Here is a 1153433-nt window from a genome sequence, read left to right on the forward strand (position 1 = left end):
AATTTCAGACCGGGAAAGTCAATTTATTTCACATTTTTGGAGGAAGTGCTGCCAGCTGGCACAAATTGATGTCAGGCTTTCAACCAGCCACCATCCCCAGACCGACGGTCAAACTGAGAGAACCAACCAGATTCTTGAGCAATACCTACGTTGTATGCTACATCAATCTGAGGAGGATTGGAAAGACATTCTTTGGATCGCCGAGTATGCATACAATAATTCTGTACACTCAGGAACTAAACAAAGCCCTTTTTTTACCATATATGGTCACCATCCTCGAACCTCAGACTTAGATTCTCCCCAGCATTTAGAGATGCCTGTGGTGGACCATCTCCACGCTGTTATCACACAAGCCTTTAAAGAAGCGACTGCACATTTACAAAAGGCTAAGGATAAATACAAGAAGGATGCTGATCAACACAGGAGTGAAGCACTGTAATACCAAGTAGGGGACCAAGTATGGTTAGCCACCAAGTACTTACCACTCAAGGGAACACAGACTTTTAACCCCAGGTACTTGGGACCTTATTCTACTAAGGCTATTATTAACCCAGTGGCCGTCAAGTTGGATCTGCCTGGTCATATGCGTGTTCATCCTGTTTTTCACGTGTCTCTTTTGAAGCCTGTGCAACCAGGAACTAGACTAACCACCCCACCTGAACCTATCCTCATAGACGGGGAACCTGAATTCGAAGTCAAGAATATTTTGGACTCTAAAAGGGTGAGATCAAAACTCTTCTATCTTATTGATTGGAAAGGGTATGGTCCACAAGAAAGAACTTGGGAGCCTAGTGACCCTGTGCATGCACCTCAATTGGTGAAAGGGTTCCACCAAGAATTTCCAGACAAACCAAGGCCGAGAGGGAGAACAGCTTTAGGAGGGGCCTTGAGGGGGAGTGCTGTCACGATGCCTGCCCCCGGAAAGCCAGACCAGGCCCAGCAACCCCGGAAGCAGGCATCATGCCACTTGAAGCATGCCCAAAAACCCCAGTTAGGGGCTCTTTGGCTACAGTCCTGGCGCCTATGGCGCCAGGCTCATAAGAATAAAGTCAGTCCTGGTGCCATGGACGCCAGGCTCATCACAGAAATCTTACCTGTTGCAGACCATGCTGCATACCTACCTGATGCAGACCATGCTGCACGAAGCCACAAGCCAAATGAGGCTTAAAGGGACTACTTTACCTCAGGGACTCCTTTCCTCTCAGGTGGGGCTGTGGAAGAATACTTACCTGCAGGTAATACTTACCTGCATTCCCACGCACCTCGCAGCGCCGCGCTGAACTCACCAACCGAGGCTGCATTCCTTTACTCCATCGCGAATCCAGCATCTCCAGGCCATTCTTCAACACCTGGGGAAGACAAGAACAGATAGGTGAGCAAGGGCAATACAAACTACCCCCAAAGACTTACCTGATTTACCACAGGGGGATACTCACCTCATCTCGGGTCGGCGTAGTCAATTCTGCATCACCGCCGCACCCCGGCCCCTAAGGGGAAAACAAGAACAATACAAATCACCCCCAAAGACTTACCTGATAACCACAGGGAAGGTACTCACCTCATCTCGGGTCGGCGCAGTCAAATTCCGCATCTCCGCCGCACCCCGGACCCTAAGGGGAAAAAACGAGGACAATACTACCTAACCCCAAAGACTTACCTGATTTACCACAGGGGGGTACTCACCTCATTTCGGGTCGGCGCAATTTATTCTGCATCATCGCTGTACCCCGGCCCCAAAGGGGAGAGCCACAATAGACCTACCAGGATCTTACCAATTGCCACTTGGAACTCTTCTGGTGGTTTAAATCCACAACCTGCAAGGAATCTGGCAAAGTGAAGATCAGACTTTTGAACTCTTACGAACAATTGGACTTAGAGTCAATACTGGAACTCACCGATTCCTCCACGCCAGTGAAGTAACTGGTCGTCTACGCGCACCTGCGCCCGACGCAGGATGGAGAGCTCATCTTTCCAAATCTTCAGGTGAGATTAAGAGGGAACTTCAGGAGTGATCTGTGGGCAGACAAAGGGAGTGGGAAGGTGGGTTAACACTCAGATTACGGGAGGTTAATTCCCTTTCTCCATTGCAGAAAGATATTCGTACGAGTCCAACAAACGAAGCTAAGTGGGTCTGTCCAGTCTGTCATCTCGGCTCTATGTGTTACTCTGGTGGAAGCAACAGCAGGCCAGTCCAGATCGACGCCCCCGTGGGAATCAGGTGAGCGTAACACCCTGCAACCTGTCATTCCCATGATTCCTCAACATTGACTAGGCTTGCTAGGGTTGATGGGAGTTGAAGTCCAAAAGATGTGAAGAGCCAACTGTTGCTAACCCCTGCTCTATAGGGACATAGAGCAAGGGGTCCATGTCTAAATTCCCATAGGGAAACATTCTACTTGTTTAAAAATTAGACACAAATGTGTGGGCCCCTCTACTAAAGATAAACGTGGCTCAAATAACCTGTTCTGTGGGAAGGTGCACACTCATGAGGGTCGACAATCACGTTTTAGCCCACTGTGCCTCACCAGGGGAGAAATATGTATTTTTATATCAGTCTGGTACCATCCTCAAAGACAGTCCAGCAGCGAAATGCTGGCCAGTGAGCATGAGGACCATCAGCCACCCCATACTACACACATCCCTACTCACATTGCATGCATACACCAGGGCGTTTGCAAAGGAGCACCCCAGACTGCTTAGGGTTATTTTATACTTGATGAGACAGCAAACATAAAAAAAGAAGGGTTTCAGAACTATGAGGGACATCAAAAGCACTCTGAACCCAGGCCTTTTTTGGTACTCACTGTCCCACAACTCCATCACTCTACATTAGGTCTGATAAGAGAATGCTTGGCTCTCTGCCAGAGCTCTTGAGGGTATATATTTGAAGGGTGTCAATCAGCTAATTTGTGACGAAGAGTGAGCGCATCATGGCGAACCATCTGTTGCAATGGTAGCCATTTTGTGAAAATGATCACAACAGCTTAAGCTGGTGAGAGAGTTGCTGAATGTTACTTTTAAGAGGTTGTTTTGTTTCCACGCTGCTTGGTGCATTGCTGCATTCCCACATTTATGTGGCATTACATTGTGGTTTTACTGTTGTTGAGATCATTACTACTATTACTACTGTCTCTGGCTGCCACTGTTCAGGTCGTTAAAGGATTCCGTCATTCTGGATTGGGGCTTGTATATCAACCTTTACGTGGTTTCCAATCCATCATGGGTACCATAATAATGGTGGGGAGCAATCAAAGGCCCCGAACTGAAGGTCCCTTTCACATGAAAATCAGGACTTTTCAACACTGACACAAAAAAGGCTTTGCATGTTTGGCTGTAAGTGACAACTGAAGGACAATGTGGAAAAGGCCTGCCTGTCACTGCCAAAAGAAAATAAGCATTTTAATCCACAAAGAAAGAAGGAATGCAAAGGTCCCATTCACATGAAAACAGGATTTTTAAAACACTGACACAAAAACGGCTTTGCATGTGTGTTTCCAGTTTAAATGTGAAAAATGTACCCCTGTTAATATTTCAATGACAGGGAAAAAGACACGATACAGGCTGACAAAAAGTATTGCAAATTATGTTTTACATACAAAATACCAGCAGACATTTGAAAAGCCCACTTGGTTTCAATGAAACAGTTTGTGTAGGCCAGAGGCAAAGCCTTTTGCTGGTTGTGGGAAACAAAGAACTCCCCCACTGGAAGGCTGGCATCCAAGTGTTTTCAACTGCAATAAAATGTGACTTACTTGACAGGTGTGGAAAACCAAGTGTCGTTTACACTTGCTGTTTCTACAGGACCATTTCCCTTGGCTGATGCATGACCAGAATGTAGAGAGTAGGTGTGAAGATGGGGGGCTACAATTAAGGGAGGCTGAAACTCCAACGTCAAAGAGCAAACAACCAACTTCAAAGAGACTCATAAAAAACTCACAGGCTGGCCCAGACAGACAAATTTGCCTTTTTCCCAGCAACCATAAGGCAGATTTCATCTATTTATGTGTCATTTTTTTAATGTAATAACCAGGTGATTGTAGTGATTTAAAATGCATCCAACTGTGATTCAGGGAACTGCAATGGCCATCCAATCCAAAATGGATTTCTGGCTGATCTGAATATTTTCCAAATGTGTGAGTTGGTGAACAGGTGGAGGGTAAAATTAGGAATATGGGTAATAAATTACATATTCATAACTGTTATGTTTTTTTTGTGAAAACAGCAAAAAATTGCCACACATCCATGCTAAATGGTGCAGACATGGCTTCTGTCTTATTTAATTCCCATGATAAGCTAAATCAGAAAATATATATATCATGGCAGTTGCAAGTAAAATTGTGAAGTTTTGCCACATAACTAGATGTGTTCCAAAATGTGACATTAGAACAAATCGGGATTGCAAATGCAAATTGCCATATGTCTGCTCCAGACCCCTAAAACAATCCTTAGCACAAGGCTGGGTTTGGGAGGAGAGAGAAGGGTAACTCTCCAATTTTAGTTCCGAGAACTCTTGGAGGAAACTACCCCAAGATTGTAAACTTGGTGGTGTCATCACTGTTATATAATGGGAATGCACTAGGAGGAAGGGAGAGAGCTGTTGAAATGTACCATTGTACCGAGCTGCAGATTTGGAACATTGAAGATAGCTGATTAAATGTACCATCTGAGAATTGCAGGGAAACAACAGAGGAGATTGCTTATAGCGCATCTGGGTGAAGCTGTCCATTTCTAGGTAGGCCTAAAAAAGCTGACTGGATCCTGTGGTGCAGAGCAGGAGGTCATCCTTGAGAGTGGAGGGACCGATGCCTGCTCTATCTTTCCAGAGTGTCCTGACATGCAGTTGGCTTTCCTGAACTTTAAACAGAGGATTTCCATGTAAGTAGAACAGAGCCCCGGGAAACCAAAAGGTGGGGAGACTGCTTGCCTTAAATCCTTTCCCTTTATAGTGGCGAGGGGGGGACCAACTGTGTAGATCCTTAGCCTACTTAAATGAAAAGATTAATTTAATTAATTACCCATTTGGTGGAACAGTGCAGGGTGATTTTTATTAAAATACGTAATTAACAAAGCTCACTTCCCAGTGTGCGCTGAAAATCTTTAGCCTATAATTTAATTGGGTAATCCTTGTGGTCCTGTTGACCCCGACTTCTTTAAGGAAAAGGGGTGTCTTTGTTCTTAAATCAGTCCAATCATTTTGTCCAACTCTCCCCTAACACAGGCCTTTAAGTGGGGGCAGGGGACGCTGAAAATCCTAAATTCTCAAATAATTCCAATTTCTACCATCCCGCTTCGCCACTACAGGCCTTTCAGTGGGGGGGGGGTCTAAATTCCAAAATTCCAAAATCATTCCAATTTTTCCACCAGACTTCCCCAAACCAGACCGTAGTGGGGAGGGGGGAGGGGTCTTAAAAACAAACCGCTAAATCACCCTGAGTTTATTTTAAAACAAAAGTGTGGGTGAAATAATAATTGCCATATGCATTTGCACACATTTGTAAGAAGTAAACTGCTAGCCTTTTAAGCATGCAGGAAAATCGAAATTGCACAGCACTACATATATAAATGTGTTCACTGACCAGCTCTAATTTATTTCTTGAAGTCAAATTTGTAGGAAGTAAAAAATTGCGATTTGTGTTCTTTTCATCTCACTTTTGTGATTTATTTATCTTGTGAGAAGTTTATTGTTGTGCCTTGGATAGAATTGTATTTGACATTTCACTGTGAGTTTTGTAACATCTAATCCAAATAAACCTCAATATATTTCGTGTATGCCTGCCTGGTTCCTGGCTCATTGGTTGCTCAGGCTGAGGGATCCAAGGGGTATTAGAGGAATTGTAGATAGGGCTGAATAAAAGAATCCATTAAACAGTTTGTTGCTTGACATCAAGAATTGGAACGGAAGGAACTCCCCATGCAGAGGGTGGCTTCACAATAAACTGTTACAAATTGGGGTCTCATGCCCGGGATTTATCTGGCTATTGCCAACTCATGCCAAGTGCATTGGGACAGACTTTCATTTTGATGCAATTGCATTAAGGTGGAGGCGAAATCATCTTTGTTTGTTAAAGTGCTGCAATGACTTGAACCCTGAGTGTCAGGGAGGCGTACAGTTGAAAAATTAAGAGTGTGTAAGAATTGATTTGTGTGAAGAAATCAAGCAGGAACATGGTGATTTTGCCCCTGCATAAAAAATGTTTTACTAAGGTGCAAAACGCTGTTGTGAAAATGTCTACTGTATAAATTGGAGAAGCTAGGGAGCATCTCCTAGCTAAGTTATTTCTTAAAGGAGAAGGGTTTTATGGCAATGTTGGAAACTGGCAAACCAGAATTGTGCAGGAGGTTACCTCAGTAAGCAATGATATTTGGTTTGAAGGTGGAATGTTAGACCAGGTGCGAGAGGCATTTTATATTACCAGAACTGCTTGTGATGTACAGATACAAATGGCTCAGCTAAATGCTCAGTTATATTTCAGTTACCAGAAGAGTGTTTGCAAAATAGTGATGCTAGTAGGATGAATCAGGCTGGAGACCTGTCACAAGCCCAGGATCCTGTTAAAAACTCAAGAATTAGCTGAAAACACTGCAGCAAGATAGGGCAGAGTGAGAAATACAGCTTCCTGCACTGCAAGATACACTGAAAGAAGGGGCAGATACCGCGAGCTGCCTTCAAGGCCAATTGAATGACCAAATTGGTCAAAGTAGAGGGTTGTTAGATGACATTGTGGCCTTCAAACAACAAATCAAGACCTTAGAAAGGGGATATAGTAAATTCATCATTAAAGAAATTAACTTACAAAAGGAATTTGAGGAAATGCACCAAGGTATAAGTACTCTGAAACAAAAGAGGATGCAACTGATTCAGGAAAAAGACCTCTTGAATCAGGATAACAACATCCTATTCCAGAGGATACATAAGTTGGAAATGGAGGTAGAAAAGGAACAGTCAGGTTCTCAGGAACTGACCATAATTAGACAAGAAAAGAATGAGCTAGAAAGGTGTATGAGACAAAAAGAAGCTGAACTATCAGAGGCAGTGATTTGTAGGGATGAGCGAGAGAAAGATATTAGTCTTTTGAACGAAAAGCACCTTGAATATGCACACAGCATATACGGCATTAGGTGCAGCAAACAAAGGATCAGTTGGCAGCTCAGAGCAGGGTGCATGAGATTATTCAGGCTTTGGTTTCAGAATTAAAAGGTCAGCTCTCTGAATACCAACAGGAAATGAGGACAGGGAGAAGAAGGTGTGAGAGTCTCACAAAGGAAATTGAAAATTATGAACAGGCTGAGGCACCCTGACCAATCAGCATGTGGGACAGGGCCCACTGGTCATTCCAAAAGAGAGGTGTCAGATAAGACTGGGAATGACCTGGCTAAAACTGGAGCTCTACAGGGGATTTTACTGCAGATGATTTTATAGAAACATAATCCATGCTCAGTGAAATACAAGTTGCAGCTGTCACCAGGTCAACAAACTCGTGCTAACAGCGAACACTCGACAGCCCAATGAAGTAAAGGTACCCCAGATGTTGATTTGATCACTGCACAGAAAAAGGACCCAATCACTGGTAAATGTTATCGACACATTGAAGACCACATGAGCTTTCCTCTAACAGAGTCGGATTATACTGGTAAAGAGGATCTCCAAGATGTTCCAGATCCAATACCGTTTGTTGGTAGGGAGAGCCCTATCTGGCTGTGATGAGTGGGTGGTACCAACCTCATTCCGAATCCTGATGTTGAACCACACCCATGACGCAGCCACTTCTGGTCATAGGGGGTTTCACACGACATTAGGAATCTTGCACAAGGTTGCCTACTGGCCACACATGGGCCAGGACCTCATCACTTGCCTAAAGTGGTGTCTTCTGTGTGCCCAATTCCAACCCAGTTCACTCACACACAAAGCTACCCTACAAAAAAGTGGAATGACACTGCCTTGGCCAGATTTGCAAGTCGATTTCATCGGGCCAGGGATTCACTCCTCTAGAGGAAACAAGTACATGTTGACTGTGACATGCCTGTTCATAAAGTCGATAGCATGTCTTCCAGCCCTGAATTGTAAGGCGGGGACAGCTACGGCACTAATGATCAACCACATCTTCTCTCGTTTCGACCTCCCACAAAGGATTGAGTTGGACCGTGGAAGTTATTTTACCACTAAGGGGATGGCAAAGATGTGGGAGATTCTAGGGGTAAAAAGAATACTCCACATTGCCTACTGCCTGGCCCCAAGCTGGTGGGTAACGCGATAAAACAAAACCATTTTGAATATCTGAAAGAAGTTTGTGGCAGACTCTGGACCCATTTGGGACATCTGATTACTGCTTGTCCTGAGCGCTATTAGGTCAACACCATCTTCTCCAAACAAGATGTCTCCATTTGAGCTCATGACCGGACAAAAAATTGTGTTACCGACGCATCTGCTCTACCAACTCCCGAGCAGAGACTGATAAATGCGGACACTACTTATGAGTACATTGAAAATGTAATGATACACCTCCAGCATGCTTTTGCATATGCTCAGCTCAGTTTAGAAAGGTCAGCTGAGGGAATGAAGACCAATTATGATCTATAGTCCACCAAGAAAGAGTATGAAGTAGGGGACAAGATTTTAATGTAAAATTTTCAAAGGAATCAGGCCAAGAAGCGGAAATTCCTCCCATCTTGGCGTGGTGCTTTTGAAATTGCAGATAAAATATCACCTGTTGCCTACAAGATCTGTTTCTCAAAAGGAGAACAGACAGAAGAAAAATGGGTCCACATCAATCAGTTGAAAAGCTGTCATCCCGTACACCCTTTACGACTGATTGAGGAGCCAAATGAAAGTCGAGCAGGGTAACCATCTGCAGAATGAAAAGGAAGGATGAAAAATCAGATGGAAACTAAGACGAATGAATATATATATACTAACAGGGAGTAATGTATTTGGTGCTCATTGTAAAAAGGAAGAAAATAAATAAAATATGTTTTGTGAAATGGTGAAAATATCTTTTCATACTCGTATGCTATTGTTGTTGGCATGTAAATCTTCCAGGGTAATATGTGTGTAAAAAGTACTGAACCTCTCTCTTTTTTATTTTTTAGATGAATAACCTCCTTCATTTGCAGCTTGAGGAGAAAGGGGAGTCCAGTGAGAACACCAGGGACCCCAGGAAGAAAGGGGGTGTTGTGCCACACCCTCCAACCCAATGATGGAAGAGGGGGCTGGAGTGCCTACTCCCAAATGAAGGAGGAAAGAAGGTGCCATGCTACACCTGCCTAACCAAGAGACCGAAGGGGAGACCAAAGTGCCCACTCGCTTATGAAGGAAATTGAGCCAGAAGGGGCTCCATCAGAAAGAGGAATATAAGGGGGGGAAAAATGCCATGCCTGAGGAAACCTCACTCTGCCCTGCTCTTCCACACAAAAGAGTCATGGATGAACATGGGGGGAATATTGGGTGTGATCAGAGGCCCCAAACTGAAGTTCTCTTTCACATAAAAAGCAGGAGTTTTAATCACTAGTGCATCAAAGAAAAGTGTGCCCCTATCCGTATTTCAAAGTTAGAAAAACATTAACTGGGTTACAACACTCCACTAGTTTGTGGATGTCAGGTATTATTCCTTCCTTTTCCTGACTCCTAGTTTGAGGCAATTTAGGGACAAAGAATCTAAGGAGAACCACTCACAATTCTCATACATGTGTGGCCTTAAGCATATGAAGGATAAAGAGCTCAAAACAAACATTCGAATAGATTTTTAATACATCGTATAAATAGAAAAAATAATAATGTTCTGGTTAAAAAGAAAACAAATCAAGAGAAACATACAGTACAAGAATTATTCTGTACATCATGTGCAATTTGTGGAAAACAATTCAGTTAAAGTGTAAATCAAAATCTCATACAACTTCTTGTGCCTAAATCAAAGTCTTAATTTCTTGTCAATTATAATTCACTTTTCGACTTTCTGTTTCAGGAAAAGAGAAAAGGTTCAAAAAGGAGAGAAAAAGGGAAAATTCAAAAGTTGTTTCTAGCTGACTATTGGGAGATGCAGTCATTCATCAGTACTTGCATCCCCTCTTGCTGCAAATTAAATGCTTCTAACTTAACATAGACTACATACACAACCAAAGTATAAAGTCCTTAGTGGTTATTCCAGGAGTTCATAAGCTGTCCTCCTGGATTTGTGATATGTGGAGTCTAGTGTCTGGGTCTTTGATGTACAAGATATCTTTGTCTTGCCAACGTGAAATAGTAAGTGACAAACGCTAGTAGGGAACTGGCGTAGAACTCAAAAATGGTCAGTAGTGGTTCCCTTAATGTCTTCACATTTCGGCGGGTAATGTAGATATTTTAACCGCCTTCTTCAGGGCGTCCTATTTGAAGACCGGGCTGTGTTTCCTGTGTGTCGCAAACTGTATCCCGAGCTCCAAAATGGGAAACCAAACAGGTGCTCTGTAGGCTCTCACGGCAATGGCAGGAATACGTTCAGCGTGGTTTAGCTGTTGGATCTGCTGGACTAGTAATGACAATTCTGTTTCTGTAGTTCTTGGGTCATAGTTGTCCCAGACATATTGTTGCGGACCTGGGGAGACTGGCATGGGTGGTTAAGTTGCATCCCTTCCTCCAACTGCATGGGTAACAGTGGCATGTGGCCGTACCTGTTCTACTGAAGTAGTGGCCCGCAGTGTTGAAATCTCGAGGAGTGAAGTGGAAAAATGAAGGGATGCCGTTCATAAGTCACTCCTTCTCCTTGTGTGCGCTAGCGCTGTGAGATTGAAATTCCATGTCTGCTATGGCGTGCTCTCACCGTGAATGATCGGTGTGGAGTTTTCATCACTGACACAAACAAAATGGCTTTGCATGTGTGGCTGCAAGTGTCAGCAAGTGAAAACTCAAGGGCTGTGTAGAAAAGACCTACCTGTCACTGCCAAAGGAAAAGCAGCATTTTAATCCACAAAGGAAGAAGGAATTCAAAGGTCCCTTTCACATGAGAAACAGGATTTTTAAACCACCGCCACACGGACACAAAAACAGCTTTGCATGTGTGTTTGCAGTTTAAATGTGAAAAATGTACCCCTGCTAACATAGAAATGTCAGGGAAAATGACATGGTGCAGGTTGAGAAAAGGTAATGTATATTATGTTTTGCATACAAAATACCAGCAGACATTTGAAAAGCCCAATTGGTTTCCATGAAAATGTTTCTGTAGGCCAGAGGCAAGCCCTTTTGCTGGCTGTGGGACACATGTCACAAAGAACTCCCCCACTGGAAGGCTGGCATTCTAGTGTATACATCTGCAATAAAATATGACTTGCTTGAAAGGTGTGGAAAACCAATTGTCCTTTAGACTTGCTGCTGTTGGGAAGGAAATGAACCTACTCCAGCCCCCTTGGCGCTTTATGGTGAGGCAAATCCCATGAAGAGACCTGTGATGTTCCAGGGGGAGCAGGGCGTACTAAGAGACCCCACACAGACATAATATTATCTGCGAATTGTAGATGTTTATACTTAGTGCATGCATATAAATAGGCACCATTTTGTAACTATGGCAGAAACATAGGGCCTGCATGGCAGCGTGTTAGGCACAGGCCCTGTGTATGAAAAGAGTAGCATTGTTAGAAACAAATTGCCTTTTTTCAACCTTGTTTCCCTGGATACGACAAGCCCAGCTGACGCCATGTGATGGAAGACGGATGGGCGGGGCTGGGGCCAAAGACCTGGCATCCCCTACGGAGTAAGATGACCATGCATAGGGTTGTCCCAAACTGCTACAAGAGTTTTTACTGTATGTGAATGGTAATGTGTCCCCTTTAAGCTCTTGCTAGCACCCTTTGTGCTCAGAACGTTCCAGACAGCAGAGTTCTTTGCTGACCCACCTATTTTCTTTTTTTTCAATAATACTTTTTATTGGCATTTATAGGTAATAAAAGCTTCAACATTCTCAATAACCTGTTACAAAGGTATCATGAAAACAAACCAAAGTCCTACTTGGCCTCCGCTGAGGCAAACAGGGGTGGGGTAGGGAGTCGCCGGGATGTTCCGGGTGGGGGATTGCTGCAGTCTCGGGACGTTGTTGCAGGGGTGCTTTCAGTGAGGGCCGTGATCTAGGCGGAGACTGTCTCTCACTAGGGGGAAATAGTCAATTTGGGACAGCCAGCCGAGAGACAGCGGCTGTCTGGCCACCCCAGGGAATTTATCTACACAGTCTAGAAATGGAGATCAAATGTTGTAAAACGTACTTCTGTTGCCGAAACAGAGGGTTGTGATTTTCTCAGCTGCTGCAATGTCCCAGCATTTTACCCACCACACTGGGATCGCTGGGCCCTCCAGGAGTTTCCACAGCCTGGCGATTGAGATTTTGGCTGCAGTGAGTAGGTGCATGCAAAGCGCCGCCAGACTGTCTGACATAGGCAGTTGTCCCTCCCCTGTGTCACCCAGTTGGACGATTCCTGGATGCCATGGGATTGTTAGGCCCGTGATGACTCTGATCTGTTCCAGGACTTCCTTCCAAAATCTTTCCGCCCTCGGACATGCCCAGAGCAGGTGGAACTGTGTTCCTGTGTTCGCGCAGCCTCTCCAGCAGTGTGGTGGTATGGCGGGGTTGCCCTTGTGTAGGATTTCCGATGTGATGTACCACCTGTAACATACCTTGATAGCCCCCTCTTTGTTTGTGACACACTTGGATGTCTTGTGGGTTCTTGTCCAAATGTGGTTCCAAATGACCATGACTAGTTCTCTGCCAATTTCCCACTCCCATCGTTCCATGTAGGGCTCCTTCAAATTTGGATCAAGCCTGTCTAGCAGCTTGTACAGGGTTGAGCTCTTCCCCCTGGGTGGGGTTGCTGTTAGTGTTTGCTGCAGCGCAGTGAGTTCTCTGTGTCCTCGCGTCCTCATTGGGTCGTGAGACAGCAGTGTCGAATTTGAGCATATCGGAACCTCTCACTTTCCGGGACCTGACATTTTCTTTAACAGTCCTCGAAAGTAAGTAAGGTGCCCCCTTCAAAGAAGTCCGCCACCCTCTTCAGGCCGCCTGCCTTCCATTTGGGCAAGACCCCTTGCCCTATCTCAGGAGTGAAGTCTGGCTTCTCCCAGATCAGGGACAGGGGGCCAACTGTGCTCCTGCAGTTCCACCTCCTAACCGCTTGCTTCCAACTGTTCACTGTGTTCCTGGTTGACGTGAGAGGCCCAGTCTTTGGAAGGCTCTTGGGCCAAGTGATATGTGGTAGGGATTCCAGTGGGTAGTGGCTCCAGTCTTCCTCCAATGTCAGCCATCCGGGTTTGTTAGGGACCGCTTGCCACATGAACGCTGCCAAGAGCTGCGCAGCCAGACAGTATCTCTCAATTTCCGGGGCCCCCAGGCCACCCAATCTGGGGCTTCTGAGCAGGACCTTCCTGGCAACCCGTGGATTCTTGCCCCCCCCCATATGAATTTCAGCATGTTTCCTTGTAGTTTCTGCCTAGCTTTCTTGGGGACTGACACTGGGAAAGCTTGACAGTGGTAGAGCAGTCTGGGGATCAGGTTCATTTTTAGTGCCGTGATCCTCCCCATAAAGGTTATCTCCTGGTTTTTCCAGCAGGACATGTCCGATTTCAGTTCCTTGAATAGGGATGGGAAATTCAGTTTGTACGTGCGTTCCGCTATCTTAGGTAGTCGGACGCCCAGATAGCTCAGGTGTGATTTGGCCCACGGGATTGGGAGGCTGGCTTATAGAGAGTCTAGCCTTGCTTTGGGAATGTTGATGCCCAGTGCTACCGACTTCTTGTGGTTGATTGTGAACCCGGATGCTCCTTCAAATTTCTCCAACTCCTCCCACAGCGCCGCCATTGATGTGCCTGGCTGGGTAAGTGTCAGCAGCATGTCATCCACGTACAGGGCTGCTTTATACATTTAATTCTTGACATTGAGTCCCCGGATCGTGGAGCTCTGGCGGACCCTGGAAGCGAACAGCTCGATCGACAGCGCGAAGAAGAGAGTTGATAGAGGGCATCCCTGGCGTGTGCCTCTGGTGATCTCTATTTTGGGGGACATCACTCCATTGATTCTGAGGGATGTGGTGGGATGCTGATAATGTGCCATTGTCCATTTCTGGAATTTGGGACCAACCCTGTAATGCTGAAGCGTTTTTCCCATGAAGCCCCAGTCCAGCATGTCGAACGGCTTGTGTGCGTCGAGCAACACCACTGCCAGTTCCACTCCAGTCCTGTTGACCATTACAATGACATTTAGGGTCCGCCTGATATTGTCCTGGGTGTTGCAGCCCGGGATGAAGCCCGTCTGGTCAGGTGTATGAGCTCTGGGAGAAGTCTGGCGAGCCTAAGTGACAGGAGTTTCGAGAACATTTTAGAGTCTACATTCAACAGGTCAATGGGGCCATACGATGAGCAGAGTTCCGGGTTTGCCCCGGGTTTCGGGATCAGGATCCTGACAGATTCTTCCATGGAAGGGGTGATCGAGCCTGTTTCCAGGAAGGTGTTGAACAAAGATGCCAGGTGGGGCAGCCAGGATGTGATTGTACTTCTTATAGAATGGTGCGGGCAAACCGTCCGGGCCCAGAGCTATATTCTTCATGGAACGGATCACCTCGGCTCCTCCTCCGGAGAGATGGGATCTTCTAGGGAGTCCATCCGTGGGTGGCTAGGTCGGCTTCGGAGCCACTTGCAGATCCTGGTGTGTAATTGCGTCATTGTGGGCTCCCCTGACATCACTTCCCTGTGGTGCTCATTCATGATGGCTAGCTTTTCTGCGTCCAGGCAGTGGGGTTCCCCTCTCGGTCCCGTAGGACTCTGATATTGCTCCTGGTGTGAAGTTTCTTCAGCTTATGCACAAGCAGACGGTTGGCCTTGTTGCTGTTTAGGTAGTAATACTGCTTTGTGTATGTTAAGGCTCGGGCCGTTCTGTCCGCTAGGTGCATTTCAAGGACTACCTTGGCTTCACGTAATTTGTTCCATGACTTGGCCGCTTGGCAGTTTTTGTGTATTGCTTCTTTCTCTGCCAACACTGTTTCTAGTTCCCCCAGCCTGCGCTGGTGTCTGTGCCTCTGTGCTGCCGAACAGTTCATGGCCACTCCACAGATAACTGGCTTCATAGCGTCCCATACCATCACCTCTGTGGAAACTTTACCTACGTTTTCTGTGAAGCATTTGAACAGGGCTTGCGACAGTTCCTGGCTGTCTGCCATGTCCGAGAGGAGGTAGTCCTGTAATTTCCAGGCCCTTTGCAGCAATCTTGCTAGACCTTCCTTCTGGAGTTGCGCTACTACTGGGGCGTGGTAATAAATTACCCTCAACCCTATGTGGATGTCTGTGAGGCAGGGGAACAACACACTTGAGAGCAGTAGGAGGTCTATCCTGGAAAAACCCCTGTGGACATGAGAAAAGAAGGTGTAGTCACATGCTTTGTCGTTAGCCAGCCTCCATACATCGATTGTCCCCATCTCTCTCAGGAATTCCGCGAATCCCAGTGCCTTCAAGAAGTCGGGTCTGGTAGGCGGCAGAGTCTTGTCAATGGTTGGGTCCGGGGTGAGGTTAAAGTCCCCTCCGATCAGCAATTTGCCTTCGCCAAAAGTGGTTATAATTGGGTGAACCCTACGAAGAAGTGCTCCTGGCCTTCATTTGGGCAGTAGATGGCAGCAATGGTGATAGAAAGTTTGACCAGGGGGCCCTTAATCAGCACAAATCTGCCCTCAGGGTCTCGCTTGACTGTTATCTTGGACAGCACCGCCGATTGGCTGAGCAGGATTGCCACCCTCCCCTCTTCTGTCCTGATGACGCAAAGTACCTTCTGGGGAATCTGCGGTACCTGATTCGCTGCTCATCTGCCGCCAGGAGGTGGGTTTCCTGCAGGCACACAATGTCCGCCTCCAGTTGGGCTAGGCAGTGTTCCACTGACTTCCTTTTCCTGGGGGAATTCAGGCCCTGGACATTCCATGTAATAATGGTAAAGTTCTTAGTGGGTGATCCCATCCCAGAAGGCTAAGATTGCTGATAATTGTGGCTGCTTTTCTTCTGTCTCCGCCATTCCATGTAGGTGTCTGTCAACACTGCTAGTCTCTGCATTGATGATTTGAGTACCCCTACTGTTCTCCCCCGCTTCACCCTTAAAACAACAAAACTTGGTCTTCTGGGCCAGCCTTCGACCAACAGGGGCTCTGGCTGGGCCAACGCTGCCCTTTAAGGTTGAGGCCTTCCGGCCTTTATTGCTCAGTGGTGAGAGCTGTGTGTGAGTTTAGTTTGTCATTTCACTGCTTGGGTTTCACTATGTGCTAGAGCCTGAGGCCGGTGACCAGACCTCTGGATAACGCATCTCGGGCTGCGATCCCGTGGGTCATTTTAGCCATCTTTGCTGGGCCGTTTACTTTTTGGCGGGGGGGCCAATGATTTTCTGACATCGCCTCTCGACTCGAGACCAGGATTGGTGGGAGTCTTTCGGATCCTGCTGATCAGAGGGTGCCTCTTTGTTGTTGTTTCCCTCCCCTGCATCTGGATGCAATAGCTTCTCTGCCTCATGAATGTTAAGTATGTGACGGGTGCTCCAGGTCCAGGGGAATATCAGGGTGGTGAGGAACCCCCAGTGGTATGTGACACCTTTCTACCTCAGCCATTCGCGACTGGCTTGAACGCCGGTCTCTTCAGCAGTGTTGCAGCTACGAGATCCTGATACAGGGAAATAGAGGCATCCCTGAACAGTATTCGCGGGGAACTTCTTGCTTCCAGAATGATTTCCTCCTTCACTTTGAAGTAATGCTGTCTCGCAAGGACATCCGGTGGGACTGATGAGTTGGATCTGGCCCTGGTTCTATGTACCCTGTCGATCACCAGGGGCGAGTCTTCCAGGAGGGTCAGAATGAAGTGGATGAGGTCACTCACATATCTCTCCAGGTCAGCCTCCGGAACTGAGGTGGGTATGCCCCTTAGTCATATGTTATTGCGTCGGGAGTGGTTCTCTGCATCCTCTTGCTTCATCTCGAGGGCCTCGCACCTGGCCTCCAGTGTCGCCAGCCTGCCTGACCCCTTCTCGATTTTGTAGTCATGCTCACACAGGGTAGTCTCCACTTCTGCTGTCCTTGTTTCCAGTTCCCCCACTCCTGTGTCCAGTGCTCTAATTGTCCCTTTAACCTCCTCCGTGCCCCTATGGAACTCTTTAGTTAGTGCCGAAAGCAGACCTGAAGGTCCGATTTTGTGACAGCTTGAGACTGGCTCCCCTGTGATTGTTCCCCTTGTGTGCTCTCGGTGCTTGCTTCCCCTGACTCCTGGCGCTCTCCTCTCCTGGATCTGCCCGTCACTGGAGTGGATAATGAGGTTGTGATGTCCACTTGTTTAGTAGATTTTTTAGCCATTGCGGTTCATGGGCTCGGGATATGCCTTGCGTTGGGGTAAGGCGCTCTGTTGGCTTGGGGTAGTAAGACTCTGGCAAAGGGTGATCCAGTGGGTCCTCGGCCCCTTATAGGAGGCTGGGTAGTTCAGTTGCTGATGATGAGGATGCTAACTGGGCCCGCTGTGGCTGGTTCTGGAGGATGCTCAGGAGTCAGCTTCCTTAATCTGCTGCTGTTCAGCGGGGGCTGTTGCCAACTCTGGGAGGTGGGATGCCCCTGTGGGCTGGGGTTGCTGACTTGTGATTGAAGGACCCGGGAAGGGAGAGATCAAGTGGGTCGCCAGTCCCTGTTGGTGGGAGGCTGGTTCATACTGCTGCTGAGGATGTGGTTGCAGGCAGGGCTCGGTGTGGCCTGTTTGGGAGGATGTTCCTGGGCCAGCCCCTTGATGTGCTGCACGACTGCAGGGGTTGTTGCTGACTCTGGGAGGTGAGACACCCTTGCTTGGCGCTGGGTGACTTGGGGTTACCTCCAGGTAAGACGCTGAATGGGTGTCTTTGCTCAGCTCCCTGAGCTCCAATGTGCACTGCCATGTGGGCTGCAGTTTGCTGAAAGGTGGCCTTCCCTGGGGGCCGTTGCTCCTGCTCTATGTTGGGTCGCTCCGTGTTGAGTGGCCGACCTGCTGTGGCTGTCTCACTTTAAGCTGAGCCTGTAGCTAGCCCAGCCTCTGTCTCCCAACGTTTATGCCTTCCAGCTGGCCCTCGGCCCTGCTGTGTGCTTCTTCCCATGGCCCGAGTCCTCTCGGGTCGTGTATGACTTGGCAGCTGCCCAGGAGATCCCACATCTCGACTCGCGTTCAGTTTGATGAGTGTGGGGGGACCAAGCTATTTTTGCATAATTAAAAGTTGTTATCCTTGCAAGAATCTCTTGGTCTTTTTTCCCCATTGGGTTGCATTTTTCTGGTGTGAGCTTTTAGGGGCATGCTGTCACTGTCACTGCAGGACCATTTCCCTTGGCTGATGCATGACCAGAATGTAGACTGTAGGTGTTAAGACAGGGGCTACAATTAAGGGAGGCTGAAACTCCAACTTCAAAGAGCAAACAACCAACTTCAAAGAGACTCATAATAAAACTCACTGGCTAGAGGGTCGCTGTTGCGCTGGTTGCCGAATGCAGTACTGAGCATGTGCTCTGGAGGTGTACAGGAGACGGGGCCAAATAACTTGATGGAGAATATCTCGTTTTTGGTGCAAGTCGACGTAAAGGAGTAAGAAGGTCCTGTCCGCACATGTGAGAAAAATTGTGCGAAACCAGACCCGGAATCTGAAGTTATAACCGCCTCTTCACCGCGCCTTGGGTGGCTCCACCAGAGCGATCATGCAGCCAAGAAGGCACACCCTAAACACCAGCGTGATCTCGGAGTAGTTTCCAGAAACTCTGATACGAGCCCAGCAGCCGTCTCTGAGGTAGCGTGACCGGCAGGAATCGATCACTCCCAGACAATGGGCCACTGGAACACGGAATGAGAGGCGCACCTCTCCCACTGACTACCGTGTCACGGCAGAGATACTAGGAGACACGGGGAGGAGGCCCATATTGCAGCACACACTGCAGATGGGGCTGGTCCGGCGCCCCCCCCCACAGTGGATCCCATGGGAACAGACTACTTGTGGCTGCACCTGCACCAAACGACACAGCTGGCTGCAAACTCCTGAATGACAAGCAAACCGCGCGACCATCACCGCAGAGACAACACAACAGTGAGTCCCATGTTAGACTCTGGCCATAAATCATAAGGGAAGGGGCTATAAACTGGAGAGAGATAAGGGGCCCGGCATATTACACCCCGGGAGGTTGTTACTCCTGAGACTCATTGAAACTGCACCTGATGTGCGAACTGCCAGGCCCCACAATCACACGAGTTGCGTGCTTCCGGGTGTTAGTGCCGGCCCTGCCTACACGGCCCCCATCCGTAAAGGCACGTGGACAGTGCACCTCCCAGGGGACAAAATTGCGTGCCTGAAAGCCAACACTGCGAGACACCGGCACCAAACTTTACAGGCCGTCCGTAACCCAGTGAAACCCGTGCCTCTCACGCCTGCGGTGTGCCCATCAAAGAATTGAATCCTCCTGGTCCCTCCAACCTACATGTTATAGGAACATGGTGCTCCCGCATGGCAATAACCGAGGCATTGATACCAGTATGGTTAGCAGCTACAACGAGCAAGGTGCCCACCAACCCGAGCAGAGAGATTGCATCATCAGCTGTTACACCCACCTTTGCAGTGTGAATAAGCTTCAAAGCAACGCATATGGGGAGAAGGCCAGGTAACCAACACGTGCCACAACACGCTGCTGTTAGCAGCAAACAATAAAAATCACTCTTAATGTGGGTAAGCCGTACAGCTCTTGCGGAATACGCACTTAACGCAGTCTCACAAAGCCTGTGACCTGACATTGCTACAGATACCGTGCAACCAACACAATATAATGGCAACAGGGTTGAGGTCCAGGGATGATTCCTGCCCCTCATGTCCCCAGCCCTCCAAGATGTCAGGCTGGAGCCAGGCCACGATCACCTAGATGGCCCTCAAGGGCCTCTCCATGCCTCCAAAGACCCACTTGGAGTCAGACTTGGTGCTTGTGGCACCAGACTCACTCACTCCTATAGGATAACATTGGGGATTGGACTTGTAGTGCATTGATGGGGACAAGATGGATGCCCCCACATATTTTGGTTCCCTGAACTGCATGTGCAGTCTAGTCTTTTGCGTGTGGTTCAGCCCAGAGACACCTGGGCTACCCAGAGACTATTTAAGCCATGCCCAGGCTGAGAAACATGCTTTGTGTTTTCTGCACCTGCAGCGTGACACTCACCGTGTTCGGATTGGTCTCCAGTAGGCCTGCATCTTTCTTCTGCGCTCAGCTCCTGCAAGAACAAGAACACTGTTAGGAATAGCCTTACCTTGCGGCGCTTCTGCCCATCATTCATCGCTCCTTCTGTTCTGCGGGCATCTTCGGCGGTGTCATTCCCGGCACGCCGCTTCCTAAGGAAAAGGGAAAAGAACAGAAAAAAAAAGCATTAGAAAGCATTCAGCAAATCTTCCCTTATTTTTAAAGACTGTACGAGCTTCAAACGCTTACCTGAATCCCAGCCGCTCTGCGGGAACTCTGTCTCCGGAAGTTCTCATCCATCTGCAAGAGGGAAAAAACACTACAGGTTAGCGTGGAAACATCTAGAGGCGCCGCACACCGCGCTTACTCACCGCATTTCTTCTTCATAACCGGCATACATGCTGAAAACGTCACAGCACCTAAAAGACACAGAAAAAGAACTCAGTTCAATACAAATACGAAATGGTTGCATCGCGCTCTCACTCACCTTCAGTGCTACTCATCTCAGCAGCACGTCGCCATCCCCGGACCCCGGCCATCATCTAAGGAAGGAAAGGAACGAAGTTGGAGAACTGTTCAAAAGACTCATTATACTTACCTGTCGACTCTTGCCAGTGAAGTAAATAGGCAGCAATGAGCCCGCATCAATCAACGCGCCCCTGCACTGAAAGCAGGACGGAGAGCACACTTTCTAAGAAAACAGGGTGAGTTGTGGATCAAAGGGATGGGTTGGACCCCGGGGAAGAAGGGGTTCAAGCCCACAGAGACAATAGGGAGTTAAACTCTACCAATCCTGTGTTTCAGGCCCAGTCTCCAGTCGAGTAGACTCCAGGGAAAGGTTTGAGATCGTAAGAGGTCCGAACAGGCTGAATGACGTCCCCATGGATACCAGGTGAGCGTTACACCAGTATACAAAAATAGTTTGGCGCAACATGTCCATGAATTCTATGTACATAGCGATGGTTGTGTCACTACACAAGCGGTACTATGGCAAGCATTTAAGGTCTATATAAGGGGTGTTGCCATGTCCATTGAACTAGGGGTACTTAAGGATATATGGAGAGAACTGGAAAGAAGGGAAGGGGAAATAGCCATGCTCCAGGGGCAATATGCGACCACCCACTTGGCACTGATTGCAATTGCAATCAAAACGCACCTAGATGATTTCTGTGCTGCAGCAGATCGTGAAATACACTATTTTGAAAGACTAGCAGTGGCACAGAGATACGGTGAGCAAGAAAGACCAGGCAAACTTCTAGCAAGGTTGGTCTGGGGTGAAAAGGGAGCCACGAATATACCATGTATAGCGGGGTCAGATGGAGTAGCAATGATAGGTCAAGAAGAAGTCAGCAAGGTCTTCTTCGACTTCTACGCTAAACAGTACTCACCCCAAAGCACAGCCACGAATGAAGAAATAGATAGCTACATATCTGCAATACCCACCCCTCTTTTGTCTGATGAAGCCACAGATGCTCTAGACACTCCCCTGATGTTGAGTGAAATAAAGAAGGCCGTTAAGACCCTATCAAATGGTAAAGCACCGGGTAGGAATGGACTAGGTGCAGAATTCTACAAAGAATTCATAGAAATGTTATCTCCTCACCTCTACTAGATCTGGAGAAATTACCGGACATTAAACGTGAGGCAGTCATAACCCTGCTGGTCATACCCGGGAAACAACCTGAACACTGTGGCTCCTATTGGCCCGTATCCCTTATAAACACTGATGCAAAAATCTTCGCAAAGATACTGGCCACTCGACTTAACCCCCTAATGCCACATATGGTCCATGAACACCAGGCAGGTTTTGTGCAGGGCAGGTCCACAGCAACCAACATCCGCCGTTGCTACAACATATTGGCGAGGATACCGGGAGACACTGGAGGGATAGCAATGGCCTTAGATGTGCAAAAAGTCCTTGACACCGTTTCCTGGTCCTTTCTGTTCAGGGTCGTCGAAAACTATGGGTTCGGCCCGAATTTCAAAAAATGAGTCTGTATACTCAATGCACACTGATATTCAAGGGCATGCGTAAACAGGGTGTTGTCATCGATCCTGGAACTAGCTGGAGGCACGAGGCAAGGTTGCCCGCTGTCACTGCTACTGTTCGCTCTAGTGATTGAGCCACTGGCAGACTTGCTGAGGGCAAAATACAGCAGATCGGGGAACCATTGGCTGGCAAAATAGTACATATAACCCTCTACGATGATGATATTATTTTATACATCAGGAATCCAGAGAGGTATATGGCGAAAATTCTGAAAGTAGTGAGGGAATTTGGGGAATACTCTGGTCTAAAGTTGAATGCCGCTAAATCTGAAGTCCTCCCATTTACAGATGCCAATGCATGCCCCGCTGACTAACTGGGACTCAAATGGGCGCCTCAAAATGTGAAATATTTGGGGGTAGAAATAGCACGTACAACACAACTAACCCAAGCACTTAATTACGGGAAGCTTGCAGAAGATCTCTGCACCAAGCTCCCCCGGTGGAGACATCTTCCAATTCCACTGATGGGATGCCTAGCATTGGTCAAAATGATCATACTCCCAAAGCTGGTTTACTTATTCAGCACAATACCAGTGTGGGTGGGAAGATCCTTCTTAACTACAATTCAAGGACCATGTTAGGTCTTCATATGGAATGGACAATCAAGAATGTGCTGGAAACGTCTCACTGATCCATACGAGAAAGGCGGACTGGCCGCACCTGATTTTGAACTTTACTTTATCACTTCACAGGCCTATTATGCTATGTTCTGGGCAGAGGGAGGTATGGAAGCGCCACAGGCAACAATTGAAACACACGAGGAGGGTCCTGCAGGCTTCTCCGCAAATTAGGTGCAAGAAAACAAATACATGATAACACCATGTTCCCATCACTAGTGAGTGTGGGATAGGCTGGCGGGTGGCCCTAAAGACATACGGCCCCATCACGAGTTTGGCGGTAACCCTTAAATGCGGAGGTAGCGCTTTTACCACCGCATTTAAGGGTCTGCCAAATCACGGGTTTGGCAGATTTCCCCCCAGCTCTGAGCTGGGGGGAAATCCGCCGGAATTTCACACGGTTAGAGTGTGAAAATTCCCCATTGAGCCCAATGGGGAATGGGGAATTCCAGAATGGGCTCAGTGGGGAAAGGGCAATACCCGTTCCGCAAACCCGTGATCCCACGCTATTAGCGGCGGGGGGTTTGGCGGTAATTAACGCCAGCGCTAATATCGCCGGCGTTACCGCCCAACTCGTGATAAGGCCCATAGTATTATACTACACCAATATGCAAATATGCCAAAATGGGATGCACCTTATAAAAGATGTGACACTATCCATGCATTGGAGAGAAAGAGGAATACTCCTTATTGGAGATTTTTTTATTGATAAACATTTCATTATCTGGGACAAAATCAAACCAGTAGTTGGGGACAATCCAACCCAAAGGCTACAATACCTTAGGCTGTTCTCAGCAATGGCTAAGGTGTGAGGGAGCTTCCCAGAAGAGCCCCCCCCCTTGCATCCAGGCCTGGAATATATACTCAACCCCAGTACAGCGAGGAAATCTGCTTCCACACTTTACAAACTCTCACTATCGCTCAGAACACCTCGAACCTCGAACATCAAAGGGGAATGGGAATGTGATTTAGGGACCACATTTGAGGTTGCACACTGGTCGAGGTTATTCGGCCTGACAAAAAACATATCCTGTAATTCCAGATACCGTCTGATTCACTATAAATACTCAACAGGGTTCACCACACCCCCACCTGACTCAAAACCATGTATAACAATGAGTCGGGACATGTCCTAGATGTGGGAGGGCGGAAACAGGCATTTTGCACATGATATGGTCATGTACAAAACTTGCGGGTTATTGGTCTGATGTCTGTGATGACTCGAGCTGGAAGCAATGGCAGAACACCCTATAGAAAGGGACTGAGGTTCATGTGTGTTAGGCATTGTGACCAAGATGAACCCTATACAATGCACATTTCTTAATCTAAGTCTCCTATTGGCAAAACTAGTAATATTAATGAGGTGGAAAAGTAAGGACCCCCAGTGGTCGGGGACTGGGTAAGCGACATGACATGAACAAACGATAATGAGGAGGTATAAGCTGGCCTTCTGGCAATGCCAAGCCACCCGAAAGACATTTGGGGTGCGTTCAGGCAATATTTGGCAAATAAAAGGCAGAGGGAAGAAGAACAAGATGAAACATTAAATCTTACTGTGTAATGATGTGTATATGGACAAATGAACATGTGTTATGTTGTACAAAGCGATCATAATGATGTAAGGTGCCTGTCTGTGCAAATTAAATAAAGATTAAAAACAAAGAAAACCTCACTGGCTGGTCCAGAGAGACAAAGGGCTGGATGAAGCAGATCTCCCATTTGGTGAACATACAGATTTACAATTAATTTAAAAGGACTATTATAACTCAGGCCTTTTTCCCACAAACCTTAAGTTCATTTTTTTAAAAAATGGATGTGTCATGTTTTAAGTAATTTCGAGGTGATTGCAGTGATATGAAATGCATTCACCTGTGACTCATGGAACTGTAAAGGCCATCTAAAATGGGTTTCTGGTTGAACTGAAAATGTTCCAAATGTGAGAGTTGGTAAACGGGTGGAGTGTAAAATTAGGAATATGGGTAATAAATTATCTATTCAAAACTCATATGTTTTTAATGAAAATGGCATAAAATTGCCACACAGCATGCAAAATGGCACAGACCTGGCTGTCGTCTCATTTATTTCCCCATGATTAGCTGAATCAGAAAATATATAGATTATCGAAGTTGTGACTAAAATTATGATGTTTTCCCACATAACTGGATTTTTGCAAACATTTGACATCAGAACAAATGGGGATTGCAAATCGGAATTGCCATATGTCTGCTCCAGACCCCTAAACCAATCCTGAGCGGGGGGCTGGATTTGGGAGCAGAGAGAAGGGTAACTGTTCAATCCTAGTTGCGAGAAATGTTGAAGGGTACTTTCCCAGGATTGTAAACTTGATGGTGTCATCACTGCTATATAAGGGGGAATGCACTAGGAGGAAGGGACAGAGCTGTTGAAATTCACCATTGAATAGAGCTGTTCGAATTTACCATAGAAGAGATCTGCAAGGAAACACCAGATGAGATTGCTGAGAGTGCATCTGGGTGGTGCTGTCTATTTCTAGGAAGGCCAAAGAAATCTGATTGGACCCTATGGTGGAGAGTGGGAGGCAAACTTTGAGAATGGAGTGACCAGAGCACTGCCCTATCCTCCAAGAGGAACCTGACATGCAGCTGGCTTTCCTGAACTTTAAACAGAGGCAAGCTATGTAAGTAGAACTGATACCTGGGAAAGCTGACAGTGGTGGAGTCTGCTTGCCTTAAACCCTTTCCCTTTATAATGGGGTGTGGGGGCAAAACTGTTTAGATCCTTAGCCTAGTTAACTAACACGATTAATTAATTACACTTTTGGTGGAACACTACGGGTGATTTGTGTTAAAAAATCAAAATTAACAAAGCTAACTTGCCAGTATGTGCTGAAAAACTATAGCCTATAATTTAATTGGGTATCCTTGCTGTCCTGCTGACCCCAACTTCTTTAAGGAAGAGGGATGTCTTTGTTCTTAAATCAGTCCAATCTGTTTGTCCAACGTTCCCCTAACACGGACGTTTAAGTGGTGTGGGGGACTGAAAATCCTAAATTCTCAAATCATACAAATGTTTACCATCCAGCTTCCCCAGCACAGGCCTTTCAGTGGAGGAGGGGTCTAAAATACCAAATTGCCAAATCATTTGATTTTTTCTATCAGACTTCCCCAACCCAGGCCAAAATAGGGGAATCTGAAAAACAAACTACTAAATCACCCTGAGTTTATTTTAAAGCAAAAGTGTGGGTGAAATAATAAATGCCAAATGCATTTGCATACATTTGTAAAGAAATAAACTGTTAGCCTATAAAGCACGCAGGAAAATCGAAATTGCACAGCACTACATCTATATATATGTTCACTGGCCAGCGCTAATTATTTCTTGAAGTCAAATTTGTTGAAAGTAAAGAATTGCGATTTGTGTTGTTTTCAACTCACTTTTGTGATTTATTTATTTTGAGAGAGGTGTATTGTTGTTGTGCCACGGATAAAGTGGTGTTTGATGTTTCAGTGCGAGTTTCCTAACATCTAATCCAAATAAACCTAAATATATTTCATGCACACCAGCCTAGTTCTTGAATCATTAGTAGTTCAGAGCGAGGAATCCAAGGGGAATTAGACAAATTGGAGATAGGGATGAATAAAATAATCTGTTAACAGTTTTTTTGTGCGACATCTTGAGTGGCTTGGAAAGAAACACCCTCTTCTGAGGGTGGCTTCTCAATAAACTGGTACATAACAAGTATCAGCAAAGCCAAAAGGTCTAGCTTCGTAAATGCAGTGGGCATGACAAAGAAGGCTTACCCTGTACATTTGCAAATCCAGTGCCACTGGCTTTGCAAGCCTTGTTTTTGACGTGGCACCAAAATGTTGCTGGCCTGTGGCTAACTCCAAGTGATTGCGACACTGCAAACATACAGAAAGGCCAAACAGTAATAGCGATACATTGAAGCCGCTCATACAAGCAATTCAGTTAGCAGGTCCGGGATAACATCTGTGGCTCACTGCGGTAACATTTATTGATTTATTAAAAAGGTGTAAGACTAAATATTATCGGAAATGAGCAATAAACTCATTGTATTCCTTAGAAGCCAAGCAGTGGGTATCAGGTAATATTATCCCTATATGTATGGTCACTGTACATAATGTTGTCAAGAAAAGGTTGTTGTGACATTATATAGGTGACCATATGTATAGGGACAGGAAAGCAGGGGTTGTGGGGGAGTCCTCCACTGCCCTTGAGAAAAACAAAAGGTTTTGGGGGTTGCAGGGTTGTCTCCCGCATGTTCCATGTAACAAAATCTTGTTTTGAGGGGACGTTATTACATGGAACCAAGCAATGCTACTTCATAGCAAACATTCCACTCGGCACCTTCTACCTTTCTCTCCAAAGCCACACTAAAAACAAGCTATGGGGAGCAATGGGTTAACACTGTCAAGACAACTCATAATTGAATTCAGGAGCTGCACGGATAATATGTATTGTGTTTTTTTTTTGTTTGTTGCCAGAACTACAGTTTGTAATTCATTAAGAGGCTGTTGTCAATATCAATTTAAATGTACGGTGTGAATACTCCTTTGTTTACAGGTCAGCAATTTGCATGCAATGTATTTTGTCACTTGAAGGGATGGTAGAGGTGGCAGCCAAATTATTTCCTTTTATTGTGTTACTCTATTACGCACCAATGCTTAGTGGGAGGGGGATATATTGTACTATATTGAGCATATTGTATCGATAATACCTAACCCTGAGGTGTTCTAGTTTGGGCAGGGGGGGCAGGGGAAAGGGGTTCTTTGGATAGTTTTTTCTAGAATTGAAGGAGTTGCATCTTCAAACTAACATTACCTTAAGAGGTTGGGGGGTGCTTTTTCTGTTTTTTTATATTCCATTAGCAGGGCTGGTGTTGTCTCGTTTCGACTGCATATCTGCAGAATGAATGGTGACTAGGTTTGGAGGTGATTTAGGTATCATTTTGTGGAATATGAATGGTATTAATAACCCACTAAAAAGGAGAAAAATAATTACCTATTTGAATGACCTTAAAGTGGATATATGCTTTTTGCAGGAAGCACATTTGTTACAAGAGGAGGTGAACAGACTGAAGAAGGGATGTGTGGGGATTGTATTTGGCTCGTCCTATCAATCAAGGTCACACAGGGTGGTGATTTTAATTCGTAAAAATTCTTCAGTTCAAGTATTGAAGCATTATTCGGACAAAGAGGGTAGAATGATTGCATTGTTAATGAATATCCCTGGCAAAATTGTAATGTTATGTAAAATATATGCACCAACGGTGAATGATGGTTCATTTTATAGATATATTGACCAGACACTACTGGATATGAATACCTCAAATATAATACTCATAGATTTCAACGAGGTGCTACACTCGATGATGGACAAGAGTAAAAGTTCTATGACTCGATTTAAGAATAACCATTCTGTGTCCTTACATGCCTTGATTGATGAGCATAACTTGGTGGATGCCTGGATACTGGAACATCCATCGACCAAAGAATACAGTTTCTTCTCCAACGCACACAATACATACTCTAGATTAGACATGATACTAGTGTCAGGTGAAGCAGCTGGTGTGATCTGGAAAATACACTTATCTGATTATGCACCAGTGGACATGTGGCTGGCATTATGTTTCAATACTAACAGGACTTGTTTAGGTAAGATGGATACATTACTACTGGAAGAAGATGATCAGTTTATCGAGGGGGCGGAAAATGAAACATGAAACTGAAGTCATGACCCTGGATAAGAACATTAAAGACCTGACGGAGGAAGTGCTTTGTAATCCAATTGATAAGAATGTTAAGGACTCTACGCCACATGAAAAGAGATTATAACAAGAAAATGTATGAAAGGGCTGAACAAATATGATTCCGTATCAAATGCACATATTTTAAAAATTGTGCAAAATGTGACCGCTGGTTAGCCCATCATTTAAATAGTCAGGAGGCAGACCGGCTATTCCGTCTATCTCTAAATTGGATGAGTCAATTACATTCAACCTTAATGAGATTAATGAAGTCTTCAAGGACTATTATGAGCAATTATACACAAATGAGACTAATATATCCAGTGACTTGAAGAGCTTTAAGGCAGATCTAAAGATGCCGAATTTAACAACCAAAGAGAGAAACAATTTAGATGCCGAACTGACTACTGACGACCTATAGAAATCAATTACATCCTTGAATTCTGGGAAATTACCTGGACCAGGTGGGCTACCTGCTGAATTCTATAAGATCACGCCAGATTCTGTAATTCAACTTTTACGTGACATGTTTGTGACCTCTCGTTCTGCTGGAATGCTACCCCAAATAACCCGCCAAGCAACAATTTAACTGATCAAAAAGAAAGGTAAGAACTTGACATTACCTTTGAACTATCATCCAATTAGCCTATTAAATAGAGACAATAACAATAATAATTTCTGTTGAAATCTTTGGCAAGGAGAATAGAATTGTTGCTACTGAAGCTAATTCATGAAAACCAATCAGGATTTGTCAAAGGTAGACATGCTGCTAATAATATGAGAAGACTCTTACAAACCGTATCCAAAACAACAGATTGTGAAAACAAAGAAATATCGAGGCTGAGTACCACAAAAGGAAATACACCAAACACAGGCTATAAAGATTCACAGATCTTTAATACTGCGCAGTTGCAAAGAAACACAGATCTGATACAGATAGCTATCTGGCTCTCAACATCCAGCAATGAGTACCAGCCCGTCAGAGTGAGGAGGGAGAGTGCTGGACATCTAAACATTTAAATTTTTATACATTTCCTACAATATTGTCCAGCCCCTCTACAGGTTAATAGTCTGCGGTCTAGAGTTTGTGCTGAGTTCACATATAGCTCATACAATAATATGCACATGTATTACACAGGTTTGTGTTTCCAACAAGTTACAATGGCAAAGTGTATTCCTGGATTTAACAGTGAGCCTTAGTACATATCCCTTCACAATGTAGTTCTGCCAGTGTCCACGCTCGACATTTACATAGTATTGTCCTCTATGTGTATTTGTGGATTAGGTTTGTTAATACAGACAATCCTATGACCACAAGTCATACTCGGGCAAGGTCTCATTACCTAGTCTAAATATTCGGCCCTCGGACAGTCTAGCCATTAACAAGATTCTAAGTTCGGGAAGGCTTGGTTTGCAAGTTAAACACAGTCCACCATTTTAGAACACAGAATTCACATACAAACACAAATCAAAATGGTGGACGATTCTAAAATGGCCGCGAAGTCGATCCAAAATCGGAACCCTGCAACGCGGTTTTCTTTGCAGAGCGACTAGGCTTAGGCCAATATAAACCAGAAGGAGGCACGATACGATTTCCCTTTTAACAAACCTTCCTTTTGGCCTAAGCCAAGCGCTAAACTACAACTAGTCACTTTATGAGTAACTCCACGTCTCAATGTCCATACAACCTGAATCACAATCATCAGTGATATCAATCGCCATAAGGTCTGTAACAGAAATTTCTTTCAGCACAAATTCATTGGTCATTCTTTCCGGTGCGCTTACCTTTTGTCCTAATGTTCCCATAGTCTGTGCACAACATCGCCCTAACATTGAACTTATGGCAGGAAGACATTGTATACAACAACAGCAAAACAACAGAACACCCAGAACAATTAGTAAGACTGAAAGTAGCTTCCATCCCCAAGATAGTAAGAAGTCCCAGAACCAAGCGCTAAGATCCCATTTTCCCTCGGGAACATGCACTTCTGAACTAAGGACGTGCAGGTTTTGTATAGCCTTAAAGATGGTTGGGGAGGAATCCGGTTCGAAAATGCAACAAGCGGACCACACTAATTTGCATACTCCACCACGCTCAGCCAGGATGACGTCTAACGCCATCCGATTCTGTAGTGCCACTAACCTTATTGCTTTCTGTTCTAGAGTCATGTTATAGAGTATGTCAGTGGTCCGGTTGATGGTTCTCTCCAATACTCTCGCTAATCTCCTAATATCCACGGAATTTAGTATTTGCCCCCAGAAAGGTACAAGGGATTTCGCTACCTCTCCCAGAACATGCGACGAAGTATCACCATTCTCATCCCGCCTTGGACGAGCCCTAGAGATTTCTGTGGTACTAGCTATAAATACACCTGGTAACAGGATCCCTAAATAACAGGTTTCCTGCCAATCCCTGGGTAGCCATGGAAAAGCTTCATTACCGCAAACGAAATAGACAGGTTCATCTACATATAAAGATCTGTCCTCATTAGTCAAGTTCGCAACATTGGTGCAACCCTTGAAATCACCCATTGACTGAGTACCATTCCTCTGTATGCAGAAAGAAACTGAGTCAGGGATGTGGTTAACAGTATACGAAGGTGGCATGGCATCCCTATTGCCTATAGGAGCCATCTTGAAGGAGATTAGAGATTGAAAAGGTCGAGACAGTTTATCAGAAGGCCTAATGGTAGCAACATTAAGCTTGCCTCTATTTGCGAAAAGTGAACATCCCAGGGGCGTTAGAACTCATCTCTCAAACTCGTTCAAATTTGTTCCATCAAGTTCCCGAGATGCTATCATTCCATCGGCCAAAGAATAGTGCCCTTAGAGAAGCATGACATGCAGTAGTTAGAGGCAAAGGATGAATATACCAGCCCAACTCCTTGTCTCCATGTTGCGGTGAATGAGAGCAGACCCAACAATTAGACCTGTTCAAAATGGCATGTGTTGCATTCATTATAAGCAGTAATGTGTTATTGTGGTAACTCTGTATGTGTTGAGAGTCTCTAGGAGATAGAGTGTGCAGACGCACGAAATGTGTAGATACAGTAGGTACATTTTCAGTAGGCAAAAATGTTTCGAGCGGACGTATTTCTTCCATGTACCAAAATCCTAAAGCAATTACTATTGTGAAACCGGTTAACATGATTACAAGAAAGCAATATGTTTAAAAGACCATGTATTCGATTGTCCATTGTCTTTACTGGCGACAGCGTCACTTATTTGTTCCGTACGGGTAGAGGCGATAGCAGGCATTGTTCCTTTGAAACGAAAAGCGCCGCAGTTCATGTGCTGGTGATCTCCAGATCACGTGTTTTCTTAGTCTTTCCCTATCCCCAGCCAACAGCTTTCCTTTGTATGCAAAAGATAGGGCAAAGAACAAGCCCTATGATGATTTTCCTGTTGGCACAGCCGAACTGTGCAGTAAGTCTAGCTCCGTGGACGCAGATTGTACCTTGTGACTCCTGGTACAGTGTGATCTGCGATCAACGTGTCATTGCTTGGACGTGATGAATTTGCAGCAGAACCAGACGGAGATACAAAAGGATCTGTGGGAGAGTGTGGAGTTAAAGCAACTGTTTCCTCATGCCCCACGGGCTCAGGGAGTGTCTCCGAAGCACTCTCAGTTCTGCTCAATGCTGAGTGATTGTTGGGAGCAGAGCAGGTACGTTTCACTGTATCTCTTTTATCGTGTGGCAAATGGAAGGGTATCCTCTTGATATGCGACGCGCGTGTATCCAGTGCCTCTTGCCTTCCACCCGAATCGCCGTCTGTATGGCCAGGAGAACCTGGTGCGCTTCTCTCCAACGCGGTGTGAGACAGGATGCTCGTTCAAAAGTTTTCACGAGCACCCACTTCCCAGGTCGGATTCTGTGACCTGGCCCCTCATATTTTACTGGAAGGGCTTCTCGCACCTGTTGGCAAATCAAATGCAGATTTTTAGTTAACCGGTCACAGTAATCAGAAAGAAGTACATGCTCAATGTCCCGCAGGGCCCAGGGATTTGGGAGGTTCCAAATGTTAGCTGGCCTACCCATGACCACTTCATATGGGGAGAGCCCAGTCTTAGTCTGTGGGGTGGTGCGCATTGACAGTAACACTATCCGTAAGGCGTCCGGCCATTTCAATTTGGTGCCGGCACACGTCTTAGCAAGCTTCTTCTTCAAAATTCCATTGTGTCTCTTTACCGACCCAGCATTCTGTGCGTGTCTGGCTGAATGGGACAGTTTACCGATCTGTAATCCTGCACAAATCTGTAGAATTACAGCAGCGATAAAATGTGGACCATTGTCCGACCAGATGACCCTTGGCAAACCAAACCTAGGAAAATATTCCTTAAGCATGGTTTTTGCCGTTGTCATTGCTGTGGCATCTTTTACAGGAAAGACTTCAACCCATTTACTAAAGGCGCAAATAACAACCAAGACAAATTTGAAATTATTACAATGCTCCATTTCAATGAAGTCAAAGTGAATCACTTCAAAGGGGACAGAAGGTGGACCAAAACTACCCCTTGGTGTTGATGTTCCCTTCCCCATATTGTGCTGTAGACAGATCATGCAACTCTGGACAAAACGCTCAGCTGTCTTCGAGATGCTATCGTTCACCTAGGCATTTTCTAACATTTTGCAAACCTTCCTGGCACAGATGTGGGTGGGCCCATGAGCCATTGCGACCATCATAGTAATGGACGCATCTGGCAGCATCCATTTTCCCTCTAACTTATCCACCCAACACCCATCATCATCCAACCTCGACAAACCCTCAGCCCAATGCTTAGTTTCTTCTAAAGTCGCAACAGCTTGGATATTCTTTACCGATTCAATACCTTCATCTATGGTACAAACATTTGTGGCTTCCTTTGTAGTGTACATATCTGTATAGAGATCACTAGCAGTTTGTTTGGCTATCTGGTCAGCAAAAGCGTTCCCTTTTCCTACATCATTTATTATTTTCTGATGCACTGCGCATTTCATGATTGCTAACTGAGTGGGAAGTGCAAGCACTGAAAGTAACCGCACTATCAAGGAGGCATATTGAATCTTCGTTCCATGTGAGGTCAAGAAACCTCATTCTGCCCAAAGTCTGCTGAAGTTGTGAACTATACCAAAAGCATACTGACTATCAGTATATATGTTTACTCTAAGCCCTTCGGAAAGTTCACAAGCTCGAGTCAATGCAATAATCTCTGCGGCCTGCGCAGAGTTATGCGAAATTCTTTTGGTTTCCACAATCGTGCTTAGTGTGGTGATGGCATAAGCAGCCGTGGATGTACCATCCGGAGGTTTGAAGCAAGAGCCATCGCAAAACAGCTACCCTTGTGGGTCATTTAAAGGTGTATCTTTCAGTTCAATCCTGCCTTTAGTCTCTTGTTCTTTGGTGTAAAGGCAGTCATATGACATTTTGTCACTGCAAGCAGTACCTTGAGGGAAATGTAACAGTTCAGTTTTTATATGTGGTGTAAACAAGATCAATTCATAGCTTGTTAATCATGCGGAGGTGAGGTGTTGTGTTTGTGTTCTATTTAATAGAACATCTACAGAGTGAGGTACCAACAAGGTTAAAGCATGGCCTAGGATCATACCCTGACTCTGTTTTACAGACACAGCAGCAGCAGCAACAGCTCTCAAACATCTTGGCAAAGCGCATGCGACAGGATCAAGAGCAGAAGAAAAGTAACCACACAGCCTATTCTCCCCTCCATGTTCCTGCGTTAATACAGCCAAAGCACATCCATCACGTTCATGCACGTACAACTCGAAGGCCTTTTCATAATTTGGTGTGCCCAAAACTGGTGCGGAACACAGTGCAGTCTTGAGCAGATCAAATGCTTTCTGGTGTTCCAAGTTGCACGGCAATGGCAAAGAAATGTCCTTCTTTGTCAAAGCCAACATTGGTTTAATCACTAGTGAGAAGTTCGGGATCCACTGCCTACATTAAGAAGCCATTCCTATCAAGGCTCTGACTTCCTTCTGTGTATTTGGGACAGACATGCTAGAAATTATTTTAATCCGTTCAGGCGTCAACCTTCTTCCCTACTTTGACAGGAGATAGCCTAAATAGGCGACCTCCTGTCGACAATATTGAAACTTTTTCAGTGAAGCTTTATGTCCATGCTTTGCTAGGTGGATAAGCAACAACACGGTGCCCTCCTTGCAGGCACTTTCTAAATCTGCAGCTAAAATAGGTCGTCAACATACTGAAGCAATGTACTAGTAGCAGGCAACTCAAGTGTATCAAGCTGCTCTTTCAAAGCCCTACTATAGATGCTCGGACTTTCCGTGTAGCCCTGTGGTTCACGGGTGAATGTAAATGAGCATCCCCCTAGGATGAACGCGAACATGTATCTGCTATCTTTGTGTATAAGGATGCTAAAGAAAGCATTCTTAAGATCTACGACACTAAAATGAATAGCAGAAGCTGGGATCATAGTTAATATCGTTGTCACATCAGGCCCAATAGGAAATTGTGGTGCGACGATCTTGTTGATAGCGCGTAAATCGATAATGAAACGAAAAGGAATTGCATTATCTCCTTTCTAATACACCGGTAAAATTGGACTATTGCACAAACTACCTGCAATTTCTTCAATTACCCCACAGTGTACAAAATCGGAAACTATACACTTCAAAGCTTGCTCACTATCAATCGAAATCTTATACTGGGGAATACGTGGCAACGTTACTCCAGGTTTCAAGAGAATTTTAACAGACCCAATTTGTAAGACATAAACATCATTGTTATCAATCACCCATAAACATTCCGGAACGTCACTAAACTCCGGCGGCAAAGGTCTAGTCAGAAACTGTGAGGCAGAAAATTGCTGTGGTGAAATCGTCAAACGCACTCCATCCGAAGAACAATGAATTATCACATATAATTCCTTCAACAGATTCAACCCCAACAAATTCTCTCCACAGTTCAATGTCAAAAGAAACAGACAGCGATCTGTGAATTGACCCAATGAAATCGGTACCGGCAAAGAAACCGGACTAACCACTGGCGTAACAGAAAACCCTACAGAAACATTAGTTTGCCCTGACAGTGGAATGTCTGGAACCCGTGAATGGTCAATGGAACACTTCTGTGCTCCTGTATCTATCAAGAATAGATGTTTCCTATTTCCCACTATCATTTCAACGTAGGGACCTTTCTGATTAACGGGAATAGGCGTTGGTTCCAAACCCTGCTTCGGGCAATCCTAGCGAAACAATATATCGTCAAAGGGAATATCTTCTGAGAGATATGCAGTAGAAGGATGATCCAAAAATGTTTCTATTATCCACACTCGGTGACTGATTGTCTTGTGAAAAAGGCTGTGAATTCTGAGAAAACTGACTTCTACCAGGACCCCCCGCCCCAGGGCGGCCCCTGGATCATCTACCCATAGTACCAAATGTGTTATTCGACCTCTGCTGGAGGATCAGGCATTGTGCTTGCCAATGACCCTCTTGTCTGCAATAAGCACATTGGTTCACGTGTAAAGGACCCAATGGCGAAGTACCTTGTGGAACATATTGTCCCCTAAACTGTGTACTACCCCCTCTAGGACCTCTAACAATCTGTTGCAACAAAACCTTCGTTTTCAGGTCTCCCTTTCACTTTTTGATCCTCTATTTTTCATTATTGACTCAGTTTTCATAATACTGAGCCATATGCAATACTTCAGACTGAGACATAGCCTGCCAAGTGCTCTCAGAAGTCATAATTTGCTACTGGATGTCAGGTAACAATCTACGCACAAATTTGTCTACAATTAGTCGTTTTCCCGTTTCTGTGCTCAAATCTTGTCCACTGAAATCTGAAAATACTTGTTCAAACTGATTGAAGAATTCGGTAGCACCCTCAGACTTTTCATGGACACAAGCAATAAGTTTGTCCCAAACAATCCTTCTCTCAGGAATTAAGGCTTTCAGTTTTGACACTATTCTATCAGGCAAAGTCAGTATTACCTGTGGTGGTCTCTCGGATGTATACGAATTGTTCGAATTACAATTGACCTTTGCACAATTGACCGAATTGTGAAGGTCAATTGTTACATATATGCGGGGGGAAACCCCCCGCAACCCTCCATTTTATATATAAATATATATATATATATATATATATATAAATATATATATATATATATATATATATATATATATATACATTACCAAACCAATATATATATATATATATGTATATATATATATGTGCGGTCAATTGTGCAAAGGTCAATTCGGACCCTCGACTTTCGGTCAATTCGTTAATTCGAACAATTGTGTTCGAACAATTTGGGTAATACCGGTCTCTCACCAGCTGGTCTATCTCTATCTTGTCTAACCATATTATCCCTTGTGTCCCCTAACCCTGCTGCATCATCTACTGTCCTAATCTGTTTCCACAAATCAATGGGTAGGAGCACAGGAAATAACAAATCTGTATCACTCAAAGTAAATACTGACGACTGCAAGACAGATTCTATCTCTTTATAGAACCCTGTTGGATTCTTTCTAATATCTGGGATGGATTGTCAAATAATGTTCACTTCCTGTCTCGAGAATGGAACGTGAACAAACTGTGATACATAATGTGCAGGAATGTCGTAAGCAGCAGTACCTGCTGCAGCATTAGCTGGAACCTCAACCTTTGGGACAAATGTCGGAGGAACCTGTCTCATAGGCAACTGAGAGATAGGAAACTCCGAACGCTTACTGAGCAACAGAGCTAAATCGAGCGCTAAAGCAGCTGAAGGGGTGTCAGACGAAAACGCTTTCTTGTAGATTTTCAATAATTCTGCGGGACAACAAATCTTTCTTTTTATACATTCCCCCTGTAGGTATTCTACCATAAACTGTAACACTTTCCTCTGCATTTCTGGCGTATACTGACTATATGTGTCATATACTTCTACGGGAGATATCAACATGTCTGAAATGCATCTAATTGCATCTTTTGTGCAAATGCGTGTTTCCTCACTCATCGACTTACAAAGAAGAAGGAACCGTTTCTTTAAAAAAATAGCGCTCAAACTATCACCATCAGTTTCTTCATTCCGTAACCTTTCTAACTCCATTCTATACTCAAAAACCCTCTCAACGTGCTCATATACTTTCCCTGCAGTATCTCTTGAATATGCTAAAACATTCAAATCCTTCAACCCTTGTGGGATATCTACATCATTCAGTCTGTTCCACATTACAGATAAATGAATTCCCAGTCCTTCTATAAAAAACATTTTTCTCTGGAAAACTTTCTAGATTAGAGAGTGTCGCAAAACCCATCAGGTTGTTCACCCTTCTCCATGCACTGTCTAGCCCATGCAGTCAAATCACGCTTTCTCTCTTTAGGCACAGTACTGCGATTTACGATCTTTGATTCCACTCCCTTATCAACTACAAGTGGAACAGAAACACTTGGAAGAGAAAGAGTAGAAGAATCTTGTACAATCGGTAACAAAGGTACTATCACTGGTGCAGAAGGCAAATCTACCAGACCCGTAACAATAGGAAAAGGCGGATGTACAGGTGGAGGAGTAGCGATAGGAGGCAGAACAATAACCAGAGCAAGAGGAGCAATAGGAGGAACGATAGGAGGAGCAGGAATTACAACGGGAGGAGGAATGACAGCAGGAAGAGGTAATGCAATAGGAATAAGAACATACGGAGGTGGCGCAGCGGCACCAGGCCTTCGTTCGTTTAGAAGCTTGTCAATTAATTCATCAGACACATGAAAATCTTTAGACGGATATATTTTTTCTGAATGCCAAGTTGAAAAGCCCTATCCATAGTTCTAACTGACTCTGATTGTTTATTTTGATCATATAATAACGCTTTCTCAGCGTTTGACATATGTCGGCGCGCATGTTTCTCGCTACTTTTAAGCTGCTGCGTAGCTTTGGTTTTCCAATTTTGCAATACATCAAATCCTGCAGGTCTAGCTTTTTTCTTTAACAATACAGATTCTAAATATTCTATACGAGAAATCTGAAAGCTACCATTGATTGGCCACTGAAGTTCGGAAGCATGTCTGGTTTGTCTGTGCCAAATATCGTTAAACACTATACTACCAAGGCTGTGCTTACAGTACATAGTACACGCCGGCGACCCCTCCTTTGGCACCGGATGGCCAAATTCCAAAGACACGTCCATTAAATTCCAGATGCGTCCATCACAGTAATGGATGCATCTGGCAGCATCCATTTTCCCTCTAACTTATCCACCCAACACCCATCACCATCCAACCTCGACAAACCCTCAGCCCATTGCTTAGTTTCTTCTAAAGTCGCAACAGCGGAATAATGCCCTGAAACAAGCAGACAATTTCTCAGGCATATCAGATTCCTGGTGCTACCTGGTCAATAATTGTGCTCGCAAGGACAATACGCCAAATCAAATTATCAGGATACTTAAGAATAGGGGCACGACTCACCTGATATATTTTTTCTGAATGCCAAGTTGAAAAGCCCTATCCATAGTTCTAACTGACTCTGATTGTTTGTTTTGATCATATAATAACGCTTTCTCTGAGTTTGACATATGTCGGCGCGCATGTTTCTCTCTATTTTTAAGCTGCTGCGTAGCTTCTTTTTTCCAATTTTGCAATGCATCAAATCCTGCAGGTCTAGCTTTTTTCTTTAACAATATAGATTCTAAATATTCTATACGAGAAATCTCAAAGCTACCATTGATTGGCCACTGATGTTCGGAAGCATGTCTGGTTTGTCTGTGCCAAATATCGTTAAACACTATACTACCAATGCTGTGCTTACAGTACATAGTACACGCCGGCGACCCCTCCTGTGGCACCGGACGGCCAAATTCCAAAGATTGTCTGTCTCTGCGGAATAATGCCCTGAAATAGGCAGACAATTTCTCAGGCATATCAGATTCCTGGTGTTACCTGGTCAATAATTGTGCTCGCAAGGACAATACACCAAATCAAATTATCAGGATACTTAGGAATAGGGGCACGACTCACCTGATCAAAGAACTAAGGGAGGTCCGATCGGATTACTAAGGACAACAAAGGACCCTCGTGGTTGGTGATTTCAGCAAAACTGTCCGCCTCGATATATGGACCCTCGTCAAGATGCCATCTCGGATCACGTGCTCACCATCCGGGGATCGGGTTGTGCAGTACTGTTGAGGTATCGCTCTCATCCAAGAAGGGGCCCCCTTTCTTACCGTCAGATCCCAGTCCGATAGCCGTGTCAACTCTTCAACGAGGTTGCATCAATCTTGAGGGTCCCTATTCGGGCACCATCTGTGAAAACAAGGAAATATAGAGACTGAGTACCACAAAAGGAAATACACCAAACACAGGCTGTAAAGATTCACAGATCTTCAATACTGCGCAGTTACAAAGAAACACAGATCTGATACAGATAGCTATCTGGCTCTCGACACCCGCAATGAGTACCAGCCTGCCAGAGTGAGGGGGGAGAGTGCTGGACATCTAAACATTTACATTTTTATACATTTCCTACAATATTGTCCAGCCCCTCTACAGGTTAATAATCTGCAGTCTAGAGTTCGTGCGGAGTTCACATATAGCTCATACAATAGTATGCACATGGATTACATAAGTTTGTGTTTCCAACAAGTTACAATGGCGAAGTATATTCCTGGAGTTAACAGTGAGCCTTAGTACATATCCCTTCACAATGTAGTTCTGCCAGTGTCCACGCTCGACATTTACATAGTATTGTCCTCGATGTGTATTTGTGGATTACAGACAATCCTATGACCACAAGTCATACTCGGGGCAAGGTCTCATTACCTAGTCTAAACATTCGGCCCTCGGACAGTCTAACCATTAGCAAGATTCTAAGTTCAGGAAGGCTCGGTATGCAAGTTAAACACAGTTGACCATTTGAGAATAGAGAATTCACATACGAACAGAAATCAAAATGGCGGACGATTCTAAAATGGCGGCGAAGTCGATCCAAAATCGGAACCCTGCAACGCGGTTTTCTTCGCAGAGCGACTAGGCTTAGGCCAATATAAACCAGAAGGAGGCACGATATGATTTCCCATTTAACAAGATAAGTGTGATGATGCAACAGTCTTCTCATTGGATGCTGAGAAAGTCTTGACCGAGTGAATTGGAATTACTTGTATGATGTACTAGAAGGAATGGGTTTTGGGGAATGCTTTATGAATTGGGTAACGCTATTACACTCTGGTCCGACAGCAGACGTTGGAACTAACGGCGTGAGATCTGAATGCTTTGAGCTGGAACACAGAACTAGACAGGGATGTCCTTTGTCCCTGCTTTTATTTGTAAATGCAGTTCAACCTCTTGCAGCTGCGATTCGAGAGAAGAAAGGATGCAAGGAATAGGTTATGGCGGAGTCGGTCAAAAATGGTGGCCTTATGTGGACAACCGATTACTAGTGCTGCGGGACTTAGGAAATTCATTGCCAATGTTTATGGGGCTTATTTCAGATTGTAATGTATGCTCAGGCTATAAGATCAACTGAGCAAAGTCACAGGCAATGCCACTAATCAGATGTTATAATAAACTGGTGGTTACAAATCAAATGGTGCCTGGAGAAACTTAAATACTTGGAGGTCTGGATGACCAATACATTAGAAGGAATGGTACAGGAGAATATGAAGATTCTGAGTGTTGGACTTAAACAGGATTTAGAGGGATGTAAATTGCTGAATCTATCTATATGGGTTAAAGTCAATGCACTAAAGATGATCTCGACACTGAAAATAATGTATGTTCTGTGCATGCTACCACTGGATATTGGGAAGACATTTTAGAAACAATTTGATGCTCTTATACAGAAAATTCTTTGGGACATCAAGCCACCAAGGTTGGAACTATGGAAATTGCAATTGCCACAGGAGAGATGTGGATTAGGGGTTCCTAATTTGTCAGCCTATAATCTGGCATTCATGGCCAGATAGTATGCACCATTATTGGAAAAGGGGCCAGATGAGTGGACTAAGGCGGAGGCTTCTCTATTAGGGCCTTTGTCCCTATTGGCTATCCTGACAACCACAACAGGACATTGTGGGCTAAAGTGGAGCCCACAATGCAATTTTTTAGAAGCTCTTGGAAGGAGTTTGTGAATCTTTTGGGGGGAAATGCTTTAAAGAGACTTGACTCCTCCATTTGGTACAACCCCAAAATAAGCGAAAATGGTAAAACACTTTTTTTGGCCTGATTGGTTCTTGGGAGGTGTACAGTGGATTGGGGACCTGAGAAGTAATGGCAGATAGCTGACCCTGAATCGGGTGAAGGGGATGTGGCAAATACAAAATTGCTCATAACGTGACTACCAAAGGCTTAAAAAAGCAATTGAGGACATTGAGTCTGAGGAGGTAACTGATTTCAGATCCCTTAATGCCAGTGGCAAGATGGAAGATAGGCTTGCGAGTAAATATTACAAATTGATTGTGTCCAGATAAATGGACAATAGTTCCCTAAAGGAAGAATGGACAAGGAGATTGAAACGTGAGATGACTCAGGAACGATTGGAGGTGGTTTGTAAGAATGTTTGCTAATCTTCTGAAAGCATGGGCAAAAGATCACATTAGACTAAGATCCTAAATATGGTGTATTGGACGCCTGAGAGATTGCGTAAGAGCCGTCTCTCTGATACGAGTGATTGTTGGGGTTGGGTTCACAGAGTGGGCACCCTGGAACACATGCTCTGGGAGTGTGTGAGAGTTAGTGATTTCTGGAGAAGACTCTGCATCATTTTGAACAATGGGTTGGGAAAGACCTTGGATTACGTTTTTAATACATTAATTCTTGTGATGACGAATTACTGAATGATCTAAGTACCTCACAACATAAATGGCTATTTAGAGGTGCCTCAAGGGCTACAAAATTGATATTAAGAGGATGGAAGTCGAGACTGTCTACAGAAGTGAATGTTTGGATGGACGAAATTTTAAAATTGCCTGACATGGAAAGTTTGATTCATCGTCGGATGAAGTCAATGATCTTTTTTTAAGAAGATATGGAGTATATTCCTGGGCATGTACTAGCACTGTTTATACTTTTCTTTATGGGGGAGGGAGTGGGTTTATTAAGACATGTTGACTGTATATTGTATCTGCAGAGTGTTGTAAAATGCAAAAATTGCTAATAAAAAATAAAAAGGTGTAACAAATGAGCTTCGCCATAGTTTTGAGACAATATATTGTCAGGAGAAAATGCCGCCATAGACTTGATGAAAAAGGGCACTCGTGGGACTTGCAACTTGCCCAAATAATCCCTGCCTTGGTGTGCATGTGTTTATCTAGTTGCAAGCTCTCTAGACCGCTCCTTTATGGTGAATCAGGCTGCATGTGTGGGGTTGCCAGATCATGACGTGCCACAGTATGAATTCGCTGGTATCAGGATGGAGGACTCCATGGGGGGAGTTACCAGTATTACCGGCACTGGTAATGCCGGCTATTTTTGCTGATGGGGTGCCGGAATTACCTCCAGCTTGGCTTGCTGTTAGGAAAGAATTGATGTAGTAACCCTGTGGGAGACTACACAACATTTGTCCTCTTGGTATTAGGTAACCCACCTTTTGGTATAGGCCTGTACTAAACAAGTTGGTAGCATGACCGAGCAGCCAGGCCTAGCTAAAGAGGGGTAAATGTGAGCTGTAGAGCTGTAGCAATGAAATTCGCCAAAACAAGTAACCAAGTAACACTTACACTCAAGGATTTTGTTAAAAATAATTAGTTATTTAACAAAGGTTTTTAAATAAGCATTCTTTAAAAAGGGAAATATATGTAATAATCAAATATACTTCAAAACACTTTTCCAGAATCAACACAAATCTAGTAAATATTCTTTAGAGATGCTTTTACACACTTCTTACACCCTGAGTTGACTTCACTAACTAGGACAGTAATGACATTTATGTATCACTAGTACACTTTGTAGATTCTGAGGTTTGTAGAAAGGACAGGTTAAGGGAAGGAAACAGGTTTAACAGGTTCTCAGACCATGTGAGTACTTCAATCTTCCAATGAAGTCTGGACAAAAACCTTCCCCAGCAATAATAGTTAGAAACCAAGTTATCACCTCTGAGGGACAGTAAATGTCAAAGTCAAGTGGACTAGACGAGTCTGCAGGGAGCCAGGACAGCCAAAGTCAATTGGAGCACAGTCCATGGAGCAGAGGCACTTCTTAGATACCAAGGTTTTGCAAAAAGTTAGAGAGTTTGTTTGAAAGAAAATCACTGTAGGGTCGCAAGCTGTTACACTTGTGAAGGGTAGAGCTGAAATCAACTCGAGCAAAGTAGCTACTACATGTCTCAACTGAGGAGAGCAAATCAACAGATTCTGAGGTCAGTACCCCAAGTCAGAACAGTACCTTTGGTTAGAAGAAGAGGGGTCCAGCTGGCTTCTGTCTAGTTTCAGCGATGCAGATCCTGACTTCCTGGGCCTCAGTCATGGGGACAAGAGGGAAGATGTCTGGAGGACTCCTGTGGCAGCAATTCAGAGGTTAGCTTTTCAGATCAGCTGAACTTTGCACTTTCAGCTCTCGGTAAAAAGCACCACCACCTATCCTGGACACTGGTTGGGCTTCCTTCACTCCGTGAGTCCTGCACTCTGTTGAGGGGACTCAACCTCGGGTTTCCTGCTTCTGGAGGGTCCTAGGGAGACTCCTGGTGCTTCTGGCTAGATCACAGATGTTGCACATGACTACGGATTTCTCGACCCCTGGCACTCGGTTCCTGCAGCAGCAAATAAATACAGCCAGCCGGGAAGATGGTATAGTGGAGTTTGTCTCGAGGTTAGTTGGTCCCACTAACCCAAGGGAAGAAGTCATCCCTTCCGGAGCTTCTCTTGTCAATCAGAAAAAATTAGTTTCAGCACAGCAGCAGGGCTTTACCAGGCAATTCAAAGGTCCAGGAGGATGCAGCAAGCTTTATTCATGGTTTCTTCATTGGTTTCTTCATTGTGTTGTTCTTCCCAGTGGTCGACTCTGCCTCAAAACCCTTGCCTTTCAAGCAGGTTTCTTCCATTCATGCACAGGCTAGGCTGTTACTCAATCATCACGGTGGATGTCCTGAAAGGACAGTCAGTCAGCCAATCAGGACTGGGTGCATTTAGGCATTTCTAAAGACAAAGGACAGGGGAGTTTCGGGAACCTCCCTCACTTCCTGCCCTTCTAGACACACTGGAGCTCGAGGCGGGTTTCAGTACTGAAGCCCGACAAAGGCAAAGTTAACAAAGGGCTCAAACCTAGCTTGGCGCACAGAGTAAACCAAAGAGAGACCTCACAAACAGAAAATGGCAATAAAAATGAGACCAGGGCGATTTTGACGAAATGGTCACTCATGAGTGCTATACTGCAGCTGAGGATTCAGCCTGCAGTAGAAAAGCACAAATGTAGGAAAATTAAACCTCTGCCACTAGCCATTTAAAGCGGTGAGGGTAACATAACATTTTTTACATGAGAATGTAGGATAAGGGACTACTAGGTAACCCCCTAGCACTCCACATACGATGGGGTGTGCTGGCCTTACAAAAGAGAAAATGTAAGTAAAGTTAATTTCACTTTACTATTCTTGGAAACTGTAGTTCACACAATAAAGGTATTTAAACCTTATTTGAAATCTAAAGGATTTCTCTGTGACACTGCACTGAAGATGCTTTTTGTCACCATACAAAACGTATATGCCTATGGAGTTTGTCAGACTCCAAAAACAGTCGAAACACAAAATCAAAATCAGGTCAAAACAAATGAGAGAGTGAGAAAAAGGTCCCACTCTCTCCAGGATAAAAATTAAAAAGTCCTAAAGTCCAGCAAAAGAGCTGGGGGTCTCTAAGGTGGGAGGAATTAAGCATTAATATGGAAATCATCCCTACCACTCATCCCCCCTCCCCCCAGACTAAAGACCAGGAGGATCTAATCCTCACCAGGATGTATCTCCTGTTGCAAGTCGTTTACATTGTTTGCTGAGAACACCAGCAATCTTTTGCAACCCTTGCAATGTCACTTTTTAACAGGTGTTTTCATTTGCAAGCTATATGACCTACAAATACTGTTGGGTACATCTCTCTTGTTTAGGGTATAGGGGATCATGTTTAGGGTATAGGGCATCTGAGTTAACAGTCCCTCAGAAGATGTGACAACCTCTGAACCTACATTAAGCTTTTTCAAGGGGTTCTTAGAAAGAAATCCCTTAGACCTAGAGGGGCCTCCATGATTCCTCACCACCTCTCTCACAAGAGCAGTTTGGGTCTCAGGTATCTTGGTTGGAGGGGCTGTGGTCAAGCAAGGTACATGCTTCCACTTCCTCTGAGATCTGGCTTTACCTGGCTTAGAAGTGTCCCTCCTAACACTAAGATGTATACTGGAGTCTTCCTCAAAAGATCCAACCGTTTTATGGTGTTTAGCCTTAGACTTGTCTTTCCTGGTTTTCCACCAGTTTTGAGAATTACCAGTTCTTATGGATAGAGATCCAATGTGTCTATCCACCTCTTCCTCAGAATCAGTGTGGGTCAAATACTTTAAAACTGGATTGGCACTGATGGAGCATGGTTGGAATTCCCATTTCCCTATTACTCTAGTCTTGGGTTTGCCTTGGTTAGAAGGTAACTTACTGACACAATGACTTAACACAAGGCTGTTAGCATGTGCCACACCTAGATGGAATCTTAGACATTAGCGTGCGTTCCATCTAGAAAGAATCGTGAATATCAGCATGCGCCACACTTAGATGGAATATTAGACACTAGGCTGCATCTCATCTAGATAGAAATGAGAATGTTAGCATGACCCACACCTATGATGGAAGTGTGATTGTTAGCATGTCCCACACCTAGATTGAAATGTGAATGTCAGCATGTGCCACACTTAGATGGAATCTTAGACACTAGTCTGTGTCGCATTCAGATAGAAATTAGAATGTTAGCATGTCCAACACTTAGTTAGAAACGTGAATGTTAGCATGTCCCACACCTATGATGGAAGTGTGATTGTTCGCATGTGCCACACCTAGATGGAGTTTTAGACATTAGTCTGTGTCACATCTACCTAGGATCATGAATATCAGCATGGGCCACACGTATATGATATTGTGAATGATAGCATGGGCCACACTTGGTTGGAATTGTAAACATTGGCCAGATTTGCGTCTAGATGGGATTGCGGATGGTGGCAGGTGCCACAACTGGATTGAACTGTGGATGTCAGCATGTGCCGCGCCTGGATAGAGATGTGGGTGTTGTCATGTGCCACCCTTAGATGGAATCTTAGACACCAGGCATCACATCTAGATAGAAATATGAATGTTAGCATGTGCCACACTTGGATGGAAATGTGAGTGTTAGCTATGCCAATTAACCAATCCACTAACAACGTCACCCCTCTGCATTCACCTCTCAAACTCCAACCAAACACAACCACAAGCCTATAAACACAACAAACCGCACATACTTCACTACACTGCTGTAGAGGAGGTCCCAAGCATGACCCGCACTTAAAGCACCCATTTTGAAGTACCAGGATCCTTCACGCCGAGATACGTGATGTACGATGAGCACAGAAACCAGCAGAGAGCCGCAGTAGGGCTCTGCCCAGTACCGATTAGACCGACAGCACCCATTGAAGTACCAACACCAAAGAAAACATGGACAGTAAAGTACCCATTGAGGAAACCATGTCAACAAATAAAACGAAATGAAGATTGTCTGAGTACAGTCCCTGAAGAGGCCAAGAAAGTCCTAAAAGAAGACGAATGGTGACGTCACAAGAACTCAGACTGACTCGCAGATAAAGAAAACGACGACCTGTGAATAACAAAAGAGACGAAACACCATGGATAAGCGAAATCCTGAGTTGACGTAAAAGGAAGATGTCAAGTATAAGAAGCTTATGCCATAAGAGCGATGCAGATATGCAACCAGTTTACACATGTACATATGCTTGGAAACGCAAGAAGGCTGAGGAAATCGTGTTGCTTGCTATGCTTAGTAGGAAATTAGATGCGGCAAGCGCCACATATACATATCTACCTCAAAAGGAGCACTTTATATGACGTATATGTCCACTTTGCAAAAGGGCAGAACCACCTGCAAGTTACCAGAGGCCCCAGGAGAGAAGGCCCTCAAACACAGGAATCGAAAGCCAAGGACAGAAACGAAACTCAGAGGCATGAGGCCATGCCATCTTAAGCTGACACAGGCTAACACAATGTATAACACCAAGAGCAGAGTATCCTGTTCAATGGAGTCGAGATAAGCAGCAGAAGGCATTTGGTGGACAGAAAGCTAAAATCAAATATACGAATTACATGGAGACGCAGACGATTTCATGGTGCCTAAGACACGTGACCTGCCAAGCAAGAAGAGTTGGGGCCTTCACACCTACGCGCAGCCTTGAGCCATGCACAGATATCTGAGTTCTCCCAGACAGAGAGGCAGCATCAAGGCCTACAAATTAGAAACCAATTGACACATGGACAGTGGGTCAGTGATGGATGGTGGTACTGGTTGGTGGGAGGCTAGGGGAACTGATGGGTACCCTGCACCTGGCCGACCATTCTGCATGCTGCTAGGGAAAGTGGAAAAGTACAAGGTGACGTGGTATCAACCCGATCACAATGCACCAAGTAATCTAGGATCCTATAGTCCATAGAACCAATGAAACATCATACTTTTTGTGATGTTTACAGTAGTCATTCTGAAGGAAGGGCTTAGATGCCCCACCTGACACTAGTTATCCAATCCCCTCTCCCTGTTACCGTATACAGACATAGTACCTATAGTAAAGTTACCTTCCTATAACCAATAGAATTGCATGCAACATTTTCAGTGTTTTTCACGTCAGCGATGACAAATTTTTAGTATAAAGGATGAGGTTTCTGTAAAGTTTGTTGGAGTTGAAGCGAGAAGGAAGATCGGCCACTGCTGATATTCATAACTCCCTGTTTTTTGTACTTGCCATGAAACAGACTTCTTTTGCCAAACCATTGAGTTGTCATTATTGATTTGATGCTTGAGTATGAATCTGCATCCCCATCAAACTCACAGGTGCTGCTATTCCATCTTAAAGTGCTGTTAGGGAAAACCCCAGTCCTATGGTCCAGTTGGGGTCCATCCTGCACACTTGGTAGTAGCGATTGATGGTTATCGATTATCGATTAGATAATACACCCATTGACTGTCGACATAAAGTAACTCTATACCTATATATATATATATATATATATAGAAGGAAATAGAGTCTCAACAGGTGACCAAATAGTGGATAAGAATACCGGGGAGGACACCCGAGAAGAGGGAGATACCAGGAGGATACCTGAGAAAAGAGGAGAATACCGGGGAGGACACGCGAGAAGTAAAAGGATGCGCTCAAATTCCTACGCTTAACATAGCGGTTAGAAGAGGCCTGAATCCATAGTCCTGAATAAAACGGGAATAAATAGGAGACCACAGCGGTATAAAATGCTGTGAAAGGCATGAGCTTACACCCCATGTCGGGGTAAGATTAGGGGCAGAATTCTATGTAGTCAGCTGGAGTTTGTCTAGTCTGTTAACATCTGTCTTATGTGTTTTGTGTTGTGACGTCATAGGATGGAATGTTTCCTTTAAGGAACGAGCATAAAAACGTATTCGATTAAGTAACTGAGATATTGTGGAATACAAATTGATATTTGTTGGTTGAAAAAGAAGCATCATTTTTGTGGAAAAAAACGGGATCGGAGCTTGTGACGATTGGTGCTCGCTCATATCGTTGGAGTTGTTTAAGGAAACAGAAGGGCATAACAAGTGTTATATGAAGGAAAAGGGAACAGATTTAAGCATGGAGGATATGACTCCATTAGTACACCTGTGCAAACAGTTGCCAGAACATGCACCCAAGCTGAAAAAGTACAGTGCGGAATGGGTTAAAGGAACCGCAAACAAGATGTTTATGCCGTGGCCTCAGGTGGATCGCTGTCTAAAGCGGTCCTACAGCACATGACGACATATTTGCATGCCACATATAAAGGTTAAAGTTAGATAAACGCCTAGCTAGTTTAGAGCTTTGGAAAATGTATCAAGAAGATAAAGAGGAGGAACCACCATTAGATTGGTATGTACAGAGGGGGGTGAGACGCCTTCCGTGCCACCTGCCCCGTCCGAACCAAAAATTGAAGTCAGTAAGGATGAAGGATTATTCCTGCTAAGAGAGCTTAAAGCAGGCACAGGGTATAGCAATCCGGCATATGAGTCACCTACGCAAAGTAGTGACAAAAGCCCAGACAAAGACAGAGGTAGAGGTATCACCTCCAAGGTCCCAAGGGACAAGGAGAGATGCGAAAACGAGAGGAAAGACCAGGTACAAACAAGTACATCTCCTGATACAGAGAGAGAAGGCAAGAGATGGAAGGTAAATGAGGATAGAACTGATGAGAAAGCATTCACACAGAATAAATGGATGGGAGGTCAGATTCTATTGAAACTCGATGGTGACAGCATTGATGACGCGAATCGAAAGAGAAGTTAGACGATGTACAGAGAATGGAGAAGGAACAGGAAAAAGGAATGAGAGATGAAAAACTTTGGAAAAAACATAGGCAGAGACGAGAGCAGTTACAACGCGAAGAGCAAGAAAGACAACGAGATCGTAAACAGACAGCATCTAATGATCAAGACAGGCATGAACGAAGGCGAATAGAAGATGAGCAAAAGATACAGGAGATAAGAATAAAGAGACAAAGGGATGAGGAAATACAAAGGGAAAATGAATGTATAAATGCAAAGAAAGAGGAAGACGATAGAGTTAGAGAAGAAGCGAGGAAGCACAGAGAATTCAGTGACGACATAGAACATAAGTGCAGACAGAGAGCATACGATCTTCAATATCTGGAACGGGAGGTTAAAAAAACCTGATCCAGTAGTAGACTGGGAAGACATTGAAGATTTTTTTCCTGAGTACGATTCAGTACCAGGCTAGGGCAGATATCGAAGATGACTTCGACACCAGAAGCATCGGAGAGAAGCTCGATAGAATATATGATGAGATGGTACCCCAAGGGGGAGGGAAGGACGAGCGCCTGGAGAGCACTCAGCTTTATGATGCTGAGGACGTCTCCCCAAACAGTAAGAATAGAGCGCTATCCCTAGATAGGTTGGAAATCAGTAAGAACAAGGAGGATGCGAGAAGTTGTACAAGTTGGGCACAGATAATGTTAGATGCAGAAAGAGAGGAATATGAGGAAAGGCAAGAGGAGAGAAGACGCTAAGGACACTTCTCAAGGGGTAAGGAAATAAGTGTGTCTGCACTGAAGGCATCGGAATCAGCCACACAGTCAGGCCGACGCAAAGAAATATTGTATGGTCAGAGGGGGGTGTCTCCACCACCCTATATGAGCCGACTGAAGACATTACCAGGTAGGCGGCGATGCAAGAATATATCTCCTGCAGTAGATAGAAAACCAATGAGAGAAGAGAAGAGGACTATGCATCCCAATTTCCGTTGCCTCAGAAAGGAGGAGCGAGACCACAATATATTCCATGGCCACACATGGATCAGGAAAACCTGAAAAACAAGCTTCCAATGCTGATTTCGGAAGCCGGAAAATGGATACATGAGAAAATAACGGGAAGGAACACGTTGGCTTTTGGGGATATTAAAGGTCTTTTAATCGCCATACTTGGTGATTGAGCTGACGATGTGTGGACACGTGCAGGTTACCCTGGCGTGACTACAGTCAACACCGCGCATGACGGAGCACCGTTTAACAATTGTTGAGCTGCAGTATGGAGAGCATTACGATCGCTCTCCCGACATGGGAGCTATAATGTCACGGAAAAGACCCTTTGTTTTACATTCAGAATTTCCAAGACTTGTGGGTACTTTAACGTGGGAATCTTGGGGGAAATCTATACCCGTGTTCTACCATATATTATGCCAAGGGATGCCAGATCAGGTACAGAAGCAGCTCAAGAAATTAGTAGGAATCGAGGCCAAACCGTGGTCTGAAATACAGTTGACCATAGCTCACTATTGCAGGCTGCTGCAAGAGAAGAATCACAAAAAAGAAGCTACACGAAAAGGTGAAGAGGCGAAATTAGTGCAGAAGAAATTGTCAAAGTATGCCATGGAAATGGCAATGATAACTAATACAGACGGATCAAACACGCAGCAGGCCAATAATCAACAGCAGGGAAATCAGGGCAATAATGGGTTTTACCCCAGAGGGAGAGGCTTTCGAGGAAGAGGATGGCAGAGTAAACAGGGGGGTTTCCAAAACATGCAACATGGAAGTCAGGATATGTCAAATGGGCAAATGATCAGAGAACTGCCAATATGTTGGGTGTGTGGGATAACATGGCACCTAAGAAGCACATGCAGAAGTCAAGACATGGTGCAAAATGACCAAGGAACCAGAGCAGGTATGGTGAATCCACCTGTGTTATTATAACAGGGAGGAAATGGAGTTGCACAGAATCACACCTGGCAACCTCAAATGCCAGGAGCACAGCAAAGCTCACAACCTCAGAATGAATAGGGACAGTCCCAACAGTCACCAATGCAAATGTCACAAACAACAAGTATAGGTCAGACTGTGAATGATGGGATGAGAGTTAACACTGGTGATGGGGGAAGATCATTCACGCAAAATGGGACAAGATTTTATATGGACTTGGACAGCTCACTGGGAGACATGATGTGTTCTATCCTATCGGTGACACCTGACCCTCACCAGGAACCAAGGGTGGATGTTCTTATAGGGGGTAAAGAATATTCCTTCTTAGTTGACACAGGTGCGACATGCTCGTGTATACATGAAGGCAAGTTTTCCTTGTCCGGCGATGCTATAAACACTCAGGGATTCACAGGAGCAACAAGTCGTGTTCCTTTTACAGACACACTTCCAGTCTCTATAGGAGAATGTGACATGAATGTGCCACTGTTATATTCAAGGCAAACCCCAGTAAATATATTGGTACGAGACTTAATAACAAAGTTAAACATGACAATCTCGTTCACAGAGAAGGGCATAGTATGCTCGACCCCAGTGATACACTATTTGAATGTACACACAACCATGAGAGCTATCCCATTGGAGTCAGAAATATTTGCATACGGAGTGTGGGTGTTGATGGCATGGCTACCAGGCCTTGCAGACAAAACCATGAGGACCCCAAATGAGTTTTTATTTAGACCAAGAATACCTATGCATGAGGAGAAGGGACAAGTATTTCCCTTGATGATGCACACAGCCATAGTGCGAGGGAAAATGGCTTTGATCGATGGTTGTGGTAATGAAGGCCAACAATGGTGCACAGTGATCGCCATTGACGAAGGGTACAGGCTCACTGATGTCACGGATGACGATCTGTTCGACGAACAAACAGACGCTGAGGAAATAACAGTTGAAGTGAATCTCACTTTTTGGGTGAATATGACCAAAAGAGAAGTGCCCCAGAGAATGATGTTGGCACAGAACTGTCCTGAATATTTTGAGGTCGATATGGCCCAGTTGCCTGTCCCAGTATGGACCACAGGCCCCTATGACGTAGGCTTATTGAAAGGAGTAGGAGAAGTCAAAATTAAACTGAAACCAGGAGCCATTTTACCAAAGGTACGACAGTATCCCATGTCTAGAGAGGCAGATGAGTGAATGTTAAAGACAATTTTGGCTATGATGAAACAGGGCATCTTGGTGACGTGAGAGTCGTCATGCAATACCGCAGTTTACCCTGTCAAGAAATCAAAGGGAGGGTCTTGGAGGCTAATTCAAGATCTACGCCAAATGAACAATATTGTAGAAGCCGAGTTCCCTTTAGTCCCGAACCCACCCACAATCCAAGATAACATACCTGTTGAGGCAAAATATTTTTCGGTGATTGGCTTGAAAAATTCATTTTCCTCAATCCCATTGCATCAAAACTCACAAGACCTGACATCATTTACCTTCAGACAGATGCGTCTGAAAAGCACGAGGTTACCCCAGGGGTACTGCGAGTCTCTCTCAATTTTCAATAGAGTCCTACAGATGGACCTAAGCAATATCGCATTAGAGAGTGTTGTCTTACAATATGTAGATGACATCTAAATTTGCAGCACCATAGAGGAAAAGTGCAGAAACGATTCCATTCAGCTATTGACTATATTGGCTGAGAAAGGATATAAAGTTGACAAAGAAAAGTTACAATATTGTCAGCAAGTAGTGCTGTGTATAGGCCAATTGATCTCATATGAGGGGAAAAAAGTTACCCCGGAAAGGGCTGAAGACATACTGAACCCAGCTAAGCCACACACGATAAAACAGATGCAGAGCTTTCTATGTCTTTGCAATTATGTCAGAGCATTGGTCTTTGAATACAGCTCATATACCAAGCCCTTGTTTCAGGCCCTAAAGAAGGCACGGGTGATGAAAGAAAAAACTGTGTGGTCCAAGACCATGGCGGAAGGGTTTACTGAGCTCAAGAAAACCATTTGCACAGCACCAGTTTTAGGGATTCCCAACTATGCAGAGGAATTCTATCTGTTCTCACACATGAATGGCAGCATCATGACGGCAGTACTCACGCAGAGAACTACATTGGGGTACAAGCCCCTGGAATACTACAGTGGGAATTTGGACCCAGTGATGAGAGGACACTTCCCGTGCGAACAAAGTTTAGCTGCTGCAGTGCTCACAATGAATAAAGCAACAACCATTGTGATGGGATGACCAATGACGTTGTACTTCAAGCATGCGCTGTTTGCCATTTTAGAGAAGCCAAAGGGCACGTTGACATCTCAGAGAGCTTATGTGTCATGATCTCTGATTCCAAAAGGTCAGGGTTTTCCCAACTCCCTTGGAAGCAGATCCATAACCCAGGTTCCGAGTGCCAACCAGTCCCAATTGGGACCTTTTGGACCCAGTCCTGGCGCCAGTGGCACCAGGCTCATAAATATGCCCAGTCCCAGCGCTGGAAGCGCCGGGCTCATAATGCTTGGGTGGACTTACCTTCAGCAGACCATGCTGCTTACTTGCCTGCCAGTTGAGCCTCTGATCCTCTTCTGTTTGGAACTACTTTTCCTGTTGGGTGGGGCTGGAGCCACTCCCTAGATTCAGAACACTGGAACTCTTCTGGAAGGCAGGAACTCTTTTCTTACCACGAACTCTTTTCTTACTTAGGCGTGGCTGTGGAAGGAGATTCCTAAGCACTACAGGAGACTATTTAAACCACACCCGGTGGATGAATCTTGCTTTGCGTTATTCTGCAACCTCTGCAGCAGAACGCTCATCGTGTCTTCTGCATCCGGTCCTGGGCCTAAGGAAAAAGGCTTACCATCCTGAATCCAGTCTTCAGCAACACCTATAAAGACAAGAAAGAACAGGTTAGCATTCCGGCATCTGAAAGGCAAAGGCTTACCATCCTGAATCCAGTCTTCAGCAACACCTATAAAGACAAGAAAGAACAGGTTAGCATTCCGGCATCTGAAAGACAAAAGTTTACCAACTCTTCGCACGCTCCGGAGGCCTTCGGCGCTGCATCCCGCATCTGAAAGACAAAACAAGGTGCGTTTAAAGACATTGGGGAACTTTAATACTCACGTGCCATTACTCCTTTCCACATCTAATCCAGTGGGTATTCCGGCACCCTGCAGCCGCTCCGAACTCGTACCTGCAAAATAAAAAGACAGTTAGAGCGCATAGTGAAGCAGGCAACAAGCGCTTACTTACGTGCTTCCAGGCGCTTCTATTCATCACACGGGCTCCATCTTCAACTCACTTCAGCCCGTCATCCGCCATCGCCGGAACCCTGCAAAACAAGAGACATCATTACTAAAGACTTTAAAGACATTTGAATGACTCGAAACTTACCGTTCGTGCAGTAAACGACGGACAGCAGTCCTCTGAAGTCAAGAGGCCTGCGCTACCTATCCAGTGAAGAAACTGGTTACAGCACCCTGCCCCGAGGCAGATGGAGAGCTCGGCATTCACTTACCTAAGGTGAGAGCGTTAACCTTTGGGGGTCTACAGGAGAGGAGAAGAGGAAAGAGATAGGGACACCCCATTAACCCCAGTTCATTAACCCCATATTTTCTATCTGCAGACATCTTACTCTACACGTCAGGCATACAGTGCACAGAGGTCCAGCCCAAAGAGCCAACCGGGTGCTACACATCACCTTTGAAGATACGGTAGTCGCCCAGTCAAGACCGGCGCCTCTGCAAGAATCAGGTGAGCGTTACAGAACGCAAAGCCTACCGCAAAACTCTCGCCCAGGCGCTATGGAAACCTCGGATACTGACCCCCTAGCCCGGTTACTTGGGGAACTAAGGGCAGAAGTGCATGCAGCTCGTCAGGAAACGAATGCTCTAAGAAGGGAACTAATTATTTCCAAGGAGAGAACAGACAATCTTGCTAGACAAGTGCTACAGTCACAAGCCGGACAGACCCCGTTACCCGCATCAGGGGCAAATCTTCCTTCAACATCCTCTATGAATCCAGTGCAGATCAACCTACCTGGGAATGTACCTCTGGCTCCGCCCGAACAATTTTCTGGTGACCCAAAGAGGTTTGCAGTATTTATCAATCAGTGCCGGTTGCACTTCTTATGCCGGCCAGCAGCCTTTCCAACTGATCAAGCAAAAGTAGCTTTTGTACTTTCGTACCTTAGTGGCAATGCGGCAGACTGGTCGATCCCTCTAGTTAATCAAGATGATCCGGTTCTCCATGATTTTCAAGCCTTTCAGCTTAGTATGGAAAAACTGTTCGCAAGACATTCACAGGGGCAGGCCTTGGACAATGAGCTTCTTTCGTTGCGACAGGGTAATCAAGACCTTTTGGCTTATATTGCATCTTTCAATAGACTAATAGTGGAAACTCAATGGCCTGAGGACAAAAGGATTACGCTGTTTTATAGAGGTCTACGTGGAGAGCTCAAAGACGTTTTAGCCCAAGTAGTGAATCCCCCACAAGACTGTTCAGATTATATAGACTTGGTCGTTCAAATAGATCACAGGCTGCAGAACAGGAAGGCCGATCGTTCCAAGTTTGATGCTCGAGTATTTTCCAAACCGCCAACTCCTTCCAAAGGAGTAGACTCCGGGGAACCCATGCAAATAGGGGGTCTGAAAGGTCCTCTAACACAAAGGGAGCGGGAAAGGAGGAAACAGTTGCAATTATGCCTATATTGCGGAAACTCAGGGCACTTTCTTCGAGACTGTCCGGTGAAACCTGCCAAGAAGGCAGTAGGAGCTGCAGTTACCAAAGTTGCAAACTCTGAGCAGGGAAACGACCTCGCCCGACAAGAATAGAGGTCCTCTTGCCGAGCGTGAAAACCAGTTCCGTGACCTCGCATTTCGTGATACCTATGGTCCTCATTAGCCCTGATAATCCGGATCGATTACATGCAATTGAAGCTTACGTCGACAGCGGTGCCATCGGCAATTATGTGGATCATGAAATGGTTTTGAGGATGAATCTAACTCTTTGTCCCAAGGCTGTAAAGGACGTCATTACTACGGTGGATGGTACGGAGATAGCCTCCGGGCCAGTAACGCATACCACTCAAGAGGTGACGCTAGTAAGTCAAGATGGACACCATGAGAAGATCGTGTTCGATGTGATCAAGGCCCCTCAGTTTCAGATTATTCTAGGAATACCTTGGTTAGAGAAACACAATCCTCTGATCGATTGGCGAGCAAGAACGGTCCAGTTTCCAGAATGTGTCTCTACTTGTCACCCTCCACCTGGTGTTGCACTGGCCGCAATTTCTTCAGAGACTCCCCAGTTACCTCCTGAATACCTAGAATACCAAGATGTTTTCCGGAAGGATCAGGCTAACTCTCTACCTCCTCATAGGTCTTATGACTGCCAGATAGACCTGATACCTGGACCTACTCCTCCTTGTAGTAGAATTTATGCCCTCACCGAGCCTGAGAACCTTCACCTTCGACAATACCTGGATCAATACCTGGCAAATGGGTTTATTCGTCCTTCCAAGTCCCCTGCTTCTTCAGCTTTGTTCTTCGTTCCAAAAAAGGAAGGAGACCTTAGAACTTGTATCGATTATCGCTCCCTGAACCAGATCACCGTTAAGAATAGATATCCGTTACCTTTGATCCCTGAACTCCTGGACCAAGTCAGAAAAGCATGCATATATACAAAGCTGGATCTTAGAAGAGCTTACCACTTGGTACGAGTAAAAGAGGGCGATGAATGGAAGACGGCCTTCCGCACCAAGTATGGGCTATTTGAATATCAGGTCATGCCCTTCGGACTTTGCAATGCCCCGGCCGCCTTTCAATATTTTATGAACGATGTCCTCAGAGAGCTCATAGATGTATGTGTTGTTGTTTACATTGCCGACATCCTCGTTTATTCTTCATCGGAATCTGAACATCGGAAACACGTGAAAATGGTCCTCGAAAGATTGCGTCAACACAAACTTTTCGCTAAGTTGGAAAAATGTGTTTTCAACGTGACTGAAGTTGAATTCTTGGGATTCATATTATCACCTGGCGGAGTGCGTATGGATTCAAAGAAGGTCGATGCAGTTCTCAAATGGCCATCACCATCCTCCGTAAAAGGTGTGCAAAGCATGTTAGGCTTCGCTAACTTTTACCGCAGGTTTATCCCCGAATTCTCTCGAATAGTCCAGCCCATCACTGCCTTGTTAAAGAAAAACAAACGTTTTGAATGGTCTACCGAGGCGGAACAAGCTTTCCAGGATTTGAAGACTAAATTTATCTCTGCACCAATCTTAAAACACCCTCGCCCCGAACTCCCCTACATCGTGGAAACTGATGCTTCAAGCCTTGCCATGGGGGCAGTTCTATCACAAAAGGACCCGGTAACCAATCAGTTGCATCCCGTGGCATTTTGGTCCCACAAATTCTCGCCTCCTGAAATCAATTACACGATTACTGACAAGGAACTTCTGGCTATCAAGTCTGCCTTTAAGGCTTGGCGGCATTATCTGCTGGGGGCCCAACACACCGTTACTGTGATTACGGATCACCGAAACCTGCAATATTTGAAGACCGCAAAAGCCCAATCCTCTAGACAACTCCGTTGGGCATTATTCTTTGCCGAGTTTGACTTCATAATTACCTATCGACCTGGTACAAAGAACGGTAAAGCCGATGCCCTTTCTCGGATGGGAGTGGAAGAACACTTGGTCAACCCTAAACCTGTACCAATCATTCCCGAACAAAGAATTCTGGGTGTAATCGCCACAGAATCCATAGAGGAAGTTAAGGATAAAGTCAGGCAACTTGTAACTCCAGCAGACATACAGAATTGGCATCTGCAGGGAAAGGACTTTGCAGTAAAGGACAACTTATTGTATTTCCAAGAACGATTATACCTACCCAGCACAGATTTACAGAAAAAAGTAATCTCTTGTTATCACGACTCTTTAATGGAAGGTCATCCCGGTATAGCCAAGACCTCAGAAAAGATCAAGCGCTACTTCTGGTGGCCGTCTTGGAAAAAAGATATCAGAGACTTTATAATGTCCTGTGGAGTATGCGCCCAAAACAAGAGTCAAAAGGAAAGACCAGCAGGCCTCTTACGCCCTATTGACATCCCACCTCGCCCTTGGCATACGCTTTCTATGGACTTCATCACCGATCTACCTCCATGCTCCGGATACAATACGATTCTAGTAATCGTGGACTTATTCTCCAAGATGGCGCATTTCATTCCGCTCAAAGGCTTGCCAACAGCAGCAACTCTGGCCCGAGAATTTCTCGAAAACATCGTCCGACTGCACGGTTTTCCTTCGGTTCTAATTTCGGATCGAGGTAGTCAATTTATTTCTCATTTTTGGCAAAGTTGCTGTCGGTCGGCTCAAATTGATGTGAGACTATCGACCAGTCACCACCCTCAGACCGACGGACAAACCGAGAGGACCAATCAAACTCTGGAACAGTATTTACGCTGCATGCTGCAACAAACTGAAAAAACTTGGAAAGATATCCTTTGGATAGCCGAGTATGCCTACAATAACTCTGTCCATTCGGGAACTGGGAAAACCCCGTTTTTTCTTTTGTACGGCAGTCACCCTCGAACCTCGGAGTTGGATCCCCTCCAAGATCTTGAAACACCAGCAGTAGACTACCTGCATTCTACAATCACCCAAGCCTTTAAGGAAGCTGTTTCTCACCTTCAAAGGGCTAAAGAACAATACAAGAAAGGAGCAGATCAACATCGGAAGGAAGCCCCTCACTATCAAGTAGGGGATCAAGTCTGGTTATCAACCAAATATCTATCTCTAAAGGGGCCACGCACATTCAACCCAAGATACCTTGGTCCCTATTCCATCACTACCATAGTAAACCCAGTAGCGGTCAAGTTGGACTTGCCCCCGCACATGAAGATACATCCGGTCTTCCACGTCTCTCTATTAAAACCCGTGCAACCTCAAACCCGACTAACCAAATCTCCAAAACCTATCCTAGTGGATGGAGAACTCGAGTTTGAAGTCAAAAGCATTCTGGACTCCAAGATCTCCAAATCTAAACTATTCTACCTAATTGACTGGAAAGGCTACGGCCCCCAAGAGAGATCCTGGGAACCTGCTGAATATGTCCACGCTCCTCGCCTAATCAAAAGATTTCACCGAACATTTCCTGACAAGCCAAAACCCCCGGAGAAGCCCGGTTTGGGAGGGGCCTTGAGGGGGGGTACTGTCATGATCTCTGCTTCCAAAAGGTCAGGGTTTTCCCAACTCCCTTGGAAGCAGATCCATAACCCAGGTTCCGAGTGCCAACCAGTCCCAATTGGGACCTTTTGGACCCAGTCCTGGCGCCAGTGGCACCAGGCTCATAAATATGCCCAGTCCCAGCGCTGGAAGCGCCGGGCTCATAATGCTTGGGTGGACTTACCTTCAGCAGACCATGCTGCTTACTTGCCTGCCAGTTGAGCCTCTGATCCTCTTCTGTTTGGAACTACTTTTCCTGTTGGGTGGGGCTGGAGCCACTCCCTAGATTCAGAACACTGGAACTCTTCTGGAAGGCAGGAACTCTTTTCTTACCAGGAACTCTTTTCTTACTTAGGCGTGGCTGTGGAAGGAGACACCTAAGCACTACAGGAGGCTATTTAAACCACACCCGGTGGATGAATCTTGCTTTGCGTTATTCTGCAACCTCTGCAGCAGAACGCTCATCGTGTCTTCTGCATCCTGTCCTGGGCCTAAGGAAAAAGGCTTACCATCCTGAATCCAGTCTTCAGCAACACCTATAAAGACAAGAAAGAACAGGTTAGCATTCCGGCATCTGAAAGGCAAAGGCTTACCATCCTGAATCCAGTCTTCAGCAACACCTATAAAGACAAGAAAGAACAGGTTAGCATTCCGGCATCTGAAAGACAAAAGTTTACCAACTCTTTGCACGCTCCGGAGGCCTTCGGCGCTGCATCCCGCATCTGAAAGACAAAACAAGGTGCGTTTAAAGACATTGGGGAACTTTAATACTCACGTGCCATTACTCCTTTCCACATCTAATCCAGTGGGTATTCCGGCACCCTGCAGCCGCTCCGAACTCGTACCTGCAAAATAAAAAGACAGTTAGAGCGCATAGTGAAGCAGGCAACAAGCGCTTACTTACGTGCTTCCAGGCGCTTCTATTCATCACACGGGCTCCATCTTCAACTCACTTCAGCCCGTCATCCGCCATCGCCGGAACCCTGCAAAACAAGAGACATCATTACTAAAGACTTTAAAGACATTTGAATGACTCGAAACTTACCGTTCGTGCAGTAAACGACGGACAGCAGTCCTCTGAAGTCAAGAGGCCTGCGCTACCTATCCAGTGATGAAACTGGTTACAGCACCCTGCCCCGAGGCAGATGGAGAGCTTGGCATTCACTTACCTAAGGTGAGAGCGTTAACCTTTGGGGGTCTACAGGAGAGGAGAAGAGGAAAGAGATAGGGACACCCCATTAACCCCAGTTCATTAACCCCATATTTTCTATCTGCAGACATCTTACTCTACACGTCAGGCATACAGTGCACAGAGGTCCAGCCCAAAGAGCCAACCGGGTGCTACACATCACCTTTGAAGATACGCTAGTCGCCCAGTCAAGACCGGCGCCTCTGCGAGAATCAGGTGAGCGTTACATTATGCTTATGAAGTAATCATATCGAATCTGTCGATTAAGATTGTTCGATGCAGGATAGTGAACCCAGCTATGTTTATAACAAAACCAGTCACTGAAGGAGAGCCAATACATGACTGTGCAAACTATGAAGAATCTTATGATGAGATTCCCAGAGTGAAAGAAAATGCATTGGCAAGAGGAGAAATTTGTCTTTGTTGACGGTTCCTCGAGGATCGATCGAAGCGATGGGCAGAGATATACAGGCGCCGCTTTGATGAAGCACACGGCAAATGGAGAGTTTCGAGTGCTCCTTAGTGCACGATTACCATCTCATTATTCAGCACAAGCTCCAGAACCATCAGCGTTGATACTCGCGATTGAGAATCACGCAGACCAGGAAGTGACATGTACATTGATTCCACCTATGTGACATCAACAGTGCATGCAGGCCTAGCGCGCTGGAAGAGGAGCAGCTACCTCCGAGCAGACTGCACGCCAGTGCAACATGCAGCCTTATTGGACAGGCTGATTAAGGCACTACAGCTCCCAGTGGGCATAGCGGTCGTGAAATGTGCTGCCCACACGAAGGGGACAGATTTTATCTCACAAGGAAGTCAAGCAGCAAAGAGGCCAAGCAAATTGCGTCCAAGGGTGAACCCATAATGGACGTAGAAATAACTGATGTAAACGAGAAGATGATTGTTGCACGAAGTGAACCTGAGGGCTATAATATGGGACAGACCCAGTTAATAACTCCAAGGGGAGGAACCGCAGGAAGAGAAGAATCTCTGGAAGAGGTAAGGGTGTTCTTTAAACCCCTCCGAAAGCTTGTGGTGACAAGACAGCACTGGTAAACCAGTAATGCCTATAGTCCTGTTAAAATGAGTACTGGAGCAGTTACACTATCCAGCACATATGACAAAAGAGAATCTTGCGGCAACGCTCGCTGAAGACTGGTTTATACCGAACTTAGCAGAGCACGTTGCATTTTTATGATGAACTGTATGATCTGCCAGTAGTTCACGGCTGGGCACACACTAAAAGTAATTAAAGGAGTCAACCCAAGGCCCAATTGACCTTTTCAGCACTTGCATGTCGATTACATTGATATGATTCATGTATGTAATGGGTACAGGTATCTAATTGTTGTGGTGTGTCCATTCTCTAGATGGATAGAAGCAGGTCCATGTACACACCCAGACTCTACCTGTGCGGCCACATTTCTAGTGAGAGAGGTATTTCCCAGGTGGGGAGTATGTGAAGTCATGAGGTCAGATAATGGGGCTCACTTTGTCAACAATGTTTTTGAGCAAATTAGCTTGTTGCTTGTTATAAAGCACAAGTTCTCATTGGTGTATCATCCACAAGGTAATGGGAGAAGCTCAACAGCTTGTTAAAGGAAAGGATAGCCAAGGTGACGCTTACTCTAAAGAAAGGATGGCTGCACTGCCTCCTACTGGCACTGTATGCACTCAGAAACCAACCTGGTTCCGACCAACACCTTACGCCGCACGAAATAGCAACATGAAGAAGGATGCATACTCCCCTGACACCCCGAAGCAGAGCTAGGTGTGATGCTCAGCCGACAAGTGAAATCTTAGGGTCTGAAATGCAAAATTACTTGAACTGCATGACATCTTGTCTTACTGTAATTACAGGCCAGCTACAGCGATGACGAAAAGGGTGCAGGGCACAGAAGGAAATGCTATTGCAGACACAGCTCCGAATCTATGTGTTCCTTCAATCTTCCCTGGAGACACTGTCCTGGTGAGGAATCACACAAAGAAAAAATGGGACGAGCCAAGGTTCAACGGACCGTTCACAGTTGAAGACGTTACTCCATCTGCAGTCAAGCTACAAGGAAGAAGAGCTTGGATCTTCCTGGGCGTTATCAAGCCATACGTTGGAGAAATCCCCCTGCCTCCACCTCACCGTGAAGAGATTACAGACAACGGGGAAGAACCACAGCACATGCAGACGAGATCCATGATGAGGAAGAAGGACGCATGACCAGCAGCAAAGCAGAGATAAAGAACTTTTGTGCAAATTTGTGACTTGAAAATTGACATTCCTCTGAGCAAAAGGAGAAGAGGATAAGGACATAAAAAATACAGACATTCTGTGCACCCTAGTTGCAGGGTGAAGGAGAGAAGTGCATATCCAAGCCACAACGTAGGTTATTGACTTTGAACTTTAGACTGAGTCACACTGAAGCCCTGATAAGAAAAGAATATGTCAAATTTCAATCGCAATCACACGAGCTGGAAGAAAGTACAGTATCCGGACTCATTTAAGACAGGAATACTGTTTGGACTCCCAAATGGCATCCCGCAGTCGCGAAATCATTAAAGACATTTTGAACTACTTTGACCTAGTCTTGAGGTCACACCCATCACTAGTGCGAAGGCTCACTAGCATCCTCGAATTTCTGCAAGATCCTGAAAACAGCAAGACAATAAGAAGGCTGCTCACCATGATCGCCAAGCAGTTCTTCAGGCTACCAGAATATAGAGAGGAAAAAAGAAATGTCCCAAGTGGAAGAAGAAGCGAATACTCTCATCAACGTTATATTTTTCCGTCTAATTGAAGAGCACCCAAAGTTTGTCGGAAGACACACTGATGTATTATCATTTCTTTGAGATCCGGCAAACACAGACGTTTGAGCATATTATTGAAAAGCATCATCATTCAGGCCACTCTCCACATCAACCTAGATCATAGAAGCTATTCACAGTGAGTACCGAACTGTTCCAGAATTCAGCAAGGAAAAAACAAATGTCACTGTCACCAGAAAATAGCAGATTGTCGAACAATGTCTTCTTTCACCTAATTGAGGAATTTCCCGAACTTGTAGGGAGACCTGCCGGTATTGATGTCCTCACGTTCATCAGAGACCCAGCAAAATCCACCCAGCTAAGCATGCTCCTGCATGGTATTGTAGTACAAATCAAGCTCTCCAATCTCCACCAGAGTTTCCAGAGGAAACCTTGAAGCTTCCCGCCAAGGGACAGATCGAGAAAGCGTTGCCAGAGACCTCACTCTTATTACACTGATGAAGACGCAACATGTCATCTGGGATGAAGCAAATAGAGGCATCAACTGGGAACTTGTATATTTTGAACATGCACAGTAAAGAAACGTGTTGACCGCATTACCCGATTTTGACATTTCCTCATACGCAGAAAGGAAGAACTGTATCCAGAGATAACAGACAATCCAGCGTCCAGGCAAGAGGGATAATTATTTCCGTACTTGCAATCCGCAAGAGGAACCAGCAGTATCCAGGAATAATATTGTCTAAGATTGTATTAAAGCGTTAGCCTTGTCCTTAAAGTTTTCAAGATGAGAAATCAAAATAACAGCCATGTTCTCCTCCAGGAGGAGAGACACCCTTATTTCTCCAGAAGTAAATGTTGCAGGCTAACCTATAAGGGTATCATGTACTTATGCATTATATTCATCATTGTTTTATTGTCGCTGACGATTAGAACTGCATTTTTTATTGGTAGACAAAGCATTCAGAGTCCAGTGCACCCACCTAACGATGCACACATGAAGCCCAAGAAGGCACCCAGACACTATGTAGTCATTGCAGTCCCTAGAATGTCTGACAATGTAGTGAGTGACCTTGAGATGGATGTGAGTAGTAATGACACACACATAGTTGCAGTAAGAAGCATGTTAATAAGCCTGAGACAGGGTCAGCAAAATGTGAGTGAAAACAGGTTACTGACAACCACACGCATGCAAACCACGAGAACACATACACCAGATCTAATTTCAATAGCTAAAGAACCACAGGCCAAAGAAGGGGAGAAAGTAGGGCAACCAACTGTGAGAAGCTACCCCACAGGTGAAGAGAAAAGACAAAGGGGGAAAAGATGAGCCTTTGAAAAGACAAAAAGAGCTGAAGAACGAACCAACAGTGACAGCACTGACAAGCACACCTGATCCAATGAAGAGAACAAGCACAAGTCCCGCAAAACTATCACGTGCAGAGATAGTGGCAGAATCAATCTGGCCATTCATAACCAGAGCCAAGGAAAGACAGGAGATGAGCGAAAGAATTGCAAGACTTTCGCCTACCTCATTGGTACAGGTGAAGAGGCCTGAACCATGGATGGAAGTGCCTGCGAATCCCCCAGTGAGAAGAAGCTACATGGATGTTATTAAAGATGTGATGATGTCAAACTACATGAAAACCTTGAGAATCAAGAGAAGCATACAAGGAGATGACAGTGAACTAAACGATTATCTGGACAGCACAGCACATTTGGGAAGCAACATATGGTACCAACATATGAAAGACATTGAATGACGGAGCTCAGAGGGGGAATGATTTGTTTGCACACTCTTACCCTACAGCTTGGGGAAATCAAATATCTTTGTAGCCATAGAAATTGACGTCCAGATAGCACACTGTCTATCACATGTAGCAATGTGCAAGACAAGAGGTAAATTCATGGGAAGTGATGCTTCCCTTAAATGGGCAACTGAAAAGACAGATCCAGATGAAGATGAATACATACAAGATGTAAAGACAAGAAACAGAGCCCATGCGAGAAATCATGTGATCAGATATGAGAAACCAGGAGAGAAAGGAGCTGGCATTAGATGGGAAGTGAATAAAAAACTTGATGTCAAAGGAAAATCTGTAGAAGAGGCCAGCAAATGGAAGAACAGAGGCCAAATGAAAATATGGGGAACACTGCTTTAACCAGGCAGATGGGAGAAAGGAGTAGTGATCTGCAGAGCATGGATGGTCACTGGAGCCTGCAAAGAAGCAATTAAAAATACGCAGAAGATATGAAAGCCACTATGGCCAAAACTTGCGAAACTATTGACATGGGTCGAAGACAGAGGAGGACCTCTGCAGATAGTGCCATAGGAGAATCCAAAACTGTGCTTCAGAAACAACGGTACAAGAAAAATGGGAGAAAATCAGAGCTGTGGATGAATATTTGATGCTCCAGGAATGGTACACGGTACTGCAGTGACCATGGATCATTATTGGGCATGTGGATCCAAAGCATATATCAGACTGTTGAAAAACTGGGGAGGTATATGCACATTAGTAAATGTCAATGTTCCAGCGCTGGTTATTCCAAAAGGTGATTTGAATATTGACAGTTTTCTGAAAGCAAATGCTCACCCGAGGAAGAAGAAATCTGTGGAAGTAAGAAACAGAATGAAAAGAGTAAATTATTTCTCTGCCAAATCTATAGAAGCCTTTGACGCGATTCCATATGAACACAGGCTGTTCAGTCAGACCTCATCAGTGTTCACGACAATCTTCATGCCGAGAATCCAAGTTGGAGCAAATACTAAATGGTTACAAATAACCATATGGGAGTTACTGCAGACAATCAGTACAACCATAAAGGGATTCAACGCGATCAAAGAAGAATTAAGGGCGATTCGACTAATGACCCTTCAGAACCGATACGTCCTTGACATGATCACAGCCATGGATGGAGGCGTTTATGCAAAAATCAGAGAATCATGTTGCACATTTATACCTTCTCATGATGAAGAAAACGGAACTCTAACAGAAGCCATAGGTATGCTGACAAAACTACAGAATCAAATGATAGATGAAAGCAACAAGGTGGACGATGACAGTTGGTTTGGATCACTGTTCTCATGGGTTCCACAATGGATGGCAGACACATTCAAATTCCAAGGAGCCCTTCTAGTGGTGATAATGCCCGGATTTTGTGTTATCAAGATAATAATCTCTCAATGCCAGAAAACTGCGAAAAGAGCCATAGGGATGAAGATTATGATTGATGTCGAGTCAGAACGGAAACCCAAAGACCTGACTGATGACAAAATAAGATACTTTGTAAAAGCTAGCAGTTACGCACCAGAAGGAACAAAGTTTTGATATCCAAAGAGACATAGAAATTATGTGGGAAATGGATTTATTGCAGCCCAAATGGACAATGTCAACTTATGACATGGAACAAAGATGAACACGTGAGAACAGCAGGAAGCTTGAAGGGAGTGATAAAGATATGGACCCCAAAAAGACATTTCTTCAGGCCATCATGTACAGACCCAGACGATGAAGTGAAATTGAATGCAGAAGATGCAGAAAAAGTGGGTGCCAAGGGAAAAGTGAAAGTGGTCGATGAATTGGCCAGAGGGGAGAGTGTAGAGGAGGTCCCAAGCACGACCCGCACTCAAAGCGCCCATTTTGAAGTACCAGGAACGTTCACACCGAGATACGTGATGTACGATGAGCAAAGAAACCAGCAGAGAACCACAGTAGGGATCTGCTCAGTACTGATCAGACCGACAGCACCCATTGAAGTACCAACACCAAACAAAATATTAACAGTGAAGTACCCATTGAGGAAAACATATGAACAAATAAAACCGAATGAAGATTGTATGAGTACAGTCCCTGAAGAGGCCAAGAAATTCCTAAAAGAAGACGAATGGTAACGTCACAAGAACTCAGACTGACTCGCAGATAAAGAAAATGATGACCTGTGAATAACAAAAAAGATGAAACACCATGGATAAGCGACATCCTCAGTTGACGTAAAAGGAAGATGTCAAGTATAAGAAGCTTATGCCATAAGAGTGATGCAGATATGAAACCAGTTTACACATGTACATATGCTTGGAAATGCAAGAAGGCTGAGGAAATCGTGTGGCTTGCTATGCTTAGTAGGAAGTTAGATGCGGCAAGCACCACATATACATATGTACCTCAAAAGGAACACGTTATATCACATACATGTCCACTTTGCAAAAGGGCAGAACCAACCGCAAGTTATCAGAGGCCCCAGGAGCGAAGGCCCTCAAACACGGGAATCGAAAGCCAAGGACAGAAATCAAACTCAGAGGCATGAGGCCCGTGCAAAGAGACCAAGGTCATCTTAAGCTGACACAGGCTAATACAATTTATGACACCAAGAGCGGAGTATCCTGTTTAAGGGAGTCGAGATAAGCAGCAGAAGGCCTTTGGTGGACATAAAGCTAAAATCAAATACACGAATTACATGGAGATGGAGACGATTTCACGGTGCCTAAGACATGTGACCTGCTAAGCAAGAAGAGTTGGGGCCTTCACACCTATGCACAGCCTTGAGCCATGGACAGATATCTGAGTTCTCCCAGACAGAGAGGCAGCATTGAGGCCTACAAATTAGAAACTCATTGACACATGGCCAGTGGGTCACCGATGGATGGTGGTACTGGTTGGTGGGAAGCTAGGGGAACTGACGGGCACCCTGCACCTGGCCGCCCATTCTGCATGCTGCTAAGCAAAGTGGAAAAGTACAAGGTGACGTGGTACCAATCGCAATGCACCAAGTAATCTAGGATCCTATAGTCCATAGAACCAATGAGACGTCGTACTTTTTTGTGATGTTTACAGTAGGCATTCTGAAGGAAGGGCTTAGATGCCCCACCAGACACTAGTTATCCAATCTCCTCTCCCTGTTACCGTATACAGACATAGTACCTATAGTAAAGTTACCTTCCTATAACCAATAGAATTGCATGCAACATTTTCAGCATTTTTCATGTCAGCAGTGATACATTTTTAGTATAAAGGATGAGGTTTCTGTAAAGTTTGTTGGAGTTGAAGCGAGAAGGAAGATCGCGCCACTGCTGATATTCATAACTCCCCGTTTTTTGTACTTGTCATTAAATGGACTCCCTTTGCCAAACCATTGAGTTGTCATTTTTGATTTGATGCTTGAGTACGAATCTGAATCCCCATCCATCTCACGGATGCTCCTATTCCATCTTAAAGTGCTGTTAGGGAAAAACCCAGTCCTATGGGCCGGGTGGGGTCCCTCCTGCACACTGCAACAACAAACAAACCACACATAGACTCGCACAACAGTACACAATGGCTACCGACTGGAAAACACCCCAAGACCAGCCAACGGAGCTAACCGGGTTGAGACTGCCAACAGCACATCACTGCACTCTTGCACTTTTCCAGCTCATTCCCACTAACTCACCCTCCCTACCCTTCTTCAGAGCCGCCAGAGCGCCAGGGGGCCACTCTGGTGGTGATAGTGCGCAGAACAAATATCCTTTAACTTTAACATTAACATTATCTTACAGTGGGGGTTCTCTGTAGAGGGCCTCACAGGCTCAGAGTGGTCTCTTAAGGTGGACTCTCTAGCCAACTTGCTTTGTTCCTGTTTCTCCCTACTGGGAGGCATGGGGCTACTGGACACTACTCCTAGAGTTTTTAAGTCATTCCCCAACAAGACTCTCCCAGGTGCCTCATTCTGTACACTGACAGGTATTCTTACTGTCATATTGTTACACTGAATGAGAGCTGGTAGAATTGGAACCATTTGGAGAGGGCCTCCAGCAAATCTATTGGAACCTTTGGGTGCCTTATAGAGACATTCTCGGGCTTCAGAAAGCTTTTATCCACACCTGTTCTGCTGGCCCCAGTGTCTCTCATGGCAGGGGTGTCCTGGCCATTTACAAGAACACTGTCCATATACTACTCTTTGGTGTTATCTGGAATTGAGCCATACACATCCATATTCTCGTTTTCACACAGACCGGGGGACACAAAGGATACACTGGCTTGAACACCAAAGGTTTCTTCAGCCAGTAAGTGAAAGTGGGCACATGCCATTTGAGAAGGCTGTGTGGACCCCTGCAGGTTTACCCTTGCATCTGGGATCTCCTTTCACGTGGTCAACAGACCCACAGGCAAGGTTTTTCCCAAATGCTCTCTGGAATGGGGGTTTCTGCTGACCTCCGTCTGGTTGGGTACCAGAGGGCTCACTCGATATACCAGGTTCCCTGTGGGATCTCCCCATGGGATCTCCCCTTATGTCATTTGTGTACCTCTTCTGTGTGGTCAGAATAAGAAACTTCTTTATCCTCACTAATGTGCTGCTTTCCCTCATTTTTGTGAGTGGGCCCAGAATCTTTATGAGTGGCCCTGTTGGCTACCCATGAGTCAGCTGCTTGTGCTAGCTTTCTGGGATCAATTTCTTTTGAGTCAACTAAGTGCCATCTCAGCTCAGGAGAACAGGCATCAAAAATAGATTCTAGCACAAAAAGATTCCTTATTCCTTCAAAGGTGTGTACTCTGTACTAGGGCTGTACCGAACTTCGGCTTCGAGTCCCTATTCTGCCGAAGTTCGGCTGAAATACAGCTATCCGGCTTCGGCAGAATAGTTTCTGTTTAGGGACTCAAAGCCGAAGTCCACTTTCTATGATTAGCTGCCCTCTCCCTGTTTGGGAGATGACAGCCAATCATAGAATGTTTGACAGTGTTCAGGCTGCAGAAGCCAAACAAGCTGTTTGCCTATTGGCTTCTGCAGTCTGACCACAGAGGAACCAGCCTAACGTGTTGAAATAGGAAGCGAGGGAAGGGAACAGTTCTTCCCTTCCCTCGCTTCCTATGCCAACAGACGGATTCCAGCAGATGCCCGGACCCAGAGAAATCACCAGGTAAGTGACCTCCCCCATACCCCCGCATCACGGTGAGGCCGCGGGGGTGCCCTGCACCCCCGCGGTCTCACCGCAGTAATTGCATGTATGCTGGTCGGGCCACCGGTGCAAAGCCGGTGGCCCGACGTTTATTTTGCATTGGGGGGCCGCTCCTACATGAGCGGCCCCCCCAGACTCATGAGGCCGCCGGGGCACTTTGCCGACCCCGGCGGCCTCAATTTCCAATGTGCCCCCCATCCCCCTCACCACGGTGAGGCCGCGGGGCCTCAGGGAACCCCCGCGGCCTCACCGCTATAATGTTGTGTTTGTCGGGCCACCGGTGCAAAGCCGGTGGCCCGACGTTTATTTTGCATTGGGGGGCCCCCCCCAGACTCATGAGGCCGCCGGGGCACTTTGCCGACCCCGGCGGCCTCGATTTCCAATGTGCCCCCCCCCAGGCACCCCCGCGGTCTCACCGCAGTACCAGCAGGTATGCTGGTCGGGCCACCAGTGCAAAGCCGGTGGCCCGACATTTATTTTGCATTGGGGGGCCGCTCCTACAGGAGCGGGCCCCCCAGACTCATGAGGCCGCCGGGGCACTTTGCCGACCCCGGCGGCCTCGATTTCCAATGTGCCCCCCCATCCCCCTCACCACGGTGAGGCCGCGGGGCCTCAGGGAACCCCCGCGTCCTCACCGCTATAATGTTGTGTTTGTCGGGCCACCGGTGCAAAGCCGGTGGCCCGACGTTTATTTTGCATTGGGGGGCCGCTCCTACATGAGCGGCCCCCCCAGACTCATGAGGCCGCCCGGGCACTTTGCCGACCCCGGCGGCCTCGATTTCCAATGTGCCCCCCATCCCCCTCACCACGGTGAGGCCGCGGGGCCTCAGGGAACCCCCGCGGCCTCACCGCTATAATGTTGTGTTTGTCGGGCCACCGGGCCAAAGCCGGTGGCCCGAGATTGTATTGCATAGGGGGGCTGCGGCCCCCCCAGAGTTATGAGGCCGCCGGGGCACTTTGCCGACCCCGGCGGCCTCCATTTCTAATGTGTCCCCCATGCTCCCTCACCACGGTGAGGGAGCGGGGCCACAGGGAACCCCCGCGGCCTCACCGCAATAATGTTGTGTTTGTCGGGCCACCGGGCCAAAGCCGGTGGCCCGAGATTGTATTGCATAGGGGGGCCGCGGCCCCCCCAGTGTTATGAGGCTGCCGGGGCACTTTGCCGACCCCGGCGGCCTCCATTTCTAATGTGTCCCCCATGCTCCCTCACCACGGTGAGGCCGCGGGGCCACAGGGAACCCCCGCTGCCTCACCGCAATAATGTTGTGTTTGTCGGGCCACCGGGCCAAAGCCGGTGGCCCGAGATTGTATTGCATAGGGGGGCCTAAAAAAAAAAACTATTCGGCTCACTATTCGGCTCCGGCCGAATAGTTGACAAACTATTCGGTATCCGGCCGAATACTAAATATGCTATTCGGTACAGCCCTACTCTGTACACCTTAACCCAACCATCTAAGTTCTTCAAACATTCACAAACACAGGTAGTCTGTGTCAGTCTTTAAAAGAACTGACTTGTGGCTGCATCCCATAGATTTTTTGTTTTATTCTGCCTTTCGACCCATTTTAACATTTATAAATGTTAAATGTTATTTAACGTTTGTAATTCCAAAGTGCTTTTAGCTGTTTGAATTGACACTGTGCCTTTTAACTGTGTATTTTTGTATAGTGTTGCCTCTGAAAACTTCCATTTCCATTTTTAGTAAATTTGAAGTAGCACGAGTTGAAGCAGAGGCTGTTTGCCTTCTGCACGTACTATTAGGCATGTTCAGACTACAATCCCCAGCAGGATTGTAGTCCGGAAGCAATTTCCTTGGGAAACCCGGCGCGAACGTGCTGGCGCGGACGGGCTTAGCCAGTCTGTGTCAGTCCGTGTAGGATGACGGACCAGGCTGGAAGCTCTTTACGCCTCTCCTTTTACACGGGTGTGGCGCTTTCATTAGTGGACTATGGGCCTGCAAGAAGTCCTTAAAGTAATCGAGGCAGAAAGACAAAAAACTCTGGCGCGCGAACTCTGTAGGACTTTATCCTCAAGGAATGATGGTAAGTGCACAGAGTCAGCCATACTTGTTGGAGCTCCTCATCAAGCGATTCCTCGCACCCACGAGACTATTGTCTGTTCTAGCCAGGGGACCCAGGGACCATACTCAGGGGTAGTGAATCATATCAGGAACCATGCTAAAATAATCACTACAATATGTTGCAAGTGGTGGGGGCGATTCTCATTCCATGCAGTCGGACCGGTCCAATGTTACAATCAACAATGGTCTCAGTGTAGGCCAACCGGACACCAGTGGTGACCATAGGGACCAGGAGGGCAGAGATGCGGATATCATCCCAGCCTTACCTCGGGGCCATTTGTCCTGTCTCCTACGATCCATGATTAAACACTGCATACAAATAGCAGTGCATATCGAAGAGCAAGATATCGATATTTGCGCCCTTACTGAAACGTGGGCACACAGTGCTGCGGGCCCCTCTCTTAACCTGGCGATACCGGAAGGCTATTCTATGTTAAGAGCAGTCAGGGCCTCTGGGAGGGGGGGTGTGGTGCTGATATTCAAATCACATATCACTATCTGGGGAAACTCAATCAACATCTTAGAAGGCATTGAATCCTTGCAGGTGAAGATAGCTGTTAATGCAGAGACTACCATCAACTTATTTCTCATATACCAACCACCTTCTCATGTCGAGGATATCGCCACCGCTCTATCCAACCATCTTATGGCATATCTTAAACCCCACACCAGCTTCATTATTTTGGGTGATCTTAACTACTGGTTTCGCCACCAAGATGATCCCAAAGGAGCAGACTTGAAAGCTATTCTGGATTCCCTGGGCTTTGCTCAATGTAATCGTCACCCCTCGCACCAATTTGGACATACTTTGGACTGGCTTGCAGCAGTCAATGTGCCTATAACCGAATTAACCACCATGCCATGTCCATGGTCAGATCACTATTTTGTCAATTTTGTAATCCATTCGATCTTTCAAGTTAAACACAAAAACAAAATCTCTCCTCCCAGAAAGGCATGTAATTGGAAATTGCTCATTCCAGAACACATTTCCCAAATTGGTTAGACACTTGACAAATGATCTGCTCCCAGACACAGCTCAGGAACTCTCTGTAATACTCACGGAAACATTCGACGTCTAGCTCCGGAGAATATGAGAAAACACAAAGTAGTTACTCCCAACAAATCCTGGTTTACCCCTGCGCTAAGTAAAATGAAAGTGGCTATGCGTAAACAGTATTTTAAATGGAAAACAAACTATTCCGCTGACCTGCTCCTTGCCTATAAAGAGATAAAGAGGCAGCCAGATTGTATAAAGCTGCTATCTTAGAGGCAAGGAAGAACTTCTTTAACAATAGGATCACTGAAGGAAGGTCAGGGGCCAGGGAACATATTAAAATTCTCAAGGAGCAAGAATTTACTCCCGTTCTCGAGGTAAAGGAAATTGTAAAAGACAAAAAATGGTGCCAGGCTATTCAAGATGCTTTGGGCAACAAATTGCAGGGAATCAAAGATAATATTAGCCAAAAAAAGGCTAATGCTCTCAGTGAAGGGCAGATAGCTCAGCGGCAAAGTTGCTTGCCTTAGAAGCAAGACGACACGCAGCAACACAGGTTCGATTCCTGGGTCCGCGAGTAGAAACCTCTGGGTATTAAGCGTGTTATAAATACCCCATCATATCATATTGTATTATCATATCCAGATGCCCCTCAATTCCAGAATTCTCATTCTCTGCAATTACGCTGGAGGAACTGACGGAGGTGGTTAAACATCTGAAAACAACCAGCTGCAGGGGCGATCCAATGTCTGCCATTATAATCAAAACATGCCCCCCCATTCTTCCATTTGTAAACGCCTCTCTTAAAGAGAGCGTTGTACCAGATGGGTCACACCCTTATTAAAAAACCGGGCTTCTCTGAAGAGGACCCTTTGAATTATAGACGCATTACGAACTCGGGTTTTCTGATGAAGATTCTGGACCGAGTTGCCTATAGACAAATAGCCAAACACATAGAAAGCCACCCTGTTCTAAACTGCCGGCAATCAGGTTTCAGAGCAGGGCATAGTACTGAAATGGCCCTTCTGGAACTAAAATCTAGGCTCCTCTCTAATATAGATAAGGGAGAAACCACCATGCTCATGCTGCTGGACCTCTCAGCCGCATTCGACCTGGTTGACCAAACGTTGTTGGTCACCAGGCTCGAACAAGTGGCAGCATTCTCCCCCAATGCCTCGCAGTGGGTAGATTCCTTTCTCAAGAATTGGGTCAGTTGTGTTTGCTCAGACATAGCTGAAGCAGACACAATTCCGACTGAGTACGGAGTCCCGCAGGCACAAGTCTCTCGCCCTGCTTTTACAACATCTTCACTGTCCCCTTCTTCTCTATGTTGGTGCACGAAAAGATCTGGTTCACCAACTTTGCGGATGGTACGCAATGTATCATCCCTCTGACGGGAGATCATACCCGAGACGAAGACCGTATGAATAAAGCCTACACCTGTATTGAGAACTGGATGGTGCAAAACGGACTAGCTCGAAACGGAGCAAAAACTGAGCTCATGATTGTGGGATCCCCCAACCGGATCCCCAAGCTTGACGCCAGGTATAGCAAATTCCAGCTTGGTGAAGTTAAAATAGACACCCTCAAGAAAGTTAAGTCGCTAGGGGTGATTCTCGATCAACGCGTCTCCATGAATGCACATGTGGGAAGTGTAGTATCTGGCGCGGCTTATTACTTTTAACTTTTCACACACCTCAGACCCATGATTTCCCAGGCTAATGCAGAAACCTTGGTGAGAGCCATAGTAGGAGCCAAAATGGACTATTGTTGCAGTCTGCTGACGGGCATCAGAAAAAGGAAATCAACAGACTGCAAGTCATTCAAAACGGTGCAGTGAGGGTGGTCACGGGTCTCACCAGAAGGGACCATGTCACCAGCGAGGCTACATGTAGAGGCCAGAATTCGTTATCGCCTTATTCTTATCACTTTTAAGAGACTCCTGGGCACCGTGCCCAGCTACCTTAATGAATTGATGTTGCCCAAGAGTTCCCTACAGGTCCTCAGATCACAGGAGATAATAATGCTCGTAATCCCGAAAAAAAATAAGTCCAAGAAAGCTGGAAAAGGAGCCTTTGCTATAGCAGCCTCGACGGCCTGAAATCGTCTACCTTTGGACCTAAGGCTGGAAACGGCACTCGAGGTCTTCAAAAGAAAGCTAAAAACCTGGCTTTTTGACTAGAGCTCCCTCGAGTTGTAGCTCTTGACATCCTCGGTTTGCTGACTCCTATTTTGTTTCTCGTTGTTTCAGTCTTGTCCGCACCCTCATGCCCAAGGGTTCATTGCTGCCCAATACAAATGGGTCTCTACGGTGGGAGGAACTAAGCACTTAAAGGAAAATTCTCCCTCACTCCGCCCCACCGGCAAACTTAGGCCCTCATCCCAGTTGTGCCAGTACCGGTGGGATACCAGCAAAACTGTCATGCCGTTTCTGCCATCGGATGTCAAGTTTTTTTACCAGGATATTACTGGCAGTAAATTCTCATTTCCAGACTCAATGGATGGGATTGCCGGAACTACCGGCACCTGTAGTACCGGTGCCGGCGATTCTGGCATGCATTCGATGGCAGGGACCTGAACTCCCAGCAGGTCAGGTCTGCCGGTAGTTCATTGCGAATTATTGGCATTTTTTCCCAGCATTTTTTCCAGATCGGGGGAGTTAATGAGCCCCTCAGACTTTGCCGGTGCGGCAACGTGCTGCTAAACAGAATTACCTGCATGTTTTTACTGGAGCGGCAAAGTCCTAATGCCTGGTGTGTGGTGACACTATTGGGGCAAGTCGCACTTGCCATATGACCACCACAATCTACGGGTGTTAACAAAGCTTGGTATGTGATGGGAGCTTGGTGTGTGATGGGAGTTTGGTGTGTGATGGGAGCTTGGTATGTGATGGGTGTCTGTGGAAATAACCTCTGGACGTCACTGTCCCTTTAAGCGACTTTGGGAACTGTTCCGTTCTTTTCACAAAGTTCAGCAACAAACGAAAACAGCCCTTTAGTCATCAGGGGCGATTCCAGAGTCAGAAGGTGGGGGGAGAGTGAAGGATACATACACGTCCTGACTCCTGGGGTCCAAAGAACGTGCCAGTATGACTCCCCCGCCCCCAATGCCCAGCACCCTGGGTGAGGAGCACGGGTGGGCTGTGCGCGGGACAGTGGAGTGGGCAGGGGAAGGACACATTGCTAGTCCTGTCAGGCTCCTGGGAGGGGCGAATTTCCATGCGGCGAGGAGAGGGGGGGTTTCAGGGGGAGTGCCCAGCACGGGGAACAGCCAGCCCCAAGCAGATGGGCAGACTCACAGCCCCGTGAAGAAAGCTGGGAACCAGGAACCCTAGTGACCGGCCGGTGAGGAGAGGGGCACCAGGAGGCGACGAGATGAGGTGAGTAGGGCGGAACAGCGGCGCAGCAGCAGGGCACACCCACACCGCACGCTGTGCCGTGTCAGGTACCGCGAGTACCGCGCCCAGACTTGGCGCTTCTGTGCATTCTGGTAAATGTAGTTTTGCTTTCTCTCGTAAAAGTACAGGAATGCACGTACCACAATGCAAAGAGAAGCCAGGACAGGATGAAATACGCCATGCACCGGACTGCTCCATGTCACTCCCATAACACTACTCGGGCCACTAGGCGCTTTGCGGGTGCGGGCTTCTGGACACATGGTTATCTGAGGAGAGATTACACCTGTTGGCACCGTATCAAGAGGGGCTTTAATGGGGTGTGAGCCAGGTAGTCCTGGGGCAATCGGCGCTCGCACTTCTCACACACAGAGCAGAGTTGCCGCTTGAGTAAATGCGCCTGCTGCAGCGCGAGATGTATCTGGACTTTAATGTTCCGTTTTCGTGTCATTCTTTGTAATGCTGATGTGCTGTAGCTATTGGGCTGTGTCCTCGTTTGTTGATGGCAACCTATTTATAAGTGCTGAGTGTTCTGGGTGTACGTCCAGGCGCTACATAAAGAGGCACTCCTGCGACCAGAGACATTTCAGTTTGCTGTGAACACTGCATAAAGTACTCCACTTTTCTCCCTCCTCCTATCACGGTCACTTTTCGCCATCCTTTCCTGTGAAGTGTGCCTCCAGTGTTCTTCTGTATAGCGCCTTGTGCAATGAGCGCCTTGTGTCAAAGAGCTCTTATTTTTGGAAGACACGAGGCACATGCAGATTTCAGTCAATTGCCCAAGATCACAACATGTGCAGAAAGTGGCCCGATTCCAAAGTGTGGGGTGAAGTATTGCACTTCAACTGTTATAACAAGGGCGTGGGTTTGGGGGTTCCAAAAAGTGCATAAGGATTCAGAAGCCAAATTGGGGTGAAGATCATTAGAGAAAAGGTCCAGAGAGCTGCCGAGAGTGGGCAGGGCATGGCACCCCCAAACCTCATAAGGAGGGGGCAATCTGCGGAGGGTGGGGGAGAGGAGGGAGATGTTACCCCAGGAGAGAGAGTGTGCGGGCGTGGTTTCGGGGGGCAGTGGGGTGAGACGTGTCTTGGTTAACATGGGCTCAGGGGTAACAGAAGAGCACTTTATTTATGGAGGGGGGGCACAGTGCATACGGAAGCAGTGCCCATGACTCGGTAACGATCCCCCTCCCCCAACCCCTCCCCGCCAGGCTTAGCACAGACACAACCGAGCAACCACCGGGTGCCAGCAAAGACGGAGCTGAAGACAAGGCTACAGTGGTCTGAATAAATGGACTTGGCGATCCTCCACTGCCATTGTATACCCTTCTCAGTTATTGGAGAGATAACCAGCTAGCGTGTGCGCACGAACGGTGGGACTCTTCTCGTGTTTCGGGGTGCACGCACCCGCCCAGGGTGGAAGTTATACAGCTGCGCAGCCTGCCCCTCTGATGCGGTGTGGAAAGCAGGTGCTGCCCAGATCCCTCTCAAAGCTACGTACTCTGCTGACCTTGGATGGATGAAAGGCGGCGTCGTCCGTTGACCCTTCGGGAAGCAGTTAATTTGGGGGCCTTTGTGTGTTTGGATGCACTGTTTGTTGTTAACGATTTCCATCAGAGAGAGACAGAAACAAAGCAGCCCCCCGCCCCCAGCCAGCTTGAATAGAGTTTGCACCAGAAAGAGGGGCAGGGGGCTCTCTACTAATTAATGGCCAGGATGTCTAGCAGCTCCTAATCTCCGGGAGGACCCCAGGCGCTCTTAGACAAAGGCAGGCGGGTGGGGGAGGGGAGTGTTCCATCGTGGATTATGAACACACTTCTACTTTGGTCTCACAAGTCTCATTCGTTGTGTGTGAATCGTACTCTCGGGGAGCGGTCTGAATCCTGGCCGGTGTAACCCCTCCCCCCACTGACATGAGGTCCGGGGTCATGACATCTCACTCCTGGACCCTTGGATCTTGAGATAAAACAGGACTCCTCTGACCAGCCCGTGCTTCTAAAAAGCAAACCCGGCATGTCATTGGCTGTAAACTGGGCAGCAGCATGCCAGGAAAAACCCCGACATGTGACTGGCTGTCAGTGAACTACTGGGCAGGAGCCTGTCGGGTAATAACCTGGCATGAGACTGACTCTTTCAACGTTCTACTGGGCAGCAGCCTGTCAGGACAAACCGTGGCATGTGACTGGCTGTCGGTGAACTACTGAGTGCTGAAGGTATCCTGTCAGGAACAGCCCTGGCATGTGACTGACTCTGCCTAAGCAGCAGTGAGCAGCATTCTGCCAGGAAAACCCGAAAAAGTGGCTGACTCTGTTAAGGTACTACTGGAAGCACCCGGCCAGAAGAAAAAAAAATGCCATGCGACTATCTCTGCCTGTGTCTGACTCTGCCAAAGTAATATAGGGCTGCCGAATGCTAGGAACACACCTGAGATGGGACTGCCCCTGTCAAATTACTACTGGCAGGAGCCTGTCACGAAAACCCTTATCATTTGACTCATTCTGCCATGGTACTATTAGGTAGCAGCTTGTTAGGAACCACCCTGGCATCTCACTGACTGCCAGAGTACTGCTGAAGGCAACATCCTGTCAGGGAAATCTCTGGCATGTGAATGACTGTGTCCAGGTTCTAGTGGGCAGCATCCTGTCAGGAATACTCCTGGCATGTGACTGACACTGTCCAGGTTCTACTAGGCAGCATCCTGTCAGGAATACTCCTGGCATGTGACTGACACTGTCCAGGTTCTACTAGGCAGCATCCTGTCAGGAATACTCCTGGCAAGTGACTGACACTGTCCAGGTTCTACTAGGCAGCATCCTGTCAGGAATACTCCTGGCATGTGACTGACACTTTCCAAGTTCTACTGGGCAGCATCCTGTCAGGAAAACCCCTGGCAAGTGACTGACACTGTCCAGGTTCTACTAGGCAGCATCCTGTCAGGAATACTCCTGGCATGTGACTGACACTTTCCAAGTTCTACTGGGCAGCATCCTGTCAGGAACACTCTTGGCATGTAACTGACTCTGTCCAAGTGCTAATGGGCTGCAGCCTGTCAGGAACATTCTGGCATGTGACTGACTGTCAAGTACTACTGGAAGCATCGTGTCAAGAATACTCCCGCCCTGACATGTGACTGACTCTGTCCAAGTGCTACTGGGCAGCAGCCTGCCAGGAAAACCCCTGGCATGTGACTGACTGTCAGAGTACTAGTGGAAGCATCCTGTCAGGAACACTCTTGGCATGTAACTGACTCTGTCCAAGTGCTAATGGGCTGCAGCCTGTCAGGAACATTCTGGCATGTGACTGACTGTCAAGTACTACTGGAAGCATCGTGTCAAGAATACTCCCGCCCTGGCATGTGACTGACTCTGTCCAAGTGCTACTGGGCAGCAGCCTGCCAGAAACACCTCTAGCATGTGGCTCACTCTCTGAAAGCAATACTAGACAGCATTATGTCAGGAAAACCCAGCCAAGTGACTGACTCTGCGTAAGTCATACTGGAAGCACCCTGTCGGAAACAACCCTAACATTCGACAGTCTCTGCCAAGTCCTACTGAGAAGCAGCACGTTAATAAAACCCCTGGCATGTGACTGACTCTGCCATACTACTATGGGCAGCAGCCCGTTAGGGAATTCCTTACCATTTCACTGATTCTGCCATAGTACTGTTAGGGAGCAGCATGTCAGGGACAACCTTGACATGTGACTGACTGCCTGAGTACTACTGAAGGTGTCCTGTCAGGAAAACCCTCAGCATGTGACTGACTCTTCCGCAGTGCTACTGGAAGCTTCCTGTCAGGAAAACCATTGGCATATGACTGATTCTGTAAAAGTGCTACTGGGCAGCTGCCTGTCAGGAAAATCACAGGCATGTGGCTGACGCTTTCAAAGTGTTATTGGACAGCAGCCTGTCAGGAAAAGCCCTGACATGTGACTGACTGTCAGAGAACTGCTGGAAGCATGTTGTCAGTAAATCTACTGGCATGTGACTAATTCTGTCCAAGTCTGGAAACCCTCTAGGCCCTACTGACCAACAGCACGTCAGAAAACTCCCCCAGCATGTGACTGACTCTGCTAAAGTGTTACTGGGCTAGAGACTGCTAGAAAAAACCCTGGCCTGGGACTGCCTCTGCCAAAAGACTACTGGTAGGAACCTGTTGGGAGAGCCCCTACCCTTTGACTGATTCTGCCATAGCACTGTTAAAGAGCAGCCTGTCAGGAAAAACCTTGGCATGACAGACTCTGCCGATGTACAATTGAGCAACAGTCTTTCAGGAAAACCTCTGGCATGTCATCTGTCCTGACAAAGTGGTGCTGGGCAGGAGACTGGCAAGAACACTCCTGATAAGTGACTGACTGACAAAGTTCTACTGGAAGCAGCCTATCAGGAAACACCGATATGTGACTGACTCTACAATGGTACTACTGGGAGCACCCTGTCAGGGAAAACCCCTGATACGTGACAGCCTCTGTCAAAGTCCTACTGGCCAGGGGCCTGCTGGTATACACCGTAGTGTGACTCTCTCTACAGAAGTTCTACTGAGCAGGAGCCTGTCTGGAAAGGTGTTGGCATGTGACCGGCGCGGCCTCAGTCCTACTTCTGTTTTAGAAGCATAATAATGCCCAGATGTACTGGCCACGTCCAAGGCCTGTAGGCCTTCACAGGCACCAGCCTGCCAGGAAATCTCATGGCACGTGCCTGCTTCTAAAACTACCCTGTGGGGGAACACTTCTGAGTGGTGACTGACTGTGTTCCATTCACACTACTTTTCCCGGGGCCCAAGAAAGTCAGGAATTCTATCACTCGACTGACCCCCCACCGGCCCCAGAGCCACTGACATGTGCGTGGGAATGTCCATGCCCCAGTCATACAGACCTTTCCGTGGTACCTACCGCCTGTACATCACCTGGCACGTCACTGGTTCCCCAGTGCTCTACCAGACGTGTCGCATGTACTTGACTTACCGAACAGAAGAGCCTTGAGCCGATAAGGTCCTATTCCCTTTCTTTATGTCGAACAACATCACCAAAAATATCTGGTTATAGTGCGACCCGCTTTACTCCGAAATTATAAGCTAGTCAAATCTAGCAACTACTTAAGTACCCAAGACCAGCGTGTTCTGTCCAGTGATAGAAGTGAACTTAAATATTAGTGGAACACCCTTCCTGGCCGTTCCTGCTCACTTCGACCACTGGTTCCGTCACGTTTTAGTTAACTTGTGGGTGTTTTCTCATGCTGTCAAGGGAAGAGGTTGGAGTTATAACCAAAACAATGTGCAGTCAATGCTGGGCGACTTTTAAATGTTAAACAAAGACCAATGCTGAACAAATGTTTTCACGCAGTGGTTAAATTACACAGCGGTATGTATCCAAAAGCACCAAAGAGCTGTCACTGTTTCCGAGGAAAATGCAACTCTTGCCGTCAGCACCTGAAGGAGAAAAAGTTGAGTCCGCTCTACCACAACTCAAAGTGGCGCTCTATCGAATGCATTCATGTTTGCAGCAAGCCCTTTAACCCACTGAGCTATCTTACCAGGTCGGAGCGTGTCTGGGCTCTGGATGGTCCGTGGCATGACTGTTCTTTGACATGAAAATGCTGTCACAGAACTTTCCTTAGGCTTGAATGATCTGGTGGGTGGAGGTCACACCAGAAAACTGCAAACAATTCCTTTTAACAAACTTTAGGGTGCAATGAAGGTCGCGGAAGTGTGAAGTAATGTCACTTGAGGACTGTGGCTTGCATATGATATGATAGGTTATTTATAACGCGCTCAATACCCGGAGGTTTAAGCGCGGACCCGGGGATCGAACCTGTGTTGCTCCGCGTTGACTTTCTTTCAAGGCGAGCTACCTTTCTGTGACTCCTTAGCTGACGAGTACACCCATGTCATGTGTGGGGACACCTTGAAACAGTCCTGTTTTTCCCCCATTGCATTCAGGAACCTGTACCGTATTTTCCAATGGGCCTACAAATCCCAGCACACTATGTTGGAAAACCAGCTGTCATGCACGACGTGGGGCCACTTGGTAGCTATGTTACATAGCGCCTACTCTTTTCTGCCAAGGGACATCACCAGGGGTGGACTGGCCTATAGGGAACTCTGGAGATTTCCCGGTGGGCCTCTGCACCTTGGGCCTCTTTTGTGTGGTATTTCCAAATTTTCTCTTAGGAAAAGCATTCGGCTTGCTGAAAACGTGTCATATGGGGCCACTTTTAACATTATTTCCAGGGCCTCTTTTGGTCCCCAGTAATTTTTTCCAGGGCCTTTTTTAGTCCCCAGTCCACCCCTGGACATCACTTTTAATGTGAAAACAGAATTTTAGAATCTCTACCGCTCTTTTTTTTTGTTGCACCCTCTGTTTGGTTATTGCAATATTTTTCCATTTCGCCCCTGATGCAAATCCCCTTCCCTGAAGCCTGGTGAGCTTCCGGGGTGTCCCTTCCGGTTCAGAGTTCTAGAATGTGCACGAGTTTGGCGGATCTGTCGAGTATCTGCAGCGGGAGAATTATTTGTGAAACGTGGAAAAGCGCTGACGTTCCTGCAAACTGTTTGGCAAAGACTGACAATGAACCTTGGCCCCCTAGCCTGGGAGAAGGGGAGTGCGCAGCTGGGAATGAGGCAAAGGACATTGCCCCCCTTGCCTGGGAGAAGGGGAGTGCGTAGCTGGGAGTGAGGCAAAGGACATTGGACGCCATGAGTTATGCAAGAGCAAACACAGAACGCTGTGTGCACACGTGGGACCCTGTCACAGAAAACAGGGCAGAAAAGGTTCTGTCTGCTGAGCACACATGTGCCCCTCCCCCCACCCCCTCTACAGTTGAGGAATATACACAGTCCTCCACCCAGAGGAGTGGTGATTCAAACACCCTGCCAATGGGCTCCCAATAAGTGGATCCAGTCGCTTGGGCATTCCTCGGCTTCCGCTAGTTCCTCTGAGGGCCACCTTCATCCTTATTCTGAATATGTGCCGCGTGCTGTGACGCTACCTATGCTGGCAGCTTAGAACCAAAATGCCAGGACCCTACAATGAATTTACAATCATTCACCCTCTCTTGCCTGAGGCCTGAGCGACCAGACCGCACCACTGACGCTTAGAAGTCCATGCTACGACTCCTGATGAACAGAGGATAGCACAGGGGCTGTTGGGGGTCTCTGGGTGTCCCCACTGCGTGCCCGCGAGCCCCTCCACCCACAGACGCCACACGGACACGTCTGTGCGGTTCGGGCTCCCCGGTCGCTCTGACGCGGCCGGGAACGCCCCGTTTATTTAAGGCGCACGCGGCGACGTGCAACGTCACGCCGCCGCGTGCGTATCCCCTCACGGGGCAACGCCACACTCCTCCTTTTTCCGGGAGGAACAACAACAAACAGACACGTCAAACCATAGCACTGCACACAAGGTCACTTGCGAACTTCAAAGCCCATGCCCCCTTTTATTATCAGCCTCCCAGGTCCCCTTCACTACGGAACACAGTCAATTGGCCCCAGCACGTAGTCTCCGAGGTAGGCAGGTCTCCCTCGCCCAGCCCTCTGGGGGTACCTCCCACCTACCTCAGCCGCCGGACTCCCTGCTGCTCCAGTGCCTCGTTCTGGTGACCCCACGAGTTCCCCCCGGGGGGTATCTTCATCCGGGAGGACAGTCTCATCCGGGTCAGGCGGGAGTACAGTTCGAGAGTCCCCCAGTTTCTTGAAAAAACTCACATTTCGAGTGACGGCCGACTTCCCGTCCGAGGCCGTTACCATTGATCCTTTCACTGCCACTACGTCCAGCGGCTCGGGTTCATATGGGAGCGAGAGTTTTCCATGGGGATGCCGATTCCTGATCAGCACTTCGTCGCCCGGTTCCAGCCGCTGCGGACGAAGACCCCGCCGTGTGTTTTCTTGAAGTGTCCTCGCCTGTCGCTCCGCTTCCACCCGTTGGTCATCTATTACACCGGGTATCTTTTCCTGTACCTCCGGGAGGAGACCTCGAGGGCACCTTCGAAATAGGGCTTCAGCCGGGGCTACCCCAGTCGAGGCGTGTGGGGTGGTACGGTATACTCTTAGAAACTGGTATAGCGCCCGCTGGAGAGGCTGGCCCTGTCCCGGGGCTATCCGGAACGTTTTGTTTAATGTCCTCATCAGCCTCTCGGCATCCCCGTTGGCGCGGGGCCACAGCGGGGACACCTTCCGGTGGGCCACTCCGCAGCTCTCGAGAAACTCCGAGAACCTCGCGCTCTGGAATGGGGATCCATTGTCCGAGCACAGGGTCACGGGAAACCCATGGGTGGCAAAGATCTTTTCCACGGCGCCGACCACGTGCTCAAACGCCACCGACTCGACGAACTCCACCTCCGGGTATCGCGAGTACTCATCGACGATGGCTAGGAAGTGAGTACCTACGGCCGTGGATCCGAAGTCCGCATGTACCACCTCCCACGGGCGGGTCCCCCGTGGCATTACTTCAATTTCCGGCTCCCGCTGTACTGGGGAGGCCGCCTGGCACCATACACAGGCCGCTACAAAGTCGTCCACTTTTCTTTCCAACTCGGGGAACCACACCTTCAGCCTCAGTCTCGCCTTCGTTTTGGCGGCCCCTTGGTGTCCCTGGTGTGCCAGGTTGATGACTTCGTGGACCTTGGAGCCCGGCACCACCAGGCGATCGCCCCGCAGCAGCAGGCCCGACTCTGTGAAGGACAGCTCGTCCCTCACCTTCCAGAGTTGCTCGAGGGTCACTTTGGCCTCTTGAGTGCGCCCTGCCACCAACTCCAGCACGGCCTTCCAGGACCCCGACTGCATCGATCTCCTCAGGATGCGGAAGCATTCATCGTTGGCCGCAGCACTCTCCAGCTCGGGTAGCGGCATTGCATTGGGGGTGGCGCTCTCGACCACCATGCTGACGTGATCATCAGCCTCCTCCGCACACGACTCTTGTGCGGGTCCGCCCCTGCCCACCGGATGCCTGGACAGGTAGTCAGCCGCATTGTTGGCCCCCGGCCGGTAGATCAGGGTGACGCCATATTCCAGGAGGGCCAGCAACCATCGCTCGATCCTGGCGGGTGGTTTGGAAGAGGATCCGGCCATAATCGGAATCAGTGGTTTATGGTCTGTTACCACTGTCACGGGTCTCCCCAGCACGTAGAGCCGAAAATGCCGACAGCCCCACAGAACCGCCAGTGCCTCCCGTTCAATCTGTGAGTACCTCTGTTCGGTCTCGGAGAGGGCCTTGCTCGCGTATGCCACGGGCCTCATTCCCCCATCTTTGCCCACCTGGGTGAGGACTGCCCCGAGGCCAAATGGGCTGGCGTCCACAATAATCTCTGACTCCAGGGAGGGGTCAAAGAAAGCCACTGTGTCCTCTGCTGTCAGGGCACCCTTGATGTCCTCGAATGCCGACTGTTCTAACGGGCCCCACTGCCAGATGGTATCCTTTTTCATCAGGGCCCTCAGAGGTTCCGACCTCGAGGCGAGATTCTTGATGAAACGCCCACAGTACGTCACCATACCCAGGAAGCTCCGCACCTCTGACGCTGACTCAGGGGGGCGTGCCGCCTTGATGTCTTGGACCTTCTTGGGGTCAGGGGATACCCCGCCCTCCTTGAAGATGAAACCAAAGAACTCAATGGTCGGGCGGAGGAATTCACACTTGTCCTTGTGGAGGGTGAGCCCCAGCGACTGCAGCCTTTCAAGGGTTTTGGCTAGGCGTTTCAGATGGTCAGGTTCAGTCCTAGCAAAGACCAGAATGTCGTCGCTAATGTTCAGGACGCCCTCCAGGTCTGCGAGAGCGCCACGGATTATGTTCTGAAACACCTCGGCCGCAGACGACACTCCGAAGCTCAGCCGCTTGTATCTATAGAGCCCCTTGTGGGTGGTAAAAGTTGTGATGTAACGGGACTCTGGGTGTAGAACAACCTGGTGATACCCAGCTCGTAAGTCCAACTTCGAGAAGAACCGGGCCCCTTGCACTTCTGCGATGATGTCATCCATCGTCGGGGTCAGGTGTCGTTCTCTCCTGATGGCCTTATTGGGCAACCGCATGTCCACACAGATTCGGACCGAGTCCGGTTGTTTAGGTTTCCTCGCCACTACGATGGGGGATACCCATGGTGTGGGGCCCTCCACCTTTTCAATTACGTCCAAGTTCACCAGGTTATCGAGTTCCCTGTCCACCTGGTCCCTTAGATGAAATGGGATCCGCCTGTGCTTCAGGGCTACGGGCTGTACCGACTCGTCAATGTGGAGCCTCACGGGGTCACCGTTCATTCTCCCAATCCCTTTGAAGATGTCAGCATACTTGTCCAGCAGGTCATTGATGTCCTCCAAGTATACTGAATAGGCAAAGCTGACTATGCCAAGGGCCTCCGCTGCCGCACAGCTGAGCAGGGTGTTGCTGCTCACCGCAGTCACATAGAATCGGGCCCTGATTTTCGACCCGTCATGTTCCACCTTGGCGACAAACGCCCCATCAAGTGGTAGGGGATCACGCCCACCAAATGCGAAGATGCGGGCTCTTGGCGTCGCCAGCCTCGGGGGTGGGTTGAGCGCAGCATAATGTCCTCTCGCCATTACGTTGACAGAGGCCCCAGTGTCGACTAACACCGGGACCGGCGAGCAGTTCACCTCTACGACACATCTCGGCTGTCTTCTGCTCCTCCCCTTGAGGACCTCCATGCTGGAGACGAAGAAGATATTCTCCTCATCCTCCTCCTCCACTTCTTCCGCCAGCGCCTCCTCGGGTTCCGCTTGTTCCACCTGAGCTACATTCGGCGGGCGGTATTGCCGCGGGGCCCATAGACGAGGTTGTCCTCTCGGAATAAGTACCGGCAGGGTCGCCCTGCACACCCTCGAGAAGTGGTCAGGCACCCCACAGCGTCCACAGATCTTTCCTTTCGCCATGCACTCCGATGAGTGGGGGAGGTCATAGCCGCACTTCTGGCACGACTCCACCGGCTTCCCTGCTCTGTCTCTGGGAGGTACACCGGGTTTTCGCACCCCTCTGCCGCCCCGCCAGACAGCGCACACCTCCTCCGGTCTCGCTGCACGGGATCCGGCCTCCATCTTGTTGGCACGAGCCTCCGCCACCTCATGGCACCTCCCGAGCTCCAGGATTCTGGGCAGAGTGAGTCCGGGCTCTCTTAGAACTTGTCGCCTCAGCTTGCCAGATGAGCATGCCTGGATCAGCATGGTCCTTATCATGTCCTCCGCATCCCCCCACGCACACCCTTGTGACAGGCGGCGCAGGCGGCCATAGAAGGTGTCAAGCGTCTCATCCTCCTTCTGTTTGGCCGACAGCATGACGAACCTTTCGAAATCCACGTTGGCAAGGGGGACGAAATGCGCGAGGAGGGCGGCTTTGGCTTGATCATAGGAGTTACCCGCTGGAGTTAACGATTCAAAGATCTCCTGCACGGTCGCTCCTGCGGAGTACAACATCGTGGCCACCCTGCTGTCATCATCCGCGACCTGGGCGGCTCGAAAGTACATGTCCAGCCGTCCGATCCATCTCCTCCATCGGGGCCCCAGGCTGGATGGGGGGCCCGTAGCATCAAATTCCGGAATAGGCTGTAGGGCCGCTTGCGCCCTGGCTTGGGCCATGGCCAGGGGTGGTGGTTGAATCGGAGGGGGAACGGCAGCAACCGGGCGCGGCTGTGGGGTTTGCTGCTGGATCTGATCTGTTGAGTCTTCGTCCTGCGAATCTTCCGAGGCCGTCGCACCCCCAAGGGCACGGGAATCACTCATAGGCGCAAGCGCACAGGCACCCTCGTTCTAATCCTGAGGGCCGCAACTTGCCCTTCTCCCCACACTGCCACCACCCACGTGATGATGAAAGGGTTAAAGGAGAGTACCTCGAGGTGCCTTGTGTCCACGTGGGCCGCAGAAGCGGGAGCGTCATCCCCCACGTGATGATGATGAAGGGGTTGAAGAGGGTCCTGAAGAGGATTTGTGTATAAAAGTTCCCAAAAATTGAGCTTTGAAAAGGAATGGGCTGAGAAGGCCCAGCCACCTCAGTCCAACTTCCAGATACAACTCGACGTCATCGCCTGAAAAATGGCCAAAATATCAAAATTCTGGCATGGGCCTGCGGGTTGTGCTGCCCGCAGTCAGGAAATCCAAAAATTAGGCTTGGATGGCCTTCCTACTCCAAACCGGAGCTTACGGAAGATCCTCCACCTCGTGCGCAAAATGGCCGCCAGCCGCGTGTGGTCCGCGGCCTCAGCGTGATGCGAAACACCCACGGATGTTTCCCATTAATGTAGAAAAATTGTCCGGGATCGCGCTCACCGCCGGGCCCGGGCATCCGACACTCGTCGCCACTGTTGGGGGTCTCTGGGTGCCCCCACTGCGTGCCCGCGAGCCCCTCCACCCACAGACGCCACACGGACACGTCTGTGCGGTTCGGGCTCCCCGGTCGCTCTGACGCGGCCGGGAACGCCCCGTTTATTTAAGGCGCACGCGGCGACGTGCAACGTCACGCCGCCGCGTGCGTATCCCCTCACGGGGCAACGCCACAGGGGCCACCAGAGCAACAGAGGTTCGAATCCCGGATCCGCGCGCGTTATAAAAATACAATTAAATAAATAAATAAACTGGTGAGATTCGAAACTTTAGCATTGAGCATGGCACGATCCCGGCTACTTTACCATGCTACGGATTCTCTAATCGCCCAATGGATGCCTAAGGCTGAAATCTCTCTCCCTGGTGGGGTACACGCATTAAAGGGGAAGAACCCCACTCTGTCTGTGTCTCCTCTCTCCGTTAAAGGAAATAGGGCAGATCCAAGCACGATGATTGATTCATCAAACGCTTCACTTGAAAAAGCAATGGAGGTGCCTGAAACGCTGTGCAGGTCAATAGAATGACTCTGTTAAACCCTTGACTTGGTGCTCACAATCAAAGGCCACATTTTAACAGTGTAAAGATATCATGATTCTGAATATGATTGGCAACACATGTAAATACTATTTATTGATAGATGCTGTGTCCCTCCAGCCTCTTTCCTTTGCAGTTGGTGAGCAGGTGCAAGTGGATCTAGGTCACCTGGCCTAAGCCCCGCACACCTGCCAATCACCTTAAACCGTTGGCACCTTCCTGTTTTCCCACCCTTTTTCCCTACTTAAGTGGCATTCAGCCGTTTTCCTTTGCAGTTGGTGAGCAGGTGCAAATGGATCTAGGTCACCTGGCCTAAGCCCCACCCACCTTCTTAGGCCTGCCTCTTCCCTTCTGTTCTTAACTCTTAGATCAAGGCTGTGTCTCGCCCGGGCTTTTGAAGTGAAGGGATATTCCTGTTTGGACCCATTCAGACCGGCAGTACCCATGGCCCAAATCCCTCCTTAGACAACAGATATGCACACGCTGACTTTTCTCCCTCTGTCCTCACAGGCCATCCCTGCCATCACCAGGCAACGCCAACAACATTGCCCCTCCTATAAGGCATGGACTCCGGAATGCAGCAACCTCATCCTCCTCAGCTTCAAGCCCATCAACATCCCCTCACCAGCCACAACACGGAAGTTGATACTTGCCAACGTCCACTAAGATATCACCCAGGCAGCAGACATCACCGACCTCATGACTGCACACGACCTTGACGCCATCTTCATCACCGACACCTGGCTGACACCCACCTTCCCCCACATCCTAGACGTCCTTGTCCCCAACTGCTACAGCATCCAACACAGAGACTGGCCGAACAAGACAGGCGACAGCCTTGCAGTCATACACAAGACCTCGTGGCCCTGCACTAGACTTAACGTCAACAACATTGCCACCTTCAAAGTCCTCTCCTGCCACTCCCACTCTCCCCGATGGACACAGTCACCTTCCATCTCATTTATAGGCCACCCAAACCCAACACCGCTTTCATCGAAGACTTCACCAACATGGTCACCATCATGTCCCTCACGCAAGCAAACAACATCTTCCTAGAACACAACAACCTCCCAGGCAACAATGCTGCCAAAAACGATGAAGGAAGCTCTCCTCAGCCTTCTCAACATCCCCAGCCTCAAACATCACACGAAAGACCCAACACAGGGCCTCCAATCTTGCTTTATTATGTACCTGTCGCTGTTTTTTGCCTCACATGTATTTAACACATAAGTCTCTCAAGCGCCCAGTTACCTCAGGGTTTGGTGCGCAATATAAATAATAAACAAATACAAATAGAAGAAAGGTAACATCCTCACCCTAATCGTATATGCTCTTTTGTGACGCTCTCTGTAATCAAGCTTTAAGTTATTTTGTCCTACTGTGCCCAGCTACCTAAGGGTTTGGCGCACAATACTAAATAAACAAACAAACAAACAAACTGTCTTCCCTCCACTACAGCTCTCCTCTCCCGCTTAACTGGTCTGACCATCGAGCCTTGCCTTTCAACATCCTGCACACCAACCCAGTCAAGCAGTCCCAGTAGAAACCCATCAGGCAAACCTTCAGGTCCTTCAAAAACTTCCCAGTGGAAGCCCTCACAGAAAACCTTGCCAACCTACATCATGCATGGACCAAACATCCCCAACAGAACTGCTCTATTAGAAGCACTCAACGTCACCCTCTCAGCCCCCATCGACCAACACGTGCCTCTGAAACAACGCACCTGTAAACCAAAACTGTCAACACCCTGGTTCTTGCAAAATCTCAACCTCAGCAAAAGAGTAATCAAGAAATAAGCAAAAAACTGGCACCACTCCAGGACTGCATCAGACCAGGCACTCCTCAAGGAACTCCAAGCAGCCTGACGACAATTAATCAACACAGCCAAGGCCTCCTACTATCAGTACACCATAGCAGAAGCCGACAACAAAAGCAGACCCCTCTTCAAAGCGGTCAAGCAGGGAGTCAACCTGCTACCCAACCCTGCCTTAGCACGCTCCACCACCATCAACAACTTCTTCATCAACAGAATTAGCAAGATTCAACAGCACATAGACACCAGCTCAGCATCCACAGACAAACCGGATGCCGCTTCTCTCCAAATTACCACACCCTGGACAACATTCAAGACACTGGTGACAGAGGACCTGGTAGAAACCCTTTCCGCCCTCAAAGCCACATCGTATACAGATGACATCCTCCCAGCATCCATCTTCACGACCCTCCCAACAGAAGCTCTCCTTCCCTACCTGGAGATCATCAACAGCTCCCTGACTCAAGACACCGCCCATCGAACCCATTGAACCGAAAAACAGGACAAACGCCTCCCCTGCTAAAGAAACCCACTCTGGATCCTGACAACTTAGGTAACTATCACCCCATCAGGCATCACCCATCTACCCTTCCTAGATAAGATCATTGGAAAATCGGTAACAGCACAACTGCAGCAACAAATCAATACCAACAATCTCATCCAAACCTACCAATCTGGATTCAGACCCAGCACAGAGACAGCAAACATACAGGTGGTTGACAACGCCCTCAACATCCTTGCCAACGACCACCCCTGCCTCCTGGTTCTACACAACCTCTCGGCCGCTTTCTACACAATAGATCACCAGGTGCTTACGGATACCCTACATTGGAGCATGGGGATCAGCAAGCTTGTCCTATGCTGGTTCAAGTCCTATGTCACCAACCGCAAGCAGTTTGTTTGGATGGACTCTTCTAGATCGCCAATGCTACCATCACCTGTGGAGTCCCACAGGGTTCCATCCTCTCCCCAGTGATCTCCAATCTATACATGGAGCCAATGGGAGCCCTCCTAGCCACATACAACATCCACATATATGCTGATGACGCACAGCTATACCTCAAGATCTTTCCATCAAGGACATCTCTAAGCTCAAAACCTGCCCCTTGCTGATCCAGTCTTGGACGTCTAGTGCGTACTTGAAGCTCAACCCCCCCCCAAGACCAAATTCCTACTCCTCACCAACAACACCGAACACCCAGACATACAGGCATGGCTATCAACCATGAGGGTTTCATAGCTGAGCTCAGCTCCTGTGCCAAGCCCCCCAGGTTCCACATCGACAAACACCTCTCCTTCAAGACAAACATAGCTAAGAAAACTCATGTAGCTTGGTATCAGCTTTCCATGCTGTGAAAAGTCAAGCCCTTTCTCCTTCCAGAAAGCTTTGGAACCACTGTTCAAGCATTGGTCCTATCCCAGCTGGATAGGCTCAGTGTACTCCTTGAAGGCCTCCTGTCATTCTCCTTTGTGCCCCTGAGGTGTGTCCTACACACGGCTGCATGCCTCATCAAGGGTCTGCACAGATTTAACCACATCACCCCAGCACTCATCGACCTTCACTGCCTCCCACCGCACACACAAATCACCTTCAAGTCTTGCTGCATCATCTATAAGGCAGTCGCCCTCAAGTCATCCAGCTACCACACGGAGAAACTCAGCATCTCCGGTGGACATCGCACCACCAGAAGCCAGGACACGTACAGACTTAAAATCTGTCATTGCAAAAAGGAAAGGACCAGAAAATAAGCCCTCTCTGCCTACGCTCCAAGACTATGGGATTTTTTCCCATCAGCATCAGACTCGCCTCCATGCTCCTATAATTCAGTAAAGAACTCAAGACCCACCTCTTCAAGGAGTCTCTCCTCCTCAACACCTAGGCCATCATGCCGCCACTTGTGTGACCTGACTCGCAAGATGCCTCCCGCCCCTCTCCTCCTCTCATCCGGTACCGCTGTACCCCTCCTCTGTGCCCCTCGGTATCCCACCCCCCGCTATATATCTGTTTGTTTGTTTGTTACCACTGAAAAGCACTCTGTCATGTATCTGTATTGGTGTATACCTCTGTAAAGCGCTCCGTTTCTTCTCGAAGCTAGGGCCACGCTCAATAAATACCATAATGATAATAAAATAATGATGTTAATCACAAAAGCCAGCCTACATGTGTTTCAACCACCACTGTCATCATCAGGACTGTTGGAATAGAACAGGTATCTGCCAAAGTTATATCCCAATTCAAGGTCAAGGTTATCACAGGTGTCAATGTGCCATCACCCAACAACAAAAGCACTCATCACATGTTGAAGCATAAGTGCAATGGTGAAAAATAAATCAAAAAAACGCAGCAGCGAGAGTTCAACCCCACAAAGCATCCACCTGCACCTAAATGAGATCCCATGATATAGGTGTGGCAAAGGGATAGATTGAAGAAAGCGCAAGCATAAGGGCAACACATGATAGTGTGAATACCCACCATGTACAATGTAACATAGACAGACAAACACACGGAAAAAACTATGAATGAGCACTTAGTTAATCTCCTGCTGGGTCACATGATTAGGAAAACGTCAGTGCAATCAATCACGTGCTCACCTTCATCTAATGTCTACAAGGAGAGAATGAAACATTTACACTGTTCAAGTAAGCTTAAGTCTCGGTAAAAGTTTTTATACCGCGCCCGAAGACTCAAGCACATTACCGCAGAAACGTAAAACACAAGCAACAGGTCTTTAGAGTTGCCCACTAAACATATTTTCCACATGATTGGTTTTTCTTTTAAATCCACATTTTCATATAACAAAATGAAAAGATTGTTTTGTTTTAATTAGTGGAGTGTGGGTGAGTTCTATTCATAACAAGATCAGAACGCTAAAGAAAAATACGAAATCACATTAAAACAGAAATGAGCAAAAGCTTTAGTAAATATGAGTAAAAAAAAGTTTCTGATATGCACTACCACCCATAGTGCCCTAGAACGAACCTTTGGATGTATTTATAAGTATTAGGCATTTGAATGTCGTGGCATCAACTTTAGAAAGGTGAAAGGCGGAGTTCACCTACCCAATGTTGCAACCTGCACATCTTGTGTTTGCACAAGCCCGTAGTGACAAATGTAGTTGAACTCCACTGGTAACCAACCGCGTATACTTGAATGAACCGTTGCAATGCTTTTCTACAACACACAAAGGTGTTCCGGGACCTGCCTGTGTGCAGAAAATCAGCCTGGTTAAGATGTATTATTATGTACGGGATAATGTACGCCCTACCGTACATTACAAGGACTTTGCAAGTCTGCAAGGAGTTTTGTGACCAGATAGAGGAACGAGGCGGAAGATCACGGACTTGCAAAATACTTTTCATGTATGTAGAGCGTATATTATTCCTTACAATACATGGCCACACACTGTCATTTCCTTTAATACCTCGTCTCTTGCTTAATAGAATGTAAGAGAGCTTCCATTTGCTGATCCATATAATCAATATAGAATCTGTTTAGATTGAAAAAGCAAACATTTAGCTCCTAATGTGTAGCAGCAAAATACTTCAAGCTGTTTAATAAAATGTATTGAAAAAACTTTCATGATGTGCTTTAAAACAAGTAATAACATGCTCACATGAGATAAACTCCGGCAGTCCATAAATCAAACATTCTACCATAAACAGTTCCTTGTCAATTGCCGGCTGCAATGTGTCAAAGAAAACTACTCTGCAAGCAAGGAATCTGAAAAGCTTTTCACAGCTTTAATTAAGTGCTTCAGTAACAGCTCAAATTAGTTCTGCAGGCTCAAGCAAGGGACATTGTGACCTGACGCGTAATAACTGATTGCATAGCAGTTGTGATGTCATTTTCTTATTATAGTTCAGTTGTGATGTCACAACTAGCCTGTAATAAGAACATTATTTCCAGGCTTTTATACAGACATTGCAGACTGCCCAGTACTATAAATGATAAATTCCTCTGCAGTAAGTGTTAGTCCAAAGCTGCTATCTATTTGAATCATACTTTGATCACCATGCTGAGGAATTTCTCCAATTCTGTTTATTGATATTGATCTTAAAGCTATTATACATGGTTATGTGTGATCAATGTGCAATTCTCCAGTTCATTGTAACATCTGTGCTCAGCAGAAGCCTATTATTTTCTAGTTTTCAAAATCATGCTTTTAATTATAACAGTAGGTGTGTATTGTCATGAAAGAGTCTAAATATTGTAAACCTTCCTGGACTGCTATTGCAGGGCGAATAAACGGATCACATCAAAAAGGAATACATCTTACAATGATTATTTATTCGTTAGTTACAGATACAATCATCACCAACAAATTACATCTAAAAGTGCTGTTGCTCACAACCTATAAAAGCATGCACACTAATGACATACAAATACATACATTTAAAAACTTAGCAGTAAAAAAGACCATAAAGAGCAAAGTGCAAACACAAAATGTTACTGTGCTATGTAAACCTCTACTTGTAAACAGCATCATGTCCAAATCATGTGATCATATGTTGGATCTCGTGGTGACCTAACACTACCTCATTTGCCCAACATGTTTCTTTCTTTGAATTCAGAATATATCTGTGGAACTTCTTCAGGGACTTGTAGTTCTTCCAGTTAACTTAGGTGATATTGCGGCTGACAAACATATACATTTGTCAGGTCTGGAAGGCTCTGTGCTACTGGAGGCCTTACAATTGATTAACCCTCTATCAGAAGTGAGTCTTTCTCCTGCACCCAATCAGGGTTGCACAATCTCAACCCTTCAGTTTTTCATTTATGAAAAGTCAGCCATTTACTATTTTCAGCTTGACTTTTCGGGGCAATTTTTTACAGCCCTACACTATGGAGTGGTCTACAGCTACTTAATTGAAGTTATCTGGTCCTCACTGTGAACAGAAAATGAAGAAAACCAGCAAAAACCTGTTAGGTATACTCTCTAGATTACCTTATATATTATATATTTTAGTGTCTTCGCTACTTACACTCTTATCAGGTCACTTTCAAACAGTAATGTAGGCCTCTTCTATTAGTAGTTTCAAATCTGCAACAAACATAGAGAGGGATGCCATTACTCAGTGACTATTCTTATGCTCTCTCCTTTCCATGCCAGCTATCACAGCTATTACTGTCTTTAATTAAAGCTACCTCTATTTGTTTAAAAAAAAAACTTTTAAAACTTACTTAAAAGATTTTTTTATACACCTGCATGCCTGACCAGGTTATTTTGCCACTTACTTTATGTGTGCTCTTCGTTGTGCCAGCTTGTTTATAGCAGCATGTGTTGCAGCTGTGGCTGGCGATTGTTCTCCGTTGAGATCCGCGTGAGCCACCGAACGTTATAGAGGTGACGGTTGGGGGAGCTAGAGCTAACAGCACTGTTGCTGGCAGCCTCTCTTCCCTGCTCCGTATTTACATAAAATAACTATGCTATAAAGCTTATCTGGCGTTGAATTTAACTTTCCACAAGTGGCGATGAGTTGCGGGATGTGAAGGACATGCCAGCGGTGGTAACTGAGCTGTGTTTCTCTTCACGTTGCTCTGCACTCTGGCGTGTTTGAACTACACCTTAAGGTTTATTTGGGGAAGAAATTAACCCTGTGAGGCTCAGGAACTTCAGCTACACTTTTCAGATCAATAAGGAGCACTCAGGGGGAGAGCAGGGCTGAAGAGAAGAATTGTATTTTAGTTTCCTTTATCAGAGGGGAGTGTAGAACATATTTTAAGGGACTTGAAAAGAAAATATTGCCTTTCAAAGAAGAATAAGAGAAGATGTGTGAATATAATACTATGAGACATGGAACTGAGTACATCAAATTAGAAAGGTGGTATCCAATTGTCAGGCCTCTTCCAATAAGCGACCAAGGAACTCTACTGTGGAGCCCCTGCATCTCCAACAGATGAAGATCTGCTAATGGATTTAATAGCGTCCCAGGTAGAACAACGAAAGGACGAAACTAATACATCTAGTTCCATCGACCCAAAGCTGATAACTGCATTTTCTATTACCATGGCCCCTTTATGAAATTAATAGAAAACCAAAACGATCAAATTAAAGATCAAAAAACAGTGATCGCCATGTTCCACACCAAAATGATTTACGTAGAGGGATTCATTTCTGCTCTTCAAAATAATCTGGACAAAAATAAAGAACAAATCACTCACATCCTCAAAAGTATAATTGAGCCCATAGTCTAGGATAATGAGAGAAGACGATCAGAAAGATTTACTGCAAACATGCAATTTAAAAACTCTCTGCTGTCGGAGGACCAGAGTAAAGAAGGCCCTAAACATTCAGACCATGGACCAATGGTTATTGAAGAGACCACTTCATCAACTGGTGTAAAAACTCCATGTTCAGCAATTTGTAAGGGCACGAAAGACGTTGTACATGCTGACAGAGTACTTGATAGGGATATCATACCCAGAAGCTCTGATCTAACCTCGCAAACAATGAATATCAGCCTTACTCAAATGGACACTACCTTGTCAGATATGGCACCACACCTCATAGAGGTGGACAAGGAATCACAATTGGGGGATAACGATACACAAGAGTATTCACCTCCAGAGTCTCATCCTAAGACTTTTCACATCTTCAGTAAAATAGCATGGGGGGAGAAAGACTGTACGAGAGGCGTAGACTCACCTCACACAAAAAGACCTGCATTAACGAAAAAACTGAAGTTAAATACAAACGAACCGAAGAACCAAACAATGGCAAAAAACCGGCAGAGGAGGATATGGGTACAAACCCAAACCACCAAGACGCGTTCAAACAAGAAAGCCAGCACTATTGTTCGTAACATAAAGAAGCCAGTAAAGTCAGCTGTCTTCAAAAAATCTTTGAAACAATGTATTCCTGACCCCACAACAGAAAAGTACCCTAAGGTACCAGCTGTCAATGGTGACTTGAAACAAGTAGAAGATTTGGAACAGGTCCAAGAAGAGCACAAGGTACTCTTAAACCTCTCAACTTATTCTGATAGGGTTGAAGTGGTCAGTTCAGACTCGCTGGGAGAGAACCAGAATTGGGGACAAGAGGCCGTCGAACATAATAATAAGGAGGAACAGGGTTCACTAATAGAAAAGGAAGAGAATGTTACAATTAAGGAGGCAGAGTCAAACATTAAAAACGTGTTGAAAGTTAGATTTACGGACCAGGAGAGGATTGTTAAAACTGGTTCCCAAAAAAAGGATGGTAATCCAGGGTCCACCTACCATTGGCTATGGAATCCCCAGTATTGGGAAATGCTGGGAAGGATCAAGACCAGCAAGCAATAGATGAATACAAAACACTGGAACAAAAAAGAAAGAACCAAACAGGGATGAGAGAAGTAGTACTAACATCCGGAATTAGATCAATAACCAAGGAGAATGAGAACCTTAAAATTACGAGAGCGTTGATAAACAAGACATTACTAACACTTACAGATTGATTCTAGAGAGGGTGTTGAAAATCAATCACAAGTTCATTTGGAACAGAGCAAAATTTCGTGAGACTCCTCAACAGTTTTGCAGAATTTAGTGTAATTCAATCAAGGAACTTGCACCTGATAGAATTCCCAGAAGAAGACTGGCTTGACAGGGTTGTGATCTATTTCTACGAATCAAATATAAAGGACACCCTCTATAAAGAACGACACAGACTTCTTACAATGGGTTTTTGGCTTAAAGAACTGGATGCCAACGACTTAACCACTGAAAACCTACGAGAAGGGGATAACTGCAGGATTAAAACAGGAGGAAGATGATGTACCCTTCATTAAATACTCTACTGGTAAAACTCACATTCATGAGGATGCACCCAGTAGGGAGGTAAGGGGATGGAAATCGCTGCCCTCAAGGAGGGGCATGCAAGAGACATCAGGAGGAAGACAAGCCCCACTCAAACAAACTGGCAAAATTCGACAAGAAATTGACTGGGATGACTGAAGCTGTCTAGCGGACACGCTTGCCTCTAAGGCATAACGTTTACAGCACAGAAGGCTTTCCCCTTCAAACAACTTGTATTTGGCTCACGGAACACTAGGGTTTTACGCACCTCTTTGGGAAAGGAGACCTGTTTTTTAAAAACAATATGACATACTGTGCCTCCAGGAAACCTGGTTAAGTGAGGAGCCAATCCTGGAGGGATTTGAAATCTTCCTAAACCAGGCCCTGAAAAGGAGGGCCGGTCGGCCAATGGCAGGATTGATTAGAGCCATCAAGAGATCTAGTGGCTGGATGATGTGCTTTATGAAGAACCCAACTCCTTTAGTCCAGTTTGTGGTACTAAAAAAAGAACTTCATAACCTGCAACATAACTGGCTGTTACTGGTCTGTAACCTCTATTGGAACCCAGCATCACCACTAGCGATTAACTTTCCCCAAATGGTCATGGACCACATCAACGAGGCAAGAGAAGTCCATAGTAATTTAGACATCCTGGGGTGTGGTGATTTAAATATTGAATGTTTTAAAAACAGGCAAGAGTTAATAACAGAATTACCGAAAAACCCACACCTAAGGTATTGAGAGGGTTATGTTGAACAGAGGAGTTAAACAAAAAAGAAACATCCACCTAAATAACGGACGCCTCAAGGGCGATATCCCCCAACAATAACCTGGAAGAGAGGACACCAGACCAAAATCCTTGACTATTTATTTGCTACAGAGAACCTTCTGGGACAGCTGGGAACAATGAAGGTTATAAGTACAATTCATAGTGACCACAAACAGATAACAGGCAGCCAATGGATGGGAGGTCAGATTTCTGCCCCACCATCTTAGATAACCCCTGATATGGAAGTAACACCTAGATACAACCGTCTAAGAGTTACCAGCACAGTGCTGGAGGACTTAACTAAGTCTTTGTCAACCGGTTTAATCACAGATGATTCTGGGAACACCTTATCATTGTTACATTATCCTCTGGTACTGAAAGCCTTTGAAGTAAAACAAGTAGCAGGAACCAAAAGAGGACACTTAACAAAGCATGTATTCAACCAAGATGTGACGCATAAGAAGAAAGCTCTGATTACACTACATCGGGCACATAGGAAACTCCCTACACCTGCATCTGGTGAGGCAGTAAGACCTGGAAATCAAAAAACTGGTGAAACATCACAGATATTGGCTCTTGCAATTGGATGGTGAGAAGATGTTAAAATGGGTAGCTGCAAAAAACATGGCTGCAATATGGAAAACGTTTAATGCTTTAACAGCCCCAAGACGCTCTGCTCGGTAATTCAGTACCATCTAAAACATGGGAGAATCATTATGCCAGACTATTTACGAGCGTGGTCAGTTTGGCCCAAGGCCCGTGAATTCAAACTCTGTATGGTCTTTTAAGTTTGATAAGGAAGAAATCTTAACATTGATAAAAATAGCAAGTTCTTCAAGAGCTGCGGGGCCAGGTGGCCTTACCAACGCCATATTTAAAAAAAAAAAGTTCAATGGGCAGACTTTATGAGGAATCTCTTTGAGAAGATCAAGACCACAAAAACGATACCTCAATCGTGGACGAAATCTAAAGTGCTCCCAATATACAAGAAGGGCGATAGGTCGGACCCTACACACTATATACCTATTGCCCTTCTCGATGTAGTTGGTAAATTGTTCTCTGCAATTCTCCTGAAAGAACTGAAGAACTGGTCTCTGTTGACTAAGCCCCAATATCGCTGGCAGGCTGGATTTAAAAAGGGCACAGGCACATCGATGAACCTATTTTTTATAAACCTGTTTAAATGTAGGGCCAAAGCCACTAAGAACCAAAAAATCCACCTTGCATCAATAGATTTAACACATGCTTTTGATTCAATAGACAGGGCATTCTTTGGCACAAACTGCTTACTTGGGGATGCCCTACGGATCTGAGAGAAGCCCTGGAACTACTTCACAGCGCGACCACAATCAGAGTGAGAATTGACAAGAAAGGTACTTTGTCTAGTGAAACACCGACAACAAAAGGGATAAAGCAAGGATGCAGATTGGCACCAGCTATACTCAGCTTATACATTTTGGAGGTTGAAGAGGCATTCGTTAATGTGAGATGCTTTCCACCACGCATTGCAAATACAGCAGTTGGCAGACTTCTCTATGCAGACAATCTTTTGATGCTGGATCAAACAGAGATAGGTCTGCAGAGGCAACTTGATGCATTGGCTGCCTATTTTCATTGCAACGCACTATCAGTAAATCTCAAAGGGGACCTCGTCGCACTAAAAGAGCCTGGTACCTGCAAGGAGAGAAACTCCCAGAAGTGACTTCAATGATGTACCTTGGATCGATTGTGAATTATAGCATTAATGACTCTTTTGGTGTGATGGCCGTGAAATCCAAAGCAAAAAATCTGGCCACTCAGGCCAGAATCCTTAAACAAAGGTACGGGAAGTGTTCCTTAAAACTTGTTATCGAATTTTACAAACTCAAGGTGACGCCCATACCCACTTATGGTGCTGAATCTCAACTGTTGCTGGCAGCGTCAGTTTGGCGACAGGTCGAGGGCATCTTTTTCGTGGCGAGTACTTAACATGCCCAACTCACTCCCTGCTGATGTGATACGAAGAGAGTTGGGCTTAACATCACTCTATGCTGCCATGGTGTGGAAAACACTATCACTTCTGCAGAAATGCTTGAGTCCTCCCGGAGAAGGGGGTTTTGAGGTGCTGAAAAAGGCTTTGAAGTTAAACAGTGAAAGGTCTCTGAGTGAATGGAGAAACACATGTGCTGACATTCGACAAAATCTTGCACTCAGTGAAGAAACGCCACTAGGAACACAGGCCACGTCAAAAAGAAACAACTTGACTTGGACTGGATATCTACAGAGGAAAGGACCCTCTCCATAAAAACTGGTGGGATAAAAGGCAATGGGCCTCATTAGGACCCAGGCGGTAAGGGGTTTACGGCGGCGTAAACAGCGCCGACCCTTACCGCCTGATTCCGAGGTCCCTTAGCGCCATGGAGGATTTAACACCTGGTGTTAAAATCCATGGCGCTAAGGGACCTTGTTGTTAATTACGCCACCGTAATTTACGGTGGCGTAATTAACGCCTTCCCCTCTCCCATTATGCCCTATGGGGCAAAAATGGGAATGGGGAAGGGTAAATGGGGATTGGGGACTTACCGCCCCGCCAACCTCGGAATGGGGCGGTAAGTCCGCAAACCACCATGGCGTAAACATAGTTTACGCCATGGTGGTAAAGGTACGACCCAGGCGGTAACTTACCGCCTGGGTCGTAATGAGGCCCAATGACTTCAGGAAACGAGGTGTGACACCCAGTTACCTAAATACATTTCCTTCGCCAACATTGAGACATGAGTTTATGAGATTTCACTTTAACTTATACGTGACAAAGGAAGTATCTGAAAGACGTAAAACAGTAAGTTCTCAGAATTATACTTGTAGATTCTGTCTTGAACCATTTGAAACTTTAGCTCACCTGACGATATGTCCGGCTTTGGATGATCTAAGAATGAAATTCATGGGAAAACGTCTTAAAGAATCAGCGGTGAAGACACACAAAGAAACGTGGGGTCTCCTAATACGAGGGAGGAGAACAACTGTGACTTTATCATTGTTAGCCTTCTTAAAGGTTATTTTTGAAAAAATGCATGGAGGAAGGAAAGAACCATATGAAGCCTGTCGGCGGACAGAAAGATAACGACTAAGCTTGGACAGTTAATCTATGAACATATGTGGCTCCTTCATGATAACCCTGCCCCCCCCTTTTCCTTTTCTGACTAAGTTTTAATAATGTGGAGGATTTCCTATTAATGTAAATATAGCATAAAAAAGTTCACATTTTAAACTAAAAATATGCTTAGTAAAAAAAGAAAAGAAAAAGATGTGTGAATGTATAAAGATGATTGCCTATTAAAACATGGGAGTGAAATAAATGCAAGGAGGAGTCTAAGTATGTCAGTCAACCTCCAGTTCCATTTCTGTCATCTCCAGGGAATCCCAGCATGAAATGGGAATTATGGGGAGAACTCTTTGAGGCGCATTTGGATACGCAGGATGGAGAAGAACTACAAGCATCAAATCCACTGCCATAGTTGAAGACAGCCATAGGTGTGTAAGGTGTCAGGATAAGGAAATATTTACCTACAGCTCAGGAGGAAGAGGAAACAGATGTATTTACCATATGGATGTCAAGATTGGAAGAATGATTTGTGGAGAAGAATAGTTATTGAATGCTTCAATTTCTATTCCAGGAAAAAGAGCCCTGTTGAAGGCTGTGATGATTATGAGGGGGCATTAAGAGGTTTGTCTGCAAAGTGTGACTTTGAGAAAATAACACCTGAACATGTTTTGCGTGATCAGATATTAATGAACTCTTATAACAAGAAAATTAGAGAGAGACTGTGGACAGAACCTAAGCCTGATTTGGACATTACTATAGAGATAGCTAGGAGCATTGAAGTGTCAGAGTTAAGCATTAAGGTGCTTGAAGGAGAAAAGAAAGATGACTTGTACGCCATGGGGCCAGCAAGAAAGCAAATGCAAAAAAGTGGAAGGGATGTAGAGAGTTCATACGTGCATCAATCTGGGAGCGACAGGAGACATTGCTTCAGATGCAGTGAAGAATACCATCTTGCCCACTGCAAAGACTGTCCAGCATTAGAAAAGGAGTGTTCAAATTGAAGATTGGGTCATTGTGCAAGGATGTGCTATGTGAGACATAAGAACAAGATAAACTATATTGAAGGTAATATTGTCAGCAGAGAAGATGAAGTGGAAGATTACATTATGATGATAAATGGAAGACCTAGTTAGGACGATCGTGAAAGGCCTTAGCGTTCTGTTTTATTTGATGGATACATGAAGAGAGTAATGTTCCAACTATACCATTTTAGGACTTGGTGACTTTGAGGATGTGTTTGGGGAGTGTAAAATGTTTAAGTCTGATATTAATCCAGGTGGATATGGAGGAGGAAAGATTGATCGTTTGAGTTATGTGTTTAGTGACATTGAATATAATGGATGGAAAACATGAGCTAAGGTGTATATGGCGAGTTCAGGGGCACCCATTCTGGGTTGGATTAATCAAGGTGAATTAGAAATTAAGTTATATCCGGGAGAAGTGGAACAAGTGTTGTGTAAAGGAAATAGAGAAACACAAGGAATAATGGATGACTATCCTAAGTTATTCAGGAAGGATTTGAGCATGTTAAGTACATTTGGCATGAAATAAAATTGAAAGAATGTGTGATGCCTATACGGAGCAAGGTGCGAAAGGCACCAATTACAGTGAGAAAAGATGTGGCGCTGTTATTAGAGAAAATGGTTAGAGACGACATAATAGAATCCACTGTGAGCTCAAAATGGGTTTCTTCTGTGGTTCTGACAAGAAAATCAGACAGAAGGTTGAGAATGTGTATTGATTTAAGGAATGTAAATGTGATTGTGGTAGCTCATAGTCATCCTTTGCCCAATTTGCAAGAAATATTAGCGCTTCTGGATGAGGCCAACATTTTCAGCACCTTTGATAAGACTAGTGCTTATAATCAAGTGAGCCGCTCCCCAGAAGCTCACTGTCTCCAGAGCTCTGGTTCTATCTAGGCTGGACTACTGCAACAGCCTCTTTCTAAATCTGCCTGCCTCTACTCTTCGCCCTTTACAACTAATCCAGAACAGGACCGTGAGACTTGGCCTTGGCCTCATGCCCAAGGAAAACAATTGCAATAGATACAGCAGGACCATTCCAAGTGTCATCAGATGATTGCAGATTTTGGTATGTGTTATGGACTATTATTCCAAGTGGCCAGTTTTTCAACCCATGAGTGATGTGAATACTATCAATGTGAGAGCTCTGTTAGAGAAGGTATTTTTTGCTAATGAGTGAGCACCAGAGAAATTGGTATCTGACTATGGCGTTCAATTCAAATCAAAAGAGATGGTAGACTCTTTTAAGTAACCATGGTGTGGAACATTTTTGTACTTCTTTATGCCACCCACAGGCTAACGGCGTGATAGAAAGATATAACAGAAGGTTAGAGAATTGGTTCAGATCTGTATGCAAAATAATTGGAACTTTAAGAGTGTATTGGTTAAATCTATAGTTTCATACCGTAGACCTCCTCACAGTGTAACAGAGGCGACTCCTTTTCATTTAATGCGAGGGAGACTGCCTTCCCATAGGTTGTGTCCAGGATGGGTAAGAGGAGAAGGAAGACAATATAAGTGAAATGAGGAGATGCAGAAAGAGTTGCATCACAGAGTACGAAATAAACAAATTGAGCAGAAGGGATATAACGATAGCAAACGTGGAGCAAAAATTCTTGGTATACAAAGTGGTGATTGAATGAGAGTGAAACTATCTGGAAAGACGGTAACGGTATTGTCTAGATTTTTGAGTCCTAAGAGGGTGAAAGCGTGCAGAGGAACTTGTGTGCAGTTGGAAAATGGAGATAGATGGAATTTAATAGGATTGTACCAAGTCATGGGGGTAGAAGTGCAAGTGAGGATGGAATGAGTGGTCTGTGGAAGGATTTGGTGGCAGGGCAAAGAGAGACTGAACAGAAGAATATTCCGGTAATTGATACGAATGAAACACAAAGAGACAGCAGCACGTGTGATTAAGATGAGGGGGAGACAGAGCGTCTGGCACAAACTAGCAGCAAAACAAGATCTTTGTTGAGGGGTCCTCCAATTAAATACATGAATTATGTAGTGTACTGAAGTTTTGTTCATTGTTGTTTTTAATGCAAAGGAGGCAGATGTGTTGCATCTGTGGCTCGCGCTGGTTCTCAGTTGAGACCCACGGGAGCCACTGCATGTTTTAGACGTGACGGTTGGGGGAGCTAGAGCTAACAGCACTGTGACTGGCCGCCTCTCTCCCCTGCTCTGTATTTACATAAAATAAATATGTTATAAACCTTATCTGTTGTTGAATTTCACTTTCCACAGTCTGGTAAGCCTATAGTTAGAACTGGGTGTGACCTCCATCATGAATAATGTCTGCCGTTAGCTGCAATACATGTATAGTACTCGCGATCAGACACTGTCATGGCTGTATATATCTACATTGTACCTCGCTCTGTGCAAATATTTGTACTCGTAAACTGAGCTGATGGGCAGCCTGTGAATCGCTGTCTCCAAATGCCTGCTGGACGAGTGCGATCCCTTTTGTTCTCGGTGTTCATCGCCACGCGGACACAATGTACCTTTTATTTCCGGTTGGCAAGAGCAACTCGGTCAAGTGCTCATCTTGGACTCACTATTGAACCCTCCACAGCAGGTGCCATCTTAAGCTAGTCTGCATGACTATCACTGCTATACTTTTGCATTAAAGTGGTCAACCGATTCCTCATTTTGTTACTACGCTTCAAAGCATGTTCTAATTTCCTGATACAATAAAATATTTTGATTTTTTAATATCTACAATGAAAGTTATGTTACATGGTTCATTTTTCTAGTATTACGAAATATGTTTATCACAACGACTTTAGGCCACATACCTTCACTTAAATGCTAATCATTTTAACAATCTGCTGTTCACAAATCTGTACGGCTAATCAGTCTGATAACTTCAGTTGAAAGAGAAGGGAAGAAAGAGCCTTAGATTTCAACATGTGTTTAGTAATACTACATGGTTTAAATCCTTCTAAGCAGGGCAAGCACTAGTACCTAATAATACCCACCTGGGACAAATTCTTTTAAAATGGGCATAAACTGGTTTTAAAATGAGGCACATTAGTAATCCTTCAAAGAAGCACAGATATTGGAATTTACCTAAAATACCAACATGGGCTTAAGTCTTCTATGAAGTCCATATGATGTTATTTAAGAAAGCACACATGGCCACAATTCTTCTGCAAAGGGTATATGGTGGTATTTATTAATACCCAAACAAGCTCAGTTCCACTAAGAAGGTCAGAAACTGGCATGTATTAATACCCAGATCAGTTCACTGCTTCTTAAAAGCACACATTTTGGTATTTAATAATACCAACATGGGATTAGCTCTTTTAATAGGAACATATGCTGGTATTTAGTGATGCCCAAATGGACGTGATTATTATTAGTAGAAAGACTCTAGAATTTAGTAATGACAAAACAGGATGTGTTCTTCTAATAAGGGCAAAGGATGGTATTTAGTAATGCCCAGGTGGGGTTGAATATTCTAAGAAGAAAGACTGCGGTAATTAGTATTGCCCAAAAGGGATCCATTCCTCTAACAAGGATATAGACTGGTATTTGTTAAATCCCAAAAGGAACAATAATCCTAAAAAGCAAATATGCTGATATTTAGTAATGCACAGAGGGCTTAATTGTTTTAAAAAGCAAATGCATAGAAATTGAATAATACCTTAATGGGTTCCATTTTTATAAGAAAGCAATCACTTGGTCCTAATAATAATACCAAAATTGGCCAAATTCTTCCATGAAGGGTGTGTACCATATTTAGTAATAGCCACACGAGCTGCATTATTCTAAGAACAATAAGCGCTAGTATTTAGTAATTACCCAGGAGTGTTTAATGCTACCTAGAACATTTAATGACCACCCTCTGCTAGTAATATAGGAAGTTCAATTCCTACCAGGGAGGCAGTGTGGAGGAATGTCTTCTGCTCTCTGAAAGTAAGACAAAGGTTGTCGAAATGGACTTCATATTGTTGCTTGGGAGCAGTGTTTGGGGGTGATGCTGATATCGCCTGGTGTTGGCATGTGACTGTGGTGGGTGCATCATTCAACACCTGAATCTTGCCATGAGAACGGGCTTAGGATACAGGCAATTGATCTTAAGGTATTGAACAATTGACAAATTGATCGACTCCAATTTGAGTGGATATATAACATCTAGCACCATGCAGAGTTCATTTGAGCCATCTCTGAAGCAACCTCATCGGCAACCCTTTGTTCCTATATCCCTAGGTTTGGAACCTGAATACCGAGTCAAGCCTTGGTTAGGAAACTCCTCAGTCTGTAACCTCGCAACACTTCACCTGAACAGTTGCTCTCCCAAGTCTGAACCCAGACATTAAGCCTCATTCCAGGGAGGCCGGTGAGTCTGGTAGGAAGTGCCCAACCGATTGTTTGGCATCAGAGCTGGGAGCCACTGCATGTGGGCGTGAATGCACGGGAACCCAGGAGATGTGGAAAAACCCCAGCAGCAGCCTGGGTATTCATGCACTTTATGGAACAGATTTAGTAGATCTAATGGGATCCCCCTTTGCCCGGTTTAAATGTGCCTGCACTCCAGACAGCGCAGCAAGCATGCCTGATACGTGCCGAAGATGCGGACGGGATGGGCAGAGGCCTCAGGAAGAAATTAACCAGCAGTTATGTTATTTGTAACGCGTTTAATACCCAGAGGTTTCTAAGCGTGAACCCGGGGATCGAACCTGTGTTGCTCTGTGTCGTCTTGCTTCCAAGGCGAGCACGTTGCCCCTGAGCTATCTCCCCCAGAGTTGTATTTTGGAGTTGACTCCTGCTACCATGGTCTTTCCTGTTAACTGGAAGACCACTAGAGAAAGTTTCCCTACATGTGTGAAGAAGGTGGGATCAGACATTATGTCTGAAGCAAGTTGTGGTTATGCCCACCCATGGGCTGGGTAATGTTTTGGATTTGGAGTTCGCGGATAAATATAAAATGGCATTTTTTATGAGTTGAGCCTGTGACTTGGTCTGACCATGATTAAGTGCTTTTTACACTGATGTTGTCTACTCATCCTTCTAAAAAATCCTGCAATTTTACCCACACAGTGGAACTGGCATTCTGTTCATCGGACCGCTCTTATAGCTATTGTGGAAGAGCAGTGTAATACTAGCACCAACATTGGTTTAACCACTCGGACGGAAGTGTTGAGGCATGCGGCAGATTTGGTTGCACCCTCCAAGTTAATACGGTCCCGTAATCGCTGATCAGAACCTTGGTTTGCGGAGGAATTGAAAGCATTCCGCCTTAACGCAAGCCAGGCCAAACGCAAATGGCCCAACTTATACGGGACGGCTGAGAAGGTCGTCTTTCGTCAATGCACTATAGATTCACATACTGCCATAGTGGCATGTGAAACAAACCTTTTTAGCCTATAAAATTGAAAGGGCATTAAATCAACCTCACAAACTGTTCTTTATGGTTAAATCACTGTCCTCTACGGATAATCGTGTTCCTGTAGTTGCTCCTACACAACTACGTTCTGATTTATTGGCTACATTTTTCATTACCAAAATTCTAAAGATCTATGCTGATATTTGTATGGCGGATCAGATGATTAACACCCTGAATCCTGCTGAGTCTAGGTCAGTTCCTTCCCATGATTGGTCGGATTTTCCAATATTCACCACTGAAGTCGTGTGTAAAGCTACTATGCAGCTTAAATCTGCTGCTCCTTCTGACCCTGTACCATTGAGTGGTTTGAAGGACGTTATGCCAGGCCAGGTATAATTAGCCCAAGCTATTAATCTTTTTTGCCAATCCGACTATATTTCGATTGAACAGAAGCAGTCCATTCCTGTTCTGCTCCTAAAGAAGCCGTCGCTGGATCTGGCTGTTTTCTCTATCGTCCTATTTATTTGTGACCTTTTTTCATGAAATAGTTGGAAGCTCTGGTGTCTCCTCTTCTCTTGAACATTCTAATTTTCTTGACCCCTTTCAGCCTAGTATCCGGCCGTGTCGGGGTAAGGAGAGTGTTCTTGTGTCTGTTGTCGATGACATGGCCTGGCTGTTTGATGGTGGAGGAGTGGTTGCGCTGATTTTGTTAGATCTTTCAGCTGCCTTCGACATTGTCGACCACTCTATCCTGCTATCCCACCTGGCCTTGGCAGGACTCTCCGGGACCATCCTGTTCTGGTCTGCTTATTTCCTGGCTGACAGGGGCCAATGTCTTTCCCTGCCTCCTTTTCTTTCTCCATCGTATTCTTTGACCCGCGGCATTCCGCATGACTCTGTACTGTCCCCATTGTTCTACATTCAGTCTCGTTTGTCTTGTCTGCTTCTTTGGCTTCCGGTGCTTCTCTTATGTGGATGACACCCAGATCCTGGTTCGACTTGATCTTGCCCGGCTGAGTTGTCCTCGCGCTTGAGTTGATGGTTGGCGGCCATGGGGGAAATGGGGGGGTAGATGAATAATTGGCTGAAGCTGAATGGGGACACAACAGAGATCTTGGGGGTGGGGTCTACCTCTAGTCCCCCTTTGGACTCATTCTTCCTGGCCTCCTGCTCTTGGTGAATTTCCTACTCCAGTGACGAAGGTGAGAAATGTAGGGGGTTATGCTATCCTCGACTCGTTCTGTGGCTACCCAAGTTGGTGCAATCTGTAGGGCTAGCCCTTTGCAGCTGAGGATATTATGGAAAACACTACCTTTTTTTGCCTAATCATCTACGTCCTGTGGTTGTGGCTTCTTTGATTCTCAGCAGATTAGATTACTGCAATGCACTGTTTTTGGCACAGCCTGTTGGGCTCATCCATAGATTACAGGTGCTGCAGAATCTAGCTGCACTGGTGGTGACAAACCTTCCTTACGGAACGCATGTTTCCCCGGATTTGCGAGCCCCGCATTGGCTTCAGGTGGGTAGGCGTGTGGAGTTCAAGGCTCTACGCCTTGACCATCGGGCCTACTATCAGGAGACGGCCGACTATCTCAGTGTCATGTTTTTCCCAAATATATCCCCATTCGCGCTCTTCATCTGTGGATGCATGTCTGGTGGTAGTCCCTAGGTATCACCTTGGAAGAGTGGGTGGCTGAATCTTTTCAGTATCAGCTGCTTAGCTCTGGAATGGGCTGCCACCTGCTCTGAGACGCATCCAGAACCATCAGGATTTTAGATGGAAGTTGAAAACTGTACTTTTTTAGGTCTTGACAGAATGTTTGCCTTCGGGTGTGTTTTTAGCGCCAAGATACCCTCCGGCGAACGAGCGCTTTATAAATTGCATTAACATAACATTAACATGTCTCCATGCCAAGCATGGCGGCCGTCCTTGCGCCATTGATCGCAATGGATTGTGCCTGCGCTTCCAGGCAGAGGGAAATTGACCCAATCGGTAGATATCATGTCTGTGGCAGGGACCAGCATGAGGACTTACACACAGCACAGTGTGGACATTCAGGACCCCCTCCAACTGCCCCACTTTCCCCCTGATTTCCTCCCTGACCACTCGCAGTAGGTAGTGGGGGCTGGATTTCCAAACCACCTCAGAGAACATATCCTCCTTTATGCCCAAGAGCCTCATTTTATGGGTGTGGAACAATAATTCAGATCGGATCTAGTCCCATTGGCTGTTTACAGTAGCAGGTGGTCACGGCAAGGTCATTATGTATGCAGGAAGCCTCTGATTGGTGTATCATACAGAAGTGGCGCAGTACTATTCAAAGCCCTTTAAGGTAGTATTCCCTGAAGGTGTATATCAAATGTGTTCATTATTTTAGTTGTGGGAGTTTGTGAACATGAACTAAATCTGTAATTAAGTTTTCACACACATTGACTTATAACAAAGGGGAGTGGCCCCGCCCCCGGAGCAGCTAAGCACGAGGGATCAGCCGCAGGTTAACGAACTGCCCCCCATTGGGAGGCGGGCCCATCACCCCGGGGCCTGATACTGGAAACATGTGCTCTGGAGCAGAGCAGGGGAAGAAAAAAAATACCCCTCGAGGAAAACGTGCCCGCGGCAGCCCCGAGCAACAAAGAAAAGGGGCATAACTGTTACCCTGCCTCACAGTAGTGCTGCAGGTACCCAGCCCGCATTGTCAAGCACTGTCAAGCACAGTCAGGTTGACGAGAACGTTGAGGCCTGCAGCACTTCCTTCATTTTCCATCCTAAGCGAGAGAGGCATCAAACTGGACATAGTGTGCAGGGAACCGAGGAGTTTTCCTGGAGAGGGAAGGCAGAATGCCCGGTCGCCTCGCAGCAACAAGGAAGAGGGCCAGGTCAACAGCACCGCACCAGTGTCATCTTGCCAGCAGCCCACGGTGCAAGGAGAAGGGGATGAGTTGCAACACATTGGTGGTGGTGTAGGCGCCCTCGGAGGCCTGCAGCTCAGTCATTTTGCCACCGGCATGTGTTTCCTGCCGCCCGCCCCCAATATGGAGAGGTGTGTAGTGGGGGGCCTGCCGTCGGGGTGACAGTTCTCCGTCACAGGCACCCCCCCTAGACTATGGACTTGGCCGATGTGGCCCCTGGGCCTTCCCGGGTGCGGCTTTGCCAGTCTGTTTGTGTGACTCTGGTGTGGCTGTCCGAAGCGACCACTAGTGAGGACTCAACGTGGCCTCCTGCATCTTCGAGATGGCGGAAGAAGGACATTGGCACCGATGTCCCCGGAAAGACTCGGGCCGGCAGACATTGACGTGCTCCAAAGGACCCTGTTGGTGGGAAATATAATGTGGTGCCAGTAGCTTTTATTAGTGTTTTGTGATGGTAGAACCACTCACCAAAGTTAATAAAGGGTGTGAAAAACTAGTAGAGTGGTTATAGTAGTAGTAGTGCGTGGTTGTAGGTCAAAGGATCGACAACCAAAGGACCGAAAACCAAAGGATCGAATATTTGTTTTTTGTTTTTTTACATTTTTTTGTTTTTTGTTGGGGGGGTCCCCCCCAACCCCTGTTTTTGTGGTAAAAACCACTTTTTTCACTAAACGAAAATCCCCCAAAAAATATATAATAAAAAAAAATGTAGATCCTTTGGTTTTCGATCCTTTGGTGTCGATCCTTTGACCATTCGACCCTTTGGATTCGATCCTTTGACCAGACACCGTAGTGCGTGGTGGTGTAGGGTTTTGTTTTGTTGTTATAAAAAAATGGAGTGGTGTTGCATAGTACCCCTCCTGGGAGCATGGTAGCTCCCAGGATGTTGTAACGGGTCACGTGGCAGTAGCCACGTGACCAACATAATAAAAGAAATGAGCCGCTTCCGGCTCGTCAGTCAGACCAACTACGACTCCGGTGTGTTTTGTGTCCCGCAGCATGCTGGTGCCACACCGCGTGCTCTGGGCCCAAGGACGGGGCCCAGCACGAGGATGATGGCCCTGCTAGGCAACTCCGTCCTATGGTGATCCTAACGCCATGTGAACATGGCTGCTGGTGCGACCCAGGCCTAGGTGCTACCAGAGCCGGGGCTGCAACGTGCTGGGTGCCCCCAGTCACGTAGTAAGCTCCGGTGACTCCCACCCCTGCATCTGCGGCGTGAGCATCGCACTGAAAGACCCCGTCGGGTGATCCCAACATGCGTATGGGGCCTGCCCGGTGCCCCGAGCAGGCCCCCAGCAGCTACTATTTATGGTTTTTAAGTAAGTGCAATTGGTGTTCATACACTTGGAGAAGTGACTTTAGCTGTATTGTCACTTGTCGCTGTCGGATGTAAAATCTCATGTTTTTCTACATGGTGGGTGTGGCCAAAATGGGGAATTTTTGCTCGTGGCCAGGCGTTTCTCATGGTTTTCTACATGCTGTGTGTGGAGGAAGAGGGGAATTCTTGCTCGTGGCCAGGCGTTTCTCATGGTTTTCTACATGGTGGTTGTGGCCAAAGTGGGGAATTCTTGCTCGTGGCCAGGCGTGGTTCATGGTTTTCTACATGGTGGGTGTAGCCAAAGAGGGGAACGCTTGCTTGTGGCCAGGCATCGCTCATAGTTCTTGCTTGCATAGAAAAACAATTCAGTTTTGGGAAGTTAGGTCGCTGTTTATTAGTGTGCTATCTTTTTTGTGGTGAGACAATATACGTGTTGCATAGAAACAGTCGTTGGAATTTTTGGCGGGAGGCAAGTGCATTCATGTCTGTACCCGAGTGCATCACCTTGTTGCCATAAATAAAATACTAGTTGTACGGAAAACATTGCATAATTGTTTTGAACACAGACGGTGATTATGTCCAGTGGCTGCAAGTCAGTACAGCATCTTTGTAATGGAACGACAAGATAAATGCTTCTTGTTAAGTTGCAAATGAAAAATCCGAACCTCCGTTTTAGGCAAGAGAAGGCATCTGGAATTGTAACTGGGCTCCCTATCTTTTTCAGGCCAGACACAATACGTGCTGCTTTTTTCTAACAAACCTGCTAATCATCCTGACAGTTTGCATTCAGCACAAACCCTGCCAACATTTGCCCAGGCCAGCATTTAATGTGGCTATGATGTATGTGTGTCACTGTAGATGTAAGTGTTCTGCAGTCTCCAACACTCCTCCGCTGACAGGCCCCCCTCGACATCCTTTTTACCCACTTACTCTTCATTCAACAGCGCTTCATGCGGATGCGCTCTTCCGGCGTCACCAGTGCTGCCAGTCAGCTGTGCAGCCCCCAACACTCCATCCTTTCCCTGAGCTATTGGATCTCTACAAGGAGACCTGGGGGTCCTTCTTGCCGACCCTTATCCCACGAGGCACCCGATCTCCCACTCTATGTGAAGGTATCATCAAAGACGCGTGCTGCTCAAGTCCGCACACTTGTCCAACCCCCATGCTCCCTGCATGCTTCAAGTTCACCCCAAGACACCCCACTGCGTATGCATCTTCAACAACTGGAGCCACTCTCTCTCCGATCCAGACGCGCCTACATAGCCAACACAACAGAGACCGCCTGACCTCTCACTGTTGTGTAAGCTGAAACTCACCTCCTCAAAACACGCTTTCCTGGATCCTTCCAGACCACAGGTCTACGACACCTGGATACTGGCCTGGCCTTCTCCTGTGGCATTCAAAGAACATCTCAGCCTCCATGGTGGCATGACGGGGGACAGGGTCATGCCAATGTTATGAAACGGCTCCGACTTTGAACGATTTTCATTGACTGTTGCTGCAACGCCATGTTGTCTTGAAGGCTTGCTCTAGCGCCCACAAATCCCGAAATTAACTCACTGAGTTACAGACTCACCTCAGCCATTTGTGTTCTTCCCGCAGTACAAAGGCTCAACCCCCAGCATCATGGAGTCATACTCTGCTGGCACTGGGATCTATAACCGAGAAGCGGTACACTGAGTAATAATAACGACCACTGTCATTATAGCACATGGAAGTGGGAGAAATCGCCATGAAGCGCTGTGCCAAAACTATTTATGCAATGGGGTAAGTCAGTAGTGCTTGTGGGCATCATTAAGTTGCGCCTGCTCTCTTTTACCTGAATAACAAAAGCTAAGACTGGAAGCACTGCGTCAAGGAGTAGAACAGGTTCGATCCCCGGGTCCGCGCTTAGAAACCCTCTGGGTATTAAGCGCGTTATAAATAACCTATCATATCTCTCATTCCTGAATAACAAAAGCTAAGACTGGCACACACCTGGGGATGCCGGAAGCATCTCTCCCAGACCCTCGAGCACATCTGTGTGACTCGCCTTTGCACGTGAATATCTCAGCGATGGCGCAGGTGCGCGTGAGCCTCTCAGCGATGGCGCAGGTGCGCGTGAGCCTCTCAGCGATGGCGCGGGTGGTGATGCACGTTGGGTACAGGGCAGCAGCAGCAGCAAAGCAGCCCAGCTCGCTGCACTCTCTGGTTGTGCGAGTCAGGCCCAAGGCCTTCTGCCTGCAAATGGGCAAAGCAAAACTACAAGTACCAGTGCATCCTGGCCCAATGCCGCTCTCTTGCACACACAGCTGCATTGCAAAGGGCCCTACACGACCGTCGGAACAAGGATTCCCTGTGTGGCCGTGGGATTTCCCTGCCCTTTGACCCTAACTGATTTTTCATTGGTTACCAATGGAAGCAGATCCCAGCATGGCTAGGAGTTCCAGATAACTCGGGCCTGGGCTTTCCTTGCAAATCACTTGTATCATGTTCTTCATTCTCATTTGTTTGTTTTCATTACTTCAAAACTACAAGTCCCAGAATGCGTTGGTGTGTTCAAAGAAAACTCAGTTTTGGAAAACATGAATCTTGCTCACATGAAGTTATCAGATCAGCCAGTACATGGGAGGGGGGGGGCTTTATGATATCTCTTCATTGCTCCCTGCACCTGGCAAAGACACTCTGAGTCTGCACACCTGCTACCCCGAGATGCGCTCATTGTGGGTGAATCTGACAACCCTGAGCACATTCTAAAACCTGGTAATCATTGTCTTTCTGTTAAAAACATGATCCTGTTGGTCCAATGACTCAGCTCACATTTCACCCATGCTGAGTTTGAGAGCTTGCCATCTCGAGTTCAGGATGGCATGCTATGCAATTGTTTATTTATATAGCGTCTATACACAGGCACGTGTTTCAAAGCGCTCGTTGCCACGGCACCCTGCGGCCTGCGTGTTCCCTTTATGCAGAAACAAACCATAGGAGACCGAGCACCTGCCCGGGGTCCACGAGTTCAAAGGACCCAATCCTGCCAGCTTTACGAAAGCCCCTGTCCCTTATGTTCTCTTATTCTCTTAAACGTTGTAAAGCGCTAGCACTGTAATGAAACGGTGTGCCTGAAAAATTAAAAAAAAATAAACTCTTCAAGATTGGAACTAAGGAAACAGGTGGGGTTTGAACTTTCTCCTTAAAGCCCTGTATATTCGCTGTTCCTGGTAATGACGGCCACTTTGCGACCAATAGCGCATTTTAAGGTGTTCCTACACAGAGAGCACTAACATGTGTGCCTTATGATATGCTGTTAGGGAGACCTAGGGCCAAGCTTATATAGCGCTTTGAAATCCTTAAGGAGACCTAGGGCCAAGCTTATGTAGCGCTTTGAAATCTTTAAGGAGACCTAGGGCCAAGCTTATGTAGCGCTTTGAAATACTTATGATATGCTGTTAAGGAGACCTAGGGCCAAGCTTATGTAGCGCTTTGAAATCCTTATGATATGCTGTTAAGGAGACCTAGGGCCAAGCTTATGTAGCGCTTTGAAATCCTTATGATATTCTGTTAAGGAGACCTAGGGCCAAGCTTATGTAGCGCTTTGAAATCCTTATGATATGCTGTTAAGGAAACCTTGGTCCAAGCTTATGTAGCGCTTTGAAATCCTTATGATTTGCTGTTAAGGAGACCTAGTGCCAAGCTTATGTAGCGCTTTGAAATCCTTATGATATGCTGTTCAGGAGACCTAGGGCCAAGCTTATGTAGCGCTTTGAAATCCTTATGATATGCTGTTAAGGAGACCTAGGGAGGGCCAAGCTTATGTAGCGCTTTGAAATCCTTATGATATGCTGTTAAGGAGACCTAGGGAGGGCCAAGCTTATGTAGCGCTTTGAAATCCTTATGATATTCTGTTACGGAGACCTAGGGCTAAGCTTATGTAGCGCTTTGAAATCCTTATGATATTCTGTTAAGGAGAAAATCCCCTCTATAGGAGTTCTACGCAATTTACATCTCCTGAAACCTAACATCAAATTTGACAAGAGTTTGCAAACATACAGTAGCGTACATGTGCATAGTGCACGCTCTCTACACGTGCATGCACAGTTCGCACCGAAGACACACATTCACTGCCTCATGAATAGATCAATCTCAAATTGTTAATATATCACAATTGGCTGTTTTTTTTAAATTTTGTTTCTGCGCACCAATTCCTAATGAGATCCAGGTGCGTGTGAAAAGTTACGAAAATTTAAGCGGCAAACTATGAGATATTTGCGTAGAATTTTGTTTTTCGTCTCATAGGAAATCAACATGTTAAAACTTGTTTAAAAGACAATTCCAAACATTTTTTATTTTTTTAATATGAAGAATTCCATGAAAAATGCAGAAATTTCACGTGCAGGGGCATCTATCTCGAAATTTTACTGTGGATTTTTGTCTGACTTTTTCGTTCAAATTTCATTAAGAAAAGTTATTTTCTGAAACTCCATACAGAGGTCATTGCAACCTTAACCATGCCATGCGCTAGTGCAATGGTATCATATTTCCACAACACCACCTTTTAGCCATCGCTGAAAGTTCACCTCCAGTTCCGAGCCACGTCAGCAAGGCGTTGTTTGTTTGTTTGTTTGTTTATTGAATTGCAAAAACATCTTAAAGCAATTGAACACAGACGAAACAACTCTAAACAATAACCCAAATGCAGTCTAAAAGAAATGATTCCAACAAGACTGGATTGAGACAATCAAAAAACGTGACCGACACAAATGCATGAAAAATAGACCAATGGAAGCAAGAGGATTGAATACTCGTGCTAAATATCTGGAAATATTTCCCTGTAAGCACCGCAGAAACTTATATATGAGGTTCAGGCTAAATTTATTTGAGACCTAAGAGATCCAAAAACTAAGGCAAGAACTTGGAAGTGAAGACAATCTCTGCCGATTCTGTATAAAGTCAGAGGAGACATTGAAACATCTCGTACTAGAATGTCCCAATATGAAAGATACCTAGGAGTCGAACTGGCGAAACTCACGACATATAGCCATGAAGAATGGTGGATCAAATTCCATAATGATGACTCACAGCGGCACACCCTAGCACTAGCATTTTATCTTGAAGAACTGCACAAGTTATTGATGAAAGATGGGATAGCCAACGGCTGCAATGACGACTGAGCTGTATTTTGTCTTGTGTGGAGAGCCATTTGTGTTGGCGTCTAATGGAGGTCATATGTACTCTTTTGTTGATGCCTAATGCAGCTCTGAGAGCGTTATTATGTAAGATTTGGAGTTTATGGATGTTCGGTTTGCTAGTGCCGCAATAGAGGGCATTGCAGTAATCTAGTCTTGATAGGATTAACGCTCTGGCCAGAATAATGCAATTGTCGTTGGACAGGAAGGGTTTGCCCGCTCTGATAAATTTGCATATGTATGCTGTAGTTGAGGCCAGGGATTTTGCTTGTCTATTGAAAGAGATATTTGCATCCAGATAGAATCCCAAAGTTTTTACTTCCTTTGAGATTTTGATATTATTAGCATCAATGATGAATGAGGTGTATACAGGACCTAGTTTGATGATGTTGGAAGGGGTACCTAGAATTATCAACTCTGTCTTATCATCATTCAGGCAGAGGCAGTGAGTGGCCATCCATGCCTGAATGATGAGATTGATTCTATTCACCAGCGCCAAGTCCCGGTCATGATCCCCAGAAAGCGGGAGGAGAATCTGTGTATCATCTGCATAGTTAGTGTAGGTGATACCCAGAAGGTCCAAAACGGAGGCTTGGTGAATATGTTGTAGAGAGTAGGTGACACTCAGGAGGACTGAGGCACCCCACAGGTGATCGGGGACGGGTCGTCCTCTACTGATGGGGAGAACACTCTTATTGTTGTGTCGCTCAGGAATGATTCTATCCACCTAACCGCTTCAGCAGAGAAGTGGGCTGCTGAGTCCAGATGCCTGCAGAGGACCTTGTGGTTCACCAGGTCAATTGCCGCTGAGAGGTCTAGTAGTAGGATAACGGCAGTCTTCCCACTGTCTCTCAGCTCATCAATTTGGGTTTTTAGATCTATCAATGCCGTTTCAGTCCAGTGTAACGGTTGGAAGCCTGATTGTATAACCCCTAGGAGCTTATGGAGCTCGAGGTATTTTTGTATCTGCATGTAGGCAGCTTTGCCCAGGATTTTTAGGAGAAATGGTACCGTCGTGATAGGACGGTAGTTAGTAGCGATGAGAGGATCTAGCGTTTGCTTCTTCAAAAGTGGGAGTACCCAGGATTGTTTTGAGGTTGGCTGGGACAATGCCAGTGGAGAATGAGCTATTAATACGTTTAGATATGAATGGCGAGAGGTCTCTGGCCGCATCTTTTATAATGTGTGCTGGGCAGACATCACCCTTGCAGTTCGAGGGTTTAAGTGATAGAATGATTTTTTCTACCTCTAGAACAGATATTTGAGTGAAACGGGAACTGTAATTTTGTGCTGGTGTTGTGCCATTAGGTGGCATGGAGTTAGTCGGCTGTGCTAAATTCAGATCATCTTTTTTGGTTTTTATTTTATTTTGTAAGGTGCTTATTTTGTTGGTTAGGGTTTGTAGAATCTCAGAACACCAGGTTTTACTTTTAATGCATACATCAGGTGTTGGGATGGGCGACTCCAATTCTTTTAATATGGAAAATAGTTCTTTCATACTTGAGTTGGAGTTGGCTATGCGTTCATTGTAAGAATGTCTTTTTTCCAGATAGATTTCATTTTTGTATTGTGTTGAGATTGAGGCTAGCTTGTTTTTGTTCTCGCTAGATGGGCAGAGTCTCCTGTGTTGTGTATAGGCAAATTAGCCCAAAGGCAAACTTTTTTCTCTAGGAAAATGTGTATGCCTTAGAGGGTAATGCTACTTTATGCACAGAAGAAAACAATCTCACGATCTTTGCACTCGTGACCCAAAATGCCAAAAAAGAACTGTCAAGCTTCTTGATTTGTCCTGATGAAGACCTGTACCGGTCGAAACACCTGTTGGCTGTTGTCACTTTTTGAATACATTGCATCCTTATACATGACAGACTGTAATTTAGATTTCATTTTCAGAAACATCCAGTCTTCAATGAGCTTTTTGGGTCATTTTGGGTCAGGAGTGCAAAGATCAAGAGATTGTTTTCTTCGGTTAAAATTTTGGATACATTTGGGCCAAAGTTACCTACTATCTCCTGACGTTGCAGCTCTCACCAGAGAACTCCTTGGTGCGTTAGCTCGAACCACGCATTGGCTCTGTTTCCTGTTTGCACTACTTTATTCACAGCTCGATCAACACAAGACAGACATTTTGCAAGACTGCCAGCACAGCTAGACACCTGGTTTCACCCTTATTAGGGATCATCAGTGCTGTATAGTCCTGACAGCCTTGTGGGTGGAGAATTGGGCCATGTTTACAAAACATCAAGAAAGTTATGGTTGGTTTAAAAAGGATGGAATGATGTGTATAACATATGTTTTGTGTAGCAGAAGTCCTCACTGTGAGAAGCCCCATTCTCCCTTTTGGAGCTTACTCTCCCACAATTCTGCAGAATAATTGGATGTTGTTTTTTCCTCTCTTTTAAAGGTGAACATGTACTTAAAAGGTAAAAGGAAAATCATTTAAGTGCAGTTATGTTCACTTGAAAAAGATTGAAAACGATCCCCCAATGCAGATTAACTGCAGTGCGAGATGTCACTTCACCCATCGAATGATGACGTAGCGCACTGCTTGTGCCTTCTGTACAATTCGGTTATAGCCATTTTCTTGTTTTTTTGCCTACCTGCTAAGTGGCCCTGTTGTCATGTAGACAGTCCTTGATTCACTCGTAGGCTTGTATCCAGCGCCGGCCTTAGGGCAGGGCGGGCCGGGCAACAGCCTGGGGCGCCATGCCCCCCAGGACACCATTAGTCCCCTGCGATGCCAGCTCGGGGGAGTCTTTCAAAATGATTACCTCTCCACATAAGCATCCTATTGGAGTGATTAACTCCCTGCCAGCCGTCGGAGTGGAGAGTTGGAAAAAATGTGGCGCTCCTGCCCCCCCACCCCTCCCTCTGTTGACCAGTGGTGCTCAGGGAGAGGAGGGCACCAATTCGCCCAGGGCACTGCTGCCGCCAAGGCCGGACCTACTCATCCATTATAAGTGAAAGACTACAAGTACCAGAATGCAAAGTGATGCTTTACCAAAAAACTGGATGGTTGTGGCAGCCATGTCCAGACTCTATTGGTGGTTGTGTTATATGAAGGCGTGCAGATGCCGAGAGCCTCTGTAGGTTGATTTACACAGAGTGTTGGCTTCCTGGCTGATCCTTCCTGCCATGCATGCATAGGTCCCCACCCCATCCTCGCCACCACTGTTGATTTATAGGTGCACAGGAAAAAAGCCGACCTTAGACAGGATGATTAGAAAAGGAACATGTGTGCAGTACTCTTCTTTTGGTGCAGCTGCAGAAAGTCCAACTCCAGGCCTCGAGGGCCGAAAACATCGGATTTTCAGGACGCCCCTCATTAATATTCATGAGATAAATTTGCATACAATGATTCTAAACATATGCAAATTCCGCATCATGAATTTTAATGAGGGTATCCTGAAAACCCATCAGGATTTCAGCCCTCGAGGCTCGAGTTAGACAACCCTGAGTCAGATTATCAGGGCACCCAACAGCCGCATCCACTCTTCAGCTAGTCTCACTGCACTGCCAGTTCTGTACCTGTCAATCACGCAAGTGTTGTATTCATGCATTATGGCCCGAGCATTCCACACTCCTCCGTGGTAGCCAGACCGCGCATGCGGACAGGCGGCATCATCCATGATATGGCGGCCATTTGCAACTACCACTTCGAGTCGCCTGATGGCCACTTGCGAGCACTCCGGGGCACGCACACACCCAAGAATCTGAAAACATGATAACCCTGCAAGCAGAATGGGCATTCTGCCCACCAGGGGTGGCACGGGCGCTGTGACGCCTTTGCCAGCGTGGCTATGAGGCGTGCACCATGCTGTGCATTATTCAGTGCTTAATTTGTGGGGGTGTTTGCCAGGGCTCAGCCCCAGCACTTATTGTCTAAGACTCACTTGAATGATGAAGTGGTGATAGTTAGGGCATCCATCAACCACAATGAGCAGGTGCATGCTATAGTGTAACCCGAAATATGTTGACACTGTGGGGAGCAACTATGGGTGGTGGCAGCAGTGGTGGGGAAGTGCCCACCTGCAGTGTCACAGGAGTGCTAGACAAGAGGTGGGCATTGACACCTATATTCTTTACAAATTAAGAACTGATGTTGATACAATATCGCCAGCAAAAGAAATGCCCATCCCGTACCTGCCAACTGACCCCATGTCTCAGGGACCCTGAGAAATGCCCATGATTGCCAACTGACCCCATGTCTCAGAGATTCCATGCCTGCCAACTGGCCCCATGTCTTAAAGACCCTGAGAAATGCCCATCCCATGCCTGCCAACTGACCCCATGTCTCAGGGACCCTGAGAAATGCCCATCCCATGCCTGCCAACTGGCCCCATGTCTTAAAGACCCTGAGAAATGCCCATCCCATGCCTGCCAACTGACCCCATGTCTCAGGGACCCTGATAAATGCCCATCACATGCCTGCCAACTGACCCCGTGTCTCAGGGACCCTGGGAAATGCCCATCCCGTACCTGCCAACTGACCCCATGTATCAGAGACCCTGAGAAATACCCATCCCATGCCTGCCAACTGACCCCATGTCTCAGAGATTCCATGCCAGGCAACTGCCCCATGTCTCAGGGACCCTGAGAAATGCCTATCCCATGCCTGCCAACTGACCCCATGTCTCAGGGACCCTGAGAAATGCCCATCACATGCCTGCCAACTGACCCCGTGTCTCAGGGACCCTGAGAAATGCCCATCCCGTACCTGCCAACTGACCCCATGTATCAGAGACCCTGAAAAATGCCCATCCCATGCCTGCCAACTGACTCCATGTCTCAGAGATTCCATGCCAGGCAACTGCCCCATGTCTCAGGGACCCTGAGAAATGCCCATCCCATGCCTGCCAACTGACCCCATGTATCAGATACCCTGAGAAATGCCCATCCCATGCCTGCCAACTGACCCCATGTCTCAGAGATTCCATGCCAGGCAACTGCCCCATGTCTTAAAGACCCTGAGAAATGCCAATCCCATGCCTGCCAACTGGCCCCATGTCTTAAAGACCCTGAGAAATGCCCATCCCATGCCTGCCAACTGACCCCATGTCTCAGAGACCCTGAGAAATGCCCATCCCATGCCTGCCAACTGACCCCATGTCTCAGAGATTCCATGCCTGCCAACTGACCCCATGTCTCAGAGACCCTGAGAAATGCCCATCCCATGCCTGCCAACTGGCCCCATGTCTTAAAGACCCTGAGAAATGCCCATCCCTTGCCTGCCAACTGACCCCATGTCTCAGAGACCCTGAGAAATGCCCATCCCGTGCCTGCCAACTGGCCCCATGTCTCAGAGATTCCATGCCTGCCAACTGGCCCCATGTCTCAGAGACCCTGAGAAATGCCCATCCCGTGCCTGCCAACTGACCCCATGTCTCAGAGACGCTGAGAAATACCCATCCCGTGCCTGCCAACTGACCCCATGTGAGAAATGCCCATCACATGCCTGCCAACTGACCCCATGTCTCAGGGACCCTGAGAAATGCCCATCCCGTGCCTGCCAACTGACCCCATGTCTCAGAGACGCTGAGAAATGCCCATCCCGTGCCTGCCAACTGACCCCATGTATCAGATACCCTGAGAAATGCCCATCACATGCCTGCCAACTGACCCCATGTATCAGATACCCTGAGAAATGCCCATCACATGCCTGCCAACTGACCCCATGTCTCAGGGACCCTGAGAAATGCCCATCCCATGCCTGCCAACTGATCCCATGTATCAGAGACGCTGAGAAATGCCCATCCCATGCCTGCCAACTGACCCCGTGTCTCAAAGACCCTGAGAAATGCCCATCACATGCCTGCCAACTGACCCCATGTCTCAGGGACCCTGAGAAATGCCCATCCCATTCCTGCCAACTGATCCCATGTATCAGAGACGCTGAGAAATGCCCATCCCATGCCTGCCAACTGACCCCGTGTCTCAAAGACCCTGATAAATGCCCATCCCGTTCCTGCCAACTGACCCCGTGTCTCAGAGACCCTGAGAAATGGCTATCCCATGACTGAAAAATGACCCTAGGTCTCAGAGATTCCATGCCTGCCAACTGGCCCCATGTCTCAGGGACCCTGAGAAATGCCCATCCCATGCCTGCCAACTGACCCCATGTCTCAGGCACCCTGAGAAATGCCCATCCCATGCCTGCCAACTGACCCCATGTCTCAGAGAGCCTGAGAAATGCCCATCCCGTACCTGCCAACTGACCCCATGTATCAGTGACCCTGAGAAAGGCCCATCCCATGCCTGCCAACTGACCCCATATCTCAGAGACCCTGAGAAATGCCCATCACATGCCTGCCAACTGACCCCATGTATCAGATACCCTGAGAAATGCCCATCACATGCCTGCCAACTGACCCCATGTCCCAGGGACCCTGAGAAACGCCCATCCCATGCCTGCCAACTGACCCAATGTCTTAGAGACCCTGAGAAATTCCCATCCCATGCCTGCCACTGACCCCGTGTCTCAAAGACCCTGAGAAATTCCCATCCCATGCCTGCCAACTGACCCCATGTCTCAGGGACCCTGAGAAATGGCTATCCCATGACTGCCAACTGACCCCATGTCTCAGAGATTCCATGCCAGGCAACTGCCCCATGTCTCAGGGACCCTGAGAAATGCCCATCCCATGCCTGCCAACTGACCCCATGTCTCAGGGACCCTGAGAAATGCCCATCACATGCCTGCCAACTGACCCCGTGTCTTAGGGACCCTGAGAAATGCCCATCCCGTACCTGCCAACTGACCCCATGTATCAGAGACCCTGAGAAATGCCCATCCCATGCCTGCCAACTGACCCCATGTCTCAGAGATTCCATGCCAGGCAACTGCCCCATGTCTCAGGGACCCTGAGAAATGCCCATCCCATGCCTGCCAACTGACCCCATCTATCAGATACCCTGAGAAATGCCCATCCCATGCCTGCCAACTGACCCCATGTCTCAGAGATTCCATGCCAGGCAACTGCCCCATGTCTTAAAGACCCTGAGAAATGCCCATCCCATGCCTGCCAACTGGCCCCATGTCTTAAAGACCCTGAGAAATGCCCATCCCATGCCTGCCAACTGACCCCATGTCTCAGAGACCCTGAGAAATGCCCATCCCATACCTGCAAACTGACCCCATGCCTCAGAGATTCCATGCCTGCCAACTGGCCCCATGTCTCAGAGATTCCATGCCTGCCAACTGGCCCCATGTCTCAGAGACCCTGAGAAATGCCCATCCCATGCCTGCCAACTGACCCCATGTCTCAGAGACGCTGCGAAATGCCCATCCCGTGCCTGCCAACTGACCCCATGTATCAGATACCCTGAGAAACGCCCATCACATGCCTGCCAACTGACCCCATGTCTCAGGGACCCTGAGAAATGCCCATCCCGTGCCTGCCAACTGGCCCCATGTCTCAGGGACCCTGAGAAATGCCCATCCCGTGCCTGCCAACTGGCCCCATGTCTCTGGGACCCTGAGAAATGCCCATCCCGTGCCTGCCAACTGACCCCATGTCTCAGAGACGCTGAGAAATGCCCATCCCGTGCCTGCCAACTGACCCCATGTATCAGATACCGTGAGAAATGCCCATCCCATGCCTGCCAACTGACCCCATGTATCAGATACCCTGAGAAATGCCCATCACATGCCTGCCAACTGACCCCATGTCTCAGAGACCCTGAGAAATGCCCATCCCGTTCCTGCCAACTGACCCCATGTCTCAGATACCCTGAGAAATGCCCATCACATGCCTTCCAACTGACCCCATGTCTCAGAGATGCTGAGAAATGCCCATCCCATGCCTGCCAACTGACCCCATGTCTCAGGGACCCTGAGAAATGCCCATCCCATGCCTGCCAACTGACCCCGTGTATCAGAGACGCTGAGAAATGCCCATCCCATGCCTGCCAACTGACCCCTTGTCTCAAAGACCCTGAGAAATGCCCATCACATGCCTGCCAACTGACCCCATGTCTCAGGGACCCGGAGAAATGCCCATCCCATGCCTGCCAACTGACCCCATGTATCAGAGACGCTGAGAAATGCCCGTCCCATGCCTGCCAACTGACCCCATGTCTCAGAGACCCTGAGAAATGCCCGTCCCATGCCTGCCAACTGACCCCATGTCTCAGGGACCCTGAGAAATGCCCATCCCATGCCTGCCAACTGACCCCATGTATCAGAGACGCTGAGAAATGCCCATCCCATGCCTGCCAACTGACCCCATGTCTCAGAGACCCTGAGAAATGCCCATCCCATGCCTGCCAACTGACCCCATGTCTCAGGGACCCTGAGAAATGCCCATCCCATGCCTGCCAACTGACCCCATGTCTCAGAGACCCTGAGAAATGCCCATCCAACTGACCCCATGTCTCAGAGACCCTGAGAAATGCCCATCCCATGCCTGCCAACTGACCCCGTGTCTCAAAGACCCTGAGAAATGCCCATCCTGTTCCTGCCAACTGACCCCGTGTCTCAGAGACCCTGAGAAATGCCCATCCAACTGACCCCATGTCTCAGGGACCCTGAGAAATGCCCATCCCATGCCTGCCAACTGACCCCATGTATCAGAGACGCTGAGAAATGCCCATCCCATGCCTGCCAACTGACCCCATGTCTCAGAGACCCTGAGAAATGCCCATCCCATGCCTGCCAACTGACCCCATGTCTCAGGGACCCTGAGAAATGCCCATCCCATGCCTGCCAACTGACCCCATGTCTCAGAGACCCTGAGAAATGCCCATCCAACTGACCCCATGTCTCAGAGACCCTGAGAAATGCCCATCCCATGCCTGCCAACTGACCCCATGTCTCAGGGACCCTGAGAAATGCCCATCCCATGCCTGCCAACTGACCCCATGTCTCAGAGACCCTGAGAAATGCCCATCCAACTGACCCCATGTCTCAGAGACCCTGAGAAATGCCCATCCCATGCCTGCCAACTGACCCCATGTCTCAGAGACGCTGCGAAATGCCCATCCCGTGCCTGCCAACTGACCCCATGTATCAGATACCCTGAGAAATGCCCATCACGTGCCTGCCAACTGACCCCATGTCTCAGGGACCCTGAGAAATGCCCATCCCGTGCCTGCCAACTGGCCCCATGTCTCAGGGACCCTGAGAAATGCCCATCCCGTGCCTGCCAACTGACCCCATGTCTCAGAGACGCTGAGAAATGCCCATCCCGTGCCTGCCAACTGACCCCATTTATCAGATACCGTGAGAAATGCCCATCACATGCCTGCCAACTGACCCCATGTCTCAGAGACCCTGAGAAATGCCCATCCCGTTCCTGCCAACTGACCCCATGTCTCAGAGACCCTGAGAAATGCCCATCCCATGCCTGCCAACTGACCCCATGTCTCAGATACCCTGAGAAATGCCCATCACATGCCTTCCAACTGACCCCATGTCTCAGAGATGCTGAGAAATGCCCATCCCATGCCTGCCAACTGACCCCATGTCTCAGGGACCCTGAGAAATGCCCATCCCATGCCTGCCAACTGACCCCGTGTATCAGAGGCGCTGAGAAATGCCCATCCCATGCCTGCCAACTGACCCCGTGTCTCAAAGACCCTGAGAAATGCCCATCACATGCCTGCCAACTGACCCCATGTCTCAGGGACCCGGAGAAATGCCCATCCCATGCCTGCCAACTGACCCCATGTATCAGAGACGCTGAGAAATGCCCGTCCCATGCCTGCCAACTGACCCCATGTCTCAGAGACCTTGAGAAATGCCCGTCCCATGCCTGCCAACTGACCCCATGTCTCAGGGACCCTGAGAAATGCCCATCCCATGCCTGCCAACTGACCCCATGTATCAGAGACGCTGAGAAATGCCCATCCCATGCCTGCCAACTGACCCCATGTCTCAGAGACCCTGAGAAATGCCCATCCCATGCCTGCCAACTGACCCCATGTCTCAGGGACCCTGAGAAATGCCCATCCCATGCCTGCCAACTGACCCCATGTCTCAGGGACCCTGAGAAATGCCCATCCAACTTACCCCATGTCTCAGAGACCCTGAGAAATGCCCATCCCATGCCTGCCAACTGACCCCGTGTCTCAAAGACCCTGAGAAATGCCCATCCCGTTCCTGCCAACTGACCCCGTGTCTCAGAGACCCTGAGAAATGGCTATCCCATGACTGCCAACTGACCCTAGGTCTCAGAGATTCCATGCCTGCCAACTGGCCCCATGTCTCAGGGACCCTGAGAAATGCCCATCCCATGACTGCCAACTGACCCCATGTCTCAGGGACCCTGAGAAATGCCCATCCCATGCCTGCCAACTGACCCCATGTCTCAGAGACCCTGAGAAATGCCCATCCCGTACCTGCCAACTGACCCAATGTATCAGATACCCTGAGAAATGCCCATCACTTGCCTGCCAACTGACCCCATGTCTCAGAGACGCTGAGAAATGCCCATCCCATGCCTGCCAACTGACACCGTGTCTCAAAGACCCTGAGAAATGCCCATCACATGCCTGCCAACTGTCCCCATGTCCCAGGGACCCTGAGAAATGCCCATCCCGTTCCTGCCAACTGACCCCGTGTCTCAGAGACCCTGAGAAATGGCTCACCCATGACTGCCAACTGACCCTAGGTCTCAGAGATTCCATGCCTGCCAACTGGCCCCATGTCTCAGGGACCCTGAGAAATGGCCATTCCGTGCCTGCCAACTGACCCCATGTCTCAGGGACCCTGAGAAATGCCCATCCCGTGCCTGCCAACTGACCCCATGTCTCAGAGACCCTGAGAAATGCCCATCCCGTACCTGCCAACTGACCCCATGTATCAGAGACCCTGAGTAATGCCCATCCCGTGCCTGCCAACTGACCCCATGTCTCAGGGACCCTGAGAAATGCCCATCCCATGCCTGCCAACTGGCCCCATGTCTCAGGGACCCTGAGAAGTGCCCATCCCGTACCTGCCAACTGGCCCCATGTTTCAGGGAACCTGAGAAATGCCCATCCCATGCCTGCCAACTGGCCCCATGTCTCCGAGTCCCTGAGAAATGCCCATCCCATGACTGCCAACTGACCCCATGTCCCAGAGACCCTGATAAATGGCCATCCCATGATTGCCAAATGACCCCACGTATCAGATACCCCGAGAAATGCCCATCACATGCCTGCCAACTGACCCCGTGTCTCAGAGACCCTGAGAAATGTCCATCCCATGTCTGCCAAATGACCCCATGTCTTAGACATTCCATGCCAGCCAACTGACCCCATGTCTCTGGGACCCTGAGAAATGCCCATCCCGTGCCTGCCAACTGACCCCATGTCTCAGGGACCCTGATAAATGCCCATCCCATGCCTGCCAACTGGCCCCATGTCTCTGGGACCCTGAGAAATGCCCATCCCGTGCCTGCCAACTGACCCCATGTCTCAGGGACCCTGAGAAATGGCCATCCCGTGCCTGCCAGCAAGTGGCCAGCATGAGAGCTCTGCTGCCTAAAGCACCAGGGACAGATAAAGGTAGTTGCAGTGGCACGTGGCCACGTAGAGTGTATGACAACTGCCCTGCTCGTTTCTATCTATATTGTGGCACCCAGAAGTCCTACTGACTGGCCATTAACGCTTCCTGCCCGTTGGGTGCTGTGGGGACTTTCAACCCCTGTTTATTTTCTTCCTATCGCCGCTGCATAGTTTACATTCTTGCATTCGTTGCTGCATAGTTTGCATTCTTGCATTCCACGTTTCATTTCTGCATTCTACTCCTTGCCAACGAGAGGCCCAGCATTGAAAAGAAGGGAGCTGTTTCATATGCGCTGCCCACATTCTCACAGCAGCTCCGGAGAAGAGGCTGCCCATTGCCCCCAGGCGTAGACAGGGTAGGGCCTGAGTGGGCAGTGCCACTGCAGGGGCCCATCTACATTAGCGTCAGGCCTCGCTTGCCAGTCAATCCTGGCTTCCCCTCTGCCCACTGCATCCCTGCTGTGGAAACACTCCCAGCCAGCAGCAAAGCCTCATTCCATCTGCTTTACTGCTCACTCATAGCTGCTGCTGGAGGGTGGCAAACGTGCCAACCTGCCTTATGTTATTATTTGGGACATGCTGGTCCAGTCCTGGTATCTATTAAATTCTGAGACGTGCAGTCTTGCCTTTCCATTTATATATCTAGGACTACGAGTCCCATAATGCAGTGAGAAAAACAGGTGAGATCACCGGCTCCCGGATGATACAGGTCATGTTTCTGCACGTGATAGCCGAGCCATGCCAGAGTAAGGAATCCAGTCCTGGTTTTATTTTGTTTTTCATTCTAGGACCTGAGGACTTGCATTTACAATGGGAACAGCAAAACTACAAATCCCAGAATTCTAGGAACCAAACCGGGACTGATGGCCTTACGCGTGGCATGGGCAAACCTGAGAGCTCTGCATCAGTTTGATCTCCCTTAAAGCTGGGGTGAGGGGCGGGACGTCGGACGAACAGGGGTTTGGAGGGGAAAAGAGAGACTCAAGGGGAAACCGCAGAAGGGTATTTGTGTTATTAAAGAGTATGACTGGCTTCGGTCCACAATACTGTGCCAAAGGCCATACTGAAGCAGAAGCACACCCTGGGTGCTTTTTATGAGTACCAGGGGGTACAATGCCCTGCAGATGTGAGGGTAGTGATTCGAGGCAGAGTAAGAGTCTTTCGAGGGTTTATTTTGAAAGTCCCTATGATAGGGGTCTTCCTAATCTCAGGAGATAAGGAGTTTCAGTGGTGGGGTGCAGAATGAAGAGGATTGGAAAGAGGAGGCATTGCATTGTGGGGAGAGTGGGGGACAGGGAGGGCGAGCAGCTCTTGGGATCCCAGAGTGCCTGAGTTCGAGAATCTGAGTCCATGGCTATATTCCCAGAGCAGAAGAAGGATGCGGTCAGCAGAGGGGGGCGTATCAAAAGAGATCAGGTAGGGTGCACGAGTGTTGGGTGCACAGCTTGTAACATTGTTGGGCAGGCACCTCAAAAGAGTGGGCGACGCAGGAGGGGGCTGCAGGGCTAATCCCGCTATCTGAGAACTAGAGTAGCGATACACGTTGCAGGACTAATCCCGTTGTCTGAGGACTAGAGTAGCGATACAAGTTGCAGGACTAAACCCATTCTCTCAGGACTAGAGTAGCGATACACGTTGCAGGACTAAACCTGTTCTCTCAGGACTCGAGTAGCGATACACGTTGCAGGACTAATCCCGTTGTCTGAGGACTAGAGTAGCGATACAAGTTGCAGGACTAAACCCATTCTCTCAGGACTAGAGTAGCGATACACGTTGCAGGACTAAACCTGTTCTCTCAGGACTCGAGTAGCGATACACGTTGCAGGACTAATCCCGTTGTTTGAGGATTAGAGTAGCGATACACGTTGCAGGACTAAACCCGTTCTCTCAGGACTAGAGTAGCCATACACGTTGCAGGACTAAACCCCGTTCTCTCAGGACTAGAGTAGCGATACACGTTGCAAGACTAAACCCGTTCTCTCAGGACTAGAGTAGTGATACCCAATGCAGGACTAATCCCTTTCTCTGAGGACTAGAGTAGCGGTACATGTTGTAGGACTAATCCTGTTGTTTGCGGACTAGAGTAGCGATACATGTTGCAGGACTAAACCTGTTGTCTGAGGACTAGAGTAGCTATACACATTGCAGGACTAATCCCGTTATCTGAGGATTAGAGTAGCGATACACGTTGCAGGACTAATCCTGTTCTCTGAGTACTAGAGTAGCGATACATGTTGCAGGACTAATCCCGTTGTCTGAGGACCAGAGTAGCAATGCACGTTGCAGGACTAATCCCGTTGTCTGAGGACTAGAGTAGCTATACACATTGCAGGACTAATCCCGTTATCTGAGGATTAGAGTAGTGATACATGTTGCAGGACTAATCCCGTTGTCTGAGGACCAGAGTAGCAATACATGCTGCAGGACTAATCCCTTTGTCTGAGGACTAGAGTAGTGATACACATTGCAGGACTAATCCCGTTTTCTGAGGACGAGTGTAGCGATACATGTTGCAGGACGAATCCCGTTCTCTGAGGTCTAGAGTAGTGATACACGTTGCAGGACTAATCCCGTTCGTTGAGGACTCGAGTAGCGATACACGTTGCAGGACTAAACCCGTTCAGGACTAGAGTAGCGATACATGTTGCAGGACTAAACCCGTTCTCTCAGGACTAGAGTAGCGATACACGTTGCAGGACTAATCCCGTTGTCTGAGGACTAGAGTAGGGATAGATGTTGCAGGACTAAATCTGTTGTCTGAGGATTAGAGTAGCGACACACGATGCAGGACTAATCCCTTTCTCTGAGGACTAGAGTAGCGATACATGTTTCAGGACTAATCCCGTTGTTTGAGGACTAGAGTAGCGATACATGTTGCAGGACTAATCCCGTTGTTTGAGGACTAGAATAGCGATACACGTTGCAGGACTAATCCGTTGTGTGAGGACTAGAGTAGCGATACACATTGCAGGACTAATCCCGTTCTCTGAGTGCTAAAGTAGCGATACATGTTGCAGGACTAATCCCATTGTCTGAGGACTAGAGTAGTAATACACATTGCAGGACTAATCCCGTTGTCTGAGGACTAGAGTAGCGATACACGTTGCAGGATTTATCCCGTTCTCTGAGTACTAGAGTAGCGATACATGTTGCAAGACTAATCCCGTTGTTTGAGGACTAGAGTAGCAATACACGTTGCAGGACTAATCCCGTTGTTTGAAGACTAGAGTAGCGATATATGTGGCAGGACTAATCCCGTTGTTTGGGGACTAGAGTAGCGATACACGTTGCAGGACTAATCCCGTTGTCTGAGGACTAGAGTAGCGATACACATTGCAGGACTAATCCCATACTCTGGGTACTAGAGTAGCGATACATTTTGCAGGGCTAATCCCATTGTTTGAGGACTAGAGTAGCGATACATGTTACAGGAATAAACCTGTTGTCTGAGGACTAGAGTAGCGATACATGTTGCAGGACTAATCCCGTTGTTTGAGGACTAGAGTAGCGATACATGTTGCAAAACTAATCCCGTTATCTGAGTACTATAGTAGTGATACACGTTGCAGGACTAATCCCGTTGTCTGAGGACTAGAGTAGCGATACATGTTGCAGGACTAATCCCGTTGTCTGAGGGCTAGAGTAGTGATACACATTGCAGGACTAATCCCGTTCTCTGAGGACGAGTGTAGCGATACACGTTGCAGGACTAATCCCGTTCTCTGAGGTCTAGAGTAGTGATACACATTGCAGGACTAATCCCGTTCTTTGAGGACTCGAGTAGTGATACAGGTTGCAGGACTAATCCCGTTGTCTGAGGACTAGAGTAGCGATACATGTTGCAGGACTAAACCCGTTCTCTCAGGACTAGAGTAGTGATACACGTTGCAGGACTAAACCCATTCTCTCAGGACTAGAGTACGATACACGTTGCAGGACTAATCCCGTTGTCTGAGGACTAGAGTAGCGAAACATGTTGCAGGACTAAACCTGTTGTCTGAGGACTAGAGTAGCGATACACGGTGCAGAACTAATCCCGTTCTCTGAGGACTAAAGTAGCGATACACGTTGCAGGACTAATCCTGTAGTTTGAGGACTAGAGTAGCGATACACGTTGCAGGACTAATCCCGTTCTCTGAGGACTAGAGTAGCCATACACGTTATAGCAGAGTTTAGGATTGCTGTCAACCAGAACTCTTGGGGTGAGGAGATCTGTATGAAATTAAAAATTTGAGGGTAGATGAGGATTGGCCTTAGGGGCGGAGAGACATCACTTATCTTTGGAGAACATTAAAGCATAATGCCGACCAGTGGCCAATATCCGAGAGACAATCGGCAAAGAGGAAGGAGAAACCAGAGACGCCAATCTGCGCAGTATTACAAAAGAGATGATATTTGAGGAATAAAAGGGTTAAATGAGTTTTCCATGAGAAGACATAAAAGGGTTAAATGAGTTTTCCAGGAGAAGACGCATAAAGCGTGAATATGACAGGATCCAGAAGAGAACCTTGAGGAACCATGATGGGAGGAGGTTGTCGGTGTAGTAGGAAATCCGGAAGGAGTTGCCTGCCAAGAAGGAAGAGGTACTTGTGAGGGCATTTTACTGAGAGTGAAGATGAGGGATGGAAATTAGGAGAGAGGATGGTGGCATTCAGTGCCCAGCCCAGCAGAGAAGATCTACCAGTATGGGCATTTGAATATAGTAAAGGCGGTGGTGATAAGCTGTGACCAGGAAGTTGAGACATTGGTGACAGGCACTTCTGTGGAGTGGCTGCCCCGGAACCCAGAAAGCGGGGTTCCATGACTTAACAAGTACCATGTTACCTGGTAATGAGGTTGACTGCCACATGGTCTAAGCACAGTGAGGAAGATGAGAGAGGGAAAAAGTATGGTGGATTGTTGGGGTTGGCAGTGGACTTCTTTAGCATGGGAAAAACTCCACTACATCAAGTCAGGATAGGAAGATTCCAGGAGATTGCAGTAGTTTAGCGAGTGCTAAAGCAGGTGCCAAATGGTTGTGCTACAAAGAAATATGACCAGGAAAAAACAAATCCCAAAAGACCGATTTTTATTTTCTCCCCCTTTGACTGCATACATATGCAGGGGGAGAACCCCCTCAGTTCCCCCTTCCCCTCCACATTTGTTAAACCCTTTCCACATATATATGCAGTCAAATTGGGCATCCCAAATTCGGTCTTTTGTGATGCAGTCTTTTCCACCTCTATCATTTTGGTTATTAGCCGAGAGGAGCACTTGATGGGTTGGCTGGTCAAATAATTGGTGCCAGTTCAGACAAATTGGTGGGGGAGACACACAGAAAGATATGGTTAGGCAGTGGATACAGAGAAAGGAGGGTACTGAGAGCGTCTTGAAGTTTTCAAATATTTGTAGAGAAGAGGCAAACACATTAGCTGCAAGAGTGGTGGGAGGGTCTGAAGTTGAGGGCGGGATACAGATTGGAGGGTCACAGATACCACGCAAGAATGGGAGCAGAGGGGAAAAGAGGAGGTTGGTGTAGTTTGTGGACTCAGCAGTGGAAAAAGTGAGGAGGGATAATTTGTAGTCAGTGTCTTTAAGTATTGTGAATACAGTAAGTGACACACAAAATACAGTAAAACATTGTTTAAAAAACATTGAGGGAGGGGAAGGTGTTTTGGGGACAGCGATGCATGTGGACGCACATGGAAGAGATTGGCTGTTGGATGCCTGGGGAGAGTCAGGGGTGAGTGTCTGGATGGGGGGGTATGAAGGAGCAAGTAGGGTAGTCAAATTGAAGAAGGAGATTCAGTGCTAAATTCAAATCAAGGAAGGACTGATCAATGTGATCAGGAAGAGGCGGAGTTAAGACTTTTAGGACTTGGTTGAGATAGTGGGCCAACGATCAGGATTACATTTGCATTTGATAGAGGGGGAGGAGGGAGTGATAGTGGAAGAGAGACAGTGATAATGAAGTTAAGGATGGTTGGCCTGGGAGAGACGTATCAATGGTGAGAGCCGAGAAACAGAGGCTGCAAGAGATGACTTTTGGTCAAGTGTCTGGCAATTTCTCTGTGTCGATGCATTGTGAAGGGGGACCAGAGAGTGTTCGTTGATTGGGGAGTCCAATGGAAGTCAGTCTGCCGCCGGCATGTTTGGGAGGTTGAAGTCGCAGTAGAGTATGGCTGGGAGTCCAGAAGGAATGGACTCAAGTGGGAAGGTTGAGGTCGGAAGGAAGAGTTAAGGAGGGAGCCAGGAGAAGAGAATGATGTGGCGTGGGTTTTATGCAAGAAGTTGGAAAGAAATGTGTTTGAAGGAAGAGGGTGCAAAGTCAGAGGAGGCCTGATGGGAGGATGGGGTGGCTTTTTTTATCACAAGGATCTCCCTGACCACCTTTTTGTAAGACGTATTGGGTGAGATGGTGCAGGAGCTGGTGCGTAAGGCTGTGTAATGTTGGGGAATCCATGTTTTATTGGTGCCCATCAACCAGAGCCCGGGTGAGTAAGAGTCAGAGTGGTCAGTGATGAAGGAGGCCTTGTGCCCTAGAGAGTGGGCATTCCAGAGTCCCAGGGAAGTTCCTGCAGGGAGAGAACAGGGGAACATATGGAAGAGGTAATCCGGAGGGATAGGCGAGGTTGGAGTGGCTGTGCATAGAGACACCTGAGTGCTGTTTGGCGGAAGTGGCAAGAATGCAGATCTGGGGCGCGAAGTGGGAAAAGTGAGAGGGAGATCAGTAGAGGACGCGAGGTGGAGGACCGGATGGCTTAGAGCGCGGTGAGCAAGTGGTCCACTAGAGGAGGCCAAGATGGAGGAAAGTGCATGTAAATGGTTTCACTCACCCACAGGCAAGGGCTTGGCACTTGGTGACTTGCGCGGTACCAAAACTGAACAATCTAGCATGATACATATAAATTAAGCCATAGGCTGATAGCAAATCACAATGCAAGGCAATAGGCCAGTAGGGAATTAAAAATGGATTAGCTTTTCGGAAGCGAATGACAATGAAGGTTGGTAGGATGGGTGTAACCACAAAATGCAATTCTAGAAGCGTGCGACCAGTAATGCAGTACAACAGGCGTAATGCAGTACAACAGCCCATCAGCAAACCAAAACAAAAAGGAATAATAGGCAGCTAGCGACTAGAAATGCAGTACAGCAGCCCAGCAGCAACCAAAAACCAAATGAAATAATAGAGAGCTAGCGACCAGTAATGCAGCACAACAGGCCAGAAGCAACCAAAAACAAAGCGAAATAGTAGACAGCTAGCGACCAGTAATGCAGCACAACAGGCCAGCAGCAACCAAAAACAAAATGAAATAATAGACAGCTAGCGACCAGTAATGCAGCACAACAGGCCAGCAGCAACCAAAAACAAAATGAAATAATAGACAGCTAGCGACCAGTAATGCAGCACAACAGGCCAGCAGAAACACAAAACAAAATGAAATAATAGACAGCTAGCGACCAGTAATGCAACACAACAGGCCCGCAGCAACACAAAACAAAATGAAATAATAGAGAGCTAGTGACCAGTAATGCAGCACAACAGGCCAGCAGCAACATAAAACAAAATGAAATAATAGACAGCTAGCGACCAGTAATGCAGCACAACAGGCCAGCAGCAACCAAAAACAAAATGAAATAATAGACAGCTATTTATTTTAATTTCATTTATTGAGCATTTGTATGGGGCCTATACAGCAGAAAGTGTTTCCAGGTGCCACAAGACAAAGAGGGTGGGGTGGCACAGGAGAAAACAACAAAAACACTCCTACTAGGCCTTGTGGCATTCAGATCATGCAAGTGCAGTATCAAGAAGTGAAGGAGGAGGGGGCAGGTCAGGGAAACGTATGGGATAGGGGAAGGCGGAAGAAGGAGAAGTGCTCGAGGGAGGGGGCCCACAGGCTGGGCAAGTGCTGAGGGGTGCCCAGCAGGGCTAGTGCAAGGGGAAGCCAGGGGTAAGGTAATAGTGTGAGGGGTGGAGAGGACTAACCTCAGAAGGCTAACAAGGGAAGGGAGCCCAAGGGCAAGTGCTGGTAGGAAGGGGTGACAATTGGAGACTGGACAAAGGAGGGCCTGACCCCGAAGAGACTCAAAAGGGATACATGCATCCAGTCGCAGCGGCAGAAGGAGACTAGCAGGGGAGGGGGAGGGAAGGAGGAGGAGAAAAGCAAGGTCTTGAGGAACTTCAGGAACTTAAGTAGATCCTGCTCAAGATGGAGAGGGGCATGGAGGCTGTTCCAGAGGGAGGCACCTGCCAAAGAGAGAGATCTACCGTCCACTCTCTGCTTGGAGAATTATCTGACCTGCAGAGATTTGGAGCTAGAGGACCAAAGGGCTCTTGATCCTTGCAACCACCGGGAGCCAGTGGAGAGATTTTAGGGCTGGAGAGATGGGGTCCCTGGGCTTGAGGCCACGGATAAGTCTTGCAGTCCTAGTCTGGATTAGTTGAAGAGGGCGTAGGGAGGAGAGAGGGAGGTTAAGGAAGAAGCTGTTGCAATAATCCAGCCTGGAGAGAACTAGAGCTCTGCAGACATTGAGTTTCTGGGGGAGGGGGAGGAAAGGGAGAATGCCTCTGAGGAGCTGAAGCTGATAGTGGGCCTTCTTGGCAAGGTCAAGGAAATGAGGTGAGAAGGAGAGAGAGGAGCTGAAGATGACAACCAAGTTTTTATCCTCATAAGAGGGGGAGTGTAGGCGATCAGTAATGCAGTAGAACAGGCCAGCAGCAACCCAAAATAAAATTAAATAGACAGCTAGCAACCAGTAATGTATCACAACAGGCCAGCGGCAAACAAAAACAAAATGAAATAATAGGCAACTAGCGACCAGTAATGCAGCACAACAGGCCAGCAGCAACCAAAAACAAAATGAAATAAACTGCAACTAGTGACCAGTAATGCAGCACAACAGGCCAGCAGCAACCAAAAACAAAATGAAATAAACTGCAACTTTTGACCAGTAATGCAGCACAACAGGCCAGCAGCAACCAAAAACAAAATAAAATAAACTGCAACTAGTGACCAGTAATGTGGCACAACAGGCCAGCAGCAACTCAAAAGAAAAATGAAATAGGCAACTAATGACCAGTAATGCAGCACAACAGGCCAGCAGCAACCAAAAACAAAATGAAATAATATGCAACTAGTAACCAGTAATGCCGCACAACAGGCCAGCAGCAACCAGAAAAATGAGTATGTAGTCCAAAGCAAAGATGGAGCAGTAGGCCGGTTGTGAGAAACCGTGCAGGTCAATAGGTTAGTAGTGACCACAAACTTCAATATTAGAGCAGTAGTGACCAGCAATGCAGTACATTATCCCACCAGGGACCAACATGGCAGTACCACAAGCCTCTAGTGACCAAAAGATGAAATAATCGGAGGATCGTGGAGGAGTTCCAGTGGATGAAGACTGAAGCGAGAAGGACCGGTGCGGGTGGTTCGGCGCAGCTATTAGAGTACCTGAATGAATGCAGCAGTCATTGCGTGGTGGGGGTAAGAAAGCTGAGGCAGGGGAGCAGGAAAGGTTGCCAACTACCCTTGTCTTGGGCAGCCACTGCAGGTTCTAATGGTTACAGAGGGTCTGGGTCACGGGATGGGTCGGGCACCAATCAGGTATGAGATTCCGTGTGCCGCGGGCTCTTCTGTGGCACTCCATCACCTGGATAGAGTAGCAGGTTTCAGTAAGAGCAGGTGCACTTATAAAATGAAAGACTTAGGGCCTGATTCATGGAATCTTTAATGTGGTGCAAAGGGATTTGCACTGGTGCAAAGTGACTTTTGACTGCCAACAAACACCCTGATTCACAAAGCGGTGCAAAGTGTATTTTTGCAGTGCAAAGTGGCGTTGCACTGACTTTGCACTGACGTTGCACTGGTGCAAGGTCACTTTGCACTGCAAAAATACACTTTGCACCGCTCTGGGAATCAGGGTGCGAGTAGCCTGCGGGTACTCCTGCGCAGGTGCACAGTCATGCTGGAGGCGAGCGACTTCAGCAGTTTACCTTTGGTGTTGCTTTAAGTCACATTACCGAGACATGCCTTCATGGTAATGAGTCACTTTCATTCTCTTACTGTGGTGTGATCTTGGGCGAGCACCATTCTGGTTCCCACACATGTTTCTCCTGCAAGCACGTGCATTCTAATTGATTTATTTCAGGTGCTTTTTACGGGGGACACGTGTCACCTCTGAGGCTCTTCAAAGCATTTGACACTGAGACTCGCTTTCCCAGGATGCACCCTTGACCCCTGCGAGCCTCTGCACTGTTGAGCGAGGTACCGCTTGCAATTCTCCATTTCCGCCCCAGCACCATGGTTTGAGTATGATGTCATCTTTCAGGCGCGTGTTTACCACTTTTGGTAATGTGTGCGCAACATGTTGCGCGTGATACTCCAGGGCACCAAACCACAGCTGCCAAGTGTCCTCGTTTTGAGCACCGGCCGGGCACCCAATGCAAAGTGCAGTTTATTAGGACTGCGCAACTGTGGTCCTTGGGACAGGGTGCTCCTGCTGGCGACTATGGGCGCGCATTTAAAGCGTAATGTGTCCCCATTTTCCAATGACAGCGCCCACTGCAGAACTGTCTTTGTTAGGGCCCCGCTTCTTACGGAAGCGGGCCCACGCAGCAGATCCGGCGCATGCCGGAATAACACGCGGGAGCCTCTGCTGTGCACAACCATCTTTATTAACAACAGCCGGCGGAACTGCCGGAAACCCCTTGTCCCTCCCCCCTTCCCCTGACGTCACGTCCGGAACGTCAATGTCCTGATGACCCAAACGGGGTCCGCCCACACAACGATGTGGGCGACCTGACATCTCCCCCCTTTTTAACACGTTAGTTGGAGGGCCCCTCTCTTACCCCATCTCCTCGATGAGTCGCATTGGTTTCATGCGACTCCTCTGCGGTCGGAGTGTCTTGCACGGGGTCGGTTCCTCCCTGGCGGGTGTGGAGCGGGGCACTTCGCCTTCGGACTCTTCTCCGTCTCCCTGATACGCTTCTTCGCGTGGTCTGTCCTCTTCGCTGTCACGGTCCCATTCCCAGGGGCCTGCTGGCGTCAGTCTGACTCGTTTGAAGTGCGAGCTGTTCTGGGTTATTGTTGAGTGATCACTCCTTTGTGCCGTGACCATGGAGCCTTTCTTGTGTGTCACGACCAGCGGTGTGGGTGCAAAGGTGGCTTCCTCCTTCCTGTTCTTGGGTTGTCTTAGCCACACTTCGTCTCCTGGTTGCATTGTGTTCTCCCGAGCCCTCCTTTTCCTGTCCGTGATCTCCTTGGTTTTCGCTTTGTTTGCGGTGTCATTTAATTGCGCTTCTTGTTCCAGCGGTGTTGGGCTTTGTGGTCTTGGGTCCTCTGGTAGTCGCGTGGCGATCGGTCTTCGGAACATTAGGTCTGCCGGGCATACACCCGTTGTGCTGTGGGGAGTGTGTCTGTATTCTCGTAGGAGTTGATTGAGGGCCTGTTCGAATGGCTTGTTCTGTATATGGGCTATTTGTAGAGTCCTCTTTATGTTGGCCATAAACCTCTCGACCATGCCGTTGGCTTGTGGCCACCGGGGGGTTATGCGTCGATGTTGAAACCCCATGTATTTTGCGAATTGTTGAAAGTCTTGACTGATGAACGTGGGGCCGTTGTCGGACTTTATGATCTTGGGGATGCCATAGGCAGAGAGCATCCTGTCTATAGCTGGAATGACGCACGTCGTGGCGCTGCTCTCTACTATCTGAGCATCCGGGTATCTCGAGTGCTCGTCCATGAGTACAACCACGTGTGTCCCATTGTTCAGTGGTCCGAATAGGTCTATTGCCACCTCTTCCCACACTTTGTTGGGTAGCGGTGAGGGTTGTAGGGGGTTCGGGTGTGGCGGGGGTGCCACTTGTGCGCAGACGTGGCAGTTTCCCACTATGTTTTCCACCAGGCGATCGAGTTGGGGGAACCAGACTTTCTGGCGCAGGAGGCGCTTTGTGGCAACTATGCCCCTGTGTCCTTCATGGGCTATGTGTATTATCCTCTCCCGGAGAGTTCTCGGGACAATGACCTTGCAGCCTTTTAGTATGACGTTATCCTCCACCACGGTCAATTCGTCGCGGACTTGATCTAGCCACTTGACGTCTTCTTTCGTGGTTTCCGCTTCATCCCTGGCCTGCTGTCTCATGAGGGCCATCTTGTCCACTTGAAGGCAGTGCCGGGCGATTCGCAGTGCCGGGTCTGCTTCAGATTGTACGGACAGCTCCAGCCAACCTACTGGCAGTGGTTGTAGGTGGTGGATGATGTAGTTGATGTACGCGTCCGCTATGGACGGTTGGGACGTCGTTGTGGGCATGGGATGTCGGGAGAGATAGTCCGCGGGGTTTTCCTCTTTTCCTGGCCGGTGTTGCATGGTGAACTTGTAGTCCTGCAGTCGGAGTCCCCATCTGGCAATTCTCGGTGGCATCCTGGCCTTTGGGCTGCCATAGATGGTGAGTAGAGCCTGGTGGTCCGTGATGATAGTGAACTCCTTGCCGAAAAGGAATAGGTGGAAGTATTCGCAGGCCCAGACAACCGCGAGGCTCTCTTTCTCTGCCTGAGAGTATGCCTGTTCTGTGGTCGTCAGGCTCCTGCTGGCGTATGCCACCACGTGAGTGGACTGTGGCTCCCTGTGGTCTTTTTGCGTCAATATGGCGCCCAGTCCCACGGGGCTGGCGTCCACTATCAGCTCGGTGTCACGGTTGGCGTCAAAATATGCCATGTCCTCCGCCTGTGCGATGGCCCTCCGTATCGCTTCGAATGCTGCTTGGCATTCCTTTGACCATGTAAATGGCGTGTCCTTCCTGGTGAGAAGTCGGAGGGGATTGCTGATGGTGGCATAGTCCTTCAGGTATCTGGAGCAATAGCTGGCCAATCCCAGGAACGATCTGAGGTCGGTGGTGTTGACGGGGGGTGTGGCAGAGTTGAGGTGTGGAAACAGAGAAATTGATATGAGGCCGGGAAGCCCAAAAGGAAACACACCAACACAGGTTACAAAGGACATACAAAGCGCTTTATTTCAAAGTTACAAAGTTACCAAGTTACCAAAGTCAATTGACATGCGAATAGCTATTCGGCCCTCTGACTAACACGCGAACCTTCAACGTAAGGTTCGCACTGAAAGTGGGAGAGACCGATCATCGGGATGCTCGAGTTTTTATACATTTTGTGCTGCATTGGCCAGCCCTCTTACAAGTTAACCATTCTTGGAACAACGGCTAGGGTTCGTAGCCAGGTCGAACACGCAATTTCCATGTATAAGATCAGTTCCGCTGATACAGTTACATATTTACACCTAGGTTAAACAGAGGACAGGGTCTTAGTTCATGACCCTAACAGGTAGCTTGCGGACATATTATTCATTCACGTGTGCGGAGGTCATCATAGCCGAAATCTTACTCGAAATGTCATTCGGCCTCCATTTTGTGATTCGAGGTGACTTCCACACTGCAAGAGTACCTAAAATGGCGGCTAAATCCAAGATGGCGGCTTACACGATACATTAAGGTCAAGACCTTGCCGCGGAACCTATGTACATAGTATTCTTTTAGGCGGCTTGGCGTAGGCCAACATACATTTAAACAATGCGATTGGGGTCACAATATTATATCGATTTCCACAGACCCTCCTTTTGGCCTATGCCAAGTGCTAAAACATAATTTCCTAATACTTTTGAAAATACTTGTAGGCATTATCATCCATAGGTTCCGCATCATTGTCTGAAATGTCAATAGCCATAAAGTTATTCATAAGAACTTCTTGCAACATGAACTCTTTAGATGCTGTCTTCGGGGTGTATATTTTATGCCCTATTGCGCTCATTACCTGGGCACAACATCCCCCCATCATTCCGCATATACTCGGGAGGCATTGAAAACAACAGCAAAGAAATAACAGAGTCCCTAAAATACCTAAAATAACAGAAAGCACCTTCCACCCCCAAGATCCTAGAGAATCCCAAAACCAAGTACTGAGGCTCCAATCTCCTACAGGGATATGGACTTCAGAACTAAGAGTGTGTAAATTCTGAATTGCTTTAAATATTGTTGGTGAAGAATCTGGTACGAAAACACAGCAAGCGGACCCCACTAATTTACATACTCCACCTCGTTCGGCTAAAATGACATCTAATGCCATTCGATTTTGGAGTGCTACCAATCTTATCGCCTTTTGCTCTAAGGTCATATTGTAAAGTATGTCCGTGGTCCGGTTGATCGTTTTCTCCAATACCCTCGCTAATCCCCTAATGTTTTCTGAATTTGCTATTTGTCCCCAAAAGGGCACTACTGATTTGGCTATATCCCCAAACACTTGTCCAGGGGTATCTCCATTACTATCCCGTCGCGGGCGAGCCTTAGATACCTCTAAGGTACTGGCTATAAATACACCTGGTAACAATATCCCTAAATAACAAGTCCCCTGCCAATCCTTTGGCAACCAGGGAAAAGCTAAACTACCACAAACAAAATAAACGGGTCCCCCTACATACAAAGGCCTATTTTCCCCAGTCAAGTTTACAGTGTTTACACAAGGCTCAAAGCCTCCCATTGGCCTAGTGCCATTTCTTTGTATACAGAAAGGAACTGAATCAGGACTATGATTCACAGAATAAGAAGGAGGCATGGCATCCTTATTGCCTATCGGAGCCATCTTAAAAGAAACTAGATTTTGGAAAGGAAAGGAAAGTTTATCAGACGGCCTAATAGAAGCGATGTTAGGTTTACTTCTATTTGCGAAAAGCGAGCATCCCAGGGGAGTCAATTCACGTTTTTCAAATTCATTCAAATTAGTCCCATCAAAGTTCCCTGAGATGCTTTCATTCCATCGGCCAAAGAAGAGTGCTCTAAGAGAGGCATAGCAAGAAGTTGTTAAAGGTAAGGGATGTACATACCATCCCAGTCCCTTGTTCCCATGTTGTGGCAAGTGAGTGCAGATCCAACAATTGCTCTTATTAAAAATAGCATGCGTAGCATTCATTACTATCATCAAAGTGTTATTACGATATTTCTGTCTATGCCAAGAGTCCCTAGGGGACAGAGTGTGAAGGTGTACAGAGGGAGTCAAAACAGTTGGTACAATTTTGGTCGGTAACAGAGGCTTCAAAGGATAGATTTCTTCAAAGTACCAAAGTCCCACGGCAGCGGTTGCAAAACTAACAATAATCAAAACAAGAACACAACAGTACGTTTTCAGGGCCCAGGCACATTGTCCATTGTTCGATTTGGTCACCTCCTTATCTAATAGTTCAATACGAGGAGCAGCGGTGAAGGCGGCAGGCATCATGGTCATCCCGATCGACGGCCCCAATGTTCGTTGCTGGCGGCACTTCGGCCGCGCGACTTCTTAGTCCTTCCCAACCCTAGCCAACAGAACCCTCCTTTCCTTTGTTCCAAAAAATGGAAAGACAATAGTATTTCAATCACTCCTTTTCCTTCCAGATGCACGATACTCGTGCAGCGATTCTATTTTCGTGGTCGAAGGTTGTACCTGATGGTACCCAAGTTTGCTGAATCCAAAAGCAAAGTATCGTCGCTCCCTGAGGGGAGCGTCGCGTCGGTGGCGACGGAAGTCGCAGAACTTGAAACAAGAGTTTCCGGAAGTGATTGATCAAGAGAGTGCGGAGACAAGATGGACGGCTCCCCGAGCTCCTCGGGCTCAGAGAACTTCTCCGACGCACTCACAGCGCTGCCTGCTACTCCGAGATCAGAGATCGTAGCATCAGCAAGGGGTTCCGTTTCTTCTGTAACGTGTGGCGTCGGGTGAGGGATCTTCTTCACATGCGTTGCATGTACCCAGTTCTTCTTTCCTGCCACCCGCACTGCCGTCCTGGTGACCAATAAAACCTGGTAGGGTCCCCGCCAGCGAGGCGCGAGACAGGAAGACCTTTCGTAGGCCTTTACCAGGATCCAGCTGCCGGGCAATATATCGTGTCCTGGGCCCGTAAACCGTACAGGTAAGGCGGCATTCACCTGGTGGTAAATGAGATACAGGTTTTTAGTCAATTGATTACAATAGTCTATGAGCAATACATTCTCCACATCCCTCAGGGCTTTAGGTTTAGGGAGACCCCAAATATTAGCAGGCCTTCCCATTACTACCTCGAATGGAGAAAGCCCAGTTCTAGTCTGGGGTGTGGTGCGCATAGCTAACAACACAATAGGTAAAGCATCTGGCCATTTTAATTTAGTGTCGGCACATGTTTTTGCAAGTTTGTTTTTCAAAATACCATTGTGTCTTTCTACCAACCCCGCACTTTGAGGGTGCCTAGCTGAATGAAAACGTTTCTCAATCCCTAGGGCAACACATATTTGCAACATTACGGCTGCGATGAAATGGGGGCCGTTGTCCGACCAAATTATCCTCGAGAGCCCAAATCGAGGGAAGTACTCTTTCACCAGGATCTTTGCGGTAGTCATAGCGGTGGCATCTTTGACAGGGAAAGCCTCGACCCATTTGCTAAAAGCACAAATGATGACAAGAACATATTTCAAGTTATTACATCGCTCCATTTCAATAAAATCAAGGTGAATGGTTTCAAAGGGGACAGAGGGGGGCCCGAAACTTCCCCTTGGAGTCACTGTCCCTTTACCCACATTGTGCTGCAGGCAAATCATGCAATTCTGAACATGTCTCTTTGCAGTTTCCAAAATTTTATCATTCACCCAGACCTGCTGTAATATCTTCGTAATTTGCTGGGCACACACATGTGTTGGACCGTGTGCCATTGTAACCATTGCTAACACATAAGAATCAGGAAGCAACCATTTCCCGTTGGATGCGTCCACCCAACACCCTTCATTATCCAATTTTCCCATGCCTTCAGCCCATTTCCTAGACTCTTCAACTGAGGCATCAGTCTGCATATCTCGCACAGACCCAATGCCTTCATCCATTATACAAACATCTCTCACTTCCCTCGAGGTGTACATGTCTGTGCTAAGGTCTGTAGCTGTTTGTCTAGCTATCAAATCTGCAAAAGCATTTCCTCTTCCCACATTGTCTATGACCTTGCGATGTGCTGCACATTTCATGATTGCTAATTGTTCAGGGAGTGAGAGCGCTGAAAGTAGTTGTACTATTAAGGGACCATGCTGAATCTTGGTCCCATGTGAGGTCAGAAACCCTCTTTCCGACCACAATTTTCCGAAGTTGTGAGCCACCCCAAAGGCGTACTGGCTATCCGTATAAATATTGACTCTATGCCCTTGGGAGAGTTCACAAGCGCGGGTCAACGCTATAATCTCCGCAGCCAGTGCGGAGTTATGCGGAATCCTTTTAGTTTCAACAATTTTGTCCAAAGTGGTAACTGCATAAGCAGCTGTAGATGTGCCATTCGGAAGTTTAAAACAGGAGCCATCACAAAACAGCTCCCCTTCCGCATTCTCCAAAGGAGTATCTGAGAGGTCTATTCTGCCCTTTGTTTCTTGTTCGGTGGCATACAGGCAGTCATGTGATCCATCATCGCCGCAAGCAGTAGTTTGCGGGAGAGGCAAAAGTTCAGCCGGATTGAGAACACAACACCTTTTAATTTGGATATGAGGAGCAAATAGAACTAATTCATACCTGGTCAACCGGGCAAAAGTAAGGTGTTGTGTTTGAGTTTTATTCAATAGAATATCAACAGAGTGAGGTACCATCAAAATCAAATCGTGGCCTAGGACCATCCCCTCACTCTGTTTTACAGACGCAGCGGCAGCAGCAACAGCGCGCAGACATCGCGGCAAAGCGCATGCAACAGGATCGAGGGCGGAGGAATAATAGCCGCAAGGCCTATTCTTCCCTCCATGTTCCTGCGTTAACACAGACAAAGCACATCCATTACATTCATGCACAAACAACACAAAGGCCTTATCGTAATTTGGTGTACCCAGAACCGGTGCTGAACACAGCGTGGCTTTGAGAAGCTCAAATGATCGTTGATGTTCCGATTCCCATGGCAGTGGCAGAGAAATGCCCTTATTCGTCAAAGCCAACATCGGTTTTACCACTAGGGCAAAGTTCGGGATCCACAGTCTACAGTAGGACGCCATCCCTATCAGGGCTCTAACTTCCTTCTGTGTTTTTGGGACAGACATGCCAGAAATGTGTTTTATTCGTTCAGGTGTCAATCTTCTCCCCTCCTTTGACAGGAGGTAGCCTAAATAGGCAACCTCCTGGCAACAATATTGAAATTTCTTAAGTGAAGCTTTGTGAACATGTTCGGCTAAATGAACAAGCAACAATATAGTGCCTTCTTTACAAGCTTTCTCAGAGTCTGCAGCCAGGAGCAAATCGTCTACATATTGAAGCAGCGTGCAAGTAGGTGGCAATTCAAGGGTGTCGAGCTGCTCTTTTAAGGCTCTACTATAGATACTAGGACTTTCAGTATACCCTTGAGGTGCCCTTGTGAATGTTAATGAGCGTCCCCCCAAGGTGAACGCGAACAAATACCTGCTCTCCTCATGTATCGGAATACTAAAGAAGGCATTTTTCAAATCTACGACACTAAAGTGTGTAGCCGTAGCAGGGATCATTGTTAAGATTGCTGTTACATCAGGCACGATTGGAAATTGTGGGGCCACTACCCGGTTAATAGCACGAAGATCTATTATAAACCGGTATGGAATTGCATTGTCGCCTTTCTTATATACCGGCAAGATCGGACTATTACATAAGCTACCTGTAATCTCTTCGATCACTCCACGATGTACAAAATCGGAGACAATGCATTTCAGAGCGCGCTCACCTTCAATTGAAATTTTATATTGCGGAATGCGCGGCAGCTTAACCCCATGTTTCAATACTATCTTAACGGGGTCGATGTGCAATATCACGACATCATTGTCGTCTATTGCCCACAAACATTCTGGGACAATGTCAAACTCGGGAGGTAGAGGTCGGGTCAAGTACTGGGAGTTAAAGGGTTGCTGTGGTGAAACTGTTAATCTTATTCCGTCAGGGGAACAATGAATCACTGCATTCAGTTTCTTTAACAAATTCAACCCTAGCAAATTTTCTCCGCAGTTTGAAGTAAGAAGAAAAGGGCACTGGTCTGTGAAAGGACCCATAGAAACAGATACCGGCGCAGAAACCGGACAAACAGTTGGTATACCAGAGAACCCTATAGAAACGTTTGTTTGCCCTGACAGTGGGATGTTTGGAACTTTTGTGCTCCAGTGTCGATCAAGAACTGATGTTTCCTATTCCCCACCAATAATTCAACGTAGGGGCCCTTCTGAATAACGGGAATAGGTAAAGGTTCCAAACGCTGCTTCGGGCAATCCTAGTAAGGCAGAACTTCGTCAAAGGGAAGTTCTTCAGAAAGATAGGCAGCAGAAGGGTGATCAAATATATTTCTCGAGTCCATACACGGAGTCTGATTTTCCCGTGAAAAAGGTTGCTGGGGATTTTGCAGAAGCTGACCCCTATCAGGGCCCCCTGCTCCGGGGCGGCCCCTTGGTCGCCTACTCATACCTCCAAATGTGCCTCCTGACCTCTGACGAAGGGCAGGGCACTGTGCTCGCCAGTGACCTTCCTGGCGGCAATAAGCACACTGATTAATATTTATAGAATTTGGAGGAGTATTTCCTCTTGGAATGTACTGACCTCTAGTCTGTGTCGTACCTCCTCTGGGGTTTCTGACAATTTGCTGCAACAATACCTTAGTCTTTAGGTCACCCCTTCTTTTTTCGATTTTCTCTTTTTCATTATTAACCCGATTCTCGTAATACAGAGCCATATGCAAAACCTCCGACTGAGATTTTGCCTGCCAAGCGCTCTCTGAGGACATAATTTGTGACTGGATGTCGGGCAACAATCCACGTACAAATTTGTCCACAAACAACCTTTTCCCCGACTCTGTACCTAAATCCTGTCCACTGAAGTCGGAGAACACCTGTTCGAATCTATTAAAGAATTCAGTAGTACCTTCAGTTTTCCCTTGGACGCAGGCCGTAAGCTTGTCCCAAATAATCCTTTTTTCTGGGATTATAGTTTTTAATTTGGCAACTATTCTATCGGGTAAAGTGAGTATTACCTGGGGTGGTTTCTCACCAGCTGGTCGTTCCCCATCTATTCTGGTCAAATTTACCCATGTATCCCCTAACCCCGGCACATCATCTATTGTTCGTACCTGTTTCCATACATCAACAGGTAAAAGCACTGGAAACAATAAATCCATGTCACTTAAGGTGAACACAGAAGACTGCAAAACGGATTCTATTTCTTTATAAAACCCTGTCGGGTTCTTCCTGATATCAGGGACTGATTGTCTAATCGTGTTCACTTCCTGCCGAGAGAACGGGACTTGAACAAACTGTGATACGTAATGTGCAGGGATATCCGTCGCGGGAGTACCAGCTACCGCGTCGGCGGGGATTTCTACTTTTGGGACAAGGGTCGGAGGGACCTCTCTCATAGGCAACTGAGATATAGGGACCTCCGACCGCTTACTGAGCAATAGGGCCAGATCGAGCGCTAAAGCAGCTGTAGAAGTGTCGGGCGAGAAAGCTCTTTTACAAATACCTAATAACTCTGTGGGGCAACCAACCTTCTTCCTTATACATTCCTCCTGTAAATGCTGTACCATCACTTGGATTACCTTCCTTTGCATCTCTACCGTGTATTGACTATATGTGTCATACACCTCATCTGGCGGTATCGATGAATCCGAGATCCATCGAATCGCGTCTTTGGTACAAATTCGTACTTCCTCAGGTGCTGATCTTCGGCACGAAAGGAACCGTTTCTGTACATATATCCTGTCGTCCTCCTCATCCTCCTTATGTAACCTTTCAAAATCCCTCCTAAACTCAAACAATCTGTCAACATGTCCATATACTTTCTGCTCTGTATCCCTCGAGAGTGCCAAAGTATTCAGATCTCTCACCCCTTGTGGGAGATCCGAAGTCTGCAATCTACCCCACATTACACTTAAGTGAATCCCCAGTCCTTCAATAAAAACATTTTTCTCGGGAAAATCGTGCAAATTAGATAATGTTGAAAATACATCAGTTTGATCACCTTTTTCCATGCAATGTTTAGCCCAAGCAAATAGTTCCTGTTTCCTGCCTGCAGGAACAGTACTACGAGTCACTATTCTCGACCCTGCACCGGGATCTGATTTAGTGAACACAGGACTCCCCGGAATCGAAAGTGTAGGTGAACCTAACAAGGGTGCAGGGGAAAGAGGTAATGTAACAGACGAAATAGACGGAGGAGCGACAACCAAAGAACTAGGAGCAGTAGGCTGCGCAGGAGGAGTAGGAATAGCAACGGGAACAATAGCAGGAACGGGCAAGGTGCCCATACCAGGAGCATACGGAGGTGGCGCTGAAGAATCAGGCCTCCGTTCGTTCAATATTTTCTCAATAAACTCCTCGGAAACATGGAAATCTTTAGAGGGGTACATTTTCTGGACCCCGAGCGAGAAGGCTCTATCCATTTTCTGGGTTTCTTCTAATCGTTTTTCCTTGTCATACAATAATGCCTTTTCGGCATTCGTTTTATGACGTCGTGCATGTTTATCCCTACTTTTAAGCTGCTGTAATGCTTCCTTTTTCCAATTTTGTAACACATCAAAGGCTGCTGGCCTAGCCTTTTTCTTAAGCAAGATCGATTCTAAGTATTCAATACGGGGGATCTCAAAACTACCATTGATTGGCCACTGAAATTCGGAGGCATTTCTGGTCTGTCTGTGCCAAATGTCATTAAATACAATACTACCAATGCCATACTTACAGTACATAGTACACGCCGGCGACCCCTCCTGTGGTGCCGGACGGCTAAATTCCAAAGATTGTCGATCGCTGCGGAACAGAGCCCTAAAACAGCTAGACAATTTCCCAGGCATTTCTCAAAGAATTGGTGTTACCTGGTCCAATAATTGTGTCTGCAGATACAATACGCCAAATTCAAATTGTCAGGGTTAAATTAAGAGCCGGGTCACGACTGCACCTGACCAAACCTAAGGAGGACCGTACGGTTTACAAAGGACTTCAACTAACAAATTTTACCTGCGTTCGGTGGTTTCGGCAAATCTGCCCGCCTCGGAATTGGACCCTCGTCAAGATGCCGTGTCAGACCGCACGACTATCGCCCAAGGATCGGATCGTGCAGCGCTGCCGAGGTATCGCGTCTCGATCGGTCGGGCCCGCAGAATCACACCGTCCGATCCCGATTCGATAGTCTGCGTCAACCTTCAATGATCCGGCATCAATCTTGAGGGTCCCTATTCGGGCGCCAACTGTGGAAACAGAGAAATTGATATGAGGCCGGGAAGCCCAAAAGGAAACACACCAACACAGGTTACAAAGGACATACAAAGCGCTTTATTTCAAAGTTACAAAGTTACCAAGTTACCAAAGTCAATTGACATGCGAATAGCTATTCGGCCCTCTGACTAACACGCGAACCTTCAACGTAAGGTTCGCACTGAAAGTGGGAGAGACCGATCATCGGGATGCTCGAGTTTTTATACATTTTGTGCTGCATTGGCCAGCCCTCTTACAAGTTAACCATTCTTGGAACAACGGCTAGGGTTCGTAGCCAGGTCGAACACGCAATTTCCATGTATAAGATCAGTTCCGCTGATACAGTTACATATTTACACCTAGGTTAAACAGAGGACAGGGTCTTAGTTCATGACCCTAACAGGTAGCTTGCGGACATATTATTCATTCACGTGTGCGGAGGTCACCATAGCCGAAATCTTACTCGAAATGTCATTCGGCCTCCATTTTGTGATTCGAGGTGACTTCCACACTGCAAGAGTACCTAAAATGGCGGCTAAATCCAAGATGGCGGCTTACACGATACATTAAGGTCAAGACCTTGCCGCGGAACCTATGTACATAGTATTCTTTTAGGCGGCTTGGCGTAGGCCAACATACATTTAAACAATGCGATTGGGGTCACAATATTATATCGATTTCCACAGAGGGCCTCCACTTTCTCCGGGTCAGGCCTCATGCCTTTATCTGAGAAGATGTGCCCGAAGAACCTCAGCGACCCTTTGGAGAATTCGCACTTAGCTTTGTTTAGGGTGAGCCCTGCGTCGTCTAGTGCCTGGCATACTCTGTGCAGGGCCAGGTCGTGTTCTTCCTGTGATTTTCCGTATACCAGGACGTCGTCCGAGTAGTTTAGGCAGTTGGGAACGTGCCTGATCACCTTGTGGATCTCCTCCTGAAAGATCTCAGCGGCCGAGGATATGCCAAAGCTGAGCCTTTTGTATTGAAATAAGCCGAGATGCGTGACAAACGTGGTGATGTAGCGGGATTCCGGTGCTATTTCGATCTGGTGGTAGCCTTTTGTGAGGTCTAATTTGGAGAATATCCTTGCCCCGTGGAGTAGGTGAATCATGTCTGTGATTCTCAGAGCTTGATGTCGCTCCCTTTCGATGGCTGTGTTGGCTCTGCGCATGTCGACGCATAGCCGTATGGATCCTTCCGGTGATTTTTTTGGGACGGGGACGATGGGTGAAACCCATGGTGTCGGTCCTGAAACGGGTTCTATCACGTTCATTTTAATGAGCTTGTCCAGTTCCTCTTCTACTTGTCTTTGAATGTTGAACGGGATGCCTCGGTAGTGTTGGGCTACTGGTTTGACCTGAGGGTTGATGTGGAGGTGCACTTTCCTGTTGCAGAGTTTGCCCAAACCTGTGAAGAGTCTGGGGAATGATTGTTCAATTGAGTCCGGCTTGGCGAAGTACTTATGGGCCATCAACTGGTATAGAATGTGTACCAGTCCTATGTCAACTGCTGTCCGGAAACTCAGTATGCAGCCGCTGTTGGCTTCGGTGTCTAGAACGTATAGCTGGATCTTCGCCGTGTGTCCTTTGTGTGTGCATGTGGCCGTGATCACGCCTTTGCATGGCAGGGGTGTCGTCGACCCGTAGGGGAATATGTCTACTGTGGCTTTTCGGATCTTTGGTGGGGCGGTTAAGGACTGATATGCGCTTTCGCTGATGATGTTAACCGTCGCTCCGGTATCCATGAGGAATTTTAGTGGAGTGTGGTTCACTTGGAGTGTCAGGATGGGGCTGTGTTGGGTGGCCGTCGTGTTGTCCTGTAGGGCCCACACGTATCCTTTTTTTCTCTGATCTTCTTCTGACGAGAGGGTGTCCGTGCTGGTGGGGGATCGAGTCTCCACGTACCTTACGAAACGCCGCCTGTGTGATCTTCTTGTGTCCTCGGATGACCTTTTGTCTTCGCGTGTGTAGCGACTTCTGCGATCTCCGTCGTCTCTCCTGTTGTGCCGCCGTTCACTGTCCGCTGGCGGCCTGGGCGGGCTCTGTGGTGTGGGCCTGCGCCTTTCCTGGTATCGGTGTTTGGGCGTTGAGTGAGTAGGGGTGTTCTTGCACATGGCCCTGTAATGGTCCATACCCCCGCACGCGGCGCACTTCTGCCCTATGGCCGGGCACGTGCCGGAGTGTGGATATTCGTAGCCGCACTTGAAGCACGTGGCATCGAGGTGTTTGGTGGTTTGATTTGAATGGGTGTAAATCTTGTTGATTGTCTCCGCGTTGTCGCTGGGTTGATGGATGGACACCTTGCCGAGGTTGTCCAGTTGCGAGTCTACCGCTGCTTCCATGCGGGCCAACGCCAGGATTTCTTCTAGTGAGCGTTGTTTTTGTAGCAGTTGCTTGCGGAAAGGCTGTGAGAGGCATCCGGCAATCACTTGGGACCTGAGCGCCTCTTCGTTGGAGTATCTGTGGAATTCGCAATGTTTTAGTTTGATGCGTAGGCGCATCACAAAATTGTCTATGGACTCCCCTTTTTCCTGTCTTGTTGTGTGGAACATGTGGCGCTCATAATCCACGTTTGTGTGCGGTGCAAAGTATTCAGACAGTTTGGCGTGTAGTTGGCTATAAGTGACGGTGTCCACATCCACCAACTCCCCCGCAATGTCTCTTACTGCTGGTCCCACTGCCATGAACAGTGTGTTTTTCAGCCTCGTGTCGTCTGTCAAACCTATGGCCCCTGTGTAGAATTTGAAGTCTCGTAACCATATGTTCCATCTGGGCCCTAGGTTGGAAGTGTCTCTGATCTCAAATGGGTTGGGCATATGCATGACTTGGGCGGCACCTTCCTGATGTACCTGCGGGTTGTTGTCCTGTGCAGTGTCAGCGCTTCCAGAAGCTTGTCCTGCTCCCCCTGATGAGGACGCCGGGGTGGATGCGGCATCCGACATGATGATGCCGCCGTACGGGTGTGGTGGTGCTGACTTATGTGCACTGTGGTCTGCTGGGCACTGACGTCAGCGTTCCCGCTCAGTGCGGACTTTGGCCTGTGCCGCTGCTGTGTGCTGTGGGGTGTCTCCCCTAGTTCAAAGCACACGTGTCCTGCTGGCGTCTCAGCACGGGTGTTTGCCGTGTCACACGGGGCCGGGGCCGCGCTCACGCTGTGTTCATAATTGTGGGCGTAGAGTTGTCGGGGGCGTGGCCACCCGTGGCGAGTGCTCTGTGGCGCTTGAGCGGCCGTGACTTGGCTTATTCTTAAAATGTCACACGGGAGCCGGGGCCCGCGATGCGTGCTCGAAGGCGGCTGAGCGCCTGTGTTGAGGCTTACCCGTTAAATGTCACACGGGAGCCGGGGCCGCGCTCCCACGGTGTGCCCGTTGCAGCGGAGGGTGACAGGCTAAGGTGAGGCCTCTGTCACGCGGGAGGCAGGGCCTTGCCTTGTGGGCACCCGTGCCCGAGGCGCGCCGACGCGCTAAACTGCTCGGCTGCAGACCTCGGCACGGTGCCTGCGGGGTCCGCGCCCGCTCGTCGCCAGTGTTAGGGCCCCGCTTCTTATGGAAGCGGGCCCACGCAGCAGATCCGGCGCACGCCGGAATAACACGCGGGAGCCTCTGCTGTGCACAACCGTCTTTATTAACAACAACCGGCGGAACTGCCGGAAACCCCTTGTCCCTCCCCCCTTCCCCTGACGTCACGTCCGGAACGTCAATGTCCTGATGACCCAAACGGGGTCCGCCCACACAACGATGTGGGCGACCTGACAGTCTTTAAGGTCGAAGTGACATATAGTCTCGGGGGACCAAAATAAAGTGGCTCACATTGTGAATGTGTGTCTTTTCACAACACACTGAGCAGTGTCGCGAGGCACCTTTTTCAGGAACATCTGGGCGAAATGGTGCTTTTTAAAGCCCAGTGGCCCGGCCACATTGTTTAAAACCAGCAGCCGTCTAAATGGCCTTTTAGGCCAGCGCTTCGTCACAGCCTCGGTGCCCGCTTCCTCTACACGCACTGGCTACAGCACTGGCCGCTTTTGGCTGTAAACTCGTGCAAGTGCGCCAAGGGCAGGATTCCACTATAACACCGTTTAAAGTGTGTAGCCCCCAACTTCTGCAAGTCGCCTTGAGCACGTGTCAGCACTGTGGAGCCCAACTCTGTTTGCACGTCACTGCAACAGGCACATGCCTCTCTTTCTCGCCAAAGAGGGTGGGTTCCGGGCATAAGTGAGCTACATTTGCACCGTGATTAAATTGGGCTTTTTTGAAAGATTCCTAGAATGATGGGCCTATATTAACTAATAAATACCCTTTCAAATAATAAACTCCTGATGAAAAAGCACCCACTTAATAAGGCCAGCTTTACAAATGTGCACAACCTCCCCCACCCCGGCAGCCCTGGCCCCCTTGCCTCCTTTTAGAACCCCCACCCTTATTGACGATTCATAGAAGATTAGCAAACCGTCAATGGAGAGATTAGCCTCGAGCTGCGCTTCCCATCAACTCTGACCCGAAGAGTTAATCAGCTTGGTGGGGGATTTCCAGTCGCCCCATCCTCGCCCTGAAGAGCCATGTGTGTGAGTATTGCACCTATGGAAATGCCAAACGCGGCAAAACGAAACCGTGTATCGGCACACAGTGGTCCAATAATGCCCTCCTAGGGGGACAACTGTCCCCATATCTGTTCATGTAGTCACCTGTGTCGTTCCCTCAATACAGTGAGAACCACTGTTCAATTTAACGTTCAGCAATTTCAACTTACTCTAAATCACATCAATAGCAATCATATATCGTGAACATTTGCATCAATAGTCATTCCTTATTGTGCTTTAAACAATCACATGTATTGGTGTCCAGGCATAGAAATCAAACCAAATAGTCTGAGTCAGAACCCTTCTTTTTAAAATCAAATTATAGTCAAAGAAAATCATAGAAATCGCACACCATCGTCCTTATTTTCACATATAGGTGCAATAGTAATTAACATTTCAAAGAGGTCAATATTGTTTGTAGGTCAACAACATATGTACTTGAGATCCAGTGTTTACAACATTCACACTTGGACTTTTACACATATCATGTGATATTCACAACAAAACCAGGATAGCTCCTTATCGATGCCTCTGTGACCAACGCGTTTCGGATTCAAAATTCATCTTCAGGGTGAGAGCTATCTGTTCCTATTCGGTAAACGTCTTCTGTAGGGTCTTACAGGGTTGCAAGAAATGACCATTCAGTGTCACAATGTTTTGATACTAATCTAGATTGATTCACCAATGTGAAATGGGATTGTACTAACCTCCATGTTCCTTGGAAGGAGACCTAAGAAGCATCATATCTGTAGAGGTCAATATGTATCGTAAGTATTGTGTACAAATAAATATCTCTACTATTCCAATAACTGCTGTAAGTAGTACAAACACAAAAACAACTCACCCAGCCTTGTGGATGAGGTCGGAAATTGCTGGGCAATGGTAGTAGTGCAGTCAAGAGGGCGATCTATATACTGATTACAAAAGGTAAAAGACGTAGGAATTAGTCTGGGCAGACGAAAACAACGGCCAGACACTAATAGGTCAATTGATGCTAAACGGTACTGCATCGAACGTGGGCTACAAAGTCCCCATAACATAGCCAAAACAGGTCGCTCACTATCAACATGTCAACACCTAAAAGGTGGAAGAGTGGCTACCAATCTCTATGGGAAAAATCCCAAACTACTGGATGCAGTTAACTAAAATGCATCTCACGAAATATCAAACACCCCGACGGCTGAAGCCGACTGTGCAATGGCTCACGGAACAATCTGTGCGGCATAAAGCCAGATAACATCAAGTGAATAAAGAAAGTCCTCTGTGCACCGGAGAAGGGTGCAAGATACAGCATGTGGTGACTTATAGGTCCCCTTGACTCTCTTCTCAGTATTCGCTGTAGATAGCGATGTTTGAAACAATTGGAGAAGCACAGTGTCACAAACCGCCAGAGGCGGACACTCGCAAGCCCAGATCGCTGAGAACAGCCATGATCATAAGTATTATAAGGAAAAGTTACACAGAGCACCACTGCTCAATATCGAAGCGTTGATCTTACCCTGCAGTATGGATGCCGAACCGAGCGGCTCGGAACCGGCAATGTTTGTAAGGTCGCCATGGCTCCCTCGCGCATGTGTGCGGGAAGCCGTGATGACAGTCCGCCATCTTGGTGTGGGCCCCAGCCGCGCATTGTCATCAGGACAACTGTTGCTAGGCACGCCATGGAAAGGTACTGTGGTGCCAAAGGCACTGTTTAAAGTAGGGGTATAGTGTGGGTAAAACACAGACACACTGAAGGAAACAAAGCGGGGAATATGTTACCCACAACTCACGCCCAAACTGACGTAATCGTAGAATGAAACGTAGAGCTGTCAAGAAACCGCTATTGACCATCTTGGAACCCTTGATGTGTTGTTAATAAATATGTAATAGTATTACATTCCCAAACTAGGGGGGCCAGGGAACCGCCGTGTCAAGGAGGGAGCCGGCCCTCTAGGCGAGCGTTGCTAGGCACGCCGTATACAGGTACAGAAGTGCCGAATGCACTTGTCTAGACTCTGGGTACATCCCAGGAGTGGAAACAGAACCATCGTACTGAACTAAACAAGGCGGATAAAATGCCTCCCACCAATCCTGCTCGGACTACCAACAATGTTTAATGTGACGGAGGGCAGCAATGAAAGAGCTGCTGTTCGCCGTATTGGTTCACTGAACATGTAATTTATAAACATGAAATGGCATCGTATTGCCAACCCAGGGAGCCTCCGGTCCGCCATATTAAAACAAGGAGGAAGGAGTGGGCACAGGGGCACTACCGCAGACAAGAATATCTGCGGTGTGCCCCCATGCCTCATAGGGTGGCTTGGAAGGTCAAGTGTGCAAAGATTAGGATCAGATACAGGCTACCAAGATTGCAAGGATGGCATCTGAAGTAGGTATGGGCATCATGGTTAACGCCTATCTAGAATGGTGATCCTACGCCTCCTAGAAGTAAGGATCACCCATGGGACGATTTCTGCGTCCAGCGGGACATTACTCAAAATCCTTGTTAACTTGCACCCTTTCTCTTATCACCTGATTGGAGACATGTGTTCACCTTTCAATTACACCGTCTATAGGGCCCCTCATACATCATTTAAGGCATATCTATACGGAGTCAGTAGACAGACATATATGCATTTTCATGCTACTCTGAACATGCAAACATACCAACAGGAAGATTCCCATGAACCTCATGGGGGGCGTGCCCCATTCTCCGCCCAATGCCTGGCATCTTCCTGCAAGGAGTTAAAGAAGACGTGTAGTTCCAATTTAAACAAAAGATTGGATGAAATGTTCACAACTATCTTTTCTTCGTGTTTTTGTTTTCTCTGAGACTTGTTTCTTCTTTCCTCTTCTAATTGGCCTTTGTCTAAAAAATCAGACAAAGGGTCACTCACTTTAGGTACAGAAGACATGCCAAACGTGCCCACAGCAGTCCAGCCCACTTACACGTTATGTGGCATTTTTTAAGCACTCAATTGCTATTGAAAGGGCTTCGAAGCACAGAGATATGATTGGTTATTTATAACCCGCTTAATACCCAGCGGTTTCTAAGCGCGGACCCGGGAATCGAACCTGTGTTGCTCCACGTCGTCTTGCTTATAAGGCGAGCGCGTTGCCACTGAGCGATCCTCCCCGAGACAGAGCAGCGGATGACTTCTGATTCACGAGTATTTAAGAAAGCACTTTATTGGATAACAGGAGCAATCCCATTGGCAGAGAAGACTAGATACGTTCAGCATACGTAGTGTGGATAAGTGACTAGTTTGGCAGTGTTACAGCCGTAAATCCACCATAATACTGCCAAGCGGAATTATTGTTATTGCCACCTGGTCTAGTGGAATTACCGCCAAATTGCAAGTGGTGGTATGGTGGTACCAGTACCCATTTATGCAGTTCATAGGACTCCATGTGGATTTCGGCAGAATTATCACTGGCTGTAATTCCACAGCGGAAATTCTAGGAATTGCTGAGGGAAACCCTGAGGCTCAAGGTCGCTTTCAACTGAAAAAGTTGAAAGGCCCTGACTCTGTCCCTGCATCGTCTGCAAGGATCCCTGGGGCTCAATACAAAATACTCAATAAGGCAACAATTCCATACTCCGCTTCACTCAATTAAAGGTCTATTTCATGCCACACAGTGATGTTTCATTCCGCTCTATTCTGCAATGAAGAGAGTCACTCACCTAAGACTGGTGACTGAAGCAGTGTCCAAGAATTCTGCAGTATTATGGAAGATTTGCATTTCTACTCTGTTGCTAACGGCTAACTCTCAACATCCAGCCACTGAACACTCCCTCCCGGTCTCCAGACAAGAATCCAAGCATCTGCTGGACTCTAGCACCCACCCTTGCCATCTAACCACTATCAACACCATCGGCATGCAAGGAATGGAGCATCTCTTGCTGAACGCCAACACCAAGCAGACCCCTTAGACAAACCAAACTCCCACGAGCAGGCAGCGATTCAACACAGCCTCCCTCACACAGATGACCCAGCATAAACCGCTGCTGTGCTCTCTCTCTTCCCACTAACACACTCACAATCCCACCTCTCTAATGGGAGCACCCAACGGGCCAGCAGGCCATGCAACCACATTCTAGAACGCAGGGTCGGATTGGGTCGTCGGCCCATCGGCCCGTGGCCGATGCAAAATCATGGCTGGAGACCTGGGGGCCGGTTCCTGAAGACCATGTGGGCCGGTTTCGGCCCAGGCATGGGCTTCATTGTGAAGCCTTCACACTTCAGGAACCAGCCCCCAGGGCCTCGGCCTCGCCGGACGGATGGATGCAAGTTGCAAAGGATCTGTAAGTAAGCAATTTACAGATCCTTTGCAATTGCAGCCCTGCGCCCGCCGCCGCCAGCCCGCCGCAGATGCAGAGAAAGGTAACACTGAAGTGTTACCTTTCTTTGATAAATGTGGCGGGCCGGCGGCCAACTGCCGCGGCCCGGCCGCGACACCCTGGCGCCAGCAGCAGTCAGTGTTACAAAACACTGGGAGGGAGCGGCAATGCTGGGCGGAGCTGCCTCAGCCCGGCCTGCTCCCTCCCAATGTTTTGTATTACACTAGAGCCAGGCTGCAACGTATTGCGTGGGGGGCATATCATTTTTGAAAAATTGCCTGCACGGCACCTTAGGGAGTTTGGGGAGGTCCCACCCTTGGGCTCCTGCCATGCACTGGCCCCACAGGACACGCTGGGCACAGACTGGTGACACTCTCCCCTGAGAGGAGGGAAGTCCCTTTCTAGCTGGGCAGATGGGGTGGCGGAGGAAGCGGGGGCTTCATTGAAAAGGCGCGCGTTCCCCTCTCATGACATCACCTCGCCGCCCCGGTGCTGCCTTTATGGTCCAGGTACAGAGCGCACAACCCGAACTCGGAGCAGTGGGGGCGGAGAAGGCAGCGCCAGTCACCTCTCCCTGCTTACCCCTTCATGAAGTTCATGGACGTTTCTCTCTAGGAGCCCGAGAATGGCAGCTCTCAGGATCCCGCTGGTGTGCCTGGTGCTCTTGGCTCTCTCCTCGTGTGGCTTGGGTGCATGTACGGTGTTCAGGGATGGTCTGGGGTGGGCCACCGCCCCCAGTCAGCCCAGGAGGGCACAGAGCAGCACTCAGGCAGCAACCAGCCACCCAGGCCAGCCTGCCGGCACAGAGGTGAGGGACCCATCATCAACCCCACAGCCCAACACCACCACCCCATAGGCCAGCGCCACAGGCTGCCTGCCTGCTGCTACTGGCAGCGGAGAGAGATGCAGACGGCCCTGCTGAGAGGAGGTGAGATCATACTAGTAACCATTCCAGTCTTGCTTGTGTGATGACAATGTGCTGCCAGAGGAGGGTACTCCTCGTCCACAATGACTAAGTTTGAGGATGTGTGCAGCTCTTGATTTCCACATGACAATAAGTGCTTGCCATGCATGCATATTTAACAGCTAAGAAATGTTGTGCTCCAAATGTAAGCATTTCAAGTATGATATTTGATTTGTTACCAGTCCATGTAATGCAGCTGGGGCTAGATTTGTCAAAGTGGTTTGAGGTAAAGATTTTGCCGCACTTGGAAAGCACGCAGCAACATTTGCCTGCCAAAAAAAGATGTGAGTGTGAACTAATTTCTAGAAAATGCTTTGGGTCATTGGCTGTCCGGCCTGTCCCATAAAAGGCCAACACTGAAAGGGCCACCACGGTCATTCATGTTTGTTGTTCGACGGGGTGGATGTGCACCGCAGCACAAAGGCGGCCTGTTGGGTGGAGGGAAGGGACCTGCGCTCTAGTCCAAGTGTAACATTAGGAGACACTCCTCCTTACATCCTTCACTGGGGGTTGGATGTGTTCGAAGGTGCCCTACATTGTTATTTTTTGCAACACCCTGGCAGCTCTGCGGGGTGGTCGGTCAGTGGGTCACCCAAAAGCGTGATTTATTGGCTCCTGAGTTCTCATCCTTTCTCCTTCCTGTTGCTTACACAGGCGAGCTCCAGTTTCCTGGTCTTTACATCCACTTAACACTATAACGACAAGCCGCAGAGAGGTGTTGCTAAATGCATCAATGAGGGCACATGTGTTCAACAGATCTTCATGTATGTGGTATCTCTCTCTTGTGATTAGTAAACACGCTCCAGTATAAATGGGCCCAAGCAAGAAACATTCCTTCGAAAAACGGCACACATTTTTGCAAAAAACATGCATTTCCCATAATATTTTAGCAAATGTAAATGATAACTGATGACTTACAGTAGTAATACACCGTACGGACTACATGAGAAATATTTGACAATAGCACATCAAGTGGCCATTGACTAGTCTTCATTTGTCCACAATGAATGAATGCTTTGTTGTAATGTGTCTATATTTCCCATCTCTGGCATACTGTTCAGGATGTTTGTTTGCATGTATCAGGTAATGAGTGATCAGAGTATGGGATGTCCTGTGAGTGTGCTGCTTTGCCTATTTTGCCAACCTCTGATCTGAAGCCTGAAAAGTAGATGCACGCAGGCTCGAAATGCAGCCATATTTGCACCAGACCTGCAGATGAACTTAACTGGTCTGCCGTTAAATCTCAGTTACCAGTTTAATGGTATCCACCAAATAATAATTGCTCATTTTACTATATCCGATATGATAGCTCAGTGGGTTGAGCGCTCGCTACTGCGATGTGTGTGTGATCTGCAGGTGTGAATCCCAGCAAGGCCATCTCAGCCTTTAATCCTTCTTAGGTCGATAAATGAGTACCAACACAGGTTGGGTGATATTGTATGCAAATTTGTTCTATAAAAAAGAGCTTAAGCATAAGTGCTATACAATAACATATTATCATTTGGCCTTGGACGTCTGCTTGCATTCACAGTAATTTGACAATATGGATCTATACACACAGATATTAATGATACATATCGTGATCCATTCTTGTATGCAAAGTTACGATATTTTATGAGCTGTGATGTAATGTGGGAAACTCATGAACGCTCCATAAGTAGCATTTTCTGTAAAGTCGTGAATTGACACGATTCACAGATGATGGTTTGAGGGCCACTTTTTTTGAGGCGAGGGGTGGGCCACTTTTGTGAGGCGAGGGGTGGGCCACTTTTTTTTCAGTGTCGGGGCCTATTTCTTGTCCCAGTCCGACCCTGCTAGAACGACCCACTAACAGACCATATAAGTAAGTTCTATACAGAGGTCTCCTGATTCACCGCAGGGGGAACGGGTTGCAACGTCAGGGTTCAAACACCCCCTAACGCCCAAGCATTAGGCACCAGCACCCAAACAGATGGAGAGATGGGGAGTGTGTTGCCAGTCATTGGCCATAAAGGAATGTCAACTGGCAGTGCATTTCATTTACATGTTTTCCCCAACTGTTCGATGGAAATATATTTTAAAAAAAGAATAGAAAAGCTCATGCTTTGCAATGGTTTTGTCTTTTGGGCCCTGTAATGGAGACAGAGGTTTAAAGAGATCCCCATCTAGAATGGTGTGTGTGTGTCTGTGTATCTGTGTGTATTTGTGTGTTTATGGTGAGGGCAACTAGTGGGGGATTGTTACGACAAAGAGGATATAACCCAGGGATTAATTTATTTCACAAGGGGCAGAACATGATTAGCAAATAGCACTGAGCAGGAACATGTGTTTTGCACTGTAACAAATGAACATTCCGAAATATATATTGTGTCAGGCCTCATGTTTTCTTTGGGTAAAGTAGCCCAAAAGGTCAGGGAGCAAATAGAAATATTGTTGAGAGAGACCTTATGTTTTACTTGGGCAACGCAGCCCAAACGTTGAGAAGAATACTAGCATATATTGCTGAGACAGACTATTTATTTTCACTGGGCAGAGGCGGCATGAAATGGGTTGTAAGGGGCCATGTGCCATTCCGACAGGGCTCATTGTTTCTTTGGGCACAGGAAGCATGAGCAAGAGTATGGACCATATACTTGGATAGATCTCATGAGGCAGCATGGACATAGGTGTTACAGTGTCACTGCTGGCATATCCTTCAATATGTGGCCATGCAAGTACAGCACTCGCAGGGAAAGCCCCCACACCTGATTTCTATTCACCTGTGCATCCACCATAATCACCCTGTACCCAGCCAACTCAGAGCCCTGGCACTTCTGACTGTGGACTCCGAGTCCCAGGTGTATCCCTCCTGGGCATGCCAGGGTACGGCAACACCAAAGGGACACGCATCCACAATTCAAGGATCCTGCAACCACTATCAGTACTTCCCTGTAAGTACTGAGAACTGCCCGAGTTCTTCTTCTTTTATCAATGTTCGACACATGCGTAAAGGTTTTGTACACTAAGCTAAAAGGAACTCCCAAAACGGATATAGGCTGCTTTGCCGGAGCATTAAGTGTTTGCTCTTATAAACCGTCATCTTTCTTGGATTGTTGTACCCTGACACTACAGGCATTCATGCTACCACTAACTCCATCCCTACTCCTCCTTCCCTTACTTACCTAATATGATGTGGCATTTATAATGCGCCTATACACAAGTGTTTCAAGTGTTCACCTATACACTTATTTCACGTGTCTTTACCTCCTCCCCACCTTTGCACTCCCTGGTGGGTGCACAGCACTCCACACTCCGGACAATCCTCAGTGGCGTAAGACCACTACAGGGGCACAGTATAACAAACTCTTGACATAACACAGCACAGGGTGAGACAAGGTTCCTTGTAACTCCCTCAGGGTGCAGTCAGCATGAAAGGTGGGCACTGCTGGCATATTTGTGTTGGCAAGGCCCTTGATCTGTTCAGGGCACATCTTCACTTACTGTTGAGCCAGGCCTCAAGGTTTTAAGACACATCACAAAACATTCTACGCTCCCCCCACCCCCTCATTGCATCATTACCTGGGTGTGTTGTGAACACTTACTCCTGCTTTCCCATCTTCTCGCTCATGTTCCTTGCCCCAGCAGACTAAGGTCTGGGTACCCGTGGTGGGGCAGAGTATGATACTTCCTGGACACGGCTAGGTGCTGTGAAACTACTATGATCAGGGACGTCATTTGGGGGTCGCCAGGTGGGGCCCTTGCCACCCCTGAGCTCTCCCTTGCTACCCCCGTAGTCTCCCTTGCCACCCCAAAAAATAATAACAAAAAAGAAAAAAAAACATGTTTTCGGTTTTTTTCTACAAATTGAAACTCCTGGGATGTGGCTAATGCCATGTTGCTCTTTGTTTCTAGAGTGTCTGTCTTTCTTGTTCAGGCTTCTTCAAAAAACAAAAAAAACAACAAAAAAAACAAGGGGGTCCACAAGTGTAACACTTTGAGCACTGACCCTAAATATGAAAAAATAGGAATAACAAATCATTTGTCTCTATACAATAATTGCTAGACTCATGAAAGGTTTATTTCAGGCACACTTCAGGGGGTGAGTCACTGATGTACGCTGTTCTTAAACACCTCAAATTCACAATGCAGACAAAATCCTCCAAAAAGCATTTATAGTAAAATAAGCATTATGCATTTTGCTTTTTGCAAGTTGCAGTTATAGCACGTTTTTTTCTGCTGATACATATGGTGACCCATTCTTGTATAAAAGGTTTATCACGTTACAGTGATATTGTAACCATGTTATTCATAGTGTACTTAGGAACAATGCTATGTGATGCAACTTCCTGTTTGTCAAGGGGGGAAAGGTTGTGTCCCATCGCTTCCTGTGATGTCACTTTGGGGTGGGACCAAATTACATCACTTCCTGTGATGCCATCGGAGATCAAGGGTCATGTGATTTCATTTCCGCTACCCCTGGCATTTTGGTGAAATGGCGTTCCTGCCTACGATGGTGATTTGATGCAGTATAAAAGCATATTAACATAACATAACATACCATGCACAGCCATCATGAAGATATGTGTGTGGTTGACATGCACCTATTGGACCTGTTCATGTATTCCTGTGCTGAACCCAGTATACCTTCTATGACCTTTCCCCCCATTTCTAGTGAAATTATACTGTAAAATGTGCCATTTGAAATTATTATTTAAAAAAATGTGTTGGGTTAGTTTAGGTTCGCCCTCCGCATGTACTTACTTCCTCTGCCAAATTTGGGGTCCTTCTCATCTTACCCTTGTCGCCTTTCATGGACATCTCTGACTGACCAACATCCTCTCTCCTTCCCAGGTACCTCCTGTTCTTCTGCGCATGCGCTCTGCTCTCTTCTGGAGTGGGGGCAGTAGAGTTGAGCGACACGTACGGGACGATCCAGTCCCCCAGGTTCCCCGATTCTTACCCCAGCGACACCGAGGTGACCTGGAACATGACAGTTCCTGTTGGATTTAGGATCAAGCTCTACTTCCTGCACTTTGACCTGGAACCGTCCTACCTCTGCGAGTACGACTACGCCAAGGTGAGCAGAGTGGGAGATTGGGTTCAAGTGTACGGCGCCTCGGCCAGATCTCGAGAAGATGGCATTAGATCGCGTACCACATGAGATGGGCAGAAAATAGTATGAAACATGCTGATTTCCCCCCATTAACAACACTTTCAATTGCAGAATGTCTGCAGGGGGTATAAAGTAAGAATGGCCCCACACATAATGTCACCAGGAAAAGCCATTGGCGACATTGTATATGGCGACATTATGTATGGTGACGTGATGCGGGGATGTCCCCTGCTCCCCTTGTAAAAAAAAAAATCGGGGCTTGAGGGGGTCCCCCTGCATGTTCAATGTAACAATGTCTCCTCAAAAAACAGCAACATTTTTGTTAGGAGACATTTTTGCAGGAACATCATGACATGGAACCCTGCAGGGAGGGCTCTGAGAACGGAGGGTCAATGTTCAAATCGTACTCATCACACGGAACGCTTGAAAGCACTGCGGCCTTCATTACACCCTATGATGTTTACCCCTGAAAGGTTTCCAGGCCCCTCCATTATTTCAATCTTCTAAAAACTCCATGTTCTTGATACTGGTCACAAGATACAGTGCTATCTAGGCCAGTGTAAGAAGAAAATGTCCCTCTTTAGCTAATCACACAAAGCAGTGTGTGCAGAAAAAAACCTTTTTCACATGATCATTTAGGCAGTGTATGTAGGGTGAAAATATAGCGTTGAGATCCTGTGCTATGCTCAAGGATGCATGTATAAAGCACACGGAATCAGTCAACTGCTGTGACTATGGGCCTCATCAGGGGCTGGGCGGAGCGGTAGAAATGTGGCGGCAAAGTGGTTACTGCTGCATTACCGCTCTGCCCAGTCCCGAGATTGGGCAAAAAGTGGGAGGTTTTTGCTGGAGGTAAACTCCACCCCTTTCCGCCCATTTTCGGTGCTATCAGCGCAGCGCCAATTGCACCGGCACGAATAGCACCGTTACTGCCCCACAGAATCCTATGAACGCTATTTTCGTTGGTGTTATCCTGGCGCCATTACCACTGTGATACCGCCAGGGTCGTGCTGAGGCCCAAAGTCCCTAGATAAAGTACATAGGGAGTGGGTAGGGGGAGGGGTTCTACACTGCACCACACACTGCTCATGGCATCTGTCTTGCTGATTTCCCGTGCCAATCATGTCTTTAGATCATTTTCTACACTGATTTTGTTGTGTTTGCCCTCACATTAAATGTGAAGTGAGGTGAGCATAACCAGTGTGGGGTACTGCTTTCTTTCCTTAGCTCAGGATGGAGTGAAACGCAGTGTGGGTACACTTGTGTCAGTTGTATCGGCAGTTGTGGCGGTGCGAGTCGTGCACGGTGGTGGCCGAGTTATCACGGTTTTACAGGGAACTGTGGCACATTTATAGCTGCTTTAGACGCCATAACTGCTGCACTTATATTTTGCGCCGCAACCATAATCTCCCTTTATCCAAAGTTCTGTCACTGAATTTTCCAGTCCACTGAGCGGCTTACCAGGATGTGCTGCAAAGAGTTTCTGTGGTGTCATGTTTTAGTGGTGTTTTGCATGTCTCTGCTGTTGCATTTTACTAGGCACTTTGTTCTAGGGCAAGAGCGGTCCCCTGTCTAGCCGGTCACACTGGGAAAAATCACTGTGAATAGTTTTATACTTTGTAAGTGTTGGACTAACCGTATAGTCTGTTTTCTAGCTTTAAAGGTGTGGCCCGCAGGGAGGGAGCTGATTGGTCGAACACACTAGAGTACAGCGGATGCATCTTTTGGGCGAAATGAGTGGCGTGCCAACAGTGTGCCCAGGGGCCAGTACTAATTCCCCCGTGGCATCAGGCATTTCCCTCTCTTCTGCAGAGCAGAGAACTCTTTGGACTCATGTGTCCTGGCCAATAGTTCTGAAAATCACTCACACATTACAACTTCTAAACCTGCGGACTACGACGCCCTGAAAATACCTATCAAGCAAATGTAATGTAACTATCACAGCAGTTCCATGTAGTGTGTCTTAATTAACACCAGGCCTGCCGTGAAACATAGCCATGAAGGTTTTGGTTTTATTACAGAGCATAACATTGGTGTCTGTTTTATCACAGAGACTTAGCACACAAACCCTTGTCCCCACTGATGTGTAATATCGCTCCACCGCAGTGTAACATAATTATTATAAGCAGGACACCTGGCCCAGGAGGTGGATGCAATAGGTGCCATACAGTGGGGTTACTTTGCTGAAAATGTTGGGGAGGACATTACATCTGAAGAAAAGGTACCCCAGCCAAATGAATGGGGACATAATGGGGTGCCATGAAAGTTGGGGGGACAAACACCAATTCCCCCCTAGAATTACACCCATGGTGCCATATCTCGCCAAAGTACACCTTAAAAGAGACCCGATGCCCCATTGTGAATCCGTGTAAAGAGCACGCTCTCCCTCCAAATAGCAGACATCATACATTTTGGTCGATATCGACCAAGGAGATATGATACAAGGTTTGCAATACCTCTGAACCATCTAACATCCCAATGACCAACTCTCTATGAACATGTTGCAGTATTAGAGGATTTTAAACTTAAACCAGATGATACAAATAAGACATTACTTAACAAGAACAGACTTCATCTATCACAAAAAGTGTTTGGTTCGACCAATATTGGAGGCCACGAGGTGGATTTGGGATGTTTGACCAGTTAACTTGTTCTCTTTTCGTCCTCCTATACCCTTGAATTGGACCGTTCCTTCAACTCTGAAATTTTTATCTCAGTCCATAACCAAACCAGGGAAAATTAAAGAAAGAAGTCAGTTGACACCAACGAGAAACCGGAAACATCTATCGATAAAGTGACTGAATGGACTTTGAGCAAGTTGCGAGGCCACTAATCTCAGATCGGAATCTGACTGCACAGGCCACGCCCTCTTATCAGTGCTGGCCTTAGCAGTGGCAGCGACATGGGCGGTTTAAGAAAAATCTGGTGCCTCCCTTCCCCTAATGCCCACGGTGGCCCTAGTCAATGCTGTTGGTGGGGGGTGCCAATTTGTTTTTTAACTCCCCGCTCACGAGCAGGGAGTTAATCACTCGTGCTAATGCATGAGCGCCCTATTCTAATGAAAACCACATTGCTGCCATGTCAGAGTGGGGAGGTAATCCTCAAAAGCATCAGCATTCTATTGTTATTAATTGCGCCATGCCACCGCGGGCGCATTTAAGAACTATACAGCACCGGCCACGCGTTCTCCCACACACCAGCTTGGGGAGCCCTAGAAAGACTCTCCAGAGCAAGTGTGGCAGGGGCTAATGGTGCCCTGGGCGGCCGCCCAGCCCACCCTACCTTAAAGCCGGCTCTGCCTCTTATAGATCACAAATCATATCGATACATGTTTGGACCAATTGATTCACTCAGAAGAGACATGATTTAATTCCTAATTGATGGCTTTCCCTGGTATTGAAAGAGTTCAATCGTTAATCGAAAATGATGAATTTGTTGTGAACCTGCTGCAAGGAGGCATTAATACGTTTCTTAAGAGCATGTAGAACAATACTGTTTTTGCATCAACATAGTTCTTTCAGGAGCAACTTCTGAATTTTAATTCTCTACAGAAAATGTCTCGCTATTATAATGTAACAAAGGCATTAGTCCTGTCACCTGTTTTATTACATATATTCTTAAATTGTATATTATATCTGAATTGTCTCTTTGGAGTAAAAGTTTTGAACTACTCGGACGGTATGCCAAAAATGGCTGACTTCTCAACCTGCATCCTTCCCAAGGATGAATTGAAAACATTGGTCTCATGACGAATCGCGAATAACTTCATTAGTCTTGACTAGAGCATCTCACCCTCCCCTAGATTAGGTCATCTTCACAGCAAGTAGAAGAGGTACCAATGCTAGTTAAAAGTGCAGGAGTTACCCTTGATGACAAACATGTGCTCTAGCACCTTGAAACGTCTCGTGTGCTAGATGGAATTACCAATAATGATCTCGGGCCGAAATAACTGGACAGACTCAAGGAATATGGCAAAGTACTACTTTATTATCAGCATAAACATATATACCTTTATATCATGTAAGTATTAGCAATATTACTGCATGCTCTTATCTGGTGGACACGCCTTGAACCACCTCTAAATATGTATAATATTGATTATAGCAGAATATAGCAACGGGTTGGCCTGTGCAACATTGTATAGCTTGTTGCCACATAGACCTTCTGATTGGTTGGCTTTCTCATCCAACCAAGAACATTTGGCTCGTTAGCAGCACGTAAGCAAAGCAAAACCCAGGAGCCGAGAGCAACGTCAGACTACTACCCACTTGCCCAATTAGTCCATCATCTCTCATCAGTCCGGCCCCAAGCCACACTTCTCATTTGTAGTTGACCTTGCAGCCTGTTCTCTGTTCTGGGATTTATAAGGTTGTGTAGGTACACCATTATCTTCATCTGAAGGTTAATGAATAGCCCTTGTTTTTGACTTAATGAATCACATGTGAGGAGACACGAATTTGTCCATTTCAGCCTTCTATTTACTGATATTTGATTCAAATGTGCTGGGTGTCATTACTCCTCTTGGCCTCTGGAGACTTGATTACTCCATCTTGCATTTGCTTTTCACATCCTTGATTGTCTAATACTTGGCACTGGCAGATGTTTTCTTCTTTCCTTAATCTAAGAGAAATATGTCTTACATACATGGTTTATCCTTTTCACTCCCCTTGTGTCTTCCAATCAGGGTCAGACTGGGACAAGAAATAAGCCCGGTCACCCAACAAAAAGTGGCCCACCCCTCACCTCATAAAAGTGGCCCACCCATCGCGATCCTTGACCTCTGATGACATCACCAGAGGTGGTGTCATTTGACCCCAATCCAAAGTTACATCCCAGGAAGCAATGAAACACAACCTTTCCCCCTTGACAAAACAGGAAGTGGCATCAAATAGCATTGTTCCTAAGTACACTATGAAAAATATGGTTATGATTTCACTAATGAAATATATGTTTCATACAAGAATGGATCACCATATGTATCATTAATATCTGTGTGTATAGATCCATATTGTCAAATTACTGTGAATCCAAGCAGACGTCCAAGGCCAAATGATAATATGTTATTCTATAGCACTTACACTTAAGCTATTTTTTATAGAACACATATGCATACAATATCACCCAACCTGTGTTGGTACTCTTTTATCGACCTAAGAAGGATGCAAGACTTTTTAGAAAAAGAAAAAAAATCCATTTTTTTTCTTCAAACTGGCCCAGGCTTGGCCAGAAATCGGCCCCCACTCCTCAGGGATGATTTCACCCAGCCACGGGCCGAAAGGCCGAGGGGCCAATCCGACCCTGGTTCCAGTTATTCGTTAAAGTAGCATTCTTGATCCCGGGCCAACAGACTCCTCTTTATTCCTCACACAAAGCTGTTTTTCCAACATCTCCTGACTCTACAGCCCTGGTCTGTCTCTGAGGTAGCTTGATTGGTTTTAATACGAGCCCGGTGTCCATCTTTCCATCATGGCCGCCCTAGCCACGTTATGTTTTCTTCTGCAGCAAGCTTCTACATCTACCTTGCGTTCATGCGAATATACACTTACTAGTCAGCAGGTTACTTTATCTTCTTTGCATATATGATTTCTTCATCTTCAGTTACATGTTTCTCTTCTTACTTCAGTTACATCTTTATTTGTTAAGTATTTGCATATCGTTTCAATGCGCCTTTATGTCTTTCCTTCATGACGTCACTCTGTCCTCGTCCGATTTCACTTATAGCTCTTCGATGTCCGATGGTGTGTGCTGACATCCTTCCACCCTTTCAGTGCAAGGGTACATTCGATATGGTTGTCTGAGTGCATATCATCTCTTATACACTTGATGTGGTATTGAAATGATACCTGGTGTCCCACAAAGGGCTCTTCTCTCGCTGTTCCAATATGGCGGAGGCGAGGGGCGGGAGCTAGGGATGATGCGTCCACCTGCTCCTCTACAAACAAGTCATGGAAGCCGATGTGACTAATGTAGTGCAGAAATGTTTTATTCTCCATTTAATTCAATAACTAATGTTATATACTGGCTTCTGGTATTAATTGTGGGACAGGGTTTCAAACCTGTCTTGCTATGCATTGTCTTGCTTCCAAGATAAATGTGTTGCCCCTGAGCTATCCTCCTGGCCATTTAAACACTGATCATGCCTCACCTCTTTGGTAACAGTCCAAGCAATTCTAACATTGCTCTTCTTGCACCTATGCTATCTCAATAGCTTATTTCTTTAGACTACCCAAAATCTGCCACACAGACTGCAATGGGTACAGGATGTGCCAGTGCGGTCATTGCAGGGATTGCTCTGATGGTGTCCATGTACCCCATTAGTTACCAACTAATAAGAGAATGTAGTTCCAGGCCCCCCGCATGGCGCATAGAGCTTGTCACACGCTACACCCCGCTACACTACGAAAATGTGTCATTGAATTATAACCAAGCAGTTACTTCGTTCAGCAAAGAGCTTGGTGCTTGCATTGCCATGATTTAGACTTCCCAGATGTGGAGGCCGCACTTCCTCTTTATTTTCCTCCACATTATAGAACCTGCACCCAGATAAGATCGAGGCGAAGGCTGACCATTTAACATTTAGGAAACAACCGAAACCATATTGTTTCTCTTAACCTTCGCGCTTGACTGCGAAATGTCACATTCCTGCTCTTTAGCAGCAAGAACACACCTAGGTTTTAATAATTGTGACTGAAATAGTGCTTGGTAACATAACTTAGCACAGTGTCCTTTAAACCATAGTTTTTTCACAGATTCTCAAGGGATTTTTATTAATATCACATGTCCTATCTACAGTGCCCACAGGACAATGTCTTTGGTCGTGCCTGATCGGCACTTTTACCAGAGCATGGCCGTCAGTAATAATCCGGGCACTCAGGAGGATAGCTCAGGGGAAGCAAGACAATGCGGAGCAACACATGTTCGATCCCCGGGTCCACAGTTAGAAACCTCAGTGTATTAAGCACGTTATATATAACCTATCATATCATATCACTCACCTTTAAATAGGCTGGTGACTTTGGTCATGCCCATGGCACTTCCGAGCAACCTGATTGGCCCCATGTGCGTTGCCTGAGGCCATTCCCAGTGAGTACTTTGAGAGGAGTAGAGTCTTCACCGTGGTCACACTTTGGAAACGCCACTCTCTTGCTTCTAGTGCAACCTGCAACATCCCACTGTTCTATTTAGTCCAATTGACCTCTGGCTTTCTAGGCTGCCCATTGGTTCAAATCCATAATTGAAGGAAATTGTATAAATCTTGTGACTTGCAGCAAGAAAAGTCAAGTATGACGTCAGCCGCTTAAATGTCAAGTGTAGAACATAGCCAAACACGTAACAACAGTAATTGTTTTTATATTGCATGGTTTTGTTTTATTTATTATGCTATCGTACAATAAATATGTCTTTTATACAGAAACAACTGAATGAGCTATTCTCGCTTGTATGTGGATAACTGTAATTGATTAACTCTTGTTAAACTGTATTTAATAATAGTGCACAGAACCCCCCCCCCCCCCCGGCCCCCCTTACAGAGCTTGGGGCCTCATTGGTCAACCCCTACTGCCATATATTTTATTTTTAGAATTTGTCGAGCTCAGCATTCTGCGCCGAGGCTACCTCTCGATGAACAACAGAGAGTCCAGTGGAGTTAACCTTTTATTATTATTATTATTTGGGTATTTATTGAGCATGGGCTCAGCTTCAGGAAGCAACAGAGAGCATTACAATCAGAGAGTGAAGAACACAGGAGGGAAGAAGAGAAAAATGGAGTGGGGGAGCTAACAGGGGAGGGTGAGGGTGGGAGATTCGGGAGCAAGGGATCTGCAAAAAACTAGGGGGGGGGGGCAGTGGAGAGCCAATCGTCCAATCTCACCTTGCCTGCAGAGGCACCATTTTTGGGCTCGACAAAAGAACAGGACCTCAGAATTGTCCTTGATCCAGAGATCAGGGTGCTTTTAAAGTTTTGAGGAAAGTGTGTTGAATTTGCGACTGCTCGTTGCAGAATCTGTGACGTCTTATGAAGTCGTAGCAGTCAGCCTTGTGCACCGTAGGGAACATAGCCCATGCCACAGTGCAATCGTCGGCCATTCCCTTCATGTTCTATCATCTGCCGAGAAGTCCGATATTTTCAAGATACGCGCATCACTAGGCCTCAATAGGAGTTTGTCAGGAATACCACCAAACAGAATTACCATTACCACATGCAGAGAGAATGCGGTTATGGGGTTTAAAGGCAGCATGATCAAATGGACTGAAAGGCCAAGTTAGGCCCAAACTGTGCAAAAAGATACATGACAAGATGTGACTGACAAACAAAAAGCCCAGCAGTTCATTTTCAAACTGCAAAACATGAAAACCCTGTGTACTTTTATGAAGAAGAGAGGCCATGGAATGTGGGCCTTCTGCAGATTGCAAACCACAATAAAATTCAGTTTTACATTGAAAGTAAAGAGTACAGAACAGGCCGTGCTAAGTGAAGGACAAAGAGCTCAAATCCGGCCTACATTTATCATTATGATATATAAAAAATGAAAGACACTTTTCACGACAAAGAATGGCATGGGAAAATAAAGATGTTTGCGGCTCTGAAGGAAAGGTACTGCGTACCAGTGAAACTCTCTGGTCTAAACCTTTTTAAGGTATATTATAACGTGAAGCAGAACGTTGGCACTTTTGCAGCTAAGAACAATATATACATGGGAAAACATTTCTGTGGCCAGAGTCCAGTGCGTGTACATATGAGGATATAAATGTGAACATTGATGGCATGATGCAGGATATTAAAAAGGCCTCACATGAAGAGTAAATGTGACAGATTGGAAAGCACGTGTTTCTATTATTCAGAGCACAGAAGGCTTGTGTGAGTGTAAAGACGCCCCCTCCTGAAAGCTAATAACAGTGACCCTCCCCATCATTTGCCAGGCTCTCCATCTGAAAGACCCTCGCTTTGAGGCTCAGAGATGAAGCTGTATTCATGCATGACAGAGGAATTTATTGCTGTAGCTGGGTCAGCAGAAAGGCTGTCATTAATGAGTGGGATACTGTAAAATCCCCAAAATTCAAGAATTTATGTGGTCACTCTCTGGGCTGACTGGGGGGATAGCCGCTATCAAGATTGTCACATGAGGCCAGAAACCAATTTAAACAGCGAGATAAGATCACTTTAACATCCATTATCCCAGCCTTTGACTGTACAAGAATGTTACGTGATTTACACCAGCCTGAGTCAACAAAGAAAGCAGATGCCTATGGCTCAGGTTGAGGGGGGGGGAAGCAAAACTTAATGTGCCAATAAAACAGACTATGCACATATGTAATTGTCTTTTGTTGATTATCTCGGGAACCGTAGGTCCTAGAAAGATAACCTAGAGATCATGGGAAAGGTAATGAACATACTTTTGCATTTGTTTTTATAAACATTCAACCTTGGGAACAAAAGTTAAAACCTAAAATGTGGTGCTAACTCCCCAGTAAATGTCAAAAAGCAGAGCTTTGGGGAGGGGATAGCTTAATAAATTAGATATCTGATTAGAAAATGTATGTTATTATTTTCCAGTTACCCATGAAAATCTGTCGATCGCACATGCAACATCATGCAGATGCCAGACACATCTTATTAAATCTGTTAGAATGAGTAGAATTAGAACATATATAGGTTTATTTAGAAATTGGAGAAAGATGTCATATAGAGACTTCTTCAGTGCAAACATTAAAATGTTTAAAAAGTAAAGGCACATGGGTGGACTGATCCCCTCCCAAATGTTGCCTTGGTAAACTGAAGGGGCCAATCAGAACTGATGGGCCAGCCATGCAAGAAGGGGATGGAGAATAGTTAATAATAATAATAATTTGGTACTTATATAGTGCTACGAACCCTCAGGTATCTGAGCGCTGCTTATTATTACCCACGGTGTGCGGTGCTCATTTATCGACCTCGGAAGGATGAAAGGCTGAGTTTGGCCCTGCCGGGATTCGAACCTGCGTTAGCAGGCTCTGCACGGATGTCAAAGCGAGCGCTCTACTCGCTGTGCCACTTGACCGGCTAATGACCAATGAAAAGGAATAGCCAATAAACTGGCATATAATAATTCAGACATTTTTGTGGCTGTGATTATGGGCTTATAAGGTGTTGCACAAAAGAAATCAAGGATCTGCCTGGGAAATGAAGAGAGAGCTGCCTGAAATCATCTGGGTCGGAAGATTGATGGAGATGTAACAGTGCAGGGAAGACTGCCGGACACTACCTGGGTTGCATCTGCACTTGAGATTGCTGCAGGAAACCATGGAAACAGAGAGAGATGCTGGGATCTCTGCAAGGAGAGCTCAATAGACGGATGAATGTTGGTGGCTATACCTGACTGAAGGGCCTGACCAGATCCCGGTGTTTATCACAATGGTGCCCAATCTATGGACAAGACTGTCCCCTCCACACCATCAGGCTGAATAAACAGCTCACAAGTGTTCAATTGGAATTTTTTATCATTTCTCAAAAAGATAACTTTCATAAGACATATATTCCAACAAAGATGCTCTTTGTTTTTCAGGTCAATCAGTTGCTCTGTGTGTTTCGAGGACCTATTCCCCTTCATCAGGAGCTGAACTGTTGATATAAACAGAAGCAGATGCAATGTCTAACATCCTGTTTTCAATATTCCTAATGTTTCAAATCATGTTATAAAAGTCAACATGCGATGAACCCCAGTGATCCCCCTATCACAAGTGCACAGACTCATCTTTCCACTACACAGTGATCCAAGTCCCCAATTCAAAATGCATCTCGAGGTGTCCATGAACCAACGCCACCACCACCACCACCGATCCATTGGGATGTGAGGCTGCATGGGGACAATCCACCACCAATCTGGGAGCTGTACCAAATACCTAGAGTACCAAGATTTATACCAGCCAACGTGCGTAAGCCATCCACCTAAACTGTGAGATCCATGTGTTCCCCAAGAGATGGGCGAGAAATGCTGATGCCCCTCCCGGAGCACCCAACCCAGAGATCCAATGTAAGTAATTGTCCAACAGAGCAAAGTGTGTTGGGGATCTGTTTGAGTTAATACCTTCCACTTAATTAGTGGGTGGGGGAGGTAGGGTAAATTGAGTAGACCCTTAGTATATTTTACTGAATAATAATTGAATTAACTACCATATAGTCATTGAATGTGCAAGGGGGCCTCGGGAGGGTTCAAAACCTCTGCCCACTTTCCTAGTGCTAATTCAAGTTATAGGGCCTCATTCCGAGGTGGGCAGTAAGGGATACCGGGCACCGGTAAGCAGACCGGTGCCGGTAATCCCTTACCGCCCGATTCCGAGGTCCCTTGGCGGGGACCGTAAAGGACGTGTGGTCGGACCACACGTTCTTTACGGGACCTGTTAAGGGACCTTGGAGCTAATAACGGGCCCGCAATTAGCGGGCCCACTATTAGAGCCTTCCCATTGAGTCCTATTGGGGGCTCAAATGGGAATGGGGGAATGGCTTTTGGAATGGGGACCTACTGGGTCCGCCTAGGGCGGAATGTCCTGGTAAGTCCCCCCTTTACCAGACCGGACCGGGACACGATTTTGGAGGCAGCCATGGCGCTAATAGCGCCATGGCTGCCTCCAAAGTCGTAATGAGGCCCCCAGTCATTTAAAATAACTACATATTCCTATTGCTCACTCCCAACCCCAAAACTCCCTCAAGGGAAGGTGTGTCCTTGTCTAAAAATGAAATTCCTAAATTGTTCCACATTCCTCAGGCCTGACCTTAAAGCAGAGGGGTGATACATGTACTCTGAATGTCAGGGTCTTTGGTACTCGGGCAGATACGTGTCTTGCTAAATTAAATAAAGAGAAGTCCCTCTTTGAAATATACACCCTCTGCCTGGAGTGAGGAAGTGACCCTGATAGAAGAGACCATTTTTATTCCTTCCAGGTGAAGGAGGAAAATGTTCCACGTGTGATACATGTGCTGTCTACCAATGTTTGATGTGCTTTCACATTGCTAGTTTGACATGTGTGCAGGGAGATTATAAATCAAGCGCACTGCGTGGGAGAAACTGTTTTACACACATGAGCAATGGCACTGTGATTTAAATCCAACTTCAGAAAAGGATTACCAAGTTCATGATTTTGTAATGTCCCACGACATGGAATTCTGACATGCAGAGGTTTTTGAGGCCTGTGTTCCAAGTACATGAAACCCAAAAGTGAAAATGCAAAAGGTGTGTTTTTGTACTAAAGCTTAGTTTTGTGCCACAGAGAAAATGGCACGTGTAATCATTTGGTACAAATATTCACTGGACATATTCAATAGAAGTGTTTTCTTTCTGCACCCCGCGCAGCGGAGGGGTGTACGTGGCTCTATAGGAGTCATAGACACACGATATATAAAGGGTAGTCTCTAAATATATCGTTGCACAGTAAAGTTGTGCATGATTCAGACTCCTGTGTTATTCCCCATTTAGCAGTCCTGTAGGACTCGATGGGGCAATGCCATATGATCGCATGTGGTAAAGTTGCATCGGGTAATGGTTTCGTTTGGAGGACATTTCTGGCGCAAAAGAGTGGGTGGTCTCAAGGAGTCAAAGGTGTGAAAAGTGCAATGTGGTAAAAGTGGCTATAATTCTGTTGCTGCCAATTCTTTTACCGCACGGCCAAACTCCAAATGCACACAATCGTCAGAGTTGTCAAGGAGTACAGGGATGAAAAGTGATTTGCCCAAGATCACAGATTGTGGGCACGTGGGAATGGCGGGACTAGATCTCCATGGTGAACTTGTCCCAACAGTGTGCTCTGCAGATCAAGGCTTTTTCTGTCCAATTATTCCTTGCTGTTCAGAATAGATCAATATATTCTCTCTGAGCTTTACTTTAGATCATTTAAAATAACAAAAAAGGGGGTGGTAAATGCACCCACTCTGTCCGCTAAGTTTGAGTTGATTCTTGGCAGAAAGCTCCCCCCAAAGGGTGCATTGTGGTTTTTAAGGTGACTCCGGGCTGTGTACATTCTTAAATATGACAATTATGAAAAGAGGACTCCGGCGAATCTGTGCGAACTATTAGTGGATGTGAGTAATTGGCAGCAGCGCAGAGTGAATTGGGGCGGAGCTGTCACTCATGCTGCAGGCTGCACGCCCCCTGCCTGCCACTCACCCCACCCCAGCCGTGCTGCACGCACAGAGGTCAGCGGCACTGGTTAATGTTCACGGCGCCCTCCGGCCGCAGCGCCGGGTGTTCAGGGCCGGCAGGCAGCTCGCTAATTAAGCGCTATGCCTGTTTACAGTCTCCCCGGCGGTGGGGGCACGGGGTTAACGCTTTCACTGGGGAAAACGTGTCCCTCTGGCTGATGAGAGCCCCCACAGCCAGAGATAAACTTGCGAGCGAGGGCAGCCAGCCAGCCAGGGCCCCCGCTTCATTTCACAGACCTCCTGCGGTTCCAGGAACGAGAGGGGCTTCAGGCAGGAAAACTACATGTCTGTCCTTAACAGCCATCTGCCTTGACTGTTAGTAATAAACACTGACATTCCGTTCAACTAAGAATGATGCCGAGCTCACTTGGACAAATAAGCGGAAAACACACCAGAAAATCTATAAAACGCACATTTCTCAGCTATGTCTATATTGATGTTAAGGCAAGTCACTAAATGCCATACTAGCATATTGCCGTCTCTAAAATGGCAACATTACCCAGTGGAGTAACTTTGCTGAAAATGTTGGGGGGACATGACATCTGAAGAAAAGGTGCCCAAGCCAAATGAATGGGGACAAAATGGTGTGCCATGAAAGTTGGGGGGGACCAACACCCGTGTCCCCCCTAAAATTACACCCATGACATTACCCCCTGATCCCTCTCTTTTCTCTGCCCTTACAGCTACTCAGTTTTCACATTTCTTCATTTCTAAAATGTCCACCTTCCGTTCCTCATTCTCTGGTCCAACCCCATCTTCCCCCGCTTCTCTGTCCCTATTCTCTGATCCAACCCTGTCTCCTACAGTTCCCCCTCAAGCCTTCATACTCTCTACTCTTCATCTCCTCTCGGACTCAGACACTCTTCCTTCATCACTAATACCTGCGGCCTACCTCCATCTTATTCACTTGATCGCTTCTCTCTTTAAATGTTCTCTCTCCGCGGCTCTTGTTCCTTCCTCATTCAAAAAAGCTATCCTAGTTCCAAGCCTTTAAATGTTTTCTCTTGGCAGCTCCTCCTGCCCCAACTATTGCCCCATTTCCCTTCTCCCTTCTCCATCTAAATTGCTTGAGTGAATAGTTTACGCTCAAGTCTCTTCTTATTTTAAGATACACTCCTTGCTCCCTCCTCTACAATCTGGCTTCCGTCCGACCATTCGATAGACACCACACTCCTTCATGCCACTTTCTTCATTATGACAGGCGCTACTAACGTTCTTCCGTTATCATCCTTTTTACTTGTCAACGGTTGTCGACACTGTTGATCACTACACTCACCTGTCTTCCCTTGCCTCACTTGCTCTCTCTGGTGCTGTCCTTCTTTGGTTCACCTTTTACCTTTCCTATCAATCTTTTTGGTCTCCTGGTCTGGCTCTACCGCTGACTCTTGTCCTCTCCAATTTGGTGTCCTGCAGGGTTCTGTGCTTGTCCCTCTTGTCGTCTTTCCTTATACACATACGCTCTCCCTTCTCATATCTTCCTTTAATCTTTGTCCCATTTCTGTGCAATTGACACCAAACTTGTTCTCCTCTTTCTAACTTTTCTGACTCCCTTGGGAGCAATGTCTCTGCTGGCTTCTCAGCCATTAAACTCAGAATGCACACCCACTATCTTCACCTTAAAGCCAGTCAAACACCAAGCTTCTCTTATTCCCTTCCTCCACTCTACCTCCCTCTGCCTACCCTTCTGGTATTTCCTTCCCACCTGCTCTTCTCCCCTTTATTCTACAGTGAGAAATCTTGGTGTAATCTTTGATTCTTCACTCTCTTTCACTACTTATATCTCTACTACTGCTTTTATTATTAATATGATGGTATTTATTGAGCGCAGACCTAGCTTCGAGAAGTAATAGAGCCCTTTACAAAGGTATACAAAAGTACAGATGCATAACGGAGCTCTTTACAGAGGTATACAACAGAACAGATACATAACGGAGCTCTTTACAGAGGTATACAAAAGTACAGATGCATAACGGAGCTCTTTACAGAGGTATACAAAAGTACAGATGCATAACGGAGCTCTTTACAGAGGTATACAACAGAACAGATGCATAACGGAGCTCTTTACAGAGGTATACAACAAAACAGATGCATAACGGAGCTCTTTACAGAGGTATACAAAAGTACAGATACATAACGGAGCTCTTTACAGAGGTATACAAAAGTACAGATGCATAACGGAGCTCTTTACAGAGGTATACAACAATACAGATGCATAACGGAGCTCTTTACAGAGGTATACAAAAGTACAGATGCATAACGGAGTACTTTTCAGAGGTAACAACAGAACAGATATATATCGGGGTGTAAGATACATGGGAGCACAGAGGAGGGGTACAGCTATACTGGGTGTTGGTGAGGAGGGGGGTGGGCGCCTTCTAGTGAGTCAGTTGGTGCAAGGGGCGATGTGTTGGCCTAGGTGTTGAGGAGAGACTCCTTGAAAAGGTGGGTCTTAGGTTCTCTTCTGTAATGTAGATGCATGGAGGCTAGCCTGATGCTGACAGGGAGGAGGTTGCATAGTCTTGGGGCATGGACAGAGAATACTTTTTTCTGGTCCTTTCCTTTCTGCAGTGGTGGATTTCAAGTCTGCATGTGTCCTGGCTACTGTTGGAGCGCTGTCTGCTTGTGCTGGCCGATATCACCTTTGTACCATTTGTCAGGCCTGTCCCTTCCGGTCTCCCGTCTCGCCGTCCCTTCCGGTCAGTCTTCAACTACTCTAGTCGTCTCATGTTTTCTCTTCCTGCTCGTGCTTCTATTAGCAGTCACCGATGCTCCAATTTCCTTCTTTCATTTGACAACCAACTTCTCTTTCACTTCCTCTGCACGGTCTTCAAGGCCTTAATGGTCCTACTCCTTCCTATCTTGCCCTCTTATCTCTCTCTACATTCTTACACCTTATCTTTGCTCTGAACCCCTTCTCCGTATCTCTGTCCACAAACCTTTGGGCTCCATCCCAGTTTTGCTCATTTTTGTTACTTGCTCCCATTCTTTGGAACTCTCCCTCTCCTTGCTTGCTCTGCCCCATCTTTTCATCGCTTCTATGCTGCCCTGAAAAATCATTTGCTTTCACTATCATAATTCGTGATTTCCGTTTATTTTACTTGTCATATTATTATTTAATGTGACATTTTATATTAAATTATAAAATGTAACTATCCCAAACAGCCTAAGGCTAGAATCTAACTACCTATCTTTTAGGAAGAAACTGAAGAGACTGTTGTTCAAATAAAGGACCTGCATAAATAGTAATGACCATGTAAAGTTAATCTACTCAGGACCAGTAATCCTGCTCTGCTGTCGCGTCACTTTCCTGTTGTCTTTGTCTTTATGTAATGTGCCCTGATGCCTGAGGCTTTGGCGCTATAATAATAAATAAACAAAAAAAGAAATACTTTTTACCATCTTGTATCATTGTTCAGCAATTTGGCAACAGAACTATAAAAATGTAATAAAATAGAAATAAAATACTAATTAACTGACTGGCAGCCATGCACATAAGGCGAGGAATATTCCCTTCAAATGCTCTACGTTCTATTACTCCATTAGCACCAGAACCTCTTTACAGCTTACCCAACCGATATCAATTAAGATGATGCCAAAACCCCTGTTCACTCAGAGTCAGCCAGTAGATGGGCAATAGTCAGACTTGCATGTGCCATCCTTAGAAATGTGGGCTTGCAATGTGCCTCCACAGGATGGCACTTCAAGAGGTGGCACAAGGCAGCCCTTCTTAGGAAGACATCTCAGGTGCTAGGCAGATTCTCATAGGCAAAGTAGCATCCATCAATAGGAGGCACCAGTGTGTACTCTAGAAAGGGGACAGCAGGAGAGCCTTCTCCGGGAAAGATGACCATAAGCAGAAGACTATCCCTGTCTACGGAATCCAGATGCCTGTGGTCCAGGACTGAACTAACCCACATTCACTTCTGATAAGGCGGCCGTGAGCATGTCCATGCTTCTTCAGATGATTCAACAGTTTCTAGTCAACAGTGAAGTCTCATTTACTGTGCACGGCATTACAGCATGCAATGCATCTATCCAATTTCTTCACATTTGACTGAAATTAGTCTCAGAAATGTCCTCATGGATTAGTACCCCACAATAATGATTTTTTTATCTGTTATTTGAACTGTCAGATGCCTGGAGAATGAAGATGTCCACAAAGATGGAAGGGTGAACCCATCCTCAATGATAGATAGAGGATATTTGCATCTAAAATCTTCCCAGTGAAATGCCTTCAAGCTCACTGAAGTACCAGGACAAAGTCGTGTTTACAACATCTTCAGATCATCTTAGCTGTAAAAGGTGGAATTTTCATCTCCCTACTTCTCGCTAACATGATCCGTAATTTGGCATTTGGAGAGGTTCTCTGTCTGTGCATTGCCCCTAAGAGTATGCAGTGAAGTGGAAACATGCACAGCAATCACCTTACAATGGTACAGTGAGGCTCCTTTGACATCAGAATGCTGGCCTACCTTTATCTTTGCACTGCACCAAGCAGGGGTGGGTGCATATTTTTGGGGGGTTGTCAGAATGACAGTTGTAAACAGCTGCAAACAACTCAAGTTTCATCCTGTGGACCTGAGTCTTACCCATTCACATACAGTCCAATTCTGGACACTGCCAGTCCCTCCATTTGTTTATGTAGCCTGCCACCTAGTCATTGTCATTTATTTTACTAAAATGTTAACATTTGTCCAAAATCATCCTACCTTGCAATATACCTGGACGTGGCATGGTACAGCTGAACTGCCAACACACTTCTGTGCCATTCCAAAACCCATGCCCCGTGTACACGGTGGGGTTCTAAAATCCAGTGGGGGTCCCCTGAGAAGCTGGTCACCTGTAGGCATGCACATTTCTTGAGCAAATGTGTGAGCACCTGAGTATGGGGGTGGGAGTGGTCTGTAAATCACCGGGTTGTCTTTGGCACAGGCCATAAAAACAGCACCTTGAGGCACGCGTGTATTGTCTCGTGAGTCAGCTGTGGGCTGGACCTTTTGAAATGACGCTTAATTAAAGCGATTTCATAGCCACATGGTTCCAGAAACACAATTCAGCTGCTGGGTGAAAGGTGAGAAGGCGCCATTTCCACAGCAGCAGACGGACAACGCATCTTATGTACATGGAAGAAATGGCTCGGCTCTTGATTTTGAGTTGAAGTCCTGTTGCTCTCAATGCAGGAGGACAGCCTGGGTAAGTGGGGCCAGTCAAGGACGGAGCCCAGTCGCCCGCTTTATCAGCAGGCAAGCAGGAGGCATGGCTTCATCTGACCGGCCCGGGCTCTTTGCCATGGATGTCATTTAGAGGTCTCCCTTGGTACCTCTAAAAAAGGCGGAAAAAAGAACACTTTTTTTTTTTTATTGAGGCTCATTGACTGTGGCCAGCAGCATGTGGCTCTTTATTTCTGGAGTGGCTGTTTCTCTGATAGCTATAGCGGTAAGATAGCTCAGTGGGTTGAGCGCTTCCTACTACACTGTGTGTGTGAGCTGCAGGTTGCAGGTTCGACTCCCAGCAAGGTCAATTCAGCCTTTCATCCTGCTGAGGTTGATAAATGATTACTAACACAGGGTCAGTGATATTGTTTGTATATTTGTTCTATATGAAGCGCTTAAGCATAAGTGCTCTAAAATAACCCATCATTATCGTTTGGCCTTGGACGTCTGCTGGCATTCACAGTTATTTGGTAATATGGCCCTATATGCACTGATATTAATGATACATATGGTGATCCATTCTTGTATGAAATGTATATCACTTTACAGTGATATTGTAACCATATTTTTCGTAGTGTACTTAGAAACAATGCTATGTGATACCACTACCTTTTTTTGTCAAAGGGTGAAAGGTCGTGTTCCATCGCTTCCTGTGATGTCACTTCAGGGATGTGTCAAATGACATCCCTTTCTGGGATGCCATCAGAGGTCAAGGTTCATGTGATGTCACTTCCACTGCTCCTGGCATTTTGGCGAAATGACGTCCCTGCCTCTTTCCTTGGCATGGCAGTGCGTGCTTTTGATCTGCAAATATTTAACACGCAGCAAGAACAGAGAAGGCAAGAATACCCGGAGGTCAGAATACACCTGTAACACAATGCTACGAATGGTCACATCAGGGGAACTCACATTACATGACTGTTCTTCAGCCTGCGTGGAACATTCCAAGATGATGTGCAGCAACAACTGAAGAGCAAAGGTGAGTGGTCTATATGGCGCGGAGCAAATGCAGCATCACCCCGAGTTTGAAGCAAGGCCACCATTGACACATTTGGCAGTCCCCCAGAGTTAGGGTGACCAGATGAAAAAAAAATGGACAGGCCATAGACATAGAAGTGGAACTAGAGTAAACACAAATAAAACTGTAGTCCTACTTCTGTGTCGCTGGGCTGTTGCGGGGGGCGTGGAGGGGGTGTGCTCACAGGCACACTCCTCTAATTGGAGGAGAGCGACCGGAAAGGGGGAGTAAATCGGGGCATTAAATTCACGCCCCTATTTGTGCAGGAAGAGTCGCGCCGGGCTCGATTTCGGGATTTTGAAATCGGGTCCTGGCAAAAGCAGAGACCGTAGCCACCCACCCTTGCAAACCCGGGACAGTGTTTATAAAATTAAAAAACTCCCAAGACTCCAGTACGCAGGGTGATTTCCCGGGACTGTCTCGGGAAAACCGGGACGTCTACTCATCCTACCCAGAGGGCTAAATCGTGTGTAAAGTTTACGCATGGTTTTACACAGGCTTTAACACTCTAGTCGATGTTCAACATTGTGTCAGGTGGGCCAGGCACACGGAAAAGAAAAGTGCGTTCCCATGCCCCCCAGTCAGCTTCCCTGCCAAACACGAATGCAATCACAACAGGAACCTACTTTAAAGCTGGTGTAAATGCAATGGACGCCTTGGAAATCCGCCAGGTTTGGAGGTGCTAAAAGCTGGCAGATTTCATATGAATCCATGTTAAAGGCCTCCCGCCACATTTATTATTATTATTGTTATTATTATTATTATTATTAATTTATTTTTATAATGCGCAACACGCCCAAAGGCCTCGGTGGCAGGAAGTCAAAAGCCTGGTCAAAAAAGAAGAAGGGAGATCGAACCAGGGAACAAGCGCACAAGAGAAGAAAAACTAATTGGAATTAAAAAGGTGTGTTTTGCTCTCTTGAAGCTAGTGAGACAATGACGATTCCCAGTTTGAATGGGGAAAGAGTTCCATAAATTTGGAGCATACACTTGAAAACAGGTGCCACCAATATTGTTTAGATTGTGCCTAGGTACACACAGTTTATTGGCCCTCCTGGCACGAAGAGTACGCCCCGTAGCTGCCTTAGACAGCCTGTTCTTGAGGTACTGAGGAGCCTTGTCGGCCATGCATTTGTACGTCAGAGTGAGTATTCCATGAGTGTTGCGTTCTCTATCAGGGAGCCAATGCAGCGCTTTACTTGAATCTGAGAGGTGGTCCCTTGGACCCAGATTGCAAACAGCTCTTACCCCTGCACCCTACTTGTAACCTTGTGGGGACTCCACGGCTTCCCCGCTAAGTTTGTGATTTATAAATGGCGTACACACATGTACATTAATGCTTCTGTGCACTACATAGTACATATAATGCACAGAAACACTGGGTGTTTTGCCACACAGACAAATTCCAAGCTTTGATTCCAAAACTGTTACCACTGGTTGCTTTTGTGTGGAGGTAATTACCGCCACAGTAAAGCAGTACCACGCATAGTTATTACCTGGTGCGTTAAGTACCACATGCAGTAATTACTGTACTCTAAAATGGGGAATAAGAGAAAGGTCCACTTGCCGTGGAATCATGCAGGCCTTTCTGGACACTTATTAGATATGGCATGCAATAACGATAACTGTGTTTGGCGGTATTACCATTGGTAATACCGCCAAACCCGTAATAAGGCCCTTAAATACAGCATTGTAAAAATGAAGGGACTATTTCTTTTAATTAAAAAAAACAAAGTGACTCTGGATATCTAAAGTTTAGGACAGTTGGGGGTGCAGCTGGTCACGCCCAGCCTGTTGAACCAATGTGTGTGCAATTCTGTTAGCACCTATTGTAAATCATTCACTGATCATGTAGAGTTAATCAGATTCCTTTAATTCTACATGATCAGTGAATGATTTACAACAGGTACTAACAGAATTGCACACACATTGGTTCGACATGCTGAGCGTGACCAGCTGCACCCCAAACTGTCCTAAACTTTAAATTGGGGTGGTTGAGTGTATACCACTCTGTGACCGCGACGCAGCTATCCTTCCTGATTAGATCTTGGGGTGCAGCGCACTAACCTTCAAGTCCTTAAACCCTCACTCTCATTTTGACTCTGGATATCTGCTGGTACTTTGTCTATGGTTAATGCCTCTGTGAGGTATTATACAATTCAAAAAGTACTCACTGTGACTTATGAAATCAGAAAAGTGTAGTCCTTAAGATGAACTAGCACACTGAGGTGATTATTGGCCTCCTCTAAACCAATCAGAATGCTCAGGATGCAGTCTGTAATCTCTGTTTTTGACCTCCTTCCAAACATTTTGCCTAACTTCTGATTTTGCATATGCTATTTTATTTTACTTAAGTGCATCTAAGCGCTGTTACTGTTCAAGTTACGCAGGCATGGTTACGATCATTAGATGCAGGCAATGCAAAGGCAGCTCATTGGCTGCCCTCCATGAAGAGCCACGTTTTCAGACGTTTCCGGAATGCTCAGTAGGATGATTGCGCTCTTAGGTCATGCAGGAAGGAATTCCAAAGTTTAGATGCCATAACTGGGAAGCTAGAACCCCCAACTCTGGATAGCCTGAATTTGGGCGTGAGCAGGCTGTCAGTGCATGCAGTTCTGGTTGGTCTCAAAGATTGAGCTTTTGACAATCTTCTTAGAGAGGTAGGGTGGGGCCGAGTTGGAAAGGCATTTGTGGGTGATCGCCAGTGTTTTAATCCGTTCTCTTATCGGGAGCCAGTGAGCGTTTCTTCTCGCCGCCGAGATGTGGGCTTGCCTGGGGATGTTCAGAGCAGAGCGCAGTGCATTATTCTCTATGACTTGCATTCTCTGGTTGTTGCGAGTAGACGTTCCTGCAAATAACGCGTTGCAGTAATCAAGTCTGGAGCCAATGATTGCTCGGGCAACAGTGAGACAACGAGGTACGGTCTGGATGCGTTGATGAGTTTGGAGGTGTATTCTGCTGAGGAGGCGATGGCTTTGACTTGGCGAGTGAGAGAGAGCGAGGAACCAAGGATACTCCAAGTGTCTTTACTGATGTCGAGACTTGGATTACGAAGCCGTCAATGGTGCAAGAGGCATAAAGATGATCATGGTATTTTAGAGGGACTGGCAAGCCGGCAAGTAGGCTTTCTGTCTTGGACTACAAAGTTCAAAGAGCCTTATCGACTTTGGGATGGTGCTTTAATGCTGGGAACAATGCCCTTCCCTAACTAAGATGGAGGCAGACAATATACAACAATAACAAACTCTCCTTTGGTCTAGAAGGCCTAATTAACAGTCACTAGTGAGCCCTCTCTGTGGTGTGCCCGTTGGCAGCAACATTGTACATCAAATCAAAGTGCCAGGACTCGTGCCATCAGAAGAATGGGAAAAGAGAATCCAGCATTGGCTTGGAATCTCCCAAATAAATACCCAACCCGGGCTGGTATTCTTAACCATTGCTTGCCATGCCCACTGAAAAAAAGCAGCGATTCCGAAGCTTGCTAAGGCAGAGGCAGCGCTCAGGCCCCACGCCAGGGCATCTTTCACACCATTGGTTCACTGGCACTGGAGTAAGTGCCTGATCCATCTGGTCCTGGGATTTTTGTATTACGGTTAAAGGAAGGGAAAGAGGAGCCACGTTTCACATGATCTTTTACCATATCTGCATCGACACTTCCCTTCTCCGCCCTCCTGCCACATACAGAATTTGGATGGGGCTCTATATGATACCCCGACCCCTGAGTTAGCTTGATGGAAACATGCATGCAGAGCCCGCTCTTGGTGCATGCCCCGTCACTGACTTTGCCCCTTGTTTAGTTTAGTTTGGTTTAGTTTATTTGCTTGTATAGAGCACCGAACCCGGCAAGGTATCTGGATGCTTTGGCGCTATCTCCCAGCCACTAGGGGGGTGTTAGAGCGGCTCGTGGGAAGGGACAGGAATAACTCCAGGTACTTATTCAGAGCGATTTCTAGGACGGATCGGACCCAAAATCCACACTTGTAAAAGGCGTTTGCAACAGCTTTGCCTGGGTAAGCCGAAAGGTGTGTGTGACAAAATGTCTTCTGCTCTGCAGGGGTGCGGGATAGGTATGGCTTTATGAACACGAACACAGCCCCTCACTACTACTATAGCTGGTAAGATAGCTGAGCGGGTTGAGCACTCGCTGCTGCGATCTGAGCATGATCTGCAGGTGGCAGGTTCGAATCCCGGCAAGGCCAACTCAGCCCTTTATCCTTCTGAGGTTGATAAATGAGTACCAATTTCGGTTGGGTGATATTGTATGTAAATATGTGCTCTGTAAAGCACTTTGGATTAAGGCGCTATATAAATAAAATATCATTATACCAGTCATGATCTGAATCACAACAGTGAAACAGTCACAACATATATGGCATACCTTCTTCACCTTTTACAGTAATGTGGGCCAAGGGTAGGCTGTACTCTTCAAGAGGGATGTGAGTTTACAAGAAGCATCCACATGTAATTGGGGGGAGAACCCTTCTTTGGGCTCAACAACATCCGTCTGGGAGTCCGAAAACTTTCTGAGGTGGTGAGTCCGTGCCGGTTTTGGTGAGTGGGTTGACTGGATCCACAACACAGTGCAGTTCAACAAGCGGTAACTGGCACAAACAAGCTCTGGATAGGCCGCGCATGTTAAGGTTGGTGACGCTCACGGTTTGAGGCAGGAACCAGAGCCCAGAGCTGTTTCTTTGTACCTAGGTTGCTGCAGGACCCATACCGAGGTCTCAACGGAAGCGTCCTCCTTCTGCCCCTCCCAGCCAAGAAGGTTGCCAAAGAGCACTTGCAGATGCCGTCACCTCCAGGGGACAGAGTCCTTTTTACCAGTGTTCAGGCAGAGGCCAGGCCTTGTTCCAGCAGCAAGTCAACCCAAATGGACCAGTTGGATGAGTTAGGAGAGGGCCTTCGTCCCTCCTTGGAACCTTTATCTTCACCTCTATGGCAGAGGACTTTGAGCAGACTACACCCCAATAAGGGTCTGGGTGAAACCTTCTAATTCTGAGGTCCAAAGATGATTCAATTAAAGGGGGGCTCACTGTAAACATGGAGGGAGGCACTCGTAGTTACTTAAGGTAAGTTTTATTATAACGGGGCCTGCCGTGCCCAACCACTTAACATCGCCTCCAACGGTTTCTTCGGTCACGCGAACCAAGCTCCGAACGAATACAAGGAGAATGGTTTGGGTGCCCCAACATTCCGAAGGACGCACCTCTAGCATCTCTACACACCTTCCTCCTTAAAGAAAACAAAAATAATTTCCAATAAAATTAGAGAATCTAAATTTAACATCACTACTTTAAACATAGAAAAAGAAATAAGCACTTTAGAAAATATTGAATTAAAATTTTGCTCCTATGCTCGTATCAAGTCAATACAATGAACCTTTGTCAACACCAAAAGCAATTTACAAATAAAGCACAAATGACTCATTCATTCATTTAGATATACAGTCTTTCATCCGCATTAGTTAACATTCTAAACAGTGTTCCACATACTTTCATTTTGATGTATAGTCTTTCATCCACACTGGTTTAGACCTGGATCTCTGATAACTACCGGAACTGTCATGAGAACCTCCACCTTGAACACTTTCACTCCCGCCTTGAACACTTTCACGTTCTTCATCCTTTTTCTCTTTGCTGTCGCTAGATTCATTTGTTTCTACTCCCTTATCCATGCCATATGCTTTTGCAATTTTTCCTTTAGACCAGACTTCTCCTCCTTCTAATATGACCACACTCTTCCTTACTGCAGAAATTCTCTTAGGACCCATAAATTTGCTCTCCAAACATTTGTTCACTAACCTGGGATTCTTTATATACACCATATCTCCTACCTTCCACTCACGCTCTTTCACTTTCTCACGAGCATCAAAACTCAATTTATTCCTCTCCTGGCTCTCCCTGATACATTTCATTATCTGTTCTCTATCCACTTGAACTACTCCTGCTACTCCCAACCACCATGGACACACTTTGGTTCCTGGTTCCCTTCCCTTGAGAGAAACAAATGGTGATATCTTTGTCACTGAATGCGGAGTAGTGAGATAATTCCACGTCATTATCTTTAACATCTGCCTCCATGGTTGCTTCACCCTCATTGCTAGTTGCAACCCTTCTTTCAAAAAACGGTTGACTCTCTCCACTAGGCCATTGGCCCTTGTGTGATATAATGCAGTTCTAACATGTCTAATTCCATAACTGCTGAGAAATGAGAAAATTTTCATTGCCAATGAACCAAACTGAACTCCATTATCCGAAACAAGTTCAGTAGGCACCCCCTCTCTAAAGAAAATTTTCTCTAAGAACGCAATAAGTTCTCTAGCTGTGACCTCTCTTACCGCTTCCCATTCAATCCATTTCGTGTGAAAATCCACCAGCACAAACAGAAACCTCAATCCAATCCAAACCCATAATGGGTCCCATAATATCCACAGCAACTTTAGACCACGGCTGCTCTAGCACTGTGTTAGAAACTAAAGGGGTTTCCCTCGTCACCTTAGTTTTGTCACTCATTTGGCACTCCATGCAGTCCTTCACCCACCTTTCTGCCATCTTGTCTATGTGTGGCCACCCGAAATTTTGTTGCAGTTTTCTCTTCATCGCTCCTTCCCCTGGGTGACCCTCATTAGCCAGTTCTAAAAGAGTCTGCCTGGTCGACACCAGAGGTACAACACATCGTCCTCTCCTCAGTCTGCCCCCATGTATGTTCAACTCCTCCTTGACTTCCCACCATATGTCAAATCTCCTATCCAAACTATATTTGTGGGGCCACCCCTTCACCGTCCATTCTTTGATCAACTTGAGCTCCTCATCAGAATCTTCCCCCTGCAACCACTTATCTTGAGCAACTGTCTCATTAACTTCATCTACCACCGATTCTTCCACTGTTTCATCCTCCACCATCTCAGTTTCACTCAAGGGCATCCTCGACAGGCAATCTGCTACAACATTTTTCTTCCCAGGCAAAAAACTCAGGTCAAAATTATATCCTTGAAGACCTAATCCCCACCTGCTTATCCTTGGCGAACCCAGAGCCCACCTTCCACTCTCAAACAACTGCACTAATGGCTTATGATCAGAGTGAATTACAAATCACCTGACCCACAAGAAAAATTTAAAATGCATGACTGCCCAGAACATGGCCAATGCTTCTCTCTCGATCACTGAATATTTGGACTCCGCCCCTCTGAACGCTCTTGAAGCAAAAGCAATAACTCTCTCCTTATTCTCTTTGTCCAATTGTACTAATGTGGCTCCCAACCCCATCAGACTTGCATCTACAATCAGAACTGTTTTGTCCATGGGATTAAACCTCCCAATAGATGGTGCTTTAATGATTGCTACCTTGATACTTTCAAATGCCCTACTACACTCTGGAGACCACTCAAACCTCGATCCTTTCTTCAGTATCATTCTTATGGGAGCCGAAACTATGGCAAAATCTTTCACAAATCTATGGTAATATTCCGCAAGGCCTAAGAAAGACCTCACCTGGTCCTTGTCAGTCGGCACAGGGGCTTTTTCCACAGCCTTTACCAAACACCTTTTCAGCCTCACACCCAGTTCATCGATCTCATGTCCGAGATACTCCACCTTCCCCACCGCAATCTTACTCTTGTCCCTTCTCACAGTCATACCAGCTTTTGACAATCTTCCCAACACTTCCTTCAAAATCTCATCATGTTCAGACCTAGAACTCGCAAACACAAGCATATCATCTTGGAACACCACAATGTTCTTCACACCCTCCATAACTTTGTCCATCACTCTCTGAAATACGGCCGCTGCCGAGGCAAGGCCGAATGGCATTCTTCGATACTTGAAAGTTCCAAAAATTGTAATCAATGCCATCAAATGCTGACACTCTTCCTTCAAGGGGATCTGATGATAAGCCTGAGAGAGGTCGATCACAGAGAATACAACTTGTCACTGATTATCGGCAAAGGGTGCCTGTCCACAAGGATGTTCCTGTTGATGTCCCTCATATCTACACAAAGTCTGATATCACCATTTGACTTGGCTGCCACGACGACTGGCGACAGCCATTCTGAACTCTCACTTTCCTGAATAATCCCTTTCTGCAATAAGGACTCAATTTCAGTCTTTAGTCTCTCTCTCAGGTTATGAGGTATCGGCCTCACTTTATGCACTTTGGGGACTGCTCCTGCCTTCAAGCGAATCTCATGTTCAAAATCTCTAACCATCCCCAATTCTCCCTTAAAAACCGTCGGGAACTCTTCTTCCCACCTGTCACGAATCTCAGCTACTGAAACTGGCTCCTCGGCACTTGCTTGTATCCTGATGCCGAGTTTGCGCTGTTCTTCCCAGCCTAGCAAGGACGAGCCCTCCTCTGTGACGTATACTTCTGAATCACAACTCATGCCTCTATATTTAATCACTGCATGGAATTTGACCAACACGTCTATCTTGACATTTCCATAGGCATATGGCTCTATGCTTTGCTCCTTCAACTCGCCCACTTTTCTTTGCAAACACACTTCATATGTCTTTCTTGAAATCAGGGTCCATGGAGAGCAACTATCCACTTTCAAAGCCACCACTCTCCCGTTCATCATAAATACATCGGTTGGTGCACTACGTTTGCCGGACACTTCCGAGACCTCCAGCATATGTTTGGCCTGAGGTAGTTGAACAACATCCGCATTCTCCTCCTGCTCCGAGATCCTTGCACCTGACCCAATGCATTGCACTTGCCCTGATTCCCTACACACTCTGGCGAAATGTCCTTTCTTCTTGCACTTCAAGCAGAAAATACTCTTTGCAGGACAAAAAACGCGCTCATGGACAATTGGCGATTGCTGCCACATTTGTAGCATTTGACTTCCTTGCTCAAATTCATTTTCTTGAATGCTCTCACAGCCACTACCTCACCCTCTGGTTCATCACTCTTCATCGTGGACATGTATTTGTGGGTTTGTTCCATGCCCCGGGCAATCTCAATTGCCACTTCCAGAGACACATCCTTGGTCAACAACCTCTCCTGTATCTTCATGTTATTAGTACACCGTACCAACTGATCCCGTATTAACGAGTCAGCCAGCACTCCGAATTCACAAGTGTGACTTAAGGATCTTAGCGCTGCCACAAAGTTTTCCACTGGCTCCTGTGGTTCTTAAACTCTCTGAAAGAATTTGTGTCTTTCAAATGTAGTGTTCTTTTTCTCCTCAAAGTGAATTTCTAGTTTTCTTTCAGCTATAGTGTATTGGTCCATGTCACCCTGACCCTCTAGTGGGGGCTAAGGTAAGCCATCATAGACACTACGACCCTCAGTGGCCAGGTTGTGCAGGAGAATCGCTTCTATCCTCCCTGCAGCAAATTTGTCGCCCCCAATTGCCACCAGGTAGGTATCAAAAACTTTCTTCCACCTGTCCCACCTTATGGGTGGTGCACCCGGCTCAGATAAGAAAGGCGGGGGCGGGGCCATACTAGCTGCAGCCATAATGAACAGAAAGTGTCTTTAGTTCCACCCAGGAAGCCTTGGATTCTCTTGTCAGTTCTCTCTTCCTTGACTCTTTTTAGCAATTGTCTCTTTAGTTTTGTCAGTTCTCTCTTCCCTGACTCTTTCTAGCAATTGTCTCTCTAGATATGCTTGTCAGCACTAATTCCATGGCACTGTTCCACTATACAATACCCTCCATGTTCATGAGCTGCGATTATGCTTGCATAAAGCTTCCAGGCTTTCAAACTCTTTTTTTTTTTCTTGGGCCGGTTGGGCTTGTGTTTCCCTATGCGGAGGGCGGGTTCACAATACGTCCTGAACCGCCACTCTGTGTCCGCCCTTGCCTCCCCTGTCTCTCCACCTCTTCCTCCTCACCTTTTCCTTCTGTGGATGCGCGGCCAGGGGAGCGCAGCCGAAACCTGGAAAACTACCCTAGCGGCTCCAGCAGCGCTGCGCTGCCACTCCACGCCTCCCCGGGCCGTCAGGCTTCCGCGCTGGCGAGGCCTTCGAAGGTGGGGCTCGGGTGGCGCTGCGGCTGCTCACAGCGAGTCAATTATCCCCAGAAACAACGAAGGCTTTTCTGAAATGAGAAGAAATGGGTTGTTTTAGGTGAAACTCAGTTCCAGACAGTGAATACACAGAATGCCCTGACATGATGAGTTGCGAGAAACCAAACTGACAATCAAATGACTTGAATAGGTTTTCACTAGTATACGTGTAGCTTTCCAGAGGCCACCATGTAAAACGGTACAGGGCTTTTATATATTTATTAATCTGCAACCAGGCCCTTGGAGTACATACGTATAACATCTGGATCAAGAATGCTCAAGATTAAAGGCAGCTCCTGGCTTTTGGAACTTTATATTCCATCAGACTGTTTGCAGGAATGCACATGTCACTCTGTAGCTGTCATGTTGCTAGACTGCAAGGCAGCTGCTGAGAAGTGTCAGTAGACAGGCTCTGCAGAGTTACATCTTTGCCCTGTATTTTTCAGCATGGAGCCTTGTGAAAGTGAGGTCTGATTAGCAGATCTCACTTTCAGAGACAGACTTACCTGCACCATTTTTTCTATAAAATCAAAAACGTTCAGGCTAATACACCTTCACAAAAGGAATTCCTTTGCAGGGATAATTCTGTAGGTGTTTTCTGATTTTACAGGCAAACCATCAAAAGCTCCCTACCTGCTGGTTCAGGAGTGAGGTGCTCTTAAAATCTGTGGATGCTAGAACACTGTGGGGGAGAACCCCACCCCAGGTAATCGACGCCCATTACAACCTATCCTGTGAATTTAGGGCCTTCCAGCACCAACAAAAGTGTTCAGCACCACCCTCTCAGCTCCTTTATAAGCCTCAAGGATCCCAGGAGTTTCTTGAGGGCATTCACTGTCATGGCCAACAGGAGTGAGTCCTCTGGGAAGAGAAACACTCAGATGTCCCCAGGGCCATCCGCGGGATCCCTGAGCCCTGTGCCGTCACTCACTCCTCAACATCATAGAAAATGAATGGTGAGCTGAGGGCCATCTTAGTTATTAAAATCCTGTTCAACGGAAGAGGCCTGGGTTGGGTAGAGAGCAAAGGGAGAGGCGCTGCCCTTGATGGTGAAGGGAACTATGAAGCGAGGATTACACTTTAGTTTTTAAATAGAAGTGGTGGGGGAGGTAGGTAGAGGGCAGGGGGAACAGAGGTCTTGAAGCTGAGCATGGAGCAGTCAGATGTGGAGGGGTAAAATGTATTGTTCGTTGAGGAGAATGAGTCAAGAAGAATTGCCTTAAGGGTCAGTTGTTAGTTTAAGAAGGGTGGCTATTAAGTTGTTAGGTTAAGAAGGGTGGCTATTAAGTGGTTAGTTTAGAGAATCAAACCAGAGTAAAAATCCCACATGATAGCAGTAGAGACCTCCACGGGAGGGGAGTCAATAAGGATGTGGAGGTTCAAGAAGAAGGAGTTGAGTATATCTGTTTAAAAGATCACTTTAAAGAAACAGTTCCATTATTTACCCCTACAGTTAACCTCTCTCACCTCAAGCCTCAGCCTAAAAGATCCCATCCCCTTGCCTGTCTCACATGTCCCGCTTCCCTGGGGTCCTCTCTGTCAATATTGGGAACAGGGCCCACTGCCTTATATCTTCCATTGGAAACAACAGGCAGATGTCTCCTGCCTTCTGCTTTTGACGCATGGGAACAAAACAGAAGACAAAGAGGCAATTGAGTTGGAACACTCCTGAATCTGGCCACCCGGGGTGCAGGAAGGTACACAAAGGCAAGCAAAACAAAAGTGGTGATGGCTGGAAGGTTTAGAATTAATCTCAACTTCTGGCATTGTCCTGGGCAACCGCTCAGGCCACTGTTCTTCACCTGCCAAGCCATTACCGATGGGGAAAGACCATATGCAAATCAGACAAGCACCAGGAGAATAAGAAGACCATTGGCAAGTTGAGGAACTTGTCAAGGACTCCACATCTGGATGTCGCATTTTCAACATAGTGCGATCTATAGAAGTCTTTGTGTTCCTGGATTCCAGTTGTTGTGAGTTTTAAAGGAGTTGTCATTCGTTTGTGCTTAAGGAAGAGCACCGGTTTATGCAGGGGTGGCATGAAGTAACAGCCCACACACACATAATGATCATAGTTTAGGATAATGGGGTGCCACCTGGGGTGGCCAATCAGATTCCACGGGTAGCACGTGCCAGCCCAGGCCACTCCCTGGACATGCCACTGTCTAACCCAGCTGCAACGTTTTTTTATCCTTATTATCCAACCACTTTTTACACGCGCACAGATTATGACAACGCAGCACTCCAGGCAGGGGTTGAAGTTTAACTAAAAACCAAGTGCAGGAATTGGGACTCTTGTGGTGCTGTGGTGGGCGAGGGCAAAAGCAACACTGTCTGTGCGTGGTTGGGTAGGTAGTTGGACAAAGTGGATGGAATGGTCAGAAATTGGGGGCATCCTAGGTTTTATTTTGTTTGTTCTCGTTGGTCAAATCAGATTTAAGTTTAGATGCAGCTGTTTTGAAGGTTTTGGGAGGTTTTTCTCCTGCAAATTATAGAAAAAGTGCGGGGAATGTAAACATTTAGCTATGCCTTTCATTCTCAACACCCATGTGACATGTTCTTTTGTTGTACAATAGGTCCATGCTATTTTAATTTGCCTTGGTCAGGGGGTGGCAAGTTCTAACCTTTGAATGCAACACAATCATTTTGTGAACTGTTCCCCTCTTCCTCTGTACAGGCTCTGGGAGACACCCCTGGGATGCTGGTGATCACCCCCAAGGTGGCCTAGGGGTAGTTAGGTTTATGTGAGCAATACATTTACACCCTTGAGGCGTCCAAAAATAGAAAGGGACACACATTAATGTTGATGTGAAACATAGACCCAAGAAAAAATCTGTTTCTATTGGCCTCTTGCTTCACTTGGGAGAACCAAAGACATGCACAATGCCCTCAATACATACTTAGACACTTACATCTGATATTTCCCAAGTCTTAAGCAGATCTTACACGTTGAGGACCACCTAAGCAGAAGAGGCTGCTCTGGGAAGAGTGAGCAGTGCGGCTTGACGCCGATGGGTCCGTTCCTCTAGTCATATCTGCATGGTATCGGAAAGAGGCTGAAGCAGTGCAGCGGTGGAGCTGTGGTGCACCGCGCTGCTGCTCACCATGGGGAAAATGCAATTACCTCGTTTGTGAGGGCCTCTGTGATCACTAAGACTGTAAGAGACAGTGCGGCACTAAGACTTAGTGGGGAGATCCCCCATTGGCCACCCCCCACCTCTTGTGGCCAGTGTGCAGTGTGTTATAATTACTTTAAGCAATAACCACAGACAACTTTGTAAGGTTTTTTGAAGAAACAAGGTCACAGTTTGATTTGGAGCAAACATAAAAATGGGACGGTCCCAGCCACATACTAACACATTACATAAAAGGGTGAACCTTGTCATCCCTGTTTGCCAGAGGCACAAGCGGACTCCGTTTCTAGTTACTACCAGTCAGAATCTTTTCGGGACACTGACAAGAGTTGTTGTTAGCCCAAAGCCCTGAAAGGTGAGTCAGTGCCAGTCGCTGGATTTTGCTCGAGCCCGGCCAATCCTGAACCACTAACAGCCGAGGCCGCAGCGTGAAATTCCCTAACTGGCTAGGATCGCCTCGACACTCCGCCTACAACAGAAAAAGGAAAATAGGACCATAGTACCACAATACAATAACATCATAATATACAATTTAATTTTCCTACTTAATACGTCAAAACTGCACTCATTAAGTGATGCAAACGCTTCACCATGTCTACCACCTCCTATTCGAAATCCATTTGATCACTTTTTTGACTTACTCTTCCTATTAGTAAGTTGACCCTTTAGTTGCAACCTAAAGTTTGGGTGAGTGGGGATCAAAAGACAATGGGGCTGCTGGACAATAGACTGAATCACAGCAGCCCCCACCTTATATGTGCTCACCAGGCGCCTGCCACTGGAAGTCAGGCCCTCGGGGGCACCTCTTCCGCCTCACCTGGGGAGGAAGAGTAGAGGCTGGCCTCCCCCCGGAATATGACGGCCAACAGGTCAGTCCTGGTGCTGCAAGGGCACCCGCGATAAGAACTCCTAGTATGGCGGTACGGTAGCAACGGTGCCATTAGCGATACCGGCGCCGTTATTGCCTTACTGCCATACTTGTAATGATTCCCATTGTCTTCTCTGGCACTCAGAGCTAGGACTTCGGACAGCCGACTTCTACTCCCACAGGGGGCCGGGACTCAAATGGAGTACCCAGAATCATAGGAGCATGTACCCCCTTTAAGAGTCCTTTTCTTGCCCCTGAAATGGGGCACCTGGGCCGTGGTGGTATCTCAGAATTAGGTTGGGAGAACATATTAAGAGCACACGCTCTAGTAACAGGCATTTACAATAAAAATATATATAGACACAATTCGAGACAGGTGCAAGAACTCTGGTCGAAATCTGGATTCCCCACCAGTGCTCACACAGAGTAATGAGGCCTAGACAAGGAGCCTGCCCAAGGTGCTCCGCTTCACTAGTCTGTCAGTGGACTGCTCCTCCTCCTTAGGATCACCAACCATGGGTGAGTAGAGAGCTCCGACAGTGACCGGCACCCGCAGCAGAACATGATGGTAGCAGCGGTACCGTTAATAACGGTACTGGTGGTACCACCCTCCCCATTCCCATTGAGCCCTATGGGGCCCTATGGGGCTCAATGGGAATGGGGATGTACCGGGCCCAGCACCCGCGAAAGGGCAATTACAGGGCAATTACCGGGTCCAGTTGGACTGGAATAGCCCGGTAATTGCCCATTCGCGGGTGCCCGATGCAGATGCGAGTTTGGAGGTGGCCTTGCCGGTAAAACCAGCAAGGCTACCGCCAACCTCGTAATGAGGCCCATTGACATCAGGGCAGTATGGTTCATTTTTCCGATGATGACATTGATGCTGACTAAAGTTTAAATCGGGGCCTTTCCACTATTGGTACGGAGCTAGTGAAGATGGAACGGCTAATCAGGCTGACCATCTGTGTGTCACAGGGAAACGTCAACCGGAAATCGAGCTGGCATTTCAGATGGTTTAGTGTCCTCTTTGACTGTGGCAATGTGGTCTCCTACGAAAATCATCGAGGACGTGATATCGGAAGCTTTGGGGCAGTCCTCCATGGTTCAGAGGGGGTGGATGATGAACCAGCCAATACAGGGCGATGGCAGCGTATTAAGGAGCGTATCGTACGCGATCTCAATGCATATACAAATGTTGGGTACATATCTTGAGGGCAAAAAAAACAGTCAAATAGACCAGACTTAGGACAACGTTAATGAACATTGCCAAACCGATCTAAATTAAGCCTCTGACCTGGAAACACTTACCAGGGAAACTGTTGAAACCGTGGTCATTCAGGCAGGACAAGCCTGTCCGTCCCGTGATAGGCCCTTCCCATGGCGTTATCTCATCGTCTGTGGCTGGACCTTATATCACATCTTACTCTTCATTCGTAAATGATATTCACATCAGAAGGACACAAAGGGTGAAGATTGCTGTCCCGACACTAAGGGGATTTATTCGGGACCCGAGGAACATTATACTTACCACATTAAGAAGCCTAGGGACCCCGAGACAAGGACGGCGCTCAGAAATAAAGTCCTGGCTTGGCTTCATCAAAGAGTGGGCCAACGTTGTATCAGAACACAGGACATGAGAGTACTCCGTAGGGTGCACATTAATAATTGGTGTTCTATGGACAGTACAGATTGCATTGTTATAGGATGTGGTCAAAGTTACTTACCATTGTTTTTGAGCCGATGTAAAAACCTATGTAACCTGTATCCCCATACCAAATTGAGGATTATTTTGAACTGATATTCTATTTCTTTTGAAGGAATCATGGACCTTTTATCTGCGTTTTCAACCTTGTTGTTCTGTGTATTTTATGTTATGTGTTATTGTATGTTTTGTCAGCACACTGAGGCCTATTGGCGGGTTGCGCTTATATAAGAAATAAATAGAAATACAAATAAGCAGGAGCAGCAGCAACGCTATAAGCAAAGTATAAGCATCAACGCTATAAGCAACATATAAGCATCAACGCTGTAAGCAACGTATAAGCATCAACGCTATAAGCAACGTATAAGCATGAACGCTATAAGCACCAAACCGTTTATCATGTTAAATGGAAAGGTTTGCTTATTGGGCAGAAAGAATAACCTAAACACTCTGAAAGTGGTTGTAAGATGTAGTGGAATTAGAATAGAGAAAATATAAAAATAGTAGAGCTGAGTTCCTGGGAGTTCCCGCTCACTTCAACCTCTGATTCCAGAGAGAGCTTCTTCCCTCCCGGCTTTTCTGGCTTTGAGATGCTATTGAGAAAGTGCAAGGCATTCCTGGCACATGTGAAGCTTGCTCACCCCGCAGTCAGCCGCAGCCCAGAATAGTGGCACGTTCCCCTGACTCAGCCCTGCTTTCGCTCTGAGCTGGCTGCGCACATTCTAATACTTTCCTTTCTTTATTATTGGAAAACACGTCTTGCCAAGACAGTGGACTCTGATCTCCTCGTGAGTCATCTTTTCTTGAGGCATCTTCTCTGCCACTTGGCAGCCACGGCTGGTGCCAGGCGTTTGCTGTGCCAGGGCGCTGTTTTGTCACACTTCCCATGCCCTAATGACTATCTCTTGTCGAAACTAATAAGACAGGTCACAAGGCAGCCATAGAAAACGGCAAGAGCGCAGGCGGTGGAGTTTGCCTTTAAATAATGCGCTGCAAGAAATAACCAAGCAGTTCTGGTTCCGTCACCATCCCTCTTCCCTTCTTGCCATGTGCGGTCACTTCACCCCAGCTTTCCAGCACAGAGCCCCTCAGCACCCAGTCCACTGTCACCATTCGACAGAGAGAGCTGCGGTCACCTACTTGCACTGGTGTGGGCCTACACCGCTCTGCAATTCACATGCTTGTTTGTTGCCTAGGTTCATGCAGTGCAGCGTTTTCTGTGTGCCCTCTTTTGTGGCTGCTGTCTCCTGTGTGGCATTACTATGTGAAGCAAAACAAATGCTGCATTCAGCGGTGCTGCCCTCTGATGGCTGGTCCTCGAGCCTGGCCTCCAAAGCCTCGTGGGTCAGGGTGTCCCTTGTTAGAGGTCTCTGCACCTTTAAAGGAGAGACCAGGTTTCAGGGAAGCGGCAGTGAGGAAGGAAAGGGGAGGAGACAAGGAGGAGGAACGGCAGTTCCATATTGTAGATTGAATAAAGAGGACGTGTGTTCCACCACTGTGGTGTTGCGTCCTTCTTACAATGTGCGTGTCACTTCCAACAACTGGCAACGAGGAGTTCTCCCCGCACACCAGAGTCCTCCGCTTTGACACAACGATCCCACTTCGTTTTGCCCTTCCACTGGCGATCCCGCGTCCAACGCTGTACACCAGAGTGTCTAGCGATCACACAACATGCCCGCTCCTGTGGCAATCCGCCACTCCTTCCACGGGGCGATCCCGCGTCCATCGCTGTACACCGGAGTGTCTAGCGATCCCGCGATATGCCCGCTCCTGTGGCAATCCGCCACTCCTTCCCAGGGGCGATCCCGCCTCCATTGCAGCATAGATCTACAGGTGTTCTCTATGCAGGAGTCTTCTAACTTGCTCTGAGTTAGGACCTGAGAAACTTTGATACCTCTTTAAAGGTACTGTGAAGTGCTTTACAAGTTTCAAATATAGCACAGTACAACACAACACAACTTTGGCCCCACTGTCCCTCTTTGAACTTGCTTTTCAACAACTTGATCACCATGCGTGCTCCTTGGCACAGCTCCTAGGTTGTCCACACCCTTTGTGTACGTCAACCAAAAACCCATGTGCCACTCAAACGTGAACAACTTTTACCAGACAATGAAGCCATGAGTGGCAAGGTCTGGTGCTAGAAGACAGTGTGCCCTCCTGCAGTAGGACAGCCAAGTGCCCTACTCATATCAAAATCGCCCCCCGTGGACAAAAAGACACCAAGTTCCCTCAGATGCCACAGAGGGCTCTGAATCACACCTCGCCATGTTTCACAACCAAAATAAAATCAGACTTGGCTGTGTGTCATACAGGCACAACACAACCTGTACCACCGTGGCCATGGGGATGAACTCCACTGCCTGCCAAAACCAGCCCCAACTTTTAGACCTTAGAATGTTTCTGGGTCCTCCTTGGTCTGAAAGAAGTAGTAACGGGCCTGTGTTGCCTACTTGACCCCACCAGCACACAAGCACATCTTTTCCACATATGGCACACAACCCGAGGCCAATGATCCCGGCGACTTGCCACCCATTGGAGCTAGGCTTACCAGAATCTTCCATGAACTGTTTGAAGAACTTGTAGACGAACCGACCAGCCTAGGCCACTGCAGCAGAAGTGATGGGACCCAGTCCAACAAAGTGGTGCCATACCACTGTACCCGCCCCAGTGACGAAGCTCAAGATCCAGGCTATCCCCATACATGGTCATGCTGCACGACCCTCACAATTTGACCCCTACATTATTAACTTATCTATATCTATAATTGATTTATAAGGCCTCGTCTGTGAAAGGCAGCCACTTGGTGACACCAGAACCCCTATTATAACCTCACAGTACTTACCATACTATTTGATCCCACCCGTCCTTGACCGTCCACACCAACATTTTAGGCGTACCTCTGTTTCCCTGCTAACCATCGCCTGGCACAGATGCAAGGCCAAGGCCAAGCGCCTTAAAACGTACACACATGTATGCAGTACAGCGAGTCTCTGGGGGGCGCTGTTCTAAATTGTTTTGGGTGCCAAAACTGATCACACCACCTCCCGATGCTGCTATCACGACAAACAGGGGTGTGAGTTACACATTTATTTCTGCACCCCCCACCCCACACTTCTGTCTCTTCCCCCGTGTCCTCATGCTTTTCCTGTTCAGGCTAGCCTCCCTCAACCTCTGCCCTCCTTAAAGCCCCTATTTCCTCAAGCCATTTCCTCCTCTGAGCTCTCCTCCACATGCCCCCTCATGCCAGACCATTCTGCACCTCAGTGCACGGACACATGTATGCTGGCACGTATACAGTGCTGTATTGTGTAGATAATGTGTGCAGTTTTGAGTAAACCTGTCATTTTGTGGTTCTGAGCCTTGCACGTTGCTGTGATTCACAGCCCTGTTTGTGCAACAAAATCATATCATTATAAATGTAAGCGCCTGGAGACTGCCCGTGGGTGGTAGCGGTGCGTGGTATAAATCAACATAACATATTATTATTAAATAATGAAATTGTCTTTTCTTTTATACATAGGGACTCTGGAAATCTGCCTTCCGTGCCTTGAGCCGTTTTAGGGAAAGTTGTATCTATAGCACTGGCTGCATTGCTTGCCTGTAATAATAGCAATGTCCATAGCTAGCTTGCAGGAAAATGCCAATTTTAATGAAGACATGGGGGTCTTAGACTTTGCCTTGATCTTCTCTACTGAACCTGCTGCAGCACACACCAAAGCGTTAAAAAGTAGTAAAACAGAAAAAAGCACCCTACTAAATTGACCAAAGCCCCTCCCCCCACCCGGCGATCATGAACTGAGGATTGCACAGGGGCAACGCGCTGCTCTTGGAGCAACAGAGGTTCGAATCCCGGATCTGCGCTTAGAAACCAAACTCAGGTATGGTATTAGGCGCATTATAAAAAACCAATAAAATACATAAATGATAAATGATTACAGGCTTTCAACATCAGCTCTTTCTCCGGCACTTCCATGCGTTGACAGTGACTTCTACAAGTAGATCAACGCGTAGAAAAACAGCTAATGATTCGGGGCTGGATGGTGGACCTAATGGAAATGTTATACAGAGATGGTGTGCGGGGGCATCTCTCCTTGACCTCAGAAAGTGTTAGCTAGGAGCGCCGGGGCAAGAGACCGAAAAGCCATGCCTTCCTGCCCTTACTGAACTGTGCTCTTCCCACTCATCTTGCTAAGTAAATCAGTATTTTAGGTCAAGACACGGAGGCTGTGATTTTGCAGGTTTAGAACGCATCTGCCACTGCCTGGGAAGCAACGCAGAACACCTTGACAGCAGTGGCAGATTTAAGGCAAAGGGCCCCGTGGGCAGCACCTGACAGAGGGCCCTAGGTGGGCGGGTCATGGAGGCGGAGCTTAGGGTGGGCGGAGTTAATTGAGGTAACAAGTGCACAATGGCAAACTTTAGGGACAAAAGCTATTTTTTATGAAGTTGTCTTTATTACAGTTGCCTAGGGGTCTGACTAACTGGAAACAGATGGGCCTCCTAAGCAGGCTTTGCTATCAATGGTAATATTGGCGGATGAAGCCTAAAGCTAATGTTGGAAATGAACATGCTTCAAGGCTAATGGCGAAAGAGAATTACTTAAAGCTTTTAAAGAGCGCCCAATTTCCTAGAAAAATGGCTCTAAGAAGTCTTGGAGAGGCAGGGGGGCATGGAGACACAAACGGGGGCCTTGGGGAGGCAGGGGGGCATGGAGACACAAACGGGGGCCTTGGGGAGAGGCAGGGGGGCATGGAGACACAAACGGGGGCCTTGGAGAGGCAGGGGGGCATGGAGACACAAACGGGGGCCTTGGAGAGGCAGGGGGGCATGGAGACACAAACGGGGGCCTTGGGGAGGCAGGGGGGCATGGAGACACAAACGGGGGCCTTGGGGAGGCAGGGGGGCATGGAGACACAAACGGGGGCCTTGGGGAGGCAGGGGGGCATGGAGACACAAACGGGGACCTTGGGGAGGGAGGGGGGCATGGAGACACAAACGGGGGCCTTGGGGAGGGAGGGGGCATGGAGACACAAACGGGGGCCTTGGGGAGGGAGGGGGGCATGGAGACACAAACGGGGGCCTTGGGGAGGCAGGGGGGCATGGAGACACAAACGGGGGCCTTGGGGAGGCAGGGGGGCATGGAGACACAAACGGGGGCCTTGGAGAGGCAGGGGGGCATGGAGACACAAACGGGGGCCTTGGGGAGGCAGGGGGGCATGGAGACACAAACGGGGACCTTGGGGAGGGAGGGGGGCATGGAGACACAAACGGGGGCCTTGGGGAGGGAGGGGGCATGGAGACACAAACGGGGGCCTTGGGGAGGGAGGGGGGCATGGAGACACAAACGGGGGCCCTGGGGAGGGAGGGGGGCATGGAGACACTCACGGGGGGCTGGGGCAGGAGGGGAGCATGGTCCATGGAGACAGTCACGGGAGCATGGAGACACAAATCCCCACAATAGCTAAACTTACCCGTTGTTTCAGTAGGCAGGAGACAGCAAACAGCAAACACCACTCGACAGCCTCGACTCGAGCAGCACCTTCTCTTCTCAGCTGGGCCCGGGCAATGGAGATTACTTCTTTTTCCTCGTGGGATCACACCGCCGGCACATAACACTGCGTCACTGTGACGTAGACACGTCTCCTGGGCCAGTCCTGGCCCAGGATTGGAATGAACCCGTAGTGTTAAAATGAAAGGGCCCTGTTGTGTGGAAGGGGCGGGGCCCTGTTGTGTGGAAGGGGCGGGCAAGGGGCGGGCCCTGTTGTGTGGAAGGGGCGGGCCCTGTTGTGTGGAAGGGCCGGGGGGGCCCGGGGCGGGGGGGGCCCGGTCGCCTTTTGTTTGCCTAGCGACCGTTAGATCCGCCTCTGCTTGACAGGACCAACCAGCTGATCTCAGAAGGTCACCCACTTGACCACGGCTCACTCAACGCCGCTCATTCAAACCCTTCTTGGTCACTGAGCTAGAAGTAAACTTTGCAGACTTCCCCCACCACAGGGAATGCTTTGGGTCTCCTGGAATTATTCAGCAACTCTGCTATGAAACGGGTGGACACTCATGCCCCCCTAAATTCCAGCCAGGCTAAGACCAAACCATCCACCCCATGACACACCCCCAAGCTAGCCTCCAACAAATGCTCAATCAAAGCCCTAGAGAAATGGTCGGACAACACTAATAAGTCGGGGGATATTGCCAACCTCAAATCTCTGTGTGCAAACCATAGGGTTCTGATTACCGAAGACAAAGCTGCTTACTACTCCACCACCATTGCGGGAGCCTCTAACAGGAGCAAGGCCCTCCATTTCAAGTATTAACGCATTATACCAAAACCTTATCCGACCGTAGGTACTAGAAGCTCAGTAAAAATGTAACAGAATCAACACATTTTTTATTGAAAAAATGACAAAATCTGAGAGACCATCAAATCAACCTCTCGCAGCATTAGCATCCTCTGCTCCCTGGCACACGCACTGCCCCTCTGGACCGAATCCTCTCCTCTCATTCCCCCAAATCTCCTAGAAAGGATTGCCTCCCTCAAACCTTCTTGTTACTCTGATGCTCTGATGTTATAATTCCGTCCTCCATCATTAAACAATTGACGGGCCTGGCACTCAATGCTCTCCTCCGCATCATTTTTTTGTTTATTTATATTGTGCACAATGGACCCAGAGGCATGATGGCGCATACAAACAAACAACACAGAATTATACAACAAATAACATAAAAGGAAAGCCTAATACAATCTGAAGAGAGTAGTATTAATGCCAATAAAAGCAGGCAAAACAAATGAATAAAACAGATCAAGTCAAAACAATATTCAATTTAGAATGCAGTGATAAATGCTTCAGATTAGTAATTTGGTGCAGACATGAGGGTAAGCTACTAGAACCACATCCCACCAAAATACAATCTGTGTCTGAGCTGCACCAATTCCCAATCTGAGTTCTCCAAAGGACCCTTAGGTCCTGAGATCTGATACAGTTAGGGGCCACTTTTAAGTTGAGCCAGGCTAGGTTTTTGTTTTTAGGGCCTCCCTTGATTCAAACTGACTCGGTTTCACAACGTTGGTGATAATAACATTTCTGGAGTCCAGAACAAAGCTCCCTCATCATAGATGCCTCCCTCGCAGAAGAGTCATTCCAGGACACCCTCAAGACTGGTTTCATGCAACGTCTTTTGAAAAATAAAAAATAAAAAAATAAAAAATACAGACTACCTGGCCAACTACAAGCCCATCACGAACCTCCTATTTATTGGCAAAATCTTGGAAAAAGAAAGTTGCTACACAACTACTCGCCAGAATTGAACAACTCCACCTTATACATGACAATCAGTCACGGTTCCACCCAAAGTGCAGCATCGAGACAATCACCATCTGGGTGGTGGATGATGCTCTTCAAATCATGGATAAGGGTGTCTCATGCCTTCTCATTCTACTTGGCTTCTCGGCTGCATTCAAAACCATCGATCACTGCATCCTTCTCTCCCTCCTTGCTGACAGGATGGAATTCTCTGACACTGTCCTGAATTGGTTTACCTCCTACCTCTCGGGCAAACACCAGGCTGTCCAGATGACATTGTTGCATTCTAACCGACTACAGGTCTCCTGTAGAGTCCCTCCAAGATTCCATTCTCTCACCAATACTTTGTAACCTTTACATTGGCCTCTGTGCACTCTCCTCAAAGATCCCACTGTAGCCATACACCAGTATGCAGACGACACTCAGTTGTAGATGAGAGTAAATAGCATGCAGGACATCTTTCGTCTCTGTGATTACCCAGCCATCACCCAGTCCTGGATGTCAACTGCCTACCTCAAACTAAATTCATCCAAGACTGAATTCGTCCTCATCGGTCCACCCGCTAAAAAACAACTTGTCCAACAATGGCTCAAAGATATTCGCCCATATATATCTGTATCCCATATATACCTGTATCCATCCTGTTGCTATAGATCTGTATGTCGCTACATACGTCCCCACTGTCCTGTTCACGTGCCTGGTCTCAGGCGCTTATACTGACAACCACCATATCACACCACTACGCTTACTCTCTACTATACACCATGATTCAACCAGAACACAGCTATACCCCTGGCAATTCGGCCTAGCTGTTCACATACGAACACGACTCCATGATCACCTCATCACCCTAATAAAACCCAGCTAGCTGAGCACATTCCGGCTAGCTGTTCGGATTGGCGTTCCTCAAGCCTAACGCAGCCAGAACCCAGTCTGGGAGTCCACACACCAGACTGAACACATCCAACTTGATTTCCTCAGCACCACACCACACCCTAACATAATAGAAGGATTTGATCCACAACTCTCAGGCTCATCAAAATCCTGAGGCTTCCCCATTAACAGCAATCTGTCCTTCCAGAAACACATAGCCAAGAAGGCCCAAATAGCCTAGCTTAGAATCTGTACCCTACGAAAAATCAAACCCTTCATCTCGCTGGGGGACTTCCAGACCATAGTGCAGGCCCTTGTGGTCTCGCACAACAATGAGGGAAATGCTCTCCTGAAAGGGCTCCCAGCTGCTCACTTGGCTCCCCTAAAAGCCGTCCACCACGCTGCAGCAAGTCTTATTACAGGAGCATTGAAATTTGACCGAATTAACCCCATCCTAAGCAAACTACATTAGCTTCCACTCCAAGCCGGAAAACTGTACAAGACTGCATGTATCCTCTACAAAGCAGTCACGAGTATCACCGCAGCCTCGTGCAGCAAATCCATCAACAGGCTTGAATCACAACTTTTCCGCAAAGGGAGGGCCCACAAACAATCCTTCTCTTGTCATGTACCCCGCCCTCTCGAACACGATCGCAGTGTCGGCTCGGAATCCCCCCACAATTCTCCAATTTCACAAATCTCTCAAAACAAGGCTCTTTCAACACCTGACCAAGAACTAATTCCAATGGACACACCAACTGACGCACAGACATCACAGTACTGCACTACTATTAAAAGATGCCCACCCAAATGCCAGCTACCCACACTCTGTACAGTGGTCCACTGCTCTTGAGCTAGGTCCCCACTTTAAACAATAAAAATACAAATAAACGATGAAAACCTACTCTTTTGTTTGATTTTCAAACTGGACTAGGATGGCATCTACATTTACAATGACGAAAAGGGCAAGCCTGCTCCACCACCTGGCCCCTGTGTTGCCAATGGGACAATTTTGAACCTCAGTATAGAGCAGGCCGTTCCTGTACGCTGCAGATGCTGCAAGGATATTTCCCAGCAGATCGCTCGCTGAATCCATCCACAACACAGCAGTGAATTCACTGCATCCGCTTACGTCACATCCTCAATTGAGGAACCAATTAAGGGGAAAAGATATTTTAGGGAAAAGGCGACTTCTGCCCATTTTACGCATTAGATATTGTTCTAGCGCCGTCCCGAGAGGCCGCCTCCATCTGACAAGTCTGAATACCTTGCCACATTTGGTTAAGGAGTCCACTCCCAAGACCTGGGGTGCATCAATCCAATCTGTAGGTGCTCATCCTGTCCTGGTTTTCACTTGCATTCTGGGTCTTGTAGTTCCACTTTTTCCATTACAAAACTCTGACTAGAAGTACCAGAATACAAAGAAAGAAACCACGACAGGATAAGGACCTACAGATTGGTATGGGTCATGTTGGCAACTATGCCACTAGGTTAAAAAACATAGGGTGTCAAGAACCCTTTGTATGGGTTAATGTGATTCTTCCATAGGGCACCCATATCCCACATGCTTAGGGGAAGCCAAGTCACAAATAGACTGTTCTTTACCCGTTAAAACAAAGAGCAGGTCATAGGAATCTGTCTCACCCTCCGGCTCACTCCCCGCAGGAGGAGGTGAATGCCGTGTCTTTCTTGCAGAGCCGGCCTTAGGGGGGGTGAGCCGGGTGATCACCCTGGGCGCCACGGCCCTCAAGACGCCATATGCCCCCACCATGCCAGCTCGGGGGAGTCTTTCAAGGGCTCCCCCGAGCTGGCGTTTTGGGAGAAGTCGCGGCAAGCAGCCTTTTGCTGTTAAGAGTGCCCGTCACCGCGGGTGCCTTTAACAGCAAAATGCACCATTAGTCCCCCCACCACGCCAGCTCGGGGGTGTCTTTCAAGGGCTCCCCCGAGCTGGCGTAGTGGCAGAAGGCGTGGCAGGCGCCTCATTGTCATTGAATGAACCCACAGCGGCGGGCTCATTCAATGACAATGGGGTGTTAACGCGCCCTATTCACACCAACAACAAAAACAGTTTCCCCTCCTGACCCCGCCCCTCTTCTGCCCCGCCCCCTGTTAACCAGGGGCGCCGGAGGGCGAGGGGCGGCGCCAATTCACCCAGGGCGCTGCTGCCCTTAAGGCCGGCCCTGCTCTCTTGTTTACTGGACCTACTGCCCGGCCTCACAGGTAAAGCGGAAAATGGACTTTAAGCAAGATCAGTGGAGGCCCACAAACCACCTTTATCCCTGTTGCCCCTCGCCAGAAGGATGGCCTTGCTTTGGAGCTTCTTAAAGTCGCACACTTAAGACTGGGAGGATATCTCAGGTGCACCGCCTTTGACTTTTGAAGCAAAACAACGCATAGCACTACAGGTTCGAATCCCTGGCTTGTGCCTAGAAACTGGTCCCTGGTATTAAGCACGTTATAAAAGAACAATTACAATTATTACTGCTGATTATTCTGAGACTTTTCTTGGGAACTGTGGATGTTGAAGTCTAGGCCTTTCTCTTTAGAAATGTGCCTTCCCACCGCTTTTGGTAATGTCTTGATTCTGGGAGTTTAATTTCCTGTAAATATAAAACCTATAACCACAGTGCTTCCAAGGGAATTCCATCATGGAATACGTCATGCGCATACCTGCCTAACCTCTGGGTTTTCCCCGGAGACTCTGGGTTTTTTGCCTCTTCTCCCGATCTCCAGGGAAGACCCTGGAGTCTCCCGGTTTTCGGTGCAGTTTCTGGTCCCGTCCAATCCTCCATTCGATTGGCTGCAAAAGACCGCTGTCAGTAGTCAGTCAGGTGGAGGTGTGGGCGGGACCAAAAAGAATGCAGACTGGAGCAAAATAAACATAGAATACTTCTTTCAATCCGGTGTTGAAAGCAGTATTACCGCGCTTAATTTGCTTAAGCTTTCATTCTTTTTGGACAGTTTGCTTTGTTTTAGTCGCCCTTCGATGCGAACGCTAAATACTGCTTTCAATCCGGTGTTGAAAGCAGTATTACTGCGCTTATTCTGCTTAAGCTTTCATTCTTTTTGGACAGTTTGCTTTGTTTTAGTCGCCCTTCGATGCGAACGCTAAATACTGCTTTCAATCCGGTGTTGAAAGCAGTATTACTGCGCTTATTCTGCTTAAGCTTTCATTCTTTTTGGACAGTTTGCTTTGTTTTAGTCGCCCTTCGATGCGAACGCTAAATACTGCTTTCAATCCGGTGTTGAAAGCAGTATTACCACGCTTAATTTGCTTAAGCTTTCATTCTTTTTGGACAGTTTGCTTTGTTTTAGTCACTCTTCGATGAGAACGCTAAATACTGCTTTCAATCCGGTGTTGAAAGCAGTATTACCACGCTTAATTTGCTTAAGCTTTCATTCTTTTTGGACAGTTTGCTTTGTTTTAGTCACTCTTCGATGCGAACGCTAAATACTGCTTTCAATCCGGTGTTGAAAGCAGTATTACCACGCTTAATTTGCTTAAGCTTTCATTCTTTTTGGACAGTTTGCTTTGTTTTAGTCACTCTTCGATGCGAACGCTAAATACTGCTTTCAATCCGGTGTCATTAATGACACCGGATTGAAAGCAGTATTTTGCGTTGCTTATTTTTTCAGCTTTCATTCCTTTTGGCCTGTTTGCCAGGGCTCAAGTCGAGGGTGTACACAGTTGAACTGAGTCCACCCACTTTTTTCAGAGAGTGGACTCCATCCCCCCCAGCCAAAGTGAGAAACACTGAATTTCCTCTTTGAATTTATGAATTAAAGCTGACCTCAGGGATTGAACCACAGCCATCAGGTTTGCAGGCTGGACACCTCACCACTGCACTATATAACCTGACAAAAAAACAGCAAACAACTAAGATGAAATGTCCCATTTCGGTCCTGCAAGTTCCGGGGAAACCCTTTGTATTGGTTCTTGGAGTTTAAAACATGCACACTTGTTAAGGTTTTCAAAAACACTATTTGAAGAAAATATCCTCCCTTGGTTTTGCGTGTGTATTGATTTTATGGAAGGTGTATTCCGTTCACCCCGTGCAGTTTGGATGGTTATGAATAGCCAATTTAATGAAATGTATGCATTCCACTGTAGAGTGCAAACTGCTAATTTTGACATGTGGGCGGGGCGTGTGTGCGGAGCCGTGTGCAAAGGGCGGAGTCTTGTGTGGCTGTGGGCGGGGCATGCATCTCAGGGTTTTTGATTTTCAAATGTAGGCAGGTATGGTCATGCTTTTCTTTGGATACTAGTATGATATTTTTGTATTGGAAGGGGACGGGAGAAGATGGGGGCCAGATCTTGGCAGACATTTTTTCTTTTTAAGTACAAAGTTGATGAAACAGCATAGTGTTGCTAGACTGGATAGCTCAGCGAGTTGCCTGCTCTTCCCTCAGGTTGGTGCCAGCCAGTACTGAGCAAGTTCAGAATGCAGCAGAGAACACTCTGCCTCTCATTCTAACAAGGTTGATAAATTGAATAGCATTAGATCTGGGAATAATAACACCTGTTATGACAGCGCTTAGAAACATGAGGAATCAGACACAAAGGGCCTCATCACGAGTCTGGTGGTAACCCTTAAATGCAGTGGTAGCGCTATTACCGCCGCATTTAAGGGTCCGCCAGATCATGGGCTTGGTGGATTTTCCGATTTCCTGCGCTATTACCGCCGGCGGTAATAGCGCAGAAATTCCCCATTGGGCCCAATGGGGAATGAGGAATTCCCGAATGGGCCCAATGGGGAATGGGAACCAACCGTTCTGCCAAACCCGTGATCCGGGCCTAATAGCGCATGGGGAGGGTTGGCTGTAGCGCTAATAGCCCCGGCGGTAATAGCACCAGGCCTACCGCCCAACTCGTGATAAGGCCCAAAGTGCTATATAGAATACCTTTCTAGCTGGATACAGAAACACGAGGGCCACATTAACATGCGCAATATTCTGTCATGCACAAAATGATATGCCACAGAAACATGCACAAAGAAATGTAACTGTGCAAACCGCCTCTGGCACGTCCCGTCTGCCTGCCCAACTCTCTAGAAAGGCAAAACACGAGCGAAATGTGGTGGAAATGTCACGCTGCATCCAACCTTCTCTGCAGTGCAGTGTACAGACGTGTCAGCTGCCTGGAGTGTGCAGAGGGCGTGTGGTTCTTCCCACAGCTCCTTCCTGTATGTTCCCAGCACTGGGACTGCAGCTGCTCGCAGCAGGGAGGCAGCGGGGGCTGGGAATGGGGGGCTGCTACTATGAAAAGCGGGGCTAGTTCCCCCCTGACCCTCGCCTCCACCTGATGACAGCCACGTTAGCGTGTTTACTGAGACCACGGGCACGCAGTGGAAAAGCCATGGGTCCCATAGAAGCTGGACAGGGAGAAACCGGAAGTGGGAGTAATAGGCTAGGGTGAGAGGGGGTTTAATTGGATGGTTAGTGGGACTAGCCACACCGGCTGCATAGAAAGCTGCTGCAAACTGGAAGGGACTTTACAGGGCTTTTAAATAATGGGACCCACCCCTCTAGTGTCAGGAATTGACACTTGGGTTTGGGAGAGCACTGATCCCACAGCCTCTCAGAATAGCGGGCTTGGGACCGGAAGTCCCGGATGAATTGAGCTAAAGGTATTGGGGTCCTGGTAAAAGGGCCAGCTTCTGAATGGCAGCGCCAGAGCAGTGGAGTGGGGGAGTGAAGAGGGCATTGTAAGCGTTAAACCCCATGGAGGGGCACAATAGCGCAGACACTGTGGGCAGATTGAGAGCTCAAGCCCCCATTGTGCAGGAGGTGTGATGTATGCACGGGCTTCAATGCCCCTGGGAAAGCCTGCACCCGTCTCCCGAGCTTCCCATGGCCCCCCTCGCAACACGGGCACCCTGGAGGCAGCATGCCTTCTCTCCTGGAAGTCAAGGGAAGCGGGTGGAAGGGGGCTTTCATATTCAAATGTCCCATTAAAATGCAAGGTGCCGGCCAGAGCTGCTGTGCGGCATAATGTTGACCAACACAGGCCCCGAGCCAGAGTAAAGCCCCTCACAGAGGGCCAGGGGGAAGGGATGTGACAAAGAGGCAGTCAGGAGGGCTCTGGAAGGGGGTGCACGGGCCCGGCCAATGTTTAGCTCCCCTTCCAAACATCATGAAGCAGGGGGAATTAGCTACTGCGAGTCAGGGAGCACGAGTTTCCCCAAGAGCAGGGCTGGAAATGGAAACTATTAACTGTGGGATCCCACCAGCGATGGGGGTGGGGGGCTCATTGAAGGGGAAGATGGCGTTGCTGATAATACAGGAGATTTATTTTTCTCAGCGCCCTCACACCCCCGCCCCTATAAATAAACAATTCCATTCCAGGACATTCATTAATTCATTAATTCCCTATGATATGGCATTTGTAACGCGCCTATACACAAGTGTTTCAAGGTGCGACGAGGCAGAGGGGGGGGGGAACAAGGGGAGAACAGACAGCGATCCTACTAGGCCAGATGTCATTCAGATCGCGCAAGTGCAAGGGTAGGGGGACTGGGAAAAGTGCAAGGGGAAGGGGAGAGGTGAAAGTGCAGTACATGGTTAGTAGAATACAAGATAAACAATTGGGCCAGCTGGTGGCAAGTGCAAGGAGAGTGCAGTACATGGTTAGTAGAATACAAAATAAATAATAGGGCCAGCTGGTGGCAAGTGCAAGATAAGTGCAGTACATGGTTAGTAGAATACAAGATAAATAATAAGGGCCAGCTGGTGGCAAGTGCAAGGTAAGTGCCGGGAGTAGGGGCTGTAGGATACAGAGACAGTCCCGCACTGCAGGGGTTGCCAGGGAGGCAGTGCAGGGAAGAGTGGCTGGGCCAGGACATGAGATCGGTGAGTGGCCCAGTTGCAGAATCAGTGCAGTTTTGATGAAGAATTTAGCAGGGGAGAGAGGGAGAGAAAGCGGAGGCAAAGAGGAAGGTTTTGAGGTGCTTCCGGAACCGGAGATGGTTCTCCTCAAGGTTCAGGGAGGCAGGAAGGCTGTTCCAGAGGGAGGCCCCTGCTGCGGAGAGAGATCTACCCCCAGCTCGTTGCTTGGAGAAGCGGCTGACCCTGAGGTAGTTGGAGGTGGATGAGCGAAGAGCTCGAGAAGGAAGATATTTCGGAAGAGAGAGTTGAAGGTACTTTGGCCCAAGGCCCCGGAAGGCCTTGTGGACAATGCAGAGGGTTTTGAACTTAATCCTCGCAGCCACTGGGAGCCAGTGTAGTGATTTCAGTCCTGGAGAGATACGGTCCCTGGGCTTGAGGCCAAGGACAAGTCTCGCAGTCCTGTTCTGGATGAGTTGCAAAGGGCGGAGAGTAGAGGCAGGAAGATCTAGATAGAGGCTGTTACAGTAGTCCAGCTTCGAGAGAACCAGGGCTCTGGAGACAGTGAGCTTCTGGGGGAAGGAGAGGAAAGGAAGGATACCTCTGAGTTGCACATTTAAAAAGGTGTTTTTCTTTTAAACATACAAAATTGTACCCAGGCCTTAAGTGGGCCGGGTCAAGGAGAAATAGGGTTCTGAAACGGGGCCCATGCCAGAGCATCCTGATGTCCCCTGCCAGACCGGGGCCGCTAGAGGACAAGGCTTTTTTTAAAGCCTGAAGCTCTCATTCATATGCGAGAGCTTCAGGTTTTAGAAAAAAAGATATGTTCTTCATAATGGTGGCGCCAGCACTTGCGAGGCATCCCTTTACCCAAAAGAACCTGAGGGCCGGTGCCACCACTATTGAAGAAAGGGTGAGGCTGCAGGCAGCCGAGACCTTTTTTTCTAAAGCTTGAAACTCCTGCTCATCTGCGGGAGCTTCAGGCTTTGGGAAAAAAATGACCCTGCTTCCCGCGGCCTCACCTTTTCAGCCTTAATGTTGTGGCTGCCCTATCGCAAGGCACCCTTTTAACTAAGAGATGCAACGATCACTTGCGGGTGACTGCTGTAACTCTTAGCTAAAGGAAAGCCTTGCGAGGGGCCGCTCCACCATTAAGGCTGAAAACATGTGGAACTGTCCCCAGCCAGGCATCCCTTTAGTTAATAGATGCAGAGATCTCTGCAAAGGGCTGCCTGGCAGGGGTGCCTGTAGCCCATTAAGCTGGGGCGTGTCAAGGGGGCATGGCCTAATGAGCCAGCAGGCAACCCCCCACCCCCCAACATTAGGTTGTTTTACCTTGCCGCTTAAGGCAATGATTGTACCTATACCCAAATATTTTCTGCAGAGTTCAAACTTACCAAGTATAATAACAAGGTTTCCAGTCAGACATTCCAGATGTCTAGTGAGTAAGGGCCTGATTCATGGAATTTTTAGCAGGGAGAATCGGGATTTTGCAGGCCATTCTGCAGCAACACCCTGTTCATCGATTCATGGAATCGACTGTGCAGGACTTTTCCAGGACTTGCATGGACTTCACGCAGGTCTGGCACGCCTCTGCGAGCAGTCAAGCGCCTTGCGCGAGACTCCTCGCAGAGTGTGGGTTGAGGTTACGCAGTGTCCGGAATAGGAGGTGGATCATGCAAAATGAGGAAGAACAAGGGAAAATGAGGGACGACCTGCTGTGGGGATATCTCACGCCCCCAACAGTGCACAACCAAGCGTATTCATGGAACTGACCACCAAACATCACGTTGGGGTAATCAGAACACAAAGCCCTGGATCTATCCACCACGTGAAAGCGTAAGGCCGAAGCGTACTGCCCAATGGTAAGGCCCAATTGGGAATATAGGGGTGCGTACACAAGTTGGGGTGCCGATTACAGGTAGGTGCACATATGTGGAGTATCGGGGTGCAGGCACAGTTTACGGGGGGTTCAGACAAAGATTGACCATGAAATTACTCGAGTTACGGGAAATGGTGCGCGTGTTGTTGAGGTGCTGAGAACAGTTATGGGGACCATATGCAGTGTCGCTGGGGTGTTAGCTTGGTTGCGGGGGACCCCACACAAGATTACTGGGGTACATGAGTTTGCACCCAAGCACCGCAACAAAGGTAGGTATTAGTGGATACATTTGCTTTGCGGGGGGTGTGTCGGGGGGCGTTCCAGCCACGACTTAGGGTTACTTTCCGAGAAGGATTCCATGAATACGAGCATCGCACACACTTGCCTTATTCGCAAGGGAGCACGTAAAGTGCTTGTCGCCGTGCGAACTTTGAGAGGTCTATACACACATTTCTATGAATCAGGCTCTAAGTCTCTCGACTTTGATACTTGCAACTTGAGTTTGAATCCCAGCTTCGGCAACAAAAGCAGATCGTTTCCACGAAGGGGGACAAATATATTTCCCGGCTAAAATCCGTGCCAATGGCCAGCACTGCCTAAGAGATTTTCTGAAAATGTTTGGTGCACTACAGAGTCACTGCCAGCATTAGAGTAACTATGCAAATGCACCGATTGAGTAACGTAACTTAGTCCATCTTCAAATGCACCGATTGAGTAACGTAACTTAGTCCATCTTGAAAAACCATTTCCCAGAACACTTTGCGGTTCGAGAACAATATGTGGAGTGCAATATTATGATATGATATGGTAGTTTATTTATATAGTGCCTATACACAATGTGTTTCAAAGCGCTTCAAGGAAAGGGCGGGGGGGGGACAAGGGAAAATACAAGGACAATCTTACAGGCCACGAACAGTAAGGATGTGAAATTAACTATCGTACTCGGCCTGACGACATTTCAGATAGTGCAAGAGCTAAGACATGGATACGGAATACATAAGGAATAGATAATTGGTGACAAAACAGGCAAACCGCGTCATATAGATCATCTTGAGGGCTAATAGGGCACTTTGTTGCCTTTTCAAGGCATAAGAAAGCTCCGAAGCCCGTGTCTCTAGCCTCAAGCCTTAATGGTGATATGCTGCTCTCCCGCAGGCCATGTTACCAGTAGGCTCAGTGCGGGCTCCGGAACAGGTGCTGCTGCTCCTGATCTCATCCTGGGTGTGTCACTGGCCTGCATTACTGGGGGCAGGGATTAAAGATGTAGACCACAGGCATCAGGGCGCACACATGGACAGAAACAACCTAAAGGACAGAGGACCATTCAATGGTCAGTCAGTTAAATAGAAGTGTATTTAGAGATTTTGGAAATGTTGTCAAATTTGCTTCCTTCCGCATGGTCACGGGAAGTTCGTTCCATGCCAAGGCTGCGTGAACCGGGAACGCCCGGACATTCCCTCTAGCGCACTTGTATCGTGGGTGGTTCAGATACACGGTGTCGCTTAATCTTGTAGGACTAGTCCATTGGTCGTGGGACAAACATTCTTGCAAGTTGGACGGGGCTGACCGGTGCTAACATTTGTGGGTCAACGTAGTAATTTTAAAACCAACCCGGGCTGCCGCGGCAACCAGTGCAGCTTTTTCCTGTGGGCAGAGATGTGGTCATTTTTAGGAATCCTTTTTATGATTGGCTCAGCGTCATGTTGACTGGCTCCACTCAGCAATGCACTAGAATGATGTATCCGGGGCATAACGACGGCTCTTACAAGAGTCTCACAATTCTTGTCGGATATGTCCTGCCTGACTAATCTTAAATGGTACTGCTATGATAGGTTATTTTAATACCCAGAGGTTTCTAAGCGCGGACCATGGGATCGAACCTGTGTTCCTCCTTGTCGTCTTGCTTCCAAGGCGAGCACTTTGCCGCTGGGCTATCCTCCACAGTTACACTGTACTTTCTTCGTCAGTTTGTCCACTTGGGCATCAGCCACAAGGGTCGAATCAAACATTAAACCTAAGGTTTTTACTTTCTCCGACACTTTGACATAGTGTCCATCAATGGAGAAGCCCTCGTACTGTGGTCCGAGCTCGCCTCTTGCTTGTTTGGAGCCAAAAATTAGCAGCTCAGTTTGCCAGCCATTAAGGCAAATCTGTGTGGCATTGTGTGTGTCAACGCAAAATGCCAGGTGATAAAAACCTAGATTGTGATGGTGTGAAGGCAATTCATTGCAGCCAGGCCCCCGCCTACTTCTAAACAAGCATTAGCAAAGCCAACGGTTTTAGCTTGTGTGTCGGTCGGCCTGGGATAGGCATTTGGCTGGCTATGCCCTAACGGTGCCACTTAGCAATAAGCTTGAAAAGACAGTACCATTTGTAAAATCGCATTAGTCCCTGGGCATAGGATGTCAGTTCCTGCAAAATGCCTATCTGGTACCCAGATTTGAACCAAAACGGTTGAATTTGGCGATGCATGCTTTTAAAAGGCCTTCAATGCAAGGAACAGATGTAAGGAGACACATATGATTTATAAATGAAGTGGCTGAAGACAACATTGAATAAGAGATGTATATTACACCAAGATCTCAATTGCAGCTGCAAGAAATGACCTATCAGAAGTCTGGCTATGCATAACACGGACATGCCCCAAACAGAAGAAAGTTGGATGCGACTGTGCAAAGGAAGGGGCTTTTAAACAACCCTGCACGGCATGTTTGGGAGGCACGGGCAGATAGTCAGGGGGAATGGCGATAGCCATGGGCAGTGAATTTGTGAGTAAAAAGTCAAACAACATCCACAAGCGTTGTGAGCATCCTCACATCTCCCTCCTATGTGCACGCCAACGCAATAGTTTTAGCTTATAGATGGCACTAGAGCGCCACTTACTAGCCAAAACTAAAAATATATTATGCACACTGATAAGCCTTTCTCCCACTTAATCTATACGATGCCTGTCCCAGCCCTCTTTGCATTTCCCCCAAAAGCTCGGCAGGGTAATGGTCCCCCATGAATAAACAGTTTAGCATCACAGTAACAGAGCAGTCACTTTACCTGCAGTAAAACACTCACAAAGAAATGCTCGTACATAATATCAGGTTTTGTACATAGCGCTTCAAGGCAGATACCTCCCACACCTAAGCGCTGTAATCACAAGTTTATAAAGATAGACACAATTAAAATGTGAGCCGGCCACGTTAACATTTTTGACCTTTCCCCTGCAGGCTGATCACAGATATCTGAGTGGAGCGCTTAACCTGGACGGCTTATAATGATAACAATCACCGCCTATTTGTTCACCACCTGCAACAGCGTTCACTAGTGCTGTTTCCTGCGAAAAGCAGCACTGGAATTGGGCTGGATTTCCCGGATCTATCAAAAAATGTCTCCCTTGATCTCAGATCCAGAAAGATCCATAGTGCCAGACGGGTTTGCAGGCCCAAGTGTGGGACGAGAGCTGAGAGCTGGTCCGCTAGCACAGCGAGTAGAGCACCTGCTTTCACATCTGTGCAGAGTCTGCTGACACAGGTTCGAATCCTGGCAGGGTAAAACTCAGCCTTTCGCCTTTATCTGAGGGTCTGTAGCGCTATATATAAAAAAAACTATCGGCCCGATTCATGGAATGTTTGCCTGGTTCACAGTCCCTGCATAGTCATTTTTGCAGTACAAAATGACGTTTTCTGGGCTTTGCACAGCAAACATACACTTTGCACGGTTCCATGATTCAGGGTTTGTGTCGGCAGTGCAAAGTCACTTTTCAGCAGTGCAAATTCACTTTGAACCGTGCAAATATTCCATGAATCGTGCCCTTAACCACCAGATCACGTGAACGCCTGGTCACAATGCTGTGAAATCACTGATTAGGAGTGCACTCTGCATGAAATATTTAGATGCTGCTTTTAAGGTTTAAAAGGTGTGCACCTTTTATACTTTCCCGGGAACATTCTAGAAAAGGCTCCTCTCTTGAGTTATGCAGCAGGCGCTCATGATTAACCCATTGAATCTGCTTTGCACATTTCACTTCAACCTGTGCTCATTTCCTGGGGTGTCACTTGGTGCTGCCTCCCTTAGTGAGTCCACCCATGTATTTATTAGGACCTGTATGTGTACATGTGTAAATGCACATGTGTATGCGTGTGTTTATTCGGAGGTGCAAGTGGGAGCAGGGCAGGATGGGGTTGCGCCCCGGTGCAAGGCCACTTTATTTGATGATGGGAAGCAGTATTAGGCGATTAGTGCCAATGCCATATGGGGTCACTTTTTAATAGCTTGGGGCGTAAAAGGACAGTGTAAACATGTTTTATGCACTTTTGATTTACGCTCAATCCATTTTCGTGCTCGTACAAGGCATAGGATGGGTAGGGAGTGGCGACAGCATGCCCGCCCTGCTTTCTGCATACGTCTTGAGTGTGCGCCTCCTTTTGCACCTGCGTGAGAGTGTCAGGGGGGTGGAAAATGAATGGATTACAATTAGGGTTCTGCTTTAATGGGATCTCTTTTTATGACATTTCCGTCTGTATCCCTAGTTATTTATTTGTCTTTTTATCTGTATTTATCTACATTTATTATTTGTCTGACAGAAATTAAGTTTTACAAGTATTTTTCCACATTTTCTAAATCACATGAGCGCTTTAACTTTAAAGTTCTCAAACTGTTAAATGTATTTTACGCACTTACTCTGCCTGTACAGACTTTTATCGGCTCAGAATTTCAACGGCTCTGAGCGACTGCTGTTTCTCCCCTTTGTCCCCACCCTCCTTGAGCGCTTTGAAACACTTGCCTGCAGGGGTGGACTGGGAATCAAAAGAGGCCCTGGGAATAATTTTCAAAGTGGCCCCAAACTGCACATTTTCACCAAATCCAACCATTTTCCTATGAGAAAATGTAGAAATAAAATACTAAAGAGGCCCAGGGTGCAGAGGCCTACCGGGAAATCTCCAGAGTTCCCCATAGGCCAGCCCACCCATGCCCAGGGTGCAGAAGCCTCCCGGGAAATCTCCAGAGTTCCCTATAGGCCAGTCCACCCCTGCCCAGGGTGCAGAAGCCTACCGGGAAATCTCCAGAGTTCCCCATAGGTCAGTCTACCCCTGCCCAGGGTGCTGAAGCCTCCCGGGAAATCTCCAGAGTTCCCTATAGGCCAGTGCACCCCTGCCCAGGGTGCAGAAGCCTACCGGGAAATCTCCAGAGTTCCCCATAGGTCAGTCTACCCCTGCCCAGGGTGCAGAAAGCTACCGGGAAATCTCCAGAGTTCCCCATAGGTCAGTCTACCCCTGCCCAGGGTGCAGAAGCCTCCCGGGAAATCTCCAGAGTTCCCTATAGGCCAGTCCACCCCTGCCCAGGCTGCAGAAGCCTCCCGGGAAATCTCCAGAGTTCCCCATAGGCCAGTCCACCCCTGCCCAGGGTGCAGAAGCCTCCCGGGAAATCTCCAGAGTTCCCTATAGGCCAGTCCACCCCTGCTTGCCTGTGTTTAGGTGCTTTATAAATAAATAATACCAATACCACAGTTGCATTTTCAAATTGACTATACCTAGGAGAATGCAAATTGAACGGCTGAAGCCCATTCAGGTGGTGATGCTGAGAACCAATAACCTACTCTTTACACGTGAAATCACCATGGCGATTAAAATGGTCCCAGGTTTTACTTTGTAATTGACTTTTAATGTTGTCTTGGGATGAGGTAGAGATTAAGCAGCTGAAGTGCATAAGTAATTGTCTTTCAGCTGCTAATTTACTGTTAAAAGTTCTCAAAGCACAAACCTTTACCAGCCTTCAGGTGGGCAATGGTCCCTTCAACCACCCATTCTCCCATCCCTGCTGATCTGCAGAAGAAAGGGCTGCAAACCAGGGCAGAAGCAAAGGGGGAGGCCATCAAGAGGCCCTGCACTGAATACACCTCTGCCTACACAAACTCTCTGTGATTACATTTTACAAGTTGCCAGTCTGCGTGGCCTTGGGCAGCCAGGCCTGACTGATGGCATGTAAACTCGTGTTTTTCCATTTTGTATGGCTTTTAAGCAAATACAGACAACAAACCTATTCATTTCCCTCTCTGTGTATGTGTAAAAATCCATAAAAATAGCAAACCGGGAGTCCTAATTACAACCAATCATGCCTAACATTAGCACCTGCGAAACAGCGGGCGGATCCCATTGAAGAATGATAATAATAATAATAATTTGCATTTATATAGCGCTGGAAACCATCAGGTATTTGCGCGCTGCTTAGGAATGCTTTATAAAACGCTGCCTGCAAAATGCATTTGTAGGTCTTCTTTTGTAACTCTCAAAGCGAGGAGTAAAACTGAAGACTAGAGGGGATTGCGCCATGCTTTACACTTTAGTTTCACTCTCCGCTTTGAAACGGACATACACTGCATGCAGGGATTCACAAAGCACTGCAAACATTGGGGACCCCCTGCAGGCTCTTCCCCTTCTGCATTAAATCACCCTCATATTGTTTCAAAAGCACCAAGTGATTTAAAGTGGGAGTGATGATGTATGTAATGTTACGTTATGTTATTATGCATTTATATAGCGCCTTATGAACCGTTGGTATGGTCTCAAGGCACTGGTAGGTTGAACGCCCTCGGGAACCGAAGTTCAAGTCAGTGGAGAGAGATAGAGGGAGTCAAAAGGTACGTGTGAGCACCAGTTATGTGTGCAGCTGGTGTGGTATTTTGTGTGATAGTTGCTTCTTAGCGGTAGGTGTGGTGGTTGAGAGATCAATAGTATGTGTTCGTTCTGGCAGGTTGTTATCCAGACCGATACTGGCTGCGTTGGGCCTGAGTAGAATGCCTAGGCCGGAAGGTGTATAACCAGCGGTGATTAGAAAGGGTGATGGGAAGTATGAGGCAGAATGGTGGTATGAGAACAGCTATACCGAATGGTGTCATAGTATCGCTGTGTTCTAGATGAGTGGTAGTGTAAGGAAGAGAGTAAGCGTGGAGATGTGAAAGGTGGTTTATCTTAGGTGCTTGCGGTCACGCTCACTCCAAAGGTTCCATTACGCCATCCGTTCCATGTACTCAGATTGTTCTACGCGTTTACGACCGTTTCAGGCGCTCAAAGCCATTCATATCAGCCCTCCGCACTACGCGCTTATCCGGACTACACACTCATCTGCACTACACACTCGTCCGCTCTACCTACTCGTCCGCTCTACCTACTCATCCGCTCTACCTATTCATCCACGCTACGCACACACCGGCTCTACGCACTGACACACTCTATTTACTCACATGTTCTATTTACTCATCTGGTCTACGTACTCACCCACTCTACGCACTCACCGGTACTGCAAATTCACACGCTCCATGTGCTCATCCACTCCACGTACCTATCACCTCCACGCACTCACCCACTCCACACACTCATCCGCTCTACGCACTCATCCGCTCTACGCACTCATCTGCTCTACGCACGCGTTCGCTCTATGCACTCATCTGCACTACACACTCGTCCCCTAAAGGCACTCATCCCCTCTAGGCACTCATTCCCTGTAGGCACTCATCCGCTTAGGCACTCATCCCCTCTAGGCACACATCCGCTCTAGGCACTCATTCGCTCTACGCAATCGCCTGTAGTTACGCACTCATCCGCACTACACACTCATCCGCACTATGCACTCATCCGCTCTAGGCACTCATCCGCTCTAGGAACTCATCCGCTCTGGGCACTCATCCGCTCTAGGTACTCATCACCTCTATGCACTCATCCCTTCTAGGCACTCATCCCCTCTAGGCACTCATCCCCTCTAAGCACTCATCCCATCTAGGCACTCATTCTTCTAGGCACTCATCTCCACTGGGCACTCATCCCCTCTAGGCATTCATCCCCTCAAGGCACTCATCCCCTCAAGGCACTCATTCCCTCTAGGCACTCATCTGCTTAGGCACTCATCCCCTCTAGGCACACATCCGCTCTAGGCACTCATCCGCTCTGGGCACTCATCCGCTCTAGGTACTCATCACCTCTATGCACTCATCCCTTGTAGGCACTCATCCCCTCTAGGCACTCATCCCATCTAGGCACTCATTCTTCTATGCACTCATCCCCTCAAGGCACTCATTCCCTCTAGTCACTCATCCGCTTAGGCACTCATCCCCTCAAGGCACTTGTCCGCTCTACGCAATTGTCTGTTGTTACACAATAGTCCGTTATTACGCACTCATTCGCTCTACGCACTCATCCGCTCTATGCACTCAACCGCTCTACGTACTCATCCGCTCTACGTGCTCATCCATTCTACAAACTCATCCACTCTATGCCCTCATCCACTCTGTGCACTCATCCACTCTTGTGCACTCATCCACTCTGTGCACTCATCCACTCTGTGCACTCATCCATTCTGTGCATTCATCCACTCTGTGCACTCGTCGGTTCTAGGCACTCATCCGCTCTACGCACTCATCTGCTTTATGCACTCATCCACTCTACGCATTCACCTTCTCTACACACTCACTCTCTCTACGCACTCACCCTCTCCGGACTCATCCGTTCTAGGGACTCTTCCATTCTACGCATTCACCTGCTCCACGCAATCATCGGCTTTACGCACTCATCTGCTCTACACAATCATCCGTTCTACACAATCATCCACTCTATGCAATCATCTGTTTTACACGCTCATCCGCTCTCTGCATGTATCCGCTCTACACACTCATCCGTTCTAGGGACTCGCCCGCTCTACGGATTCATCCGCTCTACGCATTCATCGCCTCTACGCACTCATCACCTCTACACATTCATTCAATCTACGCACTCATCCGCTCTACACACCCATCAGCTCAACGCGTCCATTGGCTCAACGCTCTCATCCGCTCTACCCACACCTCTGCTCTGTGCACCCATCTGGTCTAAGCACCTAATCGGTCTGTGCCCCATCCACTCCGCGCACCCATCCGCTCTACGCACCCATCCGCTCCACACACTCATCCGCTCCACGCACACATCCGCTCCACGCACTCATCCGCTCCACGCACTTGTCCGCTCTATGCACTCGTCGTTTCCATGCACTCATCTGCTTTATGCACTCATGTGCTCTACACAGTCCTTCGCTCTATACACTCATCCGCTCTATACACTCATCAGCTCTACACATTCATCTGCTCTGTGCACTTCTGCGCTCTATGTACTCCTCCACTCTTACGCACTCATCCGCTCTACACGCTCTTTGGCTCAATACAGTCATCCACTCTATTGTATTGTATATTGGTAGCAAAGCGGGCGGTGCAGGGGGTTGGCAACAATCTCAGCCCCCACCTCCCCGATTAATGGTGGGAGCCCACAATGCATCATTGAATCATCACTCATCCCTATTTATCTCCTTCATCTTTCCCTGCGGTGAAGCGAGGTTCATAGAACATCAATGTTATGAAAACTGATGAAGCAGCTTTTGAAGATCTGCAAATGCACCCCCTCTGATTCCCTCACGAGTGCTGTGGTACCCGCATTGCCCCTTGGCCTTTGTTGTCTTCCCTGGTGCCCTGGGGATTTTTTCTCCATTCTTAGTTTGCTGGCACGTGTCGACTCCAAGATGGCTGTGCCTCTTGCCATCATTACTGTGGCCTGGCTGTGAGCGCACCCATTGGCAGTTTGTCTTCCATTACAGCCTATCGGGGACCGGCAGGCTTTAGCCAGCCCCCTCACCAAAGGCCCACTTCCTAATGCCCCTGTCTGCTCCCTGTCTGCTCCCTGTCCACTGCCGGGACGCTGCTTGGGAATTTCCTGGACCCCTGCACAAGAGCACTCATGATGCTGCTACTTCAAACCTCAAAGGAATCTGGACTACCATGACATTCACACCTTAACTATGGGTTAGTTCCCTCCTTCTGGACACACTCCTACCCTCTCTTGACTTCACTTCCTTCTCAGCTTGTCTCCAATACTTACAGTCTTGATTGCACTGCGTTTTCACCCATTGCTAGCATTCTGAATCTAGCTGTATTTCAAATTTAGCTGCGTCTTTGCATTTAGCTTAAAATCAAATCTAGCTGTTTTTTTTGCAATTTTGCTGTGTCCTTGCATGTACTGCGTGCTTTTCCATTAACCTGCTGGTCTAGTGACTGCACCGTTCTACTTGGTCTATTCTGCCCCGCTGTCCCTCCTCCTGCTTCTCCCCCCCTCTCTCAACCTCACCCATGTGGCTTTCTGTTTCTCCTATCTTCTCTAACTGTTTCTCCATCGACTATCCTTAACCTCTCACTAAGTCTGGTAGGAAGAAGTTCAAAAAGGATATTGTGGCCTCTAACCCTGGTCTCCCTATCGCTGACACTTATTCCAGAGCTTCCTCCAGAAAGACCCTCACCAACACGCTCTTTGTCGTTCCTTCACCAGATCTATGGACTCTTCATATGATCTCTGTGCTCTGTCCTTTCACGTCCTCTCCCATTAATGGTGGCACCTGCTGGGAAGCCCTCATGGCCTCCTTCGACTCCTCCAAGGTCATCATTAATGTCTACCTAAATGGCACCATCATGGTCCAAGGCCCTCAGGCCAATCTCCTCCTCTTTGATAGATGCTTTCCATGCCTCATCAATTTCCTTTCATCTCCTGCTGTCCCCTCTCTGACTTCTCTGCCTCCCCGCTCTGCCCCCCCCTGGCTACCTTGCCCTCTCTTCCCTCCTCTTCTGCCCCCCCCTCGGGCTCCTTCTTCACCTCCGCAGAGAATACCTCTGATGTGTACCCCTCCGTGGAAGTCCTTTAAGGCTGGCAACCTTCTTCATCTCGCCACTCCCAACTCTTGGTCTGCCATCAAAAACTTCTCTGACATCTGCCACCTCCTCGAAGAATTCAACCTCAATGTCCTCGGTCTCACTGAGACATGGTTCATGGCCAGCTCTGCCACAAGGTTTGACACTCTCCTCCCGGACGGTTACAAGATCCTCTCTCCGCACCCAGATCCACCCTGTCTGGAAGAGGTGTAGCCCTGTTCTTCCCTGAGTGGATTCCTGCCTCTATCATTCCTACGCAGACATACCCCTCTTTAGAATGCCTTGACTGCAGGCTTTCTCTCTCTCCTGGCCACTCTCTTACTGTGGCTATTATCGGCCTCCTGGTGAGATCAGCTTATTCCTCTCTGAGTGGGCTGACCTCTCCTCCTCCCTCCTGTCCTCTACCACTCAACTCCTCCTTCTTGGTGACCTCAATATCCATCTAGATGCTCCCTGTTCCTCCTCTGTAGTCTTTAGTGACCTCTGCAATTCTCTCTCCCTTTCTATTCTCCCCTCTGGCTCGACTCACTCTGCAGGGCACATGCTTGATGTTTTGATCTCCTCTGACCTCCCTCTCTCCATCCCTCTGACCACTCCTCTCTCTTGGAGCGATCACTTCCTCCTTTCCTCCCATCTCTCCCTCTCTACCCCCCCAGGTCAAGTCAAACCCAGCATTGCCACCTACCTTTTCGGACATCCGGCACACGAAGCGTGTGTCAGTTGAGGCTTTCACCGCCACCTTCACCCCCCCTGCTCCTCTGGCTGACTCACATCCTGACACAGCCCTTTCTATGCTCTACCCTTCTATCTCCGATACTCTTGATGCTCTTGCCCCTGTCATGAGGATCTGTTTGAAGCCCAAATCCAAGTGCAATTCTTGGTATGACTCTGACCTAGCTACCCTTAAACGTAAGCGCCAGGCGGCTGATAGGAAATGGAGGGCCTCTTGTGCATATTCTGACAAACTGGCCTGCCGCCTGCTCCAAAGGCAATATCGGCGCCTTGTCATTCTCAGAAAAGAGCCCACACCCAAGCCTGTGTCTTTGCGGCATCTAACAACTCGGCCAAACTCTTCAAAATCTGCAACGAGCTGTCCAACCCTGCTGCAGTCTCTACCTCTCCTGTCGCCTCCCAGGCCCCTAGCGCGGCCCTTGCCTCTCACTTCACCTCACCTCAAAAGTTCAGGACATCCTGTCCACCCCCTCGTCCCCTCCCCCTCCTCCCCCTTCTCCTTCTGCTAATTCTGGCCCTCCGGCAGCTGCCCGCCACCCTCTTTCTCTTCCTTTCCTCGTTTTTCCCCTGAGGAGGTTTCTAGACAAGTCTGATCTATGAAAGTATCATCAAAACAGGTTCTTCCCTGTTCTTCCAAAACCATCAAGGACCACATTGGCATCCTTGCTCTTGCCCTGGCCGGTGTCTGCAACCTCTCCTTTGCCTCAGGAGCCTTCCCCTCCTCTCTGAAGCACTCTCTTGTGCACCCTCTTCTCAAGAAACCCACAGCTGACCCTTCTTGCCTGGCTAACTATCGCCCGATCTCCATCCCTCCTTTCCTGGGCAAACTCCTGGAAAAGCTCGCCATCTCACAGCTTAACCTACACTCCGATTCTGTTGGTTGTCTCCATGACCATCAGTCGCACTTTAGAGCTGCCAGAAGCATGGAAATTGCTCTCCTTAACATCTGTGAAGACCGGTTCTCCAACCTTGACTCTAACATCCCTTCTGCCCTCATCCTACTCGATCTCTCTTCTGCCTTCGACACGGTCAACCATACCATCCTGCTCAACCGTCTCCGTGATAACCTGTGCATCATCGATCAGGCTCTGGCCTGGCTGACCTCTTTCCTCTCTGATCGACCCTCCCAGGATCAACTTGGGTCCTTTCTTTCCTCTATCTCTCTCTCTACCTGTGGTGTTCCCCAGGGTCTAAACTCTCACCCTGGCTTTTCAACCAATACCTGGCACCCCTTGCCCACCGCATTGCCGCTCTCTGGCCCACCTTTCAGTGCTATGCGGTCGACACTCAACTCATTTTCAGGCTTCCCTCTGCCACCTCTTCTCCTCTCTAATCTCGGATTGTCTGTCTGCTATTCAGGAGTTGTGTGCCGCCAATGATCTCTGCCTTAATGCCAGTAAGACTGAGATCCTCCTCATCAGAAAACCAGCTCCCTTCTTTCCTGCCACTCTCTGACCAGCCTCCATTGGCCCTCCTCCTACCCCCACCTGCGAGACTAAGAACCTCTATGAACACATCCAGAACAAGATTGCGAGACTTGTCCTTGGCCTCAAGCCCTGGGATTGTATCTCTCCAGCCCTGAAATCTCTTCATTGGCTCCCAGTGGCTGCAAGGATTAAATTCAAGACCCTATGCATTGTCCACAAGGCTTTCTGGGGCCTGGGTCCAAAATACCTTCAATGCTCACTCTATAAATACCTTCCCTCCCGAGTTCTTCGCTCCTCCACCTCCAACTACCTCAGGGACAGTCGTTTCTCAAAGAAACAAGCTGGGGGTAGATCTCTGTCTTCGGCTGGGGCCTCCCTCTGGAACAGCATACCTGCCATTCTGAAACTTGAGGAGAACTATCTCCAGTTCTGGAAGCACCTCATGACCTTCCAATTTGCTTCTGCCTTCTCTCCTCCTCTGCCCTGCTGATCTGTTCTGCTTCGGCTTTGTGAACCTGGTTAACCTCTGACTTCGTGCCCAGGTACTTTCCCACCCTGCCTCACACCCAGAATAACTCCTGGCAACCCTTGCACTTGGGTCTGTATCTGTAACCCTACAGCCACCCCCCCATTTTCTGCACTAATCAGACACCCCCTGCCTGTGCCTTAACGCTAGCAATTGCCACTTGCTGGCTGCACTTCCACTTGTTCTATTTGTTATCCTTGCTCAGCACTTTCTACTTTTCCCTTTCCCCCTGCACTTTTCCCCTTCCCTCTCCCCTGCACTTGCGCATTCTCAATGTCACTGGGCCTACTAACAGGGTCGGATTGGCCCCTCGGCCTTTCGGCCCATGGCCGTGCCGAAATCGTCCCCAGGGAGTGGGGGTCGGTTTCTGGCCATGCCTGGGCCGGTTTGGAAGAGAAAAAAAATGGAAAACAAATATTTCTGTTTGTTTTTTTCAAAAAGCCTTTCTTCCTTCTTAGGTCGATAAATGAGTGCCAGCAGAGGGTGATATTGTATGCATATTTGTTCTATAAAAAAAGAGCTTAAGCGTAAGTGCTATACAAAACATACTATCATTTGGCCTTAGACTTCTGCTTGGATTCACAGTAATTTAATGCTATTTGGTGCCACTTCCTGTTTTTTCAAGCGGTGAAAGGTCGTGTTTCATCATTTCCCCAGATGTCACTTTGGGGTGGGGTCAAATGACATCACTTCTGGTGATGTCATCAGGGGTCAAGTGTCGTAAGGCAAGGAGTGGGCCACTTTTTTGAGGCGAGGGGTTGGCCACGTTTCTTTGGGTTACTGGGCCTATTTCTTGTCCCAGTCCAACCCTGCCTAGTAAGATCGCTGTTTTGTTCTCCCCTGTTCCCCTCCCTTGCCCCGTCGTGCTCTGAAACACTTGTGTATGAGCATGTTACAAATAAAATATCATATCATATCATTTCCATTTGCAGCACTGGTGCAAAGCCAAGGTGCGATTTGGTGATTGGCCTCACTCGGCAGGTCCTGTACAAGCACGTCTATAGAGCGGCAGCCTAGTGGCAGATCAGGGACTACCGAGGTGCACGGGGCAGTGTCACGTCACTAGGGGGTGGGGAAGCGCACTCAGCACCCCTGGTGTCACCCCCGGGAGGAGTGTCACCCAGTGCGGTCCGCACCCACCGCGCCCCACTAGTGACGCCACTGGCACAGGGGGATGGCAGGGACAGAGCAGTCCTTCTTGCTTAGACTGCAATAGTGCACATGCAGGTGGGAGTGGAGGTGGTGCTGGGGAACAATGAACGCATTCTTCCTCTCTTTACTGCGCCTCTTCTTCTCGCACGGGAATGTTCATTTAAAAAAAGAAAACCGAACTCTGGCGGCTGTCAGGTGCAAAGGGGTTTCTGGGGGGGGGGGATGGGCACATAGACTAGGAGAAAGATCTGAACATTATACTGTAGTGCACTAAAATCCCCCAAATATGGCATTCCGAAAAGTATAAAATGGTGTGTGAGTGTGTTTGTGTTTTTATGGCTTCTGTGAGTAGTGCGCCTTTATGTGCATTTAGTGTGTGTGAATGTATGTTTTGTATATTTGTGTATTGGGTCGGATTGTCAAGGTGTGTATATGTGTATGTATTTGGTGCATGCATTTTTGATGTGTGTCTGTAATGGGGTGTACATATAGTGGGTGACTGCGGTCCTCACATTTCAAGCAGCCCTTCCTCTGAACCCCAACCTCTTGCCTCCCATAAGCCATAGCAGGTTATGGTAATGTCTGCATTTTCACCCTCCCCTGTTCCCTCTTTTTCCATCTCCCAGTTGCTTGTTTTCTTCCCCATCGGGTAGACTTTATCTATTTGAGGGAGAGCGAGAGCAAGAGAGAGAGAGAGAGAGAGATGCAGAGAGAGAAACATAGCATAGAGAGAGAGAGAGAGAGAGATGCAGAGAGAGAAACATAGCATAGAGAGAGAGGGAGAGGGAGAGATACAGAGAGAAACAGAGAGAAACATAGAGAGAGAGAAAGAGAGAGAAAGAGATACAGAGAGAAAGCACGACAGAGAGAACGAGAGAGAGAAAGAGGGGAGGGAGGGCCAGCTGGAGAAACATAGTGGGATTGACAGGTGGCATTGGGAGCTAGAGAAATGGGACCTGTCTACAAATGGCCTGGGTTAGGTGCTCAGGGTTTTAGGTCGTTTTGCCTTGTGAGGCCAACTCCCCTCTTCCCCTGACTAACCGACTCCCCTCTAAGATCTCTTTTCACCCTACACTACACACACATACCCCCCAACAGCCGCTGGCTAAGCGGTCCTCTTTAGCCTTACCACCCTCTCCCACATCATTGGCTTGCCAGACCCAAAGCGCTGCAGCCTATCAGATCTTGGGCTCTTCCCTATGGATACGCACACACATACAAAGCAGCGTGGCACACAGGAACCGGGTACTACCACTCTGCACCCATCCACAATACAGGTTTGGCATCTGTCAATCCCAGTGCCCGACTAATGAGCCCCACCCCCCTTTTTCTCTTAAAGAGCCAGTGCAGCAAGGCCACCAATAGTGGCAGAGATGGGATAAGTAATGTCAATTACACAACATTACACATATATATCTTTGTACTTTTGTTTTGGTGTTTTCACTGCAGCTGTTTTTTTTTGTTTTTTTTTAAGTGGGGGGCCCCGAAGCATATCTAACCCATCCCCACAACCCCACCCTGCCACCCACACTCTCATCGCCTACCACAAACAAAACACATAGATATATCTTTTTGAAATGTGTTGAAAACGGCCAAGATGAAAACACCAAGGTACAAATGACAATGTTTAACCCCTTAAGTGCCAAGTACGAGTATGTTGGTCCTTTTTGCACAGATTTGCACAATAGCCTGGCACTTAGCCACGATGGAAACACAGTCAGTGGTGTCGTGCAAATGTGGCTGGTCACTAAACCACAAGACCACAAGAAGGCATTCAGCCACACTACTACAGGAATCGCTTATCATGGAGAAGAAAAGAGCCCATACTGGCATTCTGCTACACAGAATCTTAGATCCAAAAGGTGGGTACCTTTTTCTACTTAACATAACAGGAAAATCTGTATGCTTTGAAAATGCTTGTTTGCTCTCTAAACTTTCTGCTATTGTGAAAGACAAATTGAATGAAATGTTCATATTTCATTATAGTATATTTTCACTTCTGTTGACATCACTTTCCAATGAGTGCGTCACTGACCCCCAACCCTCTTCTTTTAGTGCTCGATCCCTGGTCCTGGAGAAATCCTGTCCATAATTCACTGCCCATACACTCTCAAGTAAGACACCATCAAAGTCTGAAGAGTGTAAGGAGGATTTTTATAGGCAGCAAGGGCGGTGAGCTGCTTTCCGCAAGGAACGGCTGGATCGACGCTCCATCCTATTTAGAACCTTCCAGGAAAACATTCTACCAACTGGGAAAACACACAACTTTGTTTAATTTGAACATCGCAAACATTTACTCCATAATAAACAACCAGGATGGGGTGGCTTACATCCTCATGGGACCACCCTACAGAGAAGCCTCTGTATTTCGCTTTAATATTTTGGTGATTGGCGGAGTTGTGAAGGTAGCCACCGAGTAGACCTTCAGCCAAGCTCACTTCTGACATCACAGAGTTTTTAAACATGTCCCTCGTTGAAGACCTTGTCATTATAATCCTCCCCCCTGAAGCTACCCAGGGCAAACTCTGGAGCTAGCGACTTCAGTCCAACAGCAAATACATCTAGCCCAGAAAAAACCCAGAAGGTCGGGCAGTACCAATGTTCTCCACTGCGGCTGCTCTACACTCTGGTACCAGGTCCCTGAATGGAGCTGGAAGGAATCAGTTTTCATCGGCAAGAAGTCTGCCACTACCGCAACACTCCTATTTGAAGGTTGCTTTCACGCCGTCCGGGGCCCGCCATCTGCACTGCTACATCTCATCACAGCTCCGGTGTCTAGAGAGAAGTGAGTGACCCTCTGCTACTTATGCCACTCTCCGACCTGAAGTCCCAACAAACAAGTAACTTTGGGATTGGTCAGGAAGGCATCAGGTGTCTCTGACATTCAGGGGTGTCTGAATGTTCCTCACGATCATTGGTCAGAAGGACTCAATCCTGCTAGATTTTCTGGGGTTAAAGGGTGAGGGGGTTGCGTCGCACTACTCCACATGCTAGAAATCATTGATTGTCGTACTTTTTCATTCAAGAAATCTCCCGGGTGTTGTGTGGGTGGAATTCTGAACCACGTCCTCATTGAAGATTGATTGTCATTTGGGAAACTCATGCTGAATGCGTGTAGCGCCTCCGTGGTGGTCTTACGGTCTGCAGTATTGGGTGCCCACTCACTGTAACTAGACGACGGATAGCACAGGGGCAATGCGCTGGTCTTGGAAGCAAAGCTACACAGAGCAACAGAGGTTTGAATCCCCGATCCATGCTTAGAAACTGAACTCAGGTATTAGGCGTGTTATAAAAAAAACAATTAAATAAATAAATGCTCTGAGGGGAGAAATGTAAGGGCCAATTGAAGGGGATTGGTGAAGTGGGAGTAAGGTAAAGCAAACAATGTGAAAATATAGGAATAGTTTGAGGAGGGTCCTAGAGTTGTTAAGTTAGACATCTTTTACTCTGCACCAAATCACCACCGCAGTTGTCTCAATGCGCTGGTGCTTGTCTGACAGTTATTGTATTGCACACCCTCCTGGACTGGCCAGAGTGCAGTCTGTAGAAGAAAGGGAAGGGGTGGAACGGTGGCTAGAGGGTGGCACTGATAAAACTAATGGGGGGATTACACAGAAGTGGAAGGAAGATCAGTCATGCTTGGGAGAGATAGCTTGGATGCATTTAGATCCAGCCAAAGTAGATGACAGATCAGGATTGCAGAAGTAAGGAGGGTACATTCTAAGGTGTCTAAGGGAGAAGGGAATATTCACCTCGGGGTGGTTTCAGAGAGACATAAAGATGCTACTCAGAGTCGTGTGGCTGTATGATAAACTCAAGGTGTGCTCAAGCCATCCCTTGAAGCATGTCAGCTTTTATTGCCTGGCAGTATGCTTAATTTCTCCCAAAAAAGAACCTCCAGAACAGTAATGCTGAGACTGCTAAGACTAGTTGCCAAATAAAGAATAGACTGTGTGAAAGATAAGGTGGAAAGGACAAGTCTTTATAAATGCATATTCTCTGTTAACCTAAAGATGATACTGCTTACAAAGCAAATTATCATCACTCTTAAACCTCCCTTCACTCTCCAAAATCTGCATACAAGTAAAGTCTCCCCTTCCAGCTGTCTGAACGGATCTGCATGATTTGTCCGTCATGGAAAAAACCAGCGACGGAAAAGTTTGCATGAGAAATGTACGAACCACAAAAGATGTGTACATTTCCCATGCAAACGTACATTAAAAACCCCTACAAACCCACACCCCCACCCACACACGCAACACAACCACAACACACCCCCACCCACACCCCAACACACCCCCACCCACACCCCCAACATATCCCCAACACACCCCCAACATACCCCCACCCTACTTACCTTTGACGACGTGCTGTGTCCCTGCAGCGTCAGTTCCCTTTCACTTCCGTGATCAGGAACCGGCGCCACAGGGTCCTTTTTTTTTTGGGGCAGCTGCAGGGGTTTCCACCACAACCCCCGCTCACTATACCGTGAAGTAGAGTGAGTGGGGTGTTCTGGGGAACACCCCCGCAGCCCACATTTTCTTTTCTCGGGTTTGCTGCGGGGGTGGTCCCCGCAACACCCCGCTCACTATACTGTATAGCATAGTGAGCAGAGTTTTTTTTCAGTTGGTGGGGGGGCTCGGGGGTTGTCCACCGCAACCCCCACTCACTCTAGTGAGTGGGGTGTTGCGGGGGACACCCCCCCAGCCCCAAGTCTGACCCCACTGAAACACCTAAACACATATCACAAAATGTTCGAACATTTAGTAGTTAGAACTTTTCGTGGTGTATGTTTTAGGTCTTTTGGTGGGGTCGGACTTTTAGATACGGAAATTTCATACAATACCGTCTGAACAACTCTCTCAAGAGCTCACATACGTTTTACTAAGGCAAAGGTCTAAAACCTTCTGCTCTCCAGATGTTTTCCCATCGGTCATAGCAGCATGGTCAATGTGTAGTGATATATTTAAACTAGGGATTCCATTCCCTCCCCAATCAGTAGTGCCACAGATCATATGATCTGATTCAATCTAGCCCGTCTATGACTCACACAGAGTCACGTGTATCACTCTCCCGTGCCATGGATAAGCCAACAACCAGGCTGGGGTACAGACAGAATATATATCACAGAATAGAAAAATGAACACCTCACTGCGTGGCCCAAATGCTTTTCTTTCTTAATATTAGTTCTTTTTTTTTTTACACAAACTGAAACACTAGTCGGTTCAGTATAATACAATCACCAGCTCGTTTTAACCCCTCAACTTGTGCAGTCAAAATGCTTTGCAGGAAGTTCAATTTTAATAGCAGGTAGCACCTTGAAACAAGACAAGATCATAAGCTAGACACTCTACTTCATATAACGTTTAATTGAAATACTATGCCCCACTTTTACTAAAGACAAAAACAATATCACACATGCCACGCGCTGTCTTCCTTAATCTCCCTGCACACTTGGAAAGGCTAGCAGTTTGGTTTAATTTAATCACCTGTAAAAATAATTTGGACTGGTGCTGCACTCTTAGCAATGCTGGCAGTCGTATAGTACAACACACTTTTTAAAACACACACTTTATTTATAGTTGAAACCCTTTTGCTTTCATGACTGTATAAGGCAAAATCGCACTTCTCTCAGGACCTATTTCCTTAATTTCAGTTAAAGGTATGACTTTTAAATCAGTGACTCCACTGTTTAACTTTGGGAAGACACTTAGGCTCATCCTGAGTCGGGCGGTCTGGTAAAAAAGGCCGGTATCTGAGGATACTGGCACTTTACTGGACTGCCCGCCTACTGGAGTGCCGTGGGGCACATGGGTCACCTCCAGCTAAATGCTGGAGGTAAGCCAGGCGCCCTACTGGCCAGAAAAGCCCTTGTTACCGCCACCGGCATTGCCGGTGGTGGTAATGATGGAAAAACCCCTACTGGAGTCCTACGCTACTCCATGAATGGGGATTTACACCGCTCTGCTGGCACCCGTAATCCGGCTGCATTGCTGCCAGACCGGGTGCCGGAAACGGTAACAGCCTTTGCCGGTATCCTGGCATCTACCGCCAGGATACCGGTAAAGTTGAAATGAGGCCCGCTGTCCTGTCCCAGCACAAAACCCAGGTATTCAGTGGATCATTTGTAACTCCTCTGCTTTGAGGCAAGGTTCAGAGGAATGGGAAGCAGTAAGGAAATTCATTTTTAATGCACTCCTGCCTCTAGGGCCTTTTGAGGTTGGTAATCAGAAATAGGAGCACCCAATTACTTTACGAGCTAAATTTGTATTCACACTGCAAGTTATGTTAATTTTAAAGTTCAACAAAATCACCCCGTGTTAGTTGGCTAGATGTGAATTAATTACATTATTGTTTAATAACATGAAAATTATTTATTGTAAGCAGCCCACCCAGTCATTAAAGGACAAATTACACCACAGAGATCCCCACAAGTCTTGGTTTGGGTTGTTCAAGTTACTTACATAGAATCTCTGTTTTATTCATGCTCTGGAAAAAGGACATCACAAGTACAGGGCATGGACCATTAGAAAATACCACCAGTCTTGGATCTTCTCCAGGTTCAATCCCTCTATTTTACCTCTCCTTGGTCATAGATCTCAGCCTCTTCCCCTCTATTGCTTTTCTTCAGCAATCTCATCAGCAGTTCTCACCCAGGTATTTTCAAGCAGTTTCCCAGGCAAGGTTACATTCTGCAACAATCTTTTGGTATTTCCACCCAGATGATTTTAGGCAGCTCTCCCTGCTTTCCATTTTGCGACCTATTATATTCACTTAACCGCATTCCCAAATCGTTAAAATTAGGAGGTGTCAGCTTATTGCTTCTTCATTTTGATTGGACACCCATAGTCCTCTCCCCCCAAGGCCTAGCCTCTCTCTGAGATAGGATCCTGGAGTTATGACATTTAAATTAAGGGAAGTATCATTCCACTCAATGGGATTCACATTTTTACATATGTCAGTGTTTGCACTGGACATGTCCTACGTGACACATTTCTTTAATTTCTAAATAAACCTAACAATATGTATATATTAACATTTGTCTTATAATTCCAGACTTAATGAAGTGACTCCCATCTCTGCACAAGTTCGCAAAACCCGGGCAGCGATTTTTTGTGGTTTACTCACAAATAATAGAGTCCAAATTGTACATGCAGTTACATGATTCCCTAAGCCACTACCTCCCCAAGTTTCTGCTTCATAACATTTTCATGGCAGGTGAAAGTCCTAGTCCTCAGCTTGACACTGCTATTTAAATGATGTCTGTGTGCCTTATGATTCCTGAGAACATCAATACACTCTGATTCTGCATACACTCATATAACCACCTCTTAATTATTGCAAGTTGTATGCATATTTTTACTTCAAGTACATTAGGTTTAATTTTTGCACTGAGCAGCAGATGTGGTCCTCTCTTCCTCTGTTCACCGTGGCTTGGTGTAACACTATTACTCACTCTTGCAAAGTCAGAGGTGTCAGAGTGCCCTTCCCTTTCAGGCCAAATGGTATACCCTTTGCCCTCTCAGCATCATGGGGCAGTTCTGCAACAGGTCATGAGTCCTAGGCCACACTGCAAATCGAATTTCAATCCTTACATTTTTTAAAAGATGTTCCTTCCATTAATGGGTCTTCTGTTCATCTATGGGGTCATCTGCTAGCCCCATAAAGCCTGCAGACTGGCCCAAGCTCCGCCCACTAATCTTGGCTCTTTGAGCTTCAGAAGATCAGGGCAGCGTTTCAACTTTGCATCTGATGCGGTGAAGAGTGATTATGTCTTTGAATCTCCTCTGAAAATGTCTCTTTGAGCTGAACACAGCTCCTCTGGCACAGAAAACCTGCACTCTGAATATTACATTTATAACACACATGAGGACTTTGAATATCTCACATCATGACATCAATATCCCCTTCACATTATAATATATATTTGAGTGATTTAGCCAAGGGGTTTCAATGGTAAACAATCCCCTTTTACACTTGCTGAATTTTAGCATCAGTCACCTTTAATGAAAAGTATGTCTCTTTCTTTCAAAACAGCATTTTGATATGTGGCAGAAGCAAGTAAAATACTGCCTCTTGAGAGTTCCGGGTTTTGCACCTTTCAGGCCTGTTTAATTCTATTCCTCTGAAAACAGCATTTTGATGTGGCAATTATCTTTGAGTGGTTTCAATGCTCTGCATTCTAGGCCCAACGTAGCCAAATGCAGTTTCCTTTTTTCTGGGGCTGGATTTGAACCCCAAAGATCGTGAGAGATCTTGGGAGTCATATTCCAAAACATCTGGAGAGCCAGAGGTTGCAGACCCCTGCTCTAGGTAATTATTTGAAGGGGAGAATGTTCATGACCTAGTTGGGTCGAAGACACGACTTAGATAGCGCCACAACACACCTACTGCACTAGTGAACGGGTCAACGTTTCAGAAAATATATCGGTGGAATAATGAGTAGTGCCAACCCAGTTTCAGATACATGTTACCACCTTTTATGTCAGACCTCCATCTTTTTATTTATTAAAACAGTGGCACCTGTATATTGAAATGTGGGCCGCTTAAAGTTTCCCTCTAGTCGAGGGTATTTGGCCTCGTTTTGTTTGTTCTGTCCTTTTAGGCAGGTCTGCATTTATTTATTTATTAAAGCAGCGGCACTTGTATACTGAAATTTGGGCCGCTGATAGTCTTCCTCTAGTTGAGGGTACTTGGCCTCTTTATGTTTGCTTTGTTATTATATATGTTTTTGTATTTGGTTCATTCATTGTGTGTATTCATCTACTTGTAAAAAGTGCATTAATCTGTTCCTCTGTCAAATCTCCTTCTAATTTGTAGTTTTGCCTTTAATTGTTTTACCTTTACTTTATAATGCACCTCAAACCTTTTGTATTTATAAACCAAATCCTTTTGAAAATACAAAATAAATTATTTTGTCAAAATAAGGAATGTTTTCAGAGTATAAATACTGTGGCTAAAGAACATTTGTGATTTCCTTGCTTTAGGTTACACTACTAACATTGTTTAAACAAAACATTTTTTTGAGAAAATCTTTTTGCACTTCAGCTGAGTGGATATATTTGGCATATAGATATTTCTTACATTAGTCCCAATCCACTTCATGCTCTAACGGACGACCTAGACATATCTTTTATATAACACCACCTTTTATGTCAACACACTGCAACAGAAATGTTGGGTGATTGTTTATACATAATAAATCTTACTTTCGGCTCTCTGAACCAAAATGGCATGGTGCCTATTTTGGACATATTACCATTGTTTGTAGCACAAATGAGCTGAGCAACTGGATTACCCTGTTTTAAAACATTTCAGTGCCATTAAGACGAGGATACCCCAAAGTTTCAGTGCTCTGCGATTACACTCTCGGCAATGTACTACTATAGTGGATCTCTGCTCGCGCATTAGCCAGTTTATGGATTCCACGTGTGTGGCCGACGTAAGAAAGAGAAGAGGACACCCATACCCCAAGCAGGTATATAGGGGAAAAAGACCACCGTGAAACATGTGTATGAACTGTGTAATCTGCCACAAAGAGCACTTGTAGAGGGCAGCTGTTTGCCAACATCACCCTGACTGTGGGCCCCATCACAAAACTAGGTGGCATCTCCTCAACCAAAGCCATAACTTTGTCCAATCACCAAAGGGCGTAGCCAGGATTGTACAACAAGGGGGGCCTGAAGCTAATACCACAACAGTGACATTAACTCCTGTTAATTCCCACACAGCGCTGCTGAGTGGGCAGCTACAGATTTTGGGTGGGCCTTGACCGCTCTGGCCCCACCCTGTCTACGCCTTTGCCAATTACTGCACCTGGAGGCATTTCTTCCATGAATGCCCTCTTGGCAAGCCTTAGTTGTGTTGGCATGAAGGTTGGTTTTGTGAACACAGCAAATAGTAAAACGAAGTCAGATTTTCAGGGCATCCACAATCAATATGCATATTAAGATTTACAGTGCAGATGTTTTGCATATTTTTGGCTACTGGTGACCTTACTGGATTGTATAATTTGATAAGAGGGTGTAGGGAAGGCAGAGGCATGGTCTGCTATGGCCCCTAAGCACCTTCACTCTAATGCAGGGCATGCTTTCTTCGGATAATTGAGAAACTATTTTTGCTGGGAAGGGAAATGCTGAATTATAAGGACGTACTTCAGTTTTTTGTGTGCTTAATGCCTTCAGGTCGTTCGGCTCCAAGGCAAAATGGGAGCACTGAGAATTCCAACTTTTCCCCTAGTATATACCAGGTAGGGACGTCATTTCACCAAACTGTCAGGGGTAGCGCAATTGACATCACACGACCCTTGACCCCCTGATGACATCACAGGAAGTGATGTCATTTGACCCCACCCAAAGTGATATCACGGGAAGCAATGGAACACGACCTTTCACCAGTTGACAAAACAGGAAGTGGCATCACATAGCATTGTACACTATGAAAAATATGGTTACGATATCACTATATTGTGATGTACATTTCATACCTGAATGGATCACCATATGTATCGTTAAGATCAGTGTGTATAGGCCCATATTACCAAATTACTGTGAATGCAAGTAGACGTCCATGACCAAATGATAATGATGTGTTATTATATAGCACTTACGCTTAAGCGCTTTATATAGAAAAATATACACCCAATATCACCCAACCTGTGTCGGTACTCATTTATCGACCTCAGAAAGATCAAAGGCTGAGTTGAGGCGTTTAAGAACAGACTAATTCAGTGACTCACCCCCTGAAGTGTGCCTGAAATAAACCTTTAATGAGTCTAGCAATTATTGTATAGAATTCCAGAAAGACAGATTATTTGGTATTCCTATTCTTTCTTATTTAGGGTCAGTGCTGAAAGTGTTAGACTTGTGGCACTCCTGTTCTTATTTTCTTCTTTTTTTAAGGGTCCAGAACAGGAAAGCCAGCCACCCTAGTAGTAAAGAGCCACATGGTGCTGGCCACAGCCCAGGAGCTTGATTTACAAAAAAAACAATTAGAGGTCGCAAGGGAGACCTCAGAGTTTGCGACCTCTGGCGACCCCTAAATGACGTTCTTGATACCAGGGCTGTCAGTTGTTATCTGTTTCTTTTCTTGGCCCAGCAATTGAGGTCAGGAAGCATCCATCTTTCAGGCCAGTGACATCCTGTATGAAATGTAAGCAAACACACGCTGCTTATATCACAAAATAAACAGATATGCATTGCTGGATTGGCGAAATGTGTGGCCCTTGACATCATCAACGCATAGGAAGTGGAGCATGGTTATGCATTCCCATCCTCTACACCACCCAGCACTAGAACCCCACAACCTTTTATGCTATCATTACCTAACACAAGGGTCTTAGGGAGCACACCCCGCCCCCCACAGCAAACAATAGACCCTGATTACAAGCTGTGCACCAGTAGCTACACAGGGCTGAATCCTGCCTTTGGTCGTCATTGTTCACAAAAACAACATGAAATGAGTTTGGCAGTACCTGCCTGGCTCCCAGCAGGTGTGCTGTGCCTACTTACCGGGTTGCGTACTTGTTTAATATGAATGTGGTTGGGTGCAGTAAAGATGACTATGCATAATTGGGCTGGTAGATTTTAGAAGCAATTATGCACTTAGGGAAGTACAAAGGCTTCCTGTCCTCCAAAGCTGCCTCGTGCCCGATGTGGAGAAGGGTAGAACAAAGTGACGAAGAACAAATTAAACTATGAGCAATGTCATATTTCATCTGCAGCATTTACAAATCATTTCCAGGGCCAGGTGCAGCGATTCTGTGACCACAACAGAAACAGAAAACGCACAATCAAAAGGCCCATAACTTAACCGTTTGTGACAATAACCATAACTAGAAGCCAATAGCAGATTGGTTCCAATCAGCCAATCTGTATTCTTGGCTTTGACGCATTAACTGCCTCATTGTTGTCCATTCCAAGGACCCTCTAGTTGTCCTCTTTCTACTTCTTCCATTCCACTTCTGCTCTTCTGACCCCTGTTCACCTGCTTGCCTACACCTTGTTTGTCTTTTGCTTGTTTCCTCGCGCCCCCTTCCTCTTCCCAGCTCTGCAGTAATAGACATGAAAAGTGCACTACTTTGTTCCTGGTGATCTGCATTCCAATTTCGTAGCGGCCATCTTGTTTCTTTTTTGTCACTTTGCCTCTTGAACACTGTTTATCATGATCACACAGAGATTGCTAAGCATTCGGTTTGTGACCATAGAATCCATTACCCAAATGTTACACGCGCAGCCGTGGCCGTGCTGCTAATTGTGGTTAAACCCGTGCGCCTGGGCCATACTTGCCATCATTCTCTGGCCAAAAAGATGTAGTATTTTTCAAGTTTCGCAAATAATAATGCGCATAACAATGACATCACAGGACAATGCAAAACATACATTGTTGGCACCATTCTAAAATACACAACCCATCAAACAGCACAACATGGAAAGATGTTCAAATGTTAAAAATGAATAATTCTGAATGGTAGGTTAACAATAAATGCAATTACCTAATGTCACAGAAGGTAATCACACAGAGCTGGTATCACACAGAGCTGGTAGGTAACATTTCCCACTGCTTTGTAGCAGCAGCCTGGGCAGTACATATGTGTTCCTGCAGTGCAAGTTGACATGGAGACTGATACCCCCCTCGGTCTGATAGGCAGATGCTGTGTGATGGTGTTACGCTCTGCCATTTGGCTTCACTGGTGGTTCACCTAAGGGTTGTCCTGGCAAGAGTACAGGACAGAGTAAAGCAGTTCTCAGGCCAGTGGATTGGTCTGAGTCCAATCAAAGTAATCACCTAGCAGCCCACTGTATAGACAGACTAATGTGTTGCATGCTGTGTCCTGGAGCCTGCCTTAGAGTCACATAAATTACTTGCAACTGTAAAAAGCAGTAGGGTCTGTCACCCAAATCTGTAGGTGGTAGGACTGCTTAAAAAGCAGTAGCCTACTGCCTAAATCTGTAGGGTTGGCAAGTATGCTGGGCAACAACAGCTTGTGAGGTCACCGGTTTTGCGCTTCATGGTGAGATGAAGGGCACGATACCCCTTGTGATGAAATAAAGGACAATTTAATCAACAAAGGGAAAGAGCAGAGCTGAGCAAATCGACAGGGTTTGTAGGAGAAGACTGGGCATTGAGGATTGGGTAGCAAGAAAGAGAAAATAAAGAATTCAGCAGTTGTGTGGGGAAGACATATTGCGTCATCTATGCTATGAGCCGCTACACCATTACTCCAAATCTGTGTAGAGATAGCTCAGTGAGTTAAGTGCTTAGCCTGATATCTGTGCTCAGCCAGCAGGTTTGAATCATGGCAGGGCTGTCTCAGCCCTTCACCATTCCGAAGTAAATACATTCGGTAACATTAAATTAACCCCTTAAGTGCGAGGCTATTATTGAAGTCTATGTAAAAAGGAGGAGTATACTCGTCCTTGGCACTTAACAGCACCTCCTATGATTACAGTGCTCAGAAGCGAAACTAACCTGGCATGCAACACTATAAAAAATCATGATGTTGTTTTCATGCTAGATTCAAATCGTCCCTACATTTTCAATAAATCCCCCCTCAGCAAAAGCAGTAACTCGATCCAAAGCAGAAAGAAGTTCAGTGTAAAATATCAGTGGCGGTCCGTTACAATGGGCAAACGGGTAGGGTGACCAGGCGCACCGGTTTTACCGGGACTGTCCCGGCATTTGGAGCTCTGTCCCCCTTTCTCAAGATTATGTTCCCATTGGAAACTGCAGTGGTTCCTGTTTTGGGTAGTAGGTCTTCATAGCTGGCAGGCAGGAATGTACTCATTCAGAAGAAATGCTGCATTTTACGAACTAAGACAGTGGTAGCTTGTGTTAAATGTATTATAATCAGTGGTGGAAATGGAAAAAATGTGGTGGGGGATCCCTCAAGGTCCAGGTGGGGGTAGAGTTTGGGGGGGGAGGTGCCCGTGGAGGCAGAGTTGGGGTGGCGGAGCTGGCAGTTGACATCCACTCAAAGGAAATGTTAAAAATAATAGTTTAAAACAGCGCAATTTCTTTATATATCAATTGCACTTTAAACCACTTCCATGGCACTGGTGATGAGTTACTTCACTGTGCAGATAATAGTTTTGACCAGTGTTGCTGAGTAAATATTATTTAAAAAACACAATTTGCATCCCATTTTATTTAAAAAAAACTCCCTATTGGGTACTATTCAAACGGGGTGATTTCTGTTCGTCAGAAGCAACGCTTTATTTTACTTGAACCCCACCCTGCACAGCTCCTGCAGCTCCCCTCTGAGAGCAGTTGGGTGGCTGCATCGTGTGTCATTTCTCCAATGTTAATAGGGCTATTTATTTATTCATGCAATGTTTGTGGATACTTGTATATTCATTTATTTATGCAAGGTTTGTCGAATACACTCCCCTCGCACGTGGTCACCAGAGGAAGTCACAGTTTGCTTGTCCTGCAGCTGTGACCAGAATCAAAGCCCTGTAGTGGGGTGGGGCGGAGTAGCACAGCAGCTCATTGCCGCCATGAGCTTTTTGCCGTCGCGGGCGTTTTCTTTTTTTTTTTTCATTTTTTTTTTCTCCATGTAACCCTAACCCAGAGCAGAGCATGGGTTTGGGGTTTGTGGTGGCCGACTCTGGCCGGATCCCGAGATCCGGCTACACAGCTGGTGCCGGATCTCGGATCCGGCAAGAGCCGGCCGAATGACCAGCACTGATTATAATATATGTTTATTCCACCATTAACACTTAAACCTACTTTTCCTCCAACCGCTACTGAATTGTAGTGCATTGACAACCATTTTCTGGATTTAGTCCTACTTCTATGTTAGTTGCCCTGTCCCGGTTTTTTTCTTTTAAATCGTGTCACACTACAAAAGAGCTGTCCCCGCTCTTCTGTTAACCAGTGCATAATAGAGCCAACTTGTGCCTGCAGGCCTTGATGCGAGGTGCTGTCCCACATGAGACTCTGCAAGGCGCCCATCCCTAGAGGCGCCCTGCAGTGCAAGAGAGCCACTCTGTGCAACAGAGCGTGGCTCGTGTGAGGCCAACTAGGCAGCAGCGAGTCTATATGGGCGTGCGTGGCTATGGACGTGTCAGAGTAGCAAGAGTAACAGGACTGAACTTTGGAACAGGCAAAGTCCTTTGGCAGTGAGGGGCTAACCGGGATAGAAATTGGGCAACAAGCCGTGAAAAATGTGTGTTCATCAACCAAACTTCATTCGATAACAAAAGCAAAGAAGGTTGCAGTCAATGCACTTTAAACAGACTAAAACATAGAAGATAAGAATTAATGGAGACAGCTGCATTATCGAACATAAAAAGAAAGTATTCCATGACATGGATTTAGAATTGCTCCCAATAGCCTCTCTGTGAAAGTTGCATTTAGAAGTGTGCCCAATAGCCTCTCTGTGAAAGTTGCATCTAGAATTGCTCCCAATAGCCTCTCTGTGAAAGTTGCATTTAGAAGTGTGCCCAATAGCCTCTCTGTGAAAGTTGCATTTAGAATTGTTCCCAATAGCCTCTCTGCGAAAGTGGAATTTAGAAGTATGCCCAAATATCCTAATAGTCTAATACCTTGCCGGGTGGAGCCGTCTAATGCCCCTAATAACCTCTCTGTGCAAAGTTGAGTTAGATTCATGCCCAATACCCTCCCTGTATAAAGTCGAATTGAGAGAAGTGTGCCTATTAGCGTGCCCTAATTGAACTGACTAGTGTCCAGAAAAGTCTCTCTGCGCCTAGTTCAAATTAGAAGTGTACACGACACTATTGAGGTTAAGAAGCGTGCCTAAATATCCTAATAATCCTATTAGTATACCTAATAGTATATCTGTGTCACGTAGAATCTAGAACTGTGCCTAATAATCTAATATCCCCTCTATACAAAATTGAATCTAGAGATAGACCTAACATCATTTCTGTGTGCAGTTGAACCTAGAAGTGTACCTAATAGTACCTAATAGCCTAATATCATCTCTGTGCAAACTGAACTTGGAAGTGTGCCTGAACTTAGAACTACAATCAGAAAGCCCTCCTAAATCCAACTAAAAACTTGTACCAAGCATGAGTGCACCCACAAACCCACAGTTTGTTGGAAACGACTGCCGTGGACCGCCCCCACTCCCTGATCTGCCTTCCCTCCCGCCCCCCCTTCCCAAATCACCCCACCCTCCTTCGCACTCCCTGCCATTCATCTCTCCAAACAACAAGCCAGAGGGGCACGATGGCGAGCCAACCACCCTAAGACCACTCCTCCCCTGTATCCCACCACCGACCAGCCAACGTTAACCATGCCTGCTCCCCTCACTATCATACCTGGCACACCCCGCCCTGCAAACATCCACCAGCCACCTTGTCCTCAAACTCCGGCCACCTTCCCCCCGACCGCACCCTTTCCCTTTCCTAAAAACTGCACGCCTAGCCCTAGCAAGAACCAAAGTCGCATCCCTCTCCCCCTCTGGCTCCCCTACCCTCTCTCACACACCAATCGCAACAAAGAAACTAAAAAGGAAACATACCTGGTCCCCCACAATCTCTCAGCTCTCTTTTACTCCCCTGTCTCGACCCACCACCTCATTCCCCCACTCACCTCCTTCCCCCGTGGCCTCACCCTTCCTGAAACCCCTCTCCCTCGATTTCTCATCAACCGCAACTGAAACTCCTAACCGCCCACACCCCACCTTCAAATCCCCCGAGCCAGACCGGATCATCCTAACTCACGCAGCCACCCAATCCCGCCCGAAGCCCGCCAATACTTCTGCTCGCCCACTATTCCCATCGATCATCACCCACCCTACCCCTCTCCCTTTCCAGCTTCCACTCTCTCCGCCACCACCCCCTTCCGTTCCAGCTCCGAGACCAACCTCGGCTGCCGAGGTGAACTACATCCTATTTAATGCCGGATCCATAGCAAAAACAGACATTGCATCTTTGACCTCCTCGCCTGTGACAAACCAGACCTGGTTTTCATCACCGAAACTGGGTTCTCTGATGACTTCGCCCCAATTGCTAATGAAGCCTTCCCACCTGACTACTCCCTCATCCCACTTAACTGTCCCTCCAGAGGAGGGGGAGTAGCATTTGTCTTGAAGTCTCTCTTCCACGCCTCAATTATCGACAACCAACCTTCCATTCCTTCCTGAAAATCTCTCCTCGTTAAACTATCCCTCTCTGCTTCGCTCTCACACAGCTTCCTAATAATCTACAGGCCCCTGGCTACGATAGACAATTTGCAAACAACCTCTGCGACTCTAGTGCCACCCTTCAACCAAACCATCCCAACCTCACGCTTCTTGGAGACTTCAACATATGGCTCGACATCCCCATCAACCCTATGCCACACTCTCTGGTTGATGGTTTAGATGCCATTAACCTCCAACCCCACATAAATGGCCCGACTCACTATAAAGGACACACTCTTGATGCCATCTTTAGCTCCAACACCCGGATTCATCTAACCACCCCCCCCCCTATCATCTGGTCCTATCACTTCATTCTCTCATTCGCCATTCGCTCACCCGTCCCCCTTCCCGTGCTTGAATCTGAACCTCCGAATCTACGCAAATGCTGGAAAAAACGAATTATCATCCCGGACCTAGCCGACGCGCTCCTCCAGTCTCCACCACCTACTTGCCAACTCAGTAAACAACTAACCCCTGACGCCTTTGACTCATGGCTCAATGCATCTCTGATGCGGCTCACACCCTCTTGCAAACCATCACCCCGCCGTGGCCTCTTCCCCAAATGGTTCACCCCTGAGTTGAAGACCACTAAACAACTATATAAATACCTAGAACTCAAATGGCAGAAAGACAAAACCCCGGAGAGCCGGGGCACCTTGGCCCGACACCTTTATCAGTACCAGGCCAAAATCCGGAAATCAAAAAAAGCCCACTACAACTCCCGAATCCTAAACTGCAAAATCCGAGCCAAGAACTCCACAAAATCATCTCCGAATTCACCAAACCGGCTTGCACCACGACCGTCCCGACCCCCTCACAATCACTGTGCGACTCACTCTCCCTCCACTTTTACAGCACAGCTCTCGAACAAACAAATACTCTAGCCACCAAACTGACGCTCTTACATCCACCTGGCAATACTCCCCCCATACCGACCTGCCAACCAGCTGCAACCACTATGCAACCAACGTTTGAATCCTTTAGTCCAAAATCACCAGAGCAATTTCTCAAACTTCTATCTGCCCGCAAACCATCTGGCTCGCCGCTAGCCCCTTGCCCAGCAACAACCCTCAAAGAAATTTTCTCTTCCACCTGAGCAGGAGAACACGCAAGATCCATCATAAATAGCCCCCTTTCCTCTGGTATCTTTCCCGACGCATTCAAAACAGTCCATGTAAAACCTCTGATTAAAAAACCTTCCCTCGACCCTCTCAAGCCCAAAAACTACCGCCCCATCTCAAACACCAGGTTCCTTGCCAAACTCATTGACCGAACTGCCCACTCCCAACTAAATGCCTTTGTCGAAGCTAACAATCTCCTAGACCCCACACAATCAGGTTTACGAGCCCGTCACGGAACTGAAACCACGCTAACCTCAATCTGGGATGACCTTAAAATGACAGCAGACTCCGCGGGATGCGCCGCACTAATCCTTCTCGACCTATCCGCCGCCTTTGACACAATCAATCACTCAATCCTCCTAGACCGCCTCCACTCCCTAGGAATTCGTGGAACCGCTCTTAAATGGATAGCTTCATTCCTCAAAGACAGGTACCAAATAACGATACTCTCCACCTATACTTCCCAAGCCCGACCGGTCGACATGGGAGTCCCACAAGGAGCATGCCTATCCGCCCTCCTGTTCAATCTCTACTCGATCACCCTCCCACCAATAATTTGTTCACACAACATCCTGTGTTACAACTACGCCGACGACACTCAACTAATTCTAAAAATCCTGAACTCAAAACCCAACTCCCGACCTGACCTGGCCTCCTGCCTCCTTGACATAGAACTCTGGATGACCCAAAGCCACCTCTTGTTAAACCCATCCAAAACGGAAATCATGGTTTGTGGCACCTCCACCCGCCAAGGGCAACTCACCGACCCCCTCCAACTCAGTGAAAAATCTTGGATGCACCCTTGACTCTGACCTAACACTCTCGCGCCAAGCCAACAACGTCTCAAAGTCCTGCCACTACCACCTTAAAACACTTAGGTGCATCTTTCCATATTTCTCCTTTCCCAACAGACTCTCTGCGGTCCAATCAATCGTTATATCAAGACTGGACTACGCAAACCCCCTATAACTCGGAATCCACGCCTACCAACTGAATAAACTCCAAAGGGCACAAAACGCGGCAGCCAAAATGTTACTTGCGCTCGGCCCAAGAGACCACATCTCCCCAGCCCTTAAGACGCTGCACTGGCTTCCTGTAGCGTGAAGGGTGACCTTCAAAACCTTATGCATCTCCCATCGAGCACTGCATAAAACCGGTCCTCAATATCTTCAAGACAAGCTAAAACCCTATCACCCCCCCACGCACCCTAAGATCAAGCTCAGCCGGCCTCTTAGTCAGACCTAGGACAAACTCAGTCAGGTTAGGCGGATCATTATTCTCAGCCTTGGCCCCCACGCTATGGAACTCACTCCCACCCCACATCCGCCTAACTGAGGATTTAACTTCTTTCCGCAAACTGCTGAAAACCTGGCTCTTCCTCTAAAATCCACCCATACCAAACTAACCCAAACAGACTAACAGCATCTCAATGACACCGATCCAACAAACTAGCTGAAGCAAAGAAATTGACAGCCAGTAAACCCCTAATATAAACTAAAAGGACAATCAGAATTAACCAAATAAAATAGATCAAAACAATGAAGTGGCTAATAAGAATAAATCATACAGAAACAGTAGAGACTTAAACTCCTGAAATGGACATAATGCAAGAGGAGCGAACGAAATGAATGGTGTGGGTGAAATAGTTAGAATAGATGAAGCGTGTGGACCAGATGAATGCGTTGAGTGGAAGAACGCATGAGTGGAAGAACGGATGACTATATAATTTGAATGAGTGTATAAATCAAATTAATATGTAAAGTCGATGATTGTATAGAATGGATGATCAGGTTGAGCGGTTGGGTGTGAAGAGGGGATAAATGCATAGAGCGCCTGAGTGTATAGAGCGGCTGAATGCATAGAGCGCCTGAGTGTACAGAGCACCTGAGTATATAAAGCGCCTGTGTGTACAGAGCACCTGAGTGTATAGAGTGCCTGAGTGTACAGAGTGGATGAGTGTACAGAACGGATGAGTGTACAGAACGGATGAGTGCACAGAGCAGATGAGTGTGCAGAGCCGATGGGTGTACAGAGCGGATGAATGTACAGAGCGGATGGGTGTACAGAGCGGATGGGTGTACAGAGCGGATGGGTGTACAGAACGGAAGGGTGTACAGAGCGGATGGGTATACAGAGCGGATGGGTGTACAGAGCGGATGAAGGTATAGAGCAGATGAGTGTAGAGAGCAGACGAATAGTTGGAACATGATTACTGCGTATTAGCGAGTGACTTTATAAGGCTGATGCGTGCATATTTCTGTTGAATGCGTGGGGACCGGATGTGCGTGGGGAGAGGATGAGCGCGTGGAGCGGATGAGCGCTGGGAGCGGATGAGTGTGGGGAGCGGATGTGTGCGAGGAGCAGATGAATGCGGGAAGCGGATGAGTGTGGAGGCCGGATGAGTGCGGGGGGCGGATGAGTGCGGAGGGCGGATGAGTGCGGAGGGCGGATGCGCGTAGGGAGCTGGTGAGTTCGGGGAGCGGGCAAGTGCGAAGAGCATGTGATTGCATAGGATGGATGAATGCATAGAGCAGATGAAGGTATGGTGCATACGAGGTGATAAAGCGGACAAATGCCTAGAGCAGAGGAGTTACATAGACCGGGTGAGTCTGCAGAATGGATAAGCATGTAGAACGGATGAGTGTGGAATGCATGCAGAGCTGATGAGTGCGTAGAACGGATGAGTGCGGGGAACTGATGGGTGCGAGGAGCAGGATGGATAAGCTGAGCAGAAGAACGTATCGATTGGAGGGCCACACAGAACAGACTAGTATGAAGGGCCGTCAAGTATATAGAGCAGACGAGTGCATATGAGCTAAAGAGGGCATATGAAAAAAGGGGTGCGTAGAAAGGGATGAGTGTGTAGAGGGGCTGAGAGCATAGAGGGGCTGAGTGCGTAGAGGGGCTGAGTGCGTAGAGGGGCTGAGGGCGTAGAGGGGCTGAGAGCGTAGAGGGGCTGCATGCATAGAGGGGCTGAGTGCGTAGAGGGGCTGAGTACGTAGAGGGGCTGAGGGCATAGAGGGGCTGAGTGCGTAGAGGGGCTGAGTGCGTAGAGAGGACAAGTGCATTGAGGGGGCGGGTACGTAGAGCCGATGAGTGAGCAAAACAGGTGAATACATAGTGTGTGTGAGGGCATAAAGAGGACGAGTGCCTGGAGCGAATGAGTGCCTAGAGCAAACGAGTGCCCAGAGTGGAACTGACCTGTTACTAGAGCAGATGTGTTGCGCAGAGATACTGAATGCGTAGAGTGGATGGAACGAGTGAAATGGAGCGCGTGGGGCAGACATGAGTGCATGCGTGGAGCAAAGAAGAGTGCATGCGTGGGGCAGACTAGAATGCACTGGTCGGACTGGAGCGCGCGGGGCGGACTGGAGCGCGCAGAGCAGACTGGAGCGCATGAGTGCGTCGAGCGTACCGGAGTGTGTGGAGCAGATTGGGATGCATGGAGTGGTTAGGAGTCCATGGAACGGACTGGAGCGCATAGAACTGCGTGATGTATATAGTATGGTTTGGACTGCAGAGAACATTTTGAAAGAGCATATAACACATCATATCACACCACCACGCTTACTCTCCCCTCTACACCACCACTCAACTAGAACACAGAGATACTATGACACCATTCGGTATAACTGTTCTCATACCAACATCCGCCGCTCACTGCACATCATTCTAAGTAAACACTGCTGGTTACACACCCCCCAGCCAGGCGTTCCCCTCAGGCATAACGCAGCAACACTCGGTCTGGATAAATCCTGCCAGAACAAACACATACTCCTGATCTCTCAACCACCACACCTACCGCTAAGAAGCAGCTATTAAACGAATACCGCACGAGCTGCACACATAGCCGGTGCTCACACGCACCTTTAACTCTCTCTACTCTCTCTACTAATCTGAACTTCGGTTCCCAAGGGCGTTGAATCTACCGGCGCCTTCAGACCATACCAATGGTATATAAGGCGTTATATAAATGCAAAATACGTAACATAACATAACATGCAAGTAGCATCCCAAAATAAGAGTAAAAGATATGTGACAGGGATGAGATCAAAAAACTATACACTCCACTTTCTATCAGTGTTGAGCACAAACCTGCGAAACACATAAATCCCAGTAATCAATAGTAGCATTCATAGGTTGGGGCAAATAAAAATATGACATCACATGCCTCATTACTTGCGTCAATATGGAGCACAAGCCACTTGATGTTCATGCTATTCACAGGCTATCACTATTTCGGGGGGCGGGAGGTGTGTGTGTGTGTGTGTGTGTTTGTGTGGTGCCAACAGTAGGTATTACATACTCAGAATAAGTTGCCAATTGGTCTTTGATCTACTTCGAATGATCACAGAGCTATTATAGTTTTAATTTCTGCAGCGATGGCCAGACCTGCCTTTATGGTGCACACCACTGGTCTGAGCTCAGACTTTGGGTATATTGGGTGTATCCCAGTCACATGGGTAATGTTGTTATGCCAATGTTTGGGTTTGCTGACCAGCAACCACCTCTGGGTCATCTGCGAGCTTTGATATGATATGATATCATGTGGCATTTATAACTTTGTCAGTAACCTATGTTTGTTGCCTATATACCAGGTTCCAGTTAGGAAATAATGTACAGAAAATATAATACCCTAAAGCTCCATTCTTATGCAGAGCCGATACTCCTAACACCATGATTGATTAGGCATCGTTTCTTCCAGTTTTCTTCTGTCGAATGTATGTGTATGATGGGTATATGAGCAGAAAGTGGTACATGTGTTTTCTCAGCATGGAGCAAACTGTGCACATTCGCCTACTTCTCACTTTACGGTGGAGGTTGTGACAGGAAGTATTCCTGCTCCTCATTTAAGCATCAGAGAGCGCTGATAAGCCTCTTTGATTTGGTCCAGATAGCCCCACCAGATCTGCACAGTCACAATGACTTAAGATCCTGAGAATCAAACTACAGAAGAATGGAGGTAGTAGCTTTCAGGTACTTGCAGCTAAAATGTGGAACTATCTACCCATAACTCCAAGATCTGAACCTTCCTTTCATATTTTGAGGAACAGTGCAAAAATGTGGCTTTCCACACAAGTGAATTAGAAACGTGTTCCCTCCTCTTGCTACTTGACTGTATATTTGCTCTGCACTTTACTGAACCTATTGTACCTCATTAACTTGTATGTAACCTTGTAACTTATTAGGCACCCCTTGAACCACCTCTAAATACATATAATACAGATTATAATGGAATAACAGCAGCGGGTTGGTCTGTGGAACATTATATAGCATGTTGCTACATAGACCCTATGATTGCTTGGCATTCTCTCCCAACTTTGTACTTTCAGCTTGTTAGCAGCATGTACGCAAAAGGAAAATCAGGTACAGAGAGCAATGTCTGTCTACTTCCCACTTGCCCAATTAGACCATCATCTCTCATCGGTCAGGCTATAAACCAAAGCTTCTCCTTTGTAGGTGATATTGCAACCTGTTCTCTGTTCTGGGACTTTCAAAGGAGTGTAGTTAGGCCATTATCTTCATCTAGAGCTTAATGAATAGCCCTTGTTTTTTACTTCTGAATCACGTGTGAGGAGACCACAATTTGGTCCATTTCAAACTTTTATTTACTGCTATTTGATTTAATTGTCCTGGGTGTTGTTACTCCTCTTGGCCTCTGGAGACTTGATCCCACCACCTTGCATTTGCTTTTCTCATCCTTGATTGGCCAGTACTTGTCACTTGCAGATGTTTTCTTCTTTGCTTAATCTAAGAGAAAGGTGTCTTATGTACATGGCTTATCGTCCTGACTCCCTTTGTGCCTTGCCATTATTCCTTGATGTGGCATCCTTGATCCCAGGCCAATCGACTCCTCTTTATTCCTCCCTCATAGCTGTTTTCCAGCATCTCCTGACTCAGCCGGGACTCCAGTCTGTTTCTGATGTAGCTTGATTGCTTTCAACACGAGTCCGGCGACCATCTTTTTCTCAAGGCTGCTTCAGTCACATTATACTTTCTTCTGCAACAAGCCTCTATATGTCTCATCTACCTTGTGTTCCTGCGTATGTACATTCACTTTGTCTTCGGATTCCATACTTTTGTCACCCCCCTCAGGTCACCTGCATTCTTTATATGCTCATCCACACCCCAGATCATGTGAGAGCATTCTCCAGTCAGTTGACAAAATACCCAACGTCCAATATAGTTCTTATGATCCTTTGCGTAATGAAATGTCATCCCTGGGTGTGCCAGCAAACTCTTATTTATGTTCTCCCGAGTGGTGTCTTCAGTCAGTGGTGTATGGTCCCCATTCACATCGATCATTATCTTCATCCCAACAGCTTTCTTAGCTGGCTTTTTGCATTGTCCTCTTATGATGCTTATAAAACAGACTCCTAGCAATACCAATACTAGTATTGCTCCAAGTAGCTTGAAGGCATTCGCCAGCCAAGTTGGAATCCATGAAAACAGAGACAAAAGCCTGTCATCTTCTTCTGTATTATAAACGTCACCCTCCATCTTCGTATACAGGGTTGTCAGCATAGTTTTTGCTTCTGTCATGGTTCCATTTTCTCCATCATGGGCAGGTCTGAATGTACAGCAAGATGGCCCTATGTTGGCGCACACGCCTATTTCCATTGCTATAGTTAGTCCAGGGCATACCTGTTCTGGAGGTCATAAGCATGATGGCCCCCAGTTCTTCTTTGATTGCATTAAATCCTTTTATTGTTGTGTTGATCGTTTGTAGCAGCTCCCACCTAGTGATCTGCAGCCATTTGGCATTCACTGCAGCCTTGAGTCCTGACATAAATACAGATGTAAATATCATTGCCGTCTTGTCGAATAATGAGTGTTCTGCTGGAATATTGTCATAGACTTCTATTGACTTTGCTGAGAAATAGTTCTCCCTCTTCTGCCGACGGAGGTTGAGTGACCTAGTCCTCCTCTGGTGTTTATTCATTTTTAGAGAACTCTTCAATATGAAGGTCACTTTGGGGAATCACTAATGCAGGAGCATGTATGACCACAATAGAACATATTACTCCCCAATTTTCAGACAGCTGCATATAAGCTCAGGATCCACAGGCCCAATATCGGTCCATCAGCATGGAAGTTCCTCCATGCATTCCTGGTACTTTGAGTATCTGCTTACATCCTTTATTTTCTCCAACCAGAACCAGGTCTTTGTTCCTGAAGCATGTTGTTGCGTTTGTTATTGGTGTTATGGACACCGGTCCTACTTCATTGTCAACCCATGTTAGTAATTTAGAATACTTGGCCCATGACTTTAGGCACATATCATTTACTATTTGCACTATGCTTTTTGATTCCTTCTTCAATATGTGTGTGGTGCAAGATAACATTCCTTCTTCCCATCCTGTACTGGTGGCAACTCGTCCATATACCAATAGCTGAGGTCTCTCCCAACACCCTGGTACTCCTGATTTTTGCACTATGTCTGAACATCCCATCCTCTTCATTTCAACAACCTTCACTTTTTCTACAGTCATGGATGAATATATAAGCATCTTGCTCATCCAGCCTATCTCCTTTTCCATCTTTTGTGTTTTCACATAAGCATCTTCATATGGAAATGTTCTCCTTGATCTTCATTGTTGGGTTGCCCATCTTCCTTCGAATTGTCCTCTGGTTATGCACGCTGCGAGAAGGCTACAACACTTTACATGGTGTGCAGGTATTTGTTTTGCAATGAATGTTCTGGCTGTGTTCATGGCATAGGGGATGAGAGAACATATGTAGAAGAGTTGAGCCGACGTTCTCTCTTCCACCTCCTTCGTGTACTGATACCACATGTCATTCTTTTAATGGGGCCAATTATTAAAGATATGAGTTAATATTTTCATGATCTTCACCAGCATCCATTTTTAAGTCGAAAAATTTTGTTTAGTAAAATCAGGGAAGCTGCTGCTCATGCTTTTGTTAGGGGTCACAAGACATGTTTCATTGTCAACCTCTGTATCTGCATGTGTAATCATTAAATGCTATAACAACAAGGAAGAAAAGACAAATCATAATGCAGAATGAAATCACAATGACCATTCCAGAAAAACTTGATTGTTGGTAGTGAGTCTCTTATATTTTGGAACCTTCCCATCTTGTTTTAATTCAATGTGAAATTTTGTTATTTTTTGTAAATCATACTTCTATATCAAAAACTGCAGGATAATAGCAATAATGATTCTGAAAATAATATGACTGTTTTTAGCCTTATCAAGAAATGTCACAATGTCCACGTAAAAACAGCATAGAAGAATGTGTGCAATGTTTTTATGATTGGCAGCATAGAAGATGCAGTGTGCACGTTTCCTTTGGATCCTATATGTCAATGCATTGTCACTTATTCCTATCTAAAATAGTTCTAGAATAGCTGCAAGTCCATTCATTCCTTTTCCCTATTCCTGGTAACCGATTTGGTCTGCATGTGCAGAACTTCTTCTCTTGCTTCACTGTCAGCAGGTGCAGAATGGTTCAAGGTCTCTACTTTGTACGGTTTACTGTTGTACAGGTACAGCCAGGCTTGCTTTGCTTTTAGCTTGACAGCTGTGGGAGTAACTTCTTCCACTTCATATGGTCCCTTGAAAAAGGGTTTATTCCAAGTGTGACTTTATTCCAAGCAAACCTTTTTACCAGCACCTGGTCCCCTGGATATAAACTAGGCTGTGTCATTAGATTGTTGAGATCGATTGGTTGGCTGTCTTCTTCAGTCCTCTTTAACCCCTCCCTCCGGTTCTTGATCTGTTGGGAAATGAAAGAAACACTAGGGTCATAGTTGCTGAATAATCATGCATCTCACCACCCAATGTCTTTCCTACACTGTGCACAAACCTCAAAGAGACTCGAGGGAATTCTTTTATCTGGACCACTTTAAATAGCCCTCTATAAACTACAACAGTTCATATAATTTGTTTAAAGGGTCCCTTGCTTTTCCATCCCCACCCGTGTTAGTCCAGTTGTATATTTTATTCTTTATTATATTATAACATACCACTACCAACTTAGGTATCAAAAATATCAATTTATTTTCATTTTATAAAAAACACATCAATAAAATACATTCATTATATTTAATATTTTTAACAATGTTCTAAAAAACTTTCTTTACCTAGCCAAGCTCGTCCCATTCACAATCTGTTATCTAGTACATTAAACCTTTAAACATTAATCAATCTATAGCACCAGTTTTCACTAGGAATCTATTGTCAAACCCAGTCTGCTTTGATGGAAGAGCACAATAGTCCTCATACCTTCTAATATTCCGTACAACTATCACTCATTCATCCAAACATTCAATACTCATAACTGTGGGCATCAATTTCTATCCTAGTAGGAGGAGAAAGAGGTGTTTCATTTGGCTTCCAGTTACTAACTCATGCAGAGTTAGGTGGTGATCTGAGCCAGGCTGATTTCATAGTGCATATCATGCAAGGGGTAGGCAATGTCACCACCTCTTCTTTAAAGTAATCTTGATTTTGGCTATCCTCTCTTTAAGGAGTCTGTTTAAACATTCACAAATCCCATTTACTTATGGGTGATAGGTAGAAGAGAACCGGTGTCCTCTGCAATAGGTTTTTTTGAAAGAGAATCCTCAAATATGGGCCACGTATATAAACCTATTGGTCAAAAAAATCTTAGTGGAACATTGTCCCCCACACACTTGCCATTGCTTTCACATAATCCCAATGAATAAAAAGGGGAACAACTGGGCCCCTTTAACTAGCATCTATTGCCCTCCTGGACGAAGAAGCAAAAATCTTTGTATCCTTGGTTTTGAGGGATCTTACTAATTGGGAGGAGCAAAGTGGAATACTAAATCCCTTTCAAACAGGTGTTAGGAAAGTGGTGGGGACCACTCTCCCAGGGGTAGTTATGGACATATTCCATCACATCGGGGTAAACAAGGAATTCCCTGATATTTATATGGCAAACATTGGCCTTTCCCTCAAGTTTGACACCATCAATCGCAATATACTCCGGAAGAAATTGAATGCATGGAATATTCGCCTTTCTCTTTAAGACACACTGATTGGTCTAAACACAGATTCCATGCTAAGAGTTAGACTCAATATGGAAGGAGCAATGTTGTGGCCTGCTAGGCCATTCAGAGGGCTGCGCAGAGATATTTATAGGACCTAGCATTCACCAGCCTTGGTGAATGCTAGGTCCCTCCCTGCCCACGCACTGGACATTGCTGACTTTATAACCTCCGAAAAGCTTGATCTCCTTGCGGTTACGCAAATTTGGTTAAATGCAGCTTCTGGGCCTTCCTTGGCTCTAGCCATACCGAACGACTACGCTATCATTAGATGTGATAGAAACACTAACCAGATGAAGGGAGGCAGTCTCGCCTTCATCTTCAAAAACACCTTTGACATTAGAGTCATTCAGGACTTACAAATCCCCTCTGCTGAATCCTTGTCCATCAAACTACCTTTATCACCCAACCACACAGCAACAGTGCACCTCATCTACCGACCACCTGGACCTATCTCCACATTCACTGAGGATATTGCTTCCCTTATATCTACTAATACCAAACCCAACTCACAAAGCATCCTACTTGGGGATTTTAATCTTGGTCTCAATGACCCTATGAACACTAACACCCTTGAACTAGCCAACACCCTATCTGACCTTGGTCATGCCCATATCATTCATGAGCCTACACACATTAAAGGAAGAACATTGGACTGGCTCACCAACCTTAATTGCACTATTGATCTTCTATCTAACGAACCATGTATTTGATCTGATCACCATAAAATAACCTTCTCCATCAAAGCCACCACACAACGTCCTGCACCGATCATTGCTCCAGCCACCCACACCAGGAACAAGAAAGACATTACGCCTGATAAACTCCTCCCTTTATTACTCCCCCTTCTCAACAATACCGCCACCTCTGACCCCACAGTCCTAGTGGACACTTACAATCAGGCTATACTTAAAGCTCTGAATACCATCTCCCCTTTAAAATTGCGGAAACCTAAACCACAATGTCATCTGAATTCGTGGTTCATGCCGCATCTAAAAGAACTACGTAAAATTAAAAGAACTGCAGAAGCACATTGGAAAAAGTGCCCTTCAGTAGCTAATAAGAATGAGCTAACCTTAGCATCTTCTAACTACAAAGAGGCCATTATACTTGCTAAAAAAGACACTACAACAAAAGAATCATACAAGCGGAATCAAATACAAAATAACTTTTTAAGATCCTAAAAGAACTGGAATCTCCTATTGCCCCTGTTGACAAATGTATCACAGATGCATCATGATGCACTAACATTCAGAAGGCGCAAATAGATCAAATAGTTCTGCTACAATCTAAAATGAACGCGAAAAAATGTCCGCTATTCTCTGACCCTGAATACAAACAATATCCTAATAAGACCTCCACCATTGAGCCTACCTGTAAACCATTTAATTTCTCACCCTTGTCAATCTAGGAAGTGGAAAACATCATTAGGAAACTCAAACCCTCGAATTGCCAAGGTGACGCCTGCCCTGCCCCGATCATCAAAGCAGCAGCACATGAACTCGCCCCATTTATTACTAACCTTATCAATGCTTCCTTCAAAACTGGAGTAGTACCTGATAACTTAAAAGACGCTTGGGTCATTCCTCTAATAAAAAAAATGACCCTTGACCCAGCCAACCTGTCCAACTATAGGCCGATAACAACGGTACCCTTTTTACTAAAAATACTGGATAGAGCAGCCTACCTGCAAATACAGGCGTATCTAGAATCTAACAATCTATTGGTACTAAGGCAATCCGGTTTCCGACCAAGACACAGCACAGAAACTGCCTTGATAGACGTCACCACCCAAATTCAAGTATTAAAAGACAATGCTAAACTAGCACTCCTCTTATTGCTTGACCTGTCAGCAGCTTTTGATTTGGTGAACAACCAAACGCTATGCCATCGTCTGAAATCTGCAGCACATTTCTCCGACTCAGCCACATCTTGGATCAGCTCCTTCTTGGCGAACAGAACTATGAGGGTCTTCTCTCCTACTGACGCTGCCGAACCTTCCCCGATACTTTGTGGGGTTCCGCAAGGCTCTTGTGTGTTCCCTACGCTCTATAATGTCTTTACGAAGCCCCTATTCGATATTCTTGACTATCTGGGTGTCACGTATACTAACTATGCGGACGATACCCAGATACTCATTCCCATCTCTGGAGACTATGCAACTGACAGCAAAACCCTTAACGAATGCAGTAATACAAGCATGGATGGCACAACATGGTCTTTGCCTTAACGATGAAAAAACTGAGCTGCTTATCCTTGGTACACACGCTAAACTGAAAAAAACTAAACATTGCCTTTAAATCATTTACTATAGATTGCAACTCCATTACCGTCTCAAACAACACTAAAACCCTTGGCATTTACCTTGATGCCACCTTATCCTTCTCCAAACAAACTAATGCGGTAGCATCATCCTCCACATATACTTGTAAACTTATCACCGCCTGCAGGCCGTTCATTTCCACACCTAATTGCATTACACTTGCTTGAACTCTCGTTCTATCCAAAATTGATTATTGTAACACCCTCTATTTAGGTACTAGCCACAAAAACATTAACAAGTTACAAGTTATTCAAAATAATGCCATCAGGGCAGCCCTCAACATCCCCAAGAAGTCACATATTTCTGAGACTTAACGCAATCTGCACTGCCTCCCGGTAGAGCATAGAATATCTCTCAAAACCCTTGCCCTAACACACAAAGCCAGGGCCAACCTCGCACCAGCCTACCTATCTAACCAACTCACCCCACATACGTCCTCAAGACCACTCAGAGCGGCCCAAGCAAACACAATGTCCATACCGAGATTCAAACTCCATAACTCGGGAGGAGCTAGCTTTCCTGTACAGGCCTCAAAGCTATGGAACACACTCCCTGCTTCCCTCAGATCAGAACCCTCCTTCCACTCATTCAAGCGCAACACTAAGCGCTGGCTTCAGGATTTGGATACAATGACAGTTTAAGTTCACTGATCTTAGACTTGTTGCCTGCCCTACAGTATTTATTGTAAATACTATACTATATTATTCAACTGTATCTTCCGTTGTCTACTGTATGTAACTGCAACATGTATGTATCTGTAACGCTAATCTATCTCCTTATCTACTGTATGTAACTGCAACATGTATGTATCTGTAACGCTAATCTATCTCCTTATCTACTGTATGTAACTGCAACATGTATGTATCTGTAACGCTAATCTATCTCCTTATCTACTGTATGTAACTGCAACATGTATGCATCTGTAACGCTAATCTATCTCCTTATCTACTGTATGTAACTGCAACATGTATGTATCTGTAACGCTAATCTATCTCCTTATCTACTGTATGTAACTGCAACATGTATGTATCTGTAACGCTAATCTATCTCCTTATCTACTGTATGTAACTGCAACATGTATGTATCTGTAACGCTAATCTATCTCCTTATCTACTGTATGTAACTGCAACATGTATGCATCTGTAACGCTAATCTATCTCCTTATCTACTGTATGTAACTGCAACATGTATGTATCTGTAACGCTAATCTATCTCCTTATCTACTGTATGTAACTGCAACATGTATGTATCTGTAACGCTAATCTATCTCCTTATCTACTGTATGTAACTGCAACATGTATGCATCTGTAACGCTAATCTATCTCCTTATCTACTGTATGTAACTGCAACATGTATGCATCTGTAACGCTAATCTATCTCCTTATCTACTGTATGTAACTGCAACATGTATGCATCTGTAACGCTAATCTATCTCCTTATCTACTGTATGTAACTGCAACATGAATGCATCTGTAACGCTAATCTATCTCCTTATCTACTGTATGTAACTGCAACATGTATGCATCTGTAACGCTAATCTATCTCCTTATCTACTGTATGTAACTGTATCTTTCTGCAGCCTGACTTGAATTGATGCGCCCGTATGTATGCCCATGGGCCTGGCTGCACTTTATAAATAAAATAAATACAAATACACATGCCCCCATTTTATTTAATGTGTACCTTTCTGATTCGGGGGATGTTCTAGCACAGGCCATTCTCATTTGCCCCAAGATCTTTGATGTAAAAAAATGTTCAATGTCATATGCGGACAACATTGTCCTGCTAGACTGTACGGTGGTTGGTCTTCAGAGACTTAGTCGAGGTTTTTCCTGTTAGGCATGCCAGAATAATCTTGTTTATAACTAAAAAAGGCAAAGATTCTGCCGTTTTCAATGCGAAAGAGGAGCAGTCTAGAAGCTGTTGGCTAATGAATCAAAAACTGGAACAGGTTGATGACTTAAAGTTTTTGGGTTTTAAAATTAGGTTGTGGCCCCAGAAAGTGCCAAACTAGCCTAGCAAGATGCTTTGGGCAGCAAATGCAACACTTTCTGAGTAAGTATGGAGATTCATGGTTCTATCAGCATGCAATGCAAATTCTATGACGGAAAATTTGGCCCAGCTTTCTTATATGACTTAGAGACCAATCAGTCTCTTTTCCATACTGATCTCACATATATTACCTAAGAGTGGGAAGATGGTTGCGCTTCGATATGAGCTGGGCCTAACTTGGTTGAACACCAAATTGCATTGGAAAACGTTACTTTTATGTGCAAAGGTTTGGACTGCTCCTCAATATTCAAAGTTCACAACCTTTCGGGCAGCCGTATGTTGAGGTATGTAAATCTGTGAGTTAAAGACCTATTATTGGTACATAAACAATTAGGAGATGTTCTTATCTAGCTGCAACGTTTCCCCTCCCCTTTGGATAAGGCGACCTACACGTGCTTGCAATTGAATCCACTAGAGACTAAAGATAGCCTTGTTCTTTGGAATAGAGATGATAAAGTTTCTTCTGCCTGTAGACTATGTAATAGGTTCCTTCCTTCCTTCCTTCCTTCCTTCCTTCCTTCCTTCCTTCCTTCCTTCCTTCCTTCCTTCCTTCCTTCCTTCCTTCCTTCCTTCCTTCCTTCCTTCCTTCCTTCCTTCCTTCCTTCCTTCCTTCCTTCCTTCCTTCCTTCCTTCCTTCCTTCCCCTGTATACATTGTCCTCCATCAAAGACAACCACAGGCTCAAGGCCTGCCTCACTTTGATCCAGTTCGGGATTTGCAGTACTTACCTGAAGTTCAACCCCTACAAGACTGAATTCCTACTGCTGACCAACAATAGCTAACACCCTGACACCCAGACCTGGCTCTCTGCTATGAACCATGAGGGCTGCACACCCCAGCTGGCCACCTGCACCAAGTCCCTTGTGTTCGACATCAAAAGAAACGTCTGCTTCAAACAACACATAGCAAGACAGACACAAATGGCACTGCAAGCATGTGCCATCTTCAAATCCTGCTGCATCCTCATCAAGGCTGATGCGCGGAAGTCCCCAAGCTCCTTGACTGCAAAATCCAGCAGCTCCAGAGGCCTACAATCCAGTAGAAGTAAGGATATTTGCAGACTTGAACCCCATGAGTGCTGGAAAGAAAAGAACCAGAATAGAAACCTTCTCTTTCTACACCCAAGACTCTAGAACCTCCTCCCTGTCAACAGTCTACTCGCCTCCTCACGTCTACATTTCAGGAATGAGTACAAGGAGCTCCTCTTCAATTAATCGGTCCTTCCTGAAACCTAGGTTCACACACCTTCCAATTCCCACCCTACCTGAGACTGGGTGATCTGCTCACCACTGTTTCTACCACTGTTTGCGTGTAGATCCTCTGCTGCCATATTGCCTGCCCTCCTGTCCCCCAGTGGTAGCTCCCGCTCTTTTGTATCGCTGCCTACTTCCCCGTGTCCTTCCACCTGTGATTTGTAAAGTGATCTGTTGCTTCTTAACCTAGGTCCGCTCTCAATAAATACCCCAATAATAATAAAATAATAATAATAATAATAATAATAATAATAATAATAATAATAATAATAATAATAATAATAATAATAATAATAATAATGAAAGGCTAGACGTGTTCCCCCATTGTTTATCTGTAGAACAAAGCAAAGTCACAAACGATGCCTAGATTCTTAACTCTGGCTGAAGGGTCGGGGGCTCTTCCCAGTTTAGGGGGTGGAGTGAACGGCAAGGGGCCGATATTGTTACATTGAAGCCTATTAAGCTAAGCTTGAAGGTACATCTTGCTTTGGTACACTGGGCATTCGGGGACAATTTCTGGATTCATAGATTGGAGGAAGGTATTTGAAGAAGACCACTGGGTTGTTATCATGAATGCCCACTGAGTGAATCAAGGCAGAATGGGGTATTAAATTACATTAAGATCCCAAAGGTTAGCCAAAATACCCTATTATCCATAGTAGAGGTGAAGTGAACGACATAATTATATTCATTGGGTCGTCTTTCGGTAATCGACGTACTAACGCTCTACAGAGGTTGGAAATAGATATAGCATTAGAAGAGTCTCCATCTTTAACTCTGCACATCGAAGTCAGGCGAAGCTTCATGCGGAGTACCGCCGGCACAGCGGAGGTGTACGGCGGTACTACGAGTAAGCAAATCTTCCTTTTAGAAGAGCTTACGTCATGTGCAATTAGCTTTTCATGTTGAATCAGCCACTCCTCTTTCTGGAAAATTTAAAAACGTAATAACAATGGTGTAAATGGGGGGTTGGTTCTACTGCAATATGGGAGTATCTATTTGTCTTTATTGGAGGACTTTGCGCCATTTGAATATATGAAGGTCTAGACAGATTTGGGGTCTCAATACACCCATGTACACCAATTTCCTTAACTAAAAAAAAAAATAATATACATTGTTTTATTAAGTCAAGATTAAATTCTCTCAATACAGTTCAGGTCATAAGGAGTTGCATTAAATACCCTAGAAACATGTCACTATGGTAGGTGTAGGGACTGAACAACAGTACAGGGATGCATTTATCTGTCAAATGCATTCGTCTCAAAATGCTCTGTGTCAAGTACCTAATTTTTTGAAAATGTGTGGAAATTGAGTAAGATTTAAATATAGAGGTTATGTGTTGCAACTTTTGGCAGGGGTCGAAGTGGCTTTGATCTGGGCCAATACATACTACTGGTATCACATTGCAAGGGTATACAAGATATGGTACTCTTGAAAACGTGTTGTGTAATGGTATACCCATTTTCAGATGAGTATAACTATCTGTTTCAGGTGTGAGCGAGTGTCATGTGACTGTAAACAGATGGTGAAGAGATATTGCGATTTTAAGGTTGAGAATTGTAAATATTGCAACATTGATTAGTGTGTGCATGCATTGATTGGTGTATGCGTGCATTGATTGATGTGTGCATGCATTGATTGGTGTGTTACTGCATTGCTTGGTGTGTACATGCATTGATTGGTGTGGGCCTGCATTGCTTGGTGTGTGCATGCATTGATTGGTGTGTGGGTGCATTGATTGGTGTGCTACTGCATTGCTTGGTGTGTACATGCATTGATTGGTGTGTGCCTGCATTGCTTGGTGTGTGCATGCATTGATTGGTGTTTGCAAGCATTGCTTGGTGTTTGCATGCATTGATTGGTGTGTGCGTGCATTGCTTGGTGTCTGCATGCATTGAATGGTGTTTGCAAGCATTGCTTGGTGTTTGCATGCATTGATTGGTGTGTGCATGCATTGATTGGTGTGTGCGTGCATTGATTGGTGTGTTACTGCATTGCTTGGTGTGTACATGCATTGATTGGTGTGTGCCTGCATTGCTTGGTGTGTGCATGCATTGATTGGTGTTTGCAAGCATTGCTTGGTGTTTGCATGCATTGATTGGTGTGTGCATGCATTGCTTGGTGTCTGCATTCAGGCAGAACTGATTGTAAGATTGATTTGCATTTTCGATGTTAACATTAGTTGAAATTAAGATCTGTGCATTAAATATTTTATATGAATCATACAATATAGTGCTTTTTCTGTGGTTTCATCGAACACACTTAACTCATTGAATTTTATTTGAGCCCTGTTGGTCGCACGACCAGTGCTTAATTTGTAAAAAAATAAGTGCCAGTGCCCAAAGAATCCTGGATAACTAAAGCCAGCCCCGGTGGCGCCGCAATGCCAGCGGCCCGGCTCGGTGCTAGATCGGTCCACAACCAGCCCATCACACTGCTACTGTTCCATGTCACATGCTTAGCGCTGCAGCATCTGCTGGCACCGGCTAGTAGTGGGATGGATGTGGAGGGAGCACTTACATCTATCTTGGTTTATTTCACAACTTATTTTATTACATGTTTTAAATCCCTGAAAGTACTGTGGGATTAACTAGATTTTTCAGTTTGGCATTATCTTGCATTCTGGGAGTTATAGTTTAACATTAAAACCACAATGATATTCTTTTGGCTTAAGATGTTGCTATACAGATTTACATGCTGTCATGTGGCTTTGATTAGAAATGTGTGTTTTTTGTAAGTAAACTCTACAAGACATTATTACTGTAGACCTTGAAATCAAACTATTTGAGCCAAGGTTTTTGATCCTGGTCAGACCCCTTCCCCCCTCGACATTCCCTGCTATGACCTAGGATATGGCTACTGGCCACTACATGTCTTTTCTATGTAGGTTTACTATTCATATTGAAGTGGAGGTTATGTTTGGGATAGCCCTCTTATCTTCTGCCTCAGCACCCGTAGTGCTGCCTTGCACCTAAAGCAGGACAGGCACCATGCACACTTCACTGTATGAAAATAAAGGTCCCGCTGCTACGTAGACTTTCAAGGTGGAAGTTATACAGAAACTACAGCATCTGGACATTTCATTGGCAGCTCCATAAACAACCCAATTAAATGTATGCCTCCTAATTACCTACAATTATTTTAGCTGCCACAAGTGTTCCAGTGTTTCCCTGTGCTGAGTAGTACCTTATGTAACATCATCTTTCTGCTTTGCACTCAGTTTCCATATGGGCCCATCAATTTACATGCTAGCATTGTCACAGAGAGCTAGGTGAGCTTTGCCCCATGGGTAAAAATCACTGGCAATGCCAACAGTTCGGGCTTTTGTGTAGGCATGGGAAAGGCACTTGCCAGGCACTGCCATATTGGTATTACCTGGCTATAGATGGTAGCAGGTGAAAAATGGTGCAAATACCTGGGCATCTAATAGTAAGTAGTGTCTGGCAAATGTAATACTTATACAAAAGCCAAAACTGTTAGCTTGGCCATTTCTTGTTTTTAACAGGACTTCAGTGAGGGACATGCATAGTGCTTATAAATCAAGTGGCTGAAGGCAAACCTGGTTAGCACATTTTTATTACACCAGTAGCACGCCTACAGTGCCAATTAAGTCATTAACTCTGGCAGGCGCTTCAAGTGCAAAGTTTGATGGTAAAGCTCCATTAAAGCAAGCTCAAAGAGTTCCAATGAGGTGGTCTTTTTGGCGAGCCGGAATGCCAACCCACTGAGTTATCACACTTGCCATGGCATCTCATCATTTACATCCATAGAAGGCTACGGGGGTAATCCAGTGTCAGCATCTATTCGAGACCGAGTGCATGTTGCATTTCGACATCAGCTCAATGTTTTAAAGGAAAAAAAACATGGCATGTTTTGTTCCCATTTCTCCCTAAAGCATGTCTGCGTACATAATATTCATGCGTTTGAGGTTGAGAATGTACTTGGCACAATGGTATTCAATTAACATATTTCTGTTTATTTGTTTATTGCTATTCTCATCCGTGCATATTTGTATTTAAGAAATGCTGCGAAACCCCAGCAAGGCAAGCAGCATTCCAATTCCACAGCATGCAATTAGGCCACTATGCCACACAGGCAACACACAGATGGCTGCTGCTATTTAGTGAGTCGGATAGCAAATTCTCACTATAAGTCTGGAAAACGTAATAAAATGACCGACATCGGGGCAAGGCAAACCTACCCCCTCACGTGGATGGGCTCCCAATGCCCAGGCACCTTCATGAAGCAGGGCTGCAGCCTGTTCAGCTTGTCGCTGACTTTCTCTCCATGTCTCTCTGCAGCTCTGTGCTCGGCGCCGGCCACCAAAGGCGGGCGAGTGGTTGCAGGATGTTACTTTTTTACAAAACACTTGGAGCGGGGCCGGCTGAGGCCCGCTCCCAGTGTTTTGTAAAAAAGTAACATCTTCCTTCACTTTTAGTTCACCTGGGGCCCTGGTGTCTCGCGCCGACTCGCTGCCTGCTGGCCCTGATCATGCAGAGCAGATCAGAGTAGAAAGGGCCTACAGGCAGCCCTGAGCTGCGCGAGACTGTCCCAGGAATGGGCTTGAAACCCGGCCCCTCGCTCACCTCAGTCAGCTCCCTCATGAATGTTTCACTTACCGCAGACTGTTCCGCACACAGGCATAGGTTAGTCAATGGAAGCACCGTGTACCAGGCCCCGCGGGGTTCCCCCAGCCGCACTTTGCTTCCGTGGCCATTCCTGTGCGCCTGTGCCTGCAAATTGGTCCTTTGCAGCACTGCGCAAACAGAGCAGCAGGTATTGGGGTGGGGCTGGCTTGGGGGAGACTGTCGGCCCAGTCTTCGTTTGTAGTCGGCCTCCTGTCAGTCATGGAGTCCACCCACGCACTGATCTTTTTTTCTGGCGCCCGCGCCTCGGCCCACCCAAACGTGCACACTGTGCGCTGCAGGCAGCCCTGCCCATGTGCACCAGTCAGTGCCAGAGTGTGGCACGCACCGGTGATGTATGGTCACACACACCCACCACAAGCTGCTGCTTTAAGGCATGCAGGCGGGGATTCCAAGTGGTCACTAAGCTTACAGTGTCACTAGGTGCCGTAAACATAAGTAAACGTAAAGAAACATTAGCGCTCTATCCTACTTCCTACCATAAAATGGAGCTCATTTTGGAGACTCCTGTAATTCGGTGGCGACGACCTGTTACGTTTCCACTTTTGCCCACACTGCTCCCCACTCCCCGCTGCAGAATCTTTCTCCTTTACATGGCGAAGAGCAAAAGGAGAGGGTAAGAAGGTGGCGTCCATGCGTGTACGCGTTGCAGGCTGCATTTACAATGGATTCTTACGGGGTCCGTCTGCTTTTTGGAGGTGCAAAAAGCCAGCAGACTGACTCCATAGGGATTCCTAGCATTTTCACCAGCATGGAAGTCGCTGCTGACACAAATGCTGGTGTATTTGTATGGCGGAGAGGAAGGCCATGGCAGAATCGTAACTTGCGACACGCCCCTCTTATGCATGCCATTGAGCCGTGATTTGAAGGAAAGACGTGAAGGCACTAGACAAGGCTGTTGCGCCTTGCATTCACCTTATGTGCTCATTGAACGTGAGCTCTTATGTCTGATAAAGTGGCTGCATAAGCTCAGATTTTGGCTATCAATACCAGTCTTCGTGCGCCAGAAAAGATCACCTTTGCATCAATTAGTCTCAGCCTGAGCATGGCTAGTTATCTTCTTTGATGACTAAGATAAGCACTGCATATTGAGGATTACAGAATTACATACTTGAGTGACATCAGGGTCATGCATGCGTGTAGCTTCCGTTGAAGGGGGTGAGATGTAGAGCTGTACATGTGGGGAGCCGGGTGTCTGGTCAAAGGATCGAATCCAAAGGGTTGAATGGTCAAAGGATCGACACCAAAGGATCGAAAACCAAAGGATCACATTTTTTTTTTAATTATATATTTTTTGGGGGGTTTTCGTTTAGTGAAAAAAAGTGTTTTTTAAAAAAACGGGAGTTGGGAGGGGCCCCCCCCCCCCAAAAAAAAAATGTAAAAAAAAAATAAAATCCGATCCTTTGGTTTTCCGTCCTTTGGTGTCGATCCTTTGACCATTCGACCCTTTTGTCGATCCTTTGACCTACAACCGGGGAGCAAGCAGTAGTGGGTAGGGGGTAGAATGGGAGTAAGGAGGTGATAAGTGGCAGGACGAGGTGTGTGAGCCAAAGAACGCGGAGCACGGGAGAAGGTACCGGGGCGTTATGGCGTACCGAGCACAGGTGGTGAGATGGCAGGAGCACGCATGGAACTGGAAAGAGTAAAATAGAACATAAGACAACCAGTGGTGAAGGAGGAGTGGAAAAGATGAGGAAGAGGGGGCAGGAAGGACTGAAAGATATATTGAGGAAACATCATATAAGAACAGGCAAAAAAAGTATGGAGGCTGCGGGAGGATGGAAAATAGGTTGGGGCCTGGGGCAGAAGGAAGTATGTTGACGGATATCAATGGATGAAGGAAGGATAAGGTTGGGGGTTAGATGAGGTACAGAAAAAGTGAAGGCGCTGAGAGCAGAAACTCCTATAAATGTGTGTCCTATGAAAGCTTGGCATGGCTGGGAAAATGACACCATGGCTGGGAAGGTGACACCATGGCTGGGAAAGTGACACCATGGCTGGGAAGGTGACACCATGGCTGGGAAGGTGACACCATGGCTGGGAAAGTGACAGCATGGCTGGGAAGGTGACACCATGGCTGGGAAAGTGACACCATGGCTGGGAAGGTGACATCATGGCTGGGAAAGTGACACCATGGCTGGGAAGGTGACACCATGGCTGGGAAAGTGACACCATGGCTGGGAAGGTGACACCGTGGCTGGGAAAGTGACACCAGTAACAGTGCTGTTCGCAAAAACATCTCAACACATCTTCATGACACATTTTTAGGAAAGACTATTTAGTCAGCACTTTAGGACTGAGTCAAAATAGTAGGGTAACCCTTTACTAGAATATATAGGATGGGCTTCTTGGCTTCAGCAACCTTGATTGGGGATGTTTTGCTCTGGGGATATTGCTGGCGACATTGCTGCTAAAACATTACCGATGATAATATTTATGTAGTAACATTTTCAGGGAAGCAAGTCTTCAGCGTGGAGTAACGGCTAAGAGAGGTAGGAGCGAAGGCGCTGTGAACACCTCTGGAGTTACTGGGGCAAGGGAATCATGGGTGCTCCGGAGTAGGATTGGTGGGGGTGGCATGCATCGGAAGAGGTGGAGGTAATGGAGGTAAAGGAGGTGGCATTGGTGCACAGTGGCACATGCAGGAGTGCCAGGTTGCTTTCCATGAAGCTATATGGGCAATCCTGCTGAACGGGTGGCAGGGGCACTAGAAGTGGCATAGACCAATCAGCAAACCGTTGCTAGGGCCTGCGCCCCAGCACATGCATGTAGAATGGGGACTAGGTGGCAGACTTAAAAGGACAGTTTATGGTCTCCAAACTCTCGCTGTTCATTCTTGCTCCATCTTCTCTGTCTATCACTCTCCCTTTATTTCCCTGCCTCTTACTCTCTCTCTCTCTTTCTTTCTCTCTCTTCGACTCTATATTTCTTTCCCTCTCTCTTCGACTCTTGCTCGTCCTCTCTCTCTGTCTCCGAGTATCTTTGTCTATTTCTTGCTCCTCTCTCTCTGTTGCTCTTTCTCTCCCCCTCTCTTGTCCTCCCTCTATCTCTCTCTCTCACTCTTGTTTCTCCCACCCTCTCCATCTACCGCACTCCCTTTTGCACTCTGTATCTATCTTTCTCTCTGTCACCTCTTCCATTTTTTATCTCTTGTCCTCTCTCTCTCTCTCTCTCTCTCTCTCTCTCTATCTATTTCTCTCTCCCCCTCTACTTCTCCCTCTTTCTCCATCACACATACACCCACACACACTTCTCTCTCATGCTTTTCTCTTGCTCTCCCTCCTTCCTGCTCTTCTCTCTTTGTCACTCTCATACACACACACTTCTCTCTCTCACACTCTTTTTTGTCTCTCTCCTTCTTGTTCTTCTCTCTCTCTCTCTCTTTACCTCTCTCTCAAACTCTTTCTCCCTCTCTCATACCTACATTCCTCTCACTCTCTCTTTCCTTCTTGCTCTCTATCTCTCTCTCTCTCCCTTTCTCCCCCTTTCTCTCTCTCTCCCCTCATCTCTCTCTTTGTCTCTCAGTCTTAGGCACTCCACCAACAATTTTCATGTGCACACTTTCCACAGCTTGACTCCTTCATGTGTAGCGATATGGCTACCCCACAATCCCCCCACATGTGTTATTTGACCGTGAAGGTATGGATGAAGGCAAGCGCCCAGGGACACTATGCAAAGGGTGGCTCATTTGTTTCTATTGTCTTCTTAGGTGGAAGCCGAGGGCCTGGTCTTGGGGACGTTTTGTGGCAAGGAGAGCACCGACACTGAGCAAGCACCAGGCCAGCAGGAGATCCTGTCCCCAGGTCCCACCATGAGCCTCACCTTCCACTCAGACTTCTCCAATGAAGAGCGCTTCACCGGCTTCGATGCACATTACACTGCAGTGGGTGAGTACTCACCTAACGTGGGATGATGCTTTGACCAGATGTGTTCATTTGCCGATAATGATAAAAATATGCTACTTGTTAAACTAGAATTGACTATCTGTATTGGATGCAGGACCTCTTACATGTGTGATCAGTGGCAATAGACAAATGTTAATAGCAATGACTATCCCAATCTCAATATGTTTTTAATCATTATTTGTATAGTCCATGAACAGATGATCAATTAAAAGTAGTGCGGTCAAATTCTACACTAGGTGTCCCAAAGTACTCCCCCATCCTCTTATCCTATCAGCACACAGGTGGGAGGGGGGTAGTGAATATTAACCAATCCCTTTTGCAAGAATCATGACACATTTGATGTCATTTGCCCTATAACTAAGTCAGTTTGCTTGAGAGCTGGACTTCTTCCACTAATTCCAAGAGGTGACCTACTGCCAAAATCTGGTGAGAAACATCCCAGCAGAGAGAGGCCTAATCTTGCAGTGGAGACAGGAGCCAGGAGACATAGAAACTGATTGGGACCCCTTGAAGGAAAGAGAGGAGATCCTTGACTGACCCCTTTGCTGTCCCCGCGGTGTGTCCTGATGGTCCCTGATGCCCAGTCCAGACCTCTCCTGCAAGTAGAACTACCCCAAAAACCTTAGATTATATAGACTCATTGAAGAATCCCATGTTCGTCTGTGTAGACCGTTAGCCTATTAATCAAAGTAAATCAATTAATTCCCCTATTTAATTCACAGGATCTGTATTGTTGGCATTCAAAACCAACACAATCTTTTCCCAGTGTGTTGTGAGCCGGTATAGTCATAAATATTTGCCAGAAGAATTAACCCCCCACAAAACCTGCTTCAACATATGTGCGCAGGGTGTTAAAGCAAAATTCCCCATTGATCCCGTTCATGATAAACCTGAAGTGAGAAGCCCAGTAGTGCCTGTGCATTTGCAAGGTGCAAACCGAAATTGCCCTGTGTACCCATTGTGCTCTGCAAAATTAAATTGTCCGATTTTCATTTTGTCTTACATTGCAAAACATCCCAAAATTGATTTTCCCATTTTGCCCTGATAAAACCCCACACCCCAGTGTGTTATTTTTAGGTGTAAAAAAACAAATCTCCCATTTCTTTCTATTCTTTCCCATGGCAGCTGTGATAAATAATTCAAAACCAGGGTGCAGAGGCCCACCAGGAAATCTCCAGATTTCCCTGTAGGCCAGTCAGTGCGTTAAGTGGGCCGGGGCCTGCCGGAGCCGGGAGCCGGCAGTCTCCCAAAAGTGGGGTTGAGCCGGGGCCCTCCCAGGGCCCATTGGTCCCACCACAACATTGGCGGGATGCATTATCCCGTTGCGGCCGCAGCCACAACGAGAGATGCACCCGACATTAGGTCAGGCAAGCTGACAGAAGTGTCAGTCAGCCAGAGCATTGCTGTAGCTGGCTGGCACTTCTGTCAGTCACTGTAACTGCCTCTGGTGACCCCTCGCACGAGAGATCACCAGAGGAAGTTACTATGCCTTTGTTTCCCCAGGCCACCAAGGCGTCTTTAACCCTCGGCGAACCTGCAGACTCCTCAACATATTTCAAGGTTTATAAAAGATGGCTTGAAAAGTGTACAATTCAAGCCATCTTTTATAAAGATTTGCCGACGGACAAAGATGCCTCAGGCTTTGTCCATCAGTAAAGCGTTATAAAAGATGGATTGAATTGTGCACTTTTCAAGCCATCTTTTATAAACATAGAAATGTTTAACAAAGATGGCTTGGAAAGTACACAAACCATAAGGTACGCACACAAATATATAAATGCTATATATTTGTGTGCGTACCTTACTATGGTTTATGTACTTTTCAAGCCTTCTTGAAGTACACAATAAGGCACGCAAACAAATATATAAATGTAATCCTTTATATATTTATGTGCCTACCTTACTATGGTTTGTATAGTATGCCGGCCATCTTTTATAAACATAGAAATGTGTTAATATGTTACGAATACAAATATATAAAATATTTGCGTACCGTACTATGGTTTGTGTACGTTTTTAAGGCCACACACTCCCACAAGCCATGCCCCCAAATGAGGGGGCGTGGCTGAGGCCAGTCCACCCCTGACCTGGGTGAAAATGCCCACCAGGAAATCTCCAGAGTTCCCTGTAGGCCAGTCCAGCCCTGAAGTCTGGATGACAAAATGCTACTGAAATCACAACCCACCCTCAAAAGAGTGAAATTGCGCTGTGACCGCCTTCACCCTCACCTCTTCCGTCCCAGCTATGCGGGGGTTTCTGCTACTCGAGTGATGAGTGCGAGATCTCTGGAAAGTGTGTCTGACAGCTGACATGTATATGGACGCCATGTGGTGGCCACCTAGGGTAGCGGCTTCTTAAACTGGATTCCCATATGTGGTACCCCAGGCCCTTCTCTTGCAACCACTGTTCTGCAGGGTCAGCAATTGTGAGAAGTGCAATGCTCGCATTTACCCATCCCCTTTAAAAAAAAAAACAAAAAAAAAAACAGCTCCCACATTACCCAAATGCACAATGCTGGGTCAACATGCTTATAAGGTGCAGCAGGGCTAGGACCTGTGATCAGAGGGGCCCTAATTACAGCGTCAACCTTGCACAGGAAAATTAGGCGCTACAGCTCTGCAATTTCCACTGCAGAGACTTCTTTCTGGAGAGCACTTATGTTTACATTCGTTAGATGTGTCAGAAATGAGGGTCCTGTCATGTATTCATCCTGTCAGCTGCAGTCCCCTCTCGGTCTTCTCATGCATGATTTGCCTTTTCCAGAGTAGGTGAAATAGAAAATAAGAGTAGGTAGTTGGATTTGTAACACAGAGCCACACGCAGCTGATGTTTTCATTATGGTGTGTTGCATAGCGCTAGAGGCAGCATGCTGCTTCAGGGCGCTCAAAGGAATACAATAGAGTTGGCGACAAAATAACAAGTAAATGAAGAGTCCATTTAGCAGGGAAGCAGGAACAAAAGGCCAAATAAAGGATTACACATGTGAAAGCAGTCCAAGAGCAGGGCTGTGCATTCCTAGTTACGCTGTGTTAGAGGGTAATGTTAACAGAGGTGCCCTCACTCTCGGGAGCTCAGGGGAAAACACCGCTTGGATTTCACGTACAGTCTGGGCCACTCCCACAGTCAAGCTTTGTGGTTCTTTTTCAATGTGTTGTCCAATTAATAGAATCGAGGATATGAAAGTACCGCCTGCGGCCCCATCCTTCCAATGCCTTGTGTTCTAAAGGTACAGCCTTAAAAAAAAAGCACTGGCAAAGCCAACAGTTTTGTCTTTTGTGTAGGCAGCTGATGGGCATTTGCCAGGCACTGCAATAATAGTGCTTCCTCGCCATAAGATGGAACCAGCTACACAACGGTGGGATAGGATAGCACTAGCCAAAAGTCTTGGTTTTGTCAATGCTTGTTTGTAACAGCACCTCAGTGGAAGGAACGGAAATAAATGTAGAGGTTGACGGCATACTTGGCTAAGACATTTGTATTACACCAGTAGCGCTTTTACAGCTTGAATGAGACCATTTACTCAGCAGACTGCTTAGAAATAACACTGTCCGGCCAAAGTTTGATGTTATTGCTTGAAACAGCCAGCTCAATGAGATACCACAATGATATGTTTTAGGCGGATAAAAGTAGTGGGGGCCGTGGGGGTGGAAAAGGGATTAGCATGCCCATGGGCAGTGAATTAGTGGGTAAATAACCAAACACCCACAAGCTGTGTGTCCATCCTCACGTCATCTCCATGCTAGCTGGACTCCAATGCAATAGTTTGTGCCTAAACCCGGCACCTAAGCACCACCGAATAGCCAGAAATAACGACTCCTTTGATCAGTAGGCAATGTTCTGTCCCATGTTCCCAACTGAATAATTACAAACAATGAAAGCGTCTTTTGGAAATGCTTTTGATGTTAAAGGTGTATGTGGTTGTTCGTAAGGTCTGTTTACAAGATTGGGACTTCACTGTAAAGCCAAGTGCGGGGAATCGGGTCCAGGTGCGTCATCATCCCTGGCCGCACCCTTCTGTGAGTGACAGGTGAACAGCAGCCGCTGCCCTGCTCTGCAGGGTCCGCGGGTGGCGTGGCGTTGCGTGTGCAAAGGCCTTCGCACACGGGCTGCAGCACCGCCTTTATGCATACAGGACTTGGCTCCATGTGGCCAATTCCAAATGACCCTCCCAAGTGGACAATGGGTGCAGCGCGCTTGATATGTAAACGAGATTAGGCATTGGTTGGGCAAACTGCCTGCGACAGCCTGCGATGTTAGGACAACCGTCACAGACGGAAGAGCACAGGAAAACATGCAACATTGGAAGGATCTTGGGAAATACTCAGCACATCCCTATACTAATGTAGCTCAGTGGGCTGTGTGCATGCCTAGCGATCAACTGCTCAGAAGTGCAAATACTGACGGGGATGGCATAGCCTTTATTTCTCTGAAGGTTTATAAAACGTGTACAGATGACGCGGTACACAAACCCTATATGGAAAGATATCAATATTACCATCATATACTACCAAGAGTAAAGTAGCAGGCATACACATTGCAGTTCAAAATAATCGTATAATCATCTGGTCATGAAATCAGAACTGTCTGATTGCAATAGTGTTGCCTTCTTCTTGCATCATAGCCTTGTACATGCGAGACACTCTTGCACTGCCCCCCCCCGCCCCCAGCCAAAAATAACCACCCCCAAAATGTGTTCTTAGGCTTTCCACCCAAGGGCACCCCTGCCCATCACCGGAGGCCAATTCTCTCCCAAGGCCCATCCCCATCCCAAGACACCTTCCCGCTCAAGGTCCATCCCAGCCCTGCGCCAAGGCCCATCCCCATCCCAAGACACCTTCCCACTCAAGGTCCATCCCAGCCCTGCGCCAAGGCCCATCCCCATCCCAAGACACCTTCCCGCTCAAGGTTCATCAACGCCCTGGGCCAAGGCCCATCCCCATCCCAAGACACCTTCCCACTCAAGGTGCATCCCAGCCCTGCACCAAGGCCCATCCCCATCCCAAGACACCTTCCCACTCAAGGTCCATCCACGCCCTGCGCCAAGGCCCATCCCCATCCCAAGACACCTTCCCACTCGAGGTCCATCCCAGCCCTGCGCCAAGGCCCATCCCCATCCCAAGACACCTTCCCACTCAAGGTCCATCCCAGCCCTGCGCCAAGGCCCATCCCCATCCCAAGACACCTTCCCACTCGAGGTCCATCCCAGCCCTGCACCAAGGCCCATCCCCATCCCAAGACACCTTCCCGCTCAAGGTCCATCCCTGCCTGCACCAAGGCCTTTCCCCGTCCCAAGACCCCTTCCCGCTCAAGGCCCATCCATGCCCTGCGCCAAGGCCCATCCCCATCCCAAGACACCTTCCCGCTCAAGGTCCATCCCAGCCCTGCGCCAAGGCCCATCCCCATCCCAAGACACCTTCCCGCTCAAGGTCCATCCCAGCCCTGCGCCAAGGCCCATCCCCATCCCAAGACACCTTCCCACTCAAGGTCCATCCCTGCCCTGCGCCAAGGCCCATTCTGTCCCAACCCTCCTGTGAGGCCCAGTCCCATCCCTTGGACCATCTCTGCTACACACCCCATCCCTGCCCATTGCTGATCCCTGGTCCAAGGCCCATCTGAACTCCAAGACGTCCCCACCCAAAAAGGCCCATAACTGCTCTGGGGCCCACCTGTAAGGCGCGCCCACGCCTCTACTCATAATGCGTGTCTGCAGGCCCATTCCAACGCGGAGGCCATACCCTGGCCCAAGCCCAAACCCTGCTCTGAGTGTGATCCCACCCCTGAGGCCCATCCCCACATCAAGGCCCATCCCTGCACCTCACTCGGCTCACAGCCGGGGGTCTATGTCAAATGCTGGCTCATCCCAACTTCCCAATGGACTGCACCCCCACTACACTGCTATTTTAGATAATCACAAGAGAAGATGTTTAACTTTTTAGAGTTTGTTTCTCTTGGTGTTATAAGTCTTTGTTTATAGTATCATATGTTTCCTCTGCGTTCTCTGTTTGTATAGAGCCCTTGGCCTGCAGCACAGAACTCTGCAGTGCCTTTTTAAATCCTTGTAATTTACAGCTGGAGTATATTGCTCTCCCTGTTATTAGAAGTATTCATACATGCGTCCGCCCTGTAAGTCTGGCCCCGTTGGCAGCTGGCTTTACCTGCCAGTCTGGCCGATTCATAAACAGGCATTACTTGGTCGATAGTTACCTGCTTCACAGAGACCTTGACCCTGGTTGCTTTGGAAATGACAGTGTAATCACAGGGCACTCACATTCCCAGCACAATATAATGACAGTTCACTGATCCACCAGGTGTAACATTAAACATAATGATATCATTATACTAGCCACAGAGCCCTGGGGGCAACCAGAACAAACACGGGTGTAATGGCGCACAGGCACACAACAGGAAATGCCCCCATCGCAGTGTCAGCCGCTTAGGGCCTAATTCATGGAACTTTAAGCGCGGAGCAAAGCGACTTTGGACTGCCAACAAACTCTCTAATTCACAGAAAGGTGCAAAGTTTACTGTTGCAATGAAAAGTGACTTTTCAACAGTGCAAAGCTAGTGCAAAGTCACTTTACACTGCAAAAATACACTTTGCACCGCTCTGTGAATCAGGGTGTTTGTTGGCAGTGCAAAGTCACTGTACACTGTGCAAAAAAATCTGTGAATCAGACCCATAGTAGCGCCATTTATCGCGTTGCAAAGAGTACTTGTGCAATGCAAAGTGACTTTGCTCTGCAAAAATACACCTTACACTGCTCGGTGACTTAGGCCCTGTGGAACGTGTTTGTTGGCAGTGCAAAGTCACTTTGCTCCGTGCTAAAAGTTCCATGAATTAGGCCCTAAGTAGCGCCATTTAGTGCGGTGCAAAGAGTACTTTTGCAATGCAAAGTGACTTTGCTCTGCAAAAATACACTATGCACCGCTTTGTGAATTAGGCCCTGTGGAACGTGTTTGTTGGCAGTGTAAAGTCACTTTGCTCCGTGCTAAAAGTTCCATGAATTAGGCCCTAAGTAGCGCCATTTAGCGCGGTGCAAAGAGTACTTTTGCAATGCAAAGTGACTTTGCTCTGCAAAAATACACTTTGCACCGCTCTGTGAATTAGGCCCTGTGGAACGTGTTTGTTGGTATTGCAAAGCCACTTGACTCGATGCTAAACGTTCCATGAATTAGGCACTTAGTCTTAGATACAGTATTTAAAGCCATCACCTTGGGTGATGGGCTGGACCAGTGGCAGAGCAATCCGGGGTCGCTGGTTGACAGTCTGTGTAAGTGTGATTGGGGTGGATTAAGGCATGTTAAAGGCAAAGGCATTAATACCAAAGCCGGCCACAATCACAACATGTTATCTTTTCGTGACACACTGTTCGAGTGCTACCAAAGGGGGTGTTGGTCAAATTCTTGCAAAAAGTGTGTTTAAAGGTCCATTTTTTCAGTAACATTGGTCAAAGCTACCAGCTGCAGTGTCATCAAAGCGGCCCAATCAGGCCCAAAAAAACGGACCCAAACTAGCATGTTGGGCCGGTTCTTCATGCATTGCCCTATAGCCTGACTGACCAGTGCCAGCCCGAATGGGACTCAATTAAACGTGTTTACATTGTACTTAAAAAATGTTCTGTGCAGAAACTGTAATTACTACGTAGAGATCGTTATTGACCTCCTGTCAGCCAATCAGAATGTCAGCGTGCTGTTAATAACTGCTGGTGTTGACTGCACTCTGAACTTTCTGGATTCAAAAGCGAAGAAGAACCCCAAAAAGCAATGTGCAGGTTAGATTTCTTTCAACAAGACTCTTCCTTTTTTTTCACTACAACATCCTATTTAACACCCCAAAGAGAAGCTAAAACATGGGACGATGCTTTCAGTTTCTAATCGAGAAACCATTCACTTTTACATGGCACCTAATGGACGATCATGGATTTATTTATTTATGTATTAACATTTATAAAGCACGCAACAGCCCAGAGGCATCGAGGCGCTGTTACAAGACAGCATACTTAGTTACAGAAAACGCCGCGCGACAGCCCAAAAGGCAACGAGGCGCTGTTACAATACAATGTACTTAGTTACAGAAAAAAATGTAAACATATTTACATGAGGCGCGCGACAGCCGTAAAGGCATCGAGGCGCTATTACAAGACAACATTTTTAGTTACAGAGAACATTCATACATATTTCCATGAAGCAGAGGGCGTTAGAGGAAGAGTCCGGTTGTGTTTGTTGAAAAGGGGAGTTTTAAGCACTTTATGGAACACTGTGAGGGAGGTCTCAGCTCTGAGTGTGTTGGGAAGGTTATTCCAGAGTTTTGGTGCAATATGTGGGAATCCAATCCCGCCTGCTTTGGCCCTTTTGATGGGGGGATGCACAGTTGGTAGGCATGGCAGAATGGCATGGCAGGTTCTTTTTGGATGTGAGCAGGTGCCTCTGACTATGGTTTCTGAGAGTTAAGCCGGGGATGTTAACTCCATCATGTTAACTCCACTGCGGTTTAACCAAGTCTGCAATTAAAATATCTGAAGAAAACCCTGTTATTTAACTCCTACAAAATAAAAACACATGTAATTTACAAAATCAGTTTGTCTATTTATTTACTATTAAAGTAACGTTTTTCTTTCACCACCAAAATGCCAAAACATGTTGTGCTATTAGCCCGAAAGACTTCGGGAGGGGTCCTTATTGCCTGGGATAATGACCCTTCCCAACTTCCCCTCGGGCCATTATTTGGTGCTGGGTCATTATCCAGTGATAATGACCCCATCCAAAGTCTAAAAGGCTATGTTATAGATGCTGCTGTAATCCAACTCGCTCACCCAAGTCCTTAGAATGAAAGGTTCAATCTGCCAGGCCAGGATGCATACCCCTGATTAACCTGTGAAACAGAGCTCTCTGCAGCAGGTACATTCACCCAGCTGTCTGTTTGTTGACCATTACATTATGAGGGTTGGGAAATGCCATCTTGCCAAAGTTGATCTGGATTAGTGGTTTGATCTGCTCTTCTGGAAGAAGGGGACCTGTGTTGTAATCACACCATCCCGATTTTGACCAAATTGTGTGATCCTGTGCATGCTATTCTAGCGGACCAGTCATCACCTTCCTTATTTTTAAACTGGGAGTCTCTTAGAAGGCGGGTGACATAAAAAAAGAACAGAACAAATCGGGGGCCCCCAGAGGACTATGCAAATAAAGGGAAAGGGGAAAGAAGGTACAAGATGGTCGAGCACACAATGCTCAAAGGTGCCAACTCTGCCCTTATCTCTACAGAACAATACATCATTTCTCCAGGTTATAGGAGGCACTCTTTACTTTACCTTTTTACTTTACTTTACTTTACTTTACTTTACTTTACTTTACTTTACTTTACTTTACTTTACTGCTTATAACAAGCCAGCACACACGGGCCTCAGGGCGCACGCAGAACAAAGAACACACAAGCAACAGTGGGAGCCACCTATGGGGTGAAACTAGTCCACTGCTCTGTTAAAGTGGTGAGTCTTGATTGCTTTTTTTAATCGAGTCTGGCACGGGATGGACCAAAGAGTACGTGGCAGCTCATTCCAAGCTTGTGGGGCCCAGAAGTCCAATCCGACTCCTCAGTATTTGTGCAGGCTACCTCGAGGCAGAGCTAACAATCGAGAGTTGTTAGAACGTAAAGCTCTTCCAGATGCGCAATCATAAGTGTATGGAATGCCCACATAAAAGTACAGGGAATTTATGTTACTCTATAAGCACAACACAAAGTGCGCCGTAAAACACACAAAGCGGTGTCCCTCTTTAGGACAAGCCCTGATGGATGGCGGGTCCAGGAGGGGCGGGGCCCAGATCTCTGAGAAAGTCAAGCTCTAGAGGAAAGACCTGCTCATCAGCAGAAATCCCAGTGCACCTGCACATTTATAGTCCTCAATGGAAGGTCACAAAAACATGGCTGCTTCCACTGGCTGGGAGTCACTCAAAAAGGGCAAAACGGGAGTAATTGCAGCGAGCGCAAACTCAGATTGCACACGGGCACAGAGTTCTCCAATCGTCCCCCACGCACAGTGCACAATTTGCTCATTGCACAAAAAGGGTGTGGAAAGGGTTGTGATCCCCGATGAAAAGGCTAATTTCGCACACATTGCGAGGAGTAAATCTGGCAATATGCCTTAGACAAAACTAAAGAAGTAACAGCAAGAAAGTACACATTTCAGGCCACTTCTTTCATTAATGGCGACACTAAATCTGAAAACAAAGAATCAGGGCAGAAGCCCATTCCATGGGCCGCTGTGACTGAACGGAGTACGAATGCACTGTCAGCCTGCTGTGAACGCTGGAGAGCCGCATAGCCTGGAGCCGCTCTCTACCCCACCAAACCATAGGCGGAGCTTCACCATCAGCCGCTGTCAAATCCCCAAGCCGCTGAGTGAGGGCGTGTCATCCTTCATTGTCATCCGCTCTTTTCCTTTGCAGATGGGGAGCAGGTGCAAGTGGATCTAGGTCACCTGGCCTAAGCCCCACCCACCTTCTTAGCCCGGTCTCTTCCTTCCTGCTCTTAACTCTTAGATCAAGGGCGTCTTTCGCCCGGGCGTCCGAAAATGAAGGGCAGTCAAAGAAAGGGGCAATTCCTGTTTGGATCTGCTCGGACCAGGAGGATCCAGGGTCCGACCCCCTGCTAAGACAGCAGGAAAGCATGCACCAACATGTGTTTACACCCTCTGTCCCCACGGGCCATCCCCACCCTCTCTGGTCCCCCCGTGTTGTTCCCTTGTGCCCCCCTTCCCGCACAGAGGAGTCTATCCTGATACATTCTGGTTTCACCATCACTGTCTTGTGGCCAATGCTGGATATCACTTTCATGGACTTCATTGATTCACGGTGCGTGACCCTTTTTCCACTCTCACGCTGGACTTCCTTTGCATCTTTGCACTCATGCTGGCCCTGAATCATGCTGTTCCATCTTCATCTTGTATCCTGGCTTGCAACATTATGTGTTACTACTGACGTCTGCAATTGTATTCGCCCTCCCCTCTTGCTTCTCCAGTCTTTTTGACTGCTTACTCTCTGTTCTCTCCTCGCCTCCCCTCTCCCTTTTTCTATCTCCTCCCCTCCTCCCCTTACATTCTTCTATGCACTTACTCTATCAGAATTGTCCCTGGACCTAGTATGATAGCAACCTCGTCTGTCTCTCCCATCCCCTTACTGCCCCCCCCACCCTCCAGCACTATCTGAAATGTTGTCAGGCCTAGTACGATAGTCACTTGTTTTGTTCCTCCCCTCCCTTTCTGCACCCCTCTCCCTCCCCTTTTGTTTTTCCGGCTCTACCAGAAATGTCGTCAGGCCTAGTACGGTAGTCGCCTGTCTGTTTCCATTTCCTTCCCTCTCTCCCCCTCCCTTCCTTATCTATGTCTTAGCTCTTACACTTTCTGAAATGTCATGAGGCCGAGTACGATAGTTAATTTCACATCCTTACTGTTCATGGCCTGTAAGAATATCATTGTATGTTTCCTTGATCCCTCCCTTGCCTTGAAGCGCTTTGAAACGCATTGTGTATATGCACTATATATATATACTATCATATATCATATCATATATCATATCATATCATATGTGCAATAATAGGCACATGTGAAAAATATTACAATGGAAGCCCAGTTATTGAACAAATGGGACACACTCTATTAAACCTGACATTCTTAGGAATAGAATGGACGCAGCCACCAATCACATCTGGCAATACGGAAATAAGATACAGCCACCAATCACATATGCCAATATAGAACTAAAATACAGCCACAAATCACATCTGGCGATATAGAACTAAGATACAGCTACCAATCACATCTGCCAATATAGAACTAAAATACAGCCACAAATCACATCTGGCAACATAGAACTAAGATACAGCCACCGATCACACCTGGGAATATAGCACTAAAATACAGTCACCAATCACATCTGGCAATACGGAAATAAGATACAGCCACCAATCACATATGCCAATATAGAACTAAAATACAGCCACAAATCACATCTGGCGATATAGAACTAAGATACAGCTACCAATCACATCTGCCAATATAGAACTAAAATACAGCCACAAATCACATCTGGCAACATAGAACTAAGATACAGCCACCGATCACACCTGGGAATATAGCACTAAAATACAGTCACCAATCACATCTGGCAATATAGAGCTAAAATACAGCCACCAAATACCCCTGGAAATATAGAACTAAAATACAGCCACCAATCACACCTGAAAATACAGACCTAAAATACAGCCACCAATCACATCTGATATAACATAACATATGACATAACCTAGAACTAAAATACAGCCACCAATCACACCTGGAAATATAGAACTAAAATACAGCCACCAATCACACCTGAAAATACAGCCACCAATCACATCTGACAACACAGAACTAAAATACAGCCACCAATCACACCTGGAAATATATCACTAAAATACAGCCACCAATCACACCTAAAAATATAGAACTAAAATACAGCCACCTATCACCCCAGGAAATAAATAACTAAAATACAGCCACCAATCACACCTGGAAATACAGAACTAAAATACAGCCGCCAATCACATCTGATAATATAGAACTAAAATGCAGCCACCAATCACATCTAGAAATAAAGAACTAAAATACAGCCACCAATCACACCTGGAACTATAGAACTAAAATACAGCCAACAATCACATCTGGAAAGAAAGAACTAAAATAAGCTGTGATATTGGAATGTCTCCAAAAAAGTTGTTATAAAAAGAAGATTGTTATGTATCCTTTTATGCGTAAAAGGCATTTGACACCATGTTCTAACCAACACCCACCAACTACATCCAATTGATTGTGTCCTTTTGGAAATGTAAATACTTTTTGTCTATCACAATTAGGAAGGGTTATCCCTCCTTGTTCCTTGACAGACTTAATGTGTCAAAAACATTATGATGGCATGTACACCAGTATTAGCACCCACCGTCAATGATGATTTATGCATATCAATCATAGCGTCTTGCATGCAGATCCAAAATGATAGTATTACAGACATGTTTCATATTACAATATGAGCCCCCCCTCTCCACTTAGAATTCTCCTATTTTTTCTCCTTTGACATCCATTTTTCAACAACCAGTTTTGCCCCTTAAAAAAGGGATTTTCATTGCTAGAACATGATATGGAACATAACACAAATGTAAACAATATGGAGAACGTCACTAATACGTATATGAGGTATTGACGTTGCCACCTAGCAACATGTAGTGACATCATCACGTCTCACAGGAACAGAAGGATGTCACTTTCCATGCGGATCACAAGCATAAGGAAAGGTTAAGAACAGTATCAAGATTACACTGACGCCACCTGAGCATTTCAGCTATAATCTGTGGGGAGACATTGTTGAGATCTGCCCAGTACCCGCTCTCTGGGCCTCTGGTGCTTTTGGACCAGGGAAGATAGGCTGGATACCAAGCAGGAAGACATCAAGACACTCAGGCTGGATTTCAAATGACATATTGTATTCTTCAAAGCAAACCAGGGTACAGCAGACCGCATACAGCAGAAACACCAACAGCAACCCCAACCCTCTCCTAACTTCACTGTCTTTTATACATTTTCAAAGGTGATGTAATGTAATAATTGGCAACTTAAAGACAACCCCTTCTACAAACAAGGTTTGGTTACCTCGGCTGTCACTCATCAAGTACCCATGTCATAACAAAACCACAAAATTCTAGATACAACTGCCTCCAGTGATCTTTCCATGAACTGCTATGAGGGAATTATGTAATTATTTCAGCATGATTTTGCAAGACCCAACCCTTTTGTATTTTCAGTATCCATCTTAGAGTGTGCCTGACCTCGTTCCAACCAAAATGGCTGATCAAATTATAAAATAACTGACCAATCTATTTTACTTATAACTTAGTTCCTGTTCAGTTTTAAACCTAGAATTTGAGTAATTATGACAAATGTATGCTACCGAACATGCCCTTTGCTGCACAAGGCATTCTGAACCTAAAAATGTGTGTCACCCTACAATGTGCTTATTTGACTTTTTAAGCACTATAATTCTGATTTTCACTGGAGTTATTAATCAACCCGACACATTATCTGCATTCAGTTTGGGGGGGGGGGTGGGATCTGCCTTCTGTACAATATCCAAAATGTATTCTCTCTGCTTCCCTGTCTATGTCTAACCAGGTTACGGCTGTCTGCCAGTCTGCCCACCACCAGATCAGGGTCCTCAAGAGGGTTCTACCCATGATACCAGAAGTCATCCGCCCTCCCGTGGTGGCTGCATTAGTCCTTTTGCGGTTGGATTATTGCAACTCTCTATATCTGTCGCAACCAATCGGCCTCGTACAACGGCTTCAGCGCATGCAGAACCTGGCAGCCAGGTTAGCCACCGGCTCTCCCTTTGGCGCCCACATCTCGCTGGTGCTCCGTCGACTCCATTGGCTCCCAGTGGCCCAGCGTGTCCATTTTAAATTGCTGTGTATTGTTCACCGGGCGATCCATGGCCAAGGAGCCGAGTCTCTGTAGTCTAAATTCTCCCAATACATCCTGGAACGTGACTTACACTCTTCCACTACTAACCTATTACGGTTCCAAGGTTTAACCGGGAAAGGATCGGTGGCAGAGCCTTCTCCATTGCTACTGCTAAACTTTGGAACAACCTTCCACTGTCACTCAAAATCACTTACAACCATCATATTATAGTCCCCTGCTTTTTCCATTGGTTTTCTCCTTTAGCAAGCAGCTTCCTCTCCAGCGCCATGATGCTCCTGGGCGACCGTGCGCTTTATAAGTTTAGCTAACATAACATAACAATAGGAACTTCTATTAATCTTCAAACTTAAGGCAAGGGTCTTCTTTTAGACCATGTGACCCAATTGCCCTTCAAAGATCAAGAAACCTTACCACAAAAGAAAATATTTAACAGAGAATTAACATATCAAGTTAATGGGACTTTAAAGTTAAAGTTTGTCTTAACTGTATTTTATAAATTGAAAATGTTTAACATAGTATGGGTCATAAATTGAGAATCAAACACATAATAAAACCATGTATGTCTTGAGATCTAACATTATTTCATTTAGACCTGACATGCTTCCTTTTGCAATTGATTGGGAACAAACAACATTAGCACCCCAGGTGAGAGAGCCAGCCAATCAGGGCACTCAGATCGCTGGATGAATCCCACAACCTCAACCCACGTTCCGAGCAGCCTGATGGCTACTTCCCCCACCCCCACCACCTTACCCCCACCCTGCCCTCCCTTTCCCTCGGTTCTGTGCTACCCACTTAACTGATCAGTTTGGAGGTGGTGGCACCCCCGCCACCACTGCTGCTGCTCCATTGCTCTGATAAACAATTGAATTTCAACATACATGTAAGTGATGAAGTACCTATGAGAACCTGCATGACAATTTTCAATGCATAAGGTCCATTGTCGGTCCATGTAGATTGCATCCATTTTTATTTTTGCTTTCACTTTTATCTGTGTTATTTGTTAAATTACCCAATGAAAAAAATATATGATTGCATCTGATTACACCCTTGGAAAAAGCCTTGTTAGGTTGGAAACACAAGGCAGTAAAAGTGTTCCTAGGAGTTTTTAAGTGCATACCAAAATTGTGTAAGGTTGGTTAGTGAAATCTCAAATAAAAATGGTCACGCAATTCACATTGATATGCGTAATTTTGAAAATTGTGCGATTTCATAATGTATATGAATGAATGTAATTTATGAATTTCTTTGGCCATATCAATTGGCAGTGTTTCATTAATTGTGAGCCGCTACATACATGTAGGCAAACACATTTATGAAATAAAGGAAAAAAGGGTTTTTGCAGCCAACAAAGCTCTCTCTTGATGACAGCTCAATTAATTTAACGAGAAGTTTTTTATGCTACTATTTTAAGAGGAAGGTGGTTGACAGCATGAGTAATCTCCATAGGATTGTGTGGCTAATACACAAGCAAATTGGAGAAGTATAGAAATATGAGTAAAGGTAATTCTAACGCGCCAACTTGATTGATTTTTTAAAATAATATTCGTTGGTGAGTCAAATGGACGTCTAGTGGATAGTATTAGTTCAAGTCCATATTCATAATGAAAAAATAAAAATAAAAAATTAAACTCAATTCAAAGTTGGTGATGCTCTCAAAAGTTCTTTAATTGAAAAAAACAATTCGTATTTAGACATGGTGTTATCATCACACCTTCTTGCATCCAAATTAAATCTCGCTCTCGAGTTTTAGAAATAAACACAATTTTGTGTTTTTACAGAGCAATGTTTGATACTGTGTTCTGTATTACACTTAACTATATTCCCCTAAGTTGTGTTCTCCTAAATTGTGTTCTCGACACGTGTTTCCCCATTGTAAGTGTCAACACATTTATAACTTTACAAGACACAGAGTCAGTGTCACGGCTCTTCCAAAACCCAGTTTCAATGGACGAAGGAGGTGGTGCTTCTCATCAAATTCCAAGGGTTGGTTTCACCATCACTCTTTCTAAATATTGAGGTGGGAAAGGAAAACTTGAAAATGGTAGGTAAATCCCCGGATCTAAAAATGGCTGCTTATACAGAGGAAAGGCACTTTGTTTTTCATTTGTGATACAGTTATTTTCCTAGTGGCCCTAATGCATTAATGAACAAAGTCCATCTGGGGCAAAGGATGACAGATGTAAAGAGCTCTGGTCTATTGAGTTGTCCTTTTGTTACTGAGTTGAAGGCACTGGGAATGGTTGAGGATGCTGGCTGGTAAGGTGTGTATCAATATCGGGTGTGTCTGTAATGACCACATTACCGACACTTTATGCAGAAGGTCGTCATCCATCTTGTGGATTTTGGTGATTCCCAGTTTATCCCAACACATCAAATATCTGTTGCGTTGTTGGTTGTTGGGTTTTGGAATTCACTCCCAATTAAGAGTGGCTCTTTGCAGATGTTGAAGACTTTTAGGATTTTGCCGAGCCATGTAATTTTTCAAATGTGTGTTCTGTACCCGCAGATGTGGACGAGTGCATGGAACAGAGTGACGAGGATCTCATTTGCGATCACCACTGCCACAATTACATCAGCGGCTTCTACTGCTCCTGCAGGTTTGGCTACCTGCTCCACACCGACAACCGGACATGCAAAGGTAGGACACCTGCGCAATGCGCTGATGCCAGAGTTCACTTTATGGGCAAGGGTGGAACCCACAAACCATTCAGTGGGCACTGCAGCTTCAGGAAGCAGATCAGACACACTTCAAAGGTCGCCACTTGACATCGGCCTCTAGGTTGAGGTGTGGATGAAACAGAGGAAGGTGAGCATGCACACCCCCAAATCTGCAGCAGTTTCATCTTTCATCTGCTGTCCCAGGTTGCCTGAAAGGAGGGTGTAGTAGTCTGCTCTCAACCTGCTTCACTCCACCACATATATCGTCAAGTATAGGATCAGTAAGAAACACAAGTGTCTATATTGCCAGAGCTATTTGAAATGTGAGTCTTTTATTGGCAGCCCCAAAAAATGACCCCATGGCTCTTGGGGACAAAGGGATAACTCAGCAAAGAAAAACATAGGTTTGGCAGAAAAAGTCACAAAACCACAGCGCTTGTATGAATAAATATTAAGAGTGCACAAAGGCTGCAGGTGCCTGAGAGGTGTGGGAGTACTGCCAAGTACAACCCACTGTTGTGGAAACAATTAGAGCACGGGCAATTCTCAGTCGCACTGCGCCCAAGAGTGCAATATAGGCATGTGTTGCAAGTAATTGAAGAGAGATGTGATTATAAATCCGATGGATTTATTTGCAAAGTAGCCTGACACGCGTTTCAAGTCTAAACCGACTCTTCATCTGAGGCTGTAAATGGGAGCTGGGACCTAAGATAAATTGAATGAAGGACAGTGCCAGAAAACTCTCTCACGGCTTCGCAATTGCGTTAATTTCAGCACAACAGGAAAAGCCAAAGTGATGTGAAAGGAAGCAGCCCGCTTAGATCTTAAGAGGACTGCGTCCACGAAACCCTTAGGAAATCATATAGCTCCGAATGTCTTCCATGCCATTTGTAAGGCATGAAAGGCTCTCACCAATTGGCCCTTAGAAGGTGAGTAGACACATCTTGGCCTGGTGCAAAGCACAGTAAGGAAACTGACAAAAAACATCCTTTATGTGGATACACTTTTGGAAATAAATTGAGCTGGGGGCTTATTTCTTTCTGATAACCAGTCTGGCACCATGTGAACCATGCCTTGAGACACTCCTGTAAAGGGGCGGTCTCCCAATGCCCAAATGCAAACCTTTCAGGAGACATGAGTCATTGACTGGGGCAGCCTGAGGACGAGCACTCTCAGCCTACTCAAGTGGCAGAGTTCAAGGGGGAGTGGGGGGTGCACCATTGCTTATCTAGAACCACCTACATTCACTGCAATCATCAACATTCACCAACATCTTTATATCAGGGTTCGTCTTATAATGTGTTGTTGGAAGCCAAAGGAATTAGTTTTCAAAAATCCTAAAAGTAGAAAGAAAGATGTTAAGGCTGAGATTAGACTGTCAATGTAAACTGTAAAAGGACATTTCATTCTATAAAACCTTCTATGAGCTCTAACGTAGCCAAAAACATGCACAAGGCCAGAGGACAGTCAGTGGTGCTGGTATCACCACAAACCACGCTTTTTTATGCGATTGGGTTCTCCTTCAAGGCGCTTTTTCCAAGAAATAAGAACATGCACTATTTATTCCTTATCATTCAAGGCTATACACTGGCACTCTTGTGAGTATGTGCATGTGTGCGCTTGCTCTTTCATCACAAGTCCAGCGAATTGCACATGTCCCTGTATTCACTAAGTGGACTTGAACCATAGTGTCCAGTGTAGGCTCTATGTGCTGGCCTGTGAATGAATTTAAAGTTAATGACCGGTCGTGGGGGCAGGCTTGCTAGTTACCGGCCCACCAGCGTGACACAATGGCCTTGATGAGGACTCAGGAACGTTAGCTGCCAAGTCTGCCCGAGGTCAGGGACATAAACGCTACATTGAGATCGTTATTGACCTCCCCTCAGCTGATCTAAACGTTGAGATTGCAGTAGATAACTACTGGTATTGACTGCATTCTGAACATTCTGTCTTCCCAACAATGCAATTTTCAGGCACGATTCTTTTCAACAAGACACTTCCTCTCTGGAAGGAGCTTTTCCGCTGCAACATCCAATTTAACACAGCAAAGAGAAAGCTGAAACATGGTTACATTCTTGTAACCATGAGTATCTCCTTGCACTATTGTATTTGTACATACTGTAATTTACAGAAACCATGTATAACTGTATTTCTATGCCACTCTTTTGTACTTGTATTACATACCTGTCCAGCGCCCAGATACCCACAGGTGCGGCACTCTCTACAAATGCTAAATAAATAAATAAATAAATAAATAAATAAATAAATGGGAAAATGCTTTCACTTTTCAATAGAGACATCTTTTTCTTTTACATGACACCTAGTGCATGATGTTGTTAAACCCGCTCGAGTATAATCAAGTTTGCAATTTAAATGCTTAAGTTATGAAGACAACCTTATTTAAATACTACAAAAACACATTTAATGTATTAACTCATTTTGTCTATTACCTTTATTCACTGTTCAAGTAAATTTTTTAGCACACCATGAAAAACACCAAAACATACACTCTGTGCTAATAGCCTAATAAACCATGGGAGGGGCCATTATTGCTTACGATAAGGATCCTTCCCCAATTTGTGGCATGAGGCGAAATGACTCCTCCCTCAGTTTAAAAGGCTATATTAACAATCTGGGGCCTTTGATCGAATTGCAAATAGTTTTTTGGAAAGGAAATCGGCACCACACCTTTTGATATATTCCATATTTCCTATAGAGAAAAACAATACGCAAAGATGGCCGCCGGAGGAAAGTGTAAAGGGAGTAAGTCCCTTTACTATTTCCAGAGCTGAGCTGCGGGTGGGATACTGAAGAAGAAGCCCTGGCGGGAAGTGCTGGCTGCTAAGTGGGGGTTGTAGCGGCTGGAGGGTGAGCCGAGTGGGGCAACATGGGAACAAGCATGCCAGCCAAGTTGAGCGATGAGAGAAGCGGGAATGGAATGCATTTGCGTCCTGTGTCTGAGCCTCCTGGTGGGCAGCAGCAATGCATGTGCCCATCTCTGCCAATGTTAGGCAGTTGGATGCAGTTCATTTGGTGCATAGTGGGAGCAAGAAAAATGCCCAACACCTCTCTTGAAGTTTAATCGAATTTGCGAAAGGGGCTGAAAAGAGGGGATGGCCCACCCAGTGTGTTCTTCTACAGCAGTCTCTATGACCCCCATGGGATAAATCCTCTCCACTACCACTCATGTTGCCACAAATGGGATTAATTCAGGGTTATTGACCCCCACCCCAGTCCAGCTTATCAAAATGGTTTGGGATGTAAATCAGAAACTTCATGCATCCACCATTATAAACCCTAAAAATCGATTTCGATAGAGATGCCTCTGGATTTCTCCAAATGCCCAACCAGAAAAGAAGAAATGGTTATATGCATGACACATGTGCAAGGACTGACCTTTGTGAAGCATCTCTAGAAAGCCTCTAGCCCAGGTGCATCTACCCTGAGCACAAACGGGGTAAGTATGTGACCTTAAAGTGCTGTGTTCCTAATAGCAATGGGGTCATTAATATCGCTGCTGACACTATAACATACACTATTGACAGATCTTTTGCAGAAGGTCAGGGTGCGTGCTGATTCCTGACATGATTTTCCAAAATACACCAAAAGCTTTATTCAGTTCTGCATAGGCAAAGCCCAACCTTATACTTTTAACGGTTGTCCTCCCTCCTTCTCTTCCTTTCCCCTGTTCTCCCCAGACCAGGTTTCTAGACAAGTTCGATCGATGAGAGTCTCGTCAAAACAGGTTCATCCCTGTTCCTCCAAAACCATCAAGGACCACATTGACATCCTGGCTCCTACCCTGGCCGACTTCTGCAATCACTCCTTCGCCACTGGAGTCTTCCCTCCCCCCCTGAAGCACTCCCTTGTGCACCCTCTTCTTAAGAAAACCTCTGCCGACCCGTCCTGCCTGGCTAACTATCGCCCAATCTCCATCACTCCTTTCCTGGGAAAATTCCTGGAAAAGATGGCCATCTCCCAGCTCAATCTTCACACTGAATCTGTTGGTTGTCTCGATGGTCATCAGTCTGGCTTCAGAGCTGCCAGAAGCACGGAAACTGCTCTCCTGAACATCCGCGAAGACTTGCCCTCCAACCTTGATTCCAACACCCCCTTTGTCCTCATCTTACTTGATCTCTCTTCTGCCTTTGACACAGTCAACCATGCCCTCCTGCTCAACCATCTCCGTGATAACCTGGGGATAACCGGTCAGGCCCTGGGATGGCTGATTTCTTTCCTCTCTGATCGACCCTCCCAGGTTCAACTTGGGTCCTTCCTATCTTCCATCTCTATCTCTACCTGTGGTGTTCCCCAGGGGTCTAACGTCTCTCCCTGGCTTTTCAATCAATACCTGGCACTTCTTGCCCACTGCATTGCTGTGCTCTGCCAAAACTTCCAGTGCTATGCGGATGACACTCAGCTCATTTTCAGGCTGCCCTCAGTCACCTCTTCTCCCTCTCTCATCTCTGACTGTCTGTCCGCCATCCAGGAGTGGTTTGCTGCAAATGATCTCTGCCTTAATGCCAGTAAGACCTTGATTCTCATCTTTGGCACACCAGCTCCCTCCTTTCCTGTCACTCTCTGGCTGGCCTCCCTTGGTCCCCTTCCTGCTCCCACCTGTGACGCTACAAACCTTGGAGTCATCTTCGACTCCACACTCTCCTTCTCTCCTCAAATCTCTGACATCTCTAAGAAGTCACAATACCAGCTGCACCTCCTCAGAGGTATTCTTCCTTTCCTCTCCTTCCCCCAGAAGCTCACTGTCTCCAGAGCTCTTGTTCTCTCTAGGCTGGACTATTGCAACAGCCTTTTTCTAAATCTTCCTGCTTATACTCTCCGCCCTCTGCAACTCATCCAGAACAGGACTGCAAGACTTGTCCTTGGCCTCAAGCCCAGGGATCGTATCTCTCCAGGAATTAAATCTCTGCACTGGATCCCAGTGGCTGCAATGATTAAGTTCAAAACCCTCTGCATTGTCCACAAGACCTTCTGGTGCCTCAATACCTTCAACTCTCTCTTCCTAAATATCTTCCCTCTCGAGCTCTTCGCTCATCCGCCTCCAACTCCCTCAGGGTTAGTCGCTTCTCCAAGTAACGAGTTGATGGTAGATCTCCATCTTTGCCTGGGGCCTCCCTCTGGGACAGCCTCCCCAACTCCCTGAATCTAGAGGAGAACCATCTCTGGTTCCAGAAGCACCTCAAAACCTTTCTATTTGCTTCTGCTTTCTCTCCTCCTCTCACCTGCTGACTTCCTGACTGAAACTGATTCTGCACTGGTTACCTGGCCACCCTCTGATCTCGGGCCCAAGTACTCTCCCCCCGCCAGTCGCACCTCTGCACTGCCTTCCTGGCAAGCCCCAAACTTGAGACTGTTTTCTGCATCCCTAACAGTCTCACCAACACCTGATGTCTGCACGTATCCTTGCACTTGCCACCAACTGGCCTTTTTTCTACTTATTATTATTTATTATTTTTCCCATGTATTGCACTTTCCCCTCCCCCCTATCCATGCACTTGCGCGATCTGAATGACTCCTGGCTTAGTAGGATTGTTGTCTCTGTCTTCCCTCTGTTCCCCCTCCCTTGCCTCGTCGCTCCTTGAAACACTTGTGTATAGGCGCATTATAAATGCCATATCATATCATAACACACAATATATGTCGATCAGGTGGGAAACATTATAGGAATTGGTCAAATGTTCCCAGATCGAAACCCAACATCAAATGTCATTGTAGATTCCTGTCCCCAGCCTGTAGATGGTTGAACAATCTTTCTCAAATACCTTATAAGAGCTAATTGAGGAGAAAATATCTGGAAAATAGGGAGGGTCGGAAAAATCACGCTTCTTTCACAGGGTCACAATCAGAGCATTTTTCCACAATACCAGAAATGTCACTTTTTCACCATAGCCCTGAATTATGCCAACCGGTTGGGAAGCCAGGTCAGTGGTAAAGCCTTGAAAGATCACCAGATTATCAATAATTTGCACTGGAGCTACAAAGTGAGCAAATGCTTTGATAAATCAAAATGTAGCAAACGGATTTGTCCCAATCCATAATATCTAAAAACGTTTGCAGTAGGGCAACAACTAATCAGTCTGTTGTCTGCACTATATTTGCTGCATAGCAAACAACAACCGATGTCTACTACATTTCTTTTCATGTTGCAGCAAACACAGCAAATAAAACAGCCTGCTCCAATTTGCCCTGGTGAAAACATGTTAAGATAATACCGAATGGGGCTAAACCCATTTGCTCCATTCTCTGTTATCAGGGCAAAAAAATGGGTGCTAAATTCATTTGCTCCATATTTTTTGCACCAGTGCAAATCTTTGATAGTCTGGTCCCGTTCGGCGGCACTCTGTCAAGGTTTGCGGCCTTCTAGCAGAATCAGCTTTCTCTGCCGCTTGGCTTCTGACACTACACTAGCCTACTTCCATACTAATAGGTTTTCAGCCATGAGTTGCAGGCCTGTTCATTCAACTGGAGAGTCAATGGTCATAACTGGCGTATGACCATGTGATTTACAGATGCGCCCCCTCCAATCCAAAGCTGAGATAATAACATTTATAACGTACCCTATTTCAGTGAAACCGCTTTAAAGCGCAGGGAAGGGTAGAAGTAAATCGATTTAGTCATGGATGTGTGGTTAGTGACATACAAAATAGTACAGAACTTTGCACAGCAGTAGGTTAGTGCAACAAGCTCATTTGTACAGTATTCACAGTATTACCAAATAGCTGTAGTTGCACTGTGGTGGGGAAAAGGCAGTGTCATTGGGGTGGGGGGCGGAGTTGAGAAAGTACAGTTCAGCAGGTCCACCTCAATGGTTGTATTGCATCAGGCGGGACCTTTCCCCTCATATGGGGAGTAGCAAGCCTGTCACACAACTCCAGAGATGTAGTAATGCATCAACTGCGCCTGGAGACCATGAAAAATGGCAGCGGTGCACAGTACAAGTCCCAATAACAAACATAACCATGACGATCAGTTGACCAATTGTTTGCACACCACAGAGACACCACTTTCCTCAAGTGCTGTTCTGCTGCCCTCCAGCAGACCCATATGTCCCAAATATACCTCTCCCTGACTACATCACCCCTCCCAATCTCTGTCAAAACCTCTACCTCCTTTCCTGTCCCATTTTCATATCCCCACTCCTCCTCGCTCTATAAACTATGGTCTGTTCATCTCAGGTGGGAACACAATACACCAACTTCCAAGAGAAGCCAGGTGCTCTGAGTACACTACAGTGGTGATTTGGTGCAGTACATAACCTTCTAAACATAACGTAAACTGGTCATGGCTATTCACCACTCTCCTGCAAACTTCTTTGGCACCCACTTTCCACCAGTGTTCGAGCAGGGTGGGAAAATAGTAAATTGATATGATATGATATTTTATTTGTATCGCGCCCATACACAAGTGTTTCAGAGCGCGCCGAGGCAAGGGAGGGCAAAACAAGGATGACAAAATAACGATCTTACTAGACCCAGTGACATTGAGAACGTGCAAGTGCATGGGAGAGGGAAAAGTGTGAGGGGGGAGTGGAAAGTGCTGAACACATGATAGAACAACAGGTAGTGCGGCCAGCAGGTGGTAAGTGCGAGAATAAGGTGTAGACACCAGGTGTCTGATAAGTGCTGGAAGGGGTTGCAGATACAGACCATAGTGCAGGGGTTGCCATGGGGCAGTGCGGGTGTGTGGCTTGGAGGGCAGGGATCTGGGCCCGAAATCAGAGGGTAACCAGGTGGCCGGTGCCAAAGCAGACAGATTAGCAGGGGAGAAAAAGAGCGAAGTCAGAAGTAAAGAGAAAGGTTTTGAGGTGCTTCCGGAACCGAAGATGGTTCTCCTCAAGTTTTAGAAAAGCATGGAGGCTGTTCCAGAGGGAGGCCCCAGCCAAAGAAAGGGATCTCCCCCCAACTCGTTGCTTGGAGAAGCGACTGACCCTGAGGGAGTTGGAGGTGAAGGAGTGAAGAGCTTGAGTAGGAATGTATTGACCTACATCCCTTTCTGGAACTGAATGCTGTTAACTCAGAAGGCTTCACTGTAAATCCACTGTTTACTGCCCACACATCATTATTCAAAAACCCTGCCTCCATCTTGAGACCAATTCTGCTCTGTTTATTTTGGAATTTAGCTCACACCTCGGAAGAAAACATATAAAATGGAGGCACGTTCGCCCAAAGTGGCCCCAATTCTACCCACAATCTGTTCAAGCTTAACCATACAACATAGCCCACGGTTCCTCTGCACACACTGCGCACACTGGGCACCAATAAAAAACTTGGGGGCAATTCTTGTGGAATAACTAGACCTATGTAGCGCACTTTAAAAACAGCATTGTTTCTAGGCACTGACAGCATGTGTAGTTACTATTACCCAACTCGATGACACCCAGGTTATCTAGGTCATAAGGACGAGTGGCCCCTCTCGGGTTCGAACCTGCCACCTGGCTCTACTCATAATGCACAGCGTCAGGGTTCATGCATCCTTTACTAAGAAGGTGCCTCGTGCTTTTTTGTAGAGGATTTGATTAATAATAATTGTACTGTATGTTCTCATTATCATAGCCTAGATATTGCTGTTAATGACTGCCTTGAACGCAATCACTCATAAAGCTTTGGAAGTTCCCTGATTGCCACGGTCCTTCCATCCCATTAAAAGTCGAACTTCCATACGAAATCACTCCGCCTAAAAGGCGCATTAGCACAAGTAAATTGAAAACGATTTCTAGTGTTCTGATGCAGTTTTTAAAATGTTGCTCTTGTTCAGCTGGAAACCATTCATTTCAACTGAAATCCAGGATTATGTGGCGGGTGATGGCTTGTGTGACCTTGTACTTTTTATTGGATTGTTGTGGTAGCTGAGAATTCCCATACTTATATATATATGTCCTGTATATGGCCATTGCCTGTCCTTGCAAGGCATAGAAAGGGCAGAAATAGGAGGGAACATCTCCGCTGTGCTCTCCTTCTCTGCCTTGTAAGTGCCCTTAATTTCTTGGAAGCAAGACCATGCAGAGCAACAGAGGTTCGAATCCCGGATCCGCGCTTAGAAATCCAACTCCGGTATGGTATGGCGCATTATAAAAAAACAATTAAATAAATAAGATGTATATGCAGGCGCACAGCGAATGGAGGAGCAGGTGGATTCCATTGGAATCCTTTAGTAAATGCCGTCTGCTGCAAAGCATCATTTGCAGGCAGTCGGACAATTTATAAAATGGATGGAGTGGAAAATAGAAGCGTGAAAGCAAGGTGTAATGTTTTTACTCCCCCATTTCTCCCTTTGCAGCAGTGGGGCACTGAGCGGGGATAAGGTCACTGCCATCGAGCTCGTCAGTGCGTCTCACTTCACACCGGCATGAGATTTTCATGCAGTCGTACAACAAATGGTTTCCTTTAAAATGTGCCTTGGTTTTGCAGTTGGTCCAGACCAAGTAGATTTCCTAGAGTCATTGCTGGGAATTCATCTGTTAAATATATTTATTTATTTGTTTATGGTTTATAACAAACCTTTGCAAATGAAACATAAAACATTCATGCATCACACCCTAAAACTTTGTATCTGAACCCATAAAAAGCTAAAACAAAACAATGTATGATTTCAATGTATCAAAGACTTTAAACCTTTCCCCTGAGAAAACTCTTAAAATACCCTTAAACAACTAATACAAAAATACAGTCTTTTATGATAAATGCCATGCTAAGGAGAGCCAAAGACATTACAGTTGAGTGACCTCCCGGCATATTTACCCACAATGATTCAGAATCGACACATGCCGGATTCCAAACGTATTGTGAAAAATAAAAAACGCGCAATTGCAACAAAGCGGGACATTGTAGCAGCAGGAGGCAGACATTTTGGGCCTGATTCATGGACGTGTTTTACAATGGCGCAATCCCATTGGAAAACATTCCATGAATCAGGCCCTTAGTCTAGGAAATAGCTCATTACAATATCTGCAGTAGGCCAATTCAAGGGGGATACCCATCCGTACACATAACATTTAATTTGTCTGTAAAACATTAAACCGGAAGCTCATGAATTGGTCTCACCATCGTCTGTGCAGAAAAACCTTCAAATAGGGCTCAGGAACTCCACACCTCCTATGAGGCTTTTCCAGAAAACGATACAGACAAAATTCCCTGGTAATCTCACAAGTCTTTATCCAATCTGACAATAAAACCGCAGTTTTTATTTTAACAGGTTATTACATGAATGTTTCCGCGGAAGTATCTTGGTCCCTTAAGAGAGCCAAACAGTGACCTCTAAACTCATTCAACAGGGGTTGGGTGGCAGCTAATTCGGAAAAGCCCATCTCTGAATACAACCTAGTTGCGGCTGACATAAGAAATTTCCAAAATAACAGTAGTTGCTTCCACTTAATACGTTGATGGAGAGAATGTAGACCAAATAAATAGCGGACCACTACGACGTATATATTTAAAAAAGAAAACACAACCTGACCAACTTTCACTATCTGTTTGGCTTGCATAATATTCTAGCTCAAATTGATTAACAAGAGTGCATTCTGAAATGTCTTTATTTGTGATCATGCGACCCACACATCCTTGTTTTCATGTCTCTTTCAGTGGAGTGCAGTGATAACCTTTACACTCTCCGGAGTGGTACGATTTCCAGCTCAGATTTCCCCAACCCATATCCCAAGAGCTCTGACTGCCTCTACAGGATCGAGCTGGAGGAAGGTTTCTCTGTCACCATCATCTTCGATGATAGCTTTGATATTGAAGACCACCCGGAGGTTACGTGCCCCTACGATTTCTTGAAGGTGAGTAAGGCTTTCTTACACTGCAATTGCTTACAAATGAGAAGAATGTAAACACATTATGCTACATTCCCATAAGTCATGTTATATTGACTTATACCATCTACGGCTGCCATTGCATGGTCTCCAGGCACTCACGTGGCGCTGTAAGAAAAGTGGGTAGGGTTGGTTAGTGAGGGAGCGAGGGATAGGATAGAGTTTGTGCTCATCTGTTGATGCGAGCAGAACCAGGAGGAACTGGCGTCTGTGTTTGTGAGCTTTCTGGGTGGGCTTTATGTGCACTGAACTTCTCGTGTCTGTAAGGGTGTGGTCCAGTGTCTGAGTTGTTTGTTGCTTGCAGGTATTGTGGCCTGGGAAGTCCCCAAAATTATGCAGAGATTCTGGTGCTAGATCAAACGGAGCACACTAATGGGAAAAGACAAAGTGCAAGGTTGGCATAATATGTATTTGACAGGCTCCATACTGACCAACCTTGGGCAACTGACAGGTCATCAAGACGTGAGCCAGACAGGGGTATGGGAGAGAGGCCCATCGACTACTTTCCTTAAAGAAGATACCATGCCTTATTCCTATGCCATGAGCCAGAGTAATTTCTTTGTATTCAACCTTGTGTGTTGCTTTGTGTCTGGGAATGAGCGTGAGGAGTGAGGAAGGTGTCTTATCTGTGTACATTGCTAATGGATAGACAGTGTTCTTCAAGACCAGGAGGATAGCTCAGGGTCTACATGGTTGTCTTGGAAGCAAGACAATGCATAGCAACACAGGTTCAAATCCTGGTCTTGTACTTAGAAACTAGTCATTGGTATTAAGCATGTTATAAAAGAACAATTATAATTACAATTATGGGTCACGTGGGATGAGACTGCAATTGTAATTATTCTACCCTGCATTTATTCAATTTTCAGCTAATATTAGTGAAAGTGTTATGTTTCTTTTACCACTGGGTACACTCTTGAGTTATTCATCATGCAGTTTGCTTACGTTTATGATTCACTCATACCTGACTCACAATAGTTGTGTTCTTCCAAACTTTAGACGGGGAGTATTGTCATGGAACTATTGTCTTGGGCCTTTTCTGCAGCATTCGGACGCTCTCTAATTTCTCATTAACGTTGGCTTGCATATTTGACCTAGTGTGCGGACGGATTCTTCATTGGTGGGTGCAGATTTGCTTTGTGTCTAACACATGCACATCTAATGTCACAACGTTAGCTTGGTTTTACTTTTGCCATCTTCAGCTTGAATTGTGTTCATCTCCCGCTGTACCTGCCTGGGATATGGGGGTTGTCTTAGTGAGTAACGCTTCTCACCTATGTAATATGGGGCCAGGGGAGGGATAGTAGCTATGGAAGATGTGTTCATCTGCCTCTCATTAGTAGTATGATTCGAGAGACGGGTGTGCGTCTTGCAAGTTTTTTGGTGGGTTGCACTAGTTCCTTGAGTGTGTGTAATACATGAGAGGTGTGAGGGTGTGGAGACAAGAAAGGGGATGTTTAGTTGGATTCAGGTGATCTCTGGGTGTTGAGAAGTTTTACTTTTGGTTATTCCTTCTATATTGTCCCGTGTTTGCTTTTGTCCGGGTGTATGGGTTGCAGAGTGGTGCATCTAAACTAAATCTAAACAAATAAATCGGCGCAATTCAAGTATGGCTAGATTTAACAGCGAATGCCAAATCAGTGTTGTTTTATTGTGTCTAAATTCAAAAGTAGTGGATTGCAATTGTATTTCGGTTAAATTCAAAAGCAGCAGGTTACACTTCTAGTGTGGCTAATTTCAAAAGCAGCGGGTTGCAGTTCTAGTGCGGCTGAATTCAGAAGCAGCGTTAACCAACTCAGTTCAATTATAGTGTGGCTAAATTCAAAAGCAGCACGTTACAATTCTAGTGTGGCTAAATTCAAAAGCAGTGTTAACCAACTCTGTTCAATTCTAGCGTGGCTACATTCAAAAGCAGCAAGTTACAATTCTAGTGTGGTTGAATTCAGAAGCAGCATTAACTAACTCAGTATAATTGTAGTGTGGTAAAATTCAAAAGCAGCAGGTAACAGTCTAGGTTGGCTAAATTCAAAAGCAGCGGGTTGCAGTTCTAGTGCGGCTGAATTCAGAAGCAGCGGTAACTAACTCAGTATACTTGTAGTGTGGCAAAATTCAAAAGCAGCGGGTTGCAATTCTAGTGTGACTAAATTCAGAAGCAGTGGTTACATTTCTAGTGTGGCTAAATTCAAAAGCAGCAGGTTACAATTGTAGTGTGGCTAAATTCAAAAGAAGCTGGTTGCAATTTTAGTGTGGCTAAATTCAAAAGCAGCGGGTTGCAATTCTAGTGCGCCTAAATTCAAAAGCAGTAGGTTACAATTCTACTGTGGCTAAATTAAAAAGCAGTAGGCTGCAATTCTAGTGTGGCTATATGCAAATGCAGTGGGTTGCTATTCTAGTGCGGCTGAAAGCAGCAGATTACAATTCTAGTGTGGCTAAATTTAAAAGCAGTGTGTTGCAATTCGAGTGTGGCTGAATTAAGAAGCAGCTTTTACTATAATTGTTGTGCAGTAAAATTCAAAAGCAGCAAGTTATAATTCAAGTATGGCTACATTTAAAAGCAGCTGGTTGGAATTCTAGTGTGGATAACTTTAAAAGCAGATGGTTGCAAATCTAGTGTGACTAAATTCAAAAGTAGCATTGCATAAATAAGTACCATTCTATTGTGGCTAAATTCAAAAGCAGCAATAACCAATTCAGTTCAATTCTATTGTGGCTAAATTCAAAAGTAACTGGTTGCAATCCTAGTGCGGCTGAACTCAGAAGCAGCGTTACCTAACTCAGTACAATACTAGTGTGGCTAAATTCAAAAGCATCAGGTTACAATTCTAGTGTGGCTAAATTCAAAAGCAACTGGTTGCAATCCTAGTGCGACTGAACTCAGAAGCAGCTTTAACTAACGTATGCAGCGGCAAAACATGGGGTGCACTACTTTTGGGACATCCGGGTGGGGGGGAAACAAGATAAGTAGTGAGATTTAATGTAACAAGCTCACTGTTGTAACGCCTTGGAAAGCACTATGCAGGTGTGGCACAATACAGTATTGGTAAGATTCAATGAAGACGTCCCTTACCTAAAGGTAGCTGTAGATGGATAGCGAGGCATCTGGCAGGGCTACAGGGCCAAGCAAACATGGATGGTAGATGCCCTAGGGAAGGCACCCTTAGCCTGTGCCCTTTGCAGGCTGCCGGGGCAAGGCTGCCCTGGGATCGGTGTTTAAGAAATGGAGAATGGGAGGGGAAGGAAAACACCCAGAAACAAAGGACTAGACCACACAGATATAGCACATTAAGAGCCAAGCAGCTAAAACACGGATTGGAAATCAAAGTAAAAACACAGATACATCCTTCCATAAAGCACCAAACAGACCCCAAAAAAATTGATTGGAAATCAAAGTAAAAGCACAGATAAATCTCTCCTAAGGCACCAAAGAGCCCCCTGAATTCCATACCAAGTGGGTGTTGTGCAGAATGGCTACAGATAACAATTAGGAAAGGCAGGGGAGAGCAGCAAGAGAAGGCCGCAAAGACAAAAGGACACACACACCTGACTAGGTTCAAAGGACTAATGTTGCGATATTATTTACGGCGACCATATATATGGGGATAATATTACCTGATACCCCTGACTGCCTTAGTCAATTTTTTAAGGGGATGGGAGGGAAAAGGCAAGAACACAGAAACAAACAAAGGACTAGACCACAAAGACAGGGCAATCTAGAAGCCGACCATCTGAAAAAACAGATTGGTAATCAAAGTAAAAACACAGATACACCCCTCCATAAGGCATATATCCCTTTACTAGAAGCCATATTTATATCCAAGAACAAAAACGACTTCTTCTGGACCAAGCATGAGCAGTCTTCTTAATGTGGCAAGTCATGGACCATCTTTGGAGGTTGGCTTAGTTATCTTTGCACATTTTGAATTGTGGACGTGCAAGCATGGCTTTTACGTTCACAATGCTGTGCTAACTTTGCAAAATCTGGGGATTTCCTAAATACTCATATGTATGACTGTCCTGCGATGGTTATGAAATGTTCCACAAATACCCAGTGTGAGCATTTGACCAAATAAATTGTCTGAATTGTAGTGTGTGGTGGTCACTGGCCACGCATGCCATACACACATATGTCAACAAAGGACTAGTCAAAGTAAATTCCACTAATCAAATAAGCACAAGGACAACGTCAGACTATGTCAACCGGTGTCAAAGCTCAGAAATAACAGACATCCAGAGTATATGTCGTTTAAGCCCATAGACAGCTTGTCTTCTGCAAGAGACAGACCCAGCTATCGTTGGTGGGGTAGGGTTCCTACCCGATAAGATGTCGGGCGTCCACTGATCATGGAATGACCAGGTCTGACCGCAGCAGATATTCCTCCTTTGGGAAGACATGGACTTTGACCAACACTTGAAACTGGATGGTGCTTCTACCTTGCTGAATTGAATTGGCATTTAAGGTGCTCAATATTTTTCCAGTTTTCCAATTTCAGCCTATTGATGTATGTTTTGGGCTTCGCCAAACAGGTGTGCCGTTAGCCAATGTGTCAACCACTGAACATGGTGGGGCTGTGTGCTTCAAAGCTAACACGTGCATGGTAAATTTGGATTTTCCCCTTGGGCCTCTGACTTACTTGATCAAGTCAGTTATTTGGATATAAAAAGGCGTTTATTGTTTATTTTGTCAATAATTGCCAGGTATTTGCTTGTCTTTATAAGTTATGTTTTTAGAGTCAGTTCAACCCATAATTTAGCATTCAAACGTGATGATATTTTTCCAAAACGTGAACACGTCATGGACTGAAACGAGTTTTCAACACACGTATTTTAAGTGTGAAACATCGTTTTTCCCCAATTATCTTTCACCCAAAAGCTTGAATTCAGAAACATTTAAAAACACCAGAAATGTTGCATCAACATGTGTGATTTAAATGTACACACGATGCACGTTTTTACACCTTTTATTGGACTAATTAAAACATTATGCCGAGATGGCAAAGAGAATTATTTTCAAAGTCCCAGAGACTATGAACTTGGACTTCTTCCCCGGATTGTGGTCACAGAATTAAAGGAGCAGCACAAGCACACAGTGCTGGGCCTTCCTTTTGCATACATAAACCAGAGGTGTTGCTTGGGGACGGGGGTGGGGGGTGGGGATGGGGGGCAGTGTAGGCCATAGCCAGTGGTAGAAGTGTACTGAAAAAAGTAGTGACACTGTGGTCTCGGCAGGGGAGAGGGTAGGAGGAAGCCTAGTGCAACATGTGGCAAGGTGTTGCGGCCGGGGCATTACAATAGTCTAAGTGGCTAGTAACTAAGGCCTCTATTACAATTTTACACTTGCACGGGGACATGCATGGGCAAATCATCCGTATAGAATGGCGAATATGGTTGTAAAAAGTAGAGGAATGGTAAACAGAAAAAAAATAGAAGTAGTGAAACACTGCTCCCGACCGTTCCCGCTCACTTCGAACAATGGCTATAGCCCCGGGTCTTTTGGTTGTATTCCAGGATAGAAGCTCAGGGGCTACAAGCAAAAAGCTACCTAGCCCCGTGTCCCGACAGTCCTGACGTCAGCGTAGCCCCCGATCTTTCACAAACCTAGAAACACCCCTGCATATAAGAGGAGAACAGTTTCACTTTAAACTCCAGCGGCTTCAGCACGAGCATGTATGTATCCGTGGCTGGCCACCTTAGCCACGGATCGATACATTTTAAAATGAAAAGAGCAAATAAGATGTCAATGAATATATCCTCAACATATATTGAGTGCTTAAGGATTCAAACATTCCTGATGATATCTCCAATTACCCCCGATAATGGTCGTCACAGTCATTCCCGGGCAATAATTCTGGATAATTTGAATGCAGTGAGGATATTACATTTACGAATACTCTCTGATATCTTCCCATACATTTCTGCCCCGCCCGAAGGACACAGGTCCTAATATTACAAGGGCCATTTCAGCCTTTGGTCCTTCTGAGCTCAATGCCTTATCATTACATTGAACTATGGAAACAACGGTTCTATGTTCTTAGATCTCCAGTTGTTTTTCCCTGAGTTTTTGCCAAATATTTTAGGCTGAAAAAACGCATCAGCATTTCTTTCTTTATTTGGGGGGTTCCCCCAAAGCCCCTTCCCTATTATGTAGTCTCTATTCCCACCCCCCCCGTACCTGTTATATCCCCTCCCCCCATATTTTTCGATGAGTTTCTTTGGCCGAACATTGTTGACAAAAAACTCCACCAAAAAAAATCCTGGTGATGTAACAACGTCGTACCATTACCTCACTTATAAGTGGGAGGAATCCTGCATGGGGCGCTTTATAAAGCATGGCGTTATTACTAGGGTAAGGAATCCAGCCTGACCAGCATGCAGCACTCGATAAACGACTGCCTCTTGCCCAGTAGGAAGGATTTTTTGGATTGTTTACACTCCAAACATTCCCAAAAGTATTTGTCATGGGAAATACAGCGGATAAGGGAGAATGAACGGTGGTTGACTGCAAAAATAGGTATTTCCCTGATATTTTCATTCCTCTGCCCAAGCCTGTCATTAACCTGTTCATTAGAATTTCACAGTCAAAGAAAACTCCGGGCCAAAGACCTAATTCTTTGATTGACCTGAGGTCTACCTGTGCATGCAAAGTCCTACAAAATGAAGGCGTTTATAAACACCATGGGCCTCATTCCGAGTATGGCGGTAAGGGATAGCGGCCACCGGTAACGAGACCGGTGGCGGTATTCCCTTACCGCCATACTCCGAGTTCCCTTTGCGCCCTCGCCCTTAACGCCTGCTTTGAGCAGGTGTTAAAGTCGAGGGCGCAAAGGGGCCTGCAAGCCAATAACGGTGACCGTAATGAACGGTCACCGTTATTTGCATCTTCCCCATTCCCATTGAGCCCTATGGGGGCTCATTTGGGAATGGGGAAGAGCCTTGGTGAATGGGGAATTACCGCCCCGCCAACCTTGGAATGGGGCGGTAATTCCGCCATCCACCAAGGCGCTGCCGGTCCGGGTACGGCGTCAACCAAGGCGTTAATAGCGCCATTGGTTAGCGCCGTACTCGGAATGAGGCCCCATGTGGCTTAACGCCCAACCTTTCACTCTATAAATGTATGACTGTGCCAATTAAAGAGTTAATGAGCATAAGCTACACTGCATTCTACATGTATCCCCCAAGGATTTCTGCATAGGCAAAAGTACATTTCTACAGAAGGCCACTAAGTCAAGGGGAATCTTTATGCCGTTTGCATTGGAACATAGTCTTTCTTTACTTTCATTTGGGGCGTCTGAAGAAGTAATTCCTTGGCGTGACAAGAGGCTGCCTCATGAATATAATCTCACCGCCCAACTACGAACTCTTTCGGTATTTTCATACGCAGTAATTCATTGCACCATCTATAAGGCAACACCATCCTAGTGGCGACGCTCTTGCAGTTCAGGACGGAACGCAAGACTTTGCTCTTCCGTCAGTACCTTGGTGCCAGCTAGACTAGTTGCGTTCCTGCGCCACATCCCCACCGCATATCCTGAACATCCCAGGTCACATGCTGCAACCGCCCCCTTGTCGCATGTTGCCATCAACAACGCGTACCGTGCTCTGCTGCTTTCTTGCTAGGTTTGCAATATATAGAACCCAAATACAAATACGTACAGAAATCATACTTGTGTTAAACGGATATCTCAAAAGTGAAAAAATCGTTTGGAACCCCAGTGAATCCCTACATCCTGAACACATTCCCCTAGATTCATTGCAATAGCTGACATGGAAAGATTAACATCAAGGATGGTGGCACACGGGGCAACTCGGATGACTTTTGCCCCCCAAACCCCTATTCTTGACGAAGCTCTCCTGATCAAAGGCACTTGCAACTCCTTGGGGCAGGGGATGAACTTGTGAGCCATCTGCTGGCCTTTGCACAGAGTTTGCACCCTTCTGTGTCCTGCATATTTCATATGGTTTCCTGTGTCTCGATAGATCAAAGCTGGAAGGAAGGAGTACGGCCCCATCTGTGGAGAAAAATCCCCAGGACGGATAGAGACTGGAAGCAACAGTGTTCAGATTCTGTTCCACAGCGACAATTCTGGGGAGAACCGAGGATGGAAGCTATCCTACGTAGCCGCAGGTAAACAATACGTGCTGTGTCGCAAAGTCGTGAATGTGGTAATCGATTAAGGAGAAGTTAAGGGAATAGACTCTAAATACAGAACCAACCAGTGGATTATTAATCATGCAGCCACTGTGAACAGTATTCAATGAAGGCAAAGTGATGTATTGTATAAAGTGATGTATTGTATAAGGGTAATTAAAGAGGAGACCATGTGCAGGCCAACTGATAGGAGCTTCAAGTGGGAATAGTATTATTATTATTATTATTATTAATTATTATTATTATTGTATTTATTGAGCATGGCCCTAGCTTCGAGAAGCAATGGAGCGCTTTACAGAGGTACACAAAAATACAGATTCATAACAAAACACTTTACAGAGGTATACAACAGTACAGATGCATGATGGAGTGCTTTTCAGAGGTAACAACAGAACAGATATAAACCGGGGGGTAGGATACAGAGGGACACAGAGGAGGCGTACAGCTGTACAGGTTGGTGGGGAGGAGAGGGGCAGACAGCATCTAGTAAGTCAGGTGTCATGCAGGCTGACGTGATGGCCTAAGTGTTGAGGGGCTAAATTCTGCTTCCTACCTTTCGAAGCTGGTGGACTTAGAAGTAATGGCAGCCTTTTTAGATCAGTAAACACACATGGAATCATCAACACTAGCTCTATATTCAATCATCTGGAGTGGCACCTGCTAGAAAAACAAGAGTGAAGTGAAGTGAAACAATACCTGACATTCTGCCATTTTCTTGGGCTGCCCCAGTCTTTGCCCATCCCCACAGTATCTAATAAAAAGCTGCCATCCTGCCACCCTCCTGGATATCGCCAGTATGTGCTCTTTCCCACAGTATCTAATAAAAGCCTGGCATCCTGCGATCCTATCCTTCTGGACCACCCAGGATTTTACTCTTGCCCTCACTGTAATATAAAACTGGCCTCCTGCCTTCTTTCTAGTCCACTCCAGTCTTTTCCCTTCCGGACAGAACCTAGTATAAACCTGGCATCCTGCCATCTTCCTGTACCTCCCAAATCAATGCCCTTCCCACAGAAACTAATAAAACCTGGCATCCTGCCATCTTCATAGACAACCTCATTATTTGCCCTTGCCACAGTATCTAATGTAAACCTGACATTGTGCCATCTTCCTGGACCACCTCAGTCTTTGCCCTTACCACAGTATCTCATATAAACGTGGCATCCTGCCATCCTCCTGGACCTCCCTAATAGTTGCCCTTCCCCACAGTATCTGATATAAACCCTTCATACTACCTTCTTCCTGGGTCACCTCAATTGTTGCCCTTCCCATAGTATCTAACGTAAACCTGACCTCCTCCTCCCATCTTCCTGGACCACCCCAGGCGATGCCCTTCCCAACAGAAGAAATCATAAACCTGGCATCCTGCTGCCTTCCTGTTCCTGCCCAATCAATACCCTTCCCACAGTATCTAATGTAAACCTGGCATCCTGCCATCTTCCTGTACACCTCGGTCTTCCCCCTTCCCACAGTATCGAATGTACACCTGGCATCCTGCCATCTTCCTGGACCACCTCATTATTTGTCCTTGCCGCAGACCCTAATAATACCTGGCATCCTGCCATCTTCCTGGACCACCGCAGTCTTCACCCTTCCCACAGTATCTCATATAAACGTGGCATCCTGCCATCCTCCTGGACCTCCCTAATGGTTGCCGCCCTTCCCACAGTATTTAATGTAAACCTGGCATCCTGCCTTCTTCCTGGACCACCTCATTATTTGTCCTTGCCACAGACCCTAATAATACCTGGTATCCCGCCATCTTCCTCGACCACCTCAGTGTTTGCCCTTCCCACAGTACCTAATAAAACCTGGCATCCTTCCAACTTCCTGGACCACCTCAGTCTTGGCCCGTCCCACAGTCTCTAATGTACACCTGGCATCCTGCCATCTTCCTGGACCACCTCAGTCTTTGCCCGTCCCACAGTGTCTAATATACACCTGCCATCCTGCCATCTTCCTGGACCATCTCAGTCTTTGCCCTTCCCACAGTATCTAATTTAAAACTGACATCCTGCCATCTTCCTGGACCACCGCAGTCTTCACCCTTCCCACAGTATCTCATATAAACGTGGCATCTTGCCATCCTCCTGGACCTCCCTAATGGTTGCCGCCCTTCCCACAGTATTTAATGTAAACCTGGCATCCTGCCTTCTTCCTGGACCACCTCAGTCTTTGCCCTTCCCACAGTACCTAATAAAACATGGCATCCTGCCATCTTCCTGGAGCACCTTAATCTCTGCCCTTCCAGAGTACCTAATAAAACCTGGCATCCTGCATCTTCCTGGAGCACCTTAGTCTCTGGCCTTCCACAGTACCTAATAAAACCTGGAATGCTGCCATCTTCCTGGGCCACCTCAGTCTTTGCCCTTCCCACAGTACCTAATAAAACCTGGCATCCTGCCACCTTCGTGGACCACCTCATTGTTTGTCCTTCCCACAGTTTTAATGTATACCTGGTAACTTGCCATCCTCCTGGAGCTCCCAGCCTTTATACATCCCACAGTATTTAATGTAGACCTTGCATCCTGCCATCCTCCTGGAACTCCCAGCCTTTAGCCTTTCCCACAGTATCTTATACAAATCTGTCCTGCTGCCACCAAGCCTCGGTTTCCCTGACTCATCTCTGCCGCTGCCACAGGTGAGATAGAGTCCTAAATGAATACGCCAGAAGCGCAGAACTGTAACACGTCCTGGCTCCAGAGCAGCCAGTGAACATTGGCCAGGCTTCAGGGCACTATGACATAGAGGAGCTTCTGCAGTGTGTGGCACTGAGCTCTCACAGCCTGAGAGATCACAAAGACAGAGATAGTGCACTGCCACTCACCAGTGCCACACACATCAGGCCTCAAAACCGTCAGATGCTAGCTTCAGAGTGCAGTGCAGGCTTTGAGACCACTCCCCACATTCTCTCATTCCTTCAGGTCTGAGGTGCACCACAAGAGTCAGAGAACATGCAGTATTCCTCTGCTGTGACATCTCTGTGCTGGAGTAAGATCACGGTAGGGGAATACAGTGCCACGTGATTTCCATAGAAATCACTGAGTGGCAGTTTACTTTGTGGTAGTTACTTCGTTGCATTTTTGATTGTTCCTTTAATGGGGGAGTGGGGTCTGTGAATGCATTGCTTTCATTTGCACAGACATTCATTGTGATCATGATTTGCTCAAAGGAACATACAATCAGTGCAAGACACAGATAGCGGCTCTGCTGATCCCCACTTCGCGGCGGTACAATACTGACATGCCTTTCCATGCATGTTCCAATCTAGCCAGAATGTGCCTGTGTTCACTCTGAGTATGAACATGTTATTGCACATCCTCTAGTGATTCTTGCACCCGGAAGGGGTGATCATGTGTCTCGGCATCTGATTGTTAACCTCAGCATTTGCTCCTTGGCCTGACCATGTCATGTTATGTTATTTGGCATTTGTATAGCGCCTTTTATCATTGTTATGATTCCAAACCACTGTGGGTTGAACGCCCTCGGCGACCGCAGTCCAGGTCAATAGAGAGAGTAGAGTAGTAAAATGTGTTTGGGTGCACTTAGCATGCGCGCAGCCAGCGTGCAATAGGTGGTGTGTAGCTGCATGCTAGTGCTAGGTGTTATGCAGTGGTTGTGTAAGTTTAGTAATATATGTGCAGCAAGACAAATGCGCTATGGTATCTGCATTCTGGCAGGGCTGGTGCTTGAGAATGATGCTATGTGTGCAGCTAGGCCAATTTCGAGGGGTATAGCTGTGTCCTAAAGACTGTTGAGGTGAACGTGGAAGCGTGTAAGTATGTATGCAGCTAGGCTGAATTTATCCAGGGGTGTAGCGGCATTCTATGGTTTGTTGGTGCAGAGGCAAGAGTTAGCACAGTGGTGTGTTTGAGTATCTGTGTATTTTCCAGGGGGACCTTGTTCCTGTTCAGCTTCCAGTGTCTGTGGAGGGCGTGGTATCTCCCTGTTTCTTGATGGGTGAGATTCTTTTGGCAGAGACTGATGGGTGGTGACAGGCAGAACTGTCCCAAAACACATGTTGTTACTGTGTTGGTGCTAGCGACGTTCTCGGTCGGCAGTTCTGCTCAATAGAGTCCCTGATAGATAGTTCTACTAGGGCATTCCCAGATAGTTTGTATTGCAGCCAAGAATAAGTGCTAGAACGTTCCTTGCTATATATTTCTCCAAAGGGAATTCCTGATATGTAGGATTAGCACGCAAGGGCATTGCCTGAATTGATAGCATAGTGCATATTTGCAAGGGAAGGATCAAATTCATAAGTGCTATTACTGCATGGATTGCTAGTTCTGCTAGATAGATTACTGATAGGTAGTTCTGCTATATACATTCACTGGTGGGTGTGATTAGCAGCATAGTTGCTAGACGGCACCGGTATCTAGTTCTGCTCTTGGATTTCCAGATGCGCAGAATTAGCAGGCAAGTGCCTTCTTAGCTCGATTGTGTAGTATATAATTGCATAGCCTTAATCAAGTTCAAGAGTGTTAATTGTGCTTGGATTACTAGTCTAGCACAATTGCCCCTTATTAATGACGATAGATAACTCTAGGCCTCAGAGCGTACGGAATTCCTGCGATGAGGTGGTGAATAAATTATGTCAGGTACATGGCTACGATTTGGGATTCAAGTCTGAGCAAGGCTCTAGGGAGTGGCGTTAGATATTGTCAGGCCTGACGGTCTATGTCAGGATCCATAATCAGCGACAGTCATGGCGGTAGGTTGGGTGGTTCACTGCATTCCAAATGTACTCTGGAACCTGCAGCCTTTGTAGCTGTTGATGCCATATGCATTTGGGAGGCTTCAGCACCTGCAATTGTTGACGCCAGGTATGACTCAAAACCTGCAGCCCCAGCAATTACTGATGCTTCATGCACCCTAGAGCCCGCAGCTTTGCAACATGCAACACCACTTGTATTATGGAGCCTGTTGTCCCAGTAACCCCTGATGCCTTATCCTTCTTCAAGCTTGCTTCCCCTGTAATCAGTGATGCCTTACCCATTGTGGAACCGCCTACCAATCTAATTGCTAACACCTCTAGTACTTGGGATCCAGCTACTTCGGTTGCCATTTATGCCATAGCTGACCCAACCAGCGACACTAATAGGACCAAATCTTACTTACCTGGCAAGATCACTAGCACCCGCGATAAGCTTCCCGATCCCACTACAACACACCTCATGGGAGCATTGATCAATGCTAGATCCCTCTTAGCCCACACCCTCGATATATCCGATCTTATCACCTCTCATAACCTCAACTTCAAAGCCATGACTACATGCTGCCGCTGGACCGTCACTCTCCCTTGCCGTCACAGATAATTGCACCATATAGGAATGATAGATTGATCACCAAAGGAGGTGGGGTGGCTATCATAGCTAAAAATGAGCTAGCTATCGGAGAAATCTCCAACTCTCTTGCTCTATTCTGTCTTTCGAGGAAGACATTACACATCTCCTCTCTGGCGATATCAAGCAACATTCCAGATTCATACTCCTGGGTGATGTTAACCTAGGCCTAAACGACCCTAAGGGCGCACTTTCCATAGCCTGTTCTTTCAAAGATATGGGCTTCACCCAACGCATCCTATACCCTACTCATAACAAAGGTTGTACGCTAGACTGGATAGCAGACACCAACGGCAACACCAGCATCATTTCAAATGCCCCTTTTCCCTGATCTGACCACAATGTCATCTTATTCACTATTCCTAATAATAACTTAACTAGCACTACGCTGCAACCCACATCAGCATCCCTCTCAAGAAATGCCCAGAATATCACCCCAGCTAATATGCTCCCACTGCTACAACCATTAACCGACTACCTACACTCAACCAATGACCCTAGTTCCATGGTACAACTCTACAACCATACCGTCCATGTAGCTCCTCTGAGTAAACGCAAACCAAAACCAATAGCTCCCCTGAACTCTTAGTACACCCCAAACCTCAAAGCACTATACGCTACCAAACAAGCAGCTGAGTCTTCTTCGAAAAAAGTGCCCTCAGCTGCCAACAAAGAACACTTCACCTCACTGTCCAAAATGTACAAACAAGCCATTCTCCATGCAAAGAGCTCAACCTACAATGAGCGAATTGAAAAGGCTAACTCAGGTACGAAAGAACTATTCGCTATTTTGCGAGAACTCAAATCACCAGTTTCCCCACCTGAAAGTTGCCTTAAAGACATCACCTGGTGATCTAACATTCAAAAGGCACTTTTAGACAAAATCTCTCTACTTCAAACGAAAATTGTGGCAAAAACATACATTTGTACTAACTGAGGAACCACCAGACCACTTCAGTCTCTGTCCCGAAAGTCACAAAAATCTTCAAATACTTCAAGCCATCCAGATGCCAAGGCGATATCTGTCCAGCTTCACTCATAAAAGACTGTGCAGTAGAGCTCCCCCCCTTCATCGCTTCACTTATCAATAACTCTTTCTCCTCTGGCTACATACCATCCAATCTAAAAGACGCCTGGGTACTCCCTCTCCTTAAGTCGCCAACTAATGACCCCAAAAACCGCACTGATCACAAAAGTCCCCTTCCTAATAAACATTTTAGACAGAGCTGTGTACCTACAAATACAAAAACACCTTGAAACTAACCACATCCTTGGCCTACACCAATCCGGTTTCTGCCCAGGTCACGGAATGGAATCCGCACTCCTTGATTTAAAAATCCAAATGGACGAGATCAAAGACAATGTCAATCTTGCCATCCTCCTCTTGCTCGACTTCTCTGCGGCCTTTGACTTGGTAGACCATGAAATCCTATGTCAACACCGGTCCTCAGAAGCCTACTTTTCCACTAAAGCGATAGCTTGGATCGAGTCCTTCCTTTCTAACCATACTTTGAGGGTCTTTTCCACCGCTGCAGCTGCCCCACCAGGCTCAGTCCACTTGTGGAATCTCCCCAATGATATATTCACTAAACCTCTATACGACATTCTAGACGATCTGGGTGTTTCCTGTACTAACTATGCGGATGACACCCAGATCGTCCTGTCCATTTCAGGCAACAACAACATTGACTGTAACGCATTAACCTAAATCTACCAAACCATCCAGGCGTGGATGGCACAAAATGCGCTATGCCTAAATTACAAGGAAATGGAGCTGCCGATCTTAGGTTCACAAATTCATCTAAATAAACTTAATGAAGCTTATACATTTTTTGTCATTGATGGCAATTTCATCCCAGTCTCAAAAGAATTAAAAGCTCTGGGAGTCTACCTGGACTCCTCGCTTCCCCTAACGAGACATGTAAACACCAATGCCTCTGTGGCAGCAGACACTCTAAACTTATCCATGCATGCAGCCCTTTCCTGACCCCTGACAGCTGTATCACGATCGCCAGAGCCCTCGTTCTATCCAGGATGGACTACTGCAATGCCCTCTTCTCAGGCTCAACCACTCAGAATATAAACAAAGTACAGATAATTCAAAATAATGCTCTGAGGGCAGTCTTAAACATTGCAAAAAAGAGCACATTTCTCCTCCAAGGTGCAATGTCCACTGGCTACCTGTTCGCAAACGCATTTTGTTCGAAATACTCTCTCTAACACACAAATGCTTGTCAAACACGGCCCCTAGATACTTATCTAGAAAAATCTCCAAATCACAATCTAGCCAACCTACTTCCAAAGAGCAGGGGACAGCAGCTTCCCAGTCGTGGCTGCAAAACACTAGAATGCCCTCCCGCTCTCCCTTAGATCTGACTCTTCCTTCTGGTCCTTCCGTAAAGACCTCAAAACATGGCTCTTCAAGCAAGAACTCTAACTTTGTGAAGCTACCACGCTCCTCTGAGCCTGAAATACTATCATGCATTATATATTATTTGCACTATTATTGTTTGTACTTTGTTTGTACTGTTGCCAGAGCCCAGTTGACTCTGGGTTTGGTGCGCTTTACAAATGACTAAATAAATAAATAAATAAAAATTCCCTTATGTGTTTTTTTAGGCGAAGAGCCAGGTTTTGAGTGCCTTCCGGAAATCCATGTAGTCTTTGCGGTGCCTAATGCATGGAGGCAGTGAATTTGACAAAGTTGGTGCCAGAGTTGAGTAGGCTGCCCCTCCAAGCCTGGGGTTGGATGTCAGGACCACTAGGGGAGGGCAGTGCTTGACCTAAGGGTGCGAGTGTAGTGGTAAAGCGTAATCATTTCTTGTAGGAATCTGGGACTGCTTTGTGCACTGCTCGATGGGTACTACATAGGAATTTGAAGATAGTTCTGTGTCCAGTTGGGAGCCAGTGTAGGTTGCGGAGAGCTGTTGCGATGTTGCGCCTTGGTCCCACAGTGAGAAGCAGTCTGGCTGCTGAGTTTTGCACTCTTTGGAGTATGTTTAACTGGCAGGCCGGTTCACCCAGTTAGTGGGAGTTCGCATAGTCAAGTCTGGCCAGTGCACGTGATCATTGGTTTGACTATGTGGTCGTTAGTCAGGGCAAGTCACCAATGGCCTGAGCATGTGTTTATTGGCCTCAGTATGTGACTTATTTTCCTGAACATGTGATTTTTGGCCTGGAAAGTGGTCATTGGGCTGAGCCTGTCACTAATGTCATAAGCATGCGTATGTTGACATGAACATGTGAACATCAGTCTGAGCATGTGGTTTCATGCTTAGAAAGTGGTCATTGGACTGAGCCTGTGATTGATTGCCTGAGCATGTGAATATTGGCGTGAACATGCAAACATTAGTCCGAGCATGTGATTTCTGGCCTGGAAAGTGGTCATTGTGCTGAGCTTGGGATTGGTGACCTGAGCATGTGAATGTTGGCATGAATATGTGAACCTTGGTCTGAGCATGTGATCTCTGGCTTAGAAAGTGTTTTCTGGGTTGAGCCTGTGATTGATGGCCTGAGCATGTGAATGCTGGCATGAGCATGTTAACATTTGTCTGAGCATGTGATTTCTGGCCTGGAAAGTGGTCATTGTGCTGAGCTTGGGATTGGTGACTTGAGCATGTGAATGTTGGCATGAATATGTGAACCTTGGTCTGAGCATGTGATCTCTGGCCTGGAAAGTGGTCATTGTGCTGAACCTGTGATTGATGGCCAGAGCATGTGAATGCTGGCATGAGCATGCTAACATTCGCCTGAGCATGTGATCTCTGGCCTGGAAAGTGGTCATTGTGCTGAGCTTGGGATTGGTGACCTGAGCATGTGAATGTTGGCATGAATATGTGAACCTTGGTCTGAGCATGTGATCTCTGGCTTAGAAAGTGTTTTCTGGGTTGAGCCTGTGATTGATGGCCTGAGCATGTGAATGCTGGCATGAGCATGCTAACATTCGCCTGAGCATGTGATCTCTGGCCTGGAAAGCAATCCCTGAGCTAAGCTTGGGATGGATTCATTGATAATTGTCCTTGGTGTGGGATTGAGCGCTTGAGCACATTATTGCTGGTCTAAGAATGTGATCCTTTGCCTCAGCGTGTGCTTTTCTGCATGACTCTGTGATCATTGATCAGGTGAGGTAGTCATTGACCTGCAAATGTTATTGTTTGCCTGAGCATGTAACCTATGGCCTGAGCATGTGGTCGTTGATCTGAGCATGTGGTTTCTTTTGCTGAGATTATGTTAGTGGTTTAACATGTAGTCATTGGGCTGCAGTTGTATTGTGTCCCTGAACCTTTGATAATTGACCTCGGCATTGGACTGTTGGCTTGAGGGTTTAATTTTTGGTGTGAGCAGGGAATCACTAGCCAGAGCTTGTGATTGTTGGTCAATGCTTGCGACCACTGGCCTACACATATGATTTCTTTTCCCAAGTATGTGATTGTGGGCTTGTCATATAATCATTTTGCTGCGCTTGTGATTGTTGTACTGATTTTGTGATAATTTGCTTTATTGTAGAATTTATGTTTTAAGAAAGGGGTTGTTTTGTGTGATGATGTGATCGTTGCCACACGCTCAGCATCTTTGGGTACTCCATGTGACTGTTGGCTTGGCCTCCTCACCTCATCTGAGCATGTGACTATTTGACTGGTCAAGCGATGAGCATCAAAGAATGTGATCATGCATAAACATGCTACCATTAGCCCGATGAGGCAATCGCTAGCCTAGGCATGCTGTCTTGTCTTGGGTATTTGGTTTTTCTACATATGCCATATTGCTGATTGGAATAGATGCATACATCTGCAATTCTCTGCAAGATGCAAATACATCAATCATTCACAGCTACTAACTCAGCTGGTTGCCTTCCCCTAGACTTGCTTTTCACTAGGTAAATATCCTAGCCTTTTACTGTATATGTATTTTTGTTTTAAATCAGAGTAGCTGCAATTTGAATTACACTGTATATTGCTCCATTGTACACACACCCCTTTGAGTTTGTTGCACAATCACCATAGTGATGAGAATGTCTAGAACTGTCAACTGGATACATGGACACACACACATAACATCTGCTTGGATCGAAGACTTTGTCGAACTTATCTGTCATACTGCAACTCGTCATTGTTACTTGCTCTGAACATGATTGGGTCATGTGTTGTACCATACAGGCAATTCCTGCCCAGTTCTACAACCGCCAGCCAATGGGAATATCGAGCCGTTACAGTCTGCGTACACCTTCAAAGACCAGGCGCTTATCACCTGCAACGTCGGCTACCACGTGCTCAAGGTACTGAACTTCTCTCTGTCCAAAATGGTGATGATGACAACGATGATTGAGAGAAAATGCTAGAATGTAGTATTGCAGTACTTGTTGCAGTATACAACAGCAGACACTGGGATGTAGTGTAACCATGGTGAGAAAAATCACTATAAAGTGTACAATGAAGTTGAGCGTTAAAGGATATTGCTTTATTATGGATGTTTATACAATGGGGGCAGCTAAGGGGGGTGCAAGTTCAACACATCGAAATGGTGCCTTCACCTTAAGGATCCAACAATAAAGTTTGTTGTGTTCAAATAAAGTCTTTGTGTGCAACATGAAGTCTATGGAGTCCACACACGTGACATAATCTACAATACAGTGATAACATTTTGGGATAGTCACTTACACTCTGGTGTGTGATAGGTTGGGATGTTGAGTGCCCCACCATTCTTTAGCTTCTTGGTCTGTAGATTCAGGTCCACCACTTCTCAACTTGAACTACTTCTCACCCACGCCTTGGGTCCTACACGCATAATGCCAAGTCCCAGAGCATTCACCAGGAGTAAGTACACCTGAACATCTCTAGAGGCTGGGTCACTGTATCCTCCCCAGCGACTTTTCTTAGGGTCCTGGCTCTAGTCCCAACACCCCATCTTTGTCTACCTCCTCAATCAGTTGCCACTCTCTTGGGTCTAAGGGAAATGCTTCTGCAACCCCCAGAACCGTCTCTATCCTCTCTCTCTCTCTCTCTCTCTCTCTCTCTCTCTCTCTCTCTCTCTCACTTTCTCTCTCAACTCTCTCTCTCTCTCTCTCTCTCTCACTCTGTCTCTCACTTGCTTTCCTTTTCTCATCTCTCTCTCACCTTTTCTCTCTTTCTCTCTTTCTCTCTTACCCTCCTGTTTACCTTCTCGCTCTCCTGCTCTCTCCTGATATTTCTCTCTCTCCTTTTCTGTCTCTTTCCTTCTCTCTCTCCCAGCCTCTTTCCTTCTCTCTTTATACTCCCCATCTCCTTAGTATGCTCCAGCTCTCCTGCTTCCACACTCCAGCCTCCTTTCCACTGCTCCACTGTAATCTCTTTTCTGCCTACAGCTCACTCCAAAGCTCCCTATAGACCCACCCCTAAGCTGCATCAATGTCTACCGCACAGGCACAATCCTGGTTCAAGGCCCTCAGGCCAACCTCCTTCTCTTTGACCAGATCTTGCCATCCCTCATCAATGTCCTTCCTTCCCATGCCTCTTCCGCTCCCCTTCGGCCCCACCTCTTCAGACAGAAGCCTCTCGCCCTCACACTCCATCTCAAAAATCGTTCAACGGCACTGAGCGTCTCCACCTGGCGGCCATCAAACACTCTGCCGACATCTTCCTTCTCCTTGAAGACACCGATCTGGACATACTTGCACTCACTGAAACCGGGTGCAATGCCAGCTCAGTTACCTCCTTTGACTCCCACCTACCCGAAGGCTTTAAGATCACCTCCTTCCACCACCTTGACCATTGCTACCATCTACCAGCCTCGAGGCACTTCTTCTCCCTTCCTCTGTGAGTGGGCAGATTTCTCTTCCTCCCTACTCTCTACCACCTCGAACCTGCTACTACTGGGAGACTTCAACTTCCACCTAGACTCCCCTTGCACAGCAACCACCCTCTTCACTGACCTCTGTTCCTCCTATCCCTCTCCTTTCTCCCCTCTGGCCCTACCCATTCTGCTGGACACACACTATACACCATCATCCATTCCAACCTCACTCTCTCTTCTCTCCCCTGGTCACCCCTCTCTCCTGGACTGACCACTCTCTCCTCTCTACTCATCTGGGTCCATATGGCCCTGTGACATCTCCTCATAAAGCTCTGCTATCCTCGTTCACAAACATCCGTCCGATGAAACGAGTGTCAGCAGCTGCCTACTCTTCAACTTTCATCCCCCCACGCTCACCAAATACAGACTCTACCACTGATTCTGCCCTCAACAGCCTCTTTCTGCCCCTTACCAACACCCTTGACATTCTTGCCTCAGTCATGAGGATCCGCCTGAAACCTGCCTCCAAGTGTAACACCTCGTACGACTCCGAACCTGCAGACCAGAAACGTATGTGCAGGGCTGCAGAAAGGAAGTGGCATACCTCAGGTTCACCCTCTGACAAATTGGCCTGTTGCCTGTTCCAAAAACACTACAGACTCTCCATCCATGCCAAAAAAAGAGCCCACATTCAGGCACGCGTGTCCAATGCTTCCAACAACACGGCTGAACTATTCAAAATCTGCAGGGAACTGGCCAACCCATCCGCAGTATCCTCTACCCCTACTCCTTCACAGGCCCTCTGCAATGCACTCGCCTCTCACTTCATATCCAAAATACAAGACATACTCAACAGCCTTGTCACACACTCTTCCATCCCTAACCCCCTGCCCTGTATCCCCCTTGCCACCCATCCTCCTCCTTCCCCCTTCTCCTTTGCTCCAGTCTCCCCTGAAGAAGTCACCAGAGTTGTCAACTCCATTAAGGACTCTTCCAAACAGGTTGCCCCATTTTCTTCCAGAACCATCAAGGACAACATCTCCACTCTTGCCCCTGCTCTTGCTGAGCTCTACAACCACTCCTTAGCTAGTGAGTCTTTTCCAACCTCTCTCAAGCACACAGTTGTGTGCTCCCTCCTTAAAAAAAACTTCTGCAGACCCTTCCTGCCCAGCCAACTACCTCCCCATTTCAATCACCCCATCCTGGGGAAATTGCCCGAGAAGTTGGCCCTCCCTCAACTCAACTCTCATACCAAACTCATACCGAACTTGTTAGCGGTCTACATGACCACCATTCAGATTCTGAGCATCCAGAGGCATGGAAACTGCTCTTCTGAACACCTGTGAAGAACTGCTTGCATCCCTTGACTCCAACTCCCCTTCTGTCCTCATCCTCCTTGATCTCTCTTCGACTTTTGACACAGTGAACCATTCCATCCTCATAAAAAGGCTCCGTGCTACCCTTGGTAACCCAGATCTGGCACTGGACTGGCTCCCCTCCTTCCTCACTGACCATTCCTCCATCACCATTCTGGGCCCTTTCTCCTCCCCTACTTACTCCTCCACCTGCGGTGTCCCCCAGGGCTCCATCCATCTCCCTGGCTCTTTAACATTTATCTCTCTCTACTGGCACAACTCATTTCCTCCTCCCCCAACTTCTAGTGCTACGCTGACGACACACAACTTGTCAACTCTCTGCCATCCAGGCCTGGTGAACTGCTAATGATCTCTGCCGAAATGTCAGCAAAACTGAGATTCTCCCTATTGGGTCCCCTGAACCCTATTTCTTCATCTCGCTCTGGCTTTCCTCTATGGGTCCCCCCACCCCCTCCTCAGTAGCCAGAAATCTCTGCATCATCTTTGACCCCCCCTTTCATTCATCCCCCATATTCAGGACATTGTCAAGAAGTCCCACTTTCAGCTCTTGCTTCTCAAAGGCACTCTACCCTTCCTCACCTTCCCCCAGGAAGAGACGCAATGTCACCCGTGCTCTGGTTCTCTCCAGGCGAGACTATTGCAATAGCCTCCTCCTTAATCTTCCTGCTTCCACCCTGTGACCCCTCCAGCTTACCCAGAATAGGGCAGCAAAACTTATCCTTGGCCTCAAGCCCTTGGGACCGCATCTCTCCTGTTCTTCAAAGTCTTCACTGGCTCCCCGTCTCAGCACTGATTAAATTAAAATCCCTCTGCATTATCCACAAGGCTTTCTGGGGCGGGAGACCACTCTATCTTCAACGTCAACGCTTCCTGACTAAATACCGCCCATCTTGACTCCTGCGTTCCTCTGGCACCAACTCCCTGCGTGTGAAACAGTTTGCAAAACAGAGAGCTGGTGGGCGATCACTTTCCTCAGCGGGGGCCCTCCTTTGGAACTGCGTCCCTCTTCCTCTGAGGCTTGAGCAGGACCACCTTAAGTTCCAGAAAATCCTCAAGACCTTTCTCTTGACCTCTTCTTTCTCCTCCCCTCCCCCTGCAAATCACACAGTAGCATGACTGATGTGCAGGGCCCTTATGTACCCTTGGGCCCTGACCCTCCCTACATCTCTCATCCCAGCCACTGCCTATTTCACTGCATTTACTTGCCACTGCCTCCGCACGCGAGGTTGCACTTAACGCGCTTAACAAATGACCAATAAATAAAACCCCCACTCTGCAGCTCTCCATGTCTGCACTCCTTTACGTCCTTCCTCTGCTGTCCTGGTACCTGGCCCGTATGTGAGCTTGGTTTGAATGGTTTCACCCTGATTGGCTATGAAGGTCACATGATGGGCGTGGGCATATTCAGTGGCAGGAATGCTTTGGAGGCTGCCTGGAGGAAGCCTTTAAACATACCAACCACTATCCTGGATGACATTCCTGAATGCCCCCTCTCGCCCCCACAATGGCTGGGCGGCAGCTGCTGCTCGCTCTCTTTCCCTGCCTGTTGCTGGAAGGTGTCACCCAGCCCTAGAGGTTGCATTCCCTGTCTCGCGTACACAGCAGGGCAGTGGGTCTGCTAAGCATTCCCCTTGGGAGGTGAGGGGGCTGCCAAACTGATTTTTCTGCACCTGGCTTGGTGGTGTTGTCTTTCCCATGGATGCCAAAGCAGGGAGGGACTGCAGGGGCCTCTCTCTCTCCATTGTGCTGTCCTCCTTCCAAGGCTCTCCCAAGTGCCAGGAAGAATTGGCGCTCTCTCTGGATGTCCGGTTGCTGCATGGGTGAGCGCTGCACTCCCTTCTGCCCCTCTGGGTACCCCATGACTGTCCTCTGTGGGGGATAGAAATCCCAGGTACTCAGGTTTTCCCAATAGTCTTCCTGCCCCCAAACCTGTAACTACATTTCCTGGATCCATTCCAGGTTTTTCTTTTGCTGAACAGAGGGATTAGGTAAATTGTAGTATTTCTCTTCTAGGTTTGTCTGGGTAACCTGGGTTAGAGACATGATCTCTGGCATCCTTTCTGGCTTCAGGAACCCAGTTAGGATTTCCTCATTCTGAATCCATTGTTGACTCACCCGGATCCGGTGCTGATATTCCCACTGACAAAGAGGTGACTTCTGGGAGTCGCGGTCTTCGAACGTTGGGCTTTACGGGGTGGGCTGGCTGACTTAGCCTGGAGATCCAGCCAGTCCCCGAGACCTGGAGATGTATTTTCCAGGTCCATGTGACGATGACCGTGAGATCACTTCATCAGAGTCGCCACATATTTGATACGTGATTTCTGGCAAACCATCCCATCAAGGGCAGTGTAGTATGTACAGCATGTCAGACTAAAAATAATCTCCCTGAGTTTATTACTCTCTATAACCATGCATCGGGGCAGTGCTTGCCAGGGGAAGGTGCACTACGTGAGACAACCGCTTGAGTTTCAGAAAAAACGATGCCATATGTGTACATTGTTGAGCATATTTCAAAGGATGTGGCATTTGGCTTGCTTTGGATAATAATAGCAACCGTACCTTCAAATATAGTATTTTTCACTTTGAAAAACAAAACAAAAATTGGATGTTGAAAAGTTATAAAATATATTGAACGTTACCAGGTGTGGACTGGGAACCAAAAGAGGCCCTAGACATTTATTTCAAAGTGGCCCCATGTTACACATTTTCAACAAGCCCAACCTTTTTCCTATGAGAACATTTGAAAAGAGGCCCAGGGCGCAGAGGCCTACCGGGAAATCTTCAGAGTTCCCTATAGGCCAGTCCACCCCTGCCCCTGGTGCAGAGGCCCACCAGGAAATCTCCAGAGTTCCCTATAGGCCAGTCCACCCTTGCCCATGGTGCATCAGCCTACCAGGAAATCTCCAGAGTTCCCTGTAGGCCAGTCCACCCCTGCCCAGGGTGCAGAGGCCCACCAGGAAATCTCCAGTGTTCCCTATAGTCCAGTCCACCCCTGCCCAGGGACCCCTTCCCAAGGTGCAGAGGCCCACCAGGAAATCTCCAGAGTTCCCTGTAGGCCAGTCCACCCCTGCCCAGGGATCCCTTCCCAAGGTGCAGAGGCCCACCAGGAAATCTCCCGAGTTCCCTGTGGGCCAGTCCACCCCTGCCCAGGGATCCCTTCCCAAGGTGCAGAGGCCCACCAGGAAATCTCCAGGGTTCCCTGTGGGCCAGTCCAACCCTGCCCAGTGTGCAGAGGCCCACCCGGAAATCTCCAGAGTTCCCTATAGGCCAGTCCACCCCTGCCCAGGGTGCATCAGCCTACCGGGCAATCTCCAGAGTTCCCTGTAGGCCAGTCCACCCCTGCCCCTGGTGCAGAGGCCCACCAGGAAATCTCCAGAGTTCCCTATAGGCCAGTCCACCCTTGCCCATGGTGCATCAGCCTACCAGGAAATCTCCAGAGTTCCCTGTAGGCCAGTCCACCCCTGCCCAGGGTGCAGAGGCCCACCAGGAAATCTCCAGTGTTCCCTATAGTCCAGTCCACCCCTGCCCAGGGACCCCTTCCCAAGGTGCAGAGGCCCACCAGGAAATCTCCAGAGTTCCCTGTAGGCCAGTCCACCCCTGCCCAGGGATCCCTTCCCAAGGTGCAGAGGCCCACCAGGAAATCTCCCGAGTTCCCTGTGGGCCAGTCCACCCCTGCCCAGGGATCCCTTCCCAAGGTGCAGAGGCCCACCAGGAAATCTCCAGGGTTCCATGTGGGCCAGTCCACCCCTGCCCAGTGTGCAGAGGCCCACCCGGAAATCTCCAGAGTTCCCTATAGGCCAGTCCACCCCTGCCCAGGGTGCATCAGCCTACCGGGCAATCTCCAGAGTTCCCTGTAGGCCAGTCTGCCCCTGAACATTACACCAACCCATCTCCAATAACAGTTAGAACTGTTTTAAAGTTCTAATTGCTAAAATGGTATACATTATATGAAATCCAGAGCTGTTTCAAAGTTATTCGAGTTACTGCAGTGTTTTAAAGCTATATCTGCCTAGAATCATGCTGCAAATGTTATTGAAAACGGACACTTTGCCAAGTATCCCAAATCGTTTTAATGCAATCCAAGTTGTTAATGTATGCCTTCAACTTCCGTTACCGGTAGGGGACTGTGCTGCGTAATTGTCCCCCAGGAATGGAGGAACAGCCAATCAGTTTGCTTGGATGAAGGGCAAATCCTCGGGTAAAGGACTGCAGTTTTGAGCAAACTGGCGGCTTCTCTGGCCCAGCTGAGCCCTGCTCCCCTCACCCTCGATGAATCTGGCAACCCCTCATCCTGACCCCCTGGCTGTATTTATTTCTTACCCCACAGGATCATTCCAAGTCCTGTGTCTCCCTCGCTACTCATCGTCCAATCATGCTAATGGAAAAGGACCCCACTAACTCCCTTTGCCATGTCTGGCGGCCATCTTGAATCTGTATTTTTTTTTATTTGTTGTATGGAGAAATGGCTGCACTCACCACAAAACTGCACAAGCGTTTTTCTTTTTTCAAGAAAAAAAAGCCAATTTGTCTCAGAGTGTACTCCTCAGTTGCTCATCGCAATAATCCCCTCTGCTGCGGGGGGCGGGGGCCCGGCTGAGGGGGCTTTAGCCCCGGGTCTTTTGGTTTTAGCCCCGGGAAGTAGCTCATGCGATACAACCAAAAGGCTAGCTCGCCGTGAGTCCCGACGTTAGTGTAGCCCCGGATCTTTTCCAGACCTAGCAACACACCCCCGCTGCTGCAGCATGCGGAAACAAGCAATAAGGACCCCTTAGAATTTGGAACCTAGGTTGCCAATCTTTTCTGCCTGCAGCAGTCCACTGTAGAGGGGATTGATGCATAATTAGAACTTCAAAATCATCATCCTTCCATGATTTACAATGGAGAGGCAGGTGACGCCAGGATCCTATGAGACCTGATGCTGGTATGTGAGTATTCAGATGTGGCATGTTACATCTGCCTCAGGCGCACCCTCACACATGGATGCCAAGGGAGGGCAAAAGGCAGAGGTCACGACCAGAGACTATGCACACCCTTCATTCACCTGCAGGCGCTTGACAGGGTCTGATGGTGGTCCTATCATTCAGGGGGTCCGGATAGGGTTGACCAGCATACTAAGTGCTTAGCCATGTGTCCCTCTGCATTCCACTCTGAGCATGAAACCCACTGGAAAGGGTATTAAGACTTCACTTTTGCTGGCTTCTCATTTTCCCAACACACCTCAAAAGTGTTCTGTTACCATCACCGGCCTCTATTTACATGTGGATGCTACCGGCCTACAGTGCGTGTATTGTTGACCGCAACAGCCCTACTATCTCGATTTGGTCGCTAGTCACCAATTGTCAAATTCATGCCCCTACTGCATGTTCAAGTCTCCCCTATTATGCCCTGATTACTTACCCACTCCAAAATGGTGTCCTTGAAGCATTAGCCCTCATTCATTTCAATCTCTTGTTGGCTGTTCACACTCCTCGTGCCCTCCTGGTTGCAATACTCCAACTCATTCATTGCACCCATGCCATCCACACACCAGTCCCTCTCAACCATCATCCACCAAATACGTGCCCTCATTCTGCTACTCACATCCCTCGATCTAATTTTCACGTGAAGATTCCATCCTCATCCAAGCATGTCACTCCTGTTCTCTGCCTGCTGCACTCCTACCCCATTTCTGCACTACAACTCACCCATCAAAGGCACCTTAGCAAGCTCTCTCACACCAATGTAATCTACCCCTCTCTTCTCCCCTCTGCATCTTTTCTTTGTTCCCTCCCATCTCTACTACACTCAGTCTAGGGCTTTTTAACCCCCAATCATTATGCAACACAACTTCCTTCTTCACTGACCATTCTGTCACGTATAACCTCCAATTTGCTGTTATGGCCATTTCTAAGATGGCGGAACCCTCACCATGACAGTGCCCTTCATAACTACACTGTTAAATTATACCTCTCCCCCAACTGACCCACACCTTTGGTAACTCTCTGGATCCCATCCTCAACTGATCACCCGTCATCTGACCACTCACACTTACACATCAGTGCCATGATCCCATTCCTGTCTGTCTCACCCCAATTCCATGTTAACTAAATGGAGGTCCTATTTACAAATTATATTATGGAATGGAGTAAGGAATTCTCTAATGAATTCATCATGGTGCACCAGGGGACCACTCTGGTGGTGATAGTGTGCGGAGCAAATATCCTTTAACATTAACATAGTAGCAGGGGATTTCAATTTAAACTGTCTGCTGGATCATCAATTGAGTCTAGCCACGGAAATCTCAGACATGATCTACCACTCCGTGTAAGAGGGGTACAATGGCTGTGTTTACTGAATTAATAGAACCAACACCGTTTGAATGGTAACATTGAGGTTGACATGGCTGGAAGTCACACCTGACAGAGGGTCACCAAAGGTCAGGCATTGATTATGTTTTCGTTTCAGAAAAATTGTTCAAGCAATGCGTACAGTTTCATGTAGTGGTTGGTGAACCCAGTGATCATAACCTGGTATGTGCCTCCTTTGAGGCGTGGAGAAAAACTCGCAGTAAGGAAGTTTTCCCCAAAGTTATTATTTCTAAGTGGAAACAAACAGATTTATCTGGCGCCCTATAAATATTAAGAGATTGAATAATAACATCAGTTCTAGAGAAGAGGACTTAACAGCTGAATTAAAACTGGAAATGCTAACCCCACTTAATGTTCCGACCTTCTTTTGCAGTTGTATAGGAGGTAATTTCTCAAATACCAGCAATCGACATACTAAGAGCTTTAACTATGAAATCCAACAATGAAAAAAAGAGCTAAGAGGTTCCATTGAACTGATTGTAAAAAATCATTCAGACGGGATGACTAAAGCAGAAGCAATTCGGGGAATTAGACGAAAACATAAAAAATAGATTTAAATCTATTAAACATAATATCCATCAACAAGAAGGAGAGAAGATGCTGAAATGGGTTTTGGTAAAATCCGATAATAATTACTGGAGAATGGCTAATAGCATGGGCGAATCCCAACTAAATGCTCAAGAAAACCCCATCCTAGAATCTTTGCGGGTAGCACATTTTTGCAACGGTCATTTGATATAGATGATATTACTGTGGTAATGAAAACAGCGGAAATTCCCACGCCCCCAGTCGAAATGGCTTATGCAATCGTGTTTTCAAGTCGAGACCGTAACTCTGGGCAAATTACTTACTCATGCTATTCCAAAAAAATACTGGTGGAGCAATGTACTGCAATTACTTGGAAAACATCATATGTTGGCCCAATATTTAAAAGAGGTAACAAATTTGATCCATTCAATGACCACCCTATTGCCTTGCTGGACACTGACGGTAAAGTCTTCTCAGTGCTGGTTCTTAAAGAACTGAAAGGGTGGAGCAAAGGGGTCTATTAAAAATTAATCAAACAGGATTCCGTAAAGGAGTCAGAACCATGCTTCCAGGACTATTAATGGATCAATTGATGAGATCAGCATGGAAAAACTGTCCCCTGAGTTTTTGTGGTGAGTATAGATCTATCACTTGCCCTTAATAAAGTCAAAAGGAACCTTCTTTTGTCACAATTGCAGTCTTGGGGTATCCTAAATAATCTACTTAACATCTGGATATTCCTCCATGCAGATCGAAATGTCAAAATTAGACTAAACTTGAAAGGCCACTTAACACAAGCAATTAATAATCGTAGAGGCTTTAGGCAAGGATGTATCCTAGCCCCCCTTACTTTTTAACTCATATCTGTCGGATCTGGGAGACACAATATTACAGTCTGCTTTTATCTCCTGTAAAATATTTGGGATTAAGATATTCTGGTTGTGTTATGCAGTTGATGTTATCTTGTTAGATTGTACCCAAGTGGGTCCGCAAAGACTACTGACGGCCTTTCATTGCTACATTGCATCTAATGACCTATTAAATAACAGTAACAAATCCAAGATCCTGCATATTAATATCAAGAAAAAGAGGACATGTACAAACTGGCGGTTGCTCAATCAAAGACTTGAAACAGTAGATGATGTTTTGTTTTTAATTATAGTTGACTTTGGTATCTTACCATTTTTCACAACATTTTATACATTTCATAACATAACTAAACCATACAAGCCATACAATCATAATTCAATAAAATATACATAAACTGTAATACAGAATAATGATTACATATTCTAAATTTCATCACATACATCAATTCAATAAAGAGATATCCAGTAATTTTACAGAATAGAAAACAGAATAACATTAATAACTAAACAATAATAATGAAAAAATATTGATTTAAAAATAAAAAAAAAATAAAAAAAAAATATATATATATATATATATATATATATGGGGTGGGATAAGAGGTTAAAACAGGTGGGGAGGGGGTTAGGGTGGGTTTAAAAGCATGGGGAAATGGGGGATTTGGAGGCGGCGGGACCCCAAAATAAAATAAAGGAATTCGATATTTTTTCATTATAAAGGTTTTGATTTTATTTCATTCTCTGTTTTCATTATAAAGGTTTTGTTTTGATATCATTCTCTGTTTTTAATTTGTTAAAATCCCTTAGATCCAATAAAAAACTGTGGGATTGTGCAAAAGTTACATCAGAATATTTCAACATGAGTCGTTACATAAATATTCCTTATTTAGCTCTGGCAGCACACAACATACTGAGTAGATATTTACCCGAAAAAGATAGTTGCCCAAAACTGATCCCCCTCAATGCTAGTTGGGTTATTCAAGCAATTCCTATAGCCATTTTCGTATACCTTAACTAGCTTTGGGGAAGAAGTCAATAGATGCCGAGAGTTTTCAACTACTAAACCACACCGTCTACAAGTTCTTAAATTGTAAGGTGTCTTAACCCAAGCACCTTCAGCATATTAGTCAGAGGTTGATTAAAATGTAGGCACATAATAAAGCTCCTAATCTTGTAGCTCCACATATTCAGAATATATTTAAAAGTGAGACTAACAGGGAAACTTTGTAACACATATTCTTTAAAAAGTGATTTAGTAGAACGATAATCTATAGTATTGCTTACATCCCAATCCCTAGTTCTATGTTTTTTTTCTTTAGAAATTAAGGTAGGATTAATTGGAAACTTTAGCTCAAGGCCGATTATCTGGAGGGAGGAATCCACCTCCTTCACCCATGTATAGATGATCGCCCAATAGGGCTCTCTAGAAAAATGTCCACAAAATGCGCATATAGCATGCCCTAATTTTGCTCCTCAGCTAGGACCTTCACATGTAAACAGTTACATGCAATTGTCCACATAGTCATCAGGGAGATTAGCCCTAAATCTCCACAAATAGCCTCGACAGGAGTTGACTTTGCTAGTCGCAGAGAACACCACCACAACATTCCTTCCATGACTTTTAACCATGTAACATCTTTATTCTGGAGAATCTCCAAGCCGTAGAGTGTACTCGGAACTATACAGGTATTATACAAAGACCTTCAGCCGAATATTTTCCTCTCCTTGAAATAAAGGCTTTAATGACTCTAAATTTCTTCTGGTTCTTTGCTTGTTTAGTATAATACATTGAAGCAGTATCCAGGGTGTCTATGATAAAGACATCAAGATACGTATAGCTATTTACAACTTCCAATGAAGGCCCTTCAAAGTTTCCATACAAAGCTGGAATTTTCTGTCCTAACTTGTTTAATCACCATCACATTAGTTTTCCTCTGGTTTGTTTTAATATTATTTTCAACCAAAAACTGTTACAAAGCATTAAGGCTGTACTGTAAACCAAGCGGTGTTTAATCAGGCATGATCGTGTCATCTCAGTTGCTTGCCAATACAGTGGGGAGGAGGAGTTATGGCATTTTAGAAAGGCGTAATCCAAGTCCGAAAAATAAAGATTAAATAAAAACAGATCAAGGACACATCCTTGCTTGAAGCCATAGTTAGTGAGAATTCTAGCAGTTCAAAGTCCCTCACCATTAAGTCTAAGAGAGGCCAAAGTATCTGTATGCAATTCCTTTATTAAATACAGGATATATTTATTTAAGCTCCAACTATCTAACTTCTCCCAAGTTATTATTGTTATCATCCAGGTAAAAGATGAACTGAGTTGATATGTCAAAGACGGGGCAGCAGCAGTTTGGGGATTAAGAGTTACGGTAATACTTCTTACTGTAGAACATTTGGCTTGATCTTAAACTCTTAACCTAGTCCAGTACCGTGGGCATTGGAGCCTAGATTCCTGCAGGTAAAGACGCATACAACAGCCATGTTGGTTGAACTCACCTTGTCGATCTCTCTGTTTTTCTCTCTTGAAGGATAACCTCGAGATGGACGCCTTTCAGATCGAGTGTCAGAAGGACGGCACGTGGAGCAACGTGGTCCCGACATGCAAAAGTAAGCAATTGCACCCTGCAGACTGTTCTACTACCTGTATGTATGATAAGTGACATGTGCGCACGCGCAGTAGAACGGTGAGGATGAAAGGCGACTCTGAAAATGTCTACAAGTCCTTAGTCTGCCTGTGACCGTGTAACTAATTACAACCATGTTCTGTTTCCTGCACATACCTACATAACCTGCCCCGCCCCTTCCTCCTTTCTGTTCCTAGGGCCAAGAAGTGTGCTGCTTTGCATGTCAACCACTATATACTGCTCTTTTCTGGTGTGCACCAGTGTCCGGATATCCAGGATAGACACAGCAACTGCTTTATAGGAATCTGAGGTTACACTATAAACCAACACAACATGAAATGCTCTGTTGCAACACAGGAGTTAAGATTGTGGCTCTGTTGCCAGTATTTCAACCTTGCTGCACATTTCAAGCATTGAATCCGCATTGCCATAATATTTCCACAGGAATACACTTTGGGCCTGATTCATGGAAATGTGTGCAGAAATCGTGCAAGGGCCGCGCGCCGAGAAGGACACTGCGCGAGCCTGCGTGAAGAACAATAAAGGCACGCCCCGCGTATTGATGGAATTGTGTGCGCAAAGTAACCGTATTTGCAAGTCTCGTCCGGAACGCCCCAACATGCCCACACGATAAGCATAAACAGCCAGAACAGCTACCTTTGCCCGCTCCCCCTGGCACAAATACACACACCCTTCAAACAGTTTGTGGGGTCCCCTGCAAGCAGATCTGCCTCCTTTGGGCCCTGTGCAGTGTCCCCCATATCTGTTCCCAGCACCCTGACAGCCTGCGTATGAAAAATCATAACTCGGTCTAAACTCGGAAAATCTTCATGCAAACCCCCGTAAACCATTTCTGCACCCACTACACTGCTTACGTGCACCCCTAAGTTACATCAGAACCCCAGTGTAGTACATGCAGCCTGAAATCTGACATGCAACCCCACCTCTGTGCTGCAAATCCTACGCACAAGTGTACTTATGCCTGCCTTTGGGTAGCGGATCGTATGAAGGACTTTCCTGGCCACTTCCTGTCCGAGAGGTTGCGTGATCAAATCTATTAATACATCTCGTGGTGCGCAATTGTGGGCGTGCACAAGACTGCCTGCAGGCCGTCCCTCAGAATGCCAATTTTTTCGCAAGTTCTTCCCCATGTTTGGTGTTCCACCCGCTTCCCAGCCCTCTGCGCAAGCCACGCCCATGCTCTGCATGGAGTCTTGCACAAGACCCTCGACGGCTCGCAGAGACGTGCCGGGCATGTGCAAAACTCCATGCAAGTTCAGTAACAGTACTGCGCGTTTGATTCCATGAATCGACAAACACGGGCCCTATATCTTATTTCTGGATGCCCACTCGGCAGTGATTTGTGGCGGAGTTCCTGGCTCCTTAAAACTGTGTGCCTGTCTGCTCCATTGGAGGACAGCAATGCCAGCACAGAGAGTCAATGCATTTCCTCCATCACACAAGCTGACGCAGACTTGGCATCTAAACCCATCTCTGCGCCCACCCGTGCCAGCACAAGACCTTTATTGGGTCTCTGGTGGAAGTGGCATGGGAATGAGAAAGAAATGGCCACAGGAGGAGAGGCAGGGGTGTCGGGTTAAACGATCACAAACTGTCCGGGAGGGGTCAGCTGGGTGGATGTCTTTCTAGCCCTGTTAAACTGGATGATGATAATATCTATGAATGCAGTGTTTATAAGTGAGATGGATCAAGCATGAAGTGCCATATGAAAGCAGGACAATTTTAATATTATTTCTATGATTGTTATTTTTAATATTATTGCTATTAGTAAAACGTGGACATTTCTCCAATGTCTGATATGCAGGTGGCATTAACATGTGTTTGCAAATCACGCGAGTTCGCCTGTTTTTACGCTTTCCTTTTCCACTCCACATACCGTGTACGTAAGTGCTAATATTGGTGGTCCCAGGCATACACGTTAGCCTTTTTACAAAATACCAAAGTGATTTGCTCAGGCATTGATACATTCTGGGGTTAAAAGGGGCAATTTGCGAACGAAAGGTGTGAATGGCTAATGCCTAGGGTTTACACCACACCCTTTCACTCTAAGGCTTACACAATGCCCTCCTCCCCCGTCTGTGAAAAGTTCACAATGTTGTCTATTTCACCAGTTGTGTAACTTGTTGCCCCACACACGTATCAAAACACTTTTATGAATCTGGGCACCAGGGCGTTGTTTTATTTTTATTTGTGTGTATTATCCTTATAGTTTAGAATGCGCCGAGCACCTATGTCTCAAAGAGTTCATTTGAAGTGGTTATTCAGTTACTTTAACAAAGAAATTGTCAAACTACTTTCACTAAGAAATTAGAGCTCTGATGCCACTGGACTTGACTGGCTTCAGCAATGTATTAATAATAAATAAATAAATAAATAAATACATTTGGTGGTATTATAATAACATGGCCTTGTGTGCTATTCTACACAGCTAAAAGCCTTCCAAAATGAATCCGTTTTGCTTGGCTGTCACCATACTACCAACTGTTACTCCAGTTGCCTGCGAGTTTAAAAGTGGATCCCATTTTCAAAATGAATAGCTTATAAGTGCCCAGTGGCTGCATCTCAGTATGTACCCCTAAATGAGGGGCCAGGCGACCCACATTCTGTCGTGTGTTGCCGCCTGTGTAGGCGGCAACACACGACAGAATTCAGGTCGCCAATGGGCACTTCTGTACTATTAATTTTGATCCAATCTATCCAACGATACCGAAATGTGTTATTTTTGACTCGCCCAAACTAAGAAAACGATCTCCATAGCTACAAAATGTCCTAATTTCAGCATTCAGGCCTCAACCTAAGACCAACCTCGCCTTGACAAAGACAGGTTTTGTTGAAACACGTGTAGCCTGAAAGACAAACTTTTGGATGCTGAAATAATACATGGCAGTCTATTGAGCACATCAAGATACTTACTTGGTTGAACTTATATTGAAGGATACTTGGAGTCTTATCTATGTACTTCTGACAAGAGAATACTAACTTTCAGGCTAGCGCAATTACTTTGAGGAACATCGATTCATTTGGCCTTGGCCATTCATGTAATGGCCAAGGTCTTTGACGAAGGCATTCTGTCGCTTTTTAGAGATGGATGCCTTTGCATCGCCGAGTGGGCAAATGGCTCACCGGTCCCCGTTGCTGATTCCACCTGGATCTAGTTTGTCTTCTTCAGTGAGGTCCAAGAACATCTTGACCAGAGGACCAGAGACATTGAGAACCCATTCATGACACATAGCTCAGTTGATGAAGCATTTCCATTGGGTCGCGAAAGCTAAACCCTGTATCCTCTGCCCGGGTCTATTTCTTGTTGCCTATCCCTAGACTACTGTAAAAGTCAATGCTTATTTTGTTTGCTGATTTTGTTTTGTACTCCTTCTTTTGACATACTGCATAGTTTATGCTCTTTATTTTGTTCTGTCAAACTTCTACTTAATGTCAGTGGGAGAAGCTATCAATTATCGACATCAGTATGTGCAACCGCGCAGCTGTAATGGCTGCATGCTTATTAATGGTATAATGCATGACGGCAAGGAACAAACAATTGCAGGCAATCATTTGCGACTATCCAACTAAAACCAGCATTTTTCAAATCTTTTTCCATTTTGCAGAATTAACTCTTTACATTTGACTTCTATGCCTTCTATTCAAAAAGAGATTTTGCAATTGACCTAAGACTTAATAAAATTAGCTCAATATCACGCACGCTAGACAAAAAGCACAGATTTATTTAAAAAGCAAAAATAGTAAACGTCCAGTCTTGCAGCTAGGCCTCATAAAGAAGTCACTATGAGTTACTCTGGCATACTCCAGATTAACTGGATGAAAGTTGGAATCACTCATTGACACTTCTTTGAGAATCGAATAGTACTCTCCAGGTTTGAGTCTGAGTGGCGAGTCTGAGTGGCGAGTCTGAGTAACTTCTTTGTGAATCTCCCCCTAACAATTTAAAGCAATCAAGTCAGAAAAGTGCAAGTTATCTGCAAGAAATACTCTGTTAAATCCTTTGTTTAATTAGTAAAATCATAATTTCGTAAGTAAAATGATTTTTATTATAATAATAATAATAATACATTTATTGTGAATTAGTTCGCATTTGAACCTTACACAAACAATCAATACTAGAAACAAAAATACATCTAATAAATTAATATAAACATACAAAGTGTAATACAATACAGGAGTACATGAATAAAAAGTATAAGTCTCACTTCTTATCCATCTTGCGCATCCCATAAATATTTAATACCTGGGACACGGCAATGGAAATAACAATGACAATAGCCACTAAGCACCAATACCAAACTTCAAACATCGACCCTAATGGCCTAAGGCCAAACATTATTCGACAGGACCGGGGTCCACCATAACCGGCTGAATCGGAAATAAACTTTTAACTTTGACCCAGACCCTATATAATGCCAGCTGAGTCCCAATAGAGTCTGAGTTTAGGCAGTAATCCCAAAAGGACTCTCCCTTCATGGTGTCGTAGTTACTTACCAGCTTTCCCAACAGACACATGTACAATGGTCCTAATCGAGGGCACAATGTTAGAACATGCCTGATGGTTTCAAGATGTTCTCCCTTCATGCAGATACGACAGTACCTGTCCTTTAGTGGGATGCCCAAGCCGAGGCCCAACAATCGCTAATACCTGGAGTTGATTTGTCCGCAGCTTTAACATGAATTGACGTACCTCTGGGTCTACGCATAATAACAGATATTGTTGGGACTTTCTGTATCTGTGGATTACATGCGTTACAGCTTCGTACCCCTTCAAGGTGGACAGGTGGATATCATTTTGGGTCCAGTCCCATCTAATCATTTTATGTATAAATGATTTTTTTAAATGTATAAATGGCATTGAATGCTTCGTAACGTATGACCAGTCTATTTCAGTAAAAAATGACTTGTTTAGCTGTTTATAGCTGTTATCCTGGGGCGACTTTTCCTTATCAAAATCGGTGCTGGCCAGACTAAGCAGTTCTTAAGAAGAAATTGAATTAGCTTTCAGATAAAACACACCTCGAGCACGCAGGGCCATGCCTTTCAATGAGGTTAAGCGTAGCTCCAGTCTCAAATACTGGACAGGATAGGCAGGGCCCATACCCAGTACCGCGCGCCAGTACTGGCCCTCTAATATATTGAGCCAATTCAAATCCTGTATGGCTAATGCCTCCAAGCCATATAAGATTGCCGGGATGAAGCACTGCGGATAAAGTTTAATAATACCAGCAATACTAAACCCTGCTGTACCTTTAGCAAATTTACAGGCTTGTAGTGTGAGGAGTTTTGCCCGCCTCTTCTTTTGAAGTATGATCAAGTCATAATTTGGTCGAGTATCAAATTCTAACGCCAGATATGGGTAGGATCGTTCAATACTTATTCTGCCCAGGCTTGTCTCAACCCCTGAACTACGGGGTCCACTTTTGGAAATAACCAAGATCTTTGTTTTTCTCAGGTTAATAGTAAGCCCCAAATGCGCCGAGTACAGGGATAACTCCTCTAGCATGCTCTTTGCTCCCGACAACGTACGATCAAACAATATTAAATCGTCAGCATAGACCATGCCTACAATGGGGGTATCACCCAACCTTGGTGGACAATTTGCCTTGGCGGCCATCTGGGGTAACAGATCAGCTATATCAAGATTAAAGCACATAGGTGCCCCCATGCAGCCCTGTTTGACACCTATATTAATGGGAATAGGATCAGTAGCCTCTCCCTAGTTATTAAGTCTGACCCTGGCTCTGTTGTTACTATGTAGGCTCGACAGTACCTGTAATATCCAGCCTGGGCACTTTAACTCGCTCAGCTTTTCCCACAGGGTCTCCCTTTTAACTTGATCAAAGGGACTACAAAAGTCCACAAAAATTATGCATAAAGTAGCATTTTTATTGCTCAAGGTGTTATTGATCAATACGTCCAGGACCCTGATATTATGGGCTGTCCCAGAACCAGGTCTAAATCCTGTCTGTGCATAATTCAAGATTTTTTTCATTATTTATTATTTTATTTTATACTGAATCAACATTCGATAAATGACACCTTTAGTGAACGTTCAAAGCTAAATAACCAAAATTTGGCTGAACTTCAAAAACTGTCGATCAAAAGCCACGCTTTGGCACGCTCATATGTGAGTGTCTTCCATACCTGGTTCATGCTTCCGCTGGTTGAGCGGAGGTGTGCCCTGAACTGCTGTTGTAGTCCATATTCATGTAATTTACCAACAGGTGAGATAATCCACACATCGCATTCCCACCAAGCCAGCCAATGCTCATCTCTATAACTCCATCATTGTCCCTGTCTCAAAAGATTCCACAGCACAGAAAGGCTGTGAACTCTGCCGTGGATGGTCTGAGTAGCTCCTTGGTGTGTATTCTACTCGTCTTGTGGCTTTTAAAATGGGGAACAGGAGACCCTGGAACAGAAAGGAAAACAAAACAGGACTGGATGAGCTATTCACAGTTGACGCGAGTCCAAGGGACTGCTCCCATTTTATTGTCTATTGTACATTGGGAAGCACCAAATATTATCTCTAACAAATTCTTCCTCTTACTAAACGCACTACAGAGCATCAACCCTTTATTTACATACCTATTATTACATACTCTGAATTATATAGATACTTTTCAGTATTTGTTTTCGCTTTAATTAAAAAGCTCACTTTTTTCCGCATTTTTTATATTGTCAAATAATAGATCCTAATTTTGAAAGACAATTTGTTTTCAACTCAAAATATATTTGCTTTCTTTTAAAATTGATTAAGAAATCAACACAAAACTATTTTGGATTGAAGTGAAGTCAAAATATTGGATATCTTTTTTACTCCAACATTTATTTTTGTTCTTAAAATCACATCCTTTCCCCTCAAATCACTTCCATAACAATTAAGGCTTCAGACACTTTTTTGTTGCTTTCTTTTTAGCACATTTCCATGTTTTGCCCCTTTTTACACTCCAAGATATTTCCACGCACAGATGGAACTTTTCTAATGTGAGTATCCGAATTTAGAAAATTAGGACTGTACCCTGTCTTACATTGACAAAAAATGTCACCCACAGGTATTAAAGATCTGTTGCCTCTTTTGTGTACCTGGGTGCTTGTGGTTAACGCTTGCTACTTGTAGAATAAGGATTACAACTTGGTCAGGAAGCTTCTTGGGTGCACACTCAAGCGTCTAACATTGTAACCTGCATTTGTGCTAAACACTTTCTCTCTCTCAGGTGGTTGGATTTTCTGCATGGTCCTTGTGCATGTCTACTAATTCTACTCCTCTCTCTCTCTTTCTCTCTCCTAAATGTGTCGGCCATGTTTGTTCTCTCTGACTTATCCATTGCTGCTCGTTTTCTGACTCCGCTTTGCTGCAGAAACGGAAAATTGGATCAACAGCAGATCAACATCAGATCAAGTGCTGGACTAACCTGTGGGCCACAATCGCTGTGTCATAAATGGAGGATTTGCTTAAGTTTGCTGACCGCTTGGCTATGACTCCAAAAGGCATTCAAGAGTAGCACTTCCACTGTGAACAACAGTACCTCTGGGGCCACAGTGGTGGCAATCATTCCATAGACAATTCAAACGCTGCAAGCACTTTGACTCTTTGGTTGTGTGATGGCACCCATAATCACCTCCTCCTCCCGGGCCCCATCTCAATAGTGGCGCAGGAAAAGAATCAGACAAACAGCACCTTCTAATCCTGGATCTCTTTCTGCTGCCTTAATCCGGCTCTCGTTGTTTTGGAAATCCCTTTGAAACCTTCCTTTGCTTCACTCCATTTTGGAGCTTTTGGTAATTTATGGTGCTTCATCTTCCTTGAATTTGTTTAGTCCAGATGGTCAAGGGGAGACCCTTGAGTGAGCTGTGTTCTTCTCCTTGAGGTCACAACATGAACTGTGATTTAGGACCAGAAGAAGGCCGTCGAAAAAATGTAAAGTTAAAAGGTGTGTATTGATGCTTTGCATGGCCTGATGGTGCCAGCGAGAGCTCAACAGGTCCATAGGGAGTTTGGAATATTTACCTGCAGACGGGTGTGTCCGAAAGGCCATGAGGTTTGAGATAGGGTTAGTGTGTAAAAATCAGTCCCCACTTGTCTTGGGGAATCCAAGAAGAGGACTAAGGCCATGTAGTTCAAGGAGCACCAACAAGTCTGAGTGAAGGAGAGAGTCTAATGTCTCAAGGAGTTTGATACCAGAACACTATGGTTGAGGAAAATGCCCAAAAAGATCCTGTTCTTATGGGGCCTCAGTCACTAGAAAATGAGTAAAGATGTCAGGGGTCGCTTGGGTTTAGTGCCAACATCTTGAAAGTAAAAGATAGAATGTGAAATTGTGGAATGAAAAATATGAAACCTCAAATGATAAATTGCCGTCTATTACACTGTAAGTTCAACACCATTGAAAACCGAAATTTACTAGTGAAAAAATAAGAGAAACACGCCAATTGCATTGTTTTAAGCACATAATTATACAGCTGACCTCTGCATTGCTTAGAAAACCCTTTCAGAACATTTTAAAGCGACCTCCCCTTAAATGTGGGTTATCCCCTCCCTGTACCAACTATACCCACATTTATATGATGGTTGGTTATGTGCACAATATAAAATACGAATACCACTATTAGTAATAATACTAATACCTCCTACCACACAATACTCTCCCTGGGTATGCCTCTTCTCTTGCCCTTTTAATCAGCCTCTGGGTGTTTATTTTGAAATTCGAGATTTTGTCATTTCTATATATATATATATATTTTCTCATTCTTCATTTGAGCATTCTATCTTCTTCATAGTATATTTTGAGCGGGCTCTATGCGCACACCCAGGGCACCCTACTTCCAATGAACAAGCACATGGGTGCAAACATCTGTAGGGACGCAATCGCAAACATTAGCCCATCCTCCAATCCAGGCAAAGACTAGTCCTTGCCAGGTTTTCATCACCTCCTGGCTGCACTAAGGAAACATGCTCCCCTGTGGTCTGTGCAACGAAAGAGTGAATGAAAAGCCAACGAATGAATGACCCTCAGCTTTGCAAAGTGTGAAGATGTCCCTAGTCCCGGTTCCCAATATCCCAGAGAACTAAATGCAAATCCCACTGCACTGTTGTATGGGCCCCGGCGGTGAGGGCTTGCAGCAATGGGCACCCCTTCAACCTGTCTAGATCCAAACCATGTCACCAGGGTCCATAAATCCCCAGGTGGAAAAATCAGTGGAGCAACCATGTCAGTAGATCCCTGTGATTGCAACGACTCCTAAACTGAGTGGCCATAGCCCCCCAACCCCTCACCCCGATAGTCCAATCAAGCGTCTGACTCTCCAGGAAACAGCCGAATGCCTTTATTTTACTGCAGGTGTACAACACCTTTTTTCAGGGGGTGATGGCGCCATGACTGCTCCCTACATTGCCTGAGAAGTGTCGGAAGGGTCCTGAAATCAGCCTTCTGGTGCTCTACAAGCCCCAATACATAATAAGGTTGGGCATGCCTGGGTGTGATTTACCCACCCAACGCCGGGCTCCTTAAAGAGACCAAGGCCTCACCAACCTTGTTAACCACTCGACATCAAGCTCCGACCACCTCTGCATTAGACACATCTCTGCTAACTATAGGCTAATTAAAGGGACCTGTGGAAAAACCTGGGGCAGATGAAGCACATGGCTCCCCCTCATGGCCAAACGACATAATGAATTACAAGTCACTGTTGTTCATCTGTAGCACTGTTTCCCAATAACACTCCTGATTGTGATGTAACGGATCCATGCACTCATCTATGAGTCCTGTAAACTTGCACATATGATGCTGCTAAAGTAATCAACTGTACTGTGAATGAGTCACCCAGGTGTCTGATTTTACAAGAATAAAGAAACCTACACTCCCAAGTCCATGGCACTGGATCCTTACTAACAGCGCTCATTACTTGACACACACCTATGAAATATGGGGCCTTCAAACTATGGATGGTGGATTATATCAGCATTCCCAGCAGGGTGCAGGTCAGGGAACTAGATCATGGGTGCCTCAGGCCCGTGTGCTTGTGAGAATGCAGGGAAGGGCTCCTGAATTAGCTGAGAAGCTAATCCCATCAAGTTACCATAATGGTGGTTCCCCAATAATCTCCAAATTAGGCAGATAACCTCCAAATATCCCCCCTGAAATGCAGATCACTCTCATTGATATTAAATGTTAACATATTCAAGCAATGGGTAGGTTTTACTCTGCAGTGGATCGACCGCCAGCCCTAACCGAAGAGACAGTGCCATGCATATGTGTTTGTTTTAAAACATTGAGGTAATCACCAACAGAACCTTCGAGAGCAGCAGCCAACTTGTACAAATATTCTAATTCACTGCAAAAATACTATTCTCCAATTTTGCTGTGTGAAGGGACATTTGACAAAGAATCTTTGAAACTCTTGCTTTCTCCAGAATCTGGTCGCAGTTATCTCGTTACAATGTATCAATGTTATGCCTTATTTCAGGAATCACGTTGCCCAGCACAAACAGGAAACAGAGTTGGGAGCTGTTCTCTGAGGCTCGTCTGGAGATTACATGAATGTTATCTGTCAATAGCCCAGTATACCGCTCTGGGAGTGAAGGTGCACTCTACAAATACACCTGTTATGGTATATGTTATATTGCGGTATGTTTGCATTTAATGAAGGTAATGTTGATGAACTAGATTGCAAGTGAGTAACACCTCCATCTAGAGGCTCCAGACGAGGGCGCTCACCACAGCTTCTTCCTTAATTCATGGAGGCTCATTACGAGTATGGCGGTGCGGGAAAGAATTGGCGGTAACAACTTCACTGGCACTTTTTTCACTCTGTCATACTACGAGTATGGCCCTGGAGTAGGGGATTTACCACCAGCATCGTGCTGGAGGTAACTCATCCCACTTTCCGCTGAAAAACAGCAAAATCAGCGAAATTACCGCTGCAGTAATTCCACTGCCGTTAATTCTACCATAAATGCCCCAGAGAGTCCAATTGACTCTCAAAAAATGGGGATTAACTCCCCCACCTCCATCTAGAGGCTCCAGACGACGGCGCTCACCGCAGCTTCTTCCTTAATTCATGGAGGCTCATTACGAGTATGGCGGTGCGGGAAAGAATTGGCGGTAACAACTTCACTGGCACTTTTTTCACTCTGCCATACTACGAGTATGGCCCTGGAGTAGGGGATTTACCACCAGCATCGTGCTGGAGGTAACTCATCCCACTTTCCGCTGAAAAAAGGCAAAATCAGCAAAATTACCGCTGCAGTAATTCCACTGGCGTTAATTCTACCAAAAATGCCCCAGAGAGTCCAATTGACTCTCAAAAAATGGGGATTAACTCCCCCACCACCACTTGTTATCTGGCAGTAATTCCACAGGACCAAGTGGTGGTAATGGTAATTCCGTTGGGCAGTATTCCAGTAGATTTACTGCTGGAATACTGTCCCACTCATAATTAGCCCCACTGTGTCTTCCCGTGCACAAAAGTTAAAGTCGTGTATTATGCTTCTGAAAAGTATGTGGTTCTTTCCACATTATTTGGACATCAAAGTATAGAGGTTGCTTTGCAACGGGCCACCAATCAGAGTTCATTATTTATATTAGAATTTTTGTTTAGTGCTGACCCTGCCGAGAGGGTCTCGGAGCGCCTTACATGGTTCAAATTTTGACACATTCCTGCAAAACCTTTCAATTGGGCAGAATGTCTCTGGGATGGGTCAGCGAAGGCTTGTGCTGTGATTCTGAACCCTTAATCGCATGTGCCAATCTGTTCCTTAAATGGGGACCTTCTGTGCTATACCCTTTTAGAACAATTCAGGGATGGTAAAAAAAGGGGTGTGCGATTACCAATATTCTCCCAATCTTTCTCGACGTGTTTATTAAAAAATCAGCATGAGTTCTGTTCCTGGGATGCTGAGTTCCATGCAGTGAAGAGCGAGATCCTCTACAGCATGAGATATCTGGGGGAGAAACTCTGCCCAATCATGTGGAAGTGACATTGCAGCATGGGCGGGGTGGGGGGGAGGGGTCAGAAGAGGGGAACTCTCAAGCACTGTGTGGAGGGTTTAGGGGAAATGTGACATTCTCAAAAACCACGAGAGGGCAAACTCCTCATTACAAGACCTGGAGTTGAAGAGGGAACATGGGAAAATCTGACCCACTGGGCGAGGGGCATGAGGTGCTGGCAAAAATGTATTAGAAATGGCATCACCACAAACGGATCATTTGTCGACTTGGCCAAGCTCAATGAGTAACTCGTATAGCAGCTCATGGTGTGCCTAATGCAGTGTAACGCAGTCCAACGCATTGCCCCAAAACTACCTCTGCCACTTCATATTTCACCCTGATTTGCCCCATGGAACTCTCATTGCCGCAGGGATGTTCCATGGCATCTCCCGCTGCCGCCTGAAATCCCCCATGCCATCTCCCACTGTCTCCAGAGAAATTCCCCAACCCACACCCCATTTCCCCTGAGTGAACTCAGAATTGCTCAATGCCACATATCACTGGCAGTGAGTGACCCCCTGGCTCTATCGTAGCTGCAGGAAATGCGCCAAGGCAAGTCCCATTCCCCCAGCGTTGCCCCTTTTCACTCTAGGTTCCCCAGGACTGGCCCATGCCATGTCCCATTCGTCTCTGAGTTGCCTTCTGGAACTCTTCTTGCTGCCAGACCTGCTCCAGACCACATTTAACTGCCCTTGGTTCACCCAATGAAACTCTTATGGCCCCCCCAGAATGCATTAAGTCATGTCCCATTGTGCCATTATTTGACCATGTAACTCCAATCGCCCTTAGAGCTGCCTTATGTCAGATGCAGTTTCCACCAGAATGGACCCAACCCATGTAGCATCTCTCCCTGGAAGCCCTTTGTTACCCGATTGCCCCAAAATTGCCACACATCACACGATGAGGCTTTGGAATTTCCTGGTATCATGCTTATTGTTTTTGAACTTACAAAGACACGTCACAACCCCCCCGCCCCAAAGTGGCCTTATGACATTCATATTGCCCCCACAATTGCCATCTGCAATTCCCCTCTGGTCAGCCCCATGTCTAACTTATTGCCACAGAACTGCCAAATGCTGCCCCCCACTGTATCCTGAATTGCTACATGCCATCTTCCACTGCCTCCTGAATTGCCACATGCCATCTCCCACGGCCTCCTGAATTACCTCATGCCATCTCACATCTTCTCCTAAAATCCCACTGCTTCCTGAATTGCCAAATGACGTCTCCCACTGTCTCCTGCATTTCCACACTCCATCTCCCACTGGATGCTGAATTACCTCATGCCATCTCCTACTGCCTCCTGAATTGCCACATGCCATATCCCTCTGCCTCCTGAATTGCCCCATGCCATATCCCTCTGCCTCCTGAATTGCCTCATGCCATTGCCCACTGCCTCCTGAATTGCCTCATGCCATCTGCAACTCTCTTGAATTGCGCTCATGCCATTGCCCACTGCCTCCTGAATTGCCTCATGCCATCTCCTACTGCCTCTTGAATTGCTGCATCCATCTCATGGTGTCTCCTGAACGTCCGCATGCCATCTCACACTGTCTGCATAATTGTTGCATGCCATCTCCCACTGTCTCCTGATTTGTATCATTTCATCTCCACTCTCTCCTGAATTGCCTCATGGCATCACCCACTGTCTCTTGAATTGATTCATGCCATCTGCCACTGTCTCCTGAATTGAAACATGCCATCTCCCGCTGCTTTCTGAATTGCCTCATGCCATCTCCCACTGTCTCCTGAATTGCCTCGTGCCATTTCCCACTGCCCCCTGACCTGCCATCTGCCATCCCCCACTGTCTCCTGAATTGCCTCATGACATCTCCCACTGTCTCCTGCATCGCCACACTCCATCGCCCACTGGATCATGAATCACCTCATGCCCTCTCCTACTGCCACCTGAATTGCCACATGCCATATTCCACTGCCTGCTGAATTGCCTAATGCCATCTCCCACTGCCTCCTGAATTGCATCATGCAATCTATTACTGCCTCCTGAATTGCTGCATGCCATCTCGTACTGTCTCCTGAACTGCCACATGCCATCTCACACTTTCTCTAGAATTGCTGCATGCCACCTCCCACTGTCTCCTGAATTGCCTCGTGCCATCTCTCACTGTCTCCCAAATTGACTCATGCCATCTCCCACTGTCTCTTGAATTGACTTGTGTCATCTCCCACTCTAATGAATCGCCACCTGCCGTCTCCCACTGTCTCCTGAATTGCCTTGTGCCATCTCCACTGCCTCATGAGATGCCATCTGCCATCCCCACTGTCTCCTGAATTGAAACATGGCATCTCACGCTGCCTCCTGAATTGCCACCTGCCATCCCCGTTGCTTTCTGAATTGCCTCATGCCACCTCGCACTGTCTCCTGAATTTGCATATGCCATCTCCCATTGCCTCCTGAATTGCCTCATGTATCTCCCAATGCCTCCTGAATTGCCTCATGCATCTCCCAATGCCTCCTGAATTGTCACATGCCATCTCCCACTGCCTCCCGAATTGCCACATGCCATCCCCCACTGCCTCCCAGGTTGTCACATGCCATCTTCCACTGCCTCCCGAATTGCCACATGCCATCCCCCACTGCCTCCCAGGTTGTCACATGCTATCTCCCACTGCTTCCCGAATTGCCACATGCCATCCCCCACTGCCTCCCAGGTTGTCACATGCCATTTCCCACTAACTCACAAATTTAATTATTTTATTTATTTATTGTTTGCTTGTTAGGCGCTAATATAGCAAGTAAAATACTGTTTCAAAGCACCTACAGGTCAAAGGGAGGGTATAAGGGAGTGAAACACATTAAATACCCAAAGATATTAAAATCAGTGGAGGGAAAAGGAAAAATGACGGACCTACTATGCCGTGTGAGTATTCAGAACATGTAAGTGCAGCAAGGAAGAGGGCAGAGGGGGTAGGTGCTGGTGTGTCCGTGCTCGTGGGTGAGCAACCGATGAAGTGCATGGTATGGTGAGTGCTACACAGCATCGGGCCGTGTTGGGTGTAAGTGCGAGCCTCCAGGGCTGAGGGTGTGCCAAAGCACGTGCTGGTAGACAGAAGCTGGGTGGATTGGATGTGGGAGGTCAGGGGCCCGAGGATGCATAAGGGCCCTGGACACCAATCACAGCAACTGTGGGGTTAGCAGAGAGAAGAAGGGAAGGAGGAGGTAAAGAGGAACGTCTTGAGGAGCTTCCGAAATTTAAGAAAGTTCTGCTCAAGGCGCAGAAGGAGGGAGAGGCTTTTCCCTCTGTTTAGCAAAACACTTCACACACAACGATTTGGTGCTAGAGGAACGTAGAGGCCTAGAGGGTGAGTATTTAGTAAAATACAGTTGAAGATAGTGTGGTCCCCAGGCCTAGACAGCCTTGTGGATGATGCAGAAGGATTTTAATTTAACCCGTGCAGCAACCGGGAGCCAAAGAAGACTTTTTTAGGGCAGGAGAGATGCAGTCCCTGGGCCTAAGGTCAAGGATACATCTTGCTGCCCTATTCTGGACTAGCAGGAGGGGACGCAGAGTGGAAGAAAGTTTATTCAGGAGGAGGCTATTGAAATAGTCAAGCCGAGAGAGAACCAGGGCTCGGGTAACATTGAGCCTCTGGGGGAAAGTGAGAAAAGGGAGAATTCCTTTGAGAAGGAAGAGCTGAAAGTGGGACTTCTTGGCAATGTCCTGAGTGTGAGGGAGGAAGGAGAGAGAGGAGTCGAAGATGACTCCAAGGTTTCTAGCTTCATAAGATGGAGCCGGGGGAGAGCCCTTGGAGGAAGGCCAGGGTGAAGGGAAGAAAGAGAGAGCCGGGGTCCCAGTGGGAAGGATCACAGTTTTGCAGGCGTTGAGGCAGCAATCGTTGCAGGTGCACCAGGACTGGATGGCAGATAGGCACTCAGGGATGATGGAAGGTGCAAGAAGGTCAGCAGGAAGCTTGAAAAGGAGTTGTGTGTCATCTGCATAACACTGGAAGTTGGGGGAAAAAGAGGAGATGAGGTGTGCCAGCAGAGCAAGGGAGATGTTAAAGAGCCAAGGGGAGAGGATAGAACCCTGGGGGATGCCATAGATGGAGAAGAAAGTATGAGAGGAGAAGGTGCCCGGATGGCTTGGGATGAGCAGTCAGTTAGGAAGGATGTCAGCCAGTCCAGTGCCCATTCCGAGATACCAAGGTATGGTGGAGCCTTTGTGTGAGGATGGGATGGTTGACTGTGTCAAAGACAGAGGAGAGATCAATTAGGATTAGGACAGCTGGGGAGATGGAGTCCAGAGATGTGAGTAGTTCTTCACAAGTGCTCAGAAGAGCAGCTTCCGTGCCTCTGTATACTCGGAATCCAGATTGATGGTCGTAGAGACCAACAATCTCGGATGAGTTGGGGCCAGCTTATCCAGCAGTTTCCCCAGGAAGGGGGTGATGGAAATAGTTTGGTAGTTGGCAGGACAGGTAGGGTCTGCAGAAAGTTTTTTCAGGAGGGGGATCACAAGAGAGTGCTTGAGACAGGAGGGGAAAGATCCAGTGTCAAAAGAGTGATTACAGGAATCAGCAAGTGCTGGGGCAAGAGAGCCAATGTTGTCCTTGATGGTTCTGGAGGAGCAAGAGGAGATCTGTTTAGGAGAGACCTTCATGGAGCGGACAACTCTGGTCACTTCTTAAGGTGTGACAGGAGAGAAAGGGGAGAGGGAGGGGAGAGTGGGTTGAGGTGCCAAGGGAGGCAAGGGGCTGTGGGATGGGTTTGGAGGGTGAGTAACAAGGGTGTTCAGGATGTCCTGAGTTTTGGTGGTGCAGTGAGTGGCCAGTGTGTTACATTGGGCCTGGGAAGGAGACGGGGTGGAGGAGACTGAGGAAGGGTTGGCTAGCTCCCTGCAGATCTTGAAAAGTTCAGCCCTGTTGTTGGATGCACCGGAAACCTGTGCCTGTATGTGGGCTCTTTTCTTGGCACGGTTGGAGAGTCTGTATTGCTTTTGGAGCAGGCGGCAGGCCAGTTTGTCACGGGATGAGGCTGGGGTTTGCCTCTTCCGTTCAGCAGCTCTGCACTTTAGTTTCAGGGCCGCAAGATCGGAGTCGTACCAGGTGTTGCGCTTAGCGGCAGGTTTCAGGCGGATCCTCATGACTGGGGCAAGAGTGTCAAGAGTATTGGTGATGGCCAGGTGGAGGTTGCTGAGAGCAGAGTAGGTGGTAGAATCTGAGGTAGGAGTGCAAGGGGGATGAAGGTGGAAGCGAAGGCCACAGCTGACACTCGTTTCATTGGGTGTATGTTAGTGAACAAGGTTATCTGGGCTTTTGGGGGGAGGGGGAGCTGTCACAGGGCCCAAGGGACCCAGGTGGGAGTAGAGGAGAGAATGGTCTGATCAAGAGAGAGGGGTGACCAATGGGGAGGGGAGAGAGAGGTCAGAGTGGATGAGGGCATGTAGTTTGTCCAGGCGAGTGGGTTGGACCAGAATTGAGCGGGATAGAGAGGAGCAGAGGTCAATGAAAAGAGTGGATGCCTTGTGCCAACTCCCATTTCCTCTAAAAGTGCCTTGTGCCATCACAACTGCCTCCTGGATTGCCTTTTGCCATCTCCCACTGTCTCCTGAATTGCTACATGGCATCTCCCACTGTCTCCTGAATTTCTGCATGCCATTTCCCACTCCCTCCCAAATTGCCACATGCCATCCCCCACTGTCACTTGAATTGCCACATGTCCATCTCCCACTGAGTCCTGTATTGCAACATGCCATTCCTGACTGTCTTTTGAATTGCCTCCTGCCATCTCCCACTGCCTCCCGAATAGCCTCATGCCATCTCCCACTGCCTCCTATATTGCCTCATGCCATCTCCCACTGCCTCCTAGATTGCCAAATGCCATCTCCCACTGCCTTCGGAATTGCCACGTGCCATCTCCCAATGCCTCCTAAATTGCCTCATGCCATCTCCCACTGTCTCCTGAATTGCCACATGCCATCTCCCACTCTCTCCTGAATTGCCACTTGCCATCTCCCACTGCCTACTGAAATGATATGATATGATATTTTATTTGCATTGCGCTCATACACAAGTATTTCAGAGCGCGACAAGAATATGGAGGGGAACAAGGGAGGACAAAACAGCAATCTTACTAGGCCCAGTGACATTGAGAACACGCAAGTGCAGGGGAGAGGGAAGGGGGAAAGTGCAAGCGAAAGGGGAGAAGTGGAAAGTGCTGAGAAAGGGATAAAAACAGCTGGTAGTGCAGCCAGCAAGGTGGCAAGTGCAAGGTTTAAAGCGTATACAATGGGTGTCTGATAAGTGCAGGTAAGGGGACTGTATGGTTACAGATACAGACCCAAGTGCAGGGGTTGCCAGGAGGCAGTGCAGGTGTTTGGCTGGGTTGGCAGGGACACGGGCCGGAAATCAGAGGGTAACCAGGTGTACGGTGCCGAAGCAGACAGATCTGCAGGGGAGAGGAAGAGCGAAGGCTGAAGCAAAAAGGAATGTCTTGAGGTGCCTCTGGAACCAGAGATAGTTCCCCTCTAGTTTCAGAGTGGCAGGGAGGTTCTTCCAGAGGGAGGCCTCAGCCGAGGAAAGAGATCTACCCACAACTCGTTGCTTGGAGAAGCGACTGACCCTGAGAGAGTTGGAGGTGGAGGAGCGAAGAGCTTGAATGGGAAGGTATTTACAGAGGGAGAGTTGAAAGTATTTTGGACCCAGGCCTCAGAAATCCTTGTGGACAATGCAAAGGGTCTTGAATTTGATTTCCGGACTGGAGAGATGATCCCAGGGCTTGAGGCTAAGAACAAGTCTTGCAGACCTGTTCTGAATCAGTTGCAGAGGGCGGAGAGTAGAAGCAGGCAGATTTAGAAAGAGGCTGTTGCAGTAGTCCTGCCTAGAGAGAACCAGAGCTCTAGAGACAGTGAGCTTCTGGGGGAAGGAGAAGAAAGGAAGAATACCTCTGAGGAGGTGCAGTTGTTAGTTTGACTTCTTAGAGACGTCAGAGATGTGAGGAGTAAAGGAGAGTGTGGAGTCGAAGATGACCCCGAGGTTCTTAGCCTCACAGTTGGGAGCAGGGTGGCCGGCCAGAGAGTGACAGAAAAGGAGGGTGCAGGTGTGCATATGAGGAGTATCTCTGTCTTACTGGCATTAAGGCAGAGATCATTGGTGGCACACCACTCCTGGATACCAGACAGACAGTCAGAGATGAGAGAAGGAGAAGAGGTGGCAGAGGGAAGCATGAAAATGAGCTGAGTGTCATCTGCATAGCACTGAAAGTTGGAGCAGAGAGTGGCAATGCAGTGGGCAAGGGGTGCCAGGTATTGGTTGAACAGCCAGGGAGGGAGGTTAGACCCCTGGGAAACACCACGGGTAGAGGGTGAGATAGAGGAAAGGAAGGACTCAAGTTGGACATGGGAGGGTCGATCAGAGAGGAAAGAGGTCAGCCGGACCAGGGCCTGATCGGTGATACGCAGGTTATCATGGAGACGGTTGAGCAGGATGGCATGGTTGACCATGTCAAAGGCTGAAGAGAGATCGAGTAGTATGAGGACAGAAGGGGTGTTAGAGTCAAGGTTTGAGAGCAGGTCTTCACAGATTCTCAGGAGACCAGTTTCTGTGCTTCTGGTAGATCTAAAGCCAGACTGATGGTCATGGAGACAGCAAACAGAATCGGTGTGAAGATTAAGCTGGAGATGGCCAGCTTTTCCAGGAGTTTGCCCATGAAAGGAGTGATGGAGATCGGGCGATAGCTAGCCAGGCAATAGGGGTCGGCTGTGGGTTTCTTGAGAAGAGGGTGCACAAGAGAGTGATTCAGAGGGGAGGGGAAGACTCCAGAGGTGAAGGACAGGTTGCAGAAGTCGGCCAGAGCAGGAGCAAGGGTGTCAATGTGGTTCTTGATGGCTTTAGACGAACAGGGAAGAACCTGTTTTGATGAGACTTTCATAGATCGGACTTGTCTAGAGACCTTGTCGGGGGAGAACAGAGGACAGGAAGAGAAAGAGGGAGGAGGGGGGCTGCAGGAGAGCCAGATAGAGAACGGGGAAGAGGAGGAGAGGACGAGAAGGTGGACAGGATGTCTTTGGATTTTTACATGAAATAAGAGGTAAGGGCCGTGCAAAGGGCCTGCAAGGCGACAGCAGAGGTAGAGACTGCAGCAGGGTTGGCCAGCTCCTTGCAGGTTTTAAAGAGTTTGGCTGAGTTGTTAAATGCCGCATAGATGTGGACTTGGATGTGGGCTTTCTTCTTAGTTCAGACACGGAGCCGGGATTGCCTTTGGAGCAGGCGGAAGGTCAGTTTGTTAGAGGATGTCGAAGAAGCCCGCTATCTCCTCTTAGCCACCCTAAACTCACATTTAAGCGTAGCTAGGTCAGAGTCGTATCAAGAGTTGCACTTGTCTTTGGGCTTCAAGTGGATCCTCATGACAGGGGCAAGAACATCCAGAGTATTAGTGTGAAAACAAAATCAAAATATCGAGGCTGAGTACCCAAAAAGGAAATACACCGAACGCGGGTTACAAAGGAACATACAAAGTACTTTATTTTATACTGAATCCAGTTACGAAGAACAGAGCAAAATCAGATAGCTATCGGCCCTCAGTGCAACACAACGAACTCCAGCGTGGTTCAGTGTGTTCAGTGAGAGACGCTGTACATTAGAATGCATTGGTCTTTTATACTCTTTGTGAGCACGATGTCCAGCCCTACTTCGGGTTAATATTCCGCTAATACATCACCGATCTAGGGTTCATGCCGAGTTTCGCACATCCACATGTAACTGGTTTGCTTTTAATATATATATCAACAAGCCTATATGGAAACTGTGTATTCTGGGATTTCCCATGAAGGTCTTCTCAAACATAAATACAATGTAGTCAAACAAGTGTTCTACGTTCAGTATTTGAATACATTGTTCTTAACATATGCTCATGGATTAGTTTCATTGCATGAGTAATCCTTTACACACAGGTCAACAAAGGACAAGGTCTCAGTTCATGACCTCAACAAGTGGCCTGCAGGCAAGTTACATATTAGCTACATACAGAGGTCAAGACAGCCATGTTGTATATCGAAATGACATCGTCCACCATTTTAACTCACAGGGTGACTTTACAAAGCGAACCTAAAATGGCGATTGACCTAAAATGGCGGGTTACATTGATTTTAAGGTCAGGACCTTGCAACACGGATCTCTTCGCAAGCGACTTATAAGCAGCTTGGCGTAGGCCAATATACATATATTTATTGCGATAGGAGGCACAATATAATTTCTCATTTGACAAACCTTCTTTTTGACCTATGCCAAGTGCTAAAACTACTTTGGATCTCCTTGCAAATAACTCCATGGCTCATCGTCCATGCACCCTGAATCGCTGTCGGAAATTTCTATTGCCATTAGGTCATTCGCTAAAATTTCTTTCAACACATATTCTTTGGAAGTTTTATCTGGGGCATACACTTTATGTCCTATCGTACCTATCGCTTGTGCGCATCATCCCCCTAGCATCGAGCATATACTAGGTAGACACTGAATACAGCAACAAAGAAACAACAGGATTCCCAAAATAATCAGCAAGACAGAAAGTACCTTCCAACAACAAGATCGCAAAAAGTCCCAGAACCAAGCGCTAAGATCCCAGTTTCCCTCGGGAACATGTACTTCTGAACTAAGGTCATGCAGATTCTGTATTGCCTTGAAGATGGTTGGGGAGGAAGCTGGTACGAAAACACAGCAAGAGGACCCCACTAATTTACACACTCCACCACGTTCAGCCAGAATGACATCTAATGCCATCCGGTTTTGAAGTGTTACTAATCTTATCGCCTTCTGTTCTAATGTCATATTATAGAGTATGTCCGTGGTCCGGTTGATGGTCCTCTCCAGTACTCTCGCTAGTTTTCTGAAATCTTCGGAATTCGCTATCTGCCCCCAAAATGGCACAACTGATTTTGCTATATCTCCCAAGATTTGTGCTGGGGTGTCACCATTCTCGTCCCGCCGTGGACAAGCCTTTGAAACTTCTTTTGTACTAGCTATAAACACCCCAGGTAACAGGATCCCTAAATAACAGGTTCCCTGCCAATCCCTGGGCAACCATGGGAATGCTACATTACCGCAGACAAAGTAGGCAGGTTTGCCTACATACAAAGGTCTGTTTTTCCCAGTCAAATTTGCAACGTTGGCACAACCTAGAAAATCTCCCATTGACTGAGTTCCATTCCTCTGTATGCAAAAAGAAACTGAATCGGGGCTATGATTAACAGTGTAATCCTTATTGCCTATCGAAGCCATCTTAAAGGAAATCAAAGATTGGAAAGGATGAGACAGTCTATCAGAAGGCCTAATAGAAGCAACGTTAGGTTTACTCCTGTTTGCGAAAAGTGAGCATCCCAGGGGAGTCAAAACACGTTTCTCAAAACTATTCAAATTAGTGCCGTCGAAGTTCCCTGAGATGCTATCATTCCAACGGCCAAAGAACAGTGCTCTAAGGGAAGCATAGCAAGCAGGTGTCAAAGGTAAAGGATGAATATACCAACCTAGCCCCTTATCCCCGCGTTGCAGTAAATGTGAGCAGACCCAACAGTTAGACGTATTAAAAATGGCATGCATAGCATTCATGATAAGTAGCAGAGTGTTATTGTGGTACCTTTGTCTATGCTGAGAGTTCGTAGGGGACAGAGTATGCAAATGTACAAAGGGAGTAGGAACAGCAGGTACATTTTCAGTGGGCAACAAGGATTCTAAAGGATGCATTTCCTCAAGGTACCACAATCCTAAGACAGTGACTATTAAAAACCCAAATATCATTATAAAAACACAGCAATACGTTTTTGGGGCCCAGGCATATTGTCATTTGTGCCGGTTGGTCACCCCTCATTTACAAGTTCCATACGAGCGGTAGCGGTGGCAGGCATTGTAGTCTTCAAACGGAAACCCCAATGTTTGTTGCTGGCGACTTCACGGCCGCGCGACTTCTTAGTCCTTCTACAACCCTAGCCAACAGAATCCCCTTTCTCAAATTTGGGCAAAAACAAGCCCTCGATGATCCTTTTCTTCTTCGAATGCACAGCCGAACCGTCCCATAAGTCTATCAGATGTACAGAAAAACTGTGCTGTAAGTCTATCAGATGCACAGCAAAACCGTGTCATAAGTCTATTTTCTTGGACGCAGATTGTACCTCGCTTTTCCTGGTACTGATTGATCCGGAAACTATGTGTCGTCACTTCCCGTTGGAAGCAACGTATCAGAGACAAGTGAAGATGCCGAATTTGTAACAGCAGTTTCCGGATGCAAAACATTTGGAGAGTGTGGAGACGAAATGGCTGTTTCCCCAAGCCTCACGGTGTCAGAAAGATTCTCCGACACACTCTCGCCGCTATTTACTGCTTTGGGATCGTTGGTTGCAGCATTAGTGAGAGGTTCTGTTTCTTCTGTAACGTGTGGCACTGGGTGAGGAAGTTTCTTGACCTGGGATGCGTGGATCCAGTTCTTTCTTCCAGAGACCCGCACCGCTGTTTGGATGACCAACAGGACCTGGAACGGCCCACACCAGCGAGGTGCATGGCAGGAAGAGTGCTCAAATGCCTTGATGAGCACCCAACTTCCAGGCCGTATACTGTGGCCCGGGCCCTCGTATCGCTCAGGTAAAGCTTCTCGTACCTGGTGATATAATCAAATACAGGTTTTTTAGTCAACTGGCTGCAATAATCTGAAAGTAATACATTTTCAATGTTTCTCAACGAATTACAGTTAGGAAGGTTCCAGATATTGGCAGGTCTCCCCATTACCACCTCAAATGGAGAGAGCCCAGTCTTAGTTTGAGAGGTTGTACACATGGATAATAACAGGATCGGTAAGGAATCCGGCCATTTTAACTTAGTGCCGGCACACGTTTTAGCGAGCTTGTTCTTGATGATACCGTTGTGTCTTTCTACTATTCTGCCGCTCTGAGCATGTCTGGCCGAGGAACCATTTGTCGATTTGTAATGCCGCACATATCTGCAGAATTACAGCAGCGACAAAATGTGGACCATTGTCCGACCAGATGACTCTTGGTACCCCGAACCGCGGGAAGGACTCCTTTAACATGGTTTTCGCAGTAGTCATGGCTGTAGCATCTTTAACGGGGAAGGCCTCAACCCATTTGCTAAAAGCACAGATGACCACCAGCACGTACTTCATATTGTTGCACCGCTCCATTTCAATAAAATCAAAGTGGATAACTTCAAAGGGGACAGAGGGTGGCCAAAACTTCCCCTTGGAGTTGCTGTCCCCTTTCCCACATTGTGTTGTTTGCAAATCATACAATCCTGCACATAGCGCTGGTCAATTTTAAAAATGTTGTCATTTGCCCAAACCTTTTTTAACATCTTTGTCATTTTCTGGGCACATACATGCGTAGGACCATGGGCCATGATGACCTTCATCATTATATATGCGTCAGGGAGTAGCCATTTCCCTTCAGCTATGTCCACCCAACACCCATCTTCATCAAGTTTCCCCAAGCCTTCAGCCCAACTCTTGGATTCTTCTAACGTTGCATCAGCTTGGATATCCCGTACAGACCCAACACCCTCATGCATTGCATAAGCATTTACAGTCTCCCTTGAAACATACATCTCCGTAAAGGGATCGGTAGCAGTTTTTCTAGCTATCTGATCAGCGAAAGCATTCCCTTTCTCTATGTCATCAGTAATCTTTCGATGTGCTGCACATTTCATAACTGAGTAGGGAGCGTAAGCGCTGAAATTAGTTGTACTATTAAGGAGCCATGTTGGATTTTAGTGCCATGTGAAGTTAGGAACCCTCTCTCTGACCAAAGTCTCCCAAAGTTGTGAACCACCCCAAAGGCATACTGACTATCATTATATATGTTTACTGCAAGCCCTTCGGAAAGTTCACAAGCTCGGGTCAATGCTATAATCTCTGCGGCCTGCGCAGAGTTATGCGTGATTCTCTTGGTTTCCACGACCGTACTTAATGTGGTGATTGCATAAGCAGCTGTGGATGTACCATCCGGACGTTTGAAGCAAGAGCCATAACAGAACAGCTCTCCTTGCGGATTATCCAAAGGAGTGTCTTTCAAATCAATTCTACACTTTGTTTCTTGTTCGGTAGTATACAAACAGTCATGTGACTCTTCATCGCAGCAAGTAGTATCTTGCGGGAAAGGTAGGGGTTCAGCCGGATTAAGAACACAACACCTCTTAATTTGAATGTGAGGAGCAAACAAGATCAATTCATATCTTGTCAACCGTGCAGAAGTGAGGTGTTGCGTTTGGGTTTGGTTCAGTAGAACATCTACAGAGTGAGGCACCATCAGGTTTAGATCATGGCCTGGGACCATTCCCTCACTCTGTTTTACAGACGCAGCAGCAGCAGTGACAGCTCGCAAACATCTTGGCAAAGCGCATGCTACAGGATCAAGGGCGGAAGAAAAGTAACCACATGGCCTATTCTTCCCTCCATGTTCCTGTGTTAATACAGCCAAAGCACATCCATCACATTCATGCACAAACAAAACAAAGGCCTTTTCATAGTTTGGTGTGCCCAAAACTGGTGCTGAGCATAATGCAGTCTTAAGCAAGTCAAACGGTGCACGGCAATGGCAAAGAAATGCCCTTCTTTGTCAAAGCCAACATCGGTTTGATCACTAGTGAAAAATGTGGGATCCACAACCTACAGTAAGAAGCCATACCTATCAAGGCTCTAACTTCCTTCTGTGTATTTGGGACAGACATGCCAGAAATGTGTTTTATTCTTTCAGGTGTCAATCTTCTTCCCTCCTTTGACAGGAGATAGCCTAAATAGGCGACCTCCTGGCAACAATATTGAAACTTTTTAAGCAAAGCTTTGTGACCATGCTTATCTAGATGGATAAGCAATAACACAGTGCCCTCCTTACAGTCGCTCTCAGAGTCAGCAGCTAAAAGCAAGTCATCAACATACTGAAGCAATGTACAAGTAGAGGGCAATTCAAGGGTATCAAGCTGTTCTTTCAAAGCCCTACTATAGATGCTAGGACTCTCTGTGTACCCTTGAGGTGCACGAGTAAATGTGAACGAGCATCCCCCTAAGGAGAACGCAAACAAGTATCTTCTATCCTTGTGTATAGGAATACTAAAGAAAGCATTATTTAAATCCACAACACTAAAGTAAGTAGCTGTAGCTGGAATCATGGTTAATATCGTTGTCACATCAGGCACAATTGGAAATTGCGGTGCGACAACCTTATTAATGGCACATAAATCAATTATGAAACGGAATGGAATTGCATTATCGCCTTTTTTGTACACAGGTAAAATCGGACTATTGCACAAACGTCCTGAAATTTCTTCAATCACCCTGCGATGCACAAAATCGGAAACAATGCATTTCAAAGCTTGCTCGCCCTCAACTGAAATCTTATACTGGGGAATGCGTGGCAGCTCAATTCCATGTTTCAAAACTATCTTAACAGGTTCAATCTGTAAAACACCACCATCATTGTCGTCAACAGCCCATAAGCACTCTGGTACATCAATGAATTCTGGCGGCAAAGGTCTAGTCAAGAATTACAAGACAGAAAATTGCTGTGGTGAAATCGTCAAGCGCACTCCATCAGAAGAGCAATACATCACTGAATTCAATTCTTTTAACAGATTCAACCCCAGCAAGTTCTCTCCACAATTCGAAGTCAACAGAAATGGACAGTGGTCCGTTAAGGGACCCAAAGAAATGGGTACCGGCGAAGAAACCGGACAAATAACTGGAGTGCCAGAAGACCCTAGAGAAACATTGGTTTGCCCTGACAGTGGAATGTTTGGAACCCGTGAATAATCAATGGAACACTTCTGTGCTCCAGTGTCCATCAAAAACTGATGTTTCCTATTTCCCACCACCATTTCAACGTAGGGACCTTTCTAATTGACGGGAATAAGTGTAGGTTCCAAACCCTGCTTCGGGCAATCCTAACGAAACAGAATGTCATCAAAAGGAAGCTCTCCAGATAAATATGCAGCAGAAGGATGATAAAATATGTTCCTGGTGTCCCCACACGAAGTCTGATTATCCTGTGAAAAAGGTTGCTGAGGATCCTGTGTAAACTGACCTCTACCAGGGCCCCCTACACCCGGGCGACCTCTGGATCATCTACCCATATTCCCAAATGTGTTATTCGACCTTTGTCGAAGGACGGGGCATTGTGCACGCCAATGACCCTCTTGACGACAATAGGCGCACTGGGGGCACATTCCCTTGCGGGACATACTGACCTCTAATCTGAGAACTACCCCCTCTGGAGCCTGTAACAATTTGCTGTAATAGCACTTTAGTCTTCAAATCACCTTTTCGTTTTTCAACTCTATCTTTTTCATTATTGACACGGTTCTCGTAGTACTGAGCCATGTGCAGTACTTCTGATTAGGACTTCGCCTGCCAAGCCCTCTCAGAAGACATAATTTGTGAGTGGATGTCAGGCAGCAATCCATGCACAAATGTGTCCACAAATAACCTTTTCCCAGACTCTGTGCCTAGGTCTTGTCTGCTGAAATCCAAAAATACCTGTTCGAACCGATTAAAGAACTTGCTAGCACACTCAGACTTCCCTTGGACAAAGGCCGTAAGTTTGTCCCAAATAATTCTTTTCTCTGGAATTAAAGTTTTTAATTTTGCAATGATTCTATCAGGCAAGGTTAGTAGCACCTGGGGCGGTCTTTCACCAGCTGGCCTTTCTCCATCGAGTCTAATTATATTCGTCCATGTATCTCCCAACCTTGGCACGTCGTCTATAGTTCTAACTTGTTTCCACAAATCTACGGGCAGGAGTACAGGAAATAATAAATCGATATTGCCTAAGGTGAACACTGAGGACTGCAAGACAGACTCTATTTCTTTATAGAATCCTGTCGGATTTTTGCTAATATCAGGAATAGATTGTCTAATAGTATTCACTTCCTGTCTTGAGAACGGGACGTGAACAAACTGTGATACATAATGTACAGGAATGTTCACATCGACTACATTTGTTCCAGGATCAGCCGCAATCTCAATTTTTGGGACAAATGTTGGAGGAACCTCTCTCATAGGCAACTGAGAAGTAGGCAACTCTGAACGCTTACTAAGCAACAGAGCTAAGTGTATCACTAAAGCAGTCGAAGAAGTGTCAAGTGAAAAAGCTCTCTTATAAATACTCAATAACTCTGTGGGACAACTAATCTTTCTTTTTACACAATCATCCTGTAGGTACTCTATCATTACCTGTATCACCTTCCTCTGCATTTCTGGCGTATACTGACTATATGTGTCATATACTTCAACTGGAGTTATTGACATATCTGAAATCCATCTCAGCGCGTCCTTCGTACAAATTCGTACTTCCTCGAATATCGATTTACGACAAGGAAGGAACCATTTCTGCACATACATACTTTCCCCCTCGTCATCCTCATTCTGCAACTTTTCTAACTCCTTTCTATACCCAAATAACCTCTCGACATGCTCATTTACTTTCTCCACAGTGTCTCTAGAAAACGCTAAAGTATTTAGATCCCTTAACCCTTGCGGGAGATCTGTATTATTTAATTTTCCCCACATTACACATAAATGAATCCCTAAACCTTCAATAAAAACATTTTTCTCAGGAAAATTATCCATATTACAAAGTGTGGCAAAAACATTAGCTTGATCATCTCTCTCCATACAATGCTTCGCCCATGCAATCAAATCATGTTTCTTCTCTGGTGGTACAGTATTGCGAGTGACAACCTTCGACCCTGCACCTCGATCGACTACAAGCGGCTCAGGACCACTTGGAAGAGAGGGAGCAGGCAAATTCAATGGAGGTACTGTAACTGGTGCGATAAGAAGAGGTGGAGGAGCTGGAGGAAGGGGAACATTAGGAGGAGCAGGAACAACACAAACAACAGCAGGTAGAGCAGGAATAACAGGAGGAAGAGGCAAAGCAGCAGGAAGAGGAACATACTGAGGTGGCGCAGAGGCACCAAGCCTTCGTTCATTTAACAATTTGTCTACGAATTCATCGGAAGCATGGAGGTCTTTGGAAGGATAGATTTTCTGAATTCCAAGTGAGAAAGCCCTATCCATATTCCTAGTCGATTCAGAATGTTTATCTTGGTCATACAATAATGCTTTTTCGGTGTTCGTCTTATGACGGCGCGCATGTTTTTCTCTACTTTTAAGTTGCTGCAATGCTTCTTTTCTCCAATTGTGCAAAACATCAAATGCTGCAGGTCTAGCCTTTTTCTTTAATAGAATTGACTCTAAATACTCAATACGAGGATTTCAAAACTACCATTGATTGGCCTCTGAAGTTCGGAGGCATGTCTGGTTTGTCTGTGCCAAATGTCATTAAATGCTATACTTCCAATGCCATGCTTACAGTACATAGTACATGCCGGCGACCCCTCCTGTGGTGCGGGACGGCTACATTCCAAATATTGTCTATTGCTGCGGAACAACGCCCTGAAGCAGGTAGACAATTTCCCAGGCATATCAAAAAATTGGTGTTACCTGGTCAATAATTGTGTCTGCAGATACAATGCGCCAAATTCAAATTATCTTGGTTGAATTAAGAGTCGGGTCACAACTCACCTGAACAAACCTAAGGAGGTCTGATCGGATTTAAAAGAATCTTACCTAACTAATGTTAACTCGTGTATGGTGATTTCGGCAAATCTGCCCACCTCGATAAGTGGACCCTCGTCAAGATGTCGTCTCGGACCACAAGCTAGACGTCCAGGGATTTGGTCGTGCAGCGCTGCTGAGGTGTTGCGTCTCGAAAAGTGGGGCCCCTTTTTGTCACACCGTCCGATCCCAGTCTGATAGCCTGCGTCAACCTTCAACAATCCGGCATCAATCTTGAGGGTCCCTATTCGGGCTCCACCTGTGAAAACAAAATCAAAATATCGAGGCTGAGTACCCCAAAAGGAAATACACTGAACACGGGTTACAAAGGAACATACTAAGTACTTTATTTTATACTGAATCCAGTTACGAAGAACAGAGCAAAATCAGATAGCTATCGGCCTTCAATTGCTTATTTGGTCATACTTTTTTCGTGTTCCTTTGGGCTCTCTTCACCGCTCTCATCACTCTGTACCCAAAGCTTTGTGCCAGAAATTAGAAAAAGGCCGGCGGCCATGACATAATATGACAGCTGAAGAAAGAGTTCAGGCACAGTCCTAAACCTGAGCACAACATTTCAAGAGAGATCAGACAAGATTCCCAAAGCTCTGCACAAAAGTCACAAAAAAGCACACACAATAAAATATATGAGTAGTATGTGGGATATCTGCATGGGTGTTACAATGTTTGTTTGTTTGTTTGTTTATTTATTTGTAATGCACGCCAGACCCAAGGGTAACTGGGCGCAGCCGAGAGAATATGCAAAGCTTACAATGTTACAGGGAATTACAGTGGTACATAATTTACAATAATAAGAGATAAAGGTTGGTACATACTTAACAGTAATGCCGATCTGATCAATAGTTCATGGCATATAATATCAGATGAAGTAGTGAATTATATACAGTGTTAATATAATTATTTACATTTGTGGTATAAATCTAATGATACATATATACAGTCCAGATATACTAGAACAACAAAGGTATCTAACGGTGCATTACACGTTATTGGCATTGATATGTTTGATAAGATTCTTTCTGAAGTATGAAAAGGTTTGGTCTGTCCTCAGGTTGGGTAGCAAGGCATTCCACCATTTAGCAGATAGCACTGGGAAACTAATACCGCCAATTTTGGCAAGTGTAAATCTGGGTACTACTAGGCAGTTGGAGTTGGAGGTTCTTGTCGGTCTACTAGAGGTTTTTCTTTTTATTTTATCCATCAAGTAGCTGGGAGCAGCATTATTGAGAGCTTTGTGTGTCAGGGAGATCATTTTTAAGTGGATTTTATTGTCGGTAGAGAGCCATTTATATTGATGTCTAATGGAGGAGATATGCTCCCTTTTTATTTATGCCAAGAGCAGCTCTTAGGGCATTATTTTGTAAGATTTGTAACCTTTTGGAGATGGCTTTGTTGGCACCGCTGTAGAGGGCATGGCAATAATCAAGTCGGGATAATATTAAGGCTCTCGCCAAGATCATACAGCTATCATTGGATAAGAAGGGCTTACCTGCTCTTATTAATTTGCAGGTATATGCTGTGGTGGAAGCTAGGGAATTAACCTGTTTGGTGAAAGACATGGTAGAATCAAGATATAAACCTAGGGTTTTTACTTCCCTAGAGACCTTAATACTATTGCCGTCTATGTTGAACATGGAATAGTCCGTGCCTAACTTGTTGATATTGGCCTGCGTACCCAGGATAATCAGCTCTGTCTTATCATCATTCAGGTAGAGGCCATGGGATGTCATCCATGCCTGAATAATGAGGTACACCCTATTCATCAACTCCCTGTCCTCGCTGTGATCCCCAGAAAGTGGGAGGAGAATCTGTGTATCATCTGCATAATTAGTGTAGGTGATACCTAGAAGGTCCAGATCATCGAAGAGAGGTTTGGTGAATATGTTGTACAAGGTTGGTGAGACGCAAGAGCCTTGAGGGACTCCACATGTAATTGGCATGGGGTCTGCTTCGGCAGAAGGGGAGAAAACTCTCATTGTTCTCTCACTCAAGAATGATTCAATCCATTTGATGACATGGGTGGATAAGTGGGCTGCAGAGTCTAAGTGTCTGCAGAGGACCTTGTGGTCCATGAGATCGAAAGCAGCTTAGAGATCAAGTAAAAGGAGGAGTGCTGTCTTGCCTTGATCTCTCAAATAATCTATTTGGGTCTTTAAATCAATGAGGGCAGTTTCGGTTCCATGAAGTGGGCGGAAACCCGATTGTCTAGCTCCTAATAGATTATGTAGTTCAAGGTGTCTTTGAATTTGTGTATAAGCAACCTTGTCTAATATCTTCAGTAAGAAAGGTACCGTAGTAATGGGCCGATAGTTAGTGGGGATGAGGGGGTCTAGAGTCCGCTTCTTGAGAAGTGGGAGCACCCATGATTGTTTTAGATTAGCCGGGATGTTGCCTGTAGCGAAGGAGACATTAATAAGTTTGGAGATGAAGGGTGATAGGTCTCTGGCAGCGTCTTTTATTATTTGTGCTGGGCAGATATCACCTTTACAATTAGAGGGTTTGAGAGAGAGGATAATTTTCTCTACCTCTATAGTAGTAGTTTTTGGGAAGGAGAATTTGTTGGTAGGGTCATTAATGGTGTCATTAAGCGGTGGCTTATTTCGGAGGTTTAAAGATTCTTTTTTTAGTTGGATTTTGTTTTGCAGCGTGGTTATTTGCTAAGGCATTTTGGATATCTGCGCACCAGGTCTGATCCTTAATACAGGTATCTGGTGTGGCAATGGGAGACTCAAGTTCTTTCAAAATAGAGAAGAGTTCCTTCATACTTGAATTAGAGTTGGCGATGCGATCATTGTAGGAATTACGCTTTGCCAGGCAGATTTCATTTTTATAGTGCCGAGAAATATTGGTTAAATTAACCTTGTTCTCCTCAGTTGGACATAATTTCCAATCCAATTCACATTTTCTTTTTGTTAGGCGTAAGGCTTTGAGTTCTGGCGTGAACCATTTGTTTAAGTGTGCCTTAGGTTTGCTTGTTCGCATTTTGAGTGGGGCGACTTTGTCCATAGTGGCACGCATGATACTATTGTATTCATGAACTAGTGCACTAGAGTCAAGGTTGTCTGACAGTGCATTGAAGGTTGGAAGGATAGTGGGAATAATATTATCCACTGTCATATTCTTTTTATTTCGGGTAAGGCAGGATGGAGCCGTGTGTAGGTCTGGCGTGGATGGTCTGGTGGTTAGTAAGTTAAAGGACATCAGTGAGTGGTCAGTCCAAGATAGAGGCGTAATAGAGGAGACGGTAACTGTGCAGTTAGAGTCAGTGATCCAGTCTAGTATTCTACCCTTCACGTGGGTAGGGATGTTGACTTTTTGGGTTAGTCCTAAAGTGTTGAGGGTATTGGCAATAGTTGATGCATGAGCATCTACTTGGTCATTGAAGCCGAGGTTACAGTCCCCTAGTAGCAGCAGTTGTGATGTGGTTTTGACATTGTTGGTCAGTAGGTTGTGCAGATCCTCCTCAAAGGTTCCAAGTGGACCCGGTGGTCTGTAGATTAGGTGAATGTTTAGAGAATGGGTATTGTTTATGGGGATTTTCCCAGTGAGGGCTTCACAAGATTGCATGGTTGTGACGGGGGCTAGTTTTAGCGATAAGTTAGTTTTGGATATGATGGCGATCCCGCCTCCACGGGAGCCTTCTCGGTCTTGCCTAGATATGGTATAACCATCGGGAATGGCCAACATAAATGATGGTCCTGCCGCATTGTGTAACTAAGTCTCGGTTATAGCAATGAAATCTAAATTAGCTTCTGTGATTGGGTCAGCTAGATCGATGGCATGTGCCACTAAAGATCTAACATTAAGGAGCGCTCCCTTAAAGGAATGTCCTTCAGAATCCATTTTAATTTGGACGGTGTTTGATGATGTGCTGACATTTGTCTTGGAATTGAAAGTTTGGGAGTTTATATTGGCTGGTAGGGCATGAGGGAGATTGGGAACATTACATATCCTGGTATATTGGCCTTTCGTTGTGCGCTTTATAGCATGAATGAGTCTTCTAGGCGGCTCATATAGTTTATTGAGTCTGGTTCGTAATTTAAGGTTTCTATCGTGAGTTGGATTAGTTTGAGAGGCGTAGGCTGGTGGGCCTGGTATGACATGGTGCATAGGGCTGGTGTGGCCAGAGTAGTTAAGTACCTTTGGTGAGATAGGTGGGAGAAGGGGAGCAAGAGCTAGCTTGCATGGGGGGACTTCAATGTGGCAATTCTGAGAACTGGAGACATGGAGTGTTGACATCACTATTATAAGATAGATACTGAGTAAACTTGACATAGTGCGAGGCTAACACTAGTGACTAACCGTACCACTTAGGGATGTGAATAGGCTGAGATTTCAGGCAATCAAGATGCAATTTACTAGTAATAATCCCATTGTGGTGAAAATGTAGTCAATCTAGGTGTGGTTGTGGTGTAGAAGTGGTAAAGTTAGCAGGAAACTAGATGCAGTATGCTAGATAGCTAGAGTAGTCCTGGTAGACAGATTATTTAGTTATTAATTCTAAATTCGAATTGGCTGATATTCCGGAGATAGTTAGGTTCACCACAATTTAAATGCAATTTGTCTGTATGGTCTAACAGAGTTGGTCAGGTACGTAGCATTCTGAAAACACTGTACTATCTTGGTCCATGACTTCTAAATGTAAGATAACTATATGGCAAAAACAAGCATGTTAAAATAATCTACATTTTACCAGGAGTGTCATATGCTATTCAGTCTAGATACCATTTACTAGGCAAAGACAAGTGTGTTCAAGTAAACTAAGTACATTTTACCAGGAGTGTCATATGCTATTCAGTCTAGATACCATTTACTAGACAAAGACAAGTGTGTTCAAGTAAACTAAGTACATTTTACCTGGAGTCATTTGCTAGTGTGACCGAATTCTAAATGGCAAAAACAAGCATGTTAAAAAAGCATGTAAAATAGTCTAAGTACATTTAGCAAGTGTGACATATGCTATTCAGTCTAGATACCATTTACTAGTGTAACCGAATTCAGGCAATGGTTTGCAGACATTGTACATACGCAGAGACTACTATGAATTAGGGGTATAATGGGGACATGTACCATCCGATGTTACCTTTAGTAATGTAACGCATGGCTGAACACGTGAGCAGACGGTGTTCGGTATAATATGCTTTAAGCAAGCAGGAGCAGAGAATGGGTTGGTGTCAGTACTATGCATCCAACTTCGTACAGTACAATAGATGATGACGGGGAAGGCCACGTAAGGAGGGAGATCAATTTCCTAACCAAAGGATAATCAGAAGGCTGTACTGACAGGTTATAAATAGGGTTATACTTATGTCTAACTTCCGTCTATAGATGGTAAGGGAAACGAGGCTGTGGGCGCACGTTAGGCTTTTAGATAGATAACGAAGCCGGGCAGATAGGCATGTAATAATAACATTAATAGTAGTCTGTACATGGGCGAGTCACACAATGTTATAAAGTGATATTAGTGAGACAGTAGTAGAGTGGAGACACATTTTGTTGCCACAAAAGTACTTTGTAATTATGAGAGAGTACCTCGAGTGGGCCAGGGCGTTGCAGATGCAGGGGGTCTGGCAGAGGCAGACACAGGTATAAACAGGAAGGAGCCTTGTTTCTGTGAGCCTTGTGTGAGGTGGGCCGGCTACGCCTGCCGGCGGCCAATCGAGGGAAACATAGGCACGACAGCCAATCAGGGAGCGGTAACTGGGCCTGGTTGGGCTCTGAAGACACCCATCAACAACGGGCAGCCATCTTGAAGCAATTACGGTACCTCGTGTACCTTAATGGCGTTGCAGCAGAACAGGTAGCAATTCACGTAGTTTCAGGCAAAAAGGCAGCCTATTCTTCCTTCGGTGAAAATAATGCAGCAAGTGCTGATGTTGCCTTAATTAATTATTATTTTATGAAGCAGCGCTCTGATTCCAGCGCTTACCTCTAAATAACAGCCTGGATGCTGTAGATGTCGTGGAGAGGCTCGCTACTCCATCTGGGCAGGTCCTGGTCCTGGAGCTCCTGCTCCTGGGCTAGGTGAATGGGAATGGGTCCAGGCAAAAAACAGGAAGGAGCTTTGTTTCTGTGAGCCTTGTGTGAGGTGGGCCAGCTACGCCTGCCGGCGGCCAATCGGGGGAAACATAGGCCCGACAGCCAATCAGGGAGCAGTAACTGGGCATGGTTGGGCTCTGAAGGCACCCATCAACAACGGGCGGCCATCTTGAAGCAATTTCGGTACCTCGTGTACCTTAATGGCGTTGCAGCAGAACAGGTAGCAATTCACGTAGTTTCAGGCAAAAAGGCAGCCTATTCTTCCTTCGGTGAAAATAATGCAGCAAGTGCAGATGTTGCATTAATTAATTATTATTTTATGAAGCAGCGCTCCAATTCCAGCGCTTACCTCTAAATAACAGCCTGGATGCTGTAGATGTCGTGGAGAGGCTCGCTACTCCATCTGGGCAGGTCCTGGTCCTGGAGCTCCTGCTCCTGGGCTAGGTGAATGGGAAAGTTAATAGTTTGAAGAGGAGAGAAGATGAGGTCTACTAGAAAACCGAAAGGAAGCAAGAGTGGAGCGGTTTAGGCTTGGGAGCAAGATGTGACAAAAAGAAGAAACAGGACTGGCCACAGCTGGGATGAGCGATGACTAATGAGAAAGAGTACACATTGAAGGGGAGAATACATTGAGAGCGGAGAAGAAAGAAAATAAATGCAGAGGTAGCTAAACTGAAGAGGGCAAGAAAAGCGAGCCAACCCCAAGAAGTGATAGAAGGCGAAATAGGAAACACGAAGGTAGCTGAATAGCAGAGCTGAAACACACCTCAAAAGAGAAAGCGCATACTAGGGAAGGCTGAGAAGGGAGTAGGGTTCACAGTCAAGGCAGGAAGAATGAGCATGAGAATAAGAGTCTTAAAAGCTGAGAAATTAAGAAAAGGTGGCATCTTGTGAATATTGTACAGGTGATAATGTCAAAAATGAGCAAGAAATGTAGGCGGAAAAGGAGAGCGAGACAGGGATCCAAAAGGACACCAAGATGTCGAGCAGAGGAGGAAAGAGAGAGAAAGTTAGAAGGGAAATACATGCAAAGAAGGAAGGGACAGCCATGAGGTTAAGGAACCAGAAAATAGATAAGTTAAGGTCTAGCACCCGTAACTTAACGGCAGAGAAATAGTGAGAAATACATGTGTAAAATAACAGGTAGAGCCAAATGTTACACAATCGTCACCGTAAAAGTGACAATTTCGGAATGACCTTTAGAGGAATAGTGTAGAGAAAATGCCAAAGATCCAAGGACTAAGCTTTGAGGGGTGGCAACATGTAGAGGAAGAGTGGGAAAATTAACGACCCGCTCAGGTGATGAAAGATTGGTAGAACACCACAGGTGAGAAGATTCTGCGATACCAACAGAAGAAAGAGAGGAACCAAGAATAGCAAGATCCACCGCGTCCAACACTACAGGCAAGTCTAGGTGACCAGGAAGGGACGCTTTCTGAAAGAGGGAGAGGAAGAGTGGGAGAATGAACGCCTGCTCAGGGGATGAAAGATAGGTAGAACACCAGAGACAAGAAGATTCTGCGATACCAAGAGAAGAAAGAGAGGAAACGAGAATGACAAGATCCACCGCATCCAATGCTATAGGCAAGTCTAGGTGACCAGGAAGGGACGCTTTCTTAGAGAGGGAGAGGAAGATTGTAAGAATGAATGCCCCCTCAAGGGATGAAAGATTGGTAGAACACCACAGGCGAAAAGATTCAGTGATACCAAGAGAAGAAAGAGAGCAACCGAGAATGACAAGATCCAGCGTGTTCAACGCTAGAGGCAAGTCTAGGTGACCAGGAAGGGACGCTTTCTTAGAGAGGGAGAGGAAGAGTGGGAGAATGAACGCCTGCTCAGGTGATGAAAGACAGGTAGAAATCCACAGGCGAGAAGATTCAGTGATACCAAGAGAAGACAGAGAGGAATCGAGAATGATGAGATCCACCGCGTCCAACGCTACAGGCAAGTTTAGGTGACCAGGAAGGGATGCTTTCTTAGAGAGGGAGAGGAAGATTGGAAGAATGAATGCCCGCTCAGGGGGTGAAAGATGGGTAGAATACCACTGGCAAGAAGATTCTGCGATACCAAGAAAAGAAAGAGAGGAACCGAGAATGACAAGATCCACCACGTCCAACGCTACAGGCAAGTCTAGGTGACCAGGAAGGGATGCTTTCTTAGAGAGGGAGAGGAAGAGTGGGAGAATAAACACCTGCTCAGGTAATGAAAGATAGGTAGAAAACCACAGGCGAAAAGATTCAGTGATACCAAGAGAAGAAAGAGAGCAACCGAGAATGACAAGATCCAGCGTGTTCAACGCTAAAGGCAAGTCTAGGTGACCAGGAAGGGACGCTTTCTTAGAGAGGGAGAGGAAGAGTGGGAGAATGAACGCCTGCTCAGGTGATGAAAGACGGGTAGAAATCCACAGGCGAGAAGATTCAGCAATACCAAGAAAAGAAAGAGAGGAACCGAGAATGACAAGATCCACCGCGTCCAACGCTACAGGCAAGTCTAGGTGACCAGGAAGGGATGCTTTCTTAGAGAGGGAGAGGAAGAGTGGGAGAATAAACGCCTGCTCAGGTGATGAAAGATAGGTAGAAAACCACAGGCGAAAAGATTCAGTGATACCAAGAGAAGAAAGAGAGGAACCGAGAATGACAAGATCCAGCGTGTTCAACGCTAGAGGCAAGTCTAGGTGACCAGGAAGGGACGCTTTCTTAGAGAGGGAGAGGAAGAGTGGGAGAATGAACGCCTGCTCAGGTGATGAAAGACAGGTAGAAATCCACAGGCGAGAAGATTCAGCGATACCAAGAGAAGAAAGAGAGGAACCGAGAATGACAAGATGCACCGTGTCCAACGCTACAGGCAAGTCTAGGTGACCAGGAAGGGATGCTTTCTTAGAGAGGGAGAGGAAGAGTGGGAGAATGAACGCCTGCTCAGGTGATGAAAGATAGGTAGAAAACCACAGGCGAGAAGATTCAGTGATACCAAGAGAAGAAAGAGAGGAACCGAGAATGACAAGATCCAGTGTGTTTAACGCTAGAGGCAAGTCTAGGTGACCAGGAAGGGACACTTTCTTAGAGAGGGAGAGGAAGAGTGGGAGAATGAATGTCCGCTCGGGTATTGAAAGATAGGTAGAAATCCACAGGCGAGAAGATTCTGCGATACCAAGAGAAGAAAGAGAGGGACCAAGAATAGCAAGATCCACCGCGTCCAACACTACAGGCAAGTCTAGGTGACCAGGAAGGGACGCTTTCTGAAAGAGGGAGAGGAAGAGTGGGAGAATGAACGCCTGCTCAGGGGATGAAAGATAGGTAGAACACCAGAGACAAGAAGATTCTGCGATACCAAGAGAAGAAAGAGAGGAAACGAGAATGACAAGATCCACCGCATCCAATGCTAGAGGCAAGTCTAGGTGACCAGGAAGGGACGCTTTCTTAGAGAGGGAGAGGAAGATTGGAAGAATGAATGCCCGCTCAGGGGGTGAAAGATGTGTAGAATACCACTGGCAAGAAGATTCTGCGATACCAAGAAAAGAAAGAGAGGAACCGAGAATGACAAGATCCACCGCGTCCAACGCTACAGGCAAGTCTAGGTGACCAGGAAGGGATGCTTTCTTAGAGAGGGAGAGGAAGAGTGGGAGAATAAACGCCTGCTCAGGTGATGAAAGATAGGTAGAAAACCACAGGCGAGAAGATTCAGTGATACCAAGAGAAGAAAGAGAGGAACCGAGAATGACAAGATCCAGCGTGTTCAACGCTAGAGGCAAGTCTAGGTGATCAGGAAGGGACGCTTTCTTAGAGAGGGAGAGGAAGAGTGGAAGAATGAACGCCCGCTCGGGTGATGAAAGATAGCTAGAAAAGCACTGGTTGGAAGATTCTGCGATACCAAGAGAAGAAAGAGAGGAACCGAGAATGACAAGATCCACCGCGTCCAATGCTACAGGCCAGTCTTGGTGATCAGGAAGGGACGCTTTCTTAGAGAGGGAGAGGAAAAGTGGGAGAATAAACGCCTGCTCAGGTGATGAAAGATAGGTAGAAAACCACAGGCGAAAAGATTCAGTGATACCAAGAGAAGAAAGAGAGGAACCGAGAATGACAAGATCCAGCGTGTTCAACACTAGAGGCAAGTCTAGGTGACCAGGAAGGGTCGCTTTCTTAGAGAGGGAGAGGAAGAGTGGGAGAATGAACGCCTGCTCAGGTGATGAAAGACAGGTAGCAATCCACAGGCGAGAAGATTCAGCGATACCAAGAGAAAAAAGAGAGGAGCCGAGAATGACAAGATCCACCGTGTCCAATGCTACAGGCAAGTCTAGGTGACCAGGAAGGGATGCTTTCTTAGAGAGGGAGAGGAAGAGTGGGAGAATGAACGCCTGCTCAGGAGATGAAAGATAGGTAGAACACCACAGGCGAGAAGATTCTGCGATACCAAGAGAAGAAAGATAGGAACCAAGAATAGCAAGATCCACCGCGTCAGACACTACAGGCAAGTCTAGGTGACCAGGAAGGGACGCTTTCTTAGAGAGGGAGAGGAAGATTGGAAGAATGAATGCCTGCTCAGGGGGTGAAAGATGGGTAGAATACCACTCGCAAGAAGATTCTGCGATACCAAGAAAAGAAAGAGAGGAACCGAGAATGACAAGATCCACCGCGTCCAACGCTACAGGCAAGTCTAGGTGACCAGGAAGTGATGCTTTCTTAGAGAGGGAGAGGAAGAGTGGGAGAATAAACGCCTGCTCAGGTGATGAAAGATAGGTAGCAATCCACAGGCGAGAAGATTCAGTGATACCAAGAGAAGAAAGAGAGGAACCGAGAATGACAAGATCCAGCGTGTTCAACGCTAGAGGCAAGTCTAGGTGACCAGGAAGGGACGCTTTCTTAGAGAGGGAGAGGAAAAGTGGGAGAATGAACGCCCGCTCAGGGGATGAAAGATAGGTAGAACACCACAGGCGAGAAGATTCTGCGATACCAAGAGAAGAAAGATAGGAACCAAGAATAGCAAGATCCACCGCGTCAGACACTACAGGCAAGTCTAGGTGACCAGGAAGGGACGCTTTCTTAGAGAGGGAGAGGAAGATTGGAAGAATGAATGCCTGCTCAGGGGGTGAAAGATGGGTAGAATACCACTCGCAAGAAGATTCTGCGATACCAAGAAAAAAAAGAGAGGAACCGAGAATGACAAGATCCACCGCGTCCAACGCTACAGGCAAGTCTAGGTGACCAGGAAGTGATGCTTTCTTAGAGAGGGAGAGGAAGAGTGGGAGAATAAACGCCTGCTCAGGTGATGAAAGATAGGTAGAAAACCACAGGCGAAAAGATTCAGTGATACCAAGAGAAGAAAGAGAGGAACCGAGAATGACAAGATCCAGCGTGTTCAACGCTAGAGGCAAGTCTAGGTGACCAGAAAGGGACGCTTTCTTAGAGAGGGAGAGGAAGAGTGGGAGAATGAACGCCTGCTCAGGTGATGAAAGACAGGTAGAAATCCACAGGCGAGAAGATTCAGCGATACCAAGAGAAGAAAGAGAGGAATCGAGAATGACAAGATCCACCGCGTCCAACGCTACAGGCAAGTTTAGGTGACCAGGAAGGGATGCTTTCTTAGAGAGGGAGAGGAAGATTGGAAGAATGAATGCCCGCTCAGGGGGTGAAAGATGGGTAGAATACCACTGGCAAGAAGATTCTGCGATACCAAGAAAAGAAAGAGAGGAACCGAGAATGACAAGATCCACCGCGTCCAACGCTACAGGCAAGTCTAGGTGACCAGGAAGGGATGCTTTCTTAAAGAGGGAGAGGAAGAGTGGGAGAATAAACGCCTGCTCAGGTGATGAAAGATAGGTAGAAAACCACAGGCGAAAAGAATCAGTGATACCAAGAGAAGAAAGAGAGGAACCGAGAATGACAAGATCCACTGTGTCCAACGCTACAGGCAAGTCTAGGTGACCAGGAAGGGATGCTTTCTTAGAGAGGGAGAGGAAGAGTGGGAGAATGAACGCATGCTCAGGTGATGAAAGATAGGTAGAAAACCACAGGCGAGAAGATTCAGTGACACCAAGAGAAGAAAGAGAGGAACCGAGAATGACAAGATCCAGCGTGTTCAACGCTAGAGGCAAGTCTAGGTGACCAGGAAGGGACGCTTTCTTAGAGAGGGAGAGGAAGAGTGGGAGAATGAACGCCCGCTCGGGTGATGAAAGATAGGTAGAAAAGCACTGGTTGGAAGCTTCTGCGATACCAAGAGAAGAAAGAGAGGAACCGAGAATGACAAGATCCACCACGTCCAATGCTACAGGCCAGTCTTGGTGATCAGGAAGGGACGCTTTCTTAGAGAGGGAGAGGAAAAGTGGGAGAATGAACGCCCCCCGCTCAAGGGATGAAAGATAGGTAGAACACCACCGACGAGAAGATTCTGCAATACCAAGAGTAGAAAGGGAGGAACCCAGAATGACAAGATCCTCTGCATCCAACGCTACAGGCAAGTCTAGGTGACCAGGAAGGGATGCTTTCTTAGAGAAGAAGAGGAAGAGTGGGAGAATGAACGCCCACTCAGGGGATGAAAGATAGGTAGAACACCACCAGCGAGAAGATTCTGCGACACCAAGAGAAGAAAGAGAGGAACCGAGAATGACGAGATCCACCGCGTCCAACGCTACAGGCAAGTCTAGGTGACCAGGAAGGGATGCTTTCTTAGAGAGGGAGAGGAAGATTGGAAGAATGAATGCCCGCTCAGGGGATGAAAGATGGGTAGAATACCACTGGCAAGAAATTTCTGCGATACCAAGAAAAGAAAGAGAGGAACCGAGAATGACAAAATCCAGCATGTTCAACGCTAGAGGCAAGTCTAGGTGACCAGGAAGGGACGCTTTCTTAGAGATGGAGAGGAAGAGTGGGAGATTAAACGCCTGCTCAGGTGATGAAAGATAGGTAGAAAACCACAGGCGAAAAGATTCAGTGATACCAAGAGAAGAAAGAGAGGAACCGAGAATGACAAGATCCAGCGTGTTCAACGCTAGAGACAAGTCTAGGTGACCAGGAAGGGACGCTTTCTTAGAGAGGGGGAGGAAGAGTGGGAGAATGAACGCCTGCTCAGGAGATGAAAGACAGGTAGAAATCCACAGGCGAGAAGATTCAGCGATACCAAGAGAAGAAAGAGAGGAACCGAGAATGACAAGATCCACCGCGTCCAACGCTACAGGCAAGTTTAGGTGACCAGGAAGGGATGCTTTCTTAGAGAGGGAGAGGAAGATTGGAAGAATGAATGCCCGCTCAAGGGGTGAAAGATGGGTAGAATACCACTGGCAAGAAGATTCTGCGATACCAAGAAAAGAAAGAGAGGAACCGAGAATGACAAGATCCATCGCGTCCAAGGCTACAGGCAAGTCTAGGTGACCAGGAAGGGATGCTTTCTTAGAGAGGGAGAGGAAGAGTGGGAGAATAAACACCTGCTCAGGTGATGAAAGATAGGTAGAAAACCACAGGCGAAAAGATTCAGTGATACCAAGAGAAGAAAGAGAGGAACCGAGAATGACAAGATCCAGCGTGTTCAACGCTAGAGGCAAGTCTAGGTGACCAGGATTGGACGCTTTCTTAGAGAGGGAGAGGAAGAGTGGGAGAATGAACGCCTGCTCAGGTGATGAAAGACAGGTAGAAATACACAGGCGAGAAGATTCAGCGATACCAAGAGAAGAAAGAGAGGAACCGAGAATGACAAGATCCAGCGTGTTCAACGCTAGAGGCAAGTCTAGGTGACCAGGAAGGGACGCTTTCTTAGAGAGGGAGAGGAAGAGTAGGAGAATGAACGCCCGCTCGGGTGATGAAAGATAGGTAGAAAAGCACTGGTTGGAAGATTCTGCGATACCAAGAGAAGAAAGAGAGGAACCGAGAATGACAAGATCCACCGTGTCCAATGCTACAGGCCAGTCTTGGTGATCAGGAAGGGACGCTTTCTTAGAGAGGGAGAGGAAAAGTGGGAGAATGAACGCCCGCTCAGGGGATGAAAGATAGGTAGAACACCACCGACGAGAAGATTCTGCAATATCAAGAGTAGAAAGAGAGGAACCCAGAATGACAAGATCTACCGTGTCCCAACGCTTCAGGCAAGTCTAGGTGACCAGGAAGGGATGTTTTCTTAGACAGGGAGAGGAAGAGTGGGAGAATGAACGCCTGCTCAGGTGATGAAAGATAGGTAGAAAACCACAGGTGCAAAGATTCGGCGATACCAAGTGAAGAAAGAAAGGAACCGAGAATGACAAGATCCTCTGCATCCAACGCTACAGGCAAGTCTAGGTGACCAGGAAGGGATGCTTTCTTAGAGAAGAAGAGGAAGAGTGGGAGAATGAACGCCCACTCAGGGGATGAAAGATGAGTAGAACACCAGAGACGAGAAGATTCTGCGATACCAAGAGAAGAAAGAGAGGAAACGAGAATGACAAGATCCACCGCATCCAATGCTACAGGCAAGTCTAGGTGACCAGGAAGGGACGCTTTCTTAGAGAGGGAGAGGAAGATTGGAAGAATGAATGCCCGCTCAGGGGATGAAAGATGGGTAGAACACCACCGGCGAGAAGATTCTGCGATACAAAGAGAAGAAAGAGAGGAACTGAGAATGACAAGATCCTCTGTGTCCAACGCTACAGGCAAGTCTAGGTGACCAGCAAGGCACACTTTCTTAGAGACGGAGAGGAAGAGTGGAAGAATGAACGCCCACTCAGGGGATGAAAGATAGGTAGAACACCACCAGCGAGAAGATTCTGCGACACAAAGAGAAGAAAGAGAGGAACCGAGAATGACGAGATCCACCGCGTCCAGCGCTACAGACAAGTCTAGGTGACCAGGAAGGGACGCTTTCTTAGAGAGGGAGAGGAAGATTGGAAGAATGAATGCCCGCTCAGGGGATGAAAGATGGGTAGAACACCACCGGTGAGAAGATTCTACGATACCAAGAGAAGAAAGAGAGGAACCGAGAATGACAAGATCCACCGCGTCCAAGGCTACAGGCAAGTCTAGGTGACCAGGAAGGGATGCTTTCTTAGAGAGGGAGAGGAAGAGTGGGAGAATGAATGCCCGCTCAGGGAGTGATAGATGGGTAGAATACCACAGGCAAGAAATTTCTGCGATACCAAGAAAAGAAAGAGAGGAACCGAGAATGACAAGATCCAGCATGTTCAACGCTAGAGGCAAGTCTAGGTGACCAGGAAGGGACGCTTTCTTAGAGAGGGAGAGGAAGAGTGGGAGAATGAAGCCTGCTCAGGTGATGAAAGACAGGTAGAAATCCACAGGCGAGAAGATTCAGTGATACCAAGAGAAGAAAGAGAGGAACCGAGAATGACAAGATCCAGCGTGTTCAACGCTAGAGGCAAGTCTAGGAGACCAGGAAGGGACGCTTTCTTGGAGAGGGAGAGGAAGAGTGGGAGAATGAACGGCCGCTCGGGTGATGAAAGATAAGTAGAAAAGCACTGGTTGGAGGATTCTGCGATACCAAGAGAAGAAAGAGAGGAACCGAGAATGACAAGATCCACCGCGTCCAATGCTACAGGCAAGTCTTGGTGATCAGGAAGGGACGCTTTCTTAGAGAGGGAGAGGAAAGTGGGAGAATGAACGCCGGCTCAGGGGATGAAAGATAGGTAGAACACCACTGACGAGAAGATTCTGCGATACCAAGAGAAGAAAGGGAGGAACCCAGAATGACAAGATCCACCCTGTCCAATGCTTCAGGCAAGTCTAGGTGACCAGGAAGGGATGTTTTCTTAGAGAGGGAGAGGAAGAGTGGGAGAATGAACGCCTGCTCAGGTGACGAAAGATAGGTAGAAAACCACTGGTGTGAAGATTCTGCGATACCAAGTGAAGAAAGAAAGGAACCGAGAAGGACAAGATCCTCCTCATCCAACGCTACAGACAAGTCTAGGTGACCAGGAAGGGATGTTTTCTTAGAGAAGAAGAGGAAGAGTGGGAGAATGAACGCCCACTCAGGGTATGAAAGATGGGTAGAACACCAGAGACGAGAAGATTCTGCGATACCAAGAGAAGAAAGAGAGGAAACGAGAATGACAAGATCCACCGCATCCAATGCTACAGGCAAGTCTAGGTGACCAGGAAGGGACACTTTCTTAGAGAGGGAGAGGAAGATTGGAAGAATGAATGCCCGCTCAGGGGATGAAAGATGGGTAGAACACCACCGGCAAGAAGATTCTGCGATACCAAGAGAAGAAAGAGAGGAACTGAGAATGACAAGATCCTCTGTGTCCAACGCTACAGGCAAGTCTAGGTGACCAGCAAGGGGCGCTTTCTTAGAGACAGAGAGGAAGAGTGGAAGAATGAATGCCCACTCAGGGGATGAAAGATAGCAGAACACCACCAGCGAGATGATTCTGCGACACCAAGAGAAGAAAGAGAGGAACCAAGAATGACGAGATCCACCGCGTCCAATGCTAAAGGCAAGTCTAGGGGACCAGGAAGGGACGCTTTCTTAGAGAGGGAGAGGAAGATTGGAGGAATGAATGCCCGCTTAGGGGATGAAAGATGGGTAGAACACCACCAGAGAAAAGATTCTGCGATACCAAGAGAAGAAAGAAAGGAACCGAGAATGACAAGATCCACCGCGTCCAAGGCTAGAGGCAAGTCTAGGTGACCAGGAAGGGATGCTTTCTTAGAGAAGGAGAGGAAGAGTGGGAGAATGAATCCTCGCTCAGGGAGTGAAAGATGGGTGGAATACCACTGGCAAGAAGATTCTGCGATACCAAGAAAAGAAAGAGAGGAACCGAGAATGACAAGATCCAGCGCGTTCAACGCTAGAGGCAAGTCTAGGTGACCAGGAAGGGATGCTTTCTTAAAGAGGGAGAGGAAGAGTGGGAGAATGAACACCTGCTCATGTGATGAAAGATAGGTAGAAAACCACAGGCGAGAAGATTCAGTGATACCAAGAGAAGAAAGAGAGGAACCGAAAATGACAAGATCCAGCGCGTTCAACGCTAGAGGCAAGTCTAGGTGACCAGGAAGGGACGCTTTCCTGGCGAGAGGAGAGGAAGTGGGGATATATAAAGGCACCGTTTCAGCTGAGCGGGCAAGCCAGAAGCCTGACTGAAGTCGGTGAAGAAGATGGAGGGAAGGTCGAGAATAGGCTGCCAGTTCAAAGAGTTCAGAGAGTAAAGGAAGGCAAAAAACAGGGGCGCGATGGACCAAAGATGGATTTTAAAGAATAGGCAGAATAGTGTCATTCTTAAAAGAAAGCAGAAAAAGCCAGAGGAGTGTGAAGAATTAAAAAAGAGAGGTCAGGTAGGGGCGAAGATGGACGACCATCAAGGAAATAAGCATAGAAGCAGACGCTCAGGAGGGGCAGCGATAGGATCGCCTCGTTGGATCAAAAGCATGAGAGAGGCCTTAAAAACAGGGGAAAAGCAGAAGAAAGAAGAAGACGCTTACGAATGGACTGAAGAAGGTGGGAGATCCAGAGGTTTAAGAGCATAGGTTAAGAATTTTAGAGGTCAAGAAGGAAGCCCATTCTGAGGCTGAAAGTGACACACAGTTGCTGACCCAAAGCAGGCAGCCCACATCAGAATGCATGACATGAAAAGCCTGGGGGTGGGCAGGATGGGCAGAGTCCGACTGGTCCTTATTGGTATTCAGATGCTGCCCCTGGATGTTCTCCCAGTGGTCTTGCTCCATTTGAAGGACTTTGTCTATATCTTGACTCCATTTATTAAGCAATCTCAACCCAGGCCTCCTTTGGGTGCCTACAGATGAAGCGCGCTGCTGCGGCCGCCGTTTAGCCAGTCGTGCTGACTGTTAACCATCTGGCATCAGGCTTAATTTGGTTATATGTGATTTTACGGACCCAAATTTCAGAGTGCTACATTTCACTGCAACCAAAATTCTGAAAAACACCCAATTCTTTTATTTGGGGTGGTCCTCCCCCCAAGCCACCTGTTGTTCTACCCTTATAATGCCACCCCAACCGCATCCTGACTCATTTTAACCCCTTACCCCACTACCCCATATATATTTAATTAATGTTTTCTGTGTTTTACGTAATTATGTACTTCAGTGAATTTTCGGTATTATGTACCACTCTGTTTTGTTTTCGGTAAAATGACTGGGTACCCTTAATTCTAATGCTAATGCTTTGCTCTTGGGCTTGTGCTGGTCATGTTTACAGTTAAAACGCCTGCCCATTACCTCTGAAGGACAAACCATTAGCATAGGAATTTAGCTCAGTGTTTGATCATTAACAGCCAATCACCAATTGCTCAAATAACAATTGGGGGTGAGCCGAAAGTGAATGGTGCTGCGACGTCTTGATGTTATAAAGTTGCCTACCCTAGTTGACAATAAATGCTAAGTAAATTAGAAAAACAAATGGGTGCAATGTGTAGGATGCTCATGACAATGGGCCTCATCACGACTTGGGCGGTAACGGTAACGCTATTAGCGCGGGCGGTATTAGCCCTACCGCCGAACTCCCCGGCGCTAATAGCGCCGGATCACGAGTTCGGCGGTAATGTCAATCCCCATTCCCCATTGAGCCCATTCGGGAATGCCCATTCCCCATTGGGCTCAATGGGGAAATTTCGCGCTAATACCGCCGGCGGATTTCCCGCCGGCGGTAATTGCGCGAATTTTCAGCGGATTTCCCCCCAGCTCAGAGCTGGGGAGAAATCCGCCGAAGACCTGCTTTGGCGGACCCTTAAATCCGGCGGTAATAGCGCTACCACCGGATTTAAGGGTTACCGCCAAAGTCGTGATGAGGCCCAATCTGTCTTGCTTCCTGCATCCGTAAAGTCTGAAGGTTTGCACCTTTTTCACTGACGCTGCATCCTGAAGCCTGGGGGCTTTCCCCCTTCCTCATCACGTGACAAGCACAACGGGAGACAAAATGGAGTTGCTCCATTTCCTGCACTTTTGCAAAACATTATGTAGTGAGGGAATAAACAGAGCGGTGGAAATAGCTGCACATGACGGAGGAAATAAAGTGTTTCTCCTTGACTCTGATTTCAGTTTGATCCTAGGAAAGGTCACCTATGCCAGTGGGTTGGGTTTATGCAATGATAACGTGCAGCAGCACCTTTGAGCGTTCTTCTGAGCAGAATGGTATTACCATAATAAATGATCTTGGACCCAAATAACCGGACAGACTCAAAGAATATTACTACTTTCGTATCAGTTCAGTAAAGTAGGGGAACCTGGTGAACAACAAATCATAGGGCCTCATTACACTGTAGGAGGTAAGGGTTTAATGGTACCAGTATTTTACTGGTACGGGTAAACCCTTACCGCCTTACTACAAGGTCCCTTTGCGGGTTGGAGAATTTAATGCCTTCTTTTTGCAGGCGTTAAAAACCAACCCGCAAAGGGACCAGGGAGCTAATTACGGTACCGCAATTTGCGGTGCCGTAATTAGCACCTTCCCCATTCCCATTATGGGGCAAAAATGGGAATGGGGAAGGGCAATGGGGGAAGGGGGAATTACTGCCCCACCAACCTTGGAATAGGGCAGTAATTCCCCTTTCCACCAAGGCGGTGCTGGTATTTTACCGGCATGGACCAAGGTGCTAATAGCACCTTGGTCCACCGCTCTCCGTGTAATGAGGCCCATAGTCCACACACTCTCAATTACATTTCAGGTCCACAAAGGCTTTATACCTCAATGTGCCTCAGCTATGACATCATCCTACGTGGCAAATAATAAAACCTTTTGGATGAGGGATTGGTTAGGGGAACACATCTACTTATAGGTTCTATAAATGTTAGTAACATCATTGGCTGACCCTCATCTGGCAGGCCTACCTCAAACCTCCCTCCAACTATGTATAATAGAGATGATAGCCGCATTGCAGCAGTGGATTGGCCCCTGCAACATTGTATGTTCACCATCGTATAGGCACTCATGTTAGGGTGCCATCCTCTCACAACCTTGGACATTCAGCTTGTTAGCAACACATAAGCAAAATGAAACTCAGGTGCAAAGAACAACGTCAGACTACTGCCCACTTGCTCAATTAGTCCACCATCTCTCATCAGCCAAGCCTTCCGCCAAAGCTTCTGCTTTGTACTTGACCTTGCTGGATGTTCTCTTCTATGGAACTTTAAGGTTAAGGTTCATTGTTATTTTTGCCTAAAGTGTATGAATAGGCCTTGTTTTCTGGTCTTGCACCATGTGTGAAGAGACCATGATTTTGTCCATTTAGCCTTTTATTTAGTGCTATTTGATTCAATTACGTCAAGTGTCATTAGCCTCTTCGGCATCTGCAGACTTGGTTACTCCGTCTCGCATATGCTTCTCTGCATCTTTAATTGTCAATACTTGGCTTTCACAAATGTTCGCTCATTTACTTAATCTAAGATGAACATGTCCTGCGTACATAGCTTTTCCTCTGTGAGTCCCTTTGTACCCTACAGTTGCTTCTTGCTGTGGCATCCTTGATTCCGGGCCAAACAGCTATCCTTTGTTCGTGCATGAATTCATGTTCCAACGCCTGTCAGCTGTGCAGCCCTGGTCTCTCTCCTTCAAGCTTTTTGCGTACTATTATTTAGAGCCGACGTCCATCTTTTCAACATGGCCGTTTTACCTATGTTATGTTTTCTGCTGCAGCAAGCTTCTATGTGACTCATCTACCTTGCATTTCTGAGTATATACATTTACTACTCATATGGTTACTTATCTTCTTTATATATGATTTCTTCTTGCTGGTATACATGTTTACTTTGCTTCTTTAATAATACCTTCAGTACTCTTATATTGTTTCTGTGTGTCGTCATGTCGCCTCCTTATGACATCACTTTGCACCTGTGAGATTTCCTTCACAGCTCTTCGATATTCAGTGCTGTCTGCAATTCTCCTGCTACCACCTCAGTACGAGGTTACATTCTGTACGGTTGTCTGAGTGCATAACGTTTCTCATATATTCAATGTAGTATTGGAATGATACCTGGTGTCATGCACAGTGTCTTCTTGTTCTTCATCCAGTATGTCGCAGGTGAGGGGGCGGCGTCTATCAATGACATACACGTCTTCTCCTCTGCAATAATTTACTTTGCACAGGCTTGACCACTCCTGATGTAAAAGCTTAATAGACATTAGGAACTTGACCTAGAGCATCAACCTCACATGCCGGGGAGCGGGCTGGGGGGCTATGGAGGGAAGTAAGGAGAGAGAGAAAGCGAAAGGAGAGACAGACAGAGGAGAGAGAGAGAGAACCCAAACACATCTGGGTCAGCCTCCTTAATGTTCTCTCCACATTAGGCTAAAGACATCTTCACCACCTCACAATCTTCATGAAATGGTACCCAAAAATGAAGACCACTGCATCCCTAGCGGATGACAACACAACACATATCAACTTAACGCTGCATAGCACCGCTTGTAGCACATTAGCTTTGGAGAAGTGGTTCAGAGGGTTCTATGTGATATCATCGACAGTCATTTTTACGGCAGGTGTTTTTACGAAAACATTTTGCCGAAAAAAATCATTGACATTTAAATGTTTTTCTATTTGGGGGTTTCCCCCCAAACACCCTTCCCCGACCTGTTTTTAACTGTTCCTGACCCCAGAACTCCTTATCTGGCTTCCTCCACCCCCATAAAATGATGATGATTTTTTTCAGCAAAGGGCCTCATTACGAGGTGGGCGGTAAGGGATTACCGGCACCTGTAAGGGCACCAGTGCCGGTAATCCCTTACTGCCCTACTACGAGTTTCCTTTGCGGGTCCTCCCTTAACACCTGGTTTTTCCAGGCGTTAAGGACGGGACCCGCAAAGGAACTCTGGAGCTAATAACGGTACCACAATTTGCGGTACCGTTATTAGCACCTTCCCCATTCCCCTTGAGCCCTATGAGGGCTCAAACGGGAATGGGGAATGGCCCTGGTGAATGGGGAATTACCGGTCCCGCCAACCTGGAATGGACCAGTAATTGCTCCATTCACCAGGGCGGAGTCGGAACGAGTTTGGAGGCAGCCATGGCGGTAATAGCGCTATGGCTACCTCCAACCTCGTAATGAGGCCCAAAGTGTTTTCGGAGAAACACCTGTCGAAAAAACGACTGTCTATGAAGCAACGTCGTACCGCTGCAAGCTTCCTGTCTGCCATGTTCCATCATTTACACACCCCCGTCCCCGCCCCCATCCCCTCCACAAGCCACTGGCTTCCAGAAAATAATGGTGAAAACATGCTGAACACCCAAGTACCTGCCACAAAACAAAAGGGATGTATCTAAGTATCTGTGTGCGCATGTATGTATTTAGCATGTATGCATGTATGTGATTTTAGCGCAAACCTAGCTAGAATAAACTGGAGCGCTGAACAAAGAACCAAACTGGTACTCAAGACTCAGGGGCTTCCGGCCTGCACTCGCGAACACCACTGGCTTTGGAGCTGCCTCGCCCGCTGCCCCAGCAATGCACCCTGCTGTTTTTAGCTGAACCATGCCTACAAGACTACTTCGCATTGCATTGCATTATTGTTTGGGATTAATTGACAGCACACAACTAATACATACCCTTCTATAAAATCAGAAACAGAGGGCCAGCTTCTCAAAACAGAATCTGGCACAAGTATGAGATGTGCCACAAATGAGAAAGAAACGTGCCACAAGCAGATACGCAGGCAGAAATGCATGCGCAAATAGAACCCCTGCACAACCCGGGTCAAGACAAGCAAACTGGGCGGCCATCTTGTAAATCGGTCAAAGTATGCCTGCCAGAAGGGAGTGCCCAGGAAATAAATGCAAACATGCGCCTTTTCACAAAACCAGTGACAATCTGACTGGCTCCAGAAAATGCCCACCATTTGCTCCAATCACAAACTGGATCAAGCAGTCCAGGAAAGTAAGCAAATGTGACAGTCTACATCGCAAAATAATTTGAAGAAAAATATGTAAAAACATGTGGACGTTTTGAGCTGGGGTATAGCCAGTATTTGCTGATGTTTATCTAATAGGTTTATATAGCATTTAACAGTGTTGGCAATATTATGCATGTCACTATGGTACCAAGGTAAGGGAGGCTATTTGACAAGGCTGCACGGAAAGTTTTTTATAAAGCAATTGCTACAAATACATTTTAAAAACACACATGGCGGACCGATCCAAACACTAAACATATCATAAAAGGGAAGCTCATTCATGCAGGTACAGATCCCCAAAATGGCAGGTCCGGCGGGCTACATGCAGCTGCGTAACGCTGATGGTAAGAAGGCGAAAGAAGATACAGGAGGAGAGCCGCCATCTTTGCTGCCGTGTGTGGGAAGGTCGCGTACAGGTACCAGCTTCCTCCACAGGTGATCCTGAAACTGCTTCCAGAGTCGCAGGGGGACAATAGTGCAACTACCATGGAAGGACGCCCCCCCTTAATCCGCAGTGAAAGGGCTTCTACCCTTACATTTATTTGCAAGTGGCTCCCCCTACAGGATAAGTGGATTCACAGCGGAATGTCAGTATAACCTCACTCACAAGACCAACATGTCTGCAACGTGATTCTCTCTTCTGCCAGCCAATACCTACTCATGCCCCGTGACAAACTGTGGCAAGGGTCGCAGTGAGCCACAAGACAAGTGCAATACATTAGCAGTTTTTATTACAAAGATGGTTTAACAAAGGAACAGGCAATTGCACTGGCAGTGTAAGTGGCGTCCCTGTAGACATTTGCCTCAAGCATTGAGGGGTCCGAACTCGCGAGCCCAGTCTCCACTCCAGCAGGCCTTACATTAGAGCCACTGCAGTAGAGGTGGAGTACCCACACTGTCTGGTATATCCCTGCCCCAGGCAGGGAATAAAGGACATCTGGTGGGGAAGTCAGATTACCCTGATGTGCTCTGACTCCAGATGACCATCTCTCAATCCTTTGCCCACTTGCCACTCCCTACACTTGTCTACTCTCTTCTCCATCCTCCTCTTTCTTTCTTTCTTTCTTTCTTTCTTTCTTTCTTTCTTTCTTTCTTTCTTTCTTTCTTTCTTTCTTTCTTTCTTTCTTTCTTTCTTTCTTTCTTTCTTTCTTTCTTTCTTTCTTTCTTCCTTTCTCTCTCTCTATCTCTCTCTGTCTCCTTCTCTTTTTCTGTCCATACACTCCACCTCCTGAACTTATCGCTCACTCCCCTTCTCCTTTCTCCATCCTCCCGCTTCCTCCTGATCTCTCCGCTCTCTCCACCTCCTGGACTTATTACTCGCTCCCCTACTCCTACCTCCATCCTCCCGCTTCCTCCTGACCGCTCCACTCTCTCCACCTCCTGGACTTATCACTCGCTCCCCTACTCCTACCTCCATCCTCCCGCTTCCTCCTGATCTCTCCGCTCTCTCCACCTCCTGGACTTATTACTCGCTCCCCTACTCCTACCTCCATCCTCCCGCTTCCTCCTGACCTCTCCACTCTCTCCACCTCCTGGACTTATCACTCGCTCCCCTACTCCTACCTCCATCCTCCCGCTTCCTCCTGACCTCTCCACTCTCTCCACCTCCTGGACTTATCACTCGCTCCCATACTCCTACCTCCATCCTCCCGCTTCCTCCTGATCTCTCCGCTCTCTCCACCTCCTACCTCCATCCTCCCGCTTCCTCCTGACCTCTCCACTCTCTCCACCTCCTGGACTTATCACTCGCTCCCATACTCCTACCTCCATCCTCCCGCTTCCTCCTGATCTCTCCACTCTCTCCACCTCCTGGACTTATCACTCGCTCCCCTACTCCTACCTCCATCCTCCCGCTTCCTCCTGATCTCTCCACTCTCTCCACCTCCTACCTCCATCCTCCCGCTTCCTCCTGATCTCTCCACTCTCTCCACCTCCTGGACTTATCACTCGCTCCCATACTCCTACCTCCATCCTCCCGCTTCCTCCTGATCTCTCCGCTCTCTCCACCTCCTACCTCCATCCTCCCGCTTCCTCCTGACCTCTCCACTCTCTCCACCTCCTCGACTTATCACTCGCTCCCATACTCCTACCTCCATCCTCCCGCTTCCTCCTGATCTCTCCACTCTCTCCACCTCCTGGACTTATCACTCGCTCCCCTACTCCTACCTCCATCCTCCCGCTTCCTCCTGATCTCTCCACTCTCTCCACCTCCTACCTCCATCCTCCCGCTTCCTCCTGATCTCTCCACTCTCTCCACCTCCTGGACCTATCATTCGATCACCCTTCTGTATCTACTCTCCAGATCACTCCTGATATCTCCTGATATCTCCCCCTCTACACTCCACCTCCTGATCGTATCTCTCTCTGTCCCTCCCAGGGACGTCAATTCATCAAAATGCCAGGATTGGCGGAAGTGAAATCACATGCCTTGTGACATCACAGCAAGTGATGTCACGTGACCTTCAACCCTGGTGCCATCAGTTGCCATTTAGCCCTAGTGACATCACCAGAGGTGGCTCACACGTGTAAAAACAAAATACATAAACTTAAAATTCATAAAATGCAACATATGTACTAAGCAGTTATTATATGATAAGTAAAGCCCCTCATTTGCAGTTGCTGCACTAATTCAGTATCCAAAATGCGGGTATGGCCAGAATATGTAAGTTACCCCTGTACATTTCCAGATGCTTCGATCATACGTTAAGTGCAACCACCCATGTCCAGTGTCGTCATGCAAAGTCATGTCTCAAACACCTGATATAGTTGGAATATGTAGTGGAGAGCCTCACATGTCTAACGGCTGCCATCATACGTGAAGTGTAGCTTCCAATGTTCAGTCATTAGTTCATGTCCTTTATGCATTGTATAAGACACCACATGTGCATCCTCCCGTGTGACTGCTGCGGCGATACATCAAGAACAACTTCACATGCCCCAGAAATGCCACTTAGTTCACTATATTCATCGCATGCCCACCGTGGGTGATGCACAGTCTCATATATCCAGTGGATGCAATGATATGCCAAGCATGGCCGCAAATGCACCGGTAATGCCAAGGTATGAGAGAGTAATGGAGAAGGAGGCAGTAATGCCAAGGTATGAGAGAGTAATGGAGAAGGAGGCAGGCAAGAGAGAGGATGATAAAAAAAAAGCCGCGTAGAGTGGAGGGAGATTTCAGAGTGACATCACATGGGTCGTGGAGTGGAGGGAGATTTCAGAGTGACATCACACGGGGCGTAGAGTGGAGGGAGATTTCAGAGTGACATGACACAGGGCGTAGAGTGGAGGGAGATTTCAGAGTGACATCACACGGGGCGTAGAGTGGAGGGAGATTTCAGAGTGACATCACACGGGGCATAGAGTGGAGGGAGATTTCAGAGTGACATGACACGGGGCGTAGAGTGGAGGGAGATTTCAGAGTGACATCACACGGGGCCTAGACTGGAGGAAGATTTCAGAGTGACATGACACGGGGCGTAGAGTGGAGGGAGATTTCAGAGTGACATCACATGGGGCCTAGACTGGAGGAAGATTTCAGAGTGACATGACACGGGGCGTAGAGTGGAGGGAGATTTCAGAGTGACATCACATGGGGCCTAGACTGGAGGAAGATTTCAGAGTGACATCACATGGGGCCTAGAGTGGAGGGAAATTTCAGAGTGACATCACATGGGGCGTAGAGTGGAGGGAGATTTCAGAGTGACATTACACGGGGCGTAGAGTGGAGGGAGATTTCAGAGTGACATCACACGGGGCGTTGAGTGGAGGGAGATTTCAGAGTGACATCACACGGGGTGTAGAGTGGAGGGAGATTTCAGAGTGACATCACATGGGGCAAGGGAGTGTAAGAGAAGTGGGTGGAGGAGGAGTGAGGGCGTGAGATGTAGAAGTAGAAAGACGTAATGGGGAGGGACAGGTGGAAGGAATTAAGCAAAAGAGGAGAGAGAAAACCAAGGGAGGACAGGTGAAGAGGGGGTGCAGTGATTACAGAGGGTGGGGTAGAATGAGTGTGGGAAAAGAAAGCATGAGCGGGGAAAGGAAGTTCCCCCATTGCTTCCAAGTCACCTCTTAAGTAAGTTATATTTCACTTTTGAGCTGGGCCGCTCTACCCCCTCACAAAACGAAGCCAACCCTGGCTGAGACCCTTCTGATGGCTCCCGTTGTACTTCCAGAACCCCCTCTTTCGCGCAGTCCACTATACTTGCATATACATTGTACTAAAGAAACTTTGATTCAGTGAAATGTATGACCATGAAGACTCTCCCTCCACTCTCTGCATCCTGCATTCTGCACTGGGTGTGGACGAGCAGAAGCAGAGGCACAGTGGTGATGAAAGTGTAGCTTCTGCCCAGGCAACATTACATTTCACAATATCCTGCCTCCCATCCAGTTATTATGGGTAAACGAGCACCATATTTTGAATCTCTTTCCGTTGTTGGTAGTTATTCGTAAAGTCTTTATGGATTGTAAATTAAAATATTTCATGGATTCATATGAAATGTGTTTCTTTTATATATGTCTTGCTCTCGTATACATTAAGGAAATGGTTAAAGAAGTTGATTACTGGGCTAATGACCTCTCACATCCAGGTGAACTGTGCTGCTTAGACTGCTCTCACATCTAGATGAACTGTGCTGCTTAGACTGCTCTCACATCTAGATGAACTGTGCTGCTTAGACTGCTCTCACATCTAGATGAACTGTGCTGCTTAGACTGCTCTCACATCTAGATGAACTGTGCTGCTTAGACTGCTCTCACATCTAGGTGAACTGTGCGGCTTAGACTGCTCTCATATCTTGATGAACTGCGCTGCTTAGACTGCTCTCACATCTAGGTGAACTGTGCTGCTTAGACTGCTCTCACATCTAGATGAACTGCGCTGCTTAGACTGCTCTCACATCTAGGTGAACTGTGCTGCTTAGACTGCTCTCACATCTAGGTGAACTGCGTGGCTTAGACTGCTCTCACATCTAGGTGAACTGCGCTGCTTAGACTGCTCTCACATCTAGGTGAACTGCGCTGCTTAGACTGCTCTCACATCTAGGTGAACTGCTCTGCTTAGACTGCTCTCACATCTAGGTGAACTGCGCGGCTTAGACTGCTCTCACATCTAGGTGAACTGCGCTGCTGAGACTGCTCTCACATCTAGGTGAACTGCGCTGCTTAGACTGCTCTCACATCTAGGTGAACTGCGCGGCTTAGACTGCTCTCACATCTAGGTGAACTGCGCGGCTTAGACTGCTCTCACATCTAGATGAACTGCGCTGCTTAGACTGCTCTCACATCTAGATGAACTGCGCTGCTTAGACTGCTCTCACATCTAGATGAACTGCGCGGCTTAGGCTGCTCTCACATCTAGGTAAACTGTGCTGCTGAGACTGCTCTCACATCTAGGTGAACTGTGCTGCTTAGACTGCTCTCACATCTAGGTGAACTGCGCTGCATAGACTGCTCTCACATCTAGATGAACTGTGCTGCTTAGACTGCTCTCACATCTAGATGAACTGCGCTGCTTAGACTGCTCTCACATCTAGGTGAACTGTGCGGCTTAGACGGCTCTCACATCTCGGTGAACTGCGCTGCTTAGACTGCTCTCACATCTAGGTGAACTGCGCTGCTTAGACTGCTCTCACATCTAGGTGAACTGTGCTGATTAGACTGCTCTCACATCTAGGTTAACTGCGCTGCATGGACTGCTCTCACATCTAAGTTAACTGCGCTGCATAGACTGCTCTCACATCTAGGTGAACTGTGCTGCTTAGACTGCTCTCACATCTAGGTTAACTGCGCTGCATAGACTGCTCTCACATTTAGATGAACTGTGCTGCTTAGAATGTGCTCACCTCTAGATGAACTGTGCTGCTTAGACTGCTCTCACATCTAGATGAATTGTGCTGCTTAGACTGCTCTCGCATCTAGATGAACGTTGCTGCTTAGACTGCTCTCACATCTAGGTGAACTGTGCTGCTTAGACTGCTCTCGCATCCAGGTGAACTCTGCTGCTTAGACTGCTCTCGCATCTAGATGAACTGTGCGGCTTAGACTGCTCTCACATCTAGATTAACTGTGCTGCTTAGACTGCTCTCACATCTAGATGAACTGTGCGGCTTAGACTGCTCTCACATCTAGGTGAACTGTGCTGCTTAGCCTGCTCTCACATCTAGGTGAACTGCACTGCTTAGACTGCTCTCACATCTAGGTGAACTGCGCTGCTTAGACTGCTCTCACATCTAGGTGAATTGCGCTGCTTAGACTGCTTTCACATCTAGGTGAACTGCACTGCTTAGACTGCTCTCACATCTAGGTGAACTGCGCTGCTTAGACTGCTCTCACATCTAGAAGAACTGCGCTGCGTAGACTGCTCTCACATCTAGGTGAACTGCGCTGCGTAGACTGCTCTCACATCTAGGTGAAATGTGCTGCTTACACTGCTCTCACATTTAGATGAACTGTGCTGCTTAGACTGCTCTCATATCTAGGTGAACTGCGCTGCTTAGACTGCTCTCACATCTAGATGAACTGTGCTGCTTAGACTGCTCTCACATCTAGGTGAACTGTGCGGATTAGACTGCTCTAACATCTAGGTGAACTGTGCTGCGTAGACTGCTCTCACATCTAGTTGAACTGTGCTGCTTAGACTGCTCTCACATCTAGGTGAACTGCGCTTCTTAGGCTGCTCTCACATCTAGATGAACTGCGCTGCTTAGGCTGCTCTCACATCTACGTGAACTGCGCTGCTTAGGCTGCTCTCACATCTAGGTGAACTGTGCAGATTAGACTACTCTAACATCTAGGTGAACTGTGCTGCGTAGACTGCTCTCACATCTAGGTGAACTGTGCTGCTTAGGCTGCTCTCACATCTAGGTGAACTGCGCTGCTTAGACTGCTCTCACATCTAGATGAACTGTGCTGCGTAGACTGCTCTCACATCTAGGTGAACTGCGCTGCGTAGACTGCTCTCACATCTAGGTGAACTGCGCTGCTTAGACTGCTCTCACATCTAGATGAACTGTGCTGCGTAGACTGCTCTCACATCTAGGTGAACTGTGCTGCGTAGACTGCTCTCACATCTAGGTGAACTGTGCGGCTTAGACTGCTCTCACATCTAGATGAACTGTGCTGCTTAGACTGCTCTCACATCTAGGTGAACTGTGCTGCTTAGACTGCTCTCACATCTAGGTGAACTGTGCTGCTTAGACTGCTCTCACTTTTAGATGAACTGTGCTGCTTAGACTGCTCTCATATCTAGGTGAACTGCGCTGCTTAGACTGCTCTCACATCTAGATGAATTGTGCTGCTTAGACTGCTCTCACATCTAGATGAACGTTGCTGCTTAGACTGCTCTCACATCTCGTTGAACTGTGCTGCTTAGACTGCTCTCACATCTAGGTGAACTGCGCTGCTTAGGCTGCTCTCACATCTAGATGAACTGTGCTGCTTAGACTGCTCTCACATCTAGGTGAACTGCGTTGCTTAGGCTGCTCTCACATCTAGATGAACTGTGCTGCTTAGACTGCTCTCACATCTAGATGAACAGTGCTGCTTAGACTGCTCTCACATCTAGGTGAACTGTGTGGCTTAGACTGCTTTCACATCTAGATGAACTGTGCTGCTGAGACTGCTCTCACATCTAGGTGAACTGTGCTGCTTAGACTGCTCTCACATCTAGGTGAACTGTGCGGATTAGACTGCTCTAACATCTAGGTGAACTGTGCTGCGTAGACTGCTCTCACATCTAGGTGAACTGTGCTGCTTAGACTGCTCTCACATCTAGGTAAACTTTGTGGATTAGACTGCTCTCACATCCAGGTGAAATGTGTTGCATAGACTGCTCTCACATTTAGGTGAACTGTGGTGCTTAGACTGCTCTCACATCTAGATGAACTGTGTGGTTTATCCATCTCTCACATCTAGGTGAACTGTGCTGCTTAGACTGCTCTCACATCTAGATGAACTGTGCTGCGTAGACTGCTCTCACATCTAGGTGAACTGTGCTGCTTAGAATATGCTCACATCTAGGTGAACTGTGCAGCTTTGCTCACACATCTAGATGAACTGTGCTGCTTAGAATGCGCTCACATCTAGGTGTACTGTGCTGCTTAGACTGCTCTCACATCTAGGTGTACTGTGCGGCTTAGACTGCCCTCACATCTAGATGAACTGTGCTGCTTAGACTGCTCTCACATCTAGGTGAAGTGCGCGGCTTAGACTGCTCTCACAATTAGGTGAACTGCGCTGCTTAGACTGCTCTCACATCTAGGTGAACTGCGCTGCTTAGACTGCTCTCACATCTAGATGAACTGCGCTGCGTAGACTGCTCTCACATCTAGGTGGCATGCGCTGCTTAGGCTGCTCTCACATCTAGATGAACTGTGCTGCTTAGACTGCTCTCACATCTAGGTGAACTGCGCTGCTTAGGCTGCTCTCACATCTAGATGAACTGTGCTGCTTAGACTGCTCTCACATCTAGATGAAAGTTGTTGCTTAGACTGCTCTCACATCTAGGTGAACTGTGTGGCTTAGAGTGCTCTCACATCTAGATGAACTGTGCTGCTGAGAGTGCTCTCACATCTAGGTGAACTGTGCTGCTTAGACTGCTCTCACATCTAGGTGAACTGTGCTGCTTAGACTGCTCTCACATCTAGATGAAAGTTGTTGCTTAGACTGCTCTTACATCTAGGTGAACTGTGCTGCTTAGACTGCTCTCACATCTAGGTGAACTGCACTGCCTAGGCTGCTCTCACATCTAGATGAACTGTGCTGCTTAGACTGCTCTCACATCTAGGTGAACTGCGCTGCTTAGGCTGCTCTCACATCTAGATGAACTGTGCTGCTTAGACTGCTCTCACATCTAGATGAAAGTTGTTGCTTAGACTGCTCTTACATCTAGGTGAACTGCGCTGCTTATATTGCTCTCACATCTAGATGAACAGTGCTGCTTAGACTGCTCTCACATCTAGGTGAACTGTGTGGCTTAGACTGCTTTCACATCTAGATGAACTGTGCTGCTGAGACTGCTCTCACATCTAGGTGAACTGTGCTGCTTAGACTGCTCTCACATCTAGGTGAACTGCGCTGCATAGACTGCTCTCACATCTAGATGAACTGTGCTGCTTAGACTGCTCTCACATCTAGATGAACTGCGCTGCTTAGACTGCTCTCACATCTAGGTGAACTGTGCGGCTTAGACGGCTTTCACATCTAGATGAACTGTGCTGCTGAGACTGCTCTCACATCTAGGTGAACTGTGCTGCTTAGACTGCTCTCACATCTAGGTGAACTGCGCTGCTTAGGCTGCTCTCACATCTAGATGAACTGTGCTGCTTAGACTGCTCTCACATCTAGATGAAAGTTGTTGCTTAGACTGCTCTTACATCTAGGTGAACTGCGCTGCTTATATTGCTCTCACATCTAGATGAACAGTGCTGCTTAGACTGCTCTCACATCTAGGTGAACTGTGTGGCTTAGACTGCTTTCACATCTAGATGAACTGTGCTGCTGAGACTGCTCTCACATCTAGGTGAACTGTGCTGCTTAGACTGCTCTCACATCTAGGTGAACTGCGCTGCATAGACTGCTCTCACATCTAGATGAACTGTGCTGCTTAGACTGCTCTCACATCTAGATGAACTGCGCTGCTTAGACTGCTCTCACATCTAGGTGAACTGTGCGGCTTAGACGGCTCTCACATCTCGGTGAACTGCGCTGCTTAGACTGCTCTCACATCTAGGTGAACTGCGCTGCTTAGACTGCTCTCACATCTAGGTGAACTGTGCTGATTAGACTGCTCTCACATCTAGGTTAACTGCGCTGCATGGACTGCTCTCACATCTAAGTTAACTGCGCTGCATAGACTGCTCTCACATCTAGGTGAACTGTGCTGCTTAGACTGCTCTCACATCTAGGTTAACTGCGCTGCATAGACTGCTCTCACATTTAGATGAACTGTGCTGCTTAGAATGTGCTCACCTCTAGATGAACTGTGCTGCTTAGACTGCTCTCACATCTAGATGAATTGTGCTGCTTAGACTGCTCTCGCATCTAGATGAACGTTGCTGCTTAGACTGCTCTCACATCTAGGTGAACTGTGCTGCTTAGACTGCTCTCGCATCCAGGTGAACTCTGCTGCTTAGACTGCTCTCGCATCTAGATGAACTGTGCGGCTTAGACTGCTCTCACATCTAGATGAACTGTGCTGCTTAGACTGCTCTCACATCTAGATGAACTGTGCGGCTTAGACTGCTCTCACATCTAGGTGAACTGTGCTGCTTAGCCTGCTCTCACATCTAGGTGAACTGCACTGCTTAGACTGCTCTCACATCTAGGTGAACTGCGCTGCTTAGACTGCTCTCACATCTAGGTGAATTGCGCTGCTTAGACTGCTTTCACATCTAGGTGAACTGCACTGCTTAGACTGCTCTCACATCTAGGTGAACTGCGCTGCTTAGACTGCTCTCACATCTAGAAGAACTGCGCTGCGTAGACTGCTCTCACATCTAGGTGAACTGCGCTGCGTAGACTGCTCTCACATCTAGGTGAAATGTGCTGCTTACACTGCTCTCACATTTAGATGAACTGTGCTGCTTAGACTGCTCTCATATCTAGGTGAACTGCGCTGCTTAGACTGCTCTCACATCTAGATGAACTGTGCTGCTTAGACTGCTCTCACATCTAGGTGAACTGTGCGGATTAGACTGCTCTAACATCTAGGTGAACTGTGCTGCGTAGACTGCTCTCACATCTAGTTGAACTGTGCTGCTTAGACTGCTCTCACATCTAGGTGAACTGTGCTGCTTAGACTGCTCTCACTTTTAGATGAACTGTGCTGCTTAGACTGCTCTCATATCTAGGTGAACTGCGCTGCTTAGACTGCTCTCACATCTAGATGAATTGTGCTGCTTAGACTGCTCTCACATCTAGATGAACGTTGCTGCTTAGACTGCTCTCACATCTCGTTGAACTGTGCTGCTTAGACTGCTCTCACATCTAGGTGAACTGCGCTGCTTAGGCTGCTCTCACATCTAGATGAACTGTGCTGCTTAGACTGCTCTCACATCTAGGTGAACTGCGTTGCTTAGGCTGCTCTCACATCTAGATGAACTGTGCTGCTTAGACTGCTCTCACATCTAGATGAACAGTGCTGCTTAGACTGCTCTCACATCTAGGTGAACTGTGTGGCTTAGACTGCTTTCACATCTAGATGAACTGTGCTGCTGAGACTGCTCTCACATCTAGGTGAACTGTGCTGCTTAGACTGCTCTCACATCTAGGTGAACTGTGCGGATTAGACTGCTCTAACATCTAGGTGAACTGTGCTGCGTAGACTGCTCTCACATCTAGGTGAACTGTGCTGCTTAGACTGCTCTCACATCTAGGTAAACTTTGTGGATTAGACTGCTCTCACATCCAGGTGAAATGTGTTGCATAGACTGCTCTCACATTTAGGTGAACTGTGGTGCTTAGACTGCTCTCACATCTAGATGAACTGTGTGGTTTATCCATCTCTCACATCTAGGTGAACTGTGCTGCTTAGACTGCTCTCACATCTAGATGAACTGTGCTGCGTAGACTGCTCTCACATCTAGGTGAACTGTGCTGCTTAGAATATGCTCACATCTAGGTGAACTGTGCAGCTTTGCTCACACATCTAGATGAACTGTGCTGCTTAGAATGCGCTCACATCTAGGTGTACTGTGCTGCTTAGACTGCTCTCACATCTAGGTGTACTGTGCGGCTTAGACTGCCCTCACATCTAGATGAACTGTGCTGCTTAGACTGCTCTCACATCTAGGTGAAGTGCGCGGCTTAGACTGCTCTCACAATTAGGTGAACTGCGCTGCTTAGACTGCTCTCACATCTAGGTGAACTGCGCTGCTTAGACTGCTCTCACATCTAGATGAACTGCGCTGCGTAGACTGCTCTCACATCTAGGTGGCATGCGCTGCTTAGGCTGCTCTCACATCTAGATGAACTGTGCTGCTTAGACTGCTCTCACATCTAGGTGAACTGCGCTGCTTAGGCTGCTCTCACATCTAGATGAACTGTGCTGCTTAGACTGCTCTCACATCTAGATGAAAGTTGTTGCTTAGACTGCTCTCACATCTAGGTGAACTGTGTGGCTTAGAGTGCTCTCACATCTAGATGAACTGTGCTGCTAAGAGTGCTCTCACATCTAGGTGAACTGTGCTGCTTAGACTGCTCTCACATCTAGATGAAAGTTGTTGCTTAGACTGCTCTTACATCTAGGTGAACTGTGCTGCTTAGACTGCTCTCACATCTAGGTGAACTGCACTGCTTAGGCTGCTCTCACATCTAGATGAACTGTGCTGCTTAGACTGCTCTCACATCTAGGTGAACTGCGCTGCTTAGGCTGCTCTCACATCTAGATGAACTGTGCTGCTTAGACTGCTCTCACATCTAGATGAAAGTTGTTGCTTAGACTGCTCTTACATCTAGGTGAACTGCGCTGCTTATATTGCTCTCACATCTAGATGAACAGTGCTGCTTAGACTGCTCTCACATCTAGGTGAACTGTGTGGCTTAGACTGCTTTCACATCTAGATGAACTGTGCTGCTGAGACTGCTCTCACATCTAGGTGAACTGTGCTGCTTAGACTGCTCTCACATCTAGGTGAACTGCGCTGCATAGACTGCTCTCACATCTAGATGAACTTTGCTGCTTAGACTGCTCTCACATCTAGATGAACTGCGCTGCTTAGACTGCTCTCACATCTAGGTGAACTGTGCGGCTTAGACGGCTCTCACATCTCGGTGAACTGCGCTGCTTAGACTGCTCTCACATCTAGGTGAACTGCGCTGCTTAGACTGCTCTCACATCTAGGTGAACTGTGCTGATTAGACTGCTCTCACATCTAGGTTAACTGCGCTGCATGGACTGCTCTCACATCTAAGTTAACTGCGCTGCATAGACTGCTCTCACATCTAGGTGAACTGTGCTGCTTAGACTGCTCTCACATCTAGGTTAACTGCGCTGCATAGACTGCTCTCACATTTAGATGAACTGTGCTGCTTAGAATGTGCTCACCTCTAGATGAACTGTGCTGCTTAGACTGCTCTCACATCTAGATGAATTGTGCTGCTTAGACTGCTCTCGCATCTAGATGAACGTTGCTGCTTAGACTGCTCTCACATCTAGGTGAACTGTGCTGCTTAGACTGCTCTCGCATCCAGGTGAACTCTGCTGCTTAGACTGCTCTCGCATCTAGATGAACTGTGCGGCTTAGACTGCTCTCACATCTAGATGAACTGTGCTGCTTAGACTGCTCTCACATCTAGATGAACTGTGCGGCTTAGACTGCTCTCACATCTAGGTGAACTGTGCTGCTTAGCCTGCTCTCACATCTAGGTGAACTGCACTGCTTAGACTGCTCTCACATCTAGGTGAACTGCGCTGCTTAGACTGCTCTCACATCTAGGTGAATTGCGCTGCTTAGACTGCTTTCACATCTAGGTGAACTGCACTGCTTAGACTGCTCTCACATCTAGGTGAACTGCGCTGCTTAGGCTGCTCTCACATCTAGAAGAACTGCGCTGCGTAGACTGCTCTCACATCTAGGTGAACTGCGCTGCGTAGACTGCTCTCACATCTAGGTGAAATGTGCTGCTTACACTGCTCTCACATTTAGATGAACTGTGCTGCTTAGACTGCTCTCATATCTAGGTGAACTGCGCTGCTTAGACTGCTCTCACATCTAGATGAACTGTGCTGCTTAGACTGCTCTCACATCTAGGTGAACTGTGCGGATTAGACTGCTCTCACATCTAGGTGAACTGTGCGGATTAGACTGCTCTAACATCTAGGTGAACTGTGCTGCGTAGACTGCTCTCACATCTAGTTGAACTGTGCTGCTTAGACTGCTCTCACATCTAGGTGAACTGCGCTTCTTAGGCTGCTCTCACATCTAGATGAACTGCGCTGCTTAGGCTGCTCTCACATCTACGTGAACTGCGCTGCTTAGGCTGCTCTCACATCTAGGTGAACTGTGCAGATTAGACTACTCTAACATCTAGGTGAACTGTGCTGCGTAGACTGCTCTCACATCTAGGTGAACTGTGCTGCTTAGGCTGCTCTCACATCTAGGTGAACTGCGCTGCTTAGACTGCTCTCACATCTAGATGAACTGTGCTGCGTAGACTGCTCTCACATCTAGGTGAACTGCGCTGCGTAGACTGCTCTCACATCTAGGTGAACTGCGCTGCTTAGACTGCTCTCACATCTAGATGAACTGTGCTGCGTAGACTGCTCTCACATCTAGGTGAACTGTGCTGCGTAGACTGCTCTCACATCTAGGTGAACTGTGCGGCTTAGACTGCTCTCACATCTAGATGAACTGTGCTGCTTAGACTGCTCTCACATCTAGGTGAACTGTGCTGCTTAGACTGCTCTCACATCTAGGTGAACTGTGCTGCTTAGACTGCTCTCACTTTTAGATGAACTGTGCTGCTTAGACTGCTCTCATATCTAGGTGAACTGCGCTGCTTAGACTGCTCTCACATCTAGATGAATTGTGCTGCTTAGACTGCTCTCACATCTAGATGAACGTTGCTGCTTAGACTGCTCTCACATCTCGTTGAACTGCGATGCTTAGACTGCTCTCACATCTAGGTGAACTGCGCTGCTTAGGCTGCTCTCACATCTAGATGAACTGTGCTGCTTAGACTGCTCTCACATCTAGGTGAACTGCGTTGCTTAGGCTGCTCTCACATCTAGATGAACTGTGCTGCTTAGACTGCTCTCACATCTAGATGAACAGTGCTGCTTAGACTGCTCTCACATCTAGGTGAACTGTGTGGCTTAGACTGCTTTCACATCTAGATGAACTGTGCTGCTGAGACTGCTCTCACATCTAGGTGAACTGTGCTGCTTAGACTGCTCTCACATCTAGGTGAACTGTGCGGATTAGACTGCTCTAACATCTAGGTGAACTGTGCTGCGTAGACTGCTCTCACATCTAGGTGAACTGTGCTGCTTAGACTGCTCTCACATCTAGGTAAACTTTGTGGATTAGACTGCTCTCACATCCAGGTGAAATGTGTTGCATAGACTGCTCTCACATTTAGGTGAACTGTGGTGCTTAGACTGCTCTCACATCTAGATGAACTGTGTGGTTTATCCATCTCTCACATCTAGGTGAACTGTGCTGCTTAGACTGCTCTCACATCTAGATGAACTGTGCTGCGTAGACTGCTCTCACATCTAGGTGAACTGTGCTGCTTAGAATATGCTCACATCTAGGTGAACTGTGCAGCTTTGCTCACACATCTAGATGAACTGTGCTGCTTAGAATGCGCTCACATCTAGGTGTACTGTGCTGCTTAGACTGCTCTCACATCTAGGTGTACTGTGCGGCTTAGACTGCCCTCACATCTAGATGAACTGTGCTGCTTAGACTGCTCTCACATCTAGGTGAAGTGCGCGGCTTAGACTGCTCTCACAATTAGGTGAACTGCGCTGCTTAGACTGCTCTCACATCTAGGTGAACTGCGCTGCTTAGACTGCTCTCACATCTAGATGAACTGCGCTGCGTAGACTGCTCTCACATCTAGGTGGCATGCGCTGCTTAGGCTGCTCTCACATCTAGATGAACTGTGCTGCTTAGACTGCTCTCACATCTAGGTGAACTGCGCTGCTTAGGCTGCTCTCACATCTAGATGAACTGTGCTGCTTAGACTGCTCTCACATCTAGATGAAAGTTGTTGCTTAGACTGCTCTCACATCTAGGTGAACTGTGTGGCTTAGAGTGCTCTCACATCTAGATGAACTGTGCTGCTGAGAGTGCTCTCACATCTAGGTGAACTGTACTGCTTAGACTGCTCTCACATCTAGGTGAACTGTGCTGCTTAGACTGCTCTCACATCTAGATGAAAGTTGTTGCTTAGACTGCTCTTACATCTAGGTGAACTGTGCTGCTTAGACTGCTCTCACATCTAGGTGAACTGCACTGCTTAGGCTGCTCTCACATCTAGATGAACTGTGCTGCTTAGACTGCTCTCACATCTAGGTGAACTGCGCTGCTTAGGCTGCTCTCACATCTAGATGAACTGTGCTGCTTTGACTGCTCTCACATCTAGATGAAAGTTGTTGCTTAGACTGCTCTTACATCTAGGTGAACTGCGCTGCTTATATTGCTCTCACATCTAGATGAACAGTGCTGCTTAGACTGCTCTCACATCTAGGTGAACTGTGTGGCTTAGACTGCTTTCACATCTAGATGAACTGTGCTGCTGAGACTGCTCTCACATCTAGGTGAACTGTGCTGCTTAGACTGCTCTCACATCTAGGTGAACTGTGCGGATTAGACTGCTCTAACATCTAGGTGAACTGTGCTGCGTAGACTGCTCTCACATCTAGGTGAATTGTGCTGCTTAGACTGCTCTCACATCGAGGTAAACTTTGTGGATTAGACTGCTCTCACATCCAGGTGAAATGTGTTGCATAGACTGCTCTCACATTTAGGTGAACTGTGCTGCTTAGACTGCTCTCACATCTAGATGAACTGTGTGGTTTATTTATCTCTCACATCTAGGTGAACTGTGCTGCTTAGACTGCTCTCACATCTAGATGAACTGTGCTGCGTAGACTGCTCTCACATCTAGGTGAACTGTGCTGCTTAGAATATGCTCACATCTAGGTGAACTGTGCAGCTTTGCTCACACATCTAGATGAACTGTGCTGCTTAGAATGCGCTCACATCTAGGTGAACTGTGCTGCTTAGACTGCTCTCACATCTAGGTGTACTGTGCGGCTTAGACTGCCCTCACATCTAGATGAATTGTGCTGCTTAGACTGCTCTCACATCTAGGTGAAGTGCGCGGCTTAGACTGCTCTCACAATTAGGTGAACTGCGCTGCTTAGACTGCTCTCAAATCTAGGTGAACTGCGCTGCTTAGACTGCTCTCACATCTAGATGAACTGCGCTGCGTAGACTGCTCTCACATCTAGTTGAACTGTGCTTCTTAGACTGCTCTCACATCTAGGTGAACTGCGCTGCTTAGGCTGCTCTCACATCTAGATGAACTGTGCTGCTTAGACTGCTCTCACATCTAGGTGAACTGCGCTGCTTAGGCTGCTCTCACATCTAGATGAACTGTGCTGCTTAGACTGCTCTCACATCTAGATGAAAGTTGTTGCTTAGACTGCTCTTACATCTAGGTGAACTGCGCTGCTTATATTGCGCTCACATCTAGATGAACAGTGCTGCTTAGACTGCTCTCACATCTAGGTGAACTGTGTGGCTTAGAGTGCTCTCACATCTAGATGAACTGTGCTGCTGAGAGTGCTCTCACATCTAGGTGAACTGTGCTGCTTAGACTGCTCTCACATCTAGGTGAACTGTGCGGATTAGACTGCTCTAACATCTAGGTGAACTGTGCTGCGTAGACTGCTCTCACATCTAGGTGAACTGTGCTGCTTAGACTGCTCTCACATCTAGGTAAACTATGTGGATTAGACTGCTCTCACATCTAGGTGAAATGTGTTGCATAGATTGCTCTCACATCCAGGTGAACTGTGCTGCTTAGACTGCTCTCACATCCAGGTGAAATGTTTTGCATGGACTGCTCTCACATTTAGGTGAACTGTGCTGCTTAGACTGCTCTCACATCTAGATGAACTGTGTGGTTTACCCATCTCTCACATCTAGGTGAACTGTGCTGCTTAGACTGCTCTCACATCTAGATGAACTGTGCTGCGTAGACTGCTCTCACATCTAGGTGAACTGTGCTGCTTAGAATATGCTCACATCTAGGTGAACTGTACTGCTTTGCTCACACATCTAGATGAACTGTGCTGCTTAGAATGCACTCACATCTAGGTGAACTGTGCTGCTTAGACTGCTCTCACATCTAGGTGAACTGTGCTGCTTAGACTGCCCTCACATCTAGATGAACTGTGCTGCTTAGACTGCTCTCACATCTAGGTGAAGTGCGCGGCTTAGACTGCTCTCACAATTAGGTGAACTGCGCTGCTTAGACTGCTCTCACATCTAGGTGAACTGCGCTGCTTAGACTGTTCTCACATCTAGATGAACGTTGCTGCTTAGACTGCTCTTACATCTAGGTGAAATGCACTGCTTATACTGTTCTCACATCTAGATGAACTGCGCTGCGTAGACTGCTCTCACATCTAGGTGAACTGTGCTGCGTAGACTGCTCTCACATCTAGGTGAACTGTGCGGTTTAGACTGCTCTCACATCTAGATGAACTGTGCTGCTTAGACTGCTCTCACATCTAGGTGAACTGTGCTGCTTAGACTGCTCTCATATCTAGGTGAACTGCGCTGCTTAGACTACTCTCACATCTAGATGAACTGTGCTGCTTAGAGTGCTCTCACATCTAGATGAACGTTGCTGCTTAGACTGCTCTCACATCTAGTTGAACTGCGCTGCTTAGATTCCTCTCACATCTAGATGAATTGTGCTGTTTAGACTGCTCTCACATCTAGGTGAACTGTGCTGCGTAGACTGCTCTCACATCTAGGTGAACTGCGCTGCTTAGGCTGCTCTCACATCTAGATGAACTGTGCTGCTTAGACTGCTCTCACATCCAGGTGAACTGCGCTGCTTAGACTGCTCTCACATCTAGGTGAACTGCGCTGCTTAGACTGCTCTCACATCTAGATGAACTGTGCTGCTTAGACTGCTCTCACATCTAGATGAACTGTGCTGCTTAGACTGCTCTCACATCTAGGTGAACTGCGCTGCTTAGACTGCTCTCACATCTAGGTGAACTGTGCTGCGTAGACTGCTCTCACATCTAGTTGAACTGTGCTGCTTAGACTGCTCTCACATCTAGATGAACTGTGCTGCTTAGACTGCTCTCACATCTAGGTGAACTGTGCTGCTTAGACTGCTCTCACATCTAGATGAACTGTGCTGCTTAGACTGCTCTCACATCTAGTTGAACTGCGCTGCTTAGACTGTTCTCACATCTAGTTGAACTGCGCTGCTTAGACTGTTCTCACATCTAGTTGAACTGCGCAACTTAGACTATTTGCACAGCTAGGCGAATGGTATTGCTTTGCCATTCCACAATTCTAAGTGAACTGTCTCACTTAGACTGCTCTCATATCTAGTTGAATTGTCTGGTTAGCTATTTCTCAATCATGGTAACCTGTGATGCTTAGACCACTCTTACATCTAGGTGAAATGTGGTGCTTAGCCATTCCCCACACCTAGGCGACCTGTCCCACTCAGCCTATGCTCACAGCTAGGCATACTATTTGCTCAGCCATTTCTCTGCCCCCCCCCACCCAAAAACCATAAGACAGAACCCACATATAGTCTAGCGGACAACTACTCCAACAAAAGAATCAGGACTCTTCTTCCCACCTAATCTAGCCCACCTGCCATCACCCACCCAGTGAAACACAGAGCCCAGCTCACCTAGACCCCAACAAATACTGAGACTACCGTCAACCAACGACCAGACTAAGACAAGCCTGATACCCCTCAACCCAACCACTAAAAGAAAACATGAAAGGAAACAACCACTCAAAGAAACCTAACTCCAAGCCATAGAGGAGAACTATCACAGAGCAGACAGAAACAAAAAACAACAACTCAGGAGGGCAATCACTCCTGCAACCCCCGCAATCACTGGATCTTGCAGTCCCAAATGCAGGCCATAAAAAATGGTGCTGCATTCCTCTTGCAAAGTTTGCTGGGAGTAGTAAACCCTTTTACACCCACCTTATGAGCCTTCTTAATATGTCCGCTTTAGAATGGGTATACTGCAAACTGCCTGGTATACACGTGATTGGTGCGCCCAGAATACTGCTTGCTGCCCACTCTGCAAACAAGCTGATGAGACCCTTATCCACTTTACGTTGTTATGCCAGCCTTTAATGGAGCTACGGTGTAGATATTTATTGCCTCTTTTACTTGGCATAGGGGTGGAGAAGTAAGATGGAATCAATGCAGTTCCTCCTTAATACGATGGAGTGGAAAGTGGTATTTGCCTCTGCCAGGTATGTTCATCGTGCCTGGCTTCTAAGAAGAACATTGTTGGGCATCGACTTACTTCAACCATAGGCTACACTTGAGGCTGCAAGCTGTTCCCGCCCACTGCAGTTCAATTAACTTTTTATAATGCACCTTTTGAGGCTTCGAGCGTTGCTCTCCTCTCAAGGACTAAGCTACATTTGAAAGATGCTTCTTTAATTTACTCTATTTTCTCTTTTTCTTTTCTTTCTCTTCCACAATGAGTGGCCTTAGCCGCCTTGGAATTATTCTCTGTGGTCCTATTGTATTTATTTTAACCTAATTGATTGTGATTTTATCAGTTGTGATTGTGATTTTGTGTTGTGCTGTGCTAAAGGAAAAATCTGAATGAAGTTTTGAAAACGAATCTGTGTCAGAGCCAGAGCAGGCCATAAGCCCATTAAGAAACCTCACTGATCTGTTCAACGACGAAACTAGAACCATTGAACATGCTCAACAAGCTGCACACGATAGGGAGAACGACCAACAAAAACACCCAAAGACACAAGCCAGAACAAAACAAACAGCCCTAGAGGAAACTACACTGCAACCTAATCAACGCCAGATCGATGTCCAAATGCGCAAATGCGACCCACAGTCTACTTTGTGACAGGGGAATTCACATCCTATTCATCACAGAAACCTGGCTAGCCGAAAACTACAAAGTGATCCTACACAGCTGCCTACCTAACAACTTCAAATACAAACAAACAAACAGGAAAGGGGAAAGAGGGTGAGGACTCACAGTAGCCTACAAAGAACACCTCACAATAAAAACAGCCGACCTTTTAAAAATCCACAACTGCGAGTCCCTTGTCCTTCAACTCACCACAAACCCACAATCAAACCCCACATTCATTCCAATCTATAGGCCACCAACCTATGACGCGACCTTCGCAGACACCTTCATAGAAGCAGTCACAAACCCAGCCATACAGCATGAGCATCTGATCTTTCTCAGAGACTTTACCATATGGTTCGAGGATGAGAACCCCAACTCACAGAAAACATTAATCAAGCAACTCGAGATCATTAATCTTCAGGGATGGTGAAAGGATTGACACACACAGCAGGGCACACCTTAGATGCAATTGTTGCCAATAAAAACATATCACAACTTCACCACCCATCCAAATACAATGGAGCAACCAACTCATTGTCCCTTTTGTGATCCAAATACCATCAAAGTCTCCTAAAGAACCCCTAAAAAACCTACCTATTTGGATGAGAAACTGGAGAACCATCAAGAACAGCAACTTAGAGGAGCGACTAGAAATCTCGAAGCCAGAGACCACATCATTGGATGCAACAGAAATAGACAAAACATCAAACCTAATCCAGAAATGTATTGCAGAAACACACCATCCCAGCAAGAAAGAAAGCAGTGGCAAAATAGTACATACCCCATCTAAAAGTGATGAAAAGGATTAACAGAAAACTAGAACAAGAATGGAGAAACAAACGCGACCCAGAAAGAAAGAACAAAATACCTACTACAAATCCGAGCATACAAATTCGAAATTTTAAAAGCAAAAAAGAAATACTATAACGAGCGGATCAAAAAAACCACCAACACTCAAAAAGAATTATTCAACATCATAAATGAGATGAGAAACCCACCAGGATACAACAACGCACTAACACCCTCCCAAAGACTATGCGATGATCTTGCAGACCACTTTAAGAACAAAATCACCAGCATACACCGAACCAGGAATTGCAACAGCACTATGGGATGACCTCAAGATGAACACAGACTCCAGCATCAAATCAGCACTGATATTACTAGATCTCTCAGCTGCCTTCGACACAGCCAACCACAACATCCTAATAAAAAGAATGGAAGAAATAGGGCTCACTGACACACAACTGCCCTAGATCAAATTGTTCCTCACAGAAAGGAAAGAAACAATCTGGTGAAAGCCTTTCAAATCCATGCCAAGGAATTCCTTCTGTGGAGTACCACAGGGCTCCTCACTATCCCCGCTTCTTTTCAACATCTGTATGACACTGCTAATCAACCCCATCAAAAGGCACGGACTAACATGGCGCAACTATGCAGACGATGCACAGATCATCTTCAAATTCTGGGACATACAAGAAGAGAACGCACCCCTAATATAGTGTCTCAAGGAGCTCCACCAATGGATAAACATTAACAAACTCAAAATCAATCCTGACAAAACTAAAATCATGATTACACCGGAAGACAGGGGGAACGACCAGCACATAGCATGGCCGATAGAGCTGGGAAACCAACCGATGCCATCCAAAGCTACAAAAATCCTTGGAATGCTCATGCCCAATGAGTTAACACTCAAACCCCAAGTGAATGCAATAATCTGGAAATGCTTCTTCCTCCTACAAACGATTAAAAATGAGGGCTATTTATCTCAGTTTAGCCTTCTGGGCAATAAAATCCAATTGCGGCAACGTATTCACATTAACCAACTCCCACCTCCAAAGTGAATTACGGCCACCAGTATACTACCACCTGTACCCCTTGCAGAAGCGGGACCTTCCAAATTCGCTAAGTGTGCAGGTAAAATTTGGGTTCACAACTTCCCCCATAACATATTTCATAAAAATGAACTAAACTTTAACCTTGCCTGGGTTTCCAATTTTGGCATTCCAAGTTCAAGTCGCTGTGCACGTTTAGGTGGGCCTGGCTGGAGGCCAAGGCGTTTTTTCAAAATGTTATTCTGTGAAACCTCCAACCTTGCACATTTAGAGTACCCCCATATTTCACTCCCATATAGCAAGACGATCCCTACATTGATTTTATATACCTCTAAAATATGTTGCAGAATACAATCACCAAATCTATGGCACAATCTTAAAAGTCCCCTCAGCCTTATTGTAGCTTTCCTACAAAGCATATCTAGATGTTTCCACCACTTGCATTGTTTTCAAACATAACACCTAAATAACAAAAGGAATCCACCACCTCAGTCTTCATATCACCTAAGGCCCAAGGGTACGTAATGTTCCGTTCCTCACTCCTGAAAACCATAATTTGGGTTTTATTCCGATTCAACTTCAACTTTTTATTATTGAAGTAATATTCTGCATATTTTAAACTTTGTTGCAAACCCCCAGGTGTCAAATCAATTAAGACTACATCATTCACATATAGTAAAGATTTAAAAGGCACCTTTCCCAGGACTGGATCAAATTTTGCGGCTGGTTCTGCCCCGAGGGATCCTCTCAAGTGTTCACCACCCCCTTCAATCTGGGCCTCGAGGGCCAGAATCCTGATGAGTTTTCAAGCTATCCCTCATTAATATTCATGAGGAAACATTGGCATGCATTTAGAATCATTGTATGCAAATGTATCTCATGAATATTAATGAAGGGTATCCTAAAAAACCCAGCATGGATCTGTCCCTCGAGGCCTGGAGTTGGACAACCCTGCTTCTTACTTATAGGACCACCTACAAGAGCATACATGTTACCTTACAAGGGGACATATAAGGTGAAATGTTACTATTAGACATGTGTCCGAACCTTCTGCAACAAGTTCTGCACAGAGCGTGTACACAATTCCTCTGGACAAGGCTGGGTGGTCATTAACTACTGGACCTTTCTCTTCTGGGGTCATTTCAACAAATTCCAAATACAGCTAATTCAGCATCTGCCTGTGCTGTGTGTGATTATGAAGTCTTCAGATTGTATTATCTATTTATTTATCAATACATTTACCTTTGATGAGCATGGCTACAGCATTTTATTGTGACTGATCCTGTATAATGGCTTTTCAGTTCTTGTGATTGAAGCAGGGGTGGTTAGTAGTCGGTTACATGTCTTTATAACGAATCATTTTATAATGAATGCACATATAACGAAAATGTTATATTGACAAAACATACATTTCTTTTTTCTTTCTTTTTTTTGGGAGGGTCCCCCTCCCAAATCCCCATTTTGCACCCCTAAAAACCCACCCAACCTTTTGCCCGCAAGATTTAACCCTTTACCCCACCCCACATACATTTTCGTTATGTTTTCTGTTATATAATTTTCGTTATATCTCCATTCTATATAAAATGTTCATTGTTAAGGCTGTATGCCGGCCTGGTCCACCTTGAGCACGTGGGATCTGAGGGGCTGGCTGTATAGGGCGTCCCACACAGGATCAGAACTGAGATGTTAAAGCTTGGGGAACAGGTTCCAGCTGAGCGCCAGCACTTCACTGTGAGAGAAGACCTACCTCCTCTGGGCTGGGGCCTCCCCGCCGGCTGTCAGTGAGGTTGCATAGCGCCAGCGTAGCCTCAATGGTGGCAGATGCATAACTGGGGTGGGGAGGCCTGCATTGATAGGTGCAGGGAATGTTATGTAAGAAGCTGTCTCTGCAGTCTCATTCTGCGCCTTCCGTAAACAACTGAAAACGTGTCTCTTTACACAGGAGACTCGCTACTAACTCTAGACTACCAAGTAGCAAACTAGTCGCATAAGTAACAAGCCAAGTAAAATGCCACTATGACCAACTCGACTTACTCTGCCTGTTTTCTTTGTGTGCCACGAGGTAACCCTGTACTGTTTTGTACTCTTCTGTAAGAACAGCACCTAGATGCCATTGAGCTGGGTGCGCTATATAAATTGCAAAATAAATAAATAAATAAATAAATATGCTGACCGCAGAGAGATGCCCCATTGCACCTGGACTTCACTGTTTGGCATATAAATAATGAAGCGATACTTTAAATGGAGGCTAAAATATATATCATATGTCTCTTCTTTTTAAGTTGTTGACTGCAAAGCTCCTCGACCGCTGGAAAACGGACACGTGACATTTTCTACCACGAACAATCGTACCACCTATCAGTCAAGCCTCCAGTATTCCTGCCAGCAGCCGTTCTACGAAATGGTCCCTAACATTACAAGTAAGTGTGTATACCACCAGGGATAGGGTGGCCAGGGGGCTGCATGCCACCGGAATCCAGTCCTCAGCTGCCCTTTCACAAATCATAGCGGTTTGAAGTTCTGTGCTAATGTGTTCTATTGAAGTGAACCAAGACTACAACTTCCAGAATGCATTCGGTTTTTGTGTTTTTTAATGCTAGCATGAACGGGAAAAAGGGAGATTGTGTTGACATGGAGTCAATTGGTCATCAGAATCGGGTATTGACTCCTACGGTAGTGATTTGTCAGTGAATCACACACTCTTGCACCCAGACACACTACAAATTATAAGGAGCTGAAATTAGCTTTTATACAAGGTCAATCAGGCGCCTTTGCCCTTCATTGCAAGTAAACAGTAATGAAACAGTAAGAGTGCAATATACCCAGTGGTATCGAGGGCCAAGGGGCGTTACCACCCAGTTATGGTTGGAGGAGGTGGGCATTATTGTTATCGGCACATGGGCCTATTTGGAAGTATAAACACGCATTGGCAATGCCAACATTTTTGGCTTTTGCATAGATATGGGACAAGCATTTGCCAGGCACAACCGTGATAGTACTATCTGGCTGTTAATGGTAGCAGCTGCAAAATGGTGCAAGCACCCGGGCATATAATGTCAGTATCTGGCAAATGCCTATCTAATATCTATATACAAGCCGAAACTGTTGGCTTTGCCAATGCGTGCCTTTAGAAGAACTTCAGTGAAGGCATACCACTCATAAATCAAGTGGCTGAAGGCAGACCTAGTTAAGACATCTTTATTACACCAATAGTGCGTTTGCATCTCCAATTAAAGCATTACCTCTCAGAAAGCGACAGTGAAGAAACCCTGACAGGCACCTCTGGTGGAAACCGGGATCCTAAGGCTTGATAAAGCGAGCTCAAAGTAATCCCAGGAGGGTGTGTTTTGAGTGGGGAGGGGCAGGAAACGGGTGGGAATGGCCATGGGGATTAGCAGGTAATGGGCAGTCAATAGGTGGGTAAATAACCAAACAACACTTAAACGCATTGTCTCCCTCCTCATATGCCATCTCCCTCTAGCAACTGTACTCCAATGCAATAGCTTTGGCTTGTATGTGATGCTAACGTACCACCTTATAGTAAAACTAAAAATAAATGTGCGGCCAGTGGAGGCAGGGATTTAGAACAACAAAATATGGCCACCATGGCGATGAAATTCAAGGCTTTGAGTGGAGCTCGTCTTCTATTTCCATGGCTCAAAAAGGCCAGCAGGGGCTTGAGGTGCAGCGTTGCGTGTGGGAGAATGGAAGCCGACAGAGGGCAGTGGGGGTAGGTTGGAGTGGGGAAGGGCTGGGTCTTCGAGGGGAAGGACAAAGAGTGACTGCTGGAGACTTGGCAAAGTGTGGTCTGTTTTTTTTTTAAATCAGTTGGTTTATGTTGCTGGAGTTTCTGCTATGACTTTCCTCTTCATCTCAAACAGCATGCACACCAAATATACATGCTGCTGCCAAGACCACTGTAACTGGGGCATGACCCCTAGATTGGGTGTAAACCTGTGATTTAGGAGCGTTCTCAATATCTACTCAGTCCACAATGAGAACTGTATGAATAATCCCACTCACAAACACACACCCACACACACACACACACAATGCCTCCATTACTCGCTCACTCCAGAATTAATTAATTTGCACCCTTAATCACCCACTCACTCCACCACTTACTCACTCCAGCACTCATTCACTCACTCACACATTCACTTCACGACTCATTCATTACCACCCTGCATCACTCACGCACCATTAATGTATGAAATCACGTAATCACTTACTAACTCACTCCAGAAGTCATTGATTCAATCAGATACTCACTCCATCCCCAGAAGCCATTTGCTCACTCATTCACTCTCGAGGGATTGATATCTGTAGCTTTTCTGGGTTTGGCCTCATTTAGGAGGTTATCAGTCCAAAGTGCATTTAGATTATGTAATATTAAAAGTCTTTTATACTGTGCACGTCACCACCACAGTGGGTTATCCTCACCAGGCTGTGTCTGGATAGTGACCTGTTGTGTTTCCCACTGGGGCAAATCAGTCTATGGTATATGGGAGAAAGATACAATGGGAATACTTGATGAGGGAGGGGCAAGCAGGAAAGGTAAAGAGGTGAAGAGAGGAACAGATGGCTGGATACAAGGGGGTTAAGGGAAATAATAATTACAACTTTCTCACTGCTAAAGCTCATTCGTCAGCATAGTGTCTCCGCCATAATGTTTACGCAAAATCAGGGAAACAGCCAAGAAGACAGAAATACGAGCAAGAGGTTCAGTCCCAGACAGTTAATTTGAGACCACTGACCACACTTGATTTCACTCCAGACCGAAAGGCCCTCCAGACTGGTTCCACTGGTATATTCCGAGTTTACAATAGGATTCCAGAGTTGCGTCACTGGGCTTCTGCCCACTTTACAAAGTTGTGCTCATTCCTTCCCCAATATCATGGAACTGGTGAAATGGTCCTTTTAGTTTGAGCTCATATGTGATTCTTCATCGAAGAAGGAAAGAAAGCGTATTGGGATATTGTGCCTGAGTTCGAGTTTGGTGGTAATTTGGCAGAAAACATACTGAATTATCACCAAAATTGTTTACTGTAACTGCCTCTCGGTTCTGTGGATTTACTGCGGGATTATCAGTGGTGGCAAGGTGGTGTTAATCCCCATTTTTGGTGTTCATATGACTCCATGCCGATTTTGGTGGAATTGTCCAGAGCGGTAATTCCACCATGGTAATTCCACTGATTTTTGGCATTAAATTTGAGCATTTACCTCCAGGATGATGCTGGAGCTAAATCGTCAGAATTCGGCTTTGCAGTTAAAATGGCAGTAATTCTCTTACCACCAATCAAAGTGGCGCAAATGGAATTATCGCAAAACCAAAGATGTGATGGCTGGAATGGTTAGAATTGATCGTAACCTCTGGCATTGCTCTGGGCAACCCTACAGACCATCGTTCTTCACCTGCCAAGCCATCACGGAAAGGGGAAAGACCAGATACAGATCAGGCTTGGTCCCAACTCAATCGGGTTAGTCCAGGCCCAACTGCTTGGCCACACCCCTTCTGCACGAAAGCACAGTCGCACACATTCAGCACGCGCTGCTCCTTCAAGGCCTGCAAAATGCTTGCTGCCCCACAACCATTGTCATCCTGCTCTTTTAACCAGAACATAGAGCCTCTCACCAGCATTCATGCAACTCTGAGCCTTTCACCAGCATTCATGCAACTCTAAAATTACACGACATAAGGACAAAACCTTGCACCTATTGGTACTCACAGGAACTCGTGAATAGAACACGGACCAGCCACAGGGCAGAAAAAGCCTGGAACCCAATGAAATCCTGTTAACACCCAATTTGATCGCATCAAACTGTCCGTATGGATGTTGGGATCGCATTGGGTGTTACCGTTATATGCACGGCCGAAAATACTGAACATGAGGAACTGGGGCTGCGCGGGTTTCCCCTGCTCCACATGTTCGGTATTTTGGGGTTATGGGGGTGTCCCCAACATCCTTAAAATTGGCAGCAGGGGACAAAAATTGCTCTGGCTCCCGTTCACAATGAATGTTCAAAACGGAGAACCGAGCAATTACACTGCAGGCAGTTTACTCACGAACAAATTGTTCGTGAATAAACAACCCAGATCTGAAATCCTAACCTGATCTTGATGTACTCAGTCTCTTGCCCAGCATCAGCTGCACGCTCATGAAAACATCCGGTCCACATGCTATACCGCTGAACCCCAGATCTGGGGCGACAGAGCGCTGTACATGCATTAGCGAGAACACGTTTGGGAACAGTGCAAGGCAATCCCAGAGCAGTGTTATCTAGGGCAGGTCACACCTAGGAATTCCCTAAAAGCAGGCCTGCAAGTTATTTTCTGAACTGCAGGAGCGTTGAAGCTGTCCTGGTAGCATGCATGATGCTGTTCCAGTATGTTGGGTTCTAGCAGGAGAAGAAGTGTTTCCTGGCCTTGTCCCTGCATGGCAGTTTTACTTCATGCCTTGTGCTGGCACTATTGGCAGCAAGGTAGGCAGACCTTTGGGCAGTGGCTGCCTTGTATTCGATTTTAATGATAATCCTTGCCAGGATAAATAGTCAGTCAAGGTCACACAAAATGGGGGTGATGTGGTTGAATTTCTTGGAATCTGTTATGAGGTGTGCTGCAGCTTGATGGACTGCCTCGGGAGGGTCCAGGTGTAAGGCAGGGAGACCAGTGAGGAGGTCATTCCCCCCCATCAATCTGTGCAATCACGAGGGCCTGCACCATGATCCTGAGGTCCTGTGGTGGTGGAAGGGCGTAATCTTGCGGAGCAGAGAGTGAGCTGATACCAAGCCGTCTGAGCCCTTGTGTTAATATGCTGCTAGGATATCTTACAGTCTGTGGTGAATATGAGCACTCTGTTGGGGGAAAGAGTTGAGGAGGGAACCCACTCAAGTGGAGGGCATTTAGCATCTTTGGATGGGTGGCTAAGTGAATACATTCCATTTAGGTGTTTATTGAGCTCTAGGCATGCACATGCCATCAACATTTGAATGCTAGCAAGACATGGCTACCTCTATAGTACTTGAGGCACAGAACAGAAGAATACACTCAGGCACTTACGCAGAGCTGCAATTCTGTGCCACCACCCATTACACAATCAGGGGAGAAAATGTGATGCCAACAATACCTTTTTCATCAGCAACATTTCCAAAATCAGAACTGAAATTGACAATGCCGCCCTATCCAACCCAGCTCCTACTCTGATCCTGCCGTAGGAGGTGCTGAAATGGTCAACATTTGGGTCCATATCAGGCGACAACTGCTCTTTCATCCTTACCTCCATCAGACCTACCATATATGAGGAAGACATCCTCCAATCCTTCTCAATAATTGGTCTTACCGGAGTTCTCATGCGGTTTCGGGAGAAGAAATAAGTGAGGTCCTCCCTAGTAGCCACCATCTCTGCCTGGATGGAAAAGGCAGAAAGGGGGGTGAGGGGGAGTGCCCTGAGAGGAAGAACAAGGGAAAAAACCTCTCTTGCCCAGGTGTTGATGGAAGACTGGAGTATCAGTACTCGATTAGCTGGCAAGATGAGGTGGCAGAGGAAGCAGGAGGGTGCCACAGAATGGATGCAGCAATAGGAGAGGAAGAACAGGGGCACAACGCTGCAGGGGTCAGGTAAGAGAAGGCAGAGGGGGAGCACCAGCAAGTAACCAGGAGGAACAGGAGACTAAGAACAGCGGAAACAAGGAAGCTGCTGCAAGCACTACAGGAAGAAAAGACAAATATAAAGGTAACACAGGAGCACCATGCAAATGGGTAAATTGCCAAAGAATTTGCGACGCAGTGACCCTCTGGAGTCGTTGCTGTTTTATTCCAGCGTTTTGAGTCGCATCTGCCATGTTGGTTGTGGCGTCCTGACGTGAATGGTAAGATGGCTCGCCATCTTGGAATGGGTCTGTACCGGCACCACAGATGCCATAGGGACCAGTGTCCACCTGGTGTCATGCCCCTCCTCCATTTTCAAATGTATTGAGGGGCACACGTCATTGCCCTAACTCTAAATAGTCAATACCTCCATTTCCCAAGGGACCTTCCTTTCCTCTCTCAAATAAGGGTTTCTAAACCCACTTCTCAAGAAACCGAACCGGGAAGCAGACGAGCCTTCAAATTGCCATCCTATTGCCAACCTTCCATTTCTCACAAAGGTGACTAAAAAAACACTGATGTACAGCTGCATGAATTAGCCTACTACAGGACTCCCAGTCTAGGCTATAGTGAGACCAAATCAAAAGGCCTTGTCCCAGTCAAAAAATGCTCCTAATTATTCTCTGACAATACATAAATCATAAAGCTCTGCTCCTGCTGTAACCCAGGAGAATGACTCCCTTCCCAGGAGAATGACACCCTTACCAGGAGAATGACTCCTTCTCCTGGATGTAAAGTATCGCAAAGATTCTCAGGTTGTTCAAAACAAAAGTTCCCAAAATGTTCAAGCTTCTGAAAAGAAAGAAAAAACAGTTCTATAGGCTCCATGTGGGGCTAGGAGAATGACTTCCTTCTCCTAGCTGTGCCCCCAATGTCCTGTACAGTTCTCTGCAACACTTGTAATACCCTTACCGTGGTTTTCACTGACTTAACTTTTTAATGTTATTTCATTCGTCCCCACTGGGACGACGAAGATACTCCCTGAGTCCCTCTTGACTCTCCAGCACCACACTCTTGCGGAACTGGCCAGAGAATTGTGTTACAAAATGGTCACTACTCTGTTGACTTTTTTTTTTGACTGTTTACAATCTGGCATCTTCCTGGCCCCCTCCCAGACATATTCCTGTTCCTGTTACCTTCTCCCGAGGAATTCTTCACCGGTTTCGTCAGGGCTCGCGGGTCCACTTTCTCCAGGTTTTTTTCTACAGCCTTCTTCTGTCTACTGGCCAGCTAATGCTGTTCTCTAGCACCTTGAAGCGTATCGTGTGCTTGATAGAATTGCCAAATATTGATCTCAGACCCAAATAACCACACAGACTCAGAATATGACAAAGTACTACTTTATTATAAGCTTTAACAAAGTAGGGCAATCTGGCGAACAACAAACTTCAGTTCACGCACTCAAACTTCAGATTTGTTTATACAGAGGTTTTATACCTCAATGTACATCAGTTATGATGTCATCCTAAATGGCAAACTGTAAAACCTATTAAAGGGAGGGATTGGTTAAGGGAACATGTGTACCTATATCTCATATAAGTATTAGTAATATTACTGGATGCCCTTTATCTGGTGGGCACGCCTTGAAACACCTCTAAATACGTATAATACTGATTATACCAGAATAATAGCAACGGGTTGGCCTGTGCAACATTGTATAGCATGTTGCCCCATAGACCCTTTGATTGGTTGGCATTCTCACCCAACCTTGGACTTTCGTCTCATTAGCATCACGTAAGGAAAACGAAACCCAGGTGCCGAGAGCAACTTCAGACTACTACCCACTTGCCCAATTAGTCCATCATCTCTCATCGGTCTGGCCTTAAGGGTGTCCGGTCAAAGGGTCGACTACAAAGGGTCGAATGGTCAAAGTATCGACACCAAAGGACCGAAAACAAAAGGATCGATTTTTTTTTTTTAAATTTTTTAAATTACATTTTTTTTGTGGGGTTTTCGTTTAGGGAAAAAAAGTGGTTTTTACCCCCCAAAAAGAAAAAGTAAAAAAAAAAACTTTTTTTCGATCCTTTTGTTTTCGGTCCTTTGGTGACGATCCTTTGACCTACAACCATGTTCTAAACCAAGGCTTCTCCTTTGTAGTTGACCTTGCATCCTGTTCTCTGTTCTATGACTTTCAAGGGAGTGTAGACAGCATTAGCTTCGTCTAGAGCTTAATGAATAGCCCTTGTTTTCTACGTCTGAATCACCTGTGAGGAGACCACAAATGTGTCAATTTTGACCTCTTATTTATTGCTATTTAATTTAATTGTGATGGGTGTTATTACTCCTCTTGGCCTCTGGAGACTTGATCACTCCACCTTGAATATGCTTTTCGCATCCTTGTTTGTCCAATACTTGGCACTTGCAGATGTTTTCTTCTTTGCTTAATCTAAGAGAAATATGTCTTAGGTACATGCTTTATCCTCTTGACTCCCTTTGTACCTTACAATTATTCCATGAAATAGCATGCTTGATCTCAGGTAAATAGACTCCTCTTTTTTCCACACACAAAGCTGTTTTTCCAGACTCTCCTCACTCTTCAGCCCTGGTCTGTCTCCGAGGTAGCTTGATTGGATTCAACACAAGTTCAACATCCATCTTTCCATCATGACTGACCTAGCCACATTATGTTTTCTTCTGCAGCAAGCCTCTCTATGACTCATCTACCTTGCGCATCTGCATATATATACACTTGTTAGTCAGCAGGTTACTTGATCTTCCTTGCATACATGATTTATTCATATTTGATTACGTTTCTCTTGTTACTTCAGTTACGTCTTCACTCTTAAGTGTTTATATATCATTTCAGTGTGTCTTTGTCTCACCCCTTCATGACGTCACTCTGCCCTTGTCTGATTTCACATATAGCTCTTCGATGACCAATAGTGTGCGCAGACATCCTTCCACCCTTTCAGTGCAAAGGTACATTTGGTACAGCTGTTGGAGTGCATAAAGTCTCTCATACACTTGATGCGGTATTGGGATTATACCTGGAGTCCCGCATTGGGCTCTTCTCCTGCTGTCGCAGTATTATTGAGGTGAGGGGGCGGGAGCTAGGGATGACGTGTCCACCTGCTCCTCTACACTGCTGATGGTCTCAGCGTAGTTGACAGACTTCTCAGTTTACCCACAACAGGTCACTCCACCACCATAATCTCCTGCCTTCTCTACAAATTCGCCTACATGGCTGTGCTGTAGGTTACGATAGGCAGTTTCAGCATTGTTGTCGGACATCACGGTCCACCCACAACAGGTCGCGCCACCACCTCTCCCAGTTCACTACGCCGGTTCCCAACTGACTCGCAAGATGCTTCTTGGGAGTCCCCTTGCTTCTCTCTACAACTTTGGAGACGTGCCTCACTGCAGTCTCTCAAAACCTATGTCCAGTCTTATGGGCTTTGCTGTGGCCTGTTCAGTCGCCGGCTTCTTCATCTGGACGTATCAAAGCTTCAGAGTTGACGAAGATCCCCTTCTTCCTTCTTCACTCATACTTTTGGAGATTGTAATCTCCCGGTCTCGCTGGAGTCCTGCTGACTTACCCTTCTGTCTCACTCTCTCTTTAGTCCCACTCCTGTTTCTATTTTATATAGTGTGGCCCTTCCAAACGTAATGTCGGATTGATTGAATGTGTGGGAACACTCTTCATGCTTCTCTGTAATGTTCTCATGCTAACATTCAATAAAGGGACAGTCTGTTTTCCTTCACTGGTCTTCCTTCCAGCACTGTTAAAAGAAGGGCTATAATTAGCTAATCGGTCACTTTTCAAAACTCTTCATAGATCTTATAGGCTTCAGAGTCTAAAGGGAGCAAGAAAAAGAAACTGTTCCACCATGGGGTGAGAATTTATCCGTAGAAGGATTTGGCGTAATTACTGCCCTCTGGGCTTTAGGGTTAGAGAGGCCTTGTCCCAGACATGCATCCATGTCGCCAGGAGGGGAGTTCCTCCCCATGAGGTCCTCCCGCATGCTACCAGTCTTAGGTGGACTGTCGGTTAGCAGCCTCCGTGGCCTCATATAAAGTGGGTCCCCTCTCTGGAGAAGCAGTACCCACAGATCAATGACCTGCACAGTCACCTGTGGGTTCCCCCAAGGTTCCATCCTATCACCAGTCATCTTTAGTCTCAGCATTGGAGACCCTAGAAGCACTCACTGATGCACTCCATGCACCAATGTGTGGCTGACACACACCTACACCTGAAGGATATCTGCAGCAAAGTCATCTTATGGTTCAAACACTGCCTGACACCAAATCAGTCTTGGATGATAATCTCATAACACCCCTCCTTGGAAGCCCAAATAGTCAAACACTCAACGAATTGTGACTGTCTGTCATAACATTAAGGGGAGCACGCCAAAGCTAGCCACAAGTGACAAATCACGAGGCTCCACTATTGATTGCAACCTCTCTTTCAGACCCCACATCGCCAGAAAGTCCCACGCAACCCGTGACCAACTAGCACTAGAACAAGAAATTGGCTCTTCGCGCCACCCTCAGAATTCAGGACCCATGTACACTCACTGGACCTACGACACTTTGATAGTGGAAACACACACTCTTCTTTGACAGTCCCACCTCCACTCTCGCAGGACTGTGTGCGTACATCGTGGGGTTACCAGACATTTGGTCGAAAAAAATTGGTCGACCAGACAAATGGTCGAACCAATTTGGTCGAAAACTAAATGGTCAATTTTTTTTTTTTTTATTTTAACCCTTTTTTTAATTTTTTTGGGGGGGTCCACCCCAACCCCCTTTTTTTCTCTAAAAAACCCTTTTTTTACAAAACGAAAACCCGAAAAAAAAATATATAAATAAAAAAAAAAAATTCGACCATTTGGTTTTCGATCAAATTGCGTCGACCAAATTGCAGTCGACCAGTTTGTAGTCGACCAAATGACTGGACACCCATCGTGCCATAGCCAGACTAATTGATGGCATCAAAAAATATGATCACAGCTGCCCCTCACCTGGGAAGCTACACTGACTTCCATGGCATGCCTCAATAAACTTTCAGAAAACTTGCATCAAGAACGGGGCTGTGGCTGCTCAAATGCCAACGCACCTAGTCAGGAAACGGCTCCAAAAGCTGCAATATTGTGAGGCTGGAAACAGAGAAGGGACAACAACTCCTCTCCCACTTCCCCAGTCTTCATTTGTTTACACCTTAGAGGCGTGTGGGGCATCCTTATAATCCAGGTGGGATTGTGGGCCTCATTCTCTAATGTAGCAGTTCAAATGTTCACACGTGAAAGATTTCCACCAATATCCAACAAATCTCTCTCCAGATCCTCCCCCAGTATAAGCTTCTCTCGCTTAAACCGTCCCCAAGTCATAGAGTGTATGGGTTGTCATCACTATTGGAGGTTCTCCTACTTTCAAAGACTAAAGTGAAGGGCCTGGTTACATATTCATATGCTCCGGACACACGATGGCAGCGCACCTCCTGCATAACCTGGAGATGTTACCAAGAGGTCACCATAGAGTAGGTGACTTAGTGGAAGGATAGCCTACTGATGCTGGAGAAGACATGACTCCGGCCCTTTGACTGGCAGAAGCATGGGTACGTGCAGAGGAGTTGGACGCCCACACCATCACTCAAGAGGAAACACATGCCTTACACTGTGCGCCTCCTCCCCCACGAGTGTGCTGAATATCACTGCTTGGATAGAGGAGTATTGCCAGAACATCACACTGTACGTCCACTTGTACACTTCAAGAGCAGATAAAACATCATTTGTTTCATCACCAGTTAAGTTGAGGTTAAAATATGAATGCAACATGCACTAAGCAGGGACATCATTTTGTTACAAAGTCGGGGGCAGCGAAAGTGACATCTTTCGCCTGATGATATCACAGGAAGTGACAACATAAACTTTGACCAACATGACATCACACAACCTTTGATCTGGGTGACATAAATGGAAGAGACATGCCTAATAAAAACAAAATGTAAAATACAATATGCATGCATTAATAACATAACAAACAGGTTCTCAAGTAGACAAAAGACCATTTCGGTTATAAACCATATATTCTCTAGGATGCTGCCTTGCTATGTCATGGGTACAGTCAGGTCATGCCACCCAAAATACATCCTCCTGGGATCTCTTTGAGCTAGTTGTATCAAGCCGTACCATCAAACTGTGTGCTCGAAGTTCATGCAAGTGTTTATTCAAAGCAGTCTTCTGAGTGTTTTGGCCCTCATTACAACTTGGCCGGTGTGCAATAAACATGCCGGTATTACTGTATACTTACACGTTTCTGCACCAGCCAAGTACAAGTTGGCTGATGGGCTGGAGGAACCGACCAATCCCTCATGGAGTCCTATGGAACTCCATGGAATGGGGATTTACCACTGTTACCCGCATTCATAATCCAGCAGTAATTCAACTGGACTGAATGCCACTAAGGGTATACCATTTGCGGGTATCCTGGTGAAATTACCGTCAGGATATCGGCAAAGTTGTAATGAGGGCCTAGCAGGTCTGGTTTTAGCAACTCGACTTATAAGAACTATGTGGGTCCTTCACTGAAATCCTGTTCTAAACGAGTAATGACAAAGCCAACTGTTTTGGCTTTTGTATAGGTATTAGGCATTTGCCAGGCACTGCTATTAGATGCCTAGGTACTGACACCATTTTGCAGCTTCTAGAAGAGGATGAGGGAGCAGAAACAGGGGAAATAGACTTTATTTTTACACTAAGGTCAGAATCTTTGAGAATGGGAGCACAATCTGAGACAAACCAGGAGCGGGAAATACTCGTAATAAACATTTCAGACTCATTAAGACGAGGAGGCAGCCCTCAGTCACTGGCGTACCAAGGGCCCCCGCAAACCCCATAAGAGACCCCAACCCCAAAGTCCTAAGAGAGGGCCGTTCAGACTAAAGAATAAAACAAATAAAAACATTTTTAAAAATGTAAACACAGAAAAAATAAATTATTTCTTTTTGAAGTCATTCTGCCCTCATAAAGAAATGATTTCTGTTACGAACATCGTAAAAGAAATAATTTCTTTTTGAGGGTAGAGTGACTAGAAAAAGATACTATTTCTTTATGAAGTCCAAGGGCTCCCCGACCCCATGAAGTGGAAGCCTCTAGGCTGGAGGGCTAAATGTCATGGGGTGGGGGATCCTTATGACTTCAAAAAGAAATAGTTTCTGTTTGAAGTCACTCTGCCTTCATAAAGACATTATTTCTGTTCCGGTTCCGTCCTTTAACGGAAATAATTTCTTTATGAAGTCAGAGTGACTTCAAAAAGAAACCATTTATTTTTCAAGTAATGGGGCTCCCCTCAACCCCATTACACGGACGCCTCCAGATCCTCTGCAGATAACAGGAACACGCATTCCTGGCTGCTGCAGGGAGCTGAAGGTCGCGTTCCCTCGACCAATGTATTAAAGGTAAGAACATGTATGTTCTTTAAATGTGTGTGTGTGTGTGCATGTAAGTGTGTATGTGTGTATATATATATATATATATATATATATATATATATATATATATATATATATATATATATATAATGCAATGTGCATTAATGAGTGAGTGCATGATGTAGCCTGGGTATGCCTGTGTGAGTGCATGGTGAAAGGGTGCACACTCAAATGTATGGGTGGCTGGGTGTGAGTGTATGGTGAAAAGGTGCACACTTAAATGTATGGGTGGCTGCCTGGGTGTGCCTGTATGGTGAAAGGGTTCACAATTAAACGTGTGTGTGTGTGTGTGTGGTGTGTGTGTGTGTGGTGTGAATGGTGTGTGCGCTTGTGTTCAGGGGCTCAATGAAACCTAGATTTCATGGGGGGCAAGCCTTCAAATGTTGGGAGAGGCACTAAACTTCATGGGCAGTGGGGGAGGGGCAAACTTATTTGTGTTGGGGCGTCTGTTTAACCATTCTAATGAGACTATTCTAGTGCAGCTTCAATGTTACACACAGTTAACTCTCTCCATTAAGTCTGGAAGTGCCCACGTATGGCCTGTTGTGAGTATGAGCTGTCTCCTGTCCGCTCTCTACCCTTCCAGTCACTACCCTGGCATGCAAGTACTAAACCCACATCAAGATTTCAACTGCCTGGAAACTAACAGTGAAATGCTTTACATTACTAATTGCCGGGCCTGTGTTAATGGCGAGAGACAGGCACTGTTTAACATCTGTCCTGTTCTGTCCGGCAACGGCTTTGTAGGTCAGCCAGGTTGACAAAATGTCACAGAGTGCGGGAGAGGACTGGAACCCAGTCAGATCAATGGTGTTGTGATAAAACAATCATGATAAGTGTTATTGCTTCGACTGGCATTTTGGTGCAGCCAGCCAGTAAAGATGATTACTTATGGGTAATCTTCATTACTCATAGCCCCATTCTTCCTCACCGCAGTACTTGTGTATGAGGCACTTTGCCTCATACACAAGTACTGGCATGAGGTAGCAGGACATGGAGGTAATGCCTAGCTTAAATTACCTGTAATCTTTTTTACTCCTAGTCCCACTCTTTCTCGTCCTAGTACTTACCTATGAGGCAAGGTGCCGCATACGTGAGTACTGAGACAAGGAAGAGGGGCATAGAGGTAATTCTGGGCCGATGTGGTGATTTTGTGGGTTGGAGGGAGAGGGGATGTGTGGGGGCAGGGATTGTGCTATACATCGTAATGGTAATCCATCTCCAAGCTAAGCAGGCATAATATGTTATTAGTCGCTATAGGGGCATTTTAGTGCAGCCAGTCTAGACATTTCGTTGTTTGTCTTGAATTTTTTTAAACTGGGCATCTCTGCTAAAGCAGTTCTGCTAAGTGTAATTACCTGGCTAGAATGGCATTTGGGTTCTGTCAGTCTAGCCGTTTCTAACTGGGACATTATATATTTTACTGGCCATCTATGATAAAACAATCATGATAAGTGCTATTGCTTCGACTGGCATTTTGGTGCAGCCAGTCTAGGTATGTCTAAATGTGGCCTGGCATGCTTTACTGTAATATGTTATTATGGGTCTAGACTGGTCTACATTATGCAGCCAGTTGGACATGCTTTCATTGTGGCATGGCATTTTGAATAGCAAAGCATTATAGTCATTAAAGCATTAATGTTCCTGTGCACTCTTGGTGACTCGCATATATTGGATTTTTGGTTGGGTGTCACCCTACAAAACAATTGCAAACAAGCCAATTTTTCTCAGAAAGTGTGCTGTATAATGCATTAAAACACACATATGTATGCTTTTCCTAGCACAGTGTGTGGCGCGCCCCTGAAGCAATACGTTTGTGCGTACTGCACAAGCGTGGTAATTTAGGCCGGCCCAGAATGTGGCACACCACGTGATTTTTTGCTGAGCTGGCGGGGGGGAGGCCTCAGCATTGCTTGCAGGGGGGCCCCCCATATTTTGTGTTACGCCACTGTCCTCAATAAAGGGTTAGGGTAAAACATCTTTATCCTTTTGAATTACAAGAACTGTATGAGCAAGCTACTTATGAAAGAACTTTTCAGAGATAGTGAGACAGGGCAATCTACCAACGTCACAGGTTTAAGGAAGCCATCCATGTTCGTACCCCCCTCTCAGACGCACTCTGCAGAATCATACATTTCTGAAAGGAGAGTCGTGGCAGATGTTACCAGATTACAGCAGAAACAGAGAAACGGTTCTCCAATCCTGGATGATCTGTCTAAAAAGCAACAGCTCATCATTAATAGCGCAGATAAGGCTCGGGACACTGTGGTCCCAAAACCAAGTAGACAATATCAGGGAAAGCAACAGACAACTGCAAGATGAGGACTGTTACAGGCGGTAACGATCAGCCCCCTTCATCCCCCTCAAGGAATGTACAACAATGACAACACTAAAAGCGGCCGCGAGGAACCGGATCAGGAAAGGGGAGCGAGATTTTCTAATCCAGGAGGAACCAAGAGTTCTGTGTTCTTACTGCTTTCCTAAGATCCATAAACACTTACCCCACCCACCTGGGTGCCCCATGTATCGGGTATTGACCAATGTTCCCTCTAATCATGTTTCTCTATGTGCAGAACCAGTTGGCTGTCGTGCGCACATTATTTTCCATGTGCACCACTGACTAATAAGGTAAGCCACTTTGTGAGCTACCGTTGTAGAAGATAGTTTGGAAAGGAATTTCCAAGTGATGGTAACAGTAATTTGTTTGGGTTGTATTCTGGCGGATTTACGCCGGGATACCACCCCAAGTCCTAATGAGGCCCTGTATGTTTTTTGCCACTGGAAAATCACTCATTTGTATTACAAAACACAAATATCTTAGTTGTGTTCCCAGATATCTTGCGCAAACAATATTTATTCTTAAAGAAATGTTTCTTTGTATTCTGATTTTTCAAAAAAAGGGAATTTTATTCTTGATGTAATAATCTTGTGGTCAGCCGACACATGTTTTGACCTAAGGGGTCTTTAGCAAGGGTGGTGCATTATTGTTCATTGATCGCAAGGTAGGTTGGCTCTTGGTGGTGGGTTGGGGTAGGTGGGTTCCACTCCTTGAATAGGCTGGCTCGTTAGCCTTTTACTGCTGCGAACGACGTCCCTGGTGTTTGTGGACCTCCAATGTCTCGCGTCATAACTGATGGCGCCGTCAAGAAACTCACACAGAATACATTTGCCGATGCATCAATGGCAATTAAAAGCAATGGGTCAAATACATGCTGAAAGGAGTTCAAGTGCCACTGTAATGAAGGCCAGGAGAACATGCGTCTAATAATTTGTGTAAGGATGATAGCTGCATCAGAATAACTGCACCTTAGAATATGATGATCCAAAATTCTTGTGCCTCTGCTTACTATCCACGTTCTCCTGTGGGTAGTGATAAGGCCAGCCTTAGAGCTAAGAGACATATGCACCATGCACTTTTACTCCCTAAAAAAGGAAAATGTGCCTTACAAAAATTCAACCCATAAAGCTCCACTGATATGGTTTCGAATTAGTGACCAGCAGAGCAGTGGCTTAGGAAGGAAGGAACTCTACTAATATTAATGCCGATCTCATAAGGAATCTTGTGGGGAAAGAACATCTGTTAATAAGCAGAAAGTTTCCCTATTGGCAGAGCTTTGACTCCAAGTAGGGAGCAAAATCTGATCAGAGCCCTTCTATACCCCTGACATAGGGGGTGAAATGGCAGGGCACATAATAAAGTGCATAGATTTGCCCACCCTTCCGCACCACAGCCTAAATAAAATTAAACAAGAACCTTACTGAGATTAATTATGGAGCCCTGTTGAAGAAAATCACACATATATGCCTTTTAGGTTAATTGCATGAATTCATCAGAGATAGACATTTTTTAGTGCCTTCTTGTATAACTATGGATCCCTCCTCTGTAATTCTTTGTGATCAGTTAAAGAAGATGCAGGGAGATGCTAGAGACTGCACACACAGAACACATGGTTATATTGAAAAGCCCTCAGCAGTTGAGCATAGAAAGAAAAATAAAGTGCTGTTGTCTAGATGGGCACTAGAATCCTTTAGCAAACACGCAACACATTTCCTTCAGTGTACTGCCAAAACGTCTGACTTGGTCTTTCAAATTTGCTGCTTACTTCATCACCCGCAAGGAGTGATGCTTCCACCCTTACCCTTCCCCGGCCCCTGTGCTTCCCTCCAATACTAGTTGATAGAGCACTGTAAAAAGTGAGGGATTGTAGCAGTAAACACTCACTGGGATATTTGCAGACCCACAATATTTTGCAAGCAAGGCATATTTAAATACCACAACATATGATGTGCATTTTAAGAATGTCATGACTCTGCAGGTACACAATTCTTTTGCAGTGCATACAGGATTGTTTGCAACATACCCCACCCTTATATCATTGTGTAGGATTACACAAGTGCTCAGTGAAAATGTTTTTGTATAGAAGCGACTTATCATATAATGTGTGAAGGTCTATGCACAAAGGAACTCTGAACACTTGGAAATGATGCAGATTGTGTGAAAAGCATTTTCCTGCCTGAATATCCGGTGCCCTGATACTATGGACGAGTAATCCCAGGCATAGTCCATACCCATTATCCCTTGTAGGTCAATTAAATGATATTGCAATGTTGCTCTCTTCTTATGGGGTAATGTCAGTAATGCTAAAGTAGGAGACGCTGAGCATCACATTTGTCTTCTTTAGAGCGCAAATTAATATTTGAGTTTCATAATGCTTTAACTTACAATAGGGCCGCTTCAAAGCAGTTGTGTGACATATGTACAAAGAAGAGGAAGTATGGGATTTGGTTACACATCCAAGTAGCCTGCTTAGTTACAGTCAGAGTCCGATACTTGAGCTGGTAGTTAGATTGGTTCCATGTGTTAATATCCCCTCAAAAATATCACCATACAAGAATTGAGGCATATTTTTGCAGCAATATTAACCCATTAAACCTGTGGGGACACCCCCGCAAACCCCATATCATTTTAAAGGGGGTGGGGGACACCCCGCTTCCCCTGCTCCCATTTTCCCCCAAAATTATCCCCCCTAATAATATCGCCTATGGCCGTTCCTGAAGACCATATCTATGGCAATATTATTGGTGGGGATAATATTACCTGATACCGTTAATAATATAGTGTGGGTGACTCTTTTGGTAAGGCAGAATGAGTAACAGAAATTCTGGAGCATGAATGTTATTCATGTTACAACAAACATAAAACAAGTGGATGTAGGTACACTTTTGCTAATGTCAGGTAATTGCTGTGGCTTGTGCCTTATTAAATCTTTTTGAATAGCTAAGAATTGCCTGTGTGCGCTGCTAAAAATATTCTGAGCGGCACCCAGAAGGAAGCTGGGCAAGCACACATGCGCACAGCTTAGAGGGAACATTGGTATTGACCCTGTTTCTGAACCATTGTCGAGGGGATTCGCGGACCATTATTAGAAACCTTTAGTGGGCAAAATGCACTTGTATTTGAAGGATACTACAGAAGTCATGAGCACCTTTGAGAATGTGGAATTTGTTCCAACCACACATTTACTCATTGGCCTTGACATAGTCTCCATGTACACCAAATCAATTGATGATCATTTGTTGTGGTGGTGAGGCCAATAAGTTATCAAACTGTGTATGAACTATGTATCACGGCTCAGAATAGCTTTGGTATGTTGTTCAGGGTAATTGACTGTGTGGCATATTAAATACGCTCTGGTATTAGTTCAATTCTTAGACTGCTAGAGAGCAGAGTGACACCGCCTTTGTTGAGTACATATATTATCACTATGTTTCACCACCACAACCTGTCACTCACCGTCCCCCCAACCCCCATCCCCAAGGAGCCATTGCCTGCTTCTTCTCTTTCACACTGCTGGCTATTCCATCAATGTAATGCCCTCAGCCCACCCTCCCCGCGTAAAAGTAATCCAAACTACGGAAGCTATTCTAGACCAGGCTCAAGCTCGACTTGCTGGCCTGCGAGGGGGCATGCCCCCATTCCTTCCCCATTCATCTGACCACCAAGCCTGCCAAAATGGTCACCCATCCGTAATCAATAAGTCCCCAAACACGGATCCCCCCCATCCCATCAGACTCCCGAACCTTGCCTTAGCACACATGATTCAATTTAACATACTGTTTGTGTGTGCTGCATGGATGTAAATACTGTCCCAAGCTGTGCTGGAAATGGAAGCAATTTGCTGGGGGAACCCTCTCATCCTTGCAGGGGCAGGGCCGTGCGGAGGAGGGGGTGAGGCCGAGGGCTGGGGCCCAAGGCTAGGTCACGCAATACAGTGGCCTTCATTACAAGTCCGACGGTAACCCTGCTGGTACTAGCAGCGGGTTGCCGCCGGATTCATAGTAATTTACTGCCGCTTGACTTCCCGATGCCACTAACTCATTCCGAGTCCAGCGGCCCGGGAAGTCAGGTGCCAGTAAATTCCCGTGATAGGACTCTATGGGAACGGGGACACAGAAGCACCAGCACGTTGCTAACAGTGCCAGTGCTTCCGTGACGGGCTGCCTACCAAGGCCGCTCCACCCGGCGTGGTCAGACCTGTCGGCACAGCGGCCACAGCAGGCAGACTCAGAGTTTGCCAATCTGGAAACCCTTGTTTCCAGACCGGCAAACTCCTAATGAGGCCCAGTGTCTCTACATTGAACCCAATCCTGGCGATTTGCCTAAAAGCAAAGAGCATTATGGGAACATAAGAATGTCCACAATTTTAAATTTGAAACATGCCTTACAGTGATTCCGTAAGACACCCTTTTGAGCGTATAATGGAAGTTGGACTCTGCAGTTTTGATTGGTCACACTACTCACCCTGAGAATAATCCTTCTGTACATTGCAGGACATAAAGAAAAGTTTGGACAGCTGCGGCAAGTATGTCAGGTTTTGGTTTGGCTGCTTGTTGAAACATAGGCTACTCCTTCATACGATGAATCCTCCAGGACAGATCTTGCAGGAAGTAGCCTGTTTTGCGCAGGGCAACATTCCGGCCAAATTAGTGTCTTGTGCCAGCCAGGGCTTTAAGTGGGCAGGGGAAAGCCAGGTCTCATTAATCTTCCCTGGCAGCCTTTATCCCTACAAACCTACAGAAGAAGTCTTTTTTTTCTATAGCCTGAAGCTCTCACTCATGTGGAAGAGATTCAGGCTTCATAAAAAAATGCCTTTAATCCATAATGGTGGCGCCGCACCTGTGAGGCATCCCTTCAAGCAAAAGATTATGTGGGCTGGTGCCACCCTTATGGAAGAAAGGTGAGGCAACTAGAAGCAGAGCCCCTTTTTCCCAAAGCCTGAAGCTACCGCTCATTCACAGGAGCTTCAGGCTTTAGGAAAAAAGGCCTCCGCTTCCAGCGGCCTCCCCTTTTCAGCCTCAATGATGACTCACCACCACCATTAAAGCTGAAAAGGTGAGGCGCTGTCCCCTGCCAGGCAAGCCTTTTGCAGATAAATGCAGGGGGGGAGGTGCTGGTCTCTTCAAAGGGGTGCCTGTAGCCCATTAAACCGGCTCATTTTCCAGTGCCACTGAAGGCACTGGTTCCGGGCGCAATTCCTGCGCTGATCCCAAGGACTAAAAGGCATATCTCACCTATGTCTGTTCCCTTGCCACAAATTGTCCCCTTGTCTGTAGCATGGCCTTCACAAACGGTTCACTATGCTATCGACTCCCGCTGTGTCTTTCTAAATCCAACCTGCCCTACCGTGTAGAGAAATGTCTGCCAGACTATTAAACACTAATGAAATCAGCAGCTGTCGAGCTTTGATCCCTCGATCCCTCCTGCCTGGTCCCCGTTGGCTTGCTAAAGAATGTTTTCTGGGAAAGGCTTGTGACCACAGACTTTAATAAAGCCCACCTTGCACCGTGTGACGTCACACTGATGCTCACCCAACGCTCAGGGGGACTCATTACCAGCATGTGGTATTCTGGCCCTGAAAAAGCTGGCTGGGAGCGAGCCCCCTGTATTGATTAGCATGTAACAAGGAAAAGGTTACGCTGCTGTCCCAGCTCCCCTGGGCGGGCCCCTGCTACGGGTTGGTGGGGCTTGTCATCGCCGAGTGCTCGTGCCTCCCAGACAAAGAATACGGGCAATTAGACCGTATGATGGCCGCCGCCGCCTGCCTTCCCAGAGCCAGCCAGGGGTGGTGGGCCAGCGCCTCTGCCAGGGGTCTGTGGGCCGTGCGGGAAGCAAAATGGTGGTGTGGGGCTGGGGTTAGAGAGGGGCCACGCAGGACATTTTTGTCAGCCTCACCTCAGCTTTCCCTATAGTGTTGCTCGTGAAGTATGAAAGGCCCGCACCTTTTAAATCACTTAAATATTTTCTGAAGAGTACAATCCTAACAGCCAACTCCAGAGGCATCCCGATCAGACGTTCAAGTGGTCTTGTGGGTGTCTCGTGAGGCGGTTCGAATCCTGGCTTCTGCAACCTATTTAAAGCAGCTCCAAACAATTAAAACACTTGAAGGGTGCAAATGGATTTCCCAGGCCCGTGCAGGCTTATTTTTTTTACCGGATCCCAAATTGTGTTGCTATGGCCAGCAATGTGTGATGAGGCACGGCAGTTAGTTATATGGACGGCACACAGTGCTTCGAGGCCATAACAAGGCAGTAGGGCGCTACAGAAATATCAAGTAACATAACAGTGGTCTAGGCCCTTTAGCTCAACATAAAAGCAGCAAGATACGCCTTTTCTATTAAAAGAGGACCTGCATGCTAGCCCTTTAACGAATCATTTTGACGAACCTCCGACCTTGCAACTGAGCTTAGGGCCCTTTAGGAACATGCATGTGTAATGGATGGGATCACACAGAATAATGCAGAGTCCAAGTAATCGAACCAACTCAGGAAGTTGGCAAACTACTGTTTTATTAACAATTATCTAAAACACGAAGTTTACAATGAACATCAATGGACGGACGCTCTTTTTAATACCAAAAATACATCAGAGGTGACGTCCTACCATGTGGTAATAATGAAAAACCTATTAAGGGTCGGGATTGTCTAAGGGGAACATCTAAGTATATTTTTCTGTAGGAGCTAGGATTGTGATTGGCTGCCCACTATCAGGTGAAACAACATATGCCAACCTCTATAACATGTCATCTTCAGAAACATTAGATACACAGTTTCTCATTGGTCTTCATACTATAAGGTCCTTCGTTATACGGACCAGTACCATGCCTGGAGGATTTGGTTCATTTAGCAGCATGTAAGCCCAGACCCGGTGCAAGGAGATGGGGCATGACACTACCTCCCTACCCAATAAGCCCAGCATCTCTCATCGCCCAAGCCTTCTGCCATGAAGATTTTCTTTATACTTGGCCTTGCAAAGTATCCTTGTCTTTGAGAATACATGGGAGTGAGGGCACTCACTATTGTGTCTACGACTCCAAATTCGAACTCTATTTTCATCCTTGGCTCATGTGACAGGAGACCATGATTTAGTCCATTTTATAGGTTTGAAATGCTCTAAATGAATTAAACTTGGCACTCTTGGTCTTTCTTTGCATCTTAACAAGGGATGATTCATCCTCTGCACGTTCGCTCATTTCCGGAATAGATAGCTGACCGTGGCTGCTTCAGTCTTAACTCCAGACCAGGCAACCTCGCCATGCTGCTCCACAATTCTGCTTATTTTTGCTGCAACACAGTTTTCCCTTCCCGCTTCATAGGTCCTAGCTTACTAAATTCATGATACCGATGTCCAGCTTCTATATAATGGCGGCTTCGCCTGCGTTCTGTTCACTGCATATAGCCATCTTCTCTGATGACTTAGTCTATCTTGCCTTTCTGCATCTGTACATTCATTGAACGGTCGATTTTCTGCAGCACCTTGTGCATGTTTAATCTTCTTCTTTGTATTTAAAAGCTCACTTGATTCTTTACATCGTCATTAGTTTCTTTAGGATCTATATATTCTCTTCAGTCAGTATCTCGAGACGTCGTACATACTTTTTATGACGTCACTAGCTTCTTTTCTCTGTTCTTTCTTATATTCCTTTAGGGAGTTCCTCCCTTAGGTTGTCATCCCTTCGGGATACATTTGGTAGGGTTGTCTCAACGGGTAGCTTCTTTCGAACACACTCTGCGGGACTGGCACAACGGCTGGTGGCAAACACGGAACAGTCTCATGTCTCCAACCTATGGGCTACAGAACATAAACGTAGTCCCGTTACAGGAGCACTTTGTTTCTTAATTTATTTATTTACAGTGTTTTGCATGGCATACATGCTGGTGGGGCTAGCAGAGTGTATTTGCAAAGGAGGGGAGTGAGGAAGAAATACTAAAATTGATGTGGCCAGGTAAGGAGAAAGACCGGAGAGGATCTGGGTAGGGTAAGTGGAACGGGTAGCTTCTCGGCACTCTGCGGGACTTCATACACACTAAAGGAATATTTATAGGTTAAGACGATCCAGTGTACAGAGCTTTGTTTGTTTGTTTGTTTGTTTATTTTTTGGTAATGTGCACCAAACCCTCAGGTAGATGGGTTCTGCAGTTACAAGGATACTTGAAGCTTTGGCTGTGTACGTAGTTTCTACCCTCAATACATGTGCATCTCCTCTGATGGGCGCTTAACCAATCAGGCTGCTCCAAATGCGGGATTTATTCACCAATAGACTGACTGCCAGACCTGCCTAGTCTCTGGGTTTAGCCAGGATAATCCGGGTTTCCACACTCTTCTCTGGGTCTCTGTGGAAGAGCATGGCATCTCCAGGTTTTTGGCTGCCTCAGCAACTCCGCCCACACATCCATGTAATTGACGAGAAAGAGACTACTAGCGGCCAATCACATTTAGGTGTGGGCGAGAATATCTGCAAGTGATGTCTGTCAGTGTGCTGTCATTTCAATTAACAAACAGCCATATCAGGCATAAGACAATTTTTTTAAAAAGTGGGCTTGTCAGTGGATGGAGTCTTTAGTGTATGTGGGTGGGGTATCGTGTGATGCAAATCTCTGGGTTTTGCTTTTTGAAATCTAGGTGGGTATGCTGACCGCTTTCAGTGCCGTGATGGCGGCCCCAGAATAGGATAATTGCTATTCACACCCTGGGGCCAGTGCTAGGGGTGAATAGTTTTATTTTATTTTATTTTATTTTTTTATTTTTTTGCACATGCCCAATCGCCACTAAAGAAAGAAAAAAGATGGCCGCTGCCTTAGTAAATAGAAAAGGGACTGTGTACCTTTCCTATTTCTATGGTGGTGGCCACAGGTGGTACGGCGCGCTGGGACTGGAACACAAACCTGTGGTCCAGCAGGTAAGTGGGGGGTGAGGGAATGGTGCAGGATGTCTTTGTGGTTGGGTAGTGGGGAGGAAACAGGAAGAAGCTCCCTGTTGCATCCCCACAAACAAAATGGTGGGACACAGAGAACACTGTATGTTCTCACCCATGTTTCCTGCCACCTGATTGGTTGAGTGCCCTTCCCCAGGTGGAAATGAGTGTGATGACGAACACAAATAATACAAGTCTAGTGCTGCAGATAACAGGGAACTTTTATGCATTTAATAAATGACCTCTTCAACTTTGCTTTTAGGCGCATACACCTGTGAAGCAAACGGAGTCTGGAAGAACTCAGAACTGGGGACCAAAATACCAACTTGCCAGCCAGGTACCCAAACACTGCTGACCAAAGAACAATGTCTGCTTGATAGTGTCTGATATTTCCCACTTTATTTGCCTGACTCCTGATATTGTTATGCTATGTTAAGAGATGCATGTCAGGCTAAATGCCCACTGGGGCAAGGGGAATTTGTGTGCCTTGATCTTCTGATAGAGGATACAGTTCTATGCTACTAGACGTTCTGTGTTTTGACATTGTGTCATGCTATGATAGTTCATGTTGTGTTATTTTAATGTGTTATTCTGTGTTACTCTCTGTAGGCTGTCTATGTTTTGTGCTGTTATTTTAGTTTTTGTGATGCTTTGTTCTGCGATGGTTAGTTATGTTATGTGTTGTTATGCTGCCGTGTTATCTTATATGTTATGCTTCTTTAAGTCGTGTTTTGTTTTCCTCTTGTCACGCTATGCTGTGTGATGTTTAGTTATGTGTTATGTGGTTATGTTATGTTGTGTTACGTGTTATGTTGCGTCATGCCAAGTTTTGTTATGCATTACTATATCTTGTGTAATGTTATGTCATGTTATATTGTGTTTTATTAGGTTAAGCTGTTTTGTTCTTTGTTGTTTGCTTACATGTTGAATTCTAAATCAGAAGTAGTTCTGATCCCCCTGACAATAACATTTCAGGCTGGGATCCCTGCTGAGCCTCTGCAGACACCCAGGCAGGCACCTTCATTTCAGGCTGGGCTCCCTGCTGAGCCTCTGCAGACACCCTGACAGGCACCTTCATTTCAGGCTGGGCTCCCTGCTGAGCCTCTGCAGACACCCTGACAGGCACCTTCAGTTAAGGCTAGGCTCCCTGCTGAGCCTCTGCAGACACCCTGCCAGGCACCTTCATTTCAGGCTAGGCTCCCTGGTGAGCCTCTGCAGACACCCTGACAGGCACCTTCAGTTAAGGCTGGGCTCCCTGCTGAGCCTCAGCAGACACCCTGACAGGCACCTTCATTTCAGGCTGGGCTCCCTGCTGAGCCTCTGCAGACACCCTGACAGGCACCTTCAGTTAAGGCTGGGCTCCCTGCTGAGCCTCAGCAGACACCCTGGCAGGCACCTTCATTTCAGGTTAGGATCCCTGCTGAGCCTCTGCAGACACCCTGACAGGCACCTTCAGTTAAGGCTGGGCTCCCTGCTGAACCTCAGCAGACACCCTGGAGGGCACCTTCATTTCAGGCTGGGCTCCCTTTCAGGCTGGGCTCCCTGCTGAGCCTCAGCAGACACCAAGGCGGGCACCTTCATTTCAGGCTGGGCTCCTTGCTGAGCCTCTGCAGACACCCTCGCGGGCACCTTCATTTCAGGCTGGGCTCTCTGCTGAGCCTCTGCAGACACCCTGTCAGGCCCCTTCATTTCAGGCTGGGCTCCTTGCTGAGCCTCTGCAGACACCCTCGCGGGCACCTTCATTTCAGGCTGGGCTCTCTGCTGAGCCTCTGCAGACACCCTGTCAGGCCCCTTCATTTCAGGCTGGGCTCCCTGCTGAGCCTCTGCAGGTACCACGGTGGGCACCCTGATAGGCTAAGCTCCCTGCTGGGCCTCTGTGGACATCCTCACGGGCCTTTTAATTTCAGACTGGGCTCCCTGCTGAGCCTCTCAGGCACCTTAATTTCAGGCTGGGCTCCCTGCTGAGTGTCAGCAGACACCCTGACAGGCACCTTCAGTTCAGGCTGGGCTCCCTGCCGAGCCTCTGCAGACACTCCAAGGCGGGCACCTTCATTTTGGGCAGGGCTCCCTGCTGAGCCTCAGCAGACACCCTAGAGGGCACCCTGATATCAGGCTGGGCTTCCTGCTGAGCCTCTGCAGGTACCCCGTGAGCACCCGGATATCAGGATGGGCTTCCTGCTGAGCCTCTGCAGGTAACCCATGGGCACCCTGATATCAGGCTGGGCTTCCTGCTGAACCTCTGCAGGTACCCCGTGAGCACCCGGATATCAGGATGGGCTTCCTGCTGAGCCTCTGCAGGTAACCCATGGGCACCCGGATATCAGTCTGGGCTTCCTGTGGAGCCTCTACAGGTACCCCATGGGCACCCGAATATCAGGCTGGGCTTCCTGCAGAGCCTCTGCAGACACCCTGGCAGGCACCTTCATTTCAGACTGGGCTCCCTGCTGAGCCTCTGCAGACACCCTGACAGGCACCTTCAGTTAAGACTAGGCTCCCTGCTGAGCCTCTGCAGACACCCTGACAGGCACCTTCAGTTAAGGCTAGGCTCCCTGCTGAACCTCTGCAGACACCCTGACAGGCACCTTCATTTCAGGGTGGGCTCCCTGCTGAGCCTCTGCAGACACCCTGACAGGCACCTTCAGTTAAGGCTAGGCTCCCTGCTGAGCCTCTGCAGACACTCTGACAGGCACCTTCAGTTAAGGCTGGGCTCCCTGCTGAGTCTCTGCAGACACCCTGACAGGCACCTTCAGTTAAGGCTGGGCTCCCTGCTGAGCCTCTGCAGACACCCTGACAGGCACCTTCAGTTAAGGCTAGGCTCCCTGCTGAGCCTCTGCAGACACCCTGATAGGCACCTTCAGTTAAGGCTGGGCTCCCTGCTGAGCCTCAGCAAACACCTGGCAGGCACCTTCATTTCAGGATGGGATCACTGCTGAGCCTCTGCAGACACCCTAACAGGCACCTTCAGTTAAGGCTGGGCTCCCTGCTGAGCCTCTGCAGACACCCTGACAGGCACCTTCAGTTAAGGCTGGGCTCCTTGCTGAGCCTCTGCAGACACCCTGACAGGCACCTTCAGTTAAGGCTGGGCTCCCTGCTGAGCCTCTGCAGACACCCTGACAGGCACCTTCAGTTAAGGCTGGGCTCCCTGCTGAGCCTCAGCAGACACCCTGGCAGGCACCTTCATTTCAGGCTGGGCTCCCTGCTGAGCCTCTGCAGACCCCTGACAGGCACCTTCAGTTAAGGCTGGGCTCCCTGCTGAGCCTCAGCAGACACCCTGGCAGGCACCTTCATTTCAGGTTAGGATCCCTGCTGAGCCTCTGCAGACACCCTGACAGGCACCTTCAGTTAAGGCTGGGCTCCCTGCTGAACCTCAGCAGACACCCTGGAGGGCACCTTCATTTCAGGCTGGGCTCCCTTTCAGGCTGGGCTCCCTGCTGAGCCTCAGCAGACACCAAGGCGGGCACCTTCATTTCAGGCTGGGCTCCTTGCTGAGCCTCTGCAGACACCCTCGCGGGCACCTTCATTTCAGGCTGGGCTCTCTGCTGAGCCTCTGCAGACACCCTGTCAGGCCCCTTCATTTCAGGCTGGGCTCCCTGCTGAGCCTCTGCAGGTACCACGGTGGGCACCCTGATATCAGGCTAAGCTCCCTGCTGGGCCTCTGTGGACATCCTCACGGGCCTTTTAATTTCAGACTGGGCTCCCTGCTGAGCCTCTCAGGCACCTTAATTTTAGGCTGGGCTCCCTGCTGAGTGTCAGCAGACACCCTGACAGGCACCTTCAGTTCAGGCTGGGCTCCCTGCCGAGCCTCTGCAGACACTATGGCGGGCATCACCTTCAGTTCAGGCTGGGCTCCCTGCTGAGCCTCTGCAGACACCCTGGCGGGCACCACCTTCGGTTCAGGCTGGGCTCCCTGTCGAGCCTCTCCAGACACTCCAAGGCGGGCACCTTCATTTTGGGCAGGGCTCACTGCTGAGCCTCAGCAGACACCCTAGAGGGCACCCTGATATCAGGCTGGGCTTCCTGCTGAGCCTCTGCAGGTACCCTGTGAGCACCCGGATATCAGGATGGGCTTCCTGCTGAGCCTCTGCAGGTAACCCATGGGCACCCTGATATCAGGCTGGGCTTCCTGCTGAACCTCTGCAGGTACCCCGTGAGCACCCGGATATCAAGATGGGCTTCCTGCTGAGCCTCTGCAGGTAACCCATGGGCACCCGGATATCAGGCTGGGCTTCCTGTGGAGCCTCTACAGGTACCCCATGGGCACCCGAATATCAGGCTGGGCTTCCTGCAGAGCCTCTGCAGGTACCCCGTGGGCACCCAGATATCAGGCTGTGTTTTCTGCTGAGCCTCTGCAGGTACCCCGGTGGGCACCCAGATATCCGGCCGGGCTTCCTGCAGAGCCTCTGCAGGTACCAGGTAGGCACCCTGATATCAGGCTGGGCTTCCTGCAGAGCCTCTGCAGGTACCCGGACGGCACCCTGATATCAGGCTGGGCTTCCTGCGGACCCTGTGCAGGTACTCTGGTGGGCACCCAGATATCAGGCAGGGCTTCCTGCTGAGCCTCTGCAGGTACCCCGGTGGGCACCCAGATATCAGGCTGGGTTTCCTGCTGAGCCTCTTCAGGTACCCCGGTGGGCACCCAGATATCAGGCTGGGTTACCTGCTGAGCCTCTTCAGGTACCCCGGTGGGCACCCAGATATCAGGCTGGGCTTCCTGCGGAGCCTCTGCAGGTACTCTGGTGGGCACCCTGATATCAGGCTGGGCTTCCTGCGGAGCCTCTGCAGGTACCCCATGGGCACCCAGATATCAGGCTGGGCTTCCTGCGGAGCCTCTGCAGGTACCAGATGAGCACCCAGATATCAGGCTGGGCTTCCTGCTGAGCCTCTGCAGGTACCCAGTGGGCACCCAGATATCAGGCTGGGTTTCCTGCTGAGCCTCTTCAGGTACCCCGGTGGGCACCCAGATATCAGGCTGGGCTTCCTGCAGAGCCTCTGCAGGTACCCAGACAGCACCCTGATATCAGGCTGGGATTCCTGCGGAGCCTTTGCAGGTACCCCATGGGCACCCAGATATCAGGCCGGGCCTCCTACAGAGCCTCTGCAGGTACTCTGGTGAGCACCCTGATATTAGGCTGGGTTTCCTGCTGAGCCTCTGCAGGTAACCCATGGGCACCCTGATATCAGGCTGGGCTTCCTGCTGAGCCTCTGCAGGTACCCCGTGAGCAACCGGATATCAGGATGGGCTTCCTGCTGAGCCTCTGCAGGTAACCCATGGGCACCCAGATATCAGGCTGGGCTTCCTGTGGAGCCTCTACAGGTACCCCATGGGCACCCGAATATCAGGCTGGGCTTCCTGCAGAGCCTCTGCAGGTACCCCGTGGGCACCTAGATATCAGGCTGGGTTTCCTGCTGAGCCTCTGCAGGTACCCCGGTGGGCACCCAGATATCAGGCCGGGCTTCCTGCGGAGCCTCTGCAGGTACCAGGTACGCACCCTGATATCAGACTGGGCTTCCTGCAGAGCCTCTGCAGGTACCCGGATGGCACCCTGATATCAGGCTGGGCTTCCTGCGGACCCTATGCAGGTACTTTGGTGGGCACCCAGATATCAGGCTGGGCTTCCTGCAGAGCCTCTGCAGGTACCCCAGTGGGCACCCAGATATCAGGCTGGGTTACCTGCTGATCCTCTTCAGTTACCCCGGTGGGCACCCAGATATCAGGCTGGGCTTCCTGCAGAGCCTCTGCAGATACTCTGGTGGGCACCCTGATATCAGGCTGGGCTTTCTGCAGAGCCTCTGCATGTACCCCATGGGCACTCAGATATCAGGCTGGACTTCCTGCGGAGCCTCTGCAGGTACACCATGGGCACCCGAATATCAGGCTGGGCTTGCTGCTGAGCCTCTTCAGGTACCCCGGTGGGCACCCAGATATCAGGCTGGGCTTCCTGCGGAGCCTTTGTAGGTACCCCATGGGCACCCAGATATCAGGCCGGGCTTCCTGCGGAGCCTCTGCAGGTACTCTGGTGGGCACCCTGATATTAGGCTGGGTTTCCTGCGAAGCCTCTGCAGGTACTCTGGTGGGCACCCGGATATCAGGCTGGGCTTCCTGCTGAGCCTCTGCAGGTACCCCGCAGGGCACCCTGATATCAGGCTTGGCTTCCTGCGGAGCCTTTGTAGGTACCCCATGGGCACCCAGATATCAGGCCGGGCTTCCTGCGGAGCCTCTGCAGGTACTTTGGTGGGCACCCTGATATTAGGCTGGGTTTCCTGCGAAGCCTCTGCAGGTACTCTGGTGGGCACCCGGATATCAGGCTGGGCTTCCTGCTGAGCCTCTGCAGGTACCCCGCAGGGCACCCTGATATCAGGCTTGGCTTCCTGCGGAGCCTCTGCAGGTACCCCATGGGCACCCAGATATCAGGCCGGGCTTCCTGCGGAGCCTCTGCAGGTACTCTGGTGGGCACCCTGATATTAGGCTGGGTTTCCTGCGGAGCCTCTGCAGGTACTCTGGTGGGCACCCGGATATCAGGCTGGGCTTCCTGCTGAGCCTCTGCAGGTACCCCGCAGGGCACCCTGATATCAGGCTGGGTTTCCTGCTGAGCCTCTTCAGGTACCCCGGTGGGCACCCAGATATCAGGCTGGGCTTCCTGCAGAGCCTCTGCAGGTACTCTGGTGGGCACCCTGATATCAGGCTGGGCTTCCTGCGGAGCCTCTGCAGGTACCCCATGGGCACCCAGATATCAGGATGGGCTTCCTGCGGAGCCTCTGCAGGTACCCCATGGGCACCCAGATTTCAGGCTGGGCTTCCTGCTGAGCCTCTGCAGGTACCCAGTGGGCACCCAGATATCAGGCTGGGTTTCCTGCTGAGCCTCTTCAGGTACCCCGGTGGGCACCCAGATATCAGGCTGGGCTTCCAGCAGAGCCTCTGCAGGTACCCGGACGGCACCCTGATATCAGGCTGGGCTTCCTGCGGAGCCTTTGCAGGTACCCCATGGGCACCCAGATATCAGGCCGGGCTTCCTGCGGAGCCTCTACAGGTACTCTGGTGGGCACCTGGATATCAGGCTGGGCTTCCTGCTGATTCTCTGCATGTACCCCGCAGGGCACCCTGATATCAGGCTGGGCTTCCTGCTGAGCCTCTGCAGGTACCCCGGTGGGCACCCTGATATCAGACTGGGCTTCCTGCGGAGCATCTGCAGGTACCCCATGGGCACCCAGATATCATGCTGGGCTTCTTGCAGAGCCTCTGCAGGTACCCGGTGGGCACCCAGATATCAGGCCGAGCTTCCTGCGGAGCCTCTGCAGGTACTCTGGTGTGCACCCTGATATCAGGCTGGGCTTCCTGCGGAGCCTCTGGAGGTGCCCCATGGGCACCCAGATATGAGGCTGGGCTTCCTGCTGAGCCTCTGCCGGTACCCAGTGGGCACCCAGATATCAGGCGGGGTTTCCTGCTGAGCCTCTTCAGGTACCCCGGTGGGCACCCAGATATCAGGCTTGGCTTCCTGCGGAGCCTCTGCAGGTACCCCATGGGCACCCAGATATCAGGCCAGGCTTCCTGCGAAGCCTCTGCAGGTACTCTGGTGGGCACCCTGATATTAGACTGGGTTTCCTGCGGAGCCTCTGCAGGTACTCTGGTGGACACCCGGATATCAGGCTGGGCTTTCTGCTGAGCCTCTGCAGGCACCCCACAGGGCACCCTGATATCTAGCTGGGCTTCCTGCTGAGCCTCTGCATGTACCCTGGTGGGCACCCTGATATCAGACTTGGCTTCCTGCAGAGCCTCTGCAGGTACCCGATGGGCACCCTGATATCAGGCTGGGCTTCCTGCGGAGCCTCTGCAGGTACACCATGGGCACCCAGATATCAGTCCAGGCTTCCTGCGGAGCCTCTGCAGGTACTCTGGTGGGCACCCTGATATTAGGCTGGGTTTCCTGCTGAGCCTCTGCAGGTACTCTGGTGGGCACCCAGATATCAGGCTGGGTTCCTGCAGAGCATCTGCAGGTACTCTGGTGGGCACCCTGGTATTAGGTTATCAATTTCAAGCCATGGAGGTGTACAGGTGCTGAAGAAGCTACATGATCAGTCTCGGGTCAGATATGACATGACTGTGTATTGCTCACAATTAATGGGGTGCTTCTTTCAGCATTTCACCAGGTGGGAGGCAGAGGCACTGGGTGAGGGCAGAGGCACTGGGTGGGGATAGGGACACTGGGTGGGGGCAGACACACTGGGTGGGGCAGAGGCACTGGGTGGGGGGAGAAACACTGGGTGGGGCAGAGGCACTGGCGGGTGGAGAGACACTGAGTGGGGGCAGAGGCCCTGGGTGGGGGCAGAGACACTGGGTGGGGGCAGAGACACTGGGTGGGGCAGAGACACGGTGGGGGCAGATACACTGGGTGGGGGCAGATACACTGGGTGGGGGCAGAGACACTGGGTGGGGGAAGAGACACTGCGTGAGGGCAGAGGCACTGGGTGGGGGCAGAAGCACTAGGTGGGGAAGAGACACTGGGTGGGGGCAGAGGCACTGGGTGGGGGCAGAGACACTGGGTGGGGGCAGAAGCACTGCGTGGGGGCAGAGACACTGGGTGGGGGCAGAAGCACTGGGTGGGGAAGAGACACTGGGTGGGGGCAGAGGCACTGGGTGGGGGCAGAGGTACTGGGTGGGACAGAGACACTGGGTGGGGGCAGAGGCACTGGGTGGGGGTAGAGGCACTGGGTGGGGGCAGAGGCACTGGGTGGGGGCAGAGGCACTGGGTGGGGGCAGAGGCACTGGGTGGGGAAGAGACACTGGGTGGGGGCAGAGGCACTGGGTGGGGGCAGAGGTACTGGGTGGGACAGAGACACTGGGTGGGGGCAGAGACACTGGGTGGGGGCAGAGGCAATGGGTGGGGGCAGAGACACTGGGTGGGGGCAGAGGCAATGGGTGGGGGCAGGAAGAACATGCTTCTTCTCCTTCAGACCTTTCTGCTGCGATCCGCTCTCCACACTTCTCAAATCTGATTTGATATTCATAGCCCATGGTGCCACATGCAGGCTGAACTGTTTCAAGGCGCCCCCACCGCCACGCACCGATCACACATAAAGTGTGCATGAGTGTGCACAACAGCGCTTACAATGTGAAATCAACCTGCTACTCACAGTCATGAGACAATATTGGAGGGTGGGCCCAAAAAAGTCTTGGAGCTGCATAAAAAGCACAAATATCCCAGGAACCTTTTAAAAAGGGGCGTGTAACTAAAGGCGTGGCCTAATAGATGTTTTGGAATGTCCCATCAAATACAAAATGAATTCATCTTTTATAACACACTCAATAACAGAGACCAATCTCTAAACCAGGGTGCTCCATCCATGTCTCGAGGGCCGGATCCATGTCGGATTTTCAGGATACCCTTTATTCATGAGATATATTTGCATGCAATGATTCTAAATGTATGAACATTATTTCTATAAATATTCGTGAGGGTTTCCCGCCCCTGAGGCCTGGAGTTTGACGACCCTGCTCTAAACGCAGGACTGGGATTTGAACCTGTGTTGCTCAGCACTGTATTGTTTCTGAGATTAACAGGCTGCCCCTGAGCTATCCCCCCGAGCACCTGGAATGAAATTGGAATGTAGGTTTAAGAAAGCGCTTTGAAGTACTTCACCTGTGTATAAGCGCTCTACAAATAAACAATTGCAATTACAACAATGTATTACAAATTAGTATTGGAATACATATTATTAAGTACAAATATCCAAATTAAAGAGTGACCAAATCAAAGAAGGGCGTACAGGTTTGAATGCCTGTAAGATTGCTCTTAAGGGGCTTAAAGAGCTTATTTCAGGTGTATGGGTATCCCCTGCAGGTGAAAGTTCTTCATCTCAATAAGATAGCTCAAAGGGTTAACAGAGCTTTAAGGTTTCCCCGTGGCCATGCGAGAGAAAGCCATCTAATCTTGTTTTTGGTTGGAATTCAGGGACTTGTAGTTTTCATAAATTTCAAATGGGAAATAAAAAACTACAAGTCCCAGAATTCGAAGGGAACAAACAACTTTCTCCCGCATGTCCATGGGAAACTTGAGAGCTCTGAGGTTAATGTACTTTAACATGCAGGACACAGCTTCAAATCAACGTGTGACACAACCATGGGCGTAGATATAGGGGGTGACAGGGAGTTTTGTCCCCCCCCAACTTCTGTGGCTTGCCTTTTTGTCCCCCCATCTTTTGGAGGGAGGGCAGGGGGGCTGTAATCATCAATTATGTAATTGGACAGCGCAAGCCCGGCTGGGGTGCTCAGCAAGGCTTGCGCTGTCTCATTACATAATGCAGAGTTGCCTGGCAGCCGCGCTGCAACACATTCAGGGCTGGGATGCCCTGCGTGGCTCAGTCCCTCATCCTGACTAGCCTGACTTAAAGTCAGCAGCCAGGGTGCTGAACTGAGTGCTGCAGGTTCTGGCACCTGTGCTGTCACGCTAGCAGCAGCACTTCCGGGGGCCAACGTCACAAAGCATCGCTTTCCAGCTTTGTGTTCGTGCGACACACAGACAGGAACTAGGAAGCTCATTCAGCTTCCTGGTTTCTGTCTGGCGCGTGAGTGCGAAGAGGTTAGGTCGGTGTGATATGAGACGTGGCCCGAGCGGCATTTGAAAGCAGATCAGAGGTACCTTTTAAAAAAAAAAGTTTTTTTATTGTGTTTGTGCATGTTTGTCGGGGAGCTCTGTCCAAGCCCTCTGGGGCAAAATACATGCACACTTCCTAATTTGCATATGGATTGAACCAACAGAAGTGACTTCACAGAAAAGGACATTGCAAGCGCATCATCAGTATTTGATACTTGGAGACACCATGCAAGTGACTTTAGAATAAGCTGCCTTAAATAAGCCAAGTGACAAATAACTTGAATACCTAAATTGCACTATTGTTATATGTGGAGCAACTCTATAGTCATTAGGCGTTTCCATTATAATGGCATAATTCATTAACATAAGCTTTGAAGTGAATCAATCACTTTACAGAGCTGCAGATAAGGCACACTGCGATTAAATGATTTGCTCAGGATCACACACTTGGTTAAATGGTGAAACTGGGATGTGGATAATTTAAGCGACCTTGCACATCTTTCCAGGCTTAGTTGATATAGATATTTATTAGGGTTTTGCTTTACATTTCATGTGCTTATTATTTATTTAATACATAAACATCTCATTATGTATAGCAATGCATTGGAAGGAAACCTCGTTATATAATAAACTAGCCTTTCATAGTAAACTAACCATACACTACATACATTGTCATAGAAATATGTTGATAAATGGGAGTATGGCTTTAATTTCATTTTCCCCATTCTGCATGAAAAGTCACAATAGCATCATGCAGATTAATGGGAGCCTAACAAATCCTCCTTGAGTTTTAAAGCTACAGTCATTATTTCATAAAGCGTGCAACATTATGCACCCTTCTTACTTCTGATCACTCCCTCCCATTCACATTGCTAAAGGGACAAAAGTCCCTGCTAATAGTACCCCCTTCCTCCTGTCAGTGCCTAATGGCTCACATTGTAATATTCCTTGGGACATTGTCCTGGCAGCGAGACACCTCTACCATTCGGAATGGGTAAGGTGTCCTGCTGTCAGGACAATGTCATGCTGAGCAGAAATTGCTCAGCACACATTGTTCTGCCAGCTGTTCACTTTTGCTGTTGGGCACGCTCTTTGAGGTGCTGAATGGGAGAGGTGTCCCAATGACAAATGTCCCGGTTTGGTTCTTAAAAGAGCTACGAGGGGGGGGCAGCTTGACCACCCCCTTGCGACTCTCCCGCTCGGTACTCCACTGCTTGGAGCAATTTGTACACAGCAAAACATACCTTAATTTTAATCAGTCAGAATCTTGTAGAAACAAATCTATCAGCACGTAGACATATAAGGTGCTGTGCAAACCCCAAGTTTGGAGATAAATGGCATTTAAACATCTATACCAATTATACTTGGTCCCCCACTGCACTGAATTAACCAATGGTTTCTGTCTTTGAATGAAAGGAAAAATCAAGGAAATTGCTGACATTCCAGTGAATCTGGTCCTTTCGGCCATGGCTTTATAGTTCAGCTAGGTCAAGTCAACATAGCCCAAAATGTCAGGTATCAGGGGGTGATAAAGTCTGGTCTGCTCAATGGACATTGCACCACTGTTTCCATGTATTATTGTAAATGTACATATAAATGCTGTGTGCACACAGTGTATGTCAGTGGAGGTGCTGGGTGCATTTGTGCGTGAGTGAGTGTGTGTAAGCATATGTGTCTTTTGTCATATGTGACTTTTGTGTCTGAATGAATGATAAATAATGCATTGTTTGTATGTTCTAGTGGAATTAAGTTTGTGAATGTTATGTTGTGTCACTGGGTGCATGGCAGGCCGGTTGAAGATGTGTCGGGGCCCAATTGAATTTTAAAGATAAGCCACCAGTCTTATGAAAGTTATAACAAAGTGTCAGCAATAGACTCTTGTGGTGTAGTAGTTTAGTGTTTTCCCTCAGGGATTTAGGTTGTTTGACCGACGTACAAAATCACGATGGAATTAACCGTAGTCATTTTTGCTGCAAATGCGTTTTTACCTCTGTACAAAAAACCAAACCCATGTCCCCTCAAACCGCCAGCACACCCATAAACCCCTCCACTTATCTTTTCTCCATCCGCTGCCTCTCCTGTAACCTGCAGCGTCAGATCCATCCCTTTAACGCGGGTCGGATCTGAGACTGCATCGTCCCTCATCTTTTTTTTTTGGGTCCTCTGCCACAAATGCTGACGAAGCGGGGTACACCCCGCAACAGCCAATGCCAAAAATACCGAACATGGCCTGAGGGGTCCACCCCCTGCAACCACTGCTCTTCATGTTCGGTATCTTCGGCTTCGAACTAATGGTGGTGACCGAATTCGGTCAAATCTACCATTCGACCCAATTTCTTTTAACAATTTGGCCGAAACGAGCCCTCAGAGCCACCATCCGCCCTCCCTTCACCCCACCCCTTTCCTTCAGTTGTCATGTCTCCCCCAACATTTTCCGCAAAGTTACTCCACTGAACACAACTCTATTTCAGTCTGACAACAAAAGCTGAAACATATATTATTCAATTTGCTGCGAACGAAAGAAAAAACAAACAGTAGAAAGAGTCCTCTCTTCTGACAATAAGCTGAAATGTGCTGGGCCAATCTCCAGCAGGTGACCATTCTACATTCAACCTGAAGAGGAGGTCATCGGCGCCCTTGGGCAGAGGCGCCCTTCTCTACCCAGGGCGTATAGCTCTTCATGGCCTGGAGGCACTGACAAATAGTAAGAGGCCATTTAATAAATTAATATCTACTCGGCAGGAATTAACAAAATGTTAAAGAGTGTCCTGGTGTGATTGAGTGTCTTGACACATTGAACGTAAAGACTTGCCATGGCAAAGGCAGTAGCATGCCTGGAAGCTAGACAGGAAGGTCGGAAGGGGGGGTGCCGAGGGGAGGATCTGCCCGGATCATGGGCCCCGGCAGGGCCGACTCTCGAGCTCGAATTTTACATCCTGTTGGGGTCTTACCTCGCAGGGACCCTGCTCACTTAAAGCCAACGTGAGCAGGGTGATACTATGCATTTCTGTGCCTGTACAGGGTGCAATTAAGCAAGCGGAAGCGTGTCTGAGAGTATGCAGAGTGTGACAGAGGGGCGTGCAAAGCATGGCTCGGTGTGAGCAGGGACCAGCTGATGGTGTTAACAGTGGGTGCATGTGCAGTGATTAAGGTTCCATAAATGCACAGCGAGGGGAAAAATGGTGACAGGCACCTGGCTAATTTTTCAGAACTATGAAGCCACAGGGTTCTTGATGTTGTTGCTGGCTGTGGAAATCAAAGGTGCAAGGAGCCACTGGTCCAGCAGAGAAAACGAGTGTCTGCAACATATGGCTCGGCAGATGTGTTGGACTACAACTACCATCATCCCTAGCCAGCCTAGGCAATTGTGAAGTATCATGGGAGACGTAGTCCAAATCACCTGAAGAGCAGTAGGTAGAAGACCCCTGAGATGAAAGGGCAACATTTCTAAGAGTGGGTGGGTTCCTTTCCTGGTGAGGACACCGAATCAAATCACACGTTGGCTTTGGTGTTCATGAAATGACACACTCTGGCTGATTGATTGCTTCCTGGCAGTGTCAGTTACCCTGCTCTGTCTGTGTGGGTCAAGCTCCTCATACCCCCCTCTTTCCACGGGAAGCAATCAACGTGCAATGCATGCACCCGAACACAGCGCATGCACAGCAAGAACTCAAGAAAACACCCCTCCCACCACCGTAGTGTAACATCTTTATAGGCTAACCAAACAGAAGTCTAAAACACTGCAGGTGTGATGGGAGATGTCAATCACAATGGGAAACAACACGAAACAGGCAACGCCTTAAAGAATGTAATGTGCATCCAAAGGAAATGCGTCAAGCAATAAGAATGCATCAGTGGACACTACGGGCCTCATTACGACTCAGGCGGTAAGTTCCGTAAATTACCGCCATGGCGTAAATTACGTTAACGCCGAGTAGCGAAGACGTAAATAGCACCTAATTCCGACCCATCGGGCACGTGCTTTACGCCATGGCGGTAATGTAAAGTACGCCATGGCGCTAATGGGCCAAAAACGGCCCTAACCGCCATCGCACACCGTCCATGGAGCACTACTGCCACGCACACCATAGCGGTCACCGTACTTAGCGGTCACCGCAGTTAGCGGTCACCGTAAATAGGCGGAAGCGGAAATAGCGCCATCGCGCAGGAACGGGAAATGGCATGGCGGCCATCTTTAAAAACACAATCCATCGCCATCCTCCACTACCATACCTCATCCGGCCCCCATAACCATCCACACCCATCACCCACCCCAAAACCACATCCAACATGCCCAAAGTTGTAAAAAAGGCATGTGACAGGCAGCGCCAAGACCGCTTCACCAAGGAGGAACTTAACATGCTGGCAGAGACCCTGCAAGAGAATGCGGAAGTCGTATTCTCGACACAGATGACAAGGGCGGCTATCATGAAGAAGAAGGCGATATGGGCCCTAGTGGCACAGCGAGTGAGTGCAGTGGGGGCCGCACCCCGCACAAGCCAGCAGTGCCGGAAGCGCTGGGACGATCTGAGGCTCCGTGTCCGTAGCATCATTTCGGCTAACCGCAACCTAGCCATGTCAACTGGCGGAGGCTCAGAATCACCTATCAAGCTCCAGGCGTGGGAGGAAATATGCGCATCCACCATAGGGATGGAGAGCATTGAAGGTGTCGGAGCCATGGAGAGAGGAGTGCCGACCCCAGGAGACGCAGGTAGGTGGCCAGAGCTATGCATGCCACACTCAACAAAGTCCCACTGTGCGAAGTACCCAGTCGCCCCATAGTGCTCATGCAACACATCGACAGGTGAACGTGCACAGACACATCCCAACACCACCCTGCAAACAAGCAGCATGCACACCCTAACTGCTGGAACACACATAGCACCATGCTACCTCCACACAAAAGCCACCAAACCTGTATGAAATGCGCTGCATGCACCGACTGTATAGATGTCATCCCCTAATGCATGTCCAATGTTCGCGGACCCATCAATAACACATCCCTCCTTTGCTCCACCACAGATTCCGACACAGAGCCCCAGGAAGAGGGCAACACCGCATCCTGTTCCTCCAGAATGGCCAGGCCGCAGGCATCCACCCCAGCCGTCCGGAAGGGAACCCACCGGCAGCCACCAACCCTGCCTGGGGTAGAGGACAGGCAAGTGCCAGCCCCCACTACTGCTGACACAGACACAGCAGCAGCAGCAGACATGCCACTAGTAGTGGCCACTGAGGGGACAGCCTCTGCCGCAAGCAGCACCCTTGGGGAGAGTGCAGCCATAGCGGCAGACTCTGACAGCGGGCCAGGCAGCATTGAGGACATTGATGTTGAAGGGCCCACTGCCCATCCACATTCCCCCGCAATTTCCCTAAGCCCCCTGCAGGCGGATGCCACACAGGGGCAGTCCGACTCCGACGAATGGCCAGCCACCCCATCCCCACAGCCTGAGGTGGGCATCGCACCGGAGATGCAAATGGCACTGGCCATAGGCCAGCAGAACCAGCAGGCACTACAGGACATTGCAACACGGCAGCAACAACTAACTGACCTCCTCAATGCACATGTGGCACAGTGTGGTGGGGCAAGGGATGCCATGGAGCGGTCAGCTGACCGTGTCACAGCTGCCATAGAGAACTCCACAAGGAGTATATGCACTGAGCTAGCGGCTGTGCGCAATGAACTCAGTGAACTTGTGCACACCATCAGGGACATGCGACCGGATGTGGGGCGTGGAGCCTCATCAACCACCAGCTCAGCACAGAGCAGCCCCGTCCGTAGATCTGGGCGCACTCTCCGCAGCACGGCCAGGGGTGCCCCAGGGGCCATGGGAGGGGATACACATCCTTGACTTGCCTGTTCAGCAGGACTACTCCACACCTTGTAGCACGGACACTACTGCACCATTGTTGGGGTGTTCAGGGGGGAGGTGGGAGGGGGTTGGGGGTGTGTGGGGGTGTTCAGGGGGGAGGTGGGAGGGGGTTGGGGGTGTGTTGAGGTGTTCAGGGGGGAGGTGGGAGGGGGTCAGGGGGTGTGTTGGGGTGTTCAGGGGGGAGGTGGGAGGGGGGAGGGGGTGTGTCACAAGATTTCACTGTTGCAATACACATTTATCATTACCACAAACCAAATGTGTTGACATCTTTATTGCGTCCATGTGCTACATTGTTGTAGAGTCCACAGTGTGCATGTCCCACACACACACAGTGCGCCGAGTGCCGTCTCCATGTGACACGCATACGCTGTGTGTGCTAGAAGCATTGGTCAATGAGAGTCTGACGCATGACACGCCCCTCCTGTGCATCGCTGCCTCCTTGAGGTGGTGCCCGTTCCCCACCCTCATCATCCTCATCGTCAGGTGTAGCAATTCTACGTCAGGGGGCAGGGGCACATTTCTTCTGACGCACATATTGTGTAGCATGACACATGCCATGACGACCTTTGCAACCTTCTCATGCCGGTACAGGAGTGCCCCGCCAGACCTGCTGATGCAGCGGAAACGTGCCTTCAGTAGGCCAAAAGCTTGCTCGATCACTACACGCGTACGGGAATGGGCACGGTTGAAGTCCTCCTCATGCTGGTTCTGTGGGTTTCGGACTGGTGTAAGGAGCCACCTCTTCAGGGGATAGCCTGCATCACCTGTATGTGGGCAAGAATGTATGCGTCAGGGATGAGCTTGAGTGATGTACATGAAATGCCACCATGAATTGCATTGAACATTGATTTTGCACCAGTTTCTTCTGTGCTACTGGTTTCACACCGTGCAACCGCTATATTGTTATCGTTATTGTTATTTTGCACTTATATAGCGCCTTATATACCATTGGTATGGTCTGAAGGCGCTGGTAGGTTGAACGTCCTTGGGAACCGAAGTTCAGATCAGTAGAGAGAGTAGGGAGAGTCAAAAGGTGCGTGTGAGCACCGGGTATGTGTGCAGCTCTTGCGGTACTTGTGTAATAGCTGCTTCTTAGCGGTAGATGTGGTGGTTGAGAGATCAGGATAATGTGTTCGTTCTGGCAGGATTTATCCAGGACGGATGTGGCTGCGTTAGGCCTGAGGAAAACGCCTGGCTGGGGGTGTGAAACCAGCAGTGTTTACATAGATTGATGTGGAGTAAGCGGTGTTAGTATGGGAACAGTTATACCGAATGGTGTCATAGTATCTCTGTGTTCTAGTTGAGTGGTGATGTAAAGGAGAGAGTAAGCGTGGTGGTGTGATTTGATGGGGTATATGCTCTTTCAATGTGCACATTTATAAATGCAACTTTTCCCAGAGAGGGTACCGGGCAAACTACAAAATTCATTTTCCCACGAGAGGCTAATGGGCGGTTTTCTAAATACTATTTTCCATAGAGAGGCTATTGGGCACACTTCTAAATTGAGTTTTCCACAGAGAGGCAACTGGTCGCACTTGTAATATCAATATTCCAGAAAGGCTATTGGGAGCATTTCTAAATTCAGTCGTCTAGAGGCTATTGGGTACATTTCTAGGTGCAACTTTATGGAGCGTCTATTGTATATACCTCTATAATCGACTTTCACAGAGTGTGCCACATGTCTCACATGTGCCGCTTTTGAATTCCAAGGCACGAGGTATGCAGGGGTGACATGTGCCTTGTGAGTGCCGATCCACTGTGTCCGTTCCGGCTGTTTCTGTAGGTGACCTGGCACGTGTCCCGTGAGGGTTGCATTCACATGATAGCGGGAATGCAGTCTGGCTCATCATTACCCCAGTGAACAAGACTGTTGCCCATGGGGACAGTCTGTGGGCCTTGCTGTCTGTGTTTTGGTGCATTGTTGTTCCAGTCCATCATGTGCCTCCTTTGGGCACAGTCATGGGGAACAGGCCTTTCAGTAGGAGCTGTTGGTGACGTGCATGGACGTACATTTCTTTGGAGTGTATGTGGTCACGGTATGGTCAATGCACTTGTAGGTGGTTGTGTCAGGGTTGGGTGACACCTTCATTGACATGTCAGGTCTTCTTAGGTCAGGCCTCATGTATGCAGGTGTCAGGTGACGTGAGTGCTGCCTCAGGGTGTGTTGTGGCTAATGCTAGTCGCAGCCTGATGGAGCATGCATCATCCCCCCCCCCTTCCCGCCAGTTGGAGTATGCATCATTCCCCCCCCCTGCATTGGTATGTCAATTAACCACCCACTTCACATTTCAATGCCCATGACATTTGACTCCCCGAGTACCCAGGTTCTGGGCCCTGCCTGTTGCTCCATGTAGCGTGGTAATGTTGAGTTCCTCAGGACCATAGAATCATGGGTTGATCCGGGGAATCGGGCACAACAATGTGTGAAGATACTGTTGGAGTCACAGACCATTTGCACGTTGATTGAGTGAAATTGTTTGCGGTTCCGGTACGGTACCTCCTGGGCACGTGGGACCGTCAATTCCACATGGGTGCAGTCGATGGCACCGATGCAACCAGGTATGCCAGCTAGTGCATGGAAACCCACTTTGGTGTTGGCAATCTCCTGGGCAGTCCGTGGTAGTGAGATGTGGTCATCTGTGTGCTTGAGGAGTGCATCCAGCACTTGCGTCAGTGTACGCGAAAACGATGGTTGTGATATGCCATGCAAGTGCCCTACTGTGTGCTGGTAGGTGCCTGTGGCCAGGAAGTGGAGCACGGACACTACCTTCAGTAGGGGGGGGGGGTGGCGGTGGGTGTTTCAATCATGCTGGCGATGTCGTTGTGTATCATGTCCACGATGGTGGTGATGGTGTCCCGGTCCAGTCGATACAGGGTGTGGATCTGCTCAGCGGTGAGGTTGAATGGGTTGGGTCTGACGCGTGGGATTGGGGGCTGCCTGCGTGGTAGCACTGGCTGTGCTGGTGGGGCATGCTGGGCCTGCCTTGCCCTCCTTCTCCTCCTGCGTCTCCTCTGTGCAGCCTGTTGTTGTTGTTGTTGTAGCTGTTGTTGTTGTTGTTGTTGTAGTTGTTGTTGTTGTTGTTGTAGTTGCTGTTGCTGTTGTAGCACTCGCATTGCTATCAGGTCCTCCAGCCCCAACATTGCTAGTCCTATCGGTAGCATTGTGGTGTGTGGCTGGGTGTGGGCAGGGGTGGGGTGTGCTCTTTTTGTGCTTCCTGTGTCTGTATTGCCTTCACCTGTGCTGTTTCTGTGCACCTGTGGCAGCTGCATTCACTTAACATGTCCCTTTGCGGTTGATTCGCGATGGCGTTGTTAGCGCCATGGCGGTAAGGTACTTTACGGGCTGGGTGATGGCGTAAGGTGCATGTCCGCTTGGGTCGGCATTCGCGTACCTTACCGCCATGGCGCTAGTTACGGTGTGGGAGGTCGCGTGCACGCGCCCTTGGCGCAGTTAGCGGCAGCGTTGACTACGATGCCGCTAATGGCATCGTAGTTAACGGTCAGGGGTCGTAATCGGCCCTAGCGGAAAACGATGGCGGTAATCGTTTACCGCCATCGTTTTACGCTTAGCGCCAGGGTCGTAAGTGTTCACAATATGGGACCCAGGGCTGTGTGTTATAAGGATAGGTCAAGTCACTGCGGAGATCTGAGCCAAGCACGGACATTAAAGATGACTTGTGATAGCCTTATAACGCACAGGGCATGAGTGCATTACTCCACACTGGCTGCACCCACAGTTGATCTAGTGTGTGTCTCTGTCTCTCTCTGTCTGACTTTCTCTCTGTCTCCACTCACTCACTCACTCACTCACTCACTCACGCACTCTCCTTTTCTCTTCTTGTGCCTCTGTGCATTAAGTCAAGAGCCTCACCGAGCGTCTTCCCTCCCGCACTGCATGTAGGCGTCGTGGGGTGCAGAGAAAGGGTAGAGAGGACAACGCTGCCCCTACAGCCACAGTAGTTTACACTGCACATCTGTGCAGTGGGAAGCACGTTTCCGAGCTTCACTGACTTTTGGAAAGGAGGGCCTGGGAGTGGAAGCTGAGTTTGTATATGTAGGGTAACCAGGTTTTCAAAATCAAAAATCGGGACAGGTGGCTAACAAGACAGTAGGATTACAGTTTGTTCATGTCTGCCAACACAAAAGAAGAATTAGTCTTCAGTAAGGGGGGGTGGATTCGGGGGGGGGGACAAAGAATGCACTTTGGTTTGCGATGTCATAGCTTTGGTAGCGGTTGCATTACTTGGAATGCCAATCGAGGTAATCTGAAATTGAAAATTGATTTGCCCAACTACAAGTCATGCCATTGAAGCATTTTCACATTAGATGAAACTGAATTTAAGGTGTGCCAGGTGCACAGTTCTTTTGCCCTGTTTTTCAGGGAGATGTGTAGAAATCCACAGTGACAAAAATGATGGCACAAAAGGAACGGAAAGAAGGGATTATACTTAGTCCCTTCTCCCTTTCCATGGCGACCATTCAAAAATGAAGAAACAAGAAAACAAAGAAGATGGCCGCCATAGAACAGGGATAAGGGACTACAAATAGTCCCTTCTCCTTTTCCATGCCATCCGGTTGGGGAAAAGGAACAAACATCGAGGGATGCGGAACGACAGCAGGTAAAGCTTTGTTGGGCTGGTAATGACCTACCAAGGGCCAATCAGATCGATTGTTACAATCTGATTGTCCCTCGCTGACAATGTCGGAATGGACCGTAATATTGTCCCGTGCATCAATGAAAAGTGGCCCACAGTTGCAAATGGCAATTCATTCCTTTTGTGACACTGTTTGAATAGTACCCAAGGCAGACTTTTTTGATAAAGTGTGATGCAAATTGTGCATTTTAAAGAATATTCGGCAACACTGGTCAAAACTACTAGCTGCAGAGTGAATTAATTTCCTCATCAAACTGACCCAAATTGACCAAAAAAGTGTCCCACTTTGACCAAAAAAACAGGCCCACACCAGGATTTTGTATTTTTGGTTCGGCCATGGGACTATTGCCCAATAGGCCAGTCCGAGTCTGCTCGCTGGGTACTAATACATTTAAAGTATGCCTGGTGCACCATTATTGCTCTCAGTTATACAGTGAGATGTGCAGAAACTCACAGTGGCAGATTAGAGTTCCAATGGAGCGAGGGCTGATTTCTGCAGACGACCTGAACCCCATCCTCTGCATTGAGTGCCCTTCCCTAACACTTTGCTTGCTCCCCGCTTGCTTGAGCCATCCGCGATGCTGCTGACTTTACGTCTAGAAAATAAGCAAAGCTATCTTGACATGGGCAGCGATTATATGGTTAAAAGTAGAATGCAAACAGCAGTGACAGAAGCATTCCTCATTGTGGGGTCCGGCCTGATATGTGGAGACATGCAAGAATGTTCTATCAAACTGAGCATGCATTGTCACAGCAAGGGAAGGAGAGGAGGTGCGCTGATAGACCCTGCAAAGGGGGACCGGGGGGTTCCCAGAGATTTGACAGATCATGGAAGCAGCCAGAGGACAGCCTGCAGAAGACAAAACTGCATTTGGTATTTTCCATTTTGTGTTAAATATTAGTGTGTGTGCCTTCTGTAACAATTGCAGAGGTTCAGAGGCACTTTCAAAGCAAAAATTAAACATGTCTTGGAGCTCACATTAGAAAAAAACATTGATGCGAATTTGAACCCATCCCTTCCCAAGAAAGGGATGGGTTTCAGCCTTTCTCCTATCATTGCACCGGCTACTGCCACCCGCAACAAACGTGACATCACCTGCGACAGACTCCTCCCCCTCATCCTTCCTGCTCTCAATGACCAGATTCGCTCATGCTCCGACCCCACGGCTTTGGTTGAGACCTTCAACCTCGCTATGCAAAAAGCCTTATACATCACCGCCCCATCCAAACTGAGAAAACCCAAACCTTGAGCCCACCTGAACTCTTGGTTCACACCCCAGCTCAGAACCCTGCGCAAAGAAAAACGAATTGCGGAATCCCATTGGAAAAGCAACCAGACCGTAGCCAACAAATCGTGTCTCCTCTTGGCCACCCTTAACTACAAGGAAGCCATATTACAGGCAAAAAAAGACACTTACAATAAGCGTATCGAACAAGCCAAATCCAACACCAAAGAATTGTTTAGAATCCTAAAAGAACTTGAAACTCCTGTCACTGCACCAGACACCTGCATCAAAGATAGCACTTGGTGTACCAAAATCCAAGAGGCTCTCCTCTGCAAGATTGCCAACCTCCAAATTAAAATCAATAACAAACAAACAAGCCTACAATCCAGCCCACAACCTAACCCCATCCCCACCCTAAACCACTCCATCCCAGATTCTCTGACTCCTTTCAACTTCTCTCCACTTTCCATTTCCGAAGTGGAAAAGATCATCACCAGCCTTAAACCGTCCAATTGCCAAGGCAACCTCTGCCCGGCGCCTATTATCAAGGAAGCAGCTCAGGACCTAGCGCCATTCATCACTACGTTCATCAACTCTTCCTTTAGCTCTGGGATTGTACCTGACAATCTAAAAGATGCATGGGTCATCCCCCTATTGAAAGAACCGACCCTGGACGCTAGCATACCCATAAACTACAGGCCAATCACCATGGTCTCGTTTTTACTAAAAATCCTCGACTGTGCAGCATTTCTACAAATTCAAGATTACCTTGAATCTAACAAACTTCTGGGATTTAGGCAATCTGGGTTTCGGCCACGCCACGGCACAGAAACTGCCCTCATACATTTAAAAACACAGATTGAAGACCTAAAAGACAAAGGCAAACTTGCTCTCTTACTCCTCTTGGACCTCTCGGCGGCCTTTGATCTCGTCAATCATGAAATTCTTTGCCACCACCTTAAATCACCTGCACACTTCTCCGATAAAGCTACAACTTGGATTAGCTCCTTTTTAGAAAATAGATCAATGCGTGTGTTCTCTCCACTAGCAGCCGCCCCACCTGCACCTGTCTCCTGTGGCGTGCCACAAGGATCTTGTGTTTCACCCACGTTGTATAACGTGTTCACCAAACCCCTCTTCGATATCTTGGACTACCTGGGTGTCACTTACACCAACTACGCTGACGACACCCAGATACTAATTCCTATCTCAGGTGACTACACTGCTGACTCCCTCGCTATCAATGTCATCTACCAGGTCATCCGAGCGTGGATGGCACAACACAGACTCTGTCTTAATGATTAATGATGAAAAGACAGAGCTCCTTATTCTTGTTTCGCCACAAAAACTTACCAAACTCGACCCTGCGTTTAAGTCCTTCATCATCGATGGGAATACTATCCCTATCGCCAAGGACACAAAAACCCTAGGGATCTACATTGACTCGACTCTATCCCTGACCAGACAAACCAACTCAGTCTCTTCCGCAGCGGCATATACCTGCAAGCTTATTACAGCCTGTCGCCCTTTCCTCTCCGCAACCAATTGTGTCACCCTGGCTAGGACTCTTGTATTCTCCAAGATTGATTACTGCAATGCACTGTACCTTGGCATCAATTGCTGCAACCTAAACAAGTTACAAATTGTCCAAAACAATGCAATTAGAGCTGCCCTCAACATTCCCAGGCGCCAACACATATCCGACACCAGACGCAATATTCGCTGGCTTTCAATCCCACACCGAATCTCCTTGAAAACCCTGGCTCTTACCCAAAAGTGCCTTCATAACCAAGCTCCCGATTACCTGGCCAACCAATTTGCCCTACACAACTCCATTAGACCCCGCAGAACGGCTCATTTAAACTGCCTTGTTGTCCCACAATTCAATCTCCAAAGATCAGGTGAAACTAGCTTCCCTATCATGGCAGCTAAACTATGGAACAAGCTTCCTAATAAGCTTAGAGCAGAACCCTCATTCCCAAAATTCAAACACCTTACTAAAACCTGGTTGGCCGCACAGGACATCTAGCTCTGGGTTCTCTGCTTAATTTGTACATAGCCGTACCCATGTATATGCTTGTCTTCTCATAGCTATCATTATACCTGTAAATTCTGTATTATACTTGTCGACTTTGTAATTATGGTTCTGTCTGTTTTTCTTATGTTGTAACTAAGTGATGCTCCCGGTTGCCCCTGGGCCTGGTGCGCTATACAAATAAAATAAATACAAATACAAAGTAGGAGATTTTAAGTGACAAATTGGTGTGTATTTTCAGCCATAGAAGCTGCTAAAAAGTTGAATTATTTAATTGTATTAAATGGTAAACTTGCTCTTGTTAAAATGTAACAACATTCATTTCTAATGACCACCTCCAGTATTTATGTACTGTAGTCTCAATAGAATTGTTACACTTTTTAGAACTGAGCAAAACACATTATCAACACCTAGAACAACCATGTCAATGATTTACTACTGTACTCCTTTGCAATGCAACTAAGGTAAATGAACAAATAACACTAGTGAGGGTTCCTGGCTGTTTTGCAAAACATGAAAGAGTATATTAAGAGCAAAAGAATGACAACAAAACTTTATAGCTGAGAAATATTTCACGAGTTGCATGCTTCAATCGCTAGGTGCATAATGAACACTGAACTTGGTGCTCATTTACGTATTTTTTTTTATTTTTTTAGGATTTAGCTTCGGGGGAGTGGCTTGCGCCCAAGGTCAATCGTCTCAATATAAAAATGTTTCAATAAGACGTTGCAATAGTCCAAGTCATATGCGATACAAGTTTGTTTATTGTCCAATAGGAGCAACAGCCAACACGTGTTTCGACCCCTGGTCGTTGTCAAGGCCTGAAGTTTGATCCGATAACAATAGTGGCTTTGTTGGATTAGATTTAAGTGGGATGTAACATCCTGGTGTATTGAGGTGTAGCATGGCCATACTCATGTAATCTGAGGTGTTCATTACCACAATGTTACCCCCCCCCCTTGTCTGCTTCTTTGACAGTAGTTGATTTATCTCTTGCAAGTTCCTCTAAGGCTTTGGACTCTTCTTGACTTAAATTGGACCTGATTTTCCTCCCTTTACGAAAATGTTCATCTAAATGTTCATGAAAGTCTTTAGTAACGTCTTTATGAAAGGTCTCAATAACATTATCTGATCCAAGCTGAGGTGTAAATTTCGATTTTGGCTTGAATTCTTTAATCTCTAAATGTCTGGTGTTGATTCCCAAATCCTGACAAATTGTGTAAATGTCTGTATTACTCTCTGGATTAAGAGACATTAGAGTTTCAATATTCTTAATATCTTTTATAGTGTAAGTGCTAAGTGGTTCAAGTGAGGCTTTACGGTCAAATGTGCGTACTTGTGTGGCAAAACATTTTTTCAATTTGAGTTTTCTCAAAAATGTAAAGAGATCTATTTGAAAGTTAACAAAGTCTGTACCCATACTGGGTGCAAAGGTTAAACCTTTATTTAACACTGCAATATCAACTTTACTCAGCTGCCTGTTTGACAGATTAATTACCAAGTCTGATTGTATCACTTGAGCAATCTCTTCTTGCTGGTTGAGCGGGTTAGAATCCCAGGACGTGAGATTTCCTCGTCTGAACTTCCGCTCCCGCTTCCGTTTCCCCCCTCTCCTGCCCCTGGTGTGATATTTGGTGTGTGAGGAGGTGTTACAGGTGGATTTGCAAATCTGACTTGTTTGTTGATAGTAGATCGTTGATTTCCTTTCTTGTACCTTCTGATTTCTTCTAAAAAACTTTGCCCTCCTTGAGAGACAGTTTCAGGCACTTCTTTGTCCCTGCCAGCTGTAGAATTGCTGTCTTCTTCTGATTCTCGATCTGAGCTTGCTGGGGTAGTGTTCGATGAACTAGATTGTTGCTTGATGATAATATTATCATATTTTGGTTGAAAAGTATAAACCCTTGATTTTCTATAATCATTGTCATCCCTGTAAAACTTTCTGAACTTTCTCAATTGTATGTCGTCTTGGTATTCATATAATATCTCATTCATTTTCTCATAATTCTTTGATTTGGTACTTCCAGCATTACTCATGTTGGCTATCTCTTCTTTCACAGTAGTGATTTGAGCTATCACTCTCGTGTGTTCGCGTTTGGCATGTGTGATCAAAAGTTCCAACATATTTTTTTAACTTTGATTTAGATTCTTTTGCCATTTCTCAGCCAAATCACAATCCTCCTTGTTATCAGAATTTGGCATAATAAGCACCCGTAGTCCTCTAGGTATAATCCCATTCTCCAAATAGTTAGTTAATGAAGTGTGTTCCCAGTACTTATTAATTTATTTTTTTGACAAGCGTTCTAGTTTAATAAACTTCTGTCTCAAAGTTTCTACTGTATTGTAGTTACTCCTGAAAGGATTAGCTGTACTACCCCTTGGGGCAAATAGTGCCGCTCTATCCTCATCCCTGTTACTCATATAATCTGCCATATTGGCTCAGTGGAAGTCAGCAAGCACCTAAACCGAAAAATGACTGACAAAGAATTGTTATTACTGTGGGATCGGTCCCTGTTGGCGTGCTAGTGACCACTCTGAAATACTTTCCAAAACCAGATTATAAATTAGTTCAGGTACCCTGGCAGCAAGACAAATCCTACCCCCTCAAACTTCCCACAAAGTTTGTATATGACAATGAAGATTTAGAATTTAGCTTCGTGGGAGTGGCTTGCGCTCAAGGTCAATCGTCTCAAAATAAAAATGTTTCAATAAGACGTTGCAATAGTCCAAATCATATGCGATATAAGGTTGTTTATTACCAATAGGAGCAACAGCCGACACGTGATATCTACTGTGAAAGAGGAGATAGCCAACATGAGTAATGCTGAAAGTACCAAATCAAAGAATTATGAGAAATGAATGAGATATTATGTGAATACCAAGACAACATAAAATTGAGAATGTTCAGAAAGTTTTACAGGGATGACAATGATTATAGAAAATCAAGGGTTTATACTTTTCAACCAAAATATGATAATATTATCATCAAGCAACAATCTAGTTCATCGAACACTACCCCAGCAAGCTCAGATCGAGAATCAGAAGAAGACAGCAATTCTACAGCTGGTGGGGACAAAGAAGTGCCTGAAACTGTCTCTCAAGGAGGGCAAAGTTTTTTAGAAGAAATCAGAAGGTACAAGAAAGGAAATCAACGATCTACTATCAACAAACAAGTCAGATTTGCAAATCCACCTGTAACACCTCCTCACACACCAAATATCACACCAGGGGCAGGAGAGGGGGGAAACGGAAGCGGGAGCGGAAGTTCAGACGAGGAAATCTCACGTCCAGGGATTCTAACCCGCTCAAGCAGCAAGAAGCGATCGATCAAATGACACAATCAGACTTGGTAATTAATCTGTCAAACAGGCAGCTGAGTAAAGTTGATATTGCAGTGTTAAATAAAGGTTTAACCTTTGCACCCAGTATGGGTACAGACTTTGTTAACTTTCAAATAGATCTCTTTACATTTTTGAGAAAACTCAAATTGAAAAAATGTTTTGCCACACAAGTACGCACATTTGACCGTAAAGCCTCACTTGAACCACTTAGCACTTACACTATAAAAGATATTAAGAATATTGAAACTCTAATGTCTCTTAATCCAGAGAGTAATACAGACATTTACACTATTTGTCAGGATTTGGGAATCAACACCAGACATTTAGAGATTAAAGAGTTCAAGCCAAAATCGAAATTTACACCTCAGTTTGGATCAGATAATGTTATTGAGACCTTTCATAAAGCCGTTACTAAAGACATTCATGAACATTTAGATGAACATTTTCTTAAAGGGAGGAAAATCAGGTCCAATTTAATTCAAGAAGAGTCCAAAGCCTTGGATGAACTTGCAAGAGATAAATCAATTACTGTCGAAGAAGCAGACAAGGGGGGGGGTAACATTCTGGTAATGAACACCTCAGATTACATCAGTATGGCCATGCTACACCTCAATACACCAGGATGTTACATCCCACTTAAATCTAATCCAACAAAGCCGCTATTGTTATCAGATCAAACTTCAGGCCTTGACAACGACCAGGGGTCGAAACACGTGTCGGCTGTTGCTCCTATTGGACAATAAACAACCTTATATCGCATCTGACTTGGACTATTGCAACGTCTTATTGAAACATTTTTATATTGAGACGATTGACCTTGAGCGCCAGCCACTCCCCCGAAGCTAAATTCTAAATCTTCATTGTCATATACAAACTTTGTGGAAAGTTTGAGGGGGTAGGATTTGTCTTGCTGCCAGGGTACCTGAACTAATTTATAATCTGGGTTTGGAAAGTATTTCAGAGTGGTCACTAGCACGCCAACAGGGACCGATCCCACAGTAATAAGAATTCTTTGTCACTCATTTATTTTTTCACTACACTCACCCACCCTTCCTGTTTACAGATCCGCCAGAGCACCTGGGGACCAATTCCGTTGGTGACGGTGCGCTATACAAGTACTGCTAACTTAACATAACATAACATAACACTCACCCTAATATTAAGGTGTCTGTAACCATGAACCATGCAGACTCATTCAGAGAGCCTTAAGATTTGGCTATGGTGATAAACAGGCTGCTAAATTTAGCCTTGCTTTTCTTCTTAATCGTGAATCTTTCCGAATGTTAGACGTGGAGGGTCTGAGAGTGGAAGCCAGGTGCATTGACACCCTTAGAGACTAATATGCATACATACAGGCTTTCGTAAATTGAAACAATTATTCATTTCACCCAACTATGCTGATGGAATTGACATTCTCACAAACTCCTACTTACACCTCAATTCATCTTAGTCCTGCCAGTGCCCTCTCTTACAGAGAGCACATCAAACTGCGTCAGACTTTATACCAGATTGGTTTTATCTGACAATTATTGTTTTTCAGGCAGGCTTCTGGACTAAAGACAATTGGAGACAACTCACTGCACTGCACAGTAGCTACGTAGGATGTACAAGACTCTCTTATAATGTGCATAGAACATTGGGGATTGGGTCGTCCGAAGCATCAACATATGTCACATTTCAACGCTTTTCAAAGTTTTATGGTAGACCACAAAATGCCTGTTTTCCATTAGATGCAATGCACCCTAATCTCTTTGCATGCTTTGCCCATCTCCCCCAAAACCCAATATAAAAGGGGTCTGCTCCTTTTGCTCTCCAGATGTTTTGGACTACAACTCCCATCAGCCCCAGTCAGCATAGCTAATGGTGAAGGGTCAAGCGAGTTACAGTCAAAAACATCTGGGAAGCAGCAGGCTTCAAATCCCTGCCCTATACACTATTCGTTTTCCACACTGTTCATGTGGACACTGTTTGTCCACGTGACCCGAACACTGCACACTCTGTACATTTTCTCACTGCTCATTGCACTGCCTGTTCATGTGCGGAAGTCTCTCATAGTGTCTTTTACATGTGTCACAAGGTCCTCACAGTGTCCTCTCCATTCACTGCAAACCCTTTACATTGTCTGGCATGTATCTCAAGCACACGCGATCTGAATGACACCTGGCCTAGTAGAATCATTGTCTCTCTTCCCTCTATTCCCCCTTCCTTGCCTCGTCGCGCCTTGAAACACTTGTGTATAGGTGCGTTATAAATGCCATATCACATCATATCATTGCAGTGTCTTTTCCATGCAAACTCTTCACATTGTCTGGCATGTGTCTGAAGCTCCTCGCAGTATCTTCTCCATTCCCGATGTCTACCACTCCTTTCCTGGGCAAACTCCTGGAGAAATTGGCTTTCTCCCTGCTAACTCTCCATACTGAATCAGTTGGTTATCTCCATGGCCACCAGTCTGGCTTTAGAGCAGCCAAAAACACGGTAACTGCTCTCCTGAACACCCGTGAAGACCTGCTCTCTAATCCTGACTCTAACCTTCCTTCTGTCCTCATTCGCCTTGATCTGTCCTCTGATTTAGATATGGTCAACCACGTCATCCTGATCAATCGTCTTCGTGACAACTTGGGTATCAAGTGGCAGGCCCTAGCATGGTTGACCTCCTTTCACTCTGACCGACCCTCCCAGGTCCATTTGTGTTCCTTTCTCTCGACTACCTCTCTTTCCACATGTGGTGTTCCCCAGGGTTCTAACCTCTCACCCTGGCTATTCAACCTTTACTTAGCATCTCTGGCCCACTGCATCTCTACCTTCCATTCTAACTTTCAGTGTTATGCAGATGCCACTCAGCTCTCCCTCAGCCCCCCCAGCCTCCTCTGATCTCTTGCTCATTCCTGACTGTCTATCCATGACTGTTGTCACACCAACGTGCTCTGCCTTAATGCAAGTAAGACTGAGATCGTTCTCATTGGGACCCCTGCTCCTACTGTCCCTCTTGCACTCTGGCCACCCACTCTGGGCCCTCCACCCTCACCTTCCTGTGAGGCAATGAACCTTGGTATCATCTTCGACTCCTCCCTCTCCTTCTGGCCTCACATTTCAGACATTTCTAAGAAGTCACACAATCAGCGGCACCTCTTCAGAGGTATTCTTCCTTTTCTCACTTTCCACCAGAAGCTCAATGTCTCTCTTGGCTGGACTACTGCAACAGCCTCTTTCTAAATCTGCCTGCCTCTACTATTCGCCCTTTGCAACTAATCCAGAACAGGATTGCAAGAATTTTCCTTGGCCTCAAGCCCAGGGATCATATCTCTCCAGCCGTAGAATCTCTCCACAAGCTCCCAGTGCCTGCAAGGATCAAGTTCAAGACCCTCTGCATTGTCCACAAGGCTTTCTGGGGCCGGAGACCACACTACACCCAACTCTCTATTTCTAAGTATCTTCCTTCTCGAGCCCTCCGCTCATGCACCTCCAACTCTCTGTGGGTTAGACGCTTCTCACGGCAGAGAGTGGGGGGTAAATCGCTGTCCTCGGCTTGGGCCCCTCTCTGGAACAGCCTCCCTGCCTCTCTCAAACTTGAGAAGGACACCTAAGGTTCCGGAAGCAACTTAAGACCTTCCTTTTCACTTCTGCTTTCTCTCTCTCTCTCTCTCTCTCTCCCTCTCTCTCTCTCTCCTGCTGATGCTCCTGTCTGCTGTGCTAACTGGTTAGCTGGCCACCCACTGAACCGTATGGGCAACAGACTCCTGCACGACCAGTTGCCCCTTGCATTGCCTCTGGGCCTCCCATCCACTTAGGGGCGGTATCTGCAGCCCTACAGTCTCCTGGCTCTTTGCACTTACTTGAGCCACCAACCTGGTAGCACTGACCGCATCTGGCAGCACTTACCGTGTCTTGACACTGCACTCTCCCCCCTCCACCTTCTCCTCTTCCGTCCCCCTCGCACTTGCACGATCTGAATGACACAAGGCCTAGTAAAATCATTTGTTTTGTCCTCCCTCTGTCTACCCTTCCTTGTCTTGTCGCACCTAGAAACACTTGTGTCAATGGGCGTTATAAATGACTTATATAATATCATTCACCCCAAACACCTTAAATTGTCTGGCATGTGTCTCAAGCTCTCCCCGCTGTCTTCCATGCAACACCCCAAGCACTTTAACTCTTCGGGATGTGTCGCAAGCTCCTTGTAGCGTCTTCTCCATGTTATGTTATGTTATGTTATGTTACTTTGCATTTATAAAGTGCCTTATGTACCATTGGTATGGTCTGAAGGCGCTGGTAGGTTGAACGCCCTTGGGAACCGAAGTTCAAGTCAGTAGAGAGAGTAGAGAGAGTCAAAGGTGCGTGTGAGCACCGGATATGTGTGCAGCTGGTGTGGCATTCGTGTAATAGCTGCTTCTTAGCGGTAGGTGTGGTGGTTGAGAGGTCAAGAGTATGTGTTCGTTCTGGCAGGATTTATCCAGACCGATTGCGGCTGCGTTAGGCCTGAGGAGAACGCCTGGCTGGGGGGTGTGTAACCAGCAGTGTTTAGTTAGACTGATGGGGAGTATGAGACAGATGTTGGTATGAGAACTGTTATACCGAATGGTGTCATAGTATCACTGTGTTCTATTTGAGTGATGGTGTAAAGAAGAGAATAAGCGTGGAGATGTGAATATGGTGGTTTACTTTACGTTCTTGAGATCGCGCCCACTCCAATAGATCCATGAACTTCATCCGTTCCATGTACTCCTACTGTTCCGTGCATTACGACCGTTTCAAGCACTCAGACCGTTCCTTTCAATGCTCTTTCAGACGTTCCATGCCCTCCAAACCATTCCATGTACGTCACGCCATTCTGTGCACTCCAATCCATTCCATGAACTCCAATCCGTTGCATGCACTCCAACCCATTCCATGCACTAAAATATGTTCCATGTGCTCGCATCCGTTCCATGCACTCTCATCCGTTCCATGCACTCCCATCCATTCCATGTACTTCAGCCATTTTATGCACTCCACCATTTTATGCACTACTCCTTTCATTCGTTCTACCCATGTTATCCTTACTCCATGCATCATCCATCCACATACGTCATCTTCACACGTTCCATTCACTTAACTGATTCCACCCATTTCACTTGTTCCATCCACTTCACTAGTTGCGCCCACTTCGCCGGTTCCAAGCACATCACCTGTTCATTCACCTACTTCATCTGTTCTACCATTTCACCCGTTCCACCAACTTCACCCATTCTACATCAGTTCATCCGTTCCATCCACATACTTCGCCCATTCCATCCACACACTTCACCCGTTCCATCCACACAATTCACACGTTCCATCCACATACTTCACCCGTTCCATCCACATACTTCACCCGTTCCATCCAAATACTTCACCCGTTCCATCCACATACTTCACCCGATATAGGGCATCCACTTCACCCGTTCACCCGATATAGGGCAGATTTTCTAGACTTTGGCACAGTGACGTTATTAGGTTAGGTACACTGTCTAATTGCGCTATGCCAGAGTGGTGTTGTTATATACACTTCTAGAGTCAACTTTGTACCAAGAGGATATTAGGCACACTTCTAAAATCAGCCAAGGCACGCTAATAGGCACACTTCTAAGTACAACCAGGGCACGCTATCAGGCACACTTCTAAATTCAACCAAGGCACGCTATTAGGCACACTTCTAACTTCAACTCTGCACAAAGAGGATAATAGGCACACTTCTATATTCAGCTTTGCAGAAAGTGGATAATAGGCAACCAAAACAACTTTGCAATGGGGATGATATTAGGCAACCAAATTTAAATTTGCACAGTGAGGATATTCAACTAAGGCGCGCTAATGGGCACACTTCTAAGGTAAACCAGGGCACGCTATCAGGCACACTTCTAAATTCAACCAGGTCACGCTATTAGCCACCCTTCTAAAATTCACCTTTGCACAGAGAGGATATTAGGTGCACTTCTAAATTCAACCAAGGCAGGCTAATAGGTACACTCCTAAATTCAACTTTGCACAGAGAGGATATTAGGCAACCCAATTCAAATCTGCACAGAGAAGATATCAGGCACACCTCTAAATTCAACCAGGGCGCGTTATTTGGCACACTTCTAAAATCAGGCAAGGCACGTTATTAGGCACATTTCTAAATTTAGCTTTGTACAGAGAGGATATTATGCATACTTCTAAATTCAACCAAGGCACGCTAATAGGCACACTTCTAAATTCAACTTTGCACAGGGAGGATATTAGGCTCACTTCTAAATTCAACCAAGGCACGCTAATAGGCACACTTCTAAATTAAAAGTTGCACAGAGAGGATATTAGGCGCACTTCTAAATTCAACCAAGGCATGCTAATAGGCACACTTCTAAATTCAACTTTGCACAGAGAGGATATTAGGCACACTTCAAAATTCAACGAGGGCACGCTATTAGGCACACTTATAAAGTCAACCAGGGCACGTTAATAGGCACACTTCTAAAGTCAACCAGGGCATGTTAATAGGCACACTTCTAAATTCAACTTTGCCCAGAGAGGGTATTAGGCAGACATTCTAAAGTCAACCAGGGCACGCTATTAGGCACACTTCTAAAGTCAACCAGGGCACGTTAATAGGCACACTTCTAACGTCAACCAGGGCATGTTAATAGGCACACTTCTAAATTCCACTTTGCACAGAGAGGGTATTAGGCACTCATTCTAAAGTCAACCGGGGCACGCTATTAGGCACACTTCTAAAGTCAACCAGGGCATGTCAATAGGCACACTTCTAAAGTCAACCAGGGCACGTTAAAAGGCACACTTCTAAAGTCAACCAGGGCATGTTAATAGGCACGCTTCTAAATTCCACTTTGCACAGAGAGGATATTAGGCGCACTTCTAAATTCAACCAGGCACGCTAATAGGCACACTTCTAAAGTCAACCAGGGCACGTTAATAGGCACACTTCTAAAGTCATCCAGGGCATGTTAATAGGCACATTTCTAAAGTCAACCAGGGCATGTTAATAGGCACACTTCTAAATTCCACTTTGCACAGAGAGGATATTAGGCACACATTCTAAAGTCAACCGGGGCACGCTATTAGGCACACTTCTAAAGTCAACCAGGGCACGTTAATAGGCACACTTTTAAAGTCAACCAGGGCATGTTAATAGGCACACTTCTAAATTCCACTTTGCACAGAGAGGGTATTAGGCATACAATCTAAAATCAACAGTGAATTTCCCTTTCAAGATGCAACTATAACACGGATACGCTTTTAGGCACACTTTCTCGATGCAACAGTAGCACAGCGATGCTATTAGGTGGGCTTTTAAGTGTAAGTGCACCACGTTATGCAGATTTTTACAATAGTTTTCTAGGGTTGAGTGGTAGAGTAGTATGGAATGAAGTAATTGCTTCTGTCCCCGCCCTTGCCACACTTACTTATTGCTGGCTTCTTGCTTCTCCTGCTGATACCTGCAGATACGTCTTGGAGCCGTCATTGTCGGAGCCGTCCTTTGCCTCGGGTCCTTAGCCGCAGGGGCTGTATGGGCAGCGGGCTGCCCTGGGATGGCCAGGGTAGCAGAGTCAGAGGACCAATCAGGGCATGGTGGGCGGGACAGGAGGAGGGTAGGGGAAGCAAAGGCCGCGCAGGGAGGCTGGCTGCTCGAATTTAAGCTGGGAGGCGGGAGGGACTGGGGAAAAGTGAGGAAGCCGAGGGGAATGGAGCACAACGAGGCATGGAAAATGCCATTAACTAAAATTATGGGCAAATGGGGTCTTGCGCGGATGGCAAATGGCACAGGGAGCGTTTGTGCAGCGATTTCCAGGCCACAACTACAGTGGAGGGAATTGTCCAATCAGGACTGGAGGAGGGATAGGGAGGCGGGACAAAACCTGGGGAAGCTCCGGTACTGCTGGGGAGCCCACGAAGGCTCCTGAAATTAACTGCACCACCATGATGCTTCCAAGGGGGGACAGGGGGTCGCAGTACACATGCTCACCTGTTGTCAAGATGGGAAATGGCACAGGGAGCGTTTGTGCAGTGATTTCCAGGCCACAACTACAGTGTGCCTGTACCCACCCCCAGTAGCCTTCCTGCTCTGCATAGCGCTCTTCATCCTACTTTATTCTCTCTCCTCTGCACCACCGCTACTGACTTCTTTTTCCTCTCCAGCTTCTTGTAACTCTGCTACACTCTTCTCTGCGCCTCCACACACAGCGTCTCCTAACTCCCGTGTGCCTCCTCTGCTGCATCCCGTTTATATAGGGCTTTGGGGCTGGAGTCAGGCAGAGAGATTGTGTCGGGTGTATTTCCTTGGATTGCATAGGACCTACGTGAACTACTAATCCCCTAGGTGATTTTGGACTGAGGAGTGAACTAGCCACCTCTTTGCTCTCCTAGCTTACAAAGGCGGCGTCCGCCATTTTGAAAACATCTGCCCTCGCTCTGATAGTTTCCCTGAACGCTGATGGTCCTCCCTTTCAATTCTCTATTAGACATCCATTATTCTGTATCTTAAAATACAACTCGCGGATGCCAGGCTGACGGCCCACATGTTTGTTGTACACCTTTTTGTTATCTTATTCTGGCATGTGTAATTCCCAGGAGGTTATACGTTTTCGGGAGAGCGGGAGCGACACAGCCCACAAGGATAGAGATGGGATCGGAGCCCTGGGAACTCCCCATATTTCTCCTGTAGCGCCAGTATCAGGGAGTGGGTGACGGCCCCTTGCTCACAGGGTACCTCCAGTGCTAGATTCTAGCTTGCGGCGTGTGACTTCCTCACACACTATGAATTTTGCTGTGGGAATACTATGTACACCTAACACGAGCAGAGCAAGGACCTTCTTCAATGATGGCCGATACAGTAGGCCTGAAAGGATACGTTACCTGGCTGGTAGCCAGTGAAGGTTACATAAGATAAAAGAGATGTGCTTATAGCACAGAGCGATGGAGGCCAATCTGACAGCCACACTTTGCAGTTGCTGCACTCCACACCTTAGGTAAGCTGGGAGGCTCAGGTAGAAGCCCGACAAATATTCCTGTTCCGGCTGGATGCTTGCCTTAATGCCCCTGGCTATGTGTGCATGCCCAATCACGGGGAAAGACAGCCAAGTGATTGTTGATTTAAAGAGTAACTCTAGCCATTTGGGGTATTGGCAATGACCCTGCATCAAATAAGTCCCACTAGTTCATCATCAGACGAACCAGATTGGGCAAGACCCCTGTATGGGGTGGATGCGGGGCGACATTGCTTCAATGTTGGTTGAGAAGTTCCTATGGCCAAACCTTCTATTTTTATATGAGTTTTCTTCTAGAAAGTTCTGACTCATCGAACCATTCAGATTCAGGAGAAAGTTGGAGAAGGTGCAACCTAGATTGGCTGACGGCAGAGGATTTGGTGCCATGATAATATATTAGCAAAGGCCAAACGAGTGAATCAGGGAGACCACTGATTGGAAGCCATTTTTAAAGAGAAATGTGGGATACACGACCACTGTACAACTTCTCACCCCTAAGATGAACTCATTCTATTGTAAGGTCCCCCGATCTTGGGGCTGCCTAGGAATCCTGTATTGAGTTACTATGGATGTCATTTCTTGACAAAATGACACCCCAACGTTCTATAGATATAAAATGCTAATACAAACCGAACAAATGAGAACGAATAATTCGGAGCTAAATTGAGCGAGAGAAAAACCTTGCCTCCTTTCAATAAACAGAGGGAGAACCACTATAGAAGGTACCCCACTGCGCCTTGAAACACTTGTGTATAGGCGCGTTATAAATGTCATATCATATCATATCATTATGCTCAACTTCGTAGATATCAGATGGACGCCGGAGGATTCATGACGATCGACGTTTTATTCTGATCGCCAATGGGGCTAGTGAGTAGCTGAGGAATAGTCAATACTTATGAGCATGGAAGGGTAATTAGTTCCTCAGTTAGGGGAATGCCAACATGGCCGCACTGAGGCTCTGAAGCACTGTAGCTGCAGCCATTCCAAGGGATGCAGTGGTGCCTGCCTGGTTTTGCAGATTCCTTTCTTCCATGTCGCCTGGTCAAGGCGATTTTGTGTACTTGCTATGACATCTTCGACGGTGGCCACAACGTATTCGTCTCCAAAAATGATGCGCAGTAGCAGTATTCACGGGCAGCATAGAGAGGCAATCCACCTGGACATTACGCCTCTCTGATATTCTGATATATGTTGCTCTTCAAAGGAAAATTCCAGCATCTTAGAGGCGAGCCGAGCTATGCAGGAAGGCCACTTCCTCACCCCCTCAGGGCTCAACATGAGGGCCAGTGGTTTATGATCTGTCTACAATGTGAAAAGCCCTCCTTGCCCCCATCTATGCGGCCTGAAATGGAATGCATCCTGGGCACAAGCACGCATTTCTTTTCAATCAGAGAGTTATGCATCTCTGGTTGTGATAATGGTTTAGAAGCGAAGGCAGATATGCACTTCCTCGGTTGTCACCCTTGCAAGCATCCTGTGTGCCATGGCATTAAAGCAATTGAGGTTGGTAGGGCCGAGTCAAACAGTCCTAAGCAGGGGATCATGCACGATCTCTTCATTGACCAACTGGGACTCTTCTGACCAGACAAATTCTTCTTCTTCCAGGGATCTGCAACCTTTGGCTCTCCAGATGTTTTATACTACAATTACCAACAGCCCTGCTCAGCATAGTCTGTGGTGAGGGATCATGGGCTTCATAGTCCAAAATATCTGGAGAGCCACAAGTTGCAGAACCCTGCCTTAGCGGTTCATTTATATGTGAGAACTATGTGACAATCTTGGCATTAACATTCTGAAAAATCCTAGAGCCTATTTCCAGTTTCTCTTGGTTTTCTGAATAGGATGCTTCGATGATGGCTTCTAGGATGTCTGTTTTCTGCTTAATCCCCTCCACATGAATCTTATAACCTATGTAATCAACTTCATTGTTGAAGAGAGAGCATTTCTCCTTGAGTCCTTTAGCTTGATGTTCAGAGAGTACTTTGACCTGCTCCTATGCCGTCTCTCCGTGGATCGATAACACATCTTGGAAGCAGGCCACAGTTGCGCTGCCTGCCAGCATGTCAGCCATCAGGTCCTCGACCACCGAAGCCACTGAGGAAAGTCTAAATGGTAATCTAGCATACGGAAAAACACTGAATGGTTTGGTGAAGGCTGTAGGCTTCTCATCGAAGCACGTTTAGTGGTGTGTATTTCTCATGCTTGGTCTGGTGACATGTGTTGCATTAATCAGTATCAGGATGAACTCTGAAGTGCTCGGCAACATGGAGTTGTCTGGTCTCTTTCATCAGCATTAGAACTGTGGGACCCAACCACTCATTAGATACAAGAGGCTCAATGGTGCCTCCCCTGTTGAGGGATTCCCAACAGTTTCTTAAAGGCATCATTCACCATTGAGGCACTGGACATACTTTGTGTTTGACCGGTATGGCCCCTGTCAGCCACTTATTTTATGGGTGTAACTCTTCATGCAGCCAAGGAGCTCCCTAATTAGTGATTCGTATCTAAAGAGGACGTCTGTTCATGATGGGTTTGTTGCTACTATAACCAGCTTGTCGGTGCAAGGATCCAGTGTTACGCCAGGATTCGCTTGAACATCACATGCTGGGATCAGTATGCCTGTTTTGGATATATACACGTTTGAGGGGGCCGACCTTCCCTTGAAAGTGACAAGGCTCTTCGGGTACCCCAGCAAGTCCACTTTCACGGCACCATCTGCCCCTGTGTTAAGATCCTTTTTTTTGTTGTGCCTGATGAGAAGTCCACCTAGTAGCCATTTGTATTCATCAGTTGGTTTAATGGTTTAATTGGAGCCCAAACCTGTGAGTATCTTTATTGGTTTACCATCTATCCTGATATTCCAGTGAGGTGTCAACTTATTGGAGATGGAGGTCTGTGGTGCTACAGCAAGACCCTTTCTGTTGCCACCTTCTCCTCATTGAACGAGCCACTGTCTTACAAAGTGTCCTCAATCAGTGAAACTCGTCTATGTGGTTTGGCTCTGCAGGTTTTTGCCATGTATCCTTTTTGTTTGCAGCTCAAGCATGTTCTTGCATAGCTCAGGGGCAACGTGCCCGCCTTGGAAGCAAGACCACATGGAGCAACACAGGTTTGATTGCCATGTTTGTGCTTAGAAACCTCTGGGTTTTAAGCGTGTTATAAATAACCAATAAAAATAAATAAAATAATAGCATTTTGAGTTGCCACCTGCGATACCTTCTTTGTTGCAGTTTCTTGTACGTGTAGTTTACCGACATCTGACACATCTGTTTGCATGTGTCCTTCTACTTTCCTGCCATCTCTTCTATAGCTCTGAATACGTTCATCGCCTCTTAGAGGCTGGGGTCTTTTGCCTGAGCTGCTTTCCAGAATCATGACCTTGTTGCATTCGATGATTGCCATGCCATGCCCCTGGTTATTACGTCCGTGGTTTCCTTGACCGCACAAGCCCTTTCCTGCTATGCACCGTGTTTCTGGAACAAGTCACCAGTGCAGATAAGAAGAGCCCTCCCCATCCTACACTTCAGGAAAGACCTGATGACCCTAATCATCAAGGACCTTCTAGCCAATCACTGATGGTTCCACTCAACCCTGCTTCTCTACTCTGGACTTCTCCCTCCTTCTCCGCCTACCCATCCCAGATTATCTGCTACCCCCATAATCTACTTGTAACTCCCTGGGGGCACCTCCATGTGCAGTGCACCATTTCATCCCACCCACGTTTGCACTTTGTAAATCTCATACGTACTTACATAGCACTTGACACCTGATGTCTGCACTTACCCTTGCACTTGCCACCTGCTGGCCGTACTTTTACTTATTGCTTTATTTATTCTATTTATCCCATGTTCTGCACTGTCCCCTCCCCCTTCCCCCGTGCACTTTTCCCTTTCCCCCTTCACTTGCACTTGCGCGGTCTGAATGACACCTGGCCTTGTAAAATCGTTGTCTCTGTCTTCCCTCTGTTCCCCCTCCCTTGCCTCGTCGCGCCATGAAACACACTTGTGTATAGGCGCGTTATAAATGCCTTGTCATATCATATCATACATACATACGTGGTATAGGCAAGTCCCTTAAAGGCACCACATAGTCTTCAATTTGTCTGAGCCTGTTCGGCTTCCTTGTGTAACACTCCAGGCTATAAGTACCTATGTTGGCCTTCACGCCAAAACACTTCATGGAAGTTTTAAGTCAGAGTTAGACTGCTCAATGCCCTTCCACCATCTCCACTTGCATTATTTAGCAGTAACACTCGTTTATGCACTGAAGCGAAGTCCGTGCCACCCGCCACATTGATCCATGCAGGGCGCACGTGGAAGGAACACGCGGGTGGACGGTGTCTGACCACTTTCTTCAGTGGGTGGACGTCACCCACCATGTTTGTTTTAAATTAATTAAAACAGTTCAAAAAAGGTGTTGCTTCCACTTCATAAAAAAGAGCCGTGTTCGGGATTCGAACCCAAGTTGGGCTGTTGAAAGCCAAGAAAGTTGGCCGTGAGACCACAAGAACATCTAGATTATGTTTGTATAAAACTTTTATTGACTTTTCTGCTGTACTGGATATGCTTTCTTACACAATTAAGACAAAAGGTGTGCACTTTTCTATTTAGAAATCAATTATAATTGGTAATTTATAACACGCTTAATACCCAGAGGTTTCTAAGCGCGGACCCAATGTTTTAAGAAAGCATGTTATCTTGGCAAACGCCTTTTTGTCCTGTGCACTTGCTTACATTGGAAAGACACCCTAAAACTAAATGTGCAGATTTCTTTCAATTTACGTTCACATCCTGTGACGTCACATTCCACTGCACACGGCAGAGGTGGACTGAATCCCTGGATCTATGTATCCTGCACCGCCTTCGATTAGTGCCACTGGATCGGCAGCTTTCCCTAAGGCTGCCAAAACGACGGTGGTGGACTAACCCCTTGCATCATGGATGACTGCTCCCTGTGTTAGGTGGATTCCCAGATCCCCAGGAAAGGAATTAGGCCAGAACACATTTTCTTAGTAGTTCACTGTCCCTTGTAGACCCGAGGCCCGAACCCCACCAAGTTTAGGAAGCCTTCTGAACACTGTGAAGTTGGAGTCTCAATGTGTGTTGCAATGTGCAACAACGTCATGTACTGTTTATGGAAGTCGTCCTTTGCTCTCAAGTGGAGCCCTAAATCAATCCTATGTAGAGGAGATGGTGGACGCGTCATCCCTAGCTCCCGCCCCCTCGCCTCCGTCATACTGGAACAACAGAAGAGCCCTATGTGGGACACCAGGTATCATCCCAATACCACATTGAGTGTATGAGAGACGATATGCACACAGACAACCATGTACCATTGCACTGAGAGTGTGGAAGGGTGTCTGCACACACCATTGGATATCATAGAGCAATAAGTGAAATCTGATGAGAGAAGAGTGACGTCATGGAGGAAAGATATTGCGACTCACTGAAACGATATGCAAATACTTAAAGAATGAAGATGTAACAGAAGTAACAAGAGAAACATGTAATCGAATATGAAGAAATCGCATATGCAAAGAAGATACAGTAACCTGCTTACTAATAAGGATATATATGCAGAAACGCAGGGTAGATGAGACATACAGAAGCTTGCTGCACAAAGAAAACATCACGTGGCTGGGATGGCCATGATGAAAAGATCGATGTCAGACTTGTATTAAAACCAATCAAGCTACCTCAGAGGCAGACCAGGGCTGCAGAGTCGGGAGACGCTGGAAGAACAGCTTCACGTGAGGAATAAAGAGGAGTCTATTGACCTGGGATCAAAGATGCTACTTCAAGGAATAATTGCAAGACACAAGGGGAGTCAGAAGGATACGTCATGTACGTAAAACATATTTCTGTAAGATTAAGTAAAGAAGAAAACATCTGCACGAGCCAAGTATTGGACAATTAAAGATGTGAAAGGCCTATGCAAGGTGCAGTGAGCAAGCCTCTGGAGGCTTAGAGGAGTAATTACACGCAGAACAATTGAATCAAACAGCAGTAAATAGAATGTCGAAATTGACAAATTCGTGGTCTCTTCACACGTTATTCAGAAGTCGAAAACAAGGGCTATTCATTAAGCTCCAGGTGAAGATAATGGTGTACCTACACTCCCTTAAAAGTCCCAGAATCAACAACAAGCTGCAAGGTCAACTACAAAAGAGAAGCCTTGGCTTGGGGCCGGACTGATGAGAGATGATGGACTAATTGGTAAAGTAAGGAGTAGTCTGACATTACTCTGGGCACTTGCGTACCATTTTGCTTACATGTTGTTAATGAGTAGAAAGTCCAAGGTTGGGAAAGCATGCCAACCAATCAGAGGGTCTATGAAGCAGCATGCTATACAATGTTGCACGAGCCTATCCACTGCCATTATTCTGCTATAATCAGTATTATACGTATTTAGAGGTGGTTGAAGGCGTGCCTAACAGATAAGGGGCAGCCACTGATGTTATTACACTTATACACACTGTAATTATATATGTTCCCTTAACCAATCCCTCCCTTCAATTGGTTTTATCTTTTGCCACAAAGGATGACATCATAGATGATGCGTATTGAGGTATACATATTTTGTATAATCAAACTTGGTTGTGAGTGTGTGAACTACAGCTTGGTGTTCGCCAGATTGCCCTTCTTCATTTTAAGCTGATAATAAAGTAGTACTTTGCCATATTCGTTGAGTCTGTCCAGTTATTTCGGCCCAAGATCATTATTGGTAATTCCATCTAGCACACGAGACGTTTCAAGGTGCTAGAGCACACAATGAACATAACAAGAGGCTCCTGACATATGTATATATATAGATATTCAATAGCTGAATTAAAAACAATATTCTAATTGCCAAGGGAAAAGGTGTACAAAGGAAGCAAGGTGATGATAAAACCATTATTTTATTGTCAAAACCTAATCTGAAACTATTAGTGCGCAACATACATTTAAATAAAGATTGATAGGAATTCATCACATAAAACATGTACCCTCAAATCAGCACCACAATGTCATTCCGACCCAGGCGTCCTTTAGTCAGATACCCTGCACGTCCCCCTTCTTCACCCCCATTCCTGGGTTAAGGTGCAATTCAAAACATGTAAACCCCCGTTGGGAGCATAGTTCCCACCCCCGGTTCCACAGGTGCATGAAATGCTGAAAGTACTAGTGCTGCAGTTCTACTGATTATGAACAAAACAAAACTTCCTCATCCAACATGTAGGACTAATACAGATATACACAACATTATATAGATAATGCAAAAAGGGTTTTCACAGAAATGATTGCTCCTGTGTTTCTCACCCAACAGAGACCACTCCTTGACCAAGCAGTACATCTCTCTGTGCTGCGGCTGTGCTATTACCCCGGGGCCTACGTCCAGTATGCAGTTTGCCTACTCCACCCTTCCATGCTCGTCAGTCTAATGTTCTGCTCTACCCTTCCTGCGAGTACCTACACGGAGGTGTGCAGAGGCAATCCTTATCTTGGTGTTTCGGCGGACATCATATTCCCAACCGCCTTCAGGACTAAATTGTAAACCCTGCAAACAAATGTCTAGAGACTATTAATTCTCTCATATATGAAGTATTCACTCACAACCCTTGCTTCAACGGTACGCAATGCTCTCCAGAGCTCACAGCTGACCTTATCAGTCTTGTACATCCACGATACCCTTGGATTAAGGCGCTATATAAAACAATAATAAATACAAATACCCAATTTCTGGGGCCATGTCACGCATATCCAAAAGCCTGCACCTGAGGCAAAATCCTAAATAGCAACCATGAAGTCTATTTAGATCACAATATAGGTGCCGGACCTCTGCCAGTCCAGCCACCACCACATAGCTCATTGTTCTATGCTCCCAGGGTTGTCCCACCTGCTCCCCAAAAGGAGATCGTGAAAAACACCCATGCATCGTCGAGTCAGAGGAGATTACTGGCTCGCAGGCCATGGCTGCCAAACAAAGTTCAATGAGACAGTCCAAAGCTGTATTTATGTATCATTCTTTGCACACCTTTTACTGTTATGGTGACTATTCTCAGATGAAATGAGCATCTTACCCAGTGTGCTTTGCATGCTTGGAAGGAATGCACGTGTGAATTGCTATCACAGACATGTTTGATAGATTCATCATTCTTATGTTCCCAGAATGCACTTTGTTTTTATGCAAAGGAGCCAGCCTTCTATACTCAGTGCACCCACATCGTTTGAAACCCAGCTCCACCGTTCAGTTTCCCACCCACACCACTGACTGCCCAGCACGCCCAACCGACACCTCTGTTGTGTGGCCATTTAGGCAATGGCCAGGTGGAAATATACTCAATACCCTAGATATGGCGCCTGGGACTGGACTCACTAGTTTCACATGCCTCTGAGGGCTATGTGTCCTGATAGTACAGCTGTCTGTGTGGACCTCCAGGAAACCAGGGTGAAAGTCTAGATGGGTACACGGCTTGCGCTCACTGGAGGAGTAGACGGATCGTTCCTCTAATTCTCAAGTTTCCAGGCATGACTGGCAGGTGCCAGGTTTAGGTTTTCTCATCATAATGTTGAATTCTAACTCTGGCTGCACGTGCAGACATATTTCTGAAGGGGAAGGCTTGTCTTCCCTTAGTTTGCGATGAGCAGGATTTGGCTTCCAGACCCATCTGTAATGAGCCTCCCACATGCTGCCTTTACGTAAATATTTGTCTCAGAGTCATGCGAACCATGGGCCGTTGACCCTGCCCTGTGTCAGGAATTCACAATTTGCAGTAGCAAACACTGGGCTCATCTCCACAGAGCCAAGGCACCAGCAGCTGGAAATAGTCATGGACCAGAAACCTCATGGAGATAGAAAGAGGCAGGATGAATGGGGAGAGCCATGACACAGAGCAATGAATCCAAACCATGGGGGAGGGGAACTATGACCAAGATATGCAGATAACTCAAGGGTGTGTGAGAGGAGGCGGGGGAGACATGCGAAAGACACTTAGGCCCTGATTCATGGAATTATTTGCGTGTAAAACAGGGATTTGCGAGCCATTCTGCCTGCAAATCCCTGTTTGACGAATGGGGAGTTGCGGGCAGAATGGCACGCAAATCCCCCCATGGAGTCCCAGCACTACTGGCACTTGTAATCTGGCAGTCTTACTAGCAGACAAGTGTCGGTAATGGCAAACCCGTAATAAGGCTCTAAATCTCTGCTTCTAACAACATGTCTTTTTGTTTGTTCTTTGAGCAATTTTTTTTTCTCCCTTCTCATTGACTGTGCTTCTACCTTCTCATTGACTGTGCTTCTACCTTCTCATTGACTGTGCTTCTACCTTCTCATCGGGGTGGATTTCTACCTTCTCGTTGGGCTGTGTTTCTACCTTCTCATTGAGCTGCATTTCTACCTTCTCGTTGGCCTGTGTTTCTACCTTCTCATTGGGCTGTGTTTCTACCTTCTCATCGGGGTGCATTTCTACCTTCTCGTTGGGCTGTGTTTCTACCTTCTCATTGGGCTGTGTTTCTGCCTTCTCATCGGGGTGCATTTCTACCTTCTCGTTGGACTGTGTTTCTACCTTCTCATTGGGCTGTGTTTCTACCTTCTCATTGGGCAGTGTTTCTTTCTTCTCATTGGGCTGTGTTTCTACCTTCTCATTGTGCAGTGTGTCTAACTTCTCATTAGGCTGTGTTTCTGCCTTCTCATTGGGCTGTGTTTCTACCTTCTCATTGGGCTGTGTTTCTCCCTTCTCATTGGGCTGTGCGTCTACCTTCTCATTGGGCTGTGTTTCTACCTTCTCATTGGGCTGTGTTTCTCCCTTCTCATTGGGCTGTGATTCTACCTTTTCATTGGGCTGTGTTTCTACCTTCTCATTGGGCCGTGTTTATTTCTTCTCATTGGGCTGTGTTTCTGCCTTCTCATTGGGCGGTGTTTCTACCTTCTCATTTGGCTCTGTGTCTACCTTTATTTTGGGCTGTGTTTCTACCTTCCCATTGGGGTATGTTTCTACCTTCACATTGGGCTGCGTTTCTACTTTTTCATTGTGCTGCGTTTCTACCTTTTCATTGGGGCATGTTTCTAACTTCTCATTGGGCTGTGCCTCTACCTTCTCATTGGTCTGTGCTTCTACCCTCTCATTGGGCTGCTTTTCTATCTTCTCATCGGGGTGTGTTTCTACCTTCTCATTGGGCTTTGCGTCTCCCTTCTCATTGGGCTGCATTTCTACCTTTATATTGGGCTGTGTTTCTACCTTCTCATTGGGCTGTGCTTCTACCCTCTCATTGCGATTGTTTCTACCTTCTCATTTGGCTGTGTTTCTACCTTTATATTGGGATGCGTTTCTACCTTCTCATTGGACTGCATTTCTACCTTTTCATTGGGCTTTGTTTCTAACTTCTCATTGGGCTGTGTTTCTACCTTCTCATTGGGCTAAGTGTCTACCTTCCCATTGGTGTGTTTTACTACCTTCTCATTGGTCTGTGCTTCTACCCTTTCATTGGGCTGTGTGTTTACCTTCTCATTGGGCTGTGCTTCTCCCATCTCATTGGGCAGTGTTTCTACCTTCATATTGGGGTGTGCTTCTACCTTCCCATTGGGCTGTGTTTCTCCATTCTCATTGGGCTGTGCTTCTACCTCATTGGGCTGTGTTTCTACCTCCTCATTGGGGTGTTTTTCTACCGTCTCATTGGGCTTTGCATCTCCCTTCTCATTGGGCTGTGTGTCTACCTTATCATTGGACTTTGTTTCTCCCTTCTCATTGGGCTGTGTTTCTCCCTTCTTGTTGGGTCGTGTTTCTTTCTTCTCATTGGGCCGTGTTTCTACCTTCTCATTGGACTGTGTGTCTACCTTCTCATTGGGCTGTGTGTCTACCTTCTCATTGGGCTGTGTTTCTCCCTTCTCATTGGGCTGTGTTTCTCCCTTCTTGTTGGGTCGTGTTTCTTTCTTCTCATTGGGCCGTGTTTCTACCTTCTCATTGGGCTGTGTGTCTACCTTCTCATTGGGCTGTGTTTCTCCCTTCTCATTGGGGTGTGTTTCTACCTTCTCATTGGGCTTTGTTTCTCCCTTCTCATTGACTGTGCTTCTACTTTCTCATTGGGCTGTGTTTTCTACCTTCTCGTTGGGTCGTGTTTCTTTCTTCTCATTGGGCCATGTTTCTACCTTCTCATTGGGCTGTGTGTCTACCTTCTCATTGGGCTTTGCATCTCCCTTCTCATTGGGCTGTGTGTCTACCTTCTCATTGGGCTTTGCATCTCCCTTCTCATTGGGCTGTGTGTCTACCTTATCATTAGGCTTTGTTCCTCCCTTCTCGTTGGGTCGTGTTTCTTTCTTCTCATTGGGCCGTGTTTCTACCTTCTCATTGGGCTATGTGTCTACCTTCTCATTGGGCTGTGTTTCTACCTTCTCATTGGGGTGTGCTTCTACCTCATTGGGCTGTGTTTCTACCTCCTCATTGGGGTGTGTGTCTACCTTCGCATTGGGCTTTGCATCTCCATTCTCATTGGGCTGTGTGTCTACCTTATCATTGGGCTTTGTTTCTCCCTTCTCATTGACTGTGCTTCTACTTTCTCATTGGGCTGTGTTTCTACCTTCTCGTTGGGTCGTGTTTCTTTCTTCTCATTGGGCCGTGTTTCTACCTTCTCATTGGGCTGTGTTTCTACCTTCTCATTGGGCTTTGTTTCTACCTTCTCATTGGGGTGTGTTTCTCCCTTCTCATTGGGCTGTGTTTCTACCTTCTCATTGTGGTGTGTTTCTCCCTTCTTGTTGGGTCGTGTTTCTCCCTTCTTGTTGGGTTGTGTTTCTACCTTCTCATTGGGCTTTGTTTCTACCTTCTCATTGGGGTGTGTTTCTCCCTTCTCATTGGGCTGTGTGTCTACCTTATCATTGGGCTTTGTTTCTCCCTTCTCATTGGGCTGTGTTTCTCCCTTCTTGTTGGGTCGTGTTTCTTTCTTCTCATTGGGCCGTGTTTCTACCTTCTCATTGGACTGTGTGTCTACCTTCTCATTGGGCTGTGTGTCTACCTTCTCATTGGGCTGTGTTTCTCCCTTCTCATTGGGCTGTGTTTCTCCCTTCTTGTTGGGTCGTGTTTCTTTCTTCTCATTGGGCCGTGTGTCTACCTTCTCATTGGGCTGTGTTTCTCCCTTCTCATTGGGGTGTGTTTCTACCTTCTCATTGGGCTTTGTTTCTCCCTTCTCATTGACTGTGCTTCTACTTTCTCATTGGGCTGTGTTTTCTACCTTCTCGTTGGGTCGTGTTTCTTTCTTCTCATTGGGCCGTGTTTCTACCTTCTCATTGGGCTGTGTGTCTACCTTCTCATTGGGCTTTGCATCTCCCTTCTCATTGGGCTGTGTGTCTACCTTCTCATTGGGCTTTGCATCTCCCTTCTCATTGGGCTGTGTGTCTACCTTATCATTAGGCTTTGTTTCTCCCTTCTCGTTGGGTCGTGTTTCTTTCTTCTCATTGGGCCGTGTTTCTACCTTCTCATTGGGCTGTGTGTCTACCTTCTCATTGGGCTGTGTTTCTACCTTCTCATTGGGGTGTGCTTCTACCTCATTGGGCTGTGTTTCTACCTCCTCATTGGGGTGTGTGTCTACCTTCTCATTGGGCTTTGCATCTCCCTTCTCATTGGGCTGTGTGTCAACCTTATCATTGGGCTTTGTTTCTCCCTTCTCATTGACTGTGCTTCTACTTTCTCATTGGGCTGTGTTTCTACCTTCTCGTTGGGTCGTGTTTCTTTCTTCTCATTGGGCCGTGTTTCTACCTTCTCATTGGGCTGTGTTTCTACCTTCTCATTGGGCTTTGTTTCTACCTTCTCATTGGGGTGTGTTTCTCCCTTCTCATTGGGCTGTGTTTCTACCTTCCCATTGTGGTGTGTTTCTACCTTCTCATTGGGCTTTTCATCTCCCTTCTCATTGGGCTGTTTGTCTAGCTGTATATTGGGCTGTTTGTCTACCTTGTTATTGTGGTGTTTGTCTACCTTTTCATTGCGTTGTGTTTCTACCTTCTCGTTGGGGTGCATTTCTACCTTCTCATCGGGCTGTGCATCTACCTTCTCATTGGGCTGTGTGTCTACCTTCTCATTGGGCTTTGTGTCTCCCTTCTCATTGGGCTGCGTTTCTAGCTTTTCTTTGGGCTGGGCTTCTATCTTCTCATTGAGCTGTGTTTCTACCTTCTCATTGGGCTGGGCTTCTATCTTCTCATTGAGCTGTGTTTCTACCTTCTCATTGGGCTGTGTTTCTACCTACTCATTGGGCAGTGTTTCTACCTTCTCATTGGGCCGTGTTTCTACCCACTCATTGGGCTGTGTTTCTACCTTCTCATTGGGCCGTGTTTCTACCTACTCATTGGGCTGTGTTTCTACCTTCTCACTGGGATGTGTTTCTACCTACTCATTGGGCTGTGTTTCTACCTTCTCATTGGGCTGTGTTTCTACCTACTCATTGGGCTGTGTTTCTACCTTCTCATTGGGCTGTGTTTCTACCTTCTCACTGGGATGTGTTTCTACCTACTCATTGGGCTGTGTTTCTACCTACTCATTTGGGCTGTGTTTCTACCTTCTCATTGGGCTGTCTTTCTACTTCCTCATTGGGCTGTGTTTCTACCTTCTCACTGGGATGTGTTTCTACCTTCTCACTGGGATGTGTTTCTACCTACTCATTAGGCTGTGTTTCTACCTTCTCATTGGGCTGTGTTTCTACCTTCTCATTGGGCTGTCTTTCTACTTCCTCATTGGGCTGTGTTTCTACCTTCTCACTGGGATGTGTTTCTACCTACTCATTGGGCTGTGTTTCTACCTTCTCATTGGGCTGTGTTTCTACCTTCTCATTGGGCTGTCTTTCTACTTCCTCATTGGGCTGTGTTTCTACCTTCTCACTGGGACGTGTTTCTACCTTCTCATTGGGCTGGGCTTCTATCTTCTCATTGGGCTGTGTTTCTACCTTCTCACTGGGATGTGTGTCTACCTTCTCATTGGGCTGGGCTTCTACCTTCTCATTGGGCTGTGTTTCTACCTACTCATTGGGCTGTGTTTATACCTTCTCATTGGGCCGTGATTCTACCTACTCATTGGGCTGTGTTTCTACCTTCTCATTGGGCTGTGTTTCTACCTACTCATTGGGCTGTGTTTCTACCTTCTCACTGGGATGTGTTTCTACCTACTCATTGGGCTGTGTTTCTACCTTCTCATTGGGCTGTGTTTCTACCTACTCATTGGGCTGTGTTTCCACCTTCTCATTGGGCTGTGTTTCTACCTTCTCACTGGGATGTGTTTCTACCTACTCATTGGGCTGTGTTTCTACCTACTCATTGGGCTGTGTTTCTACCTTCTCATTGGGCTGTGTTTCTACCTTCTCACTGGGATGTCTTTCTACCTACTCATTGGGCTGTGTTTCTACCTACTCATTGGGCTGTGTGTCTACCTTCTCATTGGGCTGTGTTTCTACCTTCTCACTGGGATGTGTTTCTACCTACTCATTGGGCTGTGTTTCTACCTACTCATTGGGCTGCGTTTCTACCTTCTCATTGGGCTGTGTTTCTACCTTCTCACTGGGATGTGTTTCTACCTACTCATTGGGCTGTGTTTCTACCTACTCATTGGGCTGTGTTTCCACCTTCTCATTGGGCTGTGTTTCTACCTTCTCACTGGGATGTGTTTCTACCTTCTCACTGGGATGTGTTTCTACCTACTCATTGGGCTGTGTTTCTACCTTCTCACTGGGATGTGTTTCTACTTCCTCATTGGGCTGTGTGTCTACCAGTACCATCTTTTTGAGTAGAGTTTCTGTATGCAGCTTCTCTTGAAAAGGTGTTTCTGCTTGTACCGTCTCTTTCCTGGAGCAGTATCTCATTCTGGACAATGGAAGCAGTGACTTTGCCTGCGCCTGTCATCGAGCAGCGTTTCATCTTGTATCCTTCTTCAGAGTTGTATTTCTGCCTTTGCGCCCTCTTCATTGGAGCCTGTGTATTCTTAGCGAACAATGCGTCTGTCTGCATCTTCTCTTGGCACACTGCTGCTGTCTGTACCTAACAGAGCTGTGTTTCTGCCTGCACCTCCCCGTGGAGCAGCTCTACTGCCGTCACCATGTGTGAAGCAGTTTTTCCGCCTGTACTTTCTCTTAGTACTGTATTTCGCAGTACCTTCTCTTGGAACAATGTTTCAACATCTAGCTTCTCTGGGAGAAATGTTTCTTCGTGTGCCTCCCCCCAACCCCCATTCAGAAGGATTACTGTCTGTACGATGTCTGAAGCAGTGTTTGTGCCTGTTCTTTCTCTTTCTTGAAGCAGTGTTTCTGTCTGCATCTTGTCTTGGCGGAGTACGTTTCTGCATATGTCTTTTCTCGGGACCGTGTTTCGTCTTGGACCATCTCCTGGGGCAGTGCTTTCGCCTGTATATTCTCAAAGGGCATTATTCATACCAGTACCATGTTTTGCAGCAGTGTTGTGGCATGTACCTTTTCCTTCGTGGAACAGTGGTTCACCCTCTAGCTTCTCATGTGCAGTGTTTCAGTCTGTACTGTTTCTGAAGCACTGCTCTGGTCCGTTTGTTCTCTTTCTTTGGGCAGTCTTTCTGCCTGTATCTTCTCTTCCATAGAGCAGTGTTTCTGTCTATAACGTTTCTTTCTTAGCGCAGTGTTTCTGACTGTATCTTCTCTTCCTCAGAGCAGTGTTTCTGCCTGTCCCTTTTCCTAGAGTTCTGTTTTTACTTGTAGCATTTATGCACCCCTGCTGTGTTTTGGACCATCTCTTCCTTGGAGCAGTGCTTCTGCCTGTATCTCCTCCTAGAACAGTGTTTCTGCCTGCATCTTCTCTTCCTCAGAGCAGTGTTTCTGCCTGTATCTTCTCTTCCTTGGAGCAGTGTTTCTGCCTGTATCTTCTCTTCCTTGGAGCAGTGTTTCTGCCTGTACCTTCTCTTCCTTAGAGCAGTGTTTCTGCCCGTATCTTCTCTTTCTTGGTGCAGTGTTTCTGCCTGTATCCTTTATTCACCAGAGCAGTGTTTCTGCCTGTATCTTCTCTTCTTTAGAGCAGTGTTTCAGCCTTTATCTTCTCTTCCTTAGAGCAGTGTTTCTGCCTGTATCTTCTCTTTCTTGGTGCAGTGTTTCTGCCTGTATCTTCTCTTCCATAGAGCAGTGTTTCTGTCTGTATCTTTTCTTTCTAAGGGCAGTGTTTCTGCCTGTATCTTCTCTTCCTTGGAGCAGTGGTTCTGCCTGCACCTTTTCCTAGAGTCCTGTTTTTACTTGTAGCATTTTTGGACGCCTGCTGTGGTTTGGACCATCTCTTCCTTGGAGCAGTGCTTCTGCCTGCATCTCCTCCTAGAACAGTGTTTCTGCCTGCATCTTCTCTTCCTTAGAGCAGTGTTTCTGCCTGTATCTTCTCTTCCTTAGAGCAGTGTTTCTAGCTATATCTTCTCTTTCTTGGCGCAGTGTTTCTGCCTGTATCTTCTCTTCCTTAGAGCAGTGTTTCTAGCTGTATCTTCTCTACCTTAGAGCAGTGTTTCTGCCTGTATCTTCTCTTCCATAGAGCAGTGTTTCTGTCTATATCTTTTATTTCTTAGCGCAGTGTTTCTGACTGTATCTTCTCTTCCTCAGAGCAGTGTTTCTGCCTGTCCCTTTTCCTAGAGTTCTGTTTTTACTTGTAGCATTTATGCACCCCTGCTGTGTTTTGGACCATCTCTTCCTTGGAGCAGTGCTTCTGCCTGCATCTCCTCCTAGAACAGTGTTTCTGCCTGCATCTTCTCTTCCTTAGAGCAGTGTTTCTGCCTGTATCTTCTCTTCCATAGAGCAGTGTTTCTGTCTGTATTTTTGCTTTCTTAGCACAGTGTTTCCGCCTGTATCTTCTCTTCCTTAGAGCAGTGTTTCTGCCTGTATCTTCTATTTCTTGGTGCAGTGTTTCTGACTGTATATTCTCTTCCTTAGAGCAATGTCTCTTCCTGTATCTTCTCTTCCATAGAGCAGTGTTTCTGTCTGTATTTTTGCTTTCTTAGCACAGTGTTTCCGCCTGTATCTTCTCTTCCTTAGAGCAGTGTTTCTGCCTGTATCTTCTATTTCTTGGTGCAGTGTTTCTGACTGTATGTTCTCTTCCTTAGAGCAGTGTTTCTGCCTGTATCTTCTCTTCCTTAGAGCAGTGTCTCTTCCTGTATCTTCTCTTCCTTAGAGCAATGCTTCTGCCTGTATCTTCTATTTCTTGGTGCAGTGTTTCTGCGTGTATCTTTTCTTCCTTAGAGCGGTGCTTCTGCCTGTATCTTCTCTTCCTTAGAGCAGTGTTTCTGCCTGTACCTTTTCCTAGAGTCCTGTTTTTACTTGTAGCATGTTTGGGCCCCTGCTGTGGCTTGGACCATCTCTTCCTTGGAGCAGTACTTCTGTCTACATCTCCTCCTAGAGCAGTGTTTCTCCCAGTACCTTTTTTGTGTAGGTCTTGAATTGTGCCATGGGGCGGAAGATATGGCAAGGAAATGTGCATACGATCACACAGTGAGATATTACATATGAAACAACATGCACTCATTGCACCTAGGAACCGAGATAAATGCGTGCTGACATTGGGTGGATGTGCAAATAGAAGGTGATAGAAATACAACTAAATGACACGTCATGTAGTGTAACAACTTTCCAATTGATTACAAGGGACCGTAGAAACCTCCTCATACATAATTGCTGTTATTGGTATTGTCAGTGCTACTTCCACTTGTATGGCAAGCAGTGACCGGGTCTGTGAGTCGACACCTTTGAGGGTATTGGATAAGGCAACTTAAAAACAAACACCACCTAGGATGCCCGCGATGCCCACAAACCCGACCAATCAAACTTGCCCTCCCTGACCTCTCTGCCACCTTCTATACTGTTGGCCACAAAGTCCCTCCTTGACATCCTCGCTACGGCCATGGACTTCGATGGAGTAGTCCTGCAGTGGTTCTTCTCATACCTTTCCAACATTGATCAGCTCCTTCAGATGGGACCAGACAGATCCCAGTGCCACTCAGTAACCTGCAGAGTTCCACATGGCACCATACTCTCCCCTGTCATTGTTAGGCTCTACATGTAGCCTATGCGGGAACGCCACACCAACACTGATATGAAGATACTCCAATATACAGATGGCACACATCTGTAACGAAAGATCAGTTGTACCCATGACATCCATCAACTCAAGCACTGTCTGTCCTTCATCTAAGACTGGATGTCAAGCACCTACCTGTAGCTCAACCCTATAAAAACTGAATTAATTCTCATAGGACACGCCACAAAGCATGCCCAAGTCTAGAATTGGCTGACTGACATGAAGTTCAACGGAATCATGGCTTAACTCTCCAGTGCAAAACCTCCCTGCTTATTATCAATCTTTCACTCAAAAAAACACACAACCAAGAAGACCAAAGCATGGTACAAGTTTGTGATCCTCCGCAAAGGCAAGCCTTTCATCCCTGCCAGGTGTGTCAGACAACTCTCCAAGCCCTGGTTATCTCCAACCTGGGTGGCAATGCCCTACTCACAGGAATCCCGGATGCCACCTTTGCCCCTTCGAAAGCAGTCCAGCATGCTATAGTTTGCCTTCTGACAGTACTAAAACAATGCAGCCACATTAGCCTATCATCAATGTGCTGTCCTCGATACCGCTTCAAGCACGCGTCGTGCGCAAGACTGAATGACTCGCCTACGAAGCATTCACAACCAAAACACCACTCTACTTAACCAGGACACTCCCCATTTCCTGAGGCCAGAGCACCACCACAATATTGCTAGGTGTTAAAGTACTGCAGGAGGAAAGAATGGGACACCCGCCCTTTCCTGCAATGCACCCTTTCCTAGGAACAAGTTACCAATGCAAGTAAGACTGCCTCCTCCCTCATCCTCCTTCCATCCTACACTTTAAAAAGGACCTGAAGACCATACATCGGGCCAATCACTGATTGCTAACTAAATCCTTTCTCCCTTGCCGGGATTCCCCCCTTCCATGTTCCCATCCCAGATACTGTGCCACCCCCTGCGCCCTACTTGCAACCCCTGGCTGTGTTGCCTTTGTACAGTGCTCCTTTGCTTCTGAGCTAGGCTCGCTCTTTATCAATCCCATACATGCATACATGCAGCTACCCAGAAATGCTACAACAGCAGGTTAGCCTAATACATAGGACCCTTGACCCGGGCCAAGTAGGGATAGTGCTTACAGGACAGAGCGGAAACCATTTGCATTCACACAGATGCATTAAATGGCATCACAGCACACCTAACAATCGCGAGCAAGCAAGGGGAGCGCGCAGATGAAAACCAAGTACAGATTCCAAGAGGGACTCGAGGAACAGAAGAAGGGAAAACATAAGTAAAATCCCAAAACAACTCCCTCCCCAGTCAGTAAAGGAACATGAGAACAGAGATTCTCTCAAAGAGGGGTGTCTCGGGAATCAAGCTAACACTGTAGCACGCAGCAAGTGGCCATGGAGCATAATAGAACAAACACAAACTTTGTGGTTCAGGAAACCACTGGAAAGTGCTGACTCAACAATAAAGGAATGCTATAAACGCAATCCAGGAAGCAGGAAATACAACTGGGCCAACACAAACCGGAACCCGAGGCTGCAGGAACTAGCAACAAGGAGATAGGAACTAGAAACTAGGAATATAGAACCAGGAACAAGGGATCGGCACCCAACAGGAACACTCTACAATTCAGAGCTGGAAAGTTGATTAAAGATCACATGCCTCAGGTGTGATCTTAGCTAGCATCTTCCAGCTGCTAGCTAAGCTGCTTACCCTCCACCTGACCTTTCAATGTTATGGTGGAGATGAAGCAGTGGGCAAGGCATTCTGGGAAGTGAAAAAGAAACCACACTGCTGCCAAATACCCGAAATGGATCCGGATAGAAACTGTGGTCCTAGGACTCCCACATCACCGAAGTCATGTGTCACAAGGTTCCGAAGGGAAGTCCAATACTGCCGAGACCCCAAAGCATGACCCCCTAAGGAAGCGAATCATGCCACATTGCTCATGAGATGGGCTCCTTGTTCTCAGCTTCTGGCGATGTCGAGATGGCTTTTGATTCCACCGATAAGCACTTCCTCTGGCAATCTCTCTCCAAAGAGGAAATGGATCCATGAATCCTCAGGGTTTTGTAACGTCTGTATTACGGACGTTTTTGTAGACCCCAGTGTGATCCTGCGAGAGAACCAACACAGGAATTCCCTCTAACAAGATGGGGCGGACCCCCAAATCCTTAAAGGATCTAAGTGGAGTCTTGGTAAAGAAGAAACAGAGTACCTCTGACACAACTTCGCTGGGTTAAAGTAATCAAAAAGAAGAGATGAACTCGAATAGCAATACATGTTTCCACCCTACCTGGGTCTTTTTCAAGACGCGATCTATCAAGTTTATACACAGGTACAGGTTTTGCGGAAAATTACAGCCAAACACTGAATGAGCTGCTATAATGATGCAGAGAAAGCGCTACATGGAAAGAGTAAATTCACTCTGTGGACTTAAGCTTGTTGGTAATCCATTAGCTTTCCGGATATAGTTTATCTCAAAAGAATAAACAGCATAATTGTTATGCTCCAATATAATTTTTGCCAAGAAAAATGATATTCACAGAGGTAATGGATCACCCACAAGCGCAAGCCCATGCGGTTTATTCTTTTGGACCCCAACTTCCTGATCCATGGCGGCCATGTTAAGAACGTATTTTGATTTTCAGCGTCCCGATCATTGAATCAAAATACAATGCTCTTAGCACCCCAGGTTTGCAGATTGGAAACCCAAAGTACTAAAGAATAACCATGGGTGGTTATGTCACCGTGGGATCCACCGTTAAAGGCCCCAGGCCGTTACCATCCATTCCGGCTCTTGAATCTATTTCTTAACAGTCTACCTTTTAGACAGAGAGAATTGCTCTATGTTGGTAAAGTCATCCCAGACAGCCAATGTGCCCTTTGCCCTGATGTTGTAGGCAGCAAAGGACTTGCAGCACACCCACTTTCTTGGTGGCCTCGTACAATGCTCTAAATACAGCATCAGAAGAAAAATCCCCCATCGAATGCATTTGTGATGACCCTGCATCCATTCCTAATATATTAATTTGTTGGGCTTCATTCACCTGCGTAGAGGATGCAAACCCCATGATGATGCCAACCACATTTGCAGTGATGCGCCTTAAAGGGGGTGTCACTGAAAAAGGCACTTTCTCCCTTCGATTACCATTTGCGTGCCCTGATGGGAACAATTAATTGAACTGAACATTGTTTAATAGTTAATAAGTTATGTTCGCTGTTCCTATTACTTTTTTTATCAGCTCATCTTGTCAGTTTAATTGTAATATAATTAAAACATTGTAAAACAATTTGGAGATGTAAAAGCAATAGAAAACAGGCTTTATAACTACTAAATAATGTGTTGGACTTTATTCCACTAAGCCTCACATTTTTAAAACTCCAATCATATTTAAAAAGTGTTGACATTTTGTCAGTGCTCAGCAATACTTAATTACAGCTTTTTAAAATGTTGAATTCAAGTTATTATGAGGCTGGTATATATTTTGACAATATGCCCATCGACTGCGGGCCATTACTGCATAAGGTAATGCCTCCGGGGCCCATAACGAAGGCCCCAGGGGCATTACCTATGAGGTAATGGCCCACAGTCGATGGGCATATTGCCATTAGCCCACAAGACCGGGGTACTAATGTATTTTTTCCCCGGCATCGAGACGCGTTGCGTTTCACAGCCGGAAAAAAAAGTTAAAACATTATACAAAAATGGCCACTGTGGACAGAAAAACATAGTCTGTTTTCTCTTTCCGTGGTGGCTATAGTAAACAAAGAAAATGACCACCATGGAAGGGGAGAAGGGACTACACGTAGTCCTTTCTCCCTTTCCATGGCAGCCATTTACGTACATTTAAAAAAAGTTAACAGAACAAATGGACACCATGGAACAGGGAGAAGGGACTTCATGCAGTCCCTTATCCCTTTCCATGGTGTCCTGAAAGAAAAAAAGAAGAAGAACGAAGAACGGCGCGAGGGCTGCGCAGGGATGTGAGCAGGCTTACGGTGAGGTAAGGCTTGCAAATGAACCAATCGGTGCATTTGTTTCATTGAAAAAAAGCTGCAGTGGGTACTAATTTTAAATGACCTCCACATACTTTTGCAATTTTCAGCACATTTGGCTTTGACTGATAACTTATGAATCACTTTTGAAAAACATTTGATGTAGTAATGTCTTTTATTTTTAATTGAGCTTTAAAAGGTTGATATCAGTTTGCCACATGTCTAACTAATTTTCCCCTACCATTGGTAAACAGATTATTCATACAGTGTATCGAAAAAACGTTTCTTAGAAAAGGTTGGGCGATTTCTCCCAAACATGTTTATCTGTGTGTATTCGTGGAGCAGATCCATGTTTGTCTATCACTACAAGAATCAGTTCACATTCTGCGATTACTGCAGTCTTAATTGAAAGTGTCTTTGAACATACATGAATATATCTCTCCACATGTATGTGAGTCACTACGTGTGCGTGGCGGTCCCTGCATCAAATATGCAGGGACTGTCCACCTATAAGAAAGTTTATAAAGTTACCAAAGAGAGAACTAAAATAGATATTGGCACCTGGGGACATCCGTCGGCTGGAAGCTGTCTATTCCCTCCTTCTCACATGGCACAAGCTTGAAGCATCTGATGCTGTTTCTCAAATGTTCCTTCATTCTCTGGCATCGTGGAAAACAAAATGGCCGTCATCGTTGATCTGAGCCAGGGTCACAGGGAAGATGGTGCTTGCCTGCAGCTGGAGACATACAGGTAACCTCCTGGGAGTACGGTTTCCCTCTGCATGGATAATGCCACGACAATCACATCAAATCAAATAATTGCACGGCTGAACAATCACAAAATTCTCCAATGGCCAATGGAAATTCAAGCTAACAGCTGATCTGCATGGAAAATGAACTTTTACTGTTACTAAAGTTTAAGTCGAATAATGTGGGATTTAAGTGAATACATCATGGTTTCCTATATTGGTTTGAGGAATGTGAACTCTTAAAAAGGTTTATCTTGAGCCAGCTCTAATGCCTGCAATTTCCCAAAAGCATACACCTTTCACCTTATCACAAATCTAAGAAGGTCATGGCTACCGATTCCACAAATCCCCTAGGAGGTGAAGACTTACAATGTAGTGGGCATGTTCATTCTTGAGGCTCTTTTCGTCGCTTTTAAGTGTTCATCAAAAGAAGGCAGCTGATGTCCTACCATTCAGTGCTCAGACAGATGCTAAAGAACTAAGAGCCTTTAGGTGTGAGGGGAGGGGGCAATTTCCAGTGCAGAAGGTGAAGAAAGAAGTTCCTGTTCTTGCCCAGAAATCATTAGAGGTTTCTTCAATCCCATGATGGCTTGTGTCATCTAAACACACATACATCCTGGCACGTAGGTTATCCCAGCCTTCAAACTGGCATAGAGTGCTGGGAAAGAGGGTGGGCTGTATTTAGTATTTTATTTATTTCTATAGCGCACCAGGCCCAGGGGCATCCGGGCGCTTAACTTAGTTACAACAAGATGAAAGCATGACAAGGCAATGTGACAGAGTATTACAAGATTATTACAGGAAGATTTACAAAATTTACAACATATACATTCAAATGAATATCGATAAGGCAGTGATTTACAGGATAGTTAATAAGGGATGCCGAGTAGGTCAAAGTGCAAGTAGGGCAGTAAGCTGATGTTAGCAGTCTTGGGCGGATAGCCATGCTTTGGTAAGGTATTTGAATTTCAGGAAGGAAGGTTCTGCTCTAAGGTCATTGGGGAGTGAGTTCCAAAGTTTGGCTGCCAGGATGGGGAAGCTGGTTCCACCAGATCTTAGGAGATTAAAGCGCGGGATGACAAGGCAGTTGGCTTGGGCCGCTCTGCGAGGTCTGGTGGAATTGTGGAAAGAGAATCTGTTTGCCAGGTAGCGAGGGGCTTGGTTGTGGAGGCATTTGTGTGTGAGAGCCAAGGACTTCAAGGAGATGCGCTGTGGGATAGAGAGCCAGTGCAGGTTGCGCCTGGTGTCAGATATATGCTGGCGCCTAGGAATGTTAAGGGCCGCTCTGATCGCATTGTTTTGGACAATTTGTAGCTTATTTAAGTTGCGGAGATTAGTACCTAGATAGAGGGCATTACAGTAGTCAACCTTGGATAGAACAAGGGTCCTGGCCAAGGTTACGCAGTTGGCAGTGGTTAGGAACGGGCGACAGGCGGTGATGAGCTTGCAAGTAAGCGCTGCTGCAGATGAGACAGCGTTGGATTGTCTAGTCAAGGATAGGGTTGAGTCGATGTAAATCCCAAGGGTTTTCGTGTCCTTAGCAATCGGGATGGTATTCCCATCGATGGTGAAAGACTTGAAGGCAGGGTTAAGTTTAGTGAGTTTTTGTGGTGAACCAAGAATGAGGAGCTCTGTCTTTTCATCATTTAGGCAGAGGCCGTGCTGGGCCATCCACGCTTGGATGACCTGGTAGATGGCGTTGATGGCAAGGGCGTCAGTTGTGTAATCGCCTGTGATGGGGATGAGTATCTGTGTGTCGTCAGCGTAATTGGTATACGTGACGCCCAAGTGATCCAAAATATCGAAAAGGGGTTTGGTAAACACGTTATATAACGTGGGCGAGATACAAGACCCTTGAGGCACACCACAGGCGACCGGAGCGGGTGGTGCGGCCGCAAGTGGGGAGAATACACGCATAGATCTATTATCCAGGAAGGATCTGATCCAAGTGGCGGCATTTTCTGAGAAGTGTGCGGCTGATTTGAGGTGATGGCAGAGAATTTTGTGATTGACGAGATCAAAAGCAGCAGAGAGGTCCAGGAGAAGTAATAATGCCAGTTTGCCTTTGTCTTTGAGATCTTCGATCTGCGTTTTTAAGTCAATAAAGGCGGTCTCAGTGCCATGGCGAGGCCGGAAGAAGCAGAACTCTCATGATAAGTAGATAGACAGCTCAGAGCATGCGTACACCTCATGCGGCAATCCAAGTTCACCCCGCCGGCCATTGGCTATGATATGGCATTCATAACGCGCCTATACACAAGTGTTTCAAGGCGCGACGAGACAAAGGGAGGACAGACAACGATCCTACTAGGCCAGGTGTCATTCAGATCGCGCAAGTGCATGGATAGGGGGAAGGGACAGTACAGTACATGGAAGTAGATAATAACATCAAGTAAAGTAACGGCCAGCAAGTGGCAAGTGCAAGGGTAAGTGCAGACATCAGGTATCAAGTGCTGGTAGGGGGACTGTAGGGATTCAGAAAACAGTGCCCAAGTGCGGGGGTTGCCAACAGTCCCCATAAGCTCAGAAGGCCAATATTGCATGTATTCCTTGAAGCGGTCACGAAAAGTCCCTCCACTGAGCTGGGCAGTAGATACCTCTTTTCCCTATAGTACCTGGAGACTATGTAAATGCTCATAAATCATTATAATTAATAGTATTATGGGACACCCCACCCCACTGTGACTACCATGCCTGTTATGGCTAGTAATTCTCATGATATAATTTTGCTTCCTAAATGTATGCTTTGCCTTTTGGGAATGACTTTGCTTAAGGGGGTGGATACTGTTTGCTTATACTGGACTCACATAAAAGCCCATGCCATTCAATTAAACAGTACTTTCTAAGGTTAGATTTGCATAGGCTGCAGAAAACAGCCATTTTATAATTGTTTCATTATGCTTCCCAACATTCAGTAATTGTACCACCTTTGCTTCTTTTTCTCATCCGTACAGTGTGTGGCCAGCCGACCCGCCCCCTTCCTGGGATCATTAAACGTATCATCGGAGGGAGGAACGCAGAGCCCGGCTTCTTCCCATGGCAGGTTCTCATTGTGGTGGAAGATCTATCCAGAGTGCCAGAAGAGAAGTGGTTCGGTGGTGGGGCGCTACTCTCTGAGTCCTGGGTCCTTACAGCGGCTCACGTCCTCCGTTCCCAACGCAGAGGCAGCAGGGTGATCCCCGTCTCCAAGGAACACGTCACTGTCTACTTAGGGCTGCATGACGTGCGGAACAAGATGGACGCTGTAAACAGAACCGTGGAGAAGATTATTTTGCATGATGACTATGATCCTAAAATTTACAATCATGATATTGCGCTGGTTAAGCTGAAGGGAAAGGTGACCCTGAACATGTATGTAATGCCACTCTGTCTCCCCCGCTTGGAGCATGAGTTGGAAGGGCCTCTGCCTAACACGCTTGGCCTTGTTGCGGGTTGGGGCATCTCCAACCCCAACGCCACTGTTGATGAAGTGATAAGCTCTGGTATGAGGACACTCTCTGATATCCTTCAGTATGTCAAACTGCCCGTCGTACTCCATGCTGAGTGCAAGACCAGCTACGAATCCCGCTCTGGGAATTACAGCGTGACCGAGAACATGTTCTGTGCTGGGTTCTACGAGGGGGGAAAGGACACATGTCTAGGGGACAGTGGAGGAGCCTTTATCATCCAAGATCCAGACACCAAACGCTGGGTTGTCCAAGGGCTGGTCTCCTGGGGAGGACCAGAAGAATGTGCAAGCAAACAGGTCTATGGCGTGTACACAAAGGTTTCCAATTATGTGGATTGGTTGGAAGAGAACCTGGCATTCTAAACCGATAGACCTTCCAGAAGGCTTAGGTCAAGAGTTGGTCTCCGTTTATTTTACCGCTTGTACGTAAGCTTGATAACTAGCAACACCTTACCACGTACTGTGCATGGATTGACATAATCGTAGCACGCTACACGCAGCCACATATCCTCGGGTATTTCACAGAGATGACGTCACTGGATGCTCTTGAAGGGTACAAGCATGGGTGCCGAGCTACAAGTGATAGGAACACCATGCAATGAGACATCATGGGAATATTTGCAAGTGGTGACTTGTCAGATACTCTGCAACTAATGACATTTCGTCAGGTTCTGTAGAAGTGCTGACATGTCCGCAGATACTCCATAATGGTCATGACTGGCAAACGCTCTTCAAGCAGTAGACTATGAGTGGTTGCTGTGCCAGTGATGACAAATCCTCAGGAAACCTCTGCCAGCGGCGAAATATTGGCTTCTCGGCAACCTTTCCAATCTCATCCAAACCTCTGCAAGTGGCGACATATCATCAGATATTGCACGAGCATTGACATATCAATGGTTAACATATAGTCTTCCCAGGTCATCGTAGGATCAGATTCTCATATCACCTGAACATCTGCAAATATGTAATAATGGATGCTCTGTGATATATGAGATGTCCTAAAATACTCTAAAAGCAGTCATGGCATATCCTCAGATACTCTGAAAAGGGTGTGTAATACCAAATAACCTCCAATGAGTTACTCTACTGGCTATGACATTTCATGGGATGATCTGCAATAGGTGACATGTTGGATACCCTACACCTGTGACATATCGCCTGATACACACGAGCACTGACATAGCCCTAGAAATTCTCTGAGTGCTGATATATCATATATTTTATGAGTGGTGGTTTGGTAGCTTCTCTATAATCGCTAGGGCATCATCCAATAGTCCTAAAGTGTTGACGTATTGCACCATTTCCTATAGATAATTCACTTTTACTCGACATTCCTTAGCATTGGTGTATAACACACTGCATACGTGTCTATTATCATGCAATAACCAAACTGTGGCCTGTTCACAGATTTCAACATTTCAGAAAGACGTCTCCTGGTGCTGGGCCCAAGGAATCGTTTTGGCAAAGCTAAGAAGTTATTCCTGGCTAATCTTAGATCCAGATTCCATGCTACAGATTAATAATGCATGCATAGGGACCTCCCAATGCACGAGTCCATATTCCATGCCACAGATTAGCAATGCATGCATAGGGGCCTCCCAATGCACGAGTCCCTATGCCATGCCACAGATTAGCAATGCATGCATAGGGGCCTCCCAATGCACGAGTCCATATGCCATGCCACAGATTAGCAATGCATGCATAGGGGCCTCCCAATGCACGAGTCCCTATGCCATGCCACAGATTAGCAATGCATGCATAGGGGCCTCCCAATGCACGAGTCCATATGCCATGCCACAGATTAGCAATGCATGCATAGGGGCCTCCCAATGCACGAGCCCCTATGCCATGCCACAGATTAATAGTGCATGCACAGGGGCCTCCCAATGCACGAGTCCCTATGCCATGCCACAGATTAGCAATGCATGCATAGGGGCCTCCCAATGCACGAGCCCCTATGCCATGCCACAGATTAATAGTGCATGCACAGGGGCCTCCCAATGCACGAGTCCCTATGCCATGCCACAGATTAGCAATGCATGCATAGGGGCCTCCCAATGCATGCGTCCCTACCATGCCACAGATTAGCAATGCATGCATAGGGGCCTCCCAATGCATGAGTCCCTATGCCATGCCACAGATTAGCAATGCATGCATAGGGACCTCCCAATGCATGAGTCCCTGCCATGCCACAGATTAGCAATGCATGCATAGGGGCCTCCCAATGCATGAGTCCCTATGCCATGCCACAGATTAACAGTGCATGCACAGGGGCCTCCCAATGCATGAGTCCCCATGCCATGCCACAGATGAACAATGCATGCATAGGAGCCTCCCAATGCACCAGTCCCAATGACATGCCACAGATTAGCAATGCATGCATAGGGGCCTCCCAATCCACCAGTCCCTATGTCATGCCACAGGTTAGCAATGCATGCATAGGGGCCTCCCAGTGCATGAGTCCCTATGCCATGCCACAGATTAGCAATGCATGCATAGGGACCTCCCAATGCATGAGTCCCTGCCATGCCACAGATTAGCAATGCATGCACAGGGGCCTCCCAATGCATGAGTCCCTATGCCATGCCACAGATTAACAGTGCATGCACAGGGGCCTCCCAATGCATGAGTCCCCATGCCATGCCACAGATGAACAATGCATCCATAGGGGCCTCCCAATGCACCAGTCCCTATGCCATGCCACAGATTAACAAGGCATGCATAGGGGCCTCCCAATCCACCAGTCCCTATGTCATGCCACAGATTAGCAATGCATGCATAGGGGCCTCCCAATGCACCAGTCCCTATGCCATGCCACAGATGAACAATGCATGCATAGGAGCCTCCCAATGCACCAGTCCCGATGACATGCCACAGATTAACAATGCATCCATAGGGGCCTCCCAATGCACCAGTCCCTATGCCATGCCACAGATTAACAATGCATCCATAGGGGCCTCCCAGTGCATGAGTCCCTATGCCATGCCACAGATTAAAAGAGCGTTCTCATGTCCTCCGAACCAGAAGCCCCTATGCCAGGCCACGGGTACAGGCCAGGCCTGAGGAAGGCAGCAGGACTTCAGTACACTGCTCGTGGATATAGTTTAGCCTTCCAGTGTGGGTTTTGTTTGTAATGATGTTTCCTAGCACATTAGCAGTTCTCCATGGAGTCCCTGCCCTGGCCTTCTTTGTACTCCCCCCGGTATTTGTGCCACTGCAGGTGCGCCTAACGCCACTTATACCACAGCTCCATGCTTTAGGGCATTATATATGCTGCAATTACAATCACATTGCATGGGTTCATTCCTGGTGTCTTATAGACATCGCATGTTATAATACTGGGCTGTCATCTTATGCGTAAGGTTGTGTTTGTTTTGTGCATTCAACTGGGTGTTGATTGTGTTTGTTCTGTTTCGGAGGCTGAAGGGGAGACTTGCTCAGCGGAAAAAGGTAATGGGGTTGGCATGAAAAGATCCTTGCAGTTTTATTTATTTCAGAGTGACACATTTGAAAGTGCTTTTTGATATTTGTTTGTTTAGGTGAATTAACTTTGTATCTGTAGTACAGAGCGGTGGCTGGTAGCCGAGGGCGCTGCGTATGACTTGTTAGCTGCAGAGGGCATCCTTGGCACTATAAGAGCCAATTCAGGGTTGACACGTGATATCTTAAGTAACGTGTCCCTCATGGACCTAGCCAGACCTAATCTCTGCACAATGTGCCACTTTGAGGTCTGTTTCTCAACACTGTGTGCACTTAGGCGCATAATGCATTCTACAGTTCAATGCTGAATAGACTTTCATGGCTTCCGCTGTTCCTGGGGCCGAAACATGTATTTGTTATCCTAACTAAGTCATCGCTCCTGATAAATACACTTTATAAAAGTGATACACCGACCAACTCCCAAATAAAGGCGGCGCATGTTTCTTTGAGCCCCACCATTTTCATCAGCACAGTCTCTTAAAGTCTGAAAGTATTAGTCTACAAGAAAGTGCTTGATGTTCTGGCCATGAAGCCAATTTCTGAAGAGAAGAGTTTTTCATCTAAATCAGCATTTCTGTAATGTCAGCTTCACCCTGCTGCTTTTAGCTGATAAATATAAAAGTATTTGTTTGTACTTGGAACTAAAACTTATTAGACGCCAAACTTCCATACGGCATCAATCTCTACTGCTAAGGCCTTTCTGCCTTTACACTTGGGTGGTGCTTAATATTACCCATGGTCTAGCACTGTGAGGAAATAATTAATTGTAAAGAAAAATTGATACTTTTTGGGTCTTTGGCAGCATATTGTGAATAGCCCAATTTTGCCAAAAATATTCAAAAATGCCTAAATGTTTTATTTAAAATTGACCTCTTGCCAAAACGAATGAATCAGTTTGAAAAATAAGTGATTCTTAAAACAAATACTTACATTTTTGGAAAAAAGAGCCATCAATTTCTCTCAAAAAATGCTGAGTCTTAATAAAAAATGATTGTTTTTGTAAAATCGCTTAAAAGTACAAACGATTCAATATTCTCTAATCTCATAACTCGGAATGCCTCCGTTCTTATTGCAGTCAAATAGAAAGTTTGTGTTTTTCTGGCCGATGTCCTATTCGCAATATGATAAACACTCCTGCCAGTCCTACTTTAGGAAGCCAACAGATATCAACGACACTGATGCAAACAACCTGGCAATGCAATACTACCCCCCAAAAGGAATTGAAACACATGTATTCATTCTCTTTTTGACCTGGTCAGTGACCTCACAGAGACACATGTGCAGGATATCGATCTCCCCAGGTGTTGAACATTCATTACTAACTTGTGCGCTCTGGTAATTTCTAAATCACATGTGGTGCCAGAAGTGGGATTTACAAAAATTCAGAACAAGGTGCAGTCTTTGCCACAATTAGCATTGACCAGGATTCTGCCTGAAAGTTCAGACTTTGCTACCATGCCTAGTGTGAAACTGGGAGGAAGACCTTGATCACTGGGCTTAATTGTGGATTGGTTGATTGAACCTGCCCTGACCCCAACCTGTTCATCACTACGAGTGCACGGATCTGAGATCTATATTTACTGTCAAAAACTGCCATAAAGGTAGAGATAATGCCAAGGTGTTGTTGCATTCTTTCTCCACGAGTACCATAATCATTTGGGAACAGATTTAAGGTGCCTAAATTCTTGGCACCACAAATGAATTGTGGTAGCAATGGCTATGAATTTTTCTGCCCTCCCTTAGCCAAGGAGACCACATAGCCCACCTACATTGTGAAAATGTAGGGTAAACAGTGGGTCCTGCTGAAGATGAGGGCAACCCTAGGCTGCTTTAAAGCCAGAAAGCCCGGGTGGAAACTGAGGAAGTAGAGAAGGAAGATCAAAGGGACAGTGACATGAATCCTGTTCTCTTGCTTCTCGACCAAACCCAAAGGGAGGGAATGAGGCAAGAAGGGAGGCAAAAAGGGATTAAGATCTCTAGGTTCCATACAGACCCCAATGTACATGGAAACCCTCAAATGTTCTGGAGAACATCTCTCGCTCTAACCCAAAAGGGCTCATCCAGCCAAGAGAAGAACCACACTCAGATCCTATCAGGAGGGGGTGCTGCCTGGAGGTCGAAGTCCTTGACTCTCTCCACCGACAATCTGTCAAAGCAGGACTTCCAGTGGAGCTGCGGGGAATCCAATCCCACAAGCAAACACCCCAAGGGAAGACACGGTCCTGCTGGAGATCAATGACAAGGGTCCGCCTAGATCCACCTTGGGTAGAAGAAAGAACATTTGAATGGGTGCCATCCAACCAGGGAACCTAGGTCAAAGTAACGCAGACTAACATCTGGAATCCAAGCATATATACGCCATGGCCAATACCCATTGGACATGGCCAAGGATATAAAAGGGCATGCTGGATTCATGGAGCAGAATGAACGCCATCAGTACTGAGTTGCCTCCCGCTGACTTATTCCCAGATTGCAAAGAAACAACCATCAGGTGTCCTCACGGCCACCATAAATGGTGTGGCCAGCAGAACATTTTGATGCAGCAAAATCATGACCTTCTTTTGGTGGAAGTAGCTGTCACCCCTGACCTCCTGTAAGACCTTCTGATAGGGACTGACTTGGTAAAGTTAAGCTAGCCCGGAAAAGGTAGAGTCAAGCTCAGAAAAGGATGAAACTCCAGGCAAATCAGTAAGGTTTTCCGGCTGTTGGGGATTCAACCATATCGCCACATGTTGGACAGTTAGAACCTACCCTGCAAGGTAAAACTCGGACTTGTACCCTCAAAATCCTGGCCAGTGCTCATAAGAGGCAATGAAAATAAAGGGAGGGGTATGTGACAAAGACACATTTTCTAACCCCTTTAGACCACAGAAAGGTTCTGGGGAAAAGGAACACCCGCCCATGATGTGATGTGCTACCTGGAGCCAGCAAGTGGTCCGTTTTACAAAGTCACTCCATGTACCCCAGCCATGTCTGCCTAATTCAATCAGAATTAGATGTTGTGCAGTGCCTTAAAAACCAGGTACGAGTCATTTGGAGAGAATGCCACCTCTTCCCTGCATATACCCTACGAACCCTCACTACATTGTTATGCACTCACTGTTTCACTGGAGTAAACACCCAGTCACAAGCCACAGCCTCTGACTCCACCATCAATGCACCTACACACAAGCCCTGTACTGTTTTATCCTGTGAATAGAAACAAACCTACCTCCCGTGCAAACCACTGCGGTCCACAACGGAATTGGCAAAGAGGAAGGGAACCTTGGTGTGGAGTCACAGAGGACGAATCCCCACTTCCGCCTGACTTCAAAATGGCAGACGGTCCTTTAAACCTTGACCTGCTGTGAAACCAGCCCTAATTGAAAGAAATCACTTGCCAGAAAAAACAATGATTGATAACAACTGAGATCCTTTAGGAGAAGTGGGGAAGAACACACCTGGCAGGTATCCACCAGAAAAGGGGCAAAGGCAATACCCTTCTGGGAAATTAAAAATATCAGGAAATGTCCACTCAGAGACATTACTGAGGCCATCACGCAATCAACGACCCTACAAAAGAGCTCAGGGCTCTGAAGAGAAGTATTGTTTTAATCTGGGGTGAACAGTGGCCAGAAGGTGAGCGGTACACTGAGTTGTGGGGAGAAATACTTATTGTCTGGAGATCGCAGGGACGCAAGCTGGAAGTTACATCCCTGAGGCTGTGAGAATGGATACATACATGTGTGTTATATCTGTGAAGCTTTGAAAGTGCACATATGCATGCTGTGTGCTATATTCCTTAGGCTTTGAGATTGCATAGATGGTTGAGTTGTGCTATATCTGTGAAGGTGTGAGATTGCATAGATGGATGTGTTGTGCTATATCTGTGAGGGTGTGAGATTGCATAGATGGATGTGTTGTGCTATATCTGTGACGGTGTGAGATTGCATAGATGGATGTGTTGTGCTATATGTGTGAGGGTGTGAGATTGCATAGATGGATGTGTTTTATGTTTTTCTGAACATCATCGATCTCTTGAGGAATCTTCTTTTGGTTATTGCGATGTGTTTTTTGTGGCCCAGTTGTGGAATTCTGTGTGCATCTTCAGCATGTCCTGATTCATAATGGAGATGTATGATTTACCCCCATCGTCTAGTAATGGTCCATAGACCTTCCATGGAATATTTGTTGTTGGGGTGGTTGGAGGGTTTGACTGCTTTGGATTTGGGCTATAGCCTCTAAGTCTGTTTTGATTTGGGGGGATGCAGGCTGAGCAATTGGTCTATGCGTGCGTTGTTGGGTTTCTCAACAGGACTGAAGAGTTGGGAGAAGGCCTCCAATGTGACCACCTTCCATGGTCTACATGATGTGGTTGTGTGGATGGTAGACGCTGTGTGGTAGCGAATGGAGAGAAGGTTGAAAGTCCCTAGAAATGGTCAGACCAGAAGACAAGTGTAGCTGTGAGGTGGTTAATGTCCAGGTGGAGAGAGAAGACAAGATTGGAGGAGTTTTCTTTTAGTATGGGTGGAATCGTTGACGTAGTAGAGAAAGTTGAAGTTGTTAAAAATGGTGAGGGCTTCAGAAGAAAGTGGTCCCCAGCATCTCTGGACCATAAATAGAAGTATTATGATTTGATGGCCAAGGTTAGAGATTTCTTAGAGGTGAGTAAATAAATCAGAGAGGAAGGTTGAGTTTTTGGTGGTATGATATGATATGATATGATATGTCATTGATAACATTCCTGTACACAAGTGTTATAAATGACATCCATAATCAAGGAGGCGTTGTGGTCGGGATGTTTTTTCTGGACAAGCGGTCGAAGGTGGAAGCTTTCCTCTCATAAGGGGTTGCTGTACCGATGATGGAAGAGTGATTGATGGATCCTTTCATCTGTGACCTCTTGTTATTTCATATGTTGGGGGTTGAAGAGGTAATGCCTCTCAGTTGGCAAGGACACTTCTCAGAGAGAGAGGGATCTTGGAAATGATGGTCAAGGCGAGCAAATGACCTAAGATCAAGGATTGAGGAGTAGGTTTTTATTCCCTGGAGAGCGTACATTGATACACCCAAGACAGAGGGAAGGAAGGGACTTAGATCGGAGGATCGCTTGCTGAAGTTAGCCCGAAGCACGGCTGCATCTTACGTGGCCATCATGTAGAACTTTGTAATCTTGACAAAGGTTTCACTTTTTGATCTTGGCCATATATTTTATTTTGTTAATTTTGGCCACAATGTTTGTTAGGGCCCTGCAGGGAGTGACGGACGCACGCCAAGGGTTTAATCACACGTCCTTTCTTTATTAACAAATAACGTGAACTGCCGTCCCTTTCTTTTCTCCTCCCTCTTCCCCATGTCACGGCTCACGTGACTACAGCTCATGTGAGCTTGTCTGTCTTGCAGAGACCTTAACCCTTTAACAACACCCCCGGACAAATGTCCTTGCTTGCAGTCAACATTCTTCGACCAACCATGGTGGCCCCCTGATGGTTCGTTGGGGACGACCAACGATCCCGCCATTGGGGCATGTCTCTGGGCTGTTGGTCGACTCTGCCAGATGTCAAGTTAGAATCTCAGAGGGAACCCACAGGCTATCTCTGGAGTCGTGATGTCCTGGGTCTGGATCAGGAGGTGGAGGTCTCTTGCCTTCTTCTCTTACGGCATATTTAAACAATGAGCTGCTTCGTGTTATCTCTTTCTCAGCATTCGCAGCAGTTACCATTGCTCCTTTGATGGCGGTAACCTGGAAAAGTTTGGGGGAAAACTGCCAATCAGTTTTTATGCTGATGGCTTGTTGGACGCAGACTTCATCTCCTATATGGAACTCTTTTGGACAGGCTCCTCTCCTTTCACCTGTCTCTTCTCAGGTCCTTTCCTTTAGCTCAGCCTCTCTTCTTATGATTTCCTGGTCCACATTTGGCTGGCTTGCCGGATGTCTGGCAATTCGTGTGCAAACCTGATACTTCATCATCAGTTCCGCAGGGGTCTTATTTGTGGCTTCATGGGGCTTCTTGCGGTATTCCCTGAACAGCCGGCATAGTGCTTGGTGGGGGTCGGCGCCTTTGATGCAGGCCCTCCTCAGGGGTTTCTTAATCGAGGCCATAAATCTTTCTTCCATCCCATTGGCCTGGGGCCAGTGTGGTTTGATCTTCTGATGGCTAAACCCCATGTGCTTTGCAAAGATCGCGAACTCATGACCACTGAAGGGTGGGCCATTGTCTGATTTTATGGTTTCTGGGATTCCTCATTCACTTATGACCTCATCAAAGATAGCTGCCACCTGGGAAAATGCAGTGGATGTTGCCTTCTTCACAATCAGAAATACTGAGTGTTCATCAATGAAGAGTAGTAGATACTCTCCCGAATCAAGGGGTCCATAGAAGTCTACAGCAACCTTCTCCCATGGGTGTTTCCAGGATCTGTGTTGGTTGAATTGGGATGGGAGGCTCGGCCTTGGCTGTGCATTGGCAGGCTACACAGTTCTTCACCCACCGGTCTACCATTGCTTCCAAGAACGGGAACCACACGTGACATCTGAGCTGTCTCTTGGTGTTGTCCACCCCTCGGTGGCCTTCGTGGGCTGTCTTTATAACCTCAGACTGGAGAGTCACTGGGATGACCAATCGGCACCATCTTAGAAGGATTGTTTTGTCCTGCACGGCTAGTTCTGTGTGTACTTTGGCTAACCTCTCCAATTCATTTCTGCATGCTCCTGGATGTTTTAGCACAGCTCAGCGGTAGTCCTTCCATCTGTTGTTTTCGGTGAGGCTGATTGCCAAGGCCATGGATGGGTCCGCTGCTGAGGCAGACGCTGCACTCTCGAGTGAGACGGCTGGAGGGAGTGCATTGGATGTGCCGTAGCTGATGTATTCGGTGTCCCCGGGTCGGGGCACAGACTTGCCCGCTGGGTCCCTTGATAGATAGTCAGCCGAGTTATTTTTGCCTCCAGGTTGATGAATGATTTCAAAATCATACTCCTGGAGCCTGATGCCCCATCTTTCAATCCTGGGGGGCATTTCTGTTCTGGGGTTCCCGAAGAGGGATAACGGAGCTTGGTGCTCAGTAATGAGGGTGAACTTCTTTCCTATCACAAAGTTGTGGAAGTGTTTGCACGCCCAAACAGCCACCAAGTTCTCTTTTTCGGCTTGTGTGTATGCTGATTCCGATGGAGCCAGTGCCCTGCTGCCATACGCCATGGTAAGCCACTGACGTCTATCCCATTGGTCTGTACCAGTATGGCTCCTAGTGCCACTGGGCTTGCGTCTACTACGATCTCTGTGTGCCAGTCGGGGTCTAAGTAGGCTAGTCTTCTGGCCTCAGCTAAGGCCTGTTTGATGGTGTCAAATGCTGTTTGACACTCAGTTGTCCACACAAACGGGGTTTCCTTCTGAAGTAAGAGCCTCAGCGGCTCCATAACGGTGGCGTAGTACAGAATATATCTGGCACAGTAGCCCGCCATCCCCAAAAACGATCTCATGTCAGCTGCCTGACCCGGTTCTTGAAGATTGAATATGGTGGAGACTTTGTCAGGGTCGGGAGTCATGCCTTCAGCTGAGGAGGTATGTCCGAAGAACCTTAGTTTGGTTTTGCTGAAACGGCACTTCTCTATTTTGAGGGTCAGGCCTGCTCCCTGAACAGCAGCGCAGGTTGCCTGCAGGGCTGTGTCGTGCTCCTCGCGTGTCTTTCCAAACACAAGAATATCATCACTGTAGCTAAGTGTCCCTCGTGCTGGTCTAATGACCTGCCTGATGGCTTCATTGCAGATTTCAGCCGCCGATGAGATGCCAAAATGTAGGCGCTTGTAACGGAAAAGGCCATCATGGGCGGGGAAGGTGGTGATGCCTCTTGACTCAGGGTGGAGTTCCATCTGATGATATCCTTGGTTGAGGTCAAGTTTAGAGAAAAGAACAGCTTTGTTGAGTTGGACAATCATATCCTCTATCCTTGGTCCAGAGTGCCATTCTCTTTTCATGGCGGTGTTGCCATCCTCATGACGATACAGAGTCTTAGGCGAACCCCTTCCTTTGGCACGATCACGAGTGGTGAGACCTACTGGGTCGGGCCTGTGGCAGGCTCGATGATGCCATCTCTCAGGAGCTGATAGAGTTCATTTGACACAGCTGCCTGTATATGGAAGCCAACTCTCCTTGGGTGTTGAGGGACAGGGCGGACTGATAGATTGATGTGTAGGTTGACCGGGGGACCTTTCATCTTTCCTAATCCTTTGCACAGGAGCGGGAATTTGTTTAATATTGTGTCCTTCGTGATGGTGTGCATAGCTGAGTGACTGCTCGACATGCTGCAGATCTGGTCCTTCGCCTCAGTTGTGGGAGCGGTCGAGAGAATGATGACACCTTCCTGGACGTGGATGTCTATTAGGCCTAGGCAGGAGGCCATTCGATAGCTTAAGAGGCATCTCCGCTTGGTTGGGCTACGGATCACATGTATGACTGTTGTCGTGGACTGCTCGCCCTGGGTGAGGCGACGCCTAAACAATCCGATGGAATGTAGAGGAATATCAGCTCCCCATTGAAAGATCTTTGATGGTGTCTGTATTAGTGCAGGTTTGTCAGGGATCTGTTGGAACTCTTTCTCTCCCATGATGTTCACAGTGGCTCCTGAATCGACTAGGAAACAGAACTGTCTGCCACATATTTCCACTGGTATTCGGGGTGCTTCTCTGGCTTCTCTTTCATCCATGATGAGGTTTACATATTCATCTTGTGTATACTGGTCATATTGGTCGCTCTCATGTTTCTGTCCTAGAGGTGTCATTGTGTAGTATCATTGGCGTGACAGTGGCAGCCCATCATATTCATCACAAATGTGCGGGTTCTGTTCAGGTGCCTCAAGTTCTTGGGGATCGTAGTCAGGGTAGAGTTCTTCCACAACCTTCACATATCTTCTCAGTCCCTGTTGGTATGGGCGCATCTGGTATGTCTGGCTCTGCGGTGTCCAGTTGTATGATGTGTACTGTGGCGTTGTCAGCACTCGCGGGGTGCGGAACAGCCTGTCCTCTCTGCAGACTGACTGGTAGTGGCCCTCTCTTCCACAGTTTCCACATCTCTGTGTGAGTGCTAGGCATGTTCCTGAATGGGGAAAATCCATCTCACAGCGGTAGCACTGGCGTTGCATCCTCTGTGTCATCGGATAGCTGGTCCCGGCACTCTTGTCCTCCACCATTGCGTTGCTCGTCTGAATCGCAGCCATTAGCTCACCTTTATCCTGTCTGGGCGTGGTGTTGCTTGACATCTGGGTTGCCTGTATGTCAACTCTTTCAAGGATTCTGGCCATTTCGCTGACTTCTTTGATGGTAAGTGGTTTCCTGAGCAGTTATTTCTTGAGCGCCTGTGAAACACACCCTTCAATTACTCGTAGGCGAAATGGCTTTGTCTAGTAAGATTGCATGGAACTGGCAGTGTGCCTTTTTGATTTGTAGTCGAGTGATGAATTTGTCCACTTTTTTCGAAGTCGCGAAAAAGACCTAAAATCAGGGAGTTGAGGAGTGGGTTCTTATTCCCTGGAGAGTGTACATTGATACAGCCAAGACAGAGGGAAGGAAGGGACTTAGATCGGAGGATCGCTTGCTGAAGTTAGCCCGAAGCACGGCTGCATCTTACGTGGCCATCATGTTGAACTTTGTAATCTTGATAAAGGTTTCACTTTTTGATCTTGGCCATATATTTTATTTTGTTAATTTTGGCCACAATGTTTAACCTTTTAAACTTGGCTTTAGTGTGTGTTCCCTATGGCGATAGGAATTTAACAAATGTATCCTTGCAAAGTTAATAAAGGTGCTGAACCTGTCAGTCAGTCAGATTCTTTTTATCCGGATCACACCATTTTCAAAGCCAAATGCACTATAAAAACCACCATCTACACATTAATTAAAAAACACCATATTAATTTAACTACATACCAATCACATGCAACCCCTCAAAGGTAGCATGCTGAGTCTTACCACTGAGATTATTCACCTCTGTTCAGATGTTCTTTTACTTATTCCTACAGGAACTAGAAGGCGTGCAGCGGCTAAACGTTTCAGGGAGCTCAACTCCATAGTGCCCCTAATGGCCTGGTCAAATGCCAATGCTGTTGCTTTATTTTTAGTTCTGAGTTGTTTATAGCCTCCTTCCTTAGCTGCATAAAGTCTACTCCCCAACTCTTGCACAAGGCAGCACACTTCGTAAACCATGGATAATTTACTTTGGCAAAGTGGGACTCCATTTCCCCCATAGCATTCATAGTATTGGCTTTTTCTAGGGTCTTTGCAGACACTTTCCAGAAGAATTCCAAAAATCTTGGTTGCACTTGTAACCTGATACTTGGTCTGCCCTCTTCCGAACCGAAGTGCCTCCCCCGAGGCACCCGGGCCAAGACCCAATGACTTTGTCAGTAATTCTGAATACCATCGAGGACAGCTCAATTTATGTGTCCCCATATTTCGCAACTATACAGAACTGTAGCATAGATTTTGGCCCCCATCACCTGAATACATTTATCAGCCGGCGTCTCACAAACTTATAATGGAATCTTGCCTCTGACAAACCTATAATAGAACCTCACCTTGCCAAGCCACCTAAGCCTGCCCGTAACCTTTTTTCCACTATATTAAGATGCAGGGCCTAGAAGCAGTTCCTTGAGAACAAAGTTCCCAGATACCAAAAGGTGCTTACTATCTCAATGATAACATTGTTGACTGACCATGTATATTTGGGAATACTACTGCCAAAAACGCTATCTTTGATAGAGAGAGATTTAGGTTCAGTCATTGTGACTCAAAATAGCAAGCTACGTAACTTAGGCTCGGCCTAGTCCCTTCGGGGTAAGGTCTAAGAAAATAGCACCATCGGTATACAGGAGAGGGGAAAATGTGATTCTGTTTTGAGCCGGTGGAATTATTACTGCCTGTTGAGAACAAAGATTAAAATCAGAAAGAAAAATAATAAAAATCATTGGAGCCAATGGGCAGCCCGCCTAATACGCATGTTAACGCCAAAGCCCCTGGCTGCCCCTTGACAGACCTGACTGCAAACAGAGGCCATAGGGTCTGAGTGAAGACAGATTATCAACTGCACAAGGGCTACAGGGACCCCCACTTTATAAAGTTACTCCACAGCAAAGTCTGAACCAAGGAGTCAGGAGCCTTTGCCAAATCTAAAAAATGCGGCGTAGACCACCCGACCCCATCTAATTAAACCATACTCTTGAATGGCTGTTTCAAGAACAACGGAAAGATCAATCGTCCTAAATCCTCTCCTGAAACCAGCTTGATAGATCGGCAGGATTTCATTGCCCGCTGCCCACTCTTCTAGTCTTGCAGCCAGACAGCGGGCGAAAATCTTAGAGGCACTATCGAGCAGTGATATAGGGCGATAACAGTGGGGACCATCATACGATAATTACGCTCTTATTCCATGAGAGGGTGAGAACCTGGGCCCCGGGCAATCACATTAAATAGTTTCCAGAGAATTGGGGCCCACCACCAGGGTCGGACTGGGCCATAAAAAGGTCTCAGGCACCAATGAAAAAGTGTCCCACAGTTGCAAATGGCAATTCATTCCTTTAGTGATACTGTTTGAATAGTAACTAAGGGGAAGTTTTTGATAAAGTGTGATGCAAGTTGTGCTTTTTAAAGAACATTCATTCAACAACACTAGTCAAAGATACTAGCCACAGAGTGAATGAACTAATCAAACTGGCCCAAATTGGCCAAAAAGGTTGCCCACTTTGACCAAAAAAACGTGCCCACACCACCATTTTGTTTTATCGGTTCGGCCATGGGCCCATTGCCCAATAAGCCAGTCCGAGCCTGCCCATCACCCTGGAAACCATTTGTATATGCCCGACCTTATGCCGTCCGGGCCAGGAGCTTTGCCATCTTTACAAACATGAATTGCTCTTGTAACCTCGTGTGACTTAAAGATGGCTCTACTGGGGCACCATCTTCTTCTTAGGATGACTCCGGAAACCCAAAGCCAGCGATTTCCATCTGTTAAGATGAGGATCACGAGGGGGCACCATCTTAACTTCCATACACGCAAAGGTGCCTCTACATCTGCATTAAACAAAATCTGCATATAATGGGATACCCACTGAGTGGGCGAGATTAGGCAACCTGCAGCACGTTCCCTGTTATGAAGCCCTTGACCCACAAAGCCCCAAAACCATTTCACATTATTTGCTCCAATCATCTTGTCCAGCAGGTCCCATTCGAACTTAATATACACTTTTCTCTTTCCCTTTAAAAGAATTTAACATGGTTGTTTTAAATTATTCAAATTACCCACTGTTGTATTCTTATTTTTAGAGATGACGCATAGTTCATGTTTAGGCAAGCAACATTCCCTATCAAACCAGGGAGCATCTTGGCGTAGCTGGACCCCTTGCAATACAAACTGTAGATTAGTGAAGCTACCTCCTGATAGGCTGCATTAGTTCTTACCCACTCACCTGGCAAAGCCACGATGAATGAACCGCATCTACAGTCCTATTCTCCATGGGAGTGGCTCACTTGTCCTTAGTCAGTCTCATGGCACAGAGTTGCTTAGGATGCTGTTCCTTCTGCACCGCTGTGTTGAAATCTTTCAGATTTCCACGAGAGAACTATAGGGTTGTGGTCACTTTTCGGTCTCTCATGCAACACAAAGTCACTCACCGGCATGTACGAGAAGCAGTCTATCAAACAACAATCTAATACCAGACTTAAATGTTGCCTTGGGGTATCATCCCCAAACACACCTCCCATTCAGTTCAACAAGGGAAAGTTCTTGCAGAAAGGAATTTAGCATGCACCCACAAGAGTCCCCTAGCGGCTAGCCCACTGACCTGCATGTTCTGTGGAGCACATCCATGTGTTAAAGCCTTTGTGCATTGACTCATATAGAGTAAGTTTGTGTACTGGTGTAGGCAATAGCCTCTGTGCATTGACTTGTGGAGTCTGTATATTCACTAGCGTAGGCTACAGTCTCTGTGTATTGACTCGTATAGAGTCTATATATTCACTAGTGTAGCCTTTACTGTCTGTGCATTGACTCATATAGAGTCTGTATGTTCACTAGTGTAGGCTATAGAGTGTGCATTCACTCGTATAGAGTATATATGTTCACTAGTGTAGCGTATAGAGTCGGTATATTTAGAAGTGTAGCCTATAGTTTCTGTGCATTTACTCATATAGAGTATGTATGTTCCATAGAGCAATCTATAGTTTATGTACATTGACGCGTATAGAGTCTGTATGTTCACAAGTGTACCCTATATTCTGTGTATATTGACTCAAATAGATTAACTATGTTCAGTAGTGTAGCCAATATTCTCTGTTTAGTGACTCATATAGAATCTGTATATTCACAAGGTCTGTCTGTTTGTTCAGAATTGTAGCCTATAGTATATGTGCATTTACTTGTATAGAGTGTGTATGATATGATATATGATATGGCATTTGTAACTCGCCTATACACAAGTGTTTCAAGGCGCGGCGAGGCAAGGAAGGGGGAACAGAGGGAGGACAGAGACAACGATCTTACTAGGCCAAGAGACATGGAGATCGCGCAAGTGCAGGGGAGGGGGCAGGGGAAAATTGCCAGGAAAAATGCGGGGGGGGCAGTGCTGTACATGGGATCAAAACAATAACAATATGTGTGGCCAGAAGGTGGCAGGTGCAGGTAGGGGGACTTTAGGTAGGGGGACTGTCCAAAAGTGCAGGTAGGGGGACTGTAGGGTTACAGATACAGATGCAAGTGCAAGGGTTGCTGGGAGACAGTGCAGGGAGGTAACTGGGCGGGTAGGGATATGGGCCCGAAATCAGTGGGTAGCCAGGTGACCAATGCAGTATCAGATAGGAAATCAGCAGGGGAGAGGAAGAGAGAAGGTAGAAGCAAAGATGAAAGTCTTGAGGTGCTTTCATAACCAGAGATGGTTCTCCTCAAGTTTCAGAGAGGCAGGCTGGCTCTTCCAGAGGGATGCCCCAGCTGAAGAAAGAGATCTATCACCAACTCGCTGCTTGGTAGAAGCGACTGACCCTGAGAGAGTTGGCGGTGGTGGAGGGCAGAGTTCGGGTAGGAAGGTATTTACGAAGAGAGAGTTGGAGGTATTGAGGACCCAGGCCCCATAAGGCCTTGAGGACAATGCATAGGGTCTTGAACTTAATCCTTGCAGCCACTGGGAGCCAATGCAAAGATTTCAGTGTGGGAGAGATACAATCCCTGGGCTTGAGGCCAAGGAGAAGTCTTACAGTCCTGTTCTGGTTGAGTTGCAGTGGGCGGAGAGTAGAAGCAGGTAGATTTAGAAAGAGGCTGTTGCAGTAGTCCAGCCTAGAGAGAACCAGAGCGCTGGAGACAGTGAGCTTCTGGCGGAAGGAGAGGAAAGGAAGAATACTTCTGAGGAGGAGCAGCAGGTAGTTTGACTTCTTAGAGATGTCAGAGATGTGAGGAGAGAAGGAGAGTGTGGAGTCGAAGATGGCCCTGAGGTTCTTAACCTCACTGGTGGAAGCAGGAAGAGGGCCAAGGGAGGCCGGCCAGAGAGTGACAGGAAAGGAGTGTGCAGGTGTGAGCATCTCCATTTTGTCATTGTTGAGGCAAAGGTGATGGTCAGCCATCCAATTTTGTATAATACTGTAAGTTTGGTTGATAATAGCAAAGTCTTGGGAGTAGCTACCTGTGAGTGTTAGTAAAATCTGGGTGTCATCAGCAAAATTTGTGTAAGGAATGTTCAGGTTGTCAACGTGGTCGAATAGTGGTTTTGTGTAAATGTTGTAGAGTGTGGGGGAGATGCAGGAGCCTTGGGGACCCCTTAAGGTACTGGGCTGGGATTTGCGGCCTCATCGCCGATAAAGACTCTGGAGGAGAGGTCGTTAAGGAAAGATTTTACCCAACTGGTTGTTTCTGGAATGAAGTGGAATTTTGTTCTAACGTACTTGCATAGGATGTCATGGTTGTTCAGGTCAAATGTAGCTGAGAGGTTGTATAGAAGGGTGGGGTTACCTGATCCATGGAGATTGTCAAGTTGAATTTTGAGGTCTAAGGGGGCTGATTCAGTGCTCTAGCAGGGCTGGAAACCAGATTAGTAGGTTGTGAGTAAATTGTGGAGTTCAGAGTAGGATTGGATTTGTGTATAGGCGGTGCAATCTAGTATTTTGAGTAAGAAGGGACTGTCGTAATGGGTGATAGTTGGTCGGGAGGGTAGGATCAAGCGAAGGCTTCTTTAGGAGTGGGGTGATCCAGGCCTCTTTGATGTTGGTGAGTACAATGCAAGAAGAAAAGGAGGAATTGATGAAGTCAGCGATGGTGGGGGATAGTGTTTCTGCGCATAACTTGACGATATGTGCTGGGAAAACATCACCTTTATATTGTTTGAATGCTTTGATTGTATTGTGTAGATCAGCGCAGGGACTGGAGTGAATTGGAAGGGGGCTGTTGGCGGTGGGGTGGTTGAATGGTGGGGTGAGAGAGGGTATTGGAGATAAGAGTTTGTTATTGGCAATGATTTTGTCGCTCAGCTTCTGGGTTTTGTCAGAGAGGGCTGACTGGATGGGAGGGGAGGGGGGCACCAGGCCTTATTTTTGGGGAAATGTTCTCTCGCTTTGGAGCTAGCTTCGGAGATCCTGGAGTTGTAGGGATAGCATTTGGAGGTGATAAGTGCAGCTTTGTACATTTTTGCTGAAGCTGTGAAGGCATCTTGATTTTCGGTGAAGGGGGTGTTTTCTCCAGAGGTGTCCAAGAGGCCGTTTTTGTCTGCGGATGGATTGAAGTTCATTTGTGAACCCTTTGTTGTGGCTGTGTGGCTGGCTGGGGATTGAAGATTTATAAGGGGCAAGCACGTTTAGTGTTTGTAGTAAAGTGGTGTTGTAGGCCTAGACGTGATCTAGAGGGTCAGCCGGGTTAGTTGGTGGGGTGTGCACGTTGGAGAATGTGGGAGCTACTATTAGTGAGTTTCTGTGTGTTACGTGTTGTGATGCTAACAAGGGTGGCATACTGGGTGAGGGGCGTATGACTGAATGGAATAGTGAATTCGATTAGGGAGTGGTCTGACCAAGGTATAGGACTGGTAGTTGTGACAGAGATATTGGTGCTGAGATTTACTATCCAGTCAAGTGTACGGCCTTTACCGTGAGATAGAGAGTTTAACATTTGGCAAAGGTGTTTGGTGGGTACACTGAGAGTTGTGTGTGTTAAGATGGGTGAGATAGGTGGTAGAAAGTATGTGGAAGGTGGGATGGGTGGGGTGATGAGCAGGAGAGGTTTGCGATGGGTCGCATGCTGCAGGTCGGTAAAGCAGCAATATGCTTTTCTGTGGTGGAGGATGAGGTGGTAGGTGTTTCGGTGGTAGGAGGTTTGTTACAGGTCACGGAGAATGTAAGAGTTGGTATGGGGATTGAAAGGTGGGCACCTTGCGTGCTCTGACAGGCATGGACGAGCATGGGCCTTTTTTGCAGGGCTTCGTTGTGGGTCAGCTCTGTCATGTGGTGATTTTGTTCAGTCTCTGTTGTTGTCTGGTGCCTGGCAAATCAGGTGCTTCTGAGGCAGGGCTGGCTGGGGCACTGGAGCCTTGCTGTGCACTTTTTTCACTGCAGGGACATCTGTGGGAACTTGGGCAGTGATGGAGGCGGCCATCTTTAAATGGCACAAGGGCTCCTGCGCGTCTACTTGGAGTTTGTGGAGTCAGCGTTCGTGGTGACAGGAGGTGTCCTTGTTGGTGGCTGGAGCAGCAGTAGACATCTGGTCACAGGCCCGGACAGATACTGGCCTTGTTTGTGGGCATTCGTTGTGGGCCAGCATCGCCATCTGGCGATTTTTCAGTTCCTGTTGTTGTCTGGTGCCTGGCCAATCAGTAATTACCTGAACTGACCTCAAGAATCCTCGTCATTATAGGAATACCACTGACATGACCACAATGCGAGCATGTTTTCAGAAATACTACATACGGTATAAAAACGGATTTTCCTCTTCTTTGCAACTTTGTTATCCTCTATGAGCAATTATCTTAAGTACGCAAAGGTGCATATGCCGATTTGGGCTTTACATGGCATGGGTGGTGAGAGGGCGGGCAACAGAGATGTCCATTATTGCACCCCATTTGAATGTCCCCATACAAAATCTTGCTTTGCTGTATTAAAGAGACTCCTCTTATACTCAAACCAGGAAAAAACTTTTTAAAACTCAAAGGAGTTTTATTGAAATGTTTCCCTTCACCTCTTGAGTTAAATGATGATTATTCAGGATAATGCAGCAATTACTTCTCCCTGCTTCCTGGTTCCTGTCTGCGTGGAGAGGGGTAGTTAGAGGTTTGGAGAGCAGCTGTTGAGGTGGCATTGTGTAGACACCCACACACCATTCACACTACATTTATTCATAGATGTACACAAACTCTGATACGCTCTGAGTTTGTGTACGCCGATGAATAAATGTAGTGTGAATGGTGTGTGGGTGTGAGTGCAGTGTAAATGTACTAATGCTTGTGTGTGTGAATGACTGAGAGAGATGTTGTATGGGTGAGTGTCTGATGGGTGAGTGTGTGTGTGTGTGTGTGTGTGTGTGTGTGTGCGTGCGTGCGTGCGTGCGTGCGTGCGTGCGCTTGCATGCAAGGCTGAGGTCCAAGGGCCATTGGAGCATGATTGTTTTCTTACAGGGACTGAGACAAATCAACTTCTGGGGCACCAGTGGTCCAGGGATGAATATCGCTTTCTAAACCATCAATCAACCCCACACCTCTAATACACCAGAAGGGATCCGAATTGATTGGAATACAAGCAAATTTTAAGACCTCCTTGGCCAATTTTGTGAACGTGGACGGAACTGCGGGCTTATCTCTGCAAGGGTGTGGATCGTTGGTTTGTTGCAACTCAGCGAAAATACAATTATTACCCAATGATAAAAGGGACTGTCCAGTCAAGGTTGTATACAAATATCTACTTTATTATTACTACAACAGATGGTTCTAGCACAATACAATTACAACCCACCCTGTAAAGGAACACAGAGGACAGACAGTTTCACAAACGAAAGGGATGCACTCTGGATACTGACAGGAGGGTAGTTAGTAAAGCAATCAGTCTTATAGTTCAAGATTATTTGGTTTAAACGCCAACGGCGCAAAGGGTCGTAACTGTCTCTAGGAGCCTTCTGAAAAGGACCAGGGGGACAGAACCACAGTCTACCTGGTGTTGAAGAAGTTCTTGGTGCTCGACAGCGTTGAGACGGTTCCAGGGCGCTTTGCAGCCCGTGAGTCAGAGTTAGTGGTGGGAGACAGCTGTGGGTTCCAGGCAGTTCAGCAAGTGAGTCTGGACGGAAGGTCTGCAGTCTGCATTGGCACGGCAGCTCAGGGCCAAGAATCGTTGTCTCTGTGCTGGTTGGCAGATCTGGAATGCTGGTCGAGGTGTCTCAGACAGCTCTGGTGGCTGCAGCGTGACAACAGTCAGCGGTGCAGCCGGATGCGGTTCGAGGACTCGACTGTCTTGAAATTGTCCATAAAAAGATGAACGCTGGATGATGTTTGAGTTGCACTCCTCCTCGCTTCTTTGCAGGGCTCGGGTCCTTGCAAGGCAGACAGCCCAAAGCTCAGGAGAGTGTTAGCAGGCAACAGCCTTGTACTTTGTCCAGAGATTCTCTGGCACTTCCCACCTAGGAAGCTTGCTGTCAGAACCTAGCAGGGAACACTGTGTGCTGTCTGGGTACCAGTTCTGGAGCTTCTGGATGGGTCCTCTGAGTTGGGTATCTCCCTATGTTCCCTGGGAGATGTTTAATGGAGGGATCTTGCTTCCCTCTTGGAACTCCTCGCCTGCCTTCACTGGCGGAAGATGTAAGGTAGACTGTTCCTTCAGCGCTGGTCCAAATGAGTATTTCTTCTTACTCCTTGAGAAGCCTTCAGATGATCTGATCAGTGAGGGGCTCAGCCCTCTTTTAAAGCCAAACAGGCCCCAGTGATTGGTGCAGGCTACGCCCACCTTAATGAACCAATCCTGGGTCCCCACCAACAATCTTCAGTGATGCTTCAGGTCAGAATCTGAGCACTTGGCAAAAGACAGGGGAATGATGACAACATATACTTCTAAGTCCCACCGATCTTCCTGTCTGCTGTACATCAAAGTTTCTCCCTAATTACAGAGCCCTATGAGGCGTTTGGTCACATCATGGGTCTCCTTTGCAGTAGGGGGTTGCGGGCAGACTTTCATCTCCTACAATTCACATACTTCCCTGCTCTGAAAGGAGTGGTTCCAGATAGGACAGTCACTGCCCTGTCATACCAAGGAGCGGTGTTAGTACCAAGTTACAAAGAGGTGTGGGTCTCTGGTATCCATTGTCACTTCTGCCACACAGGCCTTCCCTGAGGCCTGCTAATTAGCATTCTTCAGTATTTGCCGCCACCAGCAAGGTGTAACAATGGAGATGCAAATCCACGGGGCCTTGAAATGCTAATCAGGCTGCCTACGGAAGAGGCTTTTTATGTACCCATAGCTGTCAGGTGTCAGCTACACATGACAGAGGAGGGCGGTGCTGGTAAGCTGTGTCCTCCCAGAGTACATGATTATTTTTCTGCTGTGTGGTGAGTGTGGAAAATATGGGCGGGAATGGCCCCACATATTTTCAGAGGTTAATCTCCCATCATTCATTCTTTTTAAATAAACACACAATCAAATAGCCCAGGTGAGCACACTCTCCCTGTGCGGATGGTCGAATTCCTCACAGGGGTATGGCATGGTTACTGCCATTTTTGGTCAAAGCAAAGACAATTTTATGGGTGGTAGTACATGGAGGAATGGTTGGGGGAGAATACTACAATGGGGCTGGCAGCCTGGATATTTTAATACTGTGGCATGAAATATTTTACTCACATTAAGGGTAAAGCTACATGATGACTGTTCTTAAATGGGGAGTAGAGGGGCTTTGTGCATTCAGAAACGTTAGCATTTTTTATTGGTGTTAAGGGCAAAGCCAAAATTTTGATTGTTCTTATATGGGGCATTTGTGAAGCCAGCCAGGACATGTTTTTTTTTTTACTGTAGCCTGGCTATTTTAGCTGCCATTAAGGGCATAGCCAAAAGGATTGTGTTCTTACATGGGGACGCTAGCATATATAGGCAGAGCCACCATGGACATGTGTTCTTAAAGTATCACTACTGCCATTATGGGCAACACAAAAATGAGTATGTTCTTATGTGGGAATACTGCCATATATAGGAGTGCCAGCATAGATATCTATGGGGACAATCAGCACGAAAATGTGTTTTGCCCTGGCCTAGCAACATATTAGCTTCAATGGGCAAAGGCATCATGAAAATGTGTTGGAAAATGCTCCTGTGCACGGTTGGTGGCTTGGCATCTCTTATCTTTTTCATATCTTATCCTACAAAACCGATTGTAAACTATGTGGCTTTTACCAAATGTTTAACAGAAGGTGTGCTGTAAAATGCACCATTTCAACTAATTATTTGCAAACTGTTCTCAGGGAAACACTGCCCCCACCCCTGAACTTTCCTGGGTTGGTTGGGGCTCCCTAGCGCGGTCGCTCATGTGCATCGGATGGGGGAGGGGGAGGGGACAAACCCTCTTCCATCTGTGGGGTCCCCTGGCGGTGGGCCCAACTACATTAGCTTCGGGCTCCACTACTTAAACAATCGTGACTACACCTCTGTATGATATGATATGATAGTTTATTTGTATAGCGCCTATACACAATGTGTTTCAAACCGCTTCAAGGCAAGGGAGGGAACAAGAGAAAATACAATGACATTCTTACAGGGCATGAACAGTAAGGATGTGAAATAACTATTGTACTCGGCCTGACGACATTTCAGATAGTGCAAGAGCTATGACATAGATAAGGAAGGGAGGGGGAGCATGGGAAGGAAATGGAAACAGACAGGCGACTGCCGTACTAGGCCTGACGACATTTCTGGTAGAGCCGGAGAAACCAAAAGGTGAGGGAGAGGGGGGCAGAAAGGGAGGGGAGGAACAAAACAAGCGACTATCATACTAGGCCTGACGACATTTCAGATAGTGCTGGAGGGGTGGTGGGGAGGAACAAAACAGTAATGGGAGGGTGGAGGAAACAGACAAGGTTGCTATCATATTAGGTCCAGGGACAATTCTGATAGAGTAAGTGCATAGAAGAAAGTAAGGGGCGAGTGTCAAATGCCCGCTGCCTAAATATTTTTCACAGGCAAGAAAATAAGTCGAAAAACAACTTGGCTCCCCAATTAGCCCTCTACGGTGTGGCGTGCTGCCTGAAAAGGTGCCACGAGGGACCCCCTGGGTGGCAAGAAATGAGGCATTTTTATCCCCGGGGAAAGAATGCGTTCTGAATGCACCGCATTCCGCGACTCAAGCTTACTGTGGGCCCAGCGTGTTAAACTGTGCAGGCCAACAATGGGGACCCTGCCCCCTCTGGACGCAGCCCCCACTCCTCCACCGCAGGCAGTCAGGGCACCTTGGAGAATTAGTTAATTTATTAGTGTGACAAAAGGCTTCATTCAGCCGGTACTATAGCTCGGCAAGTTCACACCCACGTGGAGTGCTTTATGCGCAACCAGCACATCGCACATTCCAACGACAGCTTGATAGTTCATCGTGTTAAAGCACCTGTTTAAGAGATCTGCCTGCACCCTTGCAGAGAGCAGGGGTGAGAAGGGAGCAGATGTTTGGCAAACATGCTAGATTTGTAAGGTGTGTGTGAGGGGGGGGGAGAACGGTATGCAGTTTGTGATAGTTTGAATGGGTGTGGACAAATAAAGCATGTTCTGCAGACATCTGTGTGCAGCGGAAAGTCACAGTTGTGATTACCAACAAGCGGTCATACATCAGAACACGAGGGTGGTCGCAGGTTCTACAGCCGGTACCACCAAATTAATCTTCCCACCTTCAGAGGTCGACAGATTGCGAATTGTTCGGTTGGGTACATGTATTGCAGTGCTTAGAAGCAGATTAGGGTCAATGGAAGGCACTATTCATATTTTTAAAACACGTTAATAAGCATTGAGCTCAGAGTACTGTTCTTAGAACATGAACTGGAGATACATGGGGAGTTCGACTCTCTATATGCTCTTGTAATAAAAACTAGATTAAAAATTATGATGGGCAAAATGAAGACAAAATATGTCTAACTATCTATACCCAAGGTATTATATGGTGGAGTCTCTCTCTCTCTCTCTTTCTTTCTCTTTCTCCCTCCCTCCCTCTCTCTCTCTCCCCTCGCCCTCGCTCGCTCTCCATCCCTTCCCCCTCCCTCCCTCCCTCTCTCTCTCTCTCTCTCTCTCTCTCTCCCCCTCCCCCTCCCTGCCTTCCTATCTCTCTCCCTCTCTCTTTCTCGCCCTCTTCTCTCTCCCCTCCTCCCTCTCTCCCTCGCTCTCTCTCTCCCTCCTTCTCTCTCTCCTTCCCCCACTCTCTTTTCCCTCTCTCTTTTCCCTCCCTCCCTCCCCCCTCTCTCTCTCTTCTCCCACTCCCTCTCTCCCTCCCTCTCGCTTTCCTCTCTCTTCCTCCCCCTATCTACCTCTCCCTCCCTCCATCCCTCCCTCCCTTCCTCCATCTTTCTCCATCCCTCCCTCCCCCCTATGCCTCCCTCCCTCCCTCTCTCTATCTCTATCTTCTCCCCCTCCCACCTTCTCTATCTCTATTCCCTCCCTTCCTCCCCCTCTCTCTCTTCTCTCCATCCCTCCCCCTCACCCCATTCACTCCCTCCCTCTCTCTGCCTTCCTTCCCCCCTCTGCTCTCTATCCCTCTATCCCTTTCTCTCTCTCTCTCTCTCTCTCTCTCTCTCTCTCTCTCTCTTCTCTCCCTCCCTCCCTGCCTTCCTCCATCTCTCTCTCTCTCTCTTCTTCCCTTCCTATCTCTCTCTCTCTTTCTCTCTCTCTCTCTCTCTCTCCCTCCCTCTCTCACTCTCCCTCGCCCCTCTCTCTTCTCTCCCTCAAACCCTTCCCTCCCCCCTCTATCCCTCTCTCTCCCCCTCCCTCTCTATCTCTATCTCTCTCCCTACTTCCCTCTCTCTCTCTTTCCTCCCTCTCTTCCTCCCTCTATCTCTCCCTCCCTCCCTCCCTCCCACCCCTCCCTATCCCCCTCTCTCTCTTTCTCTGTCGCTCTCTCTCTCTTCTCTCCCTCTCTTCCTCCTTCCCTTGCTCTCTCTCTTTCTCTGTCCCCCCTAACCCCTCTCTCTCTCTCGCTTCTCTCCCTCCCTCCCTCCCCCTCCCCCTCGAACCCATATAGGCCCCTCTAAGACGAGGTGGCGCTCTTATGAGATGGGTGGGGGTGCAGAAGTTGCTCAAACATCAATAAAAAGATCACCTCAGGTAGTTGGCACAGGGCACGCTGCTTTATGAACAATGATCTAAAACAGGGAGTACAACGCACATCGATGGGCGACTCATGGCAAGGTCTCCAGGATTTTCATAAAAAACACATTTATATATTAAATATTCATCATCAGTGACATCATCCTACATTGCAAATTTTAAAACTTATACTGGATTGTGGTTGGATAACTTGAAACATCTACATATACTTTCTATGGGGTCTGGGGTTGTGATAGGACCTCTATTGTCAGGTGGGCGACTGAGCCCTCCTCTTCGTGCAAGTCATCTTCATCATCATAAAATACACAACGATTTATTGGTTCACAAACTATAGGGCTCTTTGATGCATGGCCCTCTATAATTGGTAGGCACGCTTGTACCCTTCTGGAATATTCCACTTACTAGCAGCATGCAAGCTGGTATGCCAGGTGCTGGTAAGTGGACCTGACCATGCTTCCCCACCCAATTAACCCAACATCTATCATCACTCTGACTTTCTGTCATTCAGTTAGCCTTTGAACATGGCCTTGCAAACTGCACAACTCCTGGGAATAAAAAGGGAGTGTGAGCTTGCTTTCATCTTCTCGCTTCAGAGTCGTCCACCCAAGTCTATTTCCATCTAGATCACATGACTGGAGACCACGTTTCAGGCTTCTTCTTCATACTTTGTGGTTTTAAAACAAAGAAAACTTGGTACTCATTGTCCTTTTGCTGTACCTTGGCAGGGCTTGGCCCATCTCTTGAATTAAATGTATCTCTTGAAGGCTGACAACCAGTTCTCGGCTGCACTGGCCTTTTGACACTGGGCCAAACAAGCCCTCTTGAATCCTTTCTTGCTCGTCAGCGACCTTTATTAACTGCGCCACGATTTTGGCTTCCATGTTCATGGGGTCCCAGTTTGTTAAAACACGATGTGGAACATCCATATTTCCTGAGACTATATATACCTTGGCGCGTCGCCGCAATCTATTCATCACATATAGCCCACCTTTATGATAACTTAGTCTACTTGCGTTTCCAGCATTGGTACAGTTTGCATTTTCTTCCTTGCTCTTCACAAATGTAATCTTCATTTTGCACGTAAAAGGTAATTCGATCCTTTACTTCTTCACAGGATTCTATATGTTCAATTTACTTTCTTTGCTGTCATCTCTTCTCAGTGTGTCACTCTATGTCATAAGATGTGAGCAGTATGCTCTTTCGTTCATCTTCTCTCGTTCTTCAGGGCTCTTTCCCAAGAGACTGACAGCTCTTTGCGGACACAAAAAGAAAGCTTTTCTCAATTGATACTTTGCTTCAAAGGCTGCTTGTGATATTGGCATCATTACAGGTGTCTTGCTTGTCACTTTTTCCAGTTCCCAACATAAAGGTAGCTTAGGGGCAGGACTTCTGGCAGAGGCCATTGGCTCCTCCTCTACACTCCCCCCTCTGGTTGATTCATCAACCACTCTCTCACCAGTCTCTGCATCTAGACATGCTCTGTTGAAGAAGTGCTTCTTAGGAGTACATATCTTCATCACTCCTTTTAAATATCCGGCTGATTTTACATGGTCATCAACACTACAGGTCATAAGAGTACATTGTCCACTTGGACTGCAGTAGTTCCATCTTCCTACATTTATCTTGTGGTCTCTCGGATAAAGGAACTTTGTTCCTTCAGGTGTATGAATACTGGCCTTTATACAGACTGTGATTTCTTCCTAAGTCAGTTCTTTGGGTTCTAGCCCAGACTCAGTATCGATCATGATCTTCATTCCTACTACTTTCTTCATTGTCTTCTTTCACTGGGTGATTATCAACCTGATCACACAGAACCCAAGCATTATCAGCACCAGTAATGCTCCAAGAAACTTAAAGATGTTCGCCATCCATTGTGGAACCTATGAGAAGATCGATGCAAACCAGTTGTCGTATGCAGTGTCTTCTACTTCATCGTCCATCTTGGTGTGTAAGTTTGTCAGCATTGTTATAGCCTCTGTCAAGGTCCCATTCTCATCATCGTGAGAAGGTATGAATGTGCAACATGATTCTCCGATTTTGGCACAAACCTCTCCATCCATTGCTGTGATCATGTCCAAGACATATCTTTTCTGGAGTGTCATCAGTCTTATAGCTCTTAGCTCTTCTTTGATCGCGTTGAATCCCTTTATGTTAGTGTTAATCGACTGCAAGAGCTCCCATCTGGTTATTTTAGCATTCTCCATCGTCTGGATCCCTGGCATAAAGATAGTTGTGAACACTGACACAGTCTTGCTGAGCAACCTGTGCTCATATGGAATAGCATTGAAAGCTTCTATTAACTTGGCTGAGAAATAGTTCTCCCTCTTTGTTCGATTGAGAAATCCAAGTGACCTCTTCTTTCTTAGATGAGCATCAGCCTTTGGAAACTCTCCTATGTTCAGATCGCTTCTTGGCATCAATAATGCTGGAACATGAATAATTACTATGGAACACAGTCCTCCCCAGTCCCTGGGTAGCTTCATGGAAGTTCTGGACCCACATGCCCAGTAGGGGTTCATTATCACTACTGTCCCTTCCTTCATTCCTGGTACATCAAAGATCCGTCCGAATTGTTGATTCTCTCCAACTTTTCCTGTGCCATTGTTTTTGAAGCACAGTTCTGCAGTTGCTACGGCCACTATCTGCACTGGCCCTCTTTATCTTCAACCCAGGTCAGTAGCTTGGCAGGTCATGGCCAGAAATGGGGTTTCCATTTCTCCTCCACACGCTCTATAGTCGTTCTGTGATGTTCTGTTAGTGCCACTGCTTTGCATACGACTATGCCTTCTTCCCATCCATCTGGTGAAAGTACTGTTCCCCAAATCTGCATCTGTCCTCTCTCCTTGCAACTTCGTATTTCTTTTTCAATCTTTCCTTGGCAATTGAGCTTTTTGTTTATCTCCCACCTGATTTCAGCTCCCATTATTCCAGACTGTTTGTATCTGATCACATGATATCTGGTGTGTGGTCTTTCTCTTGTTTTCAAATATTGTACATAATCATCTTCTTCTGGTGCTGACCATTCTGTCACCCATACTAACGGTGCTGTTCAACCCTGGAATTGACCTCTTGTATGACATAGTGCAAGGTCAGTTAGGCAATGAGCTGTCTGAACATCCATTTCTATAGCTGTGAATATCTTAGAATTCCCCAATTCATATGGTAGGAGAGCACAAACATAGCAATTCTCCTCAGAGGTTCTTTTGACTACCTCTTTCATGTGCTGATACCTCATGTGCTGTTCTGTCTAGATAATCATTCAACTCATAATCATCTTCTTGTTTACCTTTCTTAGGTCTCTTTCTTGAGAAGTGAGTCTGTACATAGTTTTCATGGAGCAAATCAAAAATAGACCTGCCTCCATAGGGCCTTCTGTTACAGGAATAGGTTGACTTCATATGTGTCAATGGTGTAGGGATAATCGCGTATGGCCTTGGCCTTGTTATAACAGATATGTCTATAAGGGTCACTGGTGTGGGAAGAATCAAAGGAACTGCTGCTCTTTTTTGGACCACCAACATAAGCAGCATACATTAATAGGAACACGAAAACAATAATAGATGCGGTGCAGATATATCAGACACCAGTACATTAATCCCCACCAGTGATGATTCCTCATACGTTGCTGTGCTCGTTCATTGTCTACTACTGTATTATCATTAGGACTCCACATTGTGCCTGTGAACTATTTTTACGGAAGGAAAAACTTCTTTAATCAGGCAAATTTTTCAGATGCTCAGGTAGCTGCCGAATCTGCTCGACTATCTCCACCAGTAACCAACTGATTTCAGGACGATTTATAGGATCTCATAGAAACACATAAGTGTTGGTATTGCACCAAACAAGATAAGGATGAACTTGAAGTATATAGTAAAAGATCATAACAAGTAGTCTGGGGCATCATCATTAGACAGGGCCATTAGGGAGACCAAAGAGAAATTCAGTGAGGAACGAATCTGGAAACTGCTCCCTCTTCCAATCGTTAACAAGAACACAAGATCTGGCATACTTTTCAGGACTTGAACACTTTCTAAAGTCCAAGTTCAAAAGGATTTCTGTGGCTCAAGCAACAAGTTCACACACCTGCTATAATATCTATAAGGAGTTCACGGAAAGCCACAGTCCAAATGCACACTTGCATTTATTTATTCAGCACTTTCTGCGTCCTTCTTCCTCGTCATCGATCGAGTCTGCATCTGCTGAACTACTTCGTGTTGACTTGCTTCTGGGTGGCAGTGGATCAGTCTCACCGGTGTATGGCTTAACATCACTCAAATTAATCCAGGCACATCTTTCTTGGACGTTTATTGCTGAAGGGGTAATATCTTCGATTTTGTAGGGACCAGTAAATCGGGGCTCATGCCACTTCCTAGTGAAGTTGCAGATTAGGATTGGGTCTTCCCCATATAATTTAGGAATAGGTAATAGTTCTTGTAGTCCGGTTGCTGAATGGTCTTTGCTTGCATCCTGAGACCGAAACCCCTTGCTGCTGTATTGATCTGAAATCGCAGCGATACTAGCGGTCATACACGTCAAATAGTCATTTATCTCATTTCCAAACATTTCAGCTGTCTTCTGGGCATCACTTCTATTACTCGATGGAGGGGTCAGAGGCCTTCTCATCCGCCTCCCTGTTACTAGTTCATGGGGTGTGAGGTGGTGGTCTGACCCGAGCCATCCCTTCTTCAGTGTCAATTTCAATTTTGCAATTCTCTCCTTGAGAAGAAAGTTGACTCTCTCAATTATACCATTCGCTTGCGGGTGATAAGCAGACGAAAATGTATGCTTAATATTGAATAATAATCATTTACAAAATATGAACCATTCTCAGACCTCAGCACCTCCCAAATTCCCCATCTAGGAAATACTTCTCGTACCAAATATTTTGCTGTGCAAGGACCAGCTTCAATCCATTCTGAAAAGGGGCAATATACCACTATCATATACCTATATCCACTACATACCTGCAGCATATCAACATAATCAATATGTAAATGTTGAAAGGACCATTCAGTCTAGGGATCACTTCCCTGATTGTTTGCAGTGTGTGCCCAGCAGTAAACCTTTGACATACGATGCAATTTACTACATAAAATGCAACGTTTTCTAACAGGTTTGGTATGAACCAGTCCTCCGCTATAGTAGCTGCATGGCTTTCCCTAGTTACATGCAATTGGTAATGCAGCTGTTGTAGTGCTACCTTTAGTAATTCTACTGGCATCACTGGCTTTCCACTGCTGTCTTGTCACCATAACGCTTCAGAGGGGGATAAAGAACATCCCATCCTTTCCCATAACTCATTCTCATTGTGTGAAGCATTGTCTCGAATTTCCATCAACTGTGTTTTCGGTAAATGATGAAATCCCTCTTGCATTATCATTGTAATAGTCACCCCCTTCTTTATATTAGGAGTGTCAAAACTTGAAACATCAGAATAATCTGTAACCCTTTTGGCTTCTTTGTCTGTGGTTACGTTTCCATGCAAAATAAAATCAGTTCTCATAGTATGTGCTGCACATTTAACTATTGTGATTGTTTCTGGAAGCTGTAGTGCCTTAATAAGCCTGTCAAATAATACTGCGTGCTACACTGGAGTGCCGTCCACTCGGAGGTAGCCCCTCCTTTTCCATCGTGCTAGCCCTGCGTGTATGGTCAACATCACATAGGCGGAGTCGCTGTACATGGTCACTTCCTCCCCTTTGTATTTCCCAAGCGTGATAATAAGTGCCACCAATTCTGCTGCCTGTGCCGAAAAATGAGATGCAGCCTTACGCTTGCCACCATTTCAAATTCCCCATTTGCTCTGTATCGCACTACAGCTGAACCATTTCACCTTTCACCATTATTTTGATTGATCTTCGACGAACCATCAATAAAGAAAATCTCTCCTTCCAACAACGCATTTTCATTTACACGCGGTATGTCAGCCTATGGGCCTCATTACACGGTAGGCGGTGAGCCATGGCGCTGTTAGCGCCATGGCTCATGCCGGTAAAATACCGGCACCGCCTTGGTGGAAAGGGGATTTACCGCCCCATTCCAAAGTTGGAGGAGCGGTAAATCCCCCTTCCGCCATTGCCCTTCCCCATTCCCATTTCTGCCCCATAGGGCTCTATGGGAATGGGGAAGGCGCTTATTACGGCACCGCATTTTTGCAGTGCCGTAATTAGCACCAAGGTCCCTTAGCGGGTTGGTTTTTAACGCCTGCAATAAGCAGGCATTAAAGCACCAACCCGCTAAGGGACCTCCTAGTAAGGCGGTAATGGTTAACGGTCACCGTAACCATTAACGGTGACCGTTAACCATTACCGCCATCCGTGTAATGAGGCACATGTCTCTTCATAGCTTGCGCACTCATGCACATATTCATCCTCTGCCATGGGCTCAGCTTCAAATGTGGTATGGTTCACTATCCAGCACCTTATTATCTTAATTGCAAGATTCGATATAACAACTGTGTACGCAGAAGCTCTCTGAGATGTTAACGTAACCATGGGATTTTCCAAAATAGCAAACAAAGCATACTCAAAAAATAAGTTCATAGAACACCCCATCACTATGCTTGCAGCCTTTTCAATAGTGAACGTGGCTGCTGCCAGCGATTGTTCACAAGGAACGTGTCCTCTCATTACTAGATCTAGAATCCCACTGTAATACACCAGAGGTTTATACCCAAGGGTAGTCCTCTGTGTAAGCACTGCTGTCAAGACTGTCCCATTTGTATGAGAAAACAAGTAGAACTCGTCAGAATAATTGGGAATCCCTAAAACTGGAGCTGTACAAATTGCTTTCTTTAATTCATCAAACCCTTCCTCCATTTCCCATTTCCTCGGTCCATTCCATTTTCTTATTACTCGCTTGTGCCTTTTGTAATGCCTGCAAAAGTGGTCTTGTGTATGAACTATAATGAAACACCCATGCTCTAACATAGTTACATAGTCCCAAAAACGGTTGCATCTGCTTTATTGTGCATGGTTTTGCTGTTTTCATAATTGCCTCTGCTCTTTCAGGTGTAACCTTTTTTCCCTCATGCGAGATCAACTGGCCAATGTACAACACCTCTTCTTGGCCATACTGTAATTTTTCTTTGTCCATTTTATACCCTTTGTCTGCTAGGATGACCATTAACTGAATCGAGTCTTCTCTGCACTGATCTTCTCTTGTGCTGCAAACTAAAATGTAATCTACGTACTGCAGCACAACACTTTTCCCTTTTAATTCAATATTGCCTAGGTCCATCTGGAGGACCCTATTGAAAATCGATGGACACTCACAATACCCCTGAGGTAATCTTGTGCTTTTCAACTTAGTCTGACGGAACGTAAATTACGTCAGATCTTGAGAGTCCTTCTGCAAGGGGATTGAGTAAAACATATTTTTCAAGTCAATCACCGTGAAATATGCCTCGACAGGGATACTACATAGTACTGTTGCATGATTTGGAAATAGAGGAAACTCTGCCTCTACAATCTGGTTAATCGGCCTCATGTCCTGGATTAAACGCCACAGCCCTCCCTTCTGTTTTTTCACGAGATACACTGCAGTATTGCATGGTGATTCTGACGTCACTAAGAGACCCTGTTCCATTAATGCAGAAACAGTCTTAAAAATACCTTTGTCTGCCTGTCGAGACATGGGGCACTGTCTTGCTCGAGATGAAATTGCTCCTGGCTTCAGTTTAATCTGAACTTCTCCTTCCCCCTTCAATAGGCCTACATCATGGGGGCCTGTGGTCCATAACGAGGTTGGCACTTTTTCTAAGTCCTCATTAAAATATTCTGGACGTTGTCATACTATCATAATTCTCTGTGGGACCTCTCTTTTCTCTAATCCAATAAGTAATATTCATCTGAAATATCAGCTCATCATCTGCTGGATCATCTTTAATTAACTCCTCATCAGTGACATCAGTCTATCTATACCCTTCCCCAATGGCAATCACTGTTCTCCACGGCCTACCCTCATCCCATCCTTTGAGCATGGCCAATTCGTCTCGTACTACAGCCAATGTTCCCTCTAAGCTGTGCGCATGTGTGCTTGCCCAGCTTCCTTCTGGGTGCCGCTCAGAAGATTTTTAGCAGCGCACACAGACAATTCTCAGCTATTCAGAAAGATTTAATAAGGCACAAGCCACAGCAATTACCTGACATTAGCAAACGTGTACCTACAACCACTTGTTTTATGTCTGTTGTAACATGAATAACATTCATGCTCCAGAATTTCTGTTACTCATTCTGCCTTACCAAAAGAGTCACCCACACTATATTATTAACGGTATCAGGTAATATTATCCCCACCAATAATATCGCCATAGATATGGTTTTTGGGAACGGCCGTAGGCGATATTATTAGTGGGGATAATTTTGGGGGAAAATGGGAGCAGGGTAGCGGGGTGTCCCCACCCCTTTAAAATAATATGGGGTTTGCGGGGTTGCCCCCGCAGGTTTAATGGGTTAATATTGCTGCAAAAATATGGCTCCATTCTTGTATGGCGATATTTTTCCGGGGATATTAACACATGGAACCAATCTAACTACCAGCTCAAGTATCGGACTCTGACTGTAACTAAGCAGGCTACTTGGATGTGTAACCAAATCCCATACTTCCTCTTCTTTGTACATATGTCACGCAAGTGCTTTGAAGCAGCCCACTTGTAAGTTAACCCATTATGAAACTCAAATATTAATTTGCGCTCTAAAGAATTTGAAAAGACAAATGTGATGTTCAGTGTCTCCTACTTTAGCATTACTAACATTACCCCATAAGAAGAGAGCAACATTGCAACATCATTTAATTGACCTACAAGGGATAATGGGTGTGGACTATGCCTGAGATTACTCGTCCATAGTATCAGGGCACCGGATATTCAGACAGGAAAATGCTTTTCACACAATCTGCATCATTTCCAAGTGTTCAGAGTTCCTTTGTGCATAGACCTTCACACGTTATATGGTAAGTCGCTTCTATACAAAAACAGTTTCACTGAGCACTTGTGTAATCCTACACAATGATATAAGGGTGGGGTATGTTGCAAACAATCCTGTATGCACTGCAAAAGAATTGTGTACCTGCAGAGTCATGACATTCTTAAAATGCACGTCATATGTTGAGGAATTTAAATATGCCTTGCTTGCAAAATATTGTGGGTCTGCAAATATCCCAGTGAGTGTTTACTGCTACAATCCCTCACTTTTTACAGTGCTCTATCAACTAGTATTGGAGGGAAGCACAGGGGCCGGGGAAGGGTAAGGGTGGAAGCATCACTCCTTGCGGGTGATGAAGTAAGCAGCAAATTTGAAAGACCAAGTCAGACGTTTTGGCAGTACACTGAAGGAAATGTGTTGCGTGTTTGCTAAAGGATTCTAGTACCCATCTAGACAACAGCACTTTATTTTTCTTTCTATGCTCAACTGCTGAGGGCTTTTCAATATAACCATGTGTTCTGTGTGAGTGGTCTCTAGCATCTCCCTGCATCTTATTTAACTGATCACAAAGAATTACAGAGGAGGGACCCATAGTTATACAAGAAGGCACTAAATAATTTCTATCCCTGATGAATTGATGCAATTAACCTAAAAGGCATATATGTGTGATTTTCTTCAACAGGGCTCCATAATTAATCTCAGTAAGGTTCTTGTTTAATTTTATTTAGGCCGTGGTGCGGAAGGGTGGGCAAATCTATACACTTTATTATGTGCCCTGTCATTTCACCCCCTATGTCAGGGGTATAGAAGGGCTCTAATCAGATTTTGCTCCCTACTTGGAGTCAAAGCTCTGCCAATAGGGAAACTTTCTGCTTATTAAAAGATGTTCTTTCCCCACAAAATTCCTTATGAGATCGGCATTAATATTAGTAGAGTTCCTTCCTTCCTAGGCCACTGCTCTGCTGGTCACTAATTCAAAACCATATCAGTGGAGCTTTATGGGTTGAATTTTTGTAAGGCACATTTTCCTTTTTTAGGGAGTAAAAGTGCATGGTGCATATGTCTCTTAGCTCTAAGGCTGGCCTTATCACTACCCACAGGAGAACGTGGATAGTAAGCAGAGGCACAAGAATTTTGGATCATCATATTCTAAGGTGCAGTTATTCTGATGCAGCTATCATCCTTACACAAATTATTAGAAGCATGTTCTCCTGGCCTTTGAATTACTTCATTAAAGTGTCACTTGAACTCCCTTCAGCATGTATTTGACACATTGCTTTTAATTGCCATTGATGCATCGGCAAATGTATTCTGTGTGAGTTTCTTGACGGCGCCATCAGTTATGACGCAAGATATTTGAGGGCCACAAATGCCAGGGACGTCGTTCGCAGCAGTAACAGGCTAACGAGCCAGCCTATTCAAGGAGTGGAACCCACCTACCCCAACCCACCACCAAGAGCCAACCTACCTTGCGATCAATGAACAATAATGCACCACCCTTGCTAAAGACCCCTTAGGTCAAAAAACGTGTCGGCTGACCACAAGATTATCACATCAAGAATAAAATTCCCTTTTTTTGGAAAATCAGAATACAAAGAAACATTTCTTTAAGAATAAATATTGTTTGCTCAAGATATCTGGAAACACAACTAAGATATTTGTGTTTTGTAATACAAATGAGTGATTTTCCAGTGGCATAAAAGATACAGGGCCTCAGTAAGACTTGGGGCGGTATCCCGCTGTAAATCCGCCAGAATACCACCCAATCAAATTACTGTTACTACCACTTGGAAATTCCTTTCCAAACTATCTTCTGCGAAGGTAGCTCACAATGTGGTTTACCTTATTAGTCAGTGGTGCACATGAAAAATAATGTGCGCACGACAGCCAACTGGTTCTGCACATAGAGAAACATTATTAGAGGGAATATTGACTACAGCTGCAACTAATTCTAGAGGAATGACTCGGCCCCCCTCTTCTTTCATAGGTATCTATGGTCTAAACAGAATCTCATCAGGTATTCTCATAGTCTTTCCCACTAAGCTAGGAAACCATGTTAACAAAATGTGTAACCATTACAGAAAAAAATCAGGTTCGAATGGCACTCCCCGTAGAGCCATATGCCCTGCAAATGCCATTATATATTTGCCCACATTTAAATAGTGTATCCCAGGAGTGGAACACACTATGCAATCATCAGTAAAGGAAATTGTTATGTTAAGCTTTGTCATTAAATCTCGCCCTAGAATATTGACTGTTGTCTGCCGAGAATACAATAAAGGCGCAGACATATCACATTCGCCCACAGAAATTGGCAATTCATTAGTAAAAGGAACTCTACTTGTAGCCCCAGAGACACCTTGAGCATTCATGACATTTTCCAATCACAGAAAAGTTCCCTCCCATATACATGAAAGAGTTGCACCCCTGTCTACCAAAAAAGAAAAATATTTGCCTCCTATAGACACATCAACCCTTAGTTCCTCTTGGGGGTCTGGTGTTACCGATAGTGCTGAACACATCAAGTTGCACTGTGAGCTGTCCTTTTGCGAATACATACTCATCCCAGTACCCGTGAACGGACTCCCTCCCATCACAGTGGCACTTCCTACTCTGGGTTTCATTAACTGTCCTGTGTTTGTGTTCTGCTATATTTGCATGGGTTTGTGTTGTGACTGTCCTTGCGGTGGATTCAATGGTGCTTGCTGTAATTGCTGTGCTTGTTGCATTTGCAGTGCTTGCTGTTGATCTTGTGCAAACCCATTTCTTCATTGTGGTCTATATGCCGGAGGGCAAGCTGTCCCCCCTCTTGAAAATTGCCCATTCTGTACATACCCTTGACTTCCACACATACACGCAATGTGGCCTGTCATGTCACATGCCCAACAGACAAAAGACGCCCTTCTAATTTGCCCTCCTTGCATATTCTGGTTGTCATTCTGCACATTCTGAAAACTATTTTGATAATTTTGAAAACCACCTCTTCCTCTGAAACCCATTACTCAGCCTCTTTGCACAAACACACTTCCTCCTTGATCTGTCTGTCGCTGATTATTTACCTGTGATACACCCATAGGTTGCTGAATTCCCAGCCCTTCTCCGCATGTCAAAACTGCCCCTTCTAAAGTGTATTCTGACAATTTCTTCTGCACTAGCTTGGCCTCTTCAAGTTTCCTAGCTTTTTCCCGTTTCTTGTTCTTCTCTTGCAGTAGTCGACAATGATGCACTGTAGTAAACTGTATTTCTGCCCACGATTTTGCTTCCATACCCACTAATTTCTTGAGCTGCCTATGCACTTGCTCTGGCAGTCCTTGACATAAAATGTGGTAAAATACTGCTATTGATTTCTCCCAAGGCTCGTGAGTTTCTAAGGTCCACCATTCCTGAATACTTTGAATCTAAGCAAGCGGATCTTCCCCATCTTGCATCTTACATGCCATATTTGCACCCATATCTGAGGTGTCAGGATACTGTACCCTCAGCGCTCTCTATAGGTCTGCCCTACAATTATTAAATGGCGGTCCATCAACTGCTGTATTCTGTGCCATGACAATAGAATAGCCTGCCTGTGCCCAAATGTCATCAGCCCTTTCCCCAAGGATGGCTGCTAGGAGACACTTAATGTCCCCTATGGCTAGAGTATTTCCTCCTGTTATTTCTTCTAGTTCATAAATCCATTTTCCATCACCCATCGTTAAACTGGGAAGTTTACATCTTAAATGATCCTTGGCCATTTGGGGCCAAGGGATATACTGCAGTCTGGCCCCTCCCTTCTCCAATAAGGGGAACTGCATAAACCCAATTCCGCCTCGGCTCCCATTGTCTGCCTATCCATAGTAGGGACAATGGTTCTGCATCACCTTCTTCCTGGTAATGGCCTCAATCTGCTCACATATGGTGGCGATTCTCCTCTCTCACTATGCTTTCGTCCTTTAGGGCACTCGGGATAGGCTATAGGATCAGGCGCCCTATTCTTAGGCTGTTCTAATTGTGACCATCTCACTTCCTTGTCTAACAGCGTGCATCCCTCAGGATCACAGGCGTCTTCACCCTCTTCCTCACGGAAGACTTCCCTGGCTTTATCTGACATATCTAGTTCCCAACTAGCATGGCTCTCTTCCCTCTCATCTCTGTTTAAAGTCAGCCTGTCTAACAACAAGGTTCTATGCTCGAGACTAAACGGGCTTCCTTCTTTGCATCGCGACTGAGCAATTATGGATCGATCTTCCTTTACCTTGCTTCTTGATTCACCTTTTGTCCATATCTCCTGATAAACTTTATCAATCCTGTCACTGATGCTTCCTATCTCAAAACTCTCATCTAGGTTTACCCTAGATGGTCCTGGTGTTGCCTCTTTAACGGAGAAAACTTCTCTTGGTTTGTTCCAAGTGGTTCTGCCATTGCTCCCTGTGGAAGGAGGAACTTCTCTATATGGCTCCATGATATTGCTGGACATGCTTCTATCAACCACTTTATAATATGTTCAATGTTGCATTCCCTTTGTCTCCTTTTTCGTTCTATTTCTTCATCTAATTCCCTTCATTGTTTTGCTTCCCATCTAACTCTTTTCTCCTTCTTTCTTTTCTCTTCCATTCTTTCATTTGCTCTATGCACTTCCTCATCTCTTCGTCTTTGCATTCTTTTATCTCGTCATTTCTGTGCTTCTTCTCTCTCTCTTAATATCCTATCCTGTTCCTCGAGTGCTCTCTGCCTACTGTCGTACATTCTTTGTTCTTCCACCCTTTCTTTGCTGTTCTTCCTGATACATTTGTTCTCAGCGTTGTTTATTCTTTCTTTTTTTCTCATCCTACCTCAACCTCTTTTCTCGTTCTCTGTCTTTTGTATCTTGTTCAGCTTGGTCTTCCCCTTGCCTAACTTCATTGATGCTTTTGCCATCAAGTTTAAGCAATATCTGTCCCCCCATCCACGTTCTGCACAAGCGTTATCTAGTCAGATGTATCCTTTTCTCCTTTCCATTTCTTAATCTCTCATTCTATATCAAAAGATACTTTTGTGTCGTTAACTTTTCCCCTCCTTGTTCTGCAAGGCCTTAAAGATTTTTTCCTTTTACTCTCTTCTGAACTGTCACCACTGCTATACGCAGGTAGCTCATAAACCAGATTACTATACCCTGTTGCCACTTTCAGTTCTCTCAAACAGATATAGTTCTACATCTTCCATACTGTCGTTGTTTATTTCCAATGGAACAGAGGGAGCAGAAGGCTCAACACCCTTCTCCTTGCATTGGTTAAGCGCCCATTCCTCGGGGGTGGATCCTTTTGCTCCTCCTGATACATCTTCCAGAGCTCTAAAATAGCTAAACCTTTTCTCTAACTTTTTTCCTGTGAACGCTGCATTCAAATATGTGGTCATGTGCTGTAATACTGCTTTTGACAGTGATCCCCTTGTGGCCACGGCATGAACATCTTATCTGCAGTGCCCTTTACCCATTCTGCACTGTACTGTTTGATCTTGGGCATGTGTCTTGGCAAGGTTTTGCACATGTGCACCAATGGTGTGACTTCTCCCATGTTGACAAGTCTCAATCGAGTGTCTATACTCACCAGTGTTTACACAAAATACATCTCCAAAAAACAATAAATATGAGCGTGCTCCACACTCGTCGCTCAAGCCTTTTCTTCTCAATGCTTTCAATCAACCCTGCGGTCGGCGAATCGACCCTGCCGTCAGCACCGAAAATGACCCATGATAGATAATATCTTTGTACCTCTATTCAACACAGCATATTCTTGCCGTCTCTCCCAATGCTTCTTTAACCATAAAATTCACAAACTGACAAACTAGTCGACTTTGATATGCATGTCATGACACCTCTTTTCACTTAACCTCTAAATACTCCCATAGAGTCTGAATTGTTTTCTTTCGCGGACCTGTCTGCGTGTCGCCTATTTTTATCAACTTGTTTTAAGACTATACCTTCTGCGCTCCTTGAGTGAGGACTACAGGCTTTTGGACGCTATACGCCTCACTTCAACTCCTTATCATATAGCTTGATGTTCCTCGTCACATACTAAAATATCCCCCATTACTTTATTTTACTGCAATCCAACCCCCACAATTTGCCACTCTTCTTCGCCTACTCACCATTTGTGTTTCAGATTTAGGCCCTCGGTATCATCTCCCCTCCTTCAATCCGGCCACTGTTGCTTTCAGTTCGCTCTGCGCCTGTGGAAACCAGGAGGGATTTTGTCAAAGAAGGGCCGCCCCACTTATATCTTCTTTCCTTGCAAGCTTGACTATTTTGGCAACTCTCCACAGTAAACTCTGTGCCCTTCCAGCTTAATGGCGATAATCCAGATTATCTGGATAACTGGACACATTTACATATACTTTCTATGGGGTCTGGGATTCTGATAGGAGCTCTATTGTGAGGTGGGCAACTGAGCCCTACTTTAGTGCAAGTCATCTTCATCGTCATAAAATACACAATGATTTATTGGTTCACAAACTGTAGGGCTCTCTGCTACGTGGCCCTCTATAATTGGTAGGCACGCTTGTACCCTTCTGGAATATTCCACTTACTAGCAGCATACAAGCTGGTATCCCAGATGCTGGTGGGTGGACTTGACCATGCCTCCACACCCAATTAACCCAACATCTATCATCACTCTTACTTTCTGTCATTCAATTAGCCTTTGAACATGGCCTTGCAAACTGCGCAACTCCTAGGAATAAAAAGGGAGTGTGAGCCTGCACTCATCTTCTCGCCTCAGCGGCGTCTGCCCTGGTCTATTTCCATCTAGATCACATGACTGGAGACCACGTTTCGGGCTTCTTCTTTGTATTTAATGGTTTTGAAGCAAATTAAACTTGGCACTCATTGTCCTTTTGCTGTACCCTGGCAGGGCTTGGCCTGTCTCTTGAATTAATTGAATCTCTTGAAGCTCGACAACCAGTTCTCAGCTGTACTGGCCTTTTGACACTGGGCCAACCAAGCCCTCTTGAATCCTTTCTTGTTCGTCAGCTACCTTTATTAACTGCGCCACAATTTCGGCTTCCATGTTCATGGGGTCCCAGTTTGCTAAAACACGATGTGGAACATCCATATTTCCTATGCATATATCTACCTGGGTGCGTCGCTGCAATCTATTCACTACATACAGCCAGTACGTCTACTTGCGTTTTCTTCAGTGCTCTTCACACGTGTAATCTTCATTTTGCACGTAAAAGGTCATTCGATCCTTTACTTTGTCACAGGATTCTATATCTTCTCTTTACTTTCTATTCTGTCATCTCTTCTCAGTGTGTCACTCTATGTCATGTGAAGTTACCAGTCTGCTCTTTCGTTCATCATTTCTCGCTCTTCAGGGGTGTTTCCCAAGAGAACGTCAGCTCTTCGTGGATACATTTAGAAAGGTTTTCTCAATGGATACTTTGCTTCAAAGGCTGCTTGTGTTATTGGCATCATTACAGGTGTCTTGCTTGTCACTATTTCCAGTTCCCAAGATATAGATAGCTTAGAGACAGGACTTCTGGCAGAGGCCCTTGGCTCCTCCTCTACACCCCCTCTCTCTCACCCCCTCCCCCTCTCTCTCTCTTTCTCTCTCATTCTGTCTCTCTCTCTCTCTCTCTCTCCTCTCCCTCCCTCTCTCCCTCCACCCTCTCTCTCTTCTCTCCTTCCCTTCCTCCCTCTCTCTGTCTCCCTCCCTCCCTCTCTCCCTCTCTCTCTCCCTCCCTCCCTCTCTCTCTCTCCTCCCTCCCACCTCTCTCTCTCCCTTCCTCCCTCTCTTTCTCTATCTCTCTCTTCTCCCCTCCCTCCCTCTCTCTCTCCTCCTTCCCCCTTCCCTCCGTCCCTCCTGCCCTCTCTCTCTCTCTCTCTCTCTCTCTTCTCTCCCTCCCTCCCCCTCTGTCTCTCTCTCTCCCTCCCCTCCATCCCTCTCTCTCTCTCCCTCCCTCCCACCCTCTCTCTCTCTCCCCCACCTCACCCCCATCCCGACGTTATCCTGGGGTGCAAGGGAAGGAGACACTTAGCAGAAGGGATGCAACCTAGCTGTTCAGGCTGGATTGACGCTTTTAGGGTAGGCTAAGCATATGGATTTACCCTTTTGCAATAGCATTGCAGTCTGAAATGGATGCTCCAGAGGGTTGCTCAGCGTAATCCCAGTATTGTAGATGCATCCAAAGCCATCAAGCCATGAACCTTCAAGTGTGTGCTGGATTTCACGAGCAGCATCAAGTGCACACACTGAATAGGAAGCTGAGCTTTATCTACTCACCACAAGCAAAGAGTGACTCTTAACAGCATTGAATGCAATGCGATACTGGGAAAGTCCTATGAAATTTGCAATGGTTTATTGAGAGGCCACCATCACCACAGGGAGTTCCTTCCCTCCCCAAGCTAAGTGTCACACAATAAACAGTTAATGTCAGTTAATTTTATTCAGACCTATCTCAGCCTCATGTAATGCCTCTTGGATCCCTCACCCTGAGCTACCAATGAGCCAAGATCCAGGCCGGTGTTCAGGAAATATATTTATAGTTATTTTAATTGGATGTTAAGAAAATCACACTAAAATGTCAAACACCACTTTATCCGTGGCACAAACCAATAAACTTCTCTCAACATAAATATATCACAAGGGGGTTGAAAAGAACACAAATCACAAGGCTTTACTTTCTACAAATTTCACTTCAAGAAATACTTAAACTGATCAATAAACAGAAACAATTCCGTATTCACTACTGTGCAATTTTGATTTTCCTGTGCACTTAAAAGGGCTAGCAGTTCGGTTTACCGATTGGTACAATGCATATGGCAATTATGATTTCACCCATACCTTTTTCTTTAAAATAATCCTGTGTGATTTAGCAGTTATTTTTCTGACTCCCTCGTCCCCTAATTTGATCTGTTTTGGGAAAGTCTGACAGAAAAATTGGAATGATCAAAGAAGTTTGATTTCAGACTTCCTCCACTTAAAGGCCTGTTTTTGGGAAGCTGGATGGTAAACATTCGGAGGATTTGAGAATTGTGGGTTTCAGACCCCCCTCCAATTAAAGGCCTCTGTTGGGGAAGCTGGCTGTTAAAAATTGGGAGGATTTGAGAATTCTGGGTTTCAGAACCCCCTCCACTTAAAGGCCGGTGTTGGGGAAGCCAGCCATTGAGTTTTTTTCTTTACTTTAGGGACAAAGGCACCCCTCTTCCTAAAGAAGTCGAGGTCAACAGGACAATTAGGATTACCCAATTAAACTACAGTCTATAGTTTTTAGCGCACCCTGCTAATTTCAAATTTTAACAAACCCTCTGGTGTTCTGCCAAGCGGAATTAACTAAATGAATATGTTTTATTAATTTGGCTAAAGATCTACACAGTTTAAACCCACCCCCAGCCCACTGTAAAGGGAAAGGATTTAAGGCAAGCAGATTCCCCCAACATTTTGTCTCCCAGCGATCAGTTCTACTTAGAAAGCCTCTGTTTAAAGTTCAGTAAAGCCAACTAAATTTCGGGACCCTCTTGGAGGATAGGGCAGGCACCTGGTCACTCCATTCTCAAGGATGGTCCCGAGCTCTTCACCACAGAGTCAATAAGCTTTTAGACCTCCCCAGTAAGAGAAGAGACAGCAGCAATAGAAAGCTCTACTCAAATGCAATTTCAGCAACATTTCCTTTTGGTGTTTCCTGGCAGCTGTCACGTGGCAACTTTAAGCAGCTCTCTCCCAATGGTAGTTTTAGAAGCTCACTCTTTCTCTCATAGTGCATCCACTTTTTCCTGCAGTGATGACACCATCAAGTTTACAATCTTGGGGAGTACCCTGCAAGAGTTCACGCAAATAGGATTGGACAGTTACCTTTCTCTCTCCTCCCAAATCCAGCCTCTCTGTAAGGATTGGCTTAGGAGTCTGGAGCAGACATATGGCAGCTGGTTGTATACAAATTGTTCGTATTACAACTGTTCGAATGACAATTGACCTTTTCACAATTGACCGAATTGTGAAGGTCAATTGTAACATATATGCGGGGGGGAACCCCCCGCAACCTCCCACCCAACCCAAACCCACCCAAAACCCCATATATATATATATATATATATATATATATATACGGTCAATTGTGAAAAGGTCAATTGTGACCCTTTCAATTTGGTCAATTGTTCATTCGAACAATTGTAAATGAACAATTTGGGTAATACCATGGCAGCTTCCATTTGCAATGCCCATTTGTTCTCAAGTCAAATGTTTAGCGAAAACTAGTTATGTGGCAAAACATCATAATTTTACTAGTAACTGCCATTATATATATATTTATTCCACTGCAGCTAATCTTGGGGAATTTGATAAAACAACAGCAGGGTCCACACCATGTTGCACAGCCATTTGGCAATTTTGCCCCCTTTTTATAAAAAGCATAATCGTTAAGACCGTGCAATTTATTCTCCATATACCTAATTTTACATCCACTAGTTCGCCAACTGTTAAATCTGGGAGATGTTCATATCAGCCAGAAACCCATTTTAGAAGGCCATTACAGTTCCCTGAGTCGCAGGTGGATGATTTTATTTTTACAAAATCGCCTGGAAATTATCCCAAAGTTGACACATTAATCAAGAATGTACGACATGGGTGCTGAGAAAAAGTCCTAAATGATAATTGTCCTTTTAAATTAATATCAAATCTTTGGGATATGCAAATTGGAGGCCTCCGGTGTCCAGCACCATTTGTCTTTCTGGGACAGGGTTTTTATTAGTCTCTTTGTTTGTTTGAGGTTTAGGGTGCAGATGGTAAATGGGAGATGCATTTGCTACACAGAGCTCCCCCACTACAAACATCTGGCCCCCTGTTCTCCTATCTGAAGGAGACCACCTTCTGATCTGAAAAGCTTCTATTTTCATGTATTTATTTCTCCAGAGTTAAGCCTTGATTATAGCTCCTGTGTTCACACCACCCCCCTACATAATGATCATGCATGAGCCAGAGCATTTGGTGTGCTCAGAACTGCCCCCGGAGACAGCAAGTCTAGGGAAACTTGGTTTTCGACACCCCCGGCCCACATTTTATTGCAGTTGTGAACAGTTGAGATGTAAGCCAGGCTTTCGGTGGGGAAGTCTTTTGTGAATTTTGCCCAGCGGCCCACCATTTGTCCTTGGCTGAACGTAATTCACGTGTCGCATTTTCTAACATCCGCCTTGATTCTTTGATATACGGTATGTTTTCAGGGTTCACTTTTCTTGTTGCACTAAAAGTACAGAGCTGTTTATTTGAGTCATTAATAACACACTTTTAATTATCTGCTGTTCGTTTTTCTGCTGGAAGGTGGGTCTGAATTTTCACAGTGCACCACCTTTTGATGGGCGACAGTTTCAGTGAAAAGATTGCTGCTTTTATTGCTCAGCCCGCAATGTTATGTGCTTTTGCAATCTGAACTCGGATTACATTTTTGTTTTAGCCTTCTCTGGATTTCCCCTGCAGAAAGACACTCACATAGTCTGCCTAAATAGGCCTCTTTTTCAGCATGATGGTTTGTAAATGTTGGCAGGTCAGTTTCCCAGTGGGCCCCTCAGTTCTGGCGGTTTGGGGCCTTTTACTGCACCCCACATGGGACTGGACGAGAAACCTATCCCAAAGTAGGTCTGGATTAATATCCACTCAAGTTGACCGCGTTTGATATCAACGAAGTTAGAGGCTGAGTGGGTGAAAGTGCTGAAACACAGACGACAACCGCGATACATCAGAACATTGAGAGCTGAGTGCAGTCAGAGCCTTGGCCAACCCTACCTCCCACCTGATGGTTATTTGAGATGTGGCCTCTGTGAACTTCAGATCTAAAAGTCTCCTGAAACCTGATGGAGTCTCCCTGATTACTAGCCGGCATGCTCCTTGATGGTGAAATGGACACAATTGCGGCGCATTTCCATCACTGACTATCAGCCTAAATCTGACTGAAAATGAGCCAGACTTTGAGAAGGAGGGTTGTTTTTTCTTTCACTGATCCACAGAACCAATGATTCTTCTGAATTGTCATGTCATTGTCACAGGCTTTTGAGGTTGGTCTGTCGTAGGCGTAATCCAGTAGCATATTTGCATCTTTGCAGCATTATTTTGGCAGGATTCGGGGTTGGAATTCTGTCCAGGGGTCTAGCAGCTCCCTAAAGAAACACTTGCCCCCTGAAATGTAAAATGTAAAGTATCATCTCTTGCAAGTTTCATTTACACTTCTCTTGAGCCCATCCACTAAAATACCAAAGATGCTTGGTAGGAGCTCATACTGAGCACATTTTCCTCTATTCCAGTAATTGATATACATCACATCTGGCTGGTCAAACTCTTACTGGCTCCACTCAGTGATCGAAGTGAGCGGGAACGGTCAGGAGCGCTGGTACACTACTTTTATTTTACAAGCATTAACCAAATTTAAATACATCTTTTAAACCAGAATGCGTTCCCTTTCATTTCACATGTAAACTCGATTGGCTCTGTTAGGTTACTCCTTTAATTACACAAGTCACTCCTCATTTAAAGCTATATTTGATACTTTGGATTTGATGTTGTGCAGGACCCTTTTTAGGCCCTTCCCCCAAATATTGCATCACAATGCATTGGAGCCCCCCCTTGATATCTTATCCAATTTAAACCACTAGTTTTTAACCTGTCGCTCCTGCAGGAAAGGGGATTCTATGCGCTTTATCCTCCATTCTGCAAATAACGTATGTCTTTCCTGTCCACTGTCCTATCCTCTTCCCATAAGAAAAGCCGAAGCTCACGAGCTGCTGTGCTTAAACCACACTTCCAGTGGAACCTGATCACCTCCTTTATTACTTTAGTAGGCAAGAAATATTACATGCTCAATGCGACCCCCCTATGCCCGAGCTCTAATTGAGGCAACATAGACTTTAGTCCTTGCATCCCTCGTCGTAAAATTCCAGGTGCAGAACCGGTTCCATGCTCTAGCGCTGCTCTGGGCTGCCTCTAATGTGCTGGCTGTTTTATGTGTCTTATTTATCCCACTTCCCATGTACTGCACTTTTCCCTCTCCCTTCCCACTGTGCACTTTTCCTTTCCCCCCTTCCCTTGCACTTGCGCGATCTGAATGACACCTGGCCTAGTAGGATCGTTGTCTGTCCTCCCTTTGTTCACCCCCTTGCCTCGTCGCGCCTTGAAACACTTGTGTATAGGCGCATTATAAATGCCATATCATATCATATCATATCACATGTTCCTTTGGATTTGTGGCCACGCCCATTTCCAGAAGCACCACAACGTTGCATTCTCAGACCCCCCACGAAATCCAGCCAGACCACCTCCCCGGACATCCTTTTTCTATCCTAATTGTCCTATCCTGTTCTGAAAATAGTGTTACTTCTTTTTCACCTCCTCCCTTTTGAATTCACAATCTAGGTCGGACCAGAGCTGGATAAAAGTTTAGGCAAAATAAAATAAAATGCATTAGGTTGAAAACCGATGTATAATGAGGGCACCACCAAGAGGGGGAGCAGAACTCCCAGAAAGCAGCAGTGAGGCCCCATTGCCAGGGAAAAGACGCAGCCATATACAACTTCATCCAGATGGAAAACATCACTGCACAGAGGGATAACTCTACCGCTGAGCTCGCTGTGGCACTGCTTCGCACTACAGAAACTTATGAATCTTGTCCCAGAAACCCTAAATGTAATCTCCATAGTTTTTGACTTCAATGCCAAACTCCATTTTAATATGCTGTACATTGTGTGTGCATAACTACCTACTCTGCCCAATCTTCTTTAAGTATCTGGGATTTCCCGATGTTTCTTCTGGGGGAGCGTCAAATCTCCAGGCTTCAGAGGCAGGTGCCTAACTCTAGCCCCTGCAATGCTAGAAGTATTCTCAGTAAACAAGCCCTGTGGGCTTTTCCAAACAATTACATCGTCTGTCTTCCCCATCTGTGCCCAGGGTACTTTGAGAGCATCTCTACAGTGTGGTACCACAGTTAAGATCCAGGATATCCAGTTAGCTCTCTCCCACTGGATTTGCACTGTTTGCCAGGGGTCCAATGAATGCCCAGGCATGGCACCTGCACTTGAGCCCACCCATATGCTCCTCCCCATTAATACCCATGATATAACCCCACTGCTAGGGTCATGAAAACATGCCTAAATACTGAAGGGCATGGTTCCAGCTCTTGCTGCCGAGCTCACATCCCTGCATTGCCTCCTATGATAACCAAGCTCAAACATCTTGCGCGGATTCAGGGAGTGCTTCCTGTGGCCCTTAAGAGACCTATCTTAGCCCTGCTACTCAAACAACACTCTGGAGCCACTGGTCCTTAACACTTATTTGCCCACTGCAGGCAACTGCGGCCTGCTAAGATTCCTGAGACGGTACTACTTTCCAGCTGCAAAATATTTTGGAAGAGTAACATTTTGAGGACGGCGGTCTTTCTGTTGGTCAGGCGTCCAGCCAGGGCATGGGATGGAAACATTAGTTGAAGTCTGGGATAATCTTCTGTCACTCTGCGATGTGAGTGCTCTGTCGATTCTAATAATACTGGATCTACCAGTAGCGATTGATACTGTGGACCATGATGATCAAGTGCCTAAGATCACTGGCCTGGGTGCCTAAAGGATCCTTGCAGTGGATTCACCCCTTCATTACCAATCAGAAACCTACTGAACTGAATACATGCTTCTCAACACCAACTAGGGTCGAGGGGGAGATACCACAGGAATCTCCCATGCCCCTGCCCATCCTTAACATTTATGTACGACCTCTCCTTGACCTCCTCATTTTATTTATTGGGTATTTATAAGGTGCTTGTACAGCTAGACAGTGTTTCAAAGGTCCTTAGAGAACAGGGCCTTCTTTTCTGGTCCTAATCCAATGGCATGTAGGTTTGTCCGCAAGTAGTTGGTCAACCCATATGACAGTTTCTTTGGGGCTTCAGCAACTCTGATGAGACTGGGGCAGTGTTTGAGATGCAGTGGAATCAAGCTCAACACCACTAAGACCAAGTCCCTTGCCAACTTCTCATACAGCCAGGCAACTTTCCATCGCCCCTGAAATTGCTACTGCTCAACACAACACAACTTCCTCTAGTTGTGCTAAAAGTGTGGGTATGCACCCCAGAAGGGTTCTCTCCTACACAGAGACTGAGCCCAACAAGACAGAGCATGCTCCGTTCCCCAGACCCAGGGGCTAGTACATGACTCTCCCCGATCCTGCACCTCAACGAGCAGACGATTGTCTGAATATTCGGCACAGAGCGCTACGTTGTCTTCTGAAAGCAGTCTGCTCATCGAAGAGCAAGGTCCTCGCAAACGCTGCTCCATGGAAACCTACCAACCAGATTTGTTCGGAAACTTCATTATCACACTTATTGCAGGTACGAGTAACCTGCTCTTCAACAAGCTTTCAGAGGTCTCAGCACTGGAGACTACATGCAGAAACTGCCAAAAACTCACATACAGTGTTACAGTTAACAACAGGGGGTCATTTGGAGGTCGCCAGGGGTCGCCTCTGCGACCCCTGAGGTCTCCCTTGCTACACCTGTGGTTTCCCTTGCTACCCCTAAAAAGAAAATATTTTAAAAAAAATTACAAATGGATGCGCCTTGGCTGCGGCAAGCGCCAAGTGGCTCTTTATTCCTGGGGTGGCTGGCATTCAGTTCAGGCCTCTTAAAAAAACTGTGGGTTCCACAAGTGTATCACTTTGAGCAGTGACCCTGTAGTGGCCCACGACTCGGGTGAAGGCTATTAATAACACATCATTTGTCTTTCTGGAATTCTATACAATAATTGCTAGACTCATTAAAGTTTTATTTCAGGCACACTTCAGGGGGTGAGTCACTGATTTAGTCTGTTCTTAAACACCTCAAATTCACAATGCAGACAAAAACGTCCAAAAGCATTTAGACTAGAATAAGCATCCATTTCGGATTATGTATTTTGCTTTTTGCAAGTTGCAGTTATAGCATGTTTTTATTTCTGCTGTTGTCTCTGTTAAGATCATCACAAGAAATTCCATCTCAGTGTCCTCGGTCACTTGGCAAAATCCTTGTACCTAAAAGCTTGTGTACAGTGTAGAAATGTTTGACCATAGCAGATAAAGTGGCCCTTGATTTCATATTGCCACAAGTGATGCTTTGTTGTGATGTGACTATCTTTCCTATCTCTCTGGCATGCTGTTCAGGATGTTTGTCAGGTAAAAAGTGCCCAGAGTAAGGGATGCCGTGTGAGTGCGCTGCATTTTCTGCGCTAATCTAAATTCTTTAATACAGTGCTATGAACCCTCCCAATGGTATGTATTTTGCCAACATCTGAAGCCTGAAAAGTAGATCCATGCTGGCTTGACATTTGCCCGACTTTGCACCAGACCTGCAGATGAACTGGAATGCTGTTAAGTCTCACTTACCATTTTAATGGTATCCACTACAGTGTTATTAGCTTTCTGACTTTGAAAACATTCAGACATGTAATTTCTAATTTTGCTATAGCCGGTAAGATAGCTATAGCCGGTAAGAAAGCTCAGTGGGTTGAGTGCTCGCTGCTGCGATGTGTGTGTGATTTGCAGTTTGCAAGTTCAAATCCCGGCACGGCCAACTCAGCCAACTCAGCCTTTCATCCTTCTGAGGTTGATAAATGAGTACAGACACAGGTTGCGTGATATTGTATGTTTATTTGTTCTACTTAAAGCGCTTAAGCCTAAGTGCTATATAATAACACATCATTATCATTTGGCCTTGGACGTCTGCTTGCATTCACAGTAATTTGGTAATATTACCTTTTATTAATGATAGTAATGATACATATGGTGATCCATTCTTGTATCAGTACAGTGATATCGTAACCATATTTTTCATAGTGTACTTAGGAACAATGCTATGTGATGCCACTTCCTGTTTTGTCAAGGGGGGAAAGGTTGTGTTCCATCGCTTCCCGTGATGCCACTTCAGGGTGTGGTCAAATGACATCACTTCCTGTGATGCCATCCGAGGTCAAGGGTTGTGTGATGTCACTTCCACTACCCCTGGCCTTTTGGGGAAGGGATGTCCTGGTTGTCAATACTGATATATGTGTCTTGCAATTTGCACACAGCCTCATGACACCCTTTTGCCACCTGATTTCATGGTGCGATAGGGACATTACAAGTCCCTGCGGCCCAGAATGGCGGGCGGTGGAAAGTGTAAATCCCCAGGACTCCACAGGAAAGGGGACATGGGCGGGGACAATGGGGACATGGAAGCACCGCCACTATTTCTAATCGTGTTGGTGCTTCTGTGAAAACCATGCCTGCAGTGGCCGGTGCCCCCAGCAGTTCAGACCTGCCAGGAGCAACGGCCCCTGCAGGCCTACTTGTAGTCTGGCAGTCTGGAAAGGGTGCCGGCAGCGTATTTCCCGTCTGCCAGGCTTGTAATGAGGCCAACTGTTTTGCAAATTGGCCGGTCCACGCCCTTGCCCCCGCCTCCTCCTTCTCACAGCCCCACCCCTCCAAAGAGGTGACAGTTCCCCCAGTAAATGTTTTCCATTTTCATCATTGCCCCTACATTCCATCCAACTCCCACCATGTGGTGGTGGACTCTCTGGCCAACGCCTAGTGGAACTATGCTAACACCCTATACATCGGGCTACCATTATCTATGTGGGACATGCTCCGGTGTTTGAAAAACACGGTGGTTCGCCTCATTTTAGGCAATTGCCAGCAATGGTCTATTATCCCACTTCACTGCTCTCTTGACTGACTGCCCATAAAACGACATCAGCATTTCAAGATCCATCGATTTGAAGACAGGTGTCCACATTGTTTAGCTCCCTTTTACTCTGCTGAGAAGATTGCTCCCTAGATACCATCCCAAAATCTCTGTTCTTCTGGCAAAAAACTCTTGCTAACACCTGCATCCAATTCATAAAAAGAGGTGAGAGTAGATTTGCTGTTCAGGGCACATGCCCCTGGAACACCTTCCTGTGGAGTTCTGTGCTCTTCCTGAGGGACCAAAGACCAGCCTCATTGGCTATAATATCTTCTGAACTCTTTGCCCGATGCGTCCCTCCCCCTCTCTCCGTCTGTCCGTGACAATTTACTCCAAGATATAATGCAGTTTGGTATCCTCGTTACAAATGCAGAAAGTAAACTGGCAATGGCCCAAGTAGCCCTGACTGACCGATGCCGTGCACAGAATAGATTGGGAATGCTCTCTGGGCCAGATTGGAAGGACGCAAAAACGCCTGTCTGTATGCACGTCACGTAGGTGGCCGGGGCAGAACTGGGGCAAGGGTACGAATCTAAGTGGATGCCATGTGCGAAAGGGAATGTGAGTCTTGGACGAACCCAGATCTGGACGGAGACGCAGAGATGCCCGCGCACCACACCTGGAGACAATACGGAAGTTTAGCGCCTCGCTTCCAGACAGCAATGCCAATTAACCAATCCACTAACAGTATCAACCCTCTACATACACCTCTCAAACTCTAACCAAACACAACCACAAGCCTACAACACAACAATCCGCACAAACATCACTAAACTGCAACAACAAAACAAACCACACATAGACTCGCACAACAGCACACGGCGACTACCGACCGTAAAACACCCCAAGCCCAGCCAACTGACTTACCGGGCTGAGGCCGCCAACAGCACATCACAGCTCTCTTGCAGTTTTCCAGCTTATTCCCACTAACTCACCCCGTCCCTTCCCTTTTCTTTCAGAGCCGCAAGAGCACCAGGTGAACACTCCGGTGGTGATAGTGCGCGGAACAAATGTCCTTTAACATTAACATTAACATAATATCGGGGTGGAGTTGCTGCATTTTCCCCCTGGACCCCCGCTTCAGCCCACAGCAACCTCCAAGCTGAGATCTTCCTCAGTCCTGCACACCACCTATGAGGTCCCCCCTGGAGCAGGAGATCTAAATGGGATCTGTTGGCCAGATGTGGTGGCGATGCCATCCCAACAGAAATAACACATTGGTTCGTGTGCATTTGCTTTGGATTTAATCAGTTTATTTGAAAACAATTGTAAGAAAAACACCTTAAAAACGACCTTAGAGGGAAAGGCCACCTCAGAATCTTCCAGGACTCCTGAGACTGTAGATCCAGAAGAGAAGGAAACCACCCTCTCCGGGGCCAAAAGGGGGCCACTAAGATGACAGTGGCCCTGCTCCCTCTGATCTTTTGCACCAACCTGGGGATGAGGGAAATGGGAGGGAAGGCCTACAGAAGCCCGTGAGACTGTTGCATATTCAGGGCATCCACGGCCCTGGTGCCCACTGCCTGGAACCTGGAGCAGAATTTCAGGACCTTTGCTGGAGAAGGGGAGGCAAAGAGATCCAGTATTGGGGACCCACATCTGTGGCAGATCTTTGAGAAAGTCCTGTCTGATAGCACAACCTCCTGAGAGGATGGGAACATCATGCTGAAGTGACCCACCTTGATATTCTCCACCCCTCTGATAGGGACCACTTCCAGAGAGAGCAGACAATTCTCCCCCCAAATTCCTATCTTCCAGGCCCATGCATTCATGGAATTCGACCCCAAGCCCCCCTCACAGTTCACATATGCCAAGACCGTGGGGTTGTGCGTTCTGACTAGAATGCCCTGCCTTTGATCAACATAGAGAAGTTCACCAGAGCTTTGTAAAAAAGCAGACAGCTCGCTCCAACTTCGAGATCTGAGAAGGCCCTCCGAATTCCATTTCTCCAGTACTCTCAAGGACCCCAGAGTTCCCCCCCCAACCGAGACAGCTGGCATCTGTAGTAAGGATGGTCTTCATGAGGTGCTTTAACCCACCTCCCCTCCTGAGGTTCTTGTAAAACAACCACCGTTCCAGATTTTGCCTTAAATCCGGGGTCACCAGGATCTAGGCTTCATAAGCCTGAGAGGCAGGGATCCAGTGAATCAGGAGATGCGCAAATTGGGCCCTTAGATGGAGATGAGCCCAGGGGGCTTAAGAACACACAAGAGGTCACGTGTCTGTGTGCCACCAGCAACTGCTTTACCGAAAACCACTGTTCTCTGAGAAAATTGGCCAGAGTTTTTTGGTGGTCCAGCACCCTCTCCTGAGTTAGGAATACCTTCCCCTTCCTGGTACAGAATTGGGCCCCTATGAAGTTATGGTCTTGAGATGAAATCAACTGGGATTTCTGTCAATTTACAAGGTTACAAGGTACCCCCATTCTGAAGAGCCTTACAAACCAGATGAAGATGGCCCTGGACCCTCCCCCGTGATCTGCCTTGATAGGCCAATCGTTGAGGTAAGGACACATTTGGATTCCTTGCAGGTGAAGATGAGACACCAGGGGAGCACTTGCTCATAAACCACCTTGGAGCCATCTTTAACTCGAAGGGAAGAATCAGGAATTGATAAGCCCCCCCCCACGCAATCTGAGACCTTTCAGCTGAGGGGGGTGTATGGCCAAAGGGTAATAGGCATCATGGAGATCCAAGGATGCCAGCCAGTCTCTCTTCATTATTAGTGGGATTATTTTCTGAATGGTCGCCATCTTGAAACGCTTCCCTTTCACACATTTGTTCAGGGATTTCAGATCCAAGATTAGCCCGTGTTTTCCTGAGGGTTTGGGGACCCAAAACAACCGGCAGTAGAATCCCTGACCCTGGCGAGAATGAGGGACCCACATGTTTGTCCTATTTTCCAGTAACTCATCCAAGGGTTGATCATAGCCTTCCATTTGATGAAATATTTCAGAATAGGACATGTGGCTGACTGAACAGGAGGGTGCAAAAACTCTACTCAATGCCCCCTCTTGATTGTCTGTAGAGCCCCGGCACCTGAGAACCACCTGCCCCAAATTGGAAAAATGTGCTGAAGACTTCCACCCACGGCCTGCTGGAATTGTCAGGACTTCTATGACTTTCCTGGAGGCTCCACAGCTCTTGGACAGGATCACAGCCCTTGAGATTTTGTTGAGGAACTTTTTCTGCTCCCAGAGAAAGAAGTCTGATGTCTGGAACTGGAGCATTTCTTTGGTGTAGAGGAGAAGGATTTTCGCCTAGGCTTATCTGCATGCTTGTTCACACTGAAAACTTTAAGGACTTTTTCTTTCAATGAATCACCAAACAGTGTTTTCCTTTCAAAGGAATTTTCAAAGCCATGGACTTCTGGGAACCGTTTTTCAATCTCTAATATGAATGTGGCAATGAGCCGAAACCACCAGCTCCTATTGCCATGACTGTTCCTCAGACTCCATAAAAGGATACATCCAAATGGAGTTCTACTTGCTCCTGCATGTCTGCCAAAGTAGGAGCACAATCAGTTCCTTCTTCCATAACCCTGCAAAGTTTCTTAAAGCCTCCTAGTACAGTCTCAGTTGTGTAAGACCCCTAAATGTTAGCCCTGAGAGCCAAATGTGCCCCTGAATGGACCTTCTTCAGGGCAGAGTTAGTCCTGCGGTCCGCTGGGTCTCGGACCACTCTCCCTTAAACCGACATAGAAGACCTCCTCACTAGGCTGGTCAGGGTGTCATCAATTTCGATGGTATCTTGGAGGAAGGTTTCTGAGCCTTCAAGAGGAGATAGCTTTGCCATAAACCCTGGCACGGTAATGTGCCCTAGATCCCTCCACTCTTTCAGGATCTTACTTTTAACGTCTGAGATTAGAGTACATCACATCCTGATTGTATGCTTATATTGTCTGATCCTAAGGCCCATTGACACCCCCCGACCCCTGGGCCACAGGTTCAGAAAAGCCCATGTTATCCTAAACCTGGGAAAGCACAGCCTCTGCTTCTTCTCTGTCCAGGAACTTCCCCTCGGCTTCTTCTCCTGTGGCTGAGACACTTGAAGGAGGGGGAGGTAGGATCCAACCTTCAAGCTGAAGAAGACGATGAGGAGTTGGATGAAGACATTTTCCTCCTCTTCCTGATCTTGTATAGACCGCTTCATGAGGCTCTTCATTTCTGTCTGAGAGAGGGAGCATTTCAACTCCATCTTATTTTGGGCTGCCTTTTTCCGCTTGGGTCTGCTTTCTGCCCTGGAAGAGTCCTCCGTAACTTCTGCTGTTTCTTTGTTTCTTTATACTTTCCTATGACTATGGTCAAAGCAAAGACTTTTGCAGAAAGCCCTTCTATAGATAAAGTGCTCTGCAGAGGATATGGCAACCACTAACCATAGCAACTGCGCCGCAACCCCACAATACTGCGTAACTTTTCCAGAGAACCAATCCTTTTCTCTGGTATTCCCGCACAGCCACGCGTCCAGGTTTCCATGGTAACATGGGCCATACACTGCTTCCTCCTTTGTCAATCACGCCAACCAGACCCGCAAGACAAAGGTAAGACAGGCGACGGGGGTTGGAGGCCAACACAGTACCACATCAAACTGTTTGCCTCCCCATACTGCTTTCAAATGACCTTCCCATGAGGAGGTCCCCCTCTGCAGGAGTCCACTTACTTGCTAGACCCGGGCCCGATGACACAGGGCTCATTCAATACCGTGCCCTCTATCGGTTCTCCTTGCCCCACAGGGGAACCGAGAGGGACTTAACTGTCAGAATATTCTCACACAACTTGATTCCTGGCCCCACAGGGAGAACAGGAGCATGCCCCACCTGTACCGAGTCTGCCGTCCCTCCGAAGGAGCTTTCCAAGGGGCCAGAAACATTGCTCTGTGGTGCTCCACACCCAAAAGTAGCTACGATTCCTTGCTAGAAGACAGGACACATTTTAACAAAGAGATTGCAGGTATGTAGGAGGTATTATACCTCCAGGGGGAAAATAAAAGTTCCTGGAATGGAGGCAGGGCCTTAGACGTAAGTACTGGGACGAGGAAGAGGGATGTAGAGGTAATACCAGACTAGATTATCCTCTCCCCAAAGACCTAGGACATCTTAACATGTCGGGGTTAATCTCGTCCCTGCCGCTGTGACCGGTGGCCTGGTCCTCATGAACCTCACAGGATCTCATGCCCTTCCTCCCAGTCAATACCAGCACCTCCCTGTCCCCCCCTGCGCTGCCCTGCGAGCCCCTGCCCGGTGGCTCCACATACCACCCATGAGAGTCACCTGTACTAGCACTTAGCCTGAGGTTCTCCTCCTTGGCTCCTTGGCTCCCCTTAGCACTTCCATCTACATCCCCTGCACTTCTCCTCAGTGCACTTGCACGGTCGAATGCCACAAGGCCTAGTAGGACCACGACTATATATATATTACTGTTGTTTATTTTTTTTGCCTCTGTTATTATCCCCTGTTCCCTTCCCATTAAGCCTTGTGGCACTTTGAAACACAATTCTGTAGTATAAAGCACCTTACAAATGCTCAATTAAATAAAATAAATATAAATGTATACAAAATGTAATTACAAATGATTTGATTCACTACACTAAGTGATATAATGTTTTGTTTGGGCTATGAGTTGTTGCTTGCGACATCTATAAGCCGAAACTATTGCATTAGACAACAGATTGGGAGGAATGACATATGAGGAGGCACACAGAGTCCGTGGGTGCTGTTTGATTATGTGCCCACCCATTGCCTGCCCACGGCCACGCTAATCCCTATTGCCATCCCCACTTAGTTCCTGCCCCTCCTGCACAAAACACCAACCCATGGGAACTCTTTGAGCTCACTTTAATCAAGCCTTGCCATGAAACATTTCACTCAAAGTGCCTGGCAGAGTTTTTTCAAAGTAGTCTTCTGAGAGTTAATGGTCCTCATTACGACCCAGGCGCTAATGGGTTAACGGCGCCGTAAAAGGCTGCGGTGCCGTTAACCTATTAGCGCCTAATTACGAGGTCCCTTTGCGGGACCCGACCTTAATGGCTGATTTTACCAGCCGTTAAAGTAGGGACCCGAAAAGGCACCTTGGTGCTAAGTACCGTATTTAGCGCCTTCCCCATTCCCATTATGCCCTATGGGGCAAAAATGGGAATGGGGAAGGGCAATGGGGTAAGGGGGAATTACCGCCCGCCAACATTGTAATGGGGTGGTAATTCCCCCTTTCTCCATGGCGGAGTTGGTAAGTTACCGGCATGGACCATGGTGCTATTAGCACCATGGTCCTCCGCCTGGGTCGTAATGAGGCCCAATGACTTAATTGGAGTTATAAACGTGTTACTGGTTTAATAGAAATGTCTTAACCTGGGCTGCCATCAGCCACTTGATCGTTAAGCACTATGTGTGTGCTTTACTGAAGTCCTGTTAAAAGCAAGCATTGGCAAAGCCAACCGTTCACATACATGCCAACATTCTGAAGCACCTGGGAGGGAGACTTTGTCATTGAAAGACAGAGAAATGAATTTCCTCATAGGTTTGCATTGGGGTTAGAATTATTTTAGGCGGGAGAAAGGGAAAAATATCAAATATTTTTTACATAGAAATTGAGAGCCTCCCGCCTAAATCGGGAGGGTTTGCATGTATGTGATTAGGCATTTGCCAGGCACTGTTATTAGATGCCTAGGCACTCATACCCTTTTGCACCTGTTACCATCAATGGGCTGTTAATATCTCTACGGGAGGGTCTGGCAAGGGCCTATCCCATGCCAACACAAAAGCCCAAACTGTTGGCATTGCCAATGCTAGTTTTGACAGAGGGAGAAGGGGTGTTCGTTTTGAAATCTAAGCAGGTCTGGTTTCACATGACGAATGTTACACGCTGCTTTGCGCTCACATGAATTACCCGAAAGCGCCATGTTTACGCATTTATAAATGTTCCCTTCCTGTGTTAATGGCTCTTGTTATCTGTACATTGTGTACTGTGTTCTTCCGTGCATTCGGCACGTATAAGGGAGACATATAACCCAGCCTAATGAACGTGAGATGACGTGTTTATTTCAAGATAATTGCTAATCGAGGGCCTGATAAACAGGATGTCCGCCTGGACTGCGGAGCTCGTTAGGATGGGAGCCCAGTGTCTCTCTGACCCTTCTCCATGGGCACTGTGTCAGAGCCAGCCCGCCATCTTGTGGTCTTTACCTGAAGTGCATGCAGAGCCAAGGACGTCATTACATCATTTCCGTGTTCTGGCCAAGCCTGGGCGAACTTCTCTCACAGCGAATTCCCGAGCTGAACTGAATCCCTCATTTAGGGTTTTGGCGAATTTGCAAGCTCTTGAAAGAACTATTCTCCATGGCCCAAGATATTTCATCTTCCAGCAGTATGTAGGCTTATGAACCAGGAGCCTATCCTGTACACTCCAGTCATGTAAAATCTGTGCATGTTGTATGACATTTGGATCACAATACCCCCTGCCAGAAGCCTTCTCTATTTCACATGTATTTTGAGTTTCTCTAACATGCTGTATTTGCAAAGGTTCAGATGGAGGAAGTGTCTATGTATGTCAGGCAGACCAGACGGCCCAGACTCCGAGCTTTGTGCCGAGAGCCGACTTGATAGTCTTTGCTTCTGAGGCCTACCATTTTGTGAACAAATACTCCACGTGTTGATGTTACTGTGGCCTAGGATTTCCTGGATCTGAATAGGATCGCCGTTCATGTCCGACTCATAATCCTCCTGCTTCTGAGCGCTGTAAAAATAGGTGTTACTACTGCAAAATGTAATGGTGCTTAGTTTATCAGTTTATCTACCTCCCATGGATGAAGAGCTAGTTCTGCCCTGGTGAAAGATGAATTTGGAAAGTGCAGACTGGCACTTGTCGGAGTTGAGCATTTAGCTTGCTGAGCTGTTTAATTTGTGACAGAGTATTCTGTTTCATCAACTGTGAGTTTAAAAAGAAAAATGTATTAGGCTATCTACCCCCACCTCCCACCCTCTCCTGGCCCCTGTGCCCTCCAGTCCTTTTAAAAACAAAACCTAACACTATTATTATCATGTTTACTGGTGGCCCACAACACATTCCTCCTGCTTCGAAGCACTGCAATAATAAGTGTTATGTGAATATGAAATGGAACCCCCAGTGTCAATGCTGTGGTGTGTACATTTCAGGAGAAATAGCCTTTGTTAAAGGGACATTATGGTTAAGTTGCACTACTAAAAACATTTGCAATTCACTAAAAAAAACTTAGTTCAAGGAACGTTATGGTTCAAAGTAAAACCGCAAAACCCCTGAAATTCGCCAGTTATGGTCAATTAAGCATCCATAACTCGTGCCACCACCGTGCACTGCTAAGACTAACACCCAGGACATCAAAGATGACATCACATCTATGACAATACATACATATATATATATATATGTGTTCATGTTATCCTCAACAGTGCCCCCCAAATATAACTCCTGGACACTCCACTGCCCTCTTCTGCCACCTCACCCACCTGGTGAACATGAACCACATGAGAAATACCTACAAAATAGCTTCTCCGGAAACACTTCCTCCTGAAAGCTGGATAAGGAATTGGGGGAGAAGGGGTGAGTTATAGGCAGGAATACGTTCAGAGATCATGCAGCAAGCAAACAGACCAGGTGGTTCAAGCAAGCAGCAGAGAGTCCAGGAGGCAGGGAGGTGATCTCTGCGTGCAGAGCACTGTCCAGAAAGGAGCACAATGGGAGCTTCACTCACACTCCTTCTGTGGCCAGCCTGGGCCCTACCATAATAGTAATGGGTTATTAATAACTAATGATACCATATCGCTTTTGGAGGATGAGAAGAGGTGTGGGAGAGAGAAGATACTGGCCCGATGGCTCCAGCAAGGACCCCCGTTACATGTAAAGGTTACGGTAAAGGGCGCATACATTCAGAGGTAGAGGTGGCAAGAGAATGGCAATAGGGTCTCCTGCGAGGCCCTGAGAGCACGAGGCCTGGGGCAGTTTGCTCACCTACCCCCCGCGTGAGGGTCCTATTCTTCACAACAACTTTACATCAACCACGCTGCCCCAATTTCTTGGAGTTGACTGCTTCGTCGGTTTTTACAATCTTCTCAGCATATATGCACTTTGCGTTTCTCAGACACCCACGACCCTAGCCTAATTATTCCTTGTGTTCACAACACTTAATTGAAAGAGGATATAACTGCACCAGTTCTGGGTGATTGGCTCACGATGCTCCAGAGTGTAGCTCCTCTGTCTTTGCTATCATGTATTTATTTATTTATTTACTTATTTATGTGGTGCTCCTACCCCAACGGCATCTGGGCGCACGCCAGGACCTTCTGAAATGGAAAGTCATCATTGGTGACCCATCGTTTTGCTGGCAAAAGCTCCCTTCTCCTTCAGCCTTTTGTTCACATAGACTCTTAACTGGGTAACAGGGCCGCAAGCAAAAGGCCTATTTACAAGTAGAAATACTCTCCTGTTATCGCCACTCTTATCAGCAGCGAATCCATCAGATTACGAATGGACGGTTGGTGGTGTTAGTCCCTGATTACGGAGTCTTATACAACTCCAACTGGGATTTGGCGCATTTACCACCTGTGGTAATTCCAGCTGGAGACAATCCTTCATTTTTGGAGGTAATATGGAGGAAACCTCCAGCAATACTGGACGGTTTTCCTCCGCGTCAATTCAGACCTCACAATATGTTGGTGTGGTAAATATTGTGGCAATTCAGCCACTGCCACTTTTTTACCGCACTGCTGTACTCGTAATGAGGCCCAATGCTGCTTGCCTCATTTAGCCAGATAATTTTACTGTTGCCTATTAAATCAGCCTTTGACATGTGCCCCGTTGCTGCCACCTTTGCTTCCATTGATCACATTTGCCCAAACCCCAGAGCTCTATAGCTCAGGTCCCCTATAAGTGATCTCATTTAGTCTTCGTGTCTCTGAAGGATACCTGCAGCTCTGAAGCCCACTGATTGGTGAAATTAAATGCAATATCCTGTAAGTCTCCATTGAGACAAAATGCCTACTGCTCTGCAGGAGTACAGGGATGAGTAGTGGCTGCGCTGCCTACTCAGCCACTCACTACTCTTAGGACTACACCAGCTCAGATAATATGCCTCCTTTGCCTCTTGTGGTAACATGGGCCGAGGGCAGGCTATACCCTTTGGAGGGGTGTGAAGTGATCATAGTAGGAACCCAAACAGCAATATTACCCAGACTCACAACAAAAGAATGCCCAATCAAGGCTAGATTAAATAATCAAAAATGCAGATCACTAAGTAGAAAACAAAAGCAAAAACACACCTCTGTAAGCGAACACAGAAACTGTGGAAGTTGCAGAGAATGGCACTCGGGGTTCTTGAGCTGTGGTGATCAAGCAATCAGTTACAACAGTGACACTTTAAACCATTTGTCTTTTCAAGTAAAGTTGTGTGACTTAAATGTCACTATGGTCCCAAAAGTGGACAGGGATACAAGGGACTCTTCACGGTCCATTCCACGTGTCTTTGGGAGCTCGTCAGCATTGAGCCATGATTATAGGAGCAGCCTGAGGTGCGGACTCACCGCTGGGTTGGTGAGCTGGGCGACTGGGTCCAACGCATGGTGCAGTCAAAGCTCCATTTGGCATGTGGCACAAGGAAACGTAGGACAGGCAGTCGATGTAGCTCACAAGTGGTTCAATGCGGGAATCAGGGCCAGAGCCGTCCCTTGACTCTTCTGGAGGGGCTGGGAGGTCCACTCCAGTCTCTCCAGGGACAAGGTAAGTGCTTTGGTTGCACTGGCACTCCAGGGAGCTTGACTGATGCCTACAAGAGATCGTTCACCTACAGTGAACAGTAAGTAGCCTACTTCCAGTGCAGCCAGAGGTGAGGCCTTGGTCCTAGAGCTGTCACCCCCACTGTTCCCAGGGGATGGGTAGGGACAGAGCACCCCTCTGCTTTGGATCCCTACTGTCTCCACCTCTATAGCAAACAACTTTAATATGGACTGCACTCCCGACAGAGGTCCGAGAGTGTATCTATCGTCATCTCTTGATGGTCTAAAGATATATCAAAGAAGGAGTGGGAGATCCCTTCCTTATAAAGGCAAAGTGTCAATGGGGATTGGACAAAAGCAAGGGGCACAATCTATGTCATTGTAACAAGTAACCCTTACCTTCTTTCATCTTTCCCAGAATACCTTGTTCTGCAGGAAATGGAGGGTACAGGAAGGAAAGAGAACAATAATGAAAACCAAGATGGTCGACCCCTTTTAATGCCCAACATGCCCACGGTGGATACTCTAACTCTACCCTCTGCCTGCAACTTCAAAGGCCTTTTGGAGTTCAACACCCTTGTGTGAGGCTAGCTTTTGTTTTTGCTAAGTGCCTCTTTGAAGCACAGGTCCCAGGAGATCTTCAGGTGGTAGCCCAAGTCTTGTCTCACTGGGAGAACTGCAGAAGGTCAGGCTGCCATAAGTAAGCATTGCCGTCACATAAATGGGCTCCAAGAGTTTTTCATTTGTATGATATCAGATGGGTGTGGCTTTATTAATTGTGTGTTCTTATCAGCCGAGGTATAGCTTATTCCTAGAGTTTACCCTGCCACAGTATGACTGGGCAACAATTACATTTTGCATCAGAGGTGCCGAAATTGTGATGTCAGCTACGGCTGCAGTGACTTTGGGTCACAGCAGCTGTCGGTAATCCACATGTGCCATTTGGAATCTGCCCTCTGCTTCTTCAGTGCAGGTCCTGCAGCTATCAGGAGCACGGTACAGCAAGAGCACTGTATCCATTATGCTTTTGGCATGGAGCTTTATGAAAGAGGTGGTCTGATTACCAAAAACACCTTTTAGAAACAGTATTACGGCATCATTTTTTTATTTAATAAAAATGACCTAAATGCAGGGCTTCCACACCGTCTCCAGATGCCATTCCGTCACACTTGACATCAGTAGCTGCAGAGTTAATCATTTGACTATTTACCATTACTTCTCTCCTCCATTTCTTTCCTGCCCCAAGAACAGTGTTTTCATGGGGTCATGTTTCTCATGCAGCCGTGATAGTGGCAAACTGCTGCCAAATGAGCTGTGGCCCAGGAGTCTTGTTTGCCTTGCCTCATGGGCCACAAGATGAAATGTTGCCCCTCTTTGCAAACTTTAGGGCTGGGAGGATAGCACAGGGGCAACGTGCTCACCTCGGAAGGAAGACCGAGCAGCACAAGTTTGATCCCCGGGTCCGACCTCTGGGTATTAAGCATGTTATAAATAACCAATTAATAATAATTAATAATAGTCCTTACTGGGTACTTCTTGTACTTTGCCCTGGTACCTGATGCTTCCAGAAGCTGTGTTAACTCCTTCAGTTCCATGTCACTCTGTACCATAGCTGTTCATGGAATGAAGCAGCCTTGAACCTTTGGAAATGGGGGCCAAATTATTTAGCCATTTCATGTGTCTTGGTCTTAATTCAATGGTGTTCCCTCCAGGCCCACTGCCATGTACTCTCGCCAAAATATTGCTCACCTGTTTGCCAGCTGACACTACAAATGGGACCGACACCAGTACCGCTATATTCTTTGTCCATCCCTTTTTTCCTCTATTGTTTTTCCATTTTTCTGGACACAGTTCTTGACCCAAAAATGCCCCGAACATCTCCCTTTTTGAAGCATCCATTTGCAAGTGTAACCCCGCTCTTGTCTCCGGGGCCCTCTCCACATTAATGTTCCATTGAACTGCTCCAGGAACCTGACCCATATTTGGGGGCCATCCTCGATACCTGCCCCAAGGACGAGGATGTGGTGCGTCCTTGTGACTGCCATTTAGCGCCTTGATGCTTCCGGGCCATAGTCTGCGCTTTATAAATCCTAAATAAGTAAAGGCAATTTCCTTGCAAATACCTTTCCTGACATTATGGGGCCGATTCATGGAACAAACGTGCGCCAAAAATCCCAGCGCAAGGAGGCGCAAGCGTGAGAAAGCAAGAGCACGGGTGCGATTCTAGGAAGGCGCTGCGCTACTTTCCCACTAGTTGTGCGCCAAATCCGTGCATGGCGCACGCTGGCGCAGATGTCTCCAAACAGCGTGCGCTAAGCGCACAGCGAAAGCGCACATAGCACAGCGCACACAACAAAAGTAGGCGGAACAGGGGGCGTAACACGCGGAATGGGGAATAACGAAGTACTGCAGGGAACTACACGGAACGCCCACACGCTTGCGAACAACCAGTATTCATGGATTCCAATAAGGGAAACAGGCACACGGCAAAAGACGTGGACAGGCGACAACGCGTCCACCACACGAAAGCAGGCGGAAGCATACCCGCGCACAGTATAAATGTGCGCGCAAACAACAAACACGTATATACAGCTACGATGAATGCCCCATTTGTCGCAGCACTGATTGTGGGACACCACAGGAGGAGGAGAATAGCCAGGGCACGCATTTTTTCACCACGGACAAGCCTTTTTGGGATTCCTGACGACCTGGTCTTTGGCAGGTATAGGTTTCCACCCCGTATCATCCTAGACCTGGTCAGGAAGTGGGAAGATGACCTAACTTCCCCCACCCTCTGCTCCCAAGCATTGAGCCCCTTGGAGAAGGTGCTCAATGTCCTGCATTTTTTGGCCACTGGGTCATTTCAGCGGACTACTGCCATAGTGGGGGCGGTCTCACAGGACACGTAGTCACGCTGCCTACACCAGGTTTTGGCAATCATGACTGCACGCCCCTCAGTCCGCAGGCACATATACATGCCCAGAACACCCACAGAAAGGCAGGCCATTGTCCAGGACTCTTACAGGGTGGCACACTTCCCCAAAGTGCTCGGTGCCATAGATTGCACCCATGTGGCCCTACGTCCACCTAGGGCCACTGAGCACATCTACTGAAACCGCAAGCACTGGCATTCCATCAATGTACAGGTGGTATGCGATGCAAAGGGAATCATCACCTCTGTCTATGCAAACTACTCTGGCTCCACCCATGACAGTTTCATATACAGAATGTCCGCCCTGAGCCGGGCCCTGGAAGCTGGCCAGCATGGCGACACATGGCTCCTAGGTGAGTACAAATGCCCGTGCACATGCATGCATGTCACACACACACACAAATACACAAACCCCAATAATCACAACCATTATCACCTCTACAGGGGACAGTGCCTACCCTCTGAGCAACCACATGATGACGCCAATCCGGAACCCCACCACACCACCCCAGGTAAGATACAACGCAGCCCATATTGCAACTAGGGCCATAGTGGAGCGCACATTCGGAGTGCTCAAGTCACGCTTCCGCTCCCTTGACCGCTCTGGCGAGCAACTACTCTATGTACCCCCAGTATTGTGCAGGATCATTGTGGCAGCATGTGTCCTGTGCAATGTTGCAACACAGCAGGGCGTACCGGTGGACATGGTGGTGCCCCCACATCCCCAACCACAGGCACAGGCGCTGCCCATGGGAGGGGACAGGGCACGTGGTGAGGCAGCCCAGACCCAGCTTGTGGCCACATTTTTCACCTAAACTCCCACCCCTGCGGAGTGCACACAGGCCTGGCACATACCAGGTGACAATCGATGATGACAAAGAGACAGTCAACTGTCACAACCTTACCACCCTGAGATTGTTTCCATGGAATTGCCACATCGTGTGCATCACTAGCTACATAAACACAAGCAATGCTGTGTGACCAAAAGGCACACATGCAAGGTGTGAATCACACAGACCTGCCAAACAGGCCATGACTATCACTGTTATGTCACTCAAACCCTCCAAAACCACAACATGACATGGCAAGCAATAGCCATACACCAACACAGTAACAATAAGGTACACATTGCCATGTGAAAAATGTAAATTGCATCAGACAATGATGCCTGACATGGAATCAGATGAAATGACTGACCAACAACCTCCCACCCAAAATAAGTCATACCCAAATGCATTCCAAAAGGTGTAGTTGAAACATAACAATGAATGCCTGTCTACATGCACAATGTGCATTGCAAAATCAACACTGCAGCTACTGTGTGCCGTGTCCACCTCCTGCAACACACTGCTCAGCGCACAGCACAGTGAACAGCCATTGTGTGTGATGCACACCCTGAGCATGACATCTAAGCGACAAACTACATAAAAAAACAAATTAGGCATGTACAGGATCCACAAATGGTCAGAGAACATGTGCTGCAGGGACACAGTGGGCACCAGAAGGCAAACAGAGTGTACACGTGGACATGGAAGGGTGGTTGTACATGTAGTGGATCATAGTGAGAGTGTGTGGGTCAGTAGGGACATGCACTCAACATATGCATGTGAAATCAAGTGACCATCAGTGTCGTCTACACATCACATGTGAACCTTCACCATGTGTACACCCCAGCATGTCAAACCACAACTATCCCCTTACACCTGAAAGGTAAACACAACACATGAACAGGCATTGATCAGCAGAATACATCATGTACATAGGAAAGCACAATTACAATTTCAGGGTGGCCATCACACTGCAGGGCAAGGCAACTATCAACAACAAAACACCCCCTACCCCCACCCTCACAAATCACCACGACCCACTGAACAACTGCATCTGGTTCATTCATCGTACATCCTTGAATACCATCTGGCCACAGGATCACCCTTCCCCTTTGTCACCATCTCCCACCTTGTGTGTAAAAAGTTGCCAGCACCCTCAGAGTCCACCTAGATTTGCAAAAGCACAAAATCCAAGAAAACTCAAAGCAGGACAACACAGAAGCCAAGCAAATACCCTGCAGGCAGTAAAACAAACCAGAACAGCCTCCAGTAGATGACTTCAAGTAGCAGTACGCCACAAAGGCCAAGTACGACCACAATGATGTCAACAACCAAGGTAGCACAGTAAAAAAATGTCACACCAGGATCTGAACCATGTGTGGTACATAACATAGAATGATGCAACACGAACGGATGTCTATTGTCCCAGCTCCCGTGTACAGGCGCAGGAGTGGCACAAAACAACCACCCCCACTGTGGTCTGGGTGCCTGCAAGGTCTAACTCACACAGGACTCTGAGACCCTGGAGGGGAAGGAGGGTCAGGGATATGCAGTCGGCACAGGCATTGGCATACTAGATAACGGGAATGAGGGGCAGGAGAGGGGAGTAGGATTGACATGGGAAAGTAGGGAATGCACCAAAATGTAATACACACATTAACACATACACAAATCGACAAAACTTGTTCACATGCACATAGCAGCAAATTACTCAAATGGAAGTCAAAGAGAAACTTATCTCTGGGGTGATTGCTGGCCTCCTGCCTGCGCACTCTCCGGTCCGGTAACAGGAGCAGTTCAATGCTGGAAAGAGAGCCACAGTTAATAATCTGTGCGTGCCCAAAACACACAAACACACTACCAAATATGCCCCAAAGTAACAAAATACACTACAAACAGACAAACTTGTGTGGATGCTTCATACCCATACGTAACATTACCCCTCTGATAGTTCATACACAGTCAATGCAGTAAGTTAGGCACCGGTGGGTGGGTGCCTGGCAAATGGAACACCAATGTGTCACGATTCACACAACATGCAATGTTCCCTGTGTAAGCAGACAGACGCATATAGCAAGGTCTGACTTCAGAACAAGTCCTGTACCACCATGACCAAGATAAAGTAGCCAGTGCATGTATCAATTTCTACTTGGAAATGAAATGCACTGCACCCGAGTCTGTCCCTTGCCGTCTGTCCCTGTGAGCTGCTTCATTCCATGTCTCGGAATGCTACATGGCTAATACAAGTGCCTCAATGGACCATGGTGGACAGGAGGGTATGTGCCACTGCCCCTGCAGGTGCCCCAGACAGCTTTCACATCAACTAGCCATCAGTCCATTAACACATCTGAGCTGTATTGTGCGCTTCTACACCAATATTTGTCCAAGGTCACCGTCAGTGCTGCTACTAAGCATGCATGTTCAACTGGCCAGGTGGAAGGTTTGCTGTGTTGTGACCCCACTGTGCTGCTCACCTTGCCTGGAGTGCCTTGAAACACGTCATCGATTTTCGGATGTATGATCGCAATCCCTGTGCCTCTGCCTGCGCACACATGCGGATGTCGGCAGCACCAAACGTGTCCTGATTCCAGACGTCCAATGGCCCATGTCTGCTGCCAAAGGTGGTCTTGAGGCTCATCCCGCTGCAGAAAGTGCATGAAACAAATGATAAATGCTTAATATTCATCTGTGTGTGTCTCTTCAGGCATTACATGACTGGACCATGTTAGAGACGTACATCAGAAATCACACCATCAGTCCGTCTTTCACAGCAACAGTGTGGAACACACTATCTACGGCATGATTTGCAACAAACACATGTTCATTAAAGATAAGAAACATACTACACAATGCATAGCAATGAATGTAAACACCCCATGTAGCAAAAGAAGAACAGTGGACAATTACACCCCAATCATCCCCACTAGGGGTGTTAACACAAGTTCCACAGCAGCAGACATGCCACAGATATGACAGTCCATTGCCCTTGTGTAATAGGCTGTTACACCGAACCATCCTTGCGAACCCATGGATAAGGGAAGCAGGAGTGGCATATGTGAGTCAAGGACCCCAAGCAGCAAACACATGCACAAGACAAACACAAGACAAGCTTGAAGGGCCCAGCTGGAACAAACAGTGGATGCTTTCAAAAGCCACAAAGCACCACACTGTCACATGAAAGCACAATAGACTAGCAATTTTAAACTATATTAACTAATTACACTAACTATGAAAAACCTACTTTACCTATTTAAACTAACCATCAAACAGAAACTTAACTAACTAAACTAAAAGAAAAATCAAAAATGGCCATATAAGACCCGGGGGGGAGGCACCCAGGAGGGGGGAGGTACAGGGTGCTGCTCAACACCCGCATGCGATGATGCTGAGGAAAAAAAAACAACTCCATGGGCTCAACGCCTGCACAGCCCGACCTATGTGGGAGATAGATTGTCGTCCGAGTCTGGCTCTTCCTGGAAAGGAGGACATGGCACAAGAGCATGACCACGCCTAGCCGCAGCTTGCCCCTCGTCGGCAGCAGGTCTGCCGGACGGGTGAGCCTGGTTCTGTGTGGTGATGACATGTAGGTCTGCATGCAGAACCTCCTGTGATACACGTGCTTCCTCTTGCAAGGTAGCACGTGTAACACGGAGTTCCTCCTGCAAGGCCTGGCTTGACAACTGCTACACCTCCCGGCAAGCATGTAGCTCAGCCGAGATGGTACGCTCAAGCTGTGCAAACCTCTCCTCTGCCCGCTCCCTCTGGGACATCAGAAGGACACCCAGAGTGGATCTGAGGGAAGCATGCTCCTCCCTCAGGGCCTTCATGTGTGACTCTGCGTGAGCAGAATTGCTTGACGCAGAGACGACATTTCAGCCTGGCATGCCCTGTCTGAGGCCGCCATGCCCAGCCTGAACGAGCGGGCTGTGGACCGTGCTGCCTGCTGCTGGAGAAGCACCTGCCTAGCAGGGGGGAGCACAGATTGGGCCACACGCTCCATGCTCTCAGCGATGTTCTCCATTCCATTCCTGCCCCCTGCCATTCAGAATGGGCAGTCATGTCTTGCTCCCACTCAGTATACTGTGGCTGCGCGTGGGGACCACGTTGCTGGGCTTGACCCCTGCGGGACCCAAGGACCGTGTGTCCTCGTTTTGTTGGCACCGCCTGCGGCTGCACAACTACATGCCCCCGTCGACGTGATGTCCCAGCACATCAGTGACTGGTGTGGAGGGTGACCCTGTGTCCCGATCCACCACGGGCGGAGGTACCAAGACTGTCTGACCCCTCAGTGCAGGTGTCGCGGACAGAGGAGTGTCCACATCAGAATCACTCACCCCTGACATATGGACCTGATGCTCATCCAACTCGACATGGTCGTCAGAGTGTTCTTCAGGGCTGGACTCATAGGCAGCCAGAGACAAGATGGACTGTAGCACTTGGGGGTTTTCGTGGCCTACCACCCCACGACCCCCACTTGTGCCGGGTTGTTGTAGTGATAACAACCCTGTGCCTGGCATGACAACACCATCCTCCGGCTCCATTGCATCATCATCTAAAAAATAGAGAGAAAAAAGGTCACTATACATGTTAGAAGCACACAACACACACACACACCGACAACAAACACATCAGGCAGACATGTGACACACAAAATAGAACCTGGCATGCATGCTGGGTCAACTTGAATTTGCTTCTGTGATTAGACCTGTTGAAAGGTGGCAGTTTGCACTGAAGTGGGTCTATGCAGTGCAGTGAATATGTATGTTACTCACTACCTACATGTACAAGGACTCCATGGTGTGTGTCAGAAAATGTGAAGGCAGTGCAAGGTCAACTTCAGGCATCACGTGCAATGTGCATTCAATGGGTAGCATATCTACAAGCAAAGCACCCCTCCACCCAAGTGCAAAAACAGGGATGCCTAGCATGGTATCAAAAGGCTGACCATAGACCTGTGTATTGACAGACAGTGTTGACTAGCATCAACAGCTTCATGTGAGTCAAGTGACAACACTACAAATGATGATGGGACAGTAAGCAGGACACATGATGAAACCTCTGGAGTACACCCACGTGTGAAGAAGATACTACACCAGTTGGACAGAGTCATTGGCCTTTAAACAGGCTGAGGCCTGTGACCCTCACAGATTGTCAGACCCTAAACATGTGTGCAACGCAGTACTGAGCCACAGTTGACATGGGAAGGCAGATGAAATGCCATGCAATTTAGGTGATCCTGGACTTGTATTACAGTCATCATCCAGTCATGGACACATATGGGCATGCGTGGAATGCACAGTCCAAGTGAGACACCCTGCATCAAGCACTAAGGATGTACCACAATGGATATGTCTGGCAGATTGGCCGCTGGATGTTAGCATTTACACAGGAGGCATGAACAGGGAAGTACCCAATGGCAATATTGTAGCAGACCAGTGCTAAGGTGGAATTGGGGTGCAGAGCAGGGGGTTGAGGGGCAAGGGAGCATGCCTACATTGGGTACCCCCTTGAAGGCAGAGTACACATGCACGTCAGTCATGCTATGCATAGTTCCTGGGCTGAGAGGAAGCTCACCCCACGCTACATGCAGAAGTGCCAGTGAGCTGGAACATGGACCGGAGGGGCAAACTGGTAACCAGCATGTGAGTAGGGTGCAAAAGTGGTGATGTGGACAGTCCCCATCTGCTTCACATGTCCACCATCCAGCAGAGTAGACATGCATCAGGGAAGCATTGCATTACTCACACATCATAACCATGTACACGTGACATGTAGTGGCAGTCATGCACATCACATCACACAAGTAAAACACACACGTCCTCGACAAACACGCATCAACACTCACTGGACTGTGCATCAAAGTCCGGCATCTCTCCCACTCCTTCGACCGATTCTGATGGTATGAACACCGCAACGAGTGACTCATTCGGAGTGAGGTCTTCCTCCTCCGGTGCAGGCCCACCGCCAGTCACCAGAGTCAAGTTGTAATTTGAGGCACACTTAGCCTTAGCGCTGCGTTTGAGGTCATTCCAACGCTTTTTGCACTCTTGCACCGTGCGCATCTCATGACCGAATGCACTCACATATTCCGCAACTTGCTTCCAGTGGGTATCACGGTGGGCAGCCGTAGTCTGACAATTAGCTCCCAATAGCATGTCACGGCTGTGGTCCCGCACGTAGTCCACGAGGTAGTCCAGTCCTGGTTGCAGAAAGGCTTCTTCCTCGATGTGTAGGAAGTCGTGGCTGTGTGTGGGGTCCCAGCCTGTGCTGCAGGTGCAACCTTCCTCCTCTTGGATTGTGGCACAGATCCTGGCTGGCTGATGCCACCCTGATCAGTATGGCCAGTGGGACCAGTGGATTGAGCCAAGGGAGTGGCAGGTGGCGGGTCGACCAAAGGGCTGACTTGTGTCAGTGGCAGCTGGGTGCCCTCTAATGGACCCTGCGCAGCAACATCCGCTGTGGCAGGGTCATTGACCACGACTGTCCTGGTTGGCAGACTCACAACCAGGGTGTTTTGGGTGCATCTGCCCCTACACTTGCCAACACCCGGCTTTTCGGGGCAGCAGATGACATTACTGCCCCAGGGACACGTGTCTTGGTCAGGGCAGCCCTGCGTGCCCCTACGGTTACCCTCCGGGCCTGTTGGAAATCTTCCAAGGGCTCTTCAATTGCCAACGCAGCCTGCGCTGGCAGACCCTGAGCCTGGGTGGTGGTGTCCACAGCTGCACCTGCAGCTACCACTACCCTTGGGCCTGTGGCAGTCGATGAAACAGACTGCCGGGTCACACGGGCGCCAGTGCCAGATGCAGAAGCTGCATCTCCCAGAACCACAGGGGTTGGTGGCATGACTGCACCGACACATGGCACAACATCATGCTCAAGTGGCGCACCCCTGCCTCTTCCCCCTCTGCGGCCACCCTGGACACCCTTGAGTCCCCCTACTCCCTGGTCACCCCGGCCACGTCCCTGACCACGCCCGCCACGAGGAGTACGCCCAGCTGAGGCGCCCCTCACCTTTGGTGGCCTCCCAACCATGGCACAGATGTGGTAGTGCCGGCACAGATGGAGTAGTGCCAATGGGAGGTGTACACCACAATTGACCTGGGCAATTGGGATGAAGGGCGTGGGATGCAAGATGTTAACAGCCCCTCTGCACCTGCAAGGCTGTATGTGACCCCTGTGATGTAGTGATGGGTCACGCTATGCTCAGGCACCCCAAAACTGCAGTAAAAGCGTGCATGCAACCCTGCAGCCTACGTGCGTGGAATCAACCGCCCGCAGTACGCGGTGACACCCAGTAACATGAAAAACGCATATACGTGGGACACGCAGGCTACTATGACCTTGAAAACGGGTGCGATACACCGGGGCACCCGCAGTGGGAAAAAGAGCGTGCGCGACTCACCGTCTGACTAGCGCGATGCAGAAAAACACGCGTAGCCAATACCCCCGCCAAAAGAAGAGATACGTCCTCGATCGCTGTGAAGATGTGATGGTGTGCGAAACAACACGAAGCAGCTACACATGTCGGTCTCCACGAAAGGCACGTACAGCGAACTGCTGGCCCTGCTCACTTTTAACCCGTGCTGAGGGAAACGCCTGCGCGCGTCACGTCAATTACGCGCGTAGGCCCTTTCCTCGGATTGCACGCATTCACACGCGGACGTGCAGGTTTTTCACGCGCGCTGAACCACTATGCCCACTTCACAAGGGAAACACCCACACGCGTACGCGCTTATGCGCTACGGGCCTTTGGTCCAATGAAAACACGTATGTGTGCTGACGCGCTTATGCGCTAAAGGCCTTTCCTCTAATTACACGCTGACGTGCAATTGTTTCACGTGCCAAATCACTCCGTATCAAGCTGGCCACGCGAAAACACACGGTAGACCACACTCCTGCCCAGAAGGCCGAATTACTACCCCCCAAAGCCCCAAGCATGCTCCCACCTGCAATCTGCTGCTGCCTGACTGCCTGCTGCCCACGTACCCTGCCATTTGCTGCCTGCATGTCAGCCAGGGGTGCAGTTGCTGTGACCACCCTCTGCTGGAACTGAAGACTCCCGACTCGGATTCCATCGCTCCACAGCCCAGCCCCAGGACCCAGTTGCCCACCCACTCCTGCCTCTGGGGTTGCCATGTCCAGCAGAACACCATCGGGCAACACTGGCAACCCCCAACCAGAGAGGCAGAGGGCCACCAGCTTCAGTGCCAGGGAAGTTGGTGCCCTGGTGGAGCAAGTCCTGGGGCAGTATGATGCCCTCTTTGGAAGTTTGCGCGCCGACACTGAAGGACGGACCAGGATCTGGATGGACATCGTGACTGCCATCAACTCGGAGGGGGTGGCAGTCCACAACTTACATCATGTCAAGAAGCGCTGGGAGGACTTCAGGTCCAGGACCCTCAACAAGGCCCGGCGCCACGGAAAGGCAGCGGATGCCGAGGGGTGCCGGGGCCAGCTGTCGGACCACCAAATGACGTCCTGGAACGCATATGCCCAGCGCTCTACGTCCAGATCCTTGAGAGGCAGACCCATCTGGAGTCGAGCGGTAAGTGTACATGCAGAGTGATTGGACAATGTGCGTGTCGTGGTGTGCCAGTAGTGTGCAGGTTGCACATGTGTTTTTGTAAGGCCATGTAGGGATGTGTATGAACATGGGCGTGAGGCTGCCACATGTGTGTCCTCTCATGTGTGAGACACTTTTGATGGTGTATGTGTTGGTAAGCATGCTGGACAAATGCAGCTGTGGGAGCACACATGTTTGAATTTCTGTGTATGTACATTGGCATGGTTGTGGCATGGATGGTGGTTCCTAATGCATGTATCTGCACTGTGTACATGTGCATGTGTGTGTACTTGACAAGTGTGCAACTTGTATGCAACATGGATGCATGTGACACTGATATGTAGAAGGCTGAATGGCAGATCTGACATGTATGGCGATCTCATCACTGCAACAGTTGGAGGAGATGTAGACATGTATGTAAGTGTGGTGGCGTGTGTGCATGTCTACTGCACTCCCTGTGTTTCATGTGATGTCTGGCTCACCTTTGGATGCTCATGCTGTTGTCTGTGTATGGATGGTGCTGGCTGTTGTGATATGGCTGTGGAATTGCTCATGTGTGTGAGTTGAAATGTCATGTGTGTTGGGGATTGTGATGCCATGTCTGAAGTTTGACACTGCCATTCATATGCAACTGTCATGTGTGTATCAGTCCATTGTACAGTGCCCTGATGCCTGTGTCCTATCTCTCCCTCTCTGCAGCGTCAACTGATGAAGAGGGCGGAGAGGGTGCTGTGGAGCACAGCGGCAGGGATCGCACCGCCAGCCTGAGACGCAAGGCCCGGCTCCCCTCCCAGGTTGTCATCTCATCAGGGAGTGAGGAGTTTGGTGCCGCGTCCCAGGTCGCAGCTGCCGAGGGTAGGTCCAAGAGGCGGAGGTCGGAGTTGGACTCCTCGGCAGCAGAAGGGGCAGCTGAGACCCCACAGGGTCCGACGGAGGAAGATGGCACGGAGTCATCCAGGTTGGTGGGGGTTTGGTGGAGGAGGAGGCCGTGCAAGGGACAGACACAGGGTCTGGAGGTGGGGATTCCACTGGTGCTAGTGGTGCAGTCCAGGGGCAGGAACAGGAGGCAGCACAGGCCACCGCAGAGGTGCCTGTGTGTAATCCTGTCCCCGATCCTCTGACTGCATCATCCTGCATCAGCAGGGATGCCTACGTCCAGACCCGTTTTCAGGGAGGGGATCCGCTTACAACAACTGGCCTTCCTCTCCCTGCGGATGTGGCTATCCGGGACCGGGTTGAGCCTGTCCTGAGTGGGATGGCATTGCGTCAACGGGGCATGCGAGGTGACCTGCAGTGTTTTCATGAGGACACTGCAAGTCATCTCGAATGCCTCGTTGACCGCGTTGACCTACTGGAACAGGTCACCAGGGCCGAATTCCTCCATTTGCTGGACCTTGTTCCGACCCCCTCCTCACCTGAACCCCCTATGCGCCAGTCGTCCTCCATGCCATCTTCCCACCCAAGTATCACCTGGGTACCCTGTGGAGCTGCCTCTGACCCTGCGGCCAGGCTGGTGGAGGACACATCCCTGCCACAGTCGGGAGTCGGACGTCCAGCAGGGGTGGCCACCTCAACAACTGCACCCCAGCCGGAGGAGGATGTGCAGGCAGCAAGAGCCAGGGCACAGAAGCAGCAGCAACAAGGTGGGAGCAATGATGGCTCGGGGGCTTCAACATCGGAGGGGCAGACATCGGCCAGAGGACAGGAGGACCCAGGAATGGAAGTGTCTTCCGTGTGGCAGCGGTTAGGCCATGCTATAGATCCGGAGCGGCGGTGGGCAGAAAAGGCGCGGCTCACCATGGTCAGGGCGGAGTTCTCCATGCGTCGGGCGTTGAGGCGGGCAGAGTGCCTCGAGGAGACTCGCAGGGTGTTGGAACAGGCCATGAGTGCCTCCCTGCGAGACCTCGGGGCCAGGGCAGAGTCCCGCCTCCGGGACATTGACATGGAGTTCGATGATGCCCTGGCCCGGGGCAACACAGAGTGAGCCGCAGGACTTGCCCGCCGGCATTGTATATAGTTAGATAGTGTTAGGTTTCCTTTCCTTTTTTATTTTGGTGACGCTTGGACAATGCACCATGTTTTTGTATATAGTTTTTTATTAGGTAGTATTTTTGGTAGGTTTCATTTCATCAGTTGGGCTCATGGACCCTTGATTGTTCATTTGTACATAGTTCAACATGGGATTATTCTCATTTTTTTTTTTATTTTCACCATGGAGCAATTGATTTCACTTTCTTTTTTCCCTTGGATTTGCTTTGTTGGACTGTGACATTGGACACTATTTCTTTTTTATTTCTTTGGATTATGATTTCTTGTTTTTTATTCTTTTACGGAGATGCAGCATTTCTTTAATTATTCCCATTGTTGTGTGTTCTTTTTTAAATTACATTCATGTTGTGTTTAATAAATTTTTTTCTTCATACTTCGATGTGTGGTATTATCTCATTGGTTTCATGCATGTCATCATATGGGTTTTCACATTCACTTGCACCCATTGTGTGTGTGTGAGATGGACATGTGTTCATTTACATACTTGCCTTTGGGTTTGTATCATGTAATTGCCTTTTCTATGTGGGTAATACTTGGTTGGGTCTTTGGGCTGGGGAGGCTGGCCATAAGGGCCATGATTGAGGATCGTCATGACGTGGGGGCAGGGGAACATGAGTGGGACACGAGTGGGGGCCTGCTGGCAGATGCCCCGCACTGCTGGGGGGTGGGGGTACAGGGGGACATGAGTGGGACATGAGTGGGGGCCTGCTGGCAGGTGCCCCGCACTGCTGGGGGGTGGGGGTGCAGGGGGACATGAGTTGGGGCCTGCTGGCAGGTGCCCTGCACTGCTGGGGGGTGGGGGTACAGGGGGACATGAGTGGGACATGAGTGGGGGCCTGCTGGCAGGTGCCCCGCACTGCTGGTGGGTGGGGGTGCAAGGGGACATGAGTGGGAGCCTGCTGGCAGGTGCCCTGCACTGCTGGGGGGTGGGGGTGCAGGGGGACATGAGTGGGACATGAGTGGGGGCCTGCTGGCAGGTTCCCTGACTGCTGGGGGGTGGGGGTGCAGGGGGACATGAGTGGGACATGAGTGGGGTCCTGCTGGCAGGTGCCCCGCACTGCTGGGGGGTGGGGGTGCAGGGGGACATGAGTGGGGGCCTGCTGGCAGGTGCCCTGCACTACTAGGGGATGGGGGTGCAGGGGGACATGAGTGGGGCATGAGTGGGGGCCTGCTGGCAGGTGCCCCGCACTGCTGGGGGGTGGGGGTGCAGGGGGACATGAGTGGGGACCTCCTGGCAGGTGCCCCGCACTGCTGGGGGGTGAGGGTGCAGGGGGACATGAGTGGGACATGAGTGTGGGCCTGTTGGCAGGTGCCCCGCACTGCTGGGGGGTGGGGTGCAGGGGGTCATGAGTGGGTCATGAGGGGGGCCTGCTGGCAGGTGCCCCGCACTGCTGGGGGGTGGGGGTGCAGGGGGACATGAGTTGGTGATCAATAGTGCAAGCTGACATGTGGCTTGGCTGGGGGGCATGCCCATAGTGGATGGGCTGCCTGCGGGACATGACCAGGGGTGCAGGGTAGTCCCCTGTGGTGTGGGCTGCCTGCAGGGGCCGTGGACGGTGTAGAGGGAACACCTGGGAGGACCCACACTGCCAATTCACATGTAGGACTCCCTGCCACCACCGAAATACACGCACCCTGCTCATATCGCGTGTGAGACTTCATGCAAACCCCAGTTAAACACGTACCCCGCTCGCACAGGGCCAATCGCGTGTGAAACTTCCCACGAACCCCAGTAATACACATACCCCACTCGCACAGGGCCAATCGTGTGTGAAACTTCCCGCGCACCCCCGAAATACACATACCCCACTCGCACAGGGCCAATCGCGTATGAAACTTCCCGCGAACCCCAGTAATACACGTACTCCACTCGCACAGGCCCTTTCATGTGTGAAACTTCCCACGGACCCCCGAAATACACGTACCCCATTCGCACAGGGCCAATCGTGTGTGAAACTTCCCGCGAACCCCAGTAATACATTTACCCCACTCGCACAGGCCCTTTCGCGTGTGAAACTTCCCGCAAACCCCAGTAATACACGTACCCTACTCGCACAGGGACAATCGCGTGTGAAACTTCCCGCGAACCCCAGTAATACACGTACCACACTCGCACAGGGCCAATCACATGTGAAACTTCCCGCGCACCCCCGAAATACATGTACCCCACTCGCACAGGGCCAATCGCATGTGAAACTTCCCACGAACCCCAGTAATACACGTACCCCACTCGCACAGGGCCAATCGCGTGTGAAACTTCCCGCGAACCCCAGTAATACACGTACCCCACTCACACAGGCCCTTTTGCGTGTGACACTTCCCGCGCAGCCCCGAAATACACGTACCCCACTCGCACAGGGCCAATCGCGTGTGAATCTTCCCACAAACCCCAGTAATACACGTACCCGACTCGCACAGGCCCTTTTGCGTGTGAAACTTCCCACGAACCCCAGTAATACACGTACACCACTCGCATAGGGCCAATCGCGTGTGAAACTTCCCGCGAACCCCAGTAATACACGTATCCCACTCGCACAGGGCCAATCGCGTGTGAAACTTCCCGCGCACCCCCGAAATACACGTACCCCACTCGCACAGGGCAAATCACGTGTGAAACTTCCTGCGAACCCCAGTAATACACGTACCCAACTCGCACAGGGCCAATCGCGTGTGAAACTTCCCGCGAACCCCAGTAATACACGTACCCACTCGCACAGGCCCTTTCGCATGTGAAACTTCCCGCGCACCCCCAAAATACACATACCCCACTCGCACAGGACCAATCGCGTGTGAAACTTCCCGCGAACCCCAGTAATACACGTACCCCACTCGCACAGGCCCTTTCGCGTGTGAAACTTCCCGCGCACCCCAGTAATACACGTACCCCACTCGCACAGGGCCAATTGCATGTGAAACTTCCCGCGAACCCCAGTAATACATGTACCCCACTCGCACAGGCCCTTTCGGGTGTGAAACTTCCCGCGCACCCCAGTAATACACATACCCCACTCGCACAGGGCCAATCGCGTGTGAAACTTCCCGCTAACCCCAGTAATACACCTACCCCACTCGCACAGGGCCAATCGCATGTGAAACTTCCCGCGAACCCCAGTAATACACGTTCACTGCTTGCCGTGCTGGTACAGGGTTAGCGCAGCCCTTTGCGCTGGATTGGGGATTTTGATGGCTTTTCCCTGCGCGAGGGGCGTTCTTGGGGGCGTAAGTGGCGCTGCTGCAGGGTTGCTGCGCCACTGTGCGCCACGGCTTGTTTTGGTAGCTAAAATCCATGAATACGCTGTGCGTGGAAATGGATTTTAGCGCACGCGGCGGGCGCAGAGATTCGCACGCGCACACTGTGCGCCAGCTGCGTGCGCCACTTGTGCGCTAAATTCTATGAATTACCCCCTATGACTCTAGCTTTCCAAACGCCCAATGTTGCCTTAATTGCCGTCTCCTGCATCTCTGCTGTGATTGTCTCAATGTGCCCCTCTGTTCTCAAGACACCCTTTCAAGAGAATCTAGTTTTTATGGGTAAGAATGCCCGTTTTTGAGATTGGCTGCAAGGCTTGATAACCAACAAAGGGACGCCAAGCTTACGGGTAATATCTAGGAAGGGTACGCACTCGCCCGTTGCACTGTGTCGCCCCAGCCCTCAGCACAGAAAGCAAGCCAACCGGGTAACGAAGCGTGCCAACCAGGTAACGCAGCATGCCCCCCCACTGGCTTTTCCTCATCTAACACATGTTCAAGGACTGAGCTAAACATTTTAAAAAGGGGCAGGAAGTGAAGCAATTATTCAAATGGAGTGCTTCATTTGCGGGGGTGTTTGCCAGGGCTGAGCCCCAGGACTTATTTCTGTGCATTGACACTCATTATCTCAGACGTAGTTCATGATCATGTGATCCTTTGACAGCGATATTATTTTAACTGTCAGTTGTCATCACACCACAAGGAACATCACTGTGTATATGCCAGCCATGTGCCCCTGCATCCCCTGCTGGCTCCTCGTAATTCAAGAGCCCGATGAGCCAGGCCAGTGCAGCCATTCTTGTGATCCCTTTTCGTGAATAGCAATGAGCCAGCAGGTGGTTGCCCTGTGCACTTGTGCGGACCATGCTGGAGCTGGGCTCCACAAAGCCAAATGCTCTGCTATTATAACTGGCAGCACTGCTGTCGCAGGTGGGGTGGTGCAGGCAGCAAGCAGGCAGCTGCAGCACCAGTGACTATTTTCCATGGTCAGTGGAATGGCTGGCAAGTGGCCCACTAGACTCTTTTCCTTCTGTTGCTCCACAGCTGGCGGCCCTCAGTGAACAGACTTTTTTTAAAAACATTTTAAGTAAGGCACTGGCCCTTTTCCTTCTGGTTCGCAGCCTTCATGGGGTGCCCTAATATGCCGACCGATACCTGACAGCCAATTCACTGAGTCTTATACACACAGCATCATGTGACTGCAATCAACGCTGTACATTTGCCAGTGCTGTTTCTGGGGCAGAGAGGCACCCAGCACAGGGAAGGCACTAGCAAGACATCTCAGCAGCCATAGCATTACAGCAGGCCTAGCTGCCCAGGAGGAGTGCCTGTGCTGAGTGCTCAGCTATAGGCGGTCTTGCTACAGTGGTTGACTGGCAAGTTCATCAGTTTATTAATGATATTTTCCTGCATCACTTTACTGTGGGAAGAAAGCACTTCCACTCTCGTTTTCTGGTGATAGTTGCTCAGAGTTCCACTTGCTGGCCATAGCAAGAGAATAGCAAGATACAGGGGATGTTGTGTTTAAGAAGCAGTTAAACATTTGGTGTCTTTTCAAGGCATAATTAGTAGATATGTCATGGTATGGTATTTTGTTATTTGTAAATCTCACATCGGCTGGAGATAGCACAGCCATCACCTCTGACGAGCCAGTGGCAGCTGCAACTGCAAATGCAGATGGGTTGAAACGGTAGTGAGCAGCAGTGGGATGTGGCAGCAGTGGGATGTGGCAGCAGTGGGATGTGGCAGCAGTGGGATGTGGCAGCAGCGGGTTGGGGCAGCAGCGGGATGGGGCAGCAGCGGGATGTGGCAGCAGTGGGGTATGGCAGCAATGCGATGTGGCAGCAGTGGGATGTGGCAGCAGTGGGATGTGGCAGCAGCGGGATGGGGCAGCAGCAGGATGGGACAGCAGCGGGATGTGGCAGCAGTGGGGTATGGCAGCAGTGGGATGTGGCAGCAGTGGGATGTGGCAGCAGTGGGATGTGGCAGCAGTGGGATCCGGCAGCAGCGGGTTGGGGCAGCAGCGGGATGGGGCAGCAGCGGGATGTGGCAGCAGTGGGGTATGGCAGCAATGCGATGTGGCAGCAGTGGGATGTGGCAGCAGTGGGATGTGGCAGCAGCGGGATGGGGCAGCAGCAGGATGGGACAGCAGCGGGATGTGGCAGCAGTGGGGTATGGCAGCAGTGCGATGTGACAGCAGTGGGATGTGGCAGCAGTGGGATGTGGCAGCAGCGGGATGCAGCAGTATCGGGAAGGGGCTGCAGCGGGATGTGGCAGCAGTGGGGTATGGCAGCAGTGCGATGTGGCAGCAGTGGGATGTGGCAGCAGCGGGGTGTGGCAGCAGTGTGATGTGGCAGCAGTGGAATGTGGCAGCAGTGGGGTGTGGCAGCAGTGGGATGTGGCAATAGTGGGATGGGGCAGCAGCGGGATGTGGCAGCAGTGGGATGTGGCAGTAGCGGGATGGGGCAGCAGCGGGATGTGGCAGCAGTGGGGTATGGCAGCAGTGCGATGTGGCAGCAGTAGGATGTGGCAGCAGCGGGGTGTGGCAGCAGTGTGATGTGGCAGCAGCGGAATGTGGCAGCAGTGGGGTGTGGCAGCAGCGGGTTGTGGCAGCAGTGGGATGTGGCAGCAGTTGGATGTGGCAGCAGTGGGATGCGGCAGTAGCGGGATGGGGCAGCAGCGGGATGTGGCAGCAGTGGGGTATGGAGCAGTGCGATGTGGCAGCAGTGGGATGTGGCAGCAGCAGGGTGTTGCAGCAGTGTGATGTGGCAGCAGTGGAATGTGGCAGCAGTGGGGTGTGGCAGCAGCGGGATGTGGCATCAGTGGGATGTGGCAGTAGTAGGATGGGGCAGCAGCGGGATGTGGTAGCAGTGGGGTATGGCAGCAGTACGATGTGGCAGCAGTGGGATGTGGCAGCAGCGGGGTGTGGCAGCAGTGTGATGTGGTAGCAGCGGAGTGTGGCAGAAGTGGGGTGTGGCAGCAGCGGGATGTGGCAGCAGTGGGATGTGGCAGGAGCGGGATGGGGCAGCTGCAGGATGTGGCAGCAGTGGGGTATGGCAGCAGTGCGATGTGGCAGCAGTGGGATGTGGCAGCAGCGGGGTGTGGCAGCAGTGTGATGTGGCAGCAGCGGAATGTGGCAGCAGTGGGGTGTGGCAGCAGTGGGGTGTGACAGCAGTGGGATGTGGCAGCAGTGGGATGTGGCAGCAGTGGTCACCAGGCACAGATGTGGCACAGGCTTAGTAGAAACTATTTAGGCCCTCTCACTATTTCTTTACAAATTAAACATCCTTGCTACTGTAAACCTAGCAGGTTAAAGTGATCTGGTTTTAATAGGGGCAGCCTAAACACTCCCTCAATATCTGCCATGGCCACCAAAGCATCCTTCATTGCTGCCCTCCATGAATACATGAATGGGCACTGGAACCAGTTCTCTCAGCCTCATTGCCCAGCTCTCACATCTCATCTGTGCTTATAATGCATTGGTCGTTTCAGTATTGGCCTTAGTTGCCCCCCCCCCCCAGCCCACCCCCAAAAGAAAAAAACAAGCCTGGTATAATAAAGGCTCGCGTGACTTAGAACCAACGTTCAGAGTGACAAAAAACCCACTCAGATACAAACATTAAGCTTAAATTAATTCACAAAAGCTATAACGTGGTGGTCCTATATGCCAACAAATGTACAATAGCACACAGATAGCAGCAGCTTCAAACTAGGCAACAAGGTAACAGAGATTCGGAGCACAAATGTAACTCATGCTTCCAATTTGGTGGCCAGTGATATTGTCGACCACAAAATCCTTGATTAAAAAAATAAAGAGAAATAAACATCGATTTTGGTGAGGAAAGAGGGTATAAAATGTCGATTTGTGGTACAAAATGTCTTTGTGGTATGAATGTCGATTTGCAGGTATGAATGTCGAATTACAGTGGTAATTTGTATCAATTAAAAAAAAGTATAGTTACAGTTAAGGAAAAACATGTATCAATGGAAGAGGGAAATAGAGGCTTCAGAGGTAGAAGAGGCCAGGAGGTTCAGGGAGTATGCTCCCTTAAAAGTAATTTGTTAGGCTATTGGAGGTAGAATGTATTTTTGGTTAGGGGAACGACAATTTACAAACCGACAGCGTGTATTCGAGGTAGTGGAAGGGCCACCAGATGGCACTCTGACACTATAGATCCGGATTGCATGTAGATATTGCGTTCCTGGAAAAGGACAGCTCGATATTTTTTTAAAGGTTATTTTAATTTCTTCAAAAATCCTTCTCGTTGTTCTGACAGCAGTAAAATTATGTACAACCTTCCAAATGCTTCTATAATGGCTCAGAGAGAGATCTCCCTGAATTGCAGTGTCTGCCTCCGAGCTTTGCGCTCCACTCTGATACCCCCAAGGACATATGTTCAATAATGTACATGCTGACCCCCCCCCTTCCGGTCCCGGGCTGACTCCCACTTCCTGTTCCGGGCTGACCCTCACTTGCGGTCCCGGGCTGACCCTCACTTCTGGTCCCAGGCTTGTGAAAACAAGGAAATAATATGAGGCAGGGTAACCAAAAAGGAAATACACCAAACACAGATTACAAAGGAACATACAAAGTACTTTATTTTATACTGAATCCAGTTACAAAAGAACAGAACAAAATTCAGATAGCTATCGACCCTCAGTACAACACAGCGAACTCCGGCGTGGTTCGGTGTGCTCAGTGAGTGCAAATATTAATTGAAACAGTCAGGCTTTTATACATTTCTCCAGCCTGTTGTCCAGCCTTTCTTCAGGTTAACCATTCCATAAATAAGTTACTGCTCTAGGGTCCCTTGCCAGGTCAAACCTAGTTCATCTTAGGTTTATACATTAACAAGAAGAAATGGTAATAATGTATGCTCTAGGCCTAACATTACAATGCGGGACTTAATTTATACAATATAGTTAAGCAGGTGTTCTCATTCAATTATAGATCAGTTTCGGTGATACAGGTAATCCATTGCACACAGGTCAGCAGAACGACAAGGTCTCAGCCCATGACCCTAACAAGTGGCCTGCAGGCAAGTTATACATTAGCTGCACAGAGGTCTTGACAATCGAGTTCTGTTCTGAATAACATAGGCTACCATTTTAGCTCACATGGTGACTTTATAGAGCAAGAAAACCTAAAATGGCGGCTTGACCCAAAATGACAGTTTTCATGGTTTCTAAGGTCAGGAACTTGCAATGCGAGTTTATTCACATGTAGTCTATAAGCAGCTTGTTAGCAGCTTGGCGTAGGCCAATATACATATATTCATAGCAATAGGAGGCACGATATCATTTCTAGTTTGACAGGCTGACTCCCACTTCCGGTCCCAGGTTACCCATATGCATCTCCATAAAGCAAATATTGTAAACTCGACCTTTACGAAGGGCCCCTTCCCTGACCCCCTCAAAAGATCTTCGGTCACACCTGTTTAAATGAAATGTCTCCAGACCCTACACGCTGCTCCAACTATCGACCAATTTCCAACTGTCCATTTTTCTTACAAATTCTGCACAAACTAGCCACTATCCAGTAAAGGGGCCACCTCAAACAATGCAATTTCCTGGGAGATCAACAGTGAGGCTTCAGGCCAAATCAAGGCAGCAAAACAGCTCTATTTGAGATAAAGGACAACCTCCTTTATCCAATGGAAGCATTGTATTGTATTGCTTATTTGTATAGCGCTCTTTCCCCATTTGAATGGCCTCAATGCGCTTTGTGGTTGGAACGCCCTCAGTGACCAAAGTCAATGTGCTGGAGGTTCTAAGAGTTTTAGATGTAGAGATGCCAGTGTGCATGTTCGCCGGTCTAGGACTTAGGTGGCTGGCTGGGCTCGAGTAAGTAGCTGGGTGGGGTATACTTATGCTGCTGGACTTGTCAGCAGCATTCAGCATGCTTGACCACCAGATCCTGTTAGACAGACATGCATCTCGATCTAATCACACACAAATCATTTCATTCCTTCCTTTGTAACAGGACGTCTACTGTCAAAATGGAGAGCCATGAATTCATGTCGTCCACAGCGAATTGTGGTGTCCCACAAGGGTCCTTTCTCTCACCCATTTTTTTTAGAATAAATGGCAAGCCCCTCCATGACCCACTAGCCAGAACAGTAGTGGCTTTCCACACCTATTCTGATAATACCTAGATCTGTTAAGAGTTAAAAGCAATTCCGAGGATCATTTGGAGTTCATTCAGGAAATTGAGACCTGGGTTAGAGATCATTGTTTAAGTCTCAATCCAAAAAAGGAATGTCTTCTTTTATATACCGACCATCTAAATTCCGGCATGTAGTCTTTCTAATGAATCTTTTATGAAGACATGCCTTTATACCGAAACTTTTATAATAAAAACACATAATGATAACATATGTGTGGGTGGGGTAAAGGGTTAAATCTTTTCGGAAAATGGTTGGGGTGAGTCTTTAGGGGTGGGAAAAGGGGTGTTGGTGCCCCCCAACAAACAATCGTTATATCTTTTTTCGTTATAAAAGTTTCGGTATAAAAGCATTCTACATAAAAGGGGGTCGTTACAAAGACATGTAACCCTAAAATCCAAGTTGTTTTCCATCTATCCCTGAATCCCTATTTCCCAGGAAAAAATCCAAATATTGGAGAAAGTTAAATCGCTTGGCGTCCTATTTAATGCCACCCGCTCTATGCTCCTGCAGGCAGATGCCAACACATGCTCTTGTCTCACTATCTGATGCTGTTAGGACAAGTTTGTTCCTTTCTATCTGAGGAAAACTGTGACACTATTGCCCGGGGGATCATTGGCACCAACGTAGATTATTGTAGTGTTTCATTCCAGGAAGCTAAAAAGAGGTCCATCCAATGGCCTCAGGTCCTTCTCAGCAACGCGCAGCACGTACTGTAACCGACACACCCATGCGGGCACCTATCTCACCTGTTCTTAGCATGCTTCCATGGTTCCCTGTGCCGGCCAGGGTTACATTCACGGCGAGGGCCCTTATGCACACAATCCTCTTTGGCCATGATCCAGCATACCTGAAGAAAAGGATTGCATTGCATGGGATGGTCAGGAACCTGTGGTCAGCCAGTACATTTTGAGTCACTGCCCAAATATAAACCCAAAAAAGCCCCAAGCCATCCCTTCCATGTACTGGCTCCATCAGTCTGGAACTCGTTGCCGTTAGACATTTGCGACACGAGTGCTCTGGTGGCCTTTCAAAAGAAATTCTCCTTTTTATTCCGCTGGTTGCCTCTTGACTTTTCTTTGTGCTGCTGCTGCTGGTGCATAGCGCCTAGATAGCAAATGAAAATGATATAGTGCTGCATCAAAGGAAGCCTATGACACCTTGCAGTTTTCCCATTTTAGTCGATCAATCATGCACAGGGTTGCCTTGGAGCTTTGCAAATGGTGAATCACTCTGTACGTGCCAGGTTCTTTCATGGGCCTAGTCAATAATGGTGAAAGGATGGAGTGTAGAGAAGGGCCTGCAGATCCCCCAGCGTATTTTCTCTTTAGTTGCCTCCCTCATTATATCGGGACTTTCCTTTACTAATTTCAGGTTGTTTTGCTCATTTACCCTTCAGGGTTCCAGTGTAGGGTAGGGCTCTGCAACATTTGGCTCTCCAGATGTTTTGGACTACCACTCCCATCAGACTTTGTTAGCATGGTCAAAGATCAGGGCTCATGGGAGTCGTAGTCCAAAAGATCTAGAGAGCCGATGGTTGCAGACCCCTGGTTAAGGGAACTCTAAGACCGTCTCTGAAAGCGCTGAGTAGGGACACTCTTTCTGGTACTTATGGATAATCGGCAAGCAAGGCACTAACACTTCCAGTTTGTTGAGTATTGTGGCCTTCGACTAAAGTTCCTCTTTACAGGGGCTTAGTTTGTAATGGACGTCTTACCCGGCAACTCTTAAAGAATCTCCGTGCTGGATGTTGTGCCCTACAGAAGTTACATGCAATGCTTGAACTGGCATTCCTGTCTCAAATGTCCAACAGAACTGGTCTACGCTTGACCTCCTCCCAAAGATGGCAAGGTGTCCTTGGAAGGCATTTAGCTCCTGCCCTCCAAATGACTGATCTCCCCTTCCTTGGTAAGATTTTTCCAAGCCAAAGCACAGCATATACTGTTCCCTATTACTGATGTGCTTCAAACATGCAGACACCTCCTGCCGATGCGGGCGGGGAGTGTTTGACAATGTTGTGAATCCTGGATCACTTGAAATAGAGTCTCCCTTGTTCAAGTTGGTCTCCTTTAAAGATTTGAACCTTTCAACCCATGAACTGCGCCCTTTTCTAGTCTGCTGGTCTACCCTTCCTCAGTACCGGTTGCTGCCTGTCTGTAATGAGTGCCAGGGCGTTCACCTGCCAACTATTATGGAGGATCAAGATCCCACCAGTGCAAAAACATGAGTATTGTTTCAACTGCAGGGAGCACCTAACCCCGGTCCACCGTGCTGTCCGAGAACATAGGTGTCACCTGGCTTGGTGCAGCCCAGCTGTGTATCTACCCATGGTCTTACAAGGGCAAGGGTGCTTTGCTTGGCCAGCCTTGCATGGTTCATTGGGCATTTAGGCTGGGCACTGCAGGCCTAAATGGCTGCAGGGGGCCCTCCTGGGCACAACTGCAATTTATAGCATCTAACGGGCGATGATGCCTTAGCACTGTGCGCATGCCAGTTAACACAGCTCAGGCAGCTGTGTTTGATTGACAGGCCCCATACATCCTGTCTGCATGGTGTTTGGGGAGGGCTATCCAGACCATCAGCAGACGGGATCCTGGAGTGAAGTGGCAAGCAGAAGATAAGAGAAGAAAAGAATGTGTGTGTGTTTATGCGTGTGTGCAGGTTCGTGTGTTCCTATATATGTGGGCATGCATGCACTGGGTTGTGTATGTGAGTACTCACGTGTGAATGTGTGTGCAACATGTATGTGCATGCAGGTGTGTGTTTGTGTGTTTATGAGAGTGATTGTGGTGTATGTGCATGCAGGTGTGTGTTTGTGTGTTTATGAGAGTGAGTGTGGTGTATGTGCATGCAGGTGTGTGTTTGTGTGTTTATGAGAGTGAGTGTGGTGTACGTGCATGCAGGTGTGTGTTTGTGTGTTTATGAGAGTGAGTGTGGTGTGTGTGCATGCAGGTGTGTGTTTGTGTGTTTATGAGAGTGAGTGTGGTGTATGTGCATGCATGGGGGTGTTTGTGTGTTTATGAGAGTGAGTGTGGTGTATGTACATGCAGGTGTGTGTTTGTGTGTTTATGAGAGTGAGTGTGGTGTACATGCATGCAGGTGTGTGTTTGTGTGTTTATGAGAGTGAGTGTGGTGTATGTGCATGCAGGTGTGTGTTTGTGTGTTTATGAGAGTGAGTGTGGTGTATGTGCATGCATGGGGGTGTTTGTGTGTTTATGAGAGTGAGTGTGGTGTATGTGCATGCAGGTGTGTGTTTTTGTGTTTATGAGAGTGAGTGTGGTGTATGTTCATGCAGGTGTGTGTTTGTGTGTTTATGAGAGTGAGTGTGGTGTATGTGCATGCATGGGGGTGTTTCATAGTATATGTGCAATTGGTGAGTGCGTCAGAGAATACAGCCAATGATTGAAGCAGTGCTCAGAAGGGGACATTACAAGATGCTGGCAGTGAATCTTTGATGCCATGCAAGACAAATATAATAAGGCAATGATGGCATATATTGGCACAGCCACTGGGACATGTTTTCCTACGGAGGAACCATTTTTATTATGGGCAAACTCATGTTCTACCATATTTTGGGGCAGCCACCCTGGACATATTTTCTTACAGTGGCATTACAACCATTATGAGCAACACCAATGGGAGTGTGTTCTTATGAGTGAGTACTTGCCTTTCTTGCCACAACCAGCATGAACATGTTTTTGTGGTGGCTGTACTGAAATTATGGCCAGAGCCAACAGGAGCGTGTTCTTACTAGGAATGCTGGCAAATTATTGAGCAGCCAGTATGAACATGTTTTACTGCAGTGTCATTACTGGCATAATGAGCAAAGCCAGTGGTAGGGTGCTCCTATGTGGCAATACGGGCATATATTATGGGCACAGCTAGCGGGTGCTCCTATGTGGCAATATGGGCATATATTATGGGCACAGCCAGCATGAAGATGTTTTACTGCAGTGTCATTACTGGCATAATGAGCAAAGCCAATAGTAGGGTGCTCCTCTGTGGCAATACGGGCATATATTATGGGCACAGCCAGCATGAAATGTTTCTCACAGTGGCAGAGCACTGGAAAATATTGTGGGCAATTTCCTCATGAAAATTCATTGGGGCTGATTCATGGAAGTTGTGCGCCAAAAAACGGGGATTTGTACGCCATTCTGCCCGCAAATCCCCATTTGTTAAACAGGGATTTGCGGGCAGAATGGCGCACAAATCCCATTTTTTTTCGGCGCAAATAATCCATGAATTACCCCCCGTTGAATTTATTGGATACCTTCAGGTTACTCTACAAAACAAATTATTGTGTAGATTTGTACCCATTTGTTTCACAAAAAAGTGTGCTATAAAATGTACAATTTTAAGCTATTAGTTTAACAAATTCCTGAGGACAGAAACCCCAGCACCTTCATTTTTGGGGGTTCGGGGGAAGGCACCAAACCTATGCTTTTTTGCTCATGCACATTCATGGATAGTATTGAAAACACTTCACTGAAATATTGCACCAGCCAGCAGTGCCAAACACATTTTAAAGGTGGGTGCGGGGGAGCCAATTGGGCAGTTTGCTTCCTTCTGTCACCTCTTTTGAACCTTTGGACTCTAGGTAAGCAATTGTTGCCTTCGGGGGCCGAGCGAAACATGTTCTCTATGCACAGCACTGCACCTGCCGCGCTGAGATGAGGCCTGCGTCTTCACCCCACTGCACGCGCACTAAGGGAGCTCTCACCGTATGGTTACTTAGCACTCACTTAAATCTGACCCCGGGTCTCTCTGAGTGAGAGCTGCGCGAATGAGACGGGCAGGGGCTGCTAATTGAGTGATGAATTAGTCTGCCATTGCCAATTAACTTGCAATAACTATCAATTAATGGCTCTGTAAATGCACCTAATTTGTGTCACCGAAGTCTTCCCTTCTGCCTCTGAGCAGCCATCCATCAGAACTTGCCTACCGTCTGCAAAAGACTGGGCGAAGACACGCACGGGGCCACGGGAGGGATCCAGAAAGACACGCACGGGGCCACGGGAGGGATCCAGAAAGACACGCACGCGGCCATGGGAGGGATCCAGAAAGACACGCATGCAGCCACGGGAGGGATTCAGAAAGACACGCACGCGGCCATGGGAGGGATCCAGAAAGACACGCATGGGGCCACGGGAGGGATCCAGAAAGACATGCATGCGGCCATGGGAGGGATCCAGAAAGACACGCATGCGGCCATGGGAGGGATCCAGAAAGACACATTTGCGGCCATGGGAGGGATCCAGAAAGACACGCACGGGGCCACGGGAGGGATCCAGAAAGACACGCACGCGGCCATGTGAGGGATCCAGAAAGACACGGACGCGGCCATGGGAGGGATCCAGAAAGACACGCATGCGGCCATGGGAGGGATCCAGAAGGCACGCACAGGGCCACGGGAGGGATCCAGAAAGACACGCACACGGCCATGGGAGGGATCCAGAAAGACATGCATGCGGCCATGGGAGGGATCCAGAAAGACACGCATGTGGCCATGGGAGGGATCCAGAAAGACACGCATGCGGCCACGGGAGGGATCCAGAAAGATACGCACAGGGCCACGGGAGGGATCCAGAAAGACACGCACACGGCCATGGGAGGGATCCAGAAAGACACGCATGCGGCCATGGGAGGGATCCAGAAAGACATGCACGCTGCCATGGGAGGGATCCAGAAAGACACGCACGCGGCCATGGGAGGGATACAGAAAGACACACACGCGGCCACGGGAGGGATCCAGAAAGACACGCACGCGGCCACTGGAGGGATCCAGAAAGACACGCACACGGCCATGGGAGGGAACCAGAAAGACACGCATGCGGCCACGGGAGGGATCCAGAAAGACACGCACGCGGCCATGGCAGTGATCCAGAAAGACACGCATGTGGCCATGGGAGGGATCCAGAAAGACACGCGCGTGGCCATGGGAGGGATCCATAAAGACACGCACGCGGCCATGGGAGGGATCCAGAAAGACACGCACAGGGCCACGGGAGGGATCCAGAAAGACACGCACACGGCCATGGGAGGGATCCAGAAAGACACGCATGCGGCCATGGGAGGGATCCAGAAAGACACGCACGTGGCCACGTGGGGGGATCCAGAAAGATACGCACGCGGCCATGGGAGGGATCCAGAAATACACGCATGCGGCCATGGGAGGGATCCAGAAAGACACGCACGCAGTCACGGGAGGGATCCAGAAAGACACGCACGCGGCCATGGGAGGGATCCAGAAAGACACGCATGCGGCCACGAGAGGGATCCAGAAAGACGTGCATGCAGCCACGGGAGGGATCCAGAAAGACACACATGCGGCCATGGGAGGGATCCAGAAAGACACGCATGCGGCCACGGGAGGGATACAGAAAGACACGCACGTGGCAACGGGATGCATCCATGTGAGAGTCTGGACGGTGCAGGTCGGATTGCTTTGCACTATTTCTCACGGGTCCATGTCATTTCATCACGGGATGAGATTTCACTGGGTTTTTGTCCGTGGATATTTTAACTAAAAAACTCATAGAATTTTTATTTTTGTAATTTTGGGGGGTTTCCCCCCACTACCCCATCCCCTTTAATTTGTTATCTATTCCCGAACACCCACACACATATATATTTTTCTAACTCCTAAAAAATTCAATGAGTTTTCTCGTTGAAATATCCACAGAGAAAAACCCAGCGTCATTTGTCCCGCGGTGAAAGGACGTTGTACCATTTCTCACTGGTCACTTCTTCTGCATCTCCAGGCGGTCTCATTGTGGTAGGCTGCAGTCAGACCACCCCCTGAGCTCCCATGTGCGAAACGCCTATATTCTAGATCCCACACTTTCCCCGATCAACCGAGCAAACTGATTTGCTCTTGCAAATTGAACTGGGTACCACCCTTAATTTGTGCATGTATAATTGAAGAACAAACAGTACTTAAGGGCCGCTGCCAGTCATATATTGCAGATTATCGCCCCCAGTGTGCGCTTAAATATCCCTTAAGAGGAAATGATTCCAATGTAATATATTGCACTTGGCTCTGTAAGAGAAAAAGGGGCTGGGGTTCATTAGTGGGATAATGGGAAAGGCAGATGAAAACCCAGTGGTGTTGACGGGTGCAGGTCTGAAGTAGCTGCTTCCTGAGAGTTGCGCTGCTTCCTGAGAGTTGCGCTGCTTCCTGAGAGTTGCGCTGCTTCCTGAGAGTTGCGCTGCTTCCTGAGAGTTGCGCTGCTTCCTGAGGGTTGCGCTGCTTCCTGAGAGTTGCGCTGCTTCCTGAGAGTTGCGCTGCTTCCTGAGAGTTGCGCTGCTTCCTGAGAGTTGCGCTGCTTCCTGAGAGTTGCACTGCTTCCTATGGGTTTGGTGGAAGAAACCTGGGACTTTATTATCCATAGTGAAGAGCCCAAGATCTGATAGACTGCAGCGCTTTGTGATGTGTCTAAACTATATTGCTCCAAGGACAGAACACCAGAATATGCCCTTCCCACTTACCGCACTACGCTCCCTCTCCAGCATTATTCAACTATTGCAACTTAAATAACGTTTCATTGACTTGTAGGAAAAATGTATAAGTAGACAACGTATAGAACAATATTTCAAATATAGCCACATTTTTCACCCTCTTTGACGGTCCCCTTGCACATGGGTGTAGGTACAAATTGGAGGATTTTCAAGAGGTGTAAGAAGCTGCAATCAGGCAGATGGTAAAAGTGTTATTTAAAATACTGTTTGTTTTTACCATTTCCATCAGTCTCATAATAAGGACCTAGAAGGAATACCAGTTAGTACTGGCCCCTGGATGTCATAGCAGGGAAGAGTTCTTCCCCATATCTTTGGAAGTACCCCCACCCCCGCCGCCCTCTGAAAAGATCAAAACCTCACTCAAACAAGTGCATCGCCAGAAACAGCCTCTTAGGCCATTCTACACCCATAGAATCATGGAATCTGGGCAAAGAGGAAAGCGTGCTGAAATGGCTTTCCTACACAGCTCTTTAATATTGAGGACGGTAAATCTCTAAGATTGAGGATGGTAAATCTCTAAAATTTCGGATGGTAAATCTCTAAGTTTGAGGACGGTAAATCGCAAAGATTGAGGATGGTAAATCTCTAAGATTGAAGACGGTAAATCGCTAAGATTGAGGACCATAAATCTCTAAGATTGAGCATGCTAAATTGCTAAAATTGAAGATGATAAATCGATAAGATTGAGGATCATAAATTCATAAAATTGAGGACAGTAAATCTCTAAGATTGTGGACGGTAAATCGCTGTGATTGAGGACCGTAAATCTGTAAGATTGAGGATGGTAAATTGCTAAGATCGAGGATGGTAAATCGATAAAATTGAGCATGGGAAATCGCTAAGATTGAGGATGCTAAGTTGATAAGATTGAGGACCATAAATTCATAAAATTGAGGACAGTAAATCTCTAAGATTGTGGACGGTAAATTGCTGTGATTGAGGACTGTAAATCTCTAAGATTGAGGATGATAAATTGCTAAGATTGAGGATGGTAAATCGATAAGAATGAGGATGGTAAATCGCTAAGATTGAGCATGGTAAATCTCTAAGATTGTGGAGGATAAATCGCTAAGATTGAAGGTGGTAAATCTAAGATTGAGGATGGTAAATCACTAATATTGAGGACAGTACCTCTCAACAGGTACCCTACCATTTCAATGCAGCTCTCACAGTGCACAGTATTTCTTCCATTTTTGTCACAAGCTCAAATTCACTCAGCTGCTGCTTGGCCTCCATGTCAAAAACATAGCAGTCAGAGGTCAATATGGACCTTGCTGACAAACATGCAAAAATAACCTCATCCTGCAGTCAGATCTGCTCCCAGTGCTTCAAGTGTTAGGGCCTCATTTGGAGGAGTTGGCAGCCATTTCATGGAGGTATCTCGGTGCTGTGCTGTCTACCAGAACTTATACCTAGTCAATCTCAGCCTAGTGACAGCTAGTGCTGCGTAGCGTGTATGAGCTACACCGAGCATGTATGTAACCGGTACAATGATCAAAGCAAAATGCAGAGATGAACTATGCCAGTGTTTGTGACAGTGGCTTGAACTGTCATTATACAGAACTGAATTTGGCCTCCTGCTCTGTTCCTGTGCTAGATGATAGGGTGATCGTGGGAACCCGGGCAGGGCTCAGTCTAAGTATAAGATTGAGGATGGTAAATCACTAATATTGAGGACAGTACATTCCACTATGCATATCCTGCTGCCAATCATCTACTCTGCCCTCGCTTGTGATCGGGAGTCGAGGACCTCCTGTACCAGAAGGAGATTCTCATGTCATGATTGGATGCTGATACTGCTTGCATCTGAGTGGTAGTGCCCTGGTCCTCATGTTTGACATGATAGAGGATCAATCATGCCCTCGCTTCCAACGCTCTTCAGGTAGCATTAATGATGTGGTCTTTATTTTGAGGCTATGAGTGCTATTCCTCCCTACTCACCTCATCCAGTTCCCCCCTAAACCCTTGCTGCTAAAACTAGCACGCCAGTGCACAATGGAGGGTAACAGGCTGCAGGGTGGTTGGTGGGGTGTTGATCCCCGATACCTATGGTCTAAAGCGTTGGGCATATCCTTTGCTGTTTTAGCTACCAGGCTATGCAATGTCCTGCCGGAGGACCTGAAACAGATGACAGCTGTCCTGACATTTCAGAAGGGAAATAAGACTTTCCTCTTCTGGGCTGCCTTTTGTGGGCAACAGGCTTTTTGTCCCCATTGGAGAATAGTCCAGCTTGCTCCTCTGCTACGGGTATTTTTTTAGGTTTTTCCTCTTGTTTAACAGCGACTCTGTGAATGCTAACATCAAAATGGAAGTCTTGTGATGGGAGGTCTCTTCCTAGTCATTCCGGTGGGACCACAGATCATGTGGCAAGGGCAGTGCTTTCCTCTGACACTGATCAGGGCGGTCGGGCAATGAGAAATCCTTGACTCCTGGGTCCCTCAGTTTGTTGACATTGCCCAACCCGCTTCTAATGGAAACCAACAGGATTCTAGTGTTCCCAAGCCACCAGCAGGAAGGGACCTTGCACAGGCGCTTGGGGAGACATTGAAAAGAACCATAAATGGCTCACCTTTACTCTCAAAATCACCAATTGATCCGCTCTTGCTGAGAATCCTGGAGAATGTTGAGGACCTTGAACCGTTCATGGAAAGAATAAATGAACACTCAGGATCAGAGTCTCAAAAAAGGTTCCATGTAATAATGGCCCCGCAAAAATGTCTCCTCATAAAAAAGTCACTGTTTTTTGCGGAGCCATTGTTACATTGAAATCGTTTTTTACAAGGGGAGCAGGGGACATCCCCGCAACCCGTCCCTATACATAATGTCAACATATATAATGTCGCCAATGGCTTTTCCAGGTGAAATTATGTATGGGGACATTATGTATGGGGAGTTTATGTATGGGGAGTTTATGTATGGGGACATTATGTATGGGGACATTATGTATGGGGAGTTTATGTATGGGGAGTTTATGTATGGGGACATTATGTATGGGGAGTTTATGTATGGGGACATTATGCATGGGGACATTATGTATGGGGACATTATGTATGGGGAGTTTATGTATGGGGACATTATGTATGGGGACATTATGTATGGGGAGTTTATGTATGGGGACATTATGTATGGGGACATTATGTATGGGGAGTTTATGTATGGGGACATTATGTATGGGGACATTATGTATGGGGAGTTTATGTATGGGGACATTATGTATGGGGAGTTTATGTATGGGGAGTTTATGTATGGGGAGTTTATGTATGGGGACATTATGTATGGGGACATTATGTATGGGGAGTTTATGTATGGGGAGTTTATGTATGGGGACATTATGTATGGGGACATTATGTATGGGGAGTTTATGTATGGGGAGTTTATGTATGGGGACATTATGTATGGGGACATTATGTATGGGGAGTTTATGTATGGGGACATTATGTATGGGGACATTATGTATGGGGAGTTTATGTATGGGGAGTTTATGTATGGGGACATTATGTATGGGGACATTATGTATGGGGAGTTTATGTATGGGGACATTATGTATGGGGAGTTTATGTATGGGGAGTTTATGTATGGGGACATTATGTATGGGGACATTATGTATGGGGAGTTTATGTATGGGGAGTTTATGTATGTGGACATTATGTATGGGGACATTATGTATGGGGAGTTTATGTATGGGGAGTTTATGTATGGGGAGTTTATGTATGGGGACATTATGTATGGGGAGTTTATCTATGGGGAGTTTATGTATGGGGAGTTTATGTATGGGGACATTATGTATGGGGACATTATGTATGGGGAGTTTATGTATGGGGAGTTTATGTATGGGGACATTATGTATGGGGACATTATGTATGGGGAGTTTATGTATGGGGACATTATGTATGGGGAGTTTATGTATGGGGAGTTTATGCATGGGGACATTATGTATGGGGACATTATGTATGGGGACATTATTACCTGATACCTCAAAAAATAGAGCAAATGAAATGAGCGCAAAGGGTGCACTCATCTCATTTGCGCTAATTTTTTAAATGCACAGGTCACCTTATTCTCAAAGGTGACCTGCGCATTTCAGGAGGGGCTGGGCAGCAGTGCAAATATGCGATGTCCAGCACCTTTGCATACATTAGTGTGGTTGCTCAGAGCGCATTTGACCAGGACGGGCCGTTGAAGGGCCCGTCTCGTGAAATAACTAAAAAAAAGAAAAGCATTTCCCTCCTTGTGAAGGATACGCTAGTGTGACAGCCGTGGTTTGTTCACGGATGTCACGCCTCAAAGAAAAATAATTACTGGGTCAGACATGACCCTGACATGATTTGTGCCCCCCTCTGCATCCGTTTCAAAAAGCACAAGGGGCGAAGAATATTTAAATGAGCGCATCTGTCTCGGGAGGATAGCTCAGCGGCAACGTGCTTGCCTTGGAAGCAAGACGACACAGAGCTACACAGGTTCGATACCTGGGTCTGCGCATAAAAACCTCTCGATATTAAGCGTGTTATAAACAACCTATCATATCATATCACCCATTCAGATGCCCTTTGTGAATTGCGCTCCCACTTTTTATGGCACATCTCCTCACTTGCAGCAAGAAATGATTTGAGAATCTGGCCATTAAAATCTACTGAGGAAAAAGTGGGATAATACCATCAGATGGAAAGATGCAGGGGAACAACATGTTCGCTACTTGCAGAAGGTTGGTCCCTGACTGGCCAGGTTGGAAGAGGAGATGTCTACCATGAAGATACCAGGCAAATATGTGGAAAATAAAAGTGAACAGAACAAACTCAGCCTATGGGGCCTACCAGGGTCTTAAGCAGGTCATAATGACCCTCCAGCCACCGGTCTTCATTTAACTCGGACCTCCTGGCTGACAATGATTGTGCCTCCTACTTTTATGGTTTCATCGAGGAGTGTTTCCTGACTAACCAGCCCCTGGATGCATGTTTGCTTAGCAATTGGGGTGCCTTCAAAGCAGAATTAAGAGGTTTTGCGCGTAGTTATGTTGTTACGAATAAAGAAGCATTGAAACACTGAACAGATCTCTAAAGACATATTAAGCTCCTTGAAAAAGTAAACCTGGGTTCCTCATCTCAGCAAGACTATGTGGTTCTCCTCAAGGCCAACCTGGACTTCAACTGGCTTTCCTTCTCCTCTGTCTTGCATACCATACTCATCATTCGGCTCAGCTACCTTGCGGTTGGGCACTAATAAGGTGGGCACACTCTTAGCTAAATTCCTCAAGAATATGCCAGAGAATCAGTATATTTCTTGTATTACAGGTAGTTAAGAGGACCGGATATCGTGGTTTGCACGATTCAACAAAGCCCTTTAAACCCTGCAATCTCATCCCTTGGCGGACACCACAAATGTTTTTTTAGGACAATTGCCCCATGCAGTTTGAACAAAACTCAAGTGTGGGTGTTGACGTGCCAATATCATTTTCTGAGCAACAGCAGAAATCTCAGCCTTTAAGAAGGGGCCGGGGGTGGGGGAGCTCAGGGACCTGATGCGCTTTCCATGGACTTCATGGCGCCTTCTTGAGTCTAATAGCACCCAAGATCCTCCTGCAGTTCAAACACTTTGTAGAGCGGGTACTGTTGTAGGGTTCCTTTCGGAAGCTATGATCACAGTGGTCCCAAACCGGACATTTGAACATGCAAGCCTTTTATCACAGACATATTTGTAAAATATAAGGAACAGTGGTCATTCTTATGTTCCCAAAGGACTCTTTATTTTTTTCCAAAGCAGCCAGGAACTTACGTGCTGCTATTTCCACCTTTTCATTTTTACTCATATAGGTGTTTTGAACACACAACACAAAAGGATATAATCTACATTGTTATTCTATGTTTTGATAATGTGCTTTGCACAGTAAGACAAATATACTTCCTACGTTCCCTAATAAATACTGTCTATAAGATGTACACACAAGTGCATCCAAGTAGCTTTAAAAGGCTCCTTCCTGAATTAAAACACATCGATCAAACTTGATGTGTAAAGGGCCGGAAGTCAGCCTGAAATGCCAGGCTTTTGTGCTTTGTCCTGTCTGCAGCAGGGCACCCAAGGGGGATTTGGGCAGCAGTGGTCCTACACGCAGAAAAAGCCTTTGACTGGGTAGATTGGGCTTTTTCTCCAAAAGGCATTATTGTGGAAGGGGCTGGGAGAGGGTGTTGTGACCCTGGTTGATCTGTTATATATTAGATCCCCTGAGGGTTGTCGTCAATGGGACCGTCTCTTCTTATTTCAATTTGTACAGAAGGACCACCCATGGATGCTGACTCTCACCCCTTCTCTATGTCCTGATGTTGTAACCCCTTCTGTAGAGTTTTAGGCTGGGAAAAGACAGCAAACATATTCGAAATGGGGATCTGGAAATCAAGCTGTTTGCCTACCTGGATGACTTATCCCGCAAACACCTTATCCCTCCTTTAAGACTTGATCAAGGAATAATGTTGTTTCCAGGGACAGAAATTAAATGATGAGACACTATGACAGTCTCCATTCCCCCAAATAAAGGCTGCATATCTGTGGATCTCACAATTTCTGGTGTCATTTAGAATTCAGATAATATTAAGCATCTCTGTATTACTTGTGAGAGTCCACTGGAAAAATAAGACTTCCACTAAATATTTCGATTACCCTTGATAGAACTCAGCAACCTCTCGCAATATGGTTCCCTCCTCAACATTTTTCTGGTGGGGTGGCCTTCACACAATTAAAATGGCAGTCCTTCTGGTCTGTTCTGCATCCGCTGCCACTGCTCCATGTCCGCTGGCCAATCAGTTTATTTAGAAGCCTGGATACATTGTTTACTACATTTATATAGCAGGAGTCATGGTAGAAAATGTCTTGAATGCTTTCAATGGACTGCCCGGGCTAAGTACTGCAGCTACCTAGAAGAGTGATGGGAGTGATTGGCTGTTCCCTTCCCCTTGTGGGGGCTGCCCCATATTGCCTCATGGCCAGGTATTTCCCCCTGCCTTGTGCTCTCACAGTCTTTCCAGACACTGCCGTTGTCTCATGATACTTTCCTTTCTGGAGGGTTTCATTGGGAAGGAGACATTCTGTTGTTACGTTATGTTATGTTCATATATTTCTAAAGCGCCAAAGCCCGGGGGCATCCAGGCGCTATCACACACAAAAAGACATCAGGCAATATATTGTATTATATAAGAGCTCTGGTGAATGGATGTCCTATTTTCTGGAGAGGGTTAATCAATTGCATCATGCCTCCTCATCCCTACCTTTTAAAGATGCTTAAGTTAAGTGTGGTTTAAGAGATGGAGAATTCCTCTAATACTGACAGCTCATTTCAGAAGCTATACTTGGATATTCTGAGCATTTGTCAGTCTCGCTCCCAGTGCCGTACTGGTTTGCTCCAGTGATTCTTGCTGCCATCTTAAGCTCTACGAGCCGCACATATTTATTGGAAATGTGGCAGTTGCGTGGCTATAGCATCAAGCCTTGCCTGACAAAGTGGGAAAAGGACTTTGATTGTGTCCAAGACCCAGAGAAATGGAGGACAATTAGGGCTAAACTACACAGTACATCCCTCTCAGAGAGAGACACTGACTCAATCCTTCCATCCCTCTCAGAGAGAGACACTGACTCAATCCTTCCATCCCTCTCAGAGAGAGACACTGACTCAATCCTTCCATCCCTCTCCGCGACACTGACTCAATCCTTCCATCCCTCTCAGAGAGAGACACTGACTCAATCCTTCCATCCCACTCAGAGAGAGACACTGACTCAATCCTTCCATCCCTCTCAGAGAGAGACACTGACTCAATCCTTCCATCCCTCTCCGCGACACTGACTCAATCCTTCCATCCCTCTCAGAGAGAGACACTGACTCAATCCTTCCATCCCTCTCAGAGAGAGACACTGACTCAATCCTTCCATCCCTCTCAGAGAGCGACACTGACTCAATCCTTCCATCCCTCTCAGAGAGAGACACTGACTCAATCCTTCCATCCCTCTCAGAGAGAGACACTGACTCAATCCTTCCATCCCTCTCAGAGAGAGACACTGACTCAATCCTTCCATCCCTCTCAGAGAGCGACACTGACTCAATCCTTCCATCCCTCTCAGAGAGAGACACTGACTCAATCTTTCTTTTTTATTACACAGGGCATCATTTATGGGTTCTGCGGGATTATGTCGAACCCAAAATAGAGAATACAATTTTAACTAACCCAAAAAAAACAAAAACAATACTGATTTCCTTTTAGCCCCTCTCAAGCCCCCTGTTTCACCATGTTTAGTATGCCGCCCCAAACCCCTCCCCACTAGATTTAACCCCTTACCCCACCCTCACATATCTTTTTTTTGTTTTAATTGGGTAGTTTTTCTGTATTTTGTATTCGTTAACATTTCATTCTCTCTTGTGTATTAGGTAAAATCACTAGACACCCATTTATGCTGTGTATGAAAGCATATTGGGGAGTGAACCGGCCAGGAAGGTGTTGGTCGGGTGATGGATTGCAGGGATCTCTGAGTCATCTTCCTTTCTACTCCCAGGTTCTGGTCAGAGATTTGGAGTCAAAGGCTTTCTAAACTTGAGTTTTGTTTCCCGTTCTCCCTCAAAAATGTAATTCGAGGAGAACTGCTTTTGATGGGGTCCCCCGTGAACCTCAGCAACAAAGGGAATTTGCTCAATCTTATGATTGTCTTCACCCTAAAATATATTCTTGTGCCTTGGAAATTGCTCCATTAGCTTGTTCTTAAAGGATGGTGAAATCCTGCTCACATGTAAGGTGTACAGACCCGCATAATTTTTCACATACTAGAGACTCTCATGTTTGCTTTCTCTCGTCACCTAAGCCTGATAGTATATTACCTAATCCCAAACATGGTGAGGTGCAAAAGTTCCTTGAGGATACAGCTAGTTCAACATTGCCAGAGGGGGGCCCAACTGCATGAAAGTCCTTCCAAGCACAGAATGCTATCCTGGACTGAGTCTCCTGCTCCAACGGGGTGGGTCTCGATGGGGTTTGAAAGAGTTATAACGAGCTTCTGGAAGCTTCCTGAAGTGGACTTTGCAGAGTCCTTGTTGCATGTGTTTACTGGGGCTGGCCATATACAGAGTTCAGTCAAAGCCGTGTTCCTCATACTCAATGGACCCTCTGACTGCCAACTTGCCATCCCTAATTCCTGAGTGATGCAGTGTTGCCCCTGGGTAGATGGGTGACTGTCTCCTCCTGCCTGTTCCCTTCCCCCTTCTATCTCTCTCCTTCTCCTATTTGCTCTCCATAATATAGCGGTCTACGTCTAGATCAGTATTGCGTGCTCATCGTATTTGTGCACTGAAGTTACCCGATAAGCGCAGCATAGAATCCATCAACTTCGGCCATTGTGAGGTGGTCTAAGTCCAGTTTCCATCAGGCTGGCAAGGATCTGACTCTTCCTGTCATCATCATTTCCTCTATGGAACCTGATCGTTGGTTGTCCATAAACATAAACAAAATAGTAACCCTTGACCCTGTATTCCCATAATTGGATTGTGTTGACCCTGTTGTGATTATAGCTTCTTCTCAACGCATTTTAAAGTTGACTTTCTATGGGTTTGATTACGTTTGCTTAACAAGGTACAACCTTTCAACAAATTAATTATTCTTTTTGTAGGTAATGAATAGATTTGTTTAAAGATGACTTGAACTGTGATTTCCCCCAGTGATGTGTTTGATAGTCTACTTATTTCCTAATGCTGCAAATTATCATGAAGATTAGCATCTTGTCAAATGAATTTAATACTTTATTATTGAATTCCCACTCTCTGGAGAAGTTATTAGACACTGTCTATGTACTCGTTTTAGTATGATGAGCTTGGGTCTGTTGCCATGTCTATTTCTCTCTCTCTCTCTCGCTCTGTCACTCTCTATGCTTATTTTAATGGTATGATGTGATGAAATGTTTATTATGATGAGATCTGATTGTAAATGATGGTAAATTAAATATCATTTTGTTTTTTATTTTATTGAAAAACTACAGTTTAAACACAAGGAACAAACTTTTGTTTCAAAAGAAAAGAAAATCCTTTCACAACCCAAAACATTCCAAAACAAAAATTATTAACATTCACTCTCAAGTTTCATAACATTGATCTTACACATCTCACTGTATTCATTCGTATCACAATCATTCGACCAATCAAAAAGGTCACAAGTGTGCAACAACTTTAACGCCAGTGAGTTCCGTTAGACATCCACTTTCAAAATCATGTCCATGTAGTTTACAATTGCACAGACAAGTTTTATATTATTATCTGAAATATCATTGTAATGTGTAATGTATTAAAGGTTGAATGTTTTAAACAATAATAAAACAAAAAGAAAAAGCGTATAAGATAGAGTGCACAGAGCTAGAGACTGTCTCCAAAAATACAATAAGATCCGGCGTAAATCAGACGATGGATCACCCTGTCTCGCTGGGGAGGTGATGGTTTGAGTATGTGTGGTGGGTGCTCAAACAATCCCCTAAACTGGGACAGAAATGAACTTTCACTGTTGTAGTTGAAACCTAATTGCACATGCACATTTGTATTGACTTCCTCTCAGCCAATCAGAATGTTCAGAGTACAGTCAATAACTACTCGTATTGACTGCATTCTGAACATTCTGAGTTCAAAAGCAGAAAGGGTAACAACAATGCAATTTACAGTCAAGATTCCTTTCATCTAGAAACTTCCTCCATGGGAGAACCTTTTTTTTGCTGCAAAATCCAATTCTTGTCACCGAAGAGAAAGCTAAAAACATTAGAAAATGCTTTCACTTTAAGAGAAAGACACTGTGTAGTTTTACAAGACACCTAATGCATGCTCACGTTAAACATGCTTCAGTTTACAATTAAATGCTTAACTTATGAAGACAACCTTGTTATTTAGTCCTATAACATAAACCACATTTAATTTCCTACCTCAGTATCCCTATTTCCTTTGCTCACTATTAAAGGAAAATGATTTACTTTTTCATTAAAACTACAAAACATGCATTGCTGCTAACATTATGTGCTAATAGCCTTACAGACCTCGGCAGGGGTCATTATCGAGTGGGATAATGGCCCTGCCCGAACTTATGGCCCTTTGCTTCGCCTCAGCCATAACTAGGTGGTGGGTCATTATCCTGCGATAATGACCCCTCACATGGTCTATAAGGCTATATTGCTCAAAAGACCTTGACTTGTGGATCGTTAATGCTGAGATCCTCAATATGTTTTGGTGCAAGATATCCAAAACTGCAATAATGTTTTATAAAAATCAATGGGTTGCTGCTATCATTGTGGTGATTGTAATGTTACTTTCAATGTTCCGGCCATCATATTCACATGTCATATAAGTGTCATGATATTGCAATTATTTGACCTCTGACTGCATGTTGAACACATAGGGCGGTCATTCTTGCAAAAGTGCTAAGTGCAGGCAGGGAACTGCCCTCTTCAGCACTCACATGCTGTTAGGTCTCCTTCATGCATTTTTCATCTTTGGGTTTACCCGCTGTTGGAATGCATGTAAATTCTTTATGCAAATTACGCTTTCCCCGATCCTATTTATGATGGATTCCTAGGGAATCTGCCTACTTTTAACAGATGCCAAATGGATGCGGATTCCATAGGAACCTTTTCGTTCTGCACCAGCATGAAAATCTCATGCAGGTGTAAATTGAAGTGCATTTTGTAGACGGAGCAGAAAGGCGCAGTGAGATCATTAATCCTGCTTCATGCCCCATGTCTACCACCAAAACAAAATGCCCTGGAGTGGTAAAGTCAGGTGTAGTAGATTTGTAGCTTGCCCTTAGACTTAAGTTTACCTCTCCTCCCCCAATAAAATGACCCCAATAGTGTCACAACGGTGGTTAAGTAAAATGCATTGTACCATTGATGAATCTTGAGTAAGAGCTTGGCTAGTGGTCTTTCTTGTGTGCAAAGGTCTTTTCAGTCGGAAATGTGGGCGCGCCTTTGGCAGCGATCCCCCGTCAGCTGCGCGGCTATTGCTACTCTTGGTAATAACCCTTTGCACATGTTGGTTCTGGTTACAGTGTGCGGAAGCCCGAGGTTCACCAGAAGTGCACTTGCCAGGATTGCCGGTGGGAGCTATGCTAAGAAGGGCATATCGCCTTGGATTGCCATGCTGGCGCAAGATGGCCGCCCCTTCTGTGGGGGCTCGCTCATTGGTAAGGCACGGCTACCAGAAAGTGACCAGATGCGAACTATTGGATGATTAAGCTGTCCCTTGCGTCGCTTACAATTCAGCGATTGGCCCAGTACTTTAAGGGGGCAGGGCTTTTTCCAATTTGAGAGGACATTTTAAAGGTTGAATTGGCACAGACCTAAGATCTGTGGGCTGCAACGACATGGCAATGCTTCAACTTTCAGAGAAAAGGACATGCTTTTGCAGAGAAAGAGGTTAATTTTGAGCGTGTGGCTGTGTGCATTTTTTTAATGTCAACAAAAGGTGCTGCAATTAATTGGGTAACAATAACACTTATCATGCAGCACCAACAGGCAATTTAGTTTGTGGTGTGTTCAGCATAAATGGACAACACTTCCATGTCCAGCCCTGATGTGCGCAGATGTGCTTAACCCATTCATCTCCTGCTGATGAGGCCTTACGCCACCTTTTCTGTTGCAGGCAGGCAGTGGGTTGTCACCGCAGCCCATTGCCTCCATCACCCATTGGACATCGATGATCCTGTGTTGCGCAACACCGACATCAAAAGTAGTCTCTCCTTCACGATCATTCTGGGTAAGTTTGGGATCAGAAGGGCGGACGGATACACCAGAATGTGGACAATGCCATGTATAGGGTGATTGTTTGCAATTACACAAACATTAGGATTCAGGCGAAGTTCAAAGACTGCAAACCATTGCTATAATGCCCTTGCTCTCGTGTTTGGAATTCTGTGTGTGGGGGTGAGCATGGGGGTGTTATCTAGAATGAAACTCGTCTTAGCGGAAACCGGAGGCCTCTATGTTGCCAACACACAGGATGAGCGATGCCAGTGCAGGGAGCATGCAGTTGCTTTGCGACCATATTACTAGCTCTCCACCAGGATAGTCTATATCCTTGTGTGTGTGCCCTCCCAAGGAGCCCAAGCCCTAACCAGGCTGCTGACGACATGCAGAATCAGGCGGGCGGAGTGGGGCCGCTTGTGGTCCAGCACAAACAGAAGGGACACAGTTTGCATCTGAACACAGCCTATTTTATTGTTTATTTAGCTCTCAGTGTGCCTATAGGTAGTCCCTGGGAGGTCCTTCCTTGAATGCCAGGGCTCTGTGCATGTTGTGAATGTGCCCTGCTCCGCTCGCCCACATGCTCCTCTCCCTGGCACCGGTCACCTTTAGGCGCACCCTGTTGGCCAGAGCCAGCAGGGCGCAGGGGCATACCCAGGGGTGGGCTGGGACCCAAAGGAGGCCCTGGTGAATTCCACATCTGAGGAATGGCTGCCTTGAGTCAGGGAAGCCATAAATCCCATGGGCAACTTTAACAGATGCCTGGAACCTACAATGTTCAAAGTCAGCTCAAGGATTATAGACACACCAGATGAGATAGATGCCACACTTCATGGGCTATAATTATATTATCAATTATAACCTTTGAAAATGGAACACATCCGTTCATGCGCAGCTCCCTCTGCAGTGCAAACAAGTTCACATTAATAAGGTTAAGCAACTGTTTGCATCCATCTGATCACGTGTACGATTCCGCAAAACTGTTGCCATCCCTCAAGAATTAAGCCGGGCCCTAACGTCTAAAGAGTAAGAGTTCTGGGGGACACAACGTAGGTCTATTCAAAACAGGAAAGGTTACACATTTACAACACACCATTACCCCAAAATGTACTACAGATGTAGAATGATGAACAATTGACCCAGCGCCCAGGTAGTCCTGTACCCTTACACTTACACACAAAGATGTTGTTAGTAGCCTTTGAGGACTCAGGGATGTGAAATATCTGCACAGAATAAACGTGGCAGGAAGCAGCCAGTAGATTGGTTGTAAGCAGTTCCTTGCCCCAGGGCAACCTTGGCACACCATCTCATTGGATTGGGTAGCAGTTTGTGAGGTCACATATTTGATGTTGATTTATTTATTTGTTTGTTTTGTTTAAGTGCCGTACGTGGAACCTGTCGGCCACTTTAGGGGTTTGCACAGCTCAGTTTGGCTTTCTCATTTACTGTGGTCAGGCTCCACCTTCTCGACGGCGAGCGGTCACTCTCCGTATCTGGGATTTACAGTCTCTGTACATGACTTCTGAAATCCAAGCATGAGCGTGCATCCCCCGGCCTAGCCTACGCTACCGCCCCCACACTCCTCTGCACAACACCCGCTCTAATACACTCCCTAATCTCTCTGTTCCCTGACCACTTGGTGTGTCATCTTGCTTTTCTGTGAAAGCTCAATTGCCCTCCACTCCTTCGAATCTGCACTACAGTTCCACCTCCTGAATCAAGAAGGAGCAGCATCCATATAGTTACACATTCACACCCTCCCTCACCAACCTTGGCCCTAACTCTACTAATGCCCCTGGATATTGGACAGCTGTCTGCCATGGGTGCTGTCTTGCTCCTGGTTTCTGCACCTTGTCCCAGCCAGTAGCTGTATTCAGGGATGTGTAGTCGTGGTATGGGAATCAATGCTTAGCCTGGAAATTATATGAGCACTACATCCCCCATAATGCACTGTTCAGAGCTTCAAGGAGACCTGAATATTTAGCCCCTGCGATGCTGTTATGCTGGAAAACGCAAAGCAATGAACTATATCTCCCAATACACATTATGATGAGCTAATGGAAGACCTGGAGCAGAAATAGACTCGATTCCATAAATATTGGACACGCTGGGAATCCTGGAGCACAAGGCCTTTGAGATAGGTCTGCTGGGGATCCTGGAGTCAGGGGCGTCTGAAAGAAGCCTGTTGGAAATCCTGGAGCCCCAAGTCTCTGAGATGCCTGCTGGGAATCCTGGAGCCCAAGGCCTATGAGACAGGCCTGCTGGGAATCCTGGAGCCCAAGGCCTATGAGACAGGTCTTCTACGAATCCTGGAGTCCGGGGGCTTTGAGAGAGGCCTGCTGGCAATCCTGGAGCCCAAGACCAAGGAGAGAGGCATGTGGCAATCCAGGAACGCAAGGCCTAGGAGAGACCTACTGTGAATCATGAAACCCAAGGTCTATGAGAGGGGCCTGCTGGAAATCCTGGAGCTTGCTGGGAATTTTGGATAACCAAGGCTTATGAGATAGGCCGGCTGGGAATCCTGAAACCCAAGGCATAGGAGAGAGGCCTGCTGGGAATCCTGAAGCCAAAGGCCAAGGAGAGAGGACTGCTGGGAATCCTGGAGCCCAAGGCCTATGAGACAGGCCTGCTGCGAATCCTGGAGTCTGGGGCCTCTGAGAGAGGCCTTCTGGGAATCCTGGAGCCCAAGGCCTATGAGAGAGGCCTACTGGGAATCCTGGAGCCCAAGACCAAGGAGAGAGGCATGCTCGTAATCCAGGAGCCCAAGGCCTAGTAGAGACCTACTGTGAATCATGAAACCCAAGGTCTATGAGAGGGGCCTGCTGGAAATCTTGGAGCTCATGGCCTCTGAGATAGTCCTGCTGGGAATCCAGGAGCCCAAGGCCTAGTAGAGACCTACTGTAAATCTGGAAACCCAATGTCTATGAGAGGGGCCTGCTGGGAACCCTGGAGCCAATGGCCTCTGAGAGAGGCCGGCTGGGAATTGTGGATAACCAAGGCATAGGAGAGAGGCCTGCTGGGAATCCTGGAGCTCAAGGCCAAGGAGAGAGACCTGCTGGACATCCTGGATACCGAAGGCCTGTAGGGAGGCCTGCTGGGAATCCTGAAGACCAAGGCATATGATCCCCCAAGGCTCAATCCTCTCGCCAATTCTATTTAACCTTGACATGGAGCCTTTGGGCACTCTCCTGAAAGATCCCATTATAGCCAACCACCAATACGCAGAAGATTTTCAGTTGTACATGAGAGGAAATAGCACTCAGGACATCATTCGTCTCTGCGATTACCTAGCCACCATCCAATCCTCGATGTCGACAGTCTACCTCAAACTAAACCCATCCAAGACTAAATTTGTCCTCATCGGTCGGCCGGCTAAAAACAGCTTCTCCAACAATAGCTCAATGATAAGCGCCTAGAAGGATTTGATCCATAACTTTCAAACTCAGCAAAATCCTTAGGCTTCACCACTGACATCAATCCGTCCTTCCAGAAACACGTAACCAAGAAGGCCCAATGCAGGCCCTTCAGGTCTTGCAAATCAATGGTGGAAATGCTCTCCTGACAGGGTTCCCATCTGCTAACTTGGTTCCCCTAAAAGGAGTCCACCACGCTGCAGCACGTCTTATTACTGCAGCACGGAAATGTGACCCAATTACACCCATCCTACGCGAACTACATTGGCTTCCACTGGTAGCCAGGATACTCTTCAAGACTGCATGTATCTGCAAAGCAGTCACGAGTAGCACACCTGTGTGCCTGGAGGCTAAGCTCCACATATCTGGTGGCACATGCTCCTCGCGCAGTAAATCGACCAAGCAACTTAAATCACAACTGGCTTGCAAAGAGAGGACCCACAAATAATCCTTCTCTTGTCATGCACCCACCCGCATGAACTCGATCCCGGTGTTGGCTCGAAATGCCCCCCAAAATTCTCAATTTTAGCAAATGTGTCAGAACATGGGCCTCATTACGAATCAGGCGTTAAGGGGTTAACGGCGCCGTAAACGGCGCCGACCCTTAACGCCTGATTACAAGGTCCGTTAGCGCCGCCATGGTATTATTAACGCCTGCTTTTTGCAGGCGTTAAAATCCATGGCGCTAAGGGACCATGGTGCTAATTACGCCACCGTAATTTACGGTGGCGTAATTAGCGCCTTCCCCACTCCCATTATGCCCTATGGGGCAAAAATGGGAATGGGGAAGGGTAAAATGGGAAATGGGGATTTACCGCCCCACTCACCTTGGAATGGGGCGGTAAATCCGCCATCCACCATGGTGTAAACGTAGTTTACACCATGGTGGTAAGGGTACGGCCCAGGCGGTAACTTACCGCCTGGGTCGTAATGAGGCCCCATGTCTCTTTAAACAACAACTGAACAAGGACTAATTGCAACGGATGCTGATACCAGCACACAGACCTCACATTCTGCGCTACTGTTGAAAGATACCAGCCGAAATGCCGGCTACCCACACTCTGTACAGAGTGCAGCTGCTCTCGGGCTAGGTCTGCGCTTTTAACAATAAAATAAAATAAAATAAAAAAATATGAGAGAGGCCTGCTGCGAATCCTGGCTTTGGGGCCTCTGAGAGAGCCTACCTGGGAATCCTGGAGCCCAAGGCATATGAGAGAGGTCTGCTGGGAATCCAGGAACCCAAGGCCTAGGAGAGATGCCTGCTAGGAATCCTTGGGCTCAATGCCTGTGAGAGAGGCCTGCTGGTAATCCTGGAACCCAAAGCCTAGGAGAGATGCCTGCTGGGAATCCTGGAGCCCAATGCCTATGAGAGAGTCCTACTGGAAATCCTGGAGCCCAAGGCCTATGAGAGAGGCATTCTGGAATCTTGGAGTCCATTGCCTCTGAGAGAGGCCTGCTAGGAATACTGGAGCCAAGTGCACCTAAGAGAGGCCTGCTGGGAATCCAGAATACCCAAGGCCTCTGAGAGAGTCCTGCTGGGAAATCACGGACACCCAAGGCCTATGAGACAAGCCTGGTGGAAATCCTGGCGACCAAGGCCTGTGGAGAGGCCTGCTGGGAATCCTGTAGTCCAAGTTCTCTGAGATAGGCCTGCTGGGAATCATCCTGGAGTCCAGCACCTCTAAGAGAGGCCTGCTGGGCATCCTGGAGCCCAGGACCGTTGAGAGAGGCCTGTTTGGAATCCAGGATACACAAGGCCTAAGAGTTAGCCCTGCTGGTAATCCTGGAGTCCAAGGCCTATGAGTGAGGCTGGCTGGGAATCCTGGAACCCAAGGCCTAGGAGAGGCCTGCTGGGAATCCTGGAGTCCAAGGCCTATGAGTGAGGCTGGCTGGGAGCCCTGGAACCCAAGGTCTAGGAGAGGCCTATGGTGAATCCTGAAACCAAAGTCCTATGAGAGAGCCCTGTTCGTAATCCTGGATCCCAAGGCGTCTAAGCGAGGCCTACTGGGAATCCTGGAGCTCAAGGCCTATGATAGAGGCCTGCTGGGAATCCTGGAGCCCAAGGACTGTGAGATAGGCCTGCTGGGAATCCTGGAGCCCAAGGACTATGAGAGAGAACTGCAGGGAATCCTGGAGCCCATTGCCTAGGAGAGAAGCCTGCTGAGAATCCTTCATTCCGGGCATTTGAGAGCGGCCTTCTGGTAACCCTGGAGCCCAATGCCTCTGAGAGAGGCCCACTTGGAACACTGGAGCTCAAGCCCTTTCAGGGAGACTTGCTGGAAATCCCAAGGCCTCTGAGAGATGCCTGCTGGGAATCCTGGAGCCCAAGTCCCATGAGAGAGGCCTGCTAGAAATCCTGGAGCCCAAAGCCAAGGAGAGAGGCCTGCTGGAAATCCTGGATACCCAAGGCTTCTGAGAGAGGCCTGCTTGGAATCCTGGATACTCAAGGCATATGAGATAGGTCTTTTTGGAATCCTGGAGTCTAAGGTCTCAGGGGGAAGCCAGCTGTGAATCCTGGAGCCCAAGGCCTATGAGAGATACCTGCTGGGAATCTTTTAATCCAAGTCACACGAGAGAAGCCTGCTAGGAATTCTGGAGCCCAAGGCATATGAGAGATGCAGACCTATGAGAGAGGCCTGCTGGAAATCCTGGAGCCCACGGCCTATGAGATAGGCCTGCTAGGAATCCTGGTGTTCAAGGCCTATGAGTGAGGCCGGCTGGGAATCCTGGAACCCAAGGCCTAGGAGAGGCCTGCTGGGAATCCTGGAGCCAGGGCCTCTATGCCAGTCCTGCTGGGAAATCTGCACCTCAAGGCCTATGAGACGGGCCTGCTAAGAATTGCTAATACCCAAGGACTCTGAGAGAGGCCAGTTGGGAATATTGGTGTCTAAGGCTTGTGGGAGAGGCCTTCTGGTAATCCTGAATACTCAAGGCCTATGTAATATGCCTCCTGGGAATCCTGGAGCCCAAGTACTATGAAATAGGCCTTCTGGTAATCCTGGAGCCCAAGGCCTATGAGAGAGGCCGGCTGGGAATCCTGAAGCCCATGGCCTAGGAGAGAGACCTGCTGGGAATCCTGAAATCCAGGCATCTGATAGAGGCCTACTCGTAATCCTGGAGCCCAAAGCCTCTGAGAGAGGCCCACTTGGAATCCTGGAGCTCAAGACTTATGAGGGAGACTTGCTGTAATCCTGGAGCCCAAGGCCTGGGAGAGAGTCCTGATGGGAATCCTGGAGCACAATGCCGATGAGAGATGCCTGCTGGGAATCCTGGAGCCCAAGTCCCATGAGAGAGAGGCCTGCTGGGAATCCCGGATACACAAGGCCTCTGAGTGAGGCTTGCTAGATGGAGTCCAAAGCCTGTGTGAGAGGCCTGTTTGGAATCCTGGATACTCAAGGCATATGAGATAGGTCTGCTGGGAATCCTGGAGCCCAAGTCCCATGAGAGAGACCTGCAAGGAATTCCAAAGGCCAAGGCCTGTGTGAGAGGCCTGCTGTGAATTCTGGATACTCAAGGCCTCTGAGAGAGGCCTGCTGGGAATCCTGGAGCCCAGGGAATATGAGAGATGCATGCTGGGACTCCTGGAGCCCAAGTCCTATGAGAGAGGCCTGATGGAAATTCTGGAGCCAAGGGCCTATGAGATAGGCCTGCTCGGAAAACTGGCATCCAAGGCCTATGTGTGAGGCCTGCTGGGAATCCTTCAGTCCGGGGACTCTGATTTAGGCCAGCTGGTAAACTTGCAGCCCAAGGCCCATGAGAGAGGTCTGCTGGGAGTCCTGGAGCCCAAGGCGTATGAGAGAGGCCTGTTGCGAATCCTGGAGCCCAAGGCCTCTGATAGAGGCCTGCTGGGAGTCCCGGAGCCCAAGGCCTGGGAGAGAGGCCTGTAAGGAATCCTGGAGCCCAAGGCATACAAGAGAGGCTTGCTGAGAATCCTGGAGCCCATGGTCTCTGAGGCTGGCCTGCTGAGAATACTGGAGCCCAAGGCCAATGAGTCCCACAAGGCTCCATCCTCTCACCAATCCGTTTTAACCTTTACATGGAGCCTATGGGCACTCTCCTCAAAGATCCCAATATAGCCATCCACCAATACGCAGACAATACTCAGTTGACCATGAGAGTAAATAACGCGCAGGACATCATTTGTCTCTGCGATTACCTAGCCTTCATCCAATCCTGGATGTCGACTGCCTACCTCAAACTAAACCCATCCAAGACTGAATTTGTCCTCATCGGTTCCACCCACTAAAAAACAGCTTGTCCCACAATGGCTCAATTATATGCACCTAGAAGGATTTGATCCACAAATCTCAGACTCTGCAAAATCCTTAGGCTTCACCACTGACAGCCATCTGTCCTTCCAGAAACACGTAACCAAGAAGGCCCAAATAGCCTGGCTCAGAATCTCTATCCTCTGAAAAATCAAACCCTTCATCCCGCCGCAGGAGTTATGGACCATAGTGCAGGCCCTTGTCGTCTCGCACATCGATGGGGAAAATGCTCTCCTGACAGCGCTCCCAGCTGCTTCATTGGCTCCCCTAAAATCAGTCCACCATTCTGCATCACATCTCATTACGGGAGAATGGAAATGTGTGCAAATTAAACCCATCCTACGCGAACTACATTGGCTTCCACTTCAAGCTAGGATACTTTTCAAGACTGCATGTATCTACAAAGCAGTCACGAGTATCACAGCAGCGCACCTGGTGGCTAAGCTCCACATATCTGGTGTCACACACTCCTAATGCAGAAAATTGGCCAAAAACTTGAATCGCAACTCATCTGCCAAGTGAGGTCCCACAAATAATCCTTCTCTTGTTATGCACCCACCCTCAGGAAGTCGATCCTGGTGTCGGCTCGGAATGCCCCCACAATTCTCCAATTTCTCAAATGTCTCAAAACATGTCTCTTTCAACAACAACTGACTAGGGACTAAGTCCAACAGATGCTCATACCAGCACACAGACCTCAGAGTATGTGCTACTGTTAAAAGATGTCAGCCCGAATTCCGGCTACCCACGCGATGTATAGAGTGCAGATGCTCCCGAGCTAGGTCTGTGCATTACACAATAAAATAAAAAAAAAATATGAGAGTGTCCTGCTGGGAATCCTGGAGCCCAAGGCCTCTGAGAGAAGCTGGCTGAGAATCCTTGAACCCAAGCCCTATGAGAGAGGCCTGCTTGGAATCCTGAAGCACAATGCCTACGAGAGAGTCCAGCAGGGAATCCCGGATACCCCAGACCTATGAGAGAGGCCTGCTTGGAATCCTGGAGCCTAAGCCCTATGAGAGAGGCCGGCTGAGAATACTGGAACCCAATGCCTATGATATAGGCCTGCTGAGAATCCTGGAGCTCAAGGCCTCTGAGGGCTTCTGGGAATCCCGGATACTCAAGGCCTATGACATAGGCCTGCTGGGAATCGTGGAGCCCAAGGCCTATGAGACAAGCCTGCTGGGATTCCCGGATACCCAAGGCCTCTGAAAGAGGCCTATTGGGAATCCTGGATACTCAAGGCATATGGGAGAGGCCTGCTGTGAATCTTGGAGCCCAAGGCGTATGAGAGAGATCTGTTGAGAATCCTCGAGCCCAAGGTCTCTGAGAGAGGCGTGCTGGGAATCCTGGAGTCCAAGGCATTGGAGAGAGGTCTTCTAGAAATCCTGGAGTCTGGGGTTTCTGAGAGAAACCTGCTGGGAATCCTGGAGTCCAAAGCCTATGAGAGAGGCCTGCTGGGCATCCCAGATACCCAAGGCCTATGAGAGAGGCCTTCTTCTCGGAATCCTGGAACCCATAGTCTCTGAGAGAGGCCTGCTGAGAATCTTGGAGGCCAAGGCCTGTGATAGAGGCCTGCTAGGAATGTTGGAGTCTGGGGCTTCTGAGAGAGGCCTGCTGGTAATCCTGGAGCCCAAGGCCTGGGAGAGATGCCCGCAGGGAATCCTTGAGCCCAATGCATATGAAAGAGGCCTGCTGGAAATCCTAGAGCCCAAGGGTTATGAGAGAGGCCTGCTGGGAATCAAGGATACCCCAGGCCTGTGAGATAAGCCTGCTGGGAATCCTGGAATCCAAGGTCTATGACATAGGCCTGCTGGGAATCCTGGAGCTCAAGGCCTGTTAGTGAGGGCTGCTGGGAATCCTGGAGCCGAAGGCCTATGAGAGACAGCTGCTGGGATTCCTGGAGCCCAAGACCTATGAGACAAGCCTGCTCGGATTCCCGTATACGCAAGGTCTCTGAGAGAGGCCTATCGGGAATCCTGGATACTCAAGGCATATGAGAGAGGCCTGCTGTGAATCCTGGAGCCCAAGACCTATGAGAGAGGTCTGGTTGGTATCCTGGAGCCCAAGGTCTCTGAGAGAGGCCTACTGGGAATCCTGGAGCCCAAGGCCTGGGAGAGAGGTCTTCTGGGAATCCTGGAGTCGGTGGTTTCTGAGAGAAGCCTGCCGAGAATCCTGGAGCCCAAGGCCTATGAGAGAGGCCTGCTGGGAATCCCAGATACACAAGGCCTATGAGAGATGCCTTCTCAAAATCCTGCAGCCCATAGTCTCTGAGAGAGGCCTGCTGGGAATCTTGGAGCCCAGGGCCTATGAGAGAGGCCTGCTAGGAATGCTGGAGTTTGGGGCCTGTGAGAGAGGCCTGCTGGTAATCCTGGTGCCCAAGGCCTGGGAGAGAGGCCTGCAGGGAATCCTTGAGCCCAATGCATATGAAAGAGGGCTTCTGGAAATCCTAGAGCCCAAGGCTTATGAGAGGGGCCTGCTGGTAATCAAGGATACCCAAGGCCGGTGAGATAGGCCTGCTGGGAATCCTGGAATCCAAGGCCTATGCCATAGGCCTGCTGGGAATCCTGGAGCTCAAGGCCTGTTAGTGAGGGCTGCTGGGAATCCTGGATACTCAAGCCCAATGATATAGGCCTGCTGGGAATCCTGGAGCTGAAGGCCTATGAGAGATGGCTTCTGGGAATCCTGGAGCCCAAGACCTATGAGACAAGCCTGCCCGGATTCCCGGATACCCAAGGTCTCTCAGAGAGGACTATCGGGAATCCTGGATACTCAAGGCAAATGAGAGAGGCCTGCTGTGAATCCTGGAGCCCAAGGCCTTTGAGAGAGGTCTGGTTGGAATCCTGGAACCCAAGGTCTCTGAGAGAGGCCTGTTGGGAATCCTGGAGCCCAAGGCCTGGGAGAGAGGTCTTCTGGGAATCCTGGAGTCTGCAGTTTCGAGAGAAGCCTGCCGAGAATCCTGGAGCCCAAGGCCTATGAGAGAGGCCTGCTGGGAATACCAGATACACAAGGCCTATGAGAGATGCCTTCTCAAAATCCTGCAGCTCATAGTCTCTGAGAGAGTCCTGCTGGGAATCCTGGAGCCCAAGGCTTATGAGAGAGGCCTGCTAGGAATGCTGGAGTCTGGGGCCTGTGAGAGAGGCATGGTGGGAATACTAGAGCACAAGGCCTATGAGAGAAGCTTGCTGGTAATTCTGGAGCCCAAGGCCTGGGAGAGAGGCCTACTGGGAATCCTGGAGCCCAAGGCCTCTAGGAGAGGCCTGCTGAGAATCCTACATACTCAAGGCCTATGAGAGAATCCTGCTGTGCCTCCTGAAAACCAAGGCCTACGAGAGAGGCCTGTTCAGAATCCTGGATACTCAAGGCCTATGACAAAGACCTTCTGGGAATCCTGGAGCCCAAGGGTTATGAGAGAGGCCTGCTGGCAATCAAGGATACCCAAGGCCTATGAAAAAGGCCTGCTGGGAATCCTGTAGCCCAAAACCAATGAGAGAGGCCTGCTGAGAATCATGGGGCTCAAGGCCTATGAGTGAGTGCTGCTGGGAATCCTGGATACTCAAGGCCTATGACATAAGCCTGCTGGGAATCTTGGAGCCCAAGGCCTATGAGACAAGCCTGCTGGGAAACCCGGATACCCAAGGCCTCTGAGAGAGGCCTATTGGGAATCCTGGATACGCAAGGCATATGAGAGAGGCCTGCTGTGAATCCTGGAGCCCAAGGCCTATGAGAGAGGTCTGCTGGGAATCCTGGAGCCCAGGGTCCCTGAGAGAGGCCTGCTGGGAATCCTGGAGCTTAAGGCCGGAGAGAGAGGTATTCTGGGAATCCTGGAGTCTGAGTTTTTTGAGAGAAGCCTGCTGGGAATCCTGGAGCCCAAGGCCTATGAGAGAGGTCTGCTGGGCATCCCAGATACCCAAGGCCTATGAGAGAGGCCTTCTCGGAATTCTGAAGCCCAAAGTCTCTGAGAGAGACCTGCTGGGAATCCTGGAGCCCAACGCCTATGAGAATGACCTGCTGAGAATCTTGGAGGCCAAGGTCTATCAGAGAGGCCTGCTGGGAATACTGGAGCACAAGGCCCATGAGATAAGCCTTCTAGTAATCAGTGTGAGAGGCCAGCTGGAAATCCTGAATAACCATGGTCTGGGAAAGATCTTCTGAGAAGCTTGCTCTGTGAAGTGACAAATTGAGAAGTTGGAAACCCGAGGTTTAGGAAAAGGCCTGTTGGGTGCCCAGAAGCTCTAAGTCTGGGAGCAGAGTTGTCACAAAGCCTGATAACCCACAGGTGATGAGAGAGACCTCTGGTGGACCCTGAAACCACGCTTCAGGAGGGCCCTTTTGGAAATTCTGAGAAGGTCCTGATTCAGGGGCAATGGACATCTAACCCAGACTTTAAAGGAACCAGGAGAGAGCTGTAGAAAACCTCAGGAACCAAGGTCAGAAGAGTCCCGCAATGAGTGTGAGCCGCCCGAAGGAAGCCTGAAGCCTAACGCTTGCTTTTCACCATTTACCAATGTTCACCAACCTTCACAAATCACACAAAATGTACTGTTGCTACAAGTATGGGATATCTCGTGCATATTATATTTTGTTTTAAAAGTAATATGTGTTTGAAATGTATTTCCTATAGGAATCCCAACGTAACCTTAACTATATAATGCCACTACTGGTGGGCATAATGTGGCCCAATGACAAGCATAGACCATTGCTTGGGCACTTCTGCATGACCGGGCTTCTGCAACTCTTAATTGCAGGAAAACACAGAACACTGAGGAAAGACGACACAGAGCAAAGTTTCCAAGCCAAAACCATCCTCCTCCACCCGCGCTACAACAGCTCAACATACCAGTTCGACATTGCGCTCCTGGAGCTGGCAGATAAACCAGTGCTGAATGACTATGTCATGCCAGTCTGCCTTCCGACTGATCCAGTAGAGAATGGTAAAGCCTTCATCCCTCCCTCGCTCCCTTCTTCTCTGCCTCCCTCCCTCCCTCCTCCATCCTTCTCTCCGTTCCTTCCTCCCTCTCTACTACATTCCTTCCTTCCTTCCTTCATTTTTTACTTCCTTCTTCTTCCCTCCTTCCCTCCTTCCTTCCTTCCTTCCTTCCTTCCTTCCTTCCTTCCTTCCTTCCTTCCTTCCTTCCTTCCTTCCTTCTTCCCTCCCTCCCTCCCTCCCATCCCTTCCTTCTTTCCTCCCTCGCTCCCTTCTTCTCTGCCTCCCTCCCTCCATCCCTACCTCGAGCCTCCATCCTTCTCTCCGTTTCTTCCGCCCTCTCTACTACATTCCTTCCTTCCTTCCTTGTTTACTTCCTTCCTCCATTAATCCCTTTCTTCCTCCTTCCTTCCGTTCCTTCCTCCCTCCCTTCCTTCCGTCCTCCTGCTTTCCTTCATTCCTTCCTTTCTTCCTCCCTTCCTCCCTTCCTTCCTTCTTTCCTTCCCTTCCTTCCTTCCTTCCTTCCTTCCTTCCTTCCTTCCTTCCTTCCTTCCTTCCTTCCTTCCTTCCTTCCTTCCTTCCTTCCTTCCTTCCTTCCTTCCTTCCTTCCTTCCTTCCTTCCTTCCTTCCTTCCTTCCCTTCCCTCCTTCCTTCCTTTCCTTCCTTTCTCCCTCCCTCCCTCCCTCCCTCCCTTCCTTCCTTCCTTCCTTCCTTTCTCCCTTCCTTCTTTCCTCCTTCCTTTCTTCCTTCCTTCCTTCCTTCCTTCCTTTTTTATTTTTTCATTCTTTCATTCTTACTCTTCTTTTATCATCTTCCATTCTCCCTTTAACACACCTGTTCATTTACATGCCATCAATGTATCCTTGTTCCAGGTGAGCTTGCAGTGGTTAGTGGATGGGGGAAACAGTTCCTGAGCAGATCTCCGGACGCCTTGCTGGAGGTAGGTTGATGGCTATTAAATAAATAAATAAATCACATTCTATGTAGCACTTCCTGCCTTGAACTTGTGCCCGCCATTAAATCGCAGCATTCGGTGAGTGGGAGATTCCAGAGTCCGTATCTGCACCTGGCCCACCTCGTGCTATAGGCATAGTTATCACCCCCCCCCCCCATGCCCCGCGCCCCCCCCCCTTTTCACTGGTCCCGGTGCAGGCTTTTATGTTACAGAAACATACAATGATAAAAAGATAAGGATGGTCAGGCCTATCCAGAATGCCACTGTCGTGTTTGCCCCTCACTGACCGACCATACATGGCCCCCAGACGTCGTTCTTTCTGGGTGTAGTGTCTGCTTCCCAGGGGATGGGCCGCCGGCAGATGATGCCGGATATCACGAGGTATTCGCGTGTGACTCCTGGGGCAGCACTCCAGGTGCAGGGCAGAACCGGAGCACCCTGTACAGCACACCTCTTCCAACCTATGTAAAGAATGCGTGCACGTGCCATAATGCCCACGACCCTGAACCATGCTCTCTATCTCCTAAAGGGCCCAGTCAAGCCAAAAAGTGATACGTGGAAGGTGTTGAATCAGCACATGTTCATCATAACCACTGGCATTGTCCTGGCTAGCTCTGGGAAACTGCTATAGAATTCTTTTGAGCCCATCTGCGACTTTACAGCCGAGCGCCGGCTAGTGCAAATACACTTCATGCTGCCTTGGGTGGGCACAGTTCAGCCCACACTACTGGACCCTGTGTCTATCTGCAGCGCTTCCCCGCTGTTACGCTTTATAAATCCCGCACATACATGACACGTCCCCGCTGCACGGGACGGAGCACACGCATCACTGATCTGTTGCAGTCTGGTTCAGCCTCATCAGTACGGTGCAAGCTTTCCAATTAATCATAACCACGGAATTTGCTCGGAGCAACCTCCAACAGCAAATCTCTGCTTGCCATCTATACAAAAGGCTGTAGCGAGAGTGCACTCGCCCTCAGCCGAGAGATTCTGAGAACGTTTGAGAAGTCACATTCCCTGAGCCAGATGGAAGTCTGAAAGCGATCTCGGGGTACAATTAGCGTTAGTTATGGGGACCAGCCATCCACGGGTTCTTTGGCTGGAGTGGGCAGATCTCACCAAAAGCCCAAGAATTGGTGGATTTGCAACACTATCTTCTGCCATTCACAGCCACTGGAACGAGAGGCCTAGCCTGCAATGTGATGTAAAGCGCAGCTCTGTCATGTTGGCGCTCTGGTTGCACGTGGCTAAGCAAGGACAGGTGGGCAGGGGGTAGTGGTGGAGTAAAGAGGGAGGCAGGGGTGGCACTTAGTTTTGCACTTTATCTGAGGGGAGAACACACGATCTAATTAGACTCTAGTAGATGACAAGGCAGGGACACTGGCTACCCACTCATGGTGGGGTGGTGCGGGTGTGTGAGGTGAGAGTGATAACTTTACAGATGTGTGCTTTGCCATTGCCCTGCCGCTTTCATTTTCTAATAGAAGGTATAGAGGAGGTCTGTGTATGTGTAGGCATACCGATGATGTGTGTGTGTGTGCTTGCGTGCAGGCATAACGATGCTTTGTGTGTGTGTGTGTACGTGTAGGCATAACGGTGGTGTGTGTGGGTGTGTATTTAGTTGAGGCAGTTGATGGCTGATTTGGGACTACTTGAGACTTGTTTTATAGGAGTTAAATGCTAGACTGAGCAGCCTGAGTTCCAGTTTATTGCTGACTTGGGACTGCAGGCTTTTGTGTTGGTGGCAGCCGGATGCAGACTTGTCACTGCTCATGGTTACACACTTTAGGGTGCTTCTGGTGTGGTGCTAGAGTGTTATGGCTCAGGGACAAGAGAAGTGGAGACTGACCCGATGGAGGGGCCGATTCTGAGCTCATGATAAAACGAGTGTGTAAATACGACATTCTCCCCTCCAGTTTCCAGTGCCACCATTCTGAAGTGGGTGGAAGTATTGGAGGGGAGATGCGCTTTCCAGCCGCAAATGGTGCGTAAATCACTCGTTGTAGGGGAAACATGTGCTCCAGAGGCACTGCAAGTATTTCTTAATAGACTGACACTTTTCTAAGAACGCTTTCTTAAACTTTCATGAAACTAGAAAACTGGTGCTGCAGTCTTGGAAATGCTGTATTATTAAATAAATCTGAAGGCTCCTCAGGGACCGAGTGACGAGGCTCAGATTACTGAAGGCTCCTCAGGGACCGAGTGACGAGGCTCAGATTGACGAGGCTCAGATTACTGAAGTCTACTCAGGGACCCAGAGACGAGGCTCAGATACTGAAGGCTCCTCAGGGACCCAGAGACGAGGCTCAGATTACTGAAGGATGTTCAGGGACCCGGAGACAGGCTCAGATTACTGAAGGCTGCTCAGGGACCCGGAGACAGGCTCAGCATCATTAAGTCTATTCAGTGACCCAGAGACGAGGCTCAGATACTGAAGGCTGCTCATTGATCTGGACGGTAGTATCAGATTTTTGAAGGCTCCTCAGGGACCAAGAGACTAGGCTCAGCGTCATGAAGTCGACTCAGGGACCCAGAGACGAGGCTCAGATACTGAAGGCTGCTCAGGGACCCACAGGCTAGAATTAGGGACCTGAAGGCTCGGCTCAGAAAATGTTGAAGTGGTAGAAGAAGAAGGGGGCCTGTGCCTCACTGTATCCTATATGGAATTCGGCATAGACTGGAGTCCTCTTCCTGATGCCAGTGACAAGCCTAGAGGCGAGTGAGCCCTGGGGTAAGCTTTAGGTACTCACTCCACACAGGAGGACGCGAGCCAGAGCTCTATCTTGATCTGCCAGTTCCAGGCTTTGGAGTGAGGTCTCAGAGACGGGGAGGCTTTCCTCGGAGAATCAGTCATTTCAGGTTAAGAAAAGATCTTGTGACATACCCTACAAACTCAGAGAGCAAAGGAGAGATGAAGGCTAAAATGGAGAAATCAGGGAGCCCTGGTGAGGACTAAGATCTGACCAGCCAGTTTCCTCTGTACAAATTAATTTAACAATAAATAATATAGGTGGGGGTCATTACTGGTGAAGCAATGGCCTGGGGCCCTAGTGATAGTCCTGACCAAAGTGAGGGCACTTATGTGGAGCCCCTTGTCATTACCTGAATGAGAATGCCCATCCCCCACAAGGGGCTTATAACTATTCCCACCACAGCATAATGTGGGGTGCAAATATCTTTTTTAAATTGAGGAAAGGCACGGTTTCCGTTTCCCAACTTAAAACAAAACTGCAAAGTAAAATGGCCACCATGGGTGCAGGGAGAAGGAAACGACACATAGGGCCTCATTACGACCCTGGCGGAAATCGTGGTGCAATATGCACCATGGAGCACGGCGGAAAGCTGCCGATACCGCCATGGGGGTTGGCGGATTTACCGCCCCATTCCGACCTTGGCGGGGCGGTAAATCCCCATTCCCCATTTTACCCTTCCCCATTCCCATTTTTGCCCCATAGGGCATAATGGGAGTGGGGAAGGCGTTAATTACGCCACCGTAAAATACGGTGGCGTAATTAACAACAAGGTCCCGTAGCGCCATGGATTTCTCCGCCCGGAAAAACCAGGCGGAAAACAATCCATGGCGCTACGGGAACTCGTAGTATGGCGGACGGGTCCGCCGCGAATACCGCTGGCGTAAACCCACTCCGCCAGGGTTGTAATGAGGCCCATAGTCCCTTTTCCCTTTCCATAATGGTCACTGCTGTGGAGGAGTATGGGTGGAACAACAGGAGCATCAGAGAGGATGTGACATGCAGGGTGGCTGCAGGTAGGTTGGGTATCGGATCAGGTGGTGATGGGCATCAGGTGGGTGGAGGGGGTGTGGTGAGAGGGGTGAAATGGGTGCTGAGTAAGCTAGGTTTTTAAGATTACACATCAATGATGACGAGTTTTTGGTATAAATGTTGTTTTCTGGAATTAAGGGGACTTTAAGTGAGAAGGAACATCGAGCGATTGCTGATGTTCATTTTCTGTACTTGTCATTAAACGCACTCCCTTTGCCAAACTATTGTCATTATTATTTGATGCAAGAATACGAATCTGCATCTCCATCTATCTCGAGAGTGCTGCTGCTCATCTTAAAGGGCTGTTTGTAACCCCCAGTTAAATGGGCCGGCTGGTGTCCATCCAGTTCAAAGCCAAGTGCGGAGAGAAGCTGAGACACCACAGTTGCCCAGGACCAGCCGGTGGAGAACGATACTCAGAGCTGCTGAGAGTCTGCAGAGTGAGGCAGTGAGAGGCAGCGTGGAGTGGGAGTTGTGTCTCCAGAGAACCAGGGAAGTCCAGAGAAGGGACTCGGGAGGTGTGTCGATCCCTTATGAAATAATTAAGAAGAAATGCTCATTCCCCTGGGCTGAAAAGGGAGCCCAGTTGTGTCTGAGGGGCTGCTGGCGAGGCTGTGACCTCGGAGGAAAAGACGTTTCAACAGAATCCAGCTGAAAGCCAAGAACACAACCAGTGAGTTTCATGGTAGTGCTGCTGAACCTATCCATTTGTTACTGTATCTACACACACTAATAAATGACACAAATGGAAAATAACAAACACATATATAAATGCTGGAGGCTGGTCTTCTGGTGAATTACAAGGTCTGTTAACCCTCAGCCCCATATGCGATCCTATCCAACTACCCCTCACCTGCCCCCATACAGACAATGTGCCCACAGTGTGATGGGGACAATCCTGCATGAAACAGCTAAGGACACGCTATTTATATATGTCTCTCCAAATACTAAGCTAGTCTGCACCTCAGGGGATGCCCTTGTCACTGCTACTTGCATTCTACTTTTATTACAAAAAATGTATTGGCTGGAAGGTTTTGAATTAATCTCCACCACTGATCAACCTTCCAAACCACTGAGTTTTAGCCTGTCTGCTCCATTGCAGAAGAGGCCCAGTCATATGCAAAACATTATGGGGCAGACATCAGTGGGAGAGGTCCAGGCAAACTGCTAGGCCACACTCCTTCTGCCCCAGAAATGTTTCAGCCTTGTTAGGCCTCATAAGTGGAATGCAAATTAGTTTGCATTGGCACAGCAAGCAAGGGACCCCGTTCTGGGCATACGTTTGCACACTTACAGAGACAAACTGTAAGCACAACATGTGATGGGTGGAAGGTTTTGAATCCATCAGGACCTCAGGCAATGCTCTGGCCTCCAGTCACTTAATAAGAGTGGCTTCCCATTGAGGCTTAAAGATTCTATATTTCTATCCATTTATTAATAAGGGCAAAATGGGGTCAGACTTCATGAGTGGGCCCGATGAACCGGATCAGGAAACTGTCCATTTGAGTGTCAGTTTCCTTTGGAATGGGGCCATCGCAGGGTCAAAGGATACCTCCACTGGGTCTTGTGAGGTTGACATCATGGAAGGAGATGCAGACAACAGATTCAATATTTATCAAAAGGCTTTTATTAATGAAAATGTCCAGATGGTGTAAAACCTAACTTGCCCTATGCTAAGGTGGTACTACCCTACCTAAGGACACTAAGGATAGTCTGTCTCAATATGTTCAAATCCTATGCTTGCCCTCACAATTAAGACAAAACAATGTGTAGGGATTTCAACCATAAACTAAACAGTGTTCCAAAAGTAAAGTTCTGAGCTATGTCCAGCTCTGCTTACTCTTCAGCTTCTTTTCCCCAAATGTCATAAGTTCAGAGCACAATGTTCAAGTTATGTTCTTTTGGATTTAAAGTTATAAAATTCCACACCTTTGTAAATGTCAGGATGGCTTTCCCCAAGTTCAATGTAAAACGATTTTTACAAACAAAGTTTCTTGAAGCTTTATCTTTAAACTGAGGTTCAACAATTCTTCACAGCTCAGGGTTCCCTTCCCCAAGACTCATGCACCAGAGGTAGTTTTCCTTTTGACACAATAGTAGGTTTCCTAGGTAGCATATAGGGGTTCTCGGGTCTGGGCGTAGCTGTTAGACTGCACAGTCCACCCATTACAGGTCACGCAATCAGGGGCTTTGAATTCTCTTTGGGCAGTTAATTATTCAACATATAGAAGTTCTCTTTGGATAGTTACATTTTCAATAAACAATTCAGTATTCGAAGTTACCAGTTTTGCTGTTTCATTTAGTTCAATATTCAATATTCAATATTAGCAGTTTGCTTATTTTCATTCTTAGCAATCTTTCTTGGGGGTTTTGCTCATACTTCCTCTCTCGAATGGCTCCCATTTTGTTAAATGCTCTTTTGCTCACAATTCGCCAATTTCTTTTTTCCTACAGAGACTTTCGAGAACGTATCTCTTGAAACACGACCACTATATTACTTAGTATTCCTTAAATTATTCTTTCTTTAGCATTGTTCGGGAATTGTAAATGTATAATTCCTCACCGCAAAATGATTTTGCTACATTGTATTCACCACTCGTGCCTTTCACATACCGGGTTTCCCATTATCTGAAACTCACCGGTTGTGTTCTTGGCTTTCAGATGGATTCTGATGTAAGGTCTGTTCCTCCGAGGGCCCTCAGACACTCCTATGCTCCCTTCTCAGCCCAGGGCAAGCATTTCTAACCTAATTACTTCATAAGGGATTGGCACGCCTCCCAACTCCCTTCTCTCTACTTCTCTGGTTCCCTTCAGACACAACTCCCTCACCACGCTTCCTCACGCTGCCTCACTCTGCATACTCTTGACGTCTCGTTCTCCACATGGGCAACTCTGGTGTCTCAGCTCTTCCAACTCACTCGCCTTCCTTCCTGTTAGTGCTCATTTTATACTCTTCCGAGACCTTGATAGGTTGCCCGTGGGCCTACTTATTTTCAATTGCCTGACTTTAAAATTATAATTATTATTGATCTTTTATAACACAGGGTGGGTAGAGCACTAGAATTCACAAATCATTGCGCTGATCTTATGAAAGTAAGTAGAACCTGCTGCCGGTGAGGAGGTTCTTACAAGACAGTGCTCTTCTGTCTTGGTGAGGGATTGAGTGAATTTGGGTTGAATCCGGGCGCTGATTCATTGACGTAATGACTCTTTGTATGATTGTATACAGATTTTACAAAGAGTTGGAGGAGTCTTGTTCCTTTATATTTGTTGGTCATTCATTATTACACCCAGAAGACACAGATTTTGGACCCAACATGTGCTTTTGTCAAGGCTGCAGTGACAGAACAAGGTGTGATGCATATGCAGTTTAGGAAAATAAACACCCGAGTGGAAGTGCCCAGCGCAGTGTTTTGGACAGTGAATGTATATAGTTTAAGTGAGAATAAGACATTGGTGCGTCGTTCCTGAGATTTCAATGGACAAATGTACAGGCATGGTGTACAAGGATGTGTGTATACCGAGTGGTGTGAACCAGGTGTACATTGGTTGTTGTGAGTGACATGAATACCATCATTGTGAGTTGTTACAGTTAGGTAGGCATATAGCATGTATGATTACATATGATTACATATGCATTGCAATGAAACACGCCTCATGAGCTCTGTCAATGTGCTGTTGTTGTATAAACCTGCAATAGGAAATTGAGGATGGTGTAAGTACCAACGCTGCCCATAGGGCAATTGTATCCCATGGCATGAATTTAATCTCTCGCCCATTCAATAAATAATATATGCTTTGTGATCACCACACACGGTAAAACGCTCATCACAGCTCCCTACCCGTAAACATACGGCCTGGCATCAATCCTTCATTTATTAACCGCAACATCCTTTCTTCTTCCTTCCCTCTTTTCCTTCCATGGTGCTACGATACAATGTTAAAACAACATGTTTCATTGCAATGCATATGTAATCATCCATGCTATGTGCCTACCTAACTGTAACAACTCACAATCGCTGTATTCATGTCACTCACAACAAACAATGTACACCTGGTTCACACGTGTCAGCTGAGTGTATTAATAAATCACCAACAAATATAAAGCGGCAAGACTGCTCCAATTCTTTATAAAATCTGTATACAATCATTCAAAGAGTCATTACTTCAATTAACCATTGCCCGGGTGATACCGGTTCTTCAACCCAAATTATTTTATAATGCACTTAATACCAGAGATTGGTTTCTAAGCTCGGTATCGGTATTCAAACCTGTGTTGCTCTGTGTTGTCTTGCTTCCAAGACAAACAGGTTGCCCCTGAGCTATCCCCCCTCACACTTTGCCTAAACCTATTGGTGGGACATTTCTGTTCAGTATACTGGTGTGCCTCTTTAGTCATCTTCTTCGTCCCAGTACCAAAGTGGTGAGAGTAAGTGGAGTTCATTACTCTCAGTTGCTTCTTCCTCGTCTCAGTACCAGAGTGGGTAGAGTATAGAGAGTTCATTACTCTCAGTTGTTTCTTTCTCGTCTCAGTACTGTCAGGTACCTCAAGAGGAGACAGAGGGGGAAATGATCTACAGTAACCCATAAAGTTTGGGGAGGGTTATCCTGGTTATCACTAGGATAAAGGGGATACTGTGTCTCATTGAAAGGTTCCCCCTTCCCAATCCTTCTCCTCTTTCTAGTACGTCTGGGTTGATAATATCTCCTGTTCTTCTCAGGGACAAGGGTACATGGGGAACAATATCCCATAACCACCTCTGGAATAGGGGTTCCATCCTGAAAAGAGAATGTGGAATTTCGCATTTCACCTAAAAGCATCCCACTTCCAATCCCCGAGGACCCTCCACCCAGGTGATCCTCCCTCACTCGTCAACCTTCTGGGATGGGATCCAAAAGCGATGGCCCTTCCCTGGCCACCTGCGTAGAGGATCCAAACGGAGTAGAAGTGAGAACGTCCTCAGGTCTCTCACAGTTGGAATGTTCTGCTGCCAAGGCAGCGTTAGTCCTCCTCTCTGGTTTACAACCCTTCATGGGACTAAACAGGGGACCTGGCATTTGTGATGTGCATGGTCCTGCATAAAGGACCAGGTCAGGTGCCGTTCCTTAGATAGAACCTCTTAACCAGTGTTAAGTGCGCAGACACCTTGGGAAGACACCAGAGCTAGGCTCCTTTGGCACTTTGGGGAAAGGACCAGGGTTAGGCTTCATGGACACCTAAGGAGCAACTTAGATCTTTTTTAGCACTTTTGGGGCCAATCCAGTGCTTGCCAAAAAGAACACCAGAGTCTACCGCAGGTGAGAGGTTCAGTGAAGGGCAGCACTATCCGTTAAAGTGATCTGTTCTTTCAGGACACTTGTACCTGGGGCTCCATTTAAAACGAGGCCTTCTTACTCACAGAATTCCCATGGTGCACAGATGCCAAAGGTGCCCTTGTACCAAAACCAACCAATATGCGATGATTCTAGCAAACAAGTAATCACACATGTAACATATGTGCATGAGTTGGTGACTCCCAAGCAGTTCAATCAGCATTTGCGAGTGGTCCACTCCAGAGAAATGGGTCAAACCGGATCCACATTTCCAAAAGCCTTTGACCGGTGGCATAAATGACATATCCCGCGTGAGGAGGACAACAACAGGAAAAGAAAACTCTGACCGGCCAAAAATCAATATGGCGGCGAGAGAAATTTGAAACGGTCTGACCCCCAACAATGAAGAGGAAGGAACTTTGTGCTAGAAATCCGTCAGGTGTGTTGAGAGTCACCACCTGTGCTCGTTCCATAAATATAAAGAATGAGTTGTGCTTTGCAAAGGTGGTCCGGCTCCTGCCTGTACCAGGAGTCTTGTCCCATTAGTCCAAGTGAGGGTACCTGGATTTTGGGGTTCATAATCTGCACTGAAAGACTTTGCCTTGAAGGGGATAGCTCCATCGCACGCTGTAGTTGGTCATTTAAGAGATGGAAGGTAACTAAAATCAAGGCTCATATATGAACCTGCATAGACTAGAGTTCTGTTCCCAATGCAGTGATATTTCATAGAAGATGGGGAGGCTCCAGCAGTCTCGCTAGATATAGTTTGATGGGTGATTGATGCTCAAGGGTTTCGACATCCACAAATCTCCAGAGAACATGAACTGACCATGGAAATAGCATGCACAATATGAGGGTATAACTAGAAGCAAAATGGGAAGGATTACACATAGGTAGCAAGGCCTCATCTGATGTACCGTGTCCAGCCACCTATGTATGTGGCCATGCCCGAAGACCAGATCTGGAGTGTCATGGTCAGTCCTTGAGGAAATATCTACAGAAGCATCAAAACAGGCTGAAGACTGCTGAGAAGCAGACAACCGACACACTGCATGGTTTACGCCGCAACTTGTGAAAGGATGAGCTCAAAAACCTTCAAACTGGAGGAATGTCTTGACATGGGGAAATGACGAAAACATGCAAAAGGAAACACACCGTACAAGATGCTTCATGGTTCTGTGTTGCAGTTCTCCAAGAACTAGAGGTGACATTGAGGCTTTTTGGGGCGTCCTGTGGCGTGGAGGAGAGGCTTTGGAGTTGTAGATATATCAATGTTTATGTAAAGCAGTGTTCTGTCTAAGGGTGTGGGCAGTTCCATGGTGGGGGTCTACAAGCAACACTTGTCTTAGGTACTGAAATGATCTAGTGCTTCTCATATGTCATTGTTCATGTGTTTAAGAGATAACGTATCAAGGATAGGTCTGGGATCTTCATGGTACCAACCAACCATGGTAAGTAACAGCCTTGGACATTGCTAAGCCAAGAACTAAGGAACATGATATACATAGTCTGTTCTGTGGGTTGGTGCCCACTCACTGGGGTCTGCACTGATGTTTTAGCCCACTGTGCCTTATCAGAGAAGAAATATCAATTTGTGTATCAGCCTAGGAATAAGGGTATGAATGCGTGCAGCGCTCTAGTGGCCGCCCTTAAGCATACGGCCGACATCTTGGCCGCTTCTCAGCTGCTTCCTAACTGCATGGTGCCTTCGGCCCCCTAGTACTCTTTGGAGTTGAGGTTGCTGAAGCAAAAGTGTCACCGTTTGGAACGAAAATGGCACCTTTTGACTGACTCCTGCACAAAGCTGGCCTACACACAAGCACGGAACAACTATCATAGCTCTATAAAAACAGCCAAGGCCCAGCATTATGCCAATCGTATTTTAAATGCCCCTTGCTTATCCAAAGAGCTCTTCCAGGTAGCCAAAGAATTATCGATCCTGCTCAGCCACCTTTCATGGCTATCGCTACTCACGTCCACTGTGATCACATTGCATCTTTTTTTCAAGAAAAAATGTGCGTTATACGTGAAAAGATACAGGCGGAAAGATCTACTTCTCTTAGTATTACGGATCCAGCAATCTATCTGATTGAACAATGTTCTAGCACATTAAACTTTTTAACAGTTACGGAAACCATGGTCACTGCTGCCCTATCTAAATTGAAATCTTCCTTCCCTGTCGACCCTATTCCACTCTATATTCTTCACGATCTCTCTGGGAATCTGGTTCCCCTTCTCACTGTGGCACTTGAATATTCGTGCACCACTGGATTTATTCCTAAGCCTCTCAAACATGCCTTGATCTCTCTTCTGCTAAGGAAACCCCATTCTGATCCGGCAGTGGCTGAAAACTATCGCCCCCATCTCTCTTCTTCCTTCTATTACGAAGCTGCTAGAATCTATTATCTCCCCCAATCCTCCGTCCTACTTTGAGACCAATCATATTCTCCATCCTCTTCAGGCTGGCTTTCGCCCAGTATTGGGCCCTGAATCTGTGATGGTTGCACCTCATGGTGACATTGCAATATTACAGGACGATGGAGAGACGAGTATTCTTATCTTGCTTGATCTATCCACGGCCTTTGACACTGTTGACCATCAGAGACTCTTGCAATGCCTCTCTGATGCTGGAAGTTCAAGTGTCCCTTTGAAATGGTTATCTTCCTTTCTCTCTGATCGCACACAGGTGGTGTCCCTTACTTCTTTCACTTCTCCTTCTATGGCGATTGATTGTGGAGTTCCACAAGGCTCGGCTCTCTCTCCATTGCTTTTTAATCTATATATAACTGCACTGGCCAAACTCATTTCAAGTTTTGGTGTGCACTTTTTTACCTATACTGATGATACCCAGATTCTCATCCGTTTAAATGCCCCTAAGGAAAATCCTCCCCAACTGCTGAGAGACTCTCTCTCAGCGGTAGGGATGTGGATGGCCAACAATTGGCTCAAGTTAAACAGAGAGAAGACTGAGGTATTGCTAGTTGGCCACGATTCTGCTGGCCCCTATTGGATCTCAGAGTACTGGCCGGTATGTCTTGGTCCCTGTCCGAATCCCTCTGCTGCAGCCAATAGCCTATGTATAAAGGTCATGGCCTCTGGCTCTAGAGAAGCACAAATCTCTTCAGTTTGCCAAACTGGTTTTGCCAAACTAAAAATCTTGAAGAAGGTTCTCCCCTTTCTCCCAAATGAGGCTAGGGCCAAACTTGTGACTGCCTCCATCATGGGGTCAATAAACTATTGCAGTGGAATCTATCTTGGGCAGCCAGTGGCGCTAGTCCAGCACCTTCAGAATCTTCAGAATGCAGCAGCTAGGCTTGCCCTTAACTCCCCCAGACTGTCTCATTCTTGTGATCTCCTTCAGCGCCTTCGCAGGCTGCCTGTTAAAAGCCGGGTGAATTTTAAGATTTTGTGTATAGCCCACCGTGCTATTCACTCTGCTGTGTCTAAATTTCCTCAATCTAAACTCTCTCTCTACCAACCTAAGAGACCTCTTCGCTCATCTAACCAGTTTCTGCTGTCTGTCTCCCGCTTCCAACGTGCTTGTGCGAGGGGCAGATTTTTCTCTGTGCTGGCTCCTTCTTTGTGGAATGCCCTCCCTCGTCACATATGGGCTATCCATGTTCTAACCATCTTTCGTAAACAGCTTATAACACTGTTGTTTTAATGCCGGCTGCTCCCTTATCCTCTCAGGATTTAGCGCCTTGATGCCACCAGGTCTTTGTTGCGCTTTAGAAATCTGTATACAATACCATACAATACAGCCTGGTACCACCCACAAGGGCAGTCCGGCACCAAAACGCTACACAGATTTTCCTCTAAACAAGAGTACCAAGGGCAACCCCAGACACTGTGATGGCGCAGAGGAGAGTTGCACCGGGTCTGGCCACGCCCTCAACCGTTCCCAAGCCTGAATGAAAATACAAGCTGAGAAACATTCAGTAAATCACCAATGGTCATACAGCTGCCATGAAAAGTAGAGTAGATTGTGCAACACAAGTAAGGGGAGAAGTAGTTTGCATTGACAGAAGTAGGGAAAGGTTGCAGAATCCCCATACAAGGCTATACTTAGACACGCAGTATAGAGATGGGAAGGCAGGGAGAGGCTTCAGCATCATTGACAGAAGTAGGGAAAGGTTGCAGAATCCCCAGTCAGGGTTATACTTATACAAGTAGTATATAGATGGGCGGGTAGGGACAGGTTGCAGCATGCACAGACAGTGAATAATGAATGGGGGTGTGCAAGACATGAAGAACACAAACATGGCAGAGAAAGAACCAAAGTACTGCCATTACTCAGACCAACCGCGCGAGGCCTTAGTTCTGAAATATTACAGCTTAAAACAAATATTCCAAGCCTCACGATGCTCGGACAGCAGCCCAAGCACCTGTTAGGCAAAGTTTGTATGCAGTGCCCTTTGGGACCCCTAGACACAACTAGAACTACAGGTGTAAGCAAAACCAACCTTTGGTATGAGTCTGTACTTCACAGTTTTGTGGTAGTGTTGCTGCGCAGCCAGGCTTATCTCAAGAGTGAATGTGAGCTGTCAGGGTGTTACACAGGGGTCTATAATTACAAGTATTCAAATAGACTCTAATACTCAAGGTTTCTTGGTAAAACACGTATTCATTTATTTCACAGTCAGTTATAAAACATTCACTAGAAGGAGGCAACCTATATCGCACAAAAATACACTTCAGTACTTCACAAGATCAGGTTCTGAGGCATTTAAACTACTTTGAAGGAGGAGCGATTTGGCATTCAGAGCATTTGAAGTAGGAGCAAAAAGGCATAAGTTAATAAAAACGAATATTACAGTTACTCTTAGACAGTGCAAATAGTTTGAGTTTACCAGAGGAGTTGATTCAATGCAATCGGTTAGGCCAAAATCAATGGGCTAAAGTCTTGAATAGGATAAAGCAGTTCTGGAAGTTAAACGGAAAAGTCTTTGCCATAGTTCTCAGAAGTAGTTCGGAAAAGAAAGATTCATGTGATGGGTCACAAGCTGACTAGGCCTGCAAGTTGCCAAAGTTTAAAGCACTTTTGCAGGTAAGTTCTTTCGGTCGGGTTTTCACAGTTCCTTACAATGAAGAAAAGATGCAGCTGAAGACATCTGTTCCTGGCAGTTCCTGCAGATCTCACTGTTCCTGAGCCTCAGTCGTAGGGACAAGAGGGAGGACGTCAGGGGACTCCTGCACTGCACTGGGACTGGTAAAAAAAGCTGGCAAAGGCAAATCTTCGATTCCGGTAGCTGTACTCAAGCACACAAACTGGTGTCCTTCTCCCTGGCTATTCGGTTTCCTGCAGCACTCTGAGGAAAATACAACCAGCTCCGAGAATGGTATCCAGGTGGCTTACGAGTTGATTGGTCCCATCAACTCAAAGGGAGACGTCGTCCTTGAAGGGCTTCTCTGTCGAGTTGAACTTGGTGATTCAGACCTGCAGAAGGGCTTCACTGGGCAAACCAACGGTCCAGGAGTTGCATCAGCCAGCTCGTCTTCGGTTCTTTCATTCCAGTGGTCGACTCTGCCTTCCAAGCCAAGAGACTCGCCTTTTATCCAGTTTCCTCCCATTCATTCCAGCCTAGCTGCCACTCACCCAGCAGGGTGGCTGTCCTTGCCGGACAGTCAGGCAGCCATTCACGCCATGGAGTTTTGGGCACCTCCCTCCCTTCCTGACCACCCCAGACACTCGGGCGCCAGAGGCAGTCTTCAGTCCTGAAGCCCGCCAAAGGCGAAGGAACAAAGTGATCAAATGTGGTTTGGCACGCAGAGACAAATTCTAGAAGGACCTTTCCAAAAAGAAATGGCGAAAAAAAAAGAAGACCGGGATCTGTTTAAACAAAGGGGGCCCAGACGCCATCTTGAAAAACATGGCTCTCGCGATTTAACGCTACTGGTGTTCGTGGTCGTGAAAAATCATGGTAGTTCATTTTAAAACCACTGCCACCAGCCATTTCCAGAGGAAAGGGTAGCATTTGACTGCTATATGAGTTTCTAGACACAGGGGATACTAAGTAACCCCTCCAGCACTCTATTGTAAGATAGGGTGTGCTGGGTCTAGGAATTTGGAACGACTTGTAAAGTCAATTTCACTTTACTTTCTCTGGGAAACGGTAGTTTATCCCAGAGAAGGTATTTAAACCTTGAGACAGCCTAAAAGGCTTCCTTGTGTCACTGCACTGAGAGTGCTGTGTAACACACATATGAAAAGATGCCTATCCAGTTATCTAAAACGCCATAATCAAAGAACACAAGAGTAAAACACACATAAAAATACATGAGAGAGTGGGAAAAAAGACTCACACTCTCTCCAGGTAAAAAAATCAACCCCTCATAATCCAGCAAAGTTGCTGGGGGTCTCTAAGGTGAAGGGAATTAGCACATTTATGAGAATTCTCCCTAACTGCACCAAGGTCAGTGTGTGAAAGGGAGTTCTACCTAAGAGTTCAAACCGCACCAGATGACCTTTCCGACGGCACAGTCTGCAATTATTAAGTTAATTCTTTTCTATTGGTAGCAGCTAGAGAACAGACATATCTTTGACTGCCCGGTGCAAGTAGCTGCTGTGCAAAATTATCCCATAACAAATAAACATATATTGCCCCCAAGTGGCCACTGAAGAAAGGCACACACACATTAGGACAGTCGAAAATCCAATAGATGGGCGGAAATGGTTTTAGCACAGTGGCCCCTCACATTGTGTTTGCAATAGTGACCATTTATTCTAGGCCCAATTAGATAGTGCAACTTCTAGGCTCATTGTGTATTTAGAGAGGGGGACGAGACACCAAGGCCATGAATTGGTTTGGAAGAGAGAACCACAGCATGGGAACGAGATGGCAGTAATTTTCACAGCGGTTCGCCCATCTCTCCTTCCCCACCTTGTACCTTGGCACTGCATAACAGAGCCCAAGCCATGATTAACAAATAATTAACCAATCAGTGCCTTCTTCACCTTATCGAACAGTGTAGTAGAATGCTAATCAATCGCAATTTAGATTGAAATGTATAATCTTTGGAAGGATGAACTTAGGAGGAGTTATGAGTTGGGAAAGAACCAATAGTAGAAGTTTCACTTATAGATAACTATATGTTCTATACTCTATTAACCAAGTGAATAATGAAATATAGGTTTTTTATGATAATTACAAACCATGGTATCAGCTGTGATGTTTTCCTAACTTAAAACCTCGTTGTTGCTAACACCATTTTGAGACTGTCTTTTGTACACTCTCCCGGCTGTTCGTATCTGAATAAAGCTGGGTTTTCTCATGCGCTTGGAGTGGCTCCATTTATTGAGTTTTTGGGCTTAACATAACAACACATGTTTCTGCCTTGTTAGGTCGCATCAGTGAGGTGAAGTTGTGTATCTCCTAAGAATTTACAATGATTTTTAATATAACTCTTAAACTGCATTTCAAAATGAGTTGAGTATATATGTGCGAGAATCTTGCTTTTAGTTGTTAATTGTTGTAACTATTTTTGTATTGTAAGAGCGACTGCTACACAATACACCAAACTGACTGCCTCGAAAGAGTAGTCAATATTTGGAATTGTCTCCCAGGGGAGAAGTAGTGGACAGAAAAACTGTAAATAAAATTCCAAACGTTCTGCCACAGACACAGAGAAGAAAGAAAACGCATGAAAAGAATCCTGGACGAGCCTACGTGTCTTCATCACAAATCTAACCCTATGTTTCTCTATGGCAATCCAGGCCATGTTCGGCCAACACTTCTGATGCCAACATTCAAAAGAGAGAAAGAACGTGTATAGGACTTCTCCATCTCATCTCCACTCCTGGGGTTTTGCACCTTGTCCAAATGATATAACGTGGTTACGTACATCCAGGAAAGGATAAAAGATTACGGCTTTCAAGAAACCCTGAGACACCTTATTACACAACCAGGCTATACCCAATCAACTACTTCTCATACAACATGTAACCTTTTTCAATTAGGCTTGCTTCAACACGATAACCATCATTTATTTCATTCAATTTATTTTTGCATTTGTTAAGTGTGCACGAGCCCGCATGCAACTGGGTGCAGTTTACATGAGGTATGGTTGATAAACATGAGGGTAGCGAGTATCAATGAAATGTCAAGTTGCAATGTCAGGGTGTTGTGGCAGGATAAAGGAGTCAGCAAACTCTCATGGCAGGTGGAGGAAAGGTGAGTTGAAAAGCCTCATCTTATGTATTGTCATTGTTCAAATGCTGTAACCCCTAACATTTCTCAAAGGTTGTTACCCTGTAACACCTCAGCCGCTAAAATCCCAGAACCTTTCAGAGTATCCAATAGCTAGTTTGGGAATCCACTAAGATTCATCAAAGGCTGTATCTTGCAAAATTATTTGAGCAATCATTTTGCTATAAACCCTGAAAACATTACAACTTCTAGAATATCCATCAATGGAGTGTGGTGCTTCCCTGTATTATCCCTAACATAATGCTCTGTACTTTGGGGTGATTCTCCTCGAAGTGAGGTACATCCTTAAAAAATACCAAAAATTAAATCAAATTATTTTATTTAAATTTCAAGACATTGGGCCCCATTACAAGGTTGGCGGTGCGGGAAAAAAGTGGCAGTAATTCCGTGACTGCCACATTTCCAGCACCACCAAACTACAAGTTTGCCGGTGGGGGTAACCGGATTTCCGTCCAGCCAAGAGTTGGAGGTAAATCAGGCCCCCACTGGCATAAAACAGCTGGTATTACCAGCACATGTATTACCGGTGCCAGTAATACTGGCAATTCCCCTCATTGAGTCCTATGGGACTCCATGGAATGGGGATTTACCGCTGTTGCCGGTACCTGGAATGTCCCAGAAATTCTGGGATATCAGGTGCTTGTAACGGTAGGTCAGTTTCCCAGTTTCCTGCTGGAATTACCAGAGGGATACCGGGAAACTTCTAATGACCCTGTTTGTTTATTTGCAGTAATTATAGATTGCTCCTATGATTTGCCTGCAGTATTTAAAACTTCAAATGAAACATGAAAACAATCTTTCTTATATGTGCCCATTTAACCAAGACGTCTGTTTCAGATTGAAATTCCGGTGGTAGATAAGGAGGTGTGCCAGCAGACTTATGCCAGCATGGGCAGGAAGATTACTGAGGACATGCTGTGTGCAGGAGAAAAGCAAGGTAACTTGGGGGTTAAAGAAGGGCATTATGGCCCCATTCATGGAAAGGTGCACATTTATCCCGCAAGGACTGTGCGAGAGTGCCAGCCTGCGCGCAGATCAAAAAAATGAACACTCTCGGTATTCATGGAATTGTTTGCGCAAAGTAACCGTATACGCAAGGCGGATAGATGCACCCTTCAAATAGTGTGTGGGGTCCCCCGCAAGCAGGCCTGCATCTCGGGGACCCTGCGCAGGATCCCCCGTAACTGTTACCGGCACCCCGACAACATGCGTACAATACTTTGTAACTCGGGTAAAACTCAGAAAATCTGTGTGCGTACTCCCGTAAACCATTCCTGTACCATGCCACACTGCATATGCGCACCCCTAAGTCAGATCGGCACCACAGATGCATGTACGCACCCCTATATCAGACACCCGATCTTACTCTGTGTGGTGATTCTTATGTGCAAGTGTTTGAAAGCCTGCCTTCGGTGGCAGATTGTATGTGGCCATTTCCCCGCCGAGAGGTTGCTCACACAGATTCATGAATACATGTCGTTCCACGCAATAGTGGGTGTGCAATGGACTGCCTGCGGGCCGTCCCTCATAACGCCCACCTTTTCCTTTGTTCTTCCTCCTTTTACATGTCCCGCCCCTAACCTGCCCTTTGCATGAGCCATGCTTACAGTGACGTGCCGAGCCTGTGCGAAGTCCACGCAAAGTACGAAAAAGGGCTGCACATTCAATTCCATTAATCGACAAACAGGATTTCGCACGCAGTTTGGTACACAAAGTCCTGATTTTCCGTGCAGATAATTCCATGAATCGGGCCCTATATGCTGAACACCTGTTTTACAGTAATGCTGTGATGGCAAGACATTCCTGCTATTCTGCATTCTGGTCTCTAATTTCTCATCCCGATGGTCTTGAATGTGGGTGTTTAACCCATTGCAAAAAACATGTTTTTTACAGCGGAATCAAACACAACAATAATGTAACATGTGTTTAATGTTTACGCTCTTGAATGAATTGATGCCAGGAAGGTCTTCACCTTGGCTGGTTCTCACTCATGCAGCGGGCCTGTCCTATTCCCAGGCGAACTCTGAGCGGGTCCCTCTTCCCCCACCCCACCAGAAGAGATCAATAACTTTTCTGTAGAATATCAAAGGCTATCTTAATCATTTCTCAGCAGTTTAAATTGTATTGAGTATCCGGTGAGCGGGAGGACAATGTGTCTTGGAACCCTAAATAGTGTGAGGCCTCGAGCCGTTCCTCGATTCCTGCCCTTTGGACAAGTTTCCTACCAAGCACTGGTGGTGTCTTTGGCACACATCTGAGGAATGGTTGGAGATAGCCACCATATTCTGTTATTAGGGTTTCTTTGACAGTAGATGTTCATAGATGTGGTATTGAGTGTCTTGGTTGTCATGTGCAAATGCTTATTTTCTGGCTTGCTCTTGCAACCTGAACTTGGATGTTTAATTGTCTTCCTTGCAGGTGGAATTGAGTAGCCACCCCTATGCTCCTCTGGCGTGCCGTCTGCCCTAACGCTCTAGCAGTAGGCCGAGGTCACAGTTGGCCTTCTCCATGTTATTGTCAATCACAGAGAATGATGCCAAGGTCAAATTCTCTGAAACCTAATATTAATTGGACTCAAGCTCATCATGTCTCCTGTACCCCTCCTCTACCGCGTACCTATTTCTTTCCACATACATGCATCTATGCACGCCCCACTCTTGGCACTGGCCCTTCTGGCAGCTGGTTTAGCAAACCCAGTCCTGGCCTGGATACATGGATTGTGTCTGGGGGAAGCCTCCGCACTACTGGGGCTTGCTTTAGCATCTCTCAATTCCATCATGCATCCATCACGCAACCACACTCGAATCCTACTATGTACCATCATTTGATCTAAATATTCCCTTCACAGTAAAGCTCTGCTTTAAACCTACCTGGATATTAAGTTAATTTTACCTCACACTGACAGATAACTAATCACAGTTAAAACGCGGGTCCAAAATACCACATCCAATATCCCCACACTCAGGTGTTGCATCCATGGTCAAATCTCCCCTTTCTTTTCACCTTGCCCCCAACCCTTGCTTTTTTCATATCCACAGAGCAAGGTCTGGAGACATCCTCGCGGGGTCACAATACGTCAACACTCGGACGGCATCAGGCTTCGTGAGACCCTTGCGGTTGCTAAGGGGGCAATATATTAATATTGGATAATATAACATGAAATTTAAAAAAATGTATACTAGTATAATTTACCAATCAATAACAACAGTTGAACTCAAGATTAATATACTTATTTATAATTATGGCGCGTGTTATGGTTAATAAAACAAATGCACCGATTGGTGCGTTTGCTAACCTTACCTCATGATAAACTCGCACACGTCCCTGCACGTCCCTTGCGCCGTTCTTCAGTGTTTTTTTTCTTCTTTCAGGCCACCATAGAAAGGGAGAAATAACTATATGTAGTCCCTTCAACCCTTCTATGGTGGCCATTTTCTTTGTTTACTATAGCCACCATGGAAAAAGAAAACAGACTACGGGTTCCTGTCCATGGTGGCCATTTTATTTATTTTTCATTATTTTCTGCTGCGAAACGCAATGCGTCATAAAAAATGAGTCCCCAGGTCTAACGGACTGGGGTACTAATGGTAATAAACCCCTCGCCTGCAGGCCATTACCGCATAAGATAATGCCCCGGGGACTTTGTTAGGTCCCTCACTATGGTCGGGCCTGTAACTTTGGGCCCCGGGGGCATTACCTTATGCGGTAGTGGCCCGCAGACTCGGGGCTTATTGCCTAAATATTACTTAGAGATGACAAATGAGGGGATGCTGAAGACAGTTTTCCATATTGTTTAGATAAGCCGCGCTTAGGAGCATTTGTCCGTTCCCCAAGGCACCTAGAGATGAAGAACCCTGGGCCTCTGCCTCCTGCGATGGAGGTTCTGCCCCAAAATGTTACTTGCAAATGCTCTTTACTGGTGCCCTCATTAGACAAGCTGAAAGCCGTCTACAGCCCAAACCCTAAAAGACGGCGCAATGGGGACACAATGGGGTCAGTGTGCAGAGCAAACCCCCCTGATCCTAAGAATGAACGCAAAGCAGACACCGCCTGAGTTTGATGTCATGATTCAAAGACCTTCCCAGTATTACCCGTTTCAACCCAGGGCAGACCACACAAATCACGTGCTGTGTGTACAGCAAGTAGCTTGACCTCTGGCCTTCTCGGCATTACCCGTTTCAACCCAGTGCAGACCAACCAAAACACGTGCTGTGTGTACAATAAGTAGCTTGACCTCTGGCCTTGACAGCATTACCCGTTTGAACCCAGGGCAGACCACACAAATCACGCACTGTTTGTACAGTAAGTAGCTTGACCTCAGACCACACAAATCACATGCTGTGTGTACAGTAAGTAGCTTGACCTCTGGCCTTCCCCGCATTACCCGTTTCAACCCTGGGCAGACCACACAAATCACGTGCTGTGTGTACAGTAAGTAGCTTGACCTCTGGCCTTCCCCGCATTACCCGTTTCAACACAGGGCAGACCACATAAATCGCATGCTGTGTGTACAGTAAGTAGCTTGACCTCTGGCCTTCCCGGCATTACCCGTTTCAACCCAGTGCAGACCAACCAAAACACGTGCTGTGTGTACAGTAAGTAGCTTGACCTCTGGCCTTGACAGCATTACCCTTTTGAACCCAGGGCAGACCACACAAATCACTCACTGTTTGTACAGTAAGTAGCTTGACCTCAGACCACACAAATCACATGCTGTGTGTACAGTAAGTAGCTTGACCTCTGGCCTTCCCCGCATTACCCGTTTCAACCCTGGGCAGACCACACAAATCACGTGCTGTGTGTACAGTAAGTAGCTTGACCTCTGGCCTTCCCCGCATTACCCGTTTCAACCCTGGGCAGACCACACAAATCACGTGCTGTGTGTACATTAAGTAGCTTGACCTCTGGCCTTCCCAGCATTACCCGTTTCAACACAGGGCAGACCACATAAATCACATGCTGTGTGTACAGTAAGTAGCTTGACCTCTGGCCTTCCCGGCATTACCCGTTTCAACCCAAGGCAGACCACACAAATCACGTGCTGTTTGTACAGTAAGTAGCTCGTGGCATGACCCGCATCAATTGGTGGCAGAAGAATGCATAGAAACCAGCTGGCCCACCAATGCTGCATGATATACTATGAGTGGAAGGGTAATGGAAAGTCTATTTTGTGTTATGAATCTTGGCTGAAGAGCAACAGCATGTGATATAATGTGATGTAAGGTTGTCTTATATGGCACCTTTCTGCCAGTAATGTGGGCATCGCGGTGCATGGCTCTGTAAGAAAGGAGGGCAGGGTGTGTTAGTGGGCTGAAGGAAGGCAGATGCAGAAACCTTTGGTATTGACTGACGCAGGTTGGAACCTGCGTGCCAATATGAAAATCTCTATGTTGTTTGTGGTTGGTACCGATCGGGCACACTTGCCATATGGGCAGCCCCCTGGATTGTAGAGTGCAACGCAAAAATTGGCACAGTTTGGGAGGCATGCATCCAGCAGCGTGAACCGCAGACTAGGATCTGTCAAGAAACCCTGCATTCACCAGTGGCTGATTGGCTGCCCAATATTCTCAGGGTGGCAATGCACCCTATTAACACTAACCGGTTAGTCACGAACACTGGGCCTAAATATACATTTGCAAACATAAAATAAAGTCAACCATGCTTATAGATTAATATAGTATGAATTAAATACATTTTCAATAGTTAAGAAGATCATACAAGAGTGCGTGTATTACCTAAATGAATTAACTTTTTTCCAATCAGTTCCTAAAAAGTGATCTGAGAAGCTCTTTTTGGCGATTTTTAAGTATTGCTTGAATATTGATACAGTGACTCCATGTCTAGTAAAGCATATTCATGACCCCTCACACCAGACAGATGTTAACTTGGGTATACAGTGTTTATATCGAATCCTTTATATTGAATGCCCATATATCAAATCTTTTATCTTGAAAACCTTTATAGTGAATGTATTTAGGGTGGGGTAAAGGGTTAAATATTTTTGGGAAATGGTCGGGATGGGTTTTTAGGGGTGAGAAACGTGGGTTTGGAGGTGAACCCCCACAAAAAATAAAAAATAAATGCATTCACTATAAAGTTTTCAAGACAGAAGATTCAATATATGGGCATTCGTTAAATATTAGTTTGATATAAAGACTGGTAGCCGTTAACTTGGCATCTTTCCAACTACTGGTGGCACTGAAAGACAGTGGTCACCCTGAAACCAAATAAAGTCATTCATAAGTAAACAAGTTGACATTTAAAGGACATACAAAGAAAGATATGAGTACAATGCGATGCAATCTGAGAAGTTATTTTGCAGACCGCAGGCCAGAATGGAGTCACCTGAAATAAAAAACGACACAATTAATTAAGGGGTCCTTCACCCAAAAGGGGATGCCAATATTTTACGAAATCCATTTTTTTTAATTAAAAATGATATTAAGCACTGACTCACCTGAAGATATGAGCGCTCTGTAGATACTGAAACATACACCCATTTCTCAATGCAGAACATACAACAAAGTAAGAACAAAATAAGGAAACAAAATGCAGGAACAAAATGCAAAAGGAGCAAAAATTCAGACACATTTCATTTTACACAAAAGCAGCCCTTTTTCACAGCTTTTCGAAAGGGCAAGAGAGTAGGGTGAAGATGCAAATATGGGTGGCACAGCCATCCTGGCACAGCGGCAACAGAAGAAAAAACGTGCCCAGCAATCCCTCCTGCTTAAAACCATGAGTCGAAAGATGCCGGTTTTCCCAGCTCCGGATACTCCTGTCGCCTCCAGAAAGACATCATTTGGAAACCAGGGAATGTGGACAACCAAAAAGTACCACTTGGTCAGTGGTTCAGCCGAGCTTACAAAAACTGTGACGGTGGGTGGGAAACCAACGGGGAAGAAGTGACTGTGTGAAATATATTAGAATTCCCGTACATCCGAAATAAGTCAGGCAACAGAGGGTGAATCCAGCTTCCAAGCAACTCACGACGAAGTCAGTAGGGCGGCCAACACATCACGAGATAGAGAATCAGGTCCTGGATGGCTTTGCGGAAATTAAAAGGTGGTACAAGCGCTTTCATCTTGCTCAATAACTTGAGCTGGAAGAAAGAAGCGTGGAATGAATTAGATTCTAAATTCTGGGTGCATGCAGGAGGCCCTGGCCTGCGTATCTTAGATGTATCTGCAGCCTTTGATTGGATGGATCATAACATCCTCTTGAATCATATCTATAACCTTGGATTACAGGGAAATGTGTGGGAATGGATTCAATGTTCTCTAAGTATCCGCAACTAAGCCTTCTCCACTTCTCCTCCGGTATGAGAGGCGTTCTGTGCGGGGTCCCCTCTTAGTCCTTTGCTTTTCAACCCTTATATGGCTTCTTAGGCAGAGCTAGTGTGCAGCTTTGATATGATTTGCTACTTGTATGCCGATGGTCCCCGGCTAATTGTTTGCGTGGGTAATTCAAACGCGAACCCGATTGACCAATTCAAGAGCTGCCTCGAGCAAGTGAAGAGATGGATGACGACGAACTTCCTTCAACTAAGTGAACAAAAAGCAGAAATACTTATTTGTAATCCAAATAAGATTAATGTATCGCTCAAGAATCTTTGGTAAAGTGGGATTTCTGTTGGGATCCTTTTGCAAACCTTCTTCTGCCAACTAGAAACTCTAAAGGGCTTCCCGACCTATTTCTCGGTCTCTGAGAAACGGCAGCTAATGAATGCTTTTATTTCCAGTTGTCTTGATTACTGTAATGCTGTTCACCTGTGGCTCCCATAGAAATCTCCATCTAAATTACAACATATCCAAAATGTGGCTGAAAGGCTGATGTTCCACCTTAGGAAATACGATCATATTTTCCCTTCTGTTCACCCCTCACATTGGCTTCCTGAGGCCAAAAGAGTGGAATTCAAAGCCTTGTGCCTAACACATAAAGCTTATTACAAAATGGTTTCACCCTTACAACGGCCCACTTCATTCAGTTTGTTCCTGAGCGGCATCTTCGCTCCACCTTCGCTCAACTCTGCCATTCCTAAATTCAAGAGATCTAGATGGGACAGCCACACCTTTGCAGTCCAGGATTCGAGTCTCTAGAACTCTTTGCCAGTTACAATTCTGGATGAGTCTGACCACTAAATTTTCAGGAGACACTTGAAGACTTGGCTGTTCCGTAGAGTTTGAGTCTTTGCTCGCGGCCCGCAACTGAGATCTGTTTCCAGCACCTTGATGCCTCATCTGAGGCAAACTGGTGCGCTTTACAAAATGTCTACCTACCTACCTAGGTTCTCGTCATTCAGCGGTTGCTGGACTGGAGTGGTGGGTAACATTTACAATGGTCAACCTTTCCAATTGATCGACCCCTTAGAGAAGAGCAGGGTCCCTTATCCACAAATGTCTAAACAATAAAGCACCTCGTTACTTGACAGAAAGGATTACCAGAAAAACAACTAATAGACCCACAAGATCAGCCAACTCCAACTGTCTCCTTGTACCTCGATTCAAACTCTCCACCATCGGGGGATCCAATTTCTCAGTTAAGTCATCACAACTGTGGAACTCCCTGCCACTTCCATTGAAAGTGGACCAAACCTTTACCAAATTTAGAGAGAACTTGACTAATTGATTGAAAGAGAATGACAAGTAATTGCTCTTGTCCATAGACACATGTGATAATAACTCTGCCCCTTATGTCTTTAACCTAATCCACACCACTCCTAGTTACCTGCCCATCTGCTGCACTGTCCTCCCATGCATAGTTGCAGCTTTAGCCACTTCTTACTCTTCTTACACCCCCTTCATGCTCTGTGCTTCTCTGCACCTGTATATTCTGTATACCTGACCTGTTTTTAGTTATGCAAATAGTCTATCATGTAACCAATTTGAACATACTCTTACCGTCCGGGCCCTGACTCCCCAGGGCACCTCTGTATCTTTACACATCTATTTTCTGATATCTGTTATGCACTTGCTCCTATATGTAACCTTATATCCATGCATATGTATTCTCTGACATCTGTTTTGTACTTTTCTTTGTATGTAACCAAGCTGAACATATTCTTATGCTTTGCGCCCTGATACCCTTGGTTCTGGTGCACACTACAAATAAAAAAAAAATCTCAAGATAGTAGGGAGTTAAGGGTGGGAAGAGTGGGCGGAATTCATGGTGTGGGAAATGTGTGTAAGGTGAGTAGGGGAAGGGGGAAAGGGTGAGAGTGGGTGGTCAGGCACATGGGAAGTCCTGGAGGAGAAGAGGGAATACAAAAGGGGGTGCAGGAGGGGAGACCCTGTCTAGAAGAGAGGAAAGTGGGTGGAGGCGGGGCAGATGGTAGGTCACAGTGGGGAGGAGCACTTTGGGGGTCTGTAACAGGGTGAGACAGAGCACGGGTGCAATGGGGTAATGCAACACAGAGGTAGTGGGCGGGGGAGTCAGGGTAGAGGAGAAGGGGGTATGAAAGGGAGGTTTTGAGGTGCACCCTTTGAATATAAGGGAGCATAGGATGGTAGGGGGGAGAGGTAGAAGAGCAGAAAAGGAGGTGTAGGGATTGGATTTTGGGAGAGGTGGTGAGCGGTTGCACATTTTGACCACCAGGGGTTGACCAACGTAGTACTGTTTATAGGAAATAATAGGTGCCGAGTAACTGAAGGAGACGCGCAGTTGGGCTCAACCAAAAGACCCTTCGTCCAATTGTGGACGAACGAAAGACACGCTACCTTCACTACGTGACCTACCAGTAACATTCCACTTGCTAAGAGTGCAACGACAATTGCATGCTCTCTATGCATGGTCTCTATGCATGCTCTCTATGCATGCTCTCTATGCATGCTCTCTAGTTCGACTTCTGACATCAGGCATCTCACATATAAGTGCCTAACATTTAACATGTATGTATCCCGCTTGCAGAAATACTAGATTATCTCCTACTGAACGTTATGCAGACGCTGCTCAGATATTTTCAATATTGGAAGGAAACGACCACCAAACACCCAATAAACGCAATTCTTGTCTTGTTACCATAGACGGCCTGCGTGTGCAGGAATTGTTTTAAATTAAATGGGTCTAGAACTGAAATCCAATGTCCTTTTAGCATTTTCCCAGTCCTATTAAAATCCTCATGGCCTCCTTGGTTGGGAGCCCTTCGGTACCCAAACCCAGGGGGATTTATGGATCTTTCCAGTTGTGGAAATTGATTTTTTTTAAGCATGTGGGATCTCACAATGGCCGGGGTAGGAGTGGAGTTCCAAAAAGGTGGTTTTCTGAGGAGGCGAAGCAGTCAGTTGAACTCCACTCAAAGGAAATGTTCACAATAATAGTTTAAAAATGATGCACTTTCTTTCATGCTGCTTCTTTCCAAAGTGCACACCAATTCCACTTTAAATCACTTCTATGAAAGTGGTGCATCCAAAGTAATGTTGGTAATGCAGTGATTTTTAGTACATTAAGGGATCCATAGACCCACTCTACAGTAAAAGGCTACCAGGTAGCTCAGTAGGTTGAAGGACCGTTGCCCGGATGTTATATTTTCAAAACTTGTTGTTCGTGCAATTCCTTAAAAAAAAAAAAAACAAGTTCTATACAATTATGAAATGTGTGTGGCCAGGTGATGGGTTGGGCTGGTCGATGATCTGGACTGGGGAAGGGATAGGTTGCTTATATTTAGGGCAGAGGTGGGGGATACTTCTGCCCCTGTAGTGAAAATCAAAAGTTGGCACCCATGAAACCACAGTTTAATTTCCTAATAACTGTCAGCACAACAGAAGAATGTATTTGTCACTTACCAGTTTGACAAGCATTTGACATCTTTATAAGTATAACCTGTGATAAAACACAGAGCAAGGGGCACCCAAATTACAGAGGCCCTCATTACGACCCTGTCGGAAATCGCGGTGCTAAATGCACCGCGGAGCACGGCGGAAAGCTGCCGATAGCGCCATGGAGGTTGGCGGATTTTCCGCCCCATGCCGACCTTGGCGGGGCGGTAAATCCCCATTCCCCATTTTACCCTTCCCCATTCCCATTTTTGCCCCATAGGGTATAATGGGAGTGGGGAAGGCGTTAATTGCGCCACCGCAAAATACGGTGGCGTAATTAACATCAAGGTCCCGTAGCGCCATGGATTTCTCCGCCCGGAAAAACCAGACGGAAAACGTTCCATGGCGCTACGGGAACTCGTAGTAGGGCAGACGGGTCCGCCGCGAATAACGCTGGCGTAAACCCACTCCGCCAGGGTCGTAATGAGGGCCAGAGTGTTGGTGTGGCAGCCTGACACCAAAAAAAAACATTTCAAAGAAAACTAGTGAATGCAAGCAGCATATATGAGTTTGGAAATTACATTTGGAAAACAATAGTGTGCCCAGCATGAAGAAAGCCTGGTTTTCAGAGCGATGGCCCCACCCCAGTGATATTCATGGCTCATTGATTCCATTGGTGTCCCTTTCAGGACAGAAGAAAGAAACGGGCTGAGCAAATAGAACCAGGAAACCGCAAGTGTCGGCTGGTGAAAGGAGGATAGCACAGATTAGGCCACCGAGCCGCCATCTTGAGGGGTGAGGCAGGCCGGGTCTGGAGATTAGGCCAGCCATCTGATGCCGGATCTGGGACCTGGCAAGAGCCGGCTCATTGACCAGCGCGGGATCTTTCTTTGTGTATATACAGCCGCACAGAGTAATAGTACGCATAGTCTTTGACCATCTTCACACTTTGCGTGGAAGGATCTCGTTCCTAACTAACTCTGCCACAGTTTTGCCAGTAAACAGTCTGGTTTCCTGCAGGAACGATTATTGCAATTGGGCACTGCTTGGTCCTCCTAAAAACACATGTTAGGTACCTGTGGCACATACACAGTGCTGTGGACAGAATGATCTTGGGACTTTGTTCTTGGGACTATGGGGGTCATTACGACCCTTTAATTAAGGGTTTAACGGCGCCGTAAAAGGTGTTGGTGCCGTTAAACCCTTAACGCCTGATTACGAGGTCCCTTTGCGGGACCCGACCTTAACGGCTGGTTTATCAGCCGTTAAAGTAGGGTGCCGCAAAGGGACCTCGGTGCTAATTACGGTACCACAATTTGCGGTACCGTACTTAGCGCCTTCCCTAGTCCCATTGAGCCCGATGGGGCGAAAATGGGAATGGGGAAGGGCCATGGTGAAATGGGGAAATACCGCCCCGCCAACCTTGGAATGGGGTGGTATTTCCCCATTCCAAAATGGCGAACTCGTTACAACACCAGCACCAACCATGGTGATAATAGCGCCGGGGTTGTAATGAGGGCCTATATTTCAGCAGCCATAACATCTCTCCACTGTCTGACTAGAGCGAACTGGATTACATTTAAATCTGTATGCATAATTCTTACACTTCTTAGTGTGAAACAGTTTTTATTGACAAAAAATGTGTAGCTATAATCCTACAGGCTCTTTACGGTCACACGGAACAAATCCTCTGTGTTTCCAGCACTTCCTGGAGCTTGTCATGGAGGCAGAGATGTCACTGTTTGTACCCGGAAGTAATGGAAGACTTTACCTGAAAGGCGTTGGGCTTCACTGGAACTATTGACATTTAGGAGACTGAAAACTTGAAGAATTTCTTTCAGTAATAGTTCGGAGAAGTTCGTACTGTCCACCTTCTGCTTGGGACACCTTTCAGGACCTGATTACCAGAAATGTATTTATTTGTATTTATTTATTCATTGTGTTTGTTGATAGCTTCCAGACACGGAGGTATCACGGGTATAAATGGTCTTTGGTGCATTCTACAAATATAAATAATTAGTAGTAAGTCGGGATAGTGGGATAAGGAGGCCAGGAGTGCTGCCCGCGGCATGTTTTTACCCCTAGGAGATATACTTGAACTTGCCTTTATTGGCTTTGGTGAGTGGGGAGCAGATGGCCATAGGTGTCAACTAGCGTTGGGGGGAAAAGGATGGACTTAGCAGCCTGTTTGTCTGCTCCTGCACCTGTCACTATATATGCCTAATGTGCCATCCATGGGTTAACATCATAAACCAGGACACAAGACTGCCTACTGACGCAACACAGGACGTGTTTTCCTGATCCTAGACGCGGACTGCGTACTATGTCATCAATCGCTTAGCAGCACCACGCAGGCTGGGAAGTGCATGTGCCAAGGGGAGGTGGCCAGACCTCTGTACTCCATTGCAGAATCTGGGTGTGGATGCTGGAAGAGTGAGTGCCTTGAAAACGAGTAAAGCGATAAAAGCACTTTCAGCTGTGGGTGGGTGGACGGCCATTCATATCCGGCATTGCAGCTGAAGCCAGACCTGCTTTTAGAAGGTAACAGGGTTCTGCCCATACCCTGACAGGGGCCCCCTCTGATTTGGGTGATGTCACTCTCTTCTAGTGGTGGGAAGAGACCCAAAAGCATTCTTGATCTAAGGAGAATTAATGGTTCAAATGGGCCTGTCTAGTCCCCCAAGAGAGAGTTTGCAAGGCCACGGGAGTTTGCAAAGTCTCTTGGGGGAGTCGGGCCCTAGGTTGCACCTGAGGACAAGGCAATTGACTGATAAGGAGATACAGGAGACAGATGATCTTTGGGGGAGAGGGGGGCACAACCGTGAACAAACATCCCTTTATTTTCTTCCCAAATCCCAATACTGCTAGATCATAGGTAATGTTGTTGCTCTGTAGGGTGGGAAGACACGTCCCAACCCGGACTTTCCACAAAGAGCTTCCAGATCCTACTTGTTGAACCTTTCTGGCCAGCTGAAGCCAGGCCGCTGCAGGCTACGTTATATGTCTGGTTCACCCTAAAAGTTATGGGGTAACCTCTAACAGTGATTCGATGTTCCAATTAGCCACCCCTCCTCATATTTCTAACCTTGGTGTGGGTTCCAGAAATTGACATTTGTCAATGGAAAAAGGGGGTGGATGGGGTAGTAGACGAGCTGGGTTTGTTAGGAGAAGCATGGGAGTGGAGAACTCCAAAGTGTGGGATGTAGAGTCTAGTGGAGCGACCAGCAATTGGCCAGTTGTTGTTTCGAGAGTAGGGTTGTTAGGTTCTTCCTGACGGGCAGGATGAAGTGGGTCAGTCTTATCTTAGAGTCCTTCTCTCCCCTCCCAGACAGGTGGGAGGTACTGCGGAAATACTTAAGATGGTTCTCAATGGCTGGTACCATCTGGAGCGGGGGGTCGTGGAGACAGGTGTCAATACTCAGGAGGGCTTCAGCCGCAGACTGATCCTGCTCCTGGAAAGAGGTAGTGCCATGCCTGTTTCAAGAAGGCTTTCCTATGTATTCTAAGCAACATGTTTGGTGGGGATGTGGATATTTATGATAGTCACATTATGCAGGGGTGGGGATTAAAAGAAGAGAGAGTATATGAAGCAGGTGGGAGACCCCTGGTAGCTGTTGTTCTATATAGGCAAGTAAGACTAGCAAGCAAAAGGAGCAGGGTGGATGTGTCCATATGGGCTTTGAACGCTATGATGGCGTATATAACCTACATTAGCAGATGGAGATCGTTTTCATCCTCCTCTCGGCCAATCAGAATGTTTAGAGTGCAGCTAATCACTACTGGTATTGACTTCGGTCTGTGTACAAAACTGATGGGTGTCCCCTTCATCGTGGACATAGGGGAAGCAAATAGACCAATATGCAAAGGGGATTATGTCTCATGGAATAGCAAGAATAATAATATATAATCAATAGGCTTCTACTGATCGATAAGAGGGTGGACCAGGTCAGAAAAACATAGAAATTAATATATATTCAAATTTGATTGATATAATAGACATAATATAAAAAAAGTAACCAAATGTTCATTCCATAGTTCATCCGAACATCAGGTAATGCTAAAAACATTCTGATTTCATATAACACCTGTAAAAGACATCGGCCCTCATTACAAGTCAGGCGGTGGACCATGGTGCTATTAGCACTATGGTCCATGCCGGATTCCGCCATGGTGGATGGCGGAATTACCGCCCCATTCCAAGGTGAGTGGGGCGGTAATTCCCCATTCACCATTTGCCCTTCCCCATTCCTATTTTTGCCCCATAGGGCATAATGGGGATGGGGTAGGCGCTAATTACGGCACCGTAAATTACGGTGCTGTAATTAGCTCCAAGATCGCTTAGCGCCTTGGACTTTAACGCCTGCAAAAAGCAGGCGTTAAAGTGTGAATCAGGCGTTAAGGGTTAACGGCACCGACGGCGCCATTAAACCCTTAACGCCTGACTTGTAATGAGGGCCATCATCACAAATTAGAAAAACATGAATTTTCATGTGCAAAAAAGCTACTTAGTAGATACGAATGTACTATATTAGAGGGGGGAAAAAGCTACCCTTGTTTAATCTATTTTTCATATGGGGCTTAGGTATAATCCTCTAAAGTATCCAACAAAGTGCAGAATAAGTGCAAAAAAGATCTAAGAATCACAGTGCTGTGTGTTCTGAACATTCTGGCTCTCATTAGGACTCCGGAGGAAAACCATGGTGCTATTAGCACCATGGTCGATGCCGGAGTCCGCCAGGGCGGAATGGGGAATTACCACCCCATTCCAAGGTTGGTGGGGCGGTAATTCCCCATGCCACCATGGCCCTTCCCCATTCCCATTTTTGCCCCATAGGGCATAATGGGAATGGGGAAGGCGGTAAGTACGGTACTGCAAATTGCGGTACCGTACTTACCTCGAGAGTCCCTTTGCGGGCCCCTACTTTAACGGCTGGTCTAGACCAGCCGTTAAGGTCGGGTCCCGCAAAGGGACCTCGTAGTAAGGCGTTAAGGGTTTAACGGCGCCAACACCTTTTACGGCGCTGTTAACCCCTTAACGCCTGGGGCCTAATGAGGCCCTCTGTCTTCAAAAGCAAACAGGCAAACAGCAATCGAATTTCCAGGCAGGATATCTTTCATCAAGACACTTCCTCTTTGCGGGGGCCCTTTTCTTGCAGAAACATGTTATATATTTACACACGAAACAGAAAGCTAAAACATGGGAAAAGACGGCCTCATTACAACAATGGCGTTAACCATGGCGCTATTAGCGCCATGGTTGACGCCGGTAAATTACCAACTCCGCCATGGTGAATGGCGGAATTACCGCCCCATTCCAAGGTTGGCGGGGCGGTAATTCTCCATTCACCATTGGCCCTTCCCCATTCCCATTTTTGTCCCCATACGGCTCAATGGGAATGGGGAAGGCGGTAATTACGGTACCGCAAATTGCGGTACCGTAATTACCTCGAAAGTCCCTTTGCGGGTTCCTTCCTTAACGGCTGGAAAAACCAGCCTTTAAGGTGGGGACCCGCAAAGGGACCTCGTAATTAGGCGGTAAGGGGATAACGCCGCCGACACCTTTTACGGCGCCGTTAACCCCTTACCGCCTGGGTCATAATGAGGCCTGTTTACTTTCTCATAGAGAAACCATTTAATTTTATATGACACCTAATGCATGTTCATGTTAAAAATGTTGCAGTTCAACCAAGTTTGCAAGTGAAATGCTTACCTTATGAGGACAACCTTGTTATTCAAACATTATAAGCCACATTGAATTTACTAACTCCGTGTTTCTATTTATTTTACTCACTATTAAAGTAAACATTTTTATTCACCAAACCTCCAGCACATGTGTTGCCAGCACAGAGACGACGTTGATTCATAAAAGTGGGTGCAAAGTCACTTTCCAGACAGGTTTATTGACGTGCTCCTAACATAGTTTGAATCGCTCATCCAGTGGAGTGTTTTTGTCTATACGATGTGTGTGAGCAATGAAATCCCGGTTGTTAATTGATTATTCATTGGCTACTCAGCAACGTCTCAATCTATAGGTCTGTCTGAATGCAGTCCCAAAGTCCGGTCCTTCAGTGCCCCATCCACACCGGGTTTTGAGGACCACCGCTGACTATGTTTATGCCTCCTGCATAGAAACACCCTATTGAAATGTTGGTTTTGTGGTTATCGTGAATTCATGGAGTGGAGTGGCTCTTGAGGATCATACTTGCAGACGCAGAGCTTACACCTCGCACAGTGCCACTAAACCAGGTGTCTGCAACCTACGGCTCTCCAGATGTTTTGAACTACGACTCCCTTAGCATTGACCATGCTTGCTGGGTCTCATTAGAGTTGCAGTCCAAAACATCTGGAGACCCAAAGTTTGCAGACCCCGGCACTAACCCAATAAGCGGAAGCAGCTGCGAGCCCTGATCTGTTTTATTGATGTGTCCTTTTTTTGTCTTGTTCTTCTGCCTAGGTGGGAAAGATGCCTGTTCGGGAGACTCTGGCGGTCCAATGGTCACTTTGAACCGTTCCCAGAAGCGCTGGTTTCTCGCCGGATCTGTTTCTTGGGGAGTCGGGTGCGGCGAGCAAGACAGATATGGAGTCTACGCAGACGTTCTGAAAAATTTGGATTGGATTAAGGAAAAAAGCGGAGTGAAATATTAACGTCTGCATCTCCCGGCCATGGGTGGAGAAGTTTGCACCAGCAAATCATCGCCAAGCCGTCCCATCATCACTGCAGAAAATGGCCGCTCCATGCAGGCTAAAAGCTGCGTCAATTTCCTGCTGGGATCTTATACGCGTTAAGAAAATTATTGAAAAATGTACCTTCTGGGAAACTAGCTGATTAGGTAATTAAATTGAGCAGCGCTAAAATAAATGAGGGCGGCTGATTAAAAGCGAGGTCAGGTATTGCCAGAGCAAACATGCTTCCGGGCTGTAGAAACTTGTTGCCAAGTTTAATAGCTGATGTTACAAATACACAACCCAGCGGAACAGCTAGTGTTTATAGTCCGGAGGCCCCACCACACCTCAAAATATCTCCTTCCTACTTAAACCTTAATTTTGCATTGCTTGTTTAATCAGCTCCGCTCCATCCACTTCTATCAAGTGTAAAACTGTGGGCATGGGAAGTGCATGTGTGTAATATTCGTGCTTCTAAGCCCCCTATGTGACACCTACAATTTATGAGGTAACAGGGATGTTTAGATACCAGTCATAAATTAGTCCTTAAACTTTTTACTCTAGAGCGCAACCTGCCCGTGTTGCTAAAGCACTAACCCCTTCCATCATCACCCAGAGTGGTATGAATGCCCAGAAGTCTTAGCGGTTCGCGCCGGCCAGGAAAGAGCAGTAATGCCCGAAGCTTTGCACGTGCACGGCGAGCAGCATTAAAATGAACCCCCATGGATTTCACTGGGTGAATCCATGGGCATTGAGACCTCTCTACCTCTCTACCTATGCCAAGGTGGGATGGAAGTGGAGACCGCAGTGGTTTTCTTGAATGGAGAAGATAAAAAAAGACTGAATGGATTTTATGCATCATGCCGTGCTCCGGCTAGAGAATCCGATCCCAAAAGACATGGGTGCAGGGAAGCAGGTAGAGTGCTTGTCTCTTACTACTGTGTACATCTGAGTCATGTTGGTATTTATTAAAAAAAAAGAGGGTGATAGTCTCTCGGATCGCATATATGGTTCCATAAACAATAAAAACCTTCCAGCTCTGCACTAATAGTATAATCCACCTTCTCTATTTACCGTTTTGGCCACAGGCGGAGAAAAGACAAGTAATGTAAATCATAGACATAAAAGAAAGACGTCCACATAGATCAAAATGAATGGTGTAAGTCGGCAGGCTCTCAGACTCATAGACCATGATTAGGCCAGGAAGGGCTTCCTCGAAGAGGAGAAGATGTAAACATTCAAGTGCAAATTGCTGTAGGTGACATATGATTAGGGATTGTATAATTGTATAATTGGTTATTTATAACGCGCTTAATACGGAAGAGGTTTCTAAGCCCGGACCCGGGATTTCAACCTGTGTTGCTCTGCATCATCATGCTTCCAAGATGACGATAAGCAAATTCAAAACAAAATCAGACAGTTCGGACACAGGGATTTTGATGATTTGAAGTGTCTAAGAAATGCCATGAGCTCCCTTGATCAAGATAGAAACCCACCAGAATCCCACATACACTGCAATGTCCAAACGTACCTAAAGAGAAACTATTCACTGCATACAGCTCCACGCGCCTAGTATGGTTAGCTTCACAGCAAAAGCAGATCCCTAAGAAACACTGCCCCTAGAACCATTCTGAAAGTAGAAAGCCGAACACAGCTCAGACAACTTCTATCCACCTAGAATTAGGAAGCACACATCTGTAACATTTCAGCAAACCCACACTTCAATATGAAAAATCTTTAAAGGAGAACTTGGATATCTTTGGGCTCAAGCTGTATAAAACAATTCAAATATACATTTGAACCACAACAATAACATTATTTGATTGTATTGGTTAAGCCCCACCCAGATATGGAAACAACAGGAATGGCAAATGATTCAAAAACCCAACTTGATGGTTCCTAGAAAGGAACCAAAGATGTGACCTTGAGGACACAGCCATATGTGGACAGTGAAGCAGAATACCGTCACACGTAAATATACCAAAAGATGTAACCTTGACGATGCGGGCACGTGTGGACACTGAAGCAGAATACCGCCACACGTAAATATACCAAAATATGTGACCTTGAGGACGAAAGCATGTGTGGACACTGAAGCAGAATACCACCACATGCAAATATACCAAAGGATGTGACCTTGAGGACGCGGGCACGTGTGGACACTGAAGCAGAATACCGCCACACGTAAATATACCATATGATGTGACCTTGAGGACCGGGGTACGTGTGGGCACTGAAGCAGAATGCCGCCACATGGAAATATACCAAAAGATGTGACCTTCACAACGCGGGCACGTGTGTACACTGAAGCAGAATACCACCACATGTAAATATACCGAAAGATGTGACCTTGAGGACGCGGGCAGGTGTGGACACTGAAGCAGAATACCACCACATGTAAATATACCAAAAGATGTGACCTTGAGGACGCGGGCATGTGTGGACACTGAAGCAGAATACCGCCACACGTAAATATACCATATGATGTGACCTTGAGGACGCGGGTACGTGTGGGCACTGAAGCAGAATACCACCACATGTAAATATACCAAAAGATGTGACTTTGAGGACGCGGGCACATGTGGACACTGAAGCAGAATACCGCCACACGTAAATATACCAAAAGATGTGACCTTGAGTACGCAAGCATGTGTGGACACTGAAGCGGAATACCGCCACATGTAAATATACCATATGATGTGACCTTGAGGACGCGGGCACGTGTGGGCACTGAAGCAGAATACCACCACATATAAATATACCAAAAGATGTGACCTTGAGGACGCGGGCACGTGTGGACACTGAAGCAGAATACCGCCACATGTAAATATACCAAAATATGTGACCTTGAGGACGCGGGCACGTGTGGACACTGAAGCAGAATACCGCCACACATAAATATACCAAAAGATGTGACCTTGAGTACGCAAGCATGTGTGGGCACTGAAGCAGAATACCGCCACACGTAAATATACCAGAAGATGTGACCTTGACGACGCAGGCACGTGTGTACAGTGAAGCAGAATACCACCGCATGTAAATATACCAAAAGATGTGACCTTGAGGACGCGGGCACGTGTGGACACTGAAGCAGAATGCCGCCACACGTAAATATACCAAAAGATGTGACCTTGAGGATGCGGGATGTGTGGACACTGAAGCAGAATACCACATATAAATATACCAAAAGATGTGACATTGAGGACGCGGGCACATGTGGACACTGAAGCAGAATACCGCCACACGTAAATATACCAAAAGATGTGACCTTGAGTACGCAAGCATGTGTGGGCACTGAAGCAGAATACCGCCACACGTAAATATACCAAAAGATGTGACCTTGACGACGTGGGCACGTGTGTACACTGAAGCAGAATACCGCCACATGTAAATATACCAAAAGATGTGACCTTGAGGACGCGGGCACGTGTGGACACTGAAGCAGAATACCGCCACACGTAAATACACCAAAAGATGTGACCTTGACGACGCGGGCACGTGTGTACACTGAAGCAGAATACCGCCACATGTAAATATACCAAAAGATGTGACCTTGAGGACGCGGGCACGTGTGGACACTGAAGCAGAATACTGCCACACGTAAATATACCAAAAGATGTGACCTTGAGGACGCGGGCACGTGTGGACACTGAAGCAGAATACCGCCACATGTAAATATACCAAAAGATGTGACCTTGAGGACGCGGGCACGTGTGGACACTGAAGCAGAATACCGCCACACGTAAATATACCAAAAGATGTGACCTTGAGGACGCGGGCACGTATGTACACTGAAGCAGAATACCGCCACACGTAAATATACCAAAAGATGTGACCTTGAGGACGCGGGCACGTGTGGACACTGAAGCAGAATACCGCCACACGTAAATATACCAAAAGATGTGACCTTGAGGACGCGGGCAGTGTGGACACTGAAGCAGAATACCACCACATGTAAATATACCAAAAGATGTGACCTTGAGTACGCAAGCATGTGTGGGCACTGAAGCAGATTTCCACCACATGTAAATACACCATATGATGTGACCTTGAGGACGCGGATACATGTGGACACTGAAGCAGAATACCGCCACATGTAAATATACCAAATGATGTGACCTTGCGGACACGGGCACCTGTGGACACTGAAGCAGAATACCGCCACACGTAAATATACCAAAAGATGTGTTAATGCAGCAACATCCGAGGGGCACCATATTGTTCCCCACAATCCAGAGGGCTCATTGTTCGGGCACCGCCATCTTGAGCAGGGAACATGCACGGATGGAATGCGCTACACCTGTGCTTACCGCAGGATGTGTTGCGGTACTATAAAAGATCCTTTCAGGGCCCGGCCCTTGGGAGGTTAGGCCATGTTTTCTCTCTCGATCATCACATGTTCAGTGGCCAGCATTAAATATGGGCATTCTCCCCCACAAAACGTGGGAGGGACCCCCCTGACACCAGACTTAGCCATGCTTCGTGACCATTATTCTGGGGGATCCCGCTTAGTGTGGTCTTCCTTGCCCCACAGGGGCTTAAGGGGTGTCGCTCAGGTCCCTCGTGGCTTTCGCTCTCTGGCCCCTTTTCAGTTAGAGTAATTTGGGGGACACGGCACGTGATCTGAGTGGTGTGCTTGTGACACGCTCCATGCCACATAAGGAGTCTGGGAAATGTGCTCCATGCTACAGTGCCTGGCAATGGCCTTTTGGGCAAAATCCTTTCCCGCTTCTCTGCACATCACTGCCTGATTCAAAGAAAAGTAACTTTGGGGGTAACATTCATATGTGCCGGGGTGATTAGGGCCACTGGGGCCAATATGTGCTCCTGATGTTATTTGTGAACGGTTGGATGGCCATGTCATCCAGGCATCAACACCAACAAGACCCTTTATCCATTCAATGCATCCTTGAGCCCCTCAGTACAGTGGCTCCCCACAATCTGGGGAGCCACTGTACTGAGAGAACCGCAGTGTCACTGTGTGGCTATGCCACCAGCGGCTGGTGTGGCCAGTGGGGCTGGTCCTTGGCAGAGTGGGCAACCCAACCCGGCTGGGGAACCAAAAGCAGCGGCGGTGGGGGAAATCGGAGAACACAGTGCACCCCTGCTGAAGCGTTGGAAGTCATTTTAAAGATTCCCATTGGTGGTAGTGAAGCTGAAAACACACGAAAAATAAATAAATAAATAACGCGTTTCCAGTGATGAGGAAACGGGGCCCTACTTGCAAACCAGAAGACACAGAGAACCTGGAAAGAACGCCAGCAGAAAGCCCGGCAAGGCAGGGTCACGCTTTCATGCTGGCCCCCTTCCCTGTTAGTAAGTGGCTAGGGGGCTTGTTCAGTGACCCCCAAAACGTGAAAGATAGCGCTGGCCGATGAACTGGAATAGCAGGAAAATGTAGGGTCCCGACAGTGCTGCCCCCAGAGTAGCAAGTGCTCTTGCCGCAGTTAAACACACATACGCATGCAGACACACACATGCACACACAATGGAAAGGCGTCCCCGGTGCACATTTCTGTGGAACAGTTACAAACAATTTCTACTGGATCGAGTTGCTGTGTGTGGCTTTTTCTATAGTGAACGGAAACACAATTCTACTGGTTACCTAAACATACCAAATGGAACTACCGACAGTCAGCCAGGGCATCACAAGCTTGTTCACGAATCCACAGGGATTTAACTGGAAGTTTCTGCATAGCTGCTTAGCTGCTTAGTCGAAATTCAAAAACGAACAAACCAACCGCTAGATCCAGAAGAAACTCCCTGCAAGTGGAATTTCCATAAATAGCAGTAGTGAAGGCCAGGCACATACAATGTGAATGCTAGCGGTGATGCTAAAACAAAAGTCTCGGGAGGATAGCTCAGGAGCAACACAGGTTCCATCTCCGGGTGTGCGCTTAGAAACCTCTGGGTTTTAAGCGCGTTATAAATAACCTACCATATCATATCATAACCTTACATGCAGGGTAGGTATTTAAAAGATTTTTATAAGGGGTCGATGGTGGTAAGTCTGACTTTGACGGCAGGCTCAGCCATGCCCAGGGGTGTTGCTAGGTCTGGAAAAGATCATGGGATTTGCTAATATGCAGAGAAAGTGTCCCATTTCATTGTTTTGGTGACTACCCAGGTGGCCTGGTTTTGACCTTTTTTAGGGTATGCAACTTAATTTTTTAGGGGGATTTTCCAACTACGCAATCCAGAATTCCAAATTTGCTGTAGGAGAAGAAGCAGAACGTTATCAAGTCCTTCCGGCTGAAGTCACCTTATGCGTTTCCATGCGCGTTAGCAGGATCCTGTCCCTGTATAATCCCCTTATACATTTAGTCCAATTTGTTTCAATGCTTCGTCTACCCCGCCAGCGTAAACTGTCTTTTCAGATCATCTGAGTCTAGTCAATTTCTGGCCAGGTGTTCTGATTGGTGGGCAGTCTCGGCACCCAGAGGAGAGGTCTCATGAACCAAACCTGAAAGCAAATCTTATACCCGCCGACCAAAGGAGTTGTCTGTCCTGTGCCCCGGCAGAGATGCCAGCTGAAAATTGACCATTTTCACCCCGAGGAAAGCTGTTGGAAAGCGGCTAGAAAGGGGTCCTACTTCCCGTGAGTAACCGATGGATCTGCTGAAGGGGTGATCCTCTAAGAAATACGGTATCAAATCCTGAACAGAGTAAAAAAACTAAAATAGACGCAAGGAAACAGCTGGCAGGCATATTTACAATTCATTGATTTACTTTGTATAAATGTCTTATTATGTAAATACAAGCCTATGTAACTGTACATTGATTCTTGCAATGTGTAAATAAAGTCTATGTAACTGTAAGAAATGTGCCCACATGCCCTACGTCTAGGCACGCTATATAAATAAAATACAATTGATGGACCTCTGCCATTTCTTTGGTGGGTAATGTCCACATTTTGGGACTGAATCAAATTCACACTACTTTCTAAAATGGCATTACCTACAATATGGCATTCCATGCCATCCATTATTAAATCACTTAAAAAACAATCCTCTGTTGTGTCAATTTCCTTCTACCAGCCGCCGGCAATTGGATGGATGTAGGCTTAGGCATTTGCATCAATGGTCTGGAAATCGGTGCAGTGGTCCTTAGGGAGGAGATGCTTTGGGTTCTAGTTGGTGGTGGGAACTAAGCTTTTTCGCCTGATCTAGATGCCAGCCAGTGTATGATGACAGCGGGGCATCAGCCGCTGTGAAGACCATATGATGCCGGTGGGCTGCTGCAAATCTGTCTGCACGTCCTCATCGACGCACCGTGAGTCCATCGCAATATGAATGAGATCCTTTATTGGCTCATATGGGTGCCTTCAACAACCACCCCTTTTGCCCAAAGGTTTATCAAGTGAAAAGTGAAACAAAGGTAAATGCTATCTATACACATGAGCGTGTATGAGGGTTGTGCCTAAGCCACTGACACAACTCTCACACACGATCGTGTAAAGTGACTGAGGGCCTCATTAAGACCCAGGCGTTAAGGGTTAACGCCGTCGTTAACCCTTAACGCCTGATTCTGATTTTAACGGCTGCTTTTAGCAGCCGTTAAAATCCATGGCGCTAACCCGCCATGATGCTAATTACGCCACCGTAATTTATGGTGGCGTAATTAGCGCCTTCCCCACTCCCATTATGCCCTATGGGGCAAAAATGGGAATGGGGAAGGGAAAATGGGAAATGGGGATTTACCGCCCCACTCACCTTGGAATGGGGCGGTAAATCCGCCATCCACCATGGTGTTACGTTTACACCATGGTGGTAAAGTTGGCGTACTAAGCACCTGGGTCGTAATGACCCCATGAGAGGTGAATGATATGATAGGCTATTTATAACACGCTTAATAAGCGGAGTTTTCTAAGCGCGGCCCCGGGGATCGAACCTGTGTTGCTCTGCATTGTCTTGCTTCCAAGGCGAGCACATTGCCCCTGAGCTATTCTCCCGGAAATGTGTTGGTTCACCAACTGGGCTGGTAAGTGAAGGACCCTATTTTAGGTAGATCGTCGTGTTAAGGCTGCCTGTCTACTAGGACTTGCTCCTGGGTTAAAGAGCTGCATTATGAAAATGGCATCCGCCAAACTCAAGATATTCATTTTTTAAGGACAACAAAATTATTGATAATGTAATGTCAAACGAAAGGAAGTGTATACCGGCAAACACATGTAATCACCCGCAACTATCACACCCTACATGGAATGCGTGTTCAATAAACTGGGAAAGACCAAAAGCAGTACGTTCTCTGCTGCATAATGGCTATAATCAAACAAAGCACTCCGAATTAACTCTGTATCATGCAACTACACAACTACACTCAAAACACACACACACCACGTCCATCCTGTCTGCACAAGTAAGGCAATCCTTGCCATGCAGTAATCCACATCACCCAACAAATGAAAGAAACGAGGCACACACAAAACACAAAACGCTTGCCTCCTGTTTGCACAAGTTATGAAGTGCGTGCCATGCAATAACCCACATCACCCTACCAAACACAGAAACAATAGGCCTTACAACAGTACAACTATACACACACACACACCACCCACACACACACTCCTGTACTGTTAGCACGAGATATGGAAGACTGCCAACAAACATCCATTACACATGACAACATGGAAGCAATGAATGGAACGACCAATCACAAATCACCAATCTGTGGTGCAAGCCTGCACCACACAACCATGCTACTAAAAGGGACAGTGCCGAACGAAATAAGGTGTGTACTGAGCAACACCCATAAACATCATGGAACACCCGCACACAGAAGAACCTGTAACATGTAAAGCAGAACAAGTGTGCACAATCATGCTGTTGGCATAGATACAAATCCGCACCCGTACTAACGTCCGTGCCAATGCAATCTGCTTAAATGGCGGAGACTGAAAATGATGCCCACAGCGGCGAGCCCAATACAGAGGATGTGCACCCAAAGAAGGAGCCATGGAGAGAAGCGTCATGCATGGTTGTTCTTCCTATACCAACATACCACTTCTCCATACACACACACACACACACTACCAACCCTACATGGAACACTCAGAAAGGAAGCAGTAACAGTATGTCCTTATGTGTTCCCTTCACAGGGTGACTGCCAGACACAGCTTTCTCATGGGCAGCGCCACTGAGGCTGGCAAGAGGAATGCATGGTCGCCCCGTGGCCTAAAAGCCCATGGACACATTGACAAGGATGAGGCTCGTCATACCTAGGTGTCAACATAGAACATGCATAGTACTCCTGCATGCACACTGCACCACTAGAGAGGCCAGCAACATCACGCAGGCACCAGCAACAACCTCCTGCCAATGTATATCCACAAAAAGGTAATCCTCATAGCCGTGCCACAGCACACCTTCACACTGCACCCAAACCGCCACGGCGAGAGATGCCACCAACATCACACTGGCACCACCTGAAACATCCCCAGAACCCCCTCACACTGCACCCGAACCGTCACGGCGAAAGAGGCCCCGACATCAGACCGGCACCACCTGAAACCTTCACGACCAGAGAGGCCACCAACATGACGCTGGCGCCACCTGAAACAGCCTCAGCACACCTTCACACTGCTTCCACATCGTCAGGACTAGAGAGGCAGCCGATATCACACTGGCGCCACCTGAAACATTCGCAGCACACCTTCACCCTGCACCCAAACCATCACGACTAGAGAGGCCACCAACATCACACCGGCACCACCTGAAACATCCCCAGCACACCTGCACCCAAACCATCACGACGAAAGAGGCCACCAACATCACACTGGCACCACCTGAAACATCCCCAGCACACCTTCACCCTGCACCCAAACCATCACGACGAAAGAGGCCACCAACATCACACTGGCACCACCTGAAACCTTCACACTGCACCCAAACCCTCACGACGAGAGAGGCCACCAATATGACACTGGCACCACCTGAAACAGCCTCAGCACACCTTCATACTGCACCCAAACCCTCACGACGAGAGATGCCACCAACATCACACTGGCACCACCTTACATCTTCACACTGCACCCAAACCATCACGACGAGAGAGGCCACCAACATGACACTGGCACCACCTGAAACAGCCTCAGCACACCTTCACACTGCATACAAACCCTCATGACGAGAGAGGCCACCAACATGACACTGGCACCACCTGAAACAGCCTCAGCACACCTTCACACTGCACACAAACCCTCACGACGAGAGATGCCACCAACATCACACTGGCACCACCTTACATCTTCACACTGCACCCAAACCATCACGACGAGAGAGGCCACCAACATGACACTGGCACCACCTGAAACAGCCTCAGCACACCTTCACACTGCACACAAACCCTCATGACGAGAGAGGCCACCAACATGACACTGGCACCACCTGAAACAGCCTCAGCACACCTTCACACTGCACACAAACCCTCATGACGAGAGAGGCCACCAACATGACACTGGCACCACCTGAAACAGCCTCAGCACACCTTCACACTGCACACAAACCCTCACGACGAGAGATGCCACCAACATCACACTGGCACCACCTTATATCTTCACACTGCACCCAAACCATCACGACGAGAGAGGCCACCAACATGACACTGGCACCACCTGAAACAGCCTCAGCACACCTTCACACTGCACACAAACCCTCATGACGAGAGAGGCCACCAACATGACACTGGCACCACCTGAAACAGCCTCAGCACACCTTCACACTGCACACAAACCCTCATGACGAGAGAGGCCACCAACATGACACTGGCACCACCTGAAACAGCCTCAGCACACCTTCACACTGCTTCCACACCGTCACTACTAGAGAGGCAGCGATATCACACTGGCGCCACCTGAAACATTCCCAGCACACCTTCACCCTGCACCCAAACCATCACGACGAAAGAGGCCACCAACATCACACTGGCGCCACCTGAAACATCCCCAGCACACCTTCACCCTGCACCCAAACCATCACGACGAAAGAGGCCACCAACATCACACTGGCACCACCTGAAACCTTCACACTGCACCCAAACCCTCATGACGACAGAGGGCACCATCATCACACTGGCACCACCTGAAACATCCCCAGCACCCCTTCACACTGCACCCAAACCTTCACGACGAGAGATGCCACCAACATCACACTGGCACCACCTTACATCTTCACACTGCACGCAAACCCTCACGACGAGAGAGGCCACCAACATCACACTGGCACCACCTGAAACATCCCAACACTGTACAGAGAATACTCATAGTCACAGCCCAGTACTCTTTCGCACAGGCCCCAAACCCAACTCTTAACAAAACTGGAAAACATATGAACACAACAAGTGACCTAAAAACAATAAATCATCAAACACAAAACTCACTCGCCTGACACCCAAACACGTCACATCAGAACATTGGAGTGTCTAATGTTCCACTTGTTTCACACCGTGCATCTCAGTCTTGTGGGTGTGTTGTTACATCCCGTGTGCAGCTGTGACATATGTCTGTTAAGGTTGCACATACGCAGGTGGATACTTCAGTGTGCTGTTGCATACATGCTACAACCTTGGCATGTGTGCATCACACACACATTAATGGATGCGGTTTAGAGGCATAAGGACACTACTCCAACCATAAAAGTCAGGCGCCCCTTCCCTACAGCCATCTGAACCCCAAAAGGAAAAAGGAAAGAAACCTGAACGAGAAAGTGCTGCACCCCACCGGTGTCATAGCACATCAGATGAGTACGAATTCCTTTCCCATATTTTCACAAACGATTACAGGCGTGCGCATGCGCAAAGGAAAGTTATATTAAATGGCTTTCGATAGTGCTAAAACAGCACTCACGGATATTCAAACTAAAAGGCAACAAGTAAACAGTATCTTTAACATCATGTGCCTACCTCATCCCCGATGCAACTTTAAGTGTGCACCAGAGTGTTGCTACCATTGCAGAACTCCACAAACAGGAAGTTACAAGCAGCCATCATGCCCTAATGTAGTTCCTATGCTGGTTTGAACGTGCAAGTGACCCTGAATAAGGGGAAATTAATCAACACCCCCATCCCATCCACCTCCAAGACAACCACTGACTTCATGCCACGCACACCTGCTGTCACTGCACCCACTACAACTGCGAAAAGTACACCCACTACTGTCACTGAAAAGCAGCCTAACCTCAGTTACACTCCAACATCAGAAGACTGCCACTCACCACAAGCACACAATCATGATACACCATCACCACACACAGCACACTATACAAGACTCCTTGTACGCGTAATAGTATTGGCCGGGCTTCACCTGCACACAACTTGTGCTTTAGGGTGTGGGAATATTTTGAAGTTCCACAAAACACGCCCCACCCTGTGTTGGCGAACCTTACCCTTAACCAAGACAACAATACAAAATAGGCAAAGGTTGCCTCGACTATGGCATCCATTTTTTGAAGTGCATGAACATGGTTGCTGTTGCAGAAGCAACTGGTGAGATGTGGTACCAAAAACTATACAAGCAGACCATTTTCTCGGGAGGATAGCTCTGGGGCAACGTGCTCGCCTTGGAAGCAAAACGACACAGAGCAGCACAGGTTCGATCCCTGGGTCTGCGCTTAGAAACCTCTGGGTATTAACTACATTATAAATAACCAATTACAATTACATTACAATACCGCATAACAAAGTGATCATATAAATGGAGCATGGCATATCTATTTACTATCTAAAGTCAACATGTTTGAAAAACGCAAAAAGTGTGCATCCTACGTAAGACTACACATGAATGTAGTCATATATGTCATTTATCATTATTGACTGAAGTCAATGGGCTTGAAAAATGCAAAGGAAGAGAATTTGTACATTTCATATATGAACAAAATAGAAACAAACTGTTTTTTATGTTATCTTATGTTCAGTGTTAATGTTGGCTTTATGTTCAATAACAGATTAAACCTTAACATTGGTATTGCCATCTTTGATAGACTTCAGCTTTTTTATAGATAATATCCTGAGCAGACACTTGTACCACTCCATCCCAAATATCTTCTACTCATGGCATGTGTCTATCCTGTGTGATGTGGAGTTTGCAACATAATACACTTTCTACCTGGACCAACCCTCATGAGAACTAGAATAAAGCAATGGCTACCGCTAGAATGTACCTGGAGAGCGCGGTGAGAGGGACCGGCAAAAGGTGACGCGCCACCAGGTCAGTGTTCGCTCTTGGGAAATAAAGTGAAGGAAATTGCAGAGACTCTGTCCACGCGACAGTGTTGTTCAATCTCTGTCTTTGTGATGGAAGAGGGACTTGGATCCCACTGAGAAATCATAAGACAGGGTAGGAAGGGAGTGTGCTCCGGTGCCCTGCAACTTAGAGCCCAACACACTATGTCTCCTGATGTTTGACTTCTCCACTTTACCTTTTACCTTGGAAGCGTGTTTGGAGGACAGATATTGGGATCATGGGTGTTGCCCTTCGTTTTTTCATGGGTAAACATTGCCTTTGGCATCTGGGAAATTAAAAATCAGAAGTACAAAGGAACTGGCAACCCTTCTGCATCCTTATGAATGTGGCTTCTAAGATTGATAAGCTCGAGATGGAAACATGCGACCGCTCCCACATACTTAAAATGGAGAATCTCTGTCTGACTTACATATTGTCTGAATGGAATCTACTCGAGGAATGCAGAACAAACGCTCAACACATTCTGAAATGCAATCCCTCTAGTAACATATCTTGTGACAAGTAAAGATTGATAGACATATGGTTGAAAACCACAAACTCATGTGACTGCTAACTTTGATAATTTGATAGAATGATACTTATTCATCGTAAATCAGGGAAAACACTTTAGATGCAGGGACATTAAGGTGAGAAATACATTGTAACAAAACCTTTCAAATTCAGGGAAAAAACTAATTGCAGGGACGTTAAGGTGACCATTGTAATGCAACGAAACCCCTGATATTCGGCAGAGAATTCAGGCAAAGCCACCTTAACTTGTGCCCCCTGTTTCACAGCGTATGACCACAATGGTGACATCAGAGATTATATCACTGATGACATCACTGATGACATCACTCATGAAATCACACATTACATCATATATGACATCACTGATGCAAGGTTGAAAGACTTTGTTACAATGTATTGTTCACCTTAACATATATAACTTAACTCATCAGGGAATTACAAGGGTTTTCTATACCATACTTTTTTTTTACGTGCCACTACCCTGGGCCTTTGGCCGTGCCCACCCTACATCTTCCCCAATGAGTTTCTTTTGAACCCACTAAGTGGCCGCAGCATTTGGCCGTGACCACTATACATATCTTTCGGGCCAACTATCCAGGGCCTTCGGCCATGGCAAGTGAGCACAGCAGTGCTTAATTTGTATACAAATAGGTTCCAGGGCCCAAATATTTTCTAGCTCTCATGTGACACTGCAGGTGGGTTTTTCCCCACCTATGAAACCACCAGCCATAGCTGCTCCCCACAGTGTCGACATATTTGGGGTTACACTGCAGCTCACACCTGTTCATTGTGGTTGATGGATGCACTGACTATCGCCACTTCATAACTAAAGTAAGACTGAGACAATAAGTGCTGGGGCTCAAAACAAAGTGCCAGAGCTGAGTTCTGCAAACACCTCCACAAATTAAGCACTGGAGCATGGCACTGTATATTTTAAAACACTACTGGGCCAGTAGCCATGGCCTTTAGTGATGTAATCAGTGATGTCATCTATGATGTCATTAGTGATGTCACCAGTGATGCCATTGCTGATTTAATCAGTGATGTCATGTATGATGTCATTATTGATGCCACCAGTGATGTCATCGGGTGGAAGAGCAGACTTCAGGTTGCTCTTAACGCATGCTCGGTTTGTGGGATTCAGCTGCCCCCCCACCCCCGATGCGAGCAACCTGATTGCTTTTTTCCCCCATGGCTGCTTATAATGCTCAAGGCCCTCAGATGAAGCATTGTTCACAATGGCCAAGCCCACATTTCACTGTTAAACTACTGTGTTAAATGCACTGTATAGTTTGTAACTTGTAAGCAACGTCTTAATAAAAATCACTTTCTGAAAAAAAGAAACAATATAAAACACTTTAAAATTGCACTTGCCACATCCTGAAATACAGACAGCAGCTTTGTGAGCTTGAGGACATCAAACCATGTGGGCAGGTGAGAAAGCATCTATATCCCCATTTCCCCTATCATCGCTCCTTCAAGTAGATTTCTTCAAATGTCAATCAATGTCATCTCAGTACTTCTACCCCATCAGACCCTCACCAACACCAAGTAGGCTAACTATTAGCAGCACACTGGCCCCAGACTCAGTCCCAGTTACTGAGACCCCAAGACTCAGTTCTACTTAAATAACTCCTTATTGGACAGGTGCTAAATTATGTCAGATACTTGGGGGAGCCGCTTCTCTCCACATTTCCTCAAATGCCCAGGCACGTGGATCAGGAGGGCCATTAGTAGCGTACCCACAGTAGCTGTGCTGCTTCAGCACGCATAGGAGCTACCCTAAAGCACTAACCGCTGCAGTAGCAAAGCCAGGTAGTTTGGGTTGCTGTTTTCAGAAGGTTTCCAGAGGATACCCCAAATGCCCACGCTTTACTTGATAAACTGAATATCGCAGATCTAGTGTGCAGCTGCCCAACAGCCTATCGGAAACATCTGGCATGACCATATCTTGCCAATCCTCTGTAAGCTTCCCTGATTCCCTGTTTTTAAGGAGGTGAAATTGAAGCCTCTGTGGCGGTCCATCTCGCATACCGTTGGAAAGACACCTCCTTCCTGGTGTCTGCAGTTATAGCCTATACTCCACCTCATCAGCGAGCATCATCAGTCAAAGGACATCTGTTGGACCCCGGGGTCAGATGGCCCCTGCTGAGGGCCCAGCCTTTTCTCTATTATCCACGCCACTATGGACCACTTTTCTTCTACCTCTCTGGGAAATTGATGATCCGTGTTACTTTTTTGCACACTTTCTTAAAATCTGGGTGCTTATGCAGAGGTGGCTTCCAGGCTGTTTAGCATCTTCCTTTTACACATAAAGGTCAATGGCGCTAGTCATGGGGGTGTGGAGGTCATGGTGGAAAGGACAGAGATTGATGTGAGTGCAGACACCATCACACAGTAGCTGCAAGTAGCCCAGAGGGTCATCAAACACAACAAGGAAAATAAATATCCAGCCATGCACACCTGAACTTGAGTGTAAAAAGAATGTTTCTAGATGCAGTATAACACAATTTGGGTGCAGGGGAGGTATCACAACCCTAACACAAAGGTGATAACTAATGTATTACAGTTGTGCCCGACCTATGGGCCCACCCGTCCCCTGCACACCATACGGCTGAATAAACAGCTCACAATTGTTCAATGAAATTCTTTATCATTTGACAATAAACTACTTTCCAGAAGACATATATTCCAAAAAAGGTTTTCTTTCTTTTTCACAGTTCGATCAGTTGCTCTTGGTGTTTCGGGGACCTTTTCCCCTTCTTCAGGAGCAGACCTGCAAATGTAAACAAAAAAAGATGCAATGTCTAACATCCTGTTTTCCATATTCCTAATGTTTCAAATCATGTTATGAAATTCAACATGCAAATGATCACCCTGTGACAGGTTTAGAGACTAGTCTTTCCACTACACAGTGATCCAATTCCCCAATTCAAAATGCATCTCAAGGTGTCCATGAACCAACGCCACCAACGCCACCACCACCACCACCGCCACCACCACCACCGATCCATCGGGATGTCAGGCTGCATGGGGACAATCCACCACCAATCTGGGAGCTGTACCAAGTTCTATGAATGCCAACGTGTGTCTAATCCAACAAATGTGACCCATATGGCCAAACGGTGAAATGCTCAGAACCCAAGTCCAGCTAGAAACTAGTTCTCACCCTCCTGACCCACTTCTAATCAGGAACTACCAACAGCTCCAAATGGCATGACGCTTTCAGGCAATATCAATCTGTGCTCTTAAGAATGGTAAAATGGCAAATAAAAACAACACAAATATAAAGGTATTGAAACAACCTTATTTAATATTAAATTATAACAATTGAGGTAAATGTGACCTAACACATACCTTCCCAAGGAGCTCCATATGGTCTATGGATGGCTGCTCTTATTTGAAGGCACACCTTCCCACTGAAGTCACCATGTACCTATGATATGCTATGATTGGTTATTTAGAACGCGCGGACTTGAGGATCGAACCTGTGTTGGTCCATGTCGTCTTGCTTCCAAGGCGAGTACGTTGCCCCTGAGCTATCCTCCCGAGACGATGTATCTTTTATCTTTTATCGAGCCAGGAGGCGAATTCTGAAAAAAGCCAGATATCCCCACTGTTATAACAAAATATCGTCTATGGTGGCTATTATACACAACAGGCCATGCAGTCTCGCCAAGAGCTTGACCTCCTTCTTGTCAAGACAGCAAAGGTGCATTCTTATGATGGTTCAAGAGAAGTTCTGGTTATTGCAGTCCCATATCCACCGTCCTCTGCAAAGGACCTGAGACGGCTGAAGTGGGTTCAGTGCAGAGCTGCTAGAGTAGACTGACCCCCGGCACTAGAGCCTGGGTCTGCATACCACCGGCACTAGAGCCTGGGACTGCGTACCACTGGCACTAGAGCCTTGGACCGCATACCACCGGCACTAGAGCCTGGCACTGTGTACCACTGGCACTAGAGCCTTGGACCACATACCGCCAGCACTAGAGCCTGGGACTGCGTACCACCGGCACTAGAGCCTGGGACTGCGTACCACTGGCACTAGAGCCTTGGACCGCATACCACCGGCACTAGAGCCTGTCACTGTGTACCACTGGCACTAGAGCCTTGGACCGCATACCGCCGGCACTAGAGTCTGGGACTGCGTACCATTGGCACTAGAGCCTTGGACCGCATACCACCGGCACAAGAGCCTGGCACCGCGTACCACTGGCACTAGAGACTTTGACTGCATACCGCTGGCACTAGAGCCTTGGACCGCATACCGCCGGCACTAGAGCCTGGGACTGCATACCACCAGCACTAGAGCCTTGGATCGCATACCACCTGCCCCTAGACTGTATTCACTGTCTTCCAGTGAAGTGCTAAGTTGAATTCAAGACCTTCAGAAGCTGCTGGGAAAATATGCCCCATCGAATGCTTTGCACTGATTAATACATGTTTGCATGAAGTTTCAGGAAGCAGCTGACCAGAGGCTATTTTACGATTGGCCCTTTTGAAAACTTTGACAATAGAAATTGCATAATTTGAGGATCACATTATGTAACCAGCCATTGAAGACCACCCCTTTCAGAAAAACACTGACTGATTGTTCACTTTCATTTGTATGACGCCATTTTGAAATCAAAAGCAACTCCTTGGTCATGGGTTAAAAAACACTTATCCTTACATAGCACAACCTGATAAAAATAGTATACAGCATACCAATTAACATTTAGCATATGACATAACATAACATTAAGCCAACACATAACATGTACCATAAAATATACCATAACCCAGGAACGTCATTTAACCAAACTGCAGGGGTAGCGGAAGTGATGTCACATGACCCTTGACCTCTTCAGGACACAGCTGGTTTTGGAAAAGGTTACACTGTCTGCATGGCGCCTATGTATCAGTGTTGTAACCCAGAGATAAATAAAATGGGTCAAGTATAAGACTTGATATAAAAAACCATTGTGGTGGTGATATAAGTGTTAAAATAACAGTGTAGCAATCCTACTAACCTTGTGTAAGTTTCTTGGGGTGTGGAGGGTGAAATGATTGCGTTAGTCAATCTAGTCTGGTGGCGGGTTAATCCGTCCGAGGTATTCCGTACTATAAACAAATATATGTTTGGAATCAGTCTTTCTGTGACCACATATTACTTCTTGTCACAATTATACATATTGAAAATAAATCTTTACCGTCTTATGATCACGTGTTGGAAGTTAATTGAACCCAGGAAGGTAATTCAGGACTACCTATCCCACACCGCACCATGGAATCTATTTGAAATAAGACATGAAGGTATATTAGTCATACACCTCTTTTGTTTTGGTTGGCGCTAAAAAATGCCCATCAATAGCTAGCGATTCAAAGGAACGTGGCACTCACTTAGAAGTGTGTATCCAAAATGACATCTTCATTCAGCCATGGGGCTTTCAATTTCTCGTGTGTGCCAGTCTGATACATTCATAATTGAATGTATCAGACTGGCACTTACAAAGAATTTCTTCCTATGCAACAACATCTTCTATCAACAAAGACATGGCACATCGATGGGAGCTACATTTGCACCAGACTTGGACAATATTTACATGGATCACTACGAAATAAATGTCACCTATGCAAATACGAACCCCTTTCATGACCACATCATTTTGTGGCATCGTTATAGTGACGATATTTTCATGCTGTGGAATGGCAGTCAGGAAGAGTTGGAAAGGTTCCTTGTGTGGCTCAATAGACAAACTCTGACCATCAAATTCACTATGACCTACAACAGTGAAAGCATTGCATTTCTTGATCTAAAGATCTTAAAAAATAATGATCAAAAGTTGGGCACAACATTATATAAAAACCCAACAGACAAGAATACATTACTGCTCTTCAGCAGCTTTCACCCGCCCAGCCTTCGGGAAAATGTGCCCTATGGGCAATTCCTAAGACTTCAACGGAATTGCAGTGAGATTGATGACTTTAAAATCAACAGCCAGGAACTCAGTAAGAAACTACAAAATAAACAGTATCCTGGCAAAATTATCAGGAGATCCATGAAACGAGCACGCATTGCGAATCGGGAAGTAATTTTACAAAAACCTACTAAACCTCAAGAAGAAAGAATCACTTGCATTTCATCTTTCTCCCCACTGAGTAATGATTTGAGAAGGATCATACTTAGAAATTGGAAAACTGTTCAAACAGAAGATTTTAAACCCAATTGCCCGAGATTTGCATTCAAATGGATGCCGAATCTCCGGGACAAATTAGTTCACACCTACCCAATGAACAAAACCGAGATACCGACGCAGCTAACACTATGGGGATTACCCCAGTCTGTGGACATTTTGCATGCGGACAATGTTCGGAATGCCACCTTACCAAGAATCTGAAGCAAATTGACCTTAATGGTCGTATGTGGAAATACAGGTCTTTTTCAAATTGCATAACTAAGTGGGTAATGTATGGGATAAAATGCCCCTGTGGGCTTATGTATGTGAACAAAACTATTAGATCTGTTAAACTATGAATAGGTGAACACCGTTCAGCAATTCAAAATGGGACCCCTGATAAGCCCTTAGTAGCCCACTACCCAGAGGCTAAGCATACCTGTGAAGATATGTTTTGGTTTGTCATCCAGACCACAAAAGCACACCCACGAGGTGGCAACAGAGATCTATCTTTAAAAAAATTGGAGCAGAAATGGATTTATAACCTAAAAACTGCCCAATCTGGATTGAACATTGCCGTGGAATGGAATCTATTTATCCACTAACTTTGGTCTGCATATCCATACATTCGCAATTAATGAAAGAGGCTATGGCCACTGTTTCAATAGAGTTCAGACTTCCCCCATGCAGTATATCATAAAGGTGTTTTGAGACTTGCACCAACACATAGGAAGAACTTTGACACTGTGATGCTCCAATTGTCTTTGCAACATGTGGATGAGTTTCTCCCATTTCGCATGAAATTGTACTCATTCCCAGTGGTTGCGGGCAGGCATGTTGAAGAAATACCGAGTGATACATGGATTCATTGATACATGTGGTACCTTTCAGTACAGGCACAGTTTCATTATACACTCTCCATTGCCTGTTATAATACATTTGATTATTCCAAGATGGCACGCCTCTCTCTGTGCTAGCTGGGTGCTATACACCACAGTGGTGGCTCCGTTCTCTCTGTCTAGTTCCAGACTAGTTGACAGGAGACACCAGTAGTCCGTCATCCATGTTAAGTTCCCAATTTGAAAACACGGGTGCCTCGCAGTCACAGCTCGTTGCTTCCGCGGAATTCCTTGGATGTGATTTCAAGTCTGTAGAAGTAAGCCCTGAGCATCTGATGTGTCGGCTTTATATATGTAGGACGAATAAGGCAGAAGAACGCCAGTCGCTCACTGACCCACTCTCTTTAAATCAATATAGGGCGAATATTTCGAGTGACACGCGTACGCGCACGCACGAGAAAAGAAAGCCCCATGGCTGAATGAAGATGTCGGTAAAGATTTATTTTCAATACGTATAATCGTGACAAGAAGTAATTTGTGGTCACAGAAAGACTGATTCCAAACATATATTTGTTTATAGTACGGAATACCTCGGATGGGTTAACCCGCTGCCAGACTAGATTGACTAACGAAATCATTTCGCCCTCCACACCCCAAGAAACTTACACAAGGTTAGTAGGATTGCTACTCTGTTATTTATAACACTTATATCACCACCACAATGGTTTTTTATAAATAGTCTTATACCTGCACCATTTTATTTATCTCTGGGTTACAACACTGATACATAGGCGCCATGCAGACAGTGTAACCTTTTCCAAAACCAGCTGCGTCCTGAAGAGGTCAAGGGTCATGTGACGTCACTTCCGCTACCCCTGCATTTTGGTGAAATGAAGTCCCTGGGTTATGGTATATTTTATGGTACATGTTATGTGTTGGCTTTATGTTATGTACAGACAGTGTAACCTTTTCCAAAACCAGCTGCATCCTGAAGATGGGTCCTGGGATATTACTGAAGAGACTTAGACTGCAAAAGTGTTGTCCTTAGCCCCAGAAACACATTGGAGTGTAGACGCTATTATAACATGTCGTTTTGCAATTTTGATGTGGTTATATTCACTGTTACTAACACCACGTAACCATTGAATGCATATGAATTATAAGTGCATTTATGAAAACAACAGCCAAAAATGTTAATTGGTGCTCTCTTATTTGGGGTAATTCATGTATGACAAAGGCACCTAATGGTTTTTTTAATGAATTTTAGTATAATTGTTTGAGAGATATATGATTGACATATGCCAATTTTGATACATTGACCTTGGTGGTATATATAATCTAATGGCACCTGTATTTTGAAAAACAGAGTAGCTTCCATGGTGTGGTAGAGGTGGGTAGCTGGTGGTGAATGTGCTCTGGTTTTTAGGGTTCTGTCCTGGCCATGGTACGGAATCTGCCCTACTTGATGTGAAGAACCATCTAGACTATTTCAAAGACACCGAGAAATCAGCCTTATTACTACGGTTGGACCTCTCTGCAGCGTTCGACTTAGTGGACCACAAAATACTCTGCCGACACCTCACGTCTGCAGCCAATTTCTCACCAGATGCATCCAGCTGGGTCGCACCATTTCTAAAAGGCAGAACAATTAGGGTCTTTGAGGACAACGGTAGCACCCCCTGTGCACCTATTTCATGTGGCCTCCACCAATGTTCATGTGTCTCCCTGACACTTTACAATATTTACCGATGTTTGACCTCCTAGATTCAATGGCCATTTCCCTCACCAACTACACTGATGATACCCAGATTCTCCTCTCGCTCTCCGGCAGCTGCCTCCAAGACTCACATTATAAAACCATCCAAACATGGATGGCTACTAACCTCCTCAGTCTAAACAATGAAAAAACAGAGTTAATCACCGTCGGACTACCCACTGTAATTGACAACCTTGGCCAGCAATACACCTCCTTTAGCATTGACAGTATCAACATCGCGGTCTCCCAGTCAGTAAAAACCTTGGAATTCTACATAGATGCCTCCCTCTCCTTCAAACGCCAAGTCAATGCAATTGCCACTTCGGAAGCCCACACCATCAAACGACTGTAGGCCCTTCCTCTTGTCAGACAGCTGTCTCACCACCCCCCATGCCGTTACATGGGAGCAAGACTGGACTATTTGCAGCACCTTGTTTGCTGGCACCGATAAGCAGAATATTCACAAGTTGCAAGTGATCCAAAATAACGCTCTCCGCTCAGCACTAAACATTCCTAAAGGAGACCACATCACCTCTGTGAGAAGAAACGCCCACTGGCCCCCGATACAAGAAAGAATCATGTTCAAAACTCTTTCAATCACCCCCAGGTGCCTCTCTAAAACTGCCCTTCCCCATACCTCGCTCAGAAATTCACAAGGCCAACCAGAACTGCCTATGCCAACAGGGTCATCCTCCCCAAATTCAGAGTATCAGGAGCATGCGGATAGGCCTTCCCTGTCATCGCAGCAAAACTGTGGAACCCTCTACCCCTACACTGAGGTCTGGATACATGCTAGATTTTCTGTAAACACCTGAAAATCTGGCTCTTTTCACAATGTCTGTCTGAGAGCTCTGATACTCTGTCTTGTAACTGTTTAATAATGTCTGTTTATTTTGCTCTGCAAGCTGCGCCTTGATGTCTATGGGTTTAGTGTGCAATAAAACTTTTAAAATAAATACAAAATAAATAAGTATCATATTACAGACATATCGTAACTATATTTTTCGTAGTGTACCGAGGAACAATGCTATGTGGTCCCACTTCCTGTTTTGTCAAGGGGTGAATGGTTGTGTGCCATCATTTCCTGTGATGTCATTTGGGGCGAGGTCAAATGACATCACTTCCTGTGATGTCTTCAGAGGTCAAAAGTCGTGTCCTCCCGCTAACTATGGCGTTTTGGTGAAATGACGTCGCTGTACATATGGTGGCTTTCCTTATGCAAGTCACAGGCTGATTAAAATAAATATGTAATAGAAGATGCCCAGACGAACGTTTTGGTGTTTGTAGTGAGTCTCCTTAGTGAGAGGAAGTATGCACAGAGCTGGGTTCGTTGCTCACTGTGCCTAGGAACAGAAGCTACAATAACCAAAAAGGGAGCGCTACAATTGGACCCACTGCCCTAGGCTGGCCAAGAGAAAAGGGAGAGAGCCCCATGAGCTTCCAGCCCTTGGCACAGCTGGAGGGCATATAATGCCGTACCACCCTCCTCTCCTTCCACACTAAGGCTGTGCCAGGATACGTGGTGCGCCACCCATGGTGAACTCTGGGAGCCTTAGCTGAATATCAGCTGACCCTGGGGCTGTGTTGGAATTTCATGGCCATCAAAAGAGGTCTGGGCAGTAGGCCAGGATTGACCTTCAAAAAGACATGCAGCTTCTTCAAGGCTCTTGGAAATAAAGAAGGAAATCCAACGGTACCCCCACTTGCTGCTTTAAAGACCCAAGAGAGGGGTGTCAGCACCAATCTGTGCCTAAAGGGAGCTTCTGCTTTAACCAGTCCTGCATCTTGTCTCATTGTGGATGTGATGGGCCGCCTTGCTGTAAAAGAAGCAAGGAACCTGAAATTATGAATGTCACCCTATTACGACTGCACACCCTAAAAGCACACATCTACAGTCAACAAAATAACAACTTACACTTGTGAAATAAAGGAATCCGATGTACACATTTCCAGAAGTAGCCACTGATGTCCAATAGGAACGCAATTCAATCTACCTTATCGTTGTCGAAAAAGACAGTAACTCAGGTCTAATTATATCTAAAGTTTCTTTAATCATTATCAAGGTATGCATCGTGTTTTTTTTTCTTTCTGCGGGTGAAAGTGGGTTAGACCTCGCCAAGCTTATGTGGGATGTATGAGCTGCTTGGTGTAACCAGGGATAGTGAGCAACAGCATATAGAAACAATCAAACATTTGATGTTGACTTGTCCAATTGTAAGTGAGGAAAGAACCAAGTGCTCGGGGGCATATACGCAGCAGAGTGACCCAATACAGGAAGAGGAGTATTGGGAAAGAATATTAATAGCCACACAATCTGAAGAACAATTGATGCTCTGAAATTTGTGGAGACACAGCTGAAAGACACAAATTCAGGATGACTGGAAATGGGAATAGACGGGGGGATAAATAAATAAATAAGGAAGCACTCATAAGTGCTATGACTATGTATGTTAAAGGTTGAAATTTGGTTAACCAATAAAACAATAATAAAAAAAATAAAAGAAATAGCAATAACCCATTGGACTAAAAAAAAGCATGTGATTTAGGACTGATTAAAAATGACTTGGAGGTTGCTTTCAGGACTAGCCACATCCTCTTGATGTGATCTGGTCTCCATAAGCTTAAGTCTAGAGGAATATCTTCTGACTCCCGAAGAGAACACTGACAATGCAGGGGCTCCGTCACTTCCTTTGTTTTCCTATTGGTTGTGAAGCTAAGTAAATTGGGCATGAGATATAGTTTTTCAATAAATGGACTAAAATGCTTCCTCTCTACCAGGGAGTCATTGACACTAACTGAGGTTTTTCCAGGTTTGATGGAATCAGGGCTTCATAAATGCCCAGCGAAAGGATCCAAACTTCAGCACAGATTGGGACGCTCCCGCAAGGGGTGGAAGGAGGTCGACACCAGGACCCACAGCACAAGCACCACCACCATGATGAGCACTGGGAACACGACATTCCAGAACGTAATCTCTAAGGAGAGACGCGATAAGGAGAGACGTGAACGACCTAGGACATCCTTAGATATAGGACAAGAAATAACGAGATGGAAAGGAGAAAAATATAAGACTGATGAGTTAGCGCTTATGCAGAACGAATGGATGGGTGGTAAGATTTTGCTCAAACTCGATGGTAAGAGCATCGAGGACGTAAGGCAAAGGGAAGATCGAGACGAGCAAGACAAAAAGGATAAAGAAAGAGGAAAGATTGAAAGAAGATGGGATGAAAAGAAAGGATAGACAAAAATGAGATCAGTTTTATCAAGAGTAGCAACTGAGAAAGCAGGAAAGAGCAGAGGAGCAGAGAAAGTATGAAAACAGACGGAGGGCAATCAATGAAAGAGAGAGACTAGAAAGGAAAAGAATGGAGGAAGAGGAACATAAATTAAGGGATAAAAGAATGCAAAGAAATAGAGATGAAGAGATATGAAGGGCAAATGAGAGAACAGACATGAAGAGAAAAGAGGAAGAGAGGGTCAGAGATGAAGCAAGAAAGTGAAGAGAATTTGATGGTGAGCTAGAATGAAAGAGAAGGCAAAGAACACACAACATTGATCATATGGGAAAGGAAGTAATGGATCCTAATCCAGTAGTGGCATGGGAAGACATAGAAGAGTTCTTCCGAGCACATGAGCCAATAGCAGGTCCATCTAGAGCAAATCTAGAGGATGAGTTTGACTCAAGAAGCATTGGAATGCTATTGATAAAGTCTATCATGATATGAGGACTAAGAAAGTGCTGCAAGGGAAGGGTAAAAACGATCAACTCGAGAGTACGCAGCTGTACGATAAAGAGGGAGCCTGATGTAGTTTTGAGCCAAAGAAGCTGTCTTTAGATAGACTGACTCTGAATAGAGATGAAGAGGAAAGAAGTCACACAAGTTGGGGACAGAATATGTCAGAGGAAGACAGAGCAACCTTCCGTGGGGAAGAGGAAGACAACGCATGTGGCCCTGAAGTTTTTTTTTTCAATGGATATGGAAGTAAGATGGTCAGATCTAGACCTACACAAATCTCAGGCATCAGAATCATTGACGCAGCTAGATCTACCTAAAGGGCTACCCCATGGTGATAAGGGGGGTCACCAGATTATGTGGGCAGGTTGGGGTCACAGCCAGGAAGAAGGCGGTGTAGAACCATTGTCCCTGCTATGGATAGACAGACAATGGGAGACGAATGTGAGTTTAGAATCTCGCAGTTTCCTTTATTGGCAAAGGGAGGAGGTAGGCCACAGTATCTACCTTGGCCAGAGATGGATAAGGATAATTTAAGGTGTAAACTCCAGAGTTTATCTTCTGGCACTGGGAAATGGATATATGAGTTAGAGAAAATGACAGGAGGAAACACGTTAGTTGTAGGAGACATTAAAGGTCTCCTGATTGCTATCCTTGGGGAAAGGGCTGATGACATTTGGCCAAAAGCAGGGTATTCTAGTGTTACCACAGTAAATACTGCTCATGATGGGGCACCATTCAATAACTGTAGGGTGACGGTCTGGAAAGCACTTAAAGTACTGGATCCGTACAAGTCAGATATGGGAGCTATAATGGCGAAGAAGATGCAGGAAGGGGAGGATCCTCTTGCTTACATTCAGAATTTCCAAGAGCAGTGGGCCTTGGAGACACAGGAATCTTGGGGGAAGTCCATACCTGTGTTTTACCATATATTATGTGAAGGGCTGCCAGAAGCAGTACATATGCAGCTCAAGAAATTGGTGGGCATGGAAGCGAAACCATGGTCAGAAATACAGTTGACCTTTGTGCATTATTACAGACTTTTACAAGAGAAGAACCGAAAGAAAGACGATGCTAGGAAAGGTGATAAGGCAAAGTTAGTGCAGAAGAAACTGTCAAAATACGCCATCGAAGGGGCGATGTTGACTAGTGGAGACGTATTGGGTTCACAGCAAGCAGCGAACATGCCGCAGGTTAATGACCAAAGGCAGTTCGATCAAAATAATAGTGGATTTTCACCACGGGGGAGGGGAGGCTTTCGAGGTAGAGGCTTCCCAAAAACTCAAGGAAACTTCCAGAATAATCAAAGTGGGTTTCAAAACAACAGAACGATAGTCAAGGCATGCAGGATAGGCAAATTAGGAGACCTCCACCTATATGTTGGATGTCTGGTATGTCGTGGCATTATGCTCGTAGGTGTAGAAGTCAAGGATTCGTACCGAATGGGCAATTCTTTATAGGGAGGACTGCAAACCCGCCTGCATATTTGCAGCAGAATAGACACAAGTGCCGGGAATGCAACAAGATTTTCAAACACAGAAGGCAATAATGAATCTGCCACAAGGGCAGTCGCAGCAGTCACCCATGCAGATACAGCAGAGCACAAGCACAGGACAATGAATGACTCCTTGAATAGGGGGTGTCACAGATGATGGAAGGAATCCTTTCACAGGTATGGGGGATGAGAATGTATCCACAATAGGACAGCTCACTGGAAGACTTGATGTGTTTAATACTATCTGCAATGCCTAATCCTCAAGAGGAACTGAGGGTTGACGTTAATATAGGAGGCAAATCTTTTTAGTTTTTAGTAGACACAGGTGCAACACACTCATATATACGAGAGGGGATATTTTCGATGTCTGGAAATGCCATTAATACTCAAGATTTCACAGGAGCTACAAGCAGAGTTCCTTTTACTGACGCATTGCCAGTCTCTATGGGAGAGTGTGACATGTCTGTGCCATTGTTATATTCAAGGCAGACACCAGTTAATATATTAGGTTGAGATTTAATGACCAAGTTGAACATGACGATTTCATTCACTGATAAAGGCATTGTGTGCTCAACACCAGGAAGGCATTATTTAAACGTGAGTGAATTTATTATGGCATTTGCAGGACAAGTGGTCATGCGAGGAGTAGAACTAGAAGTTTTTCACTATGGGAAACGCATTCTGTTGACATGGTTGACAGGTTTAGTGGGCAGGACTATGAGAATACCTGATGAATTCTTATTTAGGCCGAAGATACCTATGAACGAAGAGGAAGGGCGAATCTTTCCTTTAGAATTACAAGCAGCCATAGTGAGAGGAGAAATGGCTTTGCTTGATGGGAATGATTATGAAGGCAGACGATGGTGCACAGTGATTGCCATTGGGGAAGGTTACAGATTGACTGACATCACTGATGAGGATATGTTTAGAGATCATCCATCAGATGACGAAGTATTATTCGAGATGAGTATTACTTATTGGGTGAGAGCAATTAAACATGAGGTGCCTCAGAAAATGATGCTAGCACAGAAACCTCCCGAGTCTCATTATGAACAGCAGGTCCCTATGACGTAGGCCTATTGAAGGGAGCTGGGGAAGTCAAGATTAAATTGAAACCAGGAGCAATTTTGGCTCGAGCACAACAGTATCCCATGTCTCAAGAGGCAGATGAAGGCATTTTTAAGACAATATCTGCTATGATGGTACAGGGCATCCTAGTGATGTCAGAGTCACTGTGTAATACTGAGATGTATCCAATTAAAAAAGGGAAAGGAAGGTTGTGGTGTTTAATTCAAGACCTTCGCCCAATTAACCAGATTGTAGAGGCTGAGTTCCCTCTAGTTCCTAATCCTGCGACGATCTTATGTAATATCCCTGTTGAAGCACGATATTTCACTGTGATTGATTTGAAAAATACATTTTTCTCAATCCCATTGCATAAAGAATCGCAAGATCTGACGTCATTCACGTTCAGACAAAGCCATCTGAAAAGCACTCGTTTACCCCAGGGGTACTGTGAGTCTCCATCGATTTTCAATAGAGTCCTACAGATGGACTTAAAAGTGTTGTGTTGCAATATGTGGATGACAAATTGGTCTGTAGCACCTCAGAGGAAGAGTGCAGACATGATTCAGTTCAACTGATGATTATCCTTGCAGAGAAAGGATATATAGTAGACAAGGAGAAATTGCAGTATTGTCAAGAGGAAGTGCTGTACACAGGCCAGCTAATTTCTCATGAGGTAAAGAAAGTTACTCCTGAGAGGGCTGAGGCTATTTTGAAAACAGTAATGCCACTCACGATAAAGCACATGCAGAGATTTTTGGGACTATGTAACTATGTAAGAGCATGGGTCTTCGATTACAGTTCATACATAAGGCCCTTGTTGCAAGCTCTGAAGAAAGCACAGGTAAATCAGGAAAGAATTGTTTGGAATGAGGAGATGGAAGAAGGGTTTGATGAGTTGAAAAAGGCCATTTGCACAGCTCCAGTTGTAGGGATTCCCAATTATGCTGAGGAATTCCTTTTGTTCTCACACACAAATGGCACTGTTATGACAGAAGTACTCACACAGAGAACCACGTTGGGATACAAGCCCCTTGCATATCACAGTGGGATTCTAGACCCAGCAATGAAGGGTCACTTTCCGTGCGAACAGTCTTTGGCTGCTTCCGCATTCGCCATTGAGAAGGCAGCCAGCATACTGATGGTAGGTTCCATGACGTTATTTGTTGTCATGCATTGTTTGCCATTTTGGAAAAACCTAAAGGCACATTGACATCTCAAAGGGCTTCTGCCTATGAGGTAGTCATATCGAATCCAGCGCTTAAAATAGTCAGATGCAGAATAGTGAACCCTGCCATGTTTGTAGCAGAACTCCTGGCAGAGGACGAGCATGCACATGATTGCTTGACCTATTAGGAATTCTATGATGAACTCCCAAGGGTGAAGGAAAATGCACTGGCAGCTGCGGAGATTCTTTTTATTGACGGTTCTTCGAGAAGCAATCAGAATGACGGACAAAGATATACAGGTGCCACTGTAGTGAAGCACACGGCCAATGGAGGATTTGAAGCACTGATAAGTGCACAATTACTGTCTCACTTTTCGGCACAAGCTGCAGAATAGTGGTGCTAATTATCGCGCTCCAGAGACACCAGACCAGGAAGTAACGGTGTATAGTGACTCCACCTATGTAACGTCAACCGTGTACGCAGGGCTAGCATGTTGGAAAAGGAGGGGCTACCTCCAAGCGGATGGCACTCCAGTGTAACACGCAGTCTTATTGGACAAACTCATTAAAGTTCTACAACTCCCAGTAGCCATCACAGTAGTTAAATGCGCAGCACATACTAAAAGAGCAGATTTTATCTCACTTGGAAATCAAAAAGCAGACGAGGAAGCTAAGCAAGCTCCATATTCAGAAACTATTATCTCATTTCATACACCTGATGTGAATGAAAGCATGGTGGTGATGATGAGTGTTCCTGAGTGTTATAATAATTTGTCTAGGACTCAATTGGCAGAGATTTAAGGGGAAGCGCCTCAAGATTAGAAAGACTTGTGGATGAGTAGCGGGTGTTCTTTAAACCCCTCTGAATCATTGTGGCGACAAGACAGCACTGGTAAACCGGTGATGCCTGTAGCCTTATTAGGGGGCGATGGAACAGCTACGCTACCCTGCGCACGTTACTAGAGAGAGCCTCGCTGCAACAATTGCAGAGGATTGGTTTGTTCCAAATATAGTAGAACATGTTGCATTTTATGTATTAAATTGTAGTGTATGTCAAATGTTTACTGCTGGGCACACATTGCGCACAATTAGAGGAATTATTCCAGACCTAATGGACCCTTTCAGCATTTGCATATCGACTATATCAACATTCTGCAATTATGTAATGGATTTAGATATATGATCGTAGTGCTATCTCCTTTCTTGAGGTGGATTGAAGCTGGACCGTGTACACACCGAGACTCCACCTGTGCAGCAAAAGTTTGAGCATGAGAAGTGTTTCCTAGATGGGGAATATGTGAAGTATTAAGATCAGATAATGGCCCTCATTTTGTTAATGAAGTCTTTGAACAAATAAGCTTGTTGCTTAGCATAAAGCACAAGTTTTAGTAGGCGTATCACCTGCAACCAAACGGTATCTGTGAGAGACTCAACGGTTTGCTTAAAGAGAGAATAGCCAAATTGATTCTTACCCTGATGAAAGGATGGTTGCATTGTCTAACACTGGCATTGCATGCAATGAGAAATCAGCCAGGTTCAGACCACCATCTTACCCCCCACAACATAGTGACAGGGAGGTGAATGAGGACACCTCTCACACCTCCGTCTAGAACTAGAAGTGATGCCCAGACAACAGCAGAATTGTTAGCAATGTAGTTACATGATTATCTTACGTGTATGACTTCAAGTATCTCTGTCATTTCAGAGCAGCTCAATCGAAAGGGGCGTGGGGCAACGCAGAACCCAGAAGGAGATGCTACAACAACTGGAATTGAAAAGTTATGTCTTCTCAAACTTTTCTCTAGAGATGTGGTCCTAATCCGCAACTTCACTAGAAGGTGGCCCAAGCCTCATTTTAACGGCCCCTTTATAGTGGAGGACGTGACACCATCTGCAGTCAAAGTGCAAGGCCGACACACTTGGAGTTTCCTTGAAGATGTGAAAATCTACGCTGGAGAACCCCCTTCACCCACACCCCTATTGGAAAGCAAGCATTGCGGATGAACCACATCAGGTACAGACTAAGTCTATGATGAGGAAAAAGGAAGCAGAAGCTGTTGAATAAAGATAAAGAGTACATTGGACTGTGGCTTTTTTCAGGACACTCTTTTCAGTCACCAAAAAAGGAGTTAAGGGAAGTTATTTGTTCTTGAGCCACAGGAATTTGTTGACATTGGACTGAGACATTCTTAAGTCTTGATCATAAAGGAGAGCATGCCAGATTTGGAGTTACTTTACGGCGACTGGAAAAGGGAGCAGTTCCCCTATTCCTTTCTCACTGAATTTCTTTCGGAGGTGCCTATGGCGGTGCCTAATGACAATGTTTCACGGATCGTTCTTGCAGTTTTCCAGTTCATTTTGTGTGCATACCCTGTGCTTGTGGGGAGAACTACTAGCGTTCATCTGTTCCTGCAAGATCCTAAGAATGGTCCAATCGTGAGGAGATTGCTTGCAGCTATCACTGAGCAAATTCTTCAGCTTCCTGAGTACAGTGGGGAAAACACGATTGCCCCTATCAGCGGATAATGCACATAGACTGGTCATCTCAGTATTCTATTATTTGGTTGAGGAATGTCCGCATTATACACTTGTTGGGAGACAAACTGATGTCATAACCTTCCTGAGAGACCCAAGGAACAATGCAGGGCTCAATTAAATACTGGGAGACATCATAATACAAGTGAACGGGTACTCTGAGAGAACAATGAGAACTGAACAAGACTTTTGAGGGTTTCATTCTGAAGGAGAATCATCATGTTTTCTGGTAAAAGGCCAATTTGTGGCTTTCACTGGGAACTTTTGTTCATCATCGTATAGTCAGCCAGCTGAAGCTGATCGAGGAACTTGTGGAGCTGACTCAGCAGCTTGCAGAAGTAGTGCATGGTGTTGCCCCATTAAAAGTTTGTTTTTCCTTCCTTAAAGAGTTAAATGGGCAGCATCAATAGTAACATTATTATGGCAGATCCTGAGAGACGTCCATGTGTTGCAAGAAGCTATTGCTGCAAATGGTCTTATCTGTATGTAATTTACTTGTGCATTCTGTTCATAGTGTTACTGTTCTCACTTACAGTACGTACTTCTTACAATATAGAAGTAAATGGAGCAAAGACTCCTGTGTATCTTCCTGTACAAAAGGAGGGTATGGATGTGGCAACTATTAGGCAGTCAAGACCTTATGTGATTGTTCCTACTCTAGAGATACACACAGGGCACCTGGTCCTGTGATGGATAAGCCTGGGTTACCTTTCGGAGGGAGATTGCATGCAGAGATTATAGCAGACTCCGTATGGCCAGCCTTAGCTGCTGGTAAAGTGAGGTTTCAGGATAGGAAAAGACTTTTAGATCGTTCTCCAACACAGATAGTACATCTAAAAACACCCAGTCTACTGACATATTGTTGGCCCAGTAAGAAGAAACTATGCTGACATACTTCATGAGATGGTTAGAGAAACTTGTAAGAAAAGAACTAGATCTAAAAGAAGTGCTAGGGAGGATGATCATGAGCTGAATGATTACCTGGGTAGCACTGCACACTTGGGGAATAACATATGGTATCAGCATATGAAAGAAGTGGGAAGGAGAACCTCAAAGGAGGAATGCTTTGTATGTGCACTCCTGCCCTATAGCATGGGGAAGTCTAAGATCATCATAGCTATTGAAATAGACGTCCAGAGAGCACATTGTCTTTCACACATAGCACTCTGTCGCACAAGAGGCCATTTCATGGGCCGAGATGCCTATCTCAAATGGGCAACTGAATGATGAAGATGACTATATCCAATATACATAGACAAGGCTAAGAGCTCATACTAAGAATCATGTGATCAGATATGAAAAACCTTAAGTGAAAGGAGCTGGAATCAGATGGGAAGTAAACAAAAGACTTGAGAGTCCACGAAAATCTGCAGAAGAAATTTGTAGATGGAAAAACAGAGGCCAAATGCAGATTTGGGGATCAGTGCTATCACCTGATGGATGGGAAGAAGGAGTGGTGATCTGCAAGACCTGGGTGGTCATTGGTTGTTATCAACCAGCCATTGACATGGTGCAAAATAGATGCAAGCCACTATGGCCAAGACTTGCTAAGCTACTGACCTGGGTCGAAGATAGAGGAGGACCCTTGCAGATAGTGCCTTCGGAGAGTACAAAGCTGTGCTTCAGAAATAATGGCACAAGAAAAGGTGGAGAGAATCAGAACTGTGGTTGAATCTTTGATCTACCAGGAATGCAACTAGGAACAGTGGTAATCATGGATCACTATCGGGCTTGTGGATCCAGAGCATATATGAGGGTACCCAAGGATTGGGGAGGATAATGCTCACTAGTGAATGTTCATGTTCCAGCGTTGGTGATTCCTAAAAGTGATTTGAACCTAGACAGTTTCCCAAAAGCAGATGCTCACCTGAGGAAGAAGAGACCTTTGGAGCTGGTTAAGCAAATAAAGAGGGAGAAATGTTTCTCAGCTAAGTAAACAGAAGCTTTTGACTCCATTCCTTATGAGCACAGACTGTTCAGCCAGACTTTGTCGCTATTCACATTGATCTTCATGCAGAGAATCCAGGTTGGAGCAAATACCAAATGGCTGCAGATTACCAGATGGGAATTGCTGCAGACGATCAACACAACTATAAAAGGGATTCAATGCTATCAGAGAAGAGATGAGAACTATACGACTGATGACTCTTCAGAATAGATACGTCCTGGAAATGTTCACAACTATGGATGGAAGTGTTTGTGCAAAAATTGGAGAATCATGTTGCAAGTTGATACCTTCTCATGATGACGAGAATGGCACCTTGACAGAGGCCATAGAGATGCTATCGAAGCTACACGTCCTGATGATAGACAAAGTGGAAGACATTGCTTATGACAGCTGGTTTAGATCACTCTTTTCTTGGGTTCCACAATGGATGGCAGACATGTTCAAGTTCCTTGGAGCCCTGATCATGTTGGTGTTGATTTAACTCTGTGTGATCAAGATAATAATCACACATTGCAAGAAGACTGCAAATAAACCCATAGGGATGAAAATCAAGATCAATGTTGAATCAGGATGGAAGGCCAGAGATTTGACAGATGAAGAAATCAGAGACTTTGTGAAGGCCAGTATCCATGCACCTGAGGGTACGAAGTTCCTGTATCCAAAGAACCATAAGAAGTATGTGGGAATATGGATCTATTGTAGTCCAAGTGGACGGTGCATGCCCATGACTTGGAACAAGAATGAGCATGTGAAATCAGCTGGATGCCTGAAGGGAGTCATAAAGATATGGATCCCTAAGAAGCATTTCTTCGGACAAGGATGTGTAGATGTGAAGGATGATGGGAGAGTGGTCGATGATTCGACCAGAGGGGTGAGGAGTGTAGAGAAGGAGCTAAGTAGCCCCACCGCACCCACTTGGCCCATATTGCCTATATGTTGCGAACCAGAGTGTGAGACATGTGCGGTACCAGTGAAAGAATTGATACCGAAGTGAATTCTGGAGGCAAGGTTCCCAATGAGGAAACCATACCTGCATACAAGACAGTATGATGGCCATTTGAATGAAATCCCGGAAGAAGCAGGACCAAAGAATGACAAATAAGTATAGTGACGTCATGTAGAATCGAGCTGAAGTACATAGAAGAGATGAAGAAACTAGAGAATGCAGATATTCTATAAGGCATCAAGAAAGTAACACAGATAAGTGACATCTTCGGATCAAGATGAAGAAACTTATGCTAGAGAACTGATGAAGAGATCAAGATATTTTACACGTGTACAGATGCAAAGAAACGCAAGCAGATGAAATAATCTTGAGGCTAGCTCTATAGTGAATAGATTGTGGCATGCGCCAATGTATATACATACATATATTGAAGTGAGTAAGAATGGATGTTTCCACTATGTGTTATAGCAGAGCTGGACTAAAAAAGGAAGGCCTCTTTTCCAGTGTGTTGCCGTTAAGAAAACTATTGAATTACAGAAGCAGATCTCAGAAAGGCGAGACTGAATGAGCCAAGAAGCGAAGGTCTTATCAGGATGGGGTGAGCAGACATTGGATACAAATCGTGTGAAAGAACGAAACTCTTGTTCAGAACGCATGGACAAAAACCAGGAAGACATCAGAGGTCTATTAGAAAATAGTATTTTAAATACACTAGGGCTCGATTTTGCAGTCTTCAGTCACGTGGAAGGATGAAGTTGGACGAACACGATGGTCACACCTACACTTGAGGGCACAGCGTGCCTTCACTCCCCTGAAATCTCCAGAGAAAAAGAACACTCCCAAGGACATGTTCAACGCTTTAATCGACAGCAGACCACTGAGGTGATGATAGATGAATATGCTAATTGGTGAGAAACTATGGTTAAAGACTAGCCCACCAGCACCTGGAAGTCCAGTTTGCATGCTGCTAACATAGGTGGAAAAGTACTGATGCAGGTTAGAGTTCCAAACAATGGTAGGGGGCCGCGTGATTAAGAGTCCTATAGTTCGTGTAGCCAATGGGACATTTTGTATTTAGTAACATTCATAGTGACCTGTTTAAGGGGAGGGCTTAGTTGCCCCACCTGATGTTAAGAAACCTATCACTTTTCTTCACTCTCTTAGACAACTATGGATCGTATACCTAGATGTTCCCTCCAGTCCTATCACTTTCTTCAATAGGTTTTTGTAGTTTGCCACGTAGGAAGACGTTAGTAATACGTAGGTTGACGTCATCAATGACAATTTTTTGCTATAAAAGAATGCTTTTTTAAGATGCATTGAGAGATCTTACGCTGAGATGTCCGTTGATGTCCGTTGTACTCGCTGTTTTAGAAAATTGATATTAAAACAGTTATCCTTTTGCTAACTACCTGGGTCGTTTCGATTATTGATGTTTGAGTAACTTCTGCATCCCCATAGCTCTCAAGGGTATTGCTACCTCATCTTAAAGGGCTGGAAGTCTCCAGTTCACTAGGATGGGTTGACTGGACAGATGGCCCTGAAGAGTTTGTCTTGGGCTTCCACCGGCCTGTCCATTGGCTGCTAGGCCACCTGGTGTGTTTCTTTGTGCACAGTGCAGCTCCTCTGTCTGTCTTCTTCCACCTACTCCCATGGTGCTCTCCATCTCCCCTATCTATTCCAATTGTTACTCTATCACCTATACTGCCTTACTCTCGAAGCCTGGAAGAAAAAAGTTTAAAAATGCTCTCCTGGTCTCTAATCCAGGCCTACCTGTTGCTGACACCTACATCAACACTTCCTCCAGGCAGACTTTCATCAATATCCTATTTTATGTGTCCCCCTCCGGACCTATGGACTCCCCATTTGGTCTCAACCCTCTCCCCTATTTCCACTTCACCCATTAATGGTGGTACTAGGTGGGGAGTACTCTTGACACACTTTTCATCCTCTAGGTGCATCATTAATGTCTGTCACAATGGCCCAGGGTTCTCAACCTAATCTTCTCCTTCTGGATCAGTGCCTGGTGTCCCTCGTTAACTTCCTCCCTTCTCCTGCCATTCCTCCTTCCTCCTCCTCCCCAACTACTTCCCCACCACCGACCGGAGTACCACGCCCTGTACCCCCACTCGGAAAACTTTCAACGGTGGTAACCAGCTCCACATAGCTACTTTGAATGCTCATTCTGCTGGTAAACACTCCTTCTTGAAGACTTTGACCTTGATGTCCTAGCTCTTACCGAGATGTTGTTCAATGCCCACTCTGTCACTGCTCTTGACACTCTCCCGAGGGGTACAAGCTCCTCTCCAAACCCAGGCCCAACCAGTCTGGAGGTGGAGTGGCCCTGATTTTCCCTCAGTGGGTCCCTACTTCTATCATACCTATTCAATCCTGCCCTTCTTTTGAAGTCCTCATCTGTAGGCTTGCAGTCTCTCCTACCATCTCTCTTACCCTCGCCATCCTCTACAGGCCCCGTGATCCGGTCTCTCTCTTCCTATCTGAATGGGCCAACCTCACCTCTTCTCTCTTGACCTCTACGTCTAAACACCTCCTCTGAGATTTCAATATCCACCTTTACTCTCCTGAATCAGCCACTTCACTCGTCCGTGACCTTTGTGACTCCCTCTCCTTTGCCATTCTTCCTTCTGATCCGACTCACTCACCCGGGCACACTCTGGATGTCTTTCTCTCTGCAGACATCCCTATCTCTAACCCGCTCACTACCCCCCTCTCGTGGTCTGACCACTTCCTCCTCTCTTCCCGCTTGAGGCTCCCTGTCCAAGCCACCTTCTGCACTGCCAGCCTCCTACGCCGTCATTCGACCGATGAAGTGAGTGTCAGTCACTGATTTTTCTGCCACCTTCAACCCCCTCCTAGCCCTGCTATTGACTCCACCACTGACACTGTTGTTGCTAACCTTCACCTCTTCATCTGTAATACCCTCAACATCATTGCCCCTGGCATGAGGCTCCGCCTAAAGCCTGCCTCCAAGTGCAACGCTGGTATGACTCCGATCTAGCTTCTCCGAAACTTAAGTGCACAGTTGACAAACGGAAGTGGCAGACCTCGAGAACATCTGCTGACAAACTGGCCTGTCATCTGCTCCAAAGGCAATATTGCTTCTCCATCTGCTCCAAGATGAGGGTCCACATTCAAGCCTGCATCTCTGGAGACAATAACAACATGGCTGAACTTTTCGAAATCTGCAAGGAGCTCCCCAATCCAACTGCAGTCTCTACCTCTCCCCTTCCTTCCCAGGTTCTCTGCACCGCACTGTTCTCCCATTTCACATCTAAAACACAGGGTATCCGGTCCTCACTCCCCTCCACCCCTATCTCTACTCCCCCTCCTGTTTTCTGGCCTCTGTTGGCCCCCCTCCCTGCCCCACAACATTCTCCTCCTTCTTGCCCTTAGCACCTGTTGAGGTCCCTAAGGTTCTCCACTCTATGAAGGTCTCATCCAAACAGGTGCTCCCCTGCTCTTCCAGAACTTTTAAGGGCAATATCTCCTCTCTCGCCCGGGCTCTATTCAATTCATGTAACCACTCCTTCACCATGGGCGCCTATCCCTGTATCCCTCAAGCACTCCCTTGTGCACCCTCTCCTAAAAAGGCAGTCGGCTGGCCTTTCCTGTCGGGCTAACTATCGCCCTATCTCTACCACCCCCTTCCTGGGCAAATTCTTGGAAAAGTTACTCTTCCCCCTGATTCATCATACTGAACTTGCTGGTTGTCTCCATGACCATCAAACTGGATTTTGGGAATCTAGAGACATGGAAACTGCTCTCCTGAATACCTGTGAAGATCTGCTCCCCAATCTTGACTCCAACTCTCCTGCTGTTCTCATTCTTCTCGATCTCTCCTCGGCCATCGACACGGTCAACCATTCTATCCTCATAAAACGGGTCTGCGATCCCCTTGGCATCATGGGCCGGGCACTGCATAGGCTGACCTCTTTCCTAACTGACGATCGTTCCCAGGTACAACTGGGCTCTTTCTCCTCCAACACCTCACACTCTAACCGCAGCATTCCCCTGAGTTCTATCCTATTGCTGTTACTTTTCAATATCTACCTTGCCCTTCTTGCCCAACTGATCTCCTCTTTCTCTCCTCATTTCCAGTGTTATGCTGCTGGCACACAGCTCTCCTTCAAGCTTCCCTCTACTTCCTCCTCTCTCATTCCCGATTGTCTGACCGCTATTCAGGCACGGTGCGCTGCTAACGATCTCTGCCTTAATGCCAGTAAGACTGAGATCCTTCTTATTGGGACACCTGTGCCCTGTTTTCTTCCAGCCCTCTAGCTGCCCTCCTTGGGCCCTCTACCCTCACCTTCTACTGAGGCCAGAAATCTTGGGGTCATCTTCGACTCCTCTCTCTCCTTCACCCCTAACATCTTGGGCCTTGCCAAGAAGGCCCACTTTCAGCTTCACCTCATCTGAGGCATTCTCCCCTTCCTCACCTTGCCCCAGAAGCTCTGGTCCACTCCAGGCTGGACTACTACAACAGCCTCTTCCACAATCTGCCCCTTTCCTCCCTTCACCTCTTCAACCAATCCAGAGTAGGGCTGTAAGACTTAATCTTGGCCTCAAGCCCTGGGACTGAATCTCTGCAGTTCTAAAATATCTCCACTGGTTCCCATTAGCCGCCAGGATCAAATTCAAACCCTCTGCATTATCCACGAGGATTTCTGGTGCCTGGCGCCGCGCTACATCCTACTTTCTCTCCCTAAATACCTTCCTGCTAGAGCCCTCTGATCTTCTAGCTCCAAATCTCTGCTGATCAAACGCTTCTCCAAGCAGAGAGTGGGGGATAGGTATCTCTCTGCAGCTGGCGGCGCTCTTTGTAACAGCCTCCCTGCCCCTCTCAGACTTGAGCCAAACCTCCTCAAGTTCCGGAAACTTCTCAAAACTCATCTTTTCTCTACCTCTTTCCCTCTCTGCCTCCTCTGCTAATTTCCTACTGCCGCTGAGACTGGTGGCCTGGTCCTTCATGAGTCTTATAGGTTACCAGGCCCTCTGCCCAATCGACAACAGCACCCATGCCACTCAGCACTGCCCTCTGGGCCCCCAGCTGGATGGCTGGGCACCCTCCCCCTTGGGACACCTCCGCCCTAGCATTTAGCCATTGGCCTCCTCCCCTGGCACTTCCCCTCCTGTGCTCCAAGTAGCCCTTGCTCATACCTTGTCCCCCCCACCTTCCCTCTCTCCTGCACATTCTCGTCACTGCGCTTTCATGTTCCGAATATCACAAGGCTTAGTAGGATCATGATTGTTTATTTACTCCCCTTGTTCCTGCCTCACTTTTGCCTTGTAGCGGCTGGACACACCATTTGTTGTATAGGGGCCTTACAAATACTCAATAAATTAAAATACAGATACAATAAAGATCCCTTTAAGAGCTGTGCGGGAGGCGAGCCATTGTGCTGGCCAATAATCAATTTGCACTCCCGAGAACACGCGTTGCTATGTCCGAAGAGAAATCCTGACATCACACTGTCTGAAGAAAAGCCCACCATCCGACAGACACCCCAATAGTGATAGCAGTTTGTGAGTCTGATTGCTATACAGCGCATAGATGCCTTTGGGCCTTAGTTTGCGCTTTATACATTTTATAATAAATAAATAATAATATGCGTGGCTTTATTGCCTCGCTGTCTGACAATCAAGCTGCCGTCCTGGCTTTTCAAACTTTCCTGAGACAATAAGGACAGGCTACAAGAGGCCACCATCTTCTCTCATCTCCGCCACACATGCTGGCACAGTGTCTACGAAAGCAGCAGCTCCTAAAGCTGAAAATGGGGGCTCCACACTAACTGGCATAGAATCAGAAAGGGGTCAAAATGAAGCAAACATGAATACCAGGGTTCACAAATGCAGAACTCTTTTCGCTGCCCCGCCACTATGCAATCGGCTTCGCTCCTCAAATGAGGCCGGATGAAGGAAGGCTCCTGCCTTGACCTCTTTCTACATAGGCTTGAGTCCTGACCTCAGATAGCAATTGTGTTCAGTCCTTAGTGATTGGGTTTTGATGTTTGTCTCTTGCTCGCACAACAGCTCCATCCTATAGTTACGAATAGGAATTTGCTAGCCTTGGCCTCGTCTAAAAGCAGTGATCGAAGTGAGCGGGAACGGTCGAGAGTGGTGGTCCACTACGTTTATTTTTTTCTGTTACCATTCCTCTACTTTTTACGACCATATTCATCATTCTATGAAGAGGATTTGTCCATTCATGTCCCTGTGCAAGTGTAAACTCATAATAGGAGCCTTAACTAGTCACTAAGACTATTGCAATGCCCCGGCTGCAACACCTTGTCACATGTTACACTATGCTTCTGCCTACCCGAAGCAACGAGCTGGGGGTAGATCTCTCTCCGCGGCAGGGGCCTCCCTCTGGAACAGCCTTCCTGCCTCCCTGAAACTTGAGGAGAACCATCTCCGGTTCCGGAAGCACCTCAAAACCTTCCTCTTTGCTTCTGCTTTCTCTCTCCCTCTCCCCTGCTGAACAGCTAATATTCTTCACTGAAACTGCACTGATTCTGCAACTGGACCACTCTTAACGGCCTCGGTCCTGGGCCCAGCCACTCTCCACTTGCCCTGATGCCCTGGAACCCCTCTGCACTGCGGGACTGTCTCTGTATCCCTACAGCCCCCCCCTTTTCCAGCACTTGTTCTGCACTTACCTTGCACTTGCCACCAGCTGGCCCTATTTATTTATTACTTTACGCCACTTACCTTGTACTGCACTCCCCCCCCCTCCCCTTCCCCTTGCAATTTTCCCCCTCCCTCACCCCTGCACTTGCGCGATCTGAATGACACCTGGCCTAGTAGGATCGTTGTCTGTCTCCCCTTGTTCCTCCCCTCCCTGCCTCGTCGCGCCTTGAAACACCTGTGTATAGGCGCGTTACAAATGCAATATCATATCATATCATATCATATCATACCCTCTCCCCTGCCGAGACCACAGTTCCACTACTTTTTTCGGTACACTTCTACCACCGTCTAAAAGGGTAAAGGATATTGGGGCAATTGGAGCTTAGCAACACCTCTCTTCTGCACAGGGTTCGCACAGTCAGGGGTTGTCAGCTGGGTAATGGCAAGCCGCAATCGGCAGACACTTGCCTTTGGAACAAACATTCCTAAAAACATTGTGATTGGTTTGTGATAACATCATTATTCGCGATGTTTTGTAAATTTATCAAAGCATTAAGCCCCAGAACACAAAAGAAGCAGCAACCATTTTGTTGAAAAAACTCAACCACACCACACAGTGATGGCCAACAAAGTTTGTGTTGGCTAAATAGTTTTAGAAAAATATCACCGATCGACCAATTACAGCACTAGGTCCATACACATTTGGGGCCAGATTATAAAAATTTGCACCGGTGCAAGCGCATGTTGCACGGTATTAGCACTTTCGCAAAGTTAGGCCTATTTTTTAAAATGATGAGACATATTAGAAAACCTTTGCAGCGTGGCAAGAGCATTTGGGAATGTTATAAGAACCAGGGAAAAAGTTGCCTTACCACCAAAAACGTACATTTGCAATGCATTTTTGCTTCAGGGCAAATTTTGCGCTAGTGCTTATACCATTCAGTGTTAGCATGAATCAAACTTTGCCTTGGTTAAAAAATGAGTTCAAAATTCAGCTTTTTTGCAAAAGGGCAATATTTGGTACAAGCCAAACTGGTATCAGGTAATGATAATGATAATGATGTGTTATTTCTATAGCGCCTTAATCCAAAGCACTATTCCTACCAATAATAGTGCCTTATATATGGTTGTAGAGTAAGGCCATAGGCAATATTATTATTGGGGATAATTTATGGGGTTATTGGGACAGGGGGTGGCAGGGGTGTCACCCGCTCCATCACAAAATGTATGGGGCTTGCGGGGGGTGTCCCCCGCAGCTACCATGGCTTAATATCACCGCAAAAATTTGGTGATATTTTCGTATGGAGCTATTTTTGCGGGGATATTAACACATGGAAGAGCCAAACTGCACTTGTAAAATCTAAAAGGTTTTCTAATGTGTTGCAGTGTTTTTAAAAATAGACCAAACTTCGCCCTAGGGCTAATTCCGTGCACCGGTGCACATTTTCTTTAATCTGGCCCCAGGTCAGTCCAATTCCCCTCTCAATGCATGGCACAAAGATGGAAGCCGGGGGTTTCCTGTTCGGCCATGTCCATACTCTGTTTCTCTGCTTGCGACTGAATGAAGTGTGCCTTCCTGAAAAATTAAGTGCAGCAACTTATTAGGGCAATTGAAAATGTTCCAATTAAACAGTAGGCTCTTTGTGATATAGCTAAGCTCCTCCTAGCGGTCAGTGAATCGCAGAGCCTTTGTTTGGCTGGTTGTGCAGCGTTGGATTGCGTACCCAGTCAAGCGCGTCGCGGGTATCTCCAGGTCTTCGCTCAGCGATGGACTGGTCTACAGGGTTGGTGGAACCTTTCCCTGTTGTGTGTCTTTGCACTATGAGCTTCTTGTGTGTCGGAAGTCTGCATTTTAGTTTGGGCTGTAACTATTGCATTACCCTAGAGATGGGGAGACATGGCATATGTGGAGGGACACAAGGCTTGTAGGTGTTGTTTGTTTATTTGCCACCCAGTGACTGCCCATGGCCATGCTGGTCCCTATGGCCATTTTCACGCAGTTCCTGTCCTTCCCGCCCAAAACACATCCTCCTGGGAACTCTTTGAGCTCCCTTTGCCATCCTTACCATAAAACGGTGCACATGAAGTGCCTGCCTGTGTTTTCTCAAAGCAGACTTCTGAGTGTTAATGACTTAATTGGAGCTGTAAAGACGCAACTGGTGCAATAAAAATGTCTTAACCAGGTCTGCCTTCAGCCACTCAATTTATAAGCACAATGCGTGTCCTTCACTGAAGTTTTGTTAAATAAAAGAATTGGCAAAACCAACAGTTTTGACTTGAGTATATTAGGCATTTGCCAGGCACTGCTATTAGATGCCCAGGTACTCCCACCATTTCGCACCTGCTGCCATCAAAGGGCAGTTAATACCACTACGGCACTGCCTGGCAAGTGCCTTTCCCATTCCTACACAAAAACCCAAACTGCCGGGTTTACCAATGCGTGTTTTACATTGCCTAACGGCCCACACACACAATAACGATGTGAGAAGAACAAACAAAAGAAAGCAAGTTCGGTACTAACTAGTACATTTAGTCAAACATGTATGAACATATCAACTGCCGCCCCCATTCGCATGTAGTCATGTCAGAGAGCAAGCACATTACAAAGTAAATGGTAACGTGCAGACACTGCTGATTCCTTGGGTGAGGGGGGACTATTGGTTCTTGCTGGCAAGAAAAGTGCAGTGCAGAGCAGAGCAGTGCAGTACAGTGCAGTGCAGCATTCGCCCAGTCCCTGCCCCTGGGGGGCAGTATCCGAGGCCACTATCAGCCGGGTTGGACTGGGACAGGACATCTTACTGCCTCTGGGGTGCCTTATTGGAAAGCCATGAGGAAACGGTGCGTGTTATTGTACCTTGGCCAGTCACATTGGTCACAAGCACCAACTGTGCACTCCAGGGAGTCATCGAGCTGCCCACATTGGCCCACAAAACGCTGGCCCGTTGAGCCAGCCGTGTGGCATTGCTTCATTGACTTAGATGAGCCAGCGGAAGCCAGGCCATCACCAGGCGGAAGAGGTGTTGCTAGGGGGGCTGGGGTGGGGGGTCGGGGGTCCGGAGGGGCAATAGCCCCGGGTCTTTTGGTTGTAGCCCCAGATAAAAGCTTAGGAGCTAAAACCAAAAGGCCAGCTAGGCCCGAGTCCCAACAGTCCTGGCTTTGGCCTAGCCCCGGACCTTTTCCAGACCTAGCAACACGCCGGTAGCAGGGACGCCATTTTGGCCCTGCAAAATCTGGTGCAGTGTATAAGGGTGGGGGACCCCAACGTGCCCTTTGCATGGGGCGGCATAAGACCTGGCGCCCGCTCTGCTGGCGTCATAGTAACAGGTACTGTACAGAACCTTTGCTTGGGTAAAGTTCCACCACAGGGAAGTTGCTGAAGGAGACACTTTGTTGGTTTCTGCTTTCTGCTCCCCGCCCGCGCAGGAAACAGAGAAATCGAACTTATTACAAAGCGCCTACGAGCAGAAACACATTCTCTGAATTGTGACAACCGCGGAGGGTGGGGAGAGGGGGCATTTCAAACCACCCAATTTGTGCATAGGTTTAGGGTGCTGCTTATCACAGCCACAGGCAGCACCGGTGCGCCGGCGCCTCAGGGACCGCAGAAAGGTTACTCTAATCAAAGCCAGCCGCGCGCCTCGCCAGCGTAGCCACCTCTTAGTCACACCAGCACTGCTCTGGCTGGCAGACACATTGTCAATTCTGCCATCCGTGCAGTAATTACACGCTCCCGCACACCGCGTCCTGGGGGCCTGGCGAGACTCTGAGCATTCATCTTAGTTAGGAGTTAGGTGGCGGGGCTGCGTTCAGACACGGGGATTCCTCGAGAGGCCGCGACCTGCTCCAGTAAGTAGCAGGCATCCTGCTTCCAAGGAGGTGGCCTTTGATTTGACATCGAGTGCACGGGGCAGGTGGGGAGGCTGAGCAGTCGCTCATCACTGCCTTGTACAGAAAAGGAACAGGGGCCGTCGCAAATCTCCGGCAAAGGCACTGAACTAAAATTGATATGATATGATATGGCATTTATAACGCGCCTGATGTACACAAGGGTGGAATGAGAACAACCCCCACTATTCTTGTACTGATGAGGGAAGGAGGCCATAGGCAGAAGTGGCGTGGCAGAGGAGGTGTGGCAGAGGCGGCGTGGCAGGGGAGACGTGGCAGAAGTGGCCGGGCAGAGGCGGCATGGCAGAAGTGGCATGACAGAGGAGGCGTGGCAGAAGTGGCATGGCAGAAGAGGCGTGGCAGAAGTGGCCTGGCAGAGGCAGCATGGCAGAAGTGGCATGGCAGAGGAGGTGTGGCAGAGGCGGCGTGGCAGGGGAGATGTGGCAGAAGTGGCCGGGCAGAGGCGGCATGGCAGAAGTGGCGTGGCAGAGGAGGTGTGGCAGAGGCGGCGTGGCAGGGGAGACGTGGCAGAAGTGGCCGGGCAGAGGCGGCATGGCAGAAGTGGCATGGCAGAGGAGGCGTGGCAGAAGTGGCATGGCAGAGGAGGCGTGGCAGAAATGGCGGGGCAGAGGCGGCAATAGAGGTGTGTGGTTTCTGGGAGGACTCTGACCTGCGGATACTCACTGCCCACACAAGGTGTTCATCTACTTTGCTAGCCTCCTCTAGAGTGACCAGACGTCCCGGTATGGTATTTTCGCTTGGCCCCGGCAACCCAAGAGTTTTGAGTTTTGAGTTTTGAGTGGTTAACAATATAGAAATCCCAAAATCGGGACTGGCACCACTCTCTCTGCTTACTTCTTATGCCCCATTTTCTCTATCATCCTCCCTGACATATCTCCTCCAATGAGAGTGCTGTGCCTGAACCAATCCCCCCCCCACCCCATATGTTGCTTGGGAAAAGGCCACAAACATAAAAGTAGGGCTACAGTTTTAATGCAGTCCTATTTGTGTTTAGTCCATCTTTTGTGTTTATGTCAGGTACAACTGTAGTCCCACTTCTATGTCTATCACCATTCTGTTTTTCCTAATTTTGGAACTCTGGTCAACCTAGCCTCCTCCTTCCATCCCGTGGAATATACGTCTGTGAGAATGCAAAGATGACTGGTTCGTCCCTTCAAAAATCAATTAAATGTTCAATACTCCACTTATTAAACTAGAGCGAATTCCCTGCAAACCTGATGATTACAGCTACCAGAAGTCCTTGCAGCAGAATCAACACTGATTGACAACACCTGCACTGGCTGTGAGCTGCAAGTGACGACTTCCTTCATGATGATGTGATGAGCACTGAAACCGGTAGCAGGAGAACACCAGTGGCTAAGTAGGTGAATTGTGCAGTGAACCGGAGTGCGCCCTTTTCCTTCCTGTACTGTTTATATAACCAGATATGTACACCTCAGATACTCAAATAGTGACACCTTTCGTCCAAGACATGCATCCTCCCACTCTCCACCAGTAAACCACCTATATACTACAAAGCACACACTTGAAAAAAGCCAAGGCTTTGCCAATGCAAATTGTTCGTAACAGCAAACATTTAAAAAAGCATACATTCTTGCTGTGATATTAAACTTTTTTATAAGATGCAAACATGCCAACATTATCCATCCAATTCAGGAGATCAGTCCTGATTTTAAATTTACATTCTACGACTTTGCAAATCCTGCACTACAAGTCCCAGAATGAGGGTGACCAGATTTTATCAAAACAAAAAAATGAGATGAGCCACCGACATGGAAGTTGGACTACCGTACAGATGACAAACACAAACGAAGGACTAAAATACAAACAGGACTCCAATTAAACCATAGTCCTACTTCTATGTTGGTGGCCTGTTCCGGCGCAATGTACGGGGTGTATTTCAGACACATCACTCTCATTGAAGAGAGACCGTGGAAGACGGGGGAGGCTAAGGGGCAGAGCAGAGAGAACAACGCCCGGCCCGATTTCAGGAATCCCAGGATGGGGTTTTAAAACTTAAAAAACTCTCAGGACACCAGGACCAAGGGGCAAATACCCAGAATGTCCTGGCAAAACTGAGACGGTTGGTCTCCCTACCCAGAAAGCAAACTTAAAATCCAGGACTGCACTAGTGTCTCCCAAATGGACTGTATAAAGATGGCTCCTGGAGTTCACGGTAATTCTAGTCTTACCGCGAGGGACATGGCTCCAGGCTTTTCCCTCTATTGTGTTTTTTATGGTGCACAAAACCTTTCCCATTGAATCAAAAGGTAAAAAAGAATATTCATTTGTTTTTGTTCCTCATTATTTTCTTAAAGAAATACAAGCCATGAAACAAAGGCAGAAACAAACGTCACATAGTAACACCAGTGCTCCTTATATTAGGATAATAAAGAAAGGAAGGTGCTAATGAATTCTTCTGGAGCAAAGCATCTACACCTCAGAACAATAGACACAATGTTATGATGTGCTCGCACCTGGGTGAAGCAGCTGTGTTCCAATGGAACTCTCCAGGGGAACACAGCTGCACAATCCGGAAAAGAATGTTTGATGGTGACTAAGGCAGTAGCTCATATTGCTGGGGGTTTGCTGTAAGGACTCTCTCAATAAAGTGATGTCCTCTCGCTGATGGTGTGGGAAGATTCTGTCTTTTCACATACTATTTGTGTTTTTATACTAAGCTCATGTTGCTGTAGCACACCAGTCTCACATCCCCACTCATACAATCCCATCCTACAATTCTGGGCAAAGAGTACACAGTGTGATTTTCAGAACCCGAAATGTATATAAAAATTAAGTAATTTCAACTAGGGTGGTCTCCAGCTTTATGCTGGAAATCACTACAATGACATTGATACAAAAACCAAGAAGTCAACAAAATGAATTTACCTGCATATATGAATCTCAATATTACCTGTCCACACAAGCATTCGTTTTCATTCTTTGGACATATTGTACTCTAAAACTGTTAAGCATGTTTAATACTCCTTCTACAAATTCTTTCCTCTCAGAAATGCAATTTTACTTCAATGCTAACATTTCCGCTTTTCGGCCATTGTATGTATAATTACGTGGACACATTTCAAACCACTTTTCAGAATACTAGTTTTTCTCCAGTATCAAGAAGTATGGTATCGGAGAAAGGTACATGAACAAATAATATTCAAACTATATACACATTCAATTCGACTCCCCTATGCAGGTGTGTGGTAGTGAATATATAGGCTATGTGAAAAATACTTAAATGCAGACAATGATCAACATGCATTTGTCTCCGATAGGTTTGAATTCGAAGTAATGCTCTCAGGGGTCTGTTTACTCTGTTATGAATACATGTATGTACAATTGTCTTAGAATATCAGTGTTACTTAGAATACTGCTGTATATGCAGCTTAGAATTCAGGTTTATACATGTGTACTGTTTTCAAGCTATTTGTGTGCAACTGTCAATCTATGGATGCATGCACAACTTTTAGTGTGTCAGCATGTAGTTTTCAGCCTGCATGTGCTCTTGGGCTAGAGGTGTAAACTTCTCCAGGAATATGTACAAAGTCAACGCCCCTGCCCTCCCAAATTACGCATGAGTCTAGTTGTGCATTTAAATATAAGGCACTGCAAGGGTTGAACACTTTGCACAATTCTCATTGATAGAACTAATTCCTTATACTAATTATTGTTGTGCAAACATCTGACTTATGACTCTGGCTTCCCCCGGGTACATTAATGGATGATATCACCGTAGGCATAGTATTTTGCAATGACGCTATAGCCCCAAATGACTCTAGACTGACTCAAGCCACTCATTATATTTAAAATATTACTTAATTTCACAAAGGCAGTTATACATTAAAGTGGCACCATACATTTTGTTTCCCAATACAAAATACATTGGGCTTTAAAATAGATATTCACAGCATGCCTCATGTAACTGGGAGGACACAGGTCATTTAAAATATCAGTACCCGTGCTCCTGTTCTCAAATTGAATTCCCCAGAATTCCCTGCCCTTTCTCTTCCCACACTTACCCTGGTTAAGGTCTACGAACAGTTTGGGATTGATTGGAGTTTAATTTACCGATCAAAATGCTGCTTCTGATTTTGGTGAAACAGCTGGGGGTTCAGTCAGCCAGGAATCATTACTTCAGCAAACCCTCTTTTCAGGGGGCTATCTGTGCACCCTTTTCTAAACAGAGACAGGTCATCCTTCTCTCAATTAATTGGCCTCCAATCTGCTGTGTGTCAGTCCTTCAAATATCAGCTCTGTTCTCCCACCTCCAGTTCGTTCCTCAATGTTCATCTCCCCATATTCCATAATCATAATAATAATTCTTTATGTCCTGTGTGTATGCAATTATACATATTTTTGATTAGTACCCCGCCCTGTGACTAGGTTTGGTTTTCTTAGTCCCATAACACACAGAAAGATGGGTGTCAATACATCTCCTATTGAAGAAATGTCCCTTTTGTTTTTGTACCTTAATCTTTGATTAAAATGTGATATTTTAAAAAAACAATATTACTGTAATCTAGATGTCAGTGCACATCATTAGACACTTGAATGATCACACTGTAATCACATTTAGAGAAGCTATGTTCTTTGCCATTTTTTAACTATTCTTAAAATGACACACTATATATATATATATATATATACACAATTGTTTTTTTTTGTTTTACATAATTTGGTTGATATTGCTCCTAGCTACAAAAAGAAACATTTCTCTGTTGATCCAAGCTGACATCATTACACAGCAATTATTTTAATGATATTAAACATTTGTTTTAAAATTTAACTCATGTTACTTTCATGTCATTTTTCTAGCATGGAGTTGCTGACTCTTTCCTGCAGGTAGCAGTGGTGGTGCAGCCCCTACGTACTCCTTTTTCAGGCTATCAATGTGGATTACGGCAGAAGCTGTATAGAATTCAAGAACCTTTCCCTTGACCTGGCCTAATGTGGTTTTATGGTATGCCTGGACTTTGATAAATTATGACAAGCCCTTTGAAACAGAGAGCCCAAATCCTTTAGTGAGATCTGGCAGTGGGTGTATTTGTATACTCTTAAGAATTGGCTCGAACAGACCACCAAGGCTTTTGTATGTGCTCTTGATGTTTTTTTATTGAGAATTCCTGATCTGGGTTAGACCTCTGAAATTGAATATTCGAAGAGTTTGAATTTCCCCTGTAAGCAGTTTCAAACTCCATCCTCCAATCACAAGACTCAGAAAGGTAATTTTCAATCTCAAATACAAGGATCCTGAGCGAGATATGTGTATAGTAGAACAACATTGAACTTTTATGCTAGTTCCAGTATTACTCTACATCTTACCTTATTTTGGATAAAATTAAACATCTGCAAATCGAGTCTCTGAAAATATATACAGTGATACTTTACAGAAGTCTGCAATAAGCCTTGTATTTTGTCATTTTGTACCCTCAATTACCTAGTTAAGATTGTCATTTAATGCAAGTCACACTTAAATTGCAAATGAATATATCTACTCATGATATCTGAATTATCAGGACATGTTAAGAAATTCAGTTCTGTTTAAGTTTCAGAGATATGAAAATTAGAGTTTTGGGACTGAGGCCGGGTTCTTATATGGATAACATATCAAAAGTGCTTGGGCCTTAGAACAACACTCACGTGATTCCAATGTAAATTCGGTGGCCTGATGTTTTACTTGTCTTTAGTATTTACAATAAACTGTATAAAAATGGACTTCGGAATGGTTGCATGCTGATAAAGTTCTGTTGTTTTGTTAAACAAAATGTCTCAGGTGCATCCCCATAAACATGGCAGAATCCAAAATGTGCAATCCAACAAGTAGCTCTTTTTAACAAAGCTTCTATCTTTCTGTTTTGGAGAAGTTTAATGTCATCAGTGTATTTTAGGTTATCATTATTTACTCTAAAGTTCTTGACAGGTAACAGAACAACAAGGTGCTCATAACCCACATGATTTCCTCAAGTTTACACAATTATAGAAGGAAGTACCTCAGTATAAGGTTGACTCACCCACTGAGCTACTGTCAGCCTTCTTTGGTGCCTATAAAGTGTTGGATGGACATGTTTAGGGGAATGGGAAGTAGCTACCCTACTAAGGGCCATATGTAACCTCTGCAAGAGAATAATAGCAGGTTTGACATCTTCTGACACTGAATTTGAGGGAGATCCATCCAAGGCAGGAACACATTGGCAGGTTCCCTTAGATAATATAATGGCCACTTTGAAAAAAAGACTTTCATGTGTGTTCCTTCTTTACCATGTATTGCCAAATTCCCTTGCGAAAAGATCACAGCCCATCAAAATTCGCAGAAATGTTGAAGGAATGCACATATTTCAGTGAGGATGACCACAGTGAAATGAGGATGGCTGTTTGGTCAGTGTTACCGCCCACTATTACTAAACAAGCAGAACTGAGGAGCAATGTGGAGATTAACATACTTACTGATGATGGGTGGAAACACATTCTTATTATAGGACACAATATGGGGTCTGATGAGGAAAAGGTTCCCTTGGAGAGAATGAAAGGAGTGGGCGATGGATGGATGAGGAGGGTGAAAGATAGTGGGTTCCTGGGATCAACCCTTATGCAAAACATTGGATACGACTCAGACAGGTATACAGAATACTTGAGCATGGCAAGAGGTTGTGGGAGAGGGGGTAGAGGTGGGATGCAAAGAAGACAGTGTGGAAGTATTATAGTATGTTATGTTACGTAATGATATTGGGCATTTGTATAGCTCCTTTTACCATTGGTATGATTCCAAAGCGCTGTGGGTTAAACGCCCCCAAGGACCACAGTCCAGGTCAGTGGAGAGAGTAATGTAGTAAAACGTGCTTGGGTGCACTTGGTATGTGTGCAGCTAGTGTGGAATAAGTGGTTGTAGCTGCATACTAGTGCTAGTTGTGGTCTGGTGGTTGTGTGAGATCAGTAGAATGTGTGCTGCAAGACCCATGCACTTGGGTATCTGCATTCTGGCAGTGCTGGAGTTTGTGAATGAGATTATGTGTGCAGCTAGGGCCATTTTGAGGGGTATAGCTGTGTTCTAAAGACTGTTGAGGCGATCGTGGAGGTGTATAACTGTGCAGCTAGGCCAATTTATCGAGGGGTATAGCTGCATTCTGTTGTTTGTTGGTGCAGAAGAAAGAGTTAGCATAGTGGTGTGTTTGAGTGTCTGTGTGTTTTCCAGGGGGACCCCTTTTCCCTGTTGAGCTTCCAGTGCATTTAGGCGGGGTGGTATCTCCCTATTTTGTCTTGAGATGTTAGGCTAAAGTCTTCTCTGAGTCTTGTTGGGTCGAATTGCTTTGGCGAAGACTGCCATGTGGTGACAGGCAAATGTTTCCCAACTCAAGTCATTATCGTGTATGTGCTAGAGACATCCTTGCATGGTAGTTCTGCTAAATAGATTCCCTGATGGGTATTTCTGCTAAATACATTCTCAGATAGTTGGGTTTAGAAAAGAATAAGTGCTAGATGGCCCTCAGTAGACTGGGTGAGGGTGGTCAGAGAGTTGGTTGGGGAAATAGAGCAGTTTTGCCGCATATCAAGATCTTCGCTTGCCCTGGGTTCAGAAGGAAATGGTTTGTCGTCATCCATCGGTCAATATCAGTGAGACATGCTGCTAGATCAGGGCGAGGGTAGGTGGTCAATTTAGGAATTCTCACAATGATTTGTGTGTCATTCCCATAGTTATAGCAGGTGAGCTTGTGTGAGCAGATGATTCACAGTTTTGAAGGATTCATGGAAGTTGCCGGAGGTGAGGGAGTCATTAAGAATGGACCTTGCCAGTTCTCCTGTACAAGTGGAGGTGAAGATTTCTTTGAGGAGAGGGACGGGACAAGGGTCGAGAGGGGAGCCAGAGGGTCAGCTGTCGGAGAGTAGTTGGAGGAACTTATCTCTCGAGATAGGGTTGAAAGAGCAGAACAAAGGGTTCTCTGGGTAGGAGGGTTGGTTCTTGGAGAGCGGGTGTTGGGCAGGCAGACAGGATGGAGGGTTTGGCATTGAGGGTCGTCGTCCTCTCTAGGGCTGTTTTGTGGAAATGTTCAGAGAGGGAGTTGCAAAGCGTTTGTTACGAGGCAGTCGGGGCTTTGGTGCAGGAAGGGTGTAAGAATTCTGTGAAGATCCTTTATAGCTCTTTGCTGCTGTTATGGCTACTCAAGATACTTTTATTATAATAGGTTTTTTTGGCATTTCAGATCTCTGATTTGTAGTTTTGGTGATGGTGGGCAAGTACTGATTTGCTTTGCAGGGTTCTGGAGGCTTGCCATTTGCGAACAAGGGAGCGGTTATAGGTTTTGAGAGTCTTGAGGTGAGGGGTGAACCATTTGGGGATAGGTTCTGTGTGGGAGGGGGTTAGGGGAAGGCGTGCATCATTTAGCCAGTGGTCAAAGAACTCTTCGGGTAAGGGTCTTGCTGTGGCTGTGAGCGAGGGCTGGTTGTGTAGCAATGTCTTGGCCAGGTCTGGTGGAACCTTGACCTTGTTCTAGCACTTGAACTGAGATTTAGGAATAGTAGCTGCCATGGGGGGTGGCACCTTTGCGAGGAGAGGGAAAGGTATGGCAGAGTGATCAGTCCAGATGAGGGGCTTGGGAGTGGATGTGGAGATGTGGTCATAGGAGCTGAAGATTGCATCAAGTGTATGGTCAGCTGAGTGTGTGGGTCCTGTGATATGCTAGGTGAGGTTGAGCGCCCCTAGGCTGTTGACTAGGGGCAGGGTCATGGAGTTGTTTGGCATGTCGAACCAGATTTTGAAGACCCCCAGTATGGTGAGTGCAGGGTGGGTAATTATTGTGGCTGCTAGTCGCATATTCTAGTGGCGAAATTTCTGTCATATCCGGGTGGTCAGTAGATGAGTAGGAAGCTGTGGAGAGAGTAGGCAGGAGAGAGAGTTTGACTGGAAGGGATTTGCAGCTAGCTGTGTTGGGTTGTGTTTCTGTGGAGGTGATATAGATGTGAGGTTTGTGGAGGATGGTTAATCCCCCTCCTATAGAGGGTCTGTTGCGGGAAATGAATGCGTAGTCAGGTGGGAATGCTTTGTGAGCTATTGGTTTGAGATTGTCCGAGGCGCAGGTGTTTTGCACAAGGGAGGTGAGCATAGCACCAGAGGTGGTGGAGGGGGTAGGTCTGGAGAGCAGGGAGGTTGGGCGTTTGCTGTCACAGTACCATCAGGATTTCTCAGATTTGGAGTTGGAGATGGTGTGGGACTGGTCGTAAATGTGAGTGAGGGAGGGTGTGAGGTTGGAGGGTGTGGAAGGTGATATGGGGCATATGGGCTGAAAGGGGGCTCCCCTTGCATTAGAGGTAGATGGTGAGTGATGTGAGGTGGTGCCTGGGGTTCTGGTTGTGGGGGCAAGTGGCAGGAGCGGGGCAAAAGAGGTGCAAGGTATGTTCTGGAAGGTAGGCGCCATGATTGTGTTGATAGTAGGGCAGTGTTTTTGGGAGCACAGAGGACTCCTCTGGTTTGGTAGTTGGACGCTGGGTGGTGGGAGGCTGTGGGTCAGAAAAAAAGCCTCCTGCCTGTGAGGGCGAGTTGGGAAGGTGGGAGGGTGGGAGGGGATGTATTGCTGAGAGCAGTGCAAGGTTCAGATGATTCTGGATGCGCCAGAGTTCCCCTCTGGTCTCAGAGTTTGAAGGTGGGTACTGGGAGGTTGTGGGAGGTTGTGAATTATCTGGAAAGTTGGGTGGGAGGTAAGGATTGTCGATGATTGCAGAGTCTGTGGAGGTAGAAGTGGCTAGGGAGTGGGTGGGTCTTGGTGGCCCTGAGAGCTCCTCTGGTCTGAGAGTTAGGGTGTGTGGTGTGTGGCAGTGGCATTGGGTTGGTGTGTGTGTAGGTTTCAAATGGAAAGGATGGTGTTGAGAAGGTCTTGCAGCATGTAAGGTGGGTTGAAGAAGGAGGGTGGAAGGGTGTAGAGCAGAAGAGGTGTATTCCAAAGTGCCTGGGAGCTCCTCTTGTATGTGAGTGGGGATGTGTGGTGAGTGGCAGTGTGCAGGGAGTGGCAGTGTGTGTGTGTGATTCTGGGTGAGTGTGGTACTGGGTTCAAGAATGAAGTTGCAAGGGTGAAGGGTGTAGGGCAGAATGGGTGTATTCTGGAGTGCCTGAGAGCTCCTTGTGTATGTGTGTGGGGAGGTGAGTGTCAGTGTGTGTGAGTGATTCTGGGTGGGTGTGGTAATGAGTTAAAGAATGAGGGTGCAAGGGTGAAGGAAGCAGGGTGGAAGGGGTGTATTCCGGAGTGCCTGAGTGCCCCTTTAGTATGTGAGTAGGGAGGTGTGTGGTGAGTGGCATTGTGTGATTCTCGGTGTGGACTTGAAAATGATGTGAGAGATGGTGATCTTGATGGTTGGTGTGTCTGGCTCAAGTGTGTGTTGGTCACCATAGACGTGTTAAGGTCTGGCACGAAGGTGGGTAGGTTGGATGGGGCTTGGAGCATCAGAGGGTGGGAGCTACCATAATTTGGAGCGGCTAGATGTGAGGGAGCCTGATTAGTGTGTCGAGATGCCTAGATCTGAGGCACCTAGATTTGAAACACAGCAGTCATTGAGAAAAGGCTCAGACCTGGCGTACCTAGATATGGAGAACACTTCTGAACCTGGGATTTAACAGTGCATGCAGCGACAGCTGGGTCTCAAACACAACAGTTGGTGATAAAATGCTCACATTTTGGTTATCTAGATAAAAGGAGAGACTCCTAAAGTTGGGACTCAACAATACATCCAGTGAGTCCTAGGTTTGAAATACAACAGTCAGTGATAGAGTGTCCCAATTTGGGGTACCTAGATAACAGGAGAAGTTCCTAAAATGGGACTCAACTGTAAAGGCAGTGACAACTAGGTTGGAAACACAACAGTCAGTGATAAAGCGGTCACAATTTGGGGCACCTACATAATGGAGAAAACTGCTGGAAATGTGGGATTCAACAATAAATGTGGCGGCACGTAGGTTAGGTACTAATTAGCAAATTAACAAGCAGCTTCATTTGAGACTATTGGGCAGCTGGAGAGGATGCCTACATTTGAGAGTTAGCAGTCAACAGAGATACATCTTACCTTACCCTATAGCAGTGATAGAAAAACATGTAACTTAGGTGGGTGTGCTTAGGGTTATAAAAGTAGTAGGGCTTTTCTGGAATACAGTGATTGCTCTACTCCCCACAGAGACCACCCTTACCTCAGTTAGTTGCTGCTGTTTGACAGCTGGCTCCACAGGCGAAAATGGGCCAATATGGTCTGGAGCTGCATCTTCTGGAGCTGCCCTTTGCATTGGGGCCCTTGCCGGGGGGCTGCAAGGGCAGTGGGCTGCCTTGGTAGGATGTGTGATGTGGGGGTTATGGGCCAATCAGAGGAGTGGAGGGCTGGGAGGCAGTAGTCATACATGGAAAACACAGAAGTGGGTTGGGGGAGGCACAAAGGGATCACAGAGAAAGTAAACACCAAATGCACAAATACTTGAAACAAGTAAAGGAACATTGGACAAGGGGGCCAACCGCCTAATAGACAAGCAAACTGGACCGAAACTGTATCAGCACTCCTTGGGTGAGATCCACACATGGGAACGTTTTGAGACCAATAGGAGGAGATTAGACAATTGGTGGAGATAGTGCAAATACTCAGAAAACAGGTGAAGGAGCCCCAGGTGGGGCTTGTAGCTGGGACAACCAACAGTACTGCCCCCTCACCAGAAGAATCCATGAAATTTTATTAGGGCATGGACAAGCCAGATGCAACTGTTCTCCCCCCCCCACCCACTCAAATGGGATCAATGGGGCAGGGCACTAGTAGAGGAGAATTATCAGCTGTGTAGTCACTTATCAGGGGACCATACTTGTAAATAGTGGGGAGGCTAGTACAACAACCATGGCCTCTTTCTGGAGGCTCCCCCGGTTAAGAGGCTCTAAATTCAGGGGCTTGGAGGACCCCTATCAGCTTTAAGGTTAAGAATATTTGTATAAAGACACCGTTGATCGATGTAATGATACATCCAAGTGCATGTAGAGGGTTAGAAGACATTACGGGTATTGGTGTCATGAGAAAGTACTCGATGTGTTTGGATGTCAGCAACATTGCTCTGCATTGTGATGTTGAGGTGTCACCAAAGCCCAAGTAGCCCCCCCAAACAATCATTGTAATTGATGTAATCGCGACCATCGAAAGCATTACCACACACCCTCTACTCGGTCCAGTTGATGTCCAAGTTTTCAAAAATAAATACCCTTCAGCATGGTCGACTCTGAAACCTGAGTTTGGACAAACAGACAACAGGATCAATCTTTGACTAAAGAGTGTCCACGGCCCTGTCAAGTCATATGGTCCATTTGGAAAATTGTCAACGAATTAAAAAAAAATTCCACTGTCTAAAGAGTACAGAAATCTGTCTCATTTGTGTCACCAGTATGGGCAGTCAAAAACCTCAAGAGGGACGGAAGGCGATGGGATGAGTATTAATTTCAGAATGATGAACAATCACTTACAGCCAATGGTCCCATTGGTAGCTTTGTTCCCTGGAATGAGGGCCAAGGTCAAACCGTGCATGACCATTCCACTGTACTTGACATTGCTTATGGGTTCTTCTCAAGGCTCCTCCACCCTGAGTTCCAAACCCTAACCGCCTTCCACCTGGAAGGTCAAGTTTTGTATGGAAAGTGTTGCCTCAGTGTTTGCAGGGCAGGACTGCTATATTGCACAGGACAATGCAAAGATTATCAGCTGACGGTAATTGTGCAAACTATTTTGTACAATGTGCCAATAACACTTTGATCTGTAGTGAAAAGCAGCAGGACCCTGATGTCAAAATGCACGACGTAATAGAAGCACCCCAAAAGGGAGGCTTACAAATAAACACATTTAGGTGACAGTGGGACGAGCCACATGTCACCTTGTTAAGAGTGTATGTGGCACAAGGAGCAAAGTAAATATGCAAGGACCAATTGCAACTGATCAACCCACTGATCACAAGAGCTTTAAAGTGTACCAGGCATGTTTGGCTTTTCACGCTGTTTCACACCACACTTTGCCTCACACCTCAAAACCTCTGAAAGATCTCCTCAGGGCCGGTACATTTAATTGGGCACTTAAACACACTCAGGCAATCCAACAGCATTGATAACTGGTGTCAGAAGCTACCTTTTAAGTGAGCCCCAAATCTGATTGGTCTTGTTATATCTGGCCCCTGGTAACAGAGAACACAATGACAGCCCTACAAACGCAGGTACATGGAGGCAAACAGCACATATTGCATGACATTTCAATTATTATTAAACATGACTGGACTCCATATGTGAATGCACTATCAAATTCTGATACCTCACAGGCCCATCAAAGTAGTATTATACCCCAAGACGCAGACAATTGCAAAGTGGGTTTCCCTCCTACCATTAACATACAGGTGGACAACTTCTTAACATGAAACACTCCCTTCCAAGGCACTGTAGTCACTGAACCCTATGAATGTAACATCCAGCTTCACAGACCTCTACATGATGTACCCACAGACACCCATGTCTCTTATTCTGATGGAAGCTCACAAACCCCAATAGGCAGGGTAATGGCATAAGCGGCAGTGGTATGGCAGAAGGATGGAGAGTTGAAGGAAGACACACTGTTCTGGCCAGGATGGAGTGTGCCATTCAGTGAGCTGATGGCATTATGGCTCCTATCCAGAAGCCTGCCAGCAGGATCCCCCACCCCCTGCCCAGGTGGTAGTTATGGACTCCGAGTCCTCTTCTAGCCCTTTACAGCGGTAACGATGGCTCCTCTGGGCACTTCATTGACATCTGGGACACGATTGACCAGGCAGCACCCGCACATAATCACACATGGACTGTGAAGGTGAAGACACATACCAAGAAATACCTCTAGAAAGAGGTCAACGTTGATGACCTTCATGAGGACCATCAATACAAGCATCTTGAGGGCCGGATCACCCACATCTATTTTTGGCAGTGCTATTTTCTTTTGGTTGGTGGTAAATGGGAGCGGTGGACATCTTGAATTGCATCACCTAGCATGCATGCTTTGCTGCTTTTATTCTGCACCGATTGTTGCACAGGTTATTTCATCTGATATATGCAAAAGCCTCCATTCTCCCCAGCACTTGGTCACAGGTGGCAAAAGAGTTTCCACTGCAGACTGGGACCCTGGCCTGTGACTTTCTTTCCCTTCCCTTCTTAAAGATTCAAAGAAAAAAGGGAGGAAGTAAAGGAAGTGTTGGGGTGGTTAGGAAGGGTCCCCATGATCACAAAGGGTTTTTGTTGCGCGCGCCCTATTGACGACAGGCAGGGGGGGGCAGATAGGGCACAAGGTTGCAATTTTATATACATCAAGTGTAGGTAATTATGGATGGGAGATGTTACTTTAGTATTACTGCTGGTCTAGAAATTGACACATATTAACTTGCATGCGCACAGTAAGATGAAATCTCAAACCCCTCAAATGTAAAAACATACCTGCACAATAATACAAATATATGTGAATTCATGAATCTCACAAATTATTCCCAAACACTGTAGCTGGGCCCCTTTTGCAAAATGGCCTTTGACTTTTAAATTAACTTTGCCAGGTTCTCAGAAGGCAGAGGGCAAGTGAATGAGTAACTTTGCAACCTTTGCGTTTAGCAGCTGCACGATTAACTTTAGGTAGCAGGGACAGTCTGGTTTTCTGGGGTTTGGGGGGTTGAAAGAAGAAAGAAAGTGGCGACTAGTAAAAAGGTCAGTGGGCTAAAACGTGGCCGTAGATCCTCTCGAGTGGGCACCTTCCCAGAGAACAGGTTATTTGGGCATGTTCCTTCTTTGCAGAGGTACTCCCTGACAAATTAAGTAAAAAGGTCAGCTTGCAAACAGGGCGAAGGTTTATGATTTAATAGTTTTGCAAGGGAACACATGTAATCTCACTCATTGCAGTGAAGTCAAGTAGAGAGGGATTACCATTTGCTTAGGCCCGCAATAAAGCTGAGACCCGAGGATAGGGAGTCCGGCCGGACAATTGTTTTTACAGGTTGAAACTAGAGGCTGTATATGCCCGAGTGGTGGTCGCATAAATTAGTATGTCTTAAAAGTAGCCAGGAGTCTTAGGCAGATGAGATAGGAAATCAGTAGTTCAAAGAAAAACCTGTTTATTCAAGTGCTCCTCATATTGCTAAAATATTGAAGCGGACCAACCATGTGCAAACACACTTAAGGTTAAAGGCCCTTAGTCAGTTATTGCTAGTAATAAAGTATGATTAGGGAAGGAAGGAAGGAAGGAAGGAAGGAAGGAAGGAGGGAGGGAGGGAGAGAGGGAGGGAGGGGGGAAGGAAGGAAGGAAGGAAGGCAGGAAGGAAGGAAGGAAAGAAAGAAAGGAGGGAGAGAGGGAGGGGGGAAGGAAGGAAGGAAGGAAGGGAGGAAGGAAGGAAGGAAGGGAGGGAGGGAGGGAGGGAGGAAGGAAGGAAGGAAGGAAGGAAGGAAGGAAGGAAGGAAGGAAGGAAGGAAGGAAGGAAGGAAGGAAGGAAGGAAGGAAGGAAGGAAGGAAGGAAGGAAGGAAGGAAGGAAGGAAGGAAGGAAGGAAGGAAGGAAGGAAGGAAGGAAAAAAAACAATGATGCATAGAAGGGAAATTATATGAAGATGGAAAGGAAGGAACTGGGGCGCAGGCTTGGGTACGTTTTTTGTGTAAATTACAACACAATGCCATTAAATGGGTAAGTGCCTTACACCAACATTTGTTAAAACATGAGCAAAACAAGGGCACTTAATTGCAGTACAGAACTAGCGCTGCATTGCGAGCAGACGCTGAATGTGACCCGGAAATGTTCTAATCCAATGATACGCCCCCGCTTCGTGAAATCTGAGTAGCACATCTTGGGTTCTGATACAACGTATCATTTACAAACCAGCAAGACTGTGTCACTCCGCCAGCACTACATGCAAATCACATCATGCGGGTAGCGCCTGGAGGCAATTGCTCTCATTAAAGTGTTTGCTAACTCGCAGCAGTGCATGCCTCCCTCCGCACCGAGGCTGCTCAGAGGAGGGTATACATGCCCCGGGGTGCAGTGGGCATCCTGGCACTCTTTATCCAGACTGATAGATGCAGGGAGCAAAACATAACAGCTATGCGCCAGCAGTGAGCTCTGCCAGCCTTCTTCCCTCCCAGGCACGGACGCGCGTAAATGTAACGCGCTGTGTCCCCGCGGAGGGCGGTCCATCTACCACCCACTGACCCAAATGAAGGACTTTGATTTCCCGCGTTTAATTGACGATGCATATGTTAGTAGGTCAGGAGTATGCAAAAGCCTTCTCGCCATTTGCCAGTGGGTTCTGCTAATGACGCCTAAAAGAAATCAATGTTTAATTAAGGTGCTCAGCGCAGGCATTCCACAAACCCTATTAAAATCTATCCCCAAAAAAGTTTGCCCAAAGCAAACGGAGCCTGTCTATATTGTTTGGACATTTTACTCGGCGCCTACCGCACATATTGGGGGTCTTATCACCTTTAGAAAGGGGGATAGGGGTAACGGGGAAGGGGGCAATAAAGGTCAACAGGTGATATGACAGGTTAGGTTATTGAGGTTTTTAAGCACGGACTCGGGGATCGAACCTGTGTTACTCTGTGTGGTCTTGTTTCCAAGGTGAGCACGTTGCCCCTGAGCTATCCTCTCGGTTAAATTAAAAGACTGTTTTAGCCGCCTGTTTGCATTCATTAAAAGGCGACATTATGCAAGTACAGAGCAGGTTTACGACAAGAGGTTTTCAGCAAGTGATTATACACTCTAGGAAGGTAACATATTAAACAGCTGCAATACGGCCCTAAACAACTCCCAAAGTAGTTTGGTCCAACAAGTGGGTTGCTCTTTGTTTTTTTTTGGCAACACGTTATCATAATTTGCTGCTTTACATCAATTCGTGAAAAGACACAAACAAAAAATGAAGTCTGCCATCAGCCCCACTCCTACACTGCATAGGGCACTGTCAAGGTCCAACCCACACTGTCCTGATTGCACCTGGTCCAAGTGTACATATCACACCCGCAACAAGACTGATCCCCGGTCCTCCCTAAAGTGCTTAGTCAATGCTTCAAACACATAAGTCATACCAATGGGCCATCTAACCCTTCTTCACCAATGAAACCGTCATGCGTCATCTAGCGCTTCAGGGCAGATATCCACCCTCTTCTAGGAGCTGTTTTAAGTGTTGGTGCAATCTAATTGACTGGCAATGTAATCCGGTTTCAGACAACACATCTCTGAAGGTTGGGGTGACCTTGTGGTTTCTGGTGGGGGGTGGTTATGGCAGAGTCTGGTGTGAAAGCTGTGATGTTGATGAGTGCCGTGTGGACACGCCCGTGTCCCGGTCATTGGTATGTGTCTATGCACACTGTGGCATTGACATTGCAGTATGTGTGCAATCAGGAGGGAACAAGTAATAATGAATGAGATGGCAGTGCCGGGAGACTGGGAGCCTGCCTGTATGTGATGGAGCCAACGGCTTAGCAGTGCGTGCAGTGAGTTCTCAGCTGCTCCCGCCAAAGATTCCTGTGGTTTGAGTGCTGCTTGCAGGCATGCATCTGCTGTGTGTTTTGTGGTCTGGGTCTGTACATATAGTTTAAAGTTACCAGTAGATTGAAAAGTGTGTTGATCATTTGGCGAATGGGGAAGTGGTTAGACGCTCCTGAGGAGTCCTACTATTGAAGTGATAGGGCGAGACTGAAGCGGTAGAGCTTGTCGAGCTGTTACCCATCGAGATGAGGTGCTGTTGCTGTTCTGAAATTTAGTTTATGATGATTGTGGGGTACCTTTGAGGTTTTATGTCTGATGGGGAGGGGAAGTTGGGGAAGCTGACCTGATAGGGTTCCAATCTCCAAGGTGTTCCTGATTTAAGGCGAATTGCACATGTCATGTCCGCGAGGCTGGCCCCAATGGGTCAGTCTATTTCCTCCTTGGACGGATGCTTTTTATCTGTCTTTGTTCCAGATTTGGAAGGTTCCATGTGTTAATTCCGCCGCAAAAATATTGTGATGCTAAAATACAGCCATATTATTGCAGCAAAATTCACTCATGGACCCTGCGGGGGACACCCCCGCAACATCCGCATCATTTTTTAATGTGCAGGGGACCCCCCCCCCCGCAACCCCTGCTCCCACATAATATACCCAACAAAAATATTGCCTATGGCGAAGCAAGCGGCCATATCTAAAGCAATATTTTTGTTGAGGATATTAAGTAGTGATACCATTTGGAGTGGTCCATCCCCTGGGAGTTGCAGGACCACACTTGTTCATCTGTGTGGTATTGGTGGGCCTTTGGGCCCCAGACAGAGGTGGTTAGAGGTTGAAAGTGATGCCTGGTTTGGTCTTTAGAGGGTGTCCTGCTAGTTTGTCTGTTGCACTCTAGTGAACAGTCAGGTTTTGAGAGATGTTCTGAAGACTAGATGGTTGTCCTCTCTACAGAGCTGCCGGGGCATTTGAATGAAGGCAATGAAATTACCAATCTCACCACTTACTAGTAATGAGGTGCTGGGCTTATGAAATACCCTGCACCAAAAACGGAAGAGTCCAGTCATGCGACAAGAGTTTTACTGTCTTTATTCAAAAATAATCAACAGAGTTTGAGACACGAACAATGCAAATTTTGCCAGTGGACTTTCATCGATCACGAGTCTGTTGTCTGGTTTTGATACTATGTGGCGTCACAAAATAAAGATACACCCAAAAAACCTAATGGGTATCAGGATTGGTTGATAAGGTATACTATGTATACAGAATATAGGCGGTTAGTGCATTGATTGAACAACACATATTGTAAAAGCAAAAGGAAATATCGAGGCTGAGTACCCCAAAAGGAAATACACCAAACATGGGCTTATAAAGATTCACAGATCTTTATTCTATAACTGTACAGTTTACAAAGAAACAAAGTATCAAATAGCTATCTGGCCCTCAGTACATCACAGCGAATACCAGCCCTTTCGATGTGAGAAGTGAGAGGTACTGGACGTCTGGACAGTTACATCTTTTATACATTCTGATCATAATGTCGAGCCCCTCTACAGGTTAATGATACTCGGTCTAGGGTTCGTGCCGAGTTCACTTCTAGTTTGTTCAACTATATGCATGTGGATCATTTCCAGTTTACATGTTCAACAAGTCACAATGGCAACAGTGTAATCTTGGATTTAACAATAAGCCTTAACAAACGTCCTCTACAATGTAGTTCAGCAAGTGTCCACGTTCAGTATTTAGACAGCATTGTAGTTTATGTATGTCCGCGGATCGGACTTGTTGGCGCAGGTAATCCTCTGTCTACAAGTCAGGCATAGGACAAGGTCTCTTTACTCGACCCAAACATATGGCCAACGGACAGTTTAGGCATTAACTTATGTACAAAGGTCAGGACGGCTCAGTTACAAGCGGGAAACACTGTCCACCATTTTTTTTTTATAACTCTGTTTATTGGGTTTAAAAAGCATAACATAATAACAATAAACATGAATCATCGGCGTACAACAAATGAGAGGCATAGCAATATCAAGAGCAAGAGGGGCCCCGCAGGGTCAAGGGCCCAGGACAGTTGCAGGACAAGGCAAGCAAGTAGTGTTATTCGAGGTGTTGATCTGCATCCATCGGCGGCTTCAATGAGCATCAAGCCATTTGCCCCATATTTTTTAGAATTTGTTTGTTTGTTTGTTTATTTATTTATATTGCGCACCAGACCCTTAGGTTACCGGGCGCAGCAACAAGTATATGCGAAGCTTACAATGTTACAATGTTATATAAATGAATTTACAATATTACGCCATATTACACAAATTACTAGAATGTACAGATAAAGAGTTGCCGTATTTACATGAATGTACAGTTAACAATATACATGATTAGCAGTAATAAACATAAAGGTTGATGTCGCGTCGGGGTGCATTAGGTAGGACTACGCTTGTGAGTGTTCGGGTGTTAAGTCATTGTTGGCGATAATGTGTTTGATAAGGTTCCTTCTGAAATGGGGGAAGGGTTGGTCAGCTCTAAGGTTAGGTGGCAGGGCGTTCCACAGGTTAGCAGCTTTCACAGGGAAGCAAACGCCACCAATTTTGGCAAGTCTGAATCTAGGTACTGCCAAACAATTGGAGTTGGCGAGTCTCATGGGTCTATTGGAAGTTTTTCTTTTTATTTTGTCCATCAAGTAGCTAGGAGCAGCATTATTTAAGGCCTTATGGGTTAATGAGATCATTTTTAGCTGGATTTTATTCTCAGTAGAAAGCCATTTATGTTGCCGCCTAGTCGAGGAGATATGCTCCCTCTTTCTTATTCCTAATGCAGCTCTGAGAGCATTATTTTGTAGAGTTTGAAGTCTTAGGGTAGTGGCTTTATTGGCGCTACTGTATAGGGCATTACAGTAATCAAGTCGGGAAAGAATTAAGGCTCTAGCCAGGATTAGGCAGCTGGTATTGGACAGGAAGGGCTTGCCTGCTCTGATCAATTTACAGGTGTAAGCAGTGGTGGAGGCTAAGGAGTTTACCTGTTTAGTGAAGGACAGGGTAGAGTCGAGATAAAAACCAAGTGTTTTTACTTCCCTCGAGACTTTAATGACATTTCCGTCTATGCTGAAGGCTGAGTAATCTGGGCCCAATTTGTTAATATTGGCTTGTGTGCCCAGAATGATCAACTCTGTCTTATCATCATTCAGGCAAAGACCGTGAGTGGCCATCCATGCCTGAATGATGAGATACACTCTATTCACCAACTCCCCATCCTCACTGTGATCCCCAGAAAGTGGGAAGAGAATCTGTGTATCATCTGCATAGTTAGTGTAGGTGATACCGAGATTGTCCAAATCATCGAACAGAGGTTTGGTGAATATGTTGTAAAGGGTCGGAGAGACGCAGGATCCCTGAGGGACACCACAAGTAATGGGTATAGGGTCAGCTGCTGCCGAAGGGGAAAAGACTCTCATAGTTCTCTCACTCAGAAAGGATTCTATCCAACTGATGGCTTGGGTGGAGAAGTGAGCGGCAACGTCCAGGTGTTTGCAGAGGACTTTGTGGTCCACAAGATCAAACGCAGCTGAGAGATCTAGTAGGAGGAGGAGGGCTGTCTTACCCTGATCTCTCAGTTCGTCTATTTGGGCCTTTAAGTCAATCAGGGCTGTTTCCGTTCCGTGTAGTGGGCGGAAGCCAGATTGTCTAGATCCTAGTAGTTTGTGCAGTTCAAGGTAGTTTTGAATCTGTATATAGGCCACTTTGTCCAGGATCTTTAGCAGAAACGGAACTGTGGTGATTGGACGGTAATTGGTGGGGATGAGAGGATCTAAAGTTTGCTTTTTAAGCAACGGGAGCACCCAGGATTGTTTTAGGTTAGCTGGGATGATACCTGTGGAGAAAGATGCATTGACAAGTTTGGAGATAAATGGTGATAGGTCTCTGGCAGCGTCTTTTATTAGCTGTGCTGGGCAGATGTCACCTTTGCAGTTGGATGGTTTGAGGGTGAGGATGATTTTTTCAATCTCGAGTGTGGAGGTTTTGGTGAAGGAGAATTTGGTATGTTGAGGCATGTGGATCGCCTTAGGTGGTGACAGTGTAGGGAGTTTAAGCGAGTCTTTTTTAAGTTGAATTTTGTTTTGGAGGGTAGTAATTTTATTAGTTAGAGCATATTGGATGTCAGAACACCAGGTCTGATCTTTAGTGCAGGTGTCTGGTATGGCAATAGGTGACTCAAGTTCCTTTAGGATGGAGAAGAGTTCCTTCATGCTTGATTTGGAGTTGGCGATACGATCGTTGTATGAGTTTTTCTTAGCCAGACAGACTACGTTTTTGTATTGACGGGAGATAGATATTAGGTTAGCCTTGTTCTCAGCAGTTGCACATATTTTCCAGTTGGATTCATATTTTCTCTTGGTGAGACGTAAAGCCTTGAGTTCGGGCGTGAACCATTTATTTAGATGGGCTTTGGGTTTACTTGTACGCATTTTAAGTGGGGCAATTTTGTCCAGAGTATCAGTCATAATTTTGTTATACTCGTGAACTAAAGTGCCGGGGTCTAAATTGTCAGGCAAGGCGTTTAAGGTTGGAAGAATAGCGGGTATGACATTATCTATTGTCATATTCTTTTTGTTTCTTGTGGGGCATGAGGGTGCCATGGGGACGACTGTAGAGGATGGTTGGGAGGTTAGGAGGTCAAAGGACACTAATGAGTGGTCAGACCATGATAAAGCTGAGATAGAGGAGATGACTGTAGTACAGTTAGAGTCAGCGACCCAGTCTAATATTCTACCTTTCGTATGGGTAGGGTTGTTGACTTTTTGGGAGAACCCTAGAGAGTTAATAGCTTGGGAAATAGTCGCGGCATGCACATCTGTTTTGTCATTGAATCCTAAGTTAAAATCCCCTAATAACAACAATTGAGAGGTGGTTTTAGCATTGAGGGTTAGTAACTTGTGTAGATCCTCTTCGAAGGTCCCAAGTGGGCCTGGAGGTCTATAGATTAGGTGAATAGTTAGGGATTGATTATTGTTTATAAGGAGTTTAGCAGTGAGGGCTTCACAGGATTGTAGCGTTAGTGCAGGGGCTAGTCTTAGTGAGAGGCTTGATTTAGAGATAATGGCAATTCCGCCTCCGCGGGTGCCCTCTCGGTCTTGTCTACATATAGTGTAGCCGTCAGGTATGGCTAGCATGAGTGAAGGGCCTGCTGCCTGGTGTAGCCAAGTTTCAGTTATAGCAATGAAGTCCAGGTTATTCTCAGTGATTAGATCAGCTATCTCAAGGGCATGTGCAACTAGTGACCTGGCATTGAGAAGTGCTCCTTTATAGGAATGTTCCTTAGTTTCCTCTTTGGTATGTGTAGGATTAGGAGTGTTTTTCGCGCTGGATTTTGTCTTGGGCACAGATATTTGGGTAAGCGTTGAAGCTCGGGTGTGGTTAGAAGCGTAGCCTGTATTGCCAATTTGATGTTTCATTTCAGATTTTGTAGGAAGGAGGAGTCGTCTAGGTGTCTCATGGAGTTTGTTAAGTCTAGCGCGTAGTTTGCTATTTCTATCGTGGGTGGAGCTAGGCTTGGAAGTGTAAACTAGTGGTTCTAACAGAGTTTGGTGTTTAGAGTCAGTGTAGGCATGAGTGTTAGTAATAATATCTGGTGATATATGTGATAGAGGTGCATGTGAGTAAAGTGGGGTTTCTGTGTAGCTGCTTAGCTTGCTAGTAGCAGGAAGTGTAGCAATAGCCATGATGCAGTAGAAGCTAAGTAGGCTGGACATTGTGCGTGACTGGTACTTAGTTTGGTGGGTGAGTGGTTTACAATACAATGGTCTCTGGGCGACCATAAGGCACTACACAATATCACAGTGGTCTCTGGGTGACCATAAGGCACTACACAATATCACAGTGGTCTCTGGGTGACCATAAGGCACTACACAATATCACAGTGGTCACTGGGCGACCATAAGGCACTACACAATATCACAGTGGTCTCTGGGTGACCATAAGGCACTACACAATATCACAGTGGTCACTGGGCGACCATAAGGCACTACACAATATCACAGTGGTCACTGGGCGACCATAAGGCACTACACAATATCACAGTGGTCTCTAGGTGACCATAAGGCACTACACAGTATCACAGTGGTCTCTAGGTGACCGTGGTGCCGGTGCTATTATCAAGTGACAGCATATTGCAAAGCAGGGCAAGAGTATAGTTGGTTGGCTATAGATTGTACATTGAAATATTTTTGTTGCGGTTCAAGAGCACAACGGAGCATGTGGGACCTTGGACGTAGCAATGTTGGGAGGTGCTAGATCAGGGCTCTAGCTCGAAGGTCGGGAATGGAATGTGGAGGAGGGGGCAGTATGCTTACCCTGTAGGTGGACGGCAAGGGGTCCTGGCTCTAGGCTCGACGGTGCAGACAGGCTGAGGACAGGCACAGTGCCTTTGTGGGTGCCCTCGTTGATTGAAAAAAGAGTACGTTTTTCATTGTCCAGGTGGTAGTCTATCGGTTAGAGAATAGAAAAATTATGCAGGGGGGGTGGCCACGCCGCGCTCCCATGCGCGTAACAGGCGCAGGAACAGGCCTTTGTATGGCCTTAGTGCTGGCCGCCGGCGGAACCAGCTGGAGTAATCGAGGCTCAGCCTCGGTTTCGCGCCGCGCCGCGCCCGGCATGGGCAGGTCAGGCGCTGTATGGGACAGGGTCAGGCAGGCTCTGTCCGTGTGCCCGCTGGAGCCTGGATCCTCTGCTGGGCTGGGGGGGCTCCTGCCCTCACCCCTCGGCGAAGGGAGATGGAATGGTGGGATCTGGGGCGCAGGAACAGGCCTTTGTATGGCCTTAGTGCTGGCCGCCGGCGAATCCGCCTGCCGGCGGAACCAGCTGGAGTAATCGAGGCTCAGCCTCGGTTTCGCGCCGCGCCGCGCCCGGCATGGGCAGGTCAGGCGCTGTATGGGACAGGGTCAGGCAGGCTCTGTCCGTGTGCCCGCTGGAGCCTGGATCCTCTGCTGGGCTGGGGGGGCTCCTGCCCTCACCCCTCGGCGAAGGGAGATGGAATGGTGGGATCTGGGGCGCAGGAACAGGCCTTTGTATGGCCTTAGTGCTGGCCGCCGGCGAATCCGCCTGCCGGCGGAACCAGCTGGAGTAATCGAGGCTCAGCCTCGGTTTCGCGCCGCGCCGCGCCCGGCATGGGCAGGTCAGGCGCTGTATGGGACAGGGTCAGGCAGGCTCTGTCCGTGTGCCCGCTGGAGCCTGGATCCTCTGCTGGGCTGGGGGGGCTCCTGCCCTCACCCCTCGGCGAAGGGAGATGGAATGGTGCATTATAGATCTGATGTTCTGAAGCCGCGCATCTGTCCAGTTCATTACTCCAGCGGTTCAGGCACAGTAGATCTGCAGAACCCCATTTAGCCGCGATAAGTCTCTTGCCTGCGCCTAACGCTATTGACAGGAAAAAATGTTCATATTTTGTCAGGTCTACTTCTCCCCAGATGCCTAAGAGTACCATTTTGGGATCCCTAGGGATTGGCGTTGCCAGGGCAGCAGAGATCATATTAATACAGTCCTCCCAGAAGACCTGTAGCACTGGGCAGTCCCATATCATATGGTAGAAGGTGGCTGGCTCAATTTGGTATCTGATGCATGTCCCATCTTCTAGCCCCCCCCCCCATCTGGCCATTGCAGCACGTGAGTGATAAGAGCGGTGAAGGATTCTCAGTTGTATTAGTCTGAGTTTATTTTCTATCCCAATTTCCCTGGGGGACATTAATGCATCAACCCAGTCTTCCGGCTCCAGTTGGCCCACATCCCTTTCCCACTTTGCTTTGAGCCTATCGAGCTGTGTAGCCTGAAAGAGTTGAGGGCCTGGTAGAGAGTGGAGGTGACCTTTGAAGGGATGCGTTGCGGTAGGATATTGGTCTCAATGGGAGAACATGGGGGTATGTTTGTCGTGTCTGGAAATTGGGTGTGGATGGCGTGGGCCAGCTGCGCATGCCGAAACCGGTCCATGGGCGCCAGATCAAACTGCACCTGCATGGTCCCGAAGTCTAGGAGGCAACCCTCCTGTATCACATGTGCCAGTGTGTGTATCCCTTTTGCGTGCCAGTGACCGAAAGAGCCCATTTTCACTACTTCTGGAAGGAGTGCATTGTGCCATATAGGTTGGGACAGTGTTGGCTTTCCTTACCAGCCGATCAGTTTGTGTGCCTCCCGCCAAGCTCGACGGATATGATGCGTTGTCTTGGGTAACTTCGGGAGGTGGTTGTGGGTGGCATACAGAATCTGCAGTGGGGTTAACGGGGTCATGGTCTCTAGTTCGATACAGATGTGTGGTAGTGTGGGGTCTGCATGTATCCAGTCATTTACCACTCCAATCTGTGTCGCAAGGTAATACGTACGTATGCCGGGTAGACCGATACCCCCCTCCCAGACCGATATCTGGAGCGTGTCAAGGTAGATTCTGGATTGCTTCCCTCTCCATAATAGCGTGCAGAGGTTATTATCAATAAGTGCGAACGTTTCTCTGGGGATGGTAAATGGGGAGTTTTGGAGAACGTAAAGGAGTCTGGGGAAGGTCATCATTTTGAATAATGCGGCTCTGCCCATTAGCGGTAGGGGGAATGATTGCCAGTGGGAAGTGTCTTTGTTAAATCGCTCTAGTACTGGTTGTAGGTTCAGCAGGAGAAACCCTTCAAGTGTCGGATCGAGTCGTATGCCTAGATATGTAAATTCCCTGATAGAGATATGGTATAGGCAGGTCTCAGAAATCGCAGATTCGCCACCCTAGATTAGGAAGTAAATGTTTTTGGTTTAATTGGGCCTCATTACGACCCTGGCGCTAAGGGGTTAACGGCGCCATAAAAGGCTGCGGCGCCGTTAACCCCTTAGTGCCTAATTATGAGATCCCTTTGCGGCTCCCGACCTTAACGGCTGGTCTGGACCAGTCGTTAAAGTAGTGACCCGCAAAGGGACCTTGAAGGTAATTACGGTACCGCAATTTGCGGTACCATAATTACCGCCTTCCCCATTCCCATTGAGCCCTATGGGGCAAAAATGGGAATGGGGAAGGGCCAATGGTGCATGGGGAATTACCGCCCTGCCAACCTTGGAATGGGGTGGTAATTCCCCATTGCACCATGGCAGACTCGTTACAATACCGGCAGCAACCATGGTGCTAATAGCACCATTGGTTACCGCCGGTGTTGTAATGAGGGCCATTCACTTTCAGGCCCGCAAAGTTTTGATATTCTCTAAGGATGAGGGAGACAATAGGGCATGAGGTGCGCGGGTTACTAAGGTACACAAGGAGGTCATCAGCTCAATAGCAAGTGGTTCGATGGCCAGGAGGAAGAGAAACGGAGACAGCGTGCACCCCTGTCTCATACCCCTACCCAAGGGAAATGATTTAGAGGACCTACCATTCACCCATACCGTGGCCTCCGGGGATGCATAGAGCAGCATGACCCATGATATAAATGATTGCCCAGATTCATCCAGTCCATGATTGCCCACAAACCATCCCACCCCACCGAGACAAATGCCTTTTCAAAGTCCACCGCCAGGAGGGCTAGTGGGGCCAGTATTTCTTTGGCTCTGCTCAGCGCCAGTTGGATTGTGCGTAAATTCATGCGAGTGGATGTATTGGGCATAAATCCACATTGGTACAGATGGATAAGGGTCTCTATCACCTTCAGAAGCCTGTTGGCGAGTGTTCTGGCGAGGACCTTGGCTTCTCCATTGATTAGTGAGATGGGACAATAGGAGGCACATTCCTCTGGTGGTTTCCCTGGTTTGTGTATGACTACTATGCATGCCTTCCTGAGGTCCGAGGGGAGCGTCCCTAGTTCTTTGCTACGTAGGAACATGCGGTGCATATGGGCCGATAGTGTACCTCCGAGGTATTTTCATGTTTCTGTGGGGAAACCGTTGGGACCCAGAGTTTTCCCGTGCTGGAGCTGTGTTAGTGCTTCTTGCACCTCGGCCTCCGTGAGTTCAGCGTTCAGGAGTTCTGACTGGTGCTGTGAGAGTTTGGGGATCTCGATCTGGTCGAGGTAGTGGGAGGGTACAGCAGGCACGCTCTCGGCGGGTGGGGTGTAGAACTTCTCGTAGTAGGTGGCAAATGCTTCGACAATGTCAGAGTCGTCTGTGAGTAGTGTGCCATCCGGCGATTTAATGGCACGTACATGTCCCCTGTTTTGTTCACGCCTCTCCAACCAGGCCAGTGTCTTGTTTGCTTTGTCGCCACGTTCATAAATTTGACTCCGGACTAGCTGGTGGGCTGTTCGTGCATTGTCCAGAGCTAGGTTACTGAGGGTATCTTGTGCCGTGTTCAGGGCATCCTTTGTCTCCTGGTCGCAGTGTTCTAGGGTCTGTCGCTCACACTCCAGGACATGTGCCTCTGCCTCTCTGATCTTTTGGACTTGTCATTTTTGGTGGGCGGAAACCGCCGAGATATCTTCTCCCTGAAGGACTGTCTTATATGCCTCCCAGATCGAGATCGGGCAGTCCACTGAGCCCTTGTTGATTTCGAAATACTCTGTCGTCTTTTTTTCCAGTTTCTCTGCGATTTCGGGAGCTGCAGATGGTATATGTTCAGGCACCAGTTGCGATCCGGACGTCGACAGGCATTCTTCAAGGTTAGGAGAAGTGGAGAGTGATCCGAAATACCCCTTGCAGGGAATTCATTAGGAGTCTGTGCTGTCCACCATTTTAGAACACAGAATTACTTTGGAGTGGAAATCAAAATGGCGGATGGACCTAAAATGGCGGCTAAGTGTATCTAAGATCGGAACTTTGCAACGCGGATTTCTTCACAGAGCGACTGGGTTTAGGCCAATATATACAATAAAGGAGGCACAATATCATATCCCGTTTAACAAACCCTCCTTTTGGCCTAAGCCAAGTGCTAAACTACTTCTAGTCACTTTACGAATAATTCCACATCTCAACGTCCATAGATCCTGAATCACTATCGGAGATATCAATTGCCATGAGGTCAGATACTGAGATTTCCTTCAGCACGCATTCATTAGATATTTTCTCTGGGGCGTATACCTTGTGCCCTAATGTACCCATCGCTTGTGCACAACATCCTCCTAACATCGAACACATACCAGGAAGACATTGTATACAACAGCAGAAAAACACCAGAATACCTAAAATGATCAGCAAGACTGAAAGTAGCTTCCATCCCCAAGATCGTAGGAAGTCCCTGAACCAAGCACTAAGATCCCAGTTTCCTTCGGGAACATGCACTTCTGAACTGAAAACATACAGATTTTGAATCGCCCTAAAGATAGTTGGGGAGGAATCTGGCACGAAAACACAGTAAGCGGACCCCACTAATTTACATACCCCAACACGTTCAGCCAGGATGACATCTAATGCCATCCGGTTCTGATGTGCTACTAACCTTATTGCTTTCTGTTCTAACGTCATATTATAGAGTATGTCAGTGGTCCGGCTGATGGTCTTCTCCAGTACTCTTGCTAGTCTCCTGATATCTTCAGAGCTCAGTATTTGTCCCCAAAATGGCCCAAAGGATTTAGCTACATCGCCCAGAACTTGTGCTGAAGTATCGCCATTCTTGTCCCGCCATGGACGAGCCTTTGAAATCTCTACAGTGCTAGCAATGAATACCCCGGGTAACAGAATCCCTAAATAACAGGTTCCCTGCCAATCCCTGGGTAACCATGGAAATGCTGCATTACCGCAAACAAAGTAGACAGGTTCGCCTACATACAAAGGTCTGTCCTCACTAGTCAAATTTGCAACGTTGGCGCAACCCTTGGAATCACCCATTGACTGAGTACCATTTTTATTTATTTATTTATTTATTTTAATATTTATATTGCGCCGGTAGCTCGCGAGCCTCGGGGCGCAGAAACAAGGACACAAAGACGGACGGACAGACAGTGATTAGACAGAGCGGACGGGACAGTCACATAGATTTAAACTAACTGAGGTTTGGGCAGTGATGACCGTTTATTTGAAGATGTGGGTTTTTAACCATTTACGAAAGCGCGAATAGTTGGTTTCCAGTCTAAGGTGGTCTGGTAGGTTGTTCCAAAGGTTGGCTGCAAGGGTTGGAAAGGCTCTGCCTAAGCCACTTCTGAGTTTGTGTGGTGTCGTAGCAATTTTATCAAGTTGGGATGATCTCAGTGTTCTATTAGGAACATATGGTTTGATCCTAGTTTTTAAGTAGGTTGGTGCCTTTCCGTAGATGCATCTGTGAACGATGGTTAAGGTTTTGAAATGCAACCTGTCTTCGATTTTCAGCCAGTGAAGCTCCCTTCTGGAGTTGCTGATATGCTCTGTTTTAGTTTTGAGCTTGACAATTCTTACCGCGTTGTTCTGTACAATTTGGTAGCTTTGTATGCATTGCTTGGAGGCACCCAGGACTAAGGCGTTGCCATAGTTGAGGCGCGACAAGATGGTGGCTCTTGCTATGGTCGCGCGGTTTTCCTCAGATATGAATGGTCTGATGGCTTTTATTATACGGAGGTGGTAAGCACAGTTTCTTTGATGAACTGTACTTGGGCGTCCGCCCCCAACGATGCTTCCAGCAGCATACCAAGGGTTTTAACCTTGCTTAGGACCGGAATGGGGGTATCTTTAATGTGGAAGGATGTGTAGGATGAGGGTAGCTTAGCACGAGCAGAGGATGAGCCAAAAATCATGAGTTCTGTTTTTTTTCCGTTTAGGCACATCCAATTGGAGTCCATCCATTGCTCCACGTGGTTGTATATCGTGGTAAATTGCTCGCTGTCTTTCTGATAATTGCCACTTAGTTCGAATACAAGCTGCGTGTCGTCAGCGTAGTTAGTGAAATAGGTGTTTATGTGGTCGAGAATGAGGCATAGATACCTTAAGTAAAGATTAAACAGTAGGGGTGACATACTAGCCCCTTGGGGAACTCCACAGAGGATTTCTTTTTCGAGGGAGAACTTGTCCCCCCCAGTGCACTCTGGATATTCTGTTTTTTAGAAAGGACATTATCCAGCTGATGGCTTCATCAGAGCAGTTGGTGGTCTTTTTTAGCGCATTCTGGAGTAGGTTATGGTCGAGGAGATCAAATGCGGCGCTGAGGTCGAGTAGAACGAGGAGGCCTGTCTTGCCCTTGTCAATAATGCCGAGCATTTTGGTCTGAAGATCTAACATGGCCGTCTCGGTACTGTGAGCGGGGCGGAAACCAGACTGTTGTGGGTGGAGGGAGTTAGATTCCTCTACGTGTGCCTGGAGCTGCATGGTGGCGATCTTATCCATGATTTTGAGGATGAAATTGCAGTTTGTTATGGGTCTGAGGTTATTCGGATCGCGTTGGTCAAGATTGGGTTTTTTAACCAAGGGGGTTACTGTGACTTTTTTTGATGGCATTAGGGACTTCCTGGTCTCTGAAAGAGGCATTAATGATCTTTGTCAGGATGGGGGCGAATATGTCTGTGTTGTCCAATATTATCTTAGGTGGAATGATATTCTCTGCACAGGTCGTGGGTTTCATGGTCACCAGTACCTTGATCATTTCGCTGTTGTTGATCTCTGTGAACTTGAAAGTTCCAATACCTGATGTTGCAGTCTCAGCTGGCAGGGTAACTGTAGTTTTTTTGTTGGTCAGGGAATTTATGATGGTGTCCCTGGCTTTTGAGATTTTGTTGAAGAAGGAGATCTGGGTTGGATCGCATTCTTCTTGAGAGGGTAGGAAAGGAGGGGTAATGGCTTTGGGTTTTTATATGGATTTAAGGATATTAAACAGTTTGCTGGTGGAATTAGTGGCTGTAGAAATCTGTTCATTATAGAAGTTTTTTTTGGCCTCGGTTATCATATGTTTATATTTTATTTCGCTTTCCTTCCAGCTGGCTTTATTGGCTGATGAAGGATTTTTTAGCCAGACATTTTCTCTATTTCGTTTGTCCCTTTTTTGTTCTGCTAGTTCTTTTGGGAACCATTGTAGTTTTTTTTGGATGGGTCTAGTTGATTTGGTTTGGAGGGGAGCTATTTGGTCCGTGAGTTTCTCGAGGTGACTGAGTAGATTTGCTAACGTTGTTTCACAGGAGTCATTCTCGGTTTGGTTGTTATCCACCTCAACTAGGCATTGTATGAGGTGGTTCCTATCAATGTTTTTGTGGTTAAGGTATGTCGAGAGGGTCGGGCAGTTAGGGGTTTTGGGTTTGGGAAGAGGCAGGGTGATATGAAAGGATATGCTGTGGTGGTCTGACCAAATGCAAGGTTCCGTCTTAAACTCTCGGGTTTCGAGATTGTTAGTGACGACCCAGTCAAGAAGATGGCCGTTGTCCATTGTGGGCTCTTGGTTGTTGATCTCAAAATCAATGTTGTTTAGGGATCTTTGAAGTTTACTAGCTTCTTTGTCTTTTGTATCGCCATACCAGCGGTTAAAGTCGCCCGTGACTAGTGTGGCTGTGTTGGGTCCTTTAAGCATATTAAGTTGATGCGTTATTTCGTCATTGAATTCTGGGGTGGACGTGGGGGGCCTGTATAGGACAATCAAGTTTAAACTACTGTTTGCCGTAGGGGTGTGTTTGAGGTGCAGTATTTCACAGCCTGTACATACTATGCTGCTGGGAAACATATGTATAGAGTCTCTTGCGATGACTGCTACACCACCCCCCTGGCCTTCTTCTCTGTTTGAGTAGAAGATGGAGTAGCCTTCCGGGACTGCGATGTCGCAGGTGGGGCCGATAGGGTCCTTGAGCCAGGTTTCGGTTATGCAGAAGATGTCTATTTGTTCATTGACAATCCTGTCATAAACACATTGTGCATGTTTATTGAGAGAGCGCGTGTTAAGTAAGCACATTTTTAGGTCTAGCTTATTTGAAGGGTGAAACTCGGGACTGTTCCGGGGGGGAACAGTCAGTTTTTCTTTCTTGGGGGGCCTTTTGATGGCTACCATTCCTCTGTATGCAGAAAGAAACTGAATCGGGCTGTGGTTGACAGTATAAGAAGGTGGGGTGGCATCCCTATTGCCTATAGGAGCCATCTTGAAAGAGATCAAAGATTGAAAAGGATGGGACAGTCTATCAGAAGGCCTACTAGAAGCAACATTAGGCTTGCTCCTATTCGCAAAGAGTGAGCATCCCAGGGGCGTTAGAACACGTTTTTCAAAGTCATTCAAGTTAGTTCCATCAAAGTTCCCTGAGATGCTATCGTTCCATCGGCCAAAGAATAGTGTGCCCTTAAAGAAGCATAGCAGGCAGTTGTCAAGGGTAAAGGATGAATAAACCAACCCAGCCCCTTATCCCTGTGTTGTGGTAAATGCGAATAGACCCAACAATTGGGCTTGTTAAAAATGGCATGTGTAGCATTCAAATTGAGTAATAGAGTGTTGTTGTGGTAACTCTGTCTGTGCTGAGACTCTCTAGGAGATAGAGTGTGCAGGTGCACGAAAGGAGTAGAAACAGTGGGTACATTTTCTGTGGGTAACACATTTTCAAGTGGATGTACTTCTTCCAGATACCAGAATCCTAAGGCAATGGGCCTCATTCCGAGTCGGGCGGTAAGGGTTAACGGCCACCGGTAACGAGACCGGTGCCGTTAAACCCTTACCGCCCTATTCCGAGTTCCCTTTGCGGGTTGGAACTTAACACTTGCTTTTTGCAGGCTTTAAAAAACCAACCCGCAAAGGGACCTTGGAGCTAATTACGGCACCGTAATTTACGGTGCCGTAATTAGCACCTTCCCCATTCCCATTGAGCCCTATGGGGCAAAAATGGGAATGGGGAAAGGCCCATGGTGAATGGGGAATTACCGACCCCGCCAACCTTGGAATGGGGCGGTAATTCCGCCATTCACCATGGCGGAGTCGGAATGATAACGGCGTCAACCAAGGCGCTAATAGCGCCTTGGTTAACGCCAGGGTCGGAATGAGGCCCAATGACTATTGTGAAACCAGTTAACATTAGCATGAGACAACAACATTTGTTTTGGGGCCCACACATTCGATTGTTCGTTTTCACGGCCGGTCACACAGTCTCTTATCTGATCCATACGAGTGGGAGCAGTTGCAGGCATTATGTTCTTCAAACGATTTCACCAAAGTTATTTGCTGGCGATCTCCAGACCAAGCGTCTTCTTAGTCCTTGCAAAAATCCTAGCCAACAGAATCCCCTTCTACACAAATGATCGGGCCAAAAGACAAGCCCTTCGATGATTCTTCCTTGATAGCACAGCCGAACCATGCAGTAAGTTTACTTCCTCGGACGCAGATCGTACCTTGCGATCCCTGGTACTGAATGATCTGTGAACAACGTGTCGTCACTCCCTGATGGAAGCGACAAATGCAAAGCGAGATCGGACACAAGATTTGGAACAATTTTTGAAAATGGAACTGTTGGAGAGTGTGAGATGAAGTGGCTGTTTCCCCAGGCCCCACAGGCTCAGGGAGAGTCTCAGACGCACTCTTGATGCTGGTTGCTGCTTCGTGTTCATTGGTTACAGCATTGGTGAGGGGTTCTGTATCTTCTGTAGCGTGTGGCAAAGGGTAAGGAATCTTCTTGATGGGAGACGCGTAGATCCAGTGCCTCTTGCCTGTCACTCGCGCTGATGTCTGTGTGACCGGGAGGACCTGATAGGGGCCCCGCCAACGAGGTGCGAGGCAAGAAGATCGCTCAAATGACTTAGTGAGGACCCAGTCTCCCAGCCGTATGCTGTGACATGGGGCCCTCGTATTTTACTGGTAAAGCCTCTCGCACCTGGTGATAAATCAAATACAGATTTTTAGTTAACTGCCCACAGTAGTCAGAAAGAAGTACATTTTCGACCGCACGTAAAAAACGGGGCTTCGTATGTTCCAAATGTTAGCTGGCCTACCCATCCCATGACCACCTCAAAGGGAGAGAGCCCAGCTTAGTTTGAGGGGTCGTTCTCATGGACAATAAAACGATCGGTAAGGCATCCGGCCATTTCAGTTTGGTGCCGGCACACGTCTTAGCGAGCTTGTTCTTGATGATGCCATTGTGTCTTTCTACTAGTCCAGCACTCTGTGCATGTCTGGCTGAATGGAACCGTTTATCGATCTGTAATCCCGCGCATATCTGAAGAATTACAGCAGCGATAAAATGTGGACCATTGTCCGACCAGATGACTCTTGGCAGGCCAAATCTAGGAAAATATTCCTTCAGCATGGTCTTCGCTGTGGTCATAGCGGTGGCATCTTTGATGGGAAAAGCTTCGACCCATTTGCTAAAGGCACAGATAACAACTAGAACGTATTTGAAGTTATAACAATGCTCCATTTCAATGAAGTCGAAATGGATTACTTCAAAGGGGACAGAAGGTGGACCAAAACTACCCCTAGGAGTCGATGTGCCCTTTCCCACATTATGCTGCAAACAAATCATACACCCTTGAACGAAGCGCTCAGCTACCTTAGGGATTTTATGATTTTATGATTTACCCACACATTTTGCAACATTTTGGTGACTTTACGCACACAAACATGGGTGGGACCATGAGCCATAACAACCATCATCATAATATACACGTCAGGCAGTAACCATTTCCCTTCTACTTTGTCCACCCAACACCCGTCATTCAATTTTGCCAAACCCTCAGCCCATTTCTTAGATTCCTCTCACGTGGCATCAGCTTGAATGTTCTTTACAGATTCAATACCCTCATCCAAAGTACAGGCATTGTAGCTTCCCTTGAAGTATACATTCCTGAAGAGAGATCAGTGACAGTCTGTTTGGCTATCTGGTCAGCGAAAAGCATTCCCTTTTCCTACATTATCTACAATTTTCTGATGTGCTGCGCATTTCATAATTGCTAGCTGAGTAGGGAGTGCAAGCGCTGAGAGTAACCGTACTATCAAGGAGCCATGCTGGATTTTAGTGCCATGTGAGGTCAAGAACCCTCTTTCTGCCGAAAGTCTGCCGAAGTTGTGAACCACCCCAAAGGCATGCTGACTGTCAGTATATATATTTACGGTAAGCCCTTCGGAAAGTTCACAAGCTCGGGTCAATACTATAATCTCTGCGGCCTGCGCGGAGTTATGCGTGATTCTTTTGGTATCCATGACCGTGCTCAATGTGGTGATTGCATAGGCAGCTGTGGATCTACCATCCGGGAGTTTGAAACAGGAGCCATCACAAAACAGCTCCCCTTGTGGTTTGTTCAAAGGAGTGTCTTTTAGATCGATTCTGCCTTTGGTCTCTTGCACTGTAGTTTAAATGCAGTCATGTGACTCTTCGTCACTGCAAAATTCAGCCGGATTAAGGACACAACACCTCTTTATTTGGATGTGCGGTGCAAACAAGATCAATTTGTATCTCGTTAATCGTGCAGAGGTGAGGTGTTGCGTTTGTGTTCTGTTTAATAGAACATCCACAGAGTGAGGTACCATCAGGGTTAAAGCATGGCCTAGGACCATCCCCTCGCTCTGTTTTACAGACGCAGCAGCAGCAGTGACAGCTCTCAAACATCAGGATCAAGGGCGAAAGAAAAGTAGCCGCACAGCTTATTCCTCCCTCCATGTTCCTGCGTTAATACAGCCGAAGCACATCCATCACATTCATGCACATACAACACGAAGGCCTTTTCATAGTTTGATGTGCCCAAAACTGGTGCCGAGCACAATGCAGTCTTGAGCAGATCAAATGCTTGCTGGTGTTCCAAGTTCCACGGCAATGGCGAAGAAATGCCCTTCTTCGTCAGAGCCAACATTGGTTTAATCACTAAGGAGAAGTTCGGGATCCACTGTCTACAGTAAGAAGCAATTCCTATCAAGGCTCTAACTTCCTTCTGTGTATTTGGGACAGACATGCTAGAAATTATTTTTATCCATTCAGGCGTCAACCTTCTTCCCTCCTTTGACAGGAGATAGCCTAAATAGGTGACCTCCTGTCGACAATATTGACATTTTTTAAGCAAAGCTTTGTGTCCATGTTGTGCTAGATGGATAAGCAACAACACAGTGCCCTCCTTACAAGCGCTCTCTGAGTCAGCAGCTAAGAGTAGATCGTCTACATACTGAAGCAGTGTACAAGTAATGGGCAACTCGAGTGTATCAAGCTGCTCTTTCAAAGCCCTACTGTAGATGCTATGACTCTCCGTGTAACCTTGCGGTGCACGGGTGAAGGTAAACGAGCATCCCCCTAAGGTGAACGTGAACAAGTATCTACTGTCTTTATGTATAGGGATACTAAAAAAGGCGTTCTTTAGATCCACCACACTAAAGTGAGTAGCTGAAGCCGGAATCATGGTTAATATTGTTGTCACATCAGGCACAATGGGAAATTATGGAGCAACAATCTTATTGATGGCAGGTAAATCAATAATGAAACGGAAGAGAATTGCATTATCGCCTTTTTTGTACACGGGCAAAATCGGACTATTGCACAAACTACCTGCAATTTCCTCAATCACCCCTCGATGCACAAAATCGGAGATGATGCATTTCAAAGCTTGCTCACCATCGACCGAGATCTTATACTGGGGAATACGTGGCAACTTCACTCCATGTTTCAAAATAATCTTAACAGGCTCAATTTGCAAAACACTGACATCATAGTCGTCAATTGCTGACAAACACTCCGGAACATCACAGAATTCCGGCGGCAAAGGTCTGGTGAAGAATTGAGAGACAGAAAGTTGTTGTGGTGAAATCGTCAAACGCACTCCATCAGAAGAACAATGAATTACCGCATTTAATTCCTTCAACAAATTCAACCGCAACAAATTCTCTCCGCAATTCATAGTCAAAAGGAATGGACAGTGGTCCATAAATGGGCCCAAAGTAATAGGTACGGGCGAAGAAACCGGACAGACAACTGGTGTGCCAGAAAACCCTACAGAAACATTGGTTTGCCCTGATAGTGGAATGTTTGGAACCCGTGAATGGTCAATGGAACACTTCTGTGCCCCTGTATCTATCAAGAATAGATGCTTCCTATTTCCCACTATCATCTCAACATAGGGACCTTTCTGATTAACGGAAATAGGCGTTGGTTCCAAACCCTGCTTTGGGCAATCCTAGCGAAACAGAATGTCGTCGAAAGGAAGTTCTTCAGAGAGGTAAGCAGCAGAAGGATGATCAAAAATGTTTCTATTATCCACACTTGGTGCCTAATTGTCCTGTGAAAAAGGTTGCTGTGAATCCAGTGAAAACGAACTTCTACCAGGACCCCCCGCCCCTGGGCGGCCTTTAGATTGTCTACCCATATTCCCAAATGCGTTATTTGACCTCTGCTGGAGGATCGGGCATTGTGCACGCCAATGACCCTCCTGTCTACAATAAGCACACTAGTTTATGTTTACAGGACCCAATGGCGCATTTCCCTGTGGAACATACTGACCCCTAAATTGTGAATTACCCCCTCTATGGCCTCTAACAATTTGCTGCAACAGTGCTTTTGTCTTTAAGTCACCTTTTCTTTTTTCAAATCTTTCTTTTTCGTGATTGACACAATTCTCATAGTACTTAGCCATATGCAATACTTCTGACTGAGAGTTCACTTGCCAATCGCTCTCGGAGGACATCATCTGTGACTGGATTCAGCAGCAATCCACGCACAAATTTGTACACGAATAATCGTTTCTCAGACTCTGTGCTTAAGTCTTGCCCACTGAAATCTGAAAATACTTGTTCGAACCGATTAAAGAACTTGGTAGCACCCTCAGACTTTCCTTGAACACAGGCAGTAAGCTTGTCCCAAATAACCCTTCTCTCAAGAATTATAACTTTCAATTTTGTAACTATTCTATCAGGTAAAGTTAGTATTACCTGTGGTGGTCTCTCGCCAGCTGGCCTTTCTCTATCGAGTCTAGCCATATTATCCCATGTATCTCCTAACCCAGGTACATCATCTACAGTTCTAATCTGCTTCCGCAAGTCGATAGGCAGGAGTACGGGAAATAACAAATCAATATCACTTAAGGTGAATACTGATTATTGCAAGACAGACTCTATTTCTTTGTAGAACCCTGTCGAATTCTTTCTAATATCGGGAATAGATTGTTTAATGGTGTTCACTTCCTGTCTCGAGAACGGGACGTGAACGAACTGTGACACATAATGTGCAGGGATATCTTGCGCAAGTGCACCCGTTGCAACATTAGCGGGAATCTCTACCTTTGGGACAAATGTCAGAGGAACCTCTCTCATAGGCAACTGAGAAGTAGGCAACTCCAAACGCTTACTAAGCAACAGAGCTAGATTGAGCGCTAAAACAGCCGAAGAAGTGTCAAATGAAAAAGCTCTCTTATAAATACTCAATAACTCTGCGGGACAACAAATCTTTCTTTTTACGCATTCATCCTGTAGGTACTCTACTATTACCTGTATCACTTTCCTCTGCATTTCTGCCGTATACTGACTATACGTGTCATATACTTCAACAGGAGTTATCGACGTCTCTGAAACCCACCTAATCACATCTTTTGTACAAATTCGTGTTTCCTCATTTATCGATTTACGACAAGAAAAGAACCGTTTCTGTACTTACATAGCGTCCAAACTATCACCATCTACATCTTCATTCCTTAACCTTTCCAACTCCCTTCTATACACAAAAACCCTCTCAACATGCTCATGTACTTTCCCCGCAGTATCTCTAGAAAATGCTAAAGTATTCAGATCCCTTAACCCTTGTGTGAGATCTATATCATTTAGCCTGTTCCACATTACACATAAATGAATTCCTAATCCTTCAATAAAAACGTTTTTCTCTGGAAAATTGTCTAAATTACAGAGTGTGGCTAGAAGATCATTTTATTCACCCCTCTCCATGCAATGTTTAGCCCATGCAGTCAATTCATGCTTTCTCTCTGAAGACACAGTATTACGGGTTACAACCTTCGATCCCGCTCCCCGATCTGCTACAAGCGGTGTAGAACCACTTGGAAGAGGTAGAGTAGGCACATTTTGTACATTCGGAAAGAGAGGTACTATCACTGGCGCAGCAGGCAAACCCACTGGACCCGTAACAGCAGGTAAATGTGTAGGAGCAGGTAGAGGAGCGACAACAAGAGGAGGAACAACAGCCGGAGGAAGAGGAACATTAAGAGGAACAATAGGAGGAGAAGGAGGAGCTACGGGAGGAGGAATAACAGCAGGAAAAGGAACATACGGAGGTGACGCAGTGGCACCAGGCCTTCATTCATTTAAAAGTTTGTCAATGAGCTCATCAGATACATGAAAGTCTTTAGACGGATGCATTTTCTGGATACCAAGTGAAAAAGCCCTATCCATATTCCTAACTGACTCAGACTGTTTATTCTGGTCATATAACAATGCTTTTTTTCGGCGTTCGTCATATGACGGCACGCATGTAATACATCAAATGCTGCAGGTCTAGCCTTTTTCTTTAATATTATGGATTCTAAGTATTCAATACGAGGAATTTCAAAACTGCCATTGATTGGCTACTGAAGTTCGGAAGCATGTCTAGTTTGTCTGTGCCAAATATCATTAAACACTATACTACCAATGCCGTGCTTACAGTACATAGTACACGCCGGTGACCCCTCCATTGGTGCCGGTCGGCCAAATTCCAAAGATTGTCTATCAATGCGGAAAAACGCCCTGATGCAGGCAGACAATATCCCAGGGATGTCAGAATACTGTTGTTACCTGGTCAATAATTGTTCTCGCGAGTGCAATACACCAAAAATAATTATCAGGATACTTAAGAATTGGGTCACGACTCACCTGATCAAATCCTAAGGAGGTCCAATCAGATTTCAAAGTACTAACAAAGGCCCCATGTGGTTGGTGATTTCGGCAAATCTGCCCGCCTCGATATATGGACCCTCGTCAAGATGCCGACTCGGACCTCGGGCTCATCGTCCAGGGATCAGGTCGTGCAGCGCTGCTGAGGTGTTGGTTCTCATCCAAGAAAGTGGCCCCCTTTTACACCGTCTGATCCTGGTCCGATAGCCGCATCAACCTTCAACAAGCTGGCATCAATCTTGAGGGTCCCTACTCGGGCACCATCTGTAAAAGCAAAAGGAAATATTGAGGCTGAGTACCCCAAAAGGAAATACGCCAAACATGGGCTTATAAAGATTCACAGATCTTTATTCTATAACTGTACAGTTTACAAAGAAACAAAATATCAAATAGCTATCTGGCTCTCAGTACATCACATCGAATACCAGCCCTTTCGGTGTGAGAAGTGAGAGGTACTGGACGTCAGAACAGTTACACATTTTATACATTTCCAATCATACTGTCCAGCCCCCCCCTACAGGTTAATGATACTCGGTCTAGGGTTCGTGCCGAGTTCACTTCTAGTTTGTCCAACTATATGCATGTGGATCATTTTCAGTTTACATGTTCAACAAGTCACAATGTGAACAGTGTATTCTTGGATTTAACAATAAGCCTTAACAAACGTCCTCTACAATGTAGTTCAGCAAGTGTCCACGTTTAGTATTTAGACAGCATTGTAGTTGATGTATGTCCGCAGATCGGACTTGTTGGCGCAGGTAATCCTCTGTCTACAAGTCAGGCATAGGACACGGTCTCTTTACTTGACCCAAACATTTGGCCAATGGACAGTTTAAGCATTAACTTATGTACACAGGTCAGTATGGCTCAGTTACAAGCTGGAAACACCGTTCACCATTTTAGAACACAGAATTACTTTGGAGTGGAAATCAAAATGGTGGATGGACCTAAAATGGCGGCTAAGTCGATCTAAGATCGGAACTTTGTAACGCGGATTTTTATTGCATCTAAGACATTTCAGATTAGTGTGCAGTAATTGGGTAGTGCAAGAAAGTGTGAGCTTAGCGTGGAAGGTGGAGGGAGATTGGTCAAAGAGGGTCTTCTCACCCTTGTAGCTTCGGAAAGTTACCAAGCCGAGTGCAATGTTTTCACGGTAGTGCGAATAGCCCCGGGGGTGCTGTATGTTACCAGAACGTTACCATCTCCGATCGTCTAGGCCTTGAGACAGCACAATCAGCTTTGAACCTGGTATTACTTTCCTTCCATTCTGCCTTAGGTTGGATGGAAACAGCCACCTTAGCCTGGCTTGAATGAAAAGGCTTTGTCTCTCAGGTTCAAATCACATGGGTAGGGACCACAAACTTGAATTCTCCTGCATGCATTTATGAAGATTATCAGCTTATATTCTTGCAGGTGCCCTCTCTCCTCTGTTAACTTGAAACCTTTCCCACTCTTGATGTCCTTGGCAAGGCTGTGCACAGTGGCAGCGCTGGAAGCCTGGTCGGCACGGCTCTGTAGGATCAGCCTGTCAGCTCCTCTCTGTGTCTTCAAGCCCCTTCAGTTCCTTCCATTCACTTCAATGTATTAGTGACTTCCATCAGAAAGCAGTTAATATGTATTCTTGTGCGACTTGCGGTTTCTGAATAGCCAGAGTCTGACTGTCCTCTATATATGTGGGTAATAAGCACGTTCTGTGTGTTCACCAGCAAGTAATTTAAATGTCTGTGTAACATCTTGCATGGATGCCTATGTGCTTCATGTCTAACGCATCTATGCCATGGTGTCAGTCGTGACGTCATTGCCTTTCTTCAAGGTTACAATCAGTCAACTTGCTTCATTGACTGCAGGCTCACCTTTTCTATGATGTCATCAGGATAAGCTCTGGATGGCTGTCTGAGTGAATAGCGTTTCTCACACCTGTGATACATCGATGATGGGAAGGGGGACACCCAGGAACGATGCACACCGTTCATTCCTTTGCCACGATAAAAGTGGGATAAGTGCAATGAGTGCCACGTTTAGTTCGCCCTATTCAATTTGGTGATGGGAAAGCGATGGATCGTCAAGGTACTCAGAATATCAACTTCTGAAGGATGAAGGGCCAAGTAAGCACTGGCAGAATTCCAATCAGTGACTGCAGATTGCACACAAATGTGAGAAACAAGCACTTTATTAGTCAAGGTTCATGCAACCAGACTTATCCTTGTTTTCAAAACATCTGCCCACACTTTTCTTACACTTCAATCCTGATAGTGTCTCCTGAGCCACTAGCAAATTGCCATCTTTTAAACTGTGTCCTTGGCTAGCAGGTAATGATGGGCTCTAGGCCCCAAATACCAATGGAAACTACAACTTGTCTTAGAACCTGAGGTCCACCCTGGAAGGAAACATTCTTTACTCCATCATCAGCCAAGCATAAACATTTAGGAGACTATGGGGCTCATTAAAAGGTTCCCGGTATCCTGGCAGTAAATCCACCAGGATACTGGCAAACGGAATTACTGATACCGCCACTCAGTCCGGTGGAATGTCCACTGGATTCCGAGTGGTGGTAGCCGGTGTAAATCCCCATTACATGGATCCCCATTGGACTCGATGGGGGATTTGCCGGTATTATAGGTGCTGGTATTACCACCACCTGTAATACCAGCAATTTTTGCTCGTAAGGTGGAAGAAATGACCGCAAGCTCTTAGCTATAGCTCATTTTGCCACCTCATCGGTAAACTCATAGTTCGCCGGTGTGGTAACGTGCTGGTATTTGTTAATATCGGCATGTTACCACAGTAGCCAACTAAAAATGAGCCCCAAAGTCTTGGGTGAGGGTGGGTTAGCTGCATGGGAGAACACTTTGCCAAACATTGTCATTACATCAGAGGTAAGAAAGGGGAGTTAGGTCAGTGGAGAGAGCGAGGGGGAGAGAGAAAGGGAGTGAAGGGGAAGGTGTAGGTTTAAGTGCAGCTTGTGTTCCTATCCTGTATGAGTGAGCCCATCGCTTCTGCTGCCATGCACTCATGTTGCCTGGGCTGCACTAAACCTCATTTATTTTCTGTCTCCTTGCAAATATCCTCTATGCAGCAATCAAAGTGATCTATTATGAAGCCGACTACCCATGAATGGTTTAGCCCACTTTCTATGCGCATTGATTGCTATAACATATTTGTAGTTCTGTGTCAGCAATGATGTAGGGGGGAGGAGTCGACTAGAGTGACGCGATAATGACCTGCCACTGAGACACAGCTTTTTCCAGCCCATTTTAGTCCTGGCAACATCCTTTTCTGGATGTTAGTCCTTTTCTGTGAGGAAAAAGGACTAACCCGCTGCTGGTTATATACACTGTGATTTGCTGATCTGCAGAGCCAAAGCTGAGATGTTCAAGTCTCTGCATCCAGCTCAGTTCATTCAGCGTTCTTGTTCTGTAATTGTAATTTCAGGTTCAGACTGTGAAGTCAGGTTGATAAGTACCAGAATGCATTGGCGGAAGTGCTTGGGAAGTGCCCTCAGCGACTCAGCATTGAAGAAAAAGATATTCCACTCTACATTGATTGCAGATTAAGCCCCGGTCCCTTGACCTTACAACCCTATTTTGATTGAGCAGGCACGTATTTGCGCACTCGCATTGGCAGAAGTGCTTGAGAAGTGCTGTTTGCTGGCTCGTAGCCCTCAGCAACTCAGCGTTGAAGAAAAAGGTGATCTACTATCAAGCCTCTACGGAGTAAATCCATCTGATTTGGACTGCCTTGTTTAAACACGTTGCTTGTGATCTATATGATCCTCTCTTTTTTGTCCCCCCCTTTTAGATATTCCACTCTACGTTGTTGGCAGAGTAAGCCCCGCCCCCTTGACCTTACAACCCTATTTAGGTTGAGCGCGTGCGCATTGGTGGAAGTGCTTGGGAAGTGCTGTTTGCTGTTCGCTGGCTCGTGGCAGCATCCGCACACTCAGAAAGGTAACCTTACTATATGTGTGCCTTATTTGTTTCGGCTGCGAGCTTGTCTAGATATCGACAACACACTGTACACCATTAGATCCACCTAATGTTCTTGTGTTGTGTTTGCTCCCACCTCCTGTATCCTCCCCACTCCCCTGTGCGTTTTGTTCTATTGACTCCCGGCTGCTGTTAGGCCTTGTGGCCACATATTCCTTAGTGTGTTTCCCTCCAGTTTCTCGATACGTATCTGCTCGGGGTGTGATCTGGTCCCCACCTGCTAGCGTGGTTCCTCTCCAGGCTGCGCCCCTGCAGTCTGGTGTCTGCTTAGTATTCCACCTCCCTTGCCTCCCTTGCCATGAGATAGGTCGCCACCGACTAGCCACATGGCTGATACCGTGTCTCCCGTTGCGATGAACGACAGTGTAAACGCCCATGGAGAACATAAAGTGATACAGCGTTGTCGTAGGGTATGCCCTTCTAAAATCATTACACACCCCGCTTCATCGACAAAGACCAGAAAACTGACAACCTATTTTCCTAAGTTTCTACACTTAGTCAAATTGATGAAACAAACTCTGTAAATGACCTCATGGCTGACTTAAATGTATCCGCAGGTTGTCTTGGCTCTAAGCTTGTTGATAACTTATTAACAGTCCCCGGTCGGATTGTAGTCCCTGAACTAGCAAGGTCTGTTTCTGTGTCAGACCTGGTCTGTTTGCTGCCCTGTCATGACAGCGATGATACGCAGGTCGGGTCAGGTTCTGATACCTCCACTTGTCTCCGTGATCCAAGCAATAAGCTAGATATTACCTGTGAAGTTCCTGAGATAGAATATCCGTGTGCTGAAATGACCTCTTCTTTTCCCTCGTGTCTTCCCATTTTGGATGTTCCCCCTCGCTCGTCCCGCAGTTCTGTGTTGGATCTGTTATCCCTCAGGGCCCGATGTTCAACTTAGATGCCTGTCTGGCTGCACCTGTTCCCTCTGTTATGGGTGTAGTAACAGCTATCAGCTCCTCCTTACGTCCTATTGGTGTAGCCCCCCCCCCCCGCCCCTGTCTTTGGGTCTCATATCTTCCCTGGTGGAGATAGCCCTCCTACAGGATGTGTGCCCATGATTGAAGACTCTGAGTCCCGTTTTGAAGCCATTGTGGACCTGAATGATCACACTCCACATTCGTATTCTCAAGAAATGGCCATTACTGACACAAATGACACCAGAAATACTAGTATGTCATCCAGCGAGTTGTTCATTGCCTTCGAATGTCTATGGACCTCGCTGGTTGGGAAATGTGAGAGGCTGGAGAACAAGTTAGAAATCCAGTCTCTCGTTTGCATTACAGCATACATCGTGGCAGGAAATCACCTAAGGACCAGAGTTCTAGCACTGACATAAGTGCTATTGATATGCTGGAGTATGTGCCATGTATTGTGGCATCTTTTACAGCAGATACGAACCCAGAATTGTCTGTGTCCCTCCCTCAGGGCAGAGGGAAGCGCAGCTTTGCTTCTAAAAAGGCTTCTACGAAACCACCCTCTCAAGCTTTCATGTATGCAAAGAGATCAAGATTGTGCAAGAATGCATGTGTCATTCCTGAGCACAGTAGGAGTGGGAAGCTCATTGCCGCTGAAATTATTGAGTCTCCTGTTCCTCCTCTACCTACGTCACTTGTTATCACTAACTCTACTCTCTCTATGTTGGAGCGAGGGACACTCCTGCTCCCAAAACCCCCAAATATTATTCCCAATAAAAATGTCGCCTATGGCCGTTCCTGACCACCCTAGGCGATATTTTTGTTGGGGATAATATTACCTGATACCAGACACCAGTGTCGGGGTACGGCTAGACGCTGAGGGTAAACTTCCAGCCTCTGTGGCTACTCACCGAGGTGTGAAAGAAGGGTGCATTGCTGCAGCGACGCTTTTCAACTTCTACCTTGCTGACCTGCGTGATGCATACAGTAACTTACATAAGTGCCCTGTAGAAGTTGGGTCCCAGGAGACTCGCTGGCTTGCATATGCCCATGACCCTCTTTTAATGGACCACACGCCTAAAGGGCTACAATGCTTGATTACTGCCCTGGGGGTGTATGCTGCTCTTAATGGTGTTTCTGTCAACATCGAAAAAAGTAAGATCATGGTGTTTTCTGGGACACACCCACAGCGCAAAAGAATTACATGTTAGCGTAACGGTTCTTTACTAGAATGTGTAAAGTCCTAAACATATCTGTGATATATGTTGAGAATAACTTAAAATGGTCTATGCATTGGTTGGAAACAAAAGCTAAATGTATGAAATCCCATAAGCGCCATTAGTTCTTTCATAGGGCGCCAAGGAGGTTTCTCTTTCTCAACAATCCTGTTGCTATATACTGCAAACATTTTACCAGTGCTACACTATGGAATTGAGGCATGGGGTCATAACTATCTAGCAGGTTTAAAAAAATGTTTTGTGGCAAAAATGCTTCGAAAATTGTTTAGAATGCCTCAAGCATTGTCCGTTGACTTCTTGTATCTTGTATTTGATCTTAATGGAATATGCGATGACTTTACTTTGAGAATTGTTATGTGCAAGGAACATCTGTGAGTGTTACACAATGGGACACTTATGGTCAAGTTTCTTCAAGCATTTCTAAGTCTTGACAGTTGCTGTTCTATAGGCACTTTGGGTTCTGTTTTATCACTATACTCTAAGTGGCATGTGGGATGTTTAAGTCAGTCAGTGTTGGGAGAGGTGTTTATGATCAAATACCGATTGAAACAGGAACTGACTATGTTTAGTCATGGAAAACATCTTATGAACCTCTCCACTAAAGGCAATTGTGGGCTTTTTTGTCAGTATAGAACTATGTGTGTGTGTGTGTAAGCCCACTTATATAGTTGCATACCCTAACGGTGCGATTTTGAGGCAGTACCTGCTTTTCAAATTTAATATTAGCGACACGCTAGCCACAAAAGGTGTGATGTGTGGTTTGGCACGCTATGCACGCTTATGTGGTTTGTGCGGTGAAACTGTTATTGAAACATTGGTACATCTTATGACACAATGTGAGAACCTGCATTCTATTAGGTTAAGCTATGTTAAAACCTACGAGAACAGCTTTCATGGCTCAGATATGTCTTTACTTTGGCCGACATTTTTAAAAGGAAATGTTCAAAATCTAATATTTTATATGGTTACATAATATTGGAAATGCGTGGAAATTTTTTAAATTACTCTGTAATTGACTTCTGGTCCATTCATTTTTTAATGTATAGTTTAATATGCTTAGAATGAGCAGTTCTTGTGATGTGTTCATTTACCTCATGCTGCTCTGTGATTTTATGATTTATCAGTTCTATGCTTGTATTCCCTGTGTGCTGCTCGATGGAACTGTTTTATGTTTTTTCATGTATATTAGGAACTGTGTTGTATATACAAAGCCACTTGGCTATGAGTATAGTAATAACTAAATAAATACATACATACATGCACTGTGATGATAGGAAATCACTTAGCGGCTCATGCCTGACATGGGCTAATTTGAGATGACTTTAACCTTTCTGATGAGTTTTGAGTGTGTAATAGGCCTTCAGCATGTTGTTATGCATGATGTACAAGGGGGTCTACAATAGAAGAGCCACTATATAGTGGCGTCGGTGTGCCCATGGGAAACGTAACAGTCGGGGGCTGGGGTATACTATATCCAAGAAGAAGGGGACTGCTACGTAAATGATTGGTTACTAGGTTAAATCATTCAAACCAAGTTTCCTAGTCCAACCTATTTCTAAAAAGATCCAGTATATATTGCCTCACAAAAAAAAGAAAAGAAAAACACCATGTCAACCATAAATGTGAAAAATATATAGCATCTTATTTTCAACAACATATGAAATAAAACCATACAATATGACAGTCAAAGAAAACAAATATATACAACAGGTGAAGCCCAACTCATAAGGGCAGCTCAACATTTGTGTTGCTCAAAGAGAACATATATGTGAAAATACATACATTGAATAAAAGAATAATTCGAAAAAAAACAAATTGTAAGGTCATTAATCAAGAAAAGAACATAATCATACACAGTATTTAGACTATAATCTATGTGTGAAGAAGTTTAGTCATTTCTCCTTGGTATTCCAGAATTGAGATAATTCTAAAACTGGGATCGGGTCTGCCAAGTAAAGTTTTTGTTTTAAATTTAGATTCTTTTGCCTCTAATGTTTTTTGTAATTCTGTACTGGTACGTTGGGCAGTAGTGATCGTTAGGACCATAAGGTGTCTACTGCACTTAGTGGCAATGAAACTAAAATTAGTGGTGTATTCTTTATCTTCTAAGAAGAGACGTGGTTCGTTACGAACTATCAGACCACTTGGTATAATGCTAGCTTTGAGGAGCCCCCGAAGGAAATGACCGTGAAGTTCAGTATGAAATGTCTTCTTCTTAAGTTTTAATAAATCATCTGCAGTGTTAGATGAAATGGTTCTTTGACTTGGATCTGCCGAATCAAAGAGAGATGGACCACGTATCAGCTCTAAAATTTCCTCCTCAGAGTAGCTCAGAGTTGCACTCTCAGCCATTTCTATAGTTCTTATTACAAAGGGGATGCTGATCACTTGTCGACGATGTATTCCATGTGGAAGTAAGTACAGTAAGGGGAAAGAGTTGTCAGGGAATAAAGAGGAAAGGGAAAGAAGAGAATTCTTTCCTACATGCCTTATGTTGGCCAATTAATATCAATACATCCCCTTTATGTGGGGTTCCCAATCCGAACAACAACCGTGGTTGTCAAAAACTGAGTCTACAACAGAAGAGCCACTATATTGTGGCGTCGGTGTGCCCATAGGGAAACGTAACAGTCTGGGGCTGGGATATACTATATCCAAGAAGAAGGGGACTGCTACGTAAATGATTGGTTACTAGGTTAAATCATTCAAACCAAGTTTCCTAGTCCAACCTATATCTAAAAAGATCCAGTATGTATTCCCTCACAAAAAAGAAAAGAAAAACACCATATCAACCATAAATGTGAAAAATATATAGCATCTTATTTTCAACAACATATGAAATAAAACTGTTGTGATGTGCTTGGTTAGTCTGATGTGGGTTGTCATGTGATTTATGATGTCACCAGAGTGCATGTGGAATGTTGATGCATGAGTGGGAGAATGCTGTGATGAGAGTTCTATATTGGGTCAGTTGAGCCCTCCCTTCCTGAAGTAAACTTAAGAAGTAACCTTAAGCTGCCTGGACTGAGCTGCTTAAGGTTACATCTTAAGTTTACTTCAGTTCTTATGTTACAGTTACAGTTCCAAGATTAAGACATAAGCAAATAGGAGAAAGAAAGACTAAGGCAAAGACACCGGCACCCATCAACCAGGAAGGGAGGGCTCAACTGACACAATATAGAACTCTCATCACAGCATTCTCCCACTCATGCATCAACATTCCACATGCACTCTGGTGACATCATAAATCACATGACAACCCACATCAGACTAACCAAGCACATCACAACACATCTTCCCCCTTACAAAACACACTTGCAACAAAAGCTTCACAACACATCTCCCTCCTATCAGACATTCTCACAAAAGCACGACGCACATCTCATCCAGACCCAAGAGCAATGGAGGTTTCACTTGAAAAGCCCACAACTATGCAATTTCAGAACTCCGCCTATCATTCTTAAACACCATCAATAACAGCACTAATCACCTCCCATCCACCCCTGCCACGAGCAGACTCTAGTCTCCCACACTAGACACAAACCAGCCCAGATCCAAGGCTATACCTAACCCACAATACCATAACCATCACTAAATAACTTTGGTCCTCCTGCTCGCCCCCGCCACAGGCGAGCCTTCAGGCTGCCACCCTGAAGCACCTACTTGTCACCCCGACGCAATACTAGTCATCAGGATGACAACGAAATCACCATAGACAGATAAGAGGTTCAGTAAAGGTCTACAGCTCACTAACACACAACCAGCAACAGGCATGCCTCAGAAATACACAAGCATATACATATATATATATAGGCGGACCAAGCCAATCAAGCAAACCTGACCATACCATGGTGTAAAACTCCTCAAACAGCTTGGAGATGCTGGCCAGTCACCTCCAAGACCATCTTAAAATACATATGGTTGACTCTAACTCTCTTCTAAATGGCAGTACAATCCGTTCCCATAATCAAACCCTGACCAGATAAAATAGCCAGGATCAACACATAACACATAAAGATAAACAAATCACCCTGGGATTCTTCACCTCGAACAGCATCTTCATCTTTATCATAGTGTTTACTGGAGGGCGTCCCCTACCAGCAACCCGCTTCATCTGACTTTCACAAGCTGTCCTTTAGGATAAGAATCATTTCTTCAAAGAGTGCACCACTTCCAAAACAAAAATACTAGACTAGGCTACCGCTATAGCAAATACATTAGACGCTTACAGTACCATTCACATTTGTGCAACTCTCACTAACCACTAATTAAAATTCCTGGTAAGGCGCTACCCTCAGGATTCCCCTTTCTCACAACTAAAACCTACCGAGGCGCTACTTCACTTTAGTTGCATCACAAAACGTAATATCCATGACCCAAACAGCGCTAACTAAAACACTGATAGAGAGCACTTCTCTCCATTCTTCATGATGTCACCAGAGTGCATGTGGAATGTTGATGCATGAGTGGGAGAATGCTGTGATGAGAGTTCTATATTGTGTCAGTTGAGCCCTCCCTTCCTGGGTGATGGGTGCCGGTGTCTTTGCCTTAGTCTTTCTTTCTCCTATTTGCTTATGTCTTAATCTTGGAACTGTAACTGTAACATAAGAACTGAAGTAAACTTAAGAAGTAACCTTAAGCTGCCTGGACTGAGCTTTATAACAATGGCGACGAGGATTTACTTAAAATCAAGAACCCATATGCAAAGGAAGCTGATGGAACCAAGGAAACTAAGGAAGAAGCTGAGGATTGAAGTGGCCTGCTGCGGGGGGTGCAGGAAGAAACAGGGAACAGAAGCATAGACGACACCGCCCCCAAATAACCAAGTAAACAAAACCATCACCCAGGGCAGGACAAGGGAGGGGGTCCAAGACCCACAGCAGAAAGCCCCTTTGGACTGAGATACCAGATAGCAACCCTTAAGCGGATGGGAGTGCTGAGTCCGGGGGTTTAAGTGTTAATATTGGCCTTAAAAGTGGAAGAGAGGCTCCCTAATTGTCTGAACTCCCATGAATGGGAAGTGCCCCATCGCCTACATGAAATAGAAGCATCCCTGTGTGATATTATGGGGTTGAAAGACTTTTTCAAGAAAGCTAATGTAGAAATTAAGGCAAGAAGGGAAGACAATTTAAAAAGGGAAAGCCTCCTTGAGAATGAGAGAGGTCGAGAAGTACACAAGTCTGATGTTTAACCTGGCACTTAAGTATGAAGAATGGAGAAAGGCACTGCGAACCTGTACACTACTGCACTGTGAAACGGCCGTTGGTCAGAGCAGGAGTTCTTCTGCGCTCCGTGTCATTTTAGACACTGATGACGTCATTTCAGTAGCAGAGGGATCCGGTGAAGCAATCGAACGCTTTGGTTGACGTACCCGAAAAAAAAAAAAAAAAAAAAAATGCCACGTTTGGGCACATTTTTCGGAGGGTCCCTGGGGGCCATGGGTGGCGCCCGCCCATTCGAGCCCCTGCGTTCCAGCCGTGCCGTTGGTTGGAACACATGAAAAATGCCTGCGCCATCTGTTTTTTTCTTCGTGTTCAGAGCTCCGGAGTTTTGTGTTTCAAAAGGAGGCTGCATCAAAGGAAAGGCCTTGGAGACGTGGGTAAGCGTGATGACGTACCCGGAAAGAAAATGTATACGTTTGGAACAGCAGGGCATGGAGATGTACCTCTGCATTGGAGTGGAGCTTCTGCGATTGCTTGCCGTGTGGTCGGGTTTCATGAAGGTGGAATGTTGTTGCCAGAGGACCAGAGAGCGGCCTGATTGGAGGTGCAGCAGCCGTGCTGAGTGCGAGGCAGCGCCGGAAAAGAAAAAAAAGAGAAACATTGCAGTCATTTGTGGATTGCAGCCCGCATCGTTGCAGGGTGGTGTGGACAGTTTGAAGAGCGCGAATCTACGAGGTGTTTATTTGCTGGTGAAGTGAGTTATAGTGTGTGCTCGATTTTGACAGTGCCTGAGGGCAGAAGGCACATTGACTTACAGAGCACAGGGTTGTGATGTTAATGAAGCATCTCTGCAATGTTGTTTTTAACATGTTATATGTTGGAGAACATTCATGGTTTATGCTGCATTAGTAATGAAGGTGCTGAGACTAATGGTAAAAGTTGAATTTAAGCAGCATATGCCAAATTACAAAGTACAGTAGTGAAAGGAACTAATGGGGAAGTGAATGTTAGTCGTAGTGCAGAATGTGCATGAAGTTTGAAGTGAAGTGACAAAAGCATTTTAGGAAATATGCACAGTCAGTTATATGTATTCATCCGGTATACATATGGGGAATGTGATGAATATGCGAGATGAGTCAGAAGTTAGATGTGGAGTTCATTTCGGGGTGAGTGGTTAGTAAATTAGCAAATATGTTAGGGACCTAACATATTTCAAGGATTTGCAGGAATGTGGACTTCTGATTAGTTAAATTGTGCATAGCGGAATGCAATGCAATATAATAATGTGAGGTGAAGACTATGTGAATTGACCTATTTAACGTTTTGAGGATTTTCAGGGGTAAGTTGTTACACAACAACATGGACTTTTAGGCATATGTGACAATCTAATCGAGAAGTGAAGGAAAATTGCATATGCTAGGTATAATATGTTGGAGTTTAAAAAGAAAATGTTAAATGATGATGTAAAAAATTGTCATGTATATCCATGCACTTGAGGTATGGAAGTGAAGGCGTGTCACTAGCATATTATCTAGAATGCGTATGGAAGTTTAAAAGAATGAGTGGGTGCAACATTCATTTTTTAACTAGAAGTTTTAGATACTAGGGAGGTAGCGCCTCCGTTGGTATTAACAGTAGGAAGTTTCACTGTTTAGATGAGTTTGGTTTGGTGGTAGCGCCACTTAGAAGTGCTCTCTATCAGTGTTTTAGTTAGCGCTGTTTGGGTCATGGATATTGCGTTTTGTGATGCAACTAAAGTGAAGTAGCGCCTCGGTAGGTTTTAGTTGTGAGAAAGGGGAATCCTGAGGGTAGCGCCTTACCAGGAATTTTAATTAGTGGTTAGTGAGAGTTGCACAAATGTGAATGGTACTGTAAGCGTCTAATGTATTTGCTATAGCGGTAGTCTAGTCTAGTATTTTTGTTTTGGAAGTGGTGCACTCTTTGAAGAAATGATTCTTATCCTAAAGGACAGCTTGTGAAAGTCAGATGAAGCGGGTTGCTGGTAGGGGACGCCCTCCAGTAAACACTATGATAAAGATGAAGATGCTGTTCGAGGTGAAGAATCCCAGGGTGATTTGTTTATCTTTATGTGTTATGTGTTGATCCTGGCTATTTTATCTGGTCAGGGTTTGATTATGGGAACGGATTGTACTGCCATTTAGAAGAGAGTTAGAGTCAACCATATGTATTTTAAGATGGTCTTGGAGGTGACTGGCCAGCATCTCCAAGCTGTTTGAGGAGTTTTACACCATGGTATGGTCAGGTTTGCTTGATTGGCTTGGTCCGCCTATATATATATATGTATATGCTTGTGTATTTCTGAGGCATGCCTGTTGCTGGTTGTGTGTTAGTGAGCTGTAGAATTTTACTGAACCTCTTATCTGTCTATGGTGATTTCGTTGTCATCCTGATGACTAGTATTGCGTCGGGGTGACAAGTAGGTGCTTCAGGGTGGCAGCCTGAAGGCTCGCCTGTGGCGGGGGCGAGCAGGAGGACCAAAGTTATTTAGTGATGGTTATGGTATTGTGGGTTAGGTATAGCCTTGGATCTGGGCTGGTTTGTGTCTAGTGTGGGAGACTAGAGTCTGCTCGTGGCAGGGGTGGATGGGAGGTGATTAGTGCTGTTATTGATGGTGTTTAAGAATGATAGGCGGAGTTCTGAAATTGCATAGTTGTGGGCTTTTCAAGTGAAACCTCCATTGCTCTTGGGTCTGGAGGAGATGTGCGTCGTGCTTTTGTGAGAATGTCTGATAGGAGGGAGATGTGTTGTGAAGCTTTTGTTGCAAGTGTGTTTTGTAAGGGGGAAGATGTGTTGTGATGTGCTTGGTTAGTCTGATGTGGGTTGTCATGTGATTTATGATGTCACCAGAGTGCATGTGGAATGTTGATGCATGAGTGGGAGAATGCTGTGATGAGAGTTCTATATTGTGTCAGTTGAGCCCTCCCTTCCTGGGTGATGGGTGCCGGTGTCTTTGCCTTAGTCTTTCTTTCTCCTATTTGCTTATGTCTTAATCTTGGAACTGTAACTGTAACATAAGAACTGAAGTAAACTTAAGAAGTAACCTTAAGCTGCCTGGACTGAGCTTTATAACAAAAACCATACAATATGACAGTCAAAGAAAACAAATATATACAACAGGTGAAGCCCTACTCATAAGGGCTTCTCAAAATTTGTGTTGTTCAAAGAGAACATATATGTGAAAATACATACATTGATTAAAATATATGATGTACAGGCAATGAAAAGAAATCACATATTTAACAAGAAGACACCACCTATAATTTTAGCACCTAATATTATACACTCAGAAAAACACAGTGTGCTTTTAACTAAAAAAGTCATCACTGCCAGCTCAGCCACATATACTGGGCCTCATTACGACCCTGGCGTTAACAAATGGCGCTATTAGCGCCATGGTTAACGCCGGTAACTTACCGAATTACTGTTGCTGAGTTATAACACGTTCAATGCTACCTATAAATCCTCTGGCGTTTTGCAAATGCTTCTAAAAATACGTCCTGTTGATTGCATTGCTAGACCAATGGAGTGGTTGTTTGCTCATTTTTCTCGTTTATGGGGCAGGGTTGATGCAATTTCTGCCCCCATAGTAAAAATCAAAGTTTGGCACGTATGAACCAACAGCTCAGTTTCCTAATACGTGCTGCCAGCACAACAGAAGCATGTCATTGCAATTCGCCAGTTTGACAAGCCAATACAATCTTTAGAAGTATACCCTGCAATAAAGTGCTCAAAAGAAGGCCACGAAAAGTGTCTTTTTTATGTGTATTCACAGAATAAAGAAATGAACTCGTGGCTTTAAGTTTCAGAAATGTATTTCACTTTGGCAATGTCCTTTTGTTGGCTCCTATTAAATTATAAGCAGCCCATTTTTCCCCCTTCAAATGCTTCATTTCATCAATAACTTTATTTCGGCCTCAAGCCATGAAAGTACTTCACAAAAAATATCAGACATCACAAATATCTAACCATAGTCCATTTCATCCATATTGAAATGAAATTAAATTAAATGCAGTAGCCCTTGGGCCCAATTCAGTCCCAAAAGGTGCATGATTTGTAGCATGGACTTCTCGGCGTGTACTAGGAGGGATCGCTGGGGCTTCACTGCCAAAGGGGATCCCCCAGTGTCCTTTTCCCCAGGGGGACAGCATTTGCTCCAGAGAGCACAGGCCACGGCAACATATTTTCATAAGGGGTAGCAGTCTCGCCCATGGGGTGGGCACTGAGTTCTATTGCACTATTCACTGGCGGGTTGAATCTCCTGCCAAAACGCTGTATACCTTTGCCGGCATTCGGCTCCCTAAGAACAATTGTAACAGAGTCACAGTCATTTCCCCCTTGTTGGCTAGTCCTAGTGCAACTTGCACTTTGCTCCCCGGGTACAGATGAACAGTACTTACTACTTTTTTGGCTATTGCCTTTGCCCTGAGTGCACCATCTGCCTTCAGACTGAGGGTCTGCGGCGGTGGGAGAGGGGTAGGATAGTGTACGCTCGGGACTGCCACTCAGGCCTATCGGTTGCAGCGACCCTTTACCAGGCGCGGTGCTTATGGTTTTAGTGCTTACTCTATTTCCAATGGTAGGCCCCACTCTGGGTGGCTCTGATATCATTAGGGCAGATTTCAGGAAAGGTAAGTACGGCTGGCACCAATGTATTTTCTACCCTTTTACTACCCACTAGGCTGTGAAGTGGCCCCTCCTTGCCCGCTCCCTTCCCAATTACATCCAACAGGGATAGAACTCGGTTGTTTAGTGTCAGAAGTTCGAATAGGACAGTGCTGCATTTGCACTCTTTCTTCGATGGGCCCAACTGCCAATCTGATCTTAAGTACACTTTGCTACTTGCCTGCAAGAGAACGGTAGAAAGGGTGCAACGCTACCAGACTGAAAATCACTAATTACCCCTGTTGGTTTGACCTGCATCCACTCAGTGACGTTTCCCCTATTTTCAGACTTGCAATTTTCTCCACCCATCAGCCCCCCATCGTGAGGGCACTACGGGCAGAAGATTTGCTTGGTTGACGGGCGACACTCGTCGGTGCTCGCCATCTTAGGTATGAGTATGTGCCCCTCCCCACTGGATGCAACACACTCAGGCTTAGTCTCGGGTGAATCTGGGGGTTGGTGATCGTCCTGCCGGTTCTAGCTGGAAGCTGAGACGATGGGGGCTGTGCAAGTCACAATGGTGGCCATGCTGGTGACATTATCGTGATCAATACATCTCCCTGTGGCCACACGGAGATGAGGTTCAACAATAGTCAAGGTCGCGTTACTGGGAGACCCCACGTGGGATGATTGGTTCGCAATAATCTCGAATATCCCCCCCACTCCCCTCCACCTTGGCTCTCACCTGTTCAGATGCTCAACAGCTCAGGAAACACAGTGACAATTGATTGTCCCTGGCTGCTTGTCTCTGTCGTGTAGCTCCTCGATGACCTCTGAGCAACCCTCTCTAATGGGTGCTTCATGAGTTACTTCACCGACGTCAACTCCCTCTACTTATGCAGCCTTGGGTGTCTGCTTTCAACCCCCTGCAGGAGCGGAACACCCACTCCCTTTACCCTGGCGGGCCCGGTCCCAGTGTTTTGTGATGCAGGAGGACGTGGCCGACCGCAGCGATTCCAGTACAGTGGGCCCCAGGGGCCAAAAGCAAAGGCGGGACAACGGCGCCCTTGCTCCCATGGGATTCCAAACAACAGAGTGACCAGCATGTGGGAAGCCTGCATTTAACATGAATGGCCCCCACCCAATGGCATTCTGCAGACCAGAAGAAAGGACAGGCTACTGTGTGGGAGTGGCAGGGACATTTGGGCCCCCCTCGCCCATTCAGTTTAAGATGCATCACTTGCTCGACCAACAGTGGAGGACGCTTCCTATTATTGCCCCTGTGTACATAACCAGCCCCTGTGCTGATGACAACGCAGGTGGGGCTGTTGGAGAGACACTTGGCATCCATCTTGGACACCTCCGATTCCATCTTTGGATTAGGCCTCATCGCGATACTACGAGAAGGCTTCTCTCCCCTCTGCAGCGCCGCACACAGCGCTCGCAAAAGCCCCCACCTTTTCTCCCCGTCTCTGAAAGACCTGCAGCTCCATTCTCACGCCTGAGCCGGAGGTAATTGCAACAATATACATGTAACACCTCACCCTTCCTCTGAGATCACTGTCCTGTGCGTGAACCGGCATGAACCATGCCTTGCAAACTCATCCATCTCGACAAAACCTGCCTATGCCCCCCCTGACCTCCAGTACTGGAAAACTATTGCCAATCCAACCCCATGGCCCCGATAGGTATTCTTTTGATGTGCCAGATATGTAACCCCAGTGCGATGCCCACCCCAGTGTGCCACGACCAATAAAAGTCAACCTCTGTCACAGTATAATGCACCTCAGAACTAATAAATGTCAGCATGCCCCCTAGTCTCTTTGATGCGCCTAGACCCACCCCATGATCAACGATCCCACCTGGATCGAGCCCTCCCGAGTTGTAATAAGCCCCGAAAGACCCCAGTAAATAGTGATGTGGTTGTAAGCTTAGAATTTATCGAGGATAATGATTTGCTCAAAGGAGCCTTAGTAACTGTTATTTAGTGCATGCTTGAAGCAATATGTTATGTTAGATTAGCTAGGGCCTGCCCGGCTTCATCGTGACCTGACCCTCACCCCACCCGGACAGAGGCAGATGGATCTCATGGTATGAGCCCTCCCGCCAACAGAACAACCAATCCTGCGGGAGCAACATCATGTATTACATATGTATCCAACTGTATTATCCAATCCTATGTCTATATAGTGCCCTATGCAATGATGTCATGTATGACGTGATATTCTTACTTAAACTGCCACCTTTGTAATGTTTGCCAGAGAGCTTGTCGGAATTGAAACAATATTATGCCTCCTATCGTAACAATTGTATGTGTATTGGCCTACGCCAAGTTGTCTAAACATCATATGCGAACAAACTCCACAGCAAGGTCTTGACCTTAGAGAAAGTAATGTAAGTCGCCATCTTGGATTAAGCCGCCATTTTAGGTTCTCTTGTTATATGGAAATCACCCTGAATATCAAAATCGAGGCCGAATGACATTCTGAGTAAGATTCTGGCCGTTGTGACCTCCGTACACATGAATAATTAATATGCCTACAGGCCACTTGTCGGAGTCGCGAACTGAGACCTTGCCCTACCGTTGACCTATATGTAAATGTACAACTATATCAGTGAAATCAATCGAAATGCATATATTACAGGATTGACCTGGCAAGGAACCCATAGGCCTGGCTCATAGAATGGTTAACCCGTGAGAGGGTTGGCCAAGGGCTGGACAAACTGTATAAAAGGCCCAAGTATTCCAATGTACGGTCTCTCACTAACACATCGAACCCTCGTTGAAGTTCTTTATGTTACTCTGAGAGCCGAATAGCTATCCGTTTGTCAATTGACTTGGTAACTGTTGTAGCTTTTAAATAAAGCACTTGTATGTTCTTTGTAACCTGTGTTGGTGTGTTTCTTTCTGGGCTTCCCGGCCTCATATTATTTTTCTGTTTTCACAGTTGGCGCACGAATAGGGACCCTCAAGATTGATGCCGGATCATTGAAGGTTGACGCAGACTATCGAACCGGGATCGGACGGTGTGATACTGCGGGCCCGACTGAACGAGACGCGATACCTCGGCAGCGCTGCACGATCCGATCCATGGACGATAGTCGTGTGGTCTGACACGGCATCTTGACGAGGGTCCATTTTTGAGGCGGGCAGATTTGTCGAAACCACCAAACACAAGGTAAAATTCGTTAGGTAAGTTCTTTGGTAAACCGTACGGTCCTCCTTAGGATTGGTCAGGTGCAGTTGTGACCCGACTCTTAATTTAACCCTGACAATTTGAATTTGGCGTATTGTATCTGCAGACACAATTATTGACCAGGTAACACCAATTTTTTGTGCCTGGGAAATGCATGGGAAATTGTCTAGCTGCTTTAGGGCTCTGTTCGGCAGCGATCGACAATCTTTGGAATTTAGCCGCCCGTCACCACAGAAGGGGTCGCCGGCATGTACTATGTACTGTAAGTATGGCATTGGAAGTATAGTATTTAATGATATTTGGCACAGACAAACCAGACATGCCTCCGACTTTCAGTGGGCAATCAATGGTAGTTTCGAGGTCCCCCATATTGAATACCTAGAATCGGTCTTGCTAAAAAAGAAGGCCAGACCTGCAGCATTTGATGTTTTGCAGAATTGGAAAAAAGAAGCGTTGCAGCAGCTTAAAAGTAGGGATAAACATGCACGCCGTCATAAAACAAATGCCGAAAAGGCGTTGTTATATGATAAGGAAAAACATTCGGAGTCAGTCAAAAATATGGATAGGGCTTTCTCACTCGGTATCCAGAAAATGTATCCCTATAAAGATTTCCATGCTTCTGAAGAATTCATTGAAAAATTGTTAAATGAACGCAGGTCTGGTGCCTCTGTGCCACCTCCGTATGATCCTCTCCCTGGTGCTCTGCCCATTCCTGTTGTTATTCCTGCTGTTATTCCTGTTCCCTGTACAACCTACTGTTCCTATTCCTCCAGTTGTTGTTCCTCCACCTATCCTATCACCCCTTCCTCTTGCGCTGATAGTTGCACCCTCATTGCATTTGCCCACACTTCCGCTCCCGAGTGGTTCTGTATTGACTGAAGTTGATCAGGGTGCGGGGTCAAAGATTGTCACTCGAAATACTGTTTCTGCAGACAAGAAACGGGAATTATTTGCATGGTCTAAGCACTGTATGGAGAGAGGTGATCAAATTAACGTTTTTTCCACATTATATATGGGCAATTTTCCAGAGAAAAATGTTTTTATCGAAGGTTTGGGGACTCATTTATGTGTAATGTGGGGTAGACTACATAATACGGATCTCCCACAAGGGGTGAGGGATCTAAATACTTTAGCACTTTCGAGGGACACAGAGGAGAAAGTACATGGTCATGTTGAGAGATTGTTTGAGTATAGGAGGGACTTTGAAAAATTACGGGATGAGGATGGTGAAGACGACAGTATGTATGTACAGAAACGGTTCCTTTCGTGTCGTAGATCGGCATCTGAGGAAGTATGAATTTGTACCAAAGATGCGATTCGATGGATCTCGGATTCATCGATACCGCCGGATGAAGTATATGACACGTATAGTCAGTATACAGTAGAAATGCAGAGGAAGGTGATTCAGGTAATGGTACAGTACCTGCAGGATGAATGTGTAAGGAAGAAGGTTAGTTGTCCTATAGACTTATTGGGTATTTGTAAGAGGGCTTTTTCGCCCGACACTTCTTCAGCTGCCTTAGCGCTCAACCTGGCTCTGTTGCTTAGTAAGCGGTCGGAGTTACCTATATCTCAGTTGCCTATGAGAGAGGTTCCTCCGACATTTGTCCCAAAGGTTGAGATTCCCGCTAACGCTGGGACTGGTGCACCCGCTGTGGACATCCCTGCACATTATGTATCGCAATTTGTTCACGTCCCGTTTTCACGACAGGAAGTGAACACTATTAGACAATCAATTCCCGATATTAGGAAAAACCCGACAGGATTCTACAAAGAGATAGAGTCCGTTTTGCAGTCCTCTGTGTTCACCTTAAGTGATATTGACTTGCTATTCCCTGTACTCCTGCCCGTAGATTTATGGAAGCAGGTTCGAACAATAGACGATGTGCCAGGGTTAGGAGATACGTGGGCTAACATGACTAGGTTTGATGGTGAAAGACCAGCTGGTGAGAAACCACCTCAGGTAATACTTACTTTGCCTGATAGAATTGTTGCAAAATTGAAAACCATAATTCCTGAGAAAAGAATTATTTGGGACAAGCTTACGGCCTGTGTTCAAGGAAAAACTGAAGGTGCCACTGAATTCTTTAATAGATGCGAGCAGGTATTCTCTGACTTCAGTGGACAGGACTTGGGCACAGAGTCTGGGAAAAGGTTGTTTGTGGACAAATTTGTACGTGGATTGTTGCCCGACATCCAGTCACAGATTATGTCCTCTGAGAGCGCTTGGCAGGCGAAATCCCAATCTGAAGTTTTGCACATGGCTCAGTATTATGAGAACCGTGTTAATAATGAAAACGAGAAAATAGAGAAGAGGAAAGGAGATTTGAAGACTAAAGTATTGTTACAACAAATTGTTAGAAATCCCAGAGGAGGTAATTCACAGACCAGAGGTCAGTATGTTCCAAAAGGAAACACTCCTTTGGGTCCTGTGAATGTTAATCAATGTGCCTATTGCCGCCAGGAAGGTCATTGGCGTGCACAGTGCCCCGTCCTTCGACAAAGGTCAAACAACGCATTTGGGAGTATGGGTAGATGACCTAGAGGTCGCCTCGGAGTGGGGGGCCCTGATAGAGGTCAGTTCTCGTAAATCCTCAGCAACCTTTTTCACGGGAAAATAAGACTTCGAGTGTGGACACGAGAAACATATTTGATCACCCTTCTGTTGCCTACCTTTCTGAAGAGCTTCCTTCCGATGGCATTTTATTTCGTTAGGACTACCCGAAGCAGGGTTTGGAACCTTCACCTATTCCCGTTAATCAGAAAGGTCCCTCCGTTGAATTGTTAGTGGGGAATAGGAAACATCAGTTTTTGATAGACACTGGAGCACAAAAGTGCTCCATTGATCATTCCTGGGTTCCAAATATTCCACTGTCAGGGCAAACAAATGTTCCAGTAGGGTTTTCTTTTTCTGGCATACTAATTGCTTGCCCGGTTTCTTCGCCGGTGTCTGTTTCTTTGGGTCCCTTCACAGACCATTGTCCCTTCCTCCTGACTTCGAACTGTGGAGAGAATTTGCTGGGGTTAAATTTGTTGAAGAAACTGAATGCAGTAATTCATTGTTCCTCTGACGGAGTCCGACTGACGGTTTCACCACAGCAACTTCCCAATTCTCAGTTTCTGACTCGACCATTACCTCTTGAGTTTAGCGTTGTTCCGGAATGTTTGTGGGCGGTTGACGACAATGATGTCGGGGTGCTACAGATCGAACCCGTTAAAATAGTTTTGAAACATGGAGTTAAACTACCACGCATTCCGCAATATAAAATATCAATTGAGGGCGAGCGTGCTTTGAAGTGCATTGTCTCAGATTTTGTGCATCGAGGAGTGATTGAAGAGATTGCAGGTAGCTTATGTAACAGCTCGATTTTACCCGTATACAAGAAAGGCGACAATGCAATCCCATACCGTTTCATAATTGATCTTCGTGCGATTAACAAAGTTGTCGCCCCACAATTTCCAATTGTGCCTGATGTGACAGCGATACTAACGATGATCCCTGCTACAGCTACGCACTTTAGTGTTGTAGATCTAAAGAATGCTTTCTTTAGTATTCCTATACACAAGGAGAGTAGATATTTGTTCGCGTTCACCTTGGGGGGACGTTTGTTCACATTTACTCGTGCACCTCAAGGGTATACTGAAAGTCCAAGCATTTATAGTAGAGCTTTGAAATAGCAGGTTGATACCCTTGAATTGCCACCTACTTGTACACTGCTTCAGTATGTCGATGACTTGCTTTTGGCTGCAGATTCTGAAAGTGCTTGTGAAGAAGGCACTGTATTGTTGCTTGTTCATGTGGCTGAAAACGGACATAAAGCTTCGCTTAAAAAATTTCAATATTGTTGTCAGGAGGTCGCCTATTTAGGCTACCTCCTGTCAAAGGAGGGGAGAAGATTGACACCTGAAAGAATAAAACACATTTCTGGCATGTCTGTTCCAAATACACAGAAGGAAGTCAGAGCCTTAATAGGTATGGCTTCTTACTGTATGATGTGGATCCCGAACTTCTCACTAGTGATAAAACCGATTTTAGGGCATTTCATCGCCGCTGCCATGGAAATCGGAACATCAACGATCATTTGAGCTTCTCAAAACTGCGCTATGCTCTGCACCGGTTCTGGGTACTCCAAATTATGACAAGGCCTTTGTGTTGTTTGTGCATGAATGTGATGGATGTACTTTGGCTGTGTTAACACAGGAACACGGAGGGAGGAATAGGCCGTGCGGCTACTACTCTTCCGCCCTTGATCCTGTTGCATGCACTTTGCCAAGATGTTTGCGAGCTGTCGCTGCTGCTGTCGCGTCTGTAAAACAGAGTGAGGGAATGGTCCTAGGCCATGATTTAATTTTGATGGTACCTCACTCTGTAGATGTTCTATTGAATAAAACCCAAACGCAACACCTCACCTCTGCACGGCTGATGAGGTATGAATTAATTCTGTTTGCGCCTCATATTCAAATTAAGAGGTGTTGTGTTCTTAATCCGGCTGAACTCCTACCTTTCCCGCAAAATACTGTTTGCGGTGACGAAGAATTACATGACTGCCTGTATACCACTGAACAGGAAATGAAGGGCAGGACAGACCTTATAGATACTCCTTTGGGCAATGCGGAAGGGGAGCTGTTTTGTGATGGCTCCTGCTTCAAACTCCCAGATGGTACATCTACAGCTGCCTACGCAGTTACTACATTGAGTACGGTTGTTGAAACTAGGAGAATTCCGCATAACTCCGCGCAGGCCGCAGAGATTATAGCGTTGACCCGAGCTTGTGAACTCTCCGAAGGGCATACGGTAAACATATATACTGATAGCCAGTACGCCTTTGGGGTGGCTCACAACTTTGGGAGGCTCTGGTCGGAAAGAGGGTTCCTAACCTCACATGGGACCAAGATTCAGCATGGTCCCTGATAGTGCAATTGCTCTCGGCACTCTCACTCCCTAGGCAGTTAGCGATCATGAAATGTGCAGCACATCGTAAGGTCATAGACGATGTGGGAAAAGGGAACGCTTTTGCTGACCAGATAGCCAGGCAAACGGCCACAGACCTTAGCGCAGACATGTATGCTCTAAGGGAAACAAAAGATGCCTATGTAATGGATGAGGGTTTTGGGTCTGTGCGAGATATCCAAGCTGATGCCACAATAGAAGAATCTAAAAAGTGGGCCGAAGGAATGGGGAAACTAGATGACTATGGGTGTTGGGTGGATACATCTAAAGGGAAATGGTTGCTCCCTGATTCATATGTGCTGGCAATGGTTACGATGGCACACGGTCCTACTGTTAGGCGATCCTCAGCACATCAGGCCTCTCCACATCAGAACACTGCTCACATTCCCCAAACACCTCCACCCCAGCTTTGAGGCTCAAGGGATTCGGTGAACCCACAGAACCGAAAACACCGTTCCTTCTTTGGTGTACGGGCTCGCTTACAACCTTTCCTGCATTGGCAACTGCCTTGGAGGATGTATCGCAGAAGGGACGGCGATACGTCATCACGTCGGTCACGTGATACAGTGTGGCGTTCCTCACGTGATCTTGGTAGACGTCACATGACCCAGGGACACACAGTATAAAGAACTGAGAGGCAGGACGTTCATTGCTTCTCAGCTGGCTTCGGACCCTGTTTGGCGTTTATACTTGCTCCTTGCTACCTCGACCACGGAACTCTATCTTGGACTCTCTTGGACACCCCTTTGTACCTTTGCTCGGAACTGTTTACCTGTTGCCGGATTTTTGGACTGCATATCGACTTGTCTTTGGATCATCCCTGAATTTCTTGCTGTACTTCTACGCCCAAGTCAAGCCCTATCTTACAGGTGGCCTACCTGTATCCACGCTTACCTGCGGTTCTACCACTCCAGGGACCGCTGTATCTTTTTGAGCCTCGAACCTCCCTACTAGGTTACCTGGGTCTTCCTTACACCAGATAGGTAAGACACTTTAGATTCTTTTGTTTACCTGCCTGTATTGTGATTGCCTGGTGCTTAACCTCATTCCTTCTTGACAGCAGCATCGGTGTTCCAGAGGCTCCGTGGATCTGGGAAGACATCTCTCACCTGTGGCCTCAAGGGTCGCACAGCGGGTTTCTATTTTGTTCCCCTGTGCGTCACTTGGGGACGGAGGTCTCATCGGTCTACACGACACTCAAGTCAGAACAGACTGAGAAGCCGTATAGTCGTGTTAGACGATGCAGGGATCCACGGACGAACCCATAACTGCTCTAGTTCAGGCAATTACAATATTAAGGGCAGATATGGCCGCCGCGAACACAGTGATCCATCAAAGGTTGGATACCATACAGAGCGTTCAGCATTCCCTTCCTGCAGACCCGGAGTTTGGAGATGGCAGTTCCTCCACTACACCCCCAGTCCCGACTCCAATAATCCTCCCAACTCCTTCCCCCCTGGCTGCTCCTGAACGTTACCAGGGTGATCCCAAGAAATTCAGAACCTTTGTTAACCAGTGCAAGTTACATTTCTTATGCAGGCCTTTGGCTTTTCCCACGTCCACTGCTAAGGCCGCCTTCGCCCTTTCCCATTTAGCCGGAACAGCTGCCGCTTGGGCTAATCCCCTGTTAGAAAACAATAGCCCGGTTCTTTATGACTTTGATTTGTTGGTCCTAGAAATGTCCCGAGTATTCGATACTCGACACAAGGCACAGTCTAGGGATTTGGAGTTGTTGGAATTGACTCAGGGCAAAAGAACTCTGATAGATTACATCACCTGGTTCAATCAGCTAGTTGCAGAAACATCATGGCCAGAAAACAAGCGGGCGGTGGTCTTTTATAGGGGGTTGAGTAACACCATGAAAGACGCTTTAGCAGTGATCCCTTCTATGCCTACTCAGTATCAGGAATTGGTTGATCTCGTCCTGCAGGTAGATGCACGCCGATCGGAGCGTAGAGCTGAATTGGGGGCCTCCTCCTCTCCTACTCTTGTTAATACTCCCGCTTCCGGTACTGAAGAACCTATGCAAGTGGGAGGGGTACGCAGTCCTATTACAACATCTGAGAGGGAACGAAGAAGGGTAGATAATGCGTGCTTTTACTGTGGCACCACTGGACATTTCGTGAAAGAGTGTCCTCGACGTCCCAAGAAGAGTCAGGTTTTTCGGATGGCTCGACCTTAGAACCGGAGACCAGGTCGAGTGTCCCATCATCTTCTCCGGGAACCCCTCTTGCCTTTGCTCGTGTTCAACCCATCTCCGTAAAGGCTACTCTATGTCCCTCTACTGGCCTTCTACATGCAGTCAATATCATTATTGATTCCGGTGCCACTGGTAATTACATAGATATTGATTTGGCCCATTCCCTCAATCTACCCTTAGTGGTAAAAACACGACCGGAACATGTCCAAGCCGTAGACGGCTCCGCATTGGTTTCTGGTCCTGTTAGACATCAAACTGCACCCCTCTTGTTGAACATACAAGACATACACACAGAAACCTTATGTTTTGATTTGATCACCGCACCTCAATTCGGTATCATACTAGGGATTCCCTGGTTACGTGAACATAATCCACTGATCAATTGGCAAGCAGGCACTGTACTCTTTGAGTCCGATATTTGTCAGAATTATTGTCTCCCGATCCATCAAGCCCCTGACACACCCTCTCGGGTCTTAGGAGCCTTAGCACAACTCACACTGACAGTGGACGATCCAGAAGTCATACAGTCCCATACTGTTGGGGGGTTGGTGTCTGGGATTCCGCCAGAATATCGGGCTTTCGATTCAGTTTTCGATCGTGGCTCGTCTGAGGTACTTCCTCCACATAGAACTTATGACTGCCCAATCGAATTGCTTCCTGATTCCACTGTTCCTTCGGGCAGGATCTACTCTTTGTCTCCTTCGGAAGAACTGGTGTTAAAAGAATATGTACAGAACGCCCTGCGTTTAGGACACATCCGCCCCTCCACTTCACCAGCGGCAAGTCCTATCTTCTTTGTACCCAAGAAGGAGGGGGATTTACGTCCTTGTGTGGATTATCGGCGTCTTAACGCGATCACCAAGAAGGATAGATATCCCATCCCGTTAATCACTCCACTCTTAGATCATTTAACACATGCTTCCATTTTTACCAAACTCGATCTACACGGCGCATACAATTTGGTACGCGTTCGCGAGGGAGACGAGTGGAAAACTGCTTTCTGTACTCGTTACGGCTTGTACGAATATCTTGTCATGCCCTTTGGCTTATGTAACGCCCCGGCCACGTTCCAACGATTCATGAATGACATTTTCAGGGATATTCTGGATGTGTACATGGTTGTGTATTTGGACGACATCCTGATCTTCTCTCGTGATCTGGATGACCATGTAAAACACGTCCGAGAAGTATTAACCCGTTTAAGCAAACATTCCTTATTTGCCAAACCTGAGAAATGTCAGTTCCATAAGACCTCTGTTGAGTTTTTGGGTTTCCACATCACCCCTGGGGCGTTATCCATGAACGAGTCTAAGGTCAAAGCAGTCTTAGATTGGCCAGTACCTCAAACACTCAAGTCCTTGCAGGCCTTTTTAGGATTCGCCAACTTCTATAGGCGTTTCATTTCTTCCTTTTCCACGATTGTAGCCCCACTCACGGCCCTGACTAGTCCTCGGGTACCATATCAGTGGCAGATAGAACAGCAGGAGGCTTTTGAGACTTTGAAAACCGCCTTTACTACCGCACCGGTACTCCAACATCCCAATCCTGATCTTCCGTTCATAGTCGAGGCAGATGCCTCTTCCTTTGCCCTCGGGGCGGTACTGTCACAAACATGTCCTAATACGGGCAAATTACATCCAGTGGCATACCACTCCCGTAAGTTTTCCAGTACTGAGTCTCATTATACCGTTACGGAAAAAGAACTCTTGGCTGTCATGGACGCTTTCCGTGTTTGGCGTCATCATCTTCTGGGGGCTAAATATCCTATCACAGTATACTCCGATCATCGGAATCTACAGGATTTGGCCTCTCTGAAATGCATCAATAGCAGACAGGTCCGATGGCATCTTTTCTTTTCCTCCTTTGACTTCCGCATTATGCACCGTCCTGGAACGGCACATGGGAAGGCGGATGCCTTGTCACGTTCCCCGGGGGGGGTCCAATTGCCTACATTCCCCGACACTGTTCTCGGAAAGAGTCATGTGATTTGTCTCTGTACTCCCTCATTGTCACTGATAGACTCGGTTCGATCCTGGACTAGCGGTCATTCTGACCAGTTGCGAGAATGGGACCCAGTGTTCTCTGATGGATTACCGTTCGTACATGAACGCCTGTTCCTTCCCACACCTGACACACGTAATCTGGCCCTTGAGTGGTCTCATGACGCTCCCTTTAACGCTCACCCCGGACAAGAGCGCACTTTAGATCTTCTCAAGCGTTGGTGTTGGTGGCCTTCTATGAAGCGCGATGTAGAATGTTACGTTAGATCATGCGCAGTATGTGCTCAGGCTAAACATCAAAGGGGTCGACCAATTGGGTTGTTGCTTCCGCTTCCGGTACCTCCCAGGCCCTGGCATACGTTGACGATGGATTTCGTTACTGATCTCCCCAAGTCGAAGGGCTTCGACTCCATCTGGGTGGTGGTGGACACGTTCACTAAAATGGCCCGTTTTGTTCCCTGCAAAGGTATCCCTTCGGCTCCTGTATTAGCGGATTTGTTTTTTGAACATGTGTTCATGCTATTCGGCCTTCCTTCGGTCATTATATCTGATCGAGGGTCACAGTTCACCTCTCGGTTTTGGAGATCCCTGACGAAGCTATTGGGCATTGATACCAGGTATTCTTCGGCCTACCATCCTGAGACCGATGGACAGACCGAAAGGACGAACCAATCTATGGAACAATACCTTCGTTGCCTTATTTTACAACATCAGACCTCTTGGTTGGCCGCTTTGCGGCTTGCGGAGTTCGCATATAATAATGCGGCTCATTCAGCCACTGGTTATTCTCCCTTTTACGCCCTCTATGGCCAACATCCCAAGGTCTTGCCGGTCCCTGATGCTTCTGATTCTGCGAACCCTGCGGCCACGACATGTCTTAGGGATCTTTCTGCCTTACACGCTAGTACAGTGGTTCATCTCACTGAAGCAAAGGCTGCTATGAAGGCCCGTGTGGATGGCAAACGTCGGGCTGCTCCCCCTCTGGTGGTGGGTTCCAGGGTCTGGTTGTCTTCCCGTCATCTTCGCCTAGTGGGTTGTCGGAAGTTGCTACCTCGCTTTGTCGGTCCCTATGTGATTTCAAAGGTTGTTAATCCGGTGGCTTTCCGTCTAGTGCTTCCCAGCTCTTGGCGCATCCATCCTGTGTTTCATGTCTCCCTCCTCAAACCTTGTCCCGACTCTGTCCGTCTTCGTACCCCTGTTGCGCCGGTGTCCTTGTCCTCTCCTGATGTTTTCGAGGTGTCGGCCATTTTGGGCTCCAGGTGGTTTAGGGGAGGGATCCAGTATCTGGTAGATTGGAAGGGTTACGGCCCGGAGGAACGTTCATGGGTTTCCTCCTCTGACCTGAACGCCCCTCGCTTGGTAGCCCGTTTCCATTTAGACCATCCATCCTGCCCACGGGGTCGTGGGCCGTTGGGGAGGGGCTATGTTAGGCGATCCTCAGCACATCAGGCCTCTCCACATCAGAACACTGCTCACATTCCCCAAACACCTCCACCCCAGCTTCGAGGCTCAAGGGATTCGGTGAACCCACAGAACCGAAAACACCGTTCCTTCTTTGGTGTACGGGCTCGCTTACAACCTTTCCTGCATTGGCAACTGCCTTGGAGGATGTATCGCAGAAGGGACGGCGATACGTCATCACGTCGGTCACGTGATACAGTGTGGCGTTCCTCACGTGATCTTGGTAGACGTCACATGACCCAGGGACACACAGTATAAAGAACTGAGAGGCAGGACGTTCATTGCTTCTCAGCTGGCTTCGGACCCTGTTTGGCGTTTATACTTGCTCCTTGCTACCTCGACCACGGAACTCTATCTTGGACTCTCTTGGACACCCCTTTGTACCTTTGCTCGGAACTGTTTACCTGTTGCCGGATTTTTGGACTGCATATCGACTTGTCTTTGGATCATCCCTGAATTTCTTGCTGTACTTCTACGCCCAAGTCAAGCCCTATCTTACAGGTGGCCTACCTGTATCCACGCTTACCTGCGGTTCTACCACTCCAGGGACCGCTGTATCTTTTTGAGCCTCGAACCTCCCTACTAGGTTACCTAGGTCTTCCTTACACCAGATAGGTAAGACACTTTAGATTCTTTTGTTTACCTGCCTGTATTGTGATTGCCTGGTGCTTAACCTCATTCCTTCTTGACAGCAGCATCGGTGTTCCAGAGGCTCCGTGGATCTGGGAAGACATCTCTCACCTGTGGCCTCAAGGGTCGCACAGCGGGTTTCTATTTTGTTCCCCTGTGCGTCACTTGGGGACGGAGGTCTCATCGGTCTACACGACACTCAAGTCAGAACACCTACGCATGTGTGTGCTCAGCAGATCACGAAAATGTTAGAACAAGTCTGGGTGAATGATAAAATTTTGAAGATTGCACAGCGACATGTTCAAAATTGTATGATTTGCTTACAGCACAATGTGGGGAAGGGGACAGTAACTCCAAGGGGTAGTTTTGGGCCTCCTTCTGTTCCCTTCGAGGTCATCCACTTTGATTTTATTGAGATGGAACGGTGTAACAATCTAAAATATGTTCTTGTGATTATTTGTGCTTTTAGTAAATGGGTTGAGGCTTTCCCCGTTAAGGATGCTACTGCCATGACCACTGCAAAGACTATGGTAAAGGAATTCTTTCCACGATTTGGGCTTCCAAGGGTAATTTGGTCGGACAACGGTCCCCATTTTATTGCAGCAGTAATTTTGCAGATATGCACAGCGTTACACATTGAAAAGCGATTTCACTCAGCTAGGCATCCTCAAAGTGCTGGGTTGGTAGAGAGACATAACGGTATCCTAAAGAATAAGCTTGCCAAAACATGTGCCGGCACCAAACTGAAATGGCCAGATGCCTTACCTATTGTATTGTTAGCCATGCGTACCACACCGCAAACTAAGATTGGGCTCTCTCCATTTGAGGTAGTGATGGGGAGACCTGCTAACATTTGGGGCCTTCCGAAGCCCAAAACCCTGAGGGAGGTCAAAAATGTATTGCTTGTAGACTACTGTAACCAGTTGACTAAAAATATGTATCTCATTTATCATCAGGTCCAATCAGCTTTACCTGTACGGTTTACGGGCCCAGGACAGAACATTCAGCCTGGAAGTTGGGTCCTAGTGAAGGCCTACGAAAGGCCCTCCTGTCTCGCGCCTCGCTGGCGGGGACCCTATCAGGTGCTGTTGGTCACCCAGACAGCAGTGTGGGTGGCTGGAAAGAAGCATTGGATCCACGCGACGCATGTCAAGAAACTTCCTCGCCCGACGCCACACGTTACAGAAGAAGCAGAACCCCTCGCTGATGCTACAATCTCTGATCCTGGAGAAGCAAACAGCGCTGTGAGTGCGTCGGAGAAGTTCTCTGAGCCTGTGGAGCTTGGGGAACAGTCCATTTCGTCTCCGCACTCGTTGAAAAGGTCACTTCCGGAAAACGTTGTTTCAAGTTCTGCGACTTCCGTCGCCTCCGATACGTCGCTTCCCTCAGGAAGTGACGTTACCCTATTTCCGGATCAAACAGTACTGGGTACCACCAGGTACGACCTTCGGCGAAGAAAATAGAACTACGGCACAGGTTTTGCCTGTGCATCTGGAAAGAAAGAGTCATTGAGAGTTTTTCTCTTGCAAAAGAAGTTTTTGAAAAAAAGGAAAAAGGTATTCTGCTGGCTAGGGTTGGGGAAGGACTAAGAAGTTGCACGACCGTAGTGTCGCCAGCAACGAACATTGGGGTCGTCGATTGAGAAACTACGATGCCTGCCACCTCCACCGCTGCTGCTCGCATTGGACTTGTAAATAAGGGGGTGACCAACTCGGACAACGAACAATGTGCCTGGGCCCCGAAAACGTATTGCTGTGTTGTGTTAATAGTAATTGGAATTTGTGTAATTACTGCTGTGGGACTTTGGTACTTACATGGGAACAAGGGGCTAGGATGGTATATTCACCCTTTACCTTTAACGACTGCTTGCTATGTCTCTCTTAGAGCACTATTCTTTGCCCGTTGGAATGATAGCATCTCAGGAAACTTTGATGGAACTAATTTAAATGATTTTGAGAAGCGTGAATTGACTCCCCTGGGATGCTCGCTTTTTGCAAATAGAAGTAAACCTAATGTTGCTTCTATTAGGCCATCTGATAAACTATCTCTTCCTTTTCAAATTCTAATTTCCTTTAAAATGGCTCCGATAGGCAATAAGGACGCTGTGCCTTCTTCCTACTCTATTAATCATAGCCCCGATTCAGTCCCCTTTTGTGTACAAAGAAATGGCACTCGGTCAATGGGAGATTTTGAAGGTTGTGTGAACATTGTAATTTTGACCGTGGAGAACAGGCCTCTGTATGTAGGGGGGCCTGTCTATTTCGTTTGCGGTAGTTCAGCATTTCCCTGGTTGCCCAAGGATTGGCAGGGAACCTGTTATTTAGGAATACTGTTACCTGGGGTATTCATAGCTAGTACATTGGAAGTTTCTAAGGCTCGCCCACGGCGGGACGAGAATGGAGATACCCCTGGGCAAGTATTGGGAGATATAGCAAAATCAGTTGTGCCATTTTGAGGACAGATAGCAAATTCTGAAAATATTAGGGGGCTAGCAAGGGTACTGGAGAGAATCATCAATCGGACCACGGATATACTCTACAATATGACACTAGAACAGAAAGCAATAAGATTGGTAGCACTCCAAAATCGGATGGCATTAGATGTCACCCTGGCAGAACGTGGTGGAGTATGCAAATTAGTGGGGTCTGCTTGCTGTGTTTTCGTACCAGATTCCTCACCGACAATTTTCAAAGCAATACAGAACTTGCACATCCTTAGTTCAGAAGTGCATGTTCCTGTGGGAGATTGGAGTATTAGTGCTTGGTTCTGGGATTCTCTACGATCCTGGGGTTGGAAGGTGCTTTCTGTTATACTGGTTATTTTGGGAATCCTGCTATTCCTTTGTTGCTGTTTCCAATGTCTACCTAGTATATGTGCAATGCTAGAGGGATGTTGTGCTCAGGCAGTGAGCACAATAGGGCACAAAATGTATGCCCCAGATACAGCATCTAAAGAGTTCGTGTTACAAGAGGTTCTGATGAATGACCTAATGGCTATAGATATTACAGATAATGATTCAGGATGTATGGAAGACAATGCATGGAGTTATTTACAAAGATATTAAAAATGATATTAGCACTTGGCATAGGCCAAAAGGAGGGTTTGGACAGGAAACGGGCAGGAACAGTGGGATGGAGAGGAGCAATACGGAGGGCAACAGTGGCAAGGAAGGACACCAAGAGGACGAGGTGGGTACAGAGGGCCGACAAGGGTGTTCGGAGGAATGGGAAATAGAGGATTTGGAGGACCTGGGGCCAGGAGAGGGCCACAAGGATCGTGTTGGAACTATGGAAGGTGGGGGCATTACTCACGAGAATGCAGGATGAGACCTATGGGATACTACCAAGGGCAGCCCCCCATGGGAAATGAGCAACAATATGGCCACCCCCACCCAGCAGCCCGTAAGGGTTACCTATGGGTGGAAATGGACAACAAGGACAAGGGTGTAACGTTTAACAAATACAACAGAAACAGCCACCACAGCAGCATGTGCAGCAGAGAGGTATGTCACAGCAGATGACAAGACAAAACACTATGGCGAATGCAAACAACAATATTTTTCCCAACATCTGCAAAAGGTGCACCAGCACCTTTCCGAGGTGTAACAGTGGTAGGGGATAATGTATTCACCATTCCAGGAACTGAGACATATGCAGAGTAGGACAGCCCACAGAAAGCACTTGCATGTCCAGTCCTATTCACCACCCTACGTGCAGAAGAGGAACCACTAGTGGGGGCGGAGATAGGCAACAAACAGTTCATCTTTATGGTGGACTCGGGAGCTGAAAAATCGTGCCTCATGGAGGGCCGGTTCCCGCTCTCGAGAAGAAATTTGGAAATGCAGGGGTTCTCTGGGGCTATTTTAAAAGTTCCTTACACAAAAGAACTTGACATAACAGTGGGGGGAAAAACAGTGCGAGCACCCCTGTTGTATCATGAAGACTCGCCAATAAGTTTGTTGGGAAGGGACCTTCTAAGCAAGTTGAATATGACCATTTCCTTTACTGAGTGGGGAATAGTTTGTTCCACCCCAGGAGTATGCCCCATGCGGGTAATGTTAATGATCAGCACAATAACTAACGAGGTGGTGGTCAGAGGGGTACCTATAGATATGGACGTGTTCATTTATGGTATCAGAGTGCTGGCACGGGTGGTGCCTGAGATAACAAGAAAATAATGGAAGGTGCCTTCAGATTTTGTTTTCCACCCAATTGTAAATGCAGACACTGTCCCTGGAACAATTTTGTCTATTGATTTGGAAGCAGTACAAGTATCAAGTAAACGTATTGCGGTGATAAGACTGGACACACATGGGTGCGAATGGCGAACAGTGTTATGCACAGACCCGAGTATGATGCTGTGCAACCTAACTGATGAGGAGCTATTTACTGACAATGAATGTGATGGAGAGATAATAATGGACATTAGTGTGCCCTGTGATATCATGATCCAACACAGAGAGGTACACAACCCCCTCATGGCCAGTGTCAATATACCACCCATTATATTTGAGAAAGACATGGAAAAGGTATCGCCAGAGATTTTGACAAAAGGCCCACATGACGTAGGATTACTACAAGAAGTGACACCAATCAGGATTAAATTAAAACCAGGTGCCCTCCTACTGAGAGTAAAACAGTACCCTTTATCAAGAGAGGCAGAGGAAGGGATAAGAGAAACTATAAACGCATTGCTTGAGCAAGGAATAATAGTGCCATCGAACTCGCCATGTAACACAGTGATTTTCCTGATCAAGAAAGCAAAGGGAGGGGCTTGGAGGATGATCCAAGACCTATTCCCACTCAATGACGTCATACCGAAAGAGTTTCCACTAGTTCCCAATCTGGCATCAATATTATGCAGCATACCAAAAGACGCTTCCTGTTTCACAGTGGTAGACTTGAAAAATGCTTTTTTCTCAATACCGCTCGACGCAAACTCCAGGTACCTCACAGCATTTACACTGGGGGGTAACAGGTACGAGCACTGCAGATTACCACAGGGTTATTGTGAGAGTCCCAGTATTTTTAATAGGATATTAAATGAAGATCTTGGCAACATTGACGTGGAAAGCAACATAATGCAATACGTAGACGATTTACTCATCTGCAGTGACAGCGAGGATAGGTGCAAGGCCGACTCAATAGCACTACTAAATTTGTTAGCCAGAAAAGGGTACAAAGAAGACAAAGGAAAATTGCAATATTGCTTAGCAGAGGTGCTTTACCTAGGGCAATTAATTTCAAAAGATGGCAAAAGAATCTTGCCAGATAGGGCGGCAGCAATACATCACAGGATCATACCCAAAACTGTAAAAGACATGCAAACCTTTCTCAGCATATGGAATTACTGCCGTGCATGGATTTTGGGTTACGCAGTTTACACACGCCCACTGTTGAAGGCCCTGAAAGATGCACAAAAGAATAATGTCCCAATAAAGTGGTTGCATGAAATGATGACACCATTTTTTTAATTACAAGAGCTCATCACACACGCTCCAGTGCTAGTGAACCCTGATTATGATCAATTTTATCTCTTTTCACACAGCAATGATGGTATACTCATGACTGCAGTGCTCATGCAAAATACATCATTGGGCCACAAGCCATTGGCATATTACAGCAGCACCCTAGATTCTGTAATGCAGGGCCACTTCGCATGCGAACAAGGTCTCGCTGCAGCGGCCTTCGCAATAGAAAAAAGCGCCACAATTGTCATGGGATGCTCAGTAACACTATACGCTGAGCACTCGCTGTTTGCAATACTGGCGAGATCAAAGTCGACATTGACAACTCAAAGAGCAACAGCGTATGAAATAATCATCTCCAGTCCCAATGTCCATGTGGTCAGGTGCAAATCAGTAAACCCCACCACGTTCATCACAGAGCCATGCACAGTGGAAGACATTAAAACACACGATTGTGCCATGTATGAAAGGGAAGGGGATGACATACCGAAGGCCAGTGAAAATGCACTACAGGAAGGGGAAATATACTTCGTTGATGGGTCTGCATCAATAGACAGTGAAACAGGGGAAAAACATGTAGGGGCAGCAGTGGTATGATTGAAAGAGGACGAATATGAGATAGTTGTACAGAAACGCCTACCATCTCATTACTCAGCACAAGCAGCAGAACTAACAGCATTAATTGAAGCACTACGCACATCTTAGGGGTGTGCAGTGACAATATATTCTGACTCAGCATATGCCACAACGACAGTTCATTCAGGGCTATCACGTTGGAGACGCAGAGGGTTTCGGAGGACGGATGGCTCATCTGTGCAACATGTCGCCAAGATGAACAAATTGATAGATGCATTGGTAGAATCGTCAGTAATAGCATTGGTAAAATGTCAGGCACATACAGCAAATACAGATTTTGTCTCATTGGGAAACGCGGCAGCAGACGCAGCAGCAAAAGATGCAGCATATTTCGATATGCCCCAAGCAATAGAGTGCATCATTAACACCAACTACAGAGACACTAGGAGACGCGTATAACAATACGCCAACCTCCCAAGTAATAGAGCTTCAAAGGCGGGCATCAACGGAAGAGAAAGAGTTGTGGACCAAAAGAGGGTGCAAGCAATCAGCGACTGATTTAATATGGAGACAAGAGTTAACCAGAAAAGTAGTAATGCCATTAGAGCTACTACAAATTGCATTCCAGCAGCTGCATTTTCCAACACATGTTTATTTATTTTATTATTTATGTAACAAAGCAACACATTGCAGCGGACATACAGGAACATTGGTTCATTCCCAAATTGCAAGAGCAATTGTCAAAGTTCACAATACAATATACAACATGCCAAACATACAGCTCAGGCATGACACTAAGAACATTAAGGGGAACACTGCCACGACCGATAGGCCCATTCAGAGAACTACATATTGATTATGCAGATATGGGAGAAAGATGCAATGGAGCGAGGTACTTAATTGTGATTGTGTGCCCCTTTTCGAGGTGGGTTGAGGCTGGACTATGTGCTCACCCCGAAGCCAAATGTGCTGCAAAATCTTTAGTGCGGGAGGTCTTTTTAAGGTGGGGCATTTGTGATGTGATACGGTCAGATAACGGCACACACTTTGTGAATGACCTCTTCAAGGAAGTGACTACACTGCTGGGGTCAAGCACATACTATGTTTGATTTATCATCCAATGGCCAACGGATTGGTGGAAAAGATAAATGGCCTACTGAAAAGCAAATTATCAAAACTAAGCAACACATTGAAGACAACTGGGGTTACTGCCTGCCCCTAGCACTGTTCCAGCTCAGAACGCAAACAAGCAAGGACCATCACTTCAGCCTGCACGAAATAGTGACGGGCAGACGCATTCATACGCCACTATCTCCCATACAAGGAGCTTCGGATGCTCACAGAGCTTCCACAGTGCTCAGGGACGAGTTTAAGGAATATCTCACCAACTTAACTTGTGCAGTACGTAGCATAGCAAGACAAATAGCACCACCCTTCACAGATAATGCCGCGACTGATACTGCAATGCCAGCGAATGATAGCCCAAAGGGGCAACTAATGCCTTGGGGAAAATGTTTACGTTCGCAGCTTTGTGCAGAGATGGAATTCTCCAAGGTTTCATGGCCCATATGAGGTGATTTATTGCACACCCACAGCTGTTAAGGTTAAGGGATTGAAATATTGGGTGCATTTGTCAGATGTGAGAAAGGCACACAATAGTACAATCCCTGACAATGAACATGGTACAAGCAGCGAAGTTGCGAGCGGTTGATGGAAAGTACATAGCACAACACTATGAGTATGGGAAAATGAAGAGCTGACCAACAGATCAATTGAAAAAATTTATATATCCACTGACATATCACAGTGTCTCCCTCTTCATCTGTCTCGCCATATATAACTTCATACTGTATCTGTCCTTACTGCTCTCTCACTGTCTGGTTCTCGCTAACTGCCTACATAAAGTTCTATCTAAAGTCCTATTATCTATAGCTACATATCTAGTGGATGTCTATCTCGCCCAACCTCTTCTCAACATTAGCACCATTAAAGTGACCACACGCCGATTTTGGGACAGAATATTTGCAAGGTATGAATAAACATCTTGATGATAATATGGTGCAATAGTAAAATATAAAAATAAAATGTGTGAAATGAGAAGAAAAAGATTGCAAATGTTGAAAAGATACTAAAAAATAGTAAGATGTACACATCATAAGCATAGAAAAAGGATGTGGGGAAAGAAAAGAGTAGGAAAAATAAAATAATATCTGTCAAAATTATAATGTATATATGCATGTTACTTAACAACTTCAGGTAACACAATGGCAGAAACGACTGCACTCACGGACGATGACACAACCTTAGCTAGAGATAGGGTAGTAAGTAGAAATAATAAGTTGTATAATTATGAGTGTGGGGTGAAGTACAGTATCATATTGGTTTTCCGTAATGTTATTTTTTATGGCGTGGTATTACACGATTTCTTTTATTGTAAAGGACATAAAAGAAGGGGGTAGTGGGGTAAACCTAATACGAGAAGGCTCAGCACTGATTTGGGCCGGGGTCAAAACAATGTGGAAACACAGTCCCTCTAATAATGTAAATCTCACCACGTTGCACAAGAATCGAACTGAACCAATGCCTCTTTTTCCACTTCCAAGTACTGTAAATGAGACAAACCAATATGAACGGGACTATCTTTGGGAAAGTGAACATGATTTAATGTATATTAATGCACAGACAACCATAGAACCTACCTCGCAAAGCACGGTAATGCACTTTAATATTGCTGCTACCAGTAAACCAGAAACGCCAGACACACAGGCCTGGGAAGCTGCTAACAAACATACTAACACAAAATGGGCAGGGGTATTTCCCATACATTATCGAAAAGTGAAAATGTCCCAGAATCACAAAGGGGGGAGGAGGAGATGGAAAAGGGGGCGGGAGGGAAGAGATATGACATTTACCATGGGTTGGGATTAGATGAAATAGAAGACCCCCGCAACCCAGACCAGTCCATCAAATGGTATTAAGACATGAGCGCAACTACAAAACAAGATACTAATGAGAGCTGCTACGTGTGTTCCCTCATACCGCACGCATCAGGAACTCCTAAAATACTAGTACCCCAGGAAGTACCCTTGCAAGACGCCCAATGTTTGATTCATCTAGTATTATGTAGAATTTGGAGTACCTTCCAGGCACACACAGTTACAATAGAAATGCTGGAGAATGAAAAAACGTGTACAAGTAAGCGCCAGGGAGTAATTTGCATCAATGAACCATTTTTTGTCATAAAGGGGACCAGATTCACAAATAATAAGTGGCAGGACGAGAAAATAGAGTGCAAAGCTGAAGCACTAAGAGGGCTAACTGAAGAAAACTTCCAATGGGTTAAAGACACGTGTGCTTCCATCTGGTCCCAGCACATTGGAAAACTGATATGGGTTACCGCTCTCGAAAAACCAATCAAAACACAAAATTCCTTCAAAATACAAGCTGTTCAACGCACCAGAAACATTCTTTGCGTCACTCCTAGCGCCAGGGCTCCAGGCACGTACCAACGCCAAGTGGTGACAGATCGTCCGCTTGGAGCTGATCCAACTGGCCAATGACACTGAAGAGGGGTTCAATGTCATCGAGGTGGAACTGCGTGCCTTGCGGATAATGACAATGCAGAACCGGTACGTCCTAGACCTCCTCACAGCGATGGACGGCGGTGTTTGCCGAAAAATCGGGAGCACATGCTGTACATTCCTACCTTCTGAGGACGCGGACAATGGGACCCTCACCCACGTTATCTCGGCAGTGCACAGTCTGGGCGAACGCATGCGGTAAGAAGTAGGAGTAGAGCCAAGCAACTAGTTTGACAACATGTTCAATTGGATACCCCCTTGGTTCAGTATCATGATGACATTTTTTGTTCCAGTCATCGTTTTTATTTGACTATTTTTCTGTGTGTGCCAACTAGGGATCCGATGTTGTGCAAAGTCAGCAATGATGATGGTAACAATGGGCCGACAGGCAATGGTAGCAACAATTATAGATGCACAAATGCAAACTGGTGAACCAAACCCCCCAAAACACCGCATGACTGCTGTCTACCGTCAAAATGGGGACAGGGTAGACAATTTATATCATATCACAATCAAAGAGCCAACAGAGCTGCAGTGCTATAGGGAAGTGTGGGTGGACCTGGATGGGGATGGAGAAAACTACATGACCTGTACACCCGATGAGTACGCCAGGAATGGGCATAGCTTGGGAAGTGTATGTAGAGCATGGATGCCCATATAAGGCACACCTGCATGGGACGAAGCGCTAGCTGAAGCAGAGCCTTATCGCAATGAGAATAAAAACAAAAATTAATTTGATGTTTTAGATGTAACGAAAGGGGGGAATGTGTGGGAGTGGCAGAGCCATTCGGGCCCCCCTCACCCATTCAGTTTAAGATGCATCACTTGCTCGACCAACAGTGGAGGATGCTTCCTATTTTTGCCCCTGTGTACATAACCAGCCCCCGTGCTGATGACGACGCAGGTGGGGCTGCTGGAGAGACACTTGGCATTCATCTTGGACACCTCCGAATCCATCTTTGGATTAGGCCTCACTGCGATACTACGAGAAGGCTTCTCTGCCCTCTGCAGCGCCGCGCACAGAGCTCGCAAAAGCCCCCACCTTTTCTCCCCATCTCTGAAAGACCTGCAGCTCCATTCTCACGCCTGAGCCGGAGGTAATTGCAACAATATAAATGTAACGCCTCACCCGTCCTCTGAGATCACTGTCCTGTGTGTGAACCGGCGCGAACCATGCCTTGCAAACTCATCCATCTCGACTAAACCTGCCTATGCCCCCCCTCATCCCTGGTACTGGAAAATTATTGCCAACCCAACCCCATGGCCCCAATAGGTATTCTTTTGATGTGCCAGATATGTAACCCCAGTGCGATGCCCACCCCAGTGTGCCAAGACTAATAAAAGGCAACCACTGTCACAGTATATTGCACCTCAGAACTAACAAATGTCAGCATGCCCCCTAGTCTCTTTGATGCGCCTAGACCCACCCCATGATCAACGATCCCACCTGGATCAAGCCCTCCCGAGTTGTGATAAGCCCCGAAAGACCCCAGTAAATATTGATGTGGTTGTAAGCTTAGAATTTATAGAGGATAATGATTTGCTCAAAGGAGCCTCAGTAACTGTTATTTAGTGCATGCTTGAAGCAATATGTTATGTTAGAATAGCTAGGGCCTGCCCGGCTTCATCGTGACCAGACCCTCACCCCACCCGGACACAGGCAGCTGGACCTCATGGTATGAGCCCACCCACCAACTGAACAACCAATCCAGCGGGAGGAACATTATGTATTACATATGTATCCAACTGTATTATCCAATCCTGTGTCTATGTAGTCCCCTATGCAGTGATGTCATGTATGACGCAATATTCTTACTTAAGATACCACCTTTGTAATGTTTGCCAGAGCGCTCTCGGGCAGCAGAGTTCTCTGGATGCCAAATTTCTTATAAACGACTAACTCTTGGAGCCTGTCCTCCTGGTCTCACTCCCCGCTGGGATTTGTCATATTCTGTTGTATCTTGGGCATGCAAGTCGGGGAGTGGGCCTACACTGAGCAAGCACAACGACTGTAAAACATGAATGCTAGATGGTTTCAGGAACACCTTTTCAAGACTACTGAAAGGTGTCCTTCACCAGAGGGGGGCAAAGCACCAATTAGTGGGGCAATTGCCCAGCTTTGCTCCCACTTGCGATGCTTATGGAGGGTGTGTGCCAGATATGAGACAGTATTTAACCAGGCAACATGTCTCCTTTTGCAAAAAGCTGATCTGGAAACACTCATTGTCAATTGCTGTCAGACCAGTAACTCTCCATGATGAGATTGTGCCCTGCATCTAATGCGGTTAGTTATGAGGGTATGAGAAAGGAAAGGATCAGTAACTGATCGGGTTCTAGGTGTGCTCTCGTTAAGCTCTCCTATGGAGTTGCAATTGGGATTGTTAAATCAAGCTTCTTCATCAAATAGTTGGCTGAAATCAGTTGACAAGGAGTATCCAGTGTGTAGCCATCTTATGAAATGTTTTATTCAGAGGCTGGAAGTCGCCAACTATTCAGTGCCATTACGATTGTATGCCAATGCATTTCTGACTATGCCATCAGGGCTAAAAGGCACTGTTAGCAGTTAATGGGCCTCATTACGACCCAGGCGGTAAGTTACCGCCTGGGTCGTACCTTTACCACCATGGCGTAAACTACGTTTACGCCATGGTGGTTGGCGGACTTACCGCCCCATTCCGAGGTGAGTGGGGCGGTAAGTCCCCATTAACCCATTTACCCTTCCCCATTCCCATTTTTGCCCCATAGGGCATAATGGGAGTGGGGAAGGCGTTAATCACGCCACCGTAAATTACGGTGGCGTAATTAACAACAAGGTCCCTTAGCGCCATGGATTTTAACACCTGCTAAAAGCAGGTGTTAAAACCTCCATGGCGCTAAGGGACCTCGGAATCAGGCGGTAAGGGTCGGCGCTGTTTACGCCGCCGTAAACCCCTTACCGCCTGGGTCCTAATGAGGCCCAATGTGATCAATGGGCCATATACATTTCACCAATAGAATTTCACCAGCAATATATGTCAATAAGGGAAAGAAAAATCAAAACAGTGCAAAACAGTATGTTATTAAATTAGCAAATAGTCACGTGGATAACAGTAAAGTAAAATAAATAGATCACACATACCGTTGGACAAGCGGGTTATAGTGGCGTAAAAGCAAGAAAAATGAAGAAATGCATTAACAGCACGTTAGTATTTTGTCATATCACAATTTGGTTGATCTAACACCAAAGACGCCTTTTGTTAGCAGTATTGTTATCTGATTGTTCAACCATATGCTGTGTGGGGGACTTTTAAATCACAGAGCAGCAAGAAACGAAATCTGAAATAACCAGAACATTTATAGTGTTGGTTATTGCGGTTACTGGCTCCCCGCGAATCTGGTCATGTTAAGAAGGAATTACGCTAACCTTAAGGTGTGGCTTCTTTTGTTCGTGCCATTGCATATATCTAAAATAAGATAAATATCGCTCTGTCAAATAATGTGCTTGTGTTTCAAAACTGACAGGAACCGTGCAGGACTGCATTGTGTCGGCAATCTCACCTTGTATGCGGATTCTAGGTGGCTATACGACAGTGGTCTTCAAACTTTTTTGGACTTGGCCCCCCTTGAGTAAAGTTTGGGGAGGCCGGGCCCCCCCCAAAAGTGCCAAATGGACAGTATGTAGAAATCGCTATGAATTTTTACGCGCCGTCACCGCACCCTACTCCCAGTACAGACACTGGGCTCTCCCCACCCTGCTCCCACCACTATCCCAGTGCTGCCGTCTATCCTGCTCCCACCACAGTCCCATAACACAAGCATACACACATCCATACACATTTAAGTAAAAAATAAATTGCCATAAACGTACCTTCCGCAGGGGCCTGCGCGTGGTTGCTAAAAGGCCCCGCTCCAGGTTGCTCTGCCCGTATGTGCGAGGAGGCGGAGGAGCACCTCCTCGCACATACATACATACATGAAGTGCCCCAGCCAGCATTTCCAATGAGCTATGCAAGGCTCGCGAAGCAAAACACCCCGAGCGTTGCATGGCTCAGTGATCATGTGCGGCTGGGGAAATGAACTGTCAAAGGCAAACAGTGTTTCACTTTGACGGTTCAGCCAGCCCAGGAGCACTCCCTCAGCTGGAAAAAGCAGCTGAAGGAGTGCTCAGTGTTTCACTGGGCTGGCTCCTCCATAATGGGTGAGGGGGCCAGTGGGTGGACGCCCCCTCACCCATTATGGATGAGACGGCAGGATTGGACTGGCTTATAGGGCATAGGACGATGACCGTACCAAAAATGCAAAATGCTAGTGTAGGCCAGTCAAAATGGGCCACTTTTTTGGCCAATGTGGGCCAGTTTGAGGAGTTACTTCACTATGCAGCTAGTAGTTTTGACCAGTGTTGCTGAATAAATATTCTTTAAATATCACAATTTCTTTACATTTGAACAAAAAACAACCCCTTGGGTACTATTCAAACAGTCTGTGACTGAAGGACTGAATATCCATTTGCAAATGCTGGCCATTTTTTCATTGGTGCCTAAGACCGTTTTATGGTCCAGTCTGACCATGTGAGCTGCCCCTTCCCATTTCCTCCAATCTAACAAATTGCGCGCCCCACAGTTTGAAGACCTCTGCTCTACGAGGATGTTAATGTTGTCTGCTGTTGGTAAGCAACCTTGCGCATGCGTACCGGTCTGTATTAACGTATAGTTCTTGATGTGTTGTCAAATGTGCGTTATGGTATGCATACCGTCTTTGCCAAATTGATGTGACTGGATCCGTTGTCTATTCGCTGAATATAAGAAATGTATTCATTTCAAAATACAAAATACAAACATACGCTGTAGAGCGATGCTGGGATCCCACGTAAACGCATCGGGGCGCGCACGATCGTGGAGGAGTAGGCAACCATATCACAATCCCGTGAATCACTGGTTCTTTGTGTTTATTTATTACTGTGATGTACGTGTGCACATCAACATCCGATGAATAACCGTTTTCTTCATTAGTTTATTACTGTGATGAACAGACTACATCACAAGAATCTGGGTCAGGTTCCCATATCGTACACTCCCTATATGTCTAAAATCTCACATTAAAGTGAGCTCAAACTTTGATGTGAGATTTCAATGCGCACAAGAGGTGTATATGCGTTTTACAGTTCGCACCTGAATGCAATTTGCATTTCCTGAAAACTGATATCAGAGTCAGTGCTGATATTGATGTGAGTGTTCATACTTATATTAGTCTATATGTCGACAATGTACATCTTCTCCATGTACGTGTAAATAAGCTATACATTGATTCTGAGGGCCTGATTCTCAAGTGGGTGTTAATTACCGAAAATATCCTAAAAAGTGGTAACAACATTTTCAGTAATTAACACCTATTCTGAAGGTGGTGCATTCTTCCGAAGTTGGACTGAAGGCGCCACTTTCAGAATATGGGTGCCGGTTGCTAGGAAGGGCTGAAAACTGACCTAGCAACCAGCACTTTCGCTATCTCTCCCTTTGTATGGGTATTCTTTTGGCACTCCTCCAATTTCGGAACTGTCTGAAATTGGCGCTGAAGTACGATGCCAAATTGGTGTCATACAGGAGGAGTGCCACAAGACGCACACGTACAGGAGGAGTGCCACATGAAGCAAACAGTTGTTTGGTTGTGCAGATGGTGACAGGTGGGTCCTGCACTGCATTTGTTTATCTTTGTTTGCAGAAGAATGCATACTGTCATCCATAGTAGAACCATGGATGGCAGTATGCACTCTTTTGCAAACAAAGATAAACAAATGCAGTGCAGGACCTACATGTCACCATCTTGCGTCCCACTTGCCGGCTGCAGTCAGCACGTGCGTTTTGTTTTCATCTCGGCGGGATTTCTGTTAAATAACGATTCCCTTGTTATTTAACAAAAGTGCTGCCAAGATTCTGAAATATGCCTTTTTCTAGTGTCATGCTTTACGAAGAGGCCCAGTCCATTTCAGAATAGTCGTGGTGCATGGGCATCAAAATATGGCGTAGTGAGAGGTGCCAATTTACACGCTCACTGCGCCATCATAAGACTCAGGCCCAGAGTGTGTGTTGTAATAGTGTAAGTTTTAAAAGCTTGAAGCATAAGTGTGTGTGTTGTAAGAGCATGTTGCGTAACAGCATGTGGCATAAATGTTTGTGTCATAAGTGTGTGGCATAAGAGAATGGTGGTCGCAGCATGTCATGTGTGTGTCATAGGAGCATGTGTCATTGTAGCGTGTGTTGTAGGAGCATGTATCATAAGTATGAGTGTCATAAGTGTAAGTCTTCCAACGGTGTGTCACAGGATTGTGTGCCATAGGAGCGTGTGTTATGAGGAAAGTGTGTTATAAATGTGAGTGTTGTAAGTGTGTGTCATTAGAGTGTGTGTCGTAAGTGTTTATACCATAGAAGCGTGTGTCACTGGAGATTGTGCTGTAGGAGTGTATATCCTAAGTGTATCGTAACTGTGTGTTGTGGGACCATATGTCATAGGAATGTGGGTTGTAGGAGCATGTGTCGAAAGTGTCATATGGATGTGTAATCTAGAAGCGTGTGATGTATGAGTGTGTGGCATAAGTGTATGTGCCGTAAGTGTAGGTGTCATACCTGTGTTGTAAGAACAGGTGTTGTAGGAGCGTGTGGTAAGAGTACATGTCGTAGGAGCATGTGCTGCGAGTGTGAATGTGATAACAGTGTGCATCATTGGAACGTGTGTAATAGGAGTGTGTGTGTCATAGGAGCGTGTGTATGGCATATATACATTTGTGGGATGTGAGCATGTAGCATATGAGTGTTGAACACAACAAACCTGCGCGCAAGATTCCAAAAGGAGCCTCGCTGCTACGAGTCTTCCCAGATGAAGCAGCAGCCCACTGTGGACTAGCACTGAAACCACAATCAAGACTGGGGCTTCAGCCATATCGTCACCACCACCACAGAGAAAACAACTATTGCAAGCAACTGCTGATGAAAAACTTCTAAGGTGGGATATGGGGCACCACCACGTCGGGTGGATAGAAGATTCATTCCCAAAGATAAGAAATCGGTCCTGATGAAGATGATTTGAGCAAGATATATCATCCAAACCGGTCAACCTGACAGCCCACGGATGTCTCTAATTTATATGAGACACCTGTTGAGAACACTAACTTTTTTCAACGCCCAGTATCTATATGACACAACAATGGGCTTCTATATATATTGTATCAAAATCCATGAAGAAATCCTGAAAATCAGTCAAAGAAAGTGTCTCGCTACAAAAAAACAAAAAAAAGAGAGTGAAAAAACACTTGAGACATCAGGAATACAGAAATCCTTTTGAAAATCCTTTTTGATACTTCGGTATATTTTTTACCTCAGATTGTTTTGTAACTATGACTAGCTTTATGCATGTCTACAGATGGGTAGGGATAGCACACACTGCTGAGGATGAATAAAGCACTCAAAATCCCCCGCCGTGTGTTCCTCCCAATGTCACCCTCTTTTTTATGCTAAAACATTTATGCTCCTACTTGGGACAGCCTATGGAGGATCTTGGCAGTACTTACTCATTGCTCATTGTAGAGCAAGGGCTAGTTTCCCTCTTTGTCTATCCTCTGTTAGATAGGCAGTACACCACCCACACACTAGGAACAGGGTATCCTGCAGGGTCAGGGTGTTCTTCCGGCCAGGGTCATAACAGGTAACATAACATCAGTATTGCCTTTTTTAAAAATATCAGTAATCTTTACAGTCTCTGATTGTCTGGTGTGATTTTGTGACTAAACGTGACAGGAAGGTCTATATATATGCATAAAATGATTAGTATATGAGAAAAAAGTTACTCAAATGTGCCAGCTCCTTAAATAATCAAATAGTTTCCGTGTTCAATTCTCATGTCTGATTTGCAGAAATCAATTCTCAGTGTTAGCTTCACACTGGTCCCATTGGATTCTCATATCCTGTTTTCAGAAATCAATTCTCAGAAATCAATTCTCATATCTTATTTTCAGAAATCAATTCTCAACACGTGTTTCCCCATTGCCAGTTGCAATGGTTCCTCAGGATAAAAAAGTAAAAAGTATTGGTCTCTGAAAAGAAAAATAGAAAAGAAAAGAAAAAGAAAGAAATGTGTTTTAAATAAGTATCTCCCTAGTTTGTTGCTATATAGTCAAAAAAAGGGAAAATTACTTTTATGATAGTTAAGTTATTCAAAATTAATGACTCACCCACTTGATATGACCGGTTGCATATGATTTATTTAGTTTGGCGTCCTTAATCAGGTGCTCATATATTGGTCCCATATAATTAGTTATGCTTCAATAGTTATTCCCATTTTCAAAAATGCTGAGGGGAAGAGAAATGGAGGCAAAGAAAATAAAATGTATTCTTAAAATATTTTGGCTTTTGGAAAAAATAGAGGTTGAGTTAACTAAACATTCGAATTTAGAAAAGGAGTTATGTTCCAGTAAGTAAATGGAAAGAGGTCCAGTAGTGACTTACCCAAAATAAGGCTTGCTTGGTCTCCAAAAAGTAAATTAGTAAGGCTATGGTAAGCCGTGCATCCTCCTCGGGTGCTTTCGCATGGCTGCATCGTAAAGATGTGCCATTTACAGCGTGCAGGCCGGCGTGATGATGTCATCACGCCGCGCCCAACATTGCTGAGCGTGGCGCGATGACGCCACCACGCCGGAATGTCCGCAACGCTCCCGACGGCCCTTTTGGAGTAGTGATTCCAATAATAAACAAAAACGGCGTCATTCCATCAATTTAATGAAATAAGATGAATATTTAAGGCGCTTGTTACTAGACTAACTGGTCTATAAAGGGTCGATCCTATGTTGAATGGCTAACCTAAAAGGACAAATTATATAGCAAAAAAATGTGAACACTATAAATGTAAAGAAAAAAGGGGGGGCAAAAATAAATGCCAGGAAATATCTTAATTTAATACTTGGCCAATGTATGCCCCAACTATTAAATGTAGAAAGAAAAGGACAATGATAGGAGCAAAGAGTTATTGTGTAAAAAATAAAAGTTAAATATCAATTTACTAAGGTTACTGCATATTATGAAACATTCAAACAGTATTTATAACCAACTGTACATTTCTGAATCACAATTTAGTCCAGAAGCAAATACATCCAAATAATCAAATCCATTGGCTTTCATGTTTGCTTTCATGTTTCCTCTTTATTTCCTCCCCTTGGATGGGCGGAATTTTTTTCCAAACCAAAGATTTTAAGAGATGAAGTGTCAAAATCTGCATGCTCATTAATGATATGGACAGACAGACAGGGGTGATCTAAGGTTTTTATTTTTGATAGCTCTAATATGTTCAAAAACTCTCACTTTTAATTTGCGTATAGTGCTCCCAATGTAAAGTTTTTGACAAACGCATTCAATGCCATAGATCACATTGGTTGAATTACAATTGATCAATTGGTTAACTTGCTTTATTTTGTAATTTGGTAAGTGAATTTCCTTCTTTCCTTGGTACATTAGTGGACATAACTTACAGTGTCCACATTTGTGTGTACCCCTGATATTTGTTTGAAAAAATGTATTTTTGATGTTTGGAATCGGGCTTAGAAAACTTGGGCTGATTAGGTTCCTGATAGTTGGCGCCCTTCTAAAGCAAATATTAGGCGAGCTGTTTAAATGCTTTTGCAAACTTGAATCAGTGAGTAAAATATTCCAATTTTCTGACAAAATACGTTTAATTTGTTTTGCTTCAGTACTGTAGGTTGTGATAAACTGAATCTTGTATTCCGGTGATCCGGTGAGCAGGGCCTGCTCAGATGTTCATCATTCTGTTATGTTGGTGTAATAAAAACTTACATAGCAAAGCTTAGAGGTGTGAGGCGACTGCATGAAGTGCTTTGCATAAACAGTGTGATACTTCTATTTTTTAAACAATTTGTATTATTTTTATTAACCACACTCCACACATTACAAACATTGAGGACATTTGCATTTGAGCTTCACATCATTATATTCACATGTTGTGCATCACAGTCCTTCCCCCTCCCGCCCCCTTAACTTGAGCCCCTGCTGCAATGCCACCTGCTTGCGTATCTCCGGGTTTGTCTTCCACATTAATCTCCCTCATATCGTCTTCACTAAGTTCGGCCTGGGAGGGTCCCACCATCGTGGCCACCAGTTGTCTCCATGCTATCAGGGGTCCCGCTTCCTCCTCCCCTCCCCTACTGATTGCTTCATACCAGTCTGCCGTTTCTGCATCTGCCCACTTCAAGAAGTCAGCCCACCACGTCTCTATTCTGGGTCGTTGGGCTGCCTTCCAGCCCATTGCGATTCTTCGTTTGGCCAGGATGTAGGCCAGGTCTTTTATCTTACTAATGTGCTTCAGGTTGCGTGGTCTGGCAAAACCCCCCAGCATGCACGCCCAGGCTGACTCCACCTCCAGTGTGAAAACATTGCGATACTTATCTTGGTATTTCTTACTGTTTAGGTGAAGTGAGAGCTCTGTAAATCTGATGCTGAACCGTCTAGTTATGAGGATTATGGCCCTGTAAAACCTGGAGGGAAATGAAAATAATCCTGGGTAGGGACTTCTGTAGTTTGTGTTTGGGTAGAGCTTGCAAACCTACACGATCTATTCATCAAAAGTAGAAGTCATGTCTGTATTAAACTGTCCTCATACTCTGTGGCCTAGTAGTGTTATTCCAATATAGATTTCTGTCGGGAGGGAGAACAGCTAAGGGGCAAGGGTCTGCCGTGCAGCGTGAATTTGACCCCTGCCAAGCACTTAAAATCTGGAGGCACTTAAAATCTGGAGGAGGCTACCATGAACAGTCGTCGAGAGTATGACGTTCGTCTACTCTTGCGGCAAATCCGCCATCGTCACCCGAAACACATTCCTGGTGTTATGTCCTGCTGAGCTATCTTGCGGGCGCTGGTTTGCTTTTGTTTATTTAAATAACCTGTCCATCCCTGAAAATGCCACATTGCCTCGCACAACAGTGATCAGCATTTGTATTCTGCAATTATGCAGAAATAACGTAGAATTACTGCAGGCACATCTGTGTATGCAAGTAATGGCTGAGAGGGGAGGTGTGGCTACAGTCCTGGGCCTGTCGCTTAAGAGGTGCGAATGGTGAGTGATTAGGAAGGAGAGGGGTGCAAAAAGCTGCCTGCAGTGGGGAACAGTCACTGAACGTCGTGCTGGTCATTTTCTTTCACTGTGTTTCTGTCAGTGTTGGTTGTACAGTTGTTAAACACAGTGTTGTGGAGTGGAAGAAAGGCAGGAGCTAGGTAGACGGTTTGTAGTGGGGGAAGGGTGTGTATGAGGTAAGTGGGGAGCAGCGGCCAGCAGGGGCGAGGGAGTCGGAGGCGCAGAACGCAGGGAAAACGTGAACATAGTTCCACTAATTTCTTTTGTAGACTTTGACCCCTGGTCCTTAATCAATATTTAAATCCCCAACAGTGATAATAATGATATACTGGTGCTTTGAGTTGTAGCCTGGAGAAGCCCTGTGTTAAACACTGCAGAAGACCATGATTTTCAGTCTTCACTTCTACTCCAAAGATCTTATGTGTCACATACATGATTCTCACTGTTGCAAGTTATCTTCAAGCTGGTTATGCCATTAATAAAGAGCAGACATTCAGAGGCTGTGATCTCAATCCTGCACCACACCCACCATACATGCGCCCGAGCATTGCATCAGAGGAATACATAGAGGCTTGTGATTGGTTAGCTTCAGACTCGGACTGGCCTATTGGGCAATAGGGACAGGGATGGATGGGGGTGCACTGACCTACATGTGGTTTTTCAAAACTGCATCTTAATGTTTCACTTCCAACATAAAATTCCTGGATATTTCAGGTGCAAGGGGGCTAACGTCACAAGGCCACTTGGGACAAAGATAATAGCTGCAAAACAAAACCATGTATCGCTACACAGTGGCCCGCACTGCACTCCTTGGGGGACAACAGTCCCTATATCAGTTTAAGAAGTTACTTAATTCGGATTCGAAAGACAGTGGGCCTCATTACGAGGTCAGCGGTAAGGGGTTAACGGCAACGGTAAGGGTGCTGTTGCCGTTAACCCCTTACCGCCGCATTACGAGGTCCCTTAGCGGGAGCCACTAAGGGACCAGGGAGCTAGTAACGCTATTAGCGGGCCCGTTATTAGCTCCATCCCCATTCCCATTGAGCCCCATGGGGGCTCAATGGGAATGGGGAATGGTTCTCAGAATGGGGACTTATCGGGTCCTCCAAGGTTGGAATGACCCGGTAAGTCCCTATTCCGAGAACCCGGACCCGGAATGCGGTAAGGGGGTAGCCATGGCGCTAATAGCACCATGGCTACCTCCTACCTCGTAATGAGGCCCAGTATTACTTCTAAATCTCCTATAATTTCAATAAATGCAAAGTATGTGAAATTATGCAAAGTCAAATCACTGTCAGGTGTGTGAGTGTATAAAGAATCACCTTAACCTTCATTTTCAACAACCACAATCAATAGGTAAAAACCTTGAGTTTTGTGGCCACACTCCAAGGGGTATAAACCAGGTTCAAGTAAATATAGACAACGATATAACAGTCAGGTAAATAATAATACATTATTGACACATTTCTAAACATCACTGTGCAGTTAAATTCAAAATGTTTACAACATGCACACTGGAATTTGACAATTTGTCACACAATATTAATAACACCAAATAGCTCCTTATTGATGTTTTCAGTGACCAACGCGTTTCGGATTAAAAATCCATCTTCAGGGTGTGAGCTAAATGTTCCTATCCAATACACTTCATGGGCGGTTCTCTACAGGAGAATGAGAATACAGGTATATTAGTGTCTTGTATACAAAGTGAAAAATTCTCACAATTGGAAGTAATGGAAGGGACCGACCTTCAAGTTCCTGTGACTGGAGCCAGAGGGCCAGTGACCCAGGTTCGGTAAGAGTAATCGCGGAAAGCTGGGTGCAAAGAATTTGCGGTCCTCAGACTGATCTCTGCATGGTAAAAGGAGAGGAAAAGGTACTAACATAGGTATATGTTAACTACTCTCAGTGCACAGTTAGATAAAACCTCCACACTGGACACGCGGCATGACTGCCATATATCTCAATGCTAATGTGGCACAATTTGAAGACTATGGAAGCAGTGTTCGTCAAGTAGCCTAAGTGCCACTGTCATAGTGTACATGTGCTGCTATTTCAGGCCAAAGGAGGCAGATCTCCTCTGATAGCTCTACAGGAGCATAGACAAGTATATATGATGACAATCCTTCTGCGTCAGTAAGAGCGCACCTCATAGCGTAATCAAAACCTCAAATAAGATGGAGAGTGCTTTATAATAGATAGTGTGCCCTAAGGCAGACACCTCCCATATCAGGATATGCGTGTTCGCCGTGTAAAAGGTGTTGTATGCAGGACCTACCAATGTAAGGCACTGCCGAGTAGCACCTCTGCCCGATCATGCTGTCTTACCTGTATGTAATAGACGCTGTGTAGGGCCAACCGCTAGAATGCGAGTGGCTCGCATAGCGTTCTATTTATCCAGTGAACCTGAAAAAAAGACACGCATGCGCAATCAGGAAGCTTCACAACAAGCCTCCATATTAGTGTGGGCAGTTGGTGTTCCCAAGGGGTTGCCATGGGAATACCCAAAGCTACGTTGGTGTCGAAGCAATTTAAACATAGAAACCCCAGGGGGGGCTCCAATGATTGTCACCTGAATGGGTCCATAGTTGGAATAAACCAACTCATTAGTCAATGCATTTTGTGGGAAACAAAACCATATTCAATAAGTACTGAGAGACATCTCGTCCGTACATCCCAGACCATTTCAATGTTATGGCTGTCGGGACACCAGTGGACTGTGGACACCCAAAGGGGCTCCAGGTTCATGGACCCCACTCAACCTATGGTAAAGAGAACTCGTATCCTTTTCAAATAAAGCTACGAGTCATCACGCCCATGTATTAGCAGTTTATCCAAATGGTCTCGCCGAAGGGATACCAGTGGACCTCCACTGAAGAAGAACAGTCCAAGGTCCCCTGTCGGCAATCACTGTAAAGGAAGAGGCCGGCATAGCGGCACAACCACAGATAACATTATCTGTGGTGTGCCCCCACGCCGAGCAACTCCTCCATACGTTCTCACATTCTAAGAGGCAGTTTAGAAGTAGGCTATACCTAGGGACCCGCAAAGGGACCTCGTAATTAGGTGGTAAGGGGTTAATGGCGCCGCCACCTTTTATGGTTAACCCCTTACCGCCTGGGTCCTAATGAGGCCCATTGTCTCAAAAGCAATCAACTCAAAATGTCGATCTACAAAGTCACCTCATTTGTAGTCTTAGACAGTGGCATATGCCCATTCTACGACTCAGATCACACATAGTGCAAGTCATAATATCCGGGGCCTATTTCTTTTTCATCAACAGATGACATGTATAGTTCGTTAATTCAAATACATCACAGTCAATTAGCTCAAGGATCAGATCACATAATTCTCACTACAGGCGTAGCTTACAAACTATTTCAAATTGCTGAACATCATGAAGCGGTACAAATGAGCAAACTTCCATAGTAGTCCGTCTGACATTACAAGATGTTACATGTGAGGAAGCTCATTTGTGTCTATAGCGAAGTTCCAAAATCAGAAAGGTACAAATCATTGGCATATCTCTCATAACACACGTAAAACACATTAAATCAAAGTCATTGTTCATGCCCCTAGGGCTCAATGAGTCCAACGGGTCAATCCACAGAATTTCTCTTTGTAATAATTTCCGTTGGGTGTCACCACCCATCACCCCCATCATTACCTGTTCTAAAATCACACATTTCAGTTGTGCTATAGTGTGCCGGGCTTCTATGGAGCTCATAGCCACTGAGGATCTCTGATTTTTGGTCCGTATATTGGACTTATGTTCGGTCCATCTGACCTTCACTTTCCTAGTGGTCATCCCTATATAATAGTACCCGCAGGGACACTTTAATGCATAAACCGCATTGCCTGAATCGCATGTGCATGAGTGCTTTAATGTGATTGGTTTGCCTGAGTGAGGGTGTGTGATGGTGTTACCCAGGATAATGTTCCCACAGTGTTGGCAATTGTGACAAGCCACTGCCCCTTTAAATTGGGTCCTGATTTGAAGCCTCAAGATCTCTGCTTTCACCAGGGTGCTGCATAGTGATTTGCTAATCCTATATGCAAAGGTGGGGGGGTTCCCGAAATAGTTCTTGGAGCTGTGGGTCCATCCTTAACATAGACCAGTTCTTTTGTACAATTATTCTGATTCTCCTGCTCTGTGTTGAATGTGTTGTCACATAAACCAAAGACTCACTGGATTTTGGTGGTTTAGGGACAAGGAGTGTTTCGCCATCAGTACGTCTGACTTTCTCCGCCAACTCCGAGATAAGTGTTGGATTGTATCCTCTCCATGTAAACTTAGTACGTAACATGGATGACTGACGTTCAAATTCTCTTCGGTACTGTAAAAATTGGCTGAGAGGGACACTGTCAATTGTTCTCTGCGGATGAAAACTAGTTGCTAATAGCAGGCTGTTTCGGTCAGTCTGTTTCGTACATATTCCTATTTCCAGAGATTGATCCTTGGTATAGATCACCACATCTAGGAAATGTATAACCGTATCACTTGTTTCCATGGTGAATTTGATTCTGGGATGCATCTCATTCATCATTCCAAAGAAGTTTTGCAGTTCCTCTGTTGAACCGGTCCAGATACCGAAGATGTCATCTATATATCTGATGTAGATGGAAAGATGTTGCATCCATCTTGGTGAAGATAACACATGCTCGTGTTTCAGGTAGTACATGTAGGTATTGGCATAGCATGGTGCCATAGCCACCCCCATGCTGGTGCCCAAAACCTGAAGAAAAAAGCTGTCTTGGAACTTGAAAAAGTTGTTAATCAACCCTATCTTTAGAAGAGTGAGGACAAATTAACTGTCTCCTTGGCAGTTATCAGATTTGAGAAGGAGCCATTCAACCGCCTCCATGCCTGCCTCATGGGCAATATTTGTGTACAGCGATGTAACGTCCATTGTAAACTTTTTCATTAGTGCCCGAGACCCAGTCAGACCCTGGTTCGCTTAGACTATTTGGAAAATAAATATTTGACTTCTGGGATCTAGGACTTTTAGGGAGAAAACGTTATAGAGCACAGTCACCATCAACCAGTGATCTTCTGGAGCGAATGACGGAAAGAGAACCCACGGACCGACCTAGAGCAGAAAGAAGGGAACAAGATTATTGGACATTTTCTTAATTCACAGAAGGTCCTGGGTAGCCTTTCGAGGGGCTGGAAGGGCACCTTGTTGATCAATAGAGGAAGGATCGTCCCCACAGGCTTGTTTACTTCAATCCCGGCCATCCAGGAGATTAAAGTTTCCAGAGCGTAGAGAGCGCAGAGGCCTGTGTGGACTCTGTTTATCTCTAATGAGTTCAGGCCATGCATAGAGGCATTCAACTATATCCGGTAATTGATTGGGAGCCAATGCTACCTAATTATAATCAAGATGTCTGTAACTACACCGTGATACCTCAGGGTTTGGGTGTACAATAAATGTAATAAATACATCAATGCAGTGGGCACAGTGGGGAAGAAATGTGGTTGAAAGTCCGCAGCTTCCATATCTTGGAGGCCACAGTATTCTGCTAAACCCGCAGACATGGCAGAAAGTAATCTGGGATGCCAACATGGGCCAGACAGCCCAACAAGCAGGACAACTATTCCAAAAGTGCATCTACATGGTTCCATAAGACACATGTAAATGCTGTGCCTATTGTAAATGAGAAAAACATTAACATTCTTTAATTACTACCAAACATAATGTGGGCCAAAGACTTGCACCCCATTCGCCCTCATTGCTCGCTCATGATTAGATCAGGCCCATTAAAGCCTGTCCGGGTGGCTACATGAAAGCTTCCAGACCTATGTAGTAGGGAGCACCTCATCTCTACATCGATGTGAAAGAAGGAGAGGATAAGTTATACTCAGGCCTACAAAATTCAGTAAAGTCCACTATTTGCACCCAATATGAATTGTAAAAAAATGCAGTGTCCCTGTAATCTTATCAACAATTCAATGCGGGTGAAGAATGCAGGCCTGCACATATTCATCGCATTTTATTTTCCATGTCAATACAGTAGTCACAGAGTTAGCCTCAGGAAGGAACACAGAACAACTTAAACTAGACCAAGACCAAACTATGGCCAACTTAATTTAAACTAAACTGTAGACACTCTCACTGAAGTGTTAGAAAACATGCTAACCTAAAATTAGAGATGCCCTACCGCAACTGATAAGAGTTCAGCTTATTGGTATATAACTAGGGGGAAATGAATGGACAAGAAGGGGAACACTTGGGGGAAACTAACAGCAAACAAACAACAATCTCACTGAAGTGAACAACCCATTGAACATGACCCGTATTTGACCCGATCCTTTCTATTTGTTTTGCATCGATGACCCACACCCCTGCCAACAGCGTCACCTGGTCCTGTATCCAACCTTCCCAAGAAGTCCTTTTGGCAGATTTCCAATATTTCAGAACTTCCATCTTAGTCAGGATTAATGCTCAGTAGCACCGGAGCTCACAATTCCTTGACATATGCAAAACCTGTGGGGCGCACGCATAATGAGGCCGATTCATGGAATTAATGTGCGCTAAAATTTTCGGCGAAAGCGTGCGAATCGCAGTGCAAGTGCGAAAATCTCAGCGAAACCCGCGCACAGCGATTCATGGACGTCCGTGTGCGTGTAAATCCCTGGATGTGCGCTAAAATTCTGTGTGGCGCACGCTGGCGCACACGTCTCCAAACAGCATGCGCTAAGCGCATAGCGAAAGCGCACATAGCACTGCGCACACAACAAAAGTAGGCGGAACAGGGGGCGTAACACGCGGAATGGGGAATAACGCGTGAAAATGTGGGCGTCACGGGGGAAGTACAGGAGGCAAATGCGCGGAACGCCCACACGCTCGTCTACAACACGTATTCATGGAATCGAACGGGGCTAATGCGTGCGCCAAAAAAGACGCTCTAATCCGGAAACATGTATGCCAGCAGGAAGCAGGCGTACGTGGATCCGCACAGCATAAAAGTGCACACAAACAACAAACAAGCTCAGACGCCAAGATGAATATACCATTCCTAGCAGCAGTGGTCATGGGATACCGCAGGAGGAGGAGTAGGATAGTCAGGCCCAGAATTTTTACACCCAGAACCATCCTTTTTGGGATGCCTGATGGCCAGGTGTATGGAAGGTACAGGTTTCCACCTCACATAATACTCGACCTGGTGAGTGAGTGGGAGGATGACCTCACATCACCCACCTTGTGCTCCCAAGCACTCAGCCTCCTGGAGAAGGTCCTCAATGTACTGCACTTCTTGGCCACTGGATCATTTCAGCGGACAAGTGCTATAGTGGGGGGGTGTCACAGGCCACGCAGTCACGCTGCCTACACCAGGTGTTGGCCATCATGACTGCACGCCCATGAGTCTACAGGTACATATACATAGAACACCTGCAGAAAGGCAGGCTGCCGTCCAGGATTTCTATGGGGTGGCACAATTCCCCAAAGTGCTAGGTGCCATTGACTGCACCCATGTGGCTCTACGTCCCCCCAGCGCATCTGAGCACATCTATAGAAACCGCAAGCACTGGCATTCCATCAACGTGCAGGTAGTATGTGATGCCAAGGGAATCATCACCTCAGTATATGCCAACTATCCAGGGTCCACCCACGACAGTTTCATTTACAGAATGTCAACCCTAAACCAGGACCTAGAAGCTGGGCGGCATGGCGATACATGTCTGCTTGGTGAGTATAAATGCCACTGCACATGCATGCATGTCAGATACTGAGTAATGTCACAACCCCACTAATGATACCCATCACCACCTCCCCAGGGAACAGTGCCTACGCTCTGAGCACCCACATGATGACGCCAATTCGGAACCCCACCACCCCACCCGAGGTAAGATACAACACAGCCCATATTGCAACCCGGGGCATAGTGGAGCGCACATTCAGAGTGCTCAAGTCACGCTTTCGGTCCCTTGACCGCTCGGGTGGGCAGCTGTTATATGATCCCTCAGTAGTGTGCAGGATCATAGTGGCAGCATGTGTCATGCACAATGTTGCAACACGCCGGGGCCTGCCGGTGGACATGGTGGTGCCCCCACATCCCCAACCACATGCATGCCCACTGCGCATGGGAGGGGAAAGGTCACGTGGTGAAGCAGCCCGTACGCAGCTGGTGGCTAATTACTTCACCTAAAATCACACCCCTGTGGAGTGCACACAGCCCTGGCACATACCAGCTGACAATCAATGATGATGACATAAGGGACAATCAACTGTCACAACCATACCATCCTGAGATTGGTCACTTGAAAGTGTTACATTGTGTGCATCCCTACCTACCCAAACACCACCAATGCTGTGTCATCAAACGACATACATCTATGCTGTGAAATTCATTACCCCCTTGCTAAATACAACATGAGAACAGCGCCATGTCACCCAACCCCTCCCCAGCTCCACCACCAAACACACCATGGCATGTCATGCAATGTGAAAGCAAACAAAGCAATGCACAAGACCTGACACAAGTGTCACAAAGTACACTGTCCCTAATGGAAACTGCCCACACACAATATGCTCCCAGTAATGTATAACAAACAGCACTCATTACCAAATACTTACCACCAACACAATGCTGCAACACACCATGGAAAAATGCAAAAACATGACAGTACTAAGTTCAAGTAGTGGTAGTCTTACAACCTGAATACGCCAGCACATCGACCCCTTACAACTGAAGAGTGTTGCTGCCACGCAAATGTCTCAGTGTACTGCATACAAAATGTACTGCATCTGCAAAGTAGACGGCCTTGTGAAGACATGAGGAAGGAACTAGCAGATTAGGAGGAAGACATGGATGCACAAGCACATATCAATACACCATGCAGTGTACAATACAACAACAATATCCACTAGGGATGTCTACACAGTATTGACTACAGACTGCCCACACAGCTCATGGGAGCCCAACGTCACTGTGTAATTCACTGTCACTTGGTCACGCCCTTTGCAAGCCCATGGAAACGGGAAGCAGGAGGGGTGTGTGTCTCACGAACCCAAGCATCTAACCCAAACTCAGTACAAGCCTGCATGTGCCCAGCCGGAATACAGTGGATGCCCACGGGGACCACACAAGGCAACACACTGTAAAAAAAAAAAAATCAGAAATGCCCATGTGGAGGTCAGGGGGTGTGAGGGAGGCCACCCAGAAGGTTTGAGGACAGGGTGCACACCAACACCCACCTGCGTGGATGTTGCGAAAAAAGAAAAATACCTCCTTGGGCTCATGGCCTGCACGGCTATGCCATTGTGGGAGAACTGCTGTAGCTCTGCTCATCCTCTGCTGCTGCATCAGGAGGCAGTGGCACTATGGGAGGCAGCCCACGCAAAGTCCTGGTATGGTCCTGCATGGCAGCAAGCATGCGGGTCTGGAAGGTCTGATTCTGGGGGATTAAAGTGCGGAGATCCCCATGCAGCACATCATGGGTTGCCTGCATTTCTGCACGCATGGCCTCGCGTGATGCCCGGATCTCCTCATGTGTTGCATGCAGCTCAGCTGAGAGCGAACGTGTGAGCTGCTCCAGCTAGTGTTCTGCCCTAACATTTTGGGAAGCCTCAAGTTCAAGCAGACTCTGCCTGAGGTTATGGAGTTCTACCCTCAGGCCTTCCCTGTGGCCCTGGGACCCTATTGATATGGATTTGCGCAGAGTCTCCAGTGCCACCTGTCTGTCCCTGTTGGACGCCAACATCTCTTCTCTGTGTGATTGGCAAATGGAGTCTGTTGCCTGCTGTTGTTGCTCCATCTGCCTTTCAGGGGGGATAATGGAAGTGGCAACCCTCTCCATTGCCTGAGCCATCATTTCTACTGATGCTGCCTGTTGGCTTCCCATACCGTACATGGAGTTTTCCCATACAGTATTGCCTGGTGGCGCACGGCCACCGCGTCGACGGGCACCACACCTGTTTGGGGCAAGGCGATCTGCACCTTGCTGTGCTGGCACTGCCTGAGGCTGCAGGACTGCATTCCCCCTCTGATCTGCTGGCCCAGGAACAGGATCAGATGCTGTGGAGTGTGACCCTGCATCCGTAACCGCCAAAGGAGGACTTACCAACACTGACATCCCCATAGAGGGTTCTACCCCTGGTGCAGGTGGGTTTGACAGAACAGAATCCCTGCCAGAAACACTTACCTACGACGGCACATAAGTCTCATCATACGACTCAGCACCTGAATAGAGGTCTGGGGAGGTGCACCCAGAGGCACCCCTGGACAGTATGATCTGCAGTAACATTGGGTTTTCACCCACCACCACACCACGTCCCCCACTGGTGCCCGGTCGTGCCTGAAATTCCTCCTGGGTCTGCACCATCTCCTCAACCTCAACTGCACCAAGTGCGTCATCACCTGCAAAAACATGAAAGACAACAAATGAAACAGGCATGAGCACCATAGCACACACATAGGCTGTGACAAGCCAGAGATCCAGTACATGATTTACACATGTCCCACATGACTATAACCTTGCCATGCATGCACTGTCAAAGAGTTGGAAGTGGAGTCAAAAAGGCAGACACTGGGGAGAGCAAGATGGAAATGCAACACATTTGCAGCATGTTGGGTAGCACTGGCATCACACATCAGGCTGTGAGTGGCATGTCCAATACACATACATGACACATGCCACCACACAGATGTCATGTAGCATAGCCACGGTAAATTACAAAACTACAGCAATATGTCAGTTAATGAGTACTGTCACACATCCATGTCACAGCGACATGATGCGAAGATTGATGCTGAATAGTGTTGCAAAATATGCATGTGCCACACACTGAAACACATCCAGTGTCCAATAACACAGTCATTGTGGGCTGATCAATGGTTGGTCACTTTAACATTATAGGAAAAATCTGTCATCTTCCACATGCAAACAGGCCCTAACAAAAGATTTCTGCAGCCCAATACTCCATTAGCCTGAATAGTGTAATCAGCAATAGGGCAGAATAATGCGTAGCAAAAATGGGAGAGTGGAAACAATCAGCCTGAATGAACACTTACAAAATCTGACCAATGTAGTTGCAAGATGACAGTTCAAGGTAAAGTGCACTAATGTGGGCCTAATTGGCAACTATGGGCAGAAGGGATACAGTCATACCCAAATCCAAGCCACGTGAATGTATGGGAGGAAGCATATGAGTGACCCATAACACTCAGGAGTACACACCCTCACCTGGCACTCAATCAGAACCCGTCACCCAAACAACATACACATGGATTACACACACGCAAGGGCACTCACCGGACAATGGGTCATAATCAGGTAGTTCTCCCACACCTTAGATCTGTTCCTCTGTGACGAAGGTCCTAGCAACAGACTCATGTTCAGTGAGTTTGTTGTACTCTTGTGGAGACCCACCACCAGTCACCAGAGAAGCGGCATGATTTGAGGCCAGCTTGTTCTTTGCTCTGCGTTTCAGGTCATTCCACCACTTGTAGCAATCATCAGCTGTGCGCCTCACAAATCCAAGGGCACTTATGCGGTCCGCGATGGTCTGCCAGTGTGCCCTACGTTGACCACGTGTGGTCTTGCACCCTGCAGTCACCAACATTTCGTGGTTATGTGCCGACATATAGCTCACAAGTGCATCAAGTTCTGGGTCATTAAAGCTAGGCTTCCTTGACGTGCCGGAGTGTGTAGCCGTGTCTTGGGTCTCAGCCTGTTGTGCCAGAGCACCCTTCTTCCTCTTTTTCAAAGGTGGAGTGGAGCCTGAGTGGCTTACGCCGCTCTGGTCAGTAGGGGCAGAAGCACCGATGGACTGGGTAGTAGAAGTGTGCGAATGCACAATGACCATAGGCCTTGGTGCAGGCATTGGCAGAAGTGTGATGTTGGTAGGGGGAATGTCAGTTTGATGGACCTGGACCGACACTGTCCTGGCTGGGAGACTCAGAGCTGGGGTGGATGGAGCTGCAGCTGCCCCTGCAGCCTCCCCACCCTGCCTACTTGGGGCAGCAGATGACATAGGTACCCCAGATCTACGTGGCTTGGTGACACCAACTTGCACCGCCACACGTGGCCTAGACTTGCTGACCTGGAAGTCAGCCTGGGAGTCATCCTGTGCCAGGTCAGGTGCCACAATGTGCTGAGCTGGGATGGTGTCAGCCACGTTTCCCTCAACCATGGGGGGGCGGCATGGGTGTCCCTGATTGTTCCTCCACACATGGGGGTCTAGGGGCACCCTGCAAATCCCGGCCACGTCCCCTACCACGCCCACCATGCCCACCTTTTGAAGGTCGGCCACCTTTGCCTCCCTTACCGCTTGATCGCCTGCCAACCATGGCACTGATGTTTTTGTGCGTATGGGAGTAGCAGTAAACTATTGTCCTGGGCAATTGGGGGTGAAAGGGGTAGGGTACTAGATGGAATTTGTACCCTAGTGCTCCAACAAGGCTGTCTGTGACCCCTGGGGGAAGATGACGGGTCACGCAACGCACAGGCTGCCCAAAATCAAAGAATAACGTGCACGCAACCCCTCGTAGACCATGTGCGTGAAAAAATGAACCTGCACTATGCTGTGGCACCCAGAAACACAAAAATAAGCGTACGCGTAATACACGCAGCCTACAATGACCTCTGAAGGGGTACGCGACACACGGGGCAAGCACAGTTGGTAAATACATGCGCGACTCACCGTCTGCCTGGAAAAAGAAAGTCAAAAAGACACGTGTGTGCGCGTTGGCAACACCCCCGCCAAAAGAAGAATTGTACGCTGTCTGAGGAGACAGGACAAAAGAAGAAGTGAACGCTGTTTGAGGAAACAGGCCCAAAAAGAATAAAGAACGCTGTCAGAGGTAACAGGGAGTACGAACTTGAAACGCTGTGAAGTAATCGCGTGTGAACCGACAAGAAGTACAGAATTCACCCACTCGCTCTCCACGAAAAGCACGTACAAGGGATTGGGGTCCTACACGTACCTTTTAATGCGGCCCACACGTACAGCGTCACTTATGCGTGTACGCGCTAAGGCTCTTTCCTCCAGTTACACGAGCTGACACTCGGACGTGCAGTTTTTGGACGTGTACGATGAACATGCAGCAGTGTTGATGGAAAAGCCCACGCGCGTCACGTCAGTTACGCGCGTAGGCCCTTTCCTCGGATTACACGCATCCACACGCAGACGTGCAGTTTTTCCACGCGCGCTGCGACGTCACGAGGGAAACGCCCACGCGAGTCATGTCACAGAAGCTCTTACGCACTAAGGGCCTTTGGTCCAATGAAACCACGTACGTCTGCTGATGCGCTTACGAGCGAAGGGCCTTTCCTCGAATTACACGCTGACGTGCAAGATTTTCACGTGCCAAATCACTCCGTAACAAGCTGGCCACGCAACAACACATGGAAGACCACGCTCCTGCCCAGAAGGCCGAATTACTGCCCGCAGAGCCCCGAGCAAGCTCCCACCTGCCATCTGCTGCTGCCTGACTGCCTGCTGCCCATGTGCCCTGCTATTTGCTGCCTGCACGTCAGCCAGGGGTGCAGTTGCTGTGACCACCCCTGCTGGAACCGAAGACTCCCGACTGGGATACCATCGCTCCACAGCCCAGCCCCAAGACCCAGTTGCCCACCCACTCCTGCCTCTGGGGTTGCCATGTCGGGCACAACACCATTTGGCACCACTGGCAACCCCCAGCCAGAGAGACAGAGGGCCACCAGCTTCAGTGCCAGGGAAGTTGGTGTCCTGGTGGAGCAAGTCCTGGGCAGTATGATGCCCTCTTTGGAAGTTCGCAAGCCGACAATGAAGGACGGACCAGGATCTGGATGAACATCGTGACTGCCATCAACGCGGAGGGGGTGGCAGTCCGCGACTACGAACATGTCAAGAAGCGCTGGGATGACTTCAGGGCCAGGACCCTCAACAAGGCCTGGAGCCTCGTGAAGCCAGTGGATGGTAAGGGGCGCTGGGGCCACCTGTCGAAACATCAGATGAGGGTCCTGGAACGCGTATCCCCAGCTCTCCAGGGCCAGGTCCTTGAGAGGCAGACCCGTCTGGAGTCAAGCGGTAAGTGTACATGCATACTGATTGGACGCTGTGCGTGTGGTGGTGTGCCAGTAGTGTGCAGGTTGCACATGTGTTTTCGTAGGGCCATGTAGGGATGTGTATGAACAGGGGCGTGAGGCTGCCACATGTGAGTCCTCTTAGGTGTGAGACACATCGATGGTGTATGTGTTGGTAAGCATGCTGTGCAAATGCAGGTGTGGTAGCACACATGTTTGCATTTCTGTGTATGTACGTTGGCATGGTTGTGGTGTCACACATGGATGGTGGTTCCTGCTGCATGTATCGGCACTGTGTACATGTGCTTGTGTGTGTATTTGACAAGTGTGCAACTGTGATGCAACATGGATGCACGTGACACTGATATGTAGAAGGCTGAATGCCAGATGTGACATGTATGGCGATCGTATCACTGCGACAGTTGGAGGAGATGTAGACATGCATGTAAGTGTGGTGGTGTGTGTGCATGTCTAGTGCACTCCCTGTGTTTCATGTGATGTCAGGCTCACCTTTTGCTGTTCATGCTGTTGTATGTGTATGGATGTTGCTGCCTGGTGCAATATTGCTGTGGAAATGCTCATGTGTGTGATTTGAAATGACATGTGTGTCGTGGAGTATGATGCCATGTCTGAAGTTTGACACTGCCACTCATGTGCAACTGTCATGTGTGTATCAGTCCATTGTACAGTGCCCTGATGTCTTTGTTTTATCTCTCCCTGTCTGCAGCGTCAACTGATGAAGAGGGCGGAGAGGTTGCTGTGGAGCACAGCGGCAGGGATCGCTCCACCAGCCGGAGACGCAAGGCCCGGCTCCCCTCCCAGATTGTCATCTCGTCGGGGAGTGAGGAGTCTGGTGCCGCGTCCCAGGCCGCAGCTGCCGAGGGTAGGTCCAAGACGCAGAGGTCGGAGGTGGACTCCTCGGCAGCAGAAGGGGCAGCTGAGACCCCACAGGGTCCAACGGAGGAAGATGGCACAGAGTCATCCAGGTTGGTGGGGGGTTTGGTGGAGGAGGAGGCCATGGAAGGGACACACACGGGGTCTGGAGGTGGGGATTCCACTGGTGCTAGTGGTGCAGTGCAGGGGCAGGGACAGGAGGCAGCACAGGCCGCCGCAGAGGTGCCTGTGTGTAATCCTGTCCCTGATCCTGTCACTGCATCATCTGGCACCAGCAGGGATGCCTACGTCCAGACCTGTTTTCAGGGAGGGGATGAGCGCACAACAACTGGCCTTCCTCTCCCTGCAGACGTGGCTATCCGGGACCATGTTGAGCCTGTCCTGAGTGGGATAGCGTTGCATCAATGGGGCATGCGAGGTGACCTGCAGTCTTTTCGTGGAGAGACTGCATGTCGTCTCGCATGCCTCTTTGACCACGTTGACCTGCTGGGACGGGTCACCAGTGCTGGATTCCTCTGTGTGCTGGACCTTCTTGCGACCCCCTCCTCACCTGAACCCCCTATGCGCCAGCCGCTCTCCATGCCATCTTCTCACCCATATATCATCTGGGTACCCTGTGGAGCTGCCTCTGACCCAGCGGCCAGGCTGGTGGAGGACACATCCCTGCCACAGTCAGGAGTCGGACGTCCAGCAGGGGTAGCCACCATGACAACTGCACCCCAGCCGGAGGAGGACATGCAGGCAGCAAGAGCCAGGGCGCAGGCACAGGCATAGGCACAGCAGAAGCAACATGGTGGGAGCAATGATGGCTCGGGGCCTTCAACATAGGAGGGGCATGCATCGGCCATAGGGCAGGAGTACCCCGGATTTCAAGTGTCTTCCGTGTGACAGCGGTTGGACCACGCCATAGATGCAGAGCGGCAGCGGGCAGAAGAGGCACGGCTCACAATGGTCAGGGCGGAGAACTCCATGCGGAGGGCCCTGAGGCAGGCCGAGTGCCTTGAGGCAATTCGCAGGGAGTTGGAGGTGAACATGTCATCGTCCCTGCGAACCCTCGGGCCATGGAGGAGGACCGCCTCCAGGACATTGAGCGGGAGTTCGATGATGCCCTGGCCCAGGACATCAATAAGTGAGCCGTCGGACTAGCCCGCTGCCATTGTAAATAGTTAGATAGTGTTAGGTTTCCTTTCTGTTTTTGTTTATTTTGGGGCCATTGGACAATGCACCACGTTTTTGTATATAGTTCTTTATTAGGTAGTCTTTTTTGTAGATTTCATTTCATTTATTGGGCTCATGGACCCTGGATTGGTGATTTGTATATAGTTGAACATGGATTTATTTTTATTTTTTTCATTTCACCATGGAGCATTGGATTTCACTTATTTTTTTCCCTTGGGTTTGCTTTTCATTTGGATTTATTTGGATTCTGATTTAATATTTTTGATTATTTTCTGGACATGCTGCATTTTATTTCTTCTTCACATTATTGTGTGTTTTTTTTTCATTACATTCATTTTGGATTCAATACATTTTTGTTTCATACTTCGGTGTGTGGTATTCTCTCATTAATTTCATGCATGTCATGATGTGGGTTTTCACATTCGCTTGCACCCATTGTTTGTGTGTGATGGACATGTGTTCATTTACATACTTGCCATTCGGGTTGTATCATGTAATGGGCATTTCTATGTGGGTGGATACAATACTTGGTTTGGTCTTTGGGCTGGGGTGGCATGGGGTGTGATGTGGCTGGACATTAGGCCCATGATCGAGGATCGTCATGACGTGGGGGCAGGGGGACATGAGTGGGGGCCTGCTGGCAGGTGCCCCTGACTGCTGGGGGGTGGGGGTGCTGGGGGACATGAGTGGGGGCCTGCTGGCAGGTGCCCCTGACTGCTGGGAGGTGGGGGTGCTGGGGGACATGTGTGGGACATGAGTGGGGGCCTGCTGGCAGGTGACCCTCACTGCCGGCGGGTGGGGGTGCTGGGGGACATGAGTGGGGGCCTGCTGGCAGGTGCCCCTGACTGCGGGGGGGTAGGGATGCTGGGGGACATGAGTGGGGGCCTGCTGGCAGGTGCCCCTGACTGCTGGGTGGTGGGGGTGCTGGGGGATATGAGTGGGGCCTGCTGGCAGGTGCCCCTGACTGCTGGCGGGTGGGGGTGCTGGGGGACATGTGTGGGTACCTGCTGGCAGGTGCCCCTGACTGCTGGGGGGTGGGGGTGCTGGGGGACATGAGTGGGGGCCTGCTGGCAGGTGCCCCTGACTGCTGGGGGGTGGGGGTACTGGGGGACATGTGTGGGGGCCTGGTGGCAGGTGCCCCTGACTGCTGGGGGGTGGGGGTGCTGGGGGACATGAGTAGGGGCCTGCTGGCAGGTGACCCTCACTGCTGGGGGGTGGGGGTGCTGGGGGACACGAGTTGGTGATCAGTAGTGCAAGGTGACATTTGGCTTGGCTTGGCTGGGGGGCATGCCCATGGTGGATGGCTGCCTGTGGGACATGACCAGGGGTACAGGGTAGTCCCCTGTGGTGTGGGCTGCCTGCAGGGGCCGTGGAGGGTGTAGAGGGAACACCTGGGAGGTGTGTGAAACTTCCCACGCACCCCAGTTATACATGTACCCCACTCGCACAGGGCCAATCGCGTGTGAAACTTCCCACGCACCCCTGAATTACACGTATCCCACTCGCACAGGGCCAATCGCGTGTGAAACTTCCCACGCACCCCCGAATTACACGTACCCCACTCGAACAGGGCCAATCACGTGTGAAACTTCCCGCACACCCTCGAATTACACGTACCCTACTCCGATCGCATGTGAAACTTCCTGTGAACCCCAGGAATACACGCACCCACTCGCACAGGGCCTATCGCGTGTGAAACTTCCCACGCACCACAGGAATACACGTACCCCACTCGCACAGGGCCAATCCTGTATGAAACTTCCCACGAACCCCAGTAATACACGTACCCCACTTGCACAGGGCCAATCGCGTGTGGAACTTCCTGCGCACCCCAGGAATACACGTACCCCACTCGCACAGGGCCAATCGTGTGTGTAACTTCCCGCGCACCCCAGTTATACACATACCCCACTCGTACAGGGCCAATTGCGTGTGAAACTTCCCGCACACCCCTGATTTACACGTACCCCGCTCTGATCGCATGTGAAACCTCCCACGCACCGCAGGAATACATGTACCCCACTCGCACAGGGCCAATCGCGTGTGAAACTTCCCGCGCACCCCCGATTTACACGTACCCCGCTCCGATTGCGTGTGAAACCTCCCACGCACCCCAGGAATACACGTAGAATACACGTACCCCACTCGCACAGGGCCTATCGCGTGTGAAACTTCCCACGCACCCCTGAATTACACGTACCCCGCTCCGATCGCATGTGAAACTTCCCGCCCACACCCGAAATACACATACCACGCTCCGATCACGTGTGAAACTTCCTGCGAACCCCAGTAATACACGTTACCCGCTTGCTGTGTGGTGGCCCTGTATACTGGTACAGGGTTAGTGCAGCCCTTTGCGCTGGATTGGGGATTTTGATGGCTTTTCCTTGCGGGGGCGTTCTTGGGGGTGTAACTGGCGCTGCTGCTGGGTCGCTGCGCCACTGTGCGCCACGGCTGGTTTTGGTAGCTAAATCCATGAATACGCTGTGCGCGGAAATGGATTTTAGCGCACGCGGCTGGCGCAGAGATTTGCAGGCGCACATTGTGCGCCAGCTGCGTGCGCCACTTGTGCGCTAAATTCTATGAATTACACTGAATGTGTCCTGTGAGATGATTTTGCAAAGTTGGCCACCCTAATGTGCGCTTCTCGCAAAAGCGCAGTAAAAATGGGAGGGTGGTATAATACAATTGGATGGCAAACAATGCGGAAAACAAATTCAAATGTCGCTAGTCTTGGGGATATAGAAGAAGACTTTGTAGACATGAACACATGATGTGTAAGGAACAAGGAGAGTGAACAGAGAGAGGAAGAGAGTTCCAGTGTTTGGGGGCTACGGGAGAGAAAGAACCAAAGCTAGACTGGACCCAAGGGGGCTTAGGCACAGTATGGAGAAATTGGGACAGAAAGGAAATGAAGAGAGATGAGAGAAGAGCAATAACGAGGCGGGAGGTCATGTAAGCATTCAAAGACTATAGTAAGGAACTGAATGAGAAGATGAGATCCAAAGGGAAGCGAAGATAAGGGGTGAAGAGAAGAAGAGATAGGAGAGCGGGTAGGGAGACAGAGGAGAGTAAAGATTGCAAAGTTGGAAATTGATGGAAGAGGAGCAGACTGGTAGGCGGGGAGGCGTATGTGTAAGGCGGAACAATACAAAAGACAGGAGCAAATGCGTGCAGAGACGAGTAATTTAGCTGTAAAGAAAGAACGGGACAGATTTAGCAGATATTTAACAGGATGACTTTGGTGATCTTCCTGAACTATCCATGGATGACTCTAGGATGCAGTCATCGGATGACTCCAGAATGATTCCATGTAGATCTTCCATTTTGACTTGGGTAGCCCCATAAACGCGACAGACGTGAAAAACATTAAAAGTGTGTGAGGAAAAGGAAAGAGTCTGGTTGAAGGTCCCGAGCGGAGGTGTTCCATGTGTTCGGTGCGCTCATGGGAGTGTATGACATGTTGTACTGCGTCAGCACATGAGTTGTGTGTTGAAGTGTAAATCGCTTATATTTCCTTCCGTCGTGCCTGCGGCATGTGACCAGTAAGAGTGTTGAGAGTGGGGCTTCTCTCAGCTCTTTTAAGGGCACCTGCGCACCAAACGGTCCTTATAACGTGGCACACAATTGTATCCTTGCCCCCTGAGAACGGCCCCGTGCAGACACCTCTTGGAGCTGTGAAAAGATTGCATGCGTGTCTAGGCGCTGCACCAGTTCGAAATGGCAAATTACAGCCGAGAACACTCCCTTCGGGCCCCTGGCACTCGCCAGACTAAAATGCAGGACTCAAGCAAGACTAATCCACTTTCAATTCAGACCAGAACCATCCAATTGGCTACAAAGTAAAGCACCTTCCCCGTTGTCGGGGGATATTTCCTAAGGGGAGAAAAAAGAAGCATTTCTAGCGCGCCTGCTTCTGGAGGAAAGAAAGTGCTATTCATTGGACACCATCTGAACTGCACGCTTGCAATGGCTCTTTGTGCAAAATAAGCATTGTTTGCACAAGAAAAGGACAAAGTTGAGCTCCAGCTGCGCCGTCAGATTGTGGAAATGGAAAAAGGCCTTTTTTGAATTTAAAATTAACCTGCTCACTTGCAGTAAATCACCCGTACTCTGATTAAAGCGATGGGAATAATATATCTTTTCTAACCCCGAATCTACGGCTCTTGCAAAATCCACTTTAGAACCTTTTACCTAGGGGCCTATGCTGCCATCTGCTGTTTATTTGAATAATTGCATGGGTTCGTTACGTGTATGCCAATAGGTTTGTTTGTGTGTTCCAAAAGAGGCTGGTGATGAGACAGGGCAGGACAAACGGCCTCAGGACAAATTGGACAGTGTGCAGAAAAAAAGTTGTGGTAATTTCGTTACCGCCATGTTTTCGACTCTAGTGGAATTACCACCATGTTTACTTCACTGCAAATCTGCAGGTTTGACCTTAAAGTGAAAGATTATTTTTCCAGCATGGTCCACCACATTAAGGAAAAACATTGGTGGACTTACCATGACAGAATTACTGCTTGCAGCAATTGTGCCAACATCCCCATGGTGTCTTATGGTCTCCAATAATGGGGATTACCACTCCCCTACCACCACTTGTACTCCTGCGGGTAACCCACAGAACCAAGGGGTGCTAACGGTAAGCAAGTTTGGCGCTAATTGAGCAGATTTACCCCTAAATTAGCACCAAACTACTATGGCCTGATTCACAGAGCATTTTATTTTGGGATTGTGTCATTATAAAACACTTCTGTGAGTCAGGCCTTTAATGAGGCCCAAAGCGACCACCCAGAAAACTGATTGCATGCAAAACAACACCTACTGGCCAATCGAGGCACTGGTTGATATAATCTACATCAAAAAATATTTTCGGAATGCCCGTGGTGAGAAGTAGCAGACTCAGGCATAAGGAGTAAACAGAACACAAAAGGGGGAGTGCTGCTACTATTTGGCTCAGCCCAAGTGCTTCCTCAAGGGGAGCAAACCGTTTTTGATGTATTGGGGAACCTTCCTACTTTAACTCAAGGAATGTATCCCAAAGTTAGTTGCCCATTAAATTGTCAAGGAAGAAAAACCACACTCACACAGAGGGGACTGTTTCATAGAATATGCTTAATTATATTTAGGACAAAAAATGAAATTTCCTTATAAACACCTGCATGTGCAAGACATTACTGGACTGCAAAAGAAAACATAGATTGGTGTCATAGACAGAGGAACAGCATCAATCATACTCTACTCTGAGGACTAGTCTAGTTAAAAGGAAAGACAAATTCACAACATAAACTAAACGGAAAGCATATATATTGAATACACCTCTTGGTTTTGCACCTAGGATTATTGAGTTGTGTGTCCAGATTCCAAGTATCTGGTGTATACATTTTAGTTAAATTACATAGTACATCATGAATTGTTCAAGTGCCTAGAAAGTTCCAGTGTTCATACATCTAACCAATCAATTTTACAGAAAGAGATTATTATAAAAGAATTCTAATAATCGTATGCCAACGTCGTCGGGGGTGAGATATGGTCACTCCACCAAATGATGTTTGAATCACATTGAAAATTCAATAAAAAAATGCCCATGGCATTGGGCTAGTAGTTCCCCCTCGCATGAACTGGATGTTTCGGCAGCAGTACCATCCGTCTTGAGACTGAGTAAGAGGCATCGCTTCATTTTTCATCATAGTAGCCGCCTTCTTCAGGGCAATTAAACAGCCCCTGTAACAAAATAAAAACCAAAAAAAGGAAAGAATAAATATAATATCCTCTTGGTACAGTGTGTTTCCTTTCTGGACATTGCTGGGCAAATTGGTAAGGGAAAAGGAAGCACTGGATGCTAAGAAGAAAAAAGATTTCTTACATGAACAAAATTTAGTGAAAGCTGGGCTGGTGAAGGGTCAGGGTAAGTGGATTGTAATAAAAAAACGTGTGCCTCTGACACACTGGGGTGAACGTGATAAGTAAGTGTCTCACCACAGATATCTAGTAGGAATTCTTTTCGAGTTGCATGCTTTCAGGCCGGAAGATTGCAAGTAGCAGGACCACTTTTTGCAGACTGGCGTGAGTGGGATGCGCTGAGGAAGGCTGCATCCAGGGTCACCAATCACTGAGTAAATGGAGGAGGGACAAAACAGAGGGGGAGAAAAGGATATGAGTTCAAGTTGTGAGTACCCCCTCTGAAATAAAGCAGGCAAAGGGGAAAGGAAGCCTCTGCCTGAGTGTCCTACAGTGCTGGACTCCAGGGCTAGAGCCTGGTTGATATAATGTCATGACCTCATTGTGTTGAGGGACGAGCCACGTAGTGTAATCGCACATCCAGTCAAGCGCAGACCATACCAAATTCATGGAACCCAACACGCAACATCACATCAGTAAAAGGTAAACGCAAACCTCGTGGACTCACCGCCACATGATAGGAGGCGGAGAGCACTGTGCGCAGAGGATCCAACGCGCAGAGGTAGACTTCAAGTAGCAATTTAGGGGGGATAGCACATAGTTGAGGTGCCAGTTGAAGTTAGGGGTGCACGTATGCAGATTAGCGGGGTGCAGCTGTCATTTACGTGGGTTCGCATGCAGATTTACTGGGGGCTAACTTGAGGTACAGACATGTAATGCATTTTTACGGGGTGCAGTTAGGATTTAGGGGGACTGTATGCATTGCCACCGGAGTTCTGCCCTGATTGCAGGGGACAGCCTGCAGTATTGCCGGGGTGCACGACTTTGCAGAGAGGATGGCGCAAAGGTTGGTAGAAGTGGCTGGATTGGCTTTGCGTGGGGGCAAGTCGTGAGCATTCCGTCTGCTACTTGTGCAGAGGGTTACTTTGCAGTCTAAATTTCATGAATACGTGGGGTGCGCATAGAATCCTTTATTTGGTTAACAAGGGGGGGGGTCTGTTCTGACGTGTAACGTTTTAGGGGCGGGACTACTTCCTGATTCTAGTAGGCCCAAGTAATTTCTTTTGTGTCCAAGGAAATACAAAAACACTGTAAATGTGAAGATGTACATGAAGTAGTTCAGACAAAAATAGAATCCTTTATGGCAGGGACGCGCAAAGTCGTTTTGGCGTGGGGGACTTTGCGGCATCTATGCACATTTTCTATGAATCGGGCCCTTCGTGTTTGACTTACTCAAAGGAATATTGGTCTCAAGGCCCAAAGTTCCTACAGAAACTACAGCCTGATTCGAATCTGAGAACCTCCTCGGAAAGAAAGGACACTCCAAAATCATTCAAGCTCATACGTTAGGGGGGCAAGGCCTTGGGAGTATTTGCTCTAACTATATAAAAGGAACTATAGACAGCACTGAGATTACAGCAGGAGAGAGTGAGTGAGTGATTGAGTGAGTAAAAATTGCGATTGCTTTACCTATTCCTTCAGCTGCCCATTTTGCACCTGTTTTGAGTGGGGTGAAGGTTGCACTCATGCTGCCTGAGATGCACTAAACTTCACTTTCATGTCACGTGGGTGAGGTACTTGAAATAATCCTGCTTGTGCTGCACCAAACATCATCTTTTTGTTAGCCACGCCTTCTCCCCAGACACTCCTTAAAGGTTAGCGTTGTTCCTATGTAAACTCAAAATATTACACATTGAGTGTAATAGTGCTCAGAGCTGGGGGTAAATGCTGCCAAACCTGTGATTTGGCGGACCCTTAAATGCGGCGGTAATAGCGTTACCAGCCCATACAAGGGTTACCGCCAAACTCGTGGTGACCCTGATTGAGTGAAGGGGCGTCAGCTAGGGTGACCAGGTGACAACATGCCATCTGTGTGACACTTTTCCAGTGCATATGGTTTTCTTTTAGGAAGGGTATCACGTGTACTAAATTGAAATGCAGGAATACTACAACTCCCAGGATGCATTTGTAGGGTAAATTAAAATACAGAACTAGAAAAATGGTCAAGTGAGGAAGCCAGACTATAAGACAAAGGGTTCTTGTAGCAGTGTTTTGGCTTGAAGCCACACATCCTCACATAGCTCTTTAATTTGTGTAACAACACTCAGCGTTTTCTCGATAGTGGTCTGTCAAAAGCCCACCCAAGGCCCAATATGAATGGGGATGACAGGTTATCTGTGCTGGCAGATGAATGGGGACATCATTTAGAATGTATTCAAGGAGGAGGGGAGAAGTTTAAAGTCACAGGGCCTCATTACAAGTTAGCCGGTCCGGATTTAATGGTGCCGGTAAAACCGTACTGCCACGGTTTTCTGGACCAGCTAACTACGTGTTCTGTGGCCAGGTCTGACCAGGCGGGCGTAACGCCACCGGCCGCAGACGTCTGCGGAAACACCGGCACCATTACCGCATGGTGCCGGTGTTTCTGCAGCCCCCATTCCACAGGAATGGGGAGTAATGGAATGCCGGCTGTAATGCCCTGGTAATTCTGGCAAGTCTGGCACCAGTAAATCCCCATGAGTCCGGCGGCAGCCTGTTGGTTTTACCGGCACGGCTACCGCCTGACTCGTAATGAGGGCCACAGACTTTGAAACAGCTGGAGCTGATGTCATAGGAAAGCAGTGACCTGATCCAAATAAGTCAATGGGTGAGCGAGGGGAGTTAATGAAATAGAGCACCTCTTATCACTTTTGAATCTTGTGAAATCCCAACAGCCTGGCAGAATGTAGATGGGGGCAAATAAATAACCCACTGCTGCTTATTTACACTTTAAAACAAAAAGAATATGCAGAAACTAAGCCCTCAATATCTTCTCTGCACATCTTGGCTTTTAGCACACATCATTCCATATTTTTATACAGTATTTGTATTTGTATTTTCTGAGCAGGATTGCATGGGACATAAGTAAAAGTAATGTGCTGAACTGGTTAAGCATCTCACGCATATCGTGGGCAACTCGGGATGTCTGTAATGTAACCTCTGAGATAAGCATGTGTAACAGAGTCACATGTTCTTAGTCATTGTTTTATGCAGGCAGGCAGCTTTTGCCCTGGATGATGTAGATAAAAGCAAAACTGCCTGCCAAAATGGAGAAACAACATACTCACAGTTCAACCACCCAATCCTAGGACCTGAGCAAGAAAAAACATACTGTTATTTAAGAGAGACTTCACTCGCAGTACACACACCGAATCCTAGGTACTGAGCATGAAACAACATCATTTTATTTAAGAGAGACATGACTCATCCTAGGAACTGAGCAAGAAACAACGTCATTTTAATCAAGAGAGACATCACTCATCCTAGAAACTGACCAAGAAATAACATAATTTTATTTAAGAGAGACATCAATCACAGTTTAATAACCGAAACCTAGGACATGAGCAAGTAAGATCATCATTTGTTTAAAGAGAGACATCACTCATCCTAGGGACTGAACAAGAAAGAACATAATTTTATTTAAGAGAAACATCACTGCTTGGAACAAACTCCCAGGTAAGTTCGAGGGATACTAGGAGTTTGCAGACTCTTGGAAGGCCCACCACCTTCCCCCAAAAGGAACGTAGACCCAGCCAGACAGCAAGTACAAACTGTGGTTTATTGCAGCCAAAACCAACAGGGATCAGAACAAGGATAGAAGAAATCCACAGACTTCTCAACAGCTCCTGGCTCGCAAGCCAGTTTTGTCCTGAAGTGGCGTCATAGTGACGTCACAACCTGGGCCCCTCTCCAGAAAACCTACTGGATTGATTGTGAGGCGCCTAATAACCTATATACTCCCCTATATGAGTCATTCTACTGGCTCTCACGTGTCAGTTGCCTGGCCTGGTCCATCCCCAAGTCACTATCTATAACAATGTTGCTGTGTGAGGGTCTTACCATTGGTTCTTGCCCATTGCTACCCACCCCTAGTAGTCTGAACTGTGATTGGCTAGAGCTTACGTCCCCAGGTCTGGGATCTGCAATGGTTCTCAGCTCTTGGTGTACCTTCTCAAGGTAATAAGAATAACTATGTGTCTGCATTGTAACTTGTGTGCATGACCTTATACTATGAGAGTGCTTGTTCATTTCGTGCAACACTTGTCTTACCTTGTAACATCTTTGTTGCAAGCTTCTGTCTGGTGGCGTGAGATAGACTCTCTGTCCCAGCTCTGGTTTTGATTTATTGTCTGAGTCGGCCGGGTCACGTGTTCAGATACCATGATTTGGAGCTTCTGCAGCTCTGAATTATGAGGAATTATTCGCATTTATTGCAGCTGGTGTTACTGTCGTTCAGAGAATGGAATGTCGTTCATATCTAGTTGCCTTGGCAGTGGGTCCTGTCTCACACATTTGCTCTTGTCCAGTGTGAATTCGCCTCAGCTCTTGCTGAGAGGCTTGTGGCCTGCTGTCATTTTCCTAAACCATTATGGGGTTCCTACAGAGGCCATGCTATTCTATATTCTCAATATGGAAGTCACACTTGGCTCTGTCAGGTCCCATAGGTGTTCCTGCAGTTCCATAAGGTTAATTGCACATAAGCATCTGCAAGCTTTGTTCAGGATTTCTTGCTTCTTGCAGTTTCAGTGTTGCTGCATTAAGCTAATGACAAAATAATAAAAGCAATGACAGTATGTATATGTATCTGTACGCTCGAGTTCTTCGTGTATTTGAGTGTGTGTTTATGTCCCGTTGTGCAGATGGCACGTGTGCTTCCAGTCTAACGCTGCTACGTCATGGTATCTCTACCGACGTCAGTGGCTTGGCTTCTCAGCGCTTTAGCCAATACTGTCAATTGAGATCTCTTTAGTTGCAGCCTGAGGCTCCTCGCCCACTCGGGGAGATGTGTAGGGCTGGCTGAGTGGGTACATCTCGACATACTTTTCGATTATTGGAGCACTAGGAATTGGTCCGAAATAGTATGGGTATTCACAATATCTCCTGGCCTTTTTCTGTATAATGTACCTTATAGGAGGTGAGGAGGGGGCGAATTTGCCTATCCCTCTTCTGTCCCCCCTCTGGTCGACTTTTCAACCACATCCTTATATGACAGTCCTTTTGCTCTGGGCTGCCATATCTTCATTACTCCTCTGAGGTGTCCCTAATAGTTTGTGTGATATCAAATGACCGTTGCATGTAACAGTATACTCCCTCGGGGTTGCACCAAACCCACTTCCCTTCTTCCCTTCATAGAACTTTGAATCATGTGGATTGTCCATCTTGATAGTTCCTGCTGGAAATAGTTCACATTGTTTGATCTTCAATATCAGCATGTCTCGTTCTGCAACAATCACATCCTCTGTTCCCCCTATGTTCACGTCCATCAGGATCTGCATTCCAATAGCCTCTTCTGTTGTTTTATTACATCTTGCCATGCAGATCTTGATCCCACACACTGATGCTGCTCTCAGCATGAGGGCTCTCGCTAACACCTCCAGTCCGTCTGACAGCCATGATGGCATCCATGACTATATGTAAGCCAACCAGCTCTTGTCCTTCCCTGTTCCTGGTGCTTCATCCTCCATCTTCGCATGCATCTGTGCCAACTGTGCAACTGCATCTGAGAGGGTTCCATTATCTTCGTCGTTAGCTGGTATGAATGTACAATAAGAACTCCCTATCTTTGTGCAAACCCCTCTTCCATCGGCACAAGGAGATCCAGAACATATCTATTCTGGAGCGCCACCAACCTTATCGCTCGGAGCTCTTTTATGGTGTTGAACCCATTCACTGTAGAGTTAATCATTAAAATCAGATCCCAACGAGGGATCTGCAACAACTTATCATGTGTGTCTGTCTGTATTCCTGGTATTAATGATGCAAAGAACATCTGTGTTCTGCTAGACAGCCTGTGCTCTTCTGGGATCTCGAACTGTGCCGTTTCTGATGCTTCTGAAAAGTAATTCCCGCCTCTTTTCACTCTGCTCAATCTGGCTTGCTTCTCCGTCTTCTCTACCTGGGCTGTTGGTGCCACCTTCACCAACCTCTTCCTTCTTTTACTGTTGTTCATCTTTGGGAAGTCATCGAGCTTCACATCTTTCTTGGGTACTACCAACAAAGGCATGTTGATGTGCACCAACGAGCATACTCCTCCCCACTCAGGTGGCAGCTTCTCATACATCTTTGAACCACATCCACAGCAGTGCTCCATCAGTACTGCCATTCCTGCTCTCATTGCTGCAAGTTGTTCAATTGTTTTTCATCGTACATTCTCACCAACTTCAACATCGCCATTGTTCAGATAGCACAAGGCTGGCATCTTCAGGGGAATTATTGGCCTTGGTCTCCACCCATGTCAGCAACTTTGCGCTTGCATCCCATTCCTTCAGGCACTTGTCATTTTCTTCCTGCACCTTTGTCATTGCTGACTGTGCTAATGTCAGTGCCTTGCTTCCCACCACTCCATCTTGCCATCCCTCGTTAGTGAATACTCGTCCATACACCAATATCTGTGGTCTTTCCCATAATCCAGGCTCTCCTCCTATCTCTTTTACTCTTGTCCAGGGACATAGCAATTCCTTCAGTGAGATAGTCTTCCTTTCTCTGGTCCATCAGTTATGTACCGCAACCCTTCGTCTAGCTGCCAATAGTTGTTTGTCATGTCCAGTGTCTTTATATAATTGTCTTCATATTGGAAGGTTCCTTTGGACATCCATCTCAATGTTGCTGTTCTCCCTTGGAATCTTCCTCGCATTTGCACCATCGTGAGATACATCAGGCACTGTGCTCTTGCTATTGGTATTTCAGTTGCTATGAATATGTTCTGGAAGCACTCATGGCATAGGGGATAGAAGAGCAGACATAATAGCTTTCCCCAGTGGTCTCCTTACCTACTTTGGTCATATGTTTATACCACATGTTGTTAGATACTCGTGCTGTGTCAGTGAGATACATGTCAACTCCCTTCATGTCTGTGTCAACACTGCGCTTACATCTTCTTATCTTATCAGCAGTGTTTTCTCGTCCACCTGACATGGTCGTCCCTCCTGCTTGGGTCGGGGGAATGTTAGTAGAGGGTACATCGGTAGCGCTAACAACAACGTATAATTGCCAAAATTCAAATCCCATCAAGCCACTGGGAATTAATAGACACAACATGATAATAATGTTCTTTATTGTTTCTTTCATACACACTTACGCTGCTTGGTCCATACAGCCTGATGATAAAGTTGCCTGCCTGAAGAAGGTGTTACTGTGTTAGTATTTGTCAGTACCCTCAAGCTCCCTGAACTAAATAGTCACTAATGGCGAAGGCAAAGACCTCCTCCCAGACATTTCTTACTGAGGCGTCTCTCAATATAGGCATTACTGGGAATTTGCTCAGTTCAAGTTGTGGTTATGCTTGGGCCAAGTATTCTACAAAAACAAGGAAATATATTTCAGGGGAATGTGCTCTTAATCATCTGGGTCTCCTTGTATAATGCACAAACTGGTTAGAGAACATTTCATGGTGATGGGTGGAAGGTAGCATCAGGAAAACACCCTATACGACCCTCAAAACATTCACGTAGACCTCTGTGTATGAAAAGAAAAATAACAAACGGACAGTGTTTAATTCATCAATCTGTACAAGTGTTTGAGTGGCCACTTCTGCTGCTTGGGATTGCCCAAGCATGGGGTGGCCTTGTCTCCCTAACTCGGTGAAGTCCGCACGCACTTGTAGTTCATCAAGGTCCTGAGCATTGGCCCTGTCGGTCACTGATACTCTGTTGCCAGGTGAGACCACTGTTTTGTAGGGCTTGACGTCTTGAAGATGATTCCAAATGGACTTCCCTACTCATTTAACAGCTCTGTCTGCGACCTCTTCCACGACATGAGGTCCTTAGAATCTAGGCGCACTCCAGCACCTTACAAAATTACGCAGGAGGACAATGTCTCCCACTTTCACTAAATGCTTTAGTTAATTGTCTTGTGCTTTGTCATCGCAGTCAATCTCTTCGTTGTCATCTGGGACCCCCTGGATCAGCTGTATCTGGCGAGAGATAAAAGAAGCACTAGAAACCAGAGAAGTGATGTACTCATACATTTCCTGTACTAACACAGCTACACTGTTCTCACAATCTTTCAATGCCCTTGTGGAGGAGCCAGGGGAAGATGCATGCGCTGTCCTGTTACCACCTCGTGGGGCGTTAAATGGTGGTCGGACCCTGGCTTAGTGTGATATTCAAACAAGGCCAATGGTAAACAATGAAGCCAGTTTTTTTGGTGCTCTGCTGAGTTTTGGCTATGCCCTCCTTTAGGAGTCCATTCAGGCGTTCACACACCCCATTTGCTTGTGGGGTGTATGCACAGGCAAATTTATGCTTAATGGCTAGCAGGGTCATTATGTGTTGAAACAGCGAATTAGCGAAATGAGGGCCGTTGTCAGACCGCAGGACCTCGCACACGCCCGATCTTGGGGAAACCTCCCTGATCAGAAATTTAGCTGCACCAAGGGCATTGGTGTGGGAACAGGGCCCAGCCTCTATCCATCTAGAGAATGGGCAGACAACCACTATCATGTAGCAATAACATTGTCAAACTTTAACCATGTCCACGTAGTTCACATGGAGATGCAGAAATGGGCCTATGGGTCTTGCTTTGGCTCCTCCCACAACTCTTAAAGTATGTCCTGCTGTAAACTGCTGGCAAGTCAAGCAATTGCTAATGAAATCATCTACATGTTCATTCAAATTTGGGCAAAACCATGTTTCTCCAATGCGCGTAGTAATGACCTCCTTCCCTGTGTGTGCTGGATTATACAATTTTGCTAATGTTGTCTTCAGCAATGCCAATAGCATGACCACTTTCCCTGTGTTGTTCTGTCGCCATAGGGCATCTGTCGGAGACATGGAGCATCCTCTCTTTTTTCCATAGCTCTTTCTCTTCCTGGGATGCAGCTCCCTGCAGTTCCATAATCTGTGTCTCTGGTAGTACATTGTAACCATGGGTGGACTGGGAACTAAAGAAGGCCATGGAAATATTTATTGGGGACCAAAAGAGGCCCTGGAAATAATTTTAAAAGTGGCCCTATATGACACATTTTCAGCAAGCCCAATGCTTTTCCTATGTGAATATTTGGAAATACCAAACCAAAGAGGCCCAGGGTGCAGAGGCCTACTGGGAAATCTCCACAGTTCCCTATAGGCCGCCCCCACTGATTGTAACATTCCCTCATCACTATGTTCCTCCCTCCTCCCTGAGCCTTGGTCTCTCCTCCAGTTCCCACAGTTGCCCAAAATACGCTGCACACCTTGCCTCATAATCTGCTGCTTCATTCCCTCTTGAAATAGGGTCTTCGCCTTTCGTGTGGGCCTGGCCCTTCACTAGTGCTACCTGTTTTGGACATGCAGTTACTTCAATCAATTTGCCTTATAAAAGCACATGCTGCACTGGGGTTCCATCTGCTCTTCTGAACCCCCTCCTGAGCCATCGCATCAGTCCTGAGTGTACTGTTGATGTTACGTAAGCGGAGTCAGAATAAATTTTCACATATTTCTCTACGCTGTTTTCTAGTACTAATATAAGAGCCATTAGTTCTGCTGTCTGTGCTGAATAATGGGATGGTAGCCGTGCACTCACAACTACCTCGCTTGTCCCATCATGTTTCAGTCTTACTACTGCAGTCCCAGTACGTCTGATCCCATCAGTTTGATCAATTGTCGATGAACCATCAATCTACAGCACGTCTCCCCATTAGAGTGCATCTTGATATGGTATGATATGATATGATAGTTTATTTATATAGCGTCCATACACAATGTGTTTAAAAGTGCTTCAAGGCAAGGGAGAGAACAAGGGAAAAAACAATGACATTCTTACAGGCCATGAACAGTAAGGATGTGAAATTAACTATCGTACTCGGCTTGACGACATTTCAGATAGTGCAAGAGCTAAGACATAGATAAGGAAGGGAGGGGCAGCGTGGGAAGGAAATGGAAACAGACAGGCAACTACCGCACTAGGCCTGACAACATTTCTGGTAGAGCCGGAAAAAAACAAGAGGTGAGGGAGAGGGTTGCAGAAAGGTAGGGGAGGAACAAAACAAGCAACTATCATACTAGGCCTGACGCCATTTCAGATAGTGCTGGAAGGCGGGTGGGGAGGAAAAAAACAGTAAGGGGGACAGGAGGAGACAGACGAGGTTGCTATCATACTAGGTCCAGGGACAACTCTGATATAGTAAGTGCATAGAAGAAAGAATCTTCCTCCACTTTGCATGTCTCACAGAACATCTCTATGTTTTTTGAGCAGTCATGTGCATAGTTCTCTGCCTTGAGAACATCTGCCAGGAATAGTGCTGGGTTTACAGTCTTGCATCTTACTATCTTCAGTCCTATATTCGATAATATTACTTCATAACCTGATGCTCTCTGTGTGGTCAGGGTGCTTTTTGGTTTATGCAGTATCTGAAAGAGGGCGTGTTCCACGTAAAGAGTAGTGGTGCACCCTATTGTCACTGCTGATGACTTTTCCACTACGAAGGCTGCAGCTGCCAAAGATTGTTCGCACGAATAATGTCCTCTCATCAATCGGTCAAGTTGTCCACTGTAATAAGCAAATGGCTTATGGCCCATGCTTGCCTTCTCTGTCAGTACCACCTTCATCACTACACCGCCAGTGTGTGAAAACAAGAAAAACTCCTTTTTGTAGTCTGGGGTCCCTATCATTGGAGCTGTACATATGGCTTCCTTCAGTTCCTCAAAGGCCTCAGTCATCTCTATGGTCCATGTCAGTGTCTTTGTTCCCCTTTGTGCCTCTTTCAGTGCACTCAATAGTGGCCTGGTGTTTGTACTGTAGTGAAAGACCCATGCTCTGCTGTAACCCCAAGAACTGCTGCATTTCCCTGTCGTGGGCTGGGGTGTTTTACGTATTGTCTCTGCTCTCTTTGGGGCAATGTGTCGACCGTCCTTAGATATCATCTGTCCAATGTACAGCACCTGCTTCTGGAAATAATGTAATTTGGACTTTTTCACCTTGTACCCCTTGTCAGCTAACAAACTCAGCATGTGTACTGACTCCTCTCTGTGCTGATCTTCTGACTCGCTGCAAATCAAAATGTTGTCTACATACTGCAAAACTGTGCTTTCTGTTTCTATGTTTCGTAGATCCATCTGTATCACTCTGTTAAAGATGGATGGTGACTCGCAGTACCCTTGTGGCAAATGAGTGTGTTTCCACTTTTGGTTTTGGTAAATAAAGCTGGTTAGATCTTATGAGTCTGGGTGTAGTGGCACTGAAAAGAATGCATTATTTAAATCAATGACCATGAAACAGGTGGCTTTCACTGGAATGCCACACAAAATTGTCACCGGGTTTGCGCCACAGGATACTCTGCTTCTACAATGTGGTTAAGAGGTCTTAAATCCTGAGTAAAATGACATGACCCGCCGTTGGCCTTGCGCACGGCATACACTGCTGTGTTTCATGGAGGTTCTGATGGTACCAGAATGTCTCTCTCAATGAGGGTGTTAATTGTCTCATAAATGCCCTCATCTGCCTACTTGGTTAGGGGATACTGTTTTACTCACGGCAAAATCAATCCTGGTTTCATTTTAATCTTCACTCCCCCTATACTCTTTATGCAGCCCACGTCATAAGGACTTCCGGTCCATAAACTGTTTGATACCTTGACCATGTCCTCTTCCCAAAATGATGGTGGTGCTGCCAGCGCCATTACTAATCTCTGTGGCACCTCTCTGTAATGGATTTGTAACCAACATTTTACACTCATTTAGACACCACCTCCAGTTCCTTTCTCTCCTCCTTGAACAGCTCCTCATCTGTCACTGGGGTCAGCCTGCACCACTCTGCAACTGCAATTACTGCTCTCCATGCTCTCCCTGTGTCTTCTGTTGCATGTACTGCAATCCAATCGTCTCTTGCCAACACTACTTCTATTTCTATGGACACTGTCGTCCCTTCTGGCTCATCCAATGGTGTCTTTGGCCTAAACAGGTATTCGTTTGGAACTCGCAACACCTTCACTGCAATGCCCGGCATCCATGTAATGGCAATGTCAGTCCCATATTGAAACATCTCTGGGTCCACTGGCACCCCCCTCTGTACCGTGTGTCCAAAATATGCTTGGATGATCTGTTTTACATTTAACATGTGTATACTTGGTGTTGAGCACACTATGCCTTTGTGTGTGAATGAAATAGTCATGTTTAGTCTGCTCATAATGTCTCATCCCAGTATGTTTAAAGGTATCTGTCGAGAGTACAGTAAAGGTAGTGATAAGTGTTGATCTCCTATAGATAGTGAGAGGTTATCAGTAAAAGGAACCACTTCTCGAGCCCAAGAGAATCCTTCAGTGTTCATGGCATCGCCTGACAATTTAAATGTCCCTTCCCTAATAAATGAACTAGTCGGCCAATTGTCAACAAAAAAGGAAAGCGTTTTGTCACCCATCGTCACCCCTATGCGAGGTCCTCTGCAGGGTTGGGTGTGATCGACAGGATGGGACACATCAAGTTTGTCTGTGGACAGTCCTTTTGAGGGTACATAGATAACCCATTTCTGGATGTTCCCCATCATGGTAACTCCTCCCAGTCATCGAACTGGCACGGTTGTCACTGTGTCCACGTGTGCTGGTGTGTCATCACCCTTTATTTGTGCTAGCTGTTGTGTGCTGCCCCTTATCTGTGGTGCTTGAAAATACTGTGGCAGTGGTGCTGCCATCTGTGGTATCTGTATCTGTACCTGTGGCTGTGCTGGTGCATGTGGTTGTACTTGTGGCATCTGCTGATATGTGCCTTGTATCTGCCCTTGTGTCTGTTGATGCTGTACATAATAATCTTCTTGGCCTCCTTGATATGGCTGCTGGCCTTGCTCTCCCCAATTCTGTTGTGTCCCTCTAAATCGGCACGGCCATGAAATGTGTCCTAGCTGACCGCAAGTCCAGCACTGTGGTGGCTCCCTCCCTTGTCCTGGAAAACCCCTTGACAAATCCCCTGGGTTCTCCTGCATCTGCTCTCCATATCCCCGAAATCCTCCTGAAAACCTGCCTTTGTTGTGATGCATCTGTGGCCCAAAGCCACGCCTCCTTTGTAAACCTCCCCTTCCTCTGAATCCCTTCTGTGGGCTGCACCGCCTCATGTCCCCTCCTCCCATGGTTGGTGCAAACTGTTGTGATTGTTGATAATGCGGCTGTGCCTGTGGGGTGGGGCTGGGTATAGCTGCCCCTTCCATTGGATACTTTGATAGCTTCCATTTGCACTAGTTTGTTCTCATCTGCCTTCCAATCTTCTGCTCTTTGCTTAACCTTGTTCTGCCACAATCTACAATGGTGTACTATTGTGAGCTTTATTTCTGGCCATCCCTTGACTTCCCTCCCCACCAATTTCTTCAAACTCTTCTATACTGGCTGTGGTAGTCCCTGCACTGAAATATGATAAAATATTGCTATTGTTTTGTCCCAACGCTCTCGAGTTTCGAGGCGCCAAAGCTCTTGAATCTCCTGAATGTACTGTATCGGACCTTCATCTTCCCTCATTTTGTGTGATGTAATCGCCCCAATGTCTGATGTGTCTGGGTATTTTGTTCATAATTCTTGCCATACTGCTGCCCTGCAGTTTGCAAATGGCGCGCCATCATGCTCTGTGTTCTGTGTCGTCAACCCTGGGAACCCCGCCCTCTTGCAGCTGGGGCCTCTTCAGCTGCGTCCCCTAATATTGATACTAATAGTCCCTTTACGTCGACCACTGCGAGCCTGTGACCAGCTGTCATCTTCTCCATTTTATACATCCATTTCTCTGCTCCCTCGTTCAATGATGGTAACCTACACCTCACATTCTCCTTGTTTGTGTGCCTCCATGGCACATAATGAGGTCTCGCCCCTCCTTGCTCTAATAGAGTCATCTGTCCATATGCCATCACCTCCTCAGGTGTCCTTCTGCTCAGTCTAATTTGTCAAGGCCCCTCTCGTCCTCAATGTCTGTGCATATATCTGCTGGTTCCAATGTGGGTACGCTTCTGTTATCGTCATAAGCTCTAGACAATCGTCCTCATGAACAAGTTATCGCTGTATCCCCCTCCTATGTCCTGGGGGATCTCTTAGTCTATTAACATATGTGTTGTGCGCGGTGCACTTGTCGTTCGTCTGCTGTTCTTGCTCTCCGGGATTGACCCATCCTTCTCCTTGTCTGTTAGTCCTAAATTCCCATGATGCCTGTTTGTCTGTCCGCGTGGATTGAGACCGGCCTTGTTCCCCCCCTCATCCTCACTGTGTTTGTCGTCATTGTCAGATCCTCTGTCCATGTTACTACAAAAATCGTCAGCAAAACTTACGTCTCTTCGATGTCAAGTCTGTGTTTCATGCTAAGATCCTGCTTCACTTCCTTCTGTCGCGCTCCTGCCTCAGGAATTTGTGCTATCTGGCTCAGCTCGTCAGTCCTCTCTGCACCTATTCCTTTCCCTATCCAACGCTGCCTGCGTCTTCACTACCCTTATTGCTTATTCGTCTTCCTCCCTGCATGCTTGTTCTCTTGCCAGTCTGTCCAATTGCAACTTCCTCCATTCACTCTGTGCTAACTTGTGTTTTTCTTGCTCTACTATCTCTCTCTCCGCCTCTCTGCCTTCTCCAGTTCTCGCTCCCTTTTCTCCATCATTTCCCTTTCTGCTCTCTTCCTTTCCTTCAGATCCCTTTCCATCATTTCTGCTCGTTCCCTTTCCAAATGCTCCTGCACCTTTCTGCTTATCCTCTTTAGTGTATGGTGGTGGTTTATATGTCATGTTTGAGTTCCTCTCTTCTGCCCTTAGTTCACTCATTGGATACATTCCCTCTTCATCATCTGTGTCATCAGATACTACACTTAGAGGGGCAGAGAGAGGTGCATAGGGTGTGTCCCTTGGTCCTTCACCTCCTGCTGGCTTAGCATCCACTGATGCCTCACGGTGTCCCCCTCCCCTTCCTGAAACATGCGCCACAACTCGAATATGGCCATGCGTTTGGTCAACTTCTTCCCCTTGTAAGCATGGTTTTGTTAATTTACCTTCTGTACTTTTGTACCATTCTATGTTATATTTACAGATTTTCTCCAGAAAAGACAGCAGTGTCTTACACAAATGCTGAAGGGGAGTAATCCCCCCACTGTTACCTTGATACATTTCAATACCTCTAACCTGACCCCAAGTCGAGGGTTTCAATAATACGCTGTTCAGGGATTCAATTCACAAAGCAATGGTAATACGTTACAGTCTCTACGAGCCTCTCTGGCTCTACAACTTATCAGCCATGCTCTGCGCACCGCCACTCCTTCATAATTGTTGCCTCCTCGGGCACACAACCACGATCCTGTAAATGCGCCTTCAGGGCAATGCCACTGGAACACCTTGGCTTCCAATCCCAAGTTCTCGACTCTAGCTCCTCATCGTTTCAAACTCTCTGTGTCCTAAATGCAACCCTAAGGGTGACGTCACCAAGCCATCAACACAATATATGTAAACCAAATATCAGGCGCACACAGTAATAGCCTGTTACTCTCAACCCCACACAAAACCCGATAGCTGTCTCCCTGCTCTCCAGGCAGAGTATACCAATATTCTCTTGTGAATGAACTGCACCCGTTAAGTCACCAAACATGTGAAACATCTCTCTCCAGGAGACTTAACCAGCCGACTCACCTTCCGCAATCTAGGCTAGCTCCTCTGCTAACCCTCACGGGGATACCATCATCTATGACCTGAGCTAAAATGCCCAACCCACAAGAATGCCTTATTTACAAACGTTTGTCATCCAAGCCTTTAAGTCAATAGTCTAGGTTATTCACCAGAACCTTTTAACTCAAAGACCGAATGTGCCCTAAACACAGAAAAGGGACTTCTACCTCTGCTCCTGTCCCTACTCACTACAACGGTGCTAAACGATGCTATAACACTACTAAACAATACTTCACCACTACTCAACAATACTCCACAATACTCAATACCCTCCCTCACACCCACAGTTGCTGTCGGTCTGGATCGATACTTACGTTCCGTGCTGTTTTGGCACTGCTCTGCTGCCGGCTCCCCTTCAAGGCGCTCCCCGCACGTCCTGGTGTGCAAGGACAACTCGCTGATCTCAGGCAGGATGATTTCCAAGGGGGCTCCTGACGACCTTCAAACGGGCACACGTTTTCCCGTCTTTCTCGAAATATGCGAGGGGCCGACAGCCTCTCAGGTTCAGTGGTAAAGGAGTCTACTTGGTGCTGGGCTGGCACAGCTAACCATCCTCTGGCTACCAACTTGTTTGGGACAATCTTCCAGGTAGGTTCAAGGGCTACTAAGAGTTTGCAGACTCTTAGAAGGCCCAACACCTTCCCCCAAAAGGAACATAGGCCCAGCCTGACAGCAAGTTCAAACTGCAGTTTATTACAGCCAAAACTGACAGGGATCATTACAAGGATAGAAGAAATCCACAGACATCTCAAGGTCTCCTGACTCACATGCCAGTTTTGTTCTGAAGTGGCATCATAGTGACGTCACACCCTGAGCCCCTCTCCAGAAAACCTACTCAATTGGTCTTCAGGAGCCTAATAACCTATATACTCCCCTATTTGAGTTATTCTACTGGCTGTCATATGTCAGGTGGCTGGCCTGTTCCATCCCCAAAATACTATCTCTAAACAGTGTTGCAGTGTGAGGGTCATAGCATTGGTTCTTGCCCGTTGCTACAGAACACTAGGAGTCGGAACTGTGATTGGCTAGAGTTGACCTCACCAGGCCTGGGATCTGCAATGGTTCTCAGCTCTTGGTGTACCTTCTCAAGGTAATAAGAATGACTATTTGTATGCATTGTAATTTGTGTGCACCACCTTATACTATGAGAGTGCTCATTCATTTCGTGCAACACTTGTCACACATTGGAACAACTTGCTGCAAGCGTCTGTCAGGCGGCGTGAGATCGACTCTCTTTCCGAGCTCTGGTTTCGATTTATTGTCTGTGTCGGCCAGGTCACGTGTTCGGAGACCATGATTTGGAGCTTCTGCAGCTCTGAATTATGAGGAATTATTTGCATTTCTTGCAGCTGGTGTTACGGTTGTTCAGGGAATGGAATGTCATTCGTATCTGGTGGCCTTGGCAGCAGTTCGGTCTCAAATGTTTGCTCTCTTCCAGCCTGAATTCACGTCAGCTCAGCTCTTGCTGAGAGGCTTGTGGCCTGCAATAATTGTCCTAATCCATTATGCAGTTCTTACAGCGTCCATGCTATTCTATATTCTCCATATGTAAGTCACACTTGGCTCTGTCAGGTCCCATAGGTGCTCCTGCAGTTCCATAAGGTTAATTGCACATAAGCATCTGCAAGCTTTGTTCAGGATCTCTTGCTTAATGCGGGTTTTGCGTTGCTGCATTAAGCTAATGTCAAAATAATAAAAGCAATGACAGTATGTATATGTATCTGTCCTCTAACTAAAGAACTGTATGCTCATGTATTCGAGTGTGTGCTTGTGTCCTGATGTGTGGATGGCACATGCGCTTCCTGTCTAACGCTGCTATGTCGTGGTGTCTCAAACAATGTCAGTGGCTTGGCTTCTCAGCGCTTTAGTCAATACTGTCAATTGAGGTCTCTTTAGTTGCAGCCTGAGGCTACTTGTCCACTCTGGGGAAGATTTGTACTGCACTTGGTCTGTAGGAAGGGCTGAGTGGGTACCTCTCGACATACTTATCGATTATTGGAGCACTAGGAATTGGTCCGAAATAGTATGAGTGTTCACGATAAATCTCCTGGCCTTCTTCCGTCTCATGTACCTTATAGGAGCGGGAGGAGATGGCGAATTTGCCCATCCCTCTTCATCACTCATCCTTGGAACTGAGCAAGAAACAATGTCATTTTATTTAAGAGAGACATCACTCATCCTAGGAACTGAGCAGGAAACAACATAATTTTTTTTAAGAGAGACATCACTCATCCTAGGAACTGAGCAAGAAACGGCATCATTTTATTTAAGAGAGACATCACTCATCCTAGGAACTGAGCAAAAAACATCATTTTATTTAAATGAGACATCACTCATCCTAGGAACTGAGCAAGAAGCAACATCAGTTTATTTAAGAGAGACATCACTCATCCTAGGAACTGAGCAGGAAACATCATTTTATTTAAGTGAGACATCACTCATCCTAGGAACTAAGCAGGAAACTGCATAATTGTTTTTAATATAGACATCACTCATCCTAGGAACTGAGCAAGAAACTGCATCATTTTATTTAAGAGGGACATCACTCGTCCAAGGAACTGAGCAAGAAACATCATTTTATTTAAGTGAATCATCACTCATCCTAGAAACTGAGCAAGAAACATCATTTTATTTAAGTGAGACATCACTCATCCTAGGAACTGAGCAAGAAACATCGTTTTATTTAAGATAGACATCACTCATCCTAGGAACTGAGCAAGAAACATCATTTTATTTAAGCGAGACATCACTCATCCTAGGAACTGAGCAAGAAACTGAATCATTTTATTTAAGAGAGACATCACTCATCCTAGGAACTGAGCAAGAAACTGCATCATTTCATTTAAGAGAGACATCACTTATCCTATCAACTGAGCAAGAAACAACATCATTTTATTTAAGCGAGACATCACTCATTCTAGGAACTGAGCAAGAAAATGCATCATTTCATTTAAGAAAGAATTCACTCATCCTAGGAACTGAGCAAGCATCTGCATCATTTTATTTAAGAGAGACATCACTCGTCCTAGAAACTGAGCATGAAACATCATTTTATTTAAGATAGACATCACTCATCCTAGGAACTGAGCAAGAAACTGCATCATTATATTTAAGAGACTGAGCAAGAAACTGCATCATTATATTTAAGAGACTGAGCAAGAAACTGCATCCTTATATTTAAGAGAGACATCACTCATCCTAGGACTGAGCAAGAAACTGCATCATTTTATTTAAGAAAGAATTCACTCATCCTAGGAACTGAGCAAGCATCTGCATCATTTTATTTAAGAGAGACATCACTCGTCCTAGAAACTGAGCAAGAAACATCATTTTATTTAAGATAGACATCACTCATCCTAGGAACTGAGCAAGAAACTGCATCATTATATTTAAGAGACTGAGCAAGAAACTGCATCCTTATATTTAAGAGAGACATCACTCATCCTAGGACTGAGCAAGAAACTGCATCATTTTATTTAAGAAAGAATTCACTCATCCTAGGAACTGAGCAAGCATCTGCATCATTTTATTTAAGAGAGACATCACTCGTCCTAGAAACTGAGCAAGAAACATCATTTTATTTAAGATAGACATCACTCATCCTAGGAACTGAGCAGGAAACTGCATCATTATATTTAAGAAAGAATTCACTCATCCTAGGAACTGAGCAAGCATCTGCATCATTTTATTTAAGAGAGACATCACTCGTCCTAGAAACTGAGCAAGAAACATCATTTTATTTAAGATAGACATCACTCATCCTAGAAACTGAGCAAGAAACTGCATCATTATATTTAAGAGACTGAGCAAGAAACTGCATCCTTATATTTAAGAGAGTCATCTCTCATCCTAGGACTGAGCAAGAAACTGCATCATTTTATTTAAGAGTGACATCACTCGTCTTAGCAACTGAGCAAGAAACATTGTTTTATTTAAGATAGACATCACTCACCCTAGGAACTGAGCAAGAAACTGCATCATTTCATTTAAGAGAGAATTCACTCCACCTAGGAACTGAGCAAGAAACTGCATCATTTTATTTAAGAGAGACATCACTCATCCTAGGAACTGAGCAAGAAACATCATTTTATTTAAGATAGACATCATTCATCCTCGGAACTGAGCAAGAAACTGCATCATTATATTTAAGAGACTGAGCAAGAAACTGCATCATTATATTTAAGAGAGACATCACTCATCCTAGGACTGAGCAAGAAACTGCATCATTTTATTTAAGAGAGACATCACTCATCCTAGGAACTGAGCAAGAAACTGCATCATTTCATTTAAGAAAGAATTCACTCATCCTAGGAACTGAGCAAGCATCTGCATCATTTTATTTAAGAGAGACATCACTCATCCTAGGAACTGAGCAAGAAACATCATTTTATTTAAGATAGACATCATTCATCCTCGGAACTGAGCAAGAAACTGCATCATTATATTTAAGAGACTGAGCAAGAAACTGCATCATTATATTTAAGAGAGACATCACTCATCCTAGGACTGAGCAAGAAACTGCATCATTTTATTTAAGAGAGACATCACTCATCCTAGGAACTGAGCAAGAAACTGCATCATTTCATTTAAGAAAGAATTCACTCATCCTAGGAACTGAGCAAGCATCTGCATCATTTTATTTAAGAGAGACATCACTTATCCTAGGAACTGAGCAAGAAACAACAACATTTTATTTAAGCGAGACATCACTCATCCTAGGAACTGAGCAAGAAACTGCATCATTATATTTAAGAGACTGAGCAAGAAACTGCCTCATTTCATTCAAGAAAGAATTCACTCATCCTAGGAACTGAGCAAGCATCTGCATCATTTTATTTTAGAGAGACATCACTTATCCTAGGAACTGAGCAAGAATCTGCATCATTTTATTTAAGAGAGACATCACTCGTCTTAGCAACTGAGCAAGAAACATTGTTTTATTTAAGATAGACATCACTCATCCTAGGAACTGAGCAAGAAACTGCATCATTTCATTTAAGAGAGAATTCACTCCTCCTAGGAACTGAGCAAGAAACTGCATCATTTTATTTAAGAGAGACATCACTCATCCTAGGAACTGAGCAAGAAACATCGTTTTATTTAAGATAGACATCACTCATCCTAGGAACTGAGCAAGAAACTGCATCATTTCATTTAAGAGAGAATTCACTCCTCCTAGGAACTGAGCAAGAATCTGCATCATTTTATTTAAGAGAGACATCACTCGTCCTAGGAACTGAGCAAGAAACATCATTTTATTTAAGTGAGACATCACTCATCCTAGGAACTGAGCAAGAAACTGCATCATTTCATTTAAGAGACAATTCACTGATCCTAGGAACTGAGCAAGAATCTGCATTGTTTTATTTAAGAGAGACATCACTCCTCCTAGGCAAGAAACTGCATCATTTTATTTAAGAGAGACATCACTCATCCTAGGAACTGAGCAAGAAACTGCATCATTTCATTTAAGAGAGAATTCACTCCTCCTAGGAACTGAGCAAGAATCTGCATCATTTTATTTAAGAGAGACATCACTCGTCCTAGGAACTGAGCAAGAAACATCATTTTATTTAAGTGAGACATCACTCATCCTAGGAACTGAGCAAGAAACTGCATCATTTCATTTAAGAGACAATTCACTTATCCTAGCAACTGAGCAAGAAACAACATCATTTTATTTAAGTGAGACATCACTCCTCCTAGGAACTGAGCAAGAAACTGCATCATTTTATTTAAGAGAGACATCACTCGTCCTAGGAACTGAGCAAAAAACATCATTTTATTAAAGTGAGACTTCACTCATCCTAGGAACTGAGCAAGAAACTGCATCATTTTATTTAAGAGAGACATCACTCGTCCTAGGAACTGAGCAAGAAACATCATTTTATTTAAGTGAGACATCACTCGTCCTAGGAACTGAGCAAGAAACATCATTTTATTTAAGTGAGACATCACTCATCCTAGGAACTGAGCAAGAAACTGCATCATTTCATTTAAGAGACAATTCACTCATCCTAGGAACTGAGCAAGCATCTGCATCGTTTTATTTAAGAGAGACATCACTTATCCTAGCAACTGAGCAAGAAACAACATCATTTTATTTAAGTGAGACATCACTCATCCTAGGAACTGAGCAAGAAACTGCATCATTATATTTAAGAGACAATTCACTCATCCTAGGAACTGAGCAAGAATCTGCATCGTTTTATTTAAGAGAGACATCACTTATCCTAGCAACTGAGCAAGAAACAACATCATTTTATTTAAGTGAGACATCACTCATCCTAGGAACTGAGCAAGAAACTGCATCATTATATTTAAGAGACTGAGCAAGAAACTGCATCATTATATTTAAGAGAGACATCACTCATCCTAGGACTGAACAAGAAACTGCATCATTTTATTTAAGAGAGGCATCACTCATCCTAGGAACTGAGCAAGAAACATCGTTTTATTTAAGATAGACATCACTCATCCTAGGAACTGAGCAAGAAACATCATTTTATTTAAGCGAGACATCACTCATCCTAGGAACTGAGCAAGAAACTGCATCATTTTATTTAAGTGAGACATCACTCATCCTAGGAACTGAGCAAGAAACTGCATCATTATATTTAAGAGACTGAGCAAGAAACTGCATCATTATATTTAAGAGAGACATCATTCGTCCTAGGACTGAGCAAGAAACTGCATCATTTTATTTAAGAGAGACATCACTCATCCTAGGAACTGAGCAAGAAACATCATTTTATTTAAGTGAGACATCACTCATCCTAGAAAGTGAGCAAGAAACTGCATCATTTCATTTAAGAGAGAATTCACTCCTCCTAGGAACTGAGCAAGAATCTGCATCGTTTTATTTAAGAGAGACATCACTTATCCTAGCAACTGAGCAAGAAACAACATCATTTTATTTAAGTGAAACATCACTCATCCTAGGAACTGAGCAAGAAACTGCATCATTATATTTAAGAGACTGAGCACAAAACTGCATCATTATATTTAAGAGAGACATCACTCATCCTAGAACTGAGCAAGAAACTGCATCATTTTATTTAAGAGAGACATCACTCATCCTAGGAACTGAGCAAGAAACGGCATCATTTTATTTAAGATAGACATCACTCATCCTAGGAACTGAGCAAGAAACATCATTTTATTTAAGCGAGGCATCACTCATCCTAGGAACTGAGCAAGAAACTGCATCATTTTATTTAAGAGAGACATCACTCATCCTAGGAACTGAGCAAGAAACATCATTTTATTTAAGTGAGACATCACTCATCCTAGCAAGTGAGCAAGAAACTGCATCATTTCATTTAAGAGACAATTCACTCATCCTAGGAACTGAGCAATAAACAACATCACTTTTATTTGAGCCAGACAACACTCACAGCTGAGCTTCTCTACTATGGAGTCAAAGACAGTCCACTTAACAGAAGTGATGTCCCAAGCAGCCCAGTTTCCTGATTAACTACTGTCAGAACATCCGGATCATTCATTTTCAACTGAGCTGTTCTGCAAGCTAGGAACACCTTTGAGGATGTACAATAGGAAAACACACTGGACGGAAGGGGCACAAAAGGGGTGGGTTATTTGTGGGGTCACGCCCTCAAAAAGTCTAGAGGCAAATTAAAAAACATCAACTGGTGGCTTCAGGTATAAGGAAAGTGGTTCACTTTTGAATATGTCAATGATGATTTATCTTAAATTGTAAGCAGCCCCATTCAGCGCACACATTCATAATCAACTGTGTTCCACAGCCTGTATGAATCCCTCTTTTACAATAAGACTTCCTCTACCCCAAAGCTAAACATGGCCCATCTATTCCTATGGCGGTCTCATGGTGATCCCTATAAGAAAAGACAACCTGAAGGAAAAAAACAGTAAACAATGTGATTGCCAGTTGCTTGGAGCAGCATCTTCCTTTGATCTGACCTTTGGCACCGGCAAGCACAGCACAAATTAGGGTGCGGACAGAGCCAGGTTCTGACAAAGAAGTGCCCCTCGCCCTCACCCCAGGGGACACCTATTCTGACCTTATAAAATACTGATTTGTTTTACGTGTTGCTAGAGCAGTGGCAGTCTCTTCAGATGGGGAAGATGTGTACTTCGACAAGATCATTATCTTCGCTACCAGGACTCTCTTTGAACTGCCTCACTTCACACCCACTTCCTCGTACCGCCACCAGGCTGGAAGGCTGATGATGCAAATCAGGGTCAGATTTGAACTTCCTCTCCTAGTTCACAAATCCATCCACTCTAAGGCACCACTGTATCTATCCTCCTCTATCCAACTCTACAAGCCTTCTTGTAATCTCTGTTCTGCCTCCGCGACTACCCTTGAGGCTCCTCACCCTCCCTGTGCTTCCTCTTGCTTCCGCTCCTTCTCTCTTCTTGCTCCACTTGCATGGGATTCTCTTCCCCCAGACATCTGAGAAACAGTCCACATGGATTTGTTCAAAACCAAACTTAAAGCCAACCTCTTCTCCTCCGAGTTACCCTGTTAACCCACCTCTCATCTGCCTGCTAGCTAATATGTTTCCCTCACCTCTAACCTGACTCTGTCGCTCCCTTCCTCTGCCTTCACTCTAGCGCGTTACCCCTCATGGTCTGTCAAATGAATTGAAGAACTAACACAACTTCACCCTGACCATGGAAGCCGAATGGAAGTCGACCCTGCACCCTAGGTTGGCACGGATTCCTGGTTGTAACACGTCAACATGTGGCAGCCAGCGGTGGAAAGAGGGTTGTGGACAGGTAGGGGAAATTAGGAACACCAGAAAAAGGGTTTAGGAAGCATAAATGGATGGGAAGGGGGATTATGGGAAAACACAAAGCATGTGCAACCAAGTAATGTGCATTTAAACATAAGTACCTTCAATAGTAGATTGACCAGATAGCACCTGGATCTAGTGCCCAAAAACAGACGGCCCTTCCTTAGTCAAGAGCTTCTATTCCCAAAATCTGTACTCCATATCCTCCTGTCAAACATGCTCATCCATTCCTTCAGCAAAGAGTAGCAGATGGTCACCAGACAATAGCACAAACATAAGCACATGTAATGGGCTCATTAAACCCTGACAGTAGCAAGACAAGTACATATGCCACTGCAAATAACATGGAAGCATGAAAGGAGTTTTGCGGTAATATGAAAAGGCCCAATCGTCCTCTAGTCTCTGAAGCATCCTGTGTTTTGGCATAGGCATTGGTTTCCATGTGAAGAACATAGTTTGGCCCATGCAGCGTTCCCCACCAAAACAGCGGCCACACTATGCAGATTGCCAACAAGTACTTATCTTTGGCCTGAGGGACTGACCGCGGTAACCTCAGGCGAACTTAGTTGGGTATTGTAACATCATGCCCCAGACTCACCAGCCTCCTGGTAATATTACCGGCGCATGGGACAGAGCAACTGAACTCTGCGTGTGAGACGCGAGCTGCAGCTGCAGAGCTTGCAGGGCGACACTGCGGAGGAAGGCAAGCCCCTCTGGCCGGAAACTGCTCACAGCCGCTACTCATCCTCGCCGTACCCCAAAGTTCAAAACCTGCATACTCAACTGCGCCTGCTCCCAGCCCATGCCTGCACACATCCGTAAATCAACAGCAAGATGCACGGGTTGGGACAGAGATTAAGAAGCCAACCTGGCAGACTCTCCCTTGTGTGTCCTGTCATGTGGCCACTGCCAGCCTTGTTGGGAAAAAGGCTGCTCCTACTATCTGACAAAGCCATAGCTTGTTGGCTCCTGCCACAGCACACCAACCCCACAACACCATCCCCAGTCCTTGCATGGTCACATCCCGAGCACAACATGCTGTACCTCCAACCTGCCTTTAACAATGGCCAATATTGGTTGTCCTTAATCTATGTATGTCGTCCACCCATGCATTGTCCCCAGTGACTGTTCCATTTACCCCCCTCCACAACCTGGTCAGAATGTCCCTCAAACTCAACCCATTGAAAGAAGCTCACTGCTTCCTGTCAAATCTGATTTCTTATCGATTGTACATTCTTTTTTTTTTAGTTTTTTTTTTTAATTTCAAGCGATTGTACGTTCTTTTGTGATCAAAGGTGCATTGTTTCTCCTGTATATAAATAAATAAATAGATAAAACAAATAAATACAATGAAAAGTTAGAAAGGAAGGTGTTGTGCATCTTAGCCAAGCCACCCAACACTTGAGGGCGGGGAAGTGTCAGGCCGTTTTAGCTCCCTGGTCCTGAAGTAGCACTATTTAAAGAGTGGAACACCACATCCTGAGAATGCGAGTCTTCAGCTTTTAACAAACCTAAGTGCTGAGAAATCCTGCGTCGAACATCTTCCAGACAGGCCCATGGACTACTTTGAGCTTCCACATGGGAGTTTGGGAGGACTCACAGTTCCCCTTGAGATTTGTGGATGCCTCAAACGCTAGCATAATCCTGTGGTACGCAAGAATCACCAATAGAAAGCCTCCAAACCTCCAGGAAACTTTCAGACAGCCAATAAGAACCCTGGAACCTCTGGCTAAGTTTTAAGGCTCCGTCGACATCCCAGTTGGCTTCCTGGTCCCCCTTGTGGAGTGTTAGGTGGCTGGCTGCAGCAGCAGGGTGGATCCAAGGAAGTGGAACGCTATGGAGAGTGCGTGATCTAACATCTAAGCTGACACAGTGGCCTGGGGACATGTCATTTTCTCTTTATGACAGTTTATTGTTTAATATTATGTGTTTGAAGCCCCATTTGTCATGCCTTTGTAAACCCTTATCCTTAAATTGCATAACATAACATGTATTTGTAGAGTGCTCTTTCTCCCCTACAGGAAGCATCTTGGCGCTATAGACAGAACCCAGATGTTTATTGTCCCCTAACTCAAAGGTGCACATTTCATCAACCTCAGAGGAATGGGGGGCTAACTGCGCTGCCGGGAGTCGAACCTTTGACCACCAGCTCACAGACTTTTAGAGTGGAGGCCCGAGTCCACTTTATGACAGACTTGTCTCATCCGGAGAATCAATTATCCATTGCTTTGCTCGCACCCACCCCAACCACCACTCACTTGCTGTGCCGTGCCGGCCGGGCTAGAATTTAAGCCCCTCCCTCTTTCATCACAATGTACGTGGGTACTAATAATTTCAGGAATAGGTAACTGACAAATGCAACAATTCTTTTCAATCTAAACAGTTGAGATATTGGATACATATATCCCATTCATAATTAAATTTATGAAGATTATTTATTTAATTAAATGATCATACTGTCGGTTAATAATGTATAGTTCTTGCTACTTCATTACAAAACTTTGTATTATGTATCTTAATCAATTGCTTCATTTTTCAACTCATTTTGTTAATGTATTAATATGGTTGAATTCCTTTGAATTTCCAAGCACGTTTTCACCCGGGCCCTGGGCTATGCCACGACTACAACAAGGCAAATATACTCCATACAAATGTGATTTAACATGGCATTCCCTCCCAATAAGGTCACCTGACGAACAAGTACATCTTCTGTGCTGTGACAATTATTCCACGTACAAGGTGGCAATGGCTAATAAAATGTGTGTAATAAAGTCTCTTATTAGTCACAAGGGACACACAGACCAGCTGTGGAGACTGATGTTGATCCAGGTATGCTTTATTGGTACAATATGTACAGTTCCAGTTACTCTCAGGTATTTACAGTAGTCTGGATGACAGGACAAGGACAGGGATAGGTAGTACAGTACACATGAAGGAGAAGACCCACCGGCCATCCACTCACTCCAGCTCAGGCCCCCAACTGGCTCACTCAGAACATTCATACACTGATGCACTCAACATTCTCCTGGCTGCATCATACATCACATTCTATTGGCAATCACTCCAGGCCAGTGACAATGTACAAGACTATATATAACAATGTGTCAATGCCAGGTGGAGGAGGGAATGGGCAAAGCAAGGGGCATACATGGTTATAGCAACCCTGTGGTGCAGAAAGACTCTTGCATGCATTCTCATCTGCTGCACCGCCCACTTCTGACTGCAGGTTGGGAATTAGCATTGTGTTTTCCCTCTTTGTTGGGGGCCAGCCATGGACCACCGGGCAGGCCCCATAGGCATGTTGGGAGCACCCGACACAGTCCCCCAGTGCGGCGCTCACGCCGCGGACAGATGAGTGGGGGCCACCCCACCCGCTCCAGGTCACTGGAGTGATCCACCTAGCTGGGGGCACCCAGGCTGAGGTCGCCACAACAGCCCTAGTCACATGGCGTCCATACCCACGGAACGGCGTTGCCCTGCAGGGGCACCGTCCTTGTGCTGGGCCCCGTCCTCAGGCCTACAGTACGCATTGTGGCGCCGGCATGGCGCATAACATGAACGACACCGGAGCCTTGGTTGGTACGACATGCAACACTCCTCCTTTTTCATAAAAACAAAACAAAACCCCAAAACAAAACCCCAACACAACCACACACTAATCCTACTGTAACCACGCTACTAGTTATTCACACCGTTTATTATCCTGGGTGAGTGGTTCTACTATCCCAACACACCAATGAGAGCTACTGGCACCACATTACGTTTCCCACCGACAGGGCCATTTTAAGCACCTCCGTGTCTGCAGACTCCGAGTCCTCATGAAGATGTCTGCGACAATGTCGTTCTTCCGCCATCGTGGAGTTGCAGGAGGCCAGCTTGAGTCCTCACCATTGTTTACTTCGGACATCCACACCAGAGTCACACAAAGAGAAAACCGGCAAAGTGCACCTGGGGAGGCCCAAGGGCCACATCGGCCAAGTCCATAATCTGGGGGCACCTGTGATAGACTCCTGGCCCCTTGGTGTCACGCCTCTTGTTCCACTTCCCCTCCCTCGTGGGGCAGGTGTCAGGACACCACCGGTGGCAGGGTGCCTGAGCCGCAGGGCTGGGAAGGAGCACAAAACCCCTACAAGAGCTGCCACCCATCCCTTTTCTACTAGGGGCTGGGTCTCTGGAGTCTTAGTGCAGGCAGGGTGATCATTATGCCCCTTTCTAGGTTGCTTGGGCTGTATCCCACACCCCCCCCCTCTGTCCACATATTATTATTATTTTTCTGCGGGCCCAATTGGAGTTGGGCCCGTGACCGATGGGGGGGGGGGGCGCCTCAGCTGCGCGGCTTGCGGGTGGGGAATGGCAGCTCACCTCTTCATTTCTTTTGGCTCCCACGTGGATCGCTGTAGGTCTCCTCGCCGCCGGGCCCGGGTGACCACTTAGGGCAGGTGGGTGGCGCTGGCATCGAGCGCACACACACGTTTTCCCATGCGGCTACAGCCGCGCTTTTCACTTTTGCGGGCCACGGGGGGGGTGGGGGGAGTGAGCAGCAGCCCACCCAGCTTATGCTGCTTTCCTTTGTTTGTGCAGTGATGCCGCCTGTGCCCATCCGCTCCACGTTGTGCGGCTGGGGCCCGCCGGGCATCTTATTGCGGCTCCGGCCGCCAGCCTTTACTTTTCCTCGGCGGCAGAGGCCACCACCACGTGTTGTGGCTAAGGCCGCAGGGGAGGGGCTCAGGTCCACCGTCCTCCCCGGGATACGGGGCACAGCATCGCCGACCCCCATCAGCTGCACGAACCCCTTCCGTAGCCGAGGACATATAGCTTTATAGACCACACCTTTGAGCTGTATAGGGAGTTATGTATGGGACACATCGTCAGTGTGCTCAGACCTTTCACTTAGCCCCACAGCAGAGCAAGGGCTCTGGCTGTACTCCCCGTGCTGCAGGGGCAGCAGCATCCACGCCTGACCCCTCCCAGATGCGAAGGTAAGCTTTTGGGCCCATTTGCAACCACCCAAAGCACCTTTAGTGAAGCGCTGCATCTCGCCATGCAAATCGCATTATCTGCAACTTAAATATTAAAGAAGCACAGTATTATATGTGCCACTTGACTACTAAAGATTTCGGAGCCTCTCTGCACATTTAGCATTAGCCGCCATTGCCTAACACGAGGATCCCACATTTAAACATGGCCGACATGTTCCTTCTTGCCACAATCTGTTTTCCTGCCTTGTAAGCTGCTGGGCCCTGACTCGTCCTGATTGGCTAGCCCCACTCTCATTAGCCAATAGGGTCTCGCCAGCAGGCCTTCTTTATCTCCACTGGTAACATTTGAAGTAGAAAACACGACCAGTCGCTCCTTAGTATTCATTCTTGTAAAGCTTTCCTGCCGCTCGTGCTGCATGTTGTATCATACCCCACCAGAGTGTCCACATGCTTCTCATCAGTGCACACATACAGCTACCCCCCCCCCCCCCCCCGATCTAGTGTCACTTGAGTCGGACCGCCGGCATCCGTGATTATGCTTTATATGCAATCTTCCTGATTTTCTGTGAACTAAGGCATTTACACCATCATATAGCTATGACTGGCCACCTATGTAACTGGGTCTAATCTGTGAAATTGATGTAACCTACCCCTGTACACGACTGCTCTTTGAGCCTGTTGCTTTATTGCCCCAGGTACTGTCTCTGCATACTGCCTGCTGTTAATTACTTGATTGCGCCCATTGCCTATTGCCCCAAGTACTGTCTCTGCATACTGCCTGCTGTTAATTACTTGATTGCGCCCATTGCCTATTGCCCCAAGTACTGTCTCTGCATACTGCCTGCTGTTAATTACTTGATTGCGCCCATTGCCTCACTGCCCTTGACTCACTGCCTGCTGCAAATTCCTCCTACTGCCTGTTGCTAACTACCCAACTGCGCCTACTGCCTATTGCCCCAGGCATCGACTCTGCCTACGGCCTGTTGCCTCAGGCGATTGTCTTTGTTCACTGCCTGCTGCCCTATCTCCCCTGGTGCTGCCCACTGCCTCACTGCTTTGATCCTGCACACCTATACTTGCTCTTGCGGCATTACTGCGCCTCTTTACACACACACCACAGTAGATCCTACTTGTTTGCCTCAGAGTCTATAATACTACGTCACCTGAGTCAGCCCTCTCTGATATTCCGAACTGTGCATTCTATCTGCATCACTATGCTCTACCTACGGCTACCTTATCCCTGAACCTTTGCATCGACGCCCACTCCTGTCCGCTCTATCGTACTTGCCCTCATCCAGCCACCATACATCCAAGCCATATATCTGCCTATGATCTACACCATCCTATTAAGGATCACCCTAAACCTAATTAGCACACTTAACCCTATCATGGCACACACCTTGCCCTTAGTGGTTCCTGCGACCTATTACAAGATACCCACTAGACCATGCAGTCTCCTCCAGAGAAACTGCAAACTCTGTGCTAGACTTCCTAAAATATACGAACCCTTAGCTAAAACATCATGTATTCTCTTAAATAATGATACCACCACCTCAAATGGCCAACAGTTTAATACTAAAAATTCCACCCAGCACCACTCCAGCTTAACAGCCGGCTCACCCGAGATTCCAACACCCGCCCGAAGCTCCACCATAATACCCAGGATTCGACTAGTACTACCAACTACCAACCCACACAGACTAGCATTAAAGGAACCCTTATAAACGCCCGCTCCATGGTGGCCCACACCACTGAAATAGCAGACCTACTCCCAACAGAAAAAATGGACTTCCTTGCCATCACTGAATCCTGGCTTCATCCAGCAGCAGGCCCAGCGATCATGCTAGCCATTCCTGAGGATAACACCCTCCTTAGAATAGATTGTTTGGCAATTGCCAAAACCAGTCTAGCTCTGAGACTTACCACGCCACTAAACGTAGACTTCTGTGAATCCCTCACTGCCAAGCTGACTATGACACCCAGACCTTGTCTATACACCTCATATACAGACCCCGTGGCCATCTAGGCTCCTTCAAAGAAGATGTAACTAATATTCTGACAACCTTAAAAACTCCTCACAATGCTTTCTCTTAGGAGATCTCAATCTAGGCTTCAAAGACCAGTCTGATCAGAATGCCACGCATCTCAATGCCTCTCTTGAGGAACTAGGCTTTACCCAAAAAGTGACAGGTGCCACCCACACAAAAGATAGGACCCTTGACCGGATAGCAGAGCACAACTGACAAACATCCATTACCTCCATAACACCACAGCCTTGGTCTGATCACTACCTGATCTCCACCTTAGAGGCTATACCTCCTCCACCTGCCTATAGCATAGCTCCTGCCATTCCCACTGGAAACAAAAGAAATATTACCACTGGAAAACTCATCCCCTTGATTCTTCCCACTCTTAATTTGCTGCCTGACCACACAGACCCCTTTCACTATGGTTGAGGAATACAACAAAATAATGCTATCCTCACTAGACGCCATAGCACCACTGAAAATTAGAAAGAGTAAACCTAAAACACATGAGAATACCTGGTTCTCGCCCCACTTGAAAGCAATTAGACTAGAAAAACGCAAGAGTGAACAAACCTGGAGACAAGATCCAACTGACACTAATATAAAGAACCTTAGCAAAATAGCTACCCTTTACAAAAAATAAATTATCCTTGCCAAACAATTGTCATACAACCTGCAGATCTCTCAAGCTACCTCAAACACTAAAGAACTTTTCACCATCCTTAAAGAGATAGAAACGCCTATCCAAGCCCCGGACACTTGTCTCAAGGACAAAATATGGTGCACCAGCATTCAGAGTGGCCTCTCTAACAAAGTAAAGACCCTCCAAGCTAAGATCAACAATAAAAAAGAAACCCTCCTCCTCACTGCTAAACCCATTAAAATGTCTACGCCTCAGCCCCAGCCTATCCCGCCACCTCCCAATTTAGGTATACCTTGCTTCAACTTAAAAAAGTATCCATCCTAGCAGTTGAAGAAGTCATCCTCACCCTCAATCTGTCCAACTGCCACGGCGACCCCTGAGATCATAAAAGATGCTGCACACAACCTCTCCCCTTTCATCTCCAAACTCATTAACGCCTCCTTCTCCACTGGCTCCATACCCAACAACTTAAAACAGTCTTGGGTCCTCCCACTACTCAAAAAACAAACACTTGACCCATCAATACCCACAAACTACTGCTCTATCGCCACAGTCCCGTTTCTGCTTAAAATTCTAGACAAGGTGTCTTACATCCAAATCCAACAATATCTGGAATGTAACCACCTCTTAGGAATGCGTCAGTCAGGTTTTAGACCACAACACGGAACTGAAACTGCACTTATCGACCTTCAGGCACAAATAGACGCACTGAGAGACGACGGCAAGGCAGCACTTCTGCTGCTGCTCGATCTTTCAGCGGCGTTCGACTGAGTGGACCATAATATCCTATGCAACCACTTGGACTGTGCCGGCCATTTCTCACAAGAAGCGATTGGATGGATTCAATCCTTCCTTGACAATAGAACAATGCATGTTATTTCACCTTTAGCAGCCCCTGACCCCATACCCATCACATGCGGTGTTCCACAGGGCTAGTGCGTGTCCTCCACCCTGTACAACATCTTCACAAAGGCCCTTTTTGACAATCTTGACGGCCTGGGTATCACCTACACCAACTATGCGGATGATACACAGATCCTCATCCCGTTGACCGGCGATTACAACAAGGATTTGGCCTTTGTGAATAGAGTGTATCTCATCATCCAGGCATGGATGGCTTCTCATGGTCTGTGCCTGAATGATGTCAAAACAGAACTTCTCATTCTCGGCAGACTGCGAACCTAAACAAACTAGGTCACAATTATTCCACTTTTAAAATAGACGGCAACAACATTACAATAGCCAAGGAGGTCAGAACACTTGGATCCTCCTTAGACTCCACGCTAACCTTTAAAAAACAAGTCAACTAGTGCGTACACCTGTAAGTTAATCAGAGCAGCTAAGCCCTTCCTTTCCTCTAACAACTGTCTTACCCTAGCAAGAGCACGTGTCTTATCCAAACTGGATTACTGTAATGCTTTATACGTAGGGAGCAACAAATACATCACTAAGAAGATCCAGATCTTACAAAACAATGCATTAAGAGCAGCCCTAAGCTTGCCAAAGAAAGCCCACATTTCAGACCTCAGAAGATCTAACAACTGGCTCTCCACAAATGATAAAATCCTCCTCAAAACAGCCTCTCTGACACACAAATGTCTCCATAATGCTGCCTCTCAATACCTCATAGTGAGATCTACGAGACAACCCTCCAACCGTCCCACGAGAATTGTTAACGCTAACCTTCTAACAGTGCCCAGATTTAAACGCACAAAGACTGGTGGTAGCAGCTTCCCGGTCAAAGCTGCCCAATACTGGAACTCCCTCCCTCCACCCTTGAGGAAAGACCTTCCTTACCTATGCTTCAGGACTAACCTCATCCGCTGGATTAAGGAAAACCACCCATGACCCTTCAATTTCTCCATAATGTTATACCTGTTCCACTTGTACATATTGTATATACTGTCTACGATGCCTATGCCCCAGTGCGCAACTTACCTTTCGTATGGCTGCATGTAGTATATACTGCCTGTCTTCAATTAGCCATACAAATGTATAAAATGTTGATTTCATACAGAAATATGGGTCTGGAGTGCATTACAAATAATAAAACAAACAAACAAACAAGCTTGATTATCAGGGCCCATCATTTCCCATACGGACATCGGGCAAGGTCTATAAAGCTTAATTAGCACCCGGGTGAGGGAAGCAGCCAATACAGTTACTTGGGCCGTGGAGTGAAACTGCCAATCTCAGCCCACTTTCCATGGAACCTGGAGGCTGCTTCCTCCACCCACAGTGCCCTCTTACCCCCCACCCTCCTTTATCATATTTTATGGTATCCTACACCGCTGCCGCACTTACCTCTTTTCATCGGCGGTGGTTGACCCTCTTCCGCCATACTTCTGCTGCCAATCTGTGGCCACCATGGAAATGGAAGAGGGGCTCCATATGGAGCCTGGCCGTCCATATCCATGGCAACCATATTTAGAGAGCATTTTCATTCATTGAACGGTTCTTGAATTAAAATACTTTTTTTAACACCCCGGGTTTCCAGATTGGAAATGCAGGGTGCTAGTACCCATAAGACCCTCTCTGGAAGGCTGGATTGGCTCTTATCTGCCTGGGGGCATTGTTAAAAGCCCTTGCTTTGACCGGGGCTTTAACCCAGGCACCAGGCTGATGAGACGCGATCCAGCCCTCCGGAGAGGATTTTATGACTCAGCACATAAGACTAATTGAATCAGCATTTAAAGTTTGTATTTGGGGATTTTAGCACTGACTTTTTTGATGGGTTACACATATATGTTTATTTACGTATGTATTTATTCTTCTAGAAAAAGCCTAAACAATTGTGAAGAGGTAAATTACAAATTACAAATATACAGTTGTAACTGTTTTCTTTTTACTTCAAATAAAACAAAAAGAAACAATCTCAAATACTCAAAGAGGACTGTGTCTTTTCTACATGAAGAACTCAATGTTACAGTGCATTTTGAACATGCTACATATGGCACACCTTAGCTCAGGAGTAGTTCCTCTGATGAAGGGCCAGAAGTCATTTTCCATAGGTCATCTGTGTTCTCCTTTCTTGGCCACCAGGGTAATATCGTTCCAGCTTTACTCCCTATGTAGCAGATCCGATTCCTCCAGATCACAAACTCTACCAATCACTTGTGGAGTTCCTCAAGTATTCCCTATCTCCCCTGTGAACTTCAGCCTTTACATGGAACCACTTGGAATCCTTTTGGCTCCACACAGCATCCACATTCACAAATACACAGATGACACGCAGCTCTACCCAACGATATCCTCCACTGAAGACATCCACAGACTCAAGGCCTACCTTACATTGATCCAGTCCTTGATGGCCAGTGCGTACATGAATCTCAACACCTCCAGGACTGAATTCCTCCTGCTGACCAACAAAGCTGAGCACCCTGGCATCAAGACCTAGCACTTTTCTATGAATTTCTAAGGCGTCACACCCCAGTTGGCCACCTGTGCCAAGATCTAGGGTTCAACATCAACATACACCTCTTCTTGAAGCAGCACATAGCAAGGTTGACACAAACAACTTCCTTGGTGCTGACTTGATGTCATGCTGAAAATCAAGCCCTTCATCCCCGAAAAACAACTTCGGGCTTTCTGTTCATGCCTTAGTTCTCTCCGACCTAAATGGTGGCATTTCCGTTTTGGAAGGCCCTCCATTGACTACCCTAGCACCCCTGAGATGTGTACTGCATGAAATGATATGATATGATTTGGTATTTATAAGGCGCCTTGTGTCATTCGGATCATGCAAGTGCGACAACAAAAGTGCAGGGGGAAAGGGAGAGGGGTAAGTGCAGGGGAGAGGGAATGGTAAAGTGCAGTCAGGGCACTAAGGCTCTGATTAAGTGCAGCCACGGCAGCACAGCTCTGGGTAAGAGCGTGGAAGCCAGAGGGCAGTAGGAGTTACAGTTATGGCCCCTAAGTGCGCAGTAGGCCCGGGGGCAGTGCAGGAATACTTGTCATGGAGGGGCCTGGTACCCTGTGAGACTCTGAGGGTACCCGGCAATCAGTCAGTGTAGGCAGACAGGATAGCAGGTTCGCAAGGAAGAGGGAGAGAGAAGGCAGAGGAGAAAAGGAAGGTTTAGAGCAGCTTCCGGAACTTCAGGCGATCCGGTTCACGTTTGAGAAGCACAGGGAGGCTGTTCCAGAGGGAGGCACCTGCAGAGGAGAGAGATCTACCCCCCACTCTCGGCTTGGAGAAACGCCTGACCTTCAAAGAGTTTTAGGTAGCTGAGCGAAGGACTCAAGAAGGAAGGTATTTAGGCAGAGAGAGTTGGATGTAGGCGGGCCCCGGCCCCCGACAGCCTTGTGGACGATGCAAAGGGGCTTGAACTTGATGCTTGCAGGCACCGGGAGCCAGTACAGAGATTTCAGGGCTGGAGAGATGCAGTCCCTGGGCTTGAGGCCAAGAATAAGTCTTGCAGTCCTTTTCTGAATTAGTTGGAGGGGTGAAGAGTAGAGTTAGGCAGATTGAGAAAGAGGCTGTTGCAGTAGTCCAGCCTAGAGAGAACCAGAGCTCTGGAGACACTGAGCTTCTGGGGGAAGGTGAGAAATGCTACAATACCTCTTAGGATTTGCAGCTGGAAGTGGTCCTTCTTGGCAAAGTCCTTGATGTGAGGAGAGAAGGAGAGAGTTGAGTCGAAGATAACCCCAAGGTGTTTGCCTTGGAGGAGGGTGAGGATAGAGGGCCCAAGGAGGGCGGCTATACTACGAGAGAGAAAGGGGGAGCAGGGGTCCCAATTAGCAGAATCTCAGTTTTATTGGCGTTCAGGCAGAGATCATTGGAAGCGTACCATTTCTGAATCGCGGATAGACAGTTAGAAATGAGCGAGGAAGGAGAGGAGGCTGAGGGAAGCCTGTAGAAGACCTGTGTGTCATCCACATAACAATGGAAGTTGGAAGGGAAGGTGGAAATCAGGTAGACCAAAAGGGGCAAAGTAGACATTGAAGAGCCAGGGTGAGAGGAGAGCGCCCTGGGAGACACCACAAGTGGAGAGAGAGATGGAGAGGTGATGGAGAGAAAGGACCCAAGTTGAACCTGGCAGGGTCGGTCCAAGAGGAAGGAGGTCAGCCATGCCAGAGCCTGCAGCATGATTCATCAAAGGACTCCACAAATTCAACCTTATTGTCTCGACCCTTATCGAACTGCACTGGCTCCTGTATCATCTTTCGTTCCTTCGTTCATACTTTATTTTGGCAGAAACATGCCATAAAAGCAAAAGAATGTAATATAAATCAATCATAAAAACAAACAATAAGAAAACAAGGAGTGATCAATACTCTACAATCGATATCCAGATACATTTTAAAACACTATGCAAAATACTTAAATAAATGTGATGGCATTACAAAAGCATTGTCACCACTGTATCATAAATAATCTCAAAGATTAAAATCATATCATACACTCTAAAAACACTATGATAATAGTAAGGACCAACAAGGACGCCTCTACGCTTGGGTGCCTGGAATGATTCTCAATTACTTGACACTAGGGCTGATATTGAAGGTGCCTCATGACACCCATGTACATTCATGCAAACTCATAGACCTCCTTATCCAAGCTCTAAGCAGATAATGACCCGCTGTGGGGGTTGCAAGGTTACCCTTGGCAACACTGCACAGCACCATAGCCTCTGCCGTAGCCCTAATGGAGCAAGCAAGTAAAAGCAGTCGCAAGAATTTCTTTATGAGATCACAAGAGTGTGGGCAAATCGGGATACAATGAACAATACGTTTGATTTCATGGAGAAGAAATGGCAGTTTGGCATAACATTTCTTTTCCATTTATTCCTTAAGGCTGCCACCGGTAGAATTCACAAGCGATGCTTGATATACAATGATCACATCTGCTTAAGATGCATAGTATCCAGATCGACCTCATAGACAAAGGATTGTTTAACGCCCAGTACCCAGTAAATTGCCTCGATTGAGCTGGCTTAGACAAAACAGCTGCTTCCCTTATTGAGGCATAAGCATTTTTGATGATGGTTTTAGAGCTGCTAGCCATGGCACCAGGACTAGTCTCCAACGGTCACTCAGCCCAATAGCCTGGAGCTCTTTCTTTAAGTGTAGGAACCATGGTAGCTGCATGCATCCTTCCTGGGCCATAATATCCACCAGGGCCTCTCTGTATTTTCCCAAATTTGCATTTGACAACACTCTCGCCCAGTAATACACAGCTTTGCTTTGCAGATCGCTTTCGATACTCTGAAGACTTGTTTCGAAGCAAACTGGGAGATTTGGTGCATTATATGGTAAGCCCAGGATGCTCTTTAGGAACTTAGGTTCCACTACGAAGAGATTTGTACTGCTGGTCCAACCACACAGCGCAGTTCCATAGAGTGCCACTTGCCTGGCATTTGTATGCTTCAAGGGACATCCTACCGCTCCATTTAAATGGTCTCTGGTGAACCTAGCTATTGTGCCACTATAAATAGCTAATGTGATCCCTGCCCTGCTTGTCTGCCCATCCCAACTGCAATCCTCCCTTTTTCTCACAACCAAATCATCCACATGTACTATAGGGCCTTCCTGCAAATCTAACCTTAGGCTACTAAAGCCTGTTGCATCATGTACAAGGCTGTCACCCTGAAGTCCCTAAGCTACCTCACTGAGAAACTAAGCATCTCCGTTCCACCAGAAGTAAGGACATGTGCAGACTGAAACTTCCACGAAGCGGGAAGGAAAGAACTAGAAGACAAGCCTTCTCTGTCTATGCCCCAAGACTCTGGAACCTCCTCCCTGTCAACATCCAACTGGTCCCTTCACTCCTATGGTTCAGGCAGCAGCTCAAGACCCTCTTCAAGGAATGGCTCCTCCCTAGTACCTAGAGCCATTCACCCTCCACTCCCCACCATACCCGAGACTGGGTGATCTTCTTCTCACTGTTGCTTCCCTTAGTTGCTTGAAGACCCCTTGATGCCAATTGTCCGCCCTCCCCTGTTAGCTCCCCGGTACCTTGTTCCCAGATGTCTTGGACTTCATCTCCCATTATCGCTAGCCTGAATCGTCAGCGGTCAAAGATAAGGGGAATTGTAGTCCAATACGTTTGGAGGGCCACATATTGAGTAACCATGCATTAGAAAATTCCCTCAACCACCCTCATTGCTTGGAAATATATAAGACTCTGATATAAAATGCACAGATCCCCCAATCAGGTATGCACTGCCTCGCCTCTGTCTCCGTGCTGCATCAACTCTTACTTCCTTTATCTCTTATGTGAAAGGTCATTTTGTATCTGTTCCCAAACACTAAATGTAGCTTCATGCTGGTTGCCCTCTGTTCATCATTTGTTTAACAAATGCATTTCTATTCTACAACACCTTGGTGAATGTGGTTGATAGATCCAAATACATAAATACAGCCTTGCATAGTCCTCCATGTCCCGGGAGGATAGCTCAGGGGAAACGGGCTCGCCTTGGAAGCAAGATGACACGGATCAACACAGGTTCGATCCTCGGGTCTGCGCTTAGAAATCTCTGGGTATTAAGCGCGTTATAAATAACCTATCATATCATAGCCTCCTCTTGATCAGCACTGCATATTTTCATTGTATTCTGAGCCCAACCTCGGATTTCAATACAGGAATAGGGGATGGGATGGTGCAGCATGGCCTGGCGTGGCATTCATGACACGTTGATCTTGGTATGTTACGTGTGTGATGTTCCACCATATGATATCAACCTCTACATATATCTACCAGTATTATACAGAGGTTGAAGTCTAGGGGCGCCAATCCTTAACAAGAGTAGCAAATGGTAATGAGGTCATCGTAAAAACATGTTGATATGTCCGTGAATGACATTAGTCCCTTGCAGGCGTTAACGTTAGGAATAGGTGAATAGATTTAAGCCTACTGAAGCGTTTGGAGCTGAGTCTCGAAATGGTTTCAAACGTTTAAGCAAAATTCGAGCTGATTATACAGATATGAGGATTTGATGGTTCGGCTCGAATACAGGTCTTTGTAACACTGAACTCTAGGACACTGCATCAGTATTGCAAGGGGGCTGTGCGGCAGCACACATGATGCACTGGCTGGCCCGTTGCATAGATTAGTGTCGGGAACACAATCAAATGACAGGCTCCCACAGTCCACGTGCAGTCACACCCAGGGCTCAAGTCGAGGGTACATGAGGGGGGACGGAGTCCACCTACTTTATTCAGAGGGTGGACTCAGTCCCCCCCCCAGCTAAAATGAGAAACATTGAATGTCCTCTTTGAATTTATGAATTAAAGCCAACCTCAGCGATCAAACCGCAGTCGGCAGATTTGCAGGCCGGACACTTCACCACTAAACTATATAACCTGATGAAAAATAAATAACAACTAAAGCTGAAATGTCCCAATTTGGTAATTCAGGTCCCAGGGAAAACATTTATATTGGTTCTTGGAGTTTAAAACATGCACATCTTTTAAAGTTTTCAAAAACACTATTAGAAGAAAATATCCTGTCTTGGTTTTGTGCGTGTGCTGATTTTATGGAAGGCAAATGCCATTCGTCCTGTGTAATTTGGGTGGTTATGCAAAGACAATTTAATGAAATGTGCATATTTCACCTTGATAAGCTAATTTCTGGTGACGCCACAGCCCATTGCATTTGCTGATGAGTCCTCCCACTTTAATTTGTAGGACTTGACCTCTGGTCACAACCTCCTCAATATATATGTTTTTTGTTTGTACCTCTTGTCTCACAGCTGTCAGCTAATGCTTGGGTGGCTCCAGCAAACGAGCACCTGACAGCATAATTCACACCCATACTGAAAGAGACAGAGACCAATAGGGAGAGACAGAGAATCGGAGAGACAGAGAGCACATTAAGAGAGAGGTAGACTAGTGTATGAAGTGACAGGTACAGCTAACTACATGTTTGCTAGAACTGATCGCTCTAAATAGGAATTATTCCAAGAGCAATCAAGACTGCCTGTATGGCAAACCATTAGTAAAAACAACACAGGGCCTCATTACGACCCAGGCAGTAAATTACCGCCTGGGTCATACCTTTACCACCATGGTGTAAACTATGTTTACACCATGGTGGATGGCGGATTTACCGCCCCATTCCAAGGTGAGTGGGGCGGTAAATCCCCATTTCCCATTTTACCCTTCCCCATTCCCATTTTTGCCCCATAGGGCATAATGGGAGTGGGGAAGGCGCTAATTACGCCACCGTAAATTACGGTGGCGTAATTAGCACCATGGTCCCTTAGCGCCATGGATTTTAACGCCTGCAAAAAGCAGGCGTTAAACTCACCATGGCGCAAAGGGACCTCGGAATCAGGCGTCAAGGGTCGGCGCCGTTTACGGCGCCAATAACCCCTTAACGCCTGACTTGTAATGAGGCCCACAGCTGGAGACCCAGAAGACCCCTCCAACTTTCATGCTATCTCAATCTTACCATAGCTAGCAAATATTCCACCAAGCTACCTATATAACAACATCTTGGTATATTTGGAGCCTAACAACTACTATAACACTCAAAAGATGGTTTTGTTTTAAAAGACATGGAATCAACATATGTTTCTGTTGAGATGGATTTTCAGAATCAGCCCTGTGGACAGATTCTCTCAGGCCACCCCAATCTGTGTGGACAGATTCTGTGAGGCCACCCTGTTCTGTGTGGACAGATTCTGTGAGGCCACCCTATTCTGTGTGGACAGATTCTGTGAGGCCACCCTATTCTGTGCGGACAGATTCTGTGAGGCCACCCTATTCTGTGCGGACAGATTCTGTGAGGCCACCCTATTCTGTGTGGCATATTCTCTCAGGCCACCCTATTCTGTGTGGACAGATTCTGTGAGGCCACCCTATTCTGTGTGGCATATTCTGTGAGGCCACCCTATTCTGTGTGGACAGATTCTGTGAGGCCACCCTAATCTGTGTGGACAGATTCTCTCAGGCCACCCTATTCTGTGTGGCATATTCTCTCAGGCCACCCTAATCTGTGTGGACAGATTCTCTCAGGCCACCCTATTCTGTGTGGCATATTTTCTCAGGCCACCCTATTCTGTGTGGCATATTCTCTCAGGCCACCCTATTCTGTGTGGGCAGATTCTCTCAGGCCACCCTGTTCTGTGTGGCATATTCTCTCAGGCCACCCTAATCTGCGTGGCATATTCTCTCAGGCCACCCTATTCTGTGTGGACAGATTCTCTCAGGCCACCCTGTTCTGTGTGGCATATTCTCTCAGGCCACACTATTCTGTGTGGCATATTCTCTCAGGCCACCCTATTCTGTGTGGGCAGATTCTCTCAGGCCACCCTGTTCTGTGTGGCATATTCTCTCAGGCCACCCTAATCTGTGTGGCATATTCTCTCAGGCCACCCTGTTCTGTGTGGCATATTCTCTCAGGCCACCTGTTCTGTGTGGACAGATTCTCTCAGGCCACCCTGTTCTATGTGGCATATTCTCTCAGGCCACCCTAATCTGTGTGGACAGATTCTCTGAGGCCACCCTGTTCTGTGTGGCATATTCTCTCAGGCCACCCTAATCTGTGTGGACAGATTCTCTAAGGCCACCCTATTCTGTGTGGACAGATTCTGTGAGGCCACCCTATTCTGTGTGGACAGATTCTCTGAGGCCACCCTGTTCTGTGTGGACAGATTCTCTGAGGCCACTCTATTCTGTGTGGCATATTCTCTCAGGCCACCCTATTCTGTGTGGTATATTCTCTCAGGCCACCCTATTCTGTGTGGTGGATTCTCTCAGGCCACCCTATTCTGTGTGGACAGATTCTGTGAGGCCACCCTATTCTGTGTGGCATATTCTCTCAGGCCACCCTATTCTGTGTGGGCAGATTCTCTCAGGCCACCCTGTTCTGTGTGGCATATTCTCTCAGGCCACCCTAATCTGCGTGGCATATTCTCTCAGGCCACCCTATTCTGTGTGGACAGATTCTCTCAGGCCACCCTGTTCTGTGTGGCATATTCTCTCAGGCCACACTATTCTGTGTGGCATATTCTCTCAGGCCACCCTATTCTGTGTGGGCAGATTCTCTCAGGCCACCCTGTTCTGTGTGGCATATTCTCTCAGGCCACCCTAATCTGTGTGGCATATTCTCTCAGGCCACCCTGTTCTGTGTGGCATATTCTCTCAGGCCACCTGTTCTGTGTGGACAGATTCTCTCAGGCCACCCTGTTCTATGTGGCATATTCTCTCAGGCCACCCTAATCTGTGTGGACAGATTCTCTGAGGCCACCCTGTTCTGTGTGGCATATTCTCTCAGGCCACCCTAATCTGTGTGGACAGATTCTCTAAGGCCACCCTATTCTGTGTGGACAGATTCTGTGAGGCCACCCTATTCTGTGTGGACAGATTCTCTGAGGCCACCCTGTTCTGTGTGGACAGATTCTCTGAGGCCACTCTATTCTGTGTGGCATATTCTCTCAGGCCACCCTATTCTGTGTGGTATATTCTCTCAGGCCACCCTATTCTGTGTGGTATATTCTCTCAGGCCACCCTATTCTGTGTGGGCAGATTCTCTCAGGCCACCCTGTTCTGTGTGGCATATTCTCTCAGGCCACACTAATCTGTGTGGCATATTCTCTCAGGCCACCCTATTCTGTGTGGACAGATTCTCTCAGGCCACCCTGTTCTGTGTGGCATATTCTCTCAGGCCACCCTATTCTTTGTGGCATATTCTCTCAGGCCACCCTATTCTGTGTGGGCAGATTCTCTCAGGCCACCCTGTTCTGTGTGGCATATTCTCTCAGGCCACCCTAATCTGTGTGGCATATTCTCTCAGGCCACCCTGTTTTGTGTGGACAGATTCTCTCAGGCCACCCTGTTCTGTGTGGCATATTCTCTCAGGCCACCCTAATCTGTGTGGACAGATTCTCTGAGGCCACCCTGTTCTGTGTGGCATATTCTCTCAGGCCACCCTAATCTGTGTGGACAGATTCTCTGAGGCCACCCTATTCTGTGTGGACAGATTCTGTGAGGCCACCCTATTCTGTGTGGACAGATTCTGTGAGGCCACCCTATTCTGTGTGGCATATTCTCTCAGGCCACCCTATTCTGTGTGGTGGATTCTCTCAGGCCACCCTATTCTGTGTGGACAGATTCTGTGAGGCCACCCTATTCTATGTGGACAGATTCTATGAGGCCACCCTATTCTGTGTGGCATATTCTCTCAGGCCACCCTATTCTGTGTGGCGGATTCTCTCAGGCCACCCTAATCTGTGTGGACAGATTCTCTCAGGTCACCCTGTTCTGTGTGGCATATTCTCTCAGGCCACCCTATTCTGTGTGGCATATTCTCTCAGGCCACCCTAATCTGTGTGGACAGATTCTCTCAGGTCACCCTGTTCTGTGTGGCATATTCTCTCAGGCCACCCTAATCTGTGTGGCATATTCTCTCAGGCCACCCTAATCTGTGTGGACAGATTCTCTCAGGCCACCCTGTTCTGTGTGGCATATTCTCTCAGGCCCCCCTAATCTGTGTGGCATATTCTCTCAGGCCACCCTATTCTGTGTGGGCAGATTCTCTCAGGCCACTCTAATCTGTGTGGCATATTCTCTCAGGCCACCCTATTCTTTGTGGACAGATTCTCTCAGGCCACCCTGTTCTGTGTGGCATATTCTCTCAGGCCACCCTAATCTGTGTGGCATATTCTCTCAGGCCACTCTAATCTGTGTGGCATATTCTCTCAGGCCACCCTATTCTGTGTGGGCAGATTCTCTCAGGCCACTCTAATCTGTGTGGCATATTCTCTCAGGCCACCCTAATCTGTGTGGACAGATTCTCTCAGGCCACCCTGTTCTGTGTGGCATATTCTCTCAGGCCACCCTAATCTGTGTGGCATATTCTCTCAGGCCACCCTATTCTGTGTGGCATATTCTCTCAGGCCACTCTAATCTGTGTGGCATATTCTCTCAGGCCACCCTATTCTGTGTGGACAGATTCTCTCAGGCCACCCTGTTCTGTGTGGCATATTCTCTCAGGCCACCCATTCTGTGTGGCATATTCTCTCAGGCCACCCTATTCTGTGTGGGCAGATTCTCTCAGGCCACCCTGTTCTGTGTGGCATATTCTCTCAGGCCACCCTAATCTGTGTGGCATATTCTCTCAGGCCACCCTGTTCTGTGTGGACAGATTCTCTCAGGCCACCCTAATCTGTGTGAACAGATTCTCTCAGGCCACCCTGTTCTGTGTGGCATATTCTCTCAGGCCACCCTAATCTGTGTGGCATATTCTCTCAAGCGACCCTAATCTGTGTGGACAGATTCTCTCAGGCCACCCTGTTCTGTGTGGCATATTCTCTCAGGCCACCCTATTCTGTGTGGCATATTCTCTCAGGCCACCCTATTCTGTGTGGGCAGATTCTCTCAGGCCACCCTGTTCTGTGTGGCATATTCTCTCAGGCCACCCTAATCTGTGTGGCATATTCTCTCAGGCCACCCTATTCTGTGTGGACAGATTCTCCCAGGCCACCCTGTTCTGTGTGGCATATTCTCTCAGGCCACCCTATTCTGTGTGGCATATTCTCTCAGGCCACCCTATTCTGTGTGGGCAGATTCTCTCAGGCCACCCTGTTCTGTGTGGCATATTCTCTCAGGCCACCCTAATCTGTGTGGCATATTCTCTCAGGCCACCCTGTTTTGTGTGGACAGATTCTCTCAGGCCACCCTGTTCTGTGTGGGATATTCTCTCAGGCCACCTTAATCTGTGTGGGTAGATTCTCTGAGGCCACCCTGTTCTGTGTGGCATATTCTCTCAGGCCACCCTAATCTGTGCAGACAGATTCTCTGAGGCCACCCTATTCTGTGTGGACAGATTCTGTGAGGCCACCCTATTCTGTGTGGACAGATTCTGTGAGGCCACCCTATTCTGTGTGGCATATTCTCTCAGGCCACCCTATTCTGTGTGGCGGATTCTCTCAGGCCACCCTAATCTGTGTGGGTAGATTCTCTGAGACCACCCTGTTCTGTGTGGCATATTCTCTCAGGCCACCCTAATCTGTGCAGACAGATTCTCTGAGGCCACCCTATTCTGTGTGGACAGATTCTGTGAGGCCACCCTATTCTGTGTGGACAGATTCTGTGAGGCCACCCTGTTCTGTGTGGACAGATTCTCTGAGGCCATCCTATTCTGTGTGGCATATTCTCTCAGGCCACCTTAATCTGTGTGGGTAGATTCTCTGAGGCCACCCTGTTCTGTGTGGCATATTCTCTCAGGCCACCCTAATCTGTGCAGACAGATTCTCTGAGGCCACCCTATTCTGTGTGGCATATTCTCTCAGGCCACCCTATTCTGTGTGGCGGATTCTCTCAGGCCACCCTATTCTGTGTGGACGGATTCTCTGAGGCCATCCTATTCTGTGTGGGCAGATTCTCTCAGGCCACCCTATTCTGTGTGGGCAGATTCTCTCAGGCCACCCTGTTCTGTGTGGCATATTCTCTCAGGCCACCCTATTCTGTGTGGGCAGATTCTCTCAGGCCACCCTGTTCTGTGTGGCACATTCTCTCAGGCCACTCTAATCTGTGTGGCATATTCTCTCAGGCCACCCTATTCTGTGTGGACAGATTCTCTCAGGCCACCCTGTTCTGTGTGGCATATTCTCTCAGGCCACCCTAATCTGTGTGGCATATTCTCTCAGGCCACCCTATTCTGTGTGGGCAGATTCTCTCAGGCCACCCTATTCTGTGTGGGCAGATTCTCTCAGGCCACCCTGTTCTGTGTGGCATATTCTCTCAGGCCACCCTATTCTGTGTGGGCAGATTCTCTCAGGCCACCCTGTTCTGTGTGGCATATTCTCTCAGGCCACTCTAATCTGTGTGGCATATTCTCTCAGGCCACCCTATTCTGTGTGGACAGATTCTCTCAGGCCACCCTGTTCTGTGTGGCATATTCTCTCAGGCCACCCTAATCTGTGTGGCATATTCTCTCAGGCCACCCTATTCTGTGTGGGCATATTCTCTCAGGCCACCCTAATCTGTGTGGCATATTCTCTCAGGCCACCCTATTCTGTGTGGCATATTCTCTCAGGCCACCCTATTTTGTGTGGACAGATTCTCTCAGGCCACCCTGTTCTGTGTGGCATATTCTCTCAGGCCACCCTAATCTGTGTGGCATATTCTCTCAGGCCACCCTGTTCTGTGTGGCATATTCTCTCAGGCCACCCTAATCTGTGTGGCATATTCTCTCAGGCCACCCTGTTCTGTGTGACATATTCTCTCAGGCCACCCTGTTCTGTGTGGACAGATTCTCTCAGGCCACCCTGTTCTGTGTGACATATTCTCTCAGGCCACCCTAATCTGTGTGGACAGATTCTCTGAGGCCACCCTGTTCTGTGTGGCATATTCTCTCAGGCCACCCTGTTCTGTGTGGCATATTCTCTCAGGCCATCCTGTTCTGTGTGGCATATTCTCTCAGGCCACCCTAATCTGTGTGGCATATTCTCTCAGGCCACCCTAATCTGTGTGGACAGATTCTCTGAGGCCACCCTGTTCTGTGTGGCATATTCTCTAAGGCCACCCTATTCTGTGTGGACAGATTCTCTCAGGCCACCCGGTTCTGTGTGGCATATTCTCTCAGGCCACCCTAATCTGTGTGGCATATTATCTCAGGCCACCCTAATCTGTGTGGACAGATTCTCTGAGGCCACCCTGTTCTGTGTGGCATATTCTCTCAGGCCACCCTGTTCTGTGTGGCATATTCTCTCAGGCCACCCTAATCTGTGTGGACAGATTCTCTCAGGCCACCCTGTTCTGTGTGGCATATTCTCTCAGGCCACCCTAATCTGTGTGGCATATTCTCTCAGGCCACCCTGTTCTGTGTGGCATATTCTCTCAGGCCACCCTAATCTGTGTGGACAGATTCTCTCAGGCCACCCTGTTCTGTGTGGCATATTCTCTCAGGCCACCCTAATCTGTGTGGCATATTCTCCTAGGCCACCCTGTTCTGTGTGGCATATTCTCTCAGGCCACCCTAATCTGTGTGGACAGATTCTCTCAGGCCACCCTGTTCTGTGTGGACAGATTCTCTGAGGCCCCCCTGTTCTGATGAACAGAGTCAAAAACTAAGGTCAATTTAAACTCTATCTGGGTAGTGTGACTGAACAGCAAGACTTAGACATAGGAGCGCTCGAGGGTGTTATAGGGTTAAATTAAGCACACACAGAGCACTCCTAATAATACAAGTTAGGTAAAATGTAGAAAAAAATATAAAGACTCATTGAGGCCTCAGACAAACTCTTATCAATGAAAACCCAAAGGTAAGTAACACACTAACAGGGTAATTCATGGATTATTTGCTCTGAAAAAAACAGGATTTGTGCGCCATTCTGCCCACAAATCCCTGTTTAACAAATGGGGATTTGCGGGCAGAATGGCGCACAAATCCTGCTTATTTCGGTGCAAATAATCCATGAATTACCCCCTAAAACATTCACTACTAATATATACAAATTCACCTTGGTGTGCTCTGCTAAAACCACAAACACTTCACCTTTAACTACAGTTAAAATCATTTGTGAGAAAACACTGTAACTGTAGCAAAGCCCGTAAATAAAGAAATAGAATGAGGTAATTAATCACCAATTTGGGAACAAGCAGGTTGAAGGAAAAGGAGTTAGCAATCACCACACTAAACCTCAATAATGAGGTCTTCATTTTAAAATGTCCTTCCCTTGCTAGAAAAGAAGGGTCTTCTTGCCCTCAGAGTGAGAGGCGTCAATAAAAGTATTTTTAGGAGGCTAGGAGTCTTTTTATTAGAAAGTTTAAATAATTGTTGGCTTGAATCAATAAGTAGTTTGAAAGTTGTCCAAAGTCCATCGGCTCCAGGGGAGACCCAAGGGAGGACGCCGGAGCAGAACAGCACTGTTCAAGGCTAGACAAGGCAGAGAGAGGGCTAGAACTTTACAACCATAGAACCGAATGGCAACAGAGGGATTGGGGGGAGACAGGTATGTTAACTCACCCCCTGTACTCTGATTCACTCAGGGACCCGTGTAGGAGTTCCTGAAATCACGGGACCATCTGGATTTACAACTTGGTTCCGTTGGAGGATACCAGGGGCCATGGGTGCAGAGGTCTCTTCAGGCATAGGATTCTGGGGTCTGGCTAGATCACGGTTCCAGACTCTGATGGATCCATCCCGGATTCAGGACAGATGGACACCCAGATCACACTGTCTACTGGAACACCACTCCAGCAACAACCTAAGGTGACACCCAGGATGCTATGCAGGTGGTGAGCAGCGATGGCCATTTGAAGAAAACGGTGGAAAAGGACTCTTATGACAGAAACAAAGAAACCATTCCTGAAAGGCCTCTCTTCCTGGTGGAGAGTCTCAACCTCAAATGCTTCTTGCCCATTAAACTGAGGATCTGCAGCGTCCCAAAGCTCAACTCAGGCCGGTGACTGTTATGGCAAAGAAGTCCAGGATGATGTCTGGCTTGCCCACAGGATGATTTCAGGACTCTTCCAAGCCCTTCCAAAGGCTGGATTTACGTGCAGAGGGGTGGACTGGTTGTTCTCACTAGTCCAGAGTTCAAAACACTGATGAAGGTCTTCAGGAGATTTACAGAGAGACAGGGCTTTGGTGGGAAAGTGGGGAACGGTTGCTGGTGATCTTCCCACGAGGAGTTCTGGGTCTTCAGTGGGCTGCTCTCCTTCCTCAGGGCCTTGGCGCCAACGATGTTGTGAAGAGAGTCCAGGTTCAAGGCTGGAGTTGACCCCAGCCCAGCAATGGCCAAGATCTGCACCATTGAAAGTGCAACTGGCTGTCCAATAATTGACAGCCTTTGACCACTGAATCTACCCACTGAAGGACACACTCTAGTATGAATGTGGACTGGGTCCAGACAGACTCTACCCCTCATCCAGCCAAACACATAGACCACCAATTTGCCTGTGAAAGCTGGAGCTTTTCCCGTGAAAGGGTTTGCCATATATGGAAACTCCAGCCGCTCCAGGGCAGGAAGAAGATCCAACTATAGGATGGATAAAGGACAGGACAAATCTCATGGCATGGCCCTTTTAAAAGTATATGGTACTGTAAATGGCATTAAGCGGTAAAGTGCAAAAGTGCACGAGACTATCAAAAAGAAAACACTACAAAAGTATCCACTGCCACCAGCCCATTCTGGACACCTCATGCAAGTAACCACAAAGTTGCCAAGAAGAAAGTTACAGGGATACAAAGTGCCCCTACCGCACGTCACAATAGGTGATGTGAGCAGGGAAAAATAAAGAACTTTACTATGGAGAACAGACTTCTCCTGCACTGATAGCCATAGGGACTGAGCAGTGCCCCCAAAACAGACGAGCGTAGCAAGGTAAGTGAAGCAGAAATGCGTCATGTACCTCCAAAAGTTAGGAAAGGTTCAACACAGTAGCAAAAAGTAGGCTGTCACATTGATGTCTAAAGAGGGAAAGCAGCAGGAAGACATCTTTCCTAACAGCTGGAATTTGGTACGACACAGCAGATGACAATGTCTCCTCTGCAGTAGCACTCCTTGACATCTCAGTGACCTTTGACACTCTTTGCAACAATACACCAATGAGACGTCTTCATGAGACCGGACTCCCCAGCAGACCTTTACAATGGATGAGATTGTTCCTAACGGACAGAAGATAAATCACCCGGCTACTCCTTTCAGTTTGAACCCACAACCTCTGGAATTCACAAGGGATTCATTCTATTGGCACTCCTTTTCAAGATCTACCAGAGCCCTTTGATGAAGATGATGAAATTGTTTAGTCTACAATGCCGATGACACACAAGTCCTATACAAAACAACAGATGATATCAGCTCCAGCACCCGTCTAAGCGAATAAGCAAACGGCTGATGACCACCTACCTGAAACTCAACCCAGAGAAAACGGAAATAATGATAGTCTCGCTGCACGCCGAACCTGAAGCACCCGTGACATGGCCTTTGGAAATGGGTAGCGGCCGTAATCCATCTAAAATGATCAAGAACGTAGGAATATTGCTGGACAATGGACTCACGCTGGAACTCCCAGTCAACGCAAAAGTAAAAAAATACTGCTACCATCAGTCACTCTATCTGACAGCGTATGCCCAAACTCTCCTTCGGAGACAGAGCGCTAGCCGTCATCTCCCTGACTCTTTCATTAATTATAGGAAACCAGAGCAAGAGACGTAGGCTCAGCCTTTACCACTGTGGTGGCCTAGCACTGGAACACGTTACCAATGGTGATCTGCACCTTACAGGACCACCAGAAATTGGGGAAAATTCTAAAAAGCGGGCTGTTCAATATTTAACTGACAGAAAGTTTAAGCTACACCCATCAAGCAGTGGAAATAACGTGCCGCAAAAGTTTGACTTTGAAGCGCACGCAGAGTCTAAGGGAATGCCAGAGCAGCTCCCGATCGTTCCACTAGAATACAACGCACAACACTCAGGTACCTACAGCAAGAAAAGGACATCACATCAAGGCACCACCAAACCATAAGAGAATGCCTTCCCCGTCGCTCAGAACATCTAAAACTCAACGCAGGACATCTCACGCATCAGGCACGTAAGCCAAACACCTCTCACCATAACGCAACCGACAGCGAAGCCAGTCATCTGAAAGTGCTACAGAAATCCCAACGACTCCCCCTACCTTTTGAGGTACTCTCATAATTCTCTGCAACTCGCTCACCACACACAAACTCACACCTGACATTCTCGTAGGTAAAAATGTCTCTCTCCCCAAACTTCGAACTTCACAAACGTACACTTCTCTCAAGACAACACACTCAGTCTATAGTTATGAGGCCTCCCCTCTTGCGCACAGCTTTGGATGCCTCCCACACTTCACACTGCAGAAAGCTCACAAGCACACAGAGCTCGGGATACTTACCATCAGCACCCTCAACACAAAGTACTGCAATCTCACCTTTCCCCTCAACTACCCAAAGCCGCCCACTGTCTTACAGATATGATATATGATATGGCATTTATAATGCGCCTATACACAAGTGTTTCAAGATACGCCACAGGACATGGAGAGCATACAAATGGCATAGGTGCAGGTACAACTCTTAATGACATCATTTGTAAATGTTCATTTAATAAGCGCTAAATACCAGGAGTGGTTTCTAAGCACGGGATCAGGATTCGAACCTGTGTTGCCCTGCACTGTCTTGCTTCCAAGACAAACACGTTTCCCCTGAACTATCCTTCCTCCAACCTGTATATTTTTTGGTTTAACCGTCTGACTCTTAAATCAATACTTGTAAATTGTTTCTTCCTAAGTTATCAAATAGGAATATGGAGGCAAAGATGTCTACTTTGTCACGCCTAGAAACACGAGTATACAGGGGCGCTTTAAACGACTTATCATATCATAATTAATAACCCTCCCCCTTCCTCCTGCATAGACCCGGCCTTTCAGAAACTTTCTTATAAGCCCAGCAAAGTTTTGAAAGTTGCCAACAGCGAATAAATACACAGACGTGTCCCACATTGTGTTGTAAAGTGCATTTTAATCAGAAAGCGCAAAGATAAGAAATCATTCTTATTATACTTACACAAGGGCCATCATTTAGAAATGTATTGGAGCGGGGTGAGGTTGGGGTGGGGAGGGGCGTATTTCAACGGATAAAGGATGCCCCTTCCATTCTCTATTAACGCGGCGGTAGCACCATGTGTGGGCAAAAAGCCATTGGAACCAGCGGCGGCAAAAGGTCTACCCTGAGGAAAAGGTTTCCTTAGATACAATTTCAGTCCAGATGGCACTATACCTATTCATGACAGAGCATCCCCTGGCATTCAGGAGACCCCTTAAAACGTACCCTTTTCGTCAGACTACCACCTTGGAATCCAGTTAGCCGGTGCCCTGTAGCCAGCTTTTGCCGCAGACGGTCCATGCAAGAGCCATGATAACATACGATGGGGGTCTGGAGCCATCTCCCAGTTGCCACCCATTCTCGATCAGAACCCACCTCGTCTCGGCCAGTTGCCAAAAGGCATTTGCACAATGGTTCTTTAGCTTGTCCTCTGTACCCTACCTGCCCCCCAGACCCTCTGACGATCACTCCCACACCACCCCCCAAGGTCCTTTATGTATCAAGGATATTAATCTAGTGACTAGGTGCCCTCCAAAAAACCCACCTCAAATCAAATGCTGATTATTAGCAGAGTTTCACACCCAGCTGAAAATGTGTTTCCTGGGACACAACCCGGTTATAGAAGGGTAGCCTGGTGGCACTTGAAAACACAGTGCATTCTGGGAGTTCTCCTATTTATTTCACGTGTACCAAATTAGCCGATAGGAATGGCTTGCAAAGGGAAAGCCCAGAATCCCTCCAGAAATGGAAACAGTATCTCTGTGATAAGCAGCTCTTCGGTCGTTGTAGCCATCAAGTGCTCCTGCCCTGAAAGTGTCTGGACTATTTCTCTTCTCTCTGAGGACACTGTTGCCAGCCCAAGGATTCGGTGGGAAGGAACATTCTAGCCAAATTGCTGTTTATGCAGTTTAGAAAGACTCCCAAACTGTTTCATAACAGAATAGTGAAGGGGGTATTTAACCTGGTGCATGCAAAGAGCAGGTCTTGTAGGAACTCCTTGGCCTGCACCTGGGGCCAACAGGACTTGTCTTGAGTTGCGCTGGGAGCACGCAGCCTTAACTTATGCCTTGGTGCAGATGCCCTGCTGGCACGCTTCACAGAGCTCCTTATGATGGGGTTTCGTCCAGCGTTGGTCTGAAGGGCTCTTGGGGGGACTCTCGTCTGGATCCACCACGCCGTAGCAGTTTTTCTTGATTTTAACGATCACCCCCATCAGGATTTCTTCAATTCTGTCTTCATTAAATTTTGGATGCTCGTATTTTCCGCTGTTGCACTGGCGGCACTGCTGGCGGAAGGGGCGCATCAGCACCTGCCCGCGCTGTGCATTTTCCCGTCGCCGGTAGTGGAAAACGATGCAAATCCGGGCAGAGTTCCATAAATGGTGGCAACTGGAGCAGGTGAAACTGGAATATACAGAGAGACAAGAACATATTGAAAGAGCATATGAGGAAGTGAAAAGTGTCGCGCTTTGTTCTACAACCATCACTCATTTTGCAGGCATAAGCACAGGTGTTTGATATTTTCCTCAAAAGCACTTGTTTTGATGTGGTCATTTCCATAGAACATTGTTAAGTACCTGTTACTGTAGAGTGAAACTGTCTGCAACTCATTCAGGTCAATACAATCAATATTGGAGGTCTGAGACACCCATTGTAGTATCAATTGGGGTAACTGCATTTGCTCTTGACTTGCTGTTAATAGTTGATCAGGTTTGTCAGTTAACACAGTAATAGAACTCATACATGAAGCAATTAAATCCTCTTGAAAGTTAAGATAATGTTCCAAGAAGTTGTAATGTCCTAACGAAAACGTGAAAGAGGATTCATAGATACAGAAAACAGACTTTTAGAAGAATCTGATTGGTCGGGTGGCTTAGAGCAGCGCAGTGAGCCACCAGAAAACACTTGCTTAACGGTCCGGAGTGAGGGAGCTGATGAGTTGCTGTCATTTGCAATTGGTGCACCAGCCATACATTTGCATTCTAATGAGGCTGCAGCCTCCTGACGCCGAGGATGCGAATTGGGGGCTGGAAGGTGTGGGCTACAGCTTGACTCCAACTCCAAACAGAGCCTCCATAAAGGTATCGGGTAATAATGTCCCCATACATAATGTCACCGGGAAAAGCCATTGGCAACATTATATATGGTGACATCATGTATGGGGACGGGTTGCGGGTATGTCCCCTGTTCCCATTTAAAAAAAAAAAAACAGGGGTTGAAGGGGTGACCCCTGCATGTTCAATGTAATAATTTCCCCACAAAAAACGGCGATTTTTTTGTCAGGGGTCCTTTTTGCTGGGACATTATTACATGGAACTCCCATAACTGCCAGCCGGAAGCAAGGGATGGTTATTTGAGAGTCTTGCATATTCTGGTCTGGACTGGGAGCCTTTATCCCGCTTCCCAGACCCAGAGGAACAGCTTCCAGTGGTTTCCTCAGATTTGAGATAAAACAAGGGCCAGGACTGTAGGTGACCGACCATTCAGCAAGTCCAGGAAGTGGAGGCAATCGTAATGAGGACTGCATCGGTAGACAGCTGTGAGCAGAGATTTCATTGGATCAGGCTAGTGGGGGCAGAGCCCTGCCAGTCTCCAAAAACTGCTACTGAGACAGGGCGCGCTCAGTCTCCCACAAATAAACAGCTAACACAATTTCACAGCTAGAAAGGTTGTTACATGAGACCAGCTCTCGTGTAGGGAAACAAGAAGTTGGTTTCCACTCAAAACAAACAGCCAACACCTCACACGTAAATGGCTTGCAGACATTTTATGGTTAGGGTCTTATCAGAAAGGAAAGGAAGAGCAGGTCCAGCGTGCACTATGCAGGCAGAAGGGTTGCAGGCTTGAATCACTGTCACAAACATATTTGGCAAATATGAACATGTGTGCTAATTTTTATGTTCCCAAAATGTTCTTTGGTTGTGTGCAACACAGCCAGCAGCCTACATGTCTTCTATTTGTCCTTCTCCCATTTCTCATAAGGCATTTTAGGGCCAGCTGAAGATGTGGTTGGTCTCATTTCAAAACATTGGACCCATTTATCACCCTCGGAGGCAACTAAGTTGTGGGCTATATTGGCACAACTAAGCTTTACTTCCATACATCACAAGGCTGCATTTCAGCAGAAACAACAAAATGGCTGCGCTGGCTCCTGTGGGCACCATTGCCTCAAAACTGTGTTTTGCAGTGACAAAAAGATGGCTGCACCATTCTGCCAAGCACATATTGTGCAGGATGGAACAAGGGGGCTCACTGAGGAAGCCTGCCAGCGTGTTCTTACATATGCAAAAGAAATAGAGTGAAAAAGCAGCACTGTTCTGCTGTCAGCCCCAAGTCCCCATTGAAAAGGGGGTATTTTACCTTAAAATTATGCTGCTCTGACACTATTTTGATCTGTTCTTCCTTAAAATACTGTTAGTAATAAGGCCCTGCACTGCCGATTCATATCCCCATTGTGCTTCAGGAAAACCAAGCATGACCCCTGAATGACAGGCTCTGTCAAACCAAATCTTAGAAAAATCAGCAAAGAATCTTCATTTTCCACTGCACAGGAAGAAGCTTCACTTTTAAGTTACAAAGTGTCAAGGATCAGTAATTCAAAGAAACTGCAGCTCTGGGCTATGTCAATTTCAGTGCATAGGTGGTTCAAATAAACTACTGCCTAAAAGAAAATAACTATAGCTGCAAAACAGTGTGGGAATCCAGATGGAAAGTCAAAAACCGAATTTGAAAGCAAAGTGCTAGCAGTTTGCACCACATTTGTAAAAATGGGCTTTGCAAACTAAAGGAGAAAAATGCTTGTTTGAGAGTACTATGTTGAACAAAAACTTCATCTTGTCTAGCAATGTGAAAGGGGATTGTACTGTGAAAATACAATGTATGAAATGGTTCTATTCAGCAGGTTTTCTTCCAATTCATAGCAAAATAAATAGAATTAGATCAAACTTCAGTGGCTGCATAGGGGGAGGAATCAGCCCAAGACAGGTTTCTGCTGAGAGGATGACAGAAACAAAATGGGGACCTCTCAGTAGATACTAACACCCCAGTGATAATTACTAGGTTGGACAGAATCTGGTCTGGGATGAGTCCTCTACAATGGAATTTCCAGGACACGGATGTGCGAAGTGGAGAAGGGGCAATAAACCTTCAATCAAGCTCGGAAACCCCTACCTTACTCTGGAGGAAATGACAGTTGGTGGTAGCCTAAAATAAGAAAAATGGGCCAGTATAGGACAAAGGATGCCCATTTGTTTCAAAAGACTATTTTATTAAGAAACTTTGAAGATGGTTATCTTTGCAAATGTAAAAATGTAGTAGTTTAAATGTGATTTTTGTGGCTTTCAAATAAGAGGTCTTGGCTGTCAATAGCATGTATGGGACACGAACGCCAGAAGAATGTGAATCATGGGGAAAGGACACATGATTGAATGTTAACAATTAACAGAAATAGGCCCCATGATAGTATGTACGCACGTGTAAAGTCACAGAATTTTAGGCCGAACATTTCACACTGAAGATGACCAAAGATTATTAAATGTACAAAACAATGTCTCACAGATTGCACAGTTGGACTGCAATGGTAACCTGTTTATGTAATTGTCTTAGAGACTTCAACTGTATAAATGTACCATTTGTGGCAAAATTGGATTTTAGCTAAAGTAACTGTGGGAGGTTTTTGAACATTGTAAAACTCACATCATAAATCTGACATTCTGCCATTGAAATCCAACCAGCTGAGAGCAAGGTAGGGACTAGCACCTCTGACCAATCCAGTGGGTTAGAGGTGTGTTTAGCTACGCCTGCCCAGCCATTTACTTCTATGATGTCACTATGCATTATAAATAAGAGTCCATGACAGGATTCTAGACACACACTGTTCCTGATTTTCCTGCTCCTGCGTTCCTGATCTTCTGCATTCATCCTGCCAGATTCCAGACCCCACTGCAAGGCCAAAGCATTGCTGATCCTATTACCAGCAAGGCCATTGATCCACAATCAACCCACTAATCTCCCATTAAAAAGGGAAAAGCTGTGGTAACTTTTGAATCCTAAAATCAGACCGGCTTGCAGCCCACTTACTGCTTGCCCACTCACTGCATCCAGCAGTACCTGTGCCATCCAGAGACCGGAATTGCACAGCTGTTCGCTGTCAGCCCACCAGCACCTTCCAACTGCACCAGACTTTCTCCCTGGTGCGCACTGCTGGGAAAAGAAACATTGACTTTGTGGACATTTTTCGAGTGCGGCGACGTTCGACCTTGATGTTTGCTGGTAATTGCACGAATCGCATCGTGTCTCTGTAATTCTGGATTCTTTATGCAGCATGTTGCGCTCCGCGCCTTTTCTACCTGGCATTGTTTACTGTATATCTTTTGCCCTGCCAACTACCAGTATGATTTGAGGCCCTTCAGGATGGCCGCTTTGTTATTCTTGCCGGAAAATGCTATTGTTTTCTTCCTGCTCCTTTGGCCAGCTCCCGCCCCCCCTTCCCATTGGTAGCCTTTGGCCCTTAAGTCAATGGCTGAAACCGGGAGGCGGGAGCCGGTCACACACCGAAGGCCATCAATGAGGCCCTGCCTCCATCCAGCCTCACTCTCCCCTTCCTACTCTTCGCTGTGGACCTTCCTCCCTCAGCCCCCCAGCACCTTCCAATTGCGCCAGACTTTCTCCCTTGTGCGCACTGCTGGGAAAAAAAACATTGACTTTGTGGGCATTTTTCGAGTGCGGCGACGTTCGACCTTGATGTTTGCTGGTAATTGCACGAATCGCATCGTGTCTCTGTAATTCTGGATTCTTTATGCAGCATGTTGCGCTCCGCGCCTGTTCTACCTGGCATTGTTTACTGTATATCTTTTGCCCTGCCAACTACCAGTATGATTTGAGGCCCTTCAAGATGGCCGCTCTGTCATTCTTGCCGGAAAATGCAATTGTTTTCTTTCTGCTCCTTTGGCCAGCTCCCGCCCCCCCTTCCCATTGGTAGCCTTTGGCCCTTAAGCCAATGTCTGAAACCGGGAGGCGGGAGCCGGCCACACACCGAAGGCCATCAATGAGGCCCTGTCTACCGCTGTACACCGCGGTACGCCGGATCGCCCGCCCCCCCTTGAGTGTCTGTGTGCCCCCCTGCCCCCCGTGAGTGTCTGTGTGCCCCCCTGCCCCCCCTGTGAGTACCTGTGTGCCCCCTGCCCCCGTGAGTGTTTATGTGCCCCCCTGCCCCCCGTGAGTGTCTGTGTGTCCCCCTGCCCCCTGTGAGTGTCTGTGTGCCCCACTGCCCCCGTGAGTGTCTGTGTGCCCCCCTGTCCCCCGTGAGTGTCTGTGTGCCCCCCTGCCCCTCCTGAGTGTCTGTGTGCCCCTCCTAGCACTTACTCCTATCATCTGTCCCGTGACTCTCGATAGCAGCTTGCCTGTCTCCCCTCCTCCCCCCCTTGTTTTCTCCCTCCTCCCCCCTCCCCTGCTTTTTAAATTTGTCTCCGACATTTTTGATCAGTAGCGTGCCTTGTTCTCCTTCCCCCTCCTCCCCTTGCCCCCTTCCCTCCAACCCCACCTCATGTTACCACCTGCACTGCGTAAATTGTCGTCAGACATAGTAATGTTACTGCTTGCTTTGTTCTCCTTCCTTTCCATTCCCTCTTACCTTACTTGTTCTATGCACTTGCACTATCAGAAATGTCGACAGACCTATTACGATAGTTTTTTTTTCACATTCTGTATTGTTTCAAGGACTTTTTACGGAATGCAACTGTATTTTCCTATGTCCCCTCCCTCCTTGAAGCGCTTTGAAACACATTGTGTATAGGCGCTATATAAATAAACTATCATATCATCATATCCGGTGACCAGACCTTGCACAGCTGACATTTGCCAGGCACGCCGCCGTGCGATGACTAGACCCTATTGACTGTCCAAAAATCCCCAAAACCAAAAACTGGCCGGGAGTATAATCCTCACCCCATAGAAACACCCAGCCTACCTTGTCTTGCCTTTGTCCTTATCCCACTCTCTAAGTAGTCATATTTATACCCTGGTAACTTGTTGAAACTGGTAGAATTATTTGTGTACCTGTCCTTGACTTTCTAACGTGCTAGCGCCATCACTTTTATTAATTTTGTCTCACGTACATTTTAAGCCCTTATTTATATTTTTTATAATCAAACTAATTTCCATATATTTTATTGTTGGGGTTGAGCACTGGGGTGACAAGGTTGACCTTGCATATCAACCTGGGAGCTTACCGCGTTCTTCTTAAACAATATAGACTAGATAATTTAGTGTAAGTAACATTTGCCTTTCTTTCAAAACCGATTTTCTCACTTGTAACTGCTCTATTTTCCTAAAAAAAAACGAACCTCACTCTACCTTTCAAATCTCTCTCAATTCACCAGCTAGAGACCTATTTTCACCTCTATATTGTCCCTGTGATATACCTCTATCAACCAGCCCAAATATTGCACTCCAAATCAGAGTATTTCACCCATTTTTATTAAAAACCGTTTGGGTAATTTAGAGCGGGAATTGAGAAAATTGCACATTTTTCAACGTGTCATTTGGCTGCAGCATGCTCTAAACTTTCCACTCATTTTCGAATTGCTAATCCATTGCCTTGTGAGTGCCAGTGATATAACATACCTGCTATTGTGAAATCACATATGTATATTATAATTTAACCACACATTAATTAATTATTTGTAAAATGTGAGTGTTCTTTTAGGCTTCTGCTAAGGGTTGTTGCCTCTTATTCTGTGAGTGAAGATCGGATTGTGATTCTGTTTTCTCCCTCTTATTCCTGACGATCTGCTGTTTCTTTCTATCCACTCAGAATTTGTGGGTTGAGGGAACATTGCAGGGGGAAACCTTAACTTGGGTGCTATCCTTCCTAAAATCAAAAAGTGCTCCCATTCAATTGTGCACTGTATATATTCTGGGAGAAGGTTAATTAAGTGCATTGCTTACATTTCTATTATAATTATCACCCCATTGGTGATTGCTGCCCCATATTAAAAATTGTATGATTTCCTTTGAATTTTAAAAATAAATAAATATTGTATTTTCACCAACCGGCCTGGTTCGTGGTCCATTGTGACCCGGGGTATTTAAAAAAGGGGGTGTGATACGAGTTGTGTACCATCTCAAATTGAATCTGCATAAAATTAAGAGAAAGGAATCTCAGTTGTGCGCTATATTCTAGGCTGAGACCAAGGTGTGTGTGAAATCCTTAATAGAGTGGTGAATAGATTACAATGCAGAAGTCTCCTAAGGCACACTCCAATAGGTGATTTCCCTAGGTTTTTGCTTGCAGGTGCATAACGTGAACCCCACCTTGAATTTCATTATTCCCTGCCCCACACCAGAGAGCTGAAAGCAGGGTAACATGTGTCAGTGATAAGTTAACACTTTTGAAAGAAGTCTGCCTTTGGCCACCAAATGCACATTTTAAGTTACACAGCCTCTATATTGTGAAAACTGATGCCTCCTTTGGAAATGTGTTAATACCATCAGCCCCTCATTGTGGCTTTATTCTGTGGAACATTAGTAGATTAAACAATGGGGTTGGGGTGACTTGCTGCAGATCATCATGGGACAGGTTCATTGGCCTTTGCATGGCATAACAAAGAAAGACAGACAACGAGAGAAGTGAAATCCTAAATCAATACTTACAAAAGCTATTGAGCTGGCCCTGACACCAGACATGGGTAACTTATTTGCAGAATGATGGTGATTTATTTACAAACTGAGACAGAGAGAGATGTATTTACAATATACAGAATGGGTGCAAGCAAGACCACCTGAGACAAGGCCGAGAGACCCAAAATACAGGTTTACAGGTTCTCATGATGTATTGGTTGGGGACAGTGGCTTTTGCCTAAGGCTATCCCTTGTACAGAGGAGAGAGAGATAGAGAGAGAAAGGAGGAGAGACAGAGAGGGGGAGGGAAATAAGAGAGTGGGAGAGAGGGAGGGAGAGAGAGAAAGGGAGGGAGGGGACTTAGAGAAAGAGAGAGGTAGAGGGAGGGAGGGATGGATGGAAGGAGGGAGAGGAAGAGCAATAGAGGGGGAGAGAGAGAGGGAGGGAGGGAGGGAGGGAGGGAGGGAGGGAGGGAGGGAGGGAGGAAGGTAGAGCAAGAGAGAGGGAAAGATACAGGGAGAGAGAACAGGAGAGAGTGGGTAGGAGGGGACTGAGAAAGAGAGAGCGAGAAAGGGAGGGAGAGGGGGAAAGTGAGAGGGATGGTGGGAGGGAGGGAGAGAGAAAGACAAAGAGAGAGGGAGAGAGATAGAGAGGGAGAGAGAGAAAGACAGAGAGAGGGGTAGGTGGGGGACTGGAAGAAAGAGAGAAAGAAAGGGAAGGGAGGGAAAGAGGGAGACAGAGAGAGAGAGGAGGGAGGGTACTGAGAGAAAGAGAGAGAGAGAGATGGAGGGAGGGGGGAAGGAGGGATAAAGAGAGAGAGAGGGAGGGAGAGAGAGAGAAAGAGAGAGGGAGTGAGGGAGGGAACGAGGGAGAGAGGGAGAAAGAGAGAGACAGAGATAGGGAGATAGAGAGAGACAGAGAGGCACTAACCTGGTAGAGCTAGCAATCGTAACTCTTAAATCGGCTCACGGTGCTATGAGCCTGTATACATACATAAAGATACATTGCCCTTATCAGGGGTAGAGGATCCTCTTTTTCTGCCCCCAAAGTTTGGCGACCACCAGACAAGGTCATTTTGCAGAACTCTAGCCGTTGAAGACCCTCAAGAGCCCAGCAGCTTGAATGTGTTTAGGGCCTGATTCACAGACGCCTTTTATAATGGCACAATCCCATTGGAAAACGATCAGTGAATCAGGCCCTTAGTCCTTTGCACTCATGTCCATCTGTCACTGTGGTCATGAGGCCCAGGGCGAAGATCTTGAGTTATTCTGATCAGTCCCCCCACTCAAGGCAGCCAGGTCAGTGACTCACTCGCGGAATGTGTGAGTATCTACAGAGAGTGAAGCAGAGAAGATTGCCCCCCTCTTCCTCCACCTTACCCACGCCATTCTATGGATGTCCCCAAGTCTCTCCTCACTCACCACTCACACTCACAATCTACACCGCTGCCCCTGAGTACATGCATCAGAATGTGAGGACCTCTTGCCATGCTGTGGCACGTCGTGCATGCGTTGCAGAGTATGTCACACATGGCAGAATGTGGGGGTGCAATAGAAAGTAGGGCGCCTGCCCACTCTCGTGTGTGGATGCAAGTGTGAGGGCTACGCCTTCTTCTTTATTTATTTATTTATTTATATTTATATAGCGCGCAAGCAGCCCAGGGGCATTGAAGCGCTGTTACTTGCAATAACTTAGTTACATGGTACAGGCATGAAAGCGATTGATAACACATTATGAATACTACAAGATATACTGTTGTTACAGATATTGCATTGGGACGTATATTACAACATATATGATAAGTATTCGTGCTGGTGTGTCGGGTCTTATGTGAAGAGAGTAGTTTTCAGTGTTTTGCGGAAGGTGGTGAGGGAGTCCTCAGCACGGATAGTGGGAGGTAGGGCATTCCAGTGAGTGGGCGCGAGATAGGGGAAGCTGGATCCGCCCGCTTTTACTCTTTTTACTAGTGGCACAGAGAGCATGTTGGTGTATGGTGATCTGGTTGGCCTGGTAGTGGAGACGGGTGGATCCTTTGAGAGAGGTATGCTGGAGCAGTGAGGTGAATGCACTTGTGGGTCAGTGTCAGGGCTTTGAATACAATCCTTTCCTTTATTGGGAGCCAGTGGGCTAGTTTTCTGGCTTCAGAGATGTGTTCTCTTTTAGCAATGCCTTGGGCTGCCCAAGAGCAGTGTTCTGTATTACTTGTAGTCTCTCTAAGTTTTTGTTGGAGGTTCCTAGAAAGAGTACGTTGCAGTAGTCTAGCCTGGAGCCGGTGATGGCTCTGGCTATGTTGGTGCAGTTCTCTTTGGAGAGAAAGGGCCTGATTGCGTTGATAAGTTTGGCATGATATGCAGCTGCGGATGCTATTGCGTTGACTTGTCTATCCATGGATAGGCTGGAGTCCAGGTAGACTCCCAGAGTTTTGACAGAATCGGAGACTGGGATTTTAATGGAGTCAATGGTGAAGTGGCTGAATTGGGCATGTAGATTTTTTACCGTGTCGGGGGAACCTACCAGGAGGAGTTCCGTCTTGTCAGAGTTGAGGCATAGTCCGTTGTCTGCCATCAAGGGCTTGGATGGTGTTGTAGAGGTTGTTGAGTGTCAGGGAGTCGGTGTCATAGTTACCTGTGAGAGTGAGGAGGATCTGGGTGTCGTCGGCGTAGTTGGTGTATGAGATCCCCATAGCATCGAGGATGAGGAAGAGGGGTCGTGTGAAGATGTTGTACAGGGTGGGGGAGAGACAGGAACCTTGGGGTACACCACAAAGTATAATAGTTGGTGATGCGGCGGCTAGGTCAGAGAATACTTGCATGGTTCTGTCTTGTAAGAAGGAGGTGATCCAGGCTGTGGCCTCTGGGGAGAATTTGGCAGTGGAGGAAAGGTGGTGGCATAGGATGCCATGATCCACGAAGTCGAATGCCGCGGATAGGTCAAGGAGTAGGAGAAGTGCTGGTTTACCCATGTCTCTAGCATTGTCCATTTGGTTTTTCAAGTCAAGTAGGGCGGTTTCGATTCCGTGTCTGGGGCGGAAGCCAGATTGGCGGAGTCCAAGGAGTTTGTTCTCTTCAATGAAGTGCTGGACCTGCAGGTAGGCTGCTTTGTCCAATATTTTGAGGAGGAATGGGACAGTGGTGATGGGTCTGTAGTTGTTGGGGGAGGTGGGATCGAGAGTTGGTTTTTTCAAAAGAGGGCGGACCCAAGCTTCCTTGAGGGAGGCGGGGACTTTCCCTGTGGTAAAGGAGGCATTCACAAAGGCTGTTAGGAAGGGCGCTAGCGCTTCCGTGCAGTCTTTGATAATGGAGGCTGGGCATGCATCACCTTTGCAGTTAGAGGGCTTGATGTTTCTCATAATGTTGATGATGTCTTTTTCTTGGATGGGTTTGAAGAAGGGTAGGGGAGGATTCGGGGCGGGTGATGGGATAGGGATATGCCTACTGGGTAGGGCTTGTTTAGTGGCTAGTATTTTGCTTTTGAGGAGTCTTAATTTGGTTTGCATGGCCGTTTGTATTTTGTCACACCAGTCTTTGTCTTTGGTGAAATTCTGGGGGGCGGGAGTGGGTGTCTCGAGCTCTCTGAAAATGGCGAAGATTTCTTTTGTGCTAGATTGGACTTCCAAGATTCTGGATTCAAAGGATTTGGCCTTTGCTTGGGTGATTGCCTTTTTGTATTTGGTGGATAGGGCTTTAAAGATCATCTTGTCTTTTTCAGAGTGGGACGTTTGCCACTGTGTGAGTGCGGCTTTTTTCTCGTTGCGGAGTGTGAGGAGCTCAGGGGTGAACCAAGAGTTGGAATGGGTAGTGGGTTTGGATTTGCGAGGTTTGAGAGGGGCAATGGAGTTGATAGCTGCTTTGATGGCAGTATCATAGGTTGTTGCGAGTGTTTCTGGGTCTGATGAAAAAGGTAGTCTGAAGGCTGGGCCTTGGAGGAAGGGCAGTAGCCTTTCCTTAGTGAGCTGGCGGGAGCTTCTGGCGAGGCAAGGTGGGAGCGGTTGAGGTGAGGGGGCAGCAGGGGAGCTAGTGGTGAGGATGCTAAAGGTGATGATGTGGTGGTCAGACCACGGGGTGGGATTGTTACCTGTGATGAGGAGTGGGCAGTTGTGCTGTGCTATCCAGTCGAGCGTTCTGCCCTGAGTGTGAGTTGGGCTAAGGATGGTGTTCTTGTTGCCTAGAGCATTGAGGGCAGAGTCAAGGGATTTGGCTGCTACGTCCTTACTATCCCGGAGCCCTAGGTTGACATCCCCGAGAGAATGGCTTTAGACTGTTTTTTGAGGTTGTCAGAGAGGAGGTGGATGAGAGAGGCTTGGAAGTCTCCTGTTGGGCCTTGAGGGCGGTAGATAGTGTGCACAGTAATGGTAGTCGCTGTTGTTGTTGGTCAGGGATTTCTCTACCTTTCTGATAGAGAGCGAGTCTCTGGCAATAATTGCTACACCTCCACCTTTGGAGAGGCGGTCTTGTCTAGTTATGGAATAGCCAGGGGGTAGGGCGAGGGATAGCGCCGGGCCGGAGGCCTCATGTAGCCATGTTTCTGAGATCATGAGTAGATCTAGGTCGTGGGAGGTTAGGAGGTCGTGGATGTCTAGGGCGTGGGCATTGATGGACCTAGCGTTAATCATGGCGCATTTCAGGTGGGGTTCAGTAGTGGCTGAGAGGGGGTTCATGATGAGAGAGGGTTTGGTGGAGGGGGGTTGCGCTCTGGGTGTTAGGGGAGATACACAGCATAGATTTGACACTGGGGGGCTCATTTTCAGAGGTGGTGGACACAGGTGGCATAGCATTTGGCACACTAGCTTTCAAAATGGTGGTAGAAGAATTGCAAATCACAGATTTTACACTGGGGGTCACATTTTCAGCGGTGGTGGACACAGGTGGCATAGCATTTGGCACACTAGCATTCAAAATGGTGGTAGAAGAATTGCAAATCACAGATTTTACACTGGGGGTCACATTTTCAGCAGTGGTGGACACAGGTGGCATAGCATTTGGCACACTAGCATTCAAAATGGTGGTAGAATAATTTCAAATCACAGATTTTACACTGGGGGTCTCATTTTCAGCGGTGGTGGACACAGGTGGCATAGCATTTGGCACACTAGCATTCAAAATGGTGGTAGAAGAATTGCATATCACAGATTTTACACTGGGGGGCTCATTTTCAGTGGTGGAGGACACATTTGTAATCACATTGGTTATGGAGGCGGTATAATTATACGAAAAGTTAAGTACTTTGTTGGTGGCTGTGTTGGTAGTACTTGAGGTGGATGCAGGCTTTGAGGTTTTGCGGGGGTGTCTGGCCTTATCAGCGAGTAAAGAGGGTTGTACAGTGCGTGAGCATAGCCGTGTATTACGGGTGCTCGTGGGAATGGGCTGTGAGCTGATGGCGGCTTGCAAAGTACGGGCGCGCAACCTGAAGCGCCTTGAGGTGGTGCAAGGGTTAGAGAGAAGCTTGCAAGGGTAGTGCTTCTTACCTTCTGGGTGCGGCGTAGGTTTTGGGCAAACGACAGACGAGCAGCGAAGAGCTGCAAAGAGCACAGGAGGCCTTTTCTCCTGGCCTCCTCTCGTCGGCTTCGCCTCTCATTTAAAGCAGGAGGGGAGGGGCGGGCAGGCGGACACAGCAAATGGGAACCTGGGCCTGCGGCGGTGAACTGCGCGGCAGCAGTTGTTGATGTGGATGCCTCCATGGCAACGGCATCCATTTTGGGGCTACTCCACGTGGCAGGGATTTCCTTGGAACACACGGTTGTTCCGAAGGAAAGGAGAACAGCTGATGCAGCATCCAGCTGGCGTGTGGGGAAACATGCTCGCAGCGGAGCTGCAAAGAGCACAGGAGGCCTTGTCTCCTGGCCTTCTCTCGTCGGCTTCGCCTCTTGGCCCTCTCCCCCTCCATTTAAAGCCGGAGGGGACGGGCGGGCAGGCGGACACAGCAAATGGGAACCTGGGCCTGCGGCGGTAAACTGCGCGGCAGCAGTTGTTGATGTGGATGCCTCCATGGCAACGGCATCCATTTTGGGGCTCCTCCAGGCGGCAGGGATTTCCTTGGAACACATGGTTGTTCCGAAGGAAAGGAGAACAGCTGATGCAGCATCTAGCTGGCGTGTGGGGAAACGTGCTCGCAGCGGAGCTGCAAAGAGCACAGGAGGCCTTTTCTCCTGGCCTTCTCTCATCGGCTTCGCCTCTCGGCACTCTCCCCCTCCATTTAAAGCAGGAGGGGAGGGGCGGGCAGGCGGACACAGCAAATGGGAACCTGGGCCTGCGGCGGTGAACTGCGCGGCAGCAGTTGTTGATGTGGATGCCTCCATGGCAATGGCATCCATTTTGGGGCTCCTCCACGCGGCAGGGATTTCCTTGGAACACACGGTTGTTCCGAAGGAAAGGAGAACAGCTGATGCAGCATCCAGCTGGCGTGTGGGGAAACGTGCTCGCAGCGGAGCTGCAAAGAGCACAGGAGGCCTTTTCTCCTGGTCTTCTCTCTTCTGCTCTGTGCAGCTCACAGCCTTCGGTTCTTTTGTCACTTTGGTCAGCTTACTTTTCTTTTCACTTTGGTCTGTACAGGCCAACTCTGATTCGTGATTGGTTCGTCCCATTACATTGACTGGACGTCATAGCCATGGATCTACTGACCTAATCACTTACCTTCCCACACGATAAGCTTGTTTTCTAGCTTGTCCTAGATGGGTGGGCCAAGAGAGGCACACGCTGGGCCTGATTCCTAAATGCTGTGCATGCGTCTGTGACGGACACATGCAGATCCTTACAAAACACTCAACGTGTGAGTTTCAAAAATGCATCTGCAATACGCAAATGTGCATTTTTTACAATCAGTGCCATGCACATGCGGGCATGGGGAGAAAATATGGTATTACAGTTAGGGTGACCCGACGTGCCGGTTTTGCCTGCATTGTTCTGGTATTGAACCCTCTGTCCTGGTGTCCTGACAATTCTTTAGTTTAAAAATCCGTCCCAGGATTTAGGAGTCGGGGTCATACAATCCTGTTTTTTTGTTGGACCAATAAAATAAATGCCGAAATCGGACTGATGCTACGCTGAACACTCGCTTTTCAGCGCCCTACCGTACCTTCACCTTTCTTCCAGGTCCTCTATCCTCTGGTCAGCGTTCTGAGACTCTAACATGCGCTGGCACAGGCCACCAACATAGAGATAGGACTACAGATTAATTTGCTTCCAGTTTTCATGTTAGTCCTTCTTTGGTGTTTACTGTTGCTGAAACTGTAGTCCCACTTCTATATCAAAGGCCTCAAACCCTTGAGATGCAAACCCTTGAGATTCTAAGGAGATACCAGCCCAGCAAGGGTGATCAAGGAGTGCGCCTTAGCAGTGGCACCAATTCACCACCTCCCTGATCAACACCTCCTTCGCCACCTGCCAAGTGTCAACTCACCTAAAGGATGCTTGGGTACTCCCCCTTGCTAAAAAACCATCACTAGACCCCGACATCCCCACCAATGATCAGCCCATCACTACCATCCCCTTTCTACTCAAAATACTGGACAGAGCTGCCTATGTCCAAATCCAGTCCTTCAGCGAGGCCAACAACTTCCTGGGGCTATAGCAACCAGGCTTCAGGCCCAGTCACAGTACGGAATCAGCCCTCTTAGATCTAAAGAACCAGATGGGTGAAGTGAAAGACTCTGGCAAAGCTTCCTTATTACTCCTCCTGGACTTAACAGCTGCGTCTCATCTTGTTGATCACTGTGTTTTATGCCACCACCTTAGATCTTCAGGACACTGCTCTGAACAAGCCACTGACTGGATCTTCCCTTCCTGTCTAACAGATCCTTAAGTGTTTTCTCTGACAAAGATTCTGCCCAACCTACCCCCATCTCTTGCAGAGTTCCTCAAGGTTCCTGTGTCTCCCCCACACTATGTAACGTCTTCACAGAACCACTATTCGACACTGTGGATGACCATGGTATCTCCTACACAAATTACGCATACAATATGCAAATCCTCCTGCTTTTAATGCAGGCAATTACACTGATGACACCAACACCGTGGATTCCGCTTACCCCATCATCCAAGCATGGATGGCTACCAACACGATATGCCTCAATGATGAAAAAACTGAAATCCTCCTGAATAGATCCCACACTACCCTCAACCAACTTGACTCAAAATCCAAAGCGTTCATCATTGACGGAAACACTATTCCAGTCTCCAACGCAGTCAAAACGTTAGGCGTGTACCTAGACTCAACCCTGTCCCTAAACAGGCAGGTTAACGCAATTGCCTCACCGGCAGCACACACAGGAAAACATATTCATGCCTGTGAACTATTCCGATCTCCTGACAGCTGCCTCACAATTCCTAGTACGGTCATAGGCTCAAGATTGGACTACTGTAACGCTCTATTTACAGACACCTCTGCCCAAAACCTTAAGAAACTGCAGATCATTCAGAATAATGCTCTCATGGCTGCACTGAACATCTCCAGACGAGTGCACATCTCAGCCGCAACTGGGTCCCCATTCGACAGCGGATTCTGTTCAAAACACTGGCCATTACTCATAAATGAACAACTAATACTGCACCTAAATAGCTCTCCCAAAAACTGTCATCAAGCCAAATCCTCAAGACCTATGCGATCACTCTACACCAACAACCTGATTCCACCGAGATACAGACTGAAAAGAGCTGGGGGTACAAGCTTCACGGGTGTTGCCGCTGAAAACTGAAATGCTCTCCCACACAAACTTAGAGCTGAACTATCATACTGGGTTTTCTGTAGACACCTTACCACGTTGCTGTTTTCAAGGGAAGCGACTCCTATGAACTTGACACCTTAAAACTATGATGCCCCCAAACTGCAATGATTCTCTTGCTCCTCCCTGATATGTTGTTTCCTTGTCTCACTTTCTGTATGATGTGCCATTATTATTGTTTACTTGCAACCAGCGTCCTGATGCCTAAGGGTTTGATGCGCTTTACAAATGTTAAAATACATAAAAATAAGTACAAGTCTATTCATTTTTACATTCAAAGCTTTCAACAGTAGCTTGGAGTGGACACCTTGCATTTGCTGTGATGTGCCACTGGACAGTGATGAGCCACTCTGAATGCAGTTGGGATTTTAATGTGTATTTTTTTTTTATTTGCCTTGTATACTGTGTGAATCTTAATGCGCCAAGAGCTTGTTTGTGCGTGAGCGAATAGTGACCCTACTCAGAGCACTAACCAAGCTATGGTCTGCGGAAGAGAAAACGGCGGTAAGGAAGAGACAAAGGGCAGAGAAGGGGAAAGATAGGGAACAAGAGAGGCCCATGTGCACCACAACGACATGTGGAATTCTACAAGCGTGTGAGTGAAAGCGGTTGCAGGGAAGTCGGAAAAGCTTAGCCAATGAAAGTCCTTTCCCTCAAACTAAACTCCTTACTGAGGAGAGCTCTCGCATTGGGGTGGACTGGGTACCAAAAGCACCCATGCAATGTTTTCCAAAGTGTCGCCCTATTACACTGTGTGAGCATGCCCCCACCCACATCTTTTAAAAGGGTTTGGGGAGGAGGGGGCGGATCTATTTATTAATTTATTTTTAAATTTATGAAGCGCACAAACAGCCCGAGGGCATTGAGGTGCTGTTACAAGAAGATGACTTAGTTACATGGGGCGTACATACAGTGTTACATGTGAAGAACATTACACACATCTCCCACAAGAATATCCAGAGGCATGGATCCAAAGAGTGAATGCTAAAGCATTACTTGCACAGCGCCATGTTGCTTTGTAGCTAGGCTTGCACTATATTTAAACCAAAATACCAATACACATTTGTCATTATAAAGTGATTAAAGAGTAGTTAAACCTAACACAGTCTTACGTACAACCTTTGTTAAGAGTGAGGAGTACTAAACTGGAAACTGCATAAAAAATGATTGACTTCAAAGGAATGTCGAGGAAAAGAGCTGGTGGAGGATGGTGGGGGAGGAGGGGTTGTAGAGATTATGAGGAGCAGAAAGCCAGGGTACTCCACAAAAGAGATCAGTGGTGCAGCGGCCCACTGGGAATTCTCCGGAGTTGCCTGTAGGCCAGACCACTGCTGCCTGGGACCTGGCAATATGTGCCCAGGGTTGGCTGTGTGCTGAATGCAGGTGGGAGGGGACACGAGGGCAGTGAGACGAGCAAACGTCTCCACCGACGGGAGTCATAAAAACATGGCCTCGGATGAGGAGGTGATTTCAGCTTAAGGAAGTCCCCGTATGATGGATGACCTTATCGAGATGATGACTCTTTCATGAAATCAAAAATTCAGGAGCGGCTTTAGTGGCGTTCCAAGGGCAGAGGTGTGGAGAACTGCGAAGGTGCAGGTATCAAAAACATTGAACAATTGCAGTAACTAAAAATCAAATAAATACTATCAAATGATATGCAAACATACTAATGGTGTACTAAATTATAGTAAAATGGCAAGTGAGCAAAGCATACATTCCCATAAAACATGCCTAACAATGGAAGCTGCAGGTGAGTAGCACACAGCATCGGTCACCGTGCAATCTCACCAGTGGCCACCAGGGGTCAGTGTATGCTTGGAAAAACAGAAAGCAATGGTCCTGCGTACACATAGACTATGCAGAATGCTTACTTCAGAAAGGCGCATTACTTACAATTTCTTGACCTGTGGTAGCTAACAAGCGATTTTAGTGTATAGTGATTTTTGAAAGCAGACACGAATTACAGCCTGGGATCGTGCTGGAATGGCTGAGGTAGGACCATGGCAGAAAAGTGATAGTCTTAAATCGGTAGGTAAAATATTTCGGTTGAAAAGGGAATGCTGAAGAATGAGGCCTGTGGAGTTCCAGTGTTGGTAAAGATAGAAGGTTATTTACGACTGTTCCATGACCCTCCAATGGGAAAGCAGTACATGAAATAGAAAAAAATGTAGACGGCCCTTGCGAATTTACTAGAACGAGGAGTAAACGTTAAAAAAAACAAAAAACTGCAGGGGTGGACTGGCATGTAGGGAACTCTGGGGATTTCCCAGGAAGCCTCTTCACCCTGGGCAGGAGTGGACTGGCCTATAGTGAACTCTTGAGATTTCCCGGTGGGCCTCTGCACACTGGGCAGGGGTGGACTGGCATGTAGGGAACTCTGGAGGTTTCCTGGTAGGCCTCTGCACCCTGGGCAGGGGTGGACTGGCAGGTAGGGAACTCTGGAGGTTTCCCGGTAGGCCTCTCCACCCTGGGCAGGGGTGGACTGGCAGGGAGAGGCAGGTAGGGAACTCTGGAGGTTTCCTGGTAGGCCTCTGCACCCTGGGCAGGGGTGGACTGCAATGTAGGGAACTCTGGAGATTTTCCTGCAGGCCTCTGCACCCTGGGTAGGGGTGGACTGGCATGTAGGGAAGTGTGAAGATTTCCCAGGAGTTCTCTCCACCCTGGGCAGGGGTGGACTGGCACGTAGGAAACTCTGTAGATTTGCCGGCAGGCCACTGCAACCTGGGTAGGGGTGGGCAGGCATGTGGGGAACTATGGAGATATCACAGGAAGCCTCACCACTCTGGACAGCAGTGGACTGGCCTATAGGGAACACTGGAGATTTCCCGGTAGGCCTCTCCACCCTGGTCAGGAGTGCACTGGCATGTAGGGAACTCTGGATATTTCCCTGGAGGCCTCTCCACCCTGGGCAGCAGTGGACTGACATATAGGGAACTCTAACTCTGGAGATTTCCCGATGGGCCTCTGCACACTGGGCAGGGGTGGACTGGCATGTAGGGAAGTCTGACGATTTCCCAGGAGGTCTCTACACCCTGGGCAGGGGTGGACTGGCACGTAGGGAACTCTGTAGATTTGCCGGTAGGCCTCGGCACCCTGGGCCAGGGTGGACTGGCATATATTTTATTTATTTTATTTTATTTTTTGCATTTATAAAGCGCACAAAAAAGGCCCTTAGGCATCGAGGCGCTGTTACAGTAGAGCTTACTTAGTTGCAAGAGAAAAAAGCAAAGGGAACAACAATTACAAGCATACGTAGCTACAGGTGTTGGCCTACTTGTTCTAAGGTTAGAGTGGAGTTAGGCATTTTTTAGACTAATCCATGAAATGAGTGATTACAGACAGGCATTTAGAATGACAGATACAATAACACAGTGTTATGGTAGGTGGTTCAAAGGTTACAGGGAAACGGGGCAGCCATGCATAAGTATTTACAAGAATTAGAATTGGCAATGTATGTTTTAGAGGAAACTGAGGAGGGCACTTGTGCCTAAGGCAGGTGGTTGGTGGTGAGGGGTGCTGGCTTGATTGACCTAGATGAAGAGTTTAGCCTTCAGTGCTTTGCAGAAGACAGTATATGAGCTTTCCTTTCTAAGTGCCGCGGGCAGCGCATTCCGATTCCTCGGTGCTAGGTATTTGAAGATGGTGTATAGGGAAGTCTGGAGATTTCCCACTGGCCTCTACACCCTAGGCAGGGGTGGACTGGCATATAGGGAAGTCTGGAGATTTCCCAGTGGCCTCTACACCCTTTGCAGGGGTGGACTGGCATGTAGGGAAGTCTGGAGATTTCCCACTGGCCTCTCCACCCTTGGCAGGGGTTGACTGGCATGTAGGGAAGTCTGGAGATTTCCCACTGGCCTCTCCACCCTTGGCAGGGGTGGACTGGCAGGTAGGGAACTCTGGAGATTTTCCGGCAGGCCTCTGCACCCTGGCCAGGGGTGGACTAGTCTATGTAATGTTATGTTGATTTATACAGTGCACTGATACCACCCAAGGGCAGTCTCCAGGCACTCACGTGGCTCTGCAAGAAAGTGGACATGGATGCTTAGTGAGGGAAGAATGATAGGATCTGTATGTGTTGGCTTGCAGATGGTAGGTTGCGTGCACAGGCTTGTTGTATCCGTACGGGAAAGGTCCAATGCCTGGGATGTTTTCTGTGTGACTGTTTGTTATGTTGGGGTGTGTCTTTGTTTTTTACATGTAGATTGCTGGTATTTAAGGTTGCACACGCTGGCTTGTTGTGTCCGTACATGTAAGGTCCAGTGTACAGGTGTGTTACTTGTGGGGTGTGTGTGTGTGTGTGTGTGTGTGTGTGTGTGTGTGTGTGTGTGTGTGTGTGTGTGTGTGTGTGTGTGTGTGTGTGTGTGTGTGTGTGTGTGTGTGTGTGTGTGTGTGTGTGTGTGTGTGTGTGTGTGTGTGTGTGTGTGTGTGTGTGTGTGTGTGTGTGTGTGTGTGTGTGTGTGTGTGTGTGTGTGTGTGTGTGTGTGTGTGTGTGTGTGTGTGTGTGTGTGTGTGTGTGTGTGTGTGTGTGTGTGTGTGTTAGGGTATAGGTTGGCGAGCCCAGTGGGCGTGTTTAGTGTTTGGGTGCTGTGTTTGAGGAAGTAGAAGCTGGTTGTTTAGTGCATTGGCTACTCGCTTTTCTACGTGGCAATCTACACAATCTTATCTATTGTGACACATTACTAATCTCCCCAATTCTATCTAGTGCTACACACGCTTATTCACCTCAATTCAATCTTAATCTGATGCATGGCTAATCTTCATGATTCAATCTAAATCGGAGGCATTGCTAATCTTCATGATTCAATCTGAGTCTGAGGCATTGCTAATCTTTATGGTTCAATCTAAATCTGAGGCATTGCTAATCTTCTCAATTCTATCTAAATCCGAGGCATGGCTAATCTTCATGTTCAATCTTAGTCTGGCGCATGGCTAATCTGAATGATTCAATCTAAATCTGACGGATGGTAAATCATTATTATTCAATCTTAGTGTGACGCATGGCTAATCTTCATGATTCAAACTTAGTCTGACGCATGGTTAATCTCAATTCTATCTAAATCTGATGTATGGCTAAACTTCACAGATCTATGTAGGTGTGATGCAAGATTTATCTTCACAGTTCTATCTAAGAGTGACGCCAGGCTAAAATTCACAGTTCTATCGAAGTGTGATGAATTGCTAATCTTCTCAATTCTATCTAAATCTGAGGCATTTCTAATCTTCAGGATTCAATCTTAGTCTGACACATGTTAAATGTTCATGATTCAGTTATAGTCTGACGCATGGCTAATCTTCATGATTCAATTTTAGTCTGATGCATGGCTAATCTGTGTGATTCAATTTTAGTCTGATGCATGGTAAATCTTCATGATTCAATCTTAGTCTGATGCATGGCTAATCTTCATGATTCAATCTTTGTCTGACGCATGGCTAATCTGCGTGATTAAATTTTAGTCTGATGCATGGTAAATCTTCATGATTCAATCTTAGTCTGATGCATGGCTAATCTTCATGATTCAATCTTAGTCTGACGCATGGCTAATCTGCGTGATTCAATCTAAATCCGATGCCTGACTAAACTTCACAATTCTATCTAAAGTGACGCATGGCTAAACTTCACATTTTAGAACAACACTCGAACTCACTGGGCCTCATTACGAGTTTGGAGGTATCAATGCTGTTTTTAGCGGCATGGCTACCCCCAAACCGGGTCCCGGGTCCGGGTAATGAAAATAGGGAATTACCAGAACCCGGTACATCCCCATTTGAGCCCCCAGAGGGAATGGGGAGGATACTAACAACGGGCCCGTTAATGAGCAGGTCCCACACTGCACGTCTGGTCTGGCCAGGCATCCAGAGCGAGACCCGCTGCAGGCATCGTAATGTGGTGGCCCGGAATGAATGGTGCCGGTCCCTTACCAGCACCGTTCATTCTGTGGCCACCTACGTTGTAATGAGGCCCACTTCCTCCCTACATTCGACACAGCCAAGACCACATGGCCTTCCAGCAAGGACTCAAAAACTGAATTTGACCCTAAATTATACAAGGGGCCGCTTTGTTCACTCAACCCACCAACAATGGCTAGAGGGTAGTTTGGCTATTTCCCGGCGGGCCTCTGCACCCTGGCAAGGGGTGGACTGGTCTGTAGGGAACTCTGGATATTTCCAGGTAGGCCTCGGCACACCGGGAGTCTTTTGTGTGGTTGACCTATTTTATTTCCACATTTTCTCATGGGAAAAGGGTTGGACTCCCTGAAAATGTCTAAAATGCGACCAATTTGAACATTATTTCCAGGGCTTCTTTTGGTTCCCAGTCCACCGTTAACAACCGGTCTGTTCTGTGAGAACAACAGAACCAAAGATAGGGTTACAAATATAAGCAAGACATTTGATGACCATTTTTCTGCTGGAATTTTCAATGTAAGCAAGATACAAAATCAAAAACAGTCTAGTTTCTCAAAGATCATTTACCAGACAAAGAGATCTTCAGGGGTATAGAGCTCAAATGAGGGATTGTCCATTTAGAGATTGAGGTCTCTAGAGATTGAGGTCTCCAGAGATTGAGGTCTCAAGAGATTGAGGTCTCTAGAGATGAGGTTTCTAGAGAATGAGGTTTCTAGAGATTGAGGTCTCCAGAGGTTAAGGTCTCCAGAGATTGAGCTCTCCCAAGATTGAGGTTTTTAGAGATTGTGCCCTCCAGAGATTGAGGTTCCTAAAGATTCAGGTCTCCAGAGTTTGAGGTCTCTAGAGATTGAGGTTTCTAGAGATTGAGGTCTCTGGAGATTGAGGCCTCTAGAGATTGAGGTCTCCGGGGATTGAGGTTTCTAGAGATTGAAGTCTCCAGAAATTGAGGTCTCCAAAGAATGTGGTATCCAGAGATTGAGGTCTCTATATTCTGTGAAGAAAAGGCAGCTAGGCGGTACTCTTTTATTATTAACATAAAATGGGTAAAATGGTCTAACCTTAACCCAATAATTCCTAGCGCTCTGGAGGGATAGGAAAATAAAGGTAAATCTGGGTGAATGATTATTATCTACAAAGATAAATTGCGTTGAATTAATCCTGCTCATGGCGAGTTCTGGCAAGAATGTCCCTGGAACATATTAATGTCTTTAGACGGCATTTATCGGGTAGGGACCACACTACTCGACAGAGAAACTCACCGTCTTCAGAAGCCAGTGCATCACCAGAAGACAAAATACCACCAGGCTGGAAACAAAGAACATTGAAAAGGGAAAATGACAGAAATTCAGCCTTTCCCTGCTATGCATCATGTCTCTGGAACAAATTACCATCGCAGATAAGACTGACCCCCACCATTCTATACTTCAAGAAGGACCCGAAGACCCTAATTTTCAAAGCACGTCTTGCAGATCGTTTGACACCACAGTATTCTCCCACCCCAGTTCTCCCTGCCCAACACAGCTCCTATGCTCCTCCTGCACACTACTTGGGACCCCATGCTTGTGTCCACTTTGTACAGCGCTCTGTTGCTTCCCAGCGGGGCTTGCACTTTATGAATCCCAAACATACAAGGGCTGGAAGGCAAAGTGCTACGCATAGCTCTAATTGAAATACAGAGGAAGTGCACGGTGTGGACTTAAACTGGTGCAAGGGCTTGAAGCAGGTGCAACTGGATGACATTGAGACAGTGCGCCCTGAGGCCCATGGGCATGTGGCGCGTTACAAAAATTATAAAATAAATAAATAAATAAAGTGGTGTCAAATCTTGCAGCAAAACACTGATACACTTATCTGGCCAAATGAATTGGGATACGTATGAACTGAGAGAGCAGTAGGGGGCTTAACGCCAACTGGTATAATGGGGTAGGGTGTCTCGGCTCTGCACCCAAGTGGGTGATGCCAACCCATTACTAATGTAACTAATGTACCCAGAAGGGGGCATTGTGCCTGCATCGAGCCCCCTTCCCCTGCAGTCACTTTCAAGTAACTTGAGAATCAGGGTCTCAGGAGTCGCATTACACATATGCACAATGCAAAGTGGAAATACAACGCCAAATGCAATGCAAATTGTGCGTATACCAATTCTTAAGTTGCCATACGGAGGCGCACACCGATTTGATCTTGTTCTTTCCAGTATTACACATTGAATGTGTACTGACTTGGGCGAAGTCATAAAAAGTTGCTCAAAACAATATCCTGAACCAGCGGGCGGGTACATTTATTGCACTGGAAAACAGTACAAGACCAAAGTACAAGAAGGCACAGATAGCTGTGCATGGTTTAATATTAACTCACTTTCGTAGCCCGAGAAACTTTGACCATTGGCTGTTGCTCTTAAGCAAATACGTGATGGGTCACGTGTCTTAAGGAAATGTCTGGCTTCTACTCAGTGGTACTGTGTCTTGGTAGAAGAAAGGTCCCTGCTGATTTGCACAATATACCCACTGGGGGTATTTAAAGAGCGGAGCCTTTGGTCTGACGGGTAGCAGAGCTCATTTACATGATTGCGCCAATGCTTGCTTGGGTGTGGTGGGTTATTTGGGTCCTAATTCATGCGAATAATAGCATATGTATACAGATTCTAAGGGAAGCAAAATCAGTGTTTTATTGGCAGCGTTTAAAAGCAGCCTTTTCGTAATGGGCGCAACTGGCAGCTTTTTCAGTAGCAGCCAGTAAAATGGATGTTAATTTTTAGAAATACTAAATGAAACAGGCAGTAATTTTAAAGTGGGTGCAAATTAGGGGTACAGTTCAGCATGGTAATGGGATTAGCATGGAGGTAGAGAAGAGTTGGGACATTACATGTAGCAGGTGAAATGTCACATTAGGTTTACATTAAAAAAAAAAACATAATGCAGAAAAAGACAGGGTTTCAATGAGCATATTTACAAATTAAGTATTTCTATCTGTGACAAACTGCATTGTGGAAATAACCTATATAACAGAATATACTAACCTAAAGCCCAGTAACCAACTAATTGTCCCAAATTAACATTGTAATGCAGTTAGTAAACACAGATGAAAATTAATTTGGTTTTAGTGCTCTTCTATGGAGAAGAGAACATATGCACAGTAGGAAACTAGATGGGTAACAGTTTCTTGCATAACTGAAGCTCCCATCGTTCTCGTAGGAAGTGAATAGTTACATGCAGGCCGTTGTAATGTGATTGGTAGAGAAGTCTGGGGGTGTTAGAACCACGTCAGGGAAGGCTGAGTTAATTTGTGATGGACAGACAGAGGAAATTTAAGCAGCTGAGCTGGCGGGTGTAGTCAGTCTGAGATTTGGTTCCTATCTGCACACTGTGGGATGGTGTGCTCCGGGGGCTGCAGCTTGAAGAAAGCTTGAAGACAGGGCAGAGGGAGTGTCGTCCTGGCCTCGGAGTGACTGGAATTCCAAAGGCTGTGTCCGTGGGCTGTGTGAGGTCGCACAGATAAGCTCTGGCAGCAAGAGACGCAGGCGGAACATAGAAGCAGACTTCAAAATAATTGTAAGTCAAGTTAATTGAGGAGTATGTGGGATGGGTGACATGTGATCAATTAGCTTAGGGTGCTAGGTTATAAAACAAAATGCTTTATTTTTGTTGCTCTCTGTCTGCACTTGTTTAAAAAAAGGAGAAGGAGTGGTTGGGAGGTTTTGATGTTTACACCACGGTGGTAAAACATTTACCACTTTTGTTATCGCCAAAGGTACATTTAGGAAACAAGGAAGAATATACATATACAAGATAGAAGGTTGTGTGTGTGAATGAGTTTTTGCTGCATGCTGAAGAGAAAGCGATGCCCTCCAGGGCACATAGGTTACTGATGTAAATAAATCAGTAACATGAGCTACATGCAATAAGTGGAATTCTGTATAATCTTACTGGGTTCTCTGAAAGTGTGCCAGGTCCAAAGGTTCTTTATCGTCAGCCAAAGGTGGGTCATAATTATAAAGAGGGAAGGTTTGTTTTATCATAGGGCTGCATGATGGAAGGTATGCTCACCACATAAATTATCACTATACTGCAAAAATAAGATAACACTAAAAATGACCACCAAAGTAAGCTAACACTAGATTACCAGCAGAATAAGATAGTTCTGAACTATTACCAAAATAGGGTAATACTAAACTACCACCAACGGTAAGGCCAATTTACTGCCAAAATACCACCAAAATACCACAATACTAAAATACCACCGAATCAGGAATTAGCCCAAAGACAAAATCTCCAACAGGTGTCACATTGATTGTGTGGTTATAATGGATGGGAGGGGAGGGCATTTGATTTAATTTGAAATGTATATCACGCACATTCTCAGAGTCAAGCAGAAACCTGCATCTAAAAGCAGATGATCATCTTCTGAAGCAACAACTTAGAGCAACGCAGAGCCAAAGGCTATTGAAACAGGTGAGTCTTCAGTTTTTCAGAAGAGAGCCAGAGGAGAGTTTTCCGCAGTTCAGCAGACAATGTATTCCCAATGCGGGGACCCTTCCCTGATAGAGAAACATTGGTCCCCCCGGAAGACAAAATGGGAAGATGGAACAACCAACAGGTTTTGCCCAATTGAGCGAAGGGAACGAGAGGGATGGTCGATTTTGGAAGTCAGGTAACTGGGTGCCATGCCATGAATACATGTATATATTAGGCGCAAAGTCTGTTGGGATGCACGGTCAGATCACAGCCCCTCATAATCGATTCAGACTGTGGAAAATATATTAATACATGGGAAACAAAGATGAGCGGGTACATGGGGGTGGGAGGTGTTCTGTGGGCATATACAAGTAGTGCAGGGCATATTGATTATAGACAATTAGATGGGTTTAAGGTAGATTACAAACAACTCTATAGAGTGTTAGGTAGATATACTGATTGTGTACATTACATATGATATAAGTTATTGCTCCAGTGATGAGAAATATAGAAGTGTCACCATGCATGAAGTTGGGCCTGGGTCCTTGCAGGCGCGTGGAGTACACAGAACAATGAGACCACTCACTCCATTATTTCATCCCCACACCAGGCGAGGTAGGGAACATGTGCACACACACACACATGTATCCTGTTAGAGCTTTGCAAAATTAGAAAGGAATGTGAATGGCCTAATACGAGTAGGGCTGCGGCTGGAAGTGAAAGACAAACCCATGGGAGCCAGGGAAGAGGTTTTGAGCAGTCACGATTTAGGACACCAGCACCCCCCAGCATATTGGCCATCCCATTTGATACGCATTGCAATTTTGAACTTCTTTCCATACATGTTCTGTGAATCCTGATTTGGGTACGCATGTTGGTTCTGAAACGGGTAACTTGCACTGTATGATTCGAATCTCAGATTCTGACCTTTATATTTGTATGTTGACTATTGAATTGGCAAACACATGATACAAATATGAATATGAACAGTGCCTTAGCCCTGAGTATGGACTTGCTCCGAAATGCATTGGCATACCACACCTGTGGCACTAGCTTATTGGATGCAAGTTTTCAGCCTCTAAGCAAATAAATAATCACAATTGATAACACCACACTGAGGATGTTTGGCCTTTAGTGTGAATCTCCGAATGAACTATGAAAACTATCGGACTGAATGCATTTGTTTTAAACTCATTTGCAACTCCAATGGAGAGCCAAGCATGAACGCACCTTGAACTGGATTGATTTCTAGTTCTTCACACATAAACCCTTCACAAATTATGCTGATTAGTATGACCCGCAGGAGAACCAGACCTGCCCCTTGGAGGGGTAACTGAAAAGGGGGGAGCAGAGAACAACTGGACCCTTGACTTGTACCAGGGAGAGCAAAGGGTGATGCCAACTCACATATGAATGTGACAGGGAAGCATGGTGTGAGGTGCCTCTGTGTCTGGGATGAGAGAAAAGTTACTTTATTCACAAGGACCATACTAACTTAGAAGTTATCCACTGAGCCCATGGTCACTACCTGGTGCACATCACATGATTAGGCCTAGGGGCAGGGAAGTGACCTCAGTGACTTTACCAATCACCTAGGTGCAACCCAAGTAGAAGAGATTGAGACCCACGTGAGAAGAAGTTGGAGTCGACGAGGGTATGGCCAATAAAATGGGGCACTGTATGTAATAAGTAGCATTTATATAGGTGGCAGCCTATGTGGGTGGGGATGAACACTGTATATTGTGTGCATCACAGGTGATTTTTGCAGTTATAATGTGCTGTTTGCTTTGAAGAAGAGAGAGAGCTCCACGGAACAGGACTTGTAAACACCCTGTCGCCAATTCCTTTTTGTATACAAATAAAGCTCTTGTTCTTCTTACAAACGGGTGCACTGAGCCTTCTTCCCTAGAGGTTTTTTTTTTTCTTTCTGTCTGGTTATTGGAGGTTTACCATGCATAATTGGTGAGCCCGACATGATTCCAGACTCCCCCGCGAGGATGGACAATTCCTGCCCGCACATCCGGAGGGACCGTGCCCACCTGCAGCAACCAGTCCCCTTAAGAACAACTTGTAGAGGTTTACTGAAGCTGTGTTATCAGAATTCCTGTCTGTTCTTTGGAGCGGGGCGCTGTGCCTGGATTGTGCAGACCGTTAACGGGACCTCATGAAAGAGGATTTCGGGAGAGCATGTAGATGTAAGTGCACCTTTTTGTGGAGAAAATCAAGTGGGGTAGGGAAGGGGAGTATGCGTGTAGTGCGCAAGGAATGGGCATGAAGTGTAGAAGACCACGTGGCATTGTATATAGGTTATTTTAATTATAATCTAGAGGACTGTGGTGTAACTGGACCCTTCCTATTATAAGGGAAGAAGACAGCGCTGTGTAACGGAGGAAAAATTACGGATAGAGGCTTTGTATATTTAGTGGGCCTGGGATCTCTACGCCCAGTATAAGGAGGGCGTGAGAATGAGAAGTAGTTGTGATAGAAGCCACTTGTGAACATGGGATCTCCTCAACTGGTATATGGGAGGTGTTGGAATGGAAAAGTAGTTTTTTATTATGATTCTATTTTTATCATTTTATTGTGATGATGAGAGGCCGGAGTGGGGCCTGATTTCGTTGTGAGAGAGGAGAGTCATGGGTGGTGTGAGGACATGCGTGAGAGGAGTGTGGTGGTGTGAGTGTGGGAAAAGGTGGATATTGAGAGTGGGAGGGCAAGAGGGATAAGAGGTGAATACAGACCTGCTGGTTGAGTTTTCAGTGAAGTGAAAATATTGTATAAGTGTTTTAGAGGCGGCTGTGATGGAGCTGGAAACCACATTGGATTATATGTGTAAAGCTCTTCCTTTGTATCGAGAAAAGAACCTCAAATATCATAAAGAATGGCTAGCAGAGAACAAAAGGCGGATGTATAAGCCATGGACGGAACAGGGAACAAATAATTAACAGATTTTGAGTCATATGTATGTTTTTAGCCACCAAATATAAATGAAAAAAGTTAACAAAAACACAGATTAAGTTTTAGAATTGTGGAAAATGATGGATGATTTGGAAGATGTGCCTATCGATACCCCCCGATGTTAGACAGGCCACCCACAAACTGTGTCCCAACTTCTACCATGCCCACCACTCTAGTGCTCCAGTGTCCCCTGACCCATTGTCCTCCATAGATGCAGGTCAGTCCCCTCTGTTTGGGTGATACTTCACACAAATTCACAAATCCCACTTACGTCCCTTTGTCTTCTATGGCTCCCACATCACCCAGACTGGCCCAGTATAGAACCTCCCCAATCCTGTAGCGTCTGAATGGCGAGAGCTAGAGCACAAGAAAAAACAGATAGGAAACCAGAGTAGGAGTTGGAAGAAGTGCAGAGAAAGGTGGAGGACAAGCTTGCAAGGTTGACGTTAGATAGGAGAGATGGACACCTGTGGGAACTGACGAATGGAGAGTGGGAGATATTTTGTTTAGAATTTACAGCACTGCAATTAAGGATGTGCACATAGAGAAAGAGAGGGAGGGGAGAAGGAGAAGGCAGGTAGATAGTTTGGATTATGGGCTGGTACAGACTGATGATGACTATGAACCGGTGCAAGCAGGAGATGAGGAGTTGGAAGAAAAAGAAGAGCTGCTCATAATATCATTGCAGTTTGAGAGTTTGTGGGGGCCTAAGTTAAGAAATAGTTTTGTGCATATGGCAGTGGTGAAAAAGATGCAAGCAGAGAAGAAGAAAGTGACTAAGACGGTGGGGGCACAGTTTCCATTATTGCATAAGGACTCAGGGAGAGGGCAGTGTATACCGTGGGCCCACCTGGCTACAAATAATTTAATGAAGGCACTCCCATCTCTCACTGCTGGAGCGGGCAAGTGGATATATACTTTTGAGAAGCAAACAGCAGGTACTACTTTAGCAGTGGGAGATCTGAAAACTGTACTTGTTGCAATACTGAGGGATCAAGCAGATGACATTTTGGTCATAGCAGGGTATCTGGGAGTGAAGTTAGGGGATGATAGCCATGATGGAGCACATTTTAAAAATATTAGGACCCAAGTATGGGCGGCGCTGCGGCGCACATATCCAGACATGACAGAACTTCATTCAATAATGCAACAGACAATGTTGGATGATGAAGAACCCCGCTCAGTACATTTAGCAAATTCAGGAGACAAGGAGGGCAGAGACAGAAAATTCAAGGGACCAAGCGACCCCATTCTTTTATTTTGTGGTGAAAAGAGGGCTTCCGAAGGAAGTACCGAAAACTCTTGATAACATTGTTTCCCTTGCGTTGTGAAAAGAGAAAAATAATATGAGACCGGGAAACCCAAAGGAAACACACCAAACACCGGTTACAAAGGAACATACAAAGTACTTTATTTTAAGGTCAAGCAATGACAAAGTCAATAATAGATCGGATAGCTATCGGCCCTCAGTACAACACAATGAACTTCAACGGGGTTCGATGTATTCAGTGAGAGACTGTACATTGGGACATTCAGGCTTTTATACATTTCTCCAGCCTGTTGTCCAACCCCTTCGCGGGTTAACCATTCCATGAATGTATTACTGGTCTAGGGTCTCTGCAAGGTCAATTCTAATTTATTCATCAGTATGTGCATAGATCAGTTCCATTGATACAGGTAATCCATTTACATGCAGGTCAACAGAAGGACAAGGTCTCAGTTCACGACCCTAACAAGTGGCCTGTAGGCAAGTTATACATTATCTGTACGGTGTTCAAGACAATCTAGATTCTATTCGGAATGGTATTGTCCACCATTTTGATGTACAGGGTGACTTTTGCACAGCAAGAGAACCTAAAATGGCGGTTTGATTCAAGATGGCGACTTACATCAATTTTTAAGGTCAAGACCTTGCCGTAGAGAGTTATTCACATACAGTTTTAAGCAACTTGGCGTAGGTCAATATAAATACAATCATTTACAATAGGAGGCATAATTTAATATCCAGTTTGACAAACCCTCCTTTTGGCCTATGCCAAGTGCTAAGACTACTTCTGATCTCCTTACAAGTAACTGCATACGTCATCGTCCATACACCCTGAATCACTGTCAGAGATATCTATGGCCATCAGGTCGTTCACTAAGATCTCTTTTAACACATACTCCTTGGAAGTTTTATCCGGGGCTCATACTTTTTGTCCTATCGTACCTATCACCTGAGCACAACATCCCCCTAGCATCGAACATATACTAGGCAGACATTGGATACAACAACAAAGGAATAGCAGAACTCCCAAAATGATCAATAAAACTGAAAGTACCTTCCAACCCCAAGATCGCAAGAAATCCCCAAACCAAACACTAAGATTCCAGTTCCCCTCAGGAACATGTACTTCTGAGCTAAGGACGTGCAGATTCTGAATTGCTTTGAAAATGGTTGGGGAGGAGCCTGGTACAAAAACACAGAAAGCGGACCCCACTAATTCACATACTCCACCACGTTCAGCCAGAATGACATCTAATGCCATCCGGTTCTGGAGTGCTACTAATCTTATCGCTTTCTGCTCTAATGTTATGTTATAGAGTGTATTTGTGGTCCGGTTGATGGTTCTCTCCAGTACTCTCGCTAGTCTCCTGATGTCTTCGGAATTTGCTATCTGCCCCCGAAATGGCACAACTGATTTTTCTATATCTCCCATCACTTGTGCGGGGGTATCACCATTCTCGTCCCGCCGTGGACGAGCCTCTGAAACTTCCAAAGTGCTTGCTATGAATACCCCAGGTAACAGGATCCCTAAATAACAGGTTCCCTGCCAATCCCTGGGCAACCATGGAAATGCTACATTACCGCAAACAAAATAGACAGGTTCGCCCACATACAAAGGTCTGTCTTCCCCAGTCAAATATGGAACGTTGGCACAGCCTTTAAAATCTCCCATTGACCGGGTACCATTCCTCTGTATGCAGAAAGAAACTGAATCGGGGCTATGGTTAACAGAGTAAGAAGGAGGCACGGCATCCTTATTGCCTATCAGTGCCATTTTAAAGGAAACCAAAGATTGGAAAGGACGAGAGAGTCTATCAGAAGGCCTAATTGAAGCAACATTGAGTTTGCTTCTATTTGCAAAAAAGCGAGCATCCCAGGGGAGTCAAAACACGTTTTTCAAAATTGTTCAAATGAGTTCCATCAAAATTCCCTGAGATGCTATCATTCCATCGGCCAAAGAACAGTGCTCTAAGAGAGGCATAACAAGCAGTCGAAAAAGGTAAAGGATGAATATACCAACCTAGCCCCTTATCCCCATGTTGCGGTAAATGCGGGCAGACCCAGCAATTGGTTTAGTTAAAAATGGCATGTGTCGAATTCATGATCAGCATCATAGTATTATTGTGATACTTCTGTCTATGCTGAGAGTCCCTAGGTGACAGAGTATGCAGGTGTACAAAAGGAGTAAAAACAGTAGGTACAATTTCAGTTGGCAAAAGAGGCTCTAGAGGATAAATCTCCTCGACGTACCAGAATCCTAAAGCAGTTACTATAAAGAAAAACAATTATTATCATCAAAACACAGCAATACGTTTTCGGGGCCCAGGCACATTGTTCAAGGCCCTACTATAAATGCTAGGACTCTCGGTGTAATCTTGAGGTGCACGAGTAAATGTGAACGAGCGTCCCCCTAAGGTGAACGCAAACAAATATCTACTGTCCTTGTGTATAGGAATACTAAAGAAAGCATTCTTCAGGTCCACAACACTGAAGTAAGTAGCCGTAGCTGGAATCATAGTTAATATTGTCGTCACATTAGGCACAATTGGAAATTGTGGAGTGACAACTCTATTGATGGCACGCAAATCAATTATAAAATGAAACAGAATAGCATTATCGCCTTTTTTGTACACAGGTAGGATCGGACTATTGCACAAACTTCCTGTAATCTCCTCAATCACTCCACGATGCACAAAATCGGAAACAATGCTCTTCAAAGCTCGCTCACCTTCAACCGAGATCTTATACTGCGGGATACGTGGCAGCTTAATACCATGTTTAAAGACAATTCTAACAGGCTCAATCTATAGAGCACCGACATCATTGTCGTCAGCCGCCCACAAACACTGCGGGACATTACCGAATTCTGGTGGCAAAGGTCTAGTCAAAAATTGTGAAACAGAAAACTGCTGTGGGGAAATCGTCAAACACACTCCATCAGATGAACAATTAATTACCGCATTTAATTCCTTCAACAGATTCAACCCCAACAAATTCTCTCCACAATTCGAAGTCAAAAGAAATGGACAGTGGTCCGTAAAGGGACCCAAAGAAATAGGTACCGGCGAAGAAACCGGACAAATGACTGGTGTGCCAGAAAACCCTACGGAGACATTGGTTTGCCCTGACAGTGGAATGTTTGGAACCCGTGAATGATCAATGGAGCACTTCTGTGCTCCAGTGTCTATCAAGAACTGATGTTTCCTATTTCGCACTACCATTTCAACGTAGGGACCTTTCTGACTAACAGGAATAGGTGTAGGTTCCAAACCCTGCTTCGGGCAATCCTAATGAAACAGAATATCATCAGAAGGAAGCTCCTCAGAGAGGTAAGCAGCAGAAGGGTGATCGAATATGTTTCTAGTATCCACACTCGAAGTCTGATTGTCCTGTGAAAAAGGTTGCTGAGGATCCTGTGAAAACTGACCTCTACCAGGCCCCCCCGCCCCGGGGCGACCTCTGGGTCATCTACCCATACTCCCAAATGTGTTATTCGACCTCTGTCGAAGGACGGGGCATTGTGCACGCCAATGACCCTCCTGGCGACAATAGGCACACTGGTTAATGTTCACAGGACCCAAGGGCACATTCCCTTGTGGAACATACTGACCTCTAATCTGCGAACTACCCCCTCTGGGGCCTCTAACAATTTGTTGTAACAATACTTTAGTCTTTAAGTCTCCTTTTCTCTTTTGTACTCTATCGTTTTCATTATTGACACGGTTCTCGTAGTACTGAGCCATGTGCAGTACTTCTGATAGGGATTTCGCCTGCCAAGCGCTCTCTGAAGACATAATCTGTGACTGGATGTCAGGCAGCAATCCACACACGAATTTGTCTACAAATAACCTTTCCCAAGATTCTGTGCCTAAATCCTGTCCACTGAAGTCCGAAAACACCTGTTCGAACCGATTAAAGAACTCAGTGGCACCCTCAGATTTTCCTTGGACACAGGCCGTAAGCTTGTCCCAAATAATTCTTTTTTCGGGAATTATAGTTTTTAGTTTCGCAATGATTCTATCAGGCAAAGTGAGTATCACCTGAGGCGGTCTCTCACCAGCTGGCCTTTCCCCGTCAAGCCTAGTTATATTAGCCCACGTATCTCCCAACCCAGGTGCATCATCTATTGTTCTAACCTGCTTCCACAAATCTATGGGCAGGAGTAGAGGGAATAACAAGTCAATATCGCCTAGGGTGAACACTGAGCACTGCAAGACAGACTGTAACGCTCACCTGACTCCCACGGAGGTGCTGGCCTGGTTCGCACTGCTGTGACCTCTTCTAAGGTGATGCGCAGGGTTCGGAAGACGGACTGGACCGGGCCCCCAAATCTGGCTTGCCTGGCTCGCAGAAGTATCCTTCTGTAGGCGAAAATAGGGGATTAACTGTCTGCGGGGTAATGCAATTGGCCTCCCACTTTCCCCTCTCACCCTCCTCGAAACCCTTCTGTGATTTCTCGTAGCATCTCACCTTAGGGTCTGGAAGCACAAGCTCTCCATCCTGCTTCTGATACAGGGGCGCGTTGGTATCCAGTTACTTCACTGGATTTTCGGATTGGTGAGAACCAAACTTGCTTGGCTTCCAGGTAAGTTTTCTGATAAGAGGTTCTCCTTGTGTCCATGCATTAATGTACTAATGCTAGTGTCTTTTTCCCCATAGGGGCCGGGGTACGGAATGCCGGGGAACAGGCACCGACCCGAGATGAGAGGTGAAATCCTTGTAGAAATCAGGTAAGTCTTTAATGAGCGTTTTTTGGTAATGTCTTTTCATTCGCTCATTAACGCTGATGTCTCTTTTTCCCCTTAGGGGCCGGGGTCCGGAAATGCCAGGATGCGGCGCGGACCCGAAATGAAGAGGGAATGAATCAACAGGTAAGTCTTAACATGGAGATTTAGCTTTCCTTATTCCCTTCTCTCTCTCACCTTTTGTTCTGGTCTTTTTCTCCCTAGGCGCTGGGGCGTGACTGCGAATCCGTATGATCGCTGCTGAACATGGAGGCGCCCAGTAAAGGTGACTGGAATGCGGTGCTGCAGCGATCGACGTGATGAGCTTTTAAATAAAAGTCTTCCTTTTCAGGATTGTCGGCGAGATGCCTCCGGGATGCGGATTTAGCAGGTAAGGTCTTTTCCTTCTTCTGTTCTCTTCTTCTCTTCCTTTGCAGGTGATCCAGGATGCTGGCAGGCGTGGCAGAAGTCAGGATGCAGGAGCAGACACGGTGAGCGTCCAGCTGCTAGATGCAGAACAACGCGAAGCACGTGTGGCTGTTCGGGTGGGGTTTAAATAGCCTTGGAAGAAGTTCCAGGTATGTATCCTTCCTCCAATCAGGTATGTATTCTTCCCCGACTACGCCCGGATGGTAAATTAGTCCCACAGGTAAAGTAGTTCCTTTCAGGCCTCAAGGAGGCCGGGATCCTGCAGCATGGTCTGCATCAGGTAAGTGCACCCAAGCACATCCATAATGAGCCTGGCGCCTATGGCGCCAGGACTGATGTCTTTTATGAGCCTGGCGCCATAGGCGCCAGGACACTGTCCAAAGGGCCCCTAAATGGGGTTGCTGGGTCCTTCCTTGGGGACTGGATGTCTGCTTTCGAGGACGCAGGGCTTGAACCGCCTCCCCGGGAGCGGGCATCATGACAGCACTCCCCCCAAGACCCCTCCCAAGGTTGTTCCCTCCGGGGGTTTTGGTTTGTCTGGGAAGAGTCGGTGGAATTTCCTGACTAATCGAGGTGCATGCACATGGTCGCTGGGTTCCCACGACCTCTCCTGAGGTCCGTACCCCTTCCAATCAATTAGGTAGAACAGTTTTGACCTAAACATTTTTGAGTCTAAAATGTTCTTCACTTCGAATTCGGGCTCCCCATCTATTAGAATAGGTTCTGGAGGTTTGAGTAGTCGGGTTCCGGGTACCACTGGTTTCAGAAGTGACACATGAAAAACAGGGTGAATTCGCATACTAGCTGGTAAATCAAGTTTAACAGCCACTGGGTTAATTATTGCCGTAATAGAATAAGGTCCCAGATATTTTGGGTTAAAAGTTCGAGGCCCTTTGAGTGGTAAATGTCTGGTAGCTAACCACACTTGATCCCCAATCTGATGCGGAGGTGCTTCACTCCGAGGTAGATCAGCATTCTCCTTGTATTTTCTCTTGGCTTGTTGTAAATGCGTAGTTGCCTCTTTGAAGGCTTGGGTAATTGTAGAATGCAGATGTTCTACTGCAGGCATTCCGAGGTTCTGAGGTGAGTCAAGGTTTGAGGTTCGAGGGTGATGCCCAAACAAAGTATAAAAAGGACTGTGGCCAGTTCCAGAGTGTACTGAATTATTATATGCGTATTTGGCTATCCAAAGAATGTCTTTCCAGTTGCTTTCAGATTGCTGTAACATACACCGTAAGTATTGCTCAAGGGTCTGATTTGTCCTCTCGGTCTGACCATCGGTCTGAGGGTGGTGACTGGTCGATAATCTTACGTCGATCTGCGCCATTTGACAACATTTGCGCCAGAAGTGGGAAATGAATTGGCATCCCCGGTCAGAGATTAGTATAGATGGGAATCCATGTAGTCGAACAATATTTTCGAGGAATTCTTTGGCTAGGACAGAAGCTGAAGGTAAACCTTTCAAAGGAATAAAGTGGGCCATTTTGGAAAACAAATCCACAATTAGCAGAATAGTATTGTACCCCGAACAAGGAGGCAGGTGCGTAATAAAATCCATTGATAGGGTGTGCCAGGGTGCTCGCGGTATGTCTAGAGGTTGAAGGAGACCGGCTGGTCTTTTCTTTTGACTTTTATTTTGGGCGCAAACACCACAGGACATCACAAAAGATTTAACATCTTTTCACCAAGAGGGCCACCAAAATTGTCGTTTCACCTTTTCCTCTGTCTTGGCAATACCGGGGTGTCCCTCTATTAATGCATCATGATAACCGTAAATAACTAGTTCGTGTAATTCCTTATGTGGCAGGAATAAGCGTCCTTGAAAATAAGGTAAACCATTATCTATGGTAAAGTCTGATCCCTTTTGTATTCATTCCTGTAAGGTTGTAGGATCCAGGAGTTGTTTCACTCTGGCTTGAATGTCTTCAAGCGTCTGTAACGAAGTCATGCCTAGAATCCTCTGTTCGGGAATTATTGGTACTGGTTCTGAGTTTGTATCAGATTCTCCCATTCCAATTCGGGATAAGGCGTCTGCTTTGCCATTCTTGCAGCCAGGTCGATAGGTAATCACGAAATCAAATTCAGCGAAAAACAAAGCCCATCGGAGCTGCCGTGATGTCTGAGCCTTGGCGGTTTTCAAATACTGTAAATTCCGGTGATCAGTGATCACTGTGATGGTATGTCGAGCGCCAAGCAGATAATGCCACCAGGCTTTAAAAGTGGACTTAATGGCTACCAGTTCTTTGTCCGTGATTGCATAAGTAACCTCGGGTGCCGAGAATTTTCTGGACCAAAATGCTACGGGATGCAGTTGGTTGGTTTCGGGATCTCTTTGGGACAGGACAGCTCCCATGGCTAGGCTGGATGCGTCAGTCTCGACGACATAAGGGAGATCTGGACGAGGGTGTTTCAATATAGGTGCAGAGGTAAACTAAGCTTTTAAATCCTGAAAGGCCTGCTCGGCTTCTTCAGACCATTCAAAACGTTTATTTTTCCTCAAGAGTGCAGTAATAGGTTGTACCATGCGTGAAAATTCCGGGATAAACCTGCGATAGAAATTGGCAAAGCCGAGCATGCTTTGAACCCCTTTTACAGAGCTAGGTGATTGCCATTTGAGGATGGCATCCACTTTTCTTGAGTCCATTCGGACTCCTTTGGGTGTCAGGATGAAACCTAGAAACTCGACTTCTGTGGTATGGAAAACACATTTCTCCAATTTAGCAAATAGTTTGTGTTGGCGCAGTTTTTTAAGTACTGCCCTGACGTGTTTTCTGTGATCAGATTCCGAAGAGGAGTACACCAGAATGTCATCGATATATACGACAACACAAACATTGATGAGTTCCCGAAGGACATCATTCATGAAGTATTGGAAGGCAGCCGGCGCGTTACACAATCCGAAAGGCATCACCTAGTACTCGAATAATCCGTATTTAGTACGGAAGGCAGTTTTCCATTCGTCGCCTTCTTTAACTCGTACCAGATGATAAGCCCCCCGGAGATCTAACTTGGTGTATACGCAAGCGTCCTTCACCTGGTTAAGGAGTTCAGGGATCAGAGGCAGAGGATAACGGTTTTTAACCGCTATCTGGTTCAATGCGCGGTAATCGATACAAGTTCTAAGGTCGCCTTCTTTTTTTGGGCACGAAGAACAAAGCCGAGGATGCTGGGGACTTTGACGGGCGAATAAAACCATTAGCTAGGTATTGATCCAAATATTGTCTTAAATGCAGATTCTCAGGTTCGGTAAGGGCATAAATCCTGCTACAAGGGGGTTGTGCACCGGGCACCAGATCGATTTGGCAATCGTACGATCTGTGAGGAGGTAACGTGTTGGCCTGTTAATTTTGGAAGACATCCTGAAAGTCTTGGTATTCCGGAGGTAGTTGCATGGAGGCAGAGGTTACAGATGCTAGATTAATCTTCAGGTTTTCTGGGTAGCAGGTTTGTGTACAATCCGGGAAGGTTATTCTCTTAGCTCGCCAATCAATTCGAGGATTATGTGTCTCTAACCAAGGGATTCCAAGAATAACCTGAAACTGTGGAGCCTTGATTACATCAAACACAACACCCTCCCGATGGCCGTCGGGACCAATAAGAGTCACCTCAGTAGTGGAATGTGTTACCAGTCCAGAGGCAATTTCAGTTCCATCGACTGTGGTGATGACATCTTTGCTGGTTTTAGGACGGAGAGGGAGGTTAATCCTAGAGACCAATTCACGATCCACATAGTTTCCAATAGCCCCACTATCGATGTATGCCTTTATTGCATGCAACCGCTTAGGCTGTTCTGGATCTACGAGAACCATTGGCACAATGAAATGCGAGGTCTGAGAGTTAGTTTTCAAGCTCGGCAAGCGGACCCCTACACTTGTCGGGTGGAGTCGTTTCCCGAAACAGAGTCTCCATGGTTTTTATCAGCGGCTCCTACCACCTTTCGGGCGGTTTTTCCGGGCAATCTCGTAGAAAGTGTCCAGAATTCCCACAATAAAGACATAATTTTAACTGCCGCCTCCTTTCACGTTCCTTTTAAGTTAAGGGTCCTTTAACCCCTCCAATTTGCATAGCCTCAGAGACATCAACTTCCTTTCCTTGGGATTAGCATGGGTCTTGACCAACACCCGGGTCTCAAACCTGGACCGATCTGCTTTTCTGTTTTGAAGTCTGTGATCCAATTGGACCACTAAGTCTATATACTCTGTGCATTCTTGGGGCGGATTTACAACTTGGGCCAAGACATCTTTAAGTTCTCTGCGTAGGCCTCGATAAAACAACGTGACTCTTTTATCCTCTGGCCATCCCGTTTCCACAATTAGTCTATTAAAGGTTGCAATATAGGATAGGAGGTCCTGATTGCCCTGTCGCAGGGATAGAAGTTCGTCATCCAGAGCCTGCCCCTGAGAGTGTCGAGCAAATAACCTTTCCATGCTTGCTTGAAACCTTTGAAAATCACGGAGAATCGGGTCATCTTGAGTAACCAGTGGAACTGACCAATCGGCAGCGCAGCCGCTGAGATATGACAATACAAAGGCTACCTTGGTCTGATCATTAGGGAAGGCCCCAGGTCTGCATAGGAAGTGCAAACGACACTGATTCATGAATACGGCAAATCGTTTGGGGTCCCCAGCAAAGCGTTCGGGTGGGGCCAGCGGCATGTTTCCAGGTAGATTAATCTGCACAGGGTTACTGGAAACCACAGGAGCGGGGTTCCCTGCGGAACCGGGTAGAGGAGTTTGCCCAGCTTGACCTTGCAAAAGCTGTCTGGCCAGGTCATCAGTTCTTCCCTTTGTTATTATTAATTCCCTCCTGAGGGCATTAGTCTCTTGACGAGCGGCATGTACTTCGGCCCGTAATTCCCCCAGTAATTGGGCCAACTGATCAGTCTCAGAACTTTCCATAGCGCCTGGGTGGGAATTTGTAGGAAGGCTTCGCGTTCTGTAACGCTCACCTGACTCCCACGGAGGCACTGGCCTGGTTCGCGCTGCTGTGACCTCTTCTAAGGTGATGCGCAGGGTTCGGAAGACGGACTGGACCGGGCCCCCAAATCTGGCTTGCCTGGCTCGCAGAAGTATCCTTCTGTAGGCGAAAATAGGGGATTAACTGTCTGCGGGGTAATGCAATCGGCCTCCCACTTTCCCCTCTCACCCTCCTCGAAACCCTTCTGTGATTTCTCGTAGCGTCTCACCCTAGGGTCTGGGAGGACGAGCTCTCCATCCTGCTTCTGATGCAGGGGAGCGTTGGTATCCAGTTACTTCACTGGATTTTCGGATTGGTGAGAACCAAACTTGCTTGGCTTCCAGGTAAGTTTTTTGATAAGAGGTTCCCTTTTTGTCCATGCATTAATGTACTAATGCTAGTGTCTTTTTCCCCATAGGGGCCGGGGTACGGAATGCCGGGGAACAGGCACCGACCCAAGATGAGAGGTGAAATCCTTGTAGAAATCAGGTAAGTCTTTAATGAGCGTTTTTTGGTAATGTCTTTTCATTCACTCATTAACGCTGATGTCTCTTTTTCCCCTTAGGGGCCGGGGTCCGGAAATGCCAGGATGCGGCGCGGACCCGAAATGAAGAGGGAATGAATCAACAGGTAAGTCTTAACATGGAGATTTAGCTTTCCTTATTCCCTTCTCTCTCTCACCTTTTGTTCTGGTCTTTTTCTACCTAGGCGCTGGGGCGTGACTGCGAATCCGGATGATCGCTGCTGAACATGGAGGCGCCCAGTAAAGGTGAGTGGAATGTGGCGCTGCAGCGATCAACACGATGAGCTTTTAAATAAAAGTCTTCCTTTTCAGGATTGTCGGTGAGATGTCTCTGGGATGCGGATTTAGCAGGTAAGGTATTTTCCTTCTTCTGTTCTCTTCTTCTCTTCCTTTGCAGGTGATCCAGGATGCTGGCAGGCGTGGCAGAAGTCAGGATGCAGGAGCAGACACGGTGAGCATCCAGCTGCTAGATGCAGAACAACGCGAAGCACGTGTGGCTGTTCGGGTGGGGTTTAAATAGCCTTGGAAGAAGTTCCAGGTATGTATCCTTCCTCAAATCAGGTATGTATCCTTCCCCGACCACGCCCGGATGGTAAATTAGTCCCACAGGTAAAGTAGTTCCTTTCAGGCCTCAAGGAGGCCGGGATCCTGCAGCATGGTCTGCATCAGGTAAGTAAACCCAAGCACATCCATAATGAGCCTGGCGCCTATTGCGCCAGGACTGATGTCTTTTATGAGCCTGGCGCCACAGGCGCCAGGACACTGTCCAAAGGGCCCCTATATGGGGTTGCTGGGTCCTTCCTTGGGGACTGGATGTCCGTTTTCGGGGACGCAGGGCTTGAACCGCCTCCCCGGGAGCGGGCATCATGACACAGACTCTATCTCTTTATAGAATACTGTCGGATTTTTCCTAATGTCGGGAATAGATTGCCTAATAGTGTTCACTTCCTGTCGTGAAAACGTGACGTGAACAAACTGTGATACATAATGTGCAGGAATGTCCACAGCAGCTATACCTGCTGCAGCATTAGCGGCAATCTCAACTTTTGGGACAAATGTCGGAGGTACCTCTCTCATAGGCAACTGAGATATAGGCAACTCCGAACACTTACTAAGCAACACAGCTAAATCGAGCGCTAAAGCAGTCAAAGAAGTGTCAAATGAAAAAGCTCTCTTATAAATACCCAGTAACTCTGTGGGACAACTAACCTTCTTTCTTGCACATTCATCCTGCAGGTACTCTACCATTACCTGAATCACCTTCCTCTGCATTTCTAGCGTATATTGACTGTATGTGTCATATACCTCAACCGGAGTTATCGATAAATCCGAAATCCATCTAATCGCATCTCTTGTACAAATTTGTGCTTCCTCAGATGCCCATTTACGACACAGAAGAAATTGTTTCTGTACATACATACTCTCTTCTTCGTCATCCTCATTCCGTAACTTCTCCAAGTCTCTCCTATACTCAAACAACCTTTCGTCATGCTCATGTACTTTCTCCACAGTATCTCTTGATAGTGCTAAAGTATTCAGATCCATCAGCCCTTGTGGGAGATCCACATTATTTAATTTACCCCACATTACGCATAAATGAATCCCTAAACCTTCAATAAAAACATTTTTCTCAGGAAAATTATCCATATTAGACAGTGTGGCGAAAACAATAGCTCGATCATCTCTCTCCATACAATGCTTAGCCCATGCAAACAAATCCTGCTTTTTCTCTGTAGGGACAGTATTACAAGTAACAACCTTCGACCCCGCACCCCGATCAACTATAGTGGGTACAGAACCACTCGGGAGTGGAGGTGCAGGTAGATTCAATGGAGGTGTTATTACTGGTGCAATGGGAAGAGGTAGTAGAGCAGGCGGAGGAACAACAGCCGGATGAATAGGAACAACAGGTTGAGCAGGGAGAGCAGGAATAACAGCAGGAAGAGGCAAAGCAACAGGAAGAGGATCATACGGAGGTGGTGCAGAGGCACCAGGCCTTCGCTCGTTTAACAATTTGTCGAGAAACTCGTCAGAAACATGAAGGTCTTTAGAAGGATAGATTTTCTGAATACCGAGTGAGAAAGCCCTATCCATATTCCTAACTGATTGTTTGTCTTGATGATATAACAACGCCTTTTCAGCGTTCGTTTTATGACGGTGCGCATGTTTTTCCCTAGTCATAAGCTGCTGCAACGCTTCTATTTTCCAATTCTGTAGAACATCAAATGCTGCGGGTCTGGCCTTTTTCTTTAACAAGACCGACTCTAAGTATTCAATACGAGGGATCTCAAAACTACCATTGATTGGCCACTGAAGTTCGGAGGCATGTCTGGTTTGTCTGTGCCAAATATCATTAAATACTACACTTCCAATGCCATGTTTACAATACGTAGTAAACGCCGGCGACCCCTCCTGTGGTGCCGGGCGGCTAAATTCCAAACATTGTCGATCGCTGCAGAATAATGCCCTAAAGCAGCTAGACAATTTCCCAGGCATTTCTCAAAAACTTGGTGTTACCTGGTCAATAATTGTGTCTGCAGATACAATGCGCCAAATTCAAATTGTCAGGGTTAAATTAAGAGTCGGGTCACGACTCACCTGACCAAACCTAAGGAGGACCATACGGTTTATCAAAGAACTTACCTAACTAATTTTACCTTGTGTTTGGTGATTTCGGCAAATCTGCCCGCCTCAAAAAGTGGACCCTCGTCAAGATGCCGTCTCAGACCGCATGGCTATCGTCCAAGGATCGGATCGTGCAGCACTGTAGAGGTGTCGTGTCTCGTTCAGTCGGGCCCATAGTATCACATCATCCGATCCCGGTCCGATAGCATGTGTCAACCTTCAATGGTCCGGCATCAATCTTGAGGGTCCCTATTCGGGCGCCAACTGTGAAAAGAGAAAAATAATATGAGGCCAGGAAACCCAAAGGAAACACACCAAACACCGGTTACAAAGGAACATACAAAGTACTTTATTTTAAGGTCAAGCAATGACAAAGTCAATAATAGATCGGATAGCTATCGGCCCTCAGTACAACACAACAACCTTCAACGGGGTTCGATGTATTCAGTGAGAGACTGTACATTGGGACATTCAGGCTTTTATACATTTCTCCAGCCTGTTGTCCAACCCCTTCACGGGTTTCACCATTCCATGAATGTATTACTGGTCTAGGGTCTCTGCCAGGTCAATTTTAATTTACTCATCAGTATGTGCATAGATCAGTTCCGTTGATACAGGTAATCTATTTACATGCAGGTCAACAGAAGGACAATATCTCAGTTCACGACCCTAACAAGTGGCCTGTAGGCAAGTTATTCATTAGCTGTACGGAGGTCAAGACGACCTAGATTCTATTCGGAATGGCATCGTCCACCATTTTGATGTACAGGGTGACTTTTACACAGCAAGAGAACCTAAAATGGAGGTTTAATTCAAGATGGTGGCTTACATCAATTTCTAAGGTCAAGACCTTGCCGTAGAGAGTTATTCGCGTACAATTTTAAGCAACTTGGCGTAGGTCAATATACATACAATCGTTTACAATAGGAGGCATAATTTAATATCCTGTTTGACAGCGTTAGCCTTGGCTGATTTCTGCAACCACTCCTTTGCCACTGGATCCTTCCCCTCACTCCTCAAGCTCCCCCCTCTCCTCAAAACGCATTCTGCCGTCCCTTCCTATCTGGCAAGCTACCACCCTATCCCCACTACATCCTTCCTGGGCAAACTCTTGGAGAAGCTGTCCATCTCCCAGTTTATCCACCACACTGAATCTGTTCAGGGCCGGTGCGATCACTATGCAAGGTTAGGTGCTTGCCTATATGTGTAAAATGTTAAGAGCAGCAAAATGTCGCTTTAACCTGCACACACTATGTTTAATTGTATACTATCTTGCCTTGCCTTTGATAGCACCGGCCCTGCCCCTGTACACTGTCTGCAGGCTGGTGCTGGCGCGGCAGCAGAGACCACATGGTGAAGGTTGGGTTCGGGTCAGGCCTGGGTCACAATGAGTGACATCATGGGCGTGGCAGTACTGAGCACCTGGCACCAGCGCATTATGAACAAAGCATCGCTGCACGTGCCCCTTCCTTGACCGACCGTCGTGATATTGTCAGTGAATGCTGTCCCATGCGGTGCAGCCTCAGCACTCAGCCTGAGCCCCCTGAACCTGTTAATAACTTCTTGTATAAATATTATTTAATTGGTCCGAGACCGACTCCCGAGACGTGGTGGCCTGCGCACCCTGTACTAGCTGCAGGGCGCCAGCCGCCAGGCCAGTAGGCCACCCCCATCCCTGGCAGCGGCAGCTCCTGCTGTGTTGCTCCTGTGAGAGTGGCCCAGACCCTGTGCTGAGAGAGTAACAGACTCAGCCCTCTGACACAGATAAGGTGCCGTACCGCAGCCGACATCATGGTGCATGCCCCCCAATTCTCTCTCTTGTCTTAATTAAATGTTATGCCTTTTGACTGGGTAGGAATAGGGTGGCACTTAGATCCCCTGAATCAGGAAGGATGGCGTCTATCGGAGAGCTCCTTCTCCTCTTCGTTGCAACAACTTTGGCCATCTCACAAGGTAAGAAGCACTTAATCGCGATATGCTGCCTTTCATCCGATCATCCGAGTGTTTTAATGGTTTATAGAGGGTCCCCAAACAGGCTGTGTTGCACTACTCTCGGGGCACATGCTACACAAAGCATGTTACACCTTGGATTCTAATTCCATTATCTTTTGGGTATAGATGGGAAATGGTGTTGATGGGTGTAAAGTAATGTGCTCCGGATATAGCAGTGTGGGCAAGTGATGTAGCTGAGATTATAACTCAGGACCGCTCATTCCTCGACCAAAAATCCTCTGTGCATTTGAACAACGCAACTCAGAGCACTAGAACTGTTCCCCCCTACTTTGCCCAAATAATGGCAGTGCGGCTAGGGGTGATATTTCAAATGCATGGGGGCTCGTTTGTGTTATATGTGTTCTTGTGCCTTTCAAGAGATAACTGAGAATGCTTGAATTACTTTCTACAACGTATGACTAAGAAAAAGACAAAAGTCTTCACTTTTTTGGGGAGAGTGTGTGAATAAATGAAATTTTTTCAATGTTATACTTGCTGACAAGGTTTTACAATTTCGCAGCATTGTAAATAAATGACGCTTATTACTTTTGACCAACTCAGCGGGTTAGTCTAATCGCAAGCGAAAATGATACATGGCTGTAACTGAGTACGTTTGCTTGGTGGCTTCACTGCCTTAAAGCATGTGTAGAGAGTAACAACATGCTATGGCACCTGTGGAACATGCTGAATTGGGCTGGGATAGTAGGAGCGTAGGGAGCTGGAGCAGTGCAAGACTGTGCTGCTGTGCTGTTGGAACTAGATGGACTGAGTGTTCAGGGCGAGCTCCTTGATCTTTTTTGGTGTGCAGTCTTTTCAGATGCAGCCTGGGTGTGCCCTAATGTAGAAAGGAATCTTGTCTGTGTCTCTTATGGTATGTTTGAGCATTATGGTTGTGTGTGGGGGGGGTCTGCTGGTTAGGGTCTTTGCTTCAAGCTTCAGTTTGTGCAGTGAACAGCATAAGCTCATGAATGTCAGCCCTGTACTTTGTGGCGGTTGTGGTCGTCCCATTTGGTGCAGTGTGTTCAGTGGTGCAGTGAAGTGTGATGTCAGCTGTGGTGGGAGACTGGGCTAGCAAGGTGCAATGCGGATATAAGGGAACACATACCACAGTGTGTTTTAGAAAGTATCACAGTGTTAATAGCACTGCAGGGTACAAATGTCAATGTGCATTAACAAGGAGCACGTATAGCTGCAAGTCCTCCACTTCCCACATCTAATGAGGACTGTTGGTTGAGAACGGTTAGGATCTGGAGTAGAGTGGAGTGGAGTGGAGTGGGGGGTCGAGTGGGGCGCCTATCTGACAGTTTACCTAGGGTGGCAAAATTCCTTGCACCGGCCCTGAATCTGTTGTCTCCATGACCAACCGTCTGGCTTCAAAGCTGCCGAAGGCACGGAAACTACTCTCCTGAACACCTGTGAAGACCTGCTCTCTAATCTCGATTCCAGCAATCCTTCCGTTATCATCCTTCTTGACCTATCCTTTGCCTTTGATACAGTCAATCATGCCACCCTTATAAATCAGCTCCATGATACACTTGGCATCACAGACCTGGTTCTGGACTGGTTGACCTTCTTCCTCTCGGACCGACCTTCCCAGGTTCAACTGGGCCATTTTCTGCCAACCATCTTACTCTCCACTTGCGGAGTACCTCAGGGCTCAATCCTCTCGCCTTGGCTGTTCAACGTATACCTTGCTCCTCTAGCCCACTTGACCTTCACCTTCTCTCCTAACTTCCAGTGTTATGCAGATGACATGCAGATCTCCTTCAAGCTTCCCTCCTCCGCCTCCTACTCTCCCTCTCTCATTCCTCACTCCCTGTCTGCTATTCAAGCATGGTGCTCTGCTAACAATCTCTCCCTTTATTCCAGTAAGACAGAGATCCTTCTGATTGGGACCCCTGCTTCCTCTGTCCCTCCCTCACTCTGGCTGCCCTTCATGGGCCCCCTCCCCTCACCCTCCTTTGAGACAAAAAACCTTGGTGTCATCTTCAAATCCTCTCTCCTTCTCTTCTCACATCACAGACGTTGCCAAGCAGGCCCACTTTCAGCTGCACCTCCTCAGAGGCATTCTCCCCTTCCTCACCTTCCCCCAGAAACTCAATGGGCCTCATTCTGAGTAGGGCGGTAAGGGATACCGGGCACCAGTAAGGAGACCAGTGCCGGTAATCCTTTACCGCCCTACTACGAGGTCCCTTAGCGGGTCCTTCCTTTAACGCCTGGTCTGACCAGACGTTATGGACGGGACCCGTTAAGGGACTTCAGAGCTAATAACGGTACCGCAATTTGAGGTACCATTATTAGCGCCTTCCCCATTCCCATTGAGCCCTATAGTGGCTCAAATGGGAATGGGGAATGGCTTTTTCATTGGGGACCCGCAAAGGTTGAACTACACCGGTAAGTCCCCATTGAACCATACCGGTGCCGGTACCGTTATTGGAGGCAGTCATGGCTTTTCTCTTTTTCCTTTCCTCTCCCCATCTCCAGCTAATGTCCTTGTGTGCTTCTTTGTATGGTTTGAGGACCTTCTTTCCCCTGCACTCTGTGCTTTCTCCTGGCCCTGTCACCTGGCCTCCCCTGGCACTCACTTTTTTCTCACGGGCTCTTCACCCTAATCGGCACCAGGGGTGGACTGGGAACTAAAAGAGACCCTGGAAATAATTACTGAGGACCAAAAAAGGACCTGGAAATAAAGTTCAAAGTGGCCCCATATGACACATTTTCAGCAAGCCCAATGCCTTTCCTATGAGAAAATGTGGAAATACCACACAAAAGAGGCCCAGGGTGCAGAGGCCCACCCGGAAATCTCCAGAGTTACCTATAGGCCAGTCCACCCCTGATCGGCACGTTCTGAATGTTACAAGGCCTAGTAGGATTGTTTTGTTTTGTTATCCCTGTTTCCTCCATCCTCTTGACTTGTTGCACCTAGGTGCATTATAAATAATCAATAAATAAATAAATAAATAAAAATAGTGGGGATTGAAGCTAAGGGATGGGTAGAAATACAGTTTATCATTGTACATCATTGCAAAAGCCTAATAAAGAAAGACAAGGAAACGGCTCAGAGGGCGCAAATAGAGGAAGCAAAACTAGTACAGAAGAAGTTGGCATAAATTGCATTGGAAAGTGCAGGAAATTGTTGCAGGGGAGGCAGAGCCCAGAGTGTTCCAGTCAGACTTATGGGCAGCACCGAGTTGGGGAGGTGATCACGATTGTAATGGTGGGCACCCCCAGAAGGTCCATACGGTATGCCACTGCCCACAGCCCTACTCGCTCCTCCGCCATCATTTCCACATTTAACCACCCCAGTTTCCAGTGGCTCACCAACATACGCAGTACACCTGGGGCAGGAGCAGGGCCATCAAGTACAAAACAGTAATGCAATAACCAACGGCACAGTGACGCACTATCAAGGGGCCACTGTCGTTGGAGGGAATCATCATTTTTCCAGGAACAAACACATACCCAGACTAGAACAACCCACAGAGAGCCTTAGCATGACCAGTTCTATTGGCCACTGACAACCCAGAAGAGGAATCCTTGGTAGCTGTGGAGATAGGAAATAAACTGGTTATTTTCATGGTGGATGCATGTGTAACGAAGTTGTGTATTAGTGAGGGAGTTTGTCAAGCAAGGTAATCGGCACACAAAGCTTCTATGGGGCAGTACAATTGGTTCTGTTTACAAAGGAATTACCCATTAAGGTAGGGGACAGAGTGGTATGGGCCCGTTGTTTTCCAATGCAACCCCCGTAAATATATTGGGTAGGGACATCCTTGGTAAGCGAAACATGACCATCTCGTTTACTGAAAGGGGAGTGGTGTGTTCGACCCCCGCTATCTGTTACCTGAAGGTCATGATGATCATACATGCATTCGGAAATGAAGCAGTGGCGAAAATAATACCATTGGCCCCTGATTTGTTTATATATGGAATCACGTGCTTCTTAACGCATTCCCACAGGTGGCCAACTAGTACTGGCGTGTTCCCTCTGAATTTTTCTTTAGACCAGCCCTGCCCCAGGTACTCGCTGCAGGGACTATCATTATGTTGGATATAGAAGGAGTGTTGGTGTCGAAGGAAAGGATTGTTTTAATATCAAGAGACAGGTTTAGGGGAAAATGGCATACGATGGTGTGTATTGATCCAACCCAGCCCCTGAGACATTACAGATGAGGATCTTTTTTGAGAATAAGGACTGCAATGGGGAGATAATATTGGAAGTCTGTGTCCCTTGTGAAATAATGACACAGTATTGACACATCCCATGTCCATTTTATTGGTAGGGAATGCCCCTTCATTTGCACAAGAAGACTTATCTCAAATACCTGACAAGTTGTGGACAAGTAAGCTTCACGATGTAGGGCTTGTATGCAGTGTCACAACAATATGTACCACATTGAAGCAGGGTGCAGTGCTACCCAGAGTACAAGATTACCCCCTATCCAAAGCAGCAGAGGAAGGGATATACAACACCATTACGGCCCTCATACACCAAAGCATCATAGTACCATTGAATTACCCATGTAGCACGGCTATCTACCTATGAAGACATTGAAGGGGCCCAGTTGGAGGATGATTCAGGATTTGTGTCCTCTTAATAATATAGTAAAGGCAGCGTGCCCAGTGGTCCCTAACCCTGCCACGATATTGTGCAATATACCCAGTGCTGCCACACATTTCACTGTTCTAGACCTCAAGAATGCTTTCTATACTGTCCCATTGCACCCAGATTCTCATTGTCTCACAATGTTTACGGGAGGCGATTACAACATACTAGGCTCACACAGTGGTATTATGAGTCCCCCAGCATTTCTAACAGGGCCCTGCATGAAGATTTAGGTAACAGTCAAGTCCCAAGTACCATCATTATTTAGTATGTGGATGATTTGTTGGTGTGTAGCACCACTGTTGCAACAGTGTAGGGAAGATACATTACATTGTTACAGCTGATGGCTGACAAAGGGTACAATGTGGAAAGAGCAAAATTACAGTACTGTCAACAGGAGGTATTGTACCCAGGTCTATTTATCTCAGTAAATGAGAAAAGAGTAACTCCAGAATGCACCGTCACAGTGCGTGGCACGCCCCAGCCAGTAACAGTTAAGGAGATGCAGAAGTTTCTTGGGCTGTGTAATTATTGTAGGGTGTGGACATTTGACTATTCATCATACACACAGCCACTGCTGCAAGCCCTTAAAGAGGCCCAACAGACTAAAAATATTATCACTTTGACTGATGAGATGCTTACCAGTTTTCAGGAGCTGAAAGATGTAATCTCCACTGCCCCTGTTTTAGCAACCCAGACTATACTAATGAGTTCTATTTATTTTCGCACTCTGATGGCCTGATGATGACAGCAGCACTGACACAACATAGTACAATGGGCCACAAACCTTTAGCGTATTACAGTGGTATGTTAGATTCAATCATGCAAGGACAGTTCCCCTGAGAACAAGCATTAGCTACAGATGTTTTTGCTATTGTGAAGTAAGCCATGATTACCATGGGATGTTCAGTAACTCTGTCTCTATGTAGAACATGCAATGTTTGAAATAATTGAAAGATCGATGTCCACGTTCACAACACAGAGAGCTTCCACTTATGATGTTATCCTTCCCAGCCGTATCCATCCACATTATTCATTGCAAAACTGTATACTATGCTACCTTCTTGACAGAACCCATCACTGACTCTGACGATGTTCATGACTGTGTCACATACGAGGGTCCGGACGATGACATACCTAAGGCATGAGATTGTGCCCTAGATGGTGAGGTGTTCTTTGTTGATGGGTCAGTGACTATTGACCAAGAGGCAGGTCAGCAACATAATGGGGCAGCAGTAGTCCATTTGGTTGATGGAGAGTATGGATTTTTATCCTGGGCAGCATTATGCTGCTGAGGTGGGCGAATTGATTGCCCTTATTTATGCCCTTGAGGCAGCACAGGCATGTCAGATGATGATTTTTTCGGACTCAGGCTATGTGACGACAACAGTGCACTCTGGATTGTTGAGGTGGAAGAGGAGAGGGTTCTGGAGAGAAGATGGATCCCAGTACAGCATGCAGCCCTCGTAGATGCATTGATTCATGCTCTCTCCAAGCCAACACTTGTCGCAATCCATAAGTGTGCCACCCATACTAATGGAGAAGACATCCTCTCACTTGGTAATGAAGCGGCAGACATAGCAGCAAAATTAGCAGCATATTTAGCAGTGCCGAATATCTCTGAGCACACGCTAATATGCATTTGAAAATACAAATTCCATATACTGCATTACCAATTACAGAAGTGATAGAGTTGCACGGTCAAGCACAGAGTGAGAAATTGTTGTGGCAGGGGAGGCAATGCACACTATCTCCCATAGACCTAGTGTGGAGGCAGGTTAGCACAGGGAAAGTAGCGATGCAGCAAGAACTGGTCCTGGTCCTATTCGACCAGCTGAATTACTCTTTGTATGTGTTTTAGGAGCATATTGCTGCTGATATACAGGAGGATTGGTATGTGCCATTGGATTGAGGCTGGTCCATGTGCATATCCTGATGCCAAATCGGCAGCTACATTCGTGGTAAGAGAAGTAATTCCCCGATAGGGAGTGTGCGAGAATCTTAAAAATGATAACGGCACCCACTTCTTTAATGATCTGTTTAAGGAGATTGCAACTTTTTTAGGAATTAAACACAAGATGTGCTCCCTTTGCCACCCCCAGGTCAATGGTGTTGATGAGAGGATGAACGGCCACATGAAGGCTAAACTGTCTAAATTATGTGTTACTCTTGTAAGGAATTATGTCCAACGCTTGCCTCTGGACTACTTCAATTTGAGGACTCAGCCCTGCAAGGATCATCACCACTCCCCTCATGAGATAGTGACAGGGAGACGTATGGACATGCCGCTATCAACTTTGCGGATTACTTTCGATGCTCACAGGGCTGCATCAATTCTAGGAGATGAGTTTAAGTTATATTTAACCTGAATTCACAAAGTCAATATAATGTCTTTTTCAACAGATAGCTCCATGATGAGCGGAAGAAGAGAACCGTGCTGCACAGGGTTCTGCAAGCTCACCACCTCTCCAATAGCACCAAGGGGATGTTGTCTATATTAGAACGTTTCTCCGCAGGTGGAGTGAGACACGCTATGACGGACCTTAGACAGTAGTGTATGCCACTCCCTTTGTGGGCAAAGTGAACAAACTACGTTATTGGGTGCACCTCTCCGATGCCAGGAGGGTGCCCCCATGCATCACCTCCTTCTGTCAACATATTGTCTGAATGTGTTTTGTAAATATCTGTATCAAACAAAGACTTGTAAAGTTCAGAAGGTTGTTTTCAGTTTTTTCATTGTAGCAACAGATTCTTCACCTCCACATCATCAAATTACAGATTTCTTATATGAGTGTATTTGTATTGTATGATATTAAGAAGCTGCTCTTCTTCTGTACTTCTTTTCCTTTGAAAAATACTTTTTTCATTGATATAACACAGTTTACCTCCTTTTTTCACAGTACATTCAAGTTAATTAATAAGTATTTTTGCATCATGTTTATTTTTTATCGTTGCTGTGGGTTTCTTTTTTGGTATATTTTTTGTAGTGGATTTTAAAAGAATATGTACACATGATACAGTATCATGGCAATGGAAGCTGCGTGTAAAAAGAGGAATAGAGGAAGAACATGAATATGCCCAATATAAAAGAGGTTTTTTGACACAATGTCTGATGTGTACCACCCAGAATTTAGTAATGTGTCGTACAATCACATGCGCTCAGTGGGGAAACAGAGGTATAACGGTAGCTGTAATGTCTGCACCCACATCCCCCATGCATCATTGGAATCTCAGTGTTTGGTTCATCTGACTCTGTGTCGGGTTTTCAGTTTGTTCCAGGAGCACATTGGAGGGAGTGCTGTTCATGTCAAACAGATGGGAAAAGGCGGTGGTGAGCTGTGCGGCAGGGGGGGTTTGCAGGATTTGGAGAGGAAGTGATATGGAACATCAAGAAGAACTGTTTTACAATATGGGCCACGTATGTCTTGAAACTAACATGGATTTAGACACGAGAAGTTCAAGCAAAGGTTTATGCACCTGAAGAATGAGTTTTGCTTTTGAGCGCATGGGACAGTTCCCCTTGGAACTAATATGAAATGCAATAAAACATTGGTCATTCCAGATCTTGCTAAAGGAACACCAATTCCTTCTGCCCTAGAGGGTTGTTATTTTTCTCTCTGGTTGTTGGAGGTTTACCGTACAAGTCCTAAACTCATGTTTTTGGACAGGCAACCAGCGTAGCTTCCTGCGATGTAAGGAGAACGATACCGTTCTGGAAAAGTTGTACACAAGTCTGACTGCAGCATTCTGGGCCACTTCAAGCTGTTGTAACTGATTTGCTGGTGCTCCTAAAAGAACAGTGTCGCAATCATCGAATCTAGAGTTGACCATTGTCCCCATTTGGAGATAAGGGGTAAAACGGGTTTTAATAACCTAAGCTGATAGTAAACAGATCTTATAACTTCCATGACATGAGTGTTACACCTCAAAGCTGCCTCCCATATACATCCTAGAAGTTGTACCTTATCAGAAAAGGAGGTTGGGACATCAAATATTAACTAGGAATATTGACTAGTAGCTGACTGGAAGAAATAAAAAAAGAACGTTTATTTTACAATTCAAAAAATAAAATACTTTCATGACTGAGTGATCTGCTCCTTTGTTCATCTTGCACAGTCGAGCAATTCATCTCTAGTTCAATTCGCGTTTTAGCCTAATCCAAACCTTCTTAAATAAGTGATATTTTAAGAATACCAAGCAATGTAAATCGTCCTATTCTGGCTTTATGTTTGCCGGTAGAGGATTTCAAAATTTGGGGATCCGGCCCGAAAAATATTTTGAAGCAATTTTATAGTGAAAGCTGCAACCATCAACCAAAGAACCGGATGCTAGACCTATAGAATAAGTGGGAGGCACTGGGCTTATATTGAAGAAAATCCTTTACTGAGGCAAGAAGAGTCTTGCAGAAAAGGCTTCCTTCTATCACACAGAAATCTATTGGATCAAGGATTCATATGGGGGACATGTGAGGGTGAAGGCACGCATCAGTGCCTGAGAAATGTGGGATAAGTGATGGATGGACAGATCCAACTGCAGGGGAAAGGGGATGTTCAAAATCATCTAGTAAATCAGCAAAAACCAGCACATTCTGGGCCAATCAGGAGCCTCCTGGAGGATTTCCACTCAAGCACCATTAATTTCAATCAATATCCAAAATGTATGTTGATAGTTAAAACAAAACATCCTGGGTCGGGGGGATAGGTCAGGGGAACGCGCTTGTCTTGGAAGCAAAACAGCACTCAGTAGCATGGTTTGATATCCGGTCCCACTTTTAGGCGCTGGACTACAACAAGAAGTGTGATATTAAAAGACCAATTTAATTATTTTATATTTTTATTCCCCACCTCCCCCAAGGCATCAAAAGTTGTACATTAAAAAAATACTCTATGGGGTGAAGAGATCTTATGAAGGTCTCCTCAGGTACCAGTAGACCAAAGAAAAATCTGAGAGTGAAGAACGAGATCTACCAAAAAAGGTCACGCCCAACTCCAGGAGTCCTTCTCCTCTCCCTACACCCTTTTCCCTTAGTCTCCAAATCCCATGCCCAAGGCACTCATACTGGGTGTGTTCTTTGACAGGCAATCAAAGCTCCAACTATTCATTACTTCTCCTCCCGGAGTCACAAATCTATAGCTTCTGAATGTTCCAATGGCTCATCCACAGCTTGTGTATCACTCTGCAACCCCGCTCTTGTTCTCATCCGTCTTATTGCAGATCTATCCTCCCGCTGGGCCTCACTTGCTACTCTTTACTCCACTTCAATTAAATACTCAACTATGCTCCTCTTTTACCACAGCACACCACGCACGCATGGACTGGATCCCTAGACAATACAGAACACTCTTCAAATTCATTCCTCCTCCTCATCTTTAAATCCATTTGTGGACTCACCACCATCGCTCAATCAAATATTTAATGTCACCTTGTGATCTCAACCCTACTCACTCTGGCAGTTGAACCACCCCCTCTCCGTGCTGCCTACTGCTTCCACTACCTCACCTTATTGTGCCACACTACTGGTGCACCTACCTCCGGAAGTGAATAACATAGCCGCTCTTCTGGCTTTGCTTTCAAGACTCCTCTCAAAATGTTCTTTCTATCCAGGTAAGGGGGCAAAGAAGACCTGCATCCATATCATCTGTCCCTTCCAGAGCCCCCAGCTCCTGCGATGCAGAAATTACCATTCATAACAGCAATAACATGAGCTGTAGATAAAGTTTAAAACCCATTTTGTCAAGAGACAGATGAATGCATTGCTGATGGCAACTGCCACTCCCCCACCCCAATATCAAAAAGGAGAGAAACACTATGCACTAAGGCCACCATACCGGGCTTATCCCAGATCAATACAAGAGGAAATGGGCCTGATATAACTGAAGATGGCGAAAATAAACAAACTCACTGTCACATCTGACACGTGCATGCAATATTCCACTTCAGATCCTGCAATCTCTTCCCTCAGATTGCATTCCTCTACTCACAGCAGCTGTCAATCACTCTTTCTCTCATGATGTTATCCCATTCTCGCTTATGCATGCTGTTGTGTCTCTGCTGCTGAAGAAACCTCATATGGATCCGTCCCTTCCGGACAACCACTGTCCGATTTCTCTACTCGATATTTTACATGGTTCCCAAGCAGGTTTAGACCTACAATGGGAACCGAATCAGTAATGATTTCGGTTCTTGACGATTTATCGCTGTCAAGACCGCAGAGAGGTCAGCGCCTTGATTCTTCTTGGCCTCTCTGCAGCCTTCGATACAATAGATAATAACATTATGGTTCAGCGGCTGGTCCGGGCTGGTTTTGGTGGCAGGCCTCTTGAATGGTTTATTTTTTATCTGACCGCCAGAAAACGGTTTCACTTTATCCTTTTTTGCCTGCTCCTTACACAATCACTTGTGGTGTTCCGCGGGGTTCCTACCTCTCTCCTCTGTTATTTAACCTATATCTCCAACCTCTGACTGATCTAATAACATCTTTTGGTATCTGTTTTTACACGTATGCTGGCGACACTCAATTGTTTTTCCGCCTTGACTCAGTCTTCTGATTCCTCTTCTAATCTCCAGAACTGCCTAACAACAGTACCAACATGCATGGCTAAAAACAGCCTCAAATTGAATGGAAGACAGACCGAGGTCCTGGTTTTGGTACCTTAGACCCTAGCACATTCTGGAACTCTTCTTTTTGGCCGGAGTCACTAGGTGTCCTTCCTGTTCCTTCCTGTTTTTACTGTTGTAAAAAGCCTGGGGGTTAAAATTCTACCCTCAGGATCCAGAGAGGCCCAAATTGCTTCAGTCTGTAGGGCAAGTTTTCACAGACTGAAATTACTTAAGAAAGTCCTGGATTTCCTTCCTTCTGTTGTTAACTTGTCCACAATGGGATCTATTGATTACTCCAATGGGATATATTTAGGGCAACCAGACTATCTGGTTCAAAGACTTCAGATTTGTCAGAACGCTGCAGCCCGCCTAGCCTTGGTGGCCACTAGATCTGAGCCTATCACCTCATTGTTATGCAAACTCCACTGGCTCCCGGTCAGGAGACGGATTGAGTTTAAGATCTTGTGCATTGCTCACCGGACCGTCAACTCTTCTGGCCCTATATTTTTATGGCAGAAGCTTAAAGCCTACACTCCCTCTCGTAGGCTCCGCTCCAGTGGAAAAAATCTCCTTGAAGTCCTGCATTTCTACAAATCCAGAGAAGGGGCCGCTTCTTTTCGTTCCTGGCCCCTAAGATTTGGAACGTGCTCCTGATGGTACTTTGTGGCCTCTCAGACCTTGGTTAAAGGAAACAACTAAAGATCATGCTGTTCGCTGCCTAATCCTCCCTGTCTGTTTTTTTTCTTTTTTACCTCTACCTTTCTCTCCTGTTCCTCTCTCTTTTTAGCACCCATGATTCTATCTGGCCATGGTTTGCACTCTACAAATTGTTATACATGCATACATACATCCTAGGATATTTTTTATTTAAGTCTCCTAAATCCACACATAATCGAAGCTTCCCATTCTTTTTACACCACCACCACAATGGGGCTCATCCATTGTGACGATTCAATTTTCTCGATGACATTCTCTTTCTCCAATCTGTCCAATTCCGCCTCTAGCTTATCCATCAGTGCAAACGGGACAGGGCAAGCTTTCATGTGTATTACTGGAATCGCCCTGGATTTTAGTATAATTTTGTGTGTGTACCCTTTCACCAAACCTAACTTGGCCTGAAATACATCTCCCTTCTGTTCTTCGGTACCATTGGCTTTACGTTCACCTCCACCTATGTAAAGTACAGGGTCGCTCTCACATGGATTAAGATGAATTTTTTGCTTGGCTTGATCCTTCCAATCCAAAACATTTAGTCCTTTCTTGGCCACGTATATTTTACTTTCAGCTGTGCAAGCTTTAAATTGCACCTTGCTCATTAAGTAACTGATCAAGTGTATCGTAGATCCTTCAAACCCTCCTGGGTTTCATGTATTTTACCAGGGGTAATCTATGCTTCAGTCCTTAGACTCTAACTCCTGCCACTTGTTCTCTGTAATTATTGTATTCTTATTCTTCATTGGGTGACATTGTTGCAACTTTACACACACACACACACACACACAGATAAAAACACATAATACTTGATACAAGTTACATTACATTAAAATAGATGTCTGTAAAAATGCATTTTACAAAATTCATCACAGTAAAAACCAATTGATCCGAAGGCTCCAAAAGAAAATTCCACTGCAACATTTCCCATGAAAACATTGGTCGATTATTAAAATATAACTCACATGTTTCTACCGGAAGGTCAAAAAGAGCTGGGCATTCAAAGATTCAATGTTCTATAGTTTCTTTAGACATCAAACCGATACGACACAGACTAACTTCCTGGGGCACTCTATTCCTTGCACCTATGACGTCATTAGTTAACAGCAGATTTAATTGAACCCGTAACCAAAAGTCTCTTAATTGTTTGGATGGGCATCTTCTCATACATCTCGGCATAGAGTTATAGGGCTTTATGTCAAGGAAAAGTGCTCAAATATCTTATAGGTTTCAAGGCAATATCTGTTTGCAATCCAATCATTTTCTGTATATTTACTTCTTAACCTTACCAGGCATGAGCTCTAAGTCCTCCATCGATATACCCTTTTACTCCAAGATGTTTAACACACTGTTCGTCCATACATTCAGGGAGCCACAAGAACCCTTAAAAAGGATGTTCAATTGCTCGAAAAGGGTAAAGGTAGGAGGAAACAAAATACTTCTTAGTAGTAGACCTCTACGCCAAATAACATTTGTCATTAAAGATACGAGGCCCAGGATGTGTCGGACAGCTGCAAATGGAGTGCCAATAGGAAGTGACAACACTTGCTTCCAAATGAAGGACTCAAGTTTGATAGACCCTCTTCCCGCACCTCAGCCCCATAGATCAACTTAATGACCAGGATTTGATTGTACATTTTCACGGCCGGGAGTAAAGAGAAGCACCTGTATTTTCTGTAAAGTACCCGAAGCTGGGTAGCTGCTGTAATTGCTTCAAGCTTGAGAGCCTGGTTCACTAGAGCCAATGAACTTTTGTCTTTGAGTAAAACCCCAAGATATCTGAATTTGCACACCTCCTCCAATCTCATATTATTGATATACCAGCCAAAAGGAGGCATACCCAAAATAATCTTACATCGATTTACCACATGGATCTTTGACTTAGGCATGTTATTTCCAAGCCAAGGTCCCCGAGGTAATCACCCATTGCTTTTAACGATCGCTGGACGCCCATCGCGTTATAGTCCATCAACACAAGTTCATCAGCGTATAAAAGGTAGTGTAACTTCAAAGAACCCAATCTAGGGGGTTTAACTACAATACCAGCTAAAGCTGCCCCTATGCTGAGAATATAAAGATTACATTGAAATGGGGCTAGCACGCACCTCTGGTATGAACCATGTTCGACAAAGATCCAACCAGAGTACAAACCCCTTTGATCCAGCCTAACCTTCAGTTTGATGTCTAAGTAACACATGTTCCAGGATACTGACCAAAGGTTCCGGGCAGGCCCACGTCCTTAGTATCTCCCACAGCCTACAGCGATCAACACAATCAAAGGTCTTAGAGATATCTTAAAAGGCAAGGTACAAGCTATAGTTTAGTCTGAACTGTCTGATTAGACAAAAGCTATATCAATAGGCAATTCAGAGAAGTACTTGTACCCTTTCGAAAACTTGACAGATTTTGGTCCAATTTACCAGAGTCCTCGGCCCACCATTCGAGAGACCGCAATACGAAGCATGAGAAGATTTTATTGGAGGCATTCAAAAGGGAAATAGGGTGATAGATCGGATCCCGCAAACTATCTCCCTTTTAGAAAATCACAACAACTATAGCCTCCTGCCAAGTCGGGGGAACTGATGAGTCACTAAAATATTCTGAAACAGTAGTAACAAGACCGCCGACCACAATTGGGGAGCCGATTTTAAAGTTACATTTGATAGGCCATCTGGACCTGGGGCATTAGAGGATTTCACTCTTTTAATGGCCACGAGAATCCCCTCAGTATCTATGTCCAAAACTTTTAAAGTTACATTTGATAGGCCATCTGGACCTGGGCATTAGAGGATTTCGCCCTTTTAATGGCCACAAGAATCTCCTCAGTATCTATGTCCAAAACTTCCCAGATTTGGGTTTCGTCAAGTGCCACGCCACCCGCCGTGGAACAAGCCTCCACCTTGGACTGGGAAACATACAGATTTCTAAAGTAAGTCTCTGAGTGGGAGCCAGCTATTGGCTGCAGTTGCAAAGATGTTTGAACACAATCCCCTCTTCTTAATTTCCCAAAATACACTGAGTCTCTAGACCTAAGTGCAGTTAGCATATGTTCTCCATCTTTTAGGAACAATAAGTGCCTATAACCTTTCAACCAATTACTATAAGCTTGCTTTAGCTTTTTTATAATCATATTAGTGGTACTACCAAGTTTACTTGCATTTCCAATAGCACTTCTTAACTTTTTCTTCTTCACACTAACCCCATCATCAAATTTCGAGGTAAAGCCAGAGTAGTAAGGTCCCCCCTCAGGCTTTTTAGTGGGATTTTCCCTCGAAGTAAGTCTTGCATATGTGGACCAAAGGTCTGGGGAGACATTAGAAGGAATGAACCCTGCGATAAATCCTGAAACACCTTAGCATTAAAATGCAACGCAAGCTTCGGGTGCCATAAAATGGCATGATCTCTTGGTCTGACTTCTATTAAGTTCTGAACCTGTGCCGTGGGAGCAGATATACAGGCCCCTCCCAGGAGGAAAAACAACTGTTAATGATCACTGCATGTGCTGTCTGTTACCTCTCGGAAGCCAAAACTAGAAAATAGATTATTGAAGAAAATATGTAATCCAAGGTAGAACTATGGGTACCATTCGACCATGTATAGTTTGGTGGCATGTCACCCCTAATGTTGCCATTAAGAAGTTTCAAATCCTGGATCCAAGAGAGAATGAGAAAGTAACCCTCTATCTCTTGCTGACATGGAGTGTTGTCGAGTAGTACCCAAATCATACCATTGGCAATGTAAGCACTCTCAATTAAAACCCCCCATGATGACAATGCTTGTATTGTTAGATGTGCAGCAGCATTCAATTGCCTTGGGGATGGCCAACAAAAAATCTACCGTAAGTGGCACAGCAGGATTGTAATAAACATTCAACACTGTTAGAGGCCTCCGAGCACATTCAACCAAGTCCCATCATGTTATTTGGACATCCAAGATATCAGGACGACCTAAAAACAAATGTTCCACATTTGAATCAGGGGAGACCCGCCAGGCACTAATCCGGCCCCCAACGGGCCTTCCTCTTGAACCTTTCCTTGCGGGATCATGCATAATTGAAAAACCATCTACAAGTCGGGTATCCAGCATGAATGTTTCTTGCAAACAAATCAAGTCTGCTAATTTCCATACCAGGTTGTAGATTCTGAGGTGGTGGACCTGTGCGTATTCCATGCAAGGAACCTAATGGGGTTATTTCAATGCTTCTCTGAGAACGCTGGACCTGTGCCCTATATACTTGTAGTATCCAATTGTACACTAATAATCAGAGGTTCACAAGGATTACAATCGGGCTCCCCACCGCCGCCTACAGTTGAATCGTTAGATGTTATATCCACCCAGTATTCAGTCAGCATATAACCCAAGTTTAACTAATCTGACGATTCAGCCACCACAAAATTTTTAATTAACTGGGAGTAAAAACCCACCTTTACCATATCCACCCGTCGAAAATTAAGGAAATAAATTCTGGCAATGTCTTTTGATGCTAGTAGTTCTAAGGTAGGAATTTCTCTAAACACTGCTAAGATGTATTGATGGTTTAGTGGATAAAACTCCTTAACCTTGAAGGTACGCTTCAAGCATAAGTCAAATAATGTGTCCTCTGTGTGCACCCCTAACCCAGGCTAATCAACCTGCTGATCAAGCACCTTGGCCTCCTCCTTCAAAGGTAGCTTGAACAGGGGGGGCCCAATTGGGGCCTTTAGGGGCCTGAGGGTGATTATTTACCAGGCTCTGAGGATGAGGAGGCATTGATGTAATCCTCCTCCTTTCTTCCATTGTACAAAAGTTTAAAGGTTCCCCCACTGCGGCGTATGAAACTAGAGTGGATGGAATAAAAGTAGGTGCTGTCGGTTGCAAAGCCACCAAGGCTGGAGAGGACACTGAAATGGAGGGAGTTACATACCACCCTCGCATGGCCATTAATCACGATAGGCATCGCAACCGAGGAATCAAATTTTGCCAGGGCGGAAGAATCTAGATCGTATTCATCAAAACCTGCTGAGTAGGTAGAAATAGAAGTTAAGTCCAAAGGCTGAACAACAGTATCTTTAGATTTAGGTTTTACGTAGGCCATTAATAACTTACTCTTACTTGCAGGATGTGTAAGAGGAATCTGCCTAGGACTAATCACAGTGGAAGAAGCAATACCATCGCCATTGTTACGCTTGCCTACCATCTTCAATTTGTCTGGAATGGCAGAAGCTGTTTCTTGAACTGCGGACAGACCCGATGCATCGCAGTCCTCCGAGAAGACTTCTGTATGGGCTTTAATTGAACGTAAACATTTTAAAGAACTTTTTTTTATTCTGAGCAAAGTGTTTGTTTACTTTTTTATATGTTTTTAGACTTTTTTCTTTTTAACCCCTTGTTCTTGAGTCCCCTGTTGATACCAGTGCAACATTGACAGCCATCTCCACTGGCTTTGCAATTGATGACATGACACTGTTACTCTCGACGGCGGTGGTGGTCGTACCATCAGATGGCGATGACCGGGCCCCCACTGGTGCCAACAGGCAGGTTTTTACAGATAATGATTCCAGAGTTATCCCAGGCCCACACTCAGTGGGCAGATCTACAGAGGAAGTTTGACAAGCAACAGGAACAGAGGTTGCAACAGTATGAACAGACCCACCACCCCATGCATCACTTTACTTTACTTTACCTTATTGCATTTATATTGCGCACCAAGAGACCCGGAGGCTTACGGGCGCCGAAGAAACACATACAAAAACACAAGACAAGAATGTACAGACAACCGCACATTTGAAGATCAGGATATTACTTACTTAAAACAATACAGTTTGCATCCAAACAAGTTAGAAAAAAGTAGGCAGGGGCTAACAGTCCATGGTAGAAATTGTGAAGACATGTGTTACATTGTGAAAGTCACACATTACATGGGACATTCCCAAGGCGGTTATAAAACCTTCAATATAGTTAACTTTCTCACATAAGTCGTTCAAGGTTGAGCAAACCTCACACAGTTCATAGAGTGTAAGATTATGGCCTCTGTCCATAGGGTCAAGAATCCTCGAGAGTACCGGGAAAGAGAATGCATCAATGCTCTTCCTGGCCAACATGAGGGGCATGGGAGGAAGTCAAGGCTGAGTTTTGCTCTTCTTGATGATGAGTGGGTAGGCCATAAGATATTGGAGACAAGCACCTTGATGAATTTGGACCCGGCTGATCGAAAAACCTTTGCGCTTCTGTTTAGTTCTGAGAACCCTGGAAGTCTGAAGCAAAACCTTTGCCCTGATAAAAGGGTACTGGCGTTGGATTCTGGATGGGTCTGTACAACTGAACGTCCTCCAGTGGACGCACCGAGCAACTAGGACTGCCATGGTAAGATTGAGTGCGTGAGCCCAAGGACAGATGGACACTTTTAGCTAATTCAGAGGAGATAACAGGAGCCAGAAGTCATATACAAAATTGGAATCAGCACAATCCAGCAAGTCTTCAGGGTCCACATGATATGATATGATAGCTTATTTATAACGCTCTTAATACCCAGAGGTTTCTAAGCGTGCACCTGGGGATCGAACCTGTGTTGCTCCATGTTATCTTGCTTTCAAGCGGAGCACGTTGCCCCTGAGCTATCCTCCCGAGACCCATGACCCAAGCAAGATCCCTCACAGGATATCTGAACAATTACTTTCCCAGTAGACGTGGGGGCAAGAGTTCCACCCGGGCCCTTAACTTTTGTATGGATTGGCCACATTTGCTGAGTATCAAGAGTTTGATCCAGTCTTTCAAAATAAGCCGTAGCAAGTGTGGTGCCAGTTTTTGGGCAGGTAATAAGAACAGTGCTACTTTCTTCCACGGGCGCCTCCGACGGGTCTATATCAAGGCCCATGCGTTTCTCACTATGCAAGCCGTGCATGATTTAATAAGCAGAGCAGATATTGGTCAGCAGAAAAGAAAGACAGTGGGCCTCATTACAACCCTGGCGTTAAGGGGTTAACGGCGCCGTAAAAGGCTGCGGCGCCGTTAAACCCTTAACGCCCGATTCACACTTTAACGCCTGCTTTTTGCAGGCGTTAAAGTCCAACCCGCTAAGGGACCTTGGTGCTAATTACGGCACCGTAATTTACGTTGCCGTAATTAGCGCCTTCCCCATTCCCATTGAGCCCTATGGGCCAAAAATGGGAATGGGGAAGGGGCCATGGTGAATGGGGATTTACTGCCCCGCCAACCTTGGAATGGGGCGGTAAATCCGCCATCCACCATGGCGGAATCCGGCATGGACCATGGTGCTAAAAGCACCATGGTCCAACGCCAGGGTTGTAATGAGGCCCAGTACCTTGAGCGATGGTGCAAGATTAGAGGTGGAGGATGTGGAGCCGTGATGCGAGCCTGGGATCGGCTGCCCTTTCAGAGTACACAGCACATGGGAACACAGAAACACAGTGCACACACTGCCTGCTCTGGATAGGTTAGGGCTTTTAAGGACTTCCTCCTAGTAGTAGAAAGTAAGAAAAGACTCCAGCAAACGCTACTCTTGGCTCGACTTGGCTCTGCTTACACGGAAACACACTGTGCACACCACGTGCTGCTCGTAGGTTAGGGCTTTTAAGGACTGCCTCCTGGCAGTAGAAAGTAAGAAAAGACTTCAGCAAACACTCCTCTTGGCTCCACTTGGCTCTGCTTACACAGAAACACACTGCACACACCGTGCACTTCATGTAGCACTTCATGTAGGTTAGGGCTTTTAAGGACAGCCTCCTGGCAGTAGAAAGTAAGAAAAGACTCCAGTAAACGCTCCTCCTGGCTCCAATTGGCTCTGCTTGGCACTGCTTGCATGGAAACACACTGCGCACACTGCGCGCTGCGCGTAGGTTAGGGCTTTTAAGGACTGCCTCCAGGCAGTAGAAAGTGAGGAAAGACTCCAGCAAATGCTCCTCTTGGCTCCACTTGGCTCTGCTTGGCTCTGCTTACATGTAAACACATGTAATTATGGTATATGGTGAACAACCATCCGCCATCAATTTCACTGACCAATTCTCGATGATCACTTCAAACTTAGGGCCCTTCATGTCTTGTTGGTTGTAAATTTGCACACCAATACTACTCTTTCTTCTTCGGAGTCATAATCCTCCTGGACAACCAACACTCTCTTTTTATTTCTGCATACGCAAGCAAAATAGCCTCTACCCTTGTAGGCAGCACAAACTTTGTAAATGGCTGGGCAGTTTCTGGACGAAACATCTATCTCTTTCTTTAGTTTCTCCTGGCCGGTATGTGTTTCCCTTGACAGTTTCTTTTTGTCTCTAAGGATGCTGCCATCCCGATCCTTATTTCTAGACCCAGCCTCGTTGCAGGGCTCTTCTTCTTTCTCATTGCTAGTGCCCTCCTTCCTAACCCCTGCTTCAAATGTTTGCACTCCCATTTCTTCTTCCTTGCAACCTTCAGACTGTTGCACTTCTTTTTTGTTGTTTTTGATTTCTTTTGAGCACCTCTAAGTGTGTTCTGTCCTTTTTGCGATCGCCTATGCTTGCTGTAGGGTGGGTTCTCCGGCCATACATAACCTCTCTTGTATCGCAGAATCCTTAGCGTGCATCATGATCTGATCACGTATTAACTCTTCCGTTGTAATTCCTTCACTGACCTTGCAAGTGGGTGCCAATTTCTTTAGAGAGGATACATACCCCTCCACTGACTCCTCTTCCTTTTGTACCCTTGTATAGAAGTTAAATCTGTTAGTTGCAACATTGGTATCTGGTGCATTATAATTATCTAGTTTTCTGATGGTGCATTCATGTGCATCCATGTTTCCAGCATCCAGTCCTGCCAGTACTGGTAGTTCCCTATATTTGCGCTGCCCTTCCGGGCCAAGTGCATGCAGCAAAAGTAATTTCTTCTTTTCGGCGGTGAGACCCTCTTGATCGTTTGTTTTAATATAATTGCGCCAATATTCTCTCCATGGCCAGGGGACTGCTGGTTGGCCTGCATTAGAGAGAAAACTTTCTGGCTGATGCACTATTGTGCCTTGCATAGCCACGCTTAACTTTGGCTAATGTGTCTTATTTTCACTTTTTGAATGTATAGGGTCCTCTTATTTTGTGTAAATTATTGTTCTCTCTGTGGCAATTGAAACGTTTCCTTTCATTAATCAATTCCATTTAAGAAAGAAAGGAAAAGAAAATGTTCTTTTTTTTTTCTTAGACTGAGACGAGGAAGATTGCTGTTCGTTTCATTGACTACACCAAAATGGCTGCATGTCTTCTGACGTTGATGTGGCCTTTTCTCAAATTCTCTGATTCTCCGAGTTGCCGACGCCGTACAGATGTCGGCTTTGCGTGGGTCTACCCATAGCTCTCAACCATTTGTGTCACAAAGGCGGGTGTAATCACCCGATTTTGTTTTTGGCGGGTGAGACGCCCATTGGAATGAATGGGCTTGCATGAGGCTTGGCGGGTGAGTCAGCCCTTCACAAGGCGGGTGACACCCGCCAAAAGCGTGTGAGTTGAGAGCTATGGTCTACCCCACTGGCACTTGTCGCCAAAATGATGGAACTGACAACAATCAGAGTCCGTAAGTAGCGTCACATGCGTTCCTTTATTTGCCAGCGGGTCGGCACAACTGCCTTCACCTCCATATCCCCCAGCATCTCTCACCCGTCCTCACCAGCAAGGTTCGACATTCTGGTTCCACACTCGTGGACAATGCGAGTAACTAAATGAGCATTACAACAGAAATGTGTTGGCCGATAGAACTACACCAACAAATGGCGCTATAGGGGTCTGATGATGTTTCACCAATCATTATTTTTACCTGCCCCAAAATGTAACTAATGTGTTTTATTGTAATCCTGTGGTTTATTTTTATAAACGTTGCACCCACAGTAGGCAGAGTTGAGAACCTTTCAACCACTTCAGCTTGCAGGGCTGTCCGAATGGATCTCTCCAAACTGTGGGGGAGGGGCGTAATAAAGCTCTGTTTTTCATGCACGGTGTCTACTCTTCTGTGGAGTACTTTTGTACCTTTCTTTAGATTACTTATGTAAAGTAATCCCTCTTTACAAGCCATTGCTATTTAGTACTCAAGTGTATCAAATCATGTAATATTAGAGGTTTGCATTACATAACTCTCTGGCAGTTATGTATCAGCCACTGGATGATAATAGCCTGGCACATGTGTAAAGTGATGCCAACATGTGGCTTTCAGTTTCTACCTCGATCCCCATCCACATCGGGGGTTGAACCCACTGAGCTACCTCGGTGGCTTCATCAGTGCTTGCAGTGGGCTGAGGCTAGAGGGGGCTCCCCCCGACTAGCCCCAGATATGACAACCCCCTCAGGCAGCCTGTTTAGCAAAAGAGCTGTATGGTTAAAGGGCTGCCAGCAGGTGTTGGCGTGTCTGATTAGAACAAAGAAGAAGTATTGGCTGATACAGCTGCTTTCCTTTTTTCTAATAAGAAGTGCTGACACCTGCTGGTTGTATTTTAACCATGCAGCAGCTTGACTTAAAGGCTGCCATCTAGGGGCTGGCTCCTCAGTCTAAGAAACATAAGGAGAGTCTGGGCACCCCAACCACCAGTAGGCAGCCCTTTCATTAAAGGAGCCGCATGGTTAAAGGACTGCCTTTGGAGGTCTGCAACCCCCGGGAGCTCTTTTGCCACGCTGCTCTTTGAATGAAAGGGCTGCCTGCTGGTGGTTGGCTCCTCTCATTAAGAAACAACAAAAAGAGGGCTGTGGCACACTGCTACAATACCTTTTGTGTTCCTGGGCTCTCCTTTTGTTTCATAATCACTGGCTCTGACCCTCCACATGCAGTCGTCAAGGGGGCAGAGCCAATGACTTTGCAACAAAAAAGAAAAGGCTGGGCGTGCCAAAGGTATGATACCAGTGCACCCCAGCTCTCCTGCTTGGCTCCCACTGCCTGGTCCCACCCACACTTACTTAGGCCACGCCTCCTAACTAGAGCCTCCCCCACCCCCTTACATTCTGCCTACCACTTAAATTACTGGGCTTCATATTTTGCCATTCACCTTCCATTGGAGGGTCTCTCGGTAACCTTCCAGCCTTGCTTCCTCTTCTCCTGCGGCAGGTCATTGGTTAGGCTGTAATTGAAGTGTAGCGCCCATGTTTCTCCATAGCCCTCCTCAAGCTCCTCCTCTTGAAGTTCTCGGAAAATGTCGATCCAGGGGTTTCCTGATTCAGCCCTAGACATAACTTTAAAGAAAGGGAACACATGAAAAGATGTGTGAGGCTAGTCTATGTTATCGCCATGCTACATGCAAAACAGTAATCTGGCAATGATGACCCCCCCTTTGACACTGTTAGTCGTCTATGTTTGCATGATGTACAGTTTGGGGTTTCTGGGGCACTCTAGTCTGACACTGCATAACACATTTTATAATACATTACAATGTTTTAATTGACATATGGTGTCTATACGAGTTAGGTGGTAAAAATCGAGAAATACGGCAGAGTAAAAGCGTTACCGCATGGGGTATCCCTTGCACACTGGACTCATTATGAATTTGCTGTAGAAGAGTGGAGGCGACACAAATCAGAAAGACAGCATGTGGTAGAAGGGGGACCCCGGGGGGAACGCGAAGCGTTTCCCCCCGGGGAGGTTTTTGGCGCTGCACACGGCCAGCGAGTGGCCGTGGGGGGCAGAGCGCCTCCCCGGGGTATTTAAGGGGCCAGGGAAGGTTCGGGAGGCAGGTGACGGTTGGACTTGACGATTGTCGATCAGCCCTGTCACCTACTCCCGAGCCTTTCCTGAGTTAGCTGGGCCTTCGTTTTGCAGGATAGCGTTAGGTGAGAGGGAGAGTTAGGTTCTGGGAGAGGCTATTAGTAGTTAGTTAGTACATTTTGAAGTGTGATTTGTTTATTGCATAGCCGGGGGTACCGTAGATAAGGTACCCCCTCTTACTGTTTTCAGGTGTCGCTCCCTGCGTATCCGGGGTCGGGTGAAGAGTTTCTCCGTTGGTCACGGCATTGTGACGAGACATCTGGGAGTGATTTAGGGCGGGGGAGAAGGCGGATTTACGGTTAGCTGGTTTCTTTTCGGCACGTCCGTTAGTTTTGGAGGGTGGGTATTGATACGTGGAGCTACGGGTTCCGTGTGGTGCGCGGCGGGGTGAAGGGTTTTTCTGTACGCGGTAGCCGTCGCATGTCAGAGGGGGCGGTGTGGGTTTCTTAAAGGGGCCGCGAGATAATTTTGCTATTTAGGTGCGGTGGGGCATATACGCCGCCAGGGGGCAGTGTAAACAGTCGCATCTCGGCCCCAGTTTAGCTGGGTTGCTGGTTTTTGGGGCTTTCTTTTTCTCTGGGCACGTTAGTTGCCTGGGCTGGGGGGTTTTAAGGGTTAGGGCATTATTTAGGGGGTAATTTTAGGAATAAAAAAATAATAATAATAATAATAATTTATAGGAATTTTTGAGGAGAGCTGCTGGGTATTTTATTCGTTTGGTGGGGTTTTCAGTGCTTAGTTAACCAGGTTTCAGTTAGTAGTTTTCAATTTGGTACAGGTCCACGGGTAGAATTTGGCTCGGGAGTTAGGATAGCTAGTGAACTTTCAAGAGGTATTATATATATTTTAGTGCACAACCAGATTATTGGTGCACGATGGTGGGCCAGGGAGCCAGCAAGAAGGGTAGGGTTGATGCTAGGGCTCTTAGGGAGGCTTTGGAAATAATTAGTAGGGCATCTAGGGCCCAGTTGGAAGGGGCAGTTGGGGAGGTCACTGGTGGAGAGGTCACGGGGGAGGGGGAGATAAGTGGTGGGAGGCCGCAGCGTAGAGCAGCGGCAGATGGGGCTCTCGCGGCAGTGGTGGCTTGCACCCCCGCGGCAGGGAGAGGGGAGGTTTGGGAATCCAGGGGCAGGAAGTTGAGGAGGGAGATAGACAGGAGGGCGTCCGTGGGAGAAATGATTTCGGGTGGGCAGCCATTGAGGGAGGGAGTGAATGATAGCCCTAGGGAAGCTGGGAGTGCTCAAAAGGAGGTGGCTCAAGGGAACCAGAGTGGGGCCAGTGATGGGGCGCAGAAGGGGGTGGCAGGGCAGAGGGGAAGAGGGGGTAAATACCTGCAGAAGAGTGCAGGTGGGAGAAGGAGGGAGAGGTCCCCATCAATGGAGGAGGTTAGGGTGGGGCGCGGAACGGCCCCCTGGGTAGGAGGAGGGAGGGCGGAGGGCGCTGTGCAGCCCCCGCTGGTCAGGTGGAGGTAGAGGGTTATAGAATGGCCCCTCCTTGGTCAGCACATGGAGAGCCTAGAGGGTGCAGCATGGCCCCTAGCAATGAGGACTCCAGGGTGGAGGTCGGAACGCCTCGCCCGAGAGAAGAGGACCAGGCAGGGGTTTCCGCGGCCCCGCCGAGAAGACATCAAAGGAGTGGCGGGGCGGACGTCCCGGGCTCGCAAGAGGATGATCAACTCGACTGGGGCACGAGCTCGCATCTGCAATGGTATTTGAGGGGTGATGAAGTTGGGTTGGAGAATTAAATGGGGCAATGGGAGGTGGAAGGTTATAGGGCGGTAGGGGAAAGGGGGGAGGAGAGAAGAAGTTGGTGGGGGGATCTGGAAAGGCAGGTGCAGGGTGGTCGAGGGGAAAGAGGGCGGCGGAACTGTTGGCTGGGTGAGTCTGCTGACATGTTTTGTCCCCGCAGTAGGAGCCCTCTAATAAAAGAGATGAGGAGCATTGGTGTGGACGCCAGACCGCAGACGGCAGGCGTGGAAAGAGGTGAGCGGGAAAGGGAATGGTCATCTGCATGGCAGAGAGGGGTCACAAGAGGGGGGACGGGAAATGAAGGGGCTGGATTGCAAGGGATAAGGAAAGACGTTGGGGTACAGGCCATTGGAGCCTTGGGGGTTGAGAAGGGCATTTGCTCAGTGGAGGTCCAAACGGACAAGGTGGTGGAGCCATTGGTGCTCGAGGGGCAAGCTAGGAAAGAAAAGGAGCTGGGAGTGAAAGGAAAAGAGAAAAAACTGCCATACATGGGGATAACAAAACCGTTGGGGGCGCACTTGATGGCAGCAACCAGGGAGAAGATTCAGAAGGGGGAATTTGTAGATGTTTTTAAATTGCTCCATAGGGAAGTGAGAGCTAAGGAGGGGTCTAAAGAAGAAGAGAGGGAACTGGCTTCGCGCCCAACGGTCCCGGTGACTATTGAGAATTGGACGTCGGCATTTATCATTTATGCCAGTGTTTATTGTGAAAAATTCCCGGAGTGTTGTGTGGCCCTGCTTAAATATATGGACGTAATTAGGAAGGCTTTCACGAGTTTTGGGGGCTTTGCCTGGGTAAGGTATGATGAGGAATTCAGAGCGAGAATGGCGGAGGACAGTCAGGCGGTCAGGGGGGAGATAGACATGGATCTTTGGCTGCAATGGATGGCCCCAACGAGGCCTGCCCCGACATTGCACACAGCAAGTGGGCTGCCGGTGCCTTTCCGGCCCTTTCTTGGTCGCCCCGCCCATGAGGGGGTGGGGGGAAGAGGCAGAGGGCAGTCCTCAGCAGCATACTGAGCATTTAATAAGGACGGCTGCACAAGGACCCTGTGTAGGTTCAGGCATGAGTGTAGCAAGTGTGGAGGAAAGCACCCTCTTACTCAGTGTTTCCAACAGGGAGAGAGGGGGAGGGGGAGAGGTTCAGGTAGAGGGGTTGTGGGGAAAAGCTTCTACGCCAATTAAAGTGGGGGTGCTGCAGAAATGGTTGCAATTTTATCCAGACAGGGAAGGGGCGAAGATTTTGAGTGAGGGGTTTAGTCAAGGTTTCAGATTGGGGTACCAGGGCTCAAGGGTGCGCCGGTGGGCTGAAAATCTGATGTCAGCCAAAGAAAATGTGGAAGTGGTAAGGCAAAAATTGAGCAAAGAAATAGCGGCGGGAAGGATTGTAGGGCCATTTGATGACCTGCCGGGTGACTTAGTTATATCCCCACTGGGGGTGGTGCCCAAGAAAGCTCCGGGGGAGTTTAGATTAATACACATTTGTCATGGCCGGAGGGCATGTCAGTCAGTGATTTCATTGCCCCGGAAGAATGTGGGGTTGTATATGCAGGTGTTGACCAGACAGTGGAGATGGTAGGGAAAGAAGGGCGGGGGGCCTTCATGGCCAAGTGTGACATTAAGGCAGCTTTCAGGTTATTGCCGGTGCACCCGGAGGATTTTTGGTTGTTAGGTTTGCAGTTTGAGGAACGCATATACATAGACAAAGCCTTGCCAATGGGGTGCACAATTTCCTGCGCGCTGTTTGAACGATTCACCTCCTTCTTACAGTGGGATTTTTCATTAACTCGGGTTGGGAGAGTGTGCTGCACTATCTGGATGATTTTCTGTTCATTAGCGGGGCAGAAAGAGAGGGGGAGTGCAAGGGAATGCTAAAGTTGTTTCAGGAGCTAATGGAGGAGTTGGGTGTGCCGTTAGCGGAAGACAAAACAGAAGGGCCTGCAGTGGTGTTGACATTTCTGGGAATTGAACTGGATTCAGTGGCCATGACCTCACGCTTGCCGCACGACAAGGTGAGCAAACTGGTGGTGCTGCTGGAGAGAGCGGTAGGGGCCAAGAAAATGACGCTGGTTGACATGCAGAGATTGGTAGAGCATTTGAATTTTGCATGCAAGGTTGTGGCCCCAGGACGGACGTTTTGTAGGAACATGGCGAGGGATATGGCGGAAGCAAAGTGCCCACATCATCGGATAAGAGTATCGGGGGCAGTGGGGGAGGACTGCAGAATTTGGCTGCGTTTTTTGGAGAATTTTAACGGGGTGTCAATGTGGTTGCAGGGCGACCCGGTGACATGGGAAGTACAGATATTTTCTGACGCAGCAGGAGCTGGAGGTTTCGGAGTATTTTGGGGGGAAAATGGTGTGTGGAGAAATGGCCAGATCTGTGGTTGAAGGAGGGAAGGAGTATAGCATTCCTTGAATTTTTCCCATTGCTGGTGGCATTGGAGTTGTGGGGGAAGGATTTGCAGGATAGGATAGTGAATTTCAATGTTGACAATGAATGCGTGGTCCATGTGGTAAACAGGCAGTCAGCAAGGGATCAGAGGGTGGCAAGACTCATGAGAGAGTGTGTGCTGCGCTGCATGGAATGGAATGTGGTGTTTAAGGCAACACATGTGCCAGGGAAGGATAATGGCATCGCTGATGCATTATCTGGTTTTCAATGGCAGAGATTCCGTGGATTGGCTCCAGATGCGGATCAGGAGGGGCAGCAGATTCCGGAGGACCTGTGGAAGATAGGAAGATGAGAGCGCTGGCTTTGGTGGAGGGTTCATTGGCCGGGGCGCCTAAGGAGTCATACAGGAGGGCCTGTGAGGATTTTATTGAAGGGGGAGCGTGTAGTTGGAAGGGTAGATAGGATGCGGAAGAGCAGAGGAGGGATGATGTCATGAACTTCCTCCTGAGGTGCATGGACAGGGGCTGGTCAAGAGCAACTATAGTAGGGAAGTTAGCAGGGATTGCTTTCTACGGGAAGTGGTTCTGGGGTTTTCAGCCGAGCGGGGGGAAATGGCGAGTAGGATGTTGGAAGTATGGGCCAGGGAGAGTAAGAGGGACAAGGACAAGAGGAGGCCGATATCGGCGGAATTGCTGCAGAGGTTGGTTAAGGCAGTGGGGGGAGTTTGCCGGTCGGTATGGGAGGGGGAGTTGTTTGCGACCTGTTTTACTTGGTTATTCTTTGGGGCTTTTCGGGTTTCGGAGTTGGTGGGGGGAAAAAGGGGGGTCTGGGGGATTGCAGTGGGAGGATGTGCAAATTACAGAATTGGGTTTGGACATCAAGATTAATAAGTCTAAAACAGACCAAAAGGGAAAGGGTTCTTGGGTTTTGTTGGGTCAGGGGAGCAAGGATTTATGCCCAGTGCAGACAGGCAGGTTGTGGAAGGAGCGGTGTGGGGGTAAGACAGGCTTGGTGTTTAAGCATGAGGATGGGACGCCGGTTTCAGCGGCACAAGTCTTGGGGGTATTGCGGAAGGCTCTGGTAGTGGTAGGAGAAAAGGCAGGTGATTTTGGTACACATTCATTCAGGATGAGCGCAGCATTGGAGGGGAATAGGTTGGGTTTCTCGGAGGATAAGGTGAAAAGTTTGGGGCATTGGAGGTCTGAGAGATACAAGGGGTATGTCAGGGAGTTTCACAAAGGGGAATTTTGAAGGAAGGTGGCAGAAGTTTTGGTTGACTACAGCGTGTTGGGAGAATGTATTATTGTAGTAATTTTGTAATTTCTTTTTCAGATGCTGTGCGAAAGGAGGGGGAGTTGGCACAAGTGTGGATTGTCGACCATTCAATTGTTAAATGGGCTGGGAAAGAAGCGGAGAAAAGGGTTATGGGCAGGCAACTGGGGTGTAGCTATAAGGATGTGGTGGTAAAATGGCACGGGTTAGGCGGTCTGCGCTGGGACCAGTTGCTTCCTATGTTGGCAGGGTTGCGGGAACGCTACGGGGCTCCAGAGGTGTTGATTATTCATGCTGGAGAGAATGACCTGGTAAGGGATACGGGGGTGGCTCTGCTAAGGAAAATGAAAAGGGATTTAGTCTGGGTGCGGGAGATGTGGCCTCAAGCAGAGGTGTTGTGGACTAAGTTGTTGCCGCGGAGAGTGTGGAGGGGAGCGAGAAGCGAGGGAGCGATAGAGCGGGCTAGAAAAGGGATCAACAGAGAGATGGTTAAGTTTTGTGCCTCTGTGGCGGTGCAGGTGATGGAACATAAGGAAATAGTGTATGAAGGGTTCATGATCTTTAGGGAGGATGGTGTACACTTGTCAATCTATGGGAATAATCATTATCTGGCGGACCTGGGCTCTTGGCTGGGAGATTGGTTAAAGAGTTGGAAGTAAAGTAAAGTGGTGGGGGGGGTGGGGCAGAAAGAACACCTCGGGAGAGGGTTTTTCTGGTGCCGGGGGCATGGTCCCTTTTGATGTGGCGGGAGGGAAGCACAATGGGGGAATGACACGGGAAAGGATGGGGTGGTGCTGTTTGCACAAGCGGGCCACCCCGGGGGAACAGGTATTGAGCCTGGAGGGGCATGGCCCCAGGGAGAAAGCAGGACGCCTGGAAAAGGGGTAAGGAGACGGTAGGGTCCAAGGGACAGTTAGGGAGGAAATGGCTTTATTTAATTATTTAATTGTTGGGGGAAAATGAAAAATGTGTAATTAGTTAATTGGTTGTTTAAATATTTCGTTAGTCTGTAAGGCCATGGAGCCAGGTAAGCGTTTAATTGTAAGCTTTGGCCTGTCACATTAAAGCGACCTTTTCCACTTTTAAATGAGTCTGGGGTTTTGTGCAGTAAGCCAAAAGGGGGCCCGGGGGGAACGCGAAGCGTTTCCCCCCAGGGAGGTTTTTGGCGCTGCACACGGCCAGCGAGTGGCCGTGGGGGGCAGAGCGCCTCCCCGGGTTATTTAAGGGGCCAGGGAAGGTTCGGGAGGCAGGTGACGGTTGGACTTGGCGATTGTCCCGCCCTCCCACCCCTTCATTTTGGTTTAGGTCTGGGGTATGGTTATTAAAAGGGGGGGGACCACTGTATGTTGGTTATGCGGGGGGTTTTCTTTTTTACTTACCATGTCAAGTTTTTAAGGGGTTTTGTGGTGTCTGTTAAGGAGCGATTGGCTGGTAGTTTTGTGTGACAGGTCAGGGCATTAGTGAAGTTGTGATGTAAACATTTCTGTTGCTGATGTGGCAGGTCAGACTGGCTGCAGGTCATAGGAAGGGGGAGATTGGTGTAGAGGGGAGTCTGAGGGGTATTGAAGTGGGTCTGGGCTCCGGGGGCATGGCCCCTTTTGATGTGGGGGGAGGGAAGCACAATGGAGCCAGGTACGCGTTTAATTGTAAGCTTTGGCCTGTCACATTAAAGCAACCTTTTCCACTTTTAAATGAGTCTGGGTTTTTGTGCAGTAAGCCAAAAAATACTGCTTGGCGTATTCCATTACTGCTTATGCACAAAACAGGGAAGAAGGCGGCGGCCATTTTGAAAGCATACATCTCAAACCTGCTCATAACCCCTCAATCCCAGCAGTCATACTCACACCGGGGACTGTGCGGCTGGGCGTGCAAAGGACAGACTGCAGTGGAAGGTAATAGTGCAGAACCTGGACAAGGCAGCACACACGCAGCCAACTGATCTCCGCGTGTGAGCATTCAATGGTGGCAAAATGGGGACCGTGGACCGTATCACTGCAGCCATCTGCTACACAGACGTGCCTAGTCTCCGGGTTTAGCTTGCAGACTCTGGGTTTCTGCGTTCTTCTCCGGGTCTCTGGGGAAGAGCATAAAGTCTCTGGGTTTCTGGCTGCCCCAGCAACTCCACCCACACCTCCATGTCATTGGCTAGAAACAGACTGCTATATGGTGTGTCACCCCTCCGGGGAGCATGGTATCTTCCAGGGCTCGTGGTCATGTCCCTATGTTACCCCATAGCAGCAGAGCCCAAGCTGGGAAACTCTATGTGTGTGGTCCGGTGCCCCTGCTGGGCAATACCGGATGTGTGAAGCAAGTCCCTGGCATGTCCTGTGGCCTGCGAGCCAGCCTGTACCTTTTCATGTCACAGTGTGTGCTGGGTGCCCCCAGCAATGGTCAGACTGGCCTGCATGACCGTAGGTTCAGTAACCACAATGGCGACAAGGAGGTCTGGGCCCCCATGCCTATTGTGGTGTGGGCTGCTGCAGGGCTGCTCGGTACCCGGGAAGAGAGGCAACGTCGGCCGCAAATGGAGAGTGGGCGTGGCCTGGCAGACTACCGGGCCCACCGGTGAAATCAGAGGAGCCACGTGTGCTCGTGCTGCCCATTCCAGGCCTGCGAACAAAGAAGAGAAAGAAGGAGTGGCCCTGCGCTCCGAACAGGAGTGAGGAGAAGATGGGTGTGCGGCCCGATCCGGACGCTGCATGGAGAGCGGTGTGTTTGGCTGTGCTCCCGCCTGGGGGGAGAGGAAAAGAAGTGAGCCAATGGTGAAGGAGGCCCCACCCGGCTTGAGGCGGTGCAAGCCTGCATGTTGCTGCTGTGCCAAAGCCCCTGTATGTTCCCGGGCCAGGCGGGCAGTAAAATAGATATTGCTCTGGTTCGGAAGGATGAAAGAAAGGTCCCGGGCCGCCTGGTGGTGAAATGCGCCCCCTCCATGTTGGCTCAATTAAAGCAAAGACAGGTGGTCCTCTTGCATTTCCCGGGCCACCTGGGGGTGGAGTTATTTAATGCTATCTTTGTCAGAGGTAGGGGCATAAAACAGAAATGGCCCAGGGAGATCGGGGGCCCACCAGCGGTGAAAATTGAAGTTCTCTGAGTGTCACAGCGTCAGAGTTACAAAGGGGGATATGAAGTAACGATGTCTCATGCCCCCCTGAATATCTCAGCCCTAACCCTAGAGCACACCCGGGCCGCATCGGCAGTGAAACAAGCGAGGGCAAGGTAAATAAGATGGTAATAGCCCTTCGCAGATCCCGGAGCCATCGGTGGTGACTTTTTCATACTCTGGTCATAGTTGCCTGGAATACATAAATCTCCCGCCAGTGGGGAAATGGGGCGGAGCACGTGGGCATTGATTTGTGAGCTGGGCAAAGGAAAGGAGACCCAGCGCACGCCCATCACATGAACGGCAAAGGAGGGTTGCAGCTCTGACAAGTGCTTGTGCGCCCTCCTAGGACAACGGTTTCCCGCTAGAAGGGGTGGGAAATTAAGAGGGACCTGTCACCCGGCTACTAGTGTTGCTGCCTGCCCCCACCATCTATGGACTAGACCGATGTGGCCCCTGGCGCCCCACAGGTGTGGCTTTGCTGGCCCCTGAACCGTGAACTGAACTGTCTTGAATAGATGCCAACACAAGTCGGACTTGTCTCCTGCAGACCCGCAATTGCTTAAAATGGATTCAGAGCTATCCCCATGAATTCTGGGAGCCTATAAACCCTGGACCTGCTTACAATGGCCCAATCAATTGGCTGTGTGAAGCCGTGATCCTGCGTATTGTGGACATGCTTTAAACGGTGCCAGGTGCTAACAATGGTGGCATTCAGTAGTTTATTTGCCACTCACCCGGTTAATAAAGGATTTGCTTAAATGTGGAATTTCCAACGTGTCACCAGCAATCCACCAACCCTGACTGTCACCCCACCTGTGCACTAATCATTAGTATGTGATTATTGTTTGCACCCATGAGTCCAAATACTGCGGTTTGTGACTGTTAATTGATTTCATGTACAGTGGTGCTTTCCATGTGTTTGTTCTCTATGGAAAAGGAATAAGCGGCCTTCCGCTCGTTAGTCTTGGTCCAACTGACTCCTGCCTGCTGTGTCGTTATTGCTAGCGCCATGCTAGCAGAGGGCATACCCTGTAAGACCCTGCACGAGGACGGTGCCCCTGCTGGGCAACGCTGTCCCCATGTTACCCCCTGGCAGCAGAGCCCCTGCTGGGCGACTCTGTGTGTGTGTGGACTTGATGGCCCGGTTGCCCCCAGGTCACTGCGGCTCACGTGTGACCAGGGGCAGGCAGGGCCCCCTGTCCTTTGATGTCGGCTTGGCGCCCGCAGCAAGTCCCTGGGATGGCCTGTGGCCTGTAAACCAGCCGGTAACTGTGCAGGTCACTGTGTGTGCTCGGTGTCCCCAGCAACGATCAGACTGGCCGAGTTGACCACGGGTCAAGTCACAACATGCGTGTGGGCCAATCACATGGAGGTGTGGGTGAGAGTGACTGCAAGTGATGTCTGTGTGCGTGCCTCGGGAATGGTGGGAAAAGTGGGTGTGGTGATGGGCAGAGTCTCTAGTGGAAGTGGGCGGGGCGTCGTGTGATGCAAATCTCTGGGTTTTCTTTTCCTGCACCAGGACAGTGAAAGACATAGAAACAAGGTGGAGCAACCTCAAGTGCTGACTGCAGAGAACCTGCCAGAATATCGGTGTCGGAGTGTGCCCATCTGGTGTGGTGATGAGGTCCTGGAAGGAGAAGGGGGACCCCGTCCTTCATCTCGGTAGCTTGAGGGTCTTTAGAGCGCGGATGCTGCTGCAGGTCAGAGCACAGCTGGCGTTAAGTAGCGCTTCCGCTCTAGTGTGCACGTGCCCACATGCCAAGTGCAGAGAAACACACCTCTTTTTGGCCAACATTGACTCAACATAGTCCTGTTTCCCCAAAGACTTTTGAGGCCGCCCAAAAGGTAAATACTTGATTATACTGCATTGAAGGCTCCAATTGCAATAACCCCGAGAAATGTCATCATGCAGCACACATGTGCATCACATGTTGTATGACTTCTGAAGTGCTACATCACAGGCTTGTGACTCAGAGTGGGTCTTCCAGACGACAAGTCGTTTTTCCCTAGGTGTTACTGTATAGCTGCAGACACTATGGGAGTAATTTTAGAGGGTGGCGGACAAGGGTGTTTGTCCCCCCCAAGTTTTGTGGCACACCATTTTATCCCACTCATTTGGCAGGGCTACCTTTCCTTTAGATATCATGCGCCCCCCCCCCCCCAGAATGTTCAGCAAAATTACTCCACTGCAAGACACAGATACTCAGTGTTTTCTGTACAACTGCTGGGTCACCGGCCACAGTTGATGTGGAGGAGGAGGCTGACGAGGATTGACAGTGGTAAAGCAAAAACAAAGAGGTGATGGCTGGAAGGTTTAGAATGAATCCTAACCTCTGGCATTGCTCTGGGCAACCCTCCAGATCAGTGTTCTTCTCCTGCCAAGCCGTTACCGATGGGGAAAGACCATATGCAAATCAGGGTTGGTCCCACCCCAAAAGGAGAAGTCCAGCCAAACTGCTTGATCACATCCCTTCTGCACGAGACCACAAACATCCCCAGACATGTTTCAGCCTTGTTGGTCCTCATCAGTGAGGAGTAGCTTGGGTCTCTAAGCCCAGCAGGCACAGGACCCACATCTGGCCATACCCGTCCCACTCGGGGGTGACAAAGCAAAAGCAAAGAGGTGATGACTGGAAGGTTTAGAATGAATCTTAACCTCTGGCATTGCTCTGGGATCGAGAGTGGTGGTAGTGGCATACCGATGGCATGAATAGCCTGCAATGGCACCACAGCCATCATTGCCACAACCAGCTCTACTGCAGAAGCCAGTGCAGCTGCCCATAAAGTCAAGTACATCCACTCACTTATGCGTCCCACATGCACAATGGACCTCATTACGAGCATGGCGGTAGCCGTGCCTGTATGGCAGGCACGGCTACCGCCATGCTCGCTACCGGCCTCGCCACCCGTGATTGGGCAATAACCAGCCCATTACGAGATGAATGGGCCGGTAATTGCCCATTCGCAGGTGGCGGTATTGCTGGGCTCCCGATCCCCATTCTGCCCCACAGGGCATAATGGGGGTGGGGAGAATGGTTGCACCGTCACCGTTGATAATGGTGCCGAAACAATCAGGAGTTCTGCTCGCGGGTGCTGCACAGCCCACCAGGTAAGACCTGGCGGGTTGTCAGGAACCCGCGAGCAGGACTCATAATGCGGCGGTCCGGTATGAACGGTGCCGGTGCCTTACCGGCACCGTTCATACCGTTCCCGCCACATTTATAATGAGGCCCAATGTCTCAAAGTGGTGCGTGGGTGAGGCCCAGCCTCCACACCACCTTGGCAGCTCTGGAGTTTAAGGATGAAGTCATAATTCCTCTCCGGCAGCCTGGGCAAGGGCGATAGGTTAGAGGCAACTATAAAATGCTCCAGACACCCGGGCCAAGGCCATCTGGATGACGATGAGGATGATGTGAACCTTGGCATTGCCGAACTGGATGCCACTGGCATGGCAGAGAACATGACGGGGAATAGTGGTCGGGGTGACAGGGATATAGACCAATCCACCACCTCTGCTGTGGCCCATGGTGGCACCATGCACTCGCTCATGGTTCTCCAGTTGATGTTGCGTGCATTGCTTCACCCCAATTCTTCAACTCTGGGTCCGGCAAGTAGGGATATTGCTCGGTCTGGAAAAGATCCCAGGCTAAGCTAATGTCGGGATATGTGGGATTCGGGGCTAGCTATAGCCTTTTGGTTGTAGTCCCTGAGCTTCTATCTGGGGCTACAACTAAAAGACCCGGGCTTATAGTCTCCTCACCCCCCTAGTAACGCCTCTGCCGTCAAGGCACCCCAGCACACCAGCGACTGCCAGGTCACCGTCCATGGCGTCATCTGTTGGTGGCAGCCGGTGGAGGCCCTTATTCGGCTTAGCCTGACTCCCCACTGCCTTTTACAGCGCATGGAAAACAACACCAGGGCAGTGACTTGGGGTGTATCAGTGATGTGAGGGTGGGGAGGTGGGCAGGTGTGTGTAGGTTGGGTTAGAGGGGTTGGGTAATGGACTGGCGGGGAAAGCAATGTGTTGGCTATTGGATTAGGGGGAGGGTGTGGGGGTGCACCTCAGTGGTGCCAAAAGGCATGGGTGAAAGGGTCCTGTGCCTCATAGTAATATCCCCACATAATAAGGCCCCCCAGTTTATGAACTGATTGTTGACAGCTGACTGACCTCGAGTGGCGTGACACAAAATGTGAGGGCCCCCCTGCAAACCGTGCTGAACCCCGCCCCCCCATGCACGCTTCTCAAAGAAGCAAAGGGCGTGCCACCACCACCACCCCCCGTTATGCTCGGTGGCGCACTCTAGCTGCAGCCTCCAGCATTGCCTCTTAAAGTATGGCATGACCCGCGACCGCTCCTAACAGTGGGAGGGGCCTGTTCGTGTCTTGCTGAATGTGTGTGTGTGTGTGTGTGCGTGTGTATACTTACCACGGAGCACACACGTCTTTTAGGTATCAAGTATGCCTTATACAGCTACTCGTGGTGTTACGACTGCAGTCCACCTCGACACAATAATGGGGCAGAATGATGGCTGCGGGACTATTAAACAAGTGGGGCACAAAGAAGAAGGTTCCCAAAAATCAGAGAGCAGGTGACGCAAGTGAAACCCCTCCCTTGCCCGAGGGTGTCGTAGTGTTACCCCCCAGCCCCACGAATATGCTGACCATACTTGGTTATAATGATGCATTTTTCAAGGGAGTTTTTAGAGGACCTTTGATAAATATCCATAGACATTGCAGGCGTTCTGAGGGGTAACCTGTGAGATATTCCCACACTTACCATGTCAGACCTGCAACCGTACACAGAAGCATTTCTCCAAAGCAGCTTCTGATGTAGTGTGCATGGACTGCACTGGGAAATAGGCAAATATGGCATACTAGTATGAAAGCCCGTGTACACAGACCACATTGCGCAAAGTAAGGCATTTTCAGAGTGTTAATATATTATGCGGTATATTTGATTGTAATTCATTGTAATCCATGTTAATAGGAAACAAATATTGTTGAGGTTTTCATTAACAGTATGACCACTATGTATCCTAAGGCAACAGCTCCCTATAGCGGTGACAACAGGCAAAGCAAGCATTCTCTCTAAGATACAGTAGGTTTTCATTTACACAGTTGGACAACTCAATATCCTAAGGCAACAGCTCCCTCTCGAGGTGAAAACAGGTGAAGCGGGCAGTCTCTACTGCACATGACTGCATCCGCCAAACATACACTTGGCCTTTTATTATATAGGATAGGATATGCCAGTGGAAACTAGACCAGATTTAAAAACAGCGTCCGGAGATATAAAACGCATCTAGGCAATCCAATCTAATAAGAATCACACAGTTACAGGTGTTTCTATATGCCAGGGTGCTTCCAGCCTATGCCGAGTTACTCACAAAGCATATCTGACTAATGCTCAACTGATCCACAGTGCTCAATGAGCCCAGTCATTTGCCAAAATATGGTAGAGTGCTTCTACTAATAACAAGCTCAATGTGACATCCTGCCAAGGTGCTGCTTAAAAACACAATGGTACTTTCAAATATGCCAGTGTTCAACTCAACGAGTCGTCTATTTGTGAAAATATTGCAAGCCAATGACATTGACCAGGCAGTTTAAAACACACATAAACACGCGCATGCGTACACACACACACTCATACCTTAGCACACCCATAGAAAAAATACCAACCCAGCAACCGCCCTGCCCCTGGGTGTGCTTCAGGTTGGTGATAGGATAATTCATCTGACCTCTGCTGAACTCTGCGGCATGCAGTGACCAGATCTGGAAGGAGTACTTTTCCTGGACCTAGCTCCATGAGCTGTGATGCCATTCATCAAGAGAGTGGTGGCATTTCAGTTTACTCCTGGCCTATACACAGCTCAGTGCAGGGTGTCAGGAAGACAGCACTTTTTCGATTTGCAAATAATTGACAGGCAGGTAGATTCTAGAAAAGGCACTGCATTGTATTTGTTTTTATTTATTGAGCATGTTTTGGGCGCTGATACAACAGAATTAAGTTTTTCCAGGCGCCTCAAGGCAGAGTGGGGCGAGAATAAGGGGAATTAATAACATTGGCAAAAGAGTAAATATACAGTTGTGGTGCTGCTAGGCCTTGTGACATTCGGACGTGCAAGTGAAGTAAAGAAAAGTGCAGGAGATAGGGATGTGTGGGGGGAAAGGAATGGACAAGTGTTGGTGGGAGCCCAGGAGGGAAGTGCCAAGGGGATCCAAGGAGGAGGTCGGAGGCTAAGTGCTAGGGCGAGCGAATCCCAAGGGTGGCATGCGCAGCCATCAAGCAGGGACCCGCAGGGGGCAGTGCAGTGGGTGGACGGTGCTCGTGTTGACTGGGTAGGAGGCCTGGTATCCTGTGAGATTCATGAGGACCTGGCCACCGGTCTCAGCGGCAGTGGGGTGATTAGCAGCAAGGGTAAGAGGTAGAGAAAAGCAGAGTTTTGAAAAGCTTCTGGAACTTAAAGAAGTCCGGCACAAGTCTGAGATGGGCAGGGAGGCTGTAAGTGCATCTCAGGTTGCCTTACTAATCCTCTGCAGTGCAGCTTGTTTTGCTGTGTGTTGAGACCCCAGAGGGTACATAGGCATTCTAATTTTGGTGGAGGTATTATCTGCAACCTCAATGTGCACCATTGTTCTGGTGCAATGAGGTAAATACCTTATTTGATAAATTGTGATTTTCCTGCATAAACAAGCCCCATAACACCATCATTCTCAAGGTTACTGACCTTTACAACAGAAGTGGCAGGACACCAGTGTTTCAATGCTGGAAGGAGGCCTTCCCCATAAAACTGAGCCAAATGCATATCATAGAGGAGAATGCACCCCACCGCAATACTGGAATGTGGTCTGCAGTGCAGGGCTGCAACAAATGGACCCCACAAAAAGACAATACACTGCAATACTGAAGGGTGACCCGCACTCAGGGATTTCATTTCACCAAAGTGCCAGGGACAGCGGAAGTGACATCACATGACCCTTGACCCCTGATGACATCACAGGAAGCCATTTCATTTGACCCCGTCCCTAAGTGACACCACAGGAAATGGTTGCACATGACCTTTCACCCCTGGACAAATCAGGAAGCGGCATCACATAGCATTGTTCCTCGGTACACTAAGAAAAATATGGTTACGATATCACTGTAATATGATGTACATTTCATACAAGAATGGATCACCAAATGTAGCATTGATATTAGTGTGTATAGGCCCATATTACCAAATTACTGTGAGTGTAAACAGACGTCCAACACAACAACCTGGTCTATTGTACATCTCTTGGACTAAACGGTTAATAGACATCGCATCTTGAAGAGGCCTAAGCCCCAAAAAGCATAGACATCCAGGGTCTGACAAATGTCTGGCCACAAACTGGAAACAGCAACTGGCCAACACAAGTCCAACCAGAAAAATAATCAGAGGCTGTACCACTTCATGCTTTTACACGCGCAGGGATTTTCTTGTCGCTAGTGCACTTTGACCGTTGCACAGCAACCCACTCCCACCAGTCACCTAGAGCCTGAATATCCCCCAACCCTTTTCACTACGGGCACCCCACCATCCACTGTGAGTCACTAAGGGCCTTCTGTCAACAGCTTTAAATGTCTGGCACCCACTCTCGCCCTCCAATGCCTTACACCTCCAATGCCTTGCTCCAACACCGTGCCACCCTCCAGCAATTTAAGTCTCCAACATTCTACAACACCATCAACCTCAAGCAAACTAGCAACGTATGTCTCCAGTACCCTTCTCCAACACCCCAACAGACCGAGTCTCAATTACCCTCCTCAAACATCTTATATCTGCATTCAGTGCATTTCAAAAAGGGGCAGTGCCAAGAGCAGATATCTGACACCCTGGCCCGCATTGTGAGACTGAAACAAAACTCTGCCACTGCAATACTGAAAGGTTCCACTGACTGCTCCCATGTGGCAAATTCTCCTTGACACTTTCCAGGAAACAACCACTGCGACATTAAAAATTGACCCTTTCTGCAGGACTGCTGACACAAGTGCCCCTCATAAGGAACAAAACACCTTTGCTGCACAGATGTAAGCGCGCTGCTCGACTCCCCATTGAAGCGCGTCCGGGGCCCTTGGCGTCCTGGCACATTGGAACTCAGGTGGCATGAGGGAGCATGTGTCTGAGAGCATGTGTCTGTCTGGCATGCTCTCTCTGCTGTGAATTCATTTGCAAAGAATCTACAGTGATGCAGATTGTTTGCCAATGCAAAGCCTTAGGGCCCCTTGTCACCATTGCTGTGCTGCATATTGGTCAAGACATGTACAGAACCGTACAAGGTATCACCAAGCCATGTGCCGCCAGACGATGAGACTGGTAGCCCGATTCCCTGCCATGGCCAGCTGGTATGATGGTGAAGGCAGGGAAAGGAGGTCCTCCTTTGCCATGGTTCATTCCTGTTGGTCAGAAGCTGGATGGGGATCATCTCACTGATCTCACCCCAGCATTAGACATATCTCCCCTCCACCACTTCTGACCTAGCCTTTCTATCAGCCCTGCTTGGGGCAGCTGTTGATTAGCACTCTATGATTTCTCACTGTGGCATATGCATGCCTGAATGTGGTGCAAGGGGTCTCTACGTTCCCAACAAATGAACTAGGGGTGACTGGGACCTTCCAAGATTACATTTGTTAGCACTTGGCATTTGGACTGTGTCGAGCCAGACTTCATGTTATTGTGCAAGCCGGTCAAATTACGTTTGGATGCAATGAGTCACGGTGATCCAGAAGGGGAGCAGGCGTCAGGTTGGGTTCAAACTGGAGCTATTTGTGGTTCGATGTGGAGTTCAAAGGGAGAGGGTTGAAGGGGGCACCAACATCGATTCGGGGTTCCAACTTGGGTTGCAATGAAGATGCTGGTGGTTTGAAGTGCTGTTTGAAACATAGTGGTTCAAAGAATTCTGCCTCAGCAAACTTCTTGTTTGAGCCGGGGAAATTTGGTTAGAGGAGCCACAACAGAGGTCTGCAAAGTTTCAAAGAAGTGTTAAAGGCTGCACAGTGGGTCCTGTTGGTTCAAATGAGTTTCAGCACAGTCGTTGATGGTTCCATGTGGTAGAAATGCAGGAGACCAGCTGCTCTGCTTCTTCTGTTGCTGTCAGTCCCACTCCAGGGGTTTAGGGACAAGAGGAGTCCTTGCTCTTATTCTCTCAACCAGGAGGAGGCTGGCTAACATTGCAGGAGTCCTTCACTTCTAGCAAGGTCCTGGGTACCAGTGTAGCTGGCAGAGGCAGGTCTTTCTCCAGCAGCAGTTCACCTCAAATGTGCCCTATGAGGGGGTAGGGAGCAGGGACTGTTGGGTGTCCTGACCCACGTTTGAGCTATCATGCTGCAACATTTGGTGCTGTGGGCTTAGAAAATCCAAGATGGCCAAAAAGCCCACATATACGCCAGAATAGGAAAACTGTGCAGTACTGGCATGGAAAACATCATGATGGCCAGAACTTCCCAGAAAATGCACAGGGAAATGCATGAAGAATAGGCTGCCACCCATTTTTGCCTATGTTGTGAGCACAGGAGGGCACTGCCTAAAACCACCATTGGGCTACCCACACAGTAGCCTGAAACCATTGGGAATGGCAATGCTGATTGCCAAAAGCAACCCAGAACTGTGGGGAATTCATTTTCTTAAATCCCAAAAATGGTTGCATTACCAGTACTCACCACTATCAGAAAGCCGGCGTTTTAAAACCACCAGACTTTTGTGTAAAACTGAACAAATGAAACAAAACCAGACCAAGGAAAGACTTGCTAAGAGGTGGATACAATGTAAAACTATATTCTGAAATGACTTGAAGGAAGTAATTATGTAATGTGTATGTAAAAATCGTAAGTGATTTAAACTGGGAACCAAAAAATTATATGTAGCTAAAAACTGGCTTAAAGAGATTCCAATTCTGCCTGACATCTACCCCCACAGGAGTTAAAACCTGCCCAGCCACTCTTGTCCTTGCCAAAAGGAGTTGTCACCTCTCTGATTAGATTAGGGGTGGAGCAGCTACAGGGAGTTGAACAAAGGCCTGTCCTGGACTCAGGCAAATGTTATATTGGGGGCGTCGTAAAAGTGGCTTCCTCTTGGCAGAAACGGGGAGGGGCAGCCCCCTCTGAGGACAGGCTGAGCTTAAAGAAAGTGGATAGACTGGTTTCTCCACCATGTGACCTGGGAAGACACACCCCTGTTGGCCAGAATATGATTTTAAGAAAGATGTATAACTCATGGTGCGGACTTGTCAAAATTAGCTAAATGATAACATAATTCTTGTGATTGTTCTGCCCACAATTTAAGAGGTTTTAGGACCCGGTGGTATGATCTGGGGGGTTGCTAGCGGAAAATAGGGTTTCACTCCAAATGTCTGCATGTTAAAAATCTGACACTTCATCAATTAATATCCACACTCCTTGCGCACATGTGTGTAAATTTGGGTAAATGTCCGATATTGCAAAACCAGTTAAAAAGTGCAAAATGTTGCCATTTCTGAATGCAAGCCCCCAGGAAGAGCAGAGTTTGAACAGAGTATACCTCATGTGATATGTGATGGGTTCATGTAATTTTACACAACTGTGTATCTGTGCAATATGTATTTGAATCAAATATAGATGTGTGGGCAAACCAGGGGAGGATCCTCTGACCCATAAAACCTACAGCATCACTCTGACTCACATTTCCTTCCCCCAATCATGGGAGAGGGGAGAATTGGGCCAATGACAAGTAGAGAGGGGCAGGCTTAGCTAGGCTCAGGCACACACCCATTTTCAAAACACATAAAAAGAGACTGCTGGGACAGGTAGAGAGATTCAATTCCATTTGCTGCGGAGCATGCTGACCGGCGACTTCACTTCCAGAGATCCTACACTTAGACTTCCAAGCTAAACAGAGACTACAGAACTTTGAACCAAGAAGGCCCACTGCAAGCAAAAGTATTTGTCAGCAGGCCCAAAATCATTTGCAGACTATTCACAGCCGGGCTGAGCTGTTGATTCTGGCCTGAAACCCTGCGCCAGAAAGATCCAGAAGCAGTGCTGTACCCAGAGAAAGCAGAGCAGTATCCAGAACCAGAGGCCAGAGATCCAGAGTGACCCAGACCGCTGTGAGCAGAACCAGAGAGCTGACCCAGACCACTGTGAAGTGCCAAGACCAGAACAGGAGTCCAGTCCAAAACCTGACCAGATCCGTGGCGAGGCCTATTTCAAAAATATATTGTGAGTACCTAGCAGAACTGTGCAGAACTAATCTCTTAATTAAAATAATCTAATTCAAACTATTTTAATCTAATCAGAACTGCCTCCTAGAAGTTGTCACTTGTCATTTTGTAAAGCTGCACCACTGTCACTTGTCAATTCTGAAGCTGAAAGCTGTCACCTGTCATTTTGAGTTTACTTAAAATCCGAAAAACTACCTTTATTTAATCGTCCGTATCTCTGGAACCGTTAGGGCTACGAACTTGGTTTAACTTTCCTCTGAAAGCTTAGAATCTCAGCTTTTCAACAACCGACTTGCTACTCCTTATACTATTGCCGCAATCACGATTCACGCACTCGGGAATCTTACCACGATTTGCGATTTGGTTAAAAAAATCCAGCCACGTGTAACCATCAGCAGTCATTTCTTTCCTTGCTAAAAATTTGTTTGCCTCTTAATCACCATCTCTGAATCATTGCTAAAGTGAGCCTGAACTCATCCCAAGTATCTCTCACTCACCCTGAACCTCCTAAAGGGAATTAAAAGCATTTTCAGCATATTTCTCACTTCATTGCCACCACATTCAAAGCACTTGGGCCTGTGTTTTAAAACTCATACCGGTTTTCTCTAAGCTTGCTGGGGGGGAACTGAATTTCGTATTGTATTTGATTGCATTCCTAAGAACTGTGCGTGTTACTTCCATCTCCTTCCATTTCTTACATTGCATAGGGGAGGGAGGTGAATCGCCACCAGGGGAAAAGTGAACATATGATATCTTGTGAAACCATATTAGTTAGTTCTGTACTGCATTTTCATTCAACATTGCATCCATTTGAAATCATAAAAGTATTTTTGCTACTTGATCCATCCTATACTAACTCCTCATTGATTGTAAAGAAGTGTGCTAGTGCCAGATTACCCATTGTTGATCAACAGCATATGTCTAAGTGTACTATCAGATATTAATTTATTATAAAGTGTGATATATATATATTGTTTAAATTCTCAAATAAACCTTTTAAACTTGCAAAACAGAACTACTTCTTGGCTCAGTGGGGTCAGGGGGATTCCAAGAGAGGGGTGTTATATAGGGGTAGTCATCCAGAACTCATGAACTGGACATAAAGATATATCAATAAGGGTTTCCATTCAGTATCCCAGACTAGGCATTGACTTAGCTGTAGTGTTGAATTGAATCCTCTTACAAATTGGGGGCTCGAGCCGGACGTCTGGGTTAGTTCTATCACTTGTGCAGCTTAATACAGTGTGCTAACTGACGGGATACATACATCCGGTCGGATCACCACGCTGTTTTACGCTGTAAAGAACTCTTCAAAGGGACACTCTAAGGAAAAGGTCTGTTTTGCAAAAATAAAATACTAATTTCTGTAAGTCAGGAGAGATCAATCTCTTGAATGACGACCTTGGTAGACATGAAAATAGCGAGGGAGCACCTCTTACATAAGCTATTTGTAAGAGGTGAGTGGACTCACCAGGACCAAACGGTCTGGTTGCAGGCCATCGCGCAACAGGTCACTGAAACAGGGTCAGATACATGGAGAGATCAGGGTCCATTACATGTGACCCTGAGTGAACTATATATGGCTCCTAAAGTCAAAGATGAACACAATAAGACTGCCAGGATAGCGGCATACCTGTACCTATATATGGGAGACATGCAGGATAAATATACTGAAAGCCAAGATCTGGCAAAGAGGCGACAGATGGCGTTAGAGAAGGTCCAATCTGACCTGGTCTCTTCTGAGCAGAGGCTGCAGAGGAGCCAGGAGTTAGAAAATGATAGTAGGCAGTATATCATTAAAATAAAAGAGGATATGAACATCCTGCAACAGGAAAAGGCTGACCAGGAGACCAGATTTCTGGCCTTGCAAAAGGAGTACCAAGAAGGTTTGGACTCCCTACTACAGAGCCAGAAAAAGCTGGAGCAACAATTAGATTTCAATAGGGTATGTGCTGAGCAGGTAGTCACCCTGCAAAGCCACCTAGATAGGGAAAAGGCAGAAAGCAATAAATTGATTCTGAAAGACCTGGATACCCAGGCAGAGTTTGATCAGGGGCGCCAGAGAGCCGGTGCCTTCCAAAGGCAAAGGGACGACCTGGTGGCACAGATGCAGACTCTTAGTCAGGAAAGGGACACCTTAGGCCAGGAAGTCTGCCAGTTAAAAAGGAAAATGGAAGAAAATCACCTGGCCCTACAGGGACTGGGTGACCTCCAAAAAGAACACCAGAACTTGTTAGAGCACACCAGGAGGGTGGAGGAGGCTCTGGCAAGAAAGGAGCCGGCCAGTAGGGAAGGGACTCAGGAGGTAACCCTCCTGCAGCAAAGACTGGCCCAGTACTCCAGGACCAATCAGGAGGCACAGAGAGAAAATGAGGCTCTCTGTCAGCACAATGATAGGCTCCAACAACAGGTAGCGATGCAGGAGAGACTGATAGAGTCTAGTAAGGCCTTAACTGAGGAACTGAAAGCGCAGGCTCTTGCATTGCAACAGGGAGCAGGGGCGGATAGAGACCAGGTTCGCTGGGAGAGGGAGACTCCTGAGCATAACCTCAGGAGCCCTAGTACCAGAGCCTTCATATCTCTCAGTCCCTGGACTCTGCCACCCCCATGTCCCCTCGCGCACATGAGCACCGGGCCACAGGGATGGCAGATTACTATCCAACCAGAAGTATGGGCTCATAGGCCAGTACCTCCCAGGAATGGAGGGGCGGGCATCCGGGTATGGGCACCCAAGCACAGTGCAATTTAGTAGGGAACCCCAGGAGAGTAGGCCCATTAAGGGCATCCTGAAAACCTCTGCCCAGTTAGGTCAGTGGGGGGGGGGTACCCATCAAATCATGGCAGCAAGGAGGAATCTGAAGACTCCTCTGAACGGCGCAGGACACAGGAGACCAGGTCCCCACATTCTGCCAGCCATTCCCAGGCTCGCAGAATCCAGGAAAACCTGGAAGATCAGACAGGAACCTCTGGGAGCAGTGCCTCTGAGTCAGAGGATGAATGGACCAGGGTTACCCGAACCAAAAAGGCCAATAAGGCAAAAAGGGCCTTGCTTAAGGACCCATTGAAGCAAATAAAGGCAATAAGGAGTGTCATCACGCCTTATCATAAGAACGCCAAGTATTCCGTTTGGGAAACTTGAAGCTCTATGAGCAAATGATGGAGACTTTCCATTTGAAGGACAGCAGTAGCTGCATCCAGTACGTCAAATGGACATTCTCCCCAGAATACTCCAGTTTCTTTGCGGGGCTGGAGGACCAAAATCATTTAAGATGGTCCACCTATAAGGCGGCCATCTTGAAACATTTTTCTGTTCACAGAAATCCTCAAGAGGCTCGCAAGGCAGCCTACTATTTGCAATGTGGGGAGGATCAGGCCCCACAAGAGTTTGTGCAAGAATTAAAGCGTGCTTTTGCGCAGACCACCAGAAGGGTGCGCACAGACAGCAAAGAGTTTGTCAATACATTTTTCCATGCTCTCCCTAAATATATAATGACCCAGCTCGTGAGAGATTTTCATGAGAAAAGATCTTTAGACTGGGTCATTGAACAGGATACCCGGATCTATGAGGTGCAGAAGCCTATCGAAAATAAAAATAAAGCGCCGAAAAACCCCAAAACCAACAGCACCCCTGCTGCTTCCAAGGTGGCAGAGGTAAAGGTTGCCCCCGTTTTAGATTTGGAGATGGGGGGCCTAAAAACCTGCCTGCACCAAATAATTCACAGCCCAGAAGGCCCTCGGGCCAGTCACCGACAGGGAGTCGAGGAGGTAGTCCCACAAATGAGGTCCCCCGCTCCCCTGACTATGTAAGTCCCCGCTACAAGGGAAACCGACCAATCCTGGTTTATGTGTGGACTCCTCCAGCCCAAGGGGGGGATCCAGCCAAGCACCTGACCTGGGGAACTTCCCTCCTAACTTCCCCCAGGAGGGCAGAAATTCTCCAAATCCTGGGCAGAACTTTTTCCCCAGGTATCCACCCAATTTCCAGCCCCAAAATCATCCATCCTTCTTTCCCCAATTCCCTGAGCCCAGACAACCTAATCCGGGAGAGGGGAGGCCAAGGGTGGAGGGGTACCAAAATCTTCCCAACCAGGGGTACTACCAGAGAAGGGATAGCTACCCTTCCCGGGATCAGCCCAGGGGAGAAAATAGAGCCCCTTATCAGCATGAGCGGGTTTCACAACTTGAGCGGCTGGTCCAAAATATGGCACGAGATCTGGGTCACATACTGAGGGCTCAACAGAACCCTCAGCTGAGCATGCCACCGCAGAATGCCCCAAACTCGGGACCTGGTGCTCCAGAACAATGACGGGGGCAGCACCCCGATAACCCACCGGTTCCCAGGGAGGAGGCACAAGGGGAAGGGGGGTGTAAAGCCTTGGAGGAAGCTTCCTTCTCAACTTGTAAACAGCCCCTGGAAAACCAGGAACCGGAAATAAAATCTCCTGCCCCTGAAAGCCTGCCTCCCAAGGAGCAGAGGGGGGGTAGGAGAAACAAAGGACCCAAACAGACCCACTTTGTGGAGGGGGTACAGGTCTTCCAATTTGAGGGAGAGGGATCCTCAGAAGATCCTGGGACAAGGATCTTCTCCTTCAGAGATGGGGGAACTCCTCCCAAAGAAAAATGGGTCCCAAGGGATTCCAATCCAGACTGGGGAGATATGGAGACTGAGCTACCGCCGCCCATTATCTCATCCCAGAACCCACAACACCGAAATCCCCTGGTTCAAACCCATCCTGGTGACTGCCTCCAAAAAGGGGGGAGCGGCCCAGAACCGGAACCAGGGGAACCCACAATGGCTCTGATCTCCAGTTGCCAACTTTTTCTTTCAGATTCCCAAGGCTCTCCACAGAATTCTGCCCAAATCTCTTCGCTACCAATGTCCAAAACCAGAAAGTTAGCCCAACAGTTGTCCAAAAATGTGCATTATCTGTGCCCCCTTGAGGAGAAGGAGGGAAGATACTATGCCCCGGTACAAGTACAGGGGCAGGGTACAATTTTGGCACTGGTGGACACTGGATCCCAAGCTACCCTTCTGTCCAAAAGGGCCTTTGAGGAACTAAATGCAGGAAGGGGGGAGAATTACCAAATTCCTCTCACCTCTCTTCCTGGACAACTGCAGAACTTTGACGGGAAGGAAATTCCCGTTGAGGGGACTGCAGACTTGGACATTAAAATTGGGCGACACAAGGTGAAACACCCGGTCATACTAGTGACTCCAGAGGGCACCCCTTGTTTACTAGGGAATGACCTCCTGAGAAGGTTGTCACCCCTAATAGATTGTGTAAACAAGGTCCTCTGGACCCAGACTAGCCGACCAATAAAATTAAAACAGAGTGTCAACCATGTTAGTTTAAACGGCACCTGCCATATGGTTGAACAAAAATCTGACCAAGTAGAATTTCACTTGCGGAACAACCAGACTCCAGACGTGACAGTAATAGCAGTAGGACAACAGACTGGTGATGGGGGGTCCTCTCTATTTCTGAAAATCAACCTTCCTGTTTAAGGTGGTATTCCACACTGGAAGGAAACACCCTGAAATTCTTTACTAATCCACAATCAGAAACTCCCACTCCTATAGTCCAGAAATATGTGAAATCAGCTCAGAGCCTGGCTGACATTCAGCAAATTGGAGAGCAGTTGTTCATCCCTGTTCAGTTAAATGATGGGAAGGACTCTGTTCTCGCTCGAGTGTGTGTGAACAACGGTAAGAGCTTCATCAGCGAAGCCATGTTTCGCCAACTCCCAAAAGATCCAGCCATTCCCACATTCAAATTGATAGACAAATGGGAAATGGACCTGGAGGCACCCAATTCCAAACATCTCCTGCCAAGCAGGTGTATGCTCAAAATCTCCATTGGCAACAAGAGCATAGTCCATAATTGTTGTGTCGTGCGAGACGTCACTGCCGCCTTTTACTTAGGCAGTGACATTCTCAATCGCTTTGCCATTAGTTTGGACCTAATAAACTTCAAAGCTTGGTCCCGATTAGCGGATAATCCCATGGGCTTTGATGATCCAGAAAAAGCATTTAGGTCAGCTCAATTGCTACCTTATGCAGTTGAAATTCAGATCAAAGAGGAAGTCACCATCCCAGAAAGGACCCGACAATTCTCCCTGGAAGTGAAAGTTAAAAGAGGACAAAAATTGCAAAACCCTGATGCTTATATTCATCTAAATGCTTCTCTCCAACAGCAAGGGTTAGGGGTAAACCCAACACCATTAGTCAACATAGAACATGACACCATTCCAATAGAGGTGGATAACAGCGACTTAAAGAGTATTACTCTAGCCGCAGGCACCATTATTGGAATGGCGGTTGATGACCGACATTTTTCCATTGATCTAGGAAATGAACTGTTAGGACCAATCCCCAAGGACTGTTTTGACAGTGACAGTGATGACAACACAACACCAGACAGGATTTTCACCCGGCATGGGGGGAACTTTCTGGTGTACACTTCTTGCCCCTATGGTAAGGAAGATGTGACTTGTGACTTCAGGAGGGATGAGGGATTTTCCAGGTCCATGAGGGTTGCCTTTCCCACCTGAGGCCTCCAGTCCAAATCAGCACTCTGACCAGGGACTTCTCCACCCAGCTGGTGGAGGCCGCTGAGATAGCCAAACCAGAAGTCTTTCCAGGCTTCAGGCAGATGGTGGAAGTCAACCTAGTCAACCTAGCTGATGCCTGTGTGACTCTGGAACAAAAGCAAAAGTTGAAACAAGTTTTCTTGGATTTCCAAGATCTCTTTGCGGTAGACTCATATGACTGTGGTCGCACCGACATCCACACCACAACAATTCCCACGGACCCTGGAATGGCTCCAGTGTTTGTGAAGCAATATCGTTTGCCTCTCGCATCAATGGAGTCCCTTACTGAAATAATTAAGAACCTGGAGTCCCGGGGAATAATCCGTCCAGTTCACAGCACCTTCAATAACCCGGTGCTGGGAATATTGAAGCCAAACGGCCAGTGGAGACTCTGCGCCGACCTCAAGGAGCTCAACAAACGGGTCCATACTTCCCGATGGCCTCTGCCCTACATTGACCAAGGGCTGGCCCAGATCCAGGGGTCACAGGTATTCACTGCAATAGACCTGACCAATGGATACTGGACTGTGCCTGTCAGTAGGGAGGACCAATACAAGCTCGCTTTTACCTTTGGGGGCCAGCAGTACACATGGACCCGGACTCCCTTTGGATACCTCAACTCCGGCAATGAATTCAACATTTTCCTACACAAGGCGATGCCCGACCTGGGTGCAAGGGGTAACCTGGCTTATGTAGATGATGTCCTCATCAAAAGTTCATCTGTGGAGGAACACATAGCGGAGATCCGTTATGTTCTGACCCAGTTGAAGGCCGCCGGAGCAAAACTTTCCTTTCAGAAAGCACAGTGGTGTAGAACCCGTGTTAATTTCTTGGGGCATGAGATGACTCCTCAGGGTCTCTGTCCCCAGGAAAAGAAAGTGGAAGCACTTCAGAAACGGAAAGACCCCACAACTCTGTGGGAACTAAGGAGCCTCCTTGGACTGACTAATTACAGCAGAAAGTTCATTGAAGGCTACGCAGAGATCACCAGACCCCTGATTCATCTCCTGAAGGGGGGGGTCAAGTGGGAATGGGGTCCAGAACAATCAGAGGCGGTAAGACAACTCAAAAGAAGCCTCTCACAAGCACCTTGCCTAGCTTACCATGTCAGAAACAAGGAGTTCTTCCTGGAGACGGGGTTCTCTAATACGTGCTTGACAGCAGTATTATACCAAAAGCATGACAAGGTCAATAAAGTAATCTCCTATGCGAGCAAAACTTTATCCTCTGTGGAGGAAAAATTCAACGATTGTGAGAAGGCACTCCTGGCAACGGTGTGGGTATTGAAGAATTATCGCCCGTTTATCCAGGGGGAACACATCATAGTGGAGACTCCACACCAGCCTCTGCAATATCTCCAAAGTGACAGAATCCGGGCCGGAAATGTGAGTAATTCCCGAATTACTTCCTGGATTCTGTCAATGCAAGGCTTTCCTGTGGAGGTCAGATATGGCCAAAACAAGAAGAGTCCCCTCGCGCAAGGTCTGGCTGACTTGCATGATTGTGCCGGAGAAAGCTGTCTCGAGGACGAAAGTCTAAAAATCAAGGACAACATGGAGGCATACCTTAATTCCCCACACAAAGTCTTTGAAGAAGACAAGTGTGAGGGAATGCCCACTGTCTATGTGGATGGATGCTCTTACCATGTTGACAACAACGGGGAGAAAGAACTGGTGGCCGGCGTAGGGAATGCCTGGGTGAAGGAGTTTCCAGAACCCTCCGCTGGATACAAAATCGGTCCCCGAAGTAGTCAGGTGGCAGAGTTGATGGCTGTGCATCAGGCCATCCTCACTGCTGTCCAACATCAACTCCACGAACTGGTCATAATCACAGATTCGGATTATGTACGGAACGGGTTCGTGGAGCACCTGGTCAACTGGAAAACCAGAGGCATGTTATGCGCTAATAACAAACCCCTGAAACATGGGAAGTTAATCCAAAACATTGATGATCTGGTCACATCAAATGGGATGACCATCTACTGGAAAAAGATCAAGGGTCATTCCAAAGTAGAGGGACCAGACAAAACTGGAAATGACTTAGCTGATCAGCTGGCCAAAACCGGGGCCATCCAAGGGGATCTAATCGAAATAGAATCCCTGTTGGGGGAAATCCAGGTCACTGCTATCACTAGGTCCCAGACAAATGCTCACAATGAACTTTCAACTGCCCAATGGAGCAAGGAGACCCCTGATGCTGATTTGATTACAGCTCAGAAGGGGGATCCAATTATTGGTAAGTTTTACCAACACCTTGACGACCCTGAGAACTTTCCCCTGACGGATACCGATTACATTGGGAAAGAGGACCTAAGAGTGTTGATGAAATGTCCAAAAATGTTCCGAATCCAAGACGGTTTGCTGGTAAGGAAATCCAAAGCTGGCCACGATCAGTGGGTGGTTCCTACCTCATTCCGAAACCTGATGTTAAGTCACGCCCATGATGCGGCCACAGCCGGTCATAGGGGGTTTCACACAACACTGGAAATCTTAAGAGAGGTTGCATACTGGCCACACATGGGGCAGGACCTTGACCAATACTTGAAGGGGTGTCTTGTGTGTGCACAATTTCAGCCATCATCCCTCACGCACCGTGCACCCCTCCAAAAGAGGGGGATGACACTGCCATGGTCAGATTTGCAAATCGACTTTGTAGGCCCTGTGATTCGCTCGTCTAGTGGAAACAAGTACATGTTGACTGTTACATGCTTGTTTACCAAGTGGGTGGAATGTCTCCCAGCCCCAAATTGCAAGGCAGAAACTGCAGCTGCCCAGATGATTAACCCCATCTTTTCCCGTTTTGGTCTACCTCAAAGGATTGAGTCAGACAGAGGTAGCCACTTCACCAGTGAAGTGATGACAAAGATGTGGGAGATACTGGGGGTCAAAAGAAAGCTAAATATTGCTTACAGGCCAGCTTCTTCTGGAGCAGTAGAACGTTACAACCGGACAATTGTGAGCATATTAAAGAAGTTTGTGGCAGATTCTGGGCCAAGTTGGGATATCCGATTACCTCTGGTCCTAATGGCCATCAGATCTACCCCTTCATCTGCAACCAAAATGTCACCATTTGAGTTGATGACTGGACGCAAGATGGTGCTTCCCCAGCATTTGCTCTACAGAACCCAAGAGCAAACGTTGATAAATGCCTCCACAACTCATGAGTATGTGGAGAATTTAAGGAAACACCTTCAACATGCTTTTGCCTATGCTCAATGGAATCTAGAAAGATCAGCCGAGAGTATGAAGACCCACTATGACCTGAAAACTTCCAGGAAGGAATATCAGGTGGGGGATCGGGTCTATTTATACAACTTCCAAAGAAACCAGGCAAAACAGCGAAAATTCTTGCCTACATGGAAGGGACCCTTTGAGATTATAGACAAGATCTCCCCTGTGGCCTACAAGATCCACATCCCCAAAGGCGGTTTGGCAGAGGGGGAAGACAAGTGGGTCCACATAAACCAGTTGAAGTGTTGCCATCCCAGGCACACTTTGCAGCAACTGGAGGAGTCCTCTGTAATCCCAGAGGGTACCGCTCCACAGTAATTCAATTCCAACCCTAAAATATCCTACATATAACCTATCAAATTCTGTGTTTCTCAAGTTTATGTGTTCCTGTCACTTAATTTAAAAAAATGTGCATGTTCATATCTGTTGAGTTCTAAAATAGATATGCCACCCCACTATATCAATGGTGGGGGAGAAATGTCCATGAATAGGTATTGCCGCTTTTCCTTTGTCGTCCTAGGAGAAAGAAAACCTGGAGACTGGCCAAGGAGGACGATCCGGAGACCGGGAGCAGAGACCCAAGGGGCCCGCGGTACATCCCAATATTCCCATCAGGACCGGCGAGGAGAACCGATCGATCAGCACCGGATGGAGGAAAAGATGCTGAACTGTGCCATTTGCAGAATTGGAAGAGGATTATGCGGACATACCAGTGCGTGGGTCAAAACCTTCTGTGCACCCGACTCCCCATCGACTCAAATTCAAAGTGCAGTCGCGTGGGGGGGCTTTGTTGGGTGTCCTGACCCACGTTTGAGCTATCATGCTGCAACATTTGGTGCTGTGGGCTTAGAAAATCCAAGATGGCCAAAAAGCCCACATGTACGCCAGAATAGGAAAACTGTGCAGTACTGGCATGGAAAACATCATGATGGCCAGAACTTCCCAGAAAATGCACATGGAAATGCATGAAGAATAGGCTGCTAGCCATTTTTGCCTATGTTGTGAGCACAGGAGGGCACTGCCTAAAACCACCATTGGGCTACCCACACAGTAGCCTGAAACCATTGGGAATGGCAATGCTGATTGCCAAAAGCAACCCAGAACTGTGGGGAATTCATTTTCTGAAATCCCAAAAATGGTTGCATTACCAGTACTCACCACTATCAGAAAGCCGGCGTTTTAAAACCACCAGACTTTTGTGTAAAACTGAACAAATGAAACAAAACCAGACCAAGGAAAGACTTGCTAAGAGGTGGATACAATGTAAAACTATATTCTGAAATGACTTGAAGGAAGTAATTATTTAATGTGTATGTAAAAATCGTAAGCGATTTAAACTGGGAACAAAAAAATGATATGTAGCTAAAAACTGGCTTAAAGAGATTCCAATTCTGCCTGACATCTACCCCCAGAGGAGTTAAAACCTGCTCAGCCACTCTTCCCCTTGCCAAAAAGAGTTGTCACCTCTCTGATTAGATTAGGCGTGGAGCAGCTACAGGGAGTTGAACAAAGGCCTGTCCTGGACTCAGGCAAATGTTATATTGGGGGCGTCGTAAAAGTGGCTTCCTCTTGGCAGAAACGGGCAGGGGCAGCCCCCTCTGAGGACAGGCTGAGCTTAAAGAAAGTGGATAGACTGGTTTCTCCACCATGTGACCTGGGAAGACACACCCCTGTTGGCCAGAATATGATTTTAAGAAAGATATATAACTCATGGTGCGGACTTGTCAAAATTAGCTGAATGATACCATAATTCTTGTGATTTTTCTGCCCACATTTTAAGAGGTTTTAGGACCCGGTGGTATGATCTGGGGGGTTGCTAGCGGAAAATAGGGTTTCACTCCAAATGTCTGCATGTTAAAAATCTGACACTTCATCAATTAATGTCCACACTCCTTGCGCACATGTGTGTAAATTTGGGTAAATGTCCGATATTGCAAAACCAGTTAAAAAGTGCAAAATGTTGCCATTTCTGAATGCAAGCCCCCAGGAAGAGCAGAGTTTGAACAGAGTATACCTCATGTGATATGTGATGGGTGCATGTAATTTTAAACAACTGTGTATCTGTGCAATATGTATTTGAATCAAATATAGATTTGTGGGCAAACCAGGGGAGGATCCTCTGACCCATAAAACCTACAGGATCACTCTGACTCACATTTCCTTCCCCCAATCATGGGAGAGGGGAGAATTGGGCCAATGACAAGTAGAGAGGGGCAGGCTTAGCTAGGCCCAGGCACACACCCATTTTCAAAACACATAAAAAGAGACTGCTGGGACAGGTAGAGAGATTCAATTCCATTTGCTGCGGAGCATGCTGACCGACGACTTCACATCCAGAGATCCTACACTTAGACTTCCAAGCTAAACAGAGACTACAGAACTTTGAACCAAGAAGGCCCAATGCAAGCAAAAGTATTTGTCAGCAGGCCCAAAATCATTTGCAGACTATTCACAGCCGGGCTGAGCTCTTGATTCTGGCCTGAAACCCTGCGCCAGAAAGATCCAGAAGCAGTGCTGTACCCAGAGAAAGCAGAGCAGTATCCAGAACCAGAGGCCAGAGATGGAACAAGTCACTTACCTGTAACTGTTGTTCTCCAGCATGGGTCTGGCATGGATTCACATGCTCATGAATATTCCCCGTCGTCAGGCTGGGAATCCTCGGTAAAGAAAAAACCAGTATCAGTTTCGTTTCTGATCTGTCTTTCGTAGTAATAACCAATCACTGATCTCTGCGTCATACTGACCACAGCCAATGACTGCCCTCTACCTAAGCCCCGCCTCTGGCAGCCATCTTCAGATTTGGAAGCACGTGAAGTGGCAGTATGACCAAATGAAGAGCCGCAGAGGGGTAGGCAGGAGGGTTCGCATGTGAATCCATGCCAGACCCATGCTGGAGAACAACAGTTACAGGTAAGTAACTTGTTCCTTCTCCAGCATGGGGTCTGGCATGGATTCACATGCTCATGAATAAAGAATACATAGCAGTACACACATGCACAACCACGGGAGGTGGCAAAGGCTCAACATTAAGCATCACATCAAACTCAACATTAAGCATCTTACCTCCTCACCAGGCTCACCTCAGGCGAACAGGTTGCGCAGCACTGCTTGGCCGACCCTGGACTCCTCCCTGGAATCCCGGTCGACGCAGTAGAATTTCGTGAAGGTGTGCGTCGACCTCCACGTAGCAGCCCTGCATATGTCCAGCAGGGGCACACCAGATAGGAACGCCGTGGTAGCTGCGATCGCTCTGGTGGAATGGGCTCTCGGACGGCCAGGCAGCAGTCGGTTTGCCAACCGGTGACAATACATGATACAGCCGGAGAGCCATCTGGAAATGGAAGCCTTCGAGAGAGCCTTCCCCTGATTGACAGGTCCAAAGTTCACAAAGAGTTGTGACGTCTTCCGAAAACACTTCGTGCGGTCCACGTAGAACTTTAGCACTCTAGCCACATCCAGCGAGTGCAAAGTCCTCTCAGCCGGCGACGAAGGCGACGGGAAGAACACAGGCAACACCAAGGGTTCGTTGAGATGGAAGTCCGACGGTACCTTGGGCATGAAGGAGGGGTGCGTCCTGAGCACTACCCTCGTTGCGTGAAAAGTCAAGTACGGGGCCTTGCAGGAAAGGGCCTGGATCTCTCCCACTCGACGTGCGGAGGTGATGGCCACAAGAAACGCTGTTTTCCACGACAGAAATTTCAACGGAGCTGAGTGCAGAGGCTCGAACGGAGGTCCCATGAGCTTGGTCAGCACCACGTTGAGCTCCCACGCCGGGGCCGGAGCCTTCACCGGCGGGAACGATCTGAACAGTCCCTTCATGAACTCTTTCACCAGACGATGAGACCACAAGGACGTCCGCCCCGTGGTCCTGGTGTATCGGGAGATCGCAGCAAGATGAATCTTGATGGACGCGTGTGCCAGTCCAGCTTTGGCCAGCGTCAGCAGGTACGGCAGTACTTGGGGGGCCGTAATCCGTAGAGGGTTAATCTTCTGTGCGTGGCACCAGACAGAGAACCTCTTCCATTTGTGTCCGTAGCATTTAAGAGTCGAGGACGCCCTGGCCTTTGCAAGAACCTCTCTGCAGTCGGCCGGTATGTCGTATCCTCCAAACTCTAGCGCTGCAGGAGCCAGGCCCGCAAGTTCAGCGATTTCGGGTCGTGGTGGAGGATGGCGCCTCCTTCTCTGGAGAGTAGATCCGCGTCCACCGGCAGCTTGATTGGCGGGGACGCTGACAAGTCCAGAAGGTCCGGGAACCATATCTGCCTCGGCCACGCAGGTGCGACGAGGATCATCCTGCACCGTGACCTCTTGAGCTGGTTGACGAGCCGGATTAGCAGTGGCAAGGGAGGGAACGCGTAGAGGAACAGGCCCTCCCAGGGGAACGAGAAGGCATCGCCCATGCTCCTCGCCTGGGGAAACCTGCTGGCGAACCTCCGGCACTTGGAGTTCGTCGCCGTCGCGAACTGGTCGATCTGGGGTGTGCCCCACCGTCGGAAGAGGCGATCCACTAGATCCTGCCGTAGCTCCCACTCGTGGCACGAGCGCAGCTCCCTGCTAAGTGAGTCGGCGATGGTGTTTTTTATCCCTGCCAGATGAAACGGCACCAGAAATATCCTTTGGGCGATGGCCCAATGCCACAGGTCCTGCGCCTCCTTGGACAGTGCTGGGGACCTGGTTCCGCCCTGTTTCCTGATGTAAAACATGGTGGTGGTGTTGTCGGTGAAGATCCTCACCACCTTGCCCTTGAGGGACGGAAGGAAGGACCTGAGGGCCCAAAACACTGCACGGAGCTCCAGGACGTTGATATGTAGGGATTTCTCCGTCGGGAGCCAAAGGCCTCTTGCGTGCAGATTTTCGGTGTGCGCTCCCCACCCTTCCAGGGAGGAATCCGTGGTCACTGTTTCCTGGTGGGCTGGGGTCTGGAAGTCCAAGCCCGCCGTCAGATGCAGTCGGCCGGTATGTCGTATCCTCCAAACTCTAGCGCTGCAGGAGCCAGGCCCGCAAGTTCAGCGATTTCGGGTCGTGGTGGAGGATGGCGCCTCCTTCTCTGGAGAGTAGATCCGCGTCCACCGGCAGCTTGATTGGCGGGGACGCTGACAAGTCCAGAAGGTCCGGGAACCATATCTGCCTCGGCCACGCAGGTGCGACGAGGATCATCCTGCACCGTGACCTCTTGAGCTGGTTGACGAGCCGGATTAGCAGTGGCAAGGGAGGGAACGCGTAGAGGAACAGGCCCTCCCAGGGGAACGAGAAGGCATCGCCCATGCTCCTCGCCTGGGGAAACCTGCTGGCGAACCTCCGGCACTTGGAGTTCGTCGCCGTCGCGAACTGGTCGATCTGGGGTGTGCCCCACCGTCGGAAGAGGCGATCCACTAGATCCTGCCGTAGCTCCCACTCGTGGCACGAGTGCAGCTCCCTGCTGAGTGAGTCGGCGATGGTGTTTTTTATCCCTGCCAGATGAAACGGCACCAGAAATATCCTTTGGGCGATGGCCCAATGCCACAGGTCCTGCGCCTCCTTGGACAGTGCTGGGGACCTGGTTCCGCCCTGTTTCCTGATGTAAAACATGGTGGTGGTGTTGTCGGTGAAGATCCTCACCACCTTGCCCTTGAGGGACGGAAGGAAGGACCTGAGGGCCCAAAACACTGCACGGAGCTCCAGGACGTTGATATGTAGGGATTTCTCCGTCGGGAGCCAAAGGCCTCTTGCGTGCAGATTTTCGGTGTGCGCTCCCCACCCTTCCAGGGAGGCATCCGTGGTCACTGTTTCCTGGTGGGCTGGGGTCTGGAAGTCCAAGCCCGCCGTCAGATGCGCGCGGGTGCCCCACCACCGGATCGCTCGTCGGAAACTCTCGTCGAGTGTGATCCTTTCCTCGAAGCTGCCCGTCGTTTGGATCCAGCGCGCGTCCAGGAACTCCTGCAGCGGGCGCATCCGGAGCCTGCACATGGGAATGAGGTAGATGCAGGAAGACATCATTCTGAGGAGGGACTTGTTGGACCTCACCTTGGCCGCGTCGGCCACCAACATCCGCTGCACCTTGCCCAGGATGGTCCTGGTCCTCTCCTCCGACGGGGAGGCCAGAAGAGACACTGTGTTGAGCCTCGCTCCCAGAAACAGAGCGTCTTGCGCGGGTACCAGGTGGGATTTGGCGTAGTTCACGGAGAATCCCAGGTCCGTGAGAAGTTGGACGGTCCTTGCCGTGTGAACCACGGCGAGCTCCCTCGTCTTGGCTCGGATGAGCCAGTCGTCCAGGTAGGGGTAGACGTGGACCCCCTCGCGGCGCAGCTGCGCCGCCACCGGTGCGAGGCACTTGGTGAATACCCTGGGTGCCGACCGTAGTCCGAAGGGGAGGGCTTTGAACTGGTAATGACGCCCTTGGACCACAAACCTGAGGAATTTTCGGTGCCCCTTTAGGATGGGAATATGGAAGTAGGCATCCTCCAAATCCAACGACGACAGGATGTCTCCTTCCTCCAGCTGACCCAGGACGTGTTGGAGGGTGACCATCCGGAACTTCTACGCCTTGATGAACTTGTTCAGACGTCGCAGGTCCAGGATGGGGCGCCATCCCCCCGTCTTCTTCTTCAGGAGGAAGTATCTCGAGTAAACTCCGGAGCCCCGAAGCCTCTTTGGGACAAGTTCGATGGCGCCCTTCCTGAGCATCGCTTTCACCTCCAGGAGAAGTTGAGGGACGTGAAGTTCTTTCCTGGCCACGGGGGGGACGCGCGGGCACCTTCTCTGGAACTCGAGCGCGTGGCCCCGGGCCAAGGCGTCCAGCACCCAACGGTCGGTGGAGATGGACTCCCACACGCTGACGAAGCTCGCCAGCCGGCCTCCCACCGGGGTGCTTCGGTGGGGGCCCGACCCCACGGCCGGTTCAATCCTGCTTCGACGAGGCTTTGCCGCCTTGACCTCCTTGGCGACGACGGCGGGGTCCGCCAGACTTGCCTCGTCCTCTGTAGGCCTCCTGAGACGACGAGCGGGCCGCTTGACGGTAGGTGGAGAAACCGCCGCCGGAACCTTTGGAGGTGCCCTTGCCTCCGCTGCTCCGAAAGGGAGTCCGTCGTTGTTGCAGAACTCCCAGGGCCCGGGCCGTCTCAGTGTCCGCTTTAATGGCCTGAAGGGAATCGTCCACTGTTTTCCCAAACAGGTTGTTCCCATCGAAGGGCATGTCCAGGACTCTGGTCTGAACGTCTTGACGGAAGTCCGTAGCCTTGAGCCATCCACGCCGCCTAAGGCAAACGCCGTTGCCCAACTGGCGGAACCCAGTGTCGGCGATGTCCGTCGCAACGGTAATGGCGTGGTCCGAAGCCACCTCACCTTCCTGCAGGATCTCCAGGGCCTCTGTCCTCTTGTCGTCCGGCAGGAAGTCCAGCAGGGGAGCCAGTTTGTACCAGAGCTCCCTATCGTAGCGGGCCACGATAGCCAAGGCGTTGGCCGCTTTAATCGTCGTCGCTGCCGACGAGATGACTCTGCGTCCCATAGCGTCCAATTTCTTTCCCTCACCGTCCGGTGGGGAAGCCGATGTGGAGGCCGCACCCCCCCCGCTTTCTTCCTGGCCGCCGCGGAGACAACGGAGTCCGGGGTAGGCTGCGCCCGGAGGCACAGGGGGGCCGTGTCCGGGACCCGGTACTTCTTCTCGTACCGGTCTCTTCTAGCTGGCGTCGTGGAAGGGTTCTTGAGGAGGGTGAGGCCCTCATCCCAAATGTCGTCCAATAGAGGCACTGAGAGGACCGTCTTCCTCTTGGCCTCGCGCCGCTGATAAAGGAAACCTTCCTTCTTCTTCTCCTCAGGGCAGAGTTGGAAAAGCTCGGATGCCCTGGTGATCATGGAGTGGAACGATCCAATCTCGTCGGGCGGAGAAGCCCTGGTGGGAGGCGACGACGGTAAATCCTCGTTGTATACCTCGTCGTCCGTACCCGTCGCTGCCGTGTCAGTCCCCGTATCATCCCCTCGGGTGGACGGGGAGGAGGGCTGGACGGGGCGTGACGGCTGAAAAGGAGGTGGAGGGTGGATCCTTCTTTTCTTAGTAGGGGGGGCACCAGAAGGTCCCGGTTCTGGGTCCCCCGACGGGAGAGGTTCCTCCGTCGGCAACGGTAGTCTCGTCCTTATCTCTGAACATAAGGACTGTATAGCCAACAAAATGGCCGCCGAGTTGTCTTGCGGTGCTGGCAGAGGGGAATCCGACGGGCGATCAGGGGCCCCGTCGGTACCCTCGACGATGTCGTCGTCACCTGCGTCGGGATCCATCCCGACGGGCCGGTCTTCTTCCACGCCGAGGCCGTGGCTTAAGACCTCGACCAATTCCTCCTCCGAGGTTGAAGCCGAATCTACGACAACGCCCTGCCCCCCCTTTCTCTTCCCCTCGGGAGATTTCACGGGGGTCCTATCGATGGGCACAAAAGAGGACTCCCTCCGAGGTGGCAGGGAGACTCTGAGCCCCGAGGTCGCCACCACTGGTGTAGCCTGCACAGGCTGAGCCAGGGCCGCCGCGACAGTTTCGATAGAGGGCTTGGCCGGATGGATTAAGGCCTTCACCACCTTATGTGCGCTCACCGCCTTATCCTTGAGGGGGGGGACACCGCCTCGCTCCCCCTCCGCCTTCGAGCTCGACCGGGGCCTCTCCAGAAGCTTCGCCGGGTGCTCGGCCTTCCTCTTACCCGACCCAGAGCGTTGGCTCGTGGTTGATGGTGCCGGGGAGGGTGCGCCCTGCCTGGCGCCCGTAGAGCCCGACCGTTCGGTGCTCCCGGTGCCAGCGGACTCGCGGTGCTTGGCCTTATGTTGGACCCCCGTCGCCGGGGCGTCCTCAAAGGTCTTAGAAGACCGCTCGGTTTTCTTCTTCTTCTTCTCGCCGGACGGGCTCTTCCCTTCTAGCCAGTTGGCGAGACGTTGATGGCGGTCCTTCATGGTCCGCTCCGACATGTTGCCGCAAAACGCACAGTCCTTCTCCACGTGTGTCTTGTCCTCATGTAGGCAGTAGAGACAAAAGGAGTGTTCGTCCTCCTTGAAGACGTTCTGAAGCTGGCATCCAGGGCAGACCCTGAACAGCTTTCCGGGCGTCGAGCTTCCCTTCTCCTGGGCCATGACTGGGCCTGAGAAACTTCTGGAGTCCTCCAAAAGCGTAGCTCGACGAATCTTCACCCTTGAGGGGCGCAGACGAATCCGACACGGGTCCCCGTTGATCGGATAGAGAGTCGGTGGAGCTTGAGGCTCTTTTGACCGAAAAAATGAAGTTTTTGAGAAAAAAACGTGAAAAAATAGCACTAACGCTCGAGAGCAATAGCACGAGGATCCCAACACATGAACGTGCGGTAAAAATCTGAAGATGGCTGCCAGAGGCGGGGCTTAGGTAGAGGGCAGTCATTGGCTGTGGTCAGTATGATGCAGAGATCAGTGATTGGTTATTACTACGAAAGACAGATCAGAAACGAAACTGATACTGGTTTTTTCTTTACCGAGGATTCCCAGCCTGACGACGGGGAATATTCATGAGCATGTGAATCCATGCCAGACCCCATGCTGGAGAACCAGAGTGACCCAGACCGCTGTGAGCAGAACCAGAGAGCTGACCCAGACCACTGTGAAGTGCAGAGACCAGAACCGGAGTCCAGTCCAAAACCTGACCAGATCCGTGGCGTGGCCTATTTCAAAAATATATTGTGAGTACCTAGCAGAACTGTGCAGAACCAATCTCTTAATTAAAATAATCTAATCCAAACTATTTTAATCTAACCAGAACTGCCTCCTAGAAGTTGTCACTTGTCATTTTGTAAAGCTGCACCACTGTCACTTGTCAATTCTGAAGCTGAAAGCTGTCACCTGTCATTTTGAGTTTACTTAAAATCCGAAAAACTACCTTTATTTAATCGTCCGTATCTCTGGAACCGTTAGGGCTACGAACTTGGTTTAACGTTCCTCTGAAAGCTTGGAATCTCAACTTTTCAACTAGTCTAGAACCGACTTGCTATTCCATATACTTTTGCCGCAATCACGATTCACGCACTCGCGAATCTTACCACGATTTGCGATTTGGTTAAAAAATCCAGCCACGTGTAACCATCAGCAGTCATTTCTTTCCTTGCTAAAAATTTGTTTGCCTCTTAATCACCATCTCTTAATCGTTGCTAAAGTGAGCCTGAACTCATCCCCAGTATCTCTCACTCACCCTGAACCTCCTAAAGGGAATTAAAAGCATTTTCAGCATATTTCTCACTTCATTGCCACCACATTCAAAGCACTTGTGCCTGTGTTTTAAAACTCATACCGGTTTTCTCTAAGCTTGCTGGGGGGGAACTGAATTTCGTATTGTATTTGATTGCATTCCTAAGAACTGTGTGTGTTACTTCCATCTCCTTCCATTTCTTACATTGCATAGGGGAGGGGGGTGAATCGCCACCAGGGGAAAAGTGAACATATGATATCTTGTGAAACCATATTAGTTAGTTCTGTACTGCATTTTCATTCAACATTGCATCCATTTGAAATCATAAAAGTATTTTTGCTACTTGATCCATCCTATACTAACTCCTCATTGATTGTAAAGAAGTGTGCTAGTGCCAGATTACCCATTGTTGATCAACATCATATGTCTAAGTGTACTATCAGATATTAATTTATTATAAAGTGTGATATATATATATATTGTTTAAATTCTCAAATAAACCTTTTAAACTTGCAAAACAGAACTACTTCTTGGCTCAGTGGGGTCAGGGGGATTCCAAGAGAGGGGTGTTATATAGGGGTAGTCATCCAGAACTCATGAACTGGACATAAAGATATATCAATAAGGGTTTCCATTCAGTATCCCAGACTAGGCTTTGACTTAGCTGTAGTGTTGAATTGAATCCTCTTACAGGACGTCATTTCACCAAAATGCCAGGGGTAGCGGAAGTGACATCACATGACCCTTGACCCCTGATGACATCACAGGAAGTGATGTCATTTGACCCCACCCCAAAGTGATATCGCGGGAAGCGATGGAACACAACCCTTCACCCGTCGACAAAACAGGAAGTGGCATCACATAGTGTTGTACACTATGAAAAATATGGTTATGATATCACTATAATGTGATGTACATTTCATACAAGAATAGATCGCCATATGTATCCTTAAGATCACTGTGTATAGGCCCATATTACCAAATTACTGTGAATGCAAGCAGACGTCCATGACCAAATGATAATGATGTGTTATTATATAGCACCTACGCTTAAGCGCTTTACATAGAAGAAATATACACCCAATATCACCCAACCTGTGTTGGTAACCATTTATCAACCTCAGAAGGATGAAAGGCTGAGTTGAGGCGTTTAAGAACAGACTAAATCAGTGACTCACCCCCTGAAGTGTGCCTGAAATAAACCTTTAATGAGTCTAGCAATTATTGTATAGAATTCCAGAAAGACACATTTTTTGGCATTCCTATTCTTTCTTATTTAGGGTCAGTGCTGAAAGTGTTAGACTTGTGGCACTCCTGTTCTTATTTTTCTTCTTTTTTTAAGGGGCCTGCACAAGAAAGCTAGCCACTCCAGAATTATAGATCCACATGGTGCTGGCCACAGCCCAGGAGCTTGCATTGCATTGCATTGCATTGCAAAAAAAAACAAAAACAAAACCTTCTTTTTTCTTTTTTTTTAGAGGTCGCAAGGGAGACCTCAGAGGTCGCACTTGCGACCTCTGGCGATCCCAAATTACGTCCCTGGTATGGAGCAGAGCTTGACTCTGTCTTGGAGCACTCATTCTTCACCTCAATGGCTGAGGGCTTTGGAAAGATCAAATCTCCAAAAAGAGGTCCAAATTAATTATTCTTGCAGCCCAGGAAACGAAAGATGGTTAGACCCCTTCTTTATAAATGCTTACCTCCACAAGGGATTGGTCAAAGCAAACCTGCTTCAAGAGGCACAATCAGTGCTAGGCTAACAAGTGGTCCTATCCACATTGCATTATACCCAAAGTGCATTGCACTGTAGGAAGTGAAGGAGGCAGGAAGTAAAGAGAAGTCTACAAAAAAGCAGATGCTAGAATCCTTCCCCAACAATGCCGAGCGCTCTCTGGATACACAAACTATGCCCTCTTCCCAAGCTCACAGCATCAACGGCACTTGGACGCGCAACACCCTGGTATAAAGCTAGTCTTTTTCTTTAGGGTGTGTACTCTGAAGCCTGCTTCCCAGGATGCTCCTGCTCAGAGCTTCCTGTGCTGGAGAGAGGTGTTCCCCGTCATCACAAAGGATCAAAGAGAAGCAGCTGCGATTGGCTTTAGGCCTTCTGGCTACAGAAGAGCCAGCCAGTCTAGAGACAATACACATAGGGCCTGATTCATGGAATTATCAGTGCAAAAAATCGGGACTTCGTGTGCCAAACTACGTGCTAAATCCCATTTGTCAATTCATGGAATGGACTATGCTGCACTTTTTTATACTTTGCAGGGACTTCTTGCAGACTGGGCACATCACTGTGAGAAGCCGAGTGCCTTGCGCGAGACACCATGCAGAGCGTGGGCATGGCTTGCACAGAGGGCAGGGTAGGGGACGGATCACGGAACATGAGGAAGAACAAGGCAAAAAGTGGGTGTTACGAGTGACGGCCCGCAGGCAGTCCATTGCATGCCCACTATTGCGTGGAACGATACTTATTCATGGATTCGAGCGCGCCACCTCTCGGCTGGGAAATGGCCACACAAAGCCCTCACACTATCCGCCACCTGAAGGCAGGCGTAAAGACACTTGCACATAGGATTTACCGCTCAGAGGTAAGATCTAGTGTCAGATTTAGGGGTGCTTGTATGCAGCTGTGGTTGAGATATGACTTAGGGTTGCGTGTACGCAGTGTAGCGGGCTGCAGGAAATGTTTATGCGTATGATTCGCTGAGTTTTACCCAAGATACGATAAATCGTATGCATGTTGTTGTGGTGCCGGTAACAGTTGCAGGGGACCCCACGCAGGGTTCCCGAGATACAGACTTGCTTGCGGGGGGCCACACAGGGGAGCACGCGAACTAGCCAGAACTAGCTGTTCTGGCTGTTTCTGCTTTGGTGCGTGTCAGGGGCTTTCCGGCGCGACATGCGTATATGATTACTTTGCGCAAACAATTCCATGAATACGCTGAGCACGCAGAATACATTCTGTGTGCAGGCTTGCTCAGTGTGGTTCTTGGTGCGCAGCTTTTGCAGGATACATGCGCATTATACCATGAATCATGCCCATAGCCTCGGCTGGCCTGGGTTCACAGTGTTGGCATGTGCATGATAGAGATCAGATGTGATTTTAATAATTATGTGAACTACCGGCACCATGCCCCAAAACCCAGTGTATGTCTTATGTTTAAAGATTGAACTGCAACCAGGATGATAGTTCATCTCAATTATGTGATTTTGGAAGACAGGTGCAGATTTTAAATGTAGCCTCTGCACTACAGTAACTTCACTGTTACTGCAGCTGTCAGACAGGCACCGTTACTGCAGCTGTCAGACAGGCACCCATGTCCTCTGAACTTGCTCTGTGCCACTGGAGAGGAGGAACTTTAGAATAGGATTCTGATACAGCAGGGCACAGGTATATGCTATGCTTTTGGCATGAAGTTTGTGTACGGTGGTATCGGATTAGCAGACCACCCTTTCTGAGATGGATTAAATGCATCATTTTATTATTATTAAAAATCAAAAAAGCAAGGGCTTCCCTACCCTGGCCAGGTGGCAATCCTTCACAAAGGGCATATGAAAGTTGCAACATTGCATGGTGCAATATGAATGTAGGATGGTGAATTTTGTGACAAAGTCTGCGTCACAGGGCAATGCTGGGTGCTTTGAAAGCGGTATGCAGCCACACTAGAGCAATAGGGCAGTGGCAATTTTGGGGACAATGAAATGTTGCATGGATAGTTACCGACAGCAATGGAAACAAACCACTGTACAAAAAACAACGGTTTTGTAGGAAAAGGAGCAATTCATTGGTTTCAGTGAAACGAAAAAGCTGGTATTGCAGCTGCTCAAACTCAAGAACGAGGGGGTTTTGTTAGGAGTATAGGCAAATCCTATCTCAAATAGTGTCCATTTTTAATCATTCCCATAGGTCACAATCGGCAATACTTGTAGTTCAAAGTTTGGAAGAGCCAGGGGCAGGCATGATAAAAAATAATAAAAAACAGGCCAAGGGGCCGTGGGGTGGGAGAAAGGCTCTTATAAAAGTACAGACTCTATCCATATGAGTGTGCGCAAGAGCGATTTTAGGTCACAATATCTTTTTCCTTATATTAGAGATATTTGTTGTGGGTCATGAGAGCCCTCATGACCTCTGGGGTCGACCGGTGTAAATGGCATGCAAAGTTGAAGCCATCTTCGTCAGGACCATGATTCCATATACAGACCGAATCCAAAAGTTCAGAGTGGCTGAACTTGGTCAGGCATCTCCTGTGTCTATCTGGGACCGGCTATGTGGTAAAGTTATTCGAAGGTGGGATTGGTTTGAAAGGGATAAAAGTGCTTGTGGTAATATGTTCATAGGGTTTTGCAGGCTGCCATGGCAAGGGAAGAGGGGCTGTGTATGGAGCCCCGCTTCTCTTTCCATGTTGGCTGTCTTGGAAAAGGATTTTCCTTCCTACAGCGGGACGCCCCGCTGTAGGAAGAATAATTCTTCCTTTTTCCAGTGGGACGCCACAGGCGTCCCGCTATAGGAAGAAAAGTCTATGTTTTAGCACCTTGGGTTCCCGTTTTGGGAACCAGGAGTGCCAATGGCCTTTATCCCCCATTTCAGGGACTACAATGGACGATAATGGTCCATAGCCCTCCTTATTTATTTATTTATTTATAACGCACTAATGCCCGCAGACATCAGGCTGTCTCGTTACAGTATTTGTTGAGGCAGATGAGGTGGAGGAAGACAGCTTAGTACTTGCTGAGAAAGGAACAACCTTTCTGAGAGCATTGCGGTCATTGGATTTGGTGTTTCGGCGCATGGAGGTGGTCCCGTAGGAGTACTGTCCAGGTAGTCTGCGACTGAGTGCACTCAGTGCATTTCACTTTGGTAGCTTTAGCCTTTGGTACACTCCCAGCAGTTGCAAAGAACTGGCACACCCATGATTTGATCTTGGTGCTAGAAGTAGGCACTTCCTCCACCTCAGCTTCTTGGTCCTCTTCATTGTCTTTGAAAGTACTGCGCTTTTTTGGTTGTGAAGGTCCTCCAGCTGGTGGTGGCTCTTGGGGAGGAGGGATGGCAATAACTGATGCCATTTTTAAGATAAATAGCAGTTTTGATAAAATCCAAGTATGTACTGTGTACTAGATTGTCAATGGATACTGAGTAGGAATAGGTGTTGGAGCTGTGCAAGGGAAATTTTGAAGTTGAAAGTTCCTAGATCAGTAGAAAATGCAGTTCCAAACTGTCCACGAAGGACGATCTTATTGTGAAGTGCGTACGAGTTCTCGGACACGTCATCATGCAGCGCGCCAGCGTATGGTCATGTGGCATTGTCCGGAAGGTCCGCAATGAAGTCAGATGTTCGTAGATATCTACGGATGCAAAACTAGTTGAAATAGTTGCAAAAAGTGACTAGAAGTGTTAAACATGATTCTAGAAGGTGGGAAATGGCAGAGTTTTAAGGTGACACTTTGTAAATTGGACACAAATATTGTTATATTTGGTAAGTATGATATTAGTAAGTTGTAGGAAAATTGCACACTCTGGTAAAAACACATGAAATTCACTGAAAAAACGTTGTTAAAGGGACATTATGGTTAAGTTGGACTAATAAAAACCTATGAAATTCAATGAAAAAACTTTTTTAAAAGGCCGTTATGGTTAAGTTGCACTAATAAAACCCTATGTGTAGCCCCTTCTTTTTTGTTCACTGCCATATCTAGGCCAGGTGGTTTTATTTACTGACAGTCAGAAACTTAACTTTCAAAAGGATTGCTATTCTCACATGTTCTTACACTACTTTCCTTAGAATTTAATCGCATCTTATGATGTACATATATAGGGGAAGAAGCAGGCCTGAAACACAGCAATCATTTTTGTGCGTGAATACAATCATGTAGTTTATACACAGTGGCTCATGATACTGCCTCTTGTTTGCTTACTTTACTCTCCATATAGAAGCCCCATATTTGTATGCATTGTAGTCTATTTATGTTGTGTGTGTATTAGTAGAAATATTTAGTAAGTGATGCATTATTAGCTACTTAGTACATGTTTCACAGTACGGAAAATGATATAACTTTGGAAAATTACAAATATAGCACCTCTGTGGTGTAAGCTGCAGCCAATACATACATTTCTGTGTGAGTAGGTTCCTGTACTAGAAAGAACACTGCAATGGAATGTTCTGTAGAACACTACATTGCGTAATGAAGTATGTAGTGTATTACACATCTCCCGATAATCCTTGATACTTTTTTGCCAACATTATATTCACAACCCCTTGTATGAAAAGTAAATGGACATGTGATGTCATCAGTGATGTCATCAATGATATTTGTGATGTCATCTTTGATGTCCTGGGTGTTAGTCTTAGCAGTGCACGGTGAGGGCGTGAGTTATGGTTGCTTAGCTCACCATAACTGGCAAATTTCAGGGGGTTTTCGATTTTACTTGTAACCATAACGTCCTTTTAACAACGTTTTTTTACTGAATTTCATAGGTTTTCATTAGTGCAACTTACCCATAATGTCTCTTTAACAAAGTTTTTTCATTTAATATATATATATATATATATATATATATATATATATATATATATTATCGTATTGTACAGTTGTGTAAAGTTTTATACTAAAATACACCAAACAAATAACAACAAAACAAACGTGATTAATTGTAGCAACTTGAACCTGGCTAGCCAATGTGGAAACTGGCATCCTGCTCTTGAAACTGAAGGAGTGCACAACGAATTGAAGGACTAGAATATTTGAGGAGTGGCCAGGAAAATTGGCACATCGAGCACCGTGTAATGTGCAGCAACCTGCAATATTTGAGCAAAAGCCTCAAAACATTTAGTACTAATAAGTGATTGTAAGTTCTACAGCTTTTTGAGCAGTTTTTCCTGAAATGCATTCTGTAAAATGCCCTTTTTCAAACAATAATGTTTACATTTGTTTTGTGGAAGACCCGCCACCTCCTTGAAATCCTATGCGTTGGTTCGCACAAACCCGCGGCACTCACTTGCTCAGGCCAATTTGGGGAAAGCCTTTCTGCCCCACTGCTTTAATAATTCACGAGCTGCCCCTGGTATAAATGGGGTAGAGTGAAAATGTACATGTTAACTCCTTCATTTCCCGCTGTGCCCAATTCTTCAGCAGTGACCTGGTTGAGGAGGGGCACGGAGTTAAGAGCTCTGCCACGTGCTTCTCCTCCATCATGTCAGTGCATGAGATTTTCATGCAGGCATAAAACAAATGTATTCCTATGGAATCCGCCTCTATTTTGCCCCTGCTTTTCCCCTGCTCAAGGCTGTGCGGATTCCATAAGAATCCATAATTTTGTTTGCCATCAAGCATAATTTCATGCAAAATTTCATTTTTCACAAAACGTAGGTTATAACATAAGAGTCAATGTGGGTTTGCCGTGCTTTGCGCTTTCATTTACCCTCTGCCTTGTGAATGTTTAAAATTGCATGCAGGGGCCCAACAGCGTGTAAGTACAAACACTCATGACCCCCCGGATGCAATTTGCATTTCTAATAAAACAAGGCTAACTGGGGGTCATTGTATATGCAATGAAGTGCAAAAGTGCAAAGGTGAGGCGTAAAAGCCAGAAGTGAGGATTCCTCATGCTTCAAATGCTTCATGCTTTTTATGCCTGCATTTAGTACCTGTATATAGTGCCTGCATTTAGTACCTGTATATAGTGCCTGCATTTAGTACCTGCTAAAAGCAGAATCAATAGGAATCCATAGTAAGTGCCCTCTGCAAAGTGAACTTGCAACTAGCATTTACTTTTTTTACAAAACCGATAGTAAAATGAGAGTACAGGTGATTTTGCCTGTTTTTACTTTCATTTTCGCTTCCATTCTGTAAAAGTTGCAAACGTCATACAGTGGGCGACCCACAGCACGTAAGTGATAGCGCTGGTGGGCCCCTGTCTATAATTGTCACTTTTTACAAAATGGCCCCCAACATTTGTTCATCCGGGCAATGCGCCTTGGGTGTCATCTCTACAAGGCTGATAGGTGTGTAATAAACGCTCTCCTTTCAGCGTTTATTTGTTTGCAGACTGTGCTGTTTGAGATGTAGAATGCTAAGCCGGCTGTCCAGAATGGCCCACATAAATCATCGTTTTTTGTCCCTTCTCCTGAGAGCAGAAGCTAAGAACATGGCTGCCTTGCGTGTTTCTTGTTCCCTTGCACAAGGCCAAATACTTGTACAGGCGCAAAGTATTTCTTGTAACAAAAAGCATGTACAATGGAACGAAAAAAGGTGCACATACAAAAAAGCAATTCTGTTGCTGTTGTAAAAGTAATTGCAGGAAAATTAGGCGCCTACTGCAAAAGAGATACAAAATACTGAGGGGCTCATTCAGAGTTTGGCCGTGCAGGAAAAAAGTGCCAGTAGTTCCTTTAATGCAACTTTTACTGCAACGCCAAATCAAAATTATCACAGAACCGGAATTTGCACTGGACTAATTACCACTAAAAACCAAACCACATCTCACCCTCCTTGAGTGCTTTGAAACACTTGTCTGTGTGTAGGCGCTTTATAAATAAATAATACCATACCATGCCATAACATACCAATGGTAATTGCTTCAGTGCTAATTATGGCAGAAGAATTACCACCAAGAAAGTAAATGGTAATTCTATCGTATTACAAGGTGAAGACCCACCAAAGTAATGCCAAATATAGGCGGTAATTCCTCCAAAAGAGCAGTTCTCTTACCACCATCTCCGAGGTGCAGGTAAGGGCATGCAAGGGATGAAAATAAGCCACAGATGCATCAAATTCCAAAAGCAACATGCAGCCCCATGCTCTACTGTACACTGAGCTGCAGAGACATGCAGTGGGGCAGCTTCCAAGGAGACAGGCTCTGCAGAGGCAGAGGAGACGTGCGATGAGGAGGTCACCCATACCCCCGGTCAGACCCCCACCCTGGGCCAGACCCTCACTCTGGGCAATGACGGATGAGCAGATAACCACCCACTACCGGCTGAACAGGGACACCAAAGCCGAGCTGCTCACCCTCATAATGGTAGACCTCCAGAGTGCTATTAGCATCAGGATTGTCATCCCACCCCTGCTGAAGCTGGTGGCTGTCATGCACGTCTTCGCAATTGCCACATTTTCAGCACACCGTTGGAATGCGACATAGCATGTCACCGCCAACGTTTTGGAAAGTGCTGGTACAGGTGCTTGATGCACTAATGCGACATGCGTCTAATCACATCACAATGCCCGCCACCCCAAGGAAGGTGTATGCCACCAATGCACGGTTCTATGCAACATTCCAGTTCCCTAATGTGATTGGCGCACTGGACTGTACGCACATGACTTTGGTTCCACCCCAGGCGCAGGAGCGAATCTACTGCAACAAGAAGCAGTACCAGTCCATGAACATCCCAATGAGGTGCAATGCTGATGTATCAGTGAGCCACCGCTGTGGCCGTTTCCCCGGCCCCATCCATGATGCCACAATTCAGAGTAACGTCACCCTGCCAGAGTGCAGGCACTCCCACAGGGGCCATCATACATGGATATTGGGTAAGTATGTCCAAACACTTTTAAGTGCAGGATGCATGTGAGTGAAGGACTGCAGGCCTACAGAAGGCACAACACCCTAAACTTCAGATTCAGTAACCCAGTGTCAACAGTACCCCCTCCCCAGGCACAGTATGGCATTAGCGGCCATAATAGTAGGGCACTGAGGATGCACTCCTGAAGTATATCGCACAATCCCAACAACCAGCTCACAACCACTAACAGATAGGCATAGAAATGACAGCACTACCCAACAGTGTGTAGCAGACAGCACAGATCCTGATAAGTTTAGATCTTGATCAGACTAAGATGTCATCGTGCCTCCATCAGTGCCTGACTGCTGTGGGCGAGTGGATGAGTTGCAATTGGTTGAAGTTGAAAGGGGATAAGAGGGATGTGATGGTGGTAGGCACCCCACCTAATCCTGCACTTTGGATGTCTTCTTTGTGGCCTTCGTCCCATGCTCTCTTCCTGTTCCTGTGACCAAGGCGAAGAATCTGGGAGTAATTCTTTCAGCCTCTCTCTCCATGAATGACCAAGTATCTGCAGTATGTAAAGCAAGTCATTTTCATCTTAAAACACTAAAAAAGGTGCTTCCCATGCTACCGGTCACTCTCTGTCCCCCGGTGATGGCAGCCCTGGTGCTAAACAGATTGGATTATTGTAATTCTTTATACCTTGCTCAGCCCAAGGGCATGATCCAATTGCTTCAGCGCCTTCAGAATCTGGCTGCCCGGGTGGCAACGGGGTCTCCTTACGGAGCCCATATCTCTCCAGTGCTGCGCATCCTGCATTGGCTTGCAGTGGCACAGCGGATCAAATTCAAGGCACTTTGCATTGTCCATCGGGTGCTGCATAGACATGGGGAAGAATACCTCCAGTCCAAATTTCTCTGGTACCACCCTACCTGCTCTTTGCATTCGGCCTTGGCCGGTCTGTTGCATGTGCCTACTTTTCACCAATCACCTATTGGTGGGCGAGCTTTCTCAGTTGTCGCTGCGCAGATCTGGAATGATCTACCACTAACAGTAAAAAACGTGTCCAATTACTTGGCATTCCGGAAGGCGCTATAAACATCTTTGTTTTAGCCGATTACTGCTTTTGGATGATGGCTCTTCTACTTCCCTCTCTAGTGCCTTCCGGTGACTGTGCGCTGTACAAGTTTCAGTAACATAACATAGCATTACACGTACTATTCAAAAGCAGCAACAGGGCAGGAATATTGAATTGAGTAAGGACGCTGTCGCAGTTGGGATAGGGGGACGAGAACAGTCTCTCAATCATTCACCATGCAGCTGGATTAACAATAATCCTTGGCCAGTACCGATTATAAAGAAAGCCATGCAGCACAGTTGAATGGTTTTCATGTGCAGAACAAAAACTTCCATTATTAAACGCTTCTCTTACCTATTGCAGGTGACTCTGGCTATCCACGCTGCCATGGCTGATGACACTACCATAAACCCTGCAACACCACAGGAGGTGGCGTATAACAAGGCACGCACACAGACCAGGGTGTGCATAGAGTACACATTTGGACTGTTCAAGGGAAGATTCCAGTGCCTCCATCTGACCAGTGGATCAGCTCATGAGCAGCGGTGAGAAGGCGGGGAAGACGGGCATGGTCGGAGCAATGCCCCTATATGTCCACAGGACGGCAATGCTCACCCTGACTCAGACTCAGATGATGACGGCAATCAGAGGACTTCTCGAGGGGCAGGTGATGAGGCAAGGGAAGGAAGCATCATCTGTCATGAGCTAATTCAGAACTTTTTTTAATACAAATAAATTCACATTTCACTGTAAGATAATTAACTAAAATCACATCTATACAGGAAACGTAACGATTACTGGACTCATTTGCTGGACTGCTGGTTTTTTTTTCTACTGAGTGGAAACAGACCCATGCCCACTCTCCTCCCACATCCCCAACACCCATGCCCACTCTCCTCCCACATCCCCAACACCAATACCCACTGACCTCCCATACACCCTAAGGAGTGTCTGTGGCATGGTCTCCCCTACTTCTGTTATAAATTGAAACATCTGTGCCTAGCAAGTGGTGAAGGACCTGTCTCTGCCGAGAGAGCCTTGATTGGGAACTGTGCAGAGAATCCTGTGGCAGAAAGGGAGCTGCCCATGTCACCCCCTGGATATGCTGCAGGGTGAATATGATGGAGAAAATACACTCTGCCAACTCCTGTGCCATTTCTGCTGGATTGGCATCTGCACTCTCCTACTCTTTGCTTTCCACTGTGTATGCCATCCTCCTCGATGACCCCTGGATGGCACCATGCATGGCCTGGGAGACTCCCATTGACTCCTGTGCCATTTCTGCTGCATTGGCATCTGCACTCTCCTGCTCTGGCTTTCCAGCGTGTCTGCCAACTTCCTCGATACCCCCTGAATGGCATCATACATGGCCTGAGAGTATGTCATTTGCTCTTGTGCCACGGCCTCCATGCGCTCCTGACTCTGCACCATCTGGCTGAGTCTCTGCCAGATCACTTCCAGTGTGTTTAGGCGGACTGGCGTCGGGCGTCATGCGGCACCCCCTCCAGATTCACGAGGCCTGCCATCTGCAGTGCCATCATCATCAGGAGCAGAATCCCTATCTTGATCATGATGCCTCTGCAGACACTGGCCAGAGGATAAGGGCGATGAGACCCGTGAGGCTGTGGTGATGGTTGCAACAGAGTCTGTTGTGGTGGCACACAGTGCTGAGGTGGTGGTGACGGTGGTGTCCCTGTTGTCACAGGTGGCTAGAGACGTGGATGGCACTGGTTACTTCGGTTCTGACGGGTGCGGTTGATGGAGCAGTCAGAGCCGATGGCGTGATGGTAGCTGATGCAGACATACGTTTGCTTATTTTCCTACTGCCAGCACTCTGCCCTGCATCCATGGAGGTGTGGCCAGAGGGTGGCCATGGTGTTGATATTATGGTGCGAGAGATGCATGCTGCACTGGTGCTTTCTTCTTCTTCCTGGCTGCCATGGCCACCTGCTATAAGAAAAGTGGCATGCTATAAAATACTATGTGCAAAAGGGGTTGGCTGTGCATTCCATTAGAGCATTTGTTTAGGCCACACAATAGAATTCTTGCCGAGAAGGTGTGGATATTTCACATGGGACCCCTGGGACTTGATAGCTGGGTTTCATGCAACTGGTGAATGCCTCTTGACTACCTGCATGCAGAGGGTGCTGTGGGCAAATGGGGTGGTGTACTGGACACAGGGCGTGGACAGTGCGGTGAGGCGTGGTGCGACATTTCATGCAAGGGACCTTCACTGATGACTAATGCATCTCCACGGCCTTGATGGTGCTTGCTGAGGCATGGACAGGTGACATGTGTCCCACATATGTCTGTGTGGCCCATTGCATTTCATGTTTGTGGGTGCATGTGTGTAAGAGTGATGAGTGATGCTGCATAGCTATCGACTGGGGAGTTAGTGGTCCATTCAAGATACATGGCGCACCCTTTCTGTGAGTTATGGTACTTTGAGGAGTGTCCTCGCACTGCAAGACAAGTGTTCTGGGGTGTGATCTGTCTGGTGCCCTGTTTATTGCTTTACCCCATTGTGCATGTTCATTGGGAGCCCCGAGTCGGCAGGATGACAAGCAGTGGAGACCTTGCAATTCTGTACTGGTTCTTATACTCCACAATATCATTTTCTTACTAGGATGAGGTTCAGGTTGGCTGGCAGCTCCACATTCGGCAGATCAGACACCCTCCAGCCCTGCCATGTAGAGGATGCTGTTGACCTTCTCCCAGGGGGTCAGGTTAGGTGGCTCTGCAGTGGTTGCTCCTGTGGCAGCTGTCTCCCTGAGATGGTGTGCCAGGAGACTGCGCACCCTGGCCTTCTGGTCATTCCAGCATTTTTTACAGCTTCGATGTTCTTGGGCACTGTCCGAACTGCCACCAGCTTGCTACGCATCTCTGCCCAGATGGCAGCCTTACGCTGAAGTATGGTCTTCTGACTATTCGCTCCATACAGCTGGCCTTCATGAGCCAAACCTGCTTCTGCGAGTACAGTGAGCTCCGCCTCTGTGAATTTAGGCTTTCACTGCCTAATTTCTGGCACTTTCCCTTTAGATTTGTCTCCTGGCATGGTTTAACTTTCCTTCAGGTTTGGATGGCTGCTAGGGAAGCCGATATCCGATGGATTGTATTTTTCAAGATGGCCGCCCTTCAGCTAGCCAGTTTCAAGATTTCACTAATATTTTTGGGCGGAATTATAGTTTTGGAAATTCCTCCAATTACTGGCAGGGATAATGGTAATTCTGCCAAATATTCATCCTCGTTCCTACCCCAAAACAGCCAAATCGATGGTAATACCACAGGTAGTAATCTGCCAAAATCCCCATGGAGTCCTATGGACTCCAATAAATGGGGACTAACAACGCCTACCACCACTTGTAACCCGATGGTAATACCACCGGTGGTGATAATGCCGGACCAAGTGGTGGAAACGGTAATACCGTTTGGTGGTATGTTGGTGGTATTACCGCTGATATACCACCAGATTTGTAATGAGGCTGAACGTATCCACTTTTTATGACAATTATACATCTTTTGAGCTAGGGGTTGAGCGGGACTGCTTGATTTGAGTTATTTATTTGTTCAAAAGGTATTGATTTACTGCAAATGTGTTTGTTTACGTGGTGCAGCCCACTAAAGTGTGCCACCGTGTTGGGCACAAAATGATGAACAGAAAAGAGAGACCTAGGTAGAATTGCCTTCGGTGTGGGCCGCACACCCTTGATTCCCAGTGGGGTTCTTGAGCAGTTAAAGTATATTTCACAATAAATACTTGAGTCTTTTTGTGTCTTATCATAAATGCTCAGAATTTTAATCACATGTTCCAGAAAATAATTTCTTAAATTAGAAAAAGTACCATTAGAATGCTTAAGAATACTTCTGATAAAAGTCCCGTAAGCACGCTTAAGAATGCTTCTGATAATAGTACCATCAGCACTCTTAACAATACATCTAATCAAAGTACCATAAGCAATACCATCAGCCCGCTTAAGAATACTTTTGATAAAAGTACCATCAGCAACTTAAGAAAACTTCTGCTAAAAGTACCACCAGCACACTTACGAATGCTTCAGAGGAATGTACCATCAGCAAACTTAAAGGGGAAGTTCACTCAAAAATGTTATTGTCTCAAAAGATCGGCCATAATAAAAAATATATACAAAAAATATTTACAAACAAAGTTCCTATGTAAAGTTTTGAACAAATGAGGCTCAAAGTAAACAATTTCAAACCCTAGGAGGCATCCATTTTGTTATATGAATGAGCCTCCTGTGCTTGTGTTAAGCTCTGCTCTTGCGGCAATAATGAAGCAAAAGCCACCTACTGGTAGCTTTTGCTTATTACACCTGGAGAGCAGAGAATGCTGTCAGGCCCCTTAGTCCCCTGTGCTGCTGGTGAGTGCTTTGTGCTGTTTTCCTGTTTTCCCAGACTCCCCTAAGCTGGGGGAGCCCGGGAAACTTAAAGTGAAAGTTCAGGTAATTGTAAATACAAACTTGTTGTATTTATGACTGCCGTGGCTTTAGTTTCAATTCTTTGGGGCTCCCCCAAGCCGGGGGAGGCCAGGAGACTTTAAAAGAATGTACCAGCAATTATAAATACAATGTTGTTGTATTTTTGATTGCTGGCACTTTTGCTTTAAGTCAGGGGAGCCCGGGAAACTTAAATTTAAAACGAAAGTGCCAGCAATAATAAATACAACCGCATTGCATTTATGATCGCTGTGGCTTCGTTTTTAAGTCTCCCGGGCTCCCCTGAGCCTGGGGGAGCCCGGGTGACTTAAAAAGAAAGTCCAGCCAATTATGAATACTTCGCCGGCCACAGAGTTTTCATAAGTGCCTCGTCTTTAGTTTTCAGGTTCCCGTGCTCGGGAAACTAGAAAAGAAAGTTGCAGCAATTATGAAAACTCTGCTGGTGGCCAGTGAAGTATTTATAATTGATGTGCCTTTAATTTTATGTTTTCTATGCTTCCCTGGGCTTGGGAGAGTGCAGCAAACGGAAAATGAAAGTCATGGCAGCATCCTCTCTTCATGTTAAGCTCTGCTCTCTGGCGGCAGAAAGCAAAAGCTTCCACTAAGTGGCTTTTGCTTGATTATTTCCGCCAGAGCAGAACTTAACATGAACAGAGGAGGTTTGTTCATTTCATAAAATGGATGCCTCCTAGTGCTTGACATTTTTAACTTTGAGCCTCATTTGCTCAAAATGTACATAGGAACTTTGTTTAAAAATATTTTGTGTACGTATTTTTTATTATGGCCCATCTTTGAGAGAATAAAATGTTTGAGTGAACTTCCCCTTTAAGAGTACTTCAGATAAAAGTACCATCGGCACGGCACGCTTAAGAAAACCTCTGCTAAAAGTACCGCCAGCACACATAAGAATCCTTCAGATGAACGTACCATCAGCACACATAAGAGTACTTCTGATAAAAGTACCATTACAATATTTCACTACATCGCAACAACAAAACATTACAGAAATAGCCTTGCACAACAAAACACGACGGCTACCAACCGAAAAGCACACCTAAGTTCAACAAACCGTGTTAATCGAACTGAGGCTGCCAAAAGCACATCACAGCTCTCTTGCTCTTTTTCCCGGTCTACCTTACTAACCCATCCCCCCCTCTTCCCTTCTCAGATCCGCCAGAGCTCCAGGGAACCACTACGGTGGTGATAGTGCACTGTGTAAATATCCTTTTACATAACATAAAAGTACCATCAGCACACTGAAGAATACTTCTGATTAAGGTACCATCAGTACACTTAATAATACTTCTGGTAAAACTACCACAAGCACACTTAAGAATACTTCTCATAACAGTACCACAGGCACAATTAAGAACTTCTGATAAAAGTACCATAAAAATACTTTTGAGATAAATACCATCAGCACGCTTAAGAATACTTCTGGTAAAAGTACCATAAGCACACTGAAGAATACTTCTGATCAAAAGTACCACAAGCACACTTAAGAATACTTCTGATAACAGTACCACAGGCACACTTAAGAACTTCTGATAAAAGTACCATAAGAATACTTTTGATATAAGTCCCATCAGCACGCTTAAGAATACTTCTGGTAAAAGTACCGTCAGAACGTTTAAGAATACTTCTGGTAAAAGTACCGTCAGAACGTTTAAGAATACTTCTGGTAAAAGTACCATCAGCACGCTTAAGAATACTTTTGATATAAGTACCATCAGCACGCTTAAGAATACTTCTGGTAAAAGTACCATAAGCACACTGAAGAATACTTCTGATCAAAAGTACCACAAGCACACTTAAGAATACTTCTGGTAAAAGTACCGTCAGAACGTTTAAGAATACTTCTGGTAAAAGTACCATTAGCACGCTTAAGAATACTTCTGGTAAAAGTACCGTCAGAACGTTTAAGAATACTTCTGGTAAAAGTACCATTAGCACGCTTAAGAATACTTCTGGTAAAAGTACCGTCAGAACGTTTAAGAATGCATCTGATCCTCCACCATTGGACATTCTATTTTAAACTCATGCGAGCCATGGAAGACTTTCACTCCCTGGAGCCCATTTTCTGTAAGTTTTGGGGCCTTTTCCGGACTTAAAAACATGAAGAAATGGCTTTTTGGGCTCACTAATTAATGTGCAGCCACTCACCTCTATATTCATACAGGAAAAGGGACCCAAAGCATGCTCAGACTGCGTACAACTGACAAATGAAAGAATATTAGGGATAGAAAACTGTTAAACGTGTAATGAACGAACCCCTGAAATGAGACGGGACTTCCTGCAACGAACGCCCCCAATAGTCCCAGCTCTCCGAGTTCCATAATTGCAGTGAGCTCCACTTTACGCTTCACTTTAGACGCATTTTTGAATGTTTTATAGCAGCTGTTGGTTTATTCATTATCTCCACTGTTTGTTCTAAACCTTATAGAGGCTTGTTTTTTTCTCTGTTTTAAACTCGCACATTTTGGGCGTTTTCTTTTGTTCGACCACTGGACAAAGGGAAAAGAAACCCCGAAAGATGCCGTGGAACTGAACGCATGCGTCACAGCGTTTCCTCACTGGAATAATTAGTAAACCATTGTCGTGAAATCCTCAAACATATTAGGATATATTTAACGTGAAACATAAAGTTGACATCAATTGCTGAACTAAGAGTGCTCGGATTGCAGGCGCAGTCTCAAATGCTGAACAGTCCATGCAGGCGGCCCAATCGCCTGCAAGTGTTGGCGGTCCTGTGCATGCAACTGGCATTGGCTTTAAAAGGACTCCGATAGGAGGCAGTGTAAAATACTGCCTGGCCTACTGCATTTTACATGAGGCGGGCTGTTCCATGGAGGCCTTGACGTGAGGAGTAAGGCTTTAACGCCTCAATTTAACCCCCCCCCCCCTTTCATTTCCCAACAGTATTGCTATGCTGGAGAGTTACGGAGTTGAAATTAATTGCTCTCTTTATTTCTTTGTTTCTTTATTTTTATTTGTTCTGTCTTTTTGCAATATTCATTCTCCCTTTGTTATTTACCTCTCTCCTGCTAACCTTTTTTTCTTTCCTCTTTCTCTTTCATTTTCACATTTCTTTCTTTCTTTCTTTCTTTCTTCTTTCTTTGTTTCTTTCTTTTGTTCTTTCTTTCTTTCTTTCTTTCTTTTCCGTTCCCTCTTTATTTTTTTTTATTATTTATTTATTTATTTTAATGTCTTTCCTTATTTCTCCTTTCTATTTTTTTCTTTTTTCCTTTGTTCTTTCAACCTCTTCTCACCTCCTTTCTTTCCTACTTACTTTCTTTTTTTTCTTTCCCTTTCTGCCTCTTCACCTTCTTTTATTTATTTATTTGTATTTGTATGGGCATTAGACATTTATAGACGGGTAGAGAATAACAGATGGGAATTCAGGGAGAGGCGGGTTAATGGGTGAGGCTCTCGACTTGGCCTCCAATCCCTCAGCCACTTCATTGAATATGCAAGTGTAAAGTAATTCCCGCAGAAGGAAATGTAAGCAAAATAAAAGCAGCGAAAGGTGAGCGTTGCGCAACATGCGGTAAAGTCTGCACACCCTACAATTTCCCGCCAGCCAGAGAAATAGCGCGGCCCAAACTAGCTTCCGTGGTTCAGCCGCCAGGGTCATCCAGCGGCAATGTGGCTGCCTTGTAAACCAAGAGACCGAGGGCCTGATTCAGAGCTGGTGATAAAAGTAGTGACGAAGCAGACATTCTCCCCTCCAGTTTCCAGCACCACCGTTCTAAGGTGGGTGGAAGAATTGGGGTGGGGGTGCCGTGCTTAATCTCCCCTTTTCATAGAAACATGCGCTCCAGAGGCACTGTAAGCATCTCTTTAAAGATTGCCATTTTTCTAATTTACGAAGGTTTTCTTAAGCTTTCATTAAACTAGAAAAGTGATGCTGAAGTCTAGCAAATGCTGTTTTTATAGAGGGAAAAAGTGTGCAGTAGAGTTTGTGCCGTATTTTAACTCCTCTTTTTGACGTGCTAAAGCTGTGCTCTTGAGAGCAGAATCCCCTCCCAGTGCCAGCCCTGTTGACCCAGGCCCCGGGCCGCATGAAATGCGGGACGATAGAGGGTCTGGGAGTTTAGACGCGGGGTGGGGGAAAATGGCGCAAAAGCGTAGGGAGGGGCGTCCGAATGGCGCCACAAGAAACAGAAGCCCAGGAAGGGCAGGAAACAGCGCCTGGGAAGGTGGGAAATGTAACAGCAAGGGGTCAGGGGGGTAACCCGGCCGCCCCCAAGAAGGAACAAAAGGCCGGGGGGTATAAGTAAGCCTGGAAAAGGAGAGGCGGCACAAACCAGGTAAGAGCTCACTTCTCTCGGGTAGGCTCTTAGTGCCTGGATAAGGGGAAGGAAAAACGTTTGCTCTTGCGGGCTCACGCTTTCTTCTACCTCACTAATTTTGTCTAAACGCAGTCGCTACGAATCACCCAAACGGTGACGGAGCAGGAGCGACCCAGAGGTACCAGCTGCGAACGGACAAAGGACTTTCGCCGTGGTCAAGCGAGAAGCGTGGCTGACAGAATTCAGATGAGAAGGATGGCGGAAGGAAGAGCAAAAAGAGCCCAAGAATTCTCATAGTGGGCGAGAAAGGCAGAGAAGGAATATGGGGCACAATGGGTGCTGGAGATAATGCAGAAGGAAGAAAGGGCGAAGGCAACGTCACCTCTGCTGTTCATAGAGCACAGCAGCAGCGAAGGAGAAGACGAGGTACCGCAAGATCAGAAAAAGGGAAGAGCGGAGTCGAAGAGATCAGAGGAACAGACAGAGGCACCGACCAAGAGAAAGAAAAAGGATAAAAAGAAAGGTACTGTGAATAATAATGTCGGGAATAAAATCGTAAAAATGTTAAAAAATTGCGTCACGGGGAGACCACCAGGGGGCGCAGAGGCAATGGCAGCCTAGTGCCGAGCTCCCGCCAGGACAGGGCCTTCCAGAGGGATTGAGCCCCCCCCGGACCCCCCTGGCGGAACAGCTATCTGGCCATCGACTGGTGACCCCCCCGTGAGACGCCGACACGAAGGAGCGGATCTCGCCGCCCCCCGAGAACCAGAGTTCGAGCCGCGTTGGAGTCGCGGCCGAATGAGCGAGGACGGGGAGAGGCCTGCGGACGTACGGAGCCCAGCAGTGCAGCCCGATCGCCAGCCGGAGCGCAGTGCCTCGCCGACCCAGAAGGAGCAGCCGAACGGAAGCGGCACCAACACCGGGCGGAGAAGGTAAGGGGGCCACGGCAGCAAAGCGGCCCGCGGGCCGGACCACCCCCGGACGGGCTCCGACGGACCGCCTCGGAGGATCGGCCCGGGCCCACCCCTGCCAGACCCCGGCGGCAGGAAGCGGCCCGAAAAAAGGCGAAGAGCCGGACGGGCAGGAACGGCCCCTCCCGCCGGCCCACCACTGACAATACCCCCCGAGAGGGGAACCGGACCCCCAACCTTGGCCCCCGCACCGGGCCGGGACGACCCAGTCGGCGGCCCCGGGCCCAGCATCCGGGGCCTGGAAGCGTTGCCCCCCCGAGCCCTCAGGAGACAAACGCAGGCAGGAAAAGGAGAGCCCACCCGGGATCGGGGGTGGCCAAGGCGACCCCCGCAGCACGCCCCACCCCCGCTATCGTAGTCCCATTGGGGCCCTGGCCTGGCAGCACAGCGCAAGACACGCTGGGGGGTGGGGATACCACCCACCAACCCAACAAAGGAACCCAGCGAGCCCGGAGGTACTGAGACCAGGCCTAATCAGGTGGTGGCCCCCGGTGACGACCCCGGGGCGTGTGCCCGCCTGACTCCCCCCCCCCCGGGTGGAGAACTTGGACAGCAATCAGAGGCCGGAACACGATGTTGGCAGCCTCCCCCTCCCCACGGGACCGCTCCAAGACGTGGGGGATCTGGGCCAGCGGCAGACCCCAAGGGGGGCACAGAGGGGGATCGCATGAACGGGCTAGAATCGCTGCAAGCGTTCAGGTATAAGGACCGCAACAGCAGCCACACGGGCTCCGGGGACCCGACCCACCCGGGAAACATGGCGGAATCCGCGACGGCGATGGAGAGGGGCTTTGCCTCCATCCTTTAGGAAATTAGGGAAATGCGATCAGATATCGCCCAGAAATTCGAAAAAATGGAACAAAGGGTGGACAAAGTGGAGGAGAGGCTGCAACGGGTAGAAACCAACCAGTCTTCGTCAATGGCACAGGAGGTCCAATTTGACATGAGGCTCTCGGCCTTGGAGAAAAGGGACGAGGAAAAGGCCAGACAGTTTGACGACTTTGAAAACAGGGAAAGGTGGAATAATTTAAGATTTTTCAGGATCCCGGAAACGGAGGGGGAGACAGAGAGAGATCTAACCCGAGTCGTGAAAGACATTATCACCCTCCTGTTCGCGGAGGAGATGACCACGGAACCCACGTTCGACAGGGTGCATAGAGCAGGGGCGGGAACCCCCGGTCTGTCCTAACCCGATTCCACTACTACACGGAAAAAACCAAGGTTCTGGAAGAAGCGAGGAAGGCAGGGGTGATCACCTACAACAATGCCCAGATCGCTATTTTTCAGGATCTCTCCGCCTACACCTTGGCGAAGCGCAGAATGTGCCGTCCCCTGACGCAGCTACTCAAGGAGAAGGGGGTGCGCTACAGGTGGGGGTATCCTTTCTCCCTGTCCTTCGAATACATGGGCGAACGCACTACGTTGGTCACAGAAGAGGATATTAGAGGAGCCATACACGATTACGTGGTGGACCCAGCCCCCCGAAGAAGTCCAATCGGCCCGGAGGCTCTGGCTAGGGGTGGGCCGGGTCATTCGGGACCCAGGAGAAGGAAAACAGCCTCAAGAAAATACAAAAAATGGAATACTCCACCTCCCGCCCGGGAAGGAGAACAAACGGACTCGGAAGGCTGACGGCGGGGGAGCCCCGACAAGCTGTGGGAAAGGCGTGGAAGCACGTGAGGTCCCAGTGACGACTCTGTCCCCTGGAACAGCAAGTACACAGCGGGCAACCAATGGGGAAGAGGCTGGGGGGGGAAAGGGGGGCTCAAGGAGGTGAGCATTGTTCAGCGGGCCTAGCCTGGGGAGGCCAGGCTGGTGGTCCGGCCACAAGCCAGTGATGGCGGAACTCATTGGCTGGACGTCGGGTAGGGGGGTGGGGGGTTCTTTCAAGTTGGCGGAGGACTTTTTTCAGGGAGGGGGGAGGAGGGGATGTTTGGGGTCAGTTTTAGGGCCCTGGGGGAAGGGGGTAGGGAGAATCCAAGCAATCCAGTAGCGAGACAAATGAAGCGACACAGGGTTTTAGACACGACGCGGGTGGCCAGCCGGGAGAGATACATAGAGAATGGCTAATGGTTTGCCGGCCCTGGGGGTGGGCACCTTGAATGTGCGAGGTCTGAATACCCCCACAAAGAGGTCCCTGGTTTGCAGGGAGTTCAGAAGAGCCAAGCTAGACCTGCTTTTCCTGCAGGAGACACATTGGGCCCGGGGGAAGGAACCCAAGATGAGGGGAGGAGGAATCGGCGAGGTTTTTTGTGCATCACATAGGTCAAAGAGGAGGGGAGTGGCAATTCTGCTAGCAAGGAGCATAGAAAAAAAAAGAAAAAATTGCGTCACAGTTTCGGGTAAGTCGCCCAGAACCAATGACAAGAAGAGCAGATGGGGGAAGGGATCCAGGGAGGAGCAGCAGGGGAGTTCCTCAACTGAAGCAAGCAGTGATGACGAAGAAAGGGATCACCTAAGGGCTTGGGTAAAATGGAGAGGAGTGGTGAGCAGGGAAAAACAGAGAGGGGCAGGGGATGCAGGGGCAGAACCCAGGGAAACCCCGGGCCCGGCACCACAAGGGGCACCAGTAGAACCCAGGGAAACCCTGATCCCGGCACCACAAGGGGCACCGGTAGTCCCGGTGTCGCAAGGGGCACCAATAATCCCGGCGCCGCAAGGTGCACCGGCAGGGCCAAACATAGTGGCAGGGGACACACCACCGGGAGCAGCACCGACGGTGGCAGCGGCAGAAAATGGGGGGCAACTCATGACGAAATACGGCAGGCCAACCATGGGTAAAGACGCACAGGGCAGGTAAATGAAAGCGATGGATTGGTACATAAATGACAAAGTAAAGGAAAAAAAATGGAGGAAGGAATTGATCGATATCTTTACATTGTTTGATTGTCAAAACAGGGGGATGAATGTGGTCCTAGAGGACATGAAGGAGGACGAGAAAAGTTTACTAAAAAAGGGGCCAGTAGTAAGGAGTTTTGACAACTGGATGTCGGCCTTCACCATAATGTCTACAATTATATTACAAAAATTCCCGGAAGACGGGGTAGCATTAGTGGCATATCAGCAGAGGGTGCTGAAGGTACACGCGGCGTTTGGGGGTGACGCATGGCTTGAGTACGATCACGAGTTCAGAAAGGAGATGGACTGCTTTCCGGATATGGGCAGGGATGAAGAAAACTTTAATCTCTACATATTTAACGTGCTAAAGGAGAAATGGGATTCCAAGGAGCGGAGCACAGGGGGACAGCAGATATTGGCAGAATGATTACAAAACGGATTATAGATACAATAGCAGAAAGTACGAATCCAGCTATGACAGAAATAGAGACCAGAGTTTTCGGAGCAGAAATTATGGGTCACAGAGAGGGTGGCAGAGCAGCCTGCCCCCGAGAACACAGGGGGGGCAGTGGGAGCACAGGGACAACACGAGCAGAACCAGGGCAATGCAGGAGTTTTGAAAAAGGGGTACCATGTAGCTGGGGATGGAAGTGCAAGTTCAGCCACAAGTGCGAGAGATGTAAGGGTGACCACAGCAGCTCCAAGTGCACAAGGGCCGCAGCTCCAAGCGGCAGAAGCGATGAGACGCGGAAATAAGAACTGGGGCGGGGGCTGATACACCACCTATCCTACCCCCCGGGGGCCTCTGTGAACTACGGCTTCGCCCGGAGCGAGGCAACGGTATCATATTCAGACTTTGAGGAGGCAGTAGAACTGGTCAGGAAAGCAGGAAAAGGGGCATGGATGGCGAAAGCAGACATTAAATCGGCATTCCGCCTGTTGCCAGTCAACAGCGGATCACAAAGATGGTTATGTATGCATTGGGAGGGGGAATACTTCATCGACAAATGCCTCTCGATGTGGTGCGCCATCTCATGCGCATATTTTGAGAGGGTAAGTTCATTTTTACAATGGGCAGTAACACAAGAGATGAGGGAGTCCATGATGGTACATTACCTGGACGATTTTTTATTCGTTGGGCCTAAAGGTTTGGAGCTATGTAGGGCAACCCTGGACAAATTCGTGGAAATAACAAGCGAGTGGGGTTTTCCACTGGCGGAGGAAAAAACGATGGGCCCAACGCATATTATCCAATTCCTAGGCATAGAAATTGACTCAAACAAAGGAAGGTGTCGAATCCCGGAGGACAAGGTGACAGATCTGCTGAAGACAATAAAGGAACTACAGGGAAAAAACAAAGCGACAGTGAGAGAATTGCCAGCGCTGGCAGGAAAGCTGAACTTCACAGTAAGAGTCATACCACAGGGGAGGGTGTTCCAGAGAAGTATCGAGCTGAAATCAAGAGGTGCTACCAAGGGGCACCACAGAGTCAGGCTAGGGGGAGGAATCAAGTGAGACCTGGAAGTGTGGGCAGAACGTCTGAAATATTTCAAGGGGTCGGTGATATGGCGCTCACCGTTGAACGAGGAAGGTAAAAGGGTGTTGTTCACCGATGCAGCAGGTGGCCTGGGTTTTGGCGCACTACTGGGGAAAAAATGGTGTGCAGGCAAGTGGCCAAAAACATAGCAAGTGGCGGAATGGACAAGAAACATAACGCTGCTGAGCTCTTCCCGATATGGGTCACGTTATGCGCATGGGGGGAAGAGCTAGGAAACAAGGAGTTGGCAGTATGGTCAGATAACATGGCGGTGGTGCACGTGTTAAACAAAGGAAGTGCGTCATGCTTGATAGTGTTGGAATTAATGAGGGCAATCACACTGGAAAGCCTAAAAATGAATACATGCATAAAGGCGAGGCATATCGCTGGGGAAGAAAATGTGGTGGCTGATGCAATCTCTCGCTTTCAGTGGGAGAAATTCAGGGAGCTGAGACCGGACGCCGACAAGGAAAGAACGCCCACGCCGCGGAAGGCATGGGTCCCGTTGGAGGCACTAGAAAGGAAAGCATGGTTGGCCACAAGGTCGACTCAAAAGAAGTGGGAGAAGAGCGGAGAAAAGAAAGGGTCATCGAAAAGCTGACCAGGAACGCCCTAACGTACAAAACGGGTAAGCAGTACGAAAAGCATGTAAAAGATGTGTTGGTGGAAACAGGTGGAAAAGAGGTGGAAAAAATGTCAATGGAAAAAATGTGTGAATTTCTCAAAGGGGCATTTGCCAAAGGGAAAAAGAAAAGCTGGGCAGCAGCGCACCTGGCGGCGGTGGAATATACCACAAAAGTGGCGGGCATACCGGACCCGACCGATATCGCTAAAATAAAATACGCTATGAGAGGATGGGCTAAGTTAGAGGGGAAGAAACCAGATAACAGAAGGCCGGTAAACTTTGGGAAGTTGATAATTCTGTTAAAAGTGCTGCGAGACACATGCAGCAGCACGTACGAAACCGCGCTCTTTGGGGCAGCATTTGCGCTAGCATACTATGGGGCTTTCAGAGTAGGGGAACTGGTGGCCAGGAATACGGTGGCAGGAGACGGCCTGGCAAGGAAAGACATTAGTATGGGAATTAAGGGGATGTCTATAATGCTAAAGAAATCTAAGACAGACCAAACGGGGAAGGGGAGAGCAATAGATCTCAATTGCATCAGAGAGAAGGACCACTGTCCCAGATGGATCACCCAAGAATTCCTAGATCTGCGACCAGAGGTCGACGGACAGGTATTAATACATAGGGACGGCAGCGCACTCAGCAGGTACTAGTTTCTGGCGGTATTGAAATAGGCGGTGGCAAAAGCAGGATGGGACCCAGCCGAATTTGGGACACATCTTCAGGATAGGAGCAGCAACCTCTGCGTGGGCGGGGGGCCTGGGAGCAAAAGGGGTGAGAAGAATTGGGGAGCAAAAGGGGTGAGAAGAATTGGGGGATGGAAGTCGCAATGTTTTAAAAAATACATAAGGGAGGAACTGATATGACACTTATCTCCCCCGTTTCCATAGAGGCCGGACCCTACAAATCGGCATGCATAGTGGGGCACTCTTTCGTGACCCGGGCAGGCGGGTGGCTGGAAGAGGAGAAGCAAGGACTACATTTCAGGAACACAATTACATCCTGTTGGGGTCTCCCGGGGATGCACTGGGAGGACATCCACGACAGGCTGTCGGACCTGATAGGTTTCAGGGACCCCCCAGAGTACCTAGTTATACATCTCGGGGGGAACGACCTGGTGAGCACAAACAGGGGTAAATTACAAAGGAACATTTGCGAGTCGCTGCATAGCATAGCCCGCAGCTGGTGGAAAACCGAGATTTTTATGTCAGAAATAATACCAAGAAAGGTCTGGGGCACGCAATTGAAATAGCCAGAAAGAAACTAAATAAATCAATAGAAAAGTACTGCAGGAGCACAGGTCTGCACTTCATAAGACATGGGCCCTCATTACGACCCTGGCGGATTTTTTCCGCCATCGACGGACTTTCCGGCCATGGCGTAAAGTCCGTTTACGCCATGGCGGATGGTGGACTTACCGCCCCATTCCGAGGTCGGCGGGGCGGTAAGTCCCCATTGACCCATTTACCCTTCCCCATTCCCATTTCGGCCCCATAGGGTATAATGGGAGTGGGGAAGGAGTTAATTACGCCACCGTAAATTACGGTGGCGTAATTAACACCAAGGTCCCATAGCGCCATGGATTTCTCCGCCCGCAAAAAGCGGGCGGAAAAATGACCATGGCGCTTTGGGAACTCGTAGTTGGCGGTAAGGGGTCGGCGCAGCTAACGCTGGCGTAGACCCCTTACCGCCAGGGTCCTAATGAGGCCCATGGACTACACCGGAGCAAGCCGGACATGTTTCACCAGGATGGGGTACACCTATCAAAGAAAGGGATGGGGTTTTTTTCCGACAACATTTTTAGGGCACTCCAAGAACGAGGTTGTAGGTAGGGTGCTTTTGGGGGGGACCTGAGCGGGCGTAAGGAACACCCGCTCAGGTGTGGCGGCATGTGCCCAGGAACGAAGGCCCAGGGATAACAAGGACTCCGGAGGAGCCTTGGGCAACTTCGGGACTGGACACAATGTGCCCAAAAGCATATGGCAGTGTAATTATTTTGTTGTGTTGTATTTTCTGTAAGAAAATAAAATGCCTACGGCCTACAACTTTTCCATACACATAAGTTGTCTGCGATTTATTGCTTAGGTAGGGATCTGGTAAGAGAAGCAAAGTGAACCCACACTACTCAACCTAATTTCTCCAGGGTGCCACGGCTGTTGGCAAGCAGTAAAACAACACATGCCAGAGTCGTGGCTTGGTGCCAGACCACCACATAACCACTTTATCGGAATACAGTGTTTTTAAGGACAGTGTTCATCCTTCATGGAAGAACACTTACCTATGTTTGCTTGCACCTTAGAATCAGGCCCCAAGCTTCTAATCGTGGCTTGCACTCTTAACAAAAATTCTGTGATCCTGGGCAAACAAGTTGTACTTCCCGATGCTTTGGTCTTCTTATAATTGTGGTAGATTACAAAGAGAATGAACACCAACACACGCCCTGATCTATTCTATTCTGCTGGAAAGTGCTTGGAAGGGATTCGAGTCGCGGCGCTGTGCTATACCGGGCGTGGTGTGGGCGGCAGGGAACGGGCGTTCGTGCAGATACGCAACGCTGGGGAATAGCCGACATCCAGCGGAGCCCCTGGGTCACGGACGCTGCCGCCAGCCCCATTGTGTTCCCCCTCTGCCCCCTTCCACACATACCTGCGGTGCGGGTTCACGCTGGTGCCAGCTCCCTCTCTGGTTGCCGCCTGCGCTCTGCCAGCCTGTCCTGATCTGTCCCAAGCTCAGGGTACAGCATGTGATGGGTGAGTGTGATGGGCGTGAGCCGGCTGCATCCATGGAGGCGGCGTTTCCTCGGTCTCTTCTGCTGAAAGGCAGGAATCGAAACCTAACAGAACTGCACGCCATCTGCTCTGCCTGACGGAGAGAGTGATCGAAGAACAGAGCACGCGACTACCAAACTAGCCCCAGTGTCTTCCAAACATTTCCAATCCGGAAACAGAGAATACCCTGGACTTCTGCAGGAAGGCATCCATGGGGCAAGCCTACATGCGAGTCTGCGAAGGACACGTGACACAAATGGCCTCCATGGTGACATTAATCTGTGCTACCGCTTGCAATCTTGGCAGCAAAAAAATAGATTGTTCCGAAGCATGCAATTTTCTAAACATATGGCCTTGAGGGGTGTGGGGGGGAAGTAATTTAAGCAACATGTTCACATTCTTACAAAAGAGTTGTTTGTGTAAAACAGCGTGCTATTATATCGCGCAGACATTATAAAAACCTATCAGAACGTTGGCATGTTGGCATTTCCAGAGCAGACCATGCAGCTGCGCGTTGCAGTAAAGAGCTAGTGCAGCCCTGGGGAGAGGGCTGTAACAGGTGTTATCAGCCCACCACTTCTGTGTTAAGGGCCGGATGGGGAGTCAAGGGTGCATAATGAGGGAGTATAACCTGCGATGCAGACCTCTCCCCAGGGCTGTAACGCCATTATAATACGGCTACTACATCACACACACTGATTACAAGCAGGATGGAAACTAAAGGAAACAGCTGGAGAGGTTGCTCAGGAACTGGCAGCGGGCGTTGTCCCAGTGGAACGTCGGCCGAGGGAGAGACTGAGGAGGACTCTTGGAAGAGAAACATCAAGTTTTCTAACCGTGGTTAAGGACCTCCTTAAGACCCCATGTTCACAATGGCGGCACCAGCATGCCAGTGTATATACCGGCTGCAAGAAGCCCTCGGTCCCAGCATTCCAATGTTTCTCCTTTGCCTTCGTCAGGGATGGTGATGAGTCTGGCACGAGTCCCCAGACCTCCTCTGATACCCAAGGAAGTGAGTGACACAAAGACACCCAATGCTTCAGGCAAAAGAAACAGTGGCGAGAAAGTAAGCCAAGCCAGCCAGCCAAGCCAAGCCACGCAAAGCCAAGCCAAGCCAAGCCACACAAAGCCAAGCCAAGCCAAGCCACGCAAAGCCAAGCCAAGGCAGCCAAGCCAAGCAAAGCCAAGCCACACAAAGCCACGCAAAGCCAAGCCAAGCCAAGCCAGCCAAGCCACGCAAAGCCAAGCCAAGCCAAGCCACACAAAGCCAAGCCAAGCCACGCAAAGCCAAGCCAAGGCAGCCAAGCCAAGCAAAGCCAAGCCACACAAAGCCAAGCCATGCAAAGCCAAGCCAAGCCACGCAAAGCCAAGCCAAGCCAAGCCAAGCCACACAAAGCCAAGCCAAGCCACGCAAAGCCAAGCCAAGCCAAGCCAGCCAAGCCAAGCCACGCAAAGCCAAGCAAAGCCAAGCCAAGCCAAGCCAGCCAAGCCAAGCAAAGCCAAGCCACACAAAGCCAAGCCAAGCCACGCAAAGCCAAGCAAAGCCAAGCCACGCAAAGCCAAGCCACGCAAAGCCAAGCCAAGCCAGCCAAGCCAAGCAAAGCCAGCAATAAAAAGCACAAGATATTAAAAGAGATTTACATGAAGAAAGATGATTTTAATATTCAGTGAATAGGGGACGATTTGCCTGTGAGTATCAAGAACAGGTTCCCATAGAAGTAGAGAAGATGCCCAAGGCTGCAAAGAAAAGCAGGGATGCAGATATTCCAGACTCCCGGTGACACGAGGATGCCAGGCGAGACAAGCAAAGAATCAGATGCCACAAGGGCACCAGAAGCTGACTCAGTTCAGACATCACCTAGAATTCACAGTGCACGTCCAAGCAGAGTACTGGAGAGGGCAGCAGAAGCTGACTTAGTTCAGACATCACCTAGAATTCACAGTGCACGTCCAAGCAGAGTACTGGAGAGGGCAACAGAATCTGACTCAGTTCAGACATCACCTAGAATACAGTGCACGTCCAAGCAGAGTACTGGAGAGGGCAACAGAAGCTGACTCAGTTCAGACATCACCTAGAATTCACAGTGCATGTCCAAGCAGAGTACTGGAGAGGGCAGCAGAAGCGGACTCAGTTCAGAGGGCAGCAGAAGCGGACTCAGTTCAGACATCAGATAGAATTCACAGTGCACGTCCAAGCAGAGTGCTGACAAAGGCAGCAGAAGCTGACTCAGTTCAGACATCACCTAGAATTCACAGTGCACGTCCAAGCAGAGTGCTGACGAAGGCACCAGACGCTGACTCAGTTCAGACATCAGATAGAATTCACAGTGCACGTCCAAGCAGAGTACTGACGAAGGCAGCAGAAGCTGACTCATTTCAGACATCAGCTCGAATTCACAGCATACGTCCAAGCAGAGTACTGGAGGGGGCAACAAAAACTGACTCAGTTCAGATATCAGCTAGAATTCACAGCGCACGTCCAAGCAGAGTACTGGAGAGGGCAGCAGAAGCTGACTCAGTTCAGACATCACCTAGAATTCACAGTGCACGTCCAAGCAGAGTACTGACAAAGGCACCAGAAGCTGACTCAGTTCAGACATCAGCTAGAATTCACAGTGCACGTCCAAGCAGAGTACTGACGAAGGCAGCAGAAGCTGACTCAGTTCAGACATCAGCTAGAATTCACAGTGCACGTCAAGCAGAGAACCGACAAAGGCAGCAGAAGCTGACTCAGTTCAGACATCAGCTCGACTTCACAGCACACGTCCAAGCAGAGTACTGGAGGGGGCAACAAAAACTGACTCAGTTCAGATATCAGCTAGAATTCACAGCGCACGTCCTAGCAGAGTACTGGAGAGGGCAGCAGAAGCTGACTCAGTTCAGACATCACCTAGAATTCACAGCGCACGTCCAAGCAGAGTACTGACGAAGGCAGCAGAAGCTGACTCAGTTCAGGCATCACCTAGAATTCACAGCGCACGTCCAAGCAGAGTACTGACGAAGGCAGCAGAAGCTGACTCAGTTCAGGCATCACCTAGAATTCACAGCGCACGTCCAAGCAGAGTACTGACGAAGGCAGCAGAAGCTGACTCAGTTCAGACATCAGCTAGAATTCACAGTGCACGTCCAAGCAGAGTACTGACGAAGGCAGCAGAAGCTGACTCAGTTCCGACATCAGCTAGAATTCACAGTGCACGTCCAAGCAGAGAACTGACAAAGGCAGCAGAAGCTGACTCAGTTCAGACATCAGCTCGAATTCACAGTGCACGTCCAAGCAGAGTACTGGAGGGGGCAACAGAAACTGACTCAGTTCAGACATCAGCTAGAATTCACAGTGCACGTCCAAGCAGAGTACTGGAGAGGGCAACAGAAGCTGACTCAGTTCAGACATCACCTAGAATTCACAGTGCACGTCCAAGCAGAGTACTGACGAAGGCAGCAGAAGCTGACTCAGTTCAGACATCACCTAGAATTCACAGTGCACGTCCAAGCAGAGTACTCGTCCAAGCAGAGTACTGACGAAGGCAGCAGAAGCTGACTCAGTTCAGACATCACCTAGAATTCACAGTGCACGTCCAAGCAGAGTACTGACGAAGGCAGCAGAAGCTGACTCAGTTCAGACATCAGCTAGAATTCACAGTGCACGTCCAAGCAGAGTACTGACGAAGGCACCAGAAGCTGACTCAGTTCAGACATCAGCTAGAATTCACAGTGCACGTCCAAGCAGAGTACTGACGAAGGCAGCAGAAGCTGACTCAGTTCAGACATCAGCTCGAATTCACAGTGCACGTCCAAGCAGAGTACTGACGAAGGCAGCAGAAGCAGCCAGACTCACAGTAATTCCCCATTATTATTCAACATCTACCTATCTCTGCTAGTCAAAATCATCAAAAGACACAGCCTCACTTGCTACAACTATGCAGACAACACACAAATAATCTTCACTCTCGAAGAAAACACAACACTAGAGCACTGCCTCTGTGAGGAATTCAACTGGATGAACTCAAACTACCTCAAGCTCAACCCAGGCAAAATATGATGATCACACAAAACGGAGAAGACAACCACTACATCCCCTGGCCAAGGGAACTCTGTACAACTCCAGCCACATCGTCAATTGTAAAAAACCTGGGGGTCTTGATGGACAACAATCTTACCCTAGAGCCACAAGTAAACGCTCTACTCAAGAAATGCTTCTTTCTCCTGCAAGCGGCAAAAAGGATCCTACCGTTCCTGTCATTTGTCAACAAAACACCATGATAGCTCTCATCATGTCCAGAGTAGATTACGCCAATAGTCTATGCCTGGGTATGCCTGACCGACAAAAAATAAAAACAACAACGCATACAAAAAGCAGCGGCCAGATTGCTTTTCAAACTACCCAGAAGAGAACACATCTCACATGCGCTAAAAACACTACACTGGCTACCAATAAACCAACAAATCAAATTCAAGTCAATGTGCATCACGCACAGAGCAATCCACAACCAAGGTGTAGAGTTCCTGAGAGACAGATTACGCCTACACCAACCAACAAGAACACTCAGGGGTGTTGCTAGGTTTGTAAAAGATCTGGGGCTACGCTAATGTCACGACTGTCAGGACTTGGGGCTAGCTAGCCTTTTGGTTGTAGTCCCTGGCCTTGTATCCAGGTCTACAACCAAAAGACCTGGGGCTACAGCCTCCCCATTCACACCCTAGCCACGCCTCTGGGATTTGCGATGCTAGGGAAATTTCCAGAGGATAGCTGATACAAATGTACCGAAGTCGAGAAAGCTTTGGAGTGCTTTGATAGTTTTGGGTTCTTACCCGTCCACCATGGCCTGTACTTTGGGTGGATTCAAGCGGGCACCTTCCAAAGTCTGGATGAAACTCAGGAGTTGTACAGTAAAAGTAGGTGTACAGCCTATTAGAACATAGCTGAGAAGAACCCAGGAGACATGCCTCTCATGTTTGGGTCGGTGGAAGAGTACACCAGAATGTTGTCTAGCTATCTAACCACAAACCAATCCAAGACTTCTCTGAAGACGTCAATCACACAGCATTGTAACACGCCTGGTGCATTGCATAGACTAAGGGCAAGATCTGATACTCAGACAGGCCGTACTCCATTTGGAATGCTGTCTTTAGACCATTCCCTGCTCACAGTTGGGTGAACCTGTTGACCCTGCACAAATCCAATTTGGCATAAAGTTGAGCATCACAGACTTGTTTGTTTCAACAACACAGATATGATGGTCAATGATATCTACCCTTTCCCTGGACACTGTTTAAGGCACTCCTTAGTCAATACATTGCCTGAGTTCATTGTGCCCTTTCTTGGCTGCACCAAAGAGTGGTGCGGCAGCTGTAACTGAGATATGAACCCATTTGAATGGCCCTCATCCAGCTGTTTTCATACATATGTGTCTCAATTTTCTGTTAAATTGGATACACGACCATAGGGTATCTTTTCAAACCGGAACCAGATGTTTGGGACAATCATAAGCACAAATGGTTACATTGTGTTTGCTAGGACTTGGGAACAGGTTATCAATTAGTTTTCCAAGAAGGCCGTTGTAGGTGTTGTTATCGGATAAAGGGCGATGAAAAACTGCTCAGTTGTTTGGGAATTGGATCGACAAAGTACTCGTGATAGCGGTGAAGCAGATTTTGAAAGTGTGGAAAACAAGGAAAAAGCCACAAGTTGAGAGTTGGGTAAATGGTACATTGGTATTGTCTAACTTTGAGCGAGTCATGTTTCAGAGGCAGGGTAGCGAGGGGAATTATTTGGATCTTTGGGCGCCCTTTAATGACTTATATGGTTGTTGAGCGTTAGATTGAGTATTGTGTACTTTCAAGCAATCTAGAAATGGAGAGATATGGTAATTCCTCCTTTTCTTTTTTTTTCTTTTTTCTTTTGCGTCTAAATGTTTGTTCTGTGTTCTTGTCCAGTGTATAAGTAGAGCTTATTGTTGTAGTATTAACATTACTTAGGAGGGAAGAATGTTACCCTAATGGGAAAGTGGAAAAAGGGAAAACAAACTTATAGATAAAGTTGATTAAAAAAAAAGGACTTGGGGACAGGTGGGGGTTGGGCTTGTCTCTCCTGTTCCCTTTAGGAGTGAGGTAGTATTTTCCCAATGGTCCGGGAGGTTTTCGGGTACTTTCCCGTATGAAGGGGCTAGATTTACCACAATATAGAGTTGGGTCACTTTTTCTTTTCCTCGGGGGTCAGTTGGCCATTATTCCCAGCAGTCTGAATGTGTTCTGAATGGTTCCATGGTTCTAGATGCGGCTGATGACTTTCCACCAATCGCAGGAGTTGTGGAGGGGAAACCCTGCATTCTTCTCTTAGAACTACAATCCATTGATCTGTCTTCCAATCCAGATCTACGCTAGCCAGATAATCATTGGGTAACGAGGGAACCCAAGAACTGGCGCTGGCGAGCACAAGGTTTGAATTGTGAGCCCAGTTGGGAGTGTGGCACTGACTAGGAAGTGCAAGTTGTGACTTGGCAGTGGACAGTGCTAGTGAGTAGCGCACGACTGGATAAGGGACAGAGTTGGGAGTGTAAGTTGTGAAGGAGAATTAGTGATTGTGAGGGTTTGGTGCGTGTGAGGCGTGTACTTGACTGGGGGATTGGAGAACAGAAGAGAATATTTGCACCATTACAAGTGACAACACTCAATAAAGCTAATAATATAAATAAGGCGTGCACACCGACACAAAAGTAGAGCAAAACAACCACTATGCTGTCAAGCATGTGACATCTGGGACTCTTTCTATTAAATTGATAGCACAGACAACATACAAAAGGTGCAAATAATAACAGCCTTGCCCGCTTGCAGCCTCACACACACACTGCCTCTTCTTCGCCCCCCCCCTCTCGCATCCTCCATCAATAAAAAATATGCTGCAAAAATACTGCAAAAACGCAAGTATGTGCTGCAAAATGTGCTTGTTTATGCTCACGAATATTCAGTGTCATGCACAATACTCTGGAGGTTCTGATTATGGGGCTGTGATCATTTATACGAGTAACACTGACAAAGGTTGTTTTATATCAGCCAAAGCGTCACGTGATTGATCCATGAGTCCACTGTAGGACTCAAAAGGGGCACATAAACCACCTGGCAGGAATGATGATGGGTCTGGAGCTTAGCCTTCCAGACCTCCTGTGGTACAAAAGGAAATCAGTGACAAAAAAAAGACATCCACTCCCTCAGGTTAAACAAAAGGGGAGGAGAAAGTAAGGACCTAGGCTTCAACTTCCAAGTCTACATAAAAAAACAGAAGCAGTTAGCACAGGTTTACAGGACAAAAGGTGTTTGTATCATGCAGTGAATAGTGGTGGATTCATCTGGCGGGATTTAACAATAGCAGGTTCCCTTAGCAGAAGAGAAGACACGAAAGGCTCAACAGAAATGTGGAGGAGCGGGTTGTTCCATATTCCTAAAGACACCAGTTTGACAGTTGCGACAACCGAGGATCGAACAGTATGAGGACGCCAAGCGAGGCAGACGAGGAACCCAACCGAACGACGACATCAGAAGCTGAGCCATTTCAGATATCACCACCAGTTCACATGATAGGCCCAAGCAGGGTACTGGAGGGACTGTCTGTGGTACATCCATTGAGATCCAAGCAACAAAACCAAGGAAGAGCCCAGGAGCAATCTGTGATGAGAGCCGTGTGTCATTACACAGTCCAAATCATAGCCAGATCCAAAAGAATGATCAAAGAGCAACCCAAGAAGGCCAGGCAGAGGTCAGCAAGAAGCAACAAGACCAGGAATGAGTGGAAACAAAGAGGACACCGGAGTATCTGAGCGGGGGGGGGGGGGACCAAAAAGGACAAGGTCCGTTTCCATGTCAGTTAATCAACGAAAAACACAAGAGCAGGTTCGGGGGCGGCACCAGAGGGATAACCACCCGCCAGAGATGGGCAGACAGCCAAGGAGCAGGGAGAAACAAGGCGATGATCGGGAGAACAGTACTCCAAGAGCATGTGTCGAGGAGCACCGAAGTCAAGGAATAACTCCCTGATATCGCATGGCACGTAATGATTGCAGCCATGATCTTCTGAGGTAGTGTAGATCTCTGCTGTACTGAGTGCCTAGGAATAGGACTACAGTAAACATGTCATTCTCTGTGTCCCTGGAGGGAGGTCTCTCCCGGATATGTGCAAATGCGGGGAGGTGGTGTATGAGTATGAACTCCTCATTAGGTAGAATGTTCTCATCACCGAATCCATCCGCTCTTTGGGCCATTAGCAGGTTAGGATAACTTTCGGAATGCAGCTATAATGCTAATGCATACATATTTTCTGATCAACATTTCTTTCTTGATTCCTGGACATTGATTGTTTTGACAGAAAGTCAGGGGTTGTATGTTTTGTATTGGCACATGCTGTTAAGGTCACACGTGTCCAATCATGTCTATTAATCAGCACTTGTATGTAGGGCCGTGTAGTTAGGCGTGTTTCCCTTCTAATTATGCCCCTGAAGGCTGCAAATTATGAAGTGGAATTAATTAAAAAGCCAGGACTGCATGCATGTGGTTTTGGTGACCTTGGGACTCTTGTCAACTCTATTGAGTCATGCGGACACAGAGCATTGTAACTGTAAAACAAAATATTCTGCGTACAGTGTTTTATTGTTGACAGGTTGTTAATTTGTATTACCGTTTAAGTTTAGAGACTGTACATGTGCGCCATTTGTAATTACCTTCCCCTACTTACCTTTCCTGTACTATCTTTCCTATTCCTCTTAATATCTTGAGCTAATGTGGAACTCTGGGCAGGATATTCTACAAGGGATGAGAAGGTGGCTGTTCTATGGGATACAGTTGAAGCTGGATCACTATAGAAACACTGGCTGGAACCTATTTTCAAGTTGAGCTGATCAGACAGAAATAAATTATCCTTAAAATACCTGGTGAACGTGTTCCTACTTTGTCAGTGGGAAGTTCCATCAAAATAATGTTAATGGCAAAGTTATCACTCTAGCACACCAAGACCAATGGCATGTTAGAGTGATTTAATCAGACATTGATGGTTTCAGTTCATATGGCAGTACAGCCTACGAACGAGTGGGAAAGTGAGATTGGCAGGAAAGTGGTTGTATACAAGTGTGCACCTGGTGTGACTACAGGCTTTATTTCATTTGAGTTTGGCTCTGTTTTTGGATTCGAAGAAGGAAGCCAAACGCCAAGTTGTGTTCCATGTGGTTAGGAAAAGAAATATAAATAGAATGTGATGAGGGATGCCTAAGAATAGAATGAAGCAGGAAGAATATGAATGAAGGACAGGTATGATACGTTGAAATGCAGTAAACAGGTGGATGTACAAGGCTGTGTAATGATTAATTAGGCGGTCACTCTCAACTCAGGGAGTTCCCCCCCACAAGCAAAGTGGCAGATACCCAAAGCGCTTATACAGATTCAACTTTAGTGAGGCCTCCAACCCGTCTCACACCACCCCAACAAGTACCCTCTATGCCACCAATGAGCTATGAACCAGGCCAGTGTATAGTAAGAGTATATATTTATTTACGGTTTGGCAAAGAAGTCTAGCAACAAAAACATCAACCACCAATGTTGTGGCACTACCCAATATCACAAATTCAAATTTCTTGCAACAATTGACAAACACATGTTTAAAGGACTTTCAGTCGTGATATGACACAGGTACAATTCTGAAGTTGGTAGTCACAATTTACCTCAGATTTCTTGCAAAGTAACCAATAGGAAACATACAAAACACACAGTAATTGCTAAGTTTGGCATATTCCTTTCTCTCAGCAACTCCCACCCTCCAGACATCAATTAGATATGACTCTTCTGATCTGAAGGCCAGGTGTAGGGAGTGGGAATTCAGTAGCAAAACCGTTTTTTTTAAAATTATTTTTATTTGAAAGGCAAAGTCAAGAAAGGAACACAATGGGAAAATCGTTGTGGCCTTTTTATTTGCATGAAATGCAGGACTTTGGGGAAAATCATTTTTGGGATGCAAGTAAATAAATGGGAAATCTTGTTAAGCACCCTCTACATTCATTTGAATAGCAGCATTTTAGGGTTACTTATTTTGGGATTGTGGACACTCCCTTCTGTACAGAATACAGGGTTTTCAGAAAGGTAGAGTGACCCAAGTATTATTGTCTCCATCGGCTCTAACATACTGGGCATGAACTTTGTTAATTTCAAACTCTAACAACACTCACCCTGTGAGTTTCTATATGAGAATTAATTGATTTAACTTCAATTCAATGTGCTATGGATCTACACAACTTCCCTCCTCCCCGCAATTTAATGGAAAGGATTAGGGCAGGCAGTTTCCAACACGATTCAATTTAAATGGATAGGGTGATAGTGGAATTAATTTGAGTTGGATTTAATAAAATGTGCCAAGGGTCTCCCCAGTTCCACCCCCCTACCCTCTATGCGAGATGGAGATTAAAGTTGGCATATTTCCCTCCACACATTTGTTGGCATTCAGATTAATCTACTTTCATGGTAGGCCTTGATTATGGGGCATCCAAATAAATAGCAGGGTCCCGCTGAGGACAGCACAGATCTGTTCAAAAGGCTTTGGTCAAGAGTAGTCCCCAGCACTCAGACTCCCTCTGGCTCCTCAAATGACAGGCCAGCTAGCTTCTCGATTTCCCAGTCTCTGTTTCCCATGCAATATTTAAGGTCTTGGTAGCTCTCCTGTATCTCTGCTAGTTATCTTCAAGAGTCGAAACGCAGACTGCCTCCAGCAATAGAGTGGGAAAGTCAAGGGAAAAATCAAAGTCCAAAGAAATGTCCCAAGAGTCAAAAATTCAAAGAAAGATTTGGCAGTCAGTCCATCTCAGATAGAAAACTGATCTCTAGGGCTTGCGACACTCCATTATTATCATATTTCCCATGCTATGGATTGGCCAGCCCTCTCCCTCTCACTCTCCCCAATACACCCACTAATAGGACAAGGAGTTAGGGGTGTGAATGATGGAGGCTGAGGGAGGAGAAAGATTCATCGTCCCAAAATGACAAGTGGGTCTAACTTCTTCAGTGTCCTTAAAATCTAACAACATGACAGCTACCCCTATTTTTCAGATAATTGCCGGCACATATATGTTTTTTGAATTCTAAATTTTATGGCGAGTCAGAAAATACAAATTTTATTTCGGCACGTCTTTGCTTGGTGGTGCTACTATTTTTCCTAATTTGCTCCAGAGCCAAAATAGTCACAAATCTTCCTCTTCTGGATTACAACCTTACTTCCATAAACTATCATCACAACCACTTTCTATTCCCTCTGAATTATGGGAAGGATGGAATCATAATTTTTCTCATAACTCAAGTTGTTTCCATCACACAAAATTAGTTTTTGCATGGTCCCGACAGGCTTCTTATCCCCTTCAACATGAGTCCGGGATGAGCTCGCTGGGACATAAAATGCACTTTTTATTCAAGAAGATGTATTCAGTGTTAGTCAATGGCAATGCACCAAAAGAACCTCAATTTCACATAGCTGCCATCAATTTTTAGATTGTATTTCTCTTCTATGACCAGATCAGGAGATCTTGCTGTCCCATGTGATCATGCCCTGCCCTACTGGGCTTCAAAGGTCTTTATTCAAAGCTAATACACAGTTAATGGGGAGACCTGGCTTTAAAGGTTATTGCTCTTGGCTGTGTCATCTGTAAATCCCATAATTGTGATCTACTTCTCTGTATTTCATAGCATTTAAACTGAAAATCAGACCTCCTTCTCCTAGAGATCCCCAGCCAAATGTCTTGGGGTTAAGTTTTCAAAGGCACAGGCCTTTCAGTTCAGTGTAGAAAACACCAGCTGCATGCATATTGCAGAAAATACAGATTTAAATCGACAAGATGTGCTTACATGCAGCATTTTAACATTATATGTAGGCCTGCTCTTCATGAATACAATCTTTCTTTTCTACTATATTAGAACAGAGGTAGATTCATTATTAATCTAATGCACACAGATAGGCCACAGTTCACATAGGAAACCAGTGTTCACTTTTACAAAAACGAAAAAGGTCTTTCTCTTTACAGGCAGGCATTTTATATGGTGGAAATATAGTCTCTTTATTTCTAATAAACACAGTCTGTCACTTGACTTTATTTCTTAAATGTCAGGCATCACTCCTCCTTTTTATCTTCCAAATGTGCAGTGTTTCAAAGGTGTCTTTTCATTCCACGTGCACTGCTGCAGTTTTACATAATTTCTTTCCATTTTACTAGGCCTTGTGGCGAAATCACTGTTTTGGGCTGGCTTTTGTATTTCAATGGATCTCCACATTAGCCAGCTTCACTCTCACAATAGGGGCCTAGCGTGGCCTCTCCATCTCTGTCACTCTAGGGCTGTCTTTTTACCCCACAGCCATGAGAGTGAGAAATCCAGGGTTTGTTTTAATAAAGCTTTTTCCAAACACAGTGGTCCTTCAGGATGGCAGAACATGGAACAAGACAGGGATTTCTGTGAGGAATTGACCACTTTGACCACAGTTCTTTTTCCATACAATAAAGCCAGGGTGATGTGTTAGATGTTATGAACCCTTTATGTTTACAGCATGTGTGTTATTTGTGAATCTCTGTCCCTGCTTACCTGTCCCCTCTCATCTTTCCTATCCTTCCTCATATCCTGAGATATTGTTGATTCCTGAGGAAGGATATTCTAGAAGGTTTGGGAATGTGGATGTTCTAGGGGAATCACTTGAATGTGAAGCTGAAACAGTGTTAGCGGGAAGTGCCTTCCCTGGTGCCCTAACGTGAACCTATCTACTTAATGTACTGAGAAGTCAGAAATAAACCATTCTCCAAACACCTGGCAAGGCCATTGCTTCTTTGTGGGTGGACAATTCCATGGACACAGTACAGGTAAGTAGAATTATGTCTGCAACTAAAGATGCATGTCAGCAGTGAATGAATAATATTATATAACCCCAAGTGCAAAAAGTAAAAATGCTAACATCTATAATTGCTGAAAACATAACCCAGGTGAATTGCACTGTAGACTGGTTGGTTTATTTTAAAGTGAGCGCTCGACATGTAAGGTATAAATCATGAATACTATGACTGGGGTCCCCTTAGCTTGCGCTTGGGCCTGTAACTCTGGGCCCCAGGGCATCACCTGACACAGTAATGCCCCCCAGCGAAGGGTTTATTGCTAGTACTATCCAGGCCCGTAAGAACTGGTTACTAATAGTGTTTTTTTAAGATGTGAGACGCCGACAACTTTTCTCAACTATAAAAAATGAAGTAAAAAAAATGCCACTGCATGATGCGGAGAAGGAACTATACCTAGTCCCTTCTCACTTTCCACGGCGGCCATTGGACAAAAAGTAAACAAAAGTAATGGCTGCCATGGAACAGGAAAAGGGACTACATGTAGTCTCTTCTCCCTTTCCATGGTGGCCATTGAATAAAGAAAAAAAATCAAAACAAAGAAAATGACCACCATGGAAAGGAGAGAAGGGACAACACATAGTCCCTTCTCCCTTTTCATGGCGGCAGCAAAATAGAACAACAGCGAAGAAGCAATGTTGCGCAGAGTCATGCATAATACGAGATATCTAAAGAGGAATTACCGGTAAGGTAAGGGTCGGAAATGCACCAATGGGTGCTTTTAGGTAAGTAAAAACATGGCAGCCGGGGTACTAATGTGGACTAAGCTACATCGGGTAAACTATCTAGGCTCAAGACCTCGCTGGTCACCATTACTTCCCTGTAAACTGTGTTGCTCACGGATTCTACTAGGCACGTTATGCCATTAGTTATTCCCAGGGTAAATGCTGTCATTGTTGGGGGATAATAAGGGTGGTGATTGGGTGAAGATTCAGAGGGTGTTAACAGAAAACTGCTTGATGATGAGTAGAGTCACTTAGGTAAGGTCAAAGCAAACTCCATTACACCAAAACATTGAGAAAAGACACAGATGGGCAAAGGAAAAGCATAACAACATGCCCTCTAGGGTGGTTCTGGTCAGCTGAAACATCAGAGGAATAAAACATTATGTTAAGGCTAGGAAACCAGTCATGTATATGAAGTGACATTTGATGAAAATAGCATTTTTACAAGAAATCCATGCCATGTCTCCCATCAGCGAGGAATTTGCTTTATGTCGGGACACTGATCGATATTGGTCCAGGCCAAACAATATAATCGGGACTACTTTGCCTATATAGTACTTGACCATGGGCTGAATAGAGAACTTGCAAAATTTATGATGGATTTTTTTCATCTGCACTCCAAAATTGATCACCTTAAGATCAATTGTTGCAAGGACATGGCCCATAGTCGGGAAAGATTGAATACTGGTCCCTAGGTAAGTGATCTCAGTAACTACCTCTGTGGGACGGTTCTCCGTCGATATTATAATACCTACTCCTCTCAGGTGTAAGGTTGTACTTATTGTGATTCATAAGTACCTGGGGTTCCGGTTAACCAAATCCGCTGTGGACCCCTTAGGTAGATATGCCATTGCAGATCATGTACTGGACTTTTTTGTTAACACGTATGGCTCCAACCAGGATGATCCCAGTTTTCATATGAATAGTTTATGTATGAAACAAACACGGGAAAATACATCCTTAATGTTATAATAGATCGAACGATTAGTACACCCTGTTCACTAACCCAAGCCACTGGGGCTATTTCACAAATTTGACAGTGGATCTGGCGGACGTATGGAGGCCATTACACCCCGATGTGGGAGACTTCTCTTACTATTCGACAGTTCATGATATGTCCTCCCGTATAGATCTCTGGCTTCTTTGGAGATTCTCTTCCGTCTTTCTCTTAGATTTAGCATATACACCACTATTCCTGAGAAAATTACTAATTATTTTGAAATTAGTGAGGGATCAGTTACAACTTAGGCAATCTTATGGGGCAATCAAGTGTTAGACATGAGGTATCGCCTTTCCTACTACATCTGGCTCCCTTAAGTCAGTGGCTCTATGTTCTTTCACCGTCAGTCATTTTTACGACTGCCTTTTAAATGAGTACAAAATAACGAAAAAGGTCATCACATTTTTTCTTTAGTACAATAACTGAGCAACTACATGAGTTCTGGAAATTAGACCAAGGAATTAACTTGTTACTTAACCCTATGCAGGCATGCAGATATGGGGAAGCAGGCAGAACGCAAAGCATGATAGCTTCTCTAGTCAAAACTAAAACAGGCCGCGCTCATATTCATTCCATACAAACACCAGGTGGGGTTACCAGTGCAACGCACACAGGATATATACTCACATTTTCGCTGTCATTAAACAGTCTTATATGCCTGTCATGACATGAAATCCTTAGGAAAAGGATCAATTAATATAGAAAATGTTCAGCTAGCTGCTCTTTCTATGGGAGATAGTTTACACTTAGACTTTTGGATTCTCCTTCACATCAGATGAGACACTGAAAACTATTGACCCCATTCCCAATAACCCGGATCCAACTGGTTTACAGAGAATTGTACACATACTTTGAAGAATTTGTAGCCCCATGTTAGTTAAAATATGAGAAGAACCTTTGGAATGTCGGCTAATTACTAGAGACCCTACGTGAGGCGATAGTTACGGTACTGCACAAAACTAACAAGCTTGCAACATTATGTGGTTCCTACCACCCGCTATTAAATATGGATGCCAAAATGTTCACCAAGATCAGTGTGGCCAGATTGGTACCCAGTGAAAATGTTGTCAGTGAAAATGTTGTGTGCTGAAAATATCTCTGCAGCAAAACGTAGTAAAACAATACATCTGAAATGTAGTCAAAAATGCAGTGCTGCTAAGGTAAGTGTTAGGGTTAAGGAGGGTGTAGTGGGCTTTTCATGGCCTGTCTTATTGTTAGGATAGGGCTTCATGTAAAGATTTTGGTTAGAATTAGGGTAAGAGCTAGGGTGAGGGTGGTTGCGGCAGGGCTGGTGATGTTGGGATTGGGTTAGTTGTTAGGAAAAATGAAGTGTCAGGGTAAGCGTTAGGGTAGGGGTTATGGCAAAGCTAGGGCTAATAGAGTAATGGTTTGCGTAAGTGTTAAAAGAAGGCATAGGGAGGTTGGAGAGGGCTGGTGATGTTTGCGCAATATAGGCGTTAATATAAAACCTAGTGGAAAGGGTAAGGTAACCATTAAGGTAAGTGTTAGAGTTGAATTTACGGTAAGGCTGAACACCTTTTGCTGCATAGGCACATTATAAAAACCCAATAAATAAATAATCAAGGTTAATATATATATAATACTTTATTGTGATACAACCCAGGAATTGGATTTTACACAACTCATATATTTTTATACACATTTCAAAACAAGCAAATCATACATATCAACTCAATTAAATTCTATATAGAAAAATGTACATAAAATACATAAAATCCATAAAATCACATAACAGCAGCCTAAATAATAAGAAAAATTCCACAGTCGTGAGAGTGCCCTATAGAAAGTAGATAAGAATAATATAGAACAAACATACAATATGATGTAGTATTATCAATCATTCATTCGTTCTATCATTGGATTCACTACCCCCAAATAACAGAAAGTCATAAGCCCATGGCTATCACTTTATTTCAGGAGTGGGAGAGTTATTATCACTGGAGTGAGGGCTTTATCTGATTCCATACCCTAAAAAGAGCTAGACTTAAGGCAACTGGGTTCAGGCATCCATACCAGAAAACTTCATCTTTTATCGCCTCATAATTATGAACCCATTTTTCATAAGCGTTCATATATATCGAACCAAGTTTTGAGCAAAGTGTTAAAACGTGCCGAGTTGTTTCAAGTACTCCAGATACCTGACAAATTCTACAGGTCCTGGACTCTCGGGGAGTTTTTAACCTTGGCCCAATGATCGTGAGAACCGGTAGCTGGTTCGTTCTCAATTGCAGGAGAAATTGTCTAACTTCGGGCGCCGGGGATAATAGTAGGTACACTTGGGGTCTTAGATATCTATGTAACGCTCACCTGGTTCCCACGGGGGCGCTGGTCTAGTCTGGATTGCTGTGGCCTCTTCTAGCGTGATGCGCAGGACCCGGAACACCGATTGGACAGGACCTCCAAATCGTGCTTGCCTGGCCCGTAGGAATATCCTTCTGCAGATGAGAAAGGGGATTAACAGTCTGCAGAATAGTGTGCTAGCTCCCCCCTTTCCCCCTTCGTTCCTCTCTAACTTCCTCTAAACCCCGGTTTAAGCTCACCTTATGGTTTGGAAGGATGAACTCTCCATCCTGCTTCTGGTGCAGGGGCGCGCGTTCGTCCAGTTACTTCACTGGTTTTCAGAATGGCGCTGGCAAAATCCACTTGACTTTCCTGAGCGATGCGCCGTAAGTATGAAAGTTCAAAGTTCAAGTGAGGCCCCCTTTATGTTGTCTTTCTAACCTGTGATCTGTCCTTTATTTCAGGTGCAGAATGAAGGCGATGCGTCGAGGGGTTAAACTGCCGAGGTGAGTAGTGATGAGGGCGATCCCTCTAAATGTCCTTATCATTCCCCAGAAATGTCTCTTGTCCTTTCCCCATAGGGGCCGGGGTACGGTACCTGCCAATGGGGCGGCGCCGACCCAAAATGTGGAAGAAAAGCCGGTAAGTATTATGGCTGTTAATCAGGCTTTCCTTCTGTGTTCCTTCTGCTCACCTTTTGTTTCTTCCTCTCTCCCCTAGGTGCAGAGATGTGGCGTCCGGTGCTGACAGCCGCGATGGAGCCGGGAGATGTCTCGAGGACAGGTGAGTGAAGCGTGGCGCTGCAGCGATCAACGCGATGCTTTTAAATGGAAGTCTTTCTTCAGGGATGCTGGCGAGAAGATTCCGGATGCAGGTAAGAAGTTTGAAATAGTCCTTGGTTTTCACCTTTCTCTTCTCTTCCTTCCTTGCAGGTCTTCCAGGTTCGAGGCGGGCGTGGCTGGAGTCCAGGAGCAGGAGCAGACACGGTGAGCGTTAAGCTGCAGGAAGCAGAACAACGCAAAGCATGAGTTTCTGTCTGGGCATGGCTTAAATAGCCTCCAAAGAAGTCCCAGGTATGTATCCTTCCCCAACTAGGTATGTATCCTTCCCTGGCCACGCCCGAGTGAAAAAATAGTCCCTATGAAAAAATAGTCCCTTTCAGGTCTCAGGGAGGCCTGAAGCGTGCAGCATGGTCTGCATCAGGCAAGTGCACAAAACACCTCCCTTTATGAGCCTGGCGCCTATGGCGCCAGGACTGATGTCCAACATGAGCCTGGCGCCAAAGGCGCCAGGACTGAGTCCAAAGAGCCCCTATAAGGGGCCGCTGGGCTTTTACCCGAGGGCATGATGCTTGCTTCCGGGGGTGCTGGGCCTGGCCTGGTGCTCCGGTGATAGGCATCATGACAGCACTCCCCCCCAAGGCCCCTCCCAAGGTCGTTCCTTCTGGAGGTTTCGGTTTGTTTGGGAAATTCCGATGGAACCTTTTTACCAGCCGAGGTGCATGTACGTGATCACTGAGTTCCCAAGACCTTTCCTGAGGCCCGTACCCTTTCCAATCAATTAGATAGAAAAGTTTTGATTTTGAGATCTTAGAATCCAAAATGTTCTTCACCTCGAATTCAGGCTCCCCATCTATCTGAATCGGTTCTGGTGGCTTTGTTAATCTGGTTCCTGGGTGCACTGGTTTCAAAAGTGAAACATGAAAAACGGGGTGAATCCGCATGTTAGCTGGTAGATCGAGCTTCACTGCCACTGGGTTGATTATAGCTTTGATCGAGTAAGGGCCTAAATACCTTGGATTAAAAGTTCGAGGCCCCTTGAGTGATAGGTGTTTGGTAGCCAACCATACTTGATCCCCTATTTGGTATGGAGGCGCCTCTCTTCGATGCAGATCCGCATTCTTTTTGTATTTCCCTTTCGCATGTTGCAAATGTGCAGTTGCATCCTTGAAGGCTTGAGTAATCGTAGAATGCAAATGGTCCACTGCGGGCATTTCAAGGCTCAGAGGTGAGTCCAAGTCTGAAGTACGAGGGTGATGTCCAAATAGGGTATAAAAGGGGCTCTGACCAGTTCCAGAGTGTATCGAGTTATTGTATGCATATTCAGCCACCCATAAAATGTCCTTCCAATTACCCTCCGATTGGTGCAACATACATCGTAGATATTGTTCAAGGGTCTGGTTCGTTCTCTCTGTCTGACCATCGGTCTGTGGGTGGTGGCTGGTCGAGAGTCTTACGTCGATTTGTGCCAGTTGACAACACTTTTTCCAAAAATGAGAAATAAACTGGCTTCCCTGATCGGAGACTAGTATGGACTGGAATCCATGCAAACGGATGATATTTTCGAGGAATTCCTTGGCAAGAACAAAGGCTGAAGGTAATCCTTTCAACGGAATAAAGTGGGCCATTTTGGAAAATAAATCCACCACGACCAGAATAGTATTGTAACCATTACAAGAGGGCAGGTCCGTGATAAAATCTAGTGACAGGGTGTGCCAAGGTGCTGGTGGAATGTCTAAGGGCTGAAGAAGACCGGCGGGTCTTGTCTTTTGACCTTTGTTTTGGGCACAAACTCCACAGGACATCACAAAAGATTTAATATCCTTTCGCCAGGAAGGCCACCAGAATTGTCGTTTAACCTTTTCCTCTGTTTTGGCAATGCCAGGATGTCCTTCCATCAAGGTATCATGATGACGGGAAATAACCAGTTCTTGCAATTCCTTTTCTGGCAAAAATAAGCGTCCTTGGAAGTAAAGTAAGCCATCCTTGACTGAAAAGTTAGACCCCCTTTTGATCCAATCCTGCAAGGCTGAAGAGTCCAGGAATTGTTTCACTCGTGCTTGAATGTCTTCAAGGGTTTGTAAAGTGGTTATCCCCAAAATTCTTTGTTCGGGAACTATCGGCACAGGTTCTGAGTTTGTGTCTATTTCTTCCATTCCAATTCGGGATAGAGCGTCCGCCTTACCATTCTTATAGCCGGGGCGGTAGGTGATTACAAAATCGAACTCAGCAAAGAACAAAGCCCATCGGAGCTGTCGAGACGATTGAGCCTTGGCAGTTTTTAAATATTGTAAATTTCGGTGATCAGTGATCACGGTGATGGTATGCCGGGCGCCGAGGAGATAATGCCGCCAAGCCTTAAAGGCGGACTTAATGGCTAATAGTTCCCTATCGGTGATCGCATAATTTATTTCCGGCGGCGAGAACTTTCTGGACCAAAATGCTACGGGGTGCAGTTGGTTGGTTTCAGGGTCTCTCTGAGACAGGACAGCTCCCATGGCTAAGCTGGACGCGTCGGTTTCGACTATATATGGGAGAACGGGACGCGGGTGCTTCAAAATAGGTGCGGACGTGAACTTAGCTTTCAACTCCTGAAAGGCCTGTTCGGCTTCCTCGGTCCATTCAAAACGTTTTTTTTTTCGCAAGAGTGCAGTGATGGGTTGCACCACCCGTGAAAACTCCGGGATAAACCTGCGATAAAAGTTGGCAAAACCAAGCATGCTTTGGACACCTTTCACCGAACTAGGTGATGGCCATTTGAGGATGGCATCCACTTTCTGTGAATCCATTCAGACCCCTTTAGGTGTCAGGATGAATCCGAGAACTCAACCTCGGTGGTATGGAAAACACATTTTTCCAGCTTGGCAAACAGTTTGTGCTGGCGCAGTTTCTCTAGGACTGCCCTGACATGCTTTCTGTGATCAGATTCCAAAGAGGAGTACACAAGAATGTCATCGATATACACGAAAACACAGACATTGATGAGTTCCCGAAGGATATCGTTCATGAAGAATTGGAAGGCTGCAGGCGCGTTGCACAACCCGAAAGGCATCACCTGGTATTCGAATAGTCCATATTTTGTACGGAAGGCCGTTTTCCATTCGTCGCCTTCTTTTACTCGTACCAGATGATAAGCCCCCCGGAGATCTAACTTGGTGTAAACGCAAGCGTCCTTCACCTGGTCAAGGAGTTCAGGGATCAGAGGCAGAGGGTAACGATTTTTAACAGTTATCTGGTTCAATGCGCGGTAATCGATACATGTTCTAAGGTCGCCTTCTTTTTTAGGCACGAAGAACAAAGCTGAGGATGCCGGGGACTTTGACGGGCGAATGAAACCATTGGCGAGGTATTGATCTAAATATTGTCTCAAATGCAGATTCTCTGGTTCAGTAAGGGCGTAAATCCTGCTACAATGGGGTTGTGCACCGGGCACCAGATCGATTTGGCAATCGTACGATCTATGGGGAGGTAACGTGTTGGCTTGTTCCTTTTGGAAGACGTCCTGAAAGTCTTGGTACTCTGGAGGTAGTTGCACGGGGACAGAGGTTACTGATGCTAGATTAATCTTTGGATTTCCTGGGTAGCAGGTTTGTGCACAATCCGGGAAGGTTATTCTCTTCGCTCGCCAATCAATTCGAGGATTATGTGTCTCTAACCAAGGGATTCCGAGAATAAGCTGAAACTGTGGAGCCTTGATTACATCAAACACAACTGCCTCCCGATGGCCATCCAGACCTACAAGTGTCACCTCAGCTGTGGAATGTGTTACCGGTTCAGAGGCAATTTCGGTTCCATCTACTGTGGTGATGACATCTTTGTTGGTTTTAGGATGCAGAGGGAGGTTTATCCTAGAGACCAATTCTCGATCCACATAGTTTCCTATAGCCCCGCTATCGATGTATGCCTTTATAGCATGCAACCGTTTAGGCTGTTCCGGATCTACGAGGACCATTGGCACAATGAAATGCGAGGTCTGAGAGTTAGTTTTCAAGCTCGGCAAGCGGACCCCTACGCTTGCCGGGGATGGTCGTTTTCCGATACAGAGTTTCCATGGATTTTATCAGCGGCTCCTACCACCTTCTTGGGCGGCTTAACCGGGCAATCTCGTAGAAAGTGTCCAGAGGACCCACAATAAAGGCATAATTGCATCTGTCGTCTTCTTTCCCATTCTTTTTGAGTTAGGGGTCCTTTAACCCCTCCGATTTGCATAGGCTCCGAGCCATCAGCCCCCTTGGGGTTAGCGTGGGTCTTGGCCAACACCCGGGTTTTAAACTTGGACCGATCTGCTTTTCTGTTTTGCAGCCTGTGATCCAATTGGACCACTAAGTCTATATATTCAGTGCATTCTTGGGGCGGATTTACAACTTGTACCAGGACATCTTTAAGTTCTCCGCGTAGACCTCGATAGAATAACATGATTCTTTTATCCTCTGGCCAACCAGTTTCCACAATTAGTCTATTGAAAGTTGCAATGTAGGATAGAAGGTCTTGATTGCCCTGTCGCAGAGATAGAAGTTCGTCATCCAGAGCCTGTCCCTGGGAGTGTCGAGCAAATAACCTTTCCATGCTTGTTTGAAATCCTTGAAAATCACGAAGAATCGGGTCATCTTGAGTTACCAGTGGGACTGACCAATCGGCAGCACAGCCGCTGAGATATTACAACACAAAGGCTACCTTGGTTTGATCATTAGGGAAGGCCCCAGGTCTGCATAGGAAGTGCAAACGACACTGATTCATGAATACGGCGAATCGTTTGGGGTCCCCAGCAAAGCGTTCAGGTGGGGCCAGCGGCATGTTTCCAGGTAGATTAATCTGCACCGGGTTACTGGAAACCACAGGAGCGGGGTTCCCCCCGGAACCGGGTAAAGGAGTTTGTCCAGCTTGACCTTGCAAAAGCTGTCTAGCCAGGTCATCAGCTCTATCCTTTATTACAATCACTTCCCTCCTGAGGGCACTAGTCTCTTGACGAGCGGCATGTACTTCGGCCCGTAATTCCCCCAGTAATTGGGCCAACTGGTCAGTTTCGGAAGTTTCCATAGCGCCTGGGTGGGAATTTGTAGGAAGGCTTCATGTTCTGTAACGCTCACCTGGTTCCCACGGGGGCGCTGGTCTAGTCTGGATTGCTGTGGCCTCTTCTAGCGTGATGCGCAGGACCCGGAACACCGATTGGACAGGACCTCCAAATCGTGCTTGCCTGGCCCGTAGGAATATCCTTCTGCAGATGAGAAAGGGGATTAACAGTCTGCAGAATAGTGTGCTAGCTCCCCCCTTTCCACCTTCGTTCCTCTCTAACTTCCTCCAAACCCCGGTTTAAGCTCACCTTATGGTTTGGAAGGATGAACTCTCCATCCTGCTTCTGGTGCAGGGGCGCGCGTTCGTCCAGTTACTTCACTGGTTTTCAGAATGGCGCTGGCAAAATCCACTTGACTTTCCTGAGCGATGCGCCGTAAATATGAAAGTTCAAAGTTCAAGTGAGGCCCCCTTTATGTTGTCTTTCTAACCTGTGATCTGTCCTTTATTTCAGGTGCAGAATGAAGGCGATGCGTCGAGGGGTTAAACTGCCGAGGTGAGTAGTGATGAGGGCAATCCCTCTAAATGTCCTTATCATTCCCCAGAAATGTCTCTTGTCCTTTCCCCATAGGGGCCGGGGTACGGTACCTGCCAACGGGGCGGCGCCGACCCAAAATGTGGAAGAAAAGCCGGTAACTATTATGGCTGTTAATCAGGCTTTCCTTCTGTGTTCCTTCTGCTCACCTTTTGTTTCTTCCTCTCTCCCCTAGGTGCAGAGATGTGGCGTCCGATGCTGACAGCCGCGATGGAGCCGGGAGATGTCTCGAGGACAGGTGAGTGAAGCGTGGCGCTGCAGCGCGCAACGCGATGCTTTTAAATGGAAGTCTTTCTTCAGGGATGCTGGCGAGAAGATTCCGGATGCAGGTAAGAAGTTTGAAATAGTCCTTGGTTTTCACCTTTCTCTTCTCTTCCTTCCTTGCAGGTCTTCCAGGTTCGAGGCAGGCGTGGCTGGAGTCCAGGAGCAGGAGCAGACACGGTGAGCGTTAAGCTGCAGGAAGCAGAACAACGCGAAGCATGAGCTGCTGTCTGGGTGTGGCTTAAATAGCCTCCAAAGAAGTCCCAGGTATGTATCCTTCCCCAACTAGGTATGTATCCTTCCCTGGCCACGCCCGAGTGAAAAAATAGTCCCTAAGAAAAAATAGTCCCTTTCAGGTCTCAGGGAGGCCTGAAGCGTGCAGCATGGTCTGCATCAGGTAAGTGCACAAAACACCTCCCTTTATGAGCCTGGCGCCAAAGGCGCCAGGACTGAGTCCAAAGAGCCCCTATAAGGGGCCGCTGGGCTTTTACCCGAGGGCATGATGCCTGCTTCCGGGGGTGCTGGGCCTGGCCTGGTGCTCCGGGGGTAGGCATCATGACAATCTATGGTTGACGTGGGAGACTGCCTCATAGCCTTTAAGTGTAATTAGGTGATCTGTGTTCATACACCAGTCCCACTTATTTAACTTATCTAGGAATGATCTTTTCTGGTGTTTAAATGGTAAATGTTTTAGCTTTTCATGAGGCCAGTCAATCTCCACAAACAATGATTCATTCAAATCTTTATATGAGCCGCCCCTAGGATGGTTTTCAAGGTCATAACTTTGTCCTGCCAAATTAAGCAATTTACATCGAGGATTTGCTAAGGCTTTCAGGTAGAAAGAACCTCGTGCTCGCAGTGCCATTCCTCTCAGGGAAATTAGTCCCAGTTCCAATCTCAGATATTGTACTGAGCAAGAGGGTCCCAAGCCAAAGACACTGCGCCAATAGTGGCCCTCTAGTGTATTTAACCACGTCAAGTCTTCAATTGCTAAGGCCTCCAAGCCATATAGCACTGCAGGAACAAAGCACTGCTGGTACAGCTTCATAATACCAGCCATACTAAAACCTGCAGTCCCCTTAGCAAATCTGCAGGCCTGGAGGGTGAGCAATTTAGCTCTCCTTTTTTTATTTCTAATAATGGCTTCATAATCTGATAGCGCCTTGAAATCCAGCCCCAAATATGGGTATTGCTCCACCACAGCAATAGTTCCCAGATTGGTATCAATGCCAGACCGCCTTGGCCCTTTTCTTGCAATAGCCATTATTTTTGTTTTTTCCAGGTTTATGACCAATCCTAGTTGTGCTGAATAGACCTGAAGTTCATTAAGTAGGTTCTTGATACCGGATAGAATACGGTCAAATAGGATCAGGTCGTCTGCATATAGCATTCCCGTAATAGGAGTTTCCTTCAATTTCGGTGGGCAATTTGATTTAGATGCCATACGGTCTAGTAGGTCTGCTATATATAGGTTATATAGCATGGGTGCTGTTACGTATCCCTGCTTGACTCCTATATTACTGCAGATCTCCTCTGATACCTCCCCCCTGTCGTTAAGGCGAACCCTTGTAGAGGTGTTACTATGCAGGGCTATCAAGATGTTTAATATCCAGCTAGGGCACTCCATTTCTTTTAACTTAAGCCACAATATGTCCCGCCCAACCAGGTCGAAGACACTGGTGAAGTCTACAAAGACAATATATAATGTGGCATCTTTACAGCTCATGGTGTTATTAATCAGCTGATCTAACACCCTGATGTTATGTGTAGTGCCTGCCCCTGGCCTAAAGCCTGTTTGTGCATAGTGCAAGATCTGTCTTTCCATGACCCAATTTTCAATCTCTTTAAGGACCAAGGTGTTAAAGATTTTACTACTAACATCCAGCATAGAGAGTTGACGGTAGTTGGCAGGTAATGATCTCTCCCCCTTTTTATAGACTGGTATTAATACAGACTTCTTCCAAGAGGAAGGGATTTGGCAGGTTCTGCAGATCCTAGAATAGAGTGTAAGTAATATCTGGGCCCAGTTATGTGGGTCCTGCTTCAATACCGCATTGGCCAGGCCATTTGGTCCTGGGGCGTTTGAAGATTTTAAATTCAAAATCCTCTGTTTTATGCACCTATAACTAAGGGGGAGTGGCCAACTAGAAACCCCTGTACTACTTTGTGTGTTGGTCGTGTAATCTCTATGAAATTTATTGGAGATACATTCAACCCATTTTTCACCTGAAATAGGATTCAAGACCTTCAGCTTCTGTTCTCCCCCCACACGTGTCAGTATTTGCCAAATCCTACGGCTATTCTTGCTACATAGGGCTTCAGCAAGCTTTTGCCATTGGCTTCTCTTTTGGTGCTGGCGATACCTTTTTAGCCAGCTACGATATTTGTGTTTTATCTCTAATACCTCATGGTTAGATGTATCCACCACACCATTAACAGTCTTATGGCTCGACGCATGAGGCGTTTCTGGTCTCTAATGTTTGCATCAAATATTTGCGCACCACCATTTTTCCAGCTCTTCCCCGGGGTAGAGTTAGCTTTGAAGAGTGAGTGTGTTAAGTGGGTGATCCAGCTTTCAATTTCCTCTGGGCTCTTATCCCGCATTAGTTGCTTAATGGTCTTATCGCTAGGGAATGTAATGGTAGTCATTTTTTCAATGGATCTTATGGTCCATCTAATTTTGTTGCCCGCTTGGTTAGTTGTCAGCTCTCTGCAGGCGTCCACCTTAGTGCTATCCCCGCCACCCTCCATACATAATGTGAGGGTACCATGGTCACTAAAATCGTTCAACTTGATGTTTAGTTGCAGAACGTGTGGGAGGATACACTCTGGCACGGCCATATAGGAAAGGACTGCAGATTTTTCCCCCACTGACCAAGAATATTTCCCTGGTATGTCCTCCCTTACGCGGCCATTAAGTATAGTCAGGTTCCATTCTCTAAGGATATCAAGCCAGAGTCTCCCTTTGTTATTACTCTTGGGCCGGGACATATCACACATAATCAAGGTTAAGGTTAGGATTAGAGCAAGGGTTTTGGCTAAGGCAAGGGCTATGTAATTTGTGTTGAGTTGGTGATGGGTTGGAGTTAGGTTCACTGTTGAACTTTTATGCATTTGGTGTTTTGTATTGAGTAACATGCAAATAAAATGCTAGCGTGCTGACGGGTTGGTGTTCGGTAAATGATTCAGGGCAGAATAAGGGTTGTAATTAGAGGTAGGGTAAGATTTAGGAAGGGAGTTAGGGTTATTGTGGAGGTTGTATCAGATGTTTGGGTCATTGTTAGGCTACAGTTTTGTGTATTGAAAATAGCTTTTTGGCGACCATATTACTGGCAACATTTTCACACTTTGCATTGCTTGTATTGAATGCCTACATATTTGAAAACGACTTTTGGGCACCTACATTTTCACCTGACGTCATTTTCCCTGGGGCATTTCCACATAGAACCGATTCGCCTGTCTGGCTCCCCGGAGATTATATCATTGTACGCAAATGACATTCCCCCATGTATTGGTAATCCTAATGCTAACATGAGTCTGTTAATATTAGATCTTCTAATACATTGTTGTTCCTATTCTGGATTTGTTGTTAACTGGTAAAAATCTGAAGTGTATTCCTCTTACAGAAGTAACCCACCCTCTGCCACAGTTACATGGATTTCATTGGACTTCTGCTTACATTCAATATGTGGATATTAAAATCTCTAGAAGTCATAAACCGCTGTTTGACCTGAAACACAGTGAATATTTCTACCGTTTTGCCATCACACTTCTGTAAGTCTGGAATAACTTTCCACTGTCATTAGCTTGTACAATTTCTCTTTCAAAAATGGGGGTCTCCTCTAAGCTTCTTCCTTATTTTTGGTGTCCCGTGGTTTTCACAACAGCAATTACTTTGAAGGCATTTATTTCGAAGTAATTGCTCCGAAAAAGTATCGAAAAATATAAGGGGTTGTTAGTTAAGGGATAAAAAGGGGTGGGGAGGAGCTGGGGGTAGGGGTAGTAGTGTAGGGGAAGGCGAGCCAAGGGGGACTCCAAAATCATTTTAGAAAATTCCAAGATACATTTCGACGTAATAACTTCTAAGTAAATTACTTCGAAGTAATTACTTTCGTTGAAATGACATGAAACCTTATTTTTCTAACATATCCTTCATATAAGGACTTTTTCAAAACTTTGCAGAGAATGGTTGCTGTGTATGTGTGGAATAATTTAGCAATATTCCTGCGCCCTGCAGGCTATGCCAGCCGGTAATGGCTCAGGCCCAAGGCCCAAGATACAGGCCGAGCAAAGCGAGGGTCTTAATGCCGGGCCCTAGTGCCAGAAATGGAGCTTGTCTTTAGGATACCTTGGTTAGCTCTGAATGTACCATATTTATACTGACATTACATGCGCTTACAGGCTCTGTTTATTATTGTACATAAAGGATGACGTCATCACGCTGTGGCGTGATGCCATGTTTCGGCACGTCCTTCTTAAGATGCCATCTTGAAAGCCTCATTATTGGATAGATGCAAGGCTTGTGATTACAGTCAGTGTGGGTAAGAGCTTCTCTCATGGCCATTTGTGGCTGATTATTTGAATGATTAATTTCACTATACTTAACCTATGGGGATCAAATGGTGTAGTGCTATGCTGTCTTTACCTCTCTAAATAGACATTGCTAACAATAACGATTGACTCGTTGGTTGTATGAAGACCGGTTATTACTACACTTGCGACTACTGGAAAAGGAGGTAAGGCATGGTGCCTGCTATTGGTGTATAGATTACAGTGTTGTTCTTGTTTTTGACTAAAGATACTGTCATGGAAGAGAGACTTCCCTCTCTATTCTATTCTGTCTTTGTTTCTGTATAGTTGTTTTGGCATAGCCGTCATTGGCCCTCATTACAACACCGGTGCTAAACCATGGCGCTATTAGCACCATGGTTGGTGCCGGTGTTGTAACGAGTCTGCCATGGTGGAATGGGGAAATACCGCCCCATTCCAAGGTTGGCGGGGCGGTATTTCCCCATTTCCCCATGGCCCTTCCCCATTCCCATTTTTGCCCCATAGGGCTCAATGGGAATGGGGAAGGTGGCAATTACGGTACTGCAAATTGCAGTACCGTAATTGCCTGCGAGGTCCCTTTGCGGGTCCCTACTTTAACGGCTGGTCCAGACCAGCCGTTAAGGACGGGTCCCGCAAAGGGACCTCGTAGTAAGGCGCTAATTGGTTAACGGCGCCACAGCCTTTTACGGCGCCGTTAACCACTTAGCGCCAGGGTCCTAATGAGGGCCATTGGCTCCAAACAGTGTTCTCATTTTGAGAACTTGTGAATGATAGCTTTACACTATGGGAGATAAAGATTTATCATGTATTTGAGTTGACAAATAATTCAATTTTCTAATGGGCAGATACCCTGTCTTATTTTTGGTATTTGATGATCACATTAAGAGTCTGAAGTTGTGCTTTTTGATATCTGATCCTGACGAAGGGTGATGCCCGAAACGTGTTGCGCTCAAATTCAGTTTGTTCTATTTTGTTCCATATTAAACACACTTTATTTCCTGAAATATGTTGTACTTGTAAATAAATATCTTCAACTACACACGATTGTTACTCAGTATAGTGGTGTGCAGAAGACGCGAGGGTCCTTAACAATAGCACTCTTATTTTTGTTAGATGTGTACAAGTCATCACATGTATGCTCCTAACACACGCCCGTGTGTACAATTCATCATACATTCTAGTGGAAATAGGTGTTTGGTTTCCTCTTTGTATAACTGCGTACAGTTGAATACTCTGTGAGCACAAATGAAGGCGCGTGGACAATGGAAGTCTGATCTTGGTAGAGAGACATCTGCTGTAGCTTGATGACGTTATAGTTGATTATCAAATGAAGTGTCCTACTATACTTGATACTGACTGATTCACATCAAACGACTAAATAGACAGTATTATACACCAGTTACAGGCATTCAATTTGATGATAGTCTCACAAAGGACTGCCAAGAAGGTTTGCTCCCAATGCTGGTTGGATACCTATGATGTGGTCTTGGAAACACGAGGCAAATACTTCAAAATGCATCACGGACATTCCAAATACTGCATTACCAGCGAAATATGCGTTAGGTGGTATTGGCAATATACCTAAAAGCAATAGGAAATTGTTCAATATTGAATGTTTGATGCTGAAAGCTGTATAATGAAACACTGGTCATCAGCGATTGTTCCTACAAAGGCTGAATGGATTAGAGGTATTTCCTACAACAATGATATGAAAGACATTTATAAATGCACAAATAAATAAATAAATAAGAAATAAGAAGTACATTCGTTGGCACACAATCCCCATTGGATATTTAGAGAACATTTATGAAATGTAACTCTTAAGATAAGGAAACAAGATAGTACTTGAGTATATGAGAAGATACACAATATGTTGTATTTAAATGTCTGGTAGAGTAACACACTTTGTAAGATATAATGTGAATATGACATAATGTAACATTCTCGGTCTGTGGGAAAATATATTGCTTTGGCTGTAGATGTTTTTTTTTATCATCAAGCATAAATAAACGTTTTTGAATAATGTGCTTAAGTGCAAATGGGGGCGTTCTTCGCCATAGTGTGTACCCCTTAATACAAAATGACCCCATTGGTACACGACACAAATAGTATGGGGTCTCCCAAAGACAAAAGGTCCTACTTTGGCTGTAATATCTGCCCAGGCCAACACTACTAAGGCAATCCCAGCAGTCACTTTACCAGGTTTGGCACTCTAGGAGCCAAAGATACTAACACAATGGTAAAGATTAACTGGTAAAATGATGCCTTGGAAAAGTTCAGCCACAAGGCATTGATACAGGGCTTATCCTCGCCTGAGCTCATCAATAGGAACAATCCTTGCGCTTTAGCATGGGAAATGTACTCAGCTTCAGCACTGGATGCAATGATTCCAACTAGACAAATATTATACTGAAATGCACACATACAGATGACTGGCTCTACTTTCAAGTACAGGAGACAAAAAGGAGCATCAGTGATACAGAAAGTGTTGTTATGCCCTGGGCCAAAATAAAACTGCTGCAACACTTCCAGATTCTATGCATTTCAAATAAAAAGTTAAAACAAATATTTTCTATAGTTATCTTTCAATAAAGTGGGACATAGTTGGAGACCTAACCCTGTCAACGGGGAGATGGGGACCCCTTTCAACCTTGAGCAGGAGGATTTCTCCAAGAGCAGGTCTTTCCCTAGAGGTGGGGTGATGGAGTTGTGGGGGGAGGGGGTCGCAGAGGGACTCAGTCTCTGTCCCCTCCACATGTGCCTGGTTACAATTGCAAAGTACCATTTGCTATCACCCCATTCCTGCCGTACAACATGCCGGCCAGTGTTTTCTCTTTTCTCTTTCAAGACCATGCACTCTGAGATCCTTGAGAACGGACAAGCCACCGGCAAGAGGGGAGAAGTGAACACTAAGAAGGAGGGACGTCGCTTGCGGCGGACTGGCAATCGCGATGCTCATCAGCCATGACACAAGAACTCTAGAATGGCTTTGCCTGTAGCAGGCCGCCATTGCAAAACACTGGCTTAGCCAAGTTTGAAAATGGGCAAGGGTTTAAGTGTGCTTTATGGTTTCCCATCTCTGTGACCTGGCTCCTGGGGAGAGCAAGGCAGAGATTGTCCTGGTGACCCAGCTGAGGCGGGGAGCCATAGGGAGGGGGCAGGAGGAGGTTAAAAGGGAACAGGAGGAATGAATGGGCGTGCGTTGATTCAGCTGAGGTCAAGAGAGGAGTGGCTGGATCAAGAGATCAGGTGGAGGAGGAACAGTGGAGAGGAGCATGGATTACAGTTACAGAGAAGGTGTGCAATGTGAGGGATTGTTTGGTGAGAAAAGGTGCTACTTTGGTTTGAGAGTGAATATATAGTGAGTAAGGGGAGTGAGTGAGACTGAGAGTGTAGGGGAGTAAGTGAGGCTGAGTGTGAAAGTTGATTCAGAGAGTGAAAGGAAGGTGTCTGTGGGAGAAGGAGGGGTGGAGTGGGGGCCAGGAGATGGGAGAGTAGCAGAGAGGGGAGGGGAAAGTAGTACAGTAGTGGAGTGGAGCATAGAAAGCAAAGGGATTGGGGAGTAGAGAGCAGTGGGAGTGGAGGGTAGTAAAGCAGAAGGAAAGGAGAGTGGAAAGGAGTGGGATTGGGGAGTAGTAGAGTGGAAGGAAAGGAGAGTGTAGAGGAGTGGGAGTGTAGAGGAGTGGGAGTGGGGAGTAGTAGAGTGGAGGGAAAGGAGAGTGGAAAGGAGTGGGAGTGGGGAGTAGTAGAGTGGCAAAGGAGAGTGGAGAGGAGTGGGAGTGAGGAGCAGTAGAGTTGCAAAGGAGAGTGGAGAGGAGCGGGAGTGGGGAGTAGTAGAGTAGAGGGAACTGAGAGTGGAGAGGAGTGGGAGTGAGGAGCAGTAGAGTGGAGAAGGAGAGTGGAGAGGAGCGGGAGTGGGGAGTAGTAGAGTAGAGGGAAAGGAGAGTGGAGAGAAGTGGGAGTGGGGAGCAGTAGAGTGGAGAGCGGAGAGGACCGGGAGTGGGGAGCAGTAGAGTAGAGGGAAAGGAGAGTGGAGAGGAGTGGGAGTGGGGAGCAGTAGAGTGGAGAAGGAGAGAGGAGCGGGAGTTGGGAGTAGTAGAGTAGAGGGAAAGAAGAGTGGAGAGGAGTCAGAGTGGGGAGCAGCAGAGTGGAGAAGGAGAATGGAGAGGAGCGCGAGTGGGGAGTAGTAGAGTAGAGGGAAAGGAGAGTGGAGACGAGTGGGAGCGGGGAGCAGTAGAGTGGAGAAGGAGAGTGGAGAGGAGCGGGAGTGGGCAGTAGTAGAGTAGAGGGAAAGGAGAGTGGAGAGGAGTGGGAGTTGGGAGCAGTAGAGTGGGGAAGGAGAGTGGAGAGGAGCGGGAGTGGGGAGTAGTGGAGTAGAGGGAAAGGAGAGCGCAGAGGAGTGGGAGTGGGGAGCAGTAGAGTGGAGAAGGAGAGTAGGAGTAAGTAGACGCAAGGTGGATTAACAACAGATGGACAGAGTGAGGGAGAGAAAGAAGAGGGCGGGAGGAGTAGAAGAGAGGAGACTAGAAGGAAGGGAAAGGAAGGAGAGGAAAACATGAGTTAGACCTGAGTGATGGAAAGTCCCTAATTCCCGTGATTCTTCTTCTTCTTCTGGGTCCTCAGGTTAGGGGCCACACAGAAGACCCGGAGGGAGCTGCAAAAATAAGCGGGCGCCTATATGCCCTCCCCACTAACCAGCCACCTTCCAGCCAGCAGGGGTTACCGGCCACTAGTGACAGCTAGAGCTCTAGGGAAGTCTGGTATAGAGTAGAGGGGGACCTGGGGGAGACGATAGGGACGGAGGGTGGGGGGGAGGGAGAGTGGGGGGGGGGGAGCGATGGCCATTAGTTGTAACGTTTTTAAGCTCACAATAAAAGCCCTTGCACCCTCTTGGGGAATTGCTGTGTTCTTGAGGAACGTCACCATCTCGACAACATGTTTCAGAATTCAGATGATCCAGATCTCTGCAAGCAGGCCCACCCCATGCCTAGATCCTCGTGATAAAAGAACCCCTTATTTCTAATCTATACATCTGACAGTCCACCATGAAATACCCATAACAATACATGCAAACAGCGACTGGAAAAGCAGTGACATGAATCGAATACAGGCTGTGCTTGGCCAGGCCAACCAATAGAGAGCTGGATTCAGCTCACGCACTCGACAACATTCCAAAGCCTAGTGCACGCATGTCCAATGCCAGGGACATGTAATTATCCACACGTCCTGGGAACATTCGAAGCCACGCACTGCCTCTAGAATGCCACAGAGCTTTCACACATGCCACTGTCTAGGCAGAGAGTCACTGCTCAGGAGAATAGCAGTGCTAAATTCCCTGCCGGAAAAAGGTCACCTGAGTCCCATCCACCCAGCGACTTTTGGACCATTTCAGAGCTTGCCTTTTCCATCCAGAATTAGCATAAAAGATGGGCCGAGTCAGCAGCATCCTTTCTTTGAGAGTAACAACATCTCTCGCACACGACTGGCAGGCTGTCACTCCATACATGGGAGGCTTTCACTCTGCATGTGGGAGGCTGTCACTCCTTACATGGGAGGCTTTCACTCTGCATGTGGGAGGCTTTCACTCCATACATGGGAGGCTTTCACTCTGCATGTGGGAGGCTTTCACTCCATACATGGGAGGCTTTCACTCTGCATGTGGGAGGCTTTCACTCCATACATGGGAGGCTTTCACTCTGCATGTGGGAGGCTTTCACTCCATACATGGGAGGCTTTCACTCTGCATGTGGGAGGCTTTCACTCTGCATGTGGGAGGCTGTCACTCCATACATGGGAGGCTTTCACTCTGCATGTGGGATGCTTTCACTCCATGTATGGAAGGCTTTCACTGCGCACGTGGGAGGCTATTACTCCGTATATGGGAGACTTTCACTCCATAAATGGGAGGCTTTCAGCATGTTGGAGGCTTTCACTCTGTATATGGGAGGCTATCACTCGCACATGGGAGGCTTTCACTCTGTATATGGGAGGCTATCACTCCGTAACGGGAGGCTTTCACTCCGCACATGGGAGGCTTTCACTCGCACATGGGAGGCTTTCACTCGGTATACGGGAGGCTTTCGCACATGGGAGGCTTTCACTGCGTATATGGGAGGCTTTCACTCGCACATGGGAGGCTTTCACTCTGTATATGGGAGACTTTCACTCCATGTATGGAAGGCTTTCACTGCGCACGTGGGAGGCTATTACTCCGTATATGGGAGACTTTCACTCCATAAATGGGAGGCTTTCAGCATGTTGGAGGCTTTTACTCCGTATATGGGAGACTTTCACTCCATAAATGGGAGGCTTTCAGCATGTTGGAGGCTTTCACTCTGTATATGGGAGGCTATCACTCGCACATGGGAGGCTTTCACTCTGTATATGGGAGGCTATCACTCCGTAACGGGAGGCTTTCACTCCGCACATGGGAGGCTTTCACTCCGTACATGGGAGGCTTTCACTCCGTATATGGGAGGCTTTCACTCGCACATGGGAGGCCTTCACTGCGTATATCGGAGGCTTTCACTCGCACATGGGAGGCTTTCACTCTGTATATGGGAGGCTATCACTCCGTATATGGGAGGCTTTCACTCGCACATGGGAGGCTTTCACTCTGTATATGGGAGGCTTTCACTCGCACATGGGAGGCTTTCACTCTGTATATGGGAGGCTTTCACACGCACATGGGAGGCTTTCACTCTGTATATGGGAGGCTATCACTCCGTATATGGGAGGCTTTCACTCGCACATGGGAGGCTTTCACTCTGTATATGGGAGGCTATCACTCTGTATATGGGAGGCTTTCACTCGCACATAGGAGGCTTTCACTCTGTATATGGGAGGCTTTCACTCGCACATGGGAGGCTTTCACTCTGTATATGGGAGGCTTTCACTCCGCACATGGGAGGCGTTCACTCGTTTATGGGAGGCTTTCACTCAACACGTGGGAGGCTGTCTCTCTATATATGGGAGGCTTTCCCTCCATCCGTTGGAGGCATATACTGCGTATATGTGAGGCTTTCACTGCGCACGTGGGAGGCTTTCACTCTGTATATGGGAGGATATCACTCCGCACATGGAAGGCTTTCACTCTGCACGTGGGAGGCTATTACTCCGTATATGGGAGACTTTCACTCCATAAATGGGAGGCTTTCCCTCCGCATGTTGGAGGCTTTCACTCTGTATATGGGAGGCTTTCACTCGCACATGGGAGGCTTTCACTCTGTATATGGGAGGCTTTCACTCCGCACATGGGAGGCGTTCACTCAACACGTGGGAGGCTGTCTCTCTATATATGGGAGGCTTTCCCTCCATCCGTTGGAGGCATATACTGCGTATATGTGAGGCTTTCACTGCGCATGTGGGAGGCTTTCACTCTGTATATGGGAGGCTTTCACTCCATAAATGGGAGGCTTTCACTCCGCATGTTGGAGGCTTTTACTCCGTATATGGGAGGCTTTCACTCCGTACGTGGAAGGCTTTCACTCTGCATGTGGGAGGCTTTCACTCTGCACGTGGGAGGCTTTCACTCCGCATGCGGGAGGCTTTCACTCAGACTATGATACGTTTGGAACTTCCCTGCCTTAAGGAACCCGCCTTGAGAGGTGGAGTGCTGACCTCAGTAAAGTCATTTCTCACAGGCAGCGTGCCAGTGGGCACAATACCCTCTTCACTGTCAGCCCACATATTACCACAGGGATCGATATTCTCACTCTTGCTCTGCCCTGTCTATCTGTGTCAAATATGACTAATGGGTGACAGCAATCAGGGCAAACGCAGGATTCCCACAATGACCATTCATTCGACTAACACCGCTCGTGACATTTCAGAACCACTGTATGAACTATATATAGAACTATATATAGAACTATATATAGAACTATATATAATGCTCCACAAATAGTTTCCATAACTTCATTTTCTGGCAGCAGGTTTTTTTTTTCTGCTAAAAGGCAACACAATGTTATTGATCCCGGCAATTTCCAGTTAAAGGTCTCGCCAAATGAAGAACCCATTTCTTTGGCCTTTGTTTCCCGAAAGCACCTTGGGAGTCTAACCTACCCCTGGTAGCAATTGCACTAGGCTCATGATTTCATGCATTGCAACATCGCCCGGGGCAGCTTTCTGCTGCACCCAAGTGATCATGGCAAGGAATGCCTGCTACTTTCTGTTTTTGGACGTCATCACTTAATGTAATTGCAAGGTTTGTAATGCCCTATTTCAGCACACATTCCTGCAAGTCCTATTATTGTACATTAAACAGTTGCCGAACGTGGGACTTCATTTCTTGGAGCTGTGGTTTCTCCCCTCCCCCCCGCAGTCACCCCCCCCCAGCCCTTACCTCAGGCAGTCGTGGGTCGGGTGCAGGCTTTCTTGCAGTTGAAGTGGTGCCTTTCTTTCACCACCGCACCAGGGAGCTCAATGCTGCAGCAAACCTAGGGCTACAAGGATGTTTGTTCACACGTCAACTATTTTTCAAGTTCTTTGTGTACATTCATGGTATGATATATGATACTTTATATGTATAGCGCCTATACACAATGTGTTTCAAAACGCTTCAAGGCAAGGGAGGGAACAAGGGAAAATACAATGACAGTCTTACAGGCCATGAACAGTAAGGATGTGAAATTAACTATCATACTGGCCTGACATCATTTCAGATAGTGCAAGAGCTAAGACATAGATAAGAAAGGGAGGGGGAGCATGGGAAGGAAATGGAAACAGACAGGCAACTACCATACTCGGCCTGACATCATTTCAGATAGTGCAAGAGCTAAAACATAGATAAGGAAGGGAGGGGGAGCATGGGAAGGAAATGGAAACAGACAGGCGACTACTGTACTCGGCCTGACATCATTTCAGATAGTGCAAGAGCTAAGACATAGATAAGGAAGGGAGGGGGAGCATGGGAAGAAAATGGAAACAGACAGGCGACTACCGTACTCGGCCTGACGACATTTCAGATAGTGCAAGAGCTAAAACATAGATAAGGAAGGGAGGGGGAGCATGGGAAGGAAATGGAAACAGACAGGCGACTACCGTACTCGGCCTGACGACATTTCAGATAGTGCAAGAGCTAAGACATAGATAAGGAAGGGAGGAGGAGAGTGGGGAGGAAATGGAAACAGACAGGCGACTACCGTACTCGGCCTGATGACATTTCTGATAGTGCAAGAGCTAAAACATAGATAAGGAAGGGAGGGGGAGAGTGGGAAGGAAATGGAAACAGACAGGCAACTACCGTACTAGGCCTGACGACATTTCTGGTAGAGCCGGAGAACAACAAAAAGTGAGGGAGAGGGATGCAGAAAGGGAGGGGAGGAAAAAAACAAGTGACTAGCGTACTAGGCCTGACAACGTTTCAGATAGTGCAAGAGCTAAGACATAGATAAGGAAGGGAGGGGGAGCATGGGAAGGAAATGTAAACAGACAGGCGACTACCGTACTAGGCCTGACGACATTTCTGGTAGAGCCGGAGAACAACAAAAAGTGAGGGAGAGGGATGCAGAAAGGGAGGGGAGGAAAAAAACAAGTGACTATCGTACTCGGCCTGACGACATTTCAGATAGTGCAAGAGCAAAGACATAGATAAGGAAGGGAGGGGGAGCATGGGAAGGAAATGGAAACAGACAGGCGACTACCGTACTCGGCCTGATGACATTTCAGATAGTGCAAGAGCTAAAACAGAGATAAGGAAGGGAGGGGGAGAGTGGGAAGGAAATGGAAACAGACAGGCGACTACCGTACTCGGCCTGACGACCTTTCAGATAGTGCAAGAGCTAAAACATAGATAAGGAAGGGAGGGAGAGAGTGGGAAGGAAATGGAAACAGACAGGCGACTACCATACTCGTCCTGACGACATTTCAGATAGTGCAAGAGCTAAAACATAGATAAGGAAGGGAGGGGGAGAGTGGGAAGGAAATGGAAACAGACAGGCGACTACCGTTCTCGGCCTGACGACATTTCAGATAGTGCAAGAGCTAAAACATAGATAAGGAAGGGAGGGGGAGAGTGGGAAGGAAATGGAAACAGACAGCCGACTACCGTACTAGGCCTGACGACATTTCTGGTAGAGCCGGAGAACAACAAAAAGTGAGGGAGAGGGATGCAGAAAGGGAGGGGAGGAAAAAAAACAAGTGACTAGAGTACTAGGCCTGACAACGTTTCAGATAGTGCTGGAGGGGGACGGGGGTGGGGACCATCCATAGGATCCATAGGAAATGCAATATAATGGAGCATTTTACTAATTCAATAACAATGCAGCATAGCGCCTGGAAGCTTTTACTGTAATTGACTTGCTTTGTTACTACAATAGGAAAGCAACTTGAAGTAGTGCTAACATCCTGGCTTTCTCTCCTCGTGCCCATGGACAAACCATTAAAAAAAATCCCTCTGCCCTTCCCTGCTTCAGATTCTCCAATAGATTACATTAACCCCAGTAAAGTAAGTTAAGACAAACCCAAGACCACACTTTGGCACCAGAAACAATTTGTTTTGTAATAATATTTGTTTTTATTATTTCAATAGAGATTCTTCCAAAAAATAGATGACTTGGTCTCGACACCAATGGGTATTTTTTTCGAATTCCCCTATTGGTACACCAAGGCCCTGAACAAAACCCAAATACAATGCACGCAGTGTAGTTTCACTGTGTTGCATGAATAATTGTAATGGGTGATTTATAACACGCTTAATACACAGAGGTTTCCAAGAGCGGACCCGGGGATTGAACCTGTGTTGCTCCATGTCATTTTGTTTCCAAGGCGAGCACGTTGCCCCGGAGCTATCAGGACCAATGACGAGCAGAGGGCTCAATGGCATTACTATTCCAAAGAGGACACATGTGAATCAAGAACAAAACATGTCCTGAACAAAACGAGCATCTAAGGCTTTTACTGAATTTAAAGGACCTGTTACAAGGTTCAAAGAAAGCACTGAAGTAATGCGGACATTTCACCTCATTGATAAGGGACGGGCAATGTAATCTTGAAAACCACAGATATAATGTGCTTAGGCGCCAAAACCTAAAGAGGAAGCAGTGCAGTCATCAAAGAGTTTAAGTGAGGACTTTTGGCTAAACCCCTTCATGTGCATTATGCTTCCTGAGGTCCAGGGCAATGAAAAGGTTGGACTTTACCTTACATTTAATTATTTAACAGGGACTGATGAGAGTAGAACCTGTTTCTAATCACAGGCTTCTTAGGTTCTAATCTTCATATAGTAGGCTCGTGCGCCAGCACTCTGTGCACTATGAATACAGATGCTCATTAGAGATATTAACTCCATTCAGGTTCTCATATGGGCTTTGGTCTTGTAATCCAGGTGTCAAACTGAGAGATCAGGTGCACCTTCCAGCTGTATCACTTCCGCCAAGGTGGGGTTCCCACGCCCTAAATCTCTGCCCTGACCTTTGGGTTTCTAACCACCAACAGGAACTGAGCTCTAATGTGCTCCCCATAAGACGCCCCCAAGACGCATGTATTGCCAACTCCCATAATCCAGCCCTCTGGGGACTCTGCCGGCCTCTGCTATCATTATGCTATAGTGACAGCATTCTAGAATCACACTCCCCTTCTTATCATGGTACAGGTCCATTTTCTATCACACAGTCCTATAAGCATTGAAAGACTCCCACTGCCTCCTCTAGTGCACCGGGACTCTGGTTGGCTCTGATCTTGGGAAGACTTTTCAGAACTCACCTACCCCTGAATTCTAGACAGAGCATGACGTGGGCTCTTATTCCTTCCACCCTAAACCTCCGACCATTGATAGCTAACACATAATCCTGAAAGTCTTTCTTCCATGTCTTCCATTTATGGGTGGGTTGACCTGCACTGGGTACAGATTGTGGTGGCAGGCTGGGGTTTCTCTAGTAACCCAGGGAGATGTGCCTCCTGCATCCAGTCACACAGCAGAGCAACACACTGAAACAATAGGCTAGCACAACAACCAGAGACAGAGACACTTCCCTTCCAAAGTGTCAGTCACTATTCTAATGCCAGTAAGGGTCATTGACTTCATAGCAGGCCCGCTCATAGTTGGTGGTCTCCTAGCGAAGCTCCTGGTTATGCTGCCTTTCCTGAAGTCCTTCTTTGCTGTCGCTGGTCATTCCTCCTCGATGCCAGATGCTTCCAGAGATCGCTTTGATAATGGCCTTGAAGGACGGAGTGACTAGCTGTGTGCCCTCCGGCACGTTGGTCCTCACCACAGTCCCAGCGAAAAGGCAGACCTCCACACTACTTTCATGGTGCAGTACAAGCTGCAGTCGCTTTCATGACTCTGGCCGAACATGCCCCTCAAAGCGTGGTCAGGATGTGGGGGCTCACTTGGCAGCCAGCGATGCTGTTTACCACCTAACCAGGGCCCTTGAATACTCATTGCACGCAGAGGGCCTGTCTCCCCCCTCACATTCACTCTGGTGACAACAGGAGCGGCGGGACACGAGTAGTGATGGATCCTCACTTCAAGCCCAATGCTCAGGGTTCCCCCCACCTTGCATGTAGGGAGGGGGCCCTTAATTCTGTACTCAATGCACTCGGGGCCAGGGTTAACTCTCCAGGCAAGGCTACAGTTCACACCAACCGGGGACCGCATGCTTGTGACCCAGCATAAGACCTCACTTCACCTCTCGAGATAAAGGATGTCTTAGTGGACTTGAACTCTACACTAATGGAAGGGGTGAGAATGGTACTCGCTTCATGGAAGGACTGGGATGCACAAAGGTTGTCTCCACCTGCCACCACAGGGCTGCTCCATTTCAAAGGCTATAGGAGGGTGAACCCCCCCATGGCAGCTGTGTCAAGGCAAGGGAGGTGGCTGAGGCTAATGAGGTGAGTGCGCAGGTCCGGTCACATTCGCAAAAGTGCTTGAATGTTTTGGGGCCCTCAAAAGGTTGTGAAGGTGTTGCAAGACGCGGTTATGTTGGACGGTGGGTAAGGGTAAGTATGGAACAAAGGGAGGCTAACCACCAAACCGTGATCTCCCTTTGTCCTCTGTCCCCATTCACCAGCCAACCCCCTTCCCTTCCTCTCCAAGTTAGTTGGGTCAGAAGGGTGGGGGTTTGGCACTCCTGCTAACTCTGCTCTGGCTTCTGTGCATTATCCAGTGGAACAGTGGAACCCAGCGTGCTGGAGGTTCTAGAGGACTGTGGAGAGATTCCAAGGTGGTCATTTGGAGGCTGCTGGTTGGAGCTCGAGACTGTTTCCTCCGGGTCCTGAAGAAGCCTTCTAGCAGTCAACAATACGTACCAATAAAGAGCTGGAATAATGTACCACCCTATGCCAACTTATATGTTCATCTGACATTATAAAACCAGAGGTGCAATGCCAAACACATACATACATAGTTAAATACATACATGCATACTCAAAACTAGGGCAGAAATGGAACTTTATCAGGATGAAGGTCTGTGTGAGCCCACATTTCCACAATCCAGCCATTCACGTATGTGCACATGTGACATACACCCATTAAAAACAAACAGGGACCCTATGCAAGACAGTGTGCAGAAAAAGTCTTACCTCACTGTGAGCCAGCGGTGAAGTGCCAGAGCAAAAGCATAACTGCTTGCACGTGGAATTATACAGATACCTGTTGCTATGCGCGTGCAGGTGGGGGTGGAGATCCGATAAGAGCAGAGCCCCCATTACCCTGTGGCTGATGTGGGCATTAAAGGTGCCCAGGAATGCAGACATCACAAACCATGGTGGAGAGAAAGAGCGAAATAGGGAAGGATGTTTTCTACAAAAAAGTAGCCAGGTCCACATCATGGGCAAAGGGAAAGAGAAAATGCTTGGCCGTATGGTTAACATGAGGAGAGCGGCCTTGCCACTGCCAACCAAATTGCTTGATTCTGAGCCACACCTTGAGTAATAGTATTGTTGCCAGTCACCCCCACTCCCGTTACTGCTTATGTTTCCTTTTAGAATCAGCCACTGTAACTCCTTTTTGTAGAGTCTTGCACTCCCACTGGACATCCTTCTGGCCCCCATTGGGGAGCCAGCCACATGGGTGGAAGACCCATGCCGTAGGCTGTGAGGAGAAAGGGTTCCATGTAATAATGTCACCTTGCAAAAACCTCACCAAAACATTGCCATTTTCTGCAGGGACATTGTTACATTGCACATGCGGGGGACAACCCTGCAACCACCAAAACCTTTTTTTTTTTTTCCAAGTGGAGTGGGGGACACCCTTGAAACCCCCTGCTCCCCTTGACCCCATATATATGGTCACCATATATAATGTCGCCACAACATTTTCCTGGCAACATTATGTATTGCAACCACATATAAATGGGGAAAATATTACCGGATACCGGAGAAAAGGGGTGAAAACTGAGCAGTGGAAAGGCATGCAGTGGGAAGGCGCCCTTTCGCGTGAGCATAGAAGGAATACTAAGGTGGCCAGTACAAAAAAGTAATCGGCCTGTCCTAGTGAGAGGGCTGGGCGGATAAATAAAGGATAGTATGTGTACGCCTAATATTCAGGAATGTATGTTATCTGTACTATGAATGTGTTCTTCCAGTGCCCACTCACCTTCCTACACCTCTCTCTCTTCCTTTGTGGGCGTTGGAGTGGATTGCTGCAATAAGGATGCCTAACCAATCCAAATTATAATAAAAAATATAATGCACAATTGTTTTAGAAAGCCATTTCTAAGCATTTTCCATAATCATCATTTTCTTATTGAATTCTTTGCATTCTTTTATTTTTAGATGTATTGAAAAATAGACTCACAATATTACGCTTGAAATACATAAGTAACTAGCAAAAAATATCCGCACAGGTTCTGTAGACAAACATGATAACACTCTCATCAATTGTTGAAAATCAATGATCCTGTAGGTCGCTGTTCAGAGTCGCTCATCGCTTGATGTGCTTTGCACTCTGAAGTGAACTGTGCTGAAAATGGGAACGTATGGCTGGCTCACATACCCCGCAGCAGACGTGGAGGGGAGGCGAGTGTTGGCGTGCTGCAGCATGCTGGGACCTTTGGTGCGCTCTCCCCAGCTATCGCCTCACTCTGGCGCGTGGTAAGAATTGCGGTTCAAATTTCTCTGAAATAGTGTGTCCCAAGGCCTTGAAATTTGGTTTTGAAGGACTTTTGTTCCTCACATCGAGATGCTTAAAATGAGTTTTGTCTGGTCCTTCTATGACCTCATTGAAGTTTCGCTGACAACTGTCTTGTGTGAATGGGCTGAAATCCGGACAAAAGGTGGGGTCTCCAAATATCATATAGCCTATAATGTCCGGAGGGTCCTAACAGGCGATTAGGCAAAATTTGGGTCGATTGGGTGAACGGAGTGGAATTGTATAAGTAGCAAACTGCAAGATTGTGGCTGTAGGTAGTGGCTGTGTAGTTATGGTTAAGTTGCTGTTTCCATAGGAAGAGCACTTTTTGGGCTGCTTATAACTTTGCTCCCCCTGGACGAATCCTCACCAAACTTTGCAAAAAAAAGTATATGGCCCACTCTGAATTTTATTGCAAAGTTCGGTGATGTTTGGTCCAGTGGGGGCAAAGTTATAGGGGGGTCCTAAACGTTTTTTTTTCATAGACTGAATGGGGGAAAACTTTGCGCACGGCTACAGGCCAAACCGCTGGACGGATTTGCAACAAATGTGAGGCAGTGGCAGGGGCTTGGGCGCGAAAGCGTGCTTTTGCAAATTTTGTGACAATCCATCCAGTAGTTCCCTTAAAAACGATCAAAAAGTATGTCTCTAAAAATTAGTGATATCTATGTCTGCTCTGCGGTCACACGTCCCTGTTCGCTCTGTGGAGAAGATTGCAATTGGCTATTCCGTGGCATGCTGCCCGCAACCATATTGCGCTTTCACCGATTGGTTGTGGCACAGCGTGAAGTGCATCATAATCTTTCGATACGTCCGCCATGTTTACTTCGTTTTCTGTTGAACGCGAACATCTGCGCTAACATACCTAAACGAAGAAGGCACCAATGCACTTATAACACTTATGTAACACTGTTTCAAAAGGTGAGCGTTAATGAGATGTGGTAGTAGAAAGTCAAACATTGAAGTATTCTTGTTAGCACTGTCATATGTTACAGTGGGACTTGCTACTCATTGTACGAAATGAATTTACCATGTCCATTTCACAACACATAAACAGAATTACTGCGATCAGGCTGGCGTCCTACTGTTTGAAATCTCAGCCAGCCACCTGCACTATTTCGTACACACAGCCCTTCTGCACGTGTACACCAGTAGCGGTTCTCATGAATAGCCACTGATATGTTGTTGCAAAATGAGCATTCGGATTGAAGGCCACTGCATTTTCTCTTTTCAACACGAGCTCAGTACGGCCGCATATTTGTCGACACCCATAGGGGTCCCTTGTTTTTTAACCTTGAGGTACAGGGAAAGAGTAGAAAGAATGTAGGGAGTAACAGTTTGAAAAACATATTGTTTGATAAGGTTATGCTTCAAAAACGTTTGCATCGACCATGAGAAATTAGTTCCCGAACAGGCAGTCTTCCATATACACTAGTGTCTGACTACAGCAAACGCAATGGAGGTGCTCCACATCATGTAAGTGTATTTTTGCCGCCTATATACCGAATTGACGTTATGTTTTAGTTTGTTAAAAAAATATATATTTTCCCAAATGATTTAAAAGTTTTATGTGCTGTTGCAATTTTTTTCCTATTGTGGACATTGCACATTGTCGCCATTTGTAGGTGCAACTAGATTTCCCCAAATTAAAATAATATTTCATAAAAAAGGTATGTGTTACAATTTTGTTTTGTGCACAGGTTGTGCACTGATACACTTTTCATTTCCCCTTCCACCGCACAGTTACTTCCAAACAAAAATTGTATTATTAATAACAACTTTCCAGCTTTCTGTGCCGTTCGATTTATTTTTCCAATTATGGACATTGCACATTGTCGCCGTCCCTAGGGTCCCACTACATTTCCTCCTATTGAATTAATTTTTTACTGAAAATGTTATGTATTGCAACTATGGTTTATCCAAAGGTTGCGTATTCATACATCTTTTAATTCCCATTTCCTCCTCAGAAACTTCCTTCCCTATTGTGATTGTCATGGATTACAGTTGCCCAGTGACGGCTTCTTTAACCGTCAATTGCAACTGTTCATAACCGGCTGTCTGAGCGTCATATTTCACTGGGATGATCGTGTGGGCCCTCTGTGTCCCTACGCTGCTGTCACTATAAGAAGTAACATTCCATTGTTTCTGGTGGTGTAGATCACAGTGGTTGACGTCGTCTTGCACATCAATGTGGGAGGAAAACGACTACTGTGGCAGCAACGCTTACTTTCTGTGTGTGGAAAAAAACAACATGACCTTTAACATTCTCATTGTTGACCAAAGAGACAAACTTAATACTTCTATGGAAAAGTGAATAGAGCCATCTTTTCGCACAGTTCATTGTGAAACAAGACTACTTTACTACTTGCATAGGGCGATGATTTCGCTCAGTTTATTGTGAAATAAAACTACTGGACAGATTTTTAAATGTTACTGTTTTCTTTACAAATTTACTCTCTGTTTTCACAATGTGGCATGCTACGTTGCAGGCCGTAATGTGTTCTTTTGTAGGTGCTACATCACGGCACGTACGTCCATATGGACGCATTTGTTTAAGCTGCCAAGGAACATTATGGAGAAAGGTACTCCATACCACTTGCATTGGTATGGGAGGGTCAGGCACATCTCATATGCATTAGTGCCATCAGGCCAATTTCTGTCACTGTTAGCCCAATTTCTGTCACCCAGATGCCCTATGCACAGAAATGTTTGTACAATAATATATGGTTACACCCTCCGAATACACATATCCTCAGACCTTTCCACCTGTGACACTTACAAAATTATGTGTCGAAAGGTGAGTGGTAATGGTGTTGCATCCAGTATTTCTGACATCATTGCGCTTCCCATCACAGAGTTTGTTTGGCATTTTATGTCAACGTAAGTACACTACTCCTTTGTTTTTTTTACGCACATTTTTATAGAAAAAAATGAGGACATGTACAACACATGTATGTAAAGGGCATTGACAACAACTGAAAAGCTTTGTGTTGTGCATGTGATAGTCTTTTCATATTTAACAAGTGTCGTAATGTACATAACAAATCAACGGTACAGCTTCCGTCTCTGAGGGGTAGCCTCTATGCATGGGTAGTGGCCACAATGTCAGGGATATGGCTACTGGCCTTTACTGCAAGGGAGAAAACATTGCATTGAGGTTGCCATGTCCACCAGGAACTGCCTTTCTGGTAAAGGTCTTGCTCATAACCACACATTTATCAAGGAACACAAATGTGGTGCTACCATAACGGTAACACAGTTTCTTTTTTGCTTTCTGCAGCCTGCAATGGAAAGCAAAGAAGGCTTTCTATCCAATGCCCGTCTTCCCTTTGTATGGCTTTCTTCAGCCGGGAACGCCGGAGGCATTCCGGTTGAAGACAAAAAATCCTCTTTCTTTGTACCACGGATTACTGCTGTAAAATCTCGAATGCCAATGGCATTCATCCCCCACTCTTTGAGGAGGAATGGGGGTGAATGATCCAGAAACATCGGTATTCACTCTTGCTTATATTGTGTTGCACACTTGCATTGTGGAGTTCTGCGCCGGAAACTTTGCAGTTAGAAGTTCTTACAAGAATACCCAATGTACTTTCGCACTATCAACCAGTTACACATGTCATTGTGAAGTGTGTATGACTGTTCAAACACGCCCCCATGCTGTACGTCAGCATATGATAATGTGGAATTCTTCGAAAGGTGGGCAGTTACTTCAAATGTTCCTTTACAGTCGTATGCTTATGTGTTACTATTAGAACCCTGATAAATGTAGTTGAAAATGTTTGTTAAAGTAATGTTATGATGCATTTATACTACTAAAAACCTATGGCATTCAGTTAAAAAACTTTGTTACAGGGATGTTATGATATGATATGATATGATAGTTTATTTATATAGCTCCTATACACATTGTGTTTCAAAGCGCTTACGTTGTATGGTTACGTTGCCCTCCCAAAGACCTGTAAAATTCACTATAGAAAAAACTTTGTTGAGGGGACGTTATGGTTAAGTTGCCCTACGAAAAACCTGTGCACTTTACCAAAAGAAATGTTCGCCCTCCCCATTGTGGTTCAAATTGAAACCGAAAAACCCCTGAAATTCACCAGTTATGGCAGACTGAGCCCCCATACTTGCCATCACCACTGTGCACTGCTAACACTAACACCCAGAACATGAAAGATGTATCTCAAATGTGAATGCTGACAGCACTGACAACATCACATGTTTAGCACCTTTGTTTTCATTCACTGCTCTATATATATATATATATGTACATTCAGTAAAAAAAAACTTTAACGGGATGTTATACTTCACAGTGAAATCAAAAAACACTGCACATTCCCCCATTATGGTAAGCTCAGCAACCATAACTCACAGCATCTACGTGCATTGCTAAGACTAACACCCAGGACATCAAAGATGACATCACAAATATCATGAAATGAAATGATAAAACCTTCTTAAAGGGACGTTATGGTTAAGTTGCACTAATAAAAAGCTAAGAAATCAATGAAAACACTTTGTTAAAGGGATGTTATGGTTACAAGTTAAACCAAAAAACTCCAGAAATGTTCCAATTATGGTAAGCTAAGCAAATATAACTCGCACCACCACCGTGCACTGGTAATACTAACACCCAGTACATGTAAATGACATCACAAATGTCATCGATGACATCACTGATAACATCACTAATCTGGGCCACTTGTTTTTGTTTACTGGCATGTCTAGGCTAGTTTTTATTTCTTTACTGACAATGAGTATTTTAAAAATTTAAAAGGTGCTATATACATATATACATTAAACTTCTTATATCGTCTTAAAGTATTTTCCATTTAATTTGATTTGACCTCATAGTGCACAAACATGGGGCAATCAGCAGGCCTCAAACACACAGTTTATTTGTGAACAAGATAATGAACTCTAATGTTGTTGTCGTTTTTGGTGCTGTTGTTTCTTTTTTCCTTACTTTAGTTTCCCTGTAGTTGCCCTGTATGTGGCTCCAATTTGTATGCATTCTGGCTTTTTATATGTATTTTCTGTACTAACACAACTATGTCGTAATTGTTTGCTATTTTGTCCATGTTTAACATTACGCAAAACTCTCATAAGGTAGCATTTATTATTTTCCATTCAAAAATTACCAGATTATAAATATTGGACTTCTGTGGTGCATGCAGCAGACATTGCCTATGTTTATGTATGATTAGGTTCCTGTATTAAAAACAACACTCCAATATAATGTTTTCTTTAGATGAAAACATTCTTTAATACATTAAGTAGTTTATGATCGATCTCCCGATCACCCCTGACATCTTGTTACCTACATTATAAACACTATCCCTAGAAGGAACTGTTTGTGAAAATTATTTTAATATGTGATGTTATCAGTGATGTCATCTTTGATGTCATGGGTGTTATTCTTAGCAGTGCACGGTTGTGGCACGAGTTATGGTTGCTTAGCTTACCATAACTGGCACATTTCTGGGGGGTTTCGGTTTTACTTGTAACCATAACATCCCTTTAACAATGTTTTTTCATTGAATTTCATAGCTTTTTATTAGTGCAACTTAACCATAATGTCCCTTTTACACATTTTTATCAGTGAATTTCATGGGTTTTTTTCCAGTGCACCCTAATTTTCTACAACTTACTAATATCATACTTACCCCCAATATAGCAAAACATTTTCCCAGTTTAGAATGTTCACCTTAAAACTCTGCCATTCCCCACCTTCTAGCATCATTTTTAACACTTCTATACACTTTTTGCAACTTTTTCCACTGACGTAATGGCAGACTTTTCGGATAGTGTCACGTGACCACGCGCTCGTGTGCTGCATGATCGTGTGTCTTCAAACGCATCCACACTTCGCAAACGGATCTGTGCTTCACGAACAGTTCGGAAATGCATTTTCAGCTCAACTAGGAGCTTTGAAGCTCAAAATTTACCCTTGCACAGTTCCTAAACCTATTCTTACTCATTGTTGATTAACAAACTAGCACATAGCAGATACTTGGAAGAATATTAGGGAAACTGCTATTTATCTTAAAAAGGCCATCATCAGCTATTGCCAGCCCTCCTCCCCAAGAGCCACCACCACCACCAGCTGGAGGACCTACACAACGAAAGAAGTGCAAAACTTCAAAAGACAATCAAGAAGACCAGGAAGATTAGGTAGAGGAAGTGCCTATCTCTAGCACCCAGAGAGAATCATGGGTGTGGCAGTTCTATACCACTGTTGGAAATGTACCAAAGGCTAAAGCTACCAAAGTGAAATGCACTGAGTGCAACGTTGTACTCAGTCGAGGACAACCTGGGCATTACTCCTACGGGACCACCTCCATGTGCCGCCAGAGCAAATCCAACCACCGCAATGCTCTCTTAAAGGCTGTTCCTTTCTTTGGAAGTAGTCGGCTGTCTCCCTCTACCTCAACTTCCTCAAACAATGCGCAACCACATAGCCTACTTCTGTGGGACACAAAATCCCACCAGCTACCTTGCAAGCATTAAAAGAGGCTGTTGAACCATATCTTCTGAAGACAACAGTACTCTGTAAATACTGCAACACACCACTCTGCAGGGGAGAGCAATTTTGAAGTGCTTTTGAAGCTGTAATCAAGAAGCATGAGAAACACTGCCCTCTACCTTAGATTTAACACACGCGCAACATCTTCCCCTGTTCAACTATCCCTCCATATGTGTGGGTGGTGCCCCTTCCCTCATTTCCCTCCCCATCTACTTGCTGGACTCTCCTGCAAAAACATAAAAAATAAAACACATTAGAAAGGTTCCTTTAGGAACCACCTTTCACAGTTAAAAAATAGAACTAAAAAATAAGCTTATAGACTCTATCTACTTTACATTTTTCAGTGAAGTAGTTAGATTCAATAAGATTCTCCACAATTCTCAGAAGCATTTTCTACTATGCTAATGGCAATTATCGACAATTGTATAGTAGAGAAAAAGAAAAAAGCACAGAAACAAATTTCTGTCTGAAATTCTTCTCTAGTATACAATAAACGTCATAGTCCATTGCTGTTTAGAACTGTCCACAGTCCCTGCATTCCCCTGTCTAGCCCATGCCTTATTAGAAAACCCAGATTGCACATGCACACCATCACACAAAACAGCCCTTCTACTGTTTTTACTGTTATGTTACGTTATGTTATGTTACTTTACATTTATATAGCGCCTTATGTACCATTGATATGGTCTCAAGGCGCTGGTAGGTTCAACGCCCTCGGGAACCGAAGTTCAGGTCAGTAGAGAGAGTAGAGAGAGTCAAAGGTGCGTGTGAGCACCGGATATGTGTGCAGCTGGTGTGGCATTCGTGTAATAGCTGCTTCATAGCGGTAGGTGTGGTGGCTGAGAGATCAAGAGTAAGTGCTAGTTCTGGCAGGTTTTATCCAGACCGGTTCTGGCTGCGTTAGGCCTGTCGAGAACGCCTGGCTGGAGGGAGTGAAACCAGCATTGTTTAGTTAGAGTGATGTGGAGTATGCGGCAGATGATGGTATGAGAACAGCTATACCGACTGGTGTCCTAGTATCTCTGTGTTCTAGTTGAATGGTGGTGTAAAGAAGAGAGTAAGCATGGGGATTTGAAAGAGCGTGTAAACCATTATATCATACGTTACATGCATTCCAGACCATTCGATGTATGTCGCACACTTCTATGCACTCCAGTCAGTTCCATGCACTCCAATCAGTTCCATGCACTCCAGTCCGGTCCATGCACTCCAGTCCGGTCCATACACTCCAGTCCGATCCATGCACTCCGGTCCGCTCCACGCATTCTGGTCCAGTCCATGCACTCCGGTCCGCTCCACGCACTCCCGTCCGGTCCATGCACTCCAGTCTAGTCCATGCGCTCCAGTCCGCTACACGCACTCCAGTCCAATCCACGCACTCCAATTCACTCCACGCACTCCAATCCATTCCACGCACTCCAATCCTTTCCACGCACTCCAATCCGTTCCAAGCATTCCGAACCATTCTATGCGCTCCAGTCCGTTTCATGCACTCCACTCTGCTCCATGCACTCGGATCTGTTCCATGTGCTCTGATCATTCCGTGGATTCTAAGTTGTTTTATGCACCCCATCCACATATCCCATCCGTACCTTCCACATATTTCACCCGTACCTTCCACATACGTCCCCGTACCTTCCACTTACGTCCCCATTCCATCCCCATACGTCCCCATTTCATCCCCATACGTCATTCGTTCCATCCACATACTTCACCCGCTCCATCCGCTCTATGCACTCGTCCGCTCGAGGCACTCGTCCGATTTACACACTCACCTGCTCTACGCACTCACCCGCTCTCCGCACTTACCCGCTCTACGCACTTACCCGCTCTACGCACTCACCCGCTCTACGCACTCATCCACTCCATACACACTCGTCCACTCTGCGCACTCGTCCGTTCCGCACACCGAGCCGCTCTGCGCACCCGTCCACTCTATGCACCCGTCCGCTCTATGCATTTATCCGCTCTACGCATTCATCCGCTCTTATGCACTCATCTGCTCTTATGCACTCATCCGCTGTTACACACTCGTTCGCTCTACACACTCGTCCGCTCTACACACTTGTCCACTCTACACATTCATCCGCTCTAAGCATCCTAACGCTCTGCATACCCATCCGCTCAATGCATCCACTGGCTTGATGCGCTCATCCGCTCTACTCACACCTCCGGTCAATGCACCCATCTGTTGTATGCACCCATCCGCTCTATGCACCCATCCGCTCCACACACCCATCCGCTCCATGCACTCGACCGCTCTACGCACTCATCTGCTCTACGCACTCATCCGCTCAATGGATTCATCTTTTCCACGCACTCATCTGCTTTATGCATTCATCTGCTCTACACAGTCCTTTGCTCTATACACTCACCCGCACTATACACTCATCTGCTCTATACACTCATCCGCTCTATACACTCATCCGTTCTACACATTCATCTGCTCTGTGCACTCCTGTGTTCTACGCACTCCTCCGCTCTTACGCACTCATCCGCTCTACACGCTCAACCGCTCTACACCCTCGTCCATTCTACACACTCGTCTGCTCTATGCATTCATCCGCTCTAAGCACCCTTCCGCTCTAAGCTCAACGCATTTTTCCGCTCTACACACTCATCCGCTCTACACACCCATCCGCTCTACACACTCATCCGCTCTACACACTCATCTGCTCTACACACTCAACTGTTCCACACACTCATCCGCTCCACGCACTCATCCGCTCCACGCACTCATCCGCTCCATGCACTCATCAGCTCCACGCACTCATCCGTTCCACGTACTCATCTGCTCTATGCACTCAATCATTCCACGCACTTATCTGGTCCATGCACTCATCTGCTCCACGCACTCATCTGTTCTACACACTCATCCGCTCTACGCAGTCATCTGCTCTACACACTCATCCGCTCTACACACGCGTCCGTTCTATGTTTGTAACACACCCTCGTTGCCTGCTTTAAACCATTCACACATATATCCACCAATCACTTAAAAAAACTCTATATATAGCCTATCAACATATTAAACTTCCACCCACCAACTGCCACTTAACAATGTTCTACAAATCTTTTGGATCTACATTTTCCATACTTATACCAAAGAATTGTACATAGTGCTCCTGTTAATGCACATATGCATTGTGCAGTGACAGAAGTGCATAAATAAAAGGGGCAGTACAGATGGACATGTGCTCCTGGGAGCCCCAAAGGGAAGTGCCAAAGGATCCCAAGATGGGAGGGCACTAGCTAACTGCTGGGACAGAGGAGTCCCAAGGGTGGGTACATATTAACCGTAGCATCCCTTTAACAAAGTGTTTTCTGTCAATTAAATGCATTTTCATAAGTGAAAATGTTCATAATGTTACATCACTGTAAATAATTAATAATTCCTCTTTTAACATCTATGAAACAAATATAAACCTCCTTCAACAAACATATATTTTGCAACGCATACTTATGTGACTCGTTATTAGCAGTGCATACCCCAATAGGCAAATCAGAGTAGACATTTGTCCTTGCCGAAGGCCAGGCCCTCTGCCCATGGCAGAAAAGTTATATCACTATTTTTTTTACTTACGTTTCAACAATTTCCAAAAGGTAAAACACAGGATAGATTTCCAAAAGCATCCTTTCAAGTCCTTGCTGATGCCCCTTGCACAACTTTGCTGCATTCACGTTCAGCACTCCGGGCTGCAACCGCAAGCAGATTTTGATTTCCCATTTAAACCTACAGCTGCATGCCCATGCAAGCCCATGCCGCATGCCACAATCAGTAAATCAGAGTCGGCATTCGTCCTTGCCGAGGGCCAGGCCCATTGTCCATGCACCAAACGTATATCACTATGTTTTGTGTGTACATTTGGACACTCTGGAAAAATAAAACACAAAAGGGATCTACAAAAGCATGCTTTTAGGTCCTTGCTGATGCTCCTCGTGCTGGTTTACTGTCATTCAGTACAGCAATTCAGGCTGTAGCCGCAAGCAAAATATTTCTTCTCATTCAAACCTAGCGTTCAGCCATGCTGCATGCCCCAATAATCGAATCAAAGTACACGATTATCAGGTAATTGCAGGGCGGTAGAATGGATAGATCACTGCGCTTCCTCTAGCACTTTAAACAGATCACCCTGCTGCTGGTGATGGGCTTCTTTTTTGAAGGTGCCCTTCCTTCTTCAAGTGTTAGGTTTCTAATAGGAAAGTGAGCCATGTTCACCTGAGTGCTGGATTATTCAATAGGTAACTGTTGTCGTAATGAAACAGTCTTCAAAAACCATTCTTTAAGCTATATTTATTGCTAGAACTCAGCCGACACGTAATTCGACTCTCTAGAGTCTTTCTCAAGGCATGTGGATTGTGGCCCAGTCATTGCCGTGAGGTTGTGGAAATGAGTCCCGCAACCAATCCCAATATCTTGTCCTACTATGGTCGCTAAGGGTGGGTAATGATTTCAAGGCGTCGCCTCGTCATCATGGCCAGTAGCCATGACTCTGACAATCTGGCCATGTCCTATGGCCACAAGCCATGACTCTGACAATCTGGCCTGTACCCATGACTACTGGCTATACCTCAGTCGCCAATGGTATATCACTATTATTTGTACCTAGATTATGATCATTTTCAAAAAATAACACCAGGGCATATTTGCAAAACCATCCTTTCAAGTCCTTGCCAATGCTCCTTGCACAACTTTCCTGCAAATCCATCCATGTTTTATTTTTTGAAATGTGTTAAAATGCACATACATAAAATAGACATATAACTTTGTCCCAGTTGACAAAATCCATTCATAACCCAACTAAAAATGTTGAAACCCCCTCTAATTTTGCCCCCTCCTCTCAAAATCCCACCAAACTATGCAAAAACATTCAAATCTGGGTCTTAAATCTGTTTGCAAACTTGTGTGTAGATTCGTGAAACAGCACCAAATTTATAAACCTTTCAAATATTTTGGGACCCCCCTCTAATTTTATTCCCTCTTGGCAAAAACAGCACCAAACTTTGTAGAACCATTCATGGTCACATCTAGAATAATATCACAAACGGTCATACAGTTTCATTGAGTGGCGCCAAAGCTATACGCCATCCAAAAACTGCTTTTCACCAACCCGGTAATGCAAAAATATGTATGGATGCACCCGAACATCTGGGATGTTCGCAAACATTACAGGAATGTCCCGAACTGTTTGTGAAATTCGTAGGTGGAAAACTGCCTGTTTGGCTTTTTATGGTTATATCCCATCCTCATCACCCCTCACCTCCCCAGAGATTGTTTCATTAGTTTGACAAGTGCAATGTTGTGTTTTTTAATATGTGTTTACTGTGATGTTCACGGACAACGGGCACTGTCCGTGATTCCAACATGTTGAGCGTTTCCCAAAAACACGACTCATCTCACGCTTTTCACCATCCAATCAGCGGGTGCATCCTATGTCCGTGGACATCACGCTGCCCTCTGGGCCAATCGGAGGTCCGTTCGTGGACCAAACAGGGAAGTGAGTCTGCAGACCAAACCCAGATATCACTAATGTTTTGTACCTACTTTTTGGCTGTTTAAAAAAAAACTACTGAACGGATTTACACCAAATTTACAAAAGCACACTTTCGGGACCAAGCCGCCGCTCCTGGCACACATTTTGTGAAAATCCATCTGGCATTTGGGGCTGTAATAGATGTATAGGAACCACCAGTGACGGTGGGTGCATATAAGGTGCATTGGGAAACAGCCCCACCCTTTATACACCAGTCTTCACACATACTTTCATGAACAGCATTCCCAGGATCTATATGAAGAAATGATTGCCTGCTAGCTGGAGACGCATAGGCCTTGTAGCGGCTCATATCTGGGATGCTGTCCCAAGGGTAGGCCTACAAGGCCTCTGCCCCTGCAGCCAGAAGATGCCCTTTAGCAGGCAAGACCCATAAAAGGGCGTTTATTTAGCCCCTCCTCTCACGTCTTCTGTGGGCCGTGCTACAGCCGGGACTCAGAAAAAAGAGTCAATCAACTGCCCTCCCCAATCCCTGCATTAGGGATGGGTCCATGAAACGGAACAAGGTGCAAGACCAATCGTCAGCATCAGGAAAGTTAATTTAAAAAAAGGAAAATAAAACTGCATGATTGCATTCGGGTGCAGTGTGTGTGTGAATGTGTGGATCTAAGTAGGTGTGGGAATTTGCATGGGGGACCCTGTTTGTGTGTATGAATGTGAGTGAGTCAGTGCAAGGATGGAGGGAGGGCAGGGCAGGCATGGGAACCCTGTAAGAAGGTGAGCAGTGGAGCCAGGGGCCTCTTGTGAAGCAGTCAATGCATGCCACGGCGGATTTGGGGTGGCAGGGTGCACAGCCTGCAGGGACATGTTTTCTTCCACCTATAGTGTTAATATTTATGGTATTATTATTACTGCCATTATGGGCAAAGCATAGGGATACTGGCATGGAGCTGTATTCCAAATCCTGCAGTGTTTGCTTGAAGTGTCAAAACCCTACTCTATGCCAAGGTTCTTTCGGCTACCTAGATGTTTTAGACTTCGACCCCCATTTGCGATTCCTGTAACCCCCCCAGCTCCCACAGACTCACACCAACACGTTTGCTCTGCTCGGGCGCTTCCCGGTCGCACTCCCGCGGCCGGGAAGGCCCCCTTTATTTATAATGCACGCGGCGGCGTGCAATGTCACGCTGCCACATGCGCGTCCCTTAAAGGGGCAGCGCCACACTCCTCCTTTTCCATGAGGACAACCAACAACACTTTACTACTAAACATCACAAACCAAATAACATTTCAATACAAACTTCAAAAATCCCTCACACACCCCTTTATTCACAACCACCCTGGATCCCCTTAATTAACATTCTAGGCCCACGGGCCAATCATGAAACATGTCCCAACACATAATCGCTGAGGTAAGTGGGTTTCCCTCGCCTAGCCCTCTGTGGATACCTCCCGTTTACCTCCAGCACTGGCAGTCCATCCGATCTGGGCGGGGGACGTGGGCATGGAGGGTTGCCTCCTCCGTCGTCAGGCACCTCGATTAGGTCCGGTTGAAGAGGAGGGTCAGTTCTGGGTCCCCTAAATTCTTGAAGAAGCTCACATTCCGGGTGACAGCCGACCTCCCGTCCGAGGCCGTCACCATGGACCCCTTGACTGCCACCACGTCCAGTGGCTCAGGTTCGTAGGGGAGGGAGAGCTTTTCATGGGGATGCCTGTTCCTAGTGAGGACCTCGTCTCCCGGCTCCAGTCGCTGAGGGCAGAGCCCTCTCCTCACGTTCTCCTGTTCAATTCGTAGATGCCGGTCTGTCTCCACCTGCTGATCATCAATCACCCCCGGCTCCTTCTCCCCCACCTCGGGCAGCAGCCCTCGGGGACACCGCTTGAACAGCGCTTCAGCCGGTGCCACCCCCACGGAGACATGGGGGGTAGTGCGATACACCCACAGGAACTGATAAAGGGCCCTCTACAAGCACTGTCCCTGGCCTTGAGCTATCCTGAAGGTCTTGTTTAGCATCCTTATCAGCCTCTCGGCCTCGCCATTCGTCCTCGGCCAGAGGGGGGTGATCTTCTTGTGCTGCACCCCATATCCCTCCATCAGTTCCGAGAACCGCTCGCTCTGGAACGGTGCCCTGTTGTCAGATTGCAGGGTGTGGGGAAATCTGTGGGCCGCAAACACCTTCTCAACGGCCACCACCACATGCTCAAGGGCCAACGAGTCCACAAACTCCACCTCGGGATACCGCGAGTATTCACCCACGACCACCAGGAAGTGGGTATGCAGCGTCGTAGATCCAAAGTCTGCATGCACCACTTTCCAGGGCCGCGAACCCCGAGGCATCGTCTCTATGGCTGGTTCTCTTTGCAGAGGGGACGCCGCCTGGCACCAGACACAGGCAGCCAAAAAATCATCCACTTTCCGTTCCAACTCGGGAAACCACACCTTCAGCCTTAGCCGGGCCTTGGTCTTCGCAGCGCCCTGGTGTCCATGGTGGGCTAGGGTGATCACGTCTTTGATCTTTGACTGGGGGACGACTATCCGGTCACCTCTGAGCAGAAGGCCTGAAGCCGAGAAGGACAACTCTTCCCTCACCTTCCATAGCTGCTCCAGCCCGGTCTTGGCCTCTTGAGTACGTCCGGCCAGGGACTCAGTACTGACTTCCAGGAGCCCTGCTGCATGGAGTGTTTTAGGATCTGGAAGCACTCGTCTCCCGCTGCTGCTACCTCCAGGTCTTCGAGGGGCATAGCATTGGGGGTAGCCGCCTCCACCACCATGCGGACGTGATCATCCGCCTCCTCGGCACATGTGTCTTGCTCCTCCCCTCCGTGCACGCCTGGATGTCTGGACAAATAGTCTGCTGCATTGTTCACCTCCGTCCGATATACCAGAGTGACCCCATACTCCAGGAGGGCAAGCATCCAGCGCTCTATCCTCGCCGGCGGTTTGGATGAGGACCCCGCTAGAATCAGAAGCAAGGGTTTGTGGTCAGTTACGACAGTCACCGGGCGGCCCAGGACATAGAGCCTGAAATGCCTGTAGCCCCAAAGCACTGCCAGGGTGTCACGCTCAATTTGTGAGTACCGGTGCTCAGTCTCGGATAGCGCTTTACTGGTGTAGGCTACAGGGCAGGATGCCACCATCCCGATCAACCTGCGTCAGCACGGCCCCCAGGCCAAAAGGGCTGGTGTCCACAATGACTTCAGATGGCAGGGCCGGATCGAAGAAAGTCATGGTATCTTCAGCCGTAAGTGCGCTCTTAATGTCGTCAAAGGGGGCCCCAGTGCCAGGTGGATTCCTTCTTCGTAAGGGCCCTCAAAGGTTCAGATCTTGAGGCAAGGTTCTGGATGAAATGTACACAATAAGTAACCATGCCGAGGAAACTCCTCACATCGGACACCGACTCTGGTGGTTGTGCCTTCTTAATGTCCTGGACCTTTCTTGGATCTGGCGACACACCTCCCTCCTTGAAAACAAAGCCAAAGAACTCAATGGAAGGGCGCAGGACATTAATTTATGATGAAATTACCGCCGGCATAATTACTGAGTGGTAATTTTGCCGACTGTTGAAGGAAAAGTGGAGGATTTACCTCCGGAATTAAACGGGTGGCTCTAACGGAATTAGCGCCATTATTTCCTTGCACCGCTAAACTCAGAATGAGGCCCAATGATTTTAGAATTGGGTAGGAAGATTAGACTAGGAAAAGTACAGCAGAAGAGGTGGTCTGGCTGTTTAGGTGCAGGGAAAGAGGTATGTTTTGAGGCTTTTGCTAAAGGTGATGATTGAAGTGCAGCACGGATGTGGGGTGGGTGGGCGTGACCGGCTATGGGTGCCCATTGTGTGAAGATTTGTTTGTGTTTGCTGACTAGCCCACAGAGAGGAATGTGTAGAAAAATGTGGTTGCTTGTCTGGTTTCTGTGTGTGTGCGTGGGATATGGGTTTCGGTTTGTTTTGAAGGTAGGGTAGGGCTTTGAGGTGGACACCCTTGTAAAGGATGCAGAGTCCTCTGAAAATGATTCTCTGGTGCATTGGTAGCCAGTGGGAGAGACCTGTGGCATTTGGGTACGTGTCGAATGAGTGTTGCTGCTGCTGTGTGGCTTGCAGGGGGCTAGAATGTAGTTGCAGAGAACAGTGAGGGTGACTGCATTTACGTAGCGCAGCTTGGAGAGAAATAGTGCTTGTACTGCAACACATAAGTCAACAAGGGAAAAGATGTGTCTCATGTTGCCAAGGAAGTGTAACTGTAGGTTGCATGTTTTGCTGACGGCGGCTATGTGGTGTATGAAGGATGGGTGGGTGTCACCGGTGTGGAGAGGAATATGTGTGTGATTTGACTGTGGTACGTTCTTTGATCCAGGGGCGAGGTTGGGTTTGTGCCTGGGTGGTCGGACGAGGATGTATTATATTTTGGATGGGTTGAGTTTGAGGAAGTGGAAAGCCTTCCAGGTGGTGATGCTGGAGGACAATGTTTGAGGTTGAGGAGGACAAGATTTGAGAGCCTATGTGTGTGTTGTCTGTGTATTGGTGAAATTGGAGGTTGTGATTGCTAAGAATTGATCAGAGGGATTCAAAATATAGGTTGAAAACGAGATGAGAATGGGAGGGTGGGTTTTGATTGGGATGGGTTTTGATCGACAGAGGGCATGGAGAGAAAGTATGTTCTGTCTGTCGAGTGAAGAGCAGTGCGTGAGAAGTTGCTGGAGTTGGCCAGTATTCCATGAACCTGATGAAGTATCCCCGGATTGTGATGGGACGCTAGTTGTCAGTGAGCATCAGGTTGTGAGACGTTTCTTGAGGAGGGAGAGATTTGACCTGATTTGAGTGTGCGGGCGATGGTGGCTTGTGAGAGGCATGAGTGGATGATCTTGACCAGTCTGTTGCCAGGGTGGCAATGCATTTAGATGTTGAGCTGGGTGTGCGTCATCTAGGATGGGTGTTGGTTTAGTTTTGGTTGTGAGGGTGACAAGGTTGTCTTGGTCATTTGAATGGAATGTGCTTCATGTGTTGGCAGTTTTGGGGTGCAGGAGGAACTATGGAAGGGAGGATTTGTCCGAAGTTGTGTATTTTGGAGTTGGAGTAGTCCATGTTGGAATTGCACACTGATATGGATAAGAGAGTGGTATTGGTTTTGAATGGTTTGAAAAGTGACTGGATGATGTTAACATGTTCTGTGTGTGACTGGGGGTGGATGAGAGCTCTTGGAGGTAGTGTACAGCTTTGTCATTGCACGTGGCCTTCTTGTATTTGGAGAGGCAGTCTTTGAGGGGTATCCTGGTCGAGGTGCAGGGGTTCTTATGCCAGGCTCTTGCTTCTTGTTTGATGGTGTGGAGGGAGTCATTGAATCATGGCTGATGGTGGTTCATGCCAGATTTCTGTGTTTTGGGGGGCTATTTGCATGAGTGTTTGGATGATTGCGGTTTTGTAATTGCTGAGAAACAAGGTGGGATGGGTTTGGGGTGGGTATGGTATGAGTGGTGTTAGTTGGGTTTGTTATGTGTTTTATTTTTCTGGCTGAAGAGGTGTGTGGGTAGCAAGAGGATATTTTGTGGAAGAAAGATTGTGAAAGGAATGGAAAAGTAACCTGTCTATAGTACCCAGATTTGATTTTGCACAGAAAACATATTTTGGCAGGCAATCATAAGGTGCAGTGTGTGCCAGATGTGTGTGTTGCGACTTGAGTCAGGATACTGTTCAACATGGGGTTGTTCTCTGTGTGGGAAAGTACCTGGGTTGAAATCACCCAGGCAGATGTTTGTGCAGGGGGAATAGTGGTTGTTGGTAGTGAAGTCGGACCATGTGGTGTGGAAATCATGGTTGTGTGTTGGGAGACATTTATAAGGTGAATGAATGTGGGGTGAGGGTGGTGGGGAGCAGCTGAGTGAGAGTGTGTTTGTGAGTGTGAGTAATCTTTGTAAATAATGGCAATGCTACCACCTGTTGTGTGTGGCCCGTCCCTGTGGTGGAGGAGGTAGTGTGGGGGGAGCATGTCAGGGATGATTGGTGCGCAGTGGGGTCTGTACGAAAGCGCATGTATGGGGAGTGTGTGGTGAGTAGCTCATTGATGATTAAATTGCAGGTACAGAGTGGAGGTAGAGGAGAATTCAGATGCATGTAAATAGTTGTCTCAGGGGAGTGCTGTGCTGGAGTTTGATTTGTATGTTGTCTGTGTGCCATGGGTTGGTCATATTTGTATTAGTACAAAACAGAGAAAAGGTTCTAAAAAATAAATCCATAAAGTAACTCATCTATATTGAATGGGTGATGTATAACCTCTTATAAACACTAGTCCTGAAAAAATTGACTATGTACACTCAAAATTGTATGCACAGTTTTAACAATTTTAATTATATTTTCAATCAATAAAAAACTCATAAAACATCTAAAAATGACACGACCCAAAATTGCACCCACATGGTGGGTATATAACAAACCTATCCACTAATACAACATATAGCTTACTACATATAACAGGTTCAGACACACAAATGTCTTTGCACACACTATACACTCTAAAAGTGTTGTTATTCAAAAATCATATCCCAACATGTTTCAGTTCTTCTTGGCTAAGGTTGCATGAACTTTCTTCAGAGGAATCTTTATTTTTCACAAATTTATTTATCACCACCATGCAATCCAGGGTCAAAAGAGGTTGCCAAATTCCATGAAGGGCTTACCTTCAATTTAGACTCTAGTAGTGCTTGTGTGGTCATGTTTGTGGCACCCAGTGGCAAACAGGGGCTAACTGAGGGCACAGCCAATATAGAGACAGATATTCTCTCCTACACTTAGCTCTGTCCACACTTTGCTCAGGGTGCCTAAAAGGTAGTAGCTCATGTTTCCGAAGTGAACTGGAAGTACTTCATAATGAAACAGATGGAAATGGGGAATAACAAGCCAGTCTCTCTGAAGCAGCAGGAGGGTCACAGGCTGGAGGAATTAAATGCAGAGAAGGTTGAGAAGGGGTGGTGACGCAGCAAAAGGTTGGCTATGCGGTGGGTAGTTAAAGTCTAACCCTACCTGAAACATGATGAAAGAGAAAATGAAGTCAACCTCAGTGCAGGTGCAAGTGCCCGGCCCTAGGATTTGCGGGGCCCTGGGTGCCATTAGCGTGCGGGATCTCCTTTTTTGCATAATGGTGACCTGGTATATTTCAGAAAATTATTTCACAGAATGAGTCTTTAATATACAAAATATCATGGGCAGTTACATTAAAAACACAATACATTAATGCAATTGGAAACCCGTATAGTTGTGCCAAACTTGAATTTTATTTCTGCATGTATTTTCCAAATGATAGTTTTCATCTTTATATTTTATCCATGAATGGCTGAGAAGTTTTGCTTTATGTTATAACATTTGGCAAAAATGGTAAAATAATAGTTGTCATTCGACACATGTGTCTCCGTCAACTATTTAAGACGGTTCTTCAGGAGAGTTAAGTCTTAGTTCAGACTGAAATACATGAAAACTGAAATTGAATAAAGAAACAAAATGATGCAATGATATATTTGCTGCATGTTATATCATTGTTTATCAATTACATGAGTACAACATATTATACTGTTGAGCTGTGGACTAACTCACTTTAGCTGTACTTAAAAAAAAATACACACTATTTCGAGTGTTGCAGTGATTTTCCAAAATTCTTGTTATTTTGGGGCTTGTCTATAACCGACTTTTCTTTCCTCTGTTAGGCATTCTAGTGACTGCAGAATGATTATTCTAAAATCGAATGTAAGGAAACTAATGTCAAATCTCCTTGTTGTCCTCAGTATCGAATGGTTTACATTTGTGATTACCTAAAATGCTGTTTTGGTCGTTGAATATAACATTAGAACAAAACATTTGTCATCCTGTCTTTTTCTTACCTAGAATTTGCTCTTAGATATCTTTATCTGTAGTTTGGAGTGCGATCTGCGGCATGATAACAAGCACATTTTGGCAAAATGGCTGCTTATTTAAAGCAACGTGATGACGTAACCGCATCAAGCCGTAATCACATCATCTCGTGCCCGCCATCTTGGCTTGGGCTATAATGACTTACACGATCATTCCCTGCGGTTAAAGTAATGAAAGCTAATGTAAACGATCAGTCCAGAGTCCTACAGCATCCAAAATGGACTGTATTATCCAGTATTTCTTATACACACTAAATGATAGCAAAAAGAAAGTTGAAATAGATTATTGCCATTTTAATAGGAACGTGCAAAAGATTTACAGTATTCCTTGCAACAAATGAATGAGCATGTGGCTTGAGGCTGAACCGTCTTGAAGATTTTCTGTCAAATGTTAATTAATTACTTCAAAGTAGATTTATCATCTCAGCTGTCATGGGTTTTGACCCATGTTGAATCAATAGACTGGGTACATGTGGGGATGAGCTGTCGCCGCCCATTATTCTATCCCAGAACAAACTAAATCAATAGACTGGGTGGATGTGGGGATGAGCTATCGCCGCCCACATTCACGCCAGAATAGGAGAACTGCGCAGTTGGCACGAGACCACTCCAAAGATACAACCTTCTTGTGGGGAATTCATTTTCTTAATCCCAAAAATGGTTGCATTACCAGTACTCACCACTATCAGAAAGCCGGCGTTTTAAAACCACCAGACTTTTGTGTAAAACTGAAGAAATTAAACAAAACCAGACCAAGGAAAGACTTGCTAAGAGGTGGATACAATGTAAAACTATATTCTGAAATGACTTGAAGGAAGTAATTATTTAATGTACAGGTAAACATTGTCAGTTTGATTTGAATGTAGAAAACTGGGAACAAAAAGTGACATTTAGCTGAAACCTGGCTTAATGAAACTGAATTCTGCCTGACAATTACCCCCGACAGGAGTTGATACTGGATCAACAGCTGTGTTCCCAGGCCTGGCTGCCAGTCCTGGCTGCATCCTGAGGTCACATGGCCCTGTTGATTAGATTAGGGGTGGAGCAGCTGGGGACTACAGGGAGTTGAACAAATGCTTGTCCTGGACTCAGGCAAATGTTATATTGGGGGGCCGTAAAGTGGCTTCCTCTTAGGGGAAACTGGGAGGGGCAGTGCCTCTGCTAGCAGCTGAGCTTGGGGGAAGTGGATAAACCAGTTATTTCACCCTGTGATGTGGGAAGCCACACCCCTTTTTGACCAGGGCATAATTTTAAAAAGATAGATAACTCATAGTGCGGACTTGTCAGAATTATATAAGTAATATCATTATTTTTGTGATTTTTCTGTGAACATTTTGAGATGCGTTAGGACCCTGTGGTGTATTCTGGGGGGTTGCTAGTGGAAAATAGGGTCTCACTCCAAATGTCTGCATGTTAAAAATCTGACAATTCATCAATTAATGTCCATACTCCTTGCGCACATGTGTGTAAATTTGGGTAAATGTCCGATATTGCAAAACCAGTTAAAAAGCGCAAAATGTTGTCATTTTTTAATGCAAGCCCCCAGGAAGATCAGAGGCGGACAAGCATGGACCATAAGGAATATATAATGTGCACATGTAATTTCAACAAATTGTATATCTGGGAAGGATGTATTTGAATCAAATATAGATTTGTGGGCAAACTGACAAGGGGAGGTTTCTCTGACCATAAAACCTACAGCATCACTCTGACTCACATTTCCTTCCCCCAATCAAGGGAGAGAGGAAGAATTGGGCCAATGACAAGTAGAGAGGGGCAGGCTTAGCTAGGCCATGTCACACACCCATTTTCAAAACACATAAAAAGAGACTGCTGGGACAGGTAGAGAGATTCAAATCCAGTTGCTGCGGAGCGTTTTGCCGGACCACACAACATCCAGAAGATACCAGTTCCAGACTGACTCCAGCTACATACCCCAGAACCTAGAACCTATACTTTAGAACCTAAATCAGAGGCCTAAAACCACAAGCTGAATTCTCTGCAGCAGGCCTCAAATCATTGCAAGCTACTCACAGCCGGGCGAGCTGCTTGAATCCCTTGCCAAGACCTTTTGCCAGGACCAGTGCAGAGATCCAGGAGCCGTGCAGAGACCGCTGTATCCGGACAGACCAGACCAGTGCCAGACCAGACCAGACCAGACCGTGCAGAACCGCAGACCCAGAGACCAGATCGCTGTGAAGTGCCGCTAGCCTGATTGATCAGATCCGTGACGAGGTCCAGTCCTTCCAAAATATATTGTGAGTACTTAGGTCAGATTGTGACAGAAATAAGCTCTTAGTTTAAAATAATCTAATCCAAACTATTTTAATCTAACCAGAACTGCCTCCTAGAAGTTGTCACTTGTCATTTTGTAAAGCTGCACCACTGTCACTTGTCAATTATGCAGCTGCATAGCTGTCACTTGTCAAGTTGAGTTTACTTTAAATCCGAAAAACGACCTTTACAAAATCGTTCATATCTCTGGAACCGTTTGTCCTGGGAACTCCTTATACTCTTGCCGATTTGCGATTTGGCCTGATTTCTTTACCTGTAAAAAGATAGCAGCTTTTTGCTTCCCCCTGCTAAAAATTTGTTTGCCTCTTAATAACCATCCCTAAATCATTGCTAAAGTGAGCCTGAGCTCATCCCAAGTATCCCTCACTCACCCTGAACCTCCTAAAGGGAATTAAAAGCATTTTCAGCATATTTCTCACTTCATTGCCACCACATTCAAAGCACTTGGGCCTGTGTTTTAAAACTCATACCGGTTTTCTCTAAGCTTGCTGGGGTGGGAATTGAATTTCGTATTGTATTTGATTGCATTCCTGAGAACTGTGTGTGTTACTTCCATCTCCTTCCATTTCTTACATTGCATAGGGGAGGGGGGTGAATTGCCAGAGAAAAAGTGATTATCTTATCTTTTGCTAAAATCATATCAAGTATTTCTGTACTGCATTTTATTCCTCATTGCTTTTCCCTTGAAATCATAAAAGTATTTTTGCTACTCCTCATTGATTGTAAAGAAGTGTGCTAGTGCCAGATTACCCATTGTTGATCAACATCATATGTCTAAGTGTACTATCAGATATTAATTTATTGTAAAGTGTGATATATATATATTGTTTAAATTCTCAAATAAACCTTTTAAACTTGCAAAACAGAACTACTTCTTGGCTCAGTGGGTTCAGGGGGATTTTAAGAGAGGGGTGTTATATAGGGGTAGTCATCCAGAACTCATGAACTGGACATAAAGATATATCAATAAGGGTTTCCATTCAGTATCCCAGACTAGGCATTGACTTAGCTGTAGTGTTGAATTGAATCCTCTTACAAAGTGGGGGCCCGAGCCGGGATATTCTGGGTTAGATTTACCATTTGTGCAGATTAATACAGTGTGCCAACTGACCAGATATACATATCCGGTTAGATCACCACGCTGTTTTACACTGTGAAAGCACCCCTCAAAGGAACGCTCTAAGGAAGCGGTCTGTTTTGCAAAATAAAATACAAACTTCTGTAAGTCAGGAAGGAACTCAAATTCCAGAATGACAACCTTGGTAGATATGAAAATAGCCAGAGAGCACTTCTTACATAAGCTATTTGTGAGAGGTGAGTGGACTCATCAGGACCAAACGGTCTGGTTGCAGGCAATCGAGCAACAGGTCACTGAAACAGGATCAGATATATGGGGAGATCAGAGTCCCCTACATGTGGCCCTGAGTGAACTATATATGGCCCCTAAAGCCAAAGATGAACATAATAAGATTGCCAGGATAGCGGCATATTTGTATCTATATATGGGAGCCATGCAGGACAAATGTGCTGAAGGCCAAGATCTGGCAAATAGGCAACAGATGGCGTTAGAGAAGGCCCAATCTGATCTGGACTCTACTGAGCAGAGGCTGCTCAGGAGCCAGGAGTCAGAAAAGGACAGCAGACAGTACATCACTAAAATAAAGGAGGATATGGATGTGCTGCAACAGGAAAAGGCGGACCAGGATACCAGATTTCTGGCCTTGCAGAAGGAGTACCAAGAAGGTTTGGACTCCCTACTGCAGAGCCAGAAAAAGCTGGAGCAACAATTAGATTTCAATAGGGCATGTGCCGAGCAGGTAGTCACCCTGCAAAGCCACCTAGATAGGGAGAAGGCAGAGAGCAATAAACTGATTTTGAAAGACCTGGATACCCAGGCAGAGTTTGACCAGGAGCGCCAGAAAGCTGGTGCCTTCCAAAGGCAAAGGGACGACCTGGCGGCACAGATGCAGGCTCTTAGTCAGGAAAGGGATACCTTAGGCCAGGAAGTCTCCCACTTAAAAAGGAAAATTGAAGAAAATCACCTGGCCCTCCAGGGACTGGAGGACCTCCAAAAAGAACACCAGAACTTGTTAGAGCACACCAGGAGGGTGGAGGAGGCTCTGGCAAGAAAGGAGCAGGCCAGTAGGGATGGGACTCAGGAGGTAACCCTCCTGCAGCAGAGACTGGCCCAGTACTCCAGGACCAATCAGGAGGCACAGAGAGAAAATGAGGCTCTCTGTCAGCACAATGATAGGCTCCAGCAACAGGTAGCGATGCAGGAGAGACTGATAGAGTCTAGTAAGGCCTTAACTGAGGAACTGAAAGTGCAGGCTCTTGCATTGCAACAGGGAGCAGGGGCTGATAGAGACGAGGTGCGCTGGGAAAGGGAAACGCCTGAGCATAACCTCAGGAGCCCTGGTACCAGAGGCCTTCATCTCTCCCAGTCCCTGGACTCTGACACCCCCATGTCCCCTCGCGCACATGAGACCAGAGCCACGGAGATGGCAGATTGCTATCCAGCTAGAAGTATGGGGCTCACAGGCCAGTACCTCCCAGGAATGGATGGGCGGGTATCCGGGTATGGGCACCCAAACACAGTGCAATTTAGTGGGGAACCCCAGGAGAGTAGCCCATTAAGGGCATCCTGAAAACCTCTGCCCAGTTAGGTCAGTGGGGGGGGGTACCCATCAAATCCTGGCAGCAAGGAGGGGTCTGAAGACTCCTCTGAGCATTACAGGACACAGGAGACCAGGTCCCCACATTCTGCCAGCCATTCCCAGGCTTGCAGAATCCGGGAAAACCTGGAAGATCAGACGGGCACCTCTGGGAGCAGCGCTTCTGAGTCGGAGGATGAATGGACCAGGGTTACCCGAACCAAAAAGGCCAATAAGGCAAAAAGGGCCTTGCTTAAGGACCCATTGAAACAAATAAAGGCAATAAGGAGTGTCATCACACCTTATCCTAAGAACGCCAAGTATTCTGTTTGGGAACACTTGGAGCTCTATGAGCAAATGATGGAGACTTTCCATTTGAAGGACAGCCAAAGCTGTATTCAATATGTAAAGTGGACCTTCTCACCAGAATACTCCAGTTTCTTTGCGGGGCTGGAGGATCAAAACCATTCAAGGTGGTCCACATACAGGGCGGCCATCTTGAAACATTTTTCCGTGCACAGAAATCCTCAAGAGGCTCGCAAGGCAGCCTACAATTTGCAATGTGGGGAGGATCAGGCCTCACAAGAGTTTGTGCAAGAATTAAAGCGTGCTTTTGCGCAGACCACCAGAAGGGTACGAACGGATAGCAGAGAATTTATCAATACGTTTTTCCTTGCCTTACCCAAATACATAATGACCCAGATCGTGAGAGATTTTCATGAGAAGAGATCTTTAGACTGGGTAATTGAACAGGCTACCCGGATCTATGAGGTGCAGAAGCCTATCGAAAATAAAAATAACGCGCCGAAAAACCCCAAAACCAACAGCACCCCTGCTGCTGCCAAGGTGGCAGAGGTAAAGGTTGCCCCCGTTTTAGATTTGGAGATGGGGGGGCCTAAAAACCTGCCTGCACCAAATAATTCACAGCCCAGAAGGCCCTCGGGCCAGTCACAGACAGGGAGTCGAGGAGGTAGTCCCACAAATGGGGTCCCCCGCTCCCCTGACTATGTAAGTCCCCGCTACAAGGGAAACCGACCAATCCTGGGTTATGTGTGGACTCCTCCAGCCCAAGGGGGGGGATCCAGCCAAGCACCTAACCCAGGGAACCTCCCTCCTAACTTCCCCCAGGAGGGCAGAAATTCTCCAAATCCTGGGCAGAACTTTTTCCCCAGGTATCCGCCCAATTTCCAGCCCCAAAATCATCCATCCTTCTTTCCCCAATTCCCTGAGCCCAGACAACCTAATCCGGGAGAGGGGAGGCCAAGGGTGGAGGGGTACCAAAATCTTCCCAACCAGGGGTACTACCAGAGAAGGGATAGCTACCCTTCCCGGGATCAGCCCAGGAGAGAAAATAGAGCCCCGTATCAGCCTGAGCGGGTTTCACAACTTGAGCGCCAGGTCCAAAATATGGCACGAGATCTGGGTCACATACTGAGGGCTCAACAGAACCCTCAGATGAGCATGCCACCACAGAATGCCCCAAACTCTGGACCTGGTGCTCCAGAACAATGACGGGGGCAGCACCCCGATAACCCACCGGTTCCCAGGGAGGAGGCACAAGGGGAAGGGGGGTGTAAAGCCTTGGAGGAAGCTTCCTTCCCAACTTGTAAACAGCCCCTGGAAAACCAGGAACCGGAAACGAAATCTCCTACCCCTGAAAGTCTGCCACCCAAGGAGCAGAGAGGAGGTAGGAGAAATAAAGGACCCAAACAGACCCACTTTGTGGAGGAGGTACAGGTCTTCCAATTTGAGGGAGAGGGATCCTCAGAAGATCCTGGGAAAAGGATCTTCTCCTTCAGAGATGCGGGAACTCCTCCCAAGGAAAAATGGGCCCCAAGGGATGTCAATTTAGACTGGGGAGATGTGGAGACTGAGCTACCGCCGCCCATCATCTCATCCCAGAACCGACAATACCGAAATCCCCTGGTTCAAACCCATCCTGGTGACTGCCTCCAAAAAGAGGGGGGTGGCCCAGAACCGGAACCAGGGGAACCCACAATGGCTCTGATCTCCAGTTGCCAACTTTTTCTTTCAGATTCCCAAGACTCTCCACAGAATTCTGCCCAAATCTCTTCTCTAGCAATGTCCAAAACCAGAAAGTTAGCCCACCAGTTGTCCAAAAATGTGCATTATCTGTGCCCCCTTGAGGAGAAGGAGGGAAGATACTATGCCCCGGTACAAGTACAGGGGCAGGGTACAATTTTGGCACTGGTGGACACTGGATCCCAAGCTACTCTTCTGTCCAAAAGGGCCTTTGAGGAACTAAATGCCGGAAGGGGGAAGAATTACCGTATTCCTCTCACCTCTCTTCCTGGACAACTGCAGAACTTTGACGGGAAGGAAATTCCTGTCGAGGGGACTGCAGATTTGGACATCAAAATTGTGCGACACAAGGTGAAACACCCGGTCATAGTAGTGACTCCAGAGGGCACCCCTTGTTTAATAGGGAATGACCTCCTGAGAAGGTTGTCATCCCTAATAGATTATGTAAACAAGGTCCTCTGGACCCAGACTAGCCGACCAATAAAATTAAAACAGAGTGTCAACCATGTTAGTTTAAACGGCACCTGCCACATGGTTGAACAAAAATCTGACCAAGTAGAATTTCACTTCCAGAACAACCAAACTCCAGACGTGACAGTAATAGCAGTAGGACAACAGACTAGTGATGGGGGGTCCTCTCTATTTCTGAAAATCAACCTTCCTTCCAGTTTAAGGTGGTATTCCACACTGGAAGGAAACACCCTGAAATTCTTTACTAATCCACAATCAGAAACTCCCACTCCTATAGTCCAGAAAGATGTGAAATCAGCTCCGAGCCAGGCTGATATTCAGCAAATTGGAGAGCAGTTGTTCATCCCTGTTCAGTTAAATGATGGGAAGGACTCTGTTCTCGTTCGAGTGTGTGTGAACAACGGTTAGAGCTTCATCAGCGAAGCCATGTTCCGCCAAATCCCAAAAGATCCAGCCATTCCCACATTCAAACTGATAGACAAATGGGAAATGGACCTGGAAGCACCTAATTCCAAACATCTCCTGCCAAGCAGGCGTATGCTCAAAATCTCCATTGGCAACAAGAGCATAGTCCATAATTGTTGGGTCGTGCAAGACGTCACTACCGCCTTTTACTTAGGCAGTGACATTCTCAATCACTTTGCCATTAGTTTGGACCTAATAAACTTCAAAGCTTGGTCCCGATTAGCGGATACTCCCATGGGCTTTGATGATCCAGAAAAAGCATTTAGGTCAGCTCAATTGCTACCTTATGCAGTTGAAATTCAGATCAAAGAGGAAGTCACCATCCCAGAAAGGACCCGACAATTCTCCCTGGAAGTGAAAGTTAAGAGGACAAAAATTGCAAAACCCTGATGCTTATATACATCTAAATGCTTCTCTCCAACAGCAAGGGTTAGGGGTAAACCCAACACCATTAGTCAACATAGAACATGACACCATTCCAATAGAGGTGGATAACAGCGACTTAAAGAGTATTACTCTAGCCGCAGGCACCATTATTGGAATGGCGATTGATGACCGACATTTTTCCATTGATCTAGGAAATGAACTGTTAGGACCAATCCCCAAGGACTGTTTTGACGGTGACAGTGATGACAACACAACACCAGACAGGATTTTCACCCGGCATGGGGGGAACTTCCTGGTGTACACTTCTTGCCCTTATGGTAAGGAAGATGTGACTTGTGACTTCAGGAGGGATGAGGTGATTTTCCAGGTCCATGAGGGCTGCCTTTCCCACCTGAAGCCTCCAGTCCAAATCAGCACTCTGACCAGGGACTTCTCCACCCAGCTGGAGGAGGCCGCTGAGATAGCCAAACCAGAAGTCTTTCCAGGCTTCAGGCAGATGGTGGAAGAGAGAGTCAACCTAGCTGATGCCTGTGTGACTCTGGAACAGAAGCAAAAGTTGAAACAAGTTTTCTTGGATTTCCAAGATCTCTTTGCGGTAGACTCATATGACTGTGGTCGCACCGACATCCACACAACAACAATTCCCACGGACCCTGGAATGACTCCAGTGTTTGTGAAGCAATATCGTTTGGCTCTCGCATCCATGGAGTCCCTTACTGAAATAATTAAGAACCATGAGTCCCCGGGAATAATACGTCCAGTACACAGCACCTTCAATAATCCGGTGCTGGGAATATTGAAGCCAAACGGCCAGTGGAGACTCTGCGCCGACCTTAGGGTGCTCAACAAACGGGTCCATACTTCCCGATGGCCTCTGCCCTACATTGACCAAGGGCTGGCCCAGATTCAGGGGTCACAGGTATTCACAGCAATAGACCTGACCAATGGATACTGGACCGTGCCTGTCAGTAGGGAGGACCAATACAAACTGGCTTTTACCTTTGGGGGCCAGCAGTACACATGGACCCGGACTCCCTTCGGATACCTCAACTCCGGCAATGAATTCAACATTTTCCTACATAAGGCCATGCCCGACCTGGGTGCGAGGGGTAACCTGGCTTATGTAGATGATGTCCTCATCAAAAGTTCATCTGTGGAGGAACACATAGCGGAGATCCGTTATGTTCTGACACAGTTGAGGGCCGCCGGAGCTAAACTTTCCTTTCAGAAAGCACAGTGGTGTAGAACCCGTGTTAATTTCTTGGGGCATGAGATTACTCCTCAGGGTCTCTGTCCCCAAGAAAAGAAAGTGGAAGCACTCCAGAAACTGAAAGACCCCACAACTCTGCGGGAACTAATGAGCCTCCTTGGACTGACTAATTACAGCAGAAAGTTCATTGAAGGCTATGCAGAGATCACTAGACCCCTGATTCATCTCTTGAAGGGGGGGTCAAGTGGGAAGGGGGTCCAGGTCAATCCGAGGCGGTAAGACAACTCAAAAGAAGCCTCTCACAAGCGCCTTGCCTAGCTTACCCTGTCAGAAACAAGGAGTTCTTCCTGGAGACGGGGTTCTCTAATACGTGCTTAACGGCAGTATTATACCAAAAGCATGACAAGGTCAATAAAGTAATCTCCTATGCGAGCAAAACTTTATCCTCTATGGAGGAAAAATTCAACGATTGTGAGAAGGCACTCCTGGCAACGGTGTGGGCATTGAAGAATTACCACCCGTTTATCCAGGGGGAACACATCATAGTGGAGACTCCACACCAGCCTCTGCAATATCTCCAAAGTGACAGAATCCGGGCCGGAAATGTGAGTAATTCCCGAATTACTTCCTGGATTCTGTCAATGCAAGGCTTTCCTGTAGAGGTCAGATATGGCCAAAACAAGAAGAGTCCCCTCGCGCAAGGTCTGGCTGACTTGCATGATTGTGCCAGAGAAAACTGTCTCGAGGACGAAAGTCTAAAAATCAAGGACAACATGGAGGCATACCTTAATTCCCCACACAAAGTCTTTGAAGAAGACAAGTGTGAGGGAATGCCCACTGTCTATGTGGATGGATGCTCTTACCATGTTGACAACGATGGGGAGAAAACTGGTGGCTGGCGTAGGGAATGCATGGGTGAAGGAGTTCCCAGAACCCTCCGCTGGATACAAAATTGGTCCCCGAAGTAGTCAGGTGGCAGAATTGATGGCTGTGCATCAGGCCATCCTCACTGCTGTCCAGCATCAACTCCACGAACTGGTCATAATCACAGATTCGGATTATGTACGGAACGGGTTCGTGGAGCACCTGGTCAACTGGAAAACCAGAGGCATGTTATGCGCTAATAATAAACCCCTGAAACATGGGAAGTTAATCCAAAACATTGATGATCTGGTCACCTCGAATGGGATGACCATCTACTGGAAGAAGATCAAGGGTCATTCCAAAGTAGAGGGACCAGACAAAACTGGAAATTACTTAACTGATCAGCTGGCCAAAACCGGGGCCATCCAAGGGGATCTAATCGAAATAGAGTCCATGTTGGGGGAAATCCAGGTCACCGCTATCACTAGGTCCCAGACAAATGCTCACAATGATCTTTCAACTGCACAATGGAGTAAGGAGACCCCTGATGCTGATTTAATTACAGCTCAGAAGGGGGATCCAATTATTGGTAGGTTTTACCAACACCTTGAGGACCCTGAGAACTTTCCCCTGACGGATACCGATTACATTGGGAAAGAGGACCTAAGAGTGTTGATGAAATGTCCAAAAATGTTCCGAATCCAAGACGGTTTGTTGGTAAGGAAATCCCAAGCTGGCCATGATCAGTGGGTGGTTCCTACCTCATTCCGAAGCCTGATGTTAAGTCACGCCCATGATGCGGCCCCCGCCGGTCATAGGGGGTTTCACACAACACTGGAAATCTTAAGAGAGGTTTCATACTGGCCACACATGGGGCAGGACCTCGACCAATACTTGAAGGGGTGTCTTGTGTGTGCACAATTTCAGCCATCATCCCTCACACACCGTGCGCCTCTCCAAAAGAGGGGGATGACACTGCCATGGTCAGATTTGCAAATCGACTTTGTAGGCCCTGTGATTCGCTCGTCTAGAGGAAACAAGTACATGTTGACCGTTACATGCTTGTTTACCAAGTGGGTGGAATGTCTCCCAGCCCCAAACTGCAAGGCAGAAACAGCAGCTGCCCTGATGATTAACCACATCTTTTCCCGTTTTGGTCTACCTCAAAGGATTGAGTCAGACAAGGGTAGCCACTTCACCAGTGAAGTAATGACAAAGATGTGGGAGATACTGGGGGTCAAAAGAAAGCTCCATATTGCTTACCGGCCAGCTTCTTCTGGAGCAGTGGAGAGATATAACCGAACCATTGTGAGCATCTTAAAAAGTTTGTGGCAGATTCTGGGCCAAGTTGGGATATCCGATTACCTCTGGTCCTAATGGCCATCAGATCTACCCCTTCATCTGCAACCAAAATGTCACCATTTGAGTTGATGACTGGACGCAAGATGGTGCTTCCCCAGCATTTGCTCTACAGAACCCAAGAGCAAACGTTGATAAATGCCTCCACAACTCATGAGTATGTGGAGAATTTAAGGAAACACCTTCAACATACTTTTGCCTATGCTCAGCGGAATCTAGAAAGATCAGCCGAGAGCATGAAGACCCACTATGATTTAAAAACTACCCAAAAGGAATATAAGGTGGGTGATCGGGTCTATCTATACAATTTCCAAAGGAACCAGGCCAAACAGCGGAAATTTTTGCCTACATGGAAGGGACCGTTTGAAATTATAGACAAAATCTCCCCTGTGGCCTACAAGATCCGCATCCCCAAAGGCAGTTTGGCAGAGGGGGAAGACAAGTGGGTCCATATTAACCAGCTAAAGTGTTGCCATCCCAGGCACACTTTGCAGCAACTGGAGGAGTCCTCTGCAATACCAGAGGGGACCGCTCGAGATTAATTCAGTTCCAACCCTAAAATATCCCACATATAGTCTCTAAAATATTATACTCTTGTAAGCCACTGTCTTTGAATGATAACTTGTATCATAAAAGTAAAATGTTAGGTATGTTAAAGTATAAAATGTATATGTCTGCCACACCATTAGTAGTGATGGAAAAATGTCTACGAATAGGTATTGCCGCTTTCCCTTTGTCGTCCTAGGAGAAAGAAAACCTGGAGACTGGCCAAGGAGGACGATCCGGAGACCGGGAGCAGAGACCCAAGGGGCCCGGGGTACCGCCCAATCCTCCCATCAGGACCAGCAAGGAGAACTGATTGATTGACTGGAGGGAGGACAAGATGCTGAACTGTGCCACCTACAGGATTGGAAGAAGATAATGGGGACATACCAGCGCAAGGGCTCAAAACCTCCTTTGCACCCGACTTCCCCTCGACTTGAATCAAAGCGCAGTCGGGCGGGGGGATTTGTCATGGGTTTTGACCCATGTTGAATCAATAGACTGGGTAGATGTGGGGATGAGCTGTCGCCGCCCATTATTCTATCCCAGAACAAACTAAATCAATAGACTGGGTGGATGTGGGGATGAGCTATCGCCGCCCACATTCACGCCAGAATAGGAGAACTGCGCAGTTGGCACAAGACCACTCCAAAGATACAACCTTCTTGTGGGGAATTCATTTTCTTAATCCCAAAAATGGTTGCATTACCAGTACTCACCACTATCAGAAAGCCAGCGTTTTAAAACCACCAGACTTTTGTGTAAAACTGAACAAATGAAACAAAACCAGACCAAGGAAAGACTTGCTAAGAGGTGGATACAATGTAAAACTATATTCTGAAATGACTTGAAGGAAGTAATTATTTAATGTATAGGTAAAAATTGTCAGTTTGATTTGAATGTAGAAAACTGGGAACAAAAAGTGACATTTAGCTGAAACCTGGCTTAATGAAACTGAATTCTGCCTGACAACTACCCCCGACAGGAGTTGATACTGGATCAACAGCTGTGTTCCCAGGCCTGGCTGCCAGGCCTGGCTGCATCCTGAGGTCACATGGCCCTGTTGATTAGATTAGGGGTGGAGCAGCTGGGGACTACAGGGAGTTGAACAAAGGCCTGTCCTGGACTCAGGCAAATGTTATATTGGGGGGCCGTAAAGTGGCTTCCTCTTAGGGGAAACTGGGAGGGGCAGTGCCTCTGCTAGCAGCTGAGCTTGGGGGAAGTGGATAAACCAGTTATTTCACCCTGTTATGTGGGAAGCCACACCCCTTTTTGACCAGGGCATAATTTTAAAAAGATAGATAACTCATAGTGCGGACTTGTCAGAATTATATAAGTAATATCATTATTTTTGTGATTTTTCCGTGAATATTTTGAGATGCGTTAGGACCCTGTGGTGTATTCTGGGGGGTTGCTAGCGGAAAATAGGGTCTCACTCCAAATGTATGCATGTTAAAAATCTGACAATTCATCAATTAATGTCCATACTCCTTGCGCACATGTGTGTAAATTTGGGTAAATGTCCGATATTGAAAAACCAGTTAAAAAGCGCAAAATGTTGTCATTTTTGAATGCAAGCCCCCAGGAAGATCAGAGGCGGACAAGCATGGACCATAAGGAATATATAATGTGCACATGTAATTTCAACAAATTGTATATCTGGGAAGGATGTATTTGAATCAAATATAGATTTGTGGGCAAACTGACAAGGGGAGGTTCCTCTGACCATAAAACCTACAGCATCACTCTGACTCACATTTCCTTCCCCCAATCAAGGGAGAGAGGAAGAATTGGGCCAATGACAAGTAGAGAGGGGCAGGCTTAGCTAGGCCCAGGCACACACCCATTTTCAAAACACATAAAAAGAGACTGCTGGGACAGGTAGAGAGATTCAAATCCAGTTGCTGCGGAGCGTTTTGCCAGACCACACAACATCCAGAAGATACCAGTTCCAGACTGACTCCAGCTACATACTCCAGAACCTAGAACTTATACTTTAGAACCTAAATCAGAGGCCTAAAACCACAAGCTGAATTCTCTGCAGCAGGCCTCAAATCATTGCAAGCTACTCACAGCCGGGTGAGCTGCTTGAATCCCTTGCCAAGAACTTTTGCCAGGACCAGTGCAGAGGACCAGTGCCAGACCAGACCGTGCAGAACCGCAGACCCAGAGACCAGATCACTGTGAAGTGCCGCTAGCCTGATTGATCAGATTCGTGACGAGGTCCAGTCCTTCCAAAATATATTGTGAGTACTTAGGTCAGATTGTGACAGAAATAAGCTCTTAGTTTAAAATAATCTAATCCAAACTATTTTAATCTAACCAGAACTGCCTCCTAGAAGTTGTCACTTGTCATTTTGTAAAGCTGCACCACTGACACTTGTCAATTCTGCAGCTGCATAGCTGTCACTTGTCAAGTTGAGTTTACTTTAAATCCGAAAAACGACCTTTACAAAATTGTTCATATCTCTGGAACCGTTTGTCCTAGTAACTTGGTTTAACTTTCTTCTGAAAGCTTAGAATCTCAGCTTTCCAACGAATCTAGAACCGACTTGCTTATACTCTTGCCGTAATCACGATTCACGCACTCGCGAATTTGCCGCGATTTGCGATTTGGCCTGATTTCTTTACCTGTAAAAAGATAGCAGCTTTTTGCTTTCCCCTGCTAAAAATTTGTTTGCCTCTTAATAACCATCCCTGAATCATTGCTAAAGTGAGCCTGAGCTCATCCCAAGTATCTCTCACTCACCCTGAACCTCCTAAAGGGAATTAAAAGCATTTTCAGCATATTTCTCACTTCATTGCCACCACATTCAAAGCACTTGGGCCTGTGTTTTAAAACTCATACCGGTTTTCTCTAAGCTTGCTGGGGTGGGAATTGAATTTCGTATTGTATTTGATTGCATTCCTGAGAACTGTGTGTGTGACTTCCATCTCCTTCCATTTCTTAAATTGCATAGGGGAGGGGGTGAATTGCAGAGAAAAAGTGATTATCTTATCTTTTGCTAAAATCAGATCAAGTATTTCTGTACTGCATTTTATTCCTCATTGCTTTTCCCCTTGAAATCATAAAAGTATTTTTGCTACTTTATCCATCCTATACTAACTCCTCATTGATTGTAAAGAAGTGTGCTAATGCCAGATTACCCATTGTTGATCAACATCATATGTCTAAGTGTACTGTCAGATATTAATTTATTATAAAGTGTGATATATATATATTGTTTAAATTCTCAAATAAACCTTTTAAACTTGCAAAACAGAACTACTTCTTGGCTCAGTGTGGTCAGGGTGATTCTAAGAGAGGGGTGTTATATAGGGGTAGTCATCCAGAACTCATGAACTGGACATAAAGATATATCAATAAGGGTTTCCATTCAGTATCCCAGACTAGGCATTGACTTAGCTGTAGTGTTGAATTGAATCCTCTTACACAGCGTCTAAATTGAGGCCGCTGTGGCACATATCCAAAATGCATACCCAGTATGCCCCTCTTGATCGCAAGATTTTTTCTATGTTTCCTTCTCTTGGTGGCATACTTATTTTTTCTATGCCATAAAATGTCATGTTGTTCTTTGGTTGTCCTTTATGTTCTTGTTGATGGTGATATCCTAAAGGAAGTTTTATATCTTCTTGTCTCCATTGTTTCACCACATAATCTACATAAATTCTCTTCTCGAGGGATACCTCTCCACGCTCCTACATAATCCATTGGTTGCAATAAGTTCATACGAAGGCTAAATAGAAATTGCTTCCGTGCCCTTGAGCATAACTTGGTCAAGTAGGAAAATCGCGAGTCTGCCTCGAAGCTTTGCCCAACATATTCCACATATCTTACTGTCTTGGCAAGTTTTTCAATACCCAACATATTCCACATATCTTACTGTCTTAGCAAGTTTTTCAATATTCAAAACACCCTTTTTTGCTTTCTTTTTTAGAGTTGCTTCTATATTAGGGTTTGACAGTGCCTTCTCCAGAGTAATTTCCAAGTTCCACAGATATTCAACAGTGAATGACCTATGCTCTGTCATGTATATATCACTGTTCTGCGAGCTATTGCCTGAACCCAATATGCAAAGCAAATCATTCGTGTTGGGTTTACTGGGAAACATTTTCAAGCATAAAAGTTATCTTTGCAACGCCCAGCTTGTAATAAGGAATGTAAGCCCATACTCTAAGAGCCTCCGCTAGAGTGGAAGAAGGAAGGTTTATGATACTTCTCAGTATTTTCCCTTCTATTTTCTGAAACTGCTCAACATGGTCGTAGGGTACAACTGCCAAACCATAAAACAGACTGGGCACGATATTCACTTTGTATATTTCTAAGAATGCAGAAATATTATGGCCTCCATTCTCTAGCACATATTGTTTTGCTGCCGACCTTTTTCTCCAATTGCGTGGTATGCACACATCCACATCGTAGATTATACTGTGGTATTTGGAAACCCAAATAGCAGTAGTGTTCAATCACCTCAAGAGACTTATTCTTTAATTTCCAATTAAACTTCCATTTCCCTGATTTGGTACCGCACAAAATAATTATCTTGGTCTTTGTGGTATTAATCGACATACAATTTCTTTCTGCATACAAAGACAGTGCATTAATAGACCTTTGTAAACCTATAGCTGTAAGGTCGAATAGGATTGTCTTGTCCGCGTATGTAAGCCAGTTTATAGGAATACCATTCAGTCTCAGGGCACATTTTCTTATTGCACCTAGGGCAGTAATTATGGGGCATGCAGCATCTGATGGGACGCTGAGAGGGGGGATTTGTCTTAAGAGCGTCACAATCGCTTGGGAGGGGACACCTTGGCCTTGCTCAGAAAAAGCATTAATCCTTCAGGGAAGCAGTACAGCCACTCTTTAAAATAATGTGACCTGCGATAGTCAAGGCAGGCACTAGTGCCTGCAGGGCCCCCTCCTGAGAGTGGTGGCCTGTGCGACCGCACACACTGCACATGCCTCGGCCGTCTCGGGGCGCACGTCTTTTTGTGGTACTCCAAGCTGCAAGATGGTGTCTTTAATGGCGTGTCAGGTTAAAGTCTACCTCTACCTGAAACAAGAAGAACAAGAAAATGAAATCAGTCTGACCATAGGCATGGTTTTAAAAGCCCTGCTGGCCCATGCACTTTGGTGGGTTTCAAAGTTGCAAGATGTTGGCTTTTTTTGTTTGTTTGGTTGTTTTTTTATTAATTTGTAGGGCGCACTGAACACTTAGGCAGCTGAGCGCAACAAAGTTCAAAGGATACTTAAAGCTTAGTTACAAAATAGAGAAGATAGTGTAGAGGTACATACATACATTGCATAACCAGCGGGACAGATGAGGTTGATACATACATACATACATACATAGGTACAATAGTCAGGATAAAATACAGAATGGGGCAAGGTACAAGGTACAATCAAGTGCAGGAGAAGGTTCAGAGACTGGTGCCAAGTAGGTTAATTGTGCTGGTCGTTGGATCGTAACAAGTTAATGGTGTTACATCTGAAAATATAGTAGGACTGATCTATTCTAAGATCAAGTACATTCCAAATTCGAACCCTACTTGAAACAAGGAGAGAGAGAAAAAAACATTTTGAGAGAACAATAATTTTTTGCATACATTTGCTATTTTCAAGGGAACATGATTCAGGGACCAGTTTGAAAAAAACAAATTTATATAGAGAGGGAGATTAGGAACCTATATTTAGTTACTTTTACAAAACACAGAGCAACATTTGAAAGAAATGAGAAGGCCAGCTCTGTGTGAGGGACTGTGATTCAATCTTTTGAGAGTTTCAGCAGTCCCTCTCAGTTTAGTCCCTACAGAGCTTGACGGGTTATTGGGCAAAGAGGGCTCCAATTACTCTCCCCTTGATAATGGTCTAGGGCAGTGTTTCTTTCAGTCACCTGTGCAGTGCTCAACTTGTGGACTTTGATGCACAAGCGCCTCAACGAGTTTGATCCCCATGTGCGCTGTATGTAAAGTAGTGAAGGCACGCCCCTAAACTCTCACGCCAGAAAAAATACAACCCACTAGGGGAAAAAGGCCAAGAAATTCTTGCAAGGATAACACGTTTTTAATCACACCAAAAAATAGGTAGGCCAGCAAAGAACTCTGCTGCTCAAGAACATTCTGCCGAAAAATAATACAAGCAGAAGGTTATAAGGAAACACATCATCACTCATGGTGTCATATATATTGTCATACACCCGCATGGCTGGTTGGTGAGACCCTATACATGGGTGGTCTGCTCCATAGGGGATACCAGGCTGCTATTGGTCCCAGCCCTGTCCATCCGTCTTCCATCACGTGGTGTCAGCTGGGCTCATCTCTCCAGGAAATGAAGGTCACGTTCCTCAATAGTCATGATTGTAAGACAATGCTACTCTATCATTATGGTGCGAAGCTGGGAAGCTCTGGGACTGGCACAGGGGGAGGCTTAACATCCTACTGACTTACTCATTCATCTCTCATTCCACATCGCACCATCCACACCCAAGGCTTCCACCCTTGCTTTGGACCATCATTTATTCCTCCCTGTACCTCGCATTACAAAGTGTGTCATTATGATATAAGGTGAAATGGGCATGTTCTTTTAGAACTTTTATGACCACTGGGTTTATGGTTGGTGGTCTGGAGTCACCTACTATCGTGGAATTCAGGGTTCTCGGACTGGGGCAGTTGTGGGTGTCATATCTCATGGTGGGCTGGGTGGGGGTTGGAGGTCTGCTTTTGACATGGTTGTGATAAACGTGCATTACAAGGCCCCTGGTACTGTCTCGCGGCCTTGCAGGGCAAATTCCTTCTTGGGATAGCACGTATTGGCAACAGTTATCGAACAAAGGGAAGTTTATTTGGGAGCCAGCAGCATGGGTCTCTCTATTGTCAGTGCTTGGGCCTGTTCAGGTTTTTTTGTTGGATCTGTGCTTACTGCGCAGCCATGCAGGGCTGAATGTTCCTACCATAACGACAAAAAATGGCGCTTCCTTATATGTGTGCACTAAGTCTATGCATTTGTAATATTGCATTCACGCAGGGTGTCTTAGCACGCCCCCTGCCCCCTGGTACATCACAAGCATATCTACGGGATTCCTCTCGCCCTAAAGCACCTATGGGTGTGGGAGAGGTTAATTTAATTCCCAACAGATGACTATAACCTGATTTCATTATCCAATAAGTTAATTCAGGAACCACTGTACAGGAGGGCAAGCAACCTCTGACGGGCCCATGGGATCAGAGCTCACCCTCAAGTACTTTTAAGACGAGATAGCTGCACTTTGAGGAGGATGGGGTGCAGGATTCTCTTACTCCTACACAAATCAATAAGGACAACTCAGTAGTTTGACAAAGGGAAGTCCGATTAATGACAAATACAAAAAACGGGGAAACAAATGGAAATCAACAGTGATGCGATCGCCTGTCTCGCTTCAACTCCCAAATTCTTCATTCAGACAGCAATAGTTATAGTACATTCTCGTCATCACTGACGTGTACACTCCAAAATTGTCATACAATTGTATTGGTTAGGAAAGGTAACTTAAGTATAGGTGCTATATCTGTATATGGTAACAGAGCGTGAGGATTGGATAACTCTTATCGGGTGGGCGTCTACGCCCATCCCTCTGCATCACTCATGATAGACGTCACTACAAGTACGACGTCTTATTGGTTCTACTAGATATAGGACCCTAGATTATTTGGTCCATTGTGATTGGGTGGGTTACACCCCTAGACATAAATCTCCACTTTAATTAGCAGCATGCAGAATGGACACCCTGATGCGGTGTGCCCCAAGATTCACCCTGCCTCCCTTCCATCAATCAGTACTTGACGGCTATGTGTCAATTAGTTGGCTGAGGATGGGCTCGAAACTGTAGCTTCTTATCAGGAAACGTTATGGCATCCTCGGGTTCTGGGTGACATCAGATGTTGGTACCTCTTCGCGGTTGGCTGGTCACGTGTTTGTTCACTGTGAATCTGGTTCATTTTCCTTCTTTTTGTGTATTTGATTCTTTCTTAGCCTCGCCACCTGCCTGGGGCCTCCTTATCTCGACCTTCACTGGCTGGCTGCTATGCTCTGAAGTTTCGATTCTTCGAAGTTGCCGCTCTCCTCCCTTCTTGGAGTTGACCTCGAATTCCCAGGCATGAGTTGCTTTGTGCTCAGTTTCGATTCCGCTCTTTCCTTTTGGCTTTGGCTGGAATATGAATCTCGGCCTGGTTGGCCCCTTGCGGCCTGGGCTTAATTCTGCTTTTACAAAATGGAGTCGCACTTGTATATTGTGCTTCATTGAGGTAGATATATAATTGGCGCTTGCCGCTCTATCCTTCTACTAAGCATTGCAAGCAGTATCGTTTCCTTAGCTTCTTGCCTTCCAAGCTTATTTTACAGGCATTTGTTAGTTGCATATTTTCAACTCACTTCATGGTTACGTTTCTTTATATATCAACATCGTTTCGTCTTACAAGTCCATTACATCATTATTCTTTACATTTCGTCCTTGTGTGTCATCTTTCAATTTTCGTTTATGTTCATTTGTACGTCTGTCCGGGCTTTTATGTCGTCACCATTCGCCTTCCACTAAGGCTCTATGGGTCTCTTCGGGGACAGTCTGCAAGTAGTCTTCATTTCGTGTCAGCTGCTGGTACGGTTGTCTCAGTGGGTACCGGGCTGCCCATGGTTGTCTGGTTATAGGCACTTCAACAGGTATTGCTCTTCTGATGGGCGCAGGGCAGAGGCCTAATGCTGCTCTCTGTTGGTTTATTTGATCCTCATACAACACATACCTTGGCGAGTATGTTTCTGGTACCTCAAAATGGGGGGCTGGGGTGCAGGCCGTATCTGGGACCTCCTCTACACTCCCCCCTCTGGTCGGTTCATCGACCACTTCTGCTTCTTCCTTTGGTTCTTCTACATCTTGTTCATCATCTTCTGGGTTTGTACATGATGGTGTGAACGTGTGTTTCTTTGGAGTCCATATTTTTATCACTCCTTTCAGACGTCCTGCTGTTTTACGTGTTCGTCTTTGTTCCATGTCATTAACTGGCATTGTCCATTTGGGCTGCAATAGATCCATTTTCCTTCATACTTTCTTCATTTTCTGGGATACACAAACTTTGTGCCTTCTGGCGCAAATTCACTGGCCTTCACAAATTCTTTTATTTCTTCATCAGTCAGGTGTTTGGGCTTCCATCCTGGTTCAACATCGATCATGGTCTTCATCCCTATGGCTTTCTTCACAGCTTTCTGGCATTGTGTGATGATTATCTTGATAACACACAACCCTAATAGTATCATTAATAGCAGGGCTCCCAGAAACTTGAATATGTCTGCCATCCATTGTGGGACCCATAAGAAGAGAGTTTGGAACCAGCTGTCATCATCAACTTCGTCAGTTCATCGATCATCTGGTTCTGTAGGTTTGTCAGCATACTTATGGCTTCTGTTAAGGTTCCATTTTCTTCATCATGCGAAGGTATAAATGTGCAACATGATTCTCTGATTTTTGCTCAAACACCTCCATCCATTGCGGTGATCATGTCAAGTACATATCTGTTCTGGAGGGTCATCAATCGGATTGCTCTTAGTTCTTCTTTAATCGCGTTGAATCCTTTTATGGTGGTGTTGATGGTCTGTAATAATTCACATCTGGTTATCTGCAACCATTTAGTGTTTACTCCTACTTGGATTCTCGGCATGAAGATTGTTGTGAATACTGATGATGTGAGGCTGAAAAGCCTGTGCTCATGTGGGATTGCATGAAATGCTTCTTCCGATTTGGCAGAAAAGTAATTTTCTCTCTTCATTCGGGATACCAGTTCCACTGATCTTCTTTTCCTCTGGTGAGCATCTGCTTTCGGAAACTGTCACTATTTAGGTCACTTTTCGGGATCACTAGTGCAGGAATGTAGACGTTCACTATTGTGCATATGCCTCCCCAGTTTTTCGGTAGTCTTATATATGCTTTGGATCCACATGCCCAGTAATGATCCATAACTACTGCGGTTGCGTGAGTCATTCCGGGAGCTTCAAAGATTCCTCCACAGTTTTGATTGTCTCCCATCTTTCTTGTGCCGTTGTTCCTGAAGCACAATTTTGGGCTTTCCAGTGGCACTATCTGCAAGGGTCATCCTCTGTCTTCCACCCAGGTTAGTAACTTTACCACCTTTGCATAACCTCTGTGAGTTCTCTATTGCCTCTTGGCAGGCTCCAAGGACCATTCAAGCTCGGGAGATCACCACTCCTTCCTCCTATCCTTTTGGGGAAACCACTGTCCCCCAGATCTGCATTTGGCCTCTGTTCTTCCAAATTTGAGCCTCTTCTGAAGTCTTTCCTTGGACGTTCAGCCTTGGGTCCTTCCATCTTGTTCCTGATCCTTTGACTTCGGGCTTCTAATACCTGATCACGTGATTCCTAGTATGAGCTCTATTTCTTGTCTTGATGTCCTGAACGTAGCCGTCTTCATCTGGGTAGTCTGTTTCAGTTGCCCATATCAAGGAGGCGTCTTTCCCCATAAACTGTCCTCTGGTGTTGCACATTGCTACTTGTGACACACAGTGTGCTGTAGGGACATGAATTTCTACAGCCACAAAGATAATGGATTTTCCCATGCTGTACGGTTGAAGTGCACAGACGAAGCATTCTCCTTCTGATTTTCTTCTTCCGACCTCCTTCATGTGTTGGTACCAAATGTTGTTTCCTAGATGTGCTGTGCAATCCAGGTAATTGTTTAGTTCATTGTTATCTTCATGTGGGCTTCTGTTGATTCTGAGTGTCTTTCTGTAGTTATAGAAGCTATAACTACATCTCTAAATGCATCTGTGTGACTTTTCCTTGCTGGAGGTCTCTCGGGCATTCTGGTCGGTGAAGCGGGTTTCTTCATCTGCATTGATGTGCTAAGAGGCGGTTTTGCGTTTCTCTTCCTCTCCTCTTGTATTCTTTCGTAGAGTGCTTTTACCCACCATCCGTCTGCCATCAGCCCAACGTCAGGCTGCATCGTGGGCCTGGTGCTTGTTATTTGCGTTGGAACTGGTGTGCTTATCACTGCAGTCTCTGTGGTTCTATTTTTCAGTTCCTCATGTAGTTTCCTTGCTCTAGCTATAAACGGGAATAAATGATCTATCAACATTTGTGTCCTTACAGTGAATTCTCCTGTAGCCGCTTCAGCCTTCTTGAGGGCTTTTGCTATACCTTCTTTAGTCGGCCTTTCACCTGATTCTTTTCGGTCACCTTTACTATTTTCTGGGACTGGTTGTTTGGTTAGGCAGTCTCGTACCTTCTGTTGTCTTCGTTCGAGGTTCTGTAGCCATTGACACTTGCCCTTGTTCATGTGCATTCAGTGTGTGTGTGCGTGTAGTAGGCAGTGCTACGTTTTCATTCATTCCGCGCTGACCCTGTCTCCAGCTTTTCTCTTCATTCGTTACCTCAAGTGTGTATGAATCACTACTAATTACATTCAATTTTAGTTTGTTTACCTTACCATCAGATTTTCTTGCAACCCGAATAACTATACAGGGTCTCGGTGCTTTTGTGGGACCCATGCATACATTATCTGGTGGGTGCACTGAAATTGGAACGCTTCGTGTGCCAATAAAGAATGCAGTTCTGATTGTTAATGACAGAAAAACAATGATAATCACTATGCATATACACATAATCGAGCGATATGAAAGTTGGCAGCATTTCCTTCCAGGCAAGCGGGGCCACCCCTCTGTTTGTGGGAGGGCCAGGTTACTGTTCTGGGCCCCCATTTCAATCATATCAACTGTTAAAGTTCTATTCTTTTCACTTACTCCATTATTGTCTCTCAGAAAGTTTGTAACATGAAGTGTCTTGTGCTTTGTAAGTGTCCCCCCTCTTGCGGGTGACGATTGTCTCTGGTTACGGGATACAGTTCTCTTGCTAGACTATGCAAAAAGATTAGACTAACCCCTTTGGTGAGTCACATTTGTTATGCATATTCAAAATAAGTCAATTCCCAGTCCACCTCCCGAATTTGCTTCAGTCCTGAAGACATGCTGGAACCTGTTCAATAAAAAAATGGAAAAATAGCAATCAATCAAAAATAAAAAAATAAAAATAAGAAGAACAAGACAGTGACGTTCTCGTCTCTGCTCTCTCGATCTGTCCCTCGGCGGAAGGTTTCACTGGAATCTCCTCAGATACTCTCTTTGGAAGTTGGACAGTTCCACTTGGAGCATAATGCCGTGTAGGAGCGTTCCCATATGCGCTACATTAGCTGGATCTCTGATGAAGGTGATGATGTCAACCTCGGCAGGTCTCCCCACCATTTCTGGAAAGTCAGTGACTAGACGAAACATGACGTTGTGTGCCAGTCGGCTGTCCTCGGGAGACAGGGACATTTGTCCTGTTTTGCTGGTTTCTGGATCACAGGCCTTTCTTTTGACGTGAACAGTCTCTACACGTTCCTGCTGCGTGGATTGTGACCAAATAGTTCGGTTTGACCCAAAGCTGGTTAAAATATTCAGGGTTTGTTGGATCTCCTATAAATGTAAGCGTGTCAGTGGTTCTCCCGACGAGTGCAGGGCATTCCTCTATGATGCGAAAGAAAAGTGTACTTGTGAGTTCATCTATTATCGCCTGTGGTGGAAGCATTTGTTCCCTTATCACTGTATTCGGGTAACACAGCGAAGGCTTCCGTGAGGACAGACAGCAGTTGCCGGATTACTTTCTTGTTGGCAGGATCTTGAATAAAGTCTGTGACACTGGTGACTCTCCCTACAAGTGACGGATATGTCTCTAGTACTAACGGGAAAAAGGACAGTACATCCCTTGTGATGTTTCTGCTGGGGTATACCATAAGTTCTGCAGAACAAAATCTTGGTGTTGGTCGCTTCAGGACACTGTGTTAAGCTCTTCAGAGAAAGAGTCCTTGCTCACAGTCTATCAGAGTCTTGTTTTCCAACAATGCTTAGGTGTGGCTTGGTTCAAAATTTCGTATTATCAATGTGTTGTGGCTTAGATGCGCAATTCTCTTCTTCAACCTGCAACTATGATGCACAGAGTGTCCGTATTATGTCCTCATTCCCCTTTTATTTGGCAGAAATGTCCAATTTTTAAGCCACAACTTACAAAGGAGTCATTTTGTCTTGGCTTTTGCTGCTCATGCATCCTTCTTCTTCGTCATGGATCTTGTCTGCACGTGCTGAGGTTCTCCCCGTTGTCTGTGATTTCTTCACGGTGGGGTGCAGCTATAGGGATCTCTCCGATATAGGGTTTAATGTCATTCAGAAAGATCCATGCTCTCCTGCCTTGCAGTTTGACAGCTGAAGGAATGCAGTCCTCTACGATAAAAGGGCCATTGAATCTTGGCTCGTCCCACCATTTCCTCGTGTGGTTTTTTACCAACACGGCATCTCCAGGGAAGATGAGAGGTACACGTAGACCTTGAGCTGCATCTGCCTCAGCATCTTCTGCTGTGTTTTGTGCTGCGCTGCACCCTTTTCATTGTTGCTGCAGTTTGTCTGAAATTACAGATAGGCCTGATGTCATGCAGTACAGGTATTCCTGCAGCTCGGTTCCCAAGACCTCTCGGGTTGGCTGGGCATCACATCTAGCTCTATCTCGAGGGGTAAGGGGGGTCCTCATTCTCCTTCCCGTGACTATCTTGTGCGGCGTAAGATGATGGTCGGAGCCTGGTTGGTGACGAAGAGCATACAATGCCAGTGGTAGACAGTGCAACCATCCCCTCTTTAGAGTAAGCTTCAACTTGGCTATACTTTCCGTTAACAAACCGTTGAGCCTGTCACAAACACCATTGCCTTCCGAATGATACGCCGACGAGAACTTGTGCTTTATACCAAGCAGCAAGCTGATCTGCTCAAAGACTGTGTTAACAAAATGAGCCCCGTTGTCTGATCTCATCACCTCACACACCCCCCATCTGGGGAACACTTCCCTCACCAGGAATTTGGCAGTACAGGTTGAGTCTGGGTGTGTACAGGGACCTGCTTCTATCCATCTAGAGAATGGACACACCACTACAATTAAGTACCTGTACCCATTACACACTTGAATCATGTCGAAATAATCGATATGTAAGTGCTGAAAGGGCCCATTTGGCCGGGGGATGATTCCTCTCACTACTTTTAATGTGTGCCCAGCGGTGAATTGCTGGCAGATTAATCAGTTCACCATAAATAATGCAACATGCTCTGCTAAATTCGGTATAAACCAGTCTTCTGCAAGTGTTGCGGCTAGATTTTCTTTTGACATGTTAAATGGGTAATGCAACTGTTCCAATGCTATTTTTAGTAGGGCTACAGGCATTACTGTTTTACCAGTTCTGCCTTGCCACCACAAGCCATCAGAGGGGTTTAAAGAACACCCTCGACGTTTCCATAGGTTCTTTTCATCCTGTGATGCCTCCCCTTGAAGCTCCATCAGTTGAGTCTGTCCCATATTACTATAGGCTTCTGGTCTGGCTTGTGCTACCATCATTCGTTCATGGGTGCACGCCACTTATACTTCCATGATCGTCTCACTTTTTGATGCCATACGCTTGGCTTCCGTGTCTGCTTCACGGTTTCCGCGTGACACGAAATCTGTCCCTTTGGTGTGGGCGGCGCATTTCACGACTGCTATGCCCACTGGGAGCTGTAGTGCCTTTATCAGCCTGTCTAATAAGGCTGCATACTGCACTGGCGTGCCGTCCGCTCGGAGGTAGCCCCTCCTTTTCCAGCGTGCTAGTCCTGCGTGCACTGTGGACGTCACATAGGCGGAGTCACTGTATACCGTTACTTCTTGGTCTGCATGATTCTCAATGGCGAGTATCAACGCCAATAGTTCTGCAGCCTGTGCTGAATAATGAGATGGTATTCGTGCACTGACGAGTACTTGAAATTCTCCGTTTGCTAAGTGTTTCATTACGGCAACACCTGTATATCTTTAACTGTCTTCTTGGTCGATTCTTGACGAACCGTCAATGAACATGATCTCTTTCACCCTGGGGATTTCATCATAGAATTCTTCATAGTTTGTACAGTCATGTATCGGCTCTCCTTCAGTAACTGGCTCAGCTATGAACGTGGCTGGGTTTACTGTTTTACATCAAACTATTTTGATCGATTGATTAGATATGATCACTTCATAGGCAGAAGCTCTCTGAGATGTCAATGTACCTTTTGGTTTCTCTAAGATGGCAAATAATGAGTGCTCGACGTATAACGTCATGGAGCATCCCATTACAATGGTTGTCGCCTTCTCTATAGCGAACGCTGCGGCAGCTAAGCTTTGTTTGCATGGGAACTGGCCTCTCATTACTGGGTCCAGATTCCCACTGTAATATGCCAGGGGCTTGTACCCCAGCGAGGTTCTTTGGGCGAGCACTGCCGTTATAACGCAGCCATTCGTGTGCGAGAACAGGTAGAAATCCTCTGCATAAGTAGGAATCCCGGGAACTGGAGCAGTACAAATCGTTCTCTTGAGTTCTGTAAACCCCTTTTCCATTGCCATTGCCTAAGTCCATTCAATGTTTTCCTTTGTCACCTGGGCCTTCTTTAGAGCCTGGAGCAAGTGCTTGGTATAAGTGCTGTAATCGAAAACCCATGCTCTAACATAGTTGCACAGACCTAATAAGCTCTGCATTTGCTTTATTGTGAGCGGTTTAGCCGTGTTCATGATAGCTTCAGCCCTTTCTGGGGTTACCTTTTTCCCTTCATGTGAGATTAGCTGGACTATGTGCTGCACCTCTTGTTGACAGTATTGTAACTTTTCCTTGTCAACCTTATATCCTTTCTCAGCCAGTATAGTCAGTAGCTGGACAGAATCGCGCCTGCATTGCTCTTCAGTGGTGCTGCAGATCAGAATGTCATCCACATACTGCAATATTGCTTAGGTCCATTTGCAGGACTCTGTTGAAGACGGACGGGGACTCACAATACCTCTGTGGCAACCTCATGCTTTTCAGACGCATTTGTCTGAAAGTAAATGACCTGTCACTGAAAGGCACAGGAGACCCCACTCTCTAGATTGGGGTATTACCGTAATAATACATCTCAGAAAGGAAATCCAGAGGAAACAATTTGCATAAAAGCGTATTAAGGATTTTATTATACCTAATACATTTTTCTCTGTGAATTTAATCACAAATGAATCTGCACTCTAACGATTTTTTATTGTACATAGCAGGAATATTATAAAAACATCAACATTTGATAAAAATCATCCTATTAAATCATTCATACATTTATCCACATCCATACAACATCCATCCAAATACTCATACAACTCATCAATAAGTACAAGATAAAAACATATATCAAATATAACAATTCAACCACAATTTCATAGTTATACAAAAAGTTTTTGTGCAAAACAACACATTGTGCAGGTCCACAATAGGTTTTTAAAGTGGTCAACAACAACAACACACAATGCATGGCCACAGTAGATTTTAGAAGAGGTGGTCAGCAATCGGGATAGGCCAAAAAGAGACTTCGCAAGTGGCCTTATCCTAGGTTTCTCTCAACCGGTTTCGACGTGTAAACGATGGTTTGGTACGTCTTCATCAGGAGATAAAGGGTAGTTGTCTACAAACAAAACAAATATATAGGCCCATCAGTTCCCTATCCAAAACTAAGATCAAGTGAAAAAGAGGGGCCAAGTGAAAGGAGGCAGAAAAGAAAATGCAAATACATGACTTCACAAAGCTAAATTGCAGACATAAAATGTTCTGCTATTGTCCTGCTGTAAATCCACCAATATCTAAATATATTTGGGTTAAACTCAGGGCGTCATGCATGGAGTGCTACCATAAGGAATCAGTGTCCCTAGACCAGGCTGGTGCAGATCATTAATGTGGCAAAGAGTGATGAAAAATAAGATACGCACCAAATGGAAAGAAGTCAGAGCCCACACGCAATTGTTTGGAAAAAAACCTTTGAAGGGACAACTTGCAAACCAACCTTGGCAACTGTAACAGGAATCAATCCGTTGTATACATTTTGTATGGAACAGAAAACACTGGCATGCAAATTGGCAATGTTCAGGTTAACAATCCTGCATCACAGATGGTTGAATTTTAAGCTCCAATCTGTGAGGGTTTCAAAAGAAATTCTATCAGAAACCCTAGCCAGAAATACGTCAAAATAACTTGTACCTTATTGGTACATAGATGTATTTTACAATGTCCATATAACAGAGGGGGTCTAAGAAGGTCTGTAGCTGGCTCCAAAGAGCTACTTACCTGGGGATAGCATCCCACGAAAATCATAGCCGCTGCTAGAACGGGAATTAAAGTCCACAGGATCAGCTACTTGCTCCGGTCATCTACGACTAGTTCAAACGGGTGGGAGACGCGCATCTAAACTACGTCTTCTTACCCACGCGTTAAGAGCACCTGGCTACCTATCACGTGATTACACTGTGCTGCATTGATAGGGTAATACACGACCTAAAGGGACACGTGATTGGTGGTCCACGTAGCCTGTGCGTCCGTCAATCGTGAATACTGAATGACGTATTCACATTGAGCCGCGTGAATTGAAAAAGTGATCGGAAAAAGAGATCAGCTTTTGTATGTATAAATACAAAAGAAATTTTGGAGTGGATCAATAAGGAATACTATGTGCCTACTTGCCAGGGTTCCAAAGTATTTAACCCCTGGGTCAATGTTTTTAGATTGAAAATCCATAATTCTTCTTTGTAGGCTAGGTTTTTTTAGGATTTGAGTGGAATTATTACCAAAAACCTTTTCCACACAAAACCATTCCATTTGATCTACTTTGTGGCCCATCTCAACATAATGGATCACCATTGGGGCATTAAGGTTACGAGTTTTTATTTTTGAGCGGTGCTCATTAATCCGTGTACTCACTTCCCGGGTCGTTTTTCCAATGTACATTTTTTGACATGGGCATCGGATTGCGTAAATGACATTTTTACTTTTGCAAGTCGTAAAGGTACGGGGATCACAATTTTTTTGTTGCATGAAGAACAAAGTCGTTTTTTTAGAAAATCTGCAAGCCACACAAGTGGTACATGGATAATGCCCGAGGACCGGATTTTGATTAAGATCCCGTATCATAGTAGGTTTGAGATTGCTTCTGCTGGCACGTGTGATCTTCTGTTTTTGTCATGCCTGCCAATGGCTTCTCCTCGACGTCTTGTCATTCAGCCCAGCGAACGGCTAGACCGTTCTACACTCGCTGGGGGCTGTTTAATAAACTACCCGGCAAAAGAATACATTGACATTATCTGCAAGATTGGTCATGACTTGTACTTTGGTTTCATACCTTCCTTATATTCCACCTTCATTTGCGTAGTGCCTCTTTAAGGACCTTCCGGCATACGCGATAGCCAGCTGACAATGCGTTGGTCATGTGTTACGCGCTGATCAGCTGACACGTACTTAAACCCGGAAGTTCTGGTGTTCGGCGCTTCTGATCGTCGTTAGTTCCACATTCCGGAGCCGTTGCTCTTGCTTCTTTCCTTGCTCCTCCACGGAATACACTGGCTACTCGATCTCCTATTGAGTCGCCGACCTGGCTTCATTACATCGTGACTGCCACCTGAATATTCCGAACTCTGCAACCTCCCGAAGCGGCACCTGCAGTCTTCCCCGCGGGGCCATTATCCGGTACGGGCTGCCCCCGCTGTCTTGGCCGCATTACTCTGTGACTGCAACCTGAATATTCCAAACTCCCTGCAGCCTCCTATTGTGGTACCTGCGGGTCTCTCCGAGGGGCTGCGCTCTGGATTCATCATTCCGCTCCATTGTCTCCAACCAGCTATTCACGGAGCGAACATTCCTACTCCTTCAAAGGTGAGAGAGATTCATTTTACTCTCTTCTGTGGTACAACCCCTGAGGGCAATTCCTGCAAAGGACTTACCAGCTTGATTTTCGGTTCTTCTCATCCCACGAACTTCCATTATTACTCCAATCCTTGTCTCTGTTCTTCACCTTCGTACATCAAGTGCACTGAGACATTATGGACGCTATCCTGCGTGCACCATCTCGAATCTAGTGTGGCCCTCGTTTCGTGCGGGTTAGTTTTTCCCTACTAACCTTCCTTTCCCTGTCGTTGGTTAGGATTCTTCTATTGTGGGGATTACTAAAGACTCAACAGTACAGGTTGATTGTTCCTACTTACCTCTTCGTCTTCAAAGAAAACAGGTCAGTGGTTTTCGAACCGATACACACTGTCATATTTTGTTTCCATCAGCTCCTAATATCATCCTTATCCTTCTCCTAATAGGCTGGTGGTTCCTTTATACTTACTCGCCCTTTCCACTGATTCCTCCCTTGGGCTGTTTCCTTAACAGTCAAAGAGTGCCATCAGTTGGAAGGTCGCTATTCATCAGATACGAGGGACATCGAGTCATCTCCGGAAGACTCTACGTGTATCCTTTTGATAAAATCTACCCTACATGTATCCTTTTATGCTGATATTCTGTACTTTTGTTGGTTTATTGTAGTTACCAAAACCGTTTCTCATGTACCTGAGACAAGAATTCTAACAGTTTTAAATTTTTACTCTTTTTAAATGCAAAGAGAGGTTTAGGTAGCATAGTTCCTGATGCATTTAAAATGCGCCAATTTTTTAATATAATGCCTTTTATGGCTTCACTATGTTCACAAAAAGTAGATACGCATACTAGTTCTTCTTTTTTCTGTAGTTGAACTTTGGGTAACAATAGGGACTCTCTATTTGCAAAACGGTCTCTTTTTCTGGATTGTTTTATGAGTCTTTTAGGGTAACCCCGTTCCAGTAGTCTTTGTTCCAAAACAAGGGCATGTTTTGTAAAATTGTTGATATCTGTACAGTTGCGACGTAGTCGCAAAAACATGCCATAAGGCAAATTGCGCAAGAGACTTGCCAGCTGTTGACTCTCATATTTTAGTGTTGTGTTTCGTTCAGTTGCTTTTCTGTGTAATTCGGTGTGGAGGATACCTCCATCAGTGAAAATAGATAAGTCCAAGAATGCAATTCTCGACGTGGAGTGTTCAAAAGTGAAATGGATGTCTATGTCCACTTTATTGAGCCATTCCACAAACGCCAGCAAAGATTCCATCGATCCCTCCCAGATCATGAATATGTCGTCGATGTATCGACGATATATCTTGATTTTTTCTCTAAACGGGTTGGATATATGCAGGATTTTTTCTTCCTCAAGTAGAGACATGAAGATTATGGCCAAATTCGGGGCAAAAGTACACCCCTTGGCTGTGCCTTTACTTTGTAGAAAAAATTCTTCCTTAAATTTAAAGAAGCTATTGGTCAAAACCAATTGAGCTGCTTTACACAGAAATTCTCTTGGTACAATGTGAGGGGATGGTCTCCAATCTAGGATTGTTGTTAAACTGAGAATTGCTCTGCCTTGAGTTATATTTGTATATAACGCCTCAATATCTAGGGAGACCAATATTTGTGTAGATGAATCGAAAGGTCTTAATTCGACAAGATTGATTACGTCTCGTGAGTCCAGTAAAAAGGTTGGGGTGGTCATAGCCAAAGGTTTTATGAAAAAATCAATGTATTTGGATATTGGTTCGAGTAGAGAACCACAACCAGATACTATGGGCCGACCTGGAGGATTTTCAATATTTTTGTGTATTTTCGGCATGATGTAAAACAGGGGCGTACGCTCTTCTGAAAAATTAATATATTCGGATTCTTTTGTTGAAAGGAACCCTGCATGGTTACCTTCCTCTGTAAGTGCCAAAATCTTGTCCTTGATGGATTTTGATGGGTCATGAGCAATCTGAGTATAGTGGCCTGGGATAGACAGAAGTCGCAGGACTTCTTGGTCATATTTGCTTGCTTCCCAGACCACTATCCCCCCACCCTTATCTGTAGCCTTGATTACTATAGAGGGATCGTCAGCTAATGTCTGTATTGCCTGGAACTCCTGTAATTTCAAATTAGGTCCTGAATGCATTCTTGGATAACAAATTACTTGTTCAATTTCTTTTAAAACCAATTTTTCAAAAATGGTCACCTCTTAGGGCAAATTATTCAAGTTGGGAGTAAACGTGAATGGTCTAGACAACCCCGAAATGTTTTGTTCCCTGGAGATCACATTATTCTGAAAATAGAGACGAAGTCTCAATTTTCTTAGAAAACCTTTGATTTCATTTATTATTGACATTGCACTAGGGTTCTGGGAAGGAACAAATGATAATCCTCGTTCCAAGATAGAAATTTCCGCCGGTGTAAGAATATGTGAAGAAAGATTAAAGATGGGTAGTGTCTGCTCAGAGACACTAGATTGTTCACTTACCACCTGTAGGCGCGATTGCGAGTTTGAAAATCGCGATGCATCATGCGCTGCCCTGAAAGGTTCTGGGGGGATATGTTGTGAGTCATTCGCCCTTGGGGGGCATTTCTGCGGCCTCTTCAGCCGCCCCTTCCTCGAAAAGGGGTGTCACTCAAAGATTGGTTATTAGGGTCATCATTACCGGAACTATTAGACGAAGTATCAGAGAAAGTCACCCATCTTTTTTTATTATTAGGGTAGTTACCATTTGGTCCCCCTGTATTCCAGCTGGAGTTATTCTTCCAAGCTGTTTGGGGATTGAAATCGTCCGCCAAATATGGGCAGACCTGTTCTTTCTTAAAGAGGGAGATGTCTTTCTTTAACTTGGTCGTCTTCTTTTCAATTGTTAGAGTCTTAAAATCTTGAAGGGATTTATTAATTTGTTCCAATTTTTGTTTAGCCTCTGTAATCAAGGTATTTGTCAAAAAAGCTTTTTCTTGTTCAGATAAGGTTTCAATGATCGTGGAGCTGACTCTTTGGGGAGTCCTAATAGTTAAAACGAATAAATCGCGACTGCATTTTGTAGCCACCTGGCTAAATGCTACCTTATAGTCCTTATCGTCTAGAAAGAGACACAGGGTAATTTCTACTTGCTGACCTTGCGGAATAATACTGGATCTTAAGTATTCCTTTAATATATGGCCATGCATTTCAGTGCGAAACTGTTTCTTTTTTAATCTAAGGAGAGCCTCACCCGATGACCCTTGATTTTGTATAGGTAGTTGCAAGTTCTAAAAAAAAGAGGGACCTTCTATAAGTTCCGAAATTTGGGCTTCCGTAAAAGAGATGGTATCTATTTCTGCCATGACCTACCACCACCAGTCCAAAGTACACTGAAGACACCAAAAGTGCAATTAATGAAGAAACAAAAAAATAAATAATGAATAACCACAAGTGATATACCTCGAATGGGGTATGTGCATAATCAAGGGATTGTAAAATAACCTGCACAGCCAAGGGCTGAATTGATCTGTCACTGAAAGGCACAGGAGACCCCACTCTCTAGATTGGGGTATTACCGTAATAATACATCTCAGAAAGGAAATCCGGAGGAAACAATTTGCAAAAAAGCATATTAAGGATTTTATTGTACCTAATACATTTTTCTCTGTGAATTTAATCACAAAATAATCTGCACTCTAACGATTTTTTATTTTACATAGCAGGAATATTATAAAACCATCGAAATTTGGTAAAAATCATCCTATTAAATCATTCATACATTTATCCACATCCATACAACATCCATCCAAATACTCATACAACTCATCAATAAGTACAAGATAAAAACATATAACAAATATAACAATTCATCCACAATTTCATAGTTATACAAAGAGTTTTTTTGCAAAACAACACATAGTGCATCACATAGTGCAGGAAAGTAAATGACGTCATATCTTGCGAGTCACGTTGTAACGGGATTGAGAAAAAATCATTTTTCAAGTCAATCACCGTGAAATATTTTGCCTCGATCGATATGTTACAGAGAATTGTAGATGGATTAGGGACTAGAAGAAACTCGGCCTCAACAATATCGTTTAATGCTTTTAAATGGTGGATTAAACGCCAAGACTCTCCCTTTGATTTCTTGACGGGGTAAATCACCGTATTACAGGGTGATTCTGACATCACTAGGATGCTCTGATCCATCATGGCGGAAATTGTCTTTGCAATCCCTTCATCCGCTTCTCTGGACATGGGATACTGTCGCGCTCTTGGTAAAATTGCTCCCGGTTTCAGTTTAATTTTCACTTCTCCCACCCCCTTCAGGAGGCCTACGTCATAAGGTTGTGTTTTCCATACTGAGATAGACACCTGGGCCATGTCATCATCAAAGTATTCCAGACGTATCAGTGTAAACATCATTCTCTGAGGCACTTCTCTTTTGATCATTTTCACCCAAAATATGAGACTCACTTCCACTCTCGTCTCTTCTGAGTCAGGTTGTTCTTCAAACAGATCGTCATCGGTGACGACAGTCACTCGATACCCTTCTTCAATGGCGATAATCGCGCACCATTGTCTGCCTTCATCATCGTACCCTTCGACCAATGCTACTTTCCCTCGCACTGCTGCGGTTACTATCGTTAAGGGAAATACTTGTCCCTCTTCATCATGCATAGGTATTCTGGGTCTGAATAGAAACTCATCAGGGGTTCTCATAGGTTTATCTGCAAGGCCTGGCCTTCCCTCCATAAGCACACGCATGCCATATGCGAAGACTTCTGGTTCTAATGGTATAGCTATCATGACTATGCGTCCGGAGTGTGCTCTGATTATTTCGCACACGTTTGAATAATGCATTCCTGGAGTTGAGCATACTATGCCCTCCTCCGTGAATGAGATTGTCATATTCAACTTTGTCATTAAGTCTCGACCCAAAATGTCTACTGGGGTCTGACGCAAATACAAATAAAGGTACATTAATTTCGCACTCTCCTACGGAGACTGGGAGTGCGTCTGGAAAGGGAACTCGACTGTGAGCTCCTGTAAAACTCTGAGTGTCTATGGGCTCGCCAGACAAGGAAAACTTGCCCTCCCGTATGCACAAGTGTGTTGCACCCGTATCAACTAGGAAGGAATATTCTTTACCCCCTGTGACGACATTCACCCCTGGTTCCCTGTTAGGGTCTGGTGTCACTGATAGGATAGAGCACATCAGGGTTCCCAGTGAGCTGTCCTAGTTCATATATAAGTTCGGTCCACTGTATACTTGTGGATTTTCTCCATTCTCAGGGTTGCCTCCCCTTCCGGAGTTTGTGCTCTGAGACATTTGCGGTGGTGCCTGTTGGGATTGTCCTTGTGACAGGTTCCCCATGTTCGGGGGTTGAACCCCTTGCTGTGCACCTTGCTGCATGCCTGGTGCTTGCTGCTGCACTGTGTGATTCTGCGGATTCACTGTGCCTGCTCCCATTCCTTGACCATTTTGCCATGCGCCTTGTCTCCTGCATGAGCGCGCCACATGCCCTGTCATTCCACACAGCCAACACACTGGCGGTGGTCGGGCTATTTGTCCATTTGACATATCTGGATTGCCCATCTGCATGTTTTGAAAGCCTCCTTGGTTACTCTGGAAACCTCCCTGATTACTTTGAAACCCTCCCTGATTACTCTGCCATCCTCTTCCTCTAAATCCCCTTCCCCTCGGGTAAAATTCCGCGTTACCCTGGTTGTTCTGCGGCAGGTTAGTCACCTGTTGTACATTTGGTTCAGCTGGGCTTGTCAGCATGGCTCCCTCGAGAGCATACTTTGATAGTTTCTTTTGCACCTGCTTCGCTTCCTCACCCTTACGAGTTGCCTCCTTTTTTTGATTCTTTTCTTGCAACAATCTACAGTAATGTGCAATAGTGAACTGTATTTCAGCCCAAGGTTTAGCCTGTACTCCAACCAGTTTCTTGAGCTGTTTCTGCACCGGTTCTGGCAACCCTTGGCACAATATATGCTAGAATGCAGGGATAGATTTTGTGCAAGATTCATGCGTTTTGAGCACCCACGCGTCTTGGAAATTCTGGATATAAATCAACAGATCTTCTAACTCTTTCATTTTCCGAGTTATTATAGCTCCCATAGCAGAAGTGTCTGGAGAGAGTACTTGTAGCGCTTTCCACACTGCTGCTCTACAGTTATTAAATGGTGCTCCGCCATGGGTGATGTTAATTATGGTTACACCAGGGTACCCTGCCCGTTTCCACACATCGTCTGCTCTCTCACCAAGTATGGCGATTAGGAGGCCCTTAATGTCCCCTGCAGCTAACGTGACACCCCCTGTCATTTTTTCTAACTCTTGTATCCACTTCCCGGCTCCCAATGTCAGCATTGGAAGCTTGTTTTTCAGGTTCTCTCGATCCATGTGTGGCCATGGAATATATTGTGGTGTTACTCCCTCCTTTTCTAGCAGCAGGAATTGGAATGCGCAGTCTTCCTTCTCTTTCCCCATGACTCTCCTGTCTATCGCTGGGGTAACATTCCTGCATCGCCGTCTACCTGGCAATGTCCTCAATCTGTCTACATAGGCGGGTGCTGACACCCCCTCTGACCGTGGGGTGTTCCACCATGCTGATCAGGCTGTGCGGCAGACTCTGATGTCCTAGGTGCGGACTCGCTTGCGTCTGACCATCGTACCTCTTTGACCCTCGGGAGCCGCTTTTCACGCAGTCTCCCTTCTTCATTTGTCTCCTCCTCCATCTCCTCTCCGGAGTCGGACACTGAATATTCCCAATTCACGCAACTCCTTGTGTCTTCATCGTTCTTACTAATTTCTAGCCTGTCCAGGGACAGTCTCCTGCTCCCACTACTTCGGGTGACATCCTCTGTGTCGTATAGCTGAGTGCTTTCCAAGCGCTCGTCTTCCCTTCCCCCGTGGGAATTTGGTTCCAGCCCCATTTCATCGCATATTTTATCGATCGTTTCCCCAATGCTTCTGGTGTCGAAGTCATCTTCAACATTTGTCCCACTCCTGCCTGGTACTGAGTCGTACGCAGGAAAAAATTCTTCCATGTCTTCCCATTCTACAACAGGAATGGTTTTTTTAACTTCGCGGTCCAAATATTCGAGATCCCGTACCCTCTGTCTATGCTTACGTTCACTATCTTCATCGGCTTCCTTGCGCTTCCTCGCTTCTTCTCTGGTCTTATCTTCTTCCCTTCTCCTTTCAATTCTATGTTCATTTGCCCTTCTAACTTCCTCATCTTCCCGTCTCTTTATTCTCTTTTCACATACTCTTTGCTCTTCTTCCAAACTTTGCAGGTTCTGTCTGTACTGCTCATAGGCTGCGCTTTGTTTGCGACTGAGCGGTTTTCCTTGCTCTTCGCAATATAGCTGTGCTCGCCTCAGCCTATCTTTCTTTTTTATTCTCTCATCCCTTATTTCCTTATACTTTTCTTTCTCCCTTCTTTGTGTCTCATCAGACTTCTCTCTTGGTCTCACATCATCACTTCCTTTTCCATCGAGTTTCAACAATATCTGTCCTGCCATCCATTCGTCTTTCGCGAATGCTATCTCATCAGTTCTGTCTTCACTTCCTTTCCATTAATTTCCCTCTCTCTCTTTATCCAGAGGTGCACTAATCTGTGCCTGGTCCTTCCTTTCATCATCGCATCTCTCCTTGTCCCTCGAGATTGCACAGGCACGATTTTTATCCTGATCCTTCCCCTTAAATTTGTCACTACTGTACGTAGGTGACTCATATGCGGGGTTGCTATACCCCGTGGCTGTCTTGAGCTCTCTTAGCAGGTAGAGTCCCTCTGACTTACTTCCCTCAATCTCTGGCTCAGGTGGGGCTGGTGGCGCGGTAGGCATCTCACCCCCCTCCGTGCATACGTTTAATATCCAATCTGCGAGAGGCTCTTTCTCCTTCGGCTGTTCAAACATCTTCAAAAGTTCTAGAATAGCAAGATGTTTTTTTAATTTCTTGCCTGTATATGTGGCATGCAAGTAAGTCGTCATATGTTGTAAAACGGCTTTGGATAAGGACCTGTTCTGTGGCCACGGCATAAACATCTTGTGGGCGGCACCCTTAACCCACTCGGTGCTATATTTGTTAAGCTTGGGTGCATGTTTAGGCAATTGTTTACATAAGTGAGCAAGTGGGGTCATCTCTTCCATGCTTGACCTCTGTTTCTAACAATACTTTCATGCAATTTCACCACTCCCAACAATATGAGTGAGCACCAAATACAGCAAGCTCCAATCCAATCTTTTTCCCACCAAAATTTTATATTACCAATTTACTGAAGAACATCAATTCAGGTACGATTCCCTCTCAACTACAGAATCGCATAAAACCCAGACTTTGTTTCAAACAATCAATGATACAAAATTCTTTACATGTGACATACAACAGAACACGTACAACAGACACTTGACAGACTAGACAGACACCAGCTGGACACAAATATCTCTGCCTTCTAATCAATACCCCGACATGGGGTATAAACAAACTCCCTTAACAACGTCTTTAAACATGGTTGTATCCTAATCGTTCCATTTCATGTGGGACTATGAGTTCACGTTTCTTCTGACCGCTATATTAAAGCGCAGGAACAAGGTGAATCCTCTCACTTTTATCCCAGATGTCCTCCCTGGTATCCTCTGTTTTCTCTCGGGTGTCTATCCCGGTACCCTCTGTTTTCTCTTGGCTGTCTATCCCGATAATCTCTGTTTTCTCTCGGGTGTCTATACTGGTAACCTGTTTTCTCTCGGTTGTCTATCCCGGTGCCCTCTGTTTTCTCTCGGGTGTCTATCCCGGTACCTTCTGTTTTCTCTCGGGTGTCCATCTCGGTAACCTCTGTTTTCTCAATTATACTCGAGTCATTATCCCCTTATATATATACAGTCTTCTCCACTTCTAACTATTTTGTTTTCTCCGCCACCCTCCGTTGCCTTTTCCCTTACTTGTTCTAATGCCTATAAGACATTTGCCAAAGTATTGAATTTTTTGGTTCACACATCGCTCGCATGGTTCCTCTCTGGATCCTCGGGATCACCGCCCCTCCTTTACCGCCTCGTTCGGTCTTTTCGTCTGATCGGCTGCCTGTAGGAAAGAGAAGGGTTATGCTTTGTAAGGCAGGTTCCTTCGGAACCCACTGCAGTTTTTGGTGGACTTACACTATCATTCTCCACGGCAAGCTTCTCAGTCTACTCACCCGAATGGCGAAGGACTCGTGACATTGCCGAAGACCTAGAGTTACTTTGTGTCGATGGTCAATAGGTATCTTATCAGTAATCAATGTTCAATAGTTGATGGTCAAAATCATCCTCACCGCTACCAAGTGTACAGGAGGGCTGAGCGACCTCTCATGGGCCCATGGGATCAGAGCTCACCCTCAAGTACTTTTAAGACAAGATAGCTGCACCTTGAGGAGGATGGGGTGCAGGATTCTCTTACTCCAACACAAATAAATAAGGACAACTCAGTAGTTTGGCAAAGGGAAGTCCGTTTAATGACAAGTACAAAAAACAGGGAAACAAATGGAAATCAACAGTGATGCGATCGCCTGTCTCGCTTCAACTCCCAAATCTTCGTTCAGACAGCAATAGTTATAGTACATTCTCGTCATCACTGACGTGTTACACTCCAAAATTGTCATACAATTGTATTATTTGGGAAAGGTAACTTAAGTATAGGTGCTATATCTGTATATGGTAACAGAGCGTGAGGATTGGATAGCTCTTATCGGGTGGGCGTCTACGCCCATCCCTCTACATCACTCGTGATAGACGTCACTACAAGTACGACGTCTTATTGGTTCTACCAGCTATAGGACCCTAGATTATTTGGTCCATTGTGATTGGGTAGGTTACACCCCTAGACATAAATCTCCACTTTAATTAGCAGCATGCAGAATGGACAACCAGATGCGGTGTGCCCCAAGATTCACCCTGCCTCCCTTCCATCCCTTCCATCAATCAGTACTTTAGGGCTATGTGTCAATTAGTTGGCTGAGGATGGCCTCGAAACTGTAGCTTCTTATCAGGAAATGTTATGGCATCCTCGGGTTCTGGGTGACATCAGACGTTGGTACCTCTTTGCCCTGGGCTGGTCACGTGTTTGTTCACCGTGAATCTGCTTAATTTTCCTTCTTTTCGTATATTTGATTCTTTCTTAGCCTCGCCACCTGCCTGGGGCCTCCTTATCTCGACCTTCACTGGCTGGCTGCTATGCTCTTAAATTTTGATTCTTTGAAGTTGCCGCTCTCCTCCCTTCTTGGAGTTGACCTCGAATTCCCAGGCATGAGTTGCTTTGTGCTCAGTTTCGATTCCGCTCTTTCCTTCTGGCTTTAGCTGCAATATGAATCTCGGTCTGGTTGGCCCCTTGCAGCCTGGGCTTAGTTCTGTTTTTACAAAATGGAGTCGCACTTGTATAATGTGCTTCATTGAGGTAGAAATTTAATTGGCGCTTGCCGCTTTATCCTTCTACTAAGCATTGCAAGCAGTATTGTTTCCTTAGCTTCTTGCGTTCCAAGCTTATTTACAGGCATTTGTTAGTTGCATATTTTCATCTCACTTCATGATTACCTTTCTAAATATATATCAACATCGTTTCATCTTACAAGTCCATTACATCATTATTCTTTACATTTCGTCCTTGTGTGTCATCTTTCAATTTTCATTTATGTTCATTTGTACATCTGTCCGGGCTTTTATGTCGTCACCATTTGCCTTCCATTAAGGGTCTATGGGTCTCTTCGGGGACAGTCTGCAAGTAGTCTTCATTTCGTGTCAGCTGCTGGTACGGTTGTCTCAGTGGGTACCGGGCTGCCCATGGTTGTCTGGTTATAGGCACTTCAACAGGTATTGCTCTTCTGATGGGCACAGGGCAGAGGCCTAGTGCTGCTCTCTGTTGGTTTATTTGCTCCTCATACGTCACATACCTTGGCAAGTATGTTCCTGGTACCTCAAAATGGGGGGCTGGGGTGCAGGCCGTATCTGGGACCTCCTCTACACCACCAACGTCTCAAAGAATGGTAAGAACCTCCACAGATCAAGACCATCTCTGGGTAGGAACACAGGGCAGGTTACAAGGGATGTATTTGTGCCATTTTTTCCGGCTGCACAGTGCAACCATAACGTGAAAAAATAACATAAATATGCAGAAATCGAGCCACTGCATGGAGAAAGCCCAATATTAACACTTGTTCATTTTCCTGTAGATACATTATTGAATGTAACATTGCATTCCATTATTTGATTTGTGAACATGCTAATATGTCCTGTATATGTCTGTTAATGATGTATAGATTTATGGAAATTTGAATTCACTTAAAAACATATTTTCAGTATTTAGTTAAAAGTCGATTAACTTACCACTAGGGTGCGGGGACAGACATGGCCACGTAAAGAACCACCTCCTGTACCAGTCCGCAGACAATGGCGCCTGCCAACCCCCGGGCCTCCCAACAGTTGGTAATGGAGGGCTAATACTCTCAGCACCGCATTTTGAAAGGCCCAGTCCAGCACAAGATCTATGAGAGGCGAAATTCGAGGGCTGAGTGTAGTCCTTGTGGGACCGCAATTGCTGAGACGGCCTGCAACAGAGATCGTGGGCAGTGCAGCTAATGGCACAGTGTCTATGAGAGGACGGGTGCCACAAGATCCAATTAATAAGGGAGTCTGTGGACGAAGAGGTCTACGGAAGTTACGAGCACATACCGGAGGAGAGAGGTGCAATGGGGTTGGCCCACTGGATAGGGACCTCAGTGTACCAGTGGGAGCAGACGAGGAATAGACGGACCCATGAGCAAGGGCTCTGGAGGAAGAGGTCGTCTGCAGGACAGAGTTACCATCTGGGCTGAGGCGGGCCTCCGGTGATAGCGAGGGGCAGCCTGAGATCTGCTGAGTGAATGCCTAACCGGACGTGTAGGGGAAAGCTGAAGGAGTCGGGAGAAGCAGACTTGCAAGGGGCAGATGTCAGACCTGCAGAGCTGCTGGGCGCCTCCCAGACCAGACTCTCCGGCGATGTAGCATTCAACACTGCAGCGTAAAGGCATCCTGGCCAGGAACGTCTCTTGGCAATCCTGAACACTGAAGTCCCTGCAGCTCACGGAGCCCCAGCTACCAAAGATAAAGGTGGGGTAATTGAGAAGGCCAGCAGGAGCCCCGAGAAGGAGGGTCCATTCTGAATGGAGGCTGGGCGCATAGGCTAGTGCCTTGAGAGGTGGCCCTTCATCTTAGAGCCCGGAAAGTAGGTGAGGGATTGATGGACACCCCGGTGTAATAAGTTGGCAAAGTAGCACCGGTCAGTATGGGGGAGGTACATGAGCTGGATTGCTGGAGGGCTTTACAGTGGATAGAACAAGCCTGAGAGGTACATTGAGGAGAGAAGAGGCTGGAAATACATTCGGGTAATGAGTGTTTCCGCATCTGAAATATAGTGGGCATGATGGAGAAGGAGGGTCACCCGACAATGGTAGCAGAGGGCATGGGTTGGCCTGCAGCATGATGTCCAGGTGATACTTTTAGAACTGAATGCTTTCAGAGCAGTGATGCAGATCTCCCTTGAAGCTATAAGGGAATGAGTCCTGAAGGTGGAGGGCAGGAAGGAAGACCTAGAAAGCAACTAATGAACACAGGATAGTGTGCAAGCCAAGTTATAAGGAGCTGGAAAATAAAGAAATTGAAACCAGAAGCAAATTGGATGATGTTGAAAATAGAGAGCGAAGAAACATTTTACGTATATGGGGGCTCCCATCCAAAGATGGTGAATCACAGAAAGACCTGGAGTTACTCTTAATACAAGTGCTGAAGAAATTGTTAGGCCTGACCAATCAGAGGGTGATCCTTTTCAATGGAGTACATCGAGGTGCCGACTCTGCAACTGGCCCACCGTCAGTAGTGGCGAAATTCCATTATTATCTTGACAAAGAGGACATATTGAAGAAGGCCAGAGAAGTGGAAACTTTTGAGTGGGAAGGAGCCCCAGTGAGAATATTTCAAGATCTTTCTACCTACACCTTGGACCAAAGGTGAAAATGTACTGGACGATGTGGCTTCTATCAGAGAGAGTTAGATATCGCTGGTGATTCCCGTTTGCTCTCTGCTTTAAATATGACAGAGAACGATTGACTTAAAGCAGGAAGAGGAGGCAGAGCAACTGCTCCACAAGTTGCAAAAGGATGGGGCCTCCCGAAGTCGAGAAGGTCAACATCAATTGAGAGAATGTTTCAAGAGCACATTTGCTCAATCGGGAGAATGCAAGAAAGTCAGTGGCTCTAGAAAATTCTAAAGATCTCTGCTTCGCAGCCAAAGACCTTCAGATGAAATTATGGACCACCATATAATTAGAAAGAGGCCATGGGGGGGTTGCAAGCATTATTTCAAGCACTATAGAGAGTGTGTATGCTGGGAAAGGGAGGATTGTCATCCTAGTGGCCTGGGTATTCCCTGGCATCTCGAACATGTTTGGTACACTGCCCTGACTGGGTTTAGTTTGATATGTGCTTTAAAGAAAGGGGTTGGGGCAGGGGAGGTGGGAGAGGCGAGGGGAATTCAGGGGAAGGGCTGGGGGGTTTATTTCTCACACGGGTTGATTCAGTTCACATGTTGGTTGTGGCGGTTGCTCATGTTCGGGCCTCAAGTGCTACCTCAAAAGGAAGGGTATGGAGGACCTCAAGGTGGCGACTCTTAGAGGTCGATTCATGGAGCAAACGTGCGCCGAAAATCCCAGCGCAAGCAGGCGCAAGGTGGCGCAAGCGTGAGAAACCCAGCGCACGCACACGCGTGCGGTTCAAGGAAGACGCTGCGTGTGTTTCCCGCTGTCCGTGCGCCAAATCCTGCCATGGCGCACACGGGCACACACGGTGTGCGCTATGCGCACAGCAAAAGTGCACATAGCGCGGCGCACACGACCAAAGTGGGCGGAACAGTGGGCATAACACGCGGAATGGGGAATAAAGCGTGAAAAAGAAGGCGTAACTGGGGAGGTACTGCAGGGAACTACACGGAACGCCCACACGCACGCAAACAACCCGTATTCATGGATTCGAATACGGGAAACCCGCGCACGGCAAAAGACGCACACAGGCATCAACGCGTCCGCCACACGAAGGCAGGCGGAAGCGTCCCTGCGCACAGTACAAAAGTGCGCGCAAACAACAAACACGTATATACAGCTACGATGAATGCCCCATTTGTCGCAGCACTGATCGTGGGACACCGCAGGAGGAGGAGAATAGCCAGGGCACACATTTTCGCACCACGGACAAGCCTTTTTGGGATGCCTGATGACCAGGTCTACGGCAGGTATAGGTTTCCACCCCATATCATCCTAGACCTGGTCAGGGAGTGGGAAGATGACCTTACATCCCCCATCCTTTGCTCCCAAGCATTGAGCCCCTTGGAGAAGGTGCTCAATGTCCTGCATTTCTTGGCCACTGGGTCATTTCAGCGGACTACTGCCATAGTGGGGGGGGTCTCACAGGCCACGCAGTCACGCTGCCTACACCAGGTACTGGCAATCATGACAGCGCGCCCCTCAGTCCGCAGGCACATATACATGCCCAGAACACCCGCAGAAAGGCAGGACGTTGTCCTGGATTTTTTCAGGGTGGCACACTTCCCCAAAGTGCTCGGTGCCATAGATTGCCCCCATGTGGCCCTACGTCCACCTAGGGCCACTGAGCACATCTACCGAAACCGCAAGCACTGGCATTCCATCAATGTACAGGTGGTATGCGATGCAAAGGGAATCATCACCTCTGTCTATGCAAACTACCCTGGCTCCACCCATAACAGTTTCATATACAGAATGTCTGCCCTGAGCCGGGCCCTGGAAGCTGGGCAGCATGGCGACACCTGGCTCCTAGGTGAGTACAAATGCCCTTGCACATGCATGCATGTCACACACACACACACACAAATACACAAACCCCAATAATCACAACCATTTACACCTCCCCAGGGGACAGTGCCTACCCTCTGAGCAACCACATGATGACGCCAATCCAGAACCCCACCACACCACACCACCCCAGGTAAGATACAACGCCGCCCATATTGCAACCAGGGCCATAGTGGAGCGCACATTCGGAGTGCTCAAGTCAAGTTTCCGCTCCCTTGACCGCTGTGGCGGGCAGCTACTCTATGCACCGCCAGTAGTGTGCAGGATCATTGTGGCAGCATGTGTCCTGCACAATGTTGCAACACGGCAGGGCGTACCGGTGGACATGGTGGTGCCCCCACATCCCCAACCACAGGCGCTGCCCATGGGAGGGGACAGGGCACTTGGCGAGGAAGCCCGGACCCAGCTTGTGGCCACATTTTTCACCTAAACTCCCACCCCTGCGGAGTGCAAACAGGCCTGGCACATACCAGGTGACAATCGATGATGACAAAGAGACAGTCAACTGTCACAACCCTACCACCCTGAGATAGTTGCCATGGAAGTGCCACATTGTCTGCATCCCTAGCTACTTAAACACAAGCTATCCTGTGTGACCAAAAGGCACACATATGACATGACATGATATGGCATTTGTAACGTGCCTATACACAAGTGTTTCAAGGTGCGACAAGGCAGGGAGGGGGGAACAAGGGAAGACAGACAACGATACTACTAGGCCAGGTGTCATTTAGATTGTGCAAGTGCAGGGGTAGGGGAAAGGGAAAAGTGCAAGGGGAAGGGGATTGGGGGAGTGCAGTACAGGGTAAGTAGACTAAAAAACAAATAAATAGGCCAGCTGGTGGCAACTGCAAAGGTAAGTGCAGACAAGTGCTGGGAAGGGGGGGCTGTAGGGATAGAGAGACAGTCCCGCAGTGCAGGGGTTGCCAGGGAGGCAGTGCAAGTGGAGAGTGGCTGGGCAAGGGACCGAGGTTGGTGATAGTGGCCCAGTTGCAGATCCAGTGCAGTTCCAGTGAAGAATTTTGCAAGGGAGAGGGAGAGAGAAAGCAGAAGCAAAGAGGAAGGTCTTGAGGTGCTTCCGGAACCGGAGATCGTTCTCCTCAAGTTCAAGTGAGGCAGGAAGGCTGTTCCAGAGGGATGTCCCTGCCGCGGAGAGAGATCTACCCCCAGCTAGTTGCTTTGAGAAGCGGATGACTCTGACATGCAAAGTGTGAATCACACACACCTGCAAAACAGGCCATGACCATCACTGTTATGTCACTCAAACCCTCCCAAACCACAACATGACATGGCAAGCAATACCCATACACCAACATAGTACCAATAAGGTACACATTGCCATGTCAAAAATGTACAGTAGCAGACAATGATGCCTGACATAGAATCAGATGAAATGACTGACCAACAACCTCCCACCCAAAATAAGTCATTCCCAAATGCATTACAAAAGTTGTAGACGTAACATAACAATGAATGCCTGTCTACATGCACATTGTGCATTGCAAAATCAACACTGCAGCTTCTGTGTGCTGTATCCAACTCCTGCAACACACTGCTCAGCGCACAGCACAGTGAACAGCTATTGTGTGTGATGCACACCCTGAGCATCACATCTAAGCGACAAACCACATCAAAAAGCAAATTAGGCATGTACAGGATCCATAATTGGTCACAGAACATGTGCTGCAGGGACACAGTGGGCACCAGAAGGCAAACAGTGTGTACACATGGATATCCAAGGGTGGTTGTACATGTAGTGCATCATAGTGCGAGTGTGTGGGTCAGTAAGGACATGCACTCAACATATGCATGTGTAATCAAGTGACCATCAGTGTCCTCTACACATCACATGTGAACATTCACCATCTGTACACCCCAGCATGTCAAACCACAACTATCCCCTCACACCTGAAAGGTAAACACAACACATGAACAGGCATTGATCAGCAGAACACAACATGTACATAGGATACCACAATTACAATGTCAGGGTTCCCATCACACTGCAGGGCAAGGCAACTATCAACAACAAACCCCCCCCTCCCTCACAAATGACCATGACCCACTGAACAACTGCACCTGGGTCATGGAGCCTTCAACCCTCAATTTCACCTGGCCACAGGATCACCCTTCCCCTTCGTCACCATCTCCCACCTTGTGTGTAAAAAGGTGCCTGCACCCTCAGAGTCCACCCTCATTTGCAAAATCACAAAATCCAGGAAGAAAAATTAACCAGAACACCCTCCAGTAGATGACTTGACGTAGCAGTACCTCAAAAAGGCCAAGTACTACCACAATGATGTAACAACCAAGGTAGCACAGTAAAACAATGTCACAACAGGATGTGAACCATGTGTGGTACATAACATAGAATGATGCACCATGAACGGATGTGTACTGTCACAGGTCCCGTGTACAGGCGCAGGAGTGGCACGAAACAAGCACCCCCACCGTGTCTCGGGTGCCTGCAAGGTCAAACTCACACAGGCCTCTGAGACCCTGGTGGGGAAGGAGGGTCAGGGATATGCAGTCGGGACAGGTGTTGGCACACTGGATAACTGGAATGAGTGGCAGGAGAGGGGAGGAGGAATGACACATGAAAGTAGGGAATGCACGATAATGTACTACCTGCATGAACACATACACAATCCAAACAAACTTGGACATCATTGTCATGGCCTTCTGTAGTCCAGGCTTAGGAGTGGCACGAACCAACCACCCCCTCTATGGTTTTGGCGCCTGCAAGTTTGTGGCTTACACAGGCATCCGGAACCCCAGTGGGGAAAGAGGGTTAGGGAACGTTGCTTGGATAGGTACGGGAAGCAGGAACACCGGGTAGAGGGTACAGGTTTTAAAATTGGATAGGACTCCGGGTGATTAGGGGAAAACAAACATACCAAATTGAATTACACATTCATCCATGCATTAGTGCACCCCCAGCAAGCCTATGCAGAGCAGTTTGAAAGAAAAACAACAAGACACTTAGCTCTAGTTTTGAGTGCTGGCCTCCTGCCTGCACACTCTCAGGTCTGGTTACAGGAGCACTGCAATGCTGCAAAGAGAGCCACAGTTAATAATCTGTCTGTGCCCATAACACAAAAACATACCACCAAACATGCCCCATAGCAACAAACTACTCTACAAACAGACAATCTGGTGTAGATGCTTCGTACCCATATGTAACATTACCCCTGTGATGGGTCATACACGGTCAATGCAGTAAGTCAGCCGCTGGTGGGTGCGTGGCAAATGGAACACCAATGTGTCACAATTCACACAACATGCAATGTTCCCTGGGTAAACATACAGACCCATATAGCAAGGCATGACTTCAGAACAAGTCGTGTTCCACCATGACCGAAACAAAGCAGGCAGTGCATGTGTCAAAATGTACATGGAAATGAAATGCACTGCACCCGAGTATGTCCCTTGCTGTATGTCTCTGTGAGCTGCCCCTTTCCATGTCTCGGAAGGCTACATGGTTGATACAAGTGCCTCAATGGACCTTGGTGTACCGGAGGGTATGTGCCACTGCCCCTGCAGGTGTCCCAGACAACCTTACAATCAACAGCCATCAGTCCACCAACACATCTGAGGCTGCATTGTGTGCTTCAACACCAATATTCGTCCAAGCTCACCCTCAGTGCTGTTACTAAGCCTGCATGTGCAACTCACCTGGTGCAAGCTTTGCTGTGTTGTGGCCCCTCTGTGCTGCTCACCTTGCCTGGAGTTCCTTGGAACACGTCAGCAGTTCTAGGATGTAGGTCTGCAATCCCTGTGCCTCTGCTTGTGCACACATGTGCATGTGGGCACCAACAAATGTGTCCAGAATTCAGATGTCCAATGGGCCATGTCTGCTGGCAAAGGTGGTCTGGAGGCTCATCCCACTGCAGAAAGGGCATAAAACACATGATTAATGCTTTAAAGTTATCTTTGTGTTTCTCTTCAGGCATCTCATTACTGGACCATGTCAGAGACTTACATCAGAAATCACACCATCAGTCCGTCTTTCACATCCAAAGTGTGGAGCACACTATCTATGGCATGAATTGCAACAAGCACGTGTACAGTAAAGATAAGAAACATACTACACAATGCATAGCAATGAATGTACACATTAATCATGAAACACCCCATCTAGCAAAAGCTGAACAGTGGACAATAACACCGCAATCATCCCCACTAGGGGTGTCAACACAAGTCACACAGCAGCAGACATGCCACAGACATGACAGTCCAAAGCCCTTGTGTAATAGGCTGTCACACCGAACCATCCTTGCGAGCCCATGGATAAGGGAGGCAGGAGTGGCATATGTGAGTCAAGGACCCCAAGCAGCAAACACATACACAAGACAAGCCTGAAGGGCCCAGCTGGAACAGACAGTGGATGCCTTCAAAAGCCACAAAGCACCGCACCATCACATGAAAGCACAATAGACAAGCAATTTTAAACTATATTAACTAATTACACTAACTATGAAAAACCTACATTACCTAATTAAACTAACTATCTAACACAAACTTAACTAACTAAACTAAAAGAAAAATAAAAAATGGCCACATATGACCTGGGGGGGAGGGGAGGCACACAGGAGGGGGGAGATACAGGGTGCTGCTCAACACCCACATGCGATGATGCTGAGCCAAAAAAAAACCTCCATGGGCTCAATGCCTGCACAGCCCGACCTATGTGGGAGATAGATGGTCGTCCGAGTCTGGCTCATCCTGGAAAGGAGGACGTGGCACAGTAGCCTGGCCACGCCTAGCCACAGCTTGCCCCTCATCGGCAGCAAGTCTGCCAGTCGGGTGAGCCTGGTTCTGTGTGGCGATGTGACGTAGGTCTGCATGCAGAACCTCACGTGACACATGTGCTTCCTCTTGCAAGGTAGCACGTGTAACACGGAGTTCCTCCTGCAAGGCCTGGCTGGACAACCGCTGCACCTCCCGGCAAGCCTGTAGCTCAGCCGAGATGGTACGCTCAAGCTGTGCAAACCTCTCCTCTGCCGCTGCCTCTGGGACATCATAAGGACACCCAGAGTGGATTTGAGGGAAGCATACTCCTCCCTCAGGGCATCCATTTGCACCTCTGCGTGAGCAGCAATTGCTTGACGCAAAGACGACATTTCAGCCTGGCGTGCCCTGTCTGAGGCCCTGTCTGTTCCCTGTCTGAGGCTGACATGCCCAGCCTGAGCGAGCGGGCCGTGGACCGTGCCGCCTGCTGCTGGAGAAGAACCTGCCTAGCAGGGGGGAGCACAGATCGGGCCACACGCTCCATGCTCTCAGCGATGTTCTCCATTGCTGCCCCCTGCCGTTCTGAACTGGCAGTCATGTCTTGCTCCCACTCAGTATACCTGCAGGACCCAAGGACCGGGTGTCCTCGCCGTGTAGGCACCACCCGCTGCACGACTACATGCCCCCGTCGACGTGATGTCCCAGGCACATCAGTGACTGGTATGGAGGGTGACCCTGCGTCCCGATCCACCACGGGCGGAGGAACCAAGACTGTCTGATCCCTCAGTGCAGGTGTCGTGGACAGAGGAGTGTCCACATCAGAATCACTCACCCCTGACACATGGACTTGATGCTCATCCAACTCAACATGGACGTCAGAGTCGTCTTCAAGGCTGGACTCATAGGCAGCCAGAGACAAGATGGACTGTAGCACTTGAGGGTTTTCGTGGCCTACCACCCCACGACCCCTACTTGTGCCGGGTTGATGTAGTGGGAACAACCCTGTGTCTGGCATGACAACACCATCCCCCGCCTCCATTGCGTCATCACCTGAAAAATAGAGAGAAAAAAGGTCACTACACATGTCAGAAGCACACAACACACACACACCGACAACAAACGCATCAGGCAGACATGTGACACACAACATATAACCTGGCATGCATGCTGGGTCAACTTTGAATTGCTTCTGTGATCAGACCTGTTGAAAGGTGGCAGTTTCCATGGAAGTGGGTCTATGCAGTGCAGAAAATGTGTATGCCACTCACTACCTACATGTACAAGGACTCCATGGTGTGTGTCAGGAAATGTGAAGGCAGTGCAAGGTCAAATTTAGGCATCACGTGTATTGTGCATTCAATGTGTACCATATCTAGAAGCCAAGCACCCCTCCACCCAAGTACAAAAGCAGGGATGCCTAGCATGGTATCAAAAGGCTGAGCATACACCTGTGTATTGACAGGCAGTGTTGACTGGCATCAACAGCTTAATGTGATTCAAGTGACAACACTGCAAATGATGATGGGACAGTAAGCAGGACACATGATGAAAACTCTGGAGGCAGCCCACGTGTGAAGAAGACACAACAACAGTTGGACAGAGTCATTGGCCATTGAACAGGCTGAGGCCTGTGAGCCACACAGATTGTCAGACCCTAAACATGTGTGCAACGCAGTACTGATCCACAGTTGACATGGGAAGGCTGATGAGATGCCATGCAATGTATGTCACCCAGGACTTGTATTACAATGATCATCCAGTCAAGGACACATAGGGGCATGCATGCAATGCACATGGAGCATGAATGGGCACTCATGTCCCTGCTGGACATCTGACCTATGCACAGTACAAGTGAGATACCCTGCATCAAGTACTAAGGCTGTACCACACGGCATATGTCTGGCAGATTGTACGCTGGAAGTTAGCATCTACACAGGACGCATGAACAGGAAAGTACACATTGGCAAGATTGAAGCAGACCAGTGCAAAGGTGGAACTGGGGTGCAGAGTGGCAGAGGAGGGGCAAGGGAGCATGCCTACATGGAGCAGGCAGAGGAGACATGCACATCAGTCATGCAATGGCATTGTGCCTGGGCTGAGAGGAAGGTCACCCCACGCCACATGCAGAAGGGCCAGGGAGCTGGAACATGGACCGGAGGGGCATACTTGTAACCAGCATGTCAGTAGGGTGCAATAGTGGTGATGCAGACAGTCCCCGTCTGCTCCACATGTCCACCATCCAGCAGAGCAGACATGCGTCATGGAAGCATTGCATTACTTACACATCAGAACCATGTACACGTCACATGTAGTGGCAATCATGCACAAGACATCCCACAAGTGAAACACACACGTCCTCAACAAACACGCATCAACACTCACTGGACTGGGCATCAAAGTCCAGCATCTCTCCCACTCCTTCGACCAATTCAGGTGGTATGAACTCCGCAGCGAGTGCCTCATGCGGAGTGAGCTCTTCCTCCTCTGGTGCAGGCCCACCGCCAGTCACCAGAGTCAAGTTGTAATTAGAGGCACGCTTAGCCTTAGTGCTGCGTTTGATGTCATTCCAACGCTTTTTGCACTCTTGCGCCGTGCGCACCTCATGGCCAAATGAACTGACATGTTCCGCAACATGCTTCCAGTGGGTGTCACGTTGGGCAGCCGTAGTCTGACTATTGGCACCCACTAGCATGTCACGGCTGTGGCCCTGCACGTAGCCCACGAGGAAGTCCAGTTCCTGCTTGCAGAAAGGCTTCTTCCTCGACGTGCAGGAGGTCGTGGCTGTGTGTGGGGTCCCAGCCTGTGCTGCAGGTGCAACCTTCCTCCTCTTGGACTGTGGCGCAGACCCTGGCTGGCTAATGCCGCCCTGACCAGTATGGCCAGTGGGTTCAGTGGATTGAGCCAAGGGAGTGGCAGGTGGAGGGACGACCAAAGGCCTGACTTGTGTCAGTGGCATCTGGGTGCCCTCTAATGGACCCTGCGCAGCAACATCAGCTGTGGCAGGGTCATTGACCGCAATGGTCCTGGTTGGCAGACTCACAACCGGGGTGTTGTTGGGTGCATCTGCCCCTGCACTTGCCAACACCCGGCTGTTCGGGGCAGCAGATGAAATAACTGCCCCAGGGACACGTGTCTTGGTCTGAGCAGCCCTGCCTGCCCCTATGGTTTCCCTCCTGGCCTGTTGGAAATCTACCAAGGGCTCCTCAAGTGCCAACGCAGCCTGCGCTGGCAGACCCTGAGCCTGGGTGGCGGTGTCCACAGCTGTACCTGCAGCTACCACTACCCTTGGGCCCGTGGCAGTCGATGGAACGGACTGCCGGGTCACACGGGCGCCAGTGCCAGATGCAGAAGCTGCATCCCCGGAACCACAGGGGGTGGTGGCATGACTGCACTGACACATAGCACAACATTGTGCTCAAGTGGCGCACCCCTGCCTCTTCCCCCTCTGTGGCCGCCCTGGACACCCTGGAGTCCCCCTACTCCATGGTCACCACAGCCACGTCCCTGACCACGCCCGCCACAAGGAGTACGCCCAGCTGAGGCGCCCCTCACATTTGGAGTCCTCCCAACCATGGCACAGATGTAGTAGTGCCGGCACAGATGGAGTAGTGCCAATAGGAGGTGTACACCACAATTGACCTGGGCAATTGGGGTGAAGGGGGTGGGAAGCAAGATGTTAACAGCCCCCCTGCACCTGCAAGGCTGTATGTGACCCCGGTGATGTAGTGACGGGTCACGCAACGCTCAGGCACCCCAAAACTATAGTAAAACCATGCACGCAACCCTGCAGCCTACGCGCGTGGAATCAACCTCCCGCAGTACGCGGTGGCACCCAGTAACACGAATAACGCGTACGCATGGGACACGCAGGCTACTATGACATCGAAAATGGGTGCGATACACAGGGGCACCCGCAGTGGGAAAAATAGCGTGTGCGACTCACCGTTTGACTAGCGCGATGCAGAAAAACACGCGTATCCAATACCCCCGCCAAAAGAACAGATACGTCCTTGATAGCTGTGAAGTTGTGATGGCGCGCGAAACAACAGGAAGCAGCAACACACGTCGGTCCCGTGCTAAGGTCCTTTCCTCGAATTACACGCTGACGTGCAGAATTTTCACGTGCCAAATCACTCTGTATCAAGCTGGCCACGCGTAAGCACACGGAAGATCACTCTCCTGCCCAAAAGGCCAAATTACTGCCCCCCAGAGCCCCGAGCAGCCTCCCACAAGCCATCTGCTGCTGCCTGCCTGCCTGCTGCCACCGTGCGCTGCCATTTGGTGCCTGCACATCAGCCATCTGCAGGGGTCCAGTTGCTGTGTCCACCCCTGCTGGAACAGAAGACTCCCGACTGGGATACCATCGCTCCACAGCCCAGCCCCAGGACCCAGTTGCCCACCCACGCCTGCCTCGGGGGTCGCCATGTCGGGGCAAACACCATCCGAGACCACTGGCGACCCCCAGCCAGAGGGGCAGAGGGCCACCAGCTTCAGTCAGAAGGAAGTTGGTGTCCTGGTGGAGCATGTCCTGGGGCATTATGATGCCCTCTTCGGATCATCACGCGCCGACAAGGGTGGACGGGACAGGATCTGGACGGACATCGTGACTGCCATCAACGCGGAGGGGGTGGCAGTCTGCGACTTCCAACATGTGAAGAAGCGCTGGGAGGAATTCAGGTCCAGGACCCTCAACAAGGCCTGGCACCTCTTGAAGGCAGCGGATGCTAAGGGGCGCCGGGGACACTTGTCGGAAGATCAGATGAGGGTCCTGGAACGCATATCCCCAGCGCTCCACGTCCAGGTCCTTGAGAGGCAGACCCGTCTGGAGTCGAGCGGTAAGTGGCCAGGCATTGCTGTGTGAGACAGGGCATGTTGTAGTGTGCTGGTTGTCTGATACTTGCCTGTATGTGTGACATAGGCCATGTACGCGTGTGTGTGTGCAGGGACATCATGGTCATGCATCTTGACCAGTAATGTGTGAAATACACGGTTGGTGTATGTGTTCAAATGCTACATGGGGAGCCCTATGCGGAATGGACACATGAGAGCATGCCAGTCTCTGTTCCTGGACATGGGTGGGGGTGAGGGATGGGTGATGATGCCATGTACATGTATGGTTTCCATGTCTGTGTGTCTGACCTGCGTGTCTGTGACCTGTGAATGCCATGGATGCCTGACACATGTCTGTGTCAATGTTCAGATCCACTGATGCAGCCTAGCGATCCGTGCATCCACTGTGTCTGGGGTGTACGAGTCCAGATGGATGAAAGTACGGTGAAGTGTGTGAATGTGATAGGCATGACCCATGATGCATGTGAGTTCAAAAACAACATTGTATGTTTCAAGAGTCCCTTGGACATGTTTGCTTATGTCCATAGCATGCGCCATGCCTGTTACTGCATGTGTTTTGCCTGCACTGACCCATGTGTTGTGGAGGGACATGATGGAAGTGATATTTGACAGTGCCACTCATCTGCTATTGCTTCCTGTCTAGGGGACCATTGTACAGTACCCTGATGCTTGTGTTCTATGTCTCCCTCTACGCAGCGCAAAGTGAAGAAGAGGGCGGAGACGGCGCTGTGGAGCCGAGCAGCAGGGATGCCCCAACGGCTGCAGCGGAAGGGGTGGGTGAGCCCCCACAGGGGCTTGCAACGGCGGAGGACGGTGTGGAGCCATCCAGGTTGGTGGTTTCCACAGAGGAGAAGGAGGCCGCTACTGAGCCGCACATGGGCCCTGGTGGGGGCATCCCTGCTGGTGCAAGTGGTGCAGTCCAGGGGCAGGAGGAAGCACAGGGTGCCATGGAGGTGCCTGTGCATGTCACTGTCCCTGACACTGTGACTGCACCACCATGCACCAGCAGGGATGCCCCATCCCAGGCCCGTCCGCAGGTAGGGGGGATGTCCATGTCATCTGACTCCCCTCCACCTGCGGACGAGGGGAGCCCTGGCCGTATGGAGAAGGTCCTGATTGGTGTCGCGTTGCGCATGGGTGTCATTCGTGATGAGGTGCGTGCTTCCCGGGGGGAGCACGCACGTCATCACAAAGAGCACCGTGCCAACGTGGCCCAGTTGGGAGCGGTCGGGGTCGGGGGTCTCATACATGTGTCGGGCACTTTGGCGACCCTCTCCTCCTCTGTGGAGGCTATGCACCAGTCGTTCTCCATGCCGTCTTCCGGCCCAGATGCCACCAGGGCCCCCTGTGGACCTGCCCCGACCAATGCAGCCAACTCGGTGGGGATCCCATCCCTGCCACACTCGGGAGTCGGAGGTCCAGCAGGGGTGGACACACCAGCAACTGGACCCCAGCAGATGGAGGATGTGACGGCATCATCGGGCAGGGCACGTGCACGACGGCGTCGGTGGATTCCATCAGCCTGGATGCCGTTGTGCTGGCACAGGTAGTTGCGTCGGAGGCAGCGGCAGGCTCGACGTGGGAGGCATCATGGCTCGGGGCCATCAACATCAGGGGTGCAGGCATCGGCCGGAGGGCAGGAGAACCCTGGAATGGGAGTGGCTTCCGTGTAGGAGCGGTTGGGCCAGCAGATAGGTGCGGAGCGGCAGCGGGCAGAGGAGGAACGGCTCACAATGGTCAGGGCGGAGAACTCCATGCGGAGGGCGCTGAGGCGGGCTGAGTGCCTCGAAGGTCTTCGCAGGGAGTTGGAGCTGGACACTGTTTTTTATCCCTGCGAGACCTCGGGGCCAGGGAACATGCCCGCCTCCAAGCCATTGAACAGGAGTTGGATGATGCCCTGGCCCATGACAACATCCAGTGAGCCGTTGGACTAGCCTGCTGCCCTTGTAAATAGTTATGTAGTTAGTGTTAGGTTTCCTTTGCTTTTTTCTTGATTTTGGACCTTTTGGACAATGGCCAACATTTTTGTATATAGTTTTTTTATTAGGTAGTATTTTTAGATAGGTTTCATTTCTTCAGTTGGGATCATGGACCCTGGATTGTTTTTCTTTATATTGTTGACTGTTGGATTATGGAATTTTCTTTTGATTTACCCATGGAGCAATGGTTTTTGGTTTTGTTTTTCCCTTGGGTGTACTTTTTTGAACTGTGACTTTGGACACCTTTCCTTTGGATTATGATTTGTGGTTTTTCATTATTTTACGGACATGCTGCTTTTTTGATTTTAATTCCCATTGTCGTTTGTTTATTTTTAATCCGATTTATGTTGCTTTTAATACATTTTTTCCATCAACCTTCAATGTGTAGTATCATATTATTGGTTTCATGCATGTCATGATATGGGTTTTGACATTCACTTACACCCATTGTGTGTATGTGAGGGACATGTGTTCATTTACGTACTTGCCATTGGGGTTGTATCATGTAATTGGCAATTCTGAGTGGGTGGATGCAATACTTGGGTGGGTGTTTGGCATGTGGAGGCTGCCCATAAGGGCCAGGGATCTAGATTGTGATGACGTGTTGGCTGGGGGACATGTGTCAGGGCCTGCTGACAGGTGCCTCGCAATGCTGGGGGGTGGGGGTGCTGGGAGACATGTGTGGGGGCCTGGTGGAGGGTGCCCCTGACTGGTGGGGGGTGGGGGTGCAGGGAGACAGGAGTGGGGTCCTGGTGGAGGGTGGCCCTGACTGGTGGGGGGTGGGGGTACAGGGAGACAGGAGTGGGGGCCTGGTGGAGGGTGCCCCTGACTGCTGGGGGGTGGGGGTGCTGGGAGACAGGAGTGGGGGCCTGCTGGCAGGTGCCTCGCAATGCTGGGGGGTAGGGGTGCTGGGAGACATGTGTGGGGACCTGGTGGAGGGTGCCCCTGACTGCTGGGGGGTGGGGGTGCTGGGAGACAGGAGTGGGGGCCTGGTGGAGGGTGCCTCGCAATCGTGGGGGGTGGGGGTGTAGGGAGACAGGAGTGGGGGCCTGCTGGCAGGTGCCTCGCAATGGGGGGGTGGCGGTGCAGGGGGACATGAGTGGGACATGAGTGGGGGCCTGCCGGCAGGTGCCTCGCAATGCTGGGCGGTGGAGGTGCAGGGGGACATGAGTGGGACATGAGTGGGGGCCTGCTGGCAGGTGCCTTGCAATGCTGTGGGGTGGGGGTGCTGGGAGACATGTGTGGGGGCCTGGTGGAGGGTGCCCCTGACTGGTGGGGGGTGGGGGTGCAGGGAGACAGGAGTGGGGGCCTGGTGGAGGGTGCCCCTGACTGGTGGGGGGTGGGGGTGCTGGGAGACAGGAGTGGGGGCCTGGTGGAGGGTGCCCCTGACTGGTGGGGGGTGGGGGTGCAGGGAGACAGGAGTGGGGGCCTGGTGGAGGGTGCCCTGCACTGCTGGGGGGTGGGGGTGCTGGGAGACAGGAGTGGGGGCCTGGTGGAGGGTGCCCCTGACTGGTGGGGGGTGGGGGTGCAGGGAGACAGGAGTGGGGGCCTGCTGGCAGGTGCCTCGCAATGCTGGGGGGTGGGGTTGCTCGGAGACATGTGTGGGGCCTGGTGGAGGGTGCCCCTGACTGCTGGGGGGTGGGGGTGCTGGGAGACAGGAGTGGGGACCTGCTGGCAGGTGCCTTGCAATGCTGGGGGGTGGGGGTGCTGGGAGACATGAGTGGGACATGAGTGGGGGCCTGCTGGCAGGTGCCTCGCAATGCTGTGGGGTGGGGGTGCTGGTAGACATGTGTGGGGGCCTGGTGGAGGGTGCCCCTGACTGCTGGGGGGTGGGGGTGCTGGGAGACAGGAGTGGGGGCCTGGTGGAGGGTGCCCCTGACTGGTGGGGGGTGGGGGTGTAGGGAGACAGGAGTGGGGGCCTGGTGGAGGGTGCCCTGCACTGCTAGGAGGTGGGGGTGCTGTGAGACAGGAGTGGGGGCCTGCTGGCAGGTGCCTCGCAATGCTGGGGGGTGGGGGTGCAGGGGGACATGAGTGGGACATGAGTGGGGGCCTGCTGGCAGGTGCCTCGCAATGCTGTGGGGTGGGGGTGCTGGTGGACATGTGTGGGGGCCTGGTGGAGGGTGCCCCTGACTGCTGGGGGGTGGGGGTGCTGGGAGACAGGAGTGGGGGCCTGGTGGAGGGTGCCCCTGACTGGTGGGGGGTGGGGGTGCAGGGAGACAGGAGTGGGGGCCTGGTGGAGGGTGCCCTGCACTGCTGGGAGGTGGGGGTGCTGGGAGACAGGAGTGGGGGCCTGCTGGCAGGTGCCTCGCAATGCTGGGGGGTGGGGGTGCTGGGAGACATGTGTGGGGGCCTGGTGGAGGGTGCCCCTGACTGGTGGGGGGTGGGGGTGCAGGGAGACAGGAGTGGGGGCCTGGTGGAGGGTGCCCTGCACTGCTGGGGGGTGGGGGTGCTGGGAGACAAGAGTAGGGGCCTGCTGGCAGGTGCCTCGCAATGCTGGGGGGTGGGGGTGCAGGGGGACATGAGTGGGACATGAGTGGGGGCCTGCTGGCAGATGCCTCGCAATGCTGGGGGGTGGGGGTGCTGGGAGACATGTGTGGGGGCCTGGTGGAGGGTGCCCCTGACTGGAGGGGGGTGGGGGTGCTGGGAGACATGTGTGGGGGCCTGGTGGAGGGTGCCCCTGACTGCTGTGGGGTGGGGGTGCTGGGAGACATGTGTGGGGGCCTGGTGGAGGGTGCCCCTGACTGGTGGGGGGTGGGGGTGCAGGGAGACAGGAGTGGGGGCCTGGTGGAGGGTGCCCCTGACTGGTGGGGGGTGGGTGTGCTGGGAGACAGGAGTGGGGGCCTGGTGGAGGGTGCCCCTGACTGGTGGGGGGTGGGGGTGCAGGGAGACAGGAGTGGGGGCCTGGTGGAGGGTGCCCTGCACTGCTGGGGGGTGGGGGTGCTGGGAGACAGGAGTGGGGGCCTGGTGGAGGGTGCCCCTGACTGGTGGGGGGTGGGGGTGCAGGGAGACAGGAGTGGGGGCCTGCTGGCAGGTGCCTCGCAATGCTGGGGGGTGGGGGTGCTCGGAGACATGTGTGGGGGCCTGGTGGAGGGTGCCCCTGACTGCTGGGGGGTGGGGGTGCTGGGAGACAGGAGTGGGGGCCTGCTGGCAGGTGCCTCGCAATGCTGGGGGGTGGGGGTGCTGGGAGACATGAGTGGGACATGAGTGGGGGCCTGCTGGCAGGTGCCCCGCAATGCTGTGGGGTGGGGTGCTGGTAGAAATGTGTGGGGGCCTGGTGGAGGGTGCCCCTGACTGCTGGGGGGTGGGTGTGCTGGGAGACAGGAGTGGGGGCCTGGTGGAGGGTGCCCCTGACTGGTGGGGGGTGGGGGTGCAGGGAGACAGGAGTGGGGGCCTGCTGGCAGGTGCCTCGCAATGCTGGGGGGTGGGGGTGCAGGGGGACATGAGTGGGCATGAGTGGGGGCCTGTTGGCAGGTGCCTCGCAATGCTGTGGGGTGGGGGTGCTGGTAGACATGTGTGGGGGCCTGGTGGAGGGTGCCCCTGACTGCTGGGGGGTGGGGGTGCTGGGAGACAGGAGTGGGGGCCTGGTGGAGGGTGCCCCTGACTGCTGGGGGGTGGGGGTGCAGGGAGACAGGAGTGGGGGCCTGGTGGAGGGTGCCCTGCACTGCTGGGGGGTGGGGGTGCTGGGAGACAAGAGTAGGGGCCTGCTGGCAGGTGCCTCGCAATGCTGGGGGGTGGGGGTGCTGGGAGACATGTGTGGGGGCCTGGTGGAGGGTGCCCCTGACTGGAGGGGGGTGGGGGTGCTGGGAGACATGTGTGGGGGCCTGGTGGAGGGTGCCCCTGACTGCTGGGGGGTGGGGGTGCTGGGAGACAGGAGTGGGGGCCTGGTGGAGGGTGCCCCTGACTGGTGGGGGGTGGGGGTGCAGGGAGATAGGAGTGGGGGCCTGGTGGAGGGTGCCCTGCACTGCTGAGGGGTGGGGGTGCTGGGAGACATGTGTGGGGGCCTAGTGGAGGCTCGCCCCTGACTGGTGGGTGGTGGGGGTGGGAGTGCAGGGAGACAGGGGTGGGGGCCTGGTGGAGGGTGCCCCTGACTGGTGGGGGGTGCAGGGAGACAGGAGTGGGGGCCTGGTGGAGGGTGCCCTGCACTGATGGGGGGTGAGGGTGCTGGGAGACAGGAGTGGGGGCCTGCTGGCAGGTGCCTCGCAATGCTGGGGGGTGGGGGTGCTGGGAGACATGTGTGGGGGCTTGTTGGTGGGTGCCCCTGACTGGTGGGGGGTGGGGGTGCAGGGAGACAGGAGTGGGGGCCTGGTGGAGGGTGCCCCTGACTGGTGGGGGGTGGGGGTGCTGGGAGACAGGAGTGGGGGCCTGGTGGAGGGTGCCTCGCAATGGTGGGGGTGGGGGTGCAGGGAGACAGGAGTGGGGGCCTGCTGGCAGGTGCCTCGCAATGCTGGGGGGTGGGGGTGCAGGGGGACATGAGTGGGACATGATTGGGGGCCTGCTGGCAGGTGCCTCGCAATGCTGGGGGGTGGGGGTGCAGGGGGACATGAGTGGGACATGAGTGGGGGCCTGCTGGCAGGTGCCTCGCAATGCTGTGGGGTGGGGGTGCTGGGAGACATGTGTGGGGGCCTGGTGGAGGGTGCCCCTGACTGGTGGGGGGTGGGGGTGCAGGGAGACAGGAGTGGGGGCCTGATGGAGGGTGCCCTGCACTGCTGGGGGGGTGGGGGTGCTGGGAGACAGGAGTGGAGGCCTGCTGGCAGGTGCCTCGCAATGCTGGGGGGTGGGGGTGCTGGGAGACATGTGTGGGGGCCTGGTGGAGGGGGCCCCTGACTGGTGGGGGTGAGGGTGCAGGGAGACAGGAGTGGGGGCCTGGTGGAGGGTGCCCTGCACTGCTGGAGGGTGGGGGTGCTGGGAGACAGGAGTGGGGGCCTGCTGGCAGGTGCCTCGCAATGCTGGGGGGTGGGGTGCAGGGGGACATGAGTGGGACATGAGTGGGGGCCTGCTGGCAGGTGCCTCGCAATGCTGGGGGGTGGGGGTGCTGGGAGACATGTGTGGGAGCCTGGTGGAGGGTGCCCCTGACTGGAGGGGGGTGGGGTGCTGGGAGACAGGAGTGGGGGCCTGGTGGAGGGTGCCTCGCAATGCTGGGGGGTGGGGGTGCTGGGAGACATGTGTGGGGGCCTGGTGGAGGGTGCCCCTGACTGCTGGGGGGTGGGGGTGCTGGGAGACAGGAGTGGGGGCCTGCTGGAGGGTGCCCCTGACTGGTGGGGGGTGGGGGTGCAGGGAGACAGGAGTGGGGGCCTGGTGGAGGGTCGCCTCTGACTGGTGGGGGGTGGGGGTGCAGGGAGACAGGGGTGGGGGCCTGGTGGTGGGTGCCCCTGACTGGTGGGGGGTGGGGGTGCAGGGAGACAGGAGTGGGGGCCTGGTGGAGGGTGCCCTGCACTGCTGGGGGGTGGGGGTGCTGGGAGACAGGAGTGGGGGCCTGCTGGCAGGTGCCTCGCAATGCTGGGGGGTGGGGGTGCAGGGGGACATGAGTGGGACATGAGTGGGGGCCTGCTGGCAGGTGATGTGTGGGGGCCTGGTGGAGGGTGCCCCTGACTGGAGGGGGGTGGGGGTGCTGGGAGACAGGAGTGGGGGCCTGGTGGAGGGTGCCTCGCAATGCTGGGGGGTGGGGGTGCTGGGAGACATGTGTGGGGGCCTGGTGGAGGGTCGCCCCTGACTGGTGGGGGGTGGGAGTGCAGGGAGACAGGGGTGGGGGCCTGGTGGAGGGTGCCCCTGACTGGTCGGGGTGGGGGTGCAGGGAGACAGGAGTGGGACATGAGTGGGGGCCTGCTGGCAGGTGATGTGTGGGGGCCTGGTGGAGGGTGCCCCTGACTGGAGGGGGGTGGGGGTGCTGGGAGACAGGAGTGGGGGCCTGGTGGAGGGTGCCTCGCAATGCTGGGGGGTGGGGGTGCTGGGAGACAGGAGTGGGGGCCTGGTGGAGGGTGCCCCTGACTGGTGCGGGTGCAGGGGACAGGAGTGGGGGCCTGGTGGAGGGTGCCCTGCACTGCTGGGGGGTGGGGGTGCTGGGAGACATGTGTGGGGGCCTGGTGGAGGGTCGCCCCTGACTGGTGGGGGGTGGGAGTGCAGGGAGACAGGGGTGGGGGCCTGGTGGAGGGTGCCCCTGACTGGTCGGGGTGGGGGTGCAGGGAGACAGGAGTGGGGGCCTGGTGGAGGGTGCCCTGCACTGCTGGGGGGGGAGGGTGCTGGGAGACAGGAGTGGGGGCCTGCTGGCAGGTGCCTCGCAATGCTGGGGGGTGGGGGTGCTGGGAGACATGTGTGGGGGCCTGTTGGAGGGTGCCCCTGACTGCTGGGGGGTGGGGGTGCTGGGAGACAGGAGTGGGGGCCTGGTGGAGGGTGCCTCGCAATGGTGGGGGTGGGGGTGCAGGGGGACATGAGTGGGACATGAGTGGGGGCCTGCTGGCAGGTGCCTCACAATGCTGGGGGGTGGGGGTGCAGGGGGACATGAGTGGGGGCCTGCTGGCAGGTGCCTCGCAATGCTGTGGGGTGGGGGTGCTGGGAGACATGTGTGGGGGCCTGGTGGAGGGTGCCCCTGACTGGTGGGGGGTGGGGGTGCAGGGAGACAGGAGTGGGGGCCTGATGGAGGGTGCCCTGCACTGCTGGGGGGGTGGGGGTGCTGGGAGACAGGAGTGGAGGCCTGCTGGCAGATGCCTCGCAATGCTGGGGGGTGGGGGTGCTGGGAGACATGTGTGGGGGCCTGGTGGAGGGGGCCCCTGACTGGTGGGGGTGGGGGTGCAGGGAGACAGGAGTGGGGGCCTGGTGGAGGGTGCCCTGCACTGCTGGAGGGTGGGGGTGCTGGGAGACAGGAGTGAGGGCCTGCTGGAAGGTGCCTCGCAATGCTGGGGGGTGGGGGTGCAGGGGGACATGAGTGGGACATGAGTGGGGGCCTGCTGGCAGGTGCCTCGCAATGCTGGGGGGTGGGGGTGCTGGGAGACATGTGTGGGGGCCTGGTGGAGGGTGCCCCTGACTGGAGGGGGGTGGGGTGCTGGGAGACAGGAGTGGGGGCCTGGTGGAGGGTGCCTCGCAATGCTGGGGGGTGGGGGTGTTGGGAGACATGTGTGGGGGCGTGGTGGAGGGTGCCCCTGACTGCTGGGGGGTGGGGGTGCTGGGAGACAGGAGTGGGGGCCTGCTGGAGGGTGCCCCTGACTGGTGGGGGGTGGGGGTGCAGGGAGACAGGAGTGGGGGCCTGGTGGAGGGTGCCCTGCACTGCTGGGGGGTGGGGGTGCTGGGAGACATGTGTGGGGGCCTGGTGGAGGGTTGCCCCTGACTGGTGGGGGGTGGGGGTGCAGGGAGACAGGGGTGGGGGCCTGGTGGTGGGTGCCCCTGACTGGTGGGGGGTGGGGGTGCAGGGAGACAGGAGTGGGGACCTGGTGGAGGGTGCCCTGTACTGCTGGGGGGTGGGGGTGTTGGGAGACAGGGGTGGGGGCCTGCTGGCAGGTGTCTCGCAATGCTGGGGGGTGGGGGTGCAGGGGGACATGAGTGGGACATGAGTGGGGGCCTGCTGGCAGGTGCCTCGCAATGCTGGGGGTGGGGGTGCTGGGAGACATGTGTGGGGGCCTGGTGGAGGGTGCCCCTGACTGGAGGGGGGTGGGGGTGCTGGGAGACAGGAGTGGGGGCCTGGTGGAGGGTGCCTCGCAATGCTGGGGGGTGGGGGTGCTGGGAGACATGTGTGGGGGCCTGGTGGAGGGTGCCCCTGACTGCTGGGGGGTGGGGGTGCTGGGATACAGGAGTGGGGGCCTAGTGGAGGGTGCCCCTGACTGGTGCGGGTGCAGGGAGACAGGAGTGGGGGCCTGGTGGAGGGTGCCCTGCACTGCTGGGGGGTGGGGGTGCTGGGAGACATGTGTGGGGGCCTGGTGGATGGTCGCCCCTGACTGGTGGGGGGTGGGAGTGCAGGGAGACAGGGGTGGGGGCCTGGTGGAGGGTGCCCCTGACTGGTGGGGGGTGGGGGTGCAGGTAGACAGGAGTGGGGGCCTGGTGGAGGGTGCCCTGCACTGCTGTGGGGCGAGGGTGCTGGGAGACAGGAGTGGGGGCCTGCTGGCAGGTGCCTCGCAATGCTGGGGGGTAGGGGTGCTGGGAGACATGTGTGGGGGCCTGGTGGAGGGTGCCCCTGACTGGTGGGGGGTGGGGGTGCAGGGAGACAGGAGTGGGGGCCTGGTGGAGGGTGCCCCTGACTGGTGGGGGGTGGGGGTGCAGGGAGACAGGAGTGGGGGCCTGGTGGAGGGTTCCCTGCACTGCTGAGGGGTGGGGGTGCTGGGAGACATGTGTGGGGGCCTGGTGGAGGATGCCCTGCACTGCTGGGGGTGGGGGTGCTGGGAGACATGCATTGTTGATCAGTAGTGCAAGGTGACATGTGGCTTGGCTGGGGGGCATGCCCATGGTGGATGGGCTGCCTGCGGGACATGAGCAGGGGTGCAGAGTAGTCCCCCGTGGTGTGGGCTGCCTGCAGGGGCCGTGGAGGTTGTAGAGCGAACACCTGGGAGGACCCACACGGCCAATTCACGTGTAGTACTCCACGGAACCCCTGAAATACACATACCCTGCTGAAATCGTGTGTGAAACTTCCCGCGCACCCCGAAATACACGTACACAGGACATTCGCGTGTGGAACTTCCCGCACACCCCTGATATACACGTACCCTGATGGAATCGCGTGTGGAACTTCCCGCGCACCCCTGAAATACACGTACCCTGCTGAATTTGCGTGTGTAACTTCCCTCGCACCGCGAAATACACGTACCCAAGACATTCGCGTGTGGAACTTCCCGCGCACCCCTGAAATACACGTACCCTGATGGAATCGCGTGTAGAACTTCCCGCGCACCCCTGAAATACACGTACCCTGCTGAATTTGCGTGTGTAACTTCCCGCGCACCCCGAAATACACGTACCCAGGACATTCGCATGTGGAACTTCCCGCACACCCCTGAAATACACGTACCCAGCTGAAATTGCGTGTGAAACTTCCCGCGCACCCCTGATATACACGTACCCTGATGGAATCGCGTATGGAACTTCCCGCGCACCCCTGAAATACACGTACCCTGATGGAATCGCATGTGAAACTTCCCACGCACCCCTGAAATACACGTACCCTGCTGAATTCGCGTGTGAAACTTCCCGCGCACCCCAGTAATACACGTACCCCGCTCGCACAGGGCCAATCGCGTGTGAAACTTCCCGCGCACCCCAGTAATACACGTACCCAGCTGAAATCACGTGAGAAACTTCCCGCGCACCCCAGTGATACACGTACCCCGCTTGCCGTGCTGGTACAGGGTTAGTGCAGCCCTTTGCGCTGGATTGGGGATTTTGATGGCTTTTCCCTGCGCAAGGGGCATTCTTGGGGGCGTAACTGGCGCTGCTGCAGGGTTGCTGCGCCACTGTGCGCCATGGCTGGTTTTGGTGGCTGGAATCCATGAATACGCTGCGCGCGGAAATGTAACTTCCCGCACACCCCTGATATACACGTACCCTGATGGAATCGCGTGTGGAACTTTCCGCGCACCCCTGAAATACACGTACCCTGCTGAATTTGCGTGTGTAACTTCCCGCGCACCGCGAAATACACGTACCCAAGACATTCGCGTGTGGAACTTCCCGCGCACCCCTGAAATACACGTACCGAGCTGAAATTGCGTGTGAAACTTCCCGCGCACCCCAATAATACACGTACCCCGCTCGCACGGGGCCAATCACGTGTGGAACTTCCCGCGCACCCCTGAAATACACGTACCCAGATGGAATCGCGTGTAGAACTTCCCGCGCACCCCTGAAATACACGTACCCTGCTGAATTCACGTGTGTAACTTCCCGCGCACCACGAAATACACGTACCCAGGACATTCGCATGTGGAACTTCCCGCACACCCCTGAAATACACGTACCCAGCTGAAATTGCATGTGAAACTTCCCGCGCACCCCTGATATACACGTACCCTGATGGAATCGCGTATGGAACTTCCCGCGCACCCCTGAAATACACGTACCCTGATGGAATCGCATGTGAAACTTCCCACGCACCCCTGAAATACACGTACCCTGCTGAATTCGCGTGTGAAACTTCCCGCGCACCCCAGTAATACACGTACCCCGCTCGCACAGGGCCAATCGCGTGTGAAACTTCCCGCGCACCCCAGTAATACACGTACCCAGCTGAAATCACGTGAGAAACTTCCCGCGCACCCCAGTGATACACGTACCCCGCTTGCCGTGCTGGTACAGGGTTAGTGCAGCCCTTTGCGCTGGATTGGGGATTTTGATGGCTTTTCCCTGCGCAAGGGGCATTCTTGGGGGCGTAACTGGCGCTGCTGCAGGGTTGCTGCGCCACTGTGCGCCATGGCTGGTTTTGGTGGCTGGAATCCATGAATACGCTGCGCGCGGAAATGTATTTTAGCGCACGCGGCTGGCGCAGGGATTCGCACGCGCACACTGTGCCAGCCGCATGCGCCACTTGTGCGCTGAATTCTATGAATTACCCCCTCAATGTAATGGGGCTGAACTCTCCATATAAGAGATCTTTAATGTATGACATGTTCTGTAAACTTCACCTGTCTATTCTTTTTTACAAGAAACATACTTTAAGCAAGTGGAAGAGACGAAGGATGAAGGGCAAGGAAATAGCGCACATGTTCTGGGCCTATCACAGAGAGAAGAAGAAGGGGTAGTAGGTAAAGTCCTAGCCAAGACACTCCAGCTGAAGTAGGTGCAGGTCAGGGGGGACTGGAAGGAATGCTTCTTGCGATCAAGGCATGGCACACTAATTACTCTGGCCACCCTCTATGCCCCGAATGCAGAACAGATTGAAATTCTGAAGTCGGATTTCAACATGTTGGAGCAGTGGGGCGAGGGCCTCATCCTGCTGAGGGGCAACTTTAATATGATAACTGTCCCCAGTGAGGGTTGGAGGTCAGCGAAGGGAGCGGTAACGAGGGAGAAAAATAAGGAGAATAGGGAGTTTACAAATCTTTTGAAAGATAATTTCTGGTCTGATGTCTGGAGAGCTAGGTTTAATCAAGCAGGAGTGTACACGTTTTTTCCCCTCCACATTGTACCTACACCAGGCTAAACCTCATGTTGATCGCACAGGAGCAACACTGTAGTATTGGTCCGCTGATGGTGGAGATGATCACTTGGTCAGAACATGACATGATCACTGCTGTATGGAAACTAGAGACACACCAGATGGGGTGCTCACGCTGGCGGTGTAATGATGTTCTCCTTACGGACTTGGTATTTAAGGATTTCTTGGAAGGGGAACTTCGCAACTACTTTATGGCCAATGATACGGGAGAGATCTCTTCAAAATATGTGTGGGAAGCGGCCAAGGCAATGATGAGTGGAAGGAAGAAAAGAGAGAGAGGGCTGGTGGAGGGAAGGCTAAGGAAGGATCTCACAGGGCTGAGATCCAAGCTCACCAAGAAATGGGGAGATACTGAGATGGTGATGAATGCTATAACAGAGACAGGAATTACACTCACTCCTAATGGGGGAGGGGAGTTGGGAAAAAATGAGATATACAAAGCAGAAATATTCCGGAAATAAATTAGACCGAGTTGGCACACTCCTGGCTAGTAAAATACAGTGAAGAGGGTTGAAAAGGGAGTGGAACAAATTAGAGTGGAACAGATCAGACACACAAGTGGAAGTGGAAGAATAAGGGCCACTCAAGAGGGGATTCTCGTTTGCCTTGCTGATTTTTATGAGAATTTATATGTCTAAGATAATGAAATGGATGAAGCAATGATTAGGGAATACCTGGGTGGGCTTCGGTTTCCTGTTTTGACCACTCTGGAGAAAGATATGATGGAAGCTGAAATTACTCCAGAAGAAGTGGCCGGGGCCATAGATCATATAAAACCGGGGAAAGGCCCTGGAGAGGACGGGTTTACTTCAGGTTATTAAAGCAATTCCAGGATATACTAGCGTGGCTACTGGCCAAAGTAATGTGATTAACAGATCAGTAGTGGTTCTCCCATCCTTTCTCACAGCATTGATCACGGTTATACCTACACTGGGAAAAGACCATACAGAGTGCTCATCCTACATCACTGCTTAAATTGATGCCAAGCTGTTTGAAGGGTCCTGATGTCTAGACTAGAGCTCTTTCTCCTGAGCTAGTTCATCCTGACCAGGCCAGCTTTGTGCAGAATAGGCAGAACTCTGACAACTCGAGGAAGACTCTCCTTATACTTCCGTCCCGGAAGTAAAGACAAAGCCTCCATATTGTTGCTAGATGCCAAAAAGACATTTGACCGTGTCAACATGACCTTTTTGAGGTTGGTTCTCTCAGGAAAGGGTAGGGGATCGAAATGTATGGGTTGAATTGGGGCTCTGTATTCAGCACCCACAGCTAAAGTACTGGTGAAGGATGAGCAATCAATGAGATTATCTCTGAGGAGAGGAACCAGGCAGGGCTGCCCTCTGTCATCTCTTTTTGAACATGCTTGTTATGGAACCATGGGCAACAGGTGTGAGAGATGATCCCAGTATTAGGGGGGTAAAGTTTGGGGAGGTGGAACATAAACGGAGCCGTTTTGCCATCAATGCAATGCTCTATGTAACAGCAGAAAGGGATGCCATCCCACATTTGATTCAAGGACTTACTATATATGACAGGATGTATGTGTTTGAGATTAACCGCGACAAGTCAGGGCGTTCACGATGCGTCAACTCGCAGCCGCAGATATGGAATATATTGAGGAGCTTTGGTTGTAAGCCCAGAAAAGCCTAGCAGACTCTCATCCTACCACGGGTGTAGGGGGATGGGTTGGTTTCCCGAACTTCACGCTATATTATAAGGCAGTGCAGTTGAGAATAATGGTAGATCACCTCAATCCGAAGACTACGAAGCAATGGGTGGACATGGAGAATGCGATCACGGCTTTGGTCACATTGGCCGAATGGTTTTGTGTACACCAGAGAGAGATCCCTACAAGAATAGTGAAACATCCAGTCCTGGAAGTATTTTGGGACATCTGGAGGGAGGGGAAGTAGCACAAGGTGGCTGATGTCATGGCCGCCCCCCCTAAGCTATATATAGCCCCCCCATTGACCAATCACATTGCTGAACCACGCCAATTTCAGTCCTAGTATAAGGCGGGCCTTAGTAGAGCACGACAGTTATGGTTGAATGTTACGTTTTTGTCCGCTGAACACTTGGAGGGATACTTGCAGATAGGCCCGATTCCTGCAACTGAAAGGGGTTCTCTTGGATCCACGCTGGGTGGACAATCTCTGCAGAGGCTTGATGACCATTGAAGCAGAGTTCAGCCTAAATGCAATTTCCAAAGGCTTAATAGTTAGGTTTTATAGAGAGCTCCTACTCGCGGAACCTATAGGCCTGATATATGCTAGTGAGCAATGGGTTGCAGATCTCAACATGGCGATATCTGACGTCTTATTGTCCGAAATGTGTAGGAGGGTATGCCATTCAACAGTGTCCCTACAGTATAGGATGCAGGCACTTAAACTGATACTTAGATGGCATTATCCCCCCTCCAGGCTGGCGAGGATGTATCCAATGGTAGAGTCCCGATGTTGGAAGTTTGGAAAGGTGGGTGGGGTCTATTTCCGTATCTGGTGCAGTTGCCCATGCATGCAACAGGCAGGATACTCCCTCGTGGATTAAAGGAGTGGCTGGGGTGTGGAGGGCATTCTCCCCATTATTGATGCTCTTTCGGGGTAACTGACACGATGGACGAGGAGAGGGAGCTTGGTCACATGATGCGAATTCTCCTGGTGGCAGCTAGGAGCTGTGTTGCTCAACTATGGAAGCGAGATAGGGTTCCCACGAAGGAGGAGGGGCTCCAAAGAGTGAGAGGCAGTAATGATATGTGATATCTTACATACCTCCTTGATGAATCAAGAACAGACATGGACGGTGCATGGCTCCCTTCATTAATAAATATGGATGGTAGCCCATTGCATGAGTAGGAATTTAGGGAGATCATTTGGTTGCACTTGTGTTTGTTATATTAGTTATGCTTAGGAAAGGGGGGGAGGGGGGTTCACTGGGGATTGTTTCTGGCAGCTACTCAATGGATGCATGTTTTGATGTGTCTTCATGCAGGCAAGTGAACTGTTTGTAATCCTCGTAAGATAAATGACAATAAACTGATTTTGGGAGAAAAGAAAGTGGGATACCAGGTCTGTTCTTACTTCCAAGCTGAGACTGAAAGTGCATAACCAGGAAACATATATTCACTACAAACAAATGACGCCATTGGCATGAAGCTAAAAGCACAATCTCTAGTTAGATAAGAGCAGCAACAGACAGGACAAACATTGTGTAAATCACACAACAACCGTTTAAAGATGTTAAAGACACACAAATCATATAGATCCAGAACCAAAAATGAAGTATACTCTTTTTATCAAGTGTGTTTGTTTATGTGTGTGCATACATTTACAAGCACGTACATGTGTAAATGAGTGGAGGTCTACGTGTAGACATGTATTTTTTTTAAATGTGTATGATGTGAATGCCTTCATTGTGTGTTTGTGAGGTAGTGCGTGTGTGTGTGCGTGCGTGCGTGCGTGTGTGTGTGTGTGTGTGCAAAGTGTGCATGTGTGTTCATGTGATTTTACATAGGTCCATGTGTGAAAGTGTGACAGTCTGAGTATGTGTGTGCCTTTGTGTGTGTGAGAGTGTGTGTTATTTCAAATCGGGGTTGAAAGACCGAGGAAGAAATGTTCGAGGGAGAAAAGACCGAAGATTTTTTGTCCGAAATAACCTTCGGTCTTTTCTCCCCTGAACAATTCTGACTTGGCCCACACCCCTACCCACACCCCCAACACACATCCACCCCCAGCCCCAACACACCCCCACCCCCTACTTACCTTGCTTGTGGGACAGCTGCGGGGGCCACCCCTGCAATCCCTGCTCACAATGTAGTGAGCAAGGGTGCAGGGGACACCCCCGCAGCCCTCCTCTTTCTTTTGGGGGGGTGGCTGCGAGGGACACCCCTGCAACCCCTGCTCACAATATAGTGGATCTGGTCGAACTTTTCGGCCGTTCCGAAGTTTCGAACGGCCGAAATTCAGCCAAATCACTCATTCGGTAGTTTTTTATCGTCATATTGACTGATTTTGTTATTTCTGTCATGTCTGGATGTATGTATGAGGTGGGGGTCTTCAGAAACAGGTTTAGTTAAAATGCGAGTTAAAATGGGAGGTTTTAAAGTAACACAGACATACCTGAAGATGGAGTAACACTCCTTCGTTATGTAGTTAAACATTGGTCGCGTTGTACATTTTTTAAAGTCCCATTTGAACAAGTGAGTGGACCAAAATAGGTTAGTCATTACAGCCACTCGTAAAGGTTGTTTAATGTTTCCACAAATATATTTTTTGCAAAAAACTATTGGTACCAGAAAATCATTAATCTTTTACATTTGGTAAACTCTGGCTTTAATCATTAGAATTTTTTTTTTTAAAAGCATTATGCCGACATCACATGAAAAAGCAGCGTCCAGAAATTACAATGTACATAATGAAAGTACAAATGGTGTTTAAAATCCCAGATAATCGCAATGAGTAACAGACATATGCCTCAATACAAGGTCGGCAGTAAGCCGCTGGTGCTACCGGCGGGTTGCCGCAGACCTCGCAACACTGTTCACTGCCTGAGATCCTGGTGCCACCGGGACATCACAAGTCCCAGCGGCCCGGGATGTCACCCGGCGGAAAGTGTAAGTCCCTACGGGAATGGGGACGTGGAAGAACCAGCGCTGCTGCTAACAGTGACAGTGCTTCCATGGAAACCATTCCTGCAGGGGCCGGTGCTCCCATCAGGTCAGACCTGCCGGGAGCCCTGGCCTCTGCAGCCATTCTGTACATTGCTCCCGGCACCCTTATTTCCAGACCACCAGGCTTGTAATGAGGTGAATAACCTATGATTAAAACACCTTGCTGGCCCACATGAGAACCACAACAGGGCCAGCTCATTTGCCACCATATTCCTGACATGTGGCTTCACTCATTACAATAGCAGACATAGGGCCTCATTACGACCCTGGCGCTAATGGCTTAACGGCGCCGTAAAAGGCAGCGGCGCCGTTAACCCATTAGCGCCTTACTACGAGGTCCTTTTGCGGGAACCGACCTGAATGGCTGGTCTAGACCAGCCGTTAAAATAGGGACCCGCAAAGGGACCTTAGTGCTAAGTACGGTACCGCAATGTGCGGTACCGTACTTAGCGCCTTCCCCAGTCCCATTGAGCCCTATGGGGCAAAAATGGGAATGGGGAAGGGCCAATGTTCAATGGGGAATTACCACCCCGCCAACCTTGGAATGGGGTGGTACTTCCCCATTGAACATTGGCGGACTTGTTACGATACCGGCACTAACCATGGTGCTAATAGCGCCATGGTTTAGCGCCAGTATCGTAATGAGGGCCATAGTGTTACTACGCCTTGTTTTTTGGACCCCAAACTCCTGTCTCACTCTTCCCACTATTCAAAATCTCTACCAATGTATGCGCTTACTCAAGGGCAGTGGAGCACTGCAAAGAGAGGGATATTATACCAGTCCTGGGGATGTATACAGTGTCAAGTGTTTACGGTCTGTTGCCCGCGATCCAGAAGACGCGGGCACAGAAGATGGCAAACGAAAGCCCGAGAAGCTCCAACCTCTGCCATATTCCGCAAACCAGTGTGTGCAGGGGCTGACAGGTCCGGCGTTGGAGTGGCCAAAAAGAAGGAAGTAAAGGATAGGGTAGCAGGGTTCACAAGGGATGGAAGTGAGATGGAGACCTGAGATCTAGATTCTCATTGAATGGAAAATAAATAAGAGAATACTTTTTAAATATAAAACAGATTATTTTTGCGACATACATTAGTATGCTGCAGTGAGTAGGGGAGTGTTAAGTTAATTTAGGAAGCAGAACGTGAATTTCTACGATACACAAATGGACAACTTAATTTCTAAATTGACTACAAAATGTGGGGGGGTAGTGTATCACATTCTTTTATAGTTTGGGGGGTTTGTGGTTGGTTACAGTGAGGTGTATTTTCATTTGTTGTAAAAATTAAAGTGTGCCACGCAAATGATGAAGATACGTGTTTTCATCATGCTTTGTTTTGATTTGAGAAGAGTTTCATGTGACGTAAAAGGTAGGATCTTGATTCAAAGTATTTCTCTGCGCGTATGTTGATGTCCGTATATGCTGAATGAAATATAAAACATGTGATTAACTTTGCATGGGCCAAGGCTATATTTAAGGGGCATGAGAGGAAAAAAGTGGTGGCGTCACTTTTGCAAATGATGCAGTGTGCATGGAGAAAAATCAGCACTATTTTGGCACAAATCTCGATTTGCAGAGGGAGACCGTGCTGAAGATCGAGGGAGACCGTGCTGAAGATCGAGGGAGACTGTGCTAAAGATCGAGGGAGACCGTGCTAAAGATCGAGGGAGACTGTGCTAAAGATCGAGGGAGATCGTGCTAAAGATCGAGGGAGACCGTGCTAAAGATCGAGGGAGACCGTGCTAAAGATTGAGGGAGACCATGCTAAAGATCGAGGGAGACCGTGCTAAAGATCGAGGGAGATCGTGCTAAAGATCGAGGGAGACCGTGCTAAAGATCGAGGGAGATCGTGCTAAAGATCGAGGGAGACTGTGCTAAAGATCGAGGGAGACTGTGCTAAAGATTGAGGGAGACCATGCTAAAGATCGAGGGAGACTGTGCTAAAGATCAAGATTCAAGCGGGGCATCTGAGATGAAGTGAGATCTCAAATATAGATTGTTAAGAAACACAAAAAAAATGAGTGCTTAGTTATCTAGTAAGACATTAATGTATTGGTGGCAAGGATTGTATATGGGTAGCTGGGTTTACAGAGATATTTGTATTTGTGCATGGAAGTGAGATCGAGATCTGCGATCTAGATTTTCATTGAATAGAAAAGCAATTAGAGAATAGTTTGCCAATATAAAATATATTATTTTGGAGACAAGCATAGCACGTTGTAGTGAGTAGGCATTCTTTAGTTAATTTGGGACGGAATCTGTGAATTTGTATGATAAATAATGCACTGATTACTTTCTTAATTGACAAAAACTATTTTGGGTGGTAATGCATGGGTGGTATTTTACAGTTTCAGGGATTTCTGGTTGCCTTTCAGCGAGGTTGTTTTCTTATTGGTTCTAAAGATATAGTGCACCACATAGGTGTAAATGATGACGATACATGTTTTCATTGTGCTTTGCTTTTATTGGAGAAGTTTTATGTAAAGTAAAAGGTTCAATCTCGATAAAAAGTATTCCTCTACGTGGATCATTTAGGGTAACTCCACAAAGATCAGACATAAACAATATCAACCCACTAGAGAAAAAGGCTAGGTGCACCCTTTTTCAAGAAGAACAAGTGCTTTAATTTGTATACAAAAAGGAAAGGACAACAGGGTATATTAGAAATCCACTGCCGCAGAGATCCCTTCTCTCTATCAAAGCAAACTTCGTCTTATGAGCATGAAAATGGTCAGTCATGATGCATTCGATCTACAGTATTAATCCCCCACCCTCATTGGCTGCCGCCTATTTACCTGCTTATAGTCACATATATGCCCTTTCCCAATTAGTTGCGACTTCTTCTCCTCCGTCTTCTCCTCGTGTGTGCTGCAAAACAATTGGCTAAACCCAATGGAACATCACCCTGTCTTTACTCCTGACCACATGATGTACACCTGGTCGTCTAAATTAACTCAGCAGATAACTTTGAGGTCAGCCTGGTCCTTGCAAAGCAACTCTTTTCTCATCCCAGGCACGTAGACGCCACCATCATGCTATCTTATAATGTTGGCATCACCCTTGCCACTCCCTGGTAAATATCATGGACCTTGTTGTTCTCTGCTCCCCCTTGTATCGTTTGCCCCTCCCAAGGGTCAGGCCTGGTCTCCCACTAATACATCCAATTCATGAAAGATTTAAGAGTCTTTTTCCTGCACATCTGGTAGTTAAAATAGAATGGCCGTTATTCCAGTGTCCTAAATCCCGAAAACTCTGCCCCGCCTTCCAGGAGTATGGTCTTCATACTAGGCCGTAGCCCTTCTCTAGTTTGGCTGTGCACATTCCTGCCGAATTGTTCAAAGGTCCAGCTAGATACATTGATATGTGGTTGTATGTGCGTGTTCCCTACCATGGCTGGGAATTAGAATGTGATAATCAAGCAGAAGATGGGGCCTCGTTGTTCTGTGTCTCCGACAGGCCTGCAAGGAGTCAGGCCTACTCTTCAAAGTATTATTAGTTTGCGTTATAAAAATCTCACACATGCGATGTATTCTATGTAACACTATCACAAAGCAAAAAGTTATTTCTCCTCTACATATTCTACCAATACATGTGTCTCGCACCGGCAGCGTCCACCCATATGATTCCCCAGGCCCTCTACACCACCCTTCACACCTTCTCCACATGTCAATATGTTTTTCGCAGTTTAAATCATTTGGGAGATTTGGACAGGCATCCGAACATTCCCGATGTCCTTATATGCTAAGGCGTCGGTCAAGGGAAGATGTAAGTGGCACGAGAGGAAGAGAGGGATGGAGTCCATTTTGCAAATCGTGCAGTGCGCATGGAGAGAAATTGACATTTTTTCACAAATCTCGATTCATGGAGGGAGGCCGTGCTGAAGATCAAGATTGAAGCGGAGCGTCTGAGCCAAAGTAAGATCTCAAATGTAGATTGTTAAGAAATACTAAAGAACTGAGTGCATAGTTCTGTAGTAAGAAATTGATATTTTGTGTCAAGTATAGTACATGGTAGCCGGGTCCACATGCGATGTTCATGGAAGAGAGATCAAGCTGTGATATCTAGGTTCTAATTGAATGGAAAAGAAATTAGAGAATTGTTTATAACTATAATATATTATATTTGAGACAAGCATAGTATGTTATAGTAAGAATATTTGTAGTTAATTTGAGTAGTCATCCATGAATGTTTATGAATAATGAAATGCTTAGATTGCTTGCTAAATTGACTAAAACATGTGGGGGTAGTCTAAGGAGGTATTTTATAGTTTGGGGGCTTTGGGCCTCATTACGAGTATGGAGGTAGCCATTGTGCTATTAGCACCATGGCTGCCTCCATACCGGGCTCCAATACCGGGTTCCTGCAATGAGGATTTACCAGGTCATTCCGACATAGGAGGACCCGGTAATTCTTCCTTGCAGGAACCATTCCCCATTCCCATTTGAGCCCCCATAGGGCTCAATGTGAATGGGGAGGGAGATAATAACGGCCAAATTACAAATGGCCCATTATTACCTCCCTCTCCCCCTCGCGGGACCCGGAAAGGACGCCTGGTTTTACCAGGCATCCTTACAGGGTCCCGCAAAGGGAACCTCGTAATTGCGCATCCCGTAATGAGGCCCTTTGTGTTTGGTTTTCCATGACGTTTAAATTAATTTGTTGTGAAAATAAAGTGTACCACAGAGGCACATATTATGCAGATACGTGTTTTCTTGTGCTTTGTGTTGACTGGAGAGACATTTCAGCTGAGGTAAAAGCTTGGATCTTGAGTCAACGTATTCCCTAGTTTTTTCATTTGCATGGATCACAATGGGCCTCATTCCAACCCTGGCGGTAAGGGGTTAACGGCGCCGGTAAGGGTGCCGGTGCCGTTAACCCCTTACCGCCGCATTACGAGGTCCTTTAGCGGGCCCCGCTAAGGGCGGCTGGTTTTACGAGGCGCCCTTAGTGGGAGCCGCAAAAGGGCCAGGGAGCTAATAACGGGCTCTTTATTAACAGGCCGTTATTAGCTCCCTCCCCATTCCCATTGAGCCCTATGGGGGCTCGAATGGGAATCGGGATGGGTATTTTGAATGAGGAATTACCGGGTCCTCCAAGGTTGGAATGACCCGGTAATTCCTCATTCAGGGAACCCGGACCCGGTATGCGGTATGGGGGTAGCCATGGCGCTAATAGCACCATACCTACCTCCATACTCGTAATGACCCCCAATGTCTGTATCTGCCCAACGAAATAAAAAACGTAAATAAAATGTGTGATAACTTTGAGTGGATAAAGTGTGGATGTAATTGGTATGAAAGGGAGAAAGGTGTGGAGACAAATGTGCCAATGGCACAGTAATCCATGGCACAGTGTGCATGGAATATAATCCACACATGCATTGTACTATGTGCCAATGGCACAGTGTGCATGGAATATAATCCACACATGCATTGTACTATGTGCCAATGGCACAGTGTGCATGGAATATAATCCACACATGCATTGTACTATGTCCCAATGGCACAGTGTGCATGGAGTATATTCCACACATGCATTGTACTATGTGCCAATGGCACAGTGTGCATGGAGTATAATCCACACATGCATTGTACTATGTGCCAATGGCACAGTGTGCATGGAGTATATTCCACACATGCATTGTACTATGTGCCAATGGCACAGTGTGCATGGAATATAATCCACACATGCATTGTACTATGTGCCAATGGCACAGCGTGCATGGAATATAATCCACACATGCATTGTACTATGTGCCAATGGCACAGCGTGCATGGAATATAATCCACACATGCATTGTACTATGTGCCAATGGCACAGTGTGCATGGAGTATATTCCACACATGCATTGTACTATGTGCCAATGCACACATGGAATATAATCCACACATGCATTGTACTTCAAGTAGGTGATTAGCAATTGCTTTTGAGACTGTGTTGAGTTGTCGTTTTTACCTTGTTGGCTTTACTTGTCTTCTTAGCAGAGTTTCCTATCCAGCCTATTTTCCTTTGACTTCCTTTTTGTGTTGTTACTGTGTTATCATTTGTATGGTGTCTGTTTGTTTTTTATTTGTTTATGTTTTTTATTGATTTTTAGGATATTTTTGTCCTTTTTAAAAATACATGTTTTTTTTTCATTTTTAAATATTTTCTGGAGTTGGAGCAGGATAAGCCCAAGGTGATGAAGAAGTGCAGAAAGCTATTCATTTCTGGGGTGTCAGATGAGCAGGAGGTGAAAGGGGCGGAGTGGGTGGAGCAGCTGGCTCCCCCGAGGTTTTGGAGGTACTTTAGAGTTCTAACGGACACTCCTCTTTTGCACATTGAGCACGAATAATGTATCCTTAGTGGAGAGTTTTGGCATCAGGGGTATGCCTGTATTCTTGCTCAGAGCCAGGGGACCACTCCTTTTGTGAACCACCTTATTCGTTCTCATTGGCAGCAAGTTGACCAGTCAATCAGGGACAGGTTTTGGCGGCAAGTTGTCTGCCTTTGCGTCTTCTGGCAAGCTGTCTACTTCTGCTGGTGGTTCACCTGTTTCAAGAGTGGAGCCTCTTGAGCACCTCCTCTAATCGAAACATTAGGAGGTGCTATTGATGTGACCCCTCTCCTTTGGTTGTTTGGCAGCGCAGGTCCCCAGTAGGAAGAATTGTCTCCTACCACAAGTTTGTTATGCCGAGGGAACTTGATGGCACAATGTTTAATGTACTTGAGAGTGTCTGGGTGGTGCATGGCAGAAATTGACAAATGCATTTTATTTTTGTTTTTCCTGTTTTTTTTTATTAATTTAAAGATAGTTTACCCTGTCCCACCCCCCACCTTAACCCAAAAACATTTCTTGTAATAACCACTATAACAGTCAGAAGAATAATGAATTCATGGCAAGGGGTGGGGGGAGAGGGGGTTATTGATGATGGTACAAGGTCAAATATATGCATGAAATGTGTGTGGATAAAGGTTTTATTCATGACTTTCATTTCAAATCATATTTCATTCACTTGTTTGGTGGGGGGGGGCACAGGATGTATGTGATGAGTGTGTGTTGCCCTTCTATACACATGGTTGAGCTTTTGGTCCGGAATGTTGATTTTCATGGTGGTCCGCATGCTGCATATTTGGAATATGCTTGATTTTTTATAGTAGTAAGAAGCAGGAGGGTTGTGTGTGAATGTATGTTAAGGTCCATGTGCTTTGTGTACATGTGCATTGTATTTATTTGAGGAACAGGGATGTTATGTTCGATCGACAATGACTGACTAGAACACATTTACAGAGGTCTGCATTCAGCGTTCTGGTTCGTCCTAGACTCTTGTATTAGGATATACCAAGAGCGGTCTCCCCGCTTCGGTGAGAGGCAAAAAGGAACATATTCTTCTGCTACGGGACTAGTCCTACACTTGGGCTCCCCAGACTCTTCTATAAGGGGTATCGTTTCTCCTTAATTGTACTGGCCTTTCTGATTGGCTCCAATTCGTAGGGTTTTGTTTCGGGGTCTTGGGTTGGACTCTTAGTTCATTTTACCATAACAGTTCTTTACATTTGCAATGCTGAACTGTGCTGCATTGGTTAATTATTGGCTTTCGCTCACCTGTTGTCTAAGCAGCATTGAAGACGCTACGCGACATGCGTGCTATCTTGGATTCTGTTTAGTAGCAGCTTCTCCATAAGTCGTGTTCCTCATCCTCCAGAGACTAACACTGTCAGGTTTTTTCCTTGAGGCAGGAGAAGAGGGTGAAGATATATGTTTATGCCAATGTTTTTGTCGTAAGTGAGAATCCTGAAGAAATAGACGTCTCTCTCCGGGTGCCACGCCGCACAGTATATACAACCCAGAGCATGTAACACCCTGAGGAAGACTCCGATGATGAGTCGGATAAAAACCCTTAACAGGGAAAAGCCCACAGAATGTTTGTAAATTCCAGAATCCAGACTGCTGAATATTGAGGTCTATTTTCCAAATGGATTTCCAGCAGGAGACAGGAAATTTGAAATGATGTAGAGGTTGAGTCCAGAACATAAAACATCAATAGGATTTGGCAGGAAAAGAGTTCTGAGGATACAAGAGGCAATAGTAGATTGAGAGCTCGTCCCGGAGAATAGAATATGGCAGGCGAAGAATAGAAGAAGCCCAGAAGGAGCAGTGAACGGGAGGCAGATGGCCGATAGCCCGATCGAAGCTTGGATCTTGGATGATTAGCAGGTGCAGGTGAAATGAGTGCAGGATCCAGAATGAACCAAGGAAAAGGGGATTCGGGAGCGGACTGTGAAAGGCAGGACGACAACAGGAACAAAGAGGGTGTGGAAAGCAACAAGGGATAAGCCGGAAGGCAGCAGAGACCAAGGAAGGAGTTGACAAGGGGCACAAGGAGGCAAGGACCAAGAGGCTAGAAACGTGCAACACACGGGAGCGTTAAGCTAAGGACAACCAAAAATTACCTTAGTGTTGGTGCGCGCCACGGCTTCCGTGGTTGGGTCCTTTGTAGTAAGAACACATTCCGTTACCATGTGAATGCGAAAACCTGCAAGACCGGAAACAACACTGGCAGGAGGAAACACACATCCCAGAACTGTTGTCAACCGCAACAGCGATATTGGAATGGAGCAGGCAAGCCGTTCTCTTATGGGGAAACCTCCAACAACACCACAAAGACCAGGAAGGGCGGATCATGACACACACAGGCTCATTACAAGTTCCCTGGTCGGGAAAGAATTACTTCAAAATTGCTGGTAACTCCGCCACCGGCATTCTTTCTGGACCGGCGAAACACAAGTTTGCCGGTAGGGGCAGTGATTTACCGACAGACCTGACCTGCCGGTAAATCAGGCCCCTACCACCAAATAAATGCCGGAATCACCAGCACCGGTACTACCGGTGCCAGTAAATCTGGCAATCCCATCCATGGAGTCCTGTCGGAATTTACCACCCTTTCTGTCGCTTGTAATATCCCAGTAATACCGGGATATGAGGTGGCAGAAACGGTAGGGGCAGTTTGCCGGTATGACGCCGGAATTGCCGGCGGGATACCGGCAAACACGTAATGAGCCCTACAGTC

General features: G+C 46.9%; 3 protein-coding genes and 1 long non-coding RNA gene across 7 annotated transcripts; 2 read left to right on the plus strand and 2 right to left on the minus strand.

Moving 5' to 3' along the window:
- The first annotated feature begins 77208 nt into the window (after positions 1 to 77208).
- On the plus strand, positions 77209 to 664773 carry MASP1 (MBL associated serine protease 1). 3 transcript variants are annotated; one of them, XM_069617479.1, is made up of 16 exons: positions 77210 to 77543; positions 167948 to 168173; positions 277034 to 277211; positions 294246 to 294377; positions 304993 to 305189; positions 313197 to 313344; positions 323870 to 323988; positions 337133 to 337211; positions 414424 to 414561; positions 438733 to 438807; positions 608794 to 608928; positions 609387 to 609500; positions 621914 to 622099; positions 622965 to 623032; positions 641187 to 641286; positions 657558 to 664773. In XM_069617479.1, exons 1-16 carry the CDS (start codon positions 77539 to 77541, stop codon positions 657746 to 657748), a joined length of 2091 nt encoding a protein of 696 aa, XP_069473580.1. In that variant the 5' UTR covers positions 77210 to 77538; the 3' UTR covers positions 657749 to 664773. The 3 variants fall into 3 exon arrangements, with proteins under 3 accessions (XP_069473579.1, XP_069473580.1, XP_069473581.1); XM_069617478.1 differs by lacking the exons at positions 608794 to 608928; positions 609387 to 609500; positions 621914 to 622099; ... (1 more) ...; positions 641187 to 641286; positions 657558 to 664773 and adding an exon at positions 500880 to 506466 and having other exon boundaries at positions 77209 to 77543; XM_069617480.1 differs by lacking the exons at positions 414424 to 414561; positions 438733 to 438807; positions 608794 to 608928; ... (3 more) ...; positions 641187 to 641286; positions 657558 to 664773 and adding an exon at positions 344614 to 347138 and having other exon boundaries at positions 77390 to 77543.
- Positions 664774 to 816090: 151317 nt separating this feature from the next.
- On the minus strand, positions 816091 to 824845 carry LOC138491137 (uncharacterized). Of its 2 annotated transcripts, XR_011275962.1 has the most exons (3): positions 820004 to 824845; positions 816975 to 817107; positions 816091 to 816719 (listed from the first exon to the last, which is right to left on the minus strand). It is a non-coding gene; the product is annotated as an uncharacterized lncRNA (long non-coding RNA). The 2 variants fall into 2 exon arrangements; XR_011275961.1 differs by having other exon boundaries at positions 816975 to 824845.
- A 44515-nt stretch (positions 824846 to 869360) lies between these two features.
- LOC138491138 (receptor-transporting protein 3-like) lies at positions 869361 to 1008234 on the minus strand. Its single transcript, XM_069617481.1, has 3 exons — positions 1007911 to 1008234; positions 939535 to 939718; positions 869361 to 870867 (listed from the first exon to the last, which is right to left on the minus strand). The coding sequence occupies exons 2-3, from the start codon at positions 939714 to 939716 to the stop codon at positions 870525 to 870527; spliced, it is 525 nt and encodes a 174-aa protein (XP_069473582.1). The 5' UTR covers positions 939717 to 939718; positions 1007911 to 1008234; the 3' UTR covers positions 869361 to 870524.
- A 759-nt stretch (positions 1008235 to 1008993) lies between these two features.
- Positions 1008994 to 1009662, plus strand: LOC138492802 (salivary glue protein Sgs-3-like). Its single transcript, XM_069620157.1, has one exon. It carries the CDS (start codon positions 1008994 to 1008996, stop codon positions 1009660 to 1009662), a length of 669 nt encoding a protein of 222 aa, XP_069476258.1.
- The last annotated feature ends 143771 nt before the right edge of the window (positions 1009663 to 1153433 follow it).

This window comes from Ambystoma mexicanum, chromosome 10 (genome assembly GCF_040938575.1).
Source record: "Ambystoma mexicanum isolate Mex_15411 chromosome 10, UKY_AmexF1_1, whole genome shotgun sequence".
Lineage (NCBI taxonomy): Eukaryota > Metazoa > Chordata > Amphibia > Caudata > Ambystomatidae > Ambystoma > Ambystoma mexicanum.

Bases quoted from the DNA above. Each gene is read 5' to 3' on its own strand.
- MASP1 (XM_069617478.1), top strand. The intron at 337,212-414,423 runs GTAAGCAATTGC...CTTCTTTTTAAG, and splicing joins CGTGGTCCCGACATGCAAAA to TTGTTGACTGCAAAGCTCCT. The intron at 438,808-500,879 runs GTACCCAAACAC...TCATCCGTACAG, and splicing joins AATACCAACTTGCCAGCCAG to TGTGTGGCCAGCCGACCCGC.
- LOC138491138 (XM_069617481.1), bottom strand. From the start codon at position 939,716: ATGTCTAGGGCTGAATCAGGAAACCCCTGGATCGACATTTTCCGAGAA. The intron at 870,868-939,534 runs GTGAATGGCAAA...TGTATATTCCAG, and splicing joins GAGAGACCCTCCAATGGAAG to TTTCACCTGCTCCAGTTGCC.
- LOC138492802 (XM_069620157.1), top strand. From the start codon at position 1,008,994: ATGGTGATGAGTCTGGCACGAGTCCCCAGACCTCCTCTGATACCCAAG.